The sequence below is a fragment of the Triturus cristatus genome, chromosome 9 (assembly GCF_964204655.1).
Source record: "Triturus cristatus chromosome 9, aTriCri1.1, whole genome shotgun sequence".
NCBI classification, from domain to species: domain Eukaryota; kingdom Metazoa; phylum Chordata; class Amphibia; order Caudata; family Salamandridae; genus Triturus; species Triturus cristatus.
The window spans coordinates 343,417,892-344,571,324 of record NC_140592.1 but is presented as its reverse complement, the minus strand read 5'-3'; the positions used below and the strand labels follow the sequence as shown (position 1 = coordinate 344,571,324).

The following is a 1,153,433-nucleotide window of genomic DNA, read 5'->3' as shown; positions in this document are numbered from 1 at the left end:
TTGAATGACAGAAGGAAAACCTTCAGAGCTGTAAGTATTGCTATCAACTCTAGTAGGCTGCTGTGGTAGGTCTGCTCCAAGAGCCTTGAGTATGAAGGTGATCGATGTAGAGATGCCAACCCAACACAGAAGAATTCAATATTGTTGTCTGCGCTATGATGTCTTGGGAAAAACATGTGTTTGAATACATTTTCTGACACCATCAGCTAAGCAATTTATCTGCATTCGTTGTTAAGGTCAGTTTGTTTACCCATTTTCCTGAGAGAGGGTCCCACTGATCCTCTCGGGACACTGTTGTAGAGGTCTCATGCGCGGGCATGCATTTGGTACCAGGAAGATGCAGGATACCATTGGTCCAAGGAGAGACGATATTGGTCTTACTGTTGGATGGGAGGTTTTCTTTAGATTGCAACACATCTGAAGGATATTCTGAAAGAAACACTTTTCTGCTTTCCAGAATCCATAAATGCTCCCAGGTAAATAAGAAATTAATGAAGGACAAGTTTCTTACCTATGGTAAAGCCTTATCTAGTAGAGACATTATCTAGCCGCAGATTCCTTACCTTTGAATTTCTCAGACATCAGACTGGATTCGGAAGATTTTTCTTCGAACAATACCCCGGTGCGTCGGTAGGTGGCATCTGTCGGCTCTGCGTGTCATCATCGGCATCTTCTACGCCGTTGTGACATCCGTGTCACATATATAGGCACCACCTCGGCAGGCTGACGTCAGTTACTGTTCACAACTTTCCACGTCAGAAGGGCAGAGCCATGAAGTGCACAGACATTGGTGTGTTTCTCTAACAACTAGGCCCTGAAAGGGATCAGCACTGAATCTAAAAACCTGTCCGCAGTGCGGGGAGGATGGGTGGGTCGGTAAGGAATCTGCAGCTAGAGCAGGTCTGTAGCAGAGGCGTTACCGAAGGTAAGTAACTTGTCCATCTGATAGACATCTAGCCGCAGATTCCTTTCCTTTAAATAGATACCCAAGCAATACCATCTCCAGAGTAGGGTCTGCTGACAAGTTTAGACCAAGATGTCCTGCAGGACATAGTGGCCAAAAAGGCAGTCACTGCGGACTTAACTGTCCAGGCAGTAGTGCTTGGTTATGTGTGCAGTGATTCACACATTGCTGCCTGACAAATGTCGAGGACTGGAACTCCACATTGCAACGACGGGTTAGTAGCCCTAAGCTATGGTGGAATAAGCCTTTAAGAATTCAGGAGGCTGCTTTCTGGCCAGAGCATAGCAAATTTGATGCAGAGGACAACCCATCACGAGATAGTCCTCTTCTGCACCGCAAACCCTTTCTTTGCTCCAACGTACCCCACGAAGAGTTGATCATTAACCAGGAACTCTTTAGTGCAGGTCAAGACAGAACGACAACACTCTTTTTGGGTCCAGGCGGCGGAGTCGCTCTTCTTCTTTAGAGGTATGCAAAGGAGCGGAGAAAGAGGGCAAGGTGACAAATTGCCCCACATGGAATGGTGTTACCACCTTTGGCAAGAAAGAGTGCCCTGTGAAGAGCCCTGCTGGGCAAGGGGCACAACAAAAAGCAAAATTTTAGAAAGAGAATCGGCAAAAGGATCAATAGACCTTTCTGTAAAATATTTTACAAATATTTTCCACCGGCAGGCGTACACCGTCTTGGTGGAGGGCGGCCAGGCAGCCAAAATAACATTGCAAACTTCGGGAGGAAGGCCGAATGCTATCAACTGCCACCGCTCAATCTACACACGGCGTATTGCTGACAGGTTCATGTGGACAACCCTCCCCTGCTGCTGCGACAGAAGACCCACCTGAAGAGGGAGCTTCATCGGAGGATCGCTGCTCAATTGGAGAAGCTCCGGATACCAGATTCTTCATGCCCAGTCAAGAGCCACAAGAATGACTTGGGCCCGGTCGCTCCTGATATTCGTGAGCACTCTGGGCAGGAATGGTCGGGTGGAAAGGCGTATAGGAGGCCTGAGCTCCACTAAAAACGAAATGAGTCTCAAAGCGAGCCCCGCCTTGGAAACTCAGGCGCCCAAAACTGCTGACATTGCGCGTTTTTGGAGGAGGTGAACAGATTTAATCATGGTTCTCCGCACTGTTTAGAGAGACCTTGCGCCACCTCCGGATGGAGATGCCATTCGTGATCCGCTAGGTATCGACAGCTGAGTTTGTTCAGAGAACCTGCCAGGTGTTGAACCAGCAGGGATATGCCCTGAAGTTCCAGCCATGTCCAGAGACACTGGGCCTCTTGCCAAAGGTTCCACAAACCCCTGTCCTGTTTGCTGCATACCACATGGCTGTGGTGTTGTCTGTGAACCAACTTTCCCTTGATTGAAGGAAGATAGGCTTACAATGCCAAGCGAATAGTTCGGAGCTCCAGCAAGTTGATGTGCAGTCCAGATTACACTGGAGACCAGAGTCCTCTGATCTCAACCTCTCCCAGAAGGCCACCCCATCCCTAGAGTGATGCATCTGTTACTACTGTGTGGTCTGGTTGGGGAAAGGAGAGGGGTCGGACTCTGACCTAATCACGGGTGGTAAGCCACCACTGCAGGTCCTGTGCAGTTCCTTCCAGGATCTGGATCATGTCTGAGAGATTACCCTGATGCTGTGCCCAGTGGAACTTCAAGCCCCATCGCAGAGCCCGCATATGCCATCTGTCATGTGTCACTCTAGCAGGATGAAGGAATCCATGAGGTCCAGCAGCCTCAAAGTAATTTTCACCTAAATCCCAGATAGAGTCTCAAACATCTGCATTATAGCCTGAACATCTTGAATCGCCGTATGGGAGGATAGGCCAGAAACTGCACTGTGTCCAGAACAGCTCCGATAAAAGGGAGCGTCTAAGAGGGAGTCAGGTGTGATTTTGGCATGTTGATAGTGAACCCCAGCAAATGCAGGAAGTTGCCATAGTCTGGAGGTGGGAGATGACAGCCTGGGGCGAGCCCGCCTTCAACAGCTAGTCGTTGAGACAGGGAAAGACTGGCACCCCTGATCTGCGCAGATGAGCTGGACCACCACCATCACCTTGATGAACACCTGAGCGGCGCTGGTAAGGCCAAAGGGGAGCTTGGTGAACTTAAAGTGCTCATGGTCTACCGCAAACCGCAGGTAGCGCCGAGGAGCTGACAGGACGGGAATGTAAAAATAGGCGTCCTGTAAGTCCAACGCTAGCATCCAGTCACCTTGATCCAGGGCAGACCAGACCTGAGCTACAGTGAGCATCTTGAACTTTTCCTTTTTGAGGAAGTAGTTGATGGCTCGCAGATCTAGGATAGGAAAAAAGACTCTTATCCTTTTTTGGGACCAGAAAGTAGCAGGAATAACAACCACAGCCTACTTCTGGCGCCGGAACCCTCTCTATGGCCCACTTGCGCAAGAGAGTCATGACTTTCCACCGAAGCAAAGTCAGATGATCCTCCGTCAGCCGGTCGCAAGTTGGAGGCATGGATGAAGGGGTAGTCTTGAAGGGGAGGGAGTAGCCCCTTTGGATTATCTGGAGAACCCACCTGTCTGAAGTGATGTTCTGCCAGTGGTGGAGGTGATAGCTCATCCTGCCACCAACTGGCTGCCCAGAGTCGCAATCATTTCCCACAGAGTGTGACGGCAATGCAAGGATGGGGGAAGAAAATATTTTCTTACCTCAACTGTCCAGCCTCTTGGATCCCTTGTACGGGGGTGCAGAAAGCTCTCGGGGTAGGATGGTAGGTGAGGAAATTTGGGTCGCCCGGTGCAGGACGATGGTGATTACCCTTTTCATAGGGGCCCCTGTTCTGGGCTTGGACCAGGTTCCCAGAAGGACATATGTGAAGGCCTTGTTGAAGGGCAGCAAGAGTTCCGAGGCGGAGACACCCAGCTGCTGGACCTCTGTCAAGAGATTAGTCTTGACTGCCACAAAAGGGAGCTGACGGTCCAGGACCTCAACTGCCATTCGCACCACCATAGGGTATGATGCTTCCTCCTCCATAGATAGCCACGGGGGGACAGGCCAGAATATGGAAAGGTATCCAGTCCGCTGGCCTTAACCAATTCATCATACCAGTTAATGTCCCGATAAGGTTGGTCTTGTAAAGGGTCCTGCAACCCCTCCCAATCTTCCTCCAGTCCACTCCTTCAGAATAAGGCTGAGGAACCAACCTAGGACATAAGGGTTAGACCATCCAGTTTTGGATCGTAGGGGATGAGAATGGGCCTGGCGCCCCAGGAGTTTTGTGGCCGATGCTGGGGAAGGTAGCAATGGAATGACTGCGTCGGGCCAGATCCATCGCCAGATCCATGGAGGGGTCATCGGGGCTGCTGGTGCATAATATGATAGATCCCCCCTGAGCCCAAAGGCGTACAAGTAGGGTCAGGCTGCCCAAATATGAGGAGCATGGGGTCATAAAAATCTTTGAGCTGGGCTGGAGTCGCTCCAGCGTGCGGGAAGGGAAGGAAGCACAGAGCCGACCCAGGTGCACGTTCATTGGAACTAGGCCTAGAATGCTGAGACTCCTCAGTCGCATTATCCGATGGACGAGGAGTAGTCAAAGCATGCTTCGACTTCTTGTGTTTTTTGTGCTTCTTACCTGACCGACTCGACAACTTTGTGTTGGAGGACTAAGACTAAAGACTCCTGGAGCGATGTCCGGACTCTCCTCTCAACCAGGACTGTTAACGAGACCTCCAAGGAAAACAACGCAGTGCCGAGTGCCTAGCCGCAAGCAGGTTTAGGGATGCTCCATAAAAGCTATTGGAGCCATGGCCCAGCAGTCTGAGCATGACTGAGTTGTGGTCGCACTATAGGCACCAAAGACAAACCAGGTGAGGGTCCATCGCCGACATGGCGCAGTAACAGGCGCTGCATGGCTAGAACCCAGAAGTCTTCTTGAACATGTTAAGAAAAATCTACACACCATAAAAAGAATTTGACAAAATCTCAAAAAAAGCCTGACAGCGGGTAGCTGTTTTCATGAATCTGCGCTGGCTGGCGTGGAAATAAAAGAAATGACATCAGCACGCCATGGTGGTGTGCTTATAAAGGTGACGTGGACGTCAGAACAGCGCAGACGACGCCATCACTGAATCTTTGGGTCAGTCACCGCGTGGCATCACCTTACACCCACAGACTGCCTTTTCACAAATATGTCACATTTTACCCACTTAGGGTGATCACCGAGTCACAGTTGTCGCCATTAATATTGTGTAACTACTGCCACATTCATGTGACTTAGACATGTTTTTTTTTTACCACTTATTCTACAGCCCTAAGGAAGTCTAGGGTTATACACCCAGACGAAACACGTGTTGGCTGGGCAATCTCTCAAGAATAAAAGAAGAACAAAATGTAAATGTTGAACGTTTATTGTGTGGCATAAATGTATATATGTTCTGTGTAAGTGTTGTTGGACCCTAATAGACAGAGTGCTTACTCTGCTTTAAATCTTTAAGATGTGTGCACAGGTTCGTTCTCACAGTTACAAGACCTCTGGTCTTTATCTATGGGTTCAGGGTTAACCACCATCCTGAACGCACCATGCCAATACATATGGACCAGTGACGAGCGTTTCACTCTGGGCAGGCGCCACCTTCCTACCTACCCACCGAAACCCTGCTTTTGTTTTAGTTGAAGAGTTAAATGTAGAAATATACAATTTTGCGATTCCATTTATTCTCAAAGCAGAAAATAAATATGGATAAATACCAATAAGATGGCAAAAACAAATATGGACAAATACAGACGGAAATGTAAAAAAAAAAAAAAACATAAAACCAGGAGCCCTATTGTTGATCTCTTTGAAATCTTCAAGTCAGTCTCTTCGCAGGTCACTTATGAACTGTTCTAGTGAGTCCTACCTACCTAGGAGCGCAGAACTTGCTGCTTTCATAGTGATGGCAGATAAGCCACATAAGTTCCTTCCTACTTAATCCAACTTCTTGCTGTCCTTGTCAGGAGGAACTGCAGAGGAGGGAGCAGTGGAGTGGCGCTTGCGAGCAGCTAAGACCATTATAAAGTCAGGTGGAGGATCCAAGCGGAGGAACAAAGGATCCTGGTCAGGCAGTCTGTATTTCTTTTGTAGAGTATAAGGAGCCATCGTGACACAGGCCAGCATCAAGAAAAGGTCCATGGTTGGTTCAATGGGGCATGGGCTCAGAGGAAGTAATAGATTTGAGCTGGAGCTCTGGTGCAGTGTCTCTAATATTACAGACGTCGAGGCTGTAGTCGCCGGAAGAGGGCTATTCAACTTGTTGGCACCTCTTATCAGGACCTTGTGAGAGGTACTTAATTCATCCTCAGGAGATATCCTTGCTGGAGGAGAATCTATATGATTAGGTTAGTAATGGCCAGTGAATGTGGTCATGTGATAAGACTTTAAAGACTTTAATCAGGTTGTGAAATCCTCTCTATGTCTTGAACGAGACTGACTGATTCCTGCAACAGTATTGGTAACTGTGATACCTCGACTTTGACCTAGACCTATGGTGAGGTGTGGAATGTCAGGAAAGAGACCTGGAATGTCTTGGTGGAGGTGTCACTGGAGCAGGTGCTTGAGGAGGTCAAGTAGACAGTGATGGAGGAATTTCCACAGCAAATACCAGTGCAAGAAGAGGCAAAGACTTTGCAGGTGGCTGAAGTGTTGAAGAAGTTGAATCTGTAATGACCACAACAGAAGCCAGTTTAGAAGGCGAGTAAGTCCTAGAGTACTCAGTCTTATTCGGAGGGGAGCCGGCTCGCTTTCATTCTCGGGAGCTACCTGCCATTGTCATTTCCAGGGCGTAACTGTCTCGACGTCAATGAGCCCCTCTATGTCAATGGTCAGTGCCTTCTCTTTTTGATTTTTTTTCCTGTGGGAGTCCTCAGAGGATGAGATAGGGGCATTGGTAGAGAAACTTCTCCTTGTTACTCAGATGTCTCTCAAGCCAGGGTTTCTTGCCATTTTTGCCTTTGTTTGCCATACAGCCGAATCTTCGTACACGCTCTTAGGGTGCACCTGGAGAAACAACTGCAGTGATTACATTTTCTGGGGACATGATAATCTGGCAAACATGGGCTGCAGATAGGTAAAGGTCAGTTTTGCCCATTTTTCTGCCACAATCTGGACAGGTAGCAAAAAAGATGCTATTTTGTGCAAAAAATAAATATTTCCAGGAAGGAAATTACAGAAAAAGACTGTGCCCTTAAGGATGTAGAGTGAATCACTTTTAAAAAAGGTTCTGAAGTGATTTTAGGGGGGGGGGGGGTGTCTATAAAAAAGCAGAGCTCTGTGCTCTAATATCCTGTCTGAAGGAGACAGAAAAAATAAAACAGTCAACTGCCACCTACAGGGCATGATGGGACTCTGGAGGTCATGGCGCACTTAAAGGCACAGTGTACAACTGTTTTTCTTACATTGCTTTGGGCTACACATTTACATTGCTCGATCATTCACTTGTAAAAGAAAAAGAAATGGATTTGTAAAAGACGTTTTTTCAAAAAGTCAATTTTCTTTCCTTTAGTAATCTTTTTAAGGTTTAATATATTTTCTTCCTTCTTTTAAAGTAGATTAAAAAATGTGCAATTTAGACTGTTTTTAGGCTGCTAACATTTTAATTAATTTTTATACAAAAATAGGTTTGATCCTGTTAAGGCCCGTGGAGGAGAGGTTACTGATCAACAAGTACACCCCAAGATTTACCCCCACTAACCACTGATACAAGTTGGAATTCAAAACAAATATGCAAAGTTTGTAGTCATGGTGTATAAATTACTTTTTTTTTAAGACAATTAGTTTATCAGCGCAAGACATCAATAGAGACATTAATTTAACAAAGACTTACATCAGTCAATACAATGCAACAGTAATGGAGAAACACAAACCTGCTCAGTGTCCAACACACAGAATGCAAACTATAGCACTTGTCCCAAACAAAGACATTTTTTGCCCCATTGTGTGAAGTTCCAGAGGCTGTTGTTCCTAGTTGTAGGCCCTACATTGCTACATTGCCCCCTCTTCCCATTGGCTCGCGTCATAGCTTAGGCTAAACACAGGCTTCTCATTGTAAAGGAGGCTTCTTAGTCCCTCCTTGTTGCCGCCTTGTCTCCTTTTGGCCCCGCCCACCAGGATTTGATCTTTCACATGCGGCGTAATACTGTCTCCTTTAACTGGTCCCTACGCACTCTTTTCCACCACATGACGCTGGGCTCGCAGTCTTGTTTTTTAATTGTTTGGCTGTGCGCGCTCTTCACTTTTGAATAGGTTCATTTCAATATTTTGTAGCGCGGTCCGCTAACATTAGCGGCAAACCTTTTCATTTTTGCATATGTTCATTTCAATATTTTGAAGCGCAGTACGCTCACATTAGCGGCCGCGCTTGGTTATTTACTTTATTAGCCAACCCGCAAATCGGGCTCCTACAGAAGACTGTGCTCGTTTGTCGGCAACAGCCAGTTAATTGTTGTATGGGAGGGCGCCGTGAAATACAGTTCCTTGCGTGCTTGAATGCGACCCTCAATAACCGCCCCACTGTAATTTACTTCGACCATCCCAAGTTATTTTCCGCTTCGTAGTTGGTACTTTTCTGTACTGTGTACCCCTTCTTGTTATCCAACCTGAATGAATATCCGATAGTTAAATCCCAATTGGGAGTAAAAAAAAGTCGTAACAATAAAATCATTATACAAAGAATCGTTCCTCGAAAATCGACAGGCTAGTGTAGTGAAAGGTCGTGGTGTGAAAAAAATGTAAAAAGCCGGTTATTATAAAAATGTAAATCTCAGGCCATTTACATTGGTAATTAAACACATTGTAAAATGCAGAACATCTACACTAAAAGATGGCCGCCACGCTTTACGATGGTTACAGCTAAATGTTTTCCAGCAGGCAAGGTGAAAACCGCAAAGGAGGGGCTGAAGGAAAAATGTACGATGGAATGAGAGTTCTGGACGACGAAAGTGATAAGAAGAGGTGCGGGGGAATGGGAAGTGCGCTAGAGTTGGGAAAAGTTTAAAGCCTTGTCAAAGGAAGCAAGCGGGTTGCACGTTTGCCGGTGAGGTTGCTTCAGCTCACCGTGAATGGTGTTTTGAAGGGGAACAGGGCTAGTGCAAAGGACAGAGGAGGTAGGATACTTTACCGCCCCATTACATTATTAATGCTACAATATAAAAGGGACATAATAGGGGAAAGCATAAAGGAAGAAAGCAGTAGGGTGGTCCAGGTTTGTTCACCTTCTAAGCATACACATGAAGAAACACACAGCGACAAGAGTTTTAGAGAAGATCGAAAAAAGTAAAATCCTATGCAAAACCTTTCCACGCATAAAATAAACACTTTACTTCTCTCAAGCGCCACAATGTGGTCTAGTTTGCAGCGTGTGCTATAAACGAAGTGACGAGTCCATCGCACCTTCTATCCGTGCTTGAGAGAAACAGAGGAGCTACATTAGCGCTGTGACACTACATCAGTTCACGTCAACCGTACTTGGGACAGACGAGCCACAGTATCCTAGACATTGCAATATAAGACTTTATTTGTACAGGGGAGGGAGACGGAGAGCCACGTGACTGATGACCTCAGATAATGAAGCAAGTGTAGGTGAGTGAGGGACAGGAGCCGGGTGACTTTTCACAGTGCAACATGTTCTTCACATGGGAGACGACCGAACTGTGTGATGGACAAGATCACACAATGACGCATTGTGTCTTCAGCGGAGACTTGTGTGCATTATGACGTCACACAACAAATCTTATTTCCGCAGTCAGGAGCCTTGTCTGAATTATTACAACACATTGTGAAACGCCCTCTACGTAGAAGGGCAGTAGATATTCCTGTGCATTATGACATCAAACGTGACGTACAGCGGCGACAACCTGTGCTTGCATTATGACATCACAAAGTGATATACGGGGGCAGAGAGGGGGCCTTGTACATTATGACCTCACACAGTGACGCGGAGCCGCCACAACGAGGCCTTGCTGCATTATTGCATGTTTTTAATTTCATGATTACTATCCTGATTGTATTTGGAACTCGTTGGTGTGTAAATCTCCTCATGTAACTTACTTGGCTCTATTAAGCGCTCTGACACCTTTGGGTAAAGTCTGCGCTACATAAAACTGCAGTAAATAAAATAAATCCATAACTAAGTGATGTGGAGGGTAGAGGGACCTTGAGCATTATGACCTCACGTGTCTTAAAGAGCAGACCATGGATGCTTGGTATGCATGCCCCCACCCATGACGTATAGGGGAGCCCATGGAGCTTGCGTCAATTAGGACCTCACACATCAGTCATTGCACCTGCACGGACAAAGGAATGAGAGAAAACGCAGAAACTGACCTCTTCCCTTAAATTAATCTTTTAATTTAAACTCGGTTGACATTGACTAATCAGGTCGAAACTAAAATTGAATTAAGAGGGTGCTGTGTGTAAATGAAGGGGGGTGGATATGACGAAGTGAGGCAGCAGGTGGGTTTAAAAATGCAATAGGTCTCGCCTTTCATTAAGTTAAAGCCATTTGCTTTGCCATACAATACCATTAGCAAAGCAAATGGCTTTAACTTAATCAAAGGCGAGACCTATTGCATTTTTTAAGCTTGTTTTTAAATGACAGGAATCAAACACAAGGATTCTCTGTCTTAAAAAATAACGCCAATGCTTTATCTCCCTCCCAAAAGGTAGCAGCAGAATTACACACCTTTGAAGAAAAGCTGTTACATGAGCTTGACACAAAATTCGAGCAAAGGAAAAAAGATGCCAAAAGCAATCTATCTAAAGATGACAGAAGACCCTCCACACATTAAAAAAACTATCACCAAATAATTATTAAACCGGCAGGTAAAGGAGGAGTGATTGTGGTCATGGACACGGCAGAACACGAACAGGAGACTATAAACAAGGAGGACCACTACCACATCAACAATAATGTAAGAACTCAGATTATGAATATATTACCAAAGAACCATACAAATCCACTGCACCAACCAGGCCAAGCAATGATATCAGGGATTAATTCCCTTCTGGGGTCACAGGCCAAATATGTGATGTGTTCCTAAAACCTCTGATCGAGCAGATTGCAAGTTATATAAAGGATACTGTGGACATTATCAATATACTGGACAAAAGGGAATTAGATGACTAAATGGAGATCATAGTGACTCTGGATATTGTCATTTTATATATAAACATTCCTCAGGAATCGGGCCCAAAAGAGTAGGATTGTTTTCTGGAAGAGAGGCCCAGAGCCCCTCAAGTCCCTACCAATTTTATCCTACAATTGGCAAAGAGTTGCCTTAGGAAAATATTTTTCTACTTTAACAAACAATACTATGTCCAGGTAAGGAAGGCTGCGATGGGTTGCTCATTTGCCTCGGAGAGGAGCATAATATTAATGGTGAAGTATAAAGATAAGGGTGTATGAAAATAATCCTTAAAAACACCACAAATAAATAGAAAACATGCAGTGATGGTGACATAACGATCTGGGAGGGAAGTGAGGAGGAACTTAACACGTTTTTTGACTCTCAACATGAGGAGTCCAGACGTTAAATTCTAAACCAACCATAACTGTCAAAAAAAATAAACTTCCTGGATCTAACTATCAAACATGAATGAGGCTGCATAAACACCACTTTATACATGACAGACACAGATAGAAATATGCATAGAAACAAGGACAGGTGAATATTCTTGAAATGTTCCTGCATTTCTGGATAAAGGACTGGTAATGTCGTAAATGTTGTTGTAGTATCATCTTTATTTTCAATAGTAAGCCAGAGCTTCAGAGTGATTCTCTAAAATCAGAATTACTGAATCTAAGATACAGTCTGACATTACTACTCCTTTCCCTAGAATCGCAGGAAAATTTCAAGAATATTCACCTGTCCTTTTCTCGATGCATACTTTAGGACTCAATGGGTTAGGGGTTTCCCATTTACTAAGGACAAGTGGCAACACAGATATCCTCATTTATTAACGACAGGCACACCCAGGAACTATCACCCCTTCAAAATTGGTTAGAGCTAGAAATATGTTCTTGCACTACTCGAAGTGTCATCGAAGGGGTTTACGAGAATCTGCTATTCAGCCTGACCTGCACATCTGTAGAAACTGCTCTAAAAAAAGATTACTTCAAGAATGCCAATATCATATTGCAAAAACTTAGAGGCAGACAGTATTTCTACAAGTTGTTTAAAAGAGTGATGATATGTGCATGGTACACACCGAGATAATGCCTATAGAAACCCAAAAAATAAAGAAGGTATGTGGGACATTTGACCTGTGTCAGTGCATTTAATGGGAATACAAACGTAATACAAAAATGCTCTTGGGACCAACTGGAGCTTTGTCTGGACTCGCCATGATCCCCACAAGGTACATACAATACAGAAATAAAGAAAACATTTCCAACTACAAGACGTCTACCTGGGCTTCCCCCAATTATTGGCCATCAGACATGTGGAAATTGCACTGTCTGTGCCAGTACAGTGGACATAAATGTGTCTATAACAATGTCACCATTAAGACAAGGAAGTTACAAACTGCAATACCACAGATGTTTAGACAAAACATGGGAGAAAAAATATTGCGTGGACAAAATTATACAGTCAATAACAGAGGACAAACATATTGTTGAGGCTAGTTTATATAGGTAAGCAAGGTTTTACTAAATATAACTCCACATATATGCATCTTGACAGTGTGTGTGTATATATATATATATATATATATATATATATATATATATATATATATATATATATTACCTACTGGCGGTCGCCAGTAGGTAGTTATAGTTAGGACCCTCTTTCCATAGGAAAACCGCAACATTCTATTTGGAATAACTTTGGCGCCGGTCAACGAATCCTCGCGAAATTTTCAAAACTAATGGGGCGCTACGCTCCGCTCCTACCCTGAAAGTCTCGGGGGGATTCGTCAAGTGGGGGCTGAGAAAAAAGGGGGGTCCCAAAACGCGTTTTTCCCATGCATTTTTCCATAGGACCTTTAGACACAGCTACAGCCCGAACGGCTGAACAGAGTTACTTGAAATTTGGCAGAGAGGTAGTCTACAGGTCAAGGAAGTGCCTTTTGTAGGTCTGGTGTAAATCTGTTCAGTAGTTCCTGAGAAAATAGCCTTTAAATCAATATATATATCTGTGGCAGCTTACGGTGCGCTTACCGTAAGCTTACCGTACGCGTACGGTGACGTGCGCGAGCGCGATTCTGATTGGCTGTTAGATCTTAGTAAACATTCGAATCGGTCGAAACCAGGAAGCGGCGGCCGCCATTTTCTCTCTCGCACTCTGAGGGGGGGGAGGAAAAACAAAGGTGGAAAATATGTAAAGGAGCATGTTAGACAGCTCCTAACCACCTAGCATTGATTAACGTGCCCCACAAGATCACCCAAGGCAAAAAAATTAATTTTATTTTTTTTCGAAAAAACGCCGATTACGCTTACCGTACGGTAAAAATTAATTAAAAAAAAAAACATCCACATTCTCCCCCCCCCCCCTCCCGTGTGCAAAAGGTGCCAGCAGGACACCTTTTATGCATGGCATATTAGGTAAAGGAACAATTAATAGATTAAGTTTCTCAACGAAGCGCATAATATGTCCTCCGTGTGCGGACGGTGCGCAAAGCGCATCGTGCGTACATGGCCCATCTAGCGTAACGTGGGCACGTGGTGCGCGTAGCGCACCGCGTGCCCACCGTGCGTGCACGGCACTAACTGCGTAAAGTGGGCGCGCGGTGCACGAAGCGCATCGCGTGCACACTGTGCGCGCACGGTGCGCGAAGCGCACCGTGCGCGCACGGAACGAACTGCGTTAAGTGGGCGCGCACGCCACGAACGGCGTAAAGTAACTTAGCATTTCAAAAAACGTACAAATTCACTGAAAAAACCATAGGTTTCACACACGTTATAGTTAGGAATTAGCATTTAAAAAACCTTGCAAATTCAGTGAAAAAACCATAGGTTTCACACACGTTATAGTTAGCTGGACATTTTACTCGTAAAAAACCATTGAAATTCCCCCGTTATAGTTAGTGCAGGCAACTATAACTCACGCGACCGCAATCCTCTGCTGATGACATATGTGTCTTTATGAAAAAAAAATATTTGTAATATATGTATAGCTAAAATTTAATGGAAGAAGACATGGGCAAATAAGTGTCTAAATACAGTATTAGCATCAGCAGAGGATTGCACTCCCGGCAAGCCACCTTTTAAAGAAAATTCACAAAGTATCTCACTTGAAATGGAAAGTCCTCAGAATGGTATGACAGGCACGAATGACATGGAAAGTCCTCAGCATGGTATGACAGGCACGAATGACATGGAAAGTCCTCAGCATGGTATGACAGGCACGAGTGATATGGAAACTAATCTCAGAAAAACAGCACACATGATCCTACAAGTCCGTACAGCAGAAACAGGGCTGAATGAGATGACTAAAATTAGTAACAACGTTGTCCGAATTAAATGACACGAAGTGAAATGGACAACACTGACCTAAAAATATATTTCTTTCATGTGGGAGCTTACAAATTGGAGCCGATTTTCCTTAAATTAATACCGGCCTATCTCTGACAATGCATCCACAACACCACGAAAGGAGCGGTACACGTATGGCATCATCAACTTTAGTTACTTCAAACAACATTACTCGGATTCCGATACTTGGCGTGAAATCGGGAAAACAATGGTGTCCTGACCTTGAAGACATGAACCACCAAGACTGCGTCCCATCCATCTGCAAATAAATGTCACTGCACACTCAAGCTCCCTGCTCTCTCCTATCCTCAGTATGTCCACGGTTTCTAGGTGAAGTAATGGGGCAGCTCTTTCTTATAAACAATCGGTACTCACGTAATGCAAAGATGTCTAATTCCTTTATGAAAAGAGAATGTTTTAGCTGAAATTAGAAGGAGCCTTCGAATGGAATGTCTGAAAGCAGGCTGGCTGTAAATGGGCTCTGCTGTTCAAATTTAAAGAGATACATCTATACTGTATATATCAAACCAGAAGGGGACACAGTATATGAGTCTTGGTAATTCAACTGTCTGTTTTTCACGTACCACAAATTACCTCAGTAGGATTTTAAGATGAGAAACACTCAGTCTGGGGTAATGTAGGAAATATTGTCCCATCAGTGGGAGCTAAGGCTTCAGACTGGGTCAGGAAGTTGTTTCTAGAGCAGTACCCCTGGGCACCGATAGGTGATGAAGGCCGACTCAACGTGACGTAGTCTGCGTCATCTTGAGGTCCGCGTCGTCTATATAGGCGCCAACTTGGTGTGCTGATTTCAGTACTTTTTACGCCAGAAACGCGGAGCTATAAAGTTGACTGACAACTGTGTGTTTAGACAACTAGGGTCCAGAAGGGGGAAGCCCTGACATGAAGAACTGATCCGCAGTGCGGGAAGGATGGTTGGGTCGGTAAGGAATCTGCGTCTAGATCATGTCTCTACCAGATAAGGTGTTACTGAAGGTAAGTAACTAGTCTATCTGCTAGAGACGTCTAGCTGCAGATTCCTTATATGTGAACAGACACCCAAGCAATACCATCCCCGGAGTAAGGACTGAGGAAAAGTGTAAACCAGAAAGTCCTGTAGGACCAAACGTCCATAGAGGCCTTCCCTATGGACCGGATTTGTCCAGGCAATAATGCTTTACAAACGTGTGCAGGGATGCCCACATAGCTGCCTGCAGATGTCGAGGACCCAACACCACACTGGAGAGCCATGGTGGCTAACTTAGCTCTGGTAAGATGAGTTCTAAAGCCTTCGGGAGGCTGTTTCTTTGCTAGAGCGTAACAGATTTTAATGCAGAGGATAACCCATCGAGAGATGGTCCTCTTCTGCACAGCAGGTTCCTTCTTTACTCCAACTTACCCCAAAAAGAGTTGGTTGTCCACCTGGACTTCTTTTGTGTGGTTAGGGTAAAATAAAAACTATCTTTTTGGGTCCAGACGGTGGAGACCTTCTTCCTTAGAAAACTGCAGAGAAGCATAGAAAGTTGGCATGGTGATAGGCTGCCCTAGGTGGAAAGATCTCACCACTTTAGGCAAAAAAGAAGCCCTAGTGTGGAGCACTACCTTGTCTGGGAAGACGGTCAGGTAAAGAGGCTGAGAAGACAGTGCCTACGACTCGCTCACCCTGCTGGCAGAAGTTATTGCCACTAAAAAGGCTTTTCTTGATGGCGAGCAGCCGGAGGGGGCAATTGTGCAGAGGGGGCAATTGTGCAGCGGCACAAAAAGTCCATACATTGTATAAGTGAGGACCAAATTACGGTCCCATTGGGGCATAATAAAAGGTGAGGGGGGAACCAATGTTGTAAGCCCCTTCAGAAATCAATTCACAATAGGAGACTTGAATAGTGACAGTTGGTCTGGCAACCGCAGAACGGGCCGAAAGGTAACCTTTTAGAGTGCCCAGAGCAGAGCCCTGCTGGGCAAGGGTTAGGATTAAAAGGAGGATGTCGGAAAGGGAGGCAGACAGAGGGGTCAATAAAATACAATACATACAAAGAAATTGCCATCAGCAGGCATAGATCGACTTAGTGGAGGGACACCTGGCTGCCAGAATAACTTTGTATATTTCTGGAGGAAGGTTGAATACCACTCAATTTTCATCCAAGGAGGAGGGCTGATAGGTTCGGGTTAGGACCCTCCCCTGCTGTTGCGACAGAAGCTCCTCCCAAAGGGGCAGCCTGATAGCAGGATCGATGCTCATCTGCAGAACCTCGGGATACCAGACTCTCCGCGCCTAGCCTGAAGCCAGAAAAATGACTCCGGCCCAGTCGCTCCTGATCTTCTTGAGAACTCTAAGAATGAGTAGCATTGGTGGAAATGTGTAGAGGAGGCCGGAGCTCCACTTGAAACAAAAACCGTCTCCGAGTGAGAGCTGCCTCGGAAACTCAAGCGCGCACAACTGCTGACATTGCCCGTTCTCGGCGGTGGCGAACAGATCTAAGCAAAGCTCTCCATACTCTAGGAAAAGGCCTTGCACCACCTCCGGCTGGAGACACCATTCGTAAACTACTAGGCATGGATGGCAGACTTCATCTGCCCTGGCATTCTGAGAGCCCACCAGGTGCTGCACCACCAGAGAAATGCCCTGGTGTTCAAGCCATATCCAGAGATGAAGAGCCTCTTGACAAAGAGTCAACAACCCCAGCCCGCCCCTATTGTTGAAGTACCACATGGCGTGGTGTTGACTGTGAACACCTGCACTAGCAGACCCGTGATAAAAGGTAGAAAGGCCTTTAATGCCAAGTGAATCACTCGAAGTTTCAAAAGTTTAATTGGAGTCCAGACTCTGCCAGAGACCAGAGTCCTCCGATCTCCACCTCTCCCAGGTGGCCACCCCTGCCCAGAAGTGACGCATCAGTCACTACAGTCTGCTATGGTTGGGGGAAGAAGGAGAGGCCGTCCACTGACTCAACTGTGGTTCGTCAGCCACCAATGCAGCTCTTTAGCAGTTCCCTCCAAGATCTGGACCATGTCGGAGAGATTCCCCTGATGCTGTGCCCATTGGGTCGTCAAGTCCCACTGCAGAGCACTCATATGCCAGTGGACATGTGTAACAAGAAGGATGCAGGAGGATATGAAGTACCACAGCCTCTGAATCTGTCGCAAACAAATCCAGGACTACAGCTTAAACATCGGTATCACATCTTGAATATTCTAGGCTCGCCGCTTAGGAGCATAGGTTCGAAATTGCAATGTGTCCAGGACCATACTGATAAAAGAAAGCATCTGAGAGGGAGTCAGTTGTGACTTTGGCTAATTAATAGCGAACCCCACTGTGTGCAGTAGGTTCACCGTAGTCTGGAAGAGGGAGATGGCCGCCTGGGGTGAGCCCGCCTTTAACAGTCAATCATCAAGTAAGACTGGAACCCAAGACCTCTGCAGATGCGATCACCACCATCACCTTGGAGAACACCTAAGAGGAGCTGGTAAGGTCGAAGGGAAGCATGGCAAACTGAAAATGCTCATGGCTCACCACGAGCTGCAGGTAATGTCTGTGGGCAGGCAGAAGGGGATGTGAAAATATGCCTCCTGCAGATTCAAAGCTACCATCCAGTCTCCCTGGTCTATGGCAGATAAAACTTAAGCAAGCATGAGCATTTTGAAATTCTCCTGATTGAGGAAGAGATTTAGAAGGTAGAGGTCTAGTATAGGACGAAGGCCTACGTCCATCTTCGACACCAGAAAGTAGCAGGAACAGCAACCACAACATACTTCTGATGCCGGCACCCTCTAAATAGCTCCCCTGGCCAAGGCAGCCAGCACTTCCTCGTGGGTTAGGGAAAGATGGTCCTCTGAAGAGACGGAAGCCATCAAACTGACCTTTTTTTGGACACGTTCTTTACTTGCTGCTGCAATCGTATTTGCCACTCTTCTGAGGGGAAAGCTTTGCAGTGAATGGTATCTATCGTAGCTCCTAGAACGATATGACTTGACTGGGAAGGAGTGAAGACTTTTCTGTGTACACAGTGAGCCCTAGTGTCTGGAACAACTGAAGACAAGCATTAGTAGTCTGAGTGGCTTTCTGTGCTGTTGGTGCATTGATCAGCCAGTTGTCCTTGAGATTGTAGGGCTGCAGCTACTGGGGCACTTGGTAAAGACTCTTGAAGCCGATTTGAGGCCAAACGGCTCAAGATGTAAGATTTACTTTGGCTGGTACCCACTACCATATGGTACCAGCCACTGTAAATCTTAAAAATTTCCGATGCTTTTGATGGATAGGGATGTGAAAGTATGTGTCTTCCATGTTGAGCGAGGTCATGAAGTCTCCTCTGTTGAGACAAAGAATCTCGGAGAGTGTTACCGTTCTGAACGTTTGCTTCTTGAGGAACTTGTTGAGATTCCGGAGATCCAGTATTGGTCTCCATTCCCCTGATTTCTTCTTTATAAAGAAAAAAGGGAATAGAAACCTCTTCCTCTTTGAGATAAAGTGACCAACTCCATTGCCCCTATGGAAAGCATGACCTGGGCTTCTTTGTGCAGTAAGTGAAGACGGGGGTGCTCCCCTGGGTGGAGTATTCTGTGATCATTGTTTTCTGTTGGAGTCACAATCTAGGGAAGGCGTTCTCTTACGGCATCCTTGGCTAGAGTAACCAGCTGTAGAAGACTGGCGGTATGCTGGAGGGTTAAAGTTTTGATGGTACTTAGACTGGTAGGGCTAATAGTATGGGGTTCTCTGGTAACCTCCTTTATATGAGGTAAACTTAGTCCTCTAGCCCATCTGAATGGCACTTTCCGGTACTGTAATGTGCCTAAGGACCTCACTGTGTCTGTAACGGTCTTAATAGCCAAGAGCGCCTCATCTATGTGCTTTCCAAATAGGGAATCATTGAAAGCCATATCTAAAATCTTTGTCTGCACTTCTGGCCTAAAGGTGGTAGCCTTTAACCATCCCGGTCTTCTTAGTATGCTGGCACCCGTCAATCGTCTAAAAATTGTGTTGGCTACATCCATAGTGCAGTCCATGGTCTGACACTGCCCGTTCTCCCTCCAAGATCTTTCGAACCTCCTGCCTTTTCTCTTCTGGTATTAGGTCTACCAAAGCTCCTATGTCCAACCACATGTGTCGGTCATAACGGCCAATAATTGCCAAAGCATTTGCCGCCGTGATTGTGACTGTGGCCATAGTAGAGAAGTGCTTTCCTACAATGTCCATCCTGCGCCCCTCCTTATCAAGTAGAGTAGCGACTGGAGTAGCAGGGTTTTTGGATCTTCTTTGCGCTGGCCGAGAAATAAACAAATCTGGTCAGGGGTGTCCTATGAGGCAAGTAGGAGAATCCTCCGGAGCTTTATATTTTTATCAATTCGCGGGAGTACCAGAGGTACAGTTGCAGGTGTCTTCATAATCTTGATGCCCTCTTGCCATATATAGTCAATAATGGGAAGCGAGTGACTGGTCTTCCTCGTGTCCTCCTTGAAATCGTACAGGAAGCAGTCAGTCTGCTTGACAGGCATCAGCAAGTGGAATCGGGTGGATACACTTTCCATTAGGTTATGGAATCCTCCAATATCCTCCGGCAGAGAATCGAATGGTAAATGTGGAGGAGGAGAGGGTGTCAATATGATCTAATCATCCCAAGGATCCAGGGCCAAGAGAGGATCTTGTAGCTCGCCTTCCTCACCATCTTCGTCTGAAGCAGATGTATCCTCTACGATGGGATCTGCTTCTCGAGGAGTAATAGCAGGTGTAACTGGTGGCGGAAAGCCTGATGTACTTGGTGAATCAGTTTGAGGCTGCGGTCTCTCAGGTTGATACCCTTGCGGTGGAAATCTTTGCTTGTAGTCCGCCAACATTGCTTGCAAGTCTTGGATGGGAGAAGGCGGTAGATGGGACATGTCTCTAGGGTGCGATTCTGGTTGAAAAGGTGACGAGGTGGGGCCACATAGCTCTGTTGATAATACTGGTCTTCATCATGGTAATCCTCATCTTCGACATTTTACGTGCAGCTCTGATTAACTGTGAGATGCACCATAAATACAGTCGTCATCAGAGTCCTCTATGTCCAAGAAAAGCAACAGGATTAAAGGCAATACCTTACTATACGCTGACATGGATGGGTGTAGAAACGTCTTGGTTACTTTGTAATATGAGTAACTGCCTTCAACTGTGGCGTCGATAGTGCAGATATAGCCAGTTCAGCAGATTAAGTCGAAGGGGTTACCATCAACGGTAATGTCGTTGACGGTATCTACATCGACTGCGTCTTCGTCAACTACATCTTCTATGATCTCTTCGTCGATGGAAGGCAGTCGACAGCCGTCAATGATGTTGTCGTTCAGGGTGATCTCGAAGTCGGTGGACTTTTAGAGAGTGAGACTCCTGTTGATGGGTATCGTCGTCACAGTTGCTGCGACAGAGCTGACAATGTAATACTGCTTGTCGACAATGATTTTTTGCCAGATTTATGCCTCAATGGGTCTAAAGAGACGGCTCTGGGACGTCTTTGTCTTTTTTGAAAGGTGTATTAGGCACAGATAAAGCAGGCTCTGAGGAGTGCTTCCTTTCTCCTTCTTAGATTCCTGGGTCCCATGAGAAGGTTTGTGGTGTTTCCCTACTTCTGCAGAGGAACAGTTCTGGGGCCTGGCTCTTTTGTGAGACTGAAAAGGATTTATCACTATCTTCCTCTGAAGAAATTGTCTTCCCTCTCTATCCTTGAGAGTTTTTGAAGAAAAGGTACGGCAGATTTTGCATTCCTTTACCTTATGTTTAGGATGCAGGCAATATATACAATCCTTTTGTGGATCATCCACATAAACCCTTTTTCTGTCACAGGTTTTACATGGGTGGAAAAGGCCTTTGTTGTCAGACGATGTCAGGTTTGTAGAAAATCCTAGTAGTTGTAGGAAAAGAACTGAGTAGCACTCGGGGAGACTCGCTTCCACACAACGTGCGGTGAAAATCTGAGGGAATCTGCTTCTGCTGGGGGTGTTCTAGAGGGTGCTGACAGCTGATTGGTTGTAGCTAACATTTGGTCCTTTTTAAAAAAGGGCGTAGATAGCCTATTAGATACATGGCCTAGGGCCATTAAAGCCTATAGTACTTGTTAAATAATGCTTGATTATTTTACCGTGGCACTCCCATCCCGGCACTCCCATTACGACGATGGGGAATGATTCAAGCATGTGAATCTATGAAAGATACCCCAATCCTGGATAAGTGAAAACATCACATGGCACAAATGCCTGGGTGCCATGCTCACAGACACTGCATGCAGTATAGGTAAGTCACCCCTACAGCATGCCTTACAGCCCTTAGGCAGGGTGAACTGCACTACATGCGTGGACATATCGGCATGAGCAGATATGCTCCTGTGTTGGTCAGTTCCATTACTGCCCGTGCAAGTATCCAGGTAAGCAATTTTGAGTATATTGAGTACTTAAAGTCAACCTAAACCAAACGGAGGTCCTAGCCATCACCACAAGAAGCAACCCGTGGACTGACCTCTTCTGGCCACAAGAGCTGGGAGACACACTGACTTCGACTCCAGTTGTAAAATGCCTTGGTATTAAAACAGACAAACTCACACAGTCTAACCAAGTGGCTTCTGTGGTTGGGACCTGCGTGGGCCTGCTAAGGCAGCTAAGGCAATTATCACCCCTCTTCTCATTTTCCACCATGCGGACGGTGGTGACCGCACTGATTATGTCCCGCCTAGACTATGGCAATGCTCTATATATCGGATTACCGGAAAAGCTGCTAGGCAAACTGCAAGTAGCGATGAATGATACAGCTAGGCTGCTCTTCAAGCTCCCCAGATGGGCACGGCCACCTCTGCTGCAACAGCTACATTGGCTCCCCATCAAACAGTGAGCCAGATTCAAGGGCCTCTGCATTGCCCACAAGGCCCTTCATGGGCAGGCCCCAGGATACATCAGGGAGCGCCTAAGGAGATACGTCCCCGGTCGCATCCTTCGATCATTCGAGGGAGGCCTGCCCACCGTTTAACAATACAACTAAAGGGGTCGAGCCTTTTCGGTCTTGATCCCGCAGCTGTGGAACAAGCTACCAGGACATCTCCAGTCAGAAAAGACTCTCCTTCCCTTCAGGAAAAAACTGAACACCTTCCTCTTCACTGAGGCCTGGACATAACGCAGACACTGACCTGGGGTTAACATTCACTTATTGGGGTGGGCTATGGCTACTCTCTCTCAGCGCTTAGAGACCTGCTGGTATTAGGCGCTTTACAAATCACAATTAATATTAACATATATGTGCTGGACACTGGTGAAAACACGTTCCCCGGATACAGGATGACTTCACTGAAATCAAAGAAGTTTTGTATCAAACATCTCATATTAATAAGCCCACACCGATTCCAGTGTTAGATATCTTAATAAATGCACCCAGAAGGCACCTTAGAGGTGCACCCTGAGAACCTACCAGCCACTGGTGTGATCACGGACTGGTCTTAGCCAGCCTGCCACCCCAGACAAGTTTTTAGCCCCCCCGGAGTGAGGGCCTTTTGCTCTCAGGAGGTCAGGAACAAAGCCTGCTCGGGTAGAGGGTGTTTACACCCCCTCCTACAGGATGACCTGCGAATTAGAATGCCAAGGCAGGGGGCTTCAAAGAGGCCACTGCCTCTGGTATGTGAATCTGGCTTCCCGCAGAGGAGAGGATGCTGACCTCCTTGACCAGGGTCCATATGGCACTTGGGCAAGGTGGGAAAATTAGTAATCAGATATGCGTGTTCACCTTCAGGCTAGTTCCAAACATAAGGTGAAGTGAAAACGAAATTACAGAGTCTGCCATCTTGGTAATGGCAATCTTAAAAACTCTGGAACAGGGTGATGCCCACTTCCCAAAGGAGGTGGTCATATAGAGGGCGTAGTGACCCCAGGGGTAGGTAGCCCAATTGGCTACTACCCTACACTCTCCTAACTTTAGTATTAAGGGGAGACCCTGGCACCAGGAAATAAGATCCTGCCACCAGGGAAGCCGGGTGCATAGGTGCGAAGTGACGTCGGAAACCGCCATAGACCAGAATGGAGGACTTCAGGAACGATGTCGCTGGCGAAGAAGGTGAAAGAGTCTGGTGGAATCCAAAGAGGAATTCTTGAAGAGAAGAACCTGCAAGCAGAGGGGACAGAGTCTATGCCACTCGAAGGTGACCAGAAGGCATGAAAGAGCAATGACCACCGATGACGGAGGATGCATGAGTGAGGAGGGTGGCCTTGTCGCTGCAGCTGTGAGGATCAGGCGACGCTGTGGAGGACCAGGAGACGTTCACGAGTTGTCCCATGTCAGAAGTCGAGAACCAGGGGGTGGCTGTCCAGCTAGAGCACCAACAAGCCTTGGCAGCATCAACAGATGAGGTAAACGATAAGGGAGCAATGTTGGGACCAGCAAGGTCCAAGGGACTCACAAACTGTAGGAGAGTCAGAGCAGGCCCGAACAAGCAGGACAGCCCACTGAAGTCAAAGAAAACCCTCAAGAGGATCGACAGGCCGAAGGCACCGGAGTCGCAGGAGGACCTCGAGCAGCTCACCAAAGATGCAGTCCCACGGTGCAGAGGATGAGGTGAGGACGAAGATCTTGGCAGGAAGAGATGCTGGTGGCTGGAGCTTCTTGTAGCCCGAAGATCTCTGGAGTACAGAGCCAACAAGTGTTGGCAATGGCAAGCCGACACGGTGCACAGGGGTTCTGTTCCAGCAGTTCTGACAAGGGATACTGGCCTCAAACGTGCTCAGAGGACAGGTTAGGCTTTGAGGGAGTTGTGTTGCTGAGCCTTTCGAAGTCCAAGGGACGTAAGGATCAGCAGACTGGTCAGCTCCGTTGCGGTGCCTGCAGATGCAGGGTAGTGACTTCTTCACTCCAAGGGAGATTACTTCAGGTGTCCTTGATGCTCACAGGCATGGCGAGGAACCTGGAAGAAGCACAGGCACAGACAAAGAAGACTTGCATAGCAGTGAGACCATGAGCATCAGGAGTCTAGCTTTGTGCAGTCTTGGTTCCAGGAAAAGTCTAGCGAAGTCCAGGTGCCCAGACGATCAAAGTTGAAGTGGTTTCAGGTTTGAATCTTGTCCCACAATGAATCCGAAGAGCCAACCACAGGTAATCCCTTTAGTACCCTAGGGAAAGGATTGCAACAACCCATGGGTCCCACCCAGAGGAGGGTCTGGACAGAGGGGAGGATACTTTCATGTCCTTTGTCCAGTTTCGCGCCAGAGCGGGAGCCAAGGGCTCCCTAAACTGGAGTATACAAGGAGGGCACTAAATGTGCACTTCAAAGTAGTCTGAAGGAACTGGCAAGCGCCCCCACCCCAGCCAAACACACTAAGTCCCATCTGGGAGGTGGTTACACCTCCCTGTGACAGGAAACCTATTGTTCTATCGTTACCTGCTCGAGCTCAGCTCAGCAGCAGGAGGGCAGAAAAGTGTCTGCGGTCGGAAGCTTGCTGTTAGACCCTGAAAGGCTGGTACAGGGATTACAGGGGGGCACCTTAGGAGAGCCCCCCAAGTACATGGGATTCTACACCCAACACTAGAATCGGTGTTGGGGTAGGATTCCAACATGTTTGATGCCAATTATGACTGGTTTCAGTGCAGCCAATATATAGTTAGACAGCTCGTAAAGGACCTGATGTCCACTATATGTATTTAATGGCTGACCACACTTACAAAGCCTGGAGAATCAAAACCGGGGTTTGTAGGGGTGTCCTAATCATGCAGGGGCACCCTCACACTTATAACCAAGCACCCTGCCTTCAGGACTGAAGAGCTTGCTATAGGGGTGACTAACAGGTTTTAAGTGTAGTGACCTCAGATATAAGAAACATATATCTGCGCTGAGAGGTGCAAGCACCAACTCACACAGCCTGCAATGTCAGGCCTGTCGTCACAGTTTAAGTGGACTCCCCCGAGTGGCACAATACATGCTGCAGCCCAGAGGAGACCCCTGGTGTACCTATGCCCTGAGTACCTCAGTACAATATACTAGGGAATTAGAAGGGTACACCAGTAACCAATTGGGAAGGTACCGGAGTACTTACCGCTGTCAAATTTAGGGAGAAAGCACAGTGACTAGGGTCCTGATTAGCAGGATCCCAGTCAGACTAGACATAAGACAAAATACCACCAGCAAAAAGTGGGGGTAAGCATGAAAGCAGATCATACTTTCCTACAGATCCCTACATGCAATGCAAGTATCTTGTAAACAAACAATGTGGGGGGCAATTACACTACGTTTATTCAGGTACAATAATTCCTAGAGATCACTTCTCCTTACCCGCTCCATGGCATCCTGGTTGTAGGAAAGGTAATACAGGCACATGGACACACCCGTAGCGGCCATTGATGGGCGAGGAATCTCCAACAACTTCTGCACACCACCTTGAGCCACAAATTCTGCAGCAAACTTGTTGTGGAGTAGCAGAGATGCCAAATGCTGAAAGAAAATAATAGGTTGCTGAAAGCATAATTGTAAGCAAGTTTTATCGCAGGTCACCTCCGTGGGTATAGGAGGGGGTGGGGTTCTAAGGATTTACTGAAATTTAACTTCAAATTATATTTAGGCATTTTCGCCTACCTATGAATAAATATTCTTACCTTAAGAGCCTCAAATGTTAACAAAACATCATTATTTCGTTTGAGGTCGATGTAATACATCATCAGCTCCCGTGATCCCATCTGCATGAAGATTGGCAATAACTGAGGACAAAGAAAATAAGTTGAAGCCCCAGTGCAAAACAGTACAACATTACCACAAACAAAACACAGCACCATAATTCAATAATTCATCATTCTAAACTAAAAAGTTGCACCTAATTTAGGAGTTTGGAAAACAAATTCACAAATTACCTTAATTAAAGCAGGTATGTAAATAAATGCAGTTACCAACATGATTACAAATACCGGAGTCAACATCCACCACATGGTAAGCATGACATTTCTTTTTTGTTATTAAGCAAAGGGTAAGAAACAGACTCCATTTTTTTAAAAAAAACATTCCAAACTGGAAAAAAATGAATTTTTATTTTAATCTTTACAGCCTTACAAGGAGGATTGTGCCTGGACACATTTTTTGTATTAATTGTGCATGATTAAAATATCACAATGGCAAGGGAGTTTATAATATCAGCTAACAGAAAGGGCCAAAACAAGGACATTTATAGTGTTATACAAATCACACTAAATATATTTCATAAAAGAGAGCAGAATTCTGAGTAGGTGTCCACTAAATCATTAGTAAAACAATGCAGGAGCTTATTTCCCAAAATTCGAGAGGTCTCATACCAACTATAGACCCTGCCATTATATACATAACCTTTAGGAAAAGTTACTCGCAATTTCCATAGATTATTAAATGGTACTGAGTTCACTTTACCTCAAAAGGTAATGTGCATGACAAGAATACAAGTTCATACCTGATAAAACGTCATTGGTTTAGCACCCTGACTGAGAAAATCAAGAACACTGGTCAGTAGTCCGACAAGCCCATCAAGAAAATTTGTCATCTACCCTCCCATTTCATAAATTTTAAAACAATCTGCAGGTTATTCCCATCAAAAACAGAAATACACTACAGCTTTCTAGTAACATATCCCTGCTGCATGGGAAACATCCTTTAGGGCAAAGATGGAATCACGCTGTGCCTTAACAGCGATGGCAAAAGAACAAACGCATCTTAGGCACGCAATCGTTCAGCACGCCAGACGTTACAATGACTTGCTTTGGGGGGGGGGCGCAGTGCTGGAACGGTGTTGAATTTAAAAGTCCAACACCTTCCCTACTGTTGCGCAGACTGGAGTTGGAATAGTAAATGAAACCCTTCCAAAATCCAGCGGCCCTCCCAAGGCACGTCGTTATAATGATTTTCATGCTGAGCAAATGACTGTGTTCAGAAGGCATGCGTGCTAAACGCATGCGTAATACCAACTCCTGTCAGTTGAGTTACTCTGACATTTGCAATCTGGTTGCAACTTTGAGAAAAGTGCAAAACAACTGGATAACATCTTTGTCAAAGAGGAGGCACAAACTACCCTTTTTACAACAGCACCTAATTGGCACTAAACCCTAACGTACATTATACACAAAAAAATCTTCACTGAACAATCTTGGTTACAGTAAGACAATTTAAGCCTGAGCTAAGAGCTTTTCATAAAAATACAGTACATATTGTTTAACTTTCTTGACAATAACTGTCGTTTTGAAAATAATTTATCTTCATTTTGATATTTCACTAACTGCTAAGATCCGGCAGCCAAAAGCTTCTCCTAATGCCGAGAATTAAAAAAGCTAAGATGGGAGGCCGTGCCTTTTCCTATCTGGCTCCTAATTACTGGAATACGTTGCCCCTAGATTTGCGCTCAAGCCCCAACCTAACCATTTTTAAGAAGCACCTAAAAACCTGGCTATTCAACGGATTCGCTTTAGAAGCCTGCCTCCCAAGGCGCCGAGAGATCCTCTTGGGGATGATTCGTGCGCCATATAAATAATAATAATAATATTTCTGATGCTTTTAAATCTTAAGGCAGGTTAACTCCCCAGCAAAACTTTTTTGTGTAGTACATGCTTATATTTGACATTTTTAGTCTGCACTGTCTTTTTAAAAAAAAACATTTTTATGAATTATGCAATCAGAATTTTTTTTTTTAAAGGCAAGCAAGTAGTGTCTTCCTTGTATATATAGCCAATAGCTTTTCAAGTCCGTACTCTGTGTGATGACACGATGTCAGGTGATGACTGACAATGTGTCTGCCCTTATTGCTGGTCTCTGGGCCAAGACCGTCACATGTAGCTACTGTCCTAAAACCCGGACCTTTCAAAGTACCATAATCAAAGGTTTCCTCCCCAATTAATTTTTGGAACAGAAACCTAAACCTTCAGGGTATTTCAGGGCTGATTCTAGGAAGAAATGTGTCAAGACCTCATACCTATCACTGCCACCTTATATGTGATCTCCAGATTTCTTTGGCATCTTCCTGATGAGCCTTCCACCTGTTCCCCTTCTAACTTCCCTTTCAGGAGCTTCACTCCCTGTCAATGGTCGCTCTATCACTGGCTGCTGTGCATGCTTCCAAAGCGAAAACAGACCTCTATGAACCACTGAGAATGCTTGACATCAAGCACAGTTTACTCCAGTGTATTTTTCAAGCAAAATGGCTCATTACGGAGGTAAAAATACATTGCTTAAATTAGCAAGCAAGCATGCCTATAAAGAGTTAAATTATGTGCCAAAAGTATTATGATGAGAAGGTCACCAATAGTAGTTGTTTTTATCAAGAAAGGAGAGGAGAGTGATGAGAAGAAACTATGTTCTTTTTTATCAATGTCCTGGCCAAAGAAGAAAGCAGTGATAATCTTGAGGTGGGACCAGGACAATACAATTTTCTCTAGGTTCCCCACCAAGACAACAGTCTGCACACACTATGAATAGGGCACCCAGAGACTCTATTTCCTCTTAAGAGAACTTGGGGCCTCTGTGCCCAGACAAAGAGATGGGCTGGACTTGACTTGATGGTGCAACAGTTTCCAGAGTCAGAGACTTTGTGCCTAGGAAATGTTCTGATCTGGGTGCTTAAAACCCTTTCCCTAAATGGTGGCATGTTCTGGCGGGAAAAAATATTTGGGTATCGGGAGAAAGAGGATTCATGACCTGGTGCTTCCTACTTATGGTGATTCTGCACACGATTTGTATACATCCAGTGAGTAAACGCATGTGATATGCTACATGGGGGAAATGTGTCTACCTCACCGACAAAAGAGTGGTCAGTACCACACTGTGTAATGAGACTCAAATCCAAAATCTATCACTGTAGCTCCATCCTTACTCTGAATGCATGTAAGGTACTACTGATGTGGCCTCATCGATGGTAGGATCAGAGTCCAGATGTGCATTGGATGACTGCTTCCCAGACATAAGATGCAAAGGTTGAGTGGGTCATTTGCTGCAAACAGCCAATGGCATGACATGTATGGATTAAAGGTGGAGTGATGCAACATAAGCTATTTGATCCGAAGGAAACGGGATATGGATGTAAAAACCGCAATAACAAAGACAGAATAATATTACCAAAAACCCCAAATAGCAAGCCCCTTTGTAAATTTCCTGACCACGAAAGAAGCAATTCCAATCCATACCGGAGAGGAAGGGCGGGCGTGGGGAGGGTTGCTTGTGACATAGATATGCATGTGTGGTACCAGCAGGAAAAATCAATCTCTATGGAAGCAGTTTTCAGTCCTACTTCTAGATGGCATCAATACCAAAGTGGGTCAGGCCTCCTTGCGGAGCTAACCACAGCCAACTAATTTTGTACTAGTGACCTTTTATAACTAAATAGTGTTCCAATTGGTCTGCAAACAGGTCTGTACATTAATATACGTTTAAAGGTGTGCACGTGCAAAAATTACATTATATTGTAATAATGTTCTCAAATCTCACAAATAGGGAAGACTATTTCATTTGTAAGACCCATATACTGCGCAAGGAAGATGAGAAAAGATACTTAACTGTAAAAAGAGTTTTTAATCGTTGAGCTCTTCTAGATTCAAAAACTTTGCATTATTATTAAGCCATCTAGTAGTTTGGCCGAATATCTCTTAAGTGAAGAAAAGTTTTCCTTTTTAAGTGCCGACCCTAGCAGGGTCTGTGACACAGAGCACATGTCCATCATGCCCGTGTGTGCCGCCTCCAGTATGGAGTGGTGAGTAGAGAAAGTATTGTGTATATGTGTATTGAGAAAGGAAGTTATCTAGTAAAAGACGTAATCTGTGATTAGAGCCACACGCTTCAGGGGAGGGGGGGCGAGCAATGTGAATCTACATCACTACAAGCTACAAACAGATGGTTGCAGGGTAGGAAACTTCCCACTTCACAGCATGCGTTGCTGTAGATAGATAGAAAGTAAAAAGAACTCCTCAAATAGCAGAGGCAATCGTGTAGTTGGTGCAGATGTCTGGAATAGAGTCACTAGGACCCAGTGGCCAGTCATTGTCTGTTGTCTGGCGAAAATGGCCACGCAATAATATTTAGTGAAGGTGTGGTGTTAACCAGGAAGCTGCTTTGCATACAACAGCTAATAGAATATTGCCATTAAACCCCATGGTTGCTGCCTTCTTGTGTGGAGTGTGTGCCCTGTGGGTAACTGAGAGCTTTTTTTACCTTTATGATAGTAAGTAGGGATGCCTTTGACTATAAACCTGGTGATGCCTCCTTTGGATATGGGCTTATCCTTGTGGGGTTTGGAAAGAGCTATGAACAAATGGTGAGCACTGCAAAAGGGCTTGGTTTTGTCAATGTAGTACATGAGAGCCAGTGTGAGAAAGTGCCTCTTTTTGCTAGGTTAGCCCCCGCTTTTTGCCCGATTTTGATGTGGTTTCAATTGTAGTGCACAGGGTCCCTGCCATCCTGTGCCAGTGCTTCTTCCCTAAAAACATATCCCTAATTGGCACGGTTACCATATGTAAGTCCCTAGTAAGTGGTAACCTGGGTACCTAGGGCCTGGGAGCTGAAGAGCGTCTTTTAGGACCATGCCACTGCCCTTGCAGCTTGCATGCCCCTGTGAGGTGAAAAACGACAAAGACGACATGGCACCCTGCCTGGGTGCCATGCCAGCCAGCACTGCCTGGGGGTATAGGCAAGTCACCCCTCTAGCAGGGTTTACTAGCAGGGTGCACTATACCACAGGTGAGGGCATATCTGCAGGAGCAGACACAGCCCTACAATATTAGTGTCCATTCCTTAATGTTGTAACTGCCAGTGAAGCCATCTCAAGTTCCACAGCACCATGATGGCTTCACTGAACACAGGAGTGTTTGGTACCAAACTACTACTTTCATTAAAACCACACTGATGACAGTGTGAGATTTAATTGACCAGCGGTGCTCCCTGAAAACCTACAAACCTGGTGTGGTCTCTGACCAGGTGTAGGCAGCCGGCCACTACCAGACATGTTTCTGGACCCCTGGGTGGAGAGCCCCTGCTCTCTGCTATCGGAAACAATGCACATCCTGAGCAGAGATGTCACACCTCCTCCCCCAGGATGGGCAAGTGCTCGAAGGGGGAAGCTTCCAAAGTCTGCAGCCTTTGTAATGAAACCCTCAGCTTCTCCTGCTAGCAACAAATGGCAGCCCCGGTTTACACCCCCACTTTGGGCGGGAAAACTTAGGAGAATAGGTGTGCCCACCTCTGCCAACTTCACCCCTAAGGTGGGGGAGGCGAGGTGAAGCACATCTTTCATTCCCCGCCATCTTGAAGATGGGGTGACCCCATGGGGATACCCCTCCAATCAGGGCTCGGTCTATGCCCCTTCCCACAGAAAGGTGGCATAATAGAGGGTGTAGTCACCCCAGGTAAGGTACTCATTGGCCCTACCTGCTACTCCCCAAAAACGTCCCTAAATGTACTATTTAGGTAGCTCACCCAGACCTAGAAACTGGATCAGTGACGACCTAAGAAGAAAGAAGAAACTCCTGGAGAGATGATTTAAGCTGTCATTGGTTTCTCTCCTGCAACCTCCGGTGCCACGTCTGCAGCCTGTTTGTCAAGTGAAGACTTTCCACTGAAAATCATTGGGCGCCCAAAGCTGAAATTGCACCCTGCACCTGGCCACCCCAGTGCCGCTGGTGGCATATCTTTGGTGCTGCTCCCAACCCCAAAAGCTTGGCCCCTGCAACAGATCCAGTTACCTACAAGCAGTGTGGCTCCAGGCACCCCTAGTCTCCACTAAAACGCATTGGGCCAATCTCAGATTTTGACCTCTGCACCAGGTCGCCCATGTGCCACTGATCGTGCAACTTTGGTACTCACCTGACCCTTGCTGACCTTTGTTCCCGAAGACTAGAATTGTAAGTGTGTTACTTATCTGTTTAACCGATGTTCTTTTCCCCATAGGATAACATTGAGAGTGTCGATTTTTATGTTTAAATCGTTTTTTATTGAGATTGTTATATCAAACAGTGCCAGAAGTAGAAATAGCAGTAAACCATTGCATGGCATTGACAGCATCACAAATTAAATTTTACAGTAAGAGTCCCAACTCCCTCTTGTCCTCCCCCCAACAACAAAAATATAACGTCAGAAGGAACACAAAGAGAAGAGAGAGAGAGACAGACAGACAAGAGACAGTGAGAGAGACAGTGAGAGGGGGGGAGGAGAAAATCTGTCCTGGGCTTTATACGAATTTGTATCACTGCTTACTCCCCTCTGATAGGTCACACCGGCTCCCTCGACATGGAGAATCAGCTACCCATTCTCGACTTCTCCACCTGTGCCCAGGGCGATCGTCGGCATGGGATCTTGTGTGGTATCTAGGATCCGCAGCAGTAGCAAGTAATTAGGGCAAGTTAGCTCCCTCATCTCTGTACTAAGTATAGATAAGAATGGTTGCCAGTATTCCGCGAACGAGGCTCCCTCACCTTGCAATGTCAGCGTAACGCGCTCCATGTCAGCTCAGACCATAACCTCCCCAGCCAGCATTGGTGTGTTGGGAGTCCTATCTGTACCCCAGTGGGACAGTATATTCTGAAGCACTGCTTCCAGGTCCAGCCCCATCAGCCTGCCTCTACGGGATTTCAGAGGGAAGGTAAGTTTGTAGGGCAGTACTAAGACAATGTTTGCTTGGAAGCGTGGGATTTGTGTATTAAAATGAGTATCAATGTCAGTTAAAACTTGTTTCCAATAGGCAGGGAGGTGTGGGCATTCCCACAGTAGGTGGGTCAGTACACCCTCTGCTCCGCACTGTCTCCAGCAGTGTGAGGAGTGATTGGGGTTATATCTGCGCATTCGAGGTGGGGTGAGGTACCAGTAGGTAGCTATTTTGGTCACGGTTTCGATACTCAAGACATTCCGTGCCGTGTGGCGCGCGCAATAATAAATGTCCACCAACTCTTTCTCCGATAGTGTTCGGCCGAGTTCAGTCTCCCACCTCCACTGTCCTGGTGTGGAGGCCTCAAGTTCTGGAGGACGCAGCATATGATAGAGCTTAGTGAACAGGTGAGCGTATGTTATTTTCATGTGAAGCCATTTCTCATATGAAGTTAGAAGTCGCTGAGCCCCTGGGCGCACCAGTGGGTGCAGCACCCAGTGCCTCACTTGGTGAAAGGGATACCTTTCGGACTTGGGCAGTGTAACTGCGGATTGGAGTTCCTCGATTGTCCGGGGGCCCTCTACATCGAACATATGCACGATGGATCGACAGCCCTGGGCCTCCCACTGGTAGAACACCTTCTGATCTAAACAGGGAGAGAAGTCCTCATTGCCAGCTATGGGGGTTAGGGGCAACAGGAAGGAGGTTAGGTTGTGCTTGTTCGCTGTAGCATCCCATGCCCTCAGGGTTGCGCAAATGATTGGCGGGTTGTATATGCCTTCTGGTTGCTGTGTTTTGGGCAAAAAGGAGACCCCCCACAAAGCCTCCAGTCCCCACCCTCTCTCTGCGGCCTATAGCTCAGCTCCCTACTCATTTGGGACTTCTTGTTGGCCCATACGAAGGAACAGATCTCCTTCTGCAATTGTTTGAGAATACCCGGGGAGAGGCTATACGGGAAGAGTTTGAAAAATGTATAGAATATTGGGAAAGATATTCATTTTGATTGCGGTCTCTCTTCCCAGCCAGGAGAAGTTTAAGGGTCCCCATCTACCCATTTCTCTCCACACCTGGGACAAGAAGCGCTTGGAGTTCAGGGCTGCTGTGTTCGGAGTGGCCTCCCTGAGGAGAATCCCCAAGCATGTGATAGATTCTGCGTCCCATTGGAGCGGGAGCAAGCGTACCAGACTCTCTATGGTAGCCGGGTGGAGCGAGAACCCCATGGCACAAAAACCCTTCATTAATGTTCATAAGGACAGAATGGCACTCAGAATTATTCCAAAGTTCCTTCCCAAAGTAGTTTACCCTTTTTACCTCATTCAAACCATACAGCTCCCAATCTTTTCCCCTCAAACGGACTTGGTAGCAGAAAGAGTTCTCTACATTCTAGACTTAAAACGGGCTGTAGGAAGCTGGCTTTGTATATGGTATTGTCAGGGGTTCCCCAAAAAAGTACAGGGCTCAATGTAAAACCCAAAGTGCTCTATTAGTGGTAGTGCGGGCGAACAGCCCTAGGCTTAATACAAAGGAGTGCAAGACATTTATTGCATAGCATTGACCAATAACGGCCACACGACTCAACAGACACACAAAATCAATGTGGCAAAGTCACAACTTTGCCACATTGATTTTGAAGCCGGAAGCCACTGAGAAATTCTCTAGCTCGGCAAAGAAAGCAGGGATAGAGATCCGTGAATCTTCCAGCGTGGCAACTACATAGTCGGCATATAAACTAATGGCATGAGCATCCCACCCGAATCTCACACCAGAGATCTGTGGTTTCTCCCACACTCTCTGGGCCATCGGCTCCATGTAGAGGCGAAGAGCAGCAGGTAGAGTGGGCACCCCTGTCAAGTGCCCCGGGATATCTGGAAAGGGTCTGAAGAGCGCCCAATAACCCTGACTGTAGCCGTTGGTTGACTATAGCCGCTGAAAACCCATCTGGAGAAGCGGTCTCCCACACCAAAACGCGCTAGGGTAACCTTCATATATCCACAATCCACCTTTTCGGCATCAATTGATATCCTGACCCATTCTATGTTTTGGCGCTGTGCTTTGTCGAAGAGATGGAGTCGCCTTCTCATATTGTCACTACACTGCCTGGTAGCTATGAACCCGAACTGGTCAGGGTCTATCAGCCCAGGCATCATCAGGCCTAGGCGTGCTGCTAGTATGCTCGTAAAAAGCTTCAGATCGACATTTAATAAAGATATTGGTCTGTACGAGGCACAATACCTAGCATCCTTGCCCAGCTTGGGGATAACTACGATTGAAGCTTAGAGCATAGAAGAAGGGATGACCCTGGAGTCTATCGCATTATGTAGTCTAGTGAGGAGGGGGGCTAGTGACGCACAAAAGGTTTTGTAAAAGGTACTGTAAAAGCCATCTGAGCCGGGCAATTTGTGCAATTTGAGGTGGGCTATGGCCGAAACGACCTCCTTCATTCTGATAGGAGCGTCTAGGCTAGCTGACTGCTCTGGGGTAAGTGTTGGGATGTTAGCTCCTTGTACATAGGAGAGTGAATCTTGCTCAGCAAGTGATTGCGCGGAGTACCGTTTAGCATAAAAATCCCTACATGCCTGTGTTATAGCTTTATCGTCTATGCACTCATTACCAGCCTCTTCACACACAGCGTGAACAGCGGTCGACTGACGCTGTGCTCGGAGTTTGTTTGCTAAAAGGCGTGCCTGCACCGGTTACCCCCAACATAGAAAGAGTAACACAATCTAAGTGCAGCATATTCAGCCCTATCTAAATCTTTACCCGCGAGTTGTTTGCGAGCCACCTCGAGCTGTCGCCACACTCGTGGAGCCCCAGTTCGTTTATGAATGCGTTCTAATTCTTGTACTTGCTCGGCGAGATCCCTTCGCTTTTCTTTCCTGATTCTATTGTCTGCCACGGAGGCTGCTATGAATTCCTCTCGGACGCATGCCTCAAGTGTATCCCATAATGTATAAATTGAAGTGCCAGGAGTGTCATTGAATGTGAGAAATTCTTTTATGGCGCTGTCTAGGTGTTTTATCACATTTGAACGGTGTAGCAGGGCATCGCGCAGCCACCATGTGAAATACGGTCTCTCTGGGGTGGGGAGCGTGAGAGTCAGTGCTGCATGGTCTGAGTGTGAGCGCGCCTCAATATCTGAAGCTTGTGTGCGAGGGAGCAGGGAGCGGGAACCAATAAAATAGTCACTCCTAGCATACGATTTATGCGCGTGTGAGTATAAGGTGTAATCTTGGTCAGTGGGTTGTAGGGAGCGCCATATATCCACTAGTCCTAGGTCTTGCAGCCATTCCCGTCCCGCTTGTGTAAGGGTTCCAGTCACCCCATAGCATTGCGAGGAGCGGTCAAGTTGGTTGTCAAATGATGCTAACTTAATGTCCCCCCAGCATTATCAAATCGGTGAGGGGAGGCGGCGTAGCTCGTCACCGCCTTCTTTAGGAATGCCTCCTCGCCCTCATTAGGCGTGTTTATGGAGCCTAGAGTGTAGTCGCATGCGTTAGTGGTGATCGTGAGAGCCAAAATTCTTCCTTTAATCTCCGACTGTTTCAACCCCACTTTACCCCTGAAGGAGCGTGAAAAAAGAATAGCCACCCCCGCCGATTTATTAGAGTGCGAGGAGAAATACTGTTGAGGGAGAGGCCTTGACCTAAGTCGATGTGTGTCTTTGGCTAGGTGTGTTTCTTGCAGTAGACAAATTTGTGCTGATGATTGCTCTGGGTAGGAGAGGACGGCCTCCCTCTTGATAGGGCTGTTCAAACCCTTCACATTAAGGGTGATCTCAATCAGCCTCCAGGCCCCCTTGCTGGCGTGCGGCATTGGCTGGCCCCGATCGCTGCGCTCCCCGCCTTCACCAGGCTCCAGGTACCTCTATGGCTCGTGGCGGCCAGGCGGCCGAGTCAGACTGGTCGTCTTGGATCGCAAGCAGATTTTCAATCTGCATGGGGGGGATGGAAGCGCTCCATATTCGCCTGGGCCTCTCAATAGGCCCTCTCCATTGGTATGTGGCCTTCCTCCCTGCAGCCGTAGGACAGTTCCCGCTGCGGCTTCACTGCGTCAGGGTGGCTGCACTCGCCTTTCGCCTGGAGCCCCCGTTCGGGTGATCAGCCTGGCGGGAGTGGAGAGACAGAAGAACGCGTCTTACCGCTCCGCCATCTTGGCCACACCCCCAAAAAAGTGTCGATTTTTTTAAGTGAAAAGTATTTTTATCTAAAAACTTACTTACCTTATTGAGAAGATCTAGTCTTAAAATAAAATAAAAGTATATTTTTCTAAAATTGGTGTGGATCTCCTTGAGTCGTGTGTCCGTTATTGGTCAATGCTATGCAATAAATGTCTTGCACTCCTATGTGTTAAGCCTAAGGCTGTTCGCCCGCACTACCACTAATAGAGCACTTTGGGTTTTAAATTGAGCCCTGTACACTTTTGGGGAACCCCTGACAATACCATATACAAAGCCAGCTTCCTACAGCCCGTTTTAAGTCTAGAATGTAGAGAACTCTTTCTGCTACCGAGTCCGTTTGAGGGGAAAAGATTGGGAGCTGTATGGTTTGAATGAGGTAAAAAGGGGAAACTACTTTGGGGAGGAACTTTGGAATAATTCTGAGTGCCATTCTGTCCTTATGAACATTAATGAAGGGTTTTTGTTGTGGGACGGCTTGCAGCTCATTAATACATCTGCAAGATGTTATGGTTACAAGAAAACTCACCTTTCAGGACAGGTACTGCTGATGGCAAGAGAGTAAAGGTTAAAAAGGGGATCCCATCAGTCTAGTGAGAACAGTGTTGACAATCCAGACCAGTGTGGGGGGTTGCACCGGTGGGGTGGTGACTGACTTTAGGCCCTCTAGAAAGGCCTTAATGACTGGAATGCAAAAAAGTGATGAATGTTCCCTGATTTGCACGCAAGCGACTATGGCTGCAAAATGAAGTTGTATGGAGATCTAGGACAGTCCTGTCTTTAGCAGGTGAAGCAAGTTAACAGATGAGATCCTTGACTGCGAGTTTCAGTAGATCCAGGTGATTATGAATGCAGTAATGGGGGAAACCTTTTCCACACTCCTGTGTTAGGCCTGCGGGACTCCCATAATATGTCAATGCGTTCTTGCTGGAGACAAGGGAAGCTGAACTCTAGGACCTCAGGTGCTAAATCACTAGATTGAGCTGTTTGGGTTCTGGATGTCTGATTTAGCCTTGGTTCCTAGTAAGAAGGTTCGGCCTGTGGGGGAGTTCTAGAAGGACATAATCGGTAGCTCAAGGAGTGCAGAGTACCAGGGCTGTTTGGGCCAGGTAGGAACCACAAGGATGAGTGTCTGAGGGGCTTGCGGCATCTTTGGGACCACGAATGGAAAAGTGGGAGGCAGAACAACGTAGGCAAAGATGTATGACCATTTCATCCATAGTGTATTGCCCATGGACTGTGGGTACCTGGGGGTGAGGTTCGGCCATTTTGCATTGTTTAGAGTGGCAAATATGTCTCTGTTAGGTGGTCTGGCTTTGAAAGTATTGGCGTAGGACTTGCATGTGCAGTTCCAACTTGCGGACTTGTTGATGCATACTGCTGAGCAGGATGGCCAGGTTGTTCACTCCCAAAGGTATTTCGCCATGAGATGAAAATAATGGCAAACAGCCCAATGCCAAGACTTCTGTGCCAGTAATAACGGAGGGAGACCCTCATTCTGTATACAGTACAAGGCTGTCAAGCTAGCTGTCTTCATTACTACTACTGTGTCCTGAATGAGGGGGAAGGAATGCTTTGATGGCGAGATGTATGAAAAGGAGCATCGGAATAACTAATGTGGTGTAAATGGTAACTAGGGCCCCACAATGCATGTATGGTCATGTAGATGAAATGTGCCCCTCAAGCTGGTTTGAGAGATATTCGTGGTAATGGTGACTTATGGAATGGGGACTAGGGAGCACATGCCCTGAAACGAATTGTGATTTTCCACCACTGCAGAAAGTGATGGGAACCTGCATATACCAACACTAGATCTTCCCACTGACCCTCTACTTTTTTTGTAAACAGATTTTTATTGGTTCTTAACATTTTCATGTAAAACTTAAGCCATAAAATCAATGCACTTGCTTAATCCCTTCCGCATCACCACTCCCTTACATATGCAGCCTCACAATCCCCACCCAATGTCCCTCCCTAAGCCGCGTCACTCCACCTTAACACCAGTGTCTCGCCTCATCAACAGTATTAGATCCTGGTCTGTATGATTTATTCCAACGATAGTCTTAGTCCCACATTTCTAGGTAGCGTAATTAACCATTTGTGCTAAACAGTTACAAGGATTACCCTTCCTTTAGGTCCCATCTCTTTCCTGGGTCCCCATACTCCCCAGAGATGCCACTGTCTAGGGAGGGTCCGGTTCCTTCATTCAGTCCACCAAAGCCTCCCACGCTCTTGCTGCCTTAAGGCAGCAAAGGCCACACTTGGCCTCACAGAACAGCACTCCACTCCACTCGCATAGCTTTACCATCTTTCATGCTCACTGCACCAAGCCTCTATCCTGGGCCACCTAGTTGCCTGCCAGTTCCGGGTAATTTCTCGTTTTGCCTGCATCAGTGCCACATCCAGAAACCTGCTTGTAATATTCATTTTAGCCGTGAGAGGGAACCAACTCAGCAAACATAGGCCAGGTGAGCAAGGGACGTCCCTCTGGTAATATCAGCTCTAGTACTCCGCCAGGGCAAAACCATAACACATGGTATATTTATGCATCCACTACACCACATCTGGGGCATGCAGCCCCGCTGTTTGAAAGAACCTCCTCACTCTACCCGGGGTAAGGTATACCCTATGTAGGACACAGAAGTTTATTCATTTGAATCACCCTCTAAGATCAAAACCCCTAAATCCTCCTCCCTTCGCTCCTGGAGGCCATCCAGGGGTTTCATCATATCCGCCCTAATTGTTTTATAAAAGCAGGAAATTCCTTACGGAGTACCAGAGGTCGTAGATATGAGTTGGCAATTCTGATTTGTGGGCAGCTCAGACAATACCACCCCATGCTTCCTAATCACCGCTGACAACTCTATGAAGCACTAAGTGTCCCTGCGGGAGGTCAACACTGACCCTCTACTTGTGACCATTAAACCGAGAGACATTCCTGTAGCCGGTACATGTAGGGTACTTTAGCGATGCAGGAAGCCATCATGCCCAGTAGGCGTATTAGGACTCTGAAAAAGTGCTAAGAGCCGCTGGAAGGCCAACATCTTCTGCAAAATGGGGTAAGCTTTAGCAGTAGTCAAATTTAGTGCCGCCCCTAGAAATGGCTAGACAAAGTCATCTGTGGTGAACCAGAAGCTGTGTAGGAGTGAGTTACTAGCCTAGGTATCTGCAAGGCACTTGTGGTTGCCCCCACTCTTGACCAGTCAACCACGGAGGCTCAGGAAAACATGGATGCCCCCGTCATCAGGTCGGAAACTACTACTCTTAGGCACTTTGTGAAGACCACTGGAGCTGTGGTGACACCAAAGGAAATAACCTTGAATGGACAATGATGGCCACATATATTGAAGCAGAGGTATCAAAGGTGGGCGGGATCAATGGGTATGTGGAAGTAAACATCCTTAAGGTCTAATGCGGTCATGTAATCACCTTGTTGAAGCAGATGGAAAAAGAAAAGGTGATGGGAGGAATGCTTGCAATTTGTCACTGCCAATCGCTTTGGGCTGCATCTGAAACAATAGTTCTTTTGTTCACCATGCCACCTCAGTTTGGGCCAAGCCATATGGAAATCCGTCTCGACTCTGCTCTGCATAGGAACAGTCCAGCCTGAACTGCCAGGCTAGGTCCTCCCTGACCCGGAACATAAGCAACCCAGGACCGTTTTCACCCAAGTTTTGGACTCATCAGCCGGGTACAGCTTGGTTCCAGTGACACAGTGAGCAGAGTACCTGTCTGGACATACCTATGTCACTTGGGCGGCACATGAAACACACAAAAGGTGATGGGATGAAGGCTTGCTGTTTGTCAAACCACTGGCAATCGCTCGGGGTAGCATCCCAACCCATCATTCACAGTAGCATGGGTATGCTCAGTTATTATTGTTCCTATAGGCATCCCTGGTGCTCCCTCGTGCAGTTTGCTTATGGTATGCTTGCTCCTACTTCTGGTATAAGAGATTACAGTTTAAGGGAGCAGCTTTGGAGCCTTCCCTGTAGTATTGTCACTGAAAGGAGGCCCTAGGTGATGCGGTTTAAAGGGCACCATGGCTTTTTCGGTGTCAGTATCCTTTTTGATTTTTTTCAACATCTGATCGAACAGGTGTTCTCCATCAAAGGCCAGGTTGGACAGGTGTTGCTGGACCTTCAGCTTGAACCCTGTGATGAAGAGCCAGGCATGTCATGTGTTGAGGACACTGGTGTTGACCTCTATGATCCAGTGTCTGTGGTGTTGAGGTTACAGGCGATTGTGGCATTAGATCGTTTCCCCTCTCCAACTATCATCTCACCCTCTTGCTATCAGGAATGGAGGCCAATGTAATGGGCTGTTCTCATGGGGTAGTAACATCTATCACCACCCACTTACCAGAAAGGAGGCCCTAGGTGATGCGGTTTAAAGGGCACCATGGCTTTTTCGGTGTCAGTATCCTTTTTGATTTTTTTCAACATCTGATCGAACAGGTGTTCTCCATCAAAGGCCAGGTTGGACAGGTGTTGCTGGACCTTCAGCTTGAACCCTGTGATGAAGAGCCAGGCATGTCATGTGTTGAGGACACTGGTGTTGACCTCTATGATCCAGTGTCTGTGGTGTTGAGGTTACAGGCGATTGTGGCATTAGATAGTTTCCCCTCTCCAACTATCATCTCACCCTCTTGCTATCAGGAATGGAGGCCAATGTAATGGGCTGTTCTCATGGGGTAGTAACATCTATCACCACCCACTTACCAGAAGTGTGCAGGCTTTTGTTGTTCTTATCGGGCGAAAGAGCATTGCTCAGGCCTGAGTCGTAGTCCGCGTGCCTGCTGTATGGGCACCAAAGGAGTCTGATGGAACATGACCCTTGATGTACGAGGGGTCATTGGGAGAAGGCTTGTATTTTTTTCTACCTGTGGTGTTACCAGTCCGGCCTTGATGGGCTCTTTGAAGGTATTGAGGGCCAATTTTAGCTTACCCTTCAACATGCGTATCAACTGGACAGTGCTCTCCGACTTGGAGCATGTTTCCATGAGGAAATAATCGCCCTCAAGGAGGTCATGCATGTCTACTTTGTGGAAAGGAGCCGCCCCTTAGATCACCTCATGGTATACAGTGGCATAGTCTGCAGGATATGCCCTAACAGGATAGTGATACAGCTCTGTATCCCCCAGGGGAATCAACATGTAGTCTTCCTGTGGTTCATATGGGGGCACTGGGTCAAATGGTGCCTCGTAAGGGCCTTCAGGGCCAAAGTGCCTGCCTTCCTCATAAGAGGAGTGGGTGAACCCTCTGATGAGTTTGGTGGCAATAGAGGTGGTGACATAGGTGTTGTCAGTGAAGACACAACATAAGGGAGACGTTTAGTGACTATGTTCTTACGTTTTAAACTTAGGAGCTGAAGGGGACTCCAAAGAATACTCTACTCAAAGTTAGTTTACTGTTACGAAACAAAGTATCCGAAGGGGTTATTGGAGGGATATTTGTTGAGATTTTCCCCGTTTGGTGATTGATTAAAAGTAGTTTTTTTACCGTGTATACAACTGATCCTGAAATCTTTGTAGGATAGGTTGCTCAGAGTAGTCGGAGCTGGCCTTTGATGGGATCCACAGTACTGATCGGGATTTTAGAATGGACGGCGATAAAAGCACTGGGATGGTGGTTGGACTTATTGCTGGCGTCAAGATGGCTTCAAAGGTGATCAAGGGCTTTGAATAACTTTATGGCTCAATGGGAGAATAGGGCCGACGTCGAGAATCTCAGCTCCAAACAATTAGGTCCGCGCAAACGAGAGCCTGAAGGTAGAGGAGGCCACAAAGGCTGTGTAGTAATCATAGGGCTCAATGCCGGAGGCCCTGGAGGGCAGTGTTCTGCCTCAAGTCAACTGTGAGGCTTGGTGTGCGTTTTGGTACCAACCATACTTACAACCAGCAGCGGCTGGCGACTTTTGAAAGTGGTGAGGTACGTGCACCACGCAAAAAAGAAATCATTTTGTGAAGGAAGAACAAATTTGTATTGTAGAGGTGTTTGGGGCACATTCTGATACAGGTACCTTTTATTTATAAAGAATGTGCACCGATCACCTCTGCAATACAAATTAAATTTTTCCGCATAATGGGAGTCCTGGAAACACAGCGCTCCATCTGAGACCAAAAGGGCTGTGTCACAGCTCTTCCACTATCCATGTAGTGTTGATTATGGAAGCCTGAACTGCACGTCAGGCTAGTAAAAGCGAAAACACCAGCCAATCTGACATGCGTAGGTCATCAACACAAAGCATCATTCAGTCATCACTAGATTGCTCAGTAGCCTCGCCACTACCCTACAGGAACCAAATTCATGGAGAAATGGAGTCTGTCTGGGGTGTAGTGGCTCGCAGTAGGGGGGTCAACGCCCCCACGCTCCTCAGTTAAATAAGACACAAGATAGAAGTGGCAATAACAGGGTGTCAGCACCTCTGTTAAGTAGGTAAATGTATTTGGAAAATAAGTATAGTGTCTACACATATGTGCTGTCTTTAACATTAGTGCATTCCGCACAAAAAGCTGAATGCTTGACTCTTCGACTAGGTTACTCCATGGAACACTGCTGACTGCTCTTGCAACGGGGACAGGATACCCTCTCGGGTGATAGTGCATTTTCCCATTACAGAGAGATTTGCACCCAATGCTACACACATGGGTAAAATTGTTTGTCCTGCTTGCCATGTTCATTCTCCGTCAGAACTTAGTAGATGCTCAGTTTGCTGTATAAGTACATTACAGTCACCGCACTGCACATTCTCACGGACTACTGTGCGTTTAAAAAACTTTAGTTTTTCATAGTCTATGAAGTTTTCTTTACGGAACATCGCCAGTAATCCTCAGCATGTTTGCCTTAGTTTCTCACTCAATTAGAGGGAAAAACGCCTCAGAGGCGTACTCTAACACCCCCAACCTGCATCCACAAACTGGAAGTAGTTGGATTTACCACGGTGAGTGAGCTGGAAGACTGGTCTTCTTGAGACTCATGTGGCTTTCATGGGAACCATTAGTAAAGATTGACTAGACATGCGTTCAGTAATTTTCAGAATGAAGGCGGTTACTTGTCAGTTGGTGAAAATGTAGTCAAACTGATTCTCTCCTGAGGCGTATTAATGTGATGGGCACTTGAATGACTGCAGTATGCTGATGGGAGTGCACTGATCTGCTGGATTGGGCCTGTGGCCGGTGGTATGAAAGTCTTGTGTGTGAATGGACCATAAAGTAATTGGTGCTTTGACATGGTTTTATGTGTCCTAAACAGTTACGGACTGTGAAAGCAGGAATCAAAAATAGCGTCTCTATAGTAGATTGCCTCCCAGACCATAAACTAACATGATTTCATGAGTCAGGATCTACAACATTATCCCTTCTCAGGTTCTTTCGTTAACCTCTTCCTACTTAGGAAAAATTTATAACCACATTTTTTCAAAATCCCCGCTTCCAAAGTATTAATTGCAGCCCAACGCGTCGGCGTATTATATCCAAAGGTCAAGAGTCCAGTTGAACAATTCAAAAGTGCACATAAGGCACCTAGTAGCAAGCGCAAGGAAGGGCGCTACATCAAATCAACCACTAATAACTCTGACCTTACCAGGACCACTAAATAATACCAGTACATGAAAAAGCTAGAGGACACAATGTTACCAGGTCCCAGTACAAAATAAAAGGACACACAACACTTTTCAAAGACATACTCCTAATTTGCGCTATCCTGAAGCAAAGATGTTGAGTAATATGTGTTATCATAAGTTACAGATGTGTTATAAACTATGTTATGTCGTCACAAGATGTTAGTTACTGTTGCAATTGAACATTTGTTTTGAGTTCATGCACACGATCACAACTAACTGCGTTTTACTTTTTTCACTTTTTGTTCCAGTAAAATCTGTCATTTGTCTATATGTCTAGGTCAAATGTCGATACAGTGAAGTGTTTGTACATATACATGACTGTATTTGTTTATGTATTAATGGAAAAATAGCTTTGAATGCAAGGAAATGAAAGAAGTCCTGGTGTAAGAATGTTCATTAATCGAGTTGGGCTGCAATTAATAATTTGGAAGTGGGGATTTTGAAAAAAATGTGGTTATAAATTGTTCTTAAGTAGGAAGAGGTTAACGAAAGAACCTGAGTAGGGATAATGTTCTAGATCCTGACTCATGAAATCATGTTAATTTATGGTCTGGGAGGCAATCTACTATAGAGACGTTGACATGGGTTTTATGGCTCACATTCAGAAGTCAAGGTTTCAATATTCATGAACTTTGATAAGTATTTATGCTTTGAAGCTAGCATTTGTGGAGGTGTTAAAACCAACCAGTGTAAGTGGTGAATTAACTTTAAAAAAATGAGTACCAGATTTATATCTGTGGTGGTAAGATGCCCTTACTAAGAACTCTTTTTTTTTTTTTTTTTACCATTGTGGGTAGCTGTGGATTTTGGGCCCTAGCTCATGAGGCACGTAGGCAAACCAGCAGATTTTTTTAAAACGAGACAACAAGAGGAGTCCGGGGGTGCATGACTTGGGTGCCTCTCACCAGGTAATAGTACCCAGAAGCCCTTGCAAACGTCAAACTTTTGTAAAGTAACACACATTACCCCACTAATGCAGATAAAAACCCTCCCACTTGTGTGGCTGGGCCTAGTGCCTGCTACAGAATGGCACAAACCGAGATCAACGGGAGCCCTCACCAGGGGACTCCCATTGACCTTGGATTGATCCGGTTCGGTAACAGACACTAGGCCTAACCACACAAGTGAGTTTATTTTTAAATCGGGGGACGAGAGACTGCCGGGTGGATGACATTTTGTGGCTCCCAGCAGATTTCAGAACATCCAATCACAGAAATGTGAAGAAAATGTGTTTTTTTTAGTCAAAGTTTTAGGTTTGCAAGGGATTCGTAGTATTAAAAAAAAAATGGTTAGAGCCACGCAAGTCAGCCCACCCTGGATACCTCTAGATGTCTAGTTTAAAAAAATGTACAGGTTGGCTAGGTTTACCTTGGTGCTGACTGAGCTAAGGTCCAAAATCTACAGCTACCCACATTAGAAAAAGGGTCAGTTTTTAGTGGAAAAATATGGTGCGTCCATTTTGCGTTTTGGCCCGTTTCTTGTTGTGGGCATCAAGCCTATCCACACAAGTGCAATACCATTTTTATCATGAGACTTGGGCAAATGCCAGGTGGAGGGAAGTTAGTGGCTTCCCTCAAATTCCAGAACTTTCCATCACATAAATGTGAGGAAAAGGTTTGCTAGGTTTCTCTAGGGGCTGGCTGAGCTAGGGTATAAAATCTAGAGCTAAACATATTGTGGAAAAAGGGGCAGTTTTCAGTGGAAAAATGTGATGTGTTCATGTTGTGTTTTGGCCCATTTCCTGTCGCAGGCACCAAGCTCCCCGCCCCTCCCCCTCCTGCTACAAACAAGTGAACTATCATTTTTATCCAAAGACTTGGGGGAGCATAGAACAGGTTAAAATTTGTTATTACCAAATGGATTGCGCTACATTTGTGCCTTTCAAATTCAAGACAGTGTATAAGAAAGAAGACGTTTTGAGAAATACCCTCTAAATCATATGCTAGCACACAAATTCAGATATGTACAAATAACCATTGCTCCTAAACTCCCTACTTGTGACCATTTCAGAAATACTCAGGTTTCCTTAATATCCTTTTTTCATTCCACCTATTTCGCTATATGAATTGGTCTATACTCTGTACTCACTAAAAACACTGTATGGTGCAGCTCAGTTGTTGGCTCTGGGTACCTTGGGTTCCTGGAGAACCTACAAACCCTATATATCCTGCAACCAGAAGGGACTAGTAGACGTAATGGTATATTGCTTTTATACATCTTCCATCGTCACAAAAAGTTACACATGCAAATGTGGTCACAAATGACCGTTTTTTCTGGCAAATTTTCAGTATTTCTTTATTTCAACAGTTATTTACCTTGGGAAAACCTTGAGGGATCTACACATATGACCCCTTGCTGAATTCACAATATTGTCTAGTTTGCAAAAATCTACAGTTTTCTTGGATCACGCCTGAGTTTTTCACTGGTTTCCACTAGAAACTGGAAGAGCTTGACAGCACAAAAAATAGGAAAAATGGGCTACCTCTTTGAAAAATGCCAAAACTGTGGTACAAAATCAGGTTTTTTGATTTAGCGCTAGATTTACCTGAAAGCTGGGAAGATGGTCACGTCAGTATAGCAAACCGTTCGTGGATACCATTTTTAAGGGAAAAATAACTTATCTGGAGCTTTCTAAAAACTCAAAACGTTGGTATATTTTGCCTGTTTAATCGGTCCCCTCCAGGGGAATCCACAAACCCTTGGTACCTTGGAATCCCAAAAATGTTTGGAAAAAAGGACGTAAATTTGGCGTAGATACCTTAAGTGGATTTTTTTTTATTGAGCCCTAATCGTGAACTACCCCAAATAGCCCAATAAGGGCTCACCCTGGTGGTGTGGGGGTTGGGGGGGGGGGGGGGGGGTTGGAGACCCAGCAGCAAAGCAGTTCAAGTTTGTTCCCACTACGCCACTTCAGACAGGGACCACCTGCATATAAATATGAGTTTGTCTTACATAACAGGAACTATGCAGCCCTAACTGCCAGGCCACATCCCCTCTGAACAGGCATCGTAGATCACCAAAAAACACACTATCTCCTGTAACCTATTGTGGTTATTGCAGACCTAAACATGTGAATTACAGCCAACCTGTCAAAAGCTCTGAAATGATGAAAATGGACAGAACTGCTTTTTAAATCTCCTCACACTGCTTTTATCTGTGGGTCTCAGTGTAATGAAAGAGATAAAGGGTGATCACAGCGCTAAATAAAAGTGAAACAAAACAGAAGAAAAGTAAACAAAACCACTGGTCACTGTCTTGTGGTCCTAAAGCATTTTGGGGGGAAAAAAAAGGATGGACTTGGTCCAGAAATCTGTTGCATGTGACAAATTGCCCTACAGTTGTAAAGAACACAGGCATGAGAAACTTAGATCAGTTAGAAGATTAGGTGGTTCATTCAAAGTAGAGGAGTGCCCAGCAGAAGTCAACGGTATTGTAAGCCAACAACAGTAGACAGAAGAAAATTAACTTGGATTGTTTGGTTATTTGTTTCGAGTGGATGGCAGGTTAGAGGTATGATTCTTCTCTGAATTAAAAATGTTAAGATTTGATTTGGATAGAACTTTGGCACTAGTTGAAGACACAATATTTGCCAATGGACGTGCAAACACAGGGATGGAGCTCCAATGTTCCTTGTAGTCCACCATTTCTAGCCAAGCACAGGGGTCGGGACGCAAATAGTAACATGTCTAATTAATATTCATTAGGTAGGTAGGTAGTTAGTTCTGCAACACGCTACAAAACTCCACCCCAATCCCACCTCAAGACTGGAGATTCTGCAAGAGGACCTATAAGTACATAGGTTGCATTTCTAAGTAAAAGACTAGTCCCAAAATTCACTGCTCAATTTGTGATTACTTTTTGTCACCGGTCTTTGGTACATCCCTTATCGCTATAAAACTGTGGATAGAGACCAGCAGTGTGTTGCTTACCTCTTGGTATTCTCCCAAAGGTGTCAGGTATTGCAGAAGCAGTCTCTGCTCTATAGATGATGTCAAAGGACACAGGCTATAGTTTGTGCCAATAACCCACAAGGACAACTCCGACCAGCTGCTGTTGGAGAGCTCACTGCCCACCCTCTCCAACTCAGATGAGGAGAACCCCAACTTCTGCTTGACCTTCCGGAAGCGTTCCCTGTCGTAATCTGGCCGACTCTTCCGAAACCCAATTTCCCCAGCCTTAGCAAAAGAATTTAACCGACTACTCGTTGTACGACTGGAATCCAACTGAAAGGAGACGTCCACATTGTTTGAAGAATTTTCCAGGACCCGGACCCCGAGCATGTCTCCATAGTCCATATCAACAGCCTCTTCGTCCAGAGGAAGTAGGGGTTCAGAGTTCAACTTCAGAGGGCTGGACTTTTTGGAATCCACCTTGTTCGCCACATCCTGCAGCTGTAAGTCCCGCAACCGAGATAGCACCTGGGCTACCTGCCATAAACAAAAGAAAAAATTATAAAGGTTGTAGCAACCAAGCCAAGTATTATCAGTTACACCTTAACAACAAAGACATTGAGAATAGAATACACATCCCACAATTAGTGTATCAAACTAAACATACATTTTTATTTGGCATCACAAACCAACAGAGCCCATTTCAGTGGTGTATACGAAAATTCCCACAACAACTGTCCCATCCCAAACAATTTATGAGCTTCACCACATCTCAAGCTTGTGCAGATTTAAAACCATTGAATAACCAATTTGTATTTTGGATCACCAACCTACAGAGGAACAAATATTCCAGTTTGGCACCACTGGCCTCTCGCAAAACCATGTGACAAGATTGAAATGCCAACATCTCAAAGACCATATCTGTCATAGTCTGCAATTTTCTTCAAAACAACCCACCACTATAACTAACCCAACAAGCTATACTCCCAAGTCGTGTGGCCCTACAGCTGCCATACACCAAGGCTGACCGCTGCAACCTGAACCACAAAACCAGCTGCCACCCAAAGGGTACAGGGACGTTATAGTTGGGAAATAGAATTTTTTTTAAAGTAGAAATTCACCCAAATACCCTTACCCACCCCTCAATGCTAATTAGGACCTAGTTTGCATAGGAAAACCGTTTATTCTTTTGCCAATAACTTTGGCACCGTTTGACGAATCTTCACAAAAGTTTCAAAACTAGTTTGCCAGTCACTTCAGCTGCTGTGTTGAAAGTTTCGGGGTGACCCGTCAAGCAGGGGGCGAGAAAAAGAGGGATCTCGAAACACATTTTCCCCATAGGGATTTTAGACAACGCTACAGCCTGACCCACCGAACAGAATTTACACCACAATTGGCAGAAAAGTAGATATTGATCCAGAGAGGTACCTTTTCCTGATTTCAGTTGTTTTTGAGAAATGAAGGGAAAACCAAATTTGTATATATAGGCACCCAAATCCTCCAAGGATCCTACAGTCACCGTGCTGAAATCTGTTTGTCTGCCAACACTTAAACCAGGAATATACGTTTAAAATAAAAAAAATAAAAACAAAAAAGAGAGAAGGTGGCAGGGTAGAAACACACGGACCCCATAGGCCTCTCCTTTTTTTAAGGGGGGGTGGGGGGGCAATAAGGATTATTTTTTGGGGGGCAGGAGTCGCGCTCGATCAAGGGATCCTGCCAGACAAGAAAAAAGAAAGGAAAAAAAAGTGCGGCTTTCCACGCTTCTCTACAATTAAGCCCCCTGGGTGGGCCAGGTCCAAGAGGCATAAGGGACATAGAAAATGTAAAGGACGAGAGGCGCTTGGGGGCCCCCTCCTGAGGTTCACTGAGCCCCGGGGACCACCACCTCCCTGAAGCTACAGAAAGATTAACTGGGGTAGGGCTAAACAACACCCACAAGTCAGACACCCACAGCGGGACTGCTCTGACCTGCTCTGACCTGTTAGTGGAGATTTTACTGAACTCTGCCTTCCACGTGGAACGGCAAAACTCTGCAACCCCCGCCGGCAGAACGGAATTTACCGACCACCCCTTTCAGAGACACTCACACCCACTCAGACATGACTCAAATACCAACTTACAGCCCCACTCATACTCTCACTCACTCACAAACCTACTCAGACACTCATACATCCACTGAAAACTCTCATGCTCTCACTCTGTGTCAAACATTACTGGTTACAGTTAGGAAATAAACATTTTAAAAAACTTACAAATTCACTTAAAAAACCAAAGGTTACAGGGATGTTATAGTTGGGAAATAGAATTTTAAAAAACGTAGAAATTCACTGAAAAAAACAAAAGGTTACAGGGACTGTATTGTTAGACTCTGGTTTCACTCGTACAAAACCTGTGAAATTCAGCCGTTTTAGTTACCTGAGCCAACTATAAATTATGCCCCGCGATGCACTGTTTATGACCTCACAAATTACATCACTCATGACATCACTGACATCTCAAATGACCTCAATGACGACATCATCCACAGAACCACTCACACCCCATAAAGCATCTCATACGCCCACTCACATACCCACACACCCACTCACAGACCCATACAGGTACTTACACAACCACTCACTAATCCATAGATCCACTCACACACCCACTCATAGAGCAAGATCATACAACTAGTCACTTACCCATACAACTACTCTCAGAGCCACACATTCATCCATACAAAACTACATCTCCTCTTTCAACAGAAATTATCTGGATGCCAGAAGATCTACTTTCAAAACATTCTGTACTTCCCACACCATGCCACAAATTTGCTCTATCTACGGGCGTGTACCGTTTTAGTGGAGGGGCACCTGGCTGCCAAGATTACATTACAGACTTCGGGAGGAAGGTTGAATGCTGTCAACTGTCGCTGCTCAATCTCCACGCAAGGAGGTGGAGACCGGACAGGTTCGGGTGGAGGACCGCCCCCTGCTGCTGCGACAGAAGATCCTCACAAAGAGGCATTATGATCGGAGAATCGAGGGCCATGCTCATGAGCTCAGGTACCAGACTCTTTGTGCCCAGAACGGAGCCACAAGAAATACTTGGGCCCAGTCGCGCTTTATCTTCTTCAGCACTCTGGGTACAAGTGGTACAGGCGGAAGGCATACAGGAGGCCGTAATTCCACTCGCAACGAAAGGCGTCGCCGAGCAAATGCTGCCTTGGAATCTACAAAGCGCAGAACTGCTGACTTTGCTCGTTCTCTTCGGTGGCGAACAGATCTAACCAAGGCTCTCCCCACATGGCGGCAGTGGTGTCCGTGAACACCTGCACTACTCTTCCTTTGACAGAGGTAAGGAACGCCTTCAGTGCAAGACGAGTCGCCCGGAGCTCCAGGAGGTTGATCGGGAGCCCGGACTCCGCCAGAGACCAGAGGCATCTGATCTCCGCCTCCCCCATGTGGCTGCCCCATTCCAGAAGTGACTCATCCGACACTAATGTAAACTCTGGTTGGGGAAGGGAGAGGGAGAGGGATCTGCCGCTGACCCAATCCTGGTCCGTGAGCCACTACTGCAACTGACTTGCTGTCCCCTCCGAGATCTGGACGACATTGGAAAGATTCTCCTGATGCTGTGCCCACTGGAACTTCAGGTCCCACTGCAGAGCCCCCATATGCCATCTGGCATGATCCACCGGCAGGATGCAAGTAACCATGAGGCCCAGCAACCTAAGGGTCATTCTCACCAAAATCATGGATAGAGGCTGAAACATCGGTATATCCCGAATATCCCTGACTCGTCGTTTGGGAGAATAGGCCCGAAACTGCGCTGTGTCCAGAACCGCTCCGATGAAAAGGAGATTCTGCGAGGAAGTCAGGTGTGACTTTGGCACATTGATAGTGAACCCCAGCGAATGCAGGAGGTGCGCCAGTCTGGTGGTGGGAGACGACAGCCTGGGGCGAGCTCGTCTTCAACAGCCAGTCGTCGAGATAGGGGAAGACTGGAACCCCTGACCTGCGCAGCTGAGCTGCGGCCATCACTTTTGTGAACACCCGAGGGGCGCTGGTAAGGCCAAAAGGGAGCACAGAACTGAAAATGCTCATGGCCCACTGTGAGCCGTAGGTAGCGCCTGTGGGCTGGCAGGACAGGGATATGAAAATTTGCATCCTGCAAGTCCAATGCTACCATCCAGTCTTCAGGGTCGAGGGAAGACAGGACCTGAGCATCTTGAACTTCTCCTTCCGGTGGAACCAGTTGAGGGCCCTGATGTCTAAGATAGGACGCAGGCCTTTGTCCTTCTTGGGTACCAGAAAGTTGTGGGAGTAGCAACCACGACCTACTTCTGGCACAGGGACATTTTCAATAGCTCCCTTGGCCCAGAGACCTGAAACTTCCTGGCGGAGAAGGGCCAAATGATCCTCCAACATGCTATGGAAGGATGGTGGCATGGAGGGTGGGGTAGTCTCGAAGGGATGGAAGTAGTCCCTTCGAACTATCTGCAAAACCCACCTGTCCGACGTGATGGTGTGCCAGTGGGGGAGGTGATGGTGAATACTGCCCCCCACTGTCCTCTGGTGGCCCTGAAAGGTCGGACTAGGAGACTGCTGCTGGGGGGTGGGTTATGGGTGGACTGGCCCACCCGCTGGCCCCCAGACCCGCGTCGCTGGGTACCGCGGCCATGCACAGGCTGGGCAGCTTGCATTAACGGGTGGCTAGACTGGGCAGAACACGGCGGGGCAACCCTTCCGTAGCCACGAAAGAGGCAAAAAGCAGACCGTGTTGAGAGAGGTCGCCGCAAAGCCCAAGAATTTTGCCGCAGCCCTAGAATCCTTAAAGCGCGGAGTCTGCCTTGTCACCAAAAAGATGATGGCCATCAAAGGGCATGTCCAGTAAGGTGGATTTGACATCCCCAGAAAAACCAGACATCCTCAACCAGGAGTAGCGCCTCAGGGCTACCGTTCTGCCCAGTGAGTCAGCGGTATCCAGCCCACATCCGATTGTGAATTTGGCTGCGTCTCTACCCTCTGCCCGGGTGAGAACAGCCTGCGCCTCCTCCGGGCACTGTTGAAGCACTTGTGCAACCGTATCCCACACTGTATGGGTATATCGACCCAAGAGGCATGCAGTATTCACAGACCACAGCGCTGAGCTGGTGGAAGAAAAAATCTTCTTCCTAGTCCAGCTTCTTAGACTCCCTATCTGGGGGAGCAGTAGGGAATGCAACCTTAGAGAATGAGGCTTGGACCACCAAGCTTTCTGAGGACGGGTTTTAGGAGAGGAAAAGTGGGTCACCCAGGGCCTGGTGGTGGCATCGGGCAATCATCCTGTACACAGCAGCCCCTGTGCTGGGCTTCGACCAAGTGCCCAGAGGGACGTCCAAGAGGGCTTCATTGAGGGGCAGAAGGGGTTCAGAAGAAGCTGCTGCCGATTGAAGCACCTTTGTCAGGAGGTTAGTCCCGACTACCACTGTAGGAAGCTAAAGGCCCAATGCCTCAGCGGCCCTACGCAACACCACTGCATAGGACGCTCTCTCCTCTGTAGCCACGGTAGGGGGAGAAAGCATACCAAGGTCTGCGGTGGTATCCAGAACACTGACGTCACCCAGGTCCTCTCGCCAGTCCAGCTCATCAAGTTGATCAGCTAAAGGGTCCACAGACCCCTCCCAGTTCTCCTCACCCTCCTCTACCGTGTCAGGCCTAAAAGGAATACAAGGGATGAACAGTGGCACAAAAGTGCCCGTCGATTCGGCGCCGTGTCCAAGTCGGGTGTGAGGCTGGGGTCGTCGCCAGGGGTTGGTGCCTGGGAAGGTCCCGGGAGGCAGACTCACGCTGATCTGGATCCAGGCCTAGATCCTCAAGGGCCCTCAAGTGCCAGGGCCGGAGCCGTCGGCATCAAAATCCCAGGGACCTCAACCGAGTCTGCGGGGCCCGAAGGCGCGCTGGCGGAGTCGAGCTGCCCAAAAGTGCTGTGAAGCGCTTCATAGAAAGCTCAAAGCTGGGCAGGGAACGCTCCGGCACCGGGAAAAGGAGGGAAGTGCGGAGACGTCAAAGGAGCAGGCTCCGAAGACTGACCTGGAGAGCGACGACAATCCGGGTCCTGCGTCGCGTCGGCTGGCGAGAAGGTGAAGAGCGACACTGCTTCTTCGCTTTCTTCTTGTGCTTCGACTTATCTGAAGGCCCCGAAGACTTGGAAGACAAATGATGATGGTGTATCCGTGACCGGTCCAGAGACCATCCTCTCGACCGGGACCTCTAACGACGCAGAGCCAACTGCCGGGCCACCAACAGCTTTCGGGACCGCTCACGCAAAGACTTCGGATTCATGGTCCAGCAGTCGGAGCAAGACTTCGGGTCGTGGTCGTGCTCCAGGCACCAGAGGCACATGAGGTCGGGGTCCGTGACCGGCATCAGGCGGTCAAAGGCATCGCACTGCTTGAACCTAGTTCGACAAGGAGACATCCCTCGTACACCAGGAGTCGGAAGACTCAAAAAAGTATTTGACAAAGTCGAGAAAAAGCTTGGTCAAAAAATGACTAAAGGGGCAGCTCTCTACAGGTCTGCGCAAGGCTGGCGCGGAAAAAGAAAGAACTGATGTCAGGGCACAGGGACAGGGTCTAAGTTGACACTGTAACGTCATTCCGGCGACCACGACGCCAACGACTGACACTGAGTTGACTGACGCCACCTAACGAAGCGCAGGGGTACTGCTAAACAAAAATCTCTGGATCCAGTCTGACGCCTGGGGGGTAATTCTAAGGAAAGGAATCTATAACTAACAGTCTCTAACAAATATCAAGAAATCTCCTTGTTAGGGCTAGTAAGTGCTATGTAAAAGCCAATACAATAGAGGAAGCCACATTGTCTGGCCTCAGTTACGTGATTAATAACTTCTGCATTTTGAGGCAATTTTACATGGGGAATTCTTGTTTTTTTGTGAGACCATTCTACAAAATACTGCAATGGTCAGGTTGCGGATTAATAATTGGCCCAACTAAAAACTTTTTAACCAGTTCTAGACCCAATGTACGGCCAGCTCATGAATACTAGTATTGTTGGACAAGCAATCTTGACCTACTCGGATTAATCACTTTAAAAGCACCACCCTAAATGAATACATCTAGAAAAGTTCTTAGTTCCCCTTCCTTTGCCAGCCTCTGTTCACACCATCTCCGGATGAGATCCAAAATTAGAAACTATTGTTATTTATAATGTAAATGCTAAACAGTCATCAGAACAAGTCCTTAGAGGCCAAGCTTAACAAAATGTCACTAATGGCATTCATTTCAAATCTCCATGAAATGCACAAAAGAAAAAAGCGTTACATACCTGTGATTCCAGTTCTCCTATAGTGGAAACTTCTTTATAGTGATAAACATGGAATTGAACTGCATAAACATGGGATCCAGGAAAAAGTTTTCATAAAATAATGTATTTAAAAAAAATAAAAAATTAAAATTAAAAAGCTAATTTTAATTTTTACGACACACAAAGAAAAGCACCTCACAATGAGATAAGAAGTGCTACACAAATACAATACTAAAAGCAAAGGTGGTGCATGGAGTCTGGATGCAGAATCAAGTAATGTGCTAGTAATGACTGGCAGTGATCCAGTTGCAATAATGGGGTGCTAAAATCAGACTTGCGTATTAAAGATATGTATACGCCCTACACTATTAATTCATCAACCTCCTTTGATGTATCGGAGACAACATTATTACTTCGTGTCTCATTCGTTCATGACAATTGCTTATTATTTCATATATACGTTTGCCTACTTACCCTAACAAACCTGTAGAATTATACAATAATTCATAACCCTATATGTTCAAGGAAGGTATGTCTATAACCCAAACCACAAAAATGTAATTGTTACTCGCATACTTCTTTCTTCGTGTATCTTTACTTCAGAACCCACCACAAATCAAATGTACAGTGTGGGAAAGTACAAACAAAGCACACAAATAAATCTACATGCTCATCACATAGTAATTTATTTTTATTTATTTATGTATTTGTATAGCGCACTAATACCCGGAGACGTCTAGGTGCTGACATCACTGTCTCCAGCCGGCCACAGGGCGTCAAGATAAGAAAATAATCACTGCATAGCTTTAGGCCATAAAGAGCCAGGTCTTTAAGCTTTTCCTGAATAATATCCGATATGGTGAGTTTTTCCAATGTCTGGTGGCAATGTAAAAAAAAGCCTTTCCCTCCCCAATTGGCGAGGCGTGCCTTGGGAACCTCCACTTGCCGAAGGGAAGCAGACCGCAACATTCTAGGAGTGTACCAACAAAAGTGGTCAATAAAATAGGCAGGACCCTGCTTGTGCAGCGCCCTAAAGGCGATGCAATGGGCCGTAACCTTAATCCTCTTATCCACCGGCAGCCAGTGGAGGGAATTAAGGGCCGCCTTTGCAGACGCGTATTTAGGTAGTTTGAATAGCAGGCGGGCAGCTGAATTCTGCAGGACTTGCAACTTGGTAAGAAGGGCTTTATTCATACCAATCAGGAGGCCATTGCAGTAGTCCAACCTACATTCAATAAAACAATACCACAAACTAAAACATAATGGCTTGTTTCTTTACATATACAAGTGTCCAACATATATATTCACATGTGCTAATCTTTGTGAAATAGTGACCGACAATAACCACTGAATGATACGAAGTTCAAAATGCAAGAGACATCTTTCCCTCAGTGTTCAGGTCCTAAATTACCATACGGCCCTTGGTGGCCGGAGTTGAATTTATTCGGTCTTTGGAGGTGTCAATACTCCCCAGTGTTCTCCAGTATTGTATCTTTTACAGATTCACATGCTTGAATCAGACCAGTAAGCAGTATCCAATGAATAATGGCTGTGGGCAAGGCGAACCATCCCAGCATGAGACACTGAAATAGTACAAAATCAAGATAACTATAGCAAAGCATTAAGCAACCATAATAAAAATAAACTGGTAAACAACTACTAAACAGAATTACACAGAATATTTGAGCTTAATAGCTGCATAATTTATGAGAATAGTCTTTGCAGGGTAGCCTGGCCAACTGCTATCTCTGCCTTACTCTTGGCATCCAGGCAGTAATGCTTTGTGAAGGTATGGGCATTTCCCCATGTTGCCGCCCTCCAGATGTCGGGTAGAGACACTTGTGCAAACAGGGCTGAGAACGATGCGGCGTTTTGAGTTGAGTAAGCCTTCACCTATGCAGCCAGCAGACGTCCGGCCTTCTCAAGACAGAAGACTATAGTCGAGGAGACCCAGCGCGCAATACTAGCCCGCGATAATGCTTGACCCTTTCTAGGAGCAGAGAAAGAAATTAGCAATTGATTTGATTTTCGGGAAGTTTCTGCCCTTTGCAAGTTGAACTTTGACCAACACTTAATGTTCAGCGAATGCAAAGCTCTCTCCGCAGGTGGAGATGGATTGGAGAAAAAACAAGCATTGAAAATGCAATATGTCTCGCCCTCGTTTAAGTTAAAGCAATTCTGTTTGTAATTGGGTGGCTTTTTAGCTTTGCTTTTATTAGTGTTTTTCAAACTTTCATGTACATAACATGCATATGTATGCATATATGTATGCATGCATTTATCTATGCATATATATATATATACACATACATATATATATATATAAATGCATATATATGCATGCATTTATATATGTATATATATATACATATATATATATACACACACACACACACACACACACACACACACACACACACACACACACACATATAAATATATATATATATATATGCATATGTGTGCGCGTAGAGAGATGTAGAGGTATTGGTAGAGAGGTAGAGGTAAGAGAGTAGTAGAGAGAGGTAGAGAGTAGTAGAGAGTGAGTAGTAGAGAGTAGTGAGTGAGGAGTAGTAGAGAGTGAGGAGTAGTAGAGAGTGAGTAGTAGAGAGTGAGTAGTAGAGAGTGAGTAGTAGAGAGTGAGTAGTAGAGAGTGAGTAGTAGAGCGCAGTAGAGAGAGTAGTAGAGAGAGTAGTGTAGAGAGAGTAGTGTAGAGAGTGAGTAGTAGAGTGCGTAGTAGAGAGTAGTAGAGAGAGGAGTAGAGAGAGGAGCAGAGAGAGTAGTAGAGAGTGAGTAGTAGAGAGTGAGTAGTAGAGAGTGAGTAGTAGAGAGCAGATAGTAGTAGAGAGTGAGTAGTAGAGAGTGAGTAGTAGAGAGTGAGTAGTAGAGAGTAGTAGGGTGAGTAGTAGAGAGTGAGTAGTAGAGAGTGAGTAGTAGAGAGTGAGTAGTAGAGAGTGAGTAGTAGAGAGTGAGTAGTAGAGAGTGAGTAGTAGAGAGTGAGTAGTAGAGAGTGAGTAGAGAGCAGTAGAGCGAGTAGTAGAGAGCAGTAGAGCGAGAAGTAGAGAGTGAGTAGTAGTGTAGTAGAGAATGAGTAGTAGAGAGTGAGTAGTAGAGAGGTAGATAGAGAGAGAGGCTCTGAAGATGAAACCACGCCTCTGTCTGCTAGGGACATCTGTGTCACTGCCCCAGGGCAGCAGCTCTAAAAGGAAAGAGTGGAAGTAAAAGCACAGCAAGGCCAAACAATTGAGGGGCAGGGTTGCTTAATGGATGGGGGAGGAGATGGGGGGGGGGGGGTGGCTATTCTTTCACTGAGCACAACTGTGCCTTAGCTGGGGTTTACGTCGAATGACGCGGCACGGGAGTAAACATATAAAGTAAGGGAGGGGCTAGGCAAGTGGACAGGAGACACTCTGGAGGGGGAACAGGGGCTAAACATGCAAAGAGCAACGCCCTGACTGGCGTACCCCAGGTAATATTCAACCAGTATTAAGCAGCACCAATGGGGCTGCCCAGTCAATGCCTAGTGTTCTCACCCGCCCCCAAGCTCTCCTCACTCTACCTACCCTCACTGCTTTAGCCCCAAGCCGTGTACTTCAACTATCAGAGACTCCAGGCTCACGTCACTGGGTTTCGCGGCTTTCTCTGATTATTTCCTCCACTCTGGAGGGACCAGCCTGCGCAAGGAAACTGCAGCCTCACCGGGTTCGGCCGGCTTCGATCATGGGCTCTAAGCGCCACGCCGTAATGCTCAAATGTGGCAGACGCTGCTTGCCTGCCTCTCTTTGTTCCGCCCTCGCTTCACTCTCGCACCGCTCAACACAGGCAAACCCGCCCCCAGCTCTCCACGCTCTACCTACCCTCACTGCTTTAGCCCCAAGCTGCGTACTTCAACTATCAGAGACTCCAGGCTCTGGTCACTGGGTTTCATATGATCAAAGGGACGGCACCCTCCACGTCCCCTTCCCTATCTGCGCAGCATTCTCTGATAATTTCCTCTTGATTCCTCCACTCTGGAGGGGCCAGCCTGCGCAAGGAAACTGCAGCCTCACCGGGTACGGCCGGCTTCGATCATGGGCTCTAAGCGCCACGCCGTAATGCTCAAATGCGGCAGACGCTGCTTGCCTGCCTCTCTTTGCACCACACAGGCGAGAGAAAGTACCTTGCAAGTCGCTGTGACGCTTGAATGTGAAAGCAATCCACAATCCCCTTCCAAACTGCAAACAAGGGCTCGACATGACGTTTTCGTTTGGCTTTTTCTGCCGTCCCACTTGGACGGCCTCGCCTGCTAAAAGGTTTCTTATCTTTATGGGGCAATGTGTTTGGCCCCATAGAGATAAGAAACCTTTTGTGACGCAAGGAAGGCAGACGAGCCCGTCCAAATGGAACGGCTCAAAAAGCCAAACGAAAACGTCACTACCAACTCTTTTCCAATGGCTGGCCACCGTTTAGCATAAACGGCGACACCAGCCAATGGAAAAGAGGGGCGGGGCTTAATGCCCTTTTCACAAAATACCTAAAAGCATGTGCGCAGCCTACGCCAGGCGAGACCTAAAAAAGAGGCAAAATGACTGGTTCATTAAGGTGAAATGTTGATAGTAGGTTGGGGATAAATGAAGGATTAGTGTGCAGAACTTCTGTCTTCTAGAAGCTGTAGATTAGGTTCTTTTATTGTGAAAGCCTGAATCTCACTAATACACCTGGCAGATGCAATGGCCAACAGAAACGCCACATTCCACAAAAGAAATTTCAATTCGCACTTTTTAATTGGCTCCTATGGAGATCTCACGAAAGTGTTCAACTGCCAGAGCACTGGAGGAGGCTTGATAAGAGGTTAAGTTCTGAATAGACCCTTCATAAATTCTTTCACAAGCCTGTTGGAGGACAAAGACAATTGACCAGAACGTTGTGTGTATCTAAAAATTGACACTAGGTGCGCCTTAATGGATGCATGCGTAAGGCCTGATTTGGCTATATGTAGTAGATAAGGTAGAATCTGTTCAGGTGTCGACTAGAAAGGATGGCAAAACTGAGAAACACACCAAAACACAATCTTTTCTTTTTTGATTTGAAGCATTTGAGTGTAGAAGGAGCATCAGCTTCCTGAAGGATAGAATTCCATTTGTCAGAAATTGTAGGAACTCCGAATTCAGTGTGGTGAGGAGTTAGGCCGACAAACGGATTGTGTGAATTTGAGGGTGAACCACTTGTCCATGATTCATTCAGAGGAGATCCTCTGTCAGCTGGAAGTGAATGCGTGGGCACTCTGATAGAGGAAGAAGCTTGGTGTATCAGAACTGCCTCGCCAACGCCAGGGGGATTAAAATGAGCCGGCATGATTCTGTTTTCATTTTCTGTAGGATCTTTGAAAACGTGGTGGAAACACGTAAGTGAGCGCCCCCGCCCATGAGGAGTGTAAGGCATACCCCCAAGAACCTGGTGGGGGAAATCTGCTGGCAAAGAACGTGCTTTTTTTGATGAGGTACGTAGTAAAGAGATCTATTGTAGGATACCCCCCCCACCCCAGACTAAAAAAACCTTCTTTAATTGCCTCTCGCTTCGTTCCCACTTGTGACATTGATTGCTTGTTTGTTCTGCTGAGGAATCTGCCCACTCGTTTTGTACCCCAGGAACATGCTCCACTTTCAATGAGATGTTGTTGGCTATCATCCATTCCCATATTTGATGTGCTTGGCCTGAGAGAACCTGTGATCTTGTCCCTCCTTGTTTTAGCAGACACAACATGGTGGTACTGCCGTATGTCCTGACGAGAACCGACGAGTCTCATAACCTTGGAAGAAAGGCTTTAAGACCAAGAAAGACTGCCTTAAATTCTAGGAGATTTATGTGACTTTATGCTTCCTGACTGGACCACTTCCCGTGGACCCCTAGATCCTGCAGATGGCCTCCCCATCCTTCCATGGAGGAATCCGCTGTCATCACCACCTGAGGCACAGCTGGCAGCAAGGGGAGAGACCCTGCGAGATGTTTTCTTTGACCATCCACCAGGCCAATGCCGTCTTCATCTTTGAGGTTGTCGAAAGCATGTCTTCGAAAGAACCCCAACATTGTGTTTCTGAAGAGGTTTAATGAGCAATTGGAAATTAAGTGGATGCAGGATGAAATCATCCCCAGCATGGATTTGTATGTCCTTACAGAAACACACCTTTTTGAAGATAGTGATAGCGGGATTGCCTGCAAGCAGCAAATCCTTTAGTCTGTGGGAAAGACCTTTGGCAGCTTTGTATCCAGGATTGCTCTTAGAAACACCAGGAATCTGGAGGGGACGAAAGATTATTTTTCCCTATTGAGCTGGAGGTCTAAGGATCGGAAAAGTTGTAGACAGGCCTCTGTGGACTTCTTAGCGGACTGGAAGGAGGGAACTTTGATTAACCAATCGTCCAGGTAGGGGAATACCTGGTGACTGGACAGTCGGAGAAAAGCAGCCATGCACTTGGTCAATACTATGTGGAGAGGTGTGGCGCAGCTGCAGGAGCAGCGAACTCCGGAGCATGGGGCTCATGGCTTGATCCCAGCCGGCGACAGCAGCACAGCATCATTTGCCTCTGGCCAATAGCTCACTTAATCTCCCCGACTGTCCTTTAACGCCTGGATACCCTTATGGGTGATAAGTTTGTGCTTTACAAAATGTGAACAGGTTCTTACAAAAATGTGAACAGGGGCTGATTTTAACCCGAAAGAAAGCACTTTGAATTGATAATGGCACCCTGCCACCTCGAACATGAGAACCATTTGGGGCTTCGGATGTCTTGGAACGTGAAAATATGCGTCCAGTAAATCCCGCGAAGAGAGATAGTCCCCTATGTCCATCAGCTGCAAAACCTCCTGAAGAGATAGAATCCTGAAGGGGTGTTTTTCGATTAAATTGTTCAATAGCCTGAGATCCCTGAGATCCATTACTTGCCTCCACTTTCCGGACTTCTTTTTGATCAGAAAGAAGTGGGAATAGAAACCTAGGTTGCACTGATTGTGCAGCACCTCCTCTATTGCTTTTTTGGAGAGTAGCAAGCGGATTTATTTTTGAGAACTTAAAGATGACGATATGACGTCTTCCGTGGATGAGAATTTGGAGGCTTTTGGACAAATTCCAGGGTGTGACAGTGCTGGAATACGTCTCACAACCATTTGTCAGAAAAGATGAGCTTCCATCGATTGAAAAATTTGGACGCCGTGTGATCCAACTGAAGTTAAAGTGCGGTGACAGAGACCTGTAGTAATTCATTGTTCCCTGTTGGCATCCTGAAACTTCCCTCCTGTTGATGGGCATCAAAGTCCTGGCTGTATGGAATATGTAGATGTTGTGATAGGCCTGCATGACTGCACTGAATAATGCGAGCGAAAACCCTGTTGGGGGCAGGGCTCAAACACCTGCTGGAATTGCGGTCAGGAGATATATTGGCCTCTACTGCCTGCCCTGAAAGGGCTGAAACTGACTCTGCTGCTAGTTTCCAAGAGACTTAGCAGTGTTGGTATTAGATTTGTCGAATGTCTTGTCCAGTATTTTGGCTTAGACCTCTGGGTGGAATGTAGTCGCTTTCAGCCAACCTTGGCATCTCAATACTGCTGCTCTAGCCATCACTTGTAATAGTCTTAAGCATCATACGCAAGTCGTATCCAATGCAATTGGAATATTGATGGATGGTCCCTGAACATAATGTTGCTCATTCTCTTGTTCCTCATAAGGATAATACTCCTGGAATGTATCATATTCCTGAACAAATGGATGTCCCCATCAGAGAAAGAGTAATCGCATTCAAGGTAGGTGGACTGATCCAGTCGGCTTCTTTGTCCTCTGATTCCTGACACTTCACCTTTAATTGTGAAGGTCTGTATGCAGGGCCAAAAAATATCCTCATGCTCAGATTCCTGAAAGTCGAGGAGGCGTCCTGGAGGATACAGAGAGATTTTTGAAAAATTCGGAGGCAGAGAAGGAGTTGTACCCTTACTGGGAATATACAGAATGTCTTTTCCCCTATTGAAGTGTTGAAGTTGGCACCGATGATGCAGCGCTGACAGGAATCTTTGTCTACGGGAAAGCAGTGGGTGTGGTCGTCGTCGGCGAAGCGGTCGACAACTAAATGTTCGTCGTCAGACTGTCTTGTCGATGTCAGCAACAGTGACATCATCCCGGTTTTGGTCGACGACATGGTCGCAGTTGTCGCCCTGATCACTGACATAGTGGAAGTCGCCGTCGTTGATGCTCCTGGCGACAGATGGTAAGTTCTTCGTCGACAGTCGATTTTTCATTGAAGAGAGCTTCTTGAATGGGATTTGAGGAGCAGATGGAGGTGCTGAATTGTTGCAGGGATTCTGCACATATACAGAACTACGCGCAGGAAACCAGGACCTCAGTGTAAAGTGGTGCACCAACAACCCACTTTAGTGCCCGGAAACCCTATCCGACTAGCTAGTGTGTCTCATTCGTTCTCCGTACTACAGCGAAGCTACCAATGATTAGGCATCCTAGAACATGTAACTCAGACTCTCTCAGTTATCGCGGGAGCAAGAACACTCTTTCGCCAACTCACCCATACTTGTCCGCAACTTGAGTAATCAGAGACACAGTATAGTTTAAAATGTTTATTTTAACTAACGTGCTCTATAATGCAGTACACGAGCCAATACTAGCAGCAATATGCATAAACTCAATATAGTGAGCATTGTTACAGTTCCATAGAATATGAACGGGGAGAGCATTATATAGCTAGTGGGAAAAAAGGCCTACTATGCCTTGCCACCCTCCTCGTGCTAGGAACTAGTTTATAATAATTATAGAAGACCTCTGGGCTTTGTCAGGGGGACCTCATTACTCCGAGTCTAGATGCAAAGGTTTACATCTCCGGACAAGCACAGCTCTTCTTCGTTGGAATGATCTTCTCCAAGTGCCTAACATGCATGTCATGCCATACTAAAAGCACTCTATTTTCAGTAGTGCAGCTGTGGCAGTGTTGTGTCTAACATGCGTGGGACTGACCAACAGCAGATTAATGGAGCACATTATTTTTTGACCTTGAACACGCTGTGCAGACGGAGCCTCAAGAGTACAGCAAGAGAAGTGAAAGGTAGATAGTTCTCATGCGAGAGAGCACAAGCAGAGGAGTTGTGCAAAACAAATGCATGTAGAAACGTGTGCAAAAAGCAGCAACATGGCAGCCAAGCTTATACTAACCCATAACCTCACTACACCCTCCCCTTGGTAAGTCCATCGCATATAGTCATAGGACGAACACAGAGTCCAGGAAGTATGAGCAGAGTTCAAAAGCGTCCATATTCCATGAAAAAAAAGTGTCAGTCTTGCAAATAGGTGCCAAAAAAAATATATGACAGTATAAATAACAAGGGGACCCGATATTGGTAGCTTTGGACCTCGGGTGATTAATTATTTTTAGAGAACAAAGGTCCTTAGCATAATAATGTATAATGAAAATATTTCAACAGACTTCGATAAGACCTATGGACATTCTTCCAATGTCCAGCCGGACAGAGGAACATTTATTACAACAATATAATAGGGTTTAATCAAGATGTAGATCACAGAAAAAATGAAACAAGGGCACAATCCTGTACCGAGTTTTGACAGAGGGAAATAAGAAAGAGGCAAGAATAGCAGGCAAGAGCTTTTGGAGCAAAAAGGTGGCTTACAATACAATAAATTCTTGAGTAAGCTCTGACCAACAGAAACCACAATACACTTTTCACAATGGATAAATTGTGGTGCTGTTATGAAAAGTCGACGTTTCGATCCCTAACTCCTAATACAATGGGATCATCCTCAGGACTACACAATAAACAGTTGCCTGATTTGATTTTTACGCCTGTGGGATTTAACCAGGGAGAGAGGGAGACAAGAAAACATAATAAGGTACACCATTTCTATAAAGAAAGCGTGTCAGCATCAGTCTGAGTCGTACACAACATATGTAAGGTCCGTGAATGAGATGGCGAAGTGAAGCCAGGCACATTAGCACATGCACTAGCTGTGGGTTAATTAATTTGAGTCGGTGAACAAGTCAAGGCTTTGTGAGCGTAAGTGGCCAAGATGGCAATTTTGACATCTGACAGAGCTATGATGTCTAGGTGATGAATTATCAGAGGCAAACGGCGCGGAATGCTGACCAAAAACATGTGCATAATAGGCAGTGAATGAACTGTTAAGGAACGTTTTTGAAAGCGAGCACTATGCCATGTTAAGACACGTCCTAAGAAGTTGGTACGACGCAAGCAATACACGGCGTGAAGCGAAGAGAATTTGTGTGTAAGTGAAGATGGAGGCGCAATAGTGAAAGGTAAAACGAACTTGTGAGGGTGATTGCGAGTTGTGGATTATTAGAAAGCGAGACGTCGTCATGGTGGTGTTATATATACTCGCTAGAAGCTGACCTTCAGTTTGGCTCGTGGAGTGCCATAGAAGGCAAGGGTGGCCTTTGGTATTGCGTGGAATCACCTTTGGAAAAACAGAAGAATTAGTGACTGATTGCGTGAATTGGTCATGTGGCGAAGGAGTGAAGGAGCAGAGAGTTGGATACCTTGAGTCGGGCTAGTGGCCGTGTCAGGGAGATAGATAACTGAATCCTGACTTCAGGCAGGGAAGGGCGTCTGCATGGTTGCACCCGGATGTATGGCAGCAAACAATGGCTGCCGATAACTGCGGAGCTGTGGAAGAGGGAGCGGTATTAGTTAAGGGAAGGGAAAGGCTGAGGCCAGGTGTGCCATTGCGGAGTGGCAGGCTTACCTCAATGGAGTCTCTCTCCTCCGGAGCGGGGAGTCGTCCGGTCTTCTGTTCGTAGGGGTAGATACCCTTGAACAGGGAGTAAACCATTGCGTGCTGTAAATATGGAAACTCCGAGTATGTGTGAAAAGCGAAGAGGGACTGGACAATCAGTCCGTGTGCAGGCGTCAGTGTGGGGGCCATTTTGGGTTGGGAAACTAAGCTGACAAGCAACATGGGAAGGTGCAATATAGTTACAGTGATCGGCCGTAAGTGTTGAATAAGGGATCGGCGGATAAAGTGGCAGTGATTTTTAGTTGAAGTGTCTAATTACAATTGCATATACAATTTGGATGATACAAATATACAGAGTGATTGGAAGGAAAGAAATTCTGGCAGTGAAATGAAGGGCATTACGTACAGTTGTTGGACAAGGGACTGAAAAAATATATACAGTCATATAAAGATTAAGAACAGGGTTGGTGCTTAGAAAGTGCTTACCGAATCATCTGTTCTACAGAAACCAATATGTACATATTTACAATTCAGAGACATGGTATTTCAAGACAAGGATTACATTTGGATTCATGTGTTGTCATGGTCAATAAAGATTTAAAAACAGCTAAGCTTTAGAAAATAAATTGATGAAAATTACAGCAATGTTGTCCAGTCCTCTGTTCTATTCAGGCCAGTGAGTATTGAATCAAAGAGGAGGATTGATTTTAGTTCCTCTCTGTTCAACAACTGAGACATGTTACCACCACGTTGGGGTAATTTCAAGGCTTTGAGAATTGTCCATCGAATGTCATCCTCGTTGTGATTAGCATCAGAGAAATGGTCGACCAGGGGCGCATTTGGAATCCTGCATCGGATGCGACTCCTGTGTTGGCAGATCCTGGTCTTGACTCTTTGTGTTGTTTGACCAATATATATTTTCTGACATGGACAATGGATAAGATAAATAACATTGGCTGTATTACAGTTGGAGAATGACTGGCTGTGTACTGTAATGTTCTTGAAAGTAAAGCTTTTACCCTCAATGGTAAACAAACAAACGATACAACCACCACATTTAAAATGTCCAATGATGGGGGAAAGACCCCAAACAGCATCGAGAGTAGAGGTGTTAGCAGAGACAGGTAAGGAGGCTCTGATCAGGTGATCCTTCAAGTTTTTATTCTTTTTGAATGCGAATAAGGGTTTGTCTATATCGAGACTTCCTACATTCAGAATGGGCCAGTGGTGTATCATTTTCCTCAGTTGGTTCGATACCGGGGAGAAGGTTGTGACACGTGCAATTCTTTGCATTTCTTTTTTGGGTTTTGGAGTCAACAAGATTTCTCTGGGGCAGTACCAAGCGCGCTTTGACGCATTTTTTACAATTCTTTTAGGGTATCCCCTGTCTTTTAGTTTAGAGGTAAGAACAGTCGCCTCTCTGAAGTAATCAGCCTTACAGGAACAGTTTCTCCTGATTCTAAGAAATTGGGAATAGGGCAATGAATCCCTTAAGGCCCTAGGGTGATTGCTGGTGTAGTTCAGAAGTGTGTTCCGCTCAGTGGGTTTGCGGTACAGGCGTGTTAGTAGCTCACCATCAGAGTGAAAAATTGTCAGGTCTAGAAAAGCGATGGAGTTGTTGTCAGTCGTGATTGTAAAGGACAACCCTGAGCAATTATTATTCATCCAATGTAGGAATTGGCGTAGAACGTCGACATCTTGTCTCCAAATAATAAAGATATCGTCGATGTATCTACGCCAAAATCCAATGCCTGGAAAGAAGGGGTTTGTTGGAGTAAGAATGACGTTCGTTTCCAAATGGTCCATGAAGAGCACTGCTATATTCGGGGCAAAAATAGCCCCCATAGAAGTGCCTTTGATTTGTTGATAAAAGATGTTGTTAAACATGAAGAAATTGCGAGTTAGGCAAAGTTCAAGAAGTTGTAGAATAAAATTGCTGGGAACAGCATGTGGGCGTGGGCGCGAGTCCAGTGTCTTTTGTATTACCAAAAGGGCAGCTGTTTACGGTATGTTTGTGTACAAAGACTCCACGTCCATAGTGCAAAGATTTTCAGAAGTGGGACTATAGGGGTGGCGTTCAATCATGTTTATCATTGCCATTCAATCTCTCACATAGCATTGGGTAACTGGGACGAACTCCTTGATGAAAAAATCTACATATGCCCCAAGCGGTTCTAGAATTGAGCCGCAGGCGGAGACAATTGGTCGGCCTGGGGGATTGGTTGTGTCTTTATGAATTTTGGGGAGCGTGTATATTACGGGAGTGCGCGGTGTTTTTACATTCAAGAAACTGAATTCTTTTTTGGTGAGGAAGCCAGCATGGAGCCCCTCTGTGGTGGTCTTGAGGATCAGTCCCTGTATCTCTTTGGTGGGATTTACCGCCAGTCGCATGTAGTGATCCTTATTGTCAAGCTGGCGTTGGATTTCTGCTATGTAAGCCGTTTTTTCTTGAAGCACTATGCCGCCTCCTTTATCTGCGCTTTTGATTATTAGAGTGTCATTTGTTTTGAGGTGATTGATCGCTTGTTTTTCTTTGAGTGTAATATTAAAAGGAATGAACCTTTTATTACTCTGTAGGATAGAAAGGTCCTTGAGAACCATTTTTTCGAACGTGAGTATTTCTGTAGGTATCATTCCTGCAGATGGCAGGAAGGTGTGTTGGCAATATGTTCTGGTGTGGGATGTAGCTGGAAAAAGGCTTGTAAGCGGATGCACCGGAAAAATCTAAGTAGTTCCGTTTGCAGATCCATAAAGTTGGGTGGAACTGTGGGAACAAAGGATAGACCCTTTTTGAGGAGGGAGAGTTCGTCTTTAGCCAGTGAGTGAGTGGAAAGATTAAAAATGGGAATAGTATCGATGTATTGATCTGCGGAATAACCTGCTGTTTTCTTCACTCTCCCGCCTTGGGGCGGATCTTGCGGGCCCCTGGCAGAAAAAGAATGCTGGTGTGAGCCTCCGCGTCTGGTGGTGCTGCTGCCTTCTCCAGGGTCTGAACTATCTGATGAGTCTGCTGAGGTGTCTGAGAAGCCTACCAGATTCTGGCGTCTATTGTAACGGCCCCAAGGGCAATTGTTCTGATGAGTGGAGTAGGATCTGTTAGTATAGAAGTCTTTGTGTGGTAAGGGTAAGTGGTCTCTACACTGTAACTTTTTATATACTTCTTGATTTTGTTGGCTTTTATGTTCTGCTCGATTCTGTGAAAATCTGCCACTGTTTTTTCAATTTGTTCCAGTAGTTTTTTGGCTTCAGTAGTGGAATTTGAGTCTTGGATTTGTTTGAGAATGTCTGAAATCTCTATTTCTAATGTTTTAAGGGTTTCAGTGGCGATGTCAATTCCAAGTACTAGCCAATGGCGTGAGCAGGTGGTTCCAATATAACTAAAATTGGATATGTATTTGGGGTTGTCGGTGAAGATCCCGGGAATGTTGCGTACCTGTAGACCAAGGGGAATAACTTCTGCCTTGAGATAATCTGTGAGCATCAGAATCATTAACTGTAACCTAACCTGCTTTTTCCTGAGTTTCTCAAGTTGATCTGGTATTGAGGTGTTAGATGAAGTGGGTATATCCGAAGTAACAGATAATAATGAGGGGCCTGAACAAAGCTGTTTAATGTAATCGTACGTGTATAGTGGTGCAAAGGCTGACATACTGTGGTGTACAGATGGGGACTAAAGAGAAAGGATGGGAAGGTGGGAGATAGAAAGGAATATGCTACTTACCAGTATGCATCTGTTCTTGGCATGTAGAGCTGCAGATCTATACACTGTGCATAGATCGCCATCTGGTGTTGGGCCCGGATGTTTGCAGTTTGTTTTTCTTCTTGGACAGTCTTTGGAAGTCACGAGTTCGGTGACTCCTCCTTCGGTCCGTACTGCGCATGGGCTTCGGCTCCATCCCCAGATTGTTTTTCGCCAGCAGGGAAAAGATGGAGCGTAGTGATAATAGTGAAGAAACCCATATGTGTTGTATCTAAATAAGATAGCCTGGAACGGATACAGGTAGCTGGGGAGGCGGGTGGGCGTGTATAGATCTGCAGCTCTACATGCCAAGAACAGATGCATACTGGTAAGTAGCATATTCCGTTCGAGGCATATGAGCTGCAGATTATACACTGTGCATAGATTATATAGTATCCGTTGCAGTAGTTTGAAACAGTGTCTTTAGTACAGCCTGGCCCACACTAGCTTGTTGTTTGGAGTGCACATCTACACAGTAATGTTTTGTGAAGGTGTGCGGTGTTGACCATGTGGCTGCCTTGCAGATGTCATCTAAGGGAATGTTCCCTAGAAAAGCCATAGAAGCCCCCTATCTTTCTTGTAGAGTGGGCTTTAGGTGGTACAGATAATGTTCGTTTTGCTTTGTGATAGCAAATTTGTATACACTTTACAATCCACCTAGCTATCCCTGATTTTGAAATGGGGTTGCCTTTATGCGGTGGAGAGAAGGAGAGGAACAACTGTTTAGTCTTTCTGAAAGGTTGCGTTCTTTGTATGTAGTACAGTAAGGCCCTTTTAACGTCAAGTGTATGTAGAGCCCTTTCCGCAACAGATTGAGGTTGCGAGAAAAAAAACGGTAATTCCACCGATTGATTGAGATGGAAGGGGGAAATGACCTTAGGCAGAAATTTTGGATTTGTGCGAAGTATCACCTTGCTGTGATGTATCTGTAGAAAGGGTTCTTGTATAGTGAACGCTTGTATTTCACTAACCCTTCTAAGGGAAGTGATAGCTACGAGGAAAGCTGTTTTCCAAGTAAGGAACTGTAGCTCACATTTATGCATTGGTTCGAAAGGCGGACCCATTAGCCTTGTAAGAACTACGTTTAGATTCCATACAGGTGAAGGTGGTGCCCTGGGTGGAATTACTCTTTTAAGGCCTTCCATAAAGGTTTTAATAGCAGGCACTCTGAACAGTGATAAATGCTGTCTGTTTTGTAGGTAAGCAGCAATTGCTGCTAGGTTTAGACGGATGGATGAGTACGCCAGGTTACACCTTTGAAGATGGAGCAGATAGCATATGATGTGCTGTATGGAGACATCTAAAGGGTTGATTGTATTGTTACAGCAGTAAACAACCAATCTCTTCCACTTTGCGGCATAGCATGCTCGAGTGGTAGGACGTCTGGCTTCCTTGATAATGTTCATGCAATCAGGGGGAAGATTAAGGTATCCAAATTCCAAGATTTCAGGAGCCAGATCGCAGGGTTGAGCTGAGCTGGGTACGGGTGCCTGATTTCTCCATGGTTCTGGGTTAGGAGGCATGGGGACAGGTGCAGTTTTTGATGTGGTACCACCGATAGCTGTAGTAGTGTGGTGTACCACGGCTGCCTGGCCCATGTTGGGGCTACCAGAATGAGTGTGAGGGAGTGCTGCTGTAGCTTCCTTACCACTAACGGAATTAGCGGGAGAGGAGGAAAGGCGTATGCAAATCTGCCTGACCAGTTCATCCATATCGCATTGCCTTTGGACAATGGGTGTGGGTATCTGGCGGCGAAGCTTGGGCATTTTTTGTTTTCGTGGGTGGCGAAGGGGTCTATTTGAGGGTGCCCCCACTTGTGAAAGAATGGGTGAAGAACTTGTGGATGCAGTTGCCATTCGTGCATTTGCTGCGTTTGTCTGCTGAGCAGATCTGCGATGGTGTTTTGTATGCCTGGGACGTGTTGTGCCAGGAGAAAGATTTTTTGTGGAATTGCCCATCTCCATATGCTCTGTGCTAAGCGGGAGAGCTGGGGAGAGTGTGTCCCCCCCTGTTTTTGAATATAATACATTGCAGCCATATTGTCTGTGCGAATGAGGACTGCCTTGGCTGAAATCTGAAATTTGTTTCTGAAACGATTTCAGGGCTAGAAAGATTGCCAATAACTCCAGATGGTTGATGTGGAATAACCTCTGTTGTGGCGTCCATAGACCTTGGACTGTGAGGTGTGATAGATGCGCTCCCCAGCCGGAGAGCGATGCGTCCGTTGTTAGAATCACCCGAGGAACCGGGTCCAGGAACGGTCGCCCTTTGGAAAGGTTTGTGGTGTTCCACCACTGCAGAGATCGATGGGTGCGGCCGTCCACCAACACCAGATCCGTCAGCTGTCCCTGGGCCTGGTTCCACTGGCGTGCTAGGCACTCTTGGAGTGGACGCATGTGAAGTCTTGCATGGGGCACTATGAAAATGCAAGACGCCATCATCCCTATTAGTTTCATGAACACTCTTGCTGGGAGAGAGTGCTGAAGAAGGAATTTTTGGCGCAGGGCTTGCATGCCTGCGATTCTGGCTGAGTTGGGATAGGCTATAGCTTTTGAGGTGTCTATAGTGGCACCGAGGTATTGCTTTGTGTGAGACGGTATTAAGTGGGACTTTTGGTGATTCACCGTAAAGCCTAGCTGGTGGAGTAGTTGTATGGTAGTGTTTGTATTCTGCACACACTGGTGGTAGGACGCGGCTTTTATGAGCCAGTCGTCGAGGTAGGGGAAGACGTGAATGTTTTGTCTTCTGAGGTGTGCTGCCACTACTGCCAGGCATTTGGTAAACACCCGTGGTGCGGTTGTGACCCCGAAGGGGAGAACCTTGAACTGATAATGTTGGCCGTCCACCACAAATCGGAGGTACTTTCTGTGAGCAGGGTGTATTGGAATATGAAAGTATGCGTCTTTCAGGTCCAGTGTAGTGAGAAAGTCGCCTTGACGGAGGAGTGGGAGAACTTGCTGAAGGGTTACCATATGAAAATGGTCTGAATGGATGTGTGCATTTAGAGGCCGGAGGTCTAGAATGGGCCGTAGGGTCTCGTCTTTCTTCGGTATGAGAAAGTACAGAGAGTAGACCCCTAGATTTTGCTGATCGACGGGTACCTGCTCTATCGCGTGTTTTTGCAGGAGGGAGAGTACCTCTTGTTTGAGAAGTGTGGTATGTTCTTGTGACATCGCACGGTGTCTGGGTGGGATATTTGGGGGGGTAGAAGTTAGCTCGAGACAGTACCCTGACCGAATAATTTGGGTCACCCATTTGTCTGATGTTATGGCCTCCCAGGTTTGAAGGAAGTGTTGTAGTCTGCCCCCGACCGGAGTGGAATGGTCTGGGGGGAGCGGGGGAAAGTCATTGTGTGGGCGGTGTGGCAGAACTGGCGGTGTTGGTTTTGCCCCTGCCTTTATTATTGTTTCCTCGATATCCACCTCTTTGGTAGCCCTTTGAGAAGGTATTCTGAGGAGGGGACTTGTAGGACGTGGAGGCGTTATCGGAAGAGTAACCTCTGCCAGAGCCTCGAAAGGAGGAACGGCGAAAGGAGCGTCTAGGGGTTTGTGATTGCAGGGCTCCCATAGACTTCGCCGTATCTGTATCCTTCTTCATTTTTTCCAGGGCTTCGTCTACTTTTGGGCCAAATAAGTATTGTTGGTCAAAAGGGTGGTTTAATATAGATGCTTGGACCTCTGGTTTAAAGCCTGAGATCCTGAGCCAGGCGTGACGGCGAAGCAGAACACTGGTGTTTATAGCCCTGGACGCCGTGTCTGCTGCGTCAAGTGCACATTTAATAGAGGTGTTGGTAATAATTTTTCCCTCTTGTATGAGTTCATGAGCCTTATTCTTATATTTCTCTGGGAGATGCTGCATGAGAGCCTCCAGCTCATCATAGTGCGCTCTATCGTACCTCGCCAGCAGCGCCTGCGTGTTGGCGATGCGCCACATATTGGCAGCTTGCGAGGCAGTGCGTTTGCCTGACGCATCTAAGAGCTTGGACTCCTTATCAGGTGGTGGAGCCTCACCAGATGACAGAGTTGGAGCGCTTCCAAGCTGTGGAAACCACTAATGAGTCTAGGGGCGCAGGTCCTTTAATATAGGCAGGATCCGTGGGGGCTGCTTTGTACTTCTTTTCTATTCTTGGGTTTAAGACCCTAGCTCTGACGGGGTCTTTGAAAACCTCTGTGGCATGCTTGGTCACCCCTTTTAGCATTGGTAATATAGCGGTGGATTTATCTGCTATGTCAAATGTGTCAAGTAGGAAGTCTTCCTCAACTGGATCACTGTGTAACTCCACCCCATGATAATGTGCCGCCCGTTGTAAGAGGTGGTGGAACCCCAGGGAGTCCTCTGGTGGAGACGGCCTGGATGGATAGAGATCATCCTGAGGCACATCTGGGACATCGGGATTGTGATAATCCTCCCATGGGTCAGGTGTTCCCGGAGGAGTGGGGTCCTGCGGGGCATCTGTGGGATCATAGAATGGATCTCCGTGGCCATCAGGGTCTGGAGACGGGGTTGGAGACCGATGAGGCAAGGGTGGAGAAGGTGGGGGCGGAGAAGGTGGGGGCGGAGATGGAGGGGGTGGAGGAGGTGGAGGAGGAAGAGGAGGAGGTGGAGGTGGAGGTGGTGGGGAGGGTACTCTGAACGGGGATGTGGCAGAGTCCTTCCGTTTTGGTGGTGGAGGAGAAGTTGGCTTGTCCAAAAGTATTTTCTTGGAAGACAAAATTAAATGTCCAGTCCTGGGATCCTTAGTTAAAGTCTTTTGATGAGGATCCGGTGTGAAAAGCTCCTCCGGCACCGATTCCTCCATCGGTGCCGATGTTTTCGGAACCGAAGGCTTCGTCGGTTTATCCGCGCCGTGCTTTCTCGGGGTGTCCGATTTTTTGGTCGGTGCCGAGGCAGGCTTCGACACGGAAGCGTTGGTGCAGAGGGATTTGTGTTTGGTGGGCACCGAGAGGCCAGGTTTTGACACCGATGACTTCAGAACGGAGCTTGTTTTCTTCGGTGCCGAAGAATGTTTTTCGGCGCCGCTAGGAGGCTGGCTCGGGCCCGAGCCGCCAGGAGACTTGTGATGCTTTTTCACCGGGCCCGAAGGTGGGGTGATGGAAGCAGTATGCTTGGTTTTCCCTAGGCCCGGAGGCGAAGGGGTAACCGGAGTCTCTTTCGGTATGGGCGTGGGAGGGGGGTAGAGTACTCACGACCCTCTGCGCCGGTGTGATCTCCTCCACGTCGGAGTCGTCGGCCTCGGAAGCGCTGACGACGTCGTCCTCCAGGTCGGTGTGCTGCTGTCCCGAAGCTCCGGTGTCTTCTCCGAAGATGTCAGGTGGAGCCGAGGTCGATGAGTGCGCCATGGTGCGTCGAGCTCGTCGATCCCGAATAGTCTTTTTCGAACGAAAAGACTTACAGGCGGGGCAGTCTCGGGCCTCGTGTTCGGGAGAGAGGCAGAGGTTGCACACCTGATGGAGGTCGGTGTGGGGAAATTTAGACCCACATTTTGGGCACTTCTTGAAGGGAGTCCTTTCCATCGGCTGAGACCGGAGTCGAGATAGGCCCGAAGGCCGCTGCCTATGCCTGGAATCGAAGAAGTGCCGAAGAGAGAGATGAAGAAGTCTATTTCGTCTAAGAATATCGATGGACGAGGGGGGGCGTGGCCAAGCTGGCTACCATGGCGGCTGCAGCTTGCTAGGGCTCCGAGACCGGGCCAGCAGAAAGACCGTTTCCAGGCGTTGCTCCTGCTGACAAACGCAACCCTGGGCACCGGACCGCTCCCGGAGTCTGTGGATGCGCTGACTCGGCGCGTGGAGGGAGAGGACCATCACGGTGGCGGAAAGCAGTGTCCGTCTGAGCCCCGGTGGCCCAAGATGGCGGCGGGCGCCCAAAAAAGACAGAGATAGCGCTCCCGGAGGCTGGCTGCAGGGCACACTTGAGACCGACGGACCCCCGCTCGCGGCACCCGCGTGAAGCGGCAACGGCAGAGTAGCGCTAGCGGAGCCCCGGAGGCTTCCTGGGCAACCGAGTGACATCGCGCCGGAATTGGCTCGCAGAAGACGGGACGCCATGTTGCCTGCGGCGCGCACCCGACACAGTGATCGGCGCTGTGAGTGACGCGGCAGAACGGTGTTGGGGAGAGACGACTCATCCCCTGCAGTGTCCTTACCGGAGGCAGCGTTGGCGGTGAGAGCGGCACGGGAGGGGAACCCTGGTGTGTCCCGGCGCACCATCGGGACGCCTGACTTCAAGATGGCGCCCATCGGGACATTGCCTTGGTAGTAACTGGAGTGCGACCCGGAGGACTGAGACTGCCGGCAGCAACAGTGAACGCCCTGCGCTCTCCTCATATCGGGCCTGAGGCGCCCTGCCCTGCGGGGGATGGCGTGACTGGCGGACGCCTGACATCACCCCCCTAAAAGCGTCCTGCGAGTCTGCGGAGGGCAGCCCTATTGGAGATCCATTGTGGGACGTCCTCTGGACCTGGAGCCTCACCTGGCGGGGGGCCACGAAGCTGGACAGTCCACATCACCAGCTCTGATCGCTAACTCCTGGAGCCACCGCGTGGTACCCCCCGGACGGAGGACGAGCACCGGGGTGCCTACTGGACCCATGGTGACCTGCAGCAGAGGGCGGAAACGTACGGTGAGGGCACAATTCACTGGTGAGTGCGGGCCGGACGACGAGGCGACTCCTTTACCTCCCTGGAGGACGAGGGATCCCGCGCCAGACGAGCACGAAGCGCGGAGGTGCCCTGGTCGCAGCGATGGGGAAACCCAGAGGGACCCAACAGACGACGGTTCCGGAGACGGCCCCGGAGAAGATGCCCAGATCCCGGACATGGGTGGGCGCGGTGGAGACACAACCCGACGCCTCGGTCTCCGTCATGTTGGACCAAGTTCTAGCCGCCATTGAACATTCCAGAGTCTCGATGGAGGAGAGGCTCGGGACACTAGCGACAGACATCAATCTTATCCGCGACGACCATCGGAAACTGGCGGATAGAGTGAAAGACGGGGAGCAGAAGATGGCGGACATGCAGCCAACGATCGATAAGCACCAGCAGACTCTTCAGGAGGTACTGCATCGCCTGACGATCATGGAAGAACGTGCGGACGATTTGGAAGGACGCTCACGACGCTGCAACATTCGCGTCCTGGGGCTACCCGAGGGAATTGAAGGCGCAAACCCCTTGCACTTCTTGGAGACATGGGTGAAATCCTTCACTCCGGAAAAGGAGCGCTCAGCGTTCTTCTCCCTGGAAAGAGCCCACAGGATCCCGGCTCGCAGACCGCCGCCGGGTACACCCCCACGGCCGATGATAGCGAAGTTCCTCCATTTCCGGGACAGGGATGCAGTATTACGCGCGGCGCGGGCGGCAGGCGCCCTACAGGTGGACAATCAACGGGTTATGGTGTTCCCGGACTATGCCAGAGCGGTTCAACAACAACGGGCCTCCTTTTTGCATGTCAAACGCCGGCTGCGCGAGAACAACATTCAATACTCCCTACTATTCCCGGCTCGCCTCAGAGTGGTTCACGCCGAATCCACTGTATTCTTTACTACTGCCACAGAGGCTCAGGATTGGGCAGACTTGCATTGCACGCGGCAGTCTAGAGCGGAGAGCACGAGAGACCCCCACCCCAAGCCTTCACGATCCGGAAAGCGTTCACAGCGGCGCCCACGTGGCGGAGTGGGTGGCAGGGATCGGGCACGCACCCAGGACTCTCCGGATTTAGAGCAGATTGTGAAAGAAAGGAGGGAGGCTCTGCAAGCTGTGATCGATCTGCAAGCATCCCCCCTGCCGGACGACATAGATAGACCGCCGCATATCTTTACCTCGGAAGGGGAGAATGAAAGCGACGGAACACTGTCGGGGGAGGACTCTGTGACGCCCCCCATGGTCACTCCACAGACGGCGGACCACATTCTGGACGAACAATCTGGCTCTTAAACGAAATGAGATGGGACTCTAGAAACTGACATGGAGCTAAGTATACTCCCCTCCCGCCCGTTGTATTTAGACATCAGACCCACTATTTGCTACAGCAGAAGCAACGTTCATTTTCCCTACTAATGGCCCGATTAGTTTCTGGCCCAGTGCGCATGCACCACCGCCCCCTTCTTATATTGTTGTACCCCCCTTAATTGGGTAAACAGGTTTGGACGCATCGTTGCCGACGATGGGCCCTACGCATTGGGAATGTTCCCCGACCCCGATGGTTCTGTTGCTTATCCCAGTTCAGTATTTCCCTCACCTCCCGCATGGCATGACACAGATCCAAACATCCACTACCTATGACCGCGCAGCGTTGGGGGGACACAGGCACCCTTAGCCAGCTCGTGCGACGGAGTCTTACACTCCTCGGTAGGCGCAGTCCTCACGCATGGCGAGTAGGCACACGGACATGACACCTCACGCGCCGCATAACGACGTTACTATCCTCACCCTCAATGTCCGGGGGCTACACACTCCGCGCAAACGATACGCGGCGTACTCTTACGCAAAGCGTCACAATGCCCCGATAGTGTTTTTACAAGAGACGCATCTCATCGCGAAAGAAGTCGGGAAACTACAGTCAAAATGGAGAGTCTCATATGCGCCACGACTTATTCGGCGTATGCACGCGGGGCGTTGATCTGGGTACGGCCGGGAACCCCCTTTCAGGAGCTTCGGAGGGTGGTTGACAAAGAAGGTAGATATACACTGCTGGAGGGTCTATCGGATGGGCAGGCGGTACTTCTCGGTAGCATTTACGCTCCCAATGTGGATCAAGACAAGTTTTGGGACCATCTCACAGGGGTCCTTGCCCCGTTTGCCTCCATACCCTAGGTCCTGGGAGGAGACTATAATTGCACGATCGACCTGCACCTTGACCGCGCGCACCTCCCTCCACTGCACTCCCCGGCACATAAGCAAACTGATAGATTTCGGGCTTGGATTAATCACTGGTCGCTCGCCGTTGCATGGCGAATGCGCCACCCCTTGATCAGAGTGTATTCCTTCCACTCTATCCCCCACAATCTGCGCGTTCGTCTTGACCGCTTTTTATGCTCGGCGGCTATATTACCTAAGGTGGTCAATTCGGACTACCTGGGTAGGATCAGATCTGATCACGATGCTCACATCCTCCAGTTACACTGGCGACCCCCACGCCCACCGGTCCCCAAATGGCGTTTACCGCGGGACTGCCTGGCGGACCAGGTCTTCCGGCACGATCAGGAGAGTAGCATCCAAGACTATTTCTCGAGCAACTCAGGCACGGCATCAACTAGATTAGTGGAGTGGGATGCATTCAAGGTGGTAGCCCGGGGAGAATGCTTGAAGCAAATAACGGGGGCTAAACAAGTGCTGGAACAGGCTCTCACAACGACGGAGCAACGCTTGGCTGCTCTCACCAAACGGGATGTCACAACCGAGGAGGAGGCGCGACGTGTAGCCGAGGCAAAAACGGCCTATCAGGCTGCCTCCGCGGACCTACGAAGGTACAATTTCCGGTCGTATGCTACACGGATGCATAAAGAGAGGGACAAAACAGGCACTCTCTTGGCGTGGTTGGCCAGGCAGGAAACGGACATCAAGCCCATCACCGAGGTACTGGACCGTGAGGGGGCGTTGGTGCGCTCCCAGGCGGAGATTCTAGGGGCTTTCCGGGACTACTATGCTGAGATATACAGCGACCCTGCCCCCACCCCGCAAACTGTAGTGGATCGATTCCTCGATCCTCTCCCTATCCCAACCATTACGAGGACAGAAAGGGAGACCCTAGACGCCGTAATTACTGCGGCAGAGGTGAAGCGGGCCCTGCAGGCCCTTGCCCGCAATAAGGCTCCGGGGCTAGATGGGTTCCCCTTAGAATATTACACGACATTCGCGGTGCACCTAGTCCCTCGATTGGTGGAAGTGTTTGCGGCGGCACTGAAGAAGGGGGAGTTACCGAAATCCATGCGAGAATCCGTCCTTGTGACGTTCTTGAAACCCCATAGGGACCCGCAACACATGGCCTCCTATCGCCCGATATCGCTGTTGTCCGCCGATTGCAAACTCCTCGGGAAAGCACTCGCGGACAGATACGTACAAATCATACACACCCTGGTCCACCCGGATCAGTGCGGATTTATTCCCGGCAGATGAACGTCCCAGAATATACGTCGGGTGTTCCACATTCAGGATCAGGTAAGGGGAATATACCCCGAGCGGCCTGTCTCATCCTGGATCTTGAGAAGGCCTTTGACTCCCTCACATGGCACTTTCTGTTCTCGGTACTGCAGCGGGCGGGCATTGGACCCACCCTCCTCGCCTACACGCGCCTACTGTACACTGGGCTCACCTCGCGGATGCGCCTAGGTCGATATATATCGACGGAGTTCGCGGTTCGGAGGGGCACGCGACAGGGCTGCCCACTGTCCCCTCTACTTTTTGCTCTGGCGGTGGAGCCGCTCGCCATACGCCTTCGACAGGAGGGGGGGAGCTGGGGCATCCCAGTGGCGGGCACAGTGCATAGTGTTTCCTTATACGCTGATGACTTGTTGATCTATGTGCGGGACATTACCGACGACCTGACCCCCCTCTGGGAAACCTTGACGGAGTTTGCGACGGTCTCGGGACTACGGGTGAATTGGGACAAGTCCACGATATACCCGCTGCACCCGGATCTGCCCCCGCGGGAGGTTCGACTGGGTGCTCAGTGGGTGCCCTGGAGTGCGGAGGCCCCTCGATACCTTGGGATCCGTCTCTACCACTCCCCCACAGATATGTTTGAGGGTAACCATAATAGGGCACTGGCTAGTATTAGGGCTGCGATCAGATTTTGGAAGAGGCTTCCACTGGCTCCAATTGGGAGAGTGGCGCTAGCCAAGATGATCATAGTCCCAAGATTGTTGTATTTTTTTACCAATCTGCCAGTGATCCCGCCCAGAGCCTTTTTCCGGGACCTAGACTCCCTCCTTAGCGCACTCATTTGGGGATCCACTAGGCACAGGATAGCCCTGAAAAAACTGCAGCTACCCACCACACAGGGTGGCTTGGGAGCCCCCTCATTTGAGGCCTACTTCTTGGCAGCACAACTGCAATGGCTGTCTCACTGGACGGCAGACAGATACACTGTGGAAACTCACACTGTCGCAGGACGGATATCGGCCCCGGAGATCCGTCGCCTACTCCTCCCTGGCACTAAACCAAAGCGCACATACCCTTTACAAGTATCGGTGGTGCGTAAGTGCATGATGAGGATACACCGTATGTCCCCGGGGGTTCCACTGTACTCCCCTCTGCTCACCCTGGTGGGGTGGCCCAAACAGGAACACTACTACACCAATAGCGAGCTCCGCACGTGGACATCGTGCGGATTAACAGAGGTGGAGTCCCTATTCGAGGAGGGGCAACTAAGACCATTCCATAGCCTAGTAGAAGAGTATGATCTTCCCCCGGGACAATTCTTGCTCCATCGCCAACTCCTAGCGAGCTAGCGACCGCATCAGGACCTAATCAAAGGGGAGCCATGCACACATCCGGTTCTTCACGCGATCTTACGCATGGGCGTGGGGCGCCATCTTACTACCTGGCTTTATAAAGCCATCCGGGAACTGTCTTACAAACCACTGGAGACCCTGCGAGCCACTTGGGAGGCCGAAATTGGGCGTGCGTTCCACGAGGGGGAGTGGGGGAGAGCCTTGGAGTACCCTAAGAAGGTCTCTAGGAACGCACGCTTTAAGAACATTCAATACTACATCCTGCATAGGGCCTATTTAACACCCGCACGCCTCCAACGGTTCTACCCTGACACTCAGCCCCTCTGTCCCAGATGCCAAGAGCGGAATGCAGATTTCCAACATATGTTTTGGAATTGCTCCACCATCAAAACTTTCTGGCACCTCATTCACACCGCACTAGGTACCCTCACGGGGCTAACCTGCATGACCACATGGGAGGCCACCGCCCCAGGCATCTTCCGCGCGGGTAAACAACACAAGGTGCGGACTCGCTTCCTCTCCCTGGCGGTGCTTTTGGCCAAACGCAGCATCGCTATGCACTGGCGCTCCCCCACAGGTCCACCGCTGGCGGCTTGGGTGGGAGCTACACACAAGTGGGCGGCGGCAGAGGAGGAGACGTTGCGGGAGGAGGAGGTGAGAGGGGTCCGCAAACACCACATATCAATGGAATGGGCCATGTTATTGTATCAGTTCAAGCAGCTATCCCCGGGTGCAGATCCAACGGACAACCCACTCACACCGTCGGCTCAGCACGCGCAGTCACAGACCCCGCCCAACCAATCTCTCGACATTCCACCCACATGATCTTATTACATACCCCAACATCGGTTATGCTAACGTAATTCTAGGTCGACCCCCAATAGGATAGACACTCATGAGACACAGAGGTGCCTTACCCCAACGACACTACAAACCCTCGCCGATATCATTGATTGTGCCTGTTCATGCCTCCCCCCCCCCCCTAGTTTAGGCCTTCGTTTTACCCTAGTTTATGTGCCATATCTGGAACCTGAGAAACCGGGGTATACACCTCATATCAAGTCTGTACGTGGGTTATGTTTTCCGATGACGTATCACTGATATATGCAGCTGATGTGTACCACTATTGAATGTACTATCTGTTATAACTATCTGAAAGATCTATATGATGTACAATGTGTCTAATGTAAAAATGGCAATAAAAATAAGTTAAAAAAAAAGAATATCGATGGACGAGTATTTTTCGTTGAAGGTCGAACTGGAAAGGTTCGAAGCCGGAGCACAAAGTATTACATCCGAGCCCGATGGCGGAAAAAAACAATCTGGGGATGGAGCCGAAGCCAATGCGCAGTACGGACCGAAGGAGTTGTCACCGAACTCGTGACTTCCAAAGACTGTCCAAGAAGAAAAACAAACTGCAAACATCCGGGCCCAACACCAGATGGCGATCTATGCACAGTGTATAATCTGCAGCTCATATGCCTCGAACACACTCAATACTAGGTTGGCCCAACCGAGAGTAGGTTGGGAAGGGTAGAAAACTCTTGCAAACCAGCGATTGCGCTAAGTGACAGTATAAATAACAAGGGGACCCGATATTGGTAGCTTTGGACCTCGGGTGATTAATTTTTTTTAGAGAACAAAGGTCCTTAGCATAATAATGTATAATGAAAATATTTCAACATAGACTTCGATAAGACCTATGGACATTCTTCCAATGTCCAGCCGGACAGAGGAACATTTATTACAACAATATAATAGGTTTAATCAAGATGTAGAGCACAGAAAAAATGAAACAAGGGCACAATCCTGTACCGAGTTTTGACAGAAGGAAATAAGAAAGAGGCAAGAATAGCAGGCAAGAGCTTTTGGAGCAAAAAGGTGGCTTACAATACAATAACTTCTTGAGTAAGCTCTGACCAACAGAAACCACAATACACTTTTCACAATGGATAAATTGCGGTGCTGTTATGAAAAGTCGACGTTTCGATCCCTAGCTCCTAATACAATGGGATCATCCTCAGGACTACACAATAAACAGTTGCCTGATTTGATTTTTACGCCTGTGGGATTTAACCAGGGAGAGAGGGAGACAAGAAAACATAATAAGGTACACCATTTCTATAAAGAAAGTGTGTCAGCATCAGTCTACACGACATATGTAAGGTCCGTGAATGAGACGGCGAAGTGAAGCTGGGCACAGTAGCACATGCACTAGCTGTGGGTTAATTAATTTGGAGTCGGTGAACAAGTCAAGGCTTTGTGAGCGTAAGTGGCCAAGATGGCAATTTTGACATCTGACAGAGCTATGATGTCTAGGTGATGAATTATCAGAGGCAAACGGCGCGGAATGCTGACCAAAAACATGTGCATAATAGGCAGTGAATGAACTGTTAAGGAACGCTTTTGAAAGCGAGCACTATGCCATGTTAAGACATGTCCTAAGACGTTGGTAAGACGCAAGCAAAACACGGCGTGAAGCGAAGAGAATTTGTGTGTAAGTGAAGATGGAGGCGCAATAGTGAAAGGTAAAACGAACTTGTGAGGGTGATTGCGAGTTGTGGATTATTAGAAAGCGAGACGTCGTCATGGTGGTGTTATATATACTCGCTAGAAGCTGACCTTCAGTTTGGCTCGTGGAGTGCCATAGAAGGCAAGGGTGGCCTTTGGTATTGCGTGGAATCACCTTTGGAAAAACGGAAGAATTAGTGACTGATTGCGTGAATTGGTCATGTGGCGAAGGAGTGAAGGAGCAGAGAGTTGGAAACCTTGAGTCGGGCTAGTGGCCGTGTCAGGGAGATAGATAACTGAATCCTGACTTCATGTCATAAAAAAATAGGCAAAGGTGAGCGCCAGCCAATTTAATCCATCAGTGTATGAGCAGTAAACCGCAACGGCTTCCAATAGGAAATCATTGTCATCGGTAGAAAACATGGAAGCCATCCAATTTAGCAAGCAGAATGAGCATTTGTGATCTTCACAGGTGGGTACATCTAGCACCATCGTAGGACAACTTGCGTGACATTCAATGTAGCTACGCTGTAGGAAATCCTACGCCGCCGCACAGATATCCCATTGTGCCAACACTCCAAGTGCAGCCGCACAAGCCATGAAACCAACCCCGGAGCATTCTTGCTCATGTGTCACTAAGGGACTCATCAACAGGTCGTAATCCAGGTCGGGAGAAGACGTAAAGATCCAAAGCCCGTTCAAATGATCATTCCAAGCACGAAAAGACGAGTTGTACACAAGTGTAGTACGCAAAGCAGAAAGACAGTCTATAAGACACGTTGAGTGTAGCCAGTGGCAGCGTGCCATAGCATTGAAGCATACGGTCACGGAGCAGTTGTAGCCGATCTTGGTAGTGTAGGACCTCAAGAGGTGCAGCCATTGCGTAGCAGGCAAATTAATAGAAGGACACCAGTGGCCATGGTAACCAACAGAGGCAATCCCCCAAAGACGCTGGAAAAAATAGAATGAATAAAGGCTGGTATTAAACCAAATACAGTCTGAAAAGAAGTCACAAGGCCAGAGCCCACAAGTTTAAAAAAATGCACCAGGCCATGTGTATTGGACGCATTGAAGATACGATTAATTAATTCACCGAAATGTAGTGGGAGATTGGTATTCAAAAGGGCTTGAATTTCGGAAATTGCACTTGCTATCTGCAGGACGAAAGTCTCGCGCGCAGAAGTGAGTGGGACCTTCTGTTGGAATAACAGCGCTTTTATTCTGCTCAACTTATTGAAGTCTGCTTTCAAAGTTGGGATGCAAGGCCAAATCGAGGTATCGAGCTTCCCATTTGGGGGCGGGAAAAGCACATTTTTACAACAAACTACACGCTGTGAAACTGTCACAATGTACGGTATGCATGCCAGCAAACCGCAACATTCCTCATTATTCAAAAGAAGATAGCTACCGTTAGCAAGCAGGGTGAAAGTGGGTTTTATAGCTGGTACCAGAATACCCTTTAAAACACATGCAAGATTTGGTGCGGTAACACTACAAGCCCCGCGTAACTGTATGTTTTTGCAGAGTAGGGATCGAGCTAATGCAGAGTCACAAGATTCCCCTGTAAGGTAAACCTCCTTGTCCTCTCACAAGCATCTGTATGTAAAAGGCAAGGACCACACTTCATGCAGGAAAGCAATGCCCAGGGGTTCATAGCGACCTATTGGGTAATGTTTCATGCAGGAGCTAAATTGAAACAAAGGGAAAGGCAACGCGATAACCCCGTGGATGAGCCAAACGGCGGTGTTAGTTTCAGCCACAGGGAAAGGTAAAGGGTCTATTTTCTCAATATTTAAGTGTGTACGTTGCATCTTTCATGGACATTAACCCCTTCCATGTGGCGCGAATTCCGCCGCGGTGCTGACCGTTTCTTGCGCGGGCGGGCTCATGACGAACGGTTCCGTCATGAGCACAGCTCAACCGACGCTCATGACGGAACCGTTCCGTCATGAGCATGGAAGGGGTTAACTGTTGTTTATCAGTCAAATTAAAAGGTAAAAACAAAGCAGTAGAGTTAAAAAAATCCCATGGCACTTTTCCCATTTTCAGAGTTTGCAAAGTGCATGTAAATTGCATTACTGAACGTAATTGAATTTGACCATGATACAACACAGATCCATCATCTTGTACAATATCAACAACAGACGAGACAATATTATATAATGTGTAAATGCGGGAAGATAGTGTGAATACTATTGTCAACAACAGCAAGTACCTTTTCTAGATTAGCCTGATCAATTTCCCTCAGGTGTCATGCAGCTTCATTTTGAGAAAGATTCCAGATTTCATTGTAAGCTGCGTAAATAAATATTTTTGTTCTTGGACCAGAGGGGCCCTTGATAAAATTGGTTAAATCAACATTACTGGATAACAGCGATAAATGTTTCTTTATTGACGAAAGGGACGAGTGTTGTAACCAATTTTGACATAATTTTCCCACAGAATACGTGGTAACAGAATGTGTATCAGCAAAACGGGGATCTAATATATCTTGTTTGGAACCAGGGTCTGTGTTGTAGAAACGCAATTGGCAGGCCAAACTAACCATCCTAGTGGGTCTAAACTAGAGACATTAAATGTAACATTCTGAAATAAAGCTTGCAGTTCTTCAACGGAATAATCAGTATGCATGCTCCAGTGTGATATAGAGCCAAGTGAGGAATGGTAGGGACATTCATCTGTTTTGTAGTGGCTAAACCAAAACAGGTAGTTTGATAAATAGAATCATTTAAGAATTGAATTTGATTTGAGATGAGGCACACGCGATGTAAAGCTTCAGTGTCACAAACCTGCCAGGATCTACTACTCCACACAGATGTTTAATCAATGGTGGTCTCCCAATGTTCATAGCCGCCAACTGACAATTTATCAATAAACGATTCAGAATATAGTAATTTCGTGTGGGTTAACATTACCTTGGAAGGCGATGTAATGTTTAATTTAAAATAAAAGGATGCCGGGTTGGATCAGTCAAAATCTGTAAAATAAGTCAACTTTCGTATTAGGGATTTGGAGCTGCCTTCTAATGGAGTGGGGCAATGTTCTCATTGTGTGCAATTTAAAACATTTCTAAATGTATTAGCTTTATGCAGGTAGTGATGTCCAAAATGCTGGTAACAATATAAATCGGGGTAACTTGCAGTATTTAAATACAAATCTTCAGCATCAAAGGCAGCATAATACTTCATATCTGAAAACAAAGACTGTATTGCTTGCACATCCCAATCATCTGAACGCATGTTCCGTTTCACTACATCACCCATTGATACATGAAGTATATTTGGTACATTAATAATCTCTGTAGGACCATGAATTTGGAAATCAACAGCATCACAGACCGTGCCATCAGCGACTGTAAAGGCGGAGATGTTAACAAAAGTCTGGTCTCGTTTCATGATGTGAGAAGACGAGTGGGGAGCCAAAGTTCCAGTTACCAACTGCACAGCGGAGCGTTCTGGTAGGAAGTGACCATTGATAAGAAGGAAAAAAAACTGTCACAAACCCAATGGACATGAACAGGAAAATCAGGATCAGCACCAACCAGATGTATGTCCAAGGAGGAACCAAATAAGTTGCTTTAAACCATGGAAAAAAATACTGAATTTCGTAGGGCCAGATGATGAGCTGGAAGTGGAGTCACAGGAAAAACATACCTGGTTGAGTGTAGTTGTCCGCAAACCTTGTAATGACCCACCGGTTGGATAAGCATATTCCGTTTCATCATTGCTGGTGGAAGCTGGTGAGATGAGCAAAGGATTAGCAACAGAGTCCATCTCGATGGTAATGTCATGTGGTGAGGTGTCAAATGGGCCAATCACTGGATTCCTTGAAATTGCATGACATGATGCAGCAGGTGTTATGCTATTCAGAATCGGCCAGATGTTGTAGCCTGACATTGTCCACTGAGATGTATCTGTTGCCTTTGTGATCAGGAAGAGGTGGTGAAATGACTGTACGAGTAAACTTCACGCCAAGCACTGGAACCGGTGCCCGATAAGAGGGGCCAAATTCTTTTTTGTTCTCCACCTTCTCTCGGACCAGTTCTCCAACTTTAGGTAGCCAGCCAACTACCGGAATCTGTAGTGCACCATCAGTGGCAGAGGGCAAATGGTCCTTCGCAAGACCGTCTCGGGTTTCTTGTAAGTCCTGTAAAATAGTAGAATGATTGTCTACGTCAAAGGTTGCAGCTGCCGCCACCATGTCTAGACCATCAAGGTCCGGAACAAACATCCTAATGCCAAAGAGCATTTCTTACGGGGTCCTCCCACCCAGAGATCTTCTAGGGAGATTATTACGGTCACGTTGCATGTCATATAAGTGGGCTAGCCAGTTCCTGCCAGTACCTAAGACTCTAGCTGTCAAGGATTGCTTTAAGTCACGGTTCATTCGCTCCACAACCGAATTGTCCTCAGGCCTGTATGGAGATGAAAATTTCACCTGCAGTCCCAAAGACCCTATTGTATCCTTGTACGCCTTAAAGGCAAACGCTGGACCTTGATCAGAATGGAAGGTGCCACATGCAAAAATTCCCACAAAGACACGCAAATCCTTGATGACATTTTGAGCGTCAGCACTGCGTTGTGGCCAAACCCATACGAAATGTGTGCACGAATCAACTGCAACTAAGATGTATTTATAAGCAGTATATGAAGAAAATGGACCGCAGTGATCAAGATATACACAGCCAAGAGGCTTATTAGAAATGCAGAGCTGTGTCAGTGGCGGACATGTGACTGTAGAGGGTTTAATCTGTTGACAAACGTCACAAGAAAGCACATAATTACGTGTCTGTTTATATAAACCACGCCACCAGTAACGTTGCTGCAAAATAGAAACCATCATAGACACTCCAGCATGTGCCGAAGCCATGCCTTCGTGGGCGGCCATTATCAAAGAAAGTCTGCGGTCCACGTTGGGAATAAACCTGTCTCCAACGTTATTTATTCTTACATAAGGAACTATCAGGACTTAAATAATAAGAGTACTTTGAAGGGAACCCTTGAGGGTAATTACCACCCTTCTCAGTCACAACAATTGCTGCCAAAATTTAATTATCAACCTGAGTCATGGATCTTGTAACTGCTACTACCGAACGCGTGGCTACTGATGATTTGGCTGCTTCATCAGCCAAACAATTGCCAACGGCGTGTGTTCCCACACATTGGTGGCCAAGAGTATGTGTAACATGTGTGAGTGGCAGACGTCGTTTAAGATTTGCCATTCGAACCCAAAGCATTTTATGCCTAATTGCGCTGCCCTTGGAATCACCATAGTCATTCTGAGACCAAAAGAATAAGTTGTCATTGAAAGACTGAACACAGTAATAGGAATCACTTACAATTAGAGTATTCACATTAGGATCGGAAAACTCTAGTGCATGCATCAAAGTGCATCAAAGTGCGCAGCTCGGCCAACTGGGCGGTACAGTCTCCTAGTGCCTGTGTATGCATGACACTAGACTTAAACTCACAGTTCTTAATGGTACCTGCCACAATTGCACAGGCCGCTGAAGACAGATTGTATCTCCTGAGGCGGAAAGCCGGGAGCGTGATTCGTGCTATTTTAAAAATATGAGTCTCACTATTCTCTGTGTTTTTACTACTCACTCTGCTCCCTCCCAGCTCCAAGCCCGTCTGCGCCCGTCCGCGCCAGGACGGGCCCTAGGGCACGCTACGCTGACCATCTTATCACGTATTCACCCCAATTACTCAGAGATCTACAACATACTACCACCATGTCATCCCCAACGGCCATTCGGCGCATAGTCACTGCTGGCCTTATGCGCCCTGACCAACTCCATCTATGCGGACGCACACCTTCAGCTATGCCGATTAGGAATACCACGTCCATCAGGGTGTTATATTTGAACACTCGTTCGTTAGTGAAACACTCCGAGGACATTTTCATCTTGTTATCCAACACCAATCCTGACATGCTCCTGCTTACGGAAACTTGGTTAACATCAGAGTCCCTCCCAGATATCCTGGCTGCCCTCCCCCCTGATTATTACATCCTCCACGCCGATCGCCCCGGTGATCGGCCCGGGGGTGGGGTGGCAGCCATCATATCTAAACGCCTGAACTTTATCTCCTCTCACTCTCTTACCCTCCCTGAGGTGGAGAACTTACTCATCAGTGTGCAAACGGACATCGGCACCCTTACTTTCCTCCTCTTATACCGGCCTCCCCATTCCATGCCATCCTTCTCCTCCATTAAGAGTGAACAACTGGCCACACTCTTAACGCTGCACTCCAGTTTCGCCATCTTTGGCGACCTAAACTATTGGTTTAACGACACCAATGCCGGCCCCCATGCCACAGAGCTCTTCGAGACTCTTAAAAGTCTGAATCTCACTCAACAGGTCACCCAACCCACCCATATCAAGGGACACATCCTGGACCAGATCTGGACTTGCAATCTGGCCCTGTCCCCACCAGACATACTCCCCTGCGTCTGGTCCGACCATTACCTAGTTGACACCATCACAGTCGCCGGTCAGATTTCTGCCCCCCTGCTGGCTGGTGGCCTCTCACGGAAATGGAGCACATACGACTCTCAGGGTCTCCTCACTGCCCTGGCCGACACCCGCCCAGCCTCTCCCCCTTCTAACGACATTGATGAACTAGAACAAGACATCGGCTCCTGGTTAGAATCGGCCAGCGACCTGTTTGCTCCCCTAGTCAAATTCCCCCGCACCAGGCATCGGAACTCCCATAGGTGGTTCTCTGATGACCTCAAGGCTCAGAAATTAAAAACGCGCCAGTTAGAACGCACCTGGAGACGCGATTATTCAGATTCAGCCAGACAGTCCTATCTGGCCACGCGTAAAGATTATAAAGCAGCCATCAGTTTAGCTAGGATGGAACACTTTTCCAACAGGATCTCTTCGGCGGTCGACAAATCTAAGGTGGTGTTCAGAGTCTTGAATGAGCTAACTACAGATGACAGAACCCTCCCAGCCCAGACCCCCACTCAGGAGGCTTGCGACACCCTCAACTCTTTCTTCTTGGAAAAGAACACAAAAATTAAAAAATCTATCCCCCCCCCTTCCCCAGTCACATTCACTGGACATCTCCTCTAATAACTCCTCGACTTTTACCACTTTCCCCGCTTTAGACCCTACTTCCCTAGCGGAACTTGCCACCCGCGTGAAATCTGGCTCCCCGAACGACTGCTGTCCACCGTCCGTCCTGCGGAGTATATGCCTCAACTTGCCAGATTGTATCCTACATTTACTTAACAGGTCTCTTAGCAGTGGCATCTTTCCTACTTCTTTCAAGGAGGCCATCCTAGTGCCCCTCCTCAAAAAACCCGGGGCCGACCCTGCGGAGCCGTCGAATTATCGCCCCATCTCCCTCCTCCCATACTTCTCTAAACTAATGGAGGCCCACGTAACCCGGTGCCTGTCAAACTTTATTGAATCTTCCTGTCATCTTGAGCCTAATTAGGCCAGCTTCAGACCTGCCCACTCTACAGAGGCAGTCATCCTGGCAGTCCTTGACACACTCAGGAGCAACGCGGACGCGGGGCTCCCCCAAGCCCTCGTTCTCCTGGACTTGTCGGCCACATTCGACACGGTGGATCATAACATCCTTCTCCACCGTGTCGAGCAGGCAGGCATCCAGGGTACTGCTCTTGAGTGGGTCAGGTCCTTCCTCACTGGAAGAACACAGGCGGTCCGCCTGGGTCCCTACACTGCCAAAAAAAAAACCACGTCTTGCGGAGTCCCCCAAGGCTCCTCCCTTTCCCCGCTTCTATTTAATCTATATCTCCGGCCACTGATTCAATCTCTTTTGAAATGGGACATTATCGTCTATAATTACGCCGACGATCTACAAATCATCCTATCACTCAACTCACCACATGCCATCAATACGTTCCACGCAGCCATGATTCACATCCAACTCTGGATGAACCAGAACCAATTGAGGTTGAACCCCGGTAAAACTGAGCTCCTTCTCCCTGGACTCAGTCACGCCTACTGGGGCACGCAGTTCTGGCCTCCGGAGCTTGGCTCTCCACCTGTCCCGGCAAAAACAGTAAAGAGCTTGGGTGTAATCATTGACGCCGAACTCTCCCTTAGAGCCCAAGTTGGAGCGGTAGTCTCATCCTGCATGTACCAACTTCGGAGGATCCGCAAAGTCCGCCACCTTCTTCCCCCTGCGGCACTTACCCAAACTGTCATCTCACTTGTGCTCTCCCGTCTGGACTTCTCCAATTCCATTTACCATGGTCTCCCACAATTCTTGCTACATCGCCTCCAAGTCGTCCAGAATCAAGCGGCCCGCTTAATTCATGGAACCCCCAGATGGCAATCAGCCAAGCCTTTGCTCTATAGCCTTCATTGGCTCCCAATAGACCAAAGGGCAGCCTTCAAGGTGGCATGCCTCACTTTCAAAGCCCTTCACTGCTCTGGCCCCGCGTTCCTCAAATCTCTCATCCGTCCTCATTGTCCAATACGTAACCTCCGATCAGCTCACCGTCATCTGCTAGTCACTCCTAAAAATAAAACCAAGAAATTCGGCGGTCGCCGTTTCTCCTACCTGGCTCCCGTGCTTTGGAATCTCCTTCCTCTTTCAATCAAATCCTCCTCTTCCCTTCTGAACTTCAGGAAATTGCTAAAAACTCACCTCTTCCCTCCCCCTAGCTAGAATCCCGCCATTCATGCTCCCTCCTCTCTCATTCTGTCTATCAGCGCCAGGAAGCTTCGGCGTCAGTGCGCTTTACAAATTGTACCCAAGATAAGATAAGATAAGATAAGAATACGCATACTTAGAACCTGTAGCCGGTTGCTCTGAACCATCGGTGTAAATGATACAATCGTACTCCTCAAGTGGGCGCATAGACAGAGGAGGAGAATGAACAAATTCATACTGCAAGAACTCCTGTGTCTGGAGTAAGGAGTTTAAGATAAAGGTAAGATCCGGAGACGTCAAAGAAGTAGCCCACTGTATCCAATGTGGATGTAATGCCTTTGAGTTTGGTACACTTGCCTTTGTCACTGCTTCAAGTGCAGGGTACGGTGTTAACACTAAAATGTGTTTTCCTTGTGCCAGTGTGCGTTCCTTCAGGATCGCCATCTGCACAGCTGTCAATACTTTTTCAACAATGGAAAATCGCATCTCGGCAGAAGTGTATAAATGTGATTTGTAAGCAATAGGTACTGTGTCATCTTCATTAAATCTCAAGTAAGTGAAACCCACCGCGCCTGGTACTATTCTTATCACCAGGTTTGTGTAGTTATCACGTGTTAACAAGTATTTGGATTCAAGAAGATCAGACTGCAAAGTTTGTAGGATAGCTGAATGTTCCAGAAGCCAGCAGGCTTTTGAAAATGTTGGTTGTATCAAGGCATAAAGAGGCTTGATACGCTGGGCATATTCAGGAATGTAAGTACGTCCAAAGTTTAGAAAGCCCAGCAATGATTGTAGTTTTTTCAGGGTTGTCGGAGGTCGCAAACGTGCGCTTTTCTCCAGGTAGTGAGGCGCGAAGCCTCTACCTTCGTTATTGAGCTCATAGCCCAAGAACAACAGTGTACTCTGCAATGTGTGATTTCGCAAAGTTGAATTTGTAACGTAGTCTGCAAACAAAACAATGATGTTGTCAACTCGGCAAAGATGCGGCCAAAATTCGTCGTCCGTGTGATTAATATCATCAACGTACGAGTACGCATCTGGGTCTATGCTGTCCAACAAAGAGAACACGGGTGGCGAAAACTCCGGGGCTGTTTTTGTATCCCATAGCTAAACACCGAAATTGTTTTTGTTTACCACCGGCAGTAAAGGCGGTCCATTGACTGCATGCCGGGGACAGATTGTGACTAAAAAAGCCATTGGAAATGTCAAGTGTAGTTTTAAATATTTTACAAACAAGACTGTCTACAAGAGCAGAACTATGGGTATTCTGTACCGCAAAAGTCCGACAATGAGAGTTCAAATGCTGGTAATCCAAAACTATGCATTACGACCTATCGTGTTTGGTAACAGTAAAAAGAGGGTTGTTCATCGGTGACACACGTGTCTCAATCACTCCTTGATACTCTGTGTCAGAATCTCAGAAACGGGACCTTTCGTTCCCCGTCTCACAAGTTACTACTTGTGTAATGATATATCTGTAATGATAGATTCCTTACCTTAGAATATCCCCAGGCGTCAGACTGGATACAGAAAGTTTTTCGTCAGCAGTACCGCTGCGCGTCGGTAGGTGGCGTTGTGCGTCTCCGCGTCCGTCGCTGGCGTTGTAAGCACCGAGATGAAGTCATGGAGACTACTTAGGCGCCACCCATCTGCGCTAACGTCAGGTCTGTACACCACTTTCCACGCCAGGAACGCAGAGCCATGCAAGAAACTGACCACTGGTGCCATGAAACTAGGGCCCTGAAAGGGATTACCTTAACCCTAGAAATCAGTTCGCAGAACGGGGAGGATGGGTGGGGCGGTAAGGAATCTATCACTAACTAATGTCTCTTACAGATATATCGTTACACAAGTAGTAACTTGTGCATCTGAAAGAGACACGGTGGTGATAGATTCCTTACCTTAGAATAGATACCCCAGCAATACCAACCCCGGTGGTGGTTCTGCGAATAGATTACACCAGAAAGTCACGAAGAACAGAACGGCCAAAGAAGCCGTCTCTCCGGACTTGACTGTCAAGGCAGTAATGCTTGGTAAACGTGTGCAGCGAGGACCACGTAGCTTCCTGACAAATATCCTGCAAGGGAACGCCGCGTCCCAAGGCAGTAGTGGCTGCCGTCGCCCTGGTGGAATGGGTACGCAGCCCCACAGGAGGCTCCTTCTTAGCCAACGAGTAACACTCTTTGATGCACAAAAATGACCCACCAATAGATGGTTCGTTTGTGCACGGCCCGACCTTTTTTGGCGCCCATGTAGCCAACAAAGAGCTGGTCATCCACCCTAACTGTTGTGTGTGCTTCAGATAGAACGAGAGCACACATTTTGGGTCCAGACGGTGGAGCCTCTCTTCCTCTTTTGAAGGATGTGGAGGCGGAAAGAAGGTGGGCAAAGTGATGGCCTGCCCGATGTGGAAGGGTGTGACAACCTTTGGCAAGAAAGAAGGACGGGTCCTTAAAACCACCTTGTCCGGATGAACAGAAAGGAAAGGAGGTTTGGAGCTCACTCACTCTTCTGGCAGAGGTGATAGCTACCAGGATAGCCGTCTTTAGAGTGAGAAGATGTAAAGGACAGTTATTAAGGGGCTCAAAAGGAGTGCACATCAGATAGGTCAAGACAAGATTTAAGTCCCATTGAGGCATTATGAAAGGCCCCGTACGTGTGTGTAATGCCTCTCAGGACCAGATTAACAACCAGGGACTTCAAGAGAGAAGGCTGATCTGGAAGTCTTAGAAAGGCGGAGATGGCTGAAAGATAACCTTTGATAGTGCCCAGAGCAGAGCCCTGCTGGGCCAAGGATAGTAGGAACAGAATGACCTCAGAAAGAGGGGCAGAAAGGGGATCCACAGACTTAGCTGTGCACCATGCCACAAACTTGTTCCACTGGCAGGCGTATACAATCTTAGTGGAGGGACGCCTGGCTGCCAGAATGACATCACAGACTTTGGGAGGAAGATCGAAAGCTGTTAACTGCCGCCGCTCAATCTCCACGCATGGAGGTGGAGGCTGGACAAGTTCGGGTGGAGGACCGTCCACTGCTGCTGCGACAGAAGATCCTCCTGAAGAGGCAGACGGATCGGGGTATCGATCGCCATGCTGAGTAGCTCGGGATACCAGTATCTTCGTACCCAATCCGGACCCACAAGGATGACTTGGGCCCGGCCGCGCCGAATCTTCTTCAGCACTTTGGGCAGAAGTGGTATAGGCGGAAAGGTGTACAACATACCGCAACTCCACTCCCGACTAAAAGCGTCGCCGAGCGAGTGCCTCCTTGGAAATTCCAACACGCAGAACTGATGACATTGCGCGGTCTCGCTTTGGTGGCGAATAGATCTAACCAAGGTTCTCCCCACTGCAGAAAGAGACCTTGCGCCACGTCAAAGTGCAGACGCCATTCGTGATCCATCAAGCACCGGCGGCTGAGTTAGTCCACCCTGGCGTTCAGAGAACCTGCCAGGTGTTGAACCACAAAAGGTAATGCCTTGATGTTCCAGCCATGTCCAGAGGTGCAGAGCCTCCTGACATAGGGTCCACGACCCCACCCCGCCCTGTTTGTTGCAATACCACATGGCGGTGGTGTTGTCCATGAACACCTGCACCACACTTCCCCTGACAGAGGGAAGGAATGCCTTCAGTGCAAGATGGATCGCTCGAAGCTCCAAAAGGTTGATTTGGAGCCGGGACTCCGCCGGAGACCAGAGGCCTCTGATCTCCGCCTCTCCTAAGTGGCCGCCCCATCCCAAGAGGGACGCATCCGTCACCACTGTGTGCTCCGGTTGGGGAAGGGAGAGGGATCTGCTATTGACGCAATCGCGATTCGTGAGCCACCACTGCAATTGTCGTGCAGTGCCCTCCGAGATCAGGACATGATCGGACAGGTTGCCCTGATGCTGTGCCCACTGGAACTTCAGGTCCCACTGCAGAGCCCGCATATGCCATCTGGCATGTTGCACTAGCAGGATGTAGGAGGCCATCAGGCCCAGGAGCCGGAGGGTCAGCCTGACTGAAACCTGGGATAGAGGCAGAAAGATCGGAATCATAGCCTGAATATCCCGGACTCACTGCTCGGGAGGATAAACCTGAAACCACGTCGAATCCAGAACCGCTCCGATGAAGGGGAGTGTAAGATTCATGAAAGATGACTCCAGAAGCAGATGTGGTAAAGAAGAAGTAGGTTTAATCTTCAGAGATCCCATCCATGCAGTCTCCAGATAGCAACAGCAGTTACTGTCTGAACCACAACACAGAACCCCATGACATCAAGAATGACATAGCAACATTCTGAAGTTAATACCCAATGATAATGGAAGGCACCTCATATGCCATGTCCATGTATCCATGACATACTACACACCTCCCCTCGTCACACAAAATTTACCAATCCAAAGCATCAAACAAAATATGCATCAACCGTGAATAACACACATTACAGATTTAAATAACCATTTTACCATAAAACAAACAAAATATGCATCTACAGTAATCAACATTATTTACTAACACATAGTCTAGTAAATAAGATGGTTTCTTGCAAACCCTGGTTGACACACAACGCCTAGAATATGCATTTACAGTGATCAACATTATTTACCTACACATAGTCTAGTAAATAAGATGGTTTCTTGCAAACCCTGGTTGACACACGATGCCTAGTATTTTCTGATGAATCAGGATTGACTATAACATCCTCACCATGACACCCATTTAACCTTCCTTTTACCACTACAACCCTATTCAAGTTCCAAATCCTATGATCCTGAGTCTTAATTGCATTTTTAAAAACCTTCACAACCCTCATAGGTTTCATGAACTTGGAAGTAGAATTACCCATCAACCCAGGACGTTTAATCATTACCAAATCACCCACACTGACCTTAGTTATCTTCACACTTTTTTTCCTATCAAAGTAAACCTTTCTTGCATTGCTTTTCCCTTCTTCTCTCGTCTGAATCATGTTCTTATCACACTCCTTTTCTTTACCTTTATCCAATTCATAATTGTTGACCCACGTTGGTTCTACACTAGTATTGGGAATTCTCCCACGAAACAACAAAAAGGGAGTTTTACCCGTAGTTGAATGAGGAGATAATCTATACTCCTCTATTTTTTTTAAAACCTCATCTTTCCAGTTTAGTGACATAGATTTTGACAACGCAATGGTCTCCTTGATTACCCTATTAAATCTCTCCACCATCCCGTTAGTCTCGGGATGATAGAGAGAGCACAACTTGTGAGAAATACCCTTGGAAGCAAAAAAACTTCTCATGTCATTGGACACAAATTGCACCCCATTGTCCGTTAAAATGGAGTTGGGAATGCCCTCTTTTGAGAATAAATTCTTCAAACATTTAATAATGTGACTTGAGTCAACACTTGACAAAAAGAAAATCTCTGGCCAACGTGAAAACATATCAACCACCACCAACACAAATGATTGAGATCCATTAGAATGAATGGGACCCAGGATATCCATGGCAACATCTTGCCACGGATTCAAAGGACGTCTCCTTACCACCATGGGCTGGACACGCGTACACTTCGACTTTTCACTCAATGTACACGTTACACAATCACGGATAGCACGTTCCACCTCCAAGTCCATGCCCGGCCACCAATATGACATCCTCAAGCGCTCCTTTGACTTAGTAATGCCAGTATGAGAAGAATGTACCAAATCTATAAGTTCTTTCCTAAGACTGGAAGGAGGAATCAATCTAGTTCCCCTAAACAACAGATTATTATCTGTTGATAACTCATTACGTACCGCCCAAAACTTCCTGGAATCAAGAGACCCAATTTTGTTACTGGACCAGCCCTTCCTAACTAGATCCATGACTTCATTCAATACACTATCCATAGACATTTCACTGCTCCATCTCTCCTCGCTAATGATACTCTGATCAACAACGCACACCAATTCTTCCGAATCTTCCCTATCATCCTCTTCCACAACTTTCCTAGGCGTGAGGGGTGACAATACATCAGCCACATTGTTTTCCACACCTGGTATATACTTTATGTCAAAACTAAACTCTTGCAATCCTATCACCCACCTAGTGATTCTGCTAGATATCAAGTCTAGCCCCTTTTTGCTGAATATCTCCACCAGCCGCTTGTGATCTGTCCTCACTTCAAAATTAATACCCCAAAGGAACTTCTTCAACTTCTTAACCGCCCAGTACACCGCAAGTGATTCCCGTTCTACCACGGAATACCTTGTTTCAGGATCTTTAAGGCTACGTGACAAACACATGACCGTGTACATGCCACCCTCGCCCTGTTGTTGCAGAACCGCACCTAAACCCTTCTCACTTGCATCCGTGATGAGAACAGGTTTGATCCTGGGATTAAAACTTGCAAGCGAAGGAGCAGACTTAAGTTTACTCTTAATCTCTACAAATTCCTGCTCACAGTCTTCCGTCCACTGAAAATCCACACCTTTCTTAAGTAAATGCCTCATGTTCACAGTGTAACTAGCAAAGTTCCTCACGAATTTCGAGTAATACTCAACTACTCCTAGGAACTTCATGAGTTCACTTTTAGTAGAAGGGGAAGACATCTCTTGAATCGTGTTAATCAGGTTCTCTTTAGGTTTTACACCATCACCCGTAATGTTATGACCTAAATAATCAATGGATTTAGTCCTAAACTTGCACTTTTCTGCTTTTACAGTTAAGTTGTGTTCATCTAACCTTTTCAAAGCAGACCTCAAACGAGCATCATGTTGACTAGAATCCTCCCCAAAAACTAAGATATCATCCTGATACACATAAATACCAGGTAGACCTTTTAATAGATTCTCCATAACTCTCTGAAAAACAGAAGAGGCCGACACTAGCCCAAATGGCATTCGTTTAAATCTAAAAGTGCCAAACGGCGTTATAAAGGCAGTGTAATCCCTACACGAGTCCTCCAGTTCGATTTGGTGATAAGCCGAGGTCAGGTCAATCGTGCTAAACACTTTAGCTCCCCCCAAAAGAGACATTAACTCATTGATGTTAGGTAAGGGATATTTGTCAATAATCACACATTTATTAAGTTGTCTCAAGTCTATGCAGAGTCTCAGATCTCCATTAGGTTTGCGAGCTGCCACAACCGGAGCCAACCACTCAGTCCCTTCGACCTCTTCAATGATGCCACCCTTCTTTAACTTTTTAATCTCTTCATGCATATCATCTCTCACCGAAAGAGGTACATTTCTCACCTTGCAACATACGGGAATAGCATCTCTCTTGAGTAATATTTTATGCTTGTAACCTTTGAGACATCCCAATTCTTTTTTAAATACATTAGGATACTCTTTCCTAAGACAATCCACAAAGTTGAAATCCACATTGACATGTGCCACCCTTCCAATGGAGTGTACATCCTCTTTTAATTGGATAGGAGGGACGCTGTTAGGATCCAGAAAGACCCCTAGTTCACCTTGGTGTATCCAGCTTATAATGCTGTCCCCTTTTTTAGACACGTAAATCTTGCCTGAAATTAATCTCCCTTTGTATTCAATTAACCCTACAAAGTAGCCATGTAATTTGATAGGCTCGCCACCATAAGCCAATGGCTTTATATCTGGCTTTAACAGATTAACCTTACTCTTTAAATTGTTCATAAAGAAATCACTGGACACAATCGTGATTTTCGCCCCCGAATCGAATAAGACATTGGTTTTTTTTCCATCAACCAAAATCTCATCAAACGGAGAATCCCTTTTCTTCTCCCCAGTAACCACTTGTACAACAATTTGACCACACTCCCATCCCATCCATGCAGTCTCCAGATAGCAACAGCAGTTACTGTCTGAACCACAACACAGAACCCCATGACATCAAGAATGACATAGCAACATTCTGAAGTTAATACCCAATGATAATGGAAGGCACCTCATATGCCATGTCCAGGAACTCAGGAGCTACTTCGGCACATTGATGGCGAACCCCAGCAAAGGCAGGAGGTCGGCCGTAGTCTGAAGGTGGGTGACGACTGTCTGGGGTAAGCCCGCCTTCAACAACCAGTTGTCGAGGTAGGGGAAGACTGACACCCCTGACCTGCACAGATGAACTGCGACCACCGCCATCACTTTCGTGAACACCCGAGGGGCGCTCGTAAGGCCGAAGGGGAGCACGGCAAACTGAAAACGCTCCTGGCCTACCGTGAACCGCAGGTAACGCCGGTGGGCTGGCAGGACGGGAATGTGAAATTATGCGTCCTGCAAGTCCAACGCTACCATCCAGTCTCCAGGGTCGAGGGCAGCCAATACCTGAGCCAGAGTCAACATCTTGAACTTCTCCTTCCGGAGGAAGCGACTGATGTTCCTGAGATTCAAGTTGGGGCGCAGGCCCCCTTTGTCATTCTGAGGGGCCAGAAAGTAGTGGGAATAACAACCACGTCCTACTTCTGGCCCAGGAACACGCTCAATGGCCCCCTTGGCCAGGAGGGCCGTGACTTCCTGTTGGAGAAGCGCAAAGTGATCCACCGACATGCGGCGGAACTGAGGTGGCATGGTTGGTGGGGTAGACTCGAAGGGGAGGGAGTAACCCCTCCGGACGATTTGCAGCACCCATCTGTCTGAAGTGACAGAACGCCAGTAGGGGAGGTGATGTCGGATCCTGCTGCCCACTGACGTGGGGTGCACCCCAAAGCTCGGACTAGGAAGGCTTTGAGGTGGATGCTGCAGGCGTGGAGGTGGACTGACCCGCACGCTGGCCCCCTGTGCCGCCACGGGCACGCTGAATTTGGTTTTGTGCAGATTTCTGGCTGAACGAGCGTGCATGGGTGCACTACCTTGGCCACGAAAGGAACGAAAGTTGGACATGGGCGTGTGGTGGAGACCCAAGGACTTGGCCGTAACCCGAGAGCCCTTGAAACGCTCCAGTGCACTGTGCCTTATCGCCAAACAGGCGAGTACCATCTAAAGGCATGTCCATGAGGGAACTCTTGACGTCCCCCGAAAACCCAGTGGACCGCAGCCAGGCATGGCGAAGCAGGGCCATGCCTGGCTGCTCGCTCGCTCTCCCTAAAGAATCCGCGGTGTCCAACCCACACCGAAAGGCGAACTTCGCGGCATCCTTCCCCTCCACAACAGCTTGGGAAAGTATAGCCCGAACTTCCACTGGGGCGGTGTCTGCGCCACTGTGTCCCACACAGTGTGAGAGTAGCAGTCCAAGAGGCATGCGGTGTTGACTGACCGCAACCCCAAACTGGCAGAGGAAAATAACTTCTTGCCAAACTGCTCCAGCTTTTTCAATTCCTTATCCGGCGGGGCGGTAGGGAACACACTTTGGGAAGTGGAGGCCTGAATGACCAGGCTCTCCGGAGTCGGATGATTTGTCAAAAAGGCCGGATCACCCGGTGCCAGGCGATGACGCCTAGCCACGTTCTTCACCACCGGAACCCCTGTGGCTGGCCTAGACCAGGTGCCCATCAAAACATTTGTCAAAGCCTCATTAAACGGCAGCATAGAACTTGCCACCGGCTGAAACAATTCAGTAAGGAGGTTCGTCTTTGGAGTGACAGTAGGCAGATCAAGGTCAAGGGCCTCAGCTGCTCTACGGAGCACCACAGTATATGTGGCGCCCTCCTCCATGACAGCGGGAGGAGACATAAATCCAGCCTCAGAGGAGAGGTCAAGGCCACCTGCATCCTCCGAGACCTCCGCCCAGTCATGTTCAGACTCGCACTGCCATGCAAGAGAGTCCTCTGACTCCTCCCAGTCACCCCCCTCCTCCACGGCCCGAGGCACAGGCGGCAGTGGCCGGGGAGGCACAGGGGAAAACTAAGGCTCCAACGGCACCGGGCACGGCACCGATCTGACTCCATGTCCCAATTAGGGTCCCAAGCCGGAGCAAAATTGCCTGGAAACGCAGGCAAGGGCTGAGGTGGAACGAACGGAACCCATGGCAGTGGCGGGACCAGAGCCGAAGGGGGCGCCGGGACCGGAGCCGCTGGCGGAGTACCTTGCAGCGCCGGAGACGCCGGCAGCAAGCAAGGGTCCTCAATAAGGACTGCGGGGCCCGAAGGCATGCCAGCTGGAGCCCTAGGCCTGAAAAGGCGGTCCATGGCAGCAAGAAACTCTTGCACCTGGGCCGGAGTCGCCGACGGACCCGGATAGGGCGGGTAGGTCACGGGACTCCTAGGCTCCAACGAAGCCGCAGGGGAATGACCCCTGGCCCCCTCGTCCGCATCCTGAGACCGACGGGGGCGATGTCGGAGAGCGAACACGCTTCTTCGACTTTTTCTGTGACGTCTCTTCGCCGATTCAGAGGGTGAAGACTTTGTCCCAGAGGAGCGATGATGATGGCTCCGCGGTCGTTCCCTCGAGCGACCCCTGGACCTCGAACGGCGCGGAGAAGACTGTCTGGCCTCCAGCATCTTTCTGGACCGCTCCCGCAAAGCCTTCGGAGCCATGGCCAGACAGTCGGAACATGACAGAGTCATGGTCGCGCTCCAGACAGTAGAGACAGACGCCATGGGGGTCGGCCACCGACATCGTACGGCGGCAGGCCCCGCAGGATTTAAACCCAGGCATCCCTAAGCGGCACCAGGAGTCAAGACTCAAAATTCAGTCAAAAAGTGACTAGGGTACGTGCTCTAACCGGATCTGCACTTGCTGGCGCGGAAAAAGAAAGAACTGACGTCAGCGCACATGGGTGGCGCCTAAGTAGTCTCCGTGACGTCATCTCGGCACTTACGATGCCAGCGACGGACGCGGAGCCGCACGACGCCACCTACCGACAGGCAAGGGTACTGCTGACAAAAAACTTTCCGGATCCAGTCTGACGCCTGGGAATATTCTAAGATAAGGAATCTATCACTAACGTGTCTCTTTCAGATACAGGGGATATTGGAGCTGAAGCATTGATCGCAATGGTATCTCATGGGGCGGTGAATCTTTATCAAAGCCCACATGCGTATGGTACAGTGCCGGTGCAAGCACCAAAGCCCACTCTTCTGCAAAAGACTTTGCATGCTCCTTGAAAACGTTACTTGAAAAACTCGAAAGTATCACTTCCTCACCTTTAGGAGCAGCAAGAACAAAGGGTGCGGGCCACTCCGCCTCTGCCAACAATATGTCGTAGGAAGATGTCAGATTTTCCCAAAAAATCCCTTTAATAACACGCTGTATGTCACCCTCAATTAGAAGAACAATATCATATAGTCTATTAGGAGGTGCCACGCGAGTTTCAGCTGTTACAACTGTAATGAAAGTATCAGTTGCTGTCGCCTCCAGAAATGGACACAGTGCCTGCCGCACTATGGTAACTTCCGTAGCGCTGTCGACGAGCGTTACTTCACAAGTTAAAATCTGGAGTCCGGTTCTCACCATCTGTGGCATATCTAGCAGTTAATGCTGTAACTTTCTTTTTCTGAAACTGTGGGCGCTGACGAGAAAAAATCGTCTTGTTTCCCCTTTTCGTCAGTCTGACGAGGTTGGTCACGTCCTTGTGGGGCACCTCGACGTCTGCCGCGATCCTGCTGTTCACCTCCACTGGCTTGTAAGCCCGAGGTTTCCTTAAAGAACGAGGAGAACGCTGATCAGGAACCTGAAATCTGTCAGGAGACCTAATTCTCGCGCGAATCATAAGTGCGCTCAGAAGACTCGGGGGTCGGTCACGTGGCACGCGAACCTTGTTTCTGTTGTTGCTTTCCATGTTTCTTAGTTCTCCAATTATGTTTATTAAAGGCTGGATGCTCGTCTTTCTCAGACTGAGATTTTTGTTGTGTTTGCGGTTGAGCTGGTGTTTTAGCAAAACAATTGCGGCCAATGGTCTTATATGCCTGTGCAATAATTTCCGATAGTTCGCGTGGCCTGTCCGGTTCTGGGACTAGAGCCAAGGTGTTAGCTACCTGAAAGTTCAATGCATCTCCCTTAACATTAGCAAGGATCAGATCAGCAACTACGTAGAACATCCCGACCAATCTCATCCCCAAGTCAACAGCCGCTTCTGGGCCGTGCTCATCCTGAACATGCTTAATCACGGAGGGGAGGACGGTCATTGAGGGAGTGCTGAAACATTTTGCATATACTGCCGCAAACACCTTTCCCCAATTGTTACAATCAGTTAACTCGGGAATTAAATCTTTCTGCAAACTAATTGTCCATTTCCTGTGTTTTTCCACAGGAGAGGTGTCCAGCTGGTCAAATTTTTCAGGAAGCCAATAAGGTGAATCATCTTTATTTTGAGGACGCTTGCCCATTACTGAATTAACCATAATGGGACTAATAGTCACATCGCCAGGTCCAGCTGGCTGTGTAGCAACCCCAGGTGCTCCCACCTGGACGTTGTGCATAACGTAATGGACAACAGCTCTATGCACCCGTACTAAAGAGGTGTGCATTACGCGGAGCTCATCCATTCGAACTGTTAAATAACGTGGGTGTGGAGTGTACCCAGCTAAAGCCAGCCAAGTGGCCCCATCGATGGATAAAGGGCCCAAACGGATCGGAGTGACTCGGTGCGGGAGGGCGCCATTAAACCAAATAAGGTGTTGCCATGCCGTGAGCGGAACTTCAAGATTTGTATAGAGTCGATAAGCGTGAGGAAGAGCCGAAGCAGTAGAAGTATGGAACAAATCATCATCTCCATTCACTGCCGGAAAAGTGACACATGAATAAAACACTTCAAAGTGTTGCGTCGGATCAGCCTCCACTACAAAGATAAGATCGACACCCGCATTTGGCACTCCATACACGGTCAAATGTTGACAGAGTGCTGCGCGACTATGCGCTGGAATATCTTCTTCAGCCATGAAGAAGAACGTATAAAAACCTAATGCGTGGCAGCGCAATAGAGGGTAACTACGAAAAGAAAACACCTTTTAAGAACATCAAGCTTGAAAAACCTATAAAAACATCAATATAGGAGGTAACACCGTCACATCTGTTTCTGGAAACAGAAGCGAGGGGATTGTGGACAAGCACAAGTACTACTCAAGCATCTCGCAGATAAGAGCCAGACCAAACGTTGGTTGCGCCATGTTGCAGGGATTCTGTACATATACAGAAATACGCGCAGGAAACCAGGACCTCAGTGTATAGTAGTGTACCAACAACCCGCCTTAGTGCCCGGAACCCCTATCCGACTAGCTATAGTGTCTCATTTGTTCTCCGTACTACAGCGAAGCTACCAATGATTAGACATCCTAAAACATGCATCTCAGACTCTCTCAGTTATCGAGGGAGCAAGAACACTCTTTCGTCAACTCACCCATACTTGTCCACAACATGAGTAATCAGAGACACAGTATAGTTTAAAATGTTTATTTTAACGACCGTGCTCTATAATGCAGTACATGAGCCAATACTAGCAGCAATATGGATAAACTCAATATAGTGAGTATTGTTACAATTCCATAAAATATGAACGGGGAGAGCATTATATAACTAGTGGGAAAAAAGGCCTACTATGCCTTGCCACCCTCCCCGTGCTAGGAACTAGTTTATAATAATTATAGAAGACCTCCGGGGTTTGTCAGAGGGACCCCATACCTCCGAGTTTAGATGCAAAGGTTTACATCTCCGGAGAAGCACAGCTCTTCTTCGTTGTAATGATTTTCTCCAAGTGCCTAACATGCATGTCATGCCATATTAAAAGCACTCGATTTTCAGTAGTGCAGCTGTGGCAGTGTTGTGTCTAACATGCGTGGGACTAACCAACAGCAGATTAACAGAGCACATTGTTTTTTTTAACTTGAACACGCTGTACAGACAGAGCCTCAGAGTACAACAGCAAGAGAAGTGAAAGGTAGACGGTTCATATGTGAGCGAACACAAGCAGAGTTGTGCAAAACAAATGCATGCAGAAACGTGTGCAAAAAGCGGCAACATGGCAGCCAGGCTTATACTAACTTATGCTAACTTCTCGATGTACGCAGTGAACCCATAACCTCACTACAGAATCAGACCGCTGATGAGGGGGTCTTTTTTCATCACTAGTCTCTCTGCTGTGAGAACTAGGATGATGAGGCTCCCACCTCTTTCTTGAGGAGGTATGAACCACCCCCTCAGTCAGAGATCAACTTCTTTTTCTATAGCCACAGAAGCAGTCTACCCTCCCAGTCTTTGAGGGTTTTTGCAGAAAAAGTACGGCAGTATTTGCATTTCTTCGAGTTATGGTGCGGATAAAGACAGTACAAGCATTCTTTATGTGGATCCTCAGAATAAAGTCTTGCAAGGCCTAAATAGCCTTTTTTTAGACTCCGACATTCTGTGAGAAAGCACAGCCAAACACACTCCCAAACTGTACCTCAGATGACGGTTGGAGATGAAGAGATGAACTGGAAACCTGCAGGTCAAAAGGTTAACTGTGACACATTGTGACCGAGCAAGAGCTCACGGAAACTCCCCAACACCCGGCATGCGGTAAGAAATCTGAGGTATGGTGCCTTAGCAGGGGATGAGTGCATCAGGATCTGTGCTCTGCTTGGCTGAAGGTTGGGTGCATTAAATTGATGTGAATTGGCTACTAACTGCTACTGTTCTTTCAACGGCGTTTAATGCTAAATGTTTCAGCACTGCTTTCATTACTGTTACTGTGGGACTCCCACTATGACGACGGGGAAAATTCAAGCATGTGAATCTATAAAAGATATAATGCAAGAGAATAAGCAGTCGTCGTTGAAAATGAGACATGGAGTAATAACGTGGTCTCGGATACATTAAAGGAGGTTGAATTAATGGCATAGGGGATTATACATCTCTTTAATACATCATGTAATGTGGCATTTGCTGGTTTTTCCTGGTAGCACTTTACAGAATGTGCATGTTTTGTTGAACTGTTTGACCAAACTTTATAACTGCCTCAAAGGTAATAACCCTCATGTCGCTTGCAATTATTTATTTCACTGGAGCTCTCAAATATGCAGGGAAATGTAAACATGGCCTAATGAAAAGGTTTGAAAAGATACAACATTAAAAGAATGTTGAAAACAGATGGTGTTTCATCTACATCTTTTGCAATCAGGATAAGAAAAATGAGTAACATTAGCACCACAAACTCAAATATATGTGCATGTTAATTTATAGAACATTAATGTGCGTATACTAAATCATGCTGTCATTACAGGACAGTTTTACACTCTAAACACCATTTTTCAGGTATTTTCCTTTCTTGGAGTTGTAGTCTATATTCACTTCAACTGGACCAATGTTGTTAACATTCATGATTACTATGATTTCCAAAAAGAAAGCCAATGACTGAGCAGCCTGTGTCATACTCAATTAACAGTCACAACGCTTATAAAGGTGAACCTTCAAAGTGACTAAATAAACCTGAGCTTAATGGCCTGGTAGCTATGGCACTAAGCAGGCATACTTAACTGTGTGAGGGTTTTAGTTCAACCAGTGTGGGTTCCCCTACCCATCACATGCTTTAAGTCCCTAGGCTGTCCAGACATTATCCCTCACTTTGTCTCTATCTTGGGGTAGAGTGTACATTTCACACTAACTCCCCTGACCAGGAGGAACGGCATACCCTTCTTTCCTAAATTACCTCAGGGCTTGTATGCTGGACCTCGTTAAATATAGCCCACCCGATTTTATTTCCTTCTCTTGATTGTGATTTATAGCGCGGCTGACAACCGCAGGAACGTATTGAGGTTACCTACAGTATCAATAGACGCTGGTAGGCCCATTCCTAGACACACTAATCACTAAAACCTGGGTTAGTGGCCATTTTTCCCTATACTCCATAAAATGGATGGAGAACTAGGGATGAGTTATGGCGAAGATGCAGTTACTGACATTCTCAGAACACCGTCACTCCTTGGAGCAGACGGGAATACAGCAAGCGTGTCCTATTCGGATGACTGGTCTAACTTAGTCTCCCTCAAGAAAGAATGGCTCAGAATAACAATGCATCGAGCAGTAATGACCGAGTACCTCAGGGCTAACATCGCCCCTAATGGCTTGATTGTCAATATTTTCCCCAGATTATTTCTGGAGGATCCCCCATTTAAGAAGGATTGGTCCTCAGTTTCTTGGAAGTGTACCCGAGATCTCCTGGTCTTGATAATCAATACTGCCAAGAGACTTGCTGATGCCCTGTTAATACGTATACAAGCCGCTGATGCATCCATGAAGTCTACAGTACAGAATAGTACCTTCAAAACCAAGTTGGCAGAGATCAACGCAGAAATAGCAGAAAATAGAGAGTACCTTCTAAAACAAAAGATTGCCAAACTGCAGAAAGATATCTCGAGGTTTGATAAGGAAAAAATCTTCCCCTACCTGAAACCTGATTTCGCACCTAGTAGGAGTAACTACTCCAGTGACGAGGAATCGAGTAACAACAGCAGGAGGGACTCCAACAACAGTAACTCGAGCTCTGGTAGTTGGGACACCCCTAACCAGAGAAGAAAGAACAACTGGACGTTCCATAATCGAGGGGGATCAATGTTCCCTGGTCCACCACAACCCCAGTTTTGGCAATATCCATTGTTTCCACCGTGCCCTCCCCAATTCTACCCAGGGGCTAATCCCCAACCTTTTTTAGGCAGAGGCTGGGGCAGAGGAAGAGGGCGAAGACGAGGAACACAGCATGTACAGTGGCAGGACCAGTCCCAACCCCCGATGGAGACTCGGAGCCAACGCAGGGGCAAAAGGACTTAGTCATCAATCTGTCGGACAGACCACTCAATAGCATTGAGCTACGAGTGATTCGCAAAGGACTGGGTTTTGTACCCACCCCCAGGGTAGACAAATTCAGGGAAGCATGCGAACTTCACAGTTTCTTTAGAAAGATTCGCCTAAAGGCCTTTTTCCACAACGAATCTTCTTTAGATGCAGACAATCCTGACACTGGGCTACATAGACCTTCCACTTTTACCCCCAGTGCGGGCATGGTTCCCCCTGAGGTCTTGACTTTTGAAAAGGCCATTCTTAAAGACCTAGCTATGGCACAAGATAGGTCAACTTTTTACAACCTCTCTAAACAGGAAATGGATGCAGCCAGGGCTCTGGCTGACGACCACTCGATCACAATTAAACAAGCAGACAAAGGTGGTGCTACAGTCATCCAGTCCACCTCTGACTACGAGAGAGAATGTCGACGGCAACTATGTGATCGGAAATACTACACACCAATCACGTTAGACCCCACGCCAAGACTGAAGAACGCTATCAATAGCCTTATCCTTGAGGCAGAGACTAATGGTTGGATTACCAAGAAAGAACCAGATTATCTTAATGTTCGTGATCCTGTAACACCATATTTCTACACATTGCCCAAGGTCCACAAAGGAACCTCACCGACCCCAGGCAGGCCTATCGTGTCCGGGATTGGCTCTGTCCTTGAGCCGCTGTCCAGATTTGTAGATCACTTCTTACAACCCTTGGTCCAAAGAATACCGTCTTACATCAAAGACACCAGTGACATCCTCAGAACTATTGAAGGGTTTGAACCGAATGGGGAGATTACCCTCCTGGTCACTTTAGATGTGGAGGCGTTGTACACTAATATCCCACAACAAGCAACCCTCACAGTGATCGAAGCGGCCCTCCGCAATGAGGAATGGACATCACCTACACCTGTGTCTTTCATCATGGACCTAGCGTCCCTGGCATTAACGGAGAATTTCTTTGAATTCCGGAATGAACTGTTCCACCAATGCCAAGGGACTTCAATGGGTAGTACATTTGCCCCTAGTCTGGCCTGCCTCTACATGGCAGCTTTCGAAAAAGAGATCATCCAGAGCCCCACCAATCCATTTGGCGATAATTTGATCATGTGGAGACGCTTTATAGATGATGTCCTCATCCTCTGGAAAGGACCATGGAATAAGTGTGAAGAGTTCTGTCAATGGATTAATGTACAGAACCCCTATTTAAAATTTACCAATCACATCTCCACGTCACACATAGCATTTCTGGACCTAGACATTAGATTGGCTTCTGGGGCTTTGTCAACCAGCCTTTACAAAAAACCAACCGACAGGAACAGCCTCTTGCTCTACAGCAGTCACCATCCCAAGGCATTAAGGGATAACTTACCTTTCGGTCAGTTTCTCCGTGTGAGGAGAAATTGTAGCTCAGTGGTGGACTACAAAAAAGAGGCTGATATCCTAGCAAACAATTTAAAAGAAAGAGGGTATCCGACCAACACTATCACAAAAGCTATGAAACGCGCTAGGAATAACCCCAGAGAGGCATTACTTGAGACCAGGACCAGGGAACAAACTGACATCCTGACCTGTGTTACCTCGTTCACCCCCTCTTCAAATACAATGAAAAAGGTGATCAAAAAACATTGGGGTATCCTAGCTTCTGGCAACCTCTCTTTACCTCAACCCAGATTCGCCTTTAAGAGGACTCAGAATCTGAAAGACATATTGATCCATACCAGACCTGCCAGAAAAGAAACACAGAACCCCCAGGGTACTCTATGGGGGCTTCCACCAGTTGTTGGACATTTTCCCTGTGGTAATTGCACGTCCTGTAAACAGACGATTACTACCAAGGAGGTGATTTTGTCCGACACCCTAACCTGGTCACTGGCACGCCACACTAATTGCAATTCCACCAACTGCATTTATCTATTACAGTGCCCCTGTACATTAAACTATATAGGGATGACGACACGGGCTATTAAAACACGCATCACTGAGCATAAAAGTAACATAAGATGCTTGAAGGAGACCACAAAACTGTATTCACACTTCAAGAGTCTTCACCATACACCAGACTCCCTGAGATGGGTGGTTTTGGAGTCACATCCAAGAATTACAACACAAGCTTTGTTCAGACTCGAACAAAGATGGGTGCACAGACTCTCATCCGATACGAGAGGTTTGAATGACGATATACCGTGGGGTACACTAACACACTGATATTTTGTGTATTTTTACACTCTTCCCCTATATTGTCAATGACCTTACCACCCCTGATAGACCAGGGGCGGACTCAGTTACTTATTGATACGGCAGTGTTCCCTGTATATCTTACACCAATTTCTGGAATCCCCTGATACGTGACCAACACAATAGTAACCCCGTCAATGACCTTACCACCCCTGATAGACAAGGGGCGGACTCAGTTACTCACTGATACGGCAGTGACCCCCGAATATTTTACACCATTATCTGGATTCTACTGACACGTGACCAATACAACAATAACCCCGTAGGTAGTTTGGCTCAACTCGCATTACCTGATCCTTTGCACGATGCGTACAACACAGTTATATACTCTGTCAAGTAGACATTTACCCGATTAACTACTTAATATAGGACCGGAGCGAAATAGATATCATCATCCTCTTGGGGTCCACCCCTAGCTACTGAGAGACACCATTCACGACCTGATGCTGTAGCAGCACCCCATTCAAAGATGGCGCCCATAGTCACTCTACTTGGGTGGGGCTTCCGAAACCAGTCATCTGACATTAGACGCCCAATCAGAGCTCACCTACACATGACCGGACCAGTTCTTATTGGAGCATTGGAAAGTGAATCTCACTTCCCGGTTTCGGCGGAGCGGGGTAGGTTTGCAAACCACCCTTGGGCAGCAGAACCGTAAGTAACTACCACCTGGTTAGCATCACTTTGATCGAACGGTCTGGGATCCCCTAGACGCCGGTGGACGGCTGACCGCTGCTTTTGTGACTGGCCGACCCCAACGCTGTCTTGCACCGCGGACCACCTTGGGCGGTGCTCCAGGCTTGGGGTTGGCTCGCTCCTCGAGCGGTGGTTCCCGGTGACCGGGGTTCCGGGGGACCTTGCTTACCAGTTCCTTTGACAACACCTAGCACCAAGCAGGTGTATTGTTTTGTATACACCTACCTAGTTGAGTCTCTTGTTTTAGATACAAATTTAAGCAGGCTACTACGCCATCCCAAGAGGCTCGCCACGCACCGATTGGAGCGGCACTAGCTCAAACCTTAGGTGAGCGTTGTCAGACCTTGTGACGATAATTCAGATTGTTTTGGATTTTTGTCTTTTGGATCACTAGACACGTGTTTTACACTGCATCCACTTATGCATGATCACTCCTTTCGAGCTCAATTGCTTTGTGTATTGGACATGCATACGAGGAGTCCTTGGCTCCAGATTACTATGTATATGAACGACTAAGTGTATTTTAATGTTCTGTTTTGGCCTGTTATGCTTCTTTTCTCCTTTTCCTTTAGGCCATTCCTATGCGGAAGTGTTACGTTTTTTCCACACTTCCATAGGGTAGTTTTATCCAGGCACTAACACAATACTTCAATATCCTGTCTTACACCCTCACGTTTTGTAGATAGTTCACATTTCACTGGTCCTGATGAATTGCCGCTGGATCCCCCTGACCATGAGGCGAGAAACATGTTGACCATCTGAGTAGAGCGGAGTAGTCCTTGACTCATTGTGTCCAGACTACCGCCACTCATATTGTTTTTAATAGGGTGGTTTACTGACCCAATAAACTTTTTATTCAGACTAACCGACCCTGTTTTAAAATACACTCACTAACGTCTACACTTACCTGGCCCTCACTTGCACTCAACCTTCGGCGAGGAACAAAAGATCTCCGTTAAAGAGCCCCATCTTTGGGTGCCCGTTGGGAATTGCAGCGCCGACCTGACGAGGAGCAAAACCCAGATGATGAAGCATGACACCTAGCTTGCTGGGTGTGTGAGGGTTTTAGTTCCACCAGTGTGGGTTCCCCTACCCATCACATGCTTTAAGTCCCTAGGCTGTCCAGACATTATCCCTCACTTTGTCTCTATCTTGGGGTAGAGTGTACATTTCACACTAACTTCCCTGACCAGGAGGAACGGCATACCCTTCTTTCCTAAAATACTTAACTTGGAGCAACCCCCAAAGTATTCATGCAGTACTATAACAGTAATGAAGTCAAAAGGCAAAACAATAAAAATCCTAAACCGTAAAATGTCATCAATAAAATGACAAAAGTCTAATAAGGGGAACTGGACATATGAATTTTTAAAAAGTTAGAAATTTTAAGCAGGAAAAGCACCAAGAAGCACAACGAGCCAATGATAGTCAATAGTCACAGTAGATCAGGACGTGGACTCAACTTGACACTGAACTCGATGATGTGTGGTTCAGATACACCAACCAGGCTTGTCCTGGTCAAAGGTTCCACCTTCTGATTTTAGTCCTTTAAGTCACAATTCACCAAGGCAGTACAGTTCTAAGCACCCCTCTCACTTCCAGGACCTCAATGGAGACACTCAGACTCAGGGGTTTCATACATAGGCCAACCAGCAGGGTCTAGTAACCACTAGATCACTTGGAAAAAAATGAATCTTAAGTTTGTTGTGTCACTGTAGCTTTAATAGGTGGTCAGCTTTATGGCTCTTGGAGTACACTTATTTGCTTGGGTGGAGTGGAGGGTGACAAGAGGAAGCAGGTCCAGTGATTTCAAGGCTCTTCTAAGGTTGCAGACAGCAGGTTCAGTTCTCTTCTGTTCTGAAGTAGGTGCCTGGAGGTGCCTTATTTATGGATTGCACAAGCTAGTGTGTATGTTAAGGACTCCTGGGCACACCCTAACAAATGGGGTAAAAGTTCCCAGGGCCACCCCTACCCACTTAGGACATTTTCAAGTTGGCAGGAGTCTACGGCCACACTAAACTTGGGCTCCAAGGGCTGAGGTACTGAGAGGAGTGTGTTCTATGGTAATACTAGTGTCCTCACACATCTAACACCAAACCTAAGTTTGTAGCAGCTATGGTATCTCCAAAAATCCCAGGGACAGAATCTGGTAAAATCGAGTGTTTTCAGCAACGAGACAGTGGATACATGCAAAGTATTTTGGCATCCTATTTTCATTCCTTTGACATGTGCCCCAAAGAATTCTATCTAAAAACCAAGCAGACCGGTCAAGCAAGATTTTTGACACTTCAGCAGGGATCTTATGAGGGCTCTAATGTTAAAAGAATGAGCACAGCGATTGGAGCCTGTTTGGCTGGGGATACAAACCCAACTAGGGTGTACCTTGCTTATTGTTATCACAAGGGATTAGGATAATAAATTTGACAACACAATAAATAAATATCCCTTGGATAATACATAAATTCATAAATGAGCTGAACAAACCATCGTCTTTTGATCAAAAACAAATTTCAATCAGAAGGGATACACAACAAAATATAGAAAATTCTCTTTACATTTCTGTATTGAAGAAATAGATCATCAAGACATTTCACAGAATATAATTAAGATACCCTATATGCAGGGCCACTGGAATTATGCAATTGTTTGGCCATGGCGATTTTCACACAACTATAGATCAGCTGCGTTGCCGCATAATCAATCATTTACTGCATAATCTGCAGATTTCACCTAAAAAAAATGTTGTTCCTAGCTCGAATGGTTCAAAAGTTACTAAAACCAGCGGGCAGTGGAAGGCCTTTTGCAGAGGCTGACTGGTCACCTTTCTATTGCTTAATTTACTATATTTGGGTGTTAAACTTTTACTAATGAGCTGCAACTAATCCACAGAGAGTGTTAAGTTTAACAAGCATTGGCGGGCCAAAAGGTCTTGCCTTTGTGAGGTTTATTAGCTTTGCTAATGTTTTTTAGCTATGTTGCAAATGGCTGAAAGTACTGTAAAAAAGCTGTACGACAACCAGCGCTGTCCGCATTATAACACTTTTTTAAAATTTTCAACTGTGCTGCACTGAAGCTAGCGCTGCAGTAAAATATGGCTAAAAAACATTGACCGGGTCAATAGATCATGCATAGGAGAGATCTACTGGCTTTGCCAATGTTTGGTATGGAATGCCATACGTTAAGTTATAAGTATTTATATAGTGTTTACAATGGCAGAATTGCTAATGTTATAGAATGGAGAAGGCCCTTGTCAAGGTTATTAAGTGTATCCAGATTCAGAAGCATTTTAGGACCATACAAAAATTGTGAAAACGTGCCATATAAATGCGCTGAATGTAACAGAAGTTGTAGGTGGACAGAACAGTCCAATAGGTTACAGCTGTTATTAACAGTGATGCTTTAGGCTGTGTTACTTTGGGTGTAATGGTTACAAAAGTAACCAGTAGTAAAATATAGCAATAATCTGTGTTCAGTGGGTTTCTTAGACCTTTTGGCCCCTGTGCCACTGCACCTGCTGCACCATTCAAATCATGACCCTAGTACCTGCAAGGTAAATGCACTTCTGACTGCTTGTTTAATAGTAAAATATAGCAATAATCGGTGTTCAGTGGGTTTCCAAGACCGTTTGGCCCCTGTGCCACCGCACCATTCCAATCATGGCCCTAGTGGCAGCAAGGTAACTGCACTCGTTGACTGCTTGTTTAGTAGTAACATTTAGCAATAATCGGATGGCCCCTGTGCCACTGCACCTGCTGCACCATTCAAATCATGGCCCTGGTGCCTGCAAGGTAACTGCACTTGTGAATGCTTGTTAAGTAGTAAAATATGGCAAGAAATCAGTACTCAGTGGGTTTTCTAAACCTTTTGGTCCCTGTGCCACTGCTGCACTATTCAAATCATGGCCCTAGTGCCTGCAAGGACAAATGAGGAAACCGTTTATTTCCAGCAATGTAGGTGCACCGAAAAAAGCACAGTTGCAGACGGAATACATCATTATTGTGTTAGGTACACAAACATGAAAGCTTTCATTAAAAGAAGTGCCTTTAAACTTATCCAACTCTCCAAAACGAGTTCCCACAGAGGTCATAAATAAAGCATATGCTTTACACATCAAAGTGAAAACCAAGTGTAGAGAACTGGGCTTTTGTTGCAGTTAGACCACACGACACACACACACACACACACACACACACACACACACGACACACACGACACACACGACACACACGACACACACGACACACACACTTGTTGTCCCCCTTTTAGCTACTAGATGCAGCATTTCTTATGCCACCCTAAGCGAAACACACTGCAATTATCTATAACAGCAGCTTGAAGGCCTTGCATAGTCATTCAAGTGTGATGCCATTTTAAGAAACATTTCAAAGTAATCATAAAGGACCGCACCCTTTATTGGCAACCATCACCAAGGTGTGTGCTTCTGACTGGGTAACAGCAAACACTCCTTACATTCAGTCAACAAAAATCAAATCTGTCGAACAAACGATATCCATTGCACCCAACTAGTAGCTGGGATTTCACCACAATCTCTAAAGTTAACTGAAAGAGACCTGGGGGTATAAAGGTAGGGCCCAGCCCAGGTATCAGAATTGTAGGTAAGTTAAATACGCCAACCAAGAGTATGCCAATTTCACCATGCTCAAAAGGGAAGGGGCACAGGCACTTTATCACTGGTTAGCTGGGATAAAGTGCACAAAGTTCTACAGCCATCATAAATATAAGGTCTAGCAAAAGGTGAAAACTGTGGGAAGACCCTGCAGAAAGGGCAAATTTCCTATAATGATCAGACCACAGAACCTACTACATATGCATGATGACACCAAAGACATCATGGGTGGAATAGACCTGAAGAATGGTTACCAACATGTTCTCCAAGCCCTTACAATCTATATTCTCTTAGGAGGTCAAAACAAGGTATCCAATGAAAAGTCAAAGAATGAATAGGTACCAACTCTCCAATCCTTGTGCCACATCAATGTAGAAGTATAGACATACTGTTGTGGTTTTAAGGCAATAGGAAATATAACTGCAGATGTTAAAGTTAGATATTTACCAGCTGGGAGTTGTCTTCCCTGTAGTTTGCTGCAATATCTTGGTTCTCCATTGCCCCACCAAGCAATCCTGTGGCATATGTCTTAAGAGGTTGCTCAGCCTCACGGGCCCACTTGAACAGGTTTTCGACAATTCCCTCCTGCTGACAACAGAAAGAACAAACAGGTCCTTATGAATTTCATTTAAATTGCAATAACTCAATCTAGTGCCGTCGTTCTTAATACGATACATTAAAAAATATACAGTCTATAGAGTAAGAGACAATTTGTCAAGTGAACAATTAATCTAGTCTTTTTGACAACTTAAGGTGAAAAAGCCATATGCCTAGAAGAAAATCCTCTTGTTGGGAAGTGGCAAGGATGGTGCAACACTTTTCTTTTTAACAGACTGGAAATCAGAGGGAGATCACAAATGGAGGTTTCAGAATGATAGTTCACCAACAGTTCCAGAACACCATTGCAAATTCAGTTTCTTTTGATGCCAGAAACAAAATCTTGACACATTATACTGCTAGAGAGAAAAGATCATCCTGCAACATGTGACGATACCCATATTTTTGTTGACTATGACTCAGTCTAACACTGAGGGCTCCTCTGGATTTGCACTGAGACTTAATGACTCACCAAGGTAGGGAATCTAAATCGCCCAAGCCTCCCATGGGTCTCATCTGCCCCAAAAGCTTCGGGCACACTCATTCAAATTTGAATCCATACTTTACAGTGAATTTTGAAAAGGGGTAGAACAACGTGAACTCTTGTGCTATATTTAAAAACAAACAAACACAAATTGGGCTACCCTACATTCCAAACCAGATTAAGGCGTCACTTTGAACTACAATTGTGACATGGGCAGTCTGTCCTGCTTTCATCAGCCTGATCCATTTCATGAGCACCAAAGCTTACAAATATCATATTCTCATTAGGACTGAACTGCTTGTTTCTGTCAAACATGGTATACTGGGTGAGCTTAGCTGTACAATTATTACAAAAATCAACTATAGGGCAACCCTGCACCCTGCCAGGAATATGGTTAAGTAAACCGCAACACAAGCAAGAATTTCCACTCTAAAGAATTTCTTTTAAAATTCAACGTATTTAAAGTTTTTCAGACCCAATCACAATCCAATATGAAACCTATTACACATTATTTGACTGGAATTGTATCTTACAATGTACTAAAACTGGAGTGAAATGCACGATTTTTATAACTAGTTAAATTATATCATAATGAGCAATTGCTTCATAAAATACAAACCTGGAGTGGTCAAAAGGGGAATGTCAAATACCAGAAGCAAAAAGTAAAACACACTGACAAACATCACGTAAAGTAAGATGCATATCCTATGAATGAAGGTATTTAACTGCAGGATGAGCAACTTGGCATTACAATTTCAGTTCCCAGGAGCATTTAATGTGCAGCTTCATGTTCAGGAAAAGACAAATCTGTGCTAGTCTTATTGATTGTTCAATAAATAAACATAACTAACGTATCAATTAGTTACCCAATCACATGGATTTAAGCTATACAGAGTATTAACATATGGAGAACTGGGATTACATGTAACTTCTTTTTTGGTCACGGAATTCTCCTTGATATCCATAAATGACAGACTAGAGTAGGACGCAAAGAACGCTCTGCCACATAGAAGTGATCCAAAACCATAATAGGGAAGAGAGCATGAATTACTGAAAATAAATTACAGAGGGAAGTCAGGTCTACAAGGGCATCTGTGCTGGAGTCAATGTCAATACAACAGTGCTTAGCAAAAGTATGAACCTGTCTCCATAAACCCGCTGTACAGCTATCTGGAATGGGTACATTCCTCTTTCCACATGTAAGCAGCTGCTGTTCTTTTTCAACCCAAACCCAGCCATCCCACCAAGCCCATTTGCAAGCTCAAACCCCCTACCAAGTTGAATGGGCCATGGTCTATCCAGGAAGATACGGACAGCCTTTTGGTTACATGCGATATGTGTGAAAACAAATCCTTATAGCTATGGTTTATTGCATGGGAAGTATACCTTCACAGACATCCTATAAACAATAAAGAGCTACTTCTTGTTTCTAACATATTTTGTCTTGTTTAAGTAGTATTTCAGAGCTCTTTCTGCATCTGGATTGTAAAGAGATGTCTTTGCTAAAGAACACATCTCTTCGCCAAAGACAAGAGTTCATTATTAGGTGACATGTCTATTTTGGAATGACTGCACCTTGGCATTACTGTAAGAAGCTGGGTTTCTGTTGCAGTAAACCCCCCTTTTTTTGCCAGACTACTGATGCACTTTGACTTGATGTGCCCTGGGTCCCTGCAAATCAGGTTCCATGGGTTTATGTTCTTTCCCAAAATTGTACGGTGTACCTCCAATTGGCACCTCACAGGCCACATGTCAGTCCCTTGTAAAAGGTACCATGTGTACAAAGGGCACTGTGGCCAGGGAAGGTCTCAAAGGGCTGCAGCACTTATTGTGCCACCCTTAGAGGCCCTGTACCTTTACACAGACACTCACTGCCATTGCAGGCTGCATGTTGTGGTGCAGAACAAAGTGAAGAGTCAACATGACACACATCCCTGTGTGCCATGCCTATAACCCACTGCCCTGGCATAGGTCAACCACCCCTCTAGCTGGATACCCTATACTAGTGGTGAGGGTACAGGTGCATGAGCCCTGTACCCCTACAGTGTCTAAGCAAATTCTTGGACATTGTAAGTGCAGTAATGCCATTAAGAGTATATGGTGCTGACAGGTCATTATGAACTCCACAGCACCATAATGGCTTTACTGAAAACTCAGAAGTTTGGTATCAAACTTTTCAGCACATGAAACCCACACTGATGTAAGTGTGGGATGTCATGAAAAATGCACTCAGAGGGCATCTTAGAGATGCCCCTTGAAAAACGATCAGCCTCTGGTGGGTTCCCTGACTGGTACACACCAGCCTGCCACCACAAGACGTTTCTGGACCCCTAGGGTGGGAGCCTTCGCTCCCTGAGCCCAGAAACAAAGCCTTTCCGGGGCGGAGGTGTTCACACCTCCCCCAGGCCAGGTAGAGCCATCTGTGGCAGGGGAGTTTCAAAGGCCTCGCAGCCTTTGTAATGCGACCCCCAGCCTCTCCTACTATCAGGAGAAGCCCCCCCACCCATCATGTCTCCTGTCCTTTTCTGCGGGAAGGCAGGTGGGAAAAATTACAATAACTACAAAATCAAGAAACCTAGGGTCAGAACAAGAAAAGAATGATAGAGCTCGTGAATACTTCAGTAAATGAAGAAGAATCCCATCAGCCACCGGGTAGCAACCGCCATCATTTGGGATTCAGTGTCCCTGACTGTGAACCCCATGGAAATCGGGGCACCAGCACCAATGGACCCTCACGATATACCTGGTAAAATTAAGGTTTATCTAGTTATTTAGGTGGGAAAAATTAGCCAGCCCAGAAGGTGTGCCCACCTCTGCCAACCCCACCCCTCAGGTGGGGGAGGCGCGGTGAAGCCCACTCTTCAGTGCCCGCCATCTTGCAGATGGCAGACACTCCCCAATCAGGAATAGGGATTGTGCTCACTACCCCACGTGGGGTGAGCACACCAAGGGTGTTGTCACCCGAAGGTCAGTAGACCATTGGCTACTAACTTAGAGACCTCCTAAAACGCCACATTAATACAGTATTTAGGGGGAAGCCCTAAACCAAGAATACAGATTCCTGCAACCTACGAAGGACGAAAGAAGACGCCCAGCAGAGGAGACTGCAGAGAACAACTGACTTGGCCCCAGCCCTACCGGTCCATCGGCAGTTATCAAAGATCCAGTGCCAAAAGTCGCCTTGTCCTGCAGCCAGCGACCTCCAGAACCCCTAAGGACTGACTGCCTTCAACAAAGACCTGATCTCCTGTGAACAGCAGCTCTGTTCAAAAGAATCTCCAAAGCAAGACTCAGAGCCTGCTGAGGACAAAGAAACCAGACGCCTAGAACTACCACTGGCCCGTCGCCTACGGCAGTTCAAGTGGCCCACCGGTCCCCTCGCCCTCCAGAGTCCGAGTCCATAGTGGGTTGACCCCTCCAGGACTCCTTGACGTCACCTGAAGCCTCTGCATGGAAATCCCCCCGATAACGCGAGTGGCTCGGTAAGGTAAAATCCGACCGCAAAAGACACCCCTGCATCCAGCCACCCTGTGCCATGGAGAAAAGAATCGAGGTGCACCTACGTCCCCGGGCCCTCCAACTTACCTGCCCAGCTGTTAGTTCCTCCCGGAGGTCTTCCTGGACTGAGCCTGCAGCCAACAACCAAAACCGAAAATCCCCATTAAAAAACAGGGCCCCCAACGCCAAAACAGCACTCTGCACCCAGCCGCCCCTACAGGTGGACTTTGTGTGCTAAACCAGATCTTCCTTTGCCCTGAGCCTAACACCAGAAGCTTTGGTCCCACAACCCAGTGGCCTGCTCGTAAGCAGCCACCAACCGGAAGCCCCCTATACCCCATTGGATAACATTGGGCCTCAGCACTCTGCACCCGGCCAACCTGGTGCCGCTGAGGGTGTAACAAGAGTGCATCCTTGACCCTGGGGGAACTCTTTTTCTAACCCCAGAAACTTCACCCCAAAGACCGAGTACTTACTTGGTAACCGTTAACTTCATTTCTCTCCATAGGAACCTATTGACTGTTTTTCTCTGAAAAATGTTTTAAGTGTGGAGTTGATTTGTATGGAAACCTGAAAAATTACAATTGTGCAAAACTGATTTTACTTACCTTTTTCTCTAGGAAATGTCCCAGTGTGATAGCTAGGCATATCACACTAAGTAGAAAAAGTAACTGAAAAAGTAACTGAAAAAGTAACGAAAAAGTAAGCTGTACAGTAATTTCAATACCTTGACTTACCTGTATTTCAAACAAACTGCATTTGAACTTGCATTCACTTGTAAACACTGCATAATATTTTGCAAAGCATTTATTTCACTTACCTGTGCCAGGCTAAGCTTAGTTCTAGAAATAAAATAACTTAACAATATTTTTATACAAACCAAATTGGCTCGAGTTCAGTCTATGAGAGTGTGACATTATTTGCTGATTGAGTGTGTACAACAAATGCTTAACACTACCCTATGACACAGCCTGACTGCTCGCCCACAGAACCACAATTAGAGAGTAAGGTGCTATATACTTTTACCTCTGCCTACTTTTGGAGTGCCACTGGACTCTGTGCACACTATACCTCATTTTGGAGTAGTATATACAAAGCCAGCTTCCTACAATTACTAAATATTTTTTTCCTAAGCAACTCAGATTGAGATGTTTGCAGTTAAGAGTGATGTCAATGGAAATGATACTGCTTAAATCCTCAAGTCAAGCTGAACATCAGCAAACTACCCTTATACACACCCATCTTTGCTGCTCAAAATTCTCATAAGGTCAAACCTAGCCCTCATATTTGTAGAAAACAATCTCCTGAGGAATATTTGTGCATTAAGCACAAGGGTAGTCTTTGCGCAACATAGCTTACTCTGGAACTGTGGTACTCATAGTATGGGCCGCGGACTGCCAGCGGCCCGGCAGGCCTTCATTGGCGGCCCACGGACAATGCCTTGCAGTTTCTATGTTTCAAGTGAGGCCGGCAGTAAACACAGAAGATGGCTGCAGGAGCATAGCAGTGAATACCTACTAAAAACATATTCACTACGTATGCTCTTGCAGCCATCTTCTGTGTTTACTGCCGGCCTCTGTGACATCATACGGGGTACCGTCGGAAAGCTTCCCAAAAGACCCTTTAAAAGTCAGCTGTAAGCGCTTTTACAGCTGATTTGTAAAGGGCCTTTTGTGAAGCTTCCAGTTTCGTGTTTCCGACGCCGTCCTCTTCTCCCTCAGAAGCTTCATCTTCGAGTCACTATCCCTGAAAAGTAGATGTAAGCACATTCAAAATTTGGACAATTGCACCTGGAGAGAGAGATACAGAGACACAGAGACACAGAGAGACAGGCAGAGAGAGAGAGAGAGAGAGTGTGTGAGACAGAGAGAGAGACCAAGATACAGAGAGAGAGAGAGACAGGCAGAGAGAGACAGACAGCCAGACAGGCAGAGAGAGAGAGACAGGCAGAGAGAGAGAGACAGGCAGAGAGAGAGAGACAGGCAGAGAGAGAGAGACAGGCAGAGAGAGAGAGACAGGCAGAGAGAGAGAGACAGGCAGAGAGAGAGACAGGCAGAGAGAGAGACAGGCAGAGAGAGAGACAGACAGAGAGAGAGACAGACACAGAGAGAGACAGACACAGAGAGAGACAGACACAGAGAGAGACAGACACAGAGAGAGACAGACACAGAGAGAGACAGAGACAAGCAGACATACAGAGAGACAGGCAGACATACAGAGACAGAGAGACAGGCAGACATACAGACAGAGACAGACATGCAGACATAGAGACTGACATGCAGACATAGAGACAGGCAGACATACAGAGAGAGACACAGACAGACAGAGACAGACAGAGACCGAGACTGAGAGACACAGAGAGAGACGGACAGACACACAGACAGAGAGAGAGAGAGAGATGGACAGAGAGACGGATGTGTGCGACGGGTCTGGTTGGCTCAGTGGACTAATGCGTCCGCTGCAGGGGCCTATGTTCGACCTCATGGTCACAGGTTTTTTTTTTTTTAACTCTAGGCTCATCCCCCACTGACCCTGTCCCCACTGGTGCGGTCCTTGGCCACAAACACTGTAAATTTGCCCCCCGAGAGAAAGTTTGTGAGTACCCATGCTCTGGAAGATCGTTTATTCATGGGCTTTGGGTGTGCTACCTCATCAGGTCCTATGTGAACATGAAGACAAGCATTGGCATAGCCAATAGGTCTTGCTTTTGGGACCTTATAAGTATTTAGTTATGCAGCACAATATCCTTAGTGCAACAACATCAACTGTTGCATGGCTAAACACTTATAAGGTCCCAAAGGCAAAACCTATTGGCTATGCCAATGTCATCATACATGCAGGACCTGTAACTTAAATTATTAGATTTGAATAAAAATTTTGCCCAAGACCTATAAAGCTGATGGAGATGTATTTATTGTTTTTATTTATTTATTCATTCATTTATTTGCCAAAAAAGTAGCCTGATGGTGTTCAAACTGCAACTGACTGAATTAAATGTCTTTCGACTTCAAATTACTTTCTGTGGAGACATCGCTGTACTTTTCAAATAACCCATTTGAGGGTTGAAAACTTCAATTCAACTTAATTTTGTGAATGAGAACTGACCGCTCCAGTCCAACAAGCACTCTCAGAGCCCTGCATTGAAGTGTAGGGGCTGTAAAAGTCCAAGTGTTATGCAAAGTGTAGCAAATGAGCCACGCCCTTCGGCACAAGAATGGTGTTCAAGTAGTGTGTGTCCAGTGGTGCACTGTGCAGCTCATTGTCCCAAACATATGACTAAACATGGTGTGCTAGGGTGCTGCTTTTTACAAAGCATATTTGTAACTGAAATGGCAATTAGATTAGCATCAGTCATGCACCTTTACTGATAAACATAGGTACAAACGATATTGCGCAGAAATCTTATTTCTGTGTGTATTTATCATTTTTGCATCACACAAGTGAAGTGTCTTGGTTCGTTTTGATCCTATTAAAATTCCCTCTTACCTCAGAATTACAAATACAACAATGTGTCTCAATGGAACTTTTCTTGCTGACAATATATTTTGGAATGGTTGAAAAGTTCATTACAAGTAATTACATTTTATTGTGTCTCTTCCGGTGCTCCTAAGACCAAAAGGCGATGGAAATTATTTTTAGCCATGCTGTGCTGTGAAGCTGAAAATAATGTAAAAAATAGGTCTCACATTTACGCGAGTTTAAGCTATTGGTATTGTAAATGACAATGCCTTTTATTTATGTTTTAAAAACGAACACACAATAAAAGGCACTGTTATTTGCAATGTCAATAGCTCAAACTCGCGTAAATGCAAGACCTATTGCATTGCAAATGCTTGTACTACAGAGCTGTGGCCTCGCGCGCTCGGGGTGCTGTTCAGAAGGGACACTGCACGTGACCTGACCTCCTCGAGGCAGTGAGGTTTACTTTTTGTTTTACTCCCAGAACAGAAACAAGTGTAACGGTAAAATGGTCCACATAGGTGAGTTGGAACTGCATCCACTTTGGTTAATTAGGAAACGAGATACATTTACACTGCACTGTGTGTTCACTTTTAAGACTCTGCGAAACGACTTGAATTTACTTGTTTCCAAGTTCATTTAAAAAGCGTTGTCACTGTACTTTTATTTAGAATGCAGTGCTCATTTATTTAAAAATAACTGACATTGACTTCCATCTAGAGTACATTATATATTAATCTTCAAAAACAGAATAATTTAAATGGATCTTTTGCTTCTAAATATTGATTTTTAAGCAATATTTTGCTATTTTAAATGTTGACAAACTTTTTCTGATCAAATTACCAATGTTATCCTATGGAAGGAAATTCACTTATCAGGTAAGTGGGGTTATGGGTACTTTTTCTAGGTCAGTGTTGGATCCTGGATCCAGCACTAGGGTCCCACCTGTAAGCAGTTGAGAAACTGTGTTTAAGTTGTACAGGCGATTTTTAAGGAATATTTATAAGTTTGTAAAATCGACTCTTAGAGGAAATTTCATAGAAAACCAGTCAATGGTTCCCTATGGAAGAAAATTCAAGTTACGGGTAAAGTATGTTCTCGTTACTTTTGTAATCCAGGGCTGGGCTCCTAGGCTCAGTACTGGGACCTCTATCTAAAACAGATAAGTAATTACATGTTCACAGTTGGCACGATTTTTAAAGAATATTTGTAGTTTGCAAAAATCGACACTTAGAAGAAATTTCACAGAAAAACAGTCAATGATTTCCTATGGGGGAAAATTGGGTTAGTGGTAAGTACGGTTGTGAGTACTTTTCAGGGTCAGTGCTGGGCACCAAGATCCAGCACTGGGATCTCTCCTAATAGCAGGCGAGTATTTCTGTTTTTGTTACTTGGTTGATTTTAGGTGAATATTTTAAGTTTTAGAAACTCCACACTGAGAAGAAATTTCAGAAGCAACCAGTCAATGTTACCCTATGGAAGAAAAGTGAGTTATCGGCTTTTGGGTAGGTACTCGACTGGCAGAGTTAAGGTTCTAGGCACAGACTCAGGGGTCTCCCAGGGTCAGGTTGGTACAGTTGTTACACCCTCAGCGGCACTGGGGCGGCCGGGTGCAGAGTGAGTTAGGCCCAATGTTATCCTATGGGAGGCAGTGGGGCCTTGGTTGGTGGTTGCTGACTAGCAGGCCACGCGGCTGTGGGAGCTGGGCTCCTGGTCACTTGCTCAGGGCAAATGGGGAAGTAGGTAGGAGTAGCAGTTGCACTGCCAGGGCCACTTGGGCGGCTGGGTGCAGGGTGCTTTTGAGCCTTCGGACGGACGCTCAATGGATTTCAATGGGAAAGCTCAAGGGCGAACAAAGGCTGCAAGCTCGGGGACGAAGATTCTTCGGGTGCCACCACCACTTCAAGAGGTAAGTTGGGTAGTTGGACGATAGGTAGGTACCCAGGAGTCGGGCACAGGGGGCCGCAGGGCGCCGGGTGCAGGGGTGCCTTTTGATGTTGTGAAATCTTACCCTCTGATGATCGCGGTTGGGGGGGTCCCTGGTTCTGAGGCTGCAGGCGTCGTCAGGAGCGTCGAGGTGGGTCCTTGGGTGCTGGATTTGGGGTCACAGTCGCTGGGGGGACGTCCTCTGAGTCTTTGTCCACTCCGGCACAGGCCAGGCTTGGCGGGTGCAGAGTGTGCAGGGTTCGCGGTTCCGGGCTGATGCCAGGGGTTAGAAACTTGCTTTGAGCAGAGCCACTGCTCATGGGAGTCTCAGATGCTCAGAGGCACAAGGTAGCCAGGTCCTCCGGGGTTTGTGAGGTTGCTGGCCACAAGAGGTGCTGGGATTTAGCAGGAGCAGGTTTGAGGGTCGACAGGCCGGTAGGGCTGGGGCCAAAGCAGTTGGTGTCTTCCTCTTCTTAGCAGCTGCACGGCAGGTCTTCTTGCTCTTCTTTGCTTTTTCGGAATCTGGAATCTAAAGAAGGAAGGTTCAGGGTGCCCCTAAATACTAGATTTAGGGGCGTTACAGGTAAGTAAAGGGCAGGGACCAATGGGTCCCTGCCCTGGGGTGGGTACACCCCCTATCATGCCACTCTCCTGTGGGAGGGGGGCAGTAGCCTAGTCCTGATTGGGCAGGGCTCCCCATCTTCAAGATGGCGAGAGCCCGGAGATGTGCTTCACCTCGCCTCCCCCATCTGAGGGGTGGGGTTGGTAGAGGCTCGCACATCCCCTGTCCTTACTTGGGGTTTCCGGCCAGTCTTCCCGCCAGAGTGGGGGTGAGAACTGGTGGGGGCCAGTTGCTGGATACAGCAAGTGGCCTGGAGAAGCTCACAAAGGCGGCATGCCTTTGAAGCTTCCCCCTGCCCATCCTGGGGGAGGAGACCTAGCACCTCGCCCAGGATGTGCATTGTTGCAGGCCCAGGAGAGCGGGGGTTCTCCACCCAGGGGTCCAGCAACATGTCTGCTGTGTGGCAGCCTAGGCAGCCTCCCAGACAAGGCGTGGATTGTAGGTTAGGTTTCAGGGGGCATCTCTAAGATGCCCTCTGTAGTGCTTTGTACATTAAATCCCACACTGGCATCAGTGCCGGTTTAATGTGCTGAGAAGTTTGATACCAAACTTCTCAGTCTTCAGTGTTGCCATTATGGTGCTGTGGAGTTAGTGTTTGACGAGGTCTCAGCACCATATACTCTTATATGGCAGCACTGCACTTACAGTGCCCAGGAATGGACCTGGGTACTGTAGGGTCACAGGGCTCATGCTCCTGTGCCCACACCACTGGCATAGGGCACCCAGCTAGAGGGGTGGCTGATGTATGCCAGGGCAGTGTAGATTGTGGGCATGGCAAACAGGGATGTGTGCCATGTCGACTCTGTTTTGTCTTGTACCCAGACACTCAGCCTGCAAGGGCAGTGTGTTTGTGTTAGGGTACAGGGCCTCTATGGGTGGCACAATAAGTGCTGCAGCCCTTAGAGGCCTTCCCTGGTCACAAGGCCCTGGGTACCTAGGGTACCATTTATCAGGGGCTGACATGTGGCCAGGGTTTGCCAATTTGGGGTTTTAGGGAAGGACCTAGGCACCTGATTGGCAGGAGTCCAGGGCACACTCAGTCAAAGTACATTCAGCAATTCAGCAAAAAGTTGGGGCATACCATGCAAGAAAGATGGCACGTTCTCACAATGTGGCATTTGAAATGTAAATGCCCTGCGTAAAAGCAGTTTATTCTGTCAGATCCCGGTTGTACTTCTGTTTGTAATTCATGTAACCTAGGCAATAGGGCGGTGACATAGCATGGTCCTTAGACACATCGAATCATTTTATACGCAATACATAAACATGATAAAATGTTTTTTTCTGCAGTCTGTCCGTACTGCTGACTGGGGCAATGGAAGTGCTGCTGATTAGCACTGCCCGCCCCGCCCCCAATGCCTTCCACATAATTCTTCCAGCTTTAAACATTCCCTGAACTGTGGGCACTGCAACGGAGGCTCCAACGCTTGCCTAAACCGGGCACATATGTCAAATGCCTGTATCAGAGGAGCATACCTTGGTGCAGGCTTTCCCCTACTGGCCAAAATCGGAACTAACGAGAAAATATTGTATTCGACCTTACCGAAACCTGTGAACACCAGCACAGAGATTGAAGGTGATTTAACTCATCAACAACGAACTCGTGTAGCCTGACTTGAGCCTTTCTGACCCTGCCCAAAGCATACATGCCAACAATTTAGAACGGAGAAGTGGAAGATTGTGTAACAAATCGGGAGAATGTATTTCCCCCATGAACTTCTATTGAAACAGATGTCATTTCAGGCGGGAGACAGCTAAAATAGTGTCCTTATCGGCTTAAAAAATCTGTAGTCTCCATTATAAATCGAATATAGTGGCATGTGTGTTAAACGGATGCTCGTAGGCACTGGTACGATTGTTTATTATGGCATGTTTTATGGATTAAGGTAATGTGGGGTGCAGGCCCGGTTCTAGCGGGTGGGCCAGGCCCACCCAAACAGGAGCCATGGCCCTTGCAGTGAGGGCTTGAAGGCAGGCGCGCAAAGCACACTTCGTGTGCGTCAGCCCGGGCCGAGACAGCTTCCCGGCGCGCACACACACATACAGTTTTAGAGACTATCGCAGCCGTACCCGAGTACTTCACAGGTCTTTAAAAGACCATTTACATGTTAACGAGGCTTTGTTTATTTTTTCACCCCTTCATCTCCACATGGCCAAAGGCGACAAATCCTTTCTTTGACAACGGTAACCTTTGCCTACTGTCCTCTTTGCTGCGTGGATATTTCTTTTTCTATGCAGCGCAGGAGAAAAGTTTGTTTATTCCTATTCACCTTTCATGACCCCTGCAGCTGCTTATCACATCAGGCTGTGACACAAAGTTTGACTAATGAAGTAGGTAAGAGAATGTGTTACTATTTGTTTTTCTTTTTTAAATATGCACAGGCCCAGCAGGACACATACTTCGTGTGCGCTTCATTTAAACAGTTTTTATCATTATCCTGGCCGATGCAGGACAACAATAAGACAATACAAAATGCCCAGAAATCGCTGGCGATACATGATCCTGCTGGAGAGCAATCATTTGTCTGTTAGTAGTTTTTAAATGCAGATGAACTGTATTTAATGTGGAAGCTCAGTGGTTTACTGCCTTTGTCACAGAGATCCTTGTGCTACTTGCAGTTCAGAAGTTACAATCCTAACATAGGACAGTGACCAATGAACTGTCATCAAAGAGCTACATACAAACATGAATGGTATAGTTAGAACTTCGCTTTCTTTTTTTGTGATATACTTAGAACTTCCCCAGTCTTTCATTATTCTAATGTTGCTAAAATGAGTATGTTTGGGAAGATATATATTTTTATCAGTAAAGCTGACCCCCATGGAATACTCTTTAAATCCTAAGGTTGTGTTTCCCCAGACCAAACCCTCTTAAAATATACTGCCCACCAGTATGGATGACATGTGATTCATATACCTTGTAATCCTCATTGGCTTATGGGACATTCCCTGTAGACTGATTTACATACTTGTATGATTCATTGTCTCTCTATAATGTGTGCGTTGTGTAAAGTACTGACACACACTACACTGATATGAGTAGCGCTGTACAACAAATGAAATGCACATGAGAGAGGGGCTACATAAAGATGAGGGGCACTGTTGGAGGGTGGCAGTGAGGGAATCCGAGGAGGAGGTCAATGGGGTGGAGAGGGGAGCTAAGGAGAGATGAGGGGCACTGCTGGAGGGTGGCAGTGAGGGAGCCTGAGGAGGAGGTCATGAGGGAGATGGGCTACAGAGAGATGAGGGGCACTAATGGAGGGTGGCAGTGAGGGAATCCGAGGAGGGGGTCAATGGGGGGGGGGGGCATGGAGGGATGAGGGGCACTGTTGGAAGGTGGTAGTAAAGGTTATTTACAGAGAAAGAAGTTATTGGTGTGGCGCCAAAAAAGACTTTCGCATCAGCGCTGAAGCCAGCCCTGTCATGGCCTTTCTGTTTTTGTTTATTTAATTAGCAGTCGTGTCATAAGGGCTACTGTGGGACATAATTTAAAGTGTGTGCTAATTATATTTACCGCTATATTCAATGTTTTAAGTTTGAAGGTGATTTTACGAATGTTTTTACTGGGAAAAATGAAAGTGGAGCCCGATGGTGCCTGATATGGGCTTGGGGCCCAAGGTCAGCTGTGAGATAAGGTGCACTGGAGAGGAGTAGTGGATAATCAAGCCTGTAAGGGAGTGCGTTGCAGAGTCCGGGGTCAGGTGGAAGTAGTAATGAAGAGGGATTCTCCTTGAAGACTCGCACAGAGGGAGCCCGAGAAGTGTCACTTGCCTGATACTCCCACCTCAGAAACCTCCTCTTCCCATCAAAGGAACATTACATGGAAAAAACACTTTTTGAGAGTGATAATATTTAGAAGGAGATTTGGAAAAGAGTGCGTTTTACTGGGCCTTGTAAGACTAAGATGAGATAAAGGAGAGCCCTGAAGCAGGCCTGCCTAGACATTTATGAGACAAATCGAGCCCGCAGTGGCTCACCCAAATGCACCCTTGGCCCACCCAAATAAAAATTCCTGGAGCCGGGCCTGTTGGGGTGTAAGGCTTTATTCGGGAACTGAGATGGTTGACTTAGATGTGGCTGGCCAAGGGTGGGGTGCCCCCGTAGCCTGGATTTGAGAGATGCAGGCTAACCCAGTTACTGGAGGGGCAGACTACAGAGCTAGTGGGACACCTTCTCGCAGTCACAAAACAAAAGGAAGCGCCGTAGGAAAGGGCAGAGTCTACAAGGGTGGTGCGAGTGAAGCCCACACAAAGTAAGAGTTGTTATTTGACCCGGAAGAGACCGTGGCACTCACGTCAGTGTATTGTCTCTTTTGTGACCTTGTGCAGAATTCAGGAATATATCAGGCAAGTTCGAACACAAATTGTTCAAGGTCTGATCCCACCTAGGCAGCGGGGTTCGTTTGGGGCGTGAGGAAAGGGGCTGAGTTGAGTAAAATGCTTCCGTTGGTGAGAAATCAGGGCATGAAACAATAACAGCCTGGCGGGCCTGTGCAGCTGACCTCTCAGAACAGAGGCCCGGAGTCATCAGAGCTTCAGGGGAAAGGCGAGACCCGCGGCTGGACTAGGCGTCTCGGTGTACAAAATACATTAAAATTAACATATTTAAATTAATAAAGTATATACAAATAGAGAAGCAACATTTAAAATGTGAAAACTTTTTCTATATTTGATTGTAAATTAAACATATCAATATTTGAACATTTGTTTGGTTTACAGTTATTTGATATTTTTGTGCATAGTTCTGAAGTTTAAATCATAAAAATTGCTTGAGTCGGGAGGCCCTTTGCTTCCAATAATGACTCGGTCCCCGGATTCCAATAATAATTAGGACAGTAACAGTCCATTTTGACTTTTATTTATACACGTGTGAAGAGAAGCTATGTGCGCCATTCTCGTTAAGCACCACTGCTCCTTCTACTCATTCCCTTTGTTTCTACTCTTACCTGTTCTTTATCCTCCTTCGGTCTTTCTGTTTGAGTGAGAGGCCCTCGGACCTTCTTTGCCCTTCGTCGGAAGCTCATCCTCCGCTGCACTATTTTTCACCAAGCCTCTTTCTTCGCCTCTATTTTTTATTTGGGTTTTATTTTATTTTTATTGTTTGTCCCAAATAAAACTCCAACAGAAAATGTTACCCAACTACTAACCCATAGCAAACTCACCTTTTCATTATATTCTGCAGTCCCATAATTAACTTCATGGTCTCCAGCAAGCTCAGATTGTGGCTATGTCAGATTGTGGCAGAAAGAGACAGACTACCTAAAGGGTTGCTCCTACAGCCCTACGTTAGCAAATCCATTTTTACCTTACTCCTTCAATTCATGGTATAGGAATTGAAAGTATTTTTACCTCCACACTCAGATTTTGACTTCACAGGCTAATTGTTTACCAGAAAGGAATTTTCAGGTCGACTGAAGTGAACTTGAAAATTTATTAGGGCAACATAAATGCTTTTTTATCAGATATCTGGATTTCCTCCTAGTGTTCATTTGAAGATCTGAACTAACCCACTTGCCTTCGGAAAGAAGTTATTGTACAAAAAGACAAAATCTTATGTAGGTAATTGGATGAGAGTAAGGCTGCTGAAGCAAGACAATTATTATTATTATACGCATAAAGTTGTTCCACGACGGTTGTAAGAATTACTCGGCAGATCTCATTTATCCGGGCACCCAATACAAACAAGCATTTAATGTTGGTCAGTACTCCATTCCAAATCAGCCTAAATAAAGGACCATACCCATTATCTTAATCACAGATATAGGGAGCTGGAATTGCAAAGGACATACTAAACCTTTGTTGCCCTCTTCAACACCCTCAACCTCAAAATCCCTCACGAAATACTTCACAAGATTAGACATGTACAGTATTAGAAACCCTGTCCACTCAATCATTTCCTGTCCACAGCCCAATAAGCTTTTGAGAATAAGTTTTAAGTCCACCCTCATACTTGTCATGATCTACCTTTTCCTGAAACACCACAGCAGTCTCAAGCCCCGGCATAATGTCCAGAAGAAGGCGGCATGCAGCAGTATTCAGAGGTGGCTCTCTGCTGGTCATCACATAGGCATTCACTAGCTGGGAACAGAGGAAGAATCAATACATTAACTGATGGGCAGGATACAACCGTTCATAACAAGTGCACTCTACCACGGTCAGAGACATGAGCAAAGTTACTGTCTTGTAAAACAATGGTTTTTCTATCTCCTATATGGACTGCAGTGCATGCATTAGAAATACCCACACAACACAAACTCCCTCAAAAACTACTTAAAAATTAACTATTTTGCCACACCAGTTGAAGAGAGGCTACAACATACTGCCTTTTCAAGTGGGTGATTAAGGAGTAAAATATTTACAGAGCAGCACACAGGGAATAACTAATAATCTAAAACAGAAAATGACAGCGGTTTTGTGCAGGAACAGGAACTTGAAATTAAAGCAAAGATTATGCAAGTTTATCAATAAATGGTAAACACTCAAGCAATGTTTTTAGTGAAGTTTATCAAGTCAGTGGGGGGCTGCGCCATATTGTTAAATTTTATGACACAGCTAATTTATCTGGAAGGGATTGTGAGTCCAAGAAGCAGCAGTACCTACAAATTTGTTCAGAGGAAGAATCCTGTCTGCGATTAAGATGCATCTCCTACCAATATCCTCAAACATACACTTTAGGTAACTCAACATTGTGTTTGAAGCCCAAAGATATCAAACACTCCTCTACCATAGATATTCCTACACAGTCACCTAAAATGATAAAGCACAGGGTACACCAACACGTAACCTCTTGGTGCTGAAGAATGCCACTAAGGTATCAGGGTAAGCCAGGAAGCATACTGCAAATCTTTGCCTTTAACAGGTGCAATCTTTCAGACCTTTAATGAAGGTACATACAATGAACTGCCACCAGGAAGAGACGTCTTCTAGTTTGGGATCAAAAGAAACCAAAGGTCAGTTGACCATGGTGTCCCACAGGACAGCATAACTGGAATTTCTCATGGAGCAACATTGGCTGTGATTTCCATGAGGCGAGTAAAAAGTAGTGTACTGTACTATTTATTTATGATACCCAAAATTTGTTAGATGGTGGTGCAGATGTCTTATCAATTTATCAGACGGATTCAGGCATCACACCTTCTTTCGTATGCCAATAGCAATTTATGTGTTCATTCAAATCTTCAGGATAACATCACGTGCTAAACAATCCAAGCATATTTAGATGTTTCAAGGTGTTGCGTATCCACCCTTTTCGGGCGTTACACCTAGTTAGATGGCCCGAGCTGACAAGGACGTGGGTATTGTTCAGAAGGGCAAGCAGTTCTCTCACACCTCTTCGACTGGGCTACCCACACAGGAAGAAAGACAGTGGAGGAGAACAAACCTATTAAAAATTCAGGGAGCAAAAAGGAGGAGCCTAGCACGCATCCAAGATGGTCGCGTGAGCACAGGGCTCCCCGGACCCTCGCTGCTCCTCGGAATTTATCCTGACTTTATCCTGACTTGGTTGACGGATTCTGGAAGATGAACGTTGGCTGAACCCTAAACTCTTTTCAGAAACCAAATCGGACCTGGGAGACCTGATCTATGGTGGTTTGAACTTTTGAGGCCCAACGGATGGCTGTGCCCGGTGCGAAGGTGAACTGTGGAGCCCGGGCATAGTTGAACAACAACGGCATCGGGGCTGTGCCAGCGGCCGTCCCATCACTTTCGGTTTCACTTTTGGATCTCTGAGTGGCTGGACCGTGGAGTTGCTTTGTGCGGCTGGGTTTTCACTCGGCCTTCGCTTGGTGCCTTTGCCTCCGCCTGATACCAGTGTGCCCATTGACTTTGATCCTTTCGCACCGCCACATTGCGGTCTCTGGTACGGCTCGTGTCTGCTTCGCCTGTGCCCCTTCGCCGCTTGCTCGGTGGTCCCCTTCGGCGAGCGTGGTTCAACATGGGTGGCAAGGGGGATCCCGAGAGGCGTAAGACCAAGACATCCCTACGTGGGGGACCAGTCCAGACTAACAACATGGACCGCTACACTCAAGGTAAAGGGTCCCCTGGGACGGCCAGTGTTCTCCCGGATGACGCTGGTGGTGTTCCGTCCGTCCCTTCGGATTTGTCATTGCAGGACATCATGGGCGCCATTAATGGCATCAAGGAGACCATCGCTAAGCAGTACGAGGCCTTGGCCCGTAAAATCGACACGGTGGCCATTGATGTTACGCTAATTCGGGCGGATCTCTCTAAGACCAATGAGAGGGTTCAATCGCTGGATTTGCGGACGTCCACCCTTGGTACGGATGTGTCGGACCTGCAGACTGCTCTTGGCGACCTCAAGTCGGCCAACGACCTGATGGCCCGGCGGCTGGAGGACTTCGAGGGACGGGCTCGACGCAATAACATCCGCGTCATAGGTGTTCCAGAGACCTCCGACAATCGCCCGGTTGATCTTATGGTTGAGGATCTCATCCTCAACCAGCTTGCCCCCACTGGCCTGAGTAAGTTCTTTGCCGTGGAGCGGGCCCATCGAGTCCCAGGCAGTCGGCCGCGACCGGGGGCTCCCCCGAGGCCTATTGTTGCAAAACTTTTTCACTACAGAGACCGAGATGCGATTCTGCAGGCCTCACGGGTACATGGCCCGGTCCGATATGAGAACTCATCCGTTAACTTTTTCCCCGGACTTCACCCAACTTGTCCAGAAGCAGCGGATGGGCTTCCAGGGGGTGAAGCGCCGTCTCCGGGACCTGGGTCTTAAGTACTCTATGCTTTTTCCTGCTAGGCTCCGAGTGGAATACGAAGACCGGACTACCTTTTTTGACTGTCCTGCGACTGTGAGTGACTGGCTGGATTCTCTACCGGACCGGGGTGACCGGCCTGGGCCTTCTGGTGGTACCGAGGGTGGCGGGCCTCTTTCGGAGTGACTTTTGGTCCTGGACTTTGACATTTTGTTTGGTTCGGCTGGGTTCTACTTCTTTTGTACATTTTGTTTAATTATGATCTGTGTTGGGGGCGGGCAGGGACGGGTCCCTTTCCTCCTCCGGGGTCTTTTCGTAGAATGGGGTTTGTAGGGCGACAGGCACACTGCAAGTTGGGGGGGTTTTTTGGACCGCAGGGGTGCAGGGTGGGGGGAGTTGAATTCGGGGGGGGGGGGGGGGGGGTTGGTGGGTGGGAGGGGTTGTTTGGATTTGTGTTTTTTGTTTTCAAGGCGAGGTATTGGATCTGTTTCAGTTTCAGGTGTCGCGCTATTTGCTGGGGGACCCTTGACCTACTGGAGGGGATGGGGGGGGACGGGTTGAGATTGATGTCTTGGAACGTCAATGGATTGGGGGATCGTATCAAACGGGGTGTTGTGCTGCAATATTTGCGTCGTTTGACTCCTGATGTGGTATTCTTACAGGAGACGCATTTGGTTGGTAATGTTTGTCATGCCATGAACAGTGGGGGCTACCGACTCGTGGCCCATTCCGGTTTCACCACCGGCTCTAGAGGGGTGGGCATTCTCCTACGATCTTCACTTCCGCTAGAGATCACCAGGGTTGTCCTAGACGATAGAGGGCGCTATGCGGCCCTGACTGGGAGGTGGGAGGGACAGTCCCTTTCCTTGGTTTCGGTTTATGTTCCCCCGGGCCTCCAGAACTCCACTTTCTCAGACTTGGGTCGTATGCTGCTTGAGCTTCCTGACAGTCTTTTGCTTTTGGGTGGGGATTTTAATTCGGTTGTTTCGGGAGATCTGGATCGCCACCCGCCCAGGGCCCTCCCTGCTGCCCAGGCGTGGCTCGGCGGGCTCTTGGATACCCTCGGTCTGGTGGATTGTTGGAGGTTAATGCATCCGACACAGTGTCAGTACACATTTCACTCCGGGGCCCATGGGAGTCTCTCCAGATTGGATTATTTTCTTATGCCCGCGGCCCAGACTGCCCGGATTCGAGAGGTTAAGCACCTGGCCCGGGGTATCTCTGATCATTCCCCACTGTGGTTGCTTTTTGACACCGGGACGCGGTCCGCTGGGCGGATCGCCCCTATTAACCCTTGGTACTTGCGAGACCCCAAGATTCGTGATAGCCTTGTTAAGTCGATTGATCGGTATTTTCTCGAGAATGAGGGGTCGGTGTTGTTCTCAGTGTCCCTGTGGGAAGCCTTCAAAGCAGTGCTCCGCGGGCATGCCCTATCCCAGATAGTGGAGGCTAAGAGGGTTAAGAATGAGGCGGTGGTGAAGCTGGAGACTGAAATATCGGGGCTGGAGGCAGCTTTGGAGACGGGTGTCACTCAGGATGGGCTTCACGCCCTCAGCTTGAAGCAGTTTGAATACAAGTCTCTTGTTACTGATGCTGCCAAGACCATGTATAGGGAGCAGCAGGGTAGGTTGTATGATGCCGGGGACAAGGCGGGTAAACTGATTGCTTGGTTGGATAAGAAGGAGAGAGTGAATCGTGTGGTCCCGGAGCTTCGGGTTTCGGATGGAGTGTGTGTGACTGACCCTGGTGAGATTGTGGAGTGTTTTGCTGACCACCTCCGGGCGGTGTACTCCCCGGTGTCTGATAGAGATGAGGATGACTCTCGTCTCTTGCTGCGGGATATTGCCTTGCCCGGCTTATCCGTCGAGGACCGTGAGCAGATGGAGGCCTCCCTGTCTGTCGACGAGATTGCTACCGCGATTCGTTCCCTTCACTCGGGCAAGGCTATGGGCCCCAACGGACTGCCGATTGAACTGTATAAACTACGCCCGGATAAAATCGCGCCCTTCCTCCGTCGTATGTTTCTGGAGTCGCTCGAGCGGGGTTTCCTTCCCGACGACCAGCGTCTGGCTACCATAGTTGTGATTCCCAAGGACGGTAAGCCACGAGACCGCTGTGCCTCATATAGGCCTATTTCCCTACTAAATGCCGAACCGAAAATCCTTGCCAAGGTCCTCGCTAATCGCTTGCTGAGAGTTATATGTGATTTGATACATCCGGATCAATGCGGCTTTATCCCGCATCGTAATACCGCTCTCAACTTGCGGCGTCTCCATGGCGTCCTCGCTAGGGCGGAGTACTTCTCTGAACCGGCCATATTGGTTTCCTTAGACGCCACGATGGCCTTTGATACCATCGAGTGGCCATTCCTTTGGGCCGTCTTGGCGAAGTTTGGCTTTGGGGAGGGATTTATTAGTTGGGTTAAGCTCCTCTATGCTGGACCAATGGCTCAGGTTGTTGTCAATGGGCGGGTTTCTCGGCCCTTCGCTCTCGGGAGGGGTACTAGGCAGGGGTGCCCGTTGTCCCCTCTGCTCTTTGCTCTCGCCTTGGAGCCGCTCGCTGCCTGGCTCCGCTGGGAGCCCTCGATCAGAGGGATCCGGTGGGCCCCGGGCTTCGAGGATCGGGTCTCGTTGTACGCGGATGACATTCTTTTGTACCTCACCTCGGAAGTCGCTCAATGTGCTTTTTGATGTTCTTACTTCCTTCGGGAGAAATTCGGGTTTGATAATTAACTGGTCTAAATCTTGCGTGTATCCTATCTCCGGTGGCCTTCCTCTCTTGCCGCCTCGGCTTCCGATCCAAACATCTCAATCCGGCTTTAAATACTTGGGGGTGTACGTTTCGTTGGATCCGGCGGTCCGCTACGAGCAGAATCTCCTGTCTCCCCTCCGGCGTTTGAGGGTGGATACGGCTCGGTGGTGTAAGTTGCCCTTGTCTCCACTTGGTCGCGCAGCACTGTTTAAAATGATGTCCCTTCCCAGATTTCTTTACGCACTCCAGAACTCCTTCGATATCATTCCGGCGGCCTACTTTAGGGAAGTGGAGAGTTTGCAGAGGAGACTGGTTTGGGACGGTCGTGCGCGCATCGCTTTGGCAAAGCTGACTCTTCCCTGGTATGACGGGGGCATTGCGCTTCCTGACATTAGAAGGTACTATTGGGCCTCCCAGCTGGCTGCCGTTAACCATGCTACGTACGCTCCTGGTTCGAACCCGGCATATGAGATGGATAAATTCCTGCTTCCCGGCGGTAACTATAACAGAGCGCTTTACTCTCGATCTGCCGGAAGGACCCTCACGGGCCCTACTAGGATTGCGGTACGTGTGTGGAAGGCGGCGAATGTAGCTGTGGGCTGGAGTGAGCGTTTAACGTGTGCTACTCCTTTATTCGCCTCAGAGCGCTTGGGAAGCCTCTGGACAACGAAAGGCTTTGAGCACTGGGATACGATCGGCATTAGCAGAGTGGGGGACCTATGGGTTAAAGGCGCGGTTAAATCCTTCGCGGCGCTTCAGAGCGAGTACGAGCTTAGTGAAAGGGAGTTCTTCCGCTATGCCCAGGTTCGGCACGCCCTACTCTCAGTCTTTGGGGAGGGGACCACGGTCCCTGTTTCTTCGCCTCTCGAGGACCGTATACTCGACGGACACGTACCCGACAGTACTATCTCCCTGATTTATAAAAAACTAATAAATAATCGGGCTGATCTCTTGGTGCGTCTTCGGGAGGCGTGGACGGGTGATGGGGTTGAGTTGGACGACGAGGACTGGCAGTCTGCGCTGTCATCCCCTAAGGAGGTTGCCGTCCCGGCCCGTCTCCGTCTGGTCCAGCTTAAGATTCTCCATCGTGTCTATGTGACGGGTCCCCGTTTGGTCTCGATGGGGTTTTCTGACGACGGGCTCTGTAAGCGTGGCTGCGGGCTCAGTGCCACCTTTCTCCACATCCTCTGGGAGTGCCGCGAGGTGGCGGAATATTGGCGCCAGGTGCATGATGTTATGAAACGAGTCACTGGGGTCGCTCTGCTGCCGGAGGTGCGCCGATGTGTTCTGAATGTGTGGGAGCCCAGTGACTATAATGCGGCCCAGGCTCGGTGGGCGGCCCTTGGGAACATGATCGCAAAGAGAGATATTGCGCAGCTTTGGGGTTCCCAACGGCCTCCCACCGTGTCCGTATGGAAGGAGAACATGGACTGGTGCATGTTCAGGGAGAAGACGGTGTATGTGGCTCGTGGTAAACCGGGGGCGTGGGGTAGAATCTGGGGTCAGTGGAATGTGTATCGAGGGACTATCTGTTCTCCCCCCCTGGTGGATACGTCTGAGGTTGCCTTGTCCCCCTGATCCTTGAGGGTTCCTTGCTTAATTTGTTCATCTGTGTATAGATTTGGTTTTCCCGTGGCCCCCCCCTCCCTCTCAGACCCCCCCTTTTTATTGACCACCCTAGGGTGGTCGGGTGTGGAGTTCCCCTACTGTGGTTAGACGCCCTTTCAATGTTTTTCGTCTTGCTTTTTGTTTTTCTTTACTTTTGTTGATATTTATGTAAAAAAGGGTATATCCTGACGTCCCTTATGTGCAGTCTGATCTCCTGTAATTTAGCGGAGCCCCTGTGGGCCAGTCATTGTTTTTTGAACTGCTTGATCATTTCTGAATACTAGCGGCCGGCCCAGGAGGTTGTAGGCCCGTGCTTGTACCCTTTTTCTCTGCACAATAAAAAATTTAAAAAAAAAAAAAATTCTCAGGGAATAACAGGGGTCTATTATTGTCAGACCCCTAAATAATTTCACTGACAATGGGAAGCAGAAACATAGAAATAAGGGGGATTTATTATACACTTACCTATAAAATAAGTGGATTAAAATGTTCATGATTATAATACAAAAAGCAAAGGTAAATCAAATCACACTTAAGATATTATTATCATTAAATATATACTTTGCTAGTGAGATTCCTAGTATGCATTTGTTCAAAGATCTGTGGACCAATGTATACCTTCCTGCAGACCATTGTAAACCCACTGACTTATATGCAAGAGTGTCCTTGGGGAAGGCATGGCTTCCAAGCATGTACATGGTTCTTCTCCCTCAGTAGAAGAGAAAGGGTTATATATTTGTTGTTACTGGATACAGTGCTTGCCTTGGGAGTATGGTATAGCAACCTGTTGTTGGGCATGGGACCCTGGAAAACTGTTTGTTGGGTGACAGAACTACTACCGGGCTTGGCAACTTGGTGATCCATTGCTTTCCTGGGTGAGAGATCAACAACACACCGTTTTGGGTTCTCACAGGAACTCAGTATAAAAGCAGTTGGTGAATCAAACACATTATTACTGCAGAACACAATCTATGTACATAGTTCTGTGTAAGAAAACTCTGTGCTGGCCCCATTATATCATTGTGACCACAAGCACACAACAAAATTATATTAGCCCATGTAGGATTATAACCTTTACCCTACAGCATGACTTATCTTGCCTCACGTAAACATGACATAACGAAAAATGTCCCAAGGAGAGAAATCCCCCCTCAGGGGCGAAAACCACACCACAGTGGAATATCATTTTCTTTAGACAATTACTTTTGTCTGAGAACAGTAAATACCAATGGAGCAAATCGAATTGTACAGAGTCTGTGTACAGCTGATGCCATCAACATCAATAGAAAGTATTTCCTTTTCAAAATTCAGTTTCTGACAAATCCTTGCTCAACATACTTCAGTTTCCGAGATACTGAGTTGAAAAGATGGTGCACAGGACCAGTATGCAACAGAACTAATCATTGGCACTCCAAAGACAACAGGCAAGAATAATATACTCCCTGGAGATCAGACAATAGCAGCCTCATGTTTAGGTACCAGTAAGTATGCTTCCATCAACAGCGTTTCTATTTGGGTCTATTTTCCGAGCATTGCTGTAGACAAGAAACGTTCTTTTTCATGAAACTTTTTTGGAGGTTTTTTTTGTTGCTTTTTTAAAATCAGTATCAAAAAATGTTTCATTGAAAACTTTAAAAAGTCATAAATATTAAAATCTACAGCAGTGACGTCACATTTATAAATAAATAGCTTTGTTCATATTTTTCTGTAAAAAATTGAGGCCTCAAAAACAGCTTTTGTGAGAACCTCAATTACATGCAAAAGAGCTTGCACTAAATCGTGGATAATCAAATACTCAGAATGCAAATAAGAAGATGGTACTAGGATTTATCAAACAGCCCTCTTTTATGCATAATTCAACAATTTAAAATGGAGTTAGAATCGCCTCACCTCCTTTGAAATAGGTGCAACCAAATATTGGTGTAAAGTGTTTCTCTGCTTTTGGAATTATCCCCTTTAATTTCTTTTGCACTCATATACTGCCTATCATCATTCTGGAAGCTACATAATCTACCAACGTAGAGCCTTTAAAATATAACGAGATTCAAGATTTTTTTTTTTTTATAACAGGCTATATCTCAAAAAGATAGAAGTCGTCAATTGCTGGACACTCAGCTTTGATATGATTTAATGAATTCTGTAAAGTGAACAGGCTGACCTTCTTTACAAACTACGAAATTCAAGCAACATAACATAACCCTTACAATTATACTAGACAGACCCAAATCGGATTGTAGGGTCGGAATTGGGGTAGCCTGCCATAGTTATACTGGCCTTTTAAAAAAAAAACTATTTTTTATCATCCTATTACATACAACATTCCTGACTTCTCTCCTCAACATAAATACTCTCTCTAATACAAAAGTTTCAGAGGCAGCTTTCAGTGTTATATACATTTATCAGACCATTAAAAAACTGGAGCAACTGTGTGGTTGGGGGGGGGGGGGGGGAGGGGGGGGGTTAAAAAAAATCTCTATATGGGAAGGTACACTTTCTGACTTTCATTTTACTTTGCTTAATTGATAAGACCATTCAAATTATTTTTAACAAACTTTTAAAGAAATTTATTGGGGTTTGACTCAAATCCTTTATCATCAGCATAACAAGTGGTTGAGGTTTGAAGACTGCATCAGCTTCACCAACATTATCTTTTTTGTGTGTTATTTAGAAAGGATCGGTTACAGTGTGCAACTCTGGGAGTGGTTCATCACATGAGAATAGAAAACGGATTGGTATGTAGAGCAGGACCATAGGAGTTGTTTGACAGAGTTAGGCTTAAGCAGGGTCAGGAGTGAAATGACGTGAGTGGATTTAAATTTAAATTGTTCCAGGTGATTATGTCTGGCACTGGTGGACAACCAAAGCATGTGAATTTACAGAACCCCTGTGCTGGAGAAACAGGATGCAGAGTACTGCTCCTGCCACCCTAGAAGTACACAGAACTATATTACAAGAGCTACACGCCTGCTTTAGATAAATATAGTGTCATGATTTGGAATTCAATGCTGTATTTATTAGACATACACCATTACAAGGTTCTCAAATTCTGAAACACCTGCAAGCAAAATTTCACCTTGACCACTGCGTAATGTTGACTAGTGGGAAACAGCTAAACAAATAGATGTTTTGTTACTAGAGCTTCCTGGAGTGCCGAGCCTCAGCAGAAGCTTACATTTACATTCTGTCAATACCAAAGTATTGATTTAAAACTCTGCATATGATGCACTGGTTTACAACTCATATTTGTGACAAGAGGAAGAGTAAGAAAGATTAAAGAATTCTTTGTTACTCTTGAATCCAGTGCAAAGAGCAGGACATTATTCACTGTAAGGTAGGAGCAACACCCATTCAACTGCTATTAACAAAACATCAATCATTATACCAAGAAGCAGGGAGAAGAGAAATTACGAAGAGGGTAGAAAGGCTACCATACCGCATTCATGAAGTCGTCATTCTTAAATAGTATTCGTAATAGGTGCCCCAGCATACACTCGGGATCAGCTCGACCTGGAGTGGGAAAAGGAGGGAGGGAGGGAAAGGGTAACATGAGTGCAAAGCATAGGGCAGAAAGATGGGAACAGAGGGACGAGAAGTATGAGTGACAGAGGAATGGGTGCATGGGAAATGGAACAAGAGTTTTGAGAGCCAAAAATAAACAATGGGGTGGAGTAGAGAGTAAAGGAGAGGGGTGGGTTATAAAAGCAGAAGGACACAAGGTTGAAGTGACAAAAATGGGAATTAGGTACAGGGTGGGAATGAAAGAACAGGGAACAGAGGGAGTGTGTGGAAGATGGAGTAAGACAGCAGCAAGAAGTAGGTGACAAAGGGTAAGAAACATTTATGGAAGTGGGAGAAGAGGTTTAGGATGGTGGGTTATAAAGACGAGGGAAGAAGGTCGATAGCGAAGGAATGGCAAGAGTAACAGAAGATGAAACAAAAGAGGAGGAAGAGCAAGGGAGTGAAGGAAAAGGTATCACAGTGTCGGAATATAAAGTGAAGAAACATAGTGGAATATAGGAAGCATAGTTGTGAACATGGAGGGCGGGAGAAGTAATAGAGGAGTGGGGTTGAGACCAGAGAAGAAAAAGTCATCAAGTTAGAGGTGAGGGCAAAGGAACAAAGGAATGGGAGTAAAGATGGAAAAGCTTGTGAAACAAACAAGACTCAAGACACATTTCACCCACACATGGTTGTTTACATTAAAACTGCATAGACCAATAGAGGCTAGCCTGCATTTTACATGACTGAACACCTGTTTTTATCTTCAGAACTCCACCTGTCTGCCAATTAGAAGACAACTGAACTCCTTAAACAATATGTAAACTAACTTAGCAGGGCAATAGCTTTATATTCTGCCATGATTGGTAAAGCACTTGCAGCACTTTGACCCACTGTTTTGGTCAAGTAAAACCCTACATATTTCTTCTCACTGGCAGGCACAAGATATTTACCAGGATGTCGGTCATCAAATGGATCAGGATCTCCTTTCCGGTACTCTTCAGTTTCCTTCTCAATCAACTCCGACATTCTGAAGAGCAAAATAACAAATAAAGGAGAACATTGAATTACAACTAGAATTACAACTATAAATAAGCTGGATTGTTCTACCCCATTACCTGTATTTTAAGTCAACCTAATTTTGCTGAAGAACATCTTTCTAATTTTGGTTCCTATAATTTTATATACACTGGTTTATGTTTTCCAGAAACGGTAGGGTTCATAAGTCCATTAGGCACCTACTGCATGTATAATTACATTTCAATATCCCCTGTGCATTAACGCCTTAGAATTTCAAGGCACCTATAACCACATTTTAATGGAAGCTATTCTTCAGTCAAGGATCTACCAAAATTAACTCCCCTCCTGCTTCCCTTAGTTTAGCTCTGGTCTAAAAAATAAAATATTTAAGGGTAGGATGGATGTGTCATTCACTACAGGCAGAACTTTTTTTTAAACATTTTTATTGCAGAATTAGGAGTGAGGCATCCGTGATGCCAACCTGTACACACCTGGTATCTCAGAGCACACCCATCGTTATAGCAATCAATGCACACAGCCATTCAGCCCACATCCCGGAGGCCGGGCGGCATACCAGTACAGAGACTCTGAGTATCACAGCGATCATTTCACAAAGTGGCAGGTCAACAGCCCAATATAGTATCTGCTTTTATACCCATCCACCTTATTCCCCAACAATCCATCCTAACTGCATTTGTCAGAACACTACTACAACACCCCAGTAACTCCCCACCACCCTACCCACCCCCCAACTGCTGCTGATGTGGGCCCTGATTGTGGGGTCTAACGCAATTGTTCTCCAGTTCTCAGTTGTTGCATGCAGCCTCGAAGGCCTCATGGAACCCCGCCCTCCGGACCATCGTGCTCTGTACTCTCCAGCCGGTAGTCCTTCAGAGCCTTTCACTACAGGCAGAACAATCTTCCTTTCAGTTCTCATGAGGTCATGTAGAGTGCCTTGGCATGAGGTGACAGAAAAGATAGGAAGAAAGATGTGTGGATTGTGGCACACTTTTAGCTAAAAACCACTGTGTTTTTTAAAGTGTTCAAGCTTAAAAAGGATCCCGTAGGCTCTTGTTGCTAGTGAGGTTTGCCTTTTACAAAATAATCAACAATGGACATAGGAGCTGGAGCTTGCACTATAGCCTCTCGATTTCTAGGTTATTGTTTTTATTTAAGTATTCCATTGAGTTTTAAGAGATGGGCATGGAAATGGCAAGTTCAGGAGTTTTTATTTAACTTCTACTGCAGAGCACACGGGTCCTCTGCGAGCTCTGCCTTCTGTTCAGCCATTATATGTAATTCCAGCAAGAGAAATTTGCAAACTGACATTCGTCTTTTGACCTCTGTTGTTCAGATGTACAGAGGAAGACCTTTTAGATCCAAGGTTTTATCTGACAACTTATGAGTGAGCAAATTAAGACATCAGACACCTAAATGTGAGGGCTATAACATTTCTTACAACTTCAGATTGGAAGGAAATAGTGCTGCCACCTGGCCCCCATGCCAGCAGAAACTGCATTTTCAGTACTGGGCTTGTATTTGACAAGCTAATGTGCGAGACACACCACTACACAAAATATAAGCTCTTTGATTTATAAGCACTTCCAAAATCAAATTGCTTTCCTTTCAAATACTAGGCTCCTGTGGGACATATAGGTTATAGACAAGAACCCCTCTTTTCTGAAGAATGTTTCTGGTAAAGTGTAGTATTACTTTGTAGTCAGCTCCACGCAAGGAATGTTTCATTATATTTGGAGTGCAATAGTTTTCAACATGCATCTGTCCTCACCCTCTCACTGTGCGTCACAGAATGAAGGCATAAGCAAAGAATCTGGGAACCACAAGACCTTAATTTCAGAAAATTACAGCGGGTATACGACAGGGGTTACAACAAACAACTTCCTGATCTTCTGTAACCAGTCCTAACTTTTCGGCTTTCCAGCAACAACTACTACTAAGGCTGGTTTCCCCGCTGGTTTCCCCCACTAAATGCCTCCATTACACTCACAATTGCGGAATCCTCCACTCACAAAGTTTAAATAACCTTACAGGTTCCCTCCAGATGTCTAGGTCACAAATAAATACATATCAGCCGCAACACTACATCACTCATGTCACCCACTACCGCCCAAAAATCCTGCCAGACCATGTTCTCGAACTAGTCAGTTATTTCCTCTAATGCTCTCCTTCCCGACCTACATTCTTCCTTGGCATAGGTTCAAAATCTTGTTCTGCAGACTTTTCTTCTTCACAGTCACACACTCACGACAGCTCCACTGTACCTAGCACAATTTACCCCAATTACATTCTTCCCACATTACTATTGTCCACAGTGTCTCCTTCTGTGATTGTGTAACAACTGCTGCAAAGTGCACTCTACCATATTTAATTACTAAAATGTCAGTTTATTTCACCTTTCTTTAGGACATAATTTAATCTCCTTCAGCTGCAATAGTAAAATGAAGAAAAACAAACAAATTATGAATAAAGTACGTCAAATGGAAATCATACCAACTAGTCAGATTAATAGTTGAGTTAACTTCACTTTATGGACAGACATTGTGTAGGAAGCTCCAAAAGTTTAAGATGTGACAGGTGAGCGATGACACATACATTACCAGTTGTGCTCCTCGTTGTTAATGTACCCAAACACAAAAACTACTTCAAACCAATATTGCTTCCCTTTTAGAGCAATTACATTCTTTGTGCTCTCACCGGGTGAGAATGGGGACCATGTCCCGTCCACTGCCATGTTCGCTTTCCCATTGCTCGAGCAAAGTTGTCAATTCTGCCTTTGAATCCACATGCGCGGTTACCGAAGCCATGGCTCAGCCTGGGAAGGGAAGGAGCACATCAAGAGCATGAGAAGTTACAGAACGGTGCACTATTTCCATAACAACAATAAGACTCAAACAGTGAGAAACGGATATGAAATCAGGAGCTACTCAAATGGGGAAAACTGAAACAAGCAGCACTGGATAGACACTCTGCTAATGCTTGATAAGCATGCACACTATGTTCAAACAAACTCCGAAGTGAACTTGAGTTTTAACCAAATGGGAATGCATTTAGTCTCTTGAAAAAGCACCAAAACTTGGGGTAGTTGCTAGCAGGGTCCAATTGCGAGCTACGAGGTTGGGACATTTTGTTTGTGTTAGACTGAGAACAAGATTAAGCGGATATAGTGCGATCACAGGGGAGTTGGGTGAGGGGGGGGGGGGAGTTAAGGGTGGGGAAACTAGTTGCTATCTAGCATGCCTTTGTTCTATATCTTGATTTTCCATATACCAATATCGTTTGCTTTCATGTACATGTATGTTCGATGTGGCAGACGTCTCTGGAGTACTGAGCCCTGCGTTGTGATAGTCAAATTGACGAAATAAAATATGTTTAAAAAGAAAAAGCACCAAAACCCTTAACAAAATCACACAGTACAATCTCAGACAAAAATACAGATTAAGATGGCTTTGCAAAGTGTGCTGCATTTTCAGGAGGGGGGGATCATTAATATTTTATGTTCAAAATAAAACTGCTTTTGTAATGTTAAAAAAGTTTTTGCACTAAAATAAACAGATCGTTCTCCTGACAGGCTGGAATCTTAAATGATTTAGTCAAAGGTATGAAACAAGTACCTAGACATGCAATTTCCTCTGTTTAAAGATCTCCTGAAAATAAATGTAGACAGGCAAACTACCATTTTGGTAAAACATGGTACTCAAGTTAATTGTGAAATAATTCTAACAAGGAAGGTGAAACCACATGGTTCGGTTACATTTACAGACTGCGGGTAGGCACCCAAGTGTTTCATTATTCTTTGAGCCAGATTTGGCAATTGCTCCTTAAAGTATTACACATTCTACCTAGGAGCTCGACAAGCAATTGCTGCTGAAAGCTCCCCGAACAAAGTGATTAATGTAGAAAATAATTTCAGTGTGGGTTGCTATGTTTTGAGCCAATAAAAGATCCCATTACCAAATAGCTTCATAGATCTAGCTTTCCAAACGTTTAAGAGCTGTTAACATAATAGGAAGTACCAATCAAGGGGCATGGAAAAAGCTTGGAGTCATGATTGGTCGAATTATAAAAGTGTATATAGTACAACGGTTTACACATTTCCAGTCCCAAGACCCACCCAGGCTCATCATCCACCATAATAACCATCATTCACTATACTAATGTGCAACAAGAACAGAATCAAAAATCAATATGTTCACTCATCCTTTGACAAGGGACAAGTGAAGTCTTTGCAGCATCCAGCAGAGTATCCAAGGCCAACACACAGGCGGTGAGTCATTTTCTACACACCAGTCACATTATCTGTTTCTCTCCCTTACACGCTGTCCAACATAGCATTCCCTTCTCGGTACCCCTCAACGCCTGCATATAGAAATTCACCACACTGCAAAAGGAAGGTATAAAATATCAGTTAACTAACAATGGAGCTTCCAAAGAAATCTAACAAGAATACCTGATGCTTCAAGACATTAACAACCCTTTAAAAAACGAATTTATGGAACATGCCATTCTTAAAAAGGAGATAAACACCCAAAATCGATTATATAATAATATAAATGTGAGCAAATTGTGGAATAATTATGAATGATTGGTGGATGGGCATCAAATATTGATGTCATGGGGACGACACACTCCAGGTAGATCAGATCCTAAACTAATATAAGCACCTTCCGATTTGGAAATTTACAATTAAGATTACAAGTTGACCATCAAAAAATATGTTTTTCTCATGGCATAATGCTGTTAAGAAGAGTAAACCCTTTGTTTGACATCACCTAAAATTAAAGTAGCAGTGGTTAACTCACAAGGTACCTGGTGTAAACATCACTGCAAATGAAAGTGATGAAAGCATTTGCTGGATTCCAAACAATTTCTTGTGGTACAAGCTTCAAAAGAACTCACACAGCATTGACCTTTCCAAGTATGAATTCATTGAAAAGGGCATATAAAAGTAAAATTCTACCAATAGTTTTGTTAAGAGTTGGATGGATTCTAAATCGGACCATAATTTCTTTAATAAAAAAAATCGAAGGTACATTATGTAAAGACATCATTGTGTTTCAAAATGTTCCCTATTTAAGCACTTAGACTAGAGGTAGGCTTAACTAGTTATGGATTTAAACTTATATCAGGCAACTTAGAGAGGGTTTCAATAGCCACTTTATCTGGAAGGGTGTAATGGCAGAACAACGAGAAGGACTATTGTTAAGAACTTCCACATCTGATTCTGCTGCAAACGTAGATACTTATTTATTGCAAAAGGAGGCAACTGAAATTTAAGTGTCGCACATTACAGGAAATGTGCGAATTTCAAGCTACAGACATACATAATTACACACTTGTGTGTGTATATATCTACCGGCGGTCGCCAGTAGATAGTTATAGTTAGGACCTATTTTCCATAAGAAATCCGCAACATTCTATTCCCAATAAGTCTGGTGCCGGTTGACGAATCTTCGCGAAAGTTTCCAAGCTTTTGGCCAGCTCCGCTCCGCTCCTACCCTAAAAGTTTTGTGGTGATTCGTCAAGCGGCGGCCGAGAAAAAAAGGGGGGTCCCAAAACGCGATTTCCCCATGCAATTTTCCATAGGATCTGTTGTCGCAACTACAGCCCGAACCGCTGAACGGAATGACACCAAATTTGGCAAAGAGGTAGTCCTCAGTTCAGACTCGTGCCTTTAGCATAAATGGTGTGAATCTGTTCAGTAGTTCCTGAGAAAATTAGGGTAAAAAAGTTAGCGATATCTTTGGCCGGGGAGGATCCGCGCACCCTACCCGCACCGTAAGCACATCCTCCCCGAACCGAGCCCGCACCCTCCTGATCGTGCGCTGAATGCTAATTGGCTGTCGAGTGTCTGTCTATATTCGAAACCAGGAAGTTGGCGGCCATTTTCTGCCTCGGTAGAAGCGAGGCTGAAGAAGCAAGGGGAATAAGTGTGTAAAACATATAAAGGGGGCAGAGTGGAAATACTCTGACCCTCTAGGCGAAGGGTGCATGCATCCTAACGCGTTAGGTGCACGGATTCTCTCGCGTTGGGTGTGCGGATCCAAGGAAAAAAAAAATTGTCATTTTTGGGAGATAAAGATCAAGCTTAAGTGTTTTGTTCTTGAGTGGCTCTAAAAAGAGCCGTTGTGTTCATTGAGAGTTCTTGGTACTTCTAAGTAAGTACCTATACAGAGTCTAAAATAGTTGAGGAAGACTGTTTCCTTCATCAGTAAAGTGTACTCCATCTCTCCTATACATCTCTTGCATATGAAAGCGCAGATTGTTATTGTAAATGGACCCCATTCTATAGTCTCGGAGAAAAGCAGAAACAGATGTATTCACATGTTTCCTAGCTTTCTCAATTTGTGGACAAAAATGATCGGACCAGTTCCATATCTGCCTTTGGCATATGTTAGAATACACAAAGGCAGTTTTGGGTAAAAGTGAAATCAGTTTTGCAAAGGTGTCCTTCATAAGGATTTCCAGACCTACCCCAGTCAAAGTGCCAAGGTCATTGCCACCACAGTGCACTATTATGAGGTCAGGGTGTTGGATATGCATGAAGGATTTCACCAATGGCATCAATTGGTGCCACTTTAACCCTCTCTGTCCAATCCATTTAATGTCTACATTTGGCAAACCTAGGTCTTTGTGAATGCCTTTGTTTTCTGCATACCTTTGGCTCCAGAAAATATAGCTGTGTCCCACAATCCACACTCTAAGCATCTTGAAAGGAGGTCTGGATGCACTCAGATGGTCTCTCTAAATGAAATGGCAGTTTGGAAAGTAAGCGGTTTCTAAAATGGTGGCTAAGATGCAGTTTTGAAAAAAGACAAGAAATCATTGGTTGTTTGACAACCTTCTACACTGAAAGGTAGGGTGTATATTTCTTTTTTTTAAACGTATGATTCTTATTGGTTAACAAAAACTGATTGTAAGGAACATTATATATGATAAGCGGATATGTTGAAAAGTCAAGCACACTTGCTGTCTTGATTAGCAACATGGTGGGCTGAACTTGTGACCTGTGTGATCAGTAAAGTGTTCCATGATCTGTTTCTATGGTAACGGGCAGAAGGCAGATTGGGGGAAGGGTTGAAATTTATGTCATTTGGAAAGGGTTGAAATGTTTAACCAATAGAAATGTGTGTTTGCTTTTGAATTTATGTGGGAAGGAATGTGATTTGATGTTTACATGTATGTGTGGGAAATGAGAGGGAAACTTTGCCATTCTTTGGTTCTGCTGAGAGGTGCACAGTGCAGAGATTCTGTATAAGAAAATCTGGTGTGTGACTGACATACTTCTTAAACAACAAAACAACTTGAAAGGTGAGTTTTTTAATTGTGAGGGGATATATGTGGTCTATTTTGATTTTAATCAGACTAATGTGTTTCTCCTGCTAAAGTGCAGGGAGTACTTGTTTTGGTCTAGAATCTTATTGTCAGTGTGTGTGCATTTATAAACCATTCTGTGATAAGCATTTGTGTTTTTCATGTGTTTGCAGACAGATAACTGTGCTGTTTTCATGTTTTGGTAGAATTAGAAACCAGTCATTGTTTATGTATTTGCAAAATGAGTCATGTTTCTACACTAAAATGCAGTACTCCTTCTAGATTATGAAATGTGTTTTGGTACAGTGCAAGGGATAGCGTTGTTTGTCTAGAATCACACAGTGAGTGTGTGCATTTAGGAATCATGTTGAGAGAAACATTTTGGTACTAATGTGTAGTCGAAAATTTTCTGTAATGTGTGCAATCACCTTACATCTTGTAGACTAGTAAATGTATTTTGTACAAGGGATATTTGTTTGTCTGCAATCACACTGAGTCTGTGTGCATTTGGGCAACTATTGTGAGAAAAGCATTTGGTAATATCATGTATTTGCTGGCAGGTAACTCCTTTAACCCCTTCGACGCTTGTGACGGAACGGTTCCGTCATGCACGTCGGTTGGGCTGTGCTTATGACGGAACCGTTCCGTCATGGCCCCGCCCGCGCTCAGATCCTTCAGCACTGCGCGGGAATCCGCGCAGCGTTGAAGGGGTTAAAACCTGTTTTGTTGTCAAGTTTTAGTAGCATTAGAGGCCAATCATTGCTTATGCAATTGCAAAATGAGTCAGACTTTCACAGTAGTGTGCAGTACTGAAATATGTAGAATGTGTGCAGTCACCTTACCCCTTCTAGACAAGTGATTGTGTCTTGGTAAAGTACAAGGAAGAGTGTTGCTTGTCTAGAATCACACTGAGTCTGTGTGCATTTGGGAACCACTGTGAGAGAAGCATTTGGGTACTTCACATCTTTGCATACACATAACTGCTTAAAAACCTTTCCTGTTCTCAAGTTTTGGTAGAATTAGAAGCCAGTTATTGCTTATGTATTCGGAAAATGAGTCAAGCTTTGACACTTAAGTGCAGTAGTGAAATATGTAGAATGTGTGCAGTTACTTTACCTCTTCCAGAGTAGTGAATGTGTTTTGGTAAAGTACAGGGGATAGTGGTTGTTGTCTAGAATCAAACTGTGAGTCTGTCTGCATTTGGGTAAGCATTGTGAGAGAAGCATTTGGAAACATTGTGTATTTGCTCACAGATAACTGTTTTAAAACCGGTCTTGTTGTCAAGTTTTAGTAGCATTAGAAGGCAGTTTTTGCTTATGGTTTGATTAAATGAGTCAGGCTTTGACACAAAAGTGCAGTCCTGAAATATGTAGATTGTGTGCAGTTCCCTTACCACTTCCACAGTAGTGAATGAGTTTTGGTAAACCTAGGGACAGTGGTTGTTGTCTAGAATCACACTGTGAGTCTGTGTGCATTTGGGAACCACTGTGAGAGAAGCATTTGGTAACATTGTGTATTTGCTGACAGATAACTCTTTTAAAACCTGTCATGTTGTCAAGTTTTAGTAGCATTAGAAGCTAGTCTTTGCTTATGCATTGATAAAATGAGTCCGGGTTTGACACTAAAGTGCAGTACCATGTACTATTCTCTTCACTGCGCCAGAACTGAAAATTTAAAAGTTTTACCCAGGCACTGTCCTAGCAGTAGTCTGATGATTTAGTCAGTTTCCAAGTACTCATGTTGTGAACCATACATTACCACATAGACTGCTTCAAATGTCTATGCAGTATGCATGCAGTCTTCTAACATACTATACACTTGTCTTTCACACCTTCAATTCCCTAGTCAGTATCCATACAGTCCAGCAAACATCCTGTCACTCCATTTGCACTCTTCTAGTGACCCATTCAGTACCAAGTACTAATCCATTCACTGTGCCAAAAGACAACCACTTATAAATTCACCCAGGCACTCTCCTTGCTGTACTCTAATAATTCAGTCAGTACCCAAGTACTCATGCAGTGAGCCAGGCCTTAGCACATGGACTGCTTCAAACGCCTATCCACTATGTATGCAGTCCTCTTAACCACCTACACAGTTGTCTTTCACACCTTCAATTCCCCAGTCAGTATTCATACACTTCTAGCAAACACCCTGTTACTCACCCAGTGTGTCTCCTTATGGTACTGTAATCATTCAGTCAGTTAGCATGTAGTCTTTTAGTGAGGTAGGCTTCAGGGCATGAACTGCTTCAAAGTAGTATGCACTATGCATGTAGTGTTTTAACCATCGTCACACTTGTGGTTCAGGGCTATAGTTTCTTAGTCAGTTTTTATATAAAATGTGTTTGTACAGTAAAGGAATAGTATACATTTGAAAGTTATTATTATACATTTATATGTGATTCTTTTTTACAGATACTGTTTTTCAACGTTAAAATAGAGAAATCATGGCAGAAAAAAAAAGAAAAAGATAAACTCAGAAAGGCGCAGGAGTAGGAGTGTCTCTCATCCGTCGGCATTCTTCTCGTGCAAGATTGTTCGGATGAAGGGTCCTTAGGTGCTTCATCATACTTGCCGTGCCGCACGAGTATTTCTTGTTAGGATCCCCTCGCGACAGCACTCTTTTGCAAATCTTGCACGTGACCAAGGTGGCATCGGTCTTTGTTTGCCCCTTCGGGAAAAGTAAAACATTTCCACAACACTGAAGAAAAACATTGTGGGCGTGGTGCCTCCTCCAAAAATTCATCCTTAGATTCGGTGAATATTTTTAAGCGACAACATTTACAGTTTTTGTAAGTTAAACTTATAAAATGTTGATAGCCATAAGCATTTTATATATGTGTGATTTGTATCTTGTGGTATTTTACTGAGAATAGCATGTTGGTTTTTTTATTGCCCGCTGTTAAGTGATGAGTACGATTGAAATCACTATTTCTAGTGAAATTCAATATATTCTGAGAACCGCAAAAAAGGCAAACAAATTACTTTGTGGAAATTATGCTGTGTTGTAAAAAATGTATTATTACATTTTATATATTTTTTTTCTTTTCTTTCACAGATCCAAATTTTAAAATAAGCAATTTATATGAATTTAGATTGCTTAGATATTGACCATTGAAGCCATACGCCCTCATTACGGCCCAGAGGTAATCCCACCCGACTCGGTCGAATGCCTTTTCAGCATCTAAGAGTATCATACCGAGTCGGGTGGAATTGACCGCTGCAACGTCAAAAGCGGTAATTGCCATATTGACATGGGCTGTAGTGTCCCGGCCGGTGATAAACCCATGTTGTTGTGGATTGACCAGCTCCGGCATATAGGGAGCCAATCAAAGTGCAAGAATTTTGGAAAATATTTTAGCGTCTACGTTAATTAATGAAATAGGCCTGTAGGAGCCACATTCCTCGGCAGGTTTGTTTTTTTTAAGGAAGAAGACTATTTTAGCAGAATTCCAAGAGCTTGGAGCCTTTCCTGTTTGACCAATCAAGTTAATTACTGAACAGAAAAGGGGAAGTATTTCATCCATACACATTTTATAAAATTCTATAGGAAGTGTGTCTTCTCCTGCAGCTTTGCCGGACGGGAGAGAAATAATAGCCTTTCTGATTTCGGTAGTGGTGACCATCTCCCCTAATTGCCTGTTATGTTCAGTTCCTATATTGTTGGTAACATTGTTACCAAGATATGTTTGGATATTGCATAAGGTGGGGTTATTTTCCGGAGTATATAAATCACTATAATATTTAACAAATTGTTCAGTTATATCTGTAGTTTGATCATAAATCATATTGTTGGGTCCCTTGATAGATTTAATTATTGTATTGGCTTTATCATCCGCGATTTTATAGGCCAGGATCTTGCTGATTTTATCACCACTCTCATATTGAGAGATTTTAAATTTATGTAATTTTACACTACTTCGTTCTCTAAGAATATTTTTAGTAGCAGAACGGAGACTGATAAGCTCTAGTCTTAATTTATCCGCATCTAAGGAGTCTTGCATAAGAGCGTCTGCTAGCTGATTTTCTAGTAACTGGATTTTAGTAATAATAGTCTTATCCTCTTTACGAAGTTTGGAGTTTTGTGTGAAAATAAATTGTTGAGTAAACCCTCTTATACTGGCCTTACACGCATCCCAAACATAAATTGAAGAAGTAGAGTGGAGATTTATTTCGATAAATTCAGAAATATGTTTTTTAAGTTTTAATATAAATTCTGAATCTGAAAAAAGATATCTGGGGAATGAGAATAATCTAATATCTTGCCTTCTTGTAGCTGTATTAAAAATAAAGAGAATGGGATTGTGGTCAGAGGTAAGTCTAGGGCAGACATCGATAGTACTGGATTCTAAAATCCTATCAGAGGCCCAGATCATGTCTATACGGGAGCATAACTTATGAGGTGCGGAGTAATACGTGTAGCCTGGGATTTTAGGATGAAGAATTCGCCAAGCGTCTTTTAGGTTATGTAAACGACCTATTTCCAAAATGGCCGCGCGTGTCTTCCGCATACGTTGAAACCCCCTGTGTTTAGTAGTATCTACATCATAGTCAATTATACAATTTAAATCACCCCCGATTAAAAGTTCTCCTTCCCATTGCAATAGTTCAATGTTTAACCAATCAAAAATATAAGGGTCATCAATATTAGGTCCATATACAGAGCATATAACATATTTACAATTTTCCCGATCAACTTGGATGATTATCCATCGACCCCTTTTGTCTACAGCAGTTTTAATAACGTTTAGTTTCAGCTGTCTTTGTTTTAAAATAGCGACCCCTCTAATAGTAGCATTTAGAGTTGTACAAGCAATAACCTCATAGCCTGGCAGCTTTAACAAGTTCCTATCTTTGTAGCTAATATGTGTCTCAGTAAGTAATACTAAATGGGGATTATATAGCTTAAGCTCCGCTTGTACTAACCGTCTTTTATTCTTGCAGTGGAGGCCAGCGACATTCCATACTAAGCAACTGAGTCTAAGCATTACAGAAGTGTTGGAATATCAGCAACTCTAATAAAAACTATCGTATATATCAGCTTTTCTTTTTTATTATTTTCAGTAAATATAGCTATTGTGTTGACATTTTTATCATTATTGACTACCACCCGTGAACCCTTGCTCCAAACCCACCCCAACCTGGATCTTCCCCCAGGACCCCTGGGGGGGGGGAACACCCCCTTGTTCATGCTGCCGTTTATAGGGCAGCCGGACTGAGAAGCAGCAGTGGATAGCTCCCTCTGACCCTCTAGCCCCCCCCCCCACTCTATCCTAAGAAGAAGAAAAAAAAAACACACCACCCAAGAAAAATATCGTATCACATAATAGACTCCCTTACTAGTGACCCAGTGACCAGTGACCCAGCACTTATGACCAATTTTGCCTAGACAAAATACTAAGTATGATAAACAATCTACTAAAGCCCAAAAGCCCTAGAGTAGATAATTATAAGTATCAGAAATTTATCGGAAGTTCTTGGCCAAATTTTGATAATACAGTCTCAGCTTCCTTAACATCGGTAAAAATGTATGTGTGGCCACCTTTCATTACTTTTAACCGGGCAGGTCCCTGCAGGAATACCTGTCCACCCAAAGATTTAAAAGGGTAGATTAATTGTCGCAACTTCCAACGTTTATCCATAGTGGCTTTGCTCAAGTCAGATCTAACAAAAAACGTAACATTGTCAACTTTCATAGGGGAGTGAGGCTTGGCTTTAGAGGAAACCGCTTGCCGTAATAGATAGTTGCCAAAGTAAATCAGAAAAGGCCGTGGGAATTTGCTCTCTTTATTTCTCTGAGCCAGAGGTAGCCTGTGGACCCTTTGTAGCTGGGAATCCCAATCCCAGTCTGATAAATCTGGAAAAGCTCTCCGAAGAAGGTTCACCATATAAGCCCGCGGATCAGATCCTTCTGAATCTTCTGCTATCCCAAAAAGTCGAAGATTCTGCCTTCTTTGGCGATTCTCCATGTCTTCGAGTTTGTTCTGGAGACTTGATATCTGCATATCATGTTGACTAGTTAAAGTCTCAACCCGTGCGGATGTTTCCTCGATGCCAGCAACCCTTTGTTGTAACTCCGTCACTTCTTGAGTAATTATGCCAAATTTGTTAGTAACTTCTACTAAAGACCTCTGTATTTGACAATTATCCTCTCTAAGCTGCAGGAAATGTTGTTGCGCCTCATTTCTATGATCTGTCAAAAATTTTAAGATCTGATCGAAGGAGGAAGGGTTACATTCTGCACTCCCAGTGTAATCTTGGGCAAGCAAAGCCACTGAGGTGCCTTCAAGAGTTGAGGGTGTTCGTTGGAAATCTAGATCAGTAGTTGTTACTGCAGTAGAAGCAATAGAAACCTGAGAGTCAAATGAGAGAGTACCTGTATCAGCAAATGAACCATTCGAGGCAGGTTGGATTATGTTATCTCCAGTTGTGGCAGGGCATTCCTTTAGGTGCTCTTCTTCTCCAGCAAGATTAGTGCCTGAGAGCCGCAAGGCCATATTCTTAACCCCTCCTTTGGCTTGTATCCACCTTCGCAGAGGACTTTCGTCAGAAATAGCTTTACCCCGTGGCTTCAAAACTGAACCTGAAGCAGACAAAATGGAGGCATTGAGAATCTTCCCTTTCTTTATTTTATGTTTCACTTTTGATTTTCCCTTTTTGGGGCCGAAATGTCGTATGGGAGGGCTAGACGTATCTTCCTCTTCTTCCTCAACTGAATCTTCATAATCATCGATAAGGCAGTCTTGGGTTTCCTTACGATTCGTTTCATCTTCAGTTGATAAAGGTTGCACGCCCGTAGGAGATGTCAGTGTATCTAAGCTCGTCTCCGTATATTCACAAGTAGGACGAGCGCTTCGTGGGCATTCAGGAGGTTTCAGAGTGTCAACCGTGCATGTCCCCTCCCCAGCTAACATGAGAGTCTCTGAGGATGCCTCTAAAGATGCCTCTAAAGATGCCTTGCTGGATGGGATATGATTTGTTTCACCATTGACGCTGTGATTTTCTGGTTGTTGATTTATAATTAGTCCACAACCAGTACCATTACCAGTCACATTCACAGCGTCGTTGAGCACAAAGGGCGAGAAGGGCAAGGGGGGCTGACAGAGACCGCATTGCTCTCAGAAGTCTCAGAAGTCAATACGGAGCCTGACCTGCCCTGAATATCTGTAGAAAATAAGGTAGGTCGAATGATCTGCTTACCGGAGATTGCAGCTGTTTTCTGGGCTCTCCCTGCGTGTTCTGTCGTAACCTCTGAGGCCGCCGAGGGAGCCGCCAAAGAAGCCCGAGGAGCCGATATTGCAACAATGTTTCCAGTCAAGACGGACCTTTCAGTGATGAGAGCCCTCCCGGCCCGGGCCGATCTGTGTGCATTTTTTGGGGCCATAGCATGGATATCCAAAGAGAGCCGCGTTTCCTTGCCTGAGCGGGAGCCAAGGCCGTGAGCAAAGCACACAAGCGGGGGCCGCTGCAGACCAAGACCAAAGCAGCTGAATGCGGAATCCCGCCAAACTCCGGTTACTCCCAGGGTGTTCGCCGGTCGAATGAAGAGAAACCACCGCCCACAGCGTCCCAGCAGGAAACGCAGCATCCGTAGTATAGATTTCGTCAAATAGAAATCAGCAGGTACTTGCAAGAAAAATAGGTAGCTTGCTCTTCTACTTTCTCCGTTTTCTTAGGTGGTTCTCATACGGCAATACTTCTCGGACAGAGCGGGAGAGAGGGAGCGTCTCACAGCGCTGCCGCTCAGTGGCGAGTTCAGCCCGCCATCTTGATTCCATGAATTTAGATTGCAATGAAAATCTGAAAAAAATGTATACCATTTTTTATTCCTATTATTGTGAAAGTAAGTTGAACTAAGTCTCAATATGCAGACTGAGGAGGTCTGCAAGAAGCTACAAAGTTGAAACACGTTTCTAAAAACATTCGGTTTATACCTATGTAGTTTTGAAATCTGACCATAATCAGATATCATGTGACCTGCAAAAAAAAGAGATTTGAGGGGTTCATAATATTTCCCATTGTACCTATTGAAGGACCGCAATCATTTCAATCATTCTTCTTTGAACATCTTTGCAGACAAAACTCTGTGCTTACCTTCTATCATTCGCAAGGAATTTTAAAACCGGAAATATGTCACTTTTTGTAACAGTTATTGCACAAGACACTCTTTCATATTTACAAAGAGAGGAAAAGGCACTCTGTGCACTTTTTATACTCCATGTAAATACAACCTCATTATGCACACCACTTTGCGTTGAAAGGGTGTTCTATAAGTGTTGTTGTGCATGATTGCACTGAAAACTCATAGAACAAGACATGTCTAGATTTATCAGAAATCATAGATCTCGATATGTGTGTGGATGCTGCACCATTCTAAAATTGGTGAAGGAAAGCACAACAAGGAGAATTGCTTTCATTTCTCCACATTTTTATATCTTCAATGCATGCTGAAATGTTCAGCATACATTGAAGGAGAAAAATGCATTTTCTCATTGTTTTTGTGCAGGAAGGTGTGTCTTCCTGCAGAAAAACAAACAGCACATGACACAGATATCCTTGCACTATGGTGCAAGGGTGCCTGTGTCACCACATGGCTGCAGTTTAAGCAGCCGTGCAGAGAGAAGCATAGATTTGCAACATATTTATGTACATGTTGCATCCCTGTGCTTCGGAAGTACTACAGCACACTTAAGTTAAAGAGGTTACTGTGTGATGCTGCAGCACTTCTTCATAGTTCTGCACTTATACATTCACCATACGCTACTAATGCATTCATTCAATTACGTACTACACATACATTCATCTAAACTTTCACACACTAAGAAATGTAGCTCTTTTTTTAAACCAGGAAAGTTAGTTCTTAGAAAAACTTTTTTTTTCTTCTTTTATATGTTTTTTGTGGTTTTTCTAACAATTTTGTGATTTTTTGGGTTTTTCTGGAAAAAAAAAAAAAAAAAACAGGAACCACCAAACAAAGAACTTCAGGGAACAAAAATAAAAATAAAAAAAACCTAGCAATTGTGACTTTCTTGCCGGCGACAGATCAGATCGATCGACTGCTCACCGTAGCACAAAGTCGCATTGCACTTAGTGCAGAGCACTTTTAAAAATTGAAATTGAGGACGGATGTCCAAATTTTGGGCTGATGGATGCACTCTTGAAGTGCTCGGCTGCGATGAGGTGGAAAGCGCAGGAGTGTCTCTCATCCATCGGCATTCTTCTCGTGCAAGATTGTTCTGATGAAGGGTCCTCAGGTGCTTCATCATACTTGGCATGCCGCACGAGTATTTCTCGTTAGGATCCCCTCGCGGCAGCACTCTTTTGCAAATCTTGCACGTGACCAAGGTGGCATTGGTCTTAGTTTGCCCCTCGGGAAAATTTCCACACCACAGATGAAAAACGTGGTGTGTGTGTGTGTGGTGTCTCCTCCAAAAATTCATCCTCAGATGTATGAGGAGATGCAGGTGATGCCTGCTGCCCTGAAGCCATTTTTGGTTGAAAAAAGTTAGAGCTAAGTGAAATCTTAGTCCCAAAAATCATCTTCTCTGCAAAGAGATGCTCCTCCAAAGAAGGTGAAAGAAGAATGATTGAATTGGGTGGGGTCTTTCAATAGTTAGAACAGTAAGTGTAATGACCCAATCAAATCTCTTTTTTTGCAGGTCTCATGGGATCCGCGCACCCTACGCTTACGCATCACGCACCAGCGCGCATCCGCGAAATTGAATTAAAAAAAAATATAGGATTAGATGTAAAAATATATTACTTTTAAGACTAGTTTAGAGTTTGTCTTCAATTAATATTCACATGAAATACATATAAATGTTAAATATTTCGCGGGATCCGCGCACCTACGGCGTCATAGACGCAGATGACGCATCGGGGAAGTGCGTAAACATCGCGTTACGTACATCGAACGTGTCGCGTATAGGCTGGGAGTCGCGTACCGGTCGCATTGCGATCGCGCACTAAACACGTACCCAACGCATACCATGCGCGGATGCTATCGCGTAGGGATCGAGAACGGTGCGCATAGGGTGTGCGGATCCAAAAAACATGGAGAAAAAAATATATAAAATAACGTTTTGATCAAATAGTTGAAAAATATTTTAAAAAATGTTAAAATATATGTTTGAAAAACCCAATAAAAACAAATAATATTTTTTAATTTTTAAAAGAATTAATTGAAAAAATAAGTTTAAAAAATGGTGATAAAAATATAATTAATGAAACTGACACACTGAATTTGAAAAATGTAGAAATCCAATGAAAATCATTAAACATGATATCTTTAGAGATAAGTTATAGATAGGAATTAGCATTTAAAAAACCTTTGAAATTCACTGAGAAAAACATAGGTTTCATGCACATTATAGTTAGGAATTGGCATTTTAAAAACCTTTGAAATTCACTGAAAAAACCAAAGGTTTCAGGGGCGTTATAGTTGGGAATTAGCATTTAAAAAAACCTTAGAAATTCACTGAAAAAAACCATAGGTTTCAGGGGCGTTATAGTTAGCTGGACATTTCCCTCGTACAAAACCCTAGAAATTCCCCCGTTATAGTTAGTTCAGCTAACTATAACTCGCGCCCCCGCAATGCACTGCTGATGACGTCACATATTACATTACCCATGACATGGTCAGTGACATCACTACCAGGACAGCTTCGCGCAAGATGGCGGCCCCCAGGCACTAACAGCAGAGACAGTCGACGGGAGGTTACTGGGCTAATCACCAACCATGGGAAAGGTGAGGAGTGACGACCGGCTGGCAGACACGACTGGGTGCTGTTAGCTGATTAGAGGCACGAACCGTTGAGCTGGCCAGCAGGAAGCACCTCTGCGGTGGATGGTCAGTGCCCAGATGCTCCTCGAGCAGTGGCCAGACAGTGTCAAGGCTGTAAGGAGGGCAGCATGAAGCAGAGCGGAGCTCTAGTCTGAACCCCAGTAGGCGAAACACGGGTTGGGGGGGGCCCACATACTGTGCCAACCGAGGATGTGCCTGACCTGATCATGGTGGTCTGAAAGCGAACTGTGTGAACGTTGGATGTAGGAGTCAATGTGCAGGCCTCGCTCTGGGGGACCAAAAACGTACCCAAGATGTCTTGGCATAGCTGGATTCTTTGAAGGGCAAGGAATCTATCCTCCAATGAGCAAGAAAAAAAGACACTATAAAGATTAAGGGCTTCGCCTGCTCCCTACACCAGGACATTGCCCCGGCCCATTGGCCCGGCGCCAGCAATTTAGACAGGTGACGGAGAAACTGTGGCGTGAGCGAATCTGGTACCGCTGGACATACTCCTTCGGCCTAGCCTTTGAACTCAGGAGCAGACCATAGCATGTTACAGACCTGGAGAATGCGATGGAGCTCTTTGGACTTCAGCAACCAGACACACAACATTCAGAGGATACGACAGAATCTCCAGATGGTTCGACCGCGGTATCTGGGAGGAGAGTCAGTGGCTCACTCAACATCGCCAGAAGAACCTGAAAAAGGGAGTCGGACTGCTCGTAATCTTGGATGTCTGACTCCCCGGACTCACCACATGCATATGCACAGATCCACTGGCCCCATTGGGGGTGGTGTTATGAACAAGGCCTAACTACAATTGAATCCTAAGACTCGAGCCCAGGGATGACTGGTTTAGCGAACTGGGGTGAACCAGTCTGGACTGCCCTCATGCCTACTTTCTACTGTAACTTGTTCTCCTAAAGCATTGACATGGTATGAAAAGCTGTGGCGGCAAGCTCTGAACGAATCGCCCACACTGGTGTTTATCCAACAGGTTTGTAATGTTGGAAGGGAACGCATTGCCCCGGGGGTTTTGTTTAGGGGGGGGGTTTCTTTTTTTGCCTTCTATGTAGGTACTGTATGTGGGACGCAGGAATGGTTTGCGAGTACACTACTGAAGAGTATCTCAGGGGCAACTGCAACTGTGTGATGTCACCAGATAATTCACGCGATAGAGAGGGAGGAAACTGGAGGGATGACCGGGGTTGAGGGACAGAGCCGGGTGGGGGTATGTGAGCGAGGGGTTGTGGGGGAGGAAATGCAGTCATGATGATTACGACTTTATCATGGAATGTGAGAGGCCTGAACTCACCTCTTAAGCTTGATCAAACGTTTGATGTAATAGCCTTGCAAGAAACTCACTGTAAACGGTCGGAGGACTATAGGCTAAGACACAAACACTATCCTTTAATTTATAGATCCTCTGCTAGTACAAAGCAAAAAGGAGTGGTATCGTTCTTCCACTCAACCACGAAGTTTCAACCTGAGGGGTATAGAAGTGACAAAGAAGGGAGGATAGTAATGGTGAAGGGCCGCTCGAGGGGTAGGAGGTGCACCATTGTAACGGCATACGTGCCCAACACTGGTCAATTTACCTTTGGTGACTCCCTCCTTGCAATCGTGGTGGGGGGGGGGGGGCTGAGGGCGCCTATAATACCTATGGGGACCTTAACCTGAAGTGGCACCCGGACCTGGACAGCACACACCCACATAGAGCGGCCACAGGCAGTTTCTCCAGGATAGAAAAACAGGCATGGAGGGATCTGGGCCTGGTGAACGCTTCACCCTAACACAAAAGACTTCACTTTTTTCTCGCAAATCCATCAGACCTATTCCAGTCTTGACTATATATTCATGAGTCAGGCTCTCCTGGGGTATTTTAAAGCAGCACATATTCACCCCATCGTGATCGCAGATCATGCACCAGTATCCATGTACCTAGACTAGGAAAGTTGCGCACCAAAAACTCCACGGTGGATCTTTCCTCCCTCTTTAGTTCAAAATAGACACTCAAGCAAGAACTTATGACAGGCCATCACGGACTACTTTCAATTGGAACTCCCCCAGGACAATAATCCTGCTAATAATTGGGGCTCCTTTAAAGTCGTCCTGCGGGATAAATGCATTAAACGAAATTCCACCATTAACGAAGGAGAGGCTGACATTGGAGGGAGAATTGAGAGAAGCCGAGAGGGCACATAGATCCAACCCCAAGAGGGCACTCCAGTGCAAAATGACAACTTTAAAAGGGAAATTGGGGGCCATTTACACAAACAGAGCAGAGCTCACACTCCTGCGTTTTAAAACCAACTCTTACGAACATGGCAACAAAGTAGGCTCTTAGTTAGCACAACAACTCAAGAGGAAAAAGAAATACATCTTGGTTATACTGAATAACACAGGAGACCTGAAAAGCTCAGATAAAGATGTTGCCAAGATATTCGGTACCTTTAATGAATCCCTATATCGGGCAGCAGCCACCAACCCAAAGGCCCTATCCACATATTTGGCTTCGACTGATCTCCCGAAAGTAACAACACTCCAAAATGAAACTCTAGGGGCTCCCATAACAGGTGGACTCCGTGTAGGAAATTAGGATTTGATTCCTATGGTTACCCCCACTTTTTGCTGGATGCAATACTGTTTTTGACTAGTGTGACTGGGATCCTGCTAATCAGGACCCAAGTCTATCTGCTTTCTCCTTAAACTGTTATGCTATGTACTTTGGTACACTCCAGATTGGATACTGGGGTACCCTTGTCAGTCCCTAGTATATGGTACCCATGTACCCAGGGCATAGGTACCGCAGAGGCCTCCCATGGTCTGAAGCATTATGCCACACACAAGAGACCATGCAAAATGGAACTTACAGGCCTGCCATTGCAGCCTGTGTAAGTTGATGCATGCACCACTTACTTAAGATATAGGTTTACTATATCTAAGGGTCACTGCAATTAAAACCTATAAGTCACCCCTCTAGCAGAACTTTACAATCCTGAGGGCCGGGTGCTTGGTTCTAAGTGAGAGGATGCCACTGCATGTGCAGAACACCCCTGCAGCCTACAGAGTCCATTCTCCCGAGCTGTCAGTGAGGCAGCCATTTAGGACATACAGAGTGGCATTACGCGTGATGACCAACTCTAAAACGGCTGAAGCTAACCCTATCGTGTTTGGTGTCAAACATGTTGGAATCATACCCCCACACCAGTAACAGGTGTGGGAGATATGATTCCACCCCTCAGAAGCGAGTTTCGTTGGCTCCCTGGTGTTCCCTGTACCAGCCTTCTAGTCCAGAGCAGCACAAAATGGTTGCTGCTGACCAGAGACATTTCTGCCCTCCTGCTGCGGAGCCAAGCTCGAGAAGGGGATGGCAGAACCATAGGCATCCTGTCACAGGGAGGTGTGACCACCTTCCAGACAGGATTTAGTGTATTAGTGCTGGGTGCGTGCGCTTGCCAGTGACCGAAAATCTGCATATGGGGCACATTTGGTATCCCTGTGCATAGTCCAGTTCAAACCAGTCCTGGGAACCGTTGGCTCCTGCTCTGGCGTGAAACTGGACAAAGGGCATGGGAGTAACCTCCCCACTTTCCAGACTCTCCCCTGGGAGGGTCCCCTGAATCTGTCCAACCTTCTCCCGTGGGTACAAAAGGGTTTTCCTGGCTGTAGGACCTTACATTCGACGTGGACAAGATTCTGAACCAGAAACCACTGAACTTTGACCGTCTAGACACTCTGGACTTCACTGGACTTTGTTTGGGCTCGACTTAGTCTCCCGCTCAGTCTGAAGCATCGTCTGTGCCTGTGCATCATACAGGATCTGTGCAGGACCTGTGGAGCATCAAGGATAACCAAATATATCTCCCTTGGAGGAAAGGGGTCACTCCCCTGCATTCGCAGGCACCGCAACACTGCTGTCCAGTTTGCTGACCCTGAGCTCCTACGGACTCTGAAGGCTTCAGCAACACAGGAAGTGTGTTCTACGTCCCTCGAGGTCAGAGCTGCTTTCTCACCACGTTTGAGGTCAGAATCCCTTGTGGGGGCTGCAATACCTGAACCCCTGTGCACCGCGTTCGTTTGCAAATGCATATGCTTGTTGGCGTTTCCCGAAAAAGTGCACTGGGCTCTGAGTAGCCCCAACCTCTGGCACCATTTCCTACCAAGAACTCCGACGTCCTCGCACCGAGTGCTCCGTGGGCTGCTGTTTGGTGAAATCGCTCGAGGTCACCTCGAGACTCCTGTGCCTCCGGCCTGTGGGTCCACTTAAGAGTCGACTTTGCTTTTCTTAGACTCCCCTGGTTGCTCCAGGCCTGCCCTGACTCCCCTTGCTGTGGTGAGTCTCCTGGATATGCTGGTCTTACCCGTATCCATCCTTGACCTTCTGCGTGGGTTGCTGTTACCAAGGCTTGTTGGTGCTTCTGCAGGACAACAGACCCCTCAGCACTCGACATCCTTCGTGGGACAACTCATATCAGGGTCCTGGTTGCCCTCAACATCTCCTGGTCCCCGTAGCTGCACAGTCAAGAACTCCATCAATGCACCTGAAGCGCCCTACATTGGTGGGCATTCGTCTACCGAGCCCCTAGTCACTCCTGAGTGACCCAGACTCTGTCCCCTCTGCTTCCAGTTACTCTTCGACAAGAATCCACCTTTGGATTCCAATGGACACCTTTTTTCCTTCCAGCAGCGGCTCTTCTTCGAAGTCCTCCATTAGGTTCGTCGGCGGTTTCCGATGCCACTTCAGACCCATGCACCTGGCTTCCCTGGGATGGGTAACTTGGGTACTACAGTATCCACTGGTGGGGTGGCTTTCTAACCTCCTAACTTCCACAGGGTATTTTCGAAGTCCACTGGAAAGGGTCCTAAAACTCTAAAACTTCAAACACGACTTTCCCATAGAATTGTATGGAGCATGCGGGTTGTATTCCCACACTGCACCCTTCCTCTGTGGGGTCCCTACTTACTCACCTTGGGTGGTTCCTTGGGGTCCCAGCAATTCTACAACCTCTCGACACTGTCTCGACTTGAGGCGTGGTTCTTATACCACTATTTTAGTATATGTTCGAGGGCAGACCGTAGTGTTTGGTCAAGAGAAGGGGCAGTTAGAGGGAACTTTGGAGAACAGATGGGGCCGCACTCAAACGAGTGCGGCCATGCCCTTTTCGGCTGCCGGCAGGGACACTTGTAAACAATGCAGGCCCCGGTGCCGGGCCCTAATATGCGACTCGGCCGTGTAATGAGGAGTTCCGGGGTTCAATAAAGCAGGCTTGGGCGCGAGGTTAGCAGCCTGCCCTCTCGCGCTGACCCCTCTTCCCGGGAAGGACACCTACTCTGAAGAACACTTTCACCCCCTCCTTTCCTGTTTCTCAGATTGCAGAGAGAGAGAGAGAGAGAGAATCACAACTTCCATTTTCCCCCGGCAGCAAAATTAAATGAACAGCCGGGCTCTGCATGCTAATGACGTCGGGCCATTTTCATCCTTTTCATGTGCATATTGTGCTCTTGTATGTGGAGAATAGCCCATCCTTTTACCTACTTGATGAATGCCAGTCAGACCTCACACTGCAGCGCTACGCCTCACACTTGCGTGTCTTCAGCCTGTGAGGAGGCAAGCAGCCTGCGCCGCATGTAAGCACAGGAGAGGGGGATGGGGGGGCGAGGCCCGGAAGCCTTGAAGAGCGAGGGGAGACGGGAGCGACTCGCTCCCCTGGCAGGCGGGGTGGGCTTGCCACAGGAGTGAAGTTGTGAGAGAAGCTGTGGCATTATCCATTCACAGAGCCTCTAATATGTGTTAATTACATTCGCCCTAACCGGATTCCCGCGCAGACACTTCTGCTGTCTACAGTTTCCTTTTATAAATAAGTCATACTTTGGGAGGGTGTGGGCTAGACGGAAGTTAGGGGGAGAGGGACTTGGGGTGGATCACTTCACTTCCCCAATCCAGAACAGCTGATAACAAGCGACTGTTTAATAAACAGAACAGCACACAACCTATTGTGTTAAGCGGGCTGGGAGTTGAAGTCTTAGCTCACTCAATGTAACTAACCTAAAAGATTACATTGTAAACGAAAAAAGGAACACTGGAGCACTGAATCTCGAAGTCACCTTACCTAGACAGTGACAACAAGGAAAGAACGCGCGCAAAAAAAGCGCTCGCCAGTTAGCCACTGTTTATTTTTGCATCGCGCTTTCACTTTAAAGTGCGGTGCAAAAATAAACATGCAGCCTGCTTTTCTTCTGCAGTGAAAGCTTTCTTGTCTTTATGGGGTCATGTGTTTAAACACATGGCCCCATAAAGATAAGAAAGCTTTCACGGCAGAAGTAAACCAGACGAGCCCGTCCAAGTGGGCCGTCTCTAAAAGCCAAAGTAAACGTCACAAGGAGCACTTTTCCAATGGCTGGAATTACTGAAACTACCCTAAAAACATTAAATCTCGCCAGTGAGACTGCGCATGTGCGCAGCTGAGACCTAAAAAAGTAATCTTCTCACCGGACCAAATCAGAAATCTTCTGTAAAGCCTAGTAGGTGTGTTTCTTACAGATAACCACTCACAACACCTACAGATTTCTCTTCTGTTTGAGTCGCAGAAAAATCCTTTCGCTAATTAAATGAGATTTTATTTTGACATATACACGCTTTCACTAAATATTTAATTACTAATAACAACCGGGCACAATTTACATTGCATAATGTACCTTTCTGGGATCAAACCGAGCCCTAAATCTGTCCAAAATGATTTGAGGTAAGATTTAATTATAGACTATGTAGAGGTTCTGTTCTTACGTCTGCAAGAACGTGAGAGGATATAAAAGGACAGTGGTTTCTGTGAGTGAAACATGCATTTAAAGAGTAAACTGAAAAATCACATTTGTTGTTAATGGGATCTTGTTTATTGGGGCAGTGAGCTCAATGCTCACACCGTTCCGCTGGGGCGGAATATTAGACACCCACAGCCTCTGTCGTTTACACCCGTCATTTTCACCGTATTCACAACGTTCTCACTGGGGCAGATCGGGACATGCAGGGAGCATAATAACTTTTTCGCATGCTGCACAGCAGTCACAATGCTCTACAACAGAGCTTATGGACATTGACAAAGCCACACACTTATAAGGTCCCAAACGGGAGACAAGACCTATTGGCTATGCCAATGCTTGTTTTTTTTTAAGCTAACGCCATCTGGTACGTCTTCCCACAGGCAGCAATGACACACGGTCTCTTGGGGATTGCTTCAATGCCCAATGCAAAGATTCATTTGCCGGTCTGCACTCTGTCAAATCAGGATTTGGCATAAAGACGCGGCTGGGTAATCGGTCTAGATAACAACCCTTTACTACACGTTAAAAGGTCAATAAAGTAACTTAAATAAGGGCTGGATCACGTGTTTCTAAATTGCCTTAGTTAGCCATGGCCGTACTGTTGCAGCCAACTTGATCATGATAAGCTTCAAATTTGCAGTACGCCAGGCCACTCTTGCCCCACATCCATAACAATTAAAGCCTGCAGAGAGACGTAGGCCTGGGTTTTTGTCATCTTAGCAGGGCCGCAATTTGCACAGCAATGGGGTTTTGGTCACCGTATATCTGCGCGAGCACCTTGCTACTGATAATCTATGGTGCTCCCGGCACCCCTCCCTATAAAGGTTGGGATTTCAGGGCCAGCTGAATTGGAGACCTTCTTGACTAGGTCACGCTTGGCCAGTAAAGAGGACAGGGTACGAAAACTAACATTCTTGGCATTATGCTCAGTTTCTCGGGCAAGGGGATCAAAGATAGATGGTGATAAAGGGGGCATATACCCTAATTTGGCATTACAATCACCTGCCGCCAGTAAGTTAAAGGGGCGCTCTACCCGAGCCTCCTTTTCAGCAAACCGATTGATTACAGAAAACAGACCCTAGAAATCACAATCACCTTTGCTGGAAAAGTTGTTATTATAAAAGTTGATCATATGTACCTTGTAGTTATCATTCGAGCAGAGGCGAAATACCTGAACCTCCCCCCTCATCAAGGGGTAGAGGAGTAATAGAGCAACCAATGTTAACTTTAAACCACGCTTTCAGTCCCCCTTTGGCTCGTCCAGCTGGTGACGCTACCGCTGGCAGACTAAAACTTATATCCATTGAAAACTACCTGTTTCAGTTCCCATGATTACTGCATAAAGATAATATCATAATCAAGAATAAAAGATCGCCAACCTTCAATTGAGACAGAGGCTAGGCCTGCAACATCCCAACTTAAAAAGTAAACACAGGAGGGATATTCACTACCTTCTACAACGGATGCTCTCATATGCCCTTCCTGTATATTTGGGTGATAGACGTAGGCAACCTCCCTATCTAGTTTACCATGACTTTATAGTGGCGGGGCAGCCGATATCTCTCCATTTTCCAAAACTCCAGTACAATCACGCTCCTTACTATGCAGTCCCTCGTTGTCCTCCAACCCGGACAACGCCGTATATCTATTTCTCAGGGGTGCTGTCGGTCTAAAGGAGTCTTTTTTTGTACATCAATACTTCTGGGCTAGGTTTAGTGGCAGACAGATGCCTGTGAAAGAAACCAAGTGGCATTATCTTAACAGAACTGGATTTAAGCATTCCAGACAGAGCTAGGCCTGGTGTTTTATTGACGACACAGGGGTTACAGACGTTCAGCACTATATCATCACCATTATACTGTTTGCCCATTTCACAGATACCCCTCACATGTCTAGCCAGAAAAATCTCTTTGGAGAAGTCCCAGCTGGCACACACGTTAGTGTTCAACCAATGTATAGATTTGTTCATGAGGCCCCTTGTGGATTCCACATCAGCTGGAAGACTAGGTACGTTAGGTAAAATAATAACATAGGGGGAAGATGCAGGAGGAAGATCAATCAACAGGAGAGAGGCCGTGTCGCCTTTCTGCCTGCTTGATACCGTGCTTAGCTAATGAGGGTTGCTCGTCATAGAACCTTCAGACTCCATTTTATACTAGTCTATTATCAAGAGCAGCGGTTTAGTTAGTAGCCGCCCTCCTTCCCACTTTAACATGGACCTAGGGTTGATGGGGTCACTGGTAGGTACTGGGTTTATGGGGCCCTGGTGACAGATTGCTTTACCAGTTTATCCTCAACGTGGACTACAGTATCATGGATAGGGCACAATTTAGTTTCCAGCAAGTCACCTATATGTATTCTCAATTGCTTCCAGGATTCTTCTGAGATAACCGATGGTGATGCTGGCACATCCTCATTGCAGTGCCTTTTGCAAGGTGCAGGTTTGCTCTTATGTGCTGTAAGTTTGTCTCTCACAGGTTTCACAGCATTCCTCCTACGCTTTGATTTTGGCCCAATTTCTGAGTCGGAGTCTTGGTCTGAGCCCAGCATACAAGTGGGATTTGTCTCAGCTTCTTGGTCTCTTACAAAAGCATGTGATTTATCACTTGTGCCTACTAGCATATCGTTGTTGGTTGGGCCTTCGGCAAAGTAATGCGCAGCAGGAATTAGGGCAATTGGTTCAGCAATTGGGGCAACTGGTGGGCTTGACACAGGGACACTAGGTGACCTCAACAACAGGAAGGGCTCGGGGGTGGGGGGCACCCGAGACATTGAGAGGGACCTGGATGATAGGTCGAACGGGGGCGAATTCCTCAGAAATGAGGGAAAGACGTAATTCCACCAATCTAATTTCATTGGAACCATATCCACAGCCCACGTCAGATAATTATCAATTGTGGAACGGGTTTGTGGTGGTGGAATGATAGGGACTTCAATAATGCCCTTCCTTTTACCCATAGTCCAACAACCAGCTGCAACACCGATATACAGCAGCAATCGTTAGATGACCCACAAAGAAGCCCAAACAGCCAAACAGCCAAATCTGATAAACCAGTACCTCTGTAGAGTGGGTCCGCTTCACTGCTGTCCCATATAGAAGGCTTCAGAGGGGTTGCCCATCCCAGCCTATGGCGGGCGTCAAGGCGGGCTACAAGACGGGCCCGGTCCAAGCCCGCACGCTTCCCGCACTGTGGGACACCTCCCGTGACTTTATGACGCTCCTGCGCCTATCGGTGACATCTCGCCCCCTCCTCAGGGGCATGATGTAGGGTGCGGCTGGTGCTGCGAATTGAGGCTGGTACAGTAAGCCACTAGACAGTCATGATACTAATATCGGTTTATGTTTAAGAGGAAACAGCACAGTAAATGTAGGGAGAAATATAAACTGCAGTATCACAATAGATAACGCAAACATGCAGGGGGGCAACTCCAGCCTCATTGACTATTATTGGCAGTGTGGAGAACTGCTATATACACAGTTGCCACCTGACTTGAATGGCCTCTGTTCTTTGGTTATTTGGCACACTATTCTTGGTTATCTCAACAATAAATATTTATACATTGTATGATCACCCTTTGAGCTGTCCAACAACATTGTTACATCATCACCGGAGGAGAACAGCTACAGAATATCATGACACTGCTACCTGGAAAGATGTTCCCCTCCAAGAGCAAAAGTTGTTCAATGATGCCAGGTTGTTCTTTGGAAGTATTCTACTGTTTGTTCAGTCAAATGCAACCGCTCAATGGTTGCAAATAACTAGATGGTAACTAATGAAAGGGATCAATGTAACAAAAGACGGATTGAATGCTATAAAGGAAGAGCTGCATGCCTTGAGAATGATGATTGATCATGCACCACTCTTATTCACTTGACTTTTTGACAGCCGTGGAAGGAGGAGGTTGCACCAAAATAAGAATTGCTCATTGTACTTGCATCCCAGCAAATAATGCAGACAATGGAACATAATCAGAGGCCATAAAAACGTTGCATAATTTACAAAAGAAAACGGTGGTTGAGGAAGGTCCCTCAGATGAATGGGTTAAGGGTTGGTTTAATGGGTTACCATCCTGGATGTCGGGACCGTTTAAAGTTTTATTTCCGCTTATTGTGGTGTTGCTTTTGATAAGTTGTATTTTCCATTTAGTTATGACTTGCTGTAAGAGGATGAGCACAAAGGTGGGAGGGATGTTCATGGTCAAGCCACCTATAAAAGCAGTAGAATCTTAGTGTCATATATATCATTAGATACTAAGTGCAGATCTTGAATTAGAGGAAGTAGTTGAAATATCAACTACAGGGGGGGGAATGTTAAGGAGAAAATAAAATGTGAAGAAATTGTGAAACAGCTCACCCGTGGTTCGTGACGGAGTGGTTCCGTCACGAGCACAGCGCCACCGCAACTGCCCCCAAACCCCCCCAGCGCCGCGGCGGAATTCCTGCCGCGGCGAAGGGGTTAAAGAGAAATATATGCCTTAGTTTAATTAAGATGCAACATAGATTAGAGTGCACCAGAAAGCAGAAACACGAGTTCAGCAGGTTTTCAGTTAAATAGAAAAACAGGTTTTTAATAAACCTTGAAGAGTTTACGATCTCAGCACACAAGCACGTTTTTTCAATCCTATTGTTAATTGAAAAGTGTTTCAGAAAAGGTTAGTAAAAGGTGGCTTTAGTCTGATAAAGCATAGAGGGTCAGTTAAGAAATTTTGGAGAGCAATACATATGAACACATATGGGAACGAAGGTTAATGTTTCATTAAAGCTGTGTTAGAACTATGAGAAAGACTGTAGAAAAAAAGGTTACGAGTTTAAAGGACACAAGTGATGTGATGTTTTTGTAAAAGTATCTTATTAACTTTTTAAACTGTCTTAACTGGTTATTGTCTTTTGATATAATGGTCATGTCAGCAGTCTTTCAACTATAAAAACAGCTGCCTGCGAGCAGCAATTTAAGCACACAAGCACGTAATTAATTCCTGTTAATTGGAACGTAGTTTAGAAAATGTTGGGTCAAAGGTGACTTTAGTCTAATGCATACAGAGTCAGGTAAGAAGTCTTGTGAGCGGAGCAATATGAACACACACATTGGGAAAGAAGGTTTAATGTTTCATTAAAGCTTTGTTAGAACTATGATAAAGAGAATATAGAGAAAAGGTCAAAAGTTTTAAGGACAGGTGATGCGATGTTTTTGTGAAAGTATCTTAATTTTTTTTCCCGTCTTGACAGTGTAATCCAGCCCCCCCCCCCCCCCCCCCCACCCGCCGGGACACCCAAAATGGAGGCGGTAAAGTCGGGACGAAACAAGGTTGCCTCTCCAGCAGAAAGCCGCAGACGCGCGGAGCGGTGTTGTGGGAAGACGCGGAACAGGGAGAGGAACAAACGCCGGAAACAGGAGAAGACGCTAGACGGAGGAGAACTATTTCCCCCAAGACTGTGAACTCTCCTGAGTGGACCTTATTCCTTTCATTTGGTGTTTTGGGACATTTGTTATTTCAGGAAAGTAGTCTCCTTGCCCAGAATAACCTGCCAAAACAAACTCATAAAAAAATAAAGAGGTACCTATCAGTTAGAAATTCCTCCAAGTGTGTCCCATTTTCCACACCAAGTGGTTACAGACTGGTTATTGGCTTTTGAGATCATTGTAATGTCAGCATTTTTTCAACTATATAAACAGCAGCCTACAAGAAGCAATTTGGGATGAGTTTGGTGATCATCCGGCATAATTAGTAAATTTACTTTTGTTTTGTCAAGAGAAAGCTTGTCTCTTTTTATTCCAGTTTTCCGAAACACATTAGATCAACACTTCGAAGCTATAGCGCTCAGGTCACAGACAATGTTTAGACAGAACAATAACAATTGAGGAAATCACAGCAACTATACACACTTTCGCAAGTGGCCAAGTGCTCGTTTCCGATGGGCTCCCAACCCAATTTTACAAAGATTATGCACCATGGGCCAAGGTTGCTGGCCGTTTATGAAGAGGCTTTCATGGACGGTGTACTTCACCCCCATATTGCAGGGAGCCCTTGGATCACACTGTAGGAAGGTGGATATCTGACTATGGTTACCCCCAACTTTTTGCCTAGTGTCTTGCTGGTTTTTCGACTTAGTTGGCCTGAGATCCTGCAATTCAGGGTCTCAGGCTGTCTGCTCTCTCTTTAAAATGGACTCCATGTACCCTAGGCACATACCCAATTAGTAAGGATCACCTTATTGGACCCTGTACAGTGTACCCTAGGTACCCAGGGCATAGGTGTACCCTAGGCCTCCCAGGGGTTGCAGCATGTATTATGCCACCCCTGGTCTGGCCTTCCAATCAGACCCAACTGGCTGATCACTCAGCTGGGTCAAGGTCGTGTAATCACCCCTTGCTTAGGTGTAGTATTCCTATACCTACCTTATATATAGACACATGTGTACCTATCAGCCACTCCTATAGCAGGCCTTAACAATCCTGGAGGCACAGTGCTTGGTAACATGTGAGATGGTGCTCTAGCATGAGCTGAGGGGAGGTTAGAGTAGGGCCCGGCTTGTAAAGCACAGCATCACAACGTGCAAATAACGATGTAATCTAAGTGACCTCATCAAAGGGTCTGAAAACGTATCTTTGTACAAACAGCAATACAAGCTGGTTGCGTGTCTAGTGTACATCATAGCATTTTACACAACAACATCGAACGGTTCGTGGAAACTGAACCCCTTTCTACCCAAGCACCCGACAGGAGTTCGAACAGAAGGCCGTGGGTGTGAACAGCAGCCTGGGAGGTTATAACAGCACAAGCCACGAGTCACGTGGTGTCCTAGAGTATTCACACATCGAGTAAACAAGTCTTTCCTTGAAAGGGCTTCTCAGCACATCCTCTGCACATCACCTTGCATTGTGATGTTTGTGTACCCTGCTGGTGGTTGACAACCTCGCCAGGGGTCACATGACCGATGTCTACGCCTGTAGTGAAATCACATAATCACAGCGGTGCAGGCCTGACACGAAACACAGCCGTGAGTGTGAGGGAGGGAAGACGAGGCCTCAACAGAGGCACCACAGACCCACCGCTCCGTGCTTCCCGCCACCGGGGCAGGCTGGCACCCTGGGGGCCTACAGCTATTCTACTAGCCGCAAAGTATGCACGTGTTTATGTCCTCTGTACAGAATTTACCAGCACTTTGAGGCGGTGTTGAAAATCATTTACCAGCACTTTGCAGCTATGTTGAAAATCTAGCAGTGGACTGGAGATTATCCCCAGGAAATGACCTAGACCCTGGTACTGTGAGAGCTGCAAAGGTACAGTTTTCTCATTTATACACACACGTGTCTGCAGAGGAGGAAACAGTGGTATAAGATATTAGGCGTTTCGCCCAAGATCACACACTTTGGCTAAGTGCCGCACTGCTATGGCGTCACATAAACGTGCAGAGAAAATGAGAAGACTCTTAAGTGGCAGAACACAACTTTCACTGCCACACAGAATATAGAAACAAACACTGCCAAAGAAAGCCAGATCTGTTGGCTATCAGGGTAAATGTTTGATAATAACCGGGCAATTTTGTGTTGCAACTAGCTGACCAAAAAAGGAAACCCCTAGTGAACGGATATTTTGGGATGTAATATGGAAGTTGGGAAAAGGGGGCCTTTGTTGAACAGACGGCATTTGTAGGGTCAGATCCCCTCTTCGCCACCCCCCCCCCCCCCCAAAAAATAAGCACGCCCCTCGCGCTGAGAGTAAAAAAGATTACAGAGCGCCAAGCGAGAGGGAAACAAAAGAGGGCGTGCGCAAGAGTAAGCAGCCTATCTGTTTTCAATTATCGCGCCCGTGTTTGGGCACAATAATTCAAAACAGATGCCGCCCGTGCGGGTAACCGCAAGCATTAGGCCGTAGGCGTCAAAATTGGGACAAAAAGGTGGAACAAAAAGACGTCTTTGGCCAATTGCGTGCTGTCTTTTTATAAAGACGCATGCAAAGGCCAATGGAATGTCAGGACTTTGAGCAAGAGCTTTCTCTCTAGTGCACGAAGTGCTGGTCAGCTCCAAGAGGCCGTATCCTTAGAGCAGCGCTCGACCTAGTAAAAAGGAGGGCTTTGCCACACTTTTTTACTGCTACAAAATGGGCCTCAGCATGATGGAACATCAAATTAACATAGAAAGAAAACGTCCGCCGCATCGTGGCCATAGCATAAAAATGAGTCATCACACTGGAGCCACCCATTGTATTGTGGCGAAGCATGTGTGTATACATCATCACACCTTTTTTATTGTATTTTACCCGTGCTGTCCAGTATGATTAACCACTTTTTTTTTTCCTTCTTTTTGCTGATACTGAACAGCATATGCAAAAAACACTGACAAAGCCAATAAGGCTGTTTTGGCAAAGACAAAAGGTGCGATCTATTGCCTTTGTCAATGCTTGTTTTGTAAATTATGCTCTCTCTACGTTAATAAGTTTCTCTCTTGTGCAACAAAACACTAACAATATCTTAGAAAATAACTAATATTCCATTGACGTTCAACTGCCCTATAGTAACTAGCAACTGTCAGTCATTATATGCATGTTAATACATTGTGATAACGATTTGAGAGTCTAAAGATCTACATCTGTTTACTCACGTGTGATTCTTCAGATGGCTCAATACTTTCCTACATGATATTAGCACTGAATAGCAATTTTAATCTGCAAATACAGAAATAACCTGATATTTTGCCATTGTATTATAATCTTTTAATGAGATTTTGGGAGTGTGCCATCACCTGGATTTGAAGAATGATTTGCGGGCATGCGAAACTACCCAAATTACGCTAATGGTGCAGTATTCCTTAAATTCTTACTAGACTTTGGTTTTGTGGCTCATAACAAGATAACACTCTAATTAAACAATTCTAGTTCAAACTGCATCGATTCCTCCAGTGGCTAAATTATGTATGTAATCCAGTTAACCAACACAATAAATGTATGTGCTGAAATACATGCAAGTGAACAAGGAATATAACATTGTTTATAGCATTTTTATTGCTATGATCAGGTATTTAAAGTTAAAGGTTACCAATGTTTTATCTTTTGCTTAAAAATTATTAATGACAGAACTTTTTAATGACATCTGAATCAAACATACAGACCTTAAAATATCCTAAATTTTTTACCAGACCAGCAGGTCTAGTGACTTGAATAATCTACTCGACCTAACTAATGTACTTCATCCGAAAACCAGGCTCAAATTGCGTGCTCCTAGGCAAATATATAATTTTACAGAACCGCCTTTTTCTTAATTATCACATGAAAGAACGCTCAAATATGCAAGTTCAGAATTTCTACTGTACAACAAAATGCTTGTGTTTGATTTCCTAGACTAAGCTTTTGCTCCATGTATAAACTAGGCAGATGACCCCTGACTTGCCTCTTAGTTCACTAACAGCATTGTTACCAGGGTAGGGGTAGGAATGTTTCTCAGTTCAAACATAAAAGCTCAATTTTAATGAATATATTAACAAAGCATTATGTGTAAGCACATTGTCATTTACAAACAGCACATTTTCCATTGAAATGGTCCCAAACTTTCCCACTAACACGTATTACTGATAAAACTATATAGCATATACTTAATAATGTGTGTAACCTGGGTTTTAGCAAAAATATATTCCTTTCAATCACACAATTACAAAACATTTGCTTTCACAACTACCGAAATATTTTGAAATGTTTGTATACTTTATTTACAAGCTACAGTTGTGTGTTAGAAAAAAGAACAGACATCTTACAACCTTTCGTTTCACACTCTTTGTACAGCACACTGGTTAGTTACATTTACCAAATCCTTTAACTTTGCATTCAGAGAAAGAAAAGTAAACACCAATCTCCAGGCCAAAATAAGCATAACCTTTAAGGCGACATAAACTGACATTTGACTTCTGTCTCCAAAAGCAGACCAAATGTGACAAGATAAAAACAAGCATTGAAAATGCAATAGGTCTCGCCTTTCATTAAGTTAAAGCCATTTGCTTTGCTAATGGTATTGTATAGCAAAGCAAATGGCTTTAACTTGATGAAAGGCGAGACCTATTGCATTTTTAATGCTTGTTTATCTTATGCAACTAATACCCACTGACAAAGCCAATAGTCCTGGATTGTTGTAGGTGTAATGTTACTTGTTTTCTATATCTAGATGCAATGATAGAAGTAGCAAAATACCAGTGGGGCAGCACACTATGCTAAGCACAGATTTTAGGTGCTTTTAAGCCACGCCCTTAATAATATCGACCACGCCCCTTTGAGAGACCCTCCCACCCAGTTTTTTCTTCCACTTAAAGCCCTGTGAACAGGAAAATGTGACATAAGCAAACTGAGAACTTGACAGCTATGTTCTTTTATAAATCATGTTTTCCTGTGCTTTAGGTCAGTTATATTAACCGTAATGCCTTTCTTTGGACTATTACTCCCAGAATGTACTGGATTACAACACAGCGTCATTGGTGACCAATCGCTCTGGGTCTCCCCTTAGAAATGAATACCCTCCCATCCATTGGTCCAAACTAACCGTAGTTTGTAGTTTAGTGCAAAAATATTTGTTGACATAAAATAAACTTTAAAACTAACCATGTAGTATAGTTAAACTCTGTGAGCAGCCCATTCATCCCAATTTTATGTTGGAAATATGCACGCTCCCTGCGTGCCCAGCACTTTTCAAAAGTGAAATCCTAATTGCTGTCACCCAAAAATTAGCTTGGTAAATGAGCCCTGCCTGGCCGGTCAGGGCAGCCCGTGGTATTTTGGAAGGGGTAACCAGCAGGGGGTGGGGAAGTTGAGGCGGGCAAGGGAAGGAAGACGTGTTGAGAGGGGGAGGGAAGGAAGGACAAAGGTTAAAAGGGCACATGTGATTTGAAGAGGAAGATCAGGGTGAGCAGGAAGAAGCAGAGATGAGCATTTGTGGCAGGGGCACAAAGAACACCCCCATGGTAGAAGGAGGCGGACGAGAGCCATAAAGGGAGTCCTCATAGCCAGATTCGGGGCTGGGGGGACATGGGAATCTCTGGTAAGGAGGTGCATGGATGGGTAAAGGAGACAAAAAGAGACAAGAGACATGTAGAAAGGAACAGCAGGGCAGCAGTAGGGAGATACAGAGCAACAAGGAAGACATAGCGGAAAGAAGAATAGGAGACATGGTTGTGGCCCCTTGGGCATATTCAGAGGGGGCATGGAAGGACGAAGCAAAGTAGCACTGGGAGCAACATGGCGGGGACACAATGTGGGAATGGAGGAAAAATGACGCAGGCAGGGGTGGAGGGACAGCACAGATCAATCAAGATGAAGTTCACCATTACAGAGAGAGTGAACAATGTTGCAATGAGCCCAGGAGGGAGGCGGAAAGGGCACCATCAAAAACCATTCACATTTACCGCTTTTTTAATCAGCCCTTCACTATCACAGAGCAAGTATGATTCAGGTGTAAAGACATTACTGAAACAAGCCAGGTTCAACACAACAAATGAGAAAATGTTTCCTTTACGTCAGTAAAGAACCTGCTTCCTTTCACTTAAACACGGTTTGTCGTTCTTAAAGATCTGTACAACTAAACTAAAACTATAATCATGAGCTAGATCACAAAGACAAACCTCTGGCAGTGAAGTGCTGAGCGTGCACAGCCATAGATGCAGTAATTGATCATGCAAAATGCCAAAGATAAGAGATAAAAACAAGAGTTACCCCGCCATGGTGAGGGCGCCTGTGGCGAATCCAGAGCGCAAGGCCTTCAACCTTGCCTATGAGCGCGCCTGTGGCGAATCCAGAGCGCAAGGCCTTCAACCTTGCCTATGAGCGCGCAGTGTGCTCTGCAGCTAGCAGCAGAGTATTGTTCTAGCAGCCCGAGCTCTCCTCCGAGAACAGCGAGGCACATAAAAGAGAACAAACGCAGCCGAAGCGGACCACGCTTCTTTGGTAAAATAATTAAATACACACGCGTGTCCGAAGTGGACCGCACTTGTGCGATTACATAATTAATTAAATACACAAGTGCGGCCGAATCTGACCACGCTGCTGCAATTAAATAATATAAAACAACGAGGGGTGGGGGGCTGAAGCAGGTGAGGCTGTCCGAGCAGCCATTACGAGCGTGTGGACGGCGCTGCAAATGAAAAGAAAAAAGTGCTTACTGTCCTTTAAAGGAGAGCGTGTAAATCCACCTGTAAAAGATCCAGTCCCGGTGGGCGGGGCCAAACTCGGACAGGGTGGTAACCAGGAGGGACTAAAAAGCCTCCTGGACAATCAGTACACCCTGTTTAGCATAATTGGTGACGTCAAATGACACAAACCAATGAAAATTACGGCCGGAACCGAAAGTCAACTTCGCAAACTGTATTGATTCCAAAAAGCCTCGCATGGCGTGAGCAGCGCGATACCTAACAAGATTTAAAGGCTTCTTTATTGCTCATTCACTTCCTGAGTAAACACTACACCATTTCTATGTCAGCTCACTAGAACAGGCCAGTAGGCAGTAATAATAGTTAGGCCCTGATAAAATCTGACTCACCACCGTGAGTGGATAAGTAGATATCTGGAGGCCTTAGATACATTAAGAAAGTAACCGAATGGACACTTAATGTACTTGCACGGTTCGAGTTTACTTATTTTAAAAGCCATCCCTTTGAACTAATTAGTAATGGGTAAGAGGATAAACCACTGCTGTTTGGGGGGAAAAAAATGGTAACTGATCCTCCTGAAAAGAAGCAGAGGTATCTCAATGCCTTTCCTTGTTCAGCAAGTCTTCCTAGGAATTCAAATATGTTAATTAAAACTCAGAGACCAACCCTCCTTGCTTTTATATTGCATGCAAAATATATACATCCTTGATTATACAAGTAAATGGATATATTAAAAAAATAAACTAAAATCAAGCTAACAAAGTATGGCAGTTGCATCATTTGGACTGTTCCAAAACATCAGAAACTCTCGAATGGTTGACTGTAGTACAAGTTCAACTTAAGAATTCACACGCTGCAAGTTTTGATACATTTTTAAAGGTGCAACTGAAAATAAAGCTCTGAGAAAGTACAACAGGTTCTTGAATAGACATGCTGAAATGTCTTCTGAAAGAGGCCTGTAGGATCTAAAGTTTCTAATTGAATTCCATTAAATTCGGTTAAAAAAAAAAAGTCTCAAAACTTAGGGTGCTGGCACCTAATTTTCCCAGGACGACACCTCTCTCAGATAAACTCAGCCACACAGAGGTGGGGAATTCCTATCGGCCAATGCAAAGAACATATTGTTTGGGGTCGAGGACAACATGTGCTCATGTTTATTTTGTCCTCTGGACAGGTAGGTGCAACCTCCTGCAGACCAAACCAGTTGACTACCAGCTTACAGCACGACAGCATTGATCTGTGAAAGAGCACTTTCTGCCACTAAGGAAAGGTTTGTATCCATATGTATAAGTTGTTCAAACGTGTGATTCAATAGGGCAAAGCTTTATCATTAAGGTAAGCGCTCTACAGAAACCTGACCTGTGTGACCAACATGCGCTAATAACAGCGGTCCCAGTATGAAAATGTATCAACTTTTACTAAGTTTAACAATTTGAAACGGTCTATAATACTCCCAGAAAGCTACCGAATTATATGTAAATACATTTTTGAGAATAAAAACAAGATTGGTGATGGTTTGCTTTAAAAATAAATGTACACAGAACAACACCATTGGAAAAGTATAATTGGGATTTGCTAAACTATATTGTACATTTAAATCACATTGCTCTTAGACAACATTTCGTAACACATTTGCTGCAGTTAAAAACAAAAACATGAGAGAATCAGTGTGAAACCATTATGGGCGACATGAAAATAAATGAGGTCAAATGGTGCAGGTTTAGGACTTTTGGGAAATCACAAGTGTTTACAGAACTAGGCCCGAAACTGGACTCCTAGCAAACTTTAGGGAATTACATTTTCACTAGAGCAAATACACAAGTATATTTGTTCATGCGAAAATCTGCTGAGAGAATGCAAATTCACTGTCCCTAGTTACACACCCTTTAATCCCCAAACGAGAAAGAGTGTCATGGCTGCCCCTGCCATGAGTAAATTACCAACCTTTTACAGCATGTTAAGAGGAGATTTGTGAGGAGCTGGTAAATGCACTTTTAACCAGGTCAACTGTGGGTAGACCCAGACTGATAGGACATTGAAACCCTGGTGTGCCACTTCTGGTATGTGGATTGACAGAAAGGTGACAAAATTAGGAGCCTTGCTAAAATTCAAACGCTGTATATATTATGAGCTCTAACATAATCAGACAGGCTATAATCAGAGTTCGGATATTAGAAGCTGCCTTTACTTTTCACCTCAATACATGGCACCAAGAGGGGCAAGTGGATTTTTATGTACGGCAAGTAGATTTCTGAAGCATCATATCCCTGGAGAAGCAGGTTTTCAAAACATTAGGATCCAATATTTTCTGCAAAGTCAGTAAATCCCAACCAGATATGCATTTAGCAAAATTGAATACAGTCCACTCTACTACACAAAATGCATTTATGTTCTCGAATCAGGATGATTCGCAGAACAAATCACAAAACCCGCAGCGCCCATAATAGATACTCTCACTGACTTTGGGTAGCAGGTGACAAACTATCCATCTTAATGTTTTCACTGATAGTCCAAAAATACCTCTGACCTTAGTGTCTTTCTTAGCAATTACAATCAGGGTGAACACTCAACTTCCAACAAGCTCAATCACTAACTCAAACAACAGATCAGGAAACATGATTTAAACTCATGTCTTGTTTGTATGAGTACCCAACTTATGACATGGCGAAAAGGATTTGTCCACGGTTTTACTTTGTGGGGGAATCCCTTTAAAATGACAATTAAAAAAAAAAAAGGCATTTTCATACACGGCATTGCATCCATATGCACCCCTCGCTGTAATAGTGACCATTTAATCTTCCAAACTCTTTGGGTTATCCATCCCTAAATTATCTCCCCTTTACGAACCACATACGCAGCAAACTCTGCAAACTTACCAACACTCCTATGGCAGCATTGTAAATTATCATACACACAGCATCTGCACACCCTCACCCTATTCTACTGTAACTCAGATTCAATGATTACCATTTGTACTCATTATTAGACACAAACACCTTACTTGGCTGTAGCCAAAGCTTCCTTACAAGTCATTGAAAGCTGTGTTACCAAACTGTGCTCAAACTACTTCCTGGATTACAATAGGATTCCAGATAATCCATACCTCTCCTTCACCTTAGAACTGTACACCAGCATTAAAGTAAGCTAGCAACATCTGGTCTAACAAGCCTTCTAACTGTTGAGGCACAGCAAAACCCCTCAAGGAAAAAAAAACACTTTCACTGACTCAGGAAACCATTTCCTGAAGTTAAATCTTCTCATTTCCATTTCTGGCACAAAATATTTTCTATGGTACTGCACTACATTACAAGAAAAGTCTATTTCCAGCCCTCCTACACCCAGCAACAAAAAAGGTAAATCTACAGAGCCTAAAATCTTCAGTAGCGAAACTATTAAACAACAAGGCTATTTTCTGTCTTTTAGGGAAACTCTGTACACCTATGACTTCCAAATATACATACAACATTTGAGTATATCTTGGTTGCAATATTGAGCGGTCAGGGAGGGGCTTGACATGCAGCATGGCAACACAAATCCATTTCTTACAAATACAAACGTTATAATCAATGATGGAGCAGTCTCCCTCATCTTTAAGGTAATCCTGCATACAGTCCGAATGTTTATTAAGGATTGGATGTGGGTGTATGTAACAGAGCGGGTATTTCCTCATACTGCTTTCATACATATAAATGTAGATACCACGTTCTATGCCATTTCTTCCTTCCACTCTGAATCGCCTAGCATGGATAGTAGTCACATACAGCCTGCTCTTGTAGTCTTTAACCTGATGTGTACAATCAATGGTACGTCAATGATACTATGCTCCTCAACCAATTAGTACAATGTTCGATCACAGTACACTGAACGCAGATACTGTACAGGATCAAATTAGCCCTTTACATCCTCATCACCAAGTTCTGAACTGACTGTATATAGGTGATATGATTGTGGATAACGTTCCAAGACTTAATTATTCTCATTTCCAACTGCATAGTCCATAAAAATAATACTATGGAAGACAGAAGTGATTCAGGAACATGCCGAAATACAAATGACAGTACCACAACAGCAAAGGCACCAGGTCATAACGGTCACCCTTTGGACTTGCCCCTACGAATCTTTTAGCATCCCGTCCCTGGTGTTTCAACGCATGCCAAAACATTGCTGCCATGAGAACCACCAGCATAAGACACACAGGTACACTGCAAAACCCACAGAGTTGCACATATGCACAACACAACCCTATGTGTTTTCTGGCTGCAGCGACACAAATGCTTTCAGGAGAGGAGCTGGCATGCCCTCGCGACTACCAGTAATTGGTTTTACACTTCTATTTATCCTCTTATGGTTTTAAGAGTGGCACTCCATTTTTCAGGATCAATTCTTCATTCCACATAATTGATAACCAAGTTTCATGGGGTATTCCTCTACCACGCACAGTTCCGTGTGCAAAAACATTGGGTTAAAGAGATTTCTACTAACATGAAAAAACTCTGTAAATATTCCTGCTGCTCCAATAATTTACTTTCACGCTATATTAAATGCCTAACAAATTAAAAAGAACCTTAAGATTATGTGCAAGTGTATTATTACCTGGCTAAGTTATTGAAAGGGCAATAGAACCTTTGGCCTGCATCTTACATATAGATCACTTCAGCAGATGCTCGACATCCAGGGTATCTGTTAGGGACTAGAATCTGCATTTACAGTTCCCAGAACATGAGCTCAACTCATCCATCTTATACCAGTCTATACCCAAGTCATTTCAGACATTGGCATTTCAGTAGGTTTTAAAGAGCTTCATCTTTTCCGTTATATATCAACCTTTTACTAAAATGTTATTTAACTTTTAATACAATAAACAGAAAGCAAAGAGAAAGAAAATATTTTTGAAAAAAGTGTACCATACAGAAATTATTTCGGACAGAGACAATACAAGCACTGTCTAGTGAATAGTTTATAAGCAACGTATCTAAAGAACAAGTTCATTAACATACAGATTTAAGGAACGCTGACAAAGTGGGAGCATTTCCCACACTTCCACTATCCATATGCACTATAGTCTATATCTCCCCATGCAACATACTGCACAACTGTGTGGCCAAATTGTATGCTACATAGCTCAGTTGGAACCCAACTTTCAGGCTTGGCACTCCAGTTAGCGATGAAAAACTCCTACTGGTCAAGAATGCAAGTAATGGCTGTCAAAAATCCCCGGAGCGCACCGAGGGGGGGTTAAGGTTGAGCATACAGCTTACAATTAAAAATTTGCAAACATAAGTGACAAGAATTTTCAATTCTATTAAGGACAACGGAGGCGAGGATTATGCTTCTCATTTCCTTGCTTTTATTCACAGCAGCCAATCAAAACACTTTATTCGTAAAAAACTACAAATCCCATGAATACTAAGTGCACAAAAACAACCATAGAGTGCATCATATAACTACTCAACAAAGGAGACCACGTCCTCTTTCTTTGCTCGATCGCAGTATACTTGAAACGAACAGGAACTCAAAATTAGTCCGAAAACTTTGCCCCTGGCGGAAGAGTCCTTCACGAGCCAGACATGAGACAGATGAACATTGAGGCCTTGGGACGTGAAGACGATTCCATGAACTTTTCAACATTCGGTGAGCAAAACGCAACAGAGATCCAGAGGGACCAATCCTTTAAACGCGACCAACGAAGCGTTGAATCCTTCATTTGCCATCAGTACCTGAAAAAACAGATATGAATTTCCGTAATATAGTACAATTAACCCTATGGAGACGTTTAAGCATGCCATTCAAATACAAGGGTGGGAGAAAAATCTCATACAGTGCAATAACTCTAACATGCATGAAAACAACAATGCATGAAAACAGCACCATAACCCCGGGTGGGATAATCCTCGCCTCAGTTGTCCTTAATAGAATTGAAAATTCTTGTCACGTATGTTCGCAAATTTTTTATTCTATGTCAGGACCGGAGGCTCAGATTATGCTTGTTCAAAGCTGAGCCACCACCAATGATGCCACATCCAAGATAGGTTTATAATAAAACGTCTTAAACCAGTCAGCTGCATTCATGATATCAGTGAGGCTTACTCCCATGGAGAAACATTTGGATGCCATCGCACCCCGCACAGAATGGGCGCCAAATTTTGAGACATCAATGCCTGCTTCCTCCATGAGCCAACGCACCCACCTAGATAAAGTGGCTGAGGACACTGGCCTAAAAGGCTTTTGTAATGCAATGAACAATTGGCCATTCATATCGGATCTGAATTCAGCAGTACTTACCTCGTACGCTTTCAAACATTGAACGACACATAGCTTAGAATTATCCGGGAACGCCGGATAAGATACCGAGGTAGAATTTCCCTTGGTCCGTCTAGATATAAGAAAGGTCAATCCTTCAGGGGAAAACCGACGTCCCGCGAGATCGAGGGCGCGGATGTCCGAAACCCTCTTGCAGGAAACCAGACACAATAGCATGGCTAATTTTGCAGAAAGTTGCTTTCGAGATAGGTATTTATTGGCAGGCCAGGACTCTAAAAATTGCAATACCACAGAAAGGTCCCAAAGGGCTGAGTATTTAGGGTGCGGGGGTTTTAGCATCCTAATACCCCTAAGTAGTTTGCAGACTAAAGGGTGCTCTCCAACAGGTGTACCGTCTATCTGAACGTGTCCTGCCGAGATGGCAGATCGAAAATTGTTAACCGTTCTATAAGCTAAACCCGATGCCGCTAGTGAGTCCAGGAAATTCACTACCATGGAGACAGTAGTCGTAGTGGGATCAGCGTTCCGTTGAGAACACCAGCTACACCATCTGTTCCATGCAGATGAATATCGTTTATGTTTGCTGGGCGACCATGCTTCATTAATGAACCTGTGAGCGTCGCTCAAAAATCGCAGGACCTCCCAGCGATCCCTGAAACTCACCACGCCACCAGAGGAAGCTGCCCTGACTCGATCAATGCATGAGGAGCCTTCTGCGGGTCTAACAGCAGATTCCATCTCTGTGGAAGGAGAATGGGTACAGAACAGGACAGATCCAGGACCATCAGGAACCAGGGCTGAGCCCTCCACAACGAAATGATGGGCACTAATTCCGCTTGCTGACGCTTGGTCTGGGCCAAGACCCTGGGAATCATCATGAATGGTGGAAACGCGTAATTCAGAGTCCTGGGCCATATCTGGAGAAATGCATCCGAGGCTATCGCCTCTGGATCGGAACGCCAACTGTAGAATTCCGGTAGCTTCCAGTTGAGGCGCGAAGCAAAGAGGTCGATTTGACATGGGCCCTAGACAAGGTTCAGAGCACGAAAGACTCGAGGGTGAAGCCTCCAATCGCTGAAGTCCCAAAGGTAGCGCTACTTCGTTGCGTCGCCCTGGGAGATACTCTGCCACCACCGATATTCTGTGGAGCAGGCAATAATGCCAAAAATCCTTGGCTAATTCTGCCAGAATCTTGGATTTGGTTCCTCCCAGCTTGTTGACATAGCGAACCGCTGAAATATTGTCCATTCGCAAGAGAATGCAACAATCTGTCTTCTGGGGTGAGAGACTGCGGATCGCGAAAGAGCCTGCCAGCAGCTCCAAGCAATTGATGTGCAAGGATAGTTATTGGTGTGACCAACGAACCCCAGTGGATATCGAGTCGCAACGCGCTCCCCAGCCCCAACGGCTGGCCTCCGATTCGATCACAATGTCGGGACTGGACCCGAATATGGCTCTGCCGTTCCATAACTCCATGTGACCGAGCCACCATCGCATCTCCCACCTCGCCTCTTCGGAAAGAGGAATCTTTTCTGCATATCCGAGGCCTTTGCGGAGAAGTTGGATCTTTAAGCGTTGGAACGCCCGATAGTGCAGAGGGCCTGGGAAAATGGCTTGTATCGAGGAGGCCAACAGCCCCACGATCCGCGCCACCGACCTCAACGACACAACTTGTTTGCTCAATATGACCCTCAACTCCTTCTTGATGGTTCTGATCTTCTGAGACGGAAGCAATAGCTGGCAGCTCCGCGAATCGATCTGGAACCCCAGAAATTCTATTGATTGCGTGGGCGACAAGATGGATTTCTGAGGATTTACCACAAAGCCTAAGCTTTGAAGGAGAGATATGGACCAATCCAGATGTGTGGCCACAAGCCGAGGACAACTCGCCATGATAATGATGTCGTCCAAGTAGATGATCAGCCGTACCCCGCACGTTTTTAAGGATTCCACCACCGGGCGTAGGAACTTCGTGAAGCACCACGGTGCCGAGGATAGCCCGAAGGGAAGGACTTTGTACTCGTAGCACCTGCCTTGCCAAACAAATTGGAGGAACCGACGATGAGGGGCGTAAATAGGGATGGATAGGTACGCGTCTTTGAGATCCAGACGTAACATCCAATCTCCTTCCTGTAAAAGATCGCGTAAAAGATGGATACCCTCCATCTTGAAGTGGCGATACACTATCGAACCGTTGAACTCCTTAGGACCAACCTGGGCCCGCCCCCTTTTTTCTCGACTAGAAAGACGTTGCTGACAAAACCTCATGGATGGAGTTGCATTAGGGCGACAGCTCCTTTCCGCACTAGAAGAATGGATCTCGTCTGTGATAAAACTCTGATCGTGTTGGGAAATATATATCGGAGGGGGTAATGGGCCCTGAACAGGGGTATTGTACAACTCCAGTTTGTACCCCGGAACCGTCTCCAGGATACAAGCATCCTGCGAGATCGTTTGCCAAACTTGAAGAAAACACTGAATGCGTCCTCCCAATATCACCTCCGAAGGTAAAACCAGTTTCACCTGTATTCCCGGAGTCGTGCTGGCTGGACTGATTGCCATTGAATCTGCCCCTGCGGAACCTATTCCGTGCCCGTCTGGAGGGGTAGAAGGAGGAGCTGTTGTTGTCCTGATATCCTCCCCGCTGTTGTTGAAATTGGCCCTTGGGGCGCCTTTGTGTCTTCGGCAGAACGACCGCCCTCTATTGCGTCCGGCCCCACTGAAAACCGGACGGAAGGCACGTTTCAATGATTCATGGGCCTTGTCAAGGCCACTGAAGGTCGCCACAAATTTTGTGAGTTCCTTCAGAAACGGTTGACCAAAGAGGAGGCCCTGAGCGATGGGTCCTGCTTCTGAGGTAGACAATTCTGCGAGCTTGGGGTCTAGCTTGAGCAGAATGGGATCGTCTTCTTTCGCTAGACATGGCACAATTTGCGTTGCCTAGCTGACATACGGCTCTTTGAGCCCATCCGATAAGCTCGTCCGGATTGACGGACGCCCCGGTTTCCTTGGCCCTGTACCCCACCTCCAGAATCTTAGTGATGGGGCGCGATTGATGCCTTTTTTGGGATCCTTAGAGTATTTCTTTAAGTAAGTTAGCATGGTGGGATCCACCTTGGGGGTATCAGCCAACTTCGCTGCCAGATCCGGTCTGGGGCATTCGGAACGCAGTCGAGCTCTTACGTCTTTGTCATAGGTGTCCGGAGGTGCGATTGAACATAGTCCGCCACCTCCTGCGCCGGGAGCCATGCTGTCGAATTAGGGTGGATGATATCATCCGGCTCAAAATTTAGGACTTTGGGTTGAGAGGGATTCTCCAAATGGTGCTCTTTCCGTTTTTTCTTGGCTGGCTCGGCCGCTACCTGGTCATCAGACTCTTGATCTGGGGATGAATCGCCAGGCTCGTCATCAAAAGAATCAGAAGGGTCGGCTTGTGTGGATGAGGCCTGGTCTTTGGCCAAGGAATCCGCCAGCCTTGAAAAATCAGCCCTATGTGGGTTAGCTTCCTGCACAGCGCTAGGCTTAGAAGGAGCAGCGGGAATCCATCCCAGCTGCAGCGCATACTTGTTGAGATGGCGCTTCAAGGGGGCAATAGCCCTGACCAAGGCAGAGTTAACAGATTTCTGGACCCCAGCATCCAGTGCCTCAACGAGGTCGTGTTCCAAGGAACCCGCAGGCTCAGCCTCTCAATAATATTCCTCCTCATACATATAGTCTGCCATATTGGATCAGAGGCCAACAAATCAAATAACTTGAAAGTTATATCAAGGAAGGATTAATCCTCGAACAAACAGTCCAGGATCTGGACAGTCACGGGGGAGAGGTAAGACCCCAGGCAAGCCTGCAACAACAACAGCCTTTCTTTTAAATGTGGAGGTAAGGCTTGCCACACACCTCTCTAGGCAAAGCCTATGCAACGTTTAGCAGCCCACTGCACCTATACTACAGCAGGCGTAATGCGGGGGTTGCAAACGGGCACTTTTTACATGAAAAATACAAGGGACATTTGAATTTGGAGCCTTTTTTTGCATTACGTGCTCTCGTAAAGAAACAAAGTCCCAAAATGGCAGCCGCGCATGCGCGGTTACAGCCACCCGCAGCAATAGAAAGAGGACTGCGCGATCGAGCGACGAGTAGCCCTCAGCCCCTGAGTCCCTCACCACAGGTCACTGCGAGCGGCGCGGCCCGCAGGGGAGGCCGCAGCACTCCCAATCGCAAGCACGAGGATAAGGGAAGACAAGCGAGGAGAAAGAGCGGTCAGCCGCTGCTGCGCACCCTAACAATGCCATGCTAGTGACAGCCAGCCCACGGTAAGCAAATCCATAATAACGTCACAGCAGAGCAAGTAACAGCGTAAAACAACACTATACCGCGCGTTGCCACACGCAATGAAACAAACACATGCCAACAATCAAGCTCTAAAACGAACAAGTAATAGTGGTAAGAGGCACTTAACTGGCTGCGGAGCAGCAAAGAAAGAGGACGTAGTCTCCTCTGTTGAGTACTTATATGATGCACTCTATGGTTGTTTTTGTGCACTTAGTATTCATGGGATTTGTAGTTTTTACGAATAAAGTGTTTTGATTGGCTGCTGTGAATAAAAGCAAGGAAATGAGAAGCATAATCTGAGCCTCCGGTCCTGACATAGAATTCTGGGTTCAGTGCCAGGTTGTACAATTTATATGATGACTTATAGAAGTGTTACTTTTACAATGATAAGATAAACAGTATTTTCACCATACATTTAAAACGATTACCTAGAAGCACCAAATATTTTTTTCTGAACTCAGTGATACTCACTGACCTTAAAAGGATAGAAAAAAGAGAAGGTGGGCCCTTTGTTATATGAAGTTTTAAACCTGCAGGTAAAGCACCGCCCTGCAAAAGACATGCAATCAGGAGACGCTGATTTTGTGAAGATTCTCTGCTTGAGCTTAATACTTGGATATTTTTCATATTTCAAAAGAGGTACAATATTAAATCTGGAAGAGTAGCTCGGAGCAATGGTGACATATACAGTGTAGGTCAACTGAGAAGTGCATTGTGGGAGATCTGCCACTGACATGAACTTGAAATGTCTGAATATTGCAGACAGGATATCACATATTCCTAGACAAGCCGGAGGCCTTGCAGATTTTGTCCAAATAAAATGCAAATAAACAGAAAAAATAAAAGAAATGGACAGTGGAAACTCAGATATTATTTGTGAAATTAAAACGATAAACAAAAGACACTTCATTCCTCTAACTAATGATATTACACATCTACCTCCATCCGGGATTCAAACATTAGTGTCTGAATGCCACCAAGCTAACTGTTTAACAGTTCATCAAAATGAAACAAAATCACTGTGGCTTTATGGTAACTGGAGATTGCAATTTTAACCTAATGCACAATAGCATGGATAATGCACGGCATCAAAAAGTAGAAAAGACATGGGAAATCCCCAAACCACCTGCACCTCAAAAATAAAAAGACTGTTTAGGAATAACGTTGTTAGACATCCTACATCAATGAGTTTCCTAGCACTTAAGGCTACTTTCCATTAGATATTCCGATAAGTAACACCAAATTGACAGAAACAAGATACGCATTTCTGATTACTCGTGTTCTATAGAACTGGTGAATTTCAAAACATTCCAAATTGCTCATCATCTCAAGAGTGATCACAAACCTCAATCAATGCATTTCTGCATCAGTTCAGTCCTAATAACTCGATGTAGGAGCATTAGTCATCTAGGCGGCATACACAAACTAGCGAGCATTGGCAATGCCAATAGGTCTCGCTTATGGGCAAGCTATTGGATTTTGGCAATGTGATACTAATAAGCTATTAAGTGATACTGAAAAAGAACACTTTGTGATGGGCCAGCAAAGCTTACAATGTGGACCTATAGCACATGAAGTCACACTTACGTAGAGCTGCACAAGCGAGTAGGTCTCTCTTCAGAGCAAGGCATAGATATCAATTGTGCAAGTAGACTTGCATTTCATTGCGGGGCGATCATATTAGAGTTCAGCTGGTTGCCTTGGAAGACATTTTGTTGGCGGTAAACCATTTAAGGAGTAAACATGGATGTGGTTTAGCTGCGAGTAAACACGGTCTGCAGAAGGCAGACCCAACAAGCTTCTGGGCTCACAGTTTATCATACTGGCTGTAATATGGAGAAATCATTTTGAACTTGGATGTAGCATAGTACCCCCACCCCCCCCCCCCCCCCCGCCCACCCACTGGAACTGTGGGCAGCAATTTACTGGGTTCCTTAACACATGACCCCAGTCATAAAAAACACTCTATATAACCTAATGGGAAATGTTTTTTTTTTATTACAATAAAACACCATTTACAACTTATATAAAAAGGCGTTAAAGAAGCAGTACACCATAGAAATACACACCCCTGCTACAAAGGTACATCTCTTTCTAACAACTCGTAGATTTCACTAAACACTTTCCTAGGAAAAAAGAATGCCACAGGCAAGTTAGGTATTGAGCATGTTCAAAAGTCTGCACTTCAGATGCAACAATAAAGCTTAACTATGTATCCTGTACAAAGCGCTCCCACAAGCAGCAGGAGACGGTTGTGGAGTGATTTCTGGTCCCATGTGACGAGTGCAGCTCAGTATCCTTTTTGTGCAGTATGATGCTTGCTATCTCTAGGTAAAGAAATTAGATTTTCGAGAATTGCTCGAGCACTGAGGCAAGCAAAATTTCTCCTACTTGTGGGACAGCGACAGCTTTGCACTCATCATAAGGCATCCAGCCAATGGTGGTGTGAGCTTGAGGTCCAGGAAAGAGATGAGAAGGGAAGGGATTGCACAAGGCAAGTTGATACCGGCGATAGTAAATGCGTACCACATGGGGGCAAAGAGAGAGTCAAGCAAGTTGATATGAAGGAGACAATAAGGTGTAAAACACATAAGAGGGTTGCGCAATTTATAAAAAGCAAACAAACAAACAAAAAATGTATAAACCCACAGGTTTGTGGCTGAGGGTAGACATGGATACTTCTGGGCGACGGGAGGCAATCCGGTGGCAGCGGTCAAGTGGGGGCTGGTGGTAGTGAGCTGCGGGATTAACAGAATGATTTTTTTTTTTTAAAGTGCTGTAACTTCATAACGCTTTTTTTCCTTCTGTCAGGAAACTTAGCAGAGACGGGGCTGGCGGGAGGGGAGAGGAAACAGGGGCGGGAGGGGTTGGAAAGAGCCACAACAAGCCAGGGAAGAGGTTGTGGTATAATGGCCAGAGCTACGTGAAGGGGACGGAATAGGAGCCCTCAGAAAACAAATTGGTGCCTATAAAAATGGACAAGCAAAATCTAGAAAGCAGGAGGGGAGTCGACAGAGCACATCTGCAACATTGGAAAATGTGTGTAATTGAACAAAACAAAATTAGTAAAATAACACTGGATGACATTACACAACGTGCTTCATTTGCGGGAAAAAATACACAAAATTTGCAAGATAGGGTTCAATGCCATTTCAGGAATACCCCAGCTTTACTGGCTTACATAAATGGAGATACAACAAGCATTGAAAATGCAATAGTTCTCGCCTTTGATTAAGTTAAAGCCATTTGCTTTGCTAATGGTTTTGTATAGCAAACAAAGCAAATGGCTTTAACTTAATGAAAGGCGAGACCTATTGCATTTTTAATGCTTGTTATTTCTCCTCGAGAGTTTAGTGAGTTTTCGCCTGAGGACCGTTGTTTTCTATTGTCCGATTGGCTCACAAGGCTTACATCACAGAGGTGGGTGTTACATGGCCATGTCGACAACAAGATGTTGGCAGCATCTGAGAAATGCATCGTTGTATCATTGTTTCTGGTCTTTCTCTTCTCCGTATACCCAATAAAAGATATGGAAACATTCAGAAACGTTCCTTTATTATTCCTACTCGCATGTGTGCATCAAAGGTGGCTGTTAAGTCTCATTAAAAAGACCTTTATCATGTTTAGCTCTGTGTCACTGCGCAGGATCTATTCACGCCAGATGAGTTTATGGGACTTTCTAGGAATTAAACAATGGTTTCATGTTTGCTTCTCCTCTTCGGAGATATTGGGCAATAAAGCACACTGATGGGTGAAGAACACATTAGTGGCACTTGTTTTCTCCGGCTATTTATTTCATAATCTGCTTGTTTGGTTATTGGGTGATGCGAAAATTCATCCTCAGATGGGTTTACGTTTGCAGCTGATGACGGAGTATAAACCAACTGAGCCGGACTTGCCTTAGGCTCCTGACATGGCTCTCGGCTCTCACCTCTCAAGGGGCAAGCTCTGGAGAGAGAACGAAAGAGAGAAGAGAGACAGCGATGGGAGATACAGAGAGAGGAGATACATAGAGATAAGAGACAGGGAGAGAGACAGGGAGAGAGACAGGGAGAGAGAGAGAGAGAGAGAGAGAGAGAGAGGAGAGGAGAGAGAGAGAGAGAGGAGAGAGAGAGAGAGAGAGAGGAGAATCAGAGATACATAGACACAAGAGAGACAAATTCAGAAATGCATACAGACGAGAGAGAGAAATAGAGGCGGAGGGAGAGAAAGAGAAAAGAGACAGACAATGAGAAAAGAGAGGGAGAAAGAGAGAAGAGTCAGAGAGGGACAGAACACAGAGGAAATCAGAAATAAATAGAGACGAAAGACAGATAGAGACACATGGAGAGAAAGAGAAAAGAGACAGAGAGATAGGAGGTTCAGAGATACATAGAAACAAGAGAGATTCAGAAATGCATACAGACGAGAGAGAGAAATAGAGGCGGAGGGAGAGAAAGACAAAAGAGACAGACAATGAGAAAAGAGAGGGAGAAAGAGAGAAGAGTCAGAGAGGGACAGAACACAGAGGAAATCAGAAATAAATAGAGACGAGAGACAGATAGAGACACATGGAGAGACAGAGAAAGAGAAAAGAGACAGAGATAGGAGGTTCAGAGATACATAGAAAAGAGAGAGAGATAGAGATGTAGGGAGAGACAGAGAGAACGAGAAAAGAAACAGAGAAAAAGAAAAGAGAAAGAGTGAAGAGAGTCAGAGAGGGACAGAGATACAAGAGAGATAGAGACACAATGAGAAACAGAGAGAGAGACGGAGACACATAGAAAGAGAGGGAACCACAGAGTATCAGGAAAGTCTGGCATGGATTCTGCCCTCCTCCAAGAATTCTGGGTCTCAGGACTGAAGGAAAGGAAAGAGTAGGCATTTGTCCTGCATTCGCTCTGATACTAACATATGAATTTATATCTAGTGCTTGATTTATAGTTTGACAGACTGGGTACCCGGCTGCAAAGATGGCGCAAAACCTAGCAGTCCTGAACAGAAAAAAAATAATTACTAAACGACCCCCACACCATCAGGAAAACTCCCAGGCTGTCAAGGTATTTAAGTATGTTGTTTTCAGAAACAAGCTCCCCCTCTGAGAGTTTGTTGTGAAAAACAAACAACGTTTGGGGCTTGCCCCCCCCCCCCCCCCCCCCGAAACATGGTGGATGCTCACCAAAGTTGTGTGTATTCACAAGAGCTTCTATGATGGAGGCTCCTGTTAAGGCACAGAGATGGGAGAGGTGATCCCCTGGTGTGGTAGGCAGTGGTCTGCCAGGGTGGCATATGTCATGTCCCCTCCAGCACCCTGTTGGACGGCGGAGCACCGGCCAGTCAATGAACAGGCCCTTAGCTTCTCTGAGTAAGAAAGTCACAGCTTGGTTTAAAGTATTTTAAAACCCTGATTTGTGTAAGCATCATAACAAGAAAGAGCAAAGAAAGTAAAGCCGATAAAACTCTGAGGCTTGCTGTTTTCCACCAGTGGAGGGAGGTGAATATAGGAATTATTCCAAACTATACAATGATAAACCACAAATCTCAAAAGCATTCTTGCAGCCATTAAATTCCCGAACTCAAGGCGGGGTAATGGCCACTCACATCAATAACGGTGTTTGATGGGAATTGAACACAAGCATTTACAATGCAATGGTCTCGCCTTTTGCATAAGTTGGCGCTATTGGTATTGTAAATGACAAACTTTTTTATTTATGGGTTGGTTTTGAAAACAGATAAATAAATGGCATAGTCATTTACAATGCCAATAGCTTTAGCTCTCGCAAAGGCGAGACCTATTGCATCTATACACACACACACACACACACACACACACACACCGAGCCCCACACACACAATCCTTTGGTGAATATGTAGTGTTGGAAGGGGTCCACAGGGGGCACAGCGGTGGGGAAACGAGTGGGACAGAGGGCAAAAGGGGCACAAAAGGGAAAAAACGAGTGGCGCAGAAGGGCACAGAAAAACGAGAGGAACAGAGGGCAGAAAGGCACAAAAAACGAGGAAAAACGAGTGGCACAGAGGGCAGAAGGGCACCAAAAAAACGAGTGGAACAGAGGGCACAAACAACGAGAGGAGCAGAGGGCAGAAAGGCACAAAAAAAAGAGGGAAACGAGTGGAACAGAGGACAGAAAGGCACAAAAAAAGAGTGGAAAACGAGTGGAACAGAGGACAGAAAGGCACAAAAAAAGAGTGGAAAACGAGTGGCACAGAGGGCAGAAAGGCACAAATGACGAGAGGAGCAGAGGGCAGAAAGGCACAAAAAAACGAGTGGAACAGAGGGCAGAAAGGCACAAAAAAACGAGAGGGGCAGAAAGGAACAAAAAAAAGAGGGAAAATGAGTGGAACAGAGGACAGAAAGGCACAAAAAAAGAGGGAAAAACGAGTGGCACAGAGGGCAGTAAGGCACAAAAACGAGTGGCACAGAGGACAGAAATGCACAAAAACGAGTGGCACAGAGGGCAGAAGGGCACAAAAGAGATACACACCGACCCCCACACACACAATCCTTTGGTGAATATGTAGTGTTGGAAGGGGTCCACAGCGGCGGGGAAACCAGTGGGACAGAGGGCAAAAGGGGCACAAAAGGGGGGAAAAACGAGGGGCACAAAAAAAACGAGAGGAACAGAGGGCAGAAAGGCACAAAACACGAGGGAAAAACGAGTGGCACAGAGGGCAGAAGGGCACAAAAAAACGAGTGGAACAGAGGGCAGAAAAAACGAGAGGGCAGAAAGGCACAAAACAAGAGGGAAACGAGTGGAACAGAGGACAGAAAGGCACAAAACATGAGGGAAACGAGTGGAACAGAGGACAGAAAGGCACAAAAACGAGTGGCGCAGAAGGGCACAAAAGACGAGAGGAGCAGAGGGCAGAAAGGCACAAATAACCTGCCTCGGTGAGGAATCTAGCTGGGCGTGCGGGGGATGGTCCTCTCGTTCTCCGGATGAAGCTGAAGCGCCAGTTACAGGACATGCAGCCAGACCCCTACTCCGCGGCCCTGTAGAAAACAGCGCGTGCAAGAGATGCCATGAGCGAAAGAATCGCCTCGGCGTGCGCGCAACACTCCCCAGTCTGTCTGTGACTGGCTGCCCATGTAGCAGGCGGCTAGTGATTGGCCCACGCCTGCTGCCGGGGTCTTGCAATTGGACTGTAGAGTTACACGTGACCAGGTGGAGTCACGTGCTTTCCGGGAACCCGCCAGGTAGGACATAAACAAAACAAACCCAAGGAAAGAAGCATGGAGGGTCCGGGCAAGCGGAAGCAGCAGCGGAGGGGGTGAAGAGCATCACCGGAGAAGGGCAGACCAACAGCAAGTGAGAGCAAGGGAACCAGGAAATTATATTTTGGGAGGGTGAAAGGGACCTGCCGCCAACGAGACTATTGTTGCCGGGAGACAGACCTGGGCACGAGCCGATTCTGGTCCGGGCACACTGTGAAGCGCGTTCACAGACCAGAATCGGCTCGTGCCCGGACCAGAATCGGCTCGTGCCCAAGTCTGTCTCCCTTGAGAGGCATCACGGCAACAATCGTCTCTCGTTGGCGGCAGCGCTTCGCGCTGCAACGCCAGCGAGACCTAAAAAGCATCTAGACAAGATAAGACCAAGAATTACAGAACCTTCTAAAAAGACGGCCAGAAATCAACGAAAAAATTGTGCGCTGAAACAAACAGCAAGGTAGGAAAATGAAAAGACACAAGTAATAGGTCACTGCTCTGTGGGAGGGAGCAATACACCAAAAAGAGGGACAAAAGAACACACAGAAGCAAGCTTTTTGGAGAGAAGCACAAAGAAACAAATGAAAAGTGATGGGCAGGCTGCAAGTCCACAGAGTAGATACAGCCAGAATCGAAGAGACAGCGCATGCACTGCCTATGCGCGACCTAAAAAGAGCAAAGTTGAGCAGTGTCATAAGCTTTAAGTTTGCAACATTATCCAAAGTGTTTAACAAACATCTGGGAGTAGAGTTCCACATAAAAGGATCAACTAAACAACTTCTCCTAGTCTTAGAAATCAAAGCTGTATCTTTAAATGCCTTCTTGAAATTATGCAAAAATATCACAGGCCAAACATTAACACAACAATTACAAGTGATAAAGTTTAAATTCTTACCAACACTGACTGATGTCATTCCCCGGTGATTTCAACAGCTTGTTAAACACACCATAAAGCAGTCTTTATATCCAAATTCTGTCTACTCAAATCAACATGTCAAGTGCAAATAAGTCTAGAATTTAAGTTACCTGAGCAATCACTAGCGCAAAATGTGGCCATAAAGAGGTATTAGTTCAAACTAATGCATGCTGAGTAAAAGTAATTTATAGTGGTTCTTTGACAAAAATCTGACTCACCAAACCATGACAACAAAACACCCTGTAACAACGCAGTGAACTCCATGGCAGAACAACTTTAAATGTAGTTACTACAGAACAACGAACTCTCATACCTGTTTAAAACCGTTTGGGGAAGAAAAAAAAACAGTCCATACTCGTATGCATGAAAAATGATAAAGGAATCTTTGAATAAAGGCCTCAATGCAATCAGGTACAGTTGAGATCGAGTTCAATCCAATAACAGAGCGATCATTAAATTCCAAAACCATGGAGCCTGTATATTCAATATATTTTATTCTGATTCAAATTGGTCGATTATAGGAGAGGTCTCACAATTCAGGAATTACTTGGAACAGAGTACTCATTGCTGCTTCTGTCCCTACATAGACAATACTTTAGCTCAACTGATATTTTGTTGTCCAGCTTTCTTAAGCAGGCTCAAGAAATTTCTAGCACTGGCTTTCCGTTGCCTGGAGCTGTGAACTTGCAAAGATGCAGTTAAGACATGCTATATATAACTGATTTGATGACAGTCTATTAAGCATTCTGGTAAATTCACTAACAGTATCTTATATATTTAAAAAACACTACATATCTCTTATACTCCTTTCAAAGAACTCATGGCCTCTTCTAACTAAAACGTACTATTCAATGATACTGGTTATGGATTAACAGTGTGAACCTTTTTATATGAATATTACATATTTTATTCTTGTTTATATATTGGCTTGGTTTTAACTATTGATAAAAAATGTATTTTATTCATGCAAGTCAAAAGAGAAGTACTTCAAATAAATAATGTTGCAAAACATTAATATCAAAATATTCATGCATGAGGTCAGTCAGAATTAAGCGTACAGAAAAAGAAACGTGGAAGTTTCAGCAGTAGGACTGTTATAACTTTTGCTGGAAGAGGCCCACATAAAGAAAGCTTTGCATATGTATCATTGGTGGGATATCATCAGTATATAGAGCTTTGCATATGTATCATCGGTGGGATATCATCAATGTACGATGCAAAGCCAAATAGACGGGCTTTGTAAACATCATTATGGATTCATTTTGCGAAGTGGGTAACTGTTCATGCTGTTCACTGGCAGATTCTAAAGTAAAGTGTTGCATTTTGATAATGTACTGCTTTAAAGCATGCTAAAAAATCCCACTCTCTGGAAAAGCACAAAAGATACTGAAGTATTCATTAGAATACTGAGTGGGATTGTCGTTTAGATGCCAAGTCCTTAATTACAAATGTAGACCATAGGCACAGAAAACTCCCTCTTCAGGGAGAGGACAGTAGAAGTGGTGACAGAGTTGGCGTGATTGTGTGCTAAGAGTATTGCCTAAGTTGGGACTGGTCAATTGCATTACTTACTGTTCCTTTCTCTCTCATCATTTACCTGCCTGCAAGCTCGAACCCCTTAGCTGAGTGAAGATAATTAACTAATGGCATGGACTATAGGCAGTAATGCTTTCATCTGGCTGTATACGTTGTTTACGGCTTATGGTTCAATAAACTGTCACTACAATGTTGTCTACTTTTCAACCTACCGCCACCTCTCCCACTGGCAATTCCAGAACACCCTCCTAACAGCCACTAAAATCCCCACATTACTAGTAACACTATGTTTTTTAGGTCTCACCTGAGCTAGAGCATGCGCTAGCTCAAGCGAGACCTTTAGTAAGGGCTCCAGAAAATGCTACCACTGTGGCCTACAGCTTGCGTGCAGGCACGCGCTTCCGTCATGGCTCGTTAAGTGCATCGCACGCAGGCACCCTTCCAGCCCGCGATCGCTTTCACTTTGACGGCCGCGTCAAACGCGCGCGCAATCAACTCCCGGGCTTGTTCATTCTCCCTTGGAAGACTTTAGTCAGCTCTGTGGCTGTGTCGAAGTAAGCATTTTCTTTTTTTCTTTATTTCTCTTTTATGTGTTTGCACTTCTGTTTCCCTGTCCTACAGAACCGGTGGGGTTTGTTTTCAATGCAGCGCAGGACTGTTGGCCTCTCCATTTATGTCCTACAACTGCAGTGGGTGTTACTGTTCGCTCCAAGGCACCAAGGATAATTAAGCTTAATAGACCTTTCTCGTCCCACACTCTTGACATCTAATCTCATACTCTCTGCCCCTCTGTTCTCTCAAGGACTCCCTGCAATAGCTCCTCTGAAGTCTGTCACTTCAGTGCTGCTGTCCTTTCTGCCCATAGTTACAGAGCCTGCTTCCTTGTATGGGAGGAGCGCTCATGTAAGGCTCCATCTTTTATGATGAATCTATGCTGCCTAGTGCATTTGCAGCACAATTTTTGCTGTTTCGTATGTCATGTCTTGATTTTCAGTTTTCGTTTTTTTTAAACTGCCAAACCAATTTCTTCAATTCTAACGCATTTGTTGTGTGCAGTCACTTTCCACCATCTTGAAGGATTCAAATGAAGTTGCTGTTGACATGCAAGGAGTACACTTATATTGCTTACTTTTTCAGCGCTGAAAATGCATTTGACAGTTCTCAAATTAGAACTTTAGAATGTTTTTAACATGGTTGCCTGTTTTATTTGTTTGTTTTATGCAAGACTGTGACAGCAATTACGTTCTATTAGAACGGAACAAAGCAGACCGGCTGAGAAAGACTTATCTTTTTGTTTGCAAGCATTTCAAAATATATTTTGAGTAATGCATTTTTATCATAATATGAAAGGCACAAAGGAAACCGTAATAGAAAGATTAATTCTTGTGTCCGCAGCTGGGAATTTTATGGAAATAAATATCTTGCAGTAATTCATTCTTGTCAGTCATAACAAAGGGGATTTCTATTCAGACAGTGGACATGTTTGATTTGCATACCTCCATCCTCAACCTCTCCACTGCTCTACCTCTCTCTCTACCGCTCTCTCTCTTTCTCTACACACCCCTCTCACCCTCTTTCTCTACACACCCCTCTCACCCTCTCTCTCTACACCCCTCTCTCTCTACACACCCCTCTCACCCTCTTTCTCTACACACCCCTCCCTCTCTACACCTCTCTCTCTCTCTCTCTACACCCCTCTCTCTACACCCCTCTCTCTCTCTCTCTACACCCCTCTCTCTACACCCCTCTCGCTCTCTCTCTACACCTCTCTCTCTCTCTCTCTCTCTCTCTCCACCTCTCTCTCTCTCTCCACCTCTCTCTCTCTCTCTCTCCACCTCTCTTTCTCTACACCTCTCTTTCTCTACACCTCTCTTTCTCTACACCTCTCTCTCTCTACACCTCTCTCTCTCTCTCTACCTCCAAGTGGCAGCCGCAGCCAGATAGCACTGCTTGTCCTTTATAAAAAAAAAAATGTTTTAAAGCATTGGCATAGTCAATAGGTCTCGCCTTTGGGGCCTTATAAATGTTTAACCATGCAACAGTTAATGTTGCTGCACCAAGGATATTGTGCTGCATAACTAAATACTTATAAAGGTCCCAAATGCGAGACCTATTGGCTATGCCAATGCTTGTTTACGCTTGATACACTGCCTCGATTACTCAGAAATCTCACTTTTGCCGGCGGCCAGTCCACAATCTTACCTAGATATACAACAAATAAGCGGCCAAAGAGAACGACGCGAGGAGTGGCCACCGACCCCCCAAACGGACAGCCTTATGGGATAAATGAGTCACCAAACTGACAAGCATTTCACCTCTCTCTGCGGGATTTATTAGCAGGCATGGTATGTCCCGCTTACCGCTCATATGGCTAGTCGTTGCTAAGGTACATTCTCAGCTCCAAAAATTCTGACAGATCAGCATGGGTTACCAGCTTTTCACAGGACTTGGGGATTATATTGTCTTACATTGAAGGGTAAGTAGAGGATACATTTGCGTTAAAGTAGACAGGGCACTACACTGTCAACCACTATTCCCCTTACTCTATTATCAAGACCTGTAACCACTGTTATGCTCTGTGCTAAGCTCCCATGACAAGCACGTGTGAACCGTCTAAAGGCATAGGGGGTATTAACCAAGACCGCCTGCCCCCTATACTCGACACCTCTCCCAGCCTACCTCGTCCTCCCCACCGGTACCGGCCGCCGGCCTCTGTCTTACGCGGTACCCCTTCCCTGGCCTCTCAGACACACTCCAGGCTTCCAGAGTCCCGCTCTATTCGCGTCACGGCCGCGCGCATCAACATACGTCATGTGCTCAGCCGGTAGCACAGTAGTGCTTTGTCCTGTCACTCAGCCTCCTCCAATGGCGAATACTGAACGAGGAGAGGCCTGCGCACATGTAACGGCCATGTTGTAACGGGTGCTTACTGGTCCGAGCTGATAAACGCCCCCTAATAATACAAGAGCATGACTTAACAGGTCATCGATTACAGATTTATTCTTTAAAACAAATATGAGAAATCTATGAAATTCTAAGTATGAATATTTAAATAATATTTAGTTTAAAAAAAAATGTTTAAATTAATGTTATTGGCAATATGTCATACGTTTATTTTTTTAATAGAAACGAAGCGCTCTACATAAACAGTCCCTTTGAGAACGCTACAAACACCCTCAAAGCTAAACATCTGACAGGCATACTTTTCGGCAGCATAATCCGTGTGGGGTAGTTGGCCGTGAAGACTTTGGCCCAACCCTCCCTTCCGATGCGTCTTTTAATAGGAGCGCGGTTTGTACAAAAGCAATAGACCCACGAGGGGGCATTGGAGATGTTTATTGTCTACGTAAGTGGCAGGTGCAATACGTGCTTGTTTTTTTTTTTTAGGTCTGATTTGACAGCAGCTAGTTTCGTATTGGGACAGATTATAGGCCCGGACACAAAATAAAAGTGCCCACGTTAGCGAATCAGACAGCTAAAAAAATTGTAATTTGGGGAAGTTTTGAAATTGTAAAGGTACTCTGTATGTGTTTTGCAAGGTACCGAATACCGCGTGGATTTGAGTCTTTAAGGGTCGTTTGGCTTTCCGATGTTTTCAAAATGATAGGCAGGTATCCTGTTAAAGGAATTTTAGGATTATCATAGTAGGAACAGATTTTGGTGTTGGTGTAAAGATATGATTCAAAACAAATGTAAATAAAGTCTCAAGATTGATAATCCTTGCTTTAAGTAGATTTATTCTTCTGGTAGGGAAAGGAAGTCACTGGAGCACGTCTGTTGCAGAAGAAGTCCAACTGCTGACAACCCATTATTCAGTTCGGAATTCTAACCGCAACAGAGGCAAGACGCGAGCACTTCTTGAAGGTAAACACATCTTCAAGAAGCGCACGCCACAGAATACAGAATGCACAATAACATATGACATCAAAGAAGGCCAATTTATAAATACACATTTACGTGCTCTACATCATCTCCCTTTTTTAAATAAAGGATAAACAGACTGTTAGAATAAGAAAAATTAAGACAAATAAAAATCCTTACATTTTGCAGGGAATGGACAGTTCCTTGTAGGTCTGATTGATACAGATGTTGTGGGTGTGAGAGAGGCATAATCTGTGAATTTGAGTCTTGAGAAGTGCATTGAGAAGGGCTGTTAGGAGCAGTTTGAAAGGATTGTGTGTGAGAATTGTCAGAAGGTGAGCCAATGGGGAAATAACAACAAGAAGATGTGTCAAAAGGGTGTTTAGTCATCCGAATTCTATTGGCTTGTTCAGGGGAAAGTTTAACTATAGCTCTTTTATTCCACCACCCCTTTTTATCCCAAAAAACTGACCCCTTTGCAACTTTTATAATTTGTGTGGGTAGAGAAAATTTCGAAACACCTTTAGTGACTCTACATGGATTTTTGATCATGACCCAATCACCAACTTGGAATGTATGTACAACAGGTTTAACAACAGAATCAAAGCTTCTCCTTTGTACTTCCTGTTGCGCCAAGACATTTCTTTTAAGAATATGCTTACCATTACAAGCTAAGCAATTATTATCTTTACTTGAAAGACCTTTTATCCAAGATGGGCAAATGTTCCCATTTGGATTTCTCTTTTTGAGTAATCTAAAGGGAGATATGCCAGTAGTGGAATGAGGAGTAACAATGTATGACCAAATCTTCTTACTTAGAAAGTCTTCAACGTCAACATTGGTGGAAATTGCAGACTGAATGCCCTCCTTGATGAATCTATTCATTCTTTCAATGAGACCGTTCGAGGAAGGAGAGTACAATGCAACCCTTAGATGTTTAATGTCGTGTGTGTTAAAATATTCCTGTATTAAGGAAGAACAGAAATGTGACCCATTATCCGTAACAATTTCTCTTGGTGAACCCTCAGCTAGAAAAACTCTGTTAAGAAATTTGATGACAGCATGAGAATTTGAGGTTTCACAAAAATCAAAATTAACCCATTTTGAATGATAATCAATGACTGTAATAATATACTGTCTATGCTGAGGTAAAACAACAAAAGGACCAGCAAAATCAATTGCAATTTTGGACCAAGGCTCCTCAGGCAAAGGAACACAGTGTAAAGGAAGATGAGATGTCTTCCAATGTTTATCTGAAACCAGGCATGTATTACAATTGTTAATCCAATTAGTTATATCTCCATCTAGACCTAGCCACCAGAAGTGTTCTTTAAGTTTTCTTGAGGTGGCACCTATCCCTAAATGTCCTTCATGAGCTGCATGAAAAAGTTTGTTTCTAAAAATGGATGGAGGGACACATTGATGTCCACGAAAAATCACATCATTGACAATGCATAAATCATTTGATACTTGAGAAAATTATTTTAAGGGGGCAGGAAGGGAACGTTCTTTGGGCCAACCTGATATAATCATGTTTCTAACAGCAGAAAGTGTGGAATCATCGCAATAAGCTTTGACCCAATCCGATCGTGAAATACTGAAAGGAGAAAGAACTAAGTCCTCAATTGAAGCAACAACACATTCTACATCATCAAAACTTGAATCAGATGAGTTTTCTTTAAAAGATAGTCTAGAAAGACAATCTGCTCTCAAATTATGTCCTCCAGAAATGTGTTGTATGGTGAAATTGTATTCATGTAATCTCGACAAAATTCTGACTAACCTGGCTGAAGCTTTACCAGTACCATTGCCATTGAGGAGGTGCAACAAGGGTTTATGATCACTAAGAAGAATGAAGTGTGAACCCCAAATATATGTTTAAAAATTTTCAACTGCCCATGAGCAGGCGAAAGCTTCTCACTCAATAGTGCTATAATTTCTTTCAGCACTACTTAGAGATCTGGAAGCAAACCCAATGGTATGCTCTTTTGAACCTATCCATTGACAAAGAACTGCACCCAATCCATGTTGACTGGCGTCAACAGAGATTGTACATTTTAATCCTGGAGTAAATGATGACAAAGCAGGAGCCTCAATTATGACTTTTTTAACTAGGTTAAACGCATATTCAACCTCACTTGACCAATTAAATTTCTCATTTTTCTTGAGAAGTGCACGCAAAGGCTGAACAATCTGGGAGTAACCCTGGATAAACCTTGAATAATGTCAATCCTAAAAAAGATTTCAACGAATCTTTATCAGAGGGAATTGGTACATTTGATATTGCCTGAGTAAGTAAAAATGTTGGTTTTATTCCATTTTCTGAAACCGAGTGTCCCAAATAATCTACTTCCTTTTCAAAAAATCTACATTTGTCTTTTCCTAAAGTTACACCAACGTCCTTAAAACGGGATAAAACTGCCTTCAAAGTGTGAATATGATCAATCTTATATTTTGAAAAAATAAGAACGTCATCCTGGTACGCTTGTACAGATGGAATATCACTAAGTAGGTCATCCATAAATTTCTGAAAAACGCTGGCTGCAGAAGCCAAGCCAAAAGGGAGTCTTAAATATTTATATGCTCCGAAAGGAGTGATAAATATTGTAAGCTCAGATGATGATGGGGACAAAGGAATTTGGTGATATGCACTCCGTAAATCAAGCAAAGTGAAACATTTTGAACCAGAGATACCAGTGAGTAAATCTTGACTTTTTGGAAGAGGATGACAGTCAATGATTATATTTTGATTTAATGAGCGAAGGTCAGCACACAAACGAATGCTAGAATCCTTCTTTTTAACGATGACTATTGGACTGACCCATTGTGAGGAATTGGTTGTTTCAATTATGCCTTCAGACACCATTTTATCTAACAATTTTTTAAGATCATCTTTAACATTTAAGGGTATTGTTCTTAATTTGTGCATAACAGGGATTGCACCTGGTTTAAGCTTGAGTAAATGCTCATAGTTCATGATTTTGCCAACTGATTCTCTGAAAACTTCTGGAAACTCTGAAATAATACCACTAACTAGATCATTTAAGTTTTCTGAAATTAATTAAATGGACACATCATTAACTTGCACTGGAGAATCAGAACCTGGAACTAGCTTAAGGCCCATTTTTGCAAGATCTTGCCAACCTACAATACATCTTCCTTCTATTGCAACATAGATTTTTATACAAATGCATCTTCCCAAACATGTCACATCACCCATAAAATAACTCAACATGTCGATGTCTTTGCCACCATAACCCTTTGGAACAATATCTAAAGGATGTAATTTCATGGAATGAGATGGCCAATGAAAATTAAATAAAACATCAAAAATGATGGTTGCAGGTGCACCAGAGTCTGCCATCATGCTGAAAGAAATGTTATTAATCATAACTTCACACGTAGGTTCTTTTGCACGACTATTCATCGATGACTCTCCATCAGTATCAATTGAAAGTATTATCTTTTTCTTTAAAGACTGCGACGAAACATCAACAGTATTAATATCCAAGTTTTGCAGAGACGAATCAACAGAAGCAATATTTATGTCTGGGTATTCTATTGAAGAGACAGCACTGACTTGAACAAATCTCTTGCTCCTACAAACTCTGTAAAAATGTTCAATCTTTTGACAATTTGAACATTTCTTTCCAAGAGCCTGGCAAATAGGACTGTTCCCAAGATGTGTTCTTGAACCACATCTATAGCATGAAGAAGTTATTCTCCTTTGAAAAGGTTTTATAAAAGGTTTCACAAATTTGTTTTTTGAAGTAATAGCATTGACTTGTGATTCGTTCTGTGAATTTGGTGAGAAAGCGGTTTCTTGTGAAATGCATTGTAATGAAATGATAGATCGCTCAATGCTTTTAGCCATATCTATCACTTCTGATAATGTTGGATCTCGGCAGCTTAAGATTCTTTCTTGTATTTTTTTATGAAAACACTTGTATACGAATTGATCCCGGATGACTATGTCAAGATAAGCACCAAAATTGCATTCTGCTGCTAAATTTCTGAGAGCCGAAATAAACTCTTCCACTGTTTCATTTGGCTCTTGTTTTCTTTTCATTAAATTATATCATTCAAGCATAACATTTGGTTGTTCTAGAAATTTTTTATTCAGTCTTTGAACTGCATCAGTGAAAACATTCCATCCATCTCCATTTCCAGGCGGGGGAATACCGGGAGGAAGATTATCAAATATTTCCCGTCCTGCTTTTACCAAGTGACTATACAAGATTGCCAACTTTCTTTTTGCAGAATAATCATCAGCATCAATTGCAACCAAATAACTCTAAAAACTACGAAACCAGGTTTTCCATATTCCTTTGGGTTTGCCAGAGACAGGAAGAAATTGTTCAAGAAGCACAATTTGTTGATTTGCTGCCATTATATTGTATTGTATTAATCTAAAGATATATTTTGAATGCTTTCAATAAAGTTACTGTTTAAACAAGTGTTATTGTCAATGTGTAAATTATGTAAAACTAAATATATATTTTCTCCATAAAAATTATTATTTTCTTCTCTCTCCTGTATTGTATAAATAAAATTAACAATACCTTTTATATTTTTCCGCAAAATTTCTTTCCTTTCTGTGTTTTAAAAGACTTTTCTTTCATAGACTCCAAGTGCAGGCTTTAAACCTCAAATTTGCATATTTAGCGTGTATATCGCGGAAGAATATACACTATGCGCAAGCCCGTGTGAAATAATCTCTTTTCCGAACGTAATTCGTCCGATCGGAGACTCCGTAGCTGTGGAAACAAACTTGTTTATTCCTCAAGATGGCCGCCGGTAACGTCCGTGCGCGATGATGTGCATCGTTGTTTTTTGTTGTGCTCGTTGCTAGGATACCACGTTGTTGGGTTGGAGCATGAGGCGTCAGATGAGCGTGTGAGCCAGGAAAAGGCAAAACACTCAAAATTCCGCCATTGGCTCCTCACAGATGGTAACAGATCGCGGGAAAGCTCACCAATTATCTCGAAAGACTGCCGGCAACAATCCACGCTTAATTTGTAGAGGTAGGGCGTGCAAATCTTGTGAAATCTTCCTTTTACAAAATCGTCGCCAAAATGTAAAGATACGATTCTAAACAAAGGTACCCTGTAACAAACCCTACTGATAGAAAATGTGTACTGTAAAAATCATTACGCCATTTTAGGAAGAGTTGTGTATCGTAATTTCAATATACTGTAGTTCCAGACGGGGGAATACCGGGAGGAAGATTATCAAATATTTCCCGTCCCGCTTTTCCCAAGTGACTATACAAGATTGCCAACTTTCTTTTTTCAGAATAATCATCAGCATCAATTGCAACCAAATAACTCTCAAAACTACGAAACCAGGTTTTCCATATTCCTTTGGGTTTGCCAGAGACAGGAAGAAATTGTTCAAGAAGCACAATTTGTTGATTTGCTGCCATTATATTGTATTGTATTAATCTAAAGATATATTTTGAATGCTTTCAATAAAGTTACTGTTTAAACAAGTGTTATTGTCAATGTGTAAATTATGTAAAACTAAATATATATTTTCTCCATAATAATTATTATTTTCTTCTCTCTCCTGTATTGTATAAATAAAATTAACAATACCTTTTATATTTTTCCGCAAAATTTCCTTCCTTTCTGTGTTTTAAAAGACTTTTCTTTCATAGACTCCAAGTGCAGGCTTTAAACCTCAAATTTGCATATTTAGCGTGTATATCACTGAAGAATATACACTATGCGCAAGCCCGTGTGAAATAATCTCTTTTACGATCGTAATTCGTCCGATCGGAGACTCCGTAGCTGTGGAAACAAACTTGTTTATTCCTCAAGATGGCCGCCGGTAACGTCCATGCGCGATGATGTGCAACGTTGTTTTTTGTTGTGCACGTTGCTAGGATACCACGTTGTTGGGTAGGAGCGTGAGGCGTCAGATGAGAGTGTGAGCCAGGAAAAGGCAAAACACTCAAAATTCCACCATTGGCTCCTCACAGATGGTAACAGATCGCGGGAAAGCTCACCAATTATCTCGAAAGACTGCCGGCAACAATCCACGCTTATTTTGTAGAGGTAGGGCGTGCACATCTTGTGAAATATTCCTTTTACAAAATCGTGCCAAAATGTAAAGATACGATTCCAAACAAATGTACCCTGTGACAAACCCTACTGATAGAAAATGTGTACTGTAAAAATCATTACGTCGTTTTAGGAAGAGTTGTGTATCGTAATTTAATATACTGTAGTTTTGTACAGTTGTAATTTTAGGACTAATGAGAGGGGCATGTGCTCTGCCCAAATGTTGATCGTCTTGAGTACAGAGTTTTATTGGGCAGAAGTTGTGCCCTTCCACTGGAAACAAAGAGTCCTTGTATTGCACTTTTTGCATTGAGAGACAGCCTATGCTCAATACAGCAAGACATAATTGATAATAGTGACAAGCTATTGATCAAAGATATAGGCCTGATCTGTTTAATATGAAAAGTTACTACAAAGGCAGCACTCCTGACTTTTATTGTGAAAAACATATGTTAAAGCTGGTAGGTTTTAAGGGGTGTGCTTTTATTACACTGGGTTAAAGAATGCAGACTGACGTTTGCTTTTGTTACAGGGATTCTCAAAGATTATCAAGTGGGCAATGATTTTGGTCTTGGTTAGTCCCTGTGACAGTTTTTTGGGGTAGAAGATGTGCACTTTGAGAATCATTTTGGGAATGGATGTATATTGTTTTGCCAGCTGTAATTTTGTATGTAATTTGAGTTAGATGTAATTCTGTACGTAATAATAATTTGATAATCGGCACTCTACTGACAGTTGTCTTGTGAGAATGCCATGCAGAATACAATAGGCCCCGGTTGTTTATGGTGGCCAGTCAGTGATAAAGGCTATAAATGCAATTGGTTCATTGGTAAGGGTTAGTAAGGTGTCAAATATCGAATCCTCTTATTATGGAAATGTATGATACACACAGTAGGCCTGATTTATTTATTGTGAAAACCACATGTTAAAGCCAATAGACCTTTAAAGGGTGGAATGTTATTACACTGTGTTAAAGCCTACAGATAGTGTAGCAAAATGGGTTCTGCTCATTTAATCTGCCTGGATTTTCCACCACTTTTTGGATCACCCAGTTTTGGAATGTTTACTGTGGGCAGTGCTTAATTTGTAAAATATTAAGTGCAGGTGCTCAAAATGTTTTTTAGGAGGCCTCACCCCCTCGCTCCACCTACTACCTCCCCAGACTGACCAAGTACAACACCTTCCCAATTAGACAAAACTATCAATGTCGAACAGCACAGTGACAGACATCACTGACTCATTATTTAAGAGCTGGCATTAGCACAGGTGGTGCCCAGTGCAACAAACTTTTTTGGTGCCCCCCTCCAATGACCTCCTTCTCCACAGATTCTCTTACTACCACTCTCCATTAGTGCCCTTATCTCTCTGTAGTTCAGTTCTTCTCTCACAAACATTTCATTTGTTTTTATAGCGCTGCTCATACAAGTGCAGGTTGCCAGAGCATTTTAAACCATAGACTCATTGTACATTGACAATGAATCATCCTAGGAAATGTTAAAAAACCAATGAGGATTACAAGGTGTAGGATCACGTCATCTATAGTTAGGTGGGCATTATATTTTAAGAGTGGTCTGGAAAAGCACAAACTCAGGGTTTAGAATGTACCACAGTAATTGACGTTGTCTTTCCTAATAAGAATGCATTTTTACACAACCTAACTATTGACAGTTTTTAGGCCGCTATGTGGAATAGGATCGTAATTTATGAATTATAACTAATCAAAGGATCTCTGTTATAAAGCAGTAACCCACTGAACTATTCACATAAAATACAGTTCTGTGACATGCAAAATACACATTCTTTACAACAGGCATGTTAACCCTCTGTACTACTGGTGAGTTAAAACTTGCACTACCCAAAACTCAAATCCCTCTCCAGCAGGAACATTAATCACCACATTATCTTTGACTTACCAAGAAGAGTCACTGACAGTTGTGGGTAAATAATGCCTGCTGCTTCGGGATGGTCAATGTAGCGGTAGTCTGTGGAGTGCCTCACTGCAGACAGCTGCTCTGACTACCATGATGACGCACTGGAGACAGGAGTCAGTTACCGGTCATAGAGGGCATGCTGCGGCAGTGAAAGAGATGATGCTGGCTCTCTTCTCTGCAGATAGTACTGTACTGCTTTGCATTTAATATGCAGCTATAGATTTAAGTTGCTGTGAGAGGGCATGGTTTGGTATGCTGTCTTCAGAGCTGTGACTCGGTCTTTAGCCACTCTAGTGCCAGCTCTCACCATGACTGGCATAGCCACCAGCAATCCTCCAAAAGCAGGGGGGCACTCAGGGCAGCATATGTCAAGAAGATCTTTACTGTAATTCTTCCGGCTCCAGCAGCAATTCCTGGTGTCAAGACAAGAGTGCTCATGCATCGGCCTGTGCCACCACAACAGAGGCCTGAAGGGCTGGCAAAAACCATGATTTCCAGGGGCTGCTGCAGCAGCAGGCCAGAGAGGAGTGCATGGTTTGAGGTGGCAATGCCCACCCTAATCAAAATGGGTCGCATACAGCACCACTTGTCCGGTGAGTTGCAGCAGCAGTTAAGACAATTGTGAATCCAGGCTGAAACTGTCACCTGGAGATTGAACAGGAATGTGAGCTTTGTGTGGAAAACATGAAAAACAGCCCCGAATCTACGTGAGCTGTGCCCGGCCCGTGCAGAGCAGATTCTGCCTCCGCCTCCAGGGAAGAATGCACCCAGTACTGAATGCACCAGAACCACTTGTCCCAGAGGCTGAGGTCGGCCCTTAACAAAACAGATATGCGTTCTTTTATATCCGGTGCCGTTTCGAAAAAAACGTGTGAAAAGACGGTTCAAAATCCCCTGAGGCCATCATCTACTGTGAGCTGCGAGGCAGGTAAATGAATTGCTGAGCGCAGCAGCAGCGCTTTTCTTTTTTAATTATATGCAGGCCGCAGCGTTTCATTCACATTCAATTCAGGCAGATGTGAATGCGTGACTAATGCATTTTAGTGCGGTGATGCGGACACCAGCACTAAAATGCATTAGTCTAATCCCTGATGGGTGGTACTTGGTAGGGCTGCCCAGGGAGGGTAAAATTAATTCAACAGCCCCGGCCCTGGGAAATAAGTGCCGGTGCTGAGCACCGGAAAGCACCGGCACAAATTAAGCACTGACTGTGGGTAAGTCTCACCCACGGTAATCATATGGTAAATGGACTGCAGTGTTTACAGCCAGTATCCTCCTTTCAAAATAAGGCTGTGGCAACACAGCAAGGGTAAGGAGTGCCTGGCTGGTTATACCTGAAAATGTGTATGCACATGTGTGTGGGCTGCATGTGGGAGACTGCTGTTGTGCGCAGTCTGGTAACTTTGTTCCGGGATCCTGGAGAAGAGGGAACTCTACAAGGTTATATGTTGACCTGGAGTAGGCCTTATAATATCAGTGGGCCACCATATGTAAAGTTAATTCGGTTTATTGTTTTATCTGCAGTGGCACTGTGTTATACACATAGGGAGAAATTTGCCTCAGAGTGTAGTTTTGCATCACTTTGCACTTCAAAATAAGATGTCAAACTGGGGTGAAACATGTGCACCCAGTTTGAATATGCAAGTCCCAAGAGTCTACATGTACACCTTATGGCTCGTCCAGAATTTTTATATTTCTCTTGCTTAGTTTATACCTTTTTGTCAACCTGGTGGGCCAAGTTAATTACACTGCTCCCCAGCAGAAGTAACACAGGCCTCCTCTTACTCCTGAGGAGGAATGGTTAGGGAAGAAAATATGCATCAGTTATTTAGTTGTCGCACTGTACTCGGGTGGGACAACTCAGGCCCACGGAACAAAGGAAAAAGCCCAGGCCTCTGGAGCCAACACAGGAGGGGCACCTTTGATGTTTTGGTGGGAAAGTCCCTGGTAGTGATTGTGAGAAAGTGCCATCTTTCTTGCATGGTATGCCCCCACTATTTGCTGAATTGCTGAATGTACTTTGACTGAGTGTGCCCTGGGCTCCTGCCAATCAGGTACCCAGGGCCTATGTTCCTTCCCTAAAACTGTGCTGAAACCTAAACCCAAATTGTCAAACTCTGGCCACATGTCAGCCCCTGGTAAATGGTACACTAGGTACCCAGGGCCTTGTGACCAGGGAAGGCCCCTAAGGGCTGCAGCACTTATTGTGCCACCCTTAGAGGCCCTGTACCCTGACCCACACACACTGCCCTTGCAGGCTGAGTGTCTGGGTACAGAGCAAAACAGAGAGTCGACATGGCACACATCCCTGTGTACCATGCCCACAACACACACTGCCCTGGCATACATCAGTCACCCCTCTAGCTGGGTGCCCTATGCCAGTGGTGTGTGTACATGTGCATGAGCCCTGTGCTCCTACAGTACCCAGGTCCATTCCTGGGCACTGTAAGTGCAGTGCTGCCATTTAAATGGTGCTGGGAGTTCGTCAACACGAACTCCACAGCACCATGATGGCTCCACTGAAGACTGAGAAGTTTGGTATCAAACTTCTCAGCACATTAAACCCGCACTGATGCCAGTGTGGGATTTAATGTACAATGCACGACAGAGGGCATCTTAGAGAGGCCCCCTGAACCTAACCTACAATCCATGTCTTGTCCGAGGGGCTGCCTAGGCTGCCAAACAGCAGACATGTTGCTGGACCCCTGGGTAGAGAGCCATCCACTCTCCTGGGCCTGCAACAATGCACATCCTGGACGAGGTGCTAGGTCCCCTCCCCCAGGATGCGCAGGGGAAGCTTCAAAGGCATGCCGCCTTTGTGAGCTTCTCCAGGCCACTTGCTGTACTCAGCAACTGGCCCCTACCGGTTCTGACCCCCACTCTGGCGGGAAGACTGGCCGGAAACCCCAAGGAAGAACAAGGGGTGTGCCAGCCTCTGCCAACCCCACCCCTCAGGTGGGGGAGGCGAGGTGAAGCACATCTCCAGGCTCTCGCCATCTTGAAGATGGGAAGCCCTACCCAATCAGGAGTAGGCTACTGCCCCCCTCCCACAGGAGAGTGGCAGGATAGGGGGTGTACCCACCCCAGGGCAGGGACCCAGTGGTCTCTGCCCTTTACCTACCTGTAACGCCCCTAAATGTAGTATTTAGGGGCACCCTGAACCTTCCTTCCTTAGATCCAGATTCCGAAACAACAAAGAAGATCAAGAGACAAGAAGACCTGCCATGCAGCTGCTCACAAGAGGAAGACACCAACTGTTTTGGCACCAGCCCTACCGGCCTGTCGACCCTCAAACCTCCTAAACCCCGGCATCTCCAGCGTCCAGCAACCTCACAAACCCCGGAGGACCTGGCTACCTTGTGACTCTAAGCAACTGGGACTCCCACGAGCAGTGGTACTGCTTAAAGCACGTAACTGACCCCTGGCATCACCCAGGAACCGCAAACCCTGCACACTCTGCACCCGCCAAGCCTGGCCTGTGCTGGAGTGGACAAAGACCACGAGGACGTCCCCCCGGCGACTGTGACCCCGAATCCAGCACCCTAGGACCCACCTCAACGCTCCTAACGACACCTGCAGCCTCAGAACCAGGGACCCCTCCAACCGCGACCAGCAGAGGGTAAGCTTTCCCGACACCAAAAGGCACCCCTGCACCCGGCGCCCTGCGGCCCCCTGTGCCCCCTGTGCCCAACTCCTGGGTGCCTACCTATCCTCCAACTACCCAACTTACCTCTCGAAGTGGTGGTCACACCTGAAGAATCTTCGTCCCCGAGCGTGCAGCCTTTGTTCGTTTTTGAGCTTCTCCATTGTAATCCATTGAGCGCCCGATGGCTCAAAAGCAGCCTGCACCCAGACGCCGGAGTGCCCCTGGCAGTGCAATATCTACTCTACTCTACTTCCCCATTTGCCCTGAGCAAGTGACCAGGAGCCCAGCTCCCACATCCGCGTGGCCTGCTAGCCAGCAGCCACCAACCAAGGCCCCCTGCCTCCCATAGAATAACATTGGGCCTAACTCACTCTGCACCCGGCTGCCCCTGTGCCACTGAGGGTGTAACAACTGTACTGACCAGACCCTGGGAGACCCCTGAGTCTATGCCCAGAACCTTAACTCTGCCAGTCGAGTACTTACCCAAAAGCCAATAACTCTCTTTTCTTCCATAGGGTAACATTGACTGGGTTCACTTGGAAATTCTTCTAAGTGTGGAGTTTCTAAACTTTAAAATATTCACCTGAAATCAACAGAGTAACGAAAATGAAAATACTCACCTGCTATCAGGAGAGATCCCAGTGCTGGATCTTGGTGCCCAGCACTGACCCAGAAAAGTAATTACAACCATACTTACCGCTAACCCAATTTTCTTCTATAGGAAACCATTGACTTTTTTTTCTGTGAAATTTCTTCTGTGTCGATTTTTGCAAACTACAAATATTCTTTAAAAATCGCACCAACTGTGAAAACGTAATTACTTACCTGTTTTAGATAGATGCCTCAGTGCTGAACCTAGGAGCCCAGCACTGGATTACAAAAGTAACGAGAACATACTTTACCTATAATTTGAATTTCCTTCCATAGGATAACATAGCCTGGTTTTTGCTGAAAAAGTTTCTAAGTGTTGATTTTGCAAACTTACAAATATTCGTTAAAAATCGCCTGTATAACCAAAACACATTCTTTCAACTGTTTACAGGTGATGCACCAGTGCTGGATCTAGGATCCAACACGGAGTTAGAGAAAATGTAACAATAACCCCACTTACCTGATAAGTGAAATTCCTCCCATAGGATAACATTGGTGATTCTATGAGAAAAAGTTTCTAAGTGTCAACTTTTAAAACCCCAAAATATTGCTTAAAAGTCACAACTGTAACCAAAACGCTTTTACTCAACTGTTTACAGGAACTGTCCCAGGGCTGAATCCCGGATCCAGTCCTGTGATTAGAAAAGTAATCCTTAAAGTAACTAATTGCATTTAACTAGAAATTCCCATTGAGCTCAATGTATTATTGTGTTTGAAATTGTGTTGCCTATTGCAACAACTGTGTCTATTGCATTCAAAAGCCTATTGCATATTGAAAGTATTTATCTAAAGCCTATCACTCAGAGAAAGTATATTTTGAAATCTATTGTTGATTCTAAAATAAAACAACCATATATTTTTATACAAAACCATTGGCCTAGAGTTCAGTTCTTGAGTATGTGAGACCATTTGCTGACTGAGTGTGTGCAACAAATGCTTTACACTGTCCACTGATACTGCCTTACTGCTCGACCAAGCTACCACTTTAGAGAGTAAGGTTATATCTAACTTTAGCCTCTGCCAAACCTCTGGGGACTGTGCACACTGTACATTTTTGGGAACAGTATATACAGAGCCACTTTCTTACAGTGATGTCAGCTCGGGTGGAGCTGAGGCTGCTAGATGAGTTGGGAGTATGGAACACTTGACAGCTACATCTTGAACTGTCCCAGCATGCAGTCCAAGAAGTTTGGGACAGGGGTGGAGGGGTGATGTGGTGCCCTAGGATTGGCCAAGGGTGCCTTGCTTCTAGAACTTTCCACCCCTACTTAGAAGCTCTTGTACAAAGGCGAGAGAGAGATGGACTCTAGACTTGGATGGCGGCAACACCATGGGCAACAGGAAGGACAAGGTCCCTGATGCCCTAATGAACTAAGGACTCTGCCTACAGTTGACCCCAAGACCAGTGTGTCTTTCCAGGTTCATCGAGGCTGGTTCCCTTGCAGCCCCCCTAAGGACCAGCTGGGGGAAGATCTGGACTTCTGTGCCCAAGCAAGAGGAGAGACCAAGGAAGTAGAGAACGACTGGTGTGTGATGTCAGTTGAACCAGCACCCTACAAAGTGGCCCACTTTAGAGACCTGGAGGCCTGCAGAAAAGGCTCCAGGTGGCTAGGGATTGACACCAGAAGCAATGATTGTGCAAATTGGCCGAACGAGATGTCAAAGGGGAAAGGATATAACCATTGTACCCCAACTCGAGCGACAGAGCACATGGGGCTCTGCTGCAAGTTCTCCAAATTACCCCTGGACTGGGACAGGGCCAGGGGGTCGACACAAGCCTAATTAATGTATCAAAAAAAGTATAAAGCCATTTTTTTTATTTCGGATACAAAGATCCATAAAACACAGTACAGCAAGTTAAAAAGGTAAAGACAACTAGATTCAAAGCAATAAATACCAACAATCTCATACAGGCAACAGTGTCACAGTCAATAAAATACATAATAAAAGTAAACAAGCATTGGCATAGCCAATAGGTCTCGCTTTTGGGACCTTATAAGTGTTTAGCCATGCAACAGTTGCATAACTAAATACTTATAAGGTCCCAAAAGTGAGACCTATTGGCTATGCCAATACTTGTTTCTGTTTATTACTGCTCTGTAGTAATGGCGGCGCACGGGTGCCACCATTACTACATAGAAGTAATAAACAGGAGAAAAAAAACCTGGCTCACGGAGAACATCAAAGCGGCCGCGAAAGTGAAAGTGATCGCAATCGCTATCAAACATCACAGCGGCCGTGCGGCCGCGAAAGTGAGGCGCGTGCGCCCGCGCACATGCACTGTAGCTCTGGGTACAGTGGTAGCACTTTTTTGAGCCCTCACAAAAAGTCTCGCCAGACCAGCGCATGTGCTGGGTCAGGCGAGACTTAAAAAGGGGAAATCCCTGCAAGGTTGAAGCAGCATTCAGCATGGATACAGAAAGGAAAATTTACTTTTGAGACATCATTGCTTCAACACTTTGACAATGCGCATACGGATAATCCAAGCAGCATGCAAAGATGTGTTCATCCTGACAACAATTCCCTCTCTCGTGTCCGAACGTAAAGCGCATAGTGCATGCTCATAGTGACGAAAGCCCAAAAATCTACGTACCAGCCTAATCCATAATTTGTGTGGTCTATCATAAGCAGGGCAAAAAAAGCCAAAATGATGTGGAGTTTCCTCCACTAAATTACACAAAGGATACTTGTTAGAGCTACAGTACTGCAGACCCGATCTTATACAGAAGCTATTTAATGGCAGAACCCCATACTACCATTTTGGAAAAAAGTTGCAAAGGGATGGGACCTGGAAGGATATTTAAAAATAATTCATAAAGGGGGTGTGGCGTGCAACCACCGTAGATGGCCACGTGCTAGTGGAACAGCGCTAGCGGTCAGCAAGATATAGCCCAAATCCGGCATTATCCTGAGCGAGCACAGTACCTGACGGTGTCGGAGACCGCTGAGGGACGGGGCGGACCGCCGGAGCCCAGGAGCGATCTCCCCGAAGCACTCCCACGTCCCCGTCTGAAGGTCCGGGCAGGCCGGTAGGCCTCTCAACATGGTGCCTTTTTCTTAGGCGGCCGCTGACAGTGGAGCCCGGTTTGGGCTGAAGATCCGGAGAGCGGCGCTTCCTTCTGGCCTCCGTGTGTTGCGACTGCGGCGCTGCGAGCAGGGCGTCCTTCCGTGACCGGCGCTTCGCGGGGGTGCGCCAGCTGCAGAGCGTTCACCCGCCTGCAGAGGCGGGGGAGCGCCCCCAGCTGCGGGGCCAGAGAGTGGCGCCCTTCCTAGCGCGAGCACCGTGACTGTTGGGAGAGTACACGGGTGCTGTTTGAGTATCCAGCAACAGGAGTGCTGTTTCTGATCTTCAACAGATTGAAAAGAGGGGCGGTCTGCCACGTGGGACGCGCACGGCCAGCAGTACCTTCTGGTCCCTATAAGTACTGGTGGAGGCGCTTCGGGTTGGGCTCCTTCAGAGGGCCGGCATTGGACAGAGGTGAGGAGGCCTGAGAGCGCCGGCTGGGCAGCTGGGGTGAGTGAGAGAGAAACACCTAACGCAGGCACACCATCGCGCTTGGGAGGAGTGAAGGGCCCACGAGATACAGTGTGCAGGGCGAAGGAGGTGACCCCTAGAGTAGCCAGAGGGACCAGCCCTGACCGGCAAGGACAAACAATTTCCCGAGCCTACTAGATACTGTCGTCGGTGGTGGTGTCTTAGGCGCGCATAGCCATACCAGGGTCTGCCCAGTAAGACATGGGTCGCAACAAACCCCTGGGTCAGGGCCAATCCAACCACATTGAGAAGTACACGGTGGCCATGGGTAGGAATGATGCCCATCCGGGTGGAAGCCAGCAGGAGGAGCCAGTGGATAATGACCCAGACCCTTCGCTCAAGGACATCATGGTGGCCATCATGGAGTTGCGAGGTACCCTGGAGCCCAAATTAGACTCCGTGACTAAGGAAGTCAACCTCTTACGTGCTGACTTCCGGAAGGTGTCTGAGAAGGTGGCGGTGGCGGAGACGGGGATTGGCAGTCTCCAATCCAAAATGAAAAGGCTGGAGGAGCAGGTAGCCACCCTGACGAAGAACCAAGCCGATATCCATGCCCGCCTTGAGGACCAGGAGGGAAGGGCGCGGCACAACAATATCCGCATAGTGAGGGTCCTGGAGGGCAGAGAAGGGCCGTCCAGGGACTGGTTTGTGGAGGACTTGATCCTCAACCATCTGAAGCCGAAGCGGCTGTCCAATTTCTTCTCGGTAGAAAAAGCCCATCACGTGTTGGGCGGGAAACCTAAGCCGGGAGCCCCTCCATGCACGATCATCGCCCGGATCTTGAACTACCGGGATGCTATACTGCAGGCGTCAAGGGTGGCCGGAGATCTCCAGCTTGACAATGCCACCATCCGGTTCTTCCCGGACTTCACCTTGCACGTCCAGCGACAGCAGCGATCCTTTGAAGGGGTGACGTACATGATGCTCTTTCCGGCCCGCCTAAAAATCCTGGATGGTAGCAAGACCTACTTCTTTGAGACTCCGGAGGAAGCCAGCGACTGGCTGGAGGGATGGTGGACGGTGGGCAGGGCTGGAGGACCACGCCGAGCAGCGCCCACCGTGGTGAGAAGTGGCAGGGAAGGACAGACAAGCTGCCGACAGCCAGGAAAGTGTTCAGAATGGGTCCAGGTAACGTGAATTGTCAAAGCGCAATGGGAGACTGGTGCCCTACATGTCGTACTGACCTATGGGGGCCCTAAACCTGGCGACCGCATGGGAGCGCCCTTCGGATGTCACGAGACATTGGACATAGGGGTCTCTGCTTAGTTATGTTTGGTCTCTTGGCTGTGACTTTTCTGGGGTCGATTTGCTGCAGATTGAGGGGAGGGGCGGTGAGGCACCGGGGAGTTGTCTAGGGCTTGCTCGCATATTTTCTTTCGAATGGGTCAGAACACCGGCAGTTTTTGTATGGCGTCTTTTGCTGACTGCGAGCTCACGCTTCCCTTTTAGGTTGACCTGGGGTGGATGGGTCGACAGGCACTCTGCATGTTTGGAAGGTGGGAGGTTGGGGTCCCACCGAGCAGGGTGGCAGGGAGGGGGGTGTTGGCTAGGGGGTGGGGGGGTTGTGTTGGGTTGGGGGTACGTTATGCTCATTCTCACTACGATATTTTTGCAGGGTGGGGTTGCTCGTTCTGTATACAACGGGTCATTTCTTCTTCGGTGAGGGAGAGGTTAAGAGTCCAGAATGAGGGATCAGACACGCATTAACATTTGGACTTGGAATGTGAACGGGCTGGGCCACAAGATTAAGCGAACGTTGGTGCTACAATATTTGAACCGACATTCCCCGGATGTGGTCCTGCTGCAGGAGACGCACCTGCGGGGGAATAGATGCAGGGCCCTCGAAAGATTTGGATACAAAATGGTGGCTCATTCAGGTTTTACGTCCGGTTCGCCAGGAGTGTGCATTCTCATTCGCAATACCCTGCCATTTGTAGTGTCTGGCACGTGGACTGACGAAATTGGGTGCATGGTAGCGACAGCTGGTAGATGGGAGGGGCGGACCATAGTTCTGGGTTCTTGCTACATCCCACCTGGTCTTCATTCTTCAACGTATTCACGCCTGGGCTCCTTCTTGACTGATCTTCCCTGGGGTACACTCCTGCTGGGCGGCGACGTCAACGCCGTGATGGACGCGGACTGGGACCGGTCGGGTGGGGGGGCAAGGTTCCAGGGGGAATATGGACTGCAGGACTTTGTCTCTGCCCTGGGGCTTGGGGACATTTGGCGCACACATCACCCCACACAACGGCAATATACATTCTATTCGGCTAGGCACAGGTCCTTCTCCCGGCTTGACCATTTCTTCACGCGCATTGACCAGTTGGGCGCCTTCACAGAGCCTCACATCCTTGCTCGGGGAATCTCAGACCACTCCCCGGTTGGGGTTGCGCTCAGGGGTCCAGTGCTGAATGGGGCCTTGTTCCTGAGGATTGATCCATGGCGCCTCTGGGATGACACTATTAGTGACAAGATCCAAGAGAGCTCCCTGTTGTACTTTGAGGATAATACAGGCTCAGTGGAATCCAGTGTCATGCTATGGGAGGCTTTTAAAACCGTTCTGAGGGGGCAGGCCCAGGCCCTGATTGGGGCCCAGAAGAAAGAAGAGTCGCTCCGAATCAGTCAGATGGAGGGGAAGATAGAGAGAATAGAACGGGAAGTGGGCGCAACACCGACGGACGATCTCCGCCATACCCTGGCACTTAAACAGCGGGAACTCCGGGCACTCGCGGAAAGTGAGGCACGCACCTATTCCATTGCCACCCAGCATCGCATTTATGATGTGGGGGATAAAGCTCTTAAGCTACTGGCATGGCTTGAGCACCGTAACAGGTAGCGGTCATGGGTGGCCGAGATTCGCGACCGAGCCGGCTCGTTGGCCTCCAACAGCGCGGACATAGCGGAGGCCTTTGCATCCTACTATGAGGGGGTCTACTCCCCGGTCTGTACTCGGTCTGAGCAGGACTGCGCAGAGTTTCTGCGCGATTTCGCGCTGCCCACCTTAACCCAAGAGCAAAGAGGGGGACCTCACCGGGGAGGAAATAGGTGAGGCTCTCAACTCCCTCCAATCGGGAAAGGTGCAGGGCCCGAACGGGCTCCCGGTAGAGCTCTACAAGAGGCAGGCCAATATCATAGTCGGTCCTCTCCTTTAGATGTATCTTGAGGCCAGAGATGGGGGCTGTCTACCGCCTGACCAAAGGGAAGCCACGATTGTGGTGATCCTTAAACCGGGGAGGCCGGCTGACCAGTGTTCATCCTATCGTCCGATCTCACTTATCAATGTGGAGGCGAAGGTTTTGGCTAAAGCCCTGGCGGATAGGTTACTATCGGTGCTACCGGACCTGGTACATGTGGACCAATCCGCGCATGAGCACCCGTCATAATTTACGCCGCCTGTACGGGGTGCTGTATATGTCGGACGATGTGGGGACCTCCCGAACTGCTTTGATGGCGCTGGACGCCACCATGGCTTTCGATAGTATCAAGTGGCCCTATTTATTCATGGTACTCCAGCGCATGGGGTTCAGCCCCACGTTTTGCAGCTGGGTGCGACTTCTATACGAGAAGCCGGTGGCAAGGGTAAGAGTTAATGGTGCTATGTCCCGAGTCTTTCCGTTGCGGCGGGGCACGAGACAGGGGTGCCCCCTGTCCCCCCTCCTATTCGCATTGGCCTTGGAGCCACTGGCCCATTGGATAAGGAGGGATACGGCGTTCTGGGGTCTGGCAGTAAATGACGACTGGGAGGAGCGTATTTCCCTATACGCCGATGACATCATGCTCTACATGGCCAGGCCATACCAATCGATTGCACAGGCCCTGCATCTGTTCGAACTCTGGCAGCTGCTCCGGCTACACCATTAACTGGGCGAAATCGGTGATTTTTCCACTCTCCGGTCCTCCCCCGCGGATTCCAGCTCGATGTTCGGCTTCCGTTGCCCTAGATGGCTTTAAATATCTGGGGGTCTACATCACGAGAGATAGGGCGGAGTTCTTCGCCAGGAACCTGGAATCCCAATTGGCTCGCCTATGGACTGACGTGCGCCATTGGAGATCGCTGCCGCTCTCCTTGATGGGTAGAGCGGCCATGTTCAAGATGCTCGCGCTGCACGGCTGTTATATATTATGCAAAATACGCCATATCCAATCCCACATGGGAAATTTACGCGTATAGCGCATGCACAGCGGACACTCCTGTGGGACGGGGGCAACCCTAGAATAGCATTACATAAGCTGACGAGGGGAGTGTATGACGGAGGGCTGGCTCTCCCCGACATCAGGCTTTACTATTGGGCTTCCCAATTACAGATAGTGAACGACTGGGTCTATACTGATCGGTCGGAACTGGCCTATAGAGTGGACCGTCTGCTTATGCCTGGTGGGAGTAGTCAGCCGTTGCTCTACGCTCAGAGGCAAGGAAAGGACTGGCCGCCTCATACGAGTGTGGTAGCCCAATGCTGGCGGGAGGCGAATACGTTTTTGGGCTGGGAGGGCACACTGACTGGCAGAACCCCCCTGTGGCATGGAGACTGCTTACCAGAAGTGACTAAATTGACGGGGTTCCGAGGGTGGAAACTCATAGGTGTAGAATATCTGGGAGATGTTTGGAAGGGGGATGCCCCTAGATCCTTTACCTTTCTCCAAAAGGAATATAATCTGCATGACTCCCAATATTATCACTACTTGCGCCTTTCCCTTGCATGTCCACGTTAAAAGTGGCACGTCCATACCGGAGTATTCCCCTATGGAGGATAGGCTACTCGTGGACCCAATCGCAGAGAAACCCACCTCCACGATATATCAAAAGCTCATAAACAATATGCCAGACCCACTGACGGCACTGCGGGCACGGTGGGCGGTGGACATCGGCAAGCTCGAGGACGACGATTGGCAGGATGCTCTACAAAGCCCTCGGGAGATAGCAATCCGTTGTAGGTTCCGCCTGGTGCCACTGAAAATCCTACACTGGGTATACTATCCCCGCACCCATTTATATGCATGGGGGAGGAGTCAGTCGGCCATGTGTACCCGGGGATGCCGGGGGGAGGGCACATTTTTACCATATATTATGGAAATGTCCGATGATAGTGTCCTTTTGCTCGAGAGTGGCGGAGACGATGTCGGCTGTGGTGGGCTCACCGGTCCCAATGGAGCCCCGGTGGCTGCTTCTATGATTAAGCAGGACTCGGATTGGACGAGGTACAAAGAAATCTGGCTGGCGCTGGCGGCAGGGGTGGCAAAAAGGAACATAGCGAGCGGCTGGGGATCGCAGTCACCGCCACAGTGGGCGCGTGACTTGGACTGTTGTCAGAGAGCGGAGGAAACTATTTATAAAAGCAGGGGCTGCACTAAGAAATGGCGAAAAGTATGGGGACCATGGAAGAAATACAGGGAAGCAAGGGGAGGAGTAGGACCGTGAGGCCAGCTGCGGTGTACCCTACCTGTGTCAGTGGTGTTCTCTTGTTGTATTTTCAATCACAATTCTACCACATGAACCATGTTGATTGTCCTGCATTGTATGTTGAGATGAGCACTGTTAATAAAAAGATTCCCAAAAAAAAAAAAAATTCATAAGCAGGAGTAAGCTTGATGTCTAAAATAAAGTCAATTAGACTTTCTGCTTCAACATATTTCAATTCCCTCATCCACAGAAGCTCCTTTAGTCATTCATTAACCAGGGAGCAATGTACTCGTTTTGCTGTGACAGGGGTTTCCCACAGTGAAGGCAGGCCTATCTCATACAACATGGCCTTGATATAGGCAAACCAGGCAATTCGCTCCTGCACCGCACACCAGTCCACCCCGGCGCCCCACTTGGCCAAGCTAGGCGGTTGCGGCTGTTTCCACGCCGCTGCAATGTCTCGTTTTGCCACCATTAAGGCTGTCATGAGAAATGGCTGCTCCGGGCGTGTGCCATCCAGGCCGTCAGTGATGCCCAGTAGGGAGTGTCTAGGATCATGTGGCACCTCCGACCCCAGGACCTCCGTAAGTTCGGACTCTATGCCCCTCCAGTACCCCTCCAGTTCTGAGCAAGACCACACCATGTGAATGAAGTCGGCCGGCTCAGAGCCACAACGGGGACAAGCCGCGTCAGTGGAGAGGCCCGCGCAGTGTAGGCGAGCCGGTGTGAAATAAGCGTTGTGCAGGTAGTAAATTTGGATAAGCCGCAATTTGGCGGAGACCGTCACCATGCGGGGGGCCATAAGGGCATCCCGCCAATCGGCCTCGTCCAAGGGACCCACCCACCCCTCCCATCGTTCCTTAAGGCCCTCCAGGGATGTAGGGGTGCAGTTGATGAGGGAGCGATAGATCCTGGAAACGCCCCCCCTCCCCAGGTTACCCATCATGACGTGAGCCTCCGGGGGGCTGTGGTCCGGCAGCCGAACGTCCAGTGGGGTGTAGGTGCGTATGGTATGGCATAGTTGAAGGTATTTATAGAATGGGGAGGAGTGGAGGGAGAAGCGCGCCTGCAGCTCTGAATAGGAGCACATACGCCCCCTCCCCGCCAGACATCCCCCAGCTGGGAAATGCCGAGTAGGTCCCACGACTTAAAGCCCTCCAGCGCCGCGACCTCCCGCAACCATGTCCCGTGCCACAGGGGAGTGACGCGGGTCAGCCTCCCAGTCCATCGGGTGTGGCGGAGCGCCGCTCGCCAGGCCAGGAAGATTGCTTTGGTAATATCCGGGCAGGAGGCGGGGATGGAGGCGCCATACAGGCGGTCCTGAATACAGGAGAAACCCAGGTCCCCAAGTTCCACCCTGTAGGCCGGATCAGACCATCCCCCCCCAAACCAGTCATGAATGACCAAGAGGCGGGTGGCCAGGTAGTAGAGGTAGAGATTGGACATGCCCAAACCCCCATCAAAGGTGGGCAGGCGGCATATCGATAGAGCCAACCGAGGCCTCCCACCACCCCAAAGAAATCTCGTCGCCATCCCGTCCAGCTCACGAAACCAAGGTCTCGGAAAGGAAAGGGGAGTATTTTGCAGCACATACAAAAACCGGGGGAGAATCATCATTTTGTAGAGGGCCACCCTCCCCGGCGGATTGAGGGGTAGTGGTTGCCATCTTGCCAGGTCCGCCTTGGCTTTCTTAACCAGGGGGGTCACGTTAAGCGCCCAGCCGGGAGAAGGGAGACCCAGATGCCCAGATATTTAAAGGACAACCGGCGGAGGGGAATGGTATCTCGCCAATCGAAACATTCCCGGGAGGGGTGCAAAGGAACCAGAACCGATTTCTGCAAATTGAGAGACAGACCAGACGCCCGGCCAAAGCGGCCCAAGATGTACATTGCACGGGGTCCGGAGCGCACCGGATTCCCAAGGTACAGCAGGACGTCGTCCGCATAGAGGGCGATTTTGTCAGCCTCTAGGCCAGGCCATTCCCAGCCCTGAAGGAGAGGGTCAGTTCTGATCAGGGCAGCAAGGGGCTCCATCGCAAGCGCGAAGAGAAGGGGCGACAGCGGGCATTCCTGCGGCGTCCCCCGGCCGATCCGAAATGGCCTTGACAACGCCCCGTTGACCAATACCCTGGCACGGGGGCGGGCATAGAGGACCCGCACCATCCCCAAGAACTTAGGGCCGAAACCCATGTGGGTCAGGACGTCAAACAAGTAGGCCCACCCCACCGAGTCGAAAGCTTTTTCGAAATCAGCAAGCAGGAGGGCGAGGTATGGAGTCAAACGGTGGCGGTGAGCCAGGGCCACGTGGAGGCAGCGAAGACAATGGCGGGTGCCCCGAGCGGGCATGAAGCCACATTGGTCCGGATGGACCAGGCTCGATAAAAAGGGCCGGAGCCGTTGGGCCAGGACAGCCGCATAGAGCTTCATGTCCGTGTTGATAAGAGAGATCGGTCGGTAAGCCGCTCTGTCAGTGGACGGCGGCGTAGACTTAGGCAGAACCACAATCATGGCCAAGCTGGCTTCCGGGGGGAAGGAGCCCTTCTTAATCGCCTCCACATAGAGGTCTCGCAACCTCGGGACCAGGCTATCCCTATAGGTGGCATAGAATTCCTGAGGGAAGCCATCGGATCCCGGGTTCTTCCCAGCGGACGTACGCCCTATCGCATCCCTAATTTCTTCAAGGGAAATGGGGGCCTCCAGGCTCTCCCATTCACCCGGCCTAAGCCGGGTGAGTCGCACGTTACTAGGCGCGAGCAGAGTGGCCAGAGAAAGATCCGGTGCCCGGGCCCGGTAGAGCTGAGGACAGAACTGGGCGAAAGCTTCCGCTATCGCCACGGAAGAAGACTGGAGCACGCCGTCGGAGTCGGTGATCGCCGGAATGATGAGCGACGTCCTGGGATAGGTGGCCAGGCGATGTAGCAGCGCGCCATTCTTATCGCCCCATCCATACACCCTCGCCAGCGAAGATTGCCAGAGAAGCTTGGCCGCCTCGAGTGATCGCTGACGAATCTCCTCGGGAAGGAGCCGCAGCTGCCGGCTCCCAGCTTCATCGAGCTCAGAGAGAGAGATTGCTCCAGCCGCAACGCCCGGGCCTCACAGGCAGTGAGCTGCTGTAGCTGCGTCTGGCGTTGCAGCACCACATGCGCCTTGGCTGCGCCTCTAATGGTCGCCTTGCAGGCCTCCCAAAGGGTGCCCGCCGAGGAGTCCGAACCCTCATTGGTGCAGTAGTATTGGGTAAGCTCGGTTCCCACCACCTTACGAAGTGTCTTGTCTTGGAGGAACCAAGCGTTAAAGCGCCACATCGGCCGGGCCATATGAGGTGGAGGGCCAGACCCAGAAGGACCGGAGAGTGATCCGAGATCCCCCTGGGGAGGATACGGACATCTTGGATGCCCCCGCAAACGGCAGGGGAGACGAAAATCGCGTCAATACGCGCGTGAGAGTGATGGGCGGCCAAGGTGTGGGTGTACTGACGTGTGTGAGGATGCCAAATCCTCCAGGCGTCGCATAGGCCCTGAGCCTTGGCCTAACCCGCCAGTTGCCTCGCTCGCGCAGCGCGGGAGTCTGAAATCGTTCCCGACGAGTCCAGCTGAGGGACCGAGACGGCATTAAAATCCCCTCCATGGACAACAGTACCCAGCGGGAAGGTCTCCAGCAGAGAGGCCGCGTGAGATAAAGCCTGCGACAGTCCGGAGGGTGGCGCATAGAGCGACAGAAAGCTGATCGGCCTACCGTCGAGTGTGCCGCAAATGGCAATCCCCGTTCCATGAGGGTCGTGGGTCGCCTGTGTAAGGACAAAGGGGAGGGAGCAGCGCAGCAGGATGGCCACCCCATGGGAGACACGGGAAAACCCAGAGTGCCACACCCGATCATACCCGTAGCGTGCCAGAAAGGGACATCTCTCACCGAGGAGGTGGGTTTCTTGAAGCATGAGCACATCTACCCCTACACGCTGGGCATACTTAAGGACTGCAGTATGCTTGAGCCTATCCAACAGGCCGTTCACGTTCCAGGACAGGATGCGCAGCTGGGCCTTGGGGGCTAGGTCTGCCATGGAAGCGGTGGACGCGGGTCACAGCGGAGGCGGAACAACCAGGGGGGCGCCGGGAGGACACCGAACGGTGTGGGCGCGCGGGGAGGAGACGAGGAGCATGCAATCCCCAGGGGGATAACGAATCTCATACTGAAGGGAGCCAGTGAAGGCCGGCGGAGAGCGAGCTCTAGCGGAGCACGTGTCAGTGTCTGTGTGGAGCCACACAGTGGCACTCGCAGGGTGCTGCTGTGTGACAGGCCCAGTAAGAAACAAACCCAAACTAAAAAAATCACCCTCCCTAGGAGGAACAACCAACTAACACCCACCCCCACCCTACACTTCGAGAAAGGAAGCATCTGTCGCCCTAACTTTAACTAACAACTACAAGACCCCAAGCAGGAGCGCTCGGGTGTAAAGAGCGTGGTGGACCCCTCCTGAAGTACGGATGCAAGTGTTCTGTCCTAGGTTACTACATAAGAGCGGGAAACCGCTGAGTCTGAGTCTGAGTCTGATGCCCCCGCAGTGGGACCCGGTCGCCGACTCCCCTGCCAATACAGAGGACGAAGAAAAGTCACATGGCGGGGCTGCGGGAGAGGTCGGAAAGGTCTATATGCGTGGGGAGGGGGGTCGGAGAGGGATCCGGCAGAGGCGATGGGTGGCATTGAGATCCCCCAGCCGCTTGAGAGGACGGCCCGGATGAGGCGGATGAGTCTCTCGGTCTCCTCCCCGACACACTCGCGGATCGCGGCCCAGCTGTCACCACACCTCGGGGCCGCCGGGATTGCGTGCTCCTCCTGCGTCGTGGTTGCGGGAGCCTGGCAGTATCCTGGTTCGGAGGCTGTTCGATAGGCGACACCCGCCCGGGCTGGCGCAAAGGTCTTTCTTCGGTGAGCCAGGTCCACGCCGCCCGGGGAGTGTCAAAAAATAGAGTCTTGCCCTGGAATACAACGCGGAGGCGTGCCGGGAATTGGAGTTGGTAGCTGAGGCCCATGGAGCGCATCTTGTGTTTCACCTTAGGCCGTGTAAGAGCGGCGTTGTTCCTGGACCTCCAGGTTGTAATCCGGGAAGATCATGATGGCGTGGTTGTTAAAGGACAAGGGGGCTTTCACCCGCGCTTCCCTCAGAATAGCGTCTCTGTCTCTGAAGTTGAGGATTCGCAAAAGGAAGGGGCGCGGGGGGCCCCCACCGGAGGTTTGGCTGCCAACGACCGGTGCGCCCTCTCCACCAGACTCAACCCCCTCCGGAAAGCCCACCAGGCGAAGGTTGTTGCGGCGGGCTCGGTTTTCGGCGTCCTCTGCCCGCCGATGCAGCTCCTTGGAATGGGTCGTAAGCTCCCGGACCTGGTCCTGGAGCTGTCGGATGTCATCCTCCGCCGTCGAAATCCGCGACTCCGTCTCCGTGATGCGGGCCGTGGCATTGCGGAGGTCCTGTCGCAAGAGCGTAACTTCCACCTTCACCTCCCCGACCATCCCCTCCAGGGACGCGCGGGAGGCGTTGATAGCCTGCAGGATGACAGCCAGGTCTTTGCTAGGAGTTGATGCCGCCTCTCCGCCCGCACCTGACGGGTCGGGGTTCGTAAAGCGGTCGATTTTGGTTTGGTGGGACGTGGTCGTCGGCTTGGCGCCCTTGTCCCTGCCCATGGCGGCACCCGGGATGTGTGCACCGGCCCTTAGGCTCGGCACGGCGGACCGCCCGCCAGTCGCGCCCTTCCGTCAAGCAGCTGGCCGGTGCGGGGCCAGAGACTGGAGGGTCAGGAAGAGAGGAAGAACAGAGGCACGTCTGTCCCCCAGCGGGGGGAGGCCAGGAGTCCGCCGGAACGCCACTTCCCCGCTCCGATCCGGGCTCCGATCCGGGCCGGGCCGCCCTCTCACCTCACCACGGCCGCCCTGGCGCGACCCACTCCTGTAGACGTCGTCAAATGAGGCGTAGTCCCTGGTCCGCCACACCACGGTTGCCCGCGTTGGGCCTGCAGGCTCGTCCAGTTCAGTGGGGCCACCCCGCAATCGCCTCCGGTCCCGGATCGACAGCAGGACCCCTCCGGGGTTAGGGCCGGGACGTCACCGCCCGGCCGGCAGCAGAGTCAGGCCGGGTGAAACCCGGGGGGGAACAGGGCGCCCCCCTCTCGCCGGCGGCAACTCCCAGCCGGTGGTATAGGGCGGGGATGGGTTCCAACGTCCGCAAGACCAGGTATGAGCTCCCACGCCGGCCGCCTCTGCCTGTGCCCACAAAGCACCGTCACCCCTCGTGGTGCATCCACTCTCGGGGCCCACCAGGAGGCCGCCGCCCGGTCGTCGCCGGTGCAAGTCCCCAGCCAGCAGTGCAGAGAAGAAATGGGCGCCAGTCCCAGCCAGGCCCGATGCGGCCGCCCGATCCAGGCCGTCCCCGCTGCAGGGCCCCCACAGGTCCCGGGCCTCCTCCCTGTGCCAGCTCTGGGGGCGCTCCACCGATCGTCACCCTTTACAGTGCCCTGGTGGTCCGTGGAGGACAGGGGTTCGCCTCCCCGGGTCCCGCGATGGGCGGCGGGCCGCCACCAGTCACACGGCCTTCACCCCTCTCCGGCGCTGCGGGACTCGCGTAGCGCCCAACGCCGGCCGCAGAACCAGCCGGCTGCGTCCCTCACGGCGTCGCGGCGAAAGGGCACCAGAACTCAGCCCAGGGTGCAGGAAATCGCCTGAAAGTTGCACCGAGTGTGGTGTAGCGGCCCCGCTACAGGTGGTGACCTCCGGATCGCTGCTAGGACATCTAGGCACGGATGGAGATCGGATGCGAGGGGTCGAGCATCAGGAGCCTCACATCAGTGCGGCCATCTTGATTAGCGCCACCTAGCGCTCCATACATCTGTAGTATAATGCTAAGATGTACCTGTGGGTTTAGAGTTTTGTTACATGTGGCTGCTTAATTTGCTAAAATGGGACAGGCATCCAAGTATGAGTGCATATCTAAGAGTTAAATAAATATGGGGCACTAGAGGGCGCACAGCAAGATGGCTGCGCTGTAGTGCATCTCCGCCGGCCGACTTGCCTATCCGGTCATTATCCTGCTTCCACGGCGCCATCCGTGCTATCCAAGCAAGGTGATTGTTGCGTGGGTACAAGCCAGCTATGTGAGGTGTTTTCCTGTGTCTAACTGCCACTCTGGAGTAATTCGCTGACAGTTCAAGCCGCAGAGCGGAATTCAACATGGCGGTCCTATGATGTGATAGGCGGCCGCCGGAGACCCAGAGCTTACCTGCAGGCTGCTGCTTGACTGAGAATTCGTCGCTGGTATTGGTGTACTCTGCAGGTACCCGGGTGCTGAAGAAGGCGCACGGTGAATCGAGGCTGCAGCGAGACACGGCTCTGCGGTGGGGACGTGTGCCTGCCCCTGGCAGGACTCGAGTGGATCGAGCGAGGCCTCTGTCCGTCTCTGGTATGACTCCGAGACCCAACATCGGGCGACCCTGAGGACAGGAGCGGGGACGGCTCCTGCCTTTGCGCTCGCTGCAAATCATGGCATGCACAGGCCCCTGTGGCGCACACACACACAAGCAACTCTAAGGCAGGAAAGCACAGCGGTGGCAGTCAACAAACTGTGGGCGCGAAATGAGGTGATCGATAGGGGCGCATTGCGGCACAGGCCTCGATGGCGCACACGCAAGCAGGTGACTCAGGGGCGGGAAAGCACAGCGGTGAATGGCACCATTCAAGAGATTGCAGGCGTGAGGTGCAGTGGTTAATAGGTGACTCTAAGGCAGGAAAGCACAGAGGTGGCAGTCAGCGAACTGTGGGCGCGAAATGAGGTGACCGGTAGGCGCGCATTGTGGCACAGGCCTATGCGGCGCCCACGCAAGCAGGCGACTCCGGGGCGGGAAAGCACAGCGGTGAACAGCACCATTCAAGGAACTGTGGGCATGAGGCGCGGTGGTTAAAAGACGCGCATAGCGTCACTGCTGTATCTGCTCCCTACTGCTGCACTGCTATCTGGCAGAGGTACACAGAGCAACATTAGGCACATAGCAGTTTGGGTGCTCTGAGATCTGCAAGGTGCTGGGCCTAAACTGCCTCTTCATACACCACATCCGAAGGTTGCGTGTCACATCGTGCAGTGGGTCAGCTCGTGGTGTCCTGTCCGCCCCCCCTTCCCTGGCTTGTTCTGGACTTGGCACCTGTCCTGTGCCGTGGGATTCTGAATATTGCACCTCAGCAACACAGATAAGAGTGAAGTGCAAGAGACTTGTGCATGCAGAAGGCCTCAGTGACAGAGAGCGCTGATGAGGGGTTAGCCCAACAGACGTACGCGGCTCAAGGTGTGTCAATCACGGCCCTGTCACACGGAGACTTTCACCATGGGGAAAACCGACAAAAATCAGCCGCGCCTAACTTTTGAACTGCGGAAACCTGGTAAGCCACAACAAAGAGCCACTTCTGATTCTGAACTGGACATTTCTACCGACGAGCCATCCTCCCTGGAAAAGACACTGTCTGCCAAACAAGCCAATCTTCAATCCATAGATGGCAAAATCGAGGCCCTCAGCAGCCGCATGGGTCAAATGTCTGCCAAGCTAGACCTACACGCTACTAGACTAGGTGAGGCAGAACAACGCATATCGGATGAGGAGGACGGGTTGCAGCTAATGACCTCCAAGGCACTGCATATGGAGAAGGTCCTCGTCGTTATCCAGGCCAAAAGTGAAGACCTGGAGACCTGGTCCCGGCGCAACAATGTGCGCATAATAGGCTTGACGGAATCGACAAATGTGGGTGGGCTAGAGACCTATGTGAAAATATGCTCTGTGAGATATTCTGCGCTGAAAGCCTCTCTCAACTGCTCATAGTGGAGAGTGCCCATCGCTCCCTGGCTGTTCATTCCCCCCCCCAGGCACAACCGAGGCCGATTATTGCAGGCCTGCTAAATTATAGTGAACGGGACTCAGTGCCACAAATATCCCATCAGAAAGGTACCATAACTTACCATGGCAACACAGTGGCATTTTATCCTGACTTCACAGCCGCGGTCCAAGCGGCGAGGAAGGAGTTCCAGCAAGTGAAAAAAGTTTTGATCGCAGAAAATTGCAGTATGCCATGCTGTACCCAGCCAGGCTGCGCATTGGTTCAGATGACAAGGCTAAGATTTTTACCAACCCCAAACAGGCCATGGAATATGCAAAGACTATCCGGGGTAAGAAGCAGTGAGCCCCCGATGCTTCAGATGAGGAAGGCTAAGCTCTACAGAACATTGCTCAGATACTGTCTAAACTGACTGATACGGCTGCAGAGGCTGCATTTGATAACGCCAATGACTGCTATGGTATCATATATATCGGGGCGTTGCACTCCTGCTGAACTGCACCACGGTACCTGTATCCTTTTGCATAATAGGCCCCCTGGGGTCGGAGGTGGGACATATTGACAAGCTATGCAGACCTGGAGATCAATGTTTCCCTGTTCTAAAGGATGGGTTGCCTTGGGAGCTTCTTATACATTGTTTGGCCACCTCCCTTTTCACCTAGGGAGTATGTTGTGCTCCAGCGTTCCCCAATGGGTGCTCCCCATACTACACTATGTCCATGTTTAACACTTAGTTTTTTTTTGCTTGTTTGTGGGATGGCTTTGGCAAGTTGGGTACGCTAAAGTGGGTGGGGGAGGGTGAATTGAAACATGGGAACTGGGGTTTGTTACATGTGATTGAGTTGACGCTACGGCTACTATTCGTATGTACCTGTTTAGTTTTGCACAGCTGGAAAGTATGCATATCGTTATTCAACACACACACAATGACGATAGATAGTAATAGGTTCACATGTTTGATGTGGAATGTCCGTGGGCTATACTCCCCCAAAAAGATCAGACAGGTCTTTGCTTATCTGGATAGGCATGGGGTTCAGATTGCTCTTTGGCAGAAGACGCACTTGACCAAACAGACGGAGGCCAAGATTGCTCTCAAGTGGGCAGGATATAAACTTGCTTCTTCTTACTCGTCCTATGCGAGAGGGGTCCTTACCCTTATAAAGAGGGGTCTTGCATTCACTCCGATTAAAATGTGCTACGCTATTGTGCATGGTAAGCTGGGTGTCTCGCTACTGACTATTGTTAATGTTTATGGGCCAACTATGGATGAACCTGAACTTTTTGTCAGGATTCTTAATGCACTGCACGAACTGCCTGAAGCCAAAGTTTTGTGTGGGGGGGCGATTTCAACACGCATTTAGATCCTAGTAAGAATAAGTACAGCAAACAAGGCGGGCGCACACTTAGAACCGCTCAATGCGTCAGGGATGGTATGCTTGAACTTGGTCTGGTAGACGCCTGGCCGCTTTGTAATTGTGATACACTGGAGCGTAAACACGCCTCAGCTGCGCACAGGAGCTGGTCCCGCTTGGACTACTCGCTGTTAAGCGAGGGGGCGAATTCCTGGGTAAAGCAGCTGTTGATCTACTCCCCCGCACACTATCAGACCACAACCCAGTTAAGCTCGCCATACATATTCCAAAGAATGCCCCGCGCCAGATCACGTGGAGCCATAGTACAGTATTTTGATTTAAACACGGGTACTGTGGAAAGCGCTGCAACGTTATGGGAGGCCTTCAAGGTCACTGTCAGAGGCGCGTGCATTAGCACAACAGCGGGTATTTTAAAAGACATTAGGGGTCAAATCACCAAAATTGAGCATGCACTGTCAGAGCTTGAAAGAGAATATGAAGCCCGTCCCTGTGCACACACACTGTCTCGTATTAAAGATTTGCTATTAGAATATGATAAGATGGCGGAGTCCGAGATTCGCTATTTGTCTAGGAGACATGTGGCTCGTGCATATGGCGAGGGTGGCAGGCCTGTCCATAATCTAGTGTCCAAGCTTAAATATCACGCTGAGCACCATACTATCACACAAACCATAGATGCGCAGGGTGAGGGGCACAACATGCCACAGGCCTTACTGGAGCAGTTTCGGGGTTGATATGCGCCTATGTACACCTCGCGGGGGAGTGCAAACCCTCCGGCACTGGATGAGTATCTATCAGACATCGCATGTGCTTGGTTAGCTAAAGGACACCAAGATTATTTAAGTCAGCTGATTGAGGCATCTGATATCCAAGAGGCAATACGAGCTCTGCCCAATAAAAAGGCTCCGGGGCCGGACAACCTCACGGCAGAATTTTATAAAGAATACGCAGAGCTCCTGATACCCCATCTACTGGAAATTTATGTTGAGGCGCACGAGATAGGCAGCCTTCCACCGTCCCTTGGACAGGCTTTGATAACAACTTTATTAAAAAAAGACAAGCCCCCCCCTCTCACTGTGAGTCCTACCGCCCCCTATCACTTATCAATCTGGATGCAAAAATTCTGGAAAAAATTGTAGCCTCCAGGCTTCAGCCTTTAATGCCAGGTCTGGTCTTACCGGATCAATCTGGTTTCATACCAGAAAGATCCATATCCCACAACTTACGCACTATATTTGCGAAGTTTCACGTACTAGATCCTGCCCTCCCTGCTGCTGCCGTTATTTTGGATGCAGCAAAAGCCTTCAACTCCATAGAATGGAGTTATATGTTTCAGATCCTTAAGCAAATGGGTTTCCCTGAGGTTTTTCTTGGATGGGTCCGTCTGTTGTACACAGGCCCCTCTGCACGGGTCCGAGTAGGCGGGCTAACATCGGAGCCATTTCAGATTAGCAGAGGAACTAGGCAGGGGTGTCCCCTATCGCCACTACTGTTCTCTATTATGCTGGAGCCTCTGAATTGCATAATTAGACAGCGGCACAGAGAAACTGCTCTAAATTTCATGCACCGTCTAGTAGGCATCTCTCTCTATGCTGATGACATGGTGCTGTTCATCAGAGAACCACATCGACACCTAGCAACTGTGTTACGCGAATATATCAGGTTTGGCCCTTTTCTCGGGACTGACTATTAATTGGGATAAATCTGTGATAATACCGTTAACCACAGACTCACCTACCTTTGGAATATCCGCTGTTGTGGTCCACTGATCCAGATAAGTACCTAGGAATATGGGTGCATCGCGATCCCGAGGTAGTGATTTGAGAAATCTATGGGAGGGCGAGTGCTGCCCTGGAGCAACAGGTGGACAGATGGACGGCATTGCCGCTTTCCTTGGCCGATCGCATTGCTCTCATTAAAATGATCGTATTGCCTCGCTTCTTGTACCTGTTGAGTACCATTCCAATAACACTAACCAAGAATTTTTTCGACACTATATGCTCGTTATTGTTACGCTTAATCTGGGAAGGTAAACAAGCTAGGGTGGGTTGGAACACACTCACCCTGGATTACGCCAAGGGGGAATTTTGTGTGAAAGACTATATGTGTTATCTCTGCTCACAGGTGCAGTATGCACACTATTGGTACAACCCCCATGCTTTCACTCCACATGTGGCGGTGGAAGACAGGGACGCACACCCGATTCCTTCACGATGCATCCTCACACACTCGCAGAGAGGCACACCGAAACAAGAAACCAATGCGATTGACACCACCATCACAGCGTGGCCATCCATTGGTAGGCTTGTGGCAAAACTCCCGCACTATGCTCCAGCGCTCCCTCTAGCTTACTATGCTGCACTCTCGGTGACGCAGGAGGAAGGCCTGATCCCTGAGAGAGGCAGGCATAGACAAAGTGCAAGACATATACCCATACAGGAGTTTTGTCTTAGCAGAGGAGCTGCAATATATTCATAACTCTCCACTCCTATTTCGATTCACGCTGCATAGATTGAAGCTGGCAATAAAAGCGCATTATAGCAAGTTCCCAGCCGAGCCATCCGTCTTGCAATCGCTACAATTGCTTTTCATCACTCCCACACGTCTCAAGCTAGTCACTAAGCTGTACAGGTCAGTGAGGGACGAACAGGTCAACTGTGTTGATAAAAGTCTTGCGCCCTGGAATTACACACTCAATCCTCCACTAACACAAATAGAGTGGGAGCACTGCTGCAAATTCACCAGTGCACTCACGCCCAATGGAAACCTGCGCTATATTCACCAAGTGTACCACACTACACAGGTTTGGGCTCCAGGACAACAGCAGATGCAAAAGATGCGGGAAGCCAGATGCAGACTTCTGGCACTTGGCCTGGGAGTGCAGGCTAGTGTTTGAGTATTGGGAGAAAGTGGTGCGACGCCTACAGACTATGTCAGCAGTCCATGTTCAATGGACATTGAAGGTTTGTTTACTATGCTGCGTGCTGCAGTTGAAGGGAGCTGTGGGCGATTTGTGAGAATTGCACTGCTGATGGCGAAACGCCGAGTGGCACTGACATGGGAGAGCATTATGGCCCCACGACCAGACCATTGGGTAAAGGACCGCGCATATAGCAAAGAAAAACTCGAACTCTATGCGTAAGAGCTGCCTTCGTCTTCCAAACCCAAGGACATCTGGGAACCTCTGCGACATTATCTGAGCCCACAAATCCAGTCATTAACATTGAATTATGAAGGCTGATATTGATGTGCATGTCTGTTCCTTGATATGGCATAGTCAATGTAAATCACCTGTATCCCGCTAAACTATGAGAAGAGGGATTGGTCAATCACATGATTTTTGTTTGTTTGTTTGTTCTTTGTATTGCCTTGCACGGCATTGCTGATGTGTGGCTGATTTGAAAATCAATAAAGAGAATTAAAAAAAAAAAGTTAAATAAAAATGGAAATATGACATTTTACACCTCTATTTATTCTCAGAACACAAAATACATATTGATGAATACCAATAAAATCGGCAAAAAATAAATATGGATAAATACAGATGGAAATTTTAAAGAAATAACTACCATAAAAACAGGAGCCCTAATTATAATTGACACTAGTAGGGCCATTTCCCTTGCGATGGGCCAGTATTCCCCTAAAAGATTTGGCATCCCCTGCCCTGGCAACTACTACGAAATCCTCCCACTTCTCACACTCCCAGTCTATTTTATCTCTATATACTCCTCCTAGCGCTGATGGTGTCTTGCCTGATTCCAGCTTTTAGGCTCTGTATAAGAGCATCTCTTGAATTCCTGCAGCTGGCGTTAAACCACGCTCAGCAAGTCTGTCCCCTAGGGGCCCTGTGGACATCTTTGCTAATTGAGACTTTGAAGAATTCTGAAAAGATTTTCATTGGAATTGACAATAAAATCAGGATCTAGGGTTCGCGACCCCTCAGTGGCCAGTGCATCCTAGATGTCAGCTACCTGGTCATAGATCTGGACCAACAGATTTGGGTCTTTGCAAACAACCTCCCATTTTAAGGCCGGCTTGTTATTCAAGAGTCGAGAACAAGAGACAAGGGGGATCCTACTCACAAGGAACCAGGGTAATCAAATTAATAACAGAAACAATGGTTCCTGTGAAATAATATATCACTCTATACTGGTATGAGTGTGCACAATCGCAACGATAAGCGCTGGTTAATGGTGCGCTTTAGTTTTTTGTCAAAACTAAAGCGAACCATTAACCAGCGCTTATCATTGTATATAGATGCAGTCCATAGTCTGTACAATTTGAAATGGTCGACTTTATGAAATTTTGGGAACGAAGCACATATCTCACAAATATGTCACCAATGTTTTAAGTTCCAGTTTCACTGGGAACATTACGCACCATTGTTTTATTACGCTTTGTATATATTTGATAAATGTTTTCAAAGCATAACAAGCATTTGCAATGCAATAGGTCTCGCATTTACGTGTGTTTGAGGTATTGGCAAAAATAAAAGGCATTGTTATTTGCAATTTCAATAGCTCAAACTCGTATAAATGCGAGACCTATTGCATTACAAATGCTTGTTTATTTTGAGAGGGAGAGTATCTGCACTCCTCAAGAAAAACATAATACTGTTAATTAGAAAGTACTGCACTTCTCAGAAACGAGATGTAACAGTGAGACTAGAGGCTTTAATCCTGCTTATATAACTGACCTGTCCCAGTACTTGCTTCTCAACATCTGGTCACCCTAATCAAGTGACACATAAAGCTCTGAACTGTCACACACAAAGGTGATGTAAAAAAAGGAAAAATCACACATAAGCAGACTGAAATCTTGGCGGCTATGTGCTGATGACCGGCTGCGTTTGGCAACCAAGCGGCACTGGGGTGACGCTCAGGAAGCTTTGCTGCGGAGAGTGCTCCCTGACAGTGACACACTCAACTTCCGTGTGAACTAGACTACTTCTCTGACGAACTGCTGTAGTCACACACTGCCTCTGTAAAAGACGCACTAGAGTGGCCCGTGCTCTTCCAAAAGCAGTGGAGTACTTACCCAAGGGCTCCACGGTGAAGGCTGACATGGGATACATCTGGGAGCAGGGGAGGAATTCTAGGTGGCGGTTAATTTCGGGAACAGGAAGCGGCCAATTCCCCGGTGCCGGAGCCACATGATGAGCAGAACTCTGTGGATTTTATATACATTTGCGTATGTTTATGTGTTTATAGATTTTGCCTGACTGAATGTCACCTACATCTTCGTGAAGGAACGCAGATTAGGGAAAGCTTGATTATGTTGCACCTCATTGTCCATCACTTGCTAGAAGTGTGACAGTGAAGAGTTAAGCTTAAAAAATCTATAAATGGAAAAAAACAATTGCATTTTGAATATTAAGTAGATATGTTCATCGCAATATAGCCCAGTTTTCAGCTTCACCTTCGAACTCTTGTCTTGATAGATCAAAGTTAAAAGATGTACATTTTGTTTCATAATATTTCCCCAACCCTGGTTTCGTTGCACACAACTCTAGCTCTATTTGCCCTGTTTCTGGGTCTCAGCACTTTGAGAAAATACTCGTATATCAAGCTACCTATATAACGACACCGTAATAAAAAAGGGTGACACTTCAAGTTTATTGGTAATATGGAAGATTGGCACGCTGAAAACAATATTTTCAAATTAGTCACGCTCAATTGTATACAGTGGAAATAAAATAAAAAGTTAAAATGCTTTTTCCTTCTGATTATTATTCGATGGAAAATACAGTGTGTATCTAGTGAAAACAATTCTATGGTAATTCCAGGTACCAGTGAACATTTGTGCATTGGGTATCTCTATTTCTTACACATTTTCTTGTTGCAAAAATACATAATTCTGAAGCCATGTGCTGCGCGCTGGCAGCCTGGTACAGCAAGAATGTAAATTGAGGGAAGTTTCTGAATTATTCAGTAGCCTGTATTTTATTGGCCCGCATTGGTCCCAATAAAGATATTATTAATAATAAAAACATTTCCCAGGCTAGGCTTGGTGCAGGCTTGTTCGGGGGAGAGTGATGGGAAGGTGGAGGGCGGGCGGCTGCCCATTACATGGGCGAACAAGTCTTAACTTGAACTAACAATATTGCTGGCTGCGTGGGATGATTGATGCGCTTTGCAAAGGCCTAGATTGGTTTCATCTTTCTTCTGATGTTCTCACTGACTTGTTCTTAGTCATGTGCAATCACCGAGGCCACAAAAGGTAACAAATGTTTGATGTATGGCACTATTGCCGCTCTAGCCAGACTTGCATTCATTTGGTGTGTTTGCCTATGCGTGTGAAAGTGTGTCTGTGTGATGTGCGAATCTGTAAATGTGCTTATGTTTCTGTATCCCTGTGTAGGTGTCTGTGAGCGTGTGGGTGAAGGATGCCTGTGTGTCTGTGAATGTGCCTGTTTGTGTATGCGTAGAAATGTGTTGGTGTGGGGAGTGTGCGTGTGTGTGTTTGTGTGTGTGTGTAAGAGCGCGCCCATGCGTGTGCATGCGAGCTGCCGGGTCTGTGAGTGTGTGTATGTGTGAGAGAAATTTAGGGAGGCCGTGATTATATGTGTCTTTGTGTTGGTAACAGTTTCTGGATCTCAATGCTTGTGTGTGCGTGCTTGTCTTTGAGATTGTGTCCATGAACATATCCCTTTGAGGATGGATGGGAATGTATACTTGCGGACACAGCTTTCAGGCCACTAGACAAACTATCGAATGATCTCACTGGCAAAAAATGTGTAAAGATAGCACAGAACTTAGCCCTTGTCTTGGGACCGTTTCCATTATATGTGACAGCGACGGCAACTGTGCTAGGCCTGCAGTGTTGTTCTTTGATGGCGGATTGCTTTCTTCGTTCCTGGCTATGTCTGCACATCTTTCACTACAACATTATTAATATTTCGAGGCACGGTTATGAATTTATAGCATGCCAGCCCCCACTGAAGAAAATATGTCATAAGGTGCGTTCCATTTGTTTCCCAGGGAGAGAGGGAGAAGCCCCGTTCTTTTGCACCGTCTCATATATTACACATCACCGCAGCCCGGATATCTTAATCAGCGCTTGAAAACACATCCTTATCAGCCTGAGCTGTAAAATATTTATCCGAGGCCCAGGATTCGTGCGGAAAGAAGGGGGGAATGGTGAGCTTTTGATGGAAGAGCTTTGTGCCGCAGCCCTGTTCATTTTTGGGGACTTTTCTCGCAGCGCTGTTTGTTCTATTGAAGCGGATAATAAACAGACCAGTCGGCCGTCAGGTTCGCGGGGCTTCTCATCCAACATATAGACAGAATGTGAAACTGCTTAACACATAACTAGCAACTGTTTGTAAAACTGTATTCTTTGTAATGAAACCTGTTTTAATGTAAAGCGCTCCAACACCTTCGGGTAACGCCCGCGCTGTGTAGATGTAAATAAATAAAGCACATTGCAGAACTTTACCTCGTATGAATGGCACAATCGAAAAAGAGATGGGCGTGTTTGGGAGGCATGTCCGCGCTGTGTAGATATAAATAAATAAAGCACATTGCAGAACTTTACCTCGTATGAATGGCACAATCGAAAAAGAGATGGGCGTGTTTGGGAGGCATGTCGTAGTAGGAAGGGAGGGAGGGTAAAACGAATCTGAGTCTCAAGCAGGTATGGTGGAAACGTTTCCTGAGCAGGCCGGAGCGATGCGGTTGGCAGTTATCTCCCTGGCGGACTTGGAGGAGCCTCGAGTGTGGATCGCCAGAGGAGGCTTCGGTGACATTTATCGGAGCCAAAAATGGGGTTTGCAAGTGGCGTTGAAGGTTATGCGAGGAAGCAGGTATGAGGAAGTACCATCCCAAATGGTAAATAACACAGAGTAGGCTTGGTCACGGTTATGTGACTGGACCTGTGACTTGAAAAACTTACGGTGCTAACTCAACACGCTAACACCCAAAGCGGTCATGTCGGAAAAATAACTTCCTGATTCTGACGTAAACACAAGTGATTCAATGAAAACAGTGGGTGTACCGGCAGAGGAGGCTGGGTCTGTGCAGCAAAGCGGCCGTGCGGCCGCGAAAGTGATCGCGATCGCGATCAAAGCGGCCGCGAAAGTGAAAGTAAGCGCGGCGCGCGCGCCCGCGCACATGCACTGTAGCTCTAGGCTGGCCTGGTAGCACTTTTTGGAGCCCACATACAAAATGTCTCTTCGAGCCAGCGCATGCGCTGGGCTCAGCGAGACCTAAAAAACGACTGTGACAAACAGAAACAAAGGTGTATGTGGTCTCTTCTCCTTTTGACATCATCTTAACCCTAAAATTCCATTGCAATTGCGCACACTCATACCAGTATAGAGTGATATATTATTCCACAGGAACCATTGTATCTGTTATTCAAGAGTGACAGGGCAAACAGGACCACTCTGGTTGACAGTGGGCCCAGACTTGCTAAAAGACTGATGGAGAACATTATGGTCGGTGTCGTGAGGCTCAACAACCACCATGTCTATAAGAGATGGTCACTTCGGTAATGAAAAAATATGTAGTCAATACGACTCTTTTGTGACACACGCTTAAACGTGTGGGCACCACTGTGATTCGATAGGGACCTGCCATTGCAGGCCTCAGGGCCAAAATGGAGAGTTAAGCTCATCAGTTGATCAGCAGTGGGAGAACCTCTCATGGTGATACCCAAATCTAGCTCAGGAACACCCCAACATGCATCTTTTTCTTCTGAACGTTTGAGGGGCCCAGGGCTGTAGGGTTTGAAAGTGACATTGCAGTCACTTTCAAACCTTTTTTCAGACATGCAAAGTATTGGATATCCTGTTTGCCCCATTGGGCCTATTGTAAGCATTGAAGACATGGCAAGAAGACCCATCCTTAATTTATATATCCCGGGTGGGGGCTGCTCCTGGGTGCTTTGTGTTGAACCGGGGACTTCATCCCTCAGGCTGGTTCATGCAAGGAGGGACCCAAAACGGCCCCCAACAAAGAAAAGCTGTCACGCAATCCTGGCAGAAGAAGAAAGGGATCCAGGACCTTTTCCCAGGCCCCTGACGTAGACCGGAGGGGGGGGAAGCGCTCCTGCGCAACAAGGGTCCTGGGACCCACCCCCGGGCCTCAACAAGAAGAGTGGACTAAGGGGCTCCATTGCACTTTCCTCAACGGTAGTGGGCCTTTCCCCAGGGAAGAGCAGAATGGCCACTTCAAGCAACCACCTTGCCCGCATGGAGTGGGACCTTAGTGGTTGGTCTTATTGCTGCATGTTTTGTGGCCTAAGGTGGTTGAAGAAAAATGCAGACACATGTAAAGTTGTTTTACAGTGCTTTATTGAAATGTATTGCTGACAGTAAGTTTGTATCTATCATTTTATTAAGGGTGCAAGGCTTTATGTATTATAAAGGTTGCAGATTAAATTAACCCTGGGCGGTGAACTCTGCTCCGCTCGCGGAGCTTTCCGCATTCTGTGTTACGCGGAGCTTGCCCAGTTCTGACAAACTCCACCCCGCGGAGCGGAGTTTTTTTTACCTCGCTTGCATTCTTCAAAGTCAAGTTGATGACCGTAAGCGAGGAAAATCAACCTCCCGGCGAGATTTTTCCTCGTTTGCGATCACCAACATCAAGTTGGTGTGGGTGGAAAATCAACCTCCCGGTGAGATTTTTCAACTCAACACGGGGGGGTCAGGTTTCACATTGCGGGTGGTCGCGTATGCTCGTGACCGCTGCCGTTGAGAAACAGCCCGTTCGCGTTGAGAAAGCTGCAGCTCAAGTAAAAATCTACTCGAGCGGCAGACAAGGAAAGCAGGGATCGCTTGCGCAGCGCATGGTGCCGTTCGCGATGATTGCCCAGTGCGGACATGCATCCGCCACTGTGTAATCACCGCGAACGGCATTTTTCTATCATACTCTGCCGCTTGTGGAGCTCCGTGTAGTGCGGCGGAGTTTTGTTTTTGCACTTCGCGGTGTTCGCGTAGTGCACCTCCGCGAACTCCGCACAGGGTTAGATTAAATATGGTTACTGACCTGTCAGTGATAAAGTGACGCATTATGACATGCGGTACTTGGTCTTTAAATGGGACAGCTTTGATAATGCCTGTGGCGACCGGTAATTTTAGCAGGGAGAGGGCGGACGGGACACACACACACACACATACACACATACACACACACACCGACACACACACACACACAGACAGACGGACGGACACACACGCACGCACACACACATACACACAGACACACACACACACACACACACACACACACACCCTTTTCTGGCACTTCTAATAACTTTCAATTGCTTCTGTATATTGATCTTTGCAGCACATATATTTTATACAAGCATCACGCTAGTTCAATAAATATTGAAAACGTGTCTCTGTGTATTCCTTGTATAGTTCTCTGAGAGCACTAGACACAAGTGTCTCAGCAAAAGAGTTCTAGATCTGTTTCCAGGCTTCCTAGGGGACCAGAGAATTCACATTCAGTGGTTGCCAGAAACCATTTGCTACTCAATTAGGTTTAGGGGATCAATGGTGGCACTGTGAGCTAGCTGGTCTGTAAGACAACATATCCAGGGGGGTGTATAGAATCAGTCTGGAACCATCCCAACGTTTAAGCTGTCCACAAATGAGCAGTTCCTACCATGAGGGGGAAAGTACACAACATGGCATCGCCAATATTGGTTGGGTTCTTATTTAATGCATTGCCTGAGTAGTTCAATCGTATCTTCTCACAGACCCCTACTTATCTCCAAACCTGAGATGTTCGTGGTGGTAGGGAACATCCTCAGCCTAGTAGGTAACACCTATGTATGGCTGTGCGTAAATCAAGCTCGAAAGGATAATTTATTCACATTGTGTCACTGTCTCTGCAATTCATTCTGCAGAATATGTCTGACAGCAAGAAATCGGGCATTAAACATAGCCGGGAACTGCAGACATGGAGTTACTCTGAAACTTTCACAGCATGTTCTCCCGGCAAGAGGAGGAGATGTTGACTTTGTGGTCGATGCACACAAAGCATTTAGGGCAGAGGAGTTCTATTCTTAGGTTACATTTCAAGCTGCAGACAGTGCTACACAGCTATTTCACACCTACACTGCTACACTGAGGATGAAATACCGGATGAGTACACTCCATACGAAAATATAGAAACACCTCTCACTTACCAAGAACATATGAATTGGTTTAAAGGTTCCCTCCCACACATAACAGCAAATGTTAGATTCAGCAATGAGGTAGCTACATGGCCGGTCCTAGCCGGATACACACCACATCCTAATGGTAATAATTTGCCGACACAGAGGTGCGAACATTATATAAAGACTTAGTAACAATATACAGAAGTCATACACAGTTTGTAATGCAGACATTGACACTTAACCCTGCACGGGCTGCTCAAGCTGCACAGCCACAATTGGCTAACCCCGGGCATTAGCCCACAAACGCTAAATGCAGCCATGGGAAAAGTTCCCATCAGGCGGTAAGAGATTCCATTCTGGATTGCCCATAAAAATGAGTCAGCTTGAAGCAGTTTTCCCCATACGGGCCCACATGAAAACACAGAATATTAACTATTTGCTTTCTAATGGGAATGGCTCCCCCAGTGGAAGACTGCACCACATGCGGTACAGGCTTTGCTGCAGTATATAGCAGAACACATGGTATACCTTCTCTGGTGAGTTTGCCTGAGGTGCTAAAACAGCTCCAGAATGAGTACGGGGCAGCATCTGGCCTGGATTTGGTGATAAAACTAATGGGCTATTTTGCATCAGTATCTGCTATTATGTATTATATTAACAAAGGGGTAGCAGCAGCATTGGCTGTACGCCAATGCCTAAGGGATTTGACTGTTGCACAGCAGGAGCGCGAATTAACCAAAATTATTGAAGAAACCTATGCTTCGCTAGGTAGAGATAATTTGGAAGCCAGACCTGGTAAACTACAACTAAAGCGTAAATCTGAAAAGGATAACTCTAAGCAAGCACCCGATTCTTTAACAAAGAAGAAGTGAGATAATAAACAAAAAAATAATAAAGGTAAGACAATATCACAGGGTGGGTCTCCTCAACAGGAAGCCTCTGAAAAATGATCTAATCTCCGAAACCGTAATTATATTGACCGCCAGACAGGTGTCAAGATACTGATACACGTTTCTCCAGTTCCTTTCAGGAATCATCCAATAAACATTCGGAGAGAGGTAGAAGGTCAGAGCGCAGATCGGTGGAGCACGTGAAACCAAAGTAGGGCTCACATCGCTCATCTGACTACATAATAAAACAGGAACATAAACAAAAACCTTCCAAGCCTCAATAAAAAAGAAAAAAGTATCCGGTCTGAAGGTCAGGCATGCCCCAGATATAGAGGATTCTGCTTCTGAGGGGGAATGAGCAGTGACAATGCTAGACAGTGCAGCAGAAGTCACGATAGTTCGCCAGAGCCTGAAGGATTGTCTAGTTAGAGTAGCACTGAATGAGTATCTCACGGTGGAAACACTTGATACAATGGTGAGGGTCCCTTATCATTTATATGAAAACAACTATGGTTGAAAGGGGGTGTGCCCAGGTTTATTAATGTTCTCGTTTGGGAGGACTTGACACAAGGTTACGATATTAGTTTGGCTCAAAAGGATTGGCCCCCTGATTTTGTAACGGATTGCCCAAACGCAGAAACTTTAATTTTACCTGCTTTCTCAGACCTTGTTCCAGAATCAGTGAAACATTCATACACCAAGAAGTGGGAGCTAGCGCTAGCTCCTGCGATATATATTGAAACCATGTGGGGTGGGATGACGGTTCTTCATATCATGAAATACAATTGAGGACAGCTGTAGGAAGCTGGCTCTGTATATACTATACCAAAGTGAGGTATAGTGTTCACAGAGTCCAGTAAATCCCCAGAGGCTTAAGTAGATAATACTAAAAGCTTTAGTTGTGGTAGTGTGGTCGAGCAGTTAGGCTTATCAGAGGGCTGTGTTAAGCATTTGCTGTACACGCTCAGGCAAGAAATTATTACACACACTCAAAGAATGAATCCAAGACCAATTGTTTTGTATAAAAAGTTATTACTTTGTTATTTTATTTTAGAACCAAGAGGAACTCAGTTGCAGGTAAGTAACAGTTTCAAGCATAGCAATAATACTATTCAAGATGCAGTAGAAATTGTTTTGCAAGGCAGTAAAAATGCTTTAAAGTACTAGAAATACTTTGGTATTGCCAATCAGTAACAGTAGAACTTAGCAATTGTAGAAAATAGACATTTAAATGCAACAGGCAGAAATTCAATGCAATATTATGGAAGGAAAACAGTTACATGCATTTACCGGTAAGTACTCGGCGTACACATCCAGTCCTCGGGAGTTAGGACTAACATTGGGCATGGGTCAGCTCAAGGTAGGTACTGCACCACCAGCGGCACTGGGACGGCCGGGTGAAGAGGTCACTGAGCCCGATGTTAGTCAATGGAGACTGGGGGCACCCACCAGAGGTGCAGTTTGCATGTAAGTACCTGCGGTTTCAGGGCTCAGGCCCCGGGGGTTAAAGCAAGCATGAGGGGCCACAAGGCAGCACTAACCTTAAACCACCAGCGGCACAGGTGTGGCAGAGTGCGGGGTGCGAATCAGCATCAAGCGCCCAATGCTTTTCAATGGGGAATCTCGGTTGCCTAAAGAGGCTGCAGGCTTGGCCCAGGAGGCTGGATAAAGGTGGCCACTAGTTGAGATGTCGAAGGAAGGCTGGGCACCGTCGGCTGGGCAGAGGATGCAGGGTTGCACTTTGGTGTCGGATTCTCTTTAACAGAGACCCAGGTGCAGAATGGGCAGAGGTCGCAGTTCTGCCTGGAGTCCTTGAAGTTGTAGCTTTCTGAGCAGGACCGCTGTCCTCAGGAGATCTGGTCTTTGTTGAAGAGTGGCAGTCTTCCTGGGGTTCGTGGAAGTCGCTGGCGACAGGAAAGATGTCCTCTTCTTTGTAGGCTCTTTAGCTGGAGACAGGCCAGTAGGGCTGGAGCCAAGGCAGTGGTTGTCTTCAGGCTTTGCTGCACAGTGTCTTCTTCGTCCTTCTTAGTAGGTTGCAGGAATCTGAGGACCAAGGTTTGGGAGTGCCCCTAAATAATGAATTTAGGGGCGTTACAGGTGTTGGCAGATGGTAGCCAATGGGCTACTTGCCTTTAGGGTTACTGCACACTTTGAGCGTCACCTCCCTTTGTGGATGGGGCATCCCCTAACCTGATTGGCTAAAATCTCCCCATTCAAGATGGAGGATTTTCTAAGGAGGGGGTCATGCAAAAAGGGGCACTTTTCTAAAACAACCCCCAAACCTCAAAGTCAATACCCAATTAAACATGAAGCTAAAAATCAAGTTAGGGAAATCTTATATTGTATATTTAGGAGATTTGCACAGCTCTGCCCTCAGCCTCTATTTTTATATTACACACAGAGATTAAGTAACGTTTTATCAAGGATAGTGTCCGAATGGCACCTCTACTTCTTTGGGTCAGTATATGGAAAAATCCCCAAGCCACATTCTGCAGAGATCATTTCAGTCTGTCTCCATCTGGATAATTGGGGCTCTATACCATGGTTGAAATACATCGACACAACAAGTGCTGTGGTTGTCTCCGTTGTTCTTGTCTCTGATTAGGTTACAGAAAGGAGACAAATCTAGGCAAAAAGGTCTCTTTTTGGTATGTTCTGCTGAGGTAAGAACGCAGAAGGAGCTTGCCAAGAGCTCTATCTCGACTTACTATCATATCCTTGCCAGCTCAGAGTCTGTTCTTTATCTTTCTCTTGAACTAACGCAATGGGAAAGGTCCCTTCTCTTCTGTTTTAGATCAGGCTCGGTATGGCGGCGTATCAGTTTTAGAATGCCCACTGACGTCTTGGAAGGCCCCTCCAGGGCTTGTTCTTGTGATGGGGTTTCCTTACAATCACTAATGCATTACATCCTTTTTTGGTAATTATTTTAGTTATGCCTAGAGACTCCGCTTTTTAAATCCTTGGGGTACCAAAGCTGTGAATAGGCCTTGCACAAATCGCAATCATTAAATACTCCAATTATCTGTGTCAGGGTGTATTCTTTCCATAAAGCAGCTGTTTTAGCTAGGAAAACTATGGACGAATAGTACTGACTGTTTTAAAATGTTTTATTCTGATTTTCGATATTTACTGTACTTGATTAGTTCATATTTTATAGTTGCACCATGCACTTTATATGTGGATATGCAAATTGTTTTAAAGGACTTATGTGCTGTAGTTTTATTTTGTTGTGCATTAGCTTTTATGCTTTATGGTTATTGGATCATTTATCTTATAAATTATGTTGAGGTTGATGGAGTTATTTCTTTTACAACCATTTAATTGCTCTGTATTGTTTCTGTCTTATATGGCCATGTACGGCCGAATAAAGAATGAAAGTTAGGGAAATCTTAGAACAACTTGAATACCAAAATATAATAGAAAATTGCACCCCATCTATGAACAATCCTTTGTTTCCAGTAAGGGAATTGGACCATTCATTTTGTCTAGTATTATATTTCTACCACTAAAACAGAGCTACCTGCACATTTGCAGCATAAAATGCACACAGTGCTGCTCAAATGAATAACATTGTGCGGAAGAAATACAAAACAACACTAGATATCTCAAATCGTTTTTTCTGCCAGCATTTAGCGTCTGGAAGCAGATATTTGACCGCCTTCAGTGTGCTAGGCTCTCAGAGGCAATTCTGTTGATTGCCCTAGGGGCATAAGATTGCCCCAGGCTGCTTTCAGCCAGAGTGACAGATCTGTTGGTGACCAGGCATTGTCCTATGTCGATGACATTTAATTGATGAATGATGTCCTTATGGAACTCTTGACCATAGTGGATCGCATAATATTGGGATTTACTCCCATGGGCTACAAATTCAATTTAAAAAAATCGAAAATTGCCCACCTCAATGTCCATTTGTCTGGGTTATGAGCTGTCAAGGGAAGGCAGAAGCCTCTTGACACACTACCTAGAGAAAGGTGGGCTCCTTCAACCACTGACAACGCTGAAAAGATTACAATCCATTTTGGGAATTCTAAATTTTGGCAGAGCATATATTCAAGACTATGGGTTAAACTATTTTACGACTTGATACGTCCTAACTTTTCAAGTACACATTGGACACAGGAACTTACAAACACTTAACTTTCCGTACAAGCTGACATAATTACATCTAAACATTTACACATGTGTGAATTCAGCGAACCTGGTGATCTGCGTCATCGCGGGTACATCTGGATACATATATGCATGGTTCCCGGTAGCATGCGCGCCTGCGCTCGCGCGCACACTATCTTTCCCTAGCGCGCACACTATATTGCACAGCGCGCACGTCTCTGCTTCCTGCAAAATTCAAAGACTTTTTGCTGCCCACAGCCTCTTAAAATACGAGTGCTGTGAAAAGAATGAAAGGTATTTTTATTGGTGCTGAAATGCAGGGAGAAAGTCTGGTGAGTTTGCAAAGCGGGGCAAAGGCCAGCTGAAACAAGACTTCAAAAACGGTAGACCTTCCCTGCCATGGGCCTGTGGAATGACATAACAGAGACATGCCGTTTGTGCTATTCTTGTCGGGAGTGGAGGAGCCTGAAAGGCTGCAAAGATTATTCAGAAGTGCAGCAGCATCCAGGTGCACATCCAGAAATGTTTGTTTTATGTGGCAATACATCTGCACGATTTGTGTTTGTTTGTCGTTGTTGAACAGAGTAAGGCTTCGGATTAGCAAACTGTTAATTTCTGCAAATCTGCCCAAGGTTTGCAGCTGTTTAAAAGTGCCCAAAAATAAAATGTAGTGTGATACTGACGCAAATACTTTATTTCACAGAGTTTCCCGTTTGTTCTTTATCCCATATTCGAGCATTTTAAATGCTTTCATTCAGAATGTGCGCTCACTGCTTTTAATTGTCATTAGTTGTACCAAAATTGCCAAGCAACATACATTTCATGTGACAATGCTGGAAGCACAGGTGCTCAATAAAAATCAATATGCAGCCATCCATTAATATTGACTTGACAGTGTAGGTGCATATTCCATCCTCTACTGATACGCCCTACTAATGTGTCAGTTGGACTGTAAAGCCTGAACTACTGGCGCGCCAAGCTTGACACAGGCACCTCTGCCTGGGCCTGTTGAGTAAACCGAGGATCACTTACCACCTCATCCTGCTGTCACCTGCACCATGATATCCTTCCCAGCCCCTGAGTCCCTTCTAAGTACCACATAACCCCTCTCAGGTGAATGGCGCTCTCTCCCTCATTCGTGCAACAGCTTGTCACGGTGCTGGTGGCTGCATGTGTAAGTCACGGAGGAAGTGTTGTTGGTAGTGGTGGGGGAGAGGAAGGTGTGAGCGGGGTGGCTTTGTGTCTGATTAGTGGCCCAGGTCACTGCATTGGGTGCTGATCTGTACTCTCCCATTGATCATTTCTTTAACATCATGGAGCCTGGGCTTGCATGACAGTCCTGCAGTAGCTTACTCTATTGCACCTCTGCATACACAATTATGAGAGTGTACTGTAAGCAGCACTCACGTTGTCAGAACTGCCTGTCAATCTGCCAATCACAAGCCTGTGGTTCTAAGTAAAAACGTTTTTTAGCGAGAACGTGACGCAAAGGTACTGGAGCTCTTTACATGAGCACCAGTTAAGTTACACAAGGACACGTTCATGTTTTTGTTACGCACAGTGAGATTAAGTGATTGGCCCAGAACCACAGGATGTTGAGCCAATACAGAGACTCCAAGCTGGTTTCCCAGCTCCAAAGTCAGCAGCTCTGGCCATAATGCCAAAATCTCCTTATGCCTGAAAAAATGCATGTGTCCTTGTGTAATATAACTGGTGCTTGTGTAAGCTCTCCAATACTTTCAGATTAAGCAGGGCCGGCTTTAGGGCTGGTGGCGCCCTGTGCAACAATGTTTGTTGGCGCCCCCCAATGACCACCTCCATCAGGGATTCCCTCATTACCACCCTTCAACAGTGCACCTCAAGTCTCCATAACTACTTTCTCATGGATTCATTAAATTAGTTTTATAGCAACACTCATACCAGTGTAGGGTGTCAGAGCTTTTTACATCACACATATTACACAGAGACAATCAATCCAGTGCCGTAGCTAGCCTTTTGGCTGCCTGTGGAGGTCACTGCGTTTTCCGCTCCGTGGCAGTCGACTGAAGAGTAGGGGGGAATTGCTACCCCTAGATGGCAGGTAAGAGCGGGATAAGCCGCCACTGCCAAAACTCATGCGAACCACCCCTCCCCCCCTTGCTATGCCACTGAATCAATTATACGTGTGTAAATCGGTATGGGAAACATTACATAAGACAGAGGACTACAATAGGAGTCATGTTACCATACATGTAGGCAGTATAGTTTAAGACTTGCTTGGTCTAGAAAAGGACAAAATTAGAATATAAAACTGAACACCGTGGTTGGGGGTTCTCTTTAATAATAAGAATTGATTTCTGCCCCAATCAACCCATTTTGCAACATTAGGATAATAGAGGACTGGGGATAAAATCGTAACGCTCTAACCTCTACCATGCAGCTCTTTGATGACAGTTAATTGCTCACTGTTCTACATCAGGATATTAACTTAAAAACTGCAATTAAGAATAGGATCTCTCTGACAAAACGGTAGACATATTTACATGATATGCTCTTTGAGATCTGCATGGTACACATTCTTTGCAGCAGGCACATTAACCCTCTGTGCTACCTTACGATGAATAAAAACTTCCACAAGTGAAAGTTCCGATCTCTCTGTTTAGAAAAAACATGAATCACCGGAGTTATCGTGACATGTTTATTGTTGCCAAAAAATTGCTGGAAGCAAAGAATGCGGCAGCAGGTGCATTTAAAACTATAATATATGTTGCACTGTCACAGAACCAGCCCTGCCTAAAATTTACTTTGTTTCAATTCACAAACTGAAAGTGAATTACACAACATTTAGCTGATTTAGACTATCTCTAGCAATCAAGGCGGCAAGAAGACATACTGATGGTGCGAGTAGAGAGCCGAGCTCTGCTCTGTGTGCTTAGATCAATTAAAGGAAATTCCAAAATGTTAACGTGAAACCTTTTATTTTATTTTCTGACTCATAAGCAAAACAAATGTTCACTTTTACTGCAGCTCATGGGTGGGCATACAAGTGTGCCTCCTGATCTATTTAACACTGTCTTATGTTTCTAGGAATATTAATGTCCTGGAAAAGAAATCTTTATGTTCAACAGTGCAGGCTTCTGGGCAATGCGACTGGCGCCGATTTCAGAGCCCAAATGGCGCCCTGACCTTGGCACCCGGTGCGGTGGCACAGCTCGCACCGCCCAAAAGCCAGCACGGAGATTAAGACCGCCTATATAAAACCAAATGAGTGGCACAGAAGAGTGTAAAGCTTTGCATGTCCACTGAGAAGAGGAGTGAGCTGGAGCTAGAAATGAGTACTGAACTTGAACTATGAAATGTCATGTGCAGCACTCACCCCCTTTCTCCCATTAGCAAAGGCCCAGGGCCAAAAACAACTCTAGATGCCCTTCAAAGATCCAGGCTTTGGAAATGTCTGCTGGGCTAGCAACAAACCTGTCAAGTCTAAGACTGACCCTTTCCCATTCTCATTATCTTTCAGACCAATAGGCCTGATGGTCCCTATCCTGTGACGCATGCGGTGGCCACTCCTACCACGAGAGACAAGATAGGATAAGTTAAGATAGGACAAAAGATGAGCACAAGAGGTGTGGATGGAAAGTCACAATGTGCAATTGAACAGATTGATGATAAATGCCAATAAAGTTTGTTTAAAGAAATAAATAAATGAGGTGTGGATGGAAAGAAAGAAAAATAAGGAAGAACAAGAGGAGATAGCAGCTTTGTAGGTATTACAAAGAAGGGTAAAAAGAAATAGAGAAGGATGAAATTATCGACAAGAAGAAAAGAAAGGGAAAGAAGAAGCTAGGGAAAGAACCTGAGTTGTAACTAAGGGAAACATCCATATTGTATTTAGCTATGTACGTATCTGTCAACAAGAACAAGGAACCCCTTTCTCCTACATCCCGCATGATTGGCTATCAGTTGATTTCTTCAATTATTTTACCTAGGGAGAAAGATGACCAGTTTACATCTGATTCATCGGTGATGCATATATTATAAGGCCATACAGCAGTGAGTGCCATCAGAACAGTAGGAGACACCTCACGTAGGCAAACACTGTTTGCCTGTTGGCTAGCTATTCCTTGTGGCAAGGTTTCCCATCATCAGCATACTTCTATGCGTGCAGCGATGCTTTTCATTGTATTAGGAGCCATGTGACAGGGAAACCTAATGTGGGTTTCTGTATCTATCCATACAGCTTATTATGTCCAGTCCTCAGTGTCAGAGTGTTGCTGTCCATTCACTAAGTCTGATGACAACCAAACTAAAAATGTGTCAAAGGTACTAATATCATTCTTTATTTATAAAAACCCAAGGCAAGGGGTTAAAACCAGAGTAACTTATGAGCGACAAACATGTTTCATTGCCAGAGGATTTTGTGGTAATTTTGCCAGGGCAACAGGACCACAGCATCATCAATTACTTCACCACACCTGCACAGGGAGAAATAAAGGGGAAAGGGGTAGAAGAGGATCAGAATAATGTATGTAGTGATAAAGTAACAACGGCGAAGGAAGATGGGGGTATAGAGACAAGGGAAAAGAAAAGAATCAAAGACAAAGCAACAGAGAAATGAGAAGAAAGAGAAGCAAAGAGTGGAGAGAGGCATGGAGAAAGTGAAAGCAGTAAGTGGTAGGTGAGATGAGGGAAAAAGAAGGGGTGGAGGAACACAGTGGAGAGAAATATAACAAGCATTTGCAATGCAATCGGTCGACCTTTGGGACTTTATATGTATTTAGCTATGCAGCACATTAGCCTGGGTGCTGAAACATCAACTGTTCTTTAACATGGAGGGAAAATAAGCACCAAACTGTGTGACATGCCAGGTATGGGAACACATGGAGAGAAATATTGCCTTTCATCAGGAAATAGTATAGTCCAAAGCTCTGTTTTTAATTTAAAATCAGGGCCTTCGGTGGTCATATCACTGAAAATACAAGATTTGAAAAAAATATTATTGTCTACGGGTGCTCATTGAAGACAATTTCTATGGACTGGAATCTAGAGAATGCTAAAGTGATTCTGGTATTTTACTGACCTCTGCTGGTGGTTTTCTATCAAGAAAGTTAAATAGAGGCAGTTGAACAGAAAAAAAGTCCCTAAGTGGCCAGACAAGTCCTAGGGCAGATCTCCAGAGCCCACAAAGTACATACACATATAAGTATATACAAGTACATGCACATATAAGTATATACTAAAGTATATACAAGAGGTCTTGAATGCTCGACCTAAAAAGGGGTAAAATACAAAAAGAAAACGGAAAAATGTAAACCTGGGGGATAAAGGAGTAGTTAAGAGGAGTGGCATAATGAGTGGATAAAAAATGTATCCGATTATAAAATGATTAGAAGAGGAGGACTGAGAAAGAAGAGTCATTAAATGATTGTGTCCACAACGCACCCTTAGATATGCCCCTAGCTCCACATCTAGTCCACAGTTCAGTGGGTTGAGTACCTGCACTTATTTTTCATCATTGTAGATTCAGCCTCATAAACACTATGAAGTCTAAACTGAGAAAAGGTCAGGAGGAAAATCACTTGGGCATGCTGATCAGGACAAAAGCCTACCTTTTGAGTAACAAAGTTGAGCTTGATAAAGGTTACCAGCAATGGAAGAAGGGCCAGGACCGGTGAAAGAAGTAGGCATGTCACACATCTCGTGTCAGCACTTGACTTGTCTGAGCCACCCTTTGCCACTGTCTGTTTGTCCAGGATGTGCACATTTTACGGACTGCCTTATAGCAGGGACACAAATTGTTAGGTGGTAAATCAGCATGTTAATGTGTTATGTAATTGTCAAATTGCTAAATGTATATATCCTTGTATAGTCTCCCAACATTCCCCCGCCAAATAAGCAATTCTCCAATTGAGAATATTCAATAAAATCTTATTATATTGCTACCTTCTGAGTCCTGTCCTTTTTTAAACTAGGGGTGCAGGTGCCACTAGAGTAAACAAATCATGTCATGATGATCTGTATCTACATTGCAAAACTGTCTGAAGACTATTAAATGGAGCTATATTTGTGAAATACTCCTGTTTTCGCTTTCATTGTAAACAAAGGTTTTGAGTTGTAATTGCCAGAGATTTATATACTCAAGTGCTGCGCTGGCATGCTTGGTGCACAAAGCCTTGGCTGAAGCGCACAAAGATCTTGCACTGCCGCACACAGAGGAAATAAATTAGAGGGAACATTGCATATATGTCACGTTCAATGAAGGTGACACAGTACCTATTGCACATAAGTCACATTTATAAACCAATGCTAAAATGCGTTTTGCCCTTACTGAAAAAATACTGACAGCAGTACAGACTGCTGTAGTGAGGAAGAAAGCACTAGCACTGGCTCTGGGTAAACACATAATTGACGTGACCCCCGTGCCAACCTTGGAGGCCTTCACCAAAGCAAGTGTTCAGAACGCTAAGGCTTTACATCCATACTGCATACAATGGGCTAACTCTCTCATTGCATCAGATGTAGATTACAGATTTTATTTACACTTCAAACACAAGCTTTTGTGCAGTATGAACATGAATATTCTCTGCCCAATGAAAAAATGCCTCTGGATCGCTATCACTACATCATATATACTGATGGATCTGCCCAGCCTGCCATAGGGACAAAGCACCAATACTCAGCAAACATAAAAGGGTATATGCATGATGGAGAATTCAATCCTGAGAAAACCTACACACAGTCACTATGTGACTGCATAGCGCAGCTGGCAGAGCTAAAAGTTCACTGATCTAAATATCGGAAAAAAATATCGACTGTAAAAATATTGACTCCAAGACTTTAACAGGTAAGTACAAAAATATTGAATCAAAAATATCGAAGTAAAAAATATAGATGTAAAAAATATCGATTTAAAAATATATATTAAATAAATATATAGTAAATATATTAAATATTATTTTTAACAAAATTAATGACATTTAATATACGTTAACTAAATATAACAACTGTAATTGAAAAAAATATAAACACACAAACATCAAAATTTATACATATTTAATATATACTTAAAAATAATTTATTAACGATTAGCTTTATTTAATTTTTAAACTTTACAATTATATAAAAATAAAAACATATATATATATATATATCAATAATTTGAAATAAAAAAAATCTATGATAAATTAAAACATTAAACTATTAAAAAAACTAAACTTACATTTCCCAATACAATAAGTGCAACATTAGGGAAAGTGTTGGATAGCGGAATAATTACATTTTCTATTCCAACTCCAGTGAGTGCAACAGTAGGGAAAGTGTTGGACAGCGAAGGGGTAAAAATTACTATTCCCACTCCAGTGATAGCAACAGTAGGGAAGTGTTGGATAGTGGAGGGGAAACAATTACAATTCCCACTCCAAAGAGTGCAACAGTAGGGAAAATGTTGGTTAGCGGAGGGGTAAAAATTACTATTCCCATTCCAAAGAGTGCAACAGTAGGGAAAGTGTTGGATAGCGGAGGGGCAAAAATGACTATTCTCACTCCAGTGAGTGCAACAGTAGGGAAAGTGCTGGATAGCGGAGGGGTAAAAACTACTATTTCCACTCCAGTGAATGCAACAGTAGGAAAAGTGCTGGATAGCGGAGGGGTAAAAACTACTATTTCCACTCCAGTGAATGCAACAGTAGGAAAAGTGCTGGATAGCTGAAATGTAAAAATTACTGTTCCCACTCCAGTGATTGTAACATTAGGGAAAGTGTTGGATAGTAGAGAAACAAAAATTACTAATAACACGTAAACAATTGAAAAACAACAAAAAATATTAAATATATTAAACCTATAAAAAAAACACTTTTTATTATAATATTCATTAAATATAACAAAAACCTACAAATAATATATAAAATAAATTTATAAATAATAATTATTTTAAAGTAGCAAATATTAACAAACAAAAAAATTATTTAAAAAATAAATGTATTTATTTTATTTCCTACCCGATAACACCACACCAATAACAAAACACCAAAATTTTTCATTGAATGTATTTCCATAATTAACATAATTAATAATCAATTAAAAAATGGTATTAATATCTGCCACCACCACCTCTCCCTTTTAGGCTGAAAGAGCGTGTTTTCTATTTTGGCTGAAAAGGGCATATTTTGTCTCTCCTTGGTTACATCTTTTGATTCCAATAGGGTTACTTTTTCTGGCGCTCTGGATAGGTTTAATGAAGCTGGTACTCAAACCACATGCATCATCACACCATGAACGGATTGAACTTTTCCTGGTGAACATTACAGCAGTTCCAGTTCCAGGGGGGATTGTTTGGGATAGGTCATCATATGATGTATATGGCCCCACTAAATTGTTACAAATTCCAGATTTGTTCAAATTTTTTTTTAAATGATGTCATTACCCGTTGTGCTGTTTCTGATGATTGGGAAAGTAGTACAGTGCATGGATTGCTAGCTCTAGAACATTCAGCTGTGTTTTCCTCTGGTGAATTGTATGATGGTACATCTAATTATGATGACATGTTTTTTTTCAGCATTATGGTCATAATTTTGTGCATAAAGCCAGTGCTCCACGTGCTGTTTACAATTACACTCAATGGGAACATTGCCCTACACCTCCAAGGGGTAGTTCAAAAACATTAGCACAGAAGTTTGCATATTTTCTGGTTATGACACATCTGACCCGGTCTCATATTATTATAGTCTTGCACCAAACGCTGCAAAGATCAATATGCTAACACCAGGCTGATATATTCTGCATCTATAGCTGTCTGTACAGAGTTTTGGCTTCTGGAGGGACACTATAGATGTAAAATCTATGTGGGTTACAAGAGACTGGCAGGTTCAGGGAACTGAGGCTTTGTTTAGAGCATGCTTCATACCACAACAAATTGTATTCTTGAAAAAGATTGTGCAACAAACATCATGTCTTGGAATAGCTAAAATTAAAGACTTGAACACGCTACGAATTCTCACATTTTCAAGATTTGACAATTGGCAACAGTTTACAAACTTCAGTGAAGAGACATTAGATGCCATGCTACGTAATGGCACATACAATTCATCTGACCTCAATTGGAAGGGATGGTTGGTTTGGCCACTGAACAATAACGGGTATCAGGCGCGATTCCCAGGTAACTCCAAGGGGTTCAAGACTGATAGACCTGACATGCGTTATGTACAATCTGAACATTCGGGGCTAGTGACAACTTACAGTGTTGGGAAGTTGTGCCTCGATTGGCTAATAACCGTGACACTGTCCCAGGTGAAAAACACTTTTCCCTTTTGTCTGATGAGCTGGATATCAGGGACTTTTTATTGGGTCCCCGGAAGCCATGTCAAAAGTGTTTCTTGTATGCAATATACAATGAGATATGGAAGGTTTCTCATCAGGATGTTGCTGAAAGGCTGCATGGAATTGCCAGTGTTAATATAGAAAGGCGTTGGCAGTGGTAGACAGCGGTATGACCACCTTATCCTTTAGCATATACTCTTTGAGCAACATAGTGTCGTCTGCAATAGACATTATACAGCAGTCCGTGTCCGCATTATAATATGGACAGTCACAACTTAGGTCTATTATACTATTGAGCTGGACTCTTCAAACATTACGTTCTGGCCACAGGCCATGGATAACATATTAACACCACAATCACAAAAGAGCCCCACGATGAGTGGGGAAGGGAACAAGAGGTGCAGGGTTCTAGGAGCTAGCAGCCTCCAACAATAAATGTTAACCACACCAAGAGCTGCTCCTAGTGTAGTGACCACTGTGAAGTTATGGTTGAATTGTGAGTGTAGGCATCTCACAAAATGTGATGGACTGGTCTCACACACCATCTGGTGTCATGCTTCATCATTGACCAGTCCTCGCCCTCTAAAACCTTGGTTTGATAGAGGGCGGGCATACACCTAACAACAGGGATGCACTTCTAAACTAAGTGGGGGCCCGTGAGAAAGTGAGTGAGAGTAAAAATCATTATAGTTATGAAATTGTGTTTTTAATGTGACTGGTAACTATATGATATTAAAATCAATGGACGGTGTATGGGGAAATAATTGTCCCTTAACTGTAGTGTGAGCGGTCGACATGTTTCTGCCAATATGGCCCAAGTGGGACCAGGGCATTCATCAGGACCTAAGTATAAGGAATGGGGGAGCTCCGTTCTTACCAACTGGTGGTAGGAAGATACCACTGTGCGGGTGTGACCTGTGTCACTCTCCACTTTAGAAATGGCTTCTAAGTTCAAGCCTGGAATAGAAAGTACAAATAGAATATGTTACAACATAACTGGGTCACGAGAGGATACTGAAAACAATACATGCACTGATTCAGTTAAATGTGAGTGACTACTCATGTGACACGTGACACTCTATGTGTGTACACCAATGAAGAATGATAGAGTGAGATAAAATCTCATTGATCTTACCCTAAAAAACAAAACTACTTGCCCCATGAGAGGAGGGGAGAGGAAAACTCCTGTTGTCAAACCCTGTAAGAAAAACATACAGACCGCAATCGGCGTGAATGGTAGTCTCAGTTAGGTGATTCAAAACAATGGTAAATAAGTCACAATCATACATGAAAAGACTTAAAACTGAAAAGCAGCCATCCTGCATCCAAACACACTCTTACTGCCTCAAGGAAAATTTTCCACGGTGCTCCTAGGTGAAAGCTCTCGGTCCTCCCCGATGTTGGAATGAGGAAAAAAACGCTGTGCTTTTTATAGTGCGATCTACTAGTTTAATTGATGTACAGTGGACCGGCACCTCGGCAAGTATCGTCTTTCCCGCGATTTCCGGTGTCCTAGATCGCCTCTGCTTAAAAGGCAACTAGTGCCTGTTCTTTAAATGGCTGTGGTTCGGGCATGCTCAGTATACAGAAATGAAGCCCGAACAGCCAGTGTGTGGGTGCGCTCAGGTGGTCGGAGGGAGCGGTTAGTGAATGTTCCATCCCCCAAAGTGCGCAAAAGCAGCTATTGTCAGTGAATGCTGCGCATGCCTATTGTTGCCATGTGAAGCCGGGTTCCGCCCAGACGCAGGAGCAAATGCTATGAGTCAAAGCATGACGGCTACGCTGCGCATGCCTATTGCAACAAAATGAAGCCAAGATACACCGCTAAATGGGCTCATGCGTTAATCGCGGAAAGTACGAAGAAGCTGACTGCCCGTGCAGCTGGTAAAATAGTTGCATAAAGGCGGCACATAAAGAGTGAGCGCTGAGTGAAATATCTGGAGATCTGTGTTACAAAGATACAGGAGTGCATCGTTTCTCTAAAAAACCTTACATATAAACCACGGGGACTGGTGTTAATAACAGTGCAAAAAGCAAAGTTGGTCCCAAAGAGTAAAATACTCAGAGCCTAGCATTTGCAAAGCTGTATTGCTCAGAGCCTGTCATTTACGAGGTTGGCCAAAAACCTAGTGGTGGTGCCCAGTTACTGTAAGTTAGTTAAAAAAAGCACTTGTGGTGAGCACGTAAAATAAGGCGCCAAGATGTAGGATTACCGTGGTTATTTGTATATATCAGTAAAATGATTGAGGTGGAGGTTATGCCTAGTTGGCAAAAAAACCTGAAGATTAGTAATTGGGAAGGCAGAGTTTGCTGGGAGTACCAGAGATGTAATTAGTTTCTCTTGGAAATTGTTGAATTTTCTACAAAGTATGGTGTCATGAGATTTTTTTACAAAGTGTGGTGTGGTAGGTTGCTGATTAACGTCCCATTTGTAGCCACGAGATCTCATCATTGAGCCCATTTTCCCAGGATCGCAAGCGATAGACCCATCGTTGCTCCCTGACATGTAGGGCTTTTGTCAGGTCAGATTTGCGTTTTTTCATGACCTCCAGGATAACCCATTTGAGGTCAGTGTCTTTGTGATTTTGTTCAGAAAAGTGACGTGTCAGTTTAGTACTGGTCTTTTTGCACCTGATGGTGCTCTGGTGTTCGTTAATACGGACCTTTATTTTCCTGGTGGTCATGCCCACATACCTGAGGCCGCAAGGGCATGTTAGGAGGTACACAACATTCTCTGTGTTGCAGTTGCTGAATTCTCGTAATTGCCAAGGTTTTTTGGTGCTTATGTCCACCTCCTTTGTGTTGGTCGTGAGGTTGCAAGACGTGCATCCACCACAGGAGAAGTGGCTCACTGGTCTTGGTTGATTCCAAAGTGTCTGCTGTTCTTCTCCTTCAGGGGGCATTGTTTTGGTGTGTACCAATTGGTCGCATAAGCTTTTGTTTCACTTAAAGGCAAATAGAGGTAATTCCCACTGTTTTCCTATGCTGTTTAAGATGTGCCAGTTCTTTCTGATGATTTTCTGGACTGTGTTAGAGACAGGGGTGTATGTAGTAACACATACCAGTCTCTTGGTGTCTTCTTTTGTGACATCCTCTAGTAGTGCCTCCCTTGGGTTGTTTCTTGCTCTTTTCCTTGCTTTTCTCACCCTCTTTTTTGGATAATGACGTTCCAGGAGTTTTTTCTCCAGTTGCTTTGCCTGTGCCTCACAGGCTTCTGTATTCGAGCAGTTCCTTCGAACTCGAAGAAATTGACCAACCGGGAGATTTTGTCTCAAGGCCTTTGGGTGGTAGCTCTCATAGAAGAGTAAACTGTTTTTATCAGTGGTTTTGTTATGTACCTTTGCTACAATACCTTCATTGGTGAGGGTGATATCCAGATCTAGAAATACTGCGTGGTCTTTGCTGATGGTGTGTGGGAACCTGAGGTGCTCGTCCTTGGTGTTTACCCACTGGACAAACTTTGTTGCATCTTCCTCCGTTCCATTCCACACAATGAGCACGTCGTCTATGTAGCACTTCCATTTTTTCAGATGTTTGAGAAATGGATTGTTTTGATTGAGGATATAGTCGTCCTCAAATTGTTGGACATAGAGGCATGCCATGCTTGGGGCAAAGGTGCTGCCCTTGGATATTCCTGCGATTTGGTGATAGATGATATCTTCGAATTCGAAAAAATTCTCAGTAAGGGCTAGCTCAGCACATTCCATCACAAAATGTTGGGGAGTGATGAAATCCCAGTCCATGTTCAAGATGATATGTTCCACGACCTCCAGTGTCCGTCTTTGTGGTATGCTTGTGTAAAGTGCCTCTATATCCATTGTTATGAACATGTCATTAGTTATATCCACCTCCAGGTCTCGTAACAAGCAAAGGATATCCTTAGTGTCCCTGAGGTAAGAATGTGATTTATTTACTATGGGCCTAAGGAACCAGTCGCACAACTGCGACAAGGGCTCCAGGGCTGACACAATGAGTCTTCCAGGTGGAGGCATCCGATTCTTGTGGATTTCTGGAAGTATGTAGAACCTGGGCATCCAGGTGTCGCGACGTCAGTAGCTCTGGATAATCAAGCGGCCACTAACCTCGGAAGATGATGAGCAGAAAAGCCTCCCTACTCCCCTGGGCGCAACCCCACACAGAGTGATAACCACACTACTATGCACAAATGCACCCCGGGGAAAAGGGAAGTGGATAAAATAAAAAACACTGCAGGTCAAATGGTTCCTCCTAGTCTTGCTTCTGTTTCAGGGTTCAGTACAGAAGCACGTGGAGTTCCATAGGTGTGTAACTAAGTACAAGAAACAAAACAAGAAATGTGGTAGTGAGTAAAGGCATATAAAAAACCAATCACAGCACACACACGTGAAGAATCGAACCACCGACTCACACAAGACAGCAGTGCACACAGAGCAAAGGTATTGGCTTGAGCCTAGCTTGTACTCAGCCGGCAGCCTCTTCTTAGTTTTACCAGAGTCTTGAAAAATACCGTACTGGCCCCATAGGCTGGAAGCTCCTGGTTCACAGGAATCCCCAAACCGCTGTTACTTCACTGCGCCGGGGCTGTCAATACGATGAAATGCGAACCAAATCCAAAAAGGTCAAAAGAACAGAAAACGGGGATCAGGAAGAGCGCTCCTGCGTGGCTTTCCTTCCCTGCACACCTAAATACCTGAAATAATCCAAGCGCGGCAAGGCGCTGTGAAATTGCGGTCCGGAATCGAGGTTTCGCCCTCGCAGCCTGAAGAACTGGGTAACGCGTCCGGACGCCCTCGCAGCACGAGGGTGGAAGAATGAGGGCAGATTCCACTCCCCTGATGCTCTACATGAACGGCGTTCAAGAAACCGGTGCTCCAGCGGGGAACACCATCCGCATACGGGACTCTGCAGGCAATAGCTGAAAAGTTTGTCAAGAAAGGGAGGGGCTTTGTAGGAGCAAATCGGGTGGTAACGCCGGATTCGACTTCCGGTTTGATGTCCGGAAGGCTTCTAGGACATGTAGTTCCTCATGCTCCATTCGCTCCCTAGTGGTCTGTTACACGCTGCACATCCACGCCTGTTCTTACTTTCACTGGGATAGGAAGGGGGAATTGACCTGTATGAACTGCGCCCTCGCGCCTGGACAGTGATCGCGACAGAACCCCCCCTTAAGGACCGCCGTCTCGGCGGTTGCCCTGGCTTACCAGGATGCTTAGCATGAAAACGCTCCAACAGGAGAGGGCAGTGTAGGTTGTTGGAGGGATCCCAGGTCCTGTCCTCCACTTCGTACCCCTTCCAGTCCATTAAATACTGCACTCGCCCCCTCACCAATCTGGAGTCTAGTAATTCCCTCACTTCGTATTCTTCCTGCCCTTCTATTTCAAGGGGAATGGGTCTAGCTGGCAATCGCATGTTCATGGGACAGGGTTGGAGCAGAGATACATGAAACACAGGGTGTATGTGCCAAGAGTGGGGCAGGGACAGACTTATTGCAACAGGGTTGAGTACCTCCTCGATCCCATAAGGTCCTATGTATTTGGGAGCCGGTTTGCCTACCCCTTTCAGATGCAGATGTTTGGACAACCAGACCCTGTCTCCCACCTGATACACGGGTTCTGCGGCCCTCTTTTTGTCTGCAAAGCATTTTTGTGTCGTTTGGGCTATCGCTAACTGGCGCTTGGCATCAATAAGCACTGCTCGTAAGTGGGCATGATGTTCCTGTATGGTGGGATGTCTAGAAACAACAGGCCACTCAAAGGGGAGCATGCTCGGATGTAGTCCGTAGAGACAAAAGAAGGGCGAGCATCCTAACGTGGAATGTTCTGCATTATTGTAGGCGAATTCCGCCATCCAGAGCAGGGGATACCAGTCCGAGGTGTTTTGGAGAGTAAAACACCTTAGGTATTGCTCCAAGGTTTGATTGAGCCATTCCGTTTTACCGTCCGTCTGGGGGTGGTAACTGGTGGACAAACAGGCTTCCATGCTCATAGTGTCGCAGAGCGGTCTCCAGAAACGAGAGGTGAACTGTGTTACACGGTCTGTGATAAACACTCTTGGTAGTCCGTGTGCTCTGACCACGTGCTGGAGAAAAACCACTGCTAATTCGGATGAGGTAGGAAGTCTTTTCAGCAGAATAAAGTGTCCCATTTAAGTTAAATGGTCGACCACTACCAGGATGGTGGTATATCCTTCACTAGGAGGCATTTCAACTATAAAATCGTAAGACACAGTGTGCCAGGGGAGAGGAGGGATAGGTATAGGCCTTAACAGACCCACAGGTTTAGAATGGCTGGTTTTCCCCTGGGCACATATGGCACATGTCGTAGATAGTCCTTGGTATCTTTTCGCAGTGTGGGCCACCAAAAGGATCTCTCAATACTGGCGTTGGTTTTGTGTTCTCCTAGGTGTCCCCCTAGCGTGGAGTCATGAGCCCACGCCAGTACCTGTAATTGCAGAGCAGCCTGTGGAACGTACAAAGCATGATAATGGTACAGAAAATCCCCTTTCAGTCCCCTATGTTCTGGATCTTCTTGTATCCATGCTTGGCCGTCTATGTCAGCCACGGATACCTTGACATCCTCAGGAAATTCCTGAGATAAGATAAATGTGAGGGTTTTGTCCTGGAAGGCAGAGGCAGGGAGGATAGAAGGAGGTTCCGTTGATTCGTCCATGCTGGGTTCGGTGGGTTCCTCCCGTCAGGATAGCGCGTCTGCTTTAGCATTCTGAGGCCCGGGTCGATATTTAATGATAAAATCATAGTCGGAGAAAAACAGAGACCATTGTAGCCGGCGTGGAGTCAGGGCTCTAGCGGTTTTCAGGAACAGAAGGTTCTGATGATCCGTGTATATCTTGATAGTGTGATGTGCTCCTAGGAGTTAATGCCTCCATTCTTCGCAGGCCCGTTTGATAGCCAACAGCTCTTTGTCAGGGATAGAATAATTCACCTCGCAAAGGGTGAGTTTCTTCGAGTAGAAAGCGACAGGATGTAACTGTCCTGTATCCGGATGTCGTTGAGACAACACCCCTCCCAGGGCGTACTGAGATGCGTCCGTTTCTACCACAAAAGACAAGCGGGAATCCAGATGATGCAAGATGGGAGCCTGAGTAAACCATTTCTTCAGATCCTCGAATGCTTGGTCTGCTTCCTTATTCCAAAGGAACGGGGTGTTTTTTCGTAACAGACTAGAAATGGGGTGGATTATTTTAGAAAAGTCTTTGATAAACCGTCTGTAATAATTAGCAAACCCCAGAAAGCTCTGTACGGATTTTACATGATGAGGTGCCTTCCATTGTGTTATTTCCTCAACCTTGCCCATATCCATTTGAAAGCCTTGAGCGTAGATGACATAACCCAGGAAGGCGACTTCCTCCACATGGAACAGGCATTTCTCCAATTTAGTGTACCACAAGTGCATTCAAAGCCAATCTCGAACGGCTTTCACGTGGGTAACATGTTCTTGGAGGTTTGCCGAATAGGCAAGAATGTCATCGATATAGACAATACAAATAGAATCCAATAGCCCTCATAGTACCTCGTCCATAAAGTACTGAAATGCCGCAAGGGCGTTGCACAACCCGAAAGGCATCACTTGGTAGTCATAGAGCCCGAATTTGGTTCGGAAGGCCGTCTTCCACTCGTCCCCCGTCTTGACTCGTACCAGGTGATAGGCACCACGCAGGTCTAACTTGGTGAAGATCCTTGCACCTTTCAGTTGATCCAGCAGCACTGGTATGAGGGTATGAGGGGCAACGGGTATCTGTTTTTTATGGTGACCTTGTTGATCGCCCTGTAGTCTATGCATGTTCTTAGTTCATCACAGTCCTTCTTGGAGATTAAAAAAGAGGGGATGAGGCCGGTGATGTAGAATGTCGGATAAAGCCGGATGCAAGGTTCTCTTCCAGGTAGTTCTTGAGGTAGTGTGTCTCAGGTTCAGTAAGGGCGTAAACCCTACTACAAGGAATGTCAGCTCCCGGGATGAGATCAATACAGCAATCGTATGGCCTATGGGGTGGTAGCTGGGTTGCTTTTTGTTTGTCGAAGACCGGCTAGTAGTCACTATACACATCCGGTAACATGGTGGAGCAGCAATACCCGAAGCCTCCACATCCTGCGGCGAGCAGCCCGGCCTGAGTATCGGCGGTATCTTCTTGGCGCATGGATTGCTTGGTACAATGCTCCTTACAGAATGCCGACGTTAATGTTACGGTGCGTTCTGCCCACCGTATAACAGGGTCATGCAGAGTCAACCAAGGCATGCCTAGGATGAGTCGAAAATCAGGAGCATCGATGAGGTCGAATTGTATGGTCTCGTAATGGTCCTCATCTACTTGCATGGTCAGAGGAACAGTGTGGTATGTGACGGGTCCAGATGTCAGCGTCTTCCCATCTACAGCTTTCACGGTTTCAGGGGTTTTCTTATGTTCAGATGGAACTCCAATGTTCCAAGCGTAGTTTTGGTCTATGAAATTTCCAGTGACCCCGGAATCCAACAAGGCGGATACGCTAACGGGATTGGCAGTGGTAATCCATAGAGTAATACCCACGTTCATGTGGGCTACGGATATTTGAATGGTGTTAGCCAAAACTGAAGGGATCGTACCTGACCCTGACACAAGGTGGAGATCCCGTCCTGACTTGGGCTTTTCAGTTTTCCGTCCTCTGTTGGGTAGTTGCTGGTGTCCTGGGGGTACTGCCCCTTTCGGGTACCTTAGCCCGAGCTCGACACTCTCTAATGAAATGTCCACCTTTTCCACAGTAAAGACATAGCTTTTGTTGTCGTCTTTTTTCTTTTTCCTCACTGGTAAGTGGGCCTCGGATCCCACCGATTTGCATAGGTTCAGACCCATCTTGAGTCTTGGGTTGTTCTTTGAGGGTTGGCCGGAGTTTGGGGAAAGCAAAACGTGATTCTCCTCTGTGTTTGTCCCCTTTTCTTTCTTGCAACCGATGGTCAAGTTGCCCAGTGAGATCAATCAACTCCTCAAAAGTCTGAGGTAGCTGTACTACTTGGGCGAAAACGTCCTTCAGCTCGCCACATAGTCCCTGATAGAAAAGAGTCGTACGTTTCTCGTGTGGCCAGTCGGTTTCTACCAGGAGGCGATTGAAGGTAGTGATATATGTCAGTAAGTCCTGTGACCCCTGCCGAAGCCTGATCAGTTCTCGGTCCAAGGACAGCATATGGGTTTGTCTGTCAAACAACTTCCTCATCTCCACACAGAAGTCCTTGAAGTTGTGTAGCACCGGATCATTTCACTCCATCAAGGGAATGGTCCAACTAGCGGCGTTTCCCCCCATGTATGACATCATGAAGGATGTTTTCGATGCGTCGTTTTGAAACACTGCTGGTCTACAGAGGAAGTGGAGCCGGCTTTGATTGAGGAAGGTTTCGAACTTCTTCGGATCCCCGTAGAAGCATTCAGTAGGTGCCAAAGGAATACCAGGGTTTTGTATCACATGGACTGTGGGGGCAGCACCTACGGAAGGAGGGGTTGCTACGGGCGTAGAAAAGAAACCTGTACCCTGTGCACCACCCCCTGAGGCTGATGCAGGTGGGGCAAGCGTCCACTCCTTAATATAGGATCGCTTCCCAGTGTTGGAAGATCTACCATTTCTAGAGAGGCCTGCTACCTCCCTACGTAAGGTTCCCATCTCATGTCGTAACTCCTGGGTTTCTTGATGTGAGGTTTATACCTCCTGCTGGAGAGACGATAGGCTCTCCAACAGCGAGGCCAAAACCACACTAGTATCCATCGTCCAGGCTGGCAGCAGCCGTGGGCTTAAAAACCTGTTGCGACGTCAGTAGCTCTGGATAATAAAGCAGCCACTAACCTCGGAAGATCGCCAGCAGGAACGATGATGAGCAGAAAGGCCCCCCCCTACTCCCCTGGGCGCAACCCCACACAGAGTGATAACCACACTACTATGCACAAATGCACCCCGGGGAAATGGGAAGTTGGATAAAATAAAAAACACTGCAGGTCAAATGGTACCTCCTAGTCTTGCTTCTGTTTCAGGGTTCAGCACAGAAGCATGCGGAGTTCCATAGGTGTGTAACGAAGTATAAGAAACAAAACAAGAAGTGTGGTAGTGAGTAAAGGCATATAAAAGACCAATCACAGCACACACAAGTGAAAACTCGAACCACCTACTCACACAAGACAGCAGTGCACACAGAGCAAAGGTAAAGGCTCGAGCCTAGCTTGTACCCAGCCGGCAGCCTCTTCTTAGTTTTACCAGGGTCTTGAAAAATACCGTACTGGCCCCATAGGCTGGAAGCTCCTGCTTCACAGGAATCCCCAAACCGCTGTTACTTCACAGCGCCGGGGCTGTCAATGCGACGAAATGCGAACCAAATCCAAAAAGGTCAAAAGAACAGAAAACGGGGATCAGGAAGAGCGCTCCTGTGCGGCTTTCCTTCCCCGCACGCCTAAATACCTGAAATAATCCAAGCGCGGTTTCGCCCTCACAGCCTGAAGAACTGGGTAACGCGTCCGGATGCCCTCGCAGCACGAGGTGGAAGAATGAGGCCAGATTCCACTCCCCCGATGCTCTACACGAATGGCGTTCAAGAAACCGGTGCTCCAGCGGGGAACACCATCCGCATACGGGACACTGCAGGCAATAGCTGGAAAGTTTGTCAAGCCTTGTTCTGGAGAAAGGGAGGCGCTTTGTATGGGGGAAATCGGGCGGTAACGCCAGATTCGACTTCCGGTTTGATATCCGAAAGGCTTCTGGGACATGTAGTTCCTCATGCTCCATTCGCCCCCTAGTGGTATGTTACATGCTGCACATCCACACCTATTCTTACTTTCACTGGGATAGGAAGGGGGAATTGACCTGTATGAACTGCGCCCTCGCGCCTGGACAGTGATCGCGACACGGGGGATCTTCACTGACAAGGAACCCCGCCTCCTGTCTAGTGATCCAATTGTTATTTAGGGCCTCTTCCACCATGTTTTTGATTTTTATCATGAGTAGACCTGTCGGGTCATTCCGGTGTATAGCATAGCTGACCGTGTCAGAGAGGAGTCTTTTACATTCTTCTTGATACATCTCCTGGTCCATAACGACAATGGCTCCCCCTTTGTCTGCAGGCTTGATGACAAGATCGTAGTTATTTTTCAAGCCCCGGAGTGCTCTAGATTCTGGAACCCTTTGGTGGTTAGAAAGTTAATTTCCTCAACCTCCTTAAGTACAGCTTCTTCAAAGGCTTGTACCTGACAGGAAATACTTTGGGTAGGTGGTTGGAAGGTTGACTTCTTCCTCAATCCTGTGGACCTCTTTTCTTCAGTGTCATCTTTGGTATCTCCGGAGTGGTCGCGGAGCTTGATTTTTCAAAAAAACTGGGCCAGTTCAGTATTGAGGACAAAGGGTCGTTGTTGGGTGTAGGGATGAATCCAAGTCCTTTAGAAAGGATAGTTCTGTCGTCGGTTGTGAGCGTGTGTCTACTGAAATTAACAATGTTTGTTATTCCCTGCTCATTGAGGGCATGTTCGCCCTCCCTTTGCTCCTGGTTACCACTGTGTTGGGAGGTTGGTCTTCCCACTGTACCCTTGTATTTCTTCTTTTTTGTCAGCCTCTCCCTCTGCCACCGCCTCTGTATAAAAAAGGCTGAGGACCTTGTGGGAAGCCAAAGCCTGGTGGAAAACATGGTTGTTGCCAATATCCAAATGGTGGTAGTGATGGTTGTGCCATGGGTTGGCGATAGCCTTATTGTCTGCCCTGTTGTGGCCATGAACCCTCGACACTGCTACTGTCGCTCCTCTCCTCTCCCAAACTGAATGTCCAATTCAGGGAGGGGGTCTGAATCGTTGTTCTTCCCTGCTTGTTGTTGTACGGGTTTGTCATAATGTTCATCACTGTTTCTGTGCTGAATTTTTGCACGTCCTTTTTGAGTTTCGTCAATTTCGATTGTGTAAGATATTCTTTATACTTGGAATGGTCATTGTTGATTTCCTCGAGTTTCTTCTTAAAGACCGATAGCTGCACTGATAACTTCACAGTGGTCACTACACTAGGAGCAGCTCTTGTTGTGGTTAACATATTAACACCACCAGTCTGTTTTTCCCATATCAACTGACGGAACAGCAGATACTCATGGCACAAAAGGCTATACATTGAAAACTAGAGGACTTACTGTTGTGGAGACACCATCCGCAGATTGGATAATCCATGGGTATATTTAATTATTTATTTGTGAGTTTTATACAGCGTGAACTTGAACCAAAGGTATCAGAGCGCTTTACAGAGTAAGTACAACAATAACATAGAGTACATAGAGCGTAAATAAAAATATAAAGTAAGGGTAAAAAAAAGTAAATGGTGTACAGTGGGATATGTAAACAAGATAGCAGCATGAACCCGAAATTGTAAAAGATATGACAATGAAGATACATAGCCACATTGTATAAAAGAAGAATCCAAATGTCTGTAGAATAAATGAACGCAGAAAATTCAGAGGTCGTTATGGTAGGGAGTCGCCTGGGAGGGGGAGTAGGGTACAGGAAATTCCCTGAGGTACTGAACGGACGTGACATCTTGACACTTACGTTCATGACATCAGTAACATGAGGTACATAGAGACAAAATAAAAATATATAATAACGGAAGAAAGAAAGAATAAACAATAAAGAGTGGGATGTGTAAACAGAATAGCAGCGGTACTGGAATTACAAAGGTGCAAATAACCATACATAGCGACAATAAATCAAAGAAGAGTCCGTTAAACATTGTACATGACATTTCTGAGGTAGTTGAGAAAAGGGAGAAGCTAGGGTGGGTAGAGTAGATGCACAGTTTTCCTCAAGGAAGTGAAACATAAAAAATGGTTAGGCGTGAAGTGTGACTTAGTTTCAAGACTCAGCATGTTACAGCGTGACAAAAGGCAGCAGGCAAAAGGAGGGCGGGGTCTAAACAGGGAACGGGAGCATGGCCAGGTCCTCAGTGAGAGAGGATTTGTTGGATAGAAAAGCTTTTACTTCTTTGCTGAAGAAGGATGTGGCTGGCTGGCACCTGTTCTCAGTGGTGAGAGAGCTCCAGATATTTGATGCCTTGCCAGAGAAGGATCAGTAGTAGGTTTTCTTTTTCTTGCATTTTTGTGGCTTGAATAGTAGGGATCTCATACTTCTGAAAAATCTGATTCCACTCGATAGGGTTAGTTTCTGGGACAGGTAGGAGGGGGTGTTATGGTGCATGTAAGGAATCTGAAGGGAAGACCGGAAACGCGATGAAACCGGGCAGAACACGTACCTGACAGGAAAATCGGTCAGTGGTCTAGCGGCTCTAGAGAGGAGGGCGGATGCGGCACTGACGTCATCCACAGGGGACGAACAAAGAGAGGGAGATCCAGAGGGGAAGAACGCCAACCAGGGAAGGAGCGGAGCGGAGGAATCCAGGACGGAGGCAGAGGAGCGAGAAGAAGTGAGTGGAGTGACGGAGGAGTTCGAGGAAGCAGGAGACAGCAGACACGAGAGCAGAAGTGCCGCGGATACCACGAACAAACCCGGCGGCCCAGAGGAGAGGGAGGACGCCCCGGGTCCTTACGCCACGGCCCAGAGCAAGGGTCGTGGCTCCAGGCGACTACCCTTAGGAGGGGCACTCTGGTGGGGGTGGTGGGAAGGTGTTGGGTCACAAGACACATTATCGGGCTAGAATGATAACCGGACCCACCCTACTGCACCTTATTCCTTTCCTCACACTACGGCTGGTGACGGTGACACATAGCATAGAAAATCAAGATGCTTTGATACTAAAGAATGTTTATTGTTTATTGTCCCCTCTCTTTTTACCTCTGAATGCCCTAAGAAGATGTAGCAGGAATGACCCGACCAGAACCCAAGACCTGAGAAGCCTGAGAGGAAAGCCAAGAAGAACCCCTCTATAAAAACCCTTATTTCATTTACTTTGTTATATACCTGACACAAAAGGACCGTTTCTTTTGTTTTGTTTAAAGACAATTTAAACCTTATGGGACTGAGATACCAAAGAGTCCGTAAACCAGTGTCACATAAAAGAATAAACTCCCTGAAATCCCTATACAACATACGAGTGGTGTGTCCTTCTGCTACCCGCGTCCCCGTAACGCCTACAGTGTACTTTATGACTCATGCAAGCAATTTTGAAATGCATCCTAGCCTCGAAATGTAGCCAATTCAGAGCTCGAAGGTCAGGGGTGATGTGGTCACTTTTGTTTCAATCCCGTGATGAGCCTACCCACTGCATTAAGAGTGGCCTTAAGAGGAGCAAGTGAGGTTTTCGGGAGGCCCACAAGGATAGCACTGCCATAGTCAAGTTTCGATAGCACAAGTCCCTAAGTTGTGGTTGGGAGGTCAGCTGCGAGGAGGTAAGGTTTTAGTTTCCTAAGGATATGCAGCTGGTGGATGGCTCCTCTAGTGATAGCGCTGATGTCTTTTTGCATGGAAAGGTCCTTGTCTAAGGTAATACCTAGGGATTTGGCAGAGTCGATGATGTATAGAGTGCACTCCAAGGCAGAGAGAAGAGGGAGCCATCCTTTGACGTTGGAGGTGGGAGGTGCGATCAGTAGGAATTCAGTTTTAAGGGCATTGAGTTTGAGGTGATTGTGAGTCAGCCATTGTTGCTGTAATGTTAGGGTGTCGTTGAGGGTGTGGATTTCCTCAAGGGAGGTTATTCTCATTCCATTTCCAGTATTGTCTGCAACACCATCAAGTCGGCAGGTATGAAGCGTTAGGTAAAGGGTACGTACATGTTTATTGGGAATTGCCTTTCATGTATCAATGTCGAAATAGATGAGGCTGACATCTTTCTCAGCGGTTCCGACTGTGAGAACACTTTAAGTGGATCTCTAGTCTGCAAGGACATTCCACTTCATGGGGCTTGTAATGTGTCTGTGGCAAACCTGTTCTGGTATCAGAAAGGTTCTCAGGCGGCTGTGATTTGTCCAACTTTCAAATTGCTCTCTAATGGGAGCTATTTGATGCTTAACAGACAAGGCTGTTGTGGGATGAAACCCGACATTGCTTATCTGGTGATGGTAAATTCCATAGTTACTTGTTGTACTCAAGTTCTGTTTCCTCCTGCCTGCGCAGTTACGGAGGCAATGCTGTGGCCTTCGATAAGCATTTCCAACATACGGTTTGATGCTCTGAACAAACTGAAAGCCATGCTGTTTCAAAAAGATGTGACCTTAACATCCACTAAAGAGACGTTTGAACTCCAGGTTGCGAGGTCCTCTTCAGAGATACAGTTGTAACTTCATGCTAACTTCCCACTACATTTTGAGGAGCTGGTCTATCGTATTTTTAACATGTCTGATACGAGAAGAATAGCACACTTTTTAAGTCCATAAGCTCTAGGTTGGTCAGTACCTTCCAAACAGTTTTCGGGGTAATTCCATCTTTCATACACTCCGCAATCTGAAGCATTTTAGGAGGTCTTCTGCTTGTCCTGCTCCTAATTTCCGGGACAGTGATTTACATTTTTCTGCTCAGCTATTGATGTCTGAGTTCAAAATGACATGGAACAAGCTCTGCCACATGTGCTGTTGTGCCATGAATCCATGGTACATAGCTTCTGCACACCTCTGCTTCGGGAACTGAATGAGCATTGGTTCTTGTCTTTTTGGTCTGTCTGGCTGCACAACCTATATTCTGCTGTCTGCTGTGCACTTTCGCATGTGCCCTGGCTTTATGCTTCGGATTGTAATTGGCTGAGCCGTCGGACATTCATGTGGTGGTGGACCCCTTAAAGGCCCATTTATATAGTTGTCCCAAGCGCATTCCATTGCTACTGAATGCATTTTTCGAGCCGTCCTGCGATGCTTCAGCTCCAAGTGAAATGGATCTTGGCTCTGCGGACCATCTACAGGCTGTGGTTACCCCCTCAGCGACTGCTGTGGGGGCTGAATGGGAACACATTTGCTCCATTAACCTGCTTCGAGGTACTCCTCTGGGAACATCATCTGCGGTTGCTGGAACTAGAAATGTTTCGTCTACCACTCTGAACACATAAACAATTGGCCATTATGTTTGGTGGGAATCTTCTAATTTGGCCTGATTTTTACAAAATTACTTTAAAATTTCCTTCATTCTATATGTTTTAAGCGAATGGCTTTCTGTGTGCTTTGAGCTTCAAATATACATGATTGCCTTTTTTAAGTTTAGTTTTACATTGACTTTAGATCGTATGCCACTGTTTTTTTTATATAGCTTTTCTGAATTTTTAGGTCTCGCTGGCGTTGCAGCGCGAAGCGCTGCCGCTAACGAGAAACTATTGTTGCTGTGATGCCTCTCAAGGGAGACAGACTAGGGCACGAGCCGATTCTGGTCTGTGAACGCGCTTCACAGTGTGCCTGGACCAGAATCGGCTCGTGCCCAGGTCTGTCTGCCGGCAACAATAGTCTCGTTGGCAGCAGGTCCCTTTCACCCTCCCAAAATATCATTTCCTGTTTCCCTTGCACTCACTTGCTGTTGGTCTGCCCTTCTCCGGTGATGCTCTTCACCCCCTCCGCTGCTGCTTCCGCTGCCCCGGACCCTCCATGCTTCTTTCCTTGGGTTTGTTTTGTTGTCCTACCTGGCGGGTTACCGGAAAGCGCGTGACTCCCCCTGGTCACGTGTGACTCTACAGTCCAATTGCAAGACCCCGGCAGCAGGCGTGGGCCAATCACTAGCCGCCTGCTACATGGGCAGCCAATCATAGACAGACTGGGTGAGTGTTGCGCGCACGCCGTGGCGAGTCTTTCGCTCATGGCATCTCTTGCACGCGCTGTTTTCTACAGGGCCGCGGAGTAGGGGTCCGGCTGCATGTCCTGTAACTGGCGCTTCAGCTTCATCCGGAGAACGAGAGGACCATCACCCGCATGCCCAGCTAGATTCCTCACCGAGGCAGGTTATTTGTGCCTTTCTGCCCTATGCTCCTCTCGTCTTTTGTGCCCTTCTGTGCCACTCATTTTTGTGCCTTCTGTCCTCTGTTCCACTCGTTTCACTCTTGTTTTGTGCCTTTCTGTCCTCTGTTCCACTCGTTTCCCTCTTGTTTTGTGCCTTTCTGCCCTCTGCTCCTCTCGTTTTTTCTGCCCTCTGTTCCACTCGTTTTTTTGTGCCCTTCTGCCCTCTGTGCCACTCGTTTTTCCCTCGTGTTTTGTGCCTTTCTGCCCTCTGTTCCTCTCGTTTTTTTTGTGCCCCTCGTTTTTTCCCCCTTTTGTGCCCCTTTTGCCCTCTGTCCCACTCGTTTCCCCGCCGCTGTGGACCCCTTCCAACACTACATATTCACCAAAGGATTGTGTGTGTGTGGGTTGGTGTGTGGCTCTTTTGTGCCCTTCTGCCCTCTGTGCCACTCGTTTTTGTGCCTTTCTGCCCTCTGTGCCACTCGTTTTTCCCTCTTTTTTTTTGTGCATTTCTGTCCTCTGTTCTGTAATGATGCGCGCTGACTAAACAGGTCAGGCACTAGGACCGGCCTGAGTGGGGACCAGGGCGGGCGGAAAGGGAGGAGCAGAGGGCTAGGGACGGCAGTTAGCCGTTAGCCCTGGATGAGGAAGTATGGAATAAACGAAGCTGACCACCTATGCTCTGTGTCCGTGTCCTTGGTGTCCACAGGAACGCTACAACTGGCGACGAAGGGAGCTTCCACGTGTGCGTGAAGCTATCGAGGAAACAGCGCGACGACAGACGTGCCCACCGGGAGTCCACCCCGGCGGCGACAAAGTAGGAGCTCGCCCCACGTGTGGAGGCTGAAGCGTAAGACGTAACGAGCCTACCGGGAGCCCACCCCGGCGGCGACTGACCCAGAGCTGCTCGCCCTGCGTGTGGGGCTGGAGCGTGAGGCATAACGAGCCTACTGGGAGCCCACCCCGGCGGCGACTGACCCAGAGCCACTCGTGGCATCTAAAGAGCCTACCGGGAGCCCACCCCGGCGGCAACAGTGAACAGTGCCCAAAAGTAAAGAAAATAGCCCTACCTGGCATGGTAGCGGCGCCCAGAAGCGGAGCCCCGGTAAGTGACATCGAGCAAAATCAAGCGCGAACCAGCGCGGGTCTCCGGCCACTTGAAAAGCCAAAATCTCGCTGTACACGAGATTCTCGCGGCGGCCATCTTAAAATCAGGCACAAGATTTGCCCGATCCCTTGTCAGGAACCACCGGCGGCCATCTTTAAGTCAGGCGGATGAGCCAAACAGCAACAAGCATTGACAAATGAAACAGAAATAACAAACAAGCATTAGTAAATGCAATAGGAACAACGAACAAGCCTTGGTAAATGCAACGGAAGTAACAAACAAGCATTAGTAAATACAACAAGAACAACAAACAAGCATTGGTAAACGCAACAGAAGTAACAAACAAGTATTGGTAAAGACAAGAGAAGTAACAAACAAACATTGGTAAAAGCAACAGAAGAAAAAAACAAGCATTGGTAAAGACAAGAGAAGTAACAAACAAACATTGGTAAAAGCAACAGAAGCACCAAACAAGCATTGGTAAAGACAAGAGAAGTAACAAACAACCATTGGCAAATACAACAAGCACAACAAACAAGCACTGGTGAGTGCAACAGAGAGCGAACAAAGTGGGTAACAGCAACAAGAACTGAACAATGCCCGACCAAGCGCCCGCAAATATGTTTGGAGCCTCATTCCTGCGCTGCCCTGAGCCCCTCGTTCTTGAATCAAGCGGGGGCATGGGTCCGCGATGGCAAGAATGGATAGAAGATTTCGAGGACTTCATGAAAGCGTCCAAGGTGACAGACCGTGAAGAACAACTGTTTGCCCTCAAGAACCTGATTGGCAAGGAAGTCGGACGGATCATAAAAGAACTACCGGCTGAGTCCTCTGGTACCTATGACAAAGTTCGCGAAGCACTAGATAGCAAGTTCCTCCACAAACGGAACGTTGACTACGAGCGGTACACATTCAATCTGGCGGCGCAAGAGAAAGGTGAACAAATGGGGGTGTTCGTCACACGGCTGAGACGACTGGCGAGATACTGTTAATTTGACAATTTCTCAACTGAAGACGCCCTTCGGCTGAGAGTCATAGAAGGATGCCTCTCTGAACCACTACAACGCAAATTGCTCAAGAAAAGCTACTCGCTGGATGAGATAGAAGAGATGACGAGAGTAGAAGAGCAAGCAGACGAACATGCGAAGAAAATAGAAGCCGGGAAAGGTGAGAGACGAGAGCAAGCATTCAGGATGCAGTCTCGGCCTAGACATGGAAGATCACCACCACAGAGGCGTTCCTCCAGATCCAAGAGACAACACCACCAGTCAAGCAATGGACACAAAGGCAGACAACATCACAAGGAACGGTCAGACAGACACCTCAAATGTTACAGATGCGGCTACGACTTCCCACATACCGACGCATGTCCAGCACTTGGCCAACAATGCCGGAAGTGTGGTAGAGACAACCACTTTGAAAGCATGTGCGGGGCAGTACCCAAAGGTGATCAAAGGGGAGGGCACCGGCAACATCAACCTTCAAGCAGTCGTCACCATGTCAGAGCAGTCCAGGATAGACGAGACTCATCCACTGGGTCGTCACAATCGAGCTGCCACTCTTGCAGGACATATCAGTCTTGACGGTCGTCATCAGGAGAATCTCGATCCACATCACCAATTTCTCAAGACCGAAAGGAATACATTTACTGTGTAGCCGACCCTGATCGGCTGAAAGAATACCCGAGATTGGACATCAGAATTGGGGCTCACCCCACAAAGTTCGTGCTAGACAGTGGGGCGTCACTAAACTACCTGCCCGTCACGGAATACCAACGAATGAAATCACCCCCCAAGCTAGACAACGCACATGTACGAGTGTACACGTGGATGTCCAAAAAGCCACTAACGTGTCTTGGGAAATTTGCAACCGAACTGTCGTATCAAGATCGCACAATATCAGCATACATCCACGTCATCGAGGGACCTGAGGCCGACTGCCTCCTGAGCCTGGCCACCGCAGAACGACTGAAACTGATTGACATCTTATACCGAGTGGCTGACAAACCAGCTATCATCCACAAGTTCCCCAAACTCTTTCAAGGCCTGGGAAAAATGAAAGACTGCCAAATAAGACTACACATAAACGAACAAATCACACCGGTAGCGCAGCACCACCAAAAAATCGCATTCCACCTGCAAGAAGCCGTGGAGAAGGAGCTCCAGGATCTACTGGAGGCAGGTATCATAGAAAGAACAGATGGGCCGACCCCCTGGGTCTCCCCGGTGGTGGTAGTCCCGAAGAAAGGGGAAACAAGCCGAGTCCGCATATGTGTGGACATGAGGGCGCCCAACATGGCGATAGAGAGAGAGAGAGACATCCAGGTCCTCACATCAGTGACATGATCACTTCACTCAATGAAGCGAAGATATTCTCAAAATTAGATCTCAACAAAGGATACCACCAGCTAGAATTGCATGAAAGGTCAAGATACATTACGACATTCTCGACACACCTCGGGCTGTTCAGGTACAAAAGACTAAGCTTCGGAGTGTCATCAGCAGCGGAAATATTCCAAGAGGCAATCAGGAGAACAATACATCATATTCCACATGTCCTAAATTACATCGACGACATCCTAGTATATGGAGCAACGACTCAAGAACACGACAAAGCACTAGATGAAGTCTGTCAGGCACTCATGGAAGCCAACCTTACACTAAACAAGGACAAGTGTGAATTTCACAAACCGACGCTAAAATTTTTCGGACACATATTTTCTGGAAGTGGCATGAAACCAGACCCAGACAAAGTAGCAGCGCTAAACGACACACCAAGCCCAGATGACGTGGGCGACGTAAGATCGTTCCTAGGAATGGCCAGCTACTGTTCCAGATACATACCTGACTACGCCACGTTGAGCTACCACCTGAGGATGCTCACCAAGCAAGGACAACCTTTTCAGTGGTCCGCCCAATGTGAAGGGGCGTTCAGAGAAATCAAAAGAGCTGTAGAGTCGGCGAAAAATCTAGCCTACTTCAATCCAAAGAAGAAAACAGAGATAACAGTGGACGCCAGCCCCGTAGGACTAGGGGCTATCCTAGCACAATATGTGAGAGAAGAAGATCAGCGACATAGTAGCATACGCCAGCAGAAGTCTAACAGACACAGAGAGAGCCTACTCACAGCCAGAAAAAGAAAGCCTGGCCGTTGTCTGGGCGTGTTAACACTTCCACATCTTTATCTTTGGGAAACACTTTACACTAGTAACTGACCATCAAGCTTTGACAACAATTTTCGGAAACCCGCGGGCAAAAATGCCACCAAGAATAGAGCGATGGGGCCTCTAGCTCCAAGAATACACCTACACTATCATCCACAAGCCAGGAAAAGCTGCAAACCCTGCCGACTACATGTCCCGGCACCCCATCAGATGCAGCAAATCAGAACAATCAATCGCAGACGAATACATCCACTTCGTAGTGGACCAAGCGAGACCTCCGGCTGTCCAACTAGAAGCCATTTGCGAAGCGACGCAAGCAGATGCCACCCTGCAAGCGGTGAAACGTCGGATCCAAACAAACAGGTGGAGACACGAGCACAGCAGTGAACCAAGCGACCAAGAAATGACGGCATTCAAACATGTCCACGATGAACTGTCAATAGCGGCGAATGGTCTCATCCTACGAGACACCGGAATAGTGATCCCACGACAACTCAGACAAGGAGTCATCAACTTGGCTCATGAAGGACACCGGGGCATAGTAGCCACAAAGAGAGCACTCCATGAAAGAGTGTGGTTTCCGACACTAGACATGATGGTAGAGACAACACTAAAAGACTGCCCGCAATGCCAACTGGTGAGCCGTCCGGACCCTCCTGCACCACTACAAATGTCTCCGCTACCGGAGGGTGTTTGGCAACACATTGCTGTAGACTTCTTCGGGCCAATAAAATCAAACCAATACGTCCTGGTCATCATGGACGAATACTCCAGATTCCCCATAGCGCACCTGTGTTCATCAACGAAAGCGTCGAGCGCCATACCGATATTAGAGGAGGTCTTCGCTGCATGGGGCATCCCTCTAGTGGTAAAGTCAGATAACGGGCCTCCATTTAACAGCCATGACTTTGCTGATTTTGCTCAACACCTCAATTTCAAGCATCGCAAGATCACACCACTATGGCCTCAAGCCAACGGAATGGTCGAGCGCTTCATGGGCACGATAAAGAAAACGATTCAGCAAGCAGAACTCACCGGAAAGAGCATTCAAATGGCCCTCAACGAGGTACTACGAGCGTAGCGAAACACGCCTCATTCCACCACAGGCAAATGTCCTGCCACTCTCATGCTGGGACGCCCAGTGCGTACCAGACTACCAATGATGACTAGGGCAGTGAACGAACAGTACCCTGATTCTGACCATGAGGAGCTGGCGGCCAGAGACAAAATAAAGAAAGAAAAGATGAAAGACTATGCTGATGAACGGCGACGTGCTGCGTCCCCACACATACAAGAAGGAGACTGGGTGCTTGCGCGAGAAGAGCAGCCCCGGAAGACCGACAGCAAGTACCACGAGGTTCCGCTGAAAGTGATACAACAAAAGGGGACCATGATCACTGCAGAGACTGACGGAAAAAGACTAACCAGGAATGTGGCGTACTTTAAAAAGTGCGGACCCAACATTAAGGAACTACTGACTGAACCAAAGATGGAGAGGGAAGAACCCGAGACACTGCCCACACCCAGTCGGGCATTGATGGAACTGGCTGACGAGAACGAGTGTGAAAATACTGAACTCCAGTCACGCCCCAGACGGGTCATCACAAAACCGACCCGCCTCATTGAGGAACTCTAAAGAGACAGTTACTGTACTGTTCTTACTTTGCTTCATTTACAGAGGGGGGAGATGTAATGATGCGCGCTGACTAAACAGGTCAGGCACTAGGACCGGCCTGAGTGGGGACCAGGGCGGGCGGAAAGGGAGGAGCAGAGGGCTAGGGACGGCAGTTAGCCGTTAGCCCTGGATGAGGAAGTATGGAATAAACGAAGCTGACCACCTATGCTCTGTGTCCGTGTCCTTGGTGTCCACAGGAACCCTACATGTTCCACTCGTTTTCCCTCTCTTTTTGTTCCTTTCTGCCCTCTGCTCCTCTCGTTTTTGTGCCCTTCTGCCCTCTGTGCCACTCGTTTTTGTGCCTTTCTGCCCTCTGTGCCACTCGTTTTTCCCTCTTTTTTTGTGCCTTTCTGTCCTCTGTTCCACTCGTTTTCCCTCCTTTTTTTGTTCCTTTCTGCTCCTCTCGTCTTTTGTGCCCTTCTGCCCTCTGTGCCACTCGTTTTTGTGCCTTTCTGCCCTCTGTGCCACTCGTTTTCCACTCTTTTTTTGTGCCTTTCTGTCCTCTGTTCCACTCGTTTCCCTCTTTTTTTTGTGCCTTTCTGCCCTCTGCTCCTCTCGTTGTTTGTGCCCTCTGTTCCACTCGTTTTTTTGTGCCCTTCTGCCCTCTGTGCCACTCGTTTTTCCTCGTTTTTTGTGCCTTTCTGCCCTCTGTTCCTCTCGTTTTTCTGTGCCCTTCTGCGCCACTCGTTTTTTCCCCTTTTGTGCCCCTTTTGCCCTCTGTCCCACTCGTTTCCCCACCGCAGTGCCCCCTGTGGACCCCTTCTAACACTACATATTCACCAAGGAATTGTGTGTGTGGGGCTCGGTGTGTGTGTGTGTATAGATGCAATAGGTCTCGCCTTTGCGAGAGCTAAAGCTATTGGCATTGTAAATGACTATGCCATTTATTTATCTGTTTTCAAAACCAACCCATAAATAAAAAAGTTTGTCATTTACAATACCAATAGCTCCAACTTATGCAAAAGGCGAGACCATTGCATTGTAAGTGCTTGTGTTCAATTCCCATCAAACACCGTTATTGATGTGAGTGGCCATTACCCCGCCTGAGTTCGAGAATTTAATGGCTGCAAGAATGCTTGAGAGATTTGTGGTTTATCATTGTATAGTTTGGATTAATTCCTATATTCACCTCCCTCCACTGGTGGAAAACAGCAAGCCTCAGAGTTTAATCGGCTTTACTTTCTTTGCTCTTTCTTGTTATGATGCTTACACAAATCAGGGTTTTAAAATACTTTAAACCAAGCTGTGACTTTCTTACTCAGAGAAGCTAAGGGCCTGGTTCATTGACTGGCCGGTGCTCCGCCGTCCAACAGGGTGCTGGAGGGGACATGACATATGCCACCCTGGCAGACCACCGCCTACCACACCAGGGGATCACCTCTCCCATCTCTGTGCCTTAACAGGAGCCTCCATCATAGAAGCTCTTGTGAATACACACAACTTTGGTGAGCATCCACCATGTTTCGGGGGGCCAAGCCCCAAACGTTGTTTGTTTTTCAACAACAAACTCTCAGAGGGGGAGCTTGTTTCTGAAAACAAAATACTTAAATACCTTGACAGCCTGGGAGTTTTCCTGATGGTGTGGGGGTCGTTTAGTAATTATTATTTTTCTGTTCAGGACTGCTAGGTTTTGCGCCATCTTTGCAGCCGGGTACCCAGTCTGTCAAACTATAAATCAAGCACTAGATATAAATTCATATGTTAGTATCAGAGCGAATGCAGGACACATGCCTACTCTTTCCTTTCCTTCAGTCCTGAGACCCAGATTTCTTGGAGGAGGGCAGAATCCATGCCAGACTTTCCTGATACTCTGTGGTTCCCTCTCTTTCTATGTGTCTCCGTCTCTCTCTCTGTTTCTCATTGTGTCTCTATCTCTCCTGTATCCCTGCATCTCCTATCTCTGTCCCTCTCTGACTCTCTTCACTCTTTCTCTGTCTCTTTTCTTTTTCTCTGTTTCTTTTCTCGTTCTCTCTCTCTCCCTACATCTCTATCTCTCTCTCTTGTTTCTATGTATCTCTGAACCTCCTATCTCTCTTTTCTCTTTCTCTGTCTCTCCATGTGTCTCTATCTGTCTCTCGTCTCTATTTATTTCTGATTTCCTCTGTGTTCTGTCCTTCTCTGACTCTTCTCTCTTTCTCCCTCTCTTTTCTCATTGTCTGTCTCTTTTGTCTTTCTCTCCCTCCGCCTCTATTTCTCTCTCTCGTCTGTATGCATTTCTGAATCTCTCTCTCTTGTGTCTATGTATCTCTGATTCTCCTCTTTCTCCCTCTCTCTCTCCCTCTCTCTGTCTCTTATCTCTATGTATCTCCTCTCTCTGTATCTCCCATCGCTGTCTCTCTTCTCTCTTTCGTTCTCTCTCCAGAGCTTGCCCCTTGAGAGGTGAGAGCCGAGAGCCATGTCAGGAGCCTAAGGCAAGTCCGGCTCAGTTGGTTTATACTCCGTCATCAGCTGCAAACGTAAACCCATCTGAGGATGAATTTTCGCATCACCCAATAACCAAACAAGCAGATTATGAAATAAATAGCCGGAGAAAACAAGTGCCACTAATGTGTTCTTCACCCATCAGTGTGCTTTATTGCCCAATATCTCCGAAGAGGAGAAGCAAACATGAAACCATTGTTTAATTCCTAGAAAGTCCCATAAACTCATCTGGCGTGAATAGATCCTGCGCAGTGACACAGAGCTAAACATGATAAAGGTCTTTTTAATGAGACTTAACAGCCACCTTTGATGCACACATGCGAGTAGGAATAATAAAGGAACGTTTCTGAATGTTTCCATATCTTTTATTGGGTATACGGAGAAGAGAAAGACCAGAAACAATGATACAACGATGCATTTCTCAGATGCTGCCAACATCTTGTTGTCGACATGGCCATGTAACACCCACCTCTGTGATGTAAGCCTTGTGAGCCAATCAGACAATAGAAAACAACGGTCCTCAGGCGAAAACTCACTAAACTCTCAAGGAGAAATAACAAGCATTAAAAATGCAATAGGTCTCGCCTTTCATTAAGTTAAAGCCATTTGCTTTGCTATACAAAACCATTAGCAAAGCAAATGGCTTTAACTTAATCAAAGGCGAGACCTATTGCATTTTCAATGCTTGTTTAGATAGCTTCTGGGTCATCCCTTTGTCTGAGGAGTGGGTGTTATGTGTCTGAATGTGTCACCTAACATTATCCTGATTCCTTGAACACCATGTACAAGGCCTCAACACACATTGTGCAAATGTTGTACTAATTTTCATCTAAGGGCGCTATGACTCTCTATAGACCAAAACAATGCAGGTTAGCACAGGACTTTGCAAGGATGCCTTTCATTATAAATAAAAAAGAATTTTCGGGTTTAGGCAGAGGAGTGCTTTGCTGATATTGCTGAGGCCTCTACGTGCTGACGCTTTGGCCCAGCAGCTGGCTGACTTTTTCTTGCAAGGGTGTCCTGCTCGTGACCAAGATGTGGACATTCTTTCCCATCAGGTAACTGGAGTTGGATCATCCAGTACAGGGATTCTTGGCTATACACACACTCACCCTAGACACTTAGGTTAGAGACCGCATAGTAGGAGTACGACCAATCTTCTATATTGTATTATATACCTGCATATATACATTGTTTTACCACCATGGTGGAACTTTTGATTCTGTTTGCCGTGCTGGTGCTTCTAATAACTTTTATTTGCTTCTGTCTATTGATCATTGCAGCACATATATTTTATACAAGAATCACGCTGGTTCAATAAATATTGAAAACGTCCCTCTGTGTATTCCTTGTATATTTCTCCGAGAGTAGTAGAGCAAAAGGGTTCTAGATCTGTTACTGCGCTTCCTGGGGGACCAGGGTTGTCATGTTCAGTAGTTGCCAGAAACCATTTGCTGCCCAACTAGGTATAGGGGGGCCTATGGTGACACTGTGAGCTAGCTGGTCTATAGGACAACATATCCTGAGGGGGTGCATCGAATCAGTCTGGCACCATCCCAATGTTTATGCTGTCCACAAATGCGTTGTTCCTACCATGAGGTGGAAACTACACGACAGTTACCCTACCCTCACTGGTCAAAGTGCTGGTCAATTGTCGCGAATGTGGGGCCGGGGCCTTCACTTTCTGACAGAACACAGCGGAACCTCGATGGATTACGTCCACTCAGCCATGATGGCCAGACATGGCCTCCCTTTACATTCTTTTTAAGGAAACATATTTAAGATCCTTTAAAATGTTGGTGGTACTTTGCCCACAGTTAATGTTTAATGTATAATGTATAATGTTAATGTATTCATAAGTTGCGCCCCTTGGGTACAGAAAGTACAATTTTATACCACTCAGAAGATAAGCCATCTTCACAATTAGAGAGGCTCTTATTCACTTTCACTACTTCCTCTCCTAACAAAGATTGAATAAGCAAGTCAGAATCATCCAATGATAACGCTGGGATCCCCAGACTCTTTACTATTTTTTCCATCTTTCTCATTGTACTTACAATGGATAGAATTCCTTATATCATTGAATGAACTCCTTAGCTGTTTCCCTCCTTTTCTCTGTATACAGGACTTCTCAATATTTCCTATCTATTTGAAGCTTGGTTTGTATGTACCATTGTGTTATTCTTCAGAATGTATGTACTTGTAAGTACTTGATTTTCCTAGTTTATTATTTTAACTTTTTTTCTTTCTTTCACTGAGTAAGTACCTTGGGTTTTTGACACTGACTTCTCTTTGGGCTCTCATTCTGATGCAATCTTTTGAGCACAATAATTCGTCACCTATGCTCTTTGTATCCTCTACTTTCGTCAAAATATATGGATATCGTGGTGATTGGGTTCTAAACTTGTACATCTTGGAGGCACAAACACACAGGAACTTTCACTACCTCGATGAGATTCTGGAAGCATGTTCGCTTATGTTAGTCATTAGTATTGCTATGTATTGTCTTGGATTGAGATTGCCCCCATATGGATTTTTCCTATTTTATTTTGTAGATACTTGTGTTGGAATTCTCATCTGCTTTTTTATTACCCCCAATCTCCTACTGTTATACTCTGATATGATTTAAAGTATCTGTGCCCTGAAGAAGGTTTGGCTGCACTGGAGCCTTCACTGAAACGTGTGTCGGCACACCTCGTGATAGGAACAATAGAGTGATGTATCTAAAAGAAAACTTTGGCTGTTTTAAAAAAAAGAATAAAATGGTTTTTTGAAATAAGACTGTTTCTGTACTAAAGGTATCAAAAATTGGAAACACATAACACAAAATGACATTTAGTGCTCTTATGATAACTTGAAAGATCTATGTTTAACTTCCCTAAATAGCTAACCTACGAATATACTCACTCATGATTTCTATTCATAGTCTTACAGTTTGTTTCTGTCCACGTTTTCGATTTTAACTTGTCTGTATTTAGAGTATGCTAGTTGAATGTGTATGATTGAAGTGTGTGAGCCAAATAGATTGAGGATAATGCTTTTCTGGTTTTGTTTTTGTCTTCTTTAAAGGACTTTTGATAAGTTGCAGGGGGGAAATCACTGTATTCATTGCTATGTGTTTATTTAAAGAAACTATGTATTTTTTGTAATATTATATGCAAATATATTTTTTTCTATCTTGACCCTAATAAATATTTACAAATATTTAATTAGGCTATGTGAGTTAACTATTCCCATGTTGGCAATCTCAATCCTGTTTGCAATTACATTTCTAGAGTTATAGAGAGACGTTTTTCACTCTTATTTATATATGGCAGGCGGTATAATTCCCCTTTGGTTAGGGTATTTTAGTCTAAAAGAAAGCTAAAGTAACTTCTGTAGGAAAGTGGGTTTCTGTTGCAGTAACCCCCCCTTTTTTGCCAGACCACTGATGCACTTATCCTTGATGTGCCCTGGGTCCCTGCCAATTAGGTTACCAGGGCCTGTGTTCTTCCCCCAAAACTAAGCCAATTGGCATCTCTGGCCACAGGTTAGCCCCTGGTAAATGTTACCACAGGTACCCAGGGCACTGTGACCAGAGAAGGCCTTAAAGGGCTGCAGCACTTATTGTGCCACCCTTAGAGGTCCTGTACCACTACACTCACACACTACCTTTGCGGGCTGCGTGTTTTGGTGCAAAGAAAAGTGAAGAGACAACATGGCACACATTTCTGTGTGCCATGCCTACAACCCACTGCCCTGGCATAGGTCAGACGACCCTCTAGCTGGGTGCACTATACCAGTGGTGAGAGTAGAGGTGCATGAGCCCTGTACATCTACAGTGTCTAAGTCCATTCTTAGACATTGTAAGTGCAGTGCTGCCATTAAGAGTATATGATGCTGGGAGGTTGTCATTACTAACTTCACAGCACCATAATGGCTACACTGAAAATTGAGAAGTTTGGTATCAAACTTCTCAGCACATTGGGGAGAGGAGTTGGCCTAACGGCTAGGGCGGTCGACCTCGAATCTGGGGAACTGGGTACGAGTCTCACCAATGACGCTGAACATCCTGTGATTCTAGGCAAATAACATAATCTCCCTTTGCCTAACAAAAATGAATGTGTCCTCATGTAATGCAACTGGTGCTATGTAAAGCGCTCTGATACCCGATTCGGGTCAAGTTTGCGCTGTATAAAATTCTGTAATTTTTTTTTTTAAAACAGAAGTAAACCCACACTGATGCCAGTGTGGGATTTAATGAAAAATGCACACAGAGGGCATCTTAGAGATGCCCCCTGAAAACTAACCCACCACTAGTGTCCAGGCTGAGTGGCTGCTTTCGGCTGCCACCACCAGACATGTTTCTGGACCCCTGGGTCGAGAGCCTGCTGCTCTCTGGGGCCTGAAACAATGCACATCCTCCCCCAGGATGGGCAGGGTTCACGAAGGGGAAGCTTCAAAGGCTTGCCGTCTTTGTGAGCTTCCCCAGGCCAATTGCTGTTTTCAGCAACTGATGCCCACTGGTTCTGACCCCCAATTTGGGTGGGAGAACCAACGGAAAAAACATAAGTGAGGAAGAGAGGTGTGCTCACCTCTGCCAACTCCACCCCTCAGGTGAGGGAGGCGAGGTGAAGCACAACTCTCAGACCACGCCATCTTGAAGATGGGGGGGACTTAGCCAACCAGGGACAGGCACATGCCCCCCTCCCACTGGAAGGTGGCATAATAGGGGGTGTACCTGTAATGCCCCTAAATCTAGTATTTAGGGGCACCGCTGAACCTTGCTTCCTCAGAGCCAGACAAAAAACAAGAAGAAAAGAAGAAGAAGGACTGAACAGCCGTGCAACAGCTAACAAGAGGAAGATGCTCACTGACTTGGCCCCAGCCCTACCGGCCTGTCTCCCCCTCGAACCTGCTCCTGCAAAATCCCGGTGTGTCCTACAGCCAGCAACCTCAAAAACCCTGGAGGACCTGCCTGCCTTCACTTCCAAAGACTGCTTCTCCCATGAACACCGGATTTGTTCAACTGCAACCGCTGGCAGCAGCCGGAGACTACAAATCCGCCCCACTCTGCACCCGCCGCCCACGGCCCGAGCTCGAGTGGGCAAACACCACGAGGGGGTCACGCCGGCAATCCTGGACCGAGATCCGGCAACCCCTGACCTGCCTCAAGCCTCCAGCCGACGCCTACAGCCTAAATCTAGAAGGCACCCCTAACCGCGACCTGGAGCTGGTAAGAAGATCCGTCCCTAAAAGGCACCCCTGCACCTGCCGCCCCACGGTCTTGTGTGCCCAAACCGACGGTTCCTAACCAACCTCTAATTTCCAAACTTACCTCTCGAAGTGGTGGTCGCACCTAGAAGTCCTTTGCCTCCCTGCCTGCAGTGCTTTTGCAAACCGGAGGTTCCCCATTGGAAACAACAGGGCATCCGGCCTCGAAACAGCACTCTGCACCCGGCCGCCCTAGTGCCGCAGAGGGTGCCACTTCGGTGCTAATTTGTTTCCCCATTTGCCCTGAGCTAAAGTCCAGGAGCTCTGCTCCCACAAACCCAGTGGCCGGCTTCCCAGCAGCCACCAACCGGAGGCCCCCTATCCCCCACTGGATAACATTGCGCCTCAACACTCTGAACCCGGCCGCCCTAGTGCTGATGAGGGTGTAACAAGAGTGCATTACTGACTCTGGGGAACCCTGAATCTACCCCCAGAACCTCAACTCCCATTACCGTATACTTACCTAAAAAACGATAACCGTATTTTCCTCCATAGGATAACATTGACACTTTTTCCTGAAAAAGTTTCCAAGTGTGGGGTTTTGAAACCTAAAGAAATTCTTTAAAATTGTACGATTTAACAAAAACGCTTTTACTCACCTGTTTATAGGAAATGTTCCAGTGCTGCATCCAGGCATACAGTACTGAGTAAAAAAGTAATCTAAAAGTAACTTACATGCTATGTTACTGAAAATCCCATTCAAGTCTATGTACTGTATTTACAAGGGATTGCATTTCTCTGAAACAATACTGTAAGTCAAACCATAGTACATTTACAATTGCAATTGAACTGTATTACAATCAGCATTTACTACTGTAAAGTATTTATTGCTTACCTGTGCCAGGCTTGCTTGGTTCTAGAAATAAAATAACTAAAAGAATATTTTTATACAAAAACAATTGGTCTGAAGTTCAGTCTTTGAGTGTGTGAATTCATTTGCTGACTGAGTGTGTACAACAAATGCTTAACACTGTCCTCTGATAATGCCTTACTGCTCGACCAAGCTACCACAAATAGAGAGTAAGGTTCTATCTAACTTGACCTCTGCCTACCTTTGGGTTTCCACTGGACTCTGTGCACACTATACCTCACTTTGGTATAGTATATACAGTGCCAGTTTCCTACAGCTTCCAGGAAGATGTCATTTTGGGACTGGTATGTGTTTTGGAAATGCAGTTAAACAAGTTGGGGCAACTCGTAGGTATTAGGAGTGATAATATTTGTTTTAGGGTCTCTGAGTATGGAGTTCATCTGCCATGAATTAGCAGTTTTGTATTAGCAAACTAAAATTTTGCATGTTTGCGCTCTTTCCTCAAAGATCTGCAGGCCAACTGTAAGAGAATTCACTGTTTCTTTTTCTAGAAAATAAAATTGGAGTTTCTTCTTAGCTTTCTCTCAAGTTCGAAAATTAAGATGGCTGATTTGGCAATTAAGAAGAAATTCAGTCTACATTCAGCAGCACCTTGTCTAATCACCATCTGCAACGTTTAATATCAGGAGGAGTCAATTTAGCAATGGAACAGACGACAGTATGTTCTGAAAAACAAGAATATGGCTTATAAATACATTGTAACTAAGCTTGGGCGCAAGAAAGGGTCTAATCTATAAGTTGATTTGGGACACTTAGAAAAAGAAGTAAATTGTTTAATAATGGTGTTTTGTACAGTCCGTAGAGCTAGAGTCCTGAGTCTTACTGCGAGTCGATATGGCGCTGGAATATATTTACTTCATCTATGCTTGGTTTAATGTCTTATATCTCCAAAGTAAGGGTCACATATGTAATACATGTTCTGAAAGAATTGAGCATTGGTTACAAACTGCCTTAGATATACAGGAATCAGGCACTGGGTCAAGTATCTGAGATCGACCAGTCAAAGAATAATGGTTTGGTAGATCAGATGTTAGTCAAATGTAATCAAGACAAGGGGGCAGTAATTACTCTAGATGCTGAAGAATAATATTCTCTGCACAATCCTAGGGAGCTGCGTTTTCAGAATGCAATTATTTGCTCAATGATCAGTGTTTTACAATCTAGCATATTTGTATAGATGTAAAAACATGATCCATGATAGCTACCCAAGATGTCAAGGTTGAGGAGCATGGATAGGTAGTGTACCACTCTCCAGGACATCGGGTGGCAGGTGCATCAACATGTAACCTGTTTGGCTGTAGAACTCACTGCCGATGCTCCTCCCATACTTATAGGCAGTTCTTAGCATTTGTGGATTTATCCAATTGGGGCCTATAGGTGGTAGGTCATACTCATTCTAGTTGCTAGATCTATCATTAATAGTGTTTGGAAAAGCACAGATCCACTGGATCTGCAATCCTGGTTATTAACAGATGCTTAAAATATATAGATTGCAACGGATGTATTTTACACACATGATTGTAAATCAAAGCTATGTTAGAATTTGGGGCTGGGGTGAGCTTTATTCATACTCCAGTGATCGCCTAGAATTCATTGTTATTTATAGTTTCTTGTGTATTATTTCAGACTATGGTGAAAAATTATACATTTATCATTCGATAAATTTGATCATCTCTACTCCCCTTCCTAGCCAAGGTCATCAAAGCTCAACTCTCTGAGTTCATCGAAGGGAACCACGTCCTGGACATCTCCTCAACCGGCTTCCAAAAAAACCACAGCACCGAGACCGTGCTCATCGCCGCCACCGACGATATCCGCTCCCTCCTCGACCAAGGTGAAACCGCAGCCCTCATCCTACTGCACCTCTCGGGCCGCCTTCGATACCGTCTCCCATCGCACCTTAATCACGAGACTCCAAGACATCGGCATCCACGACGAGGCCCTGTACTTGATCCACTCCTTCCTTACCGGCTGAACACAGCAAGTCAGACTACCTCCATTCCTCTCAGAACCTACAGAGATCAGCTGTTGAGTGCCCCAGGGCTCCTCCCTGAGAACCAACCTCTTCAACATCTACATGGCCCCGCTCGCTACCATCGTCAGGAACCACCGACTCAACATCGTCTCCTACGCCGACACCCAGCTGATCCTCTCCCTCACCTACAAACCCACAGCCACCAGAATCAACTTCCACAGCAGGATGAAGTCCATTGCCACCTGGATGAAAGATAGCTTCCTCAAGCTAAACTCGGACAAGACCGAAGTACTCATCCTGGGATCCACCCCCTCACCCTGAGACAACTCCTGGTGGCCCGCCGCAGAGACCCCACCACGCGCACGTAACCCCGGCATTATACTGGACTCCTCGCTCCCAATGAACCGCCAAATCAGCGCCGTGTCCTCATCTTGCTTCCACACTCTCAGCCTGCTTCGAAAGACATTCAGATGGATCCCCACAGAATCCATTAAGACAGTCACCCACGCACTCTTCACCAGCAGACTCGACTGTGGCAACGCACTCTATGCCAGATTCACCCAGAAACTCCACAGGAAACTACAGACTGAACATTCAAAACGCCACAGCCAGACTGGTCCTCAAATCCCCCACCGCATCCACATCACCAAACACCTTTGAGAACTCCACTGGCTCCCAGTCAACAAAAGAATCAACTTCAAGCTCCTCACACATGCCAACAAAGCTCTGCACGATGCAGGACCTGCATATCTGAACCACCACCTCTCATTCCACGTACCCGCTAGACACCTTCGCTCTGCCCAATTGGCTCTGGCCCCCGTCCCACGGATCCACAAGACCAGAGCCGGAGGAAGATCCTTCTCCTACCTCGCCGCCAAGACCCGGAACACCCTGCCTCTCCACCTCAGGCAAGCCCCGTTGCTGACCCAATTCAGGAAGGATCTCACGACCTGGCTTTTCAACGGAACCCCTCTGCCCTGATGGATCAGCAGCCCCTCAGCGCCTCAAGACCTTTAGGGGGGAGTAGCCACGCTAAATAAACCCCTGATTGATTGATTGATTTGACCAACAGAAAAAGTCTTTTATTATTCTAAACCCTTCGATTCACATCTATTGTGAAAATCATGTGTTAAAGCAAGTAGGCACTTAAGGGTGAATTTATATTACCCTGTGTTATTATTGCCCATAGACAGGCACATGCTTACATGAAATCTCCCAGATTTTTGTAGCTTGCAAGAATTTTGGTGTTGGTTACTTCCTTTGACAAACCTTGGTGGTAGATGTCTCGGCATTTTATAATCCTTACTAGACTCTCCCAAGAGGGCCTGACAGTTGTATTTGCCTGCCACATCCTTGTATAAAAAATAAACCTCTACATACATAAGGGTTGTTGGAGTCAGCCCTCTTCTCAAGTGTCATTCATATTCTGCTTCTTCCCATGATAGGGGGTTAGCCATTTCTGCCATTGGCTTGGTTATGCTGTGAGTAATGGCGTTTTGCCTGATCTCTTGTGCACATCCACCTGAAAATTAGTGTGCTGGAGCGTCTTAGCTGGTGGTAAGTTCTTCAATTTTACATATTTCCTTTTATTGGTCACATTACCTTTTTTTTCTTCTTCTTTGGTGCATCCTCCAGTTTCCCAGACAGTCCTACTAGGCTTCTTGCTGGCCACTCATTTAATATGCAATGTATTGAATCCCGTGCAGCCACTATTTATAAACCGGATGGACATCTTGGGCTGGTATTATGTATAGTGTATCATTGTTTTTGCTGTTCCCCGATGGCTAACATCCTTTTTAGGTCTCGCCTGGCGTAAGACTGCGCAGACATGTGCAGTCTCGCAGGCGAGATTTAATGATTTGAAGAGATTTCTCTAGTGGGCTTTAAGCCCTGCCCCTCTTTTCCATTGGCTGGCGTCACCGTTTATGCTAAATGGTGGCCAGCCATTGGAAAAGAGCGTCTCGTGACGTACACTTTTCTCTTTTAGAGCCGTCCCAGTTGGACTGGCTGCCCCCAACTTACTGCTGGCGTAAAAGGTTTTTTTTATCTTTATGGGGCCAAACGCATGGCCCCATAAAGATAAGAAACCAGTCAGGTGAGCCAGTCCAACTGGGACGGCTCTAAAAGAGAAAAAAAGCGGGAGGCGTTGTTGGCGTTGCTTGTTTATAATAGCAACAATTAAAAGAAAGACTTTTCGTACTTCTTGTTGACAATAGCGGCCAGCGCCGCACACAACACTCGCTAGACTCTGCCTCCATGTCCATGCCCAGGTGTATTTCCAAATTGCACCCGTCCACAAAGGAATTGCCCGATGATTAAAAGAAAGACTTTTCGTACTGCTTGTTGACAATAGCGGCCAGCGGCCAGCGGCGCACACAACACTCGCTAGACTCTGTCTCCATGTCCACGCCCAGGTGTATTTCCAAATTGCACCCGTCCACAAAGAAATTGCCCGCTGCTCGTCTAAGACGAGCGGTCCTCTTCCTCGCGCTCTGCCCCGGCAGGAGCCAACGGTGGCCAGAAGGCGCTGCTAGGCAACAGCGCGGCCGGGGGCTCCCACTCCAAGGGACAGCTGGGCCCTGAATCATTCCTGCCCCGAGGTGGCTCCGGAGAGCCCAGTGAGCCCGCCGGCAGTGAGTGCTGCCTGTATGCTGCCTCGTCTCCGTGTTTAACCTGTGTGCACTCCTGGCGGGGGGTGGCCTGTTCTACCTCCGTACGCTGCTGGGGGTGTGCGTCTGCGTGCTCCCTGGCCTGTGCACTGACGGTGGTGTGCACCTGCATTCTCTACCTCTGTGCAATGCTGGGAGGGGCGCCTGACTGCTCTACCTCTGTGGACGCAACATCTCACTCCCCCCCCCCCAGCACCCCAAAAGTCCTGACCAGTACAGGTCAGGTCAGTGTAGAAGGCAGAGGCACCCACCTCTGAGAGGGCCACCGCTCATGTACCGCCTCTCTGGGGGCTAGTCTGTTGCCCTGCCACGTGCTATGCAAATGTCCGATAGGCCCCTGGGTCATCATGGCGACCCATCCTGGTCTTAACACCTAGGGGTCTGCAGCCCACCGGGAGAATGCAGAGACGCACCAGCCCTGCCCAGAAACTTGGCAAACTATGCTGTTCCTCCACCCCAGGGCCAAGTGGTAGACACACATATTTCCATGGCTCTTGTTAATGCGCGATCACTGAGCAAGCACTGCCAGGACATAGCCGATCTGATTAGCGATTTTAATTTAGATGTACTTTATATTACAGAAACATGGTCCGACGAAGCTTCTGCGCCTGACTATGTTACGGCAGTTCCTCCAGGCTACAGTGCCTATCGGCACGACAGGCCCAAGGGAAAAGGTGGTGGAATAGCCATTATTGTAAGAGACCAATACCAAACCCGTTGTGTACCTATACCCATTAAAGCATGCGAAGCCATGCATTTTGATATCAAAATGGCCCCCACGTTCAATTTTAAGGGAACTTTGGTATACAGACCCCCTGGCACCAGATCTGCGTTTCTCGCAAATCTTACCAATATCACTGAATCTATAGCAACAGAAGTATCCACCACATTACTAGGTGATTTTAATTTTCACCTAGAGCTACTCAGTGACAGGGACACCACAACCCTCATATCTGATCTTGACTTGATGGGCCTTAAACAGCTGGTGACTACCCCCACCCACCAGGCAGGCCACACGCTGGACGGAATTTTCACAAATGTGGAAGGACTGTCCGTCACCTCTGTTCTCCCTATGACCTGGACAGATCATTCTGTCATTTTTAGCGAACTAACCATCAAAGGCCCGCATAGGAAAACAGTGAACCCTGCAACAGAAGGCACATTTAGAGTTTGGAAGGATATTGACCCTAGCGATTTAATGTCGCTTCTTAATGCGTCAACCCCGGAACTATCCACCGATCCAGCGACCGCTACCAATCAATTCCAAAAATGGCTGGGTGAAGCTTCTACTCAGTTGGCACCTACCAAATCAATTTCTAAAAACAGAAACACGCCTAAAGCTCAGTGGTACACGAAAGAATTAAAAGACCAAAAACAACTCACCAGGAACAAGGAACGACAATGGCGTAGAAGTTATGACACTGAAAGCAAGGACATTTATAAGAAGGCCCTTGCTACTTATAAATTAATGATTATAACTGCCAAAAAGGATTATTACACTCGCCATATAGAAGCTGCTAAAAACTCTAGCAAACAGCTTTATAATGTGGCAAAAACCCTTGCGGGAAATGCTCCAGATCTCAATCCACCCCCTTCACAAACATTATGTGATGCCTTGTCAGACTTTTTCTTCACTAAAGTCAATGACATTTATCAAGCATTTAATCTGGATCAGGCTCATAGTAGTGCTTCCACCTCTTTGATCACCTCTTTGATTAATCCAACTAGTACTACCATGACCGCTTTTAATGCCCTCACCATTGATCAAGTTATGAGCATTTTTAACACGATTAAAGCAGGATCAGCCTTGGATCCTTGCCCCTCTGCTGTATTAGCCACAGTACCAGATACAGTCGTCCCTATCATAACCTCCCTCTGTAACATTATTCTAGCATCCGGTAACTACCCCGACTCCCTGAAAAACACACTCATTAAACCTCTGCTAAAAAAACCTGGGCTAGATAAAAGTGAACTTAAGAACTACCGTCCCATTGCTAGTCTCCCTTTTCTAGCAAAGGTCATAGAAAAGGCTATGAACCAGCAGTTATCAGCCTATATCGAGAACAACCACCTGCTGGATGATACCCAGTTCGGCTTCCGCAAATACCACGGCACGGAAACCGCCCTCATCAAAGCAGCTGACGACATAAGAATCATTCGTGACCAAGGAGGTACTGCTGTATTAGTCCTCCTTGACTTGTCGGCTGCTTTCGACACGGTTGACCACAAGATCTTGGTCGACCGTGTCGAGAGGATGGGCATTCAGTCCACCGCCAGAGACCTTCTGGCCTCGTTCCTGACCAACAGAACTCAGGCGGTTACAATGGGTTCCTTCCAGTCGGCCGACCTGTCGTTACCGTGTGGGGTCCCACAAGGCTCATCCCTGAGCCCGACACTATTTAATATATATGTGTCGGACCTTGCTGGTGTCATCAAAGCACACGGGATGGGCCTGACCTCATACGCAGACGACACTCAGTTGGTTCTGGCCATAAAGGGAGACGGACAGGAAATGGCGGAGAGATTTCAAGATGGGATGATTGCCATAGGCGAGTGGATGGCAAGAAATTGCCTGAAACTCAATTCCGAGAAAACGGAGGTGGTTATCTTCGGCAATCTCTCCCCAGCCTGGTCGGCAACTTGGTGGCCAGCGGCCATGGGCACTTCTCCCTGCCCTACGGCCAAGGTTAGAAACTTGGGTGTCACTTTTGACAACCAGCTCAACTTTATGGCCCATGCGAATAAGGTGGCTGCCAATGCTCACTTTAAGTTGAGAATGGTAGGAAAAATCACTCCTTACTTGCCAGAATCAGCAGCAAAAACACTGGTTTCCTCACTAGTGTTGTCATCTTTGGATTACTGTAACGGTCTGCTGCTCAATGCCCAGAACAGAGTCATAAAAAAACTACAGACAGTGCAGAATGCCGCCGCCCGAGTGCTCTCAAAAAAACCCAGATTTGCTCCCATCTCGGACACGCTTAAACAATACCACTGGTTGTCCATTCACAACCGGGTCAAATTTAAAGCGCTGTGTATTGTCTTTAAATCGCTCCAGGAACTAGGACCCAGATTCCTTAGAGAGCAACTGATCCTCTACAACCCCCCGAGAAGGCTCAGATCCACCTCTCTTAAGCAACTGGTGATACAACGCAGTCGAACAACCTCCTGGGGCGATCGCCGCTTTTCAACTGCGGCCCCTAAACTCTGGAACACTCTGCCTATCCACATAAGAACTAGTTCCACTCTCCTTCAGTTCAGAAAAAACCTGAAGACTTGGCTGTTCAATCAGTGATTTCCATCTCCGCATTTCTCTTCCAGGGCGAAACCTCTATGCAATTTCAGCGCCGAGACGCCTAAGGGTAATTGTACGCGCTTTATAAATGGCATTAAATAAATAAATAAATAAATAAATAAATAAATAAATAAGTGCGCGGGTTGATTTTCGTTCTCACGCGTTTAGTATTTTTATGGTAACCTTCTTTAATTTTAGTTTTCTGTTTAATTTCTGGAACTAGTAAAGTTTCAGGTTTGATTTTCCTTTTCAGGAATTGTGTTAGCATTTTTATGGTGATTTTCTTTTTTAATTATTTTGAATGTTGGTTTTATGTTTAAGTGGTTAGTTCAGTTTTCGTTTTCCGATTATCAGTCCAAGTACAGAATTAAAAGAACCGACCAGGACAATATACATGCACATATAGGTGTATACATTACATATTTTAGTACATGATGCATTTTACCCCAGTCTTGCTGTTACGTTGCACTAGAAATAGCTGTCAGTCTCCCAAGTCGAACGCTGTATTGGCTGTAAAAGTTTAAAAATGCATTCAGATTTCCACAGTAGGAGGTTCAATAGACTGAGCCATGCTGTTATCTGGGGACTAAGTGTGTCAGCTTGTATGTTAGCCCAGTGGTGAGTGGGTCAGCTGCAGAAGTCTGTTTTGCAGTAGCACACAGTTTCCAGTACTAATAAAATAGCTCAGGTGCTCGATGTGCCTGCTGCAGAACACTACGTATCATCTCCAGGTCATAGATCCAACCAGAACGAACCCACAGGTAACTGTTTCCTGTCCTCATCAGATGGTTATGCAGCCCCAACAAAGACCTAGGACTATTGTGCATGGAAACGTTTACGTGCATACAGCGCTAACCGAAGCTTTCATTCTTTTGAGGGTAAGAAGCCGAGTACTATTGAATTAGGTAGTGAACAATACTACAGTAATTAATGCTCACTATTAAACGCACAAAATAAGTTGTATCCTCTGTGCATGGGCAATATTAGTATAATTAATAAGCTAGCACTAGAGTGTATTTATTATGTTAGGGTGTTAACTGTCTTCAGGTCAGCGCTTGCACAGAGGGCTCAAGGGCATCGGTTTATGGTTGTTTAATATCTGATAAAATATCCAGACTGGGTACAGGTAGCTCCTATAGCACACCACCTACCGCCAAGTGCAAGCGAGTGCTTTACCCACCACTAATACCAAGCATTAAAAATGCTATAGGTCTCGCCTTTTATTAAGTTAAAGCCATTTGCTTTGCTATATAATACCATTAGCAAAGCAAATGGCTTTAACTTAATAAAAGGCGAGGCCTATTGCATTTTCAATGCTTGTTCTAAATGTGGCAGCCTTGCGCTAGATGGCTGCTTTTGTTTTTAACATCCTTTATTAATTTTGGGATATAGGCCTGCACACGTATATATCGTTCAACATATGGTATTAGCAACCTTTATGCACATCTACATGGTGTATCACAGTTGAAGTGTAGTACATACAGTCATAAAATAATGCTCAAACATCCAAAACCCGCCCACCTCCCTACACCTACTAAAAAAAGTAGCTCCCTCCCCCTCCCTCTCCCTAACCCGGCTCACTTCTATAGTAGCACATCATAGGGGCATCAGGTCTCACATATTTTTTTCAATTATGTTAAGTTTATGGTGTACACCTCTACACATTGTAATTCTGCAGGGTTCATGTAGGGTCTGTGATTGATGGGTACACGGTACCTTAAATAGGGCATATACTATACATTATTTAATGCAGGGAAGCTTCTGCAGAAACACATGCTTCCAGTATAGCATCCCATTCCAAGGAAATCGGGTTCTTCCTCAAACCTCTATTTTCCTCTCTCCTAATTGCCATGCTCTCAGCCCTGCCCCATCGAACTACCTCTGTGTGCCGTGCCAGCGCCGTTGGAGGTTTTGCGGATTTCCATTTCATTGTGATTGAGCGCTTCACCAATATTAGTGCCAAATTAGCGAATCTGGTATATGTTCCTTGTGCTCTGTGCTTCTTGCCTATACCCAAGATGCAGCACTCTACTGAGTCTCCTTCTGTTTGAGGTGATGATTCATGAAGGAGTTTATGTACCGTCTCCCAGAAGTGTATTTGGCGTGAGCATGCCCATATCATGTGCATGAGGTCAGCTAACCGTGCATGACATCTGGGACACAAATCTGTTGCATCAGGGAACATTTTGTTCAATTTGTAAGGTGTCAGATATGCTCTGTGTACCAGCATGAGTTGTATCATCTTGCTAGATAGCTGCTTACTGCTGTGTTCAATTTTATTTTTGTAATGCAAGCATATGCTTGCCAAGTGAGTTTAGGTGGTAGGATGTTTTCTTTTTTTCAACCTTTGTTCTTTTAATTCATCTTCTATATATGTGTTAATTGTTTGCGTCTGTGTTATTGTGGATGGGTGAGTGGGTGAAAGCAAGAATGAGTCTGTGGGTGGATGAAGGGACGTATGATTTCAAGGATAAATGACTGAGTGCATGTGCAATATGTCAGTCTCAAGTCACCATTAACTTGTAGATCTGAATGTTGTTATGCGAACAACATGGAATCTACCAGTTTCCTTCGCCATCAACGATGCCGAACATGTCCAAGCCTGTGTTTGGCATGATGACTGGTTGATGACCTAAACTCACTTGTGTCTAAAAAGGCACTTTCAGTTGTAAGCTAGACCTATTAGCATTGTCAGTGCTTGTTCTATATTTTTGGTGAAACGCTGGAGGAGTTTGTGAGGCATAGACTGTAGACAATTTACAGTTGTCAAGCCTCCTCTTTCTAAAAAATGAACTGGGTTTACTTAGAGGTTGACAGGCCACAAAATTCATAGGATGTCATAGACAAAAATCAGGCAAGCCATACGGTAGAAGATATGCACAAATTACACGTTTCCATTTAATACATTAGATTACATTACTACATTTAGTTATATTATTCAAATTGATATTTATTATTTAATTGAATAGATTTCTATAGTATTTAAGACAAAATAACAGAATAGATCCTAAGATTGAATGACATTAATAAATTGCAATGTACCTGGATACAAACTTTTGGGAGAGGGCATGGAATGGGTTAGCAGAGAGCAATGCGTTGTCGAGTTTGATACAGTGGAGCCAATGCTATGAGAGGCTTGATCAGGACTCTTTCCAAGACACCAGTAGCAATCAGGATGAAAGTGTGTTACATAATTATGTTTTTAATACATGGAACACAGCTTAAATCTGACATCTTCATTGGAGACATACTAAAATAAGCATTTGCAATGCAATAGGTCTCGCATTACTGATAGTTTGAGGTATTGGTGATGCACATAATAATGCAACACCAATAGCTTATACTTTTAGTAATGTGAGACCTAGTGCATTGCAAATGATTGCATAGTGAGCGAGGAACCAGCACTGTATGTCTCAGTGCTGTACCGCAACCTGCTCCTAGAGGTCCCTTGTGAGCAAGGCACAAGCACTGCTTGTCTAGGTCCTGTACCGCAAGCTGTTCCTAGAGGTCCCTAGTGAGCAAGGCACCAGCACTGCTTGTCTAGGTGCAGTACAGCAAGCTGTTCCTAGAGGTCCCTAGTGAGCAAGGCACCAGCGCTGCTTGGTTAGGTGGAGCACCGCAAGCTGCTCCTAGAGGTCCCTATTGATCATCATAAACTTTGAAGATATGGTAAATCCACCCTACCCATAATGCATTACATGCAAGACAGTACCACAAACACATTCAAACAGCTATGTCCATATATACAATTAGTAGCTTTGAATTGTGACAAAAGAATTATATTAATTCCGGATTAGGTTAGGTTGTACTCTATGTGTAGTTGATGAAGGGAAATTTATAGAAGGTCTAATATAATTGTGAGATGTGGTAGGTGCAGTACCGCAAGCTGCTCCTAGAGGTCCCTAGTGAGCAAGGCACCAGCACTGCCAGTACTGCAAGCTGCTCCTAGCGGTCCCTAGTAAGCAAGGCACCAGACCTGCCTGTACCGCAAGCTGCCCCTAGAGGTCCCTAGTGAGCATCACAAACATTTGGTCACATATGGCTCTCGTATAATGCATTGCAGGCAACACAGTACCACGAGTACATTCAAATAGCTATGTCCATATATACAATTAATAGCTTTGAAATGTGAAAAAACAATTATTATATTAATGCCAGATACGAGCAAAGGACATCAGCGAACCGATCTGCGCCCTCCCCTCTGCCACAGTGGATCACGTGTGGGGAAACGTTGCATCCAAGAGCCTGACCAACCAGCACAAAGACATCGCCTGGATGGCCATCCAAGGAGGACTTCACGTGGGAGCCTTCATGCACGCAAGAATACTCAACCAATACAAGTCCTGCCCAAGAGGGTGCATCACGGATAAGATGACATACCATCTCTTCTGGGAGTGCGCGTATGACAGGACCTGCTGAATGCCCTAGGTACAGAGCTTAGGGCCAGGATACCTATGCCCTGCATCACCGCGGACTCTGTGATGTATGGTTTGTTTCCAGGGACACACACTGAGTGACCTCCAGAACTGCTGGAGGCTCCTGTGCTGTTTTAAAGATGTTCTACTGTTTTCCAGAAACCGCCTGGTAGTAGGGAAAGAGACATCGACCATGGTGTGCCATAAGATGATCCACAGCCTCCTGCGTGACTACGCAACACTGGACGGACCAGATGAAGACAACGACTGAGGACTCAAACGGGTCCCCTTGTACCATTGCACCGGGGGACCCTGGAGGGGCCACTAACCTGTTTTGTCTTTTTTTCTTTAACACAGAAACCGGTTGGCGACAGGGAAGAGGAGAAGGCGGATGAAGGCAGGTTGAGTAAATGTAGTTATTTACTGTATGTATTTGACTAACGTGGCCTTTTCCCTTCACAGGGAAAAGGTCAATGGGATACCTTGCGCACTAATTGGCAAGTTTGTTACCAACGACTGATGAATAAATAGGTTGTTGTGGAAGGTGACAATTGATGTATCTGAACCAGAAATGGTGCCCTGAAAAGGAAAAAAAACCTCCCCTAATGCATTGCATGAAAGACAGTACAATTAATATATTAATTCTGGATTAGGTTGTACTATATGTGGTGCTGATGAAGGGAAATTTATAGAAGGTCTAATCTAAATGTGAGATGTGTAGGTGCAATACCGCAAGCTGCGCCTAGATGTCCCTAGTGAGCAATATAAACTTTGAAGATGTGGTAAATCCACCCTACTCATAATGCATTGCATGGGAGACAGTACCACGGTACATGAATATATACAATTAGTAGCTTTGAAATGTGACAAAATAATTAATATATTAAATCCGGATTAGGTTGTACTCTATGTGGGGCTGATGAAGGGAGATTCATTGAAAGTCTAATATAAAAGTAACTGTCCTGTATGAAGGCCTTTAAGAAAATAGTGTCTTGAGGTTGTAATTAATACCTAGGGCGTAACAACACATGTAAAAGGGGGTGTCCACACGGGAGGTTACACAGGGAGGCACAGCGTCAAGACTGATTTGCTTATAGCTTTGTCTGAACTGGGGTGGCAAAGTGAGCTAAAGAATGATGATGGATTCAACCCAGATCTGTGACTGGGGGTGAGTGTTTGAAAAGTTTCAGCACTCCGTCCATCATCTCCTTGTGTTTGCTTTGTTCGCCCTAAGTTGGCAGGGTATACCCAGACGTGGGTCCCCTGCTTACTTTGCCACTGGATTCAAGCTAGCCAGGCTGAAGAGGGCTGTTAGCCCGAAACCGGTCCCAGGATGCTTGTTTCCAGTCCAGGGAAGATATGGCTTGGCAGTTTGGTCTGGACTGTTCCCATGAAGCACAGGGTCAAGACTGATTTGCATATAGCTGTGTCTGAACTGGGGTGGCAAAGTGAGCTAAAGGATGATGAGTGATTCAACCCAGATCTGTGACTGGGGGTGGATGTTTGAAAAGTTTCTGCGCTCCGTCCATCATCTCCTTGTGTTTGCTTTGTTCGCCCTAAGTTGGCAGGGTGTGCCCAGACGTGGGTCCCTTGCTCACTTTGCCACTGGATTCCAGCTTGCCTGGCTGAAGAGGGCTGTTAGTCCGAAACCGGTCCCAGGATGCTTGTTTCCAGTCCAGGGAAGACATGGTTTGGCAGTTTGGTCTGGACTGTTCCCATGAGGCACAGGGTCAAGACTGATTTGCATATAGCTGTGTCTGAACTGGGGTGGCAAAGAGAACTAAAGAATGATGATGGATTCAACCCAGATCTGTGACTGGGGGTGAGTGTTTGAAAAGTTTCAGAACTCCGTCCATCATCTCCTTCTGTTTGCTTTGTTTGCCATAAGTTGGCAGGGTATGCCCAGAGGTGGGTCCCTTGCTCACTTTGCCACTGGATTCAAGCTAGACTGGATTCAAGCTAGCCTAGCTGAAGAGGGCTGTTAGCCCGAAACCGGTCCCAGGATGCTTGTTTTCAGTCCAGGGAAGATATGGCTTGGCAGTTCGGTCTGGACTGTTCCCATGAGGTTCAGGGTCAAGACGGATTTGCATATAGCTGTGTCTGAACTGGAGTGGCAAAGCGAGCTAAAGAATGATGATGGATTCAACCCAGATCTGTGACTGGGGTGAGAGTTGGAAAAGTTTCAGCGCTCCGTCCATCATCTCCTTGTGTTTGCTTTGTTCGTCCTAAGTTGGCAGGGTATACCCAGACGTGGGTCCCCTGCTCACTTTGCCACTGGATTCAAGCTAGCCTGGCTGAAGAGGGCTGTTGTCCGAAACCGGTCCCAGGATGCTTGTTTCGAGTCCAGGGAAGACATGGTTTGGCAGTTTGGTCTGGACTGTTCCCATGAGGCACAGGGTCAAGACTGATTTGCATATAGCTGTGTCTGAACTGGGGTGGCAAAGTAAGCTAAAGAATGATGATGGGTTCAACCCAGATCTGTGACTGGGAGTGAGTGTTTGAAAAGTTTCAGCACTCCATCATCTCCTTGTGTTTGCTAGGTTACAAAAAGAGACTGGGGGCTACTAAGGAGGGACTACAAAGCCTAATAACCAATGAAAAGTCACCATTTACAAAGGAGAGGGACAGAACCCAATTAAAAAGATGAGCGGGAAGTAGGCGGAGCTTTATTCACATATCCTGAATACAGCATGTCTCGAAGAAACCGCGCAAGCACTGCCTAGGCGAGACCTAAAAAGATAACGTTTAGAAAAATCACTGAAAAAGAGAAAGACCACCCGGCTGATCCAGATCCCACAAATATGTGGGCACTGATAAAAGGTAATCTTTATATGGAACCACAAAATAATTTCTGGCGAGTGTGTCTTGATCAACAGTTGACGTTGAACAGCGTCCACTGTATTGGTGATCTGACTGCTAAGCAAATTATACATAACTATATTTGGGTAACTAGGAACAGATATTTTTCACCAAGTGGTTCGGAGTGGCTGTCAATGGACAACACAAGTGACCTCACGCTGTCTATGATTTTGTTCTCGTGCATGAGTTTAAAAACATCTTTTAATCGTTGCTATTAATCTATAATTTCATTTTCTTTTTGCTCCCTCCCACATCATCTGCCTCAGCTTTCAACATCTACACAAGAGCAAAGACTTTTATGTTGAGGCAGAGCAGTAATGGGAGAGCCATACATACAACTCCTCTCAAATGTAAAAAACCCCAAAAACTAGTTTACTGATGACCACAGTACCAACATCTACAGTTACCCTCCCTCCACTACCACCCGAATTGGAAAATTAAATACCTGGCCTCTTGCCACTCACCCACCCCCACCCTCTGTGCTATCCATCCCTTTCACCTGCCGAACGTCACACTAATAGCAGTCTCTGAGCCACTGGCCAGTGCAACTTGTTTTCCTTGTGACTGCAGGACTACAGACCCCTATGCTAACAGTGAAAAGTGGCTGATGGAGCAGGCAGTGCACCACACATGTTCTCCAGGCACAACTGGATCTCTGAAGACCCACACGAAGTGGTAGAAGGACACTGAGTCCACAGGACAGGGTCTCCACAGACCTGGGTAAAGAGTAACAAGCAGTTCCAATGGTAACAGGGGAAGAGTTTCCCACTGTTGTCATGTCATAGCAGCAAATAACCAGATTTATATTCTTTGTTCATGCTAATAGTTCCCTAAAAGGAATAAATACTTAATAAAGTAGATGAATAATTTGGGACCCAGTCTGGCACCTAGAAAGAAGGTTTGTATAAGGAACCTGCATGCACGAGAATCAATTTTCAAATGGATTTCCCCGACTCCAGGAAGACCGTCACCCATGCACTCATCACCAGCAGACTGGACTACGGAAACGCACTCTACTCCGGAATCAACAAAACCCTCCTTCGCAAACTCCAGACTGTCCAGAACGCTGCAGCCAGACTCGTCCTCAGCATCCCACGACATGACCACTTTACCCAGCACCTCCACAACCTCCACTGGCTCCCAGTCAAAAAAAGCATAACCATCAAACTGCTCACACATGCCTACAAAGCTCTCCATTACACCCGACCACAATACCTCAACCAAAAAATCTCCTTCCACACCCCCAAGAGAAACCTCCTCTCCACCGACCTAGCCCTCGCCACGGTCCCCCGCATCCATGGGGCTAGAACGGGTGGCAGATCCTTCTCCTGCATCACGGCCAAGACCTGGAACAAACTCCCCCTCAGCATCAGACGAAGCCTGACACTGCACCTATTTAGAAAAGACTTCAAGACCTGGCTCCTTGGATGACCTCGGAGCTGCCCGCACCTCCCTCAGCACCTTGAGACCCCCACGGGTGAGTAGTGCACTCTATAAATTCCTAATTGATCTGAAATGTTACCTGCTGCTGCCGAGCACAGTAGAAAAAAAAGCATGGAAAGGCAGTCCCTGGAGTTGTTTTTTGCTCTAGTTTATTCAGACTAGCAAGCCCAGCCCATTTAATTTCAGCTGAAGGGGGGGGGGGGGTCACCGCAACTAGTAACAAGGTCAGATAACTCCCTGACCCCCAAGCCTCTCCACTCTAGTACTCCATTAGTCATCTCAAATTCATCTAACAAGAATGTAAGTGTCCCCCTCCAAGGACCTTTCAGATTCTGTCACTGTCAGTCCAAGGAGGCAGGCTATACATCATTTCCAGCCATCAAACTGGGTTGCTCCTTGGCCAGCATGCTACTGGTCTAGCCAGTAGTTTCAATACAAGACAGATACAAAATCAGAAAAATCATCATAATACAGTATTTCCCCCCCCCCCTTTAGACAATAAACTGAGAGGAACGAATAGAAAGATAAAAGTATTTTAGAGACATCCAAACTGTTCATAATTGATGTTTCATGTAAAGAGATGGAATTGCCATGCTTAGAAATACAGAGATTTTTCACAAACTGAGATTTAAATATCATCTTGCCCTTCTAGAACCTTTGTTATGATTATTATGTGTTTTTCTCTTCTAGGTATCCCCTGGTAGGTTACACTTGTCAATCATTTGCTCCCCGTGCTATTATATGCGGATGGCGCAGTACTGATGGGGTTAACCCGAAAAGCACTTTGTCTACTGGTGCACGCATTTGTTGAATTTATGGCTGCTCTGGACTCTCAAACTAATTTTTCAAAATCGTATAGCGCGCGGCCCAAAGTGTTAACAGCGTCCCACCCTTACTCTGGGCACAAATCATTTGACAAGCACACCCACGTTTTCCTACCTAGGGGTCACATTTGCTGCAGCTGGATCATGGGTTCCCAATATTGCACAGTGTAGGGTGAAGCTGTCAGGGCAGTAGACTCAATAAATACCTTACCACAGCCCCCGGGGGTGTTCTCTTCTCCAGCTCCTGCAGATCTATTAGACCAAATGTCTCTCTGTCCCTGTATCGTCGTCCTACTTTATTTGCCCTGATAAACTGGGTCTGACCTACTTGGTAGATCGTATCAGAACTTGTCCCCCACTACTGTGGATGGCTATTTGGAGAACTGAGGTGGCTTATTTAACTAGGAACACCATCCACTGTTGTCTTGAGTGTGACAAAGGCCTCTCCATTCCTTGGCTAGCATATGTGAGGGAAACCTTTCAAAAGATTAGTTTGCTCCATATATTTTCGGGTCTAATAGCAGCTTAAACAAACAAGTATTTGCAATGCAATAGGTCTTGCATTTAAGAGAGTTTGAGCTATTGGCATTGTAAATGACAATGCCTTTTATTTATGTATTGTTCTTAAAACAGATAAATAAAAGGCCTTGTCATTTACAATGTCAATAGCTTAAACCCGTAAATGCAAGACTTATTGCTATTGGAAAAAATAGTGCTCGAAGGCTGTATTTAAAGACTACTGAGTAACAACAGTCGTAACAGGGGTTGTCGCCATGGTTACAAAATGAGACAAGGCGGTACTAAGGAGGGACTACTAAGCATATTGACCAATGAACAGCCACAGTTTACAGTGGACAATGGCACAAGCCAATGGAAAATATAGGCGAAAGAGTGGGTGGACCTTCAAGTCCCCACATGAAAAGAGCATGCCTCGAAGAGCAGCGCATGCGCTGCCCAGGCTCGACCTAAAAACATGTACAACAATTGCTATGTAATTTAGGCCTCTCCAGGAGACTTGAGGATGAAAGGTGCAAGCCCACTGTTGTAACTTATCTGAGTATGAATATAGGAAGCCTACCGACTAACTTACCTTCTTCACACACATTGGGGTTGGGAAGGTAGTTTGTTTCATTTCAGGGCTCACACAATCAAGTATCTTCTGTGCTTCCTGTTGGGTTACCAGAGGAATCTAGATACAAACCCTTGCCCTTGTGACGGAAGGTCTGGGCAAACTATGCTTCAAATTGCCTTTTTCTGTAAGTTTTATTTATAATTCACAATGTTTTTTATTCCTTCTAGTTAAACTCAGAAATGTGAGACTATCTAGGCAACCTGTTAACTTTTTGTTACAACTGACTGGTGAAGAGACAAGTTTCCCTGCTGGTTCTTTCCTGAGATCAGCTGTCCAGTCCCGAAGCACAATGCACTTTGACTAAGTTAACACCCTTGATATGACACATGTGACTGAAATTTTCAACTGGAATGACTTGTTATTTGACATTACTGATTTTATTGTTTTTAATGTACCCATTGTGTTTTTATTGCAGGTTTTACTATTGGATTGTGCACTTTCGTGGAGGCTTGTGCGCCCTGAGAAAGTTATTGAATCGAATTGAATGCATGTTTTTCTTTGCAATGTGATTATCAAATCTGTGTGAATATATTGATATTTTTAATACGAGATGACGTTTCTGTTCTAAATAATTGTTATATTAAGTTGGGAACTAAGATCCATGGAACGCTGATAACTACTTTAATGTTATTATTCAAAAGAACACAGTCTTGAAAAATACAAATAAATAAAACGCATCAGACGACTTTCTGCTTATTGTTTACCCTAACAGGTTCAACAACTACTAAACGATTTTATATAAGCTAAGCTCAGAGTGTGAAAGGCGAGAGAGAAGCTTTATGCCAGGCTCTGTTATTATAGTGAACATAAAGCCTTATTTTTAAAACAGGTATTCGGTGTGAACCATCTTGGAAACTCAAAACAGGCTTTCCTTTAGTTGCTAAGGTTAGTTTACTAAACAGAAGAATGAGGATGGGATTATTATAAAGTTATTAGGTGACTTCAACAAGCGGTTCTCTGCGCGCACATGACTTGGTTTTGCTGCCACAGGTGCTGGAGGGGGACTATGTCCTGCAGTGATCTAATCCCCGAAGGAGCAGGGCTGGGCTGGACAGAACAGGCTAGAAGTGCAGCCAGCATCTCGCAGCGCCGGGCGCCCCAACCCCCCCCCCCCCCCCCCCCCCCCTCGGCACTGCACTCTGGCCAGAGAGCTCCTGATTGAGGCTGGAGGGGGCCCCTCTTCGTACCGTGCAGGGAGGCCCCCTCAATTTTCGTTACGCCAGTGCCCCAGGCATGCGCCTGGGCGAGGACCAGCCCAAGACAGGCCTTCTTCACCTGGAAGAGGCTGAGCTGGGTCACCCCCCTTGGTTCCCTTATCTGCGGCACCACAACTTTTTGGGGGACTCCATTTTTCGTACCCTTTGGCTCTTGGACAATCTACTAGCTATGGGCAAGCGCAAATTGGCTGCATGGAAGGACAGTTCCACTGTTAATCCACAAGCTTGCGCAATGTTGGACTATTACTTGGTTCGAGCAGTAGGTGTAGTCAACAAAGAAATATAATTTGCAGAGAGACATTTGTCCCTTGAAATGGGGGGAGGCCTAGTTTTGTTTCATGGAGAATGGATTTATTACAGTCTGGTACCCCCTTAAAGTTGTAGCAGTCTAACTCTCACCTAGGCCCCAAGGCATGTTTTCCGACGACCTTGGATAGGGAGTCAGCAGTGGATGGGCTTGATCTGCCTGGGAACACTAGGTTTTGCGAGTCATCTGCCAGGAATAAAAGGAAAACGAAACTGGGGCCTATCCATAGCACCACAAGAAACAGGGTCCTATTGCCCGTTCCTCTACCAGTGCATTATCAATCCTGACGTTAGAAGTGGGGGGCCTAAAGTAACGTGCGATAGTGTCTTGGACCAAGTTAAAACTATTATGACATCTGCAATTGCTCTCCTTGTGGACAGGTTAAGCAGCTTGAAAGGGGAATGCCTTCCAATGTCACTTCCTGTGACATCATCAGGGTGGGACAAAGGTCAGATAATCTCACTTCCTGTAATGTCACCAGATCAAAGTTCGTTTGATGTAACTTCCTGTGACATCAGGCGGGGGGGGGGGGGGCTGGGGGTCACATGGCACATAATGTCACCTCTGCTACCCCTGGCATTTTTATAAATCAACGTCCAAGGCCCCATATAGGGCCAGCTTGAATTCCTGGTTGCCCACCGTTGTACCATTTATTGCTGGGTTATTTTGTTTTTTTAATGTGAGGGGTTCCATTGCGAGGGCTAACATAGCTGGTGACAGCGCACATCCCTGTTGTGTGCCTCTAGTCAACCTTGAAGTCGGGGATAAAGCCCTGGTTGCTTCTAATATTTGGTCACAGGGAACTTATAATTAGCAATGATCCATTTAGTCATCTTTGGTCCTAACAGTGTTTTTTGGAGGATCTTAGCCATGAACGTCCAGTTGACTCTATCGAAGGCCTTCTCCGCATCGAGCGAAAGAAGAGCCATCGGTTGTGTTTGGTCACTCCACTACCTCTATGAGGAGGGCAGCAGGCCTAGTATCGTCTCGCATGTCAAGCTTTTATAAACCTGCTCTGTTATCCTGACATTAATTTAGGCCAGATCCCTTGAAGTCGGGAGACTATGATGGGTATGCAAATTTTGACATCAGTGCTCAATAAGGCAATGGGTTGATACGAGGAGCATAATAAGGTGTCCTTGCCGGCTTGGCACTGAGCGACAGTTGTGACTCCAACATAGAAGAAGTACTCTCCTCTTGGTTAAGCCTGTGTTTTTGGTCACAATCACGTATCCATTATAAGTACGTTGAAAACTTTGATATAAGATTTCATTCTACTTCTCATATCTTTTTTGCTGTTTTTTGGTAATTACGGTTCATCTTCTCCGAAGGTACTGGGACCTAGTTGTACAGTGAAGCCCTTCGGGGCAGCCCTGTCAGCCTGCGTATCTCTACACGCGAATTGCAGGAGGTGTTATCCTTTAGTGCTCTGTTTCTATAGCTTCACTAGTATGTTCTCTTGGTCATTTATATGTTTTTCTTTTTTATACTAATTTCAGTATTATTTACGCTCATTCTGTCCTAGGTATTGCATGTGTGCTGTTTTTTCGTTGCAATGGCATCTGAGTTGTAGGGATGTAACAACCCTACTTACCCTTATAAGTACTGCTCATACGTTGTCCTGCAGAGTGGCGATGATGCGCGTCTCGCTTTATATCTCTGGCCTGAAGCGCACGTTCTCCAGGATTTGTCTTGGGCTACATTTTATCTACTTGCCGGGTGTTTGGACTTTCTTTGTTTTCCAGTTTACCACTTTGGCAATTTTTTTTTTTTTTGCTTGTCATAACTCAATCTTGAATATTTATGCACAATTGATAGGGTTTTATTTTTGAGTGTGTGTGTGTGTATATATCGGCGTGGATGGCACTGAGCTAATCCTATGCGTAAAGACTGATAGAAAAGCAGACATTTGAGGTGAGCAGATCTAGAGTGTGCTGGTGTTGAGAATGCTCTATACAGGAGCTGCTTTCCACCTAAATTTGAGAACTACTTCTCTGCTTCTTTTTTTGCACACACACATATTATATATATATATATATATATATATATATATATATATATATACACACATATATATATATCCAACGAAGATTGCTCACACGCTTGAGGCCGCTAATTGAGCTGTAATGACTGCAAATACCACAGTGCAATGCGAAATGGGTGTAACAGAGACACACCGGATGCCACTGAAGGCAATAAATTAAAAAGCACACGTGAACATTTGCTGGGAGCTGGAAAATTCACCGTTTATGTTACGAGCCTCTGAGGAAAGAGACAGAATCTCTGAAACGCGTCAGGCAGAGGGTGAAGAATACGGGATCCAAAGCTGTCTGTTTTCAATGAATAAAGGATGTTCCTTGTCCTGCAGTGGGTTGCGGCCTCAAGCGTGTGAGCAATCTTCGTTGGAGATATATATATATATATATATATACATACATATGAGACAGAAAAGACATTGTGATAAACATGTCGGACAAAGGAGGTAATGTGGTCATCTGGCCACGGGAACAATACATTCAGGAGGCCCACAAACAATTGTCCAATGCAGACTGCTATGCCAAAGCCACCCTGACCGAATATCATAAAGCCAAAGACACAATTAAAAAAGATCTCATGGGCTGGAAAAGGCAAGGTCTTATCTCTAATCAAGAAGTTAATTTTATGTCAAATGACTTCCCTATCATACCAACTTTGTACCTAATTCCCAAAATACACAAAGAGACTAATCCCCCGCCAGGGAGACCCATTATTTCGGCCATCGGAGGCATGAGCGAGCATATCACAGAATATGTTGATTATTTCCTGCAACCCATTGTACAGGCATTGCCATCGTACATCAGAGACACAGGGGACTTTTTGGACAAAATTCAAAATGTCATGTGGGGTGAAAATCTTTTGCTTCTGGTGATGGATATAGAGTCTCTCTATACCAGCATAGACCATCATGCTGGATTGACTGCTGTGAAACACTATTTGGACAAAAGACCTTTAGGCCTTTATAATCACAATATGATGCTTTTAGAAATGGTTAGGTGGTGTCTATTCAATAACTTCTTTATGTTCGATAACACAGTGTATCGCCAAAAACGGGGCGTGGCTATGGGAGCCTGCTTCTCTCCCAGCTACGCGTGTTTACACGTGGGCTGGTGGGAGGAGCAGACTCTCCATGGCACCCTGGCCAGAACATTTGAGGAACATGCATTGCACTGGCATAGATGATGTGTTTTTTATTTGGAAGGGTGACCAAGACAGTGCTTTAACATTTATAAATGAACTAAATAACAACAACATTAATCTTAAGTTCACTACACAGATCAGTCCATCCAAGGTCGCCTTTTTAGACACCACTATCTATGTCATGGAAAACAGGCTTGAATCCACACTCTTCAGAAAACCCAAAGCAGGGAATGCCACTCTCCATGCGACCAGTTCTCACCCCAAACACCTCATTCGGAGCATCCCTTATGGAGAACTCCTTAGATTAAAATGCATCTGCAGCACCAATGAAGAATACACTAGATGTTCAGAGCAGTCAATAACCAGATTTAGGGCAAGGGGATACAATGACACTATTCTTCAACAAGCTCGAGATAAGGCTGCCCTCAAAACTAGAGAAGCCCTACTAAATTCCAACAAAAAAACTGAAACATCTGTACTTGTAAATATCCCAGAGAACACCACTGCACCCCGTCTCATTACTTTGTTCAATCAGCAACACAAACAACTTAGAACGATAGTTAATAACAACTGGCCAATACTTAAAACAGACGCAGTATTGGCACCTAGATTACCAACCACACCTACCATTACCTTTAGACGGGCAGTATCAATGAGAAATCAACTGGTGATTAAAAACCCTGAAAGCATAACCAAAACGTCATGGCTGCATCCCATCAAAGGCTTTTTTAAATGTGCATCATGCAGGGCATGCAAATTCGGAGTTAACAAAACTCACTATAACACTCCTTTCAGTCCCACACCAGTCCGCATAGGGGGACATTATACATGCCGTACGGAATACGCAGTTTACATCTTAACCTGTACCTGCCGCCTCAATTACGTGGGCAGCACCAAACTCCAGGTACATGCCCGTATACTGCAGCACCTGAGGGCTATCGTCAATAATGATACCACCTACCCAGTGGCACGCCATTTTAAGGCTGTCCACAACAATGACCTTAGCTGACTCTCGTACTTCGTGATTGATGCCATCCCCAAATTAAAACAAGGAGGAAACAGAGAACGTATGTTGAGACAACTCGAGACTCGTCTTATAATAGAGCTTGATAGTAAGGCACCATTTGGGCTTAACACCACGGAAGACTTGCACAATTTTTTATAATAGATTTTGCTATAACTTTTTTACAATGTCTTGCCTCGCTATTGCTCACTTTTACAGAATTTGCAAATATCGTTCCATTATGTTCCTTGACCTTTTTCTCCTTGCCATTATGCCAATTAATCTGGATACATTTTTGTCCCATAGTCTTTTTTCTGTGTCTCTTTTACTCCTTTGTAATTTGACCTCGCTACCATTGTTATTTACAAATGTCTTACAATAGCACCTATATGACTATTTTAAATAATTCATCCTCATGGACATTAGATTTTACCATGATGTTTTGTTTAATTTATTTATACGTGCGTATTGTGCTTACACTACAAATTTTGCACATTAATTACTCATTTGCACATTATTTGCACTTTACAACTATTTTTGCACTTCAACGTGTACGCACTAAATATAATACAAATAAACAAATAAATACATACACATTGATAGAAATTCACTAGGTACATCACTCTTTAAATGGATTGACATGAAACTTTATTGATATACTTTTTCCCTGCAATTTGTTTTCATTCGTGCAACACATGTTTTGACAGCCCTTTAGGTAAATTTCTAGCAGGATTTGCACATTTCGCATCCTAATTGTTGGCCGGTTTGCACTAAGCAATATTGCATTTTTGCAGCTAATTTTATACTGGCCCGCGCTTTAATCATGCGCTGATTACCGGATTATACAGGGCTGTCTAAGTTTTTTAAATTGTCCAACATTCAGGCTTTAATTATATTCAGCTTAGAGACTTCTACATGATGGATGCTGCAATTTTTTTTTTCATCTACATACAAATGATTGATAATGTTGCATCAGTATTGTACAGTCAATGTGATCTTTTTTCCTATTTGCAGGGATATACAAAATGTATACCATAGTATGTCTTCAATGTCTATCCATCATGTGATATGGGTGTTATCACTTTAAAAACTGTCACTCGCAAAGTCAGCCTCATGTGATCAAGGCCGTTTACCGTCCGAAACGCGTCATGGCAGACAGAAGGGAGTCACAAATACAATAAAACATTTGTATTTACCGACGAAGAGGAGTTTGTGCGTTCATTTTCCACCACACTGCGAAAGTTGGTGAATGCTTGAATCCAATATACATATATATATATATACACACACACACATACACAAATGGCTGACTTTGCCCCCTTTCATGTTTTTTCTTTTTTTAGGTCACTTATTATCTACATAATTTGTTATTGTATTTATACAACATTTTTATGTCCTGATGATGGTCACGGTAGTTTTACCACTAGGCCGAAACGACTTCCTTTGTCTTATTCACGTGGTCTGCCTTAAAATCATTCTTTAATTGTCGATTGTTCAGCAACCTAACTATAAAGTACAATCTGCTGTCATATGTGAAACCTTCAGCCAATCATGGCATTTTAGCCAGACTACCATACTTCAATAATGATAAGCAAAACTATATCACAAAGAACTGTCTGACAATGTACCATGATAAGGTCACTTGACAGCTATGACGGACAACAACTTGTACACCTTGTCATGACTTATGTCTATTTCTTTGATGCGCTTCCTAACCCAAAGCAAGCACCACTGATCTTTTAGTACTAGAACAGGTGCTATACAGGGGGAGAAAGACTGCTGTTAAACACGGATCCTTGCTTTAAATAAAAAATAAAAAAAACACGTTTGAGACAAATCTTGCTTCTGAACGTTTGAATTCTGTTTTGGGCTTTTTGCTCTGTGGGAAGGGGGAATTCGTTTTGCATGGGCACTTTGTACTACGTCGGGCATTTATGGCCGTCCTTTTGTTCTCTACATGCACTAGTTTCCCGGCTTGCTTTCCATAAATGAATGCTGCTAAACGCTGATCCTTGCTTTAAAAAAAAAAATATATGTTTTTTAAACAAATCTTGCTGCTGAACTTTTAGGACTGTTTTGAGCTTTTTGCACAGTGTAAAGGGGGAATTTGTTTTGCACAGGCACGGTGTGGTCAATAGTCCTTCTTTGGCTTCTCATAAATTGGATATCTTTTCATTATTAATTGACTGTTCCGGACGCACTTTTCCTTACGGAGACATGGCACCATGATAACTCTGCTCCAGGTGTGGTTTAATTTCTTCCGCCTGGATATAGTATTGCAAGGTTAGACCTGTCAGGGAAGGAGGGGGGTTAGCCATTATATATAAAGACACTTTCAGAGGTACTTTTTCTTTACTTGATGGTGCAAACTGTGAAAGTATTCTTTCTACGTTGATTTTTACCTCTACCTTCACTTTTTCTGGAATCCTAGTGTATAGGATGCCAGGCCCATATACGCAGTTTTTGCAGGCTCTACTTGACATGGCAAAAGACACACAATTGAGGGACGAAATGCAGACCAGATCAAAACATTCACCCCAGTCAAGAGAACTGGGTTAAACCCATCATACATGTTGCTCACCATGCCACCCCTGTTTAGACCCGGCAATATACAAATCAGTCTTGACCCTGTGCCTCCTGGGAATATTCCAGCCCGAACTGCCAAGCCAGGTCCTCCCTGGACCGGAAACAAGCATTCTAGGACCAGTTTCAGGGTTTCACTCCTCATCAGCCGGATAGCTTGAATCTAGTGACACAGTAAGCCCGGGACCCATGTCAAGGCATACCCAGCGCACTTAGAGCGAGAAAGCAAAAGACACACAATTGATGGACGACAGGCAGAACAAATCAAAACATTCACCCCCAGTCAAAAGAACTGGGTTAAATTCAACATTCTTTTGCGCACTATGCCACCCCAGTTTAGACACAGCCATATGCAAATCAAGCCCGAACTGCCAAGCCAGGTTCTCTCTGGACCGAAAACAAGCAACCTAGGACCGGTTTCGGGGTTTCACCCCTCATCAGCCAGAATAACTTGAATCCAGTGGCACCGAGAGCCCGGGACCCACGTCTGGACATACCCAGCGCACTTAGAGCAAGAAAGCAAAAGACACACAATTGATGGACGGAATGCAGGACAAGTCATGCCGCCACATATTCGGTGAGAATGTCGTTGGTCTAGGTTAAATGTTGAGAACTGGTCAGACATCTTACAGACCACTAAACCTGATTTAACTAACATAATTACTTCCTCTACGTGTTTTTGAATGAATGAATCACAGCATATCTGGATACATTTCTTCCTGCCAAGAGGTGTAAGACCACCAACAGGGAAAAGAAATTTAATTCCAATCTTCTTGCCTTGAAAAATGAATGCAAACGATTAGAGAGATGTTGGAGACAGGCCTACAGTAAGGCAAGCAAATTTAAGTATAGCAGCGTCATTAGGCGCTACCTTGCCAAAATAAAAAGTTTTCAATCCGCCTAATATTCTGTGAAAATTGAGCACTCTCAATTCTTTGAAAGAGATCTTTCAGATCCTGACGGATATTATAGAGCCTACTTATGTCGGTTGCATCCTTGAAGCCTCAGTTGAGCATAGTAATAATTTTGTGACATTCTTTCAGAGAAAGATCTTGGATATCTGCTCCTTTTTCTCTGCTGAATCCATCACTGAGCAACCTTCAGTAAGCGTCACTGAGCCTCTGTCTGCACAATCGGTAGGAGTTCTTATGGCCCTTCCTGCTTTTATGATGAGTTTACTCACTGATCTTTTTATAACTGAAAAATCAGCTTCCCCCCTTGATCCTGCCCTCCTTCACATCTTACGTCTGGAATTGGATAGTATTGCCCCAACTTTGGTTGACTTGCTGAATCTCTCGCTCCTCAGTGGGAAAGCAGCTCCCCTGCAATGGAAATATGCAGTGGTTGATCCGCATGTAAAAAAAAAAAAAAGGACTTGTTCCTCTTTGCCATAGTAATTACAGGGCAATTTCCCTTCTACCTGACCCAGCAAAGCTCTTGGAGAAATATGTTAAACATTTGTCTGCCGTTCTTGAGTCTAATGAAATCCACCACCCCACTCAAATGGGGTTTAGACGACAGCAAAACACAGAAACAGCTCTGCTGGCAGTGGTCAAGGAACTTAAATCTCTCGTAGACTAAGGAGGTTCGGCAGCCATTATCTTATTAGATCTAAGTATTGCCTTCAACACAGTTGACCATCCCCCTCTTAACCAGAGGACTTCCAAAGTGAGTGTCGCAGGCCAAGCTTTGAAATGGCTGTCTTATTTTTTTGAAGAGTAGAATTTTCCAGGTGTAGGGGTGCCACATGGTTCTTCTTTGAGCCCCACTCTTTTAAAACTTTACGTGCTCCCCTTGGCCGAGATTGTCCATTCCTTTGAGTTGTCTCTGGTTTCTTATGCAGATGACACTCAGCTGGTGATTTCCATCTCGCCTGCCTCCAGCTCTAACCACCTGAGCCTGGCTCCCTGTCTTTTGGAAGTGGCCAGCTGGATGGCCAATTGCAAACTTAAGCTGAATGAGGATAAGACCAAAATCATGGTAATGGGCAACAATCTTAGTAAGAATGTTCCAACTCCCATGACTGACCATCTGGTAGGATTCCCTACTCCTAAAGAGGTGATAAAGAGTCTTGGTGTATGGTTGGATTTCAGACTCACCATGGAGCACCAAGCAAACAAATTGGCAGAAAGTTGCTTTGGCGTTCTTAGACTTCTTAAAAAGGTCTTAAATCTGCTACCCTTCTTAGCCAGAAGACTAATCGTCCAGGTTCTTGTCACTGCTCGCCTGGACTAAGGCAATACTCTTTATCTTGGCTCTTCTCAATATGTGATGAAAAGGCGTCAGATCACAAAGAATGCTGCCTCGCACCAATCTGCTAGAAAGGCATTGAAAGATATTCACTGGCTCCCTGTGGAGCAGTGTGTTCAATTTAAGGCGCTATGCATTTTGCATAAGGCTTGTCATAATTTATTTATTTATAAAGTTTTATTTAGCGCAAACAAGATCTCGAAGGATATCGGAGCGCTTTAAGAAAGAAGGACGGACATAAATCCAATATCGACAACAAGTAAGAATACACAACAGGAATAATCGCTTAAATCCCAGACAAATAATCACATAATTCCCAGACAAATGAATCAAGGAGAGTAGTACAATAAACGGGTCTGTAGCAGGCTACCAAAGGGGTTACACAATGCAGAAAAGAAGAGCATAGATCCAAAATCGACATCAAGTAGGAATACACAACAGGAATACTCGAATGTTTCCCAGACAAGTGAATCAAGGAGAGTAATACAATAAACAGGAATATAACGGGCTACGAAGGGGGACACACAATGCGATAAAGAAGAGAAGCATCACATGAAGGTACAATGGTTGTAAGAACAATGATTTCGAGCATGTGATCCTAGCCCAAGTTAAGAATGTGTTTATTAGGAATCTTTTAGCTTCCAGTTTGAAAGCAGTCATTGAAGAGATTTTGCGTATTTCCGGTGGAAGAGAGTTCCATGTCCTTGGGGCCGCGCCGGAGAAGGCTCGGAGACCGGTTCTCTTTTTGCTAAGGATGGGTGGTTTCAAGAGAAGAGTGATAGCGCTTCTTGAGGATCTCCCACTGCAGGATAATTCAAGCTTTTGCGCTAGGTACCTGGGAGTTTTGAAATGCAGGGCTTTGTGCACCAGAACGGCAATCTTTAACTGAATTCGAGCTTCATAGGGCAACCTTTTAAGAGATTTTAGGATTGGGAATATGTGCTCATTTCGTTTGGTACCAGTGACCAGTCTGGCCGCAGCGTTCAGTGATGCCTTTAGGGGAGCCAGTGTGTATTTGGGAAGGCCACAGAGCGTAGCACTGCCGTAGTCCAGCCTCGGCAGGACCAGTGCTTGTACCACCGGCTTGAAGTCCTTTTGTGGAAGGAATGGCTTGATGTTTCCGAGTGTCCTCATCAAGTGAGTAGCTCCCTTACACACATTGCTGATATGATTTTTCATATTCAGGTGTTTGTCCAGGGTGATTCCGAGAGATTTGTCTGAGTCTATGATGAGAGGGGTGCAATTGAAGGCAGTGAGGTGATTTAGCCAAGAGTCTAGCTTGGGGATGTGGTTCGGGGAGAGATGAAAAGGAATTCAGCTTTGGAGGTGTTGAGCAGTAGATGGTTCTCCGTTAACCAATTTTGCGTAGTTTTTAGGGTAATGTTGAGTGAGATGATGTTTTCCGGGGATGAGATTTTCCAATAAAGGTGTGTGTCGTCCGCGTACATATGGAAGAGAATATTCGTGGAATTTTGAGAATTAGCTACTGGTTCCAAGAAAAGGTTGAAGAGGATAGGAGATAGGGCGGACCCTTGGGGGACACCCATGAGTACTGGAGAGGGAGTGGTTCGCCTTGATTCTTTGTGATCTGTGGTGAAGGAAGGACGAGAACCATTGTAACACCCGAACTGAGAAACCCATCCTGTTTTTCAGAATGGATAGAAGGTTGTCGTGATTAACCGCGTCGAAAGCGGAAGAAAGGTCAAGGAGGATTAGGAGGCAGGAATCATTTTGGTCAAGCATTTTTAAGATGTCATCCATAACGTGCGTGAGAGCCGATTCGGCACTGTGCCCCTTCTGAAAGCCGGATTGATGCTGGTCTAGGAGCTGGAAATTCTCTATGTGAGCACAGAGTTGGGATAGTGCGCATTTTTCAAGTAGTTTGGCTAATGTGGGGATGTTGGAGATAGGGTGGAAATATTGAGGCCAGTTTTACCTGCGTTCGTTTTTTTTAGTATAGGTGACACCTGCGCTGCTTTTAGGCAGTCTGGGATTGTGCCTTGTGACAGAGAAGTGTTTACAATCCTTGTCCAGGTGGGGATAAGTACATTCTTGATTTCTTTGAAGATGGCCGGTGGCAGAGGGTCACTAAAGTGGTTAGATGGATTGATGTTCTGAAGAATCTTGTTGATGTCTTTTTCACTGAATGGGGTAAAGGTGCCCCATGCTGCATTGTTCTTAGGGTTCAGGCTGATAGGTTTGCACTTTTCTGAGAGGTCAAGGGGTGATGCGGACCCGGGGGATGGCAGTAGCACCTTCTTAGTAGCGAGTTCAATGGTGATGAGCCTTGATTTCTCAGTGAAGAAAGCAGCAAGATCATCGCAATAAGTTGGGTTGCCTCCGGAGTCAGAGTTGTTTGGGCCTATAACTGATTGCTGTTTGACCAAGTCGAAAAGTTTCTTGGGGCGGTTTGCAGCTTGATCAAGTTGGTGTCTGAAGTAGTCTGCCTTAGCGCTCTTGATTTGTTTGCTGTAAAAGATTCTAACATCTCTAAGGAGTTTTAGTTGTTCCAAGGAGGGATTGGATCTCCAGTAACGTTCAGCTGCCCTAAGGTTGCGGCGTTCCATGTTTAAATTGTCGTTGTACCATGGTTTGGATATTTTTGTTGAGGCATTTTTTTGTTGGAGCGGTGTGATGTCGTCCATGATGTTGGAGATGGTCGAGTTGTAGGAGTCAGTGAATAACTGAACATCGATCATGTCTGCTTGGGAGGAGAGGGCAGATTTGCAGTGGGCTGCTAGATCAACTGAGTTTATTGATCTGAGGTCCCTTTTCCAGATCTTTGATTTCAACGACACCTCCCTGTTTATATAAAACAGGATGCTGTGGTGATCAGACCAATCACAAGGGGTAATGGAATCCAATGTGATGGTCTGCCCGTTCGAGATAATGAGGTCTAGAGTTTCTCCTATATTGTGAGTTGGTTGATCACAGTGCTGAATCAGTACTTGATCATTCAAAAATGCTTTAAGGCAAGTTACCGCTTGGTCATTGGGGTAAGACCAGTGAAGGTTGAAATCACCAAGGAAGATTTGGGACACGGCTGAGTCGACATTGCCAGAGATGACTTCCATTAGTTGCTCGATGAAGGGCCGATGGTCTCCCGGGGGGTGATAAATAGTGTGAAGTTTATAAACCGGCAGGTTATTTCTTGAGATGCTATGAAACCAACAGAAGGTGCACAGTCCATACAAAACAAAGATAGCAAACTAATAGTTATTGTAAGGGCGTATACGAGATCCTGCGAATAATTGAGACACCCCCCCGCAGGAGATAAGGGTCGCATTCCACTGACAAGACACCCTTTTATGTAGATTGATCAGGTGTCCGGATGTGCTGATTTTTTTGCCATGTCCGTCCTTTTTGGGGATTTCTGTTTTAACGACTTAGACAGATTATACCATAAAGGCAACACACGATTCACTATTTTGGGTACTGGATCACTCTATTGGGTATCACTACCACCCTGACCCCCGATATGATAATCAGGTTGGCATGAGAGGGGCTACAATGACTACTCTTCCCGATAGGATTGATTGGTGGGCATCGTGTTCATATGGTTACTTCACCTTACGTTACCTTTACCAACCCTGCATGACATCGGTTTTAGCAATCTCATTCACATTGTCATTATTACTCACTCCGTTGAGAGTAAACAGTACGGATTACATTGTTTCATTGCCAAATCAACTAGGGTCAACATCTATACCCTGTTTTTGTCTTTAATATGTCCTCGAGAGCTGCTCCATTGTTGTAACGTCTCACGCGCACGCATGCGTGGGTAAATGCCATCTATCCCTCGCGCATGCGCGACAGACGCACGAGGACCTCATTAGAGGAGCGTTGGTTGGTATGCTCCTCGTATAAATTTACTTGCGGTTTCATCACGCTGGTTACCGGCTTTTCCTGATCACTGTTGTTGTGGTCAGGGTCTCGGCAGACAGAGACTATTTTTATAGTGTAAAAGCGCTGACACATGCGCTTTTGAGGATTGCCTCTCCGCTAGCGTCTCATTTAGACGCATGCGCTCCTGTGTGGACACGTCCGCTTTTGTCGATCGAGACACACAGCTGATCTCGATTACAGATTAAAACGTTACACGCGAGCGCTATAAAAAGCACCCTCCCCTTCCGGTCGATACCTCCCAGACAGCTCGTGAGTCAGTCTGAGGTATCGACGGACAGGTAAGGTAGGAGGATGAGTGCTCTTGCTAATTTTGCTCTAAAAACAGATTATCTTCCCAGATCTAATGTGTAGAGCCTAGTGGACATGTCTAGCCACTATAATTAGCCTTTATTAATTCCCAGCATTCCCCTATTTTATATAGGCAACAACCATGCATAACTTCACTTGTTACTGGTTTCTATTATATAACTGGTTTGCTAAGAGACATTATCCCTAAATATTACTGGTTTGCAGAGATATATTCCAATTACATCTTGGGAGTCAGGAGGTTTTTGAGGTTTTGGACTTTTTAATTACTGTAGGTTCCTTTTAATATGTTTAAAATCTGTGTGTTGAGCTCTAAGCAGATGGGTATCAATTGGCAATCTGTCTGGCTTCTTTCTCCACATTTAAACAGAGCGGTGCCTCCTTCTCCGAGCAGTCAGCCGGGTGAGGTGAGGCTTTACTCCCACATAAAGCTGGGTGAGTTTTTTCTAGTTTTTTCTATTTTTTTGACATACAAATTGTATTTCCAAACATCATTAAGAGTTTGTTTGATACTGAAGGCATTGCTGATTCAGCTCTGCCGGGTGGCAATTAATAGTTTTGTTTTGATGTGCATGAGGTTTATGTGTATATTCTTTTTCAGGAATGAAGACATTGTCCTCACGCTCAATGCTTGAGCTTTTCTGGTAGGGTGGCAAGTGCCACGTACATATCTTACATTCACAATTGGTTTGCATGGATTTGTTTTTTCACTTTATGTGATTACTTTAGGCAGTAGCTTTTTTTCAATTTTACGGTCCTGATGAAAGCCGGGTCAAGTGACCGCTCCGGCTGAAACATGTCGACCACACTTTTTACACGAACCAAGAATTAGCCTGCAAAATTCATATCAGACTATAGGTTCTTTTAGATATGAAACTTGATTAATCCATATTAAACACATTTTTTGATCAAGTATTCATTTTTAACCTCACATCACTCTTTAGCACTGCACTTCACAGGAGCCCTCGACTACTTGGGTATACACCCTGGCAGGAGTATATTTTCCTTCTGGGTTTCACTAGCCTGTGCACCAGGCAGAGTCCTGGGTGTTCTGTGATCTCGGGCTCAGACAGTGATTCCTTGGAGTTCCAGATGACGATGCTCCGCCAGTAAGGGTGGGCTGATGGACTCCTATCTCCTGCGGGGGGGGTCTCAATTATTCGCAGGATCTCGTATACGCCCTTACAATAACTATTAGTTTGCTATCTTTGTTTTGTATGGACTGTGCACCTTCTGTTGGTTTCATAGTGTCTATTGGGGATTGGAGGTGCTTCAGTCCTTAAACCAAGTCCCCTTTTGCTTCCGACCCTCCTATAAAATTGTTGTTTTGGTATTTCTTGAGATGCCAAGACAAAGGTATTCACAGGAGGAGGGCAAAGAGGACTCTAAGTGAGAAATCAAGAGTGTGTTCCTATGAATACACGCTAGGCCACCCCCCACCCCCCAGCTTCCGAGCTCTGTCTAGCCTAATTATGTCTTGAGTAGGTGGTACTAGTAGGTCTAGGATAGGAGTGGAGGTGGTATTTAGCCAAGTTTCAGTGAGGATGATAATGTCTAAATCATTCTGTTGGATGAGGTCGAAGATGTCGGAGGCGTATTTATTGGCTGACCTGCAATTGAGTAGTATACATTTGTCGTGGTGGATTAGTGTGGGAAGGAGACTGGGTGACGTTCACTCTCTTGAGGTTGTCTTTATTGATGACTCTAGGATTGTGAGGAGTTTCTCTGTACGGGTTGGAATGGATGGTTTGTATTTTGCTCGTCAGGATCATGTTGGAATTGGACCTAGTAGATTAAGAGTTGTGAAGGTCATTGAGATCATTGGGTGCCAGGTAGGTCTTAAATCTTCTGGGGCGGGAGGGCGAGTTAGCTAAGGGAATGGTTTGTGAGACGGGGGGGGCTAAAAACTGGCCCATGCTTTCACTCACATTAGGGGAGGCTCTGGGCAGGTTATCAGAGGTGAGGAAGGAGCTCATCGCGGGGAAAAGATCATTTGAGAGGGCTTTCAGGTCATGTAGTTCAGTAGTGAGGAGGTGCATCTGGAGATATATATCGTCCAGGCGCATAACCAAGTCTGGAAGGGGTAAAGGGTGTGTTGGGAAAGCGAGCAGAGAAAGGGGGCCTCGGTGTAAGCCCTTGGGGTCCAAGGTGATGGAGAGTGGCTCCTGGGGAGGGAGTTGATCAATAGGGACTAGCGGAGTTCCTTGATCTTTGGATATCAAGGTTGGAGCATTAGCGAGGGCGGTATGACCATTGAGCTGAGGGTCAGATACGGTCCAGACAGGAAAGAGTGGGTTTGACTGATCATGGTCGGTGGAGGGCAATTGCCCACTCACCAACAAAGTAAGAGGCGTGGGGAGAGGGATGAGGGAAGAGGGACCAGTCGTTGAAGGCAATGATAGTAGGTCACATGGGGATCTCTCCGAGCGAGGAACAGATATAATCGGATTGGCTGGCTGAGCGACGGGTGAACCCGGAATGTCTCTCACATTCTGAGTCAGGAGTCCAGAGGGTTGGGGCACGTCAACAGGGGATAACGCCGCTCTGTGATCATCTAAAGGCAAAAAGTGATTTAGAGAGAGTGAGGGCCTACCATGAGTGGTGGGGGAGGACTAGTGGTGACCTGAGTGATGGACGGGTGAGAGTGGGTGTCATTGGGTTTCACCGAAACCGCGCTTTTGAGTAAAGAGAAGATAATGGTTATCTTAATTAGGTTGACATTGGAGGCTTGGATTAGGATGATCCCATTGTTATAGAGGGTGATAGTGGCATTGGCGCTAAGCATGGACGAGGGCGCTGTAGTAAGTTTGAGACCATGAGGTGTTTTCCTGGTACCTGATATTTGGAGCATCGAGTAGAGGACTTTTTGCCAACATGCTCTTTTCCTGGTGTAGAAAATAAGGTCATTAACTCTACTGCCTCTGTTTGTGCAAAAGTAGACGTCAGAGATCAAGGTTCCAGGCTTAGCCCTAAGTATGTGATGCTTGTGTTTTTTGGCGGCATTTTTTGATAGGTTGGGTGGGTAGTTGATGAATGCGTTGGATCCTGAGGGATTGGGACTTAACTCCATTTTGCGAGCGTGTCAGTTGTCCACTGGTAATCACATATCCGTAGGACATGGATGGTGTTTGGAGGAGAGATCATTACCCAGGTGTGTGGGATAATGACAAAGAGCCCACTCCAAGATGGCCACCAAAAACAGAGGGTGGAACCACCCCTTTTCTCTTTCAATGCCCAGTCCAGGTGTGTGAGATGTCAACATGCCCACTCCAAGATGGCCAACAAAAGCAGAAGGTTAGGGCCAGCCGTTTTCTCTTTCTATGCCCAGCCGAGCAAAGGGCCAAGTAGCGGGGGCATCCCACCACACACTCCAGTGACCAGAGGACAAAATGGAGGTCCTACTCTGTTGAGATCCTTCGCTAACCTTGACATTCCGGGAAGGTCACTCAGATCTTCCTCGCCTATTTGCCAGAGTGAGAAGATCTTGTTGGTAAGGCCGGTCCTTTTCCTATCAAGCCGCCAAACTCTGGAATTCCCTTACCCCAGAGCTATGCCAGCTGTCCAATGAGTTATCCTTTCGTAAGGCCATTAAAACTTGACTTTTCTCTTCTTAGTCTGGTTGGTAAGCTGGCTTTGTAAGGATCTGTTCTAGTGCTGGGAGGCCGCCAGGTAGCTATGTGCTTTAGAAGAACTGTAGAATAGCATAGACTTACAGGCAGTTCTCCCATTACAGCTTAAGCCTTATATGGAGCACCCACCCCTATTCGTGCAGTTCTGACACCTGAATTCTGACCTGCAGCACTCACCACTACTTCATCTGCACTGAGACCCATTGACATACACCAGACATGACTTACAAACACAGAGCACTACTCTTGAAGTACTGGGATCCACATGAATCCCTACATCTCAGTCTTGACATTTTCGCCCAACTCTGCTCTTCCAGAAATGGGACACACATGTAGGTCGGCCATACACCTCATTAGTTGCATGTAAGACTTATCCACTTTTCTACTCTTACTGGGACGCCCCTCCAGCTCTACAATGTCCCTCAGTCCTCATCTGTGGCCCGACTCACTGCTCTGCTTCTGCTGAGACCCACAAGAACCTCTATTATACTCCCCAGCCCTGACATGCAGCAACCAATACCATTCTTCCAATTGTAGGATCAAAAGGAAAGCTGTGTGGTCCTCATCCACATACCTGCCAAATTGTCAGTTTGCCTGTGTGTGAAGTTTCCATGTTGTCAGTGAGCTTGTGTGCAACTTTTCAATCCTATGTGTGTGACACTTTATTATGAGCAGAATACCACAGTTATCTCCAGGTAGTTAGAAAATTATATGACATCGCTTCTGTCTGTTCAACGTAATTGAAGTAAAGAATGACACAGCAGTGAGTTACTTCTTCCTTATTCCAAGATTAGAACAGCTACATCTCCAGCTTGCCGCTGGTGTACACCTCCTCAGGCTCTCTCATCAGCCTCTCACCAACATTCCAACAGAGCCTTCCTCCGAACATTCTAAGGAGGTACCACTAGTGGGAACGGGGTGGGGGGAACTGGGACATACCAAAAAGGGAAAGATACAACACATCTCCCTTCCCAAAGGGAACTCAAACACGTGGCATAAGTTGGGAACCTGTAAAGTCAAGCAATGAAAAGTCCTTCAATACATCATATAGTCTTCATGCCATGTGGGAGCATTTCTGTATCTCTGTCCCCTGCTCTCCTGCTCCACTTCCTGTCTACCACCCTGCCCCAAGGTCTTGTCTACTCCTATAGACCTGGTTTCGCTCTGATTGGTGGCCACCCTATCCATACTCCACATTTTCCCATTCTCAAGTATGACTACATTACCCCTTACCTCCCTGATCTTCTCAGGAGAAAAGTATTTTTCACCTTTGCTGCCCCAGCCGAAGGGCTTTCTTATCCACACCCTTTGACCCGGTTCCAGTGACTTGTGTCTTGCCCCCCATTTCTTGTCGTACCATTGCTTGTATTTACACTGTTTGTCCAATATTTTCTCTCTAAACTCACTCGGATCGATTTCCCTTGATTTTCTTCGAGGCATCCAATTTGGAGACAACTTTGTGCCCGCCTTTCTCCCCCTCAAAAGCTCAAAAGGAGAATACCCCGTGGCTAGGTTGGGAGAGGTATGGTAGGACCACAACATGTCTCTTACTGCTGATTCTACTGGCTTGTGTGATGTTGCAGCCAGCTGAATGCAACCTTTCAGCAGTCTATTCGCTCTCTCCACCTTCCCGTTGGCCTTAGGACAATACAAAGGTGTGCGAATGTGTGTGATGGACATATCAGCTAGAAATTCCTTCATTTCTTCTGATGCAAATTGTACCCCATTATCTGTGATGATACTGTTTGGAATACCTTCTTTGGAAAACACCTCAGTCAAAAACTCAATTAGAGACCTCGTGTTGATTTTGCTCACAAATTTATGTGTGATCCAATTCGAATAGTAATCAATCAGGACCAGAACATACGTTTCCTGTGTACCTAACCCATGCAGGGGGCCCGCAATGTCCAGCCCCAGCTTGCTCCATGGATCCTCAGGTACCTCTACTGGTCTCAGAGGAATCCGCCGGATCACCTTGCTTTTGTCACTTAAGCTGCATGCCTCGCATTCATTAACTTTTTCCTCCATCAGTTGATCCATGCATGGAAACCAAAAGTCAGCTCTTAATCTGGCTTTGCACAGACTCTTGCCCAGGTGTCCTTCATGCGAAAGATCTATAATGTGATTCTTGAGACTCCCCGGTGGCACTATCTTGCTTGACTTTAGGAGAAAATCCCCTTCCACTGACAATTCATCTCTCACATTCCAGTAGGGATGTATCTCTTCAGGAAGTGCCTTGCACTTGGTTGGCCATCCTTTGAGTACATAGTTCTTTACGGCCTTGATAATATCATCCTGTCCCATATGTAAGTTCCATTGTTCTTTATCCACTGCCTTCACTGAGATTTCCAGAACTTCTTCCTTTTCCCTTTGACCCCCTACGTCTGTATCCATAGGGGACCTTGATAGGAAATCCGCCACCTTGTTCTGTGGTCCTGGTAAATACACCATCTTGAAGTTGTATCCTTGTAGCCCCAGGACCCATTTCGCAATGCGAGGAGTCATATTCTCCATTTCCTTTCTAGTGAAAATGGCCAGTAGGGGTTTGTGATCTGTGCACAGTTCGAAAGGTGTACCCCACACAAAAAACTTGAAATGTCTTATTGCCCAGTACACCGCTAATGCCTCTTTCTCTACAGTCGAGTAGTTTGCTTCTGCACTCGATAATGACCTTGATGCAAATGCTACAACACGCACTTTATTGTCCACTCTCTGAGACAATGTAGCTCCAATACCCTTGCTGCTGGCATCCGTTGTTATTAAGGTATCCCTTGTCACCTCAAAGTTTCCTATGAATGGGGCTGAAATTATGGCATCCTTTATAAGTTTGAAAGATTCCTCTTGCTCTTTCCCCCAAGTGAACTTTGAGTCCTTCTTTATTAGCTCCCTTAGAGGCTGAGATATCATTGAGAAGTTCCTTATATACTTTGCCATAAATTCTGCCAGGCCCAGGAATGACAAGACCTCCTCCCTACACACGGGAGTACTTGCTCTCCTGACTGCTTCCACCAAATCGATTTTGGGTTTTATTCCTTCCTCCGAGATGGTGTGCCCCAAATACTCCACAGATGTCACACCCAATTTGCATTTACTTTCTTTTGTAGTAAATCCTGCCTCCTTCAATCTGTTGAGCGCCATTTTCACATTTTTCTCATGTTCTTGTTCACTTGAACCATACACCAAAATGTCATCTTGGAAACACAAGATTTTCTTACAATCCTTCAGGATATGTTGCATTATTCTTTGGAATGCTGCGGCGGCCGACGCCAATCCAAATGGCATCCTTACGAATTTAAAATTTCCAAATGGGGTGGTGAAGGCCGTCAAAAGCTGTGACTCTGGGTGTAGGTCCACCTGATGGTAGGCCGACGATAAGTCAAGGACACTGAAAAATTTTGCACCCTGAATTGTGCTCATCATTTCATTTATCCTTGGTAAGGGATGTCTATCCACCATAATATTCTCATTCAACCCTCTCAAGTCCACACATAATCTGATGCTACCTCCTTTGTCCTTGGTCGTAATAACAATGGGTGCCAACCACTCTGAGCTCTCTATCTCCTCTATCACCCCTTGTCCTACCAACTTTCTAAGTTCCTCCTGTAGTGGTTCCCTCATGAGTAGTGGTATAGACCGGGTTTTGTGCACCACCGGTTTAGCTCCTTCTTTCAAAACAATTTTGTGCATGTAATTTTTTAGTCTGCCCAATTTATCCGAAAACACTTCTGGAAATTCTTTAATTAAATTGTTACTCACACCTTGCGGTTCAACCAACATGACCTGTTCAACATTGTTCGGGTCTAATGTAATACCAAAGTCCTTCTGGTGCTTCCACCCTAGGAGATTCGACCCTTGCTTGGTGATGTATACTTTACCTACTGTGTGCCTATCCTTAAAAGTTATTCTCATCCTCACCATACCCACTAAATGAATAGGTTCCTTGTTGTAACCTAATGGATTGATGTCTGCTTTCTCTATTTCTATTTCCTTTTCATTGAACTTTTCTTTAAATCCTTTCTCCTCAATGAGTGTAAATGGTGAGCACGAATCAGCAAACATTTGAAATTTTTCCCCATCTAAGACAACCTCACAAGAAGGATAGTGTACCTTCTCTTCATTGCTTCCCTGACCAACCTGGAAAATATACGTTTTACCATCTCCCAACTCTGACTCAGCACACCCTATTTCATGTACTCTGGGTATGAACGCTTTACACACCTTAGCCAAATGACCCTTCTTTTCACATTTCCTGCATACTGTGTTCCTGGCTGGGCACCTCCAATTGTTTGCTAAGTGATTGGGACTGCCACACCTGAAGCACAACCAGTTCTCCATCTGTTTCCTGGGAATCTCTTTAGTTTTACCCTCCACTTTACATATGGACTCTTCTGTCATTCCTGCTTTGGCTTCCCCTTTCTCCCTGCTCTCACTTGAGGATATTCTTATTTCTTTCATGCATATTGCTGTGTGTTCTAAACCCTTAGCAATGTTAATTGCCTCCTCTAAATCTGGATTCCTTGTCAACAACTCCTCCTGCACCTTATTGTCATTGGTGCACCGCACCAACTGGTCCCTGATCAGCGAATCCGCTAAAACTCCAAACTCGCAGGTTGCTGATAGACCCCTTAGGACTGCTACATACGATGAAACTTTCTCCTCCCTCTTCTGGCTTCTTTTGAAAAATTTATGCCTTTCCAGTACAACATTTGTTCTATGTCTGAAGTGCTCCTCTAACTTCCGCAATGTGTATTCATATACATCCCCTCCTACCTCCTCATCATCTGTTTCATCCTCGACTAATCTACCTGTGATGTCCTCAAATACCTTCCTTCCCTGAACACCCAGGTTGTGCAGTAAAATGTGCTGCTTTCTCACATTTGAAAAATTACCCCCACCAATGGCAATGAGGTATGATTTAAAAATACCCTCCCATCTGTGCCAAGGTATTTCCGGTTCTCCTACCTCATTCAAGAACGCAGGGGGTTGACTCATGCCTGCTCCTGCCATGTTTTTTTTTTTTTTTTAAATGTAAACAAAGATGATGAACAGGCTGAAAGGGGAATGAAAGAAAAAAAACACCTACTGAAACCCACTAAAATATGATTGTACACTATGGAAGGTGCTTTCCACAACTTTAACTGCTTTAAATACGCTACTCAAATTATCAAAGTTTCATATTGTCCCTCTGTAAATAAAATGGTTATTTGCATGACCATAACTATTTTCCTCCAGTCTCTACACAATCTGCCACAAATCTCACCGTCTTTATCCTCAACAGTTTTTTTTTTTGACCACCTTATCTTGCTGTAGCTTCCAAACACCGGGCTGAGTCCCTCCGAACTGTAGATTCTAGCTTCGAGAACAAATAACTATTCAGGAACCACTGAAGCTGTTTCCTTTCACACGTCTTTCTTTTAAAAAAAAATTCGCTGTCAGAACTCGTAGAATCTGCTGCGGGGAAAACGCCTTCAGTTTTACCAGCAAATCAGTTTCACCCGGAAGACTTCTAACGCGTAGGAAGCTCTCCTCACACACTTCTTTCACAGCGACGCCAGGAATGCAGCGCTCCTCACCAGGTAAACGCTCCTTCCAAGCTCCGTCTTCCGTTCGTGTGTACGCGTTGGAAGCTCTCCTCACACCTTTTCTCACAGAGACGCCAGACACGCAGCGCTCCTCACCAGGTACACGCTCCTTCCAAGCTCCGTCTACCCTTCGTGTGTGCGCGACCTCTCCTTTTTTCCACCTTTATGCTCGTTCTTCCGCGCTTCCTCGTTGTAGGTTCACCTCATTACCGCTCTCACTCCTTGAGCTTATTTGACCCGTGCCAGTCATAGTCTGCCTTCATCACCAGAATAGAGTCTTGTCTTCCTCATCGCTGCGTCAATGACTGCTTCACCACACCTTTAGAAGTGACGTCCCAAGCGGATGCTTCGTAAAGGTCACCTCACTGCTCCCTCGATGCCTTGTTTGTTTTTTTCAAAAAACACTAGTGAAGATGCAGCCGGCTCGCCAGTACTCTTCTCATAGACTCTTCCTTATCTTTTATTCTCCGTAAATATGTTTCATCAAAGGTGATGTACAGCGCCACCAGCTAACAAGACGAAGTTCACAGGGGAAGATGCAGCGCTGTCCCTTCACAGCATCCCGTACTCGTCGCCAATAAATGAAGTAAAGAATGACACAGCAGTGAGTTACTTCTTCCTTATTCCAAGATTAGAACAGCTACATCTCCAGCTTGCCGCTGGTGTACACCTCCTCAGGCTCTCTCATCAGCCTCTCACCAACATTCCAACAGAGCCTTCCTCCGAACATTCTAAGGAGGTACCACTAGTGGGAACGGGGTGGGGGGAACTGGGACATACCAAAAAGGGAAAGATACAACAGTAATGTTATAGAAACATCCTTAATGCTCCTCTAATTAAAGTTAAGTGTTCATGTAATGTTGCTAACCAGTTTAGGATTTTGTAGCATGATTGTACTAGAAATGTTTGTTTCGGTAGAACTGGCATGGCAAAGCTGCTTGTGGGTCTCAGTAGTGAAGTAGCATCTTTGAGGATATGGAATAAGAATAGTAGCCACAGATTTCTTTTATTTTAAGAAGTTTGTATTGATTACCCTTTGTACACAGCTCCTTCCCATTCTATTACTTAAAGTATATCTATCAGGAGAGGCTGAATGGACATTGAATAAGGATGTATGTGTTGTGTATTACTAGATCTCAGACACAAGGAGACATGGCCCATTCTGCTCCTACCTCCATTTCACTTACGTATGCAACTTGCACACCCCATACAACCAGATTACTGCATGCATACTGCAACACGTCGCTGCCGTCACTTAATATGATCACCAACAGCAGTAGCAGAGTCTCTGATTCTACTACTTTTCTGATTCACTGCAGGCTGAAGCATGCATATTTTACAAATTAGAGCAGAATTTATCAATATCTTTGCATATTAATTCCGAGTTCCATACGTAGTTTTTTATTTTATTAACATAGCAGTACTTGGTAACACTTTAATATGATTTGGGTTGATTATATTTAATGGAGTTTATTTGGTGGTGTTTGCAGGTGATCCAATTACATTTCAAAGTGCTTTAATTAATTTAGCATAGTATTTGATCTATGTCACCTCTTGTAATGTCCCTTGTTTGAATGTAGTGTGATGTCACTTCATTTGCTATGGCAACAACACTTCCTGACATGTCATTAGGATCAAATTATGTCACTTCCTGTGAGACCACAGAAGATCAAAAGACTCAGGATAGTACTTCCCCTGACATTTTGGTGACTCGGAGTCTATTGAAGAAAAAAATACCAGATAATTGCATGTTAAAACTTGTTAAAACACAGCATTTCGATTTAAAAAACATCACCAAGTAGAAACTTTCCATAGCACAAAAGTGACTTATTCCTGATTTGCATCCCTCACAATAGTGGACAGTCGTCGAAGGATCAGGAGTGACTCTCAGCCGAGAACTTTAGGAATTATCATTCCAGGGATGTAATCGGTATGTTACTTTCTCTTCTAGGTATCCCCATTTTAGCTTACACATGTGAACTGAACAGAATTGAATGGAACCGATATTTGTAGAGCACACTGTGTCCTCAAAGGCATCCAGAGACTATCCTCATAAAGCCTGAAGGTGTCTGTTTAAGTCAAGCCGGGAAGAGCCACGTTTTCAATGCCTTCCTGAACTGGAGCAGATCTTGAAAAGCTCTCCTGTCTGAAAAGACTGTTCCAAAGTTGAGCGGCCCTGATTGAAAATGCCCGGCCTCCCATTCTAGCCTTGTAATATTTGGGAATACATGGAGGATTGGATTTTGAAGAGCACAGATGTCTCAGAGGTGTAGAGCGCCTAAACTTTCTTCGTAAAAACATGAGGCTGACAGATTGAGTAAGGTCAAGGCTGCCATTTGACTACCATCTGCAGCTCGTCCAATGCCGACTCAGTACCATAAGCTGGTCTGAAATCAGATTGCACCTCATCTAGTAGAGCGTGACATTCCAAATAACCAATTTCTTGTTCACAAATCTTTCCAAGATTTGAACTGGCTAGGACAGCTGAGGTATGGATCTCTAGTTACTTGGCACTAATGGATCACCCATACAGTTTTTTTTATGAGCGGGATAACCAAAGCTTTTACCACAAGCTTGGAACCTACAGCATTTCCAGCGATTGATTGCACGCACTGTGTGGGGAACAGTTGACCCGCCAACATTTTCCAGGCTTTGGGCGGTAGTGACTATTAATGAACCTGATGACATGGGCAGTACTGTTGCCCAGAAATGACCCATAGACCATGTTCCAAAGGATACCAGTTTACAAGTATTGGTCGCTAAGGTCTCATCTAATATGTCTGCTTCTACCTTTGTCAGATCTTTAGAGAATATCACAGATATTGTATCGCCAATTATGTTCTAGACTTTGAAAAAGAAAAAAAAAAGGCTGATAAATTATCGCATAAAGATTGAGAAGGCGCAATATTCTGTTTTGTGCAATCTGAGTCTGCTAAATCGCAAGTAATCTCAAAGATCTTTTTTGTACTATTTGAAGCCTCAAGGATGGTCTGTGCTTAATATTCTACTTTCGCCTTACACAAGCATTTTTTTAATTTATTGAGGACTTGTCTTAAAACTTGTTTATCTTCCACTAAATAAGCTGTACGCCATTTCCTCTCTAGTTTTTTACAAGGTACTTTAGCCTGTTTTAGAAATTCAGATTACCACGGTGCAGAGGGTCTTTTATGCGTTTTGACCCTTTTGAGTGGTATTTTATTATTGAAGGCCTCCATGACGCCTACTGTAAGAAAATGTAATTGTCCTCAACAGGGAGTTAAGCATAGTAGCATACTGTCAATTCGAAGGCATTAGTCTCATTTATATGGGCAGGCTTGAATCAAGTTCTACGAGAGGCAGACCCCATAATCTCTCAGTTTGGAACAGTAGCATTTGGATGGCTAATGGAAAAAGATACCAATGCATGGTCGGACCAGCTTAAAAGAAGAATATCCCCCATGGACACAAAATCTTCTGGGGCAAACATAAGGTCCAATGTATGTCCACACTAATAGGTCCAAAGGGTGATGTTGAATAGGCTACAGGACTGGATTGAGGAGGTGGGAGCCCTTAGCCCCTACCAGGCGGGATTCAGGAGGGGGGTATCCACAGTGGACCAGGTTTTTAGACTGAATCTGGTCTACTGGCGGGTAGCGAAAATCGAGGGCGGTAGTTTGTACACAATTTTTGTGGACTTACGGGCCGCTTTCGATTTGGTGCCCCGGGGGAAACTTTGGAGCATCTTGGCAGAGATGGGCGTCCCCCCGGACATCCTCTTGATCCTACAGAGATTGCATCACAATAACTATGCCCGAGTGAGGTGTGGGAGGGCGGGGGAACTGACCGACAGATTCCCCGTTCACCGGGGGGTAAGGCAGGGCTGTGTATTGGCACCGACCCTGTTCTGCCTCTTTGTCAACGGGGTAATCGCCCATTTGAATGCCACTGAATACACGGACGCCCCGAAATTGAATGGCAGCAGGGTGCCCGCAATTATGTTTGCGGACGACACCCTGCTGCTATCCAAAACCCCCATGGGCATTCAGAGGATTCTTGACTCCTTCGTGGCCTTCTGTAACGATAGGGGGCTCGAAATAAATGCGGCAAAAACCAAATATATGGTTCTGAACCCGAGGCAAAAACTTCGCCCAAATCCGCAATTGGGAGCTGGACGGCTGGAGAGAGTGACTACCTTTGAATACCTTGGTGTGACTATCAACGAGACCATGACTTGGGGATCCCACCAGAGTAGGGCAAGCCTCAAACTCACGCAGATCACTGGGGGTATTGCTCGTATGATGAATGGTACATCATATCGTCCATTGGGGGCATTGATCCAGATATATAAAGCCCAGGCTCGGGGAGCAATAATGTATGGGGCGGAAATATGGGGCCACACGTCTTGTAAGAGTCTGTCATTAGTGGAAAACAAGTTTATTAGACAGATAGCCGCACTCCCTCCCAGTACTCCGCTCCTCCCCCTGAGGCTAGATCTGGGCCTACGACCATTAGCTGACAAAATAAGCCTGAGACCTCTAGCACTCTGGCGTAGGCTGTGGAGCAGTATTGATCTCGTAGAATATAGGGCGGAATTGGCTGAACTTTTGAAAGAACCAATGGCGCTCAGTATTCCCTGGGTCAAAAACATCCAAGCCATTTGTGAGGGAATAGGGCTCCCTGACCTATGGAATGACCCGGCGAGAGCCGCACCGAAAATATCCAAAAGGTCCCTGGCTAAGGTTTATCATGAATACAAACTAGACAGGGCTCAAGCTACCCAGGCAGAAGGGTCCCTAGCTTTTGTGTTCATGCAGAGCAAGGATGTCTATAGACTGGAGAGGGTGCTGGATTCCATCTCCCCCGTACTCACCAGGAAGCTGTTCCTCCAATGGAGATACGGCACATTGCCGTTCAGATTTTTCACAAGTACCTGGCTATCGGGTCCCACCCTAAAGCAGTGTCCGGCTTGTGACGCCATGGAAGAAACTGATTTGCACGTGGTTTTCTTCTGCCCTGCCTATAAATTAGCACGAAAATACTGGCTCCTCCCGTTGATAAGGAATATGGGTTGTAGGGAATACGCACCAATGTACAGAATCTTAAAAACTGATCTCTCTGGCCCAATTGTTTTCGCATTAGCAAAATTTTTGACCAATGTTTGGCACATGCGCAACCGGATTTTAAAGGCGTTAGGACCCCTATAAACGTTTTTACCTCTTACTAGACATTGTATATGTATATTGTACTTGACTGTTTCCACTTTGATAACTGCTGTTTAATAACTTTTTACCTTAAATTCTGAATTATTTATGTATTTTATGCCTGTATATATTTTATCTGTGCTTTTATGGCCATCTGACCGAAATAAAGCTATCAAAGTAAGTAATAGGTCCAAATACCACTTGCTGTAATCCAAACATTTCTAGAGAGCCTCGTAGATCTTTAGACTACCGAGCCAGCTCATCCTCAACCCAAATATTAAAATCACCCAGGATAATGAAATTGGAATGTTCGAGGGTCAGGGTCATGATATAATCTGAGATGATTTCACAAATGATGGCGAGAGGCCTGGGGGACAATAGCACTAAATTCAGGAAAGACAATTGCCGGCCCGCTTCCTTAGTGTAAAGCCCAGGATCCCAGCTTCCTCAAAATTGTCCAGGTGAAGGGTCTTAAAATCCCAACTTAGCTTAAAGATTATGGCAACTTCAACTCCTCTTCGGCCTACTCTGGGGCAGTGTAAGGCCTTATAACCCATAGGGCAAGCCACACCAAAATCCAAATTTGAGTCTACCATGGCCCAGATTTCTATGACAAATAAGGCATTAAGATCATTAGTTTCCAGTAGCAAATCGATTACTGTGGTGTGTTTCACGAAAGATTGTGAATTGGTAAGCCCATGTGTAGCCTGCTGTGCACTTTTTTAGATTTATGTACATAGATTGTCGACACTACCCCCGCCTGAATTGCATCCTGTTCCAGCAGCGTGGACGGGCATAGATGGGCTTGCCTTTTGCGCGGTCAAGCCAAAGTCTGCTTTAAATGGGCTGTCATTAATGAAGTCTAGACTGCTGACCTAAAATGGGCCACGGAAGCCTTAAAATGAATTCCTTCCCCCAGTCGGATTTTTTTTTTAAATGACCAACAGATTGAAATCATATAAAACTATATCAGTGCATATTTAATTACGCAGTCTCGAATAATTAATCTCCCGATAAAATTGCATCCAAAACCACCCGAAGGTGAACTCTAGTGAATATTTGTTAATAATATGTAATCCACGTCACTTTTCTCTGCTATGTGATAATCAGTTCTGCTGAGATATTTTCACAGTATTTAATCTGAGCCGATTGTTCTGTTCTAAATATTTGGGAACAAAGTTTCATGGAAAGCTAATAAATGTATGTCTGGTATATTGTTGTTCAAAAAAACAGTCTTGCAGAATGAGAATAAGTAAAATAACATCAGGCCACTTTCTGCTAATTGTTTATCCTGAAAGATCCAACAACAACTAAATAATGTAATATAGGCTAAGCACAGAGTGTGAAGGGTGAGAAAGGAAATTTGTGCCAGGTGACACAAACTAGACCGGCCATGCAGTATTACATTACCTACTTTGGCTGAAGGCTACTGAGAAGGCATTCAGCCTTCACTTGCTGTGCTTTTCGGTCAAACTGCCAGCACAAGATGCTATTATAATGAACATAAAGCCTTATTGTTTAAACAGGTATGTGGTGGTGAACCATCTCTAAAACTCAAATTAGACTTTCGTTTTGGTGTTAATATTAGTTAAGTAAATAGAAGAATAAGGTTGGAATTGTTATAAAATTATACAGCAAATATATTGGAGTGTTATTTGTTGGTCCCACTTTTGGTAAACGTTGCAGCTACCATTCTGTTAATCTTTATTGTAGTTTCAATGCATATCATGTGTATTAAAATAGAGTTTTGTTTTTCAAATAAATCTTTAAAATATATCAATTATTTTTAAGTGTTCTTGATTGTGTTATTCCTTAATGAGAGAGGGTTTAGATTCCACTAATTATCCCTGTGAACTACTCTCATAGGATTGATCAATTACTGAAACACAGCTCACTCAAATATTGCTCAATTGGCTGTGGGGTGGTCGCAGTCCTACTGGTTTTCTGTCTCGAGTTGGCACATTGACGAAGTCCTTAGTGTCAGCAGGTCTAGAAAACCGAATTCTGAGCAGTATTCTGGAAGATGTTCTAGAAAATGCATAACCTCAAAACCCATATGAATGGTGGTATTTTTCTCTGAAAAAATGTAGCAACTTTAATTAACCACTCAGACCAAGACTTCATTATTGCTTGATATCTTTTCAGAAAACCAATGTTCATACTAATTGTGCAATTGGTTAGATGTGGAAATTCAAGCTGCAGGTTAGGACAACTTTCCTGCCATTTCCTTTATCAGATAAAGCAGGTATTCTCCTTCTTTAAAAGTATTTTTCTTAGTTTGTCTTTCCAGATTTGAGCAGGGAAGCATTGGGGCTAGCATGACATTGTTCAGTATCCCGAAGCAAACGTATATCTAGCCCTGATGTGCCTTCTTCACATTTCTCTGCAGCATGCTAGAACCCCCAGTTGTGTAAGCTTTGCCTTATTGCTGAGGAAGTCTTGCAAAGCTCATTATGTTTCTGAGATTACAAAAGCATTCTTAAGAGTATTAGAGCTCTCTTTGCCTCATGAGCCAACCCCTTGTTTTCCAAACATTGCACAACAAATGTTTTTATCAGGCGAAAATGAAAACAAAGACAGGCCCCTCTAACCCAGTGTGGTGATAAAGTCAAAGGTGATTTCTAAATACAGGAGACTGATTAATTGTTCAAATTGATAGTTCCAAGAAAGGATTAGAAAATGTCATCCCTCCCATCTCCCTGTCATCTCTGCATTGATGTAGACCTAATTCCTCAGAAACAACCCTTTCCCAAAAAGATCACCTTTCAGCAGCAACTCTGCGCGTTAGAGAGCACAGAGGATGAGAGAGACACAAGAGAAGGGAAGGGAAACAGGGAAATGTCTGCTGGTCAAAAGATCTTGAATGACAAGGTATTTGCGGATGAAATTTAGAGTAACATTACCTTGATCTGTCCATGAAACGGACTGCTTAAAGGCAAAATATGAACACCTGTACATACTAACATAAGCACATTCAGAGATGTAATATACAACTGTTCGTCCGAATTTGTTCAAGCAATCATGACAATCTGGTATAGTCATAATTGCTGTTTACATTTTGTACAGGCTGCCAGTCTCCCAAGCACCTTCCTACACTGGCCTGCTGAGTGTGGTGGACTGAGTGTCCTTTTGATTTTATACTCATACCTACAATTGTATTGGCTGAGAATTGGTGTCCGTACTGAGTCCCCTGTCCTGAATGTTTGACATTGTTCAGCATTTCGTCCATCAATTGTTCTTTTTGCATTTGTCTCCCTAAATGGGACAGGTATGCCCAGATGTGTGTCCCGTGCTTGCCAAGCCACTGTAGTCAAGCTATCCTGGCTGATGAGGGGTGATACCCCAAAACCGGTCCCAGGAGGCTTGTTTTCGGTTTGGGGAGGACCTGGCCTGGCAGTTCAGTCTGCACTGTTCCCAAGGGGAGCAGGGTCAAGACAGATTTGCACATGGCTGGGTCCAAACTGGAATGGCAGGGTGAGCAAAATAAACAATGGATTTAGAGCCAGATCTCTGTACTGGGGGTAAATGTATGACATTGTTCAGCATTCCGTCCATCAATTGTTCTTTTTGCATGGGTCCTCCTGCCCTGCTGCCAAAACAGTAAACATTAGGTCTGCTTGTGGCCCCCTACTGCGCTGCGCATTACCCAGGAGGAGAGGCTGGATTCAATAAGGGCCTTATACAACAATTGGAGAGAGCAGTAAAGTGAAAGGAATACTCACCATCTATGCAGAGATCTTCATGATCACCTACAATGGGATACAACTACCAATCGGACTGATTATATGACAAAGTAGGCAATACCACAAGTATACTGTTCTAACCTACATTTCAGAGCTGATTCCTAATTACCTGTGTTAACTGGCACTTTATTTGCAGTTCACATCAGCCAGTTACATTAAAATGAGAAAACAGGACAGTAAAGAAACAAAATTTCAGTTTGATCCTTGGAGGGCGTCACGACTGCTAGGCGCAGATGGAGGTGCGGCAGAAGCAGGGGATTTTTACTGTTAATAGAGACAGTATTTACATGCATGGCCTTAAGTAAGGTTTTATATCATCAACCCTACCGTGCATTGAGCACCACAGTAGGGGATGATGATATAAAACCCCACTTAAGGCCATGCATGAAAATACTGTCTTTATTAGCAGTATAATGGACTCTTTGAATGTCAGGAAGGACTCATTCTCGTGCAATTTGGAATAACATGATGGAAGACTGATGGACAGAACATTGCATATCCATGGCAGAGGACATGCTAGTGGCAAGGGGAGAGACTCTTCTGAATATGGAAAAAGTTTTTAATGTAATTACAGCAAAGAATGAAGATTTGGAGGCCAAGTCCTGCCACAACAACATACGCATTATTGGAATAGCGGAATTTACTAATACTGCAAGTATAGAAGAATTTGTGGAGTGATGGCTGTTAGTGATATTTGCGACTCCACGAGCGGCTGAAATCGCTCACACAGACAATGATGATATGGTCACTTCTCTGAGGGAGCTTGCAGGCACACCTTCAAGCCAAGACGACTCTAAATGATTACTCAGCTTCAGTGGTGTGAGAAGTTGGCCTGGCATATGCTGGTCACTAGTTATAGTGGCCACCTTTCACCAGTCCAACTCGACTCTTATGGTAGATAGGTTTAAGACAACCTTTTAAAGAAAGCTATCCTAGTGGTAGCTGTGGAGAGCAGCCTTCATGCTAAGTCTCAGAGGAATGTAAAGCAGCTTGTTTTACCTTATAATCTCTTGAATTACCAAATGAAAGGACACCACACAGGTATATATATCAAATATATATGTATTTATTACTAGACACACACTACTAATCTCTTTATGAGATCAGAAGTCAGGAACATATGCAACTATCAACGTTTCACAATAAGTTAAACACAAATATGGCTGGGGCCCTAAGGGCGTACCAGACCATATACTAAAAAAAGAGTTTTAGGAATGTCGACTTGCAAGGGGACAAGGCCTAGGGCCTGTAGAATCGCTGGGGCTTCACTAATCCACCCAAGGCAGGTAAGTAAAGGGCCCACGGGAGACGCGTGCAGCGTGAGAACACAGCCGTGGGTTCCCTATTGATTTCAATGGAGCAAGTCGCGGTTGGATTTTTAAAGTTTAAGGGTACTTCTAGGAGGTCTACAAGCAAGTCACCTACAAGGTAAGTAGTTCGAGGGCCAACACCCACAGGAGCACCGGAGTGCACGAGTTACCTCACCCAGGGAAGCAGGGTGCATAGGTGTCTTTTGGTGTCGGGTCGCATCGTCGTTTTCAATGGAAGCCGAAGAAGTTTTGCTGCTTGTGAAGACTGAAGAAATGTCCAGTGGAATCCAAGGCTGGATTCAAGATGAAGAAGACCTGAAAGCAGAAGGGACAGGGTTCACAGTCACTTGCCAGAGACGGATGGATGCCCACGGAAGTCGGGTGATTTCAGGTGATCAAGGGTGTTTTGACTTCAGCCACGAGGTTCAGGAGGCGTTGAGGATGACCAGGAGCTGGATTCAGCGTGTCCCACGAAGTCTGCAGCTTACTGAGGTGTCGGCAACCGGATTGGGGCCAACAAGCCTTGGCAACAGCAAGTCTTGTGGAAGATGAAGAAAGTCAGCGGTGCAGACCAGCAAGGTCTGAGGGACTCACCCAACGAGGGTAAGTGAGGGCAGGCCTGGAGCAACCAGGGAAGCCCTTTGGTTTGATGAGAACGTCTTCAGGGGACCCACAAGCCAACGGGCAAGGGATCACAAAGACGCCTCGTGAGGATTTACTTCACAGGAGCCCACGGTCACTCGGGACGAGGTAGGCCTCTGATTTTCGAGGGAAATCCTGCTGGAGGCTTGGACCATAGGTGGTCCAATGCACAAGTTCGTAGAACGTCATAAAGGGGTTGCACTTGACAATAGTGCACGGTACCCGGGTATTGCTGTTCCTCGTCACTCGTGGGGTCCACTCGCCTCAGCTTTGCTGGGGACTCACAATGGCCGTCAAGAAGTCAGGAAATCCACTTCCAGAGCTGCAGGGACTTCGGACTCCAGCGGGAGTGGGAAAGTTTGCGACCATTGATTAGAGTTTTTGGTGCCTGCCAAGCAGGGGAGTCACTCCTTGACTCCAAGGGAGATTCTTCTGTCTTCCAAAGGTAGTGGAACGTCAAAGGGCCAGGATTCTTCTTGTAAAGTGTCATCCAGGGATATCTAGTTTGCAATGGCAAGGGTTCCCTATCTTATACTAAAAGAAAGGGAGGGTCAGGGTAGGTGGTGGTTACACCCACATCCCTTTGTCCAGTTTCGCGACAGAGCAGGGACAGGTAGCCCCTGAACCGGTTTGAGCTGGCATATGCACAGAGGAGCCTACTGCTCCCCCAGTGCAGGACTTCAAAGCACTCTAGGAGTGCACCCACTCAGCCCCAATACACTAAATCCTGACTGGAAGGTGGTGACACCTCCCTGTGACAGGATGCCTATTGTTGGGCCTCCTCCACTGTGAGTTTCAGTCAGAAGCAGGAGGGCAGCCCAGTGTCTGTGCTGGTGGCATCCATTTTGTGATGCCAGGGCTCTTTCAGATTTCTACCGTGTTTCCACAGTGGGTACATGTCGTCCCCTCTAGAAGGGTGGGATCATACTCCCACACCAGTTACTGGTGTGGGGGTATGATTCCAATTTGGTTGACACCAAACACGACATGTTTTGATGCAGTCATTCCAAAGTTTGCATTTACCGGTAGGTTATAATGCATTTAAGATTATATGGTTTAAACGCATCCACAAACAGCCACAGAGAATAGACTCTGCCAGCTGCAGAGGGGTCCTGCTCATGCAGAGGCACCCCCTCACATTGTAAACCAAGCACCCTGCCCTCAGGATTGATAGGGCCTGCCTTAGGGATGACTGATAGGTTTATGTGTGCGTGTATGGTGAGATATAGGGAACCTATACCTCAGTGAGGAGTGCTAACACTACCTCACCCAGGCTGCAGTAGCAGGCCTGTGGTGTCAGATTTAGTCTGCTTCCCAGGGGTGGCATAATACATGCTTCAGCCCCTGGTAGGCCTGTGAAGTACCTATGCCCTTGGTACCTAGGGTACCATATACTAGGGGCTCATAAGGTACCACAGCATCCAATGACTAGTGCATCTAATATGCACTCCAAATTGTTTAGAGAGAACAGAGAGACTGGGGCCCTGATTAGCAGGGACCCTGCCAGACTATAGCCAGAAACCAGTGTTAACATGAGAAAAAAAGTGGGGGCAATATAAGTGCAGATCCTACTCTCCTACCAGTGGTGTGACCTGTTCAGGAATATCTCCAGAGCCAACATGCTATGCACTGTAATGGAAACACTTCTACATGAAAAACTCCAATACTAGTCGGACTGGGGCCATCTGCCCACATGTGTGTGAATACAGGGAATGGTTTTGCAGACATGCCAGTCCCTGTTTCTCTGACGCTTGTTTGGATCTCAAGGGTTTACACCCGGATCTAGGGGCGGAGCCCAGAGGTTACTCCTATATGTTTTTGTTATTGGGTGATACTGTTGGCTACCTGATGAGCCCACGTCCTCACCAAAAAAAGGGCAGTTATACTGGAAAGAGTATATGGTTTGTTCTGATGGGTTTGGGCCATCGGAGTGGGATGGCTAAGGGTGGGTTGGTTTGTTTACCTTGTTTTTGCTCTCAACAGCAAAGGTATGATTGTGGATTAGATTTATCCAGACATAAGTGCTGATCATAGAATTACGTCAATTTCGGGCCTACTTAAATAGACATCATGGAAATATAGGTTTGTTACAGGAGACTCATCTGCAGCAGGAATCGGATTGTGGCTTTGCTAACAGATGGGCTTTTCCTAGCTTCTTCTCATATTCGGCATACTCTCCTGGTGTGGCCATCTTAATCAAGAGAGGGTACACACTTTATTGCCACAGACGTATCTGGTAGGTATGCCATTTTGTGTGCTAGGCTGGGCAATACCAAGATCACTATTGTCAACTTTTATGGCCCTAATATAGATGACCCAGTATTCTATTCCACACTCTGGGGAAAGGTTACTTCCACTGTACCTCAGATGCTGATTTAAGAGGGGGGTGGCGGTGTGAAAATGACTTCAGATGCATACTATCTGCATAGATCACGCTGTATGATGAACTTCCCTCGGCTTCATAGACTCATATAAGCATTATTGTGCAAGAGCACGATTTGATAGATGTGTGGCGGTAAGGGAACACGCCGACAATTGAGGGGATGTTCCACTCAGCAGTACATGGTATGTGATCCAGGTGGGACTTCTGGCTGGTGACGAAAGATGTAATTCCCTGGGTCAGAGGGGTGCAGCACCTGGCTCACATACTGTTTGATCACTTGCCAGTGCTACTTGAGTAGGGGATACCAGGAGGGGGGCCTGTTTGGGGAAAGTTGAAGACTCAATCCTGGAGCACGGCTGGATGTCACCTTTGATGGAACTTAGCACCGCAATTCAAGAATCCTTTGCACTCAGTACTGGTACAGTAGAGCATGTGGGCACCCTTTAGGAAAGTAAAAATCATTGGCCAATGTGTTGTTAAGCAAAATGGAATTAAATCCCTCCTGAGACAATTAAACCAGATGGAGCAGGAACTTAAGATACTGGAGGAGTTGCACCCGCAAGGTGGGTCCAGCCAGGTAGACGAGCTGATCAGATTAAAACTGTCTGAATCTGCTGAGGCAGCAGAGGAGTGCAAGTATTGTGGAAAGTATGTGTGAGCAGGGACATGTGGGGAAGGGGAGAGACTTGGGCGGCCATGTTTAAACAGTCCTGGCCAGCTAATGACATCCTGGAGATTGAGGGAACACAGCACTGCAAAACTGCTCAGATACAGAATGTATTCACAACATATTTCTCTCAACTATACACTGGCTCAGGAGAGTGCTCTCCCGAGCAGGTCACACAATACCTGGAGGATGTGGCATTGGGTTGGCTAAGTGATGCACAATGTCTGTTCCTGGAGCAACCGTTCACGTTAGATGAAATAAAGCCAGCTACTGGGGAACTTCTGACATGCAAGGCGCTGGGCATGAGCTACCGTCCAAATTCTATAAACATTATGCTGATAGTCTATGCCACATTTGCTGGCAGTCTACGAAGAAGTGCAGGAGCGACATATTTTACCACCATCAATGCGCGAGGCCGTTATAGCGACACTTTTAAAACCCTGTAAACCTGCTCATAGGTGTGACTCCTATTGACCTCCATTGCTTATTAACTGTGATGTTAAACCCCTGGAAAAATTACTGGCTAGCTGGTTAACCTTGATGCTACCTGCCTTAGTGCGGCTGTATCAGTCGGAATTTGTCCTGGGTCAATCTACTACTCATAATCTGCGCAAACTCTCTGCACTTTTTTCAGAATCTAGATTGGATTGTGGAGTTTTTGGATGCCTCTAAGGCATTTGATTACATGGAGTGCAAGTACCTTTTCACTGTACAAGGAAGGATGGGGCTTTGTGCGGGTGTGCGTTAATGGTGCTTCCTCTGCGCAGTTACTTATCTTGAGGGATACACACAAGGGGTGTCCCTTGTCACCAATCCTATTTGCCTTGAAACCTCTGGTGGTCAAATGAAGACAACAATATGCCAGTCACGCTACTAAATATTCTACCAGACCCATTCTAATATCCCTATATGCAGACAACATGACTATTTGGATTAGAAACCCAGAAGACTGCCTTAACGCCATTATTGGAGAGCATGTCAAATTTGGAGACCTCTCAGGCATAACAATGAATTGGAACAAATTGCTGATCTTCCTCCTGACTAGAAATTCCAAGAAATTTACACCAGACTTTCCACTAAAATAGTGGGATGGGACTGTAAAATATCTTGGCTTAAAGGTTAATATGGACAAGGATTTACTAATATGTGAAAGACAGTAAATAAGACAACTTATCAGGTACCGAGCTGGGTTAAGGTCCCCTACCACTGGCAGGAAGGCTAGGTTGATGAAGCTGGTGATACTCCCTAAGATGCTAGAACTTTTCATTAATATACCCATTCTCCTCTCCAGATCCTTTTTCAGTTGTATTAACTGTGACTCAGATCACAGTTTATCCAATTAGCATGGGCTGTAAAGCGGCACAGAATCAGGTGGGGAACATTAACATTATCCTTTTAGGGAATTTGATGCCACTGATCCTGAAACATACTATCTCTGTGTGCAAGCCAGCTTTGTCACTTACTGGTATCATCAATAAGTATTAGGCACAGCTAGAAATTGGTTTACTGTTTGACTGGGATGTGCACCCTGGTCAAGTAACAACCACAATCCGAGTCAGGGAAAAGGCACAAGTAACCCCAAATTAACCTGTGCTCACCGCCTGATAGTTTGGTACAGAGCAGTCAGGTTAATCTTAGAAACAATGTGTAAAGTATTTGTGCAACACTTCAAATCGTTAAACAGTGAAAACACCATATAAAAGCTCCCACACCATGGTAGAACAATAGAGCTTACTTTAGTGAATAAAACCCGACCAAAATGACAAGAATCCAATTAGTAGAACTGGAGTTATGAATTTTTAAAGAATAAACTGTAAAATAGCATCAGGAAGCGCCAACCGCAGCTATCTGGTCGCACTGGAACAGGTCAAAGTCAAAACATCAGGCCGACTGCAATGGAGTGTGGGTCGTATACAGTCCCCGATTAATCCCGCTGAAGTTTTACCTTCTCAAGTTTTGTGCCTAGAATCTCATTCGCATTAGAGCCGGTCACAGGGAAGTGGTCGATGTGGCGTGAAGAGCAGTCCAGGCATTGTGGCCGAGCGGGCTGGTGCTTCTTGGTGGCAGTCCTCCACGGGCGATCGATGCTTGCTGTGCAAAGACACCGGATGGGGCGGCTAGCACTGAAATTTGGTACGAGCGACGTGGTTCCAGTGTGAATTGGCCTATTCACAGTCGCGAAGAGCCCAAAAGCTTGATTTCAAGAGCCTGTGATCCACATCAGGGGTTCAGGACCTGAGAGGCACCTCTTGGGGATCACAAACTCGCTTAAAACAGGTCCAGGAGCTGTTGGGAAGATTTTGTATGTCCCTGAGGCTCAGATGGGGAGGCCAGCTGACTAGCCTTTGGAGTTACTCTGGATACCGGGGTTCAAAATGAAGTTGCAGGTGCAGTTCTTCTTCCTCAGTCAAGAAGGCAGCAGGTCAGCACAGCAGGCCAGCACTTCCTTTAGACCAGCAGTCAAGCAGAGTGGCAGTCCTTGTAGCAGCACAGCAGCCCTTCCTCCTGGCATAGTATCCACAGGACCAGAAGTGTACTCTGGTCTTTTTTTTATTATTCCCTGGTTCTGGTGGGTGGGAGAAGCTTCTAGACAGTGGCTTTGAAGTGCATGGAATTTTGTGCCTCCTCTGCCCTGGCTCCAAGCTGACTGACGTGACAATGCAAGTTTGTTAGCCCCTTTGTGTGAAGGCGGAGCACAGGCTATGCATGTTTAAGTGGGGCTGGGCTAGGCTCTGCCTCCCTATCCTGCCAGCGGATAGCCCACTCAGGCACACTTAAACACTATTGTGTGATTGTCTGGGAGGAATTCACATAGACTGTCAGTTACACCCGGTCATGTGACCCAAACCAAGCTATAGGCACAAAAGGACTAAGGGCAGAACATTTTTAACTTTCTAAAAGTGGCATTTTTAAAATTGTGATAAAAAAACCTGACTTCACCACTAAATAGGGCTTTTCAACCCAATTCTAAAGTCACCAAACATAAGCTGGTAATCTCTTCTCATTTGGAAATTACACTTATAAAATGTAAAAAGGCAACTCCAATGTTATCCTACGGGAGAAATAGGCCTTGCAGTAGTGAAAAACTAATTCAGGAGTTTTTCACTACCGGGACATGTAAAACTTAAAATGACATGTCCCAACTTTCTTTTTTTCAAAGATAAGTCTATTAAATTTTTACAGCTTACAATCTGGGATAGTACCATCACATGGTCCCAGCCAGGGGATCAGAAAACCTCAGCATGACCATAACAGTTGAATGAATTGCCTTGATCAACACAAAACCAGCTCCTCTTCTCAGTAGGTAGGCCGAATGGTGGATACAGTTTCTAAACATAAGGGAGCTTAAAACGAGTCTTTGCAGAGGTACGAAGCAAGCAGGCAGGTCTATAGAAAGTTTAACTTCCTTCTGCGATGGTAGCTTCCCCAAGTTGCGCAGTTGAAGTGCTATACATAGAGTGAACAAAAAGCATGTACAGATTTATCCCAACGTGGGATAATTGAAATATAAGACCAAAAAGAAAACCCCCCACCCCCCCTATGCCCACCCCCCACCCTACCCGTGGTGGCAGTAAAACACAAACAGTCGAGATGGTGTTCGACACAGGGATTCTAATCAAAATTGAAAGAGGTGGAGGCTTCTTATGGAAGAGGGACAAACAGCGGCTGGGAGGTCTCTGGAAAGGAAGGAAACAAGGGGTCCCCATTTAAATTCAAAATTCTTATAGTTATCCCTGAAAATATCAGCCATACGCTCTAAACTAAGCAGTCTCCAGAGGCGGGAGTGCCAGAGGGAAACAGCAGGAGCCTCCCTCCTCTTCCAAGCGGCTGCCAGGGTGACTTTAGCCGCTCTGATGCAAAGCCACATAATCATTTTATCAGCTCGAGTCTGATGTTCTAGGGAGGAGTCACGAAGCCCCAAAAGCACTCTCGTCATGGTAGTGGGGATGGGGTAACCCAGCATATCTTTTATATGCGCCAGGATTTCTTCCCAAAAGGGGCGGATAGCCGCGCAATCCCACCATATATGTCGGAAGTCCCCAAGCAAACCACACCCTCTCCAACATCTATCCGAGGTGGTGGGGAAGATCTTTCGGAGTTTGGATGGGTGCAAATACCAGTCCATCATGGTCTTCAGGTGTGCTCCCCTGAGTTCTGTGGAATGATTGAATCGCGCAATGTCGGACCAAAGGTGCGTCCATTCCTCGTCGGAGATAGGACGGTGAATCAAGTCCTCCCACATAGACATATATCTGGGGCGTGGGGATGAAGCTGCTTTAAGTAGGAAGCTATATATGAACGAGATCATCCCTTTCATACTAGTAGTCTTGGTGAGGTAGGCCTCAAATTTTGTGAGGGGCCGAGTAGCAGCGTCCCGCACTTGAGGAGAGAGGGCCCAATGCATCAATTGTGTATAATGGTATCGTTCCGGGTCCTCTAGTTTATAGTCTCGCTTGCACTGATCAAAAGTGAGTGGATCAAAGTTATGGAACAAATGTGTTAGAGCTAAGCAGACTCCCTTTTTCCAGGCATCAAAAGGTCCCTCATACTGGGACGGAGTGAATGCTGGATTAAAATGGATCGGAGTAAACGGGGACAGGAATGTGGTCCACCTATCGTCACCCGAGATCGAATCCCATATTTTAAGAGTGGTGCGTGTAGGGGTGCTAATGTATGTGTTCCGAGGTCTGTCCTGTCGAGAGCGACACACCAGGTCCCAAATGGTTCGCCCCGTCACACTGCGGTCCATATGTAACCAGTGTTTCTCGGATTCCTGTTGGGACCATTCAGTCAGGACTCTCAGCTGCGCCGCTTTGTAGTATAAGAGGATGTCTGGTAGGCCCACGCCTCCATCAGAGCGGGAGAGGCGCAGCAGAGAGTAAGAGAAGCGTGCTCGACCTCCCTGCCAGATAAAACGCAGGATCATGGCCTTCACTTTTCGAAAGAAATCGTTCTCCAGTTCGATGGGTAAGGCCTGAAATAAGTAGAGAAGTTTGGGCAGGAGAGTCATTTTGATCGCATGCCATGACAAGAAAAGAGGCTTCCATTTCGTGAGTTCTATTTGAATACGCGCTAGAATGGGAGGGAGGTTGGCAGCATATAGCCCCCAATTCTCGGCGTCAGTTGAACCCCCAGGTATTGGATGGAGGAGGTAGCCCATGACAGCGGAGTAAGAGATTGAAGCCAAAGAACCTCCGTGGGTGAGAGGGTAAGATTAAGTATATATGATTTGCCTAGGTTTATTTTGAACACTGACACTAGTTCAAAACGCTCTAGTTCCACCTGCAAGGGCGGGAGAGACGTCGCCGGCTCAGACAGGGATAAAAGAACATCGTCCGCGAACAGCGATAGTTTATGGGATTCTCCTGTAAATGGTATTCCCTGGATGGCAGAGTTATTCCTGATCGCTAGAGCTAAGGGTTCAATGCTGAGCGCAAAAAGTAGAGGTGAGAGGGGACACCCCTGGCGTGTGCCTCTCGAATGGAGAAAGGTAGATGAGTGTATCCCGTTAATCACCACTCTAGAGCGGGGGAGACGGTAGTTAGCTCTTATCATATTGAGAAATTTAGGTGCAAAACCGAATGCCCCAAGTGTGCAAAATAGGAAACCCCAGTCTACCCTATCGATGGCCTTCTCGGCGTCCAGGCCCACCAAGACTGCAGGGATCTGGCGCTTATTGGCCTTTTCAATCAGGTGTATGATTCTACGGGTATTGTCTTGCGTCTGGCGTCCTTTGATAAAACCCGACTGGTCGGGGTGAATGAGGGCAGGCATGAGGTCATTTAGGCGTTTGGCAATAATTGAGGAATACAGTTTAGCATCAAGATACAATAAGGCAATCGGCCTATAGGAGGCGCAACGCTGGGGGTCCTTCCCCGATTTGGGAATCACTGAGATCACGGCCTCAGACATGGTGCCGGAAGCTGCACCTTCTTCTGCCATTTTGTTAAAAAGGCGGACAAGGTAGGGAGAAACATCAGGGGCAAATGTCTTATAGAAAAGAGCCGTATAGCCGTCCGGCCCTGGGGCTTTGTGAGATTTCAGGCTGTTAATAGCCATGGTATATGTACAAATGATATGGAGGGATAGATCATATTTAATTTATGCACAAGAGTTTATTAATTACCTTGGCAAAAAGTCAATTTCTTCTGGCGAATTTAAATAATTATAATGCAGGCACAAGTATCCATCGGTGAACATCCAAACACATAGTGTACCGCAATACACACAATCATTACAAAACAATTTTTTTCTTTTACACTACAACACATATATACAAACTTATGTATGAAATAACTCAATCAAAAATCCTTTCCCCTATAAGCATATTCCATAAAAAATGTGTGCACTTCTCATTGCCTAGTGCTACATCAGAAGGTAGTTCTATCAGCAACACAAAGATATAAGTACTTCATCTAAATTTGTAATGCTAATGCAACTCATGTATTTATTCCACAGCAAGGTGGACTCCTCCTTTATCAAAGTGTCGACGCGTTCGCGTTTCAGCCTCCACTTTCTTTATGGCTTCCTCAGGACGGGGATATAATCTATGGGTTCATATGAAACAACCTGGTCTCACAATTTACATAGCCGGGCGGCTTATAATCCGGTCCCACTCATCAGTATGGAACTCCTCAATGCTTGTGTCTTCTCGGGAGCCCTGGGCTTGTTCGACTCCTTCGAGTAGTCTCCAGTTGGCATATTCCTGGTCCTTTTCACCGACACTGTGCTCCTTCACCGTCCGTCATCTCAACGAGCTGGCGATGACGGACGGTGAAGGAGGGCCGTGAGACAGCGTAGCGTTTGCCTTGTGGGGTTAGCTTTGTGGGTACGTTCAAGAGCCGTCAGTTCGGTCTCTAGTAGCTCTCTCTTGTGAGCACGCTGCTTATTCAGTGCCGCGTTGAGAGCTATACACTCCCCTCGAATAACAGCCTTCAATGTATCCCAGGTGATAAACTCCGAGGTATCTTCTGGCCTGTTAGTATTTAAGAATTCCGTAATGGCGTTTCTAATTTTAGAACAGGATCCCTTGTCACGAGTAAGCAATGGAGGGAAATACCATCTGGGAGTGGTCGGGGCAGTCCCTAGCCAATTGAGACAAACAGAGAACAGGCTATGATCAGATACCGAGAGGGGAAAGATCTTGGCGTCCTGTAATGCACCTTGCAGAGCCTGGCTGACAAAGATGTAGTCCAACCGAGAGTATGTACGGTGGACATGTGAGTAAAACGTATAGTCTTCTGATTGTGGGAAAAGAGTGCGCCAGGTATCAAGGAGGCCCAGATCGTGTATGTGTTGTTGTGTCTCCCCGGAGAAAGAGCCCAGGCCTGCCCGTTGAGCGTATGAACTGTCCAGCTCTTTTTGCCATATCAAATTAAAATCGCCCATAAGAACTAGCAGGCCTACCGCAAAGTCTGTCAATTTCCCCAAAAATGCGTTTAGGAAACCCGTCTGACCGGTAATAGGGGCATATAACGCCGCAAAAGTGCAAACTTTCCCTCTAAGGCGACCTTTAGTCATGACCCAACGCCCTTCTCTATCGCTCTGAACCCCCAGTGGTTGGAAATGTGTAGAATAGCGAAACATAATAGCCACCCCTCGATGTTTCGTGTGGGCCGAGGACTTATAAATTAGGGGAAAGAGTTTGTGTCTGAGACGTGAGTCTTCGGTTCTAGCTAAGTGTGTCTCTTGCAGGGCCACGATGTCAAGATGATGATCAATAATATATTTCCATACCTTGTGGCGCTTTTGGGGTGAGTTGAGACCCCTAACATTCCAAGTTCCAATTGAGATCGGCATCACATCACATGGAGAAAGCTACATCCCTTCCCCAGCCTGGATAGTCCCATCGTGCCTCCACCCCCAATCTGCCCCTCTGAAGAAGCATAAGATCATAGCCCACTGAATGTGCCTTCCAGAAATCGTGGAAATCCCTCAAAAACCATGTTAGAAAAAAGGGCCAAACTTAATGTTAGCCCAAGCCTAGAAAATCGCAATAAGAAGGCAACCACATTGGTAAATAGAACAATCATCAACAGTGTGACTCACAGAGCGTATCCGAAAGCTAGCAAAAAAACCACAAAAAAAACCCTGGCTTGATAGGACCACTGTGCTAGAATCAAAAGGAAACAACATTAGTCTTACTTATGAAGTCTGCAACGACCATGACCCCACTTTCTCGATAGGAAGGACCCTCAGCCCCAGAGGCAGAGGCCGCAGCAGGGCACAGAGCTCCCCTGGCAGATGCCGGCCCCTGTTGTGCATCATCGGAGGTTCCTAGGGACATCAGCCAATTCTGCAAGTAGGCCAGGAGCTGCGTTGTATAGCCCACGGGGCTTCCAGCAGACGTTCAGCGCCTTCCCCTGCGCAACCAGGCAGAAGATGATGAAGCTCCTCGGGTGGGTTCGCTAGCTGCGCCCTGGGCGGTGGCATCCCCTCCAGAAGGAATGCCTAGAAAATCCAAGCCTTCCTGGAGGTCGGTGATATGGCGTCGTTTATTCTGAAATTCAAAACTGAGCCCAAAGGGATAAGTCCATCTGTATCTGATCTTGTCGTCCCGCAATTTAGTGGTAACGGGTCTGAGCAATTGTCTCCGAGCCAACGTCGATGGTGCGACATCTTGGTAGATGGTGCAGGAATAATCTTGGAATGCGATGGACTCCCTAGCCCTGGCCGCCTGAAGAACAGCCTCCTTGACCTTATAGGAGTGGAATTTTGCCAGGACATCGTGCGGCCGTTTCTTCTCCCCCTGTTGTAGAGACCCCACCCAATGGACTCTGTCCAGTTTTATTTTGAGAGTCTGTGAAGACAAGATCTCCGAGAAGAGACCTACCACAAAGGCCTCTAGATCAGGCCCCTCTGCGCCCTCCTCCAGGTCCCTAATGCGCATGTTCTCCCTCCGAGCCCTATTCTCGAGGTCTTCTGCCCAAAGCTGCGATTGATGGAGTTGCTCCCTAAGGAAGAGGACATCATCCCGGAGGCCGGTAGAAAGCTGCTCTTGTTCCTGGTGATGGGCTTCGAGGTCCAGGACTCTAGTGCCGACTGAGTCCACATCCCATTGTAGGGAGGACAGACGCTCGGTCAGGTCTGCTCGCAGTTGGTCAATGGAAGTTTTGATGTCTTGGCCAATGTCCTTGTGTAATTCGGATTGGAAGTCTTTAAACATAGTTAACAGATCCACTTTCGTAAGAGCCATCTCTGCAGAGTCTGCGTCTCCCTGTTGTGTAGATCGCTTATCTGCGGTCGAGAAGAAATCAGAGACCTTGTTTGAAGTCTTGACCGTTGTCTTCTTAGGCGGCATAGAGCAAAACTGTCAGAGTCGTGCTGGCGTATGTAGAGCTTAGCGCACCAACTTCGGACTGGTAAGTTATCGTAGGCGATGCTGAAAGGGTTAACCTCCTTGCCACGAGGCCTCGTACCTTGAATCCTGCGGGAGGCACCTCTCAGGAGCTCAGCCAGGAAATTCTCGGGTACATACGAGTGGCACCGTCGATATGTGAAAGCGTGAGGTTCAAGAGTGCACCAGAGCCCTTCGGCTTGATGTGTTGCTCCTGTGAACGGCTACTGCGATGGGGGCAGTAAGATGCTAGACTGTGAGGAGCAGGGTCACCAGCAGCGAGGTCTGCGAACAGTAAGCGCTGGCGGTTTGCGCAATTAAGAGGAGCTGTGTAAGCCTGACGGCACTGGGCAGCGGTGTGGGACATGCCCCGGCCCCTCAGGCCTCATCCAGAGAAGCCCCCCAATGCCCAGCAAAACGGAGATTATGGGCTCGGTGCTCAAAGGGGTCCTCTCATGTGAAGCTGACAGTCGATTCCGGGCCACAGGTCGGGAGCGCGAAGGACCGCCATGAAATGTCGCGCTGCCACCATTTTAAAGTCAGGCACACGTGGGGAGACGAAAGCCGGCCGATTTAACCAAGCGCATGAATTACCGCTGGTGCAACCAGGCCATCCCATACTCGCCGCGCATTCCGCTGATCCATCGGGGGTCCCGAGGCCTCACAGCCGCCGTAGGACAGGGAAGGGCTCCGATCGCCGTTACGGACGCGCCGCCATGTTGATCCGGCACGCCCCTCACTGTCCTGACGGCGAAGGCAAACGGAGCTGATCCGATGGTGATCAGTGCACGCCGATACACACCGCCGATGCCTCACAGCATCACACGCTAGCAGCCTTCATTTGCGATGGGCGCAAGTTGCCGCAGCCGCTTCTATCCCTTCCGAGACAGCGCGTGAACCGGGAGCCGAGACGGATTAAGTCCGGTCGGCCTTCTTGCCCGGCCACGCCCCCATGTCCCAACTTTTTAAATATATTGCACCCTGTCCCCTGGGGTGTCCAGGGCCTACCTTAGGGGTGACAACCTTTTGCCAGTGGTAGAGTGCCCAGAGTTCTAAAGCCAACAAAAAGTGGTTCAGAAAATGGAGTTTAAAACTGCACACAGGCTCTGCAGTGGCAGACCTAAGACATGTTTAAAGGGCTACTTAAGTGGTTGGCTAGATTGCGCATCATTCATATTAAATTCCTTCGGAGGGCGTACTATACATCCACAAAACTTTGGAAACTGGGTCTTAGAGAAGATTCTATTTGTGCAAAGTGTGGCTCGCAGGAATCAGTGTTCCTCAATCTTGCCTGATCTTGTGACAAGGTGTAAGCTAGTTGGCATGAGGTAATTGGGACTATGACTGCTATCGTAGACAGTAAAAAATCATGGCTTATGCTCCTCGGCTGGGTGAGGGAAACAGAAACACCACACAAGAAGCTGTTGGCCATGGCTTTCCCACAAGCCAAAAGACTGATGGCATGCTGCTGGGATAGAGATAGAGCTCCTAAATTTTAGCACTGGCTGGACATGACATCCTGAATGAACTATATGTTGCTACTGACGTGTCATGCCTACTGATGTTCTTTGATTACCAATTCAATGCAGTGGATTCCTGCATGCAATGCTCCTTGGCTAAACAGGACCAGTCTGGAGATGTGCATCATACTGTTGTTAATTATCATGATCAGATGCATGCTGTTTATGGATCACTTGTTTGTCAAGTTAATAAAATTATAAATAATAAAAAAGACAAACTGATCCACAACGGTTCCACGTTGGCCACAGGGAGGATGTCCCTGTAATTGCCAACCCACCACATTCCACAAATATGCTTAAAAGCGGAGAAAAGTTTATGGACAAGCAAAAGAGATATCTGTATATGCCAACCCTTGTCATATATGTCCTCTTTTAGCATATTATGTTCTGTTGCAACACCTACTTGGACTCAATATGTTATCTTACATATGTGTATTCGATACACCATTGGCTGCCTATGTAGCGTGTCCCTCTGTAAAGGAAACTGTTACTAACTTGGGTCTTGGCCATAACTTAGTTTCTTAGCTCAACAGTGTGGTTTGCTTTCTAGACACCCATGTCCAAATAAAGCATGAAATATTAAACCTTTCAAAATTTTTTAACAAATTCACATTAAGTAAAGTTTGTTGTGGGAGTTGCTTTTGTCCTAAAACTCAAACATTTTAAATGTATTTATTTGGGGCATTTGTGACGTGCTGAACACAAATATATATATAAGCTTCAGAATCCTCAAGTGAAAGTGGGGTTGGGGAGATGCAGGAAAATGATGACTGTATACAAGTTCTACTCATCATCCTCCAGCACTCCCTATTGCACCAATAACCTACCTTCAAGCAGAATCCCTCCCCAAACGTCCCTCATGCACTCCAACATCAACCTCACGTCACCTCAAAACAATACATAATTTGACGTATTTAATTCACCCTGAAACAAGACATCAATTACCCATAGCCTTTATGCACACTTTCCTCAATGACCCCACATCCATAACCATGGTTTTCACATATCAATTGTAATCTGAAGACACAAGTGGGTATGCAAGAAAAATGGACCAAGAATGAGACCTCTAATAATCTTGAGCCACACAGATCCTTGACACATTTTCTGATGCTCTGGACAATGCCAGATCCTTCTAAGACTTTATCACCTTACATCAGACTCACTGACAACAGCTGGCACACACCATCAAAAATCTACTCTCACCTCTTCTCTTACCTGCCACAAAGTAAGCAACAACTCTCTGCCCCACCTCTTTGTTTCTACAAACACAACCCTCAACCTTGCACAGCAGTCTTCTCACATTTAGTCACATCTCCCACTGAACCCATTCCAAGAATTAAAGCTGCCAACACATATTGTGCACCATCTGACCCGTTCAGTCCTAAAATGACCAAGCCTCTTGCTCTCACCTGCAGGGCTCTTTTCTGTTTGCCTTCACTAATCAATCATTCTGTTACATCTAGCACCCACGAATCGGTTTCAAGGTAGCCGTGGTTGTATCTCTTGCAACAACACCTATTGCTTGTCCTTCCTTTCCATCCACCGATCCCTTGCCCGCGGTGCCGCATCAGGAGCAGGGAGCCTTCAACATTGCAGGTGGTTGGGTCACTCACTGCACTAAGTGGACCTGGGACGCCCAAGTCATGACCGTATTGATTGTGTGGACCTCTCGGTGTAACAGTTGTGTGGGTTTAACCGGGCTTACTGGAAACCACAGAAACCCCTTCTAGTTCAGGGCGAGGCGGGCCTGGCAGGGGACGAGATCCCTGAGCAGCCATGTCAGACAGGCCTTGAGACAGGCAAGGCTGCTTGTATGAGAGTTGTGGGACAGGGCAGAGCCCACGATGGTTCGAGAGGAAGACAAAACAGGACTATTTGACCCCACTTAATAATGATCAGGCTGCTGTGAAAGGCAGTGAGGGCAATGCGGTCCGTGAGCTGGTCAGGCCAAATGGAATGACTGGGGTGATCTGGACTCCATAATGAAAAAAAATTGAGATGGTGGAAAAGACTACCATGGTGTTGGAAGTGTAGCTGTACATTACATTACATGCGTTGTAAGGGCATGCGATGTAATGTCACCTGCGTTGTAAAAGTTGTATTGTAAAGGCATTACGATGTAATGCCTGCGTAGTAATGGATGTCTCCCAGCTGGAAGTAATGTATAGCAGGGTAAATAGAATAGAAGAATTGGTGCAAACACTTGACAGCAGAGTGTGCTGGCAGGTGATTAAGAGGAGCAGCATGCAGAAGGGGTGAGTGTAGGGGGACGTTTCAAGGAGACTGCAACAAGCCAAGCTGAAGGACTTTGAAAGTAAAGCAGAGCATCCACTGTCCATGGACTGGACCCACCCCCCCTTCCCAATGAACCATCGTTATTGTAAGTAATGTTTAAGGTGTGAAAGGTGAGGGGGAATTGATGCAGAAACCATGGCGGCTCCTGTCCAAGTCTTTGAAGGGGATGGGGATGCCAACTGGTAGGACCGCCATGGTTATTTCCCCTGACTCTGAACCCCAAACGTCTTTATAGTGAAAAGAATGGTCGAATGAGCACATACAATTCGAGGGTGAACATTTACTTTTTGCCTCCATTACAGTACTTTGGCATTGCAGGCGGCAAAGCATGCAGGCACTGCACAGGGGCTGCTTTACTCAAGGCATGATGGTGGTAGTGGTGGTGGTGCTATTGGACTGGTGAGGCAAGTTCAGGTCTTAATGGATGTAGAGGTGGCGCAATCATTCCTGGATGGGCTCAAATCAGCTTTGTGGCTTTGGTGTGAGAGTGCTGTCCATAGGATTGACTGACGACTAACGTTAACAAAGACACCACTCATTCCTCCTTACTAGTGACTGATAACTTGGTGACATGATAATGTTGTTTATTTGCATAAGTTAGTTAAAACCACTGCATTACAAAAAGGGAAACGTGTTAATGAATAAAAAAATGTAGACTGACTAGGATCTTAGGAACATTAAAAGATACCAGTTTCTCTCTAGTCCAATGAGAGAAAAGAGTTATTTGAGCCGAGCAATGCACTTAGCCCTAATGTCAAGGTTTTAAATTGGAGAGATCACTTCTGGTTATGTGCTAGAGGTGCGCATTGCTCATCAACCGTGCCCAGTAAACAGTCACCAGTTTTCTGACCCATTAGTTCTTCCCTCTCCCTTTAGCAGCGCATATTTTACCCATGGACCTGACTCTCTAGTAAAGTGCATATGCTCTGTGCCATCATGTAGTCCAGAATTTGAGTTTCGTACTTAAAACTGCCCATTACTCTACGGAACGACCCACGACCCCGATGAAACTTATTAGCCATCTGTAACTCGTCAGTTTTCCGGTTCTTCCACCCTTTCCCTTTACCTGCACGTGTTTTGTCCTTAGTCCTGATTCTCTGGTAAAGTGCTTGTAGAGTCTAAAACAGGCTTTTGTTGAATGAGGTAGTTGGAAATCCCCAGTCACTGATGTCCTTGGTTCAAAATCCTCTCAAAATGCTATAGGCTCCGTCTGCGGACATATCTTTAATGATATGGGAAAGTGACCTCATGATTTCATTTCTGTTCGGTGAGATGACCATCCCCTGGCTTCCATTTGAAGTAATCCGGAATCAGCTTTTGGACTATATCTGGGCATGGTCGGGGAACAGAACGGGGCTGGAGAGTGTCCTTAAGGATTTGTATAAATCCTCCACAAAGGGCCAGGGTGGCGGGCTCCTTGTGTGAAAAACATATTGCTGAAGCCTCTAGGCAGGTGCTTGCTTTTCCCCTCAGATACAGTTCCCGGAGTATGAGTCTCCTTTTGTGTGCTATGGCGGGACAACAACACAAAAGGTGCAGTCATGAGTCACATTTATAGTTGCATAGTCGGCAGGCTCCTCTGATTTTTTGGATTGCTAAAGCTCGGCTAAAATCCACTATCGGTAGAGCCAGTAATCGCATGTACATGATCTCTCTTCTGGTTTTAGGATTGAGAGAAGCTGAGAGGTAAGGCTGGGGTTTATTTGCCAGATAGGAGGCATTTAGCGAGACAGAGAAAGGAGGTGCTTTTAGTGTAGCCTGGTCTTGCTGGAATGAAGCTAATTGCACTTGTTTGTTGATGATCTTTTTCCAGGTTGCATATGCGATAGAGGGCAGGGCAATTACTGATTGATTTATCTCTGTAATGACAAGGGCTTTCTTAAGCTGGATGTGCCACGTGGAGCCTGTTTTTTTCAAATGTGTCTCTGAGGTAGCTCTTTAGGGATTTTTGCGGAGAATTCAGAATACGAAAGTAATATTTGAGGAAGTCGGCCTCAAGGGTTAATGCTTGTTTAACCTGTCCAAGTTCTAGCCGGAGTCTGGGCCTAACATGATGTTTTTGTAGTCAGAAGATCTTTTTGTAGCCCACATACCGTGGCCACTCCAGAATTTTTGAGCAGGCACCAGGGAACGCTTGGTGTCTATAGGAATGTGCTGGAAGGAGGGATGCTTGAATGACTTTCCTTATTCCCTCTCCTGCCAGACTTTTTAGATTGTTGTAGAATTTGATTAAACCGTAAGTAATGGCAGTCAATTTCTTTTGTCATTTCATTTTTGTGTGTAAAAGAAACAGTTGAGGGACGGAATGCTGGACAATGCAAGCATTCACCCTCAGTCACAAGTATCTGCGTTTAATCCATCATTCTTTTGCTCACCACACCACCCCAGTTTGAACCCAGCCATGTGCAAATTAGTCTTGACCAAAAAAATGTACCACAACGATGAGGGTCCCGCACCCATGCGCACAGGGAGTCACTTCCTCAAAATATTTAAATTACCAGTGCTCACTTAACGAATGGTCACCATTAAACCATCCCTACATTGAAATAATTTCACACTTGTAAGGAGCACTACAAATATACACAATATTTCCAAACAAATATCTTTGATTCAAAGACATTTATTCTCAAATCTCATATTTTTTAACATGGAGAACGTCCAATTGTTCATGTACCAATGTGTTATTGCTTTGATGCCTCGGTTAGCCCTTTATCCATTAATAAATGTTCTTGCCCAAAATTTTTTTCCTTTTAATCTATCCAAGTTTTTCTTTTAATCCATCAATCGTTGTTACCAATTTTTTATGATCCAATCACTTTATCATCCTTTTGATCCATCCATCGTTACTTTCCAATTTTATAATATATTGTATGATCCAATCATTAGATCGAGAGGTTAAACTTCCATTCCTAATGTCCAATACTCTCAACAGCCGACGCGTTTCGTCCCCTCCCGGGACATCATCAGGGCTGTGAAATAAATGAGAATATGCCATCATAATCAAGACTTTCCTGTCCATATATTCACACCTTCAAATCAAATCCTGCCTATATAACATGCTCCAAAGTAAATCGGAATAGTAAACAAGTTGTTCTAATTTATTCCTACCTATATAACAGGCTCCAAAGTTAATCAGATGTTAAACCAGTAGTTCTAGTTTATAACAGACATCATCTCTATCAGTCAAAATGACAATTGGTGATATAATAAACCCCATGGGTAATATTAATAGCAGGGTTAACAAATAGAAAGGAGGCTTAGTGATTGGTTACTTTGCCTTGTGACCAGGGGAGTACGGTTTTGAAATGCCGCTTAGTGATTGGCTCACCGAATGAGCGGACCAGAGAGGGAACAGGGTTAACAATTAGATAGGAGGCTTAGTGATTGGCTACTTTGCCTTTATAAACCAGAGAAGCGGACTGTTCAAAATACGGAGCGTGAGTTGCAGAGAAACCGCGAGGGGATGCGTAGAGGATGGTGAAGACTTCTGAATTTTCACAGGTACTTGGACAGAGAGTTTGGGAAATAGGTTTTTGGAATATTTAGGTTACTTTTTATGTTGGGGAAAGGTTATAGAAAGTGTTTTCTCCTTTTTCTTGGATGCAGATAATATTTGTGTTAGTCGAATTGGACAGACTGCATTAGAAATAACGTGTCTTGGATGCACTCACCAATATTACTGGATAAAGGTGAGACCGGTTCAATTGTACTTGATCTGGGAATATAGAAATGTAGCTGAGAATTATTTAAGGATGATTGGTTCTTAGGACTTTGAGTACAAGATAGAGACAACAGAAGTAGGGTCATAAAAGGGACAGATTTCGATCAGGAATGTAGGAATTGAGACTAAGGAGAGAACAGGGACAGAATGATGCATATGAAGAGGGTTCTATAGAAGGATTTTGTTTTTGGAACAAAAAATGTGGTGTTTATTGCAATGGGTGCTATTAATATTACCCATGGGGTTTATTATATCACCAATTGTGTCATTTTTGACTGATAGAGATGATGTCTGTTATAAACTAGAACTACTGGTTTAACATCCTGATTAACTTTGGAGCCTGTTATATAGGTAGGAATAAATTAGAACAACTTGTTTACTATTCTGATTTACTTTGGAGCATGTTATATAGGCAGGATTTGATTTGAAGGTGTGAATATATGGACAGGAAAGTCTTGATTATGATGGCATATTCTCATTTATTTCACAGCCCTGATGATGTCCCGGGAGGGGACGAAACGCGTCGGCTGTTGAGAGTATTGGACATTAGGAATGGAAGTATAACCCCTCGATCTAATGATTGGATCATACAATATATTATAAAATTGGAAAGTAACGATGGATGGATCAAAAGGATGATAAAGTGATTGGATCATAAAAAATTGGTAACAACGATTGATAGATTAAAAGAAAAACTTGGATGGATTAAAAGGAAAAAAAGTTTTTGGCAAGAACATTTATTAATGGATAAAGGACTAACCGAGGCATCAAAGCAATAACACATTGGTACATGAACAATTGGACATACTCCATGTTAAAAAATATGAGATTTGAGAATAAATGTTTTTGAATCAAAGATATTTGTTTGGAAATATTGTGTATATTTGTAGTGCTCCTTACAAGTGTGAAATTATTGCAAATTAGTCTTGAACCTGTTCCTTGTGGGAACAGTCCAGGCCGAACTGCCAAGCCAGGTTCTCACTGGACCGGAAGTAAAAGTTACTTACCTTCGGTAACGATGTATCTGGTAGAGACGATTCCTTAACGTAGAATTATCCAGCCCGACGCCGTGGAGTCCGCAACAGGCGTCGGCGTGACGTCGAGCGGCGCCGGAGGGACGCAGAGACGACCTCCTCCACCACTTGTGGCCCAGGAGAATGGGGCGGGGCTGGCTCCTGTGCGGCGAAAAAACGGTGCCGAAAAGGCGTCGACTCGACCTCCGGCGAAGCAGCCGCCTGCGTGGAGAAACGAGAAGGACCCGGGGACACGCCCCGGCCCCTATCCAGCACCCGTGGCGCCGCCAGGGACGACAGCCGTCGGGGCTGGAGCGGCATCGGGTTGGCTCCAGGCAAGGCTGCCGCCTGTCCATAAGACCGAGGGGCACCCGGGGGCAAGCCCCGAGTCCCGGTGACCTCCTGCAACACCACAGGGACCCCCCTCGGGGTTTGCGGCGAGGCAGAGGTGCCATGGGCCGAAGAGGGGAACCCCGCAGGGCCGCACCCCGACGACAGCACACCTCCAACACCTGAAGCCGAACCTGTCGGTGCCAGGGCTGGAGCCGCAGGCGACGCCTCGGAAGGCCCAGCACATGGCAAGGGATTCGCGGGCGTCCCAGGAGGAGGAGGGGCCAAGGAAGCCTGCAGAGCTGCAGCATAGGCCTCCATTTGTGCCCTAGACGTCCCGGTGCCGGGAAACGGCAGGTAGGGTGGCGACGAATGAGGCCGCATGTCCCGCAGAGAAGCCGCGCCCTCCGCCGAGCAGGGACCAGGCCTCGGGAACAAGCTGTATGACTTACTGACGGGCGAGCAACGCCCTAGGGGCCTCGGTGACGGGCGATGCCGGAAGCGAAAGTGGCGAGTCGAGGACCCTTTCGCAGGGGACAGACGCTGAGACAACACCGACCTGGACAACCGGGCCGAAAGGAGCTTCATCTGGCGCTCCCGCCGAGACTTAGGCTTCAGATTCTGGCAAGCATCGCAGTCCGTGGAATCAAGGTGCTCGCCCAAACACCACATGCAAATCGGATGAGGGTCCATCACAGACATCTGACGCGCGCAAGATTTGCACGCCTTAAAGCCTGAAGGCATTCGCACAATGTCCCATCACGTGAAGTGTGAAAAAGAAGGCCTGAAAACAGGCAGGGACACGATCCGGATCCGCGTTGCACGCAGAAAAGAAGGAAACTGATGTCAGCGCGCCGGGGTGGGACTTATGTGAACTTGCTGACGTCACGTCTGCGGACGATGTCAGGGCGGGGTCGCGTGGTGCAGATACTGTGGCAAAGATTTTCCGGGTCCAGTCTCAGGCCTGGGGATAATTCTACGTTAAGGAATCTGCGGCTAGTAGTCTCTATCAGATACAAGCATCCTGGGACCGGTTTTAGGGCATCACCCTTCATCAGCCAGGCTAGCTTGAATCCAGTGGTGTAGTGAGCACGGGACCCACGTCTGGGCATACCCTCCCCACTTAGGGCGACATATGCAAAAGAAACAGTTGATGGACAGAATGCTGGGCAATTAAAACATTCACCCCCAGTCACAAGGATCTGGGTTTAATCCATCATTCTTTTGCTCACCCCACGACCCCAGTTTGGACCCAGCCATATGCAAATCAGTCTTGACCCTGTTCCTTGTGGGAACAGTCCAGCCCGAATCATTTTTGTGAGCGGGTGATTGGGCAGATGGTAAGGTGGTTAAATGCACTGTAAATGCACTGTATTTATGTAGGCGCATTGAAGTCCCACTTTAGCATGGTCCATGATGACTATATCGTCCCCATTTTGAAGGATGTGAAGTGGACGATGGCCTAGGTGAGGCGGAACCAGAGCTTTTTCCAGATCTGCTGAGTACAGATTGAACAGTAAGGGTGCCAACACACAGCCTTGTTTCAGACCTCCAGTTGTAGAGATTTTAGCTGACAGAGATGTTGGGCCTGTTCTCATTCGTACCCAGGTTTTGGAGTAGAGGGAGATTATGGCCATTAGGAGAGGGGATGGTGACATGAGATTGGGAAGTTTTAAAAATTTTTGCTGAATCGTTGAGATAAGTGGCCTGATGATGGATGTTTAATTTCCTCTGTTTCTGCAACCACTTCTTTCATCCCTGGATTACCAGCGAGCGGCTTTCCTCATTTTTCCCCCTGAAGTATTAACATATATATCCTACTGCTCTTAGAACATTGCATAATGTGTTGTGAGCCTTGAAGCTGCTTGTCTTTAAAAGAGAATGTGGGGGTTTACCTCCTGTATGTTGTCATGGCGATTTCACTGTTGTGGTTACAGTTTACTCTGGTCTGGCCTCATCCTGACTATAAAGTAACAAGCATTGGCAAACCCAATAGGTATTGCGTATGCAAAGAGCTATTGGTGCTGACAAAGTGTTTTAGCCATGTCAGACCAGCGTGGAGGCTGTTCAGCATGGCTAAAGGTTTGTGGCATAGAAAAGAGTGGTGTGGTGTGTCGCAGAGTAGAATGGCGAAGAGTATAGAATATTGGCATGGCATAGAATGGTGTACAGTAGAGTGGAGTAGAGTGGACTGGTGCAGAGTGAATTGGCGTGGAGTGTTTCAGAGTATCAAATTCAGTGTCATAGAATGCAGTGGCGTAGTTTAGAGTGTTGTATTGTAGAGTGGTGTGCAGTGATGCAGATTAAGTTGCAGTGGCGTGGAGTAAAGTGAAGCAGAATAGAGTGGCGTAGAGTGCAGTGTTGTTGAGTGCAGTATTGTAGAGTGAAGTGGAGTAGAGTGGTGTTGAGTGGTGTAGAATGCATGGCACAGAGTAGAGTGCAGTGGGGTAGAGTAGAGTGGTGCAGAGTGGAGTGCAGTGGCATAGAATGGACTGGTGCAGAATGCATTGGCTTAGAGTGTAGCGGAGTATAGTGGCTTTGAGTGCAGTCACGTACAATGCAGAGTTGTAAAATTGCAGTGGTGCAGAGGGGAGTGGCAGAGAGTGCTGTGGTGTAGAGTTGAGTGGAGTGGCATCGAGTGCGTGGGCATAGATTGGAGTGATGCAGAGTGCAGGGGTGTAGAATGCAGGGATGTAGAGTAGCATAGAGTGCAGAGTAGAGGGGCAGAGTTCAGTGACATAACGTGGAGTGGCCTACAGTGCAGTGGCAGAGTGCAGTGGGGTAGATTAGAGTTTCAAGAGTAGAGTGGAGCGGTGCAGGGTAGAGTGTAATAGCATAAAGTGGTGGCGAGTGTGGTGGAAAAGAGTGCAATGGTGCAGAGTAGATTAGAATGGCGTACAGTGGAGTGATACAGTGTATTGGCATAGAGTGCAGTGCTGTAGAGTACAGAGATGTGTAGAGTGGAGTTAGGCAGAGTGGAGTGGCCTAGACTGGAGTGGCATAAAGTGCAGTGGCGTAGATTGTAGTTGCGCAGAGTGACTTAGAGTGTATTGGCAGAGTAATGGTGCAGAGTAGAGACATGTAGAGTGCAGTGGCATAGAATTGAGTGGTGCAGAGTAGAGTAGATTGCAGTGACGCAGAGTGGTGTAAAGTGGAGTGATGCAGAGTAGAGTGCAGTGGTGTGGAGTGGTGCAGAGTAGAGGAGAGTGGCGTAGAGTGGAGTATGCATGGTGCGTAGCACACTGCCATTACAGACAACACATTTCCAATTAAAATGACCATTACGTTTGCACAGGCATACAGTTTTAATACTAAAACTGTACTGCACACAAATGATAATGTTTGAAAATGGCATCACATAGTCAGTAGCGGCTGGTTTCTTGGCAAAGTAGTGGGGCGGAGGTAGAGGGGTACCAGGAAGAAAATAAATAAATAAATAAATAACTTACCTGTTCGACGCTGTTCTCTGGCACTGCAAGCACAGGCTCCCAGAACCCCATAGGCCGATCCGGACACTGCATGAAAGCAGCATCAGGATTGGACTTAGAGCTGATGATTTGCGCTTCCAGGGAGACTAGGAGCCTGTGCCTGCTCTCTCCAATCCAGTAACACGGTGGGTTGGGGATAGCTTCAGTGCACGAGGGTTTGGTCAGCTTGAGGTAGCCGGCCAAACCCTCATGCGCACTGACAACCAGTGCACCTACAACTCCCCCTCTAGCGGAGGAGCCAATGCTGCACAGTGTATTGATTTGTTTTGATCATATTAAAGTATGTATTTCCAACACTGTTCAAAATAATAAAAAACCTGCTTCATTTGTGCTTCCCCAATTCTGATCTATTCTGAAGTGCTTGCAGTTCATTTAAATGTTGTGTGCTAGAAAAATAACCTTTCTTAATCCCAGTATCCAGCAAGATTGTCACATAAATCCTCTCACTTTGAAGTCACAGAAAGAAAAGTAAGCACCAAGCCGGACATTTGACCTCTGACTTCAAATGCACAGCAAATGTGAAAAGATAAGAACAAGATTTACAGGCCTGTTTACAGAAAGGAGCAAGGAGAGGTAGCGTGAAAAAAAGCTTCATTCCTTAGGAGGGAGGAACTCACACTGAACAGCCTAAAACAAATAAAGCCAGCAAATAGAAAGCCAGAAAATATGAAATACAAACCACAAAGCAAGTGGTAAGCAATAGGCGGCATGCATTATGCACATCAGAATCACCTTTCTTCTATCCTCATACTTCTAGAACTATTCTCTGTCTTTCTACCAATATATCCTCAGTGAAATCACTAGGCATCTCTGGCCTGTCCCAAAAATGTCTCACCTCTTAGCTCAATGCAAGTCTCTCTAAAGTACCAAGAACAACTTCCCTTCATATGGGCATCTTTCCTCTCTCTGCACCATCTCCCTAAGGACATCATCTCCTCTTTTGGTGTTCAGTATCATTTGTTACTGGCAGCACCCAAAACATGTTCTCATGTTTTAAAATGTCTCACTAATATGCGTTATTCAATGGCCCCTTGCTCCCTTACGTGAATACCTTTAAAAGAGATGTCCTGTTCTTTTCCTCCTCAACACCTACTTCTCTGTCAGTTCCTCCATGAAACTCACCTGTGCCTAAAATCTTCAGGTCATACATGAAGACGTAATCTATCATAAACAGCTACTACAGCTCAATACCCACACACGGAATAGCTAATTTACTCAGCGGACTGCACTACCACTATAGTTTCTTAGCCTACGTCAATTCACCCCATATGGCTGTCTGTTTCCTGTATAGCACAAAAAAAAAAACAGACAAGACACTCTGCTTCTGTGGAAAAATGTCCTACTCCGCAACCATATAACTCAGCACGTATGAATGTGTATGGACGAGTGCCCATGCACTCCAGTAGCTAATTTAAAATCCATGTAAGTTCTTAACCTCTTCGGTGCTCATGACGGCTCCCGGCCGTCATGAGTCACGGTAGGTGTGTGCTCATGACGGCCGGGAGCCGTCCGAACGTTGCCGCTCCTCCCACGCGCTGTTAATTCCCCGCCTGTGCAGGAGAATTAATTAGTGGGCGGAGTTTGGAAGGCTCCCGGGCCGTCATGAGCACACGCCCACCATGATTTATGACGGCAGGGAGCCGTCATGAGCACTGCAGCGCCACGCCCACCCCCACCCCCCCACCCCACCGCGGTGGAATTCGCGGCGAAGGGGTTAATATTGGATATCAATGGGAACACATTTGTGCTGATTACGTGTGATGGAGCAGGGTTTCGCAAAAATAATAAAAAGATGAAACCTGCTCAGATCGAGTATCCCCATAATACGTACTAACAGCAAGTAGAAATAGTGAACTAATGTGCACCACACATAAACACGAGGGAATTGCTTTGCACAGGACTGTAATAACGCGTAAAAGAATAATTTGTAATAATCTTGTGGTTTTGAAAAACTAAACTAAGAAGTTGCATGAGTAGGCCGCATGAAAATTAGTGTTTTGCATGTTGCATCCTGCTTTAAAATAATAACTAACGCCGCTTTTACCCAATGCTTAAGCTAGGTAACCCTAATGGGGAATAACGCACAGGTGGGTGGTAACAGTGAGGGTTGCAATGTCATATGATTAAAGGATGTCTATATATTATTTGTTTTAGTGGATTGGATGTGAATCCATTTTCCCTTAATTTAGCCAATGTAAAGGGAGGGCTCGGAATGGGAGTGAGACTGTCATGACAAAGCAGCCAGAAGCACTGAACACAGCAGAAGATGCCTAAGAGTTGAAGGTTGTGATGCTGAATGTCTGCCAAGGGCTATGATCGACAGTGTGAAAGGCAACAACTTCAGCGGATGCTGTTTAATTTTTAATAAAGAATATTTAAATGCAACATTTGTAAATTTTATGAGAAAGAACTGAGAGTCAGACGATGGGAAAGGAAGGGGAACAATAGTATAGTCAGAATGTAAGTGAAGTCACTGTGGTGAGACAACCCACACCCCCCAGAAATTAACCAACCCTTTGTCAAGCTCCATGAAATATTGTAACTAAAGTGGGACGGACAATTAGGTTCTAGACCATGGGTACTCACAAACTCTCTCTCGGCGGCCAAATTTACAATGTGGTTTGTGGCCGAGGGCCTCACCGGTGGGGCGGGGTCGGTGGGGAGGGGCTAGAGCAAAAAAAAAAAAGAACAACTGTGACCACGAGGTTGAACACAGGCCCCTACAGCGGACGCCTTCGTCCACTGAGCCACCAGACACACATCTTTCTCTCTCGCCCTTCCTCTGCCTGTCTCGCTCTCTCTCTCCCTCTGTCTGTCTCCCTGATTCCCTCCCTCCCTCTTTGTCTCCCTCCTTCCCGTTTGTCTGCCTCCCTCCGTCCCTCCCTCTGTCTGTCCCCTCGCGCGTGTGGCAGCCTGGGCTGAGCAGCTTCCCAGGCGCGCGCGCACACACACACACACACACACACACACACACACACACACACACACACACACACACACACACACACACACACACACACACACACACACACACACACACACACACACACACACACACACACACACACACACACACACACACGTTACCATCCTTGTGGGGACTATGTGTGAATACCTGCCTTGTGGGGACTAACCTTTCCCAATGTTTTTAAAACACACTGATAACAGAAAAATGTTAAGAAAAAATTCATGAAACAGGATCCTGCTTAAAATTTGCAAATATATTGTTATTTAATCCTGCGCACAGCACCATCCTTGTGGGGACTTGAACACGTGCTACCATCCTTGTGGGGACCTAGTCCGTAACACTATTTGTGATTGAATACAGTCGAAGGCAGATGGCTAAATGTTTATTTTATGAACAAACTACACCAACAACATTATAATCTATTCATATATGTTATGTTAATGTGTCAGAAAATATCTTATTATGCTTAATGAAAAACACTTGAAGCTGTATGTGACCTATTTATTAGTGCTTAAAATCTTAGGAGATTTGGGAACTAACACATAGAAGTTAACATATGGAACCAAGGAATATGGTCAAGTGGAACTCGGAGCTTCATTAGCTGCTTACATTTTTGCTAAAATAGATGTTTAAGTCCCCACAGAGAAAGTGGGTGAAGATCATTGTGTTTAAGTCTCCATAGAAATAGTGTGTACATTCAAAGCTAAAATCCCATTACAAAGACCGTGAAGCTCATGATGTTCAAGTCCACACAGAGGCTGTGTGTAGTTATAGGAATGCTCAAGTCCCCACAGAGATGGCATGTTATTATAGCGATGTTTAAGTCCCCACAAAGATAGTGTGTTATCATACAGATGTACAAGTCCCCACAAAGATAGTGTGTTATTACAGTGTAGTTCAAGTCCCCACAAAGATAGTGTGTTATTACAGTGTAGTTCAAGTCCCCACAAAGAGAGTGTGTTATTACAGTGTAGTTCAAGTCCCCACAAAGATAGTGTGTTATTACAGTGTAGTTCAAGTCCCCACAAAGATAGTGTGTTATTACAGTGTAGTTCAAGTCCCCACAAAGAGAGTGTGTTATTACAGTGTAGTTCAAGTCCCCACAAAGAGAGTGTGTTATTACAGTGTAGTTCAAGTCCCCACAAAGAGAGTGTGTTATTATGGCAATGTTTAAGTCCCCACAGAGATAGTGCATGAAGGTGATTGTTTTTAAGTCCTCATTAAAATAGGGTCCAATTTACGAAGGTAAACTTAGACAAAAAGTTTAACTTTACTACTTTTCAGTATTCACAAAGCCCCATACAGAGAATGTAAAGCTGATGATGTTCAAGTTGAAGCAAACACAAGGAGATGATGGACGGAGTGCATAAACTTTTCAGTCACTCACCCCCAGTCACAGATCTGGATTGAAGCTATCATTGTTCTTTAGCTCACTTCCCCACCCCAGTTCAGACCCAGCTATATGCAAATCAGTCTTGACCCTGTGCCTCATGGGAACTGTCCAGCCCGAACTGCCAAGCCAGGTCTTCCGTGGACCGGAAACAAGCATCCTGGGACCGGTTTCGGGGTAACATCCCCTCATCAGCCAAGCTAGCTTGAATCCAGTGGCAAAGTGAGCAAGCGACCCACGTCTGGGCATACCCTGCCAACTTAGGGCAAACAAAGCAAACACAAGGAGATAATGGACGGAGCACTGAAACTTTTCACTCAATCACCCCCAGTCACAGATCTGGGTTGAATCTATCATCGTTCTTTAGCTCACTTCGCCACCCCAGTTCAGACACAGCTATATGCAAATCAGTCTTGACCCTGTGCCTCATGTCATCCCCTGGTGCTTCAAGTCGAAACAGAGCTTGCGTTTAGTTACAGGACTGCTCAAGTCCCCACAGAGATGGTATGTTTTTATAGTGATGTTCAAGTCCCCACAAAGATAGTTTTATTATAGGTTTTTTTCAAGCCCCCACAAAGATAGTGTTTTATTATAGTAATTGTTTAAGTACCCACAAAGATAGTGCATGAACATCATTGTGTTTAAGTCATCATTAAAATAGGGCCTGATTCACAAAGGTAAACTTAGAGACAAAATCTAACTTTTCTACTTTTCAGTTTCACAAATGTAAACTTAGACCAAAACTCTAACTTTACTACTTTTCTGAGCTGATGATGCTCAAGCCAAAACAGAGCTTGCGAGTAATTACAGAAATGCTCAAGTCCCTACAGAGATGGTGTGTGACTATAGTACTACCACGGTCGCCAAAGAGAATGTGTGTGATTATAGACATGCCCAGGTCCCCAAAGAGATAGTGTGTGACTATAGTATTACCACGGTCGCCAAAGAGAATGTGTGTGATTATAGACATGTTTTAATCACAAAAAATACTCCATTAGACCAATTAGTGGTCAGTGGTGTTAGTTAACTAACTGCACGCGGGAAACAAGGAAGATAACTAGGCAAAAATAGGGGAAGGAAGAGGAAATAGGGGGCCTCTATAGTGAAAGGTTGTACCTAACTCAACAATAAATGTTGGGAGGGGAACCTTAACATTTATTTAATTACCCTCACACACCCTAGTGGTGTCATGCTTCATCATTTGGTCACCCCGACTCCTACAAGTCGGGGTGGGCTCGACCACAGTGTTGGGAGCTCTTTGGATAAATGAAGGTTGGGGGGGTTAAAGATTAAGAAACCTCAGGCAGACCCCTGGTGTCCCTTTATTCTTGGGTCTGTCTGGGTTATTAAAAATTGTAAAAAAACGGGTCTGTAGGAGTGTTATGGTCCTAGGACCCTGGTGCCATTATAGACATGCCCAGGTCCCCACAGAGATAGTGTGTGATTATAGAGATGTTGAGGTCCCCACAGAGATAGTGTGTGATTATAGACATAGTATGGGTTTTGGAATGGTAAGGGATATTTTAGGGTTTAGGGTGGGTATAGGTTTTTTGGTGGCAATTGAATTTTTAGGGTTTAGGGTGGGTATAGGATTTTGAGTTGTAAGGGATTTTTTAGGGTTTAGGGTGGGTATGGGTTTTTTGGGTGGCAAGGGCATTTTTAGGGTTTAGGGTGGGTATGGGTTTTTAGGTGGCAAGGAATTGTTTAGGATTTAGGGTGGTTATAGGTTTTTGGGTGGCAAGGGAATTTCTAGGGTTTAGGGTGGGTATGGATTTTTGATGGTAAGGTTTAGTTTGAATATAGGGTTTAGGTGATAGAAGCTTTTTAGGGTTTAGGATGGGTATGGGTTTTTGGGTGGCACAGGATTTTTTAGGGTATAGCGTGTGTATGGGCTTTTGGGTGGTAAGGTATTTTTTAGGGTTTAGGGTGAGTATAGGTTTTTAGGTGATGTGATTTTTTAGGTTTTAGGGTGGGTATGGGTTTTTGGGTGGCATGGGAATTTTTAGGGTTTAGGGTGAGTATGGGTTTTTGGGTGGCAAATGAATTTTTAGGGTTCAGGGTGGGTATGGATTTTTGGGTGGCAAGGTATTTTTCAGGGTTAAGGGTGGGTATGGGTTTTTGGGTGACAACTGAACTTTTTAGATTTAGGGTGGGTAGGGATATTTGGGTGGAAAGGGATTTCTTTTTAGGGTTTAGGGTGGGTATAGGCTTTTGGGTGGTAAGAGTTTTGTTAGGATTTAGGATGGGGATGATTTTTGTGTGGTAAGGGTTTTTTTTAGGGTTTAGGGTGGGTATGGGTTTTATGGATGGCAAGGGAATTTTTATCATTTAAGATGGGTGTGGGATTTTTGGTGGCAATGGATTTTGTAAGAATTATGGTGGGTGTAGGTTTTTGGGTGACAATGGAATTTTTACGGTTTTGGGTGGGTGTGGGCTTTTTTGGGGCAAGGGAAATGTTATGGTTTAGGGTGGGTATGGGATTTTAGGTGGCAATGGAACCTTTAGGATTTAGGTTGGGTATGGGTTTTTGGGCGATAATGATTTTATCAAGGTATGGGTTTTTGGGTGGCAAGGGATTTTTTAGGGTTTAGCATTTGTTTGGGTTTTTGGTTGGCAGGAGAATATTTAGGGTTTGGGGTATGGGTTTTTTAGTGGTAAGTGATTTTTTTAGGGTTTAGGGTGTGTATGGGTATTTGGGTGGGAAGGGAATGTTTTAGGGTGGGCATAGGTTTTGGGTGGCAAGGGAAACTTTAGGGCTTACGGTGTGTATGGGTTTTTGGGTGGTAATTGATCTTTTAGGTTTTAGTGTTTGTGTGGGTTTTTGAGTGGTAAGGGATTTTTTAGAGATTAGGATGGGTATGGGTTTTTTGGGTGGCAAGGGTATTTTTATAGCTTAGAATGGGTGTGGGATTCTTGGTGGGAAGGAATTTTGTATGGTTTACAGTGTATATGGGTTATTGGGTGACAAGAGTATTTTTAAGTTTTAGGGTGGGTGTTTTGGGGCAAGGGAAATTTTATGGTTTAGGGTGAATATGGGTGTTTCGGTGATAAGAAATTATTAGGGTTTAAGGTGGTTATGGGTTTTTGGGCTGTAAGGTTTGCCTTAGGTTTCAGGGTGGGTATGGGTTTTGGGTAGCAAGGGAACCTTTAGGGTTTAGGGTAGGTATTGTTTTTTGGGTGGTAATTATTCTTTTAGGGCTTAGTGTTTGTATGGGTTTTTGGGTGGCAAGGAATTGTTTAGGGTGGGTATTGGTTTTAGAGTAGCAAGGGATTTTTTAGGGTTTAGGGTGAATATGGGTTTTTGAATGGTTAGGGATATTTTCGGGTTTAGTTTGGTATTAGTTTTTGGGTGGCAGTTGAATTTTTAGGGTTTAGGATGGGTGTAGGTCTTTGAGGGGTAACAGATTTTTTAGGGTTTAGGATGGGTGTGGGGTTTATGGGCGGCAAGGGAATTTTTATCTTTTAAGATGGGTATGGGATTTTTGGTGGCAAGGGATTTTGTAGAATTTATGGTGGGTATGGGTTTTGGGTGGCAAGAGAATTTTTAAGGTTTTGGATGGGTGTGGGTTATTGTGGGGCAAGGGCAATTTCATGGTTTAGTGTGTGTATGGGTTTTTGGGTGGTAAGTTATGTCTTAGGGTGGATATGGGTTTTTGGGTGGCAAGTGAATATTTAGAGTTTAAGGTGGGTATGGGTTTTTGGGTGGTAGGCAACGTTATAGGTTTTAGGGTGTGAATGGGTTTTGGGTGGCAAGGGAGCCTTTAGGATTTAAGGTGGGTATGGGTTTTGGGGCGATAATGCTTTTATTAGGGTTTAGCATTTGTATGGCAAGTGAATTTTCATAGGGTTTCGGGTGGGTATGGGTTTTTCGGTGATATGGGCGTTTTTTAGGTTTAAGGGTGTGTATGGGTTTTTGGGTACCAAGGGACTTTCTAAGGTTTAGGGTGGGTATGGGTTTTTGGGTGGTTAGGATTTTTTAGGGTTTAGGGTGAGTATAGGGTTTTAGGTGATAAGGGCTTTTTTAGGGTTTAGGGTGGGTATAGGTTTTTGGGTGGCAAGGGGATTTTTAGGCTTTAGGGCGGGTATGGGTTTTTGGGTGGCAAAATAGTTTTTAAGGTTTAGAGTGAGTGTGGGTTTTGGGGGGGCAAGGGAAATTTTATGGTTTAGGTTGGGTATGGGTTTTTCAGTGAGAAGGGATTTTTAGGGTTTACGATGGTTATGGGTTCTTGGGTTGTGAGGTTTGTCTTAGAGTTTAGGATGGGTGTAGGTCTTTGAGGGGTAACAGATTTTTAGGGTTTAGGCTGGGTGTGGGGTTTATGGGTGGCAAGGGAATTTTTATCTTTTAAAATGGGTATGGGATTTATGGTGGCAAGGGATTTTGTAGAATTTACGGTGGGTATTTGTTTTTGGGTGGCAAGAGAATGTTTAAGGTTTTGGATGGGTGTGGGTTTTTGTGGGCCAAGGGCAATTTCATGGTTTAGGGTGGGTATGGGTTTTTGGGTGGTAAGTTATGTCTTAGGGTGGATATGGGCTTTTGGGTGGCAAGTGAATTTTTAGAGTTTAGGGTGGGTATGGGTTTTTGGGTGGTAGGGAACGTTATAGGTTTTAGGGTGGGAATGGGTTTTGGGTGGCAAGGGAGCCTTTGGGATTTAAGGTGGGTATGGGTTTTGGGGCGATAATGCTTTTATTAGGGTTTAGCATTTGTATGGCAAGTGAATTTTATAGGGTTTCGGTGGGTATGTGTTTTTGGGTCGTAAGGGATTTTTTGTGTGTAGGGTGGGTGGGTATGGGTTTTTGGGTGGCAAGGGAATTTTTAGGGTTAAGGGTGATTTTAGGTTTTAGGGTGGTAAGGGATTTTTTTAGGGTTTAGGGTGTGTAAGGGTATTTGGGTGTGAGGGATTTTTAAAGTTTAAGGTGGGCATAGGTTTTGGGTGACAAGAGAACCTTTAGGGCTTAGGGTGGGTATGGGTTTTTGGGTGGTAATTAATCTTTTAGGGTTTAGTGTTTCTGTGGGTTTTTGAGTGGTAAGGATTTTTTTAGGGTTTAGGATGGGTATGGGTTCTTTGGGTGGCAAGGGTATTTTTGTGGTTTAGGATGGGTGTGGGATTTTTGGCGGGAAGACGTTTTGTATGGTTTACAGTGTGTATGGGTTATTGGATGGCAAGATAATTTTTATGTGTGGGTTTTTTGGAGGCAAGGGAAATTTTATGGTTTTTGGTTGTGAGGTTTGTCTTAGAGCTTAGGGTAGGTATGTGTTTGTGTGGCAATGGAATTTCTGGGGTTTAGGGTGGGTATGGGATTTTGGTGGTAAGGTATTTTTTAGGGTTTAGGGTGAGTATAGGTTTTTAGGTGATAAGGGGTTTTTTAGGGTTTAGGGTGGGTATGGGTTTTTGGGTGGCAAAGAAATTTTAAAGGTTAGGTTGGGTATGGGTTTTTGGGTGGCAAGGGAATTCTGTAGGGTTTAGGGTGGTTATGGGTTTTTGGGTGGTAAGGGATTTTTTAGGTTTTAGGCTGGGTATGGGTTTTTTGGTGATATGGGCTTTTTTAGGTTTTAGGGTGCGTTTGGGTTTTTGGGTACCAAGGGAGTTTCTAAGGTTTAGGGTGGGTATGGGTTTTTGGGTGGTTAGGAGTTTTTTAGGGTTTAGGGTGAGTATAGGGTTCTAGGTGATCAGGGCTTTTTTAGGGTTTAGGGTGGGTATAGGTTTTTGGGTGGCAAGGGGATTTTTAGGCTTTAGGGCGGGTATGAGTTTTTGGGTGGCAAAATAGTTTTTAAGGTTTAGAGTGAGTGTGGGATTTTGGGGGGGCAAGGGAAATTTTATGGTTTAGGTTGGGTATGGGTTTTTCAGTGAAAAGGGATTTTTAGGGTTTACGATGGTTATGGGTTCTTGGGGTATGAGGTTTGTCTTAGAGTTTAGGGTGGGTGTAGGATTTTTGGTCGCAAGGGAATTTCTAGGGTTTAGGTGGGTACGTTTTTTTAGGTGATAAGGGCTTTAAGGATAAGGGTGGGTATGGGTTTTTGGTGGCATCGGAATTTTTAGGGTTTAGGGTGGGTATGAGATTGTGTGATAGGGGATTTTTTAGGTTTTAGGGTGGTATGGGTTTTTAGGTTATATGGGATTTCTTAGAGTTTACGGAGGGTATTGGTGGCAAGGGAATTTTGAGGTTTTAGGGTGGGTATGGGTTTTTGGGTGTCAAGAGAATTTTTAGGGTTCAGGATGGGTATGGATTTTTGGATGGTAAGTTATTTTGGGGGGTTTTGGGTGGGTATGGGTTTTTGGGTGGGAACAGAATTTTTTAGATTTAAGGTGGGTATGGGTATTTTGGTTGAAAGGGATTTTGAGTGTTTAGGGTGGTGGGTAAAGGTTTTTGGGTGGTAAGAGCTTTTTTTAGGGTTTTGGGTGGGTATGAATTTTGGGTCGCAAGTGAATTTTTAGGGTTTAGGGTGGGTGTAGGTTTTTGAGTGGTTAGGGATTTTTAGGGTTTAGGGTGGGTATGGGTTTTATGGGTGGCAAGGGCATTTTTATCATTTAATTTGGGTGTGGTATTTTTGGTGGCAAGGGATTTTGTAGGATTTACGGTGGGTATGGGTTTTTGGGTGCCAAGGGGATTTTAAGGTTTTGGGTGGGTGTAGGTTTTTGTGTGATAAGGAATTTTTAGGGTTTAGAGTGGGTATGGGTTTTGGGTGGTAAGGGAACCTTTAGGGTTTAGGTTGGGTATGGCTTTTTGGGCGATAATGATTTATTAGGGTTTAGCATTTGTATGGGATTTTGGGTGGCAAGAGAATTTTTAGGGTTTTGGTGGGTATGGGTTTTTGAGTGGTAAGGGATTTTTTAGGGTTTAGGGTGGGTATGGGTTTTTTGGTGCAAAGGAACTCTTAGGGATTTCGGTGGGTATGGGTTTTTGGATGTCTGCTTTTTTTCGATTTAGAGTGGGTATGGATATTTGGGTGGAAAGGGATTTTTTAGGGTTTAGGGTAGGCAATGGTTTTGGGTGGCAAGGGAACCTCTAGTGTTTAGGGTGGCTATGGGTTTTTGGGTGGTGATGAATCTTTTAGGGTTTAGTGTTTGTATGTGTTTTTGGTGGCAGGGGATTTTTTAAGGTTTATGGGCATATGGGTTTTTGCGTGGCAAGGATTTTTTTAGGGTTGAGTGTGGGTATAGGTTTTTGGGTGGTAAGTGGATTTTTAGGGGTTAGGGTGGGTGTATGTTTTTGAGTGGTAAGGGATTTTTTAGGGTTTAGGGAATATATGGGTTTATGGGTGGCAAGGGATTTTTTTGCGTTTAGGGTGGGTGTAGGATTTTTGGTTGCAAGGGATTTTGTAGGGTTTACGGTGTGTATAGGTTTTTGGGTGGCAAGGGAATTTTTTAGCTTTTAGGTTGGGTATGGATTTTTAGGTGATATGGGCTTTTTAGGTTTTAGGGTGTGTATGGGTTTTTGGGTGGAAGGGGATTTTTTAGCTTTAGGGTGGGTATGTGTTTTGGGTGGCAAGGGAACCTTTCGGGTTTGGGGTGGGTATTGGTATTTGGGTGGGGTGGGAATGTTTGTTTTGGGTGGGAATGGATTTTTTTAAATTTAGGGTGGATATGGGTATTTGGGTGGTGAGGGATTTGTTACGGTTAAGCATTTGTGTTGGTTTTTGGGTGGCAAGGGATTTTTAGGGTTTAGGGTGTATGTGTTTTTGGGTGATATTGGATTTTTTAGGATTTAGAGTGGGTCTGGGTTTTTATGTAGTAAGGGATTTCTTAGGGTTTAGGGTGGGTATGGGTTTTTGGGTGCCAATGGAATATTTAGAGTTTAGGGTTGGGGTGGGCTGTTGCATCTTTCCTCTCTGTTCTCTGTTGTCAATGTGCATAGCCCGGTTCACTCCCTATTGCTTTCTAGGGTCCGTTGTGCTGCACTGCCATCTCACTTGCCAGTGGCATTTGGCCTTGTGATTGGCATATAGTGGGGTATACCATGAAGTTACAGCAGTATATGTGGCCCAACACATAACCTTTTGTTTTTTTACTTATAACTGTAACCCACTTAAGTAATTTAGAGCTACTTCCAAAATTACCCTTTCCACCCCATATTCTATATTCTGCCAAATTGAATCTGCATCCATTCAGGCACTTTCATCCTACGTCTGTTTAAACTAGACTCAACTACACTCTATGCCACTCCTCTCTATGCCATTCTGCTCTATGCTATTTGCCTCTATGCCACTCCTCTCTACGTCACTCTATTCTACGCCACTCCAGTCTGTCATTCCACTCTGTGCCACTCTACTCTACCCCATCCGACTCTATGCCACTCGACTCTGTGCCACTCCTCTCTACTCTGTTTCACTTTACAATACTCCACTCTATGTAACTCAACTGCACGCCACTCGACCCTGCACCATTCCACTCTACGTTATTCCACTCCATGTAACTCCACTCCAAGCCACTCCATTCTTCGTCACTCCATGCTACACTATACCAGTCTACAGCACTCCACTCAAAGCCACTCCCCTATACGCCATTGCATTGTATGCTATTCCAGTCTACACCACTCCTGTCTACTCCAGTCCACTCCATTCAATTCCAGTGTACACCTCTCTATTTTACGCCTCTTCACTGTATTCCACGTCACTGTACACCACGCCACTATAGGAGACTCCACTCTACACTACTCCACAGTATGGCACTCTACTGTACGCCACTCTATTATAGAGCACACCACTTCACACTACGCTTTGCACTTTACACCACTTGACTCTACGCCACTCCATTCTACTCTACTTAACTCTCTGACACGCCAGTCTACCCCACTCCACTCAAGGCCACTCCACTTTAGAACACTTCATGCTATGCTATTCACTTCTACATCACTCAACTCTGCACCACTATAGTCTGCACCACTCCACTCTATGCCACTCCCCTTTATGACATTTCATTCTACAACACTCCACTCTATGCTATTCCACACTATGCTACTCTGCTCTATAATATTATATATATATATATTGAGAATGATTCTAATGAGTGTCGATGACGGAATGTGAAACTGAGGTGCCAACTCTTAGGCTTTGGTGTCTTGTTCTATGTGATGAGTTCAGGGAAAGTGTCTAATGTGTCAATTTGCTGTGAGGTATGGTTTACAGGTAACAATGTGGATGTTGTGCTGAGGTGGCAACGCTTAGCCAACTGTGTGACTCTGTTGTGTTGTGTGAGTGATATGTGCTTTCAAAAAAGAATCATAAACTCTACAATTTACAAGTGCGGTAATGTTTACCACCCAAAGAAATTACCCAAGCTAGATTACAAGATTGTCCCTTTAAAGCAAATATGGCCAACAACACTAATCTAACAATCATAGAGTAAGATTTTAAAGAACACCCAGAGGCGAGTAGAGGATCAAACTCAAGCAAACTGTTTCATAGTTGGTACAAAATGCTTGATGTCACAGTACTTTTGGCATACTTCTCTAGTATAAAACTGATATAGGTTTAAGATGCTTGCTTTTTGCAGGCGATAATTATTGACCCATTATAAATCCAGATATGTAGCGAGTTCCTCTTGGCAAAAAGGCTGTCCCATCCTCACCAGCTGGACAGACTATATCTCATTGACATTCTCTATTTCTCCTCTTTTTCCAGCACTCTCCCCTCTTAATTCTCTTTACTCTTTTGTCTCTGTTCTGAGTCTCGTTTCTTCTTCGTGCCGCCTTTCTCTCACTATTGCTTGCCTTCTCTATCAAGTCTGTCTGCCTAAAACTGTTTATGAATCACTGTTTTCCTTAATTTTTGCCCTCCCCTTTCTTTAGTTTCTGTTTTTCCTACTGCTTCTCCCTTACTCCACCCCTTCTTTTCCTCTTCACTTTCGGTCTCTCTTCCTCACTCACCACAATTGAGCATGGCACCCTCACACATCAATCCTCCAAGGACTTTGTTTTTGAAGAAAGGGGCTAACTCAATGTGTTAGCCACTTTCTTCAAAAACAAAGTGGAAAACATATATAACTCATTGCACATGAGCCCCATGGTTGGCTCTGAAGTGGAGCATGTCAATTCTGGCAGGACAGGCCAGCACTCCAGCCCAAACCAACCTGGCCCATCAACAGCCCCAGTTCTAGACACCTTTCCGGTCTTAAGCAAAGAACAGGCAGGTGTGATCCCGAAGAACATCCAATCAGGTTCACCCCTAGATCCAGCCCCCCCCTAACATTTTACTTCAGGGAGGGGATCCCTTCCTCTTCAAGATGACTGACCTTGTCTTGCTATCCCTGAGCACCGTGAGAGTTCCCAGGAAGTGGAAACACGCTATCATAAAGCCCCTGCTCAAGAAGCCTCATCTTGATCCCACGGTACTTGGAAATTGCCACCCCATCTCACTGCTACACATTCTGAGTAAAGTAGTGGAGAAACAGGTCAACAGTATCGTTTCACAATTTCTTGAGGAGAATAATATCTTGCATTAGACTCAGATGGGTTTCCGTCCTGAACACAGCACGGAGTCTGCACTCCTCTTGATCACCAAGAAACTTAAAATGATACCTGACCAGAGTGGATCCACCGCCATTCTGCTCCTTGACTTAAATCCGGCGTTTGATACAGTTGATCATGGGGTATCTTAATGCACAGATTAAGGAAGATTGGGATTAAGGACAAAGCCATCCAATGGTTTGCCTCCTTTCTAAGTAAAAGATAATTCCAGTGTATGGAATCTGCCACCCTCTCAGACACGTTCTCTGCTCCATACGGAGTTCCTCTGGGCTCGGCGCTCAGCCTCACTTTGTTTAACATTTATACGAGCCCACTAGCACAAATTGTGCAGGAGTTCGGACTGTCAATTGTGTCTAATGCTGATGACACACCATTAATAGTCTCAGTGGCTGATGCGACAAACTCCAATCATCTGCAGCTAGTTCCATGCATGGAAAAGATAGCAAGTTGAATGGCCAACTGTAGCCTAAAGCTTAACAGCGCGAAAACAGAGCTGATGTTCCTGGGCATCTGCACAGGGCCTTGGAACTGGATCATCTGGCCTGAAAACTGGGTGGGATGCACCCCCGCTTCTAAGCCCTCCATTAAGAATTTGGGGATGTGGTTGGACCATAATCTTTCTAAGGAAACCCAAGCAGAAAAGCTCTTAGCTACCTGCTGCAGTATTCTACGCATGAACCGTACGATTATAGACCTCATCCCAGAACAGTCCCGGAGAACGATGATTCAAGCATTAGTGGTCTCACAATTGGACTACAGTAACTCCCTCTATCTAGGGGCACCCAAATACGTAGTCAACAGGCTACAAGTTGTCCAAAATACTGCAGCCAGGATGCTCCTAAAGATACCTAAGCAGGAGTCAGAGAGATCCTCGCTGAAAAAGCTCCACTGGCTACCTATTCAATCCAGGGTCAGATTTAAAGCCCTTTACCTAGCCCATCAAGTTATACATGGCACGGGTCCATCCCTGTTAAAGTCACTCGTCTCCCCACATGTCCCCAACAGATCCCTCAGGTCCTCATCTGACTTCCTCATGAACACACTAAGGATAAAGAGATCTAGATGGGGAGGAAGATCTTTTTCTCACTTGGTCCCAAAACTCTGGAACTCAATGACCACTGAATTAAGACTTTCAAAGGACGAATGTAGTTTCAGGAAAAAACTCAAGACCTGGCTCTTCCCATGAGGGTTCCTCCATACCTCCTTGCCTCCTCTCTGCAGTGCTGGAAAGCCCTTGGGCAGCCATGCTCTTTATAAATCCCCTAAACCTAAACCTCTAGGCTGCTGTATTCATCATTCTTCTCTTTCTACCCAACATTCTTACCGGTGGCTCAATATTTTTTTCCTTTCTGTGCCCCTTCCTTCTCTGACTTTTTCTCTCTCCTTTTTTCCCTTTTACACTTTATGTATGTCCTCCATATTTCTATCTCATTTTTCTTGTAGCCCCGCTTTCTTTCACTTAAAATTTTGTTTCTTGCCTTTCTGTTCTTACCCTTGTTCGCTCCTCTCTCCAACATATTCTGTTATTGCTCCTTGTGTGCTCTTTTCTGTATGCGTCCTTCTCTTATTTCTTTCTCTCCCTCACCTTATTTCTTCACATCCCATCACTTTCCTCATTCCTTTTCCATCTCTCTCTACCTCTTCATATCATTTCTATGTATATTTAACTCTTTCTTCTTTCACCCTCCTCTATCTCTCTTCCTGTTTTTTCTTTCTCCCCTGTGCCCTGTACCTCTTTTCTTTTAATCACCTCCATTTTCTAAGCTAATCATTTGAATATACCTTCTAGCAATGCTCTTCGAATCCCTAATTTTCAATGTTCAGCAGTACACCAGAAAAGAACGACTTTACCATGCACATTTTTTTTATGCGCTTTATCTGATATATTTCAATTCTTATGAAACATTTTATTTTTTATTTTTAGGTCCAGCGTTAGACATCAACTTTTGATTTTACTAAAATGTATAAATAAAATACTTACTCATAGGGGCTTTCAGACATCTCACTTCATCTATTGGTCTGTGTCATTCTCATTTCTTCCGCTTACAACAGCATAGAGCAGTGATACTCAAAGTACGGCCCGGCGGCTGCATGCAGCCCTCCTGACCTTTACATGTGGCCCCGTGGGAAGCAGCAGCACTGAGCGTCTGTTTACTCGACTCAGCACTAACAAACTTTTTCTAAATATACAACAAGCACTTATTTAAAGTATAATAGCAGTTAGGGAAATGAAGTAACTAGGCCCTTAACTTTAGGAACAGCTTCATTTTTAACAACAGCAAATGTGTAAAAATACAATAGTCTTTTCAAAATTCAACTTGGCAACACCCTTGAGAGAGGCTGGACTGGAGGTATGGGGCGATCTTTTTTTTCGATGGTATTTTGTTATCTTGGGACAATCTATCAGCCAGAGTGGGGCGGGGTCTTTCGAGATTTAAATACCTACAGATAGTGAGTTGGGCCCAAACTGAGAGCTTGATTAGGAGTAGATTCCAATTGGGAGGAGACAGCAGCATACTAACCCTGATGATGGACAAACCCCCAGCACCTAAGGAGATCTCGCTCTGGTATAACATGCTACTAGAAGAGGTTGATGGGGAGCTTGTCTTACCTGAGACTTTATGGAGCTCCTCTTTTTCCGGAAAAGACCTTGAGAATATTTGGTATTCCTCTTTTAAGATCTTGTGGGACACAGTGAAGCCGGCATGGCTGCTTAGGAACCATCTTTTTACGCTACACAGGGCGTATTATTCCCCACAGTGGTTATCGAAATGTTCTACTGACTCCACTGTGGCATGCCCTAAGTGTGGGCTGCTTGCAGCCTCGGACTTACACATGTTCTATGAATGTTCATTCTTGCTACCTATTTGGGACTCCATCAGTACTCTGTTGTCAACATCTTTGGGGTATCAAATCTCAATTAACGCATTGCTTGCTATATCCGGAATATCACTGGAAGTCCAAGGTCCGGTTAAAAAACTCCTCTTTTATTGCATTTTATTAGCAAGGAGAGAGATCTGTAGAAAATGGAAGGATCCTTTACCTCCCACCTTGCTAGATTGGCGTATATCAGTTCTGCAAACCTCAAAAATTGACCTAGCAAGATCGGGTAACCCTGAAAAACGAGACTTTTGGCGCCTTTTGAACTGGGCCTAGGTGTCCTCCTTTTTTTTTTTTTTTTTTTTTTCACTGTCCAATGATTAACGCTGCTTGGTCGGCTCTCCTCCCTAAACTTACTCAAAATCAGGATTTTCCAGATTTTGTATTGGGCACTTATTAGCAGCTATATTGCTCTTTATGGTTGGTGTCTTGAGGCGCATCCTTGGAGAGTATGAACTATATTGAGTACCATTCTAGTTCGTGATGGCACTACCAGTTCATCTGTGACAGTACGGTTCATTTTCTCTCTCCTAATGCTCCTATGTGACCTTCCGAGGGCAAAATGAGGACACAAAAAAAAAAAAGAAAAAAAAAAAAAAGAAAAAAAAGTGTATTTCATTGACCTGTAGAACCATTTCACTTTAGTAAATAAAATTATAGCAGTGCATTCAGAAGTATTTTTCTTAAAGTGATGGTTTTCAAACATGAATTTAGAAATGTTCATGCTTCCCCCCCCCATCCTGACAACAATGCCATTACCCCCAGGTCCCTCCTGTCCTCGTCCCCTTCATACTGACTACTGAGATAACCTATCTCTTTTGTCTGTCTTCTGACAGTACGAAGTGGACCAGGAGCCTGGAGGCATTGTCTGTAGAATTGTCGTGGTTCTTATACCACTTTTTTAATATATGGTTTGGTCCCCCCCTGGGGCCCTGTGATTCCAGTGCTATTTATTGTATCTATCAATGCTTGTTTGAATTGTAACTTTACCTCTAGCCTCATAAAGAGACTTGTGGGATTCTGTCTAGAATAAATACATATATTGTATATATATACCTGTGTGGACTACTCTTTCATTTGGTCATTCAAGAGGTTATCTATGGTGAAACAATAAGCTTAACACTCCTTCAAGACTTAGCCTGAAGGCTGCTCTCCACAGCTTCCACTAGGATAGCTTTCTTTAAAGGTTGTCTTTAACCTATCACCATAAGAGTCGAATGGGACTGGTGCAAGGTGTTCCCTATAACTAGAGGACAGCATATGCCAGGCCAACTTCTCACATTGGAGGTTGATTTGAAGTTTGTCACTTTTAAAGTTGTTTTTTTGGTGGCTATTACTTCTGCGCGTCGCCTGGGGGAGCTGGGGGCTTTGATTCAGAATGTTCTGGGGGATGACGCTAACTTTGGTTTGGGGGTGCTTCAGGCTGTGTGCTCTTGATCCCCCTTTTTTTCTTTGCAACTGTGCTGTTTCCTAATAGATTACTGGGTTTGCTATGGCTCTGTGTCCTGGTGGTTTGTTGGGTGATGATGGCCGGTTGCTGCTTGGGTATTCTCACTAGTCAGTATGAAGGGGACGAGGACAGGAGGGACCTGGGGGTAATGTCCTATTACTTACCGGTAATCTTCATTACTCCGGGTCCCGTTGTCCTCGAACCCTTCATACCATCCCTCCATCCCTCCCGGGCTTTCCGGCCCTCATCAGGGGCTTGGTGGTTCAGGAGGAATGCTGGGTAAGGTACCCTTATGTACTCCCAGTGGGGAGGGGGAGGGGTGTACTAGCATTCCTGCTTTTTTTTTTCTGTCAAGGCGATAGGTTATCTCACTAGTCAGTATGAAGGGGACAAGGACAACGGGACCCGGAGTAATGAAGATTACCGGTAAGTAATAGGACATTAGTGATTACATCCAAGCATAGGAAATGGTTTTGAACAGTATGCATCCTGAAATTGTGTATTTTGACTTCCTCTTATATGTGATAATGTAGAAAATGAAGTAAATTGAATTAAACATTTGCCTAGGGTCACACAAGTTGGTCATGTGGAGAAGCCAGGATTCATCCCATGTGTTCTGGTTTCACATTACGCAGTTGAGTTTAGCCACGACATATACATGCTTTGCATCCAATATACTGACTTTACACCCCCTGCTGACATCAGTACAGCCCTCGGTCACACCAAAGACCAAACTTTGTGGCCCCCAGGAAAATGTTTGTGAGTACCCATAGCATAGAGCATGAACAATGGGTAAGCCCATTTTAGCCATTGGCTAACTTCACTGTGTGCATCGGCATTGTGCTCTATCACAGTTGTTCCATTCAGTGGCACGAATTGCTATGGCGATGTGTGGTTTTGAGACCTAAAAAGATTAGCTGTTAACCAATTTTGTTAATATATATATTGATGATTCTCCAGCACCTACCCCAACAAAATGTTTAAAAAAAAAGTGACAAAACAAAACATGCATTTACAAAGTCAAATGGCTGGTGGCCAACGCCAGACCTATTTGCTTTGCCAGTGGTTGTTATGTCTTGTACTTTGTTCTGGTTAAAATTTCAATGTTCAAAGACACATATATCTTTATTGCACAATGATGGTGATTTGTGCTTTATGTAGACCTTGCTTTAGCAGATTTCTGCCATCCGTTTATTGATACTTGTTTCATAAATTCAAGAACATGATAGGCTGCGAATCCCCTGCTGATATTAATAATTGTGCCATATAGGGTAGACACAGATATCTGCAAAAGTCACTAGTGGACCATTTATCCATATTAGAACTTGCCAAACTTTGTGTTACATAGACCAACTCTTCTGAAATTCACAAATGTTGTGTTTTAGCAAATTCTGCAAAATTTCTTGGCATTTCATGAGTGCAAATTTGTTTTTAATTTGTGCCCACAGGACACTAGTCTGAGCATAAAATGTCTTACAGGGAGAGCAAAACCACAGAAGAGGTATATTTTTCTTCCAACCAACCTCCTACTGGTTTCTCGTGGGGCTCTTGTACACAAGGCATGCCCTCACGTCCAATTTTTACTCAGGATTCAGGCTATCTATATGCAAAAGGGCCACCTATATGCACACATTACTTGCATTTTGAAAAGAAATGCGATTGTGGGCACTCCTAACCATTATGTAACATCATACTATGACTATTATATATAACCCAATGCCACAATGTAAAATATATGTTGTACAGTTCAAGTCAAAATAGTGCTGCAAGTTTATGATTCTCCTTCTCCTTGCATTACTAAAAAACACATACAGACTGCTGTTAAGATTTTTTTCCTAATGTGACAGGCACTGTTCTTTGTCTTTGGAAAGCAAACCTCTTTCCAGAATATCATCATAGCCCGCTTTGCCATGTCGTGTCATATCATGCCATGTCATACTGTTAGTAACTTCCCTTTTCTGCTTTTGTTTTCATGGGCGCATGCAAGGCACGAAACACAGGTCAGACCCTGGATGGCTATTCCTGCTGTTTGTTCTAAATTTGTGGTGTCTTCTATTTTAAACCAAGACGCCAGGACACATTATGTAGCCCACTTGGCTGTTTATTATTAAGAAAGTGAAAGCATGTGAAGCAATGTACAAAAAAAAATTTACTAAACGGAGGCCAGTCAAGTTATAAATAGCTCTCCGTCTTCAAGCAGGATGAGTGATCTTTGGTCCGTCTGCTGAAGTCCAGTTGGCCCCTCTTACGGCAGCTGACGGGGGCTGGAGCCCTTTCAACCCAATGGGTGTTGCGCCCCTGTAAATATTGCGATATGCCTGGTTCCTTCCAATTGAGTGCATCAATCATGCACTGCTGTCACATGATGCAGACGCCTACATAGGTCTCGTAAAATACCTTACACATTTTCAAAGCTTTTAAAATGCTGCTATGACTCACAAGGTGAACTGGTATTTCATTATTTTGACAGTCATACTAGCATGTCCCTCTTCGGCAATGAAACTGTTCTTTTTTAAAGTACCTCGCATTTGGTTGTATGGGGAGTATAATGCAAAAGAAGCCTGTCATGGGCACATCAGGCGCTGGAATGCTATAGAGAGGGAAAAGCCTTCATGCCTCCCTCTAAATATTAAACATAGTAGTTTTTTAAGAGGCACACACAATAGAAGATAAATACATACACATTTTTATCACTGCTTCTAAGTCTAAACTGCACAATTAAAGACACAACATAGTATTTTCCCCTCTAAAAACAAGGAAAAATGGGCCTTTGGATTTACTTCTAACAAACACAATGAAATGAAAATGCACTGAGGGCTAGTCACATTACTTCTGTTCCCTCATCACCATTAAAACAAAGACGGAAACTTTGCATTTTGAGCACAGTAAAAAGAAAGGCCCTGCAAAAAGCTGTCTGCAAAGTTTAGAAAGGACAACCTGCAGCGTTCTCAGGACAGGAGCGAAGAGAGCCCTGGATTAGCAGCACAAAGGTTTCCAAGCCGCCCACCCGACGAGGTGTTCACATATGTAAATGACCCCTTTGTTTTTCACCTCCGTGGCTGGGAGCGGAGGTCAAAGTCAAAGGGCGAGGCCAGCACTATAGGAACACCTCCCCCTTCCCCCAGCCGGGAAACACATTGGCGGCTGCAACTTCTACATTTGAAAGGCGAAGAGCTGAGAGCCGAAAGCAATGTTTAGTGTAATGCAAGCAGGGTGCTAGTAAGGAAATCATTAATGTTACTTTGCACAAAAAAAGCCTTTATTTTTTTGTCACTGTACACCAATGAGACTCCAAAAAATAGTAAATGCCTATTATTTAATAGTGTAATGTGTTACATACCAACCGACAAACCAACCCATGAACGTGATTTACAAGTTTCAATGTTATTAATTGTATCTGTCATTTCTAAAAATATACAAAACAACATGACTAATTAACCCTAATATAGTTTCCAGAATATAGGCCACAAATGTCCATAGGAAAAAACTAAAGTACAAACTAGGAAATAATTTTAAAAGTGCTTATTCGATTTAAAATGTCATTCAACAGGATACATCAAATGGTGTGAAAAGGAAAAATAAAGATGAATGAAACCTCTTTCTGTGACATTTTGTCCGATGCAATAGTACTTAAGTGACCTCATGCACATATTGTTCCCGTTTTAGCACTAGAATTGATAAGTAAAAATGTTGCTCATTTCTCCCATTAGCACTGAAAACTACAATCAGGTTTTACTGGGTTGTTTCTGTTTCTGCTAATTCATGAACAATTACTAATATCGTGTGCATAGTGGATATTAGTGCTGTTTATGTGTATTATTACCTATTTCGTTGCAAAGAAACATTAAACAGCTGTAAATAAAAAACAAGCACTGGCAAATCCAATTGGCCCCTCTTTTTTTTTTTTAAACAACCTCTTGAGGTGCCCCTGTGCATCATTTTGTAGTCACATGCATCACACATGCCTGCCTACAAAATGGTGCAGGCTTTTAAAATTATTTATGGTTAGCGATCCAAGTCAGATCAGTAACTAAAAAGAAAGATGCCAGGGAGGAGCTCCAAACCAAAACAGGGATGAGAGTGGACTGGGAAGCAAAATGGGGGATGCTGGTCATGCGAAAGCAACATGGGGGACAGAAAGAACACTGGAGGGGCAGAAGAGCACAAGTGCAGACAAACCAGCATGGAGTGAGCACAGAAGCACGGGGAAGCACATGACAAGACAGAGCAACACGGAGGTGTGGGAAGCAACAAGGGGAATGAAACAACATGGGAGGGGTAGACAAGCACATGAATCATATGGTGGAACAGGAGCTCCTAGACAGTCACAAATGGATCTATGATATGCAGCCACATCTTCCCTTGTCTTTGTTTGTCATCAGGATTTTGTATTTACAGTGTAAGAAGTTAGCCATATCTGGGGTGGAGGAGTAACTGAACCAGGCATTGGTGATGACTGAAAGACAGATGTGTTAATGGAGGTCACAGGTAGTCTTAACTGCTCCATAGAGCATCAATAAAAACACACAGTAAGGCATTAGATGGGAAAGGTGATGATACTTAGTCATCAGGGAAGTAAAGAGAAGGAGGAACATTAAGTGGAGGCACAGTAGCAGGGTGGTAGGATAATACATCACATGTTTGTGAACAGGTGGGCTTGAGAACCTGGTTATGGAAAGGTCACTTGAGAGTGCTTTGATGTTGTTAAAAAAAATATTATTAAGCCATTATCATGCCATTGTAATAGATGTTGATGGTGGTTGTTGAATTATGAGATTTAGCGGAAGGTATAAGCTTCTGCTCATCAGCACGAGGGGTAGGGGGCAGATCATATGGAAAGACCTTATTGTTCCAAGCATTGGTGTCACAGGAGGTTGGTTGTGATAATCTCATTTTAGGGCCTGATTATGAGTTACACACAGTGCTTAATTTGAGCTGATGGTTACCAGCGGGAGGGTTTGCAGGGTGTCACAAAGTTCCTGGGAATGGGTGTTGACGATTTCTGTGGCTGAAGAACTCTCTGACTATGTTAAAGAATCCTTTGCAGGGGTTTGGGCTTTAGTGCGGTCTGCCAGGGAGTTGTTATTCATCTCCTTCAGGAGCTGGTGGTAGTGGTTGAAGGCTGTCTTGAAGGTGGCTCTGTCTGTGGAATCCTTGCTAGTGCGCCATTTCCTTTCTAGTTGCTTGTAGTTGCGTTTCATGGTCCTTAGTTCCATGGTGTACCAACTTTTCTCTTTGGTGGATCTTTTGCATTTGCTGGGCTTGGTGGGGGCGACTCTGTCGGTGCAGTCAGTGATTCAGACAAAGCCGTTCTTGACAGCCTGTTCTAGGTTTGATGCAGTATCAGGGTGGGAAGTGTTGAGGGCATCGGTTCACTGCCTGTCTGACACTTTGACCCAGCTGTGGAGGGGGAAACTGGGAGGCTTGGTGAAAGTAATGGGAGGGTCTTCTGATGACCAAGTGGATAATGGTGTGGTCTGTCTAGGTGAGCTTGTGACATGACTGTGCTTGACTTTGTCACTGGCCGTGAAAATGGGGTCATGCATGTGTCCTGTGTTGTGAGTGTGGCTGGTAACTAGTTGGGTGAGGCTGATATTGTTCATGCTTTTGAGGAGGATGGCAGTGTTGTGGTGGGAATGTAGGACTCTGAGGAAGAAGTAGCTCCTACATTACTTTACAACACTTTACACTACGCTGCTCTACGACACTATTCTACACCTCTCCACTCTACATCACTCCATTTTATGACACTCTATTCCACTCCACTCTTTGCCACTCCACTGTAATCCACTTTACTCCACTCTATGCCATTCTACGCTACACCACTCCATGCCACTCCACTCTATGGCACTGTACTCCATGCTACGACACTCCACTTTACTCAAATGCACTCCATGACGTTTTACTCACTGTAGGACACTTTAATCAACTTAATGTTATGCCACTCCATTCTATGACATTCCACGACACACCACTCTGTTCCACTCTACTCTTCCCACTCCACCCCACTTCACTCTAGTCCACTTCATTCTATCCCACTCCATGGCACTCCATGATACTTCACTCAATGACACTCCACTCGACGACAGTAAATGCCACAACACTCTATGCCCCTCCACTGTACTCCCCCTACTCTACGTCACTCCACTGTATGACACTCTGATCCCGAACACTCAACACCCCTCTATGCTAATCTATGCTACTTAACTCTAGGTCAATCAATTCCACTCTACACCACCCCACCCTATGACACGCTACACTACAACACTTTGTCACTCTACGTGACTCCACTCTATGCCAATTCACTCCAATCTATTCAATTCAAAGCTGATTTACTCAACTCTGTGCCCCTCCACTCTACGCCCCCCACTCTGCAACCCTCTACTCCGCAACCCTCCACTCCGCAACCCTCCATTCTATGATGCTCCACTCCATTACTTTCCACGCCTCTCTAATCCCCCTCAGCTCTAAACCCAGTCACACTATAGCCCTCCACTTTGCACCCTTTTACTCTATGCCCCTTTATGAGACTCCCCTCTGACACTCTATGCTCCTCCACTCTATGTGATTTTACTTTACTCCACTGTACATCCCTCCACTCTGTAGTCCTGCAATCATTGCTACTCTACACCACTGTACTCTACAACACTTTACTCCCCTCCACTCCACACCACTCCACACCACTCCACTCTGCTTCAATCTATACCGCTCTACTCCTTTCTATACCACTCTCCACAACACTATTCCACTCTACTGCACTCTACACTACAACACTACATGACACTCCACTCTACTGCAATCTACCCTACTCCAAGACACTCCACTCCACTTTCCACTACTCCACGACACGACACTCCACTGCACTCTACACTACTCCACGACACTCCACTCTACACTACTCCATGATACTCCACTCCACTGCACTCTACACTACTCCACTCCATGACACTCTACTGCACTCTACACTACTGCACTCCATGACACTCTACTGCACCCTACACTACTGCACTCCACAAAACTCTACTAACCTCTACACTACTCCACGGCACTCCACTCTACACTACTCTTCTCCACAACACTCCACAACACTCTACACTACTCCACGACACTCTACTGCACTCTACACTACTGCACTCCACGACACTCTACTGCACCCTACACTACTGCACTCCACAACAGTCTACTAACCTCTACACTACTCCATTCCACGACACTCCACTCTACACTACTCCACGGCACTCCACTCTACACTACTCTCCTCCACGACACTCCATGACACTCTACACTACTCCACGACACTCCACTCTACAACACTCCACTCTACACTACTCCACTCCACTCCACTCCACACTACTCCACTCCACTCCATGACACTCAACTCTATGTGATTTTACTTTACTCCACTCTACATCCCTCCACTCTGTAGTCCTGCAATCATTGCTACTCTACACCACTGTACTCTACAACACTTTACTCCCCTCCACGCCACACCACTCCACTCTACTTCAATCTATACCGCTCTACTCCTTTCTATACCACTCTACTGCACTCTACACTACAACACTACATGACACTCCACTCCACTCTACTGCACTCTACCCTACTCCAAGACACTCCACTTTCCACTACTCCACGACACTCCACTGCACTCTACACTACTCCACGACACTCCACTCCACACTACTCCATGAGACTCCACTCTACACTACTCCATGAGACTCCACTCTACACTACTTTATGATTCTCCACTCCACTCTACTGCACTCTACACTACTCCACTCAATGACACTCTACTGCACTCTACACTACTGCACTCCACGACACTCTACTGCACCCTACACTACTGCACTCCACAACACTCTACTAACCTCTACACTACTGCATGGCACCCCACTCTACACTACTCTCCTCCACGACAGTCCACGACACTCTACACTACTCCATGACACTCTACTGCACTCTACACTACTGCACTCCACGACACTCGACTGCACCTTACACTACTGCACTCCACAACACTCTACTAACCTCTACACTACTCCATTCCATGACACTCCACTCTACACTACTCCACAACACTCCACTCTACACTACTCCACGACACTCCACTCTACACTACTCCACTCCACTCTACACTACTCCACTCCACACTACTCCACTCCACTCCACACTACTCCACTCAATGACACTCAACTCTACACTACTCCACGACACTCCACTCTACTCTACTCCACTCCACTCTGTATATAAGGAATAATGGCAAGGTGTGGTCGATGCTTCAGGCAGTAACACTGGACACAAAGGAGGGCCCTCTGACTGTTGCACTTAATTTTGCGAGGCCTCACTTGGCCGTGGGAATTCCCCCCTTTGTGTCCAGTGTTACTGCCTGAAGCATCAACCACACAGTGCCACTATTCCTTATCTACAGAATCCAGCCCTACATTCAGAGGCCAGAATTGGCTCTACTACCTTGCCAAGCAGTGCCTGACCACGGTGTTCTGGAGCACGTTCTTGCAATTCAATAGTTCCTTAATTAAGGACTCGTGCCTCTATTTAGGCGCTAGGCCGGACCAGGCCCCTTTTACACTTTACACTGCATCCAATATTTGTTTATTGCAGCCATACATCAGTATTGTGAGGGTACTCGCCCGATTGAGCCCTGATGAAGTTCTCCATGAGAGAGCCAAACGCGTTGGCTAAGTTCAATGTTTCAATATCATAAGGAAATTAAGAATTGAAAATAAAGACTGTTTTTGAAAATCCACTATCAATCTCTAGACTTCATTATCCAGCGCACGCCCACCTTTTGCATTAATGAAAAATCTGACTGGGAACAGCAAGAGTGGTATGTTTTTAGCTATGAAAGTCTATTTCTGTATGGAATAGCACGTCTTACTTTTGGAACCAGCGATTTTTGTACACAAACCAAATAAGAAATGCAGAACCGGGTTTGAAGATCCTCTAAACCTTATATTATTTAAATTGATTGGCTTTTCATTTAACAAACGTAGCCCTTCATCCATTGCCCTCAAGTGACCCTCATTTAGGGGTGAAAAATAATCATTCTTTTTCATGGCTGAACTGGCTATCGGGCGTTTTGGTGCTGGGGGCTGATTTCGTTGATGACGACCTGTGCGTGCATTAAACCATTCGTTTTGCTTTGTTTATTTAGAAGCACACGCAGGTCCCCATCAACAAAATCAGCCCCCACCGCAGTGTAATCAGCTCCCAGCTTGGCAGCACACCAAAACGCCCGGTAGCCAGTCCGGCCCTGTTCTTTTTACTTGAAAAAATGACTGCATCATCACTAAACAATCATCTCAGAAATGCATTTTATATAATATCCAGGCCCAGATTTACTAAAATATTGTCTCGGTTGCATCACTTATTTGGCGCAGTTGAGATGCAAAATCCATTGTGGACTTAAAAAGCTATGAAAATCCTGATATGCGTTGCCTTGTTAAAAACAAGTAAGGCAAGGCAGCACATAGAACACCCCTTTGTAAATGGCAGATGAACACGACTAATAGAAACCTACATACATACTTAGAAATCCTGGACAAAGCTATTTGGAATGATTGACACTGCTAAGTTTGTCTCCTCCCAAATTCAGACCGGCACACACAATTAACGATCTTCTTGCTCCTCATAAGACAGCTTTGTCTGCCTCCTCTCTTTCCGCACCAGACTTTGCAACCAGCTTCTCATTAAAAATCACCCTCCGATAAACCCTAGCCTCACTACTAACTTCTCCTCGTTCCACACTTGGCAACTTTGCGTGTAAATCCATTGGACCGTCCTCCGATACTCAAATCTAGTAACTTTTTGCGAGCTTTTTACCCTTCAAATCCACAACCATTAAACTTCCTGTTCTAACCACTAAAGTACTACTGTGTCTGGCATCCCTGTTTCGCACTCTCTCCTATTTGGTACCTACCCCTCATACTTTAAAACTGTGTTGGAGATACCTTTATAAAAAACAGCAAACCCGCATCCCAATCCAATGTTTCTACTGCCCTCCTTTTCCCAAAAATTAAATGTCTCGCCTTCAATCACGTTCAAGTCTTACATCCTGCTCCATGAGTTCCAGTCGGGATTGTGAGCCCTCCACTCCGCTGAAATTTCCCTCATTCACATAGCTAACTTCCTAAAATCAGCCTATTGCTACTTTCTCTGAGCTATCACACTCACCACATTTGACACCAATAACCACCTACCTTACTTGAACTACTAAGGCCCATAACATTATAGGCTCGACATTGAACTGGTTTTTCCACCTCTTTGGGTGGTATGTCTGTGCAGACTGGCAATCCAACAAATCATCTCACCCCCAACTACCAGCTGGTGTCCACCAAGGTTCTGACTTTGGTCCACTCCTTTTGTTGCTTTACACCACCTCCCTTAGTGATGTGATCTACTTGTTTGTGTTTGCTAAGAAATGTATGCAGACAAAACCAAATTTCCCCAACTTTTTCACCCCTTCTGAAGCCTCAGATATTAGACTGCCTTGAAGCAAGACATTTTCTGCATAAACCAGTCTTATGTAGGCAAACGATGGGAAATTGCGTACGTTGAAAAATGTGTTGCTAGTGTCTTTACATTTATACCCATGCCTACTACTGAAAGTGAGGTCAGGAAAGCCTAGGATAGATGTCCCCAGGCACATAATTATTGAAAGTAACCCAGGAAACTACTGCTCCTGGCACAAGGATAAGCGGAGCATTATCAGGTGCCTTGCAAGTATCCAACGTGCCACTCGGTTGAGACCCTCTGCTGGTCATTCTCCCAGGAGCACAGCAGCACATTAGAGATGAATGCTGAGAGAGAAATCGGAGTCTCATATTTTCTTTCTGAAAGGAATATGTCACTAAATATTGTTAATTTCTTATTTTACAAAACTGTACACCTTGTATCAAGAAACAATTCAATGAACATAAAATATTCGGAATATATCGGTTCCTCTAAAAATAGAAATATCACATTTTCAAGTTTACATTGATGTGTTTTTACTAAGTATGTAAAGATTATAGGATGTAACATAGAAAGCTTTTTTCTCGGTTTTTCATCTGAAGGAAGTGAAGCATATACTTTAAGGGGCATCCAAGAGCTGTGTTCAAGGCAGGTTCTGGCATTTTCCTATTATAGTACATACACCATAGCTGAAACCAGATTTTGATGTGAGGGATTGTAGGAGAGTAGGGTCTGCTATCCTCTGGTCACCCCAAATTTTTGCTTTTTGCTTCACTGGTTTTTGACATATTGAGGCTGTGGGCCTGCCAATCAGACCCCCAGCCTGCTGTTCTCTCTACTAAATTAAAACTATGCACCCTAGGTGCATAACCAATTGGAAGTGGATCACCCTGTCAGCCCCTGTACCAGTGTACACTAGGTACCCAGGGCATTGGTGTACCCAAGGCCTGCCAGGGGCTGAAGCATGTATTATGCCACCCCAGGCTTGGCCTAACAATTTGACACAACTGGCTGATCACTCAGCTGGGGTAAGTTGGTGTAATCACCTCTTACTTAGGTGTAGTATACCTATACCTAACCTTAAATGGGACACATGGTAACCTATAAGTCACTCCTATGGCAGGCCTTAACAATCCTGAAGGCAGAGTGCTTGGTTCCATGTGAGATGGTGCTCTGGCATGAGCTGAGCCTGTCTGCAGTGGTCGGAACAACTTCCTTCTACTGTTTCCAGATATCGTCATACCATATACTCTTAAGTGCATTATGAACCTCGCGGTTAAATGCTATCTTTGGTTTGGCTTTATCAAAACATGTCGAGTAAGGTGTCATACGAATTGGAATACTAACCCCTCGCCAATTCTGGCGACGGGGTTAGCATTCCACCCTTCTAGAGGGACACGACATGTACAGTACCTGAAACCCGGGTAAAATCAGACATAGCCTCAGCTCCACAAAATGGATGCTGCCACCACAGACACAAGTCTGCCCTCCTGCTGCTGGGAGTCCTTCCAGCTTTGGAGGTGTGGACAAAGGGTTTCCTGCCAGGGGAGGTGCGTGCACCACCCCAGACAGGATTTTGTGTATTGGTCAGGTAGGGCTTGAAAGAAACCAGACATGCCTGTGGCTCACAAGGAGCCTCGGTGCATATGCCAGTTCAAACCGGTCCTGGGGCACACCAGTCCCGGGCCTGGGGCGAGCTGGACAAAGGATTGGGGGTGTAACCACCCCCATTCCTGGTCCCACCCATAGGGAGGGACCTAGCAGGTAGTCCGGCCCCTAGAATCCGCTTAAAGGTAGGAGCTGTGTCCTAAGACTTCAGACATCCTGGAATCAACTTAAAACTAAGAAGAAGACGGGAACTTCGACGCTCTGCTGCACAGAGGACTGAAGCCAATCTCCCCTGTGGTCAGGGAGTGACCACATTGCTAACGCAAGCACCGTCCAGCGAATCAACGTCTGCTTTGCCGCCGCCTCCCGCCCGAGCCCGAGCCCAGAGACTGACAAGACCTGGACCTCCAGACCTCTCACCGCCCGATCCACAGTCCCTGAAAAGAGGAGACCCGTGGAGGCACCGAGGCACGTGGAGCCAGCCATCTTGAACGACCACGACAAGCTGACAAGTGCAACAACCGAGGCTCCCTCCAAGTTGTGCTTTGGGATCTGAGAAGCCCAACCCTCGAGCAGCATTTGCACCAAAGGTGAGCCCTCCAGCATCTCCACGATCTGCGTGGGGCCCTTCTGCATTTTGCCACTCGACGCGCCTACCCGGTTGCTGGCCCGCTGGCTAGTAGCCATCTTGGCAACGAACTTTACAAAATACACCGCTGGTCTGGTTGCTCCAGACTGGCCTTTGCTCCCCTCCAAAGGAGCAGTCCTTCTGACCTTGCTGGTCAGAACCATCAGCTTATTTCATCTCCTACAACAATTGCTTTTGCCAAGGCTTGTTTGCTTCGATCAAGTCGCCGACACCGCCGACAGCGAGAGCCTGCGTGGGACAGCTCGTGAACCGACTCCTGGACGTCGTCGACCTCCAGGGACCACGTGGCTGCAGAGACAAGCTACACCTTTCTTCCTGTTTGCACCCAACATTGCCTGGTACCCACCTGGTGCCACGCTGGTCACTGGCTAGTGACTGTGAACACTGTCCCCTCTGCTTACAGGTCTTCAACATCTCCGATCCACTCTTGGATCCACTGCATCTCTCCCAGACCGACCGCCTGCAGCATCTTTGTCTTCAAGCTCCACGGAACAGATAGAAGAAACCCGACGCACTTCGAGGCCTATGCACCCGCTTCCTGTGGGTGAGGTAAAGCTGGCACACCTGTGCCCAAGTGTAGTATTACATCTCTAGTGCCTGTGTTCCAAATCTTGAGTTCCTAGTCCACCCGGAAGATCCTCTTTGCAGTAACTTTGTACTTTTTACGCACCCATTGAAACCTATGGGAGCACGCGTGTGACTATTTGCTCTGCACACGCCACCCGTGGACCTCCTGGTCACTAACTGAAGTTAGCTCCTTGTAGGCCCAGCGATTCTAGAGGCCCAAGGCCTTTTCCCTTTTCTGTTCGTGGTACTTATACCACTATTTTAGTATATGGTTTGAGCGGCCACCAGGGCCTATCCATATAAAGTGCAACTTCTGTGTATTCTACTGTAATCTTGTTTGACGATTTGTGCTCCTGTGCTCATAAAGAGACTAGGGGTTACTTTGAGAAATAAATACATATATATTTTGAATATATATCTGTGTGGTGTCCTTTCATTGGTATAAAAGGGGGTTGCATTTGGTAAAACAGCTGGCTTAACACGCTTCACGAGTTTAGCCTCAAAGACTGCTTAGCCTACACTACCACTAGGGCAGGTACAAGGTGATCACTTTAACTAGCGAGCATCATATACCAGGCCAACTTCTCACATTGGTGAGCAGCGGTTGGATTTGAGCTTGCTGTGTTTTACCATTATAATCTCTTGGTTACCAATTGAAAGATCACATAGGTACCTGTAGGTACATATAAAACAAGATTAGATATACTTAAGTTCTACTGAACTTAGTTGTTGTAGAGCAAAGGGAGTAGCACACCCTGACTACAACTACTAGATAGGTTTAGTAGGTAAACCCAAGTGTAGGTAGATTGCAACACATCCACCCACACTTAAGAGCAATGGCCGGGGCAGAGGGGTCCACTGTACCCATCTCTGTTGAGAGTGACCCCCAGAGGGCACCATCCAGCTTTGCTACCCTTAACCAGAATGAGCTCAGGCATTTGGCAACTCTTAGAGGCCTTAAACAGCCCAAGAACCCTACCTCTGCTGAGCTCAGAGAACTCTTACAAAATGATGAGAATCAGAGAGAACTCAGGAAAGCTTCCCAGTTAGCCCCCTTAGGGTCAGGAACAGGAGGCCCCCCTTCTGAAGATGCTACAGAGGTACCCAGTTCCAATAGCCATCCCTTAGATGAGAATCATACTACAGGGGAGGAAAGTGGTGAGGATACAGAAAGTAGTGAGGATGAAGGGAGAACTAGCCCAGTGCCAAGTGTTATACTTGGCCCAGCTAAACTAAGGCTATTGGGGATTGACAGTGGGTTTACCCCCATTGGATCTCCCCAGTGGACTTAACACAGGGCTTGGGAGGCAAAGGAATCGCTCAGGTGACTCCAATGCTTCCCATGGCTCTAGAGGCTCTCAAGGTCACTCCAGGAAAAGGATGACCACCCCTCAGAGGAGGGAACATGAGGCCAGAATGCAGGAAGCCCAGCTGAGGATCAGGAAGCAGGAGCTAGAAGTAGCCCTGATGGAAGAAAAACTGAACAAGGCTAGGCAACCTAGAGAGAGTGGGTCTATACCCACTGGTGGCAGCATTGTCCCTAAGGACAAAGATAGGGTCTTTGATAATAGGAACCTGTCTAAGGTTGTGCCCCCCTACAAAAGTGGGGATGACATCCACAAATGGATAACTGCTCTTGAGAGAGCCTGCAAAGTACAGCAGGTTCCTGAAGACCAGTGGGCAGCAATCCTCTGGCTCTCCTTTGAAGGAAGAGGCAGAGACAGACTCCTCACTGTTAGAGAAGAGGATGTCAGAAATTACAGAGTCCTGAAGAGTGTTCTGGTAAATGGGTTAGGCTTAACCACTGAACAGTACAGGTTAATGTTCAGAGACACCCAAAAGACACAGACTCAGGACTGGTCTGAATATGTTGAATGTGCCACTAAGGCTTTGGAGGGTTGGTTGCTGGGAAGTAAGGTATCTGATTTTACAGGATTGTATAATTTGATGATGAGAGAACAGATTTTAAATAACTGTCAAAACCAGCAACTGCATCAACACTTGGTTGACTCTCATCTGACCTCTCCCCAAGAATTGGGAAAGAAGGCAGACAAATGGGTCAGAACCAGGGTTAAGCAAAAGAACCAGAACCAGGGCCAAGGGGGTGATCAGAAGAAAACAGACCAAAAGGGTGGAGATCAGAAATCTAAAGACCAGGGGCCTCATGTAGGTAGCATACCAGTTACCACTTCTAAAATACCGAACGATACCGAATCGGTATTTTAGAAGTGGTAACTCGTATGTAGGTAATGAGTCGGTATTTTTTACCGATTCGTTACAATTCGGTAATTACCGAATCGGTATTTACCGATTCGGTAATGAGGCATACCTTCCCATTGAGGGGAAGGTATGCCTCATTACCGAATCGGTAAATACCGATTCGGTAATGGTGGAGAAAATGCAAGGGTGGCAGGGTGTCACATTGACACCCTGTTGCACCCCTGATTCGGCCATGTGTGCACATGTGGCACACATACATGCCCTAAGGGCATGTATGTATGCCACATTGCACACTGCTACGCGCTTCCAAATGCATACACACATACATTAATTATTTACCACCAAATACCGACTCATAAACACACACACACACTCCCCCTACATATCATTTCTGAAATCGGAATTTACCGATTCGGTAAAATTACCGAATCGGTAAAATTACCACATCGGTAACGTTACCGATTCGGTAATTTTACCGATTCGGTAGTTTTACCGATTCGGTAAATTCCGATTTCAGAAATTGACCCCCTACATACCAATAGCCAATATACCGGTCGGTAACGGTATAATTACCGAAAATCGGCCGTTACCGACCGGTATATGGCTACCTACATGAGGCCCCAGAAGTCTTCAACAGGGCCCCAAACTACTGCTAAGGAGGGTGGGTCCCAACAACAGTCCAAAAAGAAGAAAGAAGGTCAAAAGAAACCCTGGTGCAATCATTGCAAAAATACAACTCACTGGACTAGTGATTGCAAAAAGGGTGGAGCCCCCAACACTGTTGCCCCTAAGGCACCTGCTCCCAGTACTACTGTTAGCAGTGTTGGTCCCCAGACAAAGGGTGTAGTGGGAATCACTATGGGAACTGAAGGAGATTCTGACTTAGACAGAACCCTGACACAGGCAGTCTTGATCTGTGATGGGGACATTGATTTGTCCCTGACTGTGAGCCCCAGTAACCTGGGCAAGTACAGACAGACTCCTTTAATTAATGACAAAGTGGCTCAAGCCTACAGGGACACATGTGCCAGTGTCACTATGGTGACACCAGGCTTTGTGGACCCTGGGCAGTACATACCAGGTGAGAACTACCTGGTGACCAATGCCAGCAATGCCACTACTTCACATAGTGTGGCAGTTGTTAACTTCTCATGGGGAGGGGTAACTGGCCTCAAAAGGGTTGTGGTTAGTGCAGACCTCCCAGTAGAATGTTTGTTGGGCAATGACCTAGAGAGTTCTCTATGGTCAGAAGTGGAGTACAGGACTCATGCAGAGATGTTAGGTATATCATCACATGTCCTTGCTGTGACCAGGTCACAGGCCAAAAAGTGCCTCACTGAACCTCAGGTCTTGGATCCTGGAACAATGGACCAAGCACCTACCAAGAAGAAGAACAGGAGGGTCAAGGCTGTGCCTTCCCCCCTGCCTCAGAGTGATGATCAGCCTTCCCAGGAAGCTGATCTAGAGGACCCTGAAGGAACTGTCCCTGAAGAGCTTGAACCTGATCAGGTTGAGTTTATGGGGACAGGGGGACCTTCAAGGGCTGACTTGAGGCAGGCTCAGTTATCCTGTCCCTCTCTTGAACCCCTCAGACAGCTGGCTGCTGCTGAGGCTGCTGGGAATGCTCAAGGTACCCATAAAGTGTATTGGGATGAAGGGCTCCTTTATTCAGAGGCTAGAGACCCCAAGCCTGGTGCTACCAGGAGGTTGGTTATACCTCTGCAATTTAGGGGCTTCCTTCTCACCTTGGCCCATGATATTCCTTTAGCAGGACACTTAGGCCAGAACAAGACTTGGGACAGGCTTGTCCCTCACTTTCACTGGCCTCATATGAATGAAGATACAAAGGAGTTTTGTCGCTCCTGTGTGACCTGCCAAGCCAGTGGCAAATCAGGTGGCACAACAAAGGCCCCCCTAATACCACTACCTGTGCTGGGGGTCCCCTTTGAAAGAGTGGGAATAGACATAGTGGGTCCCATGGATCCTCCCACTGCATCTGGGCACAGATTTATACTGGTGGTAGTGGATCATGCCACCAGGTATCCAGAGGCAATTCCCCTTAGGACCACTACAGCTCCTGTTGTGGCCAGGGCCCTGCTGGGAGTATTCTCCAGAGTGGGGTTTCCTAAGGAGGTAGTATCTGACAGAGGTACCAACTTTATGTCAGGATACTTGACAGCTATGTGGAAGGAATGTGGTGTCAACTACAAGTTCACCACCCCTTATCACCCACAATGCAATGGGCTTGTTGAGAGATTCAACAAGACCCTAAAGGGTATGATCAAAGGATTACCTGAAAAGCTCAGGCGAAGATGGGACATCCTTCTACCCTGCCTTCTGTTTGCTTACAGAGAGGTCCCACAAAAAGGAGTTGGCTACAGCCCCTTTGAATTGTTGTTTGGGCACCCGGTAAGAGGCCCACTGTGTTTGGTGAAGGAAGGATGGGAGTTACCTCTCAAAAAGCCTAAGCTAGACATAGTGGACTATGTACTTGGTCTCCGCTCCAGGATGGCTGAGTATATGGAGAAGGCATCCAAAAACCTTGAGGCAAGCCAGGCCTTACAGAAAGCTTGGCATGACCAAAAGGCTGTCTTGGTTGAGTTTCAGCCAGGACAGAAGGTATGGGTGTTGGAGCCAGTGGCCCCAGCAGCACTCCAAGACAAATGGTCTGGACCCCATACAATCCTGGAAAAGAAGGGAGAGGTCACCTACTTGGTCGACCTAGGAACTCCCAGGAGTTCCCACAGGGTACTCCATGTTAACAGGCTTAAAGCATATGTTGACAGAGCAGACATGGGCTTGCTCATGGCTACAGATGAGGGACAGGAGGAAGAGAGTGACCCTCTCCCAGACCTGTTGTCTCAGAACCCTGAAGATGGCTCAGTTGAAGGAGTGACCCTTGGAGGCAACCTCACTGCCCATCAGCAGACTGAATGTAGACAGGTTCTACAATCATTTTCACATATGTTTTCCTTGATACCTAGTCAAACTGACTGGTGTACCCATGTGGTGGACACTGGTGACAGTCTGCCTGTAAAGAACAAGCTTTACAGACAACCTGACCACGTCAGGGACTGTATAAAGGCTGAGGTACATAAAATGCTGGAATTAGGTGTCATTGAACCCTCAGAGAGCCCCTGGGCTAGCCCAGTGGTTCTGGTCCCCAAACCTCACACCAAAGATGGCAAGAGAGAGATGAGGTTCTGTGTGGATTACAGAGGACTCAATGCTGTCACCAGGACAGATGCACACCCTATTCCAAGGGCAGATGAGCTCATAGACAAACTAGCTTCTGCAAAGTTTTTGAGCACATTTGACTTAACAGCTGGCTATTGGCAAATCAGATTAGCTGAGGAGTCTAAGGCCAAAACAGCATTCTCAACCCCAGGTGGGCACTACCAGTTTGTGGTGATGCCCTTTGGTCTGAAGAATGCACCTGCCACCTTCCAAAGGCTGGTGAACCAAGTCCTTACTGGGTTGGATGACTTTTGCGCAGCATATCTTGATGACATTGCTGTCTTTAGCTCCACCTGGGAGGATCACCTGATCCACCTGAAGAAGGCTCTTGAGGCTCTGCAAAGGGCAGGCCTCACTATCAAGGCTACTAAGTGCCAGATAGGGCAGAGTAAGGTTGTATATTTGGGCCACCTTGTAGGTGGAGGCCAAGTTCAACCACTGGAGAGTAAGATACAATCCATCAAGGACTGGTCCCCTCCCACCACCCATACTCAAGTTCGAGCTTTCTTGGGCTTGACTGGGTACTACAGGAAGTTTGTTAAGGACTATGGGTCCATTGTGACTCCTCTTAATGATCTGACATCCAAGAAGATGCCCAAAAAGGTTCAGTGGACAGTAAGCTGTCAAAAGGCATTTGATGACCTGAAGGAGGCCATGTGCTCTGCACCTATCCTGAAAAGTCCTGACTACTCCAAAGAGTTTATTGTCCAAACAGATGCTTCTGAGTTGGGTGTGGGAGCTGTGCTGTCACAACTTAATGTAGATGGTCAAGACCAACCCATTGCTTTTATTAGCAGAAGGTTGACCCCCAGAGAGAAGAATTGGTCAGCTATTGAGAGGGAGGCCTTTGCTGTGGTGGGGGCCCTGAAGAAGCTGAGGCCATACTTGTTTGGCACTCACTTCAAGATTCAGACCGACCATAAGCCCCTCTTGTGGCTAAATCAGATGAAGGGTGAAAACCCCAAACTGCTTAGGTGGTCCATTTCCCTACAGGGGATGGACTTTACAGTGGAGCACCGGCCAGGTACTGACCATGGGAATGCAGATGGTCTCTCCAGGTACTTCCACTTAGGACATGAAGACGAGACTGGTCAAGGCTAGTTTAATGTCCCAGCGTTTGGGGGGGGGTTGTGTAGGAGAGTAGGGTCTGCTATCCTATGGTCACCCCAAATTTTTGCTTTTTGCTTCACTGGTTTTTGACATATTGAGGCTGTGGGCCTGCCAATCAGACCCCCAGCCTGCTGTTCTCTCTACTAAATTAAAACTATGCACCCTAGGTGCATAACCAATTGGAAGTGGATCACCCTGTCAGCCCCTGTACCAGTGTACACTAGGTACCCAGGGCATTGGTGTACCCAAGGCCTGCCAGGGGCTGAAGCATGTATTATGCCACCCCAGGCTTGGCCTAACAATTTGACACAACTGGCTGATCACTCAGCTGGGGTAAGTTGGTGTAATCACCTCTTACTTAGGTGTAGTATACCTATACCTCACCTTAAATGGGACACATGGTAACCTATAAGTCACTCCTATGGCAGGCCTTAACAATCCTGAAGGCAGAGTGCTTGGTTCCATGTGAGATGGTGCTCTGGCATGAGCTGAGCCTGTCTGCAGTGGTCGGAACAACTTCCTTCTACTGTTTCCAGATATCGTCATACCATATACTCTTAAGTGCATTATGAACCTCGCGGTTAAATGCTATCTTTGATTTGGCTTTATCAAAACATGTCGAGTAAGGTGTCATACGAATTGGAATACTAACCCCTCGCCAATTCTGGCGACGGGGTTAGCATTCCACCCTTCTAGAGGGACACGACATGTACAGTACCTGAAACCCGGGTAAAATCAGACATAGCCTCAGCTCCACAAAATGGATGCTGCCACCACAGACACAAGTCTGCCCTCCTGCTGCTGGGAGTCCTTCCAGCTTGGGAGGTGTGGACAAAGGGTTTCCTGCCAGGGGAGGTGCGTGCACCACCCCAGACAGGATTTTGTGTATTGGTCAGGTAGGGCTTGAAAGAAACCAGACATGCCTGTGGCTCACAAGGAGCCTCGGTGCATATGCCAGTTCAAACCGGTCCTGGGGCACACCAGTCCCGGGCCTGGGGCGAGCTGGACAAAGGATTGGGGGTGTAACCACCCCCCTTCCTGGTCTCACCCATAGGGAGGGACCTAGCAGGTAGTCCGGCCCCTAGAATCCGCTTAAAGGTAGGAGCTGTGTCCTAAGACTTCAGACATCCTGGAATCAACTTAAAACTAAGAAGAAGACGGGAACTTCGACGCTCTGCTGCACAGAGGACTGAAGCCAATCTCCCCTGTGGTCAGGGAGTGACCACCTTGCTAACGCAAGCACCATCCAGCGAATCAACGTCTGCTTTGCCGCTGCCTCCCGCCGGAGCCCGAGCCCAGAGACTGACAAGACCTGGACCTCCAGACCTCTCACCGCCCGATCCACAGTCCCTGAAAAGAGGAGACCCGTGGAGGCACCGAGACACGTGGAGCCAGCCATCTTGAACGACCATGACAAGCTGACAAGTGCAACAACCGAGGCTCCCTCCAAGTTGTGCTTTGGGATCTGAGAAGCCCAACCCTCGAGCAGCATTTGCACCAAAGGTGAGCCCTCCAGCATCTCCACGATCTGCGTGGGGCCCTTCTGCATTTTGCCACTCGACGCGCCTACCCGGTTGCTGGCCCGCTGGCTAGTAGCCATCTTGGCGACGAACTTTATGAAATACACCGCTGGTCTGGTTGCTCCAGACTGGCCCTTGCTCCCCTCCAAAGGAGCAGTCCTTCTGACCTTGCTGGTCAGAACCATCAGCTTATTTCATCTCCTACAACAATTGCTTTTGCCAAGGCTTGTTTGCTTCGATCAAGTCGCCGACACCGCCGACAGCGAGAGCCTGCGTGGGACAGCTCGTGAACCAACTCCTGGACGTCGTCGACCTCCAGGGACCACGTGGCTGCAGAGACAAGCTACACCTTTCTTCCTGTTTGCACCCGACATTGCCTGGTACCCACCTGGTGCCACGCTGGTCACTGGCTAGTGACTGTGAACACTGTCCCCTCTGCTTACAGGTCTTCAACATCTCCGATCCACTCTTGGATCCACTGCATCTCTCCCGGACCGACCGCCTGCAGCATCTTTGTCTTCAAGCTCCACGGAACAGATAGAAGAAACCCGACGCACTTCGAGGCCTTTGCACCCGCTTCCTGTGGGTGAGGTAAAGCTGGCACACCTGTGCTCAAGTGTAGTATTACATCTCTAGTGCCTGTGTTCCAAATCTTGAGTTCCTAGTCCACCCGGAAGATCCTCTTTGCAGTAACTTTGTACTTTTTACGCACCTATTGAAACCTATGGGAGCACGCGTGTGACTATTTGCTCTGCACACGCCACCCGTGGACCTCCTGGTCACTAACTGAAGTTAGCTCCTTGTAGGCCCAGCGATTCTAGAGGCCCAAGGCCTTTTCCCTTTTCTGTTCGTGGTACTTATACCACTATTTTAGTATATGGTTTGAGCGGCCACCAGGGCCTATCCATATAAAGTGCAACTTCTGTGTATTCTACTGTAATCTTGTTTGACGATTTGTGCTCCTGTGCTCATAAAGAGACTAGGGGTTACTTTGAGAAATAAATACATATATATTTTGAATATATATCTGTGTGGTGTCCTTTCATTGGTATAAAAGGGGGTTGCATTTGGTAAAACAGCTGGCTTAACACGCTTCACGAGTTTAGCCTCAAAGACTGCTTAGCCTACGCTACCACTAGGGCAGCTAGTCCGAAAAGGTTGACTTACAACCACACCATAAGGGTTACTTGGCATGGTACAAGGTGATCACTTTAACTAGTGAGCATCATATACCAGGCCAACTTCTCACAGGGATAAATTGAAGGATAGCTGTCCGGTGTGAGAATTAGATTTTTGATGCTTGTAAATCTGAAATATAGCTGTGTTCCATGAAATACAAGCACTCAAAGCTATATGTAACAAGAAGGGAATCACTCTGTTCCTATGTCTGAGCCTGTAATTTGTACTCTGTAATACCTGAGCCTGTATGAATATTTGTCACCTGAGATGTGGTTGAGACAAGAGTCAATTGATCTTTGTACCCTTTGGATTACTTTGACTTTGTAAGGCCTCTGAAAAGTGCATATGTGGGGTAGTGGTTTAGGATGGGATTAGTATGTGCCTGGGGCCCTCACATGGTACTTTCTAGTTTGTGCCCTAAGGATTTGTTATGTGTCTGGAATAGATGTGGCATGGTCACTCAGGTACATCAGTGAATTGTAGAAGTTTTCAAACTTTGATTTGCCTTGTTATATGCAATACATAATCAGCACAAGTTTCAAAATAATTCCTCGCCTGCATCGACCATTTATAATAGCACTTATTGATCTTACTCTGCTAATAATGCCTAAAAACAAGTGTGTCCTTGTGTAAAGTAACTAATGCTCATGTAAAGAGCTCTAGTACCTTCGGGTTAAGTTTGCGCTCCATACTCACTGACTCCCCTAAGAGAACGTGTGCCGATAACTTTTGAATACTTTAATGCGGTCATGTGAAAACAGAGAAATACCCACTAGGATGATGCTCCGTTTATTCTGTTCAGAAGCAGAACACAGCTGAAGAGTGTAAGGTGTCAAGGAGTTGATCGTCTCCATACAGTCAAAGGTGATGGTGTTCCCTTCAACCTGAGGCCGTGGGAGGAGGGGATGGCAGCCTATTCATTTTGAGTTGAGCAATTAAGGCACCTTGAGCGAGCTGCTCCTAAGCTTTCACATGCAAATTGACCTTGGCCTCGCAGGGTGTTTTTAACTTCCCAGGCTGGTTTCACTTCATTCCTGAGAATGGACCAGGAGGGTGGAGTGTTAGACGATTTTCACTTTATATGCAGAAACCCAATTCGAAATAAGGCTTGGATATTCCTACTGAAGCTTTAATGAGATGAGAAAGACCGTTTTATGTGTTCCTGAAATTGCACTTTTAAACGCTGTTTAAACTGTACTAACACAAAACAAAAGAAAAACGCTTTCAGCTTTTTAATGCTTTTACAGCTACAAATGAAAATGTGCTTTAATCACATTTTAGACTGCTTCTCATTTCACTTGGGCTGAGCATTCAGACACGGAATGAAATAAACGGCAGCTTAGTTTGCCGAACATTTTGGCGCAGCAAATACATGGTTAATGTAACCATCCGAAACTCCTCAAACTTTCAATTGATATAAATAAGAAATAATGCAATGTGACCCACATGGTTCTATTTTTTTGTGGTTTATAAACATATTTATTTCTATCAGACTTTCATATTAAATAGTGAATCGGTTAAGTGTTGGAAGTGTACAAAATTAGAATCCAATTAATTGTTCATATCAATGCTTTTCAAAGAAAATAGCCACCAAACAAAATAAAAGTATATAAGTAGTTTCATTTGCTTCTAAAAAAAGGAAAAAAGGTTACATACAATTAAAAAGGTCATTGCATTCAGGCATTATGGTTTCTGATCGGTATGCTTCTTTAAAATCACTATCCTCTGTGTTGCTAGATAGGATACAATTACTGCAGTGTGTTTAATATGCTAAGTGTGTTTAAGGCTGCAGTGCCACCTCCTGTCTACAGGGGCAGAGCTGAGCAAAAAAATAAACACACTTGGTGAAACACAGGTCCCCACAAGGCAGTTTTTTAAAAAGTTGTAAAAATTGGCACAGATGCTTTTGAAGTCATTTCCAATCATTTAGAAGACTTTACCTTGTGGGGACTTGACACACACAGACACACACACACACACAGACACACACACACACACAGACACACACAGACACACAGACACACACACACACACACACACACACACACACACACACACACACACACACACACACACACACACACACACACACACGTACCTCACAGGTCTTTAAAAGACCATTTACTTGTTAATGAGGCTCTGTTGTATTTCACCTCTTCTTAGCGCCCCTGCAGTTCAACTCTATTGCTGGAATCGCTGCCCGGCCCCCATAGAGCAGTGTCTCGGAGTCCTCGCTGCTGAGGCGGTGTTTGCGGACACTTTAAAAAATAAAAAATAGACACAGGTACAATGTCTGCAAGGTCCGCGGGCCGCCAAGGAAGGCTTGCCGGGCCGCTGGCGGCCCGCGGGCCTTACCTGTGTTCTAGACTATAATTGGGAGAAGAGGAAATTGATGTCCGTCGGTTTTTGTGCAACGAGGCCTAGCTGTTTCTATCCTGTTCTATTCCTGAACGAATCTTTGGGATGCCAGATTCCCTGCTGGGGAACCTCCATCATCTCCTGGGTAGTTTTCCTACTAACAGATAGGTTTGTATTTAGCCTATGACGTTCTCAGCATCAATGCATTTATCTTTGAATCTTTTGTCTCTCCACCTATCCACTCCGTCAATATATTGAATGTATTATTTTAGATGAACCTGTTGTCTCTTCATCTATCCTTCCATTTGTTATTATACTGTTTGGCATAATCATTTTGCTGAAACCTTATGTCTTTTACTCAATCCACTCCTTCAATTGCATAAGGTCATTGAATTTGATGAGTCTAACATGAAGTTGCGTTATTTTCTCTGATCGTGAGATTCGATGTGGTTATTGTGACCTGATGTAAATGAGCATTTACTTAAATTGCTGAGATAAACTCACTTATTAACCTTACCGAGTGTCAGTGGTTATTTTACAGATGTTTAGCAAGTTAGTGTTATCATTACCATCAACTACTCAAACTAATTGGTCCATCGACCAAGTAGAGGAAGAGTTGATATCAATATTAATTTTATGAATAAAATGTTCAAGGAGATTTATATGAGAAATAAGAAATGAATTAAACAAATTGACCCCAGCGCATCAGGGATTCTGGGTGAATGTGTATGGGCCATTGTAGTTATTTGTTGAGTATCGATCCCTGATCGATTTTTGGTATCGGCGCTGGATCAGTTTCTTGGTAGCAGAGGACGGTTAAGTTATTGATTAGTTTGGTAATGATTATTGAGTATTGATTATACGTTGTTAACACAAAGGGTGAGTGTCATGTTCTATGTCGTCTAGAACTACAGGTACCCAGATACCTGAGGAATTCCGGGAAGGAATCTGCTGGAAGTAGGCAGAAGAAGAGTGTGATAAAGAAATCACACTGCAGAAGTACTTTGTTGAAATAATGCCTAAAAGCTATGGAGGGCTGAAGGTGTTATATCTAGGGAAATTCGTATGAGAATAGAGTGTTTGAATAGGGAAGGGTTTACTTCCAAAATTCTAGCCTTATGTCCAGGAAAATAGCAGGACTCCTTTTCATACCAAAAAGTCCTCTTGTGAAATCTTGGTTTTATCCCTAGAAAAGTAATTAGAAGTGAATGAATTGTTTTCGCTTCTCACTGAAAATAATCTGCCTGAAGAATTAAAAAGAACAGTGAAACAGGAAGTGTGGGATTTTCCGTAAAAGAGATTGGTTTGATGACAAGAGTAGATCCAAATCAGATAACAGTGAAGAATGGCGCTGTGTACCCAAACACATCACAATACAATACAATACAAAATGAGTCCAGAAGTAATTGCAGGAGTTGCTCCAGTAATTGATCAAATGATTGAACAGGGAATCCTAAAAGAAATATTGAGCAGTCTTTGTACTTCGCCTATCATAGGTATCAAAAAGCCTAATGGGAAGTACCGGATAGTGCAGGATTTGGGTAAAATAAATAAAATTGTAGTGCCCTGTTGCCTAGTAGTACCGAATCCAGCAGTGATTCTTTACCAAATTCCTTGTGATGCAGAATGGTACACAGTGATTTATTTGTGTTGAGCATTCTTTTCATTTCCTTTGCATCCGGATAGCCAGTATTTATTTGCTTTCTGGTTCGGAGACCGTGTTTTGGCATGGTGCCAAGTCCCTCAAGGGTGTACAGAGAGTCCCTCAATATTTAATCAGATCTTGAAAAAATGTCTAGAGACTTTAGTCATGCCAGGAAATTCGGTTTAGATTCAATACATTGATGACCTACTGGTGGCATCAAAGACACGAAAGGCATGTGTCATGGACAATTGCCTTACTGAACCATCTTGCAGACGGAGGACACAAGGTGTCCCAAGCAAAACTACAATTTTGCAAACAGGAAGTACAGTACCTCAGACACAAAATAGAAAAGGGAGTTAGAAAAGTAACCGCAGAAAGAATCCATGTGATCCGATTGTGATGGGTTATCCTGTTGAGGTGTATGTGCCACATTTTGTTGAGATTCTTTTGACCCGCACTAGGACCCAGTACCTTACCTCTAGTCGGCTGACTAATTATGAAAGTGTAATAATTCTGGGTGCTGAAAATGTGACTGTGGTCAGGTGTACAACTGTGAATCCAGCGACTATTGCCAAATTCCCGCTGTGAGGAAGCGAAAGAGGAAGCTGATCATGATTGTCTGGATGTGACTGGATGTGACAGTTATGCACGAAGCCTAGGCCCGACATTGAAGACAGTCCTTTAGAAGATTCAGATTGCGAGTTGTTTGTTGATGGGTCGTGTTTGAGAAATGAAAGAGGTGAATTATGTTCTGCCTATGCTGTCTGTACTTTAGAAGGAGTCATGGAAGCATCCTGTCTGAAAGGATAAACTCCGCCCAGATAGCTGAGCTGATAGCTCTGTCTAGAGCATGTAAAGTTGCAAAAAGTCTGAAAGTAACCATTTTCACGGACAGTCAGTATGAATTCGGAATAGTGCATGATTTCGGCCAGCTGTGGATGCAAAGGGGATTTCTGACCTCTTCAGGTTCCCCCATACAAAATGGTAAAATTGTGAAAGAATTAGTGGATGCTTTACAATTGCCCAAACAAAAATTGCAGTAGTCAAATGTGTGGCACATCAATCAGGAGATGATTATGTGACGAACGGCAATAGACACGCAGACCAAATTGCACGTTATTGTGCACAAAACACAATGGCCTTAAACAGATCAATTGAACGAGGAAATACCGAATGCCATCTTATGTTTATAACTTCAAAAACATTAGAAACTTGGGATGAGGTAAGGCAGATGCAGGAAGAGGCAAGTGACGAGGAAAGGGAAAATTGGAAACTTTTAGGCTGTAGAAAGAGAGAAGATGATGAGCTGTGGGTGTACCAGGATGAGAGACTAGTCTTGCCAGACTCTTTGCTTTCTCACATGGCCAGGGTGCACCATGAACATGCACATATTGGAAGAGATGCAATGATCAGACTCTTCAAGCAGACATGGTATAATCCAAAGTTCAGGGTCATTGCAGAGAGTCTTTGCCATAGGTGCATCATATGTCAGCAGCAAAATCCAGGGAGGAAGACAGTTGTAAATTGGGGTCAAATTGGGAGGGCAGGAGGTCCATTTACCCGACTCCAACTCGATTTCATTGAGCTTCCCCTTGCAACGGGCTGAAGTATGTCCTAGTCATTGCATGCTTATTCTCCCGCTGGGTGGAAGCCTACCCCACGAGAAGAGATGACAGCCTTACAGTAGCCAAACTACTATTGAGAGAACTAATTCCTAGGTTTGGTATTACAGTCACTTTGGAACCAGATAGAGGCACTCATTTTAATGATGAGGTAATTCGGCTGATCTGTGCAGCATTTAAAATTGAACAGAAGCTGCATTGTGCCTAACGACCATAAGCCTCTGGAGTGGTAGAGCAAATTAATGGCACTATAAAATCCAGGTTAGGCAAAGTATGTGCATCCACTTCACTGAAATGGCCTGATGCTTTACCCCTTGTTCCGATGAGTCTGAGAAGCATCCCTGACACAAAGACTGGATTGAGTCCCCATGAAAACCTCATGGGAAGAGTAATGAGACAGGCATATGTACCAGCGAACAAATTGATGAGTATATCTGATGATCCGGGGCTTGACTATTGCAGAGGATTGGCTGAACTGGTACGTACTGTGTCCCACCAGGTTGGAGAAGATGCCACAACAATACATCAATATTAAACTCATGATCTGAGTCCTGGTGAGTGAGTCTACGTCAAGAAACACGTAAGAAAATCGTGTTTAGACCCCAGGTGGCAGGGACCCCATCAATTAATCCTGATGACAACGGCAGTGAAGTGTGCTGGCTTTCCAAACTGGATTCACATGAGCCACACCAAATGGACCCTAGATCCACCTGAAAGACCGAAAAGGCCACAGCCGGAAAATCAAAAACAAAGGTCAGTGGGTTGAAGTGTGTGAAGCTGATGAATCTAGAGTGACAGATTCTGACGAACCTACGGAGGGTGAACAGCCAAGAACAAGTCAAGTAAAGTGGACAAAAGATTCTAGGATCCCAAAGACTCATGGAAACAGAAGAAAGTGAGTTCACTGACGATCCAGAAGAAAGTGAACTTCCAGCTGAACCTGAAAAAGGTGAGACTGTCGTCAAACCAGGAGAGGGTGAGCTCACTGATGATTCAGAAGAAGATGAACTTCCATGCAAACCTGAATTAGGTGAAAATATATTAGAACCAGAAGACCGTGAGTTCACAGTTGAAAGGGAAGATATTGTAGGACCAGCAGAACCTGAAGAAGCTGAACATCCAGAAGAAAATCAGACAGTGGAAAGGGCAAACAAAAGAACTTGTTAACCAAATGTAGAGGATGAAAATGAGGTCAAAGCAAAGAAACCAAGGAAAGGTGATAACTGGCCAAGTGTAGTGAAAATGTTAAAATTCCCTCTTGTGAAGAGAAGATTAAGATAAAGACCAGAACAAAGTAATGAGATCACAAGCCAAACAGATCAAAAAGAGGAAGGGGAAGAATCGGTGCAAAAAACGAGAAGAGTAAGAACTCCAAGTAGAAAATACAGGACACCTGAGGGGACATACGTGATTTTGGAAGAATTGGAAAGTTCAGATCCAAGAGAAGGGAAAGGAAATTCAGACACTGAGCAGGTTGATGAAAGCAAACTAAGACCTCCTTAAAGAACTGCGACAAAATTAAGAAGAAACCCTGGCGGTTTAAAGACAATGAATATATTCAAAGCAGATCAAAGAAAAAGAAATAAAAGAAGGGGTAAAGTAGAAAGTCTTGAAGTGTAGGATTACACTACTATTTTTTTCCTTTTAAAATTAAGAAGTATAGATAGATTTTTATATAGAAAGAAAAATGGCTTAAGCAGAAATGACTGAACTTCCAAAACCTAGTTTAAATGTAGATGTATTAAAGTTTGCTTATGTAGTGTCTTGTTCTTAACATTTATGTGGATATTACTAACTGTTGTTATACCTATTCTGATGGTAACCGACAAAAGAAACGATACTAATGATATATCAAGTGAAAGGATGAATGATGTCACTAACGAAACTCCAAATACTAAAATAGAACCCTTCGATGGAAGCATTCTCCATCATGATATATCAATTCGTGATTTCTCGATAAATGTTTTCACCAAGTTACTCTAGGAGTAGGTGGAAACTATGAATGTAAGTGACTTATGAGTGTATGCAATTGCCTTCGTCTGTCTCAGAAGGAATAATTTATCACCACCTTCCATTAACCTATGGTGTGTCTTGTAGTATACTTACCAGCTTATTTTATGTAACGGGGAGACTGGAATACCATTACTCTTAGTATTTTCTGAAATTCCTGTCATTAAAGAACTGAATAAGGTATTTAGTGCTAAGAATGCACGATACATTGGTGAATTTTTCCATATTACTAAAATTTTAGACTTAGAGTACGCCTATAAGAACAATTTAACGTGCAGTTTACGGGTTGAAGAAAAGGTGTTTGTAAAAATGATAGAAAAGAGAAGGGAAAGTTTCCAAAAGAAAGCTGCTGAACAAAAGTCCAGAACACCACCATGGGACTTTAGGGAAGGAAATTCTGAGAAGGGCGGAGGATACTCTGCAATGTCTCTGGACTGGTCACAGAAAGGGAAGATTTGTCCATTTAGAACTAAGACTAATTACAATAATGACTTTATCGGTTCACATGAATGTGAGCACACCTCTAAATTACTGGAGGTTGGAGATTGAATGTTGAAACTGATCCTGTTTTTCTGGGGATTTGTTATGTGTGTGGCAGAAAGCATAATATAGCTTGCCTGCACATTGGTATGGAAGTTATTTTGCTATTGTCTTTCCGAAAGCGTACCATATGGACCAAAGCAAACACAAACTGAATGAAATAGAGCAAGGACTAACACGTAACAAAAGAGCAAGTTTCTCAGAAATAGTGGGTGATATTTTTGGTGCACTGATGCCCTCAGTTGGAGTTGTTCTGAACTCACAAAATTCGAAAGTTGTCCACAGTAGTTGATCGATTACCTACAGATACAGCTGGTGGGTTTTTAATGATGGACACAGAAATGGTTGCAATCAGATCAATGATTTTACTAAATTGACTTGCCCATGATGTATTATTGGCAAAAGAGGGTGGAGTCTGTGTAATGTTGAAAGTCCAACATTGCTGCACATATATTCCAGACAAAAGTAAAGGATTTGAGGGATATATAAAGAATATTACTAAATTACATACAGTTTTCCCAAAACCTCAGGAAAGAGATGGAGTCCAACTTCCAATTGAATTTTAATACAGTCTAGTTTGTATAAATGGTATAGGAGGCATTTATACAGGCGAGAGAGATTGGGTACCTATGTTGCTAAGACAGGCTTGAAGAAGAATCGATTGGGGGGCCTAGAAATCTAACTGCTGAGACTTGAAGAAGAATATGTATCCATGTGGGTAGGCTGTCTCATTCACCAAACAAAGTCGGTTCTTGAGACAACCAACCCTCGACACAAGCGTCTGGCTTGCTTCTCAATGCCATATTTATGAGTTTGGGTATAAGGCAGCAGTCTTGGGCCTTACCTGCATGAGGAGTAAGGGAAAAGATTCCCGGTCTATTGCCCATTGCCTTGGCCTTTTGTGTGATTCATTCGCAGACTGTATGAAGGATGTGAACTGAGAAACTTGGGCACAGAAGGTGGCAGACCTTCTGGTTCTTGCCATACTTAACAATGCAGCACGGGTAGAACTAGGGCTTCCTCTGACAGTGGATGAACTGCCAGAGGCATTGACAACGAAAAATATTTATAGGAAGCAGGGCCGCAAGGATCTTGCAGTGTATTTTATTTTTTAAGGATCTGGTGCCGTCCTTAATGTAACAACTATAGACTGCAATTACCGATGCTACAGTTGTGCTGTGATGCTTCTCTCTTTGAATTGCTCCAGAGCAGAAGCTGCCTTGTCCCTAAACATGACCAATGTATAGATGCACTTTTTTCAGTGGCATAATTCCTTACTCAGGGAGTGTGTCAAGGACACTGGTTACTTGAAGGTCATCATACCAATTTTATTCATGGCATGGTTGTTCTGTCTCGTCACCCACATTGAACAAATCTATTCCAAATAAGGAATTAAACATATGTGTTCTTCCTTGTGGAGGTTGTATGTCAAGAGGGGAAGTCTGCACTTGAACGGAAATACAATGTGGCCTTTGTAAGGGTCATAGCAGCGCTGAGTCTGAGATCACAATGTGCACCTGGTCATCCATCGTTGTTGGAGTCAGCATTCGCGTCAGAGGGGAGAGGAGTTGGCCTAACGGCTAGGGCGCTCGACCTCAGACCTGGGTAATGATGCTGAACATCCTGTAATTCTGGGCAAATCACTTACTCTCCCTGTGCCTAACATAGAATGAATGTGTGTCCTCATGTAACGTAACTGGTGCTATGTAAAGCGCTCTGATACCTGATTGGATTTGGGACAAGTTCGCGTTATATAAAACTCTGCAAAAAAAGCACACAAAAAAGAGCTCCAGGAACCGGCATTTCGCCAGAGGCCGAGTCAGTGCAGAAGCTGAGGAAGGCCTAGTGGCGGATTTGGAGGGTCCAACTGGCGTTTAGTGGGAACCATCAGCGGTACCCCAGATGGAGGGGGCTCTCGGCTCCTCGGGGCAAGTAGGCATGCCAGAGGGAGTTGGTAAATATCTGAATAGTCAGATATTTACACAGGAGTGCTGCCTGTATAGGCTCCGCATGTCATTTCCGGAGCGTAATAATGCTGGTGTATCCCCGTGCGGCTTCACCTATAGACGGCAAGGGGTACTGCTGAAAAACGTTTTCGGATTCTGTTTGATGCCTGGGAAATATTCGAAAGGTGAAGAATCTGCAGGTAGAAGTCTCTAGCAGAACAAATGTTTAACACTGTGACACTTAAAAAAATATATCAGCTGAATACTCAAGGATCTTAAGATACTGACAAATAGCTGAGTCGACGCACAGAAAATGGACATTGGGTTTGGTTTACATATAGTGCCATTTTAGACACTTGCTCCAAGCAACTGTGAGGATACAAAAGTGGATAGATTTTAATGAGTGTTCTGAAGGAACAGTCAAGACAACATCCGCATCATTTCCATGCTCTAGCACACACATTTAAAGGTACTTCATGAATAATAAATGCCCTGTGGCATGTTAAAGCTTCGTAAGGCACATGCCGTGTAGTGCAAAGATGCAAACTTGGAACTTCGTGAACTTCTGCTGTGGAATCAGCACTAGAAATACATGTCGTCCCATCCCAGTCAAAACACTGTATTCATGCTTGTCATGTAAATATCTAAAACCCAAATGCATATTACTTTTGTCTAGTGCTCTCCAAATAAATGTTTGAACCTTCATCGCATCCTGGCTTCTACAATTTGGTCTAAACAATGGACCACCATTTTCTGTTTGATATGCTAATGCTACAATACAAATGTTCTTTGGAAAGCACTACAATGCTCCTCGAAGATTCGACATATTAAATATCACATAAAGAGGGTTTACAGAGTCTCTTGTCCGAGCAAGTTCAGATTTTAAATATAGGAGAACTGGGCAAACAAAGGCTAGAGAACTACAATGACATTTTCTTATTTGGCAGCTAAAACTTAAAACAAATTTGTTTACATTATTTGGAATATTAGAACACAGAACAGTTAGAAAGTTTGCAACGTACATTAGCTGGATGGAAATCGAAAAAAGAGAATCAATAATATTTTCTTGATTTATAGCAAACCTATGCTGCATCCAGGTTCCTTTATTCCAAAACGTTAGTAGATTGACATTATCTTTTAAAAACGTCTTCACAAAGTTTTCAGCAATCAAGAAGTGAATGGTGCAAGCTAAGTACAAGGGAACTTGCTATAGCTTATATTGTAGATGAAAAGGCTATAAATTGGAAAGATATTAAATGGCTCCTGCCTTCATTACCCAATTCCGAAATCACAAAAGAGAAAACACATTGCTTATTATTGAAACTTTATTTTACAAAAAAGGGCAGAACGGATAGGTAGTTAAACAGACTTACAATTTTCTTTGATAAAAAAATGACATGAAACAAAAAAAATAAATACGTCATATATATACAGACAAGTTGTTCATGGTCTCTGCTTTTTGGGAGAGAGGGAGGATGCTTATTTCTTGGCATCCCTCCCATCCATTCACCCACCCACCCACATATAAGGAGATGAAAGGGAAACTGTTAACTTTTCTGTAGGCCCTATGCGTTTAGCCACTACAACAGGTTGGCTTCACATGAAGGAGCTGGAAGGGGCTGTCGAGTTGCACAGCTCAAGTTCACACCTGAATGAGAGAATGGGCTTGCCAATGGTGGTGTGGATTTTATTTATTCCTCTTACACGTTAAGTAATATGGTGCATGTTCTAATTCTGTGGGGCATGCTGTTGTGAGTAGTAACCAGAGCTCTGGCCTCAAACTAGAAATCGGCTGCACCGTTGAGCTAGATCTTGCTCAAGATTTTCAGCTATGATGACTGCAGTAGCAAGCTATGCACAACAGCACATTAAACCAACTCAATAGTCCAATGTCTTACTTGTGATACGGTCTTTCTACATTCAGGGTGCGTGGAAAAGGTAATACTAGCTTCCCTAATAACACATAGCTCAACAGATTTACGAACCCACTGCAGTACTAAGGTCAATAGTTTTCCAAGTGCTTCCTTATAAAGAGAAACCCCCGTAAGGAATCTCCTGGTTTGCCCCAGACTAGCACCACTCCCTTTCAATAACCAAATGACTGTTAATGGCTCTGTGCCCTTATTTAACCCACACAGCTCAGGTCTCACCCACAGCACCGGAAGGGTGTGCTCTGCTGCCACCAGATCTATGGAGGTCTGATGTAAAATAAATATTTGAGTTTATTAGTCGCCAAACAGAGCATCCTATTAATTAAAATAACCATCTATTAAAAGTAAAGCATTTAACTTCCCTAAATATATATTTTACGGCTTATCTTTAAAACAAGGCAGTACAATATTTCCGTGCCAGTATTTTGGTTAGTGCCCTGCTAGTGTCTCTTAATTTAACTTTCTATAGGCTGGTGTTTCAAAACAGCATATGCATGCGCATATTTTAAGCTGATGTCCCTGGATACCTGATATATTGCTATCTCCACATCTGAAAGCATAAGCAATTACAATTTGAAATATTAAAATAATCTTGGGGTTCCTTTCAGTCTGTTGCTCAAGGAATTAAGCCTCTTCCTGGTGAGGTTAAGGGACCATGGGTAACAAAAGTACTGACTAAGTGCTGCTACATAAGGCAATGAGCCCACCTTCATATGTTGAAACGAAAATATTTTTCTCACTGTATGGACTAGGCTGCAATGATTTCCAAAAGTTGGAGAAAGGTGGTGCCATCTTTAATTGGGTCTATACACTGTTGTTTCAACCAAACAAGGCACATCTGAAATCTTAGGTAGAGGACAGTTTAGAATAGGCAGAAAACAGTAGAACAATTGGCAATGAGACTAGAGTAAGCCGCCCGTATAATTTTAGCCGACAACACTGACCCAGAATTAGTGGAGGAAATGAAGGACCATCATGAAATATTGAGAACTGTTGACTGATTTGCTTGTGCTCAGCTAAACATAAGTCTCCTCGTTAAGTGCCATAGTTCTCCGATAAAACCCCAGAACCGTCAAATTACTTTCTGCTACAGGCTGCAATGTCTGTCAAATCTTTATCAGCTAAATAGGTTAAACAGTTACAGGCAGATTAAAAATATGAGTAGCTTGTTTCAGCCAGATCAAAATAATGAGAAAAGTGGTGCGGGTTACAAACTACCTACATGCGTTCCTACACCAGTACGTATTGGAAATATCCCATATAATCTCGTAATTCTAATAGCACTTAATGCTGCTTTCACAAAATTCATCATCTTCATTAAGGGTGTACTTTCATCCACAAGTTCTTTCCTCTTAACATTTGCACATTACCATCATTTCATGGTGGGCCAGAACGACAAAAAAAAAAAAAGTGAAATCAAGTCAACACTTAATTCCTGAAGATCGTTTTTGAAGAAGTTAATCAAAATACGGTCTCATTGCAAAGTTTGCCATTCATAACTGGCTCTTTTGGATTGTTAGTCTTATGATTGAATATTCAGTAGTAGAAGCTGCTGCATTTACTCATTAAGTTGTTTTAAACTTGCTGTTTTCTTGTTAAAGAAATTGCATGTGCTAAGGTTTAGATACAGGAAAACTGAACTCTCCAACACAAACAAGACATGTCAGTGGCCACTAGCCCATAGAAGAGAGGGCCCGAAGACAATCTGAATCAAGAGTCAATTAAACTGAAATCAGAGAAGATGTGCAGCCTCTGTTTTATAGATCATTTTTCAAAATAGATTTGGCTCTCTAATACGATAAAGTATGGGATTGCAGAAGGACATCAATACTCAGGATATTTAGTCACCAGTTACATCAAATCGTCCTTAATGCCTAAAACTAGCTCCAAGGGAAAAAAGGATACCTTCTGTCGCATTCAAATCTACCCTTATACTCTGAATTTATTCAGCATGTCTTTTTCAAAAATACCATTGTTTGAAAAACTAGGCTTCCAGATCTAGAATAGCTCTTGCCTGGCTTCTAAGCAACCCTGGTATAAACACATACCTGTTGAATAAGAGCTGCTACAGACTGAACTCCTTCATGATAGCAGCAAGACTAAGGTATGTCTTGGCTGAGTGTATGACAAGTTTCCCTTCTGGTGTTAACAGGGCAGATTTGGATTCTGTAAGGTCAGGGAGTTTTAAAGCCAGTGGTGTGGAACTGAAAACAAAACACAAACGTGACCAGACCATGGAAATCATTTCTAACCTCTGCTGGGTTTCTTGTGTTGAAGCTGTTTGAGGAAAACAGACTAAGAAAGACAAAGCAGGACATTTTCTTATGCAATCCCTTTTAAAGAATTCCACTGTAATGCGATTAACCTCACTAACCACTAAAGATGGATTAGACAGTGCAGCAAGCATAGTGGGACCCAGAGGATAGCCTCTGTCCTTTTTAGTTTACAATGAGAATGTAGTGAAGGGATTCTGATGGATCACATTAAACAATAATATATTGAGGCCTCACGGATTCCCCCTGAATGATCTTAAATGCATTATCCTTGAAGGAAACTAGTAGAAGAGCAGCCGATAAATTTTTTTTACATTGAACCGTTGCAGAAACTGGCAGCCGGGCCTACGAACAAATGCAGTCCTTGATATGAGACACTCTTTGCCAAACAAGAAAGGACATAGATTCTACTTTATTTGACCTTCTTAATGTGTTTGTGGCCTTCAACTACACTTGTTTACTGATAAGTTATGCTGCCAGAACTATAGGTCCTTCATTCTATTTAATCAGGCTTTGAGCTTTCCTTTCTGGTCATGTCACATTCTATGCTGGGTTTTCCTATCGCACTACTACTCTGGGGGAAATATTTATCTTTCCTACTTTAATATCACTGTTAGGCACTTTCATTACCTCCTGCTTTAACAGTGTACTGTTTATTTCATTCGAAAACATACAATGAAGCTATGAATGACATAGTAATATAAATGGTATAGGTTTGATAGCTGCATTAGCGAGATCCTTAGTCTACAGTTGAACAACCAGCTAAAAAAAAAACCGCTGAAAATCAGCTCACTTCTAAAAATGTATAGGCCTGTGGATCTTTTGCGACCACAAACACACAAATTAAATTAGTGGACAGAATGAGTCAATACCAATTGAAACTGTTCAAGTGCATCCTGCTCTTTGATCAATAATATTCCCTTGACAAACAATCCTGCCTTATGCTAGGGTATTGCTTGATTATTGCTTTGTTTTTCAGGCCCAATTAAGAAGTGACACTTGCATTGTCACTAATACACAAAGCCCACATAATTTCATACATGTGTTAGTTTCTCTGGAAGCCAATTAAAACTATTTGCTGCAAATTTCTCAAGATCGCTTGTGTGACTGCATATGGGAAGCAAAAACAAAGTGTCCGTTTTCCAGCCCACTTAAAATCTCACTTCCAATGGGCAAGTGCAGCTATGAACTATATCTGGCCTACCATACAGAATCACCGTCCAGTCCACTCAATCTCACCTCCAAAAGGCAAGTGCTGCTATGAACTATTTCTGACCTACTGTACACAGCTAATATCTAGATTGAGATAGCATACATCAACACAAACATAAGTTGGAAAAAAGTAGATGATGGACAGGGATGAATATCAGTGCAAACATAAAAGGGAAAAACAATGAAGACCCATGGCAGTGGCTTAAGTCTGACAAAAGAACATAGAAAACAAAACAGGGCCCACTTCACTAAGGTGATTTGAAAAACAGCAGAGCTAAGGCACAATATGGAGTGGAACGAATTGCGTGCAGATGACCATCACTTAGCAAAATTTGATTTATAGCTTGTGAAGCAGTATCTGGCTCTACATCAAGGTGGCACCAGTTCTCAATGATTTGGAGTATTACAGAGTTGGACATATGTGTATTACTGCTCTAGTAAAAGTGCAGGGAACTTTACTCCCCCTGGCACCATTAGATTCCCTGGCTCTAGTTGCTTGATGTGAAGTTTTCCATTGTAAAGCTTCAACCAGGTTTCATGGATCTGTAACATAGCAAAACTAATTGTATGTCTTTTGCAAATAATTATCCAAAACTATCTCTTACTGCTTCCAGAACTTAAATGTTACACAATACTTCATCTTGTCCCAGAAAGGGTAAAAATAAATCCATCCGAACCTAAATATCACCTAAATAAAATTCATTAAGAACTATGAACTGAAACGTTATTTTGGGAAAGGACTCCTAAGTCCCATGCCATGAGCAAATGGACTGTCCCAGACCACACAACCATGGAGGCCCTATTTTCTGCGCAACATGGCGGTGGAAGATTGATTATAGAAATGCAATCCTCAAACTACTCTTTAAAACCAGAGTTCTTACCGAAGTGTCCAACCTCAGCCAAGGGTAGCCTATCCCTTCTAAACTCTTGTGAAAGAAAAGGCACACCAAAATATCTGAGAAAATAAAAATGAAATATCAGATGGGCCATCTTAAAGCAGTGCACCAATGACTGAGTCACAAATGGACAGTTGATGCTCATTTATATCAGGTGCTGCAAGAATGGGATGGATAAAACTATATGGACAACTAGCAACCAGAGGAATATAACCTGTTATACTTATTTATGTTACCCTATAGACTGATCCACTTATTAGTGAAAGGAATGAAGGACTGTCATGAAATAGTTAGATCTGCCAAGAGATAGAAGGTGGAATGTTTACAATTCAAAATGTAATAAATAACTTAGAGATGAACGCACAACTCCTAATTAAGTGCAACGCATCACCTCTAAAATTGTAGAATTTTTCAGCATAACACGTTGTCAGCTGCACGGTCATGAAAGATAACCTCCAGGAAGTAAGGTACATCAATCATCAAAGATTGGGTAACCTGAAGTATTCAGGTTCTTGGTATATCTTAAACTATGCTCACACCACTTAAGGTAGGCCATGGGGTGACTCACATTTGCTATGGAACAAAGTGAAATAGTTGGCTTTATTGCCAGGCACAAAAGATTCAGCAGAAAGATCTTCTTGGTGGGTTCCTGGCAAAAGCTATCCACCCCATCAAAAATGTAGTAGGTCACACCAAGCAGCCACTTCAAGGTACAGACTCCAGAAGATATGAGGAGAAGAAAGGAGAGCAGGAAGAGTTTCCTAGGAAGATGGGAGGGGCAGGAAGGGCTACTAAGTTAGGAAGGCCACTCTGGATGTGGCTCAACTGCAAGGCAGCCATAAATTTAGCAAGCTTATGAAGTCGACTGAGGCACTAGATTTTATTCAAAACTCATTACATTCAGTAAGAGGGTGCAATCACTGGAAAGTGTTGCTTGTGGCCCCCACTACAATATCTGATCAGGAATCCGTGAACAATAGCTCATAGCACTAAGCATGAAATGGAAAGCTATTTTAATCTTATGACATCACTTAAAATAACTTGAACACGAAGGTAAATGTAGCACAAAGTTTATCCTCTCATCTACATGTTAACTTTCTTCATTGAAAACAGTCATGAAACCATCAAAAAATATCTCAAGACAGATTTTGTCTTGAGATTTTTTTTCTGCGAGAGGATCTTTCTTACTATACCGCTATCTTTTCAAATGGCGGCTACATCTACCATAGCACAAAAGGATGCCCTCTGTCAACACTAAACTTCACACTTGTCAATACCATCATGATAAAACATTACGCAACACAATACTTAACCGGATGACATGGCAATAGACACAGATTTTTCCATTTCTGAATACCATTTTGCAAAGAGTCATCTGCCAAATGAGGGTTGAGTCATATGGTATTAAAATTGAAACTTCCCCCTACTTTTCAATTCCTACATACTGCGATAAAGGATGGTAAATGGTCCTGTCAGGCCATACAGAGCCAAATGACTTTGCTGATAACATATGAGGTCTGCTTTGGAATCTCCACTCAGAGTTCACAAAACATCTATCAATCTCACAATGCTATATGCTATGCACCATGGGTACAGATTGGAGCTTTTGGATCTTGAACAGACTTGACTGCACAAGAGGAACATCAACACAGAGCACATGCTGCAGAAGATACTGCCAATTAAAAAGGAGGGCTGTTATCTGTGAGCAAAATAACCTTCCTGTTTCTAAAGATATTCAGTCCCTAGCACTGCCCCTTGGGTCCAGCCAAACATGTTTGCTGCCCAGAGGAAGGGGAGACCTGCAGCATGAGCATGTCCCAAATTTCTCAGACAAGGATAGGATTCATCTTGAATGGAGGAAAAAAACAAATTTCAACAGATAAGAAAAAATGGAAAAAACAAGACAAAGAAACAAATGCTATATAATCTTTCAGACGTTTTACTTTAACATTTAAAAAAATATTTTAAAAAAGATTTAAAAATTGATGTTTGCCCCGTTTCTAAGTATTTTTTTTTTTAACTTGGGTTCGACCTTCTATGCTCAAAACTAATACGCAATCTATATTTGCACCTCAGGGAACATGTTTTGACTCACCAGCATAAGACCTATCAGAGTTCCTAAGCTCCGATCCACTGCTTGACAGATGTTGTGTAAAGCGCAGCCCTACTCTAGTTTACTTGGGCATCACAATCTCTGAGATCAACGGGAAACTATTGCTAAGGCACTCACTGCAAGACTACCAAGTTTTTTCTCTGAAAAGGGTGGGTTCACTCTCCAAGAAAATCCTAAAGGTTGTTTCAGTCTTTTGAACTATTTCATGCAAGTTGTTTTTTTCACCACTCATTATCTTTCCTTTATATCTGGCGTATCCCCCTTCTGCACAAGGAGCAAGGTAGCTTCAATTCCACCTTAATTCCTTGCCAGATCTTTCTTCCATACCCCACCACATCAGACTGTGCAACCCTCCATCCCCTTTATCTCAGTGAGCAATTCTGCCCTTTTGAGCCTTTCCATTTTTCCACACTTCTTCCTGTTGAGATCTTCTCTTGTTTGCCATCTCCCTGAGGCTTTGTTACTCCTCCTTATTTTTATGTGGACATTCTAGCATTTGTCCTAATATTTGTAGGCTAACCCATTTCCCCTTTTAATCTGTGCACTCCAAAGAATCATTGGGCTTTACTTCTTGAAATTTCTCAGCAAGGAACCCGATTCTGACCCCAACTTCAATGTCTCCCCTCTCTGTGCTGTTATTTTTGGGCCATTTACTTTTACCTACTCTTTATATGGACTTTCCCTCTCCCATCATCTAAATTCCATTATAGGGATGTACAACTCATTTATTCTTTTAGAAAATAAAAATTTTAATGGATGTTCAGAATACATTAATCTCCTGCTGGGCCTACCGTGTTCCCACTTCCATAAACAGTGGCCTTTTTCATCAACCTATTGTCTTTAGATCTTACTGTCCCACCCTAACCCTTCGGTTGTACCCACATAAGAAGTTCACTATACAACAGTATATTAGAGATGGAATTCTTACAGACAACAAACCATTCTATCTGCAGCGCATAAACCTTATAAAGGTAGTTGGGGCTGGAGAAGAGAGGGCATGTGGGGAACAGTGCGACACTGCCTTAATTGGCTTCTCTTTAAGCAATAAATACAGAAGGAGATGGATCAGGTAGAGGGAGAAAGACAGAGCTGGAGGGCACGGATTTCCCTCCCTACGTGCAGGTCCATTCCATATTTCTCAATAATGTCTACCCTGAAAAGCCTCATAGGTTTACTTCCGATCCTCGTCCCACTTTCTTTGAATTCTGAAGGATGAAGCCTGGTGTGTCTTTCCATGTCCCGTTGAATATTGCAGCAAGTTCCAAATGGGCACCACGCTTACAGCTGCCATCACTTGCCTGTGATGTCAATAACATCATCATCATCTTTGCCTTCATCTTCGCTAGAACCCAACTCAGACACTTCACCAAGCTCTGTGTTGCCAGAACCCTGGGGTTGCAGAGAAGTGCCACTGGCTGGGAAACCCGCGTGAGGCAACATATAATCCGGATAGGCAGATGCCATGTTCCGGGGGAGATTGCTCGGCAGAACAGGATTTTGGAAGGGGCTAAACATTCTTGCATCAGGAAGGAGTGGCTGGGAAAAGGGAATAGAGTAATTGGGCAACATTCCTGCCAGTGTAGGGTTCAGCATAAATGGTGGGAGGCTGGCAGAGGCTGAGGTAGCAGCAGATGAGTTGGGGTTGCCGGCTGTCAGAAGAGGGTCTGTAGTCCCAGGAAATGCCAGTTGGGAGTCACCAAGCATGTGAGGCAGCTGGTAGTATGAGGAGCTAGAGCTGCCATACATCTGGTTTGCAAGTGGTGCAAATGGGTTGTTTATGTTATGGTTCAAAGAGACAGATGGCATTGCATAACCACTAGGCACAGAATACCCGTGGTCATAGGACTGATGTCTGCTCTGCTGCCTCCCGGCACGCTCCTCAGCTGAAGGTGACAGAGACTTTCTTTTTTTCCCTCGTAGGTCCAATGCCAAAAGGCTGTCGCTGGCACCGGAGTGGGAAGATGAAGAAATAGGTTGATTCATACATTGGATTGCAAGTCGATGAGAAGATGAATTGCTACTATTATTGGCCTGAATAGAGCTGACAGATGATCCATGGTGTGTTTCATGTGTGGTAGCTGCTTCTGCGTACTGCTGCAGCTCATTGAGGATCTGGGGGCTGTCCGGTGAGAGTGGCCGGGAGAGATCCTCTGTATTGTCGGCTGTGGGAGATGAAACACTGTGTCTACCATTGCTTGCAGATTCGACAGAAAGACCCTGGGAACCTGTGAGTAGGAGACACAAAGACAGTCACAATGAAGGAGGGGACAACGGAAACATTGTAAAACTTGTAGCTAGAAACTCTACAGACAAACACACACACGTACCTAAAAAAACGCTCTCTTGTTTGGGAAAAACATTTTTGCTGATAAGTGACAGTCTGTGGCAGAGTAATACTATTTTACAGTCCTAGGCATCTCTATAGACCGATATTTCATAGCGTGAATTGTACTACAAGTTGAATAAGATATTTCAAACAAGCCAAATTTGGTAGCAGAGCTTATATGGTTCAGGCTGCCCCAGCCTATAAGTCTTTATATGATTACATTTGGGCTGAAGTTAAAACCTATGGCTTTCACAGTGCAGTCCAGGTATGCCTTTGCTCACAGCTGGATGCATATTTTCTCATTCAAACTGAATTCTCAGTGCCAAAATGTAGTGCGTGCCAATTACACACTTGAAAAATGCCAAGCATAAACATTTGGGAGATTCCATCTTGTATCCTATATGCTCTCAATGCAAGATAATGTGACTTACACTGTAAGCATCTGTTCGTAGTGTCTAGTGCTGTAGATGAACATGCTCTGCATATTATTGCCATTAAGTGTTGGGCTTGGATGTGTGCAAGAAATCTTTCATTTACGAAGTCTTTAGAATTACAAGAAACAGTGACTCCTCTTTAGCTGGCAATGCTCATGGGCATCAACTCCATGTTAGATTGTTATCCGCACAGCACATGATAGTAGCATGGAATTGTGGGTTGTAGGAAAGTGTGCCTTTTTGACAGGGTCATCCACACTTTTAGCCTGATATTTTATGCAGTTTTGACAGTAGGTGCACTGGGTTTCTGCTAACCAGGTCCTCAGTGCCAGATCTCTTTCCCTAAACTGTACAATTGATCCCCCAATTGGCAAAACCTTTGGCACCCCTGTAAGTCCCTAGTAAATGGTACCCTAGGTACCTAGGGCAGGGGTACTAAAGAGAGTCCCTAAGGACTGCAATATTTATTGTGTCACCCTAAGGGGCCCACTCACCTGACTCATACAGACTGCCATTGCAGGCTGCGTGTCCTGGTACAGACAAAAGTGAAAACACGTCATGGCACACAGCTCTGTGTGTCATGCCTGCAGACACTGCATACAGTATATGTACGTTTCCCCTAAAACAGGCCTTACAGCCCTAAGGCAGGGTACACTATAGTACATAAGTGGACATAACGGCATGCGCACATACGCTATTGTGCTAGTCAGTTCAATTACTGCCAGTACAAGTGACCAGGTAAGCCATTTTAAGTACATGTAGTGGGCACTGGTAATAAAACAAGTTCCACAGCTACATGATGGCTTCACTGAAACCAAAGATGTTTGGCATCAAACATTTTGTATTAAGAAATGCACACTGATTCCAGTGATGGATTCATTAATGCAAGAGCCCAGAGGGCTCCTTAGAGGTGCCCCCTGAAAACCTACCAACTACTAGTGTGCTGGCTAACTGGTTCTGACCAGCCTGCAACCACATTTGAGTTTCTGACCCCAGGGGTGAGCGCCCATGCTCTCAGTAGTTCAGGAACAAAGCCTGTCCGGCAGAGGGTGTTTACACCCTCTCTAACATGATGACCTGTGAAGTAGCATTCCAAGGCAGGGAGCTTCAAAGAGCCCCCTGCCATTGGTTTGCGTATCTGGCTTTTCTCAGTTGTGAGGGGATGCCAATCCCCCCTGACCAGGGCCTGTTTGGCACAGGGCCAAGGGGGAGAATTAGTAGTCAGAGAGGCATGTCCACCCTCAGGCTAGTTCAACCCCTAAGGTGGGCTACCTGATGGGGATAAAAATGTAAAAGTCTGCCATCTTTGTGATGGTTATGCCCACTTCCCAAAGAATGTGGTCATAAGGGGCATAGTGACCCCAAGGTAAGTAACCCATTGGCTACTACCCTACACTCCTCTAACAACCATACATCTAGTATTTAGGGGAGTCCCTGGAACAAGGAAATCAGATCCTGCTGACCCGAAAGAAGAAGACAGACCCTGAAGAGTTGCAAAAGCAAGAACAAAAGACCAGCAACTGACTTGGCGTCAACCCTGCCGGCCTGCCTGCTGTCCTCGACAATTGCACCAAAGACAACTCATCCTGCAGCTGCCTGAGCCTCCAAAAGCCTGGGAGGACTTCCAGTATTCACCCAAGACACAGGAACTCCAGTGGCGTAGCTACTCTGCATCCTGCAAGCAACCAGAAGAGCTGCGAAGACTCCGGACCGCCAAACACCCGACACCGAAAAGCACCACTGCACCCTAGCCCAAGTTGAAGTGGGCTCAAGGTGTCAGTGTGGTCTCCAGACCCTCCAGAGCCTAAGCCCACCTTGAGTTTGCCAACTGTAGACTTCCCAACGTCGCCTGCAGCCTCTTTGTGCAGGCTCTGTATACCGCGAGTATCTTCGGTGAGAGAAACCAGGTGTCTCAGGACACCTCTGCACCCGGCTGCCCCAGCCTGAGGAGAAGAGGACAAAAGGTGTCCCTATGTCCCTGAGCATCGCGAGACCTCAGCCCCCTTGCTGATTCAGCAGGGCTGGCTCCCCAAGTCCAAACCTGCAGACTCTTTAACTGGAACGAAACCCATTAACTTCAACAAGGGACCCAACGCTGTATTGCACCTCTACTGCCGAGGTGACCTGTTGGTGTTGCCTTGGACCCTACTTCAGAAATTGCACTAAGTGTCGACTTTTTAAAACTGTAAATATTTCTAACTGGAAACAAACTTACCCGATAGTGATGATTTTGGTGCCTAAATACACAACCTTGGGATTGCTAGAGCAAGCCCCTGTCCACTTATAAGGGATACCTGGACTCTTTGCACAGTATACCTCTTGTTGGTATACTATATAAAGAGGCAGCTTCCTACATGAGTGCACATTAAATCATGCACATGTGTATTGCACAAACAGAATAATGACTTAAGGAGAAAAGAGATCTGTGATCAGAGCCAAACGTGCCCGGAGAGGAGGGTGGGTGCATGTGAATCTACATCACTACACGCTATTAACTGCTGCTTACAAGGTAAGTAACATTTTCCATTTCTTAGTATGTGTTGCTAGAGATACGCATGCTCTGCTGTGACTACAAAGCAGGACCCTCCATAAGTGGAGACTAGCATGTGGATGATTGTAATTGCATTTATATAGTGCTTACTACCCTAGACGAGGCATCAAAATGCTTTTCAGCGAGTAGCACGCTACTCTTGAATCCAAAAAGGATCAGTGGTGAATTAGTATAGGAAAATATGAAATTAATTTGAGCGGTGGGCACGTGCTTCTGTTAGCTGGATTGAAAAGGATAATGAAGAGGCAGAAAAGATAGAAAGTGTTTATTTGGAAATCACAGCAGTAAGAGAAGGGTTGGGTTGAGTAAAGGAGAGATGGAAAGGGGGAAGAGTCTCTAGAAGTGGATTTGAGAGAAAAATGAGGTATCGGATGAGTGTAGGAGGGATACATGAGGGAAGGTTATGGAAAGGCTTGTTTGGGAGATCTGAACAGTAAAAGAGGTTTGATAATGCAAGGAGCAGTAGAGGAGGGAAGAGTCTTCAAAGGATTATTTTGGGGATCATAGAAGTAGAATGGGGTTTGGGATGAGTCAGAGTGTAGGTAGATGATACATTGATAAGTATAGGGTGAGAAATAAGGTAGAGCATGTACCTGGAATACATTTCTTAGGACCGTCTGGCCAACCGATTCCTGTTGCCAGGCTAAAACATCCACATAATAGTGCTTAGTAAAAGTGTGGGGTTGGCCGACTTGCATATGTCAACTAGGGGAATGTTCACTAAGAAGGCCATAGCAGCAGCCTTCTTTCGGGCAGAGTGAACCCTAGGAGTAACAGGGAGAACTCTTGACTTTAAGAAAGAACAAGACTTAATACACTTAACTGCACATCTGTAAATCCCTGCTTTGAAAATAGCCTGCCCCTGGTGAGGCTTTGTAAAGGCTATGAACAATTGGTCAGCCATGCGAAAAAGTTTAGTTCTTTCTATGAAATAGCTTAGGATGTAGTAGAGGCTCCAAAGTGATCTCTTTCTCAAAGATGAACCTCCACTTCCATGACAAAGTCTTTGTCGGCTTTGGTGGAAACTTTGTAATGATTTTGTGTATTTGAGGATGTATGAACGGGCGTTTCTGTAAAACATCAAGCTCTTCCTGCAGGCATGGGAAGTCTTCGCAGCCTGCCGCCAAGAGAGCAGAGTGGTCTCTTGGAGCCAGCAGTGGTTTCCATGTCGAAGATATTTTTGGTGCTGATGCAGGTTTCTGAGTCAATGAAGGTTTTGGTGCTGATGCAAGTTTTGATGCCGGCGCTGAAGGCCCTTTTGACTTCACAGGCCTGATCAGAATCTTCTTCCTCAAAGGACGGTTGGTTCAATGCCTGAAGGAGAGAGCGTTTTTGGCTCAGAAGTCTTTGGTCAGTGCAGACTATGGCCCGAAGACAGTGGTGACCCGGCTCACTGTCTTTTAGGTATGGACTCAAAGCTCAGCCTCTATGGTGTTCATGTCCGGTCTATGGCTGTTGGGCTGGATCAAACTGAGTTTTGAAGGGCAAGGTACTCACTGTTGACAGCTTCGCCAATCGACGAGGCACTTGTGTCATGATGTTGTTCCTCGTCTGACTCGCAGGACAAGCCTTCCTCTGGGCTTGGAGATGACTGTAGGAGCTGTGCTCCTTAGATCTGGCTTCTTCTTTCTCCTCTGCCTCGACATGCTTCTTGAAGGCATCGGGGGTGCCTTCAGACTCCTGACTCTGCATCCTCCAAAGGGCACACCAACACTCATGGCGGAACCGAAGTGTCTTTTTGGACTAAAAGGTGAGGCAGACCTTGCACGTTGTATTGTCGTGGTCAGGGGAGAGACAGCGGTAGCAGACCTGATGTTGCTCGGTCCACGGAAATTTAGAGTAGCACTGAGAAAAGTATTCAAAGAGTGTCCTTTCCAGTACTGTTGACACATTTTTGCTAATGAAACTTATGGGACAAGGGGCACAAGCTCCGAAGAGGGCCTAAGGCCCCGAAGGTGAGTCATCGAAGAAGGTCAGTGTTCGCTACACTGCTTTGTCGAAGAAACAGAATGGTTGCTGTGTAGAATGTTTTCCGGTGCTACCGGAGTCAAATCACTAAATGGGCCAGAAGGAAAGTGCTATGGGCTCCAAACTCAAAGCCCTTTGGCACACATCCAAACCAGATGTCTGGAAAAAACTATCTAACAGGGTCAGTGCCCATGCACATAGCCAGCTAAGGGGGGAGTCACTATACTTGGTCACTCAAAACACTTCTTAGAAGAAAAACTATTTGCAAACGTCAGAACCCAACACAGGCAGGAAAATGCATAGCATGTGTATCTACAGTAACACATGCTACAAACTTAATCTTTCTAGTCAGGGCCAGACCTAAGATTTAAATCTTTGGAATAAGTATGCCGTGCTGACTGTCAAACTGTGCAAATCTGTGGTTTCTTGGATTCTGTGTTCAACTATGTTGTTTTGTTGAATACTCAACCTCCTAAAACATTCTCCCCTTTCCTTTCTATTTCGCTTGCATCTCTCCTTCTTTACCTATCTTTTTTAATCTGCTGGCCGTAACCCACTCTTTTCTTGTTCTCAGCATTTAACCTTGAGGGGGGCCTGTTCTTAGCCCACATGTGCCTCATTTCTTCCCCTGGCTGTCCCCCCCTTTTTTCCATTTCCTATCCCCATTTCTTCTGCTAAAAATCTGCCGTGTGATTGGGCACTGTTCTTATCTCAGCTTTGTCTCCTTTAGACCTCTTCTCATACTCCTTGCCTCCCACCATTCTCTTTTACATTGCCCTTTCGCTCCCAGAAGGACCCTATAGGTAATTAACAAACAAATTACTTACCTTTGGTAAAGCCTTTGGTGGTAGAAACTATCTAACCGCAGATTCCTCACGTTAGAATATTAATCTGGCATTGGATTGGTTCCGGAAACATTTTTAAGCAGTACCTTTGCATGCCGGCAAGTAGCTAAGACGACGTCTGCACTGGATGTGATGTGCACGGGCCCAAATAGGCACCAACCATACACATTTAAATTATTTGTTTTCATACTCTTCCCCACCCATAGATGAGGAACCAAAAACAATTGGCAGTGTGCAGATTCCTAGACAGACATTTTTAGATGACAAGGCCAGTTTGCTACACAGGCAGGCAGGCAGGGTTAGTGTGGAGCCTGCAGTCTGCGACTCTACTTGAAAAGGTAAGTAACTTGTTCTTCTGATAGAGACTTTTATTTGTAGATTCCTCACCTTAAAATAGACCCTAAAGCAATACACGCAAGGAGGGGGGCGGGGCAAAAAAAAAGTGTTTAAGGTGAGCAATTACAGAGTACAGCCGTGCAGCGGTTCAAACGGCGAAAAAATAAGCAATGTAAAACCAAATTCAGGTCCCATTGTGGCATAATAAAAGCAGAAGGGGGAAACAAATGCTGCAGCCCTTTCAAAAAACGCATTACAATGAGGGATTTGAAGAGTGAGGGATGATCTGGCAACAGCAAAAAATCTGAGAGAGCTGAAAGATACCCCTTAAGAGTGCCAAAAGCAAAACCATGCTGGGCCGGGAACACAAACAAAATAACCTCAGATAACTTGGCCTGCAGTGAGTCAATCTCCTTAGTAGAGCACCAGGTCACAAACTTGTCCCAACGGGCAGGCATATACATACTTGGATGAGGGATACCTGCCGGCCAAAATGTCATCCACAACCTCAGGAGGAAGGTTATTAGCACTCAGCTGCCACCACTCAATTTTCAAGCATGGAGGTGGGTCACCCTGCCCAGCTGCTGCAACAGTGCTCAGGAGTTCAGGATACCACACTCTCCGTGACCAATTTGAAGCCACTAAGATGACTTGAGCCTGGTCGGTACTGATCTTTAGAACGAAGGCAGGAGAGGTATTGACGGAAAGGTTTGCATGAGTCCCAGGCTCAATTTAAGCATATTAGGTCCCCAAGTGAATGCCGCCTTGGAAACTCGAATGCACATTAGTCCTTAAATTCAGGGCTTTTGGCGATGGCAAACATATCGCGCCAAGGTTCTCATCATTCACGGAACAGACGTTGTGCCACCCACATCTCAAGGAGCAGGGCCTCCTGGCACTGGGTTCACGAAACCGCCCTGTCCGGCTTGTTGCAGTAGCATTTGGTAGAGGTTTTGTCCGTAAACACCTGAACCAGTCTACCATTGATGGATGGCAGGAAGGCTTTCAATGCCAAGTAGGTGACTCAACTCTCTATCAGGATGATATGAAGTCCTCTGATGAACAAGTTAGTTAGCTTTGGTAAAAATATATCTGTAAGAGATATAGATTAGTTATAGATTCCTTACCTTTAGAATAGATACCCCAACAATACCAACCTCGGAGGTGGGTCTGCGAACCAAGTTCACACCAGAAACTCCTGGAGAACAGAACGGCCAAAGAAGCCGTCTCTCCAGACTTGGCTGTCCAGGCAGTAGTGTTTTGTGAACGTGTGCAGAGATGCTCACATAACCGCCAGACAGATGTCATTGAGGGGGACTTCCCCATCCCAAAGCAGTGGTAGCTGCCGTCGCCCTGGAGGAATGGGCGCGCAATCCCACTGGAGGCTCCTTCTTTGCCAAAGAGTAGCAAGCTTTAATGCACAAAACAACCCACTTAGAGATGGTCTGTTTGTGCACTGCCTTCCCTTTTTTGGGCGTCCACGTAGCCAACAAAGAGCTGGTCATCCACCCGGAATTGCTTAGTGCGATCCAAATAAAATGAAAGCACACGTTTTGGATCCAGACGGTGGAGCCTCTCTTGCGAAAAGAAGGTGGGCAAAGTGATGGTTTGACCAATGTGGAAAGAAGTAACCACTTTAAGTAAAAAAAGAGGGTTGAGTTCGAAGGACAACCTTGTCCGGATGAACCGCCAGAAAAGGTGGTTTGGAAGAAAGAGCCTGGAGCTCACTCACCCTGCGAACAGAAGTGATGGCAACCAGAAAGCCAGTCTTTAAAATGAGAAGTCTGAGAGGACAGTTATGTAGCGGCTCACAGGGAGCGCACATAAGATAAGTAAGAACCAAGTTCAAGTCCCACTGAGGCATTATGAAGGGAACAGGAGGAAAAAGATGAGTAATGCCCTTAAGGAAGCGATTTACAACAGGGGACTTGAAAAGAGAAGGCTGATCAGGAAGTCTTAGAAAGGCTGAAATGGCTGAGAGATAGCCCTTAAGAGAGCCCAGAGCAGAGCCCTGCTGGGCCAAAGAAAGGAGGAACAAGAGAACCTCAGAAAGAGGGGCAGAAAGGGGATCCACAGCCTTTGCTGCGCACCATGCCACAAATGTGTTCCATCTGCAGGCGTATACTGTCTTAGTGGAGGGACGCCTGGCTGCCAAGATAACATCACAGACTTCGGGAGGAAGGTCGAAGGCTGTCAACTGTCGCCGCTCAATCTCCACGCAAGGAGGTGGAGGCTGGACAGGTTCGGGTGGAGGACCGTCCCCTGCTGCTGCAACAGAAATTCCTCCCCAAGAGGCAGTCTGATCGGAGGATCGGGATACCAGACTCTTCGTGCCCTATACGGAGCCACAAGAATGACTTGGGCCCGGTCGCGCTTGATCTTCTTCAGCACTCTGGGCAGAAGTGGTATAGGCGGAAAGGTGTATAGAAGACCGCAACTCCACTCGTGACGAAAAGCGCCGCCAAGCGAGTGCCACCTTGGATATTCCACTGCGCAGAATTGCTGACATTGCGCGTTCTCTTCCGTAGCGAATAGATGTCACCAAGGCTCTTCTGTGAGAAAGTGCCATCTTTCTTGCATGGTACGCCCCCACTTTTTGCTGAATTGCTGATGTACTTTGAGTGTGCCCTGGGCTCCTGCCAATTAGGTGCCCAGGGCCTGTGTTCCTTCCCTAAAACTGCATTGAAGCCTAAACCCAATTGGCATGTCTGGCCACATGTCAGCCCCTGGTAAATGATACCATAGGTACCCAGGGCACTGTGACCAGAGAAGGCCCCTAAGGGCTGCAGCACTTATTGTGCCACCCTTAGAGGCCCTGTACCCTGACACACACACACACACACACACACACACACACACACACACACACACACACACACACACAGCCTTTGCAGGCTGAGTGTCTTGGTGCAGAACAAAACAGTCGACATGGCACACATCCCTGTGTGCCATGCCCACAAACACACTGCCCTGGCATACCTCAGTCACACCTCTAGCTGGGTGCACTAGGCAGTGGTGTGGGTACAGGTGCATGAGCCCTGTACCCCTAGAGTACCCAGGTCCATTCCTGGGCATTGTAAGTGCAGTGCTGCCATTAAGAGTATATGGTGCTGGGAGGTCGTCATCACGAACTCCACAGCACCATGATGGCTCCACTGAAGATTGAGGTATCCAGCCCGAACTGCCAAGCCATGTCTTCCCTGGACCGGAAATCCGTCCATCATCCCCTATGGTTTTGCTTTGTCCGCCCCAAGTTGGCAGGGTATGCCCAGACGTGGGTCCCTTACTCACTTTGCCACTGGATTCAAGCTAGCCTGGCTGATGGTTGATTAGCCAGAAACCGGTCCCAGGATGCTTGTTTCCGGTCCAGGGAAGACATGGCTTGGCAGTTCGGGCTGGACTGTTCCCATGAGGCACATGGTCAGACTGATTTGCATATGGCCATGTCTGAACTGGGGTGGCGGAGTGAGCTAAAGAATGATGATGGATTAAACCCAGATCAGTTGACTGGGGTGATGCTTGCAATGTTCAACACTCCGTCCATCATCCCCTTTGGTTTTGAAAAAGACCTTGCTGCACCTCCGAATGAAGACGCCATTTGCGATCTATCATGCACCAGCAACTGAGTTCGTCCGCCCCGGCGTTCAGTGAACCTGCCAGGTGTTGAACCACCAGGGTTATGCCCTGATGTTCCAGCCATGTCCCGAGATAGAGAGCCTCTTGACATAGGGTCCACGTCCCCACCCCACCCTGTTTATTGCAGTACCACATGGTGGTAGTATTGTCCGTGAACACCTGCACTACTCTTCCCCGGACAGAGGGAAGGAATGCTTTTAGCGCAAGACAGATCGCTCGGAGCTCCAGAAGGTTGATGTGGAGCCCGGACTCGGCCGGAGATCAGAGGCCTCTGATCTCTGCCTCTCCCATGTTGCCGCCCCACCCCAGAAGTGATGCATCTGTCACCACTGTGAACTACGGTTGGGGAAGGGAGAGGGATCTGCCGTTGACCCAATCCTGGTTCGTTAGCCACCACTGCAATTGTCATGCAGTGCCCTCCGAGATCTGAACGCAATCTTACAGATTCCCCTGATATTGTGCCCACTGGAACTTCAGGTCCCACTGCAGAGCCTGCATATGCCACCTGGCATGATCTACCAGCAGGATGCAGGAGGTCATGTGGCCTAGCAGCCTCAGGGTCATTCTGACCCAAACCCGGGATAGAGACTTTAAGATCGAAATCATAGCCCGATTATCCTGGACTCGCTGCTCGCGAGGGTAAGCCCAAACTGCGTTGTGTCCAGAACCATTCCGATGAAAAGGATCTTCTGAGATCGAAGTAGGTGTGACTTCGGCACGTTTATAGTGACCCCCCCAGCGAGTGCAGGAGGTCAGCTGTAGTCTGGAGGTGGGAGACAACTGCCTGGGGCGAGCACGCCTTCAACAGCCAATCATCGAGATAGGGGAAGACTGGAACCCCTGGTCGGCACAGATGAGCTGCGACCACTGCCATCACTTTCGTAAACAACCGAGGAGCGCTGGTAAGGCCAAAGGGGAGCACGGTAAACTGAAAGTGCTCGTGGCCTACTGTGAACCGCAGGTAACGCCGGTGGGCTGGCAGGACAAGGATGTGAAAGTAAGCGTCCTGCAAGTCCAACGCTACCATTCAGTCTCCAGGGTTGAGGGCAGACAGGACCTGAGCTAGTGTCAACATTTTGAACTTCTTCCGGAGGAAGCAGCTGACGTTCTTGAGATCCAAGATAGGACTCGCAGGCCTTTGTCCTTCTTTCGCACCAGAAAGTAGTGGGAATAACAACCACAACCTACTTCTGGCGTAGGAACTCGCTCGATAGCTCTCTTGGCCAAGAGAGCCGTAACTTCCTGTTGGAGAAGGGCTAAATGATCCTCCGATATGCGATGGTACTGAGTGTAGTCTCGAAGGGGAGGGAGTAGCCCCTTCGGACTATCTGCAAAACCAACCTGTCCGACGTGATGGTGCGCCAGTGGGGGAGATAATGGTGAATCCTGCTGCCCAATGGCGATTGGTGGCCCTGAAAGGTCGGACTAGGAGGGTTTGGAGGCTGCTGCAGAAGGGGTGCCGGTGGACTGGCCCGCTCGCTGGCCCCCAGACCCACGACGGTGGGTCCCTCATTCCCGGTCGCGCAGGGGCTGGACAGCTTGCGGTCCTGGGTGGAACGTGGCGGGGCACCCCATCCGTAGCCTCTAACGAAGCGAAAAGCAGACTGCGCAGGGCGGACGGAGAGGCCAAAGGACTTGGCCATAGCCCAGGAGTCCTTGAAGCGCTCTAGCGCGTTGTCTGCTTTGTCGCCGAACAGGCGACGGCCATCAAAAGGCATGTCCAGCAAGGTAGCCTAGACGTCCCCGGAAAAAACAGTTGACCTCAGCCAGGCGCAGCATCGAAGGGCTACCGACGTTGAAATTGTCCAGCCTAGCGAGTCGGCGGTGTCCAGTCCACATCTTATGGTAAACGAGCATGCGTCTCTCGCCTCGGCGACTTCACAGGAGAGCACGGCCCGGGCCTCCTTCGAGCACTGTTGCAGCACCTGCGCTACCGTATCCCACACAGAGTGGGTTTAACGGCCCAAGAGACATGCGGTGTTTACCGCGGCAGTCCCAAGCTGGAGGAAGAAAACATCTTCCCAAGATGGTCCAGCTTTTTGGATTCTCTATCAGGTGGTGCGTTAGGGAATGCGCCATTGGATTTAGAAGTTTGGACCACCAAGCTCTCAGGGATAGGGTGTTGGGAGAGGAAAAAGGAGTCGCCCGGAGCCGGGCAGTGGCGTCGGGCAATCATCCTATCCACAGGAGCCCCTGTGTTGGGCCTGGACCAGGTGCCCAAAAGGATGTCAGTAAGGGCTTCATTGAAAGGCACCAGGGGCTCCTAAGAGGCCACTGTCAGTTGTAGCACCTCCATGAGGAGATTCGTCCTGGCCGCCACCGTAGATAGCTCGAGGTTGAGGGCATCAGCCGCCCTACGCAACACTAGTGCGTATGAAGCACCCTCCTCCATAGCCACGGTACGAGGAGACCCAAACTCCTCTCTCCAGTCCGGTTCATCCAACTGGTCAGCCAAAGGGTCTACAGACCCCTCTCAGTCCTCCTCACCCTCCTCTAGTTGCAAATCTGGCCTGTAGGGAACACCAGGGTCGAACAGAGGTACAAACGTACAGCTCGGTGCCGGATCCAGCATCGGTCGACGTCGGTCTGGCTCCGTGTCTAAGTCAGGGTGGAGGCCGGGGTTGACGCCGGCTGAGGACCCACCAGGCGTCAGGAGCGGATATGGTGCAGGTGGAATTGGCGCTGGGGGAAGTGTTACAAGGTCGACCAGCGCTGATCCGGATCCAGGGCTAGATCCAAGCCCTGTGGTGCAGGGCCGGAGCCGCCGGGGTCGAAGACCCAGGGCCTCCAGCCAAGTCAGCGGAGTCGGGCTGCCCAAAGATGGCATGCATCGCTTTGTAGAAACTCCAAAGCTGGGCAGGAGTCGCTCCGGCTCCCGGAAAGGGAGGGAAAAGTATGCTTCTTCGACTTCTTCTTGTGCTTCGACTTACCTGAGGAGCGAGAAGACTTCGATGACAAGTGGTGGTGACTCCGCGACGGGTCCCTCGACCTACCACGTGACCAGGACTTCGAACGGCGCGGAGCATCGAGAAGCTTTTGATACCGCTGCAGCAAAGACTTTGGATTCATGGTACAGCAGTCAGAGCACGACTAGGGATCAAGGTCGCGCTCCAGACCCCACAGGCACGCGTGTTGGGGGTCCGTAACCAACATCAGCTTGCAACAGGTGTCGCAAGCCTTGAAGCTGGGCTGAGGACGACTGGACATCCCTGCGTGCACCAGGAGTCTGTAGACTCAAAAAACGGTGTCAACAAACGTCGCAAAAAAGTCAGTCAAAAAGTGACTGGAGGTACCGCTCTCTCCGGATCTGCGCAGGCTGGTGTGGAAAAAGAAAGAACTGCCGTCAGCATGCGAGGGCGGCGTCTAAGTAGCTACTGTGACGTCATCCTGGCGAACACGACGCCAATGGCGAACGTGGAGCCGACCAATGCCACATTTCGATGCACAGGGGTACTGCTGACGAAAAAATTCAGGGTCCAGTCCGACGCCTGGGGGTAATTCTAAAGGTAAGGAATCTATAACTAACTGTCTCTTTCAGATCTCTACCTCACTCAGATGGCCACTGTAACCAAGAAAAGATGCATCGGTCACCACCATCAGTTCTGGGTGGGGAAGGGAGAGGGGTGTGCCACATACCCAATCACGATCCAATATCTATCACTGCAGATCTCTTGCAGTTTTCTTCGAAATCTGGACTTAGTCTGAGAAAACCCCTTTGTGCTGGGCTGTCTGATGCAGTGCCCGCATATCCCACTGGGCAAGTTTGACCAGTGGGATACAAGAGGCCATCAGGCCCAGCAGCCTCAGGATCAGACTAACTGAAATCCAGGACAGAGGTTGAAACATCAGCATCATAGCCCGAAAGTCCTGGACTCCCGCTCTGGTAGACAGGCACGAAACCACACCTTTACCAGAATGGCTCATATGGGAGGACCTGCAAAAGTGTGACTTTGGCACATTTATCATGTCCAGAAGTTCACAATAGTCTGGAGGTGGGAGACAACCTGGGGCGACCTCGCCTTCAACAGCCAGCCGTTGAGGTAGATAAAGACTGGAACTCCTGACCTCCAAAGGTGAGCAGCAAACATCGCCATCACTTTCGTGAACACCAGAGGGGTGCTGGTGTGTCCAAAGGAGACCACAGCAAACTTGAAATGCACCTGGTCCATCGTAAATCGCAGATGGTGGGCCTGCAGGATGGATTTGTGAAAATACGAGTCCTGCAGGTCCAACGCTACCATCCAGTCTCAAGGGAAGACGAGACCTGCGCGAGAGTGAGTATTTTGAGTCTGTTGTTCCCCAAGAAGGCAGTGAGAGGGCGAAGATCTAGAATAGGACATAGTCCTCCATCTATTGTCAGCACCAATAAGTAGCGGGATTAACAACCACGACTTACTTCTGGCTTTGGCACCATATCAAATGGCTCCTTTGGCCAAAAGAGTCTGCACTTCTTGTCGCAATAAGGACAGATGGTCTTCCGTCAGCTGTTCCACAGACGGTGGCAAAGATGGCGGTGTTTCAACAATGAGAGAGCGTAACCCCACCGGACGATCTGTAATACCCTCTTGTTCATGGTAATATTTTTATATAAACAAATTGGTCTAAGTTCAGTCTTTGAGTGTGTGACATCATTTCTTGCCTGAGTGTGTACAATAAATGATTAGCACTATCCTCTGGTAAAGCCTTTCTGCTCGCCCACACTACCACCAATAAAGAGTAAGGTATTATCTACTTTTTTACGTCTGCCTACCTTAGGGGTTTCACTGGACTCAATGCACTCTATACCTTACTTTGGTATAGTATATACAGAGCCAGCTTCCTACACCAGGTTTGGATGATCTTTTATAAATGTACAAAAAGTGGCTTGTTTTCCTTTCATTGAAGGGAGTACACCAAAAAAGTTTGGACTTTTTAAAAATTTGCCTCAGCGGTTTCTTGCACCCACACAGATCTAAGAAGCAATTACATTCAAAAGTTTAGATTCTGTTTCTGGGAATTTTGGTGGAACAACAATATTTTTATCTGCCAGCAAAACAGGAATATGCGCTGCATCTTACTGATACATGTGTCTATAGAAAAGAATTAGCGGGAGGAATATTAGGACCTACACAGGCTCTCCTAACCATGTCCATCAGATGGATGGCAGAACTGGTTCACAAAATGTGATGGGATTGGGAGAGTGGGTTAACAGATAATTATTTGGTGATGTTGATATGTTCTGTGTTGTAGAACTAACTAGTTGAGTTCTTTTTTCAGCTGGGATGGACTATTTGTGCTGATTCAGCTGGGTTTGAAGTCTATTCTGTCACTTTGCTCAATTGCTCAGAGAGAACGGCAATGTTCTCGGTCTGAGCCATTATTGGCCTCAATTGGTGTATGTGGAGCTAAAGGCGAGGGCTCACCATTGTGTATACCTGAGACCGACCCCTAACCACAGTTGCCTGCCAACAGCACCAACAGTTGTGGCCCATGGCTCTGTTCGCTCACACTTGCAATTTGGAAATCCTAATGTCTTCCTTGGTGTGCGTGTCTTCCATCTTTACTAGTTTCCTTCATCTGTGTCAAACACGTAGTACACTTCTTTTATTCTGCTCGGCTATATTATTAAAAAAATATCCATGTTGGAAAAAAGGAGTAAATATTTAGGACTTTCCTTAATATTGTATTTTTGCAAGTCAGAGATATGAAAAAGTACAATAAAAACTGTTAAGATTGAAAGAACGGTATAAAGAAAAGGCATTAGGGAGTAATCAGGAACTCCCTTTAGACCCCCACACATAAGCTAAATTTCTGCTTGGACCCAATATATGCTGTAACTACTCTTTTTACAATAGGTCATTAGGTAAAAGTAATCCGAGTGATAGTCTGAACTGACATAAATACCTATATATGCAAGTACTGGCACACCAGCTTATGACAAATGGATTTCATGATACTAGCGCCAGGTCGATAAGCTGAAGCGGGGTTATTAATAACTTCAGTCACTGGAAAAAATATTGAGGTGGTGGAGCACAAATTGTATACCATCATAAATAACTACACCTGCAAGATGCCATAGTACTTCAGTACAACAATAAACAGGCAACATGGCTTATTAAGTTATCTGCTTGTAACCTAAAGCTCAAGTGACAAATTGCTAATTCAGAATAAAACAAGCACTACATACCAGAAGCTGACATTCGCCGTGCCTCATTCGCCTTATGCTGTTTCCCACTGGTGCGGATAGCAAAAATTCTTCCATCATTGGTCCGAATGTAGGTTCCTGAAAAGTGAATATAAAACAGTTTAAAGACAGAATCTTTAGACATCTTCATGCAAAATACACATTTCTACATTTTAGAGTTTTGGGGATAGGCACTGGTCCCGAATGAAAGATGAAAGAGACTTCCCAACAACCTTCACACAGGGTCAAAGGGATGGTTTTAAAAATCAGGGGTGTCGGGGTTGTTGTATTGTACTGTCGCAGTAGATGTTCCTGAAGTCATGTATAACTATTTCATTAACAATGTTAAAGAGTATTAGTGCAGATGGAGGCTAACCTTTGTATAGGCCAAGTGATTTTGTGATGCCTAATGTTTCTAATAAAAATACTTTAAAAAAAAAATTTTAAAAAAATCAGGGGAAGGTGGGGTTGGAGAGAGGTGAAGACTACTAAAACAAGAAAATAATTTGGTAGAAGAGAATGGATTTACACTGTTCAAGTGTTGAATCTGCATATATTGATGCTGCATGGACCCATAAGGATTCTACCTTGATTATCTGTCCTTTCTCTAAAACAATATAATCCATTGGAGCAATTTCAGAGTCCATCTAACCAGATCCCACATCAAACTTCACATTGATCTGACATAGGTCCAACCGCGGTTCCCTAAAAGTGACAAAGTGCTTTGTTTTTTTGTAGCAGGTCACCCCCCCCCCCCCCCCCACACACACACACACACACACACACACACACAGCTTCTCTCAAGACATAAGTGGAAAAAAGTGATAAAAGTCCGGTAAAAATAAATCAAGTAACAAAGACTCACAGAATACAGGCAAAGAACTGAAGAAAAGGCTTGGGTCAAGGGAACCTCTTTACTAGTAGCAGGAATAAGTACGAAAGAATTCCAGAGAAGAAAACATGCTCGTGGTCTTCCTTGGAAGGTTAAGCGCTTGTTTTTCGTTGACTGATAATTATGGGATTTATGCGAGGAACTTTGGTTGCTGCTTGCAGGGGACTCCAGGTCCCAGAAGTCACCGCTGCCTGAGGGAGGAGCTGCTCTGCCACTCGCGCTGTAAAGCGTGCAACGCCACCCGCGACGCGGGACGGGAGGAACTTTGGTTGCTGCTTGCAGGGGACTCCAGGTCCCAGAAGTCACCGCTGCCTGAGGAAGGAGCTGCTCTGCCACTCACCCTGAAAAGCGTGCAACGCCACGCGGGACACGCGCGGGCGAAGTCCGGGCCAAGGGCGGGCCCGTCCTAGCCCGTCATTGCCAGGAAAAGGCAGGGCAGGGCCTGAGCTTTTTCGACTTTCCTCCCATAACACCTTTATTACAAAAACTTCAGCAGCTATCTCAAGGTACTGTGATGACTGTAGGATGAAGGCTGCTTAATTTATTGTAAACGTTTTGTTTAAATTGTTCTTATTCGGGGTGTTACTAAATAGACCACTTCATGTGTTTTTTATTTTTCTTTTCTTTGAATCTTTTGCGAAATTTTAATTACTAGAAGTCAGCCTAAACTTGTTTTTTTATATAAAAAACACTTGTACTTTTGTTTTAGTTTATTTTATCTTTATCTTTTGTTTCTTGTTGGTGTTTAGGGCGGCCGACTATCAGGTTGGGAATGGGTAAAAGGAAAGCTATGGAGAGTACAGGGGGGGCTACGGGCCCAGTTAGTGGGGTGGGTAAGGGGAAAAAGGCAAGGAAAACAGTAAAGAATGTATCTGCCGCCAATAATTGTGTAATGAATAGAATTGATAATTTAATTACGGAATGTGAAGGGCTATTAGGCGTTGAGCTCCCCTTCGATATTGTTGATAAGGGTTCCACCCCCCTATGTTCAACCACTGTCCCCCAGATGTTTCAAAAATCTTTAAAAAAAGGAGCAGACATTGGCTGCGTGTCTTCAATGTTGGGTGGTGGGCCAGCTCTGCCCGACACTTCTCCCCCATTGTCCTTACCTTCCACTGACGATATTGTGGGAGACCTTGAGCCCTCCATTATCTGTACGAATCGTTATGACGTCCTGGCTGGGGAATTGGTACTACACAAATTATCCCCTCTAGTAATAAGAGTTTAAGTGTGGTAGTTCCTGCTAGCCCTCCTTCAACACAGACCCTTATTCAGATGGTTACTTCTTTAAAGGAGGAGGTTTGATCACTGAAAGGGATGATTGAGGAACTTATGGGCACTGTCAGGTTGTTAGCTAATAATGGTATCTTACATACGCCTGTAGATTCTCGATCTTGTAATCTAAAAGAACCATCTAAAGTAGGTGATTCCACAACTTGCGAACAACAACACGCACCTATAACTCAACCCAAACGAACCATTAAGGTCTCAACCCCAATCCGGATCGCCCCCTCTGTAGCTCAGCCTTGTAGCATTTTGCCAAAACAATCTTATTCCCAGGTGGCCAAAAAACATGATAGGCCTACAAGATTAACATGAGACCCATTAATGGGAATTAATGCCTCATCCGAACAAAACAAACAATTCACCCACCCCCCACTTCAGCCACATACGGTTTTTCTAGTCAATGTCCCTAAGATTGTTTTTAGTAGTGGCTTTGAGAAAGCTGAATCCTTGAAAAATAAATCTATTCATTGGTTGCGGTATGTTAGGGGTTGCCGCTCACTGATCAGGGAAGATATTATCAGGGCACGGAGATGCACGTCCAATAATAATTCTATGGATAGCATCGAATTAACCCGGATTAATTCTGATCTGGCGGAAAATCTTTTGGCACTAGAGTATAGGACTTGTGCCCCGGACTCTACATCCATTCAGATCAGGCGTTTTCAAACAATTACTGCAGCAAGGGCCCATGACAATGTGTTATCTTTGCCCAAACGTAGTGGGTCCTCACTTGAGGCGGTTGATTGACTACGGCAGGACTCACATGTAAGTCAGGTTCTAGAACTTTCCCCAAATTCCAATATCCTAAGTCCCCCTATTACTACTCAATTATACCCTGTCCCTAAATAGGGTAACAGCTAATAGAAACAGTAGTTCTCCGGTTTGTAGTACGAAGAACATATAATAGGGTGTCTTGCCCCTCACTAATCGATTATATACTAATCGATGTTAGATTTTGGAGATTTATAACAGATATGGAAGTGGTTCCTTCTATCGATAGTGACCATAATATACTAAGTCTGACAATGGATTCGCCCTGGGGTCCTTATATTCCTACAATTCAGGGGACAGGCCCTCTTATGAGAACAAAAGACTTGGTCCCCTCAAACTGCAGTAGGTTTCTCAAATGGCCACGAGTGGCGGCTCAAGAGTCTCGAATGGCTGAGATTAAGCGTATACTCAGCGAAAGTACATCTAAATTGCGTGAGGCCCAGAGTGAAGAAGATAGTCTGTCTAGGATCCCAGTTATATGGAAGCATGAGGACTCAGTTGGGGTCTCTATTTATTATAAAGAATCGCGCTGGCAACCAAGTCATATGTCGCAAAAACTGCCGGACGTGGTTCAATGCGGATTGCAGACAGAAGAAAAAGGCCTTGATCTTAGCGATAAAAAACAGATATTGTCCCTTAGTTAGGGAAGCTAGAAAGGATTATAAAAATGCTGTTACTCAAGCTAAGCATGAATGGGATGAGACACACTGGCAGAATCTAAAGGATGCAAGTGTCGCCTGGGATCCCAATCTCTTTTGGGATGCGGTTAGGCAATAAAGATCCTGATCTAATCCCTAACCATATCGCAAATCAGGATTGGTTTAACCACTTTGGGAAACTTTACTCGGGGCCCAGCTTAACCCCTCAAGATGGGTGTGTCGGTCAAACAAGTAGTTACCCCATTCAGGATGTCATTGCTCCCTTTAATACAAAGGAAATAGAGGCAGCCATTAAGAAAATTGTTCCAGCAAAAGCCGCAGGCCCGGATAGCGTCCCGGGCGACCATTTCCTTGCAGATCCCCTTAATTGGGCAATTTACATTAAGGTTCTAATCAACACGATTGTAGAGGGTAGTGCAGTACCTGACTCATGGAAAGGTGCAGAGGTGGTACCTATCTTTAAAAAAGGTGCCAGGGAGAACCCTGCCAACTACCGTCTAATTAGCTTGATTGATGCTATGCAGAAAGTAGTTGGTAGGGTGTTGCTTCAGAGAATCCACCATTGGGTGGATGATAAGGATGTTCTTTCCCAGTGTCAAGCGGGTTTTAGGGCATGCACAGGTACAGTGGATCAAGCATTTAGACTGCTGCTAATCTATTGGAAGGTTGTACTAATTTGCAAGGGCAGTCTTAATTTGGCCTTTATTGACATGAAGACTGCCTTTAAACTAGTGCCCCGCGATCGGCTGTGGCAACTACTAGGCGAAATGGGGAATGATCCTTACTTGCAATTATGCCCAAGTAAGGTGGGGATCTCAGGCACAGAAGACAGATAGGATCCCTGTAAATAGAGGAGTCCGCCAGGGTTGTGTAATGGCGCCCACCCTATTCTCTTTATTTATTAATAGGGTGGTCAGCTTCTTACAAGAATTTCCATTGGATGCCCCGTCTCTGGCAGGAGACAAGGTTCCTACCCTGCTCTTTGCGGAGGATACTCTCCTCCTGTCTAAAACTCCGACTGGGCTCCAGAAGCTCTTAGATAGGTTCCATCTGTTCTGTGAATCCAGGGGGTTGGTTGTTAATACCACCAAAACTAAGCTTATGATGTTTAATCCCTACAAGCCACATAAAGCTAATTTTATACTAGACGACACACGCTTAGAGCGAGTCCTAACGTTTGATTACCTGGGGATTCGGCTTGCTGAGAAAATGCATTGGAGGCACCATATTGACAAAATGCTTTTGAGCCATAAACGTGTGGTAGGAACACTACTTAAAGAACATCGCTCCTCGCAGAGCAGACCTGTGGCTCCTGCCCTCATGGTTTATGCAGCTAAAGCGGTTAGCTCAGCTCTCTATGGTGCCGAATTATGGGGTTTCAACAATGTCGATGGAATTAGCAGATCCGAACATAATTTTTTTTAGAGATCTAGTGATGCTTCCCAGCAAGGTACCCTTAAAACCCCTGATGGGTGATCTGGGTAGGCGCTCTTTTAAAGATATTGCTAGGCTGCGGCCCCTGTTATTTTGGGCCCGCCTGTGTCGTACCCCAGAGCTTGGTAGTTCTGCCTCTGCGCTTACAGAAGTGATGGCTATGGAGGGCAATCAAAAGATTAGTTGGTTATCTAATCTTAAAAAATTAGTTTTGGCACTTGGCTTGAAGGACTCGTGGGAAAATCAAATCCCACCCAGTAAGGTCGATCTAAAAAAGCACTAATGGGCTTGGGTGGACACACAAGAGCATTGCAACTCAAGACTAGGAAGACTCACAGATTAATTTTATTTACATAAGCAGCGTATATTTTTAGAACCCTATTTAGATTTTATTCAGACACCATGTGACAGGGCACTTTACATCCAGTTCAGGATAGGCACACTCCTGATACGAGAAATAACTGTAAAATGGGGTGTCCCGCATCAGACAACAGTGGATTGCCCGTGCTGCAAGGCTCCAGCTGAAACCTTGGCCCATTTTATGTTTGCTTGCCCCGCTTATAAGAAGGCAAGAACAAGATGGCTAAAACCTATCTGTAGTTCATTGAGCACTCGCGAACACAGGGTCGCCTTGCGAATACTGAAAACAGACCTTCTTGGCCGTGCCTGGATAGTAAGGCATAAAATACTACGCGCCACAACCTAGACGGATTATTGCACTTATCGCGCATTTTCTGTTGCACTTCCATTTATATATTCGCTCTATAAATTGAAAACAAGTTGAAACTGAACTAACTTATGATCATACAAAACCTTTTATCTGAAATTGCCCACTGTTATCTTAGTATGGAAATTTTTAATTGCTGTTTTTATGGATTGTATATTTTTAGACCATGTTTTATCTGATAATTCGTACTTTTATGATGTTTGTTTTTATGTTATTGCTTTTAAGATACTTGTTATCGAATAAAGCTACTTTTGCTTGCTTACTCAAAGACAACCCTAGACACATAAGAGGCTGTACCTTGTCTATACTGATCTCAGAAAGTCTACCAATAGAATATGACCTAGCCTGAACCTCAAGAGGACCCTAGCCTATAGTGGATATATGGGAGCTTTGGAGGCAATGCTGGGTGGACATTGGACCTGGGCACCTCGGAGTGGACTCAAACGTTTAAGTCCTGAGCATAGCAGTGAGTGAGCTCCAATGTTTGGAAAGTATGTTTGCACTAAGAAAGTTGGTTCCAAAATGCTTCTTGCAGATCGAGAAGTCCTTCTCTAAATGCTGGGACATAAATCTGCAGGTTATAACACTCCCAAACCATGGTTGCACTTGCCTGTGCTTGAGAGGACCTCCACTATTTTTGTACAAATAAATGATGCAGTGGTGTGGCAAATCAGAAAAAGAAGGGCAACAGAATAAGTCAATGATGCAAGCACCCAAAGACAGCACATTGCATCAAACAACTGAGCGTGTGATCAGGCCAGAAGTGCTGAAACTAAAGCAATGCAAGTACAAACAACGTGTGCTGACTTCTTAGAACTGGAATTTGCATGCAAAACAATTCATGAATACAGTCTTAAGTAGAAAAGGCATGAGTAACTGAGCATGAAGGTCAATGTTCTATATTCAAAGACACAGAATGAGAACTGAATAGGGATCTCACAGTTTAAAAATGACATCTAAATAACATCAGTATTTAATATAAATGGAATAAAAAAAACACTTGAGTTTTGTCTCTGAATGAAATTAAAAGGGCACAGACCACAGGCCTTTGTGCATGCAGGATCACAAATAAGAATTAAAGTTTTTTCTGGGCTATAATGTGACATACATCTGGCCTGCTACTAGCAGTTCCCCGTGTGTCTGAATGAAGGAGAATGGGATATTATGTTATGTTAAAAACATTTATTAAGCGCACATACACCAACGGTTTCTTGGTGCTCAGGGAAAGGTCACGGCAGTGAACAGGAGGATTACTTTAATCGGTGTGGAACTGCGTGAACAACCAAGTCTTAAGCTGTTTTCTGAATTAGGCCAGAGAAGTTAGAAACCTGATCTCCGCCGGAAGGGAGTTCCAGAACTGTGGAGCAAGGACGGAGAATCTTAGTCCGCCATGCTTCTTTTGCTTAGCTATAGGGACTTCCAACAAGTTCAGATGGGAGGATCTAAGATTGCGAGAGGGGGTATAGCGGTGCAGATGCGCCGAGATGAAGGTCGGACCAATGCCTTGTAAAGCTTTGAAGATGGTGCAACCCATCTTAAAAAGGCCGCACATACTCACTGGAAGCCAATGTAGGCTTTTCATGAGAGGACTAACATGATACCATTTAGGCTGTGAGAAAATCAGCCTAGCTGCTTGGTTCTGAACCAGTTGGAGACGCTTGAGTTGATAGGCTGGGATGCCAACATACAATGAGTTGGCATAATCCAGGCGAGAGATCACAAGGGCAAGGGTGGCCAGGATCAGAGCCTCCCTGCTCAAAAATCTACTAATCTTCAGTCTGCGCAACTGAAAGAAGCCAGCTGAAACAGCTGATCTGAGCCTTCATCGAGAGATCGTTGCTAATAACGATCCCCAGGCACTTGGCGGAGGCAGTAGGCACCGGAGGATTACCGAGTTTAGGGGGCCAAAAATTAGAATGCCAGGGGTTTGCGGTACCTCCTGTCAGGATCAGCTCCGTTTGATCCGGGTTCAGCTTCAGCTGATGTTGTTCATCCAGTCACTTATGAAGACCATCGTGTCTTGGACGTTGGCTTCAGATGAGGCAGAGATATTAATATTAAACACCAGTTGGAGATCATCTGCATAATTGAAAATTTCCACATTTTTTTTTCCTCAGTGAGTGGATTAAGGGAAGAAGATAGAGATTAAACAGGAGCGGGGAAAGAGAAGAGCCCTGGGGAACCCCACAGGTGATGTCCCTTTTTTTTTTTAGGAGAAACCAGCGAGGCGCACCGCTTGAGACCGATTTCTCAGAAAGGAGGAGAGCCACCCCCTAGCCATGCCCCGAATTCCGGCATTAACGACACGGTCGATCAGGACATCATGATCGACCGTGTCAAAGGCTGCCGACATGTCCAAAAGAATCAGGGCCTGAGGGGTGCCAGAGTCCGCCCCCTCCCTGAGCACATCTATAACAGAGAGGATGACTGACTCGGTCAAATGAGCAGGTCTAAATCCGGCCTGATGGGAGTCCAGGATCTGATACTGTTCAACAAAGGAGCTCAGGCAGTTGGCTACATGGGTCTCTAGGACCTTACCTAGATAGGGTAGCAGAGAGATGGGACGATAATTGCTAAGAACTGTTGGGTCAACGCCCGGTTTTTTCAGGATTGGAATAATTGCAGCTCTTTTGAAGGAGACTGGGACCATACCTTGCTCCAGTGAGTTGTTCAAAAATGATCTAGGCGGGTCTGGGCATATGGCGAATGCTTCCCGAAGAATATGAGAGGGACAGCAGTCCAGGGGAGAGCCTGTGGTGACCCTATTTAGTAGGGTCAAGAAAGTCTCCTCGGAGACGGGAGGAATGCGGTCAAGAAGATGTAGGCTCCGCTCGCTGTTGGGATCGTGAAAGACACTAGCCCCGGGAGGGATGCTTGCCTTAATAGTGGCTATCTTCTCCATGAAAAAGATGTACTTGTAACACTGACAAAAGCAATATTCAGAACTTAGTTTTTGTTTTAGATTTCAATCTGTGTTTCAGCAATTAGACCACAGATGTATTTCCTCTTTAGTAAACATCACTACTTTCCTCTTCATCATAAAATATACATTTATGATTATATAAACAAACTGTCAGGGTCTTGTGTTTTATTTTTAGTCTCTGAACTAGCCACCCAACCTTGAGCAGGTGGAGGCGAGGGGAAAAAAAAGAAGACAACTGCCAATCAATATAACACAACACTTTCCACTTTTTTGCTCAAATAATTTTAATTGGGTTTTCCAGAAAAAACGAGAACAGAAGTGAAAAATGAAGAAAGTCACAAATTGGCATGAGATAAAATGCAATCATAAATGATAATACAAATGATAAATACAAAGAAAGAATTAAAAAAGAAGAAGGAATTTTAAATGAAGTGACAAATGAGACTGCGGTTAGATTAAAGCCACAGTTGTTCCTCGTAGCCGGCACGTTTATGTAGACTGACCCTAAGGTCGTGTGATAGACATACATTTGTAGATATAAATGTTTGTATAGAAAGCAACATCTAGAATATAATGTCACAACATCCTGTACAATATTATAATATTCATAAACACATATCCTATGTCCAATATTTATGTCAGTCTAGAATATCAAAACATCAAGTAACCCTCATGTTCCCCCATTTCGCATCTTTGGTATTATATTAAAGACATTATGAGGATACCATGTAGCCTGACCAATGTGTTGCGGTCCCTGAGTGAAGGAACAGATGAGGGGGTGCATGTCAACGGAAAAGACCTATGGTTGTCATCTAAAGGATCAATAAAATGTATGTATGAGTCTCCTGTGAGATCGTTTGGTTCAAGGAGGATCGTACTTAAAGGAAAAGGCATCAAGGGATTTCCATAGCTTTCTCTGTGAGGGACGCCAGGGCTAAGAGTGTAAAGAGATATTATCCGCCCCACTGAGAAAGGACAACCATTCTTGCCATTTCCTGAAAGAGACTTCTTTTGAGTTCTTCCAGTTATCGATTATTATTTTGCAGGGTAGTGTGAGCATTAGGTCCAACAGGAAGCGGTCCTTCGCATTCGTCAGCACTGGATCTAGGAATACCAGGATGATGTAGGAGAATTCCCTAGGGGGATCGATATTGAATGTGTTATTTATACACTTGTATATTTTATCTGAGTATGTTTGCAAGATAGGGAAATGAAGAGCATGTGGGCTAAATCACCGTCTTGTGTTTTGCAGTTTCAGCATGTTGGGCTCTGACTGAGGTGAAGCTTAAAGATTCTTGTGGGGGTCCAATATGTTCTGTTTATTAGCATGAGTTTCGTTTGGGATAGTACAGGAGAGATTTTATTTGAGTTTTATGTATTTTATGCCAGTCAAAGGGAATATTTCTAGCGTTAGACTCAGGTTCCCATTTTACCTGGTTAAGCAACTGGGATTTGTGTGGATTTGGGAGCAGTAGTTTGTAAATTTTAGACACAGTGTGTCCTGATTTTAGTAGTTGAGTTATCAGTGGAAGGATAGACGAGCTGATGGGTAGTATTGAATGTGACATGAGTTGTGCTTTTAGTTTCAGGAATTTGTAAAAATCTAAGGGCTCTAGACCACATCGTGTTTGAAGCTCGGAAAAAGGAGAGGACATTTTCCCTAGATAGAGGTCTTTGACTAGGTTTATGCCATTCTTTGACCATTTTTCCCAGAATAACATTTCCCGGTCTATCTTTAGGTATGGGTTGTGCCATAGGGAAGCTGAGTTGGATTTGCTGATTTTCACAGCCGACGATTGGTCCAGGCGCAGTAGGGCTCTTCTTGTATTTTGAATGATATATTTAGAATGGGGGATGATAGAGATGTTCATAGTTAGGAGAGCAGGCAGAGGGATGTCATTGATGAGTGACCTTTCTATGTCCACCCACACTGCGATATACTCCGGGTCCGTTACCAGCCAGTTAGACCCTTGTTTGCAAAGGTAAGCCATTTGGTAGTTCCTGAAATTTTGAAGGCCCAAGCCCCCTTTTTCTTTGGATAGTTGGAGATTTTCAGGGAAATTCTGGGTCTCTTTCCTTCCCATAGGAAAGAGCTGAAGGTGTTGTATACCTTGGTCAAGAACTCGTTAAAGAGTGTTATAGGTAGCATACTGGACATGTAATTGACTAGTGGGGTGATCATCATTTTTAATGTCTCAGCTCTTCTCCACCAGGATAGAAAGCTTGGCGACTAACTGTCTAGCAGCATTGTAATTTTTTGAGAAGGGCATTTTCATTGGTCTGGAGGGTGGTGACTAGGTCCTTGGTGATGTCCAAGCCTAGGTATCTGATACAATTTAGTTGCCAGGTGAGATCCTATACTGAGGACATTAGGGCAGGTATAGCGGACTCCTCTTTTTCTGAGATGACTAGTACGTCATCTGCATAAGCAGTAGTTTTAACCGTGTATTTGCTGAACCGAATGGCTGAGATCGCTTTGTTGTTCCGTAGTTGATAAAGGAACAGTTCTCTTGCTAATAGAAACAACGAAGGTGAGAGTGGGTAACCCTGTCTGGTCCCCTGGTCTAGTTAAAAGGATGACGAGAGACTACAACCAGCTCTGACTTTGGCGGATGGATTAAAATTCAATGCCATTACCACTCGAATAAAATTGTCACCCAAATTGAATTTCTCGAGTGTCACTTTAAGGTAGGACCAGTCTATTCTGTCTAAAGCCATTTCGGCATCCAACGTCATTGCTACTGTGGGGGAGTCAGTTAGTTTGGCCTTCTCCATGGCATGACATAAAATTTGTGTGTTATCACTGGAAAGTCTATTTTTTAGAAATCCCACTTGTGTGGGGTGGATTAGTTTGGATATATATTTTTGAAGATGCTTAGCAAGGATCATGGCGTAAATTTCGCAATCTATGTTAATCAGGGATATAGGCCTATAGTTTTTAGGCTGTGATGGATCCTTCCCATCTTTGGGTAGGACTACTATGATAGCCTCTGCAGGGGTAGCACTTATTTGGGCCGATTCACTGAATTGATTGTACATGCTTAGGAGAGGAGGGATTAGAACAGTTGCGAATGTCTTATAGAATTTTGCATTGTATCAGTCAGAGCCAGGGGCTTAGCCCGTTTTAATCGTATCCTCAATCTTGTTTGCGATTATTGGGCCGTTGATTTCTTTCTGGTCCTGTTTTGAAAGAGCAGGTAGGTCACATTTTCTTAAGTAGTTTTGGGCTTTAGCGGTGCACAAGTCAGGGCTTTTACTATACAGTGTACTGTAAAAATTCTTAAATATTTCTGCTATTTTTTCAGGGTCAGATTGAGCGATGCCCCTCAGATCTAGTAGTCTTAATCCTATTTTTCTTCCCACCTTTAACTCAGTTACCAACATAAAACTTTTGTTGTCCAGTTCCAGATCTGTAAAACAGCGTTAACTGCTAAGAATTCACCTGTCCTAGTAGAGAACCTAAAGTACACTTAGTTTGTCTTTTGTGACTTGCTTCATCAATAGGAACTCATGTTACCCATGTACCACTGGGAGTTCTTCAGGGCCTGAGTCGCCGATTTATTTTTTCATAATGAGTAGCAACCCTCCATCTTGGTCACATCATGTTGAATGTAACACCACTGCTTATGCTACATATGGGGTGACATCAGAGCTTTAGGGAGTGTATGAATAGGGAATCCAGACACCAACTGAGCTGTTGTAGTATATGTTCACATTCTAAAGAACACTGCCCATTCCTCTCTATTGGACATGCCAGCTTTAAAAAATGGCAAACTCTTCTTCTCTTGGTCCAATGTCTCCAACCACTTATAGAGGGTTTCTGTCAGTCTCTAGATTGATTACAGAACGACTCTCTACCCCATAAATAAGGTCTGATAGACTACATCAGGCAACATGTTACACCCTGCATCATTCTTATACAGCGACTGAGAAGTCACCACTGTTGCCTTTTTCGTTAGAGCTAGGGTTTTACTCGCCTCTACTTATCTGAAAGACCGCAGACTATTACCCTCCACTTTCTCACTTTTAAGTCAATCTATACTTACTGAAGGGAGCCTCTATAGTCATAGATGACAAATGTATTTGACCCCCTTTCCATTATATCTTAACACGTCATGGGAAAAATGTAATCACACCACTGGGCACCTTTCACCCTGGCTCCACCTTCTTCTGCACAACACACCAGTGGTTTAGGCCGAAAACCAGGGCCCACTTTAAACCTGGTGTCTCTCCAATGCGTCTCCAGCACCTTACCATCCCAGCAAAATTTCCACAAGCGAGTCCCTCCATTTTTTACGAGCACCAGCAGTCGTCAGCACCATCTTTCTGCTGTTGTGTCATTACCAAACGGGAAGGTGGTTACTTAAATTGTCCTCCTCCACAGCACCAGACCCATGCCCCAGCTACACCCATGTTTTCTAAGCACTATATTGCTTCAATCAAGCAAATCTTAAGGTCTGTTCATCTTGCATTCTGATGAAATTAAGCTCAGCATGGGAGTACTGAGGAATGCTATTTTATTCCATGCACGGTTTGTAACCCCTCCAGAATACTATAGCTAAAAAGAGAAACATCACTATTCACATTTATTTCAAAACGAAGGACTCCAAGAGAGGTCAATGAACTGCACAGCACAAAAGACATTACCCTTTAAATTCTGTAACCATTTGCCTGTTTGCAGACCTTCTCTCTCGGATATGAATGGCTTAAATCAGTAGAACTAACTGCTGACTTTAAGTGCCTTTAACAACATACCTCTAGACTTAGCCTTACATGATATGAATGATCACTAAACGTACATTCATCTTATTGAACACGTTTCTTACCTTTAGTCCCTCTTATGATATGTATACTCTCCCCAGCACTGATCCTAGCCTGCACGTCAGTAGAGGTGTTTGCTCCAGGAATCACAATATCTATTGGGTGGAGGAAGGACAGATTTGGTAAGCAGTTGATATTACTAATAGGAATAAGGCATAGTTTGCATTTCAGATCTGGATGTTAAACTCACCTGTAGTGGTGACAATCTTTTGCACCAGCACTCCGGCCCGCTGCAGGTAGTTAACTGGGAAGTTGAGAGATTGTCCTGATACACTGACATGACCTCCTGGGACATGCCGCGGTAGCATGGGGATAGGGGTGGACTGCAAAGGTCGTACGCTGGCCACTGGCTTGTCATCCAGTGGGCGCCTATAAATTAAAACAAAAAATAGGCACGATCAGCAAAACTTAAGCAGTTATTAATTTGATTACTGAAAAATCAGTTCTTCTGCCACCCCTCACACTTTATCACTAAAGAACAAGTTACTTGACTTCGGTAACGATACATCTGTAAGAAACAGTAGTAGTGATAGATTCCTTACCTTAGACTTACCACCAGGCGTCAGACTGGACACAGAAAGTTTGGCAGCAGTACCCCTGCGCATCGGTAGGTGGCGTCATGCGGCTCCGCGTCCGTCGTTGGCGTCATGGTCGCCGAGATGATGTCGCGGGCGCTACTTAGACGCCGCCCACGCGTGCTGACGTCAGTTCTGTACACGACATTCCGCGCCAGGAACGCAGAGCCATGCAAGGTACTGACCACTGGTGCATTGAAAGTAGGGCCCTGAAAGGGATGACCTTAACCCTAGAAATCAGTTCTCAGAACGGGGAGGATGGGTGGGGCGGTAAGGAATCTATCACTACTAATGTTTCTTACAGATATATCGTTACCGAAGGTAAGTAACTTGTTCATCTGAAAGAAACACATAGTGATAGATTCCTTACCTTAGAATAGATACCCCAGCAATACCAACCCACCAAGAAGTCCCATAGAACAGAACGGCCAAAGAAGATGTCTCTCCGGACTTGGCAGTCCAGGCAGTAATGCTTAGTAAACGTGTGCAGCGAGGCCCACGTGGCTGCCTGACAAATGTCTTGCAGTGGGACATCACGTCCCAATGCAGTAGTGGCTGCAGTTGCTCTAGTGGAATGAGGCTCTTTACTAGCCAAAGAGTAACAGGCTTTGATACACAAGACGACCCAGTGGGAGATAGTCCTCTTGTGTACCGCCCGACCTTTCTTGGTGCCAACAAAGCCAACAAAGAGTTGGTCATCTACCCGGAACTGCTGTGTGCAGTTGCGATAAAATGAGAGCGCACGTTTTGGGTCCAGAAGGTGGAGCCTCTCTTCCTCTCTGGAAGGATGCGGAGGCGGAAAGAAGGTGGGCAAGGTAATGGGCTGCCCAATGTGATAGGTCGTAACAACTTTTGGCAAAAAGGAAGGACGGGGCCTGAGCACAACCTTGTCCGGATGGACAGACGGTAAAGGAGGCTTACAAGAAAGAGCATGGAGCTCACTCACTGGCCTAGCGGAGGTGATGGCAACCAGGAAGGCAGTCTTCAAGGTCAAGAGACAAAGAGGACAGTTGTGAAGGGGCTCAAAAGGAGCACACATGAGATAAGTAAGAACCAGATTCAAGTCCCACTGTGGCATCACAAACGGAATAGGAGGGAAATGAGAAATCTATTTACAACAGGGGACTTGCAAAGAGAGGGCTGATCAGGGAGCCTGAGAAAGGCAGAAATAGCAGAAATATAACCTTTGATAAAGCCCAGAGCAGTGCCCTGCTGGGCCAAAGAAAGAAGGAACAAAAGGACCTCAGAAAGAGGGGCAGAAAGGGGATCCACAGCCTTTGCTGTGCACCATGCCACAAATTTGTTCCACCTGCAGGCGTATACCACCTTAGTGGAGGGCCGCCTGGCTGCCAGAATGACATCACAAACTTCAGGAGGCAAGCTGAAAGGAATCAACTGCCGCCGCTTAACCTCCACGCACAGAAGTGGAGGCTGGACAGGTTCGGGTGGAGGACCGTCCCCTGCTGCTGCGACAGAAGACCCTCCCGAAGAGGCAGTCGGATCGGGGGATCGATGCTCATACTGAGTAGATCGGGATACCAAACTCTTCGAGCTCAGTCCAGCCACAAGGATGACTTGGGCCTAGTCGCGCCTGATCTTCTTCAGCACTCGGCAGAAGTGGTATAGGCGGAATGGCGTACAACATACCGCAACTCCACTCGCAATGAAAAGCGTCGCTGAGCGAGTGCCGCCTTGGAAATTCCAACACGCAGAACTGATGACATTGCGGTTCTCTGCGGTGGCGAATACATCTAACCAAGACTCTCCCCACTGCTGAAAGAGACCTTGTGCCACCTCCGAGTGAAGACGCCATTTGTGATCCATCATGCACCGGCGGCTGAGTTTGTCCGCCCTGGCGTTCAGAGAACCTGCTAGGTGTTGAACCACCAGGAAAATGCCCTGATGTTCCAGCCATTCCCAGAGGCGCAGAGCCTCCTGACAGACAGTCCACGACCCCACCCGCTTTGCTTGTTGCAGTACCACATGGCTGTGGTGTTGTCTGTGAACACCTGCAGTACTCTCCCCTTGACAGAGGGAAGGAATGCCTTCAGTGCAAGACGGATCGCCCAAAGCTCCAGAAGGTTGATATGGAGCTTGGACTCTGCCGAAGACCAGAGGCCTCTGATCTCCGCCTCTCCCATGTGGCCACCCCATCCCAGGAGGGACGCATCCGTCACCACTGTAAACTTCGGTTGGGGAAGGGAGAGGGATCTGCCGTCGACCCAATGCCGGTCCGTGAGCCACCACTGCAACTGTCGTGCAGTGCCCTCCGAGATCTGGACATGATCAGACAAGTTCCCTAGATGCTGCGCCCACTGGAACTTCAGGTCCCACTGCAGAGCCCACATATGCCATTTTGCATGATCGATCAGCCGGATGCAGGAGGCCATGAGGCCCAGCAGCCTCAGGGTCATTCTAACCAAAACCCAGGAAGAGGGCTGAAAGATCGGTATCGGAGCCCGAATATCCCAGACTCACTGTTCGGGAGGATAGACCCGAAACTGCACCGTGTCCAGAACCGCTCCGATGAAGAGGAGCTTCTGAAAGGCAATCCGGTGCGACTTCGGCACGTTGATGGAGAACCCCAGCAAATGCAGGTCCGCTGTAGTCTGGAGGTGGGAGACGACTGTCTGGGGCGAGCCCGCCTTCAACAACCAGTCGTCGAGATAGGGGGAAGACTGAAACCCCTGATCTGCACAGATGAGCTGCGACCACCACCATCACTTTCGTGAAAACCCGAGGGGCGCTGGTAGGCCAAAAGGGAGAACTTCGAACTGAAAGTTCTCATGGCCTACCGTGAACCGCAGGTAACGCCGGAGGGCCCGCAGGACTGGGATGTGGAAGTAAGCATCCTGCAAGTCCAGCACTACCATCCAGTCTTGTGGATCGAGAGCAGACAAGACCTGAGCCAAAGTGAGCATCTTGAACTTCTCTTTTCGGAGGAAGCGATTGACGTTCCGGGGGTCTAAGATAGGACGCAGGCCTTATCCTTCTTTGGAACCAGAAAGTAGCGGTAATAGCAACCACGGCCTACTTCTGGCGTCGGAACGCGCTCGATGGCCCCCTTGGCCAAGAGGGCCGCAACTTCCTGCTGAAGAAGCACCAAGTGATTCCCGACATGCGGTGGTACTGAGGTGGCATGGCTGTAGTGGTAGTCTCGAAGGGGAGGGAGTAGCCCCTTCGGACTATCTCCAAAACCCACTGGTCCAAAGTGATGGTGCGCCGGTGGGGGAGGTGATGGCGAATCCTTCTGCCCACTAGCGTTTGATGGGCGTGAAAGTTCGGACTAGGAAGGTTTGGAGGCAATGGCGTTCGGGGTGGAGGTGGAATCTGTGGCCGCGCAGGGATGCCTTCTGCGCAGGCTTGTGGCTCTGTTGCAAACGCTGTGGGGTGCCCCTTCCGGTGCCACGAAAGGAGCAAAAAAGCAGAAGGCGGAGGAGGGTGGACTGCAGAGAGTCCCAAGGACTTGGCCGTAGCCCGTGAGTCTTTGAACCGCTCCCACATGCTATCTGCTTTGTCGCCAAAGAGGCGATGGCCATCAAAAGACATGTCGATAAGCGTGCTTTGGACATCCCCCGAGAATCCAGTTGTCCTCAACCAGGCGTGGCGTCGGATCGCCACCGTTGTTGCAATCTATCTGCCCAGTGAGTCGGCGGTGTCTAGGCCACAACCAATCATGAACTTAGCTGCGTCTCTCCCCTCTGCAACAGCCTGGGAGAGAGCTGTGAGGGCTGCCTCCGGAAACTGAGGCAGCACTTGCGCCACCATATCCCACAGAGAGTGGGAATAACGGCCCAAGAGGCATACGGTGTTCACGGACCGCAGCACAGAACTGGCGGAAGAAAAAATCTTCCCGAAGTGATCCGGTTTCTTGGATTCCCTATCCAGTGGTGCGGAAAGGGAAGGCGGTCGGGGAAGCAGAGGCTTGGACAACCAAGCTCTCAGGGGTGGGGTGTTGGGAGAGGAAAATGGGGTCACCCGGAGCCGGGCGATGGCGTCGTGCCACGTTACTATCCACAGGTGCCCAAAAGAACATCAGAAAGTGGTTCATTGAAGTGAAGCAGCGGCTCCGCAGAAGTAGCTGCTGGCTGAAGCACTTCTGTCAGGAGGTAAGTCCTGACGGCCACAGTAGGGAGCACGAGGTGTAGGGCCTCGGCCGCCCTACGCAACACCACAGCGTAACTAGCACCCTCCTCCGTAGCCACGGTAGGAGGAGACAGCATGCCAAGGTCTGGTGAGGTGTCCAGACCACTGGCTTTCCCCAACTCCTCTGTTCAGTCCTGTTCATACTCGCAATCAGCTGCAAGAGGGTCCTCAGACCCCTCCCAGTCCTCACCTTCCTCCTAAGGATAAAATAAGGAGCAGGTACATGGGGATAGAAATCCCCGAGCAGCGTCGAGAACGGCATTGATCGACGCGGCACGACGCCGCGTCCACTTAGGGGCTGATACCGGGGTCGACGTCGTCCCAAGGAACAGGCGACGCCGGAATTGGTGCCGGTGAGGTCGACATCGGTGGAGGTGTTATAAGGTCAACTGGCAATGACCGGGATCCAGGCCTTGATCCAGGGGGTCCTGCGGCGCTGAGGCCGGAGCAGACAGCGACCTCGGGCGGGAGCCACTGGCGATGAAAGGTGAGGACCCCCAGTCAGGACCGCGGGGCCCGAAGGTGCACCAGCGGGACCCAATGGCCCAAACAGGCGAGCCATGGCCTATAGGAAGTCCTGTATTTGGGCTGGTGTCACTGACGGACCCGGGAAGGACGGGTAGGCCAGTGGTGACTGCACAGGCTCCGCCGGAGCCGCGGGGGAGGCACCACCCGCAACCTCAGCCAGTTCGCGCGACCGGTGAGGGGAAGTCGGAGAACGATGACGTTTCTTCGACTTCTTGTGCTTCGCCTTACCTGACCCCGAGTGCGAAGACTTGGATCCCGAAGATAGATGGTGATGACTCCCATCCCACGGGACCGGGACCTCGAACGGCACGGAGCCAACTTCCGGGCCTCAAGCAGCTTTCGGGACCGCTCCCGCAAAGACTTCGGTGCCATGGCCGGGCAGTCAGGGCATGACTTGGGGTCGTGGTCGTGCCCCAGGCAGAAAAGACACTCGGTGCGGGTCAGTCACCGACATCATACGATGACGGTCTTCGCAGGACTTAAAAGCGGGCATCCTAACTGCACCAAGAGTCGAAGACTCAATGAAAAATAGAGACAAAAAGGCCTCAAAAATTCAGTCAAAAATTGACTGGGGGTTCCTGCTCTTCCCGGATCTGCGCTTGCTGTAGCGGAAAAAGAAAGAACTGACGTCAGCGCATGTGGGCGACGTCTAAGTAGCGCCCGCGACGTCATCTCGGCGACCACGACGCCAACGACGGGCGCAGAGCCGCAGGACGCCACCAACCAAAGCACAGGGGTACTGCTGATGAAAACTTTCCGGATCCAGTCTGACGCCTGGGGTTAATTCTAAGGTAAGGAATCTATCACTATGTGTTTCTTTCAGATATAAAAACTAAATAGGAGCAAATGCACGGTTAGAGTAAAAGGTGAGATAACTAACTAAATGGTTGTCTATAATTACAAAGGAGGTGCCAAGTAGTTTCACGGGTGCTTTGATATTGGGGATGAGGCCTTGAAGGTTATTACTCCCTGCTGCTATGGTTAGAAATACATCACCATCACAAACACATTGTCTATGGTAAAGGTGATATATCCAATTTTGTAATCATAACTGGCTTTCCTTATCCTAACCCTCAAATTATATTTAATTTTTCCTTAACTTAACCCTTATTCTGACTGCACAATCGTTTATTTCAATGTTTGTTACTATTATTTTCATTTTACTCATCCAAATCTATGTTTAATTGTAACCCTTTTACCTTTTTATTTAAATTATTATTTAACTTAGTAAACGTTCTTAATTATTCCTTACATAAACAGTAATTCTAGTGTATTTTTCAGTAAAATTCATTTCATGAAACTACATGAAAAAAATGAGTTGGACTAATTACATTTTTAGTTTACTCCTCTGGTTCGGTATCCATTAACCATTTAAAAAAAAAAAAATATATATATATATATATATATATATATATATATATATATATATCTCTCCCAAAAAAGACACATATACATACACTTTAAAAAAAAAAAAATGTGGTTAGCCCTAGTTTAATTTTTCTTTAATTTAGCATTTACTCATAGTATATTATGTTTATTTTGACATTTAGGTTTTGCCCGGTGTCAATTCCTCCAGTTTTTCACATAGTCTTTACAGATCGTATGTTTGACTGACGTTCTGCCACTCAGCGAGGATTAAATTACGATTCAGCAGGTTGTTTTGCTTTCAAGCCTGTTTTTACTGTACAAAGGGTTTTCTTCCTGGAGCAAACATCTTGCCAGTCAAAGGTGGGCTCGAGTTGAAAAGGAAAGTTTTCCCATCAGCTTAAATGGGCCAGTCTAGGCATAACACTAAGATAAGCACATGACACACACAGATATTCATGACCATGACATGTGAGCCATAATGCTAACAGGATGTCTATAACAACGAGAGGAAGGTATTCAAGCAAGGCAATATCTTTTCCTACTTATTAGGAAAGAAAGCATGGTCGAGATTGGAAGTGCAATGAAGAAAATCTAATTTAAAGTCAGATTAGAAAGTATTAGCATTGTGTTGGCTTATAGCATGGTCTGGTCTACGGAGGCCTATAATCTATGTTCCAAAGATTTTCCTGGTGCCTCCTATAACATATCTGCTGTTTTAAGACCATTAATCAGACTAGAGTATCGAACTTTAGGGTACTCCAAAGGTCAATTTTCTCACTCTAGTATTAAAGTGAGGGAAGGTGGATTTTGTGAATTTGGTACTGAAGAAAGGATTACTGAATTTTTGCTTGAGAGTCATCAAGTGCAGAAAGCAAAGATCAATGATGAGAGACAAACCTTTTGAACTACAAAGCGTAACAAATACACTTCATAATCAAGAATGTGGAGATAAATGGAATTCAGGAACAGTTTTTTCTAGAAGTATCAAGAACCTTATTTCTCAGAAAGTAAGTCAGAACAATGGCAACGAGGTGAAATTTTAGGAGCTACAGAATTTAAATGAGACACATAAATGTTGCAGTACACAAACAAATCCCAAGTCCAGGAGTACACATTAATCTATCATGCAACCTTGGTGTTCTGGGCATCTGGGGAGAGGTTAAGGAATCACTGGGTATAGAGGTGCCTCTCAGTAGCCCGATCACACACTTTTTAATTATATCTAGGAATGATCTTCTATACACTAGACTTTCTAGGCAAGAGTTTTACTAGCATTACTAGAGTGGAAGAAAAAGTTACTTGTCTGTAATACTAGTTTTCTATCATGGGTATTCTCTCTCAATCCATAAAGTTTTATACTTTTCTAAAACAACATGTTTGCCCCATAAAACATTTTTGTATAGTCAAAATGTTTTATTACATTTTCAGCAGTGATTAAATAAAGCAAGCAAATCAGAAATGTCTAAAATAAATTGTGCACTCTATGAATTACACCCCTAAGTAAAACGTGCATTTAGAACATAGTTGAAGCAATCTTAGGTAAAGTCTGATACAGGTTCAGAACACACAAAAAAAGGTCAACAATTACATCAATGTATCATAGCAAATGATTGGAATGAGCCTTACAGAAAAAGGGATTATGTTCATTATCAGGAACCACTTAAGGAGCAGTGTATAGGAATGGAAATCAAACACCCCTTAAAGAATAAAGACAAATGAATACAAAAAATACAAAATAACAAGTTACTTACATTTAGTAAGGCTCTTTTTAGTGGATACTCCATCTAAACGCAATTTATCACCTTCAATCTATCCTCAGATGCCAGAGTGATTAGAGAGAACTTTAAAGCAATGCTTCTGACCAGATAGATGGCTCAGTGTCCCTCCACTGTGACAGCAGAAGTGACGGAGCAGAGTTGCATATAAACAACACTGCCCTGCACGCTGACGTCAGCTTCTTAGTCCTTCATCAGCACCCTCACATGCGGAGCACTTCAGACAATTTGCCTGTGACAATGAGCCATAATCTAATTTCCGACCTTATGATGTTCAGGAGTCTACACCACAAAATGGGACTGTGGGAGGGCAGTGAGGAATCTGTGTTAGATTAAGTATCCACCAGAAAACAGTTAGTGGCAGAGTGGTGGAGGACCAACTCAAGTGAGTTCGGTGACAATTTATGGTCCAGAAAAGTTTGACTATGTAATTGCTGCTTCTCAAGCCAGCTACCACCATTTTGTGCATGAAGGCGCGGGTTCAGTGTTCAAATGCACTCAATGTAATTCGTAGAGGAAGGAAACCAAAGTGGCTGTACTCATAGTTATGCATGTAAACAGGTAACACTTCTCCATTTTGGCATTGTTATCCCTTTCAATTTTTTGATGTGTAGTGAGTTTTTTTCCTACCAATTAATGGAAAGGCTTAGAACTGTCAAACACTTAGTCCTTAAAGCTGAAAAACAACTGAAACCAATTGATTTTGTCTGGGCAAAAAGCTCTTTTGAGGTCTCGATTAGGCTGCGCATGTGCTGTCTCAAGACATGCTGTGTTCAGTATATGGGTTTTCCTTCCGCCTCTTGCTGCTGATTTGTTAAACAGTGTGCCGTTTTGAAAAGCTTGTTGCTCTGTGGCTTGTTTACTTATATGTCCCTCCTTCTAGTGTGAAGTTCCCTCCCCTGGAGTATTGCCTATTACGGGTTTCATTTCTCTGCAGTGTTTTTCCCTTTGTGTTGGGCACTCTTTTTAGGTCTCGGCCTGGCGAAAGCAGCGCATGCGCTACTCTGCCATGCAGAGGCTTTTTGGAATCGATACGATTCCAGAAGCCTCGTCCCAGCTCCGCCTTAACTTTTTATTTGTGTGTGTCATTTTGCATTCCGAATTATGCCAAAGGCAGTGCAATGATTGCACTGAAGGCATGTCACTTGCCGATTGTTGCCACCCTGTCTCCTTTTAGCCCCGCCCACCGGGATTGGATAATTTACTGGCGAAGTTACACATCCTCTTATTACTCACTAAGCACTCTTTTGTTTTCATTTTCAGCGCGATACTAATAGGAGTACACAGCGCTCTGTTTGTGTGTGTTTGTTTTTTTAATTAACTTTGAAACGGAGCGATGCGCCGCTTCACGGACACCGCGCTCGGATTATTTATATATTTCTCAACTTTAACACTAAGCGCAGCGCCTGCTTCAAGGACACCGCGCTCAGTGTTAAAGTTAAGAAATATATAAAGAAACCCAGTGCGGTGTCCGTGAAGCGGCGCCGCGCTCATCTTTAAACTTAAGCATTTGCAATGCAATCGGACCTATTGCATTGCAAATGCTTGTTATATGGAGAGGCGAAGGATGGAGGCAAGCCCCGATTGATGCTGCGGGCAGCACAATAGCCAAACGATTCAGTGCGCTCTATGTACTAGTGATGTGTGTTGTTGGTTGAGCAGTGAGTGCCTTGCAGGTCGCGTGTGAAGGAAAGAGTAACGGCACGAAGACAATACGTTCAGCTCATGGTGATCAGTGGGCCATTTAGCCGGTTTCTCCTGACGGTACAGGAGAGGCACTAAGGCGTCTACTGCCACTGAAAGGGGTACAGGAGAGGCACCGAGGCGTCCACTGGCACTGAAAGTTGTACAGGAGATGAACCGTGTACAGGAAAACCCAGTGACTGCACTGAGTAAGTACATGGGCTACTGAGAACACCATGAGAAGCGCTGAGTCTTCTAGGAGCACATCTGAGTCACGAGCGCTGAGAGGGGTACAGAAGAGAAACTGATGTGTACTACTTTCGGAGTACAGGAAAATCTGCGAGCACCAATGCTTGAAGGAGCACAACAAAGACACTTTGGTTGACAGGAGACGGACAGGTGATCTACTGGACATAGGTGAGAGTCGATGGAGTACAGGCAAGGCATTGAGTGTACCGAGTACAGAAGCGCTGATGCTCCATGTGCACAGGGGAAGCAGTAAATCTGCGGTGATTCCGTGACACCCAGAAATGCAGTACTGAGTAGGAGAGCACAGAAAAGACACCGGTGTTGCGCTACGTCCCTGAGGCTGTGCCCCCCTCCCCCTATGGCACGAGGCCTGCTCAGTCCCAGGTGACCAGGGGCAGAAAGAATAGACAAGCTGCAGAATGTGGGCACTACTGTGTGCAGCCAGCAACTGAGCAGCAACGGTCAAATAAGACACTTCAATGGGTCGATTAATGCAGTTCATGGCGGTCAGAAGTTTGCACCCACGGTGGATTCATTTGGAGCTGGTTCCGTATTATAAAGTTGAGCCTACACTGCAGTGCTGCGAGATTGCAATATGGTGAGCAAGTGCCATGTCTTAAAACACACCATGGCGAAAACAATCTGTATTGTGAGCGCTTCGGGCAGCACTAGACTGTCACCTGAATTATAATCTGTGGTGTCTCACTCGACAACGTGTTGTGATTCTAAGAAATACGTCATCAGCACGTGCCTCGGTTCACATGGCTGACATTTAGGGGCCCCTAGAAGCAGGTTGAGAATTGGTATTCGTGCTTTGTGAAGACTGGCGATTAATAATTATTTTCCGGACTGTTGGGCGCGGGGTGAGATGCGCCAGATGGCAGCTTTCACATTGCTGTTTAATTCTCCACCTGCCATCAGCTCGGAGGCGAGAGGAGCTAGGTCCGTGCGGGGGTGCTCTGTGCTTGGGCAGTGGGAGGTTGAAGGGCTGCTCTCTTTCTGCCAGTGTCTGGTAATTGGAAGAGCAGCCCCTTCCTATGCCAGCACAGGGGAGGAAGGCCACATCCACCCCTGATGCCATTTGTATCCAGTCCGAGAACAGTGCAGGGCTGGGCCGTTCTCTACCTCACTGTCCAAGCCAGGCATAGACAAGCAAGGGGACAGCAAGAGACAGCCACTACTCCCCACACCGCGCGCAGAGCAACAAGTGCAGCAACCCTTTCTGCCACCTACTGTCCAAGCCAAGCATTGTCAAGCAAGGAGACAGCTACTACCCCTCACACCGGGCGCAGAGCAGCAGGCGCAGCAACCCCTCCTGCCACCCACTCACCATTTCAGATACCGAGCAGCAAAATGACAGTAACCCCCCCGACTCTAACTGCCTAGTTCAAGCACTGAGCATCAAAGTGACAGCACCGCCCCCCCCTACACCTCCCGCCTCTAACTGCCCATTTCAAGCAGCAAAGGGGCAGTAACCCCTCATGCCTCCCACTCACCATGTGAAGTACAAAGGAGCAACGAAACAGAAACCGCGGCCGCCCCCACATACCAAAGTATATACAGATAAAGTTGCAACCCCCACCCCACCCTTCCTACTCAGGTGCAGCAGGTGTAGTGGCACCGGGGTCCAGAGTCTGGAGAGGTCCATTGAAAGCTGAGAAGGCTGTGTTTTGCTACCTCAACAGTCGTCAAAGGGGGCCTTTTCCTTGCTGGCACCAGGGTCCATTGCATCCTTGCTACGGCACTACTCCCCTACCCATGCCACGCTCCGTGCCTGCTAGTAATGGGAGCAACCAGCCAGAGCTCCAACCTCCGATAGCAAGCAGAGAGCAACAAGGTGTCCCTGAGCCCCCTGACAATACAGGGGTGCTTTAAGTGGGATGAAAAAACTGGGGCGGGGGTCTCTCAAAGGGGCATTGCCTATGTCATTAAGGGCGTGGCTTAAAAAACATAAGCTAAAAACCTGTGCTTCGCATAGTGTGCTGTCTAACTGGTATGTTGCTATTTCTGTCATTGCATCCAGATATATAATACAGTAACAGCAAGCCAGGACTATCAGCTTTGTCAATAGTTATTAGTAGCATAAGATGAATAAGTAACAACTATGGCTTTGTTGTTTATAATATAAAAAAATGCTTCAGTTCTGAAATTATGAATCTATGAAAGACCTACAACGAGTCTCTTTAAAGTTACATCAAAGGCATTGAAGAGTGTTACTGCTTGAGAGTTGAGATGTTTTTTTCACCCTGAGGGTGTTGGCAGAAATGGAGAGCCCAATAGGGGCCCGTCTCAGCACCTACTTTTTAGAACTGCGGGTGCTGAGCAACGGCAAGACCCGATCCACTTAAAGCACTGCAGGAGAGCCAGGCACGTGTAGAAAGAGGACAGCTAAGCAATGCAATCGGACCTGTTGCATTGCAAATGCTTGTTATATGGAGAGACGAAGGATAGACGTAAGCCCCGATTGATGATGCGGGCAGCACAATAGCCAAACAATTCACTGCGCTCTATGTACTAGTGATGAGTTTTGTTGGTTGAGCAGTGAGTGACTTGCAGGTCGCATGTGAAGGGAAGAGTAACGGCACAATACGTTCAGCTCATGGTGATCAATGTGCCATTTAGCCGGTTTCTCCTGACAGCAATCCGCGAAGGCAGCCATATTTGATAAAGTGTGCGTATCTCGAGTGCTCCGACTCTTTGGCTAGGTCTTACGGCGTCTCCGCTTGGCCTAATAATACTTTTCCGTACTCCTAGTCCTAGAGAAAGGTGTGCGGGGATGTGGGTTTAATTATGATATGGTTACGAAGGTATCAGGAGAAAAGAACGCTCATGTTCTTGGGGTTAGCGGTCATCTCTCTACCTACCGAGTCTTCAAGAATGTGTTAGGGATTCTGTTATGTTGAGATGGTCTGTTTCCAATCGTTTGGGTTAGCACAACAAATACTTTCTCGAAGTTAAGGCATATATTCAATTAAACCGCTTGTACTAATACAGTTGAAAACTGAGGACTTGGGTATCGAAAATAGGGACCTGGGTGTCGTACAACAGGGGTTCATGTGGTTAATCTACCAAAACTGAATTAAATCGGGGTCATCCGGTATCTCTGCCCTTGTGGGAAAATATCATTGATTACCAACTACCATGTATGTTGTAGGCTTATTTATAAAGTGTATATCATTGATGTCCTGGCCCCGAAGTGCTGTGTGCATGGGCAGCAGGCCCTTCCGTATAGCCGGCGTGGTTTTGGATTGTATAGTTGATGGGAGTGGCCAATGTTTTAAACAATTCTGTCATGCTTAAAAAAACCAACATAGTACTGTTTCATTGGGTTGAGCTCCTCTTAGCCGTGTTGCTGCAATTTTTTAATTGTAATGCACATTGTTAATCAGCTCCTTGTGGGGGCCCTTCATACTTCGGTAGGGGAGAGGCGGCTTTATAGAATTCCAGTTAGTCTGTAGTGTTTATCTTTGCTACTGGGAAGCTGTAACAAAATGAGCTGGTTTGTAGAGAGGAGGAACACATTGACAACTATTTTGATCCAGGGTGCTGCCAGAGTTCAGGGAGTTTATATATATTTGTTTTACTGCCAACAGGTCTCGCCAATGCCCTAGCTATCTTTCCTCGCTTCCTGCACTATTTCCTACTTATACAGGCCACTTACCGAGTTCTGTCAGATATTGAAATACAAAATGTCAGACCCTCGCTGAAATGTCTGTCGCTATCCAAACGAGTCTTCAATGTAGGCCTCCTGCAGCTTTAGGGCATCATATTGTACACTTTCAGACACCGCTTATATGCGCCCAGCACCGTGTATTCAGACGCTCCATTTTTATCACCATGGCATCATAGTTTCGTCTTTGATTCCCCCCATCACGCTAAACGTGAATGAATGAACTTCATTTTAGGTGTGCAGAAAAAAACATCTGACTGCTATCGCTGTGCTTAGGACCTGACTTTCAACTCTCGTATTAAGCAGTTCTTCCTACACCTAAAACTAACATACAGATCAGGGCTTAAGCTCATTTGACTGCTGCTAGATAAAAAAAAAATACAATGAACGATTTCCAGTCCTTGGTGTTTGCCACCCTAATGCATTTTTTTTTATATATAATCTTTAGAGAGAAAAGGAACAGTTTCGCAAACTGTTTATTGTAGGCTTAAGCTTTGAAACAACAGAAGAAAGCTTAAGGAAATACTATGAACAATGGGGGAAGCTTGCAGAACTTTTCTTTTCTCTGGGGCACTCTAATGTCTTCTCCTCAAGGTTCCGTATGCAGCACTCGCGCCAGGACACTTTTTAAGTATTTGTGCGCGTTAGAAGTACTATATAACATAACATATAACATAACATAACAGATTGTGTGGTAACTGAATGTATTGCTTTAATGTCTGTACCTAAAAACCAAGGTAAAATACAATATAACAGTTTACCTTTTGAGTCTTGTATTTCCATGTTTTTTTACGATAGCGATGTCTGCATGCCTCCTTGCTATCTAAACATTGATATTGTATTGTCAGTCTTGTCCAGAATGTTCTTTAATTTGCTAGTGAGGCCTCGTGGTTGAAAACCTTGATCATTCCTTCAAATTTAAATCGGTAGCCTCCACTATTGGATCTTTAATTGATTATTCATTTGTATAAGGGGTAGGGGGGCAATTGGTCTGAAAATCATTCCTAGACTGACTACTGGGACCGGTTCAGGCACGTGATTCTGAAATTTACCAGCACTCCAATTTTGTTTTCTGGACCTTACCTGAGAGCTACATCAATTCTTTTTTTTGTTGCACATTGTGCTGGAGAATTCTAGCTACAGAGGAGTTCACTTATTTTTCTGGAGTATTCCCAAAGGGGACCTTATTTTGTGTGGTGCGCTGTACTAGGTGTAGTATAAAGAAATCCGTGAGGACCTCCACAATGTGTGTTCTTGGACTTCATTTCTCCCATATGAAGTGTGATATTTTTGTCAAGAAATGGGGTTTGCCTCAAGCAGTCAAGAAAACAAGCATTGAAAATGCAATAGGTCTCGCCTTTGATTAAGTTTTAAAGACATTTGCTTTGCTAACGGTATTATATAGCAAAGCAAATGGCTTTAACTTAATAAATGGCGAGACCTATTGCATTTTTAATGCTTGTTAGGTCTCGCCTGGCGAAAGCAGCGTATGCGCTGCACTCGTCAGAGAGACCTTTTGGAATAGATTCTCCGCCGTGGGCTCATGCACGCGTCTGCATGGACCAAGATGGCTGCTCTCGCCATCTGTCCAATGCAGACAGCATGCGCGTGTCCGTGGGACAGTGGACAGTCCCACGCCATTTTGTTGTAGCTCGGGTCTACCCGTTGCACATTAGTGCGCGCGCCTTAAAACACGGTGTGTTCCTGCACCGCTCCACATCTCATTTACTCCTCCTAAGTGTTCTGAGCAGACTTTGACCCAAACAACTTTGCACCTCGCGCCAGCAAGCTGATGTGGGGTGCTAGCACACGGGACAGTGAAGCCCCCTACTCTCTTCCTAGCGCTTGGACGCCTATCAGATGGGCATTGTGCATCCTGCATGGACTCAATGTCAAGCCAGGGTCCTCCTGGCTGCTTTAGAACACCACTGGAGAGACGTGGCACTGTGGGAGCTCTATTCTTTTACAGCCGCTGCCCTGGGGCAGTGACACAGATGTCCCTCGGAGACTGAGGCATGGTTTCATCTTCAGAGCCTGTCTCTCTACCACTACTCTCTGCTATTCTCTCTACTACTCACTCTCTACTACTAACACTCTCTACTACTAACACTCTCTACTACTAACACTCTCTACTACTAACACTCTCTACTACTAACACTCTCTACTACTACCCACTCTCGTACTCTCTACGTTGCCAATAATAATTCAATGCCAATAGCTCAAACTTTCAGTAATGGGACACCTATTGCATTGCAAATGAATCACGGCACACACGCTTGAGAAGCAAAGAGCCTTGGGTGAAAGGAGTGACAGAATGACGAAAAGGCAGCCAACGTGTGATGAGCAGTTTGGAGACTGTAAGATGGGGAGAATGAAAACATAAGATACAAGCATTAAAAATGCAATAGGGCTCACATTAAGTTAAAGCCGTTTTGCTTTGCTTTACAAAACCATCGCAAAGCAAATTGCTTTAACTTAATCAAAGGCGAGACCTATTGCATTTTCAATGCTTGTTTTTTATGTTGCAGGGTGAATATGCACACTGCTCCTGTTACACTGTCCGCGTACATACACTCCGTTTGTTCCACCCCTCCACAGCCTCTCTCCTTCCCTGCTTTTACGTCCTTCCAGTCCTTGCACGGCGCTACCTCCAGTCTTGCGGCGTTCCATGCACAAAATTCAAATATCACGAAGTTGACACTGGAAAACCTAAGAGCATACACAGTTATCCATATTGCCTGAAACTATATTTCTGTGCCTCTCCGCCCCTTCCATGACATCAGTTTCAGGAAGGCATAGAAAGACATGTAGGCACCAACAATATACAGGATGTAACAGTATTTCGAAGCTTCCCTTCCACTTCCGGGAGGCATACGACTAGAACATTTGGATGTACCTAGATTCTATGCAGTTCATGCAATATTATTGAAAGGCTCTCATAAATGCATTAGGTTTGCTGTAGCACAGGCACCAGTTTCACCTCACAGCTTTCCTATTGGCTCGAGTCTCAACCGCCATCAGCCCACCACAACCACATGAGTGGAAAGGCATAGAGTTGTGTAGAGTGTTGAAGTATAGTAGTGAGTCGTAGAGTGGAGCGGCATGGTGTGTCGTGGAGTGGTGTAGAACATAGTGGAGCGGCGTAAAGGGTGTTGCATGTAGTAGATTGTTGTGGAGTAGAGAAGGGAGGAGTGAGGAGTGGTGTAGGAGAGAGAAATGGCAGTGTGTTGTGGAGTGGCGTAGAGTGGCGTGGCGTAGAATGGAGTACTGGGTCGCAGAATGGAGTGGAGTAAAGTGGCATGGAGTGGAATTGAGGGAGTTGAGTGGAGTTGTGCCATAGAGTAACAAAGTGGAGTAGAGTGCTGTACAATAGAGTGGCGTAGAGTTGACTGTAGTAGAGCAGAGTTTAATGGAGTAGAGCATTATAGAGTGGAGTATTATAGAGTGGAGTATTGTAGAGTGGAGTGTCCCAGAGTGGCGTAGAATGGCCTAGAGTAAGACTGCAGTGGTGTAGAGAGCATTGGTTTTGAGTTAAGTGTTTGTAGAGTGCATTGGCAAAAATTGCAGTGATGTAGAGCAGAATGGGCACAGAATAGAGAGGTACAGAGTAGATTGCAGTGTTGTGTAGATTGTTTCAGAGTAGAGTGAAATGGCAGAGTTGAGTGATGCAGGGCATAGTGGAGTAGTGCAGGGTGGAGTGCAGAGGTGTAGAGTGCAGTGGTGAGGAGTGCAGTGGTGCAGAATAGAGTATAGTTGCGTAGAGTGTAGTGGCATAGAGTGGTGAAGAGTAGTGGCATTGAGTTCCGTGGCAGACAGTGCACAGTAGAGTGTTGTACAATGTGAAGTCGAAGAGTGCATTGGCGTAGTGTAAAGTGGTGCAGAGGCATGTAGCACAGTGGTGCAGAGTAGCATATATTTGGCATAGAGTGCAGTGACAGCACACAATGGTGTAGCGTGTTGCAGAGTAGAGTATAGTGGCGTAGAGGTTCAGAGTAGTTGGCTTAGAGTGCACTGGTTTCGAATAAAGTGGTGTAGAGTGCATTGGCATAGAGTGGAGCAGAGAGTGCAGTGGTGCTGAGTGGTATAGAGTGCAGTGGTGCTGAGTAAAATGATGTAGAGTGGAGGGGCACATAGTGGAGTCGTGCAGAGTGAAGGCGTTTAGAGTGCAGTGGTGAACAGTGCAGTGGTGCCAAGTAGCGTTGGTAGAGTGAACTGGCAGAGAGTAGAGTGGTGCAGAGTAAAGAGGCATAGAGTGCAGTTGTGCACAGTAGATTAGAGTGGCGTACAGTTGATTAGCGTAGACTGTAGTGGCACAGAGTACATTGGCGTGCAGTAGAGTGGTGTAGAGTTCAGCGGCAGAGAGTGCAGTGCTGCAGATTGTCAGTGCATTGGCGTAGAGTGGTGCAGAGTAAAGTGACAGAGTGCAATGGCGATGAGCAGAGTGGCGTTGAGTGTTGCAGAGTAGACTACAGTGCAGTGGTGCAGAGTAGACTGGCGTAGAGTGTATTGGTTTTGAGTAAAGTGGTGTAGAGTGCATTGAATGAGTGGTGCTGGGTAGACTGCAGTGGCATGGAGTGGCAGAGTGGAATGGCGCATAGTGGAATAGAGTGCAGTAGCGTAGAGTGTCAGAGTGCAGTGTTGTAGACCGCAGTGGTGCTTGGGAGATTAAAATCTTAGAGTGGACTGGCGTAGAGTGCAGTGGCATGGAGTGGAGCGATGCAGAGTAGAGTGGCAAACAGTACATTGGCATAGAGTGCAGTAGAGTGGCATAGAGTGCAGTGGTGCAGAGCAGAGTGGCGGAGAGTTTAGTGGCAGAGAGTACTGCATTGCAGAGTAGTGGCGTAGAGTGAAGTGGAGTGGTGCAGGGTAAATTGCAATGGCACAGATTGGATTGATGCAGAGTAGAGTGGCACAGAGTAAAATGGCGTAGAGTACAGTGCAGTGGCATAGAGTGCGGTGGCAGAGTGCAGTGTTGCAGAGTAGACTGTGGTAGAGTGCAGTGGCGTAGAGTACAGTGGTGCAGAGTAGCAGAGTGGTGTAGATTGCAGTTGGTTTAGAGTGCAGTGGTATGGAGTGTTCCAGAGTAAAGTATTGTGTCGTAGAGGGCAGCGGTACAGAGTAGAACGGCATAGAGTGCATTGGTTTTGAGTAAAGTGGTGTAGTGTGCATGGGTGTAGAGTGCAGTGGCGTGGAGTAGAGTGGCGAAGAGTGGAGCAGAGTAAAGTGGAGTGTTGTTGAGTGCAGTGGTGTAGAGCAGATTGTTTCAGAGTAGAGTGGTGCACGGTAGAGTATAGTGGCGTAGAGTGCAGTGGAGCAGTGTAGAAGGCAGTGTTGAAGAGTAGAGTAGTGTGCATTGGCATAGAGTACAGTGGTGTAGAGAAGAGTAGAGTGGTGCAGAGTAGAGTGTTGTGGCATGGAGTGGTGCAGAGTAGGGTAAAGTGGAGTATGCATGGTGTGGTAGGGTGCTGCCATTACAGAGAACACATCTTCAATTGAAATTACCATTACATTTGCACATATATACAGTTTTACTGATAAAACGATAATGTGTGGAAATGCCATCACCTAGGGTATTGATTTGTTCCGATCGCATTAAAATGTTTGTTTTGACCCCAATTCAGAATTACCAAAAATGTGCTTCATTTGTGCTGTCCTAATTCTGATATATTCTAAAATATCTGCACTGTTAATTTACAGACATTTTTCTTGACTAGCACACAGCACAATTTACATAACACTATATAGCCTTCCTCAAGCACACCCCCATTAGCCAGCATGGTTGTCACACAAATGCTCTCAATTTGAAGTCAGAGAAAGAAAAGTAAACACCAAGCTCCCTGGAAGACAGAGCCTGACATCTGATCTCTGTCTTTGAATGCATAACAATTGTGACACGATAAGAACAAGATTTAAAGGCCTGTTTACTGAAATCCAGTTCTGGTGAAAGCATACAATAAATATGGTTTGGGCAACACAATGGACAAACTCAAGCAGGAAAGCCTAAAACACAAAGCCAGCACATAGGAAGCAAGCAACTGTGAGTTACTAATCACAAAGCCAATGATAAGCAATTAGGGAAATGTATTCTCAGGGAAACTTTCCGAATGTCCTCAAGATGTAGTTAGTAAACCAGACAGCCGTGCTGTCTGGTAGGCTTCAACCTAAAAGGGAATTTTTAGACTTACCGCCAGCTTTAAAGTCAATGAATGTCAGTTTAGGGTTAATACAGCCATATTTCGTTAAAGTTACATATGAAGAGAAGACTACTTCTTGAACCTCCAGATCACCTGATAGAATTTCTTTATCTTCGTAAAGAAGAGAGAGCAGAGGTTGGCAAAACTTAATTCCATTAATTATATGGTTTGCTTTAATTATCAGATTTGCTATAATTCATAGGCTTATAAATGTGATGTCTTGATTTTATATTTGTCTTGTGGTTTGTCTTGTGGTTTCTAATGTTTTACATGGTTGATACAAACTTGGTTTGTTGTATATCTTTTTGCAGGTACCCTGTTTGTCATGGTGAAGTTTATGGATATACCTCACGTCCACTACTTTATTGTCACGCATTTACATAGTCTTCTCAGAATTGGTTTCCATTCATTTCTTCTATGTTGGGATAAATGTATTTAATTGTGATTCACCAGACCTCTGTGATTTCCTAGTTGATTATTTCTCTGGATGTTTTCTTTTCTTTTTTTTTTTTTGGAGTTCCAGGTTTTGGGGTTATCAAGTATTTGGAAGCTATTGGAATGGGCAATTCTCCATACCAAATTTCAAATGTGTTTTTCCACCTTAATTATAATGCTGTGGATAAAGTCAACTCAAATTCTTATGAAACCTTTTTATTTAATCTTTCTGGGATTTTGTTTGTAATCCCAGTCAATGCTATTGCTTTTCACTTCTCTGCCTTACAGATAAAGTTGATTTTCTTTTTGTATTTGTATGTTTTGTGACTTATTTTGTCTTGACTAATGTCCATATAACTTCAGCCTCATGTTTGTTAGTTATTCATACTCTCTTCCCTTGGGTCACATGTAATGAATATTGTCTGTATTGTTTTATGGAACGTTAAGGGCTTATGTAACCCAATAAAACGGCAAAAAGTTCTTTTACATTTGTCTACATTGAAAATGTTATAATGCACCATTGCAAGAAATGGATCTAACTCAGAAATACACCAAGCAAATTACTACCATTAATTTTTCACAAAACTAATTGGATATAGAAAAATCATTAAACTGACTACGATGGTTGATTTTTTGATTTGGTCTCCTGCTCAATGCTAAATGTTTAAAATCCTAATTGGGTTGATGTACAATTATGGGTACACATCTCATCAAGGTTGATGTCCCATTTTAATATTAAACTCATAGTTGGAGAAACCAGCAAATAATTGATTAATCCAATATTGACAGCTGCTCAATCTTCAAATATGTGTATCTTATGCAAAAAGATCAAAGAAAGGCAATTTTCTCCAGGGGTGTCAGTTGCCAAATTGCCATCCTGATCTGTAACAAAAAGGGTTCTGCCCATGTAATCCACCAGGATGTTTCACTTATGATCACCTCATTTGTAGCCTTTTTACTGTGGATGAGCCTGGTAACTCACCCACAATAAAAGCGCAGTAACTAGACTGCACGTGTTTACCACCAGTGTTCGCCTTTTAAGATAAGTCTGCAGCAACGCAGCAAGGGTAAGGGTCCCTTGGATGGTTACACGTGAGCACACACGTGTGAATACATGCGAGGGCTGCACTTGTGAGACTACCATTGTCCGCAGCCCGGTAGTGGGAGGAAGAAAATAAATAATATAGGATTTAATTTGTAATACAATATTGTTTTTTTCTGTAATAAACTGCTTTTTAATATATTCATGATTGAATCGAATAGTACTTTTGTGAAACTGTATGCTGTACTGTGTTTTTGTAGACAATAGATAGCAAAAAGATTTTTCAGATAGAGGCACTTACTGAAGAAAATAACTTCAGAATTATTTACCATCCGTACAAAACATCTGGCCTAGATAGAGGTATTCTTCCTCTCATACATTATGATATAGGGACTCTGTTTTTTAGTCTATTAATATACCCCGTCCCTGTGTAGTACATAGGGGTACCTCCCTTCCTTGATTACTAGCTGACACCACCTCCACCTTGAGTAGGCTTTGGACTGCTCTGTTACATTACCCTGAGAGAGTCAAGACCTACAATGGGGTGTTTGGTTCCCAGTGAAAGGGGTGAACATTGACCCATTATATGTACAAACTACACAAGCAATGTCCCCTTTCCTCACATGATCTTCTCGAATATACTTTTTACCTACTCACCACTCCACATCTACAATAGACTATATATTTCTGGGTAAAAACCACACTTCGTTCTTAATCAATGCTGAGGTAGGTGCTATTCTAGTCTTGGACCGCGCCCCTGGTAGAACTGATTTGCATCTTGATAAACTGTGCTCAAATAGAGGACGTTTGAAATATAATTTGCTATAAAGCAAAGCGTTATTAAATAATTTGAACAATCTGCCATAGAGTTTTTTTTATATATAAAGAACAATAAAGAATTTAGAGTTTGTTATTTTGGACTTGTTCAAAGCAACGACAATCGTCTATATAATTATAAGATAGTATAGCTTATCTTACTCAAGCAAAGTCGCATTCAAGCAAAAAACTATTGACAGTGCCAGTTCTACTCTTTTAAAAATGAAAGCAAGATACTACATGGTCATAATGAAGCTGGGAATTTGTTGGCGAACTATTTAACAGTTAAAAAGTATTACTCAAATATTGAAATTATCACTGACATTAATGGGAAAAAACCTTAACAAATACTCTGATATTTTCAAGTGTTTTATGGAGTATTAACTAAATTATATCTTTGTGGTTGTGTCCCTAGTGCTGCCGCCTTAGACGACCTAAATTTCATCCTTAAACATCCAAAACAATTGCTAGATATATCCTAGTTAGAAAATTTAGAAAACAAACTGCACTTAGGGAAATATATGATGTAATCTTCAAACTTTCTAAAGACAAGGCACCAGATGGTTTTTCTGTGGAGTTTTACTCTCAATTTTTCAATATTCTGGCACTTAAGTTCTTGTTGCACTTTTTCCATTTACTTTCAAGCGGTGCTTGTGATTCCTTATCAGAAGCAATGGGTTGCAATAATTACAGGCCGATTTCTGTTATCACTATAGACTGGAACATTTTGTATTAGTAAAGAGATGTCCATGCACATGAAAGTATAGATAATAACGACTATAGATGTTTAGGGAGGAAGGTGGGTGCATGTGAATCTACATGCCAAGAACAGATGTTCTCAGGGTAAGTCACAATCTGTTTGAGGCATGTGTGGCTGTAGATACACATGTTTTGCATAGATTGTATAGACCGCTTTTGGAGGAGACTGTGTCCGGGTTTTATAAGTCAGTCGTCTAAATACGGGAAGGATGCGGCAGCATCTGTAGAGGTGGCTCTGGAACCTGCTCTATAAGAGGAGCGATTAAAGGAGACCCGAGGAGTGGGTGTTTGAAGTGCCCCCATAGATTAAGCAATCTCAGTATCTTTTTTCATCTTTTCCAAGGCCTCATCAACTTGTGGGTCGAAGAGATGCTCCGTATCAAAGGGGATGTTTAGTAAAATGCGCTGGACTTCTGGTTTAATCCAGAGATGGTACAGAAACAATGGCCCTAGTGGACATAACTGTAAAACAAAGAAACAAATTTCACATCAACACCACCTGTTAAAGCAATTACAAATAACATGTTAACCATATTTTATTCATAAGGCACATGGAATCTCATGTTCACAAGACGCAAGATTCATTAAGCACAATTGTAAAGAGGTGCCCCTAAGTGGATGGAGGGTTAAGTGCAACAATGCGCAGAAGTGGGGGTAAGTGAAGGAAGGAGGGCAGTGAACAATATAAACATCTAAATCATGAAAGAAAACCAATCCAGCCTTATCAAAGGCTTAGTCTATTTATAACACCATAATGTTACAACAGATTACAGGGGCACAGTGAATCTATCACTGTTGTCCACAAAGGTAAACAAATAGACCAACAGAGAATTCAGTGGGAAATTGGATGAAATTGGGTCTCTCTTCTAATTTATCGTTCACGGGCTGTGAAAAATCATCATATACTCCATGTTTCTTGTTTCAAAAATCACGTCTGTGTCACTGTGACACAGACAGGATTTTTTAAACAAGATATATGGAGTATATGATGATTTTTCAAAGCCCATGAACGATAAATTAGAAGAGAGACAGGATTTCTAACCATTAACCCGCAAACACGTCCCTTTCTGACTGTGGAGCTGAAAGGCCCATCTTCATCCAATTCTCCACGGATCTCTTCGGTGGTCCTAGGGTGCCCCCCCCCCCCCCCCCTTCTTTTGGTCCTGATGAAGACCCTAATGTAATGACTCCAATTGCCTACATCTATTCCCATGGTCGAAATGATGACGGCTTCACTATTTGTTTACCTTTGTGGACAACAGTGATAGATACACTGTGCCCCTGTAATCTGTTATAACATTATGGTGTTGCAAATAGACTAAGCCTTTGATAAGGCTGGATTGGCTTTCTTTCATGATTTAGATGTTTATATTGTTCATTGCCCTCCTTCCTTCACTTACCCCCACTCCTGCAATGAATGTTATGTCTTGTGAACATGAGATTCCATATTCCATATGAATACAATACGGTTAACATGAAGAATATTGTTTGTAATTGCTTTAAGAGGTGTTGATGTGAAAAAAGTTTCTTTGTTTCAAATTTATGTCCACTAAGGCCATTGTGTCTGTACCATCCCTTACCCAGGTCCTAGTGACGTGTCTGGGTTAACCCCTCTATCTTGTAACTAAATCCAGAGATGAGCAGCCAGGCAGGCCTCTGTAGGAGGACACTTGTATTGATGCCTCTGGCGGAAGTATCCGCAGAATCCAGTGTGCATCTAAAGGAGGAGCTGGAAATTAACTTTCCTTTTTGGACCAGTTCTTGCCCTTTCTTTTTATGTTCCTCTGGGAGATATCTGTCATATCTAGCCAACAGCCTCTGTGTGTTTGCAATTTGCCAATGATTAGCGAATTGTGCAGCAACCCATTTGCTTAATGAGTCAACACGTTTGGATTCCTTATCAGAAGGTGGTGAATTTGCTATAGTTTGTGAGTTTGCACTTTTACGGGCATTTGAAACAACTAGAAAGTCTGGTGGAACCTGGCCTCGAATAAAAATTGGGTCAGATGGTGCAGCCTTATATTTTTTATTTATCTACCCATGGGGTGATTATGCAAGCCGTGCAGGATACTTAAAAATGTCATCTGCATGGCGCATCATGCCTTTCAGCATTGGGAGAGATTGAGACGCCCTATGTGTGGTGAACAATGTCACAAATAAAAAATCTTTTTCCATGGATTCCTTATTTAGTGTAACCCCATGGTATACTGCTGCCCTATCAATGAGCTCCTGATATGATGAAGTGTCATCAAGAGGTGAGGGTTTGGCAGGATATAGGTCTGGATCTGTAGCCCCTGGGGTGTCAATGCCATATTCCTGCCAAGGGTCTGGTGGTGGTGGTGCGCCATAAGTGTCATCATCCTACCCCATCTGAATTAGGGTCTGTATGTGAAGATCCTAGAGGTGTAATATTAAGGGAGTATGTGGTGAATGAGGTACAGGTGGTAGAGGTGGTGGTATGTGAGACAGAGAAGAAGAAAAAACAGGGTGCAGAGGACTGGTAGCCTGGTCCTTGTTCTTCTTCATAGGTATAGGCAAATCAGTGTCATTTTGGATACAGGTTTGCCGCTTGGTAGAAGGCACTGACGCAGTCTTTGTGATAATGCGGCCAGTCAGTGGATGGATATGGATCCGTTTTTGCTTTGGATTGAGTCTTTACGGCATGGTCTCTAAAATGGGCTCCGGGAGTGTAGCAAGTACAGATCTCGGTTTTGGTTCAGAAGGTTTTGAACTGAAACAGTTTTGAATTTCGGAACTGGAGTGGTCAGAGCTGAAGAACTGGAATCTTGGCTCGGTGCAGAACCGGAAGGCTTCACATGTGCCTTCTGCATCAAGCCAGAGGGCGGGCCATGCTAAGCTGAATCTCTGTGCCACCCATGGCCAGATGGCAGTGGCAGGCCAGGAGCCTTTTGTTTTGTGGAAGCCAATAGTTTTAGTGTGGTGAGCAGTTTGAGCACTCACAGCACCTTGACCCGGTGGCAGATCGTGTGACTCCAAGTCGGAGTCCGAATATTGAACCAAAAAGATCCCTTCTTTGGCCGCAGAGGGCTCGAGATATTCCTCTTCTGGTTCGATATCTTCCCGTCTAAAGATATTGGGCTTCTGTTTGATTTCACTTCTCTGCATTTCCCTGCCTCGTGCCGGATGGTCCCGCAGGGTTTTTTTCCATCAAAACGACCTACAGCCTCACAATTTTCTTCTCTGTGCTCAGGGGCTAAGAACTGATTGCAGGCCTCATGAAGGTCTGTCTTCGGGTATTTGAAATGGCACTTGGGGCAGAAGGGAAATGGAGTCCCTTCCATCAACAGAGTATTATCTATGAAGTCAAACGAGAGAAAGGTAGTCCGGACGGGAGAGGCCTGAAGGTCACGATCAGAACGTTTCGACTAGACGAATGAGTCTCTTCTGAATTTCAATATGTGAAGGAGGGAAACGCGTTTGAAACAATACCGACGAAGGTAAAGTGTATATAGTACCAAAAGGATCCCGGTCTTCGAACTGCAGCACCGTATTACACGTATAAACCAGATGGTGGAAAGAAAACAATCTAACAATAGAGCTGATGCACATGCACACTATTACTAAGAGGAGGAGTCACCTTACCGCGTAACTCAAAACACTTCTTGGAAGAAAAACAACTTGCACTCATCTGGACCCAACACTAGATGGCAGGAGTATGCAAAGCATGTGTATCTACAGCCACATATGTCTCGAACATATTTGTATAAGATTTTCCAGTTGAACACAACATGATCACCAGCCAGAAACAAGACCCGTCTGGCAATACAGTGTGAGAAGTCCAGTAGGACATTTGGAGAAATCGTACGGCACAGCGCTTCTAGTGGGTCCACCTAGCCATCACCTTATGAATCCCAGGGCTATGCACCCTACCATCACATCAATCCATCTCCCGACGGTCCCATTAATTTAGCAACCATTTCTCCCCCACAGCTCCAAGTCCTCTTCCAACCTCGTCATCTCTCCTAGTGATCCGGATATGCTGTTCATCTGCTACTGCTCACTTTTGGAGATTTCCATTCCAAACCATTTCCTCTGAGGCTATATGCGACATCCAATGTATAACAACCCTTCTTCTCTCCAATACCATACTCTTGAGAATTCGCACTTGCACTTTCAGTTATTACGGCCTGACATAACTCCCAATAGGCACAGTCTACAGATCCCTCCAACACAACTACAATCATCATAAGACAGAGTCGAAATTACCCTTTCCCGAAAATCTGCTACCATGGGGCAAATCCATGCCATATGCAAAACAAAAAAAAAAAACGGCTGAGGGAAGTTAACACCAACCACACACACACAGACGGATTAGACAGGTAGATTTAATACAAGTTAGCTGGCATCAGGTAAGTTCTGTGCAGATACTGAAAATGTGTCAACTTGAAATTGGCATTAGGGGACACTTGTCGTACTTGTTCACATGTTTTTTTCCCCATCAGAATTAGTTAGCTCATTTGGGCAAATCCGCCCTTCAGCGCTCTTGTGCTCGGGGCATTGTGCCACCCTTGGGAGGGCAGTAGTCCGTGGATTTGGAGGCAACCTTTTCCTGATGAGGTCTGCCTGCAGTACTGAGCACCGTAATCTCCTGCTGGTCCAAATCTCCACCTCCAGTGGCCTAGTTCTGTCCCCAAGGAGCTTGGAGGGGGCGCCCGCCACTTCATTCTTTTGCAGTCTCATCCGTCACTGCCCCTCCAGGCTGCTCGCCGAGCAGCCATCCTGCACCTCTTGCACCTATCAGGTGCTGTGACCGACTCCAAAGGGACAAAGCACCGTCATAGTTGCCTAGGTTTCAGATTGCTATGTGTGATATTTTCATAATTTCAGTGTAATTATGAGTGACATTTCAACGACTAGGAGTGACACATTCTCACAAGGAAAATCAAGCAATGAAGACGAGGGAAACGCAAATATCATAAATTGCACCTACTTGAGCAGAGAGAAACTAAGAAGAGCTTAAAAGTGCTGCAAAGCACCAGAAATGGAAGGGCACTAACCATAGACTTTGTGTTGAGCAGTTGAGTCCATGTAACTTGTTCAATTTCCCAAATTATTTTTTGTTTACACTGTTATGATCTATGAGCGGTCTTTAAAAACAACTGCAATACTCACGAAGTGTTTATCATACTGATAATTTTTCTTTCACCTTATAAGCAGTGGAAAAGTATTTACTGCGCTTAGAATTGACAGGTGGGTGCTACAAATCACTCTATAAAAAAATCAGTTCTAAAGTGTGGGTCATTTTCCACTTGCAGAGTCATCTGTTTATGGCAATTAGATAAAATCCACAGCCTAATCCGACCATCGATTGAAAGTTTACAAGGCACAGCCAACTGCGACACATCTACTTGCTATAGCTGTGGAAGAGGGATGGACGTTAACCTCTTCTGTGCCCATGATGAGATAGTCTCGTCATGGAGCACGATTGCGCTGTGCCCATGACGAGACTATCTCGTCATGAACCCCGCCCGCTAATGTAACGCCCGGCACAGGAGGGGGAAAGGGCGTGGCACAGAAGGGGTTAACATTATTCTTTCTTCTCAGATACTTTGTTTACATAACAGTGAGTGAAGTTCATGACCTAAATTGTATTTAAATATCAGCCAATCGTGTCCTATTGAACAAAGACTAATCAGCATGATTGAAAAATAAGTGTGATAACATAAGGTGAACCTTTCATATTGTGGGAACATATGAACGGTTAGACAAATCTTGGATTTTGAAAGGACTTAATAACAGGAAATGCAAATTCGGGTCACCGACTTCTGTAACAGCGTGGAAAACAAGTAAATTAGTGTATCAGCATGTCTTTATTTGTTGAGCTTAACCTTTTCCATCTCAGCTGCCTAAGTGTCACACACTCTCAGGAACCATTTTGCATTACCCTCACAGACTGAGGCCAGCGCCATAAACTCCCATACAACATAGGCATAGCCAGCAGCTATGACTGTCAGAAGAGACCCAAAGCCGCTTTAAATTGCCCCCGGCAGTTTTGAGAAATAAACCGCAAACGTGAGGAGGCCAGAAACACACACTTGGTCACAGCCCAGGCCGCAGCCGGCAGCCTCGCCTGCAGCCATGCCAGGGCAGAACTTCTGAGGTACAGTGAGTTATGTAACGCCACCGGCACCCACTGACTGCAGGCAGTTGCCTGATTGTGCGCTGCCTGAATTATTTGTAAATGATTAAAACACACACACGCAAGTGGCTGCACTGCACCACTCTGTCTCACTTACTTCAACTTGCAGCGACTCTGCTCGGTGATGTAGGCTCAGGCCACGAGCCACTGCGGCAATACCGTTTGCTGCTCACCTCTTCAGGGAGTCCTCTTGGCCTGCCGTGTCTAGTGACAGTCCTGGCCGCTGCAATAGTCACTCCATTTCACTCTTAGCAATTGAATTGGCTGTAGCGCCAGGGGTTAAATGTACTGAAGTTCAAACAGCTGAGCCACGGGGCGGCTGATTCGAGCAGGCAGCGCTACGGTATGATGATTTGCCACAAACCAATAGTAGCCCAGCCTCCCACAAGTTAACTCCGGCACCAGTACGGGACGTCTGGTCCCCCCGGTGCCCAAGTCAGTGTATCACACAACCTGACTGGACTGTCATTCTCTGTAGTAGCCATTGGGAACTACCTCGACGTGACATCAATCTGAGAGCCGCGCCAGGACTCAATCTCCTTCTCATGATACATTGTAGCAAACAGCCTGCTAGCAAAGCTGCTAATAGCTCAGCCTGCTGAGCGAGTCCCAAGCCTGTGGGAGCAGCGTAAGCATGTTACGGTGCACTGTCAGCTGCCTCTCCAGTTTAGTTTAACAGTTCTAGACAGTGCTAACGGCTTGAGTGACAGCTGAGGGGCTATGTCAATAATGAGTGACAATGCAGTGCGGTAATGCGGAGCACCACACTGAAATGCGTTAGTCTAACGCCTGATGCATAGGACTTGGCAGTAATGCACTGTTTGCCTACAGGGTACGTTCTGGACGCACCTGCCCTCCTCATGGCTGGTGCTCTCCCAGGATGCCATTAACACTCCCATCAGGGTTTCCTCCTTACGACCTCTCCAGCAACTATCAGCTCAAGGAGACCTATACCCGTCGCTCCAGGCGAGTCACCAAGGCCAGGCGCCGCTGCTCCTTTGAGCCCTCTTGGGTTACTCTGTCGTGCAAGCTTCACAGTCACTACCCCTCCTGAGTTGAGGTGCAGCCGCGCAGCGCACTGATCAGTTGCGGCTCACAGGCTCTACAATGCCCGCCACTTCTCTACTGTGATAGGCCTCACACTTGCAGTCGGGCCTAGAGGTGTCCCCTGGCAGTCTATAGAAGGAGACCAGTTAAGGGGGTGGTTCTATCTATACTGATTCCAGCTAGTTGTGAACCAGCCTGAGCCCAGGATTATTCTGGATCCTATTGGGGAAAGCGGAGATCCTTTTGTTTACCTCGGCTCTGCCAACTTGCTTGGCGATGCAATCCCATTCTAGGGCCTTTTTAAATATCATTCATGGTGCTTTGAAATGTATTGATCCCTTTGTAGCTGTAACATTTCATGCTGAGAAACATTTTGATGGTGCTAGTTCGGATTTTATGTTGAAGGCTCGAAGATGGCATGGCTTTGGTCTCAAAATCTTACATTCAATTAATATTCTTCATACTACTAACAAAATCCCTATTTTTGTTAATGGCATGCAGTCTTCCTACTTTCTGCTTAGATAAAGTACTAGACAGGGGTGTCCACTTTCTCCATTATTTTTAATATATTGCTGGAGCCCTTTTTGGAGAAAATTTGTAGATCCAAAACTTTCACAGGTTATGCATACACAATTGCGGAAATCGAATTTACATTCTATGCAGATGACACATTCGAAAGACTAGATAGGCTAAAGTGCTAAATGTGTTTGTCAGCTAATTAAAAATAATTGTTTTATGCTGTTTCATGAATTTCGACGTAAGCTTTATGTTCCTGATTCCTTTAACTGCAAATACCATTTGTTCATAGCAGGCATTAAGATAAATATTCAAGACTTGTGGAATTAAGGAGGAATGTCACTTGTGTCCAAGTTATAGCTTTTTAGTTATAAAAAAAAAACTTCATGGTCAGGAATTAGTAGGCTTCATGTAGAATTACTGTGGGGAAAAGATTTTAAACAGACTTTACTTATTCCAATATGGGATAAAATTTGGTCAAAAATATATTCAACTCCTCGCTCTGCAGGCACCACCCAAACCGTGTCTTTTTTGTACAATAGATTACTTTTAGCCGCCAATTCTCTATATAAAATGAAAACACCTAAAGATAACAGAAATTGGTCTTGTAAAGATGCCAATAGTGATGAAAAACATTTGGTGATTAAGTGTTTGAAAGTTGCGTTGCTTTGGAAACAAATTTGGTAAATGATTTTGGACATATGTTCAGTTAAGATAACATTTGATGAAATGCACATCTTTCTTGGTGGTTCTTCAAGTGTTTGGTCCATTAATCCTTTAACTGGGAAATTTGTGGATGATCTTCTTGCTATTGCTCTGCGGGGGAAGAAAGCCATCAACATTACTTTTATCAATTGTGGAGTATGATTTGTTATAATCATAGATTAGATACAGCCAATTTAACCTCTATGCAGATAGATATTCAAAGGGACAGGTTGTGAATGCCCTTGACATCTTTTTATTAAAAAATATTTTTAGCGATAACAGTGGCTGAAGTTTTAAAGTTTTCTTGAATTGATTATTGCTTTATTGATGAAGAGTAAGTATAGTCAGCAGAAGCATTATTATTCATTTCTGTATGCCGCAATATAACGTTTAACCGGCTGTGTTGCATATAGGTCTTTCACACTTTATTCTGTATGGGTTTTGCAGTGTTCTTATTTTAAAAGCTATTTTTTTCTCTTTTCCCTTCTTTCCTACTTCTTCTAAAAAATGTATAACATGCTCTTTACTAATGTTAGCAATCGACTATGCATTATACGTGCTTCTATAAATATTTATTTTAACATTGCTTATTGCAAAAATACATTGCGATTTACTCTTCTTGTTGCACAGCAGTTCTGATACTTCTATTTCAATTATCTGAATTCTTGTCATTGCTATTACTTTTGCGTTGTCCAGTTTGAATAAAGAGTTTTAAAACTAAAAGAAGGGAGGAGGAGCCTAGCGCGCAACCAAGATGGCCGCGTAGGTGCGAGGCTCCCGAGGACCTCCGCGACCTCCTGCATAAATCCTGACTATATCCTGTCCTAGATGAGGGGACTGTGTTCGTGAGACCGAGCTGAGGTGCCACCCGTTTTCCGTTTCCAAATCGGACACCGGCGGGAGCATCGATTGAGGTTTGCGGCCTTCTCCACGCTGGCCCCCCGGATTGGAGTTGTGGGGCGATCCGGAGACAAAGTGAACAACAGCGGCGGGCGAGGCTGGGCGATTCGCGTACCCCGCACTTTCACTTTCGCGCCCTCCTTGCTGCCAAGCGAGGTAGGGTCGCGAGGCGGCGTGCGGTGGTGTGACTTCATCGGGGTGCCCTGCCGGCCCGCCAGCTGTGATCCGCCCTTCGGAGCTGTGGTCGCCCTCCCCCGGAGCCCGTGAACCGGTCTGTCAGCCCTTTTCAAGGAGATTGGCACGATTTGGGGACTGGAGCCATGTCCACGAAACAAGATGGCGACCGGGCAAAGGTGAAATCGACCCGCCGTGGCGCAGCCCCTCAGTCTAACAACATGGACCGCTACACCCTCCAGAAGGGATCTCCAGAGGCGCCGCGTAGGTCCCCTGTTGGCCCGACTGATGCCCCTGCTTTGCCCGCGGATCTGACCCTCCGGGACGTCATGGGCGCCATCGCCGAGATGAAGGCCTCAGTGGACCAGCGCTTTGACACTCTGGCGCAAAAGATTGACTCGGTCCTCGTGGATGTGGGCCTGGTGAGGGCCGATCTGTCCAAGACGAATGACCGGGTCGACTCTTTGGCCCACACCACCTCGGGCCTCACAACGGACGTGGCGGCCCTCCAAAAGGAGGTGCGCCGACTGGGCCAGGCGAGCGCCCTGATGGATCGTCGACTGGAAGATTCCGAGGGTCGGGCCCGGAGGAACAATGTTCGCATTGTCGGGGTGCCGGAGGGACGTGAGGAGGAGGCGGCGGATCTGTTTGTGGAGGACCTGATCCTCACCCGTCTCCAGCCCCGGGGGCTGAGTAAACTCTTCGCAGTGGAACGTGCCCACAGGGTCCCCGGAGGGAGACCTAAGATCGGAGCCCCTCCGAGGCCTCTCATTGCCCGGATCTTCAACTTTCGGGACAGAGACGCTATCCTGCAGACTTCTAGGCAACAAGGACCGGTCAGACTCGACAATATGGACGTAAACTTCTATCCTGATTTTACTTCGGCGGTCCAGAAGCAGAGACTGAGTTTTCTCGGAGTCAAACGTCGCCTACGGGACCTGAACCTCAAGTATGCGATGCTTTTTCCAGCGAAGTTGAGGGTAGAGGTGGATGGCCGCACGCACTTTTTTGATCGTCCCGAGGCGGCCGGGGACTGGTTGGACACTTTGCCCGGGGACCGGGGCCGGGGGGGTGCGCGGTTGGTGGGGAGGGCTTGCCGGATCAGGACTGAGGGACTAATAGTAGGCCTTGCTCTGGACAACATTATTGTCATCATTGACTGATTGTGTAAGTTCCCCTCCCGTGGAGGTCGTACGGGGTCTCTTGGGGGCTTTCCCTCCTCCTCTGGGGGACTAGTTAGTGTTTTCATCTATGGGGCGACAGGCACACTGCACTTTGGGGGGGCTGTTCGGGCTCATGCAGGGGTGCAGGGAGGGGGGAGTTCTGTTGGGACGGGTGGGTTGGGGTGGGGTGTTGTTCGTTTTTACCGCAAGGCAAACCCTTTACTGTATTGGTGTTTTTGAGGTGCTCTCGGGGGGACGAGTGATGGCTTCTGTATGTGATGGGGGGTAGGGACTTGACTTTGTTGTCTTGGAACGTTAATGGACTGGGGGATAGGATTAAGCGAGGTGTGGTCCTGCAGTATCTGAAACGAATTTCGCCAGATGTGGTCTTTCTGCAGGAGACACACCTTATTGGTAATTCCTTCTTTGCCATGAATCGGCGTGGCTATCGTTTGGTGGCCCACTCGGGCTTCACGTCTGGCTCGCGGGGGGTGGGCATCATGGTTAAGAACTCGCTCCCGCTGGAAATAGATGAGGTGCGCCATGATGAGAGGGGACGCTACACTGCCTTGGTGGGGAGAATGGAGGGCAAAGTGGTTGTCTTTGTTTCAGTGTATGTCCCACCGGGGCTACAGTCTACCACTTTTGCGGACCTGGGGCGCCTCCTCCTTGACCTTCCGGGGGGGCTTCTGGTGGTTGGGGGGGGATTTCAATGCGGTGGTTTCTGGGACTATGGATCGTCACCCCCCTAGGGACCTCCCCCGGGCGCAGGCGTGGCTGTCCGGCCTTTTAGATACATTGGGATTGGTGGACTGCTGGCGCTTAAAACATCCCACGCAGCTGCAATACACCTTCCATTCGGGTGCCCATGGTAGCCTCTCGCGGCTTGATCATATCCTTGTCCCTGCGGCCTATGCTGGGAGGGTGGGAGAGGTGCGCCATCTGGCGCGGGGTATTTCAGATCACTCCCCGCTCCTGTTGCACTTTGGTGTCCTCCCGAGGGGGGAGGGCAGGGTAGCTCCAATCAATGCCTGGTATCTGCGCGACCCCACTATTCGCGCTGACCTGATTAAATCCTTGCAGCGGTATTTCGAGGAGAATGTGGGGTCTGTCCCTTCGGCTATCTCCCTTTGGGAGGCCTTCAAGACAGTTATTAGGGGGGAGGCCCTCTCCTTCATATCCCATGCCCGGAGGTGCGAGCAGGAGGAGGTGACCCGAGTGGAGGCCGAAATTACTGAACTAGAGGGTGATTTGGGGAGTGGGGTGACGGATGCTGCACTGCATGTTCTACACCTTAAGCAAGCGGCCTATAGGGCCCTCGTCACGGAGGCAGCCAGGGGCCTCAGTAGAGAGCAACAGGGGCGACTGTATGATGTGGGTGATAAGGCTGGTAAATTGATTGCGTGGTTGGATAAAAAGGAGAGAGCGAGTCGTGTGGTTCCGCTGATTGAGAGGATGGATGGTGTACGTGTCACCGAGCCAGAAGACATTGTCTCTTGCTTCGCGGATTATTTCCGCGAGGTGTATTCCCCGGTCTCTCCCTGCTCGGAGGTGGATTCTCATGCCCTGCTTCGAGATATCGCGCTGCCCTCCCTTTCGGTGGAGGACAGGGAGTCGTTGGATGCTGCTCCTACCTCGGACGAAATTGCCCTCGCTATACGCTCGGTTGCATCTGGCAAGGCCATGGGCCCGAACGGCATCCCTATCGAGTTGTATAAGCTGCGACCGGACGTACTGGCACCCCACCTCCGCGCGATGTTCCTTGCGGCCCACTCGCGGGGCTCCCTCCCGCCGGACCAACGTCTGGCTACAATCGTGGTGATCCACAAGGAGGGGAAACCCCGAGACCGGGTTACCTCCTATCAGCCTATCTCGCTCTTGAAAGTCCAAAATCCTTGCCAAGGTGCTTGCCAACCGGCTGGTCGGCGTGGTGGGCGATTTGGTCCACCAAGACCAGTCTGGCTTTATCCCCCATCGCAACACGGCCCTCAATCTGCGGCGCTTGCACGGGGTGCTCGCGCGTGTTCCGTTTGTGCGGGAGCCGGCCATCTTGGCGTCCTTAGACGCCACCATGGCGTTTGACACGCTCGAATGGCCATACATTTGGGCGATGCTGGCGAAATTTGGTTTTGGACCGGGATTCATCAGCTGGGTCAAATTGTTGTACTCGGGCCCGTTAGCGCAGGTGGTAGTGAATGGGCGAGTCTCGGCCCCGTTCGCGCTGGGACGGGGCACGCGACAGGGTTGCCCCTTGTCGCCGCTCCTGTTTGCATTGGCCTTGGAACCCCTGGCGGAGTGGCTGCGGTGGCACCCTTCCATCCGTGGTCTCCGTTGGACCCCCGAGTATGAGGACCGCGTGTCCCTCTACGCTGACGATATCCTTTTGTACCTAGCCTCCCCGCGCAAATCACTGATTGTCCTGGTTGATGTCCTGCGCTCCTTTGGCCGTAACTCAGGCCTTGTCATCAACTGGGCTAAATCATGTGTCTATGTGCTTTCCGGGGAGGCTCCCGTCCTCCCGCGGGGATGTCCGATCCAGATTGCCTCGCAGGGGTTTCGGTACCTGGGTGTCTATATCACGCTGGACCCGGCGGCCCGCTACGAGCGAAACTTGCTTCCCCCCCCTCCAGCGCTTGAAGGAGGACGTCGCGCGCTGGCGGCACCTGCCGCTTTCGCCGCTCGGCCGGGCGGCATTGTTTAAGATGATGTCGTTGCCGCGCTTCCTGTACGCTCTCCAGAACACTATGGACCTAGTCCCGGCGCGCTACTTCCGTGAGGTGGAGAGTCTACAGCGCCGCCTGTTCTGGGACGGGAGGCCGCGTATAGCCCTGGCGAAGTTGACGCTCCCGTGGTATGACGGGGGGATTGCCCTCCCGGACATTAAGCGGTATTACTGGGCCTCCCAGCTAGTTGCAATTAATCACGGCCTCTATGGGCCCGCCTTGAACCCGGCATTTGAAATGGACAAGATGCTCCTGCCCGGTGGCGACTACAATCGAGCACTCTACTCTGGCGCGCCGGATCCCCGCTTGACGGGGCCCACGCGTGTCATGGTGCGGGTGTGGCACGCGGCCAATGCAGCTATGGGGTGGAAGGACCGTTTGACCCGGGCGTCGCCGTTGTATGCGCCTCAGCGGTTGGGCTCCCTGTGGACCTCGAAGGGCTTCGAGAAGTGGGACACGATTGGCATCAGTAAAGTGGGGGACCTCTGGACGAGAGGGGGGTTTAAAACATTCGAGACGCTGCAGACGGAGTTTCAGCTGCAGGGCAGTGAATACTTTCGGTACTTGCAGGTCCGTCATGCGCTGGGCTCCGTCTTCCCAGACGCCGCCTCCATCCCGGAGTCTTCCCCCCTGGAGGATAGAGTGCTGGATGGCCACGTTCCGGATAGCACGATCTCCCTCATTTACAAAAAATTGATTAATGACCGCTCGGGCCTGCTGAGCGGCCTTCGTGAGGCTTGGGTTGCCGACGGGCTGGAGTTGGACGACGAAGACTGGATTTCCGCGGTGGCCTCTCCGAAGGAGGTGGCCATACCGGCTCGCCTTCGCTTCGTCCAGCTTAAGATACTCCACCGGGTTTACATGACGGGGCCAAGGCTTCTGCGTATGGGTTATGCTGAGGATGGGTTGTGTAAGCGTGGGTGTGGTGCTTTGGCGACTTTTTTGCATATTTTGTGGGAATGCCCGAAGGTGGAGCGATTCTGGCGTGGTGTGCATGAGGTCCTGCGTCTGGTTACGCATGTCGCACTGTTGCCTGAAGCGAGGAGATGCTTGCTGAATGTGTGGGAACCAACTGATTACTCGGTTCCGCAGACGCGATGGGTGACTCTGGGATATATGATAGCTAAGCGTGACATCGCTCAACTGTGGGGATCCCAGCGGCCCCCGGCGGTGTCGGCCTGGAAAGAACATATGGATTGGTGCATGTTCCGAGAAAAGGTGGTGTATGTGGCGAGGGGCAAGCCTGGGGCGTGGGTGAAAATATGGGCCCCTGGAACGCCTACCGCGGGGGTATTTGCGAGCCACCACTGCTGCCTGCTGCCTCACCGGCTCCGTCCCCCTAGTTGACCCCCTCCCCCAGCCCCGGGCACAGAGTTCCCCCAGTCCTGGACTTGTTTCCCTTCCCCCTCTTCAGATTCCTGTGGATGGTCGGGGTCCCTTATTCGAGGAGCACGTGTGGTTACCTTCGATTGCGGGTTGCCTTGCGGGTGTGTTTTTCTATGTTGTTGCGTGTGTATAAAATGAAACCGTATTGTGGGCTTAGAGTCATGTGGCTTACGTCGTTGATGTCTCCTGATTTGCTTCTCTGTAACGCCAAGTGCCCTTTTGTAAGTTTGTCAGGTGCTCCTGTCACTCTAGCGGCCGGCCGGAAGGTTGTAGGCCCATACTTGTATATACTTGAGATTGCAATAAACGGTTTCAACAAAAAAAACAAAAAAAAAAAACTAAAAGAAGTAGCATATTTGATAGAGAGGCTTCAAGAAGTAAGGGCGATAAGGGATGAATACAAAAACACTAGTAGGATATGATTTCATGTGCATTTATAATGTTATTTTCTTTTATCCAGTCATTCAATGTTTGGAATGCAATCGCAGAAAAATGCAGCCCAAATAATATTTAAACTGATTAATTTGTAACTTTTGGGAAAGGCCCAACAACCTCTTTTAAAGACTGGTATGATCACAGCACCCTTCTAAGAGGCAGGAAAGTTGCCTGATTTTGTACTTTATTTGAAAAGGAGGATATGGGAATCAGCAACTATTCAAGAATGAGTTTTATTATTACTGCTGGAATATTGTCTGGGTCAGTCCCTCTGGTGAGATTTAATTTCTTAATAGTATTTTCTATTGTGTTAATGGAGAAAAGATTGACTAATAAGTAATTTCTATTATATATATATATATACATGTTGGTCCTTGGTGCAATAGATGAGGAAACTCAAAGCTATTTTAGGATTCTGTTGGAGTTCCTCCCTCCTCTTTTGAGGGGTGAGGTGGGGCAAGGAATGATGGAAGATTCCTTGCCCTTGACCCTCGGGTAGGTCACTTCCCCACCGCTACAGCTCCGCCTGCCTGCCCGCCTTCTTGCCTGCTCTGCTTCCAGGTCAGCGCTCTGACCATTCGCCGCCTGCCTTGAGACCCCTTCTCTTCTGTACCCAGAGTGCCAGGCTTGCCCCCATTGTATTTTTCCACTTGCACCCCTTGTGCCTGCACCTCCTTCTCTCTTTTTGTACCCTGAGTGCCAGTTTCGCCCCCATTGTATTTTTCCACTTGTACCCAGTGTGCCTGCACCTCCTTCTCTCTTTTGTACCCTGAGTGCCAGTTTCGCCCCCATTGTATTTTTCCTGCTGTGCCCCATACGCCTAGTGGATTGCCCCGGCCAGCGCTCGCTTCCTTTGCGCCGTTTTCCCGCCGCTGCCTCCCGTGCGGCCCCGCCCTTGCCCCGATTGGTTCTTCCCTCCCGCCTCCCAGCTGACCCCTCCTCCCCTCCTCCCCTCCCTCCCTCTTATGGCGACCGCTGCGCGGCCGCGCCGCTGGCGTGCCGAAGGCGCGCCTAAGGCATGCCCGTCTGCGCCTGGACCGTGCCCTGCGCCTGGACCGTGCCCAGCGCCAGGACCCCTGGCCCCCGAGAACACCAGCCAACACGACGGACTTACGACCCCACCACCCTCAACGCACTCAACACCGGCCGGAACCCCGCCTGCTACCGAGCCACCCCGAGACGCACCCACGGACCCTTCACCTGCCAAGACTGCAAATTCACCTGCCTCCGGACCTGCACCGCTCCCGCCAAGCCAGACATCGGCAACAACCACCTCAAGTGCATCCTGCTCAACACCCGCTCCGTCCACAGGCACGTCGTCGAACTCTGGAACCTGCTCGACGCAACAGCACCAAACGTCGCCTTCCTCACTGAAACCTGGATGAACGCCTCCTCAGCGCCCGACATCGCCATAGCCATCCCGGACGGATACAAGATCACCTGGAGGGACTGCGTCAACCAGACGGGAGGAGGCATCGCCATCGTACACAAGAACACCATCCGCATCTCGACCAACTCCGACGAACATCTCCACTTCCAGATACACACCGACCCCAAGACCACCCTCAGAGGCACCCTCATCTACAGACCCCCGGGACCACGCACACAATTCAGTGAAGACATCGCAGACTTCATCAGCCCGCACGCCCTTCCCTCCGTTGACTACATCCTCCTAGGGGACCTCAACTTCCACCTGGAGAACAACAATAACAGAAACACCACCACCCTGCTGGACAACCTCGCCAACCTCGGACTCAAGCAACTGGTGAACACCCCCACCCACTATGCCGGCCATACGCTTGACCCCGTCTTCTCATCCAGCAAGCACATCTCCTTCAGCCACTCCACCGGACTCCACTGGACGGACCACAGCTGCGTCCACTTCAGCTTCAGAAGAACCACGACCCACCACCACCCGCAACAGGTTCCTCGCCGGAGCTGGAGCAAGATCACCGCCGAGCAGCTCACCGCCTCCCTCAGCCAGAACCCTCCCACCAGCACAACGGACCCCAACGAAGCAGCCAGCAACCTCACCAAGTGGCTGACCGCCTGCGCCGATGACCTCGCACCACTAAAGAACCCTCCCAGCAGACCCGGCAGCAAGAAAACCCCCTGGTTCACCGACGAACTCAAGGACTCCAAGAAGAACTGCCGCACCCTCGAGAAAACCTGGCGGATCGACCAGACCACAGACAACAGGACCGCCCTCAAGAACGCCACCCGCAAACACCATCAGCTGATCCGCGCCACCAAGAAGACAGCACTCAAAGAACGACTGGACAACAACGCCCACGACAGCAAGGAACTCTTCAGCATCGTCAAAGAGTTATCCAACCCCAGCGCCGGAAACAACAACATCACTCCCTCGCAAGACCTCTGCAACTCCCTCGCCTCGTTCTTCCACCGCAAGATCACCGACATACACAACAGCTTTGACGCACAGACCACGCACACTACCACCGAGCCAACGCCCGCCACCACCACCCTCTGCAACTGGACCCCGATCAGCACCGAAGACTCCACCCGCACGATGAACACCATCCACTCCGGATCCCCCACCGACCCCTGCCCCCACCACGTCTTCAACAAGGCCGACGCCATCATCGCACCCCACTTCCGGGACATCATCAACACCTCCTTCCACACCGCCACCCTCCCGGAGAGCTGGAAGCACGCCGAGCTTAGCGCCCTCCTGAAGAAACCAACCCTGCCAAAGTCATCGAGAAGACCGTCAACAGACAGCTCACCGCCTTCCTCGAGACGAACGGATCCCTCGTCCCCTCGCAGTCCGGGTTTCGGGCCAACCACAGCACCGAGACCGCCCTGATCGCAGCCACCGACATCATATCCCTGATTGACAACGGGGAAACAGCGGCCCTCATCCTCCTGGACCTCTCTGCTGCGTTCGACACTGTCTGCCACCACACCCTAGTGCAGCGCCTCAGCAACATCGGAATCCAAGAGAAGGCACTGGAGTGGATCATCTCGTTCCTCGCAGGAAGAACCCAGAGAGTCCGCCTCCCCCCGTTCAGATCCGAGGCCACCGAAGTCATCTGCGGCGTACCTCAAGGATCATCACTCAGCCCAACCCTCTTCAACGTCTACATGAGCCCCCTCGCAGCCATCGCACGCCAACACAACCTCGCCATCATCTCCTACGCCGACGACACCCAACTGATCCTCTCCCTCACCAACGACCCCGCCACCGCCAGAGCCAGCCTACACGAAGGGATGAAAGACGTCGCAGAGTGGATGAAGAACAGCCGACTGAAACTGAACTCAGACAAGACGGAAGTCCTCATCCTGGGATCATCCCCCTCTGCCTGGGACGATTCCTGGTGGCCCCCTGCCCTGGGCACCACTTCCAAACCAACGGACCACGCGCGCAACCTGGGCTTCATCCTGGACTCCTCCCTCTCGATGACCAGACAAGTCAACGCCGTCTCCTCATCATGCTTCAACACCCTGCACATGCTCCGCAAGATCTTCAGATGGATCCCCACAGAAACCAGGAAGACCGTTACCCAGGCACTCGTCACCAGCCGACTGGACTACGGGAACACCCTCTACGCTGGAACCACAGCCAAACTTCAAAAAAGACTCCAACGCATCCAGAACGCCTCCGCACGACTCATCCTGGACATCCCCCCGACAAAGCCACATCATCGGACACCTGAGAGACCTGCACTGGCTCCCCGTCAGCAAGAGAATCACGTTCAGACTCCTCACCCACAAGGCTCTCCACGACCTGGGCCCCAAGTACCTCAACGACCGCATGACCTTCTACACGCCCACCCGCCAGCTACGATCGACCAGCCACGCCCTCGCCACCGTACCACGCATCCGCAGAGCCACCGCAGGAGGAAGATCCTTCTCCTACCTGGCAGCCAAGACTTGGAACTCCCTCCCCATCCACCTTCGGCTAATCCAAGACCATCTCTCCTTCAGGAAGCAGCTCAAGACCTGGCTGTTCGAGCAGTAACGCACCCCTCCCCCCAGCGCCTTGAGACCCTTCCAGGTGAGTAGCGCGATATACAAATGTCATGATTGATTGATTGAAGAGAGAAGGACTGTTCAGCATGAAAACCCGTAACAACTTAAGGCAAAAAAAAAGTCAGCTTCGTCCACGCAACCACTTTATCGGGAGAATAATTGGTATAACGTGGCTGCACAGAGCGTGCTTCATGTTCACTCAAGGAGCACGCTGAGGTAACTGCAACCAGAAACACAGCCTTCAAAGTCAGGAGACTTAATAGGCAGCTGTACATACATTTGAATGGCGTGCATATGAAGAAGGTGAGAACCAAACTAAGATCTCATTGTGGCATAACATATGTTTTAGGGGAAATAAATGAATGAAACCTTTCAGAAATCTCTTCACAACAGTGATTTGATCAGGTATGAGTGGTATGGTAACTGTAAAAAGGCCGAAAGTCAGTGGCGGTTCTTCCTAAAGGGCGGAGGAACGTTACCCCGCCTGCTGTGTGCGCAGCAGGCAAACACAAATTAATAAAATGGCAATTATTATTTTATTATGTGTGTGCCGCCGGCTCACGTGAGGGCAGGGAAGGAGGCTGATTCCTGCGGATTGCAGGATGACTGCCGCCCCTGCCAGTGTGGAGTGTGCATGTCTAACTGGCCGGATGTCTTGCAAAGGCCAGCCCGGCATTCACAATTCAGATCCAGCAATCCAAGCACTGTGAAACAGCTGGCGGATTGCTGGCACAGGCCTCTAGTATCAAAATGAGCAATGGGTTAGCTTGCTCCACCCAATCCTGGAGCTGTTTTCATGCTGAAAACTGCATGAGAGAAGCTCCATGATTAGCTGGATTTGCGTTGGCACTTGGCAGTAAGGAAGTCAACCACTTTCCTTCTCTTTCCTGCACGACATATTGTTACCATCTACCCCTGCAGAAAGTGCTGACAGATAACCTTTAACTGTGCCAACCAGTCGCCCCTGCTGAAAGTGGTGACAGATCACCTTTAACTGTGCCCAATTCAAGTCCTTGCTGGGCCAGTGATAGAAAGAACTATAGGACATCCAACAATTTGGTGTCACACCAAGCTACAAACTTGTTCCAGCATCCGGCGTGACATAGCGGAAGGATGCTTGGCAGCCAAGATGACATCCTGAACTTCGGAAACCAGACTGATTGCAGTCAACTGCCGCTACAACAACCTCAATGCATGGAGGTGCCGATTGTGCAGGTTCGGCCGCAGGACCCTGCCCTGCTACTGCAACAAGCAATCCTCCCAGAGCAGAAGCCTAATTGGAGGATAAATGTTCATGCCCTGAAGTTCTGTGTACCACAATCTCCTTGCCCAATCTAAAGCCAATAGAATGATTTGGGACCGGTTGTTCTTGATCTTTTTCAGAACTCTGGCAAGACAGACATTTTGGAAAATGTTGACACTGTGCTCGCTGAAGTGTCGAAACACCCTAACCAGGGTTCTCCCCATTTCTGGAAAGTGCCTTGTGCCACCTCATGGTGTAACCGCCACTCGTTCTCCACCAGGCTTCGGAAGCTGACTTTGTCTGCCTAGGTGTTTAAAGATCCTGGCAGGTGGTTCACAACCAGGGAAATGCCCTGGATCTTCTTCCAGCTCCAGAGTCGAAGAGCCTTCTAGCACAGTTACCAGGACTCAGACTGCCCTGACTGTTACAGTACCACATGGAAATGGTGTTGTCCTTAAGCACCTGAACAAGTATCCTTTGATGGGCACGAAAGGAAAGCTTTCAAGTGCCAGGCGAATGGCCCACAACTCAAAAGGCTGATGTGGAGGCGTGTCTATAACACTGCACGTTTCAGGCAGTCTCCTCTGAAACCTGCATGGAATCCAATAGCACAGAGTCCATTGGGACATCAGGTTTCACTGCAAAGCCCGCATATGCCACCTTGCATAGTCAATGGGCAGGATGCAGGATGCAGGATGCCAAGAGAGCCAGACGCCTCACAGGTATTCTCACTGAGATCCAGGACAGAGGCTGAAACTTCGGGATCATAGACCGAATTACTTGGCATCATCATGATGGAGGAAGGCCCAAAACTAGTATCCAGGATGGCTTCAATGAAAGGGAATCGCTTTCAGTCAGGTGTTACTTCCGCACGTTGATTATGAACCCCAACAAAGTCCGGAGTTTCACTGTCGTCTTGTGGTAGTCTACGACTGACTGTGACAAGCCCACATTTAACATCCATCCATCTAGGTAGGGCATAACTTGTATCCCTGATCTCAAAAGGTTTACTGCGACCACCGCCATCACTTATGCGAACATCTGAGGACACTGGCAAGGCCAAAAGGGAGGACAGCAAGTTGAAAAAGTAGTGTTTGTGAAACTGCAGGATGGGTACATGAAAATAAGCCTCCTATGGTCCAAGCCACCATCCAGTCACCTGGATCTATGGCAGACAGAACTTGGGCTAGTATAAGCATCTTAAATTAGAAGGCATTCAGAGGGCAAAGATCCAAAATGGCACAATGACCTTTGCACTTCTTCAGCACGAGCGAATAACAGGAATAAGAGCAAGTCCCTATTTCCTGGGCCGGAACCCTCTGTATAGCTCCTTGGGCCTAAACAGCCTGCATTTCTTGGAGCAAGATAAGACAAGTGCTCCTCTGAGAGATATTTGATTTGGATGGGAGGTGCGGCGGGTCGAAAAGCATTTGCAGGACATGGCCTTGTTGAATGATGTGGAGCACCCACCAGTTAGATGGTATATTCTGCCACCACTGGAGGAACTATCTGATTTTGTCTCCCACAGGATGGCCATGTGCTTCGAAGGACAAACTAAAGCTATTGGAGGTGGATGCCGAGGGGCAAGGGACTGGCAATTTTGCTGCCCTTGATGGCCTTGGTCTTTCTTTGGCTGTTTGCAGGATGCAGGGGACATTTCCGCTGTCCCTCAGAAGGTCTTGGTTCCTGGGCAAAGGCTGGCAGGTCTCCCAGGTTTTGGGAACTCAGCAGCTGCAGGACAAGTCAACTTTTGGTGCAATAGGCAAAGTCAGCAGGCAGGCCGGCAGGGTTGGCGACAAGTGAGTTGCTTGGTCTTCTGTTCTTGCTGTGTGACTCTTTTTGTCTGTCTTCTTCCTTCAAGTCATCAGGATCTGGTCTTCTGCTGCCTGAGGATCCCCATAATACTCAATTTAGGAATGTTAGGGGAGTGTAGGATAGTAGCCAACTTACCCTTAGTGTCACTACGCCCCCTATATGACCACTTCCTTTTGGAAGTGGTCATAACCTTGTCCCAGAATTCCTAAGTATCCCATCACAAAGATGGTTTCTTCTGAAAAATCGTGTCCATCTCAATTTAGCCCACCTTAGGGGTGGTACTATCCTGGGCGTGGCACAACTACCTGACTAGCTAATTTTCCCGCCTGTCTATGTGGCAAACGGGCTCTAAACGAGGGGGTCAGCTTCCTCTCCAGTGAGCGGGACTCGCATTTCGAAGATGTCCGCTATGTGAAGCTTGCCGGCTTATGAAGGCTAACCAGCAGGTCATCCTAAGGGAGGGGATGTTACACCCCCTTCTCAGACAGGCTTTTGTTCTGGGTTTCCTGAGAGCAGAGGCTCTCACCATAGGATGTCAGAACAGTGTCTCAGGAGGCAGGCTGGCAGAAACCAGTCAGGGAGCACACCAGAGGCTGGTAGGTTTTCAGGGGGCACCTCTAAGGTGCCATCTGGGTGCCTGTATTGGTAAATCCATCACTGGAGTTTGTGTGGGGTTACCAATACCATCATGTACCTGGGGAACTCGTTTTCACCAGTGTCGAGCACATGTTTTAAAATGGCTTCCCTGGTCACTTGTACTGGCAGTAATAGGACTGACCGGCACAGGAGCATATCTGCTCATTCAGGTATGCCCTCACAAGTAATATTCAGCACCCTGCTTAGGGCGGTCAAGCCTGCTGTCGGGGTGACTTACAATTAATATATGTAGTGTTAGGGGACATGGCACCCAGGGATGGGTGCCATGTGTTTTCATTTTTGTCTGCACAAAGACACGCAGCCAAAAATGGCAGCCTTGCATGTGCTTGGTGAGGAGTCCCTTAGGGTGGGACAAATTCTGCTGCTGCTCTTAGAGACCCTCTTTAGTACCCCAGGGCCTAGGTACCAGGGGGTACCATTTACTAGGGATTTACAGAGGGTGCTAAAGGTTTTGCAAACTGGGGGAACAATTGAAAATTTTCTGGGTAAAAGCACTGGTACTTGTGACTTGGTTAGCAGAACACCATTACACTTCAGTCCAAGTTGCATCAAATTCAAGGCAAAACGTGTGGGAGGTACTGCAACAAGAAACCAGCTCCCTATATGGAACCAGCTCAGAATTAGAGAGGAAGACAGGGACTGAGTCATTCTTTGGCGCCTGTAGTGTCAAGTACTGAAGTTTATGTCACAGGGGCAAGCCTGATTCCGGTGCCAGATCATTAGCGGGTTTTGGTGTCGCCGCAGGTCCCAAGGCAGGTTCTGGAGGCACAGACGGTAGGCAAGGCAGACTCACCTGTGGTATCCCGACTGGAGGCCTCTTGGGATCCTTGGGACCCAAAAGTGCCCCAGAGGGAAGCGGAAGGACGGCAAAAATCCAGAACATTGCCTCCTAGAAGGTCTCAATCTGTTGCAACATTGCTAACGGACCTAGAAACCTGGGGTGCATGGGGTCAGTTGAGACCCTGCCACTTATATGCAAAACTGAGTTGATGGAGAGCCGCATGACATCACCTACCGGCGCACAGGAGCAATGCTGTTAAAATCTTTCGAAATGAGTCTGGCATCAGGGGATAAGTCTAAAGGTGAATTTGCTGCTAGAAGTATCCACTAGAAGTTACTTATTGTAATGCTGTATGCAAGGTGGTCATCAACTTGTAAATCAGTAACTGTAGGGGATACTCTGGTTTTTTGGCTCCTAAATTGTGGAACACTATGCCTTTAGATCTGAGACAGGAAGGGTCTCAACCAGCCTTTCGTAAGAAACTTAAGACCTGTTTTTTAGGCAAACGTAGGGCATGATGAGCGCACCATTTAAGGGTCAGGAGATTGCATTCATAGTGCGGGGACACTCCAAATGGAGTAAAAAGGTGCTTTACCAATCACATTACTATTATTATTATTATAAACCTCAAAGTAAAATGTACGAAATTATAATGGCAGAGTCAGGGTAAACATGGATACTCTTAATATACTTTTCAAATTTCGGTAGAAAATTAAAAAATTGCAAAGTATAAGAAAATAAAAAAAACGTTGTCAACTGTGGAGTAGAAATCTACTTTGGTGCCAAAATCCAAACCACATTCTAGAATGATTTTGTCCACATCTCTAGCTACTTTGGTTATGGGTAAAAATATTAATGTACCTCAAGGTTCCAGACTAAATTATCAGAGGCTTGTTTAATTACTGACTAATAAAATTGCCTAACAAAGGTTTTTTCACTCAGCCACATCCCCTGAAAGCAAATGAGATCATACTCTGCTAAAAGTTCATAAAAAAAAAAAAAAACATGCACCTGTCAAACCAGGGAGAAAAGATAGGACGAGCAAGCTTTTTCCTTTGCAAAATCATTAAGGTAAGACATCTCACGAGAATTGTAAATGTCTGGATTAGAAAGTGAGCAAGACACAAAATGACACCAGTAGTAATTTACAACGTTTTCTTAGTATGGTGTTGATTAACAACAGAATGCAATTATTTACAATGAAGGTATATAAATAGATCCATATGTCATATGTAATACAATGAGGTGTACTCTGTATAAGATGTGCAACAAAGCTAGTTTTGTTTTAACATTTATCATCAATAGACTGAGATATACTCACGGGGAGATCGATAACACACACCCGCTGACCCAATCACAAAGGTTAAATTATTATAATTCATGGTGATGACAGGCAGAGAGGGAAACCACTCAACAGTTTTTGTTGATGAGCGGTCTTACTTTTTACATTGAGAGACCGAAACGTAGAATATACATAAACTGCAACTATATTTGAAGTTTAAACGGAGTACAATGGTTTAAGACATGGACTCTAAAACACTGTACACCTCATCATACTACATATATCATTTTGACTTTGAAGTACTTTCATTGCTAATAGTAGTTGAATTATTTTGTTGACCAATTATCACACCAAGAATACTTTGTAAATTACTCCTTCATGAGTCATTTTATGCCTTGCTCTACATTTACGTGGGCTCCTGGGGGATAATTAGGTTGCCCTGTTCATAAATGAATTAGAAAGTGAAGCAAAATTAATTTCATGAATGGAATACAATGAGGAAAATCAAAGGAAACATTTGCAACCACTATTCTATAGTTCTCTTTTACTATCAAGGTGGTGTACGTGTTCACAATTTTGAGGCTACTGTACACACCCTTGATACCGCTTGGTGGCTTTTCCGACTACTAGAGGAGGGTACTTTATAGCCCGGAGGACTGGGAAATGGACAGAAGCAGACCTCTTCATGACTGGGGACTATTATGCTTATGGGGAGTTGAGTGGTTTCGTGAATTTGATGGAAGAGGATGGCCGGCCAAGGTCGCAGTTTCTAATCTGCGGCGCACTGTCAAGCCCGATGGTTGGTCGGTGGGGGTTGGTTGGTGCAGAGTTGGCTGAGCCCACAATGCAGGATACCGTGCAGGCCTTACTCACATTTGGAGGTGGACAGAAGTTGATCTCCTGGTTATATAAAACTATTTGCTCCTATGACCACGGGCTCCATTGACAGGTTAAAAAAACATGGGAAGGGGCAATGGGGAGGAAGATGACAAATGGGGAATGGATGGAGACCCTCCAATACCTGCACCAAGTGTCTAGGAATTCTAGACTCAGATATACCCAACTCAATTTCCTCCACACTACATACCAGATACCACACACACACTAAACAATCGCGGAAACCGGGGTTAATGCCTATCCTAGGTGCCTGCTGGTAGATACAGACTTCATACACATGGTCTGAGAATGTCCAACGATAGCGGACTTCTGGAGCCAGGTGGTAGAGGACAGAGCGTTCACAAAATTGTAAACATCTTGGGGAGCTAGGGGCATGTATGTTACGGCTATATCCCAAGCAGCGCACATGGAAAACGGGCTACAGATTTATAGATCTGAGATTAGTCATTGCCAAAAGAGCAATAGCAATGCTTTGGAAATCGTCCCGAGGGCCTCCCGCACAGCAGGTGGAAGGCAGCTTTCGAACAACGAGTCCTAGCCAAGGAAACAGCACTGAGGACAGAGGGGTATGAACAGAAGACCAACTGCTTATGAATGGGCTACATTGCTTGCAGCTTTCACGAGCAGGGGGAAAGAAACCCTGGGATACTCTTGCCAGCTTAGGCTGCCCGATGGAGGAGGTAATGTCATAGAGAAGCTGCTCAATAACACATGCCCATGCCATAAACATCACCTCACACTAGACATGATGGTTACTGAATTTTGGCTGGGTGGAGGGTGAATTCTAGTTGTTGGGTTTTATTGATCTGTTGAATTTCCAATTCATACAATGTTACAATGAAAAATACTAACAAAGCGGCTTTGTAATGCTTATTGCAAATGCAGATTTTAGCGATGTTGCCAGTACGTTGTTTAATGTCAGTAATGCCCGGGCAGCAGCCGTATTGTAATGCTGTTTCTGGATAGAATAGATTAAAAATCAATAAAACCAGTTCTAAAAAAAAACCTGTGGTGTTCACAATTTGATGATTAAACATAGTGCTAGAGAAAAAAGGATATTGATTTTAAAAATGAGGAGGCGGTTTGAGAAAATTGGTGTGCTAAATGCCCTGCATAAGATCTTGAGGGGCCAGAGGGATGATTTCCTTCTCGCACAACACTCGGACAAACTAAGATTACTCCTGACGAGAACAGATCTTACAGTGCTTTTATTAGCAAATTTGTAGAAAATTTTCAATGTAGATGAAGGCTTGTGACTTCCATTCCTGAATGGGTTCTCACACAATCCACCTATTAATATGTCACCTATCAATGGTAACTTTTTAAAGATGGAAATAAGACCAGATCGAATCAAAGGACCTCATTTTCTTGCCCTTTTCCAGAGGTGTCGAAGTATACTGAATTAATTAATAAATCTGGATTCCGATAGCACGCAGCTACTCCTAGGAATGTCTCGGCTCTCAGCCATGTTTTCAATCTTTTTCTGAGCACAGAAATTGATTCCACAGAACGGAGCTCAACGGGGAGCTTATTCCATGCTGATTGTCCCAGATAGGAAAAGGCCCGCCTGTCTTGCTCCAGAGTGGCGAGTCTTAGGAATCCTAGCCCGTAGACTGCTAGCGGATTCCAGGTTCTTGGTGGGGAGGTAGAAGCTAATTCGGGCTCTCAGGTAACCTGCCCGTGTGGTGAAGCACTTTGTGGACTAAGACTAGCACTTTAAACAAGATCCTTTTTCTCACTAGGAGCCAGCGGAGGCCGCGGAGATGGGGGAGAGACCAGGACACATGCGTTCTCGCAGGAAGATTGGCAAAAATGCTGGCTGCCGTGTTATGGACCAACTGAAGTTTATTGATCAGGTATTTGGGTAGTTCCAGATATGCATAGTCCAGCCTCTATGTGACGAGTGCTTGACAATGGATTTTCTGGCAGAAAATGAGGATGTGCAGGAACTTCTTTAGAATATGAAGCAGACCAAAGCAGGATCCTACAACAAAATGTATTTGTGGTTGAAAGATAAATGAATGTCAAATTTGACACAGAGTCTTGACTACTCCCTCCTCAGGGTCTGGTGGGGGTTCAGCCAAAAGGTCTGCCATGTTGCCGGGGAATTTTGAGCAAAGAACAGAATCTTGGTTTTGTCTGCGTTACACTCTAAATGATTGATGGTCATCCAGTGAAAAATAGCAGCTAGACAAGATTGAATATATTCACCTGCAATCTCATACTGTTATATCATTGTTAAGAAATGTGAATCAAAAGCATTTTAAAAAAGATGAAGGGAGTCTAAAATCTGTAGTTAGGGTTTTCGAGGGTTACAGAAGTAAATTATTATGCCTGTCTTTTTTTCCATTTGTCCTTGGATGTTTTAATTGGCACTTCCTTTGGCCTGCATAGTTTTGAGGGCTTTGGACTCATTGCTGACTTTTCTTGACAATGAGAAATATCCTGGGATGCCACACCTATTGCGTTCTTTAAGGATGATGGATGCAAAGGTTTGGCTGAAATATACACTGAAGTGCCCTCTTTGGTACGAGATTGCTTATTTGTAGTATGCCCTGGGACTTCCCTTATACGGTTCTTTATAATTCTGGTCAAGGGGAAATAGTGAACAAAACTATATCTTGGCTGTTCTGATCTTTTTTCTTAATCAACACCAGTCTAAAAAGCACAAATTCAATAGAGTTCGGGACTGGAGAAATTTAGGCTGGACAGAGGGACGACTCCTCTGAGTAAGGGAAGAGACAGCAGCAGGTTTATCAAACGAGGGCATATTAAAATTAATGGATTTCAACACAGCTGTAACTTCCCTTAATAGAGACGGGTGAAAATGTGTTCCCTAAAATTTGAGCCTCAAATTCTACAGAGAATATTCTGTATTAAGAGCAGAATACACAATATAGAAGAGATGGGGGCAGATGAATCGAAGGAAGATGAAGTCAGTAAGAAGGTATTCATAATTAATTACATAATGGCATCTAAAAGATGTTTATTAGTTATATGTGGTGACTAAAGCATCGGATTATGGGATAGCATCGGAAAGTAAGGGTCCTGTGAGAAGGGATTTAAAATAACGTATGAAGAATGGGTGGAAGAAAACTGAACACTTTAGCGGATGAAAAAAGCCTGTTATTTCTTCGAGTGTGACATTAATGTTCAAGTGATTAGATTCTAGCTAACAGTCGCTCTGATGTCAGAGGGAAATAAAGCAGGGAGAAAATGAAAAGCTGGGAGTAGCCCCTTTGAATGAATTGGAAGGCCCATCTGTCTGATGTGATGGATCTTCATCTGAGAAGAAAATGTTGTATCCTGCCTCCTATCTGCAGAGTATGGGCCTGTAAAGGCAAGTTAAAGCAGCTTGACAGCACTACAACGGGGGAGGAAGAGTTAGAAAAGAGGTGTCGTAGCTGGTGCGAATGGCCTTGGCTGCTGCTGCAACCTCTACCTTAAAAACTGAATCTGTTGTTGCTGCACAAGTTGGGAGAGAAAGCAAAAGAGAAACAATTGATGGACGGAATGCAAAACAAATCAAAACATTCACCCCCCAGTCAAGAGATCTGGGTTAAATCCATCATTCTTTTGCTCACCATGCCACCCCAGTTTAGACCTGGCCATATGCAAATCAGTCTTGACCCTGTGCCTCATGGGAACAGTCCAGCCCAAACTGCCAAACTTGGTCCTCCCTGGACCATAAACAAGCATCCTAGGACCGGTTTCGGGGTTTCACCCTTCTTCTGCCAGGATAGCTTGATTCCAGTGGCACAGTGAGCCCAGGACCCATGTCTGGGCATACCTGGCTCACTTAGGGCGAGAAAGCAAAAGTCACACAATTGAGGGACAGAATGCAGAACAAATCAAAACATTCACCCCCAGTCAAGAGATCTGGGTTAAATCTATCATTTGTGGGTCCCATGCTTTCCATGCCACTGGAATCAAGCTATCCTGGCTGAAGAGGGGTGAAACCCCGAAACCGGTCGTAGGATGCTTGTTTCCAGTCCAGCGAGGACCTGGCTTGGCAGTTCAGGCTGGACTGTTCCCATGAGGCACAGGGTCAAGACTGATTTGCATATGGCTTGGTTCAAACTGGAATGGCATGGTGAGGAAAAAAAACGATGGATTTAGGCCCAGATCTCTGTACTGGGATGAATGTATGACATTGTTCTGCATTCTGTCCATCAACTGTTGTTTTCGCATTTGCACAAGTTGGGAGGGCAGATGGTTTCTATAATGTAGCCCCATGGAATAACCTCCTGTAATTTTGGTGAGGTTGCTTGTTGGAAGACAGTTGCATGGAACGTTTTGTAGCTTGGCTGTCAAAGGTTCATTTGAAGTACATGTCCATCAAAGATGCTTAAACATCTCCTCAAAGCCAGGTTGACCTCATCCAAGTGGATATTCTATGCACTACACTGGTGTGATTAGCTTTGTCAGCACAGTCTGTACTGTAAAACCCCAGCAGGTAAGACATACTTTTCCACGTCCTGACAATTGTTTGAGCCAGCAAGGCTCTGAGATCTTCCATGACGACTGGAAAGATCTCTCTGGTCATGTCCCATAAAGCATGGAGGTATATGTCCAGAAAGCACACTGCTTTAAAAAAAACTTAAGGCTAAACTAGCAGAAGAGAAGCATTGTGTAACTCCAGTCATACAGCCCGTCACTGGTAAAATCAGGGAGAAGTAGCTTGTCCACCACCATATCATTATCATCAGTGTTGTGGGTAATGTTCTGCAAATCCCTACAGAAATGCGTGGATACCACCAACTGGAGGTGGAAGGTGTGGCAAGGCAACTGAATGGGCAACAAAGATATTGCATATTAAATAGAAAGTCGCAGACCTGGAGGACCAGTCATGGCCAGAAAAACATTTGTCTTCATGGGATCCCTGAACAGTTTGAAAAGGATAATATGCCTGCGTGTTTAAGCAACTTCATCCTTCGTCTCCTGAACCTAACCCTTATGGAGTCACCTGGAATTTCACAGGGCACACAGACTGCGAATGAGGAATCCAAGAGCCCCATACAGTTCAACACCACCAGCACACCCAAACTATTCTACAGACTGTGAAAAAGGAAGGAGGAAATTTTTCACATGACCACCTTTCTATTCGCATCACAGACTATTACTAAGAAACGTGTTTGAATAGGAAAAAGTTCTTAACTATCAGGCCTTGAATGTGCACTCATAGTATCAAATATGCACTGCAAAGTCCTGCGACTATGACAGTTTTCAGAAGCTGTCAGATTTGGGTCATGAGCCTTGAACACGGTAATGTTATCCTATGGGAGAAACACACACTGTGTTTTTCTGGACTTAAGGTAAATAGGGGCCATGGTCCTTAGAACCACCAGCAGTTTTGGTTTACCTACCCTGGCATGGTGGGTGCAGAGGTGCTGGGTGCAAGGGTAAGCTCGAACGCTACCGCTGAAGTTAATAGGGAAACCTGTAACAAGAATAAGGCTGCAAGTGGGGACTGGGGAACCATTCTGGCAGAACCCGAAGGTGGCTTGGCTCTTGAGGGTCTCTGGAGCAAGGACGCACCATCGGTAGGCTCGGACTCGGGCTGTGAGGCTCGAGTGCAGGGGTGTTTTGTCTGGAGGGTGGCTTGCGTTGGAGGCTCTCACATTTTAGGTTGACCTGGAGATGGGGACAAAACAAGACAACAAGGCCTCTCTTGAAGATGGCCTCTCTAATGCAGACGCCCCACGTCGGTTGCTCTATCTTGGCAAAGTTGACATCCGGGCTGGACAGTGAACAAGCCTTGGCTGCTGCAAGGGCTTCAGTACCACAGGTATTAGTACTGGAGGGCTTCTGGACGGTCTAGTGTTTTGAAACTCACTGGAGAGACAGGGATGACCTGAGGGAGCTTTAGGAACCTTCTCCTGTGCTGCTGCTGAATCGGTAGACCCGGTGGTCAGCAAATCAGTGGACCGGACTTTGCAGTTGGTGCCTGCAGGCAAGTGGCCTCCACCTCAAGGGAGATGCAGGCTGGTTGGTGAAGTGCTCGCAGCCCTCACGTTTCTGGGAGGATGCACAGCTGCAGGACGAGTCAGGTCTTTGCAATTGTCGGGACAGGAGCAGGCAGGGTTTGGTTCCAAAGTCCACAGCTAGTCCACAGTTCTTGCGTCTTCGGCTCATCTTTGTCCTTCTTTCAGGCAGTCAAATCGGTTTTCCTGGTGACAGAGGGCCACCTAAAATACTCAATTTAGGGGCGTTAAGGGAAGTGTAGGGCAGTAGCACATCGGCTACTGACCCCTGGGGACACTACACACCCTATATGACCACTTCCTGTGGGGAGTGGGCATAACCCTGTCACTGAGTTCTTAATTTCACCACAATCAAGATGGTGAAATTCTTCTTTTTGTATCCACTTCAGGTAGCCCACCATAGGGGTGGGACTAGTCTGACGGTGTAACATGCCTCCTGACTACCTAATTTCCTGCCTAGCCTGATGCCAAATGGGCCTCAAGGTAGGTGGTGGCATTCATTCTCCAGAAGTAGAGGAAGCCGGGGTTGCATATCAAAGGACACAAAGGCTTGGAAGTCTCTGACCTCGACATGCTAATCTCACTAGCCATCCTGCTGGAGGAGGTGTGCACATCTTCCTCCAGAGCAGGCATTGTTTCTGACCTACGAGAGCATGGGCTCTCACTGGCAGGGTTTCAGAAACACATCTTTAGTGGCAGGCTGAAAGAGTCTGGTCAGTAAGCACACTATAAGACTAGTAAAGTTTCAAGGGGCACCTCTAAGGTGCCCTCTGGATGCATGTTGCAATAAATCTAGCACTGGCATCAGTACAGATTTATTAAGACAAGGTGTTTGATACCAAACACCAGTTTTTTCAGTGAAGCCATTATGTAGCTGGGTGACTTGTGATGACCAGTACATGTCTTACGATGGCTTCCCTGAGCACTCGTAATAACTAGTAATAGACCTAGAAATCACTGGGGCATATCTGCTCATGCAGATATGGCCTCACATACACTATATTACACCCTGCCCTAGGGCTCCAAGGCCTGCTGTAGGGGTGACTTACATATAGTACATGCAGTGCACTTTGGCATGGCAACGGATGAGTGTGCTTTGTCATGTCTTTAGAATGGTGTGCACCATTTCATGCAGCTGCAATGGCAGTCTTTGTGTAATCTGTGTGTGGGTCCCTTAGGGTAGTATAAGACATGCTGCAGCCCTTAGGTACCCTCTTTAGTACCCATGGTCTAGGAACCAGGGGTACCATTAACTAGGGACTTTTAGGGGTGCTAAAGTGCTTGCCAACTGGGATACAATTAAAATGTAACTTGTTTTAGGGAAAAGAGTACCAAGGTCTGGTTAGCAGGCCTCAGTGCAAGTCAGAGGTGAAAACTAGCATCTAGTAACCATACATGGGGCATAAAGTGGGGGGGGCAACTGCAACAAAATTCCAGTTTCCTATACCTGGGGAGAGTGGGGGGGGGGGGGGAGGGCTTAATAGGAATCTAGCAGTAGACCCCTACTTGATAGAAGTGGACCAATTGATTGATACAACGCCCTAGATAGAGCGAGGATCATGCTCCACTAGTTTTAAAACTATACTTGGGACACACTGCACCCCCTAAACGAATGTGACTTATACCAGTAATGCAATACAACATGCCAGACAACAAACACCCATTGTGTGCACATGTCAGAACTTATAAAGAGGAAAACAGTGGTTCAGTCCACTTGGCATAGACTCTGTGGAAAGCCAGCAACACAACATGGTGAAGACTAATAATTTGTGATCACACCCTGATGGAAGCATCAACAAAGTGCATGCCCTGGAACAGACCATTGTTCCCGTGACCCATTACAAAAGAGGAATCCCTTACTTATTTTGAGACACCATTAACAGATACTATAAAGTAGTGACAGAGAAAACTTTGGTAAAACTAAAACAACATCACTACAAACGGGGTGAAAAATCTGAGAGAATGCTGGCAGTACAACTCCACTCGAGTATACAAAAAAGTGATGACTAGAATGCTTGAATTAATCTCAGCCACTTGTAATTACTCAGGGCTGCATTCCAGTCCATTGTTATTTTGCACATGTCACCTCAGTCTGGACACATTCATAAGCAAGTCAGTCTTGACCTTGCTCCAAAAGAAACAGTCTAGCCCAAACTGCCATGCTTGCTCCTTCCTGAACAGGAACACAAGTAACCCAAGACCAGTTCTGCCCCGATTGGGGCTCGTCAGTTGCGTGTAGCTTGGTTCCAGTGGCAAAGTGAGCAAGGGACCCATGTCTTGGCATACCAGTCGCACTTAGCACTGAAGTATACAAAGATTTACATAGCCTTTGTGTACAGGGGCATGGTGGGGGGCGAAAAACAATTGACTGGAACACGGCCAGAGCAACTGCAAGTGGGTGAGATTAATTTAATTTTTAAGAACTGAACATACGATAATATGTCCCCACTTTTAGATAGACTGTTTAAACCCTTGCAGGTTGCAAAACTAAATGACGAGAGGAAAGTATTCTTGAATAGTGAAACAACAGCAGACGAAATTGCAGATGCAATCTCAGGATTGCCCATCTATCAATTCCCAGGTGAAGATGACTTGCCTTGGAATTCTACAAGACTTGCAAACCACAAGTCACTGATATGGTGTATGGTACCTCTAAATGAGGCAGATGACATAGGGTCGTTGGGTCATATGTTTGACAGATCTGTGATCTCCTTAATTTCCAAGGCCCACAATAATACACTAGAATGTGCCAGTTATTGTCCCATATCCTTCAAAACATGGACATGAAGAATTTTGGCAAAAATTCTAGCCAACATATTGAAAAAGGTCTTCCTATCCCTTATTCACAATTGACACAATTGGTTTGTACCTTGATGCTCTTCCAGAAATCACCTCAGAACCCTACTTTATCTTTTGTGTGAATCAAAACACAAACCCAACGCGATGATCGCCCTCTACCTTAATGCCAAAAAGGGCTTTGATAGGGATGAGTGGAAACAGACAAGTTACTTACCTTCGGTAACGCCTTATCTGGTAGAGACTAGATCTAGCCACAGATTCCTTACCTTTGAATTTCCCCAGGCATCAGACTGAGCAGTAACCCTGTGTGCCGGTAGGTGGCATCGGTCGGCTCCGCAAGGAGTCGTCCACGTCAGAAGTTATGTCCACGTCACCTTTATAGGCGCTACCTCGCTGCGCTGACATCAGTTACTTTTCACACAGAAGGGGGGAGCCATGAAGCGCACTGACACTCGTGTGTCCAAACTAGGGCCCTAGAAGGGATTAGCCTTGATGCTAGAGATCTGTCCACAGAGCGTGGAGAAAGGGTGGGTCGGTAAAGAATCTGCGGCTAGATATAGCCCTACCAGATAAGGTGTTACCGAAGGTAAGAAACTTGTCCATCTGATAGGGACTTCTAGCTGAAGATTCCTTTCCAATGAATACATACCCAAGCAATGGAGGGTCTGTGGAAAAATGTAAACTAGGAAGTCCTGCAGGACCTAACAGGCGAAATGCCCATCCCTGTGGACCCGACTGTTCAGGCAGTAATGCTTGGTAAACGTGTGCAGGCAAGACCATGCTGCTACCTGGCAGATGTGAAGGACTGGGATTCCATGTGCCACGGTAGCAGCTTTAGCTCCCGTGGAATGAGCCTGAAAGCCTTCAGGAGGCTGCTTCTTGGTCAGTGCGTAGCACATCTTGATACAGAGAATGACTGATGATCCGTTTCTGCACCGCCCAACGTTTGTTAGCACCAACATACCCGCCGAAGAGTCGGTCGTCCACCCAGAACTCACGTGTTGGGTTCAGGTAGAATGACAACACTCTTTTTGGTCCAGACGGTGGAGTCAATCTTCTTCCTTAGAGGGATGTGAGGAGAGTAGAAAGTGGGAAGGTGATAGATCGGCCCACATGAAATGGGGTTACCACTTTCAGCAGGAAAGAGGGCTTAGTACAAAGCACCACTTTGTACGGATAAAGTGAAAAGAATGGATACTTGGAAGAGAACGCCTGCAGCTCACTCACTTCTGGGCCGATGTAATTGCCACAAGAAAAGCCGTTTTGATGGTGAGCAGTGTGGGGGACAAATGTGTAAAGCCTTGAAAGGAGCACACATCACGAATGTGAGAACCAAGTTAAGGTCCCACTGAGGCATAATGAAAGGGGAGGGGCAACAAACGTACAAGACCCTTCACAAACAGATTTACAATAGAGGACTTGAAAAGAGAGGGTTGGTCGGGCAAAAAGAACAGAGAGATGGCCCTTGTGAGTACCCAGAACCCTGATGGGAAAGGAAAAGAATGAACAACAGTACTTCAGAAAGAGGGGCAGAAAGGGGATCAATTTGTTTGGATGAACACCGTGCTGAAAGAAAAACGTTGGAGACTTCGGGAGAAAGGTTGAAAGCTGTCAACTGCCATGCTTAATCTCCACTCCTCAAGAAGGCGGAGAGTGTACAGGCTCGGGTGGAGGACCCTCCCCTGCTGCTGAAACAGAAGATCCTCCCAAAGAGGCAGCCTGATCAGAGGATCGATACTCGTGTTCAGAAGCTTGGGATACCAGGCTCTCAGTGCCCAGTCCGGAGCCACAAGGAGGACTTGGAACCGGTAGTTCCTGATGGAGATACCATTTGTAATCTGCTAGGCATCGACGGCTGACTCCGTCCGCGCTGGAGTTCAGGGAACCTGCCAGGTGTTGATCCACCAGGGATATGCCCTGCTGTTCCAGTCATGTCAAGGGAGGCAGGGCCTCTGGACATAAGGTCCACGACCCCGCACTATTTGTTGCAGTACCACATGGCAGCGGTGTTGACTGTGAACACTTCTCCCAGGTGGCCACCCCATCCCAAGAGTGAAGCATCGGTAACTACTGTGAGATCTGGTTGGAGAAGGAAGAGGGGTCTGCATCTGACCCAATAGCGGTTCATTAGCCACCACTGCAGGCCCTTTGCAGTTCCCGCTGAGATCTGGACCATGCAGGAGAGATTCCCCTGATGCTGCACCCACTGGAACTTCAGGTCCCACTGCTGAGCCTGCATATGCAATCTCGCATGTGTCACCAGCAGGATTCAGGATGCCAAGGGGCTAAGCAGCCTCAGAGTCAGTCTCACCAAAACCCAGGATAGAGGCTGAAACATCGTTATCATGGCCTGAATATCCTGGACTTGCTCCTCGGGAGGATAAGCCCAAAACTGCACTATGTCCAGAGCAGCTCCGATGAAAGGAAGCGTCTAAGAGGGAGTCAGGTGTGACTTCCGAATGTTGATAGTAAACCCCAGTGAATGCAGGAAGTTCGCTGTAGTCTGAAGGTGGGAGACAACAGCCAGGGCGAGCCCGCCTTCAGCAGACAGTCGTCGAGATAGGTGAAGACTGGCACCCCTGATCTGCGCAGATGAGATGCGACCAGCGCCATCGCCTTGGTGAATACCCTGGGGGCGCCGGTAAGGCAGAAAGGAAGCATGGTGAACTGAAAATGCTCGTGGCCTACTGTAAACCGCGGGTAGCATCGAAGGGCAGGCAGGACAGGCATGTGAAAATAGGTTTCCTGAAAGTCCAACGCTACCATCCAGTCTCCTGGGTCCATGCCAGAAAAGACCAGAGCCAATGTGAGCATTTCGAACAACTCCTGTTTGAGGAAGTAGTTGAGGGCTCTGAGATCTAGGATAGGACGAAGACCCTTGTCCTTTTTCGGAGCTAGAAAGTAGCTGGAATAGCAATCACAGCCTACTTCTGGCACGGGATCCCTCTCTGTGGCTCCCTTGGCCAAGAGTGCCATGACTTCCTCACAGAGCCAGGACAAATGATCCTCTGTCAGCAGGTCATAAGATGGTGGCACTGGAGGAAGGGGTAGTATCGAAGGGGAGGGAATAGCCCCCTTGGATGGTCTACAAAACCCTTTAGCTACCAGGGGGTGGGGATGCGGGGGGGACATATGGGGGTGGGGGGGGGTGGGGGGGGGGGGTTGTACCAGACCGCTGGCTGTCCGACCCACGAGGTAGGAAGTGCGCTGTTGTCTAGGCAGAGGCTGGGAAGCTTGCGCGGTTCGGTGGCTGGGATAGGGTTGACATGGTTGAAAGCTTTTTCCGTGGACACGAAAGGAGCAAAAGGCAGACTGGGGATGACGTGGGAAAGCCGAGAAGCCCAAGGACTTGGCCGTAGCCCGCAAGTTCTCAAAGCGCTCCAGCACAGTCTGCCTTATCTCCGAATAGACGGGTGCAATCAAAGTGCATGTCCATGAGGGAAGCCTGGACATCCCCTGAAAATCCTGACGTTCTTAGCCAGGCGTGGCATCTGAAGGCCACTATCAACGAAACCGCTCTGCCCAGAGAGTCGGAAGGGTGCAATCCACAGCGTATGCTGAACTTCGCTGCACTTCTCCCATCTGTGACTGCTTGGGAGAGAATAGCCCAGGCCTCTTCTGGGACCTGTGGTAGCACTTGAGCAACCGTTTCCCACAGCGCGTGGGAGTAACAGTCCAATAAGCATGAGGTGTTTCCTGACCGCAATGCAAGGCTGACTGAAAAAAACATTTTCTTTCCTAAGATGTCCAGCCTCTAGAATTCCCTTTCCGGGGGAGCAGCAGGAAATGCGCCATGGGAAGTGGAAGCTTGGACCACCATGCTATCCGGGGTAGGGTGTTGGGTGAGAAAATGTGTGTCCCTTGGAGCAGGGAGATGGCAGCAGGCAATCGTCCTATTCATATTAGCCCCTGTGCTGAGTTTGGACCAAGTCCCCAGAAGGACCTCAGTGAGGACTTCATTGAACGGGAGTAGGGGTTCAGAGTAGGAGACTCATTGTTGCAGCACCTCTGTCAAGAAGATGGTATTGGTTACCATGGAGGGCAACTGAAGGTCGAGAACCTCAGCTTCCCTCTGCACCACCACTGAGTATGTAGATCCCCCCTCCATAGCTGCAGAGGGGAAGAAAGCATGCCTGTATCTGGAGATGTATCCAGTCCTCTGGTATCACCCAGATCCTCACACCAGACCATATCAAGATCATCGGGCTGGTATTCTAAAGAATCCAGCAACCCCTCCAATTCCTCCCCTGAGGCCTAGCCCCTGTTGGTGCCGAAAATGGCACCAGTCGATGTGGCTCCGGCTCCATGTTTGATTTGGGGATCACAATGGGACTCAATCCGGAGGCATCGGGGTCGGCACCAGGGAAGGTCGGAGTGGCAATACTAGCGCCGGTCCAGACCCATGGGGGCCAGATGGGGTCCCCTCTGACCCCGCAGGTTCAAAGGCATGCCAGAGGGGTCGGGTCCCTCAAATAGGTGGCGCATAGCCTAATAAAATTTTCATTTGAGAGGGGTTGCTCCGGTTCCCGGAAAACTAGGGAGGCGTTGAGTTGGCGCAGGTTCTGAGGAACCGGGCCACTAACGTGTCACCCTTTCCTCGCGTCGTCCTACGTTCGAGGTGACGAAGCGTGCTTCGACTTCTTGGGTTTTTTGTGCCTCTTACCTGAGTGCCCTCCCTGACGATTCAGAGTGGGATGAAGAGGACTTCGGACTCCTGGAATCGTCCTGGCCTGACCGCTAACAGCTTCAGGGACCGCTCCCTCAGAGTCTACTGTGCCATGGCCTGGCAATCAGAGCACAACTTTAAGTCGTTGTTGCGCTCCAGACACCACAAACAAACGAGGTGTAGGTTCTTCATTGACATGGCACAGTGACAAGCGCAACAGGGTTTGAAACCTGTTTTCCTCAATGACATCCTCGACACACCAGGTGAAAAAAAGACTCAAAAAGTTGACAAAATATCACAAAAATCCTGTCAAAAATGGACAGAGGGGTTGCTCTTCTCTCGGATCAGCACTGGCTGGCGTGGAAATAAAAGAACAGACATCAGCACGCCAAGATGGCGCCTACATAGATTACTCAGATGTCACTTCTGGTGCAAACGACGCCGCGCAGAGCCGACCGACACCACTTACAAGCGCACAGGGGTACTGCTCACAAACATTTTTCCAGATCCAGTCTGATGCCTGGGGAAATTCAAAGGTAAGGAATCTGCGTCTAGAAGTTTCTATTATCTTTATCTTTCAGATCATTGAGAGATTTGTTCTTGGACAAAGAGTTCCTATTGAAAGTAACTGGCTTTATATGTCACATTCTGCCCATATTAACTGTGGGCGATTTCTGTCTCATTTTATACATATCATAAGGGGAACTAGGGAGGGTTCCACCCTGCCCCCACTCTTATTCCTCCTAGCATTTAAACCTTTAGCATTTGCTGTTAGGCCAACACCTGTAATAAAAGGTATTCCATTCAGGGCGGCTCTCCTCAAGGCCTTTAAAAAAAAAAAATTATTGCTATGTTGATGACCTTTTTGGACCGGACTATTCTCTACCAACTGTCAGTGATAGAAGATTTTTTTCTAGATTTTCAGCGTATCAAAAAAATTGAAACAATTGTGAGGTACTGCTGTTGTCTCAGAGTACAACGCCTGACAATACAGCTGGTTTCCTAGTGAACTGGGTTCCCAAACATCTCTGGTCCCTTGGTATCCTTTCTGGGAGACTAGAAAATTTTGCGGAGGACAATATTCTCCCATTACTTAGTCAAACACAATGAGATTTTGAAAGGTGGAAACAGCTCTATCTTTCATTATGAGAAAGGGCTCAGGGTGTTAAGCCCGCAATTTAATTATGTCCTGGAAATGAAACCGTGCTGGTCAGAAGTTGTTTTTACAACAAATTGCAACAGATATGAAAGGCTTCGTTTGGGAAACATGAGACTAGAACTGAAAATGTAGAAATGATATGCGCATATCGAATTGGATGCTTCACATTTTGCTAAAAAATACCATCACATTAGTTGGCCAATCAGCTGTCTCAGCTAATTTACTTTCACACAAGTACACTTGAGCCTCCACCCTGATGATCATGAAACGTAATTTTCTGGGTACAGACAGCACTCTTGATGATTTCTACAAACACTGACCCAATTGTTTTTTTGTGATAATCCGATGGTGCTTCCCTTACAACGCATCTGGAAAAATGCACACTGACTACTCAGGATTGATCTGTGGGTACATAAATCTTCTTCACTCTGGCATAACAGGGTATGCAAGTGGGTGGTGTCCCAGTTCACTGGTCACTATGGAAGAATTTGGGCATCTCTCAAGTATAACATTTTATTAATATGGGCAGGGTTAAGTCGACATTAACAATGAATATCATCTAAATTCTAAACACTTATGACAGAGCCGAATAAATCACTGCTTGCATGGAATACTGAGTACAATGCCAAACACTACTAAAATCCTTGCTGAGGACTTACTTCGAAAACTTTGTGTTACGGGAGTATGTGTCGGAACGTTGTCAGGCCAAATCGGCGACAGCCGCATAGCGGAATGAATATGCTACTTACCAGTATGCATCTGTTCTCGGCATGTAGGGCTGCTGACATTCATATCTGTGCATAGATCGCCGCCTAGTTTTGGGTCCGGATGTTTGCACGTTGTTGTCCTGGAAGAGTCTTCGAAGTATCCTGAGATAGGTGACTCCTCCCCTGGACCACAGTGCGCATGGGCATCCTCTCCATCCCCAGATTGTTTTTCGCCATTGTGGCAGTGATGGAGTAGATACAGTAAGTGATGACCATGCTATACAGGAATTCTGAGAGCTGCAGCTGCTACAGGCGCCGGGGAGGCGGGTGGGTGATATGAATGTCAGCAGCCCTACATGCCAAGAACAGATGCATACTGGTAAGTAGCATATTCAGTTCGAGGCATGTGGGCTGCTGAATTCATATCTGTGCATAGAATATATAGCAGTACCTCCTATTAGCGGCGGCTACCAGTGCCAGCTGCAGCAGTCTGAAAGAGTTTTGAGAACAGCCTGTCCTACAGCTGCCTGCTGTTTTGAGTGTACATCTACACAATAGTGTTTGGTAAATGTATGTATAGTGGACCATGTGGCTGCTCTACATATTTCCTGTAAAGGAATGTTTCCTAGGAAAGCCATGGATGCCCCTAACTTACGTGTTGAGTGGGCTCGTGGGGGAATCGTTAATGTGCGTTTAGCCTTTTGATAGCAAATTTGAATACATTTAACGATCCATCTGGCTATACCTGCTTTGGAAATGGCGTTGCCTTTGTGTTGTGGAGAAAAGGCAACGAAAAGTTGTTTTGTCTTCCTAAAGTGTTTAGTTCTGTCAATATAGTACATGAGGGCCCTCTTTACATCTAGTGTATGGAGCATTCTTTCAGCGACATTTTGTGGGTTCTGAAAGAAAACAGGCAGTTCAATAGTTTGATTTATGTGGAACTGCGATATTACTTTAGGCAGGAATTTGGGGTTGGTACGCAGTACGACCCTGTTTGCGTGAACCTGCATGAATGGCTCTTGAATGGTTAGTGCCTGGAGTTCACTAACTCTTCTTAACGAAGTGATTGCGACTAGGAAAGCTACTTTCCAGGTGAGGAATTGAATCTCACATGAGTGGAGAGGTTCGAAGGGTGGACCCATTAGTCTGGTGAGGACCAAGTTGAGGTTCCACACTGGTGCTGGCGGGTGTCTTGGGGGAATTACTCGTTTGAGTCCCTCCAAGAAGGCTTTGATGGCAGGCACTCTGAATAAAGAGAGGTGCTGCCTGTTCTGGAGATAGGCTGCTATTGCGGTTAAATGGATGCGTATTGAGGTGTATGCCAGATGGCATCGGTATAGGTGTAAGAGGTAACAGATAATTTTTTGAATGGATGCGTCTAGCGGGTTGATGTCATTGTGGGTGCAGTAAATGACAAACCTCTTCCATTTAGCTGCATAGCAAGCTCTGGTAGTGGGTCTCCTGCCCTCCTTGATGATCTCCATACAGTCAGGTGGCAGGTTTAGGTAGCCCAACTCTAAGACTTCAGGAGCCAGATTGCCAGGTTCAGCTGTTGCGGATCTGGGTGCTGAATTTCGCCATGGCTCTGCGTTAGGAGTGCAGGTTTTATCCGCAGCCGTTGATGCGGCACCACGGAAAGTTCCAGAAAGGTGGTGTACCATGGCTGGCGCGCCCATGTTGGAGCAACTAGGATGAGCGTCAGTGAGTGCTGTCGCAGTTTGCGTGCCACCAGCGGTATTAACGGCGCTGGGGGAAAAGCGTACGCAAATCTGCCGGACCAGTTCATCCATATCGCATTGCCCTGCGATTGTGGATGTGGGAACTTGGCGGCAAAGCTTTGGCATTTTGCGTTTTCGTTTGTGGCGAATAGGTCTATCTCTGGATGACCCCACTGTTGGAAGTACGGTTGGAGTACTGATGGGTGCAGCTCCCACTCGTGCATCTGGTGGCTGTGTCTGCTGAGCAGATCCGCCATCTGGTTGTCTTTGCCCGGGAGGTGTTCCGCCATGAGGAATATGTTCCTTTGAATGGCCCACTTCCACATGCTCTGAGCCAGATGAGACAACTGTGGAGAGTGTGTTCCTCCCTGCTTTTGTATGTAGTACATGGCAGTCATGTTGTCCGTCCGGATCAGCACGACTTTGCTGCACAAGTGTACTTTGAATGCCTTCATTACCAGGAAGATTGCCATCAGTTCCAGAAGGTTGATGTGCATCTTCCTTTGCTGTGTCGTCCATAGTCCCTGCACTGTGTAATCGAGTACATGAGCTCCCCATCCCTGGAGAGACGCGTCCGCCGTCAGTATTATTTGTGGAACAGGCTCCTGGAACGGTCGGCCCTTGCAAAGGTTTTGTGGATTCCACCAATGCAGAGAAGTGTAGGCCCGACCGCTCACCAACACTAGGTCTTTTAATTGCCCGTGAGCCTGATTCCATTGACGTGCTAAGCACTCCTGAAGCGGGCGCATATGTAGTCTCGCGTGTGGGACTATGAAAATGCAGGAGGCCATCATGCCTATCAACTGCATGAACACTCGCGCTGGAAGGGAGTGTTGTGGTTTGAACTTTGAGATCAGCAGTTGCATGCTGTTGATCCTCACTAAATTTGGCTGAGCTGTGGCTGCCAGAGTGTCTATGGTCGCGCCCAGGTACTGTTGTACGTGTGCGGGTTGTAGATGTGATTTTGGGTAATTTAGTGAGAATCCCAGACTGTGAAGGAGGTGAATGGTGAGGGACATGTGGCTGGCACATTGCTGGGCTGACTTTGCCTGAACAAGCCAGTCGTCCAGGTAAGGGTAGACGTGAATGTGTCGTCGCCGTAGATGTGCAGCCACTGTAGCTAGGCACTTGATAAAAACCCTGGGTGCTGTTGTCACGCCGAAGGGGAGGACTTTGAATTGATAGTGCTGTCCCTGAATAGTGAACCTGAGATATTTCCTGTGTGATGGGTGGATGGGTATGTGGAAGGATGCATCTTTGAGGTCTAGTGTGGCAAGGAAGTCTCCCTGTCTGAGCAGCGGGAGAACCTGCTGTAGGGTGAGCATATGAAAATGCTCTGACAGAATGTAGTGGTTGAGGGGTCTGAGGTCTAGTATAGGTCTGAGCGACCCGTCCTTTTTTGGGATTAGGAAGTACAGGGAGTACACCCCTGTCCCCTGCTGGTTGACGGGCACGACCTCTATTGCACCTTCTTGCAGCATACTTAGCACTTCGTTGTGCAATAATGCTAAGTGCTCTGCGGACATAGGACGGTGTTTTGGCGGTATTGTGGGTGGAGTGGAGGTTAATTCGAGACAGTAACCGTGCTGGATAATATCCCTGACCCACCTGTCCGTGGTGATGGCTTTCCACGTGGACAGGAACCGCTGGAGTCTCCCCCGACAGGTGTTATGTGGTCGGGGGGAAGGAAGAGGGCGTCACTGCTTGTTCTTGGGTGAGGACCTGGTGTTGCCGTAACCGCGTCCTCTGCCCTTGGTGCTGGAGCCACGATATCCACCTCTGTTGTTTTTATCGTAGGTGCTCTGTGTGCCCCCTTTATTGTATGGTTGCTGTGACCCCTGTCCTGTAGCTGCTCCCCTATTCCCGGGGCGACGAAAGGAGCCACTACGAAATGTCTGCGTTTGCAGTGCCCCCATTGACTTTGCAGTGTCAGTGTCCTTTTTTATGTTTTCTAAGGTGGTGTCAACTTCTGGGCCGAATAAGTAGTCGGGGTTGACTGGCTGATTCAGGATGTTGTTTTGAATCTCTGGTTTGAATCCGGAGATTCGTAACCAAGCGTGGCGGCGTAACATGACGCTGGTGTTTATTGCCCTCGCGGCTGTGTCGGCAGCATCTAGTGCGCACTTAATGGATGCGTTTGTAAGAAGTTGTCCCTCTCTGATGAGGAGCTCCGCTGCCTCCTTGTATTCGTCTGGCAGATGTTGGAGTAGTGACTCTAGCGTGTCGTAGTGTGAACGATCGTAGCGAGCCAGGAGGGCCTGCGTATTGGCAATGCGCCAGATGTTTGCTGCCTGAGCTGCAATCCTCTTGCCCGAGGTCTCCAGCACTTTGGACTCCTTGTCTGGGGGAGGAGCATCACCTGTTTGCGAGTGTGCTCGTTTGCGAGCGTTAGCAACCACCATGGAGTCCAGAGGTAACTGACCTCTAATGTACATAGGGTCCCCGGGCGCAGGCTTGTATTTTTTTTCAATCCTGGGGTTAAGCACCCGCGCCCTGGTTGTTTTCTTGAAAATGTCCTTTGCTGGCTTGAGGACACCTTTCAACATGGGCAAAGTCTTGACAGTCCTCTCAGAGGAGGCGAAAGTGTCCACCAGGAAGTCGTCCTCAATTGTGTCAGAGTGGAGTTGCACTCCATGATTGGCTGCAGCACGTTCTATGAGGGCATTGAAGGCAGCAGTGTCCTCTGTGGGAGATGTTTTTGCACCGTAAAGCTGCGTGTCCTGGGTATCTGTTGCGGCACCCAGGTCTGCAGGGTCATCCCAAGCTTGATCTGGGTCCTGCTGCTCCTCAGGATCTATATCCCTAGGGTAGGTGGTATCATCACCTATGTAATCCTCCATTGCGTCCGTGTCGGAGGGTGTCGGAGAAAAGGACTGGGGATCCGGATAGGAGGTGTGCAGGCGTTCGTATAGAACCGGTTCCGACTCTGCTGGCAGTTTCTGCTTCAGAGGGATTCTGTAAGAGTCCAAGGTCCGCTCTGGCGTGGCCTTCCGTTTTCGGAGCATGAGTCTGCCGGTGTCGGCGTCGATGAATTGGGACGGTGAAGGCTCAATAGGAGAGTGTCCAGTAGATGGGGACCTCGTCTGGCAGACACGTGTTCGGATCTCGAACATCTTCGGTGCCGTTGACGGCGGCAAACCAAAAGTGATGTTGGCTGGTGCCGGAGATGCCTTTGGAGCCTTTTTCGGGTCAGGGCCCGACGTGGACTGGAGGGCTGCCCGTTCTTTGATGCGTTGCAATGACGCTGCAACTTGTCGCACCGAAAACGCCGAAGGTTCTTTGGTGCCGAGTGGTTCCGTAGAGGTAGGCGTTGACTGCTTCGGAGCCACAGGCTCATCGAGTCGAGGAGAGGTAGTAGCGGTTGACGGAGTCGATGACCTGACCAGTGTCGCTGCCTTCGAAGTGGACTCCGATGTAGCGGCCATCTTGACTTTGGTAGTCGGAGCGGACTGCTTCGGTGCCGGGGGCCGAGGCGCTTTTGTGGGACCGACGGCCCTCTTTTTCGGGTCGGTACCGACATCCGCTGCAGCGAGTTCGGCGCCGAAATCCCGTTTAGTGCGTTCGGAGCCGATGGACTGTGCTGGCGTCGAAGGAGTGGAGGTCTTCGAGGGCTTCGAGCCGACCACTGCCAGTTTCTCTTTCAGTGTCTGAGGAACTGGTGCGACGATTGGTTTCGGTTTCGTTGAAGGGAAACCAGTCTTTTTCGGTATTAATGGCTCTTGCTGGATGTTCGAGGCCGGGCCCGAAGGCGGTGCCGAAGAACTTTTGGATTGATCTCGGGTAAGGCCCGGAGGTGATCCCTTGACCGGAGCCGTAGAATGACGCACTTTGATAGCCTCCGTTTCGACGGGTAGGCCCTGCTCTTCACCAGAGCTATCTCCTTCGGCCCCAAAGGCCTCATCGTAGTCCCCTACCTCGTCGTCGGCTTCTTCCCTGTGAAAAAGCTCTTCATCGGCGTCTCCCGATTGGGAATCGTGTTCGGAAGCGGGGCTGGAGTTTATTTCTTCCACGCTTTCAACATCTTCGTCCTCGGTGCTGAAGATGTTGGCCGGGGCCGGTGCCGATTGCTGCGCTTCTAATCTCGCCGCCCGTCGATTCCGGAGTCTTCTTGGATCGGAATCGGGCACAGGCCATACATGTCGATTCGTCGTGATCCGGCGAGAGGCATTTGTTGCACACCGGGTGGACGTCGATGTGTGGATATTTGGCGTGGCATAAAGGACACCGCTTGAATGGGGTCCTTGATTCCATCGTCGATGTAATGTCGATGGTCGGATGAAACGGATCCGAAAGCTGGAAGAAGTTTCTAAACTAAGTAAGAAAGCTGTCGACACCGAGCGGGAACAGTACCGACGAAAGCTAAAGGCCTTTTGGCCTTAAACAAAATTTTTCCTAACTTGAGCTAAGATAGGCACATCCGAACTCAATGGCGGAAAAAAACAATCTGGGGAACTACATTACCCAGAGGGCAGTGCGGCGCATCGATCGCGTGCTGATGTTACGTCCGGCGCGCAACGCTGTTTCCGGCATCGCGCGCCCGTGAAAAGAGGAACGGACACGCCATGCCGGTGCCGGATGTTCCTGCTGTGTTCCAGTGAGCCGTTGGTCAGAAAGAGCCAGTCGGTAGGCTGCGGTGGTCGGGTAAGGGTGCACCAGCACCATCGAAGTTGTTATCTTGGTCATGCAGATCCTCTGTGCACTCGTTCTGGGACATTACGGAGGAAAACCGAAGGGGCATAAATCATGTTGAGTGCAACTAAGGTCTGTGGAGTATATTGGTATCGTATGAGTGTGTGTGAGAGAGAGAGAGCGACGCCGTGAGGTAAACGGCTCTGACATTGAAAGTGCAAAAGAACCCCTCCATGTTCGGATATAGAGAGCTGAGGGAATTTGGAGCTCATAAATACAGGGTGGAGCACTGAGGGCCGAAGCCGGGTTTCGAACCGGCAACTAGAGTGCATTATAATCCTTTGTCGAAACCGTGTTGAGAAACGGTGGAGTTCATGGAATGAGAGTTTTGTTTGTTCATGTCACAAGGATATAAAGAAAGACATGCAAATACATATTGGTTCTTTTGGTGATATCGCTATCTGTTCTCTGTGGTGTGTGTAGACTATGGGTACAAACAAACCGGAGTACAACAACAACAGAAAATAGAATATTTCATGACGTTTAAATGAGGTTCATGGTTATTTTCTTTTACAGGTACTGAAAGACCTCCATAGGGTAGATTCCCAAGCTGAAGTTTATTTAATAGACTACGCATAGATAAAGTTGTTTAATGGTGTGCTTCTATTTTCACAGGTCTCCCTCCCCGCTGTCCCCATCCTTTCCTTCCCTCACTTGATCCGATCTATCTCCAGTGCTGTAATAGCAATCAGAGAGGAAACGATCAAGAGGTGGAACCCTTTGTACAACGAACCAACTCCGAGGTGGTCAACGGATTCTACTTGAAGCTATCGGAGCTGACACTTTGGGAGCTGTAAAGAGGTGCTCTCAGCTGGTACAGCTTAATCACAGACCATATCATTTCTTCCTCTACCTCACTGGCGGGAAAGCATACTTGGCACGCTATACTATGCACTGAATTATCTGATGAGGATTGGAAATTGCTTCAAGAGCCTTATGAAAGACTTTTGAGGGAGTCTAGACTTACATTTTCATACAATAAAATCTTCCATATTTGGATTTAGAAAAAGTTAAGTCTACACAAAATTCGAACACTTCCACATTCAGATGGCAGGTTCTTTAAATAAACAGGGTGCAACACTGTACACCTCCTCTGGGGCTGCGAGGGGATCCGTCAAAATTGGAGGGTCATTTGGTCAACCCTGTCAGCCATCAAAGGAACCACAATAGTGTTGACTTGTTCAGCCATTCTGCAGAACATGTTTAAGTGTGTTTTACCTACTATGTACTGTTGTAGATGGGTGGTAACAGCGTTGGTCAGTGCCAAGGTATTCATACTTTGCCACTGGAGGGAAAGTGTAGTGCCAACCCACACAGCATGGATGAAATAACTTGCAAGGGGGGTGGACTAAGAGTGATTGATTATATATTCAATAAACAAATAGCTTATTATGAAATGGTACGGGAACCCTTTCTTACACTCTGATAAGGAACATGGTCTTTAGTACAGCTTTCTTATTGAACTTGCTTTAGCAACCACCACCCATGACCACAAAGGGTAAATATAGACAATGTTGTAACCACTATATTTATATTTTGTACTGGCCCACATGGGGGTAAACAAAATAAAAGCACTGATATATGGGGTTTGGTTCAAATAAGACTTTTATATTTTCTTTCATGGTCAGAATCCTAGGCTACTTGCAACTATTATCTTATGTAGGAAGGAAAATGCTACTTACCAGTATGCATCTGTTCTTTTCATGTAGAGAGCTGCAGATCCACACACTTATCATTAGATCGCCATCTGGTGTTGGGCTCGGATGCTTGCACCTTGTTGTCTTGGAAGAAGTCTTTATTGTCACAAGATAGGTGACTCCTCCCTTGGACAATAGTGCGCATGGGCATCGACTCCATCCTCAGATTGTTTTTCGCCATGATGGGAAATGATGGAGTTAGTAGAAAATAAAGAGATGTCCATGTGTGTATATCTAAGTAAGATAGAACTGGAACAGATACAGGTCCCGGGGAGGTGGGTGGGCGTGTGTGGATCTACAGCTCTACATGCCAAGAACAGATGCATACTGGTAAGTAGCATTTTCCGTTCGAGGCATATGAGCTGCAGATCACACACTTAGCATAGACTGTATAGCAGTGTCTCCCCTAGCGGTGGTCACCTGTATCGGTTGCAGTAGTTTGAAAGAGAGGTTTAAGAACAGCTTGGCCTACAGAAGCTTGTTGCTTGGCTTGCACGACAACACAATAGTGTTTAGTGAAGGTGTGTGTGGTAGACCATGTCGCTGCCTTACAAATTCCTTCTAGGAGAATGTTCCCTAAGAAAGCCATGGAAGCCCCTAGTATGCATGTGGAATGCGCTCTAGGGGGAATTGTTAATGTGCGTTTAGCCTTTTGGTAGCATATTTGGATACATTTAACAATCCACTGTGCAATCCCAGCTTTGGAGCTGGGGTTACCTTTATGAGGTGGTGAGAACGCTACAAACAATTGTTTTGTCTTGCGAAAGGATTTAGTTCTGTCAATAGAATAAAGTAGGGCTCTTTTGATGTCTAGCGTGTGGAGAGCTCTCTCTGCTACGGAGTCTGGGTTTTGAAAAAACACCGGTAGCTCCACTGATTGGTTAAGGTGAAATGCAGAGATGACTTTAGGAAGGAATTTTGGATTTGTTCTGAGAACCACTTTGCTACGATGTATTTGTAAGAAGGGTTCTTGTATGGTTAAAGCCTGGATCTCACTCACCCTTCTGAGAGAGGTGATTGCAATAAGGAAAGCTACTTTCCATGTGAGGAACTGAAGTTCACATTTGTGTAGAGGTTCAAATGGGGGTCCCATGAGCCTAGTAAGTACAATGTTGAGATTCCATACTGGAGAGGGTGGTAACCTGGGAGGAATGACCCTTGTAAGGCCCTCCATAAAGGCTTGATTTGCTGGGACCCTAAAAAGTGACAAGTGTTGTCTCTTTTGTAAGTAAGCGGCAAGTGCTGCTAGATGTAAACGTATGGATGAGTATGCAAAATTACATCTTTGCAAATGTAGTAAGTAGCAAATGATGTTCTGGATGGACGCATCCAGTGGATCGATATGATTGTTTTTGCAGTAAATGGCAAATCTCTTCCATTTTGCTTACATAGCAAGCTCTGGTGTTAGGGCGCCTGGCTTCTTTTATGATGTTCATACAGTCCGGTGGAAGGTTAAGGTAACCGAATTCTAGAACTTCAGGAGCCAGATCGCCAGATTCATTTGAGTTGGATCGGGGTACCTTATCTCGCCATGGTTCTGCGTTAGTAGTGATGGGGGAGAGGCGTAGTTTTTGGTGTGGGACTAGTGAGCCTTGTTTTGTACATGAACTTGGAATGATTTTAAAGCTAGGAATATAGCTAGCAGTTCCAGGTGATTGATATGGAGCACTTTTTGTTGAGTGGTCCATTTGCCTTGTGTTGTGTGATTGAGGAGGTGTGCTCCCCATCCTGTGAGTGATGCGTCTGTTGTTAGAACTATCTGTGGAACAGGCTCGAGGAACGGCCGCCCTTTGGATAAGTTTGTTGTGTTCCACCACTGCAAAGAGCGATGTGTGCGACTGTCCACTAACACCAGATCTGAGAGTTGTCCCCGAGCCTGATTCCACTGATGTGTCAGACATTCCTGTAAGGGACGCATCTGAAGTCTTGCATAAGGTACAATAAATATGCAAGATGCCATCATGCCTATGAATTGCATGAACACTCTGGCTGGGAGAGAGTGTTGGGCTTGAAATTTGTTGATGAGAGCTTGTATAACGGCTATCCTGACTGGACTGGGATATGCTAGAGCTGTGGAAGTATTTATTGTGGCCCCTAGGTAATGATGTACATGAGAGGGTTGGAGTTGCGACTTGGTATAGTTGATTGTGAACCCCAAGTTGTGCAGTGTTTGGACGGTTTGATGAGTGTGTTTAACACACTGGTTGAATGATTTGCCTTTTATTAGCCAGTCGTCCAGAAATGGGAAGACATGGATTTGTTATCTTCTTAGGTGTACTGCTACCACTGTGAGACATTTGGTAAATACTCTGGGAGCGGTGGTGACTCCTAATGGAAGGACCTTGAACTGATAGTGTTGTCCGTCCACTACAAACCATAGATACTTCCTGTGAGCAGGATGTATGGGAATGTGGAAGTAGGCGTCCTTGAGATCAAGTGTGGCAAGGAAGTCTTGTTGTTGGAGTAATGGAATAACTTGTTGGAGAGTGATAATGTGAAAATGATCTGAGTGTATGTACAGATAGAGGCGTCCGAGGTCGGGTATTGGCCTTAGGGTCCCGTCCTTTTTGGGGATTAGGAAATACAGGGAATAAACCCCTGTTCCCTGATGTAGTAATGGGACTGGCTCTATGGCCTGCTTTTGAAGCAGCGAGAGAACTTCCTGTCTTAAAAGTGTCAGATGTTCTGTGGACATTGGACGTTGCTTGGGTGGTATGTTTGAGGGCTAGCTGTAAGTTCCAGGCAGTAACCATATTGGATAATTTGTCTTACCCACTTGTCTGTTGTGATGGATTTCCAGACAGGCAGGAACTGTGATAATCTTCCCCCGACTGGAGTGGAATGGTCTGGGGGGAGTGGAGGGAAGTCACTGTTTAGCAGCAGGGGGGGTGCGATTGTTGTTACCTCGGCCTCTCCCCCTATTGTTATTCCCTCTGTATCCTCCTCTAAAATATCCTCTATTGGGGGATGTTTGGGTGGTGTTTTTAAAAGAAGATGAGGCATCTGCGCCCATGTTTTTGGAGGCTCCTCTTTAAAAGGAGCAACAAATGGAGCCACGCATTTGCGGAGACTGTAATGCTCCCATGGACTTAGCAGTCTCTGTGTCTTTCTTCATTTTTTCAAGAGCAGTGTCTAAAAAGTTGTTGTTGGTTGAACGGCTGGTTTAGAATGGTTGTCTGGACCTCTTGTTTAAAGCCTGAAATGAGTAGCCAGGCATGTTGTCTGAGCAATACACTGGTATTAATGGACCTAGAGGCAGTGTCTGCTGCATCAAGGGCACATTTATTTGAGGCATTTGTTAGTAGTTTGCCCTCTTGGATTAAATCGTTTGCCTGAGTTTTATATTGGTACGGCCAATGCTGTAATGGGGTTTCCAGCTGGTCATAATAGGCCCTATCATATCTAGCCGGGAGTGATTGTGTGTTGGCTATGCGCCATAGATGCCTGCCTGCGCAGCTACTCTTTTACCAGATGTGTCTATTAATTTGGATTCTTTATCCAGGGGTGGTGCATCCCCAGAGGTTTGTGAATTGGCGCACTTCCTAGCGTTGGAAACTACTAGTGAACCCAGAGGCAGCTGTCCTTTGATGTACGCAGGGTCATCAGGAGCAGGTCCTTATATATATATATATATATATATATATATATACACACACATATATATATATATATATATATTTTTTTTTAAATCGATACTAGGATTAAGAATCCTGTCTCGTACGCGATCTTTGAATACGTCAGGGGCATGTTTAATGACCCCTTTGATCATTGGTAATATTTGTACAGTTTTTTGGGACTGTTCAAATGTATCTAAAAGGAAATCCTCCACTGCTCTGTCTGAGTGCATTGTCGCACCTTGCAAAACGGCAGCCCTATTGATTAACTGTCCAAATCCAATGTTATGGTCTGGGGGAGATGGTTTTGTTGGGTATGGCTGAGGGCTTGGGAGGTCTGGTAGTTCTATTGGGTAATTCCAATCGTCCTGTGGTGGGTAGTCTGGATCCGTGAACGGATCATTGGGGTCTCCCCCCACCCCTAGGTCATCATCATCTGGTGGTGGTGGTGTATGTGGTGGAGAAGTTTCAGGCAGAGGTGGTGTAACAGGTTTAGGGAGAGGAAGGGGGTTAGAAGGAAGTACAGGAGAAGAAGGAGGCATAGGTGATGTAGCAGAGTCCTTCTTCTTGACAAGCACTGGAGGGACATGTGCTGTGTCTAACTTCCTCTTCTTGCATGGCACAGCTGTGACATATCCTGTTTTAGGGTTAATGTAGATTTTTTTCTGTCTGGGATCGCCAGGATCCGGATGAAAGTTTCTCTTCCTCGACACCCGCTTTCGGCGCCGATTTTTTCGGTTCGGAGCGGGGTTGTTGTTGAGTTTTTGGATCTTTGGCCTTAGGAGGCGTGGTAGAATCCTTATGGCTTGTTTTTCGGTTCCGAAGGTTTGGTTTCGGAGTCGAGGTGTGATCCTTAGACTTACAAGTGTTCGAAGCCGGTTTATCTATGGGCCTCGAGGTGTTCGTGCCGGTTTGTCTTTGGGTGTGGAAGAAGTCGGAGGCGATTTCGGAGCAGAGTGTTCTTTCAGAGCCGAAGGTGCCGGTGGGACTATTACGTGCGGTTTGCTCGGTCCCGAGCTACAGTAAGGCTTGTCTTTTTTTCTTCAGACCGAGCCCGGGGGCAGGGCTTCTGAAGTGTGTTTTCGGTCGCGACTGGGGCCAACAGGCGAAAGCTTGACCAGTGCCTTCTGTTTCGGTGGTGGGGTAGGGGCAGTAGTACTCACTAGTTGACCAGGAGTGATGAGGTCGTCCGAGGCTTCCGCCTCTGACACGATTTCTAGATCTTCAGAATCTTCTTCTGTGACATCCGGACCCTCGTTGAAGAGGTCCTCTGGTTCCGGAGCTGATCTCTGCGCCATGATGTGTCATCAAACCCTACGATCTCGAATAGACTTTTTTTGATCGAAAAGAGGCGCAGGCTAGACAGCTGGACTCGTTGAGTTCTGGTGAGAGGCAGAGGTTGCAAACCTTATGATGGTCACTGTGTGGAAATTTCGATCCACACTGGGGACATTTTTTGAACGGCGTCCTTTCCATGAGCTGTAGGCCTTACGGCGTCGATAGGCCCAGCGGCCCGCGTCGACGACTGGAATCAAAGCAGCGAAAGGCGCATCGAAGATGTCGAAGTCAATCGGAAGAATTTGATGAAGTTGTGCGCGTCGAAAAAGTTTGAAAGGTAAGTTTCGAACCGGAGCGCAAAAGTTGCAATGTTCCAATGGTGGGAAAAAACAATCTGAGGATGGAGTCGTTGCCCATGCGCACTATCGTCCAAGGGAGGAGTCACCTATCTCGTGACTACAAAGACTTCTTCCAAGACAACAACAAGGTGCAAGCATCCGAGCCCAACACCAGATGGTGATCTAATGCTAAGTGTGTGATCTGCAGCTCATATGCCTCGAACAGTGGGTTTCTGTTGCAGTACCCCCCCACACTTTTTGCCAGACGACTGATGCACTTTCACTTGATGTGCCCTGTGTCCCTGCGAATCAGGTTCCCAGGACCTGTGTTCTTTCCCCAAAACTAACCCAATTTGCATATCTGGCCACAGGTCAGCCCCTGGTAAATGGTACCACAGGTACCCAGGGCACTGTGACCAGGGAAAACCTCTAAGGGCTGAAGCACTTATTGTGCCACCCTTAGTTGCCCTGTACCTACACCTACACACACCTACACCCACACACACACACACCCCTACACCCCCCACCCCCTTTGCAGGTTGCGTGTCTTGGTGCAGAGCAGAGTGAAGAGTCGACATGGCACACATCCCTGTGTGCCATGCCTACAACACACTGCCCTGGCATAGATCAGTCACCCCTCTAGCTGGGTGCACTATACCAGTGGTGAGGGTATAGGTACATGAGCCCTGTACCCCTACAGTGTCTAAGTCATTCTTAGACATTGTAAGTGCAGTGCTGCCATTAAGAGTATATGGTGCTGGGAGTTTGTCATTACGAACTTCACAGCACCATAATGGCTACACTGAAAGCTGAGAAGTTTGGTATCAAACTTCTCAGCACATTGAACCCACACTGATGCCAGTGTGGGATTTAATGAAAAATGCACACAGAGGGCATCTTAGAGATGCCCCCTGAAAACTAACCCACCACTAGTGTCCAGGCTGAGTGGCTGCTTTCAGCTGCCACCACCAGACATGTTTCTGGACCCCTGGGTCAAGAGCCTGCTGCTCTCTGGGGCCTGAAACAACGCACTTCCTGGGACGAGGTGCCAAGCCTCCTCCCCCAGGATGGGCAGGGTTCACGAAGGGGAAGCTTCAAAGGCTTTCGGCCTTTGTGAGCTTCCCCAGGCCACTTGCTGCTTTCAGCAACTGGTCCCCACTGGTTCTGACCCCCACTTTGGGCGGGAGAACCGGCGGGAAAAACAATTGAGGAAGAGAGGTGTGCCCACCTCTGCCAACTCCACCCCTCAGGTGGGGGAGGTGAGGTGAAGCACAACTCTCAGTCCACGCCATCTTGAAGATGGGGGGGGACTCAGCCAACCAGGAACAGGTTCATGCCTCCTGCCACTAGAGGGTGGCATAAGAGGGGGTGTACCCACCCTAGGGAAGGGACCCATTGGCCCCTGCCTTTTACCTACCTGTACCGCCCCTAAATCTAGTATTTAGGGGCACCCCTGAACCTTGCTTACTCAGACAAGAACCTGCAACAAGAAAAGAAGAAGGACTGAACCGCCGTGCAGCAGCTAACAAGAGGAAGACGCCCACTGACTTTGCCCCAGCCCTACCGGCCCATCTCCACCTTGAACCTGTTCCTGCGAAATCCCGGTGTGCCCTGCAGCCAGCAACCTTGAAAAGCCCAGAAGACCTGCCTGCCTTCAAGCACAAAGACTTTGTCTCCCGTGAACACCGGATTTGTTCACCTACAAACTCTGGCTCCGGTGGGACACCACAAATCCGCCCCACTCTGCACCCGCCGTCCACGGCCTGAGCTCGAGTAGGCAAACACCACGAGGAGGTCCCCCTGGCGATCCTGACCCGAGATCCGGTGACCCCTGACCTGCCTCCAGCCTAAACCCAGAAGGCCCTCCTAACTGCGACCAGGAGCTGGTAAAAAGATCCGACCCCAAAAGGCACCCTCGCACCCTACGCCCCACGGCCTTGTGCGCTCAAACCAACGGTGCCTAACCAACCCCTAACTTCCCAAATTACCTCTCGAAGTGGTGGTCCCACCCAGAAGACCTTAATTTCCCTGCCAGCAGCGCTTTTGCAAACCGGAGGTTCTCCACTGAAGCCAACAGCGCGCCTGACGTCGAAACAGCACCCTGCACCCAGCTGCCCTAGTGCCGCTGAGGGTGCACCTTTGGTGCTCATTTGTTTCCCCATTTGCCCTGAGCTAAAGTCCAGGAGCTTTGCTCCCACAACCCAGTGGCCTGCTTGCCAGCAGCCACCAATCGGAGGCCCCCTATCTTCCACTGGATAACATTGGGCCTCAGCACTCTGCACCCGGCCGCCCTAGTGCCGCTGAGGGTCAAACAAGAGTGCATCCTTGACCCTGAGGGAACCCTTGTTCTAACCCCAGAAGCTCAACTCCTAAGACTGATTACTTACCTGGTAACAGGTAACTTCATTTCTCTCCATAGGAATCCATTGACTGTTTTTCTCTGAACTTACCTTTTCTCTAGGAAATGTCCCAGTGTGATATCTAGGCATATCACACCGAGTAGAAAAAGTAATCTAAAAAGCAATCTCAAAAGTAACGTAAACGTAACTTACCTGTAATTTTCATTGCAAAGTCGATACAAAGTATATGTACAGCATCTCACAGGATTGCATTACCAGTAATTCAAACTGTAACCATTTCAAAGTACATTTACAATTGCATTTCAAACTGTATATTTACTGCAAAGTATTTATCAACTTACCTGTGCCAGGCTTGTTCGGTTCCAGAAAATAAAATAACTAAAAGAATATTTTTGTACAAAATCAATTGGTCTGAAGTTCAGTCTTTGAGTGTGTGAAATCATTTGCTGATTGAGTGGGTACAACAAATGCTTAACACTGTCCTCTGAAACTGCCTTACTGCTCAACCACACTACCACAAAACGAGAGTAAGGTTCTATCTAACTTTACCTCTGCCTACCTTTAGGGTTCCACTGGACTCTGTGCACACTATACCTCACTTTGGTATAGTATATACAGAACAAGTGTCCTACATCTTAGATTTGATCCGACTGCATGTAAAGATAGACTACTACATCCATTTGTGTGAGCAAATACACTTAGACCTATGATGCTTGTATTCTGAGAATATGTTATGAAGGAACCTGTGGTTTTGTTATTTTATATACTGTTAAATTTCATTCATGTTATAATTTGTAACTCTTAAAAACTTTAATCAACAATTATTGCAACAAAAAAACCACAAAAAAACCTTGAAGGGGGTCAATTGGAAAGCAGAATTTTCGACGTTTGAGACTTGATGAGTAAAGAGAATGAAGGGCATTGATCACATCACTATCCTGACTTTCAAGGTTATGGTACTGGAGAGAATATGAAATCCAGACTTCAAGCATGAAAATCCTTTATGGTAAATATGGTGGCCAGTAAATGTATCTTTAATTAAAAAAACATGGCTCACACAGCAAAACAGCATTGCAGTAACATCAGACATGATATTATTATGCTGCATCTTTGTATGCAAGTATACATGTATCCACGGTTAGTAACCACAACAGTAGACTGTAATACAAAAGTCTGTACTAGGCGGAACATCTACTGCCACTTAGCAGCTACTCTGGCTGATAACATCTTGTAGCACACAGACGTTTATCTGATTGTACTCACTAAAGTCAGACTATCTAGGTCTAGAAGTTCACGGGGCTGAAATCAAGGATCACCTACTCACTACAGTTAATCTCTGATTTTATTCATCTTATTATATGGATGAAGTCAAGGAGGTCCATCAGCCTCACAATGACCACCCATGGCACTTGCTCATTCATGTGGCTGAAGACAAAGATTCACTCTCAAGGGCACCTCACAAAACTCACCAATTTCTCTGACTGAATGCAGGGATGTTGGTTAGATGCTGATCCAAAGCTGGGTAGTACTGGGCATAAGAAGGTCGTGTGTATGGGACAGATGCACGCTTCTCCTCCTCGTAGCTTCGTTTTGCAGCTTTCTTCTCTGCCCTCGTCAGCTTGTGTTCCTTACGGTCAAGCAGTAGCGACTCATGTTGGAAAGGCTCCTGTAAAAAAATAAAAACCAGGGTGTCACACAATACTTTTTTCCTGGGCCTGAGCCAGTCCCACGAAACCACAGGCATAATGACACCTCTGAAAGAAGCAATATCTTGCTGGAGATTACAGCTATATATTTTCTCCATCCTTTTACCCTCTGCACTTGGCCAATGTTGCTTGTAGAAGTGGCACGTGTAAGGCAAAGGACAGGGCAGTACACAATCATGTAGATATAAACTCAGAAATATCTATCTTATTCAGGATGCCCCCAGCAGCTGCATTAAATTGGGCCTGAGAAAGACAGGACTATTTGTGTCTTTGATGAGTGACTTATTTGCTACTTCACCTACCCTGGTGAAGGTGGAAAGACCGCCATCAGCAGATGTGTGATTTAAAGGGTTAGTTTATTTTTCTGCTATTTCTTTCATTTATTACAACAGTACAGTGAATGCACTGGAAGTAGCACAGGTATTTTTACACTTACTGTGAAGATCTAGCGTGTGTGCTACCAGAAGTAGTTTAGGAGGTGAGCGGAAAAGTGTTTCAGCAGCAATGCTGCTAGCAGTATATCTTTGGGGTGACGTTGTTAAGACCGCTGACATGTGTATCGCTTACATACAGTCTGCTAGAGGGGTAGCTTTATTCAGTAGTTTTTAGGTCTGGAAGCTAATTTACTATCCTGTTAATGATGGCCAGTCACTATACTCCCAGCACTGGACATATAGGCAAAAACATTACTAGGACCAGTGGAGAGAAAGCTGGTTTATTTGCCAACTACTTGGCAAATAAACCAGTTTTACTTGCCCGGGTCATGGAGTGAGTGTCCAAGAAGCAGCCTTTATTGATAGGGTGATTTATTAGCTTGCTGATGCTTGCGCTATATCATGTACCTCATTAGAAGTGAAGGTCCATCAAAAGCAGCATGTTGCGGGACAGGTTTAATATCTCGCGAATGTAAAGCCAATGTTATTTTAAAGACCTCCAGCTCATGTTGTGCAGATACAACTTTGTCACAATAGTCAGGTTCCTAGAGGTCATAGTTGCTTAGTATATTTTTCTGCATGCAATGGGAAGACGTGTTATTTCGCTTCATTTGGAAGTTTAGGCTGTAAGATTGAACTACTTTGTTTTACACTGATCATGGTATAAGGCAATGTACTTATTTTTACCAGTTATTTTCATTAACATCGATATCCTTTTTATTGGTCTCTCTGTTCAGCTGACCATGCCACCTTTTGAAAGTGATGCTGACATCATGCTCCATCCCTTCTTAATGGGGTGACGAGCGTTGTTGAACCACCAACTGGATTGAAATAATAGACATGCTTTAGTACAGCATGCATTTTAAATTGTACATTTTAGTTTACCTGTGTTTTTCTTGGCTATTTGTCTCTCCTTTTAGAAGCATGTCTTGATAATGCAGTTTAATTAATAACAGCCTGATTTATTGTTTGGCGGGCAGCCAACCGATAGTCAGGGTGGTGGAGGAGATTACGTCCACCAACCTTTTGGATTACCACTTGCCATACTGCACAACCACTGTCAGCCCTCTAGCGAGGTATGTGCCATCACAGAGGCAGTCATCAAGGTAGCTCATATGAAGGCAATTTTAGAGAGGAGCAGTCACGTTTCTGGTGGATGCTCACCAAACCTTTTTGTTTTTAAAAACAAACTCCCAAAATGAGAGTTTCTTTTAGTAAAACAAAATACTAATGAACACGACCCCCTGGAAGTTTTCTTCAAGAGTTTGCGTGCCAATAGTACATTTTTTCTCTTTGAGACGTCAGGATTTCCCTGGTGGTCCACAAAAAATAAAAATAAAAAAATAACCCAGTGGTCAGACCTACTGAAAAAAGAGGAATTTAACTGTTAGTCTGATGGATAGGTTGTTCAGCCACATAAATATATAGCACCACTATTGCTTGCTGAAGCCAGTTTATTCATTTAATTTAGACCTCAACGTGGAGTGACACTGACCGATTGAGAAAAAGGACAGTGTCAAAGTAACTTGGAACCTTTTTAATTCCTAAAAGTCCACTTCACAGAACAGCTAGAGGAGCGGGTGGTGAGAAATTGGTGGGTAAATAGAGTAGCTACCAGAAAGTGCATGATCAAAGGTTGGTAGCCTTTTGTTCTGATGTATACTTTTAACTGTTGAATTCTCACATTGTGATTAATCAATACCAAAGCAATGCCCCCTCAAAAGGTGGATGCTCACAATGCAGCCTCCGCAAATATCCCAAACAGGGAGAGTCCAAGCCAGGGCTATTAATGCTGCCTTTGTACTAGTGGTTTGAGCCCCAAGGTCATCAGAAGGGTATTTTTGGCCAAGTCATAACACTTTTAGATACAAAAATTGCATTTTTGGACTGCCCTCCCTTTCTTTACACCAGTGAATCTAATGAAGAGCTCATCATTCACTTCAGCAGTTTGAACAGGGTCAGTTTGGCCTCAAGAAGATAAAAGTCTGGGATTTCTTCAACGTTTCCAAAGTATAGTATCATGGCAGGTCTTAACTGTAATGAAAAACACAAAGGGAGTCCACTCTCAATTCCAAAGAACCGTGCTATCCTTACAAACAGTGACTAAACCCAAGAGAACCATTCGGTTTCTAGCATGGGAGAAATGACGTGTTCTAAAATAACCCTCACCCACCAAAAGGTCCCTTGTTGGCATGCGTCATCATCGGGTTCTTCCCGCCCCACTGCTGGACGCGGCGTGCTACGACCTACGGATACGTGGGAGCACTTTCAAGTGAAGTGAAATAATGTGTTTGATGTGACAGTGGAAGTGTCAGAAGATAAGTGAGTTAAAAAATACCTGACTGCGTGGAAAACAAAACTTTAATACTCCCTATAGCTGGTATTAATAAAAGTGGGAAAAAGGAGGAAAAAGTGCTATAATGGGCAGTTTCCTCACGGGTCTACATGTTTCGAAGCCTACCCCTAAGCTTCTCTTCAGGACCTAGGATGTTGATCCCTCCGACTGTTACCTAGTGTGGTCAGCTTAGTCAATGTCAAAGGCTAAGATGCATCTTTTTCAAAAAAACATTCATCCAATACCTACTTGCTATTCTCTTTAAAAACGATCCTTAGGTAGCCTAATTAGGGCCTTATTAGCTTCAACACGGGAGGGGAGGAACGCTTGTAGTCAACCATTCGTCAAAGCATCTCTCTCACCCAAGACACTGCCTGCTAATGGCTCAGACTGTCAAAAGAGTCTAATATGCGGGCTCTTTACAATAAAGAGATTTTATTATGCGTTATAGCAGTTTCAGAAGTCTCCAGAGTTAATGAGCCGTAAAAATTGTGAACATCCATAATCTGCACGTTCGAGTGACCCCGAGGGTATCTGCAAACAGGGTTGACAGATTGGGCTAGATTTTGCACAATCTGCCTACACTGTTGCCTGAGTGAAAATAAATTGATTTGTGCGGGTTCGCAATTCTTATGCTATTTTTATTAAAACTTTTTGCAATTTCTTTGGTTATTAGCCTCGGAATTAGTGCTGGTAACAGCCTCAATCTTTACTTCCTTGAGTAATAAATCTGTGCTGGTCATAAGCTCTCAGCTCCGCCGTGTAACTGAAGAACTAAAAAGTAATTTATGTACCAATTTCTGTGTAGCATGGGGGAATTTGGCTAAGGTTTTAACAAAGAAACGGATGGTAATTATCTATTGTGCAGCGGTTTTAATTTTTTTCTTCTGAACGATAAACATTTATTGTATTTTATTTGTGTTTTAAGATTTATGGGCTTTGACCGGAAATAAACTTGATGGGTTGATCTCGGGCAGATGAAATGCTGAGTCTTTCATCTGCCCGTAAAACAATGAAGCACACTGCTGACATCAACCCAGAAAGTGTCATGGGGCGGAACTGATGATAATAGCTTGTTTCCGGTCCTCCCTTCTCCAGTAGCCAGTCCCGAGTTGGAGGCCTAGACCTGTGTGTTGGATTCTTTGGTCGGAGTGAACTTGGAAACAACCTTAGCACTTGAGCATTGTGTGATCCTGGGCAATTTAAGTTTTCTCTGCTGTCCTACATTACATTACCTGCCACATCTGGATGCGCTTACAAACAGGCAACTCCAGATTCTTCACAAAATGTGCAGGCATTTAGGTTTACAAAAGAACATGTGTGCATTGACCACTGTCTTCTGTAATTTTCAGAGACTGTGGCGCCAGCCCATGGGTTTCAAAGAAGGAGGGAGCAGGAGGCAGCTGCAGCCAAAACAGGCCTCGGTCTTTGAATGCACAGCAAATGTGGCAAGATAAGAGCAAGATTTACAGCCCTGTTTACAACAGAGCACTGTAAACCAACAGCACGTGTCTCCAGTGCTCAGTCTTAAAGAAATAGTGCTCACAAGCGCTGGTTAACAACACATCTAACAGGGGCAGTCCCTGAAAATGGGTGGAGCTTTTAAGCCCATATCCTGAATACAGCATGTCTCACAGAGACAGCGCAAGCGCTGCCTGGGCGAGACCTAAATGGATCAAACTGAAAATATCAGTAGTTCTTGGTGTGACCTACTATCTTGTGGATGTGAAGTGGCAGCTATCCTGCTTAGACCATTCACAGAACACTGGTCCAGTCTTCAGAAGTAATCTGTCTAGCTTATTACCTGACTAACGGGCTAATGCTTATCCTGGTGAAGCAGATTTAGACAGATTTGTTTCTTCAGTAGTTACATGTTAAAACAGAGTAAAACATTGTGTACAAGTGCAGGCAAAATGCTGCCAGAAACATTTTCTGAGCAATAACTAACAGATGTGTTCTCTAGACATTTTAGTCTAAACAGCAATTTCTGTGGCTGAGTTGAACAGGTTTCCATGTTACTGCTTTGTATATCCAAAAGAAATTAATATGAACCAAAAGTGGTAGTGTGATAGCCTTGTACATAACAAATGAGCATGGGGTCCCCATAAGGACGTAATTGACAATTTCACAATGAAATATGAACCAAGAGGTTCTCATTCAGGGCACACATTGTATTCTTGGGAGACAGCAATGTCTTCAACAATGGAGCTTTAAGCTAGAAATTGTTAGGTGCACTATTATATTTGTTGTAGCAGCAGCAATGCTGTACCTAACAAACAGTAACACACTACGTTGCCAGTTGTCAGACTGTATGAGAGAATCTGTAGGAGATTGTGGAATTGATGACTGGTAGAGGTTTAACGTAGCCAAGAGAGAACAAACAACTCATGGATTCGTGTTAGCAGTTTTGTCACATTGCATGAATTTTACGAACGATTTTAGCAGTTATGAAACCATTCTGAATTTAATTTCATGCAAAAAAACCTGAACTGTTTGCATATGCTCACATGGAGCCTCCACAAGGAAACATAGAATATTTTCTAATTAATGTTCCCCAGAGATTATGCCAGACTGAAATTCTCAATAAAAAAAAGCAAATTTGAAGCCCTGATATTGTAGACTGTCCTGAGAATCACAGCACAATTGGTCTTGAATAACCATGACATGATTACCATTTTTCATTTGAGACCATGACATTCTGTACTCGAAGAACTCATGACTTGTGCACTTTCATACAACATGCAGATAGGTAACAATGTTTCTGTGCCAAGACTTTTAGATGTCATGCTCCCTTCGCAGTTGAGTGGAAACTGCTAAGTAAGTTGATTTAAAGAGTCAAGTGGAAGTCGGAGCACCTAATAGGCTTAGTATATGGCAGAGTCATGAGAAAAATGTTTGCCACTGACGTTTTTATTGAATGAAGTAAAAGTGGAACAGTCAGGATTTCCACTCGTTTGGCTCAATGAGCAGGTTAATGCTTCTATGATGTAATATCCAAGTCAAAAATATTGCAAAACAAAAATGTAGCAACAAAAAATATCAAGAACAAAATGCAGTATACAACAATATCAATATTACATAAGTAGATATATTTAACAGTATCATTTAAAATTACAAATATTAAAAATATAATATTAATACTGAATTTTTTTTATATAAAAATATATATCTTTGAAATAACAAGCATTGAAAATGCAATAGGTCTCGCCTTAAAGTTAAAGCCATTTGCTTATGGTATTGTATAGCAACGCAAATAGTTTTAACTTAATGAAATGCGAGACCTTTTGCATTTTTAATGCTTGTTTATTTTCTTAAGGCACAAGGAGACTAAGAGATTTGTCCAGAATCACAAAATGCTGAAACTAGAACCTGGTTCCCCATTTCCAAATCTGGCAGCTCTGGCCTTAACACCACATCCTCGTCTTGAAAGTACCACCGGTTGACCTTTACCAAGAGTAAAAGAGTGCATGAATAGCCCATATATCCATTTAATCCTAATGAAGGGGTGGTATATGGAATATAGTGCCCTCTGTCATGAGCTACATGCATATTACAAGTCACTAAGCATTGTAGCGGGCTGAAGGCCATGGATTAAGATGTTTAATAGAGCTACAGAGCGCGATGTGGCTCGCAATTTCCTTATAATACACTATGTATAGTAACAGAGGATCATGGACTACATATCTTAACAAAAATGCTGTGTCCTAAATGTTGTTTAAAAAACATATCACCCATGAAATTCTATAGACAAAATCGACACCAAAGGATACAATATTTTTGTAAGCAATATTTAGGACACAATTGATAATTTTGTGAGCCATATCCTGACATACAACTATCGACTAAATGTAATTTAGTCCTTATAAAACTTATTTGCATCACTACCGTTCACAGAACCCTCTTTAAAGTCCTTGGTTTCTAACACAAATGCGTTCACAGAACCCTCTTTAAAGTCCTGAACACTAACGCACATGCCCCCTCTATAAAATGCAATCGTATTTCTTCATGCCTATCCATTTGTGTCAAATATACATCACCTTACAAAAAACCGACGGCCATGAAGTACACCAAATTGACCAGGGAGAAAAAGGGATTTCTCAGCTTCCTCTCAAGGTCCAGGTTGGTCATAATAACAGCAGCCAGGGTCGGGCATTTAAACTGCTATCTATTTACAACCGCCCAAACACTGAGTTGACAGTTCAACTGCAGCATAAATCTGTGAGGCTGCAAGCCCAGAGGAAACATTAACAGAACCGTGTTTGCCTACTATCAAATCACCGATTAACCCTCCTCTCCCAGAGCATTAACCCTGAAAGACGGGCCCCGGAAAGGTGGGTAACTCCATGGAAACCTCAAGAAGATGCTGGACAAAACAGCACAAACAATAAGGCGCAGGCAGGGGAGAATAATGAAGCTAATCAATAAAAGCACTGCAAAATGCCCCTCTTCCTGTGGCAGTGTGAGCTTTCTTTGCCGTTTTAGCAGCAGCCATTCGAGCTCAGAAGTGTTTCTACCACTGAACTCATGTGCTCATAGAGGGGAAAGCTTACGCACTCCCCGTAAAATAAGAACAGGCCGGTTTAGCTGTGCATGAGGCAAAGGATAGGAAGAACAATGAACGGCTGAGCCCAGTGTTATGCGCCCCTGAAATCCCTTGGCCCCGGACCCCCGGAGTGGCGTGGGGGTGTCCAAGTTGTCCCGGAGCAGGCACTGATCTCAGGCCGAAAACGATGAGCAGCGAAGCAAATACAGAGAAGGTTCAGGAGAAAAAAAGACATGAGGAAGAAAGGCAGCAATTACCCTCCCCCACCATGCCTGCTGCCTGGAGCAGCCCTATGTACACAAGACCAGAAACCGCTTCTCTTCACAATTCAAACCAACCCTACATTCAAACACAACAAAAATACATTCACGACCGAGCTTGTGGCAATGAGGAGGGCCCACCAAAGAACCAGTCTTTCCAAATGGGATTTTACAAAAAAGAGTATATAGCTCCGTACTTTAAAAAGAAAAATACACCGTAAAGATTTTTAGGCATTGAGATAAACGTTTATTTTAAAGCATTGGCAAGTGTGATCATGGACTTTCTTTTTAATTAGCAATGGACGTAAAACAAAAAAATAAATGTTAAGAAGCGCTTTCTCTCCCAAAAAAGTGGCTAGCGTCACGCCGCCAGTGAAGCCTCCAGTCTACGAGTGCACATCATCTGTCCGTCCGCGTGCACATCGGAATCCGTATCGATTCCAAAAGGCCATTGCGTGGCGAGAGCAGCGCATGCGCGCTGCTGATGCCAGGCGAGACCTAAAAATTACAAAAATGTACTAAAATAAAAAATGCGTAAGAATAAAGTAATTTATATTTAATAAACAAACCACATATAAAATTATAAACAATTAACATTTCACAATTATTTAACCATTAAAATTAAAAATATAACACTCCTAAAAATAAGTGTTAAACTATAAAACAGAGGTAAAATAAAAAAACTAACATTAAAATATAAACTTGCAAAGTAAATTACAAAACAAAATCTTAAAAAACTAAACCAAATACAAAAAAAAAAAAGCAATATGCAGTTCTAGAAAAAATATATACAATACTGGTATAAATAAAATCCAACAAATGTGGCTAAAAGTATACTAAATAACAAATTAGTTGGTTATCATCAGAGGAAAAAAGGTTGACTATTTCCCTATTTGAGTGTTAACGTCAATGTCCAAATGGGAATGTCCCAGAACTACTGCCAAACCATGAGAGATGACCATTTTATGGAGGAGAAGGCCTCCCTCACATATTTGAGTCATGCTTCATCAAGTCCAACCTCTCCCCACCCTGGTAGAACAAGCCACCAGGGTGGACACAACCTCCTGATGGACTCGGACAGGAAGAAGTTCTAAAATAAAAACTACTGGACAAAGGCGGGATCCAGATCAATTAAAACTACCTTGCAGTTCCCCAGTATATCTATTACCTTTAGTGGGGACATCAGGTATATCTAAAAACCAAAACGAGATGGCATTTTTTAGGACAATGGCTCAAACACTCTCTCTGAGCCAACATGTATCTGCCCTAATGTTTAGCCTTATCAGGTCTGGGGCATGCTTCAGGGTTGAGGATCCCTAACTTTCTCAGGAAGCCTAGTCGCGGTAATAAATGTGCTAGGAACCAGAAAACATCAGGTGAGTGCTACCAGAGTATGGATAAAGTAATATTAACCCTAGATATTAGGGGATACCGACATCCTGGTCTGGGAGGGGAACGATGCCCTTTAGAGTCATCAAAAGGTCCAACGTGCAAATCAACCTAAGTGAGTTCACTCCCAGCAGCTGTATAAATAAATACAACTTGCATACAAAAGGATAACATTTACAATGTTAATTAAAATCTAATGAACATAAAAAAATACTTATTCAAAAGTACCATCATACCTCCGTTCCGTAAAAAACACATAGAAAGAAAAATCTAATTTACGACTCCCAATATAACCTGAACAGCAAAGAAAGTGCTAAACTTTGGAGAAATGTACTATTCAAACTACAATTTTAACAAAATTGAGTCCAACCTTAATAACAGTAGAGACAGTGTTAGATATGAAGTGTTTTCGATTTAATATTGCCTCTCAAACAAACAAGAAGGAAATTGTTGAACTTTGGAGCAATGTTACTAACGATTCACAATCCAACCAGGCCAGCAGTAGAAAAAAAAATGCAGGACTTCAGAAAAATCGCATTTATCACCCTATCCTGTCCCCCGGGGATATTTGCACGCATCTCACAGGCGGTGCGGACGCTGCTGTGGAATGGTGGGAATCCTAGGATAGCGCTCCACAAGCTCACTAGAGGGGTATATGATGGGGGTCTGACGCTTCCTGATGTCCGATTATATTACTGGGCCTCGCAGCTCCATGTAGTTAATGACTGGGTATATACAGATAGCACCGAGCCGGCCTACAGAGTAGACAGGATGGTCATGCCAGGGGGTAACAGCGAGCACCTGCTCTATGCCCGTAGGCCGCGAAGGGAGTGGCTAGCACAAACAAGAGTGGTAGTTCAATGTTGGAGGGAGGCAAAAAAGTTCCTGGGGTGGACAGACAAACTGACTGGTAGAACCCCCTTATAGCTCGGAGATCAACAGAGAGGTGACACGACTGACCGGCTTCAGGGGGTGGAAGCTGATTGGCATTGAATACTTGGGTGACGAATGGAAGGGATCTGCCCCCCGCTCCTTTGCTTACCTCAAGAAGGAATATGACCTTCATGACTCACAACAATACCATTACATACGTCTTATACATGCCCTACGTTCACACATTAGTAGAGATTCCTCTGTCCCGGAATACTCCCCCTTGGAAGATAGATTACTGCTAGACCCCATATTGGAGAAGCCCACATCCACCATTTATCGAAAGCTCCTAAATAATATGCCGGACCCCTTGGTGAAGCTTCGGGCGGCGTGGGCCTGTGATATTGGTACCCTAGATGAGGACGATTGGCAGGGCGCTATACAGAGCCCACGTGAAATAGCAATCCGTCCCAGGTTAGGTTGGTCCAATTGAAAATCCTACATCGCATATACTATCCTCGCACACATCTATACGATTGGGGCAGGAGTCCATCGGCCCTCTGCGTGAGGGGTTGCCAGAGGGAAGGAACCTTCTACCACATATTATGGGAGTGCCCCAAGATCGTTTCTTTCTGGACCAAGGTCACGGACATCATGTCCGCGGTAGTGGGTGACAAGGTTCCGATGGAGCCCAAGTAGCTGCTATTGATGATTAGGGGAGACGCAGATTTGTCGAGGCATTTTGAGCACTGGCTAGCATTGGCGGCGGGGGTAGCGAAAAGAAACATCGCCAGGGAGTGGGGTTCCCAGGCGCCCCCGCAATGGGAACAGTGGAGGAGGGACCTAGATTGGTGCCAAAGGGCCAAGGAAACCATATAAAAGAGCACAGGCTGAATCAAGAAATGGAAGATCTGGGGGCCATGGCGGAAATATAGAGGGTCGGGGAGGGAGTCCGGGGAGTAATTATGTAATTGGATATCCCATTTGTGTACGAATGTGTCCGACCTTGTTCACCACAACTCTATCTTCGAATCTGCTTTGTGGACATTGTCTATTGTTCTATGGTACTATGAGCTATGCTAATAAAAAGATTTTTTTTAAAAAGAAAAAAGATAGCATTTACTACTCTCAATTTTAAATATAAAAAAATTAAAAGAATCACAAATATGTAGACCTAAAATCACAAACAAAATATCTTAATTAAAAATGTAAATGAATACAAAATTACAATTTAATTTCACAATTTAAAAATTAATAAAAACAAATGCTAATAAAAAAAATGTGAGAAAAGAAACATCTGAAATGATAAATGTACAAAATAAAAAAAGAAGCATGAAAGTAAAAACTATTACTTACTTTAAAAATAAACATTAATATCTGTACCCAAACAAACATATATAAATAAATTATTTAAAACCCAATTCACTAAATTATTGATTCCAATGATTAATAATCATTTATATTGAGTAAGAAAAATATTTCTATAAACCACGTACCCTACTACCATAGAAACACAATAAAATAATAAGAATTAATATATTTCAAACATAATAGTAACAAACACAAAATAACAGTCAGATTGAAGCAAATTATTGAGTTCTCATATGTACGAATAAAGAGATACCGGGTTAATCATTAACTATTACACCACACTAAAAAGTGCAATAAACTGAGGCCCTGCCGCAGATTAAAATTGCAGAAAAGGAAAGCAGAACAATCTAGGCAGAGGAGTCCTCAGCCACACTGGAAAGTACGACATAGTGCCTTCAAGCATGAAAGAGAATAATAAGAATAATAAAAGGCAAATGGGTGCTAGACATATTTCAGAATGACTACACATTCTGATTCGGAGTTCTCCATCCAACAGAACTCACAGGATGTTGAGACCGTATGCCCTAGAGTGGCTGGTGTTGGAAGTACAGTTACTTCTTGAAATTTACACAATAGAAGATCCCCCAACAGATAAAAAGGATTCTATTCTTGCTTGTTCCATTCAGAAAAAAATTGAAAGGAATACATTTAATTGCATTAAAGCTGCAAACAAATGGATCCAACAACAAAACTATTTAAACAGATGCATAATTTCCCATAAGAAAAAAAGAGGACACTTCCCTGCTTCAATGACAGAAACTGACACTATCAATTAAAAGCCCTGTCATTGGCCTAAAGTCAGTTTCCAGGTTTGCTGCAAATGTACAGCGGTAACTGATGCAAAACTGAGGTGTCAGGGGATGGTTAGCTACTCGTACCCATATGATGGGTTGAACCTGGCTCGAAACCATGCACTAACTGCTCCAGTATTTGGTATTGGTTCAAGACACAAAAACCGGCAAAAGCGTTTTCTTTGGCGGACAGACCGTAATTGATAGACTTCAAATGCCATCAAGCCTGGACAGCTTCAAAGCCAACTGTCATGCAAGTGTCCTTTACATCCTTAATTGTGACGAATGACCGGCTCTACTATGCCAGCAAGACAGCTTTGAAGACCAGTAATGCCAGAAGAAAGGGAATATCATAACAAAATGAACCTGCACCAAGTATTGAGCAGTTAAATGCCAACTTGTAGAGGGAAAGAACAGGCTTGTGGAAATGTCCTGTCAGAGAAGTCTCTTTACACTTCCCTTGGACCAATTGAAGCACGGTTGGGGGTCCTTACGGACAATGTGACAGTCCACTTGGAACCATTTTCACCTAGTTTAGTGGACAGCACAGTTCTATATTTAAGAGTACCACCAAACGGTAAACTATCCCTTCATATGATGGGTTGCTGGCAACATTAACTGGTTTGTTTATTCAGAAATCCCTAGAGACATTATTGCTAGATCTCTGGCAAAATAAGTGTTTATTTTTGTGACTAAGGAAAAGAAATACAAGTAACTACTAACAGTGATACAAAACACTGGTCTCCTATTGTTCACTAAGGGAAGAAGGTCAAAAGCACATATTTAATTTGACACAATGGAGCTTAGAACTCATAGAGCACAACTAAAATGCTCCTAAACGCAATGAAGAAACAATGAGCATGAATGTGAAGGTATAAAGACCAAACCCATTTTGGCTGAAAAACTGTTTTGTAAAAAAGGAAACAATCTAGGTAACAGCTTGATTAAGCCATCTGCTCACCTGACAGTTCTGTGAGAAAAATCACGTTCCTGTAACCACTATCATAATTGCAATAAATGTGCTTCAGTTTACGGTTTAACACATTGTGTAAATTGTACTTTTAAACTAAATACCCAAAAAACAAAAAGAAATTTGATCACAACAATGATAACCTAAATTTAAATGAAAATATACGACTCAGATTTAGAGTGCATGCATTAAAATGACCCTTCTGAGAGGAGAGGAAAAGATAAGTCTAATGGCTTCTTTGTTGGCTGATGTCATCACCGTATCCTTTAGATCAACAATCTACACAATTATTTTATTTTTTATTTAATTAAAAAGATTTTAAATGTGATAAATATTGGTCTGAATGACTAATTTTTCTGACAAGAATACTGCCATAAACAGCATGTTTTGGTTGTAAAGGTTATGGCAGTAGATCAATGATGCTGATTTGATGCACATGCTATCTTCCTTACTCCAATCATACAATAGGGGTCCTATTGTTACAATCTGGGGATCTACTTAATTTCTGAAAAAAACAAGTAGTAAGGTTCTCACTGGGAATACGATGTTAAAAGATTAGTAAATATTGCAGACAAATTGTCAGTATTCAACCCAAACAATCTAAAACACCAGTGCCGAGTATGCAGTAGTGAGGTTGCTTCCAGTTGCACTGGGAAAGCTGGTTTATTCATCTGTGGTTTTGGAGTAAAACCCATCTTACCTACACCTTTTATACTCTATCGACTGCCTTGGACACTCTGTTCATTAACCTGGAAATTAAATATGGATTTTCTCAACAATACTGGATATTTTATTCACTGTATCTGGAATAAGTTTGTTTTACTAGCAGGAAGGGGTGGACTTGGTTTCTTACCCTTGTGATGAGATGAGGATACTTCAAGCACGCAAGTTGAATAACTGACTCCTTGAACTTCTTAGCTTCCACCTCAACCTGCTTTGGCTCTTCCTCCACAAAATGGAGAAGGTTCTCCACCTCACGGCGTGTGAAATTCAGCACTGGATTCAAGTCATCCACCACACGATCTGATAAGAGGAATATGAAATGAAAGATGGGTGCCCATAGGTTTAAAGGGAGACATGAAGGTGGTCGATTAATGTGTAGAATAGGCAGGACATATTGGAGAAAATGAAACCAAAGAGGAGGACGTGAAGGAAAAAGGAGATATGCAGGAAGATGAGAAAGGTGAATACATGGTATTAAGAAAGGAAGGTTGAGATAGAAAGCAGACAGAGGACAAGACCGAGGTGGTTGGATCAAGAATAAGGAACAAGGGGAAAAAACAAATCAAATATTGGAGAGGGAGACTCAAATGGGGTAGATAGAGGGCGAGAGAAGAATGAGTGAAGAAAATAGGGTCATGAAAGAGAAATAGAAAAAAAGAGAAAATTGTGTCATTTGAAGTCAAGACCTTCTGTAACAAACGATTCCATTGCAATAAATATAATTTAAAGATAAAGTTGACTAAATTCAAAAAGACACGTTAAACATCATGGTATTATAGTCATGCAAAAGTCATCCAGATAGCAAGTGGTCACATTCAGAACACAACAACATCAAGATCCTTTAGCACATACTTCTCAGAACCACCTTGAAAAGTCGAATTCTGCAAGGGACAGAAGCGTTATAAGACAGCACCTTTTAGAGCTAAGAATATGACTTTATTAGGCTACCCCGAGCTCTACTTTTTACTCCACTATATAAATCCAATTACAATGCAAGTAATCTAGTAAACTCCAGAAACAAGTTACTAAGACTGCTACCAAGTGATGGACTTAAACAATGAAAGGCCTAAGCATTTTCTTACGTTCCTGCACCGGTAGGACAGTGCAAAGAACAGTTATGTTGAGATGACCAGAGGGAGGGAAGGAGAGAGGGAAATATTTGTTAGAGCTAGTGACATGCTCCTACAATGCAGCTTCAAGTAATGTTAGCAGATTTCGGGCAAGAGGATACAAACAGTGTGAAAAATGGTTGCAACTAGCAGGACAAATCAGATGAAAAAGCACTTATAATGTAGCATCTTAAAATATGACATCCTTTCAGCTTCACACTAGCTCCCCAGATGTTTTTCTACCAGCTCAGATTAAGTGTATTACGTCTGACCTCCTGATTTTCTTAATGTGATGGAGCTTGAAATTTGCAGTCTTCACTATCTTACTTATATGAGAGATGAAAGATGGAGAATAGTCTACAGTAAAACAGTAATTAGGCTGACGAGACAGGAGATTCAGAGAAGCCATGCAATCAATCAATCATCGCATTTGTATAGCGCGCTACTCACCCGGTAAGGTCTCAAGGCGCTGGGGGGAGGGGTTCGCTACTGCTCGAATAGCCAGGTCTTGAGTTGCTTTCTGAAGGAGAGGTGGTCCTGGGTCGTTCGAAGGCAGATGGGGAGGCAGATGGGGAGGGAGTTCCAGGTCTTGGCGGCCAGGTAGGAGAAGGATCTTCCTCTGGGGGTGGCTCTGTGAATGCGTGGTACGGCGGCGAGGGCGCGGCTGGTTGATCGTAGCTGGCGGGTGGGCATGTAGAAAGTCAGGCGGTTGTTGAGGTACTTGGGGCCCAGGTCGTGGAGAGCCTTGTGTGCGTGGGTGGGGAGTCTGAACGTGATCCTCTTGCTGACGGGGAGCCAGTGCAGGTCTCTCAGGTGGCCGGAGATGTGGTTGTGTCGGGGGATGTCCAGGATGAGTCGTGCGGAGGCGTTCTGTATTCGCTGGAGTCTTTTCTGTAGTTTGGCTGTGGTTCCGGCGTAGAGGGTGTTTCCGTAGTCGAGTCGGCTGGTGACGAGTGCCTGGGTGACCGTCTTCCTGGTTTCGGTGGGGATCCATCGGAAGATCTTCCGGTTCATGCGCAGGGTGTTAAAGCATGATGAAGAGACGGCGTTGATTTGTCTGGTCATCGAGAGGGAGGAGTCCAGGATGAATCCCAGGTTGCGTGCGTGGTCCGTTGGCTTGGGGGTGGTGCCCAGGGCGGGGGGCCACCAGGAGTCGTCCCAGGCGGAGGGGGCTGATCCCAGGATGAGGACTTCCGTCTTGTCTGAGTTCAGTTTCAAGCAGCTGTTCTTCATTCACTCAGCGACGTCTTTCATCCCTTCGTGTAGGCTGGCTCTGGCGGTGGCGGGGTCGTTGGTGAGGGAGAGGATCAGCTGGGTGTCGTCGGCGTAGGAGATTATGTTGAGGTTGTGTTGGCGTGCGATGGCTGCGAGAGGGCTCATGTAGACGTTGAAGAGGGTCGGGCTGAGTGATGATCCTTGCGGTACGCCGCAGATGACTTCGGTGGCCTCGGATCTGAACAGGGGGAGGCTGACTCTCTGGGTTCTGCCGGTGAGGAACGAGATGATCCACTCCAGTGCCTTCTCTTGGATGCCGATGTTGCTGAGGCGCTGTACTAGGGTGCGGTGGCAGACAGTGTCGAATGCCGCAGAGAGGTCCAGGAGGATGAGGGCCGCTGTTTCCCCGTTGTCGAGCAGGGATCTGATGTCATCGGTGGCTGCGATCAGGGCGGTCTCGGTGCTGTGGTTGGCTCGGAAACCGGACTGCGAGGGGTCGAGGGAACCGTTCATCTCGAGGAAGGCGGCGAGCTGTCTGTTGACTGTCTTCTCGATGACTTTGGCAGGAAAATGGAGGAGCAAGATGGGGCGGAAGTTCTTGAGGTCGGTGGGGTCTGCTGTTGGTTTCTTCAGTAGGGCGCTGAGCTCTGCATGCTTCCAGCTCTCCGGGAAGGTGGCGGTGGTGAAGGAGACGTTGATGATGTCCCGGAGTTGGGGTGCGATGATGGAGTCGGCTTTGTTGAATACGTGGTGGGGGCAGGGGTCGGATGGTGATCCGGAGTGGATGGTGTTCATCGTGCTGGAGGTGTCTTCGGTGCTGACAGGGGTCCAGTTGCGGATGGTGGTGGTGGGGGGGCGTTGGTTCGGTGGTTGGGTGCATGGTTGGTGCGCCGAAGCTGTTGTGTATGTCGGCGATCTTGCGGTGGAAGAATGAGGCGAGTGAGACGCAGAGGTCTTGCGAGGGGGTGATGTCGTTTCCGGAGCTGGGGTTGGAGAGCTCTTTGACGATGCTGAAGAGCTCCTTGCTGTTGTGGGTGTTGTTTTCCAGTCGTTCTTTGAATGTTGACCTTTTGGTGGTGCGGATCAGCTGGTGGTGTATGCAGGTGGCGTTCTTGAAGGCAGTCATGTTTTCTGTGGTCGGGTAGAGGCGCCAGGCTTTCTCGAGGGTGCGGCAGTTCTTCTTTGAGTTTTTGAGTACAGGTTGAGTGAATTCAGTACTAATGAGCCCAAATTGTTTATAGATGTTAACAATAGGAATTTAGTTTTCCCCGACTGCGGAGAACATTTGAATTAATCCAAGTTTGTACCCAGGAAAGACAGAACTCAAACGTCTCGTATATAAAGTGCTGTCTGTGTATTGATGTATGCTCACATTAGTATCCTTCAGTAATAGTCCATGCGTTTCCATATAAATACACCAAAACCAACAAGGAAGCAAAAAAGAACAGACAAGCGAAGATTCATTGATGGTCTTGCTACAGATGCCCAGGAAGCAGCAAGCCATGGAAACTAAGAAGAACTCTACGATATAACAAGAAAACTGGCAATCATGGATAACAAAGGCAAATATGGGGAGAGCACTTTCAAGAACTGCTGAACCAGCCTTTACTGCAGTCTCCACTAGACATACAGCCAGCTGACAATGACTTGCCAATCAAATTCAGAAGACCAACCAAGGAAGAATATAGCAAGCCAATAAACATCTGAGAAATGGGAAGACAGCAGGACCAGACACCATTCCTGCAGAGGCACCGAAGGCAGACATTGAAACATCAGTAGACCTGTTGGGCATTTTGTGTTTTCGGCAGCGGCAATGAGGTCTAGGTGGGAAAACCCCCACCACCGAAGTACTGGTGGAGTTTCTACTCACGGGCTTCTTGCTGCATCCTACTGAGGTCTGCCAAGTTACTGTCCTTTAGATGGACTCTGTGGCGGAGCACCCACAACTAAATGGTCTGAGCTAACGCCGACAGCTGAGGAGAGTGTATGCAGACTAGCTTTTGTGGATAGTACATGATGGTCATGCTGTGTGTATGAACAAGGACGACCTTGCCCACAATGTGACAGTAGAAGGCTTTCATTGCTAGGTAAACGGCCAAGAGTTCTAGGTAACTGATGTGGGGACAGATTGCTCAATGACCTTGGACAGTAAGGTCCAGTAAATGAACTGGCTACCACATCAGGGAAGTGTCAGTTCTAATGGTGAAAGGGATCGGGTAAGGACTGCCTCTTTAAGAGGGTGTTGGTGTTACACCGGTGCAGAGAGCGACAAGTGAGGCTGTCGACTGTGAGAAGCTGGCCTAGTATATGATGTCCACTAATGTAAGTGGGCACCCTGCACCAGTCCAGACAACCCTTATGGTGATTTAAGAGGCCTTCGACAAACTTAGCAAGCTAAGTGGTAGTTGTGAAGAGCAGCCGTAAGGCTTAGTCCAGAAGGAGTGTAAAGCAGTTTGTTTTACCAGAATACAATCTAATAGTGTAGATTAGGTGAAAAAGAACCACACCAAGTATTTTTAAAAAGATGTATTTATTATATAATACTCTAGTACGTTCCAATATCTCCTACACGGAGATAAACACAATGCACATTATACTTTAGCAAACAAACACAGTAAATAGCACGAAAAACACGGTGACCATATACTAAGAAAGTGGTATAAGAACCACGATTCTAGTCAAGACAGTGTCGAGAGGACGTAGAAGTGCTGGGACCCCAAAGAACCAAGGTGAGTAGATAAGGACCTCACGGAGAGTGTGTGCAGTGTGGAAAAACGACTGTGTGCTCCATACAACTCTAAGTGTAAGTCGCAGTTGGATTTTTAAAGATTAAGGACCATTCCCAGTGGACCCTGAAGAAACCCAGTAGAAGACAGAAGGTTGGAGAGCCACCCCACCCGTGGATACCCTAGTACCCACGTTACCTACACCAGGGAAGCCGGGTGCATACATGTGAAGTGGTGTCGGAAACCGCTGAACCCACAGGAGGACTTCAGGAAAGTGCCGCTGCTGGAAGAGGAGAAAGTGTCTGTGGGAATCCAAACATGGATTCTTGAAGAGGAGTACCTAAAAGCAGAGGGGACAGAGTCTATGCCACTCAGGAGTGACCAAGAGACCTGGAAGACAAATGCCCTCCGATGTCAGGTGCTTCAGGGACAAAGGCGATGACCTTGACTCTGCAGCTGTGAGTACCAGGCAACGTTGAGGAAGACCAGGACCGGATACGAGATGTCCCACGAAGGATGTCGAGTGCTATGCGGTCGGTGTCCGGTGGGAGCAAAAACAAGCCTTTGCAAAGGCAAGCCACACAGGAATCAAATAAGGAGCAACGTTGGACCAGCAAGGTCCAGGGGACTCACCAAAGGCATGGAAGTCATGGCAGGCACCGAGCAATCAGTGGAGCCCAAAATAAACGAGTGTGACCCTCAAGTGGGCCCACAGGCCGCAGCCACTGGAGTCGCAAGAGGACCTTAAGCAGCTCACCAAATGATGCAGGCCACGATGCACACGATGCGGTGTGGCTGAGGCCTCTGGTCACTGGAGGTGCTCGAAGTTGGGGCTACTTGGAGCCCGAAGACCTTCTTGCAAAGTAGTCCACATGCTTTTGCAACTGAAAGTTGGACGTGGTACACAGTGGTTTTGGTTATAGCAACCCCCACGAGAGATACTGGTCTCAAACTTGGTGAGAGAGTAGAGGAAAACGACCACCTGTGCTGCAGAACCCCCGGAGTCCGGAGGACCTCAGGATCTGCCGACCGGTCGGCTTAGTTGCACTGGCTGCAAATGCAGGGGAGTGACTCCTTCACTCCAAGGGAGAATACTTCGATTGTCTTTGATGCTTCACAGGCCTCTGAAGGTTCCTGTATGATGCACAGGCACAGACGATGCAGCAGACTTGTCAGGCCCAAACGAAGTTCAGCGAAGTCCCGAGTGCCCAGACGGTAGAAGTGCAGTGGTGTCTGATCTAAATCTTATCCCATGACGAATCTAAGGACCTACACCCAGGTAAGTACCCTGGAGAAAGGGTTGAGAAGATTCAGGGGACCCTCCCAGGGGAGGATACTCCCATGTCCTTTGTCCAGTTTCGTGCCACAGCGGGAGCCAACGGCTCCCAGAACTGGTTTGAACTGGACTATGCATGGGGACACCAAGTGTGCCCCTCATGCAGACTCTCTGGCGCTGGCAAGAGCACCCACCTGGTCCCAATACAGTAAATCCTGTCTGGGATGTGGTCACACCTCTCTGTGATAGGATGCCTATTGTTCCACCTTCCCGTGCTCGAGCTAGGCACAGCAGCAGGAGGGCAGAAATGTGTCTCTGGTCGGCAGCAACCATTTTGTGCTGTCCGGGTCTTGAAGACTGGTACCGGGAACACAGAGCCTAATGGAGGGCTCTTTCAGTGCTTGAAATCATACCTCCCACACAGTTTATGGTGTGGAGGTAGGATTCCAACATGTTTGATACCAAACACCATAGGATTCATTGCAGCAGTTTTCAAGAGGTCATCGACAAATTACGCGGGGCACCTCTATATGGTATATTGCTGCTTCACTGACAACCCGGGAGAATGGACTCCGTAGGCTGCATGGGTGTCCTGCTCAAGCAGGGGCACCCTTTCACTTAGAACCGAGCACCCTGCCTTCAGGATTGCAAAGGCCTGCTATAGGGGTGACTTATACGTTTTAAGTGCAATGATCCTTAGATATAGTAAACCTATATCTTTAGTAAATGGTGAATGCACCAACTTACACAGGCCGCAATAGCAGGCCTGTAGTTCCCCCGGACCCTCTGCTTGAAAATATCATTATGCTAAGCATTCTTGCAACAGGCACAAGTGAAACCTGGTGTGGGGACAATGGCAATGCAGTAGGCCATCATTTCGAGGGGACACTTGACTGTTCTGACCGTGACCTGGTGATCTGACTGAAAAAGAGAAAGCAACGACCGGAAGGCATGTACCCTTGCAGGACTGGAATATGCCCTTCTTACCACTGAGCTGAGTACTGCTACTGGATATGGCTGAATCTGAAGGGGTTGTAGATGGGACTTGGTGACGTTGATGGTAAACCTCTAGTAGTGCAGAAGGTTTATAGTGGCTTAAGTGTGTGTGAGACACTGCTGGTGAGTCAAACTCTTGATTAGCCAGTCATCCAGCTAAGGGATCATGTGGAAGACAATGCGCTGCATGTGCGCAGCTACCACTGCTAAACTCTTTGTAAAGACTCTCTGAACTGGTGACCCCAATGGCAGCACCTTGAGCTGATAATGTTTGCCACTTACCACAAACCGTAGATCGCGACGGTGAGCTGCGTGAATCGGAATATGGAAGTAGGTGCCTTTGAAATCGAGGGGAGTCATGAAGTCACCTTGTTGCAGCAGTATGCCATTCTGAAGAGGGACCTTTTGGAAATGTTCTGAGAGGATGTACTTGTTGAGGTCTAAGATAGGCATGAGGGACCTGTCTTTCTTGGGAATGAGAAAATAGAGGGACTACATCCCTATTCCTTGTTGGTGTGATGCCACTAGGTCTATAGTACACTTGAGGATGAGTGGGGGGGAGGGGGAGTAAGAGGAAAGGTGGATGAGGCAATGGTGAAGTGCTGGTTGCCTTGTTGTGTCTCCTCTTGCTCTATGGCTTTGGCAGAAGGTTAAAGGGTTTTTTGAAGCAGAGTTTGCATTTGGAGCCATCCTTTGTCGGGCCGGTGCCTAGGCAAGGATACATCCCGTGTGTGGGTGGCTCAAGAGTTTAGTTCTGTCTACAGTCACAGAAGAACAGTTTCGGTGGAGGAGGCAGGTCTTGACGTGGAGTGGTTCGATGCTAGCGTCTGTGTATTCAATACCGAATGAGGCTTCGAAGCCAAAGGCCTCGTCTTCGAAGGGTGCTTCAAAGAAGCTGTTTGTGCTGAGAGAGCAGTCCGCGATGAGTGGCTCCGCTCCAGGATCTTCTTTGGCGCTGAGGCTGGGCGTGGTGTCCTAAGTTTGTGCTCGGTGCCAACTATGGCAGAGAGGCAGTGATAGACTGGAAGCCTGCTGGCGGGCTTCGAGGCCGGACACCTCAGCCCTTGTTAGGGGTGCACAGAGTGGGATCGGTGCCAGGGAGGCAGGAAAGTTGGGTCAATACTCATGGCATGCTGGGCGGGACGAAAGTCCTATATCTCCAGGTCGGAACCGAGCTGGTTTTTGGCGTGAAATACTCTTCCTCGGCGACCAACCATTCCTGTTGGGGCTTTCCCTCAAGGTCCTGGGCACCAAAGATGTCCTGGTATCATTGCCACAAAATTGAGACATCGAGCCTGACTGAGTTTGTTTTCGAATGGAAGAAGCACAAGGCATCGCAGAAGGCCATGTCATGTTCCAGAGAGAGAGGTTGCAGACTTGGTGTAGATCGGTTCAGGGGTATTAGGCAAGACACCGAGGACAGTAGTGGAATGTGCTGAAGAACAATATCGTCAAAAGAGAGAGGAGCTGAGAAGCTTGAAGAGATCACTGCAAATGTGTTGATCCAGAGCTCAGTAACATGTCTGAACCGACGGAGGAAAGAAAACAATGTAACAAAGGAGTCGATGCCCATGCGCATTACCATCAACAGGTGGAGTCACAGTACCTCATGACTTTAGAAGACTTCTTCGAAGAAAAACAACTTGCACATATCTGGGCCCAACACTAGATGGCAGGAGTATTCACAGCATGTTTATCTACAGCCACACCTGCCTCAATCATATAACTTTTTAAAGAACACAACATCACAGTCCAGCGAAAGGTGAATTTTGATAGCAGAACCCAGGTACTTTCCAAACTCTTGGTGACTGTACCTTTGCCTTCCTAAACTATACAACACTCTGCTGTCGCCTGGTAATGGTCACGCTATACAAAAAGCAGATGAATACATACTGCATTCCTGCTGGTTAACCAAGCTGCGCTTTACAGCATTCGACTTTCCAGGGAAAGCAAAGGCGATCAATCAAGGCTTCCTCTAGAAAGTGGTAGAGGTTAGCAGCACTCTGAGGCAGCATGACAAGGTAAATGCCGCCAACGTTGGTGGTGCTGAGTTTTCAGCTAAAAATCGTTAAAATTCAAGGACCTAAAAATAAAAAACAAGCTACCAAGGCATCAACGGTCTCGCCCAAGAAAAGTCAACGATTGATTCTCAGGGCATCAAGAGCCTCTGGGTCCAGACTGAAGGTGACTAAGGGTCCAGTAAACAGTGCCAATTTTGGATACCTTTTGGGCTTTTAAGGCCGGTTAAGGTCCAAATTGGTCTTGCTGCTTCTAAATAAGGGAAGATGTACTGATAACTTATATAGCACCTTACCCCTTGTTTCGAGAAGCTAGAAAAGCTAGAAAAGCAGTAACCCAATTTAATGTTGTTCAAACAATCAGCCACTATGGCACTAGGCCTCTCTCTTTTGAGAGGAGCACCCATGAGGCTGGGGATACTAGACTACAGGAATTTAATAGCTCCAACTAGTAACTGGATGTTTGTGTTTAAAGACCAACCACAACTTTAAAAGTAGCACATTGTGAACCCTAAGTGCTAGAGAGATAGTTCAAGTTGTTGCAGAATCACTATGTGCACCTCCAGTCAACAAGACAAATTCCCCACAGGTACTGTGATGGTGCAGAAACTCTAAATGTCTCTAGGTCTAAGAAAAGGGAGATGGGGGAACCTAGAGAGAGAATGTGTAGTTGGGACAGTGCAGGCTCATGAGTTGTTATTCAAGAAAAATGACCCATATTGAAGTGATGAGGGTGGGACTACAATGAAGCAAGCATTGGCAACACCAATAAGTTTGGCAATGCCTGCCAGCATTTTGTCAAGCCAATTCTTGTTTTGTCTTGTCCTGGTTTTGTAAAAAGGTTTTTGTTGGAGTGGGCTGCTGAGCCATGGAGGATATAAAAAAAGAAGACATTGGATAGAAGCAAAAATATTTCTTCTCTCAAAAAAAGCACACATTATAGTGGTCCTGGGCAATCAAGGGAACTACTTTGTCAGCATATGTGCTCCTTGTGAAAGAGCAGTATGCCGTCACTCACATTGAAATTAGTCAACAGCTTAAATGGGATGACCCAGTGCCCCGCACTGAATGCTGCCATTATAGGTAGAAAAAGTGAATGACATCAATTTACCAATGAATGAAGAAGGCAGGCTCTAAGCTTCTATAGGTATATTAAATATAGCTTTTCAGTACAATCCAAAGGGTTTGGATAACACTTGATTAAAAAACACAGGAAGGACTATGATAACATTCCTTCCCTACAACTAAAATGTAGTGGGATCAACTTTGTGCTACCAAACCGCCAACAGAGTCTAGCTTTGTTGAAGGACTGCACAGTAAAACATAGGGCACCTTTAGTGGACTTGCAGATTGTCACGTCCAGGAAAACCATAGCAGCATGAGAAAACAAGAGAATGACATTAACCAAGTGTTTCCGACCCTATGCAAAACAGCTTAAGAGTATATTGTATTGTGCGAAAAAGGATCAGCAGGTTCTACATAGCAATATTAAGGAAGATCCACACCCCTTTAGTTTTAAAATCGATTCTTGGGGGGTCCCTTTCACAACTCTTAAGCTAAAAAAATTGTACTTTCTAGCACAATACACTAGATTTAAGTTTCTCTCAGAGCTGCTGCACCATAACTGCATTTGTGTGCTTTATATAGAACATGTACAGTTATATACCATTAGGACCAATCATATAAAGTAATTGATTATAATAAAATAGAGAAAAGAGTATTAGTTACAGGAAGAGTAAGTTCAGCGTTACTGCTGAATTCATCAACCATACTATTTTAGACGTAGCCTAAAGTGGCAGGTTCAACTGTTTTCTGACGGCAAAGACAGAGAGTAACCTTCCAGAATAACATGGCCTGATAATGTGTTTTGAAGCATTTGAGTCTCTGCTTCCAAGTCCTCTTTAAGCTCCAGATATGTTAGGCCTATTTTTTCAGGTAACTTGCCAGTTACCCATCCTTAAATGTAACTCTTGTTTCTATGGGCATCCAATATGAAGGACTGATTTTAGTGGTGTGAGCGACAATTGTGGTATGCCCGGTTACCAATCATTACCAAAATCAAATTAAAACTGATAATGGCATAAACTACTGTTTTCAGGTGGGGGAATCAAAGGTCTGCTTTGGCTATGATAACCATGAATGGGCATTATGATAGGTTGCAGGCGAGTGTAGAAGTTGGCTCCTCATGTGATATATCAAAAATCTGATATACCCTGTAAAGAGTCCAGGGATTCCCTTACGAGTGGACAGGGATTTGCTATGCAATCCCAAAGTGCTCTGTTAGGGGGAAGTGTGGTCGAGCAGTCCCAGGCTTAACACAGAGGAGTACAAGACATTTGTAAATACACATAATGATTAATAAAAGAAACATACGACTCCAGAAGGAGATCCACAACAATTTATATAAATACCAAGTACTTTTATATAGGTCTAGGCATCAGAGAAAAATCGTCCAGGTAAGTATGTTATTACATATAATTTCCTTTCACTTCAAAAAGTGGACACTGCAATTTCGTTGCTCTGCAATGTTATCCTATGGAAGGAAGAAACAAGTTCTGCAAACAGGTACAGTACATCGACTTACAGGACCAATCTCCAGGAGTTAAGGTCCGTGTGGGACAAGGTCTGAGGCAGCACCAGCAGTATACCACCAGGGCGGCTGGGTGCAGGGTGGAAATCAGCACGGGACCCCAATGCATATCAATGGGGATCGGTCACTGTAAAGGCTGCAGGATCTGGCTAGGCAGCCGGCCGGCTGAACAAACAAGTGGGCTCAAGTCTTGCGATGCTCAGTGACAGGGGGACACCGCTGGCCCTATTCTCCAAGGCCCAAGGGTGACTGGTGCAGAGGGGTAATTAAGCATTGGGTTTTTCCTTACCTGAGCAATCAAGGTTTAGGGGGTTTGCGTGCAGAGGCTGCAGGTGACGTGGGGGGTTGGGGGGAGGGAGGGTGTTATAGGAGGGGTGAAACCAAGATAAGATTCGACCTCCAGAGGGCGGGGGAACCTTGCACTACTGGCCCACTTTAACTCGGGCTGGAAGCAACAAGAGCAGTGGTGGCTTCAGGTGTCAGGTTTTGGTTGTTCCGGAGGCCTCAGAGTCTTTTCTTGTGGAGACTCTTCAGAACAGGTAGGCCGTTCACGGGAGGTCTCAAGTCTTTTTCTAAGGCAGGCAGTTATCCCAAATTTCTGGAGTCAACAGCTGCAGAACGAGTCAACTTTGCGTCCCTCGTCGAGAACTGCGCCAAACAGACAGGCAGGGTGAGTACCAGGTCAGCTGCTTCTTCCCTCCTCTCTGCTTTCACGGCTCTTCAGTATCCTCTCTCTTCTTATGTCATCAGGATATGCTTCTCTGGTGCCAGGGGCTTCCCTAAATACTAAATTAAGAGGCGTTAGGGGAGTGTAGGGTAATATCTAATGGGCTACTGACCCTTGGGCTCACTATGCCCCATATATGACCACTTCCTGGGGAAGTGGGCCTAACTCTGTCCCACAATTTCTAAGTATGCCATTACAAAGATGGCGAATTCTGAAAATTGTGTCCACCTCACAGTAGCTAACCTTAGGGGTGGAACTAGCCTGGAGCTGGCACGCCTACCAGACCATCAAATTTTCCTATCTGTCCAGGTGCCAAGGGGGCTCTGGATAGGAGGTTGTGGCTTCCTCGGAGGGAAACCAGATTCGCATTCCAAAGGCAGCAGCTTCTTTGAAGCTCGCCAGCCCAAGAAGGCTAATCAACAGGTCATCCTGTGGGAGGCGGTGTTAGACCCTCTTCCCAGACAGGTTTTTGTTCTGGGTCTCCTGAGAGCAAAGGTTCTCACCCTAGGAGGTCGGAACAGCATCTCGGGTGGCAGGCTGGCAGAAACCAGTCAGCAAGGATACCAGAGGCTTGTAGGTTTTCAGGGGGCACCACTAAGGTGCCCTCTGGGTGCATGTATTGATAAATCCAACACTGGCATCAGTGTGGGTTTACCAATACGAGCTATTGGATACCAAACATTCCTATTTTCAGTGAAGCCATCATGTAGCTAGGGAAATCATTTTCACCAGGGTCCAGAACACGTAAAATGGCTTACCTGGTCACTTGTACTCGCAGTAATAGGACTGACCAGCACGGGGTACATCAGCTCATGCAATATTCAGCACTCTGCTTTTAGGGCTGTCAGGCCTGCTGAAGGAGTGACTTAGAAATATTACGTGCAGTGTTATGGACCTGGCACACATGGATGTGTGACATGTCGTGTTTTCACTTTTGTCTGCATTAGGACATGCAGCCTGCAATGGCAGTCTTGCTTGTGCTTGATAAGGGGTCCCTTATGTTGGCACAATTCATGCTGCAGCCCTTAGGCACCCTCTTTAGCACCCCAAGCCCTAGGTACCGGGGAACCATTTACTAGGGACTTACAGAGGGTGCTAAATGTTTTGCCAACAGGGGGAAATGATTTGGGAAAGAGCTCCGGCACTGAGGAGCTGGTTAGCAGGAACCCAGTGCACTTTCAGTTGAAATCACATCATGTACCAGGCGAAAAACTAGGGTGGCCATGTCAAAATGGGGCACTTTCCTACAGTGAGTGAAGCCCAGAGATATTAATAGGGAAGAGATGGAAGGCATAAAAAGCATCTACCTTTATTCCATCAATAAGTTACTGATCAAATGTATTTTTTGTGTCTGGGTCGTTTGAGAAAAAAAAAAGTTGGTTTTAGAAGGGGTTCTTCAACACCCAAGTGTGAAACTGCGTCAAGCAGGAGTGGAGTACAAATTTGCTGATGATTGAGAAACATTTCATACAGGGTTTAGTGTCATTTGTGATTTGATGAATGTAGATTCATTCTTCATCAAATAGAGTACTCAGCAGTTTAAGATAAACACTGATAAGGGTGGGTACTAGAATTGAACTTTGAGCGCCTTAGCAAAGCATTAAAGCTTTCATACAGGTGTATTTCCCAAGTCTAATCAGAAAATAATATTTGGTTTGAAAACCATTATTGTGCTAAGAAACCCATACAGTGATCCAGTATAACGGCTAATCTGCGGTGGTCAACGGTGTTGAATGCTGCTAGAGGTTAAGAAAGATGAGGAAGCATTCAAGGTCTGATGTATGTTGTGCAGCACTTCCAGTATGGATGGAGTCGCTACAAACCCTGACTGATAGTCTGCTAGAAAACACGTCTGAAATTGGAGAAAATATTTTGAGTGCTTGCTTTTTATGAAACGGGTGCTACTTGGCTAGTTTAGTCTAGCAACGCTCCTGAGCGAGAGAGGATTGTTATATCACACATCTTTCAAACTAGGCTGTTTCCAATAGGTGAAACATGTCTTATGGTTTTCACCAGTACAACACAATGGTCATAGTTTGTGGATATGAGGCCTTTCATGACCTTGGAGAGTCAATCAATAACAATGACAGAGGTGTCCCAAGGTTTATTTTTACTACCGGCATTGGGGGAAGTTTGCACGTAAATACCTGAACATGCTACTGAATTTGAAAAAAATATTCATTGTTCTTCTAAATAGTTCTTGTAAATAGTTGCCATTGATGGTGAGAGTTGGCCGGGGTATCAGTTTCTACTGTAATGATAAAGGTTTATTTTCCATCTTTTTTGGATTCTGTAAAGCATGTTTAAAGGTTGCAAGCTCCTTCAATAACCGTTTTGTGGATGTGTTGCATAGGTTAAGAACAGATGCTGTTGTCATTGGAAGATCCTATCATATTCTGAACTTGGAAACCACTGGTGTCATGCAGCGTAAAGTTTCAGAAGCAGCTTCTGAGGTGGTCAATATAATTGCCCAGGGTGGCCATTTTCAATTTTGTCCAGCCCCACACCATATTACTTGGAGGACATTTTCTTGGAAGTTCGAATGTGGTTATTTTGCCAGTGCTGCTGAGGATTCCTTCAAAAAGAACAATTGATGGACAGAATGCAGATTCCTTCAACATTTGTGCCTTGCAGAGTGTGATGGGTAATTAATGAGCTGCATCTCTTCAAAAGCAAATCTGGTAAATCTTTTGAGCTTGAGCTATATACTGAAATAGCTTAAAACAATCAGGTTAACATATCATAGCCTGAAAATGGTATTCAAATAAAAAGAACTGCTGCTAAGGAGGTGGTAGTGGTCCATTAGTATGACTGAGATTAATTAATTGGGGATGGGTAATGTGCGTAGTACAGATTTGCATTCTTGTGCAGAGTAGTTATGTAGGTGAAAGGTATTTACGGACAACCTAGTGATGTGTGATCACATTTTAGGCCGGGGCAGAGCACCACCATTTTGCATGTTCCCATCAACTTGACATTTTTTCCTGAACACTGTGCACAGACATTTGAGACACATTTCATTATGTGCCTGTACATGATCATATTCTCTGAAATGACTACCTACATTTCCATTTTGTAGGCATATTATCAACCGTCTTAAACATTCTGTACAAGGGCTAGGGTTCACTACAGAAACTGTTGTCACTTATTTTTGTCTGCTCTGACAGCGCTATCACAACAAAATAAACAAAGCGGCCTGACTGGGGCTTCTGCATGGCAGCATGGGTGATGTTTATTATAAACACAGCGCCACTTTCTTTAGTCACTTTAGTTAGAAGAGCATTTTGCTGGGTCTGAAATGGATGCTGCTCAGCTCTCCACCAAGATAGGCACACTGATGAAATGTACCCATACGTAATGGAGTGTTACATCACCCTACCGGGATTTGGCAGATTTACCCACCCTAAACATACTAGGATAGGTAGTGCTAAGCAGAAGTACAATCTACAACAGTACTTATATGCAAGCATATACTCTCTGTTACAGCACAATAGTTGAACTATTCATCTTCTTCGCCATTCTCATAATGCTGGTCATGTTATTCTGTTTCCTTCTATTGATTATCGCAGCACACGTTTTAATACAAGAATCCCAATCCTTCAGCAAATATTGAAACGTCTTGCCGAGTATTTCTTGGGTATCTCTTTGGGTATGGATGAGAAATTAAACAAAAGCGGTCTAGATTTGTTACAACAATTTCCATGGGGAGTCAGGGCTGCCATGTTCTGTGGCTGCACAATACATTTGCTACTTTGTCAGGTGAAGGGGTACAGATTGCACACCGTGACCTAAGAGGACTAAACTACTAAATATCCTAAGGGTGTCCGTGGAATCTGCTCGCACAATCCTGACCTTTATGTTGTCCAACAAACGCACTGTTTTTGCTGAGACAGTATAAGCAGTACAACACTAGCATACGACTCCTCCAGCAACTTTTCTTTGGACGTTTTTTCAGAATAATCTTATACCTGGTGGTTTTGCAGCATGGCCGATGGAGGCTGCATCAACAGCTAGCCAGGTTTCAGTTCTGAAGAGCCAGTCTTGATGCATGCCCTAGATAAGTTAATGTATGTAATGTCTATATTTTGATATAGATCTTGCATTGATGAGGACGCATTTTTGGTCCTTTTTTAGGTCTCACCTGCGTGGGCTGCGCACATGCGCAGTCTCGTTGGTGAGATTTAACGTTTTGGGTATTTTTCTGTAAAGGGCTTTAAGCCTCTTTTCCATTGGCTGGCGTCACCGTTTATTCTAAACGGGGGCCAGGCATTGGGAAGGAATATGCTACTTACCAGTATGCATCTGTTCTTGGCATGTAGAGCTGCAGATCTACACACTTTTGCATAGATCGCCATCTGGTGTTGGGCCCGGATGTTTGCAGTTTGTTTTTCCTCTTGGAAAGTCTTTGGAAGTCACGAGGTCGGTGACTCCTCCCTTGGTTGGTATTGCGCATGGGCTTCGGCTCCATCCTCAGATTGTTTTTCGCCAACAGGGAAAGATGGAGCGTAGTAATAACAGTGAAGAAACCCATGTGTGTTGTATCTAAATAAGATAGACTGGAACAGATACAGGTAGCCGGGGAGGCGGGTGGGCGTGTGTAGATCTGCAGCTCTACATGCCAAGAACAGATGCATACTGGTAAGTAGCATATTCCGTTTGAGGCATATGAGCTGCAGATTACACACTTATGCATAGACTATATAGCAGTTCCCAACCTTAGCGGCGACCACCGGTATCTGTTGCAGTGGTTTGAAATAGTGTTTTTAGTACAGCCTGGCCCACACTAGCTTGTTGCTTGGTTTGCACATCTACACAGTAATGTTTAGTGAAAGTGTGTGGTGTTGACCATGTAGCTGCCTTGCAGATATCATCTAATGGGATGTTCCCTAGAAAAGCCATAGAAGCCCCTATCTTTCTTGTAGAGTGGGCTTTAGGGGGAACAGATAGCGTGCATTTTGCTTTGTGGTAGCAAATCTGTATGCATTTTACAATCCACCTAGCTATCCCTGATTTAGGGATGGGGTTGCCTTTATGAGGTGGAGAGAAAGAGACAAACAGTTGCTTTGTCTTTCTGAAAGGTTGTGTTCTCTGGATATAGTAAAGCAAGGCCCTTTTAACATCCAGTGTGTGTAGAGCCCTTTCTGCAACAGTTTGAGGTTGCGAGAAGAAAACCGGTAATTCTACCGATTGGTTTAGATGAAAGGGTGAGATGACTTTGGGTAGGAATTTTGGGTTGGTACGGAGGACAACCTTGTTCGGGTGCATTTGGAGAAAAGGTTATTGTATAGTAAGTGCTTGTATCTCACTGACCCTTCTAAGGGAGGTGATGGCTACAGGGAAAGCTGTTTTCCATGTGAGGAATTGCAGTTCGCATTTATGCAAAGGTTCGAAAGGCAGTCCCATTAGCCTTGTGAGAACTATATTTAAGTTCCACACAGGTGAGGGTGGCACTCTGGGGGGAATTATTCGTTTTAGGCCTTCCATGAAGGCTTTAATGGCAGGCACACTGAAAGGTGACAGGTGCTATCTGTTTTGTAGGTAAGCGGCAATTGCTGCGAGGTGTAGCCGAATGGATGTATATGCTAGGTTACATCTTTGTAGATGGAGTAAGTAGCATATGATATGCTGTATGGATGCGTCTAGAGGGTTGATTGTGTTGTTATGGCAATAAACAACAAATCTTTTCCACTTGGCAGCGTAGCAGGCTCTAGTGGTAGGGCGTCTAGCTTCTCTGATAACGTTCATACAGTCGGGGGGAAGGTTAAGGTATCCGAATTCTAGGATCTCAGGAGCCAGATCGCAAGGTTGAGCTGAGCTGGGTCCGGGTGTCTGATCTCTCCATGGTTCTGGGTTAGGAGGCATGGTGAGAGGTGCAACTTTTGGTGTGGCACTACCGAGAGTTCCAGCAGCGTGGTGTACCACGGTTGTCTGGCCCATGTTGGAGCTACTAAAATCAGTGTGAGGGAGTGCTGTTGTAGCTTTCGCACCACTAATGGAATTAGTGGGAGAGGTGGAAAGGCGTACGCAAATTTGCCTGACCAGTTCATCCATATCGCATTGCCTTTGGACAATGGGTGTGGGTATCTGGCGGCGAAGCTTGGGCATTTTTTGTTTTCGTGGGTGGCGAATAGGTCTATCTGTGGATGCCCCCACAACTGAAAGAACGGGTGAAGAACCTGCGGGTGAAGTTCCCACTCGTGGATCTGCTGCGTCTGTCTGCTGAGCAGATCTGCCATGGTGTTTTGGACTCCTGGGACATGCTGGGCTAGGAGAAAGATTTTGTGTGGAATTGCCCATCTCCATATGCTCTGTGCTAGTTGAGAGCTGTGGAGAGTGTGTGCCGCCTTGTTTTTTAATGTAGTACATGGCGGTCATGCTGTCTGGGCGAAAAAGGACTGCCTTGCCTAAAATCTGAGTGTGAAAGGATTTTAGGGCTAGAAAGATTGCCAGTAACTCCAGATGGTTGATGTGGAGTAACTTTTGTTGCGGCGTCCATGTGCCCTGCACTGTGAGGTGTAGTAGATGAGCTCCCCAGCCGGAGAGCGATGCGTCTGTTGTCTGGATTATTTGTGGAACCGGGTCCAGGAAAGGTCGACCTCTGGAAAGATTTGTGGTGTTCCACCACTGCAGAGAGCGATGGGTGCGGCCGTCTACCAACACCAGATCTGTCAGTTGCCCCAGGGCCTGGTCCATTGGCGCGCTAAGCACTCTTGGAGTGGACGCATCTGGAGTCTTGCATGAGGCACTATGAAAATGCAAGAGGCCATCATCCCTATCAGTTGCATAAACACTCTTGCTGGGAGGGAGTGTTGAAGTATGAATTTTTGACGCAAAGCCTGAATGCTTGCAATCCTGGCCGGATTGGGGTAGGCTATGGCTTTTGAGGTGTCTATGGTGGCACCGAGGTATTGCTTTATGTGGGATGGTGTTAGCTGGGACTTTTGGTGGTTCACCGTGAAGCCTAGTTGGTGAAGTAGTTGGATTGTAGTGGCGGTGTGGTGTACACATTGGTTGTAGGACGCAGCTTTTATCAGCCAGTCGTCCAAATATGGGAAGACGTGAATGTGCTGTCTTCTGAGATGTGCCGCCACTACCGCTAGGCACTTGGTGAATACCCTTGGTGCTGTTGTGACCCCGAATGGGAGCACCTTGAACTGGTAGTGTTGCCCGTCCACTACAAATCTGAGGTACTTTCTGTGGTCATGGTGTACCCGAATGTGAAAGTATGCGTCTTTCAAGTCCAGTGTGGTGAGAAAGTCGTTCTGGGAGAGGAGCGGAAGTACCTGCTGAAGTGTTACCATGTGAAAATGGTCCGAGTGTATGCATGTGTTTAGAGGCAGGAGATCTAAGATAGGTCGTAGAGTCTCGTCTCTTTTTGGTATCAGAAAATATAGGGAGTAGACCCCTACATTTTGCTGATTGGCGGGGACCTGTTCTATCGCCTCTTTTTGTAGGAGGGAGATTACCTCCTGTTTTAGTAACGTGGAATGTTCTTGTGACATTGGGCGTTGCCTGGGTGGAATGTTGGGGGGATAGATGTCAGTTCTAGGCAGTACCCTGAATGAATAATTTGGGTCACCCATCTGTCTGATGTGATGGACTCCCAGACGTGAAGGAAATTTTGTAGTCTGCCCCCGACCGGAGTGGGATGGTCTGGAGGGAGCAGGGGAAAGTCATTGGGTAGGCGGTGTGGCAGAGCGGGCGGTATTTGTTTTGCCTCTGCCTTTATTGTTATTGCCTCTATAGCCGCCTCTTTGATAACCCCTTGTGAAGGTGGATTGAGCAGGGGATTTGTAGGACGTGGACGCGCTATCTGAGGAGTAGCCTCTGCCCGTGCCCCGAAAGGAGGAGCGGCGAAAGGAGCGCCTAGGAGGGTGTGACTGTAGGGCTCCCATAGATTTCGCCGTATCTGTGTCTTTCTTCATATTCTCGAGGGCCTCATCTACCTTTGAACCGAATAGATGTTCTTGATCAAATGGATGGTTTAATATGGAGGCTTGTACCTCAGGTTTAAAGCCCGAAACTCTCAGCCAAGTGTGCCGACGGAGGAGGACACTAGTGTTAATGGCCCTGGAGGCTGAGTCTGCTGCGTCTAAGGCACAGCGTATAGAGGTGTTAGTTATGGTCTTACCCTCTTGAATTAATTCATTGGCCCTATTTTTGTATATTTCTGGGAGATGGTGCATGATGGTTTCTAGTTCATCATAATGCGCTCTGTCGCATCTGGCCAATAGCGCTTGAGTGTTGGCGATACGCCATATATTGGCTGCCTGTGACGCAGTGCGTTTTCCTGACGCGTCCAGGAGCTTTGACTCTTTGTCAGGCGGTGGTGCTTCGCCTGACGCCTGGGAATTTGATCTCTTCCTTGCAGTGGATACCACTAGGGAATCCAGTGGCGCTGGCCCTTTGATGTAGGCAGGATCTGTGGGGGCAGCTTTATACTTCTTCTCTATGCGTGGGTTGAGGACCCTAGCCCTGACTGGGTCTTTAAAAACCTCTGGCGCAGGTTTTATTACCCCTTTGAGCATTGGTAGTATAGAAGTAGACCTATGTGCAGTATCAAAGGTGTCTAGGAGGAAATCTTCCTCTACTGGGTCAGTGTGTAGCTCTACCCCGTGATAATGTGCCGCCCTCTGAAGTAGGTGGTGAAAACCTAATGAGTCTTCTGGAGGAGATGGCCTGGATGGATAAAGGTCATCTTGTGGGACATCTGGATTATTATAATCATCCCATGGGTCTGGGGATCCTGTAGGGGTGGGGTCTTGTGGCACATCTGCTGGGTCGTAGTATGGGTCCCCCTGATCATCAAGGTCTGGAGACGGGGTCGGAGAGCGATGAGGCAGGGGTGGAGAGGCGGTGGGGGCGGAGGTGGCGAGGGTGGAGGAGGTGGAGGAGGTGGGGAAGGCACTCTGAAAGGGGAGGTAGCACAGTCTTTCCTCTTTGGAGGTGGAGCTGGTTTGTCCAAATGTCTCTTTTTAGAAGACAGTGCCAAATGTCCAGTTTTTGGATCCTTGGTAAGTGTCTTTTGCAAAGGATCCAGTGTAAATAGTTCTTGCGACACTGGCTGTTCGGTCGGCGCCGAAGTTTTCGGGGCCGGTGGCTTTTTAGGCTTGTCTGTGCCGTGCTTTTTTGGAACCTCCGATTTTTTGGTCGGCGCCGAGACAGGCTTCGGCGCGGGAGTGTCGGTGCAGAGGGCCTTATGATGTTTGGTCAGCACCGAGAGGCTGGGTTTCGACACCGAGGGCTTTGGTGCGGAGCTCGGTGTCGAGGTAGAGGCCAATCTCTTCTTCGGTGCCGAAGTGTGTTTATCGGCACCGCTGGCAGGCTGGCTCGAGCCCGAGCCGCCGGAAGGCTTATTAGGCTTTTTCACCGGGCCCGAAGGTGGGGTGTTCGAAGCAGTGTCTTTGGTCTTGCCTAGGCCCGGAGGCGAAGGCGTGATCGAAGCCTTTTTGGGTGTCGGTGTGGGAGGGGGTATTTTACTCACGACCCTCTGCGCCGGGGTGATGTCCTCCACATCCGAGTCGTCGGCTTCGGAAGCACTGACTAGGTCCTCTTCGGTATGCTGCTGTCCCGGAGCTTCGACGTCGTCCCCCAAGATGTCGACTAGAACGGAAGTCAAGGAGTGCGCCATTTTTCGTCTGGCCCTTCGATCTCGAATAGTCTTTTTGGATCTGAAAGACTTGCAGGCGGGACAGCCTCGTGTTCAGGGGACAGCAGAGGTTGCACACCTCATGAAGATCGGTGTGGGGGAATTTGGACCCACATCGAGGGCACTTCTTGAATGGAGTTCTTTCCATCAGCCGGGACCGTAGCTTGGATAGGCCCGAAGGCCGCCGTCGATGACTGGAATCGAAGGTGTGTAGAAGAAGAAGGTGATTGAGGAGATCAGGATCTGAACAATACCGCGAAGAGCGAGGATTCCGCTTCGATCGTCGAACTGGAATGTTCGGAACCGGAGCGCGAAGTATTACATCTGAGCCCGATGGCGGAAAAAAACAATCTGAGGATGGAGCCGAAGCCCATGCCCAATACGAACCAAGGGAGGAGTCACCGACCTTGTGACTTCCAAAGACTTTCCAAGAGGAAAAACAAACTGCAAACATCCGGGCCGAACACCAGATGGCGATCTATGCAAAAGTGTGTAATCTGCAGCTCATATGCTTTAAACCGAGCATTTTGTGATGTTTACTTAAGGCTTTTTCTGCCGTCCCAATTAGACGGCCTCGCCTGCTTTCCTTCTGAAGTAAAAGGTTTCTTATCTTTACGGGGCCAAACACATGGCCCCATAAAGATAAGAAACCTTTTACTTCAGAAGGAAAGCAGGCCATCCAAGTGGGGCGGCAAAAAAAGAGAAAAGTCTACGTCAACCGCGGCTGCCTGGCGAGCGCTTACAGACTTGTTTTTAACCACCTCCAGAGCAGTGCGATGCTGTACTTCTGATTGCTGCATGTATGGCGGGCCGTGTGAAATAGTGAAAATAAGAGACATTAAGATTCCTTTTCAAGTAAGACGACAATTATTTGGCAATACAAAAGAAATGCAGATTTCAGAAAAAGAACCTCTATTGAAGGCTTGCTAATTTTCCAGCTGAAGATGAGGTAGGAGCACCTTTACTGCCAAGAATTAAGCGCACTGAAGATATGTGATATATGGACTAATGAACGCGCAGCAATGAATCATGGCGCATTTTTGTTGAATTACTCAGCACCACTGCATGACTGTGTGTGTGAGAATACGGGGGCGATGGTTATCTGCGTACGCGAATGGGGACTAGTTAAGACTGAAAAGGAAGCGATTTAGAACAGAAGTCGTGGATAACACTGAGGCACTACAAGTACGGCAGGCTGAAGATGCGCCTGCAGCGGAAGTGCACCCTGCGACGGTGCACTTCTGGAGGCAGAAAATAGGGTTCTCAGTACTGGACACCGGACTCCAGAGGCTTCAGTTCAGATAGGGAAAGGAGGCGTGTGAATCAGAAAATGGGACAGTCATTAACGAGCGAATATACTAGTTAACCCATTGTTGTTGTTGGGCCCTTCCTGTTTGTTACTCATCTTCCAACGGCAAATGAAAGGCGCTCGCCCACCCACCCGAGCTCATGACAGGAGCCGGCTGCTGCCCAGGCCAGGATATCCTGTGTTTGTGTTTACTGTCGGGAGATCGGCGTCCTATAAACTGCTACTGGATTGATTCTTTTGCTGTCTGTGTCCTCCGAGCTTTCCGCTAAATCACGAACCTAGTCTTGGACAGGCCCTTGTTTTTCTTTACTTTGGGTATAATCAAGGCACCCGCGCTTTACTTTTAACATTAAAATTAAAGCGTTGGTGCCGCGATGCTTGTTTTTTTAGTGCTGGGGCTCAGGTGGGGGGCTACTGGTGCTCATACAAGGGGCAGTGGCAGGGACTCAATCTCCGAAGCACCCGGTGCCGTGGGAGGACGCAGGCGGCTTACGGAAACAGGTGTACGCAAAGCACCTGTCTCTCTGGTGGGTTTAGAGGTGCTCCGTTGCCTCGCGAGCTCCTTTCCCCTCCAGCCCAGCTTGAAGTCGCCAGGACGCCAACAGAGGTAAGGGGCTGCAAAACTTTACCAACACACGTGCATGTTAAATGCTCTGTGAGCGCCGCTCAGCAAAGGTGCAATTATATTGTGTACAGGCAGCACCACCACTTACCAAAGGTTACAGAAAATAACTCTCGCTCTTCAGTTATGCTCAGTGAAAGAATAGCCCCCCCCCCCCCTCCCATCTCCTCCATGATCCATTAAGCAGCCCTCCCCTCCCTTTTTTGGCCCCGCTGTGCTTTCACTTCCGCTCTTTTATTTTAGAGCTGCTGCTTGCACTTTTTACAACCTGCACCTAGGGCTTTAAGCGGGTAGGGGTCTCCATTTCTGTCCTCACCCTCAAGGGGATTTTTAGGTCTCGGCCTGAGCAGGAATGCACCCCTCAACCGCTGGCAAGGGTTCCATGTCAAGTGTGACACAAGAGCCGTGTCTGCCCATGTGCAAGCTGGGCCCCGGCACAGGGCGTCTTGCTTCAGAGGGGCGCACTGAGCTTTAAGAGAAAATAGTTTGCGAGATGTCACTGGATTGTTGACTTCACCACCTGGCTGGACCTTTAACATGCTTCCGGGTCACAGCTAAATTGCATCATGCCTCAGCTTGCATTGTAACTTTCCTGTTGCGCTATCTGTACCAGTTTACTTTGCTCCCTCCCGTTATCCGTGTTCACTTTGCTCCGGCACTCTCCCCGTGGTAGTTTGTGTTGCCTTTCCAGACCCCCACCTCCCATTGTCCCTGTTCAATTTCTTCCCGCCCCCTCCTGTTGTTTGTGTTGTCTTTACTCCTGTACCCCTCTACCCCTCGCGTTTTCCGTGTTGTCTTTACTCCCGCCCTTCCGGTTGTCTGTGTTGTCTTTACTCCCTCTTCCTCCCGGTTTTTAGGTCTCGCTGAGTCAGCGCGCATGCGCTGCTCGGAGAGACATTTAGTAGGTGAGTTTTCAAAGTGCTGCTGGCTGGCGACAAGCTTGCGTTCACGCGAGCGTGCACGCGCGCAGCCAGCAGCTTTGCAAAATGTACAGCCGCGATCCCTTTCACTTTTGCGCACGAAGCCTACTTTCACTTTTCCCATCGTGCGCGCAACACTCGCGTCCACATTTTGTCCACTCCTCGTTTATTAAGTGTCCATGATGCGTGGTCTTGCCCATTTTCTTCCTTGCTTCAATTATTTACAAAGGTTGGATTCACCGTAGCCATTTCCCATGCTGCTTCTTTTCTTAGCCATTTCTGCTCCTCTTGTTTCCTTTCCCCTGGTTAGCTGCATCCCTCTGAGTATTTTGTTGCTCTGTGCCCGCCCCCGCATTTAACGGCCGTCTTTGTCATTCTACTCCCCTCCACCCAGATCCCTTGCCACTTGCTTATTGACTCGTTCCATGCACACAAAGCTTTTTTGTGCCTTTTAATCATACTTTTGCGAGTTTGTTTCCATATTTAACACTTCCTTTTCATACCCATTGTCTGTCGCTTCCACCCATTTTCATTACCATGTGGTTATCGTCATGCTTATTACTTTTATTTTAATTGTATTTTTACGCGGTTTATTTCAAGTTTCCGCCTGTTCTATTTCACATTTTCCTCCCCCCACCCTTCACTAAGTAGCAGTTTAACCTGTTCTATATTTTTGTAAATGCCTTGCTCTCTTCGTTGATGTCTGCCTTATTCCATGTAATTTTTACTTTATCCATGGTTTCTTATAAAATTCCACTCATTCTTTCGCACACAATTGGTGCAGTTCGGTTCTTTCTGTGGTTTCTACTCTTATTTTATAAATACACTCGTTGGTGCCTCTTTTTTTTTGCGCTTTTAGTTTACTAGTTAGTTTAGCCGCAGTCTACTCTAACAACCCTCCCCCACCCCCCCAAGTGACTGCAGCTCGATCAGCTATTGTCCGATTAGCTTTTCCCCATCCAAGGCCCTCTCCGTGATGGATTTCCCCACCTTCTCGCCCTATATCTTTTTTCATTCATGTTCTACTGTAGTGTACATACAGTATTTAAATAAAAATATAATGGGGGTAAGATTTAAAATCGGGGACACTTGGAAGGCAGCTTTAAATATGTCACAAACCTTTGAAAATGAGCAGACTGCGCACGCAGCAATTCTCTCTCTCTCTCGCTGTCTCTCCTTCTTCTCTCCCCCCCCTAAAAGTGTCAAATTTGGTAGCAGAATGTCACTTTTACCTAAACACTGAAACCATGGAAATGCAGTGCACACATATGGAATGTGAAAGCATGGCAACTATGTACTTTCTGCTCGGTCTTGTGAATTGCTCTGGTGCCTTTGGGGCAATCTACGCTATATAAAGTCACAAAAATAAAATAACTAAAAGATAGAACAGTATGTTTTGCGGACTCTTCTGCAATAGGTGGCAGCTTAAAAAAGAACTCTTTTTGTTTATAAATTTTACTTTCAAAATAGATCAACCTTCTTTCTAGAGCTGATTTTCCGGGTGCTTGTCGTTCGCTATTTTCTATTCTGAATTTTTAAGTTAGCGTTCTAGGTCTGCCTCTGTAACCCGTTCATAAAGACTTTTGTAGCCATCTTTACCTGGAATTTCGATTCATACCAGGGAGTTCGTGTAGTATCAAATCACAGCATCACAGGCACAACAATTGTTAATGCTTTCAATGTGAAGTTTAAATAATGTGCAGGACGCCTTTAAATTACGAGTTGCTATTTTAAACAACTTAATCAATGTGAAATATATCTCGATTTTAGGTTCATGTGGAAAAAGATTACTCCTGTTATAAAATTGCAACCACAATCACTGCACAGGAAAAACAAGCATTGGCATAGCCAATAGGTCTCGCCTTTGGGACCTTATAAGTATTTAGTTATGCAGCACAATATCCTTACTGCAACAACATTAACTGTTGCATGGCTAAACACTTATAAGGTCCCAAAGGCGAGACCTATTGGCTATGCCAATGTTTAATTTTTTTGTGTGTTTACTCCCGAGTAGCGCCATTTAAACCACAGCCAAGGCACAGTGTGCTCAGTGAAAGAATAGCCCCCCCCCATCTCCTCCCCGATCCATTAAGCAGCCCCGCCCCTACCTTTTTTGGCCTCGCTGTGCTTTCACTTCCGCTCAGACAGAGGCGTGGTTTAATCTTCAGAGCCTGTCTCTCTCTATCTCGCACCCACTCTGCTGCGCTCGCACCCACTCTGCTGCGCTCGCACCCACTCTGCTGCGCTCGCACCCACTCTGCTGCGCTCGCACCCACTCTGCTGCGCTCGCACCCTACTGCGCTCGCACCCTACTGCGCTCGCACTCTACTGCGCTCACACTCTACTGCGCTCACACTCTACTGCGCTCACACTCTACTGCGCTCACACTCTACTGCGCTCACACTCTACTGCGCTCACACTCTACTGCGCTCACACTCTACTGCGCTCACACTCTACTGCGCTCACACTCTACTGCGCTCACACTCTACTGCGCTCACACTCTACTGCGCTCACACTCTACTGCGCTCACACTCTACTGCGCTCACACTCTACTGCGCTCACACTCTACTGCGCTCACACTCTACTGCGCTCACACTCTACTGCGCTCACACTCTACTGCGCTCACACTCTACTGCGCTCACACTCTACTGCGCTCACACTCTACTGCGCTCACACTCTACTGCGCTCACACTCTACTGCGCTCACACTCTACTGCGCTCACACTCTACTGCGCTCACACTCTACTGCGCTCACACTCTACTGCGCTCACACTCTACTGCGCTCACACTCTACTGCGCTCACACTCTACTGCGCTCACACTCTACTGCGCTCACACTCTACTGCGCTCACACTCTACTGCGCTCACACTCTACTGCGCTCACACTCTACTGCGCTCACACTCTACTGCGCTCACACTCTACTGCGCTCACACTCTACTGCGCTCACACTCTACTGCGCTCACACTCTACTGCGCTCACACTCTACTGCGCTCACACTCTACTGCGCTCACACTCTACTGCGCTCACACTCTACTGCGCTCACACTCTACTGCGCTCACACTCTACTGCGCTCACACTCTACTGCGCTCACACTCTACTGCGCTCACACTCTACTGCGCTCACACTCTACTGCTCACACTCTACTGCTCACACTCTACTGCTCACACTCTACTCTCTCTACTGCTCACACTCTCTCTACTACTCACTCTCTACTCCTCACTCTCTACTACTCACTCTCTACTACTCTCTACTCCACTCCTCACTCTTCTACTCACTCTCTACTACTCACTAATACTCTCTATTACTCACTCTCTACTACTCACTCTACTACTACTCACGCTCAACTACTCTACTGCGCACTCTCTACTATGCCCTACTACTCACCCTCTACTACTCACCCTCTACTCACTTTCTACTACTTTCTACTCACTTTCTACTACTCGCTTTCTACTACTCACTCTCTACTACTCACTCTCTACTGCTCACTCTCTACTGCTCGCTACCTCTCTACGCGCACACATATGCACATATATATGCCTGCATATGCATTTATATATATGTATGTGTATATTTATATACATACATATATAAACATATATATACACATCTGCATATCTATATAAATAAAAATATAAATGCATGCATACGTATACATATATGCATACATATGCATGCTATGTACATGACAGTTTGAAAAACACTAATAAAAGCAAAGCTAAAAAGCCACCTAATTACAAACAGAATTGCTTTAACTTAAATGAGACCGAGACCTATTGCATTTTCAATGCTTGTTGTCAAATAGATGATGACTGGATTTGGCGATTTTCTGGTGAAATAAGATTGTTCTTGCATTCACAGTTCAGTGAACGTTTTTGTTTTCGTACTAAGTTATGTTGTGAAGTGCTGTCTGACAATATGCTTCATTTGGTGTTGGATGAAGCAGGTATTGGACTTGGTTTTTGTTGGTACAATGACAGGTGGGATAGTGGAGTAAGAAGATGCCCAGATGAAAAGAGGAGTGAGACACATTTGACTGGGAGAAGGTGTTCACTATAGAAGAGTAGGATTTTTTTAAAATTGTTATTGAACAACCAAAGTACAATAATATTTTATAAACAATGGCATATTAATGTACCAGTGCTCCTTTAGAACCGGTAAGAATCCAGCTTCATCTTTAAATGCACAGTGGCCTATGCCTTACTCTTGTTCATTCAAGCAGAGCACACATCTACCTAGCAATCAAACAAAAAAAACATACCTGACATGCCCTGCTTGGTGATCTGCCGGTCATAGATCTTCTTTTCCAGAGTATAATCAGACACAAGGCGGTAGATGTGGCAGGGCTTCTTCTGGCCATATCGGTAAACACGGCAGACTGCTTGTGCATCGTGACATGGATTCCAGGAGGCATCAAATACCACTACCCGATTTGCACCAATAAGATTCACTCCAAGGCAGCCAGCTCTTCAATGGAAGAAAAGGAAGAGATAGCTTAAGACATGATTGAAAAAGTGTTTAGAGCTGGAGAAAGGAGGCAAAGTGATTTTACATAACACAATGCTCAATTTCAGAGGCAAATATGTCATGCACTTTTTTCTTTACTCTTTTTCTAGGGCAAAATGTAGTTTAATTATTACATAATTTTATTGTCGTTGTTAATATAGCCATCAATTATTGCAGATTGGGCAGGGGAGCCGCTTTTTTGACATTCTGTAGCAGCATACGTTTACAGAATCACGGATACGCTTTCACAAAGAAGTGTAAAGAAAGATAAGTATGGACAAAAGATTAATACAAATGGAACAGAAGGCTATGATGAGAATGGCAGGGAGAGGAACACCATGACCAGCGATGTTCAGGGGAAGTTTGAAAGGATTAATAAGAGGTATTGGGAGAATAGGAGATACATTTACAGTCAGGTGGTGTGAGGAACAGTTTGAGATTAACCGGCAATTTATTTCGGATGAAGAAATTGTAGAATAAGGCTGGTCTTCTCAGTGCTGTGTTTGCCTTAGGAATTTCCTGTTTCATCAGGATTGGCCTGACCACAGTGCAGCTGCATCTCGTGTGTATGGGTTTTCAGCTAAGCAGTCCACTTGGCTGGGAAGGAGGACCTTGTAAACAATACAAAGAGAATTGACCCAGGAGGGGGAGCCAATGCCGCTCCTTTAGTGTCGAAGTAAACAAGACAGGAAGACAATGTGTAATCGAATGCATTTGGCAATAGTAGAGCAGTAGTAACCAATTGCATTTTATAAAGCCACACTCTGATTTGAGATTGGCAAGCGTCATAATTAATGAGAATGAACTCTGTTTTAGAAAGAATAAGTCTGAGACTAACAGCTATCATTCAGGACAGAGTAAGGTCTAAGAAGATGTCACGTGGCCGATAGGGACATTGTCGACATCGCTAAGTTAGCACGAGCCCAGCAGCCATGATGCTGCTTTTACACACGTTACTACATGGCTTTATTTTGCAAGTTTATGCCTTTCACATGAGAACAGTCTGCTTCGTTCATTCTCTGCTTAAGCCTGGAGTTTAGTCTGAACACTGTGAGAAAGGCACAGGGTCAGACTGATTTGCATATGGCCATGTCTGAACTGGGGTGGCAGAGTGGGCTAAAGAACGGTGATGGATCAAACCCAGATCTGTGGACTGGGTGTGAGTGTTTGATTGGTTCTGATGCTCTGTCCATCACCACCCCCTTTTGTACCGATAAACAATGGCCCTTGTTAATCTGTTCTGGTCAGTCCTAGCACCTAGACAAAATATGCTAACACAGCTGGTGCCGGAGACTCGTGCTTTGATATTATGGGAATGCATGTTTAGGTAACACACACTTTGAGAGGGACCTTTCCAGGGAGAAGAGCCAATGCTGTTCCCATGATGTAGATATACCATCTAGGAACTAAGGTATGGGGTCTGCTGACAAAGCCCAGAGATCTTCTATTATATAATAATACTTCTTCTTGCCAAGGGGAGGGTGGTTAGGCCTTATAGTCCTTTATCCACTGTCTTTATATGATGACATCTCCTGTTATGATATAATCAATCAATCAATCAATCAAGAAATTTGTATAGCGCGCTACTCACCCGGAGGGTCTCAAGGCGCTGGAAAGGGGGGGGGGGGGGGGGTCCCGCTACTGCTCGAACAGCCAGGTCTTGAGTTGCTTCCTGAAGGAGAGGTGGTCTTGGGTGAGTTTGAGGTGGATGGGGAGGGAATTCCAGGTCTTGGCTGCCAGGTAGGAGAAGGATCTTCCTCCCATGGTGGCTCTTCAGATGCGTGGAACGGCGGCGAGGGCGTGGTTGGTCGATCGTAGTTGGCGGGTGGGAGTGTAGAAGGTCAGGCGGTTGTTGAGGTACCTGGGGCCTAGGTCATGGAGGGCTTTGTGTGCGTGGGTGAGGAGGCGGAACGTGATTCTTTTGCTGATGGGGAGCCAGTGCAGGTCTCTCAGGTGTCCGGATATGTGGCTGTGGCAGTGGGTGTCCAGGATGAGTTGTGCGGAGGCGTTCTGGATGCGTTGGAGTCTTTTCTGCAGTTTGGCTGTGGTTCCGGTGTAGAGGGTGTTTCCGTAGTCTAGTCGGCTGGTGACAAGTGCCTGGGTGACCGTCTTCCTGGTTTCGGTGGGGATCCATCTGAAGATCTTTCGGAGCATGCGTAGGATGTTGTAGCATGAAGACGAGACGGCGTTGACTTGTCTGGTCATCGACAGGGAGGAGTCCAGGATGAAGCCCAGGTTGCGCGCGTGGTCCGTTGGTTTGGGTGCGCTGCCTAGGGCCGGGGGCCACCAGGAGTCGTCCCAGGCTGATGGTGTTGATCCAAGGATGAGGACTTCCGTCTTGTCTGAGTTCAGTTTCAGGCGGCTGTTCTTCATCCACTCGGCTACTTCTTTCATCCCTTCGTGAAGGTTAGTTCTGGCGGTGGCGGGGTCGTTGGTGAGGGAGAGGATCAGCTGGGTGTTGTCGGCGTAGGAGATGATGTTGAGGCTGTGTTGGCGTGCGATGGCTGCGAGGGGGCTCATGTACACGTTGAAGAGGGTGGGGCTGAGTGATGAACCTTGTGGTACGCCGCAGATGACTTCGGTGTCCTCCGATCTGAACGGGGGGAGGTGGACTCTCTGGGTTCTTCCGGTGAGGAACGAGATGATCCACTCCAGTGCCTTTTCTTGGATTCCGACGTTGCTGAGGCGTTGAACCAGGGTGCGGTGGCAGACAGTATCGAACGCTGCGGAGAGGTCCAGGAGGATGAGGGCCGCTGTTTCCCAGTTGTCGAGCAGGGTTCGGATGTCGTCCGTGGCTGCGATGAGGGCGGTCTCGGTGCTGTGATTGGCTCGGAAGCCGGACTGTGAGTGGTCGAGGGATCCGTTCGTCTCAAGGAAGGCAGCCAGCTGTCTGTTGACGGTCTTCTCGATGACTTTGGCAGGAAACGGGAGCAGCAAGATGGGGCGGTAGTTCTTGAGGTCGGTGGGGTCTGCCGATGGATTCTTCAGGAGGGCGCTGAGTTCGGCGTGCTTCCAGCTCTCCGGGAAGGTGGCGGTGTTGAAGGAGCAGTTGATGATGTCCCGGAGTTGGGGTGCGATGACGGAGTCGGCCTTGTTGAAGACGTGGTGAGGGCATGGGTCGGTTGGTGATCCGGAGTGGATGGTGTTCATCGTCCGGATGGTGTCTTCGGTGTTGACTGGGGTCCAGTTGCGGAGGGTGGTGGTGGGGGACGTTGGTTCTGTGGTTGGGTGCGTGGTCTGTTCGCCGAAGCTGTTGTGTATGTCTGCGATCTTGTTGTGGAAGAACGTGGCGAGTGAGTCTCAGAGGTCTTGTGATGGAGTGATGTCGTTGTTTCCGGCGCTGGGGTTGGAGAGCTCTTTGACGATGCTGAAGAGCTCCTTGCTGTTGTGTGCGTTGTTGTCTAATCGTTCCTTGAGTGCTGTCTTCTTGGTGGTGTGGATCAGCTGGTGGTGTTTGCGGGTGGCGTGCTTGAGGGCGGTAATGTTGTCTGTGGTCGGGTTCTTTCGCCAGGCTTTCTCGAGGGTGCGGCAGTTCTTCTTGGAGTTCTTGAGGTCGTCGTTGAACCACGGGGCTTTCTTGCTTCCGGGCCTGCTGTGATGGGTTTTCAGGGGTGCCAGGTCGTCGGCGCAGTTGGTGATCCATTGTGCGAGGTTGTGGGCTGTTTGGTTGGGGTCCGTTGATCTGGCGGGAGGGTTTTGGTTCAGTGACGCGGTGAGCTGGTCGGTGGTGATCTTGTTCCAGTTCCTGCGGGGAACCTGTTGCGGGAGGTGGTGAGTTGTGTTCTTTCTGAAACTGAAGTGGACGCAGCTGTGGTCTGTCCACTGAAGTCCGGTTGAGTGGCTGAAGGAGATGTGCTTGCTGGAAGTGAAGACTGGGTCAAGCGTGTGTCCGGCGTAGTGGGTGGGGGTGTTCACCAGTTGCTTGAGTCCGAGGATAGCGAGGATGTCCAGTAGGGTGGTGGTGGTGTTGTTGTTCTCCAGGTGGAAGTTGAGATCCCCTAGGAGGATGTAGTCGGCGGAGGGGAGGGCGTGTGAGCTGATGAAGTCTGCGATGTCTTCGCTGAATTGTGTGCGGGGTCCTGGGGGTCTGTAGATGAGGGTGCCTCTGAGTGTGGTCTTGGGGTCGGTGTGTATCTGGAAGTGAAGATGTTCGGCGGCTGTGAGGGTGTCTTCGGAGTTAGACGAGATGCGGATGGTGTTTTTGTGGACGATGGCGATGCCTCCTCCAGTCTGGTTGGCGCGGTCCCTCCGGATGATCTTGTAGCCGTCCGGGATGGCAATGGCGATGTCGGGTGATGAGGAGGCGTTCATCCAGGTCTCCGTGAGGAAGGCGACGTCCGGGGATGTGGTGTCGAGCAGGTTCCATAGTTCCACGGCGTGTCTGTGGACGGAGCGGGTGTTGAGCAGGATGCACTTCAGGTGGTAGCTGTAGGTGCTTGGCTTGGCGGGTGTGGGTGGGTTGCGGGTCCTTGCTGCAATGCTAACTGTATTGATTTTATGCATTTTGCTGCTGGTTGTGGCTCGAATACTGCGTTTTAGAGCACAATAGTTAAAATAAATATTTTAAACTATCTTCGTGTTTCAATAAGTTCTTATAGTGGACAGGTACGAGAGTGTGAGCGAAAAGGTGTGTCTTGTTACCATGTTCCTGAGAGATCCGGGAGTGTTGTGTTCTGAGGTGTCTAATCATTTGCTTCTTCTTGAGTGTGTAGGAGAGCGAGTGAGACACTATAGCTAGTCAGTCCAGGGTTCGTGGGCACTAAGGTGGTGGGAAAATTAGGCCATATACACAGAGGTCCCATTTTCATGCGCATAGTTTTGTGTATGTCCAGAAACCCAACAACATGGCGCTACCAACGTTTGGTCTGGTACTTATTCACGAGACCCCTGAGTAGTGCTTGTGCTTGTCCACAATACCCTCTCACCAGTTTACGGAGACATCCGTGGTGTGAGAGCTTAGCCTCCTATATTTGATGTCTACAGGTTTTTCAAGCTTGAATTTGAAAAGGTTCTTCTTTCTATATATACCCGCTTGTGCGCTACTGTTGTTTTGGTACTTTTCTTCTTAATGCGGTTGCTATAGCGGCGCCGAACCATGCAGCGGTCACGGCTTATTTTTCACAGCATGGAGTCCCTAATGGAGGGGCTGACTTAATTTTTAGGTCTCGCGCATAGCGTTGCAGTGCGTAGCACTGCTTGCGCAGCGAGAGACCTCTTGTACGGGGTTTTAAAATCGCCCTAGGAATCGCACACGCTCGTGCATATGCTTTTCCTTGGCTTCCGCTATTGGGCTTCGATTGCGTGTTTTTTTTCAAACAGAGCACGCAATAGGCCAAAGGCGGGCGCATTGCTCCGCCCATGGCCTATTGGTGTCTGTTACGCGCACCGCCGGCCATGTGGTTTCAATTATCGTGCCCAGACACGGGCGCGATAATGGAAATCAGATGGCTCACTGTGGCGTGCGTGCGCACCACTCGCGGGCGTGTTTAGCAGCCACCTCGAAGGTGCAGGCTGCAGACTCCTCTTCTGTTGTCATTCCGGCTTGTGTTACCTGGTGTTGTGTGCACGGCTTGGGTCGGCGATTGGCAGCGTGGTAAACATTCAGGGACCAGAAGGCAACCATAAATGTACGCCGAGATATATTGGAAAAGGTGTCTGTTATTGTGTGAGCCCCGGCTGTTTGTGCAGAGGTAGAGAGGTTTCTGCAAGCGAGCCGGCGTGTGCTGCTTTTCGTGGCTGTGGGCTATCTAGGTGCCGAGCGAACGTGAGCAGCGTCACCTAAAAAACATAAGATAGGTTCGTGTGTGTCCATGACAAAACATACCGAAGAACGAAGCGCCGCGGCCACCTTCTGATTGAGGAAAAGCTTATGGCGGGGAACAAAGCTCCGCAGAGTCCGGAGAGCTGCCGGCGTCGCACACGACTGGTCACACTCCTGGGTAGAAAAGGTTGTTTGCATGCACTCTCCTGTATGTCAAGGCTTCAGTGTAACCTCCGGTGGGTGCGCATGCATTATCCCGGTGTAAAACTGAACCCAAAAGGACCGCTGTGTGGTAGTGTTTAGCAACTCTCCACCTACCTCAGTGGGTGCTGAATGAGAGGCGGACCTAGCGTTTGTCGGGGCAGGTGTCCGCGGAAACCATGATAACGACCAATTATATTGTTTTACTTTCCAGGTCTGTCTGTGAAGCAAACATGCATCCAACCACCAGGATCAAAATCACGGAGCTGAATCCGCATCTAATGTGCGTGCTGTGCGGCGGGTACTTCATAGACGTCAGTGCCTTCATTCCTGTGAGTACCCAGCCCTCTGTCTTTAATGCAATAACAGTCGCTAACTGTGTACATCCGCGGGGGACCTTCCTCCCCCGCCTTTATTTACATAACGACCTTTACCCAGTGCCTACATTCCTGTGACACCGCGGGCATCCCACCTTTATTGTAATAAGGTCCATTATTGGTTGAGTACTCTCCGTCGATATCGCTAGCCTCGCCCACCTTTAATAAATAAAGCAACCATCACTGAGCTCCCACACCCCCTGTACGAGTTTATGGTGGTAAGCCATGCGCCCCTGCGACCCACACACACAACCAATGACTACCTATGTCGGTCAAGCTCCTCCTCTTTTATAAGTAGAACATAACCAACACCTGCTGCTTACACCTGAGTGTACTGCACGCCGACTGCAGGAGCTCATGGTTTTCCGACTATCTCCTAGGTAGTCTTGCATGTACAAACTGAGCCGAAATGGAATGTGTGGTGGAGCTCCACACACATTTCATAAAACCGGGACTCTGTTATAAAAACAGGACCGGACTCAGCAACAAGCATATGGTGTGTGTCTTCCTGTAATCTGCACTGTAAATGGTGGCATATACTTATTTTGGGAAAAGATTCCTGTTATGCACCACGCTGTTTTAATGTAATATTTCTTCAGCAACTCTTTCAAGGAGAGGCACTGAACTAGCTTGGGTGTTGTATTTATTTGAGCACAGAGTGACCAATTTACTATCCGGACTTCAAGTGTTTATGTTTTTTTCCTTTCAGTTTGTAAAACGTGCATCGTGTGGTATTTGGAGACCAGCAAGTATTGTCCAATATGCGATGTCCAGGTTCACAAAACCAGACCCCTGCTCAACATCAGGTAGGTTGTGTGCTGGCGCTCTTGTTTGGCACGAAGAGAGGACATTAAAACTGCCTTGGGTGGTACTAGAGAGCTCTGGCTCCCTGATGTTAGTAACCATTTGTATCCGGGGTCGGAGTAAGACAGAAAATAGGCCAAGGCACCAAAATATAAATGGTCCTATTAGTGTATTAGATGCCAAAAAGTGGCCCATGTTTGCAATTTAGGTGTTTTTAAGTTTGAGCTTGTTGCAGAAACATTTTTGCTAATATTCGGGAAATCAACGGAGACCTTAAAACAGCCCCACAGACAGTCAAAAAAAAGGCCCACACATTGGCCTGTCAGACCAGACCTTCGGGCCCTGCCTGAGTGCTCAATAGGCCTGTCCGGGTCGGAGTCAGGTTCTAACCCAGTTTTAGATCAAGCCTAGTGGCCGAATTACTGATCCTTGATTCTAGAGATCTGAGATGTAATCCCGGGTTTAAGCGTTTTGCCCACAATTACACAATGGGGGTACTCTCCCTGTAACAGTAAATGCGTGTATTGGAACAAATCTGTGAATATTTGATGCAAATTACATGCAAAATACTCTAATCGTATTGTCACCCAACCGATGCTGTGTCTAATTGTTCGGAGCTTCTTATCTACTTCATTTCGGCAGAAATGCTTCGGTGCAAGTAAGTAAAACAAGCATTTGCAATGCAATAGGTCTCGCATTATTAACAGAGACAGAGTGGGACAGAGTGAGAGACACGCTATGGAGCTCGAGCGGTCCTCATCTTGATATAGAGTAACTGATATCGTTCTACTATTGTGATTGTTGTGATTACTGGGTGCGGGGATTGGAAAGCCTTGCTCTGCATTTGGGGGAATCTGTTTGTGTGATTACCTCGCTGATACTATTGCTGTCTTTTAACTTGCTACACTTGCGGCCATTTTATATACATTCTGTCTTTTTAAAAAAAATTACTACAATAGTCCAATTGCAAAGGGCAGCAGACTTCCGCTTCTCAAACGCGGTATAGCGTTTTTGGGTTTGCAGCTGCTGCACAGCAGAGCTGATTGGGTGCTGGGCGGAAGGGGTTGGCCTTATCTGTGACGCTGGAGTAAACGCGCAGCCGACGCGCGCAGCGGGCGCACCGCGTGCGCGCCAAAGGCACGCCCAAGGCAAGCCCGTCTGCACCCGTCTGCACCCGTCCGGGGCCAGGGGCCACAACCCCTGGCTCTAGGAGGATATACTCCATCTCCGAACTACAAGCTAACCATAAACTCGATCACTAGGTCACAGCCAAACTGAGAACTGAGAACATCTTGAGGTTACATGGGACAGATAAACATACTGGACCATGGCTAGTACCTCAAAATAACATCGGCTCAGGACAGTCTCCGGGTCTAAAAATAGCAGTTTTGAATACCAGATCTTTACAAAAACGCCATCTGGAGATTTTCATGCTTCTCCAGGAGGGGGATATTGATATACTGGCACTAACGGAAACCTGGCTGGGAGAGGCCTCTGCCCCGGACATTATCGCCGCCCTTCCTGGTGACTTTGAGGTCCTGTGGCACAACAGGCAAGACAACAGGAGAGAGAGGGGGGGTCGATCTTTTATAAAACCAAGATTATAGCCACCCAGATCCTAGCAGAGAACATAGAAAACACGGATTTGCTCGGTATCAAATCTTCTTCAAATCCTCCTGCCTCTTCCTAATGGTGGTCTATCGCCCCCCAGGGGCAACTCCGGGGTTTAGTGACCATTTTACTGAGATTATGTCGGATCTCAGTACACGGTATCAAGGTCTCGTGGTGGTTGGAGATTTTAACCACCACTGGGAACTTACCCCTCGAGAACCACAGGCCAAACAGCTTGAAGTGGCCATGCTATGCATGGGACTTCATCAATTGGTGGATCGCCTAACCCACATCAAAGGTCATACCCTAGACCTGGTTTGGTCCTCTGACCCGCGGGATAGGCTTACAGATATCCGGCCGTGTGCTTGGTCGGACCATTCATTGATCCCGTGCTGGTTGCCTATTGATAGTCCGCTACCACAGCTTCCTCTCAAATGCAGGAAGGTGCGGAGCTGGAAAAAAATTCAAGTAGAGAACTTGGTGGATGCTCTTCATAGGCTACCCTCCTTCAAGTTGGGGGAAGGTAATATTGATCTAGAAAGCGAATCTCTTACTAATACCTTACAGGCTGCTATGGACCAGATAGCTCCCGAACGCAAAGAAAGAATTAGATACAAAGCTAAGGTGGCTCCCTGGAATAATGAACAGCTGAGGGAAAGGAAGCAAAGCCCCCGGCAAGCGGAAAGAAGGTGGCGGAAAACTTATGATTCCACCGAGTTGGTAAAGTTTAAAGCTCTACTCATACTTTACAAAAAGGCTATCACATCAAGGAAAGCAGAGTATTATGCAGAGCGAATTAAGGAAGCGTCAAATATTCAAAAGGAGACTTTTACGATTTTAAAAGAACTTTGCAAAAAGTCGGATGCCAACTTTGAAGCAGCTCCTACTGACTGTAATGTCCTGCAGGCATTCTTCCTTCAGAAGGTAGCGAACATTCTCCTAGAAATCAAAAACACACATCTGACCTTAAGTGCCTTGGAACTGTCCACACCTCTACCTCCTGTAGGGATCCTTCTCACCAGTTTCCCTCAGCTATACTTTTTATTTTTTTATTAGCATTTAAAAAAGGTATACAAATAGGTCCTCACACTACTGGCCAACGGCACCAAGTCAGGCTCCCCCGGCGATCCATGCCCGCCACAGATCTTCAGAATGGCTCAACCAAACCTGGAAAGCAAGATTCTCACTCTTCTGAATAATTCCTTGGCGACCGGCCGGGTCCCTGCTAATCTGAAAGAGGCCAGAGTTGCTCCTCTTTTGTAAAAACCAGGGGCAGATAGGACCGTATTAAAAAACTACAGACCGATTTCTCAGCTGCCCTTCCTGTCTAAGATCACAGAGAAGCACGTTTTGAAGACCATCTCCGCATTTTTGGAAAAACATGAGCTTCTCCATGCCCGCCAGGCAGGCTTCAGAGCCAATCATAGTACGGAGCTGGTCATGCTTTCAGTCTTGGATGATCTCAGACTGATGGCTGACAAGAAAGAGTCAAGCGCCCTGATACTGTTAGATCTGTCAGCGGCGTTTGACACGGTCTGTCACCAAAAACTACTTACCTGGCTAGCGGACTTGGACATTCAAGGGCAGGTCCATAAATGGTTAGAATCCTTCCTTTATGGAAGAACTCAGAGGATCCAATTAGCGGATCAGGTATCGGAAAAGGGTAACATTCTATGCGGGGTCCCTCAAGGCTCCGCACTATCTCCCCTTCTCTTTAATATATACCTACAGCCTCTGGTGACCATACTAGCAAAAATGGACTGCCGGGTCTACAACTATGCAGATGATACTCAACTCATCCTAAGGATCGACAATTCAGCCCACACCCAACAGTCAGCTTGGAGCATACTCAGATTCACAGTCAACTGGATGACAGCAAACTCTTTAAAAATCAATCCAGATAAGACGGAAGTCCTTGCTATCTCCACCAAAAATAACTCTGGAGCGATCAGTTCTGGCCCCAGGAGCTAGGAGCCACCCCCATACCAGCACCGGTGGTGAAAAGTCTGGGTATGAAGATCGACTCGGAGCTTTTAATGACTAATCAAGTCAACTCAGTGGTGGGGACTTGTATAGGGCTTTTGAGACAGCCGAGAAAACTGGTCCCTCTACTTTCGATCTCAACTATGAAAGCGATAGTGGCAGCTACCATTGTCTCAAGACTTGATTATGGTAATGTGCTTTACGTGGGGCTTCCCCAGAAAATTACTAATAAACTGCAGATAGTATTGAATGATTCAGCTAGGCTCATTCTTAGACTGCCTAGAAGAACGCATGCCTCTCCCCTGCTGAAAGAATTGCATTGGCTGCCCATTAAGCAGAGAGCGAAGTTTAAGGGGTTGTGTATTACTCACAAAGCTCTTTATGGACATGCCCCATGGTACATAAAAGAACGCCTTCTCAAATACGTGCCAGGGCACGTGCTGCGCTCAGCAAAAGCAAGTCGGCTGACCTGCCCACGCTTTAACACCACAGCCAAAGGGGGGAGAGCTTTTTCGACCCTTCTCTGGAATCAGTTGCCTATAAACCTTCGTAAAGAACCCAGACTCTTACCTTCCGAAAAAAACTAAAAACCCTTCTTTTCATAGAAGCGTTCGATGTAGTCCCGAGGCCCTCTACCATCTAAATATCTGGTCTGCCTCTCTGTTCATGTTTCTCTCTCTTCCAAAGAGCTAAGAGACCTGTCTGTGTGTATGCGCTATACTAAGAGTAAATTAACATAACATTAAAGTTTGAGCTATTGGTGTTGCATTATTTAGTAATGCCAATAGCTCAAACTTCAATAATGCGAGACCTATTGCATTGCAAATGCTTGTTGTAGAAGTGGATGCAGCATAACGAGGTTTTCCATTCTTGGGTTACCTTTCCGGCAGTGGGTGGGAATGGCAATTTGTTTCACGAATATACTGCATCCACGGTTCCGCAGGAATATCGCCCATATTGCATACTTGAAGTTCCGTTGACGGCTTGGCAGCCCAACATATGGTTTATTGGCACACTACCTCACCCTGTTTCTGTGGTCCGTTTCGGCCCCTTATTGTCAATGGGGCTACGTGGCCAGTTTTGGCTGGGTTTACACCACATCCAATTTACCTACATGTTCTATCGTAGATCTGAGACAATTGCATATCTCTTTGATACATATACATAGAGCTGTAATACAGTTTATGTCATGCAATATTCAGGTGGCTCCGCCTGGAGCTGCTGCACACCCACCAGGACATGGTCTGGTTATTTGTCCCATCATGATTAATTCAGTGATGGGTAGACGTCCCCGAACAGGGATGACTTCCCTTACAGGCTTGCAGAAAAATTTGAAGCTGTCTTTTCACATACTACGCCTGTGGAGAAACACAGGATCCTTACCATGAGTTTACCTAAAGGACTTATTCCTAATCTAGCCGATTGCACCACCTGGGGAAAGTGTTTGCGGCAGTGTATTCACTGTGCTTTGGCACCCCCTTCACGACCGTTCTTCTGTCCGTACTTAAAAGGGTTCAAGACAAACACGGGGCTTAGGCTGCCCTGGAGTTGGGGATGAGATTGGTAGAGGTGTTCCCTATTGTTTCCAATATGATCCTTGTTAATGTAAAGGGGGAAGCAGTTAGCTTACAGGTGAGTCAGCGCCTAGCGGCGGTAGCGGATGTAGTTAAGCCACGTGAATTGCTGAAGATTATTGCTAAAGTATACAAGTCCTTAGGGGGCAATATTCTGGGTATTAAGCCTTTCACACAAACGTAACAAAAGACCCAACCGGAAAAGGAAGGCCGTCCTGTCTTTCCTAAAGACGTGGAATAGAAATCAGCGGCAGCAACAGCATAAGTAAGTGTCACGTATTGGTTCACAGACACCTGAAGCTTCTGAACGTAGATATGATTTGCGTGACCGCTCTAAAATTAAGACACCGGAGAGGTTTCAAGTTCCTGATCCGCATTCTCCTTGTTCTTTACAGGACTCATCGAATTCACAGTTGGGTGGTGGCGAGCGCCAGGATCGCAGACAAGGCGAGACCACTCAGCAGAGACATGATCCGCAAGGCCAGTTTGATCTTAAAGCCAAACTGGAGGGACTAACTCCTTTTCGAGCCCCGTTTCAGAAAAAGAAGGTTGCAGCTTTAACAGCGAAGTATGCCACAGACGTTGAGAACCATGCTTCTCGATTGGAGATGGGCGGCGACACTCCTCGACAGTGCAGCGGAAGTTACCATAGTGCGGGAGGCACTCCATCCTAGTCTGGAGGTGAGAGCAACTAATACTTTCATTACAGTGGAAACAGCAGACACACGAGTTGCACCCCCTGATAGGCTTTATGAGATAGACCTCCAAATTGAGGGTGATATTAAACGTACCATTAAGGGAGTCTGAGACAACCTTACCTCCTCTTGTGACATTTTGCTGGCGGAGACCGATTGGCCTCCTCCATTCGTATGGTCTTCTTCCCGTGGTGAAGACGTGATACTCCCGAGTTTTTCCCGTTAAGTCCCTGAAGAGAGTAAACTTGCATACGCAGTGGAATGGGCATTGCCGTTCGCGACGGCTGTGTATCGTAATCAGGTAGGCTGGGATAATGATTCGCCGGCACATGAAATACCTTTACGGTCTATGCCAATATCCGATCAGGTGTGAAGCAATGGCTTCCATAAGTGAAATTTTGACCCAAATGGAATATCAGGGGTTCATTGAACCCTGTATTTCATCCATGAATAATCCTCTTTTTCCCCGATATCTAAACCGGATGGTTCATATCGTATAGTTTTGGATTACAGACATTTAAACAGTCATGTTTTTACATTTGCAGTACAAAACACACACAGCTCTGTCTTAGTTAATAATATAGTGCGTAAGAAATACAAAACAACACTGGATGGTTTCAATGGTTTTTACAGTCACAATTTGGCTTCTGGTAGCCGTGGCTTGACCACATTTGCTGAGGTCAGCAATCAGAAACGCTTTACGCGTTTGCCTATGGGCTATAAGAACAGTCCCGGGGCTTTTGCTGCACGTGTTGGGTCTCTGTTACATGACATGGACCCTGATGCATTCTCGTACAATCAACTATGCATTGTACATTGTTTTGTAAATATTATGTTTTACCGAGGAAAACGTTTTTTATTTCAATTTTAAGAAGATGGGGCCTAAGAGAGTGTACAACAGCCTTCCTAAGGCTACAACTCCTAGAAAATGAACAAATTATTATGGCCATTTCTGCCTTTTTAAGAACTGTGATTAGATTCAGGAATACAATGTAAAGTCCATTTTTAGAGCAATGTTATATTCATGGAGCAAAATGTGTGTAGTCCTTACTATTTTACTGTGCTTTTATGATTTTATTGTATCAAAAATCGAATTTAGCGTATTTCTATTCTATTCAGTCTTTGCAGTCAGATCTGCTTGCGACCAACTTTTTATTAACACCTGATAATTCTATTAACTTGGTCATACGAATTGTGCCAGGGGCTGTAGGCTTCACATATTTGACATTTAATGAAAGTGACAGTGCCAATAGCTTAGAAACCGCATTTGTACACATCGGCGAAAATGCGTTTTTTTCAACAGTTGAGAAAATGTTGACTGTGGTCCAGATTGCGATTCTGAAGAAACGCTCTCTAGCGCAGGGGAAACGCATTCTTATGGTTTCTCCTGCCCCTACTTTAGAAGCAGTGACTAGTGCGAGTCTACCGAATTCTAGAGCTTTGCTCCCGTTGGATGTTCTTTGACATCAGCTGAGGTTTATTTTTGATCCCTCGCTGCAGACGCACGAGTTTTTACAATATGAACATGTTCATCCTCATCCATTGTCATTGCTTCTTTTGGATCAGTCCGAATGTATCATCTATACCGACGGATCGGCTCAATCAGCCCACGGGTCAACGCATTCTTATTCAGATGCTTGTGCGGATATAGCTGGCTCAATAGTCGATAGTGAAATTAAGTCTTCTATAGTCCATACGCAGGCACTTGGAGTCTGTACAGCTCAATTGGCGGAGCTGGGGGCTTTGATTTTGGCTCTAGAAGTCGCGGATCCCGATGTGAACACTCTTGTTGTGTGCGATTCCTAATACTGTGTGCAGGTTTTCAATGACAATTTGTTATTTTGGTCTCAAAATGATTATCGAGACTCTAAAGGTAGCGCAATAAAGCATAAAATGCTTTGGGTCAGAGTGGTGGAACTTAAAGAACGTTTGTCGCTCATACAGGTGGTTCATACGCTTGGCCATCAGTGTATGGCAGCACATGCTATTGGTAATTCTATGGCTGATGAGGCAGCCAAATCTGCAGTAGCCACTTGTTCAGTAGCAGCAGTTACTAGCTCCATGACTAAGATTGATAATTATATTCTTGCGACGATAGCTGCTACTAAGGGTGGGACAGCATTCCCACAAAGATTCCCTTCGAAGTATTCTGATCATTTATCACCTGAGCAAGTCCCTTTTGCTAAGATACCATCCGTTGGGGATCGACTGATTCCCAACAAGGACAGCAGACTTCCTCTGATCATAGCCGCACATGGAGGCATGGCTTCTGCACATGCCAGAGTTTCTGCAACAGTTTTTATTTTGCAGCAACGTTATTGGTGGCGTGGTTTATACAAACAAATGCGTAATTATGTACTGTCATGTGACATTTGTCAACAGATTCAACCATCTACGGTTGCACGTCCACCACATACAAAGCTATACATTTTTAATCAACCGTTTCATTGTATTTATCTTGATCACTGCGGTCCTTTGACTTCCGATACTACATATAAACATATTTTGGTTGCAGTCGATTAGTGCACTAGATTCCTTTGGGTTTGGCCACAATGCAGTGCTGACGCTCTAAATGTCATTAGAGATTTGTGAGTCTTTGTCGGGACTTTTGCCTGTGGCACCTACCATTCTGACCAAGGCCCAGCGTTTTTCTCAGAGGCGTACAAGGACGCAATGAGGTCTCTGGGGGTGCTGGTGAAGTTTTCGTCTCCATACAGGCCTGATGGAAATTGTATAGTTGAGTGAATGAACCATGACAAAGCAATCTTGGACAGCTAGAGTCTTGGGTACTGGCAGGGGTTGTCTGACTCATTTGTATGGGGTTCAAAGTGCACTAAATAATCTGGATGGGCAGACCCCATACGAATTGCTCTTTAGCATCAAAATGTTTGTGCCAAACCTTGATGGTCTAGACGTGTATAACCATTCTACTATGTTGCAGGAACTACAAAACACCCATGACACACTTGCTAAAGATCATTCACCCTCGTCCACCAAAGCGGCGATGCAGATTCCTGTTGCTGGCTGGCTTCCTAAAGTTGATGATCTGGTACGAGAGAAGTTGGAGAACAAAAAAGAATTTGGTCACTCTTATCGTGCACCTGTCCTGGTCCTTGGATTGAAGGGTACCCGTATAGTGATTTTGCCTCCTTTGCCTTATCACAAGTGTAGGAAGCTGGGTCTGTATATACTATACCAAAGTGAGGTATAGTGTGCACAGAGTCCAGTGGAACCCCAAAGGTAGGCAGAGGTAAAGTTATATAGCACCTCCCTCTCGATTTGTGGTAGTGTGGTCGAGCAGTAAGGCAGTATCAGAGGACAGTGTTCAGCATTTGTTGTACTCACTCAGTCAGCAAATGAATTCACTCACTCAAAGACTGAACTTCAGACCAATTGTTTTTGTCTAAAAAATATTCTTTTAGTTATTTTGTTTTCTAGAACCAAGCAAGCCTGGCACAGGTAAGCAATAAATACTTTACAGTAGTAATGCAGTTTGTAAACAGTTTGAATTGTAATTGTATATGCACTTTGTTTTGACTTACAGTATGGTTGCAGAGAAATGCAATACTTTGTAAATACAGTACATAGACTTGAATGGGCTTTTCAGTAAAATACCAGGTAAGTTACTTTTTAGATTACTTTTCTTACTCAGAGTGGTATACCTGGATACTACTCAGACATTTCCTGTAAACAGGTAAGTGAAATCGTTTTTGTTTAATAGTACAATTTTAAAGAATTTCTTTAGGTTTTCAAACTCCACACTTAGAAACTTTTCCAAGAAAAACAGCCAATGTTATCCTATGGAGAAAAATATGGTTATCTGTTTATAGTAAGTATTTGTTACTGGAAGTTGAGGTTCTGGAGGTAGACTCAGGGGTCCCCCAGGGTCAAGGACGCACTCTAGCTACACCCTCAGCGGCAGTAGGGCTGCAGAGTGCTGAGGCCCAATATTAGCCACACAAAGTGCACCCACAGAGGCGCAAAGACGGCTGTTTTGGCGTCGGTGCCCTGTTGTTTTGGCGTCGGGTGCCCTGTTTTGGTAAGTTGGAGGGCTCGGGTACATAGATGCACCTCCGGTTCTTTTCTCCAGGGTGCAGACCGGCTGGATGCAGGGTTGTCTTTTGAGATCAGATTTCACCTTACCAGGCCACTCGCAGTTGGGGGGGGGGGGGGGGAGTTCTCCGTGCAGAGGCTGCAGGTGACGTCGGGGAGTCTTGGAGGCGTCAACCCATGGTGGACTTGGACGTTGGGGGACCTCGCTCGGAGCGGTGGGCCACTCAAACTCGGACCGTAGCAGACTGGTGCAGTGGTGTTCCAGGCGTCAGGTTTCTTTTTCCACAGCAGGCTTGTAGTCTTTCTTTGGTGTTTCTTCTGAACAGAGCTACTGTTCACAGGAGATCCGGTCTTTGTTGAGGGCAGTCAGTCCTCCCAGGGGTTCTGGAGGTCGTTGGCTGCAGTACAAGACGGTTTTTGGCATAGGATCTCTGGATACTGCAGACGGGCCAGTAGGGCTGGGGCCAAGTCAGTTATCTACAGTCTCCTCTGCTGGGCGTCTTCTTTTGTCCTTTTTCTTCTTCGGTTGGGGGAATCTGAGTTCCCGATTCAGGGCTGCCCCCTAAATACTGTATTTAGGAGGCGTTTTAGGGGTCCCGAGGTCAGTAGCCAATGGGCTACTGACCTTAGGGAGACTACACCCTTGGTGTGCTCACCCCACGTGGGGCAGTGTGCACAATCCCTAATCCTGATTGGGGAGTGCCTGCCATCTGCAAGATGGTGGGCACTGAAGAGTGGGCTTCACCTCACATTCCCCACCTGAGGGATGGGGTTGGCAGAGGTGGGCTCACCTTCTGGGCTGGCAAATTTTTCCTGCCTGTCTTCCCGCCGAAAAGGAGGGGAGACAGGAAGGGGGCCTTCTCCTGATAGCAGGAGAGGCTGGGGGTTGCATTACAAAGGCTGACAGGCCTTTGAAGCTTCCCTGCCACAGATGGCTCTTCCTGGCCTGGGGGAGGTGTGAACACCTCCGCCCAGGAAAGACTTTGTTTCTGGGCTAAGGGAGCGAAGGCTCCCACCCTAGGGGTCCAGAAATATGTCTTGTGGTGGCAGGCAGGTGTGTAGCAGTCATGGAACCCACCAGAGGCTGGTCGTTTTTCAGGGGGGCATCTCCAAGATGCCCTCTCTGTGCATTTTTCATTAAATCCCTCACTGGCATCAGTGTGGGTTTAATGTTCTGAGAAGTTTGATACCAAACTTCTCAGTTTTCAGTGTAGCCATTATGGTGCTGTGGAGTTCATAATGAGAAGCTCCCAGCACCATATACTCCTAATGTCAGCACTGCACTTACACCCTCTAAGAATGGACTTAGACACTGTAGGGGTACAGGGCTCATGCACCTGTACCCTCACCACTGGTGTAGGACACCCTGCTAGAGGGGTAACTGATCTATGCCAGGACAGTGGGTTATAGGCATGGCAAACAGGGATGTGTGCCATGTCGACTCTTCACTTTGTTCTGCACCAAAACATGCATCCTGCAAGGGGGGGGGGGGGGGGGGGGGTGTGTGTGTGTCTCTGTGTGTGTCTGTGTGTGTCTGTGTCTGTGTCTGTGTCTGTGTCTGTGTCTGTGTCTGTGTCTGTGTCTGTGTCTGTGTGTGTGTGTGTGTGTGTGTGTGTGTGTGTGTGTGTGTGTGTGTGTGTGTGTGTGTGTGTGTGTGTGTGTGTGTGTGTGTGTGTGTGTGTGTGTGTGTGTGTGTGTGTGTGTGTGTGTGTGTGTGTGTGTGTGTGTGTGTGTGTGTGTATATATATATATATATATATATATATATATATATAAAGGTACCGGGCCTCTAAGGGTGCCACAATAAGTGCTGCAGCTCGTAGAGGTCTTCCCTGGTCACAGTGCCCTGGGTACCTGTGGTACCATTTACCAGGGGCTGAGCTGTGGCTAGAGATGCCAACTGGGTTAGTTTTGGGGAAAGAACACAGGCCCTGGGAACCTGATTGGCAGGGACCCAGGGCACATCAAGTCAAAGTGCATCAGTAGTCTGGCAAAAAGTGTGAGGGGAGTGGTTACTGCAACAGAAACCCACTTTCCTACAACAAGGAAAACAGATTTATTTCAATTGACTATGTCAAGCTACACCATATGGCCGATACTGAATAGTGTGACTCCCAGTATTCCAAGCTGAGCTATTTCGCTGAATCTGATGGCTCCAGCTTCTTCCACTAATACCTGTGTTGTGGAGGGGGAGATGGAAACTTCTATTGACTTCTTTCCGGTTGTCACTTCATCTTCCTCAAATGCAGATGTTGAGTATGATTTTCTACCTTTTGAGGTCTTCGTTGACGTTCCTGACAGTACTGTCCATCCACTATCTGATGCTTCACAGCTCCCAATGTTGCGCTTGGGAGCTAGCGGTTATTACATGGATTGTACAAGTTTCTCATACAATTCATCATCTTCGTCCTCAACTGTGACTGCTCGACCGACGCGTCCCAGTCTTTTTATCACCTGTTTTAAAAAGACTTACCTAGTCCCTCCCTGGACATACATCTGGATAGTGCTCACACTTATCTTCCTTTTCATGTGGATTGGGTTTGTGACAGTCTTGTTCTTGCTGATCAATGGTCCATATTTGCTTGAACGCTCTGCAGTAAAGTTGGTGCATGGTGTTCTGGCTCCCCTCTTATCGTCCCATATCATGAAACGTGATCAAGCCCTCGTGAACATTTCGGCCTACCCTGTTGCTGATGGCATAGTTTGGGATAAAGTTGCATTCGATATCCATGGTCCGATGGAGGTCCTGAACTTTCCATACGTGTTCCGGGTTTCCGAGGAGATGTGGTAACACAGGACATACATTCAGACAACTGGGATGTTCAGGCAGTTTATTCTTAATTTTGGATTTAAAATATTATGCTGCTTTTGATGCTGAAGATTTGTATTTAAATTCGGCCAATTATGCAGATTTTCTTCTTTTACCAACATTATGGCCATCATTTCTTGCATACATTTTTAATTATACCCAGTGGGAACATTGTCCGACTCCTTTACTGGGGAGTTCTAACACTTTCCAAAGTAAGTTCACATACTTTCCAGATTTTAATGCGTCCAATCCAGCGTCCTATTTCTACAAGTTAAAATTGCCATCTCAATCTAAATTCATGTTGACTCACACAAAATTGATTTACTCTAATTCCTTTAGGACTGATTTAGCCCTACATGGTTATGAACAATTGAAAGATACCATTGATTTGAAATCCATTTGGGGCTCTAAAGATTTGGTAGGTCCAAGGTACTGAAGCTCTGCCTCATGCATGTCTAATTCCCACTCAAATTTTGTTTTTAAATGACACAGTGCAGCAGACTACTTGTTTTGGGTTGACTACGGACAAACATTTGAATGCTCCTTCCATTCCTTCATTGGCTGAGTACGATACATGGCGTAAACACACAAATCATACTATTGATGTACTGCTTGCCCTGTTCAGAAATGGTTGCATAAATGTTTCTGGTGTCTACCCTTTGGAATGGTTGTTATGACCCACAAGTTTCAATGCATGTCAGCTACGTTTTCTTAATACCACCACAAGTTTCACCCAAAGTAGACCTGATCCACGTTTTCCGCATTCTCATTCTGTAGCCACGTACTCGGTGGGGAAGCTGTGTCAGCAGTGGTTGGGTCATTCCACACTAGCGTCAGTTAAACAACACTTGCCACTTTGGTCAAGCGACATTAATTTGGCGGATTTATTTTAGGTCCTAAATCACCTCGATCATATCGATTTATTTATGAGGTATATAATGAATTATGGAAATTATCGCAGATGGAATCTACGGTACATCTGCGCCAAATTGACCAAGCTAATTTGGAAAAAGTCCTTGCTGTTGTAGATAACAGCATCAATACATTATACTCCGGTATTTACACCTTGTATAATATTGCATCATCTGTTATTAATATTGTACAAAATTATGTTTCTGTGTTGCATCAGGAGCAGCAAAATCAATTGCGATCTGTAATGCAATTTGCATGGACGATACAAAACGCTCAAAATGGGAAAAGTTCTGTGGGATTATTTGAATGCGTCTGCGCTGTTTTTGCTGTTTAATTTAACTGATGAACAGAGATTTATGTCCATGAAAGATGGTACTTACACGCTGTTACATATTGAACAATTAGAACAATTGTTTTCTGTAGCAGAGACTGATTCAGCTGTGTGGTTAATACATGGTATTATTTCCCTACCCTTCTCACTATTTCAGTTCACTTCTTGCATGAAACACTTCCCGGTTGGCCGCTTTGAACCCCTGGGCAGTGCTTTTATTCAAGAATTATGGTCTTTACCATTCACATACAGATGTCAGCATAGGGAGGATTGTAATTCCACAGTGGGACATTCCCTTGTTTAAAACAAGTTAAGTTGCACGGCAACCGTAACGTATCAGCGCCCAATCTGGTGTGTTTTTTTTAAATGAACGCCAGTCCCAGCTATTATTTGCACGCTCGCGTTGCTTTCTAATGGCAGTTATCTTCTTTTGAATAACCACGACTGTTGTGGCTTACGGGCCGGTATCCTGTATATAGTTACGGTTTTGCAACGGGTTACTTGTTGCAGCAATGTCCTTTTTCCACCCTTGCATGGGATTGTAGATAGTACGCTTTGACCTTCCATTCCTACTTAGAAAACAGATTTCAATAAACTAAGCAGACTCAAAGTGCTATTGTTTCAACAAGAAGTGGCTCTCACATCAGCGCGAGAGACCTTCGAATTGCAGGTGGCGAGAATAGTAAGCGAGATACACTCACTGCTAAACACCAATCTCCCACTCCATTTTGGGGAATTAATACACTAAATATTCAATGTGTCCGATACTGATGGCCTTGCTCATTTTTTTAAAGTTGTGGGCTCTGGCCTTGTGTCCTCTTTTCAGACGATTTTTGGAGTAATATCAGCATTTATTCATACTATTTTTTTAAGCGCATTCGGAGGGTATCCATTGATCCTCTTACTGGTGTGTGGTGTGCTGGTACTTCTGCTCCTGTTACGCAATGGCTGCCCATCTTATGGTACTGCACAGACCTGGCCAGTTGCAACTGTACCGTGACCGAATGCAACAACTGTTTGGATGTTTGCCATTGGCGACGCTTGAAGTGAGTTACGGACGTACTTTTTGCGTCGCCAACATCACTTGCGTACAACCTGTGTTCTATTGCCGACGGTGCCCTTTCTATTGGGCATTGGATTTATGCCTCTCCGATTAATCCGGCACTGACCCGGATTATGATCTATTAATGGGTCCATTATTGGCACATGACCAGGCCTGTTCTGGGGACGGCGGTTTGATGTGTGCGGCTGCACTTGGAGTGTTGGCGGACTGGAAGACCTGTGCAGCAGCACAGCGCCTCTTGCAACATTTTCATCGAATATCACGCAAGTTGGCTGGTTATGCTCCTGGAAGCCTCTGAGTATGAGGAACACGTATGTTCATTCGATCTGCTCAACTGGATGGCTTCCCTCTTTGTTATGAATGACAGGGATAACCTTTTGGAACAAATTGCATTCCTCGGTTCACGTAATCTGATGAATTTTACGGACTCGCCTTGATAATATTTTAAACTTGAAATGTTAGCATTTTTTGAATTTGGCTCTTTTACCAAATGTTTTTTTTTTTGTTTTTACTCTGCTTGCTTTTGGACTCTGTTTTGTCTATTTTGCTACGATCTGGCCAAGGGGAGGGTGTCACATGGCAGATAGGGACATTGTTGACATCGCTAAGTTGGCATGAGCCCAGCAGCCATGAAGCTGCTTTTGCACACGTTACCTGGTATCAAGAGAGTGAGGGATAGTATAAAGAAACACTCTTGGTCCCCCAACCATAGTAGTATAAACAACAAAAGAGTGTTCCTTCTATCAAGACGAGCGAGCATGAAGAATCTTTCTAGATTCTCTAAGAAAGCCCTCACTCACCAACCTAGTTGGTGACATGCTTCATCATCAGGCCCCACCGGGAAGGGCCAAGTGCCTCCCCGGTGTGCTGCGACGCCAGAATTACTGCAGAGCTGGATTTTGTGGTGACAAGTGAAGGTGTAATAAAGTGTTTAAAAATGTCTAGATTGTGTCCAAAGAAAATATATTAAATGGCCAATCAGACACACTAAAACAGGGTGTGGCAAAAAGGAGCTGAATAAATTGTTCAGCTATTTCCCATGGAATGGGGTCAACATGTTTATGCCCTGGTGGTGTAATTTACCGAGTATTCATCAGGACCAAAAAGCTATACCTCGGCGGTATGGGCGTGCTAAGGCCCACCTTGACCGGAGGACTTGAAAGTGAAAAAGGTGTCAAAAAAGTGCAATCGAAGTAAGGTGGATGGTTGCTCTGGTTCAGAGAAACCAGATTGCACGTTAAGTGTGAAAAATCTTCAAAACATGGGTCTCGGGAGGGGGGTGGTGGCAAGAATGGCACAAGGCCGACGTCGCCAGGCACCCGCTTGGTACCTGCATGTTCCCTCATAAACCGGCTTTATTTTGCAAGACTCTGTTTATGCCTTTCACATGAGAACCGTCTGCTTCGTACGTTCTCTGCTTAAGCCTGGAGTTTAGTCTGAACACTGTGAGCAAGCTCGATACACAATGGCCCTTGTTAATCTGTTCTGGTCAGTCTTAGCACCTAGACAAAATATGCTAACAAAGCTGGTGCTGGAGACTCGTGCTTTGATATTATGGGGATGCATATTTAGGTAACACACATTTGGAAAGGGAGCTTTCCAGGGAGAATAGTCAATGCTCTTTGATTTTATGCATTTTGCTGCTGGTTGTGGCTCGAATTCTGCGTTTTAGAGCACAATAGTTGAAATAAACATTTTAAACTATCTTCGTGTTTCAGTAAGTTCTTATTGTGGACAGGTACGAGGGTGTGAGCAAAAAGGTGTGTCTTGTTACCGCTATTCCGGAGAGATCCGGGAGTGTAGTGTTCTGGGGTGTCTAATTATTTGTCTTCAGGAGTGTGTAGGAGAGCGAGTGAGACACTATAGCTAGTCGGTCCTTGGTTCATGGGCACTAAGGTGATTGGAAGGCTTAACCCCTATACACAGAGATCACATTTACCTGCGCATAGTTCTGTGTATCTGCAGAATCCCTGCAGCAAAGAGTCTTGGGTAGTGCATGTCAAATGCTGACGACACAACTGAGTAACATTAGCGTATCAATAAACAGTTATTGCCTGGCGACTGGCAAGTTTCTTAGAGACCCCACCTAATGAGTGAAAACTTCTCGAGCAGGGAATTAAGCTTGAGGGACTCCTTATCTGGCAGGGAGTGCTAGTGTTGATCATTTTGGAGAAAGTCTATCTGGACAAGCTTTCATCTGAGTGACAGGGAGGAAGACAAGGATCTCAGCACAGTTTGTGTTATGAAAAACGGGTAGAAAGGGTTTTGAGTACAGTCTGATGATGAACTGGGTCAAAAGCTATTGACATATGAAGGAGAACCAGGAGGGTGAGGATCATCTCTGTCAATTAACTTCAGGGTATAAACAACAACCTGGAATGTGGTGGTTTGGTGCTGCATCAGAGAGACCCGTGATTGGTATGAGTGAAGCAGTTTGTAGTGGTTGATGTGCTCATTAGTTGGAAGCAACATTGTTCTTTCCATCAACTTGGTGAGAAAGGGAAAGCTATTGCTGAGTTTTTTGTAGTTGACTTATAAATGAGATTACTTTCAGTAGAGGAAAAGTTTATTCGTTTTTGAGGGGAGTTGGGAAGATGCTGATGTGTGAGAAGTTGGCCTGGCTTATGCTGATCACTAGTTATAGTGGCCACCTTGCACCAGTCCAATTCGACTCTTATGGTAGATAACCTTTTAAAGAAAGCTATCCTAGTGGTAGCTGTGGAGAGCAGCCTTCAGGCTAAGTCTCAGAGGAATGTAAAGCAGCGTGTTTTACCTTATAATCTCCTGAATTACCAAATGAAAGGACACCACACAGGTATATATATCAAATATATATGTATTTATTACTAGACACACTCTACTAATCTCTTTATGAGATTAGAACCAGGTACACATTCAATATGTCAACGTTTCACAATAAATTAAGCACAAATATGGCTGGACCCCTAGGGGCATACCAGACCATATACTAAGAAAGTGGTATAAGGATGTCGACTTGCAAAATAACAAGGCCTAGGGCCTGGGGAATCGCTGGGGCTTCACTACTGCAGTGTTAGCAGGTAAGTAACAGGCCCACGGGAGACGCGTGCAGTGTGTGAACACAGCCGCGGGTTTCCTATTGGTTATAATGGTGCAAGTCGCGGTTAGATTTTTACAGTTCTAGGGTACTTCTAGGAAGACTACAAGCAAGCCACTTACAAGGTAAGTATTTCGAGAGCCAACACACACTTGGGCACCGGAGTGCACGAGTTACCTCACCCAGGGAAGCCGGGTGCATAGGTATCTTTTGGTGTCGGGCTGCGTCGTGGTTTTCTATGGAGACCAAAGAAGACTTGCTGCTTGCGTCGTCTGAAGAAGTGTCCGGTGGAATCCGACGGTGGATTCAAGATGGATGAGACCTGAAAATTGAGGGGACAGTGTTCAAAGTCACTTGCCAGTGACCGGTGGCCAGCAAGATGGATGACCACAGATGTCGCGTCGATTCAGGTCGTCGATGGTGTTTTGACTCTTCGCTCACGAGGTCCAGGAGAGATCGACGATGACCAGCAGCTGGATTTGGAGTGTCCCACGACGTCTGCAGATGATGGCGGTGTCGGCAACCGGATTGGATCCAACAAGCCTTGTGTAGACTGAAGAAAGTCGATGGTGCAGACCAGCAAGGTCTGATGGACTCACCCAGCGAGGGTAAGTGAGGGCAGGCCCGGAGCAACCAGGAGAGCCCTTTGAGTCGTTGAGAAAGTCTTCGGGGGACCCACTAGCCAACGGGCAAGTGATCGCGAAGACGCCGCCACAGGAAATGCTTCACAGGAGCCCACGGTCACTCGGGACGGGGTAGGCCGCTGATTTTTGGTGCAAGACCTGCTGGGGGCTTGGGGCACAAATGGTCCAATGCACAAGTTCGTAGAACGTTGTTTAGGGTTTGCACTCTACAATAGTGCACGGTGCCCGGGTATTGCTGTTCCTCGTCACTCGTGGGGTCCAGACGCCACAACTTCGCTGGGGACTCAAAATGGCCGTTGAGAGGTCAGGAAATCTGCTTCCGGGGTCGCAGGGACTTCGGACTCCGGCGGGAGCGGGAAAGTTTGCAACCGTTGTTTAAGGGTTTTGGTGCCTGCCAAGCAGGGGAGTCACTCCTTGACTCCAAGGGAGATTCTTCTGTCTTCCAAAGGTAGTGGAACGTCGAAGGGCCAGGATTCTTCTATGTAGAGCGTCGTCCAGGGTTATCTGATTTGTAAGGGCAATGCTTGCTATCTTATAGTGAAGATAGGGGTGGGACTAGCTCTAGGACCACTCCTCTAGGAGGGTCAGGGGAGGGGGTTGTTACACCCACTTCCCTTTGTCCAGTTTCGCACCAGAGCAGGGACAGGTAGCCCCTGAACCGGTTTGAGCTGGCATATGCACAGAGGAGCCTGCTGCTCCCCCAGTGCAGGACTTCAAAGCACTCTAAGAGTGCACCCACCCAGCTCCAATACACTCTATCCTGTCTGGAAGGTGGTGACACCTCCCTGTGACAGGATGCCTTTTGTTGGGCCTCCTCCACTGCGAGTTTCAGTCAGCAGCAGGAGGGCAGCCCAGTGTCTGTGCTGGTGGCATCCATTTTGTGATGCCAGGGCTCTATAGGATTTCTATCGTTTTACATGTTGTCCCCTCTAGAAGGGTGGGATCATGCTCCCTCATCATGGACTGATGTGGGGGTATGATTCCAAGTTGTTTGACACCAAACACGACATGTTTTGATGCAGTCATTCCAAAGTTAGCAGTTTAATGCACTCAACAGTATATGGTTTAACCGCATCCACAAACAGCCATAGAGAATAGACTCTGGTAGCTGCAGAGGGGCCCTGCTCAGGCACAGGCACCCCCTCACATTGTAAACCAAGCACCCTGCCCTCAGGATTGATAGGGCCTGCCATAGGGGTGGCTGATAGGTTTATATGTGTGTGTATGATGAGATATAGGAACCTATATCTCAGTGAGGAGTGCTAACACTACCGCACACAGGCTACAGTAGCAGGCCTGTGGTGTCAGATTGAGAATACTTCCCAGAGATGGCATAATACATGCTGCAACCCCTGGTAGGCCTGTGAAGTACCAATGCCCTAGGTACCTAAGGTACCATATACTAGGGGCTCATAAGGTACCACAGTATCCAATCACTGGTGCATCTAATATGCACACCAAGACGTTTAGAGAGAACAGAGAGACTGGGGCCCTGATTAGCAGGGACCCAGCCAGACTATAGCCAGAAACCAGTGTATACATGAGAAAAAAAAGTGGGGGCAACATAAGTGCAGATCCTACTCTCCTACATGATGTGTGCAGAGGGAGGTGATGTTGATGATCAAGTCAGAAGTGTTAGCAGCTGGTGAAAGGGATTTGAGCAATGGAGTATACAACAATGATGTGAAGCTGCTTTGGAGAATTTGACGATGTTGACAAAATAATGTTGGGATAAAGGCTAGGGTGTTGCTAGGAGTGTTAAAGAGAAGTCTCAAGATCAATGTAGTGGCATAAGGGAGATGCATTTATGATAGAGGAATAAGTGCATTTAACCCTAGTTCTCCTTCCGGGGAATCTTTACTATAGACATAAGCACTAGATTGTCCCCCCGGGCTGCCCATTTAAAAAAAGGCATATGGGAAAAAACACTCGTATCCTTTTATTTTGTAAAGGCAATTTATTTTATTTTTGTAAACAAAAGAGATGCTTTAGAAAAGCCGAACGTGCTGTACTAGCAAATTTCCAGGTATTTTTTTACTTTAAAAATCAACTGTCTTTAAAATCGAAAGAAAGTCACAAGAAATGAAAACTAGTGACCTGAAAAAACACGGATAACATAATTTAATAGGCTTATGCCTGGAAGGGCGAGTAAACTGTGGTGCTTCTTTAGGCACAGTATCCCAACATTCCCTGTAGGTGGCAGCTGAGCCAGTTCTTTTTCATGGTGAGGAAGGATGTTAGAACTAAGGGCAATTACCTTTGCTTTTTCTTCTGGGAGCCTGGGGGAAATCTTCATTATTAGTCATTAGCACTGCAAAGAATAGAAAGCCAATCCCTTTAAAAGAGAACAGGGGCGTGTCCAGGATGAAGGATGGCTGAGACCTCCTGGTCTCTCCATGTTACCGCCACCGTAGAACCGTGTTTTTAGCCCGACCGCCCCCATCCAGACAATTCTACTGTGGCTCAGAGAGAACGAGGAAGTTATCCTTTGGCTGAGCCCTGGCTGTGCACCGCGGCGGCCAGCGCCGGCGTTTGGAGCTCTGCGCTATGGGCCTATCGGCCTACACGGCGACTAATCACAAGGGATACGGCGATAGGAGTCGGGCCAGCCGGTCTTGGGGAAGCGTGGCGAGGGACAGAGCGGTGCCCTGCTGGAGCCTGAACCGCTCCCACCCTGACGAAGGGCGGTGCTTGACGGGGTCCTGGAGGCGGACTTAGGCTAGTTGGAGGGTCCTCTGACTCGGAGGCCGTGTCTGGGGCCAAAGACCCAAATGGCCCACTCTGATCACAGAGCGGGCTCCGAGGTGAGGAGTGGCCGGGTTCTAACCCCCCCGCCCCCCCCCCCCCATCCCTGTATCCCCCTCAGTGACTTACCAGGAACAGCAGGGGCACAGTTCAGAGCCCCTAGAGGTATCGAGGCGGGCGACCGTCACCCCGTTTCGGGAGAGGCCCTCGGCAGTTGGAGCGGGTTGGAATGTGAGACCAGAGATAGCCCAGCACGCCCCCTCTCCTAAGCATCGGTGACGACCACTTGGAAGGCCCCACGGAAGAGCCGATGATCCCAGTGGCTACTGGTGCCCGGCCCTTTTTTGGATCTGCCTGGGAGACTGGTGGGGTGGGCCTGCGCCTGGGCTGGTCCCAGAGCTGCACTGCAGGGCCGCAAGAGGCCACCATTGAACAGGCCTGAGTGAAGCAGGGAAGGAGGCAGTCTACCTCACCAGATGAACGTCTGACTGGGATGCACAACCACGCCCCCCCCCCCCCCCCCAAAAAATACTGCAGCAAATCCACTACAAAGAATTGAAAGGTGGGAAAGGGCAGTGTCTCCCGCACCTACCTCCCCCTGGTGACCCTTCCAGAGACCTCAAAGATTTGCACTATCTCACTTGATCCCATACATAAGAGCCCCACATGGCCTGCTGCAGCGGCTGCTGCCTGATGCCCTCCGCCGAAGTGTTGGGCCAGAGGTTGTCTTCCCGGGGTTTTGTGGCCGGTAGGCTCCCCGGCAGTGCTGCCTGGAGACCACGCATCTAGACCTAGAAAGATAAGGACATAGAGCTTTACTGAGAGTGCACCTAGACTCCCCTATGAACGGCGACGCATGATAACTCACCACTTCTCACTGCCCCTGTGCCTGTCATTCTCCCAGATCCCCCTGACGGTGCGCACCGGCGGACCTGAGCTATGGTGATGAACCGAGCAAAAAAAGACCGCACCCTCAAGGACATGTTTGGGAAGCAGGGGGCAGCGGTAACAGATGAGAAGCAATCAGGAGCGGAAGGAGAGCCCAAGGCAGACACAGGGGACGGAGATGGACCCATTACGAAATCTTTTCTGAAATCCCTTTTCACATTGCTCAGAGGTGACCTCCAGTGCATGAAGGCAGAACTGGCAGCAGACCTACCCATGGTCCGCCGCGACCTGGAAAAGGTAGGAGACAGGGTGGCCGCAATAGAGGACCGAGAAACGACCAGAGGAGAAGAGATGGAATGGCTCCAGCAAGAGGTCTCGCGTCTTGAACAGCACCTAGACCTACAGTCACATAATGAAGATTTGGAAAAGCGATCCAGCAGGAATAATATTTGCATACAGGGAGTGCCGGCGCAGGTGGAAGGGACGAATCTCCAAAATTATGTTACAGCTCTCTCTCAACATATATTGGGCCCCGTCTCTCCTAGAGCAGTCCGGTTTATTGCAAGAGACGCACTGACTAGCCAAAGATACTCCCTGCATGTGCTTGAGCTGGATTCCCCCACAATACTGGTCCTCTGGCCCGGCAAAGAAAAATGGAGAAGCTATTCTTCTTGCCCAAAAGTTCCATGGCAAGCTTATCTCCATGTTCATGGATATCAAAGGGAGAGTACAGGCGATCAGACTGCAATGGGGCACTCTCACTCTCACTTTGGCCAACATATATGCACCAAATGATGGGCAACAACCCTTCATCAATAATGCCCTGGCAACAATCCTCACTTCCCCTGACTCAGCCATTCTGATAGGAGGGGACCTCAATCTAGTCATGGACCCTGACATGGATCGCTCTAACCAACGATCCTCCCAACAGGGGCCTTTACATCTGCCGGCCTTAAATGACTTGCTGACGGCGCGCATTGCAACATCTGGCAGCACCTCCACCCTACTACAAGAGACTATACATTTTACTAAGCGGCTCACAAGTCATACACTGAAATTGATCACTTTCTCACATCCCCTGCCCTTACAGCCTCTGTCAGAGAGGCAAGCATAGAACCCGATATTTGTGTGATCATGCCCCGATCGCATTAACAATACGGATGAACATTGCGCAACCTCGGTCTTCGAGATGGCGTCAGCGAGACGCTAGGCTTCAATCCACACAGTCGCGGCAATTCGCATGGCTGTAGGAGATTACCTCAGACACAATGACAGCAAGGAGACTCACCTCTCCTTTGAGTGGGAGGTACTTAAACTCTTACTTAGAGGTGAGCTGTTTGCTACTGCGTTGGCTGAAAATTGGCTCCACCAGGAGAAAAGAAGACACTTGAGCAAGTGGTCTCCGAACTAGAGACGATCGACATGCGCACAGGGGCCCCAAGGGTCTGGAGGGAACTTGAGAAACAATGGTTTGTACTTAGACGCTGGACTTGGATCGGGTGGATACGCCCTATTAAGACTCTAGCACAAATTCTACCGAAGCGGGGATAGATGTGGCTGAATGCTGGAACACAAACTATGTGGAAAGACTATGGCCGGGTCCATAGGCTCTATTCGCACTCGCAGTGGGATAGAAGTTTACACAGATTCAGAGACAGTGGAGGCTTTTAAGGATTTCTATTGTGTTCTATATGCCGGCCTAGATGCCCCAACTGGCAATGCTGAGACCTATTTGTTAGAGATATCTTTGACAGCCCTCACACCGGACCTCGCGTCCCAGCTATCAAAACATACAAATGAAGAGGTGGTCACGGCTATTGCTCGCCTCAAACCCTCTAAAGCACCAGGTCCTGATGGATTTTCCCCCCCCCCCCCCTATTCTAAAAAACCTTCTGTTTAGAATTAGCCCCCCTACTGACTCAGCTGTTTAACTCCTTCCTGGAGTCCAGCTCTCTTATTCTCTGATGGAGGCCTCCATTTCTGTGATTCTCAAGCCACAGAAGGATCTCAAGGACTGCCGGGACTACAGACCCATCTCTCTGTTTAATACTGATGCCAAACTCATCCCCATCAAGCGGGCTTTATCCCGGCGCCACAGTGAGAGGACAATACGAAACACCTCAATCATCTCACTGACCTTATCCAACAAACCCGGAAGGAGGCTATCCTCCTCTCCATCGACGCAGAAAAGGCGTTTGATCGCATTTTCTGGCTTATCTACTGGACACTCTCCGCTGGTTTGGGAATAGATTTATAGCCTGGATACGCTGCATATATTGGGCTCCCAGGGCTTCAGTTGGGGGTAAACTGGATTTCCTCCTCAATGGTCTCAATTGCACAAGAAACCTGCCAGGGATGTCCCCTCTCACCGCTCCTATTTGTGCTATACATGGAGCCCATGGCGCAGAGAGTCGGGGACAACCCCCAAATCTCCAGGATCCGTCTAGGGGCTGACACACAAGATTAGTCTCCATACAGATTAGATCATCTTGTCTTTAACAGACCCTTCAACCTCGCTTCCATCTATGGTGGAAGAAATTAGAGCGTTTAGGGAATTCTCAGGGTTCAAGGAACAACCTACAAAAATCTCAGATCTTGAACCTTTCGGTTGCTCAGGGCATGATAGCTACATTGCAAGCACAGTTTCCCTTCGAGTGGGCGGAGGAGACTATACCATATCTAGGCATCACACCAGCGAAAACACTATCAGCCAATTACAGCTCCTCGCTTGCTCAGAAAAACAAGACTCTTTCTAGGTGAATGTCATGGTTCGGACGAACTGTGGCGGTTAAAAAGACAATACTCCCACACATCCTTTTTATATTCCAAACTTTACCGCTAATTCCATCTCCAGCGATCCTCTGTAACCTACAACTCGCCATCAAAAAGACATCTGGAATGGCAAGAAGCTGTGTCTCTGCCAACAAGAAACTTACCCGGCCCTTTCAGAGGGTGGCCTAGCATTCACTCCGATTCCGCGATACTTTCAGGCCGCACAGTTACGTTATGACGTGGAATGGAACCGTTTGCTCTCAGAGAAGCGCTAGTCCTTTATGGACCAGACAATTTCTGGAGCCAATATATGGAGAGGGATCTGGCTGCCCCGTAAACATAGGGCCTGGGGGCTTTACTTCTCTCTGGTGTCAGCCACAAGCATGAACGTTTAGGATGTGACAGCCCTTAAATTCAACTTAAATTCAATCTAATGACGTTCCCCTTGCTGATCCCTGACAATCCAGACTTTTCCCCGGGGTTAGGATCGGAAGTCTTGCGGCGTTTGCGAGCACAGGGCGGCAAACGCGTGTGCTCACTGATCGATCCCCAGGGATCCAAAGGAGGTTAGGTAGTGTCAGATATAGGGTGGATAACCCCCAGCTCTTCTTCTCAACCCGGTGCTCCAGGAGGAAAAACATTATGAGGTTCCTCAGTAGGAAGAGGAAAGATCTTGGAGGTGAACTGTACCACCGGCGTCGGTGTGATGACGCTTCAGCATCAGAGAGGAGTGATTACAGAGCTTCAGTCTGCGCCACCGATGGAGTCATTTGAGACGCTGATCGAGTACTGGCATTGCAGGTGGGAACCCCGAGAGGCTCTGCACCCGAGCTGATATGGAGCTGACAGCGGATCAAGCGGGCCTCACTAAAGCCAGGGGCGATCCCACAGGCGTGGTTTCAGTAAAGGCTCCTCTGACCTCCTTGGGGCCGAAAAGCACATCCGAGGGAGGTGGGGACCCAACGATGGCACGAAGAGAGGAATAATATTCCTGCATCTGGTCTAAAGCCGCTCCAGCTCCAGGAAAGACAGGGAGGCGTGGGGTAGACTCTTGTCTCGACTCCGCAACCGGAGGCTGGGATGGTAGTCAAAAACGCAGAGTGTACACGGTGAAGTCGAGGAATGCAGTGACTGTGACCACATGCATCTCAACTTACCTTTGGACGACAAGTTTGAGGTCGAAAGACGCCCATAGGAAGGGCTCCTGGAGAGGGAACTTGAACGTTCTCTGGAGCGAGAACGCGACAGACACAAAGTCTTCGACAACCACGCTGCAAAGAGTTTAATGCGGCACTCCCTCAACACCTTCGGCTGAAGTTTAAGACAGGAGTGGCACTCTTCAGAATCACGGTGCTCACCGAGGCACCACACGCACAGAGTATGAGGTTCTGAGGCCATCTGCGGTCCACAGGACCCACCGAAGACATTAGAAAAAGGCTCACTTTTTCATTGACAAAAAAATGTCGAGATAGGCCAAAAAACGTCATGAGGAGCGAGCTCCTCTCCAGATCCTTGTTGGAAGCGCAGAAATGAAGAAACTGAGGTCCTGGGCAGCCTTATATGAACTTCATGGACATCACATCCGCTGGACAATGTCGCTACAAAGTCACTTGCCACCCTCTACGACTAATGTCTCTATCAGCTGATGCTTTTACTTTGCCACACGAGACCATCAAGCTTTTGTTGGTGAATTTACTGGATTTTGAAGTCATTTAGGAATAGGTCATCAAAGAAGGGAGACTGTCATGTCTCTATCCATGATGAGAGCAGTAACAAACATCAAATCTGCTTGCAGGCACTTATGAGCATGAGAGTGTGGGAGGATGGGTTAATGAGTTTATGTAGTTGAAGTTGGAGTCCTGCTCTTGCAAGGTGATCAGTTTTTGGTTCTGTACGACTGGTTCCGTGCATGGATGGCAACTTTGGTGCGGAGAGCAAGATCATATTGATTTATTTGTGGGTACAGCAGTAGAGTTCTGACCAACTCCTTTTTCCTGGTCATAACTGGGCCAACAAGAAGTTGCCACAGGTTCTGCATTGGGCCTTTGCGGAGATGCTTAGGGGCGTGCAGTAAAGCCTCAATATTTAGCTTCATGTTCTCTTCACTGGAAGCATGGGAAACGTGGGTCCAAGGCAGAGACAGACAGGTCACTTTGCAGTTGCCATTTCTTTCTTTGCACCAAGTACATGTACTTCATTTGTGACAACCTCCACAATAAATGATAGGTGGGTGGCTCTAAGAGTTGGTGAAATCTTCTCTGCTATAAACTCCATCTGACACAACTGAAGAAAATCAAATGTGCATCATTAACAGATCTGCTGCTGTGATTTTGATCACAAGTCAAGGGCTATATCCCAATCCCTGTGCAAACAGATGTTTACAAAAAGATTGGATTCCTGAGTTGTGTGATAATGATCACACCTTGGCAATTTCCAGTTACATTTTTCATCAGGTCAATCTTGCTGACATTTATCAGTGGAAAGGACCTGGAAAAAATGTTGAAACATGCAGAGTCCTGGCCTTTAAATACAGATTCTGCATGTTATTCCTCATATCCAAGTCGAAAACTCAGAATACAAGGTATTTTAAGCACTTGGCAAATACCTCATTTCAGGGACCTGGTATTTAGTGGGTGTGGTAAATACCTTACACTATTCTGTGCAACTTGTAATCAGGGCCCAAGTCCTAATACTGTAACACATGACTACGAAAGCAAAAGTACATTACACAAGGGAACATTCTACAATGAGGAGTACTTTCCATTGATATGTGCGAGTTTCAGGCTTCAACACTTGATAGTTTTCAAATTTGCTCACAGTTGGGATGCTGGTCTTAAGGCGTGATCCACACCTGCCAACATTTGGATAGGATGAGACAAACCTGTACAAAGCTATGTGATAAAACGTCTTGAATTACTTGCATAGAAGTGATTAAACATGTGGAAGCTCCGAGACCTGACACCTTGGGACAGGAACGGAAAAAAGTAAGGGAGTGACTTGGCCACTGGTCCCGTCACTTCGATGGCAATAGAAACACCCTGCTGTTAATAATAATCGGCTACTTTAACGACATGACAATTACTATATGTGAAATCACGGTATACTTTGTTTTTGTGCAAACTAAAAATCAATAAAAAGATTTTTTTTAAAACCTTGAAAGCATCGACACTCACCGGGTGGAAAGTAGGAAGAGCCAGGCCTGCGTGTTGTTGGGGTCATTAAAGAGGTTGATCAATCTTTCCCTTTCTGAAGCAGAGGTGCTGCCGTCCAGCCCTGTAGAGTAAAGGTAAGAAGGGTGAAGGGCCTCAGTCACAGGATACATTAAGCAAAAAACAATTCTACTGCTACGGGTGAAAGCTCTTCAGTGAGCAGACAAAGGACTACAAAAGTATGTCAACATCTTGAAACTGGTAGCTCAGATAATGGAAGCATAGGCCTCTTTGAATGGACACCGTTGTCCATCAGCATCATCACCGGATACTCTAGCGCACAAGCGCAAGCAATGATCTGCCATTGAAGCCTAGCTCTAAGCTTCCGTTAAAGATTATGGAACAACCCTGCATTCCACAGAACCTGACATAACAATCAGTTGAGGAAACAAAGGTTCTCACAGACTAATTAGAGTCTGTGGTGTGCAAACTTTAGAAAAGTCTATGCGCATCCAATCCCATTGTTAATTACTTAGGAAAGAGGAGTACAGATCCCCATAAAGGCAGTTCAAAAGCTCTTATCTGTTGAAGTTTCGACCTCTAGATGATTGATTGCGCATTTGAATAGATAAGTGATTATTTCAACCATACACACTGGGGAGCTATTTACCTGGTTGTTGTCTTGAGCTCATTACTAATGAACTGTATAATCATCCATTAACTCGTATCAGTCACTCAGCAGCCAATTGCCCGTTATCCTTTTCTGAGTGGCTTGGTTTACCTTTCTTTTTTTTGCTCACAACTCACATACACTCAGTCATCACACTTCACGTTTATCAGTTGGAGCACCCCCTAATGTGGTATGCAACTGTAAAAAGAAATTATATTCTTAAGATACACAATAACGTCTAGTACTGCATTATACTTTGGAACCTGTGATTATTTACTCATAGGAAATAATGGTGAGAGGAGGAACCTGAATCCTTCTAAAGTTTGTACATGACTTACAAAAAACAGTTTCCTTAACCAATTATTTTTTTGTTCAAATATCTTTATTCTTTAGTTAAAAGAAGAAATACATTTGTAAGACAGTAGCAAGACATACAATACAGAATCAAATATATAATAAGAAGGAATTAAAAGGATTACGTGACGAGCGACTGGACTGGGATAAAAAGATATCAAAGTTATCATATAAAAATGTTTAAAATGATGTCATAACAAACAGCAGATATTATAAATTCATCAAATACTACACATAAATCCCAGGAATCTTGTGACAGATGAAGCGTTTACATATATCTCAGCAAAGTCATGTGTGAATTTGTATTGCTTAATAGATAAGATACATCAGCAAGGGGAAAGAGATGGAAGAAGGAAAGAAAGAGGAAGAAAATTAGAGGAAGGGAAATAGAATGAGATCACAGACCTGTGGCCTACATATCCCACTTCTAGCCTCCGACTCACTATTATTCTTCAAGCCTAGCCTGTGGAACTGCAACCCATTCCAGTACTAGAAAACAAACCTGGAGAGCAGCTACTTCACCTAAACCCAACCCCTTTTCTACAACACAATTTTGGCTCTAAAAGAGCAGTATGAAAGCACTTCAATCCTAAAGTGTGGCACTCCACATAATTTCAGTACTGAAACCACATGGGTAGCTCTGGTAATGCATCTCAATACAAACACTCAGCAATTCTTTTTACTTCAATAAAAAGGTTCCACACACAGCTTTGACAGTATTTAAGTTCTAAACAGCAAATCTATCATCAATAGTGTAGAAAAATAATCTACAAAATGTGTTGTAAATGAATCTCAATCCTGACCCTACAAATGATTGCAATACAAACTCTTCATATATAGTGTGGACATTGCACCACTATTCTGACTTGCCATAAGCCCACTATCTACTAGTGGTATACCACAACTCAGCTCTGCCAATGCACAACAGTCTTTCACTTTTTCCCCATTATTTCAGTGCAGGCCACTTAGGAAGAGCACTAACATCGGACTTAAAACCTTGCCCATGACGTCTCATTATATACAGGTAAAGATCTCCCTACACATACGGGTCAAGTACTTCATTAAAGATCTTGAGCACCCGTCGTTTTTACAGAAGGCTGATCATGCACATCACTTTTTATAGATTTACAATGCAAAATACTTCTCCACCAAATTATGTACCAGTATACCTCCCAAACAAAATCAGTCAACAAAAATTACTGGAAAAAATTATTAGTGCCAGAAGGAGAACTAATACTAAAATAACAATTAAATACAATCAGCCAGGTACAAAAATAACTGCAATATACTTCTCAACAACAAAGAATGCTTATGCAGTTCTAAAAGCCCCATGAAAATCGGCATAAACAGTGGTCACAGTGCAGGCCGGCTGACCAGAGGTGCTGCAGTTTTGGTATGGTAAGAGTTGCATGGTTGAGCTGGAAAGAAGTACATCTTTGAATATCTGGTGGCTATTTCGGGTCATGGAGTTTACGCCTCGTACCTTCCTTAGATCAGCGTGTCTGGGCTTAGACCTTGAAAAAGCATTCAACTTCCTTGCGTGGAGCTACCTCTTTGAGCTGCTCTGTCATCTGGGGCTCTGCAAGTGCATAGTGAAGCTTATTTGATTGCTCTACAGGTGCCCCTCAGCGCAAGTTTGCATAGGGCATCACATTCCGTCTCTATACATCAGGCACCAGGCAGGGCTGCCCTCTTTTCCCTTCTTGTTTGCTGAGGCTATGGAGACGATTGTTATCAGACTACCCCGTGGGGATGGACATGTGGCGAACCCCATATGAGACAGAATACACGTCTTATCCCTATACGAAGATGATATTCTGTTATACCACAAATTTGTCACTGTAGGCTGCGCGGACATCGTGTTGGCTTTCTGTGATTTCAATAAAGTGTCTGGCCTACAGGTCAACTGGCAGAAATTCTGCCTATTTCCCCTCTGTCTCACAGCCAACCTAGATATGGGTGGCAGCAGACTCAGCAGGGAACAGCATATGTTCCAATACAGGGGCGTACATGTCTATCACTTGGAGCAAGGCTTGCTTGAGGGTAATGTGAGGTGTGCAAGTTCACAATAGGGTGTACTGCCCCTGTTTGAGTCTGGCGCAAACAAGAATAGTGCGCCCTAGATGCAATGTGGGCCCAGGATTGAGTTGTACTTGTTTGCTAATTCCAGCTGCTAAACAAGACAAAAAAAGGAGCTAGGCACAGAAGGTCTTACCACAGCCCAAATGTTTCGTGATACATGCATATACCTTTTTTGTCACACAAAAAAGAGCAAAATGGTCACAGCAGAATAGGGAGAATACAAACTTAAGGAAATTTAGCCCTGACCCTACACCAAATCTGGATAATAAATTAGGGCTTTAGTCAAATAGTACCCATGTACTTGTGCGAGAGGATAGACCCCCAAAAATCAAAGTGACATTTGTAAACCATCATTCAAATTTAAACAGTTCACCGGATCATCATCATGATCTAATACTAGCCTAGATTCAACTTCAATAATATGCAGAGGCAAACAAACAATATAATGCAAGGAGATCTTTAAACCACTGTTATAGCCAGGGCTACTGGAATTATGCAATTCTGCAAGTGCAGCGATTTTCGCATAATTATAGATTTGCCGCATTTGCCACATAATCCATTATCTACCGGATAATCTACAGATTTAAGCAGAAAAAAATTGTTTCCAGCTCAAACGGTTCAAAAGCTACTAAAAATACAGCAACATGTGTTGCCACAAAGTGCCCTTTGTAAATGTTGACTGGTCACCTTTTTGCTGCTTATTGCTATATGTGGGTGTTAAACTGGTACTAATGAGGTGCAATCAATGCCCAGACAGTGTTACCAAGTTTGGAAAATGACAAAATAATGAGGTAATACTACTACGAAATGTGCCGTATTTTGCTGCATAATTCACCTTTTTATTGCCGCGTATTTTACAGGACCCCGCTGCATAATTTGGCCCTCTCTTGCCGCATAATTCCAGTGGCCCTGGTTATAGCTGCACGACCACTATAACTGAATCATGGTTGGGAGATGATTGGCTCCAGTCCTACATGAAGCCGTTCTTATAGGCTACCAAACGATCACCCAAATCGTATAGGGAGTTGGTCTAGCTGTTGGGTTCAGGCAAACATTACATATCACTAAAGTTGATGACATCACCATATAGAATTGTGAGGCTCTTCACACCAGATGCAATCCTACACCATCTTCCTCCTGTAACTTCCTGCTCCTTTACAGACCTCCACCTAGCAAGGCGACATTCCTAGATGAACTTCTAGACCGTTTAAAACCTGATAACAATACACTCCAACCTATGCGTTCAGGGTGACCTCAACATTTGGTTTGACAAACCCAATATGACCCATCCAAAAACAATAATCACTGGCCTAGACGCACTGAACCTGCATCAGATTGTCCACAAACCCACACACTTCGCTGGACATACCCTAGATATAATTTTTGCTAACACTGAACTAGTTACCTTTCAAACTAGAACTCCAGTCACATGGTCAGACCACCACTTGCTTGCTTTCCAACATAAAACAACACTAAGTGACTCACCTAAAACTACCTTATATCCATCCACCTATCGGCCGTGGAACAAACTCAATTTGGAACACTTAGAAATATAACTAACATCCAGTACAAATCTGGAAACATTAAATTCTGTTCAAAAACTATATGAGTGGCTACAAGAAGTGTTTGACATCCTGATACCCCTCAAAACCACACAACAGAACAAAACAAAATAAGCGCCTTGGAGAAACAGATAAGACATAAAACAACAAATTAGAAAGCTGCAACGTACCTGGCTCAAAACAGCCGCCAAACAAGACAAACTTCACCTACAGAAAATTAACAGATTATACAGGTCAGCTATCAAAAAAGCTAAGAAAAGGTACTATTCAGACAGAATTCAAAGTGCTAAATGTGCAAATAAAGAAGTCTATAAATACTCAATGAATTTCGCAAACCAAATTGCCTAGAAGGAACTCATCCTGTTACTCAAGATTTCACAGACAAACTGGCAAATCATTACACGGACAAAGCGGACACATGGGACTCCTACTTAAAACAGAAACAAAGCACCAGCACTAACCCTTGTACAAAACAACAATCCAAGAATACTCTAACCCAGCCTCTCCGTTCCTTCCAACACATCTCACACAATGAATTTATGGACCTGGCCAAAGCAAGCAGGCCTGCCGGCAGCCCTTCTGACCCTTGTCCACCACAAACTTTCAAGACCATTCTTTTAACAACCTCTGCTGCCACTCCACTAAGAAGAATCATCAACGATTCCTTAACTACCGGAATATTTCAGGTAGAACTCAAAAAGTGTCACATACGCTCTTTACTGAAGAAAACAAACTTGGACCCGCTGAACCCTAACGACTACAGACTCATTACAAATGGACCTTTCCTGGGCAAACTGATAGAAAGAGCAGCGTTCGCCCAGATTTCACAATTCATTGAAGAGAATGACATACTTTCAGACTTCTAAACAGGATTCCGCCCGGGAAGAGGCACTGAATCTGCCCTCCTTGCCATCTGGGATGACCTGAAGAATACAGTAGACCGCAACGGGGTTGCTGCGCTACTCCTCTTGGCCCTCTCGGCTGCATTTCACACGGTTTACCATGACACTCTGAAACAGACTCTATGAAGCCGGCATAGAGGGGACTGCTCTAGACTGGATGGCGTCCTCCCTCCGAAACATAACTAATGTCACACATACCCCACCTTTCTCGTCTAAACCATACTCCACAAAAGTAGGGGTCCCTCAAGGCTCTATCATCTCGCCCATGCTTTTCAACATCTACATGAAGTCACTAGCGGTACTGATCAATAAATTTCACCTCACATGCTAAAACTATGCAGATGACACGCAAAGACTCCTTCCACTGGAATGCCCCAAAGACATTGGAAAATCCCCAAATTTCAGCTGTTTCAGAGCCGTGGATCAGTGGACGACTTAGAGCCATCTCAAATTGAATGCTTCCAAAACTAAAATACTAAAGTGTGGCGATTGGAAACATTATTACCTGCTTGCCGCCTGGCCTGATGAACTGGAATCACCGCCTAAAGTATCGAAGGAGGTAAGAAACCTCGGAATAACCATGGACTCCAAGCTATCTATGAATGGCCAAGTGGACAAACTAGCAAGCTCAAGCTTTGTCACTATAAAAAAGCTGCAACAAATTTTCTCTCATTTGGAATTGCCACACAAGGTCCAAGCTACCTTCTCCCTTGTTCTGTCCAAACTCAATTACGCCAATAGCCTCTACCACGGATCACCTTTAATGACAATGAAAAGACTTCAACGGATTCAGAACTCATCTGCCAGACTACTCTTGCACATCAAACCACGAGACCACACCTCACCTGCCTTGAAAGCCCTGCATTTGTTACCGGTTGCCAGAAGATCCACTTTCAAGCTGCTTTGCATCACCCACAAAGAGAGCGCCTGGATACCCGTAGGGTTACAGTTTCTCCGCGCTATATAAATCTTTATACTATACAATACAATACAAAGCAATACATGGTATGGGACCGCTCATCAAGAATAAAATCACCAAACACATTCAACATAGGAACCTCCGCTCTAAAGGGGCACCTCGCCTCAAAATCCCAAGATACAAGAAAAAAACCATGGGTGGCACATCCTTCTCTGTTCAAGCAGCAAAACTATGGATCTCTTTACCACAAACATAAGATCCACGGACAGCCACCTTAGCTTTGAAAAACTACTCAAGAATTGGCTCTTCCCCATATAAGCACCATATGCAAACAGAAATTTACAGCATTTACCTCTGTATATAAGCATTTATTTTCAATATAGATATGTACCGATCTTTGTGTTTTGCTTTGTATAAACACGTAGAATAATTATGTTATGTAAAAAAAAAAAAATTAAAGTTCAATAACACTTGAAAACCGGAGTTTATCTGGCGCTTCTTTGGTCTATATGTACTTGCTTCCATTGTGCATCTATGTACTTGGATCTGTGTGTTTGTTACTTTTTTCCTGAATAAGCATATCCAATGCTCTACTGTATTTCTCTTCCTGCACATCTATCAATTTCTTTGATCTATCTTTAATCTACATATACTTACATCCTTTATGCATCTATATACTTTCAATGTACTTATGGATCGATATATTTATCACTTTCTTTTAATTTAGCATTTCCAATGCACTACCCTATTTCTCAACCTATACTTCCCTCAATATATCTTCTAGCCCAACTTTCTGACTCGTCTCAAACTTCTTTCTACTACTCTTTCCAATGCACTACCCTATTTCTAACCCTATACATCTATCAATATATCCTCTAAATTCACTCTCTCATTTATCCCAAACCCCATACCACTACTATGATCTCCAAAATAACCCTTTCTAGACTCTCCCCTACTCTACCCCTCTTTGCACCATCTGACACCTCGTTTACTATACAATCCTCCAAAACAAACCTTTCTAAACTCTTCCCTCAAACTCTTCCCCTCCCCAACCCCTTTTTACTCATCCAAAAACCTCCTCCTACTGCTAAAACCTTCCCCCCCAAAAATCTAAATCCTTCACTCTTCTATCCCTCCACTATCCTTTTCAATCAAAACAACAGACTAACATGCTCACTTCTCAAATTTCATATTCCACTATACTAATTAATCACTAATCCTTTATGGGTTCCAGAGTAGCCTGCTACTCACCAATAAAGCACTTTAACACACCCATCAGGGTTACAAGCACTATATAAATGTAAACCTTTTTTCCTTTTCTACCCCTCCCCAAACCTTCTCAAGCCAAATAACTGGCTAATATATTCACCACTCAAATTACTTTCATATTTCACTATACTAATTCAACACGAATCCTTATGGATTCCAGAGTAGCGTGCTACTCGCCAGAAAAGCGATTCAACATCCATCAGGGGTAACAGGTGCTATATGAATGCAAACCATTCTTCCCCCTTCTATCCCTCCGCTATCCTTCTCACTTCAAAAGACTGACTAATATCCACCACTCAAATTACTTTATTTCACCATACTAAATCAGCACTAATCCTTTATTGGTTTCCGGAGTAGCGTGCTACTCGCCCAAAAAAAGCGCTTCAACACCCCATCAGGGGTAACAAACGCTATATAAATACAAACCTTTTGTTCCTCTTCTATCCTTTTGCTATCCTTCTGAATCCAAATAACTGACTAACCTATCCACCACTTAAATTAGTTTCATATTCCACTATACTAATTTAACACTAATCCTTTATGGGTCTCGGAGGAGTGTCAGGGGTAGTAAGTGCTATATAAATGCAATTACAATATTAAAAGTTGAGATCGCATTTGCTGCATGAGTGCAAGTGAAGATGTAATTTTGGGTGCCCTCTGTGTACTGAAGATGCTGCAGGCTTGTGCCTACGGATAAATGTTCTTGGGGCCTCATGGACTTAACAAGCGGCAACAAGGTATGTCCATGTGAAACTATGCACATGACAGGTCAGAGACAACGAATGGAAGCAGCTAGCTGAATCAACTTTATATGCACGGGAAAAACTACACAAAATGGGGCCACACTTGGCTATGCAACACACTACAATCAATATAAATGCATTACACATCCAAGGACAGATGAATGCTAGACTCTAAATCAAATGGGTAACCCGGAGGAAACAACTAACCCCAAAAAGAAAGTATGCAGCTAAAGTGAACACCTTCAAAATGCACTCTTTAACCCAATCAGCAGAGCACCATTCCTTATCTCTATTTAATATTCATGCACACGGACACAATACATTTATATTAATTAGTTGCATCCCCTGGCAGTTCTGCACAGGGATAACACACTTCTCCGACCAGAGACCCTAATTATGCCCTTGAAGAAACCTGCATAGAATATGTGTATTTTGACCCTGCTTAGCTCTGAAAAATTACCTCCACCTTGAGGTGTATCATGGTTCTCTTCTGTAGTTTGAGCTTCCATTTCTTTAGAAAAAACCTCCCTTTTAAGAGCCAAATAAAATTATGCTAACCACACATGATCAGCTATTAGCCCACTCAAAGGACTAACTGCTTCACACCAGAGACCTTATATTAAATATTGCATATTCTACCAGACCTCTTAATAGCCCTTGGAAACAGCTCATTTTACTTAAGTCCCCGAGACTAGACACCCCAATGACACACTATGTTACAGCTCCCTACTATTAATCCACAGCCACAGAGAAAGATCCCCACTACCTATTCCCTCTTGAAAAACTCACTTATCCCACAATCCCTAGACCCACCCCCTTATTGTACAAGTTACTTACCTTCGGTAACTATGTATCTGGTAGAGACGATTCTAGCTGCAGATTTCTTAACGTAGAATTATCCCCAGGCATGAGACTGGACCCGGAAAGCTTTCTTGCCCAGCATCTCTGCGCGCCAGGGGGCGGTACCACACGACTCCGCCCATACGTCCTCCGTGGGCGTGACGTTAGCAAGGTCACATAAGCCCCACCCCAGTGCGCTGATGTCCGTTTGCTTCGGAGAACTTTTCCGCGTCACAACGCAGAGCCATCACAACAAAACTGAGGAGAGCATGGGAATAGTGTGCAAAAAACACCAGAGAAACAAAAATAGAGAAACAAAAGGTAAGAAACATCACCAGGTGGCACCAAGGCACCAGAAGGCGACAACAGCAGGCCAGAGCAGGAAAAGAGCAGAGCACCACTCTGAGAAACAACCTTGCAAGCCAAGGCAAAAGCAGCAGGTGGCAGTAAAGCAACAGAAGGCCAGAGCAGCGAAGCCATTGCAAGAAAGGCGCAAGCAGTACTCCTTGGAACCACCTCACAACCTAAGGCGAGAGCCATCCTGGAGGCACAAGCATGTGAAAGCGCTGTGACAGAAAGAGAGCCTGCAACCACAACTACAAAGGGAAGGGCCACAAGCCCGGAACAGAGGAGAAACAGAAACCCATCCCCAGACTACACCGCCAAAGATGGCCCCACCTCCTGAAAGGAGTAGGAGGACAAAGGGCAGGTAAGCGATCCGCAGACCACACTGCCAAGGAGGGCCATAACCCCCGAAAGGAGTAGAAGGACAAAGGACAGGCAAAAGAACCCCCAGCGAAGAAGACCGGTGGGGATAAGAAACTCTAACAACAGAGGGAAAGAGCAAAAGCAGGCCCTCACGCTGGAAAGAAACCAGCTGGAGGGATGCCGGACCAGAAGAAAACGAAGAGGACACCCACAGAAGACTAGCCACCCGAGGGAGGCGACTGCAGAAACCCAAGCAGAGGGTCCTCACAGAATGGGGAGGTAGGACGGGTCGTGAAGGAATCTGCAGCTAGAATTGTCTCTACCAGATACATCGTTACCGAAGGTAAGTAACTTGTACATCTGATAGAGACTACTAGCCGCAGATTCCTTAACGTAGAATAGATACCCTAGCCATACCCAGAAGGGAGGAGGGCCTGCGAGAGAGCTTCTCCACCAGGAGAGAGAGAGGGCCCCAGCAGGGGACATGTCACAAGGACAAGAAGGGAAAGGCCAGGATATCCTTAAGCCCAAGCAAGGGAGAACTGCCCAAAACACAGCAGGGGCAGACAGCGCCTGAGAGCCCCAAGGAACCCAAGGACCCCCTCAAACCCTAGGGAGAGGAGGAAGAACCGGAGGTAGGTCCCACCGTAAGAAACACATACAGAGCGACAGAAAAAGCTGAACTCACCTCAACCGCAAGCAGCGGACAGGGCAGGAATGGCTTCACCGACAAAAGAGGCACAGTCGCGCAAGCCCCAGCGGAACCAAAGGCACGGGCACAACGGAATACATCAAAGGCCACAACATTGGGTTAGAACAAATAGGCCTGCACAGGCATGCGCAGCTAGCAGCAGGCAACACCACGAAACGGTGCACCCAGAACTAGCCAAACACCAGCCGAAGGCATAGGCCAGGACACACCCCAAGAGAGGGGGCCGGCCCAGAAACACACACACAGACCCACGAAAGAAGTAGAACCAGGCAGAAAGAAAGAGCGAGAGAGAGACGGAGGACTGACCAAGCCGTCCACCAGAACACAAAGGCCAAGGAAAGCCAGTCCCCCCTGATCAGCAGACAGAGGACCAAGCCGAAACACCGGACAGAAGTGCGGAACCGCTACAACACGATGCCGCAGACAGCAGGCCAGACTGGCCTAGCGATGTAGCGAACCAGGAGCAGGACGGACCTGAGCACAACGCAAGCTGCTTCAAACAATCGGCAAGAAGATCGCACCTGCGACGTACCGTGACGCCACGGAGAGCCCAAAAGGGCTACCACACCTCCCCAGCACATGATAGAGTTAAGTAATAGCTACCGTTACCCCACATAGGGTATGTTATGTCCCAAGAACATGGGAACACCTCTTAGGAAAAAGTTTCCGCAGCAGAGGACAAGCAGAAAGACCTGCGGAGAAAACCGCAGACTGCTTGCCAATCAGCCAATAAAGAATAAACAGAAGGCCGAATCTCAGGGCCTACACGGGCTTACCAACAGCCAAAACCACAAGTCAAAAAAGGGCCGGATCAGCAGTCAACAGCACCAAAGTCCCAACAAAAGGACCATAAGGCACATTAATCACACAGGGATACTTGTTATAAGGCCTCAGGAAAACAACGGAAAAACACCTCGCAAAACACAGACCAACATACAGGTCACTGAGGGGGAGGGGGAGGAGGGGGATGGGGGAGGGGGGAGGGGGGGGAAGAGGACGAGGACGAAGCCCCACAAGAAACCTCTGAATGGCAGAATCCGCAGGGGCGTGGAACAAGAGTGGCATCAAAGGGAAGGTCAACCAGCCGTTCTCTAACGTTCTCAGGGAATACACTATCCCGTAGCCAGGCATGGCGGTAAAGGGCCACCGAAGAAGCCATGGTACGACCAAGCACCTCCGAAATGTCCAGAGCCGAGCGAGCGAAGAATAAACACCGGCCATCCAACACATGGTGCCGCAGATCACTACAGGCACCCTCCTGAGAAGCGGAAGACATAAGGGACTCCGCCGAATCCCATAAGCAAGAAGTGGCTCTAGCCAATACACAAAGAGTGTTAAGGGCCCGCAAAGCCGCACTGGAGGAGGCTAAGATATTGCGCCCCGAGGAATCTAACCAGCGGGCCACTCGTGACGGGGGAGACAACACCGATGGCAGGGAGGGAAAGGCAGTCTGTAAAAGAGGGCCCCTGGTAGAGGGGTGGAGGGAAAGACAAACAGGATCATGCGGGGCAGGACGGTGGCGCTGCAGAAGTGACTGGGGCACCGAGTCCCGCGTGGCAGGACGCCCACAAGCCCCCAAAAGAGAAGTGTGGAGCGAAGCCTCGAAGGGAAGAAGCAGCTCCCGACCACCAGAACTCTGATGGAGGACCTCCAGCAGATGATCCGTGGGGAAATGGGCAGCTGGATCGACCATGTGCAAGATTCCCGCAGCCGTGGAAACAGCCCGAGCGAAGGCAGCACTCACCTCCATAGGGCCCCACGGCGGGGAAAGCAGTTCCTCCGTGGGCGACGGTTGCAAGCTAAGGCGGCTGTCCCCCAGCCTAACCGGAGGAAGGAAAGGCCAAGCCCGGAAAGGGGGAAGGTGGACCGATGAATGGGGAACCTGAGGAGCTTCCGGCGAAGTCTGTGGGCGCGGTGACTGAGAAGAGCCGTCCTTAGAGGACGCTGGGGAAAAAGCCACGACGCGGCGACCTGTCTCCAGAGAAGATGAAACAAACAACCGCTGAACCTCTGGAGAAGAGGGGGCGTCTGAAGACAAATCAACGACCCGACGTTGACCCGGCGCCATAGAGTCCGCCACCGGGGTCAGGTCAATGTCGACCGAAGGGGACTGAGGCGGGGTCAGAGCCAGGGCGGCTAAGGAACGGCGCCGAAAAGGCGTTGGCTCCACCTCTGACGAGGCAGCCGCCTGCGTGGAGGGACGAGGGAGGGACAAGGGGGGTGAGGATCCGTCGCCGACATATGGCGTGCGCAAGACGAGCACGTCTTGAAGCCCGAATGCATTCGCACACTGTTCTCAAGAAAAACGCTCAAAGCGGAAAAAGAAGGCCTGAAACAGGCCATGAACACGATCCGGATCCGCGTTGCACGCGGAAAAGAAGAAAACTGACGTCAGTGCGCCGGGGTGGGGCTTTTGTGACCTCCCTGATGTCCCGCCCGCGGAGGACGTCGGGGCGGAGTCGCGTGGTACCGCCCCCCGGCGTGCAGAGATGCTGGGCAAGAGAGCTTTCCGGGTCCAGTCTCATGCCTGGGGATAATTCTATGTTAAGGAATCTGCAGCTAGTAGTCTCTTATCACATAATTCATTACCTCTAAAGGACCTCTATTCCCTACTAACTCTCAGTCTATAGCATCAACACTGCTAAATGAGAACAAAAACCCCTTGAGTTAGGGTGGATGAGGCACACTCAGTTAAAGTTCCCCACTGTGGCCATAACTCGCCCTTGGCCTTCCTCGGTTTGGCCTAACAAAAAAACCCCAAATAAATGAATGTGTCCTTATGTAACGCAACTGGTGCTATGTAAGGCGCTCTGATACCCGATTCGGGTCAAGTTCGCGCTATAGAAAACTCTGTAAAATAAAAAAATAAAAAATGTGTAGTGTGGCACAATGCTAGAGTGGTGTATCTGCGCTGGATGTATGTGTTCCTGAGAAGGGTACAATACAGGGATAATGCAGTACTAGGTGCATGGTGAATGCATATACTGGATATACGCATGCCTATAAGTGGTACAATACAGTGCTGTGCAGTGTGTGTAGGCGATATACATGCACTGGGTGTATGTGGGCGGTACAATACATGGAGGGCCCTAGGATCCATTTTGGGAGACCCAGGACTGCATGGTGAAACATTAAGAGGACGTTGCGATATCCCTTTAGAGGGATTTGTGTATTGCTGCATTCCTGTAAGCTGAATGGGATTCAAAATGGACAGGGGAGAGCTAGGTTTCACCTGCACACTTCAAAGAGTGCTTTTTGATCGAGTTAGAGGTCAAAAGGTAGGGGGCCTGGGTACAGCTCAGAAAGGAGATGGGGCTGATAACAAAATCATGAAGGGGGAGCCTGGGGCCCTGAGCTGACATATTACTGTGGCTGACACCCATGGCCTGTGTTGTGGGGCTATCCACTTTGGAGTTGATCCTGTGACAGACTGCTTTAAGGATCAAGAGAGAGCAGAGGAAATGGCCACTTCGTAAGAAGCAGACCACCAATATAGACTTCAAAGTCCGGACTCTAAATCAGATTTAATGCCTGGAAATAGACTATAAGAAGAGGCTAGGAACACCAAAAAACTGTCACCTGCCTAGCAGTTAGCCAAACTGTGTGAAGAGGGGAAGCTCTGCAAGACTTTTGCCTGTTTGCCTGTGACCAGGACTGGCGGCAAACCCCTGCTGTCTCCCTGCTGGGGGAGGGGACATCAACCAGGGAATTCAAGACCACCTGCTCTAGAGCCTGGAGCAAAAGCGCCTGCTTGCTTGCCAAGACCAGTGGCCCTGTTAGGAAGAGGAGAGAGTTCATGGGAGCAAGGTCCAGTGGTAAGCCCTGTCAAGTGAATTCTCCTTGTGAGGAGACAGCTGCGGCACTGATCTGGTAGTTGAACGTGTGCAGGCCCAAGTCCGCAACCCTCATTCCAGAGGAGGGCCCTTGTGAATTGAGCATCGCGCATCGCTGTGCTGATCGGCCCGGAGCCCGTGCGGATTGGGGGGGGAGGCAAACCTGTATGCCCCTAGGAGGCACCCTGAGAAGCCTGAAACAACAAGAACCCTGAGGTCTAAAATCACCAAAGAGGAAAAAGAAGAACGAGAAGGTGATGTATAAATGACATACCAAAAGCCCAATTCACGTAGTGAAAGGGCAATCCCTTTTAAGGACTTAATCCCTCACTCACCCTGGGTGACATGCTTCATCATATGGGATTCTCCTCCCAGAGAAAAATCCTAGTTTCTCTGGGGGCTACAACCCCCTCTATGAGAGGGAGGAGCTCAGGGATGTTTTGATTGTGCACTAAAGGATAGACTAAATCCACATATGATGAGCTGCAATGAGTGAGGGGTGCAGTGCTGACAAAATGATTGTGCAGTGAAATGAGTGTATTAAAACTAGTCACGGGACGGCAAAGGAAATTCTCTTAACACAGCCGTGCCGAAGTTAGATTAAAAACGTGAACACCACTGGTCAAATGTAAACAATGGTGATAAACAACCAAAGGAGGTCGACATGTTTCAGCCAAAACGCCTAAAGAGGCTCGGCTTTCATCAGGACCACAAAAGCTACTGCAAAGTGAAAAAAACTGTGTGAATACTACACAGAAAAAAGGATACTGTGAACACCCAATGATTGCTTGAAGGGTGTACGTCACCTTGTCATCTCAAACATCACCCGTTAACACTGGGTGGGACTCTAACCTCCACCTGGCAACCGCTCAGGAAGGGAACACCGCTCTATCCGTCGGGGAACCGAGGCTGAAATGAGCCTGAGGCCGGAGGTGGCCTGCCATGAGGTAAGAACCGTAGCCCATATGCGGTAGTGGACCATGACCCTGTGTGCCAAGAGGGGCCACTACTGAGGACTTCACTGTGCCGATCGGGCCGGAACTTGTGTACTGTGAGGACACAGTAACCCCCGTATGCAAGAATGGGGTCACAAGGACCAACAAGTCATGTTACCTGGCTAGAGTCCTCGCCAGAGACGCGAGGCTGCTGTGGGACCCGGTGCATCTGCCAGGGATAAGGAATGCTCACAAGGATCTTTGCAGCCCTTTCCCAACAAACCCCTGTTGCTGGAAGAACCAGAGGCTTACCCTGCTAAGAGGAGGTGCTAAGAACCCTTGGTTGCTGCTGAGGCGTGACTGTGTTTGAGGACTCTACGACTGCTGAGTGCAACCTGCATGGCTTGCGTGCAGCAGACTCATCTGAATAAGAAGCTGACACTCCAGTGCCCATGGAAGGGGTGCACTCAGGAACTTTGGTCACTTCGATCCTGTGAAGTGCGGGTAAGACTGATTTCGGGTCAGCCGAACCCCGTGGAACTTGCTGCTATTTAGCGCTGTGGTGCTGGAACACTGTTAACTTTAAAATAGACTAATAGTGGTCTCTTGAGACTGAATACTAGTGGGGCTTACCCTGGATTTTGCCTGAAGTGTATGGAAAATAACCACTACCGCTAGACAGAGTGGGACCCAGGGGAATGCCTAATGAAACACTATAGCACCTAAACTCAGGGTTGTGAATGTCATATGTTTCCTTTCTTTTGTTAGCGGTAGAAATAAAATACTTCTCTTTTCAATAAAAGTGAGTATTTGCCTGGACAATAATTTATAACTGCTGTTGTGCACATTTTGAGTTGTGAGCCTGGGTTCACTCCCCTGTATTCATCTCTCCCCTTCGAAAGAGTTTGGACTCCTAGGACCACACTATTCCGGAGAGACGACTGCAATAGGGGTTCCTAGCCCAGTTGCTCAGATTTTGTAGTAGGTCAGGCCCCAGGACATAAAGAGTAAAAGGCCTAAACCTCCATGGTTGGGTACAGTAACTCCTGCTTGTCATGTTGTATTCAGAAAGGGGTTGTGATATCTTGGCACTGTAATAGGAGGATATTAAGAGTTGTTTCTGAAAATAATAAAACTGGACAAAGCTAGGATTTATCCAGCAGATCTCCAACGTACAATATCAGTTGCCTATTTAAAGTACTTAAATGGCGTTATAGGAGGCACAAACTTTTGATGACTGAGAAGGCTTCTGACTTTGTTACTCAGCCATACCTCTGGCAATTGCTTAAAATATTTCGATTTTCATCTTCCTTTGTTAAGATCATCAACTTCTTTACCCATACCCTAGTACCGTAGTCCAGTTTAATTGAGTTGTGTCTTCATTCATTCCACTATAGTGTGGAATGATGTTGAGCTGCCCCTTTTCACCTCTACTTTTTTTTTAGGTCTTACCTTTTAGCTGTCTGCTTACTAAAGACTTTTTGAGGACCATACCGAAAACCCACAGTGCATTACAGCAGGTCTACTGCTCATTACTGGTCAATTTATTGTCACTCATTTGCTTTCTTTTTATTCAATATAGTTGCCTTCCTCCTCATGTGATTGCCCCTCTCATGGTTCACAGCGTCTTACCATTATTTTGATCGGGTAACTTGTACTCATTCCACTGCTGAACCTTAAAGAACCACATCATTTTCTCTTATTAAAAATTAAAACCTACACGAGACTGCATGAGCATTTTTGTACTCACTTTTGTGCTGCTTATCCCCCATCAAATATGTGCCCCCCATTTCTTCCCTCTCACCCGCGCCCCCCAACTCCACATACCACTTGCAGTGCTCGAAACAATTTATGTAAATTTCAAAAGCATTTTGCTTTTTGATGATGTTGTACACTGCATTGTGTAGGAAGCTAGCTCTGTATATACTATACCACAGTGAGGTATAATATGCATAGAGTCCAGTGGATTCCCAAAGGTAGGCAGAGGTAAAGTTAGATAGCACCTCACTCTCCATTTGTGGTAGTGTAGTCGAGCAGTAGGGCAGTATCAGAGGACAGAGTTAAGCATTTATTGTACACACTCAGTCAGCAAATGAATCCACACACTCAAAGACTGAACTTCAGACCAATTGTTTTTGTATAAAAATATTCTTTTAGTTATTTTAATTTCTAGAACCAAGCAAGCCTGGCACAGGTAAGCAATAAATACTTTACAGTAGTAATGCAATTGAAATACAGTTTGAATGATTATTGTATATGCACTCTGGTTTGATTTACAGTATGAATGCAGGGAAATGCAATACTTAGTAAATGTAGTACATAGACCTGAATAGGCTTTTTAGTAAATAGCAGGTAAGTAACTTTTGAGATTACTAGGCTTACACAGAGTAGTATACCTAGATACAACTCTGGGACATTTCCTGAAAACAGGTAAGTATAATCGTTTTTGTTAGATTATGCAATTTTAAAGAATTTCTTTAGCTTCTCAAACTCCACACTTAGAAACTTTTCACAGAAAAACAGTCAATGTTATTCTATGGACGGAAATAGTGTTATCGGTTTTGAGGTAAGTATTTGGTAGTGGGAGTTGAGGTTCTGGGGTTAGACTCAGGGGTCCCCCAGGGTCAAGGATGCACTCTAGTTACACCCTCAGCAGCACTAGGGCGGCCGGGTGCAGAGTGCTGAGGCCCAATGTTATCCAATTGGGGATAAGGGGCCTCCGGTTGGTGGCTGCAGGCAAGCAGGTCACTTGGCTTTGGGAGTAAGGCTCCTGGACCTTAGCTAAGGGCAAATGGGGAAACAAAGTAGCACCATAGGTGCACCCTCAGCGGCACAAGGGAGGCCGGGTGCAGAGTGCTGTTTCGACATCGGACACCCTGTTGTTTTCAACGGAGAACCTCTGGTTTGGAAAGACACTGCAGGCTTGGGGACGTAGGTCTACTGGGTGCGACCACCACTTCGAGAGGTAAGTTGGGAAGTTAGGGGTTGGTTAGGCACCGTCGGTTTGGGCACACAAGGCCGTGGGGCGTCAGGGGCAGGGGTGCCTTTTGGGGTCGGATCTTCTTACCAGCTCCTGGTCGCAGTTCGGGGGCATTCTGGATTTAGGCTGCAGGCGTCGGCTGGAGGCTTGAGAGAGGTGAGGGGTCGCAAGATCTCGGGTCAGGATCGCAGGGGTGACCTCCTTGTGGTGTTTGCCCACTCGAGCTCAGGCCGTGGACGGTGGGTGCAGAGTGGGGCGGATTTACAGTGTCCGGCCGGAGCCAGAGGTTGCAGGTGAACAAATCCGGTGTTCACGGGATACAAAGTCTTTGTAGTTGAAGGCAGGCAGGTCCTCCGGGGTTTTCGGGGTTTGTGGCTACAGGACACACCGGGATTTCACAGGAGCAGGTTCAAGGGGAAAATAGGCCGGTAGGGCTGGGGCCAAGTAAGTTGGCGTCTTCCTCTTGTTAGCTGCTGCACGGCTGTTCGGTCCTTCTTCTTGCAGGTTCTTGTCTGAGGAAGCAAGGCTCAGGGGTGCCCCTAAATACTAGATTTAGGGGCGTTACAGGTAGGTTAAAGGCAGGGACCAATGTGTCCCTATCCCTGGGGTGGGTACACACCCTATAATGCCACCCTCCGGTGGGAGGGGGGCATGTGCCTGTCCCTGGTTGGCTGAGTCCCCCCCCATCTTCAATATGGCGAGGACTGAGAGTTGTGCTTCACCTCACCTCCCCCACCTGAGAGGTGGAGTTGGCAGAGGTGGACACACCTCTCTTCCTCACTTGTTTTTCCTGCCGGTTCTCCTGCCCAAAGTGGGGGTCAGAACCAGTCAAGTGGCATGGAGAAGCTCACAAAGGCGGTAAGCCTTTGAAGCTTCCCCTTCGTGAACCCTGCCCCTCCCGGGGGGGGGGGGGGAGGGGAGGCTTGGCACCTCGTCACAGGATGTGCATTGTTTCAGGCCCCAGAGAGCAGCAGGCTCTCGGCCCAGGGGTCCAGAAACATGTCCTGTGGTGGCAGCTGAAAGCCGCCACTCAGCCTGGACACTAGTGGTAGGTTAGTTTTCAGGGAGCATCTCCAAGATGCCCTCTGTGTGTTATTGTCCATTAAATCCCACACTGGCATCAGTGTGGGTTTAATGTGCTGAGAAGTTTGATACCAAACGTCTCAGTTTTCAGTGTAGTCATTATGGTGCTGTGGAGTTCGTAATGACAAACTCCCAGCACCATATACTGTTAATGGCAGCACTGCACTTACAATGTCTAAAAATGGACTTAGACACTGTAGGGGTACAGGACTCATGCACCTGTACCCTCACCACTGGTATTGTGCACCAAGCTAGAAGGGTGACTGACCTATGCCAGGGCAGTGGGTTGTAGGCATGGCACACAGAGATGTGTGCCATGTCGACTCTTCACTTTGTTCTGCACCAAAACACACAGCCTGAAAAGGCAGTGTGTGAGTGTAGTGGTACAGGACTTCTAAGGGTGGCACAATAAGTGCTGCAGCCCTTAGAGGCCTTCTCTGGTCACGGTGCCCTGGGTACCTGTGGTACCATTTACCAGGGACTGACCTGTGGCCAGAGATGCCAATTGGGTTTAGGCTTCAATGCAGTTTTAGGGAAAGAACATATGTCCTGGGTACCTGATTAGCAGGAGCTCAGGGCACACTCAGTCAAAGTACATCAGCAATTCAGCAAAAAGTGGGGGCAACCATGCAGAAAGAGGGCACTTTCTCACACATTGGCAAAGGCAATAAGTCAATAACGCAAGGCCTACTGACTGCCAACTCCTGCTGTGACTGTCACTGAGCCATTGGCTAATAGATACAGGAATGAGATAGCAGACAACGGTATCTGGATCTATGGCATACAGAACTTTAACTGCCTCTAGGCCAATGATATTTTTTTTACATTTATTGGAGCCAGTGGCAAATCTTCGCAGTGCCCTTGACACAGTACATCACTTTGGAGAGGTTGAAGGTTTATGCATTGATTGGGACATCTGAGGTATTGACCCTATGAGTATCAGATAGAGCTGTGATTGGTATTACTGCTCTCTGGGTGCCCCTGGGACATTTTACTTACTTGGGTGATGATTATCCACAGGGATAGGGTGAGATTACCAGCCTTACTTAGCCCGTCAATAGGCATCCTACGACTCAAGCAAGAGGTGTTTGCTGAACCTAATTTTCCGGCATACTTGCTGTGCTGTCTTGCCCCACAGTTTCAATATCTTGCATTCAATAGCCATTCTTTTAGGGTTGACGTCATGTGCTTTTGCTTCTGTACACACTATGCTTACCACCCCACAACCCTGACAACTGATCAGGTTTAGCCACGCATGAATCCACCACTCTTTCTACTACGTACGGTTAGCTGTAATACTTGTATATTCTCTCACCTCGAGTGATGAAGTGTCACCTTTTTAGGTCTTGTCTAGGCAGAGCGTGCACTGTCTCTTCGAGACATACTGTATCTACTCTGTGGGCTTAGAGCACGCCCATCGCTTTTCATTTGTTCCTATGTGTGCTCTTCAAAACTCCTTGCTTTTCTGTGGTGAATCATTTACATTTTCCCTGCCTCTGGGTGTGTTGTTAACCCCCATGGCTACTGGCCCTATTATTTGTAGTCTTTCTCTTCTGGCTATTTATGTTCATTTCAGCACATTATTTGGTTATTTTGTCTCGGCTTGTGTTTTAGAATTTCGTGTTATTCGGCTTTGCAAACAAAACAAGGTCAGCCAACATCTGTAAATCACGTCCTTATTATGTTTTTCTCCTTACCGTCTTTCTTGAGGTTTCCCTTCCTCTGCACGTTCTCTCGTTGCTTCAGCTACAGGACTATCAGCTGTTTTCTGCCAGTGCAGGCTTTCCTTGTAGCCGATGTATCTGATCTTTCTCATACTCCGCATGCTCCCTCCTCCTCCCTCCCTGCTTCCATGTGATTTCTAAGTATGAGAAAAAGATTCCTGCTGTACCAGAAAACACTGTTTACAGTGGTGTGAGAAGCGGGAGTCTCTGTGTACATGCTGATGTGGCGCTGCTACAGCTGTATTACAGTATGTTCTCCACGCCCTCCACTCTTGGTAGAGTTGCGCCTCGTGTGTGAGAGCAAGAGGATAGATGAGGCAGGCAAGAATGAGGCGGTAGGAGCAGCTACCCACAGGTGAATATCCAATTTGGTTGCTATCCTATCTTGTTATGATAGGGCTCAATCGGAGTAAATTAAGGATCTCCTCAAACACCTTCTTGAGCAGTACTGGAAAAGGGAAGAGAAGATTGCGTCAGAGGGCAAGGTCATCTCCAAAGCCAACAAATGTTGTGCATGGGATCTCGCTAACACAGCCTCTCAGGGGCTAGAAAACAAGAGACATACTAGGACCTCATGCCTGACTCTGTATGTTTGAGTTTAATCCCGAGTTATAACAGCATCTCATCAACCCGCCCTTCAACAGGGAACTCCTTTATGGGCCACAGGATAATGAGATGCTGATGAGATTTCTACCAAAAACAGCATCAGGCCAGCAGGGGTTACGGTAGGCGTGCCAGGGCAATCACCAGGGTAGAGGTAAGGGAGGCTACAACAAGGGGCAGTCCCTACAAAACAGCAACATACCACCCATCCCCCCCCGATCACTCATCACCTGTTGAAGGGAGATGGTCAATTACTCCATCAATGGCAACAAATCACCTCAGACTAATGGATGCTAGGCATCATATAGCAAAGCTACTGCCTAGAACTGCCTTCCACTCCTTTCAACATTCACCCAAGCACACATAAACTCAGCACTGAACACCTCTCTCTTCTCAAAGAAGAGGTGATTGCACTTCTACAAAAGAAGGCCGTACCCCCACCACAATAAGGGGCAGGAGTTTACTCATACTTTCTCATTCCCAAGAAGGACGGCTCCTTCAGTCCTTTCCTCTACCTCAGGCCCCTGAACCAGCGCATAATCTCAGAACATTGCTGAATAACACACTACAAGAGGGGATCCCCTACTTTAACAAGGAAGTTTTATGATGGTGCTTGATCTCAAAGATGCCTACTTTCATATTCCCATCCACCCTGTCCACAGGAAATACCTGTGCTTCATGGTAAGTGGCTATCACAGCCAATATAAAGTACTCAATTTCAGGGTCACCACAGCCCAAAGAGTGTTCACAAAGTGTCTTGCCACTGTGGCAGCGCTTCTTCACTACCAGGTCATTCAAGAATTCCCATGCCTCAATGATTGAGCAGCAGCTGGCCCCAGTGCCTTGCACACATACAACGCATGAATTTCTTGTTTCACACATTGGGATTCAACTTAAGAGCCATTATATCTCACCTCCAGCCCTCTCAACTTTGGCCTTTTCTAGGCTCCATGCTCCAAACTCTTAGCACCAAAGGGCAACCCAGTGAACGAAGGGTCTCTGCTTTTCAGCACCGGTTTCCTTTTTTCTGCCCAACCATCTTTTATCAGTACACGTAATTAGGCACCTTCTGGGAATGATGGCATCTTGCATCACAATAGTCCCCCATGCAAGGCTACACAAGGCCTTTGCAGGAGCATCTGCAGTTCAATAGTAACAAGCCCAAAGGCAATGGGACAATCTAGGTTTGATTAAGGCTGAGGCACAGCTCCCTCTGAAAGAGTGGTCACCCACCAACATGGTGCAATGCAGCCCTTTGCAGACCCCGTTCTGCATGTGTCCGTTATCACAGATGCCTCTCTCATGGGCTCTGGAACCCACTTCTCACCATGCACTCCAAGGTCAGTGGTCCTCTCATTATCAAGGTCGCCACATCAACGTCTTGGAACTCTTAGCTATAGAACTGGCCCTCAAAGACTTTCGTTAACTAATTTGATGGAAAGTGGTCCCAATTAAAAAAAGACAGCATGATGGCTATTGAGAGATAATACAGCTTATTATATGGTGTGGTTGAGCGACCTCACTGTGTAATAAATAAACTCACAAACCCATTTTGGCTCCATCCAGCTTAGTTTGTAAAACCTTACTCAACCCTGGGTAGCTGTGGCTTTGAGCAGTCAGGCTTTAGCAAAACGTCACCAGCTATGTGTAGAAAGCTGGCTCTGTATATACTATACCAAAGTAAGGTATAGTGTGCACAGTCTAGTGGAACCCCAAAGGTAGGCAGTAGATAGCTCCTTACTCTCTATTTGTGGTAGTGAGATAGAGCAGTAATGCTGCATCTGAGTGTGAGGTTAAGCATTGTTGTACACACTCAATCAGCAAATTATATCACACACTCAAAGACTGAACTTCAGACCAATTGGTTTTGTATAAAAATATTCTTTAGTTATTTTATTTTCTAGAACCAAGCACGCCTGCCACAGGTAAGCATTAAATACTTTACAGTAGTAATGCAGTTTGTGAACAGTTCGAATTTTAATTATATATGCACTTTGATTTGATTACAGTAGAGGTACTATTAATGCAATGCTTTTGATTTACTGTACATATACTTTGTATGGGCTTTTTAGTAGAATGTCAAATAGATTACTTTACAGATTACTTTTCTTACACAGTGCAGTATACCTGGATAATGCACTGGGACATTTCCTGTCAATAGGTAAGTAAAAGCGTTTTTGTTATTTAGTTACAGTTTAAGGGTTTCTTAGATTTTCCAACTCCACACGTAAAAACTTTTCACAGAAAAACAGTCAATGTTATCCTAAGGAGAAAAATAGGGATATTGGTTCAAAGATAAGCATTCGGTTGTGGGAGTTGGTATTCTGGAGGTAGACTCGGGGGTCCCCCAGAGTCAAGGATGTACTCTTGTTACACCCTCAGCGGCAGGAGGGCGGCCGGGTGCAAAGTACTGAGGGCCAATGTTATCCAATGGGGGATAGGGGCCTCCGGTTGGTGGCTGCTTAAAAGCAGGCTACAATGTTCAAATGGGGGTTCAAGCCAGCACAAAAGGTGCACCCTCAGCGGCACTGGGGCGGCCGGGTGCAGAGTGATGTTTTGGCGTCGGCCGACCTGTAGCTTTCAATGGGGAGTCTCCGGTTTGCAAACACCCTGCAGGCTCGGGGACGAAGGTCTTCTGGGTGTGACCACCACTTGGAGAGGTACGTTGGGATGTTGGGAATTGATTAGGCACCGTCTTTTGGGCCACCCAAGGCCGTGGGGCATCGGGTGCAGGGGTGCCGTTTAGGGTCGTATCTTCTTACCAGCTCTTGGTCGCGGTGACCTTCAAGTTTGAAGCTGCAGGCGTCGGCAGAAGGCTTGAGGCAGGTCAGGGATCGCAGGATCTCGGTTCAGGATCGCCAGAGAGACCTCCTCATGGTGTTAGGCCACTCAAACTCGGGCTGTGGGTGACGGGTGCAGAGTGGTGGAGACTCGCGGAGTTTGCCGGACCTGGAGTCTGTTGGTGAACAAATCCAGTATTCACAGGAGACAGTCTTTTTTTTTTGAAGGCAGGGCAGGTCCTCTGGGTTTTTGAGGCTGCTGGCCCCAGGACACACCAGAGTTTTGCTACTGCAGGTTCGAAGTGGGGACAGGCCGGTAGGGCTAGGGCCAAGTCAGTGGGCATCCTCCTCTTGTTAGCTTCGGCACGGCTGTTCGATCCTTCTTGTAGTTTCTTGTCTGCGGGAGAAAGGTTCAGGGGTGCCCCTAAATACTAGATTTAGGGGCGTTACAGGTAGGTAAAAAAGTTGGGACCAATGGGTCCCTTCCCTGGGGTGGGTACACCCCTTATTAATCCACCCTCCAGTGGGAGGGAGGCATATGCCTCACCCTGGTTGGTTGGGTCTCCGAATCTGCAAGATGGAGGGAACTGAGAGTTGTGCTTCACCTCGCCTCCCCCACCGGAGGGGTTGAGTTGGCAGAGGTGGGCACACCTCCCTTCCTCACTTGGTTTTCCTGCCGGTTCTTCCGCCCAAAGTGGGGGTCAGAACCGGTGGGGACCAGTTGCTGAAGGCAGCAAAAGGCCTACGGAAGCTCAAAAAGGCAGCAAGCGTTTGAAGCTTCCCCTTCGTGGACCCTGCCCATCCTGGGGGGAAGAGGCTTGGAACCTCGTCCCAGGATGTGCATTGTTTCAGGCCACCTCCCCCCCCCCCCCCCCCCCCCCCCCCAAGAGCAGCAGGCTCTTGACCCAGGGGTCCAGAAACATGTCTGGTGGTGGCAGCTGAAAGCAGCCACTCAGCCTGCACGCTAGTGGTAGGTCGTTTATCAGGGGGCATCTCTGAGTGCATTTTTCATTAAAGCCCACACTGGCATCAGTGTGGGTTTAATGTGCTGAGACGTTTGATACCAAACTTCTCAGTTTTCAGTACAGCCATTATGGTACTGTGGAGTTCGTAGTGACAAACTTCCAGCACCGTACATTTCTAAAGGCAGCACTGCACTTACAATGTCTAAGAATTGACTTAGACACTGTAGGGGTACAGGACTCATGCACCTGTACCCTCACTACTGATATAGTGCACCAAGCTAGAGGGGTGACTGATTTATCCCAGGGCAGTGATGTGTGCCATGTCGACTCTTCAATTTGCTCTGCACCAAAACATGCAGCCTGCAAAGGCAGTGTGGGAGTGTAAAGGTACAGGACCTCTAAGGGTGGCACAATAAGTGCAGCAGCCCTTAGAGGCCTTCCCTGGTCACAGTGCCCTCGGTACCTGTGGTACCCTTTACCAGTGACTGACCTGTGGCCATATAGTGCCAATTGGGTTTGGTCTTCAATGCTGCTTTAGGGAAAGAACATAGGTCCTGGTTGGCAGGAACCCAGGCCACACTCAGTTAAAGCACATCAGCAGTTCAGCAAAGAGTGGGGGCAACCATGCAGAAAGAGGACACTTTCTCACACTATGTCATTTGAGATGCCATGAGTGATGTCATAAATGATGTCACAGAACATGCCATGAGTGATGTCATATGTGAGGTCATAAGCAGTGCATGGGGATGAGTAAGTTACAGTTAGTGCTGCTAACTATAACTCGTGTTTTTGTTTTGGTTCAAAATGTTATTGTCACGGACAGATTCACCTAAATATAATGTAACTTTACCTTTTATTTTTTCAGTGAATTTCTAGTTTTTTTCTCATTCAAATTACATTAATAACTTTTTGAGCATGTGTATGGTAGAATATCTGAAGAATATATCCTGTGTGCAGACATTTTGAAAGGGAATGGATTTTGTATTGTAACATCTGATGAGTGGTGTGCGTAGTAGGGTAGGGACCGGCCTCTCTTTTCAGACCCCTCTCTCAGATGACAAGTGTGCGTAGTAGGGTGTAAGGAGGGACTGGCCTCTCCTTTCAGACCCCTCCCTCAGATGACGGGTGTTCGCAGTAGGGTGTGGGGAGGGACTGGTTTCTCTTTTCAGACCTCTCTCTCAGATGACAGGTGTTCATAGTAGGGTGGGGGGAGGGACTGGCCTCTCCTTTCAGACTTCTGTCTCAGCTGGCGGGTGTACGCAATAGGGTGTGGGGAAGGACTGGTCTCTCCTTTCAGACATATCTCTCATGTGACGGTTGAGCATAGTAGGGTGTAGGGAGGGACTGGCCTCTCCTTTCAGACCTCTCTCTCAGATAACAGGTGTACTGCTGAGATCACTCTCTGTCATGATAGGTATGCATAGTAGAGTTTTGGAAGAGCCTTAACTCACAATTCATCCCAATTTAAATATCACCTACTCTTTCCAATGTTTCTCATTCCCGCGGGATCGCAATATACAAAATAAAATTAAAAAGAACTTTCAACTCTTCACAGTACTTAGGTCTTACATACTTTATCTCAACAACAAGGCCCACAATATGCATTTCTACTACTGGAGTGTATTGAGAACTCATCTACTTCTTTTTACTATTGACGATCCCGCAAGAGTCCCGCTAGATCGTAATTATAACAAAAAATAAATAAAAAATAAATAAAAAAAGAATTATATATATATTGAAGCAACACCCATTGCAATTTAATCATGTTTTCCAGTGATGCCATCCGTGACAGGGAATCAGCGGCGGATGCCCTATTCCTGAATGTACCTACAGCAATAGAGGAACAGAGAAACTCTAAGAATGATTCAGCCAATGATGATGTCAAAACACTGCTTAAGACTTTAGAGAAATTACTGAAAAATGAACTTTCGAAATGGTGGGAGAAAAAATCACTTGAAAAGTATAGAGATGCCAATCGTGTTCCTAGGGGACTGCGTGTTCTTATTGCACCTACTTTTGAAAATCCGAATCCTCATATGTTACAAGAATGGGCAGAAAACAATTTACAGGCTTCGATGAATATGATCAATATCCTTATTAAGTATGCTGAAATCGACCGTAATGCCCTTCTGATTGAAATAGAACGCATAAATGGACTACTCGATGCATCTGGTCAAAGTGAAAATATCAATAAATGCAAACATGACATCGATATACGTCTAAAGAAATATGAGGATGTGATTAAAGAGAGAAAGATTTTCAAATTTGCGAGAGACCAGAATGATTACGCTACTGGTAGAATCTTTACTTTTGCACGCAAGTACGATAATTATAAAAGACAAGCACTAACTGGGGGTACTACACGTGGCAAACAAACGGGTGGCAAACAAACGGTTGTGAATACTGATGTCCAAGCTAGTGAAGGGGATTCAGACATACTGTCCCTCACCTCCAATGATGATTCTGATGATAGCCGATCAAACTCTGCCCTACCTTTAACAACTACTGCTTCAAGTTTTTCCTTAGTTGAGGAACTAAATTTTGTGAGCGAGGACCGGAGGTATGCCTTGCGCCCCCGCAAACCTCAATTCATGCAAGGAGATCAGTTAACCAACGCAGGAGGGAGAGGAGGCTCAGGCACCGCCAAAAATACATCAAGAGGCAATGCGAGAAGGGCCTGGAAAAAGCATTAAATACAAAAGAAAACACAGTTATCAATTTAACTGATACCATATTGACGACAACTGAAATACAATTACTATCACTAGGCCTTTCCTTTTGTCCCAAAAACCGTTTTTCCTACAATCTCTCTAGGATTGACGTGTTCAAGTTTATAAGGAAAATCAAACTAATTAAATATTTTCAACTTAACACATCAGCTGCTAAGAATCCAGCTTATACTACGAATGCCACCGACATTGGAGGCCCCTTACAAGTTAAAGACATTTCGAATCTACAACTAATGTTTGATTTGGCACAAGTGACTGAAGATGGGGATCCTTCTTCGGCCAGTCAATTCATATGTTCTAAAACGACGGCCCCCAGCCCTTTTCGTCCCACCTCCACCTTTCTTCCACTGATGCCAAAAGATGCAGTGGATGTTTTTAGTGATCGTGTTATTACAGAACTAAAGACTTTAAATAGAACAGTTCCTTTTGCATCACGACAGAGGGATTATCGCAACAAACAATATCACACCTTAATGACCAAACTACAGAATAATCCTGATCTTATTATCAGAAAATCAGACAAAGGGGGCAACACAGTACTGTGGTCTCGGAAAGATTATCTGACAGAAGCTGCCCGTCACCTATCCGATGTTTCTTGCTATAGACAAACAACGAAATTTGAAATGAGATCTGCGGAGGAAAAAACACGCAAAAAAATCTACCTTTGGAAAAGAGACGGATTGTTAACTAAAGATGAAATGAATTTTCTCAATATTGAACATCCGGTTACTCCTATTTTATATTTTTTACCGAAGGTTCACAAAAAAGTAACTCCAGTACCTGGGCGTCCCATTATTTCTGCCCAAAATAGCATGAATGAGAATCTGTCGAAGTATGTTGATTTTTTTCTACAGCCACATATGACTTCACTGCCATCCTATATCAGGGACACGACTGATTTCTTGAATAAGATTAAAGATATTACATGGTGTTCCAACTACCTACTGATAGTTATGGATATTGAATCCCTTTACACAAGTATCAAGCATTGTCATGGCATGATTGCTACTAAATATTTTCTGGACAACAGGGATATCAATATGAAGGACCACAACAAAATGATTTTGGAGATGATTGAACTTTGTTTATCTACCAATTTTTTTCTATTTGAGAATGTGATATACCATCAAGTGCGTGGTGTGGCGATGGGGGCATGTTTCTCCCCCAGCTACTCATGTTTACATGTGGGTTGGTGGGAGGAGCATGTCCTCAGGACCACCCACCAGCACTGGTGGAGCCATGTGGTTCATTACTGGAGGTATATCGATGATATATTCTTAATTTGGAATGGTTCAAAAGAAGATGCCAGTAGTTTTGTTGACGATATTAATGTGAATGATCTGAATCTCAGGTTTACTGCTTCCATTGATATTTCTTCTGTCGAGTTTCTTGATGTTCTGGTATATGTAGACAACAATATACTCTGTACCAAACTACATAGGAAGACAACTGCAGGAAATTCGATTTTACATGCTGAAAGTGCACATCCACGTCATCTTATTAACAGTATACCGTATGGCGAATTCATCCGCATACGACGTATCTGTAGTCATGATACTGTCTCCATTGAATGCCAGATGGCAGCTTTTAATAGGTTCCTGGACAGGGGCTATAAAGAACCTCTCCTCACACGTGCCCTTAATAAAGCTAATTTGGTGCCCAGGGTTACTCTTTTACAACCTAGCAGTAATAAGATCACTGAATTAGATCTTCAGTCTATTCGTCTTATTACCACGTTCAGCTCTCAAGAAAAAGCCATTCGTAAAATTATTTATTCTGAATGGCCTATTGTCTTAACAGACAATATTCTGGGCCCTATCCTCCCGAGTTTACCTTCTATTACTTTTAGGAAGGCGCCCTCTATGAGAGATGCTTTAGTGAGAACCATGCCTCCAGCTAACACCAGAGGCACTTGGCTTAACAAAAGTGGTTTTTTTAAGTGCAATTCCTGTCGGGCCTGTACATTTGCCACCAATAGTACACACTATAGAACAGCCTTTAATTGTAAAGAGATAGCCATTCAGGGACATTTGACGTGCCGCACTGATTATGCAATTTACAAACTCAAATGCACCTGCAATCTTGAATATATAGGAAGCACAAAACTTCCGGTGCATAAACGAATCCTGCAACATATTAGGGCGATAGTAAACTCAGACCACAACTATCCCGTGGCAAGACATTTTAAGTCCATCCATGATAATAAATTAAAAGATCTGGAATACACTGTCATAGGAGCAGTTGCCAACCCCGGACGAGGTGGTAACCGTGATAAATTACTTAGACAGCGTGAATCACATTTTATTCTAGCCTTAGATACAAGAGCTCCTAATGGTTTGAATATTAATGAGGATCTTCACAATTTTTTATGAGTGGTTTTGTGAGTTACTGTCGCTACTTGCTTTGTCTATTTTAACTCTATTGCTGTAATGGTTTTTAACTTTTTTATGTCTTTTAGGCATTTTATGAATAGTTTTTAATTTTCAGACTGCCTGATTCTTTGAGATTCTCTATTTTCCCTGGGCTCTTGATTTGTTTAATGAGATGAATTTTTTATATGGCTTTTTTAGTATATTTATGAAATGTTGCTTTTCTTCTCTTTTTGACTAGTTTTATTCATATATGCTGCTAATTTTGACTTATGTCTTGTGCTATACACATTGAGTTTTTCAACAAACTTTTTGGGCCTTCAGTCATTGGACACTTGTCCATGTACATAAATGTGCCAGTTCGTTTTTTATACAAAGGGCCCATTAAGGTTGCCTTTTTAGGTGGATTTTATGCACTATGCATTTATTTTAAAACCACCTTGTATGGCACCTCCTTTTTGTGTTGTGTATATATATTTTATATATTTTATGTATTTATATATTTATACAATTTTGTCAATTACTGTCTATTTTATCAAATTATTGTCTACTGAGCCCTGTTGTTACAGTTTGCGTATTTTGCACATTACATTGATTGCGTTGCCGATCGTGCCTAAAGGGAACAGATTGTGTGTCAGGATCTATTTGGCAGTCTGTCTTCTATTTTCTTCCTTGTGGTGTTCAGTGTCGCTCTATTTATGAGCTCATTTCACGGAGACGCATCATGTGATCAAGCTCCCTGCGTGGAGCGAAACGCGTCATGGAGGACACTGGTCCGTTTATTTTTGCATCTTAAATTGGGTATTAAATTATTTGCTTCACCCGCCCTGGCTTGTGGGACTGTTTAATTTTCGATTTGGAGGCGAGAGGTCCGTGCCTGTATTTCCGCCGAGAGGAAAGGAGAGCGGAAAGGACTATTTATATATATATATATATATATATATATATATATATATATATATATATATATTCATTCAGTCTGGCCCAAGTTCGGAGGCTTCCGGGTTCTCTTAAGGCGGTGCACGCAAGGCGCAGCAGGACCCGCTGCGACGTAAAGGATTCCGCTTTTCCCGTAGGGAAGTTTTTTCCTCGTGCACTCCCGTGTAATGAAATCAAAGGAACCAACACCGGGTTTTCAATCAAATTTCCATGCGTTTATTACAGCATCCAGCAAAGCCTTACGCGTTTCGGTCTCTACGGAGACCTTGCTCACAGGTAAAGTTTTCGATTGAAATTGTGCTTTTTAAATCAGAAGACAAACGGAAAAACCAATAGGGTTACATCACTTCCTGTAAGTTCTACAGGCATTATGGGACATGTAGTTTGTTCAACAAATTTCCTAAATCGTACCCAAACATTGATTGTCTTTTAACACACAAAAGGGAAACAAGAGTTACTTTGTAATTAAGAAGTAAATGCATTTAACTCAAGCATTGGTTATCGTCCTCGTTGACATTAAAAAATTAAAATTCCAAATCCATCAATTTATATCAAGGCCTTCCAGTGGGCGTGTCTGGTTTACATTGCTAATTTTTATCATCAATTAGAATGCTCCTGTGAGCGTATGCCTATATTTATCCAAATTATTAAACAATAAAAAAAGAATTGTGTGTTAAATTAAAAATAAAGATCAAGCCCTCTAGTGGGCGAAACATTCCACATCGCGATGCATGTTGTAACTTGTTCACTGTGCCAAATAAACAATTGTTCAACCATGTCCCAATTGAAAAAAGGGGGTTTTTTTTTGTGATAGAATTTAAAAAAATATTAAAAAAGAGAGTGGACATCATTCACTATCTGATAAATGTCTTTACAAGTGGCAGTGTAATTCTTCATCTTGATTATGGCCATATGGGCTCAAGGTCCGAAAGTTCATGATATGTTTGGACTCTTTTTGTCTCATCACCAATTCGCGGTCTCCGCCTCTTTTGTTTGGTCCAACACTTTCAATACCATAAAATTTAAGAGATTTCCAATCACCTTTGTGTTCCTTCTCCATGTGTCTTGCCATAGCGTTGCTGCGATCAAAGTTGATTGTAGCACGAACATGCTCCAAAATCCGTAATTTAAGTTCTTTTTTTGTACTTCCAATATATTTCTTAAGGCATGGGCATTCAAGGGCATACACAACGTACTGTGTTTTGCAGTTAATCAGTTGTTCAATTTTCCATATTTTGTTGTTTGCCATCTGCAGCTCCTTCGTTGTTTTCGCGATGCAACAAACTTTGCATCCTGAACATTTGTAGAATCCTTTTGGTCTACACCATACCTCCGGTTTTTTTGGTTCATGAAAATGACTATGGATCAATTTGTCCTTCAGGTTTTTTGCCCTTCGATACGTTACATTGGGGTGGTCTCCCACAATTTGAGATACTATGGGGTCCATATGGAGAATATGCCAGTTCTTTTTAAGAATCCTCGTGATTGCTTGGTTGGCCGTTGAATGGGTGGTAATGAAACGTATTTTGTCTGATTCATCTTTTGATGATTGTTGTTTATCCATCAGTAAATCCGTTCTGTTGATCATTGTGGAACGATTGGAAGCAATTTGTATCCAAGCTGGGTTATATTTTCGTTTTAAAAATCTATTTATGGATAGTTTCTTTTGTTCTTGCCAATCGTTCTCATTCGAACAGATTCTTATAATTCGGAGCCGTGTATAAACTTACAAACTTTCAAATTATTCTTTAAATCAGCTTGAACTTGGTCACACCAGCAAATCATGGATAAAAGAGAGGCATCACGAACCAATCTGATACAAACTTGCTTTGAGGATGACCTTGCTACAATTAGCAATGGAGCCGGCGCACGTAAATTAGATGTAAGAAACCTATTACGTACATGGGAAAAACTATCCAAGAAAGAAATCAATAAGTGGTGGGAGGTTGCAGCCCTAAAAAAATATTTGGATGTGAAACGCATACCGCGTGGATTACGTATCAATCTCATGCCCAGCCACCAGGACACAAGTAATGAACTATTAACAGAATGGGGTGAATTCATTTTAAAATCCTCACTGGGATTAATGGAGATTCTTGTGAAACATGCAGAAATAGCCTTGAAGAAAATCACTCAACAGTTAAAAGAATTAGAAAAAAAACTGGCCACAATTGATTTAAATCCCGAAATGAAAAAATTCAAAGAAGACCTGGAAAAATTTATTGATAAACATGAGGAAAGTGTCAGAATCCGGAAACAAACTAAGTTCCAGAGAGATAAGGAAGATTATGAGGATGGACGTATTTTCACATATGCCAAAAAATACGAAAGGTTCAGAAATAATGAATTTGGAAGTATGTCCTCAGTATCCTCCATGGCTTCAACTGAACCAAGCCTCAGTGGGGGGGAAGAAGAGCAAAGAGAAGCCAGAGCAAGGAATTCTTTTTTAGGCGATCTGAAACTGGCTTTCAACCAAAAGACTTGGGAAAAAACAATGGGTCCCCCCAGATACATAAATCCAAGAGGAAGAGGGGGGGGAAGAGGACGGGGAAACATACCCCAAAACAAACAAGGAGAGGCAAGCGAAAATACGGGACAAGCTTCTGGCGCAGACCGCGTAGGAACCATGACGCGCAACATGAGAAAAAAATGGAACGCTTAAGTCCGGATGATAAAAATCTAGCAAAAAATCCCAACATGACAAATATTGAAACAAACCAATTTGACACATCCACTGATCAAGAATTACAAGTTATTAACCTATCTACGAAACAACTCAGTGAATTGGAATTACAGGTTCTTAAACGAGGCATGAATTTCTGTCCCACTAGTGGCATTAATCTAGCGGAAACTAGAATTGACCTTTACAAGTTTATAAGGAAGATCAAACTTGCTAAACTTTTTATTGACAAACCGGATATGGCTGCTTACAGAAGAAACATTATTCTACCAACCCTCCAAACTCCCATAGAGGATGCAGAACACTTTGTAAATCTGATGGAACTAAGTCAAACGCCACAAGAAGGAGGTGGACAAGTACAAACATATTGCGTACAGCTAGGTGCTGGAATTTCCAATATAAAACCAAAATCTAGATTTTATCCACAACTCCCCCCTGGGAACAAAATTGATTTCTTCCAGGAATGCGTTGTAAAAGATCTTTACCAATTAAACATACCATTCACTAAGGACAATCTATCCAGACAAGAACGCCAGCCTCTTAACTCATTGCAAAAAGATGACACCATTGAAATCAAAATTGCGGATAAGGGTGGCAATGTTGTTGTTCTAGACAAGGAGGCATACATGCGGGAAGCTCATTCTCAACTAGACAACAAGGAATATTATGAAAAATTGAAAACCAACCCCCTACCAAAACTAAAAGAAGATTTAGATACAAAGTTGGATTTTTGGTTCTCACAAAAACTTTTAGACATTGATGAACTTAAATATCTTCGAACTAAATTCCCCAAAATGGCAACAATCTATTTCTTGCCCAAGATCCACAAACATGCCACTAGACCGCCAGGAAGACCAATAATTTCTGCCAAAGGGACATTGCTAGAACCTATTGCCAATTATATTGATGTGTTTCTTCTACCATATGTAAAGGGCTTAACATCTTACATAAAAGACACAGGTGATATGTTAAGAAGATTACAGGATACTCCATGGCAACCAACGTATAAACTGATTACAATGGATGTAATATCCCTATACTCCAACATTGAAAATAAAATTGGCATTGAAGCAGTTAAATCCTTTCTTAAAGACAGAAGCATACAGCTAACTGACCATAACAACATGCTGTTGGAGATGATCTCGATGTGCCTGGAGCAAAATATCTTCTTATTTGGAAATGAAATCTACCGGCAAGCAAAAGGTACCGCAATGGGCTTTTCCTTTAGCCCGTCGTACGCCTGCCTAACAATGGGGCAATGGGAAAAAACATGGGCATGGAGATCGGAAAATGATCAAGCAGTCCAAAAAACCATAGCATGGCTAAGGTATATAGACGACTTATTGCTAATTTGGGAAGGAACAAATGAAGAATTTGAAAGGTATTTTGAAATTTTAAACAATTCAAATTTTGGTTTAAACTTCACGTACACAATCAGTGACTCGAGGGTTGTATTTTTGGACACGGAGATTTTTGTTAAAGATAATGTACTGCATACCACACTACATCGCAAAAGCAACGCGACAAATGCAGTTTTACATGCTCAAAGCTTTCATCAACTCAGCCTCCTACAAAACATTCCGTATGGAGAATTTCTCCGAATTAAAAGAATCTGTTCGAATGAGAACGATTGGCAAGAACAAAAGAAACTATCCATAAATAGATTTTTAAAACGAAAATATAACCCAGCTTGGATACAAATTGCTTCCAATAGTTCCACAATGATCAACAGAACGGATTTACTGATGGATAAACAACAATCATCAAAAGATGAATCAGACAAAATACGTTTCATTACCACCCATTCAACGGCCAACCAAGCAATCACGAGGATTCTTAAAAAGAACTGGCATATTCTCCATATGGACCCCATAGTATCTCAAATTGTGGGAGACCACCCCAATGTAACGTATCGAAGGGCAAAAAACCTGAAGGACAAATTGATCCATAGTCATTTTCATGAACCAAAAAAACCGGAGGTATGGTGTAGACCAAAAGGATTCTACAAATGTTCAGGATGCAAAGTTTGTTGCATCGCGAAAACAACGAAGGAGCTGCAGATGGCAAACAACAAAATATGGAAAATTGAACAACTGATTAACTGCAAAACACAGTACGTTGTGTATGCCCTTGAATGCCCATGCCTTAAGAAATATATTGGAAGTACAAAAAAAGAACTTAAATTACGGATTTTGGAGCATGTTCGTGCTACAATCAACTTTGATCGCAGCAACGCTATGGCAAGACACATGGAGAAGGAACACAAAGGTGATTGGAAATCTCTTAAATTTTATGGTATTGAAAGTGTTGGACCAAACAAAAGAGGCGGAGACCGCGAATTGGTGATGAGACAAAAAGAGTCCAAACATATCATGAACTTTCGGACCTTGAGCCCATATGGCCATAATCAAGATGAAGAATTACACTGCCACTTGTAAAGACATTTATCAGATAGTGAATGATGTCCACTCTCTTTTTTAATATTTTTTTTAATTCTATCACAAAAAAAACCCCCCTTTTTTCAATTGGGACATGGTTGAACAATTGTTTATTTGGCACAGTGAACAAGTTACAACATGCATCGCGATGTGGAATGTTTCGCCCACTAGAGGGCTTGATCTTTATTTTTAATTTAACACACAATTCTTTTTTTATTGTTTAATAATTTGGATAAATATAGGCATACGCTCACAGGAGCATTCTAATTGATGATAAAAATTAGCAATGTAAACCAGACACGCCCACTGGAAGGCCTTGATATAAATTGATGGATTTGGAATTTTAATTTTTTAATGTCAACGAGGACGATAACCAATGCTTGAGTTAAATGCATTTACTTCTTAATTACAAAGTAACTCTTGTTTCCCTTTTGTGTGTTAAAAGACAATCAATGTTTGGGTACGATTTAGGAAATTTGTTGAACAAACTACATGTCCCATAATGCCTGTAGAACTTACAGGAAGTGATGTAACCCTATTGGTTTTTCCGTTTGTCTTCTGATTTAAAAAGCACAATTTCAATCGAAAACTTTACCTGTGAGCAAGGTCTCCGTAGAGACCGAAACGCGTAAGGCTTTGCTGGATGCTGTAATAAACGCATGGAAATTTGATTGAAAACCCGGTGTTGGTTCCTTTGATTTCATTACACGGGAGTGCACGAGGAAAAAACTTCCCTACGGGAAAAGCGGAATATATATATATATATATATATATATATATATATATATATATATATATATATATATATATATATATATATATATATATACTAGTGGTAAGGCGGCACTAAAAACAAGAGAGTCCTTATTAGGCACAGTCAGCAGGTCTTCTGAGATAGGACACAAGGGAGACGAGGATAATGCTCCGCGTCTTATCACCACATTTAACAGACAACATAGTTGAAGGCTATCATAAATAAAAACTGGCCTATTTTGAGAACAGATGGTGTGTTGGCACCTTATCTACCAGACAAACCGTAGATTACTTATAGACGTGCTGTCTCTATGAGAAGCCAACTTGTCAAAAGCAGCCCTGAGATAACATCCAGTAACACCTGGCTGCAACCAAAGAAGGGCTTCTACAAATGTACCTCATGTAGGGCTTGCAAATTTGGTATCAACCGCACGACATACACCACTCCTTTTAGTTCTAAGGAAATGCAGATCAAAGGGCACTATACTTGCCGAACAGAATATGCTGTCTATGTTCTCACCTGTACCTGTGGCCTCAACTATGTGGGCAGCACCAAACTCCAGGTGCATGCCCGCATTCTCCAACATTTGAGAGCCATTGTTAATAACGATGCCACCTACCCGGTGGCTCGTCATTTTAAAGACAGGCATAACAATGACCTCCAATGTCTCAGATATTTTGTGATCGATGCCACCCCTAAATTATGATGGGGTGGCAATAGGGAAAAGTTGTTGAGACAATTGGAGATCCGTCTAATATTAGAACTTGATACAAAGGCCCCCTTTGGTCTTAACACTACTGAAGATATGCATAATTATCTGTAGTGTGTCTTGACCTGCGACTCCTGCTTCCTCAATTCTCTGCATCTGTAACATTCGTCTGGTGTTTTTCTCACCATATATGTATATATTTATTTACTTGGTTATAATTTAAAATGTAAATTCGGTCTACTTCACACCCATACATTTATTATTGGCATGATCAGAATTTTTCTGTTTGAGGACACCCCCATTTACATTTGCATACTCCACATAATTGATTATTGGTTACTGCTATGTGTGTATGACAGCCCCTACGTATGAAAACCCTGATCCTGAAATGTTAAAGGAGTGGGCAGCCAATAATGCACAGGCTTCTGAGTGCATGATGAAAATTTTGGTGAAATATGCTGTGAGGGACCGAGAGAAAATTCTAGTTGAAATTACCATGTTGGAAGCGGAGTTACTAAAATGTTTGGGAGAGGATGAAACAGCTAAATTCAAAGCTGACGTCAAAACCCGCTTAACCAAGTACGAGCAATCAATAACGGCACGAAAAGCAACTAAGTTTCAACGTGACAGACAAGATTACTTACTCGGTCAAATCTATACTTTTGCACGACGCTTCGACACAATTAGGAAGCAGCGTCTTTCACAGGTACAGACCTCAGCAAGTAAAGAAGCAACAACTAAAACCCCACCCAACATCTCAGGAGAAACGTCGGATCTGAGCTCAGTAGCAAGCTCGGATGTTGAATCGCTTTCTGAAGACGGAGGAGCACAATCACTGGCTATGGTAAACCCTCCATCGGTAATTGAGGAGTTTGGTTTTTTATACAAGGACCGGACTCAAAACCAACGTCCCTCGTTCCAAAATCAAAATCAAAGAAAAGAAAGCTACGCAAGCGAAAAAACCGACGGAGTAGCCATGGAATTACGTTCAGGGAAGAAGAAGCAATTTCAACGCAAGGGCTGGAAGAAATAGAGTCAACGGTTGTAAATCTAACGGATCTTGTTTTAACGGATGAAGAAACAAGAATCCTCTCACTTGGCTTTTCTTTCTGCAAACGAACTAACTTTAATTATACTCAAACGCGCATTGACTTCTTTAAGTTTGTAAGAAAACTAAAACTACAAAAATTCTTTGATGTAAAAAATACTAATCGGAAGGAAATGAGACCAGTTGTCAGCGAGGAGCCAGGAAATCTAGATGTTGGGGACATGCAGGTACTTTTTGAATGTCAACAACTCATAAGAGAAGGGGAAGGTATGGGTGTGGCAGATTCAGTCAGTCAAGTTAGTCAAGCAGATGAACTTTTTTGTTTAGATGTTTTTGACAGTACCACCACGAATTTTAGACCTAAATCGAGTTTCACACCCAATACCCCTAGAGATACTCTGGATATATACTCTGACCTGGTAATAAAAGATTTAAAGGAAATATCTTTAAACTCTAGCAAAGAATTTTTAAAGAAAGCTTCAGGTTTTGATAAAAAATATGAATCTGTGATGGTTAAAATTCAAAGTAGACAGGACATAGTTGTAAGGCAAGCTGATAAAGGTGGCAACCTAGTGTTGTGGTCCCTTAAAGCATACAATTGTGAAGCAGCCTTACAATTGGGAGACAGAGAATGTTATTCTGTAGTCCCCCATAGCAATCTGATTGAAATCAAACTTAAATACCAGAAAGACCTTGCACGATGGCGAGGAATTGGGTTGATTAATCAACCAGAATATTTGTTTTTGAAGGTGGACAACCCAGTGGTACCTATATTATATTTAATACCAAAAATACACAAACACAAGGATAAACCACCAGGGCGTCCCATCATTTCTGCCATCGGGAGTCTCTTTGAACCAACCTCCAGATATTTAGACTCATTTCTACAACAATATGTGAGGGCATTACCCGCTTATATTCAAGATTCAAGGGATTTCTTGAATCAATTAGAGAATATAAGATGGGAGGAGTCTTATCTCCTCATAACATTGGACGTCGTGAGTCTGTACACAAGTATTGCCCATGAAGATGGTCTAAGGGCAATGAGGCATTTTTTAAATTCGCGACCTATTAATCTCTACCAGCATACTAATATGCTGTTGGAGATGTGTAGGCTATGTCTCACCAACAATCACTTCCTTTTTGGAGGTGATACTTACAGACAGAATAAGGGCACGGCGATGGGCACCTGCTTCGCCCCCACCTATGCCAATCTACACATGGGCTGGTGGGAGGAGCAGGTGCTCCAAGTTGACTACATGAATGAGTGGAGAGAAAATGTCATTAAATGGATCCGTTTCATTGAGGACTTATTCATCATATGGAACGGATCAAGAGAATCGGCACAGAAGTTCATTGAAAGCATAAACATAAACAAATTGAACTTAAAATTTACTGAGAACATAAGCTCAGAGAGAGTGACTTATTTAGATCTAGAGGTGTATATTGCACAAAATTCAATCCAAACGTGCACTTTCAGAAAACCAACTGCAGGAAATTCGATCCTGCATGCAGCTAGTTTCCACCCAACTAAACTTAAGATGAGTATCCCTTATGCAGAGAATCTGAGAATGAAACGCAACTGCAGTGAGACTACTGCTTTGGGGCAGGCTCAGGAAGCATTGAGCCACAGATTTCTCCAAAGAGGATACAAAATGGGAACGTTAAGACAGGCTCAATTGAAAGTAGCAAACATGGAGAGAAATGCATTATTGAAACCAGATACTAAAAAAGTTGAAGAAAAGCGGAAGAATACTGGAAGTCAGATCCGCATGATTACTGGTTACAGTACATACCAGGCTAGAGTGAGAGATAGCCTGAGTAGACACTGGCACCTTGTTAAGCAGGATCCTATTCTAAAGGGGAAGGTTACACGAATTCCTTTGTTGACTTTTAACCGTGCTAAATCTATGAGAGATGACCTATTTAAAACAGATTTTGAAGCGAAGAAAAGTGGGGGTTGGCTTAAAGCAAGCCCAGGCTTCCACAAATGTTTTAAATGTAAGGCCTGTAGACACGGTAAAAATACACAGCAGATAATGTCTCCCCTTTTGAATAGTCCATGGAAAATAAGAAAGCCACTAAATTGTAAAAGTGAATTTGTTGTTTATGTCTTGAAATGCTCTTGCCCTAAGATGTATATAGGAAGCACTATTCATATGGTCCACGTGCGTATCCTGCAGCATCTTAGGGCAATTACTAATAATGACAAAAATTATGTGGTTGCCCGTCACATAAATGAATTTCACAAAGGCAATACTAATGATCTAATATACTTTGCCATTGACCAAGTCCCTAAAGAACAAAGAGGAGGTGATAGGGAAAGGAAATTAAGAAAACTAGAGTCTAAATACATACTCATGTTTAACACAAAAAGTCCTCATGGTATGAATATTGAAGAAGATCTACATATACATTTAAAATAGAGGTATCATTCCCAATTACGTTGATTTTAAAAAGTTGTGGTTTTAAATTTTGATTTTAAATATAACTATCCTGTGATGGATTGATTGCTCCGTCTCTTCTCTTCTTTCTTTACATACTACCAAATATAATCGATTTTAGGACAACCGTTGTATTACAGTGATTATGGGATTCCCCGATATTTTTATACTGTTGCACTAGCACTTTATTGTGATAACATTGCGATTTTTTGCACAAAGATAGGCACTAGCACTTTACTCTTAAGCATTGAATTGCACAAAGCACTAGCACTTTATGGGTATCGAGTTGAATCCTACTGTTTAATTATGTCACCAGTGTATGTCCTATTATGATATTATTATGTGTCTTTTCTTTTCCCCTGTCTCTTCCGCCTTGGTTCCTGGATGTAAAGGTTACCAAAATGGATTACAAATGAATTATTCATTGAAAACTTCGTTGATCCTAAAATAGGAGCGATGGACAAATCAACTATGACAAGGGATCTAGAGTTACATGACTAAATCATGATGTGTGTAATAATGTTACAAATGATTGCGTAATGATGTAGAAGAGAGATACACTATTGATAGATTGTTATTGTCCACAATGTTATTCTTTTTGAAATCTTTCCCTTACTTTTTATGGATGCTTTGATTTGAATATAAATATGTAAATATATGAAATATTTGTAAATTTTTAAATCCAATCCATTGTTGATTTTATTTAAATGAGATAAATTTGAATATAAGAAAGATTTCTGGCACTATATCATGATAACGTTGTATTGAAAAAGTCAATTGTTATGGCAATAATAGTCTGTTGTCCGTATCTATTGAGGAGCGAATCATGTGACCCTGTATTTTTTGCTTAAAATGGAAACGTTTGGTCCACATTAGATTGTGTGAGCAAGGGATACGTCCCGAAACGCGTTACGTAAGAAAATAAAACCCAAGCCGGACGGCTGAAAGCATCCTGAGTGTCGGTGTCTGATTTTGGAGAAAGTCGGATTTGGTAGCAAATATATATATATATATACACACACACACACACACACATACATATATATATATACACACACACATATATATATATATATATATATCAAAACACAAGGCTGTCCCACTGAAGATGCCTCACATGAAGGGTGCAGACTAACACCGTCGGCGGCAGCAGAAACAGCATCCTCGCTCCCTTGCTTCAGATAAAATGCCAAACGCGTTTCGAGCGATTTGACGCTCTTGATCACTGGCTTCACTCTGGCTTCAGTCACGGAAACACACAGCAATTGGGAACAGCTGGTTTAATGATTGCACAAGTCCCGCCCCAATGCGCGAGCCTGTCATAGAATGAAGGGGACCTTTATTGTTGGTATATATATTGGCATCAGACAGTGATTCCCGGACTACTTGCACCCACTTGGGATAGTTATTTTTCAATATCGCACTTTGGCAATCATCGTGAACTCGGAGCCAGCGACACACAGGGGTTTTACAGGGGACTACAAGTTCTGTGGCAGCAGATTATGGGACTACCAGTACGATCAGGCCTTGCGTGTCAACGCCCATTGGGGCGGGACTTGTGCAATCATTAAACCAGCTGTTCCCAATTGCTGTGTGTTTCCGTGATTGAAGCCAGAGTGAAGCCAGTGATCAAGAGCGTCAAATCGCTCGAAACGCGTTTGGCATTTTATCTGAAGCAAGGGAGCGAGGATGCTGTTTCTATTGCCGCCGACGGTGTTAGAGTCTGCATCCTTCATGTGAGGCATCTTCAGTGGGACAACCTTGTGTTTTGATACATATATATACATATATATATATATACACATGTATATACACACACACACACATATATATATATATATATATATATATATATATATATATTTTTTTTATTTTACATATGGGCACATTTGCACATCTTCAGTACTTTATATATTGCACTGACATGAATTTTTTAATGTTAGCAGCATAGTATATATAATAATTACATTTTGCACATATAGGAGGTAGTCAGTTGATGTTTTATCATGGAGTTTCTTACAGACTTATTTATCTTTTAGATTTTTTACTGTGTTGAATAGATGTGTTGCATTTAACATATATGCACCAATATTCATGTAAATTTGTATTACATTCAAGTAGTCATACTGCACTTATGCTGCTATAATAGATCTACTTATGTGTTTTATATCTGTATTTACACAGGGATATATTTATTTATTCATTTATTTAGAATATATATTTAAATGTGTATTTATTTATTTATTCTAATAATACATGTGATTTACCATACAATTCCAGTTATTAGCAATGAAATAACTGTTTTCTGATTATGGTTTTACTATTGTGCACTATTTGTCAGAATGTTTTCCAATTTATATGCAGTACAAAAGTATTTAGTCTGTTTTCCATGTTAACTGATCATGTGACACGGGTTCAGCATTTTTTTTAAAAAGAGTCTTTCCGCAAAGCCTATCATATGTGATCAAGGCCGGCATTCCGGCCGAAACGCGTCATGGGGGGTTGTTGAGAGAAAATAAAATAATCTTCTATTGCCACTAAGAGGAGTTTGCCTCGTTCCTTTTCGCCATACCAGGAATTTCAGGAATGATCCGTTTTAACAAAATATATATATATATATATATATATATATATATATATATATATATATATATATATATATATATATATATATATATATATATATATATCTATCTATCTATCTATCTATCTATCTATCTATCTATCTATCTATCTATCTATCTATATATATATATATATATATATATATATACACATTTATTTTCATCTCAATAGTTATGCCTTAGAGACCTCCTCTGCAAATCTAGGGGGGCATCATGTCTTTCTGTTGCTCCCTTGTATGGCTTGTTTGCTTCATTCCCATAACACCTGTAACATTTCACAGTAAAGGCGGCCATTTCATTTCCAACATCCAGCCAATCATAGCACTCGCTGGAAGTTCTGGCTCCCGCAAGAGCACGAAGGCTCAAGGGACAAACTGGCTTCTCGACCAATCGCAGGGTCCATATTTGAATTTGCACTCTCACAGGACTCTTGCGGACCCAACTGCCAAAATATCCAATTATTTTTTACCCTAAATTTCTCGAAAACAACATAACATTATTGCACCAAGTCACAAAAACCACAATCTGAGGACCAAGATCAAGCTTGACAGAGTTGGTGTAACTCTGTTAAGCAGTTCTTGCTACAAGTCTATGAAAAATGAGTGGCCATTTTGTGATTTGTCTCCTACCCCCCCCGCGCTTGACAGATCACCATTAAACTTTCCAGGAAGCAGCTTAGGCGGATGATATTTTTGTTTTTTGGAAAGTTTTGTGACGATTCCACAAACGGAGCCAAGTTATTAGCAAACAAAAAAAAATGTACTTTCAATGGAAAAGCAGACCTAACTAGTCTGGGAACCTAGCAAGGACTGCCACTAAGTAATTAATATTTATGTAATATATATGTGTTCTACAACAAAGCATTCTGCAAAACTTGGCATCTCAGTGCATACCCTCCGATGCAGTGTTCATTCTGGTAACCGTGACTGTTTACATGTTGCCTTGGTTTTGCATTCTTGCAATTATCAGTGTCGCAAAACTTGTCTAAGACCCATAAAGTCGCACCACATAACGCGCAAAATACAACAACACAACATATGATCTAGAGAGCAATAGAAAACGGATAACATGAGAAAATGTTGATAGGTTTCTTGATGAAAGTAAGAGATGTACTTACTGTAATAGCTAAGATTCCGCACCCATGTCTGCTCTTCATCGCCCTCTGTACCAGGGGATGCCGGCTTGGGCCTCTTTGCAAGGAACTCTTCTATGACAGATAAAGTGGAAAGGCTTTGGCTGCAAACAGAAAAACATTTGTATTCATTCATATTAGGGGTCAATTCTCTACGGTCAATAAACGCCTTGAATAAGCAGAAACCTTTTGCAGAACAAGACTCTTCAACGCTAAACAGGTAGAAATTAGTCAACTCCTTAATTGGTTACGTTTGCATGCTCAGAATTCGAAACATAAGAAGCAACATGCAGTGAAATAAGAGACAGGAACCTAGGGTGGTTGTTTAGTGTCCGCGCTACCAACAGAGTTTTGCTTCAGGATGAAGGCTATTGGAAATCGAAAAGACATTACCTTAAGGAAAATGGTTAACAATTGAACAGACCAGTTTTAAATGCTATGTAAAATGTGTGGAATGAGGGCTCCAGGTACAAACTATTATGTGTCAATGTAGTCATTGCCTTACTGTAACTGAAGCCATGTGTGTCTTCTTGGCTAATGACAATGACTGTCTATGACGCTTAGAGCCTCTATTTCACAGGAAATAGCTATTGCAATGCAGCTGCTAAAACGCGAGTGCCATTACCACACAACATTTACCACGCATGATTTTAGAACTTGTATGCCTATACCACACATGCCTTTACAAAGAATTTCGTTCTAAAGGCATGAAAGGTAAAGGCATAGGCAGTTTAAAAGTATCCGGTAAAAAAAAAAAAATATATATATATATATAATTTTTGGGGGGGAAATGTTTTTTATAAAGGGTTTAGGGTGAGTTTGGATTGCTTTTTGAATGTATTCGATAAGCATTACGCGTTTATGTAAATCACATATATACTAGGGAAATGTTTTTAAAAAAAATGGTTTTAGGGTGAGCATTTTTAGGGTTCACGGAGGGTATGGGTCTTTAGCATTTGGTGACAAGGGTCATTTTAGGGTGGGTGTGTGTTTCTTGGGTGGCAAGGGAATTCTTGGGGTTTAGAGTGTTCATGGGTTGTGGGGTTTAAGCAGATATATATATATATATATATAAATAAACATACGTATTTCTGCATGTGCAAATATATTAAAAAAACACACACATATACATATACACAAAAAAGTGTTTTAACCTACCTGTACATTTCTTTTTGCAAAGCATATGTCTTTACCACGAAAATGAAAGCATTTATATATAGTGTTTATACTTACCTGTAAAATACTTACTGGAGAAATGTTTACCTTGCGTATGCCTTTACCATATATGCTTTTACCACAAAATTAATTGTAAAGACATTAGTGGTAAAGGCATAATCGTTGTAAAAACATGCGTGTAAAGGTTATGTGAGGTATTGGCATACGCGTTGTAAAGACTGCGTTGTACCGGCATGTGTTACAATGGGATGCATGCTTCAGTCATACATTCCTCTTTCACATCTTGGCTCTTAGAAGAAGAAAGTGTTGATTAGCTTGGTCAGATGAAAACTTTATTTTTATGTTACAACTGAAGTTCCTTTTCTTCCATTCTCATGATCTCAGGCTCCGGTACCTGTATACTCCCTTTGTCCGATTAAACCATTTGACTCCCATTAGAGGCTTGTTTGTAAAATACTATATATTTGCCTAGTAGCACTCACTTACATAACAGTTGCTGGAGGACCTCCTTGCATACCGATTCTGTAAATAACATATTTTACTTTGATCAATAAACATTTTAATACCTAAATGAAATGAGTTCAGAGTTCATTTGGCATTTGTGCCCAGTGTGTTTGAAAAGCACCCTTCTAATGTCAAGTGGCTGATTTTTAGCAGAAGGGAGGTACATGAGTATTTGGCATTTTTGAAGCACTGTTCTTTAACAGAGTGGAATTTTCTACCTCAAAGCAAATGCTACAGTCACTGTTGTATGTGTAATCATCTGTTTCACAACTGAAAGCCAGTGGAGGGCAAATAATGGTGTGACGGTATGATGAGAATGTCTTACACCAAGGGCAGGCAGCCTAATTCTAAACATTCTGAAGTATAGCTAGAATCTGCTTTATTAGCTTCAAATAAACACCACTTGGAGTTACCTAGGAGCACTACTGTTACAATGAAGAAGCACTAGGAAAGGTGTGATTTTGGGACACAACTGGAAACCGAAGAATTTTCCACTTTGTTAATCACTGGTTTATGGTACATACTTATTAAGTACATGTTCACAGATGCATCATGGGGCTGACAACAACAGACAACCGTTAAATTAGGCAGAAGAAACAGTAAAAAGAAAAAAAAGTACTTGATCGAGGAACAGAGAGCTAGAATAAATGTGTATAATGTTGATCTAGTTTAGTAACATAGAAAGATAATTTTTTTAGCTAACAAATCTGACGTGTGTTGACATTCTGCCCCATGAACAATGACCATAGCTGTGAAGAAAATTATAATCTTTAGTGGTAACCAATGGAGCTGAAAAATGTGTGTTTTTCTAGCAGCATTAAAACCAGTCTCACGGCTGCATTTTGTACTTACCAGAGTTAATGAAAAAGAACATCAGGTGGATGTAAAGAGGCAGCGTTACAATAATCTAGCCTTGCATGAATCAAGATGTTTAGAAAGGTTATGTGGTAAAGAGGACCAATAAATGGAAAACATTATATTAACATTTTAGGTTGTAAGAAACACATTTTTTTAAATCTAATTGACCTGAGCTTTTAAGGGTAATTTACCATCAAGCTTTCTGTTGTAATCTCTCTCCTTTTTTCCCCCTGTTACCTTCCCTGAGGTGTTTTCCCTTTTCTTTTCCTAGTGGTAGCTTCCTTTCCTCCCCCGCCTTTCCTCCCTCTTGGAACGGTCCTTGAGAGTTCACCTTGGAATGTTCAACAGGCTGTCAGTTGCGGAGAGTGGATGACAGAATAAAGACGCTTGAACTTCACCTGCTTCACAGTGTCTTCATTACAACACTGGCGACGAGTTGGCGAAGGGGGCCATTCCTGTCATCTCCCCTTTCAGTGCTCTCTCCTTTCTGCATTTCGGATTTATTATTCCTCGATTCAGTGCCTGTGAGGACACAGAGTTGGGGCTTTCAAAAGTTCCTTGACTGCTGGCGAAGGGGGCCATTCATGTATTCCTCGGTTCAGTGCCTGTGAGGACGCAGAGTTGGGGCTTTCCAAAGTTCCTTGACTGCTGGCGAAGGGGGCCATTCATGTAATTTCCCCTTTCAGTGCTTTGTTCCTTTCTGCATTTCGGATTTATTATTCCTCGATTCAGTGCCTGTGAGGACGCAGAGTTGGGGCTTTCCAAAGTTCCTTGACTGCTGGCGAAGGTGGCCATTCATGTCATTTCCCCTTTCAGTGCTTTTTTCCTTTCTGCATTTCGGATTTAATATTCATCGAGTCAGTGCACGGAGGACGCAGAGTGGGGGCTTTCAGGAGTCTTTGACTAAGGCAAAAGTCTCCTGAGTTTATGCCTAGACCACCGTGGATTCCACTCGCTCCGCTGTGAGGTGCTGCCTTAGTGCCGCTCTTCTCGGTTTTCTTCTTCATTATGAACTGTGCTGAGTGTTGCAGGTCGTATGTGGCTTTCACCAAGGGAAACTGCAGTGTGTTACCTGTTTATTCTTCATGGTGCAGTTCTGCTGGTTTTGGCTTCTGCGTGTCCCAGCGTCCGTTCATCAGTGAGCTTTAGCTGAAATGTGCCGCTCTCTCTCAGAAGTCGGCGGGAGGAAGTGGTGGTCCTGCGCACATGGGTGGACCTTCTCGGTGGGGTCTTTGGATGGTGTGCATTCCTTGAGCCTGCGCAAGTTGAGTTTTCCCATTGTGGATTTCTTCAGCAGAACATGTCTCTTTCAAGAAACTACCATCAAATGCGAGGAAAAGAAGTCTACACAGGTAGGATGAAGAATCATGCCTTACAACCCCACCCATGGCCTCCCATCGGCCAGCCCTAGCTCAGGCATGTGGTGCTCATCTGCTTTATACTTTTGGTCTAAGGTGAAACAACTACACTTTGTGTTTTTCCACTTCCTCTTTCATGGAAATACAATCACCGCTGTCAGGCTGATGCACTCGGAGGCACTCTCCGCCACCGTGATTCTACCTCTACGGGTGGCATGTACTGGAATCATTTTCCTGCCTACGCTGGATGACCTGGTGCAAATAAACGCTACCCATTTTGAACTTTGAATCTTACGATTGATTCCAGTTATTCACCTATTAGCTCCATGTTCCTCTGGTTATCATCTTCGTTGGAAACAGATTCTTCCTGTCAAGTTTCTGCACCATATGACCCGGCTGTGGTAAATAAAATAAATATTACCGGACTGAATTTCGTGCGGAATCTTAAATTAAAGTAAATAGCTCAAAATAACAAGAGGCAGAATCCGTGGTATAAGAGGTTTCTAATGGGCTTTATTCCATTCAAAATGGCCGACTCGAGTCGCGGCCCTCAGGTTCCGTCACCACGAAGGTTCAGGAAGTGAAGTACAATAATTTATTAACAGACATGTATTTTTATAATAAGTACATTACAATGAAACGAATGTAGAAGGCGTAACATTTGATAAGAAAAATGACGTGACAGTGACATAATCGAAACTAGGCGTAATAAAGAATAAAAGAAACATAATTGGTTAGAATTATCAGACATAGGTGGATCTATAAGATAATACTTGGCATAGATGCGCGCGCGGCAGCATGACGTGTAATTGACGTGTAACTAGGGGGTGAAGGGGACTTGACATTTAGCTCTACATGTGGAGACGAGAAGTCTGGGGTCAAGTCATCCTAATCCCAAATCATATCTAACATCCTATGTTTAAAGAACTATGTTATCCACAAGGAAGAGACTCTCGGACAGAATCTATTCTATACTGACTGTGTGCGTGTACAAGCGTCTAAGTGTCTATATGAGATGCGAGGGGCAGAAAACTTTCCATGGCAACAGGGCTATGAATCACTTGCAGGAGGACGGAAAGGCTGAGTCCTTTGCTTGTGAGCTAAAGGAAATGTTTACCTAAATCACTGGACAGGAATGCATCGGCTGAAGAGCAAAACAGATAATTCGAAGGTGAAATACAACTTCTTGGCAGACAGGCGAAAACTGGCCGAGGCAGGCACCGTTAGCTGCACAGGGAGTAGGACAAAGTTCATGGATACAGATGCGAGCTCAAGCTGAAGCTGTCAGAGACAGAGAGCAGGGAAAGGCTTTGAGGACAGAATCGGGCCTACTCGCCTGAACTGTAAAAATGGAGTAACTTAGCCATATAAAGTCGGTGGCCTTTCATACTTAGGAATCGAATATCCAGCCCATTGATGGCGGATCTGACAGAGAACATGTTGACGGTAGACACACATATGTTTGCGTCTTAGAAACTGGAACTGGAGGGAACATACATGTACTTGTAACATGCATATAGAACCGTTGGGGTCCAAGATAGGGGACATAACTGATCAGGAAAATCCACATTTCCACATTCCCTCCTTGTCCCCTTCTTGCCCTTCACGAGACATCAATCTTCATTATTCCATCGATTTGCTCATAGAGCATCATTTCTTCTTCTTTCTTCTTCCGAGATCTTGAGCGAAAACCTTGATGTGGAATACACGATGTGGCACACAGACCACAAATCGCTGGTCCACATTGCAGGCATAAACAACAACTGAAGAGCATAAGAAGGCCAATACCTAGGAAGGATAGAACTCTCCATCCCCAGGCTGATATCACACTCCAAAACCACCCGGACCACGTCCAAGTGCCTGAATTCTCGTGTATCTGGCTTACAATCTTATGAAGGCGTGTTATAGCTTTATATACAGATGGCGAATTTTCTGGTATGAATATGCAGCAGCTGGATCCGATGACCCTGCAAGCTCCGCCCCTATCGGCCAGGATGACGTCAAGGACAAGACGATTCTGGAGAACAACAATTCTCATCACTGATTGTTCCTCTGTCAGATTGCCTAGGGCGGCTATAGTCTCGTTTACTACGGCTTCAAGAGTCTTGGTGAGTCTGCGTATCAGCTTACTATTTGATATTGTACCTATATAGGGAAAGATACCTTTATTGAAATCTACATACTTGTCCCATGCCGTCTCAGTATAATCGACGACTGGGAGATCTCTTCGCTCTCTATTGTGTACTGAATGAACATTTCGATAATAATCAGGAGGAGCTAGGAAAACAGGTGGCAGAAGGAATGCTATGTAACAGGTACCATCCCAATCTAGAGGCAGACGCATATATGCCGTTTGACCACATATAAAGTAAGAATGGCGAGAAGCTCTAAATGAAGATTTGCCTTGATCACTATATTCTACTGTAGTAACGCATTGGCTATGGCCCATATGTATGGAACCAACTTTTCTCACACATAATTCACCCTTAACTGGAAATACTGACATAGTGGGCAAAATTAGTTCAACTTCGGATTTGACATTCAAAATCATAAGATTAGGCGTAAAATTACCTAATTTATACACTTCATTTTCTAAATCAGTTCCTGTTCTACTGGGGTGACCCTCCTTATTAGGGTGACAGACTTTGAATAAAACTAGATTCAGATTTCCCCATATCCAATGTTGTTGATAAACTGCTGTGTCTGGGTCTATGGAATTTAATAAACTAAACCATGCTCCACAGGAGCCATTGCGTGTAAATGGATGTGGAAAGAAAGGCAGAACTCCTTTGTTATTCTGATAGGGAGGAAGTCGGCCACACACCCAACAATTGGTCGCATTACTAGTCTGATGGGAATGATGTAACATACTAATGAATGTGTTATTGCGCAGCGCAAGTCTATAAGATAATTCATGTGGCGGTAGGTCACTAAAAGAATGTTCATCAGTTATATTGAAAACACGTTTAGAAACAGGATGATATATGTGCAAAATCATACTCGTAATAATTACTAAAATACTCAATAAAAACAAAATTAATAATGTCACAATACAGTGGTTACGCAGTAATTTACAATAAGCATGTCGTTTCATTATGATTCTGGACTCTACATGATTCAGACCTAAAGGGTACATGTCGGGACAGATTCAACCGCTTCACCTTGGAGAGGACTTAAACAATCAAATCGTCCGACAGTTTAGATCTGGACCTGAGTTTCTGTTTATAGCACTGAGAGTCATTCAGTTCAACAAAAGGAAGTTTTGAATCAGTCTGTGAGGGAGTGCAGGGCACAGTGTCTATATCTGAAGGTAGTCCATGAAATTTTTTTACGTGACTGGAATGAATCCACCCTTTTCGTCCCTCGATCTTCACGGCTGTTCTTGTGGTCAACAGGACCAACTTGGGTGCTTTCCACCTGGGCTCCAATTGACTCTTCCTGTCGAAATTTCTCACAAAGACAAGATTACCCGGAACAACGTCATGGGGTTTCGCCTCAGTGTTGTCGGGAAAGGCTGCAGCTACCTGTGAACGAGAAGATTGTAGTGCAGACATCAAGGAAGCCAGGTAATCTGTCAGCATATTACAGTCAACATCAGTTATTTTACGTGGTATAGGCGTCCCCCACATATTCGGCGGTCTACCAAAGATCACCTCATACGGGGATAGCCCTGTTCTAGAGTGTGCTACCATTCTCATGTAAAAGAGTGCAACTGGTAATGCTACTATCCAGTCGACACCTTTCTCTCTACATATTTTGGACAGTCTGATTTTCAGTGTCTGGTTATGTCTTTCTACGAGACCTGCTGCTTCGGGGTGTCGGACACAGTGGAATTTCCACTGATATCCCAACAAGAGTGAGACATGTTTCATTAATTCGGATGAGAAAGGCTGACCGTTATCTGAATATACAACACGTGGTAAACCGTACCGTGGGAAGAATTCTCGAACTAGCTGCTTGGCAGTAGTCGAGGCAGTGTAATCTGATACGGGATACGCCTCTGTCCAACGGGAGAGAGCGCAGACAACTACGAGGACATATTTGAATCCTCGACAACGTTCCATCTGAATATAATCCATCTGGAGGACTTCAAAAGGATGGTCAGGAGGCTGAAATCCACCCTGCTCTACGGGAACACTCTTTCCTGGATTAAACTGACAACATATCATACAGGTACGAACTTTTTGTTTAGCTGCTGCTCGTAAATGTTTGTTGAACCAAATGTGCTGAATGCTGTCTAGCATAGCCTTCTCTCCTAAATGTGCTGGACTGTGAACTGTAGCTATAATGGCTTGAACCATGGAATCAGGGAGAAACCATACAGATTTCTCCTTCGTCATCCATCCTTGATCTGTCTGGATCCCTCCTAGTTCAGTCCACTTCTTTATTTCTTCTGCTGTGGCATGTGTCTGTATGTCAATTACGTCAAGTGCGGGATCCTTAATTGTCATACACTGTGTTGGTGTCTGAACTATTGGCTTTGTCATGTCTAATGTGCGATTCTGAGCAGTCTGTTTAGCTGTTCTGTCAGCTAAGTCATTGCCTTGAGAAATGGTATCAGTAACCTTCGTGTGTGCTTTACATTTCATAATTGATATAGCAGTGGGTAGATGTATTGCGTCTAACAAGGCATGAATGAGGGGTCCGTGCTGAATGTGGGCACCATGGGACGTTAAATAACCTCTCTCTCGCCACAGCACGCCGAAGTCGTGTACAACTCCGAATGCATAACGTGAGTCAGTGTATACATTAACTTTCTTATTTGTGGCTTGAATACAGGCTTGTGTTAGAGCAATAAGTTCTGCTGCTTGGGCTGACAAAGTATCTATACAATTTGTCTCAATAACTTCAGTGTCTGTTGTGACTGCATACGCGGCCACTAAATCTCCTGTACTTGCTCTCATGCATGATCCGTCTACATACAACGTCAGGTCTGGATCTAACAATGGAACGTCTGTCAAGTCTTGTCTAGGTTTCGTCTTTATTTCAATGATTTCAACACAATCATGAGCTAGTGGGTCTGTTCCAATTACAGGTAATAGTGTAGCAGGATTCAATGTATTACACCGTCGGATCTCTATGTGTGGTTGAAACAATGTCAGTTCATAACCGGTAAGTCTTGCTATGGTCAAGTGTTGTGTTTGTGTTCGGTTCACAAGAATCTCTACTGCATGTGGTACTTGTACTGTCAATGGGTGTCCTAATACTATGGCATCGCTTTGTCTGATTGCTAAAGCTGTCGCTGCCACTGATTTCAGGCATGCAGGCAAAGCCTGAGCTACGGGATCTAATGTACTGGAAAAATAAGCACATGGCTTGCGTGATCCTGCTTGATCCTGAGTGAGTACTGACAAGGCAGTACCTTCGCGTTCTGTAACAAAGAGTGTAAAATGTTTGCTATAACATGGTGTTGCTAAAACAGGTGCTTGACATAAAGCTTCCTTTAGGCTTTCAAAAGCTTGTGTATGTTCCTGAGTCCAAGGGAGAACAGTCGATGTGGCTGCCTCCTGTGTGGTTAACTGAATGAGTGGTTTTGCTAGAAATGCGTACTGAGGGATCCACTGTCTACAATATGAAGTGAGGCCTATGAAAGCCCGCACCTCCTTTTGTGTCTGGGGTATTGACATGTTAGCAATTAACTGGATGCGATCTGGTGTAAGCTGCCTTCCCTCCTTGGACAGCGAGTGACCAAGATAAATAACTCGCTGAACACAGAATTGCAGCTTAGAAGGGGACACCTTGTGCCCCTTGTCGGCTAGGAAATGTAAAACTGTCAGAGAAGCTTTTTCACATTCTGGCTCGCTTCTCGCGGTGATCAGCAGATCATCGACATATTGAAGCAGTGCAGTATTAACTGGCATGTGGATACTGTCAAGTTCTCGTTTCAGTGCTTGGCTGTAGATGCTGGGGCTTTCTGTAAATCCTTGAGGAGCGCGTGAGAGTTTAAAGCTGCGCCCATTTAAACTGAATCCGAACAAGTATTGGCTTTCCGGATCTATTGGGACGCTGAAAAAAGCATTCTTGAGATCAATTACAGTAAAAAATGTTGCTTCGGAATCAATTGCTGTCAATAATGATGATATATCAGGGACCACAGGGAATTGTGGTACAATACACTTGTTTAGTTCACGCAAATCAATAACCAATCGGTACACTGGTGGGGCAGTAGGATCAGTTCGTTTAAGAATCGGAATTATCGGTGAATTACATACATTGGAGTCTGTTTCTACAACTACTCCCTGGGCAATTAGCTCATCAATGATTTTCAGCAAAGCCACTACAGCATCATGCGGTAACTTGTATTGTCGCATTCGTGGTAGTACCACTCCTGCTTTCAATGTAACTCGATAGGGTGTAATGTTCATGCAGCCAACATCCGTAGGGCCTTGTGCCCATAGATGTACTGGTAAAGTCTGTAGTCGGGGATCCATGTCTCTAGACACATAGTGACCTTTAAAATCACGCAAAAACAACCTTACTCCTTCCGGAGAACAACATATTATGGCTCCTAGTGCTTTCAGAGTTTTTATTCCTAACAAATTTTCTGGGCATGATTTAGTAAGCAATAAATCTGTAGTTCGTGTCAAAGGTCCTATCGTAAGTGGTAGAGGCTGTGATACTTCATTAACAATAGGTTTTCCTGAAAAACCAAGGGAAACATTTTTAGAGCCTGAGAGGGGTGCCCCTGGAACTTCACTACGTTTTATTGTTGTTCGACTTGCCCCTGTATCGAGTAAGAATTTTCTATCTTGACCTAATAATTCACTATGTACATAAGGTCCTTCTTGATCTACCGGAATCTCGATAAGCGGTAAGTCAACTTCCCTCTCTAGGCTGGTTCATGCGTAACGCTGATACTCAGGGTATTCATACTGTGCAGTCTGATACATTTGTTGTGTTGTGGTTTGTGTGGCAGTAGTAGGCAACGGTGGTGCAGCTGGCACAAACTGTATGGGTTGCTGTGAGGCTGGCATAGACTGTTGCTGAACTGGCACGGACTGTCCATGCTGCATAGCTCCTTTTTCATTCTGATCTTGTCTAACTAATCGTGGTCTCTCTTTTGCAATACCTGTAGCTATATTTCGTTTCAGGACTTGACAATCATGTACATAATGGCCTAGTTGTTTACAGTAATTGCAGGTTCCTTTTACAGGAACTGCAGAATCACCAGAATGTGTCACACCCTTTTTGTGACCATCTGCTGGTACTGTCTGAGAAACTAGCATTTTCATTTTTGTATCCTTCATGCGTCTATGCTCGTGTTCTTGTTCATCCCTAATTCTATTGTGATGATACTGTAACATTTGTAGCATTTGCGACGGAGTGTTACTTTGCCAGGTACTCTCGAATTTCAATATTCTATTCTTCACTGGAGGCAATGCATTTTCCACTAATTTTGTCACAAATAAATGTGGATATGAGTCACTACTTGCTTTTATACCACTATTTATACCAAAACATTTTTCAAATCGAGCATAATAATCGCTTGTGTCTTCATCTTGCTTTTGTTTGCAGGCTGTGATTGCACCCCAATCTTCCTTTTTTGTAGTTAATAAACGTGGCAGTACCTGTACTAGTAAACCTGGTAATAGTTTAACTTTATCCCCGAGCCCTGAACCTGCGGCTCGGCCCCTTTCTTCCTCTGCTAATGCTGTCCAGTCTATCTTTTGGTCTCCCACTTCCCACTCTTTTTCTTTCAGTTTTTCATATATGCCAGCAGGCAAAAGCACTTTTAAAATCGTCATAATATCAGGAAAGGTGTACTCTCCCATCAGTAACATGTCTTTAATTTCTCGGTGGAAACCCGCTGGGTCTTTGTCATGACTAGGTACTACTTTTTTCATTTCTAATAATTCCATTTTTGATATGGGTGTGTAAACAAATACACGGTGAAACTCATTGTCTTCGCCTTTTATTGGGTGCACTTCTCGTAGAGGATTTTGTCTATCCATGTAGTACGGTGCTCTTTCTCTGGGGGGCAAGGAGAGAGAATCTGGATTTACAAAAAGGACGTACTGCTTACGTGACACTAATATCTCTTTAATTAGCTTGTTACTAGAACCTCTCCATCTGTACGTAAGTAGTTCCGTTAATATATCAGGTAAAGGACCAGGGTCAGCATGTTGGCTCTTATATAATATGAGGAGTTGCTGAATCATATAGATTCCAGCTAAACGTTGTTCATCTGTACTGAGGTTGAGAAACGTGTGTGCTACGGTCTCATCACCGTATTTTTCAGGACTAACAATCCAGTGAACGGCTGATCTGGCTAATTCTTGCTCATCCATGGAATCGAGGAGGTGATAACCCCTTCGTTCTCGTAGTATTTTATCTGCGGCTTGAAACGAATGTTCAGGAGACTTCAGATTTATTACAGGCGTCGGATACGTTCTGCTATTATTTGGACATACAGAGTGTATTGGATCAGAAAAACATCTAGTATTTTCACAAGATCTTCCTCTGCCTACATAGGCTATGGTCTCTGACTGTCTTGCAGAGTCCCCTGATTCGGACACTTCATCTTGCTCAAACTCGTCTGTTCCCAATCTCTCTTCATGAATACGCTCTATTTCTTTACGTATTTTTCGGCACATGGCTATTATACAATTTTGCTTATCGTGTCTCCCTTCTGATATATTCTGACTCCATCTTGTAAGAATAAGCATTGCATTCCGGTCTACCCCCGGACGATCTTGATTTCTGATCACACAGTTTATGAGGAAACGTAACAGTTCCCCTTGTATCTCTACTTTCTGGAATTCCATAGCTCTGTTAATACATCCTGGATCTCGTCCTGTTTGAACAAAATGATATATGTTATCTAGATGCGTAGCCATCCCTGGTAACCTTGCTAAATACTCTGCGGCTCGTCTGATACGTAATGATGCCAGGACCATTTCGTCCTCTTTACCAACCACCGGGTCATATCTACAATTTACAAGAAGTTCCTTAAGCGTACGTTCATTTACGAACTTAGGTGTACGTGAGTGTGCTGACTCTTGAAAAACAAGTTTATTTATTCTAGGTGGTGTAAAAATACTGCTAGCACCTCCCGTGGCCCCATCTGGGGCGTCGGGTGTGAAAGGGTTCGTCGAACGTGATACAGCAACTATGGGTGTCGATACCCCTGTAGAGTCGACTGCGGAAACAGATGCGGAAACAGATGTGCTTGCCGATGCTTGTATCGGGACTTGCTGTTGCACGGGGACAGATACCTGATCCTGACGTTGAACCCCTCCGCCAGACGGTCTATGTGGTGTGGCGTTAGCATACTCGGGGGCTGCATCGTCTAGATATGAGGAAAGGAAAACATCTTCTGCGGTTCTGGGATGCCCCTTTGGATGTACCTTAATTGGAAATAACGGGGGTGGCAAGTCTTTTGGCACCTCCGTAACAGCCTTAGGTAGTCCTTCGGCTAGAAGGGGATACATACCATTCATAAGAGCATTTCTTTGTCTATTTACTTGTTCTGATTTCACTCGGATACCTTCCTCAATTAATAGATTTTCTTGAACTTTATTTGAACTTTCTTTACTCCTCTCTTCTTGTCTACGTGCTTTTTCTGTTCGTCTGTGAGATTCTTTACGCCATAACTCAACGGCGTCTTTCTGTGACTGTCTGACCTTTCTTTTCCATAACTCTTCCTCCACTTTCATGATGCACTCTGCATCCCAGGTTCCCGCTATGGGCCACCTTTGACTTTCCGGTAATCCTTTGGTATAATCTACCCATAGATCAAGAAACAATATGGCATCTAAGCCATGTTTATGGTACATGAAATGTCCTGGAGTGTCTCTAGGAGGAAGAGGAACTGCTTCTTCAAGCACCCCTTTTCTGGTAGTAATCTGTCTTAACTTCGAGAAGAGCGGCATATTGACAACTGACCTGATACTTACTCTTGAACTTACTTAATACGAGAAACACAATAATGAACAGTGAACAATGAACAGTCATTCATACCACAATATGCAAGACATTTTCTGAATACTTTAAACATTAAACATTAAACATTATAACAATGATCGACAATGATGACAGTCTCCCTAACTAATCACCACGCTGAATTCTTGACAATAACTGAATACTTCGGAATACTTGATATACTGCTAAACAGTACATATACACTGCTAAACAGTGCAGACCGGATTTGTGTACCCAAATCCGTCTTGACCGGCACAACCTATGTGCGCGTCAACACGCCTCCCCGGCGATGGTACTCACCGAGTAGCTCCTTGAAACGGAAGGCCTCAGAGAATGGACAGGACTCGATAACTGCGGACATCGGACCCTCTGGACGTCGGAATTTCGGAAAACCTGGTGGGCCTCTGTATACCTCGGATCTTGCTCTCTCAGCTAGGCTCTGGTCGGGATACTTCGCACTTCTCACCGCCTCGTCTGGGTTGATCGCAGCCTCAGTCGCCCCCGCTTGACCGGAGGGAGCTTACAGGAAATCCTGCTGGTACGCGTTTATGGTCCGTCCAGCTGTGGCAGGAGACCGGGCCTGCAACGCACCGCCGGCGCGTGAGATGAGAAAGTGTCCCTATTCGGGCGCCATTATGTGGTAAATAAAATAAATATTACCGGACTGAATTTCGTGCGGAATCTTAAATTAAAGTAAATAGCTCAAAATAACAAGAGGCAGAATCCGTGGTATAAGAGGTTTCTAATGGGCTTTATTCCATTCAAAATGGCCGACTCGAGTCGCGGCCCTCAGGTTCCGTCACCACGAAGGTTCAGGAAGTGAAGTACAATAATTTATTAACAGACATGTATTTTTATAATAAGTACATTACAATGAAACGAATGTAGAAGGCGTAACATTTGATAAGAAAAATGACGTGACAGTGACATAATCGAAACTAGGCGTAATAAAGAATAAAAGAAACATAATTGGTTAGAATTATCAGACATAGGTGGATCTATAAGATAATACTTGGCATAGATGCGCGCGCGGCAGCATGACGTGTAATTGACGTGTAACTAGGGGGTGAAGGGGACTTGACATTTAGCTCTACATGTGGAGACGAGAAGTCTGGGGTCAAGTCATCCTAATCCCAAATCATATCTAACATCCTATGTTTAAAGAACTATGTTATCCACAAGGAAGAGACTCTCGGACAGAATCTATTCTATACTGACTGTGTGCGTGTACAAGCGTCTAAGTGTCTATATGAGATGCGAGGGGCAGAAAACTTTCCATGGCAACAGGGCTATGAATCACTTGCAGGAGGACGGAAAGGCTGAGTCCTTTGCTTGTGAGCTAAAGGAAATGTTTACCTAAATCACTGGACAGGAATGCATCGGCTGAAGAGCAAAACAGATAATTCGAAGGTGAAATACAACTTCTTGGCAGACAGGCGAAAACTGGCCGAGGCAGGCACCGTTAGCTGCACAGGGAGTAGGACAAAGTTCATGGATACAGATGCGAGCTCAAGCTGAAGCTGTCAGAGACAGAGAGCAGGGAAAGGCTTTGAGGACAGAATCGGGCCTACTCGCCTGAACTGTAAAAATGGAGTAACTTAGCCATATAAAGTCGGTGGCCTTTCATACTTAGGAATCGAATATCCAGCCCATTGATGGCGGATCTGACAGAGAACATGTTGACGGTAGACACACATATGTTTGCGTCTTAGAAACTGGAACTGGAGGGAACATACATGTACTTGTAACATGCATATAGAACCGTTGGGGTCCAAGATAGGGGACATAACTGATCAGGAAAATCCACATTTCCACACGGCGCTAATATTTCCGGTCTACAACAATGTTTGCTGCTTACTTACTGCTTAGCATCTGTAGTTACCCTCAGCGGCTGCTTCTTTCTGAGTTGGAGGTTATCTACAATTCTGTGGTAACTCGAGTGGGTGTTTCTACGCACAACCACACCTTGAGTTACATCCAATCTACTTATTGCCAGAAATATACATTCTACAAATGGGATGGAGCATGTCAGTCTCTCTGGGCAAATATGTGACTGACGTTTAACTTGGCATTGGAAATTTACAGGCATCTTAAATCATGCTGGAGTTATGCTGAGGGAGCTGTGTTTGTGGGTTATGTGTCACGCTTACAGAAAGTGTTCCTGTCACCGGAGGGTTCTGTGACTGATCTTACGCTGATTTGACTGTGATGAAACTTCTAATTTCAACCAGTTCACTCTGCTCAAACACGCTGGTGCACCCTCTCGCACACTTATACCCCTTGGATTACCATTTTCAATAAACCTTTGATTACAACTGCATTGTGGCAAGTAATGGAATAATGCTGCTGGCTACGCTGTGTGACCTTGTGCACATATACACTGTGTTATGGGGAAGTTTGCCTTCTACTAATGATTCTGTCTTTACGACCTTCGCAAAGTGACTGTCTACACGGGTGGAGCATTACGGGTGGTTCTTCCCACTATTTCTTTAGAGGTGGAACAGCACAAAGGTTGCTTGGCTGCATCAACGTTTCTGTCATCGCCTCGAATTTGGCTGTGCAATATGTGCCTGCGCTGTGTTTTTGAGCGACGGTTCACACCGCTTCCGCTCAGCATGGTGATTCTTTACTGGTCCTACGATCAATCTATGTGATCTGGAGTTCACTTCACAATGTGTTGTGCACTGCTGGCACTGTAGCAGGTAATAACTGTCATTTCTTGTGGAAATCTTCGCGCGGAACATTTTACCTCAGATGGAAGCTCGAGGTCGAACGCCACTCCAACCGACTTCCAGCGCGTCACTAGCACCAACGGTGACGTATTTCGTACAATGGACTATTTGGTGCATTACTGCACCGATAGCCATCCGGCACGACGTCCCGTACGTGACTCCATGTTCTTTTGAAGTTTGTAAACAGAAATGGCAGCAAGCTTCTCCGCTGTAAAGGAAGCAGGCGGTGATACTATCAGGACCCGTAAGGTGGACAGTGCGTCAGCTAATTCTGTCCGTTTTTGGTATCATTTGATCTTTGGAGCATGGTGGCATTTCTGTAAAGTACCCTACTTTCAGCAGCTCTAGACCACCGCTTGTCTTCACAGGAACTGAGAGATCCGTGGAACTTCCCAATAGTGGGCGCACGCAGGTTTTCACTGGGGGTTCAACATTAAGACTTATAAGTATCTGGTCTTCTGCTCCTTGTGGGTACATCTCTAGGGTTGGAGGTGCATATGGGTTCAAGCGCCATGTTTTCTGGGGCCACATCTTATGTTCTTGGAATATCACTCTTTCATGGGGGCTCTATTCAGATTTCTTAAGGCGTGCTTATTTACACTTTATATGCTTTCCCCTACACAGGGAGGGCAATGGGTTTGGCCACCTCCCTTGCACTCACTCTGGACATTTGGGGTTCACCGTACTCTTGTGGACTTTTGGTACACACCTCCATGGGTTTTTGCTTGTTTTACGTGAGTATCTCAGTACTCTTTCTTATACCCTTACATAGGATGGGGATGGGTTCATGCCCCTTTTTGCCTACACACTTTGCCATCTTAGGTAACGCACGGTTGGAACCCCCAAATTAGGGTATGGGTTAGGGGTTACGTTCCCATCTACTGTTACTTTGCTACCCCTATACTGGGCACAAATTTATGAGCTTTAAACCATGTACATTTACTTGGGCTCCCTACGTTGGGCGTCTTATGGGTTACAGTACCATTCAAAGTTTCCCTCACCTCGCTCATAGGAGTTGAGGAGGGTCAGGTGTTCGAGTCCACTTGACTGATGTTGTTTTATTACAGGTTGCAAGTTGGGTTTTGTAGAACGCATGTCAATCTCACATTGCATGGGGATTGTTTATTGAAAATGGGGGGGAAGCAGTAGTTTGCTGTTTGTATATCTTTGCGTTCGAGTCCACTTGACTGATGTTGTTTTCTTACAGGTTGCATATTGGATTTTGTAGAACGCATGTCAATCACATTGCATTGGGACTGTTTATTGCAAATGGGGGGAAGCATTAGTTTGCTGTTTGTACATACCTTGCCTCTTCTCCGCTTCCTCCTTGTTCAGTTCTCCACGTGTTGTCGAACTTTGTTTTCATCCGTGAGATCGGAAGTACATTGCTGATGTCGTCCTGTGTCTCCAGCCTTACCTCGTTCGCTCTTTCTTTCCTTTCCTTCCCTGTCTTGGGTGATCTGTATTCCCTTCTTCTTGTGGTTGTCTGCAGGTAGGCTGGTGTATACTTTGCGTTTTTACTTATCCGCCTTCCAGACCCTGGGGGTTTCCATGTTACTGATACACATAAACTCTGTTACTTCACAGGTTCATGTTACCCGCTCACCTCGTCCTTTTCCCCTGGATTTCCTTTCCCTACGAAGGGAGATGTGTTGTAATCTCTCTCCTTTTTTCCCCTGTTACCTTCCCTGAGGTGTTTTCCCTTTTCTTTTCCTAGTGGTAGCTTCCTTTCCTCCCCCGCCTTTCCTCCCTCTTGGAACGGTCCTTGAGAGTTCACCTTGGAATATTTAACAGGCTGTCAGTTGCGGAGAGAGGATGACAGAATAAAGACGCTTGAACTTCACCTGCTTCAGAGTGTCTTCATTACAACACTTTCCTTCTAAATTATGGACTAATAGGAAAGGGGCAGGAAACATGCCAAGTAAGGAAAACAGGAGATAACACTTGAGAAGAAACACCAGCAATTGAGTTTCACTAGGATTGAATTTTATTAAGTTGGTGGACAGCCACTAAATAATGATGGAACAAGACTTGGCCGGCACACCATGTCCTTCCAAAGCATTTAACACTGTAATTGACACTGGAACAATCAGTTGGTTGTCATTGGAGTACGTATAAAACGAGGTTCCAAATGCGGAAACCCCTGAGCCGAAGAAAGCAAGTATCTAGATGTTAAACAGCGCTATGTAATAAAATGGCACTTTGGGGGGCATCATAATTGTCAGGCTTTAATCTTGCTTGGTGTGGCTCCAATGTGGCTACAATCATACAAAAAAGATGTGAATCATTCTAAAGCTCTAACAACCAGATTCAATATAGTATAGCACTCACTGATTCTGTTGATATTTATATGGTTCAGCAATATCCCTTGAATTATTCATTTACTGTGCTTATAGACTGCTGCAATGCGCCTTTCAACCACAATGTTCTAGGTAACAAATGGAATCATCAAGGACTGTCAGTTATGTTAGTAGGCTCCATGGTTACAGGTGAGTATAATCCTAGTTCTGGTATTGGCGAATGCCATTTTACTCCTAGATTAGGGACCCAAATACACTGGGCGATTAATGGGGAGGTATTTAGCCAGAGATGGGAGCTGAAGTAGCACTTCAGACTCAGAATGAAAGTGAAGAAGAAAGCATAACTATAGTAGCAAATGTCAGTATTGGCTCTAATAATGGAAACTCCAAATTGTTGCCACATGCTCAGGGATACTGTGTGAAGCCGGACAATAGTGCCCAGATCTCATAACTCTGGTTGCCAGTGGAACACTTATTCTGTCTGGGGGAACTCGAGGTAATGCAGTGGTGCAAACGTCATCTGTGCAATTTTCAGAAGCTGCAATGTATGGCATTCAGGAACAGCACAGCGACTTATGAGACCAATCTCTGGGACCTAAGGTGAGTGTAGGGCAAGGGACCAAGGCAGCACCAGTAAAACACCACCAGCTGCACTAAGGCGGCCGGGTGTAGGGTTGCAACACAGTGTCGGGTGACCAATGGAAGGCAATGAGGATCGGTCTTCGTATAAAGGGTTGCAGGTTTTGAGTGGGAGGGCTGTCGGGCTTGAACCAACAGGGGGGCTCGGGACATTGGCACACCTTTTTTTTATAAATATGTTTTTATTGGCATTTGTAATGTACAAAAACATGGAGCGTTAGGATACATTTGAATTACTTGCGTTCTTTGCATTTTATAGCATTATACATTGGTAATTACACAATAAATGGACATGTACTCTGCCATTATTAAGGTCTAGCATCAAACAATTTCTACGGAGAACTGGGATGTGGAACTGGGGGGGTGGGTGTTCATGGAATCCTGGGAACTAGTTAAGTGGGGTATCGGGCGATATGTGTCTCACTAGGTAGTGTGTCTGTATGTCTCCGGGAGTGGGGGGGAGATCAGGACGGCCTTGCTCCAGAGTTTGACCTTCGAGTGGCATGTGGTGTGTGTTAAGAATCGCGAGCGACGTTATGTGCGTGCAGGATGAGATCTAGTGCGCAAGTTTGCGATTTAGGCTTGTGGTTGTGTCCCCGTCGAGTTGTGCGGGTGGTCATCTGGGTCGTCGTGAGTAGGTGACTGTTTGAATTGGTGCAACAGCATGGCCCACTCCTTAGAAATGGGGTGTTTGTGTGTCCCCTTCACCTCCACCTCCCTTAGTGTTTCCTCCTCTGCCGTTGCCCATTTGCATACTGCTCCCGCCCATGCCGCGATCGGTGGGCCTGTGGGGGATCGCCAGTTCATGGCTATACTCCTTTTGGCTAACAAAATTCCTAGTGAGACAAATCAGGTTGGCACTTTGCGTTGCTTTCGTTTCCGGAAGATACCCAGCGCACATGCCTCTCACGTGTTCAGATGTGTAAGCCCTGTAAGATCTCCGAGTGATTTGTGAATATGGTGCCAATATGGTTGCAATGTGGGGCAGCTCCAAAACATGTGATGAAAATCTGCTACCTGTGAGTGACATCTAGGACAAAGGAACTGGGTTTCGGGGTAAAACCTTTGGAGACGTGCTGGTGTTAGGTATGCCCTGTGTAGGATATAGAATAGCATATTTTTAAAACGTGCATTTCTAGACACCTTCTTGGGGTATTCAAGGGCTATCTCCCATTCTTTCTCATGCAGTGGGCGCCCTAATTCGTCCTCCCAGGTGGCTCGTAGGGCCTCTAGGGGTCTATTTGTAAGTTCTCAAATGGCTTTATAGAGCCACGTGGTCAAGTGTCGCCCCACTCCCATATGTAAGATTGTGTGGATGACCAGTTGAGTGGTGGGCTCTCCCGTCGATAGGTCGTGGTGTGATCGACAGCTTTCGAGGAGTTGGCGGTGAAGTAGGAACTGTCCAGGGGGAGATTGTAGTCGTCCATAAGCCGTTGGAACGGTTTGAGCTGTCCGATCTCAAATAGGGACTCCATTTCGGTGAGACCGTAGGCCGTCCATATATGGAGCATGTTAGGGGTGCAATAGTGTTCATGTCTAGGCCAGCCGACCAGCGGCAGCAGAGGAGAGTACGAAAGTTTCCCCGGCGACATACAGTGTATCCTTTGCATGCACTTGCGTGCCACTGCTACATGTATGGGATATGTGCGACTCGGTTTAGTGCCTGGTAGTAATAGGCGGCATAGTTCTGGGGTGGGCACTTGGCCGGATGTGGTGTACGTTTCCCCTATGTGTCTGCCTGCCGTCCAGTAGAACAGCCACTGTAATTGTGCTGCCAGGAAATAGGATTCGAAAGATGGAGCGCCCAGTCCTCCTTGTGTGGTAGGCAGTTGTAACTTCGTTAGTGCTATCCTACGTCTGCCTGTTCCCCATATTAGCGAACTAAGGAGAGAGTCTAAGTCTCGGAAAAATACTCTGGGCAGTATGATCGGTAGATTCGTGAAGTGGTATAGCAACTGTGGGACTATTAGCATTTTGGCTATAACTACTCGGCCAATCGGGGTCAACGGGAGGTTCTTCCAGAATCCCACCGCTGATCTGATGCTGGCCAGTGCTTTGCGGTGGTTGCCATCAAATATGTTGGTCGGGGAGTGGTAGAGACGGGTCCCGAGGTATCGGGGGGCCTCCGCACTCTAAGTCACTTTCTGGTCGCCCAACCAGATATCTCGAGGGGGGGAGATTCGGATGTAACGGGTAAACTGTGGATTTGTCCCAGTTTACTCTTAGCCCGGAGGCTTCTACAAATTCCGTCAGTGCTGTCCAAATAGGTGTGAGGTCCTCGGTAATGTCTCGAATATAGAGGAAAAGATCGGCGGCGTACATAGAGACGCTGTGTACGGTATCCGCTATGGGGATGCCCCAGTGTTCTCCTTCTCGTCGCAGCCGTATAGCTAGGGGTTCTACCGCGAGGGCAAAGAGGAGAGGCGAGAGCAGGCAGCCCTGCCTCGTGCCTCTATGGACCGTGAATTCTGGCGAGATGTATCGTCCTATGCGAATACGCGAAGTGAGTTTGGTATATAGAAGTTGTGTATACGCTAAAAGGATGGGACCGAGTCCTGCTCGTCGTAAGACCGAAAATCGATATTACCATGTGAGGGTATCGAAGGCCTTCGAGGTCTAGGATAAGGCGGGCTGCTCTGGGGAACGTGTCGCCCACTTGATCTTGGATATGGAATAGTCGGCATATATTTTGGGACGTGTTTCTGCCCAGAACGAAACCGCACTGAACCGGATGAACCAGGGGTCGTAGGATATGTGTGTATCTGTCCACTAATATCTTCCCCAGGATCTTACAGTCAGCGGATAGAAGCGTAATGGGGCGATAGGAGGCCATTTGTTGCGGGTCACGGTTTGGCTTCAGAAAAGTCACAATAACGGATTCCCAGAGGGATATCGGTAACTCGCCCTTTTCTAACGCAGTTGCAAACATCGTCACCAGGCGGGGTGGGGGGGGGGGGGGGGGGTAGAAGGTTGTGTAGTATTCTAGAGGGAACTCGTCTAGCCCCGGTGCTTTGTTACGCGCTGGAACGTGTAGGGCATGAATAATGTTGGTAGATTGTATCAGTATCTAATGCTGTTCTATCTGCCTTCGTGATTTTGGGATCGTCAATGAGTCTAGAAAATGATCCAGTACGTCCTGTCCAATCGGTGCTGGGCTATGATAAACCCCTGAGTAGTATTGATAGAAGACCGCGAGAATCTCGTCCTGGGATCGTACTAGATTACCGAGGGGGTCGAACACTTCGGTTACGGGTTTTACGTTGGTGTCTTGATTAGCTAGCCATGCAAATAATGTACCCGTTTTATCTCGCTCCTTGTGCATCCGAGTTGCTTACGCCCTGAAATTGTACCGATGGAGGTCGACGCAGGCAGCTAGGTACTCGGTCTTGGCTTTGGCCACTTGTGCCGCCGCTTCTTCAGTGAAGTCATTTCGTATGGTAGCGGTGCCTAGCTGTGTTTCGGCTTTTGTGAGTGCCTGTTCTAACGTCCGTTTTACCCTTATTATTTGCTTGATACATTCTCCCCGTGCCACTACTTTGAAAGTGTTCCACTCCACTAATGTTGAGGACGCTGTCCCTTCGTTATTAGTGAAGTAATCCTGTATGCTTTTTTCCCTGTTCGTGTTTGAATACTTGGTCTGTCAAGCAGTCCCGAGGTAGTCGCCAGGTGGGAACCAAGGGGTGTGGGGGCCTCCAGTTTTATCGCAGAATATGGGCGTCGTGGTCAGAGATGATCCTACCCAGGTAGTCTGTGTGCTGAATTTTGGGTAATATTGCTGTTGGGCATAAAAATGTGTCTAATCGGATTCATAGGCTATGTGGTATGGAGTGAAACGAGTACAGTCGAGTCTGAGGATGACGTATCCTCCATGCGTCTGTGAGCGCCCATTGTGTAACCCAGGATTTGAACCGTTCTGTTTGTTTATGGGCTGAGGAGAGTGTGGGTGGAGGATGAGAGAGATCTAAGGTGAGGTTTAGTGTGCAGTTATAGTTATATGGAAGCAAAATGGGCCAAAACCCCTGTGAGGCGATCCCAGAACCTGTCCTGCTCTATGTTCGGGGCGTAGATACTGTCCAAGAGTACTGATTGCCCATCTAGGAGTCCCTCTAGTAAGGCGTATCTACCCTCCTTGTCCGGGTGTTCGTTTGCCCATCCAGCAAGGCATCCACTGTCTGGGGGGTGACTAAGGGAGGCGTAATTGAGTCCGCTCCAGATAGTGTTCCATCGCTGTCGTCCTCTCCCTCCGACGAGAAGATGTGTGGGGCCTGATCAGTGTCCTCCACGAGGGGGGAGGTCTGTAGTTCAGTCACTGCTTGCAGGACCTCCCGCCGCTCCTTCATGATTTGCTCCAGGTCTGGGGAGTCTTGGGTGTGCGTCCTAGTTGTCTTACTTGTCCTGCTGCGTTGCTGTTTTGGGTTGCGCCTCTTGGTGCGTGGTGGTTTGAAGCTTGGGCCACGTGTGGACTCTGCCCTGGATTGTTGCGTACAGTGTTGGTCTGCCCAGTCGTGCGTCTCTTCCGCGTTTGTGAAAAAGATAGTAGCGCCATTATGGATAATTTTGAGGCGGACAGGGAATATTGTATAGTGTTCGCCCGCAAGCGACGTTTGACTTCAAGGAACGAAGATCTTTGCTGTTGCACCGCTCGTGCGTAATCGGAGAATATCATTATATGTTGTTGACATGCAAGGGGCCTGTTTGTCTGGCGGCTCGAAGTACTGCATCCCAGTCTCGGAAGTGTAAGAATTTCGCCAGCATCCGTCTGGGGGCGGATCCTGGGGGAGGTTTGCGGGCTGGGATCCTGTGGGCACGTTCTATGGAGAAGAATGGTGTCCGGTCAGCTGCGGGAGTGAAGGATTTCACCCATGTTTCTACGTACTCCAGTGGGTTCGAACCTTCCATTCCCTCAATGAAAAGCAGCAAGAGAGCCACATCTACCACTTCAGATGGCTAAAGGGCCATGTCACAAACTGGAACAGGAACTGATGATATCAAAATAAGCTTTAAATGGTGAGCACAAAAAAGAGGCTAGCAATACTACGTCGGCCTTGCAAGTGATAGAAAGGAGTTGGGGACTCTATTAGATAGTCTTCGTAGTGGAGCAATATGTTAGGGGTACTGAAAAGGGTACTCTATCCTTGAAGGTTATGTAAAGGAGCTTAATACCCACATGGCTCAGTTGAAAATGTTTGAGGATTCTGTAACAAATGCCTTTCGAATAAAGGTTTGAGCTGTTGGACAGTTTTGAAAAGGGTCTCTCATAATAGGGTCCTGGGAGTCTCAGGTGAACCCCTTGTGCAGAGTCTTGGGAGTTAACTTAAGGGAGTGTTTGCTGACCTACTGGGTATACAACAGTTTGAGAAATGTGATGCTGTGGTGAAGGAGTTCAGGCTCTCCTTTAGTGCAAATCAATTATGATTCTCTCAAGACTGCGATGAATGACAGTGGTCAAGATTGCAGCGTTGCAAATTCTGAGGGTGGCAGTGCATTATAAAGAGGTGCTATTGGGGATTAGGAAGAATGCATTCATGAGTATTCAACAGCAACTATATGGAAAGGGCTGCGTCTAAAGAGCACCTTGCTAGAGTTTTTCTTGATGACCTAGATTTTGCATCTTTCTAATGGTGCCTGTGGACATAACGAAGCAACTTCTTGTGGGAAGTGGAGTCTTTACATTTTTACAATACCATGGGCTGGAGGAATTTTACTCCCAAAAGGTGAGAGGGCGGTAAACGGATGTGACATTTTGCTGCACTATCCTTTTTACCTCACCACTTTTTCTTTACCTAGTCTCGTCTTGAAAGAGCCCATGTATTCATAGTTTTAAGTTTAAATGCACTCCCGTTTTAAATTTGTGTGGTTACTTGTTTTTCACTATTTAGTCAGATGGGGCCAGTAGAAGCTTGCTTTGGCAGCAAATATGGAGGTTTATTACAGTTATTAAGAATAGCTTTGTTCTTAATAAATGAATAAAAAAGAAAAAAAAAAATCAATATTGAAACACCTGATTGAGAAGACACGATCCCGTTTAGAGGGTAAAAAAGTATGATGTGTTGCGAGCATGTATGGTATTTTTACCCAAGGAAAACGGACCATGATATTTTCATAGATCGTGACACTGCAATGTCCTGAAGAGTCAATAGGTAGTTAAATGCTGTGTTGGACTGCGGGGTATATTCCGATTTAGTCTCCCTATATTCCCCTGGTCTTCCTTTTAAATGTTGAGCCTTTCATTGCTAGTTGTAAATTGCATGTTTATCTCTACAGTACTTTTTACCTGCCATATTTACCAAAAGGAGTTGGCACAGTAACCAAGAAGACAGATAAGGATGAATCTGTGATTGGAAAAAGAAGGAACCTAAAATCCCTACTTTAAGGAACAGAGTTTCTATAAACAGGCCAATGTCATCTAAAGCCATAAATCCTCAACCAAATTGTTTTCTAAGGAACAATAAGTCACAACAGGGACAGCTGTGCTCTTTGGATTGGAAACATTACCTGGCTAATTGATCCCACAGCACATTCTTTGACAGTGCAACATCAGGATCCATTCAGAAGCACCGTCAGTTTTCCTTGGGTGAAAATGCAATGCCTATGGGCAGCATTTCCTGACTTTATTTTCACAGGGAAGGCAGAATAGTAAGATTTCTTTCAGCCAAATGTATTTTGTAGTGCTAATGTGCTATCTTTTTAGAAATTTTCAAAAAGTACAAAAAAATGTTTTCATAGGTTAAAAAATTAAAATGATACACAGAAAAATGTGTTCAGCAGTTTATGAATGTAGAAGAAAATACCTTGATTAAATAGCTATATTTAAAGAGAGTCAAGGGGTTTTACAGAAAATGGCAGGCAAAATAAAGGTGCGGTATGGCAAGTGGAGTAAGTGCAAAGATGAACTGCTATGGGTGAGAAGATGGCGTTGTCGGGGATGGGGTGAAGGGAGACACAGGTTAATTAGAGAAGAATGGGAAGATAGCAGAGGATTTGGAAGTGAATGGGGAAATGGAGGTTGCAAGAAAGGATGTCTAGTTTTCGTACCTGAACACCAGGAGCTTATCACCCAATTTCACGCTTTCCTCGATCAAGTGGAAAAGAAGGACCATCTTAGGCGAGTTTTCTAAAATACCAGTTTGATAATCACAGAAAATATCCTTCGCCTACACAAAAAAAAGAGAAAACAGCAAACAGCACACAAATGAATGGAAAATGTGTAGGGCATTTAAAACCACCTCCATCGAACAGTTACCAAACATCTAGGTTGCTTATCTTTGAAACTAAACAAAGTACAATGCTGCTATGTGGTGACATCGACTTAAGAGGTCATAAACAATCAACCACAGGTCCTTCAATGAAAATACTTAGACACAGTAACACTTACTTAAAAACCTCTATAGGGTTGGAATGTGCAAGCATATAGTAAAGGTAGACGGCTTGTTCTGCACATTTATCAGTCTGAAAATTTCAATTCCAAACTTCTATTTGGAATTCTGTTTTGGATCAAGATGGGTAGAGCAGGGGGTCACTGCATTGCCAGAAACAAAATAGTCTGAAGAACAATTTACTTACATTTTGTAATGCTCTGTCTGGTGGATACTCTATCTAACTGCAGATTCCTCACCATGTGAATTTCTCCCAGGCGTCAGGATGTCTCCAAAGAACTCACAAGCAGTGCTCCTTGGTATGGGTAGGTTCTGCTCCAGAAGTGATGAACGTAGCTGCTTGTACATTTCCCCGATGCATTCGGTCAGCTTCTTTTATGAACCCTTCCACGCCCTTGGACGCAGACCCAACAGGCAAGTGTGCAAATTCCTAGACTGGGATCTTTTTGGATGGAAGTGGCCATAGCACAGCACAGGGAGGTGGGAGGGCAAATAGGAACCTGCAGTTAGGTATAGTATCCATCAAAAAAAGAGGGTTACCAAAGATAAGTAATGTGTTCTTCTGATGTATTTTTCTAAATGCAGATTCCTCACCTTGTGAATACCAGGATCTTATCACCCAATTTCACGCTTTCCTCGATCAGGTGGAAAAGAAGGTCCATCTTAGGCAAGTTGTCTAGAATGCCAGTTTAATAATCACAGAACATATCCCTCGCCTGCACAAAAAAGAATAAAAAAATAGCAAATTGCACGCAAATGAATGGAAAATTTGCTGTACCTTCCAATATGGTGGGTCTGTGGAATGGCTCAATGTATTAAGTCCTGCAGGATCAAGAGGGCAAAAGACCCATCTCGACAGACCTGAGTGTTGAGGCAGTAGTGCTTTGAGAACGTTTGCATGGATGCCCAAGTAGTTGCCTGAAAGACATTCACAGTGCAAACGCAGTTACAGTAGTCTTTGCTCTGGTGCTGTGAGCCTTTGGGCCTTCTGGAGGTGGCTTCTTAGCCAATGTATAGCAGATCTTAACGCATTGTACTATCCATTGAGAGGGTGTGGTGTAACGGGCAGAGGTTCGGATCCATATTTGAGTCTCGGTGTCGGCTCAACATTCTGTGATTCTGGGCAAATCACTTAATCTCCCAATGCCTATGGACACCACCTAGAGACCCGGGTGATTAGCCGTGCTATACAAATCCAAGTATTATTATAAATACACTATTGCAGTGAGCATTGTTTTATATCGATCTGACACACGGCGGTCAAGCTCTCCTTAACACGGGAGCGTGGCTGGATGCTGTTGGAACAGGGAGCCGTGGCCTGAGCTCCTGCCGGTGATCCCCCATCCAGTGTCATCCTGCCCGATACAGGGGGCCCCACAACACATGAGGTATACCCCCCCAACCCTGGAGGGGCGAGGGGACTGAATGAATGGGAGAAAAAGCGCCGAAATGGAAGTGGAATCCGGAGGAAGGTAGGCTCGTCAGAGGGGCCGCGAGGCAAAGCAAGATGGCACCTGCAGTGATGCCCTGAGCGGGGACGGGCACTTGAAGCGGCGGATGGTGGAATGCAGTAAGTGTGTTCAAATATAGGTACCGGGCGAAGATGACGTCCACTTTGGGCCGTATCCTCAAAATTGCAGTAAGTTGAGCCGGCATCACAGGCATATTGGGAGGCGGAAGGCATACCCGAAATGGCATCTGTAGGCGCAGCCCTGACAGACGAGTCTCTGAGGCAGCGAGACCTCGCGCCCGGTGGCTTTCCAGTACTTCTGGCCCAGAAGAGCGATGGGTAGGAACTTGGCCCGTGTCAGAGAATAATTAAATTACAGAACAAAGAAGCAAGCGAAGGAGGGACCCCGGCAGTGAGGTGTGGTAGAGAAAGAAGGCATCTAGCATTGGTGCGGGGGACCAGCACGGCAGCAGGAAATAGAAGACAGCAGGAGAGGCGCTGAGAAGGACGGAGAGCCCGCAGGTGGCGTGCAGCCATTACCGCCGTCTTCAGTAGACGGGAGCTGGGGAACTGGCCCTCCCGATTCATGCTTCTCTGCTTTTATATGGGGAGCGATCAGAAGGAGAGTAGCTCTATCCACTTTAAAAAGGGCGCAGCTGGATGAGGGCCTGGCAGTCCCAGAGATGGAGTCATATTACTTAGCTTATTGTTTATGGTGGAACTCAGAAGGATGTAGCACAATATCCTAGGAGACAGCAGTGCAGGGGAGGGTGGGGGGTAGTTGGAGAAAGTTGGGGAGGGAGGGAGTTTCTTGCACAAATGTACGACAGGATTTGTTCCTAGAAGTGCACTACAGAAGATGCCGATCAAATGGAAATGTTTTACAGAAGAAACGTGTGTAATATAAGACAGTAGTGCATGCAAATGAATACATGGATGTAATGCCGGATTATCGTGAACAATGTTCCACACAAAAGGCAATAAAATATGTTTTAAAAAAAAGCTCTCCTTAACACGCTCTAGGGAGGATCAGCTTTCTCACCACACAGGCAGGAGCAGTCTAATAGAATCTCCATCAAGAATGCCTTAATGTCTCTTTAGATGTCAGTGGACCTCATCCAGGCGTGGAGTTGAAGCACCATGCTGGTTCCCATAGCCAGCCTAGACAGTCTGTGGTGTCTAGCGGATAATAAATCTGGCCGCATCCCACCATGTTGAATGGTTTGGACTAGGTCTTTAGGGGCAGCAGGTAAGATCTCATATACCATGTACCACAGTGCATGGGTGTAGCGACCTAGTGAACAGCTGTGTTGACTAACCTCAAGGCGAGGCTGGCTGAGGAGAACATACGATTTCTGAAAGTGTCCACTTGTTTTGCCTACATGTTTGTGGGCTTCATTGGAAAGGCAATAGAGTTCACTTTACTGGTGGGCACCTGTAACACCAAACTGTCAGGTGATGGGTGCTGTGGTAGGAAGTTCAGAACTTCAGTCCTGCAGCAAGTCTATGTTTGAGAGCAGCTTGTGGGTTTACTGGGAGAGCAAATGTATATACTTTGGATATCATTTTCCCCTCTTGTATCAACTCTTGCGGTAAGCTTTGTAAAAACATTTCATACGTTGCTCCAGCTCCTTCCAATGGTACCTGCCATTTCTTAGGAGGAGGCCCACTAAGTTGGCCATGCACTACTGTACTGTTGCTCCCACTACAACCCTCTTATCTGCTGCATCAATCTTGCAGTTGCTATATAGCAAGTGGGCCATCTCCAGCCCCTAGGCAAAGGCTTTAATAGCAGTATGTACTACTAGAAGTCAAGTGGTACTTGAACCTTGATGTAAACTGTGCACTGGTTTTAGTTGTCTTCTCCGCTCTCACTATGACCGGCTTTTAAAGTTCTCTGCCTTACATTTAGTCATGTTCTTCAGCATGGCCAGAAACTAAAGAGAACACACTTTGTTTTAAATTAAAGCCTTCACGAAGAAGTTATTCTCTTCTTCAGTCGCATGCAGTCTCACCTTATGGTTACCTACTGCTCTTTGAATGACTGTGTAATGCAGTCATATCATCTAGAGGAGTAGCCCTCACTGGGTAAGGCTCATAGTTGGTTTCATCTTGAGGCTCCACACTGCAATCCTGCCAAAGATCCTCCCCATCATCTGTAAGGACAGGCTCACACTGTGGGTCTTGTGGGTCAAACTCGATGATCGGGAATGTTTCTCTCGACGACAAAACAGGTTTTTGAAATGACTTCAGAGATGAAGGTGGCGGATCAGCCCCTCGGAGTCAAGAAGATGGGATCTGGCTTCGAGACTCAGTGCTAATTGCTTAACGCTTGCCCGGGTTCGCCTCCACCAATGCTAAGCTACTGAAGAGGAGTTTGGCCCCTAGGACGTCAACATCATTTGGAATATCTAAAAAGATTTAAATTAACTCAAAAGGGATATCAACCACCAAGATACTGTGCAATTCTCGTACTATCTTGTTCCAATAGGCATGTATGGCTGGGCAGCCCCACAAGCGTAGAGGAAATTCCCTCTGTCCTGATTACGTCTCACAGTGTCTGTGGAGATAGCTCTACCCATTTTAAATAGTCGCTCCCAGTCTAGTATACCCTGTGCAGTATCTTGAGCTGTATTAGCATTAACCTGGATTTTATAGCTAAATCCCATGGATGCATCAGAGCCGCCTCCCAGTCAATATCATCCACCTCTCCAGCGTCTCTTGCCTATATTTATCATAGCTTAATCAATGTGTCTTCAATGTTTAGTGTTTTACAAGTGAGGGAAACTGTTCCCTTCCCGAGCTCATCCGTGAGCAGCCTACCCCTCCAGGGTAGCATATTTCGGTATTTCAGTCTCTCCTAACCTCTCGGGCCTGTCACAAATACACAGCTGTGCGCATTTTAGGTATGGATTCGGGTGCAGTTGAAATTCCCTCTTGAGTGAGAGGAAAGACATGAGGTCTCCATCCTCGAGGAGATCCCAGACTCTGGAAATTCCTATTGTGTCCCAGGCCTCAAATCCCCTCAGGTTCCCCAATTCCCGCAGCATTGACCCCTCCTCACAAAGGCATTTCCTAAGCTACATAATGGCTTCACTGAAACCTTTGGTGTTTGGTATCAAACTTCTTATTAATAAACCCACACTGGCTGTAGTGATGGATGTATTAACACATGCACCCAGAGGGTACCTTAGAGGCACCCCCTGAAAACCTACCGACCTCTAGTGTATTGACTGACTACTGGTCCTGTCCAGCTTGCCACCAGAGATGCGTTTCTGCCCCTCCCCACCCCTGTGCTGGCCAATTTAATTACTGATAGTACAAGTGAACAGGGAAACCATCTCAAGGTATGCAGTGGTCAAAATGAGTTTCCTAGCTACATAATGGCTTCACTGAAACCTATGGTGTTTGGTATCAACCACTTCTTATTAATAAACCCACACTGATCGTAGTGATGGATTTATTAACACATGCACCCAGAGGGTACCTTAGAGGCACCCCCTGAAAACCTACCGACCTCTAGTGTATTGACTGACTGGTCCTGTCCAGCTTGCCACCTCAATTTACCTCTGCAACTGCACCCCACAGCCAGAGTCCGAGGGAGGTGGCGCTGCCTAAGGGATCCAGAGACCCTCAAAGGCTGAGCCCACCCATGGGTTTGCTCAGACTGGACTCCCAGTCGCCGGCTGAAGCCTCTTTGTGCATGCCCCCTCTACCGCAAATGTCTCACACAGCATGAACCAGACACCTAAAACCACCAGTGCACCGAGTCCCATAGCCCAAGGAGAAGTGGACCAATGGTGTCCCTACGTGCCCGAGCCTCTCAAGGACCGATCCCCCTTGTGAATTCACCCAGACTGCTAACCCCCCCCCCCCCCCAGTTTGCAGCCTCTTCTCAACAGGACCGTTCTCCATTGAAGTGAACGGGGCAACAGACGCTGAAACAAACTTCTGCACCCAGCCACCCCAGAGCCGCCCGAGGTGACCTGCAGGAGTGTCCTTGGACCTTGCCTCATACTCACCTTAAGTCCAGGTGAAGGGTCCCGTAAGTCTCTGACAAGTTCCCGAAAACAGTATAAGTTTTCCCCCATAGGATAACATTACCGCTCCAGAAATTGCACTAAGTGTGACCTTTTAAAACCTGTAAAAATTCCTTACTCAAAAAGTACTTACCCGATTGCGATGATCTTGGTATCTAAATTCATACAAACATCTGTTTTATTTTTATAAATTGGTGTTGGATTTCCTCATTGAGTGTGTGTCTCACTTACTGCCTTTGTGTGTGCAATAAATGCGTAGCATTACCCTTTGATAAGCCTAACCGTTTCCCCACACTACCACAAAAGAGAGCATTTGGTTTATCATTTGTGCCTCTAAACCAATTAGGGCTACCTGGACTCTTTACACAGTGTACCTCATTTTGGTCCACTATATAAAGAGACAGCTTCCTACACCAATGTCTTAGTCCACTGGCTTAAGAGGGTTGAGATGTTTAGAATTACAGTAGTGACATAGCAGGTTCTAGTAGTAGGTTTACAAGTTACTTTTTGGATGCCCATACACTCCTGTGGAAGACTTGGAAAAGCAAACTCTAAGACCTCAAGTGCTTAACTGCCAGGTTCAGCTGCCAAAGGTATGGGTGTCTGATCTAACCCTGCTCCTTCATGAGATCGTCCGGCCTGTTGAGGAGCTTCTTGTGAGGAGACTGAGACATCTTAAGGATGGTTGAGAACAACATGGTTGTCTTGACCCCCTGTGAGCAAACAAGATGAGGATGAGAAACGTTTTCTGTAGCTTCCTTACCACATATGGAAGGAATGGGAGAGGAGGAAAAGCATAGGCAAATATCCCTGACCAGTTCATTCATAGAGCATTGCTAGTTGACAGTGGGTGTGGAAACCTGAAGGGGAAGTTTTGGAATTTTGTGTTTTCGCAAGTGGCGAAAAGGTATATTTGAAAGAAACCACAGTGTTGGAAGTAGGCGAGGACTCGTGGGTGGAGCTCTTATTTGAGGACTTGATGCGTCCTGCTCAACAGGTCTGTAGTTGCCGTCACCTCCAAGTTGCAGGTAGGTATTACACTAGGAGCTGAATCTGATGGGGAATCACCCAAAGCCAAATCTTCTGTGCCAGTGCTGAACACTGTGGTAAGTGAGAGCCTGTGGCGAGTGAGTGCTGCCCTGTTTCTGTAGGTAGTACATGGCGTACATGTTGTTTATTTGTATTGCTACTACCTCATCCTGAATGTTCTGAAAGAAGACTTTGAGAGCTAGGTAAATAGCAAGTCCCCATCAAACCTGCTGATGGGATGACCGGAGACTCTAAACTTTCATGCTGTGGAGGTGCACACCGCAGTCAACGATAGATGCGTTTGCGGTGATGGTCACCTGGGGGATGGGGAATGTGAAGGTTCTAACCTGCAACAGATCGTTGCTGTTCCACCACTGCAGATAGCGATGAGTACTGGCCTTCAGCCAACATTAGATCCTATGGATAACCCTCTGCTTGTGACCACCGTGTGCAGAAAGGCACTTCAGAAATAGATGCATGCACATTCAGGTGTGAGAAACTATGGTGATGCAAGAAACCATCATCCGCAATAGGCACATTACTTTTCTGACTGATAGATCATGATTTGGCATAAAAGAGGCAGTAGATGCTGGAAATCTAGCACTCTAAGGGGTTGGGTTAAGATTTGCTGTGATGGTGTTGAGGATTAACCCTAGAAATGGCTACATTTATAGAGTTGAAGATGGAACTTGGTGACATTTATTGTAAATCCCACGCTATGGAGCAGATAAATGAAAGCTTGAGTGTATGATATGCAGTGCGACCTGCCTATGAGCTCTTTATCAGACAAACGTCTAGATAGAAAACATGAGCGTCTTCCCTTCTGAGGTAAGCATCTAAAACCACTAGGCATTTTGTGAACACCCTTGAGAATCTAATAATTGGTAGAGTTGTCCAATTACAACAAAGTGACAATAACGCTGATGAGATGGATGGATGGGTATGTGGAAGTAGGTGTACTTCAGATCTAGGGCACCCAAGAAGTAACCTTGCTGCATGAAATGTTTCCAGAGAATGCATTTGTTGAGAAGCCTTAGGTCAAGAATTGTCCTGCAAGAGCTATCCTTTTTGGTGAGTAGAAACTATAGGCAGTAAACCGTGTCCCCTGGTCTTGTAAGGCCACCTCCTTTATGACTCCATGGTGCAGGTTCATGCACACTTCCTCAAGGAGAAGGCAGAGATGTTCTGCGCTTAGGGTGGGAACACAGGGTGTAATGTTTGGTAGGGATGAGGCAAGCTCCAGGCGCCTTTGTTGGCTGATACCTCGAATGCAACTATCTGAGGAGTTTTCCTCCCAATGTACCCAAAACCCCTGCAACCTTCTCTCATTAGATGATGTGTGATCGGAGGCATGCATGGTGAGTCAATGCTTTGAGATACAGTTCCCTTGGTGGATTGCCTCTTCCTCTGCCACTGTTGGGAGTTATTACCCAGGTATGTCCCCAGTACAACTCCTCCCTCCTTGCTGGTAGTAGATTACTGCAGTAATTAGTATGACTGTGGATGTTCAGGAGAAGTTGTCTTTGCTATACCCTAGATTGCCCCACACGAAAGAAGCCCTTATTAGGTGTTTGAATGCCCTCCATATTGTTGGCTATCTATGCATCTTTTTTTAATGTTCTCGACCATCTCATCTACATGTGTACTGAAGAGATGCTCGCCAGTAGGTTAATGAGGTGTTGTTGAACCTCTGACTTAAAACTAGAGATGCAAAGCCATGGATGACGGTGTAAAATAACTGAAGGGTGTATCTCTCTAACTGCAGTTTTAGTGGTATCAAATGCATATCGTAAAGTGGGACTGGAAATGATTTTGTGCTAAGATTTCCTCCCCTCTTTTCCTAAATTGCTCTAGGAGGGCCTCTTACCTGCAACTTCTAACCTCAATCTCTTTATACGGCAGGGTGGGGGCATCGCCGGTGGCACATGATATAGTTGGAGCCTGAGGGAGAAGGTTTAAACTTTTTCTCCACCCTAGCAGTAAGCACCTAGGTCTGGAAAGGCTCTTTTAAGGTATCGGAAGCAGATTGGAGCATCCTTTTTAATATAGGTAGGAGCTGCATTGAACATTCAGACTTCGATAGTGTCTCTACCAGGAAATAAAGTTCCTCAGGGACAGTATGTATGTCTTTCTTGTGGTAGGATGCTGGTCTTTCGATGACCAAATGTGACTGTCGTCTGGGGGGAAAGACCTAGTTCCAGGTCTGGACCCCTCAATGGTGTATGTCAATCCTCTCACAGTTCCTCGGTGGGGTGAGGAGAGAAAGGGGTCTTATAATCTTCTGGCAGTGTATATGGACTGGGGTTACCTGTATACAAGAAAAAGTTGGAGACTCTGCTGAATAATGTGACAGGGATGATGGAAGTGGAGCCGATCGAGTGGAGGAGAAGCAATGTGTGGAGATGGGTTTGTAGCTGCGTCCTTGAACCATTTGAGTTGTGGATAAGGCTTTAAGGCAGTTTTTCACAAGAGCTCCTCCTCGAAGGCCAACGTCCTCTTCCCGAGTAAAGGCTCAGAAGTCTTTGGATCCTTAGAAGAGATCTTCCCTGCACGAGAGTGAATGAAAGAATGGCTTTGTCTTTCATCAATTTGCTTCCAAAGTCATTCTAGGATCAGCATTTCAGAGTCAGAGCTAGTGGTGGATGGTGGTCTCGGCACCGTAGCTGTTTTCGGGGCTGATGCTGGTTTAAAGCCAAATCGTGTGCAGATGCCAATAGGCCCTTCGACTTGGAAGGGTTCTTTGGCTTTTTAGTGCTGGAGGTTGATGAGAAACATTGCCCTGGGTTGTCTTGTTTTGGCTCCAATACCTTGTCTCAATGTCAATCGGAACCCAAAGGTCCTGTAGACATCAGTACTTTGTGTTCACGACTGGATGCCCGACACCCTGAGGAGCAGTACTCCATTTCAGTGTGGCGCTTTATGAGGCATTCATGGTGCTCTTGTGGCTGAGACATAACTCGCGACCTCTGGCATCAACTTAGTTCAAGGCCCGGTGGTGGTAGAGGTCGAAGGTACATCCTCTTTCTGTTCTTCTAGCTCAGAGGTGATTAATTACTTCTGGAAAGGATTGGTGCACTGGGAAGTCTTGTGATTCAATTTCCCCATCCTCTGCACCAAGCGGGTCCGCTTTGCTAAAAATGTCACACATGGCATCTGATAGCTGCTGCTGCATGCTGGAGAGTGCCCAGTGTCTATCTCTGAACTGCCAAACAGCCTTATTGCACCAATGGGCTAGGCAGAATGTGCACTCTGTGTCTTTGTGATCCTGAGAGAAACAGATTACACACACTGTAGAGGTCGGCCAAGGGTATTTGTTTAAGCACTCAGGGAAATTTTTTGAAGGGTGTCCGCTCCACCACCCTCTAGGCCTCTTCATTCTCCGGAGTCAATGGAATTAAGGAACACAGAGTTCCGAAAGGGCATGGGCACCCTTAGTGTCAGGGACCCGGACAGTTTCTGCAACACTGAAATGAGAGAGAATACTGATCGCTGGTGCAGAAGAAGTCTCTTTCATCAAAGGGATTAGGTGATCTACTGAGTGGCCCAAAGCAACGAATATCGAACACATTGAGTAGAGGAACTCCATTGGTACGCGTTCAAACAGGATGGCAGAGATAAATAATTTAACAATAGAGTTTATGCCCATGAGCATTGGCCGCTCGAGGACTGCCGCCTGCCTGCCTGTTGGTCTCTGGGGCATAGCGCTCTTCAACGGATGCAGCATCCTGACAAACATTACGCTGCCTGGAAGTCATTCACCTGCCATAGGGGAGATCCGCACTAACAACGAAGCACTCGGGACTGCGAGGACCAGGGAGCTGTGCGCGTAGCACATTGGCTGCACCTGGCCCTCTTCCCGACTCCTCCTCTATCTCCGCCCCATTCTTCTACATTACCACATCGTTGCTCTCACGCGCTAGCGGGACGCGGGCGGGACGAGAGCTGGGGCGAAGACCGGGCAAAGAGCGGGCCCTCTGAGGCCCTCAGAGACACGAGGAGACTGGACTGGGGGAACTCCCTATTTGTACTATCCACTAACCGTGAGTCCTCAGTTTGACACTGCTAGTAATAACATGGCTGATATTGTAGCTAATAACTCTCCTGTTAAACATGGCGCCCCCACCAAATGTACATTGGTAGACTATTTTAAAAAGGTGACTGTACCCACGGACAAGGAGACTACGCTCGCCGAACGAAGGGCTGAGCGACGCCGCTCCATAGAGTGTATGAAAAATAGGACATTATTGGACAGTACATCTCCTATGACTTCGTCCCTTATTGTGCTAAGCCCTTCTACCTTGACGCAGGAGGCGTTAGCTATGGATAACGTCCCAGAGCTGTTGAGAACAATTGACTCTACACCCAGTAATTTTAACTTGTTACCAGTTTTAACTACTTTGTCCCCTGCTAGTACTACTATTACTCTTGGAAAGGAAACTGATATTGTTACTATTCCCTCTGAACCGAAGGCTAAGACCACTATTAAGAAGGCAGGGAGGGCGTTGGTGACCAAAGTTGTAAGGCCCCCTCCGCCCAAGAGAAGAAAGAGGTTAGGCAATTTGCCAAGAGGCAATATTAACCACACTGACTTTGGCAAGGGCCCTATGCAAACTGTGAGCGTTGCATCACTGACAAAGGTTCCATTGCCACCATTAACAACACACGACGTGGCCTCAATATCCTCCACCTCCTTGGTTCCTCCCCCTCCTGACTTGTCTCGTTCTCCGTTGCTCCTACCTGAATTAGGTACAATGACATCACATCTTGAGAGCATCGAGAAATTGATTAGATCATTTACTTTACCCATCATAGAAAGATTAAAAAATATAGAGTCACGACTGGGGAATTTAGAATCTTTAATCACAAAACACCCGGGGACACGGAAAGATTCCACTCACCTACACCCGCCTCCCCCTATGGATTTAGATCCATCTTTTACGCACACTAGGACTAACGAGATAGGTAGCTCTAATTCTCAGCGTAGGGATAAGCCCGCCCACACCACAACTAATCAAAGTTATGGTCAACATGTAGATGGTGAATTAAGGAAGGAAATAGTAAACCCTATTATAGTAACATCCCTAAAGGAGAAGGGGGAGAATCATCACTCAGTTAGAGCAAGTGACCTACGTAGCCATCAAGTTAATTTACCCCCAGAGGCGGTACCATATGTGGTGGTGTTAACTGAAGTTCCACCTCTGGATAAGGGTAGAAATTAGGGTTATTATAACCTAAAAAATAAAATCGTGCACTGGCTTAGGACAAACAGACCCCTCCCTCCTAACATTAATGGGGAGATATTGCATGTTCGGAGACTTCCTTGGTTAGGTCGCAGAATCAAAGACCTTGAAGGGGATGTAATCATTATCAATTTTAGAGACCCTAATGCAGTCAAATACATCTTAGACTACCCCTTGGGTTCTACATGGGGGCCTATAAACCCCCGTGTATTATCCTACTTTTACCCAAGATCAATAGTCTCTTATAATGCACACCCCAGGGCTCTAGGAAAAACGGTGGCCCATTCTCACCCATTCGTAGCAACATCTGCTCCCCTTGTTCTACATTGTAACATGCATGCACCCAGTTCTGTGGCATATGAAAATGCAGCAGAATGGGTTACGGTTCCACCTGGGAACCACAGAATGGGACCACGAAGGGTGAACTACACGCTACCATTTACTCCTCTCGAAGTTGTTAATAGATTTGGGGCTTTATCAGGAGTCGATGACTGCGATTGACTTAGTACTTCTTCTGTCTATGGGCGTAGCACACAGGGGGATCAGGTTGAGGGTATGGATTCGATTTCTAAACTGTCGACTTTCTGCCCAAACCATTCTATCTCTGACAAGCAACATATGTCCTCACTGGCGACTCACACAGGGCCCCTGGAATACGCTCTGGTGGCCGTAGATGAAATAGTTATCGAACCTTACCGTTCCGCACACAGGGAGGACGGGGTGGAGGCGGTGGGAGGTTGCTTTCCACGAAAGACCAAAGTTCTACAGGGGTCCTTATTCAAAGCACAAAGTGAGCTGGGGGTCTGTGCCCCTTTAAGGATAGAAGAAAGTACCCCGCACGAGGCTTCTATGCCTACAACCAGAACTATGAGGGCATTAGAGATTCTGTCATGGAACGTGGCTGGGCTCCCCAATAAGTTAGGCAATACTGACTGGGAAACTTTTATCAAAGAACATGATATATGCATGTTCCAAGAGACGTGGGCCAGAGAAAATCTTTGCCACCCCGGTTTTGCAATTTTTAATATTCCAGCTAGATGGGGCGGGAAGGGACGCCCGTCTGGTGGACTATCAACATGGATTGCCTGTCATTTAGGCTGTACTGCCGAGGTGGTAGAAACTAATTCTCTGGACATCCTGTGCGTGGCCTTGCGTTGGCCCAATGGGGCGGGTCTGAGTCTGGTAAATATATACTCTAGACCAGTCGGAGTTGCGGCCACCTCAAGGTCACTGGAGGATTTAGGGATTTTTCTTGACTCTTTCACTGGCCCAGATACACTCCTGGTCGGAGGGGATTTTAACATTCAGTTTGAACCACTTCCGACGCATCTAGACGGGATCAGCAGCGAGGAGGATGACCTCTGGGGAATCCAAAGTATTGTAGGTCCGCCAGTCAGGGTAGCATCACCCCTCTTATTGCAAGTTCTAACATTAACATTGGCAAATTCACTTAGAGCATGCAATGGTAGGTTTAAGGGGGATAACCCGCCCCAGCCAACTTTTAATAGACCAAGACAGGAGTCCCGGATTGATTACATACTGATCAGACTCCAGGACTGGAAATTGGTATTAGACTTTAAAATTGCCCTAAGGGCTGATAGTGATCATAACCCCCTAATCCTCTCACTAGCTGAGGATGGTTTCCTTAGGCCAGAAACTCGAGGAAATAGCTTACCTGCCCCCAGTCTCACCTTGTCCAGCAATAGACGAAGACTAAGGTGGGACAGACTACTAGAGAAACCGAACCGTATAAGGGCTATATATGAGCAAGTGGCTTTAACCTTGGAAAGAGTGGAGAGCCTTCTCCCTCAATTGTCCTCGTCAGAAGGTTGTTCTTCCCTTGAGGATATTCACCAGACCCTTTGTGCCAATTTAGCTGAGGTATTGAATCCTGTGGTCCGGGGCAGGAAACCGAGGAGTGAAAGAGCCTCTTGGTTTAATGCCAGCTGTAGGGGAGCCAAGAAAGATCTCCTCCAAGCACTCAAAAATAAGGAATCATCCTCTGTGATTAGGGAAAAGAGGCTGGCCTATAAGTTCCTTCTTGAAGCTGCTAAAATAGACTGGGACTGGGAGAACTGGACAGAAATAACATCTGCTCTCAAAGTTAGAGATTCCAGAAAATTTTGGCACATAGTCAGACATGGTTCTGCTGAGCCTGTTATGGCAATAGAAGGCAATATTGCACCTGAAGTCTGGGAAAAACATTTCTCATCGCTTTATAGCAGAGCTGGGCTAGACCAAATGGGAACTCCGCCTGAGAGCTTAGTGGTCCCTATCGATAATCATATTGAGCTGGCAGACTTTAAGCTGGAGGAATTGGAAAGGGCAATTACTTGCCTTTCCTTAGGAAAAGCGCCAGGCTTAGATAAGATCCCAGGCGACCTCTTAAGGCACGAAGTTAGAATTTGGGCACTATACTTTTTGGTACTGTTCAACGCAATCATTCGTGGGATGGCACTTCCCCCAACTTGGCTTGGGGCGGAGATTGTGCCCATTTTTAAAAGGGGCTCACCTTTGCTCCCCGCCAATTATAGACCGATCAGTCTGATAGACGTTCCACAGAAACTCTTTGCGAGGCTTCTGTTGGATCGACTTTTGGACTGGATCGAGGAGAGGGATGTTCTGAGCCCTCTTCAGGCCGGGTTTCGCCAGAAGATCTCTACTGTGGACCAGGTCTTTAGGCTGTCCCTTCTACATTGGAAAACAATACAGTTGGAGGGTGGCAGCCTCTATACTGTATTTGTAGATTTAAGGGCTGCGTTTGACCTGGTACCACGTGGTAAGCTCTGGGAAGTCCTGGCGAACGCTGGGATGCCAGCTGATCTCCTGAATATGATCATCCGCCTCCATACAAACACCTATGCCCGTGTGAGGTGCGGTGGGCAGGGTGCACTCTCAAACAAGTTTCCCGTTGAGAGAGGGGTAAGACAGGGGTGCGTACTTGCACCGTCCCTGTTCTGCCTCTTTGTCAACGGGGTCATTGACCACCTCAACGGGGTCCCCAATTCGGATGTCCCGAAGTTGGCGGGAAGGAGGGTCCCAGCAATTATGTTTGCTGACGATACCCTCCTTCTCTCCAAGTCACCTATGGGAATCCAGCGTGTTCTGGATGGTTTTGGGGACTTCTGTAGAGAGCATGGATTGGAAATAAACACCACAAAGACCAAATTCATGGCCTTCAATCCGCCACCCAGGTTCCATCGTATTCCTCGCATTGGGGAAAATGCACTCGACCGAGTGAGCACCTTTGAATACCTTGGTGTTACACTCAACGAAGAATTGGGGTGGGGTCAACATCAGGAGAAAACGAGGTTGAAGCTAGTGCAACATATTGGTGGAATATTAGCAATGGTGGGGAAGAATAGGTCAACCCTTAAACCCATAGGTCCTCCTCTCCATATTTATAGGGTCCAAGCAAGAGGAGCAGTTACTTATGGGAGTGAATTATGGGGTTATAAAATCCTGGACAGCTTGACAAAGGAGGAGAACAGATTCCTCAGGTGTCTAGTAGCTCTTCCTCCGAGTACACCGCTAGTGCCTCTACGACTTGACTTAGGCATTAGACCACTGGAAGAAGAGTTGGCACTTCGTCCCGTGATCTACTGGCGCAGATTGTGGACGGTGCCTGAACTGATTCACTATAGACAGGGTCTCCAGGAAGTTCTCAGCTTCCCAAATTCGGGGAACATTCCCTGGCTTAAAGGAATAGTTTGATGAGCCTAGGTCTAGATGCACTATGGAATGATCCTTGCAATGCTTGTCCTAAGCTTTCTAAAAAAGCTTTAACCAAAGTGTATCATGATTCTAAGGCACCTTTACTCCGACCCTCCAAATCCCTAGGGTCCCTAACAAATCAATTCCTTCTTATGAAGAGTACATACATCTTTGAATTGGCCTTGGATAATGTTTACCCTGTAATAATCAGGAAGCTCTATTTGCAATGGAGGCACGGGTCTTTGCCAATTCGTGCTTTCACTAGCTCCTGGTCCCTGTCGACACCCAGTATTTGCCCGGCATGCAGTGCAAGTGAGGAAACTGAGCTGCATTTTATATTTTTTTGCACGGGTTACACTGAGCCCCGCAGAAAGTGGATTATTCCCATCTGTAGGAACCTGGGCTTCACAAGGTGTCATGAAGCCTTTAGAATTCTCAAGAGCGAAACGGCCGCGCACATTGTGTTTGCAGTGGCAAAATTCTTGGGGGCTTTCTGGCACAAACGGAAAAAATATTTAAAAATGTCAATCTGATTTATGTATGTAATTAGTATGTATTAGCTGTGTGGATGCATTATTTTTAAAGATTTTATCTATTGTTGTTAAATGTTTTATATTGATTTTATGTACTTTTATGGAGTTACTCCGAAATAAAGTTTTCTTGAACTTGAACTTGCATTGGCAACTAAGGGAGGAGTCCAAGGGTACCTCGTGACTCGAAAAGACTTCTTCGAACTAAAACCACTTGCAATGCACAAGCCCAGCACAAGATGGCAGGAGTATAAAAAGCATGCGTCTCTACATTAACACATGCTAAGTACATGCATTATTGAGTGAAGTAATCTTAATGGGGTCAGAGGCTGGCTAGGTGGACATTCTATTGTTTAACCTTGGACATGCTACTTTAATTTACAATATAGAAATACATGGGTAATAGCAATGCCTGGGTAATACACTTGTTTATATATTCTAGCAATGCTTCTGAGACAAAATAAACATATATTCCATACAATCCAGTGCGCTGATTTTGCCCACCCAGAAACTCACCCACTCATAAGTGACCACCTGATGGGCCTTTTCCTGAAAAGGATTCAAACCCACAGTCTGCAGGAACTTGCTGTTTGTTGTCTCGCCTCCTGGCAGTCCTGCAGCATTGTTCTCCAACTTCACTTTTGCACTGTGAGACTTGCAGCTGGCATTGGTGCCCAGATCATCCACATCCAGATCATGTTCGTTAGCCAAGTTTTCCTTTTGCAGTGCTTCATGTAGAACATCAGGGTGATTCCATATCTGAAAGGGGAATAAGAAAGGAAAAGGCATTCACTTACGGAGATCAGATCCAATGTATTTTAAATATGGTTATTAAGTTTGAAGAACAATTAAGCACAAACATGTAAACACTGACAATGTGTTCACATGGGATCAAATCAATGTATCATACTCCACTCTACTTTTGCAGTTGCAACAATCCAAGGCATCATTTTCTCTTCCTGCCCATTACTACATCCTAAATCAAAGTCTTTGCAACTTCAGTCATATATGCCTTATATTCCATTCTAGATCTAACTAAATGTGCTTCATTAATCACCTCATGGATGCTAGGATGCCAGTGCTACAGTTTATATCTATCTATGTGTGATAGATTAGTTTACCATAGTGTGTGTCTGTTGGGTTAGTTAATTGTGTTAACATTTCGTCCCACTCAGCTAAGAAATTTTTTTATTGGATGTTTTATACATTGTTCTTCCACTAGCGCCCATCCTACCAATTCTTTTTCATAGGTCGTATTTGGTGGTACAGGGCTAGCCCAATGAATAGCTATTCTTCTTTTAGTTAATATGGTCTTTAGGGAAGGCTCTTCAAAGGCAAAATCCCCAGTAGACAGAATCTTTGCCTGAGCAAAGCATGAAATACTATCACCTTATGCATTATCTCAAGCACCATGCTCCACTACCACTGTACCCTATTGTGCCAGGTTGGTGTAACGAATACAAACAACACAAGGGACAATGGACAGCCATGTCTAGTGCATCGTTCTAGTCTTCTGCTTTCTGAAATCCATCCATCTGTTCAAACTCTCATTGTGAGCTCCACAAATAAAAGCTTAACCCAGTTGAGGAATTTTGATCCAAACCTTACCTTTTCTATTACTAAACATGTATATTCCCAGATCACTGTGTCAATTGCTTGCTCGATGCCAATTACTAGGAGTGTGTAGGTCTTCTCAAATGTTGATAAATTGTGCATTATGTGTGCCCTGATTGGTCACATGCTTGATCTGTATTTTGAAATGTGTGGAGTTTCCAGCAATAGTTAACGTAGAACTGATAAGGATGGTCTGGCATATGAACCATTCCACCCACAGATTTTGTTCCAAAAAACAACGTATTGAAGCTATAATGGTGACCATGACCATTCTACTTAAAAATTGGACGTCCTTATATCAAATATGTTAATAGACAATTGGATAATGGAGATGCAATCCCTTCCCATACTAGAACGGACTTTCCTTTCTTGACAGAGGATTTGTCCAATAGTTCTTGAGGCTATTACCTGCCATGCTATAATAAACAGAATATGGACTATATTAATAATGCTACTAAAGATAAGAGTGTACTTTTTTTTATTTCACATTTTACTTTCTTAATGGAATATATGATTTTGCATTGTTAGTTAGAATATGTTTTATGCTTAATTATGTTATTACTTGTATGGCTTTATGTTATCTTCTCATGTTGTGTCTCATTTATAGATTACAGCATGCTTACCTGTACATTTGATGTATAGGGTGGGGATTTATGATGTAAAAAGTGCTTGCAGGGTTTATGCTTATTTATGACCTTCCCATCTGTGCATTAAATCCTCAATTGAGAAGTTTCCTTTGACAAACTTCACATATAGGAAGAGTTACATGTGTGGATTTTTTCAGGGATTTGATCTGCTCTAGACTTGTTAAGTGTGTATTACTTACAGAGCGGTAGTGTCTACTCATTCTCTTAATCTGACTGGGGTAATCTCAAATGCCAGAGAAGAAAGATCTAGTATAGTGAAATCTGAAGACGCCACATTGGAAGTGTTTTCTGTTGTAATGTTCCTTAAGGGAAGGTCATCCACAACATGACTGAAGGAGCCCCCAGAAGAATTGTTGGGAATGGTAGAAATTTCTTTCCATTCACCCATCTAGCTTGCAGGTGATAAGAAGTTTGAAAAGAACGAGGACCTAGTCTTCATGATGCAAACTCCCAGTGGAGCTCATTAAAAAGTGGCCACAGTCTGAATCTGCCCATACAGAGAACCCTGTGCCTTCAGAAATTGTCTTGATGGCAGCAGCATTAGAATCTGAAGGGGAGCTCACAGGAGTCTTGACGGCACTGGCATCAGCCAGGCAATATGATGCACTCCTGAACTCTAGACTTCTAATTTGCATTCATAGTTATTTCTAGATAATGAGATGTGTAGAGTAACAGACGGTGTCCATTTAGTAGGATAATAGCACCCTATGGAAGCTCCCAGCACAAGGCTCAGTAGGCAAACCAGGGAAACCCCAGTGAAAGACACTTTTCTTGGCACACTAGAGAAAGGATTGGTGTAAGATTGATCGTAAAAAACCTCAGTTAAGAGCTTGCAGAATTTAAGGCATCTAGGGTAAACCTGGGATGTGTTAGGGTCAGCTTCAGGCAAGCAGAGAGTTAAACAAGCTGCATGGTGAAATGGAACACCTTTACAGACTACTGACTTCCAAACCAAAAGGAACAAGTCAGAGGGTCTGTATACAAAAGGGTCCCATTTGCCGTCTACTACTTTGATTATAGTCCCAGAAACTGCAGGAGAGGTCGGATACCGAAAATATTTGCTTTACCATTACCATGATAATTGATGGGCCTTGATGAAAGTTAATCAAGCAACAACCAAGAGGGAATCAGCAGCTATGCATTTCAATCAGCATTTGTACAAATAATCATGAAAAATGCACTCCACAAGATACGCCTTCCACAAACATTTTGACCTGGGGCAGAAGTTTGAGTCACATAACTCTGTAATCTAATGAAATGAATCAAAACCTTTTTATTTTTAAACAAAATACAGAAAAACGGAGCAGCATGGATAGAGATTCACATGCTTGACATACAGCCCTAATCTGCCCAGCCAGAGAAGGAAACTGGAGCCCTGGAAATCACTAGATGAGTTTGTGTTTTAGGCGCTGAAGGGTCTACATGCAAGACTTCAGATTTTTAATGAGGCAGACCTACGTTTTACAAAATGATAAGTGAGAAAAGGAAAATCTGTACTTTGCCTTTCAAATCCGGTTTAAAAAAATTCCCTATAACAAAGCTAACGTTTTTATTGCTATTTGAAATCCCAGTGAAGATTTAGAAGTGGGTACCATACCTATTTCCTGAAGATGCAATCGGTAAAGTACTATTTAAGGTTAGATCAATTGTTCAAACAATAGTTTGCACTTTACATATTAATAAAGGTGAGCTGAAGTGTTAACAATTCAACGGGGTAATACAAATTTTATTTTAGGAGATTAACAGCAGTTATGTAATGGTCGGATACGGCTGTCTTGACCTTGTTCACCATGGGTTCATCAATGGGCGTTACATTATCTAGTTATACCATTTCGCAATAAAATACAAGATGAACTATCTCTTTAGTCGGATCAGAGCCTGTGTGACTGAAAAACAAAGATGAAAGATTTTAAAGTTGCCTACTATAGTTCAAACTAGTATTGGCAAAGCCAAATGGTCTAGCTTATATATAAATATATATATAGATAAGAGCTGTTGTTTTTGTCAATGTCTTTTAGCCATGTTGTACACTACCTCTGCAGGGTAGATGGAGGGATGGAGCAAACACAACACTGGAATGGGGCCAATTAAGACAGCGGGAGGGGGCAAGAAACACACAGGACCAGCAGGTGAATGGCGGGAGGGGTCAGGGAACATGATGGACAGCGATGGAGGGTTGCAAGCAATTCGATGAACAGAGGGAGGAGGGTGAAGCAAAGTCAAGGACAGGGGAAGGAGGGCAGGAGGGGACAAGCAACATGACTGACAGAGCAAACACATGCACTCATGGATAAGCTACTGGCAATCGAGTGGAGGCATCTACGTGGGGGCAGATGGGGTGGATAAGGGGATGCTTAAAAAAAGCACTATGTGGGCCATCGCTGGTTGCTTTATAGGTGGAATAGCTAATATTGTAAAGTCTCTCAGTGCTGGCACTCTCAGCTGGTACTGGCAATAACGAAGTGTGACAGCACTACACAAGAATTTCACTGTTTAGGGAATTGACTAAACAATTCACTCACCACTATACAGCCTAATTCATTCAGCATGCAAATCACCAATAATTCTAACTTGAGCAAGCCAAAAACTCGCCAAAAGCAGCAGGTGGGAGGGACCATGTGCAATGTCACGGGTGCTCATGTAATTCAGTCCAATACCTTCGTATCAAACAGGCGCAATGTAAAGCTGCCAAAACAGAAGCAACAAGCATTGGCATAGCCAATAGGTCTCGCCTTTGGGACATTATAAGTGTTTAGCCATGCATCATATTATGGGATTGAAGAGCTATACAATTACTACAAACTGGGTCATCCGGTCTGACTCAGGAATACATCCTTGCCATTTCAAAATACTCATATTGACCATTTATTTAGATTTTTTTGCTTAGTAGAAACACACACCGTAATAAAGACATTTGAAACTGCCTAGGGAGTTCACGGTGGTTTCATGACTAAGTACAAGAGAGTGCAGTGCACTTTAAGCCCAAAAAAACTGAGAAAAAACAGTTACATTGTTGGCAAAAACAGGGCACAAACTGAATACATAAAAGATACTTGTAGAAAAGCACAAAGGGAGCCTACAAATTGTTTTAAACAAAGACTGAGCGTGTCAGCAGAAATTCACCATGAACCCGGCTTCTTAAAAGTCAAACAAAGAAATACCGTTCACACAAAGACTGAACATATAGGAAAAGGTCCGTGAACGAAAACGTACATTTGAGGACTCTTCTGGAGAAGTTATTGCGATGACACTAAAGGAAAAAAAAAAGAAAAAAAAGTGGAGTGCTTTGTTTAACGAGATACTATAAGTACCGAGTAGAAAGCATGAAGCTGTAGGCTAGTAAATTATTCAGACTACACACATCTCCCCTCGCCGTCTGAACAGCTGTGGGGGCCATTACACCAGCCACACGGTGCACGTACTTAAAGCACGGTGCTTTTCCAAACGCTGAAAGGACATGAATAAAGGCAGCCTCGAAAGAGGGGCACACTCCCTTTAAATCAAGATCACTGTGGAAAGAAATTGAGAGGTGCAGCTCCTAACGAGGGGCTCGGCTTTTACATCATAGTAGAGGAGAATGAGGGCGGTGATGCCTGTCCCAGTGGAGGGCTTCACAGCATGGTGAAAGCTCGAGAAAGTCCGTGGTGGGGCTTGAGAATGGTCCACCGTGAACCCCGTTTGAACTGCCCCAGCCCCACCAACCACTTGGAATGCTGCACTTTCCCCTTTAAGGCAGTTACGTCTTCAACAAGACTTCTCGTTCCACCCAAACTGAACGAACCCACTAAATGTCCCAGTCGGTTTTACTTTCTAAAGAAATGATTTGTTTCACTTTTAAGGCTCCACAAACCGGCAGTTCGTTACTGATGCCAACTGGACGTCCGCCCTCCTGGAAACGTGTCAACAAAGGTTGGCAAGGGTGTATTTTTGGCCAGCTGTTGTCCCTGTGATCGCGTGCTCAGCCTGCGTGTATCTGAAGGCAGCCTGAACTGACCTGCTCCACACTCGACAGAGCTGCAAAAACAAACCTGGATCAAGCAAGCGCCGAGAGTTCCTAAGAAGTGTGAGGGGTGGGGGGCTTGGGGGGGGGAGGGGGAGTGCGGCCGAGAGCACACACAGCGTTTCCCTTGCGGGAGCGAGCTGGGGCACCATCTGTTTGCAAGTTAATTACAAACAGATGTCGCCAAAGCTAGCTCCCGCAAGGCAATCGTCAAACGTGCACGCGTTGCCATTGAAAGCAATGCAAAGCGTTCACGTTTTTGGCCTAAAAAGTAAATCGATTTCACAAGGTCTCCTCCTATGCAACGCATGCGCGCTGCGTAGGCGAGACCTAAAAAGCATTGGAAAAGCTTTGCCAATGTATTTTTTGAGGAAGAGGCGGGCTGAAAGCAATGACAAGAGTTTTTATGAACTGAGGGCTGGTGGGGGAACCGAAAGCAGCGACAGGGAGTGCGAGTGGGGGAACCGAAAGCAGCGACAGGTAGGGCGGTGGGGGAACAGAAAGCAGCAACAGGGAGGGCCGATTAGCCAGGAGGGAAATTAGCGGGGAGGGGGTATTGACAGGAGGGCTGGAGGGGGAATGGATGGCAGCAACAGGAGGGGGAATTGATGGCAGCAACGGGAGGGGGAATTGATGGCAGCATCAGGAGGGCAGGACGGGGAATTGATGGCAGCGACAGGAGGGTGGGACGGGGAATTGATGGCAGCGACAGGAGGGCGGGACGGGGAATTGATAGCAGCGACAGGAGGGTGGGACGGGGAATTGATGGCAGCGACGGGAGGGGATTTGATGGAAGCGGTGGGATGGCGGGAGGGGGAATTGATGGCAGCGACGGGAGGGGGGAAATGATGGCAGCGACGGGAGGGGGAAATGATGGCAGCGATGGGAGGGTGGGAGGGGGAAATGATGGCAGCGACGGGAGGGTGGGAGGGCAATTGAATGAATACATTATTATTTTTATAGCGCACAGCTACTCCAGGAGTGTCCTGGCGCTTAAACATCAGTATTGGAGGCCTACCAGAGAGCAAAACCTATGGAGAGTTTCAAATACCCCAACTACTAAAAATATACGTTTATCAGTTTTTAAAACTGCCCTCCTCAATCAATTTCAAATGTTTCAACAGCTGGCTCCACAAGCCTGTGTACAGGACCGTGATAGAGAAACCCCCCTCCAAGCTGCTTTTTGAAGCAGGGAACTGTCAACAGCCAAGCCTGATTGGAGCACAGCAATCTACCATGTATGTAAACCTTAATCCTTTAGTTCAAATACAACAAACTCCGTCATGAAGGGATTGATATGCCAAAATGAATGCTTTGAACATCACTTGCTTGCGCACTGAGAACCAATGGGGCTTCTCACAAAACAGATACAGGTGAATGTTTTGGCAGCTTATACAATAAGCGGACCAATCTATTTTGCGCAACTTGTAAATGCTGGAAGATAGAATCTGGGCTACCAAGATGCAGGACATTGACATAATCCAGCCGCACCAATATCAATGCCCTAACCACTGTGACCTGTAATTCCTGAAGGTTCAGGTGCAAATATGTCCTAAGGAGTTGGAGAATCCAACGACAGGATATCACCACAGATGAGACTTGGGCTTTAAAAGATAGGGTTGAGATGAACAGAATGCCCAGGTTTCTGGCCACCTCCGTGGGGGGCACTGCTGTCCATCACGGTATAACGTCTGGCCCAAACAGCAGGACCTCGGTTTTATCCGGGTTGCACTAAAGTTTGTTCTTCCTGAGCTACGCAAGTAGCACTTTTAGGCTGAGAGCAAAAGTTTCTTTGGCCCTGAATGAGTCTCCTTCATAGGTTAGTAGGAGCTGTGTATCGTCTGCATAAAATAATTTAATGCCTAATGACTCCACCAGATATGCCAGGGGAGACAGGTTGTAGAAGGCTGGCTTAGTATATGGTGCACACTTATTCAAGTGGTGCACACTGCACAAACCCAGGTAACCCTTATTGTGAGGAGTCCCAAGGTACCCCAATATAGGCCTAGTTAGCTGCACAAACTTTTACCTACATTCATACTACCTCACTCTATAGAACGGTTCTGGCTCCAACATTTTACCTAGTTAGGTGCCGAATAAATGTTGTGTAGTTTTCCTCGAAAACTAGCTCATATATTATGCGTGAGGATTCTTAGTATCATATCTTAATCCCCTGCCTAGGACATGCACAGCAGGATTACCATTTTCTGTATAATAACTGTGTACAAAAGTCACAGCTATCGTCATCCTTGAACAACAGACCGACAGTACCATTTCACATCCAGGTAGAACCCCTGAGGTTACTTTTCAGGTATGAAAGAGCCACATCTTCACTGGGCAACCACAGGAGAAGCTTTGACGCTGACACTAGATGCTGAGGTCCCGGCCTGCAGAAGCTCCAGCATGCAGCAGTCTGACATTCCTTGTGGGGTGTCCAACTTGAGACCAAGACGGAGTCATTCAGTCTCTCCCATCAGGTAATGGGGTTGGTGCTTTCCTAGGGGAGCCTTGGCTTTACACCAACATACATGCTAGGTACACTTAAACAGGGTTTGCATCGTAGGAGTGCACTCTATTACTCCCATGTATCGATATGCCCGCATATATTTACTGTTTTAGCACCGTGGTAGAATTCTACCTTTTACTTACTCTGTCGGTGCCAGCAATCTTGTACACCTGTTTCTGTCTAATGGTCATCACAGCACATATGTTTCATACTAGAATGATGCTGGTTCAATAAATGTTTGTTGAAAACATCTCCATCGTTTGTTCTGTGTATCTCTGAAACTAAGTGAGTACAATTGATTGAGCGAAAAGTACTGCACTGTTTCCACGATCCCTGAAGGATCAAGGGTTGTCCTTTTCGATAGTTGCCAGAAACTATTCACTCCTTGGGAAAGTTAAGGGGCTTATGGTGGCACTGTGAGCTAGCTGGTCTGAAGAATAACAATGGGGGTGTCTGGAATCAGTCTGGACACCAATCCCTTAGTTTATATTATCTAAACGCGAAGATCCTATGTATTATTAGGAGAAACAAGACATTATGGTGATTTTAGTGGTCTTTGATAACAATAGAAAGCTCTGAAAGTGGTAGCCGTGGAGAGCAGCCTTCAGGCTGGCGAGCCACCACACACGTGAAGGCCCCGGGAACCAGGTTACCGACACAAGGGAAGCCAGGACCCTGTTCCACCCCGGGTTTTCCCTTTTGTTGTTGAGGGTGTAGGTGGATACTTTCACGCCATTTCCGGTTGGTTTGGGGGCGGAGTCAGGGGATTAATGCACCTTCATCTGTAGTTATTTAATCAGCATGGCTTGCTTGTCGCGCAGCGGACGCGCGCAGACAAGCTCATGCTGAACATTACTCTGTGGCAACTTTGCTTTTTAAACTTTTAAAAACCTTTTAATCCTGTTTGGAGCTTTATTAATTGTAGTGACTAACCTTACCTGTTTCTTGACTGCATTTCGCTGCTCTCCCTGTGCATCCCGCCAGCACCCCGTTCCACCGCGGGTTTTCCTGTTTGTTGTGGAGGGTGTAGGTGGATACTTTCATGCCATTTCTGGTTGGTTTGGGGGCGGAGTCAGTGGATTAACGCACCTTCATCTGTGGCTATTTAATCAGCATGGCTTGCTTGTCGCGCAGTAGACGCGCGCAGCTGGCACGCCGCCGGCGCGCCAAAGGCAAGCCCGTCTTCGCCCGTCCGCGCCAAGACCGCGCCTTGCGCCATAGATGCTGCCTTTCTCTCGACAGACCGGCTGGGATGGACTAGATATACCAGAAAGGAACTCCTAGACCTTCGGTCGGTAAGAGCTTCCTGCCTTCATACTATGGACCCTGAATTTTTAGTTAAAAAACTCGCCTATGTATGCACATTATGCAGTGCCCAGGTTAAGCAGACTGGTATTGGTAACATCCCCATTAGTAATGAGGTAATAATGCCTCTTTCTGAAGAGCACACGGTGCAGGGCTTTCTCATTAACGCAAGATCCCTGATTAAGAACAAAGTGGCCTTCAGAGACTTAGTCTCACTAAGAAATCCAGACTGGGTCTTCATCACAGAAACATGGGCCACGGACTTTTCAGGTCCTGACCTCGTGGATGCAATCCCTGCTGGGTACAGCCTCGTCAGGCTGGATAGGGTAGGCCGACGGGCTGGGGGGGGTTGGGCATTCTCCATAGAGAGACATTGGTCTGCCGTACACAGCTTCTGACCGCACCCCCGACCTCTACCAAGCGCTCTACTTTTCAATTAATTGGCATCCCACGGATAGCTTTTCCGGTGTCCTTTGCTATCGGCAACCGGGCTCTAGGGCTGCCTTTAATCAGAATTTTAGTAGTCTCTTAGAAACCTTCCTAGAAAGATTTAATCTTAATTTTCTGGGCGATTTTAATTTCCATTCAGATAAGACACTGTGTAAGGATAACCAAATTCTTTTGGAAACCCTGAGCTGTTGTGGCTTCACACAGCTGGTTAGGAGTCCCACCCATATGGCGGGACATATCCTAGATGGTATCTTTTCCAATGACCCTCGAATCATGGTGGGAGAACCTATTCCCCTAACCTAGTCTGATCATTTTGCCATCCCTTTTGACTTACGTATTTTGACATCACGGAGTGGTATTTCTGAAAACAGAAACTGGGAGGAAAGGAGAAACCTTAGTCTCTTAGTAAGGAAGCACTCACTAACCTCTTTAATAACTTTCAGCCCTCCGGGCACCAGGATGCTAATCTGGCAGCAGCTGAACTATCGCAACAACTGGCAGTAGCATTGGACACCCTAGCACCAGTGAGCAAGCACTACTAAGCAAGAAGAAAATCCTCTGCTCCCTGGTTTTCTGAGAGACTCAGAAAGATGAGACAGGTGTACCGCAGACAGGAGAGGCTGTGGCGTACAGACCTAGCGCCATTGGGTAGGGAATTGCACAAGCAGTGTTTGAAAGAATATAAAGCGGCTATTATGGAAGAAAAGGGGTTATACTATTAAAAGATCATAGAGTCGATTAAATCCTCTAGGGATCTTTTTAATGTCATCAACTCCCTCACCTCCCCCCCTCCCCCGTCACAGACCCTTCAGAGATTTCTCAGGAGTTCTGTGATAAAATATCCAATTTCTTTCGGACTAAAATCACAGACATTTATTCCTTGCTGGAAACCTCCAACGCGGGGTCACCTGCTCAGTCGACCACCCTTCTTAACGTAGATGCTTTTATGGAGGACTCGCCCAGGCTACTTACTTTTCCTTGTTTAGCGCCTGATATTACTGATCGGCTTCTAGGAGTCAAATCTGGTTCCCCTTTGGATCCTTGCCCCCTTAAGGTGCTAAAAATTGGTTGAGAAGTCATTGTTCCACACCTTACTTATGTATTAAATGTAGCTATTCAAATAATGGGGACACGCACTACCAAAATGTTCCAAAGTTGCAAATTGTCGCGTGCTCCTGGGGCTTCACTTTCTGATCCAAAAAGTGTTGGTTTAAAACTTAATAAACAGTGGCATCTCCTACAGAGGAGATGTCCCCCTGGGCACAGCTTTAAAATCCCACTAATACGGTGGTGTTCATTGAATCAAAAATATAGTCTCCATGTTGATGCGTTCAGTAGTATCATTGTTTTATTCACATCACTGGTTTATATCAAGACTTGCTCAATGTCTGGATAATCATCAACATTCCTTCGAGATTAATAATCCATTTGAAAGTAGCTTCAATTTACATCAATCCCGATGCATTTCGGGCAGTAATGATGCCCTTCGTCAGGGGAAACCTCTGAAAATGTAGACCAAAACACAATTCATTCAGGACACAAATTAACCAAAAGAGAGATTAAAACAATTTGCGCAACGTAACCAATCTAGATTGAAACGATGAATCATGCTGTTATCTCTAGTGTTTTTTAAAAAAGACAGCGGAAACACACCACAAGGTGAATTTGAAATACGAAACGCATAGTGAGAATACAAACCCCAAGGATGTAAAGAGAATGATAAAAGATGCCAAATTAGTAAGGAAGTGCTCAGTGACCTCTGGATGATGTGGTTTGAATATGAAAGGCTCGGCATGACAAACTAGGTTCGACAAAATTATGAAACAAGCATTGGCATAGCCAATAGGTCTCGCCTTTGGGACATTATAAGTGTTTAGCCATGTAACAGTTGCATAACTAAATACTTATAAGGTCCCAAAAGCGAGACCTATTAGCTATGCCAAGCGGCCGCGAAAGTGATCGCGATCAAACATCAATGCGGCCGTGAGGCCACGAAAGTGAAAGTAATCGTGGTAAAAGCGGCGCGCGCGCCCGCGCACATGCACTGTAACTCTGGGCTGGCCTGGTAGCACATTTTTGGAGCCCTCTCAATAAGTCTCGCCGGACCAGCGCATGCGCTGGGTCAGGCGAGACCTAAAAAGGAAGCGTGCAAATTCAATAGGTGAGTTAGATTAGCAATGTGTTGTGTCCACTGCCGTGATAAAAATAGTAAGCAAACAAAGCGCTCTTACTCAAAAAGGTCTTGCTCTCTGAAACATGACTCGCCTGTGAAAATAATCACAGAAATAAACATTCTAAGTGATCGTTGCAAAGAGACAGCAGAGTGTTGTGAACGTAATAGCGCCAATCGCGCAGTACTTACGACGAGTCAAAAATGTGGACGTAAAGTTGTCATCGTGCTCGCTTCACCCGTGATTCTGTTAGTTTGTTTAGCGGTTGTAATAAAGTTAGTCTCGCAAGATCACGTGATCATTGCGAAATGAGAAATAGAAAACTGACTCAAGTTGTAGTTCCCATACGCCATGATGGGAAAGGATAAAGTGATTCAGAAAAGATATATGAAAGATAATGGGTAGATAAGAATATTGACTATATGTCTGGAAAAAATTGAAATTGACATAACTCATGTTAAACATATACAGTAATTTTTCATGGAGAATGTTCCAACATAAAAGAATTATATATCTAAATGGTAATCGAAATAAGTGCAACATGATTCTAGGATTAGGCTGTACATAATAATCTCTCGAAAAACGAGTCAAAAGTAAATGCCGTGGATATATTCAAAAAGAAATTAATATCTCAGTACTTATGCTGTACATTTCTACAGATAACAAAGAAATTCCATTCTGTCATTTAACCCATTAGGTTGCATGGTACACAAAAATCGTAAAGAACCACAGTTACACCCAGGGTCTGGCCCGGGGAGGGAACTAGAGGCGTTGGGGCACTAGAGAACGGTCAGCCTCCAACCAAAGCTATGAACCACAGAAAGGACCGTCCCTAGTTGTGTCTAAGAGATGCCCAATTTAGTGGGGGCAAATCACAAAAATTGACGGACTGGCATCACACACCACCAGGTGTCATGCTTCATCATCTGCCAGTCCTCGCCCTCTAAAAACCGCGTTTGATAGAGGGCGGGCATACACCTGGAGACAGGGATGCACTTCTAAACTAAGTGGGGGCCCAAACAAAAAGAGGAGTGAGTGAATTTAAAAACCATCATAGTGTACCTGAACAATTTTTATTCTATGGGGTTACTATGTGGGATTAAAATATATATGTGCGGTGAGTGGGGACCTTATCATCCCGTCGCCGCTGTGAATCAGTGATTGTTAATAGGGGGTCAACATGTTTCTGCCTGTATTGTCCACTTGGGTACGTGGCATTCGTCAGGACCTTAAATATTGGGCTCCAATCTTACTACTGGGGGCGTAGGCCTATAGCCAGCTGCCACCTGTTTAGAGAAACCCTATTGGAAAAACCTATTTGCCCCATGGGAGGGGTAGGGGGGAAATCCTTGTGGCCACATTAGTTCAAGGCGTACTCCCCGCTAGAAAACCTAGTGCTGCATGCGTCCAGCCTCCTCCCCGGTGACACAAAAATCGTATTGTGTGGTTCTCTCTCTGTAATAATCTGTTCTTGTTATTCTAGCCTTCTCTTTTTTTCAAGGATCAGAAATTTCAGTTGGCTGATGTTATGTTTTTTCTCCAAAAAGTGCGAAGCAACTGTCGATTTAAGATTTTTAGTTCTGATGTTACTCTTGTACTCTAAAATGCGAGTGCGGATCTTTCTGTGTGTCCAACATAACTCAAGCCACAAGGACATTTGAGAAGAAAAATCACATTCGAGGTGTTGCATGTGGAATTTACCCGAAGTTTGATCTTGTTGCCTTTCATGGGGTGATTGATGACATTGCCGGGTATAGAGTTGTGGCAGTTGCTGCAATTATGACATGGTTGTAAACCTTTATAGGTAATAATATCTGAATCGTTGGGTATTTTCGTTAATAAATCCATGAGCTTAGGTCCTCGTGTGTAAGCGAACACAGGTTTTTGTTCAAACAAGCCTTTGAAGTCCGGTTCCAGACTCAACATTGCCCAATGTTTTAAAATGATGTTGCGGTAACGATTGGAGGTGGTCGAGTATTTGGAGATTAAAACTGTCCGGTTTAAATCTCTTTTCCTTCACAGACAATAGGTCTTTTCTATTGATTTTCGCACATCGGTTGTTGGCTTGTTCTAATAAATCCTGTGGGTATCCTCTTTTTTTGGATTTATTACGCAGAAAATCAATTTGAGTGTTACATTCTTCTGGATCCGATACTATTCGTTTCACACGTAATAATTGTGAAAATGGCAGATTCTTTTTCAGACTGTTTTTGTGAAAACTGTTAAAATGCAAAATGCTGTTGCGATCAGTATTTTTTCGAAAGATGTTGGTTGTCAGTTATCCATGCTTGAGCCGGATTTGTCCATCTAAAAAGTTTATCTGTTCTTTATGTACTTCAGATGTAAATTGAATGCACAATTGCACAAGAGCTTGTTGCAAAGTGTCAAGTGGACCAGACCACATGACAAAAATGTAGTCTATGAATCTTACATACATTTTTTTGTGTTGTAGCCAATTGGGGGTGTTTAAAATGTGCTGTTCCTCAAAATAGTGCATAAACAGATTCGCATACGATGGGGCTGCACAATTGCCCATCGAAGTTCCATGAGTTGAAGAAACCACTTGCAATCCCATTTGAAATAACTCTGATAAAGAGTAAATATCAGAAGTTTCATGATGAACACTTGAAGATTAGTATCCAAAGTAGAGTCCAATAAAGTTTGTTCAATAGCCTCTATTCCTAGGTCATGTGGAATAGAGGTGTACAGTGACTTAACGTCCACGGTGCACATCCAGTGTTCCTCCTCAGGTGAAAATGGAACTTGATTGATTTTAGTGATAAAGTCCGTAGTGTCACAAATGTAGGTGTTTGTTTTCATGACAAAAGGTTGAAGATGTTTATCAATGAATTTACCTATAGGCTCGTGAATGCTGCCCCTGGTAGACACGATAGGTCTGAAAGGTGGTTTTAATAAATCCTTGTGAACTTTGGGAAGCATATAAAATTAAGGTGACCTGGGATTTTCTTCAGGTGTCCTTAATGCCCACAGGTCTGTTGAAGAACCTGGAAGATGCACAGACACAGACAACGAAGAATACCTCGAAGAACAGCAAAATCAGAAGCAGGAGTCTTCCTTGGTGCATTCTCGGTTCAAGTTGAAGCCCAACGAACGCCAAGTGTCCAGGTAGTCGAAGAGCCCAGTAGTTTCAGGCTTCAGACTTGATATACGACAAATCTGAGCAGCCACCCACAGGTAAGTCCTTAAGTACCCTAAGGTTAGCGTTGGAACAACTCAAGGGTCCCTCCAAGAGGAGGGGCTGAACAGAGGGAGAATACTCCCATTTCATTTGTCCAGTTTCACTCCAGAGCAGGAGGCAAGGGCTCCCTGAACTAGCTCAAACTGGAGTATGCAAGGAGGGCACCAAATGTGCCCTTCAAAGCAGTCTGGTGGCGCTGGCAAGCGTCCCCACCCCAGTCTAATACACTAAGGTGGTCACAACTCCCTGCACCAGGAACCTCTTACCCGGCTCGAGCTTGGCTCAGCAGCAGGACTCCAAATTGTGTCAGTGTTTGGCAGCAGCACTAGCTGGCTGTTAGACCCTGAAAGGCTGTTACCGGGAGTACCCCAAGGGAGACCCTCCCAGTACACAGGATCATACTCCCAACACTGGCATCGGTGTTGGGGTATGATGCCAACATGTGTGATACCAAACATTACCAAGTTCAGTGCAGCCACTATATAGTTAGACATCTCGTAATGACTGATGTCCACTACATGTATTAAAATAGCTGAGCGCATGTACAAGCCTGGAGAATCTACTTCAGAGATTGTAGGGGAACTGCTCATGCAGGGGCACCCTCACACTTATAACCAAGCACCCTGCCATCAGTACTGAAGAGCCTGCCTTAGGGTTGTCATAGGTTTTAAGTGTAGTGCCCTCAGATACAAGGAAACATATCTGTTGTGAGAGGTGCATGCACCACCTCACACAGGGTGCAATGGCAGGCCTGTAGCCGAAGTTTGAGTGGACTCCTATGGGTGGCACAACACATGCTGCAGCCCATGGGAGACCCCTGGTAGCCAATAGTGGATGTAGAAAAGTACTCACCATGGTCAATCTAGGGAGAGAACACAGTGACTGGGGTCCTGATTAGCAGGATCCCAGTCAGACTAGGTCAAAAACATACTGACACCAAGCAAAAAGTGGGGGTAACCATGAAAGCAGATCCTACTTTCCTACAGCAACCCTTTTCCTAAATCACTGCTTGACTTGACGTGCATACCCTTTCTGTTCTGGCGGGCGGCCCACAAATGGACCCTCTGGAACTGGAGACCTACACAGTAGACCACATACCTCTGGCACAGCACATGGCTTCTCCAGATGGCAAACCTGGAGGTTTTTGAGTGCCTGAACACCATTGTCATCTCAAATCTGTGTGTCAAGAATTCCTGTCATACAAGGGAAACACGCCCTTATGTAAACAGGAGAGCTGTTACATAACTCAAGGAAAACACGCCCTTATGTAAACAGGAGAGCTGTTACATAACTCAAGGGAAACACGCCCTTATGTAAACAGGAGAGCTGTTACATAACTCAAGGGAAACACGCCCTTATGTAAACAGGAGAGCTGTTACATAACTCAAGGAAACACGCCCTTATGTAAACAGGAGAGCTGTTACATAACTCAAGGAAAACACGCCCTATAAAGGGAGGAACCGGTAGGTACAACGCTGTCGGATATTGTGTTCACACCGACGTACCTGCTTCATGAAGAGCAGTGTTCCGGAGTGGTGCTCCAGTAAGGCAAGAACGGAGGTAGGTCGAGTCGTTACTCCCTGGGCCGTGTCTTGCCCCATCGTCACCTGTGAAGGACCCGGAAGCTCTACCGGTCAACCATTGAGCTTCGCTTTTTGACTCGGCTGAGTCCAAGCGCAGTGGCGCTTTTGCTGGTTGGAGTCGTAACTCCCAGCCCGACCAGAGACACAGGGACTGCCAGCTGTAACGCACACCAGGAGGTGTTTGCCGCGTTACAGACTCGGAAGTCCACAGGATCGATCGAGCGGCTGCTCTCGGTTCAGTCTTCTTGCTTGTGATTGGGGTATCGGTGACGCATCACCAGGAGGTGACTCCGCGTCCCAGTGCAGTCTGAGGAAGAGGTTGAGCGGCTGCTCCCTTCAGGTAGAGACCCCGGCTGGGTGTTTCCCTGACTCCTCGATTCTCCCCAACACTCTTCGTGCCCCTCACAGCCTACCGATTGGCATTGTCGGCCATTTCATTTCTGCCCTCTGTTGGCATACGCTGGGACCGGCGTATATGCAGAGGACGGTTAGGACCATCCGTGCTGTGGGCTGGTAACGTACTTAGCCTGGAGGATTCCAGTGACTATAACTTGTTTATTCTTTGTATTATATTTGCCTTCATTAAAACAACTAACCCTTCACTAGTGGTTGCGTCCTCATTGTCGTGTCTGTTAAACGATCCTGAGACGTTCAGGGCGTTACAAAATATCCGACCTTAATAACACTAACTGTCTCCCGGTCGATAACAGACATGGCAACACTTGATGATGTGCTGGCTGCTTTAGCGGCCATGCAAGTTGAAGTGGCTGCCTCTAGGCAAGAAACAGCCGATGTAAAAGCCAGACTGGATGCTATCCAATTGGACCCGCTCACGCCCAGCACCTCCCTCACGAATCAGACCCCTGCGGTAGTAGTGGAAATGCCGGTAGCCATCCCCTTGGCGACACCAGAGAGGTACAGTGGGGATCCTAACACAGTGCAGGTATTCCTCACACAAGTGGCGCTACATTTATCGTGCAAACCAAAGGCGTTCCCCACGAGTCAGGCTCGTGTGGCTTTCCTTATATCCTATTTGGCTGGAAACGCGGCACAATGGGCCGTACCTCTGGTGAGCAGGGACGACCCCCTCTTATGTGATTGGGGTGCTTTTCGCGAGGAATTCCTGAAGGTATTCGACAGAAGGGCTGACTCGTACACGGCGGACCGTGAAATGCTTGAGTTGAGACAGGGATCCAACGACCTGGTGCAGTATCTCAACGCGTTCCGAAGGCTGGTTGCGGAAACCAAGTGGCCTGTTGCTAAACAGACGGCGCTCTTCCATCAAGGGCTGTGCGATGAGCTCAAGGACGCCGTGGCTCATATTGACCCTCAACCCAACACATGTGAGGGCCTTATCAACCTGGTATTACGGCTGGAACATAGGCTAAGTGAAAGAAAGGGGGATCATGGGAGAAAAGGAAAATCCCTTCCATCCTATGTGACGGTGGGAAGTCCTGAAACTTCCACCGCATCCAAGGGAGAACCCATGGACATCGGCGCAATACGAGCGAGCCTCACAGCCACGGAGAAAGAGTCACGCCGTAAACAAGGATTGTGCCTATATTGTGGCAAAAAAGGCCACTACGTACGTGAATGCCCTGCCAAACCGAAGACGTCACGTTATCGGGCCAACCGGTCGGTAACAGCCGTGGTGGACATACCGGCGGAAAACTAGAGGACTCCAAGACCAGAGAAGGGACATCTCGGAGTCACTCATCCATCCCTTCACTTTCCAACTCGGTCACTAAGGGACAACGACACCTGTTTATCACGGTGCACGTGGGAGTGCATGACCAGTGGATACCCGTTGTGGCCATGGTGGATTCAGGGGCCACTGGCATGTTTATGGACCACAACGAGGCATGCAGGCTAGGGCTAGTGCTTCTTCCCAAAGCTGTACCCGAAGACGTCTATGCTGTAGACGGAAGGCGATTGGTGACGGGGCCCATCGGGCAGCACACGGGGGTCCTTCCGATGAGATATGGGTGGAACCATTTGGAACAAATCGATTTTAACATCATCCGAGCGCCCCAATATGGCGTCATATTGGGATTGCCGTGGCTACAGAAACACAACCCCTTTGTGGATTGGCCAACACATCGCATCGAAATGACGTCACCGTATTGCATCCTGCATTGTGGAATAAGAACGGAATCCCTTGACGCAGATGAGAGCGGGAGTCAGACGGTGGCTACAGCGGCAGAAAAAGATGTGGCTCTCCCCCAGGCTTATCACAGTTTTGAGGATGTATTTGATGAGGTGAAGGCGGAAGTGCTACCACCACATAGACAGTTTGACTGCCAGATCGACCTGGTGCCAGGGGCCAGCGTTCCCAGCGGCAGGCTGTATGCCCTGACGGAGCCTGAAAACGTGCATCTCCGGGGGTACCTGGATAAACTCCTCAAGCTAGGATTCATCCGCCCGTCCAAGTCTCCGGCCGCCTCGCCACTCTTCTTCATCCCGAAGGCTAATGGGGAGCTGAGAGCCTGTGTGGACTTTAGGGCATTGAATGCGATAACCATAAAAAATCGGTACCCCTTGCCTCTCATCAGTGTACTTCTGGAACAGGTCAAGAAAGCTCGTATCTACACCAAGTTGGATTTGAAAGGGGCATACCATCTGGTGCGCATGAGGGACGGAGACGAGTGGAAGACCGCCTTTAAGACCAGGTTCGGCCTTTTTGAGTACCTCGTCATGCCGTTCGGTCTGTGCAACGCCCCGGCAGCCTTTCAGTACTTTTTGAATGAGGTATTCAGAGAGGAGTTGGATATCTACGTGGTCGTATATATCGACGATATCCTCATCTATTCGTCCAGTGTGGAGGAGCACGTACACCACGTCAAAGCTGTGCTCCAAAAGCTGAGGGAAAACATGCTGTTTTGTAAACTCAGCAAGTGTGACTTCCACGTCACATCCGTGGAATTCCTCGGAGTGATGCTGAGTCCAGAGGGACAGGAGATGGCAGAACGAAAGATCAAGGCGGTGAAAGAATGGCCGGTGCCCCAAAGCGTGAAGGACGTCCAAAGTTTCATTGGCTTCGCCAACTTTTACAGGCGGTTCATAGATGGATTTTCAGGAGTGGTGGCCCCAATCACACAGCTACTGAGGAAGTCCAAGGAGTTTGTCTGGTCCCCTGAAGCGAACAAAGCCTTTGAGGCCCTGAAAAGCGCCTTTGGTAAGGCGCCGGTGTTGGCTCACCCCGATCCGGATCTCCCCTACGTGGTGGAAGCGGACGCGTCGGATGTGGCGCTGGGGGCTATCTTGTCCCAACGCAACCACGACACAGGGGTGCTTCATCCCGTTGCGTACATGTCCCGCAAACTCAACGACGCCGAACGCAACTACCATATTGCGGAGAAGGAGCTTCTCGCAATCAAGGACGCCTTCACCGAATGGAGGCATTGGTTGATGGGGGCAAGACATGTGGTATCGGTGTACACGGACCATCGGAACCTACAGTTCATGACTGCCACTAGACACCTTTCTCCCAGGCAGCTGCGGTGGATGATCTTCTTTGCGGGGTTCAACTTCCGCATCACATATCGGCCGGGGACGGAAAACCGAAAGGCGGACGCCCTGTCCCGTCAATCTGCAGTTAAGGAACCATTGCCTGCGACCGAGCGTTCCATCATTTCCCCGAGGATGGTATTGGGGGTTATCCAACCGGATACTTTCCTGAGGGGAATAAAGAGAGGGATCAGGTCATTCGCATGGCGGAGGTGGCTCCTCAGTCACAGAGAATGGCAGCTGAAGGACGGGATACCCCTGAAGGGCAGGTGCCTATTGATACCCACGCCTAGGCTAAGGAAACAAGCATTCATCTGGTGCCATGACTCTCCATGCGCAGGTCATTTGGGCTTTGAAAAAACGGTGGCTAGCATGGGACGGCATTTCTGGTGGCCAACCATGAGAGTGGATGTCAGGAGGTGGGGACAGGAGTGTCCTACGTGTGCTACCATGAAGGCCGACCATGGCCGAACCCAAGGGCTCTTACATCCACTTCCAACCCCGGATAGACCATGGGATAGCATATCACTGGACTTCGTGGTGGGCCTACCGGTAGACCAGGGGATGACGGCAATACTGGTGGTGGTGGATTACTTGACGAAAATGGGGCACTTCATCCCCTGCAAGAGAGTCCCTACGGCCGGGGAATTGGCGTCACTACTCCTAAAGAATGTGGTACGACTGCATGGATTACCTGGGGTGATCGTGTCGGACCGGGGGTCGCAGTTTACTGCGCAATTCTGGAAGACTTGGTGCACTGCGCTGCATGTTAAGACCGCCCTGTCCACCAGCTACCACCCTCAAACGGACGGCCAAACCGAGCGCCTGAACCAAACGCTCAAACAGTATCTGCGATGTTTTGTGGACCAGGGCAGGGAAGAATGGGTCGACTTGCTATGGGTTGCAGAGATAGCCTATAACAACGCCACTCACAGCTCCACACAGTCATCTCCGTTCTATAGCAACTATGGCCAACATCCCAGGTTCTTGCCATTTCTACATCCGTTCAGAGAGGACAGGATTCCCGCCACAGCGGACAGGGTGGCACACATAAAAGACACATTGATGCGCTCAAGGGCTGTCCTAATAGAGGCCAAGAGAAGATACAAGGCTGCGGCAGATAGGAAGAGAAGGCCCGGGCCACTGTACCGCACTGGAGACTACGTCTGGATATCCACAAGAAACATGAGGTTTCGAAAGAAGTGTGTTCCATCCCAAGTACATGGGCCCCTATCGAATTACCAAGTGTATGGGTCCCGTGAACGTGAAGGTGTGCTTGCCCCAGTCATTGCGGATACACCCTGTCTTTCATGTATCATTGCTCAAACCAGCACCCTCCAAGCCGTCTGGGACACCTCGGCCGGTATGCGTGGAGTCGGAGGTGGAGTATGAAGTGTCGGGCATACGGGCGTCCAAATGGCGCAGGGGGAAGCTGTGGTACCTGGTTGCGTGGAAAGGCTATGGCCCGGAGGAGCATTCATGGGAACCGGCTGAAGGGGTTCATGCTCCGCGCTTGGTCTCCTTGTTCCATCGGCGTTTTCCTGCCAGCGCTGGACCCGTGGGGAGCCGCTGAGAGGGAGGATGTACTGTCAAGAATTCCTGTCATACAAGGGAAACACGCCCTTATGTAAACAGGAGAGCTGTTACATAACTCAAGGAAAACACGCCCTTATGTAAACAGGAGAGCTGTTACATAACTCAAGGGAAACACGCCCTTATGTAAACAGGAGAGCTGTTACATAACTCAAGGGAAACACGCCCTTATGTAAACAGGAGAGCTGTTACATAACTCAAGGAAACACGCCCTTATGTAAACAGGAGAGCTGTTACATAACTCAAGGAAAACACGCCCTATAAAGGGAGGAACCGGGAGGTACAACGCTGTCGGATATTGTGTTCACACCGACGTACCTGCTTCGTGAAGAGCAGTGTTCCGGAGTGGTGCTCCAGTAAGGCAAGAACGGAGGTAGGTCGAGTCGTTACTCCCTGGGCCGTGTCTTGCCCCATCGTCACCTGTGAAGGACCCGGAAGCTCTACCGGTCAACCATTGAGCTTCGCTTTTTGACTCGGCTGAGTCCAAGCGCAGTGGCGCTTTTGCTGGTTGGAGTCGTAACTCCCAGCCCGACCAGAGACACAGGGACTGCCAGCTGTAACGCACACCAGGAGGTGTTTGCCGCGTTACAGACTCGGAAGTCCACAGGATCGATCGAGCGGCTGCTCTCGGTTCAGTCTTCTTGCTTGTGATTGGGGTATCGGTGACGCATCACCAGGAGGTGACTCCGCGTCCCGGTGCAGTCTGAGGAAGAGGTTGAGCGGCTGCTCCCTTCAGGTAGAGACCCCGGCTGGGTGTTTCCCTGACTCCTCGATTCTCCCCAACACTCTTCGTGCCCCTCACAGCCTACCGATTGGCATTGTCGGCCATTTCATTTCTGCCCTCTGTTGGCATACGCCGGGACCGGCGTATATGCAGAGGACGGTTAGGACCATCCGTGCTGTGGGCTGGTAACGTACTTAGCCTGGAGGATTCCAGTGACTATAACTTGTTTATTCTTTGTATTATATTTGCCTTCATTAAAACAACTAACCCTTCACTAGTGGTTGCGTCCTCATTGTCGTGTCTGTTAAACGATCCTGAGACGTTCAGGGCGTTACACTGTGTGACGTCTGGAGTGGTCCTCACGTGACCTCCATTGCGGAGCTACAAACCAAATTCTCCCTGCACATGTCACGATTTTACAAATACTTACAATTGCGCCACGCAATAGCAACTTACAACCCCACATTGACCGACCTACCCGAATACAACCCCCCTGGAACCAAGGTCACCATGGGTCCTCTGGGAAAGGCGCAATACATAAATCACTGGTCGCCAAAGCCCAGACCCATTTCACAATCTTGACGGAGGAATGGGTGAGCGCTCTTGATGAAAGCAACTGGCACAATGCAAAATAGCCCCAAGGCAGATGGGGTGGCTCTCTAACCTTCCGTCCTCCCAGGGAATTCTTCAGGGTCCTCTGGGAAGGGTCATTCTTCTGCAAAACTGAAACTGCGACTTCTCTATTGAATTCCATTAGTCACACTGCTGTGTTCCCACTCTGTAGACAGCTTCCGTGGGGTTCCTGAGTACTTACCTTGGGTGGTTCCTTGTATCTCCAGCTCCTCTGGGTCTTCTGGTCCAAGTGCCATCCTCCTTTGCATTTCGCATTCCACTTCAATATATGGTTTGGTCTCCCCCTGGAGACTACTGTATTTTGTGCTACTTACCCGATTGCATTTGAAGCATTTTTGTGTATTGTGTTGATATCTCAGAGTAGGAGATATACCGATGTGTGAGTGTTGTGTAATTAATAGAAGTATTTTTATATAAACACTGTGTGGTTCTTTCATTTAACCTACACTATAAGATCAAACTGGTAAAACAAGCTGCTAAACACTCCTTCAAGATAAGCATGACGGCATGTCTCTGCAGCTACCACTTTGAGAGCTTTCTATGGTTATCAAAGACCACTAAAATCACCATAACTGTTGCCAGGATTAGTGCAAGGTGCATCACTTAAATAAGTATACACCATAAACTAAGTGAGTCTCTTATAGTCACCAAATATTAGGCCTTCAATATGATGTCTACCTATAAGGGACATTTAAAAGTCGGAAGGCAGGGTCCTCGTGCCCACCAAAGAGCCAACCTTTAAGCACCCGGACCTGAAATGCCCAATAATAATTTCGATTCGGCTATCGCCATGGTTTCCTTATATGTGGATTGGATACATTTTTGGAAATCGACCTTAGGGGTCTTATTTCTCAAGAGGAAAGTTCAAATATATGCTGTGAGCTTTTTGAACTGCAGGTCTGCAGGAAAGCAAAACATACAATAGCCAAGGCATGATCATCATTTTAAAGAGGGCTAGTCGCTCAAGGGGGCTGAGGGGGTAGATTGGCCCATTTGGCCATTTCCTGTTGAGTCTGTGACTTAAAGGTGCAGAGGTTGAGGCTCGAGGTCAGCTCTGGTTCAAGAGCAACGTTGACCCTCAAGTATTTGAAAATGAGACGCTAGATTGGAAGCTGAAACTGCAAATGACTATCGAGGCATCTCCTTGGAATGAGGTGCAATTTGGTCCAGTTAACCCAGATACAAGAGGCCTCGCCACAAAGAGATACAGGGTTTGAAGGATACGAGGCCCAGAGGTATGCATGACCATGAAAAAAGAGAATGTCGTCCACATGAAGGGCTAGGAGGTCTTCAAATTAATCTGTCCAGCGGAACTCCAAAAACTGTGCGTCACAACAGATCCATGTTGATAAGGGTTCAATCGCTAAAGCAAACAAAAGGTGAAAGCAGGCAGTCCTGCCTTGTTCCCCGGCCAATGGGGGATTGGGCAGAGCACATATCATTGACCCTTACCTGTGCACTGGGTTGGAAGTAGAGTACCTTAATGAAGGATAGAAAGCAGAGCCCAAATCACATTTGTCAGAGGACCTAGAAGAGGAACTTCTAATCTAGGGAGTCAAATGCCTTCTCTAAGTGAAGAACCAGGAATGCCGCTGGGTCAGGAAGAGTGCAACAGAGCCAGTGTGGTATGTACTCGGCAAGTGCAATGTTGTGTGCTACGCAGGGGTATGAACCCGCACTGGTCGGGATGGATAAGTGTTGTGATGATTGGTAGAAGGTGGTTGGCCAGACCTTTGACATATATCTTAACTTCGGAGTTCATGAGGGACATAGGTGGAAATAGGGAGCATTTGTCTGAGGGTTTCCTGGCTTTGTGGAGAACTACAAAAGTCACCAGGTCTATTTCTGGAGAAAAGTTGCCTTTCTCCACCACTTACCGGTATAGGTTTAATTGGTGTGGAGACAGAATGGACCTACATTTAGAGTAGTATTCTAGGGGGCAGCTGTCCAGCCCCGGCATTTTAACAGTCTGCATGTCTGTAATGGCTGCAGAGATCTCCTTAGGAGATATGTGTTGGTCTAGTGTCTCCCTGTCTGTTGTTGACAGTTTTGCGAGGGGATTGTCTATGGTAAGAGGGTGTGTGGTTTTGCATTAGTCGCTGTGTTGCCTAGCATATAAGGTAGTGTAGTAATCAGCAAATGCAGCCGCAGTCTCCATGAAAGTACGGAGTGAGATACTGAAGGGATCTCAAATCTCTGGGATCAACCTTGAGCTTGCGCTGCGGGTCACCAGCCAATGGAGACGCTTCCTGGTATTGCCATCCTATTCATTGACTTGTGTCTGCATGGCAACCCAGCATTTCTTAGTCTCTTTGAGGCATAGTTGCCGCAGCAAGGTCTGGACCACCGTCAACTGACTTCTATTGTGTTAATTTTGTATCCTGGAATATTCACGTTCCCAGTACAGTTGGGTGGATTCCAGCTCTGCAATCTTTTGCAAGAGTACTTTTGTCAGGCCAGAAAGGATTGCTCTCACTCTTCCCCACGACTGCCTTCCCTCTTGCCCACAGAGTCTCCGGTGTGTCCACAGAGTGCTAGTTGAGTTTGAAGTATGCTGTCAGTTTGCATTGTGGGTGTTGGGCACACTGGGGGAATCCCGTAAGTACCATGCATTAAGCTGCCACATCAGTCAGGGGTCACCTCTGCTCAGGCCGAGGTGCAGTATGACAGGGGCGTGGTCAGAGATCCCTCTCAGTGGAATGGCTGCTCCTGTTGTGTGTGTTAGATCAACAGCACGCATAAACATATAGTCTAGTGTGGACATGCATTTGTGTGCCCATGACACATGGGTGTATGCAGCTGTAAGATGATGCTAAGTCCTCCATACATTGCAGAGCTCCAGGGAGGTGATACATTGCACTATAGGTGGGGGCCCGCACTGTGACAGGCCTCAAACTGGTAGAGTCAAGTTGGGGATCCATTATGCCTTGAAGTGCCCTCCGACTATGGTGTGGCCTGGAGGGTGGTCTTGAACCACGGATTTTAGTTCAGTGAGAGTGGCTTTCACTAGCTGTTGTGGGAGGGGGGGGGGGGGGGGGGATTTACACACACAGAGAAAGTTGTAATACGTCCCTTCTACTAATGTGTATCTGCCAGTGGCATCAGTATGGGAGTGGCGGATGGCGTGGGGAAAGTTTTGTGGATAAGGACCATGGTACAACATGATCCCTTGGTGTGGCCTGATTGGAAAAACGGATCAAAGCCAAAGCGTGACAGGATGGGATATTGCATGCCCAGTAATGTGTTTCTTGAAGGAACAGGACCATTGGGGTAAGGTCTTACAAACCATAAGGCAGTGTTTGATGCAGTTTTTCAGGTCGTTAACATTCCATGTCATTATTGTTGCCACCGTCACAGGAGATGCATGAGGAGTGTATGTGGGTGCCTCAAGGTGGGATTTACACCTGTTCAGCACCTATGGACGCTATTGTACGGCCTGCGGGGTGTAGAAAATGTTGACTTGTGTCATGACGCAATGGATTTGTGGAAACAAATTGAACAAGTGAAAATAACAAGCAAACATTAGATAGCCCCTAGGGCCCCTCCAACAACTCCCCCATCCAACAATTTCAGCCAAGAAGCATCTGTCGACTTATAGACTAACAACACCATCAACCAAAGAGACACAGAAGCAACAAATGTAGCTGAATCAGCCCTGTCTCTTCATAACATATAGGATATGGTTCTGCTGGCATAAAACTGCAAGTCAAGGGGCATGTAACTGATCATCAGCTCAGAGAAAGGGGATACACCTAGTGGGTGGTTGTCAGATCATAGAGTGTATCGCCAGTAGAAGGCACGTACATCACCGAGGTCCCTGCTGAGTTCCGGTCCTAGCCTGGGTTGTCTCTGTCCATGGCTGCCTCGCAGATCTCATTGTCCTCCACTTCCGAGGAGTCTAGTGAGCCACAGCCCCAGACCGTCCAGGAGTGTTGCCTCCTTTGGGGTTTACCCCATGTTGCCTCAGTCCTGTCATAGAGCAGGACGCCTGTGTCCCGCCTCAGTTGGGTGGCTCAGGTGGGGCGACAAATAACTTTCTGCTCTATCGCCCATTCCCAGGCCTCCTCAGGTGTGTCAAAGAAGGCTGTATGTGTCTTATATATCACTTTGTAGGAGAGCAGGGAACAGGAACATGTAAGTGAGGCACAGTGCTTTAATTTTTGTGAACAGATTGGAGTTTTTTGTGTTGCAACATACGAGTTTCCTCAGGGAACACTAGGATGCAGCATGAGGCCACGTCCATAGGCGCCTCTAAAAACAACATCTCTGTCCTTACAGTTGAGGATCTTGGCAATAAGAGCCCTGAGTGGGAGCCCTCCGGGTGGAGGAATATGTTCTGCTCCAGGGCCTGGTGTGCCCGGTCGATGAAGCAGGGGAGAAGACATCCGTAGGAGCCAGAAGTGGATCCATGATTCTAGGAACTTCTTGGCAACGTACAATCCACTCCCTGCCGGAAACCCCACGAATTGCAGATTATTCCAGCATGCTCTATTTTCTGTGTGTTCCTCCAGCAGTTTCTCCAATGAGGCGTGTCGGGCAATCGTCGAGCAGAGTTCCTTGGAGGAGTCCTCTAGGGTGGAGACACGTCCACCGACCTCAGATGCTCTCACCAACACTGCGTAGGTCTTGACACAGGAGGACGACATTGATGCTCATTTCCCCAATCTTGGACTGAAGGGCCGTTTGGGACTCCTGTATGGCCTGTAGGATGGAGTCTGTCCCAGTCTGATCCTGGGGTGGAGGGGCAGCAGTCAGCGGTTTGCTGGCATCTGGGGTTGGTGGGCAAAGCAGTTCATTTTAGTTTGAGTGTGCCTGGCGCTCTTTACCAAAAGTCACTGGATAGTTCTGGGACAAATGCCAATTCAACCCACATACTCAATGGGGCCATGGATGTCTATGGGTAGTGCAAGCATTTGTCTGGGACTGTTGATCGCTGCAGACAGGAGGAGAAATGACCAGGAGCTCCTCGCTAGCAGGGCTTGGGGAGGCCAGCAGTCGCCATCTTAATTTTGAGACTCATCGCTGGCCACTGCTTTATTTTGTGGAGAGTGGCCCTCTGGGGCGCCCAGGACAGGCGGGTGCAGGTAGAAAGGAGCTCATGGCGGCCCTTCTCTTGGGCCGATGTGTGGTGCCAGCAGCAGGATCAGGCCAGATGGCGAGGCAGGCTGGCGAAGCTCTTTAATGAGCGTCCATCATCTTGGCCGTCTTGGCCACTGTCCTCCAAAGTAATACATTTTTATTTGGACGCAGATGCAGTCAATAGTTGAAGTAGGAGCACTATCATCAAAAGCAAATTTAGATGGGATGCGTCTCAGCATATATTTCTAGACAATTGAATGTTGCCAAATGAAGCCATACAAATTCTGATAATGAATTAATGGCTTCAAAAGTGAGCTCTAAATTGCAACACCACCTATCTCCCTGAATGGGACAACTTTTAAGCTTCAACCCATGTGTGAGCAGAGTGGGCTTAAGGGATGCATATTATCTGAACTTTTGGTGAGTGTGAGGGTGATTTATGTGGTGGAAGTAGGGACAGGATGGTCTTTTACATAGGACTTACCTTCTGAGCTCTAAAAGTAAATGTTCAGGAGCAGACATTGAAGCAGAGCAAAGAGCTTGAATGCCTTTGACTCAATAGGGAGATTCAACAAGAGTCAATCTGCAAAGCATTAAAAGTTGGAAGCTGTATATTTAATGACTGTACAAGAGGCTCGGGTGATCAAAGTGCTACCAACAGTGTCATGAGGGAGATAAAAAAAAATATATCTATATCAATCATTACATCAATTTTCGATGAAAGTACCTCATATATTCGAATTTCGACTGCTTACATTATGAGAACTACTTTTTTAGGTCTCGCCTGAGCCAGCGCGCATGCGCTGCTCTGCGAGGCTTTTAGTAAGGGCTTTTGAATTCTGACCACACGCTTGTGTGTGTGTGTTTTTTTTTTTTATTAACCTGCTTTTGGCCTTTGCGTGCGCCTTTCTAAGAAAGACAGCACGCAATTGGCCAAAGGCATGTGCACGTCCCACCTTCTCTCTCCCCTGGCCTAAGGAACTCGGGAGCGAGCAGCAGCGCGGCTGGGTGCCAGCTGCATACTTTGCATTCCTTGCGGTGCGCGCGCACCGCGCTTGTTGTTATTTTGTTTTCTTAAGGGTTGGCATAGCGTTAATGTCTTCGACGACAGGCGTTTCCTGTTTTTAAGCATCCTCATGGGATAAGAACATTCAAGCCTTCCAACCAACTAAAAAAATACAAGTGCTAGGTTGTGTTAATGTACATCTCCTAGCATCTACAGTGACAGTTATTTTTTCAGTGTGCAAAGACTACTGTGCAACAGATGGTGCGCGTTTAATGTATATATACTTTTCCCTGCATGAAACTCAACGTCTGTGTTGGGCACATTAAGCCAACGCCCGCTGTCTATAGTTATTTCTGTATTGTGTTTTTTTTCTTACTATGTTGTAATATCATTTCAATGGCCTCGCTCACGCAGTATAATCAAGTTTACTAACTGCGCCCCCATGTGGCTGGACAACAAACTGTACGCTGTTACGTCTTCAGACTGCCCACAGCTTCTCCGCGGGACCAATTTTCCCCATTCACTCTCTCATTCTCTACGCTGTTATTGTGCCTGCTTTGAAGCCGGCTGCACAGCGTGGGACCTCAAACGTACAAGACAAACTGCCAGCCGCAGAGGGGGAGGAGACATGGAGTCAGCGTGTGAGGCAGATCTGTGGCACAAAGATGCTTAGGGCATGTGGTTTCCTTTTAACTGCTATATAAATCAAAGTTCTGTCACAGAACAGTGTACTTAATACAATAGACTGACCTGACCTCACTTTTTAATGGAACGCTGGCGAAAGGTCAGGCCATTATGCTATTATAAAGTGATTGACATAGTTCTTGATGAGGCTTTCCCTTTTTATGTGGCCTGAAAGATGGCTTAAAAGGCAGGATAAATCAAATGCACTGCGAGAGAGGAGAAAACAGGACAGTAGGGGTATTTCTTTGAGCCTGTCCTTCAACAAGCACATTTCGAAGCTGAAATATCCTGGCAGGATTCCTGGACGCGGTGGGTACATGTCACCGGCCTGGATGTCTGCGGAAGCAAGGCTGCGGCAGAATGTTAAAATTGAAAATGGCGTCGTGGCACTCTCTGGCAAGACACAGCTTCAACAGTACTTTAGTTCAAACTCTGTTTCCGGGCCCTCAAGGTCGCGGCTTTAGACGTCAAAAGAGCGCTCTCCTGCTGTGCTGTCGAGAGACGCCTGAAGGCCCAAACTGAGCCGCCTCCATGGTGAGTAGGAGCAGCCAGATACTTCCCAATGCACTCGGCTATTTTTTTAGGCTGACTTGAAGGAAACTTATCTGCTTCATCAAGGCATACCTTTCCAGTGAAAGATTAACCTTGAGCGGTGTGCTGAGGGACAGGTCTGAATGTACCCACTGACAGTCAGAGTACTGGAAAATACCATCACAGTTAAAGATGGAGGCAAAGGCCAAAAGGAAGTGCATAGGTTAATGTCTTTTAAACAAATGAGGCAATGCCATAAATATAGTCATGTGAATGTGCCCTTAGCTGGTGGTTACTGTTCTTGATCTGTGATCTAGAATTGAAACCAACGGGTACTTATTTGTTTGTTCTGTAATGTAAATATGTTAAATGCAGGGCCACTGGAATAGTGGAATTCTGTAGCCAGGGCTTTTCTTTTCACGTTTATGGATTTGCCACAAAATACACAATCTGCTACAAAATCTGCAGTTTTTAGCACGAAAAAAATGTTTCTAGTTCAAACAGATCAACAGTTACTAAAATTGTGGAAATATGTGTTTCCGTGCAGTGGAAGGCCTTTTGCAAAGGTTAACTGGTCATCTTTCAGTTGCTAATTTCTGTAATTGGTTTTTACACTGCTACTAATGAGGTGAAATATTTGCTCAGACGGTATTCCCATGTATAAGAACGACAAAATAAAGAAGTAATATTATAAAAAAAAGTGGCACATTATGCTGTATAATTTGCCTTTTTCTGCCACATAATTTGGGGCTCCCCTGCCACATAATTCCAGTGGTCCTGGTTATATGACTAACCTGTAGCTTACATATTGCAAGATTGCTCACTCTCCTCCTTTCTCTCTAAAGCAGTGCAACATAACTAACATCTGCAGTGATAATTTGCCTGCTATAGATAAACATTAAATAAATATCAGGTGCGCGCTTACCCACTGTATGAAGCAATATAGATAAAAATAGTACTCTCGTAGTAACAGCATGTACAGATAGTTTGTTATGACTCCTCACTTCCCTTCTCTCAATCTTTTTTCACTTTTGCTTTAGATATATTTGATCTTCTCTGCTTTTTCTTCAGATTGCACCAAGATACAAAGCTCACATCATACCAATTCCTGATGCTTTCTGAGTAGATACATCGGTCTGCCCTTAAACCCCTGTTCCAGCTCGCCTCGTGTCACTTTGAGAGAGAAGATCAGTTTCTTTTCAGTGTTATGCCCGAGGGATGTTCTCTGCTTCGTCGTCACAGTGCATCAACATGTGAAGTGCACACTAAACTGATGTATTCTGTGTGCATGCACCAGTGTATCTGTGGGATGCTCCCTGCTTCTTCATCATAGTGCACCAACATTCGAGGGCCGCTCTAATCCCGATGTGTTCTGGATACATACACCGATGTATCTGCAGGATGTTCCCTGCTTCATCATAGTGCACCAACATGTGGGGGTCACCCTTTACCCAATGGGCAAGATTCACAAAGGTAAACTTTTTTCTCTGCTCTGACTGTGGAGTCTCCACAGTCGTAAGCCTACTTTTAAGTCGGAGTTTGGAAATAACAAGAAAATAGTAAACTTTCACAAAAGTGTACATTTACCTTTGTGAAAGAGGCCCTGCGAGTGTAATTTAGTACTAGTAAAATTACTAATGATAAATAACACTCGTAGTTTGTGAATACCAAAAAGCAGTAGAGTTACTACAGTGTGTATGCTAACACAAAATTGTAATTTTTGCATTGTGAATCAGTCCCAATGTGTTCTGGATACATGCACAGATGTGTCAGTGGGAGGATCCCTCCTTCTTCATAAAGGTGTTCAAACATGTGATGGCCACCCTATCTATCTATGGCCTATGCACTCTGGATACGTGCAGTATTGTGCCTGTGGAATGCTGCCTGTTTCATCATCATAGTGCATCAACATATGTAGCCCACCCTATTCCCGATGTGTTCTGGATCCATGGACCGATGTTTCTGAGCGATGTGCCTCCAGCCTCAACTGAACACTTACAAGGACCCAAAGGCAAGACCTATTGACTATGCCAATGCTTGTTCTTTTTAGCTTAGAACGTCACAGGAGTGCATTTGCTTTCTTGCTCTCTGTTGTGTGCTGTTGTTTCCCACTCCAATCAACCCATACCTTGATGTGGTCTCAGTGTCCCCCCCCCACCCCAACACCAACGACCATGTCGTTCACAACTTCCAGCATCCATCCCATCTTTCTTTGTGTTTTATTTTTCAGTCACACTTACTCCCAAAAGAGGTTTGTTGCTTCCTGCCCTACTCCAACACTGACCTTTAGCTCTCCCATTTAACTTCCCCCCACATCCATTCCTTTTTTTTGTTTTAATTTATAATTTTTTCCCCCATATTTTGAAGGTCCCAGCAACTGTAATCTGCTACCAGCTACTTTTTTCTTTAACATACTTTCACAATTTTATTTAATTTTTAATTTACTGATCCAAGATCAGCGTCCACAAGCTTTAAAGAGAAAATTAAAAGCATGTGCATGTATAAGTCACATGTAACTTTTTGTTCTTTTTGTTAATGTTGTTCTGAATCAGCAATCAAGCATTGCTTTTTTTTCTTTTCTTTTTGCTGATGCAGAACAGAATGGATAAAAAACATTGGCAAAATCAAAAGATCTTCAAATACCAGTGATAGGCAAGACCTATTGACTGTGCCAATGCTTTACCCTGATTGCCTGTATCACCGTCTCCTTTTCATCTACTGTGCTTCCTTTTCACTTTTCCCTTTCTCAAGGGGTATACCCTAAATTTACCTCTACCTTCCTTCTTTTTGTTTTTCTTATGAGAAATAAACCCATTTTTCTTCATTTCTGTTCCTGTAGTACTACGTATTGCAACTGTTTTTTTCTTAATGCTTTTTTACATGCTTGCTGTGTCAAATTAATGAGCTTTCCAATATTTTGTTTTGAAGTGTCTTTTGAGTGGTCTTTCATTGAAAAGGGAAACTTTAGAAATGCTGATGTAATACCTTTTGCATGGGAATACCAGGAGTAGGTTAGAATACGCGTATTTGATTGTCACTACATATCTTATAAGCAAACATCTACTTCTACAGTGATCTGCCTGCAAGAGTAATGCAGAAGCTGGCTTCACATTTTTCTGCCTTATCCAAGTTTATCATACAATGACAACTATCTTTCATTAAGGTCTGGTCTTCACCTCTTGAACATCACAGCATGCATCAAGCCAAAAAAGGTCTAAGCTCGCTGAATCTATACCATTCACCCATCCCAACGTTTTCGAAAACTTGATCTAGTTACTTTCCAATTCTAAAGAGAGTTTAACTTCCACTTGGCTTTCAATAAGTAAAGGTCAAATCGCCTATCTCAATGCAGAGCATCTTTACACAACAGCCAATCTGTAAAAGAGCATGATACACTAAAATGATGTAGTGCTAGAGGCACTCTTGTGGTCCGACACCCTGTGATGACCTTTGGCTACCATTATTTTACCCCAGCCTGAATGTACGATGTCCTGCATATGCCTGTTTCTCTTAAAAAGTTTTTATTTTAATCTTGCTGTCATTCAGTGGGAGTTGTCAAGGAGTAGAGCAGCCTTGCCAAGGACAGAACATGTGGGATGTGCATTAGAAAGCATGAGAGAGAGAGGTGTGGAATGTACTTTTTGGTCTCTAAGAGCAGTGTTGTGAGCACAAATGTGCTCGGTGTTGTACATTGAGAGATGAAGTATGTGATGCTATAGGACATTGAAAGATGAAGTATGTGAATCTATAAGCAGTTGTTCACAAATGTGCATTGTGTTGTACATTGATGAGAATTATGAAGTTCTTGCTATTGGCTTTGACATGGCCTCATGTCATCCTGTTTTCTGACTCTGCCTTGCTTGAGCTTTTCTGCGTGCACAGCAGCGCTTGCAAGTTGTTTGGGTTGATCACGTTCAAGGATTGTTTTTGTGAGAGATTGTTTAATGTACCCGGAAGGTTTTGTGAGCTTCGCCAAGATAAAGGCTGGAACATGTGAGATTGGAGAAGGGAACGTGGGAACTCCTTCGAGCCAGGGAAGGCTTGCTTGGAAGCTGGCCAGTTCTGGTAAGATTCCTCTGGCGCGGGGGGAGGTTTCTCTCGAACCTTCTAGTGTGTTTTGAGATTATGAAGCTGAGGATTCTTGACTTAGAAACTGGGATTTGGAATCCAAACAGGGACGTACGTGTCTACTTCGGAGCGAGGAACCCTGGCTGCTGAGGCTCTTATCCCTGGCTGTTAATCAATCCCCCGGTCAGGAGTGGGCTAAGATGCAAGGTTTGCACCAGGTGAAGTATTGAGTTTTGACTAGTGCCATTGTGATGCGTGATTCCAGTGGCTGTGGTCATTTGAGGTGCTTAAGCTTTGATTATTGCCATTGTGGTGTTTGGCCAGTGGCTTTGATCATTTGAGGTGCTTTCTTTGTGATGTGTGAGTGAGTTGAGGTGCACATCCAAAGTAATCATTTGATGTATATATCTTACTGATCTCTTGCAGGACGTACAGCATTTTATATTTTCTTGAGTGTTGTTTCATATTATTTGCTGCTTGTTTATTCATGGTATTATTCATGCATTTAACTGCTGCATCTATCAAGTGTGTTATTATTGCTTGCATATAAACATTTATATCTCTTTGTGTATTTGAATGTTGTGCATTTGAAATCTGGGAAAGTCTTTCTGTTAGAGAGCATTGTGTAAAATAAAACCCCAAGCCTTATTCAAAGAAAAGTTCTTTGCATTTTGTAAAATAAAACCCTTTTCTAAAGGTGCTGTGCTATGTCTCATGCTATGCCCTGTGAATTTGAGCTACCATGTGGAAGATTCTGTATTATCTGAGGGGCGAGAGCAAGACATTTCATCCATGCTCAATCATACCTTGCAGCAGACACAGAAAGCCTTGAGAGGGTTCAGCCCTAGCCAACCGCTGTTGCCAGCATCTCGAAAGCGGTTCATAAACTCTGTGTAGAGCGCCCGCTGGATCTTGGATAGTCGCACAAGTATGACATGCTCTTCCTTGCAGGGAAGCTGAATCTTCAATACGCTGTGACCTCGCCTTAGGAGGGAAAGAAAAACACATAAATCAACTGTGGAACATGCAAAGAAGGATAAATATTACTTTAAAGTTCACGCCTTAAAAATGTGTTCCCACATCACTACATATGGATTGATGTATTTGTGAGACTTGAGATGGACGCATCCTTAAATGTCAATCTTTTGTGCCTAGTTCTCTCTTGAATATTTAACTTTCCCAAACTTTTTAAAGCATTTTTGTTTTGCTGGTTTTGCCCCAGCTAGTCACCCTTTTGAGATTAGGGGGAAGCTAGAGTAGAGAAACAATTTTTCAGCGTCATTTTGGTAGTGTATCTCCATGCATGTGTGAGCTTAAAAATGCTTTGAGTTAGGCTGAATCTAAAGCATTGGCCTTCAGTAATGACAGATCTCACTCATCCCTTGATCTGCCTCCTGCAGTGCTTCTAATCTGCCTCCAACACTAATGGCACTTCTCTTCCTAAGAAACTGTATGACCATGAGATGGATTAGTAGCTTCATGTGGTCAGGTCAGCTATGACTCTCATATATTCGCTCAACCCCCCCCCCCCCCCCAACTCCCCCCCCCCCCCACTCCATTTCACAGTTTTTATATCAGAGAACACCATTAATGGCTTGGCCTGCCAAGAGATTTTGATTCACGAACTAGGATTGTCCCAGTCACAGACCCAGATTCCAGTGGCGTCTCACGCAATCTGACTTCCTATCTGCAACAAAAAATGTCAGCGCGTTTTGCCACAGTGGAGTTGGTTTGCTGTGTAGAGCTACCACAAGAGAACAGAACCCAGCTATGAAAGGTACGTATTTCGGTGATACTCTACGCATAAATGGATTGTTAACAGGCATGAAACACCCTCAGAAACGCATGAAATTAGCAGACCAGCAAAGTTGCTACAAGCCTCATCAGTAGCACCATAACCATTATATTTTGCTGAAAGTGCTTTGCTTAAATCACTGATCACGGTCCCTACTGTAGTCCCCAAGCATGGTGTACTGTTGTAAAGTCCGTCACACTATGAACATTTAACATATCCCAGCATTTTGTGGGCCGTGCTTTTTTTCTAAGATGTGATGTTCTACATTTCTTCAACAAGTTCTGCTCTCAACCCACTGACTTTTTAGTATTCCCCAAGTGTCAAACAAGATCTGGACATTTCAAGCAGCAGTGCAGCTAGGTGGGGCTGTGTAGCTCAGCGCCAATGGTGTTCCACTCTGAAAGTGACATATGGAGCTCCATATTTCAGTTGCTTTCTAGTCTGTCCGTGCCCCCAGATGCAGAGTCCAACAGCAGCTTGGCTTTGACCAGTGTGCAGATCTCTAGACTTGGGACCTTACTAGATAGAAAAACAGTCCAGCTCACAGAAAGAGGAGGATGGCATAATCCCCGAGGAATCTGCAGTTAGAGTATCCCACAGAAATAATTTTACCGTGGGTAAGCTTATTCTTCTAATGACTTCTTCTAATGGATACTTCTAACTGCAGATTCCTCACTTTTTGAGCAGATACCAAACAGTACCTCCTTGATGGGCGGTTCACGAATTGGCTCAGATCAAAAGGTCCAAAGGACTAAGTGCTCTTCTTGTCAGACCTGGCTGCCCAAAGAGTAGTAAACTTAAACTTAAACATAAACTTATGAAATGATGCCACTTAGCAGCCTGGCAAGCATCCAGAACAGGCACTCTGTCTGCCTACACAGTATTAACTGTCGAGGCTCTGGTGGAATGAGCTTGCAAATCTTCGGAGGGCTGCTTCTTAGGCAGAACATATCGCATTTCGATGCACGAACAATCCAGTGAGAAATGGTCCATTTCTGCATTGCTAAGCCCTTCTCTCCAACGAATCCAACAAACAGCTGATCATCCACACAATTTGCTCTCTAGCATGATCAATGTAAAGGCCAAGAACTCTTTTGGGATCCAGTCGATGGAGTCTCTCCACTTCTGAAGAGGGATTAGGGGGAGCAAATAAAGCCAGAAAGGCTATGTTTTGTATGATGATAAAAGGAGTTCTGCTTCTGGGCGAAAAGGAGGCTTGGATTGTCAACACCAGCTTCGATGGAAAGAATGTTGTGTACAGCGGATTTACCGAGTGGTTTTGTAGCTCACCCACCCTCCATAACAATGATAAGGTGATGAGAAAACCGCTTTTAGATTGAGGAGCCACAAAGGATGGCTGTGCAGCGGTTCAAAGGGACTACACGTTAGGAATGTGAGAACTAAGTTTTGGTCCCACTGAGGCATGATGAAAGGTGTAAGCAGAAACACATGCTGCAAAACCTTTTAAAAAAGCATTACAACTGGTGATTTAAATAAAGACGGCTGGTCAGGCCACTACGAAATTGTCAAAAAGAGCTGAGATTTAACTCTTAAGTATGCCCAAAGCAGGTCCTTGCTTGGCTAGCGACAACAAAAAAGCGACACTTCGGATAGTTTGTCTTGAAGGGGGTCAATCTGTTGAGTACTGCACCACACCACAAACCTGTCCCAATAACAGGTGTACACCGATTTCATGCAGGGACACCTGGAAGCCAGAATGACATCAAGAACTTCGGGTGGGAGGTCAAATGCATTCAAGCCGCTCAATATGATATCTCAAGCCTAGAGATGAAAATTGCGAGGGTCCAGGTGCAGGACCTGGCCCTGTCGTTGCAACAGAAGATCCTTTTAAAGGAGCCGCTTGATCAGGGGACTGATGTTCATGCTCAGGATGTCCAGGTGCCACAATCACTCTTCATTCTCAATCCGGTGGTACTAGGAGGACTTGGGCCTGGTCAGTCCTGATTTTCTTGAGAACTCAGAGCAGAAGAGGTAGCTGCAGGAAGGGGTACAGGGGCAAGAAGCTCCAGGTGGAATGCATTTATGAGAGAGAGCCGTCTCTGAAACGCCGTTGCACAAAAAATGCTAAAGTTGTGCATTCTCGCCACTGGCAATTAGATCAAGCCAAAGTTCTTCCCATTCATGCAAGATACACAAAGCAATGTCTGGATGTAGCTGTATCAGGACTGGCAAGGCGGTGGCAACTGAAAACATCCGGCCTGGTATTTAAAGATTGTGCCAGGTGGTGTGCCACCAGGAAAATTTTATGGTGATCCAGCCATTTCCAGAGGTGTAATGCCTCCTGACAGAGTCCACGACCCCACCCACCCAGCTGTTTGTGGCATTCCACATGGCAATGGCGTTGTCCGTGAGCACCTGCAACATCCTCCCTCTGATGGGTGGCAGGAAGACATTAAATGCCAAATTTAGGGCCTGCAATTCCAAAGGGTTGATGTGAAGCTGGGCGTCTGCTGGAGACCAGATGCCCTGAGTTTCACCTCTCCTAGATGGCCTCCCCAACCCAGGAGTGATGAATCTGTTACCACTGTTAGCTCTGGGAGGTGTAAGGAAAGGGGTCTGCCTCTGATCCAACTGCGGTCCAGCCGCAACCACTGCAGGTCTTTTGCAGTCTCCTTCGAAATATGGACATAACCGGACAGATTCCCCTGATGCTGTTCCCAATGGGACTTCCAATCCCACTGCAGAGAGTGCATGTGCCATCAGGCAGGCTTGGCCAGCAGGATGCAGGTGGCCAACAATCCCAGTACCTCAGAACCATCCTCACTGAGATCCAGGACAGAAACATTGGGATCATAGCCTGGATGTTCTGGACTCTGTGCTCCGAAGAAAGGGCACAAAATTGTGCCATGTTAAAAACAGTTCCAATAAAGTGGAGCATCTCCGAAGTTAGATGTGCCTTTGGTAAGCTGATAGTGAACCCCAACGATGTTCGGAAGTTCTCCGTAGTCTGGAGGTGGGGAGCGACTGCCTGGGGCGAGCTAGTCTTCAGCAGCCAGCCATTGAGGAAGGGAAAGACTGCCACCCCCAACTTCCGAAAGTGGGCAGCAACCACAGTCGCCACTTTCTTGAACACCCTAGAGGCACTGGTGAGGCCAAATGAGAGAACCACAAACAGAAAGTGCTCTTCTCCCACCACGAACCAGACAGCCCTTGTAGGATGACAGGATGGGGGATGTGGAAATAGGTATCCTGCAAGTCCAACATTTACCATCCAGTCTCCAAAAGGTGAGGATAGACCAGACCTGGGCCAGGGTAAACATCTGGAATTTGTCTTTCAGCAGAAAGGCATTGAGAGCGTGAAGGTCTAAAATAGGACAAAGACCTCCGTCCTTGTCTGCCACCAGAACGTAGCTGAAGTAGCAACCAGGTCCTACTTATGATGCTGGCACCCTCTTTATGGCATCTTTGGCCAAAAGGGTCTGCACTTCCTGCTGTAAAACAGTAAGGTGAATCCCAATCAGCTGCTCTGAGAGTGATGGAAGTTGAATCGGGGTGGACAGGAACTGAAGAGCGTAATCCTGCAAAAGAATTTGCAGGACTGACTTGCACAAAGTGATTACTTACCACCCTGGAGAAATACCAGATCCTGCATCCGACAGGGTGGCTGTGTGCCTCGATGGACATGCTACTGATGAGACAACAGGAGGGGCAGAAGACTAGGCTGCAGTTGCTGCCCCTGCTGTCTATGTTGTCTTTAGGATCCAGTATCTAGGCAAATAAATGACTGCGGTTAGCTGGACTGGCTGCATAGGTTGGTGTGGAACTGGAAGCCCCTACTGTATCCACGAAGAGGAGAAAACTGATGTTGGAACTGCAGTATTGGGACAAACAGGCCCTAAAAGTGAGACGTGGCCCTTCTTTCGATAAATCGCTGGAGGACCAATTAGGCTTTTTCACCGAAAAGGCGAGAGCCATCAAACGGCATGTCCATCAGTAAAGACTGAACATCCAAGGAGAGATCCATGGACCTCATCTAGAGGTGACGGTTGAATGTTGGAACAACGAGTTCCTCAACACGACTCCCTAAACCACGTGGTCTTTACTACGACTGCGTCTCAACAATTATTTTTACCACGCATTCTTTTATCACGAATGTTTGTGATAAAGGAATGCATGGTAAAACCTCCCTCTAAAATCTATTCCTATCCACCCCCCGCTCACTAAAATCTACCCCGTACCACCCCCACCTTCCACCCCCTAAAAACTTCCACAAACCTCTCCCAACCCCTAAAACGTAACTCGAATACCTCCCACCCCTAAAACCATCATGAACCCCTCCACCCCCCCAAAAACTAATACGAAACCCCCCCCGACTCCCTTAAAACGAATTCCTACCCCTCCCACCCTCTAAAAAAAAACAAAAAAAAACTCCCACCCCCCCCCAAAATCGATCATGACCCCTCCCAACCCCTAAATAATATTTCTTTTAAAACACCACCCCCTTAAAATTAACACTAATACCCCCACCAATTAAAATCTACTCAGAACTCCTCTCACCCTCTAAAAACTAACTTTCCTGACGCTGCTCGTGACTGCCCATCCCGCACACTACACCGTCTTAGCCTGAACCACGCACATGCGTGGTTCAGGCCAAGTCGTTGTTTGTGCAAGTCGTTCTGTGACTCCGGAACTCGCTGTTCCGGAGTCATTGTAAAGGATGTTTCCCAGAGGCGACATCGGAGCGCCACACTAGTGTTGATCGCTCTGCCTATGCAGTCTTTAGCATCAAGCCTACATCTAAAGGTGAATTTTGCTGCAACATTGCCGTCCTGAATGGCCTGCGTGAGGACAGACATACATCCTTGTATACAGCAGGTAGAACCATGGCAACAGAGAACCAAAGTGAGTGGGAGTAACAACCAAACAAAAGGTGAGGAATCTATGGTTGGAAGTATCCATCAGAAGAGAAGTTCGCCCCATCTACCCTCTTCCTGAAAACCAGCTTACCAGGTTTCACTACTGCTGGAGTTATAGTTCTTCAGACGATAGACATGTTTTTATCAAAACCCATACCAGTACAGTGTAGAGAAGACTACTACTGCTGAGAAGCTGCTGTCCTATATACATGCCCTGGACAGGTTGCATGTTGCTTATAAGGGATTGCTAAGGGACGTTGAGGTTACAACCAGGTCGCAATACAGAGGTTCACTCCGCAAGCATCACTGAACAAAGCCGTTGAAAACCAGTCCAAAGTAACAAGGGGATAGAGGAAAGACGCACATGGCTGAGCATTAGCAACACCACGCAGGTCAAGCTTGGAGGAAATGACCACTGGAGAACCGCATCAGCGGATTGCAGAAGAGTGCAATACCAGAACAGTGAGCCACGTATGCGCCGCGGAATTCCAGATACTAAAGTCCGCTGAAGCACTCTAGAGACAAAAGAAACTGACAGCCTCAGCCGCCCATACCCTCCAGAGGCTAACATACCGGCAGAGGCCGTGCCCGCTAACCGGTGGGCATCAAAGTCTGGGAGACCCTCCTGGAGACAACGGCAGCAGCCCATCTTCTAGCACAGGTGATTGAAACCACTAGGCCACTCAAGATATTACACAAGAAGGTGATCCTGCCAAACGACCAGATGTATCATGGGGCGCCTACGCTCTAACACAGGATCGCAGACACCGGCCCCAGAGGGACGTCAGCTCCCGATGGCCTCTGATCAACTGCCCGGAGCCAAGACAGCCACTTCGCAGTCAATATCTGGTAAGCCACGATGGAGGACAGGTTCCGTGCCCTGTCCTCGGATCTTAACCTGTTGCGAGATCACAAACGTAAGCTAGCAGACAGAGAGAAAACCCTTGCCACCCTTCAGCCATTAGCTAAGTCACAGCAAGAAACCTTACGAGACCTCAAAACCCGATTCTCCAGGCTAGAGGAGAGAGCAGACGACTTAGAAGGGCAGTCCCAATGAAGCAATATCTGAGTGATCAACTTACTGGAAGGGGCAGAAGGATCCAACCCGGTGAGGTACATGAAGACGTAGCTCAAATCATTCACCCCGGACTCCAAACTCACACCCTTTTTCTCAGTGGAGAGAGCGCATAGGGTCCCTGCTTGGCGACCTCCTCCAGTGGCACCTCCACGACAGCTGCTCCTAAAGTTACCCCACTTTTATGACAGAGACACAGTGCTGAGAGCAGCCAGACAACATGGGCCACTTCAAGTGAAAGATAAACAAGTGATGGTCTTCCCAGACTATTCTAGGGCAATACAGCAGCAGCGAGCCGCATTCCTGGAAACAAAACGGATGCTCCGCCAAAAAGGAGTCTAAAACACACGGCTCTTCCTGACCCGCCTCAGGATCATACATGAAGGCGGCACTAAGTTCTTCACAGACCCAAAGGCAGTCTTTGATTGGATGGAACTCCATGTACAGGACAGTAAACACCAGGAAGCAGTCCAAAACACAAGTGAACCATAAAGGAAGCGCCAACGGGGGAAAAGAATCTCTCAGCGAAAGGAACAAACGTCAGAGCCCTCTCACCGGTCCCCCCCAACCTCGAGGAAATAATAGCCAAACGCAAAAGAGCCATTCAAGCAGCGGCATATCTAGATCCAACCACAGCGAACTCGGACGGGGAGAATGACCGCCCAGCTTCTTGTCCGAGGAAGATTCCAGGTACACAAGCATATCCCGAGCAGAGTCAATGACTCCACCCCTGGTGACCCCCCCCAAATGGCAGATACATTAATCTGAGGGAAACAGATACTTAGGACCACGATCACTCCCTTCCATTCACCCCTCTCCTGACGAAGTCTCTAATCTGCTTATGCCCAGGAAAATATGTTGAGGCCGCACTGCCACTAGTCACCTCGCAGCCTCCCTTTCAAGCACAACAGACCCCCCCGACAACATACTCGAGATCATGGCCCACATAGGGCAACGGACACAGGACCCAGAGTGTACATCCCCCCCGCAATACACTAAAAATTTAGCCCTATGCATAGTTTTGATGTATAACCAGTTGTGATAGGTCCGCAGTGTTGGAACCTGGTCCCAAAACAGTTAAGCTTCCCCCCAGTTACCCCTAATCCCTGCAAACATAATCCCACTCAGGGCGGGTGTCTTTACTTGACAACATTACCACCAAGGGGGCTGGGGTCAGGTTCAGCGCAAGGTACCCCCCGATTTGGGGGGCGTGGCCAAGCCGGCTACCATGGCAGTCGCAGTCTGCTAGGGCTCCCCAATCGGGCCGGACAAATGACCGACTCCAGGCGTTGCTCCCACTTGAAACTGCAACCCTGGGTGTCGGAACGGCTCTGGCGTCTGCTACCCTGAGGAGACGCGGCGCAGTGAGGGAGAAGTGCAACAGCGGGGCGTTGAGACGCCGCACCAAGACTCGGTGACGCAAGATGGCGGTGAGCGGTCCCGGAGCTTCGGGACGGTGACCCTGGGGGAAGACTGTACTGGAGCCGGCGCATTTCCCTGGGGGTCCCCATCGGGGCAATCCCGGTGCAGTACCAGCGGCTGATTGAGGGCTCGATCATTCCCCTGCCTGCAGCGGTGCAAGGAGACAGGGCGGCCATGACACCGGCGGCTACATCCCCCGGGGGGCGCCTGGAGGCTGCAACACCCGCGGTGGGAGCGGAGCTGCGGGGGACGCCCTGGTGTATTTCAACGCTGGGCCGGGACGCCTGACCTCAAAATGGCGCCCGGCGAGACACCGCTGTAGAGGAGCCTGGGACCCGCACCGGAGGCCGGAGATTGCGAGCACCAGTGGGACGCCCTGCCTTACCGGGAGGCACACAAATGGATGGCACCCAGAGTACAAAGTGTTCACCGAACCCGTGACGGCCTGCAGCGAGGGGAGAAGCGTGTGGAGACAGAGCCTGTCACCTGCTCTGACTACTGATCCCCGAGATCGACGGCCGGCGACTCCCTGGTGGCCCGCAGGCGAGGGCAGGATAGCGGAGTGTCTCCTGGACCTGAGGCGGTCTATAGCGGAACTCTGAGGCCGCGGCCGGGGGCACGGGTCGCTGGTGCGGGGTCGTTCCTGAGGAGACCCCCCTGCCTTCCTGGGGGGAGGGGAGGCCCGCGTCTTCAGCAGACGAGCAGCGCACTGAAGTGCTCCGACCGCGGCGATGGGGAAGCCCAGGGGGACACAACAGACGACGGTTCCCGAGACGGCCCCAGAGAGGATGCCCAGAGCCCGGACCTGGGTGGGCGCGGTGGAGACGCAGCCTGACTCCTCGGTCTCCGTCAAGCTCGACCAGGTCTTGGCTGCCCCTGAGCATTCCAGAGTCGCAATGGAGGAGCGACTCGGGACGTTGGCGACGGACATCAGCCTTATCCGTGATGACCATCGGAAACTGGTGGATAGGGTGAAGGACGGGGAGAAGAAAATGGAGGACGTACAGCCAACGCTCGACAAGCACCAGCAGACTCTCCAGGAGGTGCTACATCGCCTAACCATTATGGAGGAACGGGCGGACGATTTAGAAGGGCGCTCAAGGCGCTGCAACATTTGCGTAATAAGGCTGCCCGAAGGAATCGAAGGCACGAACCCCCTGCAATATCTGAAGACATGGGTGAAGTCCTTCACCCCAGAAAAGGATCGCTCCGCATTCTTCTCTGTGGAAAGAGCCCACAGGGTCCCGGCTCGCAGACCGCCCCCGGGGGCACCCCCAAGGCCGCTGATAGCAAAGTTTCTCCACTTCCGGGATAGAGATGCGATACTACGCGCGGCACGTGTGGCGGGCACCCTGCGGGTCGACAACCAACGAATAATGGTGTTCCCGGACTATGCTAGAGCAGTTCAACAACAAAGGGCCTCCTTTCTGAATGTAAAACGCAGACTGCGAGAGAACAATATTCAATACTCTTTGCTTTTCCCAGCTCGCCTCAGGGTGGTCCACGCCGATTCTACTGTGTTTTTTGCCAACGCCGCGGAAGCCCAAGATTGGGCGGACCTGCATTGCACACGACAGTCTAGGGCGGAGATCGCAAGAGACCCACACCCTAAACCTTCACGATCCGGAAAGCGATCACAACGGCGCCCGCGGGGTGGAATGAGTGGCAGAGATCGTGCACACACTCAGGACTCTCCTGACCTAGAGCAAATTGTGAAGGAACGAAGAGAGGCTCTACAAGCGGTGATCGACCTGCAGGCAACCCCCCTGCCGGACGACATCGACCGGCCACCACATATCTTTACATCGGAGGGGGAGAATGACAGTGACGACACAATATCGGGGGGAGGACTCCGTGACGCCCCCCATGGTCACTCCGCAGACGGTGGACCTCATTCTGGATGAACAATCTGGCTCCCGAGCGAAATGAGAAGGGACTTCAGACACTAACGTCGAGCTAAGTACACTTCCTTCCCCACAGGCCGAACTCTGACCTCAGTTTCGTTACTTGCTATAGCAGGAGCAACGTCCATTTCCCCTGATCACGGCCCGATACGCTGCTAGCCCGGCACGCATGCACCGCCGCCCCCTTCTTATATTGTTGTACCCCCCTTAATTGGGTAAACCGGTTTGGACGCATCGTCCCTGGCGATGGGCCCTAGGCATTGGGAATGTTCCCCGACCCTGTTTGTTCAGTTACATGTCCCAGTTCACCACTTTCCCACCCCTCACATGGAAGGATACGGACCCCGACATCCCCTGCTTATGCTTACACGGCGTCGGAGGACACAGACACCCACAACCAGCTGGGGCGACCGCGCTTTGTGCACTGCAATGGGCATAATTCCCGCGCATGGCGAGCAGGCGTGGAGACACGACACCTCATACACCACACACTGATGTTACCATCCTTACCCTGAATGTTAGGGGGCTTCATACTCCACGCAAAAGGTATACGGTGTACTCCTATGCAAAACGACACAGCGCCCCGATAGTCTTTCTACTAGAGACGCATCTCATTGCGAAAGAGGTGGGGAAACTACAGTCAAAGTGGAGGGGGCTCATTTGCGCCACAACCTACTCTGCGTTCGCACGGGGGGCGTTGATCTGGGTGCGACCGGGGACCCCCTTCCAGGAGCTTCGGAGGGTGGTCGACAAAGAAGGTAGATATGCGCTACTGGAGGGGCTGTTGGACGGACAGGTAGTGCTTCTTGGTAGCATTTACGCCCCCAATGTGGAACAAGACAAGTTTTGGGACCATCTCACGGGGGTCCTTGCCCCATTCGCTTCCGTACCGTGGGTTCTGGGAGGAGACTATAATTGCACGCTTGACTGGAACCTTGACCGCTCACACCCGCCCCCACTGCACTCCCCGGCATATAAGCAAACTGACAGATTCCGGGCTTGGATCGCCCACTGGGCACTCACCGATGCTTGGCGAATGCGCCACCCCCTGGTGCGATTGTATTCCTTTCACTCCATCTCCCACAATTTGCTCGTCCGTCTTGACCGCTTCTTATGCTCGGCGACTATCTTGCCCACGATTACCCACACGGACTACCTGGGCAGGATCATATCCGATCACGATGCCCACATTCTCCAGTTGCACTGGCGGCCCCCACACCCGCCGGTCCCCACGTGGCGCTTACCACAGGACTGTCTGTCGGACCAGGTCTTCCGACACGATCAGGAGAATAGCATCCAAGACTATTTCGCACGCAATTCGGGTACAGCATCATCCAAGTTAGTGGAATGGGATGCGTTTAAGGTGGTGGCCCGGGGTGAGTGCTTGAAGCAAATAACGGGAGTTAAGCGCGTACTAGAACAGGCCCTAACCGCTGCGGAGCGCCGCCTGGCGACCCTCACGAAACAGGAAGTCACATCCGAAGAGGAGATGCAAAGTATCGCCGAGGCAAAAACTGCCTACCAAACCGCCTCCGCGGACTTACGAAAGTACAACTTCCGATCTTACGCTACACGGATGCATAGAGAGAGAGATAAGACGGGCACTCTAATGGCGTGGCTAGCCAGGCAGGACACGGATGCCAAGCCCATTACTGAGATATTGGACCCTGGAGGGTTGGTCATACGTTCCCAGGCGGGGATTCTGGGCGCCTTCCGCGACTACTATGCGGAAACCTATAGCGACCCAACCTCTACCCCGCAACCTGTAGTGGATCGATTTCTCTATCCCAGACCCCTCCCAACGATCACGAGGACAGAGAGGGAGGCTCTAGACACGGTAATAGCCTCGGCGGATGTGACACGGGCCCTGCGTGCCCTGGCCCGAAATAAAGCTCCGGGATTAGATGGGTTCCCCCTAGAATATTACACGACATTCTCGGTACACCTGGTCCCTCGATTAGTAGAGGTGTTTGCGGCGGCGCTGAAGAAGGGAGAGCTGCCGAGATCCATGCGAGAATCCGTAATTGTGACGTTCCTGAAACCGCACAGGGACCCACAACAAATGGCCTCCTATCGCCCCATATCGCTGCTGTCCGCCGATTGCAAACTCCTCGGGAAGACCCTTGCGGATAGATACGTACAAATCATACGCTCCCTGATCCACCCGGATCAATGCGGTTTTATACCTGGCAGGTGCACCTCCCAGAACATACGTCGGGTCTTCCACATCCAGGATCAGGTACGGGGGATATACCCTCGAGCAGCCTGTCTCATCCTAGACCTTGAAAAGGCCTTTGACTCCCTCACATGGCGGTTCTTGTTTTCGGTGCTGCAGCGAGCAGGCGTTGGGCCCACCCTCCTAGCTTATACGCGCCTACTGTACACCGGGCTGACCTCGCGGGTGCGCCTGGGCCGGTACATCTCGACGGAGTTTGTGGTTCAGAGGGGCACGCGACAGGGCTGCCCGTTATCCCCTCTGCTTTTCGCTCTGGCGGTGGAGCCTCTCGCCATCCGACTCCGGCGGGAGGGGGAGAGCTGGGGTATCCCGATAGCGGGCACAGTGCATAGTGTATCTCTGTACGCTGATGACCTGCTGATCTATGTACGAGACATTACAGACTATCTGACCCCACTCTGGGAAACTTTGACGGAATTTGCTGCGGCCTCGGGGCTACGGGTGAACTGGGATAAATCCACGATATATCCGCTGCATCCGGAACTACCCCCAAAGGAAGTTCGCCTGGGGGCTCAGCGGGTGCCTTGGAGCGCGGAGGCCCCCCGATATCTCGGAATCCGTCTTTACCATTCCTCCACAGATATGTTCGAGGGCAACCACGGCAGGGCGTTGGCGAGTCTTAGGGCCTCGGTCGGATTTTGGAAGAGCCTTCCACTGGCTTCCATTGGGAGAGTGGCATTGGCCAAGATGATCATGGTTCCAAGACTGCTGTATTTCTTTACCAATCTGCCAGTAATCCCGCCGAGAGCTTTCTTCCGGGACCTCGACTCCCTCCTCAGTGCGCTCATTTGGGGGTCTGCCAGGCCCAGAATAGCCCTGACAAAACTGCAGCTGCCCACTACACAGGGTGGCTTGGGAGCCCCCTCATTAGAAGTCTACTTCCTGGCAGCACAGCTGCAATGGCTGTCCCATTGGACGGCAGACAGGTACAATGTGGAAACTTGTACTGCTGCAGGACGGATATCGATTCCGGAGATCCGTCGCCTACTCCTCCCTGGCACTCAGCCAAAACGCACATACCCACTACAGGTGTCAGTGGCACGTAAGTGCATGCTACGGATACACCGCATGTCCCCGGGGACCCCGTTGTATTCTCCTCTGCTCACCCTGGTGGGGTGGCCCAAACAGGAACGCTACTACACAAATAATGTGCTTCGCATATGGACGTCGTGCGGCTTAACGGAGGTGGAGTCCTTTTTCGAGGATGGGCAACTAAGACCATTCCATAGCCTGGTAGAGGAGTACGATCTCCCCCCGGGACAATTTCTGCTGCACCGCCAACTCCTAGATAGCTACCGACCATATCAAGACCTAAGTAAATGGGAACCACGCACGCACCCAGTTATCCACACGATTCTGCACATGGGAGCGGGACGCCATCTCACTACCTGGCTTTATAAAGCCATACGGGAACTGACTAGCAAGCCACTAGACACCCTGCGAGCCACCTGGGAAGCTGAAATCGGGCGGGCACTTCATGAAGGGGAATGGGGGAAAGCTCTGAAATACCCTAAGAAGGTCTCTAGAAACGCACGCTTTAAAAACATTCAATATCACATCCTACACAGGGCCTATCTAACTCCCGCACGCCTCCAACAATTCTATCCTGACACTCAGTTCCTGTGCCTCAGATGTCAAGCGCGGAATGCAGACTTCCAGCACATGTTCTGGAGTTGTTCCGTCATAAAAATTTTCTGGCACCACATCCACACTGCTCTGGGTACTCTCACTGGGCTGACTTGTATGAACACTTGGGAGGCCAGCGCCATAGGCATCTTTCGCGCAGGTAAACAGCACAGGGTGCAGACTCGTTTCCTCTCCCTAGCGGTACTCTTAGCCAAGCGCAGCATCGCCATGCATTGGCGTTCTCCCACTGGTCCACCGTTGGCGGCGTGGGTGGGAGCTACACACAAATGGGCGGCGGCTGAGGAGGAGACATTGCGGGAGGAGGAGGTAAAGGGGACTCGCAAGCACCCTATATCGATGGAATGGGCCATGCTATTGTAGCAGTTTCGACAGCTTTCCCCGGGCGCGAACCCGAATGACGGCTTCCTTACGTCGTCAGCCCCGCGCACACAGTCACAGGCCCTACCCAACTGATCTCTCGGAACCCCACACGTACAAGCTCCTCACAAGCCCTGGCATCTGGTATGCTGTCGCAGCCCTCGGTCGCACCAACTGGGATAAGCACACGCGAGTCGCAGAGGTGTCCTGCCCACACAACGCTGTATACCATCCCTAATGTAACTGGATATATCCTTCCATACCCATTCCTTAGTTTATGCCCGTGTTCCGCCCCAGTTTCTATGCCATATCTGGAGCCCGAGACAACAGGATATAAACATCATGCTCTCTTTATACATTGTTTATGCTCCCTGTTTATGTACCAACGATATATACAGCTGCTCTGTCCCACTACTGAATGTATAATCTGCTATGACTATCTGATGGTTATGTTTGATGGACAATGTCTGAAATATGAAAATGGAAATAAAAATAAGTAAAAAAAAAGGTACCCCCGATTTATACCCCCCAGCCCCGCCACAGAATACACCACATCGTGGCAATGACCTCAGACTCTCTTGTCCCTGAACGTCCAGGGAATGCACACAGCACGCAGAAGATATGCGGTTTACTCCTACGCCAAGCGCCAGAAAGTAGCTGTAATCTTGTTACAGGAAACGCACCTCACAAAGACCGAATTGGAACAAGTGCAAAGACGCTGGCATGGAACGTTTGCGCCTAAAACGCTTATCTGGCTTAGGCCGGGGATCCCGTTCAAGGAAACCCGTATGGTGGTGGACAAGGAGAGACGGAAAGCACTTAGAGGGGCACCTGGATTGTCAGCCCCTACTCCTTGGCAGCATTTACGCCCCAAATGCTTAGGAAGGGAAGATCTGGGACTCTACATCAATAATCCTGGCACAGTTCACGATGTCACCTTGGGTTCTGGGGGGGGACTGTAATTGTGTGTTACGACTTCTCTGGACTGCTCGCACTCCCCGGGCCCTGGTTCCTCTGCCCACGCACAAAGGGACCGTTTCCGATCGTGGGCGCAACACTGGTCCTTACAGACATGTGGAGAAGTCTGAACCCAACCTCTAGGCTATACTCCTTCCACTCGATACCCCATAACCTACGGGTACGCCCCAACCAGTTCATGTGCTCGACGGCGATAACCCCCATAGATTACTTACGGCAAGTCATTTCTGACCATGACGCACACCTCCTAACTCTTAAGTTGCGACCACCCCACCCACCGGTCCCCACCTGGAAATTGCAGCAGGAATGCCTAGAAGATCCAGTTTTTTGCCATGACCAGGAAGACAGTATCAAAGAATACTTCACAAACAATGCCAATACAGTGTCCACAAGGACGTTGGAATGGGACATCTTTAAGGTGGTCATCAAGGGGCCTGTATCAGACAGATAGCAGGAGTTGCAAGACACTCGACAGAAGCAAACAAAAAACGGAACTCTAGCCCGCTGCCATGACCAAGGCGGCAGACTCGGGCTCGGTATCCCCAACCCAAGTCGCGGAAGCCAAGACGGCATACGCGAAAGGATTGGCAGACCTGCGGAGGTATAATTTCAACTTATATGCAGCTAGGAAACATAGGGACCACCTTTTCGGATAGGGAGGGGCACTCAGCAGGGGTGTCCCCTCTCCCCCGTATTGTTCGCCATGGCGATGGAGCCTCTCACGATTTGATTACACTGGGAGGGAGAGGCCTGGGGCATGCCAATAGCAGGTACCACACATATTGTGTCCCTATACGCGGATGTCATGCTGCTGTATGTGCGAGATATCACAGCAGATCTCAGTCCCATATGGAGCACACTCGGACTTTGCAATCGCGACAGGACTAAAAGTCAACTGGGCAAAATCCACTATATACCCATTAAGTCCAGACCTTCCCCGCAAGAGATAAGAGTTGGAAACTCGAGCAATGCCTGGAGTAGTCGCACCCCGCGATACCTCAGTATGAGACTTTATCATTCGCCCGTGGACCTATTTGAGGGCAACCATCGCAGAGAGCTGGCGGAGCCAGAACCTGCGTAAGTTTCTGGAAGACCCTATCCCTAGCCCCCATAGGCCGAATAGCTTTAGCAAAGATGATCTTAGTGCTGCAATTACTCTACCACTTTGTCAATACCACCGTCATCCACCCTCTCCTTCTCTCAAGAACTGGACACATTAGTAAGTTCCCTTATATAGGGAAACGGGTGTAGAGTAGCCCCCTCAAAGCTGCAACTCCCGACAGACACAGGGGGGCCGGGAGTGCCATCCTTTGAGGCCTATTTTCTTGCGGGGAAGCTCCAGTGGATGTCCCGCTAGACAGCGGGGCGACATCTAGAGGAGACCGCCTCCGAGGGAGGATATATGTCAGTGCAGGCTCTTGGCAGCCTGCTCCTCTCAGGCACCCGTCCTGTATCGACATATCCTATACAGGCGACGGTAGCATGTGCATGCATGTTGCGCCTTACTCGCTTGTCCCGGAGAACCCCTCCTATATACAACCTTATTCCCACTAGCCGATCTGCCCAGAAACGGAGGATATTACTCCACTCGAGTAATGCAAGTCTGGACGAACCACTCTTTACTGCAGGTGGGGTCCCTGTTCACAGAGGGCCAGCTACTCCCATTTGCCAGTTATCAGAGGAGACAGGTATCTCATGGGGGCAATTCCTGCTCCACAGACAAATAGTCCTCAGCAACTGCCATATTTGGAACCTCTCTGAGGGGAACCCACAATGCACCTGGTATTCCACACAATACTCCACATGGGCATGGGACAACACGTAATCACATGGCTTTATAAAGCAATCCCAGACCTCACTGCCACTACACTTATCCCGCTGCGACATAAATAGTAGGAGGTGATTGGGTGCCCACTGCATGACAAGGAACGGGAACAAGCTTTAGAATACCCAAAGAAAGTGTCTTGAAATGCTGGGTTTAAAAACATACTATTTTCCATACTACATCGGGCCTACCTTACCCCAGCACGGCTTCAACGGTTTTATCCAGACACACGATTCTTGTGCCCGAGATGTCGATCCCTAGATGCAACATTCAAACACATGTTTTGGCTCTTCCCCACGATACACTCCTATTGGAGTACAATACACAAGGCACTGCGGGAAATAACAGGGCTCACTGACATTAACACTTGGGAGGCCAGCGGGATCTGGATATTACACAGACAAAAGACCCTCAAGGTTCAAACGCGCTTTGCCTCCTTAGCCCTTCTACTGGCAAAGAAAGGGGTCACAATGTACTGGAGAACCCCAGAAGGACCCCCGCTAGCAGCCTGGGCGGGGCAGTTGCAAATGGGGCTCGGCAGAGGAGGACAAAATCAGGCAGGAGGAGGTACAAGGAGTAGTAAGCAACACATATATACAGAGTTGGCTACACTGCTACACCAATTCCACCACCACACAATAAGCACCCAGCAACCACTGCCATTGACAATTGCAACTGAAGTCCCGAGACGAGACACACAATCCGAAGCTCATCAAAACACCTGTGACGACACAAATACCCCTAGGCACCACAGTGGTACATGATTATGCAGCACCCCCATGAGGATAGAGGCCCATGAAAAGCGCCCAAATTCGCCAGAGCTACGACCCAGGAGAACCCCAAGCCCCCTCCTCCCCATACATGCAAAAACACATTTATTTATTTTTAGACGCATGCTAGGGGAAGTTCTAGTTTGTCCTGACCTACCCATCCCTGCTTCCCATCCCCAGTTAGATGCGCACGCCAGTTATTCGAGGAAACTGATACTTTTCAAGATGAATAGCTCCTTTATCGAAGCTACATTAAGACACACCACGACACCGCACAGCCACAGCAACAGCAGGGTGATCAACAGACAGACCTGCTACTCACATATATTGCCACACCCTCGGTGGATCAGTAGAAATTTTATATGGAGTTACAATAATTGTGCCAATTTTTATGACTGCAGCCATGTAAAATGTCGTGAAAAATTCAATAAAAATGGTTTTTAAGAAATCAGGGATTGCTACTCTTGAAGTTTTTATCTTATTTAAATAGGTATACTCCTTTTCATGGCGCTGATGTTACTAACTTTTAGGAGTCGTTTTCAGCTTAAAGAATTTTTCTGGATTTACATCCAGTGGATCATTCCCCAATCTAATGTTTAGGTCCCAAATTGTGCCTTGTAATCTTTACACCCCTCTACAACTTTAGCTTTATGGGTGATATTGTCAATAGTTTTGGGATCCTTTGGATTTGCCAAAGGTTTTTAGCTATGCTGTACAGCATCTCTGATGCTGTGCAGAATCATTAAATAAAAAATAAAGACTATTGCGTGATATTGTAAGTGGAGCACCACACATGCGTATGCCTGCAAAATCAAGCAGCCACTTTTTTTCTTTTATTTAGTGATCCAACTCAGGTGAGCAACATGGACAGCAGGAGAGAAAAGCAAATGGGCATGAGAGAGAACTTTTGGAGATGGGAGGGGGGTAGAAGCACACAGGAGAGAAAGCAATGAGGCGGCTTAGCTCACGAGGGCAAGCACATCGTGGAGGGGGCCAGGGTAGAAGCACACTGGTGAAAGAGCAGCGTGGGAAGAGAAGGTCACGCAGGAGACATCAAGACAACACATGAACTCTCGCAGAGAGTTTAAACAAAAAGGAAAAAGTAGCGTTGAAAAATCCTCAGAGTAAGGATTCAGTAATGCATCCATTCTCCAGAGGAAAGACAATCACAAGAGGAGGAATAAAAGCTCACACACGCTAACAAATAAGAATAAAGCGAGTGAGAATGAAGTCAACCAATGATAACCAATAGGAGCACTCTAGCCCACTGTAAGCTTAGAATATGTCTCGCAACAGGATCCAAAAATGGAAAAGTGACAATTCTGGACTAAACCGGATTAGATGACGTAATGATGCACAACATGTGATTCCAGAAAAGATTCATGATGCAAAACCCAAAAATGAGTGTACTAGGCTTTGCAGCAATGTGTGGTGTACCATTGCTGCTTTTGAAGGACAAACAGACAGAGGGCTTTGCTGCTTTTGTAGGAAAGAAAACCGTCTTATGGAGGGCTTAAACGATGTGTCTCAGTGGCTAGGGGGGTCAGAGCAAAGACTTACCTTTGCACAAAGCCTTCAAGTAAGCTATGCAGGACATGGCTGCGGTAGCGCATAAGGCGAACGTCCTGTGGTGTGCTGTCAATACATTGTCCGTTCAAGATTGGGCGCTCAAACATGTTGCTGAATTCCTGCCGTGTGCCCAGAAAATCTGGTCTCACAAAGTCTACCATGCACCAGTACTCAATCAAGTTGTTCTGAAGAGGATACCCTGTCAGGACAACCCTGCGACGTGAACGAATGTTCTTCAGTGCTTGCGAGGTGCTTGCATGGCAATTCTTGATCCGGTGCCCCTCATCACAGATAACTACATCGGGGCCAGGGCGGGATACGGCCTTTTCAATGCCTGAGGACAAAGTGAAAGACAGTTTAAGTGAAAAAATCTGAAAAGACACTGGAAGAGGTTTAAGTTGCAAGAGGAGTGAGTGTAAAAGGCAAATGTGAACACACTATAACTTGAGTAAGGAATAAAGGATGCTGTAAACAGTGAGGCAGAAAGCTAATGGGAAGTTTGAGGGCTTTGCATGGAATGGCTCCTGCTAGTTATTCCCCTTTTCTGTAGAGATATTGGTTTTAAATGATGAGAGGATTGGCAGACTCATCTTTATACCCATCCAAGATCATAAACAGCAACGTTTGGTATTTAAAGTGTTGTTAAATGGCTATATGTAGAAGAAAATGCAACATAAAATGCAAATTATTATATGGTAGCTGGCAGCACAGACAGCACTTGTGGACACAACAATGCGGAGCATAGAGAAGAGAGGATCGATTGAACACAGCAGAGGATGGACTCTATATGGGTAGGTAATAAGGCTGTATAACGTGCATAACATGAACAGGGAGGAAAAGGAAATAGCATAGGGTGAGAAGAGTGCATGGGATGGAGCACTCCCTAATGAAAGATAGGAAATCTGGTACCATGTATATCAGGCAGGAGCTTATGTATGACATGCACAACCCAATCACAAATACATATATATGAATGTGATTCTGTGGGGATGCAGGGTGCCTTTTTTTTTGTATAACATCTGTTTATTGATTTTTCTGTTACATTTTTGATACACAAATTACATAGTTGCTTACATAATAATGCATAACATGCATTTCTTCTGTGCTATATGAACTGTACTTTTAGCATGCATCTCTGGGGAGTGTGTAGCCAGTTACATAAGGAGGTGGTATAGGAGAAGACATCTGTGCATGTCACCAATTACATATTGTTTTTTACCGGCAGAACATGTGTTACATACATTAAAATTCGATCGATGAGGCATGCATATGGTTCAATAAACAGCAAAACTCAGCAACGGAAACAGCATAAAAAGAGCTAAGCAAGAGTGTGGTTCTCCTCCTGGAGATCGACCCACCACTCTTCACCTCTGCTTTGTCTACATTATTTGGCATCTACAATATAAGTCCTCCTCATACCATTATGTGCAGGTGTTTGAAGGCTTGAACAAATGAACACGTAATACATAGGTAGCCAGTGCAGTCAAATCTTTTACACACGACAATCCTCTTATTACAGTCAATAATTCTATTATAGAGGAAGGGGCCTGCCAGTGCTGACCTGCACCGACAGAGGAGTTGCCATCTTAATGCATCCACGCCGAGTGTGTACAAGTGAAGGGTGTGCCTCGACTGCCGTCTCTGGTGAAATAAACAGGCTCTTATGAGATGAAGTGATAGAGGATAGGCAAATGAGAACAAGTATCTAGGGGGCGTGGTCTCCACCTTCGGTGTCAGGGGGCGTGGTCTCCACCTTCGGTGTCAGCGGCCGTGGCAGGTACGCTCGTGCACTCGGGTGTCATGAATGGAGAGGGACGGACAGAGGTAAAGGCTCCCACTACCTCCCACCCCGATCTCCAGGCACCCCAGAGTAGGCTAAGCACCGATACTAAGCTCACTAGGAACGTTGGAGAGATGCCTGATCAATACCCTGCTGTGTCCCCGGAAAGTCATGCAGGATAGCATCCGAGTTTGGTGCGATAGGGTTTTTGACGCAATGCCACTCTCTCCGCTCTGGCCCACACTAGGAGTGACTGTCTCTAGGCCAGCAGAGCACGGGGGTCAAGTGGCTTCCATCTCTTTGTGATCCAGCGTTTGGCTGCCAGCATACCCAGCTCAAGGATGCGGGAAGTAACCATCAGCCGTTTGCAGGGCCGGACTGGCCGTAGCGGCACCGGGCAATACCCCGGTGCGCCACATGGGTGGGGGCCGGTTTTGGGCCTCCTAGGGGCCGTTTTTAGGTCTCGCGATCTGGAAGTGCAAACGAGTGCTTTCAGGCCTCCAAATACAGTGCATGTGCGCCGGCCGGGCGCGCGCACCATTTGGAGGCCTGAAAGCACTCGTTTGCTTTCACTTTCGCGGGCCGGTTTGATGTTTGATCGCGATCACTTTCACACAGTGCATGTGCTCTGGGCGCGCGCACCATTTGGCAGCCTGCGTGTACATTTCGCGGGCGCTTGGATGTTCTCAGTGAGCCGCGCGGCCACTGCGAACATCAAAGCGCCCGCGAAATGTACACGCCATTTGCCACCCCCTCCCTTATCCCACTTCCTGCTTGTCTTGTTTGACAGGCATCTTAACTTGCTTTTTCGAGTACCCTTGAAGGGAGTGATGCAACGTGTTGATAAAGTAACTTCTTGCGTAACTCGTGCTAGCACTGGCCTCCATCTGCCATAGGTCCCTTTGATGGTACTAAAGTTGTATTTTTCCAACACATTACAGCGTTGGTTTAGGCTTTTCATTCATTGATTCAGTCCAGCTCTGGTCTCCAGCTATGCATGCTACTTACACTAACAAGCATTTGCAATGCAATAGGTCTCGCAGTTACACAAATTAAAGCTATTGGCATTGTAAATGACAATGCCAATAGGCATTGTTATTTGCAATGGCAATAGCTCAAACTCGCGTAAATGCGAGACCTAATGCATTGCAAATGCTTGTTGTTATAGGGCCGTGTCTGCAGCATAGCTGCAAAATCGGCCCTGTAACAAAATCGGCCGAAAACCGGCCCTGGCAAAGAGGTCGGCAGCACCCCTAACCCCCCCCGCGAGGGGGGGAGGGGGCGGCCGAGCACTTTGTCAGGGCCGGTTTTGGTTCCCAGTCCGGCCCTGGCCGTTTGCCTTTAGGGTAGAGAGCAAACAGATTAAATTGAATTAGCCCTGTAACTGAAACGGGCACCCAAAATGACCGGACAGTGCAATCCCGGCTGAGCTTCAGGGGCTATCTGCACCTGACTGCGCTGCCCAAGCCTGAGAAATCGTCGTGGCTCTGGCCCTGGCTGCGTCTGAGATGCCCCGAGCGACCCGAAACTGACCGGACGATTAGAGGCGGGCATGGTGAGTGCGTGCGGGGCCCTGGGGGGATAGCTGCGGCCAGGGAGATTGCACGGTGGTTTGTGGACACCCGCTGGGCCCCCCATGAGCCTCGGACGTGGCGACTGCCCCGACGGCGATCGCGGCACCTTCCGGGATTCAGGGCCCTGCGCCATACCCTCTTGACTGCACAGGCGTTCTATCATCAGAGCGGGGAGGGCAAAGGACGGGCTCTGGAGCCCCCGGCTTCCTGTCGCATAGTGCTGGGAATAGTGATTGCCTGGGAACCGCCGGCAACACTCAGGACAGGCCGGTGCAGTCAATACCCCCCCACAGCAGTGATGGACAGTCATACCAGCCTAACTGTCCCTAAGATGGCCGCCACAAGTGGGCCTTCCACAAAAGCACTCTTGTCTCCCCTTGTTGGCGAGGGAACCAGCATTTGTTCTCTGGGGCTAAAGGGACCTCTCCGAGAGTGAACACACCGGTAAGGGAGACACACTCAAAAGAGGATTGGGAGTGGTCCCCCCACCACTGGGATCCTGCACAAATGCCCAACACTCACTACTGCTGCTGGAAATGGGGAAGATCTGCAAACTTTGAAACTGTCCCTTCCACCTCTCCTCTTACCACTCTTGACCTGGGGGCGAGCTGGAGGACGAGGCGGACGGCGCTCACCAGTAACACCGGGACCGGTGCTTATGATAGAACTATAACGATGCCCCCAGGGCGGAAACCATAACTGTCTGTACTTACCGCGGAGCTCCAACAACCTTAGCTGATGCCCGGTGGAGCGGTCCTATTCAGCTATAGAGGAGTTTGGCTCTGGTTCACCTCCCCAACCTTCACCTACCCAGCCTGACATCGGACATTGTTTTCCTCGTCTCCCCGTTTATGTTTCTTTTCCCTCTCCCGCCTCCTCCCTCCGTGACTCTTTGACTGCCTCCCCTTTTCCAGCCCTTCGTGAAACCGTGGAGTCTGCAACCTTTATTGTTTTTTGTTTGATTTTGTATATCCCGCAATTCGGGGCTAATGCTATCGGCTTCTGTAGGTCCTCCCTCTTGGCAGTTTCAGCCTATCCTCTTTTCGCCTGGACTGTTCCTTGTTCGCCCGATTGTCCTTTTCTTCTAGTCTACTCCCCCCCCCCGTTGGTCTTCAACACCCCTCCCTTTGTATACTTTCACCGATAATCAGGTCAGTTTTGTCTGTCTCTCACTTTGACCGCTTTGTTCCCCCTGAAGTACTTTTCCTCTTTGCCGGTCTGCCTGACTATCTGCACTCCTTAACCCGGTTTACCATTTCCCCCTCTACCTTTCATTCCCCACAAGACGAATGTCTTGTTATGCTACGCGCTAATAACTCATATTATTGTGTAATCGCATGTTTTTTCTCCTAGGTCTATACTTGGTTCCTGTAATTAATGTAATTATGTGACCTGTAACTCGCTGATCCTCATGTAAAGCTCTCCGATACCTCCGGATCTAGCCAGCGCTATATAAAACTTTGCAAATAAAAAAGTAGTATGCACTCCTCTTAGGTGTATGCCAGGGCGTGGCCTGTACAGGCAGCTAAAGCATCGCTGACTAAGCACCAGTAAATGTGCAGGAATGGGCAGGCTCATAGCAAATATTGCTGTTTGGCGCTGCACAAACCGCCTGGTCCCCTGAGTGGTGGCCAACAGTGCTGGTCCCTGCTCCCTCTCAAACTTCTGCGGCAAACAATCTAGGGGCCCGGCTAGATGCAGTTATCTATGAAGGATCAAATTTTGGCCACCGTAGGGACCTGCTACCATACGCTGAGCCTTCTTGGATGTTCGGTAACCTTGGATGTTCGGCAGAGGACTGACGGAGGGAAAAAGGAACGGGTGCCTCTTTGGAGTAAGTGTGACTACAAGAGCACCCGCCCGCGCAGCCCCGGGTTTAGAAAATTTTTCGTAAACCATTATATGTTCCTCCTCTTGGAATTTCCTAAAAAAGAGCGAGACGGGTATATTGTCCCGAACATCCAAGGTAATAAGTACTCGACAAGGGGTACACCATAGGGACCAACACCCTGACGAATGCCAGAGTGACCCGGCGGGGCACATGAATAGCTGGCAGAAACATGTTGGTTTTAGCAGGGGGATTATAGGGTCGTTACCTGCCCTAGAGACCCCATCTTTTTCATTTTAACCCTGCCAGAGGTTGACATGAATAAAGTACAAGAGTCAACCCCTAGACAGTTTTAAATTTCTTTCTGCTTTCCTTTGGTCCCTTGACTTTGAGAGACTATCTGTTGTCTTTCTTTTTTGAATAGCACAAATTTGCGCTTATTCTAACTATTCTGTCTTTTATACTTTACCCTCACCACCATTTTTTCATCATTCACTCTAAAAAAATTGCGCTCCACCAAAGGTGTTGGTCTGCACCTTGGTGTATTATACGGGCCAATGATGAAGCATGACACTCTCGGGTGTGTGAGGGCAGTATTATAAAATCTATTGATTTTCCCACTTTTTAGCATCCTTGACTGCAAGATTTGCTCTTTTCTGTTATCCTTTGTCTCTGTTAAGTGTGATTAAGTCTGTTTGAGGGAGTCAGAGACAGTGTTGTCCCTCGTCTCTTCTATTTTGTGTTTGATTATTGGTCGCCTGGACTACTGCAATGCTTTATTGGCAGCCGTGAACGTATCACTGCTTAGCAGACTGCAGATTGTCCAGAATGTGGCCGCACGCCTGGCCCTTAATAAAACCACCTCGCACCTCCCCTGGACCATTGTTGAAACTTCTCCACTGGCTCCTTATTCGCCAGATAATTACATTTTAGCTATGTTGTCTCGCCCATAAAGCTTTGTATGGTGCGAGCCCAAGCTATCTGGCAGACAAGTTCAAAGTTTACTGTCCGAATCGCCGTCTCAGGTCAGAAGGCAAGGGGCTGTTAGTGGTCCCTCGCTTTAGGAAAATCCGATCAGGAGGCAAAATTGTGGCCTATCTGGCTCTGAAATACTGGAACACCCTACTGGAGGACTTACGCAAATGCCCCAGCCACATCCGCTTCAGGAAACTCCTGAAGACGGAATTATTCAAAGTCTAAGCTGTGGTAGCTTGTGCCGGTTTGACTCTCGCTCATCGGCAGCATGGAGATACCCCTTCGAGGGTGATTCCTGTGCTTTATAAATTCGCTACATACATACATACATGTGGAGGAAATCAGCATCCACGACCTGGCATCTAGGGCATGCTTTGTCCACTCTGTTGAAAAATGTATTAATTTTGGCTGGGGTGAGGTGTGCTCTTTTGAGTACTTAGTGTAGGATAAGGCGAGCATTGCGTGGGATATAAATGGGCTTACTCAGCCTCGGCCCACTCCTTGTTGCTGAAAGGGTGACCTCTGTCCACTTCTCAGCTTTACTTACATGGTGTTATCGACCGCTCTGTGTGCGGACGCAGCTAGTCAGCAAACCACTTAGTGAGATGGCTACCACTCCCCATAACATAAAAGTACTGGATGGTCAAGTGTGTGGCATGTTCCGTGGTCATGTCAACCCACCTATCCCCCCAGGGCTGCATGGAGGGAGTGATACAGTAGGAATTAACCGGTGGGAATGTCGTTCAACTCTGTTAGTGTACAATAGGGGAGTAGGGCTCCAGCTTGATATAGGTCTCCCAGCGTTTGAACTCTAGCTTCTAGCTAGGTCGAAAGCTCCACGTTTTTGTAGCGTCGCTGTAGGGCAGCATCAAGCATGTGATGTATACACTTCTACGATAGCATTGGTATGCAACCCCTAGGAGCAGTGGCTCAGGTGTTTTGTGCTTGGCACGGGGTGGAATAGCCGGACAATAGATGCCATCGACCACGGCGGGGAATCTGCGGCAGTATAATTCAGCTGAAGCCCCGCCAGCCATCTCCCCGCCCATTGCAATAGGGAGGCAAGATAGTATTGCTCCATGTTGGGGACTGCTACTCTTCCCCTATTTGTAGGGAGATCAAGCTTAGTGAGGGCTACGCGGCAGCAGGACTTACTCCAGATAAAATTCTCTCATCGACCGTTCAGATGCACGAAAGAGAGAAGGTGAGACATACAAAAGGAAGTTAGTGAAATAATACAGCACCCTGGGGAGTACCACCATTATCAATAGTGCTATCTGGCCCACGACCGACAGTGGGAGGATATGCCAGAAGGCCATCTGGGTTCGTAGCACAGTGGTCACCCATCCCAGGTTGCCATCTAGGACGTCTTCTTGTCAATGGTAGATTCTCACTCCTAGGTAGCGGAAGGTGCTGGTCTGCCATTGGATGTGACCTCCGTTGATAATGGGCACCGGGTCTGGATACCAGGGTGTGAAGGGATAGAGGCAGAACTTATTCCAGTTAACCCGCAAGCCAGAGAGATTTGCTAAGTCAGTGAGCTTTTTGGTTAGTGCAGGTGGGATTGATTGCATATCTCTGAGGTATAGCAGAATATCACAGTGTGTAGGCCATCACCCAAGGGAATTCCCCTATCTGAACCCCACACGTGGATTGCTGCTACAAATGGTTCGCCTTCTAGAGCAAAGAGCAGCGCGGACAGTGAGCATCCCTGGCAGGTCCCAAGGCATATGGGTATGGGTGCGGAGATGCAGCAGCTAGTCTTCACCCGTATAGTCAGCTGTGTTTAGAGCAGCCAGACCAGACTGAGAAATCTGCCCGTGACTCCATATTTGGTGAAGACCACAAACAAGTAGTAACACTCCAAAGAGTTGCAGGCTTTCTCAAGGTCTAAGACGAGGCATCCAGAGTGTGGCCATTGTCGAGGGGAGTAAGTGGACATCCAGAGTTGGCCCAAACGGATCCAGTCGATTAGCCAGAATCTTAGCTAGAATTTTATAACCAGTGTGCAACATGGCAAGCAGGAGGTATGACCCCAGTTCAGTGGGGTGCCTGTCCGGTTTAGGTTGTTCCCCCTGAAAGGAAATGGGGAGCAGGCCAGCCTCAAGTGCGTCATTGTATAGTGTTTGTAGATGTGGTATTACTGTGTGCCCATAGCTGTTGTAGAACTTAAGAGGGCAGGCCGTCGGTCCCCGGGGTCTTGCCTGGAGCTAGAGCTTTGACGGCTTCCCAAATTTCAACAAGTGAAATCAGTTCCTCTAGTTCTGTATGTTGCATTTGGTCAAGGGCAGCTGACAGAAGAGGGCGGCGAATTGTATGCTGTCGAAGGTAGTGTTTGATGCATAAAGGGCACTGTAATGGCAGGTCGATTCCGTGTGTTTCTCACATTGTGCGGGCAGCAGCTGGTCTGTTCCAGCCCTTAGAGTGTGGATAGGATACTGTACCTGTTCCTGTCGTATGAGCCATGCTAAGAGGCGGCCCGCACAGTGTGAGCTCGTGTGGGAGCAGGCTGTTCAAAGGATTAGGTCTGCCTCTGTACTATTCTGATATACTCTGACAAAATCTGAGTCTTGTGAGCCTCCTAGTCTTTGTTTTCAGCACGCACGATGAGGTCTCTGGCTCTATAAGAGAAGACCTGGGTGGGGCTACCGGTGGAACCCTATCATCTGGAGCGACCCACCACATCTTCCATACGAGCAGACAATTGATTGCTAGATGCTTTGTAGTTTCAAAATTGTTTTACTAAGGGTTTGTATGTATGTATGTATGTGTGTATGTGTGTTCTTATATAGCGCTCGACTTACCCTTGGGAATCTCGGCGCTTGCATTGGGAACCCGTCCTGGCTTTTTCCCTGTGAGATAACCCGTACTGGGCATCCCCAAGGTGAAAGCCAGGCATCCCGCCGCGGGGGGGCCGTAGTGGAGATTAAGCAAGCTATTGCCCAGAGTTGCCGAGTGTGAACCCATGATGCGAGTAGGCACCGAAGTGAGAATTATCGAGTCCGTGGACACTTGGGCTCAGACCCTGCCGCGTCGGGAATTGAACCCTGGTCCCGGGTCTGACCTCTACTTCAGGGTATGCCTCCTCTAACCAGTGAGCCACACTTCTCCGCCAAGTCACCTCTAATGTGGCCTAGAAGCACCATTTGAGCATCTTCTGAACATGTAAACATAAGAATATTTATAGATTTATGCTCACCATTATATAGCATTACAACAAACAAATGATGGACGGAATGCTGACAATGCAAACAGTTCGGCAGTTCGGGCTGGACTGTTCCCATGAGGCACAGGGTCAAGACTGATTTGCATATGGCCATGTCTGAACTGGGGTGGCGTAGTGGGCAAAAGAACGATGGATTTAACCCAGATCTCTTGACTGGGGGAGAATGTCTGCATTGTCAGCATTCCGTCCATCATTTGTTTGTTGTAACGCTTTTCGCCCTAAGTGGGATGGGTATTCCCAGACGTGGGACCCGTGCTCACTACGCCACTGGAGTCAAGCTATCCTGGCTGATGACGGCTGTTAGCCAGAAACCGGTCCTAGGATGCTTGATTCCGGTCCAGGGAAGACATGGCTTGGCAGTTCGGGCTGGACTGTTCCCATGAGGCACAGGGTCAAGACTGATTTGCATATGGCCATGTCTGAACTGGGGTGGCGTAGTGGGCAAAAGAACGATGGATTTAACCCAGATCTCTTGACTGGGGGAGAATGTCTGCATTGTCAGCATTCCGTCCATCATTTGTTTGTTGTAACGCTTTTCGCCCTAAGTGGGATGGGTATTCCCAGACGTGGGACCCGTGCTCACTACGCCACTGGAGTCAAGCTATCCTGGCTGATGACGGCTGATAGCCAGAAACCGGTCCTAGGATGCTTGATTCCGGTCCAGGGAAGACATGGCTTGGCAGTTCGGGCTGGACTGTTCCCATGAGGCACAGGGTCAAGACTGATTTGCATATGGCCATGTCTGAACTGGGGTGTCGTAGTGGGCAAAAGAACGATGGATTTAACCCAGATCTCTTGACTGGGGGAGAATGTCTGCATTGTCAGCATTCCGTCCATCATTTGTTTGTTGTAACGCTTTTCGCCCTAAGTGGGATGGGTATTCCCAGACGTGGGACCCGTGCTCACTACGCCACTGGAGTCAAGCTATCCTGGCTGATGACGGCTGATAGCCAGAAACCGGTCCTAGGATGCTTGATTCCGGTCCAGGGAAGACATGGCTTGGCAGTTCGGGCTGGACTGTTCCCATGAGGCACAGGGTCAAGACTGATTTGCATATGGCCATGTCTGAACTGGGGTGGCGTAGTGGGCAAAAGAACGATGGATTTAACCCAGATCTCTTGACTGGGGGAGAATGTCTGCATTGTCAGCATTCCGTCCATCATTTGTTTGTTGTAACGCTTTTCGCCCTAAGTGGGATGGGTATTCCCAGACGTGGGACCCGTGCTCACTACGCCACGGGAGTCAAGCTATCCTGGCTGATGACGGCTGATAGCCAGAAACCGGTCCTAGGATGCTTGATTCCGGTCCAGGGAAGACATGGCTTGGCAGTTCGGGCTGGACTGTTCCCATGAGGCACAGGGTCAAGACTGATTTGCATATGGCCATGTCTGAACTGGGGTGGCGTAGTGGGCAAAAGAACGATGGATTTAACCCAGATCTCTTGACTGGGGGAGAATGTCTGCATTGTCAGCATTCCGTCCATCATTTGTTTGTTGTAACGCTTTTCGCCCTAAGTGGGATGGGTATTCCCAGACGTGGGACCCGTGCTCACTACGCCACTGGAGTCAAGCTATCCTGGCTGATGACGGCTGATAGCCAGAAACCGGTCCTAGGATGCTTGATTCCGGTCCAGGGAAGACATGGCTTGGCAGTTCGGGCTGGACTGTTCCCATGAGGCACAGGGTCAAGACTGATTTGCATATGGCCATGTCTGAACTGGGGTGGCGTAGTGGGCAAAAGAACGATGGATTTAACCCAGATCTCTTGACTGGGGGAGAATGTCTGCATTGTCAGCATTCCGTCCATCATTTGTTTGTTGTAACACCATTATATAGCAGCAAATCAAACACTAAAGGATAATTATTTACAGGCAAGATCAGACATTGTATTGACAGCACCCAACATGCTACCCCCATTCCTCCTATTCCAACATCTAACATTCCAAAGTTGACCACATTCAAGTCATTCTAAAGGCATCTGGTTAAAATACGTGGTCATGCATTGCTGCACCATCCCCTCTAATGTTATCAATTTTAAAAGAGAAACAATAACATGAATCTCTATCATACAGAAATCTCATATAATGGAATACTGAACAGTCACTTTAAGTCAGAGACAGGCTATCACAATCCAATCATGGTGTTTCTAGCCTCGTTAGATTTATTTCTGTGTAAAAAGTCAATTCTGGACCAATTGTATGCTTCTGTGCATGTCTAACTTCTGTCTGTATTTGAAAAATGAGGTATGTCTGGTAATTGTTTTTCAAGATCAATCGTCACTACGTCTTTGAGAACAATTTCAACAAGAATTATATGGTAGGATATTGCTGGGCTTCCTTCTGCTATTCTCTGCAGGTTAGAAAGTACCACCAGTTGAACATAGTAAGGACCTATGCCTGCCACTGCCAAGCTACTATTTCACCCTGTTAATCCTCTAAGGGTCCTCAGGCCTGGGGCTAATTTCAAAGGAGTCACTAGACATCATAAAGGTAGCCCTGATGTGGAAAGTACCTCGAAGTTTAAGGTTTCTCAATACTGAATTCCTCCTTATGTTACAACCCACTCAATGTTGGTCACTCACACGGCTGATTTCCATCTCTACAGTGTCAATATCCTCAACTAAGATGCTCAGAAGGATTTATTAATACAAAACTGATGTCTTCCTCAGGGCTGTGGGCCCTTAACATAGAGCAGGTTTAAAATACAATGCCATTTGCAGTGACACCTCAAGATGCAAAATAGTCTTTCCTTGGAGATCTGCTTCAGTACAATGGTTCCATATGCATGAACTTCAGCTGTGATAAAGCCTCACGAAGGGGTGTCCCGCTACGTTCCGCCCAGGGCCACAGGCCGGCACAAGCTGTCCAGCCCCTGCGCGGCCGGGGACGTGGGACCCACCGTCGTGTGTCTGGGGGCCAGCGAGCGGGCCAGTCATCCAGCGCACCTTCTGCAGCAGCCTCCAAACACTCCTAGTCTGACCTTTCAGGGCCACCAAACGCCAGTGGGCGGCAGTATTCGCAATCACCTCCCCCAATGGCGCACCATCACGTCAGACAGGTGGGTTTGGCAGATAGTCCGAAGGGGCACTTCTTCCCCTTCGAGACTACCCCTCTATCCATGCCACCTCAATTCCATCGCATGTCACAGGATCATTTGGCCCTTCTCCAACAGGAAGTTACAGCTCTCTTGGCCAGGGGGGCTATCGAGCGAGTTCCTGCTCCAGAAGTAGGTGGTATTTGCTATTCCCACTACTTTCTAGTGCCCAAGAAGGACAAAGGCCTGCCTCCTATCTTGGATCTCAGGAACGTCCACCGCTTCTTCCAGAAGGAGAAGTTCAAATTGTTGACACTAGCTCAGGTCCTGTCTGCCCTCGACCCTGGAGCCTGGATGGTAGTGTGGGACTTGCAGGAGGCTTACTTTCACATCCCCGTCCTTCCGGCCCACTGGCGTTACCTACGGTTCACGGTAGGCCAAGAGCACTTTCAGTTTACATTGCTCCCCTTTGGCCTTACCAGCTCCCCTCGGGTGTTCACGAAAATGATGGCGGTGGTCGCAGTTCATCTGCGCAGATCAGGGGTTCCAGTCTTCCCCTATCTCGGCGACTGGCTGATAAAGGCAGGCTTGCCCCGGGCAGTCGTCTCCCACCTCCAGACTACGGCGGACCGCCTGCATTCGCTGGGGTTCAGTATCAACGTGCCGAAGTCACACCTGACTCCCTCTCAGAAGCTCCTTTTCATCGGAGCGGTTCTGGACACGACACAGTTTCGGGTTTATCCTCCTGAGCAGCGAGTTCGGGCTATGATTCCGATCTTTCAGCCTCTATCAGGGGTTTTGGTCAGAATGACCCAAAGGCTGCTGGCCTCATGGCCTCCTGCATCCTGCTGGTAGATCATGCCAGGTGGCATATGCGGCTCTGCAGTGGGACCTGAAGTTTCAGTGGGCACACCATCAGGGTAATCTGTCCAATTGCGTTCAGATCTCGGAGGGCACTGCACGACAATTGCAGTGGTGGCTGACGAACCAGGATTGGGTCAAAAGCAGATCCCTCTCCCTTCCCCAACCGTAGTTCACAGTGGTGACGGATGCATCACTTCTGGGGTGGAGCGGCGGATATCAGAGGCCTCTGGTCTCTGGCGGAGTCCGGACTCAACATCAACCTTATGGAGCTCCGGGCGATCCGTCTGGCACCAAAAGCATTCCTTCCCTCTGTCCGAGGAAGAGTAGTGCAGGTCTTCACGGACAACACCACTGCCATGTGGTACTGCAACAAACAGGGCGGGTGGGGTCGTGGACCCGATGTCAAGAGGCTCTCCATCTCAGGGCATGGTTGGAACATCAGGGCATATCCCTGGTGGTTCAACATCTGGCAGGTTCACTGAATGCCAGGGCGGACAAAGTCAGCAGCAGGTGCATGATGGATCACAAATGGCGTCTTCAGTCTGAGGTGGTGCAAGGTCTGTTTCGGCAGTGGTGAGAGACTTGGTAAGATCTATGCGCCCCCGAAGATAACGCGCAATGTCAGCAATTCTGCACGCTGGAACTTCCAAGGTGGCACTCGCTAGGCGACGCTTTCCGTCACGAGTGGAGTTGCGGTCTTCTATACGCCTTTCCGCCTGTACCACTTCTGATCAGAGTCTTGAAGAAGATCAACCGCGATCGGCCCAAGTCTTTCTTGTGGCTACGGATTGCGCTCGAAGAGTCTGGTATCCCGAGCTGCTACACATGGCCATCGATCCTCTGATCAGACTGCCTCTTCGGGAGGATCTTCTGTCCAACCTAACCAACCTAACCAGTCCAGCCTCCACCTCCTTGCGTGGAGATTGAGCTGCGACAGTTAACAGCCTTCGATCTTCCTCCCGAAGTCAGTGATGCTATCTTGGCATCCAGGCGTCCTTTCACGAAGACGGTAAACATCTGCAGATGGAACAAATTTGTGGCATGGTGAGCAGCAAAGGCTGTGGATCCCCTTTCTGAGGTTCTCTTGTTCCTCCCTTCTTTGGCCCAGCAGGGCACTGCTCTGGGCACTCTTAAGGCTATCTCTCTGCCATTTCAGCCTTTCTTAGGCTTCCTGATCAGCCTTCTCTTTTCAAGTCGCATGTTGTAAATCGCTTTTTTAAGGGCATTACTCATCTTTTTCCTCCTGTTCCCTTTGTAATGCCTCAGTGGAACTTGAACTTGGTTCTTACTTTTCTTATGTGCGCTCCGTTTGAGCCACTACATAACTGTCCTCTCAGACTTCTCACTTTGAAGACTGCCTTTCTGGCTGCCATCACTTCTGCTCGCAGAGTGAGTGAGCTCCAGACTCTTCCTTTCAAACCTCCGTTTCCGTCGGTTCATCCGGACAAGGTTGTCCTTCGGACTCGACCCTCTTTTCTTCCTAAAGTGGTTACTTCTTTCCAAATTGGTCAAACCATCACCTTGCCCACCTTCTTTCCGCCTCCTTTTAAGGAGGAAGAGAGGCTCCACCATATGGATCCAAAACGTGCGCTTTCCTTTAATTTGGATCGCGCCAAGCAATTCCGGATGGATGACCAGCTCTTTGTTGGCTACGTGGGCGCCAAAAAAGGTCCGGCCGTGCACAAATAGACCATCTCTAGGTGATACTCACACACCTAAGAAGCCCTCCACGACCAAGGACCATCCTACTTCAACCACAGACTGAACATCCATCTGCCCCCAAGATACCTGTGCTACGCTTCACTTGCCCTGATGCGTATTCCCCTCATCCAGTGCAGCCGCAGCAGGGGCCGCTCCTTCTTTTACATTGCCGCCAAGACCTAGAACGATCTGCCCCTCCACCTCCAAAAAGCACTCTCTCTGGCGAACTTCATAAAGAGACCCAACACTTAGCTCTTCAACGGAGACCTAGCACCCTCTGCTCCAGATACTCTAAGGGGTGACAGTGCCACGCTTTACAAATTGATTGATTAAAGTGGAACAGCACAGCATAGCCACAGACTATAGTAAATAATAACTTTTATACAGTGAGGCAATATACTAATTATATAAAATACATACACATACATACACTCCACACACAATTTTTAGTGCGCAAAAAGCAGCCTGGAAAAGAGACTGATTATAGTCTATTTGCACTCTGTCACCCAGTGAGGATGAGAATATGAGTTCCAAAAGTGGAGGCTTTATCACAGCCACTAAAATGGGCGAAAAGCTGACTGCACAGGGCAGGTGTAGAGGCCCAAGGACTTGGCCGTAGCCCAGGAGTCCTTGAAGCACTCAAGTGCGTTGTCTGCTTTGTCGCCGAACAGGCGACGGCCATCAAAAGCCATGTCCAGCAAGGTCGCTTGGACATCCCCGGAAAAAACAGTCAACCTCAGCCAGGCGTAGCGTTGAAGGGCTCCCGACGTTGAAATTGTCCTGCCTAGCGAGTCGGCGGTGTCCAGTCCACCTCGTATGGTGAACTTGGCTGCGTCTCTCCCCACGACGACTGCACGGGAGAGCATGGCCCGGGCCTCCTCCGGGCACTGTAGCAGCACTTGCGCCACCGTATCCCACACAGAGTGGGTATAACGGACCAACAGACATGCAGTGTTCACCGACCGCAAAGCCAAGCTGGAGGAAGAAAACATCTTCCCCAAGATGGTTCAGCGTTTTGGATTCCCAATCAGGTGGTGCGTTAGGGAATGCGCCTTTGGACGTAGGGACTTGGACCACCAGGCTCTCAGGGGTGGGGTGCTGAGAGAGGAAGAGGGGTCGCCAGGAGTCGGGCGCTGGCGTCGGGCAATCATCCTATCCACAGGAGCCCCTATGTTGAGCCTGCACCAGGTGCCTAAAAGGATGTCAGTAAGGGCTTCATTGAAAGGCAGCAGGGGCTCCGAAGAGGCCGCTGTCGGTTGAAGCACCTCCGTCAGGAGATTTGTCCTGACCGCCACCGTAGATAGCTCAAGGTTGAGGGCCTCGGCCGCCCTACGCAACATCACTGCATATGAAGCACCCTCCTCCCTAGCCACAGTAGGAGGAGACAGCATCCCAAGGTCTGGGGAGGTATCCAGACCACTGGCGTCCCCCAAATCCTCTCTCCAGTCCGGTTCAACCAACTGGTCAGCCAAAGGGTCTATAGACCCCTCCCAGTCCTCCTCACCTTCCTCTGGTTGCCAAACTGGCCTGTGGGAAACACCAGGGACGGACAGAGGTACAAAATTACCGCTTGGCGCCGGATTAGGCCGGATGACGTGTCGGAGTCAGGGTGGATGCCGGCAGGGTGGATTTAAATAGCGTCGGATGCGGACGGGGTGCCGGGGGAATCGGCGCTGGGGGAGGTGTTATAAGGTCGACCGGCGCTGACCAAGATCCAGGCCTGGATTCAAGGGGACCCTGTGGGGCCGGGGCCAGAGCCTGCGGCGTTGAAGGCCCAGGGACCCGGCCCGAAGGCACACCGCCGGAGTCGGGCTGCCCAAAGATAGCATGCATCGTTTTGTAGACACTCCGAAGCTGGGCAGGGGTCGCTTCGGGTCCTGGAAAAGGAGGAAAACTCCGAGTCAACGCTTCAGGCTCCGCACGCTGAGCGGGCACCGTCCACATCCCTCGCCGTGTCGGCCGACAGACAGGGAGAAGTCAAAGATCGACGATGCTTGTTCGACTCCTTTTTGTGTTTCGACTTACCTGAGGAGTGCAAAGACTTCGATGAAGAGTGGTGGTAACTCTGGGACCGGCCCCTCGACGTCCCACGCGACCAGGACCTCGAGTAGCACAGAGCTGACTGCCGGGCCTCGAAAAGCTTTTCGGGACCTCTCCCGCAAAGACTTCGGGTTCATGGTCAGGCAGTCGGAGCATGACTTGAGATCATGGTCGCATCCCAGGCACCAGAGGCACACGCGGTGCGGGTCCGTAACCAACATCAGCTTGCGACAGGTGTCGCAAGCCTCGAAGCCGGGCAGAGGATGACTGGACATTCCAGAGTGAACCACAAGTCGAAGGCTCAAAAATCGGTTTCGACAAAAGTCGCAAAAAAGTCAGTCCAAAAGTGACTGGAAGTACCGCTCACTCCGGATCTGGCTGGTGCAGAAAAAGAAAGAACTGACATCAGCGCGCAAGGGGGGCGTCTAAGTAGCTAAGAGATGTCATCCCGGTGACCACAATGCAAACGACGAACTAAGAGCTGGCCGATGCCACCTTTTGACGTGCATGGGTACTGCTGACGAAAAAATTCTCCGGATCCAGTCTGACGCCTGGGGGTAATTCTAAAGGTAAGGAATCTATAACTAATTGTCTCTTTCAGATTTCCATGTTTGCAGAGGGAGCGAACGTTGAGAAGGATGCAGCGGAGTGGTTTTGGGTTGTTGGTAGTCTTCTGATCAGGAGGTGTGCGGGGTCAGATGTGGGCAGGAGATCCCGTGTGGCAGGCATAGCAGCAGTGGTGGCAGGTGAAGTGTCCTTCAGTTGGGCAGAATTTTTTGCTGTCCCTGGCATTACAATCAGTATTACCACTATTATGCAGGATCATTTTGCAATATTTGATTTTAGATCAGTATACCTCTATTTGTTGTTAGAAATCAATCAGAATTTATAAAGCGCGGCTAATCACCCGATAGGGTATCCAGGTTCTTGCAGGCCCTGGAGGCTTATTCGAACAGACAGGTCTTGAGGGCCATTTGGAATTCCAGAAGTGAGGTAATTGTCTGGAGTGAGTGGGGAGACTGTTTCAGGTCTTTGCTGTGATGTGGGGGGGGGGCTTCCTCCACTTTTGCTTCGGTAGATAAAGGGAGAAAGGGCAAGTGAAAGGGAAATGGAGCACAGTCTTCTCGATGGTTGGTGGAAGTTCAGGTGGTGGTTAATGAAGGCAGGTCCTTGGTTGTGTAGAGCTTCACATTGCGAGGTACAGGGGACACATTTACCAATTGTTTTCTGCTGAATATTTTGTCGATTGTATTGAGGTTTTGCAACCTTTGACCAGTACAACATGGTTACGACGACAGTAATGATTACATCATATGTCGCCAGATATCTAGGATGTTTACTCGGTTCGATTGATGAATGGAAAGTCTTATACTCACGCTTTGAGTGTGGTCACTGCTTTACAAAACAAACTGTATTGTATGTTTATGTTGAATATGGATTTGAGAGCCTACAAATGAAGAAAAGTCCAATATTTACGGTTAATCATCGCACTGCATTTTGTCGTATGTTTATGTTGCTTGTAAGTTCACTTCGATGTCACAGATATATGGTCCTGCTTTCACTATGACTGACACCCATGAACATGGCATTTAGCCAAAACACGCAGGGTGTATCACTCCCCTACTTCTTATCAAAATGCACATTGAGTGCCTTAATTTGCCTATGTAGCTACTGCTTTCTTGGTTTTATGAATATATACATTTTGCATTTATCTCGTCACATCTGCCGTACTTCAAAGATACAGGTCAAAAGTCAGCTATATCTTCTAACAAATTGCTGCTTATTCTTTTAACATGGGGATTGTTGTTAACATTTCTTCCTTTGACTGCAAATTAAGAGAAGAGGATTTTTTAAAATGAACTATGTGACAGTCATGCTGAAGTAAAAGGAGTGTGAATGAAATGGCAGTAGGGTGTCATTTTTGTAGTACATAACAAAATGGCTGTAAATTAACTATTTCAGAATTTATAAGCAGTTAGAAAAGCATAAATGAAGATATTTTGAAGTGTGATGGAAAAAAAGATGTTAATAGGATCAAAACAAATCAATACACTTAACTTGGTGATGCCCAAATAATAAATATTTGCTCAAACATGATTTTCACACATTAGCATTTATGTGCTAAATAGTTTTATCAGTAAAACTGTATGTCTGTGCGAATTTAATAGCCTTTTCAATGGAAAATGTCCGGTCTGTAAACGACAGTGCGCTACAGCACGATGTTTTAGTAATATATTTGCAAGAGTGTGCTCCAAAAGGCATTACCAGCTACATTCTACAACCATAACCACTCTCCTGCCGAATACATTTGCTACACTTTAGGTGAAGAAAGGATTTTTCACAATCCCTATGACTTTGGTGATATAACAATGTCAGCACTCCACTCTTAAAATTGGTCCAGCACCAGTGGTGCAAAGTTAATGACCTATGTACCCAAGTCCACTTCTAAAGAAAAACTTTGCAAGGATTCCCAAACTAATCTCCAGGTGAAATTCCCAGTATTTATTGCTGCTGTTTTTTTTTTTTTTAACTTCAGGAAGCCCTTTCATATGTAATCATACACACTCATCCCAATTGTGTATAACTTTCCCAAATAAATTGAGAAATATGAATGTGGCCTAGCGGTCAATTTTGGATGTGGTGAGAACAAGGTTCATGTCCCAACGTTGGCGCCGGACAACCACTTAATTTCCTGTGCTTAAAATAAAATGATTCTGGTGCTCATGTAAAGAACTCCAATGTCCTTGGGCAGTGTTTACGCTATTTAAAACTGCAGTGAGTGTGTGTATGTGTAGCCCAAAATGCACCACCGGGCCTCATTTTGTTTTCACTTGGGTAAAAACAAAGAGGAGCAAGCACACATATTGCAGGCCCTTGCAGGCCATCGCCATAACGTTATTGCTGGCTGCCACACTTAATTCAACTCCCCAAGTTAATGCTTCTGCGGTGTTGGATATGAGGACATACCCCATTACACTCCTTCAGAAGAGGTTTTTCAAATTTGCTGTAATCACTGGAATCAACATCAAGATTTTTCAGAATCCACTGTGATATTAGTGAATAGATGTCACAGGCCAGTACTCTACTGTGAAAAGTGTTCCAGCTCCAGTGCAGTTCACCATCTGCAACTTTTAAGGGTAGATCAATATCTTGGCCAGAGCCAAATAAAGACATATCAAAGGGTGTGGTCATTTACAAACAATTGAAGTTAAAGAAGAACACGAAGTAATCTAAAAAGTATGTTATTTTTGGAAATTCACAGGATTTTGAAAGCACGTCTACTATTACATCTAAATAAATCGCCCGCCTCATGTCCATCAAAGCTAGATAGTTTGTGAAAAAGTGTCATTCTCAAAAATTGGGTTGTGGTTATAAAATGTTTGGGAAGCACTGCCAGAGGAAGAGAAAGTTTGCAACAAAAATAAATGGAAGGCCCAGGCCTATTGTGCAACTTATTCAACATTTGTCCATGGGGTAATTACTTGGTACTAATACACTAGGGTAGATGTGAGGGAAGCTCGAAGAGCTGGTCACATGCAAACTACAAATTCTGCCTGTTAATACAGACATTGAGGTAATACTGGACACTTAACAGATTTATTTCCCAAGCCGTAGACACAACTTCCCCCCTTTGAAATTAAAAGAAAAATGCTACTTGCCAGTATGCACCTGTTCTTGGCATGTAGAGCTGCAGAATCACATACTTGTGCATAGATCGCCATCTGGTGTTGGGCTCAGATGTTTGCACTTTGTTGTTGTCTTGGAAGAAGTCTTTGTAGTCACGAGCTGGACGATAGTGCGCATGGGCATCGACTCCATCCTCAGATTGTTTTTCACCATGAAGGGAAATGATGGAGTTTGTAAGAAACAGAAAGATGTCCATGTGTGATGTATCTAAGTAAGATAACCCTGGAACATATAGAGGTACCAGGGAGGAGGGTGGGCGTATGTGATTCTGCAGCTCTACATGCCAAGAAAAGATGCATACTGGTAACAGCCTGGCCCACAGAAGCTTGTTGTTTTGCTTGCACATCTACACAATAGTGTTTGGTGAAGGTGTGTGGCGTAGACCATGTTGCTGCTTTACAAATGTCATCTAAGGGAATGTTTCCTAAGAATGCCATGGAAGCCCCTAGTTTGCGTGTTGAGTGCGCTCTAGGGGGAATTGTTAATGTGCGTTTTGCTTTGTGGTAGCATATTTGAATACATTTGACTATCCACCCAGCAATTCCAGCTTTGGAGATGGGGTTTTCTTTATGAGGTGGAGAGAAAGCTACAAACAGTTGGTTTGTGTTTCTAAAAGGTTTAGTTCTGTCAATGTAATAAAGTATAGCTCTTTTGACATCAAGTGTGTGAAGGGCTCTCTCTGCTACAGAATCTGGTTTTGGGGGGAAAAACGGTTAATTCCACAGATTGAGTAAAATGGAAAGCAGAGAATATTTTGGGAAAGAATTTCGGATTTGTTATAAGAACCACTTTGTTATGATTTATTTGTAAAAATGGTTCTTGTATGGTTAAAGCCTGGATCTCACTTACTCTTCTGAGAGAGGTGATTGCAACAAGGAAAGCTACTTTCCATGTATGGAACTGCAGTTCGCATTTGCGTAGAGGTTCAAATGGAGGACCCATGAGCCTAGCAAGGACAATGTTTAAATTCCACACTCGAGAGGGTGGGATTGTCGGAGGAATTATCCTTTTAAGGCCTTCCATAAACACTTTGATGGCAGGTACCCTAAACAATGACAAATGTTGTCTGTTTTGTGGGTAAGCGGCAAGGGCAGCAAGATGTAGTCTTATGGATGTGTATGCCAGATTACATCTTTGTAGATGTAGTAAATAGCAAATAATGTTTTGAATTGAAGCATCTAGTGAGTCAATTTTGTTGTTATTGCAGTAAATGACAAATCTTTTTTTGCATAGCAAGCTCTAGTAGTAGGGCGTCTAGCTTCTTTAATAATGTTCATACAGTCCGGCGGGAGGTTGAGGTAACCGAACTCTAGGACTTCAGGAGCCAGATTGCTAGGTTTAGTGGAGCTGGATCTGGATGCCTTATCTCTCCATGGTTCTGTGTAAGAAGCTTTGGGGAGAGTTGTAGTTTTTGGTGTGGAACTTCTGAGAGTTCCAGGAGTGTTGTGAACCATGGTTGCTGGGCCCATGTTGGAGAAACCAGGATCATTTTGAGAGACTATTGTTTGAGCTTGCGCACTACTAATGGAATGAGCGCGAGAGGCGGAGAAGCGTACGCAAATCTGCCTGACCAGTTCATCCATATCGCACTGCCCTTGGACAATGGGTGTGGATACGTGGCGGCGAAGGTTGGGCATTTTGCGTTTGCCACACATGCAAACATATCTATGTCTGGGTGGCACCACATGTGGAAAAACGGAAGAACTTGTGGAGGAAGTTCCCATTCGTGGATGTGCTGTGTCTGACGACTGAGCAGAACCGCAATCTGATTGTGTACCCTTTGGAAGATGTTCTGCTAAAAGGTATATCTTTTGTAGGATGGCACATTTCCATATGCTTTGCGCTAGTTGAGAAAGCTGCAAAGAATGTGTTCCTCCTTGTTTTTGTATATAGTACATTGCTGTCATATTGTCTGTGCGGACAAGGACAGTTTTGTTGACGAGATGTGTTTGGAACGATTTTAATGCTAGAAAGATTGCCAGTAACTTCAGGTGATTGATGTAAAACACTTTTTGCTGAAGGGTCCACCTGCCCTGAACTGTGTGGTTTAAGAGATGGGCTCCCCAGCCGGTGGGCGCTGCGCCGCTGTTAACACTATCTGTGGAACTGGGTCTAGGAACAGCCGCCCTTTGGAAAGGTTTTGTGTGATCCACTACTGCAGAGAGCGATGTGTGCGGCTGTCCACCAACACCGGATCTGAAAGTTGACCTTGAGCCTGGTTCCACTGACGTGCTAAACATTCTTGTAAAGGGCGCATCTGGAGTCTTGTGTGAGGTACTATAAGAATGCAAGAGGCCATCATTCCTATTAGCTGCATAAACACTCGAGCTGGTAGTGAGTGTTGGGGCTGAAATGTTATGAGGGTTTGCATACTGGCTATTCTGACTGGATTGGGGTATGCAAGCGCTTTGGAAGTGTCTAATGTGCCCCTAGATACTGATGTATGTGGGACGGTTGAAGATCTGACTTAGTGAGGTTTATTGTGAACCCCAAGTTGTGGAGCAGCTGAATTGTTTGGCGAGTGTGGTGAACACACTGGCTGTATGACTTGGCTTTTATGAGCCAGTCGTCCAAGTATGGAAACACATGAATTTGTGGTCTTCGCAAGTGGGCGGCTACTACTGCTAGACACTTTGTGAAGACTCTGGGTGCTGTGGTCACTCCGAATGGGAGGACCTTGAATTGATACTGCTGACCGTCCACTACAAACCTTAAATATTTACTGTGAGTAGGGTTATAGGAATATGGAAGTAGGCGTCCTTGAGATCTAGAGTGGCAAGGAAATCACCTTGTTGGAGTACTGGGAGGACCTGTTGAAGAGTGACCATGTGAAAATGGTCTGATTGTATGTAGATATTCAAAGGTCTGAGGTCCAGTATTGGTGCGAGTCCTGTCTTTTTTGGGGATGAGAAAATAGAGGTAGTAAACCCCGGTCCCGTGATGCTGAAGGGGAACTGGTTCTATTGCATGCTTTTGAAGAAGTGAGACAATTTCCTGTTTCAGGAGCGTTAGATGTTTCGTGGACATTGGACGTTGTTTGGGTGGTATGGTTGGGGGAGTTGCGGTAAATTCCAGACAGTAACCATACTGGATAAATTGTCTTACCCACCTGTCTGTAGTGATGGAGTTCCAGACAGGTAGGAACTGTGAGAGTCTTCCTCCGACCGGAGAGGAATGGTCTGGAGGGAGAGGAGGGAAGTCCTTGTTTGGTAGTAGGGGAGGTTCAGTTGTTGTTACCTCGGCCTCTACCCTTGTTATTATTTCCTCTGTACCCACCACTAAAATGTGCCTTGTTGAGGGATGTTTGTGTGGGACTCTTGTAGGAGGAAGTAGTGTCTGTGCTAATGTTTTTGGATTCACCCCTATAAAAGGAGCGACAAAAGGAACCTCGTTGGCGATGCGCTGGATGAGGGGTCGTTGCCCACTGTCGCGGAATGCGAACGGGATATAGTCTACTGCAACACTCAGTCCGATGTTTAGAATAAGATGCTTCCTCCCTGCAATCGCCCGAAAAGTTTCTGGGGCCTCTATGCTCAATATCAAGCAACTGAGCTGGCTAAAGTACCAACTCCCGATAACTCCCCTGGGACGCTGATAGGCATGCATTCATGAACACGCTGGCCCTGCCTGCTTCTTCCCCTCCTCTCCTTCGCACCTGCTTCTGCCTGTGGTGGTGCGTATTACGTAGTGTATATACCCCCTCCTCATTTTGCTGTACACGCCCCTGTCTTCCCTGTGCTGTCCCTCTTATGTCCAATCTCCTTATCTCCCTCCCAGGATTATTATGGTAAATTGTATTGTTGTTATATCCTCTATTATTTGCTCCTGATTTTAGCGATCCACGTTTTATGTTAATTTTTGTATGATAATTTTTTTATGCTCGATTTTCACTTATGTTGGTTTCCTTCCTTTGCATTTGTATTGTTTGTTTATGAAAATGCAATAAAATACAATGAAAAAAAAAAAGGAACCTCGTGGAGGTTTGAGATTGTAATGCTCCCATTGATTTTGTAGTGTATTGTCTTTTTTCATTTTTGCCAAAGCTGCATCTACAGCTGGGCCAAAGAGGTGTTCTTGATTGAACGGCTGATTTAAGATAGTTGTTTACACTTCTTGTTTAAAACCAGAAATGCAAAAACCATGCAGGTCTGCGAAGTAAGACACTGGTTATGACAGATCTAGATGCAGTGTCTGCTGCATCAAGGGCACATTTGATGGATGCATTTGTAATTAACTTGCCCTCTTGGACCAGATCGTTGGTCTTGGCTTTGTTTTTGTCAGGTAAATGTAAAATAAGATCTTCAAGCTCATCGTAATGAGCCCTGTCGTATCTGGCAAGCAGTGCTTGTACATTACCTATTCTCCAGTGATTGGCTGCTTGGGAGGTAACTCGTTTACCTGATGTGTCCAGCAGTTTAGACTCTTTGTCTGGAGGTGGAGCATCACCAGGTTTGGGAATTAGAAGGTTTTCTTGCATTTGAGACTACCAAAGAATCTAAAGGGAGTTGTCCTTTAATGTAAATTGGATCGTTAGGGGCAGGTTTATATTTTTTATCAATCCGAGGATTGAGAATTCTGGTCCTGACAGGGTCTTTAAATAGGTCTGGTGCATGTTTAATGACACCTTTAAGCATGGTTAATGTATGTATTGATTTTTGTGACTTAGCAAATGCATCTAGTAGGAAATCTCCGTCCATGGGTCTGAATGTAGTTCAACCCCATGATATTACGCAGTCCTATTAATGAGCTGACTAAAACCTATATTGTCGTCTGGAGGGGATGGCCTAGATGGGCATACATCTGGATCAGGAAGGTCTGGAGGATCTGTGAGATTGTTGTAATCATCCCATGTATCCTGTGGTGGAGTAGTGTTACCATCAGGGTCATCTAAAGGATCCTTATCGTGTCCACCGCCGTCCCCTAGATCATCCTTATTCTGTGATGGTAAGGGTGATTATGGAATTATTGGAGAGAGTCTAGGAGAGTGTATAGGAGAGTTTGTAGGAGACAAAGGTTTGGTAAGAAGAATAGGGTCTTAGGGGTGAAGTTGCAAAGTCTCTTTTCTTCACAGGTACCTCAGGCGAGTGTGAGGTATCAGATATCCTCTTCTTTGCTGGGACATTGACAATATGGCCTGTTTTAGGGTCAACATGCAATGTCTTTTGTTTTGGATCAATAGGATCAGGTCGAAACAGTTCTTGCTTGCTGTCTGCTTTCAGTACCGATCGTGGTTTTGATTTGGGCTCTGGAGCCGTAGGAGGGGTCTTGTGCTCCTTTGGCTTCGATGTCAAGTCCGAAATCTTCTTTGGATCCGAAGTTTTTTGGCGTTTGTTCGGTTCCGAGGCCTTGTTGTCTTTCGGTGCCGAAGATTTTGAAACAGAGGCCTTTTTGGGTGTAACTGGAATAGGGTGTGTCCCCGATTTCAGTACTGAAGGTGTTTTATGGGTACCAACATGCGGCTTGCTCAGTCCTGAGCTGCCGGAAAGCTTTTCTTTTGTATTCGGAGCCGAAGTTTTGACCAAAGCCTTCTGTTTTTCGAATGGGGCAGGGGCATGGATGTTTTTACTCACTCGTTGACCTGGAGTCGATGTCATCAGCTTCAGAGACGATGTCGAGCTCCTCCGAATCCTCTGCCTCAGTAACATCGGGGCCTTTGTCGAAAATGTCGTGTGGCACCGGTGTAGCTTGTCGAGCCATAACGTGTTGTCGAGCCCGGCGATCACGGATAGTCTTTTTGGAGCGAAAAGTGGTGCATGCCTGGCAATCCCTTTCGTCGTGTTCTGGTGAGAGACAAAGGTTGCAGACCTTGTGGTGGTCAATGTGTGGAAATTTAGCTCCACACTGGGCGCATTTTTTTAATGGAGTCCTTTCCATTAGCTGTAGGGCCTAATGGAGCAGATATGCTCAGCGGCCCGCATCGACGACTGGAATAGACGATTGAGGTTAGCGCATCGAGGGGCACGCAAATGAAACAATACCGTCAAGTGGTGATGGGTTGCGTGTCGAAAAGGGTTGGAAACACGGTACCGAACCGGAGCGCAGCAAGTCACATCCGAACCCGATGGCGGAAAAAAACAATCTAAGGATAGAGTCGATGCCCATTCGCACTATCGTCCAAAGGAGGAGTAACCTATGTCATGACTACAAAGACTTCTTCCAAGACAACAAAGTGCAAACATCCGAGCCCCACACCAGATGGCGATCTATGCACAAGTATTTATTCTGCAGCTCATATGCCTCGAACTGTACGTTTTTAAAACTCTAATATCCAAGGTTTACCCCAGACCAAAATATCAAAAGGTAAAGAAATACATAAGTTCGAAAAATAATGGAGACTTTCTGACTCACCAATAATTCACAGAAAGCTGAAAGCACTCAGAAACCTTTATAAACTGACGCATTCTTCAGTCCAAATGCAACTTTCTTCTCTTACAACTTCAGATCTAGGAGAACCTATTCAAAGCGGTCTTCCAATAAGCTCACAGCAACATCTCACCTGAAGACAAACCTATTTTGGGCCCCTTCACCAATAAGCGCAAGACTTTCTAGAACCTTTTTTTTTTTTTTTTTAACAAAATCTCCACAGCTTCTCCTACAACTATCACAGCCAAATCAACAAGCACTTGGAAGGTATTAAGGCCTGTGTCACATGACTACCTCTTCAACACTGTAAAAAAAACAACACAATGCCACCCCCCCTCCTACAACGATCTCATCCCTGCTGCTATCATTAAAGTTAACTTAGCAGCTTTATGAAGACGGAGGCATAATCATTAACTGCTTTCTCTCTCTCAAGGTTCCTTTCCTAACTCACGTAACTGTGGTAAAATCTTGCCTTGCTCAAAGAACCTAACTTCGATCTCAACCTACAAAGCCATTATCAACCAATATCAAACTTTTTTTGGGCTAGCAAAGACACTGACAAATGCTTCTCCCTAAAACGCTAATTTCACTAATAGGGAAAACCTGCTATTAGTTAACAAATCTACATTCAGAGTAGGTCATGGAATTGAAAGAGCATCTTTAAAAATTATGGGTGACATACACCATTTCTGTATGGTGGTGAATCCTGCCTGCTTCTTTTACTGGATTTAACAATCGACACAATTGATCACTCCAGATTACTTGACCTCTTCAATGACGGCTTCAGATTTAAAGATACAATCATGAAATGATTTTCCTCCTTCCTCTCCAAATACTTCCATCAATGGCAATGTTTCTGATCCAACCCCTATCATTAGTGAAGTCCCACAATGATCTATCCTATCCCCCATATTCTTTAACTTTTAGGAGAACCACTAGCTGATATCTGCAAAGATTCAAGCGTCTCTAACGTCGAATATGCAGGCCACACACACATCTGAATACTTCAACATAAGCAGACATCCTCACCTTACGAACAGTCTTCTGCAACATCCAAATCTGGATGAAGAATGATGTTCTCACTCTTGTTCCAAAGAGTACTGAAATAATGCTATTTTCCAAAAGAATCACTCAGGCCAGATCTGCCACAGCACTTAAACTTTTCGTATTTAATTCCTGCTCTGGCATCATCGGTACTTGTTCCTGGAATAATACTAAACTCTTCTCTATCCAGGGTCCCTCACATAAATAAAATGATCAAAAGTGCTAGTTTCCAACTTCAGAAGTTAAAAAAGCTTAGCCCATCCTTCAACCAGAAAACTAGAACTGCTGCATATGCTCTAATTCTTCCTCGACTGGACTTTAATGAGGTGGTTCTAGCAGGGGCATCTCAGTCTGTCCTTATGCTACTAAAAGCGGTCTTGTGCGACTCAGCCGCAAGAAATTTAACACATCAACTCAATAGTCTCTGAACTATAATACCTTCCTATTGAGGCTCGATCAGACTTAAAATTGGGTTGCCAAGCCTTCAAAGCAATGTTTTAGAAAGCCCTGCTCTATTTGACCAACATTCTTAAGATCTCAGGAGGAACTAGGAATGTTATTTGCAAAAACACCCCTTATTTCAAGCTTCGCATGCTCTGCTGCAATCTTTCTCAGGAGTGGCCTCAACTTTCTAAAATTCCCTGCCTACTGAAATCAGAAGAGCACCCAATCTTCTCGCCTTCAATTATCTCTGAAGACACAGCTGTTTAGACTGCACCTGACCCAATAACTCGGAATTGAACACAATTGCAGTTTTGTTCCTGCTTTCACTGTCATGGATGATCTATACGACAAGCAATATGGTCATTGGCATTTTATTTTACTAAAATACAGAAAAGTAATGTCATACTAGGAGTACAGTTTTCAAGAAAGCAAATACGAAATCCTTCATTTATCGATATTTTCAATCAGCAAACATTTTTAAACTGTGTATTGCTTCCAAAAAGTGGATATTACAACCAAACATTATTTTAGTAATGCTTTATATTCTGCACACAAATGGCAATACCGGTGACCATGTAGCTCTTTCTTCCTATCCCGACCCTCTCCATCACTTACCTCCATTTTCATTCCTCTCTCAACTCTATTTGCCAAGTCTAATCTCACCTCCTTCTCTCCCTTCACATAGATTTCCTCTTCCCACCATAACTCTTGCCATTACTCTGATCGCCTCCTTCTCACAGTTCTACCTCCTTGTTCACCCACTTAATTGATATCTTATCTCTTCACCCCTTCTCTACCCTCCTCCTCATTAGCCAATTCCAGCTTTATGTAAAACATTGAGGCGCATTTATTGTACCATGTTATATACCTTTTGTGATCGCGCTCTATATAAATATGGTAAGTAAATAAAATACCTTCTAACCGATAGCATACTAGATATAAAAGAGAAATATATTGTGAATATACATACCTCAAACACTGAGAAAAATGTCTTTAGGAGAGTATATTAGATAGCTTATGCCATTTATTGCTGTGCCTATGCTGTGGGAAGGAGACCTGAAATGCATACTGTACAGGGTCAATGAATAGGTCCACTAAAAGACAGCCGAAGCCTGGAAAGACTGTCGCCCTGCAGGAGGTAATGCATTAAGCTAGGTTTTATAGAAATTTGGAAGGGTCTGAACCTACAGTTATGGAGTTTTCTGTTAATCAACCGCCCAAGACACTAGGTTACATCTTATTACCAAAGGAAAGTCCAAACACAAATGAAAATGTAACATGCATTGGGAGATGCCTGTAGGATCACTCTGCAGTTCAGATAACCTATGGCTGAGAATAACAGCAGATGTGGTGCCTGTGATTACGGGCACTGCAAACATGGCTTTTCTAAACAAGGACACAATTGCTGGCTTCTTTGAAAACAACTGGCAATAGCTGGGCTACTCAATGGAAGCCAAACGGAAAGGGGAATGCATGTATAAATGTACTGAACTATACTGCAGTTAGAACAGACCCTCACTATGGAGCAAGCACTTCTTCACAAATTAGAAAAGATAACGATGTGGAAAAAAAAGACATGAGATAGAAGACAAGAAGCACCTGAATGAAACCGAGGACACACTGGATAAATACATTCATGCAACTTGCATATAGGCACTCCACAGGGAGGGGGATAAAACATGGGGATTGATGACTTGTTTACTCAGGAAAGAAAAGTCCTACACCATGATCCTTGGACTTAAAATGAGCGAGGCCATATGGCCGTTAGGCAACTAGGAATAAACGACACACCTGGCATGCACTTAGGAAAGGTATGTAACAACCACAACTGTTGCACGACAAGTGCTTCAATCTTTCCTGTATTAAATAAACTTGCCAAGATTCATAGAGGACCCAACTATAACACAAAAGGCCCCTTTGGAGAAAGGTGAAAAGGTGGATGCTATTAAGGACCTGCTAATCGGCAGGGTGCTAGGAAGGAATGTTTTACATGCAGATCTATGCTACAAATTCGCAGGAATACTATCAAGAAATGTTCTTGACTTTGTACAGGAACTCAACACCAAAATACTGCTGAATACAATTAGTGACCATTATAAAAAGCATTTGCAATGCAATCGGTCTAGCATATGTGAAAGTAGAGCTACTGGGGTTGTAAATGACAATGTTTTTTATTTGTATTTTATTATTTGCAAGCTTTTAACACTGCTGTTACATACATGATCAATGAAAATAATTTTACAGAAGGTACATATAAGTGTGCTCCGATGACCTACTTGCACAGATAAGCACTTTCCCTGATCACGTCTACAGACTAACAAAAAAGCTTACATCAGAACAATGTTTATCGGAGCAGTAGTAGTTAAAGTGGTTGTACAAATGGGAGGAAAGGAAGCTTCTCTTTGCCCGGTATAAGCAAACCCCTGTAGTTTCCGGCATGCACCGTGCTGAAGCTAGTGGGTTTCCACATTCCTTATGAAGTCATGGGCACAATGGACCCCTTTGGTGCTGTCGGTCCTTGGTATCCGGGAATTTGCTGCAGAAGCATGGTGTTTTAAGAATTCCTGCTGCTGGATGTAACCCCTTACCCTCTTGCATCCTTTGTGTCTTTTTCTATGTTGCACAGTATTGTGCTATGGTGCAGCAGATTGTATGCACCGCACTGTTGCATGGTGGACACACCCATGATGTAGGACACTCGTCTATGACGTACTGAGATGGAAAAGGCTTTGGTTGGACCTGGGGCATCCAGTAGTGCCCGGTAAGGAGGGTGGCATGTCTACACTGTGGAGTAACACAGAAATCCAGCTAACATCCTAATGTATTCTGGAAGTAGCAATTCTAAACTAACACCTGAAACATAATTAGTAAACAAAAGGCAGAATACTGATGCATTGCGTCTTTCTAGAAAGGGAGTTTTCTGGTAACTCTTGAAAGAGTATTTACCTTGAGAATAGTATAGTTTCCATTTTAAATACACTCAAAATTGCACAACACTGGGGCAATGGCAGAACCGAAAACTGTGTCTGGATACTTAATTTAAATACCCACCACCCAGAAATACAAACTAACAAGGGGCGGAGGGTGAACGGGCAAGAACACAGCGTGTACGGAACATGCAACATAACACGAGAACTGGTAAATAATCGGAAACCGACAGACAGGATGCTCACAAAGCCAGGGACAAAATCACTAAACTAGCTAAGGTTATAAAAGAGACTCCGTCACACCAAGACTAGTGCCGCACCCAGCCCCAACAAGAGGAGGAAGGATGATTCAGGAAGGCAGGAGCATGGAGGGATGGTAGGGAGACTGAAGGAGGATCGAAGGCAGTGACATAAAAACCACAGTATTGTACAGTGAGATACAGAGCATTCCGAAGCACTGAGTTGGGTGACCAACTGGCATGGGTGCAAATTCATTACGGTCAGTGTAAAAATTCAGGACAAAGGGTCAAAATTCAGGACAAAACATACGTTTTACAGACATATCAGAGGAGGTCCCACAATAGTATATAAGTAAATAGACAACCAAAATAAGTACAAGTCAAAATATGTTTATACAAGGCTGAGACAATCGTGTACTTCTCAGTTTTTCAGTCTGCGCGCAGACTCTTTCTGCAATCAAAATTTGTGCAGGAGAAGGCACACCACATGCTGTCACTATAATAGGGCCCATTGTCATTCTATCTGTGATAATCATCTACAGTCTCAGAATGACAATGTGCCAGTCCACAGTCTTTGCAAGGTCCAGGAGGGGCAGCTGCGGGCAGCCTCAGTCTACAGATTAAAAGACAAGTGCGAGAGGCCCCGAGTGGAACCCTTAAAACTCATGGGGCATCTCGCAGGGGAACAGCATACCTTCCTGAATTACCCCAATTTGATTTTAGTAAGATGTCTGTAAGGCATCCGTAATTTGGGAACCCAAAATTACCGACGCCTTACAGACATCATACTAAAATAACAGATGGTACGTGAAATTTACAGACGGTTGGTCACCCTACAGTGGGCAAAGTGCATTCATGCTCTGTCACCCAAAAACAGGATAGCTCCTCTTTTCACATGTATACAAGACGTCTGCCCATGGGATCTTTTGTTATGAATTGCACTTTGCATTTGGAAAAGCAAAATCGACAGTTCATTAAAAACTAATGGGGATCGGAGGGCTGGAGAGAGGCGGAAGTGTGACGCAGAACGGATCTCCTTCATCCTTCAACTGGTGTCCGTGGCTCGCGGGTAGATGCCATGAGCCACCTGCTTTCACCTCTAACAGGCTGGAAGACCTAAGGAAATCCCTCATTCTAGTGCCGCTCCCACCACCTAGGGACCGGCCCCAGCAACAGGAGGGAGGGCGATTCAGAAGGCAGTAGCATGGAGGGGTGGTAGAGAGACTGAATGCGGATGGAAGCCAGCAACATAAAAACCACAGGATAGTACAGTTTGATACAGTGCAGTCGGAAGCAGTGGCCTAAGTGTATTCATGCAGACGAGCCAAAACAAACAGCAGACTGCACAGGAGGCTTCCACGGACCTCAGCCGCAGGGCTGGCAGCACCAGTTACAGGGCGGAAAAGGCATGAAGTCGCTGTACTTAAAGATAAAGCGCAGTGGCAGTTGCGCTGACTAAAATAAAATGCCTGCTTCATGGACCCTGCGCTTGAACTTTGCCAGGGCGCTGGGTGTGGCCTAATGCGCCTGATAGAAACAGGAGACCCTTAGGGATGTGGCATACCAAACAGAGCTGCAGAGTTCGGCCCTGGTGAACCGGGTTAGAGTGTCGGCATGGGCTCGACAAAAAACATGCCGATGGTAAAAAATAAAGTTAAACTCATAATAAATAGAATTACACAACGGTTGAATATGCACAATTACACAATCTGTGAACAAACCATGCAGGAGCAAAAGAAAACAAGTGGCTTTGGGTGCACGGAACAGGCACCCTTGGAACACGTCTGATGAGATGCAAATGCCGTGTGTGTTATTTAGCTGGAAAGCTGATGCAGGAGGTAGAAGTGCAGGGAACAGGCACCCTAGGAAGCATCTGATGGTCCGTATCGGGGATTTTTTGGTCAGGAAAGGGAACAGCTGTTGTGCCTGCAATGCCAGCTATGACGAAAAAGTCATTAACAAAAGAGTGCTCAGAAACTGTAAATAAAATGAACAGAGTAAGGTCACAGTTAACAAGTGCAGTCCTCACAGGAGGTTACAATAATAGAAAAGGTGGGACTACTGAAGAAATTAACCAAAAACAAAGAAGCATTTTCAAAACACAGTCAAAGGGGACAATTAAAAACATGGGCGGAATATGGGCAGAGCTTCAAGCCCATATTCTGAATACAGCATGTCTCGAAGAGACAACACAAGCGCTGCCTAGACGAGAGCTAAAAATGACCCCAAACTGGATAGAGACTGGAGCATTTGAGCTTTATGATCAACACGGATATTGAGATTCTGAGTAGGGCATTAGCAAATGGACTGGCTCTGCTGTACACAGTGACCACTGTGGGCTTACGCCACGCATAAATAGCACCCAGAATCTAATGCGGGCTATGCAGCAGCATATTCTACATGCACCGTAAACAGTGGAACAGCCCTATACTCTTGTGGTTGAAGATATAGCAAAAGCCTTTGACACAATAGGGTAGGAATGCATGCTGTAGGTGTTGAAGAAATTGAGATCTACCTCCTGGGCTAGATGCAACTGCTGTGCCAGCACCGGACCATGAGGGTTAAAATGGGATCAGAGGTTTAAAATGGGACTGGTGAGAAATATGAATATAGCTGGTGGTTGAATCGATAGGGTGCAGACTGATTTCAGCACTGTGGGAACTGGAGAACACAATAGGCCCCACCACACAACATGTATACAGACACATGTATATGCAAAAGCACAAGAGTTTAAATTGGTGCTAATAAAACAAATAAAGTACTATGAGGAAGTGTGGGGTTTACGTACTAATTGAGAAAAATCAAATCGGTTCCTGTGAGGAAGATTAACAAAGATGGTACCCAAGAAATATCCAAGAGGGGATTGGGTTGTGATAAAGATTATTTTAGACACCTGAGAATACAAATGGTGCACATATGAGAGAAGGAATGTACATAATATGGGTAGAGTAGCAACAGGTCTGAACTATGGCATTTTGGAATACTTGTCTATGATCTGCTTTAGGGTGAGTATTGTTTGCTAAGATGTCCCTTTTACCAAGATGCTTGTACACAGTGCTAGACTATATGTGGCCACTTCCATCAGAGCTGTTTCTGGAACTTTACAGGTTGTTTTTGAAGGGCCACTACAACCTCTCTCGCCTTCTCCAACTCCGTAAGGTTAATTGCAACAGGCACATGCATAAACAGAAAGAGGGAGGGTAGTGAGATAGAGGCCACTGGGGTGGGAGCTGGCAGTCCAGGCATTGGACCCACCTCTATAATCCCAACAGCCCCTCTCCTACCAGAGCCCCCATATTCCATGAACAAAAATAGGAAGGGACCTGGCTAGTCTTGGCATTGGGTTCACCCCTAAAATATCAACAGTCTTTCCCTTTGGGTGTAAATTGGGAAATTGCACTCCCAATCGCCCCCCCCCCCGGAGGGTGCAGAAGTCCCACTGTACAATAATATTTTTTTTAAAACAAAGTAAGGATGGAGTGGGGGCTAGCCATCCTGCCCTCTTCCACTCTAAAGCATCACAGTCTTTTTTTTCTCCCTCTACCAAACCTTGACACTTTGATTCTATTGGTCCAAGTATTAATACGTGGGCCAGCCAAGAGGGGGTAAACCACCGTATTCTGCTAATGATGTCTGGGACTGTGGGCTGCAACCCATTCTGTTTTTAATTTTTCGCCCAGACGGTCTAGTGAGCTTTCTGACCACTTCTCCCCTGCCAAAGGAAGGTGGCGGATAAGGGGTTAACACCCCATCCTGCCAAACACGGGGGATAAAGCACATATGGAAAAAAAACAGGAAAAAGTGAGGAAAAGGAATGGGGTAGGGCACTGGTCGAGGATGGCATTGGGTCCCACCAACAGGCACCAGTACGTTTTTCTGCCGCCCAGTAGTAGGCAGAATGGAGGTTGGGGATTTACCCTTGTCAGCCTATATATCAAAACTATGCTCAAAGAAATCCCAAATTCATTTTTTGTACATTTGGGGGGTGGGGGACAATTTAAACATATTAGGCCAGGGTCAGTCAACACCTACAGAATCCTACAAACCCTGGGCATTCCCGAAACCTAGAGAATCAGAGGGATCCATGGTGATGGTGTGGCTTACAAGTATCGGAACATATTTTCTTACCCGGCATGCCCCGTGAACATTAAAACATTTTTCCTATATTTATGGCGCAGAAATCTCTACCAGCCAATGGCCCAAATCCTTACCTGTGTTCCCACACTTGTCCCAGTAGAAACTTGCTGCCCATGGATAAGTGAACCTAACACACAACACAAGAACAGACCAAAACTGTAGACAGATTGACACTAAATCGAATTCACATGATCCAAGTTTTGACCGCTTCCTGTCACGGATGATAAGCCCACCAACACAATTGGGGTACCATTTTAATTATGATAAGTATGGGCACGCTAAATATTAGGCTTTATAACAGCCCATACAGATTCTGAAACATTCCCTGGAACATACATTCAGAAATTGTGATAACAGCCAAAGTTTGACCTTTGTAGGGCAATTAGGTTAAGAAAAGAACAAGTTACTTTTCTTTGGTAACCCCGTTTCTGATGGATCCTCTATCTAACCAGAGACTCCTGTGAAAACTCACAGGCGCAAGAACGGATCCAGAGATTTTCTTAATTCCTTTGTAGGTAGCATCGCGCGGCTCTGCTTTGGGTCCAACCTGCCCAGCAAGTGACTTCGGGACACAATATAACCACCACTTCCACACACTGATCTCAGTTTCTTTCTGCTATCTGTCTGCACCGTCAGACGCAGAGCCCTTAGTAATCAAACTGTACTACTGTGTAGCTCTTTAATTTGGAATCTGTTTAGCATGAACCAAACAGTCCACTCCTACGAAGTGCATGGAGGCTGGGGGTTGGTGAGGAATATGTGCATAGATAGAGTATCCAAGAGAGAGTGTTACCAGGTGAATGACTTGTTATTCAATTGGATACTTTTAACCACAGATATTTCACCTGGTGAACAGATAATAGAGCATTAACCCCAAAGGCAATGGGTTGATACAATGATTCAGAACAGAAAATCCTGCAGGGTTGAACAGGCAAAGTGCCCCTTCTACTGGATCTGGCTAACCAGACAGTAGTGTTTTGTGAATGTGTGAACTTACACCCACGTCACAGCCTGGCAGACACTCTTTGACTCAATGCAGTGGTAGCATCTTTTACTCTGTTGGAATGAGCCAGCAGGCCTTCCAGAAGCTACTTCTTACCCAGCCCATAGCACATCTTTATATAAAGGACAATTCACCTGAAGATGATCTGCTTTAGCACAGCTCTTCTCGTCTTCCCCGAGAACCTAACAAAAAGCTGATCATCCACTCGATGGTCTTGGGTGTGAGCAATGTAAAGCTCAGAGCTCTCTTTGGATCTAGGCAATGCAGTCTGTTTTCCTCCTGGGATGGATGAGGTGGAGCGAAGACCACTGGCAGGATGAAGATTAGCCAATGTCGAACGGTGTAAAAACCTTCGGGAGAAAAGCTGCCTCAGACCTTAACAATTGCTTGCCAAGGAAGACAGTGGAGTATGAGAGAGCTTGCAGTTCACTCACATGATTAACTCATGTCATTACAATGAGGAACATGGTCTTTAATGTGAGCAACCTCTGAGGGCAACTATGCACTGGCTTGTGTGGGGTGCACAACATGAAGATGAGAACCAGATTGAGAATCCACCGGGGCAACACACAATTGTGGCAGGAACATATGCCCTTTTAAAAAACTCATCACAACAGGTGATTTACACAAACATGGCGGCAATCATCAAAGAGTCGATAAAGCCAACAAATAACCTTTAACTGTTGCACCAGCAAGGCCCTGCAGGGCTAGCAATAACAAAGAAAGTGGGACAGACAACAGGGCTTGTAAAGGTTGCATATGTCAGAAGAAAACACCAAACAACAAACTTCTACAAGCATCCCGCATTAGTCAAAAAACACATTACTGTCAGAATGACATTTACTACTTCACAGAGAAGATCGGAGGACGTCAACTGTAACTGCTAAATCTCCATGCATGGAGGTGTAATTTGTGCAGGCTCTGATGCAGAACTTTGCTTTGCTGTTGTGACATGAGGTCCTCCTGAACAGGCAGCAGAACTAGAGGTCAGTAGTTCTGGGTACCACACTCTCCTTGCCCAAACCGGGAGCAACTAGGATGACTTGGGCCTGGTGTTCCTGGTCTCTTCGGAACCTTGGGCAGGAGAGGTAGTGGCAGTAATGCGTTCAGGAGTCATGTACTCCAATCCAGTTGAGAGGCATATCTCAGTGAGAACTGCTATGGAAACATCAACGTGTAAAAGCTTAGACACAGCTTATTCTCTACAGTGGTGAAAAGATCAAGCCAGAATGGTCCCCCATCGATAGAAATCTCCTTTTACCACCACTGAGTGATGCCGCCATATGTGATACCCAGGGCAACGCCGGCTGAGCTTTCCCAACCTTGTGTTTGAAGATCCTGCAAGACATTGTACAACCAGGCAGATGGCCTGACAACTCAGCCAGTTACAGAGACACAGAGCCTCTTGGCACAGCACACAGGACCCAGAAACCCACTCTACTCTGCTTGTTTCAGTACCACCTGGCAGTGATATCTGTGAGAACCTGCAGCCATTATCCCTTGATTGACAGAAGGACGGCTTTCAGTGCCAAATGAATTACCTGGAACGCCAGGAAGTTAATATGGAGGTGGGTTTCTGTCAGACACCAGCGTCCTCTGATCACCACTCCTAGAGGAGCTGCCAAACCCAGCAGTGATGACCCATCACAAACGTCAGTCCTAGGAGAGGTAGGAACGAATTTGAATTCAACCTATAAGTGGAGGCCTGACCCGCAAGGTTCTCAGGTGTCAGTTGCTGCAGAAGTTAAGATGGATTTACAGAAGCAGGCTGTCTAGTGGCTATTTAGCGGTTGACAGGAGGTCAAGATCCTGGCCTTGCCCATGTTCCTAGAAGCGTTAACGAGGAGAAGTGGTTCTGAGCAGGTGTGCCCTGAGTTCGGTACCTCCGTGAATACACTGGTTTTCACTTTCAATGTGGAAAGCTGGAGGTCACGCACTTCGGAGGCCCTTTTTATCACTCTCACAAATGAGGCAGTTAGCTCTTTAGAGGGCCAGGTGGCGAGTGGAAGACAGTGTCAGGCAAGGTATTAAGTCCACAGGCCTCTTGCCGATCTAGAAATAAGTTGGTCATGCTACAGTTGCGATGTGACATCGCAGGCATCATCTTGTGGCTCTGAGTCTGAAAATCGATCGTGTAATGAAAAATGTTTCAGTATTAAAGTGGAGGAGGAGGGCATGACGTTGACTGATGTTGCGGTGGGTTCACTTCAGAGTCCACAAGGCCTATGGGGTCGTCCTCCAGCATTGGGGGTGTCGATGCGCAGGGTTCAGGCACAGGTGTCTGTACTGTATGGGGAGTTTTTAGTTGGCATCTGTCCCAAAGTCAGGTGGTCCACGGAATGAGGAGGAGGGACGCAGTCTATACGGGGACGGATCCACCAGCAGTAAATTGAATGGAAGCCTCCTCTGAGTCATAGGGCCCAGAGGCATGCCAGAACCATCCAGAAATGTACCAAGGATCTGCAACATGGCCTCCTTGAAGGCTCGAATCTGTTGTGTTGTCACCAATGGCCCAGGGATCTCAGGCTGGTGCGGGATGTGTGCAGGGATCAGTTCCGAAGAAGTGATAAGAGACTTGGAGGTACCCTGATGTATGCAAAACTTTTCCTGAGGAGAATCACAGGAAGAAAGGGAGCCATGTTTTGTCTTCTTGTGTTTCTTTAAAAAATAAAAAGTATTTGACCTACTTGAAGATGTGGGGGGTGCTCTTTCGGGAATGACCTCAGGCTTAAAAAATGCATCCTTGCCCTCGATTTGAGTGAGACCGGGTCTTCTGAGGTTTCCAATGGTGCTCTAGAGAGGTAGAGTTTGGCCTTAGGGTTTACCCAAGAGCATTTGCGGACAACATTGAATCTTGTGAGTTGTCCAAACGTTAAAGACAGACCTTGTGAGTGTTTCATTGACATCTGTTTGTGGAAATCATTGCCAGGTTTGAAACCTTTTTATTCTAGGGGAGACATGTCCCTTGCACACTGGAGACATTTTATCTCTGGTGGTAGTTATATTATGAACCCAATGTCATTTCTGGGGGAGGGACAGGCACGGGGCCACACAATGCCACCTACCAGCGCGCAAGAGGAATTGCTGAGAAAAAACTCTGGTTCCAGTATGGCGCTTGGGGGTATTCACAAGGTGAGAATTTTGTGGTTTAAAGTATCGTCAGGATGTGGGATTCACACAAGCCCGATTGTCCTAGACTCCCCCAGATGTCCAGATTAAAAAACAAAATGTCTAAGGGTTTTATTACCCTGGGTGCCGGTTGACCCTGAAACAAAGTACAGCAACTACCCACAACCCCAGAAATACTAAAATACTAATGAAAAATTATGTCTCCAGATTACATGTTGGGGTCATTCCTGTCGCAAGTGATAGGCCCACCCACACAAGTGGTGTATTGATTTTATTGGGAGAAGTGTGGGAATACAGAACAGTAGAGCATTTGTTACTCCCCAATTAATTTCTAAGCATGCTCAGCTTCCAAATGTAAGTCAATGCGCAGGAAAGCACACATTTTGCGAAATGCCCTCTGAATCACATGATATCATGAGTAACCTCAAGTTTAGAGTTGTGCGCATAACCACTACTTCTAAATTAAAATTCTTGGGCACATTTAAAAAAATGCACAGCTTTATTTCAAACCCATATTTTATTCAGAACACTTTACATTATTAATTCATGCATTGGCTGTACACAATAACATTTTTTAAAAAATCAGTAGAAGCTGCAGATCAGTTGATAATTCTGGGTAGTGCATTTTTGGACAAACAAACACTGTCCATGTGTCAATAAGGGACTGGTGATGTAACAGTTCTGTATTTTTGTAAGTCAGTCATAGGGGCAAAAAAAATAGATAAAAACAGTCACTTCTTTCTATTTTTCCCTATTTACTTTCCTTTTTTTATTTGAATGCTTAGCTTTTTGGGGAAAAATAAGAGCGATCTACAACAATTACCCCTTGCTGAAATCAGAAGTGTTTACTTATCAGAAATGTCCAGCTTCCTGGTTTCATCAAATGTTTTCCCACCCCTTTCTCTTACAAACTGCAAAATAAGTAGAAGCTAGAAAAAACAGAAAATATTGACAACCACTTAGAAAATCACAAAAACTGTTTTAAAAAATACTTTTTAAAACCCTGCTTCTTCCTGAAAGCTGGGAAAATGGCAATCTTAGAACAGCTAAACTTATACGGATGCCATTCTTAGGGGGGGGAAAAACACTTCATGCACAACACATTAAAAAAACCCGCAAATATTGCTATTTTTTTCAACTATTTTCTTTTTTGTCTCCTGGGGAATACAAATATCCTGGATCCTTTAGAATCCCCAACATTTGGAAACAAGCATTGGCATAGCCAATAGGTCTCGCCTTTGGGACCTTATAGGTATTTAGTTATCTAGCACAATATCCTTGGTGCAACAACATCAAGTGTTGATTGGCTAAACACTTATAAGGTCCCAAAAGCGAGACCTATTGGCTATGCCAATGCTTGTTTTGAGTGAGTGGCTCGTGCAGGTATGCCACTGTGAGGTAGAGATGCTGCGAGTGCTTTTACAGGAGCCCCTGTGACATTGCGCCTCTTCAAAATGTATCTTGGGTCTGGTGTAATACTTCTAGCCCCTATTCCAGTCTTCTCGCACCCAATGCATCCTTAAATGTCCCCTGTACAGCCGGGGTTGACAATCCTATTACCGCTGCCCTCCAGTGACACTTTACCTGTCACAGGTGGTGGTGGTGGCGGACATGGTGGTGGTGGTGGCGGACATGGTGGTGGTGGTGGCAGACATGGTGGTGGCAGACATGGTGGTGGTGGTGGCAGACATGGTGGTGGTGGTGGCAGACATGGTGGTGGTGGTGGCAGACATGGTGGTGGCGGTGGCAGACATGGTGGTGGCGGTGGCAGACATGGTGGTGGCGGTGGCAGACATGGTGGTGGCGGTGGCAGACATGGTGGTGGCGGTGGCAGACATGGTGGTGGCGGTGGCAGACATGGTGGTGGCGGTGGCAGACATGGTGGTGGCGGTGGCAGACATGGTGGTGGCGGTGGCAGACATGGTGGTGGCGGTGGCAGACATGGTGGTGGCGGTGGCAGACATGGTGGTGGCGGTGGCAGACATGGTGGTGGCGGTGGCAGACATGGTGGTGGCGGTGGCAGACATGGTGGTGGCGGTGGCAGACATGGTGGTGGCGGTGGCAGACATGGTGGTGGCGGTGGCAGACATGGTGGTGGCGGTGGCAGACATGGTGGTGGCGGTGGCAGACATGGTGGTGGCGGTGGCAGACATGGTGGTGGTGGTGGCAGACATGGTGGTGGTGGTGGCAGACATGGTGGTGGTGGTGGCAGACATGGTGGTGGTGGTGGCAGACATGGTGGTGGTGGTGGCAGACATGGTGGTGGTGGTGGCAGACATGGTGGTGGTGGTGGTGGTGGCAGACATGGTGGTGGTGGAGGTGGACGTGGTGGTGGTGGCAGACATGGTGGTGGTGGTGGCGGACGTGGTGGTGGTGGTGGCAGACATGGAGGTAGCGGTGGCAGACATGGTGGTGGTGGTGGCAGACATGGTGGTGGTGGTGGCAGACATGGTGGTGGTGGTGGCAGACATGGTGGTGGTGGAGGTGGACGTGGTGGTGGTGGCAGACATGGTGGTGGTGGTGGCGGACGTGGTGGTGGTGGTGGCGGACGTGGTGGTGGTGGTGGCGGACGAGGTAGCGGTGGCAGACATGGTGGTGGTGGTGGCAGACATGGTGGTGGTGGTGGCAGACATGGTGGTGGTGGTGGCAGACATGGTGGTGGTGGTGGTGGCGGACATGGTGGTGGTGGTGGCGGACATGGTGGTGGTGGCGGACATGGTGGTGGTGGTGGCGGACATGGTGGTGGTGGAGGTGGACGTGGTGGTGGTGGCAGACATGGTGGTGGTGGTGGCGGACGTGGTGGCGGACGTGGTGGTGGTGGCGGACGAGGTAGCGGTGGCAGACATGGTGGTGGTGGTGGCAGACATGGTGGTGGTGGTGGCAGACATGGTGGTGGTGGACGTGATGGTGGTGGCAGACATGGTGGTGGCAGACATGGTGGTGGTGGTGGTGGCGGACGAGGTAGCGGTGGCAGACATGGTGGTGGTGGTGGCGGACGTGGTGGCGGTGGCGGACGTGGTAGTGGTGGCTGACGTGGTGGTGGACGTGGTAGTGGAGCTGGTGGACGTGGTGGTGGACGTGGTAGTGGAGCTGGTGGTGGTGGACGTGGTGGTGGACGTGGTAGTGGAGCTGGTGGTGGTGGACGTGGTGGTGGACGTGGTAGTGGAGCTGGTGGTGGTGGACGTGGTGGTGGACGTGGTAGTGGAGCTGGTGGTGGTGGACTTGGTGGTGGACGTGGTAGTGGAGCTGGTGGACGTGGTGGTGGACGTGGTAGTGGAGCTGGTGGTGGTGGACGTGGTGGTGGACGTGGTAGTGGAGCTGGTGGTGGACGTGGTAGTGGAGCTGGTGGTGGTGGACGTGGTGGTGGAGCTGGTGGTGGTGGACGTGGTGGTGGAGCTGGAGGTGGAGGTGGTGGTGGTGGAGGTGAACGTGGTGGAGGTGAACGTGGTGGTGGAGGTGAACGTGGTGGTGGTGGTGGATGTGGTGGATTTGGAGGATGACGTGGTGGCGGACAGAGGCATGGTGGCGGACAGACATGGTGGCGGACAGACATGGTGGCGGACATAGACATGGTGGCGGACATAGACATGGTGGCGGACATAGACATGGTGGCGGACATAGACATGGTGGCGGACATAGACATGGTGGCGGACATAGACATGGTGGCGGACATAGACATGGTGGCGGACATAGACATGGTGGCGGACATAGACATGGTGGCGGACATAGACATGGTGGCGGACATAGACATGGTGGCGGACATAGACATGGTGGCGGACATAGACATGGTGGCGGACATAGACATGGTGGCGGACAGACATGGTGGCGGACAGACATGGTGGCGGACAGACATGGTGGCGGACAGACATGGTGGCGGACAGACATGGTGGCGGACATAGACATGGTGGCGGACATAGACATGGTGGCGGACATAGACATGGTGGCGGACATAGACATGGTGGCGGACATAGACATGGTGGCGGACACGGTGGTGGGCGTGGTGGTGGACATGTTAGTGGTGGTGGACGTGGTGATGGAGGTGGATGTGGTGGCTGTTGACGTGGTGGCTGTGGATGTGGTGGCTGTGGACGACTATTGGGTTGGAGGGTGCTGGCAGAATGCGGAAGGGGAGGAGTATCTCGAAGAGGGCACATGAGAGAGCAGAAAGAGGCCGAATATTAGAACTAAAAACGGCGATTAGATAGAACACAAAACAGATTTAACGGGGTGGTCCTTTCCTATAGCGCATGTGAATGTTCCTTCGCACCCCATCTTTAGTAAACAGAGGGACCATGGGGAGATTAATTGATAATCACGCATGATGATCGCGTGCGATTGATTAATCACGCATGATGATCGCGTGCAGAAGCTGGTGTTACAACGTTTAGTAATCTAAATGTCAACAAATTAGGTACAAGGCTACATCTCACGGGAGGCGGCATCCAACTTGCGGGAGCGAGCAGCGGCGCGGCCGCGTTAATTACTAACAGCGCGCCGCTGCTCGCTCCCGCAAGGTGGATGCCGCACTAAGCACGAGTGCTTGTAAAGTGAAGACAGATTGCTAAAGGCCCTCTCCTAGAGTTGCGCATGCGCGAGGACCTACGTGAGACCTATAAAAAAAAACGCGCCGCACTCTGTTTAATCACTGTGAATGACTAATGCTGGAACGTACACAAGCAGCAGCTGTTTTAAAGCACACACTCGTGCTTGTGCTAGCCTCTGTCTTGCGGGAGCGAGCAGCGGCGGCGCCAAAGCCATATGTTTTCAATTAGAATGCGCATCGCTGCTTGCTCCCGCAAGTTAGATGCCAGCACAAGCACGAGTGTGCTTGAAAAGGAGCAGACCGATTGCTATAGGCCCTCCTAGAACAGCGCATGCGCGCTGCCTAGGCGAGACCTAAAAAGGACACAATTTTTGCCTTCAAATTTTGTGGAAAAAAAGTTGAAGGCTAAGAACTACACCATATATCAAAACAAGCACTGTCAAAGCACAATAGGTATGGCGCCTTTTGTCTTTCTTTAATGTTTGTTTTGTAATGGCTTTTGCAAAACTTTATTTTTGTGTGAGTAGCCAGGCCCTTCCCAATATATTTATTACAATAGAAAAATTGGTAAATACTAAAAACATTCCTTTGGTCTGATATTGCACACTTTGTCATAGTAGTCCCTGGCTCTGAAGTGGACGAGTGTGTTGTGGATGTGCTCCTTTGAAAAAGCAGAATGCTGTCACTCAGTAAAGTTATGAAAAAGGCTGATCTGCTGCCACATGCTGGAAGAATATGCAGATGACAACAGATCAATGGATAAAGAGGGCACACTGAAAGCCCCTATAAGTAAGCATTTTATATACTTTTACCGAAATCAAAAGATCTTTGATAACATCACACCTAAAAAGGACTCAGCATGGGGATTGGTGTGGGAGGATAAACCCCAGCACTTTACGGTTTCAAGACCTTTATCCATAGATCAGATAGTTTCTAGCAACAGCCATGCTATGAAGCCAAACCTTAAAACGATAAAAAGAAAAAAATAGGAAACCATCCTTTGACATGTACAAGGCAAGGGTCTGGAATGACATACCTCTGCATATCAGGCTTGCACATCACTCCTGAATTTAGGAAATGATCAACATTTTAATTTCTTTAATGAGTACATCATTCATAACTAAAGCACAAGTTACTACTTGCGTAACGATACATCTGTAAGAGACATTAGTTAGTGATAGATTCCTTACCTTAGAATATCCCCAGGCGTCAGACTGGATCCGGAAAGTTTTGCTAGCAGTACCTGCGCGTCAGTAGGTAGCGTCGTGCAGCTCCGCGTCCGATGCTGGCATCGTATGCGCTGTGATGACGTCACGGAGACAACTTAGGCACCATGCGCGCTGACGTCAGTTCTGTACACGACTTTCCGCGCCAGGAATGCAGAGCCATGCAAGAAACGGACCACTGGTGCCAAGAAACTAGGGCCCTGAAAAGGATGACCTTAACCCTAGAATCAGTTCGCAGAACGGGGAGGATGGGTGGGGCGGTAAGGAATCTATCACTAACTAATGTCTCTTACAGATATATCATTGCACAAGTAGTAACTTGTGCATTTGAAAGAGACACGTTCGTGATAGATTCCTTACCTTAGAAGAGATACCCCAGCAATAACAACCCCGGTGGTGGGTCTGCGAACAGGATTACACCAGAAAGTCACGGAGAACAGAACGGCTAAAGAAGCCGTCCCTCCGGACTTGACTGTCAAGGCAGTAATGCTTGGTAAATGTGTGCAGCGAGGCCCACGTAGCTGCCTGACAAATGTCCTGCAAGGGAACGCTGCGTCCCAAGGCAGTAGTGGCTCCTGTTGCCCTGGTAGAATGGGCACGCAGCCCCACAGGAGGCTCCTTCTTAGTCAACGAGTAACATGCTTTGATGCATAGAACGACCCACCGAGAGATGGTTCGTTTGTGCACAGCCCGACCATTTTTGGCGCCCACGTAGCCAACAAAGAGCTGGTCATCCACCCGGAACTGCTGTGTGCGCTTCAGATAGAACGAGAGCGCACGTTTTGAGTCCAGGCGGTGGAGCCTCTCTTCCTCTTTTGAAGGATGCGGAGGCGGAAAGAAGGAGGGCAAAGTGATGGTCTGCCCGATGTGGAAAGGCGTGACAACCTTTGGCAAAAAAGGACAGCTCCTTAAAACCACCTTGTCCGGATGAACAGAAAGGAAAGGAGGTTTGGAAGAAAGAGCCTGGAGCTCACTCACTCTTCTGGCAGAGGTGATAGCTACCAGGAAAGCAGTCTTAAGAGTGAGAAGACACAAAGGACAGGTATGAAGGGGCTTGAAGGGAGCGCACATCAGATATGTCAAGACAAGGTTTAAGTCCCACTGAGGCATTATGAATGGCACGGGAGGAAACGTGTGCATAATGCCTTTTAGGAAACTCCTAACAACCGGGGACTTAAAAAGAGAAGGCTGATCTGGAAGCCGTAAAAAGGCGGAGATAGCCGAAAGATAACCTTTGATAGTGCCCAGAGCAGAGCCCTGCTGCGCCAAAGAAAGAAGGAACAGAAGGAGTTCGGTCAGAAAGGGGATCCACAGCCTTAGCTTTGCACCATGCCACAAACTTGTTCCACCGGCAGGCGTAAACCATCTTAGTGGAGGGACGCCTGGCAGCTAGAATGACATCACAGACTTCGGGAGCATCGAGGTCGCCGGCGTCCTCCAGGTTGTCCACCCAGTCACACTGACGGGCAAGAGGGTCCTTGGACCCCTCCTAGTCATCCTCCACCTCCGTTGCAGGAGGAACCGGCCGCGGCGGCAGAGCCGGAGCAGGAACATACAGCGCCGTGAACAGCGCCGGCCGGGTTTGCGCTGTCTCCCAACGCGGATCCCAGGCAGGAACAAAATGGTCCTGGAACCGGGGCAAGGGCGGAACGAACGGCACCCACTGCGGCTGGGGCCGGAGCCGACAGCGCAGGATCCTGTGGCAGCGAAGCTGGGTCCGCTGGCGGAGCCGATGGCCCGACAGGATCTGGACACAGGACCGCGGGGCCAGAGGCCTAAAAAGGCAGTCCATGGTGGCAAGAAACTCTTGCACCTGTTCGGGAGTCGCCAACGGAGAGCGAACACACTTTTTCGATTTCTTTTAATGACGTCGCTTACCGGAATCCGAGGGCGAAGACTTGGGAGCCAGAGGAGCGATGACTGCGGCCCCGCGAGCGATCCCGGGAACGGTCCCTGGATCTGGAATGGCACTGGGACGAGTGCCGGACCTCCAGCAGCTTCCGGCGCCGCTCCCTCAAGGCCTTCGAGGCCATGGCCCGACAGTCCCCGCAGCACCAGGAGTCGTTGTCGCCTCCAGGCAGTAGAGGCAAACATCGTGGGGGTCCCCCACCGACATATTGCGATGGCAGGCCCCACAAGACTTAAATCCAGACATCCCTACGTGCACCAGGAGAAAAAAGGGGGAAGACAAAAAGTCTCAAAAGAATAGTCAAAAAGTGACTAAGGTACGTTCTCTAACTGGATTTGCGCTTGCAGGCGCGGAAAAAGAAAGAACTGACGTTAGCGCGCATGGGTGGCGCCTAAGTAGTCTCCGTGACGTCATCTTGGCGCATACGACGCCACCGACGGACGCGGAGCAGCACAACGCCACCTACTGATGCGCAGGGGCACTGCTAGCAAACCTTTCCGGATCCAGTTTGACGCCTGGGGATATTCTAAGGTAAGGAATCTATCACTAACGTGTCTCTTTCAGATAAGGGTTCTGCCCACTCTTCTACTCTTTCAGAAAAGCAAACATGAAATTTGTAGTCCCTCCCCTACATGTGTAAAAAAAAAAAAAAACAATTCCTGACTTGCTTTCAAGAATAATTACCTATTGCACTACTGTGAATAACACGGTTGTTACTTTGCCAGGTTTCGTACTGCATATACCTATACATGTATACAAACAGATACATACTTATCAAAAGCTCTTGTTGTCGGTCCTCCTCATCTAAATCGATGATCACGGGCCCCACATTCTTCTTGGGCTTCTTCTTCTTCCTTCCAGTGGTAAAAGATTTCTTCAGCGAAAGGAGGCGGTACATCTCATAGCCCATTAGCAGCACACCTCCATTTGCTGACCAGTCACTAATCACCTTTGCGCGAGCTACTGTTGTCCTATGTGTAAGTAAAGATAGAGCAAGCATCAAACAAAAATTAAAACAGCCTCTGCCAAGATCTTTTAGTTCTCCCCCACAGGCTTGTTCCAAACAATCTTCCTGTTTTGCTCGACCATGCTAGCAGACTTTGCTTACTACATGCCAATAAATTTGGTCCCCGACCACGCAACACTTGTCTTACTTCATATTCACTCTCTCTGCCACACAGTCTGGCTTCTTGTCCAGTTCCTCCCATTCTTAGAGGTAGCTGTTACTACATTCTCTCTCACCAGCCCCCTAATCTCTCTCCGACTTATCATTCTTTTTCTGCCCATCTTATTGCCCCGAAGTTCATAGGAGTTTAGCTCTGTATTTGATGCATCTCAATCCTTATACCTTTCTGTTAACTGCATCTCTGAGATCATTATCTTTTTCTACCTCGAGGTTACCCTCACACTGATTTCTGTAAGGATAACCTATTTCCCATCTACCACCTCCCCTCCAGCAAACTGGTTTTCCTTCCTATTCATCTTACTCATCCCGTTTACACTTTGCTCCTTACTCACTTCATATTATCTTACCTGCACTGGCAATTATCTCCATTTCTCTTACACCCACAAATGACTGGTCTTCCTTCACAACAGTTACAACTCACTTTCCTTACCACTGACTGATCAAGAAATCAAACTGAATTCAATGAGGAGCAGATAATGAAATGCCCGTGATATAGGACGTTAATGAAATGCCAATGATATAGAAAGTAAGAACGAGACATAACAGCCAAGATGAACGAGTCAATTTTGAAGTCAAGGGAATGACATGATGCAAAGTTCAGACTTCGAGTCGATCACTTGAGTTGCACAAGGTAGGAGTTAAGGTAGCATTTATGTTGAAAGCAAAACAAAGAAAGGTAGGCTAAAGAATTAGGAGTAAAAGTTTACTAGGAGCAAGAGCTTCTATTATATAAATGCTGGGAAGGCTGCAAAGAATGGGAACTCTAGACATTTTTAGAGATCCGGGATATTTAAGAGGTCAGACAATGGGTAGATGACTAACGTAGAAAGAGGTGAGGAGTAACTGAAGAGATGAAAGCCAAGTAGCTCAAAGGCAGGTGTGGAGGATGAGGTGCTGATGTCAGATAAAGAAAATAATGACGGCAGAGGAAGACTGGAGCAAGAGAATAGAGAAATATCTGGGGGTTAACAGAAGGTGAGGTTAGTAAGCCACATAGTCTTTAGAAGTTTGAATGGGAAAAAAGGTGGGTGAAAGAGTGGAGGATTGAAACTTACTTGTGCTCATCGTTAAGGATGTAAACCTTGAAGGTGCGTGGCGATATCTCCTCTGGGTTATTTTCTTCAGGAAGGCTCTCAGGTGCTGGTAGCCAAATGTTGAATTCCGCCAGCCAATTCTGGAGAGTATTAACCTAAGAAAAAAAGTAAATACCCCACATGAATGTAAAGAAGCAATGTTTAGAATGTTACCCAGTCAATGTCTAAACACATCAGAAAAAGATTACATTCAGCTTCTAGTTTACCAATCAGAAGTATAACAACTGAGATAAGAGACAAAGAATAAAGAGCAACACACACATACTGTTTATCCTTATATAATGTTTGACTTTAAACCAAAAACTTAACCCGGGTTTTTACCCTAACAATGACATTGGCCCAAACTCATCCTCACCCTAATCTTTGCCCCAACTCTTTCCCTGAAACTCAGTCAGTCTCCAATCTTAACTCAATCGTTCACCTAATTATCATGCTTATAATTAAAAATATTTCTCCAATTTATATTGCTGTTATGTAGCATTTCAATTATATAGTTTTTTTAATTGACTTTTCATATAGTTGAATTTTCGGGTATAGTGGTTTAAAAAAAAAAAAAAAGAAAAAAAAAAGACAAATCACCGAGAGAGCCTGGCCCTGGCTCATACCGGCCCATAACTCTTAAATAGCAATGTTAAAATCTTTTCAAAGGCTATGGCCACAAGGCTAAACAATATCATGAGGAAAACAATTCACCCTTGCCAACATGGGTTCATAGTCGGCCGGGGAACAACGCAGCATGTCCGTCGAGTAATAACGCTTTTTGATGCAACAGATCTCAGGGGACTCTATGTCTGCTTTGCTATTGGATGCTGAGAAGGCATTTGATAGGGTCTCCTGGAATTTCTTGTGGGAAACAATGAAATGGTTTGGCCTGGGGGGTGGTTTTATTAAAGCCATTCAGGCACTATATACGGCACCCATAGCTCGCCTAAGCTTAAATGGTGGCTGTACCTCACCTTTTATTATTGAGTGGGGGACAAGGCAGGGATGCCCATGCTCACCCCTGTTATTTGCTATATATATATATATATTGATCCCCTAATACAGCTACTCGAGGTTAATAACGGAATTCAGCCTATTGTGTGTCAGGGCCTGGAACTAAAGTTTTAGCCTATGCGGACGATGTTGCTATCGTTGTGGAAAATCCTTCTACTGCACTGAGAGTGGTGGAGTTGGTAGCACAAGATTTCGGTAGATTCTCAGGGTACGCACTAAATAGAGCTAAAACTCAAATCATAAAGAACAGGCACGCTATTATTGATGATCCTCGAGTAACAGAATCAGCAGTGTATTTAGGAATAACAATTATGCCAAATTTGGGGAGTTTGGTAGCGAGGAACATCGAGCCGGTAATTAGGAAGGCAAGATCTGATTTTGATAGAATCAACAACTTACATTTATCATTAGTAGGCCGCTGTAATGTGGTGAAGATGATGTTTTTACCAAAATTTCTAGAGTGCACAGGAATATCTTACTGAGCTTAAGGAGGCCAGGGGGCGGAGTGGTACAGGCCGTATTACACAAGGGGGCTCTACTCCGGCTGACTAATGTTGGATGGTGACATGGTCTGTGGGATATGAAGGACAAAAGCTGCTTTGGTGGTTATTTAATTGTCTTAAGGGTTGGTGTTATGGTTTTTGTCACTGGTTTAGATTGATATACAGGGGTGAGTCCATCTAGGTTTAAGGGTTTGAGGGGGGGGGGGAGGTTGGCGCTGCTTGAGATGTGAGATCGGCTGCCATATATAGGTCATGTTTGACCTATCTGCCTGTAAGGGTTGTAAGGGGGGGGGGGGGGGGGTGGGGAGTCTGAGGGAGGGGTTGGGCAAGGGGTCAGCCCGACAGCACTACATGCGAGGGGAGGGATGGAGATGGGCATTAGGAGGTTGGCGCTGCTTGAGATGTGAGATCGGCTGCCTGTAAGGGTTGTAAGGGGGGGGGGGGGGGGGGGGAGTCTGAGGGCGGTGTTGGGCAATGGGTCAGCACGACTCAGCACAACATGTGAGGGGAGGAATGGAGATGGGCATTATGAGTCAAAACATAAGTAGAACAAGCTCTGTAAGAACAAGACTAAGTTCTGATGTACTAAAAGGTGGTAGGATGATGGGTGTTTTTGGGAAGAATTGGGGAAGCATAACATAATGAGCCTACGAAACGCATATAGAAGGTATAAGAGGCCGTATCATGGAATAGTTAGGATACAAGCTTATGGTGAATACTAAACTTGGTACCCGCACAAGAGGGGTAGCAATTCTCACTCGTAGACGTGAGGTAAAGGTTATTAGAAAATCTGCTGATCAATGGGGCCGATGGGCAATGGCAGAATGTTCAGCTGGAGGTGAAAAATGCACAATATGCTCAGTATATGGATCAATGGGTGATGACCCGGATATACTCGAATTTTTGGTCTCTGAACTTGCAATGTTGCCTACCCCGGTGATTATCTGTGGGGATTTTAATATTAATGGGCTGGGGGTGCACTGGGGTACTTCGGGAAGTAGATATTCTGGTAGGAAAAGAACGGTCTGTGTTGACCTAACAAATTTGATTAGTAATAACGGTCTTACTGATGCATGGGCCTAAATGAAACCCACAGACCCCGGCAGTACTTTTTTTTTCTGCACCACATAAGGCTATTTCCCGACTCGATTATTTTTTTGTATCACACCAGTTTATTTCTAATTCTTGGATTGAGAAGTATCCTTGGATACTTTCGGATCACAATCCATTAGTTCTTACAGTTACTTTCACTGGGGGGGGGGGGGGTTTAAGTAAATTCGGGGTTGGACCTTTGAACGGAGGCTTTTATATGATCCAGATTATGTGTCTAATATGAAGGGGTGGATCAAGGAATTCTGGGATTTTAATTGCGAGAGCACAGGTGCAGAGATAGTCTGGGGCGCTTTTAAAGCGGGAGTTAGAGGGGAAACCATGAGCTATAGCTTGCTTCGTCAAAGGAAGGAGGCACAGCAGGAGGATGTGGTCAGAGAGGAGTTGACTAAGTTAAAAGAGGCGCTGGCCTCGGCTGTTAACATGGGTAGACCAACTGAAGATTTAATTCTACAGTTGGCTGTAAATAAGGCTGACGCTAGAGAACAGATAGGTGCTAAAGCTGCAGAAACTTTTTGGGCAAAAAGAGAGCAGTGCCATGAGTTTAGCAAGCGGGTGGGGCATACCCTGGCTGTGAGATTAAGACAAAAAGCTGCTGCAGGAGAGATATCTGAAATTTCTGATGCTAATAGGAGTATAGTAGCTGATTCCCCGGGGATCCGAGAGGCGTTCCGGCAATTTTATCAACAGCTTTATAGTAAAGAATCTTTAGGGACGCAGATGGCAATGCAAGAGTATCTAGATAAGATACCCCTGCAGCGGGTTGATCCAACTGACAGGGGGGCACTTGAGATGGTTTTGACACAAGAGGAAATAATGAGTGCTTTGCAAAATTTACCATGTAGTAAGGCTGCTGGTCCTGATCAGATCCCCTTAGAGTTCAATCTGGGGTGTACCTAAGTATTCAACATGCCCAATTTAGGGTAGAAGCAGAGAGACTGGGGTCCTGATTAGCAGGATCCCAGTCAGACTAGTCAGAAAAACAATGACGCCAGCAAAAAGCGGGGGTGACCATGAAAGTAGATCCTACTTTCCTACACGGATCCAGTCTGACACCTGGGAAATTCAAAGGTAAGGAATCTGCATCTAGATGTCTCTATCAAATGAGTCTTGGCATAAAATAAAAGTTCCACTTGCCTTCTAAAAAGCAAGCTGATGGTTTTCTTTGTAGTACAAGCATATTCTAATGCAGGCATGCGCTTCAATAAAGTAAGAAGTCCAGCTTCAAACTGTTCTGCCATCTTGGAACAGTTAAAAACAAAAGTAAGCAGAATGCCGTTTCAAGATGATGGCATGACTTTGAAGCTTGCAGCAGCGATGCCTGGTGTTCTGCATAAAAAAAGGCTGTAGTCCAGTACCATTGGCCGTGTAGCTACTGATATTCTTATTACTCAATTAACACTAGTCTGCATTTGCAGGTGAGTTTTGCTGGGGGATAAACTAAAGGCAATATCTCCTGAAGTTAACTTCTCTGGATGCACAGTAACAGAGTAAGCAGAGAAAATACGGTTACTCAGGCAGGCTGACTCCTAAATAACAGCGGTTATGTACTAGGCAGAGCCAAATACTGGCATCAAATGTAATGGCTGATCCACATCCCAATTGCATGTATGCTGTTCTGAAGAGCTGAACTAATACTTGAATGACACTTTGTCTGATAAATAACTGAAGGGGGCTTAACCCAAGCCCGTTTTCTCTAAGCAAGAGTACGCATTATTTTTGAGAAAGAACGAGGCTGGTGAAACAGCTAAACAGTCTTTAGTCAGACCACAGAAAACACAGAAATAGATAGAGCACAGGAGGCAGGAGAGCAGGGGGTCCTTAGTTTACATGCATAAGACATCCAGCACTGGTCAAGAGCATCAAGATCTTCATTCAAAGACATGGAAAAAGTGTGGCATTGCAGGGCCAGTGCAAGCTTCCTTCGAAGACTTGGAATAAGTGTGGCACTCTGGGTCACTACAAGCTTGCTTCAAAGATAAGGAACAAGTCTGATACCGGAGAGCCAGCCAGTGCAAGCTTCGCAACAAGTGTGGCACTAGGCAGCACCATTTAACACCTCCCTTGGATACAATTAACAAGGAGCATGTCAGATTCGGTACAAGTGTAAGGAACAGCACTGAGGTGTATGAGTGCAAGCTTTACTCCCAGCAGAGCAAGCTTTTCACATACAAAACAGGTACAGTGCCAGGCAGAAGTAAACGCTTCTTTCACACCCATATTACATACCGATCTGGTCAGAAACAATGCAAGCTTCACTCATATGAACCGAACATGGACAGCATCTGCAGCAACAATCCAAACTGGTTTGTAAACACACACACATCCAATATGCAGCATTTGGCAGCAGTTTAGGTTCCCCTCACACGCAGCACAAGTAAAAGATGGCAATCAGCTGTGCAAACTAAGAAATCCTCACATACAAAACAGGAATCACACTGGTGGCAGCATTCAAGCTATTTCAGGCACAGAATACCCAGAGTATAGAGATGGGTGAGCCACTGAAGGCTTGAACCAGATGCTAGACTGTCGTTCAGAACAAGATCCTCTTGAGCCCTTAAGCCCAAAATGAATGAATGCAGCATTTCTTTAGCGCACAGCTACTCAAGAGTGTCTCTGTACTTTTAGGTATGCCGCTGGTAAGTAGGCATGGGGTCATTGTCCATACTCTCCCCTTAGGTCCAAGTAAGAATGTTTCAGCTCCTTTTTGAATCTCACTTCTTCGTGGATCTGTCTAAGATAATCCGATTCCACATATTCACTGCTTTGATGGAGAAGGAGGAACCACCTCTTAGTTGTTTCCGAAAGCAGGGGGTCACAATGAGACTCGCTGCGCTGGATCGCAAAAGCCTCCCAGGGCAGTTTGCCTTGACACGGCCATTAAGATACCTGGGTCCACTGAAGTGGAGGGATTGGTGTGTTAAGGTCAGTGCTTTATACTTGATCGTTGGTGGACTGGCAACCAATGGAGTTAAACCAAAAACTTGACACTGAATTATATTTCAGAATTTTGTATATTAAGCGTACTGCCATGTTCTGCATGACCTGTAACCGCTGGATCAGATATTCTGGGAGGCCAAAATACAGAACATTAGCTTAGTCCAGTCTGGATAAAATCAGTGATCGAACCACAGTGATTTGGGGCTCGTGAGGAAGCAAATGAAGAAACTTCCTTAACATATGAAAAATCCAAAAACAAGAATTCACCACTGCTGACACCTGCACTCAAAATGAGAGCTGGGAGTCGAACAACATCCCCAGATTTCTGACCACCGTTGTTGGAGTGGGTGGCGGGGTGGGGACGGGGGGTTTGGTGGAGAACACTGACAGGCCAAGCCTCGACCCAACCAGGGAGGGGATCTCGTCCAAAATGAGCTGAGCTTTCCTGTGGCTTTTGCACACTACCCAACACTCTATCCTCAAGCACCAAGAATGGAAGACAAAACATTAAGCTTTGATGTTAATCACAAACAAGAAAGGAATACCAATCTAGTTGATGAATTACCCAATGTAAAACCAGAAAACCTGATATCAATCCTGGCTTAGCCACTTGATCAAATTGTGTAATCCTAGGCAAATTTTTCTTGTTGCCTCCTATTTGTTTCTTAATTACGGCACATGAGAAAACTTCGAATATGTGTACGAATATCTCTCTTGTTTTTAAGCTAATGCACTATGATGTGACTCAGTGTGAAATAGGAATATAAGGCCTGCATGAGACAAATACCTTGCCTCTTAGTTCACGAACGGTATCGTCATTGGAGTGGGGGGGGGCGTGAATGTTTCCAAGTTCACGTTTGAACATTCTTACTTTTAGTAAACGCCTCTCAATGCACTGATATAATCTGCTGTACTAAGGTGAAGAAATGCTATTTTTACATAATATCTGTGGGAAGATTTTAATGTCCAATCTTTCCACGGTTCAGCGCGTGTCTGAGCTCTTAGAGCCAAGTTAAACCCTTGGCTAGGCTTTCCATATTAATCTGTTGGCGCACCCATCTCTGATACTGTACTGTGTATAACAGTTACTCAAGTTCCCCCTCTCGGAGTATCTAATTCTGGGGAGAAACATCTTGTATTCTGAGATTCTGGACAGTTCCCATGGAACTCAGAAGGATAACATCTCCTACAACTTTTTAACAAGGAAGAATTGTGTGTTAGCTGTTTTGAAGTTACCAGTGCATTTTCTTTTAGCACAAGACTAAATAACAATACAATCCTTAATTTTCCCTTTTCTAGCACGTTCTAACTGCCATTGTTTGCTCTCCTCCTGTCAAGCTGAACACAATGATTACTTGGACTGTCTTGATTTCAGAAGTCACCCAGCAGCACAGGCATAACTTCTTCTTTGACCTCTGCTGATGTCAGGCAGCTAGGGCCGAATGGCACACTCTGCATTTCCAAAAGTGAGCATGCGTACTGAAGGAAGCTGGCTCTGTATATATTATAGCAAAAAGAGGTATAGTGTGCACAGAGTCCAGTGGATCCCCAGAGGTTTAGCAGAGACTCGAGTAGACAATACTAATGCACTCTTTTGTGGTAGTGTGGGCGAGCAGTTAGGCTTATCAGAGGGCAGTACTAAGTATCTGTTGTACACACACACAGGCAATAAATGATACACACACTCAATGACTATAATTCAAGACCAATAGTTTGTAAAAAGAATACTTTTAGTATATTTATGTTATAGAACCTAAGATACTTTGTTGCAAGTAAATACGTTTTCAATATCAGTGCTTTTAAATGTAAAATGTGGATACTTCGTGCATTTTTCAACAATACAATGTTATCCTATTGAGGAAACACAATCAGTAACATGCAGGTAAGTAAACGATTTATGATATTGAGTTTCTGCATAAAGAATCAGTACCAGGTAAATGACAAAACTGAGCTACCAGCTGCATTTCAAGGTCAAACTTGGTATCTAGTGCCAATGTTATCCAATTGAGAAAAGGGGCAATGTAAAGGGGACAACTTACAAGTAAACAGCACAGTTTGGCAACCCAGCATCTGGGGCTTAAGGTAAGCACAGTGTGAGCCACAGGCTGCACCAAATTAACACCTCCAGCAGGCACAGGGGCAGTCGGGTGCAGACTACCAACATTGCAGCGGGCACCCAATGCAAGCCAATGGGGAATCTTGAAGTCAGGAAAAGGCTGTAGGCTCAGGCTAGGAGTCCAATCAAAGGAGAGCTACACTTGCACAAGTAAGTTGGGATGTGTTGGAGTGTTAAGACCCCGTTGGTTGAACTCCACAAGGGCCAAGGGCTACGGGTGCAGGGATGTCCTTTGGCGTCGGGAAACAGCTTTCCAGTGCAGGTGCTGTCGAGGAGGTGGTCGTATAGAGGCTGCAGGCGGCAGAGGTAGTTGGGTTCACGGTTCCACAGGCATAGCCTTGGACTTCAAGATTACTTTTCTTTTGGACAGGTCTGCTGTCCACAGGAGATCTGGAGTCTTTATGGAAGGCAGGCAGTCCTCCCAGGGTTTTGGAGGTCGCTGGTCTGCGGGACGAGTCGTGGGAGCTGCAAAGTTCGAAGTTTGCAGACAGGCTGGCAGTGCGGAGACCAATTCAGTGGCTGGAGCTTCTCGTCGTGCAGGGATCGGCTCTTCTTTATAGGTCGGTAATCTGAGTATTCAGGTTCAGGGGTGCCCCTAATACTAGTTTGAGGGGTATTACAGGCGTCAGAAGGTAGTAGCTAATGGGCTTCTTACCTTTAGGATGCCTACCTCCTTTGTATGGCCACTTCTTCTGGGGAGGGGGCATATCCCTAACCCTATTGGCTAAAGTCCCTCAAAACAATATGGAAGACTCTGAAAGGAGGGGGTCGCTTCAGCTCAGGGCTCCCTGGCTGGGAGGGAACACACAGCTCTCGCTTACTAATGTTCCCACCAACCTTGCCGTCAGAAAACGGGGCTTGGGAGGGGGGGCAGGTATCTCCACTAGCTGGAGAGGCCCTGGTCAGCATAACAAAAGACAGGAAGCCTTTGAGGCTCACCACCTTTCTACAAGGTTCCTGCTTGTGTGCAGCACCCCCAGCCAGAGCAGGCTTTGTTTCTGACCCACGAGAGTAGAAGGCTCTCACTTCAGGGAGTCAGAAACATATATAGTGGGTACCAGTCAGGCACACACTAGAGAGTTCGTAGAATTTCGGGGGCCACATCTGAGGTGCCTATCGGTGCATTTCTTAATAAATTCAACACTGGCACCAGTGTGGGTTTATTACACTGTGATGTTTGGTACCAAAAATCTTGGAATTCGGTGAAGCCATCATGGAGCTGTGGAGCTCGCAGAGACAAGTTCCCAGCCTGTGTACTCACTATGGCTTCACTGTGCAGTTACAATGTCTAACAATAGACTTGGACACTATAGGGGCATATCTGCTCATGCAGTTATGCCCTCAAATGAGGCATAGTGCACCCTGCCTCAGGGCTGTAAGGCCTGCTTTAGGGGTGACTTACTTATACCTCTTGCAGTGCTGGTAGGCCTGGCTCACAGGGATGTGTACCAGGTCGACTCTTCACTTTAATTTGCACCAAAATACCCAGGCTGCTGTGGCAGTCTGCCTGTGTTTGGTGAAGGGTCTCTTAGGGTGGCACAATACATGCTGCAGTCCTTCGAGGCCCTTTCTGGTCACAAGGCCCTTAGGACACCTGGTACCTTTTACAAGGGACTTTGTGAGCAAGAGGTTTGCCAATTGTGGAAACAAAGGTACAGTTTTGGGAAAGAAGACAGGCACTGGGAACCAGATTAGCAGGAACCCAGTGCGCACTCAGTCAATTATCCAGTCAGGCAAAATATTGGGGGGTAACCATGCCAAAGGGGTACTTTCCTACACATACTTCTTGGCTTTTCAGTGCATGCTCAATGAGGCCTTCGAAGTTCCCCAGGAGTTGCTTCAAAAGATTCTGCTGCTTGAAGTCTCACTCCTACAGCTAAGGGGATTGTATGGAATCTACAGCATGCTCTCATTGCTGTAAGAGCTTCTGTGGCCCTAGTAGGCAGTGTTGCTGGAAAAACATTAAGACTGGTGGTGGAGTAGGTTACTAAAGCATGACGAGGTAGTCACTGCCATTAAACCGCATATTTTTCATTGGAATTACCACAAAATTTTCATAGACATACAGTCAGACTGATAAAACTATATAGCACACAAATGATAAGAGTGGAAACTGGGTTTCAGTGAATATTTGTCATTTATGTATCACCAAGTAAAGTGTCTTGATTTATTTTGATCCTATTAAAATCTTTGTTTACATTACAATTAAAAATGAGAAAAAAAAGTGTGTCACGTGCTATTCTAAATGTTTATTTATTTAGAAATATTTCCAACATTCATTTACAGTGATATGTGTGTTGCAGAGTGAGAAGAAAACAACACAATATATAGAGCCTTTCCTTTCACACCAGTAGGACTGTCGCACAAGATACTTACCTTCGGTAACGAATCTGTAAGAGACATTGGTTAGTGATAGATTCCTTACCTTCGAATATCCCCAGGCATCAGACTGGATCCGGAAAGTTTTCGGCAGCAGTACCCCTGCGCGTCGGTAGGCGTCGCCGTGTGGCTCGGCGTACGTCGCCGGCGTCGTAGTGTCCGAGATGACGTCGCTGGAGCTACTTAGACGCGTCCACACGCGCTGACGTCAGTTCTGTACACTACTTTCCGCACCAGTAACGCAGAGCCATGCAAGATACTGACCACTGGTGCATTGAAACTAGGGCCCTAAAAGGGATGACCTGAACCCTAGAAATCAGTTCACAGAACGGGGAGGATGGGTGGGGCGGTAAGGAATCTTTCACTAACTAATGTCTCTTACAGATATATCGTTACCGAAGGTAAGTAACTTGTGCATCTGAAAGAGACACATTAGTGATAGATTCCTTACCTTAGAATAGATACCCCAGCAATACCAACCCCGGTGGTGGGTCTGCGAACCAAAATCACACCAGAAAGTTACGGAGAACATAACGGCCAAAGTGTAGTCTCTCCGGACTTGACTGTCAAAGCAATAATGCTTAGTAAAAGTGTGCAGCGAAGCCCACGTGGCTGCCTGACAGATGTCTTGCAGGGGGACATCACTTCCCAATGCAGTAGTAGCTGCTGTCGCCCGGGAAGAATGGGCGCGCAACCCCTCCGGAGGTTCCTTTTTAGCCAGAGAATAACAGGCTTTGATACACAAGACAACCCAGGGGGAGTTAGCCCTCTTGTGTACAGCCCGGCCATTCTCGGCGCCTACGTATCCAACAAAGAGCTGGTCTTCCACCAGAAAGTGTTGTGTGCGATTCAGGTAAAATGAGAACGCACTTTTTGGGTCCAGGCGGTGGAGCCTCTCTGGAAGGGTGCGGAGGCGGAAAGAAAGTGGGCAAGGTGATAGTTTGTACTGGGGTGAATGTATGACATTGTTCTGCATTCTGTCCATCAATTGTTGTTTTTGCATTTGTCACCCCGAGTGGGAAGGGTATGCTCAGACGCGAGTCCCTTGCTCTCCATGCCACTGGAATCAAGCTATCCTGGCTGACGAGGGCTGAAAGCCCGAAACCGGTCCTAGGATGCTTGTTTCCAGTCCAGGGAGGACCTGGCTTGGCAGTTCGGGCTGGACTGTTCCCATGGGGAACAGGGTCAAGACTGATTTGCATTTGGCTGGGTTCAAACTGGAATGGCATGGTGAGCAAAAAAACGATGGATTTAGGCCCAGATCTCTGTACTGGGGTGAATGTATGACATTGTTCTGCATTCTGTCCATCAATTGTTGTTTTTGCATTTGTCACCCCGAGTGGGAAGGGTATGCTCAGACGTGAGTCCCTTGCTCTCCATGCCACTGGAATCAAGCTATCCTGGCTGACGAGGGCTGAAAGCCCGTAACCGGTCCTAGGATGCTTGTTTCCAGTCCAGGGAGGACCTGGCTTGGCAGTTCGGGCTGGACTGTTCCCATGGGGAACAGGGTCAAGACTGATTTGCATATGGCTGGGTTCAAACTGGAATGGCATGGTGAACAAAAAAACGATGGATTTAGGCCCAGATCTCTGTACTGGGGTGAATGTATGACATTGTTCTGCATTCTGTCCATCAATTGTTGTTTTTGCATTTGTCACCCCGAGTGGGAAGGGTATGCTCAGACGTGAGTCCCTTGCTCTCCATGCCACTGGAATCAAGCTATCCTGGCTGACGAGGGCTGAAAGCCCGAAACCGGTCCTAGGATGCTTGTTTCCAGTCCAGGGAAGACCTGGCTTGGCAGTTCGGGCTGGACTGTTCCCATGGGGAACAGGGTCAAGACTGATTTGCATATGGCTGGGTTCAAACTGGAATGGCATGGTCAGCAAAAAAACGATGGATTTAGGCCCAGATCTCTGTACTGGGGTGAATGTATGACATTGTTCTGCATTCTGTCCATCAATTGTTGTTTTTGCAAGGTGATAGTTTACCCAATGTTGAAGGCAGTAACATCCTTTGGCAAGAAGGAAGGATGAGTGCGAAGCACAACCTTGTCCGAATGAACAGACAGAAAAGGAGGTTTACAGAAAAGAGCCTGGAGCTCACTCACGCACCTAGCGGAAGTGATGTCAACCAGGAAAGCAGTCTTCAAAGTCAATAAACGAAGAGGACAATTTTGCAGCAGCCCAAAGGGAGCGGACATCAAATAGGTAAGAACCAGATTCAAGTCCCAGTGCAGCATCACAAAAGGAATAGGAGGGAAAAAGTGAGTGATGCCTTTGAGAAATCACTTTACAACAGGGGACTTGAAAAGAGAGGGCTGATCAGGGAGCCTGAGAAAGGCCGAGATTGCAGAAAGGTAGCCCTTAATAGTGCCCAGAGCCCTGCCAGGCGAAAGACAGAAGGAACAAAAGGACTTCTGAAAGAGGAGCAGAAAGGGGATTCACAGCCTTTGCTGTGCACCATGCCACAAATTTGTTGCACCTGCAGGCGTATACCGATTTAGTGGAGGGACGCCTGGCTGCCAGAATGAATCACAGACTTCAGGAGGCAAGTCAAATGGAATCAACTGTCGCCGCTCAATCGCCACGCAAGGAGGTGGAGGCTGGACAGGTTCGGGTGGAGGACAGTCCCCTGCTGCTACGACAGAAGATCCTCCCGAAGAGGCAGCCGGATCGGGGGATCCATGCTAATACTGAGTAGCTTGGGATACCAAACTCATCAAGCCCAGACGGGGCCACAACAATGACTTGGGCCCAGTCGCGCCTGTTCTTCTTCAGCACTCTGGGTAGAAGTGGTATAGGCGGAAAGGCATACAATAGACCGCAACTCCACTTGTGATGAAAAGCGTTGCAGAGCGAGTGCCGCCTTGGAAATTCCAACGCGCAGAACTGCTGACATTGCGCGTTCTCGGATCTCATCCTCTCCCATGTGGTCGCCCCATCCCAGGTGGGACGCATCCGTCATCACTGTGTGCTCCGGTTGGGGATAGGAGAGTGATCTGCCGCTGACCCACCACTGCAACTGTTGTGCAGTGCCCTCCGAGATCTGGACATACTCGGACATGTTGCCCTGATGCTACGCCCACTGGAACTTCAGGTCCCACTGCAGAGCCCGCATATGCCATCTGTCATTATTTGTCAGTAGGATGAAGGAGACCATGAGGCCCAGCATCCTCAAGGTCATCCTGACCGAAACCCAGGACAGATCGGAATCATAGCCCGAATGTCCAGGACTCGCTGTTCGGGAGGATAAACCTGAAACTGTGCCGTGTCCAGAACTGCTCCTATGAAGAAGAGCCTCTGAGAGGGAATCAGGTGCGACTTCCGCACATTGATGGAGAACCCCAGCAAATGCAGGAGGTCAGCCGTAGTCTGGAGGTGGGAGACGACTGCCTGGGGCGAGCTAGCCTTCAACAATCAGTCGTCGAGATAGGGGAAGACTGAAACCCCTGATCTGAGCAGATGAGCTGCGACCACCTCCATCACTTTTGTGAACACCCGAAGGGCACTGTTAAGGCCAAAAGGGAGCACGGTGAACCGAAAGTGCTCGTGGCCTACCGTGAACCGCAGGTAACGCTGGTGGGCCGGCAGGACGGGGATATTAAAGTAAGCGTCCTGCAAGCCCAACGCTACCATCCAGTCCTGCGGGTCTAGGGCAGACAAGACCTGAGCAAGTGTGAGCATCTTGAACTTCTTCTTCCGGAGGAAGCAATTGACGTTCCAAAGGTCTAAGATAGGATGCAGTCCCCTGTCTTTCTTTGGAATCAAGAAGTAGTGGGAATAACAACCACAAACTACTTCTGGTGTTGGAACGAGCTCGATGGCCCCCTTGGCCAAGAGGGTCACAACTTCCTGCTGGAGAAGTGCCAAGTGATCCCCCGACATGTGGTGGTACTGAGGTGGCATGGCTGGAGGGGTAGTACGAGAAAGAAGGCAAGGACCCCCGGTCAGGCCTGTGAGGCCCGAAGGCACGCCGGCAAGGCCCGACTAGCCAAATAGGCGGGCCATAGCAGACAGGAATACCTGCAGCTCGGCCGGAGTCGCCAACTGACCCGGGGAAAGGCGGGTAGGCCATCGGCAACTGCCTAGACTCCTAGGAGCCACGGGGGTGGCGCCACCCGCACCCTCAGCCATGTCGCGCGACAGGCTAGACGAAGAGCGACGCCGCTTCTTTGACTTTTTGTGCTTCATCTTACCTGAACCAGAGTGCAAAGACTTCGTCGAACGATGGTGGCGGCTCCGCGAACAGTCCCTTGACCTATCACGGGACCAGGACCTTGAACGGCGAGGAGCCGACTCCCGGGCCTCAAGCAACTTTCGGGACCACTCCTGCAAAGTTTTCAGAGCCATGGCCCGGCAGTTGTGGCACGACGAGGGGTCGTGGTCGCGCCCCAGGCAGTAGAGACACTCGCGGTGCGGATCAGTCACCGACATCATGCGGGGACAAGCCTCGCAAGACTTAAAATCGGGCATCCCTATACACCAGGAGTCAGACTCATAATAACAGAGACAAAAGTCCCCAAAAACTCAGTCAAAAATTGACTGGGGGTACCGCTCTCTCCGGATCTGCGCAGAAGAAAGAACTGACGTCAGCGCGCTTGGGCGCGTCTAAGTAGCTCCAGCGACGTCATCTCGGCGACTACAATGCCAGCGACGTACGTGGAGCCGCACAACGACGCCTACCGACGCACAGGGGTACTGCTGACTTTCCGGATCCAGTCTGACACCTGGGGATATTCTAAGGTAAGGAATCTATCACTAACGTGTCGCTTTCAGATACATAGTTCACTTTAAAAAATTGACATGCTTTGCTGTAAGCAAAAGAAAAGTAAACACCAGTCTCCTTCTTAAAAGAATAAGCAGCAATCTGTCAAAATACTACATTGACATTTAACCTCTGTCTTTCAACGCACATCAAATAAGGCAGGATGAAAACAAAATTTAAATTAATCTTTAATGCTCCTTCACCTTGGAATTCCAGTATGGTTATTTAGGTGCCCTCTCAGGGCTCAAGAGGCTGTTGTAGATGGCCTCCCTCCCACCTCTTTGCACCGGCGGCACCACTGCTAGCTAAGTCCCTGCGCGAGGGACATCTACCGGTTACTCAAAATGACAATGGCAGGGCACAAATTCATTTTCCAGGAGCCTGAGGAAACGAAGCAGGAATCATCTTCGATGGGGAGCAATGGCAATATGTAATTATTAGAGCTACCAATTCCACTAGTTACGCAGAGGGAAATTAAATTCTATACAAGACACACATGAGACCAACTGGGGGCTATGATATAGAAAGGAGGCACACAATAGTGGACAGATGGTGTTCCAGCAAGATATAATCTAGCCCTGCACATGCTTAAAAGCTTTCTGGGGCACATTAATTGAGGTGACATAGGAGGCTGGCTGGGTCAAGAGTAGCTTGGCGCCAAGAGGTAATCTTATTGGGTACACCATAGGAAGAAATGTACCCCTTCCATTCCAGAGAGGGGAAAATTATCTTTCAAATGCAGCCCATATCGAAACAATTATTTTGGGGACAAAGAGAACTTCGATGGAAACTTTTTGCTGGGAAAAATGCAATGGCATTTAGCGATGGAAAGAATGACCATGATGGCACAAGGAAAGAAAAAGAGTATAGAAAACAATGAGGTATCTCATTGGACTATATGGACAAAAACTTTCAAGAGTTGTGCTGCCTTTAGAACTGTGAGGACCATACATCCTATATTATATCAAACTGGACCTGTACTACGTGCAGAAAGAAAATTAGCTTATTCACCCAATCCAGGCATGAAGTAAACTCAAGGTGGAATAATTTCTGGGGAATGTATGGACTATGGCAGGAGCAAACAATGATTTCGTTTTGCAGCGCAGACTTTGCATGGCAGGATGGGTTGCGGGGAAGGTCGGGTGGTGGTTGGGGGTTGTCCGGTGTGAATAGGGTGGATTGATTAAATTGTAGTTGTTTCTTGTACTTGATCTCTGAGAAAAATCCCAATACAACCATATTGTAACTGCAATTCACAACACTTTACCATTTTCTTTTTGGTATCAAAGAGTATTCTTTTCACGGCACCATGTATATTGCATGCCACAAGAGAATTATTGCACTCTTCTTCAACAGCTTAACTCTACATGTCGATTTGGCCGTTGTTTTGCCACAGGATGGAAGTTTGAAGGAAGCTGGCTCTGTATTTACTATAAAAAAATGAGGTATAGAGTCCAGTGGAACCCCAAAGGTAGGCAGAGGTAAAAGTAGAAAGCACCTTACTCTCTATTTGTGGTAATGTGGGTGAGCAGTAAGGCTTTATCAAAGGGTAGTGTTAAGTATTTGTTGTACACAATCAGGAAGCAAATTATGCCACACATCAAAGACTGAACTCAGAACAATTTGTTTGTATAAAAATATTATTTAGTTATATTTATTTTCTAGAACCAAGCAAGCCTGGTGTAGGTAAGTGTAAATGATACTTTTCAGGACATGTTGAACAATACAAGCAAGCTGAATAAAAATGACTTTGTTACAGGTTTGTAAATACTTTCAATACGGTGGAAATTACTGTTCGATTACTTTTGATGACTTTTCACACTACTTTGTGGATTACTTTTTCTACTCAATGTGATATGTCTAGATATCAGACTGGGACATTTCCTGGAGAAAAGGTAAGTAAAGCAATTTTTAAATATTTGCAGTTTTTCAATTTCTCATACAAAACCAACTCCACACTAAGAACAATTTTCACAAGAAAGCAGTCACTTTCATGTCGCAAGGGTTGTTTTATTTGTTTATTTTCAAAGTACAAACTTTCATGTGTCAGATTTAGTCAGCTTTGTTGTCAAGTTAATGGCAGGATACACAGATATGGAGGTATCTAGAGCATTTTAAGGCCCCAAAATCATTGCTGGTTCAAGCGCAGAGATAAAGAGTTGGGAGATGCAGTGGTTGCTCATCTAGACTTACTCAGTGATCCATTCATAATTTTCCCACACAACTCGTAATGGGGAGTACGGTAGGAACATCATTATCCATTCTGACGTGGAATGTAAATGGGCTGGGGGAGAAAATAAAGCGTGGAGTAGTGTTACAATATCTCAAAAGACAGGCCCCAGATCTAGTTTTGGTGCAGGAAAAACATTTAGTAGGCAAGAACTGCAGAGCCCTTAACCGATGGGGTTATAAACTCCTGGTCCATGCCGGGTTTACTTCAGGCTCAAGAGGCACGGGTATCCTTGTACAGAGAAGCCTAGCACTTACTCCCAACCGTACATGGACGGATCCTCAGGGGCGGTTTGCAGTTTTGGAGGCCAGCTGGGAGGGGAAGCCGCTCTATGTGGTCTCAGTATATATTCCCCCGGCACTGGGTAAAGAAGTGCTTGGTGAGTTGGGGAAGATACTGATAGATCTCCCCATTGGCACTCTGATATTGGGGGGGGGGGGATTTTAATAGGACTATGGATGACGTAAGAGATAGATATTCGCAGCGACCCCTGACACGCCCCAACACTCAGATGGCAGAATTCACGCGGGCCATGGGGCTGACTGAGATGTGGCGGGCTTTGCAACTAGAAATGTCATACTATACCTATTACTCTAGTGTACTCAAGAGTGTCTCGCATAGACTACTTTCTTACCCATCTTGCAAATATCGGACGTTTTAGGCACCCAAGGGGTCTTCCGAGGGGCATTTCAGATCACTCCCCAGTGTGGAGTGAGTTTACAAATTACAATAAAAAGCAAAACAAAACTATTGTCCTCATTCCCTGGTTGCTCAAAGTTCCAGATATAAGGGAAAACTTGCTTATGCAAACGGACCACTATTTCACTGAAAATGTAGGATCTGTAGAATCAGCTCAGATAATATGGGAAGCATACAAGGATGTGATGAAGGGTTATGCTTTGGCACCAACAGTGGAATATGTGCGAAAATAAAATCAACAACTGTCACAATTGGAGAGTGATCTTCAGCACCTAGAGGCACAAAACACCACCTCCCCCACGGTGGCCAATACACACCAATTAACTATCAAGCAACTTAACTACAACTCTTTGGCAAGAGAGAGGACCCGGACTAGATTATTGCAAACACCACAAGATATACGAGTGGGGAGATAGAGCCGGGAAAATGCTTGCCTGGCTAGAGAGGCGCGAGCAGGGGGAGCGCTGGGTACCCAAATTCAAATTGTCTAATAAAGGAGCGGAGCAGCTCTATGATCCCCAGGAAATTGCAGAGGCGTTTGCTGACTATTTAGAGGCAGTCTATACCTCCTCAACTACCTACACGGCGGTGGACTCCCGGCAATTGTTAGCTGACATGCAACTATCCACTTAATCTGAGGAAGACAGAAAAGTTTTGGAAGCAGATTTCACAGACAAAGAGATCTGCAAAGCCATGTACACTATTCAAATCAGGGAAGGCAATGGGACCCAATTGTATCCATATTGAATTTCTCAAATACACAGCCTTATGAGTCGCGCCACAACTCAAGAACATGTATAACGAAAGCTTAGAGAAGGGCATCCTGCCGGAAGACCATGTCTGGCTTCCATTGCCGTAATCCGCAAACCGGGAAAACCCGCTGACTAGTGCAGTTCTTATCGACCTATTTCTTTAGTTAATGCAGAGGCTAAAATCCTAGCTAAACTCCTCGCTTGGTGACAGTAATCACATCCTTGGTTCATGCTGATCAATCCGGCTTTATGCCTGAACGGAATACAGCACTGAATATACGTTGTATCCATAATGCCTTAGGCCGTCAAAAGTATACAGCAGAAAATGCAGTGGTGCCTCCCTTGATGCCTCTATGGCATTTGACTCCATAGAATGGCCCTATCTTTTTGAGGTGTTGGGGCGACTTGGGTTTGGCCCGCGATTTCGGGGTTGGGTTGGGCTACTATACACGGAACTGAGGGGGCAAGTAAGGGTTAATGACCGCACTTCCAGAATATTTAAACTAAGCAGGGGCACCAGGCAGGGCTGCCCCCTATCCCACCTGCTTTTCTCCTTAATGCTAGAACCACTGGCGTCCTGGGTGAGAGGAGATGTAGTACTGAGGGGACTAAAATGGGAAGAAGGGAACGAAGATAGGATATCATTATACGCAGACGACATCCTAATATATCTAGCATCCCCATATGCCTCAATGCACAAACTCTTAAATATTTTTACAAATTTCGGCAAATATGCCGGCTACTCCATTAATTGGACTAAATCAGTGCTGTACGTTCTTCAGGGCCCCACTCCCAGGCTTCCCTCAGGGTGTGAGATTGAAGTAGCCATCGATGGATTTCGGTACCTTGGAGATTTTATTACCCCAGACCCCAGCTCTTCTATGAGAGTAATCTGTCTGTCCCTTTGGATCGCCTTCTTAATGACGTAAAACATTGAAGAGCACTGCCGCTCTCATTGCTTGGGAGGGCTGCCCTGTTTAAGATGCTCGCTCTCCCGAGATTTTTATATATACTCCAAAATTGCCCATATACGATTCCCGACTCCTATTTCAAAAATATTGAAAGTGAGATCCGCTCGCTATTGTGGCGTGGAGGTGTGCCTCGCATAGCGCTGCATAAACTGACGAAGCGGTGGTATGATGGGGGACTGCACTTCCAGATACAAGACTTTATTATTGGGCCTCGCAACTAGTGGCTGCAAACCACTGGCTGTACCGTTCTCCGACAGACCCTGCCAATATGTTGGATACATATCAGATGGGACGAGGGGGGGTGTTTGGAGGCAAACACAAAAAAGGAAGGTATCTGGGCCCTACGGCGACAACTGTGGAAATTTGGCACCAAGCTACTAAACGTCTGGGTTAGACGGATGTGCTGACTCAAGCTACACCCCTGTGGTCCTCTAAAAAACTGGGGCTCCTCTGTCACCAACCAGGATTTGATAAGTTGGATAAAATTGAACTTTATAACATAGATAATTTAGTAAAACAGGGTAAAATGCTCACATTTAGTGAATTACAAGTGAAGTACGAACTAGCCCAGGGAGAGACTGTCCGCTATTTGCAAATTCACCATGCACTCACATAAGCACTCCCAGACATGGCAGAATCATCCCCCTTGGAGGACTGGTTGCTTTCTGAACCTCTCCCAGACAAAGCTATCTCACTAACCTACCACAAGCTGTGTAACAACCTACCTGATCCCCTTTCGAACTCTTAGGGATAGGTGGCAAACTGATATTAGACAAATCGAAGACGAGGACTGGCAGACAACACTGATGTCCACACGGGAAGCCGCTATCACCCTCTGTTACAGATTAATCCAATTAAAAATCCTTCACAGAACGTATCTCACGGGTGTGACATTAGCGAGAATGGGAGCCAGGCAGGACACGTTATGTTTGAGAGACTGTCATCAAGAGGCAACCTTCTATCACACCTTATGGGACTGTCCCCAAATACGACCTACATGGGAGAGGGCCACAACACATATGCAAGATGCTACAGAAAACCAAATTACTTTGACGCCATCGCTGGGGTTCCTTAACATTTGGGATGCAACTGACCACACAGAAGTGGAACAACAATTTGTCACCCTGGGGTATACCTTAGTTAAAAGAGAAATTGCAATGAAAAGCGGTGCAGCAGAGAAACCTTCAATTAAGGCTTGGGCAGCTGAACTTGACAAAAGTATGACTGCAGAAAAAGAAGTATATAAACTGAGAGGATGTCCCAAGAAATGGGATAAAAAAATGGAGCGGGTGGAATGCGCATAGAGGGGACCTATGTATATCCCCAACTGTTGAGATGGAAATGTCCAGAAATTAGGAACATCCGCATGACGATTATTTGATCCACGATGCACTGTTATGCTATGGAAACCTGGTATATTTTGCTTGATATGCATGAATACTAATGTTTGTGATCTCTTTAAGTTGAAATTAGTAAAGATTTTTTTTTTTTTTTTAAAGAATGCAGTCAATGCAGTCCTACGGGAACAAATATGGTTATCTGTTTCAAGGTAGGTACTTGGGTTTGAGAGCTGTTTTTCTGGGGTTAGAACCAGGGTTCCCCCAGGGTCAAGGATACACTCTCAAAGCACCCACAGCGGCACTAGGGTGGCCGGGTGCAGAGTGCTGAGGCCCAATGTTATCCAATGGGGGATAGGGGGCCTCCTGTTGGAGGCTGCTTATGAGCAGGCCACAAGGTTGTGAGAGCAAAGCTACTGGTGTTAGGCTCAAGGCAAAGGAGGATCCGAGGTAGCACCCAAAGTACACCCACAGCGGCGCAGGGGCAGCTGGGTGCAGGGTGCTGTTTTGGCATCTGGTGCCCTGTTGATTTCAATGGGGATTCTCCGGTTACAACGGAGAATGCAGACTCGGGGACGAAGATCTTCTGGCAGCGACCACCGGCTGGACAGGGAGGTTGGAATGCTGGGACACCATCGATTGGGCCACCCATGGCCGCAGGGCGTCGGGTGCAGAGGTGTCTTTAGGCGTCGGGTTTCCTAACCAGCTCTGGTGTCGGTCAGGGGGATCCTCCAGAAAGGGGCTGCAAGCTTCGCCTGGAGATTCGAGGCAGATCAGAGATCACGAGATCTCAGGTCAGGATCGCCGGGGAGTCCTCCTCGTGGTGTCGGGCTACTCGAACTCGGGCGGTGGGCATTGGGTGCAGAGTGGTGCACATTCACGGTTTTGGCCAGAGCCGGAGGGTGAGCAAATTCGGTGCTCACAGGAGACAAAGTCTTGGGTTTGGAAGGCAGGGCAGGTCTTTCGGGTTCTTGAGGCTGCTGGCTGCAGGACACTGGGATGTCGCTGAAGCAGTTTCGAGGTGCAGACAGGCTGGTAGGGCTGGGGCCAAGTCAGTGGGCGCCCTCTTCTTAGTTTCTAGAGCAGAAATATTGGATCTGTTGGGAATATGCTTAGTTTAAACAACACTACATGTGTTCAAAGACTGTTGCAAAAGTACTTAATCACAATTGTACACACACACATAAAAACCATTAATTTGGGAAACACAAAATGATTTTCCTTTTCACTGTATTTGAATACACATACATATTACTACAATACAGGACTGACCAAAAAACAATAAATTAAACCACAGAATGCTCAGTGACTAATAGTGCATAATGACATAACAATCAAAACAAAACAAAATTGACATCAAAACTACATATATATGCATTGGACAAAAATACACTTTAAACACAGATGATCCAAAATCAATAGCATATAACACCACAACATATATCCTTCAATGTTCAAATGGTGGAATTGCATGGATCAATCAGACAAGTAACGTCGACGTTTCGACCCTAAGATGACGTGTAGATTTATACGCATCGAGGACGGGTCTTCATCAGGACAATAAAATATATGTCAGCCTGAGGACTAGGAAAAGGTGAATTATCCTTGGGTCGCATACGGTGAAATCAGTCAAATTCTCAGTCAGATCAATATATTCTTGAGATGTGTTTAATCCTTTGGTCATTGTTTGTCCGGCTTATGTGAAATTGGAAGCCCATTCAATGCGCTCCAAATTTCGGTGATCGCTTTGACGGCACCGTCCTCCGTGCAGGGATTAAACACATCTCAAGAATATATTGATCTGACTGAGTGAGAATTTGACTGATTTCACCGTATGCGACCCAAGGATAATTCACCTTTTCCAAGTCCTCAGGCTGACATATATTTTATTGTCCTGATGAAGACCCGTCCTCGATGCGTATAAATCTACACGTCCTCTTAGGATCGAAACGTCGACGTTACCTTTCTGATTGATCCATGCAATTCCACCATTTGAACATTGAAGGATATATGTTGTGGTGTTATATGCTATTGATTTTGGATCATCTGTGTTTAAAGTGTATTTTTGTCCAATGCATATATATGTAGTTTTGATGTCAATTTTGTTTTGTTTTGATTGTTATGTCATTATGCACTATTAGTCACTGAACATTCTGTGGTTTAATTTATTGTTTTTTGGTCAGTCCTGTATTGTAGTAATATTTATGTGTATTCAAATACAGTGAAAAGGAAAATCATTTTGTGTTTCCCAAATTAATGGTTTTTATGTGTGTGAGTACAATTGTGATTAAGTACTTTTGCAACAGTCTTTGAACACATGTAGTGTTGTTTAAACTAAGCATATTCCCAACAGAACCAATATTTCTGCTCTATGTACTCACCCAGGTTCTGAGGGTTACTGGGTTACCCCATTATTTCTAATGGTGATGCTCTTCTTAGTTTCAGCACGACTTCTTCGGTCCTTCTTCCTCAGTTCTTCTGGTCGGTTCTTGTCTGAGGAGGCAAGAATCAGGGTTGCCCCTAAATACTTGATTTAGGGACATTACAGGTAGGTAAAGGTTGGGAACAATGGGTCCCTTCTTTGGGGTGGGTACGCCCCCTATTATGCCACCCTCCAGTGGGAGAGGGGTATATATGCCTCTCTCTGGCTGGCTGGGTCCCCCATCTGCAAGATGGCGGGGACTGAGAGTTGTGCTTCACCTCGCCTCCCCCACCTGAGGGGTGGGGTTGGCAAAGGTGGGCACACCTCCCTTTCTCACTTGGTTTTCCTGCTGATTCTCCCACCCAAAGTGGGGGTCTGAACCTGTGGGAGCCAGTTGCTGGAAGCAGCAAAGGGCTGGGGTAGCTCACAAAGGCGGCAAGCCTTTGAAGCTTCCCCTTCGTGGACCGTGCCCATCCTGGGGGAGGTGGCTTGGTACCTCATCCCAGGATGTGCATTGTTTCAGGCCCCCGAGAGCAGCAGGCTCTCGACCCGGGGTCCAGAAACATGTCTGGTGGTAGCAGGTGGCAAGCAGCCACTCTGCATGGACACTAGAGTTAGGTCGTTTTTCAGGGGGCATCTTTAAGATGCCCTATGAGTGCATTTTTCATTAAATCCCACACTGGCATCAGTGTGGGTTTAATGTCCTGAGAAGTTTGATACCATACTTCCCATTTTTCAGTAATGCCATTATGGTGCTGTGGAGTTTGTAATGACAAACTCCCAGCACCATATATTCTTAATGGCGTTACTGCACTTACAATGACTAAGAATTGGCTTAGACACTGTAGGGGTACAGGGCTCATGCACATGTACCCACACCACTGGTATAGTGCACCCAGCTAGTGGGGTGGCTGAACTGTGCCAGGGCAGTGGGTTGTAGGCGTGGTACACAGGGATGTGTGCCATGTCGACTCTTAACTTTGTTCTACACCAAAACACGCAGCCTGCAATGGCTGTTTGTGTGTGTAAAGGTACAGGGCCGCAAATGGTGGCACAATAAGTGGTGCAGCCCTTAGAGGCCTTCCCTGGCCACAGTGCCCTTGGTACCATTTACAAGGATAGACATGTGGCGAAAGTGTGCCAATTGGGTTTTGTCTCAATGCAGTTTAGGGAAAAACATAGGCCCTGGTTACCTGATTGGCAGAAACCCATGGCACACTTGAAATACATCAACAGTTTGGCAAAAAGTGGGGGTGACCATGCAAAAAGAGGGCACTTTCTCACAAAGGTGAAAAGTATATTCGTGAATAAAGGCAACACCCCTTTTCCACTATGTGCAGGACACATCGACATGCCTCTCAACAGTGTAATATGCTCTTATTGGGTTATTGAATGATTTCCCATGAACTACAGACCTACCTGTAGATGAACCCTGAACCACTATCCTTTGTTTAACATGCCCTTTGCCTACAGAAGCTTTTTCGTATTGTGCTTCTTCGCACAAGTTTGACTCTGGCAAACGGCTCTGCTGGATTGACAGCATCAATCTAAATTGCTGTGCAGTGTAAAATAACTTTCAAGTTAATAAAATCCATTATGACTTTTGTGATTAAGACTTATGATTTACCTTTGTGCCAATCAATTTATCTGCATCCAGTGGCACATTTAAGATTTTGACCAGACAAAAAGAATAGGGAACAAGACAAGGCCAGAACTGCTACCTCATGTCCAAAATAATTAGCAATCCCCCGCAATAGATTGAGAGACTCTAGATAAGGCTGAAATATGGGTGGCTGGACTTTATAATATTAACCATAAGCACAACAGCTCAGCTTCAAGCAAATGATCCACCACTATTTCCATTAAATGCCAGGACGAATACTCTTACCTTGACTAATTGATAGCACCAGATAAAGATCTTAAGGACAAAAGGGCATTAGAAACATTTTGTTCTTCAGTATTCTGTTCTTTCTTTCGACCTTTGTACCAAGAGGAAAAGTTAGGAATAGTTTAGACCTCTGCCCAATTTTTTGCTAAGAAAAAGGAACAGCTGTGATTGGGGGCCAAATGCTCTAATTTGAGTCACAGATGCAAAGCTCTCTGTGGTGCCTGTAATTGCTCACTAAGAGTAATTGAAAGAAAAAAAAAAAATCACTAGAGGTACAGCCACTTGTAAACATACCTCCTACCACAATGATCTTTGAACTGACCCTAAAATCAGGTCACTAAATGTCTCCAGGACCCGTTCCATCACTTTCCCATGATTGGGGGAATGGCAGCTTTGTTTACCTTTTACGGCCAACAATGGAGATACTTAGAAGACCAAGATTCACTATGGGACACAGACCTAGTCAAACTATATTTGTGAGTCCTGCCCATGGGCTCAAATGGGAATGCCAGTCCCTCAATTATAGAGAATAGGCCTGCTCCTCATTGTCTGGAGGCCCGCTACCCCTCAAGGGAAACCCTGCTCTATGAGCCATCAAGCCCTCTGGGCATTCAAGATCATGCTAAGGCAAGCATCAAATGTCCAGCCTCCACAGTGGACACAAGCACCACATACAAAAGCCATGAGGTTGTAGGACACAACTCTGCTTTCCTTTCCAACGCGTTCCTTAACACCACGGGCAGAACGACGAATGTGTCTGATCCATGCATTCCATTTACAATGCAATTCCTTACAACGACTTGCCAGGGGGGCACTGGACTTTGGAATAGTAGGATTTACTCCAACTCCAGTACCCGCAACAGTAGGGAAAGAGTTGGACTTTACAGTCTAACCCCGCTTTACTCAACACATGTAGTCTTAACGAATTGTATTGTACATGGAATGCATGGTTCAGACACATTGTTGTTCTGCAGTCGTGGTTTTTGCATTTTCCCCAGCCATGACTGTCGGTTTTAGATGTCACCTTTCTATATTTCTTGAAACTCTGATAGATTAAATAAACTGAAGATTAGAAAGTACACAAAAGAGCCAATTAAATTTAACTTGCATCCAAAAACCATTCAATATTTATGGTCGAGTGTGTTCCTAACTTCTAGGTGTGGAAAAGGGGATTCATGTGGTCTGTGACACTTCCTGTCTAATCATCGTCACACAAAAACTGGACATAAGTGATGCCTCCTGATGCTGTGAAAGTGTGCTAAAGAGGATTCAGGGTCCCATCCTGTAGATCACAAATTTCAAACAAATAGCATGCAGAAATAGCAGTATTCATCATAATATCTCTCTTCTGAAAGAAACACTTTCCCTTGTTGTATGTCCAGCCAAGCACACAAAAAGAGTGAACTCCGCTGATGTCAGTAGGATGGGATAGCCAAAAAAGGAATATTAGGTCCAGCAATTGAACCAGATCAGCTGTGTGCTTTCGAGCGGACTAGGAGTTTCAAATGTGTTTGCCTTTATGAGCAAATTACCAGGAAAAGGCAGATAAAAAGCTGGTAACAGGGCACACAATTCGATAATCTAGGAGGAATTTTAGTCTGTAGGATTTGCATGCATACACACAGTGAATACAGAACTTTAGAGCCTGCTGATATATGGATACTACAAATGAAACACCTCTGAACTGGTGTCTGTAAACTACAGAATTATACCATAACTGAGACGACAAAGCACTAAAGGCCTAGCACAGGTTACTCATAACAGCTAATCCGATGCCTACTGCTGGCTGCCCTGAACTAGAACTGCCCAATCGACCACCAAAATACAAGTGGTCCTATATAGGTTGCACCACATTCAAGGCTCTACCCAGGAAAATAATTTCACCCCCACCTTAGACCTCATAATGTACAGACATTACATGGAGGTTTGAAAACCCATACATCCCAGACACACATCAAGAAAGGAAGCCAAGAGATACAACCAGTCTTCCTTATCCAATTCCACAGAGTAAGCATCAAAACATTGATCTCTCTACCCCATTCTCCACCAATACATTTGGATTTTGAGATTGCTGGCTGAACACCCTCTACCAACAAAATAAATATATACTAGGATGAAGAGAAAAGGTGGTATTCTTAATTGCGGAGTTATTTCCTAGTGTCCCAGCAACCCAAAGCTACATTCCTTATTAATTTGTGTGTGGACCCAAGGCCCATATTTAGTGTGTAATGTGCAGGAAATACCTTTGATGTAGATAGCACCTGTGAGCTGGGCAGTCTTGCTATAAAATCTGTAGGACATTGGATAGTTAAGCTATGAGCAGAGGCCAAAAGCTTAAAGATTGAGAGAACAACCAAAAGGCTAAACCAATTTCATTCCTTCTAAAGCGCTGCTAATCACCAGATAGGGTATCCAGGAGCTTGCAGGTCCCGGAGGCTTATTCGGGTCTTGAGGGCCATTAAGATTCCAGAAATGAGGTGATGGTCCGGAGGTGCGTGGGGATGCTTTTCCAGGTCTTTCATGTGATGTGGAAGAAGGAGCATCCTCCACTCCTGCTTCGGTAGTTGCCCTGAGTATGGGCAAGCGAAAGGGAGGTGGACTATAGTCTTCTCAATGGTTGGTGGAAGTTCAGGCGGTGGTTAATGTAGGCAGGTCCTTGGTTGTGTTGAGCCTTGTGTATGTGGGTCAGCAGCTTGACTTGGCATCTCTTTTGTACGGGGAGCTAGTGGAGTTTCCTGAGGTGGGGTGTGATGTGGGTTCGTTTGGGAAAGCCAAGGATGATTCTAGCTGTAGAAGGTGTGAGGCGATTTCTATGTGGAGGGCATTTCCATAGTCCAGTCAGCTGGTGATGAGGGTGTGTGTCAAGGTACGTCTCGAGTGTGGTCTACCCACTTGAAGATCTTACGTAGCATGCGCAGAGTGAGGAAGCAGGCAGAAGAGACGGCATTGATCTGTGATTTCATTTTGAGCTTGTTGTCAATGATGATTCCGAGGTATCTGATGTGGCTGGAGGGAGTGGGTGCGGGTCCTAAGTATGATGGCCAGCAGGAGTCGTTCCATGTGTTGCTGCTGTTGTCAAAGATCAGTATTTACGTTTTGTCTGTCTTCAGCTGCAGGCAGTTGTTCTTTATCCAGTCTGCGCCAATTGTCATGTATCTGTAGAAGTTGTTTCTGGTGGTGGTGGAGTCGTCAGGGAGTGAGAGGATGGGTTGAGTGTCATCTGAGTAGGAAATTATGTTGAGACCGTGGGATCTGATGATGTTTGCCAGCAGGGTCATGTATGCGCTGAAGAGTGTGGGACTGAGGGATGAGCCTTGGGGGACAATGATGGTGATCTTCCTGGGTTCAGAGGTGAAAGGTGGGAGGTGGATTCTCTGGTGCTTCCGGTGAGGAAGGAGGTGATCCATCTGAGCACGTCCCATTGGATGCCAATGTGGTGGAGTCTTTCAATCAGCTTGTGGTGGGATACGGTGTCAAAGTGGATGCATCTGTGGAGGAGGATTTATATGCACCTCTGTAGCCTGAGCGACTAAAAGAACCTCTAGGGGTAGCAGTTTGCAATGCTCCCATGGCCTTCGCTGTGTCAGTGTTTTCATTTCGTCAAGGGCAGTATCTACCTGTGGTCCAAAAAGGTGCTCTTTATCAGAATGCATATTTAAAATTGCCTGTTGGACCTCTGGCTTGAATCCAGAACATCTAAGCCATGCGTGACTTCTAAGAAGCACACTAGTATGACTGCAGCATGGCCTCCAATACCTTTAAATATGTAGGAGGGCGAGGGAGGCTGGGAATTTATCTCACGAGCCAGTAAACATGAAAGGTTATCTATCTAATATAGGTGGTGTACGCTGAATATATATTTAGTCGCAGTTTTACATATAAAACAATTAATTTCACTTAACAGCAGACTTTTTTCACTACATATTTACTAAAGAAATGCAAACATCTGATCCCAGGATTGTCTTGCAAAGATGTGGTATGATTTTAAAGAAATATTGTAGCTCTCGGTAGGAGCACTGTGCAAGGTGCGCAAAATGTAATAATAACTCGTTCTATTTTTCGGTTTTGAAAGCTGGTCTTTTGCAAGAACAAGTGAAAAATCAATCTATATATCCCATTCTTTCGAAAATATTATGCAGTGTTTTAATTTCAACGGTTTACCCATATCATTATATTGTCTGAAAGTTCAAAAATAAAGAAATGTGTTTACAGAAAGGACACGAGAAAGGCGTGGGGTTGGGGATAGGTAGATCGATAGATAAACAGACAGATACATAGATTGATAGAGGGAAGTACAAAGCATAAATGTTGGTAAAGGAATGATAAGCGTGTTTCTATTCCCCCAATTTTTGGTGCTTCCGTCATATGAAATTACTGGATTGGTATATATTTTGCCTCGATATTGAAACGTACTCATATCTTTTAAATGGGCGCGATTTCATGAAATGATTGACAGATAATTAAAGAGAAAATAAAACAAGCATTGCCATAGCCAATAGGTCTCGCCTTTGGGACCTTATAAGTGTTTAGCCATGCAACACTTTATGTTGTTGCTCAAAGGCTATTGTGCTGGATAACTAAACACTTATAAAGGTCCCAAAGGCGAGACCTATTGGCTATGCCAATGCTGGTCTTCTTAGGTTGCGGGAATCTGCCTTCTTGGTTCAGGGCTGCCGCCTACATACTGAATTTAGGGGGCGTTTTAGGGGTCTTGAGGTCAGTAGCCAATGGGTTACTGACCTTAGGGTGACTACACCCTTGGTGTGCTCACCCCACGTGGGGGAGTGAGCACAATCCCTAGTCCTGATTGGGGAGTGCCTGCCATCTGCAAGATGGCGAGCACTGGAGAGTGGGCTTCGCCTCGCCTCCCCCACCTGAGGGGTGGAGTTGGCAGAGGTGGGCACACCTCCTGGGCTGACTAGTTTTTCCCGCCCGTCTTCCCGCAAAAAGGGAGGGGGGACAGGAAGGGGGCCTCCTCCTGCTAGCAGAAGAAGCTGGGGGTCGCATTAGAAAGGCTGCCAGGCCTTTGAAGCTCCCCTTTCACATATGGCTCTTCCTGGCCTGGGGGAGGTGTGAACACCTCCGCCCAGGAAAGGCTCTGTTTCTGGGCTCAGGGAGTGTAGGCTCCCACCCTAGGGGTCCAGAAACATGTCTCGTGGTGGCAGGCTGGTGGGTACCAGTTAGGGAACCCACCAGAGGCTGGTCGTTTTTCAGGGGGTATCTCCGAGATGCCATCTGTGTGCATTTTTCATTAAATCCCACACTGACATCAGTGTGGGTTTAATGGGCTGAGAAGTTTTATACCAAACTTTGCAATTTTCAGTGTGGCCATTATGGTGCTCTGGAGTTCGTAATGACAAGCTCCCAGCACCATATACTCTTAATGGCAGCACTGCACTTACAATGCCTAAGAATTGGCTTAGACACTGTAGGGGTACTGGGCTCATGCACCTGTACCCTCACCGTTGGCATAGGGCACCCAGCTAGAGGGGTGACTGATCTATGCCAGGGCAGTGAGTTGTAGGCATGGCACACAGGGATGTGTGCCATGTCAACTCTTTACTTTGTTCTGCACCAAAACATGCAGCCTGCAAAGGCAGTATGTGTGTGTGAAGGTACAGGGCCTCTAAGGGTGGCACAATAAGTGCTGCAGCCCTTAGAGGTCTTCCCTGGTCACAGTGCCCTGGGTACCTATGGTATTATTTACCAGGGACTTATGTGTGGCCAGAGATACCAATTGGGTTAGGTTTGGGGAAAGAACACAGGTCCTAGGAACCTGATTGGCAGGGACCCAGGGAACACCAAAAAAAAGTGTATCAGTAGTCTGGCAAAAACATGACCCTTTGAGTAGTCTTCGTCTTGGGGCCAGATCCTGTAGTCGCAGGCTCCTCGAGGAGTTCTGTGTTTGAAGGTAATGACTCATCTTGATCCTCCTATTCGGAATGCTCACTCTCATCTGAATTGATGTAGTACGGGCAGCATAAGATGGCGCCACCTTCTTATTCTTCCTCCTCATCTTCGCCAGTGCCGACCTGCTGATCTTCCTCCACAAAGAATTCAGCCACTGCAGCTATCTCCAGGTTGCACGCTAGATGTCCGGAGCATAGGGTCTTTATGTCTGTGAGCAGGTTGCAGGCTGGGCAATCCTGTTTGTTGTTTTCCGGTGTAAGGGAGAGGTTACAGATGTCGTTTTTGTCAGAATGGGTGTATTTTCCTCTGCACTGTGAGCACTTACTGAAAAGTCTCTCCCTGTTCCTTTCCATCAACCGGTGTCAAGCATTCTCATCGAGGGGGAAGGGGTGCACACAAGGCAACCGCTTCAGTTGATGAGGGGTAATTGCTTGAATATTCAATGGTCGAAGTCAAGTGAGTATCGTGGTGGTCGCACAGAGCTCCGACACCCTCCGTCCAACAAGATGAAGGTAAAAAATAATCCAACGATGGAGTTGTTAATCATGTACACCCATTCGAAGAGGAGAAGCCTCGACACCACGTCAGCAACAAAATAAAAACACATTGCAGAGTCTGAGCCCAACACTAGATTGTAGGTGTGTGCATTGCATGTGCATCTGCACCCAACACATGCTACGAGCACATGGTTTCAGGCCTACCCAGTGTAGCCTAATAGAAGCTTGAACTCTGCTGCACAGATCTATCAAAATCACCCTTTTCACAAGTAAGAAAACTCGATTTTGAATATTAAATTGCTAAGCGCACCTTGCTACCCACAAGTTAGCGTGCATAATATTTAGAAATGGAACATGTGTGACATTAGAAATGGCAGGTTCCCCCAGTGATTAGGCCCAAAACAATATTGTCACTGATCAGTCTCGAACTGGTACATAGGAAAAGTTAAACTATAGAGTGTAAAATTTAATTTGTAAAGTCTGACCTGTACCAGCTACAGACTCCAGACAAGGATTTATTTTCTATTTAATAAAACTCCAATCTAATAGTAAAGTCGGATTTGTATTAAATATTTGAGAAATTTTACTTTTAGAAAGTTACCTTCACCCTGCTTGAAGCTGCTAACGGCTGATTTGCATTAGCTCTTCTGCAACTGCCCAGCCGTGTTTGGCCTGAATTAAGTGTGAAAGAGTTTTAAAAACTGCTACCAGAGCAGAGACAAAGTCCTGGGAGTGTGGAGGTGTTTCCTACCCTGCCAGGAAGATAGGTGGGGTGGGCCCAGGAACTTAATTAACTTCAATGGGGCCTATCATATTACAAGCACATGTTCGGTTCACTTGGAAAGCCCCAGTCGTTGTCCCCTTAGTCAGGCTGGCACCAAATCTATTGGGAAGAAAGCCACCTCAGAACCAGTTTTGAGTGACCACAGAGGAGGGGACTGCTCATTACCTTGGCCATTCCTCTGGGTGGGCGCAGAGTTTCTTCACAAGGGGAGGTGGTTTTCGCATCTTGTATTTTGAGTGTGCGACACCCTGTGGGATTGTTTGCAGTAGGGAAACAATAACTTCTAAAAAGTGGGTAGGGTTGCCCCTAGAAATGTTTATTGCATTGGTTAGGGAGAACCCAGGTGTCACCCCCACCCACTAGCTGGTGCCATGCCTCAATGTGGCACCTCAATGTACCATCCTTAGAAGATTTTTCAGAAGGGAGAACTGGACCTGCTGTCTGTGACCAGAAGGAGCCCTGAAGGACAGAACCTACTCCTTCTTCAATCTAGGACAAAGAAGTAGACTCAGTTGGCTGACCACTTGTGGAGCTACAGGGACACAACTAGATGCTACAAGCTTTTTACTTGATGTACCTGGCTGACTACTGGGAACAGTACCAGGATTAAACCTTTGATGTTGTCCTCTGCCTGGCACCCTGAGGTCCCAGGAGCCTTAAAATGTAATGCCCCTGTGGTTATTTGGGCACCAGAAGAAAGTTGGAAACTTAAAAGAAAAAATCCACAAGAGCTTCAAGGGGACCTACGAGACAAATTATCCAACCGGCAGTTCCACAGCACTGGATTAAATTTCAGCTTCATTCTAGTCAAAGCTAAGAGCACCACTCCCAGTTTCGGTTGAGACCTGGATATTTTTCTGTGAAAAAAATCTCCAATGCCCCAGGCATCCTACGGGACCAATTTGATTCCAGTATCTCGCCTTTGATTCCACGGTGGCCGGAGCAGCAACAATTTTAGTAGCGGCCCACTCAGGGAGGAGTTTTCTTTACAAAAGTGACACAGGGCCTTTCTGTATTGGGACTTTGAAGCTTTTTTGAACTTTTTGACTTCCAGCCTCAAATAGTGCTTAGCTTCCATCTAACGCTTCCAGTGTTTTGGGCACTATTTCCACGTAAATGTTTTAAAATGAATATCACCTCTCATTGGATTATTGTAGTTCTGGTCTTATTTTAGTAAATAAAATGTTCTTTTTATTTTAAAATTAGTTTTGGAATTTTATTGTGTTTTGTGTCATATCTTCTACTGTGTACCCCTTGCCTAAATACTTTATAGTTTGTCTTTGATTTAAGCATGGCTGCTTTGTGTCACATTAGAGATTGAGAACCGGTTTATTTAATTTTTGTGAAATCTACCAGATGGTGGCCTCATCTATGAGGTGGACACTTGCCCACCCCAAATAGTAATCACCTTTCCTACACTACTAAACCAAAAAAATAAAACAGAAGATATGAATGATGAATATGCAATTGGAAAGGCAAACATATACGACAGACGGCTGTCTTTTTTCACTTGGCTATATATGTTAAGTAATTTGTTACACAATAGTATCCTGTTAAGTAATAAATCGTAGGTGAGTAACCGAAGGAAAAGGCAGAAATCAGTACTTAGAGAAAATAACACATCTTACGTCCCTTGCTAAAAATCTGATTTGTCAAGAGCGTAATTTTATTCCAAGATGGAGCATAATGGGAGCAAATAGCCTGTGCAAGGGGTATCGGTTCTTGCATGGCCCCGCTAAAGAAAATACCTTCATGTTCAGACTGTGCCAAAAGCAGGAATTCCTTACAGAGAATGTTATTGAAGGAAGAGAAAATTAGATGAAGAATATGCCTTTTCTCATGGGTAGATGAGTTGACAAAGTGAGAAGGCATAAAGGTGGCACAGGTGTCAGTCAGACTTGATTAATCTAGATACTTGTGGCAGTCCACCCAAGAATTGAAGTCCATCAGCGTAGGAAAATTAAGGGCATGGAGAAAATAGGAAGAGAGAAAGTAATTCAAAAAAGGCTAAATGGTATTGAGTATTGGTGCCAAGTACAGCATTGACAAGAGTACGAATTGAAAGGAATATGCTACTTACCAGTATGCATCTGTTCTTGGCATGAAGAGCTGCAGATCTACACACTATGCATAGATCGCCATCTGGTGTTGGGTCCGGATGTTTGCACTTGTTTTTGTCCTGGAAAGTTTTTGGAAGTCACGAGGTAGGTGACTCCTCCTTAGGATCATAGTGTGCGTGTGCATGGGCATCGGCTCCATCCTCAGATTGTTTTTCGCCAGCAGGGAAATGATGGAGCTTTGTAAGAAACAGGAAGATGCCCTTGTATGCTGTATCCAAATAAGATAATACTGGAACAGATAAAGGAAGCCGGGGAGGCGGGTGGGCGTGTGTAGATCTGCAGCTCTACATGCCAAGAACAGATGCATACTGGTAAGTAGCATATTCCGTTCGGGGCATATGAGCTGCAGATTACACACTATGCATAGATTGTATAGCAGTCCCATTCCTTAGTGGCGGCCACCAGTATCTGTTGCAGTAGTGTGAAATAGGGTTTCGAGTACAGCTTGGCCGACACTGGCTTGTTGTTTTGATTGCACATCTACACATTAGGGTTTTGTGAATGTATGCGGTGTAGACCATGTAGCTGCTTTGCAGATGTCATCTAATGGAATGCTCCCTAAAAATGCCATAGAAGCCCCTATTTTTCTTGTAGAGTGGGCTCTAGGAGGAACAGTTAAAGTACGTTTTGCTTTGTGGTAGCAAATTTGTATGCATTTAACAATCCATCTGGATATCCCGGACTTGGATATGGGATTGCCTTTATTGTGGTGGTGAGAAAGAACCGAAAAGTTGTTTGGTTTCTCGAAAAGGTTGTGTTCTTTCAATGTAATAGAGCAATGCTCTTTTAACATCTAAAGTATGAAGAGCTCTTTCTGCGACTGTGTGTGTGGGCGAGAAGTATACGGGTAACTCCACAGATTGATTAAGGTGGAAGGGGGAAATGACTTTAGGGAGGAATTTAGGATTAGTTCGGAGAACCACCTTATTGTGATGGATTTGGAAGAATGGTTCCTGAATAGTTAGGGCTTGTAGCACACTAACTCTTCTTAGAGAAGTTATGGCCACTAGGAAAGCAACCTTCCATGTTAAGAATTGTAGCTCACATTTATGTAGAGGTTTAAAGGGAGGTCCCATTAGTCATGTGAGAACGATATTTAAATTCCACACAGGTGAGGGTGGAACTCTGGGCGGAATTATCCTTTTGAGTCCTTCCATAAAGGCTTTGATGGCAGGTACTCTGAACAGTGATAAATGTTGTCTATTTTGTAGATATGCTGCTATGGCAGCAAGGTGTAGCCTAATAGACGTATAGGCTAAGTTGCACCTTTGTAGGTGTAGTAGGTAGGTTATGATGTGTTGGATAGACACATCTAGGGGATTGATGCTATTGTTATGACAATATATCACAAATCGTTTCCAATTGGCTTCGTAGCAGGCTCTAGTGGTAGGGCGTCTAGCCTCCTTAATGATGTTCATACAGTCAGGAGGAAGGTTAAGGTATCCAAATTCTAAGATTTCAGGAGCCAGATCGCAAGGTTGAGCTGAGCTGAGCTGGGTCCGGGTGTCTGATCTCTCCACGGTTCTGGGTTAAGAGGCGTGGTGAGAGGTGTAATCTTTGGTGCGGAACTACTGACCGTTCCAGCAATGGTGTACCACGGTTGTCTGGCCCAAGTTGGAGCAACTAGAATGAGAGTCAGTGAGTGTTGCCGTAGTTTGCGCACCATCAGTGGTATGAGTGGGAGAGGCGGAAAGGCGTACACAAATCTGCATGACCTGTTCATCCATATCGCACTGCCTTTGGACAATGTGTGTGGGTATCTGGCGGCGAAGCTTGGGCATTTTGCGTTTTCGTGGGTGGTGAAGAGGTCTATCTGTGGTTGCCCCCACATTTGAAAGTATAACAGTATTCCATGTGTTAATCTCGTATCGCCCCTCCATCTTCATCAGAGACCTCGTCCGTCTGCAGCCTGGGTGGTTCACAGATGTAACCCCTGAATTTATTTCTAGCCCCCCCATACTCTATTCCATTTTCGAGGACATCCTCAATTGATGAAAACTGCTTTTTCGGCCACCACAGCTGTGTCCATGTCTTTGCACCATGCGGTGAGTGTCGGTGACTCTTCTGAACCCCATTTTTGGGCAATATTACATTAGTAATCATTATCCCCAGTGTAGCCCAATCTTGTGCTGGGTGAGTAAGGTCATTCGGCTCCCAAACACTCAGCAAACACCTCTTGGGTTCTGGCACCAGTGACACCTTCTCTGTTTGTGATATCGTTCTCATTACCTTTACCCAGTATACTTTGATCTTCGGACATTGCCATATGGTGTGATAAAACGTACCCTCCTCCCCACATCCCCCTCAAGCAGAACGGGTGCGGGGTCGCTGTAGGGGCAGCTTTGTATTTTTTCTCAATTCTAGGATTGATGATTCTAGCCCTGACAGGGTCCTTAAATACTTCTGTAGCGTGTTTAATCCCCCCTTTGAGCATGGGTAAAGTGGATGTGGACCTTTGGGTGGTGTCGAAAGTGTCCAATAAAAAATCCTCTTCGACCGTTTCTGTATGTAGGTCGACCCCGTGGTACTGGGCAGCCCGGAGTATTAGCTGATTAAATCCCATGGTATCTTCTGGTGAGGAAGGCCTAGAGGGGTAGATGTCGTGTTGCGTGGCATTAGGGACATCAGGCGTATTATAGTCATCCCAGGGGTCAGGGGAACCTGGTGGACTGGGGTCATCTAGTGGCATGTTGTTGTCACCGTCCCCCGTGTCATCATATGTGTCGTCATCATCTACCGGTGTAGGGGATGGCGTAGGAGACCGAGGTTGGGGATGTGGAGGAGGAGGAGGAGGTGGCAGTGGAGAAGGGACCCTAAGAGGTGATGTGGCTATATCCCTCTTTTTAGGTGGTGGAGCTGGTGCAGGAATGTCCAGTGGTCTTTTCTGGAACTCAAGAGTCAATTGACCCCTTTTAGGGCCTTTAGTTAAGAGTTTTTTTTGAGGGTCTGGTCGAAAAAGCTCTTCTGAGGAAGGTTGGGTGTTCGGTGTCAACTGTTGGCATCGAGGGTTTTTTCGGCGCTGGCTGCAGAGCGGTTTTGGGCTTCGAGCTGTGTGGTTTACCAGTCTGTGTGCTTCTTCGGTGTCGATGCTTTTTTCGGCTCCGAAGAGTGTGAGTCCGAAATTTTGGGGAGTGGCTTCTTCGTCGGCTCTGAGTGGCTTCTTCGTTGGCTCTGAGTGTTTTTTCGGTGCCGGGGAGTCACTGGTTGGGGTCTTCGGTGCCGAGGGCTTCGGGGTGGAAGTAGCGGTCGGCCCAGAGGATGGGTGCGGCTTCTTTTTCGGTGCCGATGATTGGGTTTCGGCGCCAGTGGCAGGCAGGCTAGAGCCTGAGACGCCGGAAGGCTTGGTAGGCTTCTTTGCCGGGCCCGAGGGTGGGGCATGGGAAGCAGTGTGTCGGTGTGCACCTGAGCCCGAAGGTGAAGGTGTGACTGAAGCCTTTGTTGTTGTAGGGAGTGGGTCGGGGTCAGGGTCGACGTCTCTACTTACGACCAGTTGAGCTGGAGTCACTAGCTTCGGAGGCGCTGATGAGGCCGTCTTCGACCCTCTCATCTGGCACATCGACGCCCTCTTGGAAGATGTCGTCGATCAAACTCGACGAGTGAGCCATAGTCCTTCGAGCTCGTCGATCCCGGATGGTCTTCTTCCAGTGGAAGGAGGCACAAGTCGGACAGTCTCTGGCCTCATGCTCGGGAGAGAGGCAGAGGTTACACACCTCATGCAGATCGGTGTGGGGAAACTTCCACCCACATCGAGGACACTTATTGAAAGGCATCCTTTCCATGAGCCAGATGCCAAGGCTCGGGTCGGCCCAAAGGCCTTCTTCGACGACTGGAATCGAAGACTTGTAGAGATGCGCGCCGATTAAGGTTCGCGATAGAGACAATACCGTCGAAAGGGTGAAGGATTGCGCGTCGAAACAGGAATCTGTAACGGTTCCTAACTGGAGCACGAGAAACACATCCGAACCCGATGTCGGAAAAAAAAAATCTGAGGATGAAACAATCTGAGGATGGAGCCGATGCCCATGCGCACTATGATCCTAAGGAGGAGTCACCTACCTTGTGACTTCCAAAGACTTTCCAGGACAAAAACAAGTGCAAACATCTGGACCCAACACCAGATGGCGATCTATGCATAGTGTGTAATCTGCAGATCATATGCCTCGAACATTTATTTTATAAAGCGCACTTTTGCCCGAGTCTTGACGCTGCAGAAACATAAGGGAAGGGAGGTTTGGGAAGGATTGATGGTGAGAGGGCCAATTTAAAGCCTAAGAGATGCGACCATGAAGGGGTTTCCAAGGTCATCTGGAAAACCAAAAGTAGTCATAAAACCTGAAAAGGTCAGTTATAAGCTTTGACCTGGCTGCTACAAAATATAACTATACAATTCTCAAAACCAACTGACACTGGCATATAAGAGCTAGAATGCTTTCTGTTCATATTAGACATTCACTGATTTGAGAATGGACAATAAAAATGAGTCCACTGCTTATGTATAAACTGCTGTAAGAGTTACAAACATACACTGAGCTTCGGTCGTTGGTGGCAGATTTAGAGAGAGCTGTCACAGTGCCTAGTCATTAAATACTAACAGAATAATCAAACGTCACAGAGATTGGTAAGCATTCATGTGCAATACAATTAATCAAAAAACACACACTATACGATGATGCCAAACTTACCGGAACAATGGCCAGAACGGTTTTGGCTTCAGTGTGCCTGAAAAGGACATCCAGGAAGGAGATAACTTGCAGTGTCTTGCCCAGGCCCATGCTGTGGGCTAGGATGCAACCAAAACCACTGCTGCCCTTAAACCTCTCCAGGGATTCCACCAAGTTATCATACAGAAAACGAATCCCTCCAACCTAGAAAAAAGTAAAAGAACATTAACAAAAGTGTTGTTACAGGCTTGAACAGCATATACAATACAGATTACCAAAACATTGAGGGGCAATACGAGTGTTAAGATACAAGGAGCAGCAGAGAGCATCCAAGAGGAATCATGGAATGTGTATGCGTTTATGAGGAGCAGCAGGGAGAGTTCACAAAGGAACAAAGTAGTGTAAAGGTCAAAGCTTAGTATGTGGCGAGGGTATACGAGGCAGGACATTGTGTGCCTAAAACTGTAGGCCAAATGGATGGTCTCCCACAAAAATAAATATAACAAATTTCAAAAGATTTCTTAATGGCTCACAAATCAGGCGCACCAAAGACAACATTTAGTTGGTGCTCGGGATAAATATATTTAGAAGCTCTAAAGTAGCAATATGACTGTACAAGAAAAAAACACACTTGCTCTACATGATCAGGAAATAACTGGCATACTTCAATTCACAAGTAAAGTTAAAATGAAAGTTTTTGGGTGCATAGTTTTTCCATTTTTAGGTCTCGCCTAGCGTTGCAGCGCATGCGCTGCTCGCTCGGCGAGACATAATGAGAGAGGAGATTTCAGAAGGGGGCCTGAAGCTAAATGCTGGCTTACCATTGAAAAGGATGCTTCTTGGTCACTGCCCTTTCTCCTTTTCGTCCTGCCCATCCAGACTGGATCGTCTACTTTGCGGCTGTCGCGATGCAGTTTCTTATCTTAAGGGGGACCCTTCTGTTTCTGCGTCCTGTCATTCAAGCTTTTAATTTGCTTGCGCCTTGCAGGTTCAGTGAACGTCTTACTACCTGTACATGTTATAGATTCACGAGCCATTCCTTTTCATGTATTCTTGCACTCATTCTTAGGTTGCTACTTTTCTCATTTATTCATTTTCTCGTTCGTTCCTTTATATGCAGTTCATTTAGTAACTTGTTGCTAGTTCAACAGTTTAATTCCTTTGCATTTTCGTCGTTCATTCATTAATTTTGTTTGTTTGCTATTTATGTAATCTTTTGGCGTTGGCTCGTTATAATCGTTATTTGTTCGTTCATTTTTTCTACGCTGTTATTTCTTTCAATCGAGCTTTTATTTTTTCGTTACTTCTTTCATCAAGTCTATGGTTTTTCCTTACTTCATTCGTGCATTCATTGATTCATTCATTTACTTCACTTCTCACGCGCCCATTCGCCTTCTATGTTAGCATAGTCGTTCTTTATTTGTTTATCTGTTCTCTCTTCGTCATTCCGATCTTCATTCACTCACTGCGGGGTGCAACGTTTGGCAAGAACGAGGTTCGCTCACCTCCCCCTGAACCCAGACTTCGTAGCACTTAATCTGTGACAATGCCCGCAGTAGTAGGGACAGTACTAGAGGCAACGGTAGGGGCAGCAGTACAGGAAGCCGAAGGGGCCGCAGTAGAGAGTCAGGCTGCAATATAAGCAGTCGTAGGGGCAGCAGGGGAAGCAGTAGTGGGTAGCAGTCGAGGAAGCTGTATGGGCAGAGGCAGAAGTAGGGGCATTAGTAGAAGCTGTAGGGGCAACAGTAAATGAAGCTGTATGAGGAGTAGTAGAGGCAGACTCAGGGGCACATGAAGGGGCATTAGTAGGAGAAGCTGTGGGGGCAGCAGTAGAGGCAGTCAAACGGGGAGCAGCAGAGGTAGCGGTAGGGAAAGCAGTAGCAGCAGTCGTAGGGGCAGTAGTAGGGGCAGTGATTGTTTTACCAGCAAGGGAAGGGTTGAAAGCCATTGTTGGGGCAATGATAAAGTAGTAGTAAGCTGTGGTGAGGCACTCGTAGAAGCAGTGATGTTGAGCATGGGACAGGTAGCAATAGGGAAGTATAGTGGCAGTTACAAGGGAGGTGGGATCTAGTAGGGCAGTGGGAGGCTGTAGGGCCAGAGGTGGTGAGCCGTAGGAGCGCCAGTAGTAGGAACAGAGGTGGGGGCTGTGATAAACAGAATAGGCCCAGCGTGCGCAGCTGGCGAGCCACCCCTCTCACACAAACACGGGATACATCATTTGTGTAGCAGTGGGAGCTTCCCTAGCATGCAGATTTCACCATACAGACAAAAACACCACGTACAAGAAGTCGCCACCACCACCACCTTATACCATGCAATGCAGCCCACCCCGTATCACCACGACCTTCCTCACTGCACACAGACATAGTAGAAAGGTAATGCTAATCTGTACATGTATAATACCCTCCCTCTTGATACTGAGCCATACAACGCCTGACGACAACCACCACCCAATAACTACGACCCTTGTCCTGCTCCAGGTACTGCCCTCCTAATAACCACTACCTTTTAACTTTCCTATGCTGTACCTTCCAATAGCTAGTGCGCTTTTGCTGCTGCATGCAGCACATGCCAATAACCACCACCTTTTCTACTTCTCCAAGCAAGACATGCCAACAACTACCACCCATGTAATGCTCCCCACTGCAGGGCATGCCAGGAAGAACCACACTCTTACTGCTTCCTACCAAAAGCACCACCACTGTTCTACTGCATCACCCACTGCGTGCCAATAAGTACCTCTCTTTTTCTGCTCCATGCTGCCCGTGTATCAACTGCCACCCTTTTACTGCTTCGTGCAGCACCCACTCATAACGACTAAGCGTCTCACCTGCTAGTTTTCCTATACACTGCAGCACACGCAAATAACTAAACAATGTAGCACAAGCTAAACCCACCTTTCAATTCCCTGCTCTGCTTGACCAACCACTCACCCTGTCTTTCTCATTCATTCTCTGTGCCCCAGCTCCCTTAGATTTCAGCTGGTTCTATTTTTCCTTTCCCCTTGGTTCTCCGTTACTATGGTTACTGGCCCCCTAAGGAGGACCACTATCAAATTCTGTACTGTTCCAAACATGTGTTTGTGTAATCTGCAGGTCACAGATTAGAACGCCTGTGGAAACTAGTTTGGTGGGCTTCCAGGTCATACATAAGTAACTGGGTTTTAAATGTAGCAACTGTGCCTTCAGCTAGTCATAAAGATTATCCCTCCCACAACACGTGGAATCAGTAGTTTATTACTCACTGCATATCTGCATGTATACTTTATGTCGTGGCATTATTTTCATATGTACTTGGTTTAACGGACTGTGGAGGAGGGGTGGGATGGGTCAGGTAGGACCTTGTGTTAGGAGGAGCTGGGGGGTTGTAGGAGGGTGGTGCATGTTGTGTCTCCTCCTGTCTCGGGGCTGAGCCATTTGATCTTTTTTTATCTAGCTACACTAGACATTTTTTTTCACTAGCACTTTATAAGCTATAACCACTGCAATATTTAACTCTAGCACTTTACTACGGCAAATCACTTAACAGCTCTATAGGTATACAACTTGTTGCTGCTATATTTTAGATTATTGCACAAATTGTTGTTTTTGAACAATTTTTAAGTATATATTCATGATCGAATGTATTTATTTTCTTGTGATCAGAATATTGGAAAGATTTAAATGAATCAAACAATAACCCTTACAAATACCAGTACCACACGGAGCAGTTTGTTTGTGCACAGCAAAAGGATGGCATTACCCTTACAGTGACTACTTTACTTTTAGTCCAAACGCTCTTTCCATTTAAACTCGCCTGACTCCCTGCTATAAATTGCCAATTGAGCGCACCTGTTCTGCACAAATATGCAAGTGTCACATACAGCACGTTCCCACCCCATACACATCTTTGCCAGTTTCCGCACTTAAGAAAGCAGGCAATCTGCATCAATTTCCGATGGTTTGACCAATAGCAGTGATTAACAGGAAATGATTCACTGAATAAGAGTAACAGAGACAGTGTAAAGCTAATGGCCAGGCAACTTTTCTGGGGCTCAAGAAACCCAGGGGTAACCAGTCATGCCTTGAGGCAAGTACTGCTGTTGTCCACAAAGCCACATAAGCCAGATACTTGTAAAGGTCAGGTGGTGCTAAGCTAAAGTGCTGCTTGCCTGAAGGCTCTCCGAGCACAGCAGGTAGTGTCATTTGGATTTAAGACCTTTTCTTACTCCGGCCAAGCTTGTCCTAATGTTTGACCAGTCCTCCACTAACACCATCAGTTGCTGGGCTATCAACTACCTGCAATTGAAAAGGACTAGATGTTGATCAGTTGTTTACTTGCCTGATCAACCGAGTTTAAAGCCCGCGCCAGCCGCTTGGTCAAAACTCTTGCGCGTCAAATTCGGTCAATACCTTGTTTCTTAATATTCAGATGTAATAGTTCTGAGCCACCAGCTCTCTTCAGCTACACTTGAAGATATCAGTCTATTCCCACTATAAATTCCACAGTGGTAGGTGCTTCAGTGCTGTCTCAGCCTGGATAGTGCAATTCCATGTAACTGGGCTAGTTACAAGTTTCAAATTCCCGCAAACAAGCCAGTCAGGCTAGTATGTTGTCATGGTTAATGTGACCATGTTTCCGAGGGACGGCAGACCCTGCACAGGCTGGTAATTAAGTAGCAAAACGTTTAAGACTCTGCATAATGCTCCAGGCCTTCTACTAGACTTGGCATTAATTCTCATTTTAAATGTGCCAGATACAATGGTAGATCCTTCAGTGTTAAGCCACAGCTCTGGAACAATCTTCTGCTGGATCTCTGGATTCTCACAAAGCAGTTCCAAAGAACTTCAGAAAGTTGATGTTTCGCAAAATGTATGGCATATATACTTTACGTATTCGAAGCACTATCATGCCTTCTGATAGACATCCGCTTGAGAAGTAAAAATATAAAATAAAAAAATAAGACTACAGCAAGCTCACTAAATTTCCACGTATCTGTTTTTTAGGCTTTGGTTTTCAAGCAATAGTGCAACTGATCAATAAAGGATTATTCTTATAGGGTGATGAGGGTAGAATTCTTAGTTCAGTGAGCACATGTATCACACCCAGCTCTTGCAGACTTCACCACAGAACAGGATTGCACTGGCACCATTAGTGTTGACAGTAGTCATTCTTCTTTATTTTCATCTTTTCTGGGTGGTAGCAGGAGTTGTAGCTCTTGGGATCATGTCTAATGCAGTCTGGTATTTTTGCTCCTGTGGTTTAGCAGACAAATGCAGGTAGGGGTGTTTACATACACCACATAGCTTCTCCCCAGCCAGGCACCCTATCACTAATTTAGCAAATATATGAGGTGGCAAAGTTGAAGCAACAAGAGCCCTTATGCTAATCTCAGAACCAGTAACAGGTCCAGATTCTAGTTTGGGCATGTGTGAGAAAGTACCATCTTTGTTGCATGGTATGCCCCCACTTTTTGCTGAATGGTATCAAACTTCTCAGCACATTAAACCCGCACTGATGCCAGTGCAGGATTTAATGAACAATGCACGACAGAGGGCATCTTAGAGATGCCCCCTGAACCTAACCTACAATCCACGTCTTGTCTGAGGGGCTGCCTAGGCTGCCACACTGCAGACATGTTGCTGGACCCCTGGGTAGAGAGCCATCCGCTCTCCTGGGCCTGCAACAATGCACATCCTGGGTGAGGTGCTGGGTCTCCTCCCCCAGGATGGGCAGGGGAAGCTTCAAAGGCATATCGCCTTTGTGAGCTTCTCCAGGCCACTTGCTGTACTCAGCAACTGGCCCCTACCGGTTCTGACCCCCACTCTGGCGGGAAGACTGGCCGGAAACCCCAAGGAAGGACAGGGGGTGTGCCAGCCTCAGGTGGGGGAGGCGAGGTGAAGCACATCTCCGGGCTCTCGCCATCTTGAAGATGGGAAGCCCTGCCCAATCAGGACTAGGCCCCTGCCCCCCGCCCACAGGAGAGTGGCAGGATAGGGGGTGTACCCACCCCAGGGCAGGGACCCAGTGGTCCCTGCCCTTTAACTACCTGTAACACCCCTAAATTTAGTATTTAGGGGCACCCTGAACCTTCCTTCCTTAGATCCAGATTCCGAAACAGCAAAGCAGCTGCTAACAAGAGGAAGACACCAACTGCTTTGGCCCCAGCCCTACCGGCCTGTCGACCCTCAAACCTGCTCCTGCTAAATCCCGGCACCTCCCGTGGCCAGCAACCTCACAAACCCCGGAGGACCTGGCTACCTTGTGACTAAGCATCTGGGACTCCCACGAGCAGTGGTACTGCTCAAAGCAAGTAACTGACCCCTGGCATCAGTCAGGAACCGCGAACCCTGCACACTCTGCACCCGCCAAGCCTGGCCTGTGCTGGAGTGGACAAAGACCACGAGGACGTCCCCCCTGCGACTGTGACCCTGAATTCAGCACCCAACGTCCCACCTCGACGCTCCTGACGACGCCTACAGCCTCAGAACCAGGGACCCCCCCAACCGCGATCAACAGAGGGTAAGATTTCCCGACACCAAAAGGCACCCCTGCACCCGGCGCCCTGCGGCCCTGTGCCCAACTCCTGGGTACCTACCTATCCTCCAACTACCCAACTTACCTCTCGAAGTAGTGGTTGCGCCTGAAGAATCTTTGTCCAGAGCTTGCAGCCTTTGTTAGTTTTTGAGCTTCTCCATTGCAATCCATTGAGCGCCCGACGCGTCGAAAGCACCCTGCATCCAGCCGCCCGAGTGGCCCTGGCACTGCAACTTCTACTCTAACCTACTTCCCCATTTGCCCTGAGCAAGTGACCAGGAGCCCAGCTCCCACAGCCACTTGGCCTGCTAGCCAGCAGCCACCAACAACGGGCCCCCTGCCTCCCATAGGATAACATAGTGCCTACCTCACTCTGCACCCGGCTGCCCCTGTGCCGCTCAGGGTGTAACAACTGTACTGACATGACCCTGGGAGACCCCTGAATCTATGCCCAGAACCTTAACTCTGCCAGTCGAGTCCTTACCCCAAAAGCCGATAACTCACTTTTCTTCCATAGTGTAACATTGACTGGTTTCACTTGAAAATTCTTCTAAGTGTGGAGTTTCTAAACTTTAAAATATTCACCTAAAATCAAACGAGTAATGAAATCGAAAATACTCGCCTGCTATTAGGAGAGATCCCAGTGCTGGATCTTGGTGCCCAGCACTGACCCTGAAAAGTAATTACAACCATACTTACAGCTAACCCAATTTCCTTCCATAGGAAACCATTGACTGTTTTTTTTGTGAAATTTCTTTTAAGTGTCGATTTTTGCAAACTACAAATATTCTTTAAAAATCGTACCAACTGTGAAAACGTAATTACTTACCTGTTTTAGATAGATGTCCCAGTACTGAGCCTAGGAGCCCAGCACTGGATTACAAAAGTAACGAGAACATACTTTACCTGCAACTTGAATTTCCTTCCATAGGATAACATTGCCTGGTTTTTGCTGAAAAAGTTTCTAAGTGTCGATTTTGCAAACTTATAACTATTAGTTAAAAATCGCCTGTATAACCTAAGCGCATTCTCTCAACTGCTTACAGGTGGTACACTAGTGCTGGATCCAGGATCCAACACTGAGCTCGAAAAAGTAACGACACTTACCTGCTAAGTGAATTTCCTCCCATAGGATAACAGTGGTGATTTTATTAGAAAAAGTTTGTGTTAACTTTTAAAATACCAAAATATTGCTTAAAAATCACAACAGTAACTAAACCATATTTACTCACCTGTTTTGAGGAACTGTCCCAGGACTGAATCTAGGATCCAGTCCTGGAGTTAGAAAAGTAATCCTAAAGTAATCAATTGCATTTACTTAGAACTTCCCATTGAGCTCAATGTATAATTGTGTTTGAATTGTGTTGCCAATTGCAACAAACTGTAACTATTGCATTCAAAAGACTATTTCCTATTGAAAAGTATTTAACTAAAGCATCTCATTCTGAGAAAGTATATTTTGATACCTATTGTTGGTTCCAAAATAAAATAACCATATATTTTTATTTACAAACCATTGGCCTAGAGTTCAGTTCTTGAGTGTGTGAGACCATTTGCTGAGTGTGTACAACAAATGCTTTACACTGTCCTCTGATACTGCCTTACTGCTCGACCAAGCTACCACTTTAGAGAGTAAGGTTATATTTAACTTTAGCCTCTGCCAAACCTCTGGGACTGGGGACTCTGTACACACTGTACCTATTTGGGAACAGTATATACAGAGCTACTTTCCTACAGCATGGCAACGGTTGCCAGACCCTAGATCCTGCACTTCATAGTCAGTAGCGCTGTAGGTCACTGTACATGGCTCTGAGCCCCAAGGAAGGTAAATCCTCTACCTGAAACTGAGGTTATAAGTGCAGAGCCTTGGAGCATATTTTTTACAGCTCAAAGAAGGACAGCTAAAGATTCCGATCTCACAATTTCTCTGCTCAGGAGTACAGAGTTCTTCAAAGTAAATAGATGGCCTCTGAAAACATCAAAGGGGTCAGCTTACATCCAATGAGGTCAGCTTATATCCAGTAGTGTCATCTGGGCTCCAATATACTCTCCACTCAAATGTAAACATGTGGAGCGAACCAATCATTCAAAACTGCATTGTATTCAGCTATGTCATAGTTCCATGGAAACCAGGCGCAACTAGATGTCTCTCCGTGTAGGGGGGTGTGGCCAACCGCCAAGCATGGCGGACACGAGCTAGAGGAGCTCCACGCAGAGTCCTGAAACTGTGGCAATTATCCGGATGGCATGAGACCATCTGCACTCTATAATCGGCGCCCTGGACACCGGAGTGTCCGTGGTAGACAGGGATCCTGAAAACGTGCCGTCCGGTGCTCGATTTCGTCCTAAACGGCCGGATAACATCTGGAGCCGAGACCGAAATGGAGATGGTGCAGTAAAATGGCGTCGACGTGGACTTAGCGCTGTGCGAACCTGGAACTGTGGAGACTCGACCCGTTGTGACAAGTGAAGCTGCCCTCTCTTGTAACTGACATTGGTTGGGCTGGGAGATAAGATCTGCGTGGCAGTTGAATCCTATGAGGTACGGATAGCCCGGAGCGGCTCAAGATAGCGGGCGGAGCCGTGGTGAAGACCAGAGCACTGAGAAGATCGGTAAGGGAGATGTGAATGGGCAGTGTGGGCTCCCTACCCCTGATCACGCTCATCGCCTCGAGAACTGCCATGGGACAGAGAACCGGCCTGACGCCCGATTTGTGCGATGGGGCCGACGAAGGGCTGCTGAGAGAGCTGACTGCTGTGCCACGCTCGGCCTTACACGTTGCTCCGGAGCAGCCGGCATGAGACACTGAGGCGAGATGGGATGGGCAGCTTGATCGGAGCGAAAGGGGCCTGGATTTGCGCAAATACAGAGGGGCTGACCGGTTGCGTGGGCTCATTGGTGTAGGTGCAGTGGTTCCCCTGCACGTTTTCATCACCCCGGCTCAGAAGACCATAGAGGTATTTACTGGGGGGACATACCGGCACGCTAAACTGCTGTGGGGACGCCTGTGTCCGGGACTCCACCGTGGTGAGCTGCACACGGTGGGGAGTGGGTGGACCTTCCGATGCCCCTATGCAGCATAATGTGAATGGTAGAACACACTGCCACAATTAATAGGACAGCAGAAGGAAGCGCAGCAGAGCGACCATAGTAGAGTGGCCCCAGAGGATAATTACACCTTATTGGGGCGATTTCCCACACATCCGACGCAATTGACAGACAGGGAGAATATTGGGAGCCAATGTAAGGACTATCTGAACACTGCCACAGTCTCTGCTTTGTCTACGCTGAGCGCCTTTACAGTATTGGTACAATGATGAAGGGCCAAGAAGAGTGCGAAACGGACACTAGTTGATATCTGTGGTTCGGATTGATCTGAAGTGGAGCACTGTGCAACGTGGTATGGCGGCCGAAAAGTAGTCCTGTGAATGGAAGGCGTAACGCACGTAGTGAGACGGTTTGGGAGCACTGGGGGCTGCCAGCTTGTGTCCAACGAGTGGTGTTGTAGTGTGAGCGCGGCGGCAACATCATGGTGCGTCTCAAGGCCAAACAACCGGATCCCCCGCCCCCGGATGGTCCACCTGGAACGATACAGGACACCCAGATGCACAGCCCTGACCTGGATGTGATTCCACCTACGGAGCCCATTCGAAGTGAGGAAAAACTAGATTTGATTTTAAAGGAAATAAGAGACTCCCGTACTGCCATTGAAACTCAAATCGGTACACTAACTACCAATTTTAATCTACTGAAAGCGGATCACACAAAGCTAGTGGACAAGGTCAAATCTAACAGAATAGCACTGGATGACCTCATACCCCAGCAAACAATGCACACCTCTCAGATAGAACAACTACAGCGTCAACTGAAAGGACTACAGGACAGGGTGGATGATGCAGAGGGGAGATCTAGGTGCAACAATGTCCGCATACTGGGAATACCGGAGAAGAGCGAAGGACCCAATCCCACCCAATTTGTCGAACAATGGCAGCGAGAGCGGGTGGCAACGGTGGGCCTCACAGAACATTATAGTGTAGAACCTGCTCACAGAGTTCCACCTGCCAGAGAGAACGCTCCAATAACATTCGAAAACAAAACAATTTCTCTCTATTCGGATTTCACCCTGGCGGTGCAGAGGGCAAGAACTATGTTCCAGGACGTCAAAAAGAAACTCCGGCTCTATAAATTGAAATATGCACTGTTATTCCCAGCTCGCCCAAATGTTATTCATGATCAAAAAACCCTGTTCTTTGACAGTCCGGAAGAGGCAGCGGATTGGGTAGAAATTACCTTGTCACCACCGGCATCACAGCACTCTTCCCAGTCCAGCCGAAGACAACAGCCACAGACACAGTGTGTTCGACGCAACAGAACTGATGAGAGGTGCCAGACAGGACCTGGGAGCAGCAGAAACCCATGGCAGGAGCAGATCTCGAACAGTCAAAAGACGCTATACTGCCGGCAGTGGCACTGGCAGCACATAATGCGCAATCAGTAGCAGAAACTGTGGACTCTTCTGAAGATGCTAATGCCCACTCTGAATCAGAGTAGTGTGGTACTGTTTCCCCTGGTCACCCTGCAGACTGTCAGTGACTATTTGGGTTGACTACAGTGCTCCTCTTTTCACGCTGTGCCGACCTGTCAGATGAGTACGAACCTCTACATGTTATGCTGAATAAGTCAGATGTATGGGTACTTTTGCATGTTTTATCACTGGATGGTCTTGCTGTTTGTATTACAGTTTCTACGACAGGGCTTCGGCTGGAGCTCTACAGAAAACAAACATTGAGTATAGTGTGCAGTATGATATGAGGCGGGTGGTGGTCACTCCCTCTAAGGTGAATGCACTTGGTTATGGAAATTACAGAGTTTTAGTTGAATTTTTCTTTATGATTTGGTCCTCTAATATTGTGTGGGGGAACCTAGTATTGGGAAGTTTAACGGGATATACGGACTCAGCTACATGTAGTGCATTTGATGGTTAGTACACAGGGACATCTGTCCCTGGCAGATGGCTCTATAGGGAATCCAATGGCGCAGCCAAATAGGTACAAGTACACATCCTGGAATGTAAGAGGCTTGGGTTCTGTACATAAACGGCAGAGAATTCTGGCGCAATTAAATCGTAGGAAGGCTCATATAGTACGTCTCCAAAAAACCCATTTAATGCATGCAAGCTCCAAAAACAAGCATTTACAATGCAATGGTCTCGGCAATATTCTAGGTAGAGCTATTGGTATTGCTCATTATTTTTTTATCCCTAAATAAATGGCATTGTCATTTCTATTGGCATTAGCTTTTTTTTTTGCATATGTGATACCAGTCCTGGGGCTCCTTTCCAAATCATTATGTTCAGGTGTGTACATTAGACTGCATCGACTGTGCTGCACATTTGGTGACGATATTGCTTCATTATTTTGTCATGTCTACACATGTTGACACCAGCTATGCAAGGTCTCACTTCATGAGTACCAGTTTAACACCGGCATGCAGCAAAAAGCAACTGTAAAGCCAGTCAACCTTTGCCAGGGGCCACGATGTATAAACTCTTAATCAGTTTGTGCCAGATTTGTTGTTGTTGTTAAAATCAGCAAATTATGCAGCAGATGATAGATTATGTGGAATTACAGTAAATCCATAATTATGTGGAAATGTTTGCGCCAACAGAACAGCATAATTGCAATGGCCCTGGCTGCATTCCCCTTGAATTCCGTAGCAGGGACAAGCTCAGGTGACGTCCAGCTGCAGAGGCAGTATTTCGTTTCTATTCTAGCACTTTACATTTTTGGCGCAAAGGGAAGGCCGGCGATGAAGTAACTGTGACAGAGCCGCACAAAGCTGGGATTAGGCCCAGGTCTCCGTGTTTCGACCCCCACCCCTCCTCTACTGCGTGTTGTAATGTTCCTCAGAACATTATTAACAATCGTTAGCAGTGCTTGCTTTAGGCAGAATGTTTTTAGAATTAAGATCATATGGGTAAATCTTTTATCGATCTCGAAAGTACGGAAGCCAAAGGCAACACTGGCGGGATTCAATCAGGCGACGGGCAGATCACGCACACAGAATTGAGCAGCAAGCGCTGAACCCGCTGAGCATACTTCCCGCCTTCATTCAATCATTACTTATCGGTGTGATGGGGGAATATAAGTAATTCGCTAGACGGAGATAAAATGCATATAATTGTTTTGTAGACTTATACTTGAGATGGGAAAGTCTTATAAATGTAACCCCTAGAAACAAATAAAAATAGCGCTGGAAAATAAGCCTTCGCCCCTCTGGGGGACTCACCATAACCCGAAGGCCTTAGATGTCTGTATGGACATTCACAGAGGGCAAGGTAGCGGCTTCCCAGGTGACCAGGCCTACCACACAATGCATATTTCCCTGTACATTTAAATTAAGTGTGTGCTTCAGATGCTGAGAGCGCAGTCTAAAACATGAATGATCACAACATGTTTCACGATATTAAACACATTTTTTATGAGCGTGCTGTCCAATTTGGGTAGCAGGATTGTGACTATTTTGGACATTTTGAAAATGCCCAGGCGTTCCTCTGTCGGATCTGGAGACTTCGCTAGGACGAATATTCTGTTTGCAGCGCCCCTTCCCTGCTCAGAGAAACAACTATCTGGTACGAGCAATTCCAGTAAGGACCCACATAGCGGCCACCAAAAAGAGATCTATGTTTCAGCGCTTTAAGACTGGGTGTTATTGTTGGGCAGACACGTGTCACCATAATATACTGGGCCAGGATTCCAGAAGAAATCTTCGCAGCTCGAAGGGAAGAAGGGGGGGGCACAGGCGGCTTCCTCCCCTCCTCATGGAAGCCTGGCTTGGTGGAGTCTAGCCGTGAAAGCGGTAGCCTTCCGCCGGAATAGGGAGGGTTGTCATGTCGGCGCACATGTCTTCGGTGCCTTGCAATGAGCGTTAGATAGGTGGCAAAAGAGAAGAAGTTAGGAGGGTAATGCAGCACCTTGGGGGAGACCGAAGAGGCGCACGCTGCCGAAAGATAGTCAGTGAATGCTGCACTGCTAGCTCCGGCACTCTGCATAAGAGCTGTAACAACTTGCGGCTGACCCCCGTCTTGGTGCACGCATAAATAGAATGCCTTACTTAGAACCCCCCACATTCTGCCCCATAAAAAGCACTACTCCTTTTAATTTACGCTCACAACAGCAAGAAGATCCTCACGGCCAGACGACAGCAAAACAATGGCGGATGGATTCGGGGGCGTGTTCCTGCTGTTCGAAAAAGGGCGTGGCTAAAAAGTGGAAAGAACAGCAAGGAACACGCCCCCGAATCTGAAAAAGACGGAGCCTATTTGGAGGGACGGCTCTCTCTTCCAATGGCTGCCCTCCGTTTAGGAAGCCAGCCAATGGAGGAGAGGCAAAAAGAGAGGCGGGCTAAGGAGCCACTCTCAGAAACATTAAATCTCCGACTTCCGGTTCTGCCTTCGGCAGACCGGACGGTCCTCGACCTAAAAATGGAGTGGTCAATTATTTTCTACTTCTTTACTCTGCATTCGCCCGTGGGGCTGCATCTGGGTCAGAAATGGCACCCCCTTCAAGCTCTTAGAACAACGGACTGATTCCAACGAGAGATATGTGCTGTTGCATGGTCTGTTGGATGGGGAGCACATAGTATTAGGGAGCATTTATGCCCCAAACACCGAGCAGGACAAATTTCTTGAGTTCCTTAGTATTGCATTCGTGGGCTGGGAAGATACCCATGGGTTTTGGGAGGTGATTTTAACGCAGTGATGGACATTGACCTGGACAGATCACACCCTCCCCTCCAGGGCACGGGATGTAAGAAGCAAGCGGATGCTCTCCAGAAATGGGCCGGGGGTTGGGGTGTGGGAGACATATGGTGCAAGATGCACCCCACTGATAAAGAATACTCTTTCTTTTCGGCGCCGCATGGACTGCATACCCGAATAGATAGAATATTTTGTTCACTGCATTTATTGGTAAACACTGCAGATACCATGTACTTGGGCAAAATCTACTCGGATCATAACCTGCTAGAAGTCACACTACTTTGGGGGAAGGTTTCCCGCGCCCATACCAACCTGGAGATTGCACCAGTCACTACTGGAAGATTCGGTGTTCCACAGTGCCCTCTCTACGGCCACAGTTAACTACTTCACTGAAATTACAGATACAGCTAGCACACGTCAAATTTAATTGGACGCCTTTAAAACTGTGATACAGGGCGTGGTGATTAGCACAAAAGTAGGGGCGCGCACTGTCTTACTTGAGAAGCTTAAGGAAGTGGAAAATAGGTTGGGTACACTAGAGCAGGAGGCAGTATCAAATGACACAAGCAGGGAAACGCTGCAAGAGATGCACATAACACATGCTGAACTCCTGGAAGAACTTGGTATCATGGATTACCGATTATACACAAAGAAACAGCATGTGATAGGGCGGGTCCACTGCTTGCTTGGATTATTAAAGATGCACCGCCAGTATCTCCTATTCTTGAAATAAATACCCCAGACGGCGCTGTTGTAAGCACCCAGTTGGAAATTAATACTGCCTTTTGAAGGTATTATGAACGGCTGTATGCGCTGTCAGAAAAGGCTGGGGAGGACGAATACGAGGCATTCTTTAAGGGGCTACAACTCCCACAGTTACTTAATGGCCACACATCAGATCTAAAAAGGCCTATCACTACTACGGAAATAAAAGCAGCGATCAAAGATCTTCCATGTAACAAATCGCCAGGTAATGATGGATTGCCAATAGAATTATATACCGCTTATTCTGAGATGTTGGTTTCCCGACTACAGGAATTGTATTGGGCAGCACTTAATGGTGGCTCCCTCCCACTCACCACATTACAAGCGACAGTGGTCTCGCTTCCAAAACCGGGCAGGGACAGTAAAGACATGGCAGGTTACTGACCGCTCTCAGTTCTTAACACAGATTATAAGATTCTGAGTAAGTTGCTAGCAAACAGACTCCTGCAGTATATCCCCCGACTGAAACACACTGATCAGTGTGGACTTGTGCTGGGTAGATGTACAGCTCTTAATTTTAGGAGGCTTCACCAGGTAATGTCTCATACATCAGCAGATGCTCATCCACGGGGCTGCATTTCCCTGGACCTACGTCAAGCATTTGACTCCCTGCAATGGCGTTATAAGTTGAATACGTTACCCAAGTTTGGAATTCCGGTGGAATTCATGAAATGGGTGCGACTGCTGTATACAAACCCGACGGCACATGCTCGCACGGGGGCCCACATCTCACAACAATACCAGATAGCGCAGGGTACTAGGCAGGGAGGCCCACTCTCACCATTACTATTTATTTTAGCGTTGGAGCCCCTCTTACATAAGCTCCGTACCTCGGCAGGACATAGAGGGATACGAATAAACAGCGAGGTGCATGTCGTTTCGGCATATGCGGATGACCTCATCTTATATTTAAATAATTTGGATGATGACTATGACCCAATCCCCACTCTTTTTTGTGCATTCCAAAGGCTTTCAAGACTCTTCCTCAATGAAAATAAATCATGTGTATATTTTTAAATGACATGACCAAGACTGAACCAATTCGCTTTGGATGTTGGACGTTTCAGACTGCGAGCGTTACCTTTAAATATTGGAGTGTCCAGGTATATCGGGATGTGAATGATATATTAGATGGCAATCTGACTCAAGCTATAACGCCGCTTAGAAAGCAAATACGGTTCTGGACTTCACTACCTATATCGGTACCAGGGCGTGCTGCTACTGCTAAAATGGTGATGCTACCGAGGCTGTTATATTACTTTGTCAAGCTGCCTATTATAATTCCGCTTCAGACATTTAAATTATTGGACACTCTTCTCATTGAATTAATATGAGGTACAGGACGTAGACGCATAGGCCTTCTCAAACTACAGCTGGCCACAAAACAAGGGGGACTGGGAGTTCCAGATCTGCGAGCTAATTGTTATGAAGGCCAACTGCAATGGTTAGCGTATTGGATTGCGGGCCGCAACTTACGAGAAATCACTATGACTTCCCAGGCATGGGAACGAGGGGAACTACACGCACTGCTGCTACCAGGCAGCAAAATTCCTTAGACGGCGCCGCCACTCTTGCAGACGGCCTGGTTATATTGGAAGAAGTTAACGCGATACACTGAGATAATGGCACCCAACATAACCCTACTGGGAATCCCTCTACCATCGGGGACGGTAACTCTTAGACATACAGTGGCATGGGTGGAGACGGGGGTGACCACACTAGGCACTTTCTTTACCAACGGTACGTTAATGAATCATGATGCATTTGTGAGGGAAGTGGGAGTGCCAAATAGATTATTTCTGCTCCACGCACACATCTCTCATTATATCTGAACAGTGTGGACCCCAGGGGAGAAGAGCCGTCAACACATGCACTGACACACATGAAATAACTGATGGGCAACGGTAGTCACCTTACAAAATGGTTATACCGTGGTATCCGTACATACACTTTAGCATCACTTCAGTCAACCTGTGACAAGTGGGACACGGATATTGACCGTGCACTTGCAGATAAGGAATGGGAGATACTACTGGAACACCCGCGAAAGGTCTCCAGGAACCCAAAATTTAATTTTATACAGCTTATGATCGTTCACTGAGCGTATTTGACCCCGCACAAACCAAGCTTGAGGTTTCCAGATGTGCCGGATGGCTGCCCTCGCTGCCACTCCTCAAATGCCGGTTTATTGCATGTTATGGGACTGCCCGAGGCTGAACCACTACTGATCGTCAGTGCAAGAAATAGTGAATGGTGTAGCCCCGACACGAAACATTAGGACACTGGAATATTGCTTATTGGGATTAGGGCCCAAGGGAAAGAAGAGAAGCCCTGCCCGCAAATTTGCTAACCTGACATTGATTTTAGCAAAAAGAAATATAACTATGAGCTGGAAGGCCGCTAGATCGCCCTGAGTATTAGCCTGGTATAATGAGATGGTCCGCTGGGGTAGAGCGGCGGGAGCCGAGCTTAAACAGGAAGAACAAAGGGGGCTGCGAAAGATGCCCATTTCACTAGAATGGGATGCAATGTTGCAAGAGTTGGCAGCCATAGATATGCAGCCATAGAAATAGAACACACCTATCTGTGATGAAGGCTTGGTCATAACAATAGGAAGAATACAGTGTGGGACAGTAGAACCTTTATGTGTATTGCTCATGTCGGGGAATGTAAATGTGCCATAGTATACAACTGTTTCACATTTTGTTGTTGACCAATAGGCATGTATAAAAATGTCAGTCTGAGTACGGGGAGGGGTGTTGGGAGGGTGGGAGAATTTCATGTTTTCTTTAAATTTATTTACAATGCAATGTATAAGGTAGGAACCACTGGCTATAAGATATGTACTGTTGTGAAAATCAATAAAAATATGTTTAAAAAAAATTGAATATGCTACTTACCAGTATGCATCTGTTCTTGGCATGTAGGGCTGCTGACATTCATATCTGTGCATAGATCGCCGCCTAGTGTTGGGTCCGGATGATTGCACGTTGTTGTCCTGGAAGAGTCTTCGAAGTATCCTGGGATAGGTGACTCCTCCCCTGGACTACAGTGCGCATGGGCATCCTCTCCATCCTCAGATTGTTTTTCGCCATTGTGGCAGTGATGGAGTAGATACAGAAAAGTGATGACCATGCTTTACAGTAATTCTGAGAGCTGCAGATGCTACAGGCGCCGGGGAGGAGGGAGGGCGATATGAATGTCAGCAGCCCTACATGCCAAGAACAGATGCATACTGGTAAGTAGCATATTCAGTTCGAGGCATGTGGGCTGCTGAATTCATATCTGTGCATAGAATACATAGCAGTGCCCTCTATTAGCGGCGGCTACCAGTGCCAGCTGCAGCGGTCTGAAAAAGAGTTTTGAGAACAGCCTGTCCTACAGCTGCCTGCTGTTTCGATTGTACATCTACACAATAGTGTTTGGTAAATGTATGTGTAGTGGACCAGGTGGCTGCTCTACATATATCATGCAAAGGAATGTTTCCTAGGAAAGCCATGGAGGCCCCTAACTTACGTGTTGAGTGGGCTCGTGGGGGAATCGTTAAAGTGCGTTTAGCCTTTTGATAGCAAATTTGAATACATTTAACGATCCATCTGGCTATACCTGCTTTGGAGATAGCATTACCTTTGTGGTGTGGGGCAAAGGCAACAAAAAGTTGTTGTGTTTTCCTAAAGGGTTTGGTCCTTTCGATATAATACATGAGGGCCCTCTTTACATCTAGGGTATGGAGTGCCGTTTCAGCGACAGTCTGTGGGTTTTGAAAGAAAACCGGCAGTTCAATAGTCTGATTCATGTTCTACTGCGATACCACCTTGGGCATGAATTTGGGGTTGGTACGTAGTACGACCCTGTTGGCGTGAACTTGTATAAATGGCTCTTGGACGGTTAGTGCCTGGAGTTCACTAACTCTTCGTAAAGAAGTTATCGCTACTAGGAAAGCTACTTTCCAGGTAAGGAATTGAATCTCGCATGAGTGTAGAGGTTCAAAGGGTGGACCCATCAGGCGTGTGAGGACCAAGTTGAGGTTCCACATTGGGGCTGGTGGGTGGCTAGGAGGAATGAATCGTTTGAGTCCTTCCAAGAATGCTTTGATGGCAGGCACTCTGAATAGAGAGAGGTGCTGCCTGGTCTGTAGATAGGCGGATATTGCGGTCAAATGGACACGTATAGAGGTGTACGCCAGATTGCATCGGTAGAGGTGTAATAGGTAACAAATAATGTTTTGGATGGATGCGTCTAGCGGGTTGATGTCATTATTATTGCAATAAATGACGAACCTCTTCCATTTGGCTGCATAGCAAGCTCTGGTAGTGGGTCTCCTGGCCTCCTTAATGATGTCCATACAGTCAGGTGGCAGGTTGAGGTAGCCAAACTCTAGGACTTCAGGAGCCAGATTGCCAGGTTCAGCTGTTGCGGATCTGGGTGCTGAACCTCTCCATGGTTCTGCGTCAAATGCTCGGGTTTGACCCGCAGCCGTTGATGCGGCACCACGGAGAGTTCGAGAAAGGTGGTGTACCACGGCTGGCGTGCCCACGTTGGAGCAACCAGGATGAGTGTCAGAGAGTGTTGTCTGAGTTTGCGTGCCACCAGCGGTATTAGTGGTGCTGGGGGAAAAGCGTACGCAAATCTGCCGGACCAGTTCATCCATATCGCATTGCCCTGCGACTGCGGATGTGGGAACCTGGCGGCAAAGCTTTGGCATTTTGCGTTTTCGCTTGTGGCGAATAGGTCTATGTCTGGATGACCCCACTGCTGGAAGTACGATTGGAGAACTGATGGGTGTAACTCCCACTCGTGCATCTGGTGGCTGTGTCTGCTGAGCAGATCCGCCATCTGGTTGTCCTTGCCGGGGAGGTGTTCCGCCATGAGGAACATGTTCCTCTGAATGGCCCACTTCCACATGCTCTGAGCCAGATGAGACAACTGTGGAGAGTGTGTTCCTCCCTGCTTTTGTATGTAGTACATGGCGGTCATGTTGTCCGTCCGGATCAACACGACTTTGTTGCACAAGTGTACTTTGAATGCTTTCATTGCTAGGAAGATTGCCATCAGTTCTAGAAGGTTGATGTGCATCTTCTTTTGTTGTATTGTCCATAGTCCTTGCACTGTGTAACTGAGTACATGAGCTCCCCATCCCTGGAGAGACGCGTCCGCTGTCAGTATTATTTGTGGAACAGGCTCTTGGAACGGTCGGCCCTTGCAAAGGTTTTGTGGATTCCACCAATGCAGAGAGTTGTATGCCCGACCGCTCACCAACACTAGGTCTTTCAACTGTCCTTGAGCCTGATTCCACTGACGTGCTAAGCACTCCTGGAGCGGGCGCATATGTAGTCTCGCGTGCGGGACTATGAAAATGCAGGAGGCCATCATGCCTATCAACTGCATGAACACTCGCGCGGGCAGGGAGTGTTGTGGTTTGAACTTGGAAATCAGCATCTGTATGCTGTTGATTCTCACTAAATTTGGCTGAGCTGTGGCCGCCAGAGTGTCTATGGTCGCACCTAGGTACTGTTGTACGTGTGCGGGCTGGAGATGGGACTTTGGGTAATTTAGTGAGAACCTCAAACTGTGAAGGAGGTGAATGGTGAGGGATATGTGGCTGGCACATTGTTGGGCTGACTTTGCTTGAATGAGCCAGTCGTCCAGGTAAGGGTAGACGTGTATGTGCTGCCTCCGCAGATGTGCCGCTACAGTAGCTAGGCACTTTGTGAAAACCCTGGGTGCTGTTGTCACGCCGAAGGGAAGGACTTTGAACTGGTAGTGCTGCCCCTGAACAGTGAACCTGAGGTATTTTTTGTGTGAGGGGTGAATGGGTATGTGGAAATACGCATCTTTGAGGTCCAGTGTGGCCAGGAAGTCTCCCTGCTTGAGCAGCGGGAGGACTTGCTGTAAAGTGAGCATGTGAAAATGCTCGGAGAGAATGTACCGGTTTAGGGGTCTCAGGTCTAATATAGGTCTGAGCGACCCGTCCTTTTTTGGTATTAAGAAGTACAGGGAGTACACCCCCGTACCTTGCTCGTGGACGGGTACGACCTCTATTGCACCTTTTAGTAGCATACTTTGCACCTCCTGCTGTAAGAGCGTTAAGTGCTCTGAGGACATAGGACGGTTTTTTGGAGGTATTGTGGGCGGAGTTGAGGTTAATTCTAGGCAGTAACCGTATTTGACAATATCTTTGACCCACCTGTCCGTGGTGATGGAGTTCCACGTGGACAGGGACCTTTGTAGCCTTCCCCCGACAGGTGTTATGTGGTCGGGAGGAAGGGAGAGGGCGTCACTGCTTGTTCTTGGGGGAGGACCTGGTGTTGCCGTAGCCGCGTCCTCTGCCCTTTGTGCTGGAGCCACGATATCCACCCCGGGTGTTTTTGTCGTAGGTGCTCTGTGTGTTGCCTTTGTTGTAGGTTTGCTGTGACCCCTGTCCTCTACCTGCTCCTCTATTTCCGGGGCGACAAAAGGAGCCGCTCCGAAAGTACTGCGTTTGTAGAGCCCCCATGGACTTTGCAGTGTCCGTGTCTTTTTTTATTTTCTCTAGGGTGGTGTCAACCTCCGGCCCGAATAAGTAGTCGGGGTTGACAGGTTGGTTGAGGATGTTATTTTGTACCTCAGGTTTGAATCCAGAGATTCGCAACCAGGCATGTCGTCGCAACATGACGCTAGTGTTTATGGCTCTGGCAGCTGTATCCGCGGCATCCAGTGCACACTTAATGGATGCATTTGTGAGGAGCTGTCCCTCCCTGATGAGGATCTCTGCACCTTCTTTGTATTGGTCAGGGAGATGTTGGAGTAGTTGTTCTAATGTGTCATAGTGTGCTCGATCGTAGCGAGCGAGGAGCGCCTGAGTATTGGCAATACGCCATATGTTAGCCGCCTGTGCGGCAACCCGTTTGCCGGAGGTCTCTAGCACCTTGGACTCTTTGTCCGGGGGAGGAGCATCACCTGTTGTTTGCGAGTGTGCCCTCTTGCGAGCATTCGCAACTACAATTGAATCCAAAGGTAACTGGCCTCTAATGTAGGTGGGGTCCCCAGGCGCCAATCTGTATTTTTTGTCGATCCTGGGGTTTATTACTCTTGCCCTGGTGGGTTCCTTGAAGATGTCCTTTGCTGGTTTGAGGACACCCTTCAACATAGGTAGAGTTTTAATGTTCCTTTCTGAGGATGCGAAAGTGTCCATGAGAAAGTCGTCCTCTACGGTGTCAGAGTGAAGTTGCACCCCATGATTGGCCGCAGCACGTTCAATTAAGGCGTTGAACGCGGCAGTGTCCTCTGTGGGAGATGTTTTTGCTCCATAGAGGTGCGGGTCCTGTGCATCTATAGGTGCACCGGAGTCGACAAGGTCATCCCAAGCTTGATCAGGGTCCTGTTGGCCTTGAGGGTCCATTTCTCCGGGGTAGGGGACGTGGTCACCCATGTAGTCCTCCAAAACATCTGTGTCGGAGTGTGTGGGAGAGAAGGACAGTGGATCCTGGTAGGGGGAATGGAGAGGTTCGTAAAGAACCGGTTCCGAAACCACTGGCAGCTTTCTTTTAAGTGGGATCCGGAAGGAGTCCAAAGCTGGCTCTGAAGTTATTCTCCTTTTGTGGGGCAGCATCCTGCCGGTGTCGGCGTCGATGATATGTGACGGAGACGTCTCCGCAGGAGAACATTCGGCAGGCGTGATCGTGGTGTGGGTGACCTGTGTCCTGATTTGGAACAGTTTCGGGGCCGTGGATGGCGGCAGGCCAAAAGTAATGTTGGCCGGTGCCGAAGAGGCTGTTGGAGCTTTTATTGGCTCGGAGCCCGATGTGTCCTGGAGGACTGTTTTGTGTTTGGTGCCGTGCGCAGCAACGGGCCGCACCTGGAGCGCCATCGATTTCTTTGCGCCGACCGGTTCCGTAGAAGCGGGCGTGGACTTTTTCGGCGCCGGTGAGTCATCGAGTCGAGGGGCGGTAATGGCCGTCGACGTCTTCGATGAGTGTGCCTTTGGTGGTGCTGTCGAAGCGGTGTGAGACGCAGCAGGCAGTTTGACCTTTGGGGTCGGAGTCGATTGCGTCGGTGCCGGGAGCCGAGTAGGTTTGGTGGCACCGAAGGTCTTCTTCCGTATGTCGACGCCGACGTCGGCCGTTGCAAGCTCGGCACCGAAGTCTCGTTTGGTGCGCTCGGTGCCGATGGGTTTTGCTGTCGTCGAAGGTGTGGTGGGCCTCAATCCGACCAGCGTTACTTTTGGTTTCTGTTTCAGTTGAACCAATACAGCTTTCGGTTTCGAAGAAGGGAAACCAGCCGGTTTGGGTATTAATGGCTGCCGCTGAATGTCCGAGGCCGGGCCAGAGGGCGGGGCCGAAGAACTGCGGGATAGGTCTTGGGTAAGGCCCGAAGGCGATCCCTCGACCGGAGCCATAGACTGGCGCACTGGGATGTCCTCAGTCTGTACGGGTAGGCCTTGCTCGTCATCGGAGCTACTCTCTTCGGCCCCCAGGGCCTCATTGTAGTCTCCTACCTCGGTGTCGTCTTCGTCTCTGCGAAAGAGGCTTTCTTCAACGTATTCCGAGCCGGAGTCGTGTTCGGAAACGGGGCTGGAGGGTAGGTTCTCCACGTCTTCGACATCTTCGGTCTCAGCGCTGAAGATGTCGGCCGGGGCCGGTGCCGCTTGCTGCGCTTCGAGTCTCGCTGCTCGTCGATTCCGGAGAGTCTTCTTGGATCGGAATCGGGCACAGGCCATACATGTAGATTCGTCGTGATCCGGTGAAAGGCATTTGTTGCACACCGGATGGACGTCGATGTGGGGATATTTCGCATTACATACCGGACACCGCTTGAATGGTGTCCTCGATTCCATCGTCGATGACTGGTCGATGGTCGGGTAGGAAGCGAAAAAGTTGGTTCTGGAAGTTAGTAAACTAACAAGATACTATCGATACCGATCGGGAACAGTACCGACGCGAACTAAAGGCCTTTTGGCCTAGAAAAAGTTTTTCCTAACTTGAGTCAAGATAAGCACATCCGAACCCAATGGCGGAAAAAAACAATCTGAGGATGGAGAGGATGCCCATGCGCACTGTAGTCGAGGGGAGGAGTCACCTATCCCAGGATACTTCGAAGACTCTTCCAGGACAACAACGTGCAATCATCCGGACCCACCACTAGGCGGCGATCTATGCACAGATATGAATTCAGCAGCCCACATGCCTCGAACATATAGATGTCTCTCTGTGTATGTGGGTTGGCAATCAGACAAGATTTGCCCAATATGGGGGTAGTGCATAGTTGTTCCTTCTTCAGCAGCTCAGGTTAACAGGATGTGGAGGAAGGGCAGACAGTCCATCTCTGTTGCAGAAGTCCAAATTTGGCCTTGACGTGGACCACATTCTTTGATCAGGTTCTGCTCCTCTGAGGTTACTGGCTGGAATGCAGGACGGAACTTGCTTGGGTATGAAAACGTAATGCAAAAGAATGTGCAAATCCGTTCAAGACTGTACAATTTCAAACCTGACAAATATTTGTCTTAACAATGCAAGGGTGTTGGAGGGAGAAAGGAGCAGTGCAGGGGGTGGGTAAAGAAAAGGAAGATAGCAACACTGACAACTATTAAACCCTATGCACCACCCTATAATATTGAAGGGGCATCTATCCCAGCTTCCCATCTATCCTAATACTACTCTCACAACGCATTCAAACTAGTGGCACAGTCATAATAGGTTAAATGTATATTACAAAACGAAAGCCAGTAGGTCTACCCAGGTCTACCCATTGGGAAGCAGGTAAAAAGATCTGACTCCTATTATTCATCTGTCACAAACCATTAGCCATTTCGTACTCTAGCGATGAGGATGGTAGTCATCAATGGTAAATTAGTGCTACTTAGCATAAACCCCTATTGGCCACCCAGCACTCTTTTTGGTTATCAAAATACAAGTGTGTGTGTGTGTGGTGGGGTGGGGGTGGGGGGATGCAACACAAGTTTGCTCCAAGAAAAAACATGGTCGGATTGTCAAAGTGAGAAAATAAGGAGCAGGATGTCACATGGCTACTGTGCCAAGAACTTTATCCTAACTCCCAAGTACTGACCCTTCCCAATTATCAACTTGAGGTTCGAGTCCAACAAAATTGATAATGAGAAAAAGAGGAAGAGAAAGGCAAAATCGGGCTGCTTTGGCCAGGGAAAACACGCTGTTTATGACTTTATGGCCACATCTTGATTCACTTCATGATAAATCCGGAGAAGTGCAGTGATGACAAAATGTGCATGATGGAGCTCAGATTGCACCCCAACATGTTTAAGATTGGTGTATGCCCGGAGAATGCCACAAAGTTGCATTTCCATACATTCAGCGCATTCTAACACCAAATAAGGGTTGACATTCATGTAATGCCAGACATTATCTATTTGGCAAATGTTGCTTTATTAGGCACTCATCCAGCCTCACTGACAAAGGATAATCATGAAGTACAAATGGAATTAAACGGCACGCCTGATCTCACAGTTGTTTTTATCAGTTTGGGATTTTCTTTTTTTCTTTAAATTTATTCCTAACATCTTGTCCCTGGGATTACCAGACATGTCACTGTCATTGCCCTTGAAGCATTTGTTGTTTGGATGAGTTGCAAAAGGACCTCCTTGCGAATTTCCCACTAGTTAGAGGAGAGGAGATGACAGTTCAAGATGTTGACTCAAATCTTGACGAGCTCTGGGCTGCAGGAGACTAGCAGGAGCAAGCTGTGTATAAATAACACATTCTCAAAGAGCAGAGTGAAGGATGTGTTCTTTGTTTTCTCATATGGCAGAGTGCTATGGTATCGTGTTGGTGGAACATTCTGGATGGCAAAACTGACAGGAAGGCTTTCAACTAAGATTTCCTTAGAATCAAAAGGTTTATGTGCAGCGAGACAAGATGCTTGTGTGTTCCTGGTCATGTGCCCACATTAATGCTATGAAGGGATGTGAAAAGGAAATCTAACAAAAGGTATGAAACAGGTGCCCACAATTCCAAAGTTAGAAACATGCATGAATGGGTAAATGGACCAGGAGGTGCTTTGAAAAACTTTCCATAAACTCATTGTGCTACCCGATAGAGACGCAGGAAACATCAGAGACGATCTTTATGCAGGATGCCTCTAGAATAACCAAAACTATCAATAGTTGCGGTGTCTAGGTGCTGAAATCAATTAATTATATTTTACTGTAAGAACCACATTTACCAATATGGTGGCCTTCATGATTTATTTCACACTCAATTCTACGTTTGGAAAACAGTTGCAAACATTTATCGCATGTTTTTTTTTTTCCCAAGAATAACAAAGGCATCATGGTTGCGCTGATCATCAAAGTTATCCACTATCCAGGATGTTTCATTTTAAAAGGCTGAAGTCCAGAAATGTTCCTGTACACAGAATTTCTTTGGAAGGTACCAAGGTGGATTAAGGTTAGAGCACCCAGAACCATGGTTATGTAGGATGCGGAGTGAAAGGGCCAATCTGGACTTTGAATACTCCTTTGAGATAGCTCTGATGATACTGTTATCAAGGTACAGATAAGAATGATCCTGTCACAGGTGACACAGGCAGGTCACCGCTGGGGGCGTGATCTTGGTTTAAAGACCAGAGGGTTGGCATGAAGACTGAAAAGCATTGTCCTGTAATGTTAGTGTTAATTTCACACCATTAAATCAAAGTATTTTCTGTGTTATTCCCATACTGGTACATGCAAGTAGGCATTCTCAAAGTCCATACAGCACAGTCACTCATGGTTTGGAGTAGCTGCTAGCAGTCTAGTCACAGTAAGCATTATGACTTTCTCTATGTAAAGGAGCTGGTTTAGTTTATAGACGTGTAAGCTGGGGAAAACAGTCCTCTCCCATGTTCCTTATTAGAAATGGTTAGATTAAGATTCCTGTCAGCTAGACGGTTCTTAAACAAAAAGCCTCTCTACCTGTGGCCTACAGTCTTGGGATACAAAAAGAGGCAGAGCCAGCAGGGATAAAGAAAGGCTTAGTAGCTATAAGACATGGCTATTCTTGATTATTAGGAACACCCATGCCTTAGCAGTTCTGTGTTTTAAGTAACTGTAATGGGGAAGAAAACCGTCCCCACTGGAGTAGAATGGGCCTACTCAGAAGGCTTGTTTGTTCTTTTATAAGTGCTTTAACTGCCTGCCTCTTTCCTGTGAACAAGAAAATAGTTGTAAAGGGACTTCAAAGACTGACTGGAATTAAGGGCGAAATCCTGGCACTACCACCGGGATGATGCTTATTTGGCAAGGATCCCGTGGTAGCCCTAATTTGTTGTTGAAAAAATTGTCTCAAACAAAGTCCACTATACTGGTGCATTTTCTTGCTGTTTGCCTGCAGACACTTGGCCTCCTTATCCATGTGGGAAAGTATTACTTTAACCTTCTGGGAAGCCACCATTATCAACAAAGACTAATCTGGGAATTCCAAAACACAAAGAGTGGAATGTCTTTGTGGGCATCCCTTTTGAAGTTCAGTGACTGATATGGCAAGTTCAGAGAAAGTCGCACTCCAATTCTCCTGAGCCCCCTTGACTGCTATGTGGGGACAGCAACAGAGGACACCAAGGCATTGATGTCCCTATTCAAAGGTGTTGAAGAATATCAATGGACCATACCTTTAAAACATTGGCCATCACAGCGTCGCTGGATGTAGGTCATGTTCAGACGAACAAGTCTTGGCTCAGGGTCCGAGGCAGTCTCTAGCTTCCTGTCTCCCAGATAAGCTCTCTTGCAAGGAGATGGCCTGGGATATGGCTCTGCTAAAGGACTGTCTATGCCTGATGGTCCTCCTTGAGAAAAAGAGACTAGCAACTGACGGGGCTAGGTTCTGGGGCATTTCTCCTGTAGTTGGGGCCGAGATGTCGATCTACCACACTGGCATTAAGGGTGGGGAGGGAATACTTGGTTCCTGAATTTTCTTTTGGATTATGAACTTTAGGGATGGGTGCACCTTTGTCTGCATGCAAGCCAGTCAGTTGGAGAGGGTCTCCTACCAATGGGGGTGCAATGCAGACATGAACTGAGGGACAGTTCTCCAAATACAACACACTTAAATTATTCAGGTCTGCTGCTTCAAATGGCTGACGGCACACCTTGAAAGGCCTCATGCCAGAGCGCAGTGGCACTGCAATCCTAGATAAAAGAGATGGGGCTAAATAGGAATAAATGCACAAAAAGATCCAACAAAGATCAAATGTATAGGGGATGTGCCCAGTGTAAGGAACATGCATAGCACAATAGAAGATGTATGCAATTCACAAAATCCTTCTGGAAAAGGGAAACGTATAGTTTCTTACCTGTCGGTGTAGGTTTGCAGCTTGAAGACTTTCTGGATTCAATGTGCTGTGGATTATTCCGCCATCTAGTGGTTGGGTCCCGTGGCCCAGGTGGGCGTCGCGCCGACATACCACCATTTGGTGTCCTTCGTGACGTTGACGCGCTTCTTCCGGAAGCTCCCACCTTTGGTCGCCATCTTCGGATTCTTTTTTCTTGTCTTGTGTTACTTTGTTTCTCCTCTAATCTTGTAAGTCTTTCTCCAGTTTTAATCCCTTTCCTCCGGTCTCATCTTTCTGGCGGAGGAGGGTGGGTTCACTAGTGAATCCAGAAAGTCTTCAAGCTGCAAAACTACACCGACAGGTAAGAAACTATACGTTTGGCAGCGTGAATCTTTATGGATTCACTAAGCTGTGCGCAGACTTTGTAGTGGTTTGTTTTTATTGTGGTGGCTGGGTGGAAGATGAGATCTGGTTACTGAATATGTGTTGTAAGACCTTCTGTCCCACTTGCGCTTCCTTGTTCATTTGGATATCTACACAGTAGTGCTTAGTGAACGTGTGAACTGAAGACCATGTTGCAGCTTGGCAAATGTCTTGAATTGATGTGTTAGATAGAAACGCAATTGTAGCTCATTTCTTCCTTGTTGAGTGGGCATGAGCTGCTCCTTGTAACAGCTGTCCTGCTTGTTTGTGGCAGAGTGGTATGGTTTGTGCAATCAACCGTGCAATGGTATTTTTGGCAACTGGTTGTCCCAAAAAACTGCTTGCAAAGGAAACAAAGAACTGCTTTGTCTTTCTGCACTCCTTTGTCCTTTCTATATAGTGCATTACCGCCCTCCTGGCGTCCAGTGTGTGTAGCACCCTTTCTGTGCGTATGGCTGGTTTTTGGAAAAAACTAGGTATTTGGATGGTCTGATTGATGTGGAACCGTGACACCACCTCTGGCATGAAGTGTGGGTCTGTTCTCATTACAATCCTATCATTGTGTATTTGCAGGTAGTGCTCTTGAAGCGTTAGCGCTTGCAATGCACTTACTCTTCGTAGTGATGTGATGGCCACTAAGAAGGCTGTCTTTAGCATGAGCATTTGCAGGGTAGCTTTGTGAATAGGCTCAAATGGTGCCTTCATCACGTTGAGGTTCCATGCCGGTGCCTGCATTCTGTTTGGAGGTGTGATTCTCTTTGCTCCTTCTAGAAATCTTTTTAATACTTGGGAGGTGAAGAAACTTTTTCCAGTTTCTCCTCTTGTGTAAGCCACTATCGCCGCTAAGTGCACCCTTAGGGATGTGTAGCTTAGTTTACTTTGTAGTAGCTGCGTTAAGTATTTTAGTACCGTTAATTCCCTTGTGATTTTCCTTTGCAGTTTCTCCCTAATGCACCATTTGGAAAATGTTTTCCACGATGCTACGTACACTTTCTTGCGGTAGGTCTTCTTGCCTCCCTGAGCACTGCCATTGTGCTCGCCTGTAGTTTGAGGTGTGCAAATTCTAGGTCTTCAGGAGCCACGCAGCTAGGCTGAGGCTCTCTGGCTCTGGGTGCAGCACCCCTCTATTCTGCATTGTTAACAGGTCAATTCTTCTTGGGAATCTGTGTGCTGGTGCTTGCGCCATCTCCACTATTTGTGAGAACCAGGACTGTCTGGCCCACTGAGGCGCTATTAGTATTAGCGTCATGTTGCTGATTCTGCATTTGCTGAGTACCCTGTGTATCAGTGGTATCGGGGGGAAAAGCGTATGCAAATGTCTTTGACCAATTTATCCATAGCGCATTCCCTTGTGACCGATGTTCTGGTTGTCTGGATGCGAAGTGTTGGCACTTTGCATTTTGGTGTGTTGCAAATAGGTCTATTTGCGGCGTCCCCCACTTCTGGAATACTTTTTGTATTTCTTGTTGGTTGATCTCCCACTCGTGGGATGCTGACGTCAGCCTGCTGAGTCATTCCGCTTCCACATTGTCCTTCCCTGGGAGATGAATTGCTAGTAGGTCTATCCTTAGAGGAATGGCCCATGTCCATGTTTCCTGTGCCAGCCCTGATAGTGCTACTGATTGTGTTCCACCTTGCTTGTTGATGTAGAACATGGTAGTTGTGTTGTCCGTTTGGATGAACACCGTGTTTCCGTACAGCTGCTTCTGAAAGGCTTTTAAGGCTAGGAACACCGTTTTTAGTTCTAGGGAGTTGGTGTGTTTAACCGCATCTTGCTGCAACCATAGTCCCCTCAACTTGAGTTTGTTCATGTGCGCGCCCCATCCCAGCTTGGAGGCGCCAGTTGTGAGGGTGACTGTTGGGAGTTGGTTGTGTGAATGATTTCCCTTGTGATATGTTTTCCTCGTTCCACCACGCTATTTCCTGATGCACTGCGTGTGTGACAACCACTAGATCTTCCCAACTCCCTGCTGCCTGTGACCATTGCTGCTGTATCCATTCCTGGTATGGTCTCATGTGGAGTGAAATATTTTGGACTAGGTGGATGCATGACGCCATCATTCCCATTAGCTTGCTCACCGTCCTCACTGTCAGAACTTGCCCCTTGCGGTAAAGACGTGTTTCCTTCAGTATTGCCAATGCGCTCTTCCTGCTGGGGAACACTTTGGCCTGTATGGTATCGATCTCCGCACCTAAGAATATCTTGATCTTTTCCGGCTCGGTTGACGAATTTTTCCAATGGATTGAGAAACCCAGTTGGTTCATTGTTTGTACGACCTGCTGTATGTGTTGTTTGCAGTGGCTGTACGAACTTGCCTTTAAGAGCCAGTCGTCAAGATAGGGATATACGTGTATTCCTTGCCTTCATAGGTGCGCTGCTACTGCTGCTAGGCATTTTGTAAACACCCTTGGTGCTCATTTGAGCCCGAATGCCAGTACTGTGAACTGGTAGTGAGTTTGGTTGATCACACACCTTAGTAGACGTTTGTGGTTGATGGGGATGTGCAAGTACGCGTCCTTTAAATCTATCGTTGCCATGTAATCCCCTTGTTGTATTTGTGGTATTACCTCTTGTAGGGAAGTCATTTTGAATCTTTGCGTCCTTATGAATTTGTTCAAGAACCTTAGATCTAGGATAGGTCTTAGTGTTTCGTCCACCTTTGGCATGAGTAAGTAAGTGGAATAAACCCCCTTGTTCCTTTGGTTGTGCGGTACTACCTCTATTGCCTCTTTGCTGAGCAGTTCCTGAGCTTCTAGTTTCAAGAGCGAAAGTTCCTTTGCTGAGTGTGTCTTTTTTCTTGGTTTCCTGCTTGGAGGCTGTTTTTCTAGCTCTATACAGTATCCGTGATGTACGATGTTTAGTATCCATTTGCCTGTTGTGATCTTCCTCCACTCCTGGAGGAAGTCTCTTATTCTGCCTCCTACCGGTGTTGTGTGTTCGAGGTATTGTTTATTGTGGAACATCAGGTTTTTGTTTTTCTCTGTCTTTCTGCCCACCCCGAGGTGTTGTTAGGGTGGGTTTTCGTTCTATGATGCAGTCACTTGGGGGCAGGCTGCTGCCCTCCTCTCAGTGTCTGCCCTCGACCATTTGAGCGCCCTCGAAAGGACTGTCCCCAGGGCTGGTACTACCAGTTCTGCAGCTGCTGTCCCTGCTGCTGCTGGCCTTGGTTGTTCCCTTGATAGCTGTGTTGGAACGTCTGGTGTGATGTAGTAGGCACGCTGCCTCCCCTACTACTTGGTCTTCTCACAGGTGTACCCCTTCTCATCCTGAACTGCAGCGCTCCCATGGACCTTGCTGTCTCGTTGTCCTTTTTGAGCTGTGTTGACTTGTCATCAACTGGTGTGCCAAACAGTTGCTCTCTGTTAAAAGGTGTGCTAAGGATGTTGTTTTGCACCTCTGGCTTGAAGCCTGAAATTCTAAGCCATGCATGTCTTCTATCGGTCACCCCAATCATCATTTGTCTGCTGGACGTGTCCGTAGCATCCAAGGCAGATTTCAAACATGTATTCGCCATGTTTTTGCCCTCTTCTACCAGGCGAGCTGCCCTTTGTTGGTACTGGTCTTGTAGATGCTTTAGGAGTTGCCCCACTTCCTCCCAGTGCTGCTATGCGTGCCTGTTGATCAAGGCTTTGGAGTTTGCTATGCGCCACTGAATTGCCGCACTCCGCTCCACCTTTCTCCCCATGAGGTCCATCCTTCTACTCTCCTTGTTTGGAGGTGGCCCGGCATTTGTGGGTACATTGGCCCTCATCCTAGCCGTTGCTGTAATGATGGAGTTGGCTGGCACTGACGCCTGGATGCATGCAGGGTCCTTTGAGGAATGTTTATACTTTTTCTCTATTCTAGGAGTCACTGCTTTGCATACTGCTAGTTCTTTAAAAGCATCCCTTCCCTGGTCCAGCACACTAGGGAGCATGGGCAGGAACTGGCTCCTAGTTTCCAGGAGGAAACATGCCATTGTCTACTCTTCCTCCAGTTTCACCCCATATGTCTATGCAGCCTTATGGACAACCATATTGTAGATCCCTATGTCGTCTGGCGGTGAAGGCCTCGAAGGGTATGTGTCTACTCCTTCCTCCAGCAATTCGGAGTCAAGGTCATGCCACTACAAGTCTTGTGCCTCAGAGGACGTCGAGTCCCGGTAGGTCTGCTGATCCTCGTTGTCTTCTCCCTCAAAATAATACAGGGCTTCTTCCTCCTGTTCCTCGACCAGTTCAGGCATTTTCGGTGGTTTGGCGTCCTCGTCCTCTCTTTCAATTTTGAGCTCCGGAGGGATGGTGTACTGGCTCATCCGTACGTCGAAGACCTTTCTTCGCTGCAGAATGCTGGCCATTACGGCCTTGAGCCTCCTCTTCTTCCTTTCCATCTTGACGGCCTGTTCGGCATGGAGAGTTTGAGCACTTCGCTGTCGTCGCTTTAGTTGTTGGTACTTCTATTCTCGGCGCCGAGGTATACATTTCGAGGGCATCCTTCGACGACCTAGGTTTTTCGAGGGCTTTCGCCGTCTGGGAGTACTTTTCGAAGGATGCACTGGGCTGTTTGTCCTTGGGTGCCGTTGCTTTCGCCGGGTGTTTAAGCGGCAATGTTCCCTTTGAGGACTTTGCTTTACTCCTACGAGTGTCGCTCGAGGACTTAGCTTCACCCTTTCAAGTGTCGCTCGAGTGTCTGGGGGTCGATGACTCCCTTACCTCCTTCGTCTAATTTGGACCTCGATGACTGTGCAGTCCTCCTGTCCTTCGGCGATGTTGTCCTCCTCTCCACTGGAGAGGCCCAAGTCCCGAAGCGATGGAGGTGGCCCCTGACCCTGCATGTTGTGGTTCGCCCTTCTCTGCTTCTCTCTTACTCTGAGGGTCTTAGGTGTGAACCCCGAGCATGCGTTGCAGTCCTCGCTGTTGCGGTCAAGAGGCAGGCAGACGTTGCAGACTGGATGCTGGTCTTTCTGGGCGCATTTGTGGTGACAATTGGTGCAAAACTTGAAAGGAGTTGTGTCCATTCCGGCGCTCAGGGAGCCCCCTGCGAGCGCATTCTCTGTTGAACGTCGAGGTCCTGGTCGAAAACCTTCTCCCTCGTAGTCCCGGTTACCTGACCGATAGTCCGGTGTGCTGAAAAATTTGATTTTCGTCGATTTTCTTCTCTTCCGTCGATTCTTTCTCCCAAAAACTCTGGAACTCTTCTGTAATGATCCAGACCCAAAGGCGGAAAAAAGAATCTGAAGCTGGTGACCAAAGGTGGGAACTTCCGGAGGAAGCGCGTCGACGTCACGAAGGACACCAAATGGTGGAATGTCCACACCCACCTGGGTCACGAAAAAAAAAGAAAAAGAGAAGAAATACTACAATTCCGGACCCAACCACTAGATGGCGGAATAATGCACTGCATAGTGAATCTAGAAAGATTCACGATGCAAAACTACTGCCATTCAACGCAACATGTATGATACAGTACTGGCACACAAAACTTTGTTAACAGCAACAAAAATGTTATTACATTGCACAGATACCCACTCAGTCATAATGCTGCTTACAACTCAAACTATTTTTTAGTATTTTTTTTTTTAACATTGATGCCAACGAAAGTCACTGAATACTACCTGCTACAAGATGTTTAAGGATCACGTATAAAAACAAGCAAAAGAATCACTTCTAAACTATCTGAGGACAGATTTCTAACAACTAAAAAGACATTTTAAAGAAGCTCTACATAATGTAGCCATGTGTAGGCCAAAAAAGAAGGTGTGAATGGTACAGATATTTTGATATTAAATGCTTCTACACTAACGGATCATGTGTTTCTGGAAGCCTGTGCTATCCTTATACTAAAGTCATAAAAAGTCCATCAACTGCTAATACCCAGAGATGATTAAGTGCTTGCTTTGTTCTGAATTAATTCATTTTCATATATTTAAAGGAACTAGGACCACAGAACAAAACATATGGGATATTATAACCATGCAGTGAGTGAAAAGCAATTAAATGTTTAAAATACTAGTGCCTAGCTTACTTGATGTGGTTTCACAGCCCGGGCAAGTTGTGGTGCTAGGAATAAATCTTCTTCATTTGGTGGGTGATTGATATTGATCAACACTCTCCCAAGGGCATCAGGCAGGTTGAGGGCATCATTGACGTGGGAACCGCTGCTCTCCGCAGTTGCATCGTCTTCTACATCATTGGTCGAATCATTGCTGTCCACGATCTGAAGGCCTTCATCTTCCCCAGAACTTAGTTCTATCACTTCTGCAGATGGGGAGAAATGGATGAACAGAGTTAGAAGGAAAGGATCGAACAGAAGGAACAGATGAGAAGGCAATGTATTACTGTTTTTTTTTCTAATCATCATGTTAAAAACACTGGAGAGGTTATCCCAAGGATTCAATTCTAGACACAATTATGTTATTATGCCCATAGGGCACAGGGTCAAGACTGATTTGCATATGGCTGGGTCCAAACTAGAAGGGTGAGCAAAAAAGGGGTAAAGGGTGAGCAAAAAAACAATGGATTTAGGCCCAGAATGCTGTACTGGGGTGAATGTATGACATTGTTCTGCATTCTGTCCATCAATAGTTCTTTTTGCATTTGTCACCCCGAGTGCGACGGGTATGCTCAGACGTGAGTCCCGTTCTCTCCGTGCCACTGGAATCAAGCTATCCAGGCTGAAGTGGGGTGAAACCAAGAAGCCGGTCTTTGGATGCTTGTTCCCAGTCCAGGGAGGACCTGGCCTGGCAGTTCGGGCTGCGCTGTTCCCATAGGGCACAGGGTCAAGACTGATTTGCATATGGCTGGGTCCAAACTGGAATGGCATGGTGAGCAAAAAAATGATTGATTTAGGCCCAGAACTCTGTACTGGGTGAATGTATGACATTGTTCTGCATTCTGTCCATCAATAGTTCTTTTTGGAGTATGTTTTTAAAAACAGAGGCCTGATTGTTTCCTCTGGGAGTGTGGTTAACTGGGATTTTGTGTCTATGTTCGATGTAAGAGCCTGAATAGAATTTTCAGGCAAGAAAGCTTCTAGTACCAGCCAGAGCTGCAGAAAATCTATAGTGTCAACATTCAAGGATGTGGCTGGTGTTGAAAGACAGGAGTGTGTGTGACTGCTGCTTTTCACTAGGTTTCCTGAAAGAGCCTTAATGTACACAAAGCCAAAGGGAGGAGGGTGGGTGGAGGAGGGTGGGTGGAGGAGGGGGGTTGGATGGAGGAGAGGGAGGAGGGGGAGGGAGGAGGGGGAAAGGAGGAGGGAGAGGGTATAGGAGGTAGACAGGCAGGGTGGCAGGGAAGAGGAGGAGGGAGGGGAGAGATGGAGGAGAAGAGGGAGAGAGGAAGGGAAGGAGTAGGGGAGGGAGGGAGAGAGAGAGTGAGAGTGGAGAGGGAGGGGGAGAGGGAGGGAGGAGAGAGAGGGAGGGAGGGAGGAGAGAGAGGGAGGGAGGGAGGAGAGGGAGGGAGGAAAGGGAGGGAGGGAGGGAGGGAGGGAGAGAGAGAGAAAGGGAGGGAGGAGGAGAGAAAGGATAGGGAGAGAAGGAGGGAGGAGAGGGAGGGGAGGAACAGAGGGAGGTAGGAGACGGAGGAAGGGAGAGGGAGGTAGGAGAGGGAGGTAGGAGAGGGAGGTAGGAGAGGGAGGTAGGAGAGGGAGGTAGGAGAGGGAGGTAGGAGAGGGAGGTAGGAGAGGGAGGTAGGAGAGGGAGGTAGGAGAGGGAGGTAGGAGAGGGAGGTAGGAGAAGGAGGGAGGAAAGAAGGAGAGGGAGGAAAGAAGGAGAGGGAGGAAGGGTGGGAGAAGGAGAGATATGGGAGGGAGGAAGGAGAGGGAGGGAGGGAAGAAGGAGAGGAGGAAGGTTGGGAGAAGGAGAGATATGCTAGACCTTGAAAAATATTAGCCGTGCCATTTCCTTGCATGAGTACAAGTGAACCATCAGGATTCTGTGTGAGTGGCTATGAACAAACGTTACCCCTGATGGCGACAAAGTATTAGCAGGTAGGAGGCAATGCATGAGGAGAGGATTGTGAGATGCCGGTAGTTAAGTACAACAAACAGATTCACAGACTACCTATGGAGGCGTTAGATGTAACAAAATGGTTACTTACCAGAAGTAGTTTTGCAGCTTTAAGAGTTTTCTCGATTCACATGCTGTGCATTATTCCACCATCTAGTGGTTGGATCGGGAATTGTCTTTTTTTTGTCTGAACGTCGTCGACCACCCTTTGGTATTATGTCTATCCCATGTGTGACGTAAGGCGAAGACCCGGATGTTCCTGAGCGTAATTGCCATCTTCGGATTCTTTTTTCCTTTCTCTTTCTGGTAGTATACCTCCTCCTTGTTATTCTGTTCCCCACCTGGTTGTATCATTTCCCATTCCCGGGGAGGCGGGTGGGTAGCATGTGAATTCAGAAAACTCTTCAAGTTTCAAAACTACTCCTACTGGTAAGTAATCATGTTGTTTTGCAGCATGAATGCTTTTCTGGATTCACATGCTGTGCATTAGATTATGCAGCAATATCCCTTTCTGTGGATTGGTTGGGATGAAATGAGGAAGTGTTAGCAAACAGGTGTTGTAGTACTCTTTGTCCCACCTGTGCTTTCTTGTTCATTTGAATGTCCACACAATGTTTTGCAAAGGTGTGTGGTGATGCCCGTGTACCTGCTGCACAGATTGTGTCCATGGGTACGTTTGCTAAGAATGCTGGTGTAGCACACGTTTTATCTTGTGAATGAAATCTTGGTCATGTGGGAAGTGTTATTCCCACTTTAGAATAGCAAGCCTGCATCGTTTTCACAATCAATCTTGAAAATTATTCTTTTAGTTACTGGCTTTCCTCTGGTTGCTTTTGAAAAAGAAAAATAACTGGTGTGGTTTACGAAATTGCATTCTTTCTTGTAAATAGTGCATTAAAGCCCTTCTTACGTCTAAGGTGTGTAGAGCTCTTTCTGTTTCGGTCTTTGGTTCTTTGAAGAATGTTGGTAGCTGAATACTTTGACATGAAAGCGGGTCATTATTTTAGGTAGGAACTGTGAGTTAGTTCTTAGAACTACCCTGTCCTTCTGACTTTACAGGTATGGTTCCTGTATTGTTAGTGCCTGCAGCTCACTCACTCTGCGTAGTGAAAGGATTACGATTAGAAACACTGTTTTGAGTGCAAGTATTTGGGATCGGGTTGTGCATAGGCTCAAAGGGTTTTGTCATCAGCGGAGTTGGCACTGTGTTTAAGTTCCACAATGGTGCTGGAACTGCTCTTGGTGGTGCAATCTTTTTTGTCCCCTTTAGGGATCTCTTCACCACTGGTGATGCGAAGAAGCTATAACATGATGCACCCCTGGTGTAGCCTACTGTTGCCGCTCGGTGTACCTCCAAGGATGAGCAGGTTAACCCAACATCCAACAAGTAAGTGAGACAAGTTAAAACGGTTTCTTGTTTTGTTCTTGTTTCTATATAATTCTTAGTTGTACACCAGTGTATGTATCGGTTAAATTTTGTATCATAATATTTCTGGTGGGAGCTCTTCTTGCTTCTTTAGGGATTTCCATTGTGTTGGGCAGCAGAGTCAGATGCCCGAATTCTAGATATTCAGGAGCCAGACCACTAGGTCAAGAGTTGATGGCTCCTGGTGGTACACTCTCCCCTCCTGCATTGTCAGCACATCTTTTCTGCATTGATCACTATCCCTTGGACATCTCTAGTAGGTCTGAGTACCAGATTTGTCAGGCCCACTGTGGAACTACGAGGATGAGTTTTGTCCCTGGTTGTCTGGCTTTCTCCAGCAGCTTCAGTATTAGGGGAATTGGTGGAATGGCGTAGGCAAATCTCATTGACCAGTTTATTGATTGGGCATTCCCCTCTAATTGAGGGTGTTGAAATCTGGAGGTGAAATGTTGGCATTTTGCGTTTTTTGGGAGATGCAAACAGGTATATTGTTGGACTCCCCCATGTTCTGAATACCTTCTCCAGTGTTAGCTGTTTTAATTCCCATTTGTGGGAGCTGCTTCTTAACTGTTTAGTCTGTCCGCATCCGTATTTTGTTTTCCTGGCAGGTGGACTGTCTGCAGTGTGATGTTCCTTGGTGCTTCCCATTTGCCATATTTCTTGAGCTAGTTTGCTAAGAGTTAACAATTTAATTTCTCCCTGCTTGTTCAGGTAAAATATGGTTATTGTGTTGTCGGTTTGTATCAGTAATGTTTGGCCTGTTACGAGTGCTTGGAATGCTTTCAGGGCTAGGAACACTCTTAATTTCCAAGAAGTTGATCTGTTTCAAGGCATCTGTATTGTTCGAGTGTCACCTTACTTTAATTTTGCCTGTGTGTGCTCCCCAACCTTTGTGGGTTGCATCCGTTTTAATAGTCATCGTTGGAGCTGTTGTCTTGAAACGTCTCCCTAAAGCCACGTGTTTTGATTGAAACCATTGTACTGCCTTCTGTACCTTTGCTGTGACAACCACTAGATCTTCCAAACTCCCGGTAGCTTGTGAGCATTTGTTGCAGCTCCATTCTTGGAAGGGTTGCATATGTAGGCTTGCATGTGTAGTCTTACATGTGTTATAAGCTGTATGCATAATGCCATCACGCACATTAGTTTTAAGGATGTCCTCAGTGTCAGAGACTGCCCCATGTGGTATGGGTGAGCTTGTTCTGCCATTGCCTTTACCTTCTGCGGCACAGGGCATGCTAATACTGTCCTTGAGTTTAATGTCTCTCCCAGGAACACCTTTTACTGTTCCAGTTGTGGTGACGATTTCTTATGGGTTATGGAGAAACCCAGATGCCCCAAGGTTGTGATTACTTGTGAATGTCATCTTGGCACTTTGTTTTGACTTCTACTTTAGTAGCAAGCAGTCGAAGTATGGGTATACATGTATCCCCGTCCTTCTTAGGTAAGCTGCAACTTATGCAAGACACTTTGTAAAGAACCCTTGCTATTGACTTTCCTCCATATGGTAATACTCCGATTGGTAGTGTACCATTTCTAGTACAAATCTTAGGTATTTCTGGTCTCTTTTGTTCATAGTAATGTGTTAGTAGGCATCCTTCAGAACCATATAGTCCCCTTTTGGTAGGAGTGGGATTACTCCTTGAAGTATTGTCATCCTGAAATACTGTGTGCGGATGAATTTGTATATGAACCTAAGATCCAAGACTGGTCCTAGGGTGAGATCTTGTTTCAGGACCAGGAAGTAAGGTGAGAAGTTTCCTATGTTTCTTTCTGTTATGGTACCCTTTATATGGCTCTCTTTTGTAAAAGTTCCTTGACCCCTTTCCTGAGGTGTATGATCTTTTTACCTATAAACCGTTTTGGTGGTGGGAGGTTTTCAGTAGTTCTATACAGTATTCATGACATATCACATTCACAATACAATTGTCTCTTGAGGTTGTTTCCCCACCTCAATGGGTAATCTATCTATCCCGACTCCCACTTGTGCTCTGTGGGGGCCTGTGTCGTTGAGCAAGTCACTTGCTTGTGGTTCCTTCACCTCTGAGAGCCTATCCTCTTCCACTACCTCATACACAAAAGGGCTACATGGGTGGGTGTTGCCATTGCTGATACGAGGTCTGCTGCGTGGCCTGCCTTGTGATTGCTGTTGCTGCTGGCCCAATGCCAAAGGCGATCTGCTAGTGGGCCTTCGGCTTATGTTTCCACCCCTTCGGAATTAGCCTCTGTATTGTAGAGCCCCCATTGCCATGGCTGTTTAAAGAACTCATCGACCGCCTGGCCGAATAGTGTGTCTCCAGGAAAATCCATATTGATAATGGAGGTTTGTACCTCAGGTTTAAAGCCAGACACTTTCAGCCAAGGGTATCCCCTCTGCGCTGTGCTTGCGCACATCTGCCGGCTGGCAGTGTTAGCAGCGTTCAAGGCTGACTTCAGGCACGTATTGGCTCTGTTTCTCCCTACTTGCATGACTAACTTGGCCTCAGGAAAGTGTTGCATGAGGGGCTCCAACTCGTCCCACTGTTTGTGACCGCATCAGTTTAGGAGTGCATTTGAGTTGGCAACACGCCACTGGGTGGCTGACTCCCTCTCCATCTTCCTTCCCCACCATGTTAGGCCTTTATATCTCCATTTCAGGTAGGGGCCTTGTGGAGGTGTGAACATCGTTCGGCTTTCTAGCGGTTGTGACAATGATGGAGTCAGCCAGGGCATTTCCATGTATGTATTTATGGTTGTGTGTCGAAGGCTTGTATTTTCTTTCCACTCAGGGAGTCACTGTTTTGGCAGTGGCAGGTACTCGAAAAGCCTCCTTGCCCTGATCCAAAATGCTGGGTCGCATTGGCAGGTTTAAGTTTCTTTTGTTGGCTGGCATTAAAGTTTCGAGGAGAAAGAAAGAGTCTCCCTTCTCTTCCTCTAGTTGGACACCAAATATTTGTGAAAGCCTTCTCGATACGGTTGTTGTATTGTACATAGAGAAGACGTCTGGTGGTGAAGGCCTTGAAGGGTGGTTGTCAATTCCTTCCTCTGGGGATTCGGCTTCAAGATAGTTCTACATCTCTTCGTTGAGCCCTCTTCCTTCTTTGAGTTAGTAGAATTCCTCCTGCTCTTCCTCACAGGGCTCCAGTGTTGCAGGAGCCTCCAAGGAAGAACGGTTGTCCTAGGTGTCAATGGACGTCGACAGTTTCACCGTAATTCAAAATTCCCTTAAGTAGTCAATGAACTTTTTTTTTCTTTGTCTAAGCGCAGCTCTTTCTGCCTTCAGTCTTTGCTTCTTCTTTTTGACCTCCTACGCCTTCTGTTCGGCATCAATAGTCAGTGAAGGCCTCTTCTTCGGCGTCTGCAGTTCTGCTGTCTCCGAAGGCTTGATGTTACATCCCCCACCCCCTTGCGCAGATGGGATAGTCGAGGTTTTTGGCATATGCCAGCATCGGTATCCATTAGGTGGGATCCTTAAGGCTCTTTCGCTCTCGGATGACCTACGGTTGACAATTTCTTCAACGCAAAGGCTGCCATGTGAGACTTATTTCCGAGGGTTTCGGCTCTGGGCCTTTTGGCAGTCTGCTTACCTTGTGGATCTTTTTCTCTGCGCCTTTTGCCAATTTCTTGTCCACCTGCTTTTTCTCAGCGTCAGTCTTAATGATTTCGAAATCAGACTCATCGCCATGAGTAGATTCAGCTTCCTTGACATTGTTGTCATCGTTGTCGCTGGACAACCCTGTGTCTTTCAGTGAGACCTGTGAGTGCTGGTCATGGTGGAGTAGTATTCCAACCTCGGTCTTATGCATACCTTCAAAGTCTTTGGTACAAATGCGGCGCAGGCTTCGCAGTCCCCGTCCCGTCCAAGCGGTCCTTGCGGAGACAGAAGTTGCAGACCTTGTGGGGGTCTCTCTACGCAAATTTGTGGTGGCAGCTTGGGCATAATTTAAAGGGGGTATTTTCCTTGACCCTACCTGGCCTTATTCGCCGACCATGTGGCTGGTACCAGCCGTGTCCCCTGTCGGAAGGGAGAGGGAAGGGTCCCCTTCTCTATAGTCATCTTCTCATTCGGGGGCTTTGGCGAATCGATGTTTCTTAAAAAAATTAGAGTTTTCTTCAATAACAGCTTCTCCATTGCTTACAGATCCATCAGCGGAATAATTAATCAGAAGATGGCGACTATGCACAGGAACATTCAGATCCCCGTCTGACGTCACACAGGGTGTCGTCATACCACAAAATAGTGGTCAACTACTCCAAAAAAGAAAAAAAGACAATTTTGGACCCAACCACTACATAGCGGAATAATGTACAGCATGTGAATCCAGAAAAAGATTCATGCTGCAAAACTCTGTTTCCTTTAATGCATTAAGGGAAAGTGCAGGGTAGTGAATCATGAAACAACTCCTAGAGATGTTTCTGTCAGAGATAGTTTCTACTCAGATTGGTGTTTAATTACCCTCATAATTTCTTTGCGACATAATTTGACAAGGATTATGGATATTTGGACATGGAATTAAGATTTTTTGAAACATAGTACGACAATTATTCTGGATATTAAGAATGTCTTAGTTTTTATCCTTAAAAACTAATTTTAGAGGGTTTGTGTATGTGATGCACTTACAGATTTGTTTTATGGCAATATGTAGTAATGTTGTGAATTCACTTTTCCAATTCATAACCTGAAGTTGTTTTACCTTATGATACTACAGTGAATTGTTGGATTTGTAGTCTAATTGTTTTTCATCACTGTTCAATATTTTGTTCCTCAAACTAATGTTTTTATTTTTAGTCCATTACTTTGCCTTCTCTTTCTCATCTTCTACCCTCTAATCACTCCTTTTTTACACCCCTGATTGCGGGATCATTCTGAATTCTTTATGTTGATTGCAATGTCATTTTAATTTATTAGTTTACATTTCGTGGCATGAAGAATGGATGAAGTATGCTACAGGAGTCGCAAAACATTTGTTGGCGCCTTTTCTGTTTTAAAAAGATAAGTCTTGTTTATTTATGAATCACAATTGTCTTTTCAAAATCTCAGTTACTTTTACATGACCTCAAATCAATTCCTTTGACCGCTTAACGGTATAAATCTGCTTTGTCTTTGCGTTTTTATATTAGAAATTGGACATAGTATGAGACCTACATTACGCACAATGCACTATTCTGCCCCTTATGCCTATTATTTGGGTTTCTTATGTGAAGTGTGTGAACTGACCACTACTTAACAATTATTTCGTATTTCCATTTGTACTGTATAGGTACTAAACATCATTTGTAGTTATCACTGTCTTAGTGTGCATTTATGGCATTGTGGCTGCTAAAAGGAATATCATTACAGATGCACTGGACTGGTCCTAGCACTTTTGTGATCTGATTTTAATGAATGGCACCTATAACCAATTAGGCCATTCAATAAGTCAAAAATTGATCTGAACGAAACGCAGGTCTGTGAGTGCCATTACTAAGTAGTGTTTTTTCCACTGGAGCACCTTCACTTCTTTTTTTTTTTTTAAGAATGCACTTTGTGATAGAAAATATGATGTATGATGGGAGAGAACTAGATAGCACGATCACAGAAGAAGACTGCCGTAACATGAGTTACAATTCCAAAGTCATCCATTTTTACTAAACATAAGGAAAATGCATACAAATTCCTAACCAGGTGGAATCTCACCCCAGCAACATTGAAAGCCATGTTTAGCAGCTCAGATCAGTTTTAGCGAGGGTGTGGCAATGCTGGGACCATGGTCCATATGTGGTGTAAAATAGAACCACCTTTAGACTTACTCGTTGGTTAGAACATTTCTAGATATAAAAAATTGCCAGAGTAGAATTACCAATGCCTCCCACTATTATATTATCTGGGGCTCCATGGGAGAACCATATTTAGTCAATGGCCACAACACTGGGTAAACTAATAACCCATTTGCTATTAGCAGCTAGGATGAATATGGCCCATTTTGAAAGCACCAAATAGCACCTCCATTTGGTTAGTGGAGAGTTAAAATGTGAAACATCTATGTCATGGAGAGGCTCTCAGCATTAATGCACGATAGATCACGCCGGTCTGAGAGAGTATGCAGTTATTGAAGACTTACATAAAAAGTGAAGCCGCACATATGAACAGGGCTAACTACAGAGCTATGCGATATATCGCATCAGAGGAAGAATTGTCAATGCAAGAGGGTGTAACTGAATGCAGAATATTTTATTTTGTTCTCTTTTCTCAGGTCCAAAGACCAGCTTTTAATAAAGGATAGACATGTTTTTGAGGACTGAAATTAATCTCTAAATGTACTGAATGTTGAAGCACTCATAAAATGTAACGTTATTTAAATTAAATAAAGTAGTAAACAAAAAAAGTATATTTTGGACAATAAAAGCACATTTTCCACAGTTTATTCAAAGTTACTGGCTGAAAGTTTGGATGGAAGGTGAAGGAGCAATACGAGTTATGAGTTTACTAATAATACTCGTTGGCTTTCCTGTGATGTTGGCTGCGTGGAGTGTCAGAGGAATGTGGTCCCTCCAGGGATAGCGACAGCAGCCTTGCCTGTCTTTCCAATGGTGATGGTCATGTGAGACCACAGTATTTCACTGCCTTGGATAGCGGCCGATGCAGAAAGTAATATATAACAGTCCTACTGAGCAAGGTGCCCTTATCGAACTGATCCAAGTCAATGCTGGATAAAGCACTGCAATTGCAGTGATTGACACTGAAATTCTACTCCTGAGAACGGTGAGCAGCAAATTTGGAACTTGAAAGAAATAGTCTATGATGATGCAGCAAACGATTGATCAAGTTGTTACTGCAGATATACAAGCTAGAAGCAGCTCTCCATTAGCAAAGGAGCCTAAATGGACTATTTGCTGCGGGGTAGGGTAAGAGAAGAACCCAAGGAAGACTATGTCAAGAATGCTTTGCACAGCGCACAAACCGGTCTGTGGTTTTATAGCATCTCAGCAAAAAGTATCTTTTCTGAGTCATCTTTGCAGGATGAAGAGGAATATTTTATCCTTCTCTAGCGGAGAAAGGAACCTTTCTTCTACAAAGAGCAGTTTTAAGATTTTTACCAGCGAGTGAAAGTTACAGTCCTTTCCAAGATTCTTCTCAAAGTGTTATCTATTGGAACATTTTTAGTATAGAAATTTCTTCAATAATTCGACTGACTAATTCTGTTTGCAGGCTACTGTTAACCACCACATGTAGCCTCCCCAACTAAGATGACATCTTCAACAAGTCACCACAAGAATTCTTTCCTCCTGCTTCATTTCATTATCAGCAGTATTTCTACAAGGCAGATATGATCTGACGGAGCAAGTCAGTAACTGTTCCCGTTCGTGTAGAAAAGCTTTATCAAGGTTGCTAATTCATTTTCTATTGTCTAAATATCTTGGCGAAACTTCTGAGATGTAAAGACTGCTAACACTTTCATTCCCCATTGATCTATGAAAATGGTGATAGCAGAAAAATATTCCCATGATCTGGCAGTAGATGTTCTTGCCTCCATAGAAGTGAAGGACTCGCATCTCAATTTGCTCACACTCCTAGAACAACTTTAACAAGGACAAAAATGACTGGCTGGTCTATTCTTGGTTCCATGAATGTTTAAAAAAATCTTGGCTCCACTGGTGGGTATACTCCGTTCAAGGCAATATATTTTTACATGTTTTTATGAGTGGCTAATTTCTGCACCATTTGTTCCTGGGCTTGTCAATACGTGAAGAAAATTCACAAGCCGCTTCAAAATCACAGACTTCAAGCTAAATTAAGAAATTCAGTCCCTTACCAGCACCTTCAATTTATCAAAGCTGTGTTCAGAGCACACCTCGTTTCACATTATCTTCTCTGCTGGTAAAAACAAAAGCATCGGTTTCAATCTGGGTTAGGATTCAGGGCAAGACGGCCTCTGTCATCAAGTGTTTCCATGGGCCACATTTCATCTTCTACCTCTAGCTAAACATCTCTAGCTTCCTCTCCACCCCTGATCTAGACAACCAATATAAACGGGGAGGGTAGCAACTTTGGGAGGAAATTCAATGCGGAGTCTTTGGTAATCATCCATTATTAACAACTTTCATTTTTTGTATTTTTTTGTATTTGAGCCATAAACATAACACAGTACAGTACAATCAACAAAGAAAAAAGACAGATTTTTTTTTGGGGTAAGACAGATTGGACATGAATTGAACATTGATGTTGGAAATGTTAACTTCACATGATTTCAATCCTTAGATGCCTGTAATAGCTGGAGAAATAGAAGTACACCAAATATCGGAGTAAAGATCAAATACTAAAGTAACAAAATAGCGACAATTTTCAGTTTTTTAGGATTGATACTGGGAGTTGAAATGCAAAAAAAGGCAAACCTGTTAAATTTAAGCCAGGAGCGAGGCCCTCTGGCCTTGGCCAAAGCGAATTCCATCGCATACACCAGCCGGAGCAGCACCCAAACTTCGCTACCATTTGGAACGATATTGTTTATCCAGACTCTAGCTATACATAATCGCGCACATACTATAATGATAGTAGCTAACAGACTCGCATACCTTGCATCATCACATTTAATCCCCAATAATATTTCCTTCTCAGTAAGCTGAAAGTTTTGGCCGAGAAGGCAAATAAGGATATTAGAGACCTCACTCCAAAACCTTTTAAGCCCAGGGCAGTCTACAAACATGTGCCTTAGGTCTGCAGCAAAGAGTTGTCATTTCGGACAGAATGACTCTATAGAGGGTCGAGATACAGCCCACTTAGCAATAATCGCCGGTGTGTAATACAGCATATAGATTGTCCAATGCTGTTGTAATTTCAAATTGACAGAAGTTACAATTCTGTCTAGTGCACCCATTGACTCCTGTATTTCCTCAGCCGTAATATTGACCCTAAGAGTCCAACTTAGATTGATAGCTATCTGTACGTTATCATTAGCTACAGCGAGAAATTTCTGGTAAGCAGCGCCAATTGTGCCTAGGCCGGAACTCGTATATATTCCAGTCAGTATTTCTGACGGATTTAGCAGGACTAATAACTTTTGGCCTTTTACAAAAAAGTCCCTGATTTGTAAGTACTTAAAAAAAAAAGTATTCTGTAATAACCAAAATTCGGCTTTTAATGAGACGAAAGATCGAAACCTGTGTGCATCATACAATTGTCCAAGCTGATAAATGCCGTTACATTGCCAGCTTTTTTCCAATAGTATCTTGAAATATATCGGGCAGCACAGGGTTGCTCTATAGCAGCATGTTATAGTGAAGCCGGGGTAAGGCGTATTGCTTACAAATATCTTGCCACTCCATGGACAACTCTTTCAAATGGAGGGAGTCCGTAACAATTCAACAAGCAAATTTATATTATATTCATCTTCTCCAGGGACAATCAGTTGGCAAGACCCTATGTAAACCACCAAGTGGGGACAATACCATACGGTTAGAAAACCTTGCTCAGGAGTTTGGTCTTTTGGAAGAGAACAATTTAAGTTCTCTGATGGCAGTTTACTTAATGGGGAGAATGGGCATGGGAATCAATTGAGCCAAATGTTTCCATCCTTAGTAGACAGGTATCGGAATCCAGTCCTCTCCCAATCCATGAGTCAGAAAGGCCTTTCTAGGCTGGATCGATTTGTTCCAGAGGAAACCACTTTTTCTTTCAAGGATGGAGAAAGCAATGGACCATGGTGGATTCATGCTTTGATCCTTCCAGGCCCTCATGGGCTGATATATGCATTCCCTTCGATTCCTTCAATTACCAGGGCTCTGCACAAGATTCAAGACGCCCATGTTGAGGTTAATAGGTCCATGCCAGTCTTGTGGTCATAGTACTCTCTGCTTCTTCACCTCGCCCTGCAAACCAATTCAATGTTTCCAACTTTCCATCTCTTCCGAGGGCTCCTCTGATCACTGACCCATCTCAAATCCACTTAGAGGTCTGGAGCTTGAGAAGGTAAGGCTGCAGGCTCAGCAATCTTTTAATTAAATGGCAAGCTGCCTCTTGTAGCCCTCCTAAGATTGTGGATATTCTACCGGACTTTTTTCTATTAGGTCTAGTTGTCTTTACATTATGAAGTTACGGTGCTGCTCTTCGGAGCAGTAAGGTGTTCGAAAATTCTTTCCATTTCTGAGTGGGCCTCTCAACTTCAGAAGTTTTCTTTTTAGAAAACCAGTAATTCAGCATATGGGTCCAAACTATGACCTTCTAATGATTGTTCAAATGGTACAAGAACACATCATTCGAACCACTGGAATCCTTTTACTTAAAATATATTTCACCTAGGGTATTTTTCTTTATTTTTGTAGCTGCCTCTTTAGTGAAAATCAACTACCTCTTATTTTCTATACAATTTTTTCTTTTTTCTACTAAGGTAGTACTCTATCTCCATCCTTATCCTTCTACTCTCCCTAAATTTACTTTAAGTCTGAGGAGGAGTCTACACAATAAGATATTTAGAGTGCATTCAATTTATTTAATCACTATATCTGCCTTACGCAAGGTTGATGCTTTGCCACCTAGTTTCAGTAAATGCCAGCAACCTCAATGGCCACTCTTAGTAGTATGCTTTGTTTTATCATTTCCTTTTTCTACCAAACAGGAGGTGTAGACATTGAAGGGCTGATTCAGGGTTGCTCCACTAAGGGAGATCTCTACAACAGGGGCAGCTGGGATGTCACAGACACATATGTTAGAGATATTTGCAATGCTACAACATATATCTTGAAGCAGATACCCTTACCATCTTTAATGCCAAGCAGCTGTCTTCCGACGTCCTCGTCACTGCTGTCACTCCCGCTGCTGCTACTGCTGTCTAGACAGATCACCTCCTGGTTTGGGATCAGAGGGGGCAAGTGGGAAGCCTCGCCTGGTCTCAAGACGATTTCCTCTGAAACGGGAAACAAACAAGTCAGAGGAGCATTAAGAACAGATTTGGCACAGGTAGGGAGTCATAGACCTTAGGTTTCCAATTCGATTATTTTTCAGACAGGATGGTGCTTTTAGATTACGAACGTGTTACCCTGCTATCCCCATCTTGCTAGCTCTACTTCGATCAAGATAGTTTTCCTTTACCAAAGACACTCTCCTGTCCAGCCCAACTGATGTATACGGCAAACAGTAATTACTTGTAACGAGTTTTGCAGGTCAAGACTATTAGAATAAGATGTAATGTATTTTCCCACGTGAAGTAGTGAGGCTCAGGGAAGTATTTGGTGCACTTAAATAAAGTTTTTTGGGGTGTTATAAGTAGAGGCAATATTGCTCTTGATGGCTCTGAAACAATGCCCCAATGCCCGACAACATATAAGCACTAGATTCCATATGAGAGCATAGTGTACTTGAAGCAAAAGGTACAGCTTAAATAAAAAGTGTGCTAACATTCATATTCGCCAAGGAGGCAGGAGGGTGTTATGTGAATGTCCAATATCTTCAAGCCGCAAAATATACCAGCATTGGCAATGCCAATAGTTCTTGCTTATGAATGAAATTGCTGTTTTTGTCAGTCATTGATGGGTTAAGGCACCCAAAAGTCACAATACATGCACTCTGTCATTCACATTTGCACTCATGCAGCCATTCATCCTCTGACTCATACCTGCATTCACCTTCTGCCTAACCACAATAAAACACACACAAACGCAATATATGCAAGAGAACTTAAAATAATACAAGTAGAAAAATGTATGTGCTTGCAATAAGGAAACTAAATATAGCAGCAGGTTTCCACCTTGCAGAGGTATTGTAAGTAGTCTATTGTTGTTTTAAAGTTTAAGCATGGCTGCCACATTTACAACTAATGTGTTAGCAATTTTGGAATGTTAAAATAATGGTACACTATGGATTACAGAAATGTATAATTTTCTCCTGGTTTAGAGGAAGCGGCCATGTGGGATCTGGCAGACTGCAGATTAGAGGCAAGCAAGGGGCTTGTTAGCACTGGCTGGAGAGCTGCAGTAGCCTCTTAAGAAACATTAAATAAAAAAGCACTGTCATAGCCAAAGCTCGCACCTGTGCAACAGCCATGGGCTGTGCCAATGTCTTTTTGTCATGTTATAAAGCAGTGCAGTTGCTGTGCAGCCTTCTCTTCACGTGAAGGTTGGGCATTTCAAGTTTAGTCTGGTACCAAAAAGATCTATTTGTGGATAAACTCATTCCTAAAAAAATACTTTAAATGATATTTTCACTTAGCTACCACTAGTGATTTTCATTGTAATATATGCTTAGCAGATCGGCTTGGCAATTTTGGAGACCTGGTAGGTATACTGCCGGATAGTCTTATAAGAAGCCAATGCGATCTTGCTTGAGCATCGAGAAACATAATTCGGGATCTGGTACCACCATGTTTGAATAAATAATACACTGTGGACGTGTTGGCTGTCTGTAGGTATGGAAAGATGAAAACCTTTCAAAGCTATACTTACAGCTTTAAATTCTACCACATTTATATGAGAGTTGCAGTCTCTTCGACCTCAACCCCTGCAATAAGTCTTGTAGCTGGGCTACCAGATCTATCAGAAGGGCATTCGTCGCGATTGTCTTTTAGGAAGGTTCTGGTGGGAAGGAGTCCCTTTTAACAGATTCTTTTTCTGAGACCCCACTTGAGTTAGTCTTTGGCTTGAACAGTGAGGATCAGCTTGTCTTCCTAGCTGTCATTTTGTTGGTTCTGCAGATCTTCCTTGTATTGTTGAAGAAGTCTCATATAAAGGCGTGCACTTGGAAGTAGAACAAGCATTGGCATAGCCAATAGGTCTCGCTTTTGGGACCTTATAAGTTTTTAGCCACGCAGAATATTATCCTAGGTGCTGTGCCACCAGGGACTGAATAGCTTGCTATACAATGCGGTCACAAACCAGTCTGGAGTGAAACAAAGATAGCTCGGGCAACTGGATGATCATGAATGCCAAAACAATGAGTTATTGTTTGTCTGATGAAAAGGAAGCTACATCTGACAATCCGAAAGAAAACAGACAAGAATTATTTGATTTTGAGGTAAATAAAAAGTAATGTTGCCTAGTTTACTACTTTGAAATCAAGTATGAATCCCAATGGGAAATAATTATGCCTAAGAGTACAGTTTAAGAAAAAAAAATGCTATGACGCGCCAGCCCTAGTACCATGTCACAGAGCTCAATTTTAGAAGCAGGATTGAGTGGGCAGGACAGGCGAGGAAGGGAGAGGGAAGTGGGTGTATTCAGAGATAGTGATTGAATGCAGGGAAGAAAGAGACACAACAGGCAGAGAAGCAAACCATGAGAGGCTGAGACAGGGACAACAGATGCTTCAGAGAACTTTGAGAGGGATGGGTACAGAGAGAGTCAGGGTGGAGATGCAGAGAGGAAAGAGTGAGAGAGAGATACCTGGCAAGTTGAGGTAAGAGAGAAAGGCACTTCAGGGAAGAGAGAGGGTATGAGACTAGACCAGTCCGGCACTGTGCAAGAGTGAGATGCACGTTTGTGGTTCCCAGCAGGCTTAGACTGGAGGGAAAGACACTTCAGGGAAGATAATTAGAGGTTATGGAGACAGACAAAAGGCAGGAGGAAAGTGTGAGAAATAGTAAAGGAAGACATAGCAGGCTGAGATGGGAGAGCATGTGGAACTGAGACATTCTGCAGGGGAGAAAGTATGAGAGGCTGCTGACTGCTGGCAGACAGACTGTAAAGAAAGACCTTTAACAGGAGAGGGTGGAGTATAGAGACAGTCTACTGGAGTTAAAGGTGTGAGAGTCACAGTGAGAGATGGGATACCAGACAAAGAAGAAAAAGACACCTCATGGAAGAGAGAGTGGGGTACAGAGAGTCTTTCAGGGGAAGAAGTGAGAGAGATGGGATACTCGAAGAGAAAAACCCATTATATAGGGGCGGGTGGGGTCCAGAGACGAGGGGAGAAAGTAAGAGAGCTGGGATATCCAGCAGAATAAGAAGGGGGTGGGAGCACACTGCTTCACCTCCCAGCACAGTTCACCCCTTAGCATTTTGGTAAATGCAGTTCATGGTAAATGTTTAGTTGAATATTTACTGGAGTATTACACCGAAGTTGGTGCAAGTTAGTGCTGTAAATCTCTAGACACGTATTTTTGGATATCATCCATCATCAGTAGAGATAAAAACTTATTTAATCTGGGGATGCTGAGGAAGATCGGCAGAATAAGACAGAAGAGACCGCACAAAAGAGATGGTGGGGTTTAGAGACGGCAGTTGAAAGGCGGGGAGAACGAGCAAGAGATCAGAAGCAGGGACGGGCAGTATAGTTGGTTGAGATGGAAGAGGTAGCCACAGACATTTCAGGGAAGAGTGGATTCAAGAGTATAGAATGACAAAAACTGCACGGGGAAACTGAGAAAATTGAGATAACGAAAGAAGGGGAAGAAGAGAAACTTCCTGAGTGGGTTTGCACCCCCTTAGGTCTGATTTATGAACGGACTGTTCTTTTATTTTTTGACTACCACAGGGGCCCATGCGTCCAGTAGGAAATGCTGCACCTCTAACTCTTATGGTAGAATGTAAATATCTATTTCCTCATTTTTATAAGAGAACAGCGTACATAACCTCAGTCCTGAACTTCTGTTTGTCAATTCATTGTATTCAAGGGTGCTAGTCCGATCTGTTCAACTGAACTAAAGCAGGACTATAAACCACAGGATGCACTGATTTGTTAAAGAAAGCACAGGGCTGGGGGGAAAAAAGTGTCTTGGTAAAATCTTGGAGTCATTTAGTAACCCAAAGCAGAATCCTGGCTCCGACCAGCTAACAATTTCTTATGTCTTTAACTACACTTCCAGTTTCTTGTATAGGTAAAATTATTAAACATTTTATTAAAGATAAAAACATTGATATGGTGATTATTAGTGTTTAAACACCTTAATACGGCAAAGACCTCAAATGTCATACAAGCAATAGTGCTACCAAATCCACTGCTAATGTTTATATAGCTTTTCCCTTTGAGTGTTGACTTACTACAACTTGCCTTTTCTGAATCAGGATTTTTCATTTCTTTTGGCCCAAGTCCAGCATCCACGGTTATACAACAGAACATAAAGTACGTAAACTGCTTCGCCTACACTACACCGCTAGCTTCACTGAACTTAAATTCTCAAACACCATTCTCCAAGCTCAAACCCTTTTTTCTCCCCAGTCAGATTACCATTCCTCAACAAAGGCTTCTTCTGCATGTACCATCACTCTACTGGATTCTATATTCTCTGTAACCCACAATAAACCTGTATAATCGTTTTTCTCCGTTACTCTACCTGGGTATTGTTTAGATCATTCATCAGGCTTTAATTCCCAGGACATTATGGCAATATTTCAGCAACAGCCTGTCCTTAAGGAAGAAGGGCCACACCTTTAGGCAGATTTGTAGAGTTTCTGCCAGCCTGACAGATACTCTTTATATTAAGCTCAAACAGCCATGCGCTAAACGTGCAGGCGCCTTGCTGACTAAGCGGAACTTAGCCGGACTGAAGATATCACAACTCTGTGGGTGTACCTCCTCAGCCCAGGAAAGCACTGTGAGGTCCTCCCCTCATGATTTTTTTTTTTGGTTGTTTTTTTTTTTTTTGTAAAACCTTTATTGTTCACAATTTCATCGTCTCACAGTGTAGATTCACCTTCCAGGGTGTCGAGTCAGTTAGATATTAAGCACATTGTTCCAATCAGTATGACACAGCCATTTAGCCGGCAACCCGGGGGTCCGGCGGCGTTACTCATGGTGACATTCTTACAGGAAATTGGGTGTGTACTCTGTTAAACGGCAGGTCCCTGTCGCTTTTTGGTGTTTGTCTTTTTTTTTTTTTTGTGGTGTTCCTTATTCGTGTTATCAGCGACAGAGAATGGCGCTGTATTGCAGCCCGCACCGCGGCCATCGCGGTCGCTGCCCAGGCCCCCATCCGGTGTCGTGCAGGACACCGCAGTTAACCTCAATCGTAAGGGTCTCCGGTCAGCGCAGCGTCAGTGGCGTGCTCGCAATGCGGGCCGGAGAGCGGCAAGGATGTTTCGGTATAGCTCACTGAGACATAGGTGCCAACGTTTAAGTCCAGCGGCTCCAGTCTGCAGTTTCGCAATTCGAGTCTGTGTGTAGGCTACGTGGCGCGTGTCCGTCCCCCCATCGCTTCGCCCCTCAAGCTGTTGATTATCGGGGTACGTCTGGCATTCCATACAGTGTGCCCTTGGCAAGATCTTGCTGCGTGCTCCAGACGCACCCGTCCCTGGCAAGGTGTGTGTGTCATCGCCGCTCCGCTGTCAGTGGGCGGGGCACGCTAAATAGGGTAGCACTTCAGGGACGCCGGACGGCGCATCCACTGTCTGTCATCTGCGATTAGGTATGGATCCGGTCAGGAAACTTGACCTGTAAACTAACTGTTCCCTACGCTTATGCGGCGATAGGGATAATAGGGGTTAGGGTCATATATTCAGGCGGGGTCAAAGGGGGGGGGAGAGGAGATCATCCTGCGCTTGAGCGGGGGGGCTAGCAGCTGGCGGGTGGGGCACAGCGAGGCTGCGCGGTGCGTGCGGGGAGCAGCAGGCCGGGGGAGGTAGGGGAGGTGGCCTCCAGGCAGGTTGGGATCCCAAAGCGCCGACGCCTACCCTCTGTTTTCCTGGGTGCGCAAAGTGCTCCGCGGCATTGGAGGGGGAACGGCAGGGTGGGGCGAAATGGTCGTTTCTTCCCGTCGGGGCCCTCAGCCAGGCATGGTGCGCGCTGCTTCAGATCTCAGTGAGGTCCTCCCCTCATGATGAACGGGAGCGTCACTAAAAGCCTCGGTCTGGGGGCTTTAGTTTTAAGCCCTGAACTGCCCATGGCCAAGTGTCAATCAGTGACACCTCGTCACAGAGTGTGGTGGAGTCCGCAACTCTCACTTGCCCCCTTCCACTCTGTGATTAGCATGGGACTGCCGCCTCCTCCCATTGGCAGACCTAAGGTCAGCCAATATGAGGAGGCGGCAGTTCCAATCCTCCAGGAACATTGTATTCGTTTATCCTGAAGCCCACCACTACAGCCTATAAGTTTTTTTAAATTTAGGTTTGGTGTTTGCTTGTGTGTGTGCATGCATGCATGCATGTATTTGTGTGTGCTGGGAATGGGTCTGTACTTGTGAATGGTGAGTGTATTTGTGCATGCTTCTGAACGCATGGAGAGTGAGTGAATGTGCATGTAGATAGGTGAATGTATGTATGTGTGGTACCCGCCCACCCCTCCTGCTTCAATTACCAGCCACCACTGAAAACTTTCCCATTTGCAGGACTCCAACTATATTAACGTTCACGTGCTTCACAGAGGTCACTTCCAATCTCTTCAGGAGACTCTTCGTAGATTCTTCACAATTCCAGAGATCTCGTCACTCACCTCTAGCTCAGAAGCTCTCCCCACATTACTTTCTTGCTTACAGTTTTCCCCGCAGTCATCTCTAAAACTCTAAGTGAAAGTTATCACCTTCATCTCTATGTTTACAAGATAACTGATCCAACTGGTGTTGGCAAAGCTACCATAACTTCAACCCAGTCCTGTTGTTTTTTCATGAACTGCCAGATAATTTGTTAAGTTCAAGAAGAAACCATGTTTCGTTCATCTTGGGTCTATCCCTTCCGGAGTCTTATTTCTGATTTGACTTGCTCGCACCTGTGAACTAGCCAATTCCCAAGCTCAACTAAATTCATGACTCTAGTTCCAAGATCCCCCTTACATTCACCCATTAGTGTTATGGCTGTTCAATCCCCCACTGGATTACTTTAAAAGTTCCCTTTTATTACTATGGGCCTCTCCAGTAAACAAAGGTTAATTTCACAGATTTGATATTTGCCCTCGTTTCTCTCAACCCTCCCTTCTTACCTTGGAAGAAGTCAAAAGGTAGAGTAGGAAATGCAGCTGGATAGTCCTTCCTTTGCTGTTCTAGACGTTTCCGCCTTTCAAGCTCTTCCTGCTGAGCCGCTAATGTTCCTGCCTCAAGCTGATCCTCCCGGAGAAGTTTTCTGAAAGCCCAAACAGAAAAAGAAGAATTTCATTTAGAGCGCAAAATAACACATTAACGATTTGCACTTACATCATGTCAACATCAGGGCAGTGTGGCTGAGAAACATACAAAACACACTGGAGAAGACGAAGGTTCTGTGTTCTTCGTCCATCAAAATATTTGCTTTGAAAGAAGCATATCATACTTCATTACCAACGAGCCACATTGTTTTTCAACTCGAATTTCCAATTACAGATTAAATCATTTGTACAATAGTGGTACATGGACACTCTTGAAACGGTCATATACTGCCTAATAAATAAAGCTATCACTTTGGATCGCTTCTACAACCCACAACCATGTACATCACTCAGAGCATTAAGGACATATGTTCAGAGAGGCAACAAGTGGTGCTTTCCAAATGCTCGGAGTTATGATTCCCTTGACAATATCATAAACTGAACCCAGCATTCAAGTTTGTTGTATGGAAAATTCTGAATTCAGGTAGTGAACACTGATGGATATTGACAGTTTCAGAGACATTACACATATTGAATCCATGTTTTAACATTTTGTGATTGTTCCATTTCAAAAACATATTGCAATATTTAACAAGCAAGTACTGTTGAACAGACATTATATAAATGAGATATACATCAAAATAATCTCAGACTTCAGGTACTTCCTCTTTATTGTGAATGAAATGATATTAAGATTTACATAACCAAGATATATAACAATATTTCGAAAAATTAGCCTATAAATGTCCTGTTCCTATTACTACAAAAAGTGTATAGCCGAAAGTAGCTTCAAAGCACTAAAATATCATGTCTGCATAATAATTATGAGTAACTTCAGTAACTTACCAGAGACCCGCCTGGCCAGGTACAGAAGAATCCTAACCAGTCAAATACTATTGTCGTATCACAGGATGTCAGTGTGGAGTTACACCAGACTTGCCATTTGCCAATGAGGTAATTATTCCATCCCATTGTGGATGGCATAGTAGACAGCACTTTTGTCCCTGCATCCACAATAATATATAATGGAGGACATTATGTGAGGAAGATTCCATTTCCACTCCCCACAACTGTTTCAGTAGTCCAGCTATTGAATCATATGTGAGGAACTGCCTGGTGGGAATACCATACTGCTGGACAAAGTCCTCAAAAAGAAGAAGGCTGCTTGAGACAGAGAACTCTCCCACAGTTCTGGGGTCAGTAAATGACTACTTCCGGACGTCTTTGTCTAGCACAGAGCTGTTGCCTAGGCAATTTCAGAAGAGGAGTGCTGGGGTTGAAAGGTGTTCTTGAGCATGTTGTCATTAGATCGTGTTTCCAATATAATTTGGTTAATCTCAGAAATTATTCAACTAAACATTTTTTTTTACTGAAACCTTCGAAACAAAGAAGGAGCCAATAAGATGCCTCTTTGGGAGAGTTACTGGTTTGGCACCTGAATCTGTCCTACTAGTCACATCAAGATAGTCACTATCCTTAACCTATATGAGTACCAAATCATGTGACCAATATAGACCCTTCTGATGGGACTGGAGTGCAGAAAGGAGATCCATTTAGGAAAGGCATGACCTAGACTCATCTGTTTCAGGAAAGCAAAGAGTATGTTCCATTCGAGTGTGTTAAATGCCTTCTCGAAATAAACTGGAATCACCACAGCTTGGGATGATTCCAATTGGGCACAATCCAATAACTGAAACAGTTGTCTAGTGATGAAGGCGGTATGCTTCCTGTACCCATGGATGAGCCCATTTTGATCTGCATTTACCATCAGGGGAAGTGATGAGAGGAGTATGCCGGCCAGAATGTTCTAAGAATCCTGTAATCTATGGTTATCTAATGTAACAGCGAGTATGATGGCCTTTTCAACACATCTTTCAGGCTTGGAGTGAGACACAATAAGGCTTCCCATGTCAAGCGGGTGACAGCTTGCCTGAATGCCATATCTGGAGCCAGAGTCTCAGTAGGATGATTCAGGAGAGTAATACAAGTGTAGTGCCTTGAGGTAGAGCCAACCACTGAAAGTTTTTTGTAAACTATAATGACAAACATAACGACTTCATTTCTGTTATTTATTTCATTGAATAATACCTACAATCTTTTTGTTTTGCTTTCTGTCATTCAGATACATCAAATAATGTTACAGATATTGCCTACGATTTTCACGAACCATGGACAATGAATACCTTTATATTAAATTATTATTGGCGTATACACCTACGTGCAGAGTTTTGACCTTTAATGTTCCACACATAATAAATATCCTGAATTACAGACAGTTTGCAGTAGAAAAATGTCACAACTGCACACACCTCTAATATAGATCTCAACACACCAATTCATCGATATGGTGCATGATTGTTCAGAAATACAACATGGGTATAGCACAGACTTCAGGAACCGGAATGTACAGGGGCACAAGTGAACAATATTTAATAAATGATGGGGAACGCTCTCCATGCAAGTGTTGTCACAGTGCCCCACATCAAGAAGGGGAAAACGAAAATCAAGCTTTCCTCCTCTCTGCAGAAAGAATCCGGAATATATTTTTTCTCCAAAAAGTGACCCTCAGATCAGGTATGGTCCATCAAAAGTTATTTTTAGATTAAAACAAAACAAAATTCCAGCTCCACTTCAAGGAACATCCCATGAACCTACAATGCAGTCCCTATAACAAAGGTCACAAGCAGTACTCTTAATTGCACATTACCTTAAATACGCAGTGTGATGTCGTTTGTTAGGACTATAAAAATATCCAAGGATGGGTATGAATTGAACGTGTGAGAAGTTAGTCTCTCAAAGCCATCTAGTGCACATGGATAAAGTCGACTTTGGATGGTATTGACAGAACGTGATTCCGAGCTTTCTAGATATCCAAAGTTACCGGGGAAGCAGAATACCAGTTATAGCGGTTGTATACACCACCAGCGCCTAACAAAATCCGCTCTGTTACAATCCAGTAATTCAAACCCCATATACAAAACTTTGGTGATAGCCCACATTAAGGGCAAAGGGGCAGACAATGTTAGTCATAAAATCAAGTTTGTCACAGAACCGTTTTAAGAATAAAGTACAAGAATTGCTCGTTCTTTCTCCACAACAAGCATCTGATTATAATAGCAATTATTTATTTTCTGCAATACATTCCCACATCAAGTGCAAGAATTTATTTTACCCGTTCACCCCGCTAAAGAACTAATCAATATACAGTTATTTAAAGCTCTGAAACAAGGGTCATTTAACAAATTAGCTCAAGCAGCACACCACAACACAATCTCACTAGCGGCATGCAAAATCTAACAGTAGATAGTCCCTTTTTCTTCAGAATAAGCACCAGCAATGCTCCCCACACGAGCACGTACAGCAGACAGAAAAACATGCACAGGAATTTCTGCATTAGTTGCAAAGCAGACACAAACATTCACAATGCTGGTTGGCATCCTACCTAATGGTTAATCTCCCTTGAGGGAGCTCTTTAAACAAAATTTTCCTTTCTTGAGGAGGACTGCATCAATGTTAAATAGGCCTCCAATTAAAACGAGCATTGGCAAAGCCAATAGGACTCACCTACGCAAGAGTTATTGTTTTTGCCAATATGTTTTAGACATGTTGTACACCAGCGTGGCTGCTGTTCAGTATGGCTAAAAGTTAGTGGGGTAAAGTGGAGTGATGTGGAGTGAAGTGTCGTACAGTGGAGTAGAGTGGAGTGTTGTGGAGATGTGTAGAGTGTTGTGGAGATGTGTAGAGTGGTGTGGAGATGTGTAGAGTGGTGTGGAGATGTGTAGAGTGGTGTGGAGATGTGTAGAGTGGTGTGGAGATGTGTAGAGTGGTGTGGAGATGTGTAGAGTGGTGTGGAGATGTGTAGAGTGGTGTGGAGATGTGTAGAGTGGTGTGGAGATGTGTAGAGTGGTGTGGAGATGTGTAGAGTGGTGTGGAGATGTGTAGAGTGGTGTGGAGTGGGATGAAGTGAAGTGGTATAGAGTTTTGTGGAGGGAGTAGAATGTCGCCCTCGCCGAAACCCCGCACATACGCAGAGCCAGAACGGGTGGAAGAGCCTACTTTTACACTGCAGCAAAGACCTGGAATGAACTATCGCTCAACATCAGCCGTTCCCCCGCTCTGCACACCTTCAAGAAAAACCTCAAGACCTAGCTATTCGGCTGAATCAGAGCTGAACGACCCCCCCACGCCTTGAAACCTACACGGGTGAGTAGCACGCTTTAAAAAAAATCCCCAATTGATTGCTTGTAAAGTGGAAAGGCATAGAGTGGAGTAGACTGGAAAGCGGTAGAACTGAGTGGTGGAGTAGTGTCAGTGTGCAGTAAACTGGAGTGGCATAGAGTCATGAAGTGGTGTAGAACAGAGTGGAGGGCGTAGAGGGTATTGCATAAAGTGGAGTCGTGTTGTTGAGTAGGGTGGCAGAGAGGCGAGTAGATTGTCTTGGAGTGGCATAGAGTGGAGTAGTATTCGAGAGTGGAATGGCACACAGTGGACTAGAGTGTTGTAGTGTCAAGTTGTGTAGAATGGGGAGGCATAGAGTGGCAGAGTACAGTGGCACAGAGCAGAATGGCGTAAAGTGGCATGGAGTGGAATACAGGGAGTCGAGTAAAGCATCGTAGAGTGGAGCAGTGTGTTGCAGAGTGGAGTGGCATATAGTGGAGTAGAGTTTAGTGGGGTAGAGCTTAATGGAGTAGAGTGTCAAAGTATAGTGTTGCACAGTTGAGTGCCGTAGAGTGATCTAAAGAACAGCGGAATGCAGTAGATTGGCATAGAGTGCAGTGGTGTAGGGTGCATTGGTTTAGAGTAAAGTAGTGTAGAGTGCATTGGTTTAGAGTGCAGTGACGTAGAGTAGAGTGGTGCAGTGTAGCATGCAGTGGCGTATAGTGCAATAGTGTGGAGTGCGGCAGAGTGAAGTAGAATGGCAAAGAGTGAAGTGGAGTAGAGAGGAGTGGCGCAGGGCAGAGTGGCGTAGAGTGCAGAGGCAGTGGCGTAGAGTGCAGTGGCGTAGGGCAGACTGGTGCAGTGTGCCGTAGAGTGGTGTAGATTAGAGCGGCGTAGAGCGCAGTGATGCAGTGTAGAGTCACATAGTGTAGTTGCATAGAGTAGTGTAGAGTTGAGTGGTGCAGAGTAGAGTGCAGTTCAGTGGCAGCGAATGCAGTCTTGCAGAGTAGAGTGTTGTAGAGTGCAGTGGTACAGAGTAGAGTAGTGCAGAAAGCAGTGGCATAGAATACAATACAGTAGAATTAAGTGGTGTAGAGTGCACTGACAGAGCGCAATGGTGAAGAGTGGCATAAAGTGGTGTAGTGTGCAATGGAGTAGTATGTTACAGAGTAGAGTGAAGTAGAGTACAGTGCTGCAGAGTAGTTGGTGTAGAGTGCAGTGGTGCATGGTAGAGTTGGTAGAGTGCAGTAGAGTGGCGTAGAGTGAAGTGTGACTGCACTGGTGCACAGTAGATTAGAGTGGCTTTTAGTAGATTGGTGTTGAGTGTAGTGGCAAAGAGTACATAGGAATATGGTGCATTGGAATACAGTGCAGTAGAATGGTGCAGAGTAGAGTGCAGTGGCAGAGAGTGCAGTGTTGCAGAGTAGAGTGGCGTAGAGTGCAAAGGCAAAGAGTGATGTAGTGTAGAGTATGGTGGCGTACAGTGGTGCACAGTACATTGGGATAGAGTGCAGTGGCGTAGAGTGCATTGGTTTTGGGAAAAGTGGTGTAGACTGAAGCAGCGTATAACAGAGTGCAGTGCCGCAGGGTAGATTACAGTGGCGCAGAGTGGCGCATCATAAATTGGAATGACGCAGAGTGGAATAGAATGTTGTAAAATGTAGTGGTGCAGAGTGGATTAGCGTGAATTGGCATAAAGTGGAGAGATGCAGAGTAGAGTGGCAGAGTGTAGTGGCTTACTGTGCTTTGGTGCAGAGTGCAGCAGAGTGGGTTAGAGTAGAATGGGACAGAGTAGAGTGCAGTGGTATAGAGTGGGGTAGAGTTCAGTGGCGGAGAGTGCAGAGTTGTAGAGTGGCTTGGAGTGGTGCAGAGTAAAGTGGACTGGTGCAGAGTGGAGTGATGAAGAGTAGAGTGGCATAGAGTGCACTGATCTAGAGTGGGACAGAGTAGAGTGCAGTGACAGTTTAGTGGCAGAGAGTGCAGTGTTGCAGATTAGACAGTCGTAGAGTGCAATGGTGTATGGTGGAGTGGTGTAGACTGCAGTGGCAGAGTTGAGCGGTGCAGTGGCATAGAGTCGAGCGATGCAGTGTAGAGTAGAGTAGAGAGCAGTTGGCTTAGAGTGCAGTTGGCTTAGAGTGTTTGAGAGTAGAGAATAGTGGAGTGGAGTGCAGCGTTGCAGAGTAGATTGGCGTAGAGTGCAGTGTTTAGGATAGAGTGCAGTGGTTAGGATAGAGTGTAGTGGCGTATTGCAGAGTGGAACAGGGGAAAGTGAGCTGCGGCAGAGTGCCGGGACGCTAAATGCAGTGGCAGAGACTAGATTGTTTCAGAGTATAGTGGAGTGGTGCACAGTAGAGTACAGAGGAGCAGAGTGGTGTAGAGTGCTGTGGTGTAGAGTAGAGTAGAGTGGCATGGAGTGGATTGGCATAGGGTGAACTGGTGTAGAGTGGTACAGAGTAGAGAGCATTGAGGGTGCAGTGGCAGAGTAGAGTGGCACAGTATAGATTAGCATAGGGTACAGTGGCGTAGAGTGCATTGATTTTGAGTAAAGTGATGTGGAGTGCATTGACAGAGTGGAGTGGTTGGCATAGAGTGCAGTGGCTTAAAGTAGAGCGGTGAGAAGTAGGGCGGAGAGGAGTGGCACAGAGCAGATTGTTTGAGTGGAGTGGTGCACGATGGAGTACAGTGTCGTAGAGTTGAGTGGCGTAGAGTGCAGTGTAGATTAGGGTGGCATAGAGTGGATTGGCATAGAATGCTCTGTCGTAAAGTGGTACAGAGTAGAGTGCATTGGCATAGAGTGCATTGGCGAAGAGTAGAGTAGTGTAGACTAGAATGGTGTGGAGCAGATATGAGTGCAGTGACAGTGTGGAGTGTCAGTTTAGATTGGTGCATAGTAGGGTAGAGTGCAGTACGCATGGTGAATTAACAGACTGCCATTAAAGACAACACATCTTCAATTGAAATTAACCTTATATTGGCACAGATATAGTTTTACTGATAAAAGTATACATTGCACAAACGATAATGCGTGAAAATGTCATCACAGTGTATTATTTTGTTTTGATTGTATTCAAATATTTGCTTCCACCACACTTTAGAATTACCTAAATATGTCCTTCATTTGTGCGGTCCAAATTCTGATATACTCTGAAATATCAGCGCAGTTAATTTACAGACATTTACATTTTGTGTGCTATGCTAGAGAAAAAAAAAACATCGTACAGCCTTCGAGCCAGTATTATTGTCACATAAATCCTCTCACTCTGAAGTCAGAGAAAGAAAAGTAAACATCAAGCTCCCAGGAAGACAGAGCCTGACATTTGACCTCTGTCTTTGAATGCATAGCAAATGTGACAAGATACGAACAAGGCCTGTTTAAAGAAATCCAGGACTGGTGGAAGAACACAGTAAATAGTGTTTGGGCAAGGTAAGGTACGAACTCAAGCTGGACAGCCTAAAACAAATCAAGCCTGCCAATAGAAAGCAAGCAAAAGTGAGCTACAAAACAGAAAGCCAATGGTAAGCAAAGCACGGAAAGCATTCCCAGGGAAGCTTTACGAATGTCCCCAAGATATCGTTTGCAAACATGACCGCTGCGCTGCCTGGTAGGCTTCAACCTAAAAACGTCTTCAAACTCGAGTACTACTTTTACAAAGGCGTCCATAATTGTCAATCTTCAACACAATGATGATGCATACATAGATTTTAGGTATTCAAAACCAGCCTTTTTTATCCAGGTGTCTATATTCTACATTTACATACCTTAACCAAAGTATTATCGGGCATTGCACCAGAATTAGAATATCCTGCAGTCACAATATTATAAGCAATTAAAAGATGCCACTTTTTTTTTCCAAACACAGAAACTGATGTGTAGCTCATTGCTCATATAAAGCTAGCATGTATGTTTTCTGCCACCACAATCAGAGTAATAATCAAATTCCCAGACTGTCTTGTTGAATATTCTAAGTTGAGAAGCCATAAGGCAGCATCTACAGACTGTGACTTGTACGCTTTGATAGGTCACTTTTACTTACCATTACTTCTGTGTACCATTAACTACTGCAAAGTCCCCTTTTACTGGAATGCTGCTGTAGAAGTGTTTTTAACTGTTGGTGCATGCCACGATATATCCTTGGCTATGCTAAAACCAGTATCATAAATCTCAATCGCTAGTCTTGCCCAGATAGTGAAGACTATTAATTTCTGATTTAGAGACCTTTGTATTTAGCTCAATGGAATCCCCGAATAACATAAACGTGTGGCTGATTTAGAGTTAATCTACCTGTGACTATTACACAGTCCTGCTCAGCCAATTGCAATATCCAGTATTTTATATGTACCATGGTTGACTTCAAAGCTGCAGAACTCCTAAAACAATAGAGGGCTTTCATATAAGGTATTAGCGCCAAGACCAGGCTTGAGATGATAACCAGTTTATATGGACTGTCTACATTTACTATACTCTTGATGCTGTCACGTCATCATATGTGCTAGATAAACCACTTCATTGCCTCTGCAAAATGCAAAAGGTAAGAGGCGGCAACCATGAGGACGCTCCTTTGGAGACACAAACAGTCTCATTACAAACCCTTTCGGTTTTGGTCACTAAAAACGAGAAGTAGTGTGAAGAACAATACAGCTTCTGCTTTGGAAAAAGACATGCCCAAGTGATCTGAATGGATAGTCAGCCTACAGTCTTTGCAGAGTTTCTGTTTTATTTTGGAATGCTAGTGGCTGTGGCTTCAGTCCTATTATTAGGAACAACCAATTTTCAAGAAGGAATTTTCGGTCTAACCTAATGCTTTCAATATTTGAGTGTACCAACTGCCCACACAAAGGATCAAGAGTTGAATTGCTCATGATAACATGCACTCATATTAGTATTTTTTTTAATTTATATTTTATCTTCATACCTTACTTTGAGGTGATGAAAGGGATTGGGGATCAATAATGCAAATGAAAATAAAACTGCTGGTAGGTAGAAGTTAGCGAATAATAGCTTATGGCACAGATCCAGATAATAAGAATAATAAACACTGAAGTGTCCCAGTGCTAATGCGAACTAGCTGCCAAAATGAACAAGGCCTTAAAAGAAAGAAAAAAACGAACTAAAAAGTCATGTTTTAAGCTGTTTCCAAAACAGAAATTCTCTTTTAGTTTGTCGAAGATAGAGCGGAAGAAAGTTCCACAGACTGGAGGCAAGAAACCTAAAAGAACTGCCTATAAATTCGAACTTTCTGACAGTAGAAACCTCTGCCAGCAAGGATCCTGAAGATCTCAAACATCTTGAAGGAAGGAAGGGTTTAATAAACTGATTGAGATGTCTGCCACCAGCTTTATTAAAGGCCCTGTAAAGAGCCTTAAAAGACATACGTTTCTTAATCAGGAGTCAGTGCAATTTCTGCAAGGCTGAGCCCAATAAAGCCCGTCTGCGAAGGTTCAGCAGTAATCGAGCCGCAGAATTCTGTACCCGTTAGAGTCTCACAAAATGGGCTTGAGACACCCAGATAGAGGATGTTACAGTAATCCAGCCAAGAGATGATTAAGGGCCTGGATTACTGTTATCCTTGCAGCTTCAGGCAAGAGTCCAATGATCTTTTTAAGGGATGTTAACATCCCAAAGCATTTGCCTGCTAAGAAGTGATCTGGTTGTCAAATGTCAGTCTCGCGTCGAACTGGATGCCCACATTGCAGACCTTGGGCTTCGGCACTGGAGGGGAACCGAGTGAAGGGGGCCACCATTCGGGAGTCCAAAACGAAGCCTGAACCCCCCCCTCTCCCCCCCTCCCCCCCCCACCCAAATAAGGATCTCAGTCTTGCCCGCATTTAATTATTTAATTTCAGGCAATTGAGTTCCATCCAGAGGGTCACCGCGGACAAGCATGCCCTCAGAGAAGCTGTGGCCGCAGCTGCATTCTGAGACAGGATGACAATGACCTGATTATCACTGGCGTATAATGTGAAGTCAAAACCATACCACTCGATGATATGCAACACCTGGCAGATAATGAATAAAGTATGGCTCAGACATGAGCTCTGTGGCACCCCATGCTGCAGTTGCAAGACCTCATAATGAAAAGGATTCTGCAGGACCTTAAAAGAGCAGCCCTGCAGAAAGGACGCAAGCCACCGCAGGGCCTTTTAACCGACACTGTAGCTCCATAACTGCTCCAACAGAAGGTCGTGGGACATGGTGTCAAAGGCCACAAACAGATCAAGCAGCGATAATGCTGCTGTGTCACCTCTGTCCCGAATCTGGTGCATGGATTCAGAGGACAGCAACAGAGCAGATGGTAAGGTATGCAGTGCAGTTTCGTAACATTTTTTATTAGACATTATGCGTTTGAAAATAATGACGGAAGATTAGAGTTGAATGCAAAGGGAAATCTTTGCATAATTGCTGAAGACCAGAAACTGCGTAAGATAGTAAATAGTGAGCCAAGCACTTTAATATAAAACATTCTTGGATCTAGCCAAGGTGTTACTAGATGTTGTTCAATGTTACAAGGTGCACAATGTTGCTTGCCGGCCACAGTTATATGCATCCCAGAAAAGTCACAATGTTCTCTTGTAAAGGCTGGGGCAGGTTGTAGGACCTGAACTGTGAAAAGATTTATGTGAAATTCTATCTTGCTTTGCTAGATTTTCTGATAGCAGTATGGTCCCCACTAATAATGCAAGAAGATAAACACCCCCTCTGATAAGTTTCCTTAGTTAATATGCCGCAAACAAGCTCAAAGACTAACTTCTCAACATTGCGATTACGTTCTGCAGTTGGATGGTCTATATTCTTATCCATAGAGGAAAGATTATATACTGGGGACCCCCCCAGATCAGACGTAATCGGTGCAGAGCAATTGAAGGCTTTCAGTACTATTGGTATTACCTTAAACCCTTTGTGACACTACATAGGAGGGCTTAGCCCTACTCTTAATATGTCTGCAAGCTCAAGTCTAGTTTGCACCTTTCCATCACCTTCTGTATACAGTTTACAGACAAAGCTAAAGGAGAGTGGGAGCATACTGCCTCACATACCAGCACTCAGTTCGACATAACGCATTTTGGTAAATGCAGTGCATGATAATACCTAATTAGGTAACAGTCTTTAGTTTTTCACCCATGCTGGTGGGTGCAGCCAGTGCTCTGTATCTCTAGACATGTTTGAGGATAGTTGTCCATCAGTAGAGAGCAACACGTCATTTTTGGTGTGCTGGAAATGCTGCTCAAAGTATTCTCGGGTCTCGGTACCACTCACTAAGCACAGGTGCACCAACCAGAGCTCGTCAGCCTTTTCTAACAAAAGGAGGGTGGGAGCACACTCCCTTACATCCCAGCACTCTCCAATGCATGATGATAAATGCAGTGCTTCATAACAGTCATTCTGTGGAGATGGTTTTAGGGCAGCTCTACCTCATCCACCAACCACAGAAAATGATGTCCAGTTTGATTCTAGAAAATGGTGGATTTTTTTTAAATTAAGGTTTATTTTCCAGAAGTACAGCTGCTGTATTTTCCCATGACAATAACTTGGTTGAGGAAGTCAATAATGTAGTGTTAGAGGGTGTGTAAAGAAACCAGTTACTTACCTGTAAGAGTGGGTTTGCAGGTTTTAGCCCATCTAGAGTCACATGCAGTATGTTATTCAACCATTGAGTAGTTGGGCACGGAATTCACTTTTTAAAGTTTATTTTACTTCTGGGAGTCAACATATGAATCACTCTGAAATCGACCATAAGCCCTAATGACCAATATAGGACTTCCAACTTCAAGCTCCAAATCCATTGTTGCAAGAAGCAAACTGATTTTTCACACTGAAAATCTCTTCTAGATTCACATGCTGTGAACTGATAACACAGCAGTATGGAACATGTGAAGAAGAGTGTAAAGAGGCAGCAATACCCAACAGTTCTCTTGAAACTGTCTAACGTGCCATATCTTCTTTCTGTGCTACAATAGGGTTTCACGATGGATGTCTGGAACATCATATTACTGCCATACAAATATCTCTTAGGGAGGCACTGCCTATGAAGACTAATGTATCCCCTTATTTACTTTAGGAAAAGGGCTTTTGCTTTAACTTCTAATATTCGCCAACAGGTATACTTGTATTGCTGGACCAATGCATCTTGCTATTTTACCTGTAGATGTAGCTGTCCCAACACCCGAGGGAGAATGTCCACCAAGGTACTGTTTGTATTTCCACTTGCTACTGGTCTCAAGTGTAGTACTTAACAGACCTCCTCACATCTAATGTGTGCAACACCCTTTCTGCTGCCTTGGATGTCTTTAGAAAAAAAGGCATCTATATACTTTGATTGACATTGAAAGTTGGAATGAAACATTAATTTGGTCTCATAACCACACTGTCCTTATTAACGATTAAATAATGATTTACCCCCGAAAGTGCCTGTGGCTCAGTAACTCTTCTGGGTGACGTGATCAGGATTATGCTACTTACCCAGTATGCATCTGTTCTTGGCATGTAGAGCTGTAGATTCACATGCTTTGCATACTCCTGCCATCTAGTGTTGTGTCCGGATGTTTGCAACTGTTTGTTGCATTTGCTACACATGACAAAGGCAATCCAATCTCTAAATCTGGTATTGCGAAATGGATTGTTAAATACATTAAAATCTGATATGCCAAAGCTAAAATAACTGTATCTCTACCTCCTGGAGCACATTCCACTCGTATCATAGGAGAGTCTATGGCCTTTTTAGGGAACATCCCTATAGCCGACATTTGTAAGACAGCAACATGGTCCACACATTTACCACATATTTACCAAACACTACTGTGTTGATGTGTTAGCATGTCAACAAGCAAATGTAGGGCAAGCAGTGCTAAAGATACTTTTTCAAACAGCTGCAACATCTACTGGCTAGCCACCGCTATGGGAGAATACTGCTATGTAGTCTATGCAAACCATGTGTATCTACAGCACACATGCCTCAAACGGATTATGCTACTGTTGTAGGGATTCTGCGTATGCACAGAACTATGCGCAGGAAACCAGAACCTTAGAGAATTGTGGTGTACCAGAAACTCCCCTCAGAACTAAGAACCCCTTATCCGACTAGCTTAGTGTCACATTCGTTATCCGAGATTTAGCTCGGCGGTCCCAATGTATAGACAACCCAGAACATGCGACTTAGTTATTCTCAGGAATGGTGGGAACCCGAAATACCCGTTTGCACTTATATATCAGTCCACAACAGAATAACTAAGACACAGTAAAGTTTAAAGAATTTATTCATAAACCTCGAGTCCTGTTATACAGTACTTTGGCTAACATAAGCAGACAAATGGTTAAGATCATTACCATTAGCATTGTTACAATACCATAGAAAATGAAAGGAGCGATCATATTAATAATGACAGTGGAAAACAACCACCCTCCTTTCTCTAGCAACTAATAAAATATTATTAGACTATTAGAAGGTCTCATAGGCTTGCATAGGGGACCCCATACCGTATAGATCAGCTTAGGTGCATCACATCACAGGATCAGCTCAGTGTTCTCTGCTTCAGCTCTTCTATCGAATGTGTCTAAAAACCTGCTGCGCTGTAATATTAAAGCCTACGACTTTCTGGTATTTGCAGCTGCGTGCATGTTATGACTAAACAGTGGTACGATCACCCTGAACACAATCAGCCGGCACCGTCTAGTGTCCTAGAACAGTTCTTTACTCGATGTACAGACCAAGGGCACTAGCAACTGTTAACGATGTATAAATAACATTCACTTGAGACAAGAGCGAGTCTGCACTTCTCAAATGAATAACATGTAACAACAGTGTCGGGTGCAAAGGCAGCAAAAGCAGCAAGATGGCTGTCTGAACAGCTAACGTGATTGAGCTAACTTAGCACTGTAAATAGGGAGTGGCCTAAAACCACGTGACACTACTTACCCAGTAAGCATCTGTTCTTGGCATGTAGAGCTGTAGATTCACATGCGCCCTCCCACCTCTCCGGGCACCTGTAGCTGTTGCAGCTTTCATTATTTTCATTGTTTACATCACATATGCATGGACATTTCTGCACTAAACTTACTCCATTCTGACCCTCTTGCGGTAAAACAATCTAACAATAGAGTCGATGCCCATGCACACTATCACCAAAGGGAGTAGTCACCTTACCTTGTGAGTGGGAAAGACTTCTTTGAAGAAAAACAACTTGCAAACATCCGGACCCAACACTAGATGGCAGCAGTAAGCAAAGCATGTGTATCTACAGCACACGACTCGAACACAAAAGAAACGTTTTATTTAAAGCAAAATGTTTTTGTGTTATTTTCTGCATATATTCAAAAAGGACTTTCATGTGTGCAGACAAGAATAGATTTTAATTCCAAACGCAAGTGTGATGAATCTGGACATTGCTGTTGTATTGTATATTACTAGTTGTACAACTTTTTTGTGTCTGACCATCCTCTTTAGTTCTAGATAGTTTAAGTATTTTATTACATTTAAACCTAACCACTGTCCTTTTTCATTCATCAGTTTCTCCACATGACACTGCATCAACAGAATGATGGGTCTTCTGCAGGCTCATGGGATTGATGGTCTGAATTGCTTCATGCGGTCTTGGTTCCACAATTTCAGGTCTGTTTGGAACTTATTTGTTAGAAGCATTAGAGCAGGGGTATTAACCTCTTGTGAGGAATGAGCAATATCTGTGTGTTGGGCTAAGTGGTAACACCTGAACCACAAAAGATGTGTGCTTTGATGCACTACTAAAGGATTGAAACATGAGTTAGTATGGTAATGAATCCATTAGGCTTAAATAATGCACTTAAATTTGCGGTAATCAACAGTATTTCGTGGGGGCATTTAACATAACCACAATTCGATTAGATCGAAGGTCCGATTTACCCAAAAATGTGGGCTCTTCTAAAGAAATAGCAAAATAATAAGTTACATTTTAAAGAACGTTGTGCCAAGAAGCCTAGTCAATACAGACATGATTTAATGACCACTTTCCAAGGTAACGGACTACTCCGTTACAGATTTTTGGGATATTTATTACAATGTCATATTTTGCATTATGTTAAGCCAGTCCCATTGGTACAAAATGTGGGTTTAAAATACAATTGAAGAAGGAAGCTTGATGCACTAAAATACTTTCAGATAATTTTAAGCCTTCAGTACAAATGGCCCAGATAAATCCAACCTGTGTGAAAACCTGTGTCTGCAAGGATCAATTGTACAAGCACCCAGTAATTGGTGGGTGCAATCAAGTTTACATACCCTGTTAAATTTTGGCAGTCAAACCTGACGGAATTTTAATAGAGAAAAAGAAACTGTTAATGCCTGAACATGGGTATTTTGGTAAGGTAAACAATTAAATCCGCAATTTCTTATCCAAAAACTTAAAGGATACTTTTTAATTCACCCGATTCATTTCACCTCCGGTCGAGGGAAATTTATTCAAGTGCCATACACAGCACAACCTTCTCCAGTCAGTTTTTAATTTGGATAAATGTCAACACGAATATTATGACATGGTGCTAATATATATCTCACCCTGTACCCATTATAGCGAAAACAAGGTCATGGGCCGATCTCCATTTTATCTCACCTCAGGTATTAATGACAAAAAAATATATAACTCCAGACTATTTTGCCACCGCAACTAAGGGAAATGGTTAAATTGCTGTAAAGAAACCAAAAGAGGTTCCTTAATACTGATGGGAATCTAAATAGTGAGATTGTAATCCATTACTTGAGCCCCAAGGGGGTACATGATTAACCAATTTGGTGATGTTGTTTAGGTTTCTGGATTGCAAAAGTTTCTTAATCAGCTATTTAATGAAGCAATGAATCTCAAAGTTAGTATGTGACCTGAGAAAGGTGATATATGCCTAATACAATTGCTTCTCCTGGCAATCCACTTGAATCTAAATCTTTAGAGGAGAAGTCAATACCATAAGCTGAAATTGCAGATCCACCTATTTCTTCAATGACAATAACCGATCAATCAACGCTAACATCAATGGTGCAACTCCATAGCAGGCAGGTGGCACATCAAGACCATTTTCTGAATATTCTCACTTCTACATTACACGCTATGGTGGGTCAAAACATGAAAGCAGTAAACAATTTAGATGAACTGGTGGATGGTTTGGGGACTGGTAAAATGTTGACACGTACTATTTTCACGCTTCTGTAGCTATAGCCAATGAAATCTGCAACTCACTAAGCGACATTTGGCTGGTAGTTAAAAAAGATAAAGTTAAAAAGAAAAAGGTATGTTAAGACTGAACACACAAACGTTAAGAAGAAAATTGAGTAACCACGCTGGTGCCACTGATGGGGGCTCCCAGTCCCAGGATGTCTTGTGTTGCTCAAGGAGGGGTCAGCCCAGAATGCAGGACTATCCAACCAGTGCTATAAAATACCTTCTACAGTCCGGTTACGTGTCCAACTCCTAGGAGCCCTTGCTCAAAAAAAGCACATTTTTTAAAGGTATTTTAAGTTACATGTTCGACTAATTTATCCCCGGAATCTCCACCTTTGAACTATATGATGTTGCTAACACTTCAGTTTTCATACACCTAGGCATATGCAACAGCTGTTAGAGATTTAGCATCAAGAGATAGATTAATTCATCATTTAACCAATGAGAAAGAGAAAAACAGTGGCCAGTCTGGCGGCTACGAAAATAAGAAACTTGTCAAGTATGCTGCAAATATTTGTATGGTTGATGAAATCGATAATTTAATTGAAGAGGTGGAAAGTATGTTGTGTGAAAGCGGGAAGCCAATTGGGCAAAATCTAAAACCTAAAAAAAAGCACGATTTTTTATTTATTTATTTTTAAACAAAAAAGGGGAGGGGCCCCATGCACAAACTGCCATTCTTAGCCTCACAAGACTCTAAACTAGACAGGCTTGCTCCTATCCAACTTCATGGCCCTGAAAATTGTACCATTCAGGTACCAAATGTTGTTTGCACAAAGACATTTTCTACCCTACTGCATGACGATGCTTGTAGCAGACCAGAGAAAGCGGTGAGTAGCTCGGTGAAAGTAAATTGTGTGGGGGCACAAAACACAGGACTCCAACAAGCACCCATTGATATTGAATTTTACTGAAAGTTGGCAATTTGATTAGATCAATGAAAACTGAGATCCAGAATTTGAAAGGAATGGCTGTAACTACTTGATTTGCTTTCCAACCATGGTATAGATACTGCTCTGCACTTTGCGCCCATTGAGACTGCCATGTCAAGCAATCATTCCACCACTCCAATATCTGGTCCAGGTACAGTAGACAAGGTGAAGGAAATGATAAGAAAGGGAAAGTGTTTTAGCGAGTATTACACATTCCATCACAGCAAAAAAGCTATTCTCCCACCTACTTGAATAATAGACAAATATGAGAATTGAGTGGAGAAGGCCTACTACCTTCCCCGGACATGTACAAAACAAGAGAGCAGCCTTCTCTGCTTCTGCGACTTAGCATTGAAGTCTATGATAACAAGAGCAGAGCTAGTGGGCAAACAATAATTGGTGAAAGCCCAATGGCCAATCCCCTGATTAAAGCCATTTACACCCCATCAGCTGACAACAAAGACTTTCCGACAGGAGTACCGAAATTCCATCAAAGAGTGCAAGAAAGCTTTGTTTCTTTAAAGAATAAAGTGGTTAATTGGACTAGATCCAGACATCATTGCTTTCCATTGTTTACACAGACCTAATTGTGTTAAACGCCGTCTAGATACTAGAAGAGATTGGGATTATGTCAAAGCTACTCTAAAGATGCTGGGGTGGCAAAGGGTCCAATAATGCTTGGGCTTAGGCTAGACTCTCTGCAAGGATAAGAAATAAAATTCAAAAGGCTGGCATCCAGCTATTCCTTACGGAAGGAAAATAGGAGTAATACCGCTACATAGGTTTCTAGACCCCTTAGTTTATTTGTGAGTGATTCAGCATAGCCTGTAAGGTCACAGTCACTTAATTTGTGGGGGTAAAGGGGTACATCCCCAAGCTAAGTGTGACTCCCCCTCGCTACGATTTCCTAAACCTAGCCAAAAAAGATAGTTGTGCCATCGACTTACTAGTACTTCCGGTTAGACCTAGTCATTGTACCACTACATTTTGTTCTCTTCCCCTTGTAATGAGTCCTATTTCAAAGGCTGTTTCTGTGACAATGGATCAAAATTGTAATCTAGATTATGATGGTGCTTTTTTGATTAATCCTAGAATGTTCAGAGGGTCACATCCATGGAGATACTGGTTTAATATCATGCCCTACCTCGGCTGAAATGTATATGACATAAAATCTAAGCTAATCGATTAAGACTGGGGAATTTTTATGGATTGTTTTGATACATGTATGCTGCAGGAGATGTGAGCCATTAGTGAAATATATTAAAAAAATGGTATAGAAATTTTCAAGGTTTTGCGGAGAAAGCTGGAGCGGACCGCCCATAAATATGCAAATCTCCTGATCTGTTGGCTTTAAAAATTTGCCCACAAAAAAAAAAAAAACATCCTTTAATTAAAGGTTTATAACCAGAGGACTACGCATTTTTCAAAAGTCACACACATTAAATCTTCTGGGAAACCTCTTAAACTTGCATAGGTGAAATTCTGCAGTTATTTTTGGGGGTCTTAAATACTTCCTTTGAACCATCTGGTCTACTATGGAAATAGTTAAGGAAGAAAACTATAGCTGGAATATCCCAAATCTGGTAGCTGCCCCTAGAAATGACACCTCCAAGGCGACCTTACAATTAGTTGACATCTCTTTATCTCATATTGTTCGTGCATGTAATAACTGTCCACCTTCGGACCGTATGGCAGCTCCAACATTTAAAAGATGCCTCTACAGAAGTAATAATGACTACAGATTGCTTGATGTGCGCCTGTGGGGAGAAATGAAAGACATGAAGGTAAATTAAAGACAAGTGAGCCATCATGATCCCTTAGTTTTACACTTAAATGGATCCTTAATCCATAATATGTCATACAGAAATGGCCCAGTAGTCGATCCTTTGGTCATCTGTAATAACTGCAGGAATGGAAAATTGGCAAATATTATTTGCAATGGTGTGGTTCTGAAATCTAACTATGAAGGGACAAACAGAACACTGGAATTTCTTAGTATAATCCTGTTCTATTATATGCCCATGGTCAATTGTTTAAAGACCTAAAAGAGTTACCCAAGGAATGTAAAGAATGGTATTGTGCAGAATGTCAAGTTAAGAAGTCTGATCTTATTGCTGCAATTAAATTGGGTGACAGAGGAAAAATAAGTTTGTCTAAGGTATTGTACAAAACAACTGATTTGAGCAGCTAACGTAGAGTTGGGGGTGGGGAATTGGGAGGACTTCCTGGGGGCTGCAAAATCCAAAATTCAAAAAGGTTTTGGCACAAAGTATCACACAGGGTGTAATAGGCCAATGAAACGAGAGGTATACATTCTAGATTGTGTGGGTAACACATTCTGAAGCTCTTTATGGAGAACCTTCCGATACCTTTAATATGGACCCATTGGTGCATAGTGCCCATCATGACACTGGAACACCAATAAGCTCTAAAGTTACTTTTTCACTGTCTGATATAAAGAAAGCCATTAATGTCCAGAAGTCCGGCAAAGCAACCTGACTTGATACAATTCTAGTTGAGTTTTACCTATCGTAGCCAACCATTTGGAACACGTATATAAATGCCATATCAAACTCTATAGCTGCAGGCACCAGATACATCAAGAGATGCAGAGATCGTGTCAATACTTAAAACGGATCATCCGATTGGCCAAATAGACAGCCTGCAGAAATTCTTCTTCAGGCAGGTCTTAGATCTGATTAATATACAACATTCTTAGCCAATCCCAGGTTGGCTTTAGGGCAGATACTAGTACAGTTGACCAAGTCTTATGCTTTCTTTTGATTAAGTGGAAGGCAGAGGACCTCAACAGAGGAAGCATATTTGTGAACTTCATAGATCTTCGTGTCACATTCGACATGGTACCAAGGGAAAAGCTTTAGGAAGTTCTCAGAGGAGTGTGAATCCCGGCTAATTTACTGGACATATTAAGGCGGCTTCATGCTGACAATTTTGCTCAAATCAGGTGGGGGTCAAATGGAGATCTTACACCCCCAATTGATGTCAGCAAGGGTGTGTCCTGACTCCTACTTTGTTCCTCCTCTTTATTAATAGTTGTACAGATGTCTAACCAACTACATGAAGGATTCTCCAGTCTTGGCTGGAAAACCGTGTTATTTAACAACACCTTGCTGATCTTCAAGACAGAGAAAGTTCTTCACACTTTGCTACAAGGATTCACCGTTTAATTCTACACATGGCCTTCGGATCCATGTGCAGAAGAGTACAAGCTCAGGCATTTAACCTTCATAAAAATTTTAAGGCCCTCTCGAGTTAGGAGAAACCATTTTGAAAAGAGTAAATCTGTTTCACTACCTTATGGTAAGGATATCAGACTCCCATCTGTGGCCTGATCAACTTTCCAAAAGTATATCACGATTGAAACACAGAGCGTCATTACTGATTAACTTTGCCAAACAAACCATACTGTGTCGCCGGCCCTTAAGAATTACAGAGCCCAAGCCGCAAGTGCTGCAATGTATGGCTGGAAACTCAGGGAACGCTTTGATGTAAACAACCTAAAGAAATCTGAGAAGGCCTTTATAAGATCTCTCTTGAGGCTCCCACAAAGTACCCCTCTTCTTCCAATAAGATTGAACTTTGCTATGAAATCTATAGCTGGGCATGTGAAACTGAGGGCAATCTTGTAGCGGCTTAAGAGTATGTACAACAAAAGAACTAGAGCCATGTAGAGAAGGCTGTGTTATTGGGAGAGCGAACATGAGTAAGATACCTTGGCTGAGATACATAAAGATGACAGTTATGGAACGATTTAATAACAATGTTTGAAGTTGCCTTACTGCTATGGCTGGTGTTTCTGCAGGGCACTACAAGGACTAGCAGCCCAGGTCCTTAGGAGGCGGTCCCTGGCACTCTCCTCACCCGATCACTGTTGGTGCTATAAAGCGCGTCATCTTGTCCAACCACGTAAGTCGCACCAATCGTTGACAGGAAGAGGCGGGACAGGGCCACCCCCCATCATCAGGACTAAACACGACGGGCAAGAACCCCGAGACAAGTGAATTAGCCCCTACACCTCTGGGAGGGCTTCCACGCTTGAGTGATAAATACTGTATTCCATCAATCTCAAGCACCTTTAAAAAATGCTACTCGACACGAGGGGAAGGCCAGCAAGAGGCTGCTGGTGGGGTTTCAAGTCATCGCCCCCTTTTATCTCTTCTCCCTTCACCTTGGCTCCTGGTGATAGTGAACTGGTGCCCTGTGTAAGATTTGCTGCTGCTCTACTACCATTATTACTATTGCTCATAAAGGCTGCCAAAGACTATTTAAGGACATGCTGGGTGACTATGGAGCTAAACAAGGTTGTGGCCCATGTACAATGCTTGTGTACCGTCCCATACATTCATTGAAAGTCCCTCCTCGGTGTGCCAAATCCTGGCGTACTTCGCAAAACTGCTTTTTTTCCTTCTGATCCCGCAGGTCCTGCATGAAACAGTGCGCCTTAGTAATTGTACGGAATAGAAGTTCTGGGCTACGCATTGGTAACCACATTGGCCCACGTTAAACACCTAGTGATCGTCGGCTGTCAACTTTCTGGCCGGGTGCAAATTTTGACTGTGGCTAGTCTGCTGCTGTTAGATATGGTTGTAAAAGAAGAAAGTGATTCAATGCGGAAGTAGTGGGACCGGAAGAAGGGCCGTCTTTAGTTACATCTCCTTTGTGAAATTCCCCTATGTGAGATATTGGAACCAAATGCTCTCCGCTAGTCCAATCTCGCTCTGACATAATGATGAAGCGTAAGGCCAATGACAAAACATCTGAAATGGGAAAAGCAAAAAAGCAGCCTAGGCATGTTGCGGAGAATTGTACCTTGGACGAAATAAATGTTTTAATTGAGGAGGAGGACAGTGTGTTTGGCCCAAAAACTGTAGAATGTAACACAGGTAAAGGGCAGAAGGGCAGCCTTCAATCATTCTTTAATAACACTGGGAGTCCTCATCTCCCAGGCCATACTAGTAAAGTACACATTGCTAATGTCCAGACTCCTTCTGGCAGTCCCATACGCACACATAAGGGAAAGCAGCTCCTTGATCTGGCTCTTGCTACCTCTGCAGTTGTCGAATGCTCCAATCGCTTTGATGTTCTAGGGACCACTGATGATAATGCAGTGGTTACTAACGAAACAGTGGAAGTCCAAACCACGGCACCTGGACTAGACGCGGGCCCTACCCTTTTGCAGGTCACTTTACTTATAAAAAAAAATAACTGCTTTCAGGGACCATATCGATAGGCTGTCCAGGGGAGGTAATGGCAATATCGACAACCTAATTGCCCCTGGTGGTGAACCTTCAACAACCAAGGGTAAAGGCTGACCTGGTGCACTCTTCCCATCCCAAGCTTCCTGTCCCGATAAAAAGCTCCCTTGTGGGCACCCCACCAAAGCACAACGTTCCCCAGCCTTGCTGGAGGAAGGGATTGGACGTTGGCAATGCGCCTGGGCTGGTGGCCAAACCTATGGAGCATGTATGGCACGCACATTATCCTCTAAAGACCTTTAGTGGTAGGCACTTACAATTAGCAGGAGGAGTTGGTCCTGTCAACCCGCAGAGGGGGGGAGGGGGGTACTCCCACCTCATCTTTACCAAGCAGAGGCAGTATACCAGGGGAAGCACTTTAAAAGGGCCACAATGTGTTTATTATAAATGTCCCAAAACCCCAGTCAGGTATCAAAGGATCAGAAGATTCTCTAATAAGTAATGCCATTTACTGGATTAGAAAGGTGAGAGGGTGTCTATTAATTATAAGAGGACATAATCAAGCTACTAGACACACCAATGACCTATCTACATATGATTATTTTAAACTGAAGCTGACAAAGCACAAACTTGTAGAAGGGCTGATAGCCATAGTGCAGTAATTGAGCCCCCCCCCAATGGCTCATTAATTAGACTTAAGCTAAATGCCCCCAATGTGATACAAGCTCCATCACCTGACAGTTTACAGAACATGTCCCTTTCATCTGCAAATAGCTATACTCCCAGAGGGCCACACAGCTACTATGTATAATCTGTCTGACACTGATTGACTGAAATTGATTGTTAGTGGGGACGTCCCTACCGAAAGGCAAACATGTCATTATCATATAAAAACTGAATTGGCTAAATCTGTATTTCCTCTTGGGAGTTCTGGGGAAAAAATGGACCATTTAAATACACATTCAAACTCTCTGAGGTACCAATGACCCAGAGTAGCACTTTGCTACCATGTGCAGAGGGACCTAAGCTCCCATGGACACAACAACCTTAAATTGCTGTCTTGGAGCACTGCAGATATTAGATCTAAACTCGAGGACCCTGAATGGGGCACATTTATTAATCAATTCCATATAATCCTACTGCAAGTGACGTGGGCGGTAGAACCAGTGTTTAGATCTGGGTTATCATTTGCCTGTAATGCAGTACCATCTCCCGCTGGCAGGGCATTGGGTGGGTTGCTACTTTTGCTTAGTATGGACCCGTTTGCTAATACAAGGAGAATCCCAACAAACTGTAGAGATCTGTTGAGCATAAGAGTCATCACCGGCTTCTCGGGGTCAGGCATGTTGACATCTTTAATATTGATCTACGCTCCGACCCCCCCCCCCCCCCCCCCAACTTACGATCCATTACAGCGGACCGTCTATCAAGCATATTCAAGCAGTCTGAACAAAACCATATTAAAATAATTGCAGGGGACATTAATACTGAAGTTTTGTCTGGCCATTTGTGAACTGAAGAGATGGGCTCATGCTGTGACTTCAGGTCACTGCCCTCTGCCCCACCTTGCCTCATGCATAAGCAATCTAAGGTCTCCGAACAAGGTGTAACCTTAATACAAACCTATGGACTTTTACTTTTAAGAGAGGGCTGTGCTTGAGTAACATGGATTACATTTTTTGGGATAATGCACTCTCTCTGACCCTTTCTAACGGATATGGAGGTAGGTACCAGAATGGGCAGCGACCATAATGCACTGAGCGCCCTTTTCTAATTAAGGCCATTCCTTAATTCAAAATCCTCTTTGAACACTAACATCAGTTCCTTTGTGACTAGTAGTAACAGAATCTGTCAAATTGTCAGCAGTTGCTGACAACTCCAATGTGCAGTCGCAATATACTCTATATTTACGGATAAAATGGCTCCCGCGGTGCGCCAACATCGGAGTGGCACAAATTTTTGTTAATATACACTGTCATCTAATGGAACACTTGAAACTTCTATTCACTAGGGTGGGCAGCAGGGGACAATACCTAATTAGTCTTTCGGTATGGTATACATGCAAATGTAACAGTCCAATACACTACTCCTAAAAACAGTTTTAAAAACAGGGGGAGAGGGGGGGGGGGGGACCGGGGAAATAATTGAAGCCTGAAGACAGTATAGAGCTGTCTTGACACAAGCAAAAAGAACTTTGGTGAAGTAGAAGTGGGAGGAACTGATAGCTGTACTACAGAAGTGAAATACTAAAGAGATTTGGAGGTCGATAGCCGCTTGGTATTGCATCACAGACAACCACCTCTAAGCGGTGGTCAAACCAGAGGCCAGGGTCATCCACTTTAGCGATCTTTATAGGGAATGATAGAGCGACACACTGAAGGGGACGTCTGACCCTGTTACTCCTAACACAGACCTCAGGACTGGGACACTTGATAGAGCCAGGAAAGACACAACTCAGCTGGTGACCAGCTCAGAAACAGAACTTACAGCATATATGGGTGTGCCTAAAGCAGGCGAGATGGTATATCCAAGAAAGATGTACAGCGGTCCCCTATTGACCCCTCACAACAGATGAGCTTGATGATACTCCCAACCCCTCCCTTGGCTCTGTTTTAGTGCACTTGCTCTGAGGCGAATGAAGAGGGAAAAAGCCCCAGGTCCCGATGGCACCCTCGGGGACCTTGATCTGTCACAACCAGAGATCTGAGTCCCGTATTTTAACACCTTGTGTAATGCTATTGTGTGAAGTGGGGATGTTTCACCTTCGTGGAAGGGAGCCATTATAGTTCGGATCTACAAGAAGGGGAGGAGGGAAATACCATCCAACTATAGGCCAATTAGCCTGCTAAAAAACAGCCAAAGAAATGCTTGTAGAAAAGTTCTTAAACGACTGCAAGCTTAGATGACAGAGAACCAAATCCTTCCATATTGTCAAGCTGGTTTCAGGGCTGGGGTCCGTACCTCAGATAAGGTTTTTCAATTAAATACGATCTGTTGGAATTATGTCACCATGAAACAGGATCATCTCCTTCACCTTTATAGACCTGCGGGCGGTATTTGATTTGGTCCCTAGGGATAACTTCTGGAGGGTTTTGGACCTATATGGGATCCCTGTCGGCCTACTAAGGATCCTCAGATTCTACACACTGACAAGTACGCCCAAGATAGGAGGAACTTTGGTGGGGATCTTACACCACGGATAACTATCAACCGTGGAGTCAGACAAGGATGCGTGCTGGCCCAACGCTATTCAGATTATACATCAATGGAGCCATAGATTGGCTAGCCCAGAGTGGACACGACGCCCCCAAATCCTTAGCAACCAGCTGTACCATTCTTATGTTTGCAGACGACACGCTCCTTACTTCACCACCACCACCAGCTGGTCGCCAATACTTGCATGACAGCTTTTCAACCTTCTGTGCCTCAAACGGCCTTGAGGTCAACCCCTTTACATCAAAGTTCATGTCACGGAATCCACACCGTTCCTTTCGGGCCAGGTAAGGCTGGACGGGGTGGCTCTGGAGCAAGTAAAGTGCTTTGATTAATTAGGGGTCAGGTTGATGGATGTGTCCTGAGGCTCACAGATTTAATAAAGCAGAACTATATTCAACAGCAGGCATCGGCCATAGGTAGGAAATATAAGTCCACATCCCGTGGACCAATAATGCCTGCTCTAGAGGTTTATAGGGCCACTGTTATTGCAGGAGCTACCCATGGGGCAGAGCTTTGGGATAGTGCTGATTTGTCTTCACTAACAAACACTGAGAATACATTTTTAAGATCAATGTTTAACCTCCCTTCAAGTACTCCCCTCACCCATCTACACTTTAACCTTGCTCTAAATAGAATAGACCAAGGAGCACTATTAAAAACTTTGACTATTGCGCGCGACCGTGGACTGCTCCAGAACTAGCCCCTTACAGGGGTGCCCTGGTGGATCTAATCAATGTTGACAAATCAGCACGTACTCCATGGCTGAGTAAGATTAAATACTTAAGTGAAGCCATTAGGATGGTGTAGTTGTGGCACTCTCCTGCCACCCTAAAGAAAGGAGTCATACCCAAGTTAAAGCAAGCTTTTTGAGAATTTACACTGCAGCAAACTTGGAATGAGCAAAAATCTGGCAGCACTACTGATACATTACTGTCCCACAAATACCGTCCCAGTTTTGAACTGTTCCTGGATAGCATTCGCCCCTGCCAAGCAAAAACCATTTATAGAAAGCGTAGACATGGCACCCTCCCCCTGGAATATTTTAAGAGCAAGTGGGTCAAGAGAGGTTCTCTGTCCCCAAACTGTCCGTTTTGCTCGATTCATTTGTGTTTGCTGTTTCCAGATTTTTATTGTGGGTCCGGAGAATCCACTCAAGCAAATTGAAAGGGATGGGATAGGGTACACTTAAGCATGATTTACAGGATGCTCTGATGCTAAGTGCTACTTAACCAGCCCTCTTACTTTTTACCTCTCTTTGCTGCTATGAGGAAGACCCGAGATGCATCTGTCTTTTTATAATCTCTTTTATCCTGTATTACGTACATGTGTGTGTAGATTTTATTATATTAATTGTATTACTTATTATGTATTAGTTTATAGTTTTAAAACAAGTCGGGCTAAACTAGAATAATGATGATAATAAATGGTATTTTTAACACCAGCACTGAAGATTGCCTAGTTACTCAAGAAGAGCATGACTGACCTACTCACAAGTTTTTTGCTGATTGTAATGATTTGTATATTGCACAAGTGCTTGCATATAGATAACATTGCCATACTGGAAGCACATGGGTTGTGATATTTTTCTTATGTGAATTTTATGTACTTTTATGGTCATAACTAACCGAAATAAAGTGTAAAAGAAAGGACACTTATGGGAAGATTGGCTAACACATTTTTTCTTAGCCAAGTGGGACTACAAATTAGAAGGATATTTGGACCAAATACAGCCCTCATCAACTACAACACTTTACGTAAAATTTAGACTGGTACAAGTGACAAGTAATTAATGTGTGCCCAAGCTTGTCTGCAAAAAGAGGAAAAGGAGGGACTTTTATTTTTGCAAAGAATAACCAGCCAAGATCCAAGTGGACGAAGCCACTCTCATTTACTTGGAAATGGACACTATTAGGATGCATTACAAATATGTAAGAGCAACACTAGTCCAAGTGTTAATTTAGAAATCAAAATTCTTGCAATCTGTCTAGGTTTTAAAGTAAAGTGTTGAAACCTGGTTAATGAATTGAATGTTTGAAACAAACTACAATATGAATTATCTGATCGATCCCAAATTGTTTTATATAGATGAGTTGGTTAAGTGTTTTATCTAAGTATTTTTATATATGTTTTTAAAAATTGTATTGTTGTACAATGCGGTCTCGATATTTGTCAATGGATAATTGTATCTAAACTGGCAATAAATAAAGAGTTTTAAATAGCAGTAAAACTGGAAAAAAACAAGGGATCATGAAAGGTAACAAAGGCAAAACAAAATCAGAGAATAAGAAAAAAAATGTCCTAATCAAATGAATTTCCAGTCTCATCTAACAACCTCTCCAAACGAAAGACTGATCTTGAGGCTGTGAACAATAAGATACCACTTAGTGGGATAATTTCAAAGGCCACTCACTTTTATTCCCACCCACATCATATTAATAAAACAAAAACAGTAGACACCAGATAACGCAAATACGTCACTATGTAGTAAGCACCTCAATTTCAAATTCTATCAGGCTAATGAACTAGAGGTTTAATATTTGTCAATCTTTCCCTAATCAGTCATAATCAAACTTTGAATAGGTATCACTAACACAAGCATTACACTGTGTATAACCATTGCTTTTGACTACATGAGAAATATTGTTAGTAAGGTGCCAAAAAATGGACAATCCTTGAGTAGGTCTCTTGAACAACTTCCAAGCTCAGGCACATTACATGGTCTTATGCGGATCCGTAGTACACAAAGGCTATAATATATTACTCACAATGACAAACTGTATTCTCTTAATAGCAGACCTAATCATATGCTTTGTTAAATTCTTACTTTTACCCTTTCTGATCAAACTATGGGTGAAGCCCTCAATTTGAGAGTGACTAGCCAAAGGGGTTCATAACAAGTTGTAGATTAGCAAGCAATGTTAAAGCGCGATACTCTATCTGGAAGAAATAATTGGTTGTGGCTTGCTGGAATTTTTAACTCTAAACCTATGGTTTCTGCTTTAAATGCCTGTTGGTAATTGTGACTTAGTCTGTTAGAATGGATCTTAACTTGATCATCTGATAAACCCACAGTTATTTAAATATGCTGCAATCATCTGTCTACAAGAGAAATGGCTTGCTTCTGATTTTTTATATGAATAGGAACTTTAGTCCAGCTACTGTATTTACAAAGGGGCACCCAAAGGGTGGGCTTGCACCTCTATTATTATTTTATTTTTTTTAAACAGACTTTATTAGGTCACAGAACAAAATGCAGTCAATCCCCGCCCCCAATACTCCGCCCTCCAGCCAAATCAGGACGTAGTGCAGTGACCGCCCCACCACACTGACCACAACTGTACAACATTCACCCCAACAGTATCTGTGCTACAAGGTAGTGCATCCACAGGAGTAATCCACAGTGAGTGTGCGATAAAGCCAAAATACCCCCCGCCCCATCCCCCAGCAACCCCCCCAACGAACCCCCCCCACTCTACCCACCCACCCAAGCATGTCGGCAGTATCTATCAGAATTACATGTACATCAAAGCCTCACCCACCACTCGTCGGATCCGCCTCCCAGCAATCCCAACAGAGTGCGCCTCAAGAGCAAAGGGGGAAGCCTGTTACAGGGCACTCAAGGAACTGGGGTCCCATCATCCCCCACCGGATCTCCCCCATCCCCCACAGCCGAGCGTTTGAACAAGTCCAGGAGTGCCAACCATGTCCGGGCCCATTCGTGCGATCTTTCATTTTCACTACGTCGAGGCTTGCACCTCTATTATGATCTGATTTCAAGTGGTATGTTACCAAGATCACCATGAAAGGTATCAACTTACTAGTATTACTTTTGATATTGCCTATCCACTTAAACCACCTCTTTGTGTAGACATTAAAAGTGTAAATTTGTAACACAAAAATACCTGTAGGTTTGGCAGGAAACAGTGGTCTATCTGAAATTGTGCTCTATCTGCAAGACCTAATGTATAGGTTACCTAATGCAGTTAGGGATTTTAATGCTCACAATTCGACAAACTTGTATATGGGTAGCAGATTTATAGATTTTTAGCTCCTATTGAGGATTGGTAATCCCTTCTTTCTATAATGAAATATGTAATAAAAAGGGAGACTACATGTTGCTCCTCACTTCGGAATTAAATTTGGGTTTGATGAATAGGCGATTCAAAAGCTATAGGACTATAAACCCTATTGAAGCAAGAGAAGCTCCTTTTCCCGAACTGATTGCAAATTCATCTGATACATGAGTGTGTGGAGCAAGTTAATAAGAATGTGCATTCCTCATTTTATTTATTAAAACACTATTTTTTGATAATTGGCTAAGGACAGTTCTAGGCCGTAGTAAAGAGTGGACGGTGAAAAATACCAGTCCTCAATGAGGGATGTGTACTAGCTCCACTGCTTTTTTAGGTCTCGCCTAGTGAACGCAGCGCATGCGCTGTTTCGCCTTGGCGTGACTATTGTCGTCGGTTTGGTGCGCGAAGGGAGACAAAACATGTGCGTGCCCGGACAGCCGATGTGCACGCTCACGGCGTCTGCATCAGGTTGGGCCCGGACTGCACATGGGCACGCGAACGAAGTGTCTTTCAGCTTGTTTGTTTAGCCGCCTGCAAAGCAATCCCGCCAACTAGCCACATCCATGTACATGCGCCAGACGGGGGGAGGCGGTGGGAGGGAAGACGTATCGCAAGTGCACAGCTGGTATCTCCTCCTAAGTGGCTGTTTCCTTATGTGTTATCAACCTGTTGTGAGCTCGGCTGCCCCTGTGGAGCTGTCCCGCACAAATAAGTCTGCCTCACCTCAGGGTACTCACTCAAAGCTCGATTTGCCACAGCGCCCTCTTCTGTAGCCTTTCATAAGCTGTGTGGTTTCATGTATCAGGGTTGGTCAACCCATCAACTCCACTTCAAATGTGGCCCCGGGTCAGATTTGACCTAGTGCGCTTTTGAGCAACTCAAGCATGGTGTCCCCAGTGAAAGAAGAGTGGTGGCTATTCACATGGTATTCTGACATCTTATTTTCAGGCCACTTGCATCTGGAGTACACGCTGCTGACCAGACCAATGGGCCTGATCACAGAAAAAATGTACAGTATACAGTGCAGGGAACAAATCCAAGAGTTTGGGTTGTTACGCCAAAAATTCCCCAGTCTTTTTTTTAAAGAAATTGCTTTCTTGTTTCCTCATTTTTTTGTGGCAGAGGAAAAAGGCCCGCACCAAGCCGACTACTTTGCAGCTTTAGTGCGAAGAAGGGGGATTAGCATTTCAGCATTTAAAACAAGCACTGGTAATCCATCGTTTTGCCTATGTAATGAATAAAGAACTGTTATCATCAATCATCGTCCGGGAGAAGGAAAAAGCTCCCTGACAGATAATACGAGAGTGGATGCGGCGCAGTGGGCAGAGCTGCTGACTCAAGAGCTGGGGATCCCGTTTGAGTCTCTGTGGTGCCACACAACATCTTGTGGTTCAATGCAAATCACTTACTCTCTCCTGGTGAATAATGGTTATATTAATATGCTGCAATACTAAAAAGGCAAAACTTTATGAAAATATAGTTCCACCAAAGCAGATATTAACAGTATTTCGGCGGCGGGAAACCGATAAGAGAAGCAGACGAGGAAACAGCATTGGTAAATGCAGGAAAATATGCTACAGCCAATAGAAATGGAGTAAATATAAGTGGCATGCACAGGAACCAATAAGAAGCCAGGAAAGGGAGGAGGCGGTATGTAAGTCCCTTTTAGGTTTCTATTAAAATCAATAGATTTCTCAAGCACAGTGCAAGGGCTGTGCAGACGAAACCAAAAAAGTACTACCAAACAGCTGTCCTAGACTGGTTGGTCTGGGCAGCCAATGTCACCAATGTGTCAGATCATTGTTATCTCCAACAGATTTCAATCAAGGCAAATCTCCAGTTCCATGTCTTTTTAAAAATTCTTAGACCACCCAAACGCAGGAGATGCAAGTTGCCCTTCATTTTGGTTTACAGATTCGTACAATTCAAAGAGGAATTCCAACTTCCCTGGTCCATTCTTCGGTCCTTTTGCAGGATTCCCTCCGTTGGGAGTGCAATTGGAGAGCACAGCTGCAAGGCAATGGGAAAAGGCGGGGTTTGTAAGGCTATGTGGTTTTATGGTATTGGAGACAGTGATATCATAGGAACAGCTTATTACTAGGAGTCCAACCATTCTCCTGTGCCTGATATTTTCCCCATCTACTAATCCGCCATTTTTTAATGGGTTATAAACAACCTCAAAACTCTCTTAGGGAGGATATTAGTCATGCTTTTTTAGCGACTGGCCTTCTCTGTAGAAGGAAATTGTATTGTTTATTGTCCCTGGAGCTAAGTGAAGCAGAACATCCCGCCTTTTTGTTTAATGTCCAGGCTCTTACGGATGGATAGGCAGATGTGGCTTCATTATAATCAAATGGTCTGTAAAGCTATTCGAGGGGCGAATTTCAAAAGAATGGCTTTTTAGGTCTTGGCTGGCGATAGCAGCGCGCATGCACTGCTCTCGGCATTCGAGAGCTTCTTGGAATCAATACATATTCCGAAGCACTCGGAGGCAGAGTTGAAGCTCCGCCCATATTTTTAATTGGGTAGCGTCCTCTTTCATGCAAAACGCTGGCTTCTGATTGTAAAGGAGGCTTCTTAGTCCCTCCTTGTTGCCGCCTTGTCTCCTTTTGGCCCTGCCCACCGGGATTGGGTAGTTTACTGGTGGAGTTATACTGGATGCTTTAATTAGTTTGTGAGCACTATTTTCTTTACTAAACAATGTGGGAGAATGGCGGTGCCTGCCCACACAGCACTCACTGGACAATGGCGGGCGCTACTCGCTAATGCCAGTGCACCGTGCTCGGTTTGTTTTTTTGTTAAACTTTGAAAGTGAGTGCGGCGCTGCTTCACGGACACCGCGCTCGTATTATTTATATATTTCTTAACTTTGCTGAGCGCAGGGCCCGCTTCAAAGACACCGCGCTCAGTGTTAAAGTTAAGAAATATATAAATAATACGAGCGCGGTGTCCGTGAAGTGGCGCCGTGCTCAGTTTCAATGTTAAACAAAAAAACAAATACAAAAAGAGCGCGGTGCACTGTCATTAGCGAGTAGCGCCCGCCAATGTCCAGTGAGTGCTGTGTGAGGTGAACGGGAGTTTGCGACAGACAGATGTCTAAACTCTTGACAAAGACCACCATTAACTGCTGCCTCTCATGCTCCTCACCCTTCTGGGACTTGTTTGACTCGACCACAGCCCGAGGACCACAAGCTGGTTCTACCAGTGAAACTCGATCACCACTGCAGTGAGCCAACGTATTTCATTTCTGTAATGCAACTGGTGCACATGTATAGCGCTCGGGTCGAGTTCACGCTATATAAAATTTGTTAGATAATGTTCCATGTGCATTCAGTAGGTGATACGCAAATCACTGTGTAAATAGATTTATTTGAGGTATTCCTTGGAAAAATTGCGTCTGCATCTGTTAGGGCACTAAGCTATAGCATACATGTTTCCTACACTGATGGGCGTGGTACCAAATCATGACTGACACATCCAGCCAGTTGTGCCATTTTAGCCAGGAGGACTGCACCGGTGATTTCAATCCCTTACTTCTAATGAGAAGAGTGAAACTACAAGTCCCACCATGCACCAAGATAGATGCAATCAATGACTATGACTGCTTGATGATGGCAACGCACGACACATGCAAAACGGCAACACTTAGCACGCTTCGAACTTTTATGACGTAAGCATTTCGATTCAACGCGCGCAGAGGCAGAGCGCAGGCAGGGGGTTCGCTCACTTGTGAGTTTCTAAGTTCAGGCTAAAGTAGGTCGATGATAAGCCAGTTCAGCCGTCAAAAGGGCAGGATGCAGCTTGAAAGCGAGAGAAACTATTCAGAGCTTCCGCGGCCTTTGATCTTCTTTAAAAGGCAATTGGCGGCAGTTTTCGAACGCTCGTAATGGCTGCTGGGACAGCCTCTCCTGCTTCCACATATGATCCTGCTTATCTCGCCAGTGCTACTTACATGAGCAGCCTTTGCCAATCTGTAATCGTCAATTTAATTCTAGATCTTTGACAAACCGGGTGGTCATGAGGACTATACAACCTAGCATTTACAGTGATCACTATCCATTTATAATTACACTAAAAACACCAACCGGTAGAGTACAGCCAGAAGTATCTGAGAATTCGTACCTTGAAATTAAAGGATGTGGTGTAAGACTTTTTTGAGGGAGAGTCAAGATGGAGGACATTCAGCGTACTCTATGTGTTAATCATCTGTTCCTGTTTGACAGATGTCAGTCACATAATGTGACTTCTCAGACTGTGATCAGGGAGTTGGGAAATGTAATTACAACCCAACTAACGAAGTCCAGCAGACCTTATGAAGACGCTCAACACGCCTGGTTTAATAGAGCCTGTAGTTAAGTGAACACTCTGCTGTGAATCACCCTCCATAGGAACCCACAAGATAGGCATTTGACCGCAACATGCAGAAGAGAAAACATGTCTGACAGAGAGAGGAAATCTGATCTGCAGAGAAGTATGTGGGATAAGCTGTTTTTCTTGTGTAAGACCAAGAACAATAGGTTGTTTTGGGATATTATTAACAATATTAAACTAGTTGTATTGTATCTGTTTTTTGTAAAGAGCGACTATCTCTCCACGGTAGTATTTTGGCGCTGTGCAGAAATAGATGGGAGGTACAGGATAGTCCGAGAACTGCCTAGGAGAGCAATGAAGGATTAAATCCGAGAGAAGCATAGAGAGTCCAGAGCTCCAAAAATCCAGGCTTTTAAACATTTCCTGAAACAGGCTTCAGATTGGATGAGACGAAGATGGCTGGGAAGTATATTCCCTGCTTTTGCCCCGAGGACAGTTACTAATCTACCGATCTACCTCCTTTAGTTTTATATTTGAAGGGTGTGGGTCTTAAAAGGTTAGCTGAGGAGGATCTAAGAGGGTGTGTGGTGACATAGGGCGTAAATCTAGATCTTAGATACACGGGTCCCATGGCCCTGAAAGCTCTAAAAGTAATGATGAGTATCTTGAACAACACTTTTGTGAATGGGCAGCAAATGCAACCCTTTCATAGCTGCAGATTCTGAGGAGGGACATGGCAGCATAAGTACCAGGCGAGCTGCTGAGTGTTGAACGGTCTGAAGTGTTTTTTAGGATTGCTGTGTTGGCACCTGCGTAGAGGCTATTGCAGTAGTCTAACCTAGAGGTTATTAGGGCTGCTGCAACAGTTTTTCTTGCTGTAGCTGGGAGATGATCAAAAGGTTTTTGCAGGGATTTGATCAGCTGAAAGCACTTTCCAGCCACTGATAGTGCTTGTGGGCGGAAGGATAGGGTAGAATCAATTTTTACCCCTAGGTTGTTCACTACTTCCACCGTATTGGGGGTGGGTGGGGGGGGGGGATTATTTAGCAGCCACCAGCGACTGGGGGTGAAGGTGTTGGCTTTGCCTAGGAGCAGGATTTCAGTTTTTTATGAATTACACTTCAGGTGATTCTGCTTCATCCAGCGAAAAACCTCCGTGAGACAATGTTGGAAGTTTTCTTCAGCCTTGTTGACTTAATGTTTATCTAATGTTAGAATCAGCTGAGTGTCGTCTGCATAAGAGGTAGTTTCGATGTTGAATGACATTATCAATTCTATATGTGCTGCCATGTAGATGTAAATAGTACTGGTCTGAAAATAGAACCTTGTGGGACACCTATATGCAGTGGTTTCATGGCTGACAGGTAGTGCCCAAGCGTGGTTACTTGCTCCCGGCCTGTCAAGAATGATTTAAACAAATGCCACATGCATTGAGGCGATGTAACAAGATCTCCTGGGAGATGGTATCAAATGCAGCTGATAGATCTAATAGAATCAGTACTGCATTTTTACCTTCATCCCGGGCAAATTTAAGGCTCTCCGAAGTATGTAGAAATGCTAATTCTGTAGAGTGTAAAGGCCTGTAATTGCCCCAGAATTAGTTTGGCCATTAATACTTGCCCCAGACCAATGGGTAAAACACTTCCAACAAATGCATTCCTCAGTAGATATAGTTCAGGAAACTATTGACCAACTCCTGGCTAATTTTCCATTTAACATTGAGTTCTGCTTGGAAGAAGTGGTAGATTGGAAGTGGTAGAGGCCATCTAGCTCAGCCCCTCAAATAACGCATCTGAGCCTGATGGGGTCCCCATTTAACTCTATTATAAATTTAACCTGGATTTGTGGGCCTCACTTTCGCTAATTGCATTAATCATGCCAGTAAATTCGGTCTCCCCCCATTCTAAAAGGCAGCTATTTTATTATTTCTGTTTTTAAAAGGGGGAGTCGTCAAGACCCTGGGTGTTATCGTCCGATTTCCATTTTAGACTGCACCGAAAAGATCATTGACCAAGTTGTTTTAGAATGGATACCTCAGTGGATCTCGGATACTGGCATACCTTCAAGGGTCAGGGAAAATGGAAATTTAAAGAGGTCTACCCTATTAGAACTCAAACTGTGGCACCTATATTTGATAATAAGGTTTTAATTGCCCATACGGTTTGAAAAAAGGTACCTCTAATATTCAATGGTTATCTCTTTATTTCTAGGTGAGATAAAAGAACAGAGTTAGGCATATAGGGTTACGTTTGCTGCTACACTACTAATGTTTCTTAGATAATTTAAATCATTTATTTCACTTTGTCTATTTTTGTATTTTGTTTAGACCATAGGTGAAGGCAAATGAATCAAACCTGTGAGGTGTCTTTTTCCAAGGAAGTGCCCCTGCTCTCTGCAGTTGGCGTGCAACTCCAAAGTACTTCAAAATATCAAACCAGGAGCAGCACAACCGACTGCGATGCAGACTGTCCTTCCGGACTCAAAACCCAGAGGCTGATGCCCCCAAGTGGAGTCTGTATAGACCAATAAAATATAAACACATTGCGAGGGACACAGGATTATTAAACCCTCATAAAAAGAATAGGGTGATCAACTCTTTGGCCTTGTTAAGTACTGCCGGTCTTCAGTACATCTATAAACCGCCTGTGCCATCATGCAAAAGTCAGACGCATCCTACTTTGAGGAATAATCCAGATCATTCATGCCTGGGTATGAATAATTACAGAGGTTGTGAACCACCTCTATACACAGAACGATCACTGCAGCCATTGTTCCCCTTAAGAAAGAGCATGCCACTGAATGAGCAGTTTCCCTGAACCCCTCCTGGGAAGGGATAAACAAACTGAAAAAGACACATCAGGGGCCTTCTGGCAACATACGGACCAAAGCGAGACAGAAAAGGAACAGAAGAGAAAAGGGAGTACGAGCAAGATATAAGCCACGATACCGTTGACAGGTTTGATCCCCTCGAAGGATCCCTTATTCCTTGCTATAGAGCAAGACGGCTAGAGCACAGGGGCAACCCACACATACTTGATAATCCCCAAATCCCAGACACCATTGATGGTGATGATTCCCAGGGAAATCCGGATGTAGAACTATCAAGGCTATAGCGCATTTCACTAGAGCCTCTGGCACATGACGACAAGGAGCTGGCCGATAGTGGGAAATGCACTACTAGTACATCAAACGTGCTAGAGCCCAAGGGATGGCATAGTCAGAGTAAGGTTCAGACAGAAAGCAGAGCTATTTGTTCGGGTGTACAAAATCATTTCTGAGACCTATTAAGAAACCGTTATCATAGACCAGCTTGCAGTGGACTAGGCAACTGATTCGAATGTCACTTACACATTTTATAGCAGAAACTTAAAAAAGGTAATGGAAAAAAGATCACTCAAGGTCAGTAAAAACCTTCTGCTCACTATAGCAGTGGACCACATTCCTATTGATGGGTCCTCAGTAGGGAAACACCCCCTGGTCCATAAAACATTGCAGTGAATAACTCTTGTTTCTCTTATGGCAAAGTAACTTATCCAGAAGGAACTACCTTGTAAGTTAGCTAAGCTCTTATGTCTTATATCTTGCAGATGTGTTTTGAATGTCAGAGTACTGAACATTACAGGTATAGTCTTTACCCCAGAAGGGGTTACTTTCAAGATTTCCAGAAGGACAAAGTCTAAATCTAGGATTATCTCCTATCCTGCATTCAATGACACCCCATAACTGTGTGTAGTAAGATGTGTTTAGGCTTATGAAAGTATGGCAGAGGTACTTCGTCCTTTCGATGAGACAATTGCTGATCTCAAACAGAAAACCATATAATGCAGTCTCCACTCCCACTATTGCAAGGAAATCAGTCATTCAAGAAGCAGGGATCGACTGTAAAAACTTCGGTGCAGATTCAGCTAGAGGGGCTATGGCATCCAGGGCTTTTTCCTTGGGAGCTTGGTTAGAGGAAATCCTGAACGCAGCCGATTGGCCTTCAGACTCCACCTTTAAGAGTTTTTATTTTAAGCCAGTCAAATATGGCTGAATTGGTGGTAAGCTTTCACCAAGCCTAATCCTTGCCTCCGGGACGGACGGACAAAGAATATAAAAATGTACTCGCTATCGTGAAGGAAAGTTTCAATTCTATTAAGGACATGGAGGCAAGGATTACACCTCAAGCTGATTGAACACACTCAGATATCCACTGTGGAAAGTCAGCAGTATTAAAAGCACAACGTTGACATTAATGAAAGGCCTATGTAACTTGTAAGCATCTAAGATTACTGTTGTTATTGGTTTATAATTCCTTGTAGAAGAAATACTTTATGACTGTCTCATGTAACCAATGTCCAGAGGTATACATGAAATTAAATTGATAACTTTTTTTATTTGCAGGAGATGAAAGCACCAAGCTGAATTAAACTTGAAATATGGATTTGGCTCAGATACTGGAAGAAAGAGGGGGCACAGAAAGTCACATAGACTGATAAGAGACAAGAACTGGGTTATGATTGGATTAAACACTGTTGTTCCATCTCCAAGTGTTGATGGAAAAGTTAGTTCGCTTTAGAATGTTTTTTATTGGCTGCTGGAAATAATAAAGTGTTGAAAGTACAGTCTAATCCTCCCCTTTGTGTCCTTTATAGAAATTTAAAAACTTTCCTTCACAGCAACTAGAAAATATTATATTATAGGCCACTAGTGGCTTGCAAGGGTTTAACATTAGCTGTAATGTGATGACAGTTATATATTACTAGAAATACCCATAAATGTTCTGGGGCTCTCGAGATCTACAGAATACAAAAAAATATTTTAGGATTTTTTGGTCATTAAAAAAATGCACACGTTAGGGCTAGCAGACTTAAAAGTTTATTGTTTTCACAAGCGGGAAGGAATATGCTACTTACCAGTATGCATCTGTTCTTGGCATGTAGAGCTGCAGATCAATACACTGTGCATAGATCGCCATCTGGTGTTGGGCCCGGATGTTTGCAGTTTGTTTTTCCTCTTGGAAAGTCTTTGGAAGTCACGAGGTCGGTGACTCCTCCTTTGGTTCGTATTGCGCATGGGCTTCGGCTCCATCCTCAGATTGTTTTCGCCAGCAGGGAAAAATGGAGCGTAGTAATAACAGTAAAGAAACCCATGTGTGTTGTATCTAAATAAGATAGACTGGAACGGATACAGGTAGCAGGGGAGGCGGGTGGGCGTGTAAAGATCTGCAGCTCTACATGCCAAGAACAGATGCATACTGGTAAGTAGCATATTCTGTTCGAGGCATATGAGCTGCAGATTATACACTGTGCATAGACTATATAGCAGTACCCAACCCTAGCGGCGACCACCGGCATCCGTTGCAGTTGTTTGGAACAGTGTTTTTAGTACAGCCTGGCCCACACTAGCTTGTTGCTTGGTTTGCACATCTACACAGTAATGTTTTGTGAAAGTGTGCGGTGTTGACCATGTCGCTGCTTTGCAGATGTCATCTAGTGGTATGTTTCCTAGAAAAGCCATAGAAGCCCCTATCTTCCTTGTAGAGTGGGCTTTAGGGGGAACAGATAGCGTTCGTTTTGCTTTGTGGTAGCAAATCTGTATGCATTTTACAATCCACCTAGCTATCCCCGATTTAGAAATAGGGTTGCCTTTATGTGGTGGAGAGAAAGAGACAAATAGCCGTTTGGTTTTTCTGAAAGGTTGTGTTCTTTGGATGTAGTAAAGTAAGGCCCTTTTAACATCCAGTGTGTGTAAAGCCCTTTCCGCAACGGTTTGAGGTTGTGAGAAAAAGACTGGTAATTCTACTGACTGGTTTAGATGGAAGGGAGAAAGGACTTTGGGTAGAAATTTTTGGTTGGTACGGAGTACAACCTTGTTCTGATGCATTTGGAGAAAAGGTTCCTGTATAGTGAGTGCTTGTATTTCACTAACCCTTCTAAGGGAAGTGATGGCCACTAGAAATGCTGTTTTCCATGTGAGAAATTGCAGCTAACATTTATGTAATGGTTCGAAAGGGGGTCCCATTAGCCTTGTGAGAACTATATTCAAGTTCCAGACAGGTGAGGGTGGTACTCTGGGTGGAATTACTCTTTTGAGGCCTTCCATAAAGGCCTTGATGGCAGGCACCCTGAAAAGTGATAGGTGCTGCCTGTTCCTTAAGTAAGCAGCAATTGCTGCGAGGTGTAACCTAATGAATGTATATGCTAGGTTACACCTTTGTAGATGGAGCAAGTAACATATGATGTGCTGTATGGACACATTTAGAGAGTTGATTGTGTTGTTGTGGCAGTAAACAACAAATCTTTTCCACTTTGCAGCATAGCATGCCCTAGTAGTAGGGCGTCTAGCTTCCCTGATAATATTCATGCAATCAGGGGGAAGGTTAAGGTATCCGAATTCTAGGACCTCAGGAGCTAGATCGCAAGGTTAAGCTGAGCTGGGTCCGGGTGCCTGATCTCTCCATGGTTCTGGGTTAGGAGGCATGGTGAGAGGTGCAGCTTTTGGTGTGGTACTACCGAGAGTTTCAGCAGTGTGGTGTACCACGGTTGTCTGGCCCATGTTGGAGCTACTAGGATCAGTATTCGGGAATGCTGTTGTAGCTTTCGCACCACTGATGGAATTAGTGGGAGAGGTGGAAAAGCGTATGCAAATTTGTTTGACCAGTTCATCCATATCGCATTGCCTTTGGACAATGGGTGTGAGTATCTGGCGGCGAAGCTTGGGCATTTTGTGTTTTCGTGGGTAGCGAATAGGTCTATGTGTGGATGCCCCCACTTCTGAAAGAACGGGTGAAGAACCTGTGGGTGAAGTTCCCATTCGTGAATCTGTTGAGTTTGTCTGCTGAGCAGATCTGCCACGGTGTTTTGGACTCCTGGGACGTGTTGGGCCAGGAGAAAGATTTTCTGTGGAATTGCCCATCTCCATATGCTCTGTGCTAATTGAGAGAGCTGTGGAGAGTGTGTGCCCCCTGTTTTTGAATGTAGTACATGGCAGTCATGTTGTCTGTGCAAATGAGGACAGCCTTGCCTGAAATCTGCATCTGGAAGGATTTTAGGGCTAGGAAGATTGCCAGTAACTCCAGGTGGTTGATGTGGAGTAACTTCTGTTGCGGCGTCCATGTGACCTGTACTGTGAGATGTAACAGATGAGCTCCCCAGCCGGAGAGCGATGCCTCTGTTAGGATTATTTGTGGAACGGGGTCCAGGAACGGTCGACCTCTGGAAAGGTTTGTGGTGTTCCACCACTGCAGAGAGCGATGGATGCGACCGTCCACCAACACCAGATCTGTCAGTTGTCCCTGGGCCTGGTTCCACTGGCGCGCTAAACACTCTTGGAGTGGACGCATCTGGAGTCTTGCGTGAGGCACTATGAAAATGCAAGAGTCCATCATCCCTATCAGTTGCATAAACACCCTTGCTGGGAGAGAGTGTTGAAATATGAATTTTTGACGCAGAGCCTGTATATTTGCAATCCTGGCAGGATTGGGATAGGCTATGGCTTTTGAGGTGTCTATGGTGGCACCGAGGTATTGTTTTGTGTGTGATGGTACCAGGTGGGACTTTTGGTGGTTCACCGTGAAACCTAGCTGGTGAAGTAGTTGGATTGTAGCGGCGGTGTATTGCACACATTGTTCGTAGGACATGGCTTTTATTAGCCAGTCGTCCAAGTACGGGAAGACGTGAATGTGCTGTCTTCTGAGGTGTGCCGCCACTACTGCTAGGCACTTGTGAATACCCTTGGTGCTGTTGTTACCCCGAACGGGAGCACCTTGAACTGGTAGTGTTGCCCGTCCACTACAAATCTGAGGTACTTTCTGTGAGCATGGTGTACTGGGATGTGAAAGTATGCGTCTTTTAAGTCCAGAGTGGTGAGAAAGTCGTTCTGGGAGAGGAGTGGAAGAACCTGTTGAAGGGTTACCATGTGAAAATGGTCTGAATGTATGTAAGTATTTAGAGGTCTGAGATCTAGGATAGGTCGTAGAGACTCGTCTCTCTTTGGAATCAGAAAGTACAGGGAGTAGACCCATAAATTTTGTTGATTGATGGGGACCTGCTCTATGGCTTGTGTTTGCAGGAGGGAGATTACCTCCCGTTTTAGTAACGTGGCATGTTCTTGAGACATTGGGCGTTGCCTGGGTGGAATGTTTGGGGGGGTAGATATTAATTCTAGGCAATATCCTGAATGAATAATTTGGGTCACCCATCTGTCTGAGGTGATGGTCTCCCAGACGTGAAGGAAATGTTGTATTCTGCCCCCGACCGGAGTGGAATGGTCTGGAGGGAGCGGGGGAAAGTCATTGGGTAGGCGGTGTGGCAGAGCGGGCGGTATTTGTTTTGCCTCTGCCCTTATTATTATTGCCTCTGTATCCGCCTCTTTGATAACCCTTTGTGAAGGTAGATTGGGGAGGGGATTTGTATGGCGTGGATGCACTATCCGAGTAGTAGCCCCTGCCTGTGCACTGAAAGGAAGAGCGCCTAGGAGTGTGTGACTGTAGGGCTCCAATGGATTTCGCTGTATCAGTATCTTTTTTCATCTTCGAGGGCTTCATCAACTTTTGGGCCAAATAGATGATCTTGGTCGAATGGGTGATTCAATATATAGAGGCTTGTACCAGAGGTTTAAATCCTGAAACTCTGAGCCAGGCATGGCGACGGAGAAGGACACTGGTGTTTATGGCCCTGGAGGCTGGATCTGCTGCATCTAGGGCACAGCGTATAGAGGTATTAGTTATTGTTTTTCCCTCTTGGATCAGCTCATTAGCCCTATTCCTGTATTTTTCAGGGAGATGGTGCATGATTGTCTCTAACTCATCATAATGCGCCCTGTCGTATCTGGCCAATAGCGCTTGTGTGTTGGCGAAACGCCATATATTGGCGGCTTGTGACGCAGTGCGCTTCCCTGACGCGTCTAGGAGCTTGGACTCTTTGTCAGGTGGTGGTGCTTCGCCTGACGCCTGAGAATTTGAGCGCTTCCTAGCTGTAGATACCACTAGGGAATCCAATGGTGCAGGGCCTTTAATGTATGAAGGGTCTGTGGGGGCGGCTTTGTATTTTTTCTCTATACGGGGGTTTAGTACCCTGGGTCTTTAAAAACCTCTGGTGCATGTTTAATTACTCCCTTTAACATAGGTAGAATGGCAGTAGACCAATGTGCATCATCGAAGGTGTCTAGGAGAAAATCTTCCTCCACTGGGTCAGTATGTAACTCCACCCCGTGGTAGTGTGCCGCCCTTTGTAGTAGGTGGTGAAAGCCTAACGAATCTTCAAGTGGGGATGGCCGAGATGGGTAAAGGTCATCCTGTGGGACATCTGGGATGTCCGGATTGTTATAGTCGTCCCATGGGTCTGGAGATCCAGTAGGGGTGGGGTCTTGTGGCACATCTGCTGGATCATAATAAGGGTCTCCTAAATCATCTGGAACAGGAGACAAGGTTGGGGAACGATGAGGCAGGGGTGGAGGAGGTGGGGAAGGCACTCTGAAAGGGGAGGTAGCAGTGTCTTTCCTCTTTGGAGGTGGAGCTGGTTTGTCCAAGTGTCTCTTTTTTGAAGACAATGTCAAATGTCCAATTTTTGGATCCTTGGTGAGTGTCTTTTGGAGAGGATCCGGTGTAAAAAGTTCTTGCGACACTGGTTGTTCGGTCGGCGCCGAAGTTTTCGGGGCCGACGGCTTTTTAGGTTTGTCTAAGCCCTTCTTTGGGACCTCCGATTTTTTGGTCGGTGCCGAAGAAGGCTTCGGCACGGGAGTGTCGGTGCTGAGGGCCTTGTGATGTTTGGTCAGCACCGGAAGGGCAGGTTTCGACACCAAAGGCTTTGTTGCTGGGTTCGGTGTGGAAGTGGAGGCCGATCTTTTCTTCGGTGCCGAAGGGTGTTTTTCGGTACCGCTGGTCGGCTGGCTCTGGCTCGAGCCCGAGCTGCCGGAAGGCTTAACAGGCTTCTTTACCGGGCCCGAAGGTGGGGTGTGAGAAGCTGTATCCTTGGTCTTGCCTAAGCCCGAAGTCGAAGGTGTGACCGAAGCCTTTTTGGGTATCGGTGTGGGAGGGGGTATCGGTGTGGGAGGGGGTATTGTACTCCCGACCCTCTGCGCCGGAGTGATGTCCTCCACATCTGAGTCGTCGGCCTCGGAAGCACTGACGAGGTAGTCGTCCTCTTCTTCGACGTTCTGCTGTCCCGGAGCTTCGACGTCGTCCCCGAAGATGTCGACTGGAGCTGAGGTCGAGGAGTGCGCCATGTTGCGTCTAGCCCGTCGATCTCGAATAGTCTTTTTAGAGCGAAAAGACTTGCAGGCTGGACAGTCTCGGGCCTCGTGCTCAGGAGAGAGGCAGAGGTTGCACACCTCATGAAGATCGGTGTGGGGAAACTTGGACCCACATCGAGGGCACTTCTTGAAGGGAGTGCTTTCCATCAGCCGAGACCGGAGCCGGAATAGGCCCGAAGGCCGACGTCGACGACCGGAATCGAAGAAGTGCCGAAGAGAAGGTGATTAAGATGATTTATTATCTGAAGGATCTCGATGAGCGAGGATTTTGCGTCGATCGTTGAACTGGAAAAGTTCGGAACCGGAGCGCGAAGTATTACATCCGAGCCCGATGGCAGAAAAAAACAATCTGAGGATGGAGCCGAAGCCCATGCGCAATACGAACCAAAGGAGGAGTCACCGACCTCGTGACTTCCAAAGACTTTCCAAGAGGAAAAACAAACTGCAAACATTCGGGCCCAACACCAGATGGCGATCTATGCACAGTGTATAATCTGCAGCTCATATGCCTCGAACAGAGTACTTTACAAACGTACGTTTTGGTCATGGACTCAAGTTTATACATTCTTAAAAGACATGAATGGAAATATTATTGGGACGGCATGTTAAGTTGGATATGTTTATTTATATTAGGATATACAGGTGAACTCTTTATTTAGCCAGACAGAAGAAGACATCACAGGACTGCTGTGGTAGTGGAAGTGGCATGTGCAAAGAGGGAACAACTTCATCTTGAAAGTTCATTAGCAGTACCACGGTGGAAAACTGGCTTTAAGAAGGTTAATTTGGTAAACCTAGAGAAGGCCCCCTGCAGAGTTTACAATTATAGGGCGAAGTTTTGATCTTTAAAGTCCATTAGTAATCCCACTGTGGAAAAATTGTTTGAAGATATAGTTCATCTAGCACAACTAGAGATGTCTCCTGCAGAGTTTACAATAATAGGGAGAAGTTTGATGGAATTTAAGTCAATTCTCTGGAATTTCACATTTATAGGGTAGACTATTGGGATTGGAGTAATATTACTGGATGGTCTACTTCCACTACTCCCTGTCTTTATTGTGTACCTATTTACTCTGTATTGATTACTCATTTTACCCCCACTCTTATACACCCTCGACCTTTCTCAAGAAGCACCGGTTAAACAGAAAATGTCATGCACACATTTATGTTGAATCTTGTTTTGGGACATCATATTTGTATATACTTACTACTAATGCAAGTTATTGAGTAGTGGAAGTTAAAACATATGTTGCTGTTCTCTACAATGACATTTTTGTTAGTATTGGATTACAAACGAAAACTAAACTTTAATTAAAAAGAAAACTTGAAAGCTTGGGCTGGGCTTGGACCAGTTATCTGAAGATGAAAGAAGTGGCGAAACTGAATCAGATATGAAGAGCTGAACAATAATTTGCATTATGCTCTCTTATGGTAGTTATGTATTTATTTGGTAACAGAACTTTACCTAAAATACCAAATGAAACAAGTATTGGCAAAGCCGTTTTTATGGGAAGCACATACCTCCAAAATAAAAAGAAAAAAACATTATGCCATCTAAATATTACCACCATACCCTTTCAATAAAAATGTAATTTAAAAACACATTCAGTAATGTGGCTGTTGTACAAGTGTTTTTTTTTAAATAACAAGCCTTTCAATCTGATTTGCATATGGCCATGTCTGAACTGGGGTGGCAGAGTGGGCTAAAGAACGGTGATGGAACAAACCCAGATCTGTTGACTGGGGGTGAGTGCTTGCAATGTTCAACACTCCGTCCATCATTTCCTTTGGTTTTTGCTTTGTTCGCCATAAGTTGGCAGGGTATGCTCAGACGTGAGTCCCTTGCTCACTTTGCCACTCGACTCAAGCAAGCCTGGCTGAAGACGGCTGAAATGCCAGAAACCGGTCCTAGGAAGCTTGTTTCCGGTCCAGGGAAGACATGGCTTGGCAGTTCGGGCTGGACTGTTCCCATGAGGCACAGGGTCAGACTGATTTGTATATGGCCATGTCTGAACTGGGGTGGCAGAGTGGGCTAAAGAACGGTGATGGATTAAACCCAGATCAGTTGACTGGGGGTGAGTGCTTGCAATGTTCAACACTCCGTCCATCATTTCCTTTGGTTTAAGCCTTTCAATCGTGCCACGCATTATATTTTTTATTAGTTAGGATGGAGACAAGAATAAATGAACATCTGAAAAAACACACAAATCGCAAGCAGGTACAATGTCACTTTCACATTTTGTAAACGCAAAATGAATCAAATGCATGCAAACTAAATAGAAGTCATCAACATTATCAAATTTCTTTATTTCGGTTACAAGAACCATAAAAGAAGAACAACCACAACATAGAAAATGATGAACAGCGTACAAAAAAAGTCTAAAACTGATTAAAACGGATGCTATTTGAAACTTAGGGCACTCTAGGGTACACTCATGAACATACAAATAGTTAGCTTTGGTGGCTAATCGCATCCTTACAAACAGACAATTGTTAAAACTTTCATTTAAAATATATAAAATACAGTAAAATTAAATTGTTTAAAATTAGAAATCGTAGGGGGTAATTAAGCCCCAATACCTAATTGTGGTCTACTACACTTCTTATTTCTACAGTGGCTGGCTATACTAACTGAGCCCTCCTCTTGATTGCCCAAAACTGGCCCAAAAATGTGGCTGTTGCACAGGCAAAAGCGGGGCTGGCATCAGATTTTAAGATTCTTAAAGCTTCTTTGGAGCTTAATGTTCCTAGGAGCCTGCACACTGGTTTAAACCATTTGCAGGCGAAGAAAACATGGCCTATAGATTCCTGGGGATTTCGGCAGGAAGGGCACCCCGAGGGTTGGGTTTTATTGACCTGCCACGTATTGGTAAACGAATCAATGGGTAAGGTGCCATATCTAAACTGAATATATAGCTTCCTGTCTGCAGGCACCTTAATAATGTCAAAGAAGCTCTCCATACAGTAGATGTTTTTTATGTTAATAAAGGCCTTAGTCAGGCTACCATGATGTCGATTCAGAATAGTTTTCTCTTCCATCCACGCCCAATACCTGCATTTTAGTTCAGCCCGTGGAGAAAGATGGTGATTGGCCAATGTCCTGTCCTTGCAGCATAATGCTAGTCAATAAGGCAGCCACCTGTTTTATCGAGCCAATTTTCCTCGAGGTATCAAGATTAAGGACCTCACTAAAGGCTGCAGCATAAAATGCCAGCTCAGGAGCACTCGTCAGTCTGTGCCAAAACAAAAGAGGACGAAGCTTCACAAGATCCTCGATGGACTTAATGCCCAGATCAAGTTTAAGGGGGACTAAAGGGGTGCTCTGGGGGAGGGATAATACGTTTCTATGGAATTTATTTTCTACAGCCACAAGATCGCCAACTGAAGCAGTGCCCCACAACTCTGCCCCTATAGTGCACTGCCCACGGCCTTACAACTGTAGAGCTTGAGAACAGGAGCAACTGGTTTTGTATAAGATTTAGAGTGCTCATGTCTCAAAGCCCCCGTAACCTGTGCAAGTTTCGACAGAGCCATTCCCAAGTGGCTCTTCCAAGCCATTCCCTCGGACAGCTTTATGCCCAAGTAGTCAAAAGAGCTGACCCTCTCGAGCTGGATGTTGTCCAGCTTCATGGTGCCCTTATAAGATTTGTGTGGTTTCAGCATCATTAGCTTGTTTTGGTGGTATTAATAACCAAACCCCTCTCATCACAAAAGGCTTTGAATTGATTTATCAATCTCTGGAGACCCATAGGCGTTTTAGATATCAACAAGGTATCATCGGCGAACAGCAATGTGGGGATTTTACTGTTCGCCAAGGATGGAACGTCTGCTGATATTGAGCACAGAGAATCAGCTACTAGATTGATATACAGTGAGAAGAGGGTGGGGGCTAAAACGCACCCCTGGCGCACCCCCCGCTGGATCCTAAAAGGCTCAGTAGTCTGACCTTGGTTCCCCCATCTTACACAGGCAAAATTGTCCTTGTGCAGTCGGATTAGGATACCTAGGATTGTCAATGGCATTCCCATATCCCCAAGGACCCGCCAGAGCATGGGTACTCACAAACTTTCTCTTGGGGCCAAATTCACAGTGTGGTTTGTGGCAGAGGGCCGCACTGGTGGGGGCGGGGTCAGTGGGGGAAGGGGGTGGGGCTAGAGCCACAAAAAAACTGTGACCATGAGGCTGAACACAGGTCCCTGCAGCGGACGCCTTCGTCCACTGAGCCACCAGACCCGGCATACACACATCTCTCTCTCTCTCTCCGTCCGTCTCCCACCCTCCCTCTCACTCCGTCTCTGCCTCCGTCTCCCTCTCACTCCGTCTCTGCCTCCGTCTCCCTCTCACTCCGTCTCTGCCTCCGTCTCCGTCTCAGTCTCCCTCTCACTCCGTCTCTGCCTCCGTCTCAGTCTCCCTCTCACTCAGTCTCTGCCTCCGTCTCAGTCTCCCTCTCACTCCGTCTCATCACAAAAGGCTTTGAATTGATTTATCAATCTCTGGAGACCCATAGGCGTTTTAGATATCAACAAGGTATCATCGGCGAACAGCAATGTGGGGATTTTACTGTTCGCCAAGGATGGAACGTCTGCTGATATTGAGCACAGAGAATCAGCTACTAGATTGATATACAGTGAGAAGAGGGTGGGGGCTAAAACGCACCCCTGGCGCACCCCCCGCTGGATCTTAAAAGGCTCAGTAGTCTGACCTTGGTTCCCCCATCTTACACAGGCAAAATTGTCCTTGTGCAGTCGGATTAGGATACCTAGGATTGTCAATGGCATTCCCATATCCCCAAGTACCCGCCAGAGCATGGGTACTCACAAACTTTCTCTTGGGGCCAAATTCACAGTGTGGTTTGTGGCAGAGGGCCGCACTGGTGGGGGCGGGGTCAGTGGGGGAAGGGGGTGGGGCTAGAGCCACAAAAAAACTGACCATGAGGCTGAACACAGGTCCCTGCAGCGGACGCCTTCGTCCACTGAGCCACCAGACCCGGCATACACACATCTCTCTCTCTCTCCGTCCGTCTCCCACCCTCCCTCTCACTCCGTCTCTGCCTCCGTCTCCGTCTCAGTCTCCCTCTCACTCCGTCTCTGCCTCCGTCTCCGTCTCAGTCTCCCTCTCCCTCCGTCTCTGCCTCCGTCTCCGTCTCAGTCTCCCTCTCCCTCCGTCTCTGCCTCCGTCTCCGTCTCAGTCTCCCTCTCCCTCCGTCTCAGTCTCCCTCTCACTCCGTCTCTGCCTCCGTCTCCGTCTCCCTCTCACTCCGTCTCTGCCTCCGTCTCCGTCTCCGTCTCCCTCTCCCTCTCCGTCTCTGCCTCCGTCTCCGTCTCCCTCTCACTCCGTCTCTGCCTCCGTCTCCGTCTCCCTCTCACTCCGTCTCTGCCTCCGTCTCCGTCTCCCTCTCACTCCGTCTCTGCCTCCGTCTCCGTCTCAGTCTCCCTCTCACTCCGTCTCTGCCTCCGTCTCAGTCTCCCTCTCACTCTCTCTCAGTCTCCCTCTCACTCTCTCTCAGTCTCCCTCTCACTCTCTCTCAGTCTCCCTCTCACTCTCTCTCAGTCTCCCTCTCACTCCGTCTCCCTCTCACTCACTCTCACTCCCTCTCACTCCGTCTCCCTCTCACTCCGTCTCTGCCTCCGTCTCCCTCTCACTCCGTCTCTGCCTCCGTCTCAGTCTCCCTCTCACTCCGTCTCTGCCTCCGTCTCAGTCTCCCTCTCACTCAGTCTCTGCCTCCGTCTCAGTCTCCCTCTCACTCCGTCTCATCACAAAAGGCTTTGAATTGATTTATCAATCTCTGGAGACCCATAGGCGTTTTAGATATCAACAAGGTATCATCGGCGAACAGCAATGTGGGGATTTTACTGTTCGCCAAGGATGGAACGTCTGCTGATATTGAGCACAGAGAATCAGCTACTAGATTGATATACAGTGAGAAGAGGGTGGGGGCTAAAACGCACCCCTGGCGCACCCCCCGCTGGATCTTAAAAGGCTCAGTAGTCTGACCTTGGTTCCCCCATCTTACACAGGCAAAATTGTCCTTGTGCAGTCGGATTAGGATACCTAGGATTGTCAATGGCATTCCCATATCCCCAAGTACCCGCCAGAGCATGGGTACTCACAAACTTTCTCTTGGGGCCAAATTCACAGTGTGGTTTGTGGCAGAGGGCCGCACTGGTGGGGGCGGGGTCAGTGGGGGAAGGGGGTGGGGCTAGAGCCACAAAAAAACTGACCATGAGGCTGAACACAGGTCCCTGCAGCGGACGCCTTCGTCCACTGAGCCACCAGACCCGGCATACACACATCTCTCTCTCTCTCCGTCCGTCTCCCACCCTCCCTCTCACTCCGTCTCTGCCTCCGTCTCCGTCTCAGTCTCCCTCTCACTCCGTCTCTGCCTCCGTCTCCGTCTCAGTCTCCCTCTCCCTCCGTCTCTGCCTCCGTCTCCGTCTCAGTCTCCCTCTCCCTCCGTCTCTGCCTCCGTCTCAGTCTCCCTCTCCCTCCGTCTCTGCCTCCGTCTCCGTCTCAGTCTCCCTCTCCCTCCGTCTCAGTCTCCCTCTCACTCCGTCTCTGCCTCCGTCTCCCTCTCACTCCGTCTCTGCCTCCGTCTCCGTCTCCGTCTCCCTCTCCCTCTCCGTCTCTGCCTCCGTCTCCGTCTCCCTCTCACTCCGTCTCTGCCTCCGTCTCCGTCTCCCTCTCACTCCGTCTCTGCCTCCGTCTCCGTCTCCCTCTCACTCCGTCTCTGCCTCCGTCTCCGTCTCAGTCTCCCTCTCACTCCGTCTCTGCCTCCGTCTCAGTCTCCCTCTCACTCTCTCTCAGTCTCCCTCTCACTCTCTCTCAGTCTCCCTCTCACTCTCTCTCAGTCTCCCTCTCACTCTCTCTCAGTCTCCCTCTCACTCTCTCTCAGTCTCCCTCTCACTCCGTCTCCATCTCACTCACTCTCACTCCCTCTCCCTCCGTCTCAGTCTCCCTCTCACTCCGTCTCTGCCTCCGTCTCCGTCTCCCTCTCACTCCGTCTCTGCCTCCGTCTCCGTCTCCCTCTCCCTCTCCGTCTCTGCCTCCGTCTCCCTCTCACTCCGTCTCTGCCTCCGTCTCCGTCTCCCTCTCACTCCGTCTCTGCCTCCGTCTCCGTCTCCCTCTCACTCCGTCTCTGCCTCCGTCTCCGTCTCAGTCTCACTCCGTCTCTGCCTCCGTCTCCGTCTCCGTCTCCCTCTCCCTCTCCGTCTCTGCCTCCGTCTCCGTCTCCCTCTCACTCCGTCTCTGCCTCCGTCTCAGTCTCCCTCTCACTCTCTCTCAGTCTCCCTCTCACTCTCTCTCAGTCTCCCTCTCACTCTCTCTCAGTCTCCCTCTCACTCTCTCTCAGTCTCCCTCTCACTCTCTCTCAGTCTCCCTCTCACTCCGTCTCCCTCTCACTCACTCTCACTCCCTCTCACTCCGTCTCCCTCTCACTCACTCTCACTCCGTCTCCCTCTCACTCCGTCTCCCTCTCACTCACTCTCACTCCGTCTCCCTCTCACTCCCTCTCACTCCGTCTCCCTCTCACTCACTCTCACTCCGTCTCCCTCTCACTCACTCTCACTCCGTCTCCCTCTCACTCACTCTCACTCCGTCTCCCTCTCACTCACTCTCACTCCCTCTCACTCCGTCTCCCTCTCCCTCTCACTCCGTCTCCCTCTCCCTCTCACTCCGTCTCCCTCTCACTCTCACTCCCTCTCACTCCGTCTCCCTCTCACTCCCTCTCACTCCCTCTCACTCCCACTCCCTCTCACTCCCTCTCACTCCCACTCCCTCTCACTCCCTCTCACTCCCTCTCACTCCCTCTCACTCCCTCTCACTCCGTCTCCCTCTCACTCCGTCTCCCTCTCACTCCGTCTCCCTCTCACTCCGTCTCCCTCTCACTCCGTCTCCCTCTCACTCCGTCTCCCTCTCACTCCGTCTCCCTTTCCCTCCGTCTCCCTTTCCCTCCGTCTCCCTTTCCCTCCGTCTCCCTCTCACTCCGTCTCCCTCTCCCTCTGTCTCCCTCCCTCTACCTCCCTCTATCATCTCACCCTGCATGTGTGTCAGCCGGGGCTGAGACAGCTTCCCGGTCACAAAAAGAACGCACCCGAGTACTTCACAGGTCTTTAAAAGACCATTTGCATGTTAATGAGGCTTTGTTGTATTTCACCTCTTCTTAGACCCTGCAGCTCCACTCTGACTATCCCTGGAACCGCCTGGCCCCCACAGAGCAGAGTCAGAGTCACGCTGGTGCAACTGGCAGTGTTTGGGAACACACATTAATTATTTTTTTTTAAAACACAGTTACGATGTCTGAAAGGTCCGCGGGCCGCCAAGGAAGGCTTGCCGGGCCGTAGGCGGCCCGCGGGCCGTACTATGAGCACCCGTGCGCCAGAGCAACTCCCTAGGAACGAGGTCGAAGGCTGTTTTTAGGTCAATAAAGGCAAGATATAAACTGCCTTTGCCCAACACAACGACTTTCCAATAAAGTGTGACAAGAAGAAACAGCTGGTCGACTGTGCCGGTCCTTCTCCGAAAGCCAGCCAGGAATCGAGAGAGGATATCATTCTCATCCATCCAATCTTGGATTTTGGTCAAATGTGAGCGGCAGAAGTCCTTTTGGGCATAGTCGATCAAACTAATTGGTCAGTAGTTGGAGGGCACTGACCTATCACCTTTCTTAAAAAATTGGTATCACTTCGGCCCCTTTCCAGGATTCGGTGATCCACCCCCCAGCGTAGGTACATTTTCTTAGGTTCACATGCTAGATTTAATCCACATCATTGAGGTTGGAGTTCCACAGTAACTTTATAACAACCGTACAAAGCACAACATGCCCAAAAGTTCTTAAAGCACAGCCACTCTAGTGCCATACTCATATCATTGGAAAAGACCCAAACTTCAGCCAATGGGATTAGAGTACTCTTACCCTCACCAATCCCAGAGGCGGATTCACCTCAGATTTCTAGAGTGAGTGTGAAAACTCAATTATAATGTTGAACCACCATCCGAGGAAGAGGAAGGGCTGCATGTGAATCTATTAAAGACATCAATGATGGAGAACTGAAGCTATAAGTAACTTTTTTATTCGCCAGCACAGATTCACATGCTTAATCAGAACAAAAGCAGTATGACATACAAAGCATTGACAATTCGGAAATTTGGAATAAATGGTAAACAAGGTTGATGTCACTAAGATTTATTCTACACAGAAATATCTGTGACATTTGAGAAATGTTTCATAAATGAGTTCTATGTGAATGCTTATTCCAAGGATAACTTGATACCCCGGTTCACATGGACATAAGGGTTGCTCTTGTTTAGGTTTAAATAATGCTACCACACCCAAGCAACAGTACTGCGCAAAGGTATGATTATTGCTCCAAATGTCTGCACAGCACATATCTGTAAGAGGCATTTCCACACAGAAAGCCAGTGAAGCCAGCATACCTCTTAATAGAATGTGACTGATTGCCCCTGTTGCCCCAATTTTATACTAGCAGTAGGTGTCTGTTGCTGCTATGAATGAATGAATGAATGAATGGACATTTGTAGAACGCATGGCTACCCGGGAGTGTCCCAGCGCTATAGATTGATCAGGGACAGGTACGGACTAAGGAAATAGCAGGGTCTTTAGTTGTTTGCGGAAGGCTATGCGATTGGAGTTTGTGCGAAGTTGGAGTGGGAGAGAGTTCCAGAGATCGGGGGCGTTATAGGAGAAGAGCCGCCCACCGCTTCTGGACCTTTTTATTCTTGGGACCTTTGCGAGATGTAGATTGTCCGATCTAAGTTCCCTATTGGATTTGTAGAAACTGATAAGGGTTGAGTTAATGGGGGGGCCTGTCCCTAGCAGAGTTTTATGCGCTATCCTTCTAGAAATTCCTTGTTTTGATTCCTTGCTATGTAATCTCGCTCTGGCAATTATTTCACCTTCTGCAATGTTGGTGCTTTGTCATACTGCTTGCTAGTCTGCTTAAAGTATGATGGAGCCAATACTCAAGAAGACAAAAGTTACTTATAACTACAGCTCTCCAGCGCTGGTATCGTTCATAAGATTTGCATTCAGCCCTTCCTCATCCTCAAGGAGAGGTTAGCCTCAACATTACGATTCAGTTTTCACACTCATGCTAGAAATCTGAGATGACATGGCCTCTGGGACAAGTGAGGGCATTTTCACCTCTTGTGCTAAAGTTTGGATGTTTCCCAATGATGTGAATGAGGGGACAGCGTGGTGATACTCAACTTGTGATAAGAGCAGAGTCTTGGGTGCAAAACAATTATAGAGAGCCCTGTTGTGTACTAACAGCCAGCTGCTTGGTGTCTGAAACACAATATGAGTGAAGTCAGAGCAAGGTTGAACAAGGTCCAGACAGAAAGCAGAGCTATTTGTTCAGGTCAGACTGTTATCATAGACCTGCTAGCAGTGGACTAGGAAACTGATCAGGATTTTAGAAAAGTGAAATGTGAAGTGATATTTTGGGTGAGGACTAGTCAGAATAAGATATGTACAACGGTTGAAGCGATAATGATGGATCGACAACCACCTGTTGAAGAGGATCCTGTACTTTGTGTTCAAAGAAGAGGGTAGGGTAATATTAGGAGTAATTCCCAAAGTGAGGCCATGGTAATCCTTTTCTTACACAGGTGGTGCACTCTTACTTTTCCAAACTTGACTCAAGTTCAACCATGTCATCTCTGATGTGCTCACCTTATGTTTCTCCTCAGCTGAGCAGGTTTCTGGAGCAGGTTATTTTGTGTTTCCTCAGTAGGCGAACCCTTACGTTGGTTCTGCCCAGGATGCTCTTTCTGGTCGCTCTGGTTTGAGGTAGTTGAGTTTGAGCGCTTAGGTTCTCCATCTTCCCCAGAAACAGCTTCTTGGGATTTCCCTGGAATGAAAAGAGAGGGTGAGCTTTGAGCAGACTTTCACACACAGCCAATGGAGTGTCTACACGATGATATCAAAAGAAGACTCAGAATAGACATGACTGCCCAGGAGGATACGAGGATGCCATTATAAGTTGAGACAAGTCACACATAAAAACAGAAGGATGCAGTTGACACACTGGCTTTTACAGATGGAGGTTGGTATGACAAAGAAACTTGAGGAGTGACAAGAGATACTCCTTTAGGTTAATTTACACATGCCTCCATAGAGAGAGAGGGAAGGGTCCCAAGAATGTGTGATAGACTAGGAAACGATCCCAAACTATCCCCAACACCTGCTCACAATTTGTGCTGAGAATGACGTCTTCACTAACCTAAGAGATGATTTTGCTTTGAAACTGTGAGAGCCTGAAACCTTGGTGAATGAGAGAGTGTGAGAGACGGTTTTTCATGTGTGTGCAAATAATAAATCAACTCACTCCATGGATGAAACTGTCTGAACAGCAATGCTTTTTGTAGTTGTTTCTGCATAATGCTAGCAATCTGTGCATTTACTTAGGGAACAGTAATCAGACGTGTTGATAATAATTTGTCATTTTATGGTTGTTGACTGTTTCTTGGTAATTTGTCTCTGAAAGACAGTTAAAGCAATAGATCAACAAGTCCTAGATCTGCAGAAAGGCCCCAAGTCAAGTGTGATAAAGGCAGCCAGCACTGGCTTATTAGCAAATCGCACATCTCAAGCAGATGCTTGCGGTGGACACTCGGAAGTAAAAAGCTAAACTTTAATTCCCAAAAGGCAGCTGGAACCTGGCTGAGCAGTGCATCTGTACCAGTGGTCCCACACATTATAGAGGACAACTTGGTAAATTCAGAGGACCCCTGACAATATTAGCTCTGAGGGATGTGCAGTCTTAAAGAAGATTCTATTATCATGGGAAGGATGGCTAGAGTGATCAACAGTAGGTCACATACCAGGATCACCTGTGAAGTATCAGTCATGTAACAGATTTACCTCTGAAAGACATGTATGTCTGAGTAAGATTAATCAAGTCAGATCAGTGAATGAACTATTTATAGTGCTGAGAACAGTCAGTCACATGTCAGGCTCACTACTGACAGTCCTACTCGCCTGGAGCAGAATCAGTCCCCATCAATATTTAATCTAAATGGACAAAAGAGTTGATGGCATAGCCAAGTTAAATCTGAAGGACCCTCATAAGTCTCACTTTGCCTCAACACTACATCACATAATAAAAGAATATGTAAACATAAAACTAAAACAGGATCATCAGTAAAGTCAAATCTGAAGTACCCTCATGCATTTACTATATCCAACTGCCTAAGCCCTTCTGTATCCCATGATGAAAACTAAGTAATCATAAAAATGGAACAAGTGGTAGTGGCAAAGCACATTTTCACAATGAAGTGATCTCTAGGCGTTACTGGTAGATGGTGAATATTTACTGTTTTCCCAGAAAAGGCTGAGTGGACAAGCTGGGATCTGAACATGTGATCATGGGGTCAAACACAGATCTTCCTTCAGTGGATGCACAAGCTCAACAAACCACCATCTTAGAATCAATCAAAAATGTTGACAAATTGACGAAACTGTATCTAAAATAAATATATCACTCCTATCTTAACTTTATTTAGTTATTAAAACTGTAGGTCGAATGAGAAATTATCGAGTTTTCAAGCAATGTACATATATGGCAAGTGCGAAGGAGGAAGAAATGGACAGAGTGTAGGACAAAGATAAAACTTGTGAAGTCAGACAGGAAAAGGTTTTCAACATAATAAAAAGCTTCCTTAAAATGTAGGGTGATCCATACTGTTATGAGTAAAAGATACGTTTTTCTTATGCTATGGAATAGAACAAGGGCTCTCCCTCAATGTCAGTGGAGGGATCGGAATACCCCCAGTGGGGAGAAAGATGATGTGAGGGTTACCTAGTTACTCACTTGTTGATATATCACTCTAACTACGAAAAATATAAGTTTGTGTCTGAAGAGATCCAGGGAAATGCAGATACATCTCACTTTCATAAACATTTCGAAAGATTTTTTTTCCCCCCAAATACCAACATTATACATTATATTTTTGTTAATTATTTTGATTAATATTTTGATTTAAGATTATGGATTAGGCCCGGGAGAAAATTCCGTTCTGCAGGTGCATTCTCGCCCGTATTCGTATTATGCTTTTTTTATACAAAATTCCCCAAATCACTCCATTATTGGCAAAAAGATTGAACTTTACTCAGAAACGATGGTTTTTGTTCATCCAGTTTTGAGAAATTCACAATTATAGACATGCTCAGCTAGGGATTGCAGGGGTTAATAAAAAGTTAAGTATATCTGAGCTGTTAACCCTGCGGGATTACTGTGGTACAAATAGTTTTTTTAAAAAACAAGGGTTGATAAAAGTTAGGTGTATATGTGAGCTGTTAACCCTGTGGGATTACTGTGGTACAATTTTTTTTTATTTTTATTTTTTAAAACAGGGCCCTCTTATTGGCTGAGAGAGACTTTTCTCCAGTTGTTCATTTAAATACCAGGGTTCAGGTGTGGTGTGATCAAGTTGGCTGGTCACAACCAAAAACAAAATGTTGCGCCCATCTTTACAGGACTCTGGGAGTTGTTGCCCATGTCCTAAAACTAGAAAATTAAATGTAAAAAAAATATAAGAGGTAAGGTAGATATACTTTGACCCCCTAGCACAGGGGAGCCCCCTCCCCACCCCACCAGGGCACAAAACAAAAAATATTTGTGGGTTGGGTGCCTGGAGGGGATTGGTCGTGGGGCCTGGGCGGAGCCCAGGTCCTGCTTCCAAACCCTAGTGTTTGGACCAAGGGCAGAAGGTTGTGCACACAGTAAAAGTTGTCTGTCCACTGGAGAGTTGGTGAATAGCAGGGGGGTTGCACGTCCATGATAGGGTTAGGGAAGCCAGGTCCTACAGCCAACCCTCATTGCGCATGGCTAAAGGCAGTGCTGAGCTGGCCACCCACAGGGTTGCGTTGCCCACAGGTGGCGGAGAGCAGCTTGGAGGTGTGTGGCTGCTCAAGAAGGATCGAGTGGAGGTAGTGTAAGGACTTTAAGCCCTGTAACCCAACTCCCTGCTGTGTACTGCCTGCGGATGGGGTGGGGTGGGCGTGATGAGGTTGAGCCAGAGGTCAGGTCCTGCACCAAACTTTCCTCTGTACACAGTGGAAGACCATGCTCAATAGGGGTTGGTCACCCAAAGAAAGGTTGTGGACAGGGCAGTAGAGGGTTGCCCGGCTGTGAGATGGTTGGGTGTGGGAGAGTAGGGCCAGGGCCTGCTCACACGTTAGGACCCGTTCCCAACCCATTCAGTGTGGAAAGTTGGGGTTGGTGTTGAATCGGGGGAGATAAGAAGAGGGGTAATTGTCTTTATTTTATTTTAAATGTAATGTCGGTACTGGGAAGGAAGCTACCAAAGAAAATATAGTAGAAAAGGGTATTAGCCAGTGCCGCAGGAATACCGGAGTTATCATAACTTTGTATCAAAAAAGATTTTATTAGAAATAACGTATAATCATGAGAACAGGGTATCTCTCACAAGAATCTTTGTGTTACTATTGTCTCTCACAAGAACCTTTGTGTTACTAGTAGTGTGTTGTCACCAACAGGTTGAACTGGATATATTTCTTTAAGACGCTCCTGTTTCTTTCTGCTGTTAAATGCACTCCCATCTCTTTGAAGATACCAAGCAAGTCAAAGCTGATGTTGTGATATATATATGTACCCAATGTCAGTCTGGAAGAAATGCTAAAATTACCTTAGTGGCATGCGTCTGGGATTTCTTAATCTTTGGATACAATTCGTTGGACCATTGCCACTTTTGCCATTGCCATACATTAGAAATAGACAAAGGCAATGAGGGGGAAGAGATTCATCAACTCTCCTAAGGTTTCCTTTATCGAATTAGGAAAGCTACCCCTGTGGTTGTGCTTAAATCATTTCCTGCGCAGAGTACTATCATGCTATCAGGGTGCTCGTAATTCAAAAATGCTTTCCACCACAGGGAGTAATTCTTGTAATTTCATCCTTCTGTGGCCAATCCAACTAATGTCCATTTTAGGAAATCATAAATTTTGGTCCATGATGCAATTATTGACATGTTCACGTGCCCAAAAGACAAAGGAATGGACTATAATATAGCTGTGAACCAAGATGCTGGTATCACAGTGCAACAGAGAGGAGTCTGCAATAGAAGGAAATGTGTTCGGGAGGAGTATGTAATCTGAAGAAGGAAAAAAGCTTGATGACTGGTTGCTGTTACTGGGGTACAACAGTAAGTTAGGTAGCAAGTAACTGCCATTTCTTTAGTGAATTGTGACTAGAAAAGAGGAAGTTATGAATTTTCTGCTATTGGTTTAAACTCATTAGCAGAACGAAAGGACTGCCAATTGTAACATTTAAAGATTTCAGGGGAGCACACTATGCTAGGTGAACTTCTGAACTGGAGACAAGCTTGTAACATAGTCTTACTTCGTTGTATAGTAAAGCTGAACAGTATCAGGGGAGGGTTGACTTGGACTGTTGGTTGAATGCAAACCATTTTCTGCAATTTAGTATATGTGCGTTTCTACTCAAGTATAACTGCAATGTAAATGTCTCTTTAACTAGATATTGATTAAAGTTGGAAAAATATAATGGTTGTGGAAAGAGAAGAAAAAAGAAAAAAAAGAGTGAAGTTACTGTAAATATACATCAAAGAACAAAGTCAACTAAAAAGGTAACCCTGTACAGCTACCTGAACTGCTTTCTAAGAATAAGTTACCTTGCGAGGTGCAAGACTACACTATATGGTTAATGCAGTATTTCATTGCGCTATGCTGACAAGTTTGCAAAAGAATTTAAGTAGTGTTTTTGTGGTACCCTCTAGATATGTACAGCAAGGTAGGTATAGGGACATTTGTCTCTTTAACTAGTGCAGAGCATGTAAGGATATAGGTATAGGTCATGATTTATTGGAACAATACTAGTTTTCAGAAAGCTGGCTCTCTATATACTATACCAAAATGAGGTGTAAGGTGCAGAGAGTCCAGTGGATCCCCAGAGGGTTAACTGAGGCTAAAGTAGATAATACAAATGCTCTCTTTTGCGGTAGTGTGGGTTGAGCAGTTAAGCTCATCAGAGAGCAGCGTTAAGCATTTGTTGTACACACAGTGACAATAAATGAGACACACACCCAATGAATAAATCCCAGAACAATTTATAAAAGTATTGGATTATATTTATTTTGCAGAACCACAGAACTTCGTCATAGATAAATACGTTTCTGAATAGAAATACTTATCAGTTTCAAAAATGGACACTTGGTGTAATTTTGAGTCCATGCAATGTTAACCTATAGGACTAAGAAAAAAATTCATTATAATTAGGGATAACATCAACTTCGGAAGTTAAGGTCAGTATCAGGCAAGATTGAGTCCAGCACCAACAGTGCAACACCAGCGGTGGTGGTGTGCAGGGTGCAAGTTCAATGTCAGGCCCCCAATACAAATCAATGGGGATTGGGGACAATCGGACAGAGGCTGCTTACAGGGAAATAGCAGCAGTGGGGTGGGTGGTAAGGCTTAGTCTCCAGGGGTTGAAACAAGCACTAAACGGGGCTCAAAGCAGCACCAACACTACACCACCAGCAGCACGGGGGCGGCCGGGAGCAGAGTGCCACCACAGCGCCAGGTGCCCAAGGCAATGGAAATAACCAAATCGAACAAGGGCTGCCGGCTCAGGCCAGGAGGCCGGTAGAAGATACCTACAGCTGCAGAGGTAAGTTGTGATGCTCAGGGACTTAGGGACACCTTTTGCCCTCTTCACCAAGGACGGACGGATGCAGGTGTGCTTTTTGGGGTCAGAAATGGCTTACAGAAGCAGATCACGGCTGGGGGGCTGAAGGGGGGGGGGGGGGGGGGTCTCTGTGCAAAGGCTTCAGGCGATGTCAAAGAGTCCAGGAGGGGTCAGCTCACAGAGGACTCGGGCTCTGGACCTGTATTATGCTCACCTCCTGTCAGAGGGGCACATAGACGTAGCCCTGATTGGATCTTCAAAGGCCATAAAAAGTGTACTTCACATTTCTCCAGCACCTCAGGGGTGGAGTTGGCAAAGGAGGTACGCCTCCTATTCTTTCCCTCGTGTCCCCCCACCAAAAGGGGGTGAGGACAGGAAGGGGGCCTTCTCCCACTAACAGAAGAGGCTGGGGTCGCATTACAAGGCGGCAAGGCCTTTGAAGCTCCCCGCCATGGATGACTCTACACCTCCCCTCTGGTCAGGAAAACACCTCCACTCAGGAAAGGCATTTATCTCGACCTCAAGGTGCACAAGCAGTCTCTCCCCATGAGGTCAGAACACTGTCTGGTGGTAGCAGGCTGGCTCAGGCCAGTCAGTGACCAATCTAAGCATTGGTAGGTTTCAGGGGACCCCTCTAAGGGGTCCTCTGTGTGAACTTTTTAATAAATCTGACACTGAAATCAGTGCAGGTATATTATACTGAGATGTTTGGTACGAAACATCCCATATTTCAGTGAAATTATCATGGAGCTGGGGAACTCGTAATGACGAGTGTCCGGCCTATGTACTTATTATGGCTTCCCTGGTCACTTACAATATCCAGCAATCAACAAGGATATTGCAGGGGCATATCACTTATGCAGATATGTCCTCCCAGGAGAAATAGTGCACCCTGCCTTAAGGCTAAGGCCTGCTAGAGGGGTGTCTTACCTATAGCTCATGCAGTGTCTATGGGCATGGCACACAAGGATGTGTCCCATGTTGACACTTCCGTTTTGTCTGCATTAAGACACACGGGCTGCAGTGGCAGTGTGCATGTGTTTGGTGAGGAGTCCCTTATGGTGGCACAATTCGTGCGGCAGCCCTTAGGGACCCTCTTTAACCACAAGGCCCTTGGCACCAGGACTGCCTTTTACGAGGGACTTTTATGTGAACTAAAGGGGTGCCAATTGTGGAAACAAAAGGTACAGTTTAGGGAAGGAAGATCTGGTACAGGGAACCTGGTTGGCAAAGACCCTGTGCACTTCCAGTCGAAACCACATCATTTTCCAGGCCAAAGTGGAGGCTAATCATGTCCAAAAGATGCACTTTCCCAGAGGGTTTGACAGTGTAAACAACTGTAAAAGTTTAACTTCTTGAGGTGTGTGGGTGAAAACTGCAGTTAGTTGTAATGCAACACTGAAGATCAAAGTGAAGTAACTCATCACTGGTTTTTAATACATCAGTTTCAAAACTCACAATTAAACAGTGCACATTATAATATATATTAAGGTGGGGAACTGTGGATTGCACTGCTTTTACACAGGCTGTAAGATAGCTCTAAAATTTCAGAAGTGGAGAGGTGTTAATTTTCCTCCGTTACCTCCTTGGAAAGAAATTGGCGCTAAACCTACGTGGAACCCTTTGGAAAAACCCTCCACCAACTGGTCATTAAGGAGTCTGCATCTATACTTACGAAAGGGCTGAGAGTCGCCTTTAAATACTACACAGACAATTCACTTTGCACCTTACTCATCTGCTCAACTTGACTAAGGTATACAGGTTTTACATCTGAGGAAGTAGAAACAGCAATTTAACCCCAGGAGAAGCATGTGGAATACCCTATTAATAACCCAGGAAAACATGCAAAATGAAGTCTGAAAGTAGAACACTATTGAAAGTCATTTATTCTGTAGACAGCTGATGAGCTTGGACTCCTTGAGGTCTGAATGATGACTGAATAGGTGACAAAGGAAAATTCAAACTGAAAGTGATGTAACTCACTCCTGCTTCCAATCAAATTTCTCTGAAAACGTATATCTGATAGAGAGACATCTAGCTGCAGATTCCTTACCTTTGAATTTCCAGGCACCAGACTGGATCTAGAAGATTTTTTCCAAGCAATACCCTTGCACACCGGTAGGTGGTATCGGTCAGGTCCACGTGATGCCTGCGGCGGCATCTCCACTGTTGTGACGTCCTCGTCACCTGGACGCCCTGACATCAGTTCTTTTCTTTATGTGCCAGCCAAGGCAGATTTGTGACGAGAGCGAACCTCTGTCACTTTTTGACAAGCTTTTTTCAACATTTTATTCAACTTTTTTTGGTGTGTAGGTTTTTACAACATGTCAAAGAAGACTTCTGAATCCAAACCATGCGTTGCCTGCACCACGCCATGTGGATGACGGATCCACACCCATTTTTTCTTTGGTGCATGGAGCGCGACAAAGACTTGAAGTTGTGCTCCAACTGCAAGACCATGGGTCCAAAAGCTTTGAGGGAGCGGTCGCTAAAGCTGCCTGTGGCCCGGGACTCAGCCCCGCATCGTTCACCATGCAGATCTTGTTCTCGGTCAAGAGGAATGTCTGGTCACAGCCATGGGGGACCCAAGTCCTCGTCCTCACACTCAAAGTTGTCGGGTAGTTCATGTAAGAGGCATAAGAAACACGAAGTCGAAGCATGCTTAGACTTCTCCCCGTCCGCCAGCTGACGTGATGTAGGAGCCTCGGCGCTCTCGGTCTCATTCTGCAGAACCTGTGCCTGGGTCGGCTTCGAACTTCCTTGCCTTCCCAGAAGTCGGAGCGACCCCGCCCAGCTTAAATAATTTTATGACGCTATGTGCCTCATATTTGGGGAGCTGGACCCTTCCAGCGCACCTTCGGGGCCTGGAGACTCAGTGAGGGTTCCACTGGGTTCTGCGCTGGCAGCTCCGACCATGGTGCCGAAGCCAACCCCTTGCATCCATTGGAGGATGCAAACCGACGCTGGCCGTGCCACTGAGACCTTTCCAAAGGTCGCCCCTGTCACAGAGTCTCCTGACACTGCCACCGCCCCCCGGCGGCTTCAGCCCCATTCTTATCCCCGACGACCCGGATCGGCACCTACCGACCACAATTCCAGTGCAGATGGCACCCTTGGGTCTTAGGTCGGTTCCTCAGCCTTATTTTGAGGGGTTGCAATGGAGAAGGATTGGGAGGCGTCGCTGGACCCTTTACAAGACCAGCCTCAATACGAAACGGACTGGTATTAGGAACTGGGTGAGGCCAATGGGCTGGATACCTTTCCAGATTCTGGCTTGCTTTCTCCCCCTACTGTGGCTACAGAGGAGGGAGCTTACTATGCTATGGTGGTGAGAAGGGCAGGTGAGGTCCAGGACCTTCAGCTCCCTTCGGTGAAAGTCAAGACGAACATCCTGACAGAGGTCTGGCAGATGGGTGTCTCCTCCTCGGAACCCCTCCTGCTATTCAACGAGGCTTTCTGGGAACCTGGCCTAAGCCCAGCACAGGGGCTCCTGTGAAAAGGACAATCGCACACCTCCATTGCCCTGCACCAGGCAACCTAATTTACCTTACCCCCTAGAGCATGGTGGTTCAAGCCTCTACCTCACAATGTGCGTTCCCTTACGCACCCCCGGACTGGGAATCCAAGAGGGTGGATAGTTGGGGGTTAGAAAATCTTTTCTTCCGCCAGCCTTGCATTGTGGTCGGTGAACAGTGCATGCCTATTGGGCTGTTATTCCCACTCCCTATGGAAAACGGTTGCACAAGTGCTGCCACAGGTCCTGGAGGAGGCTCGAGCCATCCTCTCCCAAGCGGTATAAGACGGGAGAGATGTGGCAAAGTTTGCCATTCATTGTGGGCTTGACACAACTGACTCGCAGGGCTGAGTGATGTCATTGACAGCAATTATTCAACGCCACGCCTGGATGAGAACTTCTGGCTATTCTAGGGATGTCAAGGCTTCCCTCATGCACATGCCCTTTGATGGCACCTATCTCTTCAGAGACAAAGCAGACATGGCCCTAGAGCACTTCAAGGACTCGCGTGCTACAACCAAGTCCTTGAGCCTCTCAGTGGCCACACATCCCCAGTCTGCTTTTTGCCTCTTTCGTGGCTACAAGTTTAGCAACCTCTGCATGGTCATGAGGATGGTTCGTTCCAACTCTTGGGTTGGGCGGCCAGAGGTCAGGTCAGTCCCCCCCCCCACCTTTCCCCTTCATCCTCCATATCCTCTTAGTCCAGCCTTTCGAGATCATGGGCAGTCAGTTGGTGGCAGGGTCAGACATCACCTCAACCACTGGCAAAACATCACGTCTGACAGGTGGGTTCTTCAGATAGTTTAAAGGGGCTACTCCCTCCCCTTCAACACTACTCCTCCCTCCATGACTCCAGCTTACGACCGGTTGACGGAGGATCACCTGGCTTTGCTTCAGGAGGAAGTCATGACTCTCTTGGCAAAGGGAGCCATAGAGAGGATTCAGACGCAAGAAGTAGGCTGTGGTTTCTATTCCTGCTACTTTCTGGTCCCGAACAAGGAAATGGGCCTGCGTCCTATCCTAGATCTGCGAGCCCTCAACTACTTCCTCAAAAAGGAAAAATTCCAGATGCTCACTCTAGCTCAGGTCGTGTCTGCTCTGGACCAAGAAGACTGGATGGTAGTGTTGGACTTGCAGGACGCCTATTTTCATATTCCTGTCCTGCCTTCCCATCTGCGCTACCTGCGGTTTACAGTAGGCCACAAGCACTTTCAGTTCTCCGTGCTCCCCTTTGGCCTTACCCAGTGCCCTTGGGTGTTCACCAAGGTGATGGTGGTGGTCGCTGCCTATCTGCGCAGATCGGGGTGCCGGTCATCCCCCATCTCGACGACTGGCTGTTGAAGGAGAGTTCACCGCAGGCTGTCTTCTTCCACAAGAATACGGCAAACCTTCTGCACTCGCCGGGGTTCTCTATCAACATGCCGAAGTCACACCTGACTCTTTCTCAGATCCTCCTTTTCATTGCAGCTGTTCTGGATACGGTACAGTTTTGGGCCTGTCCTCCCAAACAGCGAGTTCAGGATATTCAGGCTAGGACACTGATGTTTCAGCCTCTATCCTAGATATCGGTAAGAAGGACTCTGAGGCTGCTAGGCCTCCTGCATGCTGCTAGTTACACATGCCAGATGGCATACGCTGGCTCTAAAGTGGGACCTTAAGTTCCAGTGGGCGTAGCATCAGGGGAATCTCTACGACATGATACAGATCTCAGAGAACTGCACAGGACCTGCTGTGAGTTCTAATAGACCGTGAATGAGTCAGAGGTAGATCCCTCTCCCTTCCCCAACCAGGCCGCACAGAAGTGACGGATGCGTTACTCCTGGGAGGGGCAGCCATCCTGGAGGGGTGGAGATCGGAGGTCTCCAGTGGAATCCAGATTCCGGTGGAGATCGGAGGTCTCCAGTGGAATCCAGATTCCACATCAACTTGCTGGAGCTCCGAGCGATTCGCTTGCCATTTAAAGCAAACCTGTCAACTCTATGCCTTCGTGCGTGGAGATTGAGCGGCAGCATTTGACAGCTTTTGACCTTCCTCCTGAAGTCTGTAATGTTATTTTGGCAGCCAGGCGTCCCTCTACCAGGACTGTGTATGCTTGTTGGTGGCACAAATTTGTAAAATATTGTACAGAAAGATCTATTGATCCTCTTTCTGCTTCCCTCTCTCAAGTCTTACTGTTTATTTTGACCCTTTCCCAGCAGAGCTCTGCTATGGGCACTCTGAAAGGGTACCTTTCGGCTCCGTCTGCCTTCTTGAGGTTGCCAGACCAACCCTCTTTATGTAAATCTCCTACTGTAAATAGATTTAAGGGGCTTGTACACATGTTTCCTCCTGCCCCTTTCATCATGCCTCAGTGGGACCTTAATTTGGTTTTCACCTTCCTCATGTGTGCTCCTTTCGAACCACTGCACAACTGCATCCTCCTGCTGCTTACCATCTGCTTCTGTCAGGAGGGTAAGCATATTGCAGGCTCAGTCATCCAAGCCTCCTTAGCTGACCATCTTCCCTGATAATTGGTGCTTCGCACTACGGCCTTTTTTTTACCGCAATTGGTTACACCATTTCACTTGGGGCAATCGAGCACCTTGTCCACTTTCTATGCTCCTCTGCACCCCTCTAAAAAAAGAGGAGCGACTCCACTGTCTGGATCCAAAGAGCATGGTTGTTCTACCTTGACCACAGTAAATAAATCCGGGTGGATGACCAACTCTTTGTGGGGTATGTTTGATCAAAGAAGGGTTGTGCAGTCCAGAAGAGGACTATCTCACGAAGCGTTATCCTCTGTATCATAACTTGCTATGGACTGGCCAAAAAGCAGCCTCCTGAAGGCTTAAGGGCTCATTCCATCAGAGCTAAAGCAGCTACCATGGCACTGCAAAGTGGTGTTCCGACCCTTGATATTTGTCAGGCACCAACATGGGCATCCCTGCACACATTTACCAAACACTGCTGCCTGGAGAGTCGAGTCCGAAGGAACAGCCTTTTAGGCCGCTCTGTCTTGAATGACATCCTGGTCTAAACTTGTCCGCAGTCCCTCCTCCGGGGATGGTATTGCTTGGGTATAAACTCAAAGGTAAGGAATCTGCGGCAAGATGTCTCTATCAGATGAACAAGTTACTTACCTTAAGTAATGCCTTATCTGGTAGAGACATGAGCTAGCCTCAGATTCCTTACTGACGGACCCATCCTTCCTCCCTGCACTGCAGGCAGGTTTTCTTTAGGGCCAGGGCTTTTCCCTTTCATGGTCAGAGTTGTTCAGAAACACACCAATGTCAGTGCACTTTATGGCTCTGTGCTACTGCCATGGAAAGTCATGAAAAGTAATTGACATCAGCTCGCCCAGAGGTGGCGCCTAAATAGGTGACGTGGACATCGCAACGGTGGAGACGATGGCGACAGTGACGTCATGCAGAGCCGGCCAACGAGGACGTCACGCTGAGCCGGCTGACACCACCTACCGATGAGCAAGGGTATTGCTAGAAGAAATATTTTCCAGGTCCAGTCTGACGCCTGGTAAATTCAAAGGTAAGGAATCTGCGGGTAGATCATGTCTCTACCAGATAAGGCGTTACCAAATGTAAGTAACTTGTCCATTTAAACGGAGTCCAGACCCTTCTCGTCCACTCAGGAAGGTCTGGACTTTATTGATCACTCCAGTACTGGCATACTTTTCTGGAACGTGGAAGGACTACCTAGCAAAATTGCTAATCTAGATTGGTTGACTTTTTTTTTAATTTTCATATTTTATGCTTTCAAGAGTCTTGGGCAGTTAAACCACTCCACCTAAATGGCTGCAGAACTTTTCACCAAGCCGCAGTGCCATCTAGTGTCGGCAGAGCGAAAGGCGGCCTGTGTTATATTTCTATTTGTTGTATTCTATTAATATTACTTGGTCCACCACAATGTTTTTTTATCAAATGATAGAGCTTAATCAGTTACACAAAATTGATTTGGTCCCGATTAATTTTTATAATAGCGCATTTTCTAGGGAAATTTAGCCTGTTCTGGACCAGTTGGATCATGACCTTATGTCCTTGTGCTCTAGCAGGAAGGAGGAGCTCTTAGTGTTTTGGGAAGGTGACTTCAATATTCGTTTGTGCCCCTTGCCTCCTAGTAAGGTATGTGGTGTGACTGATATAAGAGTTAATGACCAAACGCATGCCACACCGAGTATGGTGATAAATTAAATGAGTTTATGTAGAAGTACGACCATGCTTTTGCAAACAAATTAAGTTCCCCTGTGGCGCCTTTCAGCTGCACATTTGATGGAAGGGGCATCAATGTGTCAAATGTTTATATCTTTTATTATTTTAGAGCACAGTGCTTTCTCACCAATTTCACCACCCACTCCATTTCCCTTAGTGCTCATTATCCTTAGAGAGTTTGTTTAAATCTTAATGCAAAGTTAATACACACACCTTGGGACAATGTAAGAGTCGAAAATGTTGAAGTTATTCCAAATTATGGCCTCTCTTTACATTAGTCGAAGGTTAATCAAACCGCTCTCTTGAATAAGTTGGTAGCGAAACATAGGGAAGACTTCGATAACAGTTTGGCTGAAGTAACAATTCACAAGGCTGTCGTAAATGTCTTTGTTAAAACTCAACAAGGAGTCACCCCACATGCACAAAAAAAAGGGACGGTATATGGTGGTAATTTGTTGTTTCTAGTAAATGCCTTTGTTAACATCTCCAGGGGGATCAAAGGCCATCTGATGGATGGGAACTTCAGGGTACAGCAATCTAAGCAGGGGTGGTTTGATTCCTGTCGTTCTAAAGTACTTCTAAACATTAAAGTCGCTCTTCTTAAAGTTCCCAGGTGTGTTCGTAAAGTGTGGACCTGTAGGCAAGAATGCAGACTAGCATTAAAGGACAGAAAGGATGCCTTGAAGGCTGAAACTTGGGAGGCACTAATTGAAGCCAGAACAGGGGGAGTTTGTACCGATTTTGGGCGCATCATAAATTCCCCCTTCTTGAGAGATGAGGGGACACCAAGCATGGAGATAGCCAAAAATGAAGCAGACTGGGTGACACATTTGGCTAAAATGTATTCCAACCCTGGTATGCTGCCTTCTCTGCAGGTGGATTCCTTGTTACCTCACCCGGGGGGGATCTGCAATTAGTTTGGAGTTCACCCTAGATGAGGTAAACAGGGCTCTTATGAGTAGTAAGGGCGGAAAGGCCCCGGGCCAGATGGCATTCCGGTCAATCTTTATAAAGAGAATATTCCATTATGGGACCCTATTTTAACCAATTTGCAGGAAGCATGTGGAAGTGAGGGCCTCTTTAGCACTTGGTCGGAATCTTTAATTGTTCTGATCTATAAAAAAAGGAGACCAAGAGAGTCTTTCCGGTTACCGACCGATCTCTTTATTGGAGCCCCTGGTTAAGGTTGTAGGGAAGATCATTTTGGAAAGGTTAGAGGAGTGGGTGGAAAGCAAAGATATATTATCAGACATCCAATATGATTTCCGCAAAGGTCTTAGTATGATTGAACAATGTCTAAATAGGACTTTGCCAATTGGTAAATACACACTGGGTAGGCAAGGCAATCTGTTCCTGGCCTTTGCGGACTTATCGAGCGCATTTGATTGTGTTAACCATGCTAAATTATGTGCAATGTTTAGAAGATTTAGGTGTAAAAACTTCTATAATCTGGTTTCTATAGGACTTGTATTTAGGAAGTAGAGCCTGTGTGCGGTACGGTCTCAAGGGAGAATGTACAGCACCATTAGCTGGATGGATTGGGGGGCGGGGGGGTTGAGACAGGGATGCATCCTTGCCCCTTTTTCATTCACTCTATATATCAATAGAGTGGGACCATTTTTAGCCAAAGATTGAAAGGATGTCCCTCAAATTGGTCAGCGTCCAGTCCCAGCCCTCCTCTACGCGGACGATGATTGCTTATGGCACGTACCCCTATTGGTTTCCAACGTCTATTGATCCCTTTTACAGAGTTCATGTAGGAGGTTGGTTTATTGACTATTTTGGATAAGACATTTGTTACGAAGTGTGGGAAGGGCACAATGAGGTGTTGGGATTTATTTATGAACACCAAGCTAAATTGTGCTTCCTCTTTTTCTTATCTTGACTGTTATATTTTCACAGAGTGGGTCAAGGAAGGATACAATCAATGCTCGGAAATTACATTTTATAAAATCAACTGCTGCCTTGACCAGCTTTGCACACAAACTCATTGATAAACCAGTCAAAGAAATGCTTACAATATATAAGGCCAAGTGTGTAACTACAGCATTTTATGGGCTGTGCTTTGGGGCTCTTGCGATACTAATTCTCTCAAGACATTGGAGGACTCTTTTTTCGATTGTTACTGTCAGTACCCCAGAACTATTCGACTCAAATTTGTCATTAAGAATTAGGGATGCCTTTTTTAGTTGACATATCACGGGCGCACCCCACTCTATTGTGGCATAAAGTTTGGACTAGTGACAACACAATTCTAAATCGTAAGGTGATTGAGGACTACCTTAAACTGTCTACATTTCTACATATACCCTGGTTGAAATATGTTAAACAGATCTGTTGTGATTTGGGGCACCCAGATTTTTGGAGTGCCCCGAAACACTGCAGTCTTTGTTAAGGACAGTTCTGCATAAGATGTGCCTCGCGTTGTTCGAGGAAGCCAAGTTGTCAATCGAATTGACTCAACCGAGTGTACTTGGGAATCAATTGATTTTGACTACCCTTTCTTTGCAACCATATTTAATGTATGTGCATAATACTTAACACAAGAATGTATTGACCCGCTTTAGGCTGGATATTTTCCATTGTCTAGTGACACTTCCTACCCTGAACGGTCAGAAAATCCTAGCCAACTGCCTATGTGATGGCACTTCCGCACAAAGCACTTTGCACACCTAAATCTTTTGTATATTTTTAAGGGCTTGGGAAAATGTTACATTATACCAATTTTACACATCATGAATTTTAATAAATGTTGCCCGGCTTTTCTGTTTTTGCAAACGGTACTCTGTTTAGCAATCTGCTATTCTGTTGCAACTTATTTGTGTAAAGTTAAGCAGTGCTGAAGAAAAAATGGTTTTATAGATTGATTTTATAACGTTATTGACTCACTATTTTGTCGTAATATACCTGTGTAAATTTTTTATAACTCTGGAAAATTTGGTTTTATAGATTGATTGTATTGGTGGTTAAAAAATTTTTTGTTTTTATGATAAATGTATGCTTTTATGATTTCTGTTGAAATCGAATAAAGTTGATTTGACTTAAAGAAAAAAGTCATATTTGATAAAAGGAATTATTTTTCACTAGTGCATACATGAATTTACTTCAGGGGACACCAAATGCATATTACTAAATATACAGATTTCTAAAGAAAGCTATATTTTTTCATAATTTATAAGATTCGGATATTGGAAACAGCAGAGGACAGAAAAAAAAGATTTGTTTTTTTAATCTATTTGAAAGATTTTTAACCAAAGATGGACTCCTTTAGGCATAAGCTTATCATGTGTCCCATCCAGTAGGTTGAACAAATGTTAACTCTATAGAGCTATACCCAGTTTCTTACAGAAAATAAAGCTATCTTCTTCTCAAAAAGAAATAAATGGATACAGATGGTGACAATAAGTGAGAATTAAAACCGAAATATACTTTCATCGTTCTCTTGGACAATTTAGGACCCGAGACTGTCACTATTTAATAAAAGATGTATTGAAAGGTCTCGACAAGATCGCTAAATTAAGTGCCAATTCGTGTTACAATCTCACACATCAAGAGAATATGGGCTAGAAATTTTTAATGGAATGTACTAAGATTATACTTACACCCTTCAATAAAGAGTTTGGAATACTCATTAGGAATTAGAGACTATAACAAATTACATACCTTCAGTAAAGTTACAAACCCTCACTAATGCGCTTTCTGGTAGATTCTCTAACCACAGATTCCTCACTTTAGAGTACTCCCAAAGTGAAAGGATTCGAAAGCTCTTCTTTACCAATGCTCCCATGCCCCGCCAGGTGGAGCGGTGTGGCTCTACGTTGACTACATACTGCCCCAGAAGTGACAGAGTGGAGCCACAAATAAGCACCACTCTTGAATGCTGATGTCAGTTTCTTATTTTTCTCTTTCTGTGCCCTCAGACACGGAGTGTATACAAATGTGGTACTGGTGTGCTGAGTACTCACTTGGGGACATCTTCAGATGTTAAAAAGAGGCCTCTCCACAGAACAGGGAGGTAGGAGGGCAGTGAGGAATAGGCGTTAAATAGGGAACATTTCCTATAAAAATGTGTTCTCCTGTTCTATACTTCTAACCTCATATTGCTCACCTTACAATAGATTCCAAATAGTACCTCCCTGGTTGGAGAGGCTGTGAAGTGGATGAAGACCATAGCCTGGAAAGGACAATTGAAAAGAAGGGTCACCTAAACCAGTTCTACAGTCTCAGACAGTGGGTACACATCTTGTGTTTGCCAATTGTGTAAAAACATGAGAACACACTTGTGGTTCCAGTTCCATGTCCTCTGTGGCCAAGGAAGGTAGTGTGCAACAGAGTATCCAGAGGCCTTCTGTGCAACCAAGGCTGGTTTCTGCCTCACATGCAGTGTCGCCTGAGGTCTAGACCTCTTGCTGGAGGAGCTGTATATCGGTCCTGAAGGGTCTAGAAGCCTGCTTGCATGCTTTTAGAAAGAAGGGGCCTCTCAACTCTAGAGAAGGAGTGGCTGTTCAGGTAGGAGTGAGGTGCAGCATGCCCCCACTGCCTGCGGATCACCCAGAAGAGAGGACTGTTGGAGTGCTCTGTTGGACCAAATATTAAATGGGCATGCAGACTCGGTGCATGTTGCTGGTGGGAACCACCACTCTGCAACTGCAATGACAAGGCCCCGATGGGAGCTTTGCTTGAGAATTGTGATCAGACTTTGTGGTCACAACCGACAAGCTAAAGATAAGCCTGTGAATGACGCTGCTTGCTCAAGTAGTGATCAGCTTGGGTGCAACTGCCCAAGAGCTGATTGACCTGTGCCTGGCCACAACTTACAAGGTGTGACCTTGTAAGAGCTTTTAGCACTCACGTTGTACCCAGCAGTTACAGAACCGCAGCGAAAGAAATATGACTACCCAGAGGAGGCTGTAACAGCCATTGTCCCCTAGGCCAACAGGGACCCAGTAGAGGATGTGTGAGACCGGCATGGGCCCATTGAGAAGACCCTGAAGTATAAAACAATGACTGATAGTCCAATCAGGATTATGCCATATCAGAAATGCCGTTTGTGGGTTCTGCTCAATGAAAGGACCAGGAGTGTGCACAATGTCATACCCGGAGTGCCATAGTGGAGGCAGGAGACACACAAAAAAACTGATGAGCAGCGTATACCCACTCTTCTGGACTGTGTGTGCGCCCAAGGGCTCCGGCATCCGAGGAAGGCCTGAGAGGACTAATTCCACCTGTAAGTGGTAAAAGAGTTATTGAGACTATGGGGGAGGGGGGTTTCTATCTGCACCAGAGTTATAGTCACGCTACTACTGTTGACCTCAAAGAAGGGGAGCAGTGTGATTTAATTATTTAAGTATAAGAGGAAGTGCACAAGTGTTGATGATTACTTGAATCATGCTGAAGCATTGAAAGAAACACACTTGACTAGAGGTTAAGAGAGGCAAGTAATTATACAGTCTATTAAGAGAGCGAGATTTTACAATCTTGAATCAATATTTTCTCTAGTCAAGGACGGAGATGGGCAAGGCAAGTTTGTCTGTGTGACTCAGTTTTTCAAACTAACCAACCGAGTTAGAAATCGAACTACTTCAATTGATATATTTTGAATTTTGATCCATCTTGGTAGCTGCGAAAATCTTTATTTGTGCTACGAAGAAATAACAATCGGGAAAGGCTGGTACCCGCTAACCCACCTGGGGTAAACCGGAAGAAGCATACCACATTATAGGATTTACCAACTGTAAAAATGAATTATGGGAGCTGTCGGGTGTCTGTAATGTTTGAGACCTTGGTCACTGAATGTGTAGAACTAGGTGGGAAAGGATAATATCTCAAACTGCAGGTCTAAGAAAATTGTCTAGCTAATTTTGTCCCTGCAACAACAGTCAACATAAGCACAATTATCTCTCCAGGTGTCGAACGCTCCCTGTATCCCATCTCACTCAAAAAATCCTCTCTGTGCTGCACATCCCTCTGTTCCCTTTATGTTTCTGTTCACTTGTCCATGCTCCAAGCATCTTTTTCTGTATTCCTTATCTAATTCTCAATAGCTGCTGCCCCTTTAGCCTACATGTTTATGGCCCGTTTCTACACAGCCCTATGTCTTCATGCCCCTGTACCTCTACGTGTGTCTTTCTGCATACTGTCTTTTTGTGCTCTTAAATCGGTTTACTGTCTTTGTGCCTCCTCTCTCTGTTATAAGCACTAATACGATCATTATTTTACTATCTCATAAAGTCGCTATTATCATAACACACACTATCTATTCCCCCCTCTGATTCTGTCATTCTCTCTCTCACTTCCTCTATCTCTCGCTCAAGCACATACATATACACATTTTCAAACTCATTCTCTCTCTCTTACTACTCTCTCTAAAACGCTTTTTCCTTCCTCTGGGTATAATTCTTTATATTCAATTACTCTCCACTCATACTAACTCCACCTCCCTTTCTCACATGTTTATTTCTAAACCCCTATACTCACAATATCTTACTTCAAACTGTCGTTCTCTATCGCTGCTATCAATGCTTCTATATATATATATATATATATATATATATATATATATATATATATATATATATATATATATATAATACTAATTGCAAACTAATATGCCCCGCTGCCATTGCAAACATTGGCAAAACCAATAGCTCTAGCTAAACACTTATAAGGTCCCAAAGGCGAGACCTATTGGCTATGCCAATGCTTGTTTAACACTGTGCCAGGGCTTAGCGGAGCGCCGGGGGTGGGCAGAGGGCCGTCAGGAGATCTATCAAGAGGCGGGCAGGATCATTTTGAAATTCGTCGTTTTTCTTCCCAACCCTTGCTGGTAAGGACACGTTTAGAACCCCAAATCATAACTTCGAATAAAATTAATTTCAAATAAAGACACAAAAAAAAGTTTAAAACACTCGTTTGTTGCTATAAAAAGTGTCATTGGGGTTAATATTCCTGCCAAATGAACCTGGCCACACAAGGTGGACTTTGCATGTTTCATTTTTAGGACGTAAAATGACACTAAACATTAGCCCGGGGGCCACAGCTACTGTAGTACACGCTGTGCTCACCGTCCTGGAACTCACTGGCTGCCCTGGGCCTTGGCGCTAATGCTGCAGACAACCGGTTACATAAGCAAAAGAGAACACTTACATAAGCCGTAAGCGGTCCCTCTGGAATGTAAAAAACACTCAAGAGGGAGAAAAAGAAGGGAGAGAAAAGCAGGCAGGGATAAATGGTCTTCGAGGGGAAAAGCTACCGCTCTGGATGTATAAGCGAGCCCCTGCTGTCACCGCAGACAGCAAGCCTGGGGTCTTCTTATATGTGTAGTTCTGTTTTGTGCAAGAAGTATTGTAATTGCATTTATACAGTTCTCACTACCACTGAAGGTCAATACAGCGTACTACTCGCCGAAAGCGCGCTCCAACAACCCATCAGGAGTATCCAGCGCTATAAAAATGCACACCTTTTCCCCCTCTTCTATCCCTCCGCCACCCTACTAACTGACTAAAATCACTCAAATTACTTTCTTTTTTCACTATACTAATTCACCACTAATCCTTTATTGGTTCCGGGGTGAGGTGCTACTCGCTGGAAAAACGCTATGACGCCTCGTCCGGGGTAGTAAGCGCTATATACGTGCACATATAATACAATTGGTTATTGTTGGCTATGGGGATTATTCCTGTGCACTAGGACAAACCATTTCGTGTATTCAATCCAGTTTATTTTTCAACAGATTACATTAATAGGAGTTCGCTGTGATCATTAGGTGGGTGCATTTGTGAGCTCATGCAGATGGTTGGTGGGGCTCGTAAATGAGCTAGAAAAAATGTATAGTGAGGATGCAGTAATATCAGTTTCAATGGAGGAGATGTGACCTCGTAAATGAGTTGTGAGCAATTTGCAGAAATACAATAGGAGAGATTAAGGCAAACATGCATTTGATTTACAGGAGGGTTTTGCTTCCCAAGTAGAGGTATGCAGAGGATGGAAGTGAAAGAGAGGGTCATTTTAAAGAGATAAAGGAAAGAGACGAGAATCAGACGATTTAAGCAAAGGTCAGTTTTCATGCCAGATTTTATTAATATTGAGGATGTTTTGTTGAAACAGCATGCAATTTGAGGATGCAAGACTGCACAATGAAACAATGTTTGTATGTAAAGATAGTGCTTTATTAGTTACATTTTGATAGGCCACAGAATTAGGCTGCCTGCCCTACACTAGTCGACTGTTAGACCACTGCTCCTGCTAGGTCAACTGACCAGCTCAGGGGCTGGAATTGAAAATTAATGGCAGTGCGCATATATAGTGAAATATGGAGGGTTATAGGCTGCCCTGCAAGAAAACAGTAAGTCAAGATCATAGGAATATGAGAAGAAATGAGGGCAAATAATGCAACAATTGATAAGAAGATTCTGCAAATGCTGGTGTGAATGCCTTGTGATAGTAATCCTGAAGTTTGGCTCACGTTAATTACAAAGCAAAGTGGGGTCCATGTTGAATGCCTTTAGTTTGATATGCCTCAAGACGGAGGGTGATTAAAGCTTCCCCAGATAGAGGGAATGCACTGCCTGCATTTCTGTGGGTGGAGATCCAGACACCGAGGTGAGGAGGATGGCTATAGGGCTCCCTTTAGAAATTTAGTGAAAACGTGGTTAGCAAAGGGATCCTGATTAGACTTCTGATGCACTGCCCTTCGGTAGAATTTGGGGTGCGACTGCAGATTCTGTTATGCAAGGTTAAGAGGGCCCTGTATGTGAGGCTTGACCTTTTGCCTTCCTTGATCATACTTTTAGTTGAGCTGATATAACCAAGGTCACAAAGCGCACACCTCATTTTGCCTTGGATTTTGGTGCTTCAGACAGGAGACTACTATGCTTGGAGTGGCATCACTACACAAGGCTGTGTCTGCAAAGCAGCCTGGAAATATATGTATGTCTGCATAGGTTTGTAAAGTACAGAATCTTTAAGTATCTGTTTACATATACATATTAATAGATCTACCTCAAAAATAGAAGGCGAGTAACAGCATCTTCATCTTAAAGATAGTGATCAGTTGTGCCAGAACTCCCCAGACACTTTATCTGCAGTGTTGTAAAAAGTGGTGTAGATGCATCAAGTTTATGAAAGAGCCAACAGTTATAACACTGCAGCAAGTAAAATGAATGCCAACAAGCAGATCGGCAAATGCACATCTATAAGGAAGGTGAAAACACACATTTAAGGAGCTACTTCCTATCGTTGTTTTGCATAATATATGCAGCATTCTAATCTTGTCAGTGTTTGAGTCGCGCGCTCTCTCTAGCTCTCTCGATCTCTCTCTCTAGCTCTCTCGATCTCTCTCTTTCGATTTTTTTTAACGAAGACCCAGCCACAGGCATCTAGCTACGCCAGTGCACAGTCTAAAGGAGAAGATTTACTCTCCAAATTAAAGAAAGTTGAGAGACTGAAATGTACTGAACTATCAAAGTGGTGGGAATCAAAGTCACTCCAGCGCCATTTTGAGGTGGGACGTCTTCGGTCCATAAAAGCCATATTGACCGTTCCCTTTTCAGCTAAAGTGTATTTGCCAATGAGCATGCTCAGGTTGAGGCATTGGTCCAATGTCCCTTTCCCTTTTTTAAAAAAAAACATACTGAGCGGGTATCAGGATATTTTTCTGAGTGGGGCATTCCTCCAATCTGTTCAGTAGCACTCAGCCCATTAATTTGGCTGTGCCGTCCACAAATGGGTCTAAAGTTTTTTGGCATCGATTTATTGCCTTTTTTAAGGATAGGGATTATGATTGTTTTTTACCACGATTCTGGTAGCCCCACTCTAGCAATAGCATTAAAAACATTAGTTAAAGGGAGCGTTGCCAAGCGTTCTAACATGGTGGAAGCGCATTAGCCAGGCTCATGTAGCCCCGTATCATCCTGCATCATGCTGATAAGCGGCACTTCTACATCCCTGCTGACCAATGCCTGGGCTGCCCGAACACCCTGGAGCCTTTGGCGGCGGCCGAAACAGCAGAATTGTTAGATCGGAGATCTGGGTGTGGCGATCTGGGTGTGGCGGGCCCTGTGTCGTGCGGTCGGGTCTCGGCCTGTAGTGCGAGCGGCCCCTGTAGGTTTGCCCTGGAGCGGATCTCAGCTGTGGATTTGCCTCGCCGGGCCTCCGTACGGCCGTGCATGGTGGCCATATGATCGGGAGGGTCATCGGCACCCGCAGCCTGGAGACGACTGAGAAGTGATCCTTCGCGTCGGTTTTGGATTGCAGACGGCCTAAGTACCCGAGCAGAGCACTGAGGGGACCCGCAGCCCGGTCTGCATTGTGGCATCTGGTGCCGGGAGGAGGATCAGCAAAGATTTGCGGAACCCCCTCCAGGTACTGCCCAGACTCATCTGGGGCTAGAGGTCTGGGAGGAAATAAGGACTTGGGAAGGGGTAGGGCACCTACGCACACGGACACCGACCCCAGCTGGATTATTTTCAGTCTTGTGTTGCCGGACGCAGTGGCAGCGAACGACGCACACTGGCCTGCGTGGCCTCCCTGGGGATTGGAAGACTCGGGCAGCCTTGGATAGCTACACAACACAGGCACCATAGTATATAACACAGAGTGCCCTGTAAGATCTGCCTGCAGGCCCGATCTGCACATGGGGATGCGGAAGCAGCGGATTTCTGGCCAGTCAAGAAAGACTTCTAGACCACACCTACTAACCCTCCAGGGCTTCACAGCACCCCAGAAGAGACTAAGAGGTGCACTTTTTAGCTGTTGGGGGGGGGGGGGGGGGTCGCCGAGTCTGCAGAGGCGGCCGGCTAGGTTCTGGTGCTGCTTGTGGATCTGGATGACCCCCCCATTGTGCCGGACCTCCCAAGCGCCAGTGTTGAGATATCCACCTACCTTATGAGGCATAGAGTTCTTGTGCTTCACCACAGACCATAGTTACCCTCGCAGACCCCCGGACCACATGTTCATCACCACCACCATGTCTAAGGGCCACTCAGCCGGCTCCACTGTGAAACAGAGCACTATGGACAAATAAACAAGTGGAGGCACTAGCTCCACTACCTCCGACGAGGCTGCCACAACGACAAAGGACAACGCCACAATCCTGGCTGCGATAACCCAATCATGCGACTGGCTCGATGATAAAATCAAAGCAATCGGAGCAGATGTCATGTTGTTGCGCCAGGACCTGCGTAACGCCGTGGAACGTATCACACAGCCTGAAACCAGAATTTCAGGGGCTAAAGATGATATCACCATCTTAAAAGGAAAGGTCGCCACCCTCGAGACGCTTACCAAGGGTCTTACCACGCAAGTAGAGGATGCCGAGGAGAGGGCCCGGCGCAATAACTTACGATTTGTGGGATTTCCAGAAGGATGCGAGGGCTCAGACATGTGCGATTTTCTAGAGCAGTGGCTCAAAATCTGGATCCCTGAGGGCAGTCTGTCTCCCTGCTTTATATTAGAGCGCGCCCTCCCCCCCCGTGCCCGGACCAACCCGTAATTGCGCAGATGCTAAACTACCTCGACCGGGTCACCATCCTGAAACAAGCCCGAGTACAAAAAGCCCTCAATTACACATCCCAATCAATAATGATTTTTTTCGGACTACACAAAACTAGTACAACAGAGGCAATCCTTCATAGTTCTCAAGTCACATCTTCGGGAACGAATATGCTACTTACCAGTATGCATCTGTTCTTGGCATGTAGGGCTGCTGACATTCATATCTGTGCATAGATCGCCGCCTAGTGTTGGGTCCGGATGATTGCACATTGTTGTCCTGGAAGAGTCTTCGAAGTATCACGAGATAGGTGGCTCCTCCCCTGGACTACAGTGCGCATGGGCATCCTCTCCATCCTCAGATTGTTTTTCGCCATTGTGGCAGTGATGGAGTAGATACAGTAAGTGATGACCATGCTATACAGTAATTCTGACTGCTGCAGCCGCTACAGGCGCCGGTGGGCGATATGAATGTCAGCAGCCCTACATGCCAAGAACAGATGCATACTGGTAAGTAGCATATTCAGTTCGAGGCATGTGGGCTGCTGAATTCATATCTGTGCATAGATTATATAGAAGTCCCTCCATTAGCGGCGGCTGCCCGTGTCAGCTGCAGCAGTCTGAAAAAGGGTCTTGAGAACAGCCTGTCCTACAGCTGCCTGCTGTTTTGAATGTACATCTACACAGTAGTGTTTAGTAAATGTATGTATAGTGGACCATGTGGCTGCTCTACATATTTCCTCTAAAGGAATGTTCCCTAGGAAAGCCATGGACGCCCCTAACTTTCGTGTTGAGTGGGCTCTTGGGGGAATCGTTAATGTGCGTTTAGCTTTTTCATAGCAAATTTGAATACATTTGACGATCCATCTGGCTATCCCTGCTTTGGAAATGGCGTTGCCCTTGTGTTGTGGAGAAAAGGCAACGAACAATTGTTTTGTTTTCCTAAAATCCTTTGTTCTGTCTATGTAGTACATGAGGGCCCTCTTTATATCTAGTGTATGGAGCATTCTCTCTGCGACATTTTCTGGATTTGGAAAGAAAACAGGCAGTTCAATAGTTTGATTCATGTGGAACTGCAATATCACTTTAGGCATGAATGTGGGGTTGGTACGTAGTACGACCCTGTTTGCGTGAACCTGTATGAATGGCTCTTGAATGGTTAGTGCCTGGAGTTCACTAACTCTTCTCAGCGAAGTGATTGCCACTAAGAAAGCTACTTTCCAGGTGAGGAATTGAATCTCACATGAATGTAGAGGTTCAAAAGGTGAACCCATCAATCTGGTGAGGACCACATTCAGGTTCCACACCGGTGCCGGTGGGTGTGTTGGAGGAATCACTCTTTTGAGTCCCTCAAAGAAGGCTTTGATGGCAGGCACTCTGAATAAAGAGAGGTGCTGCCTGTTCTGAAGATAGGCTGCTATTACGGTTAGATGTATACGGATGGAGCTGTATGCCAGATTGCATCGATATAAGTGTAACAGGTAACAGAGGATGTTCTGAATGGATGCATCCAGCGGATTAATGTCATTGTGTTTACAGTAAATGACAACTCTTTTCCATTTAGCCGCATAGCAAGCCCTGGTCGTGGGTCTCCTGGCCTCCTTGATGATATTCATACATTCTGGAGCCAAACTCTAAGACTTCAGGAGGCAGATCGCCAGGTTCAGCTGTTGCGGATCTGGGTGCTGAAATTCACCATGGTTCTGTGTTAAAAGTTTGGGTGTTAGCCGCAGACGTTGAGGCGGCACCACGGAAAGTTCTAGTAACGTGGTGTACCATGGCTGGCGTGCCCACATTGGAGCAACCAGGATGAGTGTCATTGAGTGTTGCCTTAGTTTGCGTGCCACTAGCGGTATTAATGGCGCTGGGGGAAAAGCGTACGCAAATATGCCTGACCAGTTCATCCATATCGCATTGCCCTGCGACTGTGGGTGCGGGAACCTGGCGGCAAAGCTGCGGCATTTTGCGTTTTCCCTTGTGGCGAATAGGTCTATCTCTGGATGACCCCACTGCTGGAAGTACGGTTGGAGTACTGATGGATGTAGCTCCCACTCGTGCATTTGGTGGCTGTGTCTGCTGAGCAGATCCGCCATTTGGTTGTCCTTGCCCGGGAGGTGTTCTGCCATGAGGAACATGTTCCTCTGAATGGCCCACCTCCACATGCTCTGAGCCAGATGAGACAACTGTGGAGAGTGTGTTCCTCCCTGCTTCTGTATGTAGTACATGGCAGTCATGTTGTCCGTCCGGATCAACACGACTTTGTTGCACAAGTGTACTGTGAATGCCTTCATTGCCAGGAAGATTGCCATCAGTTCCAGAAGGTTGATGTGCATCTTCTGTTGCTGTGTCGTCCATAGTCCCTGCACTGTGTAATTGAGTACATGAGCTCCCCATCCCTGGAGAGACGCGTCCGCCGTCAGTATTATCTGTGGAACAGGCTCATGGAACGGTCGGCCCTTGCAAAGGTTTTGTGGATTCCACCAATGCAGAGAGTTGTATGCCCGACCGCTCACCAACACTAGGTCTTTCAACTGTCCTTGAGTCTGATTCCATTGACGTGCCAAGCACTCCTGAAGCGGGCGCATATGTAGTCTCGCGTGCGGGACTATGAAGATGCAGGAGACCATCATGCCGATCAACTGCATGAACACTCGCGCTGGAAGGGAGTGTTGAGGTCTGAACTTTTTTATCAGCAGTTGCATGCTGTTGATCCTCACTAAATTTGGCTGAGCTTTGGCTGCCAGAGTGTCTATGGTTGCGCCCAGGTGCTGCCGTATGTGGGCGGGTTGAAGATGTGACTTTGGATAATTTAGTGAGAATCCCAGACTGTGAAGAAGGTGTATGGTGTGGGATATGTGGCTGGCACACTGCTGGGCTGACTTTGCCTGAACAAGCCAGTCGTCCAGGTAAGGGAAGACGTGAATGTGCTGTCTCCTTAAGTGTGCAGCCACTGTCGCTAGGCACTTGGTAAAGACTCTGGGCGCCGTTGTTACTCCGAAAGGGAGTACTTTGAACTGATAATGCTGATCCTGAAGAGTGAACCTGAGATATTTTCTGTGTGACGGGTGTATGGGTATGTGGAAATACGCATCCTTCAAATCCAGTGTTGCTAGGAAGTCTCCCTGACTGAGTAACGGCAGAACCTGCTGGAGAGTGAGCATATGAAAATGCTCTGACAGAATGTATTGGTTGAGAGGTCTCAGATCCAGTATAGGTCTGAGAGACCCGTCCTTTTTTGGGATCAAGAATTACAGAGAGTACACCCCTGACCCTCGTTGTTCTACGGGCACGAGCTCTATGGCTCCTTTTTGCAGCATACTTAGTACTTCCTGCTGCAATAATGCTAAGTGCTCTGCGGACATAGGACGGTGTCTTGGTGGTATGTTGGGTGGATTGGTTGTTAATTCCAGACAATAACCGTACTGGACAATTTCTCTGACCCACCTGTCTGTGGTGATGGATCTCCAGACTGGCAGGAACTGTTGGAGTCTCCCCCCGACCGGTGTTATGTGGTCGGGGGCAGTGACAAGACGTCACTGTTTGTTATTGGCGGAGGACCTGGTGTTGTTGTGTCCTCGTCCTTTGGTGCTGGATCCACGATATCCACCCCTATTGTTCTTATTATATGTACTCTGGGTAGCTCCTTTATTGTACTGCTGCTGGGACCCCTGACCTCTAGCTGCTCCTCTATTCCCGGGGCGACGAAAGGAGCCACTCCGAAACTGCTGCGACTGTAGAGCCCCCATAGATTTCGCAGTTTCAGTGTCCTTTTTAATCTTTTCTAGTGTAGTGTCAACCTCGGGGCCAAATAAAAAGTCTGGGTTGACTGGTTGATTCAAGATACTATTTTGAATTTCAGGTTTGAAACCGGATATTCTCAGCCATGCGTGCCTCCTCAACATCACACTAGTGTTGATTGCCCTTGCTGCAGTGTCAGCTGCATCTAGTGCGCATTTGATGGACGCATTTGTAATGAGTTGTCCCTCTCTGATGAGGAGCTCCGCTCCATCTTTGTATTCATCTGGTAGGTTTTCTATCAGTGTTTCTAGGGTATCGTAGTGTGACCTGTCGTATCTGGCCAGGAGTGCCTGAGTGTTGGCAATGCGCCAGATGTTTGCTGCTTGTGCTGCTATCCTTTTTCCTGATGTTTCTAGCACTTTGGACTCCTTGTCCGGAGGAGGAGCATCACCGGTAGTTTGCGAGTTAGCTCTCTTGCGAGCATTAGAAACTACCATGGAGTCCAATGGCAATTGACCCTTAATGTACGTTGGGTCTCCTGGGGCTGGTTTGTATTTTCTCTCTATTCTCGGGTTCAATACCCGTGCTCTTGTTGGCTCCTTAAAGATGTCCTTAGCATGTTTAATAACTCCTTTTAACATTGGTAAAGTCTTGACCGTTCTTTCTGATGCGGAGAACGTGTCCACCAAGAAATCCTCCTCCACAGAGTCAGAATGAAGTTCCACTCCATGATTGGCAGCCGCTCTTTCAATGAGGGCGGTAAAAGCAGCAGTATCTTCAGTGGGAGATGGTTTTAGATTATAAAGAGGAGTGTCAGGAGCATTTTGTGGGTCTCCTGGGTCAGTAGGGTCTCCCCATGCTTGATCCTGGTCTTGCTGTTGTTCATCAGGGTCATTATCCACAGGATAAGTGGTATCCTCAGTATAGCCCTCTCCTGCATCCGCCTCAGAGTGTGTGGGAGAAAAGGATGGTGGTTCCTGATTATATGTGTGGTAAGGTTCTACAAGCACTGGTGTCGAACCCGACGCCATATTCCTTTTTAGTGGAATTTTGGATGATTCCAAAGCTTTTTCTGGAACAATTCTCCGCTTGCGCAACAACAGTCTACCAGTGTCGACGTCGATAAACTGGTCCTGTGAGTCTTCGACATCAGTTCTGTGTGTGGACACTGTTCTTGGTTGTTCGATACTCTTCCTAAGTTCGAACATCTTCGGTGCCCCCGGTGGTGGCAATCCAAACTTGATCGGTGCCGGCGCCGAGTGAGCCTTTGCGGCCTTGTTCGGTTCGGGACCCGTTTTCGGTTCGAGAGAGTGTCCCGTTCCCTGATGCGCTTTAGGGACTCCAACACCTGTTGCAACGTGAATGCCGACGGTGATTTTGATCCGACAGGCTCTTTGGAGACAGGCTTCGACGCGGTCTCCGGTTTCTTTCCAGTCTTCGGGGCTTTGGTCCGAAGGTTGGGATCGACGCCTTGTTGATCCGGTATTTTGGCAGTCTCAGCACTCCTCGGTGTTGATGTAGTCGGATCGACCACCTTGACCTTGGTCATTGGTGTCCCAACCTTCGGCGCTATAGGCCTCTGCGTCTTCTCGGGACCGAGGACCTTCTTCTGTTTCTCGGTGCCGAAGTCCTTTTTTGGTTTCTCGGTACCGAAGTCCTTCTTTGTTCGTTCGGTTCCGATGTCCTTCTTTTGTGTCGACGGATTGGAAGGTTTCGATGCCTTCGATCCGACCTGAACCAGTTGCACTTTCGGTTTCGATTTGACCGGTGCAGGTTTTGGTTTCGATTTCACGGAATCGACTCCAGTCTTGTTCGATAATTCCGGCTCTTTTGAAATGTTCGAAGCCGGGCCTCCAGGCGGGGCAGTAGAACGATCCGACCGATCTTGGGTAAGGCCCGCAGGCGATCCCTCGACCTGAGCCTTAGCAAGACTATCTCCCTCGGCCTCCGCATCGACGGATTGGCCTAGCTCCTCGCCTGAGCTATCTTCCTCGGCCCCAAGGGCCTCATCGTCGTCTCCTACCTCGTCGACGACGTCTTCGTCCTCGGAGATCTCCTCATCATCGTCGTCATATAGGGATTCAACCTCTTCGACGCTGTCGACTTCTTCATCCTCGGTGCTGAATAGGTTAACCGGGTTAGGTGCCGATTGTTTGGCCTCCAATCTAGCCGCTCGTCTATTCCGAAGGGTCTTTTTTGACCGGAACCGGGCGCAGGCCATACACCTGGTCTCATCATGATCCGGTGATAAACATTTGTTACACACCGGATGGAGATCAACGTGTGGATATTTTGCGTGGCATAGAGGACATCTCTTGAAGGGAGTCCTCGATTCCATCTTCGAACGTCGTTCGATGTTCGGACCGAAACTCGGTCCGAGAAGGGTGAATAAGTCAGAGAACAAGTATAATTATTTATCGATACCGAACGCAAACAATACCGACGATATCTAAAGGCTTTTGGCCTTAAAGAAAGTTTTCCTAACTTGAGCTAAGATAAGCACATCCAAACCCAATGGCGGAAAAAAACAATCTGAGGATGGAGAGGATGCCCATGCGCACTGTAGTCCAGGGGAGGAGCCACCTATCTCGTGATACTTCGAAGACTCTTCCAGGACAACAATGTGCAATCATCCGGACCCAACACTAGGCGGCGATCTATGCACAGATATGAATTCAGCAGCCCAAATGCCTCGAACCTACAGATTCCATACATGCTGCTCTTCCCGGACCGTCTTCGTGTCAGCTACAAAGGCAGTACCCTGTTCTTCAATATTCTTGGGTAGAAGAACGGCTCCCGGTTAAGCCTAATATACCGCCACCTCGGGACTCTGACTCCTCATCTGGAGACCCACGCCATCACAAAGACAATAACCATACAGATAAACGGCGACACTGACCGAGGTCCTCCTGGCATTCCGAATCGCTGGGCGACAAGCAAGCAGGGAAACAAGATAAGTAATACATGAACCTACACAGGGTCACCTTTTCTAGACTATTTGGACCACACGGGGAAGGCAGGGGAAATTATCCTGTAACGAGATTCTGCTTGCTTTACTGAACTGGTCATCTCAGATCCCAGAAACATTCATCAGGGATGGGATCTATGGGGCATCATTGGACTGTTTCGTCCTTTTACCCCCCCCCCCCCCCCCATTGGGATGAGGACTGTATACACTCCGGGACAGATACTTCATCGTTCTTTGAGGTATTGGGGAGGGATATTGTGGGAGGGGAACTGGAGTAGGTTTTCAAAGTTTTGGGAACCGTTTTTCCTAATGTGCCAACAATTCCTTTTTCACGTAGTATTTTTTCTCACACACACTGTAAATTGTTTAATTGCCCACTATGACTACTCACTCATAAAAAATAGATTCGGTAGGGGAAATTTTGGTAGTCACCTGGAATGTTAGAGGTCTGTTGGACAAGGCCATACGGGGAGCGGTCCTCAGACAGGCAAAACGCTTGGGGCGGACATCCGGTTACTTCAAAAAACACACCTGATGGGGACTAAAACCCCATGTCTAGCTGGTTTTGCTTTCATGCACATATTCCACTCCGGATTCACGAGGGGCTACAGAGGAGTGGCCATTCCAATCCACCGCAGATTGCCATTCACATATGTACGCACTTAGGCTGACTCGCTGGGCAGATTTCTCTCCATCACGGCACAATCGGGGGGGGGGGGGGGGGGGCATAATGTGCTCAGTCACACATTCACTGAACGCATAATTGACACTTTGGGATCCGTACCTGACTGCCTGCCACTGATTGGGGGAGATTGGAATGATGTCATACACCCCGTTCAAGATAGGTGCCTCCCTACAGACACACAATATATGCAAAAGGAGTCACACTTAGGGCCGATGGTAGAGGCATTGGAATGGAACAACACATGGAGGAGGCTTCACCCAAAGGAGGCGGGCTTTACGTACTTATCAACCGTGCCTGGGTCATTTTCTAGACTTGGTCACATATTTATCACCAGGGAGCACACACATCTGATCCAGGCAGATATATAACCCAGACGCCTATCAGACCACTCCCCTGTCCAACTGCGACTAGAGCTAAACCCAGACAGACTCCGTTACACTGGCGGATGTCACCATGGCATCTGCATAATCCGAGCTATCGAACTCACCAAAAAAGAGCCCTGAAAGAATACTTCTCGAAAGAGGGAACGGCAGACTCCGCCACCACATTGTGGGAAGCCATGAACCCACTATTCGAGGCTTTAACATTAGTCACTGTACCGCTGCCAAGCGGCAGAAGAGGCAGGCCCTAATACAGCTAGAAGCACAGATTTTACAAATGGAGTTGCTAGCACTAGACAAAGGCGAAAATAGTGCTCACCGACAGTTAGGCTTACTGCAGAAGAGATATCAAAGCATCCAGCTAGATGAGGCCAAAAATCTGTCAGGCCACACAGAGCAGGATTTATCAGTGGGGGGGACAAATCAGGGAAACTATTACGCAGGCTATGCCAATAATCCCTTAAACCGGTACAACTCCCGATCATTAAGTCACACACAGGTAAAATGATCACCAATCCCCGGCACGTAGTCCGATCATTTGCCGATTACTACCAAGCATTATATACTAAATGTGAAATCCTGTCAGAGGAACAGATCATTTTGTTTTCGAGATCTGCCTCCTAGGGCACTTACTGACACGGCACGAGACTCACTAGAGGCTCCTGTCTCACTGGAAGAGTTGACCTCGGTGGCCGCAGAAATAGTATCTGGCAAATCACCAAGACCCAATGAGTTCCAGAGTGAATTCTTCAAATCGAATAGGACGATACTGGGACCGCAGTAACTTGCAACCCTTAATGAAGCCCTTGAAAACAAATGCCTGCCTCCTGATTGGAGGCATGCCGAGATAGTGGTCTTTCCCAAGCCAGGACACCCACCTGAACTCTGTGCTGCCTATCGGCCAATGTCTCTTCTCAACATCAAAGCTAACACACTCGCCAAAATATTGGCAAATAGATTGTGCCCTCATCTTCAAACCCTGATCCATCCGGATCAGGCAGGCTTTATGCCCCAACACGCAACCGGACACAATATACACAGTGCGCATAATGCGATAGCAGCCATAGATAAATTAGAAAGACCAGCTGCCCTATTACTTGTAGATATGTAAAAAGGCGTTTTATTCGGTCACCTAGACCTACATGTTCATATTACTGAGGCACTTGAATATGGGTCTCGATAAAGAGCATTGATTAGACTATTACATACAACCCCAACGGCTTCAATCCGGGTGGCAGGAGCCACCTCAACTCATTTTCTGATACAGTGGGGAACCGGACAGGGATGCTCCCTCTCCCCTACGCTGTTTGCACCTTGCCAAAGAGCCTCTCGCAGCTTGGGTACACATAGACACACTATATTGTGGCTTTGAGTGGACCCGGGAAATCTCTGATCGTATCGAGCTCTATGCAGATGATGTATTATTCTTTCTAACTGATCCTCACCGATCAGGCCACAGAATATTGCAGATCATGCGCATCTTTGGCGAGACCTTGGGTCTCTACATGAAGACCTCTAAATCGCTGATCTGGGCGCTACAAGGGTCATTGGGGCTTGGCCGATGGCGGAGGGACTTACAATAAGGTCACAGTGGCTCACATATTTGTGAGTCTACATATCGGACACTCAAAGTGTTGCTTGGAAACATAACGTAGAAGTAACAGAAAGGGTCAAACAGGAGTTAAAAATTGGTTGACACTTCCTTTGTCCCTCTATGGACGATCGGCCATGTTTAGGTCTCGCTGAGTCAGCGCGTTTGCGCTGCTCGGAGAGACTTTAGTAGGTGAGTTTTCAAAGTGCAGCTGGCTGGCGAACTGCCAGCCTTTAGCACCATCTGTCTTTCCTCATGCTTTGTCCCTGCCTCCGCCCCTCCCCCCGCTGCTGCGCGCACATCCCAAGCGTGCTTTAGCGCGTCATCGTGATCACTTTCGCTTTCAGAGTGATCGCGATGACTTTCGCTTTTACGGACGCGCGGCTTTACATTTACTGCCGCGCGCCCAATGCTTGTTTTACATGAACACAGGTGGCAAAATCAGACAAAAAACAAACTGCAGACAAATAACTGATACTTTGCTTAAAAACATAAAAATAAAGAAAAACAACACTGAGCATAGTGGATCTTTATTTTCACAAGGCACAACTTTTAAAATATATTCATTAAGTCGTGTATCAGCTTATCCCCCTAAACATTGTAATAAAAAGCAGAGGCCAGCTTGAATACCCTCCCTGCCGGCTCTTTCCCGGCTCCACCTAAGCATGGAAAAGGCCAAATTCCAGATTTGCATTTGAAGCAGGCCGAGAAGCAGGGCCCTGCGTGAGTCTTTCTGACCCCCCTATCACCCCCCTATAGTTCCAAGCAGCACAAATTTAAATCATACTGAATTAAATGAGAAATCAGCTTCTCTCCCCTGAACATCGTAGGCAGCAACATTAACACCAGTCTGTTAATACTGGATTGCCCCACTGCAACCAACCAAACTTAGTGCCTTTATAAATGTAATTCCATGTAGTACCACCTTTCCCCTCTTCCCCTCTGCCTGTTCTCTTTCACCCCACCCCCTTTCTTTTAAACTGCTTCCACTATGTTTAAGGATATACCATGCACAGATGGTGGATGTTGCGAAAACTATGACGTAATCAACGCCTGCACGGGGCTTAAATTAAGCCGGTGTCTGCCGGTACGCTTTTCAGCAAATTAAAATAAATTTAAAAAACGATCAAATATAATTTTCTCTCAGATACTCCTCTCTCCCCTCTGCCTTTCCTCGCTCCCGTGACCCCTATTTCCCATCAGCCTGTTCATTTCTTTACAAATACGTTAACTCAGGTCCTCCTTTGCCCTCATCCTGTTTTCTTTTCCGCCACCCCCTTGTTTACTCCTCTGCCTTTCCTCTCATCCGTGACCCCTAGTCCCCCCTCAGCCTCTCCCAAAACAGGGCCGTAATGTTATCGCCTGCAGGGGCCTTAAATTAAACCAGCATTAATACCAGTCTGTTAATATTTGATTTCCCCACAGCAACCAACCAAACTTAGAGCTTTTATAAATGTAATTCCATGTAGTACAACATGGCTAACGTAAAGAAAGAATAAATGCACTCTCACGGAGCACAAGACCAACATTACAAAACAACGCCTGCAGGGGCTGTTAAATAAGCCGGTGTCTGCTCTTCTGCAAATGCAACTAAAATAAAGAAAAGTGCATACATTTTATTTGCCAGCGCGCAGTAAATCTACACTACAAAAATAAAATTGACTGCTTTCTCCGTAACCCCATATTTTACAACTGTTTTCGGTGTGTTTTGGGGTGAAGTACACCAAACTGTTGGGTTTTGTTATCATCTGCAGGGAGCTTAAATTACGCAGGTGTCTGGTGGGACGCTCCGGGGAAAGAATCAGACAAAAAACAAATAATTGCAGACAAATAACTGATACTTTGCTTATAAACTTAAAAAACTAAAAAAAACTTAAAAAAACAACACCAAGCATGGTGGATCTTTATTTTCACAGGGCACTAGTTTTAAAATATATTCATTAGGTCGTGTATCAGCTTATCTCCCCTAAACATCGTAGACACGTATGTTTAGCCATATTTTTTTACACATTCATTCCCTGTGTTTACGATGTTAACCACCCTCTGTTCATATTTTTCCCTCAGCCTCTCCTTTAATGCAAACAGTTTCTATGCGGTCCTCCTTTCCCCTATGCTTGTTCTCTTTCACCCCACCCCCTTTCTTTTAAACTGCTTCCACTATGTTTAAGGATATACCATGCACAGATGGTGGATGTTGCGAAAACCATGACGTAATCAACGCCTGCAGGGGGCATAAATTAAACTGGTGTCTGCCGGTACGCTTTTCAGCAAATTAAAAATACATTTAAAAGAAAGTGCAAATATAAATTTCTCACATGCTCCTCTGTTCCCTCTGCCTTTCCTCTCTGCCGTGACCCCTATTTCCCATTAGCCTCTACCTTTCTTTACAAATACGTTAACTCACGTCCTCCTTTGCCCTCAGCCTATTTTCTTTACCGCCACCCCCTTGTTTACTCCTCTGCCTCTCCCCTCTTACATGACCCCTACTCCCCCCCCCCAGCCTCTCCCAAAACTGGGCCGTAATGCAATCGCCTGCAGGGGCCTTAAATAAAGCCGCTGTCTGCCGGTACACTTATCGGCAAAATGCACATAAAAACAAGAAAAGTACAACTATAACTTGTAACTTTACGCAAAAAATTGAAAAACAATTTTAAATGCAAAGACTTAGCCTCCAGGGTGTAATCTTCAATCATTTACTCCTCAGCCACACATCGTGAACATAAAATAAATCCCAAAAATTGTCAAAAAATGAGAAATCACTATTCAAAAAACACTGAGCATCCTGCCTTTAAGTTCACCTAACGCACAACTTTAACACAGCCCCTTAAGCTGTAATATCATTTATAAAGAGCTTACATGTTTTACTATACTCTAACAACTTCTTACATATTTGATTTGTTAAGCGAAGAATACAAATCGGGTAAATATCTTGTACCAATTATGCCCACTTTTTACCGCCCTAGATAAAAAAATCTCGCTTATGTTAGTAAAAAAAAAAAAGTCCAGGACGCACCCGTAGCTAACAGATGTGCTATTTAATAGCTCTCCCCCGTCTAGTCTGTGCATGGCATCGGCCATAACAAACTCTGCAACAGATCATTTGGAAACTGGTGGCAGGCTTCTGCTAATCAAGTGGGCGGGAGTTTGCGGGTTCTCGAACCTCTCACTCCGTACTCCATATCTATAAGGGATCACTTTCGCTGCCAAGCATTATAGTAGTAAAGCATCTTTATTCGATTCACAAAATCATAAAAGCATCAATAAATACAAAAACATAAAAAGGAAAAGTATATATACACATGTGCAATACATTGATCCTCACATGAATAATTTACAATACAGTGGATGACACCTGATTCTATCAATAGCAGCAACATAATTAATTCCGTAGAATTCAAGGTGCATAATGCAAAATACTTTGTCATTAGGGATACTTTGTCGTATGGGTTACTCCGTAGTGCTTCAAAACTAAATTTTACAATTAACAAAAATCTAGTAGATTCCATAAAGTGCAAAGTGCAGGAAATTATACCTTTTACATGACATCATGTAAGCATTTTTCATCTAAACTGTAATTATATGCGGTCATCGACTATCAACAAATCAGCATTTTCAATTTGCATGTAGGTCTCATACAATTAAAACATATTATTAAAATTCTTAAGATTAAAATTTAAGCCCTTTCTTCATCCTTGAATCTACTAATACCAAATACAATAAGCTTGGAACCGTCGGTTTTTAGAATGCGCAACATTTCATTAAATTTCCTAATGCGCAATTTCCTTCCCGAAGGTTTTATCCATTTGTTTCTGTGGTATCTATATGCAGGGCAGAAAAATAAAACATGCGCGATATCCTCATTACTTCCTGAATGGCACTGGGTGCACCTACAGTCATTTCCCCCCTTCTGCGTTGTCCCCCACTTGGATGTAAAAGACTATCTGGAGAGTGCCGTACCTAAATTTTAGATATAGTACCTTAGCAAGTAGGGGTTCAATCTCATCTAGGAATTGTTCGAAATAGGGGGTTATTTGAAACATTAAAAATTGGTTAGGAAGTGTGCCAAGTCCACAGTTTAAAGTGACGTTGTGCCTAATAAAATTCCAATAGATGGTCTTAATTTCCTGCTTTGAGTCGGGGGTCAGCGTACTCTGCTATTCCCAAAACCTGCTCAAGCCCAGATCCAAAAGCCATTTACGGATATGAACCAACCACGGGAAAGTGACATGAGTGTCAAGGGCCAATAGTTCACTCAATGCTTGTCTATAGGTATAAAGTTCCTCAGTGGTCCATATTATTATCCAGTATGACACGGTCATCCAAACTGCCCTTTGTCCAATTCGTTTTATGCCCAGATCAAGCAGTAGGGGGATCGCAGGTGTATTTTGGGGAAGGGCAACTAACTTTCTCAGTATCTTGTTTTCCCCCGCAGTTAGGTTCAAAAGAAATTCTCCCCCCCCCCCCCCCCCCCCAATAGCTCTGAGCCATATAGGGCGGCGGTTTGGGCCCTGGACTTGTAAACTTCTAGGGCTGGAGTGATGGCCTTTGTCGTGGTTGCAAAAAGTTTCTTTATGACTGGTGCAGAGTCTTGTATTAAAACTGATCTTGATTTCATTATCTGTGGATTCCAGGAAAGTTTGGAATCAATAGTTACTCCAAGGTAAACAAAATTAGAGACACGCTCTAAGGTCGCTCCATCCAACTTTATGTCGTTCTTAAAACACTTATGGGGCCTTAATCGACATATATTTAGTTTTTACGGGATTTATTTCCAGGCCTATACAATTTACAATATTCGTGGAGTGAGTTTAGAAGACAATGCAAGCCCTTTGGCGTTTGCGAATTCTATCATCGGCAAGGGTTAATGCACAAACATGGTTCCCACCTAATTTCGGGGAATCATGGTTGGATTTTTGCAAGAACTCAACCATGTCGTTGACATATAAAAGAAAGAGTTGGCGCCAGGACACAGCCCTGGCGCACACCTCTCTTGACAGGTATCTCATCTGTGAGTTCTCCCCCTTTGCCCCAGCAAACTCTTGCAAAATTATTCTCATGGAGCCTGACCAGCTGTACTAAAATGTTTTTTGGTACCCCCTGCTGTAATAAGTTTAGCCATAGAAGATCTCTGGGAATTGAATCAAATGCAGCCAATAAAGGTCAATAAAGGCCACATATAGATGGCCAGATCTTATCTTTGTGTATTTCCAGGCTATAGTTACCAATCTAAACACCTGGTACTTGTCCGTCTTCTAAAACCTGCTTGACATGGAGAAAGTACATCATTTGCAGTCATCCAATCATTCAGCCTATCTAAAATCTGTTTAGCGTAGACCTTTTGCAATATATCTATCAAGCTGATAGGTCTATAATTAGCGGGATCGTCCCTACTGCCCTTTTTATATATAGGGACGATCTCCGCTCCCTTCCAAGATTCGGGGATGGGCTGCCCTCTAGCAATTGCATTGCATAGCAAATTAATGTATGGAGCCCACACCTCAGGTGCGTGTTTAAAAAGATCACCCAATATCTCGTCAGGGCCAGGTGCTTTTGATGACTTGATCGCAGCTAAAGCCAAGCTGGTATCTTCTATGCTAAAATGTAATGGAGCAATCTCATTTGATAACATGAGATCTTCAATACTGCAATGGTGGTCTCTGGTCATTGGGGCCAAAGGAGCATATAGATGGGCTATGCCAAGTGCCAGGATCCAAATTGTAATCTTGGGCCAGATTACTTAATTTACTGCCATTTGCAATAATCCGCCAAAACAAAAATTGATCACCTGATTTTGATGCGGTTATCAATTCTTCCCAGCTTGCGTCTTCCCAGTTTCTACGAGCTGCATTCAGAACTTTATTATATATTTCTTACTTCCCTGATAATGATTATATCCTTGACATGCAGAGCCTTAATTAGGCATTGTTTCATTGCTGCACATTCTTTATTAAACCAGGGGTTAGATGACCTTATCTTATTGTTATGTTTAGACTTTGCAGTCGCCGATTTAGTTAAATGTGGTTTTATGTTTTCTACCAGTTTTTGGTGGATCTGTGTTATAGGTATAGTCTCATGGCACTCATTTAAATAGAACAATACCAGGTCACTAAAGATGTTATAAATACAGGTAAGTGGTTCTATCTTCCCCAATATGGAAGGCCATTTTACTGTCCTCCTGTTACTCACTGTGGGCTGTATAACCTCTGTCCCGGATCCAGGATGAATCAATGGCTGGAATTTAAAATATTCCTCTGTGAGATCTAAACACAGAGGGAAATGGTCGCTTTCTCTTCTGTTGTCAACTTTAAAATCTTTGACATAGGCCCAGTGAGCAGCACTTATCATGATATAGTCGATCCGGGATGAGGAGAGGCCTCTCGAAAAGGTGTTACAACATCCAAGATCAGAAGGGGTTCTAACATTGCATGACCTTAATCCTTTCTCTACAGTAAAATGAAGTAATTGCAATGCAGAGACAGAGCATCCCAGAGTTTTTTCCGTCCTTAAAGACGGGATACCCAAGCTGAATCTTCTAACTCGAAGACTGCGTTTAAACCCGACAAGGGCTCATAGCAACAGTTAAAATCACCACCGATTATGAAAGGCCCATTAAACGATATAGAATCTAGGGCTTCTTCTAAATACTGTAATATTAGTGATTCTTTTGAACTTTATCTTGGATATATATATATATATATATATATATATATATATATATATATATATATATATATATATATATATATAAATATAAATTAAATAAGTATAACCGCGATTTGTTTGTAAATTTAAAACTTAAACCAGGATATCTGTGTTAATAGGTAAGATTTCTATGGAAGCATTTATGTTGTTCCTTACCCAAATTAGGAGTCCTCCTGATGGTCTTCCTCTGGTTGGTTGTTGAGCCTCTATACTAAATATTCTCTAACCTATTTTGTGTAAAGGTTCCCTTGCCCACGTCTCTTGAAAGAGGCAGAAGTCAAATGTATCAATGTACTCCTGCCAATCTGGTTCTTGAGATTTCTTTTATAAGACCAGCTATATTCCAAGACACCATCTTCACACAATTTGGGATTGGGCATGTAGGTTTAATAGTGGGACCATTACAACCTGGTATTTTATGTGTTAATTGATTAGTGAGGTAACTATCATCATTAATGTGTTTAAGACCTCCAGACTCCACAATATTAATTATTTGTCTTTCATCAGAACAGTACATCTCATGGGGTATATCCACATCGAGTTGGACGACAGTTACACCTCGGGCCTCAGCCGTTAAATACAGTGTCCCCCCCCCCCCTCCCCCCCAGGGTGATGCTGGTTCCACACTGGATTCAGTCAGTCTATAGTTTCAAGGTTCCTTTGCCCCCCAGGGGTGTCTAACGCAGTGTCACGGCTATGTATACAGGTTCTGTTTTGCCTGATGCCGATTTTAGAATTGGAAAGAGAATGGGATCTTAAGTTCATAGTTATTAAATTCTCAGCAATGATTTTAGAATAGAATGTTAGCCTTATGTCATCTAGGTCTCCCTCATCTTGCTGTATCCGTTCAGCATTTTTTAGATCTGATCTTATTATGGAGAGGCACTGCCGTTCTTTCCTAATCCAATATATGGCTTTGTTTACAAGGGAATCCCCATCCTCCCTGCTACCCAACTTTAATCTTGGAACATTTGTAAGGAACACGCTACAGAAATTTGATTTAAGGAAGATATAGCTAACAATTGAGGCTGAACTTTGTTGTGGGTTTGATGAACAATGACAGTTGGGCTATTAGGCTTTGCTGGAACCACCTTTTCTCTTCTACCATAGTAAGATGAGATTTTATTTTTTCCCTTAGTACTAGGCTCTTTGCCACAAGTCAACATATTTTCTACCTCTTCTATCAAATCATCAATGGCAGCCAGAGTACAGTTATTTGCTGCAGATTTAACCAGTTTTTTGCGTCTTTGCTATCATTTTTTTCCCTATCATTGGTTCTGCTGCTTTCCTTTTCCTCATTATTGCCCTAAAGATATTATACAAAGGTTACTGGTATAGCTGTGATAGCTCTATAGCTACAGCCAAAAGGATAGATTTAAAAGGGAAATGATATCTATTGGCAGCTTACACAAATGACACTTTTATCCGACAATGCCGTCTCTAAATGATATAACAAAATGACACCCTAGGTTAGCACAGCGGTCTATCTATTTATTTTAGTGTCCTGAATTTAAATATTTGTGCCTGGATACAACGTATAAGCCCCAATGGATAATTCAACAAATAATTCTCTTAAGAAGATGCTAGAATCAAAACAACAATCGCTCAATGGATTATTGAACAATATTAATAAAATACAGGATTATTCATGTCCCGCGTAAATATGTAAATAATCTTACCGCTATATTAAAGATAAATCTTACTTAAATATCAAGGGGTATGACCCAGCCCAGTCTTATCCGGTCTTAGACGGGTGCTGCGGGGTGCGTGCGCGCTTTAAGTTACGCGGCAGTACTGCGTCACAGCTACGGGACTGGTTCCTGGAGGCTGCTGGGAACAGTAGTTCGGTAATTGGTCGTTCCCCTCACGGTGTGGAGCGAAGTAGCCTTGCCGTTCCCCTCACGGCGTCTAGCAACAGCAGCTGGGCAACAAGGTAAGCCGTTCCCCTCACGGTGTTCACGGCACCCCAAGCATTATAATGGATCATTAAATAAAATGAAATTTCTCAAAAGTCTTTAATCTATACATTTGAAAAATTACGTTTTCTCCCACTGAATTAACTGACTGCACCCACCCAAACACTTCAATTACATTGCCTTAAGAAATGAAACTGCATAGGAGCATGCTTCAAAATTAAACAAGCATTAGTATAGCCAATAGGTCTATCAATTGGGACCTTATAAGTCTTTAGCCATGCAACAGTTGATGTTGTTGCACCAAGGATATTCAGCTGCATAAATAAATACTTATAAGGTCACAAAGGCGAGACATATTGGCTATGCCAATGATTGTTTAGATTGTCTCCCTGCCCAAACTGCTATACCACTTACAATCCCACCCCTATCCTGATCCTGGCTTGGCGACAGACCTTCCATAGAACTGGCTGGTGGGGACACCTAACGCAGGAGACCCCCTTGTGGCGAAACCGTCTGCTTCCACAATTGCGGACCTGTAGGGCTTCGGTAACTGGGACCGCATAGAAATCTCAACACTGGGGGATGTTGTGAAAAAGAACAGTCCTCAAATCCTTTGAAGACCTCCAAAAAGACATTCTCATGCCTCATACTCAATTCTATCAATTCCTGCAACTGTGACATGCTCTTACCGCATATATTACATTTTTCACCAATCTCGCAGAATTCAGCCCCTTGGAGGGCAAGCTACTTATGGGGGATCTCGAGGAACATAACATATCCAAGATCTGTCAAACCATAGTTACTAATAGCCCAACAACCTTAGATAGTCTAAGAGCCGCTTAGGACACAGATGTAGGACCTATTGACGGGGACGACTGGACTGAAGCTCTGCAATCACCACGCGAGGTCGCAATTTCCTTTCGACTTAGTCTTATTCAATTTAAATACTTACACAGAGCGTACTACACCCAATACAGACTATGGACAGCGGGATTGATTGCATCCCCACTCTGGCTCCGATGCCAATCGGAGGAAGGCACTTTCATATACACACAACCTGGTCCTGCCCGACACAAGATAGGTTCTGGTGCCGAGTACTCACCTGTCTGACAGAAGTATTGTCATGGAACATACCAGGTCTCCGAAGTTAACACTACTACATAGAACGGAGGGCATAGGAGGTAACTGATTAAAAAGAAAAAAGACACCTGTTATTCCTGGGTCTCCCAATAGCAAAGTGGGATATAGCCAGGCTGAGGCCCCTCTCCGAGTTTCGCAATGGAAGATGGGCCTAGACTGGATTATGGATTTGGAGCTCCTGGTCTTTATTGCCCGAGGATGTCCACAGAAACACACCAAAATATGGGCGTGGTGGGCCACCTATAAAAACATTCCCCTGAAAACATATGATACTGCAGAGAGTCAACTGGATATACAGATTAAAACATTTGGGTAGAAATAGTGAATATACAACTTCACCCATAGACATACTTGGTGATGTGTGGGACTCATTTTCTTATTGTTAACAGAGGCAGGACAATGTTAGAGTTAGATTAATCATAATGTTTTCCTATTGTAATGGGACTTGTAACAGATTGTTTATGGAGGAATGTAGAGCAATGTCTGTACTACGATCTGCTTTGCCTAAGATGTATTGCCTCATGCCGTCGGGCCTATTGTGAGTTCTTAAAAAAACTAAATTTGTCTCCAAAAAAAATTAGTTGTTAAAAAAAGGTCCCCGAAGGTCCGTATTTTCGAAGAAAAAAAACCTATAGGGGCACAGTCCAGACCAGGGGCCTTATTACTGATGGACTGCAGCAGAGCATATCTGACCTCAGTCTGATTAAATAATATTGGTTTAGGAATTTTTGTTGCCTCTCAGATGAGTTTCCATACCTTCATGAGTGGGCAAATAATAACGAGTCTTCCAGAAGAATGCTAGGCATCCTTTTAAAATATGCTGATATTTATAGGAAAAAAGGTGTTAGAGCAAATAGACATCCAATTGTTCATCAATAATGAACAAGATCAGGAACAAGTCAAAAAGTTCAGCACTGATACGAAAGAAAGACGGACTAAATTAGAAGAATCAATTAAACCAAGGAAAACACATAATTTGTACTAAATAAGGCCGACTATGAACGAGGCCAAATTGACACTTTTGCTAGAAAGTTTGATAATCTGCGCAGACAACGACAAACAGAAACTAGCAAACTAGGACTAGAAATCAGTTCCGACCAAAATAACCAACTAAGTTCTGAAGTTGATGTCGACATCAAAGAAGGATTGAGTGGTGCTCCGAGAGGTTCCCTCCGTGATCGAAATATTTGATTTTTTAATGTCAGGATTGATAGTTCAATTTACACCCCACACAACAACAACAGAGTTCAATGCCGCCAAGAGGCAGGAGGAGGAAAAGGCGGAGCGGGCGCAAAACAAAGCAAATCAATCTAAAGACAAAAAGACGAAATGAGAGAAGAAATAGTTGAGACTCCAGCAAGTGACGAGGATTCCATCATCAATCTCACGAAGATTCAACTGACTAAAGACATTGATATCCTCAAATTGGGGCCATCATAATACCCTGGCAGAACATGAACTATACTCAAACGAGAAGTTATTTCTTTAACTTTAAACGCACAATAAAGTTGAAAACCATTTTCAGGTTGCAACCAAAAAGTATAAGCCAACAACGAGAGAAGAAAGATGGGCCAACAAAGTGCACTGTCACTCAAATATATGAGCTGAATGTTGGAAGGCAGAGAATTGGAAAATGCTAATCTGGGAATACAAAACCAAATGAGCGAGGAAGCGTCAGTTGTTGAGCAAGGAGTGGATGTATATGGTGATGCTCCCACAGATTTCAAACCCAAATCTAGGTTCGCACCAAAGAAAGCAAAGGACGCTATTGACATTTTCGGTGATCTTATAACTAATGATCTTAAAACCCTGCATACTAATATATCTACAATCAATGTCAAAGAGAATACCATGATTTGATAAATACATTGCAATCAAAAACTGAATGTACAATCAGTTGATGTTTGATTTATTATGACCCTCTCCTAGTGGGACAGATTATGCCTAGGCAAATCAACAAACAGTAGAATTTGCCCACTGGGGCTTATCACTTCAGTTGAACAATGATGTCAGCATTGAGAGATACTGTCCACATGGACTAGGGTAATTTGGTTAATCCCTCTCAAAGGTATAAACAAGGTTGTGCTGTAATTATTAACAAGGACAAGACTGTAGGCATTTACACCTGTTCTGTACATTGTGCATGCAATGCTTCAGTAGCCAACTAGAGCACTAAAGGCAAAATTGATGCAGCGCTAATGAGTTTATTTTAATTGTATAGTGAATATAGCATGCAGCATGGTCATGTTTTGGCCAACGTAAGGGGTTAGTGTCCACATGGACAATACTCGGTTGGTTCTTTTCTTTGACAGATACAATTTATGCCATATATATATTTTGTCTGGCTGGATCGATTTGGAGCAGTTTGATTGCTATCAAATTCTGATGCTTAATATGACGAATATTTTACATTTCACATTATATTTTATTCACATTAACTGTGAAATCAAGAATTATATAGAACAGAATGTGTTACGCATTTTATAATTTGACTGTTAAAAATGCAATATTACTGAAATCATGCGTTCATTTGAAAAGTAAAACTAAAATCGAGCATTTGCATCTAAAGCATTAATAAATTGTTGGATCTGCTCTTGAGAAAAGAGTCACGCAATCTGGACACAAACAGGAAGTGAGAGGTTCCACAGTTTTCACTTGTGTGATCACGTCATGCATTAATGTATGTAAATACTTTTGAAAATGTACACCTCGCCATCGGTGAACAAGGCTGCGAGTCCGCCGAAACACATACAATGGTAGCCAGAAAATAAAGGATTGTGGAAGCTTACACACAGCGCCGTCGTCCCTGGTTTTCAAGGGTGTCGATATAAAATATATTTCTCTTTTTTTCCCCCCTTCCCTACTGTCAGTCCCCAGTAGGTTATTATAGTTAGGAACCAGTTTCCAAAGGAAAAGCGTTTTTTTGATTTGCCTATATCTTTGGTGACGTTTGACGAATCTTCACAACATTTTCCCCGAAAATTCGGGTCTCACTTGTCTTGAAAGTTTTGGAGTGATCCAGCAAGTGGGGGCAGAGAAAAGGGCGGGTCCCAAAATGTTAATATCCATAGGGGTTTTGAACACGATTACAGCCCGAACTACTGGACGGAATTACACCAAATTTGGCAGAAAGCACGCTTTTGGTCCAGAAAGTGTGCTTTTTGCGATTTGGTGGAATCTGTTCAGTAGTTTTAGAGATACTGAACGAAAACCAAATAAGTATAACTGGGGGTGCCGATCCTCCATGGATCCACCTGTGGTGAATCCGCAGACCCACGCGCCAAAGCAGGGTCCTGATTAGCTGGCCGCACCTCTACAGAAAAGTTGTGGCCGCCATTTTAAATCTCGGGAAACTTCCCTGGGGTTAAAAAGTTGGTGGTATATTAATTGAAGGGGTCACGTGAGAGTTTTCCTGACCCCTTGTGTATGTTACAAATGAGGTGAAAGCATGTTAAATGAGCAGTAAAAAGCCAGAAAACGTATATATTTTTTTAACCACTCACAAGATCCGTGAATCCACCGCAGAACTCAGCACAACCGCCACATGTAAATCGGCAAAGGATCCGCGGATCTCGCAGCGCCTATAGATCTGCATTGTGACACCCATACAGACTCTGTCACATCCGGTGTGATACCCAGACACTCACACCCAGACGGATGCTGTTTCAACCATTGTGATACCCAGACAGACACTTCCACACTTACTAACACCCATACAAACGCTCTCACACCCAGTGACTCACAGACACTCACACCAACTGCAAAAAACTCATGCAGATACTGACGCACCAAGGCACAGACTGACACATACCTAGGCACACTCATGCATCCACTTAAATACCCAGGCATACACTCATGTATATACTAACATACTCCGGTACACAAGATTTCATATACTGACACAAGCAGACACACAGGGATGCACATATTAGAACACCCAGGCATCAAACTGATGCATATACTGACACAAATTCACACACTCATGTATGCACATACACAGCAAGTGACTCATATATACTTCATATATACTTTAAAGAAATAAAAAGACAAACAGATCTTCTTATGAATAGATGGTGTGGTTCTAAATTTTTTTTATTTTTAAAAACAAGTTGTTTTTTGGTCGATTTCGTTTTTTCGTAAATGCACCACAAAAAAAAAAAAAAAAAACAGGTGCACAACTAAACAAAAATAACCATAACAGAAAGCAATAGTTTTTTCTAAGTGCAAAAATTCTGTAGAAAAACTGCAATAGTCCCCCAAAATAAAATTAGAAAGGGTGATTGGTGATGCCCTGTAAGTATTCTTGAACAGATGTTTTATTAGAGCCAATGGGCATGTGGCATCACAAGCAGCGAGTAGGCATGTGTCCTAGATTAGTACACATAGCAGGTACAGTTGTGGTGGCTGAGGTGGACGGGGTAGCTGCAGTAGCCGCAGATGTAGATGCACCACTACCAGTTTATCTCACACGAACTATCCTCAAGAATACTCTATGGATAGTTTTTGGATGTTTCCACATCAAGCTGGTTCCAGGAATGTACTTCTTGCTTGTGCCTCATGCCAACTCCTTCCCATGGATGTTATACTTTTGGAAGTGACTTTTTCCACTTAGCCAATAGTAAAAAACTACCACACCTCACTTTGTTTCATCATTGGTCAACTCTGCTCTTCCTCTTCTTCCTGCAGCAGGACATGATCGAAGGGTGGTATAATGTCACATCAAAATGGAGGGATTCCACCTCCTAAGAGATGTTCTGTTGCCCAACGATTGGTTGGTACGGCTCGATCTGAAGGACACCTACCTCTCAATCCTGATATTTCCTCCTCACAGGCGATTCCCTCCCCCCCAAACCCTCCCCACAATTTGAGTGGGACGGTCAAATCTTCAAATTCACATCCCTGCCGTTGTCTTTCCTCAGCACACTAGTGCTTCACCAGGGTGTTGAGGCAGATTATGGAATGGCTCCGACGAGGGGAGGGAGGCTGATCGTGTACCTGGACAACATCCTTCTAATTCACCAGAAAACAAGCATTTACAATGCAACGGTCTCAGCATTGTTAAAGTTAGAGCTATTGCCATTGCTCATGACATTATTTTTGTTTATGTTTTTGTTTTTAACCCCTTCGCCGCGGCGGGAATTCCGCCGCGGCGCTGGGGGATGCGGGGGGGCAGCGCGGTGGCGCTGTGCTCATGACGGAGCCGCTCCGTCATGAGCCACGGTTGAGCTGTGCTCATGACGGAACGGTTCCGTCATGACTCCGCCCAGTTGCGTTGTCCCCCCGCACATGCGGGGAAACAGCGCCGCGTGGGCGGAGCGGCCGCCAACGGTCATGGCATGACGGAACCGTTCCGTCATGAGCACACGGCAACCGTGGCTCATGACGGAACGGTTCCGTCATGAGCGGGAAAGGGGTTAAAACATGTAAAGAAACGGCATTGTTATTTACAATGTCAATAGCTTAATCAGTGTGTGTGTAGGTGGCTCTGTGTGTGGGTGCAAATGCAATAGGTCTCGCATTTGAGAGTGATTAAGCTATTTTTTGGCCAGCGCGGTGGCCGATTTGTGCAGCCAGGGGACAAGACGATTGCCGACCACCTAAAGAAATCAGTCCCAGCGCCGCCGCCTTTCTCCGAGGCAAAGCAGAAATGCCTCGGAGAAACGCAGCGGCGTTTTCCGATTCGGGGGCGTGTTTTTCTTTTTCTCTCCTCTTGCCATTGGCTGGTGGAGAGAAAAACACACCCATAGAAAAGTATCGCAAAAACACGCGCCCGAATCCGAAAAGGACGGGGCCTGTTCGGAGAGACAAACCTCATAATCAGCAACTTGGCCTCTTACGAACTCGTGAAATTAGTGCTCACAGTATCTAAATACCAATACAAGGGTGACGTAAAATACCCAAATCCTGATGCATAGACGTCATCAGTAGCAATCTAGCCTCTTGTGAACTAATGAAAAAAAGTCTTAATAGAGAAATAAAATACCCAAAGCTTGAAATATTTTGAATATCACCAGGACTCTAGCTACTCGTGAACAAGTGAAACCAGTGCTAACTATATATAAACCCTAACAGAATACAATACAGCACAATACTAAAATATCCACCAATAGTTGAAATATAAAATGCACCATCAGCAACTTGGCCTCTTGTAAACTAGTGAAATTAATGCTCACAGTATCTAAATACCAATACAGGGGTGACATAAAATACCCAAATTCTGATGCATAGAAGGCACCAGTAGTAGTCTAGCCTCTTGTGAACGAGTGAACAAAGTCTTAGTCGTGAAATAAAATACCCAAAGCATGAACTATTAAGAATATCACAGCCACTCTAGTCACTTGTAAAACCACTGCTAACAATATATAAACTCTAATGGAATGTCATTCAACGCAATAATGAAATGAACCCCTAGTACCTGAAATATAAAATGCATCAACAGCACCCTGGCCTATTGTGAACTAGTAAAATTGGTGCTGACAGTTTAAAAATGCCAATACATTTCAAAAGTGAAATCAAATATCCAAATCCTGATCTATGCAAGGTTTTGCTAGCAGCCTGTCCTCCTGTGAACTCATGGAACACGTCTTAGAAAAATAAACTACAAAATCATGGAATATGCAGGATATCACCAGCACTCTAGGCCTTTGTGAGCTAGTGAAACCAGTGCTAACAATACATAATTCCTAATAGAATACAATAAAAACAATAGTGGGATAAAAACACAGCACCTAAAATACGAAAGGCATCATCTGGTCCCTGGACTCTTGTGAACTAGTGCCAACACCAGTAAAATAAAATACCCAAATCCTGATATATAGAAGGCATCACTATCATTCTGTCCCCTTGTTAACTAGTGAAACAAATCTTAACAGAGAAATTCAAAAACACAAAGCACGAAATATCCAGGATATCACCAGCAGTCTAGCCACTTGTGAACTAGTAATACCAGTGCTAACAATATATAAATCCTAATAGAATACAATATAACACAATGGTGAAATTAAACCCCAGTACCTGAAATACAAAGGGCATCATCAGCACCCTGGACTCTTGTGAACTAGTGAAATTAGTGTCATCAGTACCTAAATACCAAAACGATATAAACAGCAATACAACAGTGAAGCCAAACACCCCAAAATGAAATATTTAGGGTACTACCATCTCGATGATCACTTGTAAAATTGTGAAATATGTCCCAGCATTTAAATAAACATCCAAATAGTGAAATATGACGTCACTAGCAACCTGGCCTCTTGTGAAACACGCAAAACAGTGCTAACAGAGAAATAAAATATCTCAAATCACGAAACAAAGGGCATTATCAGCAACCTGACCACACGTGGACTAGTGAAACCCGTGCTAATGGTCACATGAAGTGTTTCACCCTTACCACTTGTCCCACTGGCCCGCATGACGCCGGAGGGCTGTATTGTGTAGTTGTTGGCGTCGTCGTTTTGTTTTGCGCTAAACTGTTTTCACAAGTTGAGGAGAGGCCAGGCTGTTGGAGATGCCTTATTTATTGCCGACCGGAGACGGGGACCGATTGGTTGGCCACGGAGCAGCAAATTTCCTTTCGACGAGAGCCAGACATTATTGGATTACAGAGCGTGTACGCGAACATCTCCACATCTGGAGGGCAAGTGATCGCACCTGTCTGTTGCAGCGTGGCAAGCTGTCAGAAATCCCCGGATTTAAACTCGGATCCGGCACGAGCCGCTGCGCCCCTACAGAGAGACCACGGGTTTGACGCACACTTATTGCTTTTCACAGGTTTCGGGCACAGGTTATTGGCCAGGAAGTATTTCTTCATCTCAAACCAGATGCATGAGCTGTTGGGTCCCCCTTGCACCTGGAATTCTGAGGTCGTGTTTCTTCTTTGTGGTAACCGTGCCTTACAGCAGTCTGAGGGGGCGGGAAAGCGGCATGATAGCGCCGCCGCCTTTCTCCGAGGCAAAGCAGAAATGCCTTGGGGAAACACAGCAGCGTTTTCCGATTCGGGGGCGTGTTTTTCTTTTCTCTCCTCTTGCCATTGGCTGGAGGAGATAATTAGAAAAGTAGCAAAAAACACACCCCCGAATCCAAAAAGGACGGGGCCTGTTCGGAGAGACGGACCTCTTCTCCAATGGCTGGCCAGCATTCAAGAGGCCAGCCAATGGAGAAGAGGGGCAGGTTCAAGCCCCTCTTCTCCAAGTCATTAAATCTCGGAGCGAGACTGCGCAAGCGCAGCCTTTCGAGCCGAGACCTAAAAACCCGTTGTACTTTCGCAACTGCTGATTTTTCAGTATAAAGCTTAGATCTTGTAACAGAGACGGAGTCATCCAAAGTCTGACTTTGTGCCAGTCCAGAAGATGACCTTTCTGTGGTTCGAGGTCTCCAAAAGAAGTTTCTCCAGATTCGTCTGGAATTGTGCAAAACCTTGAAAAGAGAAAATGTACCCCTCCAACACCTGGCCCGGATTGCGGGCCTTCTAGCCTCCTCGATCGAAGTGATCTTTCAAGGTCCATTACATTATCGGGCCCTACAACGCTTGAAGGCGCAACACCTCAGGAGGAGCCTGTCGTATGAACAGGAGATTTCTCCTTCCCCAGAAACTCTAATTGAACTTCAGTGGTGGCTCAATCACATGAAGGCCTTGCCCCGCAGAGACTTATTTGGATCAACCCGGATCTGGTGACTGAATCAGATGACAGCAGCCAAGGCTGGGGCACTCGCTGTGGTGATCATTACCACAGGCGGACAGTGGTCAGAGCAAGAGGAGTCCCTCCACATCAATTGTCTAGAGCTCCTTGCCGGATTCATTGCAGTTCGGAATTTGGCAGCCAACAAGGTGTCTTGCGCCATCTTGCTGAAGATGGACATCATTTAACTGGTGAGATAGATCAATTGCCTAGAAGGAATAAGATCCATGGTACTGCTGGATTTGGCCAGGGACTTTTGAAACTATTGTCTGGATCGCAAACTGTCGGTGATGGCGGAAAATCTGGATGGGAAGCTCAATCAGTCAGCGGACTGGCACTCCAGGCACCTAAAGGATTACAGCACCTGGAAGCTGGATCCCGCTCTTTTCAGTTGGATGATGCTGTGGGGCCCACCATACCAAATGGACCTTTTTGCGCCATGACTCAATAACCAACTTCTCCGCTTCTTACGCTGGTGCCCGGACCTGCTGGCTGAAGAGACTGATGCCTTCAAGACTGGAGCCAGTTCAGGGGGTATGAGTTTCCCTCATTAGATGACAGTCAGACTCACGGCACTGGTCAGGCGCCATAAAGCAGAGCTCATTCTGGTGACACCACTTTGGAAGTCACAAGTAGGTTATCCAGTTTTTCTGGAAATTTCTCCCCCCCTCCCCCCCCCCCCGACTCCTCTTCTACTGACGGACCCTCATGGCAACTTGCACCAACTGGTTCAGGAAGGAACTCTCCAAACTGATGGGTTGGAAGATTACAGGGGACGTTGGGAGATCCCGGGCCTTTCGTCAAGGGCTTCCTCCCTTATCAGAAGGGCCTGGGCAGACACTACTGTCAAGAGATATGGCTCAGCATGGAGAAGAGGGTTGTGCTGGTGTCTGCGATGGGGTTTGCATCTCGTGGGGGTGAATGTAGTGCACATTCTCGATTTTCTGTCAGAATTGGTAGACAAAGGGTTGGCTTATCACAGTCAATGCATGCAGATCGGCAATTTCGGTGGCCCATGTTCCAATACATGAAGTCCCGGTAGGGGAACCTACTTTAGTCTGTAGGCTTCTGTGGGGCATTTGCTGGTCTTTTCCACCAGAACCGAAGTATTCTTCTCTTTGGGATGTGAATGTGATACTCCGAATGTTGCAATCATAGCATGATAATCCAGATCTGTCCCGTAAGGAATTAACAGGTAGGCTAGCAGTCCTGTTATGTATCCTCTCGTGTAAGCGAGTTTCTGATGTTCGTGCCTTAGAGATTACAGCATGCATGTTCACTCCGGAGGGGGTGTCATTCACCAGTTCTCAGAGCACCAAATCCAATACCAGGGTGGTTCACTACCCAGCGTTACCGGGCATCCAAAGTTGTGCGTGGTATGCACACTGAGGGCCAATGAGGCAACAACTGCAAATGAAGAAGGGAAGAATTGACTAGATAGCAATGCTTCTATCCAAGGGACGTATAAAGTCCAAACAAGGCAGACAAATAGGTGGATCTAGTGTAAACATCAATACTGTTGACATACGAACTATGTATGTATAATGTGGTACTGCCTTGATGAACTAAATAATTACACTTTTTCCTAAAACAGTTGAAATAATATATTTTAATCTTTTAGAAAGAATTCTTTTAATTACCACACTGCTGAATCTTGCTACTGTTAATAATTATTCCAAGAACCTATATAGATCGTGTAGATGAATGGGGAGAGAATAGCTCTCAGGGGAACTTCACAGGTAACTGGTACCTCGAGATCTACAAAAGACAATCGGCTCAAGTTGGTGGGGGTATAAGGCACAGGTGGTTAACCAATGAAGCAAAGTGTGTGGCAATTCCATAATCTTCCCAGAATATTTTTGTGGATTGATATTTAACAGTATCAAACGCAGCAGAGAACACATGGACATTGAAGGGCCCAGCCAGAAAATTGGGCTGTTTCGGTGTACCCTTCAGCCAGATTGGCAGTCACGCGGGGGATAATTCTTCAAGATAAAAATCATACAGCTAGATGGAGAAAATGTTCTCAATGATCTGTGAGGAATAGCAAGTGTGCCTATTAATGCGCAGAGTTTGAATGATCACAGGTCGCTTTGTGTAGGCGATAGGATAGATCTGTCCCGTTTTGAGTAAATCAGGGATGATCTCTTCAGTGTGAGGTGTTGACTTGTGTCGATTACAATGGAGAGAGGTTCGAATTCTTTTAAGGAGATGGATTTCACGATATTTTAGTGCAGGATGAGGGGGATTTCACGATGTACCAGAGCAAAATGAGAGGAATTTCACGATGTGTGAGTGCAGGCTGTCCTCTTCGAAGGGGTGCCTTTTAGAGCTATGATGATATTGGGGAGGTAAGCAATTCCAAGCGGTTTGAGAAAGCTGAACCTTGGACTACTGTACCGTGCCATAAAATGTAGATTGGTGGACTGCTTGATATGGTCTTCGTTTCTCTGCAAAGAAACATTCAGATGTCTTACGTTTACCAGTGGAATACAGTATGGGGGAATCTTCCAAAGTGGTATAAAACGACAAGGCCAGGAGAGAGGAAGATGAGGCAGCGAAACCATAGTTGTTGTTTATCTATCTTATGCAACTAACAGCCATTGACAAAGCCAATAGTCCTGGCTTTTTGTAGGTCAAGGTTACATGTTGTATAATATATCTGGATGCAATGACAGAAGCTCCAAAATGCCAGTCGGGCGGCGCACTATGTAAAGCATATATTTTTAGCTTGGGTGTTTTTAAGCAATGCCCTTAATTATATCGGCCACGCCCCTTTGAGAGACCCCTCCCTCCAGTTTTTTCATCCCACTTAAAGCTCTGCTTTAATATATGTATTGAGAATAAAATACAGTAATATTTAATTTCCAGGAAAACCCCTCAATTTAAATAACCTTCCAATGCTGCAGCACTACTAAGTAAAAATAATAATACCAGCATTTGTAAAGTGCACATGCTAACTCAGGCGAGGTGTGCAGGCGCTGGAGGCCGTTAAGAAGATTACGTCACCTATTGCCCAGAGTCATAGGGTGCTGCCCGGGGATCGAACCGTGATTGCCCGTGTTCCGTAGTCAGCCGCCCTGGCCGCTGCACTACAAGCTCTGCTTACTTTACTACTTTCATTGATTTAAGTGATGTCTGCAAGTGTTCGGCCTACGCTGTGCCTGTTCAGTGGGTGTCTTTCTCAAACTAAGGTTTGTCCATCAGATAACTATTAATAAGAAAATAAATAAAGCACAACACAAACGGAATACCAAACACGCTCAAATAGGTATTTAATTAAACAAATACTCCCCCCTTTTCCCACCTCTTGAAGATAAATGGACAGTGCCGGCTGCCGGAAGTCGAACAGGTGAACTTCGTGTTCCTGGGCATGCGCAATTTGATACCATACCAGTAATATCGGTATTAACGAAGGTTCAACCCAGGGGTGAAGCGTCCTCGTTCCTTCACATGGGGACGAATACCCAGAGCACCCCGGCCTGACCCCACAAAGCAAACTTGTTCAAGAAGAGAATTCACGGGTGAATAAGGGGTTACCGGGCCTTCTCCACTTGCCACGTCATTCTTTTCTAGCGTCATCAGAGACTAGTCTTTAAAAGGACAAATAGCCTATAGCTCTGTGCAGCAGTAAACAACCTCTCAGTAACATTCTGCTATTTCCCCTTCGTACATGGTGAAAGGCCAAGCACACAGTGTCCGCCCTTTCTGAATGTTGGCGAGGGGTGAGCAGAGCTGAGGCAATGAACGATATAAGGGGCAAGGAAATGCACGCTGACGCGTTCTTGGTTGCAGCGCGCCCCGTGGGTAAGGAGTGTGGAACGGTCCGAATACACTGCAAAGCAGAAGAGGCCGTTGCACCTATGCTCTTTCCAAGGGGTGGGGGGTCCCGTGCCCCGACGGTCTTTTTCAAGAACGGGAGCTGTGGTCATGGAGCACCAGGAGAAACCCTGTGACGTGCGCGGTGGGCTTGATGACAGGAAGAACAGGAAGCGCCCCCGCCTCTAATGCTGCCAGCACTTGCAATAATGGCCATCAGCCCAGGAACATAGCAACAGAAGGCCGGCTTACATAAAAGAACGACTGGGAGGGCCACGCTGGGGAGCTTCTGACAGCCAAATCCAAACTGCAGTTAACGACGTGAAGCATCCACATGCCCCTTGTTCCCAACTACGCCTGGGAAATCAGGGACTTGGCGTTCCAACACTACACCCTCGCCCTGTTCGAACTCTGCCCTTTTCTGACACTATCTCATTGATGTTTCTTCGTATTTTTCGACATTTTGACTCTTGTTCCTTAAGTTTCTTTGCTGCTCTCCCTCTTATTTATAGTTCTCTTTCCCGGGCTTTATGTTCCAGTCTCTTGCGCTTGTGACTCTATCTCGGTTACTCTTCCTATTCCCTCCACTGTATTCCTGTTTCTCCTGTCTAATTTATAGTTATATTTGTGCTTCTCTTGCTACTTTAGCTGGTTTCCTTCTTATTAACGGAACCCGTTTCCAACGGTTGTTCTTACTCATTTTCACAATGCACCATGGATTCCTTCAACTGTTTCGGATCAGCTTTTTGTTGTGACCTATTACACTTATTCTGGATTTGTTTCTCACAGGGTTGTTTGACCTGCCAATAATTGGCTCATCCTTCCATTTGTAGTTCTTATACACAGACCATGTCGTTACTTTGTTTGTTGTATATTGTTGTTTTCTTACGCGTTTGCCATTTTTTCACTCCAGTCCTCCCTTGTTTGCTCATTACTGGTTCTATGACCAGCTTGTGGTTCCATCGCATGCTCTGCGGTCCAGATTCACATTCTAACACAATTCCTCTCTTTTGAGCAAATTCGTGAGCCAAAACCCAAAGTTTGTCGCCCTTTGCAGCACTCTGACCACTGTCTCAACTATCCATCAGTTTCTTGATCCTATTTGTTACTCTAAAGTTTCGATTTCCATTAACTCACAATTCTTGCTATTTCTAACTTTCCTGCCTGCTTCCTGGATTGGTCCAATCAGGTTCGTTCGTATTCCAGAGTCTCCTCCTAATTTCGAAATCTCCAAACTAAATGGCTCTATTCTATATGTCGTCTCCGAGCACATGAGATTCCACCAAGGAAGGTTTGCTACGTCTACGACTCCATACCTCGGCCTATAATGTGCAACGAGGTTTGGTCATTGAGGCTAATAAAGAATGGTCCACGGTTTCCAAGGTGAAAACATAAGTTGCCATTCAGCCTAAGTAGCTCATAAAACCTTGTCATCTAATGGTACGCCCAAATAACACTAGTTCAAGTACATTAAATACAGGTTAAACTTATACAAATTACTCTAAGAGCAGTGCAGACATTCACATTAGTTCAATAGTGTTTCCCTGTAGTAAACGACCACCCCCTACAGAATTTACGTTGGCCCAGAACTGGCAATTGGTATATTTATCTGGCCGAACTTTCTAGCTCTAGGCTGTTCAGTAAGTATTTAGAGTCTGCTAAATCTACATTTCTGTCTGTAAGGTACTGGATGAAGACATATATCACCATATATAGCCATTGGTCATGAACTTATAAATTGGGGATGACTGCAACATAATGTAGTTACTAGAGAAAAAAAAAAATCGAGACGTGTCCAGGAACTGATTAGGAGTCAGACACATCGGAACCACCATCTGAATATCCGTAAAGGCTTTCTATAAGGGTTGCATTGAGTACCTTCTTGATAAAGCCTAGAATATATGTGGGACTGACTTCTGGAAGTTGATGCGAAGGCCCAATTTTTTGGAGTAAAGCGATTATCCGCTGCAGATGCTCATGCACCAGAATCGGGACTCCACTTTCATCAGCCAGTCTTCCAAGTACAGGAATATATAAACTCCCAATCGCCATAGTGAAGCTGTCACAACCATCAGCAAATTCGTAAAGATGTGTGGGCCTGTCATTAGTTCAAACGGGAGGATCACAAAGTGGGGGACCCCAATATCATCCTCAAGTAGTGCCTGTGGACGGGGAGAAATGGACAATGAAAGTAGACATCCTGGAGGTTCAGGACTCCAACTAATCTGTGGGGTTCTGATAAAGTTGTTTATTTTTGGTGTTTTATAATAAAGCGCGGACGGACCCAAGGGTACTAGAACGCTGTACAAAAACATGAAGCACCATATAAAAAAAAAAAATTAAAAAAAACAGTACGATATTGTATGTTGTAGCAGGGTTCTGATAAAATGACCACCATTTGCTTACGAGTCATTGGGATAGCTGTTCCGGGATGGATTTTCAAGAGCCTGCTTTGCGTCAGTTCTGTTCCCGGTACCCGGTGGGACAAGGTTTGTGTGGGTTCTACTGGAATGGATGTGTTTCTGCACTGTAGTGGTATTACCGACATTGTACCGGCTACTGCTACCGTGGGACAGGCTCACCGTGCCTTTATACAAGGAATCTGTTCATAAGGATCTTTTTCAATAGATTAGACCAAAACCTGGGTGGAAGGGAGTTCAAAATCCTTGGAGCTGATCCTTTGAAGGAACGTGTGTATGTTTTTTTTTTCTGAAGCTGAGGGGTTCTACTCCGAGAAAGTTTGTGCTTCTGAGGGAGCAGTTGCCTCCCGAGATTCAAATCTTTTCTGCTAGGTACCTTGGTTTGTTACAATGTAAGGCTTTATGCATGAGGCAGGAAATTTTGAATTGAGTTCTGGCCTCAAAAGGTAGCCAGTTGAGAAATCTAAGTAATGTGGTCAAAGCGTCTAGTGCTTGTTAGTAGCCTAGCTGCTGCATTTAAGGTCACTTTGAGAGGGGCCGTTCTTGATTTGGGAAGACTGTGAGAAGTTGGCCTGGTATATGCTGTCCACTAATTATAGTGAGCACCTTGCACTAGTCCAAACAACCCCTTATTGATGATAGGTTAAAGACAACCTTTATTGAAAGCTATCCTAGTGGTAGTATGGAGAGCAGCCTTCAGGCTAAGTCTTGAAGGAATGTAAAGCAGCTTGTTTTACCAGTCTATAATCTCTTGAATGACTAAATGAAAGGCAACCACACCAGGTATGTATGTGTGTATATATATATATATATATAAAATTTATTTCTAAACACACCCTACTAGTCTCTTTATGAGGCTAGAGGTCTAAACACCCAAGTTACACTTCAAACAGTACAGTAAAATAGCACAAATACACGTCAGGCCATAGGGGCGAGCCAAACCATATACTAAAATAGTGGTAGAGAACCATGACTTAACTAGCCACAAGGCCTAGAGCCTGTAGAATCGCTGGGACCCCAAGGAACCACCCAAGGTAGTGACACAGGGGACCCACGGGGGCCGTGTGCAGTGTGCGAACACAGCCGCGAGCTCCAGTTATATTCTATGGGGAAAGTCGCAGTTAGATTTTTAAAGATTAGGGACACTTAGAAATGAGTCGGGACCAAACCCTTTTGGACTTTGGAAGTTATAGGTTCAACACCCACGGGAGCACCAGAGTACTCGAGTTACCTCACCCAAGGAAGCCGGGTGCATAGGTGTCAAATGGTGTAGGGTCGCGTCGTCGTTTTCAATGGGAGCTGGCAAAGAAGTGCTGCTGCCGGGAAAATGCGAAGTGTCCGAAGAGATCCAAGCATGGATCAAAGTCGAGAAGAACCTAAAAGCAGAGGGGACACAGTCTGGGTCACTAGCCAGTGACCAGGAGCACGATAGGTGAATGCCCAACGATGTCGGGCATTCAGGTGAAGAAGGTGAAGCTTGACTCTTCAGCCACGAGGACCAGGAGGCGTCGAGGATGACCAGGAGCTGGATTCGAGCTGTCCCACGAAGGATGTCGAGTGCTGCAGCATCGGTGCCCTGATTGGACACAACAAGCCTTGGCAACAGCAACCCAAGGAGAAAGATGCTTCGGTGCAGACCAGCAAGGCCTGAGGGACTCACCACTTGGCAGGGAGTCAGGGCACGTCTGGAGCAACCAGGGAAGCCCAAGGAAAATCAAAGTTACCGTCACAGGGACCCACCAGTCGACGGACCAGGGATTGCGAAGGGACCTCTAGAGGAATCACAAAATGGCGGCCCACGGGTCACTCGGGTGACTAGGCCGACAATCTTCGGTGGATTCTCTCCTCGAGGTGGGGGCTACAAGTAACCCTAAGCACGACTTCAAGAGACGTCGAGAAGTCAATGCACTTGCAAAAGTGCGCGGTGACCAGGAGTTCTGGTTCCACGTTACTCACGAGGGCTGCGGGTCTCAGCTTTGCTGGGGACTCGGGTCGGCCTCTGAAAAGTCTGGAAATCCTCTTCCTTTGTTGCAAAGTCTTCGGCGTCCGGCGGGAGCTTCGGAGATGCAGACCGGCAATTGCTTCGTTGGTGACCCCAAGGGAGATTTCTTCAGTCCTCTAGAGCGTCGAAGTTCCAGGATTCAGTTGCAGAGTTTCGTCCAGGGATATCTAAAGTCCTGTTGCCAGGGGTTCCTTACTTATACCTAAGGAAGGGGTTGGACTAGCTCTGGTGACCCACCTATGGGAGGGTTTGGAAAGAGGAGTGGCTACACCTATTTCCTTTGTCCAGTTTCGCGCCAGAGCAGGGGCTGGAAGCCCCTGAACCGGTGTGAGCTGAACTATGCACAGGGACACCAAATGTGCCCCAAGTGCAGGACTTCAAAGCACTCAGAGGGCTTCCACCCAGCCCCAATACACATAAGCCTGTCTGGGAGGTGGTTACACCTCCCTGTGACAGGAAACCTATTGTCCAGGCCTCCTCTGCCGGAGTTTCGGTCAGCAGCAGGAGGCCAGACCCGTGTCTGTGGCTGCGGCATCCATTTTGTGATGCCAGGGCTCTGTTAAGTTGGTATCGGGTATACCGGCGCTGCGATGTCTCCCCCTCTAGAAGGGTGGGATCATATTCTCACATCAGGAATTGATGTGGGGGTAGGATTCCAAGGTGTTGGACACCAAACACAACATGTTTCCGTGCAGCCAGTCCAAAGTTAGCATTAACCGTTTTAGATATAATGCACTTTAGAGTACGTGGTTAGTCTGCACTACTGACAACCCCGACTGTGAGAAGTTGGTCTGGCATATGCTGTCCACTAGTTATAGGGGACACCTTGCACCAGTCCAATTCGACTCTTATGGTGATAGGTTAAAGACAGCCTTTAAAGAAAGCTATCCTAGTGGTAGCTGTGGAGAGCAGCCTTCAGGCTAAGTCTTGAAGGAGTGTTAAGCTTATTGTTTTACCATAGATAACCTCTTGAATAACCAAATGAAATATATATATATATATATATATATATATATATATATATATATATATATATATATATATATATATATATAAATAAAATATATGTATTTATTTTAAGAATGATCCCACTAGTCTCTTTATGAAGCTGGAGGTAAAGATACAATTCAAACAAGCATTGATAGTTACAATAAATAGCACTGGAATCATAGGGCCCCAGGGGGGGACCAAACCATATATCAAAAAAGTGGTATAAGAACCACGACAATTCTACAGACAATGCCTAGGGCATTTAGGGTCGCTGGCCCCTTGTGAAACCACCCAAGGTAGTGAGGAAGGGGACCCACGGGAGACGCGTGCAGTGGCAGAAGCTACTGTCGGGATCTCTATTAAAGCCTATGGAGAATGTCGCGGTTGAATTTTACGAGATTAAAAACACTTCTAGCAGGAGTTCAAGTTCAATACTTTAGAGTTAAGCTTTTGAAGGGCCCACACCCACGAGAGTACCGAGGTACCACTGTTGCCTGCCCCAGGGAAGCCGGTGCATAGGTAGTTTTCGATGCCGGGTCGCGGGCGGATTTTCAATGGCAAAACGTGAAGAACTGCTGCTAGCGAGAAGCGTCGTCGATGTCGTGAAGATTGAAGATGTAGATCTTGAAGAGAAGGACCTGAAAGCAGAGGGGACAGAGTCTGGGTCACGGCACAGTGACTAGGGGGCTCAGGAAAAAGAGCCCTTCAATGTCGGGTGCTTCCAGGTGGAAGAGGTGTAGCTTGGATCGTCACCCACGGGGTCCAGGAGGCGTCAAGGAAGGCCAACTTCTGGAGGGCGACTGTCCCACGAAGGATGAGGGTCGCTGCGGTGTTAGTGTCCGGATTGGATCCACTAAGCCTTGGCAACCGCAACCCACGCAAGAATCACAAAACAGCTACTGGTGCAGACCCACAATGTCTGAGCGAGGTCTCCAGCGAGGAGACTGAAGAGCAGGCCTGGAGCAACCAGGGGAACTCTTGGAAGTGAAGATTGACCTCCGCCAGGGCCCACCAGTCGAGAGACAAGGGACCGCGGGAGGCAGCATTTTGGCATGCGTAAAGATGAGCCCACGGGTCGCCGGAGCGGGCTAGGGCGTCGATCTTTGGCACAGATGATGCTGAGAGGTTGGCTCAATAATGGGCCATAGCACAACTTCCCCACTCGTCGGGGTCGTGTGCTGTGCGAGAGGTGGCCGGTGTCCTGGGCTATTGGGGATCTCAGCACCCACGGGGTCCACGGTGCTGAGCTTTGCTGTGCACACTCACTGGCCTCTGGGATGCTTGGAAACCCACCTCAAGGTAGGAAAGAGTCGTCGATGTTCGTAGGAGCAGCGAAGTTCCAACCGGGTCACTTGCAGTGTTTCAGGTGCCTGCCAAGCAGGGGATAACTCCTTTACCCCAAGGGAGATTTCTTCCTTTAGCTGTGCGGCAGCAAGTCGAAGTTCAAGTTTAAAGTCCAAGAATAATCTGAGGCTCTGGAGACCCTGTATTCACCTTTATCCAAAGATTAGGGGAGTGTCTAGATTAGAGCCCACCAATGAGAGTTCAGGCGGGAAAGGGTGGCTACACCCTCTCCCCTTTGTGTGGTTTCCTGCCTGGGCAGGGGACAGGATGCCCCTGAACCGGTTTGAGGCGGTGTATAAAGAAGAATGCACTGGAGAAGCCTACGTGCAAGTCTGAAAGACATCCTATGGTGCACCCACCCAGTTCCAATCCACATAGTCTGTCTGGGGAGGTGGGAGCACCTCCCTGCAACAAGATCCCTATTGTCCAGCTGCCGTGGCTGTAGTTTTGCCCAGCAACAGGCAGCCAGAGTCGTGTGGGTGGCGGGTAGCATCCATTTTGTACTACGTGTGCACTTTTAAATTGGTGTCTAAATTCTGCCGCTTTTCCCATATCGCCCCTCTAGCAGGGGGGAATCATGCCCTCACTCCCATGGCTGGATTGGGGGTATGATTCCTACATGTTTGATACGAAACAGGATATGGTTCTGTGTAGCCATTCTCAAGTTATCACGCTATCGCAATTACTTATAATGCGGTTAAGAGTATATCGTATGGCTGCACTACAAACAACCCAGCAATAGTTTTATGAAGGTTGCAGAGGGGCCCTACTCAAGTAGGGGTTCCCCCTCACACATATCTCAGCACCCTGCCTTGTAGGATTAGCAAGGCCTGCCTTAGGGGTGACGTATGAGGATATATGTGTTGTATTAAGTGGGATACAGGATACCTATATCCCTGTAAAGGGTGCAAGCACCACCTTACCCAGACTACAGTAGTGGTCTGGTGGTGTCAGTTTGTATGGCTGTCCCAGGGGTGGCACAGGCCTCTGAGGGACCCATGCTCTGGGTACCTAGGGTACCATCTACAAGGGGCTGACAGGGTGTCCTCAGTATACAATTGGTATGTACCTAGGGTACTCACATCAGTTTAGAGAGGAAGCAGATGAGCTGGGGTCCTGGATAGCAGCGCCACAGCTTGGCTAGTGTCATAAAACAGTCAAAACATCAGCAAAAAGTTGGGGGCAACTATGCAGTCGATGCCACTCTCCTACACCGACAAAGAGATTCCGAAGGTTGCAGAGGGGCTCAGATCATGACTGGGCACCCTCTCACATATAACGAAGCACCCTGCCTTCATGATTGATAAGGCCTGCCATAGGGGTGACTGATAGGTGAGACATAGTGAACCTATATCTCAGTAAGGGGTGCATGCACCACCTTACCCAGACTGCAGTAGCAGACCTGTGGTGTAATTAATTTTGGAGGGCTTTCCAGGGGTGGCATAATACATGCTTCAGCCCCTGGTAGGCCTCTGGGATACCTATGCCCTGGGTACATAGTATACCATATACTAGGGACTCACAAGGGTACCCCAGAATCCAATCTGGAGTGTACTTAAAGTACAGGGAATCAATTTAGAGAGGAAGCAGCTAGGCTGGGGTCTTGAATAGCAGGGCCCCAGCCAGACTAAAGTCGAAAAACAGTGAAACACCTGCAAAAAGTGGGGGTAACCATGTGAAGCAGATCCTACTCTCCTACAAAGACCTGAAAGGGTCAAAGATCCATATTCTTCTCTTGAGACCACTAATGATTGTACTGCTTGGTTGAAGTCTGGAGGTGGCAGAAATGGTTTCACTTTCTTCAGAAGATAGAGTTGAATTGACGCACTGTGCGTGGTTACACAGATATGTGCTAGCATGTCCCAATTCTTGTCCAGAGTTATTCCAAGAGATTAAGTGGAATCAATGGTAGGTTTGCACTTGAGGGCATCTAGGTGATTTAGTCGCTATTGGATGTGTGTGGATCTGTTATGAGGGAGAAAAGTCAGAATTCTGTTTTCAGAGAGTTCAGCTTGAGGATGTTTTGCGCTAGCTAAGACTGAGTTTTGACTAGAGTGTCATTTCGTTGGCTGACATCCTCTGGGATGTCCAAGTATAATTGTGTGTCATCTGCATACATATGGTATGCAACGTTATGTTGTCTGAAGATTTTCATTTGAGGCTCCATATATAGGTTAAAGAGTGGGGAAATGGTCGAGCCTTGTGGGACTCTGCATCTCACTAGTGTGGCACCTAAGAAAGAGTTGGAAACAGAAAAAGTCAAGCGAACATTCACTTACATGACTGCGTGCACAATCAATGTAAGTTCTGTAAACTTTAATCCAATTTCAACATGATAAATTGTATAGGTTCAAAGTAGTTGTAAATAATGCTGCAACCAAAGATTAAACTTTTGTTCATTATTTTTTCTTATTATATGATGCCAATAAATCAATAGAACAAAGAAACACAAAAGTGCATCAAATAAGATGCATAAAATTGCTCTCATTGGTGTTTGACACGGACAATCACAGCAACCAACTAAAATTGCTAGAACACAGAATAGGGTTGTCTGGGAAAGTGCTCTCCTGATTCGCTTCCTTCCTGCAGAACCGCTCACAACGAATCAAACTAGGCAACTCTTTCTTAGGTAGAAATTGTATGTATGCGGTGCACACCTATGGTAAACAGGTTTGAAACGATGCGACTGTAATGATGAATGTTGGTCTAATTCTGGAAATTGAGTTTCAATGTGCTACGCAATAATTGCGGGCTGCCTGTCCCACATGTAACCAGATACAGAAAAAGTCAAGCGAACATTCACTTGCCCAACTGCGTGCACAATCAATGTAAGTTCTGTAAACTCTAATCCAATTTCAACATGATAAATCGTATATGTTCAAAGTAGTTGTAAATAATGCTTCAACCAAAGATTAACTTTTGTTCATCATTTTTTTTTATTATATGATACCAATAAATCAATAGAACACAAACACAAAAGTCCATCAAACAAGATACATCAAATTGCGTATTCCCTTTTGAATATGCACAGGTCCATTCATGGCAGGTACATTGTTCAAAATTATAAGATTACATTATTCAAAATTATTAAATTCTGATGCTTGTAATTAACAAACAATTCTAGATAGCCCGAGTTCTAAATAGCCCAATGCATTTCGGAACCTTGAGTCCCTTCCTCAGTGGCCACTGCAATATAAAAAACAGAAAACATATGCAAATGAGCGTAACATACATAAATGACGTTATCAACATTTTCATTAATTCACTTGCATTACTTCACTTGCATATAATTATCCCAAAAGCGTGAGACAACCAAAAAGGATTACAATCACAATGTTGTATACCATGTGGTAAATAGGTATTATGGATAGAAGAGTTGGGGTTTTCAAAGATGTCTTTTTCTTCAAATGCAGCCATAAAGATATTGGCTTAAGTGGAAGCCCCCCGAAACCCATGGATGTACCACTTATTTGGAGAAAAAAAATCTGCTTGATAATGGAAATAACTATGTTGAAGACAAAATTGTAACAATTCCATGAGAAAAACTTTGTGGGCACGCATTTCAGGTTGGTTTAGTAACGCCCATTCAATGGCATCAAGGCCTTCCTGCAATGGAATGGAGGTGTACAACGAAGTAACATCGATGGTACATAACAAAAATTCAGCGGTGTTGGATAAGTCTAGGTGATGTAAACGAGATAGAAAATCGGTGGGGTCTCGTATGTACGATTTCCATGTGCGGACTATAGGTTGAAGAAATTGATCAATGTAAATGCCCAGTGGTTCAAATAGCGAGCCACATCCGGACACGATCGGTCTGAAGGGTGGAGGTCTTCCATTCTATTCTTTGTTTCTCGGGTTCCAGGTCACGGGTCTCTGCTCACTTTGAAGGTCGTTCACTCAGTATGTTAGCAGCTGTTTATTTCTTTTCTTATGTTCACGTGCCATCATCATCTTAGTTAGTACAGATCACGATTCACCGTCTTGAATTTTATTTTCTACTTGGTGACGGCAACTCTTCTATCCATAATACCTATTTACCACATGGTATACAACATTGTGATTTTAATCCTTTTTGGTTGTCTCACGCTTTTGGGATAATGATATGCAAGTGAATTAATGCAAATGAAATAATGAAAATGTTGATAACTTCATTAATGTATGTTACACTCATTTGCATATGTTTTCTGTTTTTTATATTGCAGTGGCCCCTGAGGAAGGGACTCTAGGTCCCGAAATGCATTGGGCTATTTAGAACTCGGGCTATCTAGAATGGTTTGTTAATTACAAGCATCGGAATCTAATAATTTTTGAATAATGTAATCTTATAATTTTGAACAATGTACCTGCCATGAATGGACCTGTGCATATTCAAAAGGGAATAAGCAATTTTATGCATCATATTTGATGCACTTTTGTGTTTCTTTGTTCTATTGATTTATTGGCATCATATAATAAGAAAAAATAATGAACAAAAGTTTAATCTTTGGTTGAAGCATTATTTACAACTACTATGAACATATACGATTTATCATGTTGAAATTGGATTAGAGTTTACAGAACTTACATTGATTGTGCACGCAGTCGGGCAAGTGAATGTTCGCTTGACTTTTTCTGTATCTAGTTACATGTGGGACAGGCAGCCCGCAATTATTGCGTAGCACATTGAAACTTAATTTCCAGAATTAGACCAACATTCATCATTACAGTCACATCGTTTCAAACCTGTTTACCATAGGTGTGCACCGCATACATACAATTTCTACCTAAGAAAGAGTTGCCTAGTTTGATTCGTTGTGAGCGGTTCTGCAGGAAGGAAGCGAATCAGGAGAGCACTTTCCCAGACAACCCTATTCTGTGTTCTAGCAATTTTAGTTGGTTGCTGCGATTGTCCGTGTCAAACACCAATGAGAGGTCTAGTAGGATGAGTAGGCAGGAGTTGTGGTCTAGCATCTTAAGGGTGTCATCCATTATGTGCACAATGGCAGATTCTGTGTTGTATCTTGGTCAAAATCCTGAATGAATTGCTCAATGTTCTGACTCAGTTGGTTGTGCACACATTTTTCCAACAATTTGTCCAGAAAGGGAATATTAGACACGGGGCAAAAGTTGCTCAGGGTTGTAGGGTCTGCTCAGACTTTTTTCAGGAGGGGAGTCACTTGCCCATTCTGGGATAATGCCTTGCTTTAGCGATTAATTTATGATCTTAGTCATTATGGGACAGAAGGGGTGACTGAGTTCCTTTAGTGTTGTGGAGGTGATGGGGTAGTTGAAATGTGAAGTTGGTTTCATGAATAGAAAGGTCTTGTGGTCCTCCTTGGTTACTGTTTCGAACTCACTCCAGAAAGCCTGAAATTTAGTCTTGGATGGTTGAGTCATCTGTTGTAAGAAGATACCACGTCAGAATGGTAATCGTTGTCTATAGTGGCTCTTAGCCCTTCTTTGTCAGTTACAATTCCCTTTTCAATTTCCAAGCACCTTTTTCATTGAAAAATGACGAGAAAGATTTACAGTTTTCCAATGATTAATTGCTGATCTTGGTTTCATTGTTTGTTTGAAATTCCCAACCAAGAAATCAGTGCAATCGCCATGGGCGATACTTTACAATGTCTAGTTGGGATCTGAAGTAGGAAGCTTTTGCATTCCAGATGTGTTTTTTTGTTGCTTTTCTGTCATTCGCGTAGTTTGATTAGGAGCAGTGTCGAGGCATCCTGTCTCCCCAGTCGTTCCTTGTGACTAAGACTCCTCCTTTCCTAATTTAAACTTTGATTATATCAAGGATGGGAAGGTTCGATTTTTTTGTCTTTTGAGGCTCAGTGGTGCTACTGACTCATGTTTGATATTGTTTTGTTGTAGTGCTCAGTTAATTCGAGAACATTTTAGGTTGCTGTTGTGGGCATGAGGAGGTTTTTATTGCAAAGTGTGGTCAATTCCACCCTGTCCATGTTTCTGGTATCTCTGACCCAGCCTTTCTGTTTGATTTCTTGTCCTATTGTTCTATGTGTGTGCGTATTTAGCTGGAAATGATTGAGTGATGATCAGAACAGTCATTGGGTACGATCGAGTTAATTGTCAGTGATCCTTCTCTGGAAATGATTAGGTCAAGCGATGACCCTTTGTTACAAGTTGGGTTTGTGCATGGTTGGGTAAAGTTTTGAACAGAAAGGAATTGTTTAAGAGTAGATACCTGCATGTCGTCCTCGTCGTTCCAGTGAAGGTTGAAATCTCAAAGGAAAATAGCATTGGGGTGTAGCACAGAGTATTGTAATGGTTTTCATTACATGTTCAATGAACAGTTGGTTGTCTCCTATAGAGTGGTAAAATGAGGTGTACTTTGGCTAGTCATTTCTTTGCTGTGGAGATTTCTGCACCCATGCATTCACAGGATGTGGGACTGTCTACTGGGAAAGTCTTGACTAGTAGGGATTTCACATGAATGATTGCAATCCCACCTCCCGGTCGTTGCAGTCGGACAACGCATAAAATGGTGTAATTTGGAGGCACGATGATGTCAAGAATAGATGTTGACCATTGATTTAGCCAGGTTTGTGTCAGGAATAGCATGTCCAATTTGTGATGGAGGATATTGTTGCATGTTTGTTCACTGCTCTGCAGTTGAGAAGCATGGTTCCGATATGCACGAGAGATTCGGATTTGGTATTAGAGGGATCTCAATTAGGTTCCTGTGGTTTGTGTTTTGTTTTTCTTCCAGTGGCCTTCTTTCCCTGATGTCGATAGTTGGTATGTTGCAAGTCGGTAGTGAGGAGTACTTCCTTGTAGCATAGAAGCAGGGCTTTGATAAGTCTGTCGTGAACTGATGGTTATGTGCTCTCTTGGGCTGAAGAGTGGATTGCCACAGGTGGGTGGCATAGCTTGTCGTTGCATTAGGTGGGTTAGTAATCTGTGGGGTTAATGCATCTTGTACGTCTTAATCTCTTGAAAAGTTAACGCAGTTTCCCTGATGTTCGTATTTGCTCTATTTAGTTCCTTGATTATGTTGTCAATTTTATGTTCCAGCTTGCTGAACTGCATAGCCCAGTATGTGGTCAGATTGCGTCCAAGGGACATGTCAACTATCTTGGATTCTGTAAAGTATGACTCAGTCTGTTGGTCTCCTCTATTAATTGATCTGGGAGTGTGATCTTTGTCAACTGTGGTGTCTGAATTCGGTGTTCGTCCTATTGTATGTGAACTTACGTGCCTATTCAGGGTATGGTTGAGGTCATTGTAGGGGGAGTTTCCAGGTACCTCACTTGTGATGAGTTTAATTCTTATACTCCTTTTGACATCTTGTACTAGGTGTACGACCGATAGGCTTACTGCGTTTTTTGTGCTTTACTGGTCAAACCTATTTGGGAGGCTGTGAATGCCTGTGTTCTGGAGGGTTGTTGTTTTGGACTCTTTCCTTTTATAACTGACCCTTCTGTTATGATCTCTTCAGTACTCCGTTTCTCTTCATTAGTCGATGCATTCAATTGCAGAGGTGTGAGAAGGTTAGTGTCTGGATTCTGAGGGACTGGAGTTTGACTACTGCCTGAATTAGTTTTTTTATTTGTTGTGGGATGCTCAGTTTTCGCATTGGAAGGGGTAGTTAAGATAATTGTGGAGTGCTGGGCTTGGGTCTGGTTTGCTTGTGCTGTAGCGGAGGATTTGTTTCAGTGGAGTGGTTAGAATTGCTATGCAGAGTGTAAGATGTAGTTCTACTGTTCCTGAACCACACCAAGAAGCAATTGGCAAGCTCTTGAAAAATCCACTCACCACCTGGACATCGCCTGAAAATGCAGTGGAATGCATTCATGCAGGCCTATGCAGAATGAGAGCCATAGTCATACTCTGAGCAATGGTATGCACAGATTCATTGTCACAGGATCTGTTGTTTTGATGCCTCCAGGCCATCACTTGCCAGGTCAAAGAATGGCTTATTCAAACGGTCTGTTAGGCTGTCAATTGCACTTTCCACCAATTTTCATAAGGCACAATCATACCAGTCTCAGAGGCAGATGGCAATAGCTCTACAAAGAGCCAAGCTGCCAGAGGCAAAAAACCTTGAAACCAAAACCAAAAAGCTTCTTGAATTCTCTGTCTCGGGTAGAAATAGAAAAGGTGTTGCGGTTCTGCTTTGAAGGCTATATTTGAACAATCAGACTCTCATGCAACTGCATGGAGGAGAGAAAGTGTGGGTAGCCAAGAGCAAGATGTCTAGCAATCTGCCAGTGCCTGCTGACAACCAAGCCCTTAAAAGATTTTTCCCACACACTTAATATTGGGTCTAGGACAGTTTATTAAACAGAATCAAGAACTCTACAAAAGCTGGGGAGGACTGCAAGATTTTTGTTAGAATAGAATTTTGCTTCTACAGAATTGTAGTCTAAGGCTTCATTCCACACAACTGTTGTAAAAGATGAATACTGCTACGAAGCAGGGCCAGAGAGGTAGGAAATGCCCCATTCAGTTGAAGTATCAAGGATGCAGGCATTTTGTAAATTCAAGTAGATGATGGCCACAAAAGCTGAAAAAGCCTCCCTTGGCAAGTTATAGCCAAGAACGCCTGACCACCACTGACTGCTAACATGCAGCCTGGGAGACAGAGTTCCAACCCTCAGAAGTTGCACTGGAGTATGCTGGACTCAGGGGGCCATCGGAGTGCAGTTTACTTGCTGAAGTCGGATGTTTAGTTGCTGAAGTCAGATGTTATCACCAGTTAAAGGAAACATCTGGTGTCATCGTAACAAGATACCAGAGGTAAATGGTTTTTGGCTGGACTCCAACCGGACTTCGAGTGAAATCGACCCACTGTGGCTAAAGTCAACCCACTGTGACCAAGGACCAAGGTGTAACCCAAGGAAAAAGCCCATCATCAGATAAGCATCCTCCAGCATCTTGTAGCCATTGCATCACGTCCACTCCAATAAAGTCTAATGCGGTTCGCCAATAGAGCATTGGACTGGAGGATGCTTTGATTGCGAGGTTAACTGTTCAACCAAGCCTCTTTAGGCTCTGTGACTTGCTCTCTGATTAAGTTTGTCACCCATGGAGCGCCCGATTAGTAGTTTACAACTTCATAAACGTTTTCAAAGGTTTGACCGCTCGCACAGTCCATTACAATGATTTATTGTGTTAAATGAAAAAGCAGTGATTTATTGTTACTTTAAAAAATCCCATCTTCAAAACCCTTCAGTGGACTTTGGTCATTGAGGTAATATTAAAGATAAAAATACAACCTATGTTTATACACTAGTGTCAGATTTTTTATTGAGTCTTGTTTCTTTCTTATTCAGCAGTTTAGGTACTTCTTAATGCTAATCACTTGTTCCTTCGATAAAGCCTGACTGCTCTGAGCCACAACTACCCAGGCTTGAGCTAAGGTTTTTCAAACAAATCTGACTGGACCCAGTACCAGTAGTATGTTCATTGCAGGGTGAGGACTCCCAACCACATCATGTAACAAACCGCTTTCCTCACAACATATCAAAATTATGTTCAGAAAGTTCATTAAGGGCTGAACTACATACAAAACTGAAAAATAATTGTTTGAGTTTTGCCAGTGGACACCCAACAGGAGTAAGAAATTATGTCTAGTGTCGTCTTTCCCTTTACAATGGCTGATCAACTGGGAGATTGTAGATCTACTCATTAAATTAATGAACTGAATTCCTAGCCACAAGGCCTAGCTTCCTACAGCTATTTGATAGCTATGTACTTGCCCTTGAAGAATACATAGAGACTGCTAGTCTAATATTTATGGCCAGCAGTCGATGCCGGCTGGCTATAATGTCCAGTAAATTTCAAGGTACCGATTGCAAGCATTTGTATTTAAGGGTTTGCGGATGGGTTTGCGAAAATATTGCAATCCTAGTTACACTTTCTATGGCTAAGGTGGCAAATGAAGAACTTGACATATTGTATTTAGCAGTGTGTGATTATTAGAAATCCTGATATTCCAATGTTAAGTTGAGATGACTTATTGAAAAGGTTTCCATTCCAGCTGTTTTGTTTTGTTCAGTGGCAGTGGTAATGCCCATTGAATGCTTGACATGCTAATTCTATTCTGACAGGTTGAATGGAAACATATTCCTGTGTAATAGGGTTGGTAAACAAAGAGCTCGGAATGATAGTCTTATAAGATCAGAAGCAGGCTCATAACCAGCTCACATTTTTCTTCTGAAAATTCACTGATGATTTTCTAATAGGAAGACTATGTTACTAGCATTCTGTTCTCTGCTATCTGGCTCGAGTCTGAGCTGGGAGACTGCTCTTCTATTTCAGAGGACAAGTAGCAGGTTCAGCAGGAATTTCTCTTTTTATGTTTAAAGTCTTTAGTTTAATGTCATATATACGGTGAAGGACATCCAAGCAAATAAGTAGATGGCTACCCCTATCAAAGGGAATTGGATGTTTCAACACGTAATACCCATTTCCGTGGACATCTGAAACTGTAATGTGCAGTAGACATGTCAATCACTTTATAAAAGGCACAAGTGTTTTTGTTTTATCCAGACTACAGGAAAATGCAACAATTTCTTACCAAGGGCAGTTATGAGTGGTATGCTTTTTAATGCTCGTTATTGATTTTATAAAAAGCAATAACAGTAACAAAAATACAATAAAATTGTAGGCCATTCAGGGAGGTAATAAAAATAATACACAACGCAGGATTACAAGTTAGCCCAAAAAGGATGAATAAGGAAGGGGAGCCAAATGTCAGCGGGTCAATCCACTAAAGACCTAATCATGAAGGGGAGGAAAATGAACGAGGTGGGGGCATGCTGGTAAGGTAGGGTGGCTATGTTTGGTGAAGAGGGGAGGATTCTCTAGGCAAAGTGCAATAACTTGGCAATGCTATATGCTGTCAGAAAGGATGTGACAGTGTGTGCAAGATGAAACAGAAAAGGACCAGCGATTGCCATCGACTTAGGTCCAAGGACTACGGTAGGGGTACCAACGGAGGCCCTGGACATTTAGTGTACAGCTGAGGGGGTGAGCAGTGAGGTTTGAGAGGAGTCCTAAGTGAGTGTATCCTGCTCTCAGAAACGCAATAGCAGGGTGTCCCATCCCTTCGCAATAGGATATTTGCGAAGTCCCCTAGCCTCTTCCCTGCACAGTGCTCCCGGCATCTGCCCACGTTGGGCTCACGAGTCTCTACACCGCCTGGCTTGGAGGTCGAGCAGCTTTCCACCATGTGCTATGGTGCGTCATGCTACGAGTATGGGTGCTATGGGTGTTTGCACCACCTTTGTTGAGGTAAAGATAGAAAAACAAAGATGAGATGCCCTTTAAACAAGAAGTATTTTAAGTCTTTTTTTATATATGTTGCATAGGAAGAATCTAAATGGAGCTCTGGGGAAAGGCGTTTCAGATTCTCAGGGCATCATCTAAAAATTGTGTTAAAGTTCAGTGCCTATTTTTATTTATTAATTCAAATTTTTGTAAAGAGCAGGATTACCCAAAAGTGTCCTGGCGCTAAACTAAATGAAAGATAATTAGTAGAAATTTACTGTGTGAACAGCTGAGTTTCAAGGTAACAATTTTACCATGTTAGATTCCTGTCTTAATCTTAAAACTACAAGTGTTGATAAAAGTGTTTCAGAACTTCCCAATGATTAAAGAAAATTTCTGTGCCAGACAGTGAGAACAGTCTGTGTGCCAAACAGGCCACTAATGATCTGCTAAACAAGATGGTCGACAGGTCAGGAGCTCCCTTGCTTGGGATTGACTTTTTGGCTCTAATCCCCTGCAATCTACCCCCTCCTGGGCCTTCATACACACCTGGCTTTATGGACTACGGCTTTTCAATCTCTCCAATTCCCACGACTTAATTCGAACTCTTCTGGTGAACCGTGAAGAATACACCGAACTCTGAGTCCGAACAACATGGCCGATGCCCAGTGGAGCTATTTAGGTAGCTATAGAGGAGACTGACTCTGGTTCACCCCCACGGCCGTCACCTACCCAGCCAGACATAGTTTTCCTCGTCTCTCCGCTGTGTTTCCTTTCCTTCCCCGCCTTCAGACGAATCGCCGACGATCTGCCGATGGCAGAGCCAATTCAGCGGGGGATGCCCGGTGGAGATGCCAGAGTTCCTGTTGAAGGGATGGGCTGGGGATCACTCCTCCTCGCTGTCTCTTGCCCACCGGACCTGACCGCAGTTGCTTGACCTCTTGCATTGCCTCCTTAACAACAACTGAGATGCGCAAGTCTTGCTCCCCCAGCAAGAGTGCAGAGGCGGCGAGTACCGCGGTACTACGGACCAGTGCCCCCGTGCTTGTTTTTTTACTTTTTGAGTTTGGAGAGTTGCGCCCTCCTGGTCCCCGCTGCTGCCTCACTTCTCTGGGGCTGCTGCCTTGGCGCACGAGATGACTTTCCCCTGACTTTGCAACTTGCTGGACAACGACACTGCTAGCTCTGTAGCCCCGAGCGTGTGCACATTGACGAGCCGTTTCTTTTCGGCGATTTCCAGCCATCCTCCCTCAGTGATCCTGTGGCTGCCTCCCTCATCCAGTTCTGCTTGGGAGCCCTGAAAACAGCTCCCTTGTGGTTTTCTTCGGATTGACGTTTGTATATACCGCCATTTTGGGAAAACTCTATCGATGCCCGTGACCTGGGTCCTCTATCTTTGCGGTTTCGTCCGATCCTCATTGCTGCTGGACTGCTCCCTGCTCACCTGACTGACCCTTACCTCAAGTCGACCCCTCCTTTAGTTCTCCTTCACCCCTCTCATCTTGTACAGTTACAGAGACTCAGGATGTTTCGGATTGCTGGCCCCCAGCCGGTTTGTTTGTTCTTTCACTTTGATTGTTTTGTCCTCCTGTAGTACTCTCCCCCTTGCCGGTCTGCCTGACCTGATCTGCATTCCGTACCCCTTTTTACTTTCCCCCCTCTACCTTCTATGTCCCATACGACGTTTGTCTTGGTTATGCTATGCGCTAGTAACTCATATTATTGTGTAACATTGTTTTTCCCTATGTTTTACTTGGCTCCTGTAACTGATTTAATCTTGTAACTCGCTGATCCTCATGTAAAGCGCTCTGAAACCTCCGGGTCTAGCCAGCGCTATATAAAACTCTGCAAATAAATGAATAAACAAATAAATTATCATAACTGCATCCAACCTCAATAGGTAGTCTTTGAAATGTAATGAGAACAGGGGTGATGCGTCCAAAACAATTACTGCTTTGGATGTGCTGCAGAACAGAGGGGGCAAGAGGGACTTTAGGTAAAAAAATTAGGAGAAGATTTTTAAACTTCGAGCTGAAGAATGAGAGACACTTACGGAGATTTGCCATATATGACTATGGTACTTGCATTCATAAAGTGTTTTTTTCTGAAGGACATCTGGAAAGGCTCTTGCAGAAGCGATTTAGGGTACTTGTTGGCATTTAACACTATACAAATCTGTTACTTGACGTGAAAGGTGGACGCCGAATTACGTCTGACAGAATTGTAGGTGGTTTCAGGATTAATCTGTGTGTGAACTTCACATTTCACTTTGAATCCTGGTGGGTGGTTCTGAGGTGGACAAAACTGAATTAACAAGCATTTGCAATGCAATAGGTCTCGCATTTGCAACAGTTTGAGCTCTTGGCATTGTAAATGACAATGCTTTTTACTTATGTGTTGGTTTTTAAAACAAAAATAAAAGACATCATCATTTACAATGCCAATAACTTAAATTACCTATTGCATTGCAAATGCTTGTTTTACATTATCACCAAAGCTAATTGGTTGCTGCTAATTTATTAGTTTTTGAAGTGGTTACTGACACTCTAAACCAACCACCATAATCGAAGCTCATCACTGAATTGTGAATCCATACTTATTTGCTGTTCACCATTATCAACCTTCACTGACCTCATTCCTTTTACTCTATTGGCCAATTCCAAATACTACAACATTTGCAGATTTCCTCCACGACTCTGAATTGGATATCACAATCAACCATCCTAAATTTTTGTATCCCCTGATACCTCCTAACATCTGGTTTGACAAAACTAATGGTCAAGAAACTGCAAATCTACTTGACAATCTCAGAACGGTTAACCACCACCTTGACAAAGGGCAAAATATGACACGGATCACACTTTAGATGCCCTATTCGTCTCAAAGGCTCTCATCTTGATTAAAGAAATTCAACCAATCACTTGGACCGACCACCACAACATTTATTTCAACATAAATGGCACCACCACTACCAAAAACACTAGACAACTCCCTTAACAGACTATAGAGTAGGGGTCTCCTACAGCTTCAGTACTAAGAACTACTTCTGTTTAATGAAAATAATCCTGTGCTACCAATATTACTGGTGTAGTAGTGACCATACATCCAAGACTGTCAGCAGTGATCACATCAGTGCATCAGCAACGGTGTCAGAAGTAAAACAAAAATCGTCTTCAATTTGAAATGCTTCTGCATGGGTGATGCATAACAGCCATAGGTGCTGTGCCCCTGGCACCAAAGTATTAATATGAGAACAGTGGGCCTGATTCACAAAAATAATCGGAGTCAAAATCTGAACTTTACAACTTTCAGTATTCAAAGAAGGCATTTAAGAGTACTAAAGTTAGGATTTTTTCTCAGTTAGTCTTAAGTTTGTCTTAAGTTCAACTTAAGACAAACTTAAGTTTAACTGAGACAAAATCCTAGCCGTAAAGTTAGGGTTATGTCTCGGATTACTTTTGTGAATCGGGCCCCAAGTCTTTCTAATGCTGCATGATTTATCATTCAAACAATACCCTTAAATACATTTTAGAAATTCAGCCATTTGTCTTCGAACATCAGCTTAGGTGTTGTGAAAATACACCAATTTTCGTAGCGTGTACACATTTAAAATGTTTTGGTATATGTGTATTAATTCAACCAAACAAAATATTCTATATTAATAGCCTGGACAGCATACAGGAGAGCTACTTCCAGGTAGCTGGAGAGCTACCAGTAGCTCACAAGCTACTAGTTGGAGACATCGGCTATAGAGGGCTATCAGCATTGACTAATTCCATAAACATTTCTTAGCGCACACCATATGAACCCACTGATGCAGGCCAGTGAATTCCAGTAGTGAATATAGTAGCATCTTTTTAAGCCTCAAGAAACAAACAACCACGACAGAAGGCAGGCCAACTCAGCTAACAAACTGTCAAATGAGAGTGGAAGAAAACACATGATCTGGGTGAAAGATACAACAATAAGGAATTATTAAAGCAAAGAACAACCATAAAAAAATCCATGAAATCCTATTACTGCCAATGCTGTGCCCTCAGATGACAAGCAACTCAAACAAAGAGCTATTTAAAATTATCTTTCAGTTCAGGAAACCATAGGGCTTGTATAGGATGTTGTACATCAACTGCAGTATATTCCACTGAAAAAGCTAAAGATAGAGACTCACTTGCAAACAAAAACAATTTATCAAGTCACATCAGAAATCGGGCAACATCTCAATAATAGTAAAGTGCACCGAAATCAGTGTTTATAAAAGACACAAAGGAGCGATTTATTTCTATCTGAATAACAAGCTCTCCCTAGTGACTGGTGCAAAATATATGATATAATATCTACTGGCGGTTGCCAGTAAGTAGTTATAGTTAAGACCTTGTTTCCATAGGAAAGCATTTTTAGGTCTTGCCTGAGCCAGCGCTGCGAGACATTTAGTAAGTGGCTTTTAAAAGTGCTGCCACACGCTTTTTCTGGCCTAGCACTTGCGGTTGGGCGCGCAGCCGCCAGCTTTACCACTCGCGTGATTTAAAAAAAAATTCTTTTAGCTAACACCCCCCCCCCCCCCCCCGCTTCTCCCCCTCCCCCACCACAGATCGCGTCTCGCGGCCGCTCATGCGCAGCCAATGCTTGTTAGTTCATGCTTCTGCACGGCAGAGTGCAATCACCTTTCAAGTTGGTAGTCTGGAGGTCCTGGGATCAGGCAATCTGCTAAACTTTCCCTTATCAGTGCCTTTCCCCGTCTCTCTCTCACATAGCGCCTCCAGGCAATTCCACCTCTCACACCCTCCTCCCCCATTTCCAGCCTCGTTTCCTCTGCACACATGTCCGCAAAGAATGAGTGGCTCTGTGAGAAGAAATCCCAAATAGCAAACAAACCCAGTGTCATGGGGGAGGGGGGGGATCTTCATAAGACGGATGGTCAAAAGAATCTGTTATTAAGGGGGGGCAGAAAACCTTTTGTCCACTCAACTGCTCTCTTAATGGGCAGAAGTGTCACAGCTGGGCTCCAAGGCTGCTGGGGGGGGTGATATAACCTGTGCACTCTTAGGAGGTGTGGTCGCTCTCCCAGCGGCAGGAGGCTGAAGGGCTCTCGTTACTTTTATGGTTCGTTCTCCGCATCCTCTACACTGGCTGCGAGAAGGAGGGGGCCTCTTTGCAACTGATTTATTGTCCACAATTATGTGCTTTTGTTCCAGCTTCAAATAGCCGCCATGATCTTAACACCTCATGCCCTTTGAAGACGGATGCATTGCCCCTGTCCGGTACTTCCGGTTAACGGTCACCATGATGCTGAATGTGAAAAGCTCCAAGGGGCGCCAATCTCCTCGCAAGGACGTAGCTTTTGTTGAGGCCATTGATGACGTCCGGAGAAGGTTCACTCGTGGCCTTATACCTCATGTCATACGTCATCTCCGTGCTTCGTGTATGGTCCAACAAATAATGGCAGAGCACAGTACCAGGTGCAGAAATGCAAACACTATTTACGGCTTCAACTTCACTGTGTCTGATTAGAAAAGTTTCCCAGAATGAACGAAAGTGAAACTTCTCAATTACCCTGAAATGCACTGTAGAAAGTGCATTTAAAAATATGTCTAAGCTTTTAAATAAAAAACGTGTGTTCTATATATAAGGGTAGAACACTCAATGTAATACAGAACAATCTATAGCTGACAATATCTATTCCGATTTTCTAGCTTCTGCCTCTATCCCAAGGGTTGCCTCACAGGAGTCTAAATCTGTATCGTAGCTAGTTTCCATAGAGAAAAAAATACACTGCATTTATTAAACATATTAATGTACCCCATGAAAGCCCATAGACCAACATAAAGCGAGGTTCCATTTGAAGCTGCTCCTTCGGAGAAGGGCACAGATTTTCTTTACCCTTCAAGTGTTCAGACACATTGCTATAAGGTGGTGTAAAGTTATTCTTATAATGGTAAAAAGAAAACTACAAATCCCAGCATTCACAGTACTGTTGGCTAAGTAAACAGAACTGAATGTATCACACGTGGCATACATTCACGTGGCAGCTAAGAACAGGGCTTAAAGTGGGCTAGATTCGCCCGGGTCATTGACCCAGCAGCAATTAAAACAAGCATTGGCATAGCCAATAGGTCTCGCCTTTGGGACCTTATAAGTGTTTAGCCATTCAACAATTAATGTTGTTGCAGTAAGGATATTGTGCTGCATAACTAAATACTTATAAGGTCCCAAAGGCGAGATCTATTGGCTATGCCAATGCTTATTTGACTTGGCAATAACTTTGGCGTAGTTTGACCAATCAGCATAACATTTTGCTCAAAAAGTATCACGGTGGGTACTATTGACTGAGAAAGTTTGGGGGTGATCTGTGCAGTGGGGGAACAAGAATTTGAGGTGCAAAATAAAGTTGCGTTTGTAATGGTAATTCCCATTGGAACCTTTAGCTACCTCTCCAGCCCAAACAACTGAACGGACTTGCACCAAATTTGTCAGGGAGGTAGATGTTGGGTCAAGGAAGGGCCTTTTGCTTATTTGGTGAAAATCCTTTGAGTCGTTTTTGAGACATTAAAGTTGAAATTTATAGTGATATCTCTGGCCGCGGATATTTTGCGGTGGTTTCGCGATGAATCACGAATGCACGTGCCAACGGGAATGCTCTGATTGGCTGGACGTGACCTGAACAGAAAGTTTCAGCTGCCATTTTATCTATTGGGATGGATTGCCAGGGCTAAAAATACTCTGACGCCATGGTTGAGAAAGGGAGGTGTTAGTGACAGAAGTTATATGTCCAAAATTGTTTTTTAAATAGCGCACGATATTCGCGACGACGACACGACCGCCAGCGCGTCCCCCGAGTACCATTGCGGGGTCATCGCAACTATCAACGGCGTCACGAATATTGGTGAACATTTTTAAAATATATCAATGAATTACTAGTATGTATTGGTATAGAGATATTGATAAATGTTTTTAGAGTTATTTATATAGTTAGTTATCCGCTGTGATGGTTAGAATTATATAGTTATACATTTTTTATATGGTGGTGGCTATTGAATTCCTACTTTTGCTTTCTGCATTTGCAACGTACCTGCAGAGATCATCGCGATCTAGGTCTCACCGCAAAAACAAAAAATAGGTTTTATAGATGGTTGTTCTAGAAATTCCCTAAAAAAACAGGAGTTTGAAGTGTACAGCAATAAACCTCTAGCATGTAAAATACTATAATGTGACTTCATATATGTGTTTTCATGTTATGGAAAAGGCGCAATCATCTCTGTTATCATCATCTCGACATCCCAAATAACCGTGAAAACAGATGATAGATCTGAAAGATGATTTTTAAAGAAACGTAGTACAAAAATATGAGTTTAAACATGCTTTGAAAGAAGTATGTATATAGTAATGTGTGTAGGGCAATGTTCAGAATGGATTTTTTAACATTTTTTGGATGAGTTGGTGGTCATTGAATGGCTACTTTTGTTTTCCTCTTTCGAGACTTCTCCTGGGAATCGCGATAACCGACATCAACGCAATCTTCAGAGTCACAGCGAAAAAATAAAATAGGTTTTACAGATAGTTTTTATAGAAACTCTGTACAAAAACATGATTTTAGAGAATACTGTAAGAAACCCCTAGTGTGTAAAACACTGTAGTATGTGTGCATATACGTGTTCTCACTTTATGGAGAAAGCTTAATTGTCGCGGTTAACGACATCATAGCGGCGTCCCGAATAACCGCAAAAACTGAAAATAGGTCTGAAAGATGGTGTTTTAAAGAAGCTTAGTACAAAAATAGAAGTTTAAACATGCTTTGAAAGAAGTATGAATATAGTAATATGTGTAAGGCAAGGTTCAGAATGGATTTGTTTTACATATTTTTGGATGTGTTAGTGGTCGTTGAATGTCTGCTTTTGTTTTCCATTTTGGCAACCTGTCCGCAGGGATTGCGATTAGCGACGTCATCGGTACTTCAGCTGTCTTCATGGAAACTGAAAATAGTGTTTGAAGGCAACTATTCTGTAAAATCACTACAAAAATATGAGTTTGAAAAGTATACTAACAAAGCTCTACTGTTCAATATACTGTAGAATGGGTCCATATACATGTTTTACACTTTGTATAAACCACGTGCCCTTTGCAACTACCGACATCGCAGTGACATCATTAGTCGCAAATAAAATAGTTTATTTTTTTTATTTAAAAAAGGTCTTTAAATGTCTTTTTCAGTATGTGAAATACATTTACTGACGAGTCTCCACAGTAAATGGAACAATGTTGTGCCGACTTACAAAATTGCTAAAAATAAAAAGTTATTAATGTATTTTCTGATAAACACATATGAAATCAAAAAACGAGTGGTGTAATATATCAATATAATACACAATATCTAATTATAGAAAGAAAGTACGAAAATCTTAGAGGCTCACTTACAAAAAAAATGGACGTTACAATTAGGAAATAGAATTGTTAAAAAACCTTGAAAACTGAAGAAAAAAAGAAAAAGGATACTGAGACTATGTTAACAATTAGCATTTAAAAAACTCTAAAAATTCACTGAAAAAGCCAAAGGTTACAGAGACGTTATAGTAAGGCTGATATTTCACTCGTACTAAACCAAATTCAGCAGCCATAGTTAGCTGAGCTAACTATAACTCGCGCCCCCACAATGCACTGCTTATGACTTCACATATTACATCACTCATGACAGGGTCAATGACATCACTGATGACATCATTCACAGAATCTCCGACGAAGCCACTCACACCCCCATGTAACCTTTGAATACACCCACTCGAACTGTCACACTACCATTCTCAAAACCATAGACCACTCATACCAGTACCTACATACCCACTCACTGATTCATAGGTCTGCACACACATCCCACCCATACAGCTACTCGTACACCAACTCACTAATGAAGCCACTGATATATCTACTCACACAGTCACTCACAGACTCTCAGTCACCCATAGAGCTACTCACACACCTACTCACCATAGTCAATCACACAGCCGCCACTTACTCACCTATACAGTTATACACACACCAATTCACTTATTCATACAGATACTAACAGATACGTACTCACCTTTACAGTCACTGACACACCACACACACACCCATACATCCACTCCCGCAATCACTCTCACACATACAGTCACTAATATAATCCAACACTCACCTATACTGCCTTTCACATATGTAGTTACTCACCCATAGACCACTGCCACATCCATTCACTCACTGACACAGCCATACACACACTCACTCACCCATACATCCCCTCTCAGAAGTACCCACAAACCCATACAGCCAGTGATTCACCCACTCACTCATCCATGCAGGGAGTCGCACACACCCTCACCCATCTACACAGACACTCATACACCCATACAGATACTCCGACAACCAATCAATAACCCATATAGTCACTCATGTACCTACCCACCAACTCATGCAGCCACTTACACACAAACAGAAAGACCGATACAGACATTCACACAAATTAGTCACCCACCCATAAATTCACTGAGACCCATATAACCACTGATTTATACACTCAGTCACATACAGTCAGTCACACACCTACTAAATCATCCAAAGAGGCACTCATACACCCACTGATTCATCAATACACCTCAGTGTATATATTAAATATATATATATATATATATATATATATATATATATATATATATTTTTTTTTAACACTCGAACTTTATAGAAACACTCACAGTCACAGGATGATGTCATGAGTGATGTCATTTGAGATGTTATGAGTGATGTAATATGTGAGGTCATAAGCAGTACATTGCGGGGCGTAACTGCTAAATTTCTCTGGTTTTGTATGAGTGAAATATCAGTTCAACTATAACGTCCCGGTAACCTTTGTTTTTTTCAGTGTGTGTATATATATATATATATATATATATATATATATATATATATATATATATATATATATAATTATTTTCAAGAAAAATCTCAAAGCCATCTCTGCAGCTATGCTGGCCTGAGGCATCCTTAACAAGTCACTATTAACTGGAAAACTGCACTGTGAACTAATGTTCTATAACTAACATTTATTAGTATCAAACATTCCATTTTTGAGTAAGCTAGTTGATAAAAGCAGCCCTTATCCAGATTTTAGAGTTAATCAACAAAATAGAATCTTCTCTCCAATCAAGAGACTGGATTCGGTTCTTAAAGAGGTACCAAGTCAGCACTAACTGCTGCCTGGGATGACACCAAGAACAAAGTAATTCAAACTGAGTTGCCACATTACTCATATTTAAAATGTCAGCAGCTTCGTATACTGTGAACCACCGAATACCATGCAAAAAGCTACATGGTACAGGGATATAAAGGTATGCATTAAATGGATTAAATTTGTCACCTACTGACAGAAAACATATCAATACCCAGGAGCAGCTCCCACCGGATGGGGGTGGAGGGAACATTCATGCACACTGAGTGGGAAAACCACCCCCCACCCTCCCCCAGCCCCTGCTCTGTCAGCAGAGCAGCCCAGCACCAGGAAAAGGAGCAGTGGGGCAATGATCCTCCACCTTAGCAGAGGAGCTGCCACTGTCATTACCTTCACACCTTTCATCAAAGGTGCCTCCCAAGGTTTAACCTCTTTTTTGTCAAAACATAGCTTACATTGCACCCTGAGCTAATTAAATCCTTCAAACTAAATTGTAACAACCATGCGGAAGAAACATTATTTTTAAACTGGAAAAACATCAGAATTTCAAGGCCTCAGGATTCACTGAATGACTACATGCAGTGTACACATCTATACTACAAAATCATCTGAAACCAAACTCTGCTAAAACAGGACATCCTAACCTGTATACTCTAGAAAAATTATGCCACAGCCACAGCCTGACCTCCTCTCACTATATCTGCAGAAATAAAGAAGTTGGGAGTGATCCTGCACTCCAAACTCTCATTTGAAAGTCAAGTCAAAAATGTAGCAAAGATCACGATTGCTGTAACTGCTGCAGATTTTAATGTTAATAAACAGTTATTTAAAAAAAAATAATAATAATTTAGCAAAAAGCACACTCAACATCATGAGAATGCTCTGACAGATCTTCCTGTGTCTGGGCTAAACCCTTAGAGGTCAGACGTCAGCAGCATTAGTAATCTGTCAAGAACAGATTGTGCAAACAAGCTAAATTGGGATTAGAATACACCTGATTAATGCACTTAAAAGAGTACAGAATGTAGCCGCCACATATGTCCTTAAACGTGTACAAATTTTACCATAGCACACATACCTTCAAGGAACTGCAATGGACGCAAAAAATATCCTTGGAAGATCACTGCTTTGTCCACAGGGAAACCTATTGGAAATTGCCATCTTTTCTACAATCTGAATTCAAACTCTACGATGAAACTACTAACCATCCTGCCTTCAGGATGGGGATATTTTTGTTCTCAGTACAAACATATAAATTAAGGAACACCTTACGGAAGAAAGTAATGACAAGCAGTGAGAATTCAGAAAGGCAATACAAATATGACTTTTTCCAAAATAAGAGTCAACCTACTAAATTCTAGACCCCATATAAAGTGAACTAAAGATACTGACTCCGGACCACAGCAAAGCAAATCTGGGTAGTGTAACACTTGATTTTGTGGATGGAAGTCCTACAGGCTTCAGCACATTGACATTGAAGGTTATGGCAACAACCACACAGGACAAACCACGATTACCGTAAAGCTGCTTAATTATTTATTCCACACAACCTTTTTCATCCCAACGTAATGGCTGAACATCTGGACCACACAAAGTTTACCATCATCCTTGTACAACAGATGTCCCAAAGATGTAGTGGTTGCCTCTATATTTATGCTATCCGATAACATCAACTCCATTATACCACAAAGCTCACAGATTCAACTTCATCCTTTTTATAGGCTGCATTCATTGTACCCAACTCTTGCCATATAGATCTAACAAAAAAAACAAAAAACACCCTTCAACCATGCACCGAAGAGAGCCCGGATAAAGAGCTTCAATTACCTCTACAAGCACAAAGTGCTGTACAAATGACACTTGTGGGTTAGTGACTTGATCATCATTCTGAAGCACTTCTTGATTTGAATGGGGTTATGAAAGCACTATGGAAGTAATATAATGAAGTTTTTATGTATGTGGAACCTTCAATAGCGCAGACCAAGTTGTGTAGGCGACAGATCGCAGTATGACGCTATACAGGACGAAATGTTAGACAAAGGCATTACCATAATATATGCACACTGGCTAACTGAAGCATGAAACATACATTTGGAACATCAATGGTACAGATACCAACTGTCACAGAACACAGGCTCAAACAGGAGAACAGATAAAATAAAATATACACCAATGAACTTGTGCAAATTTGGATACAGTGCGCTTTCTTGTATTGGTAGTGTGAGTGAGATGTAGTTAAGTAGTAAAAAAAAAAAAAAAAAATAGAATTCCTCTCATGAGGCATGCATAAAGGGAAAATTGTGGTACAAGGGTAATTTGCAATTTCTATCGGCAAGATGCCTCAGTGAGAAAAATGCTCTGCAGTGAACAGAAGCTGCATCACAGCAAAAGCAGCTCACCCTTCCGAGTCATTTAATGTGCTCAGAAACAGAACAAGTGTAATATTACGCGCTATATAAAACAAGCTCTTATTAGCGCAACAAACTTCGATTATAAAATAGATCCAATGGCGCATGACACTGAATGACATTTAAATCCCTTTTGTGAGCTTCATTAACATTAACCCTAAAGTCTCGTGTCCTCCTTTTCATGAAACAGAATGAGAAATTTTTTAGGTCTCGCCTGGCGTTAGCAGCGCACACGCACTGCTCTCGCTATGCGAGGGCCTCTTGGAATCAATACGGTTTTAGACTTTGTGTCTCTGCTCTGCCTGTAATTTTCATTGGCGAGCGTTGTTTCTCGTCGGTGTTTATGTTAAACATAGTTTGTTGATTGCACCACAGTGTCCTTAGCCCCTCCAGGTTGCCATTCTGTCCACTTTAGACCACGCCCACCTAGACTGGATGTTTTACTGACGGCGGGAGACTGTGGGTTTTATATTAACATTCAGCACTATTTTTTTTTTTTACTAGTGCATGTGTCTTGCGTGTGGGGTGCATTCCCTTCTATTGTTCACGTTTACCTAATCTGTTCTCGGCTAGAGGCGCGTGGGGCTTGTGGCAATTTCTTTTTTTGAAATATTGTGTGCGTATGCTTAAGGCGCAAGGGGCTTTTACATTTTTTTTTTTTTAATATTGATATTAGTCTTTCCCCACCGCCCCTCTGAGCTTGCGGTTTATTTATTTTTAATTGATAGTGATTTGCTAATAATTACAGCTGATGTCGAGGCTCGAACCCCGTTAAGGGCGTCTTTTCGTACACTTCTCCCTCTTGTGTTAGGTTTACATTGTGGCTCCCGCACGATTCTCTGCATCATTTGCTTCAGATGCTACACTTGCCCGCCCAACAGTGTGTTTCAAAAACATTTTTTATCTGTCTCTCCCCACGCCACTCAAAGATCGCGGTTTATTTTTTTTTAAATTAATAGAGAGTGAATTGCTAATAATTACAGCCGACGCCCGAACCCTGTTAAGAGTGTCTGTTCCTGCACTCTCCCCTCCCGTGTTATGTTTATTTTGTGGCTCCGGTATGATTCTCTGCATCATTTGTTTCAGATGATAAACGTGCCCATCCCAACCGTGTGTCTTTTTTATTTGTCTCTCGCCCCTCCGAGATCGCGGTTTATTTATTTATTTTTAATGAATAGATAGTGAGTTGCTAATAATTACAGCAGATGTCGAGGCTCGAACCCTGTTAAAGGAGTCTGTTCTTGCACTTCTCCCTCCTGTGTTATGTGTACATTGTGGCTCCGGCACGATTCTCTGCATCATTTGTTTCAGATGCTACACTTGCCCATCCCAACCGTGTTCCTTTTTTATTTTTTATTTATCTCTCCCCACCGCCCCTCTGAGATCGCAGTTTAATTATTCTTAATTACTAGATAGTGATTTGCTAATGATTACAGCCGACTCTCAAATTCTGTTAAGGGCATCTGTTTGTGCACTTTCCCCTACCGTGTTATGTTTACTTTGTGGATCTGTCACAATTTTCTGCATCATTTGCTTCAAATGCGTCACTTGCCCGTCCCAACAGTGTGTTTTTGCGTCGCATAAAATTGGGCTGCCTCCGCTTTTCATCCTTTTGTTGGCAAAAAAAAACAAACACCAAAGAGTTGGGAAATAAAAACACTTTTAATTTAGAGAGCTTCTGGATGACAGCATCGATGACAGCAAGCCCTATTAACAAGCATTTGCAATGCAATAGGTCTCTCATTTGCGAGAGTTTAAGGTATTGGTATTGTAAATGACAATGTCTTTTATTTATGTTTTAAAAACCAACACATAAATAGAAAGGCATGGTAATTTACAATGCCAATAGCTCAAACTCTCACAAATGCGAGACCTATTGCATTGCAAATGCTTGTTATTTATTTGAGGCTTAACAGCCACCCCAGTTTTATGACGGTGACAACTCCACCTCTTCAATCCCTTCCCCCTAACACTAAGTATTATCCAGAGAGCACAGCTGCTTCCCAGGGGTGGCCTGGAGTAGAAAGGAAAAGAGAACAGACAGCAGTGCAATGCTTTGTATGGGGAGGAAGGCCTTTAGGGATCTTAGACCAAAATGTATGCTGGCTGCACACTGTGCCGCCCTCTGCTGAAGTAACTGGAGCTTCGTAACGGAGGTAATTGGCGTTTTTGTTTGTCACAAGGTTCCTGTCATGGTCAAACGAGGACGGGGTGTGCTTTGCACACCGAAAAGCAGGGGATGGCATGCACAGACAAACAAGTTAAAGGGAATCTGCTCTAACAAGCATTTGCAATGCAATAGGTCTCGCATTACTGAAAGTTTAAGCTATTGGCATTGCATTATTATTAGCAACGCCAACAGCTTAAACTTTCAGTAATGCAAGACCTATAGCATTGCAAATGCTTGTTTCTTAACAATATAGCCTTCTTTGAAAGTTATCTGGCACAGTGTAAAACAAAATTACCTGGTGATTCTAAGGGGTAAAGAAAGCAAAGCGGAAAATACCTGTGCTTCTGTTCTTATATTACTTGTAAAATGAAAGTCATAATTTCAACTGTCGATGGGGAATGAAGAATGGTGGTGGTATCCATGCTACTGGTGAAAAGTGTTATTTTATACGTGTTATCGAGCAGAACCCTGGGCTCCATTGTCCGCTATGGGAGATGTAGTGATCGTTTATTTCGGTTCCTAATATGCGATGGCTAGATTGAGTGGCTTTGCTGGGATTTATGCCAAAACGGCGATCTCGAGCCCCAGCGGTTGGCCATCTTCACTCTTTTGTTTATTCCATCTTATTCCGCTGTTGATTTCAGTATGAAATAACAGAACTGTGTCTCAGTAACACAAACGGCATTAGCATGACTTGTCTTCTAAACACGGCGCAGATACGATTCCTCCTTTCTAACTTCACTTCTCCAGTGCACCCTTGTATCCCATTTAGACTATTCCTACCCTTCCCTCCGCTCTGACTACCGAAAGCAATCATGCATTTGAAAAATGAATGTTGTTTGTGCAGTGATATTCTCAATTTAATTACAGTGAGCTCTTAAAAACCTCAGAATAATGTCCATATCTAACTAATGATAGGTTTTTGTAACATATTCCGTAGCCTTGAGCTCGTTTATTTCACTCTGCCCACATCCTCATATAGCAGCCATATTTTGTCAGCGATCCCTGGGAGAGTACGCGTGCAGTCTGTTTAAGGCTAATGTTTTCTCAACAATAACTTTAGTTAATGAAATATCAGCCAACAATGGGAATAAAACAACTGTCACTCCGATCACCGAGATGCGGCGTGAGCCCACTTTCCAACAGAGCACTCCGCCTTTCACCGGCTGAATATGGGACCGCGATTTGTGAAAGTGAAAGCGATATTTAAATGTGGGACAGCTACATGCACAACGCTAAAGCAGTAAAGCACGTAGAGTGAATAGGCGAGAATCTGAGATATGTGCTTTTCCGATTAGAAGTACATAGTTCCAACGCAATGCCACGCAAGCAGAGATATGTATATGTAAAAGCCACTATCTAAAAACAAGCATTGAAAATGCAATAGGTCTCGCCTTTGATTAAGTTAAAGCCATTTGCTTTGCTAATGGTATTGTATAGCAAAGCAAATGGCTTTAACTTAATGAAAGGCGAGACCTATTGCATTTTTAATGCTTGCTTGCCATCCAAGCCGTCACCACTCTATGAAAATATATCTCATGTCAAACACCCTAATTGTCCCTTGCAAACCATCTCTCTCTTCTACTACAGCCAAAGAAAAACATCTTAACAGTTTGCGTAATCTGTGGACCTAAAGTGAACCCTGGGATAAATAAGTCAGTCACGTGCATTTTCAAACAGAAATTTAACAAGACCGTGACAGAAGAACATTAAACTAAGAGTGAACAAATATCATGTTGGAGACCATACAGGCTATGACAGAAAACTGTAGCATCAAGGCAGTCTTTATCTGACGTCAAATTAAGTATTTGTATGGTATGTGTCCAAAACAAGAAACAATGCAAGATGATTTTGAACAAGTATTTAGCAAAGAGCATGGGAAACTTAACAAAATATTTAAAATGTGAAGGCACTTTTTATCTCTTACCAATTTCGACGCTTCGTCAGGGATAGTAAGCGCTATATAAATGCAATTACAAATGCAATATAAAAATCAAGAGGTTGAACTACTAGAAGGAACTTTTTTCGGAAACGCACTGATTATGGGGGTTACGTTTTAAATTGCGGGTGAAGTGTGTTGCAACATACACTGTCGTGCACCCAGGAAACCATTTAAAGTCAACAGTTCAAAAAACATTCCCGAAAGTGATATTGATAGCCGAACAAATCGGAAACAAAGTGTGCTTTGAAAATAGCTAACATTTACTGCCCTGTCTCACCAATGTGTCGAAAGAAATTAACGAGCCCGGGAGTCTCAGACCCTGCTCCATTGTGATGTGTATCACTCAGGGACTGGACTTAAACAGAAAGCATACATCGAGTTCACAGGAAACTTTGCTTGACAAAGGGTAGCAAACACCAGTGATCAGTGGGGCATTTACGCATGTGTAAAGCGCATCAATGCCAATAAATTAAGCATTTTTGCTGAGAAGCCTTAAAAAAGTTATCAGTTAAAAAAATCCGATATGTTAATAGCTCTTAAAATTGTGTCTTCACATGGGGGGAAAAGCACGGTTCTGAAAGCAGGCACCGTAATGGACAACATCTGCAACCACGTCTGCCTTGTGGGCTTGAGAAGATCAGATCTTACATTCCAGGCTTTGAAGTGAAGGAAACTGTAACGAGGGAGAGGAAGGTTGCAGCCTGCAATGTGTGCAAGCCAGGAATCCTGCCGGAGAAAGGATTCAGAGAAAACATCAGTTAGCCCCAAAAGTATGTGATGCGCTCAGGCACTGTAGAGTTCCCTGCGAGGATCACGATTTTACCCATAATTTTTTAATACATGTTAAAACGAATCGACCTCGAATGCTGCCATTTCCGATTTAATTACTATCCCAGTCCTGTGTCGATGCAATACAAATATAGCTGCGGCAAAAACATGCATCAGAGATGGCAGCTTTCTACAGGTCTGGAATCTTTACAATCACGGCTTACAACACTATAAATATTGCGCGCCCCAGACACTGCAGTGCCCACTTTGCTTTCCACCAAAAACAGCAATAACAAATGAGGGACAGCGGGCAACACAAAGAAATGCTACACATCCTATTTTTAACGGTCTCGCAGCAGAAAGAGGTTTGTGCATTAAAAAACAAGCATTGGCCGCACGCGCGCCTCGCGCTTGAAGTTAAAAAAAAAAAAGAAAAACAAGACAAGCCCGGCGGCGCGTGCGCGCTTGGGGGCGGGGGAGCGGACCCTTTGAAGTGCTCCCAAAAGGCGGATTGCATGGCGGCATGATGTGCAGGATTGTGCGCGTGCTAGCCATGCAATCCGCTTTTTGGGAGCACTTTTCAAACCCGCTTTCTATAGTCTCGCTTTGCGATCGTTTACGCGATAGCAAGGTCGAGACCTAATGAAACGCTGAGGTTGGTTAAACGACATGCAACGTCGCGCCACTGTTTATAAAGTGAACGTGAAATAAAGTTGTAAAACATTTTTGTGACGAACATTGCGCCGCTGCTTGTAAAAGCAAACAACATACAATGAACGCCAGAATCTTGAAAGCTCCTGAGGCGGAAGCCGGGAGAAGAAACCTTCATTTTTAAAAATTGTATCTGTGTCACAAAAGCGCCGAAAATACTCTGTATTTCTTTTTTAATTTCACTTCACTCACCCGTTCTCCTCCTGAAGCGGGCTCTGAGTCAACAAAACAGCGACTCCTTCGCTGCAACGTTAAGCGACCAACAAACTTCCCTGCCGCCATTCTTGGCGAGGGAGAGAGGCCACGCCCACTCTAGGCCACGCCCACCCGCCACCCCTGGTACTTAAACGCTGCCTTCAGCGCAACTCGCTTAGAATCTTGAAAGCTCCTGAGGCGGAAGCCGGGAGAAGAAACCTTCATTTTTAAAAATTGTATCTGTGTCACAAAAGCGCCGAAAATACTCTGTATTTCTTTTTTAATTTCACTTCACTCACCCGTTCTCCTCCTGAAGCGGGCTCTGAGTCAACAAAACAGCGACTCCTTCGCTGCAACGTTAAGCGACCAACATACTCCCCTGCCGCCATTCTCGGCGAGGGAGAGAGGCCACGCCCACTCTAGGCCACGCCCACCCGCCACCCCTGGTACTTAAACGCTGCCTTCAGCGCAACTCGCTTAGAATCTTGAAAGCTCCTGAGGCGGAAGCCGGGAGAAGAAACCTTCATTTTTAAAAATTGTATTTGTGTCACAAAAGCGCCGAAAATACTCTGTATTTCTTTTTTAATTTCACTTCACTCACCCGTTCTCCTCCTGAAGCGGGCTCTGAGTCAACAAAACAGCGACTCCTTCGCTGCAACGTTAAGCGACCAACATACTTCCCTGCCGCCACTCTCGGCGAGGGAGAGAGGCCACGCCCACTCTAGGCCACGCCCACCCGCCCCTTTTTCTCGTACATATAGGATGTGCAACTACCGGACGCGCAGCGGACGGGCGCAGCGGGCGCGCCGTCAGCGCGCCGAAGGCGCGCCAAAGGCAAGCCCGTCTGGGCCCGTCCGGGCCCAGAAGGCCCTAGGCCCCGTCACTATGCCTGGCACCCCTCAGGATCGAGTAACGTATACAGCGGACACCTTATATAACCTACGACCCAAGAATACCCTAGCCTGTCACCACTCGCTTACTGCAGGTAAGGCATTCTCTACCTGCTCACAATGCACTCTGATTTCCACCTCAAAACCACCCATTTCTGCTCTGAAACTAGGACTTCTTAATTGCCGCTCCCTCCCCAAACATGCTACCGAAATGAACCTCCTGATTCAGAACCAGGAGCTTGACCTTCTGTTCATAACGGAAACATGGCTCTCTGACAATACCGATGCAGATGTTGTCACGGCCCTCCCCACCGGGTACATCTGTCAAACTCTTAATAGACCAAGAGGGAGAGGAGGCGGGATAGCCATTATCCACAGGGAACAATTTACCTGCCGCATGACCAACGCTGGTATTGAGGACTGTGAGAGCGGCCAATTCTCCATCCAAGTCGCCCCAGCTCTTACCCTGGCAGGACTTCTAATCTACCGCCCACCAGGGGCCCCGGGTAATTTCATCAACGCTGTTGTCGAAACCAGCTCACAACTAGCTTCTTCGGCCCCCAATTTCCTCATACTAGGTGACCTGAACGTCCATTTTCTGGACCCCATGGATCGAGCAGCATCGGACATTAGGATCGATCTAACATCTCTAGACATCCGTCTAGTGAATAAAGAGCCTACTCATGATAAAGGCCACCTATTAGACCCGATCCTCACCAACATAGCAACAATGACCTCTGATCCTCCGCTGTCCTTACCATGGACGGACCACTTTTTGGTACCTTTTTTTTGGGAAATCTCCACTCGCACTTACTCGATCCCAAAAACCGAAGTCACCGATCGACAATGGCGCAAACTATCTCCGGAGACCTGGGCCGCCTCTCTTGCAGAGTCCACTCCTGCGCTTTCATCTGATCCCAATATAGCTGACAAACAGTTCAGCGACTGGATCACTTCCTCACTGGATACGTTGCTCCCGATAGTTACCACCCTTAAACAACCTAAAAGAATACCACCCGCTTTATGGTACACTCCTGAGCTTAAAACTCTGCGGCAAGAGTGTAAAAAAACCGAACGCGCATGGAGGCGCGACAAAACAGCGACTAACAAAATCCTCTACTCTACTTCTCTCCTGACTTATAAAACTACTATTCATAAAACCAAAAGTATGTTTTTTCAGGAGAGAATAGAGAATGCAGGTTGCTCCAGTAAGGAAGCTTACGCCATCCTTAAAGAGCTGTCTAAACCCCAAGGACAAGGATTAAGACCCATTGCCGACCCTGAAGCAGACCTGAAGAAATGCCAGGAACTGGCCAATTTCTTCCACGATAAAATCAGACTTATTCTGGAAACTATCCCCCCCTCCAGCCCCGAGGAAAACATCGTTTGCCCACACACCTCCACCTACCTGTCCACATGGGGCCAGGTCACGGTGGATGAGGTATCAAATGTGCTCAACTCTATGAAGAGCGGCTCCCCTAGTGACCCTGCTCCTATCCGTAACCTTAAAGAGGTAGCCCCCACTATCATCCCTTCCCTGACCCACCTGATTAATACCTCTCTCCAACAAGGAGCTGTACCCCCAAGCTGGAAGAAGGCGGTGGTAAAAGCCCTGCTGAAGAAACCTACGTTGGACCCCGAGAATCTGGCTAACTACCGACCCATCTCCCTATTGCCGGGAGTAAGCAAGGTCGCAGAAAAATTGGTCAATAGGAGACTCTCTCAGTTCCTAGAGGCCAATAATAAATTAAAAAGCTCCCAGACAGGTTTTCGACCTGGACAGGGCACGGATATCGCCCTCCTGGCTGCTGTAGAGGAGGCAAGAGCACTATTGGATGGGGGAGGATCAGTGGCAGTGATCCTCCTCGACCTCAGTGCAGCGTTCGATACAGTTGACCACCAACTTCTTATCGAAAGACTGGCTAGGGTGGGAGTGAAAGGAACAGCCTTATCCTGGCTCTCATCTTTCCTGGCCCAACGCTCTTACCAGATCTGGGAAAAGAACGCCCGCTCCTCCGAAATGCCCCTCCAATGTGGTGTTCCTCAGGGCTCCTCCCTGAGCCCCACTTTATTTAATATCTATATGTCCACATTGGAGGAGGTTATTATCCCTTTCGGAGTGAGCGTCGTCAGCTACGCCGACGACACTCAACTAGTGGTGTCCTTGTCCCACCCCAAGCAACAGAAAGCTGATCTGCTCAACTGCCTTACCCAGGTTCATCACTGGATGAACAGATCAGCCCTAAAACTTAACGGGACAAAAACCGAGGTCCTTATACTGGGCCCAAAAGGAGCCTCACTTCCTCTGGACTGCTGGCCAGTCTGTCTGGGCCCGCCCCCTGACCCTAAGAAAGAGGTTAAAAGCCTGGGGGTGTGGATCGATTCCGATCTCTCCTTCATCTCACAAGCCAAGAAGGTGGCGGGGACCTGCTTCGGCCTCTTAAAATCTCTGAGGAAAGTCCTGCCCCTTCTCCCCCCTAAATCCCAAAAACTTTTAGTCCAAGGTCTCATAATATCGAGACTGGACTATAGCAATGTGATTTATCTGGGTGCTCCTGAAGCTACCCTTACTAAACTACAGATGATTCAGAATGCGGCCGCCCGGATCATCACCAACGCCCCGGCCAGATCTTCTGCCAAGCCCGCCCTTAAACTCCTCCATTGGCTCCCCATAAGGGAGAGAGTCAAGTTTAAAGCCTTATGTCTCGTTCATAAAACACTACAGAACCAAGGCCCTCCTGTTCTCAGTAAAATGGTCACTCCCTATAGGAACTCTAGGCCCCTCCGCTCCAATGCAGAAAACTTCACGAACATCCCTAGATTCAGAAAAACTCGAGCAGGAGGAAGACGCTTCTCGGTTCAAGCCTCCCGCCTTTGGAACGCACTCCCCCGTAACCTACGTTTTGAACCCCAATACCTGCGCTTCAGGAAACTGTTAAAAACTCATCTTTTTCCCTAATCCTGTACCCCCCCTTCCCCTCCTGTTGCTTCAGTTTCCGCCTTCGTTCCTCGCCCTTCTTAGTCTCTGGCTCCGTTTGACCTGGTGAATTCAGGGTTCTTCAGCGCTGGGATACCTCCGGGTGACTATCGCGCTTTACTAATAATAATAATAATAATAATAATAATAATAATAATAATAATAATAATAATAATAATAATAATAATAATAATAATAATATAGTGTCAAAGGATTACGTACCGGAAAATGCAGCTTTGAAGGTTTGTATAGAGAATTTACAGTTTCCACGCTTTATAAAGAGGGAAATGCCATCTCTGTGCAGGAAGACACTTAGACAAGGAATGTGCCCGCTAACAATATGGACTGTGTGACCTATAACCTGTTTCCTATATCCTGATGGCATTTTGCATAACATCTTTATAACACGTGGAGACTGTAATTTCCCTATATTACTTTGTATTTTATTTTCTTATTGCAAGTGCGTTCCAACATCAGAATGTGTTATACGAAAACGATGCACTTAGTAGTTTGTAATAAGTTATTACGGGCAACTCGAGCCATCACAGCGCCCCAGGGAAATTAGGGGAATGAAGTTGGTGTGCAGGAGCAGTTTGTAAAACAATCTATCTTGGCACATAGACCGTACTTGGGGCCCACATTCCAACGTGCCTAGCTAGATCTTAAATCTTAAACACAACCTTAGCCGCCTGGAGGAATGAGCAGTGCCCATGTCTGCAAGAAACAAAACAAGCGCACGTGCCTCGGGTTGCAGCAGGAGAGAGAGGCGGAGGGGTGCACCCGCGATTGGTGCGCGTGGCGCGCTTGAGAAAGCAGTCTGCACTTTTTCAAAGCACATACTCGTGCTTGTGGCGCGCCGCTGCGCCCTCACGCAAGGCGTATGCCGCCACAAGCACAAGTATGTGCTTGGAAAAAGAGCTGCACGACAGCTAAAGGTCTCCTATGCAGTGCATGCGCACTGCGTAGGCGAGACCTAAAAAGGACAACAAAATCAATATACCGAGCAGCAAACGCAAGTGGAACCCTAACTGCTTGTAACAATGAACATCAGCTCAGCACCAAATTAAAGAACGCCGTAGTCTTGGCGACATCTGAGCACAATCAGCACATCTCCTCCCATCTAATCAGGAACATATCATAGAAAGAGAAGGAAAGACTGACGAGTAGGCAGACATACTTCCAATTGTGCCCCCTGATCTCACATACTAAGATGTCTGCCAATACAGACGGATACACCAACACTATATACTCGAGTCACACAGATTTTACATGCCAGAGCACAGACAGTAATATTTATAAAACGCAAGCTAATGCCCAAAGGCAGGAAAATATCAATAAATATGAGGCTAGAAAACAAACTAAAATCATAAGCAAACTGTATTTACAGAGTAAAAAGCCACATTTTGAGGGCTTCCCTAAATGATAGTAGGTCGGACATGCTCTTCAGATGAGCAGATAGGGTGTTCCAAAGTTGATAAGTGGATGAGACAAAGCTCCTGCCACCCCACCTCGGAAGCCGAAATCTTGGAACTTATATTGTTGAAATTAAAAATGTATGGGTCAGATTTCTTGTTTAAAACACACTAGTCCTCGCTGTATATGTAACTGTTCCTTAACCAGGCCCAGTCCGTGTGAATCATCACCTTGCTGACAGCTCTTTGTAGAACCTAGAAGCAATTACATTGTCTAGTGTGTGATCTACAAACAAGTACATATTTTTATTGAACAATAATCTTCTAGTGCACATGGTGTCTGGGAATTTGATCACTGTGTAAGATAGTAACAGCTGTAGGCAGGGGTGAACGAGAGGAGATTAAGTGAGAGCATTCAACCTAGACATCCTTGAGGCTAGGTAACAGTAGGATGATAAAGTTTTGGAACAATATTAAAGCTCAATCTATAAGTCTGACAGGGATTGGCTGACTAGCTTTGTGTCATCTGACAAGCTGCAATATATCACAAAAGTATGGTCTTTGTGTGACTTTTTTTCTTCTTGAAGTGGGCCACAAGCTGAGGTGAACCATGCGATAAAAGTCAACTAGCAGTAAGATTACCATATTGGCTAACCACAAATACCTCACTGTGATCACTTATTTCTCTTACTCTAGTACAAACATGTTATTCATCAACGCCATGCACCATCAACTATTCCCATTTACTCCTAACGTAAATTTGACAACAAGTATGGATCCTCGGTCATTCAAGTTTTCATACATGCCCGTGCCTCTTTTCTACAGTCTTACCAACACAAAAGCCTCTTCATAACGTGATCAGACACGTTTATATACATTCAGAGGGGAAAAAAAGACTACAACCATGTATTCATCCTAGTTTGAATATATTTAATATAGTCTCAAGCATTAGCCATTCATATTGCAGTATTGGCACATTTCTGAATTTGCCGAGATGTATTCTTTTAGAATTGTGATACTTATCAGGTCATATTCCCATAGATAAATTGTTACTCTATATATATTTTTTTTTAACAGGAGACAACAAAAGGCTATTGAAATGCAAACTGTAAATAGAAATAATAAGAAAAGCAGTTGTGGGGTAGCACAACATTAGTTTTTCAAATGTAATCTCAAAACAGATGGAACAGATTCCACAAAATCCACTTCCCATTTTCTGAGCGCACCACAGTCTCTGCAATAGAAAAATCTGCCCTTTCCAAACCCCCATCACACATTCCATTACATTCCCCACTACCAATTTCTCTCCTTTCAACAACGATTGTTTGACTGATTCCTCTAGTTTTGTTGCGTCACTGAGTTGTTGGTCAACTCACCTTTGTCATCAGGCACATCATCCTCATCATCGCCGTCATTGTCCTCATCCATTTCTTCCTCTTCATCGTCCTCTTCTTCCTCTTCCATGTCCTCTGGCTCCAAGTCTGGGTCAAGATCTGGGTCGCTCCCAGAGACAGACTCATCCGACATGGCTCCTCCGGACTGTTCTCACAGGGCATTACCTGAACATGATCTCCTGCAAAGCAAACCTACAAAAGAGAAAAACACACATAACAGGATATTAGTCATATGTAAAAGAAAGCATTGCACATGGATACAAGAAAACGTGTGGGGGGGGGGATTAAAGAAGAAGTCTTGTCTAAAGTACATACCAGTCCAATCACTATTAAATAGGTATAGCAGTTTAGCCTGATTATTCTGTTATCAAATGGCGATCATTATGTATGACCAATGCAAACTATTGTTCTCTGATGCCTAAAGCGGCTGTGTACCTTGAGAGATTGCTATGCTATCTATGGAATAGAGCCACAGATCTGTTGAAGAGCAGGTTATATCAACTGGTTTTCTCAAAAAGCATAACCTCGATGTGCATAGCTGCAACCACATGTCCATACAGTAATTTTCATAGAAGTGTTAAAGTAAACGAGTCTTTGATCTTTGCCTTCCACATGCAAGGCCATCATTATGACATGTAAGGCCATTGAGTCGAATTTTGGGAATGGGGTGGTTTGGCAGGCTAAACATCCGAGTCAAGATATGAAACAGACCCACCCACTCAGTTGCCAATGTTTACCAGTGATCTCTTGAGTTTTGTTTTTCAATTCGCCATTTACAGACTCTGTTTAGACACACAGGTAGTAAACATTTCTAAGGAGCACGAACATTGATTTTATCACTTCACAAATAATATGGTAAGAAGCACCATGTACAGTTTGTATTAGCTTACTTCAGGAAGCCTCCTAATTATAAAAAACAATACAGGCAAAATCAGTACATCTGGCGTTGACCGTCTGCCTATTGGCTCTGCAATTGATAGTCTTTTTAATGTTTTTATAAAAATGACAAAAATAAAAAAAACAGGCACCCATCTGTGGATACGTGCACACAGTATTCAGACAACTGAATTTTGACGTTTTCTGTAATAATGTTTTACAAAAACATTAAAAGATGGCTGTCCACACATGTGCACGCACAAGCAAGGAAGCAAGATTGGCCATTTTGGAATGAGGGAAAACCAAATTTTAAAACAATACTACTGCAAGAAGTGCAAAAGGAATGCAACCCACTGCAGCAGCAGTGAGAACCCTATGGCAGTGTCTGAGGAGCTGCCTGACAACGGAATTGAAATGGACTACTTTCTCCGAGGGTGATGACATTGTACTTGGGCAGGAACAAATGGCTCGAGTCAATTAACCCATCAGGCAAGTTATATGTTGTGGTTGGTGGAAGTAAAATGCAAATGACAACTGAACAGACCAATGGATTAAGGAGGTTGGCTGAAATCCCCTTTTTGGTACGTATGCTTTTTTAAATAAAAAATTACCAAAAACTAAAGATCTTAGACAATTCCATCCTAAAGAAGAAATGACACATCTAATGTTACATAATATCAACTATAACGTCTAATAAGATAATTTTCAAACCAACAATGACACACAAATATACACTAAGGTTAAGCAATCCTGCAGCAGGGCAGAGAAATCCCATACCTTACCATTACAGACTGGGGTAACCCTTTGTGGGACCTAACACATCCATCAACAAGGGAAGTCCTTCCCAAGACCCAGTGTCAAAGACCTAGGAAACCAAATGGTGATGTAGTGACAGCATCTAAACAAGCAATTATCACACAGGCCATCACATAGCACAGAGATGCCCCCTGGGTAAGTCGTGAGCTATAGAAAGTAATGTTAACTTAACATAACAACATACTTCTTTACCTACAACTATGCAGACGAATGACTGACCAATCCTAGAAAATAACCAACACTCACACTAGATTGAGTCACCAGTCATCCACAGAGCAAGTAGACCTCCTCTAAATCTATCCAGAGAGCGAAGCAATAATAGTCCAGACCCAGTAAACACCCACAAGCAGATATATGGCAAAAACAATGCAAAAAGTATAATCTGAGCAATCATAACCGATGGGTGGCATACCCGTACATCAAGCGTAAGCTTAAAAATAAGAAACATTGTTGAGCACAAAAAAGGACACATAGACCAACAGAAATGTGTAAACATGAAAACGAAGTATCCAAGTGAGTTTCTGTTCTTGTACCTGAACTGATAATCTGAGATAGGTGAAATCTATCTTCTGACAGGACAGTCAAAAGTCTTACGCAGGCACAAAGACCTATGAGGGTCAAGCAAACCAACTCTAAACACAGCACAGGGGCAGGCCACAGTACTGTGGCAGACCTTAAAACTTGATGAAGACCTATTTGCCTATCCAGAAATCCTCAGTCATAACAACGTGAGCAGAACTGAGCCATATGAAGAAGCGGACAAAAAAGGTGCTATTGAGATGTGTCAATCTAGCGGGAGGGAGGATGCCCTGAGGATCAACTGGGACACCTATTGAAACATACTTTCCAATCTATCCATCAGGTGGATCAGGATGGGCATTAGATTGACCCAACAAACCAGTACTATTCTCAGGAGAGAATACTCCAGTTGCCGAGAATACACGCCATGTAGTGGAAGAAACTTAGAGGGGTCTGTGGGTAAAGACCAGACAAAATCTGGATAAAAGAAACGTCATGAGAACACCATGCAATCACAAATGTAAATAGGGGAGCACTGGTTTTCTGACACCAATTATCTAAAATAAATCAAGAAAGACACTAACTTAACCTGCCTGACAGAACGAGTGGGAAGTAATCAGTGGTAAAACCTCTGGCAGTATCCGCCACGACCTCCAATACTATACTACAAACAATCTCTAAATATTTGTTGATATACGCTCGCACTAGACAAACCAGAATTCAAGAAAGAGAAGTGTGAGATCTCTTACAGTTAATGCTCTTTGAGTCCTTTGCCGACAGGGTAGAGAAAACAGTCAGATTCTGCTAGAATCTATATAATTACAGTCATCTACAGTGTGACACAAGAAAAATAACAGTACCACACCTCTGCTGCAACATTTGCTGGGAAAGAATCAATCAAAAAGAATCAGAGGTTATGTGCCTTGAATGTAACCTGTATAGAAAAAGTTTAAATATTAAAATCTCGCTTTATAGTTTACTGTGCATGGGCAAGGAACACCAAAATTGGTCCAATGAATCATCCGATTTAGCAGTCAATTTCAAGCAATCACCGGAAGTGGCATTAATATCTTACATCTGCAGTAAATACTTTAGCAGCAGAAGAAATCTGGGACAGTAATATGTCGCCAAAACTCATGTCTAGAGTTTTGTCAAAGCCAACTAGAATAATCTTTAGATTAATTAATACTGAAGCGGTCTCTGCCATGGTACGATCAGGCCCCCCTCCTCCCACAGTACAATCAAACTGTAGTCTCGGAGTTCTTGGATCTGCCCAGGAAAATTACAATGAAGCAAAGTTTACTACGCTTAAGGTGCAGTGCGATTCCACTGAAAGAGTATAGTTTGGGCATGCTAAAGGCCATAAGGAACGCTTTTACCGACTCTGTGGAGCACAGTCTGAGTCTATATTACACATAATCTGCATTTACGCTCCTCTAATGACACCAAGGTGGTACTGGCTGCGGCCGCTGTTCCCGCTATTACAATCTAAGAACATGTAAATATTAAGTTTCTGGGTGTCAATCTGGGAAAGTCCTGCAATTGTGAGCTCGCTACATGAAATATATGCGACAGGGACTTAAGCAACTGAATGATCAATTTGTGTAAGCAAAAAACAAAAGGGTTCAGCGACGATTAAGGCTCAGGCTGCTAGTGGACATTGAGAGCATTAAGGAACTTAATAATTAATAATAGATAGCTATTCATTTCAGACTACGTGTTTGGATGATATGCATTTTAAAAAATTTTGATTCATCTACTAAGCTTTTAACCACAAGTTTTGGATATTCAAGTTAAAACATGTATTTTATTGGATCGCGAATAACGTTCTAAAATGAGGGATAGTAATCCATTAATGAACCCTAACCAATATACAGAATAGATATAATATATCAGTGCACTGTGTATATACTCAGCCACTTCTGAGATATACAAGTCTTGAATCATTAATAGGGTCATGTGTTACTGACCATGCATCCGCCAAGTTACTTGCTGTTAAAATTATTCCTAATATGTATCTATATATGAACAATAGATAATTCTCCTTTTTTTAAAAAAATAAATTCTCTTTTGTAATGGTTTTAATGAACTGATACAAATAAAGATTACTAACATTAAAAAAAGAAAAGTTGACAATTAAAAATAACGTGAAATTAAATGTGAACGCACATGATTAAAGTACGTTGAGGGAAGCAAATAGTCAAAGTGAACTTCCAACGTCATTTGACACGAAACCCAAGTGGGTTAACAGTCACTTGGAGTACCTTGCAGGAAGATATGCAGCCAACCATCCATCATCCGTTTCTCTACACTTGTCTTGCAAGTACTTAAATGTGTTCTCTCAGAAGAGATTAGATTTCACAACTTGTGGGCGAATTTTACACAAGGCCTAACATCTTTGAACTTCACTACTCTTTGAATATTAGTACGCTCTTCCTGATTGCAGTTGTAGTATGAGGAATTAAAGATAACTGCTACTAGAGGCAACTTTGATTCAAGACTCTGAAGACTAGAAATAAGACACTGACATTTTCTGCTTTTAGTGGTAGATACACGTGATGGAGATCTTGCCAACATGGGTTCTTCTGAGATGTGAAAGAAAAGGAAACTTGTTAGGGTGTTTAGCAAGCATAATTCAAGGTTGTTTTTTTTTTTTTTTTTTTTTTTTTTTGAAACCGTTTATTGCAATTTCAAGTATATACAAGTATGGGCCTACAACCTTCCGGCCGGCCGCTAGAATGACAGGAGCATGTGACATACGTACAAAAAGGCACTTGGCGTAGCAGAGAAGTAAATCAGGAGGTATCAAGGACGTGGGCCACATGACTCTGAGCCCACAATACGGTTTCAGTTTATACGAACACAACAACACAAAAAAAAAACCACACCCGCAAGGCAACCCGCAGTCAAAAGTAACAGCACGTGCACCTCAAATCGGGGACCCCAACCATCCACAGGAATCTAAAGAGGGGAAGGGGAGCAGATCAAGGACTGGGGGAACCCAGTGCCCGGGGCTGGGGGAGGGGGTCAACTAGGGGGACGGAGCTGGTGAGACAGCAGGCAGCAATGGTGGCTCGCAAATACCCCCGCGGTAGGCGTTCCAGGGGCCCCATACTTTCACCCACGCCCCAGGCTTACCCCTCGCCACATACACCACCTTTTCTCGGAACATGCACCAGTCCATGTGTTCTGTCCAGGCTGACACCGCCGGGGGCATCTGGGCTCCCCACAGCTGAGCGATGTCACGCTTAGCTACCATATATCCCAGAGTCACCCATCGCGTCTGCGGAACCGAGTAATCATGTGGTTCCCACACATTCAGCAAGCATCTCCTCGCTTCAGGCAACAGCGCGACATGCGTAACCACTCGCAGGACCTCATGCACACCACGCCAGAATCGCTCCACCTTCGGGCATTCCCACAGGATATGCAAAAAGGTCGCCAAAGCACCACACCCACGCTTACACAACCCATCCTCGGTATAGCCCATACGCAGAAGCCTTGGCCCCGTCATGTAAACCCGGTGGAGTATCTTAAGCTGGACGAAGCGAAGGCGAGCCGGTATGGCCACCTCCTTCGGAGAGGCCACCGCGGAAATCCAGTCCTCGTCGTCCAACTCCAGCCCATCGGCAACCCAAGCCTCGCGGAGGCCAGTCAGCAAGCCCGAGCGGTCATTGATCAATTTCTTGTAAATGAGGGAGATCGTGCTGTCCGGAACGTGGCCGTCTAGCACTCTATCCTCCAGGGGGGAAGACTCCGGGATGGAGGCGACGTCTGGGAAGACGGAGCCCAGTGCGTGACGGACCTGCAAGTACCGAAAGTATTCACTGCCCTGCAGCTGAAACTCCGTCTGCAGCGTCTCGAATGTTTTGAATCCCCCCCTCGTCCAGAGATCCCCCACTTTACTGATGCCTATCATGTCCCACTTCTCGAAGCCCTTCGAGGTCCACAGGGAACCCAACCGCTGCGGCGCATACAACGGTGACGCCCGGGTCAAACGGTCCTTCCACCCCATAGCTGCGTTGGCCGCGTGCCACACTCGCACCATGACACGCGTAGGGCCCGTCAAGCGGGGATCGGGCGCGCCAGAGTAGAGCGCTCGATTGTAATCGCCACCGGGCAGGAGCATCTTGTCCATTTCAAATGCCGGGTTTAAAGCGGGCCCATAGAGGCCGTGATTAATTGCAGCTAGCTGGGAGGCCCAGTAATACCGCTTAATGTCCGGGAAGGCAATCCCCCCGTCGTACCACGGGAGCGTCAACTTCACCAGGGCTATACGCGGCCTCCCGTCCCAGAAAAGGCGGCGCTGTAGACTCTCCACCTCGCGGAAGTAGCGCGCCGGGACTAAGTCCATAGTATTCTGGAGAGCGTACAGGAAGCGCAGCAACGACATCATCTTAAACAATGCCGCCCGGCCGAGCGGCGAAAGCGGCAGACGCCGCCAGCGCACGACGTCTTCCTTCAAGCGCTGGAGGGGGGGGAAGCAAGTTCCGCTCGTAGCGGGCCTCCGGGTCCAGCGTGATATAGACACCCAGGTACCGAAATCCCTGCGAGGCAATCTGGATCGGACAGCCCCGCGGGAGAACGGGAGCCTCCCCGGAAAGCACATAGACACATGATTTAGCCCAGTTGATGACGAGGCCCGAATTACGGCCAAAGGAGCGCAGGACGTCAACCAGGACAATCAGTGATTTGCGCGGAGAGGCTAGGTACAAAAGGATATCGTCAGCATAGAGGGACACGCGGTCCTCATACTCGGGGGTCCAACGGAGACCACGGATGGAAGGGTGCCACCGCAGCCACTCCGCCAGGGGTTCCAAGGCCATTGCAAACAGGAGCGGCGACAAGGGGCAACCCTGTCGCGTGCCCCGTCCCAGCGCGAATGGGGCTGAGACTCGTCCATTCACTACCACCTGCGCCAATGGGCCCGAATACAACAATTTAACCCAGCTGATGAACCCCGGCCCAAATCCAAATTTCGCCAACATCGCCCAAATGTATGGCCACTCGAGCGTATCAAACGCCATGGTGGCGTCTAAGGACGCCAAGATGGCCGGCTCCCGCACAAACGGAACACGCGCGAGCACCCCGTGCAAGCGCCGCAGATTAAGGGCCGTGTTGCGATGGGGAATAAAGCCGGACTGGTCTTGGTGGACCAGATCGCCCACCACGCCGACCAGCAGGTTGGCAAGCACCTTGGCGAGGATTTTGGGCTCCGCGTTCAAGAGCGAGATAGGCCGATAGGATGTAACCCGGTCTCGGGGTCTCCCCTCCTTGTGGATCACCACAATTGTAGCCAGACACTGGTCCGGCGGGAGGGAGCCCCGAGAGTGGGCCGCCAGGAACATCGCGCGGAGGTGGGGCGCCAGTACATCCGGTCGCAGCTTATACAACTCAATAGGGATGCCGTTCGGGCCCATGGCCTTGCCAGATGCGACCGAGCGTATGGCGAGGGCAATTTCGTCCGAGGTGGGAGCAGCATCCAACGACTCCCTGTCCTCCACCGAAAGGGAGGGTAGCGCGATATCCCGAAGCAGGGCATGGGAATCCGCCTCCGAGCAGGGAGAGACCGGGGACTACACCTCGCGGAAATAGTCCGCGAAGCAAGAGACAATGTCTTCTGGCTCGGTGACACGTACACCATCCATCCTCTCAATCAACGGGACCACACGACTCGCTCTCTCCTTTTTATCCAACCATGCAAGCAGTTTACCAGCCTTATCACCCACATCATACAGTCGCCCCTGTTGCTCTCTATAGAGGCCCCTGGCTGCCTCCGTGACGAGGGCCCTGTAGGCCGCCTGCTTAAGCTGTAGGACATGTAGTGCAGCATCCGTCACCCCACCCTCTAGATCACCCTCCAATTCAGCGATTTCGGCCTCCACCCGGGTCACCTCCTCTTGCTCGCGCCTCCGGGCATGGGATATGAAGGAGAGGGCCTCCCCTCTAAGAACTGTCTTGAAGGCTTCCCACAGGGAGATAGCCGAAGGGACAGACCCCACATTCTCCTCAAAATACCGCTGCAAGGATTTAATCAAGTCAGCACGAATAGTGGGGTCGCGCAGGTACCAGGCATTGATTGGAGCTACCCTTCCCTCCCCCCTCGGGAAGACATCAAAGTGGAACAGGAGCGGGGAGTGATCTGAAATACCCCGCGCCAGATGGCGCACCTCTCCCACTCTCCCAGCATAGGCGGCAGGGACAAGGATATGATCAAGCCGCGAGAGGCTACCATGGGCACCCGAATGGAAAGTGTACTGCAGCTGCGTGGGATGTTTTAAACGCCAGCAGTCCACCAATCCCAGTGTATCTAAGAGGCCGGACAGCCACGCCTGCGCCCGGGGGAGGTCCCTAGGGGGGTAACGATCCATAGTCCCAGAAGCCACAGCATTGAAGTCCCCCCCAACCACCAGAAGCCCCCCCGGAAGGTCAAGGAGGAGGCGCCCCAGGTCCGCAAAAGTGGTAGACTGTAACCCCGGTGGGACGTACACTGAAACCAAGACAACTACTTTGCCCTCCATTCTCCCCACCAAGGCAGTGTAGCGTCCCCTCTCATCATGGCGCACCTCGTCTATTTCCAGCGGGAGCGAGTTCTTAACCATGATGCCCACCCCCCGTGAGCCAGACGTGAAGCCCGAGTGGGCCACCAGACGATAGCCACGCCGATTCATGGCACAAAAGGAATTACCAATAAGGTGTGTCTCCTGCAGAAAGACCACATCTGGCGAAATTCGTTTCAGATACTGCAGGACCACACCTCGCTTAATCCTATCCCCCAGTCCATTAACGTTCCACGACAACAAAGTCAGGTCCCTACCCCCCATCACACACAGAAGCCATCATTTGTCCCCCGGAGAGCACCACAAAAACACCAATACAGTAAAGGGTTTGCCTTGCGGAAAAAACGAACAACACCCCACCCCAACCCACCCATCCCAACAAAACTCCCCCCTCCCTGCACCCCTGCATGAGCCCAGACAGCCCCCCCAAAGTGCAGTGTGCCTGTCGCCCCATGAATGAGAAAACTAACTAGTCCCCCAGAGGAGGAGGGAGAGCCCCCAAGAGACCCCGTACGACCTCCACAGGAGGGGAACTTACACAATCAGACAATGGTGACAGTAATGTTGTCCAGAGCAAGGCCTACTATTAGTCCCTCAGTCCTGATCCGGCGAGCCCTCCCCGCCAACCGCGCCCCCCCCCACCCCCCCGGCCCCGATCCCCGGGCAAAGTGTCCAACCAGTCCCCGGCCGCCTCGGGACGATCAAAAAAGTGCGTGCGGCCATCCACCTCTACCCTCAACTTCGCTGGAAAAAGCATCGCATACTTGTTGTTCAGGTCCCGTAGGCGACGTTTGACTCCGAGAAAACTCAGTCTCTGCTTCTGGACCGCCGGAGTAAAATCAGGATAGAAGTTTACGTCCATATTGTCGAGTCTGACCGGTCCTTGTAGCCTAGAGGTCTGCAGGATAGCGTCTGTCCCGAAAGTTGAAAATCCGGGCAATGAGAGGCCTCGGAGGGGCTCCGGCCTTAGGTCTTCCTCCGGGGACCCTGTGGGCACGTTCCACCGCAAAGAGTTTACTCAGCCCCCGGGGCTGGAGATGGGTGAGGATCAGGTCCTCCACAAACAGATCCGCCGCCTCCTCCTCACGTCCCTCCGGCACCCCGACAATGCGGACATTGTTCCTCCGGGCCCGACCCTCGGAGTCCTCCAGTCGACGATCCATAAGGGCGCTCGCCTGGCCAAGCCGGCGCACCTCCTTTTGGAGGGCCGCCACGTCAGTTGTAAGGCCCGAGGTAGTGTGGGCCAAAGTATCGACCCGGTCATTCGTCTTAGACAGATCGGCCCTCACCAGGCCCACATCCACGAGGACCGAGTCAATCTTCTGCGCCAGAGTGTCGAAGCGCTGGTCCACCGAGGCCTTCATCTCGGCGATGGCGCCCATGACGTCTCGGAGGGTCAGATCCGCGGGCAGAGCAGGAGCATCAGTCGGGCCCGCAGGGGACCCGCGCGGCGCCTCTGGAGATCCCTTCTGGAGGGTGTAGCGGTCCATGTTGTTGTACTGATGGGCTGTGCCACGGCGGGTCGATTTCACCTTTGCCCGGTCGCCATCTTGCTTTGTGGACATGGTTCCAGTCCCCAAATCGTACCAATCTCCTTAAAAGGGGCCGACAAACCAGTTCACGGGCTCCGGGGGGGGGGGGGCGACCACAGCTCCGCAGGGCAGATCACAGCTGGCGGGCCGGCAGGGCACCCCAATGAGGCCACACCACCGCACACCGCCCCGCAACCCTACCTCGCCTGGCAGCAAGGAGGGCGCAAAAGCGAAAGTGAAAGTGCGGGGTACGCAAGTCGCCCAGCCTTGCCCGCCGCTGTTGTTCACTTTGTCTCCGGATCGCCCCACAACTCCAATCCGGGGGGCCGGCGTGGAGAAGGCCGCAAACCTCAATCGGTGCTCCCGCCGGTGTCCGAGGTCCGATTCAGAAACGGAAAACGGGTGGCACCTCAGCTCGGGCTCACAAACACAGTCCCCTCGTCTAGGACAGGATATAGTCAGGATTTATGCAGGAGGTCGCGGAGGTCCTCGGGAGCCTCGCACCTACGCGGCCATCTTGGTTGCGCGCTAGCGCATAATTCAAGGTTGATTGATTTTCCTTAGAGAACCATCCTCAACACACAGGCTGGAGGTAAATTCCTTACCAGGTATTCTATGAACTCTTACATTATCTGAAAATATAGACATACATCAGCAACCTGGGCCATCACAATTTTCTGTCTGCAATTATACACCATAGTCCAAAAGAATTACTTAAACTGAAGAAAAGATACAGGTCTTCACCAAGTGAGTATTCGCTAGCATTTTTATCAACAACCACTGCATCCTCTTAGGATTTCCATTGTATTACAATCCCCGTGTGAACAGACCCCCCCTCTCCATCATAGTGCCACAACTGATATTGAAGGGGCACTTGGTGAATGTTATAAAAGTATTTACCATTTAGAGAAGTCAGCTGTCAAATCTTGCAATGCATATTTGATTTGCTTGTCTCACAAAGAGATGTTCATTATTATGTAGACTTTTATATAAATACTCTAAATATTCAGTGACTAACGCTTAACCCTCGCTTACCATCCTTCACAGATTTAGTGCAGATGCAGAAAAGGGCTAATTTTAACAGTTTCCAACAAAGTTTCAAGAGCCTAGACCCTATTTAGGACCCATGTGTTACGGTTTGTCCCCAAATAGTTCCCATCTGCTTTTTCTGACATACAAAGTTACTGAATATCATACTGTGAAAGGGTGAGAAAAGGTGGAATTTATATTTGATCAATATTGCAGCTCTTCTTACAGATAATTTAATTGTTTTTATTGCAGCATTTGCAAGAAAGTTAAATAAACGGCTCGGAAAAGGCCCGACCACCTGTGGAGCTGCACACAAGTACCACAGAGCAAACATCTGAGGAGAAAACCTTTATATTCCTGACAAACCATCTAGAGCAAAGCCTCTGCCCTCTTCGGGCAGGAGAGGAGAGAAAAGGTGATTTTAAAAAGCAGCTCCTGAAGGGCATGGCTTGGCCGTGATCAATGATGGCGGCATACTAACAGAGCTCCGCTCAGTTAGGAACATAACCCATAATCCGTTCCTCCATTCAACATCATAGGAAGTTCCTGGGAGGAGAAATTATAACAGAGCGGCAGGGGACTCTGTTATTCTGGCCCCGAGCTTGTGACACACTTCCCGTACCGAGGGAGGCACCTAAAGGCAGAGTGTAGGAGCAGGGTTTCTGTTGCAGTCACCCCCCCACAAACACACGTTTTTGCCAGGCTACTGATGCACTTTGACTCTAAGTGCCCTGGGTTCCTGCCACTCAGGTTCCCAGGGCCTGAGTTCTTTCCCAAAACTGTACCTTGTACCCCCAATTGGCACCTCTGTGGCCACATGTCAGACCCTTGTAAAAGGTACCATGGGCACTGTTGCCAGGGAAGGCCTCTAAGGGCTGCAACACTTATTGTGCTACCCTTAAAATGAGAAAATATATACCAACAATGCCCCTGCCTTAAGAGACGCACTTCTCCAGCCAGTGATTTCGACAGAATATGTTATTTAAACAGGAGCAGGCATTGCTATTCCGATGATTTCTGTCCTCCTGCCTGACGCATTTCAGAGCTTTCATGCTCTTTCTTCAGAGGCAGTTTCAATGCGCATGCTATTTCTGGATTCCCACAGTCCCCTGCGTCATTTCAATTAGTTACCAGGCCTCCGGTGTGCCTTTTCACCATTAGTTCAAATAAGGTGCACGCTGGGACATGCAGTTGATTTCCATTTAATTTTTGCCTTTCAGTATAGGTTATGTGCATTAAAGCCATTCCAAGGACCAATAACAGCCCTCCAGAGGGCTTCAGATATGCAAGTCCTTTTCCACTATTACATGCTGGCTGTGCCGTCACAGAATCCCTGAAGAGTTCAGGTAAGACGACCCCTTTGCATTTCAGAAGGGCGGTGCGAACTCTTCACGGTAGGACTCGCCCATTTGCTACTGACCTCAAGATCCCTAAAAGGCCCCCTAAATACAGTATTTAGGGGACAGCCCTGAATGAAGACAGATTCCCGCAACCTAGGAAGAAAGACAAAAGAAGACACCCAGCAGAGGAGACTGCAGAGAAGAAGTGACTTGGCCCCAGCCCTACCGGCCCGTCTGCAGTTTCCAGATATCTGCACCAAATGTCACCTTGTCCTGCAGCCAGCGACCTCCAGAACCATGGGAGGACTGACTGCCTCCAACAAAGACTGAATCTCCTGTGAACAGCAGCTCTGTTCAAAAGAAACTCCGAAAACAGACTGTCTGCGGAGGACAAAGAAACCAGACGCTTAGAACCACCACTGCATCCGTCACCTACGGCCAGAGTTCAAGTGACCCACCAGTCCCCCAGCGCTCCAGAGTCCCGGTCCACCGTGGGTTGACCCCTCCAGGACTCCCCGAAGTCGCCTGTAGCCTCTGCACGGAGACCCCCTCAACTGCAAGTGGCCTAGTAAAGTGAAATATGACCTCAAAAGACACCCCTGCATCCAGCCGCCCTGTGCCCTGGAGAAGAAAACCCCGAGGTGCACCTCCGTCCCCGAGCCCTCCAACATACCTGCCCGGCTGTTGGTTCCTCCCGGAAGTCTTCCTGGACCGAGCCTGCATCCAAAATCCAAAACCGGTAACTCCCATTGAAATCAACAGGGCACCCAACGCCAAAACAGCACCCTGCACCCAGCCATCGCTGCGGGTGTACTTTGGGTGCTATCTCTGACACCCCCCTCCCTTTGCCATGAGCCCAACACCAGGAACGTTGCTCCCACAACCGTGTCCTGCTTGTGAGCAACCACCAATTGAGGCCCCCTATTGGATAACATTGGGCTGCAGCACTCTGCACCCGGCCGCCCTATTGCCGCCGAGGGAATTTCCAGACTGCATCCTTGACCCTGGGGGAACCCTGGTTCTAACCCCAGAACAACTCCCCCCACAACCAAATACTTACCTGCTAACGGATAACCACATTTCCTCCATAGGAATACACAGACTGCTTTTCTTGAAAATTGTTTTAAGTGTGGAGTTGGTTTTCGAGGAGAACTTGAAAAACTGCAAATAACTAAAAAATTCTTTACTTACCTTTTTCTATAGGAAATGTCCCAGTGTGTTATCTAGGCATTTCACTTTGAGTAGAAAAGTAATCCATAAAGTATTCTGTCAAGTAATCAAAAGTAATCCATCAGGAATTTCCACTGTATTAAAAAGACTTACAAACCTGTAACAAAGTAATTTTCATTCAACTTGCTTGTATTGTTCAACTTGCCTTGAAAAGTACCATTTTCACTTACTTGCATCATCCTTGGCTGGTTCTAGAAAATCAATACAACTTAATAATATTTTTATACACATCAAATTGGTCTGAGTTCAGTGCGAGTGTCATTTGCTGGTTGAGTGTGTACAACAAATACTTAATACTACCCTCTGATAAAACCTTACTGCTCGCCCACACTACCACAAATAGAGAGTACGCTGCTATCTACTTTTACCTCTGCCTACCTTTGGGGTTCCACAGGCCTCTGTGCACACTATACCTCATTTTGGTATAGTATATACAGAGCCAGCTTCCTACACTGAGTGGAGCCATTAGCGTCTGAAGGGGGTGAGCCGGACAATGGAACGAACAAGCGGAGAGGCTGTGCAACTGGTGCAGGTTTGGATACTTCTGAGTTCTGCGGAGATCGGCGGCGATGAACGGGTGCTGAACCCAAAAGTCTCTGTGTGGATAGAGCCACCGCTAGTTAGGCAGCGGAGGAGAGGCCAAACACAACGAAAGGGTGGCCAAGGCGTTTGCAGTCCATGACAAACAAAAAGCAACGCAGTAGCGGAGGAGGGCGGGACCCGCCGGCATTGGATGACGGCAGGGGTAGCGGCCCGATTAACTAACTGATTCTGGCCGCAACAAGAATGGGAAAGCTGTTACACAGCTGACAAAGCTGGGACCCAGCCCATTGGAGGGCCTGGAGACCCAGACGGTGAGGTGGAGGAGTGGGTCTGCCCAGGTCAGAACGGCCAGGCTGAAATCTAATCTTCGCAACCACTAGACGGAAGGCTCATCAGTAAGGAGTCATTGGCTCAAGCAGGCAGTGGCCCAATGGACATGAAATCTAAAAGTTGGTGGGCCCGGTAAATGTGAGAGATGAGTGGTCTCCGACACCTGGGCGGAGAGGAGGGGCCAGCATCGGACAAAACCCGGGCCCTGTTGGCATTGATTAGCCCAAACAAGACCGCAACGACACAGAGCCTGGCAGACAAGTGAGTCCAGGGCCGGACTGAGGCCTGAATGTGACTGGAAAAAGAACAGGGGAGCTGTGGAAAGGCGGCGGGCCCTCCAGAGAGGTAGGGGAGTGGGCCCAGCAGTTGACTATTGGCCCTCTAATTGAGAAGCACCAACGAAATAGGAAGCCCTGGATGGAACACAGTCAGAAATAAAAATTTCTCGACCTAATGAGATGGGAGGTCCTGGTGTATCTACAGGGGCAATTGAATATGAAATGGTACAGGCTAACGGACCAGGAGTGCCCAAGACTAATAAAATGGACAACTACGCAATCCCCAAACCCCCCCTAATAGTGGAGGGGGAAGCAGCAGCAGAACCCTCCCTTGGAGTGATCATGGCGGCAAAAAAAGACGTGAGGGCACTCTGGAGCCCAAGAGCCACTGGGGCCATTGAGGTCAGCCTGATCAGAGTAGATCTTCAGAAATTAAGTGAAAAAGTCACTACGGCCAAGACCTAAAATAGCCGGGCTCCAATCCACGGCGAAATGCCTAGAATCGCAAGGGCAAGCCTTGATTCAACAGGCCCCGACCATGGCAGCGAAGCTCAAGGATCAAGAGGGGAGGGCAAGAAGAAACATTAGGGTGGTGGGGGTCCCAGATGGGGCAGAGGGCTGCAGCGTAGACCTCTTTCTAGAGGACTTCATACTAAACACGCTGTGGCATAAGGGAACTCCGGGAGCCAGAAATCACGTATATGATGCTTTTCCCAGAAAAGCTTTGAATAACTGCGAAAGGCAAGACATGGCATTTTACGTCCCCGGAAGAAGCAGGAGAGTGGCTGGAGGGATGGCGTACAGCTAACCCAGAATGGAGGCAAAAGACCGAAGCACAGGCACGGAGGACCAGACCGTAGCAAGAAGACCAAGAAGCAGCCAGAGCAGACAGTGGTGGATGAAGCCCTTGAGACACAACAGGGTGTAGGAGGGGGTGGTATGAACAGACAAACTGGGCTGTCTTGAAGTTTAGAGAGTTTGGGGCCCAGGGTTGGAGCCGAGAGAGCGCAATGGCCCGGGTGACGGGGACCTGAAACAAAAATGGCATTGGAATTGCAAGTGGAGTTTCATGATGCACTTCCAGGAAAAAACATATTCTTCGATAATGCGTTCTTCAAAACTGTTATTGTTCCACCAGGGGGTTGATACAAGTGACTTTCGTTGATTATCTTGGTGCAGCCGAGACACCGCCACAAATATAGCATGTTACAACGCATGCGAATACATCACATGCCATTACAACGCGGTTGTTACAACGACCGCGTTGTTAGTACGCAATACCTTTACATCGCAAGTCATAACAACGACTTTCTGTAGGGGGCGCGCTAGATTTAGGAATAGTATTATTTACTATTCCTACTCCAGTTTGCGCAACAGCAGGGAAGGTGTTGGATTTTATATCCAATACCTTTGAGCCCCCTACAGCAAGTCGTTATAATGACTTGTGATATAAAGGTATTGCGTACTAACAACGCGGTCGTTGTAACGACTGCTTTGTAATAGAACTGCGTTGTGGAAACATCATTGTAAACATGGTTTCCCCACTTCCTACTGTAGTTAGTGTATGCTATTACTGGGGCGACAGGCGCTCGGCAGTTTGGGCAGTTGGAGAACACAACACCTATTTAACAGGGTAGCAGGTTGGGGGGATGTGGGTCAAAGTTAGGATAAGTTATTTTGTTATCGTGGTATCACTAGTATAAAGGTAGGTGCTCAAGGTAGAGTAGAGAAGACAGTCATCACACAGTGGACAGAGAGCTCTGTAAGTGTCGAGAAAAATATGGGTCAGGAAAATCCAGAAAGGGGGGGGGGGGGGGGGGGGAGGGACATTTTGTCATGGCTATGCCTAAAGCTCAAGGGAACTCAATTAAAGTGTGGAATTGGAATTTTAATGGCATTATTGGCAGGATAAAACAAACAGTGATCATGCAAGTTATTGAGAGACATGCCCCAGATATTATCTTGCTACAGGAATTATATATTTGTGGTAATCATTGTAAGGCACTAGACAGATTTGGTTTTACCCTGGTGGCACACGTGGGCTGTACTTCAGGCTCCAGGTGAGTGGGAGTACTATGCTAGAGGGCGCTTCCTTTCATCCTTAGGCAGACAAGGACAGATCTGTTAGGTTGGTTTGTGGCGGTGAGTGGACAGTGGGAGGGGGCCTTAATTTCTGTTCGCTATATGTCCCGCCTGGGTTGCAGGCTCTCACATTGGATTTGCTGGGCATGTTGCTCTTTGAATTTCCAGAAGGCTGACTGATACGGGGGGGGGCAGGATGGCTTTCGATGGTGTGGAGTTGGATTATCGCCCCGCCGTTCTGGCCGAACTTTATTGGGTGGGTAAAACTCCCTTGCCAACGACCATTAGCCAGGGTGCGAGTACACGCCACAGTGTCCCAGGTGTTTTCTCTTCAGAAAGGAACGGGGCAAGGATGCCCCTTGTCCCCTATTTTATTTGCCTTAGCCCTGGAGCCACTAGCTGCTTGTGTACGAGTGGGACAAATGTATTTCACTATATGCGGATGAAATCCTACTGTACATTAGAAGACCAAGGTAGTTCATTGATATAGTACTGCAGATTTTCCTAATCTTTGTGGACTACTCAGGGTACCGCATCAATTGGGGTAAGTCCCTGATGTTCCCGCTGGTGGAAGGTGTTCCCAGCCGGACATCCAGGTGTGAGGTTCCTGTGGAGACAGAGGGCTTCAAATACTTAGGGATATATGTAACACAGGACCCCAGGGAGTTCTATCAGCGGGACTAGGGGACCCAGCTGGACAGATTGATTGGGGATGCCAAACTTTGGCGGACATTACCACTTACATTAATGGGCCGTGCGGCCCCATTTAAGATGATGACACTTCACTGTATTATGTGTTCTGCAAAATTCACCCTGTAGGATTCCAAAATCCTTTTTTCAGAAAGTGGAGGCCGAGCTCCGATCCCTGCTGTGGTGCGGAGGTGGACCATGCATAGCAATACACAAGTACAGAGGGGGGTCTTAATAGATATTAAGATCTATTACTGGACCTCCCAGCTGGTCACAGTGAATGGTTGGGTTTTCGGTGATCGAGTAGAGCTGGCATGTAGAGTAGATAAAGCTGCTATGGAGGCCAGAGGGTACTTCCCGCTATTATAGAACAAGAAAGTGGTGGAGGGTGTCCCGGTACACACACAGACAGTAGTGGGGCCGTGGCGAGCAGCAACAAAATACCAGGGATGGGAAATTAATGAGGATGACCCCCGCTCTGGGGCAGTGATCAACTTCGCAGGGTGGGTGAGCTATGCAGTTTTGGAAAATGGGAACTGCTGGGCCTAGAGAAACTGGGCGATGTTTGGAGGGGACAGGCATATATCACATTTGTCCTCTTACAGCAAGAATATGACATGGGGAAAGGAGAATGGCTGAAATACTTGCAATTGGGCCAAGCATACGCGTTGGGGGGGTAGAGCTAGAAGAAGCATCCCTCTTAGAGGACTGATTGTTAGCAGACCCATAAGTTGAGAAAGAGATATTGTTAATGTATAGGAAAGTAGTGAATAACTCCTCGGACCCCCTGGAACCACCGAGGATGGACGAAAATTGGGCAGGCGCGATACAAAGCCAGAGAGATCCAGTTGAATATTTTACATCAACATATTATTCTAGATCAGTGATACATCAACTGGAGCATACTAATAGCACGTTGTATCAAAGGGGGTGTGGGCCGATGATACAACCATACTGGGAGGATTATGGCTTAATTAGTGGGAGTCGAGGTCCCGGTCGAGGCCCATGGTTCCTGTTGTTGATCACTGGAGAGGAGGATTGGCCCAGACACACAAGACTGTGGTTGACACTAGCCGCGGTAGTGGCAGACCATAACACTGCAAGGAGCAGGGGAGCTGCAGAAATCACGCAGAAAATTATTGACATCCACATTTTTATCTCCAGATAAATGTGCCCTCCTGGCACTCATGCCTGCCCAAAAACGCTAAAGCAGCATATGGTTGGGGAGAAATAGGTTCCTTTCCTTCAAGTCTTACTCAAAAACCCATCAAGGCTCTTTGCCAGCACCCCTTTTTTAATGAGGTGAAGCCATACCGTGACGCAGGAAAATATGAACCATTTCTACATTCATTACCCATACCCACACACCCACCCACCCAGCCTTAGGCTTAACTTGATATGCTTTTGTGGATTTATTTTAGCACTTCAACATTTGCCTTTAGCTGCATTACTGAGACGACGTAGCCATTCTTCTGTTGCATCCAAGTAACACTGAGCTAACCTCATCCAAAGCTCCTTCAATCTCAACAAGAGATTGGCCCAATAGACCACCTCTAGTTAATTTATGACACATCTGTTTAACTCTTCCATGATCTCTTCTACTGGAGAAATGTTTGATTCACTCTGCTGGGTCACCATTAGCAAATCTGTGAACCAGACTATCAACAAAGACTCACCTAGTTTAGGCTTCTGAAACCATCAATATAAGTAGTTTCTGGACTATCCTCTATTGATTATTTGTGCAGAGATGATTTATGAACGCAAAAACTTCTCTCCTTGGATGCCTTGGTTTATCCTTTCGCAGCGGTTATGTCAATTGCTCCATCAGCCTTCACCTTCACATCAACTTAAATCTTAAGTTCTTCATCGTATTGCAGGTGCACCTTGGTGCAACAGTCCATCGCTGCAGCACACCAGCTCGGTCCTGGCAGCCCTCTCCCACTCCTGTTTTTGGAACCAACTACACACAACACCAGAGTTCATATTCCAGCACTGGCTTTACAGGACACCTCAGGCTTGACTCACTTCCTCCACTATCACCGAAGAGCCACTCCCAAGCATGGGGGACACCACTGATGCTAATGGAAGCGGGCTTCAAGATCTTTCAAATCCTAGCCCTCAGGCATCTAGTGGGCAGGGAACATTCAGTCCTGAATGTGTCCCGGATCTCAAAGAGACACTCCATGGGTGCACTGCAGGTTCCATTGTCCCTGGAAGAGCACATAGAAATTGTCTCAGCGCTCTGGCATCATTGTCCCATCCAAGAATGGAGCCACATCAGAGCTTCCAATAATGGCTACCACACTGGTGCCCAGCTGACACCTCCACCCAATTAAAGTTGAACACTAGAAACATTCAGAATACCTGGTCTCCTTATCGGAGCAAGCTTTGGCTCTATGGTGGCAACAGAGAAAGAAACATCATTTTACGATGAAAGCAGATACTGTCCAGAGGACCACTAGATCCTTAGTGGTTAAAAATGAACACTGAGAATTCCTTGGGCAATTGTAATTGCAAATAAAAAGGTAATCATCCGAGTAGAGAGACTGATGCTGCAATAAGTCTTAAAGCCTAAACAGTATGTGAATGAGAAAATCCAAGGTAATGTCAATATCTAATTCTCTAACCAGAGTGGAAGACGGACTAAATCATCAGCAGTAAAAATACATCATGTAGCTTATTTGGAGAAAATACCGTGTGTGAATAGTTGTATTTGAATGAATCTATCAAGATCTCTGCACTCACTAAACTGATGAATGATATAATAAAACAGCTCTTTTCGTCTACCTATGTTCTCCCAAGACCACAGTTGTAAATTCTGAGACACATTCTCTAGCTTCCAAGTACAAAGGTCTTTTCTCAAATCACAATTCGTGACATGTCTTTCATCAGAAATGTTCAAATTGTTTCATAAAACGAGGTTGCTAGTTCATTAATCAGATAGAGGTGTGGGGGAAGAGTAGTCCCTACTTTTTGGTTGGAAGATCTGGAAAAATATGGCAAGTCATTTAGCAGAAGTCAAATAGGATGAGGTCTGAAATTCAAAACCAAAATGGGGCTCTTAGACTCATGTGCAAGTTGCGCTCAAGCTCCTACATTTTTGGTTTCCATCAGAACTGATGAGATTAAAGCAAAAAAGTCAGTAACCGAGGCAAAATGATCTTGACAAAGGCTTGCTCACCTAAAAAGAACATCAAATGATGTACCATTAAGAACTGCAAACACTACTTTTTTTTTACAATAATATCAGCTATGTTTAGGCTAAAAAGCTATTTAGCATTCCATGTAATATTCTTAAACTGTCTAGGTTTCCAGCATTAATCCCACTACTACAGGGTTTCTGCAATATTATTTCAATCCTTAAAACAAATCAATCATCAAACCCCTTTCAGGTCTGATTGGGCAGCACAGTTGTTGCCAGCCCTCATGTTGTCAACAGAAAAGGAGTTTTCAAAAGTACTACTACAGAGGCGCTTAGGCTCCACCTCCATATTTGTTCCCTTGGGAACACCATTTGATTGCGCAGAAATTGTGTGCTTCCACTGTAAAGAGTTCTTTTATTGAACGGTATGTCTTGTGGGAAAGCGAATGTTCAATACAAGACTGGATTAGTTATGGTAGCAAGTCAATGATCAAGACTACAACCCTGATCTGGTTAGAACAACCTTTTTCGATAAAGGCAGTAGGCCTGATGCATTCACTGTGAAAAGCATATGTTAACTCAGACTGCACGCATGGGTGGATTGTCATCATTCTGTAATAAAGCCTAAACAGAGGTATTCTGTTACATGAAATTTCACAGATTACCATAATAAGTCACATTTTTGGTCTATAGCTCCCCCTCCTCTTACAATCCATAGGAATAAAAGATCTGCACTTTGATAACTGTGTTAGACCCTCTTAGAAGAGATAGAATTTTGTTTTGCCAACTGTCGTTTTCTCTACAGTTGTAATTTTATGACTATGCCTGATGGTTGCATTGTGGGAAACCTTATGCTCAATACAGTAGGGTTGTGTGGTTACATTGACATGCCAGTGACAAAGGCTAAAGACCGGTTTGGTTCACTTGGAAAAGTTAACAGTGCTTTAGTTCTGATCTATTTATTAATAAAAAGGTATGACACAAGAAGTAGGCCTGGGTTACTCATTAGGAAAAGATTTTTAAGCCAATAGGCCTTTATCAATGGATTGTAATAACACTGTTACATGCTGTAGATCGTCACATAAAATTTCACAGATGAAAAGAGCATGGGCTGTGGTGTTTGTGACCTGCCCTGACAAACCCTGGGGTTAAAAGATTTTTAATGTTCTGATCTAGGATAGGCCCTATTGAGAGAGGCTGTTTATTGTTTTGCTAACTGGAATTGTGTACACGTTTGTAATTTTCATAACTGTATACATGACGGTTACCAACTTATTTGCATTTAGGTAGGCCTGTGTTGGTTATCGTGTCAAGTCAATGGCAAAGGCTATAGGCCTTATTGGTTCACGGTAAAAAGTAAACTCAGATTCCATAGTTTCAATTGTTTATTATGAAAAATATTAACAGAAACCAGATTTGGATTTACTATAGTAGTCAAGAGTTTTGATGTTGGCGACCACTCAAACAGACCATTAGGATAGAATATTTCGACTAAACTATGATAACCTTTGTTAGGTCCTCTTAGGAAGAATTTTATATTGTTTTGACAACTGTAATTTTATACATACGTGTAGTTTTAATATAAGGTATCTGAAAGTTGCCTTCTGGGAAACCCTAGGATCAATACAGTGGATCTTCTTTTTTAATGATGAAAAGTCAATGATAAAACCTATTGAGCCGATTCGTTGCATTTGTATTTAGTTTTATAAACTACGCAAATACCCAAAAGGTTTCCTGTCGCTATAAACTGAGGCATTAGTAAAGGAACCTAGGCAAAGCAAGAAACAAAGTCATAGTTTGAGGAGATAGGTCTTTAAAAGCTTGAACAATTTCAGATTATGAGGTTCCCTGCGAATAGCTAAAAGCAGATTGTTCCAGACCAAAATAGTGCAGACAAGATAGGAGCGTCCTCCCAGGCGTGCTCTTTGAACACTGGGAACAGAGACCAGGAAGCAGTAGAAGAACGCACTGCTCTTGAGGAAAGGGGGGGGGGGGGGGTGTAGCTCACAAACTGCAAGGAGATGTAGTTACAAGGCGGGAGAGATTTGACAATGCATTGAGTAGGCAACATTTTTGATCCTGGAGCAAGTGTAGATGTAGGTAGCTGGCTCATCATGTGCTATATCAAAAAACTGATATACCATGTAAAGAGTCCAGGGGTTTCCTTATGAGTGGACATGGGCTTGCTATGCCATTCCAAAGTGATCTATGAGTGGGTAGTGTGGTCGGGCATCCTTAAGCTTAACACAGCGGGGTGCGGGACACTTGCAAATACACACAATAATGAATAAATGACACATCCGACACAAGAAGGAGATCCACACCAATTTGTAAAAATATCTAGTATCTTTATATATGTTTAGGCATCAGAAGAAAATCGTACAGGTAAGTACGTTTTTGAATATAAATTATTTTCACTTTACAAAGTGGACACAGTGCAGGGTGGAAAAGAGCGCTGGGAGACCAGTGTTTTCATTGAAGATCGGTCACTACGGATAGAGGCTCTGGCTGGAAGGCCAGTCTGGGTAAAGCAACAGGAGGTTCAAGGCTTACGATACTTGGGGACGTAGGGATACCTGGAGTTCTCTTCTCCACGGCCCAGGGGCGGCAGATGCAGAGGTGTCTTTAGGCACCTGATTTCCTTACAAGGAACAGTCGCGGTCATGGAGGCCTGCGAGTAGAGGCTGCTAGCGACGTCGGTGAGCCCATAAGGGGTGAAACCACGATAGACTAAAGCTCTGGAGGACCTTGTTGACACCAGTGGCCCACTTCAACCCGGCCTGAGAGCGACAGGTGCAGTGGTGGCTTCAGGTTTTGAATTTTGGTGGCTCTGAAGGCCTCAGTGTCTTTGCTTTTTGAGTTCCTGCAGAATGCAGGGAGAACAGGTCTTCTATTCACTGGAGGTCTTGGTCTTTATCAAAGGCAGGCAGTCCTCCAAGGTTCTGGATTCACAGCTGCAGGAAGAGTCGACTTTGGCTCAGTTATCGACGAGGGATGCAGACAGGCCGGCAGGGTTGGTACAAGGGCAGCTGCTTCTTCTCTACTATCTTCTCCTCGCTCTGCTTTTGTGGCTCTTCTGTATCCTCTCTCTTCTTAGGTCATCAGGATCTGGTTCTCTGGTGCCAGGGGCTCCCCTACATATGGAATGTAGGGGTGTTAGGGGAGTGTAGGGTAGTAGCCAATGGGCTACTGTCCCTTGGGGTTGCTGTTCCCCCTATATGACCACTTTCTGTGGGAAGTGGGCATAACCCTGTCCCAGGATTCCCAAGTATGGCATCACAAAGATGGCTACTTCTAAAAAATCATGGCCACTCAGAGTAGCCCACCTTAGGGTGGTACTAGCCTGGAGGTGGCACGCCTACCTGACTGTTATATCTGACTTTTGTCTTTCATTTCCCTGGCTGTGACTTCCCTGTTGCTCAGCTAGTATGTGTGGTAGAATGCCTGATGACATCATGGAATGTTTGGTTCCTGGCTTGTGTGTGGAGTGGCAGTTGATGGCAGGCAGGCTAAGCGACAGGAGAACTGCTCCTGGTGGGATTACAATTCCATCTACTTATCTTTTTATAATGAATTTATCCTGGAACTAAGCTTCAATAAAGATTTTCAGATTTTTAAGGTCAGAGACTTTGGTGTCTGTGTGTACAAGTGTCCGATTGTTAGACTGTTATTCTACTTGAGGCTTCGATTTAAATTTGTATTGTGAGTCTTTGAGGATAAGCAGATTGTTTTGGGGATCTGAAGTGTACTGGCAGAACAACAAAATTCAAAGTGACAGTTGGGCCCACGCGCATTGCCAAAGTGCGGCCGACAACATATTAAGTTACTGGTGGTTTTGAAAAGCCTTGTGTAATTTTAAAAGGAAATATTCATGTGCACTGTACCGTCTTTTTGGAGCCTCGTGGAACAGCTGTGAAATTCTTCATGACGTCCTTACTTTATTGTTCTTTACTGCTGCCTGAAGACGCCTGTTTGCAGCAACGCGCCCTGAGACACCCAAGGGGGATATGTTATATCTGACTTTAGTCTTTCATTTTCATTGTCTTGCATTTGGTAATTTACTAGTACTTCACTGATCTTGCCAAGCAAGATGTGCTCCAGTCATTGCCTATTCATTGTGCCACAAATGATGCAGGTGGGAGAATACTTCAACTTATTCGTGGCTGGTCTCAACAATGGTGCGTGGATGTACACAACGTATGTTTCTGTGGATATCGTTTGGGACCTACAGTCTTTCTATTTCATTTGTGAAAAGGGACGACATGACCCACCTGTACTTGCTATTTTACAATGACTGACATTTCAACGTTTGGACTACGGTGATTACTTTTGTTGTTTTAATTTCTTATTTTGAAAACTGTGTAATCTGATTTGCTATTCATATTGACCAACTTGCTTATTGTATTATTGATACATAATTTTCAATGTTGGTGATGTTTACGCTACGTTTACGTATTTCTACTAGTTACTGATGTATAGTATTGTTATTCCTTCGAGATTAATGTATCTTAATCAGTTTTTGTAGTTCTGTGATGTGTTGAGTTAGTTTACTTTTATTGGATTGAGCCACTCGTACTCAACTTATGTTTGGGTACTCAACTTTATTTAATTCTGGTGATTAATTGCAGTAGTATTGAATACTGCTAGGCGTGTTCGAAGTTTCATTCTTTTCGCACTTTAAGGTGATGAACAATTTTGATGCTCAGTTTATTCTTTATTTTTAATGAACCACGTTTCTTAGTGCTCTATTCCATTAGAGGGGTTCACATACTTACTGTGAGGAATAGTTTACTGTGAAAAGTGGCACAGGGGCTAAATTTTCTTTTATTACTTTTGAACCACATTAGTGCTCAAATTGTTTTTGAGGTGTTCATTTCCATTTGAATTTTGTGAAGATTAGTGGTTACAGTGTTTGGACTGGTTTAATGCGCACTTGTGAGGAGCCACATTGGTGTTCACTTTGGGTGAAGAGCTCCATTCTTTTCAAGTTTAATGATAAAGAGCCGTATTGTGCCGAGTTCTATTCATTCTTAATATATATGAACCACGTAAATGTTCTAATGTTTTAGAGGAGTTCATATTTCATTTATTAATTGATGTGGAGGTTATGGGAGCAGTGTTCTCCAATTGTATTTTAAGAAGTTTTGGGACTTGTGTGTCCCAGTTCAGAAATGTTTAATTGAATTTTCCCCAAGGGAGGGGGGATGGTGATAATCTAAATGTCGTTATATTTGAGAACGTCGTTATATTTAAGAATGCATTGTAATGTTCATGTTTCTTTTCTTAACTTCAGTTTTGTTGTTTTCCTAAGGAAGGGGGATATGTTATATCTGACTTTAGTCTTTCATTTCCCTGGCTGTGACTTCCCTGTTGCTCAGCTAGTATGTGTGGTAGAATGCCTGATGACATCACGGAATGTTTGGTTCCTGGCTTGTGTGTGGAGTGGCAGTTGATGGCAGGCAGGCTGAGTGACAAGAGAAATGCTCCTGGTGGGATTACAATTCCATCTATTTATCTTTTAATAATGAATTTATTCTGGAACTAAGCTTCAATAAATCAAACCTATTTTATACAACTGGATTTAAGGACTTTCAATTCTTACACTGACTATCTAATTTTCCCACCTGTCCAGGTGCCAAAGGGGGCTCTGGACAGGGGGAGGGGGTGGCTTCCTCTCCTGTGAGGGGAGCCAGATTTTCATTCCAAAGGAGGCAGCTACTCTAAAGCTTGCCGGCCCAGTGAGGCTAATCAGCAGGTCACCCGGTGTGAGAGGGTGTTACACCCTCTTCCCAGACAGGCTTTTTGTCTGGGTCTCCTGAGAGCAAAGGCTCTCACCCTAGAAGTCAGAACAGCATCTCAGATGGCAGGGTGGCAAGAAACCAGTCAGCAAGTACACTAGAGGCTGGTAGGTTTTCAGGTGACACCTCTAAGGTGTCCTCTGGGTGCATATATTGGTAAATCTGGCACTGGCATCAGTGGGAGTTTACCAATACGAGAGGTTTGATACCAAACATCTGTTTTCAGTGACGCCATCAAGTAGCTGAGGAACTCGTTTTCACCAGTGTCCACCACATGTCTTAAGATGGCTTCCCTGGTCACTTGTACTTAGAGCGGTCAGGCCTGCTGTAGGAGTGACTTACAAACACTACATGCAGTGTTAAGGACATGGCAAACAAGGGATGGCACACATGGTCATGCGGTAATCAAATTAATAAGGAGTAGATTTGTGCACACCTATTAATTGAAATCTTTAGGCTCTTGAGAAAACAGATAACGATCAGTGTGCAACGCCTTCTGGGTGCTGCCTCACACCCGATGTCTGAGTAGAAGGATGGCCAAGTCTTAGCAGAACAACTTGGACATGGCGTGCACTACTAGAAAATATAAATACTTTATAACAACATTTCAAAGTTGAACTAATTAATCATAAGTACTGGAGCCAAAAATTCACATGTTTTTTATAGAAATACTTTTTGCTAAAGGACAATGTTCAAATACAATTATATTACCACATTATATACAAAAAAAATCAAAATTGTGTCAATCCATCAATTATTGCGGAAGCACATTCAAAGTGTGTGCCCAATGCATTTCAGGACTTGCAGGGATGTTGAATTCCTATAGCCGGACGCCCAGGACATATTGTTCGGGGTCAAGAGCAACAAGTTTTCATGTGTATTTTGCCTTTGGGACAAGTAGGCCCAACATCCTGCAGCACAAACCCTTTGGCTGCCAGTTTGCAGTACCACATTATAGATCAGGGAAGGGCACGGTCTGCAGTTAAGGTCATATTTTTGTCCATATGTTAATGCTGTTCAAACTTGTATTTATGGTTCACTAATTGAAAGCCTTTATTATTAGGGTGAGCGCTCTAAGTAAATGGTGTAAGCTCTGACTGCACTACTGATAGTGGTTCCAGTATAAAAATGTGTACACACGTTTTGAAAGTTTAGCAATATGAGGTTATGTATAATGCTCCCAGAATGCTGATTTGAAGCAAATATTTGCAGAAGCTTTAAAGCAAGATTCATGATTTTTTTGCTTTCAAAATAAAATGTTCATAAAAAAATAAAAGCAGGAAAAAAACATTTCGCTAAACTACTGTAAAATTTCAGGTACCATTTCTTTGCAGCATCATTTAGTAACGTGTTGATGCATGCTAGTATTTCCCATAAATATTCATAATGCAAAATCTGTGTAACCAGTTTCAATACGATTCTGGGAAACAAAAATAAACAAGCATTGGCAAAGTCCGTTGGTTTGAAATTGGTGGTCAGCTTTTTTAGTTTTGTCAATTTGTGATTTTTTTTGGCATGATTTTTGTAAAACCTTGTTGGTGTGGGAGCAGCAGGGCCCTCGCCATTATAAAAATCATTGGCAAAAGCAAAAAACCTTTTGGTCTAAAACAAGCACACACCACCACAGTAGTTACTGAACAAAACTACTTTGTGTGCAGATATGCTCCTTGCTAAAGGGCAGAATGCTGTCACTCACAGTGAAGCCAGCCGATACAGAGAGAGATACAGAATTGTAATAAAAGCAAAAGGTCATGGTCTACGCCAGACCAAATTAGGGGCCCACCTAATAAAGAAAAGCTCAAAAGTGCACCCATGGTATATGTCCTTGCATGAAGTGCAGCTATATAGCTTTCATGAATTCAAGAATTTAAAGAAGTAGGACAAGAAATAGTACTCCTAGAAAAAAATCTGTGAACTGCATTTTAGCATGAGCATATGTGTAGATTTGCGCATACGCAAATCTGAGTGTTTGAAAGTTCACATTTTCCCCCCCAACCACTTTTTCCCTTCAACTCGGGAAGAAGGTTTAATCTGCCATTGTCAGGAGTAAATTTCCAACGTTTCCCAGTATGGGAAAAGATTAGAGAAGAGTGGTTGAAAACCCTAAAAACATGCAAGTTAGTAGGTTTGCACAGACTGAAAAGGACATTCTAACCCTGAACTATTGCTTCCACTACCTTCAGCCCCAGTATGCACAGCTGCAGAAAGGTGGCAACAAAAGGGAATTGCAAGTATTCAAACACTTCTTTGGTATGAGCCCAGGCAAAATCAGAGAGACTATATCAGAGTTCTTATATAATCAGATTGCTGTCATAATTTGTCGCCGCACTACATGGCACCAAAGGGACAAGTGGATTTATGATGCAACCTGCCCCATGGACAAGTAGATATTTTATTAAATTCCACACCCCTAGACTTGGAGTCCCTTCTTCAAAGGCAAATCTGAAATACAAACAAAACAAACGGCACACTGGTTCCCTCGGAAGTTTTGAGGGAGAAAGTTGGTCCATCTCTTGCTAGATTTAAATACTTGCAATTATCCAGCTAAGCTACCTCAGTTAAAGAATCCCGTAATAAACATCTTTTGGGTAGTAATACTCAATTTGAACAACTGATTTTACAAAAAACCCCTATGAAGAAAGAAGTCGCCTTTTGGTACCATCGCATCATGGAAGAAGAGGATGGTGAATTCCAACTACCGACTTTACTCTGGGAGAACTGTATCCCGCAGCAGGATGTGCAGTCTTTATGGTGAAACTCTTGTAGAATGCTGTGGAACATTGTAAAACCTGCCTGGCTTCGTAGGAATCACCTTTTTACAATTCATAGAGCTTATTATACACCCCAGAGACTAACAAAATTTTCCAACGGTTCACCAGTTAGTTGTGAGAGGTGTGGGGAAGTTGCAGCCTCAGATATACATATGTTTTTGAATTGTCCTGCCCTTGCAAACTTTTGGGAAAACGTGAGCAATACACTTTCGAGGTCATTAGGGACACAAATCGTTATTAATATATCTATGCTTATCTTTGGCCTATCAAATAATCTGGAAGGCCCATCTAAGAAACTTCTTTTCTATGCTATCCTTCTTGCTAGAAGAGAGATCTGTATAAAATGGAAAGACCCTCTACCACCTAATTATCAAGACTGGCAGGCATCTCTTTTGAGGGTTTCCAGATTGGACATTTCAAGGGCAGGAAATAAGAAGAAGCGCGACTTTTGGAAAATGTTGAAGTGGAGCTAGGGTTTTTTTTTGTTGTTTTTTTTCCCCCCTAGTCCAAGGATTACACAGCCCTCCCTCCCTGGTATACCCTTAATTATCTTTAAGGGAACAATGGAGATGTCTTAGCATCGTAAGCTGAGCTAATGGGCCTCCCATTTGGTCACTGCCTTTAGAACTCAAAGTTTTCACCCATAGTTATAAAGAGTAATTGTGACAGTCTGTGCACAAGTGTATGTCAGCCGATTCATGAGGTGATGTGAATATACCAACTTTAAAGTGGAGCCAGGTCTAAGTGGAAAACACCAAGGAAATCCATCAAAGCTTGTACCGTAATTATTAATTGGTATGGGCGATAACCCCTTGCATACGGTGGAGGATAGTGGAGTATTTGCAGGCTGTTCATTGTTTGAGCTTTTCTTCACAGACTGACTTGGTCACCAAGGCTAGAGTGAAAATTTCTATGCATCCATCGGGAGTATTTTTAGCATGTGGTTTGTTTGTCACGCATCAGCCCCTTTGGTTCACTCAGGGTGTATGATCTCACCAGGCTTTTTAATAATTACGGTACAAGCTTTGATGGATTTCCTTGGTGTATTCCACTTTAACCTGACTCCACTTTAATGTTGGTATATTCACATCACCTCATGAATCAGCTGACATACACTTGTGCACAGACAGTTACAATTTTATGGCAAGACCGGAGGCTCCTATTATGCATTCTTTTCTTGCATTTATTATAATAGCAGCAAGATAAGAAAAACAACTACACTCCCCAGAAGGCTGCAGGAGGAAACTACTGGCCAATGGGGAGAACACTAACAAAAAATACACCAATCAGGTCAGCCCAACTACATTAGGACCTATCTGACCGCAAGCAGTCCTCTTTTCTTGCTGCTCGCAGTCAGATAAGTCGATTTTACATATTCTCCTCATTACGCTGTGTGAATAATTTGTTTACATTGATTAATTGGGTTTAAATTGAATATTTGCATTAGCGCTCCTCAAGCGCTCTGTTTACACTTGCTGCTTAGTGCGCTTTCGGCTTCCCTGCGGTCTGCTCTTTTAACGCCCCCTCGCCTTTCATATTCAGCGCGTCTAAACGCGCGCACTTTGTTTGTTTACCGGTTTTTCCTGGTGACGCTTCGCTCCCTCATAGCTGCCTTCTTACGCTCGCCTCAGAGCTCGACTGCCTGTCTCCTCAGCGAAGCTTCCTTCTCACGCTCGCCTCAGAGCTCGACTGCCTGTCTCCTCTGCAGTTCGTTTTTCACCGGCAAGCTTGCTTGTACACGCCCCCTTTTTGTTTTGCCTGCAATTAACCCCTTGTTCACCAGTTTTTACTGAAAATGGATGTGCCCAGCTCTCCTGAGCTTGATAATGACGATACTACCAATTTTAAATCGGATTTAAGTCATTTTATCAACTCTTCTGTTGAAACTGCGGTAGAACATTCCATGAGGAAAGTTTCTAAGACTATGGAAAATTCTTTTCTTAGTCTCATGACCAAAGCTTTGGCCCATTCTGCGGGGGAAAGCAGAAAACGTAAACTGGTTCCTTCCACTAGTTCTACAAAAGTGTCACATTTGATTAGCGAGGTTTCCTCGCGCAAGCTTGAGGATGCTATTCCTCCCAGGCCTCAGTCAAAGGAGGGGTCTACTTTGACATTTGGCAAAAGCAAAGCCAAGAAAAAGAATGTGGAGGTACCTAAGAAGCTGGTCATTGACACCATCCAGGATACAGATGACGATTTGGGTGACACAGATGACGACGATCTCTTTGATCTTTTTGGAGTTGGCGATTCTTCGCCCAAAAAGCAAAAATGATCACCTTTAGAGTCAGAACCTATTCTGGACTCGGAGGGATTGCCTATGTTCGATCCTGCCCTGATTAGACATCCCAATTCTACGGAATGGTTTCCCATTCCCCATGTAGGGGAGTACATCTCTTCTAAGCTGCGACAGCCTCTGGACAAGTCGGTCAGAGCGAAGTTAAAATCCGAGTGCCCCAAACCTTCTTTGGCCTCTCATATTACGGTCGCTCCTGCCATTGATCAACCGCTCCTCACCAAGTTTGGCAAAGACCCTCGTAAGGGGGTAGACAGAGCTTGGTCCTCCTGCCAGGACAAACTTTTGGATATGGTAGGCCCTCTTGCCCGCATTTTGGATCTGGCGGAGACAGCCCGATCAGAAGAGCTGGTTTTGAATCCAGAAGAGATTTCGCTTTGGGCCCAGCGTACTTTTTGTTTATTGGGCAACGCCAATGCGGCTATTACTCACGAGAGGCGCAAAGGTCTGCTAATCAAGTTAGACCCTAAGTTAGCCAATCTGGCATCTCAGGACCCTGGAGCAAAGGCAGATGGTCTTCTTTTTGGTGACTCCTTAGTCAAGGACCTTTCGAAATTTGTTTCCACTTTCGCCTCGTTGGATAAGGCACAACTTTCAATCAAAAACGTTTTTGCCCCTCGGGTTTTTGGCAGGGCCGGCAGAGGCAGGAACCGCTTTTCCGGCCGTTTTTCCTCCTACCAAGGTTCCAGAGGTGCTTCCAATTCCGGATACCAAGAGTACAAGCCTCAATTCTACCCCCAACGTGGCCGTGGCTTCCGGGGTCGTGGACAGAGGGGCCACAGAGGCAACGTCAACAACTCCAACTATTCCCAACAAGGTAAGCCTGTCTTCTGGCCCTCCCGTTGGAGGGCGCTTGGCTCTGTTTCTAAGCAAATGGCAAACTTTAACCTCTGACCCTTGGGTTCTCAATTCTGTCCAAGGCTATCTTATAGAATTTTACGCTCCTCCTTTCCAGGATACTTTGCCTCCTCCTCTGGTTTTTTCCGCCGACGTTTCGCTTCTGATATCTCAGGAAATTCTTTCCCTGCTGGCAAAGAAAGCTATCCAAAGACTTGCGTTCGATCCCTCGGGATTTCTCAGCACTTTGTTTCTGGTTCGCAAAAAGAACAAAAAGATGCGACCGGTCATCAACCTCAAAGTTTTCAATCAGTTTGTCGTTTACAGGCATTTCAAGATGGAGACCATTCTCCATCTAAGAGACACTCTGCGAGCCAGCGATTGGATGGTCCGCCTGGACCTTCAGGATGCGTATCTGACAGTTCCTATCCATCCCTCGCATTCCAAGTTCCTCCAGTTTCAATGGCTGGGCGTAACTTATCGGTTTTGTTCGCTCCCCTTCGGACTTTCTTCGGCTCCTTGGTGCTTCACCAAAATCATGAAGCCAGTGGTGGCTTATCTTCGAGCCTTGGGTATTCGCCTGATCATCTATCTGGACGATATTCTTCTAATGAATACGAGCAAACCAGGTCTGTTGCGGGACCTTCAGGTGACCCAATCCCTTCTTCTCGATCTCGGTTTTCTTATCAATCCGGAGAAGTCCATATTAACTCCCTCTCAAAGTGTAGAATTTCTGGGGTTTCGCGTGGATTCCCCCTCCGCGTCTCTCTTCCTTCCTACCGAAAAGATTGCGGCTATTCGTGCAGAAATTTCTCAAGTTCTTTCTCTATCCCATATTTCCCTTCGTTCCCTCGCAAGGATTGTGGGGCTCCCGTCAGCCTCCATCCAAGCAATCTTCCCCGGCCCTCTTCATTATCGGGCCCTTCAACGCTTAAAAATCAGACATCTGCGTCAGGGTCTGGCTTACTCCGATCTCATCCTCCTAGACAGAGACTCGCGGTCCGAGCTGCAATGGTGGATAGACCATTTAGATGCGTGGAACGGAAGAACTATCTTCGCCACGGCCCCAGATCTTGTATTAGAATCAGATGCCAGCCTGGCGGGTTGGGGCGCCCGTTGTGGACCAATCTCGACTGGAGGTACATGGTCTCTAGAGGAGTCGTCATTGCACATCAACTGTTTAGAGATGCTTGCAGGCTCCTTTGCAATCCGCAGCCTCGCAAAGAACAAGGTAAGTTGTTCCATTCTTCTCAGGATGGACAATGTTTCTGCGGTCCGTTACATCAACCATCTAGGTGGCACAAGATCCAAACCCCTCGCGGAACTCGCCAAGAGTCTGTGGCATTTTTGTCTCCTTCACAATCTCTCTCTTCAAGCAGAATATCTCCCCGGCAATCTCAATTCCATCGCGGATTGGCACTCTCGGTATCTCCGGGATTCCAGCGACTGGAGGTTACTTCCCTCCGTGTTTCTTTCTCTCTCTCTCAAGTGGGGCCCTTTCTTCATCGACCTTTTCGCGTCTCGCCTCAATTCTCAGTTACCTCGTTTCTACAGTTGGCGCCCGGATCCGCTGGCTTTAGCGACCGATGCCTTCCTCCAGGACTGGTCACTGCATCTCAATTACGCTTTTCCTCCCTTTCTTATGATCAACAGGGTCCTTTCTCAGATTCGACGCCAACAGACGTCTCTGGTCATAGTGGTACCTTTTTGGCAATCCCAGATATGGTTTCCGTCCCTTTTGGAACTAGCAGTGGACTTTCCGGTCCTCCTCCCTCATTCCTCAGATCTTCTCCTGGATCCTCGAGGTTCCCCTCACAACCTCAGTCTCGATCGGTCTTTGACCCTATCGGCCTGGAAGCTGTCCAGTCTCTCTCTTCTGACCAACTCCTTTCTCAAGAAGCTTCAATCTTTATCAGCCGGGCCTGGGCTCCCGGTACTTCCAGGGCATACAAATCCGCTTGGTCTCTTTGGTCAAGCTGGTGTCTTGAACAGTCTGTCGATCCCTTTTCAGCCTCTGTGACTTTTGTAGTCAATTTTCTGGCCTCGGAGGCCAGTGCTGGTAAGTCTTATCGCACAGAAAATTTATACAGATCAGCTATTTCTCTTAATCATTGTCCAGTTGACAATAAACCCGTCGGTTCCCATCCACTTGTTTGCCGTTTGTTAAGAGGAGTTCGCTTTTCCAAACCTCCGTTGGCTAAGTATTCTTCTTTATGGGACGTTAATTTGGTTTTCAAATTGTTTTGGGATTGGCCTGACAATACCGCTCTCTCCCTGAAAATGTTGTCTGCAAAACTTACTATGTTGTTGTGTTTAATCTCCATTAAACGTGTCTCTGATGTTAGAGCTTTAGACCTTTCTTCAAGACAGTTTTCTCCTACTGGTGTGCTGTTTCAAGTGCGGAGACGCACTAAAACAAATTTACAATCAGTGTTTTATCCTTATTTTCCAGCTCAACCAAAATTATGTGTAGGTCGTTGCCTAAAAGCCTATGAAAACAAATCTGCTGACTTTAGGTCTTCTTCCCATACACAATTGCTCATTTCTTTCCGCAAACCTCACCTCCCCGTCTCTTCTGCTACCCTGGCCCGTTGGGTCCGTTGGATCAGGTCTCTTGCGGGCATTGACGCTTCTACTTTTGGAGCTCATTCTACCAGGGGTGCCATGGCTTCAAAGGCCTTTTGGTCAGGCTCGCGCCTGGAGGATATCCTTAAATCAGCAGATTGGTCTAATGATAATGTGTTTAAGACCTTTTATTGTAAACCTGTGATTACTGCTTCTTCTTTGGTTGTTGATATGCTTTGAACTAGCATAATAGGAGCCTCCGGTCTTGCCATAAAATGTAGATTTTCCTAATAAGTTATGACGGAAAGTCTTAATTTTATTAAAGACACGGAGGCGAGTATTATCCCTCCACAACAGCTCTAATTTGTTCTGTTTTTTTCCCCCCCTTAGGAACTCCGGCTCTACCACCACCTTCCTCGTGAGAGTCGTCCTAACTCACCAGATTTCTTGGCATCGACGTCTAACTGCCAACCAATGTGGTTTCCTCAGGATGTTTCCTCCATGGTGTTCCTGGTTCAAGATCTGTTTACCTGGATTTTGACAGTTTATCTACTGTTATTTTTGGTTCCTTTGTTTTCACCATCTTACTAACTTGCACAAGAAAAGAGGACTGCTTGCGGTCAGATAGGTCCTAATGTAGTTGGGCTGACCTGATTGGTGTATTTTTTGTTAGTATTCTCCCCATTGGCCAGTAGTTTCCTCCTGCAGCCTTCTGGGGAGTGTAGTTGTTTTTCTTATCTTGCTGCTATTATAATAAATGCAAGAAAAGAATGCATAACACTCGCCTCCGTGTCTTTAATAAAATTAAGACTTTCCGTCATAACTTATTAGGAAAATCTACATTACTCATTACAACTATAGGTGAAAATGGTGTTTGAACACACGGCATCTTACAATTAGGATTATGTTTTGACATTTTAAATGCCAGCCATTCTGTACAGTAGAATTTGTTGTTTTGTATTTCTGATCTTCCCATGAAGAAGGGACTCCAAGTCCCGAAATGCATTAGGCACACACTTCAAATGTGGTTCCGCAATAAGTGATGGATTGACACAATTTAGATTTTTGTATATAATTTGTTCATATAATTGTATTTGAAAATTGTCTTTTGCCAAAAAGTATTGATATAAAAACACATTTGCATTTTTGGCTACAGTGCTTATGATTCATTAGTTCAACTTTGAAATTTTGTTTTAAAGTGTATATATTTTCTAGTAGTGCACGCCTTGTCCAAGTTGTTCTGCTAAGACTTGGTCTTCCTTCCACACAGGGTCTTGCGACATGTCATGTTCTCACTTTTGTCTGCACCAAGATACGCAGCCTGGAATGGCTGTCTTGCATGTCCTTGGTGAGGGGTCCCTCAGCGTAGCACAATTTGTGTTGCTGCACTTAGGTACTCTCTCTGGCTCTGGGTACAAGGGGTACCATTTACTAGGGACCTACAGAGGGTGCTAAAGGTTTTGCCAATTGGGGGGGGGGGACAATTGTCCAGTTTTGGGAAAGAGCTCTGGCACTGGTTAGCAGGAACCCAGTGCACTTTCAGTCGAAATCACATCATTTACCAGGCAAATAGTGGGAGTGACCATCTCAGAAAGGGGCACTATCCTACAGTAGAGTATAGACTTGAGGGGGAATGCTGAGCAGTTTGGGGATCTCCAGCACAAGTCTGGCTGTGGCATTCTATCAATCAATCTTTTTATCGATCAATTTAAGATCATAAAAGACACCTTACAATAAAGAGGACCGATTTATCTCCATGAATAAATATGAACCTTAACATAACAAATACATCTAAAAATACAATCGTATTAAAAAGGCCTTAAAAGATTTGTAATTAATATGATGTGGCATTCTATATTAGCTGAATTTTGTGCATCAGATTGGAAGTGAGTCAGGCCTACTTATGAGAATAGAGTCTGGATAAAAAGTTGCCTAGACGAACAGGGGATATAAAGGCAGAACTTTCCTTAGACGTTTTATCATGAGAAAACAAGTGGATGGGAGTTTATTTATGTGAGCCTCAAAAGTAATGGTTGTTGCCAAAGACCACACACATAATTGTGTGCACCAGTGTAGGTCAAGAGTCTATTTCTGAGGGCCACCAAGAGGTCGTCAAACACCAAGATTTCAGCTTTGACTTGAATCTAAGGGATTTCATCCAGCTAGCTACTGCAACAGGCAGATTTTAAAATAGTTACTGAATTATGTGAATATTTCCTACTAGCCTCAGGATAATCTGGGTTCACTGTGAAAAGTTCTTTCAGAAGCCATCAGCCTGATTGGTTTGTTCTGAAAAGTAAGTCTGACAAAGGCAGATTTATAGATTATGAAACACATATGTTAAATCCAATAGACCTTTAAGGATGGATTATTATTGTAACATGTTAAAGCCTGCAAGCATGTATTTTATTATAATGAAATCTCATAGATGAAGTGAGCCAACAAGGGCTCATGAGTGAATAACATTGGGCATACAACCGTGGTGTTGGAACAATTTTCAGAATGGGGGTGATGCCATTATTGTTATATCACTGAAGTCATAGGGATTGTGAGAAATACATGTGTCGCATCAAGAAAAAGTATAGCAAATGTATTCAGAAGGAGTGTGGTAATGGTATAATAAGCTGGTGGCACATTTTGCAGCACACTATTGCAAATATATTACTAAAGCATGGTGTGGCGGTGCACTTCTTTACAGACAACAAATTTTCCACTGACACAACCATTAAATTTGCACATCCATGCATTTTTTACTGCTAAAAATATGCACCACACAAACAATGTGTGGAAAATCAGGTTTCAGTGACTATTTCATTTGTGCACCAGGTGTATTGATTTGTTTTGTTCCTATTAAATTGTTTCCAACACACTTCAGAATTACAAAAAATGTGCGCCATTTGTGCTTTCCTAACTGCTAATATAGTCTGAAATGTGTGTACAGTTCATGTATACGTATATACATTTTGCTGCATGCTAGAAAACAAATACATCCTGCAGCCTTTCCTTTCAGACACCCTGTACCTTGCAATATTGTCACATAGTTACAAAATCCTCTCATTTTGCACTCACAGAAAGAAAAGTAAACTCCAACCTCTCTTTGGAAAGAAAGAAAATACCAAGTTGTTAAAAGACATTGTGTGAAATTTGACCTCAGTGTTTGGATGCACAGTAAATGTGTAAAAATGAACACAAAATGTAAAGGGATCTTAAAAGCTCATTCGCTTTCTAAACTCCAGCATGCTCACAGGTATGCCTGATTGATGAACTCATAGTGACAGAGATAAGTAGAATCAGCCGTGAGGAAAGATCATTCTCAGACGAAAAGAGAACTACTTAAACACAATGTAGACAGAAACTTGAAATGGCCTGGCATGAGTTTAGGTTGGATGTTAAATCACTTGTTACCAAAAGTGTAGGAAACGCAGATAAGGTCTAGGAAATGTTTTCAAAGAAATACAGTTACGTTATTACAACCCATCGAGCAGCTCTGTGAACCAGAATACAAAGGAGACAGCTGAAAACACAAGCACTCTCACGGAGTGACTCACGAAAAAGACAAATTTCCTGGAAAGCAAGCAATACAAAGAGCCAGTCACAGAGGTGGTAAAGAGGCTGTGCGACATGGAAAGAACAGAGACATGGTGGACAGCCTAAAACAAATAAAGCCAGCAAATAGAAAACAAGCAAATGTGAATTACAAAACAGATAGCCAATGGTAAGCAATGGACTGAATTAATTTCTAGGTAAGCTTTCAGCATGTCCCCAATAAGTCTTTGCAACCAGACAGCTGCACAGTCTGGTAGGCTTTGACCTAAAAAGTTATATATAATACACAGAAGAGCTTTTGAATCAGCCTGTTGCATCATTGGTCTGTATGGGTGTTACTTACACTCTGCTTCCATCCTTGACAGAATAGAGCATGGGGGAATAGGTTAAAGCCACATTAGTCATTGGCTCTCTTACTCTATGAAGGACTACATTTGTCTAGTCTCGTGCACATCTGCCCGACAAGGAGTGTGCTTCAGTGCGCTGGTGGGCCAGTCCTTTGGTTTTTCATTTTAAATATTATAGATACTCTTTTTATTTAAATTTTTTAGAGGATACTGTAGGTCCCCTGATAGTATTTACAGACCTCTCGCTTCACGCTAATTTAATCTGCAGAGAACCGCATCTTGCACCGCCACTGCATCTAAACCATGCAACAATCATGGAATTATATTGTGCATATTATTTTATACGTTTACTATTCCAAGATGGCCCACACCTTGGTCCTAAATGTGGCCACCATGCTGGAACTAATACAATTATACACTATATTCAATTTCATTGTAAGACTGCCACCTTTGTTACTGCAAGCATAAGCCCGCTGAGTTCAATTCGGTTTTCTACTTGTAATCTATATTGCGAATGTTGTTGGAATTTGGGTGTGTGTTTTTATTATGCTTTTGTAGGTGGGCAAACGCAAGAACTGGTCAGTGGGTGGATGTATGGATGAGTGACAGAGTGCATGTAGGAGGCTTATTGAGTCCCCTAAACTCATAAATGACTCAAGAGGTCCTTTCGAGTATCAAACAAACCTTCTGGCATTGATGATGCTAGATGAAGAGAACTCAATGACGAAAAGTTGTATGTTAGATACCAACTCCACAACAAACTGCTCTTCACTGCCACAATATTTTCAAGAAGTCTAGGTGCCATAGCAAACTAATCTTTTAGAAAATGAAAAGTAGCAGAAAAACAAACCACAAAGAAGGGGAAAAAACACAGAAAGATAGAAGAATGTCAACACAGATAGAAGGAAGCGGACATACAAAACAACTAATTAAGTTGTAAAGAAAGAGGAAAAAGTTGAAATTTAACAGAACTTAACCACCCAAATTCCTGCCCAACTGTGAACATAGTAATGAGAAGATTACACGTGTGAGCATAAACTGGCTGGCAGCACATTACAATCTATCTATTCTTCTGCACCAACCAGCTTACCAGAATGATTTCTTGCACAAGTCTATAAAATGATTGATCAGACTACTTGCATAGCCCCTCAACAAAACCTATCGCTGCACTTACTACAGTGCAAGTTGCCACAAAAGTGTCAAACTTATTATATGCAGAGGACGAAGTTCTCATAGAGAGAACTGCGAATGAACAGCAAAATCATACTTGATTCAATTACATCTTTAAGGTCTTATTCAGATTTGAAAGCCAACTTTGGTGAATCATGAATGGTATGTCATTTATCATGGTACGCAACCAAAGAAATAATAAAACTATGCCTCCATCTGCTCAGGGGTTATCTTGTAGGCACAGTTAAGAACTAAGCAAAAGTTATGCTCAGCACTTATAACACATAAATGTAGGTTTAAACAAAACCTAAGAAACTCGGTTAAAAACAAAGATAAAGTGCAGCTAGGGGTAACAAATCCAAACTGAAAAAGCACTGAAGTTGTGGGCTATATCAGCTGACTTCAACCCTGTAGGTCGCACTGCCCTGTTAACAGTGGATTCCTACTCCCACTGTTAGTTCAGTAGTTGAATGTTCTTTCTTTAAGCATTGCTAGGTCAAGAGAGTTCTCTCTTTCAGTCCAATTAATCTTCTAATGGTCATTGTAACTTTGATGAACTCAACGTCAATTATGGTAATGCACTTTGTGTCACCCAACTGATATACCAGGTGTACCAGCTGCTGCAATATGGGCAAAAACCCATAGTTTATCTGCCATTTGGTCTGGTAAAGAAATACCCGCTCTTCATCCTCAAAGAATTCTTATACTTGAGACCAGTGTATTGATTCAAAACAAAAATTGGCAAGACTACATGGTGCACCTCCAAGATATCCAGGCTTGTGGTCCTCACCAGAGAGATAGTCACACCCTAGCAGGTGTCAATATGACATGCATTCTCTTCAGTGTCTTCCTTAGTGGAAAACCCTTCAAGAAGGGAACCAAATCGGTTTTGGGGATATGGCCATCTGAAATGCAAGAATTGTAGGTGGATGTCGACCATCACGATGGGGGGTTTTATAACACAGCCTTATAAATCAAGTCCACACACCATATGAAAGCAGTGTATATCCAAGCCATCTCAGAACTTTTGAATACCTTTTCAATTTGTTCAAGAGTAAAGGTGACGAAATTAGGTCGAAGAGGATGAATTCAAAATAATTGTTTGATAACCATTAATGATGTAAATGAGTTTGAGTTCAATTCACTTATTGTAAATGCATCTTAGGTGAATATTCTGAAACTCTGATATAGATATGGACCTGTGATAGACTTCCATGTTCCGGAATGTGAGGACATGTAAGTGGAGAGAAAATGATCACCAAATGACAGCCTAAGCAGCAGGTAAATGGCCAATATGTTAGCTGGAGCGTATCTTGGGTTCCTTGTTGGTTGATATGGCTGGACGACTTATGGGTAAGTAGCCTGGGGTGCAAACTTTGCAGGGCTTGTGGAAAATGTAATTAATGCAGGTCATTGATCAAATGCCAAGAAGTGTTCTGAGGGCTGGTGTGATGCCTTCATTGTGTCTTAAAAAAAACTGGCTAGGTTTTGGACTGTTTCAACTTAACGAGTGTTTCCATCAGAAGCCCAACAAAGATGCCATTTATCAGGTCCAGACGAGATGACATTAAGGACCTTTAACATTTTGAGGGAATGGCAGAAAGGGAAAGACACACACAAGCATTTGCACATGACAGAATCTACTCTTGGTCACTTCATTCATCTACAAAATACATTTAAGGAGGTCATCAAAAATTGGACACCATGGTGGCATACCCTATGAGGTGACACGGGGGGGCGGGATTGGTCAAAAGATGTATGGCAGTCAAAAAGTAGGGATGTAGAATCCACAATACCCACTAGCACTATCTCACAAATAGGCAGCTCAGGAAAAGCCAATTTTACTATATCCAGTATTGAGCTTGCTTGAGGAAGTCATGTACTTTATGTTTCTGAGATCCCACTGCTAATTTAAGGTACAGCTGTGCGTCAGCAAAATAAAACATAGGAGTGCCATCCAGTAAATGCCTTCGAATAAACAGATGGCTGGTTGTGATGTTACCACTTAGATTTATTTACTTAGTAGTTTTATACAGTGCAGACCATACACAATGACTGACAGAGTTTCAATGATCTGTTTTAGACAAATGGTGGTCATGGAAAAGAAGAACAACAAATATTAGAGCGCTATATAAAAAAAATTGTATACCAGATAGAATAAAAAGTATATCATAAAACTGTGAAAGGTGCAGAGTAAGCAATCTAGATAGCAACAGAATTGTGTAAGTTACAGAAAAAAGACCTTGCTCCCTCATGATTTGAAATGCTGTTTAAACAGCAAGTTTATCAATTCAGTCTTGAAACGATCATAGAATTAAATAGTGCTAATAGATGGTGCGATAGAGTTCTAATCCCTGGGTGCACTTCCTGAGAAAAACAATTTAACTGTCTTTCACTTCTTAAATTCTGGAACCTCCAGAACGATGTCGCCTTTGCTAAGGAGAATGTTTTGCATACCCAAGATGGTTATTTGGTTAATTTTCGTGCAAGGTATATGGCTGGTTTCATAATCAGGGCGTTATGCATAATGGAGATCAGTTTAAAGATGTTCTGTGCAACTGTAGGGAGCCATTTCAGAGATATCAGAAGAGGTCGGATGGGGCTTATGTAACTGGTTACCTAACTGGATAGAATCTCATGGGCAGGATTTTGTTTTTCTCAGTAGATGTGTAACGATGGCCTAGTGTCAGCTGTGGAAGATCCATGCCCGTGGAATATGAAGCACAAGTGGTAACGATTCAAAACAAAGTTTGAAGGCCCAAGTTGACTATCTTAGCAATAAAGATGCAAGTAGGTGGCAAAGATGTATTTAATTATAACAGGATGTTAGTGATCTCCAACTCTTTGAAGGTGCATTCCCACTGGATGCTGTGCTCTTTGAATATGCTGTAGAAGACGTGGGTTAAGTGATGTTGGTTGTAAAAGTATTTTGTTTACTAAGAAATGCAAACTTCATATAATTCATTGATGCACTTTTCTGCAGCACAGATCCGGACCTAGAAACGAGCTGCCACTGCTCAGAATCCCATGGTTTTACAAATTCACGGGTTTATCACGAAACTTCTCTAGACATTCTGCAGTTGTAAATTGACTCAGTTTCTCTAGGGCTACTGAGAGGGTGAGGGTCAATTGCTTGAGTCCATCAGAGACTCAAGCCTCCGAAGCGTGAAAAAATGTGTTCATTCATCAAGTGTTTGCATTTTATCGTACCCCAAAGAGCAAGACTGGGGAAGAAAATTCTGCCCATGTGCACGCGCCAGGGTGCCCCCTAAGATCCACTAATCGGGTTTTGCTGTGCCACTGCCAAATTTAAAACAAGGGTAAACACAAGGTTCTCTGTGCTACCCCCAAACTTTGGAACTTCATTCCCTTGGACAGCCTACACGTGTTAGTTTAACATTCCTTCAATATGACAGACTGCTCCCACTCCTACGAATACACAGTGCTGTGTTTTGTTCCTCTTCCTTACTCTCTCTGACGCCTACCTGTAAACTAGTCTATGGTGTTAACGCATCAAATGAATAAAATACTCCGCTCGCTCTCAAAAGTATCAGATATTGGCATTTGGCAGAGTTATATAACCTGCATACAGTGGTACCAAGACAGCCATATAATACTGCACGCCCTGGAAACTGGCAGTATATTAAAGCAAGCTACTAATTACTCATGAAATATTCTTACACGCATGTACATCAATTGATAAGATCACTCTTTCAATGCGGTCTTCCTTCTATCTCGCTTCTTTTGAAAGCAGAACTGTACTGAGACACCAGCTCCCTTCCTCCTTACATTCTGTTTTGTTCTATCTTTATCGGGTTTCCTCCTATTTCTTGCTCTTCTCTCCTCATACCCCGGTCTAACATTTTTCTAACCTATATGTTCTCATTCCGTTCAGTTCCATCATCGTGCCTCCTTCAACACGTTCATCATCGCTTCGCCACTTTCTATGATGTTAATTAGTTTCTTCTATACTAAATATTCATCACGTAAATCTTTTCTGCTGCTATCCCTCACTTCTCTTCACAATCAATGCATTTATCTTTCCTCCATGGGCCACACTTTATCCTTCCCTCCTCTCTCCATCCCTCCCTGTTTACCCGCTCCCCCTCCTTTCTCCCTCCGTTTCGCCTCTGTTGCCCTATACCTCTCTTTCTTCCTCCTTCCATCCAGTACCAGGGTGCGCCTCACCTCTCAGTGCCAGCCGCTCGAAGGTCTATCACTCTCTTTTCCCGGCTTGCTTCTCCAGGCTGCCCCAGCTCTGGTGCCTCTGCTCTCGCTCTGCGACTGCGCCTAGAATTCTGTCCCGGAAGCTCCTCTGCAGTGAAGGCAACCAGTCCGACAGGAAACAGTGGCACAGTCATTTAAGTTCCGGTCTTGAACAAAGGTTCCGTCCTGCGATAGAGTGACCTTCCTATGTTGCCCCTCACATGGAATATCGATTAACCCTCGATTCCGTTGTGCTCAATTTTATTAATTCTATACGCCTCGGTGCTGACGAGGTTCACCACACCGGCAAAATGGGCATAAAAGCAGCATTAGTCTGCGTCCACCCCCCCCCCTCCCCTCCTCCTCCTCCTCCTCCTCCTCCGAATGCTGACATCAGACAGCCCGCAAGGTTTCTAGCTCCATGCCTCTGAACCTAGTCCTGGCAATGTTTCACATAGCATTCTGGGATTTATAGTCTCGTATATGCCAATGTAAAATAAGGAGCACACATCCTACCATACAAAACAAAAACCTGGCCTGCGTAAAATATTCAAGCCTGGCTTTCGGCTGTTATCACGCGATAGAAATGCAATATACGTACACAATTATACATACTGGATCTTGAAAATGTGGGAGCCTGAACATTAGTGCGGGAGTTTCCACACATCTCAGTTTCAAATCTGAAATAAATAGATTTTCAGATCTTTCAGGTTTTCGTGATACACAGTTGAAGTGCCCGTCATATTCAAGGAGTTGCTTTGTATTCTGGGGCAATTAATTTAAGTTAACATACATTTGTATTGTTCTTTATTGCCCCAGTTACTTACTGTGAGAACCTGGTTTAGTATATGGTGTACACTCATGTAAGTGGGCACCCTGCACCAATCCAGACAACCCTTATGGTGATTTTAGTGGTCTTAGACTACCTTAGAACGCTCTCTAACTGGTAGCTGTGGAGAGCAGCCTTCAGGCATAGTCCAGAAGGAGTGTAAAGCATCTTGTTTTACCAGAACATAATCTTATAGGTATAGATTAAGTGAAAAACAATCACACAGAGGAATTTATAAAAATATGTATTCATTATAAGGCACTAGCCGGAGATATACACAATGCACACAATACTTTTCAATAGAAACAGGTAAGTAGCACGAAATACACAGTGGTCACCAGGGGAGACCAAACCATATACTAAAATAGTGGTATGTGAACCACGACTCGAGTCAAGACTATACCCTGAAGAAGTAGAAGTGCCGGGGACCAAAGGAACCACCCAAGGTAAGTAACCAGGAGCCCCACGGAGGCCGTGTGCAGAGTGGGAACACGACCACTGGATCAATTCAAGTCAATGGGTAAGTCGTGGTTGCAATTTTAAAGAAGAAGGACCCTTCCCAGTGAACCCTGAAGAAACCTCATGGAAGACAGAATGTTGAAGAGCCACCACATCCCTGGATACCTTAGGAACCATGACACCTGCACCAGGGAAGCCGGGTGCATAGGTGTGAAGTGGCGTCAGAAACTGTAGTCAACCTCAATGGAAGACTTCAGAAAGATTCAGCTGCTGGAGAAGGTGAAAGTGTCCGGTGGAACCCAAAGGTTGATTCAAGATGTGAAGAACCTGCAAGCAGAAGGGACAGAGTCTATGCCTCTCAGGAGTGACCAGGAAGCACAGAAGACGAATGCCCACCGATGTCGAGTGTTGCAGGAGAGCTGATAGTGACCTTGAAACTGCAACTGGGTGGACCAGGCGATGCTGTGGAAGACCAGGAGCCGTACACAAACTGTCCCACGTCGGATGTCGAGAGTTGAGAGGTCGGAGTCCGGCGGGAATATCAACAGGCCTTGGCAACTGCAACCAAACGTGGAAGTTGAAGAAGGTGCAGTGTCGGGACCAGCAAGGTCCAGGAGACTCACCATAAGCAGGGGAGTCAGGGTAGGCCCGAGCAATCAGGGGAGCCCAAAGATTTCAAAGATTACCCTCAAGAGGACTCACAGGCCGGAAGCACTGTAGTCGCGAGAGGACCTCGAGCAGCTCACCAAAGATGCAAGCCCACGATGCAGGTGAAGCGGTAAAGATGAAGATCTTGGTCACTGGAGATGCTTCAGGTTGGGGCTCCTTGGAGCCCGAACATCTTGGTGGAAGGAAGCCAACAAGCCTTTGCAACTTCAAAGTTGACGCTGTGCACAGGTGTGCGGCTCCAATGAGGGATACTGGCCACAAACTTGGTAAAAAGACAGGGCAGGCCTCGAGGTATGAGAAGAACCACCACCTGTGTTGCTGAGCCTTTCGGAGTCCGTGGGAGCCCAGGATCAGCAGACTGGTCAGCTTGTTTGCGGTGCCTTAAGATGCAGGAAAGTGTCTCCTTCACTTCAAGGGAGATTACTTCAGGTGTCTTTTATGCCCACAGACCTTGGAAGGTTCCAGTATGGTGCACAGGCATGTACGTTGCAGCAGGCGAGCAGGGCGAGGAGATATGGAGCAGCAGGAGTCTTCCTGGTTGCAGACTTGATGCCCAGAGCGAAATCCAGTGAAGTCCAGAGTGCCCAGACGGTTGAAGAAGAAGGGATGTCTGAAATGAATCTTGTCCCAAGACGAATCTAGGGACCCACCCTCATGTAAGCCCTTAAGTACCCAAAGGAAAGAGTTGGGACGATTCAGGGGTCCCTTCCTAATGAGGGGCTGTCCTTTGTCCAGTTTCGCGCCAGCGTGGGAGACAATGGCTCCCTGAACTGGTTTGAGCTGGACTGTGCATGGAGGGCACCAAATGTGCCCTCTAAGCAAACTATGTGGCACTGGCAAGTGCCCCCCCTGCCCTAATACACAAAACTGTGTATGGGAGGTGGTCATACCTCCCTGTGACAGGATACCTACTGTTCTGCCATCCCCTGCCCGAGCTTGGCTCTGCAGCAGGAGGGCAGAAACGTGTCTCTGGCCGGCAGCAGCACTAGCTTGCTGTCCGGGTCTGGAAGACTGGTACCGGGAGCACTGAGGTCCTCCGAAAGGAGCTTTATGGTGCAACGGTGTGGGAGGTATGATTCCAACATGTTTGATAATGTAATGTAATGATGCGGTGCCCCTCTGTATGTTATGTGACTGTCTCACTTACCACCCGGGAGAATGGACTCCGTAGGCTGTATGGGTGTCCTGCTCATGCAGGGGTACCCCCACAATTAGAACCGAGCACCCTGCCTTCAGGATTGAAAGGCCTGCCTTAGGGGTGACTTATAGGTTTTAAGTGCAGTGACCTTAGATATACGGAAACCTGTATCTTTCGTAAGTAGTGCTAGCACCAGCTTACACAGCCTGCAATGGCAGGCATTTAGTTACATATTGAGTGGTCTCCCATGGGTGGCATAATACATGCTTCAGCCCATGGGGCACCCCTGGTGTACCTATGCCCTGGGTGCCTTAGTACCATATACTAGAGACTGATAAGGTTACACCAGGGTCCAATCTGGGATGTACCTAAGTACTACCAAACCAATTTAGGGGAGAAAGCATAGAGACTGGGGTCCTGATTAACAGGCTCCCAGTCAGACTAGTCAGAACCAGCACTACATCAAGCAAAAAGTGGGGGCAACCATAAAAGCAGATCCTACTGTCCTACACTTACTTACTGGTAATCTTCGTTATCCTTAGTTTTTAATGTCCTGGTTACAGCCAGTTCATGACAGGACTAAAACCAGGAAGTAGGAGTGGATATTTTGAGGGCACATGTCCTAGAAAAAGAAGTAGTGGGGGTATTAACCAAGTTAGACAGTATGCAAATGACATCATGGTGCGTGACATCACAGTGCTTGACATTACAGGGCATGACAGCCCACGAGGAAGCACAGGAAGTGGCATTACAACCCATGACCTTGCAGGAAGTGGTATCACAAGAAGTGATATCAGATCTTAAGACCTCACACATTTGTTTAGCAGGTCTATCATGAGCACATTTGAGTACATTACAAAATTTAACAAACAAGATTTTGCGTTCGGTTGTGCCAGAAATGTGATGTAACACTGACGCAAAATCATGGTCTCAATTTATACATGTACTTTTTTAAAACCGTGCTACAAAGAAATTATCAATAAGTAGAAACATTGCAATAAACCTGTTCTGCTTAATAAAATATCTAATAGGGTTAAGGCACCTCCTGCAGAGATCTTTGTGTGCCAACTAAATCTCAGGGATAATAATAATGGTCAGATAACTCTGGAGATTAACATGTTTGCTGGAGAGATCTGTGTTTCGTCTAATCCCAGTTCTGAATCAAAATAGAATAGAGAGTTAATATGTCTCCTGCAAAGCACATTATGTAACACGCAGGTGACAGATTAAAATTTTATGTAAATGTGTAAGTGAGATCTTTTTGTTACTTGCAGTTCATAAATGGTAATCCTTCTAATATAGCACAGTGAGCTTTGAAGGACATTTGACTCCTACACCTTGCAACCCTCACTGTCATATGTAACACATCCTACACATTGAGTTACACACATATGATTTATTGTCAATGTATAATACGTGCATGTGATGTAAAGTGCCCTGGCAACATGCATTGGGATAAGTAGTGCTTGAGAGCTATGAAAGAAATAAAATAAAATAGTGGTATTGAAATTGTTATTTGTGTAAATACTGGGACAGACCAATACATTTGACATTCTCACAGTCCATGCATATCTCTTATATACAGGGACTAACAAAGTGAAAAGTATGCCTCTCCTAAGTACCTGTGAAGTGCTAAAATGCATGCATTTGTTTCCCTCCCATTGTGTTTAGGTGTGAGGATCCCAATAGCTCCCAGTTAGGATACTCCAAGAAAAAGAGGCTTGATTACCCCTTAACTATGGCTTTTGTTATGGGACCGGCTGGAATCTGATAAGCCCTCTCCCACCCTGCATATTGCTTCTTGGTACGAAAGCAGACAATGTGCAGGCACTGCTGAATGTGTCCCAATGTCTGAAAATTAAGATTTTTCACAGCCTGCTGGGCAGAAAATCTGGATTTTATTAAGGACACGGAGGCTAAGATTATGCAAATCTCCTTTATTGCGCAGCTCACAGCAGCAACAATGAAGAGATCTAGAACTTCAAAGCATTCTAACAGAGTATATAGTCCATGCGCACGTAGACATCTCCCGTCTTTGTGCAGCAAACAAGAAAACTTTAGAAATTCTTTGAAAAACTTTACTGAAGACATCCGAAAGATCTCTTGAAATATCTAATCTGAAAGACAAGAGAACAAAAATAAATTATATTCCCAGGGTGGGATCAGTAGAGGAGGGATAATCTTAGCCTCCGTGTCCTTAATAAAATCCAGATTTTCTGCCCAGCAGGCTGTGAAAAATCTAAATTTTATGGCATGATACGGAGGCCAAGATTATGCAAGTTTAAAGTGTGTTCAAAACATTATCAATAACATTTGATACAGGTTTAAAATAACATCTTTTGAAAATGCATTCATTTGACCAATCCGCAGCCTTAAGGATATCTTGAAGGCCACCGCCCTGAATAAAGGCTTTGGAAGCCGAGGCACCTCTAAGAGAATGAGCACCAAAAACTGAAATATCAATTCCAGCTTCTTTCATAACAACCTTAACCCATCTAGCTAAGGTGGGGGAGGAAACTGCTCTATGGGGAAACCTGTGCGATATTAGTGATTGATCGACATGACCCCTTAACCTTAAGGTTGTCTTTTCATACTCCAACAAGCACTTCACTACACACAAACTTTCGTTCTGAGGAAAAAAGGGGTAGAAAATAGAATTTGACATAGTTTTAGTTCGTCTTTTAAGGAAAAAACAAACTCCCTCAGGTTGATAAGCCCTGCTAGAGATATCTAAGGCTTTAACATCCGACGTACATCTGAAGGAGACAAGACACAGCAAAACAGTCAGTTTATCGGAGAGTTTCTTTAGTGAGAGAATGGAGTTCTCACCCCAATTGGTAATTATTCTAAGGACATCCCTCACGTCCCATAGTGCAGAATATTTGGGCAAAGGTGAATTTAAAACATGCATACTTCTCATAAGCTTTTTAGTTAATAAGTTCTGGCCTACTGAGGTACCATCCACCAAGCAGTGTCCTGCTGCAATGGCCGATCTATAGACATTAACGGTTCGATAAGCCAGGCCTGAAGCAAAGATTTCAGCCATAAAGTTGAGAACTTGAACTACATCAGTTGAAAGGGGATCGTAATTCCGTCGAAGGCACCAACAAAACCATTTACGCCAAGCCAATCTATAGGCTTTCCTTGTTCCAGGTGCCCAGGACTCAGACATGAGTCTGAAAGCGCTCTCCGAGAGTCCCGGGAGCTGCCACTGTCTCCTGAAATCCTCCATGCCATCAATGACAGGAGGCCCTGAAGAACAAGGGGGTGACACTCTCCCTGAGGATCTGTGATTATTTCCTCGAAGGTAGGTATGAGAATTGAAAAGTCCACACTCATCTCCAACAGGATGGGGAACCATGCCTGAGATCTCCAGAGGGGGGTTATTACTACCACTATTTCCTTGTTTCTCCGAACTTGTAGAAGAAGACGTGGAAGTATAGCAAAAGGCGGGAATGCATAAGGTCTCAAACCAAGCCAGTTCTGAAAGAACGCTTCTATCTCCGAAGCCAGAGGGTCCGGTCTCCAGCTGAAGAACTTTGGGAGTTGAGTGTTGACTCTGTCTGCACACAGATCTATTCCAAAGGGTCCCCAAAGAGACTGGATGGTTAGAAAAACTTCCCTGTCCAGTTTCCAGTTGCTCAAATCTTTGAAATTCCTGGAGAACCAGTCTGCTACCCCATTGTTCAATCCCGGAATATGTTCGGCAATGACTGAGATGTCCCTGTTGAGGCAGTATGCCCAGAAATTCTTGGCTAGGTCCGAGAGTCCTTTGGAATGAGGGCCTCCAATTTTGTTCACGTATCTAACAGTAGATACGTTGTCCATGCGAAGCATGACTGAACACGTCATCAAACCCTTGGTAAAGCTCTGGATTGCAAAGGATCCTGCCAGTAGTTCTAGGCAGTTGATGTGTAGTTCCTTCTCTCGGGGCATCCAAAGTCCCCCTGTTGAAGAGTTGCCACATGTGGCACCCCATCCCTCTAGGCTCGCATCTGAGTCTATTACTAAGTCCGGTTCCTCCCCGAAGATTGCTCTGCCGTTCCAGGCCTCTGCATTTCTCAACCACCAGAGTACTTCTTTCCTGAAGTCTGGGTCCAGGCAAACTATCTGAGAATAGGATGGATTCTTCCTGATGGCTTTGGCTTTCAGTCTCTGAAGGGCCCGATAGTATAGGGGACCCAGATAAATGGCTTGGATAGTTGAGGACAGCAAACCCAGTATCCTTGCTAAAGTCCTTAGAGGAAAAGAATGAATCTTTAGAATTCTCCTTAACTCCTTCCTGAGTTTTCTGAGTTTTTCCCCTGGTAATTTCAAATCTGCTTGGACTGTATTTACTGTAAAACTCAGGAACTGTGTGTCTTGGCTTGGAGTTATTGGTGTTTATAATGAAAACTAGATGTTCTAGGAGTTTTATAGCAAGGTTTGTGTATTGGGAAGCAACCTCCTTGGACTGAGCCATTATTAAAATGTCATCTAGATATAGAATTAATCTTACTTCCTTGCTTCTCGGCCAGCCTGCTACTGGTTGAAGGACCTTGGTGAAGCACCAAGAGGCCCTCCCAAAAGAATTGGAGACATTTCTGATGTGGGTGCCAGATAGGGATGGTCAGATAAGCATCCTTGCGATCTAATCGAGTAAGCCAATCCCCTTTCCTTAAGACATCTCTGAGAAGGTGGATTCCTTCCATTTTGAAATGGCGGTAAACCACCCATTGGTTTAAGTCTTTTAGATTTATGACGGGTCTCATCTTTTTGTCCTTCTTTTCTACTAGAAAGACATTGCTGACAAAGCCAATCTCTTGTCCCTCCCGGATTGCACCTTTTGCAAACAGGTCTTTTACTTCCTGAGTTACCAAGTTGGAGTCTCTTTTTGAGAACCGAATCTCCAGAGGAAGTCTCTTCTGAATAGGTAAGCCTATGAATTCTATCTTGTAGCCTTTGACGATGCCTAGTACCCATGGGTCCTGACTCACCATGTTCCAGTTCCCACACAAAAGGGCTAGTCTCCCTCCCACCTTTATAGGGGTATCTAAAAGGTCTTTGGTTGGTCTTACCTGTAGAAAAGCCTCTTTGCTTTCTTTCGCCCCTGAAGCCTTTTGTGCAGAATCTCTGCCTTTGGGGAAAGAAGGATTACTGAGCTCCAAAGCCAGATTGGGTGGTTCTTCCTTCTCGTGCGACGAAGGGTCTTGAGGAAAAATTTCCACGGCCGGGGAACCGACCCCGCATCCTCCCGGCCCTGGCAAAAACTCTGTTGTTAAAGACATTTTTTATATCTTTCTGAGACTTTTGAATGGAGTTGAAAACTCCTTCATACTTGGCCATCTCCTTGATAAATTCTTCTCCGAAGAGAAGGCCCACTTCAACTAGTTTGGGATCTATTTTTAAGAGCACACTCTTTCGCCTCTCGTTAGAGAGCGCAGTGTTTGCATTGCCTAGAAGGCAAATTGCCCTTTGCGCCCATTGGCGCAGCTCCTTTGGGTCTATGGGAGAGTTGTTAAGATAAGCTCCTTCGGCTAGCTCAAACATTTTAGTCAGTGGACCCATAATATCCAGGAGCCTATCCTGGCAGGACTTAAGGCCCTTATCAAGTCCTTTTCTAGGGTCTTTTCCGGTTTTGGCAATGAATGCCACCACTTTGCTATCCAAGTCGGGGGTCATAGCTATCTTATCGGGCAGGGAGGGGCGGAGACATTCAGATCTAAGACGAGATCTGACTTCTTTAGGTATTTCTTTATGGAGCCAGAAGGAGAGGTATTCCCCAATATGATGAGAGGGGACCCATTCTGGAGAGAGGGGATGTTTAATGAGGAGTGGGTCGCACATATATTCCCCAAAGGGGTCAAGTATTCCCATTTTAGACCCTGAGGCCCCTGATGCCTCACCTGAAGTATCTGTGATTTCACCTTCCTCTTCAGAATTAAAGTCAGACGAGTAGGAGAGGTCAATCTCATCCCCTTGTCCATCGTCACTATTAATAGAGATAGGAAGAGTCGGGCCTCTGAACTGCCCATCCACTGTGCCCAAGGCACTGTCATTGCCACCGCCAAAGCGTGAGGTCAAAAGGGTAGGATTGGAGCTCCTGGGCTTTTTCGTACCTTTAGGAGGGTTGATTTGTCTTTTCCATTGCGCCGTTGTAGGCTTGGTGGGGTCCTCCAAAGGTCTTTTGGATGGTCAGCCTATTTTGGCTAGGTTTTCAACTTTTTTTATTAATGGTGTCTTCAAGTGACTCCATTACCCTATCTAAGGCCTTGTTAATGAGTCCTTCCAATTTATCCTCCATAGAGGCGGATGAAGGATCTGAAGACATAACTAAGGTTGAGGTACAGTACAGTCAGAGGGATAGTGAAGTACCAACTGCCAAAAGGAAAGGTAGGAATGTGAAGTATAGAAAATGGCTGCTGAGTTGTTATGGTAACTTCTATTAAACAAAATGGATGTAATTTTTTGCTAAGGCTTTTTCCTTTAAATGGGGTGATCAGGGATCATTATGGGTGTCCTTTTACTATTTCCATGGAGCCATTTTGCCTAGTTCTCTTTTTTTTTTTAATTTGTAGTGCAGTCCATGACGGTAAACAGCCAGGAGAATGATGGCTTAGCTGAAAAAACGGTAAGAAAGTGAAACCATAAAGAGTTTTGTCTTTAAATGGTTCAAATCCCCAAATTTATGTAGGCAGGACTTTTATTTTTGAAACGGGACCTCTAACGGAGATCTCCGTCGATTCCCGTCTCTGTGGTAATCCCGCACGGCCCCGCCAAGCTTCGGCTGAGGCCGCAGGGTTACCATAGAGGCGAAACAGTGTGTCTCATAGCGCGGGACCGGCGTTTTGAAAGACGCCGGTCCAGCGCGAAGAGAGCTTTCCTCGGCCTGAAAGAGCCAGGGAAAGGTATGGAATTAATGGTGAAATGAATCTGAAGAGAGTCGGACGGAGATAAGGATTTCTCCTTCCGGCTCACTAAGGGGGAAAGATTATGAGGCGGATGCAAAAAGGCTCCGTCTCGAACGGGAGTGAGCGAAAGCGGCAATGCGGTGAAAAAGAAAGAAGGTCAAAGAGGCCAAAAACAGAAGCGCGTAATAAGGTTTTCTCCATCCGGCTCGCTAAGGGAGACAGATTACGAGGCGGATGCAGAAAGGCTCCGTCTCGATCGGGAGTGAGCGAAAGCGGCAATGCGGTGAAAAAGAAAGAAGGTCAAAGAGGCCAAAAACGGAAGCGCGTAATAAGGGAAAAGAGAGCTAAAGAGTCTCTACAAAACAAACGAGCAATATTAAAGGAAATAAGTAGAATACTAAAATAAAATCAACTAGATGATTCAATTCAATATAGTGTGGAGGGTGGGGAGGAGAAAGGGGGGTACATTCACCCAGTCAGAAACCACCGAGATCAATCAAAGAAACATGTTCAAACAAACATACATCAAGCACAAAATATAGGTACTTATCTTGTGAGCAGCAGCAACAAAGAAGGGAGATGTCTACGTGCACATGGACTATATACTCTGTTAGAATGTTTTGAAGTTCTAGATCTCTTCATTGTTGCTGCTGTGAGCTGCGCAATAAAGGAGATTTGCATAATCTTGGCCTCCGTGTCATGCCATAAAATTACATGGGGGCAAGTTTAGCATGTTTCTGTGGGGTCCAACCTCTTGGTAGGGTAGACAGCATCCACCCTGTGAAATTTACCCTTGACTTGTGCCCTGGATATAACCATGAAACAAGGGTGGCATCAGTCATAGGTCAACCATAATCCTTTTGAGCTACCAAGCCCACTAAGGTTAGTATCTCTATGCAGGGAAGGGTAGGCCTTAATGACTGTGATGAGGATATTAAGGACTTAGGATAATAAAGATTACTGGTAAGTAACCAGGGAATTATCCCAACATGTTACATATTACGTTCTTGCCCCTGTCATTGCTCATGAGGAATACCAAAGCTAATCTAGCTGAAGAAAATAAGTTACAGAAATCACTATTATTGCACAAATAACATTTTGATAGTGAAAACTCAAAATGTGAAACATCAAAGTAATAAAGGTTATAAGGCAACCGTTACATTTTATTGTGATCTTGGGGCAATGTATAAATGAATTCTGTTGTTTCATTTGGTGGTCTGCTTTTGTTGTTTGCTCTTCTGTGCAAGCAGCCAAACCTACGAATGCCTATTGTTCCTTGGTTAGTGCCATCAGCACACATCCATCTTCTTCACTGGCACTCGACAATTACGTTGATAAGCCTTTGTAAGATGAACTTGACGACAATTGACTTTGTCTGGTTTGTCTGGTTTCTACTTGTCGTAACTGATGTTGCTATTTGGCTTTGTGGGCATGGCGAGAATGCTTGTGGAACCATCTAGCGTCCATTTTCTCTTCTCATTGTGATGTAGATTGTAGCTACCAAAAGAGCCCTGCTTGACTAAGGGCCTCATTACGATGTCGGGCGGAATCACTTCTGCCCGAAACCGCATCGGTCGTGGGATCAACTGACACCCGGTAGGCGGTCCCGGTCTGCGGTCCCGACCGCCTCATCAGGATGCAACTGAACACTGTTCGGTCGCATTCCTACATTTTACTATGGGAGCATGCATTCCGGCCTTAAATCGGGCATAATGCATGCATGCTCCCATAGTAAAATGTGAGGTGCAGTTCATCCCTGCACCCCGTGGCAGGCACCTCAAGGTGCCTTCCACAAGGTGCAGGGATCAACAGGGTGGCACCCTCGGCCACCAACCAGAGGCAGTGCACCCAAGGGGGCCCTGCTGGGGGCCCCCAAAGACGCTTTCCATGTCAGACAGACAGGTATGGAAACCATGTTGGAAACCGTCATCGTAATCTCAAGGGCAGAAAGGCCCGCCATTGAGATTACTTGACACATTCCGACTGGCGGATTGGCTCTCCGAGCCCATCAGAAGCCAGCCGGAATGACCAGTCAGATTCCTTTACGACCGCCTTCATCAAAATGAGGCAGTCGGAAAGGAATCCGACAGGCACATTACGATGCGGTTCGACAGTGGGAGCCTTCCGAACTGCATCGTAATTAGGTCCTTAGTGTGGTTCCCTCACTTACATGTGCGAGTTGAGAGGGAACTAAAGGAGTGCCATCTTTGCAACTGCCTTTTGCCCCAAGGTGACACAAAATCCATTGACAATGTCTGACCTTCAGAAACAGGCGTGGGAAAGAGTTGCACTTGATTTCTTTGGGTCCCTAGGAAACAGGCATCATCTCATGGTAGTCATTGATGAGTATTCACGCTTCCCGCTGGTAGAGGAATGATCATCAACAACCAATGACAATGCTCTTTGCAGCGTGGGGTATTCCTATGTTCTTAAATTTGACAATGGTATGCCAATCAACAGCCAACAATTCAGAGAGTTTCTGGTCAAAATTATTATCAAGCATCAAAAGAGTGCACCTCAGTGGCCCCAAGCAAGCCCTGTGTCAAGACCTCCGTGCTTATTGTTCAGCTCCTCGCTCTACAACGGATGAAAGTCCTGCCACCTTGTTATTTGGATAGCCATTGGAACCAACCTGCCACAATGGGCAGTAAACCTCTCCTTGACTGCTTATAAGGTTTGTGTCACCGACACTTCTCGAAAGTGCAAAATGAAGACGTATGTCAATCAGCATCGGAGAGCCGAAGAAACAATCTTCAGTGAAGGCGTCTTAGTTCGGGTCAAGCAAAAGCGGAAAACATACACTCAGTTTGCTGTCGATCCTCTGAGGGTTGTGACGTGCAAAGGACTCATGGTGACTGCTCATCGTACCGAACAGTCCATCACACAGTACTAGTCACACTTTAAGCACCTACCACTGCAATTGTCAGCTCCTGCACTTACAAATGAGGCCATCCTGCTTGACAGTCCAGATGAAGCATCAGAACCTGTACCATTGGTGCATGAATAGAGTGCATCTCGACCACTTAATGCCACTCGACCTGACCAACTAGAGCGAGTGCCTCGACGACCTATCCAAGAGATATAATGTAGCTGTTGCTTGTACTTTTTATTTATCAAGGGGGGTGCGATATATTGTTGTAAGATTATGTGTGCTAGGAATCTTGTGGTTCTGGGAGGACTCAACAGAGGAAGTACGTAACTGGATGGGAGGTGTTAAGGTGTGGTTATTAACGGTTATGCCGTAATCAGAAAGAGTATGTGATTGTATGCTGAGGAATAAAGACATACAATCCAGAGCTTCATTTGCATGCTCCCAGGCTGGGGAGGACGCTGTAATGATCAATACAACAATGCATAGCTTAACGGCTAGGGCGGTTGATCACAAAACTGGGGAACCGGGTGTGAGTCTCGGCAATGACGCTCAACATCCAGTGATTCTGGGCAAATCACTTAATCTCCCCGTGCCTAACAAAAATGAATGTGTCCTTGTGTACGTAACTAGTGCTCATGTAAAGCACTCTGATACCCAATAGCTTTGGGTCAAGTTCGCGCTATATAATACTCAGAGAGAAAAGAGATAAAAAATGCCATGAAAAACCGATATAGAAGAGTTACTAGGTACGCACACCAGATATAGGACACTTCAGATTTCTGACACATGTTGAGATGAACAATTTTTGTTATTGTACTTAACGATGCATTGGATCTAAAATATTTAATTGGCAACAGCATGTATTTGTCTATGAATTTTTAGCTGTTCTTATTCTGAACATTAGATGTGGTGGTTACATAAATGGACCACACTCAATCACACTGCATACATCAATACTCCAAGAAGAGCTGGAAACCTTAGGCACAATTCATTTAGAGGTGAGGGTGGACTCTCACCCATACTGGGCTGTTTCCCACACCTGTTGTGGGGGCTAGATCATGTCATCCAAATATTATGGTTTTTTTTTGTTTGAATATCTTTTATTAGTACATTTTCCTGTATAATTTCCTGTTACAGCATGTCTATTGTCTAGCATCGACAAGCATCACTTTCCATATAACATTACTTGGTCTCTGACTCTGTAAAGAGCCGTCAGCGTATATATCTTTCGCATAAACGTGGCGCCACCTTTAACCATTGTTTATGGATACTTGTCCAATTGCCAATTATCCTGGGCGTTAACTGCCCGTACATTCGATTATCTCCAATCGAATACAGGGTTGGGAATGTTCAGTTTGTCCATTACCAGCGATATTCTTGGGTGCAACAAAATTCAGGTATCCAAATATTATGTTAACAGAGGTTTGTATAGTATTGTACAACATTTGTATGGCCTTTCAGGGCTGTTGGGTTTGGGTACCTTCACATCTTGGTCTTGATGTGTCAGTCACTACTGTTACCACTACTCAAACAGAAAATAGATTTCTATATGACTCATCTGCATATTGAGCCGCTTAGCACAGAAATAGAGGATAATGAACTCCTCCTGCCCACTGCCAGTGAAGGCCTCCTGTAGCCCCTTTAGGTGAAAATCTCTCTGTGTAGCAGAGGGCTTCTTTGCTTCTTGGTATTGATATAATTTTCCATCATTAACCTTGGTTGCTGCCTATTTTATTTATTCAGAACCTTAGTATATCGTGTCTAATTAAAAATATGGTTTGTTCTTTTGATCTTTTTACAATTATTTTGAGGGGTTTATCATTTCCTTGATTTTGCATCTTGTACTGTCATCAATGTCAATGGTTTTGTGACGTTGTTCCCTATGACAATATTACCGTATTTAGTTAGCACTCTGGAGAATTTTGGAAACTTGAAAGTTCTTTCAATCCCTCAATTAGGTTCCAGGAAGAAAGAATAGAACTCTCTAGTATCTTTGATCCATGCATGAGTGGCTTATCCAGATCATATTTTCAATTTGCATTTTGGTACTTGCAGTCCTACACTTATTATGAGATAAAGAGAACTAGAAGGTAAGGATACCCCTCTTTAGCAAACACCACACCATGATGCAGCAACAGTGCACAAATCACGTGTTGACTGTATCCTTGCCTTTGACAGTGTACAACACTACACTGTATCTCAAAAATGTGCAATACAAATATCACATATATATATATATATTATCAACTGGCGGTCGCCAGTAGATAGTTATAGTTACAACCTAGTTTCCATAGGAAATCTCAAAATTCTATTTTGAATAACTTTGGCGCCGGTTGACGAATCCTCGCGAAATTTTCAAAACAAATGGGGCGCTCCGTTCAGCTCCTACCCTGAAAGTCTTGGGGTGATTCGTCAAGCGGGGGCCGAGAAAAAGGGGGGGTCCCAAAACGCGTTTTCCCCATGCATTTTTCCATAGGACCTTTAGTCGCAGCTACAGCCCGAACGGCTGAACCGAATTACGTGAAATTTGGCAGAGAGGTAGCCATAAGGTCAAGGAAGTGCCTTTTGCAGGTCTGGTGTAAATCTGTTCTGTATTTCCTGAGAAAATAGCATTTAAAAGCATATCAATATCTATACGTGCGCACCGTGCGCGCACTGTGCGCGCACCCTGCCGTGCGCGAGTGCAATTCTGATTGGTTGTTAGATGTCGGTAAACATTCGAATCGGTCGAAACCAGGAAGTGTCGGCCGCCATTTTGTCTCTCGCAGTCTGAGGGGGTGAAAAAAAAAGGTGGAGAACGTGAAAAGGGGGCAGAGTGGACAGTTCCTGACCCCCTAGCCTTGGTCAGGGGGTCACAGAAGGACCCCCAAGGGAGAAAAAAACAATTTTTTTTTTTTTTTAAATCGCGAGGTGCGCGCACCACGCGCGCACCACGCGCGCACGGCACGCACTGCGAACCGTGGGTGCTCGGTGCGCGAAGCGCACCGAGCGCCCACAGCGCTCGGTGCTCGGCCCAAAATTAATAAATACATAACTTAGCTTTTAAAAAAACGTACAAATTCACTGAAAAAACCATAGGTTTCACACACGTTATAGTTACGAATTAGCGTTTAAAAAACCTTGCAAATTCACTTAAAAAACCATAGGTTTCACACATGTTATAGTTAGCTGGACATTTCACTCGTAAAAAAACAATGAAATTTCCCCGTTATAGTTATTGCAGGCAACTATAACTCACGCGACCGCAATTCTCTGCTGATGACGTCAGATATTACATCACTGATGACATATGTGTCTTTATGAAAAATAAATATTTGTAATATATGTATAGCTAAAGATTAATGGAAGAAGACATGGGTAAATAAGTGTCTAAATACAGTGATGTAATATCTGACGTCATCAGCAGAGGATTGTGGTCGTGTGAGTTATAGTTGCCTGCACTAACTATAACGGGGAAATTTCATTGGTTTTTTACGAGTGAAATGGGGACCAGCTTTGACAGAGGTGGGAGGGGGGCCGCGCGGCCCCCCTCCTTGAGCCCTCGATGGCGCTAGGGACCGCCACCCCCCAGGGCCGGCTCCTGCAGTGTCCCGGGGTGCCCACCCCCGGGACACGGCCGTTTGCAATGACAGGGCGGGAGCCTCGCGGCTCCCACCCTGTCATTGCAAACTGCTTTGCTATTTGGAAGAGAGAGCAGGAAACCTGCTCTCTCTTCCAAATAGCAAAGCTGATTACTTTTCCACATGTGGAGCAGCATGTTAGCTGTGATGGACTATATGGTTGGGTGAGTGTATGTATGGGTGTGTTAGTGATTGAATGTATATCTCAGTTGTACATGTGTCACTAATTACATATGTGAAACGCAGTGTATATGTGTGTAAGAGTATATAACTGTCTATATGTGAGAGTGTGTGATTGCGAGAGTGGCTGTATGGATGAGTGTGTGCTTGTATTAGTAATTGTCAGAACGTGGTAGTATTTTTATGAGTAAGTGAACTTGAGTGTGTTTAACTGTATAGGTGAGTAAATTGGACTGTGATTAATTATTTGCATGACTGACTAGGTGTGTCAGTACCTCAATGGATGATTGGCGGTGTGTGAGCGTCTATATAGGTGTATAAATGCATATGATAGTCCTGTACTGAGTGACTGTAAGTATGAGTGACTGTACAGGTGAGTGAGTGGAGGTGTATGTAGACCTAAGAGTCAATAAGTGGGTATGTAGTTATTGGTATTGGAGTATCTATGGTTTTCAAAATGGCCGTCTGAAATTTTGAGTCGGTGTATCAAAGATTATATTAGGGTGTGAGAAGATGCACTAATTTATCACATGGATGACGTCATCAGTGATGTCATTTGAGATGTCATCAGTGATGTCATCAGTGATGTCACTGATCATGTCATGAGTGATGTAATATGTGACATCATCAGCAGTGCATTGCGGGGGCGCGAGTTATAGTTATCTGAACTAACTTTAACGGGGGAATTTCTAGGGTTTTGTACGAGGGAAATGTCCAGCTAACTATAACGCCCCTGAAACCTATGGTTTTTTCAGTGAATATATATATATACATCACAAAAAATAAAAAAGCCTGGCCTGGATTTAGCAAGTCTTTCTGTAGAGCTCTGCTTTGGGAGTGAAATTTGAGAGTATAAAGAAAACCCCAGAGGGACACTTTTCTGTTAATGCAGCATTTGTGATGACCATGGTGTTGGAAACCGGGCAACCGGGTTAGCAGTCACCAGGTTCCCAGCACAGTGGTAGCTTGGCTCGAGCGGTTGGGGATCAGGCACCGTGTTAAGCGTACGTCACACCCTCACAATAACCATGCGTTCATCCGTTCCAAAAACGACACTACACCGTAAAAATTATGGAAGACATGATGAAAATATATATGTCTTTATCTTATTTTCTCTTAGTTGCAGGTTTCATAACATAAATACAATACAATAGGATTTTCCTTTAAAAGAGCAGGTCAAATAAACAATGCTACTTTGGGATTTCAATAAATAGGTTCAGGTCCTCATTAAGCAAAGAATAAATAGATGTGCAATAAATACAGACGGCAAATAAATACAGTCAGACAATAAATACAGTGCAAGAATAAATTAGTGGAAGACAATAAATAAAGCACCCTCAATAAATAAGGAAAAGCAATCAATGACAGTTACAGATCAGATCACTTTCATGAGGTAACTTGGTCTTATTTTGCCCATACACAGCTCGTGGTCATTTGGGTGGCATGGGGGTGTCCCACCTAGATTGGTCAAGGCTGGGGCCTAAGCTGAGGCAGAACAAGGGTAACCTAAAGATCTGGCCCTCCAAACTACACAGCCCCTCACAGATGTCACTGCACCAGTCTTAGTTCACCCCTGGCACTCCCAGGCTGGTTCTAACACCCCTCTAGCCCCTAGAATGGTCTTTTAGGGCTCCACGGGGCCTCAGACGCCCCCTCTACCACTTACTGCCCTTTTCACGATGATCGGCTCCACTCGGCACCGTGTCGACGCCGTGAGGCGGCTCCGGATCGATGTCGCTGGGCGGCCTCGACTCGATGTCGCTGGGCGGTCTCGACTCGATGTCGCTGGGCGGTCTCGACTCGATGTCGCTGGACGGTCTCGACTCGATGTCGCTGGACGGTCTCGACTCGATGTCGCTGGGCGGTCTCAACTCGATGTCGCCTTCCGGCGTCGCAGGGACACGGTCTCCCCGCTTCCGGGTGTCTCCGGAGTGCGATCTCCACTCCCGACCTCCGGCGCGCATCTCCTCAGTTTCCGGCGACTCCGGTGGGCGGACTTCACTCCCCCGTCGACGCCTCACCTCGACCTCGGGTGAATCTCCACTCGACCTCCGGCGCCTCTCCACGACCTCCGTCGGCGCCCTCACCTCGACCTCGGGTGAATCTCCACTCGACCTCCGGCGCCTTCACCTCGACCTCGGGTGAATCCCTACTCGACCTCCGGTGCCTCTCCACGACCTCCGTCGGCGCCCTCACTCGACCTCTGATGGCTCCAGGTACGACGTCTGCTTTCTGTCAGCGCCGCTTGTCTACCTCAGGCCCCAGGTCTCCAGGCTTCTCGACGTCAGGACTTCAGGAGGACACTGCTAAACAGGTCAGGAGCTTGCTGTTCTTCCTCTTTAAGGCCTGTCCCAAATATTCAGGTCCTTAAGATGGTTCTTCTGGTCTTGGTCCCACACAGGGCTTTAGGCTGGGCTTGGTCAGTAGGGACTAGCATCAAGGGTGGGTTTCTGGACCCCACTCCAAGCACTGGTTTCCACCCCTGCTGCCTTACTCCGACCTCCTTCTATCTCTGTCCTCTCTCTTCTCCAGTGAGTTGCCAACTGCCACCCTGAGATGGCCTCCCAACATTCTAAACTGCCTCCCACTGTCACAGGGTTCTAGAATGTTACAGAAGGTTCTAGAAACCTCCAGTGGGTTCTGGTTATGTCACAGGTGACAATGGATGGCCACCATTTTGTGGCTCAGGCCCTCAGACAGAAGTTCCAGGGGTAGGGAAAATGGCTCCCTGACCCTGCATCAACACTAAAAAGTCTGGTGGTTCCCAAAAAGGAAAAATTATAACAGGGTTTGAGGCAAAAGTGGGACAAAATAAATAATGATGAGGAGGGACCACCCAAAGGGCTGACAGGTCTAACACGCGTCCCCGCAGCTGAAAGTGGGGAGAGCTACCCAACCCCTTGGGAGTTCTCATCACTAAGGCGGAAATACCTTGAGAGACCGTCTGCATTGGCGTGGTCCACTCCAGGCCGATGTTCCACCTGAAAGTCCATTCCCTGTAGGGAGATAGACCACCTTAGCAACTTGGGATTCTCCCCCTTCATCTGCATCAGCCACCGAAGGGGTCTGTGGTCGGTCTGAACTAGGAAGTGCGAGCCAAACAGGTATGGCCGCAACTTCTTCAGAGCCCATACCACTGCAAAGGCTTCACGCTCTATTGCACTCCACTTCTGTTCCCTGGGAAGTAGTCTCCGGGATAGGAAGACCACGGGTTGATCCAGACCCTCTTCATTGAGTTGCGATAACACAGCCCCAATGCCATGTTCCGATGCATCCGTCTGGACAATGAACTCCTTGGAAAAGTCTGGGGCCCTTAGGACCGGGGCCTCGCACATGGCTTGCTTCAGTTTCACAAAGGCCTGCTGACAAGCCTCCGTCCAGACTACCCGTCGAGGTTGCTTCTTGGACGTGAGCTCCGTGAGGGGGGCCACAATGGTACCATACCCCTTCACGAAGCGGCGGTAATATCCGGTGAGGCCCAGAAAAGCTCGGACCTCAGTCTGAGTCTTTTGGGGCTCCCAGGCCATGATGGCCTCGATTTTCGCCTGGAGGGGTTGCACCGCTCCCCTACCCACCAAGTGTCCAAGGTACACTACCGACCCCTGCCCGATCTGGCATTTACTGGCCTTGATCGTTAACCCAGCTTGCTTCAGGGCCTGGAGAACAGTTTGCAGGTGACGCAAGTGATCCTCCCAGCTGTTACTGAAGACGGCAATGTCGTCCAGATAAGCAGCAGAGAAACTCTCCATTCCAGTGAGGATCTGGTTCACCAGACGCTGAAACGTGGCAGGTGCGTTCTTGAGCCCAAAGGGCATCACGCAGAACTGGTAGTGGCCCTTGGGCGTGGAGAAGGCTGACCTTTCCTTAGCTCCATCAGTCAGAGAGATCTGCCAGTACCCGGAAGTAAGGTCAAAGGTACTCAGATATTGGGCAGCTCCCAGCCGGTCAATCAGTTCATCCGCCCTTGGAATCGGATGAGCATCAGTCTTGGTTACTGAGTTCAGTCCCCGGTAGTCCACACAGAACCTCAGTTCCGGTTGGGCACCCGGTGGTACAGCTTTTGGTACTAATACCACCGGACTGGACCAGGGGCTGCTGGAAGGTTCAATCACTCCTAGCTCCAGCATCTTAGTGACTTCACTGTGAATGCTGGCCTTCACCTTGTCTGTCATCCGGTAGATCTTTGACTTCACAGGTGGGCTGTCTCCTGTGTCCACGTCATGGACGCACAGGTGAGTCCTACCCGGAACAAGGGAGAACAACGAAGAGTACTGCCCCAGGACCTGGCGGCAGTCCTCCTGCTGTTCAGGAGTTAGGGACGGGGAGAGAATCACTCCCTCCACCAACCCATCCTTCTCTTGAGACGCAAATAAGTCGGGGAGAGGCTCGCTTTCCACGTCCTCTGCTCTGTCAGTCACCATCAGCAAGATGACTTCGGGCCTCTCATGGTGGGGTTTGAGGCGGTTGGCATGCAGCACCCGTAGGGGCTGGCGAGGGGTCTTCAGATCCACCAAGTAGGTAGCCTTACCCTTCTTCTCCAACACCTCAAATGGTCCTGACCAGCGACCCTGGAGGGCGCTAAGCTCTCCTGGTTCGATCACTCACACCTTCTGGCCAGGCTCCAATTCCACCGGGTGAGCATTGTGGTCATACCACGCCTTCATTACGGCTTGGCTGGCTTCCAAGTTGTCAGAAGCTTGCTTCCACAACTTAGCCATTTGGCTCCGGAAGGCCAGCTTGTAGCTCACCACATCCTGGGGAAGCTTTCTGGGAGTTCTTTCCCATCCGTCTCTCACCAGGCTGAGAGGTCCACGCACAGGGTGCCCATACAAAAGCTCGAAGGGGCTGAAGCCCACTCCCTTCTGTGGCACTTCCCTGTAAGAAAACAATAGACAGGGTAGGAGGACGTCCCATTTCCTCCTCAGGCTTTCAGGCAGACTTCTGATCATGCCTTTCAAGGTTTTATTGAACCTCTCCACCAGACCATTGGTCTGGGGGTGGTAAGGAGTGGTGAACCGGTAGGTCACTCCACACTCCTTCCACATGGCCCGCATGTATGCTGACATGAAGTTGGTCCCCCTGTCAGACACAACTTCCTTGGGAAAACCCACTCGGGTAAAGATTCCCATCAGGGCCCTAGCCACAACAGGTGCAGTAATGGTCCTCAGAGGTATAGCCTCTGGGTACCGTGTGGCATGATCCACCAGAACCAGGATAAACCTGTGACCAGCTGTAGTAGGCGGATCTAACGGACCCACAATGTCGATGCCCACCTTTTCAAAGGGGGTGCTAACGACAGGAAGTGGTTCCAGGGGAGCTTTCAGCTTCACCCCTGTTTTCCCACTGGCTTGACAAGACACACACGTCCGGCAATAGGTGTCGGACGACACTTTCATTTGAGGCCAATAAAAGTGTGGGACAAGCCGGGCAAAGGTCTTGTCCTGCCCCAGGTGTCCTGCCAAGGGGATCTCATGAGCCAATTCCAGGAGAAAGGCTCGGTAACGTTGAGGGACAACCAAGGCTCGTGACGATCCGTGCATGGGTGCCTTGGGTTCACTGTAGAGGAGGCCATCCTCCCAGTAAATGTTGTAGTTCCCCTCAACGTTCCCTGCTGCCTGGGCTTCAGCCTGTCGCCTCAGTCCCTCAAGGGTAGGACACTCCTTCTGGCCCTTGCAGAATTCCTCCCTGGTCGGCCCTCCCTCCACGTGCCACTCGGCCGGGATGGGTAGGTTCTCCATTTCGGTAACATCCCCCTCCGCGGACTCCTGGTCCACCACCTCCGGTGGCCTATCCGTCACACGGGGCGCGGATGCCGAGGCAGGCTCCTCCTGCCCTCGGTTCTTCCCTTGGTCGGCAGCCGGCGGTGCCTTTATTCCAGGCTCCCGCCTAAACGAACTCCCCCTCCGGGTAGTCGCAGACCCTGTGCTGACACAGGCCCAGTCAGGTGTACCCAGCATCTCAGCATGAGTCCGGTATTCCACCTCCTTCCAAGCATTATGCTCCATGTCATTCCCCAGCAGACAATCGACTGGCACGGCAGGGCTTACGGCAACTCGAAGCAAACCTGCAACCCCTTCCCATTCAAATGGAACCTCGGCCACCGGATAGTGGCCCATTCTGCCGTCAGCCATCGCGGCAGGGTGGAGCACATCGGGAATCACCTGCTCTGGAGACACCAGTTGGCTACGTACCATAGTCATACTGGCTCCTGTGTCTCTCAGAGCCTCCCCTCTTTGGCCGTTGATGGTGACCCACTGCCCATACTTTGTGGTATTTGCGGGCACCTGGATCTTAGGAACCATCTCCCGTTCTCCCAGGGACACTAAAGTGACACCCGCCCACTCCCTTCCCTTATCTAAAGGCATCTCCTCCCCGAGCACTATACTAGCTACTCCGGGGGCCTTTCCTCCGATGGGAGGGGGTGGTCTTTTCGGGCACTTCACATCTCCCTGATAGTGTCCGACACCACCGCACTCGAAGCAATGGACAACCCTTGGCTGCTGACTCTGGCCAGGATTAGGGTTTCTGGGTGGGTTAGCCCTAGGGGTGAATCCCGTTCCCTTCCCTTGGAAACTATTTTGGGGGCCTTTAGAGAACTCCGTTTTCTTTTCCCCTCCCTCTTTCTTCTGGGGGGCGCCCTGTCCGGTCTTTTGAGAGTCCCCTCCAGTCCCCCTTGTGGACACCCGGGTACTAGCCCAAATGTCCGCCTCCTCAGCAAGCTTGCTATCCACCAGGTGTTGACGCAGTTCGGGGAAACATTTTTCGAGCAGGTGTTCCTTCAACATCAAATCAAACAACCCCTCGTAGTCCCTCACCTCGCTGCCCTGTATCCAACCCTCTAATGCCTTCTTTGCATAGTCCAGGAAATCCACCCAATTCTGTGTGCCCAGTACGTGGCTACCCCGGAACTTCTGTCTGTACTTCTCGGGTGTTAGTCCAAACTTCCTCACGAGCGCCACTTTCATGGTGGGGTAGTGGGTCTGCTCATCCTGCTCTAGGGCCAATAATGTATCCCTGCCAGCTGGAGGCATGTATTGGTACAATCCCCCTCCCCAATATTTCTCTGGAACCCCATGGACTCTTAAAGAGACCTCATAGGCCGCTAGCCACTTGGCGATGTCATCTCCCGCACTATAGCTGGCTACTATGTCTTTTGGCAAATAAGGTTTGAGTTCCCTGGTGATTTCTCTTTCTTCGCTGCCACCATTAGGAACAGTGTGTGCCCCAACCCGTAGGATCTGGAGATCTATCTCCCTGAGCCTCAACTCGTGAGCCATCCTCCGTTCCTCCTTTTCTTTCTCCAGCTTCGCCAACTCCCATGTGAGCTGTCTTTTCTCCCTCCGGTCAGTTAACTCTGCTTCTAATAAGCCGTTGATAGAGACACTGCTGCCCTTCCTTGAAAGTGTTCTGGGCCCCGCTAATAGGTTCCCCACCTCAGTTTGGTACAAACCAGCCCCCTCGCTGTCAGGCTCTCCATCCCTGTCCTCCTTCTCAACCTTACTTTCTCGTCGTGCCTCCCCCCAAGCCCTCAAGCTGGTCTGGCACCGTGTTAAGCGTACGTCACACCCTCACAATAACCATGCGTTCATCCGTTCCAAAAACGACACTACACCGTAAAAATTATGGAAGACAAGATGAAAATATATATGTCTTTATCTTATTTTCTCTTAGTTGCAGGTTTCATAACATAAATACAATACAATAGGATTTTCCTTTAAAAGAGCAGGTCAAATAAACAATGCTACTTTGGGATTTCAATAAATAGGTTCAGGTCCTCATTAAGCAAAGAATAAATAGATGTGCAATAAATACAGACGGCAAATAAATACAGTCAGACAATAAATACAGTGCAAGAATAAATTAGTGGAAGACAATAAATAAAGCACCCTCAATAAATGAGGAAAAGCAATCAATGACAGTTACAGATCAGATCACTTTCATGAGGTAACTTGGTCTTACTTTGCCCATACACAGCTCGTGGTCATTTGGGTGGCATGGGGGTGTCCCACCTAGATTGGTCAAGGCTGGGGCCTAAGCTGAGGCAGAACAAGGGTAACCTAAAGATCTGGCCCTCCAAACTACACAGCCCCTCACTGATGTCACTGCACCAGTCTTAGTTCACCCCTGGCACTCCCAGGCTGGTTCTAACACCCCTCTAGCCCCTAGAATGGTCTTTTAGGACTCCACGGGGCCTCAGACGCCCCCTCTACCACTTACTGCCCTTTTCACGATGATCGGCTCCGCTCGGCACCGTGTCGACGCCGTGAGGCGGCTCCGGCTCGATGTCGCTGGGCGGCCTCGACTCGATGTCGCTGGGCGGTCTCGACTCGATGTCGCTGGACGGTCTCGACTCGATGTCGCTGGACGGTCTCGACTCGATGTCGCTGGGCGGTCTCAACTCGATGTCGCCTTCCGGCGTCGCAGGGACACGGTCTCCCCGCTTCCGGGTGTCTCCGGAGTGCGATCTCCACTCCCGACCTCCGGCGCGCTTCACCTCAGTTTCCGGCGACTCCGGTGGGCGGACTTCACTCCCCCGTCGACGCCTCACCTCGACCTCGGGTGAATCTCCACTCGACCTCCGGCGCCTCTCCACGACCTCCGTCGGCGCCCTCACCTCGACCTCCGGTGAATCTCCACTCGACCTCCGGCGCCTTCACCTCGACCTCGGGTGAATCCCAACTCGACCTCCGATGCCTCTCCACGACCTCCGTTGGCGCCCTCACTCGACCTCTGACGGCTCCGGGTACGACGTCTGCTTTCTGTCAGCGCCGCTTCTCTACCTCAGGCCCCAGGTCTCCAGGCTTCTCGACGTCAGGACTTCAGGAGGACACTGCTAAACAGGTCAGGAGCTTGCTGTTCTTCCTCTTTAAGGCCTGTCCCAAATATTCAGGTCCTTAAGATGGTTCTTCTGGTCTTGCTCCCACACAGGGCTTTAGGCTGGGCTTGGTCAGTAGGGACTAGCATCAAGGGTGGGTTTCTGGACCCCACTCCAAGCACTGGTTTCCACCCCTGCTGCCTTACTCCGACCTCCTTCTATCTCTGTCCTCTCTCTTCTCCAGTCAGTTGCCAACTGCCACCCTGAGATGGCCTCCCAACATTCTAAACTGCCTCCCACTGTCACAGGGTTCTAGAATGTTACAGAAGGTTCTAGAAACCTCCAGTGGGTTCTGGTTATGTCACAGGTGACAATGGATGGCCACCATTTTGTGGCTCAGGCCCTCAGACAGAAGTTCCAGGGGTAGGGAAAATGGCTCCCTGACCCTGCATCAACACTAAAAAGTCTGGTGGTTCCCAAAATGGAAAAATTATAACAGGGTTTGAGGCAAAAGTGGGACAAAATAAATAATGATGAGGAGGGACCACCCAAAGGGCTGACAGGTCTAACACATGGCAAGAGCTCTCAAGTTTCCCAGTTCCATGTGTAAGTAGTTCATACAGCCCCTGTAGTTCCTTTCAATTCTCCGATGTGTAGTTCTATTAATCCCACGTAGTTCCTTTCTATTCTCAATCTGTAGTTCTATTAATCCTTTTATGAAAATGGGATTACAATTCCCAGAGTGCAAAAACAACCCTTAAAGAGATAAACTGTTTATCATGCCTAGAAAATGTAAGAAAGGGGGTGGTGATGGACGGAGCATCAGAACCAATCAAACACTCACACCCAGTCAACAGATCTGGGTTTGATCCATCACCGTTCTTTAGCTCACTCTGCCACCCCAGTTCAGACATTACCATATGCAAATCAGTCTGGCCCTGTGCCTCATGGGAACAGTCCAGCCTGAACTGCCAAGCCATGCCTTCCCTGGACCTGAAACAAGCTTCCTAGGCCCAGATCTCTGTACGTGGGTGAATGTATGACATTGTTCTGCATTCTGTCCATCAACTGTTTTTTTGCATTTGTCACCCCGAGTGGGAAGGGTATGCCCAGACGTGGGTCCCTTGCTCTCCATGCCACTGGAATCAAGCTATCCTGGCTGAAGAGGGGTGAAACCCCGAAACTGGTCCTAGGATGCTTGTTTCCAGTCCAGGGAGGACCTGGCTTGGCAGTTCGGGCTGGACTGTTCCCATGCGGCACAGGGTCAAGACTGATTTGCATATGGCTGGGTTCAAACTGGAACGGCATGGTGAGCAAAAAAATGATGGATTTAGGCCCAGATCTCTGTACTGGGGTGAATGTATGACATTGTTCTGCATTCTGTCCATCAACTGTTTTTTTGCATTTGTCACCCCGAGTGGGAAGGGTATGCCCAGACGTGGGTCCCTTGCTCTCCATGCCACTGGAATCAAGCTATCCTGGCTGAAGAGGGGTGAAACCCCGAAACCGGTCCTAGGATGCTTGTTTCCAGTCCAGGGAGGACCTGGCTTGGCAGTTCGGGCTGGACTGTTCCCATGCGGCACAGGGTCAAGACTGATTTGCATATGGCTGGGTTCAAACTGGAACGGCATGGTGAGCAAAAAAATGATGGATTTAGGCCCAGATCTCTGTACTGGGGTGAATGTATGACATTGTTCTGCATTCTGTCCATCAACTGTTTTTTTGCATTTGTCACCCCGAGTGGGAAGGGTATGCCCAGACGTGGGTCCCTTGCTCTCCATGCCACTGGAATCAAGCTATCCTGGCTGAAGAGGGGTGAAACCCCGAAACCGGTCCTATGATGCTTGTTTCCAGTCCAGGGAGGACCTGGCTTGGCAGTTCGGGCTGGACTGTTCCCATGCGGCACAGGGTCAAGACTGATTTGCATATGGCTGGGTTCAAACTGGAACGGCATGGTGAGCAAAAAAATGATGGATTTAGGCCCAGATCTCTGTACTGGGGTGAATGTATGACATTGTTCTGCATTCTGTCCATCAACTGTTTTTTTGCATTTGTCACCCCGAGTGGGAAGGGTATGCCCAGACGTGGGTCCCTTGCTCTCCATGCCACTGGAATCAAGCTATCCTGGCTGAAGAGGGGTGAAACCCCGAAACCGGTCCTAGGATGCTTGTTTCCAGTCCAGGGAGGACCTGGCTTGGCAGTTCGGGCTGGACTGTTCCCATGCGGCACAGGGTCAAGACTGATTTGCATATGGCTGGGTTCAAACTGGAACGGCATGGTGAGCAAAAAAATGATGGATTTAGGCCCAGATCTCTGTACTGGGGTGAATGTATGACATTGTTCTGCATTCTGTCCATCAACTGTTTTTTTGCATTTGTCACCCCGAGTGGGAAGGGTATGCCCAGACGTGGGTCCCTTGCTCTCCATGCCACTGGAATCAGGCTATCCTGGCTGAAGAGGGGTGAAACCCCGAAACCGGTCCTAGGATGCTTGTTTCCAGTCCAGGGAGGACCTGGCTTGGCAGTTCGGGCTGGACTGTTCCCATGCGGCACAGGGTCAAGACTGATTTGCATATGGCTGGGTTCAAACTGGAACGGCATGGTGAGCAAAAAAATGATGGATTTAGGCCCAGACCTCTGTACTAGGGTGAATGTATGACATTGTTCTGCATTCTGTCCATCAACTGTTTTTTTGCATTTGTCACCCCGAGTGGGAAGGGTATGCCCAGACGTGGGTCCCTTGCTCTCCATGCCACTGGAATCAAGCTATCCTGGCTGAAGAGGGGTGAAACCCCGAAACCGGTCCTAGGATGCTTGTTTCCAGTCCAGGGAGGACCTGGCTTGGCAGTTCGGGCTGGACTGTTCCCATGCGGCACAGGGTCAAGACTGATTTGCATATGGCTGGGTTCAAACTGGAACGGCATGGTGAGCAAAAAAATGATGGATTTAGGCCCAGATCTCTGTACTGGGGTGAATGTATGACATTGTTCTGCATTCTGTCCATCAACTTTTTTTTGCATTTGTCACCCCGAGTGGGAAGGGTATGCCCAGACGTGGGTCCCTTGCTCTCCATGCCACTGGAATCAAGCTATCCTGGCTGAAGAGGGGTGAAACCCCGAAACCAGTCCTAGGATGCTTGTTTCCAGTCCAGGGAGGACCTGGCTTGGCAGTTCGGGCTGGACTGTTCCCATGCGGCACAGGGTCAAGACTGATTTGCATATGGCTGGGTTCAAACTGGAACGGCATGGTGAGCAAAAAAATGATGGATTTAGGCCCAGATCTCTGTACTGGGGTGAATGTATGACATTGTTCTGCATTCTGTCTGTTAGACCTGTCAGCCCTTTGGGTGGTCCCTCCTCTTCATTTTTTATTTTGTCCCACTTCTGCCTCAAACCCTGTTATAATTTTTCCTTTTTGGGAACCACCAGACTTTTTAGTGTTGATGCAGGGTCAGGGAGCCATTTTCCCTACCCCTGGAACTTCTGTCTGAGGGCCTGAGACACAAAATGGTGGCCACCCATTGTCACCTGTGACATCACCAGAACCCACTGGAGATTTCTAGAACCTTCTGTAACATTCTGGAACCCTGTGACAGTGGGAGGCAGTTTAGAATGTTGGGAGGCCATCTCAGAGTGGCAGTTGGCATCTGACTAGAGAGGAGAGAGGACAGAGATAGAAGGAGGTCGGAGTAAGGCAGCAGGGGTGGAAACCAGTGCTTGGAGTGGGGTCCAGAAACCCACCCTTGATGCTAGTCCCTACTGACCAAGCCCAGCCTAGAGCCCTGTGTGTGGGACAAAGACCAGAAGAACCATCTTAAGGAACTGGACATTTGGAACAGGCCTTAAAGAAGAAGAACAGCAAGTTCCTGACCTGTTCAGCAGTGTCCTCCTGGAGTCCTGACGTCGAGAAGCCTGGAGACCTGGGGCCTGAGGTAGAGAAGCGGCGCTAACAGTAAGCAGACGTCGTACCCGGAGCCGCCAGAGGTCGAGTGAGGGCGCCGACGGAGGTCGTGGAGAGGCGCCGGAGGTCGAGTGGAGTTTCACCCGAGGTCGAGGTGAGGGCGCCGACGGAGGTCGTGAAGAGGCGCCGGAGGTCGAGTCGGGAGTCACCTGAGGTCGAGGTGAGGCGTCGACGGGGGAGTGAAGTCCGCCCACCGGAGTCGCCGGAAACTGAGGTGAAGCGCGCCTGAGGTCGGGAGTGGAGATCGCACTCCGGAGACACCAGGAAGTGGGGAGTCCGAGTCCCTGCGACGCCGGAAGGCGACATCAAGACGAGGCCGTCCAGCGACGTCGAGTCGAGACCGCCCAGCGACATCGAGCCGAGGCCGCCCAGCGACATCGAGCCGAGACCACCCAGCGACATCGAGTCGAGACCGCCCAGCGACATTGAGCCGAGGCCGCCCAGCGACATCGAGTCGAGACCGCCCAGCGACATCGATCCGGAGCCGCCTCACGGCGTCGACACGGTGCCGAGCGGAGCCGATCATCGTGAAAAGGGCAGTAAGTGGTAGAGGGGGCGTCTAAGGCCCTTTGGAGCCCTAAAAGACCATTCTAGGGGCTAGAGGGGTGTTAGAACCAGCCTGGGAGTGCCAGGGGTGAACTAAGACTGGTGCAGTGACATCTGTGAGGGGCTGTGTAGTTTGGAGGGCCAGATCTTTAGGTTACCCTTGTTCTGCCTCAGCTTAGGCCCCAGCCTTGACCAATCTAGGTGGGACACCCCCATGCCACCCAAATGACCATGAGCTGTGTATGGGCAAAGTAAGACCAAGTTACCTCATGAAAGTGATCGGATCTGTAACTGTCATTGATTGCTTTTCCTTATTTATTGAGGGTGTTTTATTTATTGTCTTCCACTAATTTATTCTTGCACTGTATTTATTGTCTGATTGTATTTATTTGCCGTCTGTATTTATTGCACACCTATTTATTCTTTGCTTAATGATGACCTGAACCTATTTATTGAAATTCCAAAGTAGCATTATTTATTTGACCTGCTCTTTTAAGGGAAAATCTTATTGTATTGTATTTATGTTATGAAACTTGCAACTAAGAGAAAATAAGATAAAGACATATATATTTTCAACTTGACTTGCATTATTTTTACGGTGTAGTGTCGTTTTTGGAACGGATGAACACATGGTTATTGTGTGGGTGTGACGTACGCTTAACACGGTGCCTAACCCCAACCGCTCGAGCCAAGCTACCACTGTGCTGGGAACCTGGTGACTGCTAACCCGGTTGCCCGGTTTCCAACACTGTCCATCAACTGTTTTTTTGCATTTGTCACCCCGAGTGGGAAGGGTATGCCCAGACGGGGGTCCCTTGCTCTCCATGCCACTGGAATCAAGCTATCCTGGCTGAAGAGGGGTGAAACCCCGAAACCGGTCCTAGGATGCTTGTTTCCAGTCCAGGGAGGACCTGGCTTGGCAGTTCGGGCTGGACTGTTCCCATGCGGCACAGGGTCAAGACTGATTTGCATATGGCTGGGTTCAAACTGGAACGGCATGGTGAGCAAACAAAATGATGGATTTAGGCCCAGATCTCTGTACTGGGGTGAATGTATGACATTGTTCTGCATTCTGTCCATCAACTGTTTTTTTGCATTTGTCACCCCGAGTGGGAACGGTATGCCCAGACGTGGGTCCCTTGCTCTCCATGCCACTGGAATCAAGCTATCCTGGCTGAAGAGGGGTGAAACCCCGAAACCGGTCCTAGGATGCTTGTTACCAGTCCAGGGAGGACCTGGCTTGGCAGTTCGGGCTGGACTGTTCCCATGCGGCACAGGGTCAAGACTGATTTGCATATGGCTGGGTTCAAACTGGAAAGGCATGGTGTAGGAGAGTAGGGTCTGCTTTCTATGTTCACCCCCACTTTTTGCTTTTGCTTTACTGGTTTTCGACTTAGATGTGGCTGTGGGCCTGCTAATCAGACCCACAGCCCTGCTGTTCTCTCTCTAAATTAATACTATGTACTTTAGGTGCATAACCCATTTGGATAGGATCACCTTATTGGCCCCTGTACAGTGTACCCTAGGTACCCAGGGCATAGGTGTACCCTAGGCCTACCAGGGGCTGCAGCATGTATTATGCCACCCCTGGCCTGGCCTTCCATTTTGACACAACTGGCTGATCACTCAGCTGGGGCAAGGTCGTGTAATCACCCCTTGCTTAGGTGTAGTATTCCTATACCTAACTTACATATAGACACATGTGTACCTATCAGTCACTCCTATGGCAGGCCTTAACAATCCTGGAGGCAGAGTGCTTGGTAACATGTGAGATGGTGCTCTAGCATGAGCTGAGCCTGTCTGCAGCTTTCGGAACCTTGTCCTTATAGCTGTTCTATGATATAGCCTACCATATACTCTTAAAGTGCCTTATAATCTTAGACGGTTCTGGTAACTATGGTTTGGCTTTATCAAAACATGTCGTGTAAGGTGTCTAACACTAGGGAATAATACCCCCATGCCATTTCTGGACATGAGAATATTATTCCCCCCTTCTAAAGGGAAAGACATGTTAAAATCATACTTCAACTGTTAGCCTCTGACCAAAGCCTCAGCATCACAAAATGGATGCTGCTGCCACGACACAAGTCTGACCTCCTGCAGCTGGGAGTGATCCCAGCCAGGGAGGCCTGGACAATAGGTTTCCTGCTTGGGGAGGTGCTAGCACCTCCCCAGACAGCCTTTAGTGTATTGGGGCAGGGTGGGCTGAAAGGAATGAGACATGCCTGGGGCACACAAGGTGTTCCTTGCATAGTCCAGTTCAAACCGGCGCTGTGGCACTCCAGCCCCAGCTCTGGCGCGATACTGGACAAAGGGAAGTGGGTGTAACCACCCCCTCCCAGGTCCCACCCATAAGGCGTGACCTAGCAGGTATCCCAGCCCCCCAGATTAGTATAAGAGTGGGAGTTGGGCCTCAAGACTTTAGATTATCCTGAACCTGCAAAATTGAACAGAAACTCTGGACCTTCGACATTCGACGAAAGAAGAAGACTGAAGAATCTCCCTTGTAGCCAAGGAGTGGCTACCCTGTGCAAACAGGCACCATCAAGAGACTACCCTTTGCTTTGCGACCGTTCTACGAGGAACCGACGGCAGAGCCCGACCAGAGCCTTGACTTCCAGACTTCTCCGACCCTCATCCACATCTGCAGCAGAGCTGAGATCCATGGAGGCGACGAGCGACATGGGACCGGCTACCTGGAAAAAGTGTCTAGTAACTTACAGCGCAGCTTCTGAGGTACCCTCGAAGTTGTGCACCGGGGATTGAGAAGCCCCAACCCCAAGCACCATCTGCACCGAAGATCAGCCCCCCACACTCCACGAGTCCTGCGTGGGGCCCTTCAGCATTTTTCTGCTTGCCGCGTTTGTCCGGTTGCTTGCCCGCTGGCTAGTGGCCTCTGTGACGACGCACCCTGAAATCTTCTGCGCTGGTTTGGCTCCTCCAGACTGGCTCCCGCTTCTCTGCAAAGAAGAAGCACCCCAGACCTTCCTGGTCTGCACCAGAAGCAAGTCCTTCGTTCTTCGTGGGTTCCGCTTGCCAAGGCTTGGTGAGTCCTAGTCCAACTTCGACGCCGCCGACAGCAAGAGCCTTCGTGGGACAGCTCGCCTCCTGGTCCTGGTCGCCCTCGACGCTTCCTGGTCCTCCTGGCTGCAGCGACAAGCTTCACCTTCACCTGCAACTCTTCACGACATCGCCTGGTTCCTTCCTGGTTCCACGTGGTCACTGGCTAGTGACCTTGACTCTGTCCCTTCTGCTTGCAGGTTTCTTCTCTTCTTGATCCCAGCCTTGGGATCCACCGGACACTCTTCACTGACTGCCTGTCAGCATCTTTCTTCAGGCATCCATAGGAGTCGACGACGAAAACGACGCATCTTCACCCCTATGCACCCGCAGCCTGTGGGCTAGGTAACTTGGGTACTCCGGTGCTCATCAGGATAGTGACTATCCTAGTGTCTAGTTTTCAAGTCTCAACTTCCTAGCTACTCCGGAAGTGTCCTAAATCTACCGTTGTCTAAACTGTACTATTGCTATTGACTTTTACGCATTACGCGTGAGTGTTTCCACTCTGCACACGAATCCCGTGGGCCTCCCACTTCCTAACTAACGCTAGTGTAGTGTAGCCCCAGCGATTCCCTAGGCCTAGGCCTATTCTATTTCCGTGACAGTGGTTCTTATACCACTTACTTAGTATATGGTTTGCGTGGCCCCTAGGGCCTAACTGTATTACTTACCTGTGTGACTTACTGTATGCATTAATAAGACTGTGTTGTACTTACCTCTAATCTCATAAAGAGTGCTGAGGGTTTGCTTAGAATAAATACACTTTATTTTATATATATATCTGTTGTGGTGTCCTTTCATTTGGTATTCAAGGGATTATATATGGTATCACAGCTGGCTTCACATGCCATTCAGAGTTTAGCCTAAGACTGCTCTTGTCCATGCTACCACTAGGATAGCTGGTCTATAAGGTTGACTTTACCACCAATCACCATAAGGGTATTTGGACTGATATAAGGTGTACACTATAACTAGTGACATCATACATCAGGCCAACTTCTCACATTGGTGGCAGCGGTTGGGATCTGAGCTTGCTGTTGTAATACCATTGTAATCTTGAGATACTAAATTGAAAGATCACACAGATATTGTCTAGGTACATATAACATAGATTATTATACTTAAGTCCTACTGGACTTTGTAGTTGTAGGTTGAAGGGAGTAACACACCCTGACTACAACTACTAGAGAGGTTTAGTAGATACAACTAGTGTAGGTAGGTGCACACACCACACCCTCACTAGATCATGTCTCTGAGAGTAGATCAAGTAGATGCTCTCTCAGGAGGATCAGGTCTGCAAAAGATCCCCTCTAGATATGATACCTTAACATTCCAGGAGATGAGACACTTGTGTACCTCCAGAGGAATAAAACAGGGTGCAAACCCTACCCTCCTTCAGTTAAGACAACTCCTAGAGGAGTATGATGCTCATAGGGCATCTCAGGCAGGTGCCCTAGGCACAGAGGAGGGTCTACCCACCACAGAGGAGTCAGATGGGGCTTCAGATGGGGAGGTAGACAGCCAGAGCCAAGTAAGGAGACTTAGCCAGGCTAACCTAAGTTTACATGGGAGTTTGCATGGGGTCCCCCCATACAGACCCCCAAGTAGGCATTCACAGAGAAGCAGGAGGGACAGATCCCCTTCAAGGGAATCCATCCACTCCCATGTCTCTAGCATCTCTAATGCTTCCTCTCACAGGGGAATGACTTCACCTGAGAGAAAGGAGCATGCAGCCAGAATGAGGGAGGCTAATCTGAGGATTCAGAGGGAAGAACTTGCCCTTGCCAAAGAGAAGCTTGCTCTGGCTAGAGAGAAAAAGTTAAGTGGGTTAGAACCCACTGGTGGCAGCAACATTCCTAGAGATAGAGACAGGCACTATGATAATAGAAACCTGAGCAAGATTGTCCCTCCCTACAAGTGTGGGGATGACATCCACAAATGGATAACTGCTTTGGAGAGAGCTTGCAAAGTACAGCAGGTACCCCAAAGTCAGTGGGCAGCTATCTTGTGGCTCTCCTTCTCTGAGAAAGGAAGAGACAAGCTCCTCACAGTTAGTGATGAGGATGCAGATAATTACACTGTCCTGAAGAGTGCTCTGATTGATGGGTTTGGCCTAACCACTGAACAATACAGGTTGTTGTTCAGGGATACCCAGAAGACACAGACTCAGGACTGGACTGACTTTGTAGATTGTGCCACTAAGGCTCTGGAAGGCTGGCTAATGGGAAGTAAGGTTAAGGACTATACAGGATTGTATAATTTGATCATGAGAGAGCAAATACTTAACAACTGTCAAAACCAGCTATTGCATCAACACCTGATTGATTCTGATCTGACTTCTCCCCAAGAATTGGGAAAGAAGGCAGATAGATGGGTCAGGACTAGAGTTAAGCAGAAAAACCAGAACCAGGGCGGTGATCAGAAAAAGGCAGACCAGAAGGGTAATGAGCAGAAACAAAAAGACCAGAAGTCTTCACCAGGCCCCCAAAAGGCTCAGGGGGAGGGTGGTTCCAAAAAGGATAAGAAGAAAGATGGCCAAAAGAAACCATGGTGCAACTATTGTAAGTCCAACTCACATTGGTTTAGTGAGTGCACCAAAAAGGATAAGCCCCCAGCCACCATTGCCCCTAAGGCAACTGTACCCCCTAGTTCAGCTGTAAGTGGTGGTTCCCAGCAAAAGGGGGTAGTAGGGTTAACCCTGGGAACTGAGGAGGATTCTGGCCTAGTCAGAGTACCTACTCAGGCTGTCCTGATCTGTGATGGGGACTTAGCTTTGTCCTCTACTGTAGGCCCCAGTAACCTGGGCAAGTACAGACAGACACCTTTTATCAACCAAAGAATGGCTCAGGCCTACAGGGACACTGGAGCTAGTGTCACAATGGTGACACCTGCTTTTGTGGACCCTGGACAGATCATACTAGGTGAGAATTACCTAGTGACCAACGCTAGCAATGCCACTACCTCCCATAGTGTGGCTATTGTTAACTTCTCCTGGGGAGGGGTAACTGGCCTCAAGAAAGTTGTTGTTAGTTCAGACCTTCCTGTAGAGTGTTTACTGGGCAATGATCTTGAAACTTCAGTTTGGTCTGAAGTGGAGTATAGGACCCATGCAGAAATGCTGGGGATAGATGCACATGTCCTTGCTGTGACCAGGTCACAGGCCAAAAAGTGCAACACTGAACAAGTGCTGGATCCTGAAACTATGGACCAGTCACAACCCAAGAGAAAGAGCAGTAGGGTTAAGGCTGTGCCTTCCCCCCTGCCTCAGGTGGTGGATCAGCCCTCCCAGGAGGATGATTCTGAGAGCCCTGAAGGAACTGTCCTAGAAGAACTTGAACCTGATCAGGTTGAGTTTCTTGGGACAGGGGGACCTTCCAGGGCAGATCTGAGGCAGGCTCAATTAGACTGCCCCTCTCTTGAACCCCTCAGACAGCTGGCTGCTGCTGAGGCTGCAGGGAATGCTCAAGGTACCCATAGAGTGTATTGGGATGAAGGGCTACTGTACTCAGAGGCTAGAGACCCCAAGCCTGGTGCATCCAGGAGGTTGGTCATACCACTGAAGTTCAGAGGCTTCCTTCTAACCTTGGCCCATGATATTCCCCTTGCAGGACATTTAGGCCAGAACAAGACTTGGGACAGGCTTGTCCCTCACTTTCACTGGCCCCATATGTCAGAAGATACTAAGGAGTTTTGTCGCTCCTGTGTCACCTGCCAAGCCAGTGGCAAATCAGGTGGCACCACAAAGGCCCCCCCATACCACTACCTGTGGTGGGGGTCCCCTTTGAAAGAGTGGGCATAGATAGTGTAGGACCAATGGACCCACAAACAGCATCTGGGCACAGATTCATACTGGTGATAGTGGACCATGCCACCAGGTACCCAGAAGCAATTCCCCTGAGGACCACAACAGCTCCTGTTGTGGCAAGGGCCCTGCTTGGAGTATTCTCCAGAGTGGGCTTTCCAAAGGAGGTCATTTCTGACAGAGGTGCCAACTTTATGTCAGGATACTTGACTGCAATGTGGAAGGAGTGTGGTGTTAACTATAAGTTCACCACACCCTATCACCCACAGTGCAATGGGCTTGTTGAGAGATTCAACAAGACCCTAAAGGGAATGATAAAAGGATTACCAGACAAGCTTAGGCGAAGATGGGACATCCTTTTACCCTGCCTTCTGTTTGCTTACAGAGAGGTCCCACAAAAGGGGGTTGGCTACAGCCCTTTTGAGCTTTTGTTTGGGCATCCTGTAAGAGGACCCCTGTGTTTGGTGAAGGAAGGATGGGAGAGACCTCTCAGACAACCCAAACTAGACATAGTGGATTATGTACTTGGTCTCCGCTCCAGGATGGCAGAGTATATGAAGAAGGCTTCTAAAAACCTTGAGGCAAGCCAAGAACTCCAAAAAGCTTGGCATGACCAAAAGGCTGTACTGACTGTTTACCAGCCAGGACAGAAAGTGTGGGTGTTGGAGCCAGTGGCCCCAGCAGCACTCCAAGACAAATGGTCTGGACCCCACACTATTGTTGAGAAAAAGGGAGAAGTCACCTACTTGGTGGACCTTGGGACTCCCAGAAGCCCCCACAGGGTGCTTCATGTCAACAGATTGAAGGCATATGTTGACAGGGCAGACATGGGGCTACTCATGGCTACAGATGAGGGGCAGGAGGAAGAGAGTGACCCTCTCCCAGACCTGTTGACTCAGAACCCTGATGATGGCTCAGTTGATGGTGTGGTCTTTTCTGACAGCCTCACTGTCCATCAACAACAGGACTGCAGACAAGTTCTGCAGGCCTACAGACATATGTTCTCTCTGACCCCAAGTCAGACAAACTGGTGCACCCATGAGGTGGACACTGGTGACAGTCTGCCTGTGAAGAGTAAAATCTACAGGCAACCTGACCATGTCAGGGACTGCATAAAAGTTGAGGTACAAAAGATGTTGGAGCTGGGAGTCATTGAACCTTCAGAGAGCCCTTGGGCTAGTCCTGTAGTCCTTGTGCCAAAACCTCACACCCAAGATGGTAAGAGAGAGATGAGGTTTTGCGTGGATTACAGAGGTCTCAATGCTGTCACTAGGACAGATGCCCACCCAATACCTAGGGCAGATGAGCTCATTGACAGACTGGCAGCTGCTAAGTTTTTGAGCACATTTGACCTAACAGCAGGCTGCTGGCAAATCAGACTAGCTGAGAGTGCAAAGGCCAAAACTGCTTTCTCGACCCCAGGAGGACATTATCAATTTGTGGTAATGCCCTTTGGTTTGAAGAATGCACCTGCCACTTTCCAAAGGCTGGTGAATCAAGTCCTTACTTGGTTGGATGATTATTGTGCAGCTTATCTTGATGATATTGCTGTCTTTAGCTCCACCTGGGAGGATCACCTGGTCCACCTGAGGAATGTTTTAGAGGCCCTGCAAAAGGCAGGCCTCACTATCAAGGCCACTAAGTGCCAGATAGGTCAGAGCAAGGTTGTATACCTGGGCCACCTAGTTGGTGGGGGTCAGGTTCAACCACTGGAGAGCAAGATCCAGACCATAAAGGACTGGGCTCCTCCAACTACCCAGACTCAGGTCAGAGCTTTCTTGGGCCTGACTGGGTACTACAGAAAGTTTGTTAAGAACTATGGGTCCATAGTGACACCACTTAATGACTTGACCTCCAAGAAGATGCCAAAGAAAGTTCAGTGGACAGTAAGCTGTCAAAAAGCATTTGATGACCTGAAGCAGGCCATGTGCAGTGCACCTATCCTGAAAAGTCCAGACTATTCCAAAGAGTTCATTGTCCAGACAGATGCTTCTGAGTTAGGTGTGGGAGCTGTTCTTTCACAACTGAATGTAGATGGTCAAGACCAGCCCATTGCTTTTATAAGTAGAAGGCTGACCCCTAGAGAGAAACGTTGGTCAGCTATTGAGAGGGAGGCCTTTGCTGTGGTTTGGGCCCTGAAGAAGCTGAGGCCATACTTGTTTGGCACTCACTTCAAGATTCAGACAGACCATAAGCCCCTCTTGTGGCTAAATCAGATGAAGGGTGAAAATCCCAAACTTCTTAGGTGGTCCATTTCCCTACAGGGGATGGACTTCACAGTGGAACATAGACCTGGGACTGACCATGCCAATGCAGATGGACTCTCCAGATATTTCCACTTAGAACATGAAGACTCAACTGGTCAAG

At 45.9% G+C, this 1,153,433-nt stretch overlaps 2 protein-coding genes across 8 annotated transcripts in view; both read right to left on the bottom strand.

Annotated features, from left to right (window-relative positions):
- The window catches only part of DCAF1 (DDB1 and CUL4 associated factor 1), an 814,171-nt gene extending 608,577 nt beyond the window's left edge, over positions 1-205,594 (bottom strand). For 4 of the 6 annotated variants that reach the window (XM_085625107.1, XM_085625110.1, XM_085625111.1 and 1 more), the window contains exons 1-9: positions 205,401-205,537; positions 148,121-148,238; positions 145,339-145,415; positions 144,321-144,394; positions 133,773-133,886; positions 117,671-117,811; positions 48,727-49,224; positions 26,021-26,122; positions 25,701-25,859 (exon numbers count right to left, since the gene is read on the bottom strand). In XM_085625107.1, the coding sequence (XP_085481233.1) occupies positions 25,701-25,859; positions 26,021-26,122; positions 48,727-49,224; positions 117,671-117,811; positions 133,773-133,886; positions 144,321-144,394; positions 145,339-145,415; positions 148,121-148,230 (1,275 nt within the window). In that variant the 5' untranslated portion in view covers positions 148,231-148,238; positions 205,401-205,537. Of the gene's footprint in view, positions 1-25,700; positions 25,860-26,020; positions 26,123-48,726; positions 49,225-117,670; positions 117,812-133,772; positions 133,887-144,320; positions 144,395-145,338; positions 145,416-148,120; positions 148,239-205,400 lie in introns of all 6 variants that reach the window. The other 2 variants (XM_085625108.1, XM_085625109.1) reach the window with 2 other exon arrangements.
- A 226,372-nt stretch (positions 205,595-431,966) lies between these two features.
- RAD54L2 (RAD54 like 2) lies at positions 431,967-1,114,616 on the bottom strand. Of its 2 annotated transcripts, none has more exons than XM_085625105.1 (22): positions 1,114,210-1,114,616; positions 1,069,710-1,069,919; positions 969,881-970,058; positions 914,731-914,870; positions 907,649-907,795; positions 893,527-893,759; positions 858,823-859,005; positions 819,684-819,817; positions 818,214-818,413; positions 769,763-770,105; positions 750,123-750,300; positions 714,533-714,775; positions 697,673-697,791; positions 671,135-671,253; positions 625,644-625,743; positions 589,927-590,132; positions 560,643-560,812; positions 546,590-546,786; positions 465,185-465,363; positions 465,000-465,089; positions 451,484-451,579; positions 431,967-435,446 (listed from the first exon to the last, which is right to left on the bottom strand). In XM_085625105.1, the coding sequence occupies exons 2-22, from the start codon at positions 1,069,858-1,069,860 to the stop codon at positions 434,512-434,514; spliced, it is 4,341 nt and encodes a 1,446-aa protein (XP_085481231.1). In that variant the 5' UTR covers positions 1,069,861-1,069,919; positions 1,114,210-1,114,616; the 3' UTR covers positions 431,967-434,511. The 2 variants fall into 2 exon arrangements, with proteins under 2 accessions (XP_085481231.1, XP_085481232.1); XM_085625106.1 differs by having other exon boundaries at positions 1,114,166-1,114,303.
- Positions 1,114,617-1,153,433: the final 38,817 nt, after the last annotated feature.

Excerpts from the sequence above, each read along its gene's own strand:
- RAD54L2 (XM_085625105.1), bottom strand. The coding sequence starts at position 1,069,860 with ATGTCGGATGAGTCTGTCTCTGGGAGCGACCCAGATCTTGACCCAGAC. Across the intron at positions 914,871-969,880 it reads CAGCTGAGGAGAAACATAAG|AAAACTTCTCCGGGAGGATC; the intron begins GTGAGCACATCA and ends TTGGGCTTTCAG. Across the intron at positions 465,364-546,589 it reads GCATTCAGTCAGAGAAATTG|GCGCCCACTGGATGACAAGC; the intron begins GTGAGTTTTGTG and ends TTTAATTTATAG.